This window comes from Manis pentadactyla, chromosome 17 (genome assembly GCF_030020395.1).
Source record: "Manis pentadactyla isolate mManPen7 chromosome 17, mManPen7.hap1, whole genome shotgun sequence".
Taxonomy (NCBI): Eukaryota; Metazoa; Chordata; class Mammalia; order Pholidota; family Manidae; genus Manis; species Manis pentadactyla.
In genome coordinates, this window is record NC_080035.1 from 61602503 (window position 1) to 62672295 (window position 1069793).

General features: G+C 40.8%; 1 protein-coding gene and 4 long non-coding RNA genes across 6 annotated transcripts; 2 read left to right on the top strand and 3 right to left on the bottom strand.

Moving 5' to 3' along the window:
- Positions 1–47437: 47437 nt before the first annotated feature.
- Positions 47438–59114, bottom strand: LOC130681422 (uncharacterized). Its single transcript, XR_008994566.1, has 3 exons — positions 57967–59114; positions 56626–56737; positions 47438–47842 (listed from the first exon to the last, which is right to left on the bottom strand). It is a non-coding gene; the product is annotated as an uncharacterized LOC130681422 (long non-coding RNA).
- A 17664-nt stretch (positions 59115–76778) lies between these two features.
- LOC130681425 (uncharacterized) lies at positions 76779–83943 on the bottom strand. Its single transcript, XR_008994569.1, has 2 exons — positions 83805–83943; positions 76779–77615 (listed from the first exon to the last, which is right to left on the bottom strand). It is a non-coding gene; the product is annotated as an uncharacterized LOC130681425 (long non-coding RNA).
- Positions 83944–109627: 25684 nt separating this feature from the next.
- LOC118916707 (uncharacterized) lies at positions 109628–120919 on the top strand. Its single transcript, XR_008994510.1, has 3 exons — positions 109628–109941; positions 115534–115654; positions 120073–120919. It is a non-coding gene; the product is annotated as an uncharacterized LOC118916707 (long non-coding RNA).
- Positions 120920–283559: 162640 nt separating this feature from the next.
- On the top strand, positions 283560–294419 carry LOC130681417 (uncharacterized). Its single transcript, XR_008994557.1, has 3 exons — positions 283560–283645; positions 292655–293637; positions 294287–294419. It is a non-coding gene; the product is annotated as an uncharacterized LOC130681417 (long non-coding RNA).
- Positions 294420–396889: 102470 nt separating this feature from the next.
- On the bottom strand, positions 396890–959075 carry NALF1 (NALCN channel auxiliary factor 1). 2 transcript variants are annotated; one of them, XM_036893797.2, is made up of 4 exons: positions 957685–959075; positions 429449–429620; positions 400768–400813; positions 398967–399062 (listed from the first exon to the last, which is right to left on the bottom strand). In XM_036893797.2, the coding sequence occupies exons 1-3, from the start codon at positions 958546–958548 to the stop codon at positions 400791–400793; spliced, it is 1059 nt and encodes a 352-aa protein (XP_036749692.1). In that variant the 5' UTR covers positions 958549–959075; the 3' UTR covers positions 398967–399062; positions 400768–400790. The 2 variants fall into 2 exon arrangements, with proteins under 2 accessions (XP_036749689.2, XP_036749692.1); XM_036893794.2 differs by lacking the exon at positions 400768–400813 and having other exon boundaries at positions 396890–399062; positions 957685–959073.
- Positions 959076–1069793: the final 110718 nt, after the last annotated feature.

The window sequence follows — 1069793 nt, forward strand, 5'->3', positions numbered from 1 at the left end:
CCTGCGCACGGCGCCCCCTTTCGCCCCGGAGGTTCTTGATCTCCTGCACCGTTAGCCTGTACCACCCTGGCCCTTGTCATATGTTACCTTGGATTGTTGGTTTACTGTAAGTAAACATATTTTCTGCCCAACTAGAATTTGTTTCCTACTTTTTAATTTTTGGCTTATTTTACCTCATTTCTGCATAAGAAGATGAGGCATATTTGTTTTACCTGATTTTATAACGACTTGGTTTTAAGAAGAGGGTGGGAAGCAGCTACCTCTGTTTATTTGTAGATGAACTGATCCCAGATCGTGTATTTCAGTTTTACACTCATCCTACCTTTTATGGACTCCAAGTTTATCCCTGCATATTTATGTGCTGATCTAAGACTTACCATTATGGAGTTCACACACTTCTTTGGCAAAGAAGTCCTCAACAGATCAGTTTTCTTCTTTGGCAGTTTTATTTTGAAATATTGGTAGATTAAATCAGAGTTGCACAGATAGTATCTGGAGTATCTTTTCCAGTTTAGGTAATGCATAAATATATTTGTTAACTTAAATGGAAACTACATTATTATTTTGCAACCTTTCTTTATATCTAAAATATATGTGGGCATCATTTGTGTCAATAAGTACATACCTATGTAATTATTCTTAATGTCTACAAAGAAATTACACGTGTACCATAATCTGATTAACAACTTATTTATGCTGTTTATATATTTATGCTATTTATAATTTTTTACTCTAACAAAATTCAGTGAAGCTAAATATAGTTAAGTACTTACATATTCCCAGTTCTTTCCTTGCTATATATATCTCTAAAAGAGAAGTTCCTGAGTTGAAAGGAATGTAATTTTAAAGACTTTGAATGCACTTACCAGATTACCCTTGCTAGGTTTTGTCTGCCCACCACATGCATGTGAGAGCCCTCATTGCATTTGACTCCTAAGCACATTGGGTGTTATCTTTTTCATGTTTTCAAACTAGTTGACAGAAACTGTGATTTTCCTTTTCCATTGATTTGTATGTTTTTGATTGCTAGTGAGCATGAACACCTTCTTTTTTTCCCCAGTGTTCAATAACTTAATATGAGATGTGAAATAAGTGACTTCCTTGAGCCTTAATGAGTGAGAGGGATGGTGAGTGTGGAAAGCCCCATAGAATGACCTTCAGGGACTTGAGGAGACTGGAGCTCTGGCAGATGGGATCTCAAGGAACAATTGCAGAAAAATGCATGAAGAGGCTTTGGGAGATGTGAAAATGCAGAGCCTCCCCTGGGTCAGAGTGGTTTTGAGGTGCTCAGAGGACACACAGATGGAGATTTTCAATGGGAAGTTACACACAGGAGATGGGAACTCATGAATTTTGGGCTGGAGAAAGGATTTAGGAATCATAAGCGCACAGGGATTAGAAAAGGTCATAGTTTTGGAGGAGACCTGGGGCAGGCAAGGAGAGGAACACAGGGTGACAGAGATGAACAGGGAGAGCAGAGCAGAAGCAGGAGAAAGGCAAGGGAGTCACTTACCAAAACCCTCAAACTTCATGCCTCAGAAGGTAAATGGGATTCAGTATTCAGCCTCAAAGTATAGATGACACTTAAATTGGCTTCTTGTTTGACTTAATTAATTCATTTTGGCTGATGTAGATCAGTTTCAGTGGCAAAAATGAAGAAGTGTTTCACTGCTTTACAGCTTTATTAAATTTTAGATACCAACTTCCTGCACTTTCTTTTTAATTTGAAAAAGAAGAAGACAAATCAGAACTATTTTCTTCTTTGCATCTATGTCTTCTCACTGACCTTCACAAAACAGCTCAGGTACACCCTCCCCTCATGCTCATGTTTGAACAGATGTCCATTTTTCCATTCTAGATGAACTGTTGTTTGTCTTTTCCAAACCTACTTTCCATGCTGTATCTTGGTGTCTTGAGATCCCAGTAGAGGTTGCCTGGGATGAGCACTCATGCTGATGCTGTGCCCTGAACCTAGGCTGACACTTGAAGTCAGAGACATCTTCCTTCTGAGCCTCCTTCGTTCTTTGTCCCTTCGCTCCAGCCCTTTTGGCTTCACCTCCTGTTCTGTTCCCCAGGCCCGATTTTCTTACTGCTGGGTCCTCAGCAGGACTCTGTGTTGGCTCTTGACTCTGCTTCGCAAAGCTCCAGGCAACTCCCTTATCCACCCATCTGCAGCTCCTGAATGAAGCCACCACTTAACAGTCCTCCTGGGAGACAATTTGGCCTCCCACAGGCTGTTGGGACCATTATCCCTAAGGATGCTCCCTCGAGGTGGTAGTAGGGTCTTCTTGACCCTCTAACCAGTGATGCACAAACTAGGTAGCAGTTCCCAGTGAACTGATTCACTCAGTCACCACATGTGCCTCCTCTCCTTTGAGCTCACTTACTGTGCTACGTGTCTACCGCAATGGGCAAACCACCACCAAACCCACTTTGACTTTATCTCTCCCTTGTCACTCTGTGATGATGGAATGTCACTCCAATCAGTCCCTCCCTTCCTTGCTAACATTTCAATAACATTCCAATTCTCTGATCCCTTTCCCTCTGTTGTGATTTAAGACTACACTCTGATTACAGCCACTCTCCAGCCCTGGTTACCCCACGGGGCCAACCCATCAACGCTTCCACACCTTCACCTGATAGAAGCTACAGGTTACCCGGGAAAATGATGCACCAGGTAGAAGGGTTTCCACGAAAGTTCATGACCACAAGCCCCATGTGAGCCCTCCATACACCCTCAAGGTGCTACTACATTCTCCAAAATATTTCCTACGTTTCAACACCTCTTGATATTCTTACATCCCCTCCTCTCCAATACCCTCTCTTGTAGATGCAACAAGGTGGAAGTTCCCTCATCTTTCCTGCAACAAAGCTACACACCTACCTGCCCCTACATCCTGTTTTGGAGTCAGACACCACTGGTGTTTTTCAAAGGCGGCCTGCGTCCCTCTACTGTGCACTCTCTTGCTCCAGGTGTGTATTTCTGAAGTTACTCTGTCTCCGCTGTGTATCGTCTCTTTCTCCTTCTCTACTGGCTTATTCCCCTGAGCACTCAAACAGGCTATTCTGTTGCCCACCTTTAAAAGGAACTTTTATCGACCTGTCCTATTCCTCTGGCTCTAACACTGTTTCTCTGCTCTTCTTCACAGCAGAACTTCTTGAAAAAGTTTTCTACATGTAGCGCTGTAGCTTTTTCAATGGATAGTTACTTGTTATTTTTAAAAATGTGATATATATTGTGAAATGTAGCATGAATTCAGGAGTAAAACATAAATGTATTCATTTACACATACAAATTTGTTATTTAAATATAAGAAATATTTAGAAACCCATGTCTAAAACCGAAGGTCTCCAGAACTTTAGAAATCTCCTGTGTGACGTTCCTAAGGCACATACCTTTGCCTGCCCCCACAGAAATAACCACTTTCCTGAACTTTGGGATAATCATCCCTTTCTTTGTATGTCCCCCTAAACTATACAGTTTTGAGTTTGTCTTTTACATGTTGAGATGAGACTGTAGCCCCTGTTGTGATCTTGATTGCAGCCTTATCGGAGACCTGAGCCACAGGATCCGGCTGAGCCGTACCAGACCCAGAGAAGCTGGGAGAATGTAAAGAGTGTTCTAAGCCCCTAAATTCTGGGGTAATGAGTTATCAGCAGTGGAATGAACAGTCCACGATATAGTGAGCTGCTTGCATCTGTTTCTAGGGAATCATTTGGATTTAAGAGAAGCAAGGCCAGAAATCATTTTGAACAGAAAGTTCAGGAACAGGAAAGCACAGAGATCTGAGTGGCCACTAATAAAACCAGTGTTAGATTAGAAACTACTCTTAGGAAAATGAGTTACTCCAATGTTGATTTTAAAAAATGGACCCCTCTGCATCCAAGAGATCTTCATACCAAGTACTCTAAGTTGGAAACTAACAGTGAGACTCTTAATGTTTTACTTCCCTGTGCAAGCACTGTGACTTGTTAATAGAATCTGAACATTTTCCTGGACAGATGCTATCATCTTTTAAAACAGCCTATTATCAATACTCTTTTAAATAGCTTTCTCCCTTTAGGTGTGTGTTTTAATTTTTGACAAGAGCTGCACTTTTTCCTTCTTGCTGAGCATCAGAATGTCCCATCTTCCCTACTTGATTGTGTGAGTCCCTGCTTCTCTGTGACCATGGGGAAAGTCGTGCAAGGACTTCAGAATCTGTGGTCTTTATCCCACAATAATATAAAACAAGAGGAGGAGGGAAATACCTTTAACTGAAGTAGATACATTGATATCATGTCAAGACAAGTTACAGACTGAGACTGTTAGAGTGAAACAACAAGGAAGTATGGTGACCTTATAAATGAGCTCCTGTTTGTTTATTATTTGTAAGTGTATGGACAAAATAATTTCTTTGTTCCATATGGGTCAGGGGTGGTGATAGTATCATAGAAAAAAATCTCTTTGCAACCCATCTGGTTGGGAGCATGCATTCAGGCTTCATTTTGGATGACATAGACAGAACTTGTGCCCAGGACTCAGGGCCCTCTTCTCTTTGCACACTGCCCTGACTAGGCAGGAAATCTGGCACCCCTGGCTCCTGCCTAAATGTCAGTGGTCCCTCTTCAATAATTGTGACAATCAGAAATACACCCACAAATTTTTTGAAATGCACTTCTGAGTGGTGGCATCCTCACTGAAAATTGCTGCTCTACGGTATCTTAAAAATTCATCACCAAGTCCTGCTGACTCTATTGTCAAAACAAATCCTGCCATTCATAGAGTGTGATTAGTCCTTGAGCAAGACTCCCCCTTCAGCTCAGGAAAGGAGCATAAAACTTAGCCTAAGTCAGCAGGTACCTTATATTCATCTGGCAACAATGGTTGGCTAGAGGTACATGACCCAACCAGAGCCAATGCTACATAGTGGGTGTTTTTGTCACGTAATGGGTTTTTTGCCTACTATCTTAGGAAAGAGACTCTGGCCTTCCTGGCCAATGGGAATGACAGAGGATCTAAGGTGTGGGCTGCTATAGGAATTTTGCATCTTTGGGAGCCTGCAATCAAAATCAACCCAGTGGAATGCATGGTGGCCCTGGTTCTCTCTGGAACCTGCTCTCCATGCCCTAAGTCTGGCTAGATTTGAGGAGGAGCAAGCAAACTGCATTTCTACTTTATGGTTGGTCTAAGGGGTGCCTAACAGCATGGTCCAGGGAGAACTATGCAGTCTGTGATGCTTGTACTTCCATAGAATGTTTTCACTGCACCGCCTTGATCCCTGAACCAGTTGTGTTGCCAAGGCTACATCCTCTGCCTTAAGGGAGGGAAGAAAAAGCAGGGTCCCCATGCAGGCACACGAAAACCTCCCCTGACTACCGCGTGTACCGCCTGCCTCCCCTCAATGCCGTCTTTCTAAGGGGCGAGAGTTTGCTCCTGTTTTGTCCGTATCTGTATTCCTCCTGCCTAGGACCATGCCACTGAGAGGGGAGGAAAAGTAAGTCTCGGTTTCCTGGTTTTCTATATTTGCCACCTAAATGGTGTTCATTGATGTCCATTCCCCTTTCTTTTTTTTAACTTTTTATTATGGAAAATTTCACATAGATATAAAGTAGAGAAAATACAAACGAACCTCCTTGTACCCATGACCCAGATTCACGGTGATCATGGCCAGCCCAGTTCACAAGTACCTAGTCCATTCCCCTTCTGTGCCCCAACCACATTGTATCAAGGCAAATCCCGGAAGACTTCCACACACTTCTTTTACCAACTCTTCCCTCATGTCTGGGACCCTCTTTCCTGCTTATGGTCTCTTTTCCTTCTGGCCACTCCTCATCAGCCTCTGGTCTATGGGGAGTTCTGGCGTGTCCCCGTTGGAGGTCAAGAGGATGGGTCTTTGTCACCCGCCTCCGCTCACAGGCTGCCATTGAGTCAGAGCTGCTCCCCGGGGGGCATGACCTTGGGAGGAGCCCTCTTCAGTGGGCGTGGAGGGGCGCCGAGCGGCTCACCGCGGCGTCTGCTGCTCATGCCGCCACATTCGTTGCCTTCTTAGAACGGTTCTGGCTTTAAAGACTTTGCTTGGTCATTTCTCCTTAGAAGTTACAAGAGGAAGATTGATAAGATGTGCCGTAACACCTTTAGGCTGCTACAGCAGAATCCCAGAGACTGGGGGCTTAGAAACAACAGAAACCAATTCCTCGCAGTTCTGGGGGCTGAAAGTCTATGATCAAGGCCCCAGCAGACCTGGTGTTTGGTGAGCACTCGCTTTCTGGTTCATAGGCCGCTGGGTTCTCATGCTGTCCTCACATGGAGAAGGGGCAAGAGAGCTCTCTGGGGTTCCTTTCATAAGGGCCTTAATCCCATTCATGAGGTCTGCACCTTCTTAACCTAATCACTTCCCGAAGTCCTCACCTCCTAAGACTGTTGCTCAGGGGGTTAGGTTTCTCGCATGCATTTGGTGGAGACGTAGACCTTCAGTCCAGGGCAGGATGAAGTACAGACTGCCGCTGATCTTGCGTCTGTACTCAGGACCATGCCGCTGAGAGTCACCTGACTGTCACTGTCTTCTCCTCTACTGCACTTCCAGAGTGCCCTCCCCTTGGTTGGCAGGTCGGTCGGTGAAAGTACCTTGCCGGGTGAAGGGGCCTTGTTTCCTGGCGGGGTGAGCCCCTGGTCACAATGCCCTTCGTAGGCTATGGCTGCTGCATTTGTCCACTTACCTCGGTATTGGTCATGAGACACCAAGAGACAACCCAGTGGATTACCTGGGGACCACACATATTCTTTGCCCTGTCGTGTCAAAGCAGGGCATTCCTCCTGATGGCCAGGGGCAATCCCTCTGCCTTATGATCACTCTTCTCCTAGCCTAATGGCCTTACAGCATGAGATGAACATGCCAGGCACTCTGTGCTTGAGTATTCCACTTTTCTGGGACCCTAGATCTGTTGGGCAAAGGATCCACTTGCTGTCATGGCACCTGAGGACTTGACCACTCTTTAATAAGTGGTTCTGTACCAGAAGACCCATCAGGTTGAGATTTGTTTTATCACCTCTTCCACCATCTGTGACAATAGTTCTAGCATTTCAGCTTCTCTAAGTACGCACTTAATTTTCTCCAAAGTTCCAGGAGTCCTCCTAGCAGTGTGATGCTACCATTCCAGGGTCCTTGTCTGGCTGGCAAATCACATATCACATTAGACAGAGCCCGTGTCAACAAACGCACCCCCATCCAGCTTTCTCTTTCACCCTCTGGGATCCATCACCCTCAGGGTCCAGTCGCATGGCCAGTCTCTGGCTCGGCCAGTGCAGGCAGGATGGGTCCTGCAGTCCCTTGGGGCTTAGCTTCTTTTCTTCCCTTAGCAGGCCGGCGCTTCTCCGCGGCATGCTGTTTGCACAAACTCGAGTTGCTGGTCTGGTGGGAGTGGGGGTGGGGAAGGGGGAGATGTTCAGGGGCCTGTGCCACCTTGGACCGCAGAGACTCTGCCTCCTGTTCAGCCGAGGGATGGGCCCAGCCCCAGCGGGGAGAGAAGGCCGCCTCTGCAGGCCACACAGGCTCCAGGGGGCTTACCGGGTTTCGGTCCTCAGCATCAACTCTGATGCCCCATCCAAGTCAGGGGTCCCAGTCATCCCAGCCAGGCCCTTGGCATTAAGAACAGATTTGCCAGGGCTGAGGATCCAACCTCTCTGGATCACTGCTATTCCCGTCAGTCAGTCTTGGTCACTGTCCTCAGCTCTTCCTGTCCTCCAGCTGGGGGAGACAGGCATGTCTACCAGCGAAGCTTTCTGTCTTTCCCACTTTGCTTTCCAGGGATGAGTCACAGCCCTGAGCCCCACACTGTCTTTCCCTAATGCATTGTTGTGCCCCGTTTCCTTGAGTCCCCCGTGCGGAGCCGCAGTCACCAGCCTCAGTTGTGAGATGTAAGAGCAAAACAGGCCTTTATTGCTAGTTTGAACTAGGGTCCCAGCAGCCCGTCAAAACACAAGACTCGGTCTGAGACGCTGAACAAAGTTCCCTTCTTGCTTTTATACAGTTAGCAGATGCAGCTGAAACAGGTAGGGGCTTTCCAAGGGGGGTGGTTTATTGTGACCTTAGCTGATCGGCTGAGGAGGGTTGCTGGGCAAGGTTTCCGCTGGAATGGGCGTGGCTTGGGCGGGAAACTTCTTACCCAAGATGGAGGACACAGAACAAAATGGAGGCACATAGTTATTCAAGATGGGGGACACAAAATAGAGGCAGAGGTCAAGCTAACCTTGCAGGGGTCCCACAGCATCAATGACTCAGCAAGAGCTGCCAGTTCCATTGTTCTCATAAGTGGTACCTTTCCTGAATCTCTCAGCAGCCTGGATGTCACAGCTCCCAGGGCACTCTCTCCTATGGCATCCATCCCATTTCATCGCCAAGGGGACATTAGCGGTTGCACTGCTCAAGCAGGCCAGGGATGGCCAGAGCCTCGCCAACCACTGGGGCTGGGTCTTCGTTTCCAGATGGCCAGTTGCCGAGCCAGCACTGGAATTCCACTGGAGAGTCTATTCCTCTGATTGGCCCTGGTACCACCTGTCTTAGGTCGGGCGCTCTGGTAACAGATGTGGAGATAAAGATTGGTATGAAACATGGTTGTTAGGGAGCAGCCTTTGTGTCTATGCCGTGGAGAAGTTGGGGTGGGGGAGATAGCCCTGGGCAGGAGGAGAAGCTGCTGCATTTTGCTGGTGAGGTTGGAAGCAGGGCCTTGGCAATCCTGCTGGTAATGGGAGCAGGGAGGGCCTTTCAGTGTCCTACCGGGGGAGGGGCCAGGCCTCTACCTCCGCCTGCCTGGTGTGGCTGCCCTGGGGAGGCTGTGGACTTGGACAGGGTGGCTCTCTCCCTGAAGGCAGTTCCCAGAGAGCAGCTCAGTGGTCAGCTGGTGTCACCCATTCCCAGCAGCTGGGGGATGAGGAGGAGGACCTGGGCACCACTGTCCCTTTTTGAACTTCTCCTGACCCATCTGTCCCTTACTGAGCAGTGATTGTTGCCAGGCTCCAGTCTCAGGCTTTTTCTCTTTTGTCACTTCCCTGGGGCTGGGAGCACATTGCATCTACTCCCACGGCTTTAAGTGCACCCTGTGCCTGCATTTCCATGCCTTCCTGCCCATTGGTTTATACTTCAGTGTGCACCTACCCACCTTTTGCATTGCCTTCCCAACCTAACTGGCCCCTAAACACAACGTCCAGACTGGTACCTTCACTGCCTCCCCTGCCCCACACTGCACACTCCTGCCTGAGTCTCCCATCTGCCAGCATTGACTTCACTGCCGTCTGGGAGTAGAAATGGATATTCTTGTCTCTGTCTCCCTGCAAAACCACAGATCACTCAAATATAAATCTTTATTCATACAGAAATACCTGCTGAGTGCTTGCAATGTCCTTCCTGGGCTGTTTTCTGGCCATACCGCGGTGAAACCCCTGCTCTCATGAACGTGACATTTCAGTGGGGAGAGACAGGCAGTTACAATGAAGAAATGAGTGAATAACCAGGTAGATAAATACTGGATAGTGAGAAATGCTAGGCCAACAATTAGAGTACTGTGACAGAGTGATAACATGGCTAGTTTATAACAGCTGCTGGGGTAAACCCTGTCAAAGGCGTCCCATTGCCTCTCAGGTGCGGCTCAGACTCTTGCTTTTGGAGACAAGCCCTGGGCCCCTGGGGAGGACTGGAGAGGGACTCTTCTAGCCCCTTGGATTTGGTGATTCGGGCGGTAGGCCTTTCCTGGAGGGCCCAAGACACCTGCTTCCTGGCTCTGCTTCCTCCCCTTATCCTCCGGGGTCACCAGTGCTGGCACAATACTGTCAGCCAAAGTGACCAAAGCTCAGTGGCCTCAGCAGTTGCATTCTTATCAGTGATGGAACCTGGACAATTAACAACCCATTTCAGGGGCGAAACTTGCCATTAGTTTTGGCAAATGCTGAATGGGGTATGACTTTGGGAGGAGGGCTTTTTATTGCACCTGGAGGTGCGTTGCTCATTTCAGCTGAGCCTGTCCCTGTGGCTTGACAGCCCCGACACTTAGCGCTGCTCCTCCTGGCCCCGCACCCCGCTCTCCAAGCTGCCCCGCTGAGGCGAGGGACGGACCCGTGTTCAGTCAAAACACTCAAGAGAAACAAAATGAAACCAAGCACGTTTTCAGTGGGTCCCATGCCATGAATGGCAATTCCTCAAAAATCCCCGTTCTCATCAGGAACTGGAGACTTCATTTCCCTGGGCTCCTCACAGGTGAACGCAGGTGAATAGGGAGCTCAAGCCTCTAGGAAAGGGAAGTCCTGGGGATCTCGCTTTGGCAGGCCCCTACCTATGCTTATTTATTAGGGCACCTACTCATTACTCTAAAGAAATCGAAGACTGATTCCCTAAACGTCCCTGATGTCCAGCGCGGGCTTCTCTTCTTCCTGCACCTCCTCTTGCTGCCCTTAACACGGGCATCATTTTCATTACCTTGTCTGCACTTCGCCCCTTCTGCAGACCTGGGTCACTGTCTCAGCTTCACCTCCCCCTAGCGGCAAGCGGGGTAAATCAGCCGATGGAGCGTGGCTTAATAACAGCCCCAGCTTTCAGCCGGCTCTCATGCACGTTGGAAAGACATTAAAATGGGAGAAGACAAACACTTATCACTCACAGGAGGCTTACCTTTTATTTTAACCATGATAGATCCCATCAGAAATCGTGAGATGTTTATCCTTTATCACTTGATTACAATATACACAAGAAAAATTACCTATAGAAATCAGACCTTTTAACTTTCCCAGTCAAGCCTTTTAGGAATTTTTCTATTATTATACATAAAATATAATTGATGAAAAATAAAACACTTTTATTAGAATGTTTCTATCTGAACTGCAATGTAAATGAAGCTGATTCTGTAAGATTGATAAATTGGCCTCATTGATTACACTTTTGAGGGGACTCAACATGCTTTACTGAGAAAACTGTGTACATAAGAGTTATGCCCATTTGTCTGAGGCTGACAGAAGGGTGGGGTGAGCCGAACGATATGAAAAAGGCCAGGAAGACTGCACTTAAAAACTTGACCTCTGTGTCATACAGCCTGAAATGATACAGTTACCTTGGGCTAAGGTCAAATGTTCAATATGCAGATGTCATTGACATGGCTAAATCTCTAAAAGCCGAACTCTCAGCCATTGGAAAGAGGTGGAAAAATGGTACTAAAAGGATCTGGGTTAGTGTTCATGCCATGGGGAAGCTAGAGAACAGGATGAGAAGTGGGGACAGAGGATGGAGAACCTTCTAGGAGGTAGAAAAGGGGTGAACAAGGAGCTCATAGCTTTACCTCCAGCTCTCCTGAGACACAGCTTTTAAAAATGGTGTTTCATGAATCCTTATAAAAATGTCTCTCCCCAGCCTGTCAGTGGTACTGGTCAGGGGCTGAAAGGAAGACCTTCCTTCTTTATCTGTTAAGTGTTAACTCATTAAATCCTTGTAACAACCTTACAAGATAGGCAGTATTATAATATGCACTATGCAGATAAACTGGGGCACAGAGAAGTTAGGCAGCATACCTGCAGTTTCCTAGCCAGAAAGTGAGAGAGCAGACTCCAGACCTGCAATCTGGCCAGCACACCTGTGCTTCCAGCTGGGGAGTGGGAGGCTGGGGTCAGAAGCATGAGCTTTTCTGATTGTAGGACACTAAGCCAAACAACTCAAGCATGTGGCAGTGACCTACAAAGATCTCTTAGGCAAAACTAAACGATTATCAGTGCTATGAGGGCTGTAAGGGTGTCTTGTCCTGAAGCTCAATTTAGTGTGGAGAATTCTGTCTTCTTCAGGATTCTAAGCTGAATTCTATACTGATGATTTGGGATCTGGGTGGCCTGATTTCCATGGGTTTGCATGGCAGAGATGGGAATATTCTATACCCCCATCCCCCAATGGACACCAATTTCATTAATTGCTTTCTGTAAGACAAAAACAATATGGTATCTTTAAGAAAGTCTTCTCCTGGTGGTTTAAGTGTTTTAAAAATGATCAGTTTAAAGTTTTCTCAGCAGCAGAAGCCAGGAGAACCCTAATTTGTAGCCTTGAACCTATTTGTCATTATATAGCACACTGTCCTGATGGAGCTTATGAAAGATAGAGAGAAAAACCAACTCCAGGACTGAAACCAAAGTTAACCGGCACATGCAGGCAATCCACTGAATTAGAACAACCAGAGAGCTCACTCACTCTTGTTACAGTGATTTTTAAATGCTTTTTTCTTTCTGTGATCTTATCTAGTATTGTTAACATAAACATGTGGTTAGGATTGTTACCAAAGGTAGGAGATCTAATTCCAGATCAACCAGGTGAAAATCAGGTAGTTTTAAGCCCAGCATTTGCAACAGCTGAACAAAACCTGGGTCCCTTCCATTCTGCAGTGTTTACTACCGCATTTCAAAATGTGCTCAATTGCCACCTAACAGTAGAGTGAATATGGAGTTGATTCCCAAGGATGGTAGTGCACTTAACAAAGTGATCCCAGTTCCTGGGTTCTCGGATAACGACTTAGGTATACATATGGAATAAGGTTCCAGTCCTTGCACTTCTGATCACTGGCCCATCTAAAATTCCATCCATTTGGAATGGACAGGGAGATGCGCAATCCTTGGGAGAACAATAAGTCTAGAACAGGGGCAGGTCAGCTTCACATTTTCACATAGAAAAACCTTTTTGCTCACAGAACCAGAATGGCTGCACTTGATTCTGAAGGCTCTTCATGAAAGGGCCTGCCCCCTATGCACTGAAGGGACTGGGAAGAATGTCCCCCAAAACAAACTCGACTTGTGAATGAGTGGAGTTTGTCTGTCCCCTGAGTGCCTGATCTTCAAGAACAGCTTAAAGAAAGGTGTGAATTGAAAATTAATCTGAAATCAAGAGATAAGGGACATCTTCCAGTATTCTTACATGTTTAGGCATATGCTTAATTTCTGGTCATTTGGCAGGACTGTTATAACAAATCTCAATCTGAAATAAACTTCCCTGTACTCAGTTTGTGTGCAAAAATGCATTGGCTTGGCACCTAAGGATTAAATTTTTGCCAGAGATTTTAACAAGGAATTACTAGGACTTGTGTTAGAAACAGAAAACTAAGAGAGCTGGCATATCATCTTTGTGAACATTCCAGAATAATATTGTACTTAAAACCCGACCAATGTAGGAGTAGCATTTTTACATTATGTGTTCACATACAGAAGTTCATGTACATAGCATTTCTCTTTCCAGAAGTAATTAGGGGATTCAGGTAAAACCAATTACTTGTGAGCACTTTGTTATATAAAAGAGTCTTCTGTGCTGAACCACACACTGGGAGATGGTAAATCAATGGTTCCTTCCAGGGTATGTTATGGTTGATTACACTTATATTCCATAATATTTTACTCTGTTCATTCTGTGCTCATATTTTCAGTGGTTTATGAAGTAACGGCCTCTAGATTTCATTCCAAATGGAAAGTTGGCATGAAAACTCTCAATCCAATTATTCCTGTGCACATTTTGAAACAAATCATTTTGGCTTTTTTGAAAAATTTACAGGAGGTGATAAAAATAGGAAATTTCAGGTTTCAGATGTTTTATTGCATTCTTGTAGCATAATAACAGCTTCATTAAAAATAATTTTGTAATACAATGTGAACTTTGTGAGATGTCTAGAACACATTTGCTGGCTTTCTTTTTAAAGCTTTGTATGCAAGAAACTTGTGTTATTTTATATTTTGTCTTGCATTTTATTTTGCTAAGGTTTTGTGACATATGGCATAACTACTCCCAAATGCATGATTGTAAGGATTAAGCTTCCTGGAACACGTACCTTTGAGGGTAAGGACTCAGGACTCTCCCAAGCAAAGATCACATACGTACAAAGATGCTAGGATCAGTTTCAGTCCTGAACTAACTGCCCTTCAATCTATGGGATGGGCTGGAGGTGGACATTGGGGAAACTTTTCTTTAGAGTGCTTGAATAATATTACAGAGCATTTAGTTCAGTCATTAGAGGGAATGTGAGGGGGGAAGCCAAACTTTCCCTTTCTCCTCTGAATTTGGGAAATGCTCATTTCACAGACTGAACAAATTTTAGGAGAGTAGAAAAGAATCTTAAACATTTTCTATTGCAGATGTACTTTTGCCACTCAAGTCTCCTCTCCAAATCCCCCCTTCCCAACAAGGCTCAAGCATCTCCAGCGATGGGAAACTTACTCTCCAAAGACAGCGCCTTCCGTCTGTGAACAGCCCCCAGGGTTACAGAGTTCTTCCTGCTATCGCGCTGAAATCTGTCTTCCTGTAATTTCCACCCATTGTTCCTAGTTATATGCCTCAGACCCAGAAAGAAACAGGCCCATTTTCCATTCTCTGACAGCAATTCGGCTCCCAGAAGGGAAGCAGAGGGTGAGTGAAAAGGAGTGATGGGCAGAAAGCATGCTGTTCTCTCTGCACCTCAGTCTCCTCTTATGTGAAATGGTGGTTATAAAATCTGACTTACTGGGTGGTTGTGAATATTCAAGAAAATGTGTATAAGGCACCTAGCCCAGTTCCTGTAATATAGTAGCTATCATTAACAGACTGTCATTATTATTACTATTGAAGGTGCCTAATAATTTCCCCCAGAGTCTTCTTTCCTTTAGGCTAATTACCCTCCATTTTTCATTTGTTTTTCCTATTTTGTAGTTGAGGAGCTCTCTTCTTCTCAGTCACTCTGGTCTTGCCCTTTCCATGCTTTTTCAGACATGGTACTTGCTGGAGCACAGAGTGGAAGCCTCCCCAGGACCCTGTCACTGGTCACTGAAACTGTCCACATTGGGTGCTCTGTTCCCATCTTCTCATTCAGAGACCAAATATCAGCAAATGCCTATTGAGGAAATGGTAGGCATTTCATTTCATGAAATAAGAAAACTAAAGAATTTTGAAACTGAAACTCACACTGACATTGTACCAATAAATTATAGCTGGCTCCTTATGTGTTGGTCTTTGTGGCAGAGACCCGCATATTTCTTGCCTTGTTTATTTTTCCCAGCATCCCAGTGACATGATGTTGTCTCTCTTTTCCTATTGAGGACACAGGTGGCTTAGCCTTACCATTTTCCCACACTGTCCCCAAACTCCTGCTCTGTATCCATCTCACAGTTTACATGTGATTCTTTGGACTCTTAGCTCCCCGATCCCAAAAGAGTAGTTCACAAAACAAATGGAATTAGCATTTCTTGGTTAAGAGTGCCATAATTATAGGATCTGTGGGCCCTTTTAACATGGCTCTAAGTGGACATTTTCAAACCATTTGAGAAATATTAAAAATTTTAAATGCAAAGAACCCTGGTCTAGGGTTAAGCTTAAGAACATATAAAAAGCAAGTGGTTATAAAGGAAAAAATGCCAATTGCCAATGTTCCCTATAAAATAGACTCTAAGCAAGTCACAATGTTAGCCCAGAAAAGCTGAAAGGGAGGCGTCCAGCTCATAATCAAATTCCTCTTCTTCTCTTGTTTCTTTTCCAGGTCATACAAAAACAAGTATAATAATATCTATTTTGCCCATAGGTGCCCAAACGGGTACTGCTCACTTGCAGACGCCTTGCATACCTGTGTCCAGGACAAAAGCGCAGCTTCAGTGTGGGGAAGAGGGGGAGAGAGGGTCAGGGGAAGACAAGGAGGGAAAGAGCAGGACCGGAGCACCACCATGCGAGGACTGAAAATACTCCCTAGGTTCACAAAATACCAGAACACCCCTCCTCGCCTCAAATGTGGCCTGTGCTGTCCAGGTCTCTTGGTCACACACTCTGCTCTGGAAGAAGCCTGTGTTAGCCGGTGTCCCGCCTGACGCCGCTGGCATTTCACACTAGGATGATTCAGGGAGGGTGAATAAGGGCGCTGCTTGCAAGGTGCAGCAGGCTGTTGGGAAGCCCCTGAGAACACCGTAGTGACCAGGGTGCATAAAACAGAGCTGTTCCTGCCTCGGACACAGAGGGAGACCACCTTTGGTCTAGAGGGGACCACTTTTGGGGGCTGGAGGCACACAGCCAGCTCCAGGGGACCTCACAGGGAGGGACCTGGAGGAGCAGGTTCTAACTCTTCCCACTCTCCCATCAGGACTCCTCGCTGGCAAAGCCTAAGTGAATTCAGAGGGCAGCGGAGCCTGTTGTACTACAAACAGCTTCCACGAGCAGAGAGCAAGGTGAGTGGGGCGGGGTGTGGGTTCGGAGGGGCCCACGGGCGATGTCTGTCCCAGCCGGGGAGACTGCTGCCGGTGTGAGGGCAGATGTGCCACGCTGGGCTGGGCAGGGTTCTGCTGCGTATTGTTACCTTCAGGCTTCGTTCACCAACATGGTGTGCTTACAGAATCATGTGCAATGTCCCTTCTCCCCCTTGATTCATGATTTAAAGTGCTCTAGTGTGAAGATTATTGTTTGATCTTAGAGAATGTGTGTGTGTGTGTGTGTGTGTGTGTGTGTGTGTGCGTGTGAGTTCTTGCCTAAGCCCTTAGGTGGCAAGTTGGAAAACTGGACCATGGCATGAGGAACATGAAGGCCTGATGTTTTCTCTCCTTGTGGGGATGGAAGACAATGAACGGTCTCAGCACAGAGCTTCTGGAAGTGGGCTGTTGGATTCCCACACATGGTGTTATTTAGAACTGATTAAGCCAGATTTGGGGTATTGCTCTGGGAATTATTGTCATTGTTTGATTCAGGCCTGCTGGGTTAGTTGCTAGAGGGTGGGACGTGGGACCCACCCTGAAGAAAACAGCTGTGGCATCTCTCATCGAGGTGAAGCTAGGACAGCAGAGGAGACTCTCCCTGGGACCAGGATTCCCAGGGAGATTTGGAGGCTAGGAGCCTCCAATAGGAATGCATTTCCAAGATGCCCACTGATGGAGACAGGCGTGGCTTCCGCAAGGTGGGTGCCCTGGGCTGGGGATGCTGAGGCCTGGTGGGGACCGTGGATCTGAGAGCACCCTTCTAGGAGCCACTGGGACACTGGGACAGGGTGCTGTCTTCCTGCTAAACGCAACCTCCATACATTCTTGCCGAAGGTCACAGTTGCTGTCATTTGTGCTGGGAGATTAGGAAAGCATGATTCCTTGAAGATGGGGTAGGACAGCAGGGGGCTTTCTTCTTGGGAGATGCTGTGTCCAGAAGAGCAGAGGCAACAGCATGGCTGCAAGAAGAAGTCAGAATGGAGGAGCCACACCCAGGGGGGCTTGTAAGTCCGGGGCTTTGCCATAATTAGCTATTAACAAGATGTGTGATCGCATTTCATAGCCACAAGCTAGTGAAGCCAGCAGGCAAAACAGGCATTAGCAGAGCACACCTTCTCCTCGTTCCGTCTGAAGGACTTGTTGCTCCTCCCAGTTACTTGCTCTACTTACGAGAGACTCTTCACAGATGGGTAACTCAGCTTAGTGTGGAAAACAAATCAGCAGACAAACTTTCTCTGAACCGGGTTGATAGCAGGAAGTGCCAGGCTCATGCACACTCCAAGCCTAGAAATCTAGGAGATAAAGAGGCCTGATGGGCAATATGGCATGGGAATGGAGACTTGAAGCCACGGTTTGTCATACATGGTGTGGGCGTGCAGGGGCACGAGAGAAGCTGGGGAACCCTGCTTTGGACGAGTGTTGGCTGCATGGTGTGGCCAGAGTGGGGGTTAAGCTTACCCTGGGAAGTGACTCTCAGGCTTGGTGGCATCACACGAGTTACTCGATCTCTCTCTAGTTTCTTCATCTGAAAACAGGCGTAGCAATAATCACCACCTTATAATGTGGCTGTCGGGATGCAACGGGCTGTGCATATAAAGTACTGGAAAATCATCTGGAACTTACTAGATTTTCAATTCATTCACTCATTTGTCATTTAAGAAATAGTTACTGAGTTATGTGCCAGGAACTGGGTTAGGCCAGGGCCAACGCAGGTGAAAACATTTGCCTGCATAGAGCTTATTCTTCGGGGCATTGTGCCCTAAAGATCTTGACAGTTTAATCGTTTTCCTCACATCACATGCTTCTCACATGTTGAAAAGATGTGCAGTTACGGGCTGCCTGGGCCTCACCAGCTCTGCTGATGCTGGCCTTCCTGCTTCCCAGCAGCGACCTGGGGAAGAAGCACATTCCTATTAAAATTGCGCATTCTTTCTGCATTGCTAATGCTTCCAGGAGCATTTTTGGGTTCAACCCTGCAGGACCAGGGATTGGAAGCTGACCTCAAAGCTGACCTACTTTAGCCCCCACACTGGAAAGAGAAGCCCAGCTTATGGTGGTGTTGGGAGGTGTTGAGGAGTCAGGTCCTGGGAGTTCAGGAGGAGGAGCTTCTAACTTTTGAATTTTGCAATAGGAAGGGGTGAAAGTGGAGAGCTGATTCAAATAAGAAAGGTTTGCAGAGGGTTGTCCAACAAGGACCTACAACCCCCAATTCAATTAAAACCTGCAAAGAAACTCCCACAGCTCCCTGCCACATGGCCACGGTTCCTACAACCCATGCTCTTTGGCACAGTGTCCTGGGTTAAATGTTTACAAATACTGCCCTTTGTTTAGGACTGGATCTGAGAGTTCAGCTCTCATATGCTTTAGTTGTTTAACGGATTCCAGGAAGAGAACCTGGGAACAGAACTTGCAAAAAACAAAGGAAGAAAACCAGCAACTTTTCCTCATCTTTAATCCTGGAACTTGGCACGATGGAACCTCAGCTTTTTCGTGTTTATTGTACACGTTTTCTTCATTCATGTATTCAACAAATGCTCTTGGAGAGTTTGCTTCATGGCAGGTGGTGCACCTCACTGTGAAGATAACATAGCAAGTGAGCAAAATACTAAGACGTCCCGGTTCTGACCTTTGCGGAGCTTAGGATGTAGAGACAGGGCTAATATAATCTACTGTGATGATAAACGTACAAGTAACAACAGGGTGTTTCTCAGAAGAGGTACATGGTTCTAGAAGAATGAGTAATAGGAGACACTTTATCAGCAAGTCAGGGTAAGCTTTCTGGGGAGGAACAATTGGAGCTGAGCTCTGAAGGGGGAGCAGAAGTTACCTCCTGGAGAAGAGGGAGGGAGGGAAGTGCGGGAGCCAGGAGCAGATGTCTGCACCACTAGGTGCCTCTGCCACCCAGAGACGGAGGCGGGGAGAGTGGGAGGTGGGGGCCAAGCCCTGGGTGCTCGCGCACACGTTAAGGATTTTGATCATCATTTTAACGGAAAGTCGCTGACGTATTTTCGGGTGGTGTGAGAAGTATGACTGGGTTTACTGGGGATATGGTGTGTGGGTTGGACAGGGAATCCCCCAGCTTGCATGCAAATCTGTAAGGAAAGGGGAGAAAACAGGATGGGGCAGGAAGAGCCTCAGACCACAGAGAAGAGGTGACAACTTTCAGGTGACCAGTGGGTGCTGTCAGGCAGATCGGCTGCAGTTATGGAATACCACTGATGGGGTTACTGGCAACAGAAATGAAGTGCTCACCATTCTTTTGAGGCTAGAGGTCCCAGACTGACTGCTGGCTCAGCTGGCTGCCAGTGAGAGCCCTCTTCCCAGGACATCCGTCCTCACCTGGTCTTCCCTTGGTGCAAGCGTGGGCATGTGCCCACACACAGATCTCCTGCCTCTCTCTCTTTTTTTATAAGGACGCTAATCCCATCCTGGGGACTCCACCTTCATGACTGCATCTAAATCTCCAAATGCCATTATATTGGAGGTTAGGGCTTCAACATAGGAATTTGGGGGCAACACACTGAGTCCATAGCACCCGCTATGGGCCAAGGTCTGTGTCCCTGCTGTGAAAACAGGTGAATAAAATTGACATGGTCCCTGTGTTCATGGAGCTTACCCGTGAGAAGAGGGAATGCAGCTGGAACACATAAACGCATCCTCACCCTAGAGCAGAGAGGCTCAGGAGAGCAGCCCAAGTTGAGCAGAAACAACGAGGCCTGGGTGCCCTGTGCTTGCCCATTAGCTGGGTGCAGTGGGCTGGGGTCTGAGCTACAGGGGGCTGTTCAGGAGCTGCAGCCGCAGACTGCTGGCCACACTCCTGGCAACTCAGCCAGGGCTCTTTCCCAAAGGAGCAGAGAGCGGCACACCCCAGGCCACCCCCTCCGGAGAAAGGGGCAGCCGTTGGGAGCCGCTGAATGGAGCCCATCAGCTGACGATGGAAAAGCCCTGTTGCTAAGACATCACAACGTGGATCTCTAGAGCAGGCCATGGCTGTTCTTATCAAGGAAGTGTAGCACGCACAAACCTTTTCCTCAAAAGTTTACTAAATTATGATCTGATGCAACAGAAAATTTCAATAATAGATGCAATGTAGTAATCTGAGAAATAGATGTCACTTTGGAATTGATACTTGCCAAACTTAGCGTGATAATAATTAGATGTTCTTCCCTTATTTGTATTTTATATTTTAATTGTTTTCTAATAAATAAAATCATTTATATATTTTTAGTCATAGTAAAGAGAAATTAAGTTTAAAATATCAATAGAAAACAGTGAAAAATCATGCTTGTTATAATTTCTATTTACTGTATTATTTAATAAAATTTAATTCATGGAGAATAAAATCATTAATGAAACTGTAATACAAATTATGCATTTCCCACTGTGATGCTTCAAGTAGATGACCCCCGGTTTGTTCCTGAAGATAAAGCCTGGATGCATCCAAAGACTACACTGTAGGGATTTCAAATTCCGTGGTAAATAGTATTTTAAGAAGTGATTAGAAAATGAATGCAAAATTTAGAGTATCTTATTTTGTACTTTTCTGGTCCATTCGTGAATAGCTGGTGTTTAAAACACTTGCTAAAAGGTATTGATCATTTATCCTATTATTCTAAAGTGGTAACGCAGATTCAAGTTTTATAACTCCCTGGCCGATGAAACGAAGGCTACAGAAATAGTCCCTGAGGTGCTGCCCTCCAGGCTGGCTCCTTCTTCAGCTCCAGATCACAGACATTCGCCCCAGGCTGTGAAGGACGCCTCCAGTGCAAGCTCGTGGGGGCCTGTCGTGGTCTGTCCTGTTTGGCCTCTCAGGACCTTCCTCTGCATCACCCAGCAGCCGCGGGCCCCATTACTCAATCAAACAAGCCAGAAATCTGGGGGGCACCTCAGGTCCTGCCCCCTCTCATCATATTGCCTCCGCACCCGCTGCCACTGCCTTAGCCCCGAGCCCTGCCTCTCAGCTTCCCATCATGGGAGCCTCTCACCTGGCCTCCCTCTCTGCAGAATCACCACCATCTCCTGCGGTGGCTTCAGAGCAAGATTGTTGGACCAGCAGCAGATGGAAGCTAGTTGGAAATGCAGATTCTCAGGCCCACCGCAGACCTACTGAATTAGAAGCTCTGAAAGTGGGTCCCACCATCTGTGTTTGAATAACCGTCTAGGTGATTCTACTAACAGTGAAGACCTTGCCCCTCCTCCACGGTGGGTAGTTCTTCAAGTCCAAAGCTGATTTTGTCTCTATTCTGGTCTCCTGTCATTCACAAGGTGATGTTCACATTGGGCTTGAAATAGTTCCAAGCCCTTCGTCATCTGGCCCCGGCCTCCAGTACAGCTCAGGTGCCCCTGCCTCCGTCCCTGTGCCTTCATGTGCTCCCCAGTTAGTAGGAAGGGATCATTTTTCAAGCTTCTGTGGCTCTTTGCTCTGCCTATAAAGGCTGACCACACTATTGTCTCCATTTCCCTCTTCCATTTTCTGCCTGGAAATTCCTTAATTCATCATATTTCTACCACCTTGCCAATGGTCTGTGCAGTTTCCCCTGGACCCCTTGATTGAGTCGATCGTTCCCTCAAGGACTTCCACTGAACCACGTGCACACACACCCCTGCAATGCTGCCCTCTCTAACTGTGAGTGCTCAGAGAGCAGGGAAGACACATCTCTGTGTCTACTTCTGGGCCCTTGCTTTTTGGCATGGGATCTAATGATTACTTGATTCTCAGTCAATGCTTGTTGAATCAGCTGGGCTGAGCTGGGTGATGCCCTCTGGCTTCCTAGTCTCCTCGCCTCTGTGCTCTCACTAACTTTGCCATTGCATTTGGACTGGCACTGGATGAGGCACTCACACTCCCTTTCAGTTGAAAATCACAGTATTTGGGCTGCCAATTTCACAGAGTATTAAAGGAGGAATCCAGAAAGTTCAGCTGAATGATATCCCTTTGGATAGATACGGGTTGAGTCAGTCAGTTTTCTGTACCTTTCTGGGTTCTGTAATCTGGACAACTTGTACGTGGATGGCCAGCACTTCGTTGCTCAGCTCTGACCTGCCCAGACCTGCTAAAGACCCTGCTCCACTAAGACCAATTAGTTCCTGGGAAAGTCCTAATTCCTAGAGATGGTAAAAAGGGAGGGAGGCTGATGGGGAGATGCTATGGGAACTCAAGGCTGGGATACCGGGGAGTGCCCTGTCCAGTGGCATGTTCTAGAGCTCCTCAGGGAAGAGGTCAGCAGGGGACATGAGCAGAGCATACCGTGGAAGGAAAAGGCAGGCAGCAGTGCCGGAGAGGGCACCCTGCCTTATTGGGCTCCCACATTCATTCCCCCCTGCCCCCCGGCCCTCTGAGGTGGGGACTATGTTTACTTCTCATCAGAAGAGGAAACAGAGGCTCAACTCAGAAGTTGAAAGCTTTCCCAAGTCCCACAATGAAGAAGTGTCAGAGCCAGGATTTGATTCCCACGCCCTGTACTCACATCCCCTGAATGCTGTTGCCCAGTCTGACGGCTCTGCTTGGACTGCAGACGGGAAGGATAGTCATTCACCTTCTCACCACTCAGTTGTTCATTGTTGTGGATTGGAGTGTGTTCCCCCCACATTCATCTGCTGCAGTCTTAACCCCTAATACATCAGAGTGTGGCCTCATCTGGAGACAGGGTCTTTACATAGGTAATCAAGGGCACTGGGGCAGACCCTAATCCAAGATGACTGGTGTCCTTGATCTAAGGGGAAGAAATTTGGACACAGACATGCACAGAAGAAAGAGATAGAGAAGATAACCCTCAGAAGGAACCAGAACCAGCTCTGCTGACACCTCTGTTCCTCCAGAACTGTGAGACGACAAATCTCTGTAGAGAAGCCATGTAGTGTGTTACTGCAGCTGCAGGAAACTAATACAGTGGTTGAAAGCATGAATTCCAGAATCAGAGTGGCTAGCCACAAATCCACCAGCTTTGGCATTTACTAGCCTTCCAACTGCGAGCAAGTTATTCCGTTTCTCCATGCATCTGTTCTCTCCTCTCTGAGAGGGGCTGCATGTGCCCCATAAACTTGTTATAAAGATTAATTGTGTTGGTGCATGGAGAGTATGTAGACAGTGCTCGGCACAGGGAAAATGTTGGCTATTTCTACTGTGATCTGCTGCGTGCATCAGAGCCTGCCTCTCCTTCCCCCTACCGCACAGGTCACTGCAGGAGATACACATGGAGGCCCAGTATGGCTCCTGCTCACCTGTGGTGATGCCCCAGCACAGTGGGGAACCCTGCTGATTTCTCCTCTTTCATGCAAGTGGGGGTATGGCAGTTTGTCTTCTAGGGAACTATGTCCTAGTTCCGTGGGCTGGGATCCCACTCCAGCTGGGAAAGAGGATGAAGGGAAGGAGAGAGTAAACCTGTTTAGAGAATTTACCACATACATTAGTTTTCTAGGGCTGCCACACAAACTAATATTAACAGGGTGACTTAAAACAACTCAAGTTTATTCTCTTCTGGAGGCTGTAAGTCTGAAATCGAGGTCTTGGCGGGGATGCATGTCCTATGAAGTTTCCAGGGACAATCGTTCCTTGCCTGGTCCAGCGTCTGGTGGCCCCAGGCACTCGGCTCGCGGCTGCGTCCTCTGCCCTCTGCCTCTGTCTTCACACAGTCTCTTCCTCCCTGTCCCCGTCCTCTCCTCTTCTGCCTCTTATAAGGATACTTGCCATTGGATTTAGGGCTTGCCTGGATAATCTAGGATGATCTCATCTCAAAAGAATTAGCTTAATTACATCTGTAAAGACCCTTTTCTCAAATAAAGCCTCAAAGGTTGGTGGAGAAGAAATAGACATAGCTTTTTTTGAGGGGGCATCATTCAATTGAGGACAGCAAGTATTTTACACAAAGCATCTAATTAAGTCTTCACAACAGAGCTGCTGCAATATCTACATTTTGTGGAAAGGGTACTTAAAAGTAGAGGTTGGCTACCTCCAGAGAGCTACGATTCAGATATTGGTATTTATGACCTGCCAGCCCATGTCCTGCCCTCTCTCCATGCTTTGAGTTAAACACACTGTTTAAAAGCTTCCAAAGAGTATCATCTTGCTTTAGGCCATGGGCACCCCAACACAAGGGTCACACGTGAGAATGAAGCAGAGAATGGGGTTCGTGCTTCTTTTGTAAGATACCAGCTGCACAAGAAATATAATCTTCTTTGAAAGTGACAGTTTTATGTTCTTGCATTTATGTTTGTGTTCACAATGAGGACATTCACTTCTAATATTTAGCTTACAGCTGGTAGGAAATATCTTTGAACTATTCTGAAGCATTTTGCCAAGTATTTTAAGATTCAAAGGCAGAAAAAAAATTGTCATTTTCTTTAGCAGCTTTTTCCCTCTTGCATTATCACTTAGTTTATTCACACTTGCCTTAGAACAAAGATATTTGAACAAAACTACACTTTCTGTTTTCTACTGGGACACTTTCATTCCTCATAATTCATATTAAAAAAAAAAAAGAAAACCAAACCAATGTATACAGTCTTCAGTTTAATTCCTTTGACTTTTCATCTCATGTACTACTACGTTTTAGTCAGGTTGCCAAAATTCCACTCTTCTTGCTGGGGAATACAGAAAAAAACAAAAACCTGAAAACAAAACACAAAACCAAAACACTGGGTTTTCAGTCAAGAGTTTAAAATCCAGCTCTTCCACTTATTAGCTCTGTGACTCAGACAAATAAATCCAGCTCTTTGTGTCTCTGTCTGCTCATCTGTACAATGAAGTTTATAATATCGACCTCACGGGCTTCTGAGAGTGAATGAAATGAGAAACCACACTTAGATCTGCGTGGACGTTGCTGGGCATAGTGCGCCCCTCACCCACACGCCTCCTCCCTCCCGTTCTTCCTTCTTTTATCCGTTGGTTAGCGTTCTCCTCCGTTGTCTCTTTACTGAGGCTTCCATTGTTGGCAGTGAAGCTTTCTCCCAAGCTGTTTTGAATTCTAGAACAATCATTATTTGGTCTCAGTTTCTGTATTTTTCAGAAAAGTCAGCCTTTTTCTTTTGACTTTCTGCCTTCTAAGTTTTCTGTCCTGGCATCCTTCTAGTTTTACTAACTCCAAAATGTGTTTCTGGGATAAAGCGTGTGTGTACACCAGGCATTTAAGTCTGAGTCTGTTCCTCTTCAGAGAGGCCGAGGGGCAGAGGAGGGTGAGCACCTCTTAGTCTCCCTGCAAGTGTGTGAGTCAAGCGTTTCTCTTCCTGGTTTCAAAGGCTCTTACAAATTATATGAGCCTGGGATTGGCCCAATTTTACCCTTTTGGAGAATGCGTACTTTTATCCCACTCTGGATGGGAGCAGTGGGGAAGGAGAGCAAATCCATCACCACAGGGCAGTGAGGGGAAGCAATACCTTTTGGCCCTTTTGGAAGGCAAGGTAACTCCAGATTTGAATGGCCTGGAGGGAGGGGAGCTTGCCCATCCTCACAGAGGCCCTATAAATTCCCTCCTTCAACCAACCCAGACACTCAGAGAGCTGTAGGTTTGCTCCAGGACTGATGGGGACCTGGGATTCCCTTCCTAGGGTGGCTGTAACCAACTACCACACACTGAATGGCTTAAAATGGCAGAAGTGTGGCTTTTCACAGTTCCGGAGGTGAGCCATCAGAATGAAGGTGTGAGCAGAGCCACATGCTGGCTTCTGGGGTTGTGGCGGTCCCCAGTGGCCCTTGGCTGGCCACTGCATCATCCCATCTTGGCCTCCTTCACCACATGGCACTCTCTCAGTGTCTGTCCTCTAGTGGCACTATCCCCTCTGTGTTGGGCTCTGTGTCTCTTTTCTTCTCATAAAGACCCAGTCACAGAGGATAAGCTGTCCCTCTGCTCCCCTCTACATGGACTGGCCATGTGTGTGGCCTTCTGTGCCGTTTACTGTCAGGCTGGTAAACCTAATTCTGTGCGTGTCTGTTGTGGGTGAATTGGATCCCCCCAAACACATGTTGAAGTCCTAGCCCCTGGTCCCTGTGAATGTGACCTTGTTTGGAAATAGGGTCTTTGCAGATGTGATTAAGGTCATACTGGAAGAGGATGGGAGGTCGATCCTATACGACTGGTGTCCTTAAAGAAGAGAGGAAACACAAAGACACACAGATGCCTGCCATCAGCCCAGACTGATTGCTGGGTCCCTGTCCCTCCAGCCTCACACACTGACCTTTACCTTGAGGCTCTACCAGGTGGTCAGAACCTAAGAGCCCAAGAACAGGATTTCTTTCATTCAATCAAGGATGAGAAAACACCTTTATTCTCTCCTCAGCAGAATACAAAGATCTGTGTTGATTTACTTATTGGATCCCAGGACAGAATTTGTCTTTATGTATAAATAAAATATAACTGCCATGAATTCCCAGTGATGGAGGGATATTTCGAGGCCATCTTCCATTCTTTTCTTTTTTAATCCTGTTATTTTATTTCCCATGTCTGCCTCCTGAACAGCAAAACAGAGTTGCCTTGCTGTCCAGTTTCCCTCTCTTCCTCCCTTCCCCAGTCTCCCTAGCAAAAGACTTGTTATTACAACATTTTTAGTGTGTATATCTCATCTAGGTTGTGTGAAAATTAGAGTTTTGTATGAAAGTATTTAGAATCATTTTCTTTAAAATTGGTTGTATGCTTTATTCTAGCCCAAAATACTCTATTTCTTCAAGAAATATCTGCAAAGAAAAATGAATACACTTTCTGATTCTAATGTTTTGCTTACTCAGAAATCATCAATATAAAAATGCTATTGCTATTGATGGAGGCATAAATTTCCCCCCTCGCATCTTGATTCCTTTAACACATGGTGCATGGCCTTTGCTATATTACAGCCAAAGTAATTAAGTTTTAGGTTTTTAGCCTAAATCACACTGCCTGCTCATTAGGTGTTACTAAAATCATTTTTGTCATACTTGTCTCATACCCCTATAGCAATATAAACTGCATTAAAAAAACCCACCACATTTAGTATCACCATAAATAATAATCAGATTTTAAAATTCCATTTTGACTTAAATAAATTGAAAGCTGTATGTAAATTTCATATTTTCTATAGTATGGTAGTCTCTCTCTAATGCAATTATTGTGGATATTTACCAAGGCAAAAGAAAGTATATCTGATAATAGTAGAGAAAATAAGACTGAGTTAATTGCTTCATTTAGAGTATGGCAAGAGATTGCAAATCCAGTCCTGTAGAGATCAGCGTGAGAGCTCGGGGCCGCGGGGTAGGGATGGCAGGAGAATTCAACCCGTTCTCCTGCCGCGTTAGCTGGTGTTGCTTTGCAACCAGCATCGTGTATTTTTCTTGTTTCTTTCCCTGCCACCCCCTCCACCACCTCACAGGCTGGAGCAGATACTCTGTATTGTCTCACTGGGCCCCTGCACCACCCAGCCATGAAAACTAAAGTCCCTGTTGCCTTAACCCCGTTACTGCCAGGGCTCTGCACATTCCCTGAGTCCTACAGATTGGCTGCCCTTCCCTGAGACCTGGTGATGGGTGATGCCGGGAAGGCCAGGCTGCTGGATCCCCTGGGGGCCATGAGTACCCTCAGTTATTGGGACTGGCCTAGTCTCATCACGTGAGCCCTTAAAATCAGACAGACTTCCCCGTAGGGTTGGAGAGATGAGACACAAGGAGGAGGAGGAGAGATCTGAAACCTGAGGGGGACTCCACCCTCCATAACTGGTTTGGAGATGGAGGAAGAGGCCACAAACTAAGAAGTGCAGGTAGCCTCGATGAGCTGGAAAAGGCAAGGCGGACCCCACCTGACACCCCCAGCAAGGAGCCCAGCCCCGGCCACACCTAGGTTTTAACCCCTGAGATCCCTGTGGGACGTCTGGTCTCCAGAGGTAAGATGACCCATCGGGTCGTTGAAGCCTCCATGTGTGCGGTCATTTGTGAGCTCCCAGAGAGCCCAGCACACCAGGGCTGCAGCTCCCACTTCCATGTTTGGAGTCACTGCTGGCGGGTGTCTGGCTGTGGACAGTTTGTGGTCCTACTAGGCAGGCCACCTAATTGTGGAGCCCAGTGCAAAATGGAAATGTGGCTCCCTTGTTCAAAATGTCAGAAAATAGCGCTATTTAAGGTTATTAAAATGTAATCTTTTTTCTCTCTGCTAGCTCTCAACTAGCCATGACATTTTGTAATTTATCTAATGTCCTTCTAAGTCAAGAAAAATTAAAACGCTAATTATTAGCATGAATTTTGTCATTATCTTCATGTTGTACAATACCGGCTTTAAAAGTAAATATAAGAGCATTTAACAGTGTATGTCAAGTCACCAAAATGACAGTGTGTGTGTCATAGCTTGTGTATACACGTTTATTTTGTTCTTACAAGACAGTGGCTGCCCAAGCCAACTCAACTGTTTTTACTTCTTGGTGTCTGTACTTTCCCCCAGCACGCTCTACCTCCAGCTACTAATGGGTATTGGAGAACTGGATGCATAAGGGCTGCCTTATCTTTCCCTGTCCTTCTAGGTCATCGGTTTTCAGTGTAGGTTGTTGGTTTTGGCAGGCAAGTACCACGTGTAAGGAAGAATAGTCGCTGCTGCCTTCATTGGAAGCAAATTCTAGTTGGGATGGAAAGTGTAGTCTGGGCTGTCAGCACTTGCTCATCACAGACTGGACACTTAGCTTGTACTCATTATGAGCCTCCCTGAACCAGTGGGTGTCATGGGTCTAAGGTAATTCTGGGCTCATAGTGTACCAGGAATGCTACATGCAAATGAGACAACTAAGAATAGAGTACAGAATATCTTATGCATCTCTGCACATGCACATTCTATCTGGATTGTGCTTACAAAACACAAATTCAGACACCAAATCACTAAAATTTCCAGATAATAAGAATGGAGAATTAATCCTAGTACTGGGGCACTACGTGGCTGCACAAGTCACATGACCCTGCTACTAGACATTTTTCTACTAGATTATTTTTGGTTGTGTAGCATCTAAGCCCAGTTCATTGCTCACTCAGAGGTTTTGAGAATTACCTGATATCTTTAAAAAAATTTATTTTTGTTTAAAATAGCCAGAGGAGATTCTGTTGTTTGCCCTAAGGACCATGGCCAATTCAGTCATGCCTGGGTTAACCTGTTGTCCTGGGCTGAGTTGTGATGTTGACGTCCTAACCCCCAGGACCTCAGAATGTGACCCTGTTTGGAAAGATGACTTTAGTTTAGATCCTAATCCAATATGACAGGTGCCCTAATAAAAAGGGGAATTTGGACAGAGAGACTGACATGCACGGAGGAAGAACGTCGTGTGAGGATGAAGGCAGGGATGGGGTGATGCATCTTTAAGTCAAGGATTGGCCACAAACCACCAGGGGCAAAGATAGAGGATGAGAAAGATCCTCCCTCACTTCCAGGTTAGCCCCCAAAGGAGCTGACCCTGCTGACACCCTGGTTTTGGATTCTCCATCCAGATCTGTGAGACAAGAAATTCCTGTTGCTTGTATCACCCGGTTTGTGGTACCTTTAGGGCAGCCCCAGACAACTCACACACACACTCAGTGTTCTGTCTGGGACATGGACTGTGGCAAAACGTGGATGGGAGTTCAGATGCCTACTGCTTAAAAGAACCATATATCTGCATGGGACGAGGTAGACGCTGAGGAAATATTCTGAGCTGTGAATAAATGCGTGCATATGGTAGACAGTCTTGGCACTTTCGGCGGGCAGAGCCGTGCCAGTGATGCGGTCAGCACAGCTGTCGTTTGAATACCTCATAAACAAGCTGGCTGAAAAAATTTGCAATAAATCTTTCAAATGAATGATTAATGGATTTTTAACACAACAAAAAGCAAATCAGTAACAAAGACATCAAGAGCCTAATAGGTGGATAACAGAGGGCATGAACAATTTTTAAAAGAGGGACTAGAAGAACTAATACACATGAAAATGTGCAGCAGCCTCAGATATAAAAAATGAAAATTTTACCATTTATAGTTAAGGGTTCTATTTATTGGCCTTTTATTCTGTTAAGTGAAAATTTTGCACATCTCATTTAATTAAGATGATTCTATTTTTAAAATATATGACATTAGTATTTTTTATCCAGTGATGTTTTCTCATGTACAATTTTAATTGTCAACAGTTTTAGTTGACATTTTCTAATAATTTTCATTATGAACTGAACGATAGACCCTTTTGTTTATTTCTTCAAAAATTATCCTTTATCTAAATATGAAAAATCATAAAGAAAAAACAAAAAGAAACATATTTACACCATGAAGATAATTTTTCTTGATATTTAAGAAATGTAATACATGAACTCAGTTAGAATATTCAAATACTGAAAGATGTTAAGTAAAAAATCTCACATTTCTGCCCTCCTCCATTCGTCTCTTCAGAGATGACTAAGTTTCTTTCCACATCATCCAAAAATGTTTTAACAAAAATTATGTTTTTTCTTTATTTGTATTTTTAGAAAATTCTGGACAATTAAGTAAACAGGATGACAAATGGAAATGAAGAGATGCATGTAGATGAGAGAAATGTACTCACAGAGACCGAAGACTCCTTAGATAGAACTTCACAATGTTTTACAATGGCATCTAAATGTTCTCACATTCCAACTGGCAGGTCTATGTATTCTCCCTCACATATCTTATCAAACCTCAGAAGTCACTCAGATTTTAAATACCTTAAAAATCCAAGATCCTTTCATCCTGAAGCTATGCTTCTGGTGAAATATGCTTTCTTAGTGGAATATTTAGAAACACACATAGAGATTTATGCATAGTGGTATTTATGGCAGTGTTAATATAAACAGGAAATGACCCAGGTGTCCACTTTGGATAATTAACGTAAGATATACTCATATGAGGAAATATTATGTAACCATTAAAATGTTTGTGAAGGGTATTTAATAATCTACCTAATATGATTTTTATACAAAATGGGATATAAAATTATATATAAAGAACAATCTCAAACATGTAGAAAACACAGATAAATAAGACTAGAATAAATTATGCCCATATGTTTGGTGTAGTTATTTCTGAGGGGTGGGATGATATATTTTCCAATTTTTCTGTTGTACAAAATGAGTTAATATTCAATGTATATGTTTAATTAATCAATATGTAACTTTAAAAACATTGTTTCCACAACATTCCTCTGTGAAACCAGATAGACTACCCAATATCATGCGGAAAGATGTTCAAAGATGGTTTGCGTAAATCTCTCTGCCACTTGTTGCCAATGCTTGGCTGGGCCTGAAAGGGTGAACAGAGCTGCCAAGTATAAAACAGTTAAATGACACCATAAAAATTCAGGTCAGAGGCTAATACATCAAGCTGTTTTTCTAAAATATGGAATCTTTAGTTCAAAATTTAAACCGTAATAAAAATGGGCATGAGTTGCCGACATCATGCACATCTCTTCAGAATTCAATCATGATCAGCAGTCCCTGGAGATGGAGAATGAAATAAAAAAGCACATTTCCTTGAGTTTTAAGAGATTCAACAGACACTGAAGAGAACACCACTCACTTGCATATGCACAGACTATGAACAAGCAGGAGATTAGGCAGATCAGAAGCTTTGCTGAGGAGGAAAGCTTGCTGCTTAGCCAGGGACTCCCTTTACAGGCGGCTTTGAAATGAAGAGCAAGCACACATCAAAGTTTGCCATGGACAGAAACACTATCATGAACACACTAACACAACCCCCTACCCCCTTACACTTTCTCTGGGAATAAATGATAGAAATCACCCTCTTGAGTGTTCTTAATTTTCCCTGGTAAAGGTAAATGAACACTAAGCTACTGTGTTTCCTTACAGACAACTCATTTCCTCAAATGAGCAGAAAGGGAGAAAGTCTACCAAACAGCCTTGTTTTTCTTATTTATGTTCTGATTTCTGGGAGGCATTCGTGTTTATGTTCAGGTCTATTTTCAGAAATGGGCCCATTTGTAAATGGGCTCGTTATGCTGAAAAATGATATATAGGATCTCCCACATGTGAGAAGTTGATCCAGAGTATGAGAAGGGAGTTAATTTAAAAAACAAAACAAAAACAAACTTTTATGATTTTGAAATGGTAGGTTCAAACTTTTAAATTTACTTACTCACTCAAAGGCTAAGTACTGGCTTAATTGTTTAAAAAGAATTATGGTGCATCCTTATTTTAAAATTCTTTCTGTTGAACTGGTGTTAGGTTAAAATAACTTCATTTAAAAATAAAACATCTCAAAACTCACAGGCACGTTCTTGACTGGAGGAGTGTGGGACCTTAATAGCGTCAGGGATGCCCAAATTAGCTGAGCCCTTCTGTGTTGGGTCTTTATGTAATGGATGAAAGGGCAGGATGATTTAGTCATGGTTTTAGGGCTCCTTCAGTATAATCAAGTTGAGAATAATTACTTAGAAGTGCTCTGTATGTTTCACAATAAAAACAAATGCCAATTTTATTATTATTATTTTTAACAAACATATGACCATCCTAGAGTGTGCATCTGCTTTCACATGCCATCTGATTATTATAACATCCCTGTGCAGTTATTCTCAGCCCATTTTTTACATGGGAAAACTGAGGCCTGACAAGTTGAAATAACTTGCTCTAAATCATCTGGACAGAGTGTGAACAGATCTGGATACAGATCTTGGCCCACCCAACTCCACAAAAGCGTGTTGTTTTCACCATGACCGTTATAAGCTGGCTTGAAGGGCTCAAAATAAAGTGTTGGCAAAGAATAGAGTCTTCCCGATTGCTACAGAAAATGAGATTTTTGTGCTTCAGCAGCAGAGGGAACATCAGTTCTAAAGGTTGCATTGCATTTGATCAGATTCAGCAGGAGGGGAATATGGGGGCAGGAACGGGCTGTGCTGAGAAGCCCCAGTTGCGATCGCATCCACTAGGGAAGCACTGGCCCCCAAACAGCGTGCGTGCACTTATCAGGCACAGGCCCATTCTGATGAGTGTGAAGATGCAAGGAGAACGGACATCCCACATTCTGGACAAGGCAGGCGAGGATGTGGAGACTTTGAACCTCCTTTGTCGTGTCTGCTTTCCCTCCTCTTCCCACTCGCCGGGTTTCACAACCATCCTGGGCTGTGCTGTCTGCTGCTGATCCTTTAATGCTTTTTCCGTTCTCTTACCACCCAAGCTCTGGCCTTCGTCACCTTACTCCTCATCACTCTAATAGTCCCTAACTGCCTTTTCTTTTTTGGATTCTTTTCCACCCACATTCAGCCCCAATGCATAACACCATCTAATTAATTTTCCTGAAGCACTTTGATCACGTAACCACGCTGACCTCAAAACATGAATAACTCCTCTGGCCTGTTGGACAAAACAAAACTTTTTTTCAGCATTGCATCCAGGGTGGTATTGACCTTTGCTTTCAGCTAACTTGTTGAGGTTTTGGACAAACTATTTGCAAAGAAATGCCTTGATGTTTTCTCATATGAATTTTTGTTCCTTTCCTTTCATGTGGCCAAAAAAACCCCCCTCTCTTTTCCTCTCTGTCATAGTAATCAGACCAAATTCTCAAAGCCAGACTAAAGTTTACCTCCATCATCGAGCTGCCCCTTAAGGCTTGGATGCTTAACCTAAGTGACACCTCCACCTGGTCTCTAACCACAGCCAAAGCCAAAGGTCGTCTTGTGTCAGCACCAGCAGGAACCCGAGAGAGGGCCTGAGGCTGCCTCATGGTCGGAAAGTAGTGGTAGAGAAATGGACAGAAAGGACACAGGGTCTGTGAACAACACGTGAGGATGGGGTCTGTGAGACTGTGATAAAAAGGGTGGAGCAGAATTGGGAATGTGTTTGAGGTCAGGATGAAGGTAGTCATAGAAGGGGGTCGGGGGCTGAGCCACCATTTCAATGCTTTGTCTCAGATAACACAGAAGCAGTCGTTACCTGATAACCGTACCAGTTGTCAGCCATGGGAAGTATCCAAGTCTTTGAGGAGGTGGAGAGAAGTATCCAAGGAAAGTATTATTCTGGAGCCTAAAGGAGTCCAAAATTACTATAAAAACTGGAGGCTACAAGCAGGGAAAACACTACTCCTCTTGTAACTGTATAATAACCATTCCTACTTAGGGTGCTATTGCACCCATCTGGGGGGACCTAACCACTTTTCTCCATGCCACCTCTCACAAACCTGCCAGTGGAGACTGATCAAATCCCACACAGTTCGACCTTATCATTAGTAGCATCTTACAACATATACAATGTCACATGCCATGTGCTGGTCATAGGCTGTCTCTGGGATTACAAATCCTGGAGTCTTGGTCTATAATTTTGAACTTTCAGGAGTCCATGTAATATCAAGGATAAAGCTTTATGACTAAACACTATATTGGAAGAAATTCATGGTAATGGCATTTGGCTAGAGTTGAAAGCTTAGCTTTTAATATTCTTGAAGATCTAAAAGAACTTAGGTTTTTGTTTTCTCCAAAGGTCCTTCTCAGTTAACTGCATAATATCCAATTATACATCTTAGAAGAATGTAGCATTGAGAAATTCCAGCGACTATTGGAATCTTTGATTCTACAGAAGATGCATTCCCCAAACCAGTGCTTACACAACTGAACTCTTCCCTCTAGGATTTAGCTGATTGTCATAACTTTTTGAGCTTGCCTTGCAAAACCACGGACTCATTACAATAAAATGTTGCAGTTTAAAACATTTTAAAAGTCTAGGGTTATAGCTGATCTTGCTCATTATTTGATCAGGAAAGAAAAAAATCCCATAAATCTTTTTTTTTTTCTTGATGTCTTAAATGAACTGGGGTTTTAATATTTACTTTTAAAGATTGTAGCATTTTAAGCACAACATTTTTATAGGTGTAGGAATCATAAGTCACTGCAATATTTTGTCCTTAAAGATGGAAAACACTACAGCCATCATTTACTCCAAGTAACCAGGGGGCACAAAGAGGGCTTTGTTGAGTCTGGTGCTTTGTAGCGGTGAGGGGAATGGCAGGCTACCCTCCCAGCCACATCTAAACAAATTTGCTGTGTCCACAGGTGTTGTGTTCCTATGAAAAGGGGTAACTCGTATGTCTAGTGTTGCTGAAACACCAGACCTGTAGGAGTTTATAAGTACAGTTCCCTTTAATTTGATGACAACATCATATAGATAGCATTTTTCCTGGGTCAAAAGCAAAAAATGGGTTCATTTTCCTCTTATTGAGAGAATTACTTCTCTCTTCAGTGAGTTGTAAGTTAAGAGCTTATTAAGTGTTGAATCAGACAGTCAGAGACCTGAATTTTCATCCTCCAGATCAGTGTTTCTTAGCCTCAGTCCAATTCCCATTTGAGTAAACTCTCTGGTGATTTTGATGCTTGAGAAACCTTGAAAAGCCTGATCTAAAGTGTGTTTGTTTAATTTTGATTTGCAAACACTCCCTCCCAACCCAGCCTGTTAAAAAACACAGTGGGTGTGGGGTTGGGTCTGAGTGTCTGCATTTGCTCTTGGTTCACTGACTTCAAGCAAGTATCCCAGGTTGACCAAAAGAATTGCAATTTCTCTGACAGAAAGCTCTGTATCCTAGGAGCACCTGGTCCTGTGGACGCAGATGCGTTATTAGAAGAGGGGAGTGGATGCTGCCCCAGCGGTGAATGGGGGCCATCGAGAGGTGGGCAGAGCAAGGTTGTGCAGGGAGGTGAAGCCAGCAGGTGAGCAGTAGAGAGCTTCGTGGGCCTTTGAACTAGAATGTCACCTGGTATGTCTTCCCCAAGTGACAGGGGCACTTGCCTGTTCCCAGCTTACAGCTACTGCACTTCTGACCTGCCTGCCTACTGCTGCCAAGACAGGTGTGGCTCAGGGGATCTTAATTGCCAGGAGCCTGTTGGGATTTTGCACTTGGCTGATTCCTTGATTGTGAAGTGCTTTCACCCGCGAGGAAATTTCTATGAAATTGTTCTGGACCAAAAAACCTGCTACCCAACTTTCTCAGTGGTCTGAGTTCAGCATGACTTTTAGTTATTTCCAGAGATCAAAATCACTCTCAAAGAGGGAATTTGGCTGTTACAAGGGCTGTTGGAACAAACAAGGCATAATCTTTGAAGGCGGTTCCAAAGTCCAAAGCAGTCATGTATGTATTAGGAATAAAAGTCAGAGGGCTCCGGAGGCGGGCTCAGCGATCATCTGAGTGAGGATGGGCTGGTGTATGAGAAGTGTTTTGCTTGGCAGTTGACAGCCATGTGTTGCATGCCTTGGTGCAAATAAATGGCCTTTAGGGCAGCTCTGCTGGGAGCAGAGGGGGATGTGGGGCCGGGCATCTCACAAGGAGAGAAGGAGGCAGCGGGACCCAGTGTGCAGCTCTGCTGAAGCCACCTCAGCAGCCTTGCACCAAACCTCTCTCTCTGGGAGGGAGAGAAGGGGAGAGGTGACAGCACTGTGGTTCAGAGAGTCAGCTGCTCCCCACAGAGGCAGGAGCCAGACTCTGTGAAATGGTAATTATCCGTTAGAAAAAACATTGTATTTTACACAATTTCAAAAACAAAAACCCAATGCCTGGGCAGACTCTCAACTCACGTGTGTCTATGCTCAGTAAAGGTACACGAAAAAATCATAAAGTGGTCTTTTCAAAGGTGACAACATATGTTCTTTAAACCAAACACCTACACACATGGTGACTGAGTTTGAGTCAGAAGTATGCTACAGAATCCCATTCCTCCCCCTAATTTTACATCGCCTTTTGCAACTCTAGGAAAGAGTATTAATCTGCAACACAAAACGGTCTGCTCCATTCCTGCAATATCACATCATTCAAACTAGTTCTCGAGCCATTTTATCAGCTTGGCTTCCATTGTTTCTCCCGTGATAAACTGCACTTTGATTTGTTTCTTTATTTTATGGAGTGCGGAGTCACAGTGATTTCCTTGTCCCGGTTCCATTAGCTTCCTGGTAGTATTGTTTGAAGTCTCCAGACCTGATGTGTAATCCAACTGTTTCCCTAATATGTGGGAGGCAGAAAACTGCTTGTTTACGTCAAACACAATTCTTTCTACGGTTTTCCTTTCTCTTCTAGTCTTTTCCCATGAATATTCTGGCAGGGCCTACCCCATGTTCCAGGGCACAGCATAAACCCAGCAGACAGCGAGCATTCCAGAAGTGTTTGTTGACTGAATGGGGTCGTTAGGATTGACCTGGAATATAATACTGACCCCACCCAGTTAAGGTTCAAATTCACCAGCAATCACACCAGCTTGTTCTCGTGTTTGCTTCTTGTCAGGGTCCTCAAGGTGTCTAGACCAACTTTCTTATTTTTTCCCACTTTTCTCAAGTTCTCTCTGTTCTACCCACACCTTCCAGCATTTCACAAGATAAGTGGTTCCTCCTTCACTATAAAGATCAAGGTCACCTGACGGCACTCCTTCATCAGCCTGCTTCCTTCCGTCCCCCTGTACACCTCCTGCCTCCTCTCGGACCCCCAGCACTGCTCTTGCCTGTGGTAACCCACTCACCTGGGCTGCTATCTCCTCCCTTCACTACCTTCCTTAACTCACCACTTCTTTGCAGCTTTCTTTCTCTTTCTAGCTTCCTCTCTTTATCTGCTAATAATGAAATCATCTATAAATAAAAGACCAATTCAAATCTATGGTTTTTTTTTAAATAAAACACCCTATCTGTGACCCTGGAAACACAGCTCTGTCATTTGCTGTCACTGTGAGATGTTTCCTTTTTGGAAAATCACCCGTTCATTCTGTTTTATTTCCCTGCATCCTCCCCACCCAATGCCTTTTCAAGCACACTGCAGGGCTCATTTGGCCCCCAAACTCCTCCATAAATGTTCAGAGCTTAAGATTCTGGCTTATTATTAAGCAGGCAGCAATGTGGAGGTGGAAAGAAGCAGAGAGAAACTGGAGGTGGGAAACCTGTTCCTGGCAGCCATGAGCCTGAGGAAGCAAGGAGTTGTGAAGGTCCGCACAGGGAGGTACCTCTGTCAGCACAGGGGGGTGGGTGCAGAACAGAGCTAGCTGATGCTGGGAGGACGTACTTCAAGCCTGGGTGCTTGAGAAAACATTTACAAATACAGGGACCACAGTAGGAGAATGTGAGCACCGGTGGGCTGCAGTTGATGAGATTAACTTTCAATATGTTGAATTTGTGGGGACGGTCAGGTAATGGGGGACAAAAGTTAGAAATCAGGACGTGGGGCTTGAGGAAGAGATGAAAGTTGGGGGTGCAGACTTTCAGTCTACCTGCCCAGGTAGAAGGAAGTCTGTAAACTGTAGGGCTGAGTTTCTCAAAGAAGAATGTACATATGGACCGAGAAGAGCGTTTACCACAGAGCTTTAGAGGAATTCTACATTTCAGGGACGAGGGAGAAGGCCCCAAAGAGGCAGGAAGAAGAAAAACCCAGAATCCTGGAAACCAGGACAAGTTTCCAAAGGGGAGGTGCTGTCAGCAGAGTCCAGTGACGAGAAGAGGAGGCCGAGCAGGGATGGGAGGGGCCCCTGGCCCGCAGCTGCAGAGGGTGGAGCCCTGTTTTAGGAGCTGGACCAGGGGCTCAGTGGAGAGACCAGCACTGTCCCTGCCTTTGGGGGGCGCACGCTCTCTGGATGGGCAGCAAGTTAACAGACACTTCAGTCTGCTGGGTGCTGCGGCGAGGGCTGTGCCCTGTCCTCGTCTCCAGGACCATGGGAGGGTTTGGGGACCTGTCAGCCCTCCCGTGACAGGTGTGGGCTCTGGAGTCTGGCTGCCTGAATCTCAGTTATGGCTTAGCCGCGCATCAGCTCAAGTGACTTCATGTGATATACCCATTCTGCTTTCATTTCCTCACCAGTGGTAAAAAATAATGGTAATGGTAACCCTTTCTGCTTCATTGGTTTATTGTGAGGATTAAATAAACTGAAGGATGTAACACATGAGACAGCGGCTGACATGTACGAAGCCCCTGATTATCAACCACCAAACTTCTGTGGTGCCTCCTCTGTGCCAGACAGGGCACCTTATGAGACTGGTGGTGGTGTCACCTGCACCTTCCAGGCGGGGAGCCATCGTAGCCCAACCCGCTGACGGAGCCTCACAGGGTCACGCAGCTGCAGGCGGTTGTTCTGCTTGTGTCCTCTGCACTCAGTGGGTGAGGATTCTTATCCTTGGGCCATGGGGATGACCAAGCACGTGACACCTGACACTGGAAAGATTGGACAGCGGGAGTTTATTTGTCACATATCCTCACAGCCTGGGAGGCGGAGGGTGCTGAGTGCCTGGCAGGGCCACATGGGAGTTTCAGAACAGAATGAAGCAGCAGGGAGGTGAGAAGGTAGGCTTCGTGGTACCGAGAGGGTAGGTGCCCCTGCTTCCCGTGGCAAGACGTGGCTGGCTTGTTCGAATAATTCTGTGGTCTGGCAGGGAGCTGAAACCCCTACCTAGGGTTAAGGTTAAGCAAGCACTCTGCCTGTTCCCCATGCTAACAAGAGTTTGGCGGGGGACTTATCTGCAGAAGTGGCAAGGGGAAGAGAACGTGTGGGGATGCCATCTGAAGCCCTCTGATTTGATCCGATGCCAACATGGCAGCACTTGACACTGAAGCCAGTTTCAGACTTGTGCCACAGTGATCTAGTGCTGGCAGGCGGCATGCACATGCATGCTTGTGAACACGGTTCTGCGTTCCCAGAACTTGTGACAAAATGGTTGTGTCCTGATCATGACTTAGGCACTCCACCTGCACTACCTGCCTCTTTGCCTGGAATTCCCTCTTGATCCTAAACTCTGCTTAGTGAAATCCTACCAGCGCACCAGGCCTCATCTCATGCCAGTTTCTGTATGAAGCTTTTTCTTTCAGTCAGGTGTGGCCCCTTGTGGATAAAATGAGAGTTCCTGTGGCCAGGATTCTCACCTGGCCCTGGTTGACTAGCTCACTGCACACCTGTGGGCAATACATGGCTGTTGAGTCTATATAAAGAGCTCTGCCCAGTGCACTGGGCGACATGGTGGTAGGGCTGCAAGGCTGCAGGAGAGCAGAACAGAGGCCCAGAGGACGGGGTGGACCTCTGTGCAGACAGAGGGGCCCAGAGGATGGCTGTGCTGGCAGAGAGGCCCAGAGGCAGAGACTGCCTTGCTTCAGGCTGACTCGCTCTGAGTGGACGGGATTCTAGTGACTGACCGGCCACCTGGAAATACAGTTGGGTATAACCCTTTCACCCCAAGAACTTTTTGCTGTTGATTTCTCTGGTCACATTGAATCCATAGCGAACTTGCCTGGGGCTGAAACCCATTGGCAAGACAGCTGTCCTTCATCTCCAGGGAGCACTGTAGAGTGGGAAGGACATGATCTTGAAACCAGAAAATTATGGTTCAATTTCTTGCTTTGTTATTTATTAGCTCCACAGTCTTGGGGAAATAAAGTAAACTTGATTATCCTTCATTTGTCCATTTCTTAAGTGGGGATAATAATGTCGCTTTGACATGGTATTCTGAGATTTCTCATGAAAATACATACATAGTGCTCAGTAATTAGAAGGTACACAATAAATATGAATTTCCTTCTCTTAAATTACTTGGTAATTCTACTGACCCCTACATTATTATGCCTATACTGTAATTACTTGATTATTTGTTTTATCTACTCCTGCTAGATCATAAACTTGAGAAGAGATATTTTCTGCTTACCTCTTTTTTGTTCTTGTCCTGGTTGTTTACTGCTCATCATCAATTTCACATGGTGGATATTTTTGTCAACATAGAAGGACTCTCAGCATATGCTGCTTTACAAATTAGTCCTCGTGCTAACTAGGATAGCACTTTGGTGTGACTTAATGCACATATTTGCTTAAACTGCTGATAAATCCTTTTATTCTGAAAGTAAATATTACCTTGGAGAGATAGCACAATGATATTAATTTATATTATATGAATCCATAATTGATGAAATTACTCTTCCAATCCCAACATTAAGTTAAATGGGGATACAGTTTTCAAAACCTAAAGAGGGACAGAAATGGCAAGGAAGAAGAAAAACAGGTGTCAGAAGATGAGTCTTGGAGCTTCTAAGGCAAATTTTGCCGCTTTGTAATTTTTAACACTTAGAATCAGGAACTGGGAGAAAACAAACTGCAAACACATTATTTGTGTTGTTTGCCAATAAAATGTGTGATAAAAGAAAAACATGAAATTGCCATGTTCAAGTTTTTCTCAGGATTTAAAAGATTTATGCTACCTTGTCTATTCTGCATTAATATACTTGGAGAACTGAATGTGTTGTCTGGTAGAGAATGGAAGACAGAGAGTCAGCGGGTTATTTTTTTTCCTTACTCATCCCGGATAAATTGTATGACTTGGTGTAAATGAGCCATCTCACTTTTGTTTCTTTTAGTTTTTATGAATAAAAATGAGGGGAACAGCATTGACCTGTCTCCCAGAGGGCCCGAGGAGCTCGATGGAAGTGGGCACCTGGTGCTGAGGCCGCCAAATGCTTGTTTCTGAGTAAGTACAAAAGGAGAAGGACCATTTCCCTGTGGTTCCAGGGCTTCAGACAGGAGGGGAGAACCACCGGGCAGCTGTGTTCCTTGGCCAGCGACTACATCGGCTCGCTGTTGTGTAACGCTAACTGTTTTGGAGCCTTACTTAAGAAATTCCAAATGTCAGGAAAACTACACAATTGAAAGTAACTACTGAAGTCTTAAGGAATCCGAACCATTTCTAGAGTCCACTGACTCCTGTCCCACCAGGCTGGGCAATGGTGCAGGATTCCTGTGCATAAAAAAAAATTTGGACAACAGTCCTCATCTCAGGACCGAGGAGGGTATAGCAAAACCCTGCAGATCATATGCCTGGAAATTCTCTCAGCTGGAAAAAGCTTCAAGGTAATAGAACTTTTTCCTGAGATGTTGTGCAATTTGCTCTAAGTGCCTTTGATGTAATTTTTCCAACTTCCTACCTAACAGTTACGCAAGTTATCAGTTGAAAGTTTCCTTTCAACAAACTGAATATACTTTAGAAATTACTGAAGCCACCTGAAATCATTTTGAAACAGATTAAATAAATGTCCTACTAAAAAAATGTATAAATGATAACTGTCTCCAGACATAATTTGCTACCTGTTGAGGATTATCATTTCAATGATTAGAGATCTGTTTTTTTCTCTTGTTCTATTCTATTTTGCTAATGACAAAGGAGCTAAGAACATTTGAATTAATTGTGCAGATGCATTAGTATTAATCTTTATAGAAGCTGGTGTTCCTTAGTATCGGGAGAGCTATTTCCATGGCTATTTGTGAAGATGTAATAGTTGACAATAGGAAAATAGAATCAGATAATAGACTAAGAAAAATATATCTGAATGATAGCAAATAATATTTAAGCCAGGCTTAACACAGGGTATTTCCCTCTGGTACCTAAGACCTGCAGCTTGTAAATCTTACTTAAAGTCTAGCCAGATTGTAAATAGGAACAGGAAAGAGGAATCAGGGTAGGGATGGAGAGTTTTAATAAATTTTCAACCTCATTTTTCTGCAGAAGGGACTATTTAATGTTTAGAGTTGTAAATGGCATTTTGAGGAGGCATCAAGTGTCTTCAAAATCATTTTTCTAGAATCATCTTTGAGATGAGGCTTGGCAGCCATCTCGTTTGACTGATGTAATCACGAGAAGAGGGCTGCAGGCATGATGGAAGTAAATGATCTGCATTTATATGCTTAGCTGGGCAGTGGTGCAGGATTCCTGTGGGAAAAAGATAATTTGGACAACTGTCCTCATCTCAGGACTGAGGAAGGTATAGCAAAACCCTGCAGATTATTTGCTTGGAAATTCTCTCAGCTGAAAAGTTTCTATGTAATATAACTTTTCTGATAAGACTGTCCTCCAAGTTTACTATTTTCCTGTTATTAAAACTGCTTGGGAAGATGTGGCTAATTTAATGTTCTGTGTAACACCAATCATGAGTCACCAATTTACACATAGAAAACAGCATTAATAATTGAGTATTAGTGATAGAGAATGAATATTGTGCACTAGGCATTTTAATGAATGTTCATCATAAACGTAATTATATTTTTGGAAGGGAAATGCTGAAAAGTGATGTGGTCAGAATTGCAAAGCCTATGTTTTCCTGCCACACAAAAGAGGCAAATATTTACATGGTCCATCTCAATGTGCTAAGTCAAATTTGACTGGCGTTTGACGCCCAACCATGAGGTAGGGGCTCCATCTCTGTCCATCTTGTGACCTCAGGGTCTAGTGTTACATTGGCACATAGAAAGGGCTTCATCAATGATTGCTAAATAGCATAAGTAATTTTAAATCGTTGAAAACCCAAGTCTGATTCTAGTCAATAATTCTAATCACATTTTCTACTAAATCTTTTATTCATGTACTCAATACCTGTTTCAATTGACTAGGTCGTATTTTATCTCTTTTTGACACTGTATTTATGAAGGCTTTGGGTCAATTATTTTGTTCTTAAAATTCTTTTTGGTACCAATATACATGACAGTGAAAATGAGGGAGAGAATCAGTATCAAATAAATGGTCGGTTTTATTTATGTCTACCTGCTGAACCCAATGGATGCAACATTCCACCCCCCCACCCCCACCCCCCTAGCTGACACCACCGCAGGCTTGGAAGCACACCTGTCCTCTTGAGCCATTCACAGACTCAGGTGACTCCTAGGAGGTCCTTACTAATGAGGACATCCAGGAAGACCCCCTCCCCCGGCAGCCTGTTTTGGCTGTGTGTCTGTGAGAGTCCAAGAATCTTATGAGTAAAGTGTTTCAAATTCTTTATTTCAAGAAAGGAATGGTAGCTTGATGGATTGAAGTGTATGTTGGTGACTTTATCAAATACCAAATAAACGACTCCACTATAAAAAAAAAGAACAAACAAAACCCTCCTCGATTTCTTAGTTTGAAATAAAAGCATCATTTTTATTTGCTGCCCCTATTCATTCTATGGCTTTGACTTGAGAGGTGAGAAGGCATAAATTCTATTTAGCTCACTGCTGTATTCTCAGTGTGACAAAGTACCAGGCACAAGCAGATACGGAAGCAATATTGGTTGAATTGGTTAAATTCTTTTATGGGATAAGAGAAATGTGAAGGTAAGGCTGGACATATGGCTGTGTAGTCAACACTTTGATATTTTTGCTTCTGTCTTTTCTAGTACATGTTTTCTCTCATCTTTTAAAAATATTTTTAATGGACCTTTAGGCCCTGTGCTGGGCACTATGGGGCACACAATGATGAGTAAGATTTGAAGGTCTTGGAATATTCCCTCATTACTCTTTGTTAATTTACTTATTTGTTCACTTCACAAACATTTGTTCCCTTTATAAAGTATGGCTTACTATTGAATTTGTCTTTAAAAATAACCCTGTTTCAAAGTTATCCTCTAATGTGCTTTGTAATTTAGAAGCAAAGACCTAGCAGTTAAAAACAGTAAGACAAATCTAAACTGATCAGAAAGGTGTAATAACGTGGACTATTAATCCCTTAGAGTAGAGTATTCTGCCGAAGAGTATTAAATTGGAGAAGGAACAAGTCTAATAAATATCACCTTTCATGCTGTCGAAGACAAATAGCTGAAACCAAATTGGCTAAGAGAAGATTTACTTGTAAGATCTTTTGAGAATAAAATGTTTGAAGAAATAATATAAAAATAGAACTATTAACTGATTTCATTGCCACAGGTAATAGAAATGGTTATTACACTATATGACCTGGAGCCCAGGAAAACAAAATCTTGAACTTTCAGATTTCCTTTATGTCAGATACACTTAAAAGCTTGAAGTATTTGATTTAACCAACATCAAATACTCCTTTAATGAAAATAAACCATTCAGGAAGAAAACATGAATCCTAATATGTTCCAATTTGAAATCAGAAGGAACATTAAAGTAATTTTGTCTAAATTTCCTACAAGGAGATTGAGGTTATGAGAGGTCAGGTGATGGATTCAGTGCCACATAATTAGGGTATATAACTTCTACTATAGGATTCTCCACACTATAGTCATATTCCCATGAACATTAATAAATTATCTTCCTGGTACAAAGCAATCTTGCTGGATTTTTGAACATTCTAGGTTAACTCAGTGAATTCAGCATATTCCCTTACAGACCCCAAGGCTAAAGCTTCTCCTGATAAGGAATCACCTGGGATCTATCTGAACCCTTCCGACAGATAGTAACTGTCCGAATACAGCAAAATATGACTATTTTATACTTATCTGAATTTAAATTCAGGTGGCTCAAAGAATGACTCGTGTCCCTTCATTATGTTATTGGTGGCAAATCAGTAATAGAAAATCCAACTTTATTAACCGAATGCTCCTCATCCGCAAGAAAGTCATAAGGCATATTTATTCTCATTTCATGTTTAGGGAAGCATGTTATTGGAGGACACTGAGGCCCAAGAAAGGTCTTGGAGTCATATGAAAGGCACAGCTATCCAAATTCTAGTCTCCATCTCCTCCTGGGATGGTTAATTGTATGTGTTAACTTGGCTGGTCTGTATGTCCAGTTATTTGGTCAAACACCAGTCTATGCTATGAAGGTATTTTTCAATGTGATTAACATTTGAGGAAAGCAGATAACCCCCCAACCCCCACGGCATGAGTACACCTCAGCAGTTGACTTTGGAAGCCTTCAGAGAGAAGACAGGTTTCCTAAAGAAGGAAGAAATCTCGAGACTGCAGCACAGACAGCTGCCTGCATTTGTGGACTGCTGCCCTGCAGAATTTGGGCTCAACTCTCCAACATTAACTCTTCCGTGGATTTCTAGCCCGATGGCCTAACTTATGGATTGTGGACTAGCCAGCCCCATAGTCATGAGGGTCATTTCCTTAAAATGTCTCCCTCTCCCTCTCTCTCTCTTCAACTGGAGATACATATATAGCTCCAGTTCTATTTCTCTGGAAAAACCCAACTAATACACCCCCTTCTGTATTCTTTCTGCCTACCTTCTGTTGTCCTAACACTGGACTTTTGAGTGAGCAAAGACATGCCCTCTGTGGACCGTGAGCCTGCAGAGGATGGCTGTGGAGTGGCCCACCTCACCTGAGAGGAGGGCGTTCAGAGGGGCCGTACATACACAGGGGTCAGGGTGGCGTGGCCTGCGAGGCCTGTAGGTCTATGCCACATGCAGCTGTGGGTGCCCCAAGGAGCCGCAGCATCTGGAGAGAGTCACTGGCAGCCTCCATGAAGGCAACAAAGGAGTAAATAGGACTTGAGGGCAAGAACATCGGTCCCAACAAAGGGCGTTTTCAGGAGAAGCAGCTCTGCATGTTTGCATAATTAAAGAAAATGTACAGGACGCTATTTGGCAGGATGTCTTTTTTAAAAGAAGAAAAAATATGTATTCCTCTTATCCTTAGTAAAACATCAACACGTTCTTGAATAGGAAAGAATTTCAATTCTGAACTAAATGCTTTAATGAGGGACAGATAATAAGTGTGAATGGAAACTAATTGGTGTTTCAGATCACTGAGCTGGTTGAAAAACCGTTTGTGATGAGGTCTGTATAAGTTAACAGTCGCTTTTAAATGCCTAATTAAACATCGTCCTGTCCCTAGAGAGAATAAAAAAAAAAGGATTGTCCCTCACTGCACTATACTGACCCAAGTGATTCAAGTGGGCGGTCTGAACAGATTATTTTTTGTGTGTGGCAAAACCCCTGGAGTAGGCTGACGTAGGTAGCCCTCGGACAATGACACATTGTGTCTCGTACAGATGGGAATACGGCCATGCAGTGAACAGGCATAATGGGCTAATGTGAGAAAAAGCCATGAGATTCTTGTTGAACAAAAAGGAAAAATAAAGAGACAAGGTGAAAGGTGGTTCGATTGTGGTTGATTTTTTTTCTATCTTGGGAATAATAATTAAAAGTGTTATCAATAAGAGGTTTTTTTAAAAATTACGCTATTTGGGTTCTAAGGGTTAAGGGCAAAGTGTTGGCAGTGAATTATATTTCAGAGAGAGCAAGGTTTCCTACTTGCAAACGCATGTTACTGTTGGCTGAAGCCCCCTGGAATTCAGTGAAAAGGACGTTAAGAGCACAGCCTGACAGATGGAGTCCTGGAGAGGGGTCACAGGGGCTTGTTCTCCGACCATTGTCTGTGTCATCATTTTCTGGGTTTAGGGACTGAGGCGCTATTTGAAATTGAGTAATTTCTTAAGGAAAGAGTTCAGGAGGTACTGTTTGCAAGAAGAGGGTCTGACGAGACATCTGCTGCCCCTTTCATCGCCCTCCCTCGCTCCCCGGCTCCCTCGCTCCTTTCCTTCCTGTCCTCCGTTTCTCCCACTGTAGTTTATACAGTTGAAATCATGCAGCAAGCACTTAACTGCATGGTCTGTACCAACCTCTGGGTAATGGCTAAAGGAGAAAAGAGCATCTCTATAACTAATTCCCCTAAATGTTTGCAGGGTAGTTGGAAAAGGATTGTTTTTTTTTTTTTTACAATTCCAGAAAACAAACAACAAATGAAAATCAACCCCACAGACATTAAGGGAAAAAAAGAGAATCATTTACATTATTTATATAGCTGGAAAAAAGCCTCTCAGGTTACTTGGGCAACTCTTTATTTTGGTGGAAGCATCATTTGATGATGCATGAGAGGGGGACAGAGAGAAAGAGAGGGGACCCCGGCAGGAGGTCGGGAGCTGGGGGGACCAGGGTGGAGGGGGAGGGGCAGCAGGAAGACTTCCTCAGGTGGGTTTAGCCGTGCATTTCAGTCATGTCCCACCTTCCTCTTCCTTCCCCTGCCAACTGAAATCGAGGTAGCAAGTCGGAGCTCTCAGGAGGATTAAAATATAATTTTTATGTTCATGCATGGCTATATAAAACTGGATTTAGGTCTGTATGTTTGTGTCTTACATGACCTGGCTGTTTTGGCTTATCATACTCTCGTACTTTTGATCATTCTCTAGAAATGCTGAATTTTGTATTGTACATTTGCTGCTATTGCTGTTTTAATCTGTGTTGGATTGGAAAAATCTTAGTTTCATTTCCTTCCCTTATTCCTCTTAGCAGTCATTTGCCTCAAGTACGGCTCCTGGTTTCTTAGACACTCTTTGCCCTGCTATCTCCTGAGTATTATCAATTTGTCAATAACAACCCCAGGTTCTAAAACCACATTTTCTTACAGCCTATCTCAGACTGAGCAGTTTGTTTCCTTTCAGAGCTGGAGTGTGACATGGGTGCTCTGGACATTTCCACCCAGCCCTCTCATCTGCATTTCATGTAGTGCAAGGATTCACATCCTTCTCATTTAAGACTTCAATCCTTGACTTAAACCCCCAAAACACTGTTGAAACAGACTCTCACAACCAACATCTCCACTAAATTCATTCGGAAACTTTATTTCCATCTTCCCTCCAATACCATAGGGAGCTGGTGAAGGCAGGCCCTTCCACTTCCCCATGCCAGGAGAACTGGCCCTGGCTTGCTGGGAGGGTCGCCTGGGCATGGGCAGGAAGGGAGGAGCACCATGCTGTGTGAGGGGATGCAGGCCCCCTGTCCCAGCAAGCACGGCTCCCCTGGGATGATCTCTGCTTTCAAGGCCGCATCTCTTTACCTAGACCTTCCGCTTCTTTCTTGTCCCGTCTTGCTCCCGAGGCTCAGCTGCTAACGTCCATTCTCTCATCTCTAACTTCTTACTCTTCCAGTGATATCTGTGCTTGGATGATTTTCCCCTCCTGCATCATCTCTACCCTGTGGGGTCTTGCTCCAGACTATTATTTATTTTAATAAATCATCAAAATAACAAAAATTTTTGAAGCAAGTACGCCAGTGTGACGATCTGATGACTACACGGCTGGAGGGATAATTAAAGTGTGAAAGGAGCTGTTAACTAAATGCCTTTGTCACTCCTGTAACTTCTTAATTTTTATTTACCCAGAACAGGTAAGTGATGAAGCAGAAATGGAAGAATTCCAAATGACAAAGAAATAATAAACATTACTTCTTGCTTATTTTATTTATAATTTTTGAATACTTTTTTAGTCAGATGCTATCACTCCTAAACTTAATGACCTTCCTTATAAATTTCTGAACATGCTAAATTTCTAAATATGAAGTCGTGAATCTCTAAACATGAAGTATTTACTATTTTAACTTGTCTATGATCATTTTACACAAATTTATCTAAGAAAGAGAAACCTAAGATATACAATAAAAATACTTAGAATTTCAGTTATGGAAAATTTCTCATATTTTTAAGGATTTCTGAGATAAAGAGCTAAGATGATATTTTAAGCCATAATGTAAAATAAACTCTAACTACTCTATGATTGTCGATGTCTTACCCTGCTGGTTTTAATAATGTGAGACTGATTTCATGATAATAAAGTCCATATGAAGAGCATTTTAAAAAATGAAAAAATCAAGACAAATCAGTTCCATCTACTGACCCTTTTATATATACTCCAGTACTTGGGCTGGTATAAAATGGAACCGTAGGTTAGTGGTTCTTTTAAATGGAAAATAATTCCTGTCCATTACTAGTTGTGCCTTAGGAAGTAATTTAGAATATTGGGATTTCAATAGAAGTAAATCAAAATGATAAGAAGTGAAGTTGGCGTCATGAGGTTATATAGCCGTCATTCCCATGTTCTGAGGGTTCAGTTCATATGGGGAGAGCCGAGATTCACACCTGAAAACCTCACGTACAAAAGCAATGGAGCAGGCTTCGTTCAAGGGAACGAGTAAGCAGGCTTGGGACAAAGTAGCAGACACGCATGCAGTGGAGACTAATGTCACTGAAAACTTTAAACTGGCCTTGCCATTGACCAGCCCAGTACTAAACTCCTTTTGTCCCTCTAATAGTGTCCTCTGCCTGTTCTGTAGGCTGCTTCCTCAAGGCTCAAAACTAGAACATTTCTATCCAAGGACAGCACATACCTCTCCCTGTAATGAAGACTGCTTCTGTGTCCCGTGGTAGAGCTTTAGAATTTTTATAATTTTCTTTATACCTTATCAGTTATTTCATGACTCCAGTTACTCTTGTGAGTACATTTTTTCTTCTTCCGTTATATTTTCTAATTGGCTTACTGGATTTTTAAATATTTGTGCCATCCCTGCGTTATCTGGGTTTGCTTGTCCTTTTTGGCTGAGTTGATCATTTTGATGAGAAAGTGGGTTAACCCTGATTTGTAAGTTTGTCTTTTCGTTTTGTGGAATAAGTGCATATTTTTCATTTCATGGTCATCCCTGACATATAGCTGCAATGTGCAGGCCTGATGTCTCCAATGCAGGATGATTGTTTAGAAGGCAAATCACAGGTGTTGTGACTTCAAAGCCTGTTTACTTCTTCCCTTGAATGCAACCAGATGAAGCAGCCTGTTCCATTGCTTTTGTACGTGAGGTTTTCAGGTGTGAATCTCGGCTCTCCCCACATGAACTGAAACCTCATCAGCACCTCAACCCACCCCATGCCCACATGTCCACACCCTAAACCCTGGAGCCTGGGAATGTTACCATATGGCAAAAGAGACTTTGCAGCTGTGGTGAAAGGTACAGACCTTCAATGGGGAGATGATTCTGGATTATCAGGGTGGGCCCATCTGTATGAATCCTTAAAAGGGAAGACAGTTTCCTAGCTATGGTCAGAGGCAGAGATGTGAGGATGGAAACAGGGTCAGTGGGATTCTCAGTTGCTGCCTGTCAGAGGAAGGGGTCCATGAGGCAAGGAGCGCAGGGTGGAGCGGCCCCGGGAGAAAAGCTTCCCCGCTGACACATTGGGTTTAGCTCTGTGAGATGCGTGTCAGACTTCTGACCTCAGGAGTGTGAGGTAATACACTTGCACCGCTTTAAGCCCCTAAGCTGAGGCGGTGTGTAATGGCAGCAATAGAAAATACGTCCATATGTGAGACTGCTCAGGCTGCCATAGCAAAATGCCACAGACTGGTGGCTGAAACAGCAGAAATTCATTTTCCCATAGTTCTGGAGGCCAGAAGCCCAGGGCCAGGGTCTGGCTGGTCGGTTCTCGTGGGACGACTCTTCCGCGCTGAGACACCCCTCCGTGTGTTCACAAGGCAGAGACAGAGAGAAGGAGAGAGAGCTCTGTGGTGTTTCTTCTTTTGAGGGTGATAACCCTACCTATGAGGGCCCACCCTTAGGGCCCCATTTAAGCTAATTGCCTCCTAAAGGCCCCCATCTCCACATACAGTCACTCCGGGCTTTTAGGCTTCCTAAAACTCAGGAGTTTCGGGGGAACACGTTTCAGTCCGCAGCAATTTCTAGAAGCCGCTTTTCCTTTATGTCAGTGCAGTGTGTATTTATGCTTCATGGCAGGGTGGTTAAGAGTAACTGGTACTTGTGACAGGATTTCTCTCTGAAATATCCCTCCTATAAAAATGATTACATTTTAAATTTTTATCCTTTTTATTTTGAAATCATTTTAGACTCACAGAGAATTTGCCTGAATAGTGCAGAGAGTTCCCTTACCTTCCACCCAGCTTCTCCAGTGTCCCCTCTGCCAACATTTTCCTAACCACAGAGCAACGTCCAGACTTGGGAAATTAACAGGGGTACGATAGCTCGCTAAATGACAGACTGTACTAGGATTTCACCAGTTTCTCAAGCAATGCCTGTTTTCTGCTCCAGGATCCAACCCAGGATTTCGTCTTGCAGTTAGTGGTCCTGTCTGGTTCGTCTCCTGCAAATTATGACAATTTCTTGGTTTCTCTGTCTTTCACATCCCTGACGCTTTTGAGGAGTACTGGTCAGTTCTTTGTTGAATGTCATCCACTTGGGTTGTTGTTCCCTTTCTATTTTTACGGAAAAACCTCTTGGTGTCTGTCACTTACTGCTCTGACTTCTAATTATAAGCATGTCCACAGACAGGGGCCATCCACAGCCCCTGCTGATCCCTTTGCTTCAAGTGGGCCTTTTGTATCTCTGAAGACTTCTAGTCTGAGTGACACATGCTTTGTACAGGTATGATTCTCATCTGAGGATTACTACTCTATCTGAAAGTCTCTAAGCAGATTCAAAACAGCTGGAAATAACTGCATGCCTCAGAGTGAGAGAAATTGTTTCAGTGAGTGGACCAAATCTGGGTCTGATTAGTGCATACATGCCTCATGGAGACAACCATCTGGGACCAGGGGTACAATAATAATGGTTAATAATAGCAAACATTATTTCATAATTACTATGTGCCAGGAGTTGTGCTAAATGCTCTCCATAAATGGTCTAATTTATTTCTCACAACCACCCCTTGAGGTACATGGGAAATTGCAGACCTGAGCAGTTAAATAATTTGCTCGTGACCATGTAGTCTGGACAGCATTGCAATCTGGACCAGAGACAACGCAGTGGTTAGTGAACAGGAGCAAAGGTGCTGCATCAGCTGGGTTATCAGGAAGGGTGGACTGGAAGGTGGCACATAAGTAGCGGGAGGACTGGAAGACGACCAGGGAGTCAAATTCTCTTGGAAGTGAATGACTCCTTCGCTATTAGCCAGGTTTATATCCTCCCAACTGAGATATTCCTGCATTATTTTTCTACCAAATAAAAAACCTGACTTTGCTTAATTCTTTATCAGAGAGCTCATTCTATTTTTGGACACATGTGACTGTCGAAGTCTTTTTCCCTTCTTCTGGGCTGAAACCCGCCTGGTCCTAGTTATGTCTGAAGTTAACAAGATAAATATAATGTCTTTTACTTGACAATCAATCCTTCAGATATTTGATGATGATAATGTTCTGCTTCAGTCTTTCTGTTTCTATTTGCATTTTCTTCAGCTATTCTTCATATAATGTAGCTACAAGTCCTCTGACCATGTAGGTCTCCTTTATTTGCTTAGAGGTGGGCAAGTACTAGGGAGATTCCTCAGATTTGAATTTGTCATGAAAAGCAAATGAAAGCCTTGTATAATTAAGGCAACTTAGATCTCAGGAAAAGAAAACTGTTGGGCCTGCTTTAAGCAGCCATTTGAGGGCGGGGACATAACCCATAGGAGAATCTTGTGTGTACAGTAACAGTCTGGAAAATCTCAGGGTAATATTTCAATAATTATTCCTTTTAAGATTTCCCTTAGAAGAACTTGTAACTTAGATTTCCTGAGGACATAATCTGGAGCACATCTGAACCTTGATAAACTAGATTCTGCCTGGCACTTAAAATGATTCCCTATTTAGGAGATGTGATTGGCAAATGAGACTTTTATCTTTTGATGCTATCAACTGATACCCTGCAAAACGTTGGATGATGGATTTCTTTTGGAACACACGATCATTCTGTAATTTTACCTCTCTCCCTTTCTCTTCTCTTTCTTTCCTCGTAACTGAACCCTGAAATAGAACGTAATCTGTCAGACATACTCTCCATTTGTTCTTTTTATATGGCAAACCCTATTATTGCAGATATCTGAACTATGAAGTCTTTTGGAATTCAAAAATATTTCAAATAAGAAAATAGCTCTTGCAAATATGTTTGAAAATCTTTGGTGCTGAGCATGCTATCTTAAATAGTGCCTTTTAGAAGGAAAAACAAAAACATAGCAAACTAAGGTCTTTTCTTGTCTAACGCTAATTAAATAACCAGTAAATTTAAATGCTAAATATCACTGAGATTTTGAATCAACTAAACATCAAACTTGGTCAGGTGTAACTCTTTCCTAACCTTGAATTCCCATTGCAGTATTCTGCAGTGCCCTGAACTGCTGGTAGTTGTGATAATTTGTGGCTATGCTCTTTCTCAAGGGCATTATATAGCAGTTCAAAAAATTACTACTGTTTGGAAGACGATGAGTTCTACGTAGCTTTAGAGAGGTGAGGTAGATGCTTTGAAATGTGTTTGAGATTTCAGGAGCCATTGTAAAAAGAATCAGAGCAGTTTCTATGTCTCCTTAAAATGTGTTCATTATTTAACAAGAATAGGAATTGATTAAACAATTTCAAGTCTAAAAACCAACAGTTGACTCTATTTGTATTTGAAAATGGGGAAGTATTTGTATTTATTAATAGAAATTCCTCCTTACCTCCTGGCAGAAACTCTTCAATTTGTCTCCTGTAAAATGTGTGGATGTCAAAATCTTATCAGAATAAGTTAAAATGAAGAGTTCATCTCAGTGATAATATGCAGAAAGAATAAGCATTGGCTGTTACATCAGTCCTTTGAAATGCTTATGGAAAAGAAGGCATGCCCAAGATTTTATTTTACAGATATTTTTAGCAAGATCAAGTGTCATAGCATTTAAATGAAGAATATTACTCTATGTAATTAGTCATTGATCAAAGAAATGACTTCGGTTTTGGGGTGAAAATAACAAATTCATTTGAAATGTTATGCTAAAATACACCTAAACATATGTTTTGAAGGTATTTGTTAAGGCACAGGACTGCGACTCTTGAATGCTAGGACTTCTCAGTGTATCATCTGAGTAACTCAGTTCTATGAGTTTGAAAAAAGGCAGTAAACCTTCCAGCATTGAATGTTCTCCCTTGCTCTTCTGCTGTGTCTCCAGTGTGTTGTTTTAAAAAGTAGAAGCATAACTGTCTTCCACAGCAATCACAGAGCTTTAGTCTGACCCTACTGAATTCATGCATCCATGTCAGTGTCCACCCATCCTTCAAACACACAGACTGTGAAAGCTGATAAAGCACATGAAAACCTTTGTATACTGTTGGGCTCTATAAAAATGTTACCTGTTATTACTGATAGGAAGGTCTGATTCCCTGAGATGTCTTACAGGTAGTTAGGATGATCTTTCCAGGGGTGCTTAGGCAAATTTCTGGAGTTGGTGGCACATGTGAGGCTGTGGAGATATCAGAGTTTGTCTGAAATCATTTTGCCTCACTTAGGGCAGATCATCTCTCTATCGAGGTAGAATTCAGGGGCTCATCAGTATACCTGCCTTCTTGTGAGGTTGGTAAGAACTGATCAATGCAAGGTTTTCTTACTTGGGGATGGTTTCTAGTTTGCAAGAAAACCAAGAGAGGACTGTTAATGAGGAACTTCTTGGAAGTCAGGGAGACTGTTGGAGTAAGAAGAAACTAGGGCTTCCTATGCACTTACTGAAGTTTGCTCTTCGCCAGGACGGTTAATACCACAGCACCCTCCGAAGGTGGGTACTATCACTTTAACGGACCAATTAAAAAATACTAAGTGGTTATATCAAGATACCAGCAAGTTACAGAGGCAAGGTCCTTAGCCAAGGCTGTCCAAGCTTAGTTTCTTTGTTGCTATTTGAAACAAAGACCCCCTAGTTCCTCTGCAGCAGATCAGCAAAGACACCAGGTAGATCACTGAGTATTCCAGCATTGGTTCCAGTTTTTCCAGTCAGATGGGGAAATTCATTTTCATGTCAGAAGTCCCCATAAATCCACAGAAATGTTTAAAGGGGTGAAAAGCTTCTAAAACTGTAATCGCCGTCTCTTAAAAAGGCCATCTTGACTCAACATACATGATTTCATATGTACATGTATACAAACTTACCCACTCACATGGACACATGATAAATCTAAGTTTCATAATTAGGACTACATGATACATAACTCAATGATTAGGATATAAAGTTCCTTGAAAAATAAAAATGGTAGAAAACATGGAAAACATTGCTTTCAAGAGACATAATGAATCCCACTTGGGAGAGAGAAAAACAGACAATAAATCTGAATAAATGCAGACTAAAATCTGGAGAGAATTATCTCAAATGAGTTAATAGGCTAATTCAAAATAATATTTTAGGCTTCCAGCCACAGGCTCACAGATTCACTGTCTCTCCTCAGTGTCGGTTTTCTGAATCTGTTCTGTATTTGTTTTAGTGGAAATGAGTGAAGAATTAAGACATAACTAAATTACTTTTCCATGATGCATATGTTGCACTGGTGCCATAAAAACATAGTTTCCTCAAAGTTTAATTTATCAGCTGGAGTGTAAGATTAAAATAAAGATACTCCCTAGACATATACAAATATACACATACATTCACAAATATGTATTTACCTCTCATGAAGTCCTAACTGATACTACGGGTGGAGAACAAATTACATCACCAAAAACAGAGTTTGTCTTATAAAATCATTTCTGAGATAAGTAGTTGCTGGAGACTTTGGCATTCAATTCTTCAGACTCAGAGTTACCAGACTTCGGATCTGCTTTCTATTGTTTAAATCAATTTTAGCAATATTCATAAACAGTACAAAGATACCAAGATATGAACAGTAAAGACTATTGCATCTTTTGAAATATTCGGATAGGTAAACAATATAACATTTCAGATAAACATCGACAGCCTTATGCTCAGCCCTGGAAAGAAGGAAAAAAACTATCCAAAGAAGAAATATTTCTAGGCATTTTTATCATTTCTCTGATATTGATATCACAACCCTATCCTGAGCACTGGGTTTTCTTACTCTTCGTTGGGTAAGCAGACTGGAGAAGACATGGGCAACCGACATAGCAAAGATTCACCCAGACTGCATGAAGGACTCTTACAAAAATCAGTGAGAAAAAGTTTCAATACCTATTAGGAAAACAATGGCAAAGGAGATGAAGGAAGATAACGATACTCCCTAAGCAGAGGACTGCCCCACCGCACTGACCTGTAGGGAGATGCGGCATAAAACAAGTTTCTTATTTATCCTCTCGGCTGATGAGAATGTGGGGAAACAGGAAGACATCCACTTCCCTGGTGGAACTGTGAATTATTACCACCTTTTGAAGAGACACTGAACAACATGGAGTCAAGTTGAAGGTGCCAGCAGCCTCCCTTCTCGGCAGCTATTCTAGAGAAATTTTCACAAAAGTTTCAAGAAGATGTGTAAAATGATGATCACTGCAGCATTGTATACACCAGAAAAAGGTAGGAACAACACACACATCCTCTTTTAGGGTGTTGAATAAAGAAATTATGATATAATCATAGAATAGGATAGTATATGATGTATGTAAAAGTAGATCTACATATAACTATATGGATCAAATGGAAAAACATAGCTGAGTAAAAAGCCCAGCTACAGAAGGAGCTAAATGACAACACAGCATTGTATATGTTTTAAAACACAGTAGCAATGGTATTTATATTTCATACATGCATTTTTATAGGGGAAAGGTACCAAAACAAGTACAGCACTGACACCTGCTGATTTCCAGTTAGAAGTTACCTTTGGAGAGACAGGGTGGGTAAGGGAGAAGAAGGTTGGGGTTGAATGTGTAATAATGTAATCTCTTCAAACTGAAAGATTGGAAGCAAATGTTTCAAAATGATAGCCTTTGTTTCAAGTCTATGATAGGTCAATAGGCATGTGTTAATCCTTTTTGGTACTGTCTACAGGTGTGACATATTTTATAATTAAACAATTAAGAATGTAACTTGATGAATATGACTTCGAGTTGAGTGTCCTAAAATATATTGCTGCACCTTTTCTCCAGCTTCCTTATCTGACTTTACCCTCCCGAAGTAAACCCTGAACAAGTCTCCTTTGGGTATGAGCACACAGGTGAAGTGAGTGCGTGTTCATCTCTGGGGCTCCCTTAGAGAGTTCCTGGCAGTCCTCACGGCACATGCAAAGGGGGTTCCCAAGGGACAAGCCAAGTGACGTGTCTGCAGATCCTGGGCGGGAGACGTCTGTCTGAGGGAGGCACTTCAGGGGGTGGCAGAGGGGGCCAGGTGTGAGGACACGGGTGTGAGATGAAGGCCCTTGATCTCAGGGTTCTGATGCTTACTGGGGCCAGGGGGCATCGCCTCTGTCAATATGCCTGGATTGGAGTGACTCAGACAGGGCCATGAGGAGTGTGTCTCAGGCTGCAGGACAGAGGTCCGTATGTAGATCATAGAGCTGAAGTTGGTATGAGGTCTAGCAGCTTTGCCTACGGCTCCCAGTCTGCCCCCCCCATTTCCCAGTCCCCCTCATCTGCCAGGAAGTCCCAAACGGCCAGCTTACCCTGTTTCTGGCAGTTGGGCAGGGGAGGCTCACACAGGAATTCTTCACTCTGTTGAAGCCGGGGAGGGCAGTTGACATTTCTCTGGTTGATAGCTTGAAGCGAAACCAGTTATTCCTGTATTGGGGAAACACCTCTAAATCAGCATGCATGATGCCATAAATGTATGAGATTTCCAGAAAAATTAATTCTCTCACTGTTCTGATGTCAGAAGGCCAGAAGTTGGTACCTCACAACCAAAAGGGAGATGGGTATAGGTATGGAAAGACTGTCTCACAACATCCTCAGAAGTTTATCTCCTCAAAATACATTTGATATATAAAGTAAAAAAAACCACAAAAAACAAAACAACCCTGAATGTGATGACCTCATGTGTTTATGAAACAATAAAAGGAACTAAATTTGGGGAATTATTAAAGATATGTCATCCTTTCCACCCCACAAATATCTAGTATTTTTTGCAGCTTTTTTTTACGTAAAGTTTTTCATTTGCAGTACACCGGTAGGCATTTAGTTCTCTGCAGAACTGGGTAAACTATTCTCGATATCTCTCCTTTTAAGCTGAGGCATAGTGTTCTTTTTCAGCCGCATATCAAAAGGTAAACAAGTATAGAAACTTCTCCTTTGAAGATTCTCCATGAGTCTGTTGCTGGTTAAATTTCCCTTGCAGAAATCAAGCAGGTTTCCTGTTGCATGTTTACCAAACCCTTTTTCTCAGTAAAGTACAAAATTCAGTGCTGCAATTTTCCTATTTGTTAATTTTTCCCATTGAACTCATTCCTCCTCTTTAAATATCTTCTTTCTTGTAGTCTACCTCGTTTAGTGGTAAATACAGAGGATTACAAACATTCTTGTTAGATATAAAGCATTCCAGGAAATTTAATTTCTTTAGTCATGGATTTTAGCTGTAATGATACTTTCCATTTGTATAACATCTCTGCAATGAGAAATCCAAACCCCTTATTCATTATCTGGAGACAAGCATTATTATCATAATTTTGCATCCTGTGTAACTGAGTCACAGGAAATGAACCAGAAATAAATCATACCTGGAGTGTAACTTGCAAAAGAATGAAGCAAAAAGGAGGGTTGATGGCATTGTGCCTTGGAGACTTTCACATTGGAGGACAACATGGCTAGTTTACCATTCAGAGGGGAGGGGGACTCAATTGATTGGGTCTGGGGTGGGAGTAGACCCCAGGAAGAGGGGTAGGGGAGACAGGGCTGTTGGTGCTGGGTAGCGCTCCTAAAGGCCTTTCGCTGATCCTTCTGTGATGCACCTCTGCCCTCAGCCTGTCCAGCCCATATTTCCTTAGGGCTGGGAGCCTTGCTGGCCACTGGGCCCAGCAAAGTTGCTCTTCTGGGCCCGGCTCCCAAGTCCATGAGAACCACTGTGAGCCTAACCCTAGATGAATTGCTTACCACCCTCTGGACCTAACAGGATTCTGGATCTATCAACAAGCCCAGACCCCTTAGTGGTGTAAGCCCTCATCCGCAGGGATTTTCTCTGATCAAACCAGTTTCCCCAAACAGAGCTGATATTTTTGAGAGAAAGGAGCTTAGAGGAAGCCACAATGTAAAGGTGGCTGTGAGCTTCTCAGCCCCCTTAAAGATCGCTTTCCCACTGAGAGTTGAGAGCAGGGTTCTCTGCCACAGTTTATTCTGCCTAACAGGTCCAGAAATATCTGGATCCTCTTCAAAGTGCAGGAATTGGTGAGGGGAAGGGGTGCCAAATGATTCTCCTCCCCCGGACTGGGAAAGCACCGTGCTCATCCCCCTACCCCCACCCGTTGTGGGGCTTTGTAGTCAGGTAGCTTCCTGTTGCTTTCATTTGTATTATTTCAGTGTAGAAATCAGTGAATTAATTCAGTTCTAGCAAAATGGACACAAACCAACTCTGGAAACTGAAGTAATCCTCACAAGCAAAGACAATGCTGTGACCAATAAATCATACAGCTGCAGAGCTGCCTGAGAAAAACAAGTTCTCTGGAACTCCTAGAAGCCTGGGTCCTCCAGGAAGCCCCCTCGCCAGAAGTGGGATGCGACATCCTTGGTGCACTCACGACAGGATCCTGCCTCAGGTCACCAGTGAACTTAGTGCCAGTGACTGGGCTTTTGAGGGGCTTTCTTTTTTGTCATTCCACCATGTGACACAATTAGCAACAGCATTGGCTGGGAGACTTGGACAAAAAAGGCAAGCACAGAAGGACCAGAAAAGGGAGAACCAGCAAGCATGTTGCGTTTCCTTTGGTGTGCATTGAACACAGGACAAGAAACTCTCATGAGAACTTCGCAAGAAAGCAAACATACCATGTCTGTCGCTAAAAGGGAAAGAATGTCCCTGGGCCAGTAAGCGCAGATTAGAACAATCACAACTTCCTGGTGCCAAGAGTCCAAACAAATGTGTGAAAGGGGAGGAAGGGACATTACCATACTGAGCCTTTCACAGGAAAATGCCACGTAAACGGAGGGATTCATGTCAATATTTGTGTAAGGAAACATGTCTCCGTCTGATCCTAAGGCACGCTACAAAAAAATTGTTGAGAAACTTTGTACAGTATTCACAATAACAACAAAAAATAATACACTTGGAGTCGGTGGGGGGGTGGCCATTCTCATGGTAATGAAATGTGTTTGCCCGCTGGTTCCTCATTGTGAGCTTTGGGGCAGCGGGTCTCACGGCCTTAGTCAAAGGGAGGCAGCCGCCGCCCCGCTTCGCATCGTGGGCCCCATGTCTTTGTGTACGTCAGCTGGGAGCTTCTCAGGTCCTCAGCGGACGGGCGGGGCACATGAAATCAGGAAAGTTTGCAGCTTCATTTATCGACGACACACTTTATAAACAGCAAGTTATTTGCTCTGCATTGTATTTGTTAGGGTCACTTTCAGCAAAAGCTGGGCACATGGACCCACGTAGAGGGCAGCTGTACCTCGAGTCAACCCAGCAGGAAGAAAATTGCAAACATTATTGAAATGAAATTGGACGGATGGCTGCTTCCAAGGAGCACAGCCTCCCCCGTGCTTTCTGGGCTCCTCCTGGCCCCAGGGAGTTGGCTGCCCGTCCTTCTCAGTCTCAAGGCTGCTTTCCTCTTCCAGGCTTCCACCGCCCGTACATATGCGCATTTTGGTCTGGAAGGAACACGCAGTAATCCACATCTTTGGTCTGAGGTTTTGAGAAGTTTCTGGTATACTGGGAATCTAAAAAGGAAAGTAGAGAAATCCAATGGAAAGACACAAAAACAGCTTTCTCCTTTAGCAATAACAAAGAGAGAGAGAGAGAGAGAGGAAAAAAAAGAAAGATGGAGGGAGAAGAGGGAATAAGATTCTTTTCTATTTTAACACTTTGGTGTATAATAGCACAGGAATAGTATCATCATTTTTCTGCCATGTATTCAGATGTGAAGGAACTCAGTGAATAATAATAGCTGCTGTCAAAGGTATTTAGATTTAAAAGGTCTTTATGTAAAAAAAATGTTTTTTGTCAGGACTGATTTTTCTCTAAGAGAATCCCACCATCTCCTAGCAACCAACCTGGCCATCTTTCTGAATAGATGCTGCCTTTACAGTGGGTGCATAACCTTTATGGGGAGGCATTTGCAAATTTAGCAGTCAGGACTCATATGCATTCAAAGCAAGTTGTTAAGCTGCTCCCAGAGCCAGGCTGGTGATAGAAGTCTCAGGGGGTCTCTTCTCTTGGCAAAACCGCACACATGTGAAGTGCACAATTTCCCCTTCCTCTGTTGCCCAAGTCTTGCATGTTCTGCAAATGAAAAACGGCCCTTTAAATAACCTGTTCACAGAACTTATATCTATTTAAAAAGAAGAAAAACAAGCTAACCCAAGGAAATACAAAGGTTTTGCTTTGCAAATTACTCTACTAATGAAAGATTATCTCTTGGCAAAGAAAATGTCTACCAGGAGTTCATTTATTAAAGAAGAAATTTTTTTGAGAAAGAGTAATAGAAACATTTGGAATTCAATCATCTCTTTTGCTACTGAGTTTTGATTATTTGTAATATATTAATGTCATTTTCATTCCTTCTTAATCTTTCAGTAGAGACTTTCTGAATATTCCGAAAACATTGGCTAAGGCTTCTAATTTTTCTCTGAGATAAATATTGTAATAACCAGATTACGAATGACTCATCTGAGACACAAAATTCACAGAAGGACAGGAGCTAGAGACGGGAACAGAAATGGTTTCCTATGATTTCTAGTTTTATGAAAGTTGTGTTTACCAGCAGGATGGATATTATCATTAAATATATGAAAAACAATATTCGTCTCAGGTAAATAATGCACCATCTTAGAATGAGGAGGTGGTTTTAAAAGAAGATCACTTAAATAACTAAAAAAATCTTTCAAATTGTACCAGCTGGAACCCAGCTTCTGTACACGAAGGAGTCCTGGTGTAGAACAGAACCCACAAAGGCTCCATCCTCGTGGGGAGGCAGGAGCCATGTGCTCCACTGTCTTCCTTCTGCCTAGGGTTAGCGACGTCAGGCTAGGTTGTGAGGTCCCCCAGTTTTCATCAGACCCTCCTCCCTCCCCTTTCTCTGCTGCCTCCTACCTTTTCAGCCTCCAGTCTCTTTCCCTTTCAGACAGGAAGCCCTCAGATAATCAAATACCAGACTTGTTTATTTATTGAATCATTTTACTTGAGTTTTAATTTGCTTGCTTCTATATAACCATGCATTTTAAGTCTTTGCTCCCCAAGAATCTTGTTTCCCTTCCTAAAACATTTTCAGAAATCTCTAATAACAGTCCCTGAATTTTCTGGAGTGCTTTGCACCTTTAAAGGGGCTTTTGCTTTTTCTCACTGATCTTCGCCATGACCCGGTGGAGGGACATGTTATTTTTTAGTAACACCACTATTTTTATACCTAAGGAAACTGAGCTTTGGAGAGATGATCTGACACCCTCAAGCTTGTAGAACTAGTAACTGACAGGGCCGGAGTTCAAGAGCATGGTGGCTCTGTAGACATCATTTGCTCATCCCCCTTGATCACGATACTTCACAAAAAGAGGTTGGGAATGTACTTCGGGAAGCGAATGTTAGCTGAAAACTAGCATTAAGTGTATAGAAAGACTGGATGGCCAAAAAACCCAGATTTAGTCCTTTGAGGGTCACAAGGGTCATAGAGAAGGGTTACATCAAATATCCCCTTCCCAGGTAGGTGAGAAGGCTGACTGAGGACCACAAGGGGCGGAGAAGTCTGGGTGTCTTAGCCTAGCTTTGCAGAGGTCCTGGAGGTGGTCTCGGGACCAGCTTCACCAATAGCATCTACAGGCTCAGAAGGGCACCATGTCAGCTTTGACCGACAAAGCCAGAATCTCCAATCTCCAGGGGGCATTTCCCTGAAATCTGTGCTTCCACAAGCCCACCAGGCAAGTCTTAGGCACTTTAAGTTTGAGCACCCCTACGCTAGACTCCTGCTCTGTATTATGTCTGACTAGGGGGCATTCATTCCTAATGTCTGAAATCTTAATCCAAAAAGACTCTTCCTGTCTTCTGATCCAAGGCTGCACATCTGTATGTAGCTTCTTTTCTAGAAGAATTCGCTTTTATTCATACTTAAAATTGATGATCTCCCCTTAACAGATTTTCCAAAATGCATCCATTTAACTCCCAGTCTTTTTATCTCCAATATGAAGTTTCTAACAATGTGTTGAAATTTAACTAGTTTCCAGGTTTCTGGAAGGTATTTTTACCTTTCCAAAATAGGAATGTAAAGAGAGAGAATGGTTCTAGAATAAAAAAGAAAAGAATTACATAAAACAAATTAGAAAAGGAACATGCTTTGAGATGTATGTTAGCCACTGACATTGATGTGTTCTGGGAGTGTCCCCACAGCTCCTACGATGCAGGACGCAAACGGACAGCCTCTGCGAGGCCACCACGACCCCAAAGCTGCTGCCTTTGGCTGCCTTCCTGTAAATATGAGACGGGATCAAGGCAGTTAAGAATCTAGTTAATTCCGAGAAAAAATAGAATTGGTTATTTGTGGTTGTTAGGTTAACCTTCCACTTGCCCACCTAATTGCATGAGACATTCTCTTTTAATGAGCTATTTTGATATTCCAGAGAAGATTTTTAAGTTACAGCATTGTAAACTAGTTATTCACAGCTATAGCATGAAATGGTGGGCTCACCGCCATTTACCAGCCAACCTTTATGTACGCTAAAGAATGACACCAGTCATTCCAACATTTAGAAGACATTGTATTTTATTCCTCTAAGCCTCTATTTAATCCTGAACCACATGTACACACACACTCAGATAAACTGCCCTTTTAGCAAATGTGTCACAAAGCTTTGTTTCCAACTACAGAGGAAAATAAGACCTCTATCACATTGTTTTCCTCCCACTTAAAAGCTTTTCCATTATACATTTGCACAGGGCAAAACCAGATGGGAGGGTCGTGTTACAGGAGGGCAGCCCCACCAAGCTCCGGGTGCCCAGCAAGGGCTTCTAGAGTACGTGAAATAAAGTTTCTGATTCTGTCCAGAAATCCTCAATTCAGATAATAAAAAAATGGGTCAAGGGGCAATTGGAATACAGTTTTCAATATAATCAAAAAGCATATAAATGAAGATTGAGCTTGAGCTCTCGCTTAAGGAATTGTCTCTGCGTTGTTCTCTTTTAATAGCTCCATATGGAGACAATAAGGCTGTAAGACAGACAGTCTGCTAAGTTCCAGAGCTCCTCTCTGATCCCCATTCATTCTCTCTTGTCAGGTTACCATTTTTGCTCTCAATTTTTACTATTTGAATAAATACATTTTTCATTTACACCTAGCTGGCAGTCTCTGAAAATAACAAAGCTACCAGCAAGAACTTCTTCTTAAATAGTTTTTCTCTTGACAAGAAGAGGAAATGTTGACTCAACTTTACCTTTGTAAGGTACTTTTTATTTATTCCTTCTTCCTAGGATTCATTTCAGTTTTATTTTTAGTTTGCAGACAAGTATCTTCCTTCATCTTTATGTTGACCTGGCTGCTCTCTTTGGTTTTTTAAAATGCAGGCAGTTTTCCAGGTATTTTATGAAGGAAAGTTTCATGGTGGTTTTCAGGCCTTCTGAGACTTCTTTTAAAAAAATGTTCAAAATACTTAAGTGAAACACATTCATTGTAGTATTTGACCTGATGATTTGTCATCATCTAGGCTGTTTATAATTTTTACTTTTCTTCATTAATGGGCTACCTGGCGATGCGAAATTGCTACATTCATAGTTTCAGTACCTAAGGAGAGGACGTTGGATATGAAGAAAGCTATTCTGGAGTGAGTTAGAATTAAAATACAGCAAAACACTTCAAATGAGCTGAAGAGGACATTAAGGGTCTCTCCCATCCAATGTAATTGTGAAGTTGTTGAGTCAAACAATTCAGAAAGAAAGAAAAAAAAACACAGGGATGTTCTAATGCTAGATGGAACTCTGCCCCGCCATCCAACAGATGCGATGTACCAAGTCCAACACTCGAGAATTCCCAAGGCACAGTCTCACAGCTTCTTTGGGACTCTTTGTTCTCCTAATCGTCCTCCTTGGTATCGTCACAGAAGTATGGTAAGATGCCACTGTCCCTGTCAGGATTTGTGAATTTTCCAGTGTAAAAGAGGCTGATTCCTTTATTATTTCTTTATGGGTCCTATATAATCAAAGGGTAGAATTTTTGGTACTGCTGGAAGGATTACAGGCAACTTGTCCCACACGTAAGGATGTGTCCACACCAGAGTAAAGCATCGCTGAAGCATCGGAAAGCAGAGCCCTGCCTCAGAACTAAAGCTAGAATATTCCTGGCCTGCCGCTAACACCTCAGGTACCTCAGTGCATGCTTGTGCTTTAGAAAGGTAGTTCTAGTAAATGAAATGGAAGTGTGCCAGAAGAGAGGTTGGAAATGCACAAGAGGTTGGAAAAGCAGTTAGCACACTTCGAATTCTGGAGAGAGAAGGTGGCGAGCATTAGCAGACAGAGGGATGGAGTTGAGAGTCTTTAAGGAAACAGAGTAGACATGGCTGGTTGATTGGTTAAGGGAAAGGGAAAGAAATAGCAAAGAATCAAGGTGCTGCCCTGGTTCCTGGCAAGAGCAACTGAGTTAATATTTATATCACTCACTGATCTATGACAGGTTTCATGCTGAGATTTGTTGCACTGTATCTGCCAGTAGGCCATCCAAGTAGAGCTGTCTGTTGGGCAGTTGGCTATATACGTTTGAAGGTTGGGAGCTCTTTGGCTGGAGAGTTACACTAGTTAATCATTAGCACCTGCTAACTGTATTACACAAAGGTTCCTGGAGAGGAGGCACACTGGGAATAAGATTCAGCCTGGGTGTAGCACCAAGAAGTGTAGCCCAGAGGAAGTGATACCTTTTCACAGTCATCTTTTCACAAAGATGCACAAAGTGCAGTAAGGACGAACAGTTCTATGGTGAAGGGGAATGACATTTAGTAACTGATTGAATGGGGCCTTGAGGATGTGGGAAGGAATGAAGTCTGGAGGACAAGGGATCTAGAAGTGGGACCCATCCCACAAAGAGACTGGACAAGCAAGGAAAGGGGGAGAGCAGTCGTGTGTACCTTGTCTGGCTGAGTGCTGAGAAGGTGGGAAAGCTTCTCTCCCCACCCATCTATTTTCTCTGTGAAGAAGGGATAAGGTTATCTATTGAGAGGATGGGCCAGAGGAGGTTTGTGGGAAGTTGAAAAATGTGAAACAGCCTCTGTGGTGAGTTGGAGAGGGAACCCATCATAAGAACTGCCAAGTTCATACCGTGCCGTTCAATGTTAGTACTAAGTAACCGACACAGATTTCCAGTTCTGTGCACATTCTTACATGGTTTTCTCATGAAAGTGTGGCATTGGCAGGAAGAATGTTGTTTCTTAAATTAAACATATTTGAAATGTTTGCTGACCTTTTCACTGAGCTGGTTGTATATGGTCAAATCGTCATATATTCATTACCATTTTTATTCGCCTTCTTATCTTTGCTTCACAAGCCTAAACACAGCCGGGCATCAGCCCCTGCTTCTGGGGAGGCGGCTCTCTTCCTGTTTACCACTGCAGTGTACTATTGCTGTTTTCCGAGTCATTCTAATGAGATACAGTGAGTCTTGGGAAAATACTAGGAAACTGGGAATTTAAAAACACGAAAGTCAGATGACATGAGAACGCTACGTGATGGATTCTGAGAAAGTGAGAAAGCCAACGAGGAGTTCAAGAAAGGTCTGAGGAGCCTGAAGGGAAATCCTCCACAGGACTCCTTGAAGTGGCCCAGCCAGTGCATGGTGCCTACAACTTTACTGCTTATAACTTGCTTCAGGCTATGAGTGGTCTTTGTTATGATGATGGCAAAAGTGTGGGTAGACAATCTCCAATCAAGCTTCCGACTCTTCATTAATTTGTAATAGAGTCGATTGCTGTCACTAAACATAGCATGATTTACCTGCACTTAGAAAGGAATTGGCTCAGTACACAGGGCGACCACAGAGCATTTGTCTATTCCACTTCCCCCGGCTGTCTTTCCTTTTGAAACCTTCACACTGACATTCACAAAGAACATGTTCAACAAGCAAAGCTCCCACCTTCCCCGAGTAAGCCCTGGGAGGTTGTGTTCTCGGATGGGCCACCCCCTTCCTTCAGGGCCCCCCTTACCCTCCCTCCACCTTTTCACCATTTAAGACAAACCAAGGGCTCAAACCTGCTCATGGCTTTCAAGCTATTCCTGTATCAGGAACAATATATTTTTAAGCACTACATGCATCCGAGATTTGTCTCAATGTGGCCCATTTATTTTAATTTGGGATTGTCAATGGGAAAAAAAAGAAGTCATTAAACTTGTGACTAGCATGGAAAAACATTTTAAGTCCTAACTCTGCAGTCTGATCCCCACTAGTTTCACTCTTTCTTCTACTTGTCAGATCAAAGTCTTAACTCCTAAAACTTAGCCATGCTTTGATTAATTCCCTCATGCAATGAATTTGCAAATCACATAGTTCTATGTGATTTATGTCATTTTTAGCTTCAGTCAGATTTTTTTTGGTGGGGGAAGCTATTCTCTTCACTGAGCCAGTGAGCTTTCACCTTGGAATAAGCATGTTTTTAAAATCACATTATGGTGTTTGGTGCTGAAAAGAGCTGTACATAAGGGTTTTTTCAATGATATATTGCATGGTAACTAGAACATACAAGAAACCTGCTATTCTATTTGCAGATCAGACTTGAAAAAAGGAGATTTCCTTTCTCCTATCTCCAAATTCTTTTGAGCTGTGACTCACTCCTTTTCTCTCATATGCTTCAATTTCTCTCCTTGGCCTAAGTAATTCCTATATATGTCCTTTGAATATAACAATTCATATATGAAATATAAAGTCCTGCTCTTAGACTTCTCCCCTACTCCTCCCCTCCAACTTCCTGTTGAGATAAATAAGGGTGAATTTATTTGACATCATGAAGGATTTTTTTCTCCAAAATTAAAATTGGGGATTGATTTAGACAAGTTGCAGTTATTGTTTAAATGTATTATAGGGGTTTTTTTTCCCTATCTTCTGTCATGCTTTTATATTTATATTCATTAATTTTTTTTTTTTTTTACAAAGATTGGATAGGATATCTCTCAGAAAAAGTTCACCACAATCTGTGGTGTGTCCTTTTAAATACAAGACAGGACAAGGACCCTCCCTGCTTCCCCAGCCCAGAGGCTCATGAAAACTGGAAAAAGCATCCCCTGTCACGTGAATTCTTGATCTGGGAATATGGGTTCAGGTAGGAGCTGACAGCCTCTTGGCCCCTGTGCTCTGAACATATTTACTTAGTAAGGACTAGGCTCATATCCCAAGGAGTCTGGGGTCTTGGTTTTTAGAGAGGTGGGGGATTTCATGGAGTAGACAACTGAATCAAAGACTGGTGACTAGGCAAAATAAGAGATCTTTCAAGAAAGTAAAGATCTTTCAAGAGGTTGTCAATTGCTAGCCAAGCAGACCCAGCACACATTCACATAACTCACCAAGGTACATATTTATAAATGGAGCTTGGGTCTCAAAATAAATAGGTAGTCTGGCATTCATTTAAAAGAAAAATGCCTACAATGGTGATATAAAGATCATAAATATTAGTATTTCCCTTTTTATTTGAAATGATATTAATGACAGAATTGTCATCCATGTGGCCAAAAGAGAATAATACTGCTAAAATTGTTTAACAAAATCTTCTTTATTATGGTGATACAAACCACATACAGCTGATATAGAAAATGCAACAATCATTGAGATTCCACTTTCTTATAAGACTATGCTTAATGTTTTGGGTGCCTTCCTTTCCATGCACTTTTTCTTAAGTACAGATTAGCTTTTATACTGTAACCAGAGTTTAAATACATTTTTGTTTATTAATTGCTTTCTATTATATACTTAAGACTGCCTATATTAGCTCTAGCCTGCCTACTATTTCTTTAAGTGAATATACTATAATTTACCTAACCATTTCACTGTTTGGGGATATATAATTTTTTTTCTCAGTTTCTTTTAGTACTATAAACAATGCTGGAATGCACAGCCTGGGGCATGTAAGCATTTTAGGTTAATTTTTCAGGCTGGATTCCTGTAAGTAAGTGCAGCGCCTGGGTCAAAGTTCTTGATATATTTACTGCCAAATTATTTTCCTCTTAAAGGGTTGCATCAATCTATAACATCAAGAGCAATATATAAAATACCAGTCTTACTACACTTTGGCAGATGCTTTGTTATTATAACTTTGAAAACATTTACTAACTTATTGGTGAAAAGGCTTTTCTTTAATGTTTATGTCATTGGCTATTTGCGAGGGTCTGTACATTTCCTGTGTAACTGACTAGTTGTAGCTCTGCCTCCCCACATTATCTACTCAGTCTTTCCCATTTAGCTGCACAGTTCCAGATGTCTTTTATTCATCACTTCTCTTCCTGTTGGAATGATTACCTCTCAGCCCTCATTTCACTGGCATCCCTGATGATCCCTTTTTCTGGGAGCATGCTCTTCCCTGGGCTGCTTCCACATCACCCACTCCTGCTTTCCCTCTCACTGGGACCTTTCTCACCCTTCTCTTTTTCAGGCATCACTTCTATTGTTCCTTGAACATTTGGAGGTTTTTCTCACTTGGCATCCTCTTGCTAGATGCTTGTGTCCATCCTCGTGGCTGGAAATGCAATTCACATATACATGACTTACATATTCAGCCAGATCTCTCCTCTGACCCACATTTCTAATCATCTCCAGTATGTCTCTAACTAACATCTCGAAGTTAACATATCTGAGTCTAAACTCCTTATATTCCCCCAAATCTGTTCTTCTCCATCTCAGTGATGGCACCCCCACTCACGTGGTCTCTCCAGTGAGGAAATTTGCATCCTCATTCCCTCCTTCATGTTCAGCAAGCCCTATAACCCTGCCTCTGAGTCTATTTCCCTCCATCTTCCCTGCCATTCTCATAGTTTAGGCCATTGTCTTTTGCCTAGATGATTACAATAATTTTGGCAATCTTCCTCTCTCCTCCACATTTCATTTGTCACCGTAGCCAGAAGGCTGTTTCAAAAGCAAAGCTCAATTGTGTGTGTCCCCTGCTTATTATCCTTCAAAAACTTTCTACTGCACTTGTAATAAAATGCAAATTCTTTGATCTGGCCCTCAAGGCTAGGCATGGTTTGCAGCTGCTCACCTCAGCAACATTCTTTCTTGCTTCTTTCCTTCTCACTGTCCAGCTACATCGACCTTCCTGCCCTTCCTTGGGTATGCCAAGCTCTGTCCTGAATCAGCGATGTAGGTGATCTTGGGTCCCGTGTTTCCTGAGTATTCTCCTGGACCTTAATTTCATCTTGATTTAATGCCACCTTCTCAGAGAGAAGTTTCCACACCTCCCTATCTTTTAAATTCTATATTTGCATTTGTCTCTTGGTAACCCTCATCACAGTTTGAAACTATACCATTCTTCACTGTACTTGCTCTTTAATTGTCTCCACCTCTGGACTCTAAGCACCATGGGGCAAGGGCCGTGTCTGTTGATCCTACTGAGCCCCATCATTGATTCAATGCCTGGGACAATTCAGCACTCGGTGCACAACGACTGAATGGATTTGCACCAACATTTTATGTAGGTGGTCACTGAAAGATCCTGGTGATTGGACTGAGGTTTGGGAAGATCCCTTCGAAGAAGCCTGGAGACTGGATTACAGGAGTATAAAACTGGAAGCCAAGCAACCCAGTTAGAGAGCTGTTGTAGCCTTGAGACTAGAGATGAGGAGGGTCTCCACTTAGGAGCCAAGACATCTAATATACTTCGTACGATGCTGGACGCAGACACAAAAGCCTCTGTTCAGGTGACAATGAGCAAACTGCCTCACAAAAGCAAGGGTAGTGGATTAGCAGGGACGGGGTCACACCTCTGAAGGCGGCAGACAGAACGACAGTCGAGGGAGGCAGGTGCTGAATTTTCTTTTGGGTGCTTCTGTGAAGAAAAGGAGGGGCTGGGTGGTTAGAAGAGGGAGTGTAGGTTCACTTTAAAGGAAGCAGCTCAGCTCGGCTCTTGCCCCATGGGGACACCCATGGCAGGAGCGGGAGAGGTTGCGTAGAGAGGATGGAGATGCCCTGCGGGAGCAGACCCACACAGCTGTGTGACGTGTGGAGCAGAGGCAGGCAGCTGGCTTGGTCTTGAACACTTCTCTTCTCTTTCTTTGAGATGGCAGTAAACCAGGAGATGACAGGTGCAGAAACAGCTGGGGTGGCAGGACTGTCACCGGTGTTGTCCTTACCCTTCCAGTTTTGCTGAGAGCCCCTAGGGGGTGGAGCCTCATTTGCCTTGTGTTGGCCTCTTCCCAAAGGCCGGCTTGATTTCTGAGCACAGAGAAGCCCATGCATGCATCATAGGCTGGGGATTTAATGGGAGGTGGGGATCTAATACTGTCAGGCACATTCACACCAACTTGTCAGATCTCTAAAAACCATGCACCAGCCACAAGTTCGCCGTCTGTGACCAAGGAGCCAGTTTCCCATTGGCGATTGCAAGCTCACTCCTGGCGCTCTGCCGCTGGGTGCCGGGCGTGTCGCCCTGCATCAGCCCGATTCCCCAGCTGCCACCCACACTGCTCAGGAGGGATGGCTGCCCTCTCTGCTCAGTTACCAAGGGAGGAGGAGCCACACCTCCAATGGGGACCAGTGGCTTTGTTTCTCTTAGATCAGTGACAGCGATGCCTGACCAGGCCCTTGGGCCTGCGGTCCACCCAGACATTTCTACCTCAGTTTGTAGGTCTGTTCAGCTTTGTGGGCACAAATGACTGTGCAGGGGTGCAGGGCAGAGCCACTATGCACCAGACAGTGAGTGCCCCTGAGTCCCCACAGCAAGCTGTGTCAATGCGTCCTGGTGCTGAACAGGTCTCCAGCCACAGGGGCGTTACTAGAGAGCAGGACTGCCCGTGGTGCATGCCACCCTCCCTGCCCCTAGCCCCAGTGGCTGTAGCTTCCTCTCATGCTGGCCCTTGCACACAGCACTGGAGGGGCTCGGTCTATGTTACCCCTGCTCTAGCGTCCTGTTGAAGAGAAGAGGGTTTTCCCTCTGTGAAAGTCACTCTGTCCGGCTCCATCTTCCGCATTGTGTAGTGGCCTCCAGGTAAGCCTGATGGGATGTTGTACCAGCTGAATAGCACAGGCAGGAAATGGCAACTTCAGGAGCAAAGAGTCTTTAAACGATGAAATTCAGCAAATTTCCTTACATTTTCTAAACTCAGAAAAACTGTTTCCTTCTCTTTGCTTGCTGGAGGCTGATCTTTTCTGGAAGAGACAGACTTGTGACTCCTGGAGGCTGGAGGGGGCCTGAAATGCATGGTGTCCGGAGGTGGTGGGCATCAGCACAGGCTCTTTGGAGGGGGCAGCATGCTTCCAAGGGTTTGAAGCTTCACCAGATCTCAGAATTTTGACGTACAATGGAATTAATAAGCAGCTGGAGAATGCAGGGATAACCCGTATGTGCTTATATTTGTAACTTGTATCAGTAAGTTACAGGCTGTTTGGAAATGTGATCCAATAATATAGATTCTGCTTCTAGGCCTTTGGCAATGTCTGTGTATGTTTACTTATGCTTTAGCACTAACATGACCCCAAGAGCAGGTATGAGGAGTGGAAAGCGGCCCCATAAGCCTAAAGCGCACAGGCAAACATTTTAGCAATGGTCTTAGCGTGGTGAACACACCTCTGCCTGTTTGTATCGTGTGTCAGGTCCTTAGATCTGGAGCTATGACAGCATTTCATGCGCCTCATGATTAGACAGGTTTGCTTGGCAGAATGATCCGATTGGCATCTGAATCATTTCCGTGTCTTTCCAAAATAGTGGTCACCCAGCTGGTTGGGACACTCCCTTTAAGTCTGTTGTAATTTACCAGGATTCTGAGAAACGAGTTAACCTAGGAAGAGCTATTGTTAATGTCTTGTTATTTCCTCCCAGTATTTTAATTACATATATGCAACATAGGAAACACATAGTGTGTAGTTTCATTATCTTTTTTTCACACAATATTACCCCACAGGCTTATGTCCTAGTCATGCCTGCAGGGCTGCCGTCCACTGTACCCACGTGCCAGTAATGCACCAGTGATGGACACTGTCCACTCTCCTGATACATGCCAGGAACAGTGTTTCCATCTGTGCTCCTATAAATAATACTGTGACAGATTTGCTCATGACTGAATGTGTGCCCATCTCTAGTTCCTGAAGATAGATTCTAGAAAGTGGGATCAACTTTACTGTGTTAATGCATATTCATTAAATGCTTCTAGGAAGGATGTATTAAATTATAGACCTATTATGCTTCTTTTGTTAAAAAAGGGTATCATCATTATCAAACATTTTTTAAACCTTTCGTTAACTCAGTAAGAATTAAATAATGTGCCATTGCTTGAAACCATATGTCTCTGCTTACCAGTAAGAGTGGTCATTTGTCATCATCCATGTGACATTTTTCTGTGATTCATTTATTGATGCTCATTGCTCTTTTTCTCAGTTAAAATGGTGATCTGTGTTCCCCTTGGCCCCTCTCAGTCATTCTCAGCCGTGGCTGCGCTTTAGAGTCACCGTTGGTCCTTCCGTCGCACGTACTAAAGCCAGGCTTCTCCCCAGCGATTCTGATTTAATTGGCCTGGCTTGGGGTACTAGCAGTGGCATTTTTTAAGCTCCCCAAGTGACGCTGTTGCCAGAGTTAATCTAGACTGATCTAGACTTTTCAGATATTAACCAGCTTTCCTGTTAATTTTCAGTTTATATTTAAAAATTTTTATAGAATTTTCATGCTTTTCATAAAGAACCAGCATGGGTTCCTGAGAGCTTAAGGTATGTACTCAGAGGCCAGACTGCCTGGGTTTAACTCCTCTCTTTGTCCTTTGTAAGCAATGTCATCTTGAGCAAGTCCTGTTATCTCTCATGGCTTCTGTTTTCTCTGCTATCAAGTGGGGCTAATTTGAAAGATATCTTGTACTTTTGTTAGAACGATTAAAGTGGTTGGTGTTTGTAAAGTGCATACAACAGCTTCTAGCACATTGCGAGCATTAGATAAGTATAAACTATTTTTTTCTTTTATTATTTCTTCCATGTTTTTATTTTAAGGAAGTCTTTTTCTACCCTGAGATGAGGAGAATATTGATATATATTCCCTCCTCAGTCATTTTGGTTTTATTTTTCTATTTCTCCCTGCCTCTTTAATCTCTACGCCTCTGAGTCCTGGAATGAGATTCTTACAGAAAGAAGAAACAAATCCATCAAGGCCCTGAGAGGCTGATGTCCCATCTCCTGAAATCCACATTCCTTCTGAAACACTCATTTCATATTTTAGGATTCCAGTATTTTCTGGTATTATCTCTTAACTGTCAACACTAGTGTAAAGTGACTTTAATGTGTATTTTGCTGTATTTTGGAAGCATATCCTCTGCTTGCCTTGGGCCCCTTGACCCGTGTTCATCTGCACACCCTCTGGGTCTCAAAGACAGACCAACTGTCAAGAGGCTGCAGATTTCTTTCCAAATAACTAAGATGACAGGTTCAACAAATCTCTGCAAAAATCAAAAGGAAATGATATTATAGGCATGTGAGTGGATGCAAAATGACCAAGGACCATTCTTGCAAAGTATTTCTCTTCCGTGGTATCTGGAAAAGATGATTAATGATACAAAGATTAAACATTTGATCATGGGATTTTGAAATGAGCTGTAACATAACATTATGAAAAAGCACATCATGATAGCTTCGTCCTCTCACCCACCACCACCTTCTACACAAACATTCATCCCTTCCTGCAATTTCTCCACACGTTGGATGTCAACCTCATTGTCTGAGCTCATAAATTACATTGCACAACGAGTTAAATGAAAGGAGTTGAATAACTGCAAAACAACAGTAAAATTTTTACAAATTCCACTTTGAGGAAGCATCTAAACATCTTTGTCTTTAACTTACCCATTTTCCATCGGCTTCTTGGGGGCAGCTTGCCATGCACAGCTTGCTTTCAGAAGTGATAGCATCAGCAAGCACAGGAGAAGTGGTCTGGGGTGTGCTCAGCTGTAACGACACCAGGATATTGGGAGTCTCGGCTAATGTGTCTGACTTACCCTCAGTTCTGCCTTTATTTCCCAAGATGCTGCAAAAGTGATAGAGGCTATTGACAGGTCTGGCCACCTTAAAAGCACCAAGAGACTTGATCTAGTTTAGCAAGGCTGTGGATATTTGCATTCTTTCTGTCTTGTGAAATATAATCACCAAAAGCTTATATAGATATGGGATTCTTAAACTCATAAGCGCTCATGTTTGCAAAGGTGCTAAGACATCTAACATTAGAATTTAAGCTCACTGCTGAGTTAAAAACCTGGCATAGAGAAATGATTGCTGAATGAATGAAAAGTTATTTGCTATATTAAACTACAATAAATGTATCATCCTGGGTCATTGACTGTGTGCCATTGATTTAGTCAGTCTAATGTCCCTCAGAAGGGAGAAACACTGGACTGCACTATCCTCTGTTATATGTCGAGTCAGATGTCTCCCAGTCCTAACAGAACTACTGTAAGTTGAATTGATACTGGAGGCCACTGCGGTACCCTTCTGGGCAAGGAGCTTGTGTTGATTAAATTTCCACTCTTAGCTTTGAAAGTCTGTAACCCACTCTGTTAAGGTGTAGCCTGAGACTTAGGAAAGCCTAGTTCTTCGGAGACTCTTTCTCATAGGGATAGGCTTGTGATGGGGGTGGCGTGGGAGAACAATGATTTTTCTCCGACTCCAGCCGCTGCAGGAAGACGCCTGTTACAGCAGGTCACGTTTCTCTTGTTTACTGGCGGTGGCTGTTTCTGTTGCGTAGTTCTTTTGTTTTCTGCAGTGTAATCTCTGTTGCACATGGGGTTCGGACAATGCAGATGACCCTGTCTTCAATGCTCAGAGTTCTCTGTCAAGATATTGTTGTCCCTCCCTGGGCCCAAGTCCCATTTTAGTAGGAGAGAGAAAAAAAGAAACAATGGAGATAAATTTAGACACTGATGGGAAAAGAAATGCAGTTCACTGTCCAGCACAGGCCTCTGAAGCTACGCCCACCAGGCCATTTCCTGTAACCTTCTCAGGGATTCCCAGCCACGAAGAAGAGCCCCTGAACCCCAACGCAGAAGACAGATGATTAACTTGTTGCTCACCCTGTCCAAGTGAAGTTCACGTTCCAGGCATCCCTTCCTTAAAAAACACACACCATCACCAATGCCAAGAAAAAAAAACAAAGAACAAGAACACTTCACGTATTCCAAACAGAAATAAGATTGATCTCTTTGCTAAGATCCAGCTAGGCTTGATCGTTATCAACTTTTATTTTCCCAACCATTCATGTCCAGCATTAAACCTTGCAGCAGATGCATGTTAGGCCCTCCCACATTCACTAGCCTGTATCCTCTGATGGCAGAAAGGCTGCTCACCAGGCCCATCCTTCATTCCTTTTTCCCATTCTGAACAGACAGCTTTAGCTCATATATTTGTGTGCTTTCTGATCCCTCTAACTCCAGACAATGCACATTTACCCAGTGATGTGAAGAGACATTTATCATCATGTGAGATGGGTGACTGGTTTCGAAGGTCCCCAGACCGTACGCTGTTGATGCTGAAGGATACACATCTGCAGCAGTGGCCTAGGTAATATGGGCAATGAGCACTAAGAGTGTGACCCCCTCCTGGACTGTCTTGTTAATGAGCTGTGAAACTAGACAGATGCAGTCACCAGGGCATAATTCTATTTCCCATGGGATAATGTCTGGTTTGAAGGCATCTGTCATATACCAGGAGGTCTTGTTTTGATTTGGTCACTGAGTATCTTCCCCTTTTTAATGTCTTTACTAATTCTATACACAGATTGGTAGGAAATACAACTGGTAGGTGCATATCACTGGCATTAGCTCAATTATCAAAGATATCCCATTTTCAGGCAGATTTAGACTCTCATTGATCTCACACATTTATACTAGATGTAGTTCTCTGAGCATCTTTATGTACCAATATTCCATATTTTCCTTCACATGGTACATAAAACCTACTGAGCACAGCTTTTGCGTTGCCAGCAGTCCTCCTTGTTTCGGCTTCTGGCGGGTCACCTCCCTCCCACTGCTCTGTCCGTGTGTCTCCACTTCCTAAATGGAGAAGAAAGAGGATGGGTGGGAGGCAGAAACGAGAAAAGTAAAAGCAATCGGTAGTCCAGGACTGAAGGGGGAAACTGTAAGACCAGGGCTGAGAAACATAGATCTAATGTTTTCCTGCTTCTCATTAAACCTGAAGAATACAGCTGGCTGACTGTGCATGAATGTGCACTTAGGATGTTAAAGGGGTTTACCGTAGGGCAGGTGGATGGAGGCCCAGGGAAAGGCAGAGGCACACTTATTTTGCATGGGTCTTTAATAATTTTCCTTAAAATACAACTTTCTAGTTTCCCCCAAAACACTATCCCCCCAAAAGCCTTGACATCTTTTCTAGCAGAAATGAGTACACTTCACTTGAAAAGTCCTGGAAACACAGTAAAATGAAAACTAGAAATTTTAACTTTTGACTTTCTCTACTTTCCTTTCCTTCCACTGCGAGGTGGCGTCTCCTGGTTCTCATTCAAGACCATCTTGCCAGGAGAGCTCGGAGCTGTCTTTGCTCAGCAATGCCTGCCCCCTGCCCCAGCCCAGCCAGCTGACGTCTCTTCTTCTTTCCCGTCTCCAGGGGCTGCATCTCTCCTCTTTTCCCCTCACCCTGGTATTCTTCCTCTTCCTGGGTTGTAAGCAACCCTTTTAGCACCAACTGCACCATTTACTGCCAAATTTTTGAGGCTGGAAATTGGAAACGAAGAGGTGTTACCTTGTCCGAAACAGCTACGCCCCAGAGCTAAGCATGAAAGGTCAGGTAGAGAGGCTCCAGGTGGGTAAGGAATTAATGCCGCATTCTGTTTATATTCCCCAGTATTGCAGCTAAAGGTTTTGTAATGGTAATAATGACTTTATATGAACTTTTTATTGTGTGCGCCTTTGCTATGGTGCACCTTTCTGTTCACTTAGTGCAGTGAGTATAGGGCCAGTTCAACGATCCTTCGTCCTCAGGAGAATGGTCGTACAGTCTGGGACAAAAGCTTCTTTGCTGTCCTGTCTACATCCTCTCCTTACTCACAGGAAAAGGCAGCAGTCCATGGAAGACTGGAGAGGACAATTTAAAACAGGGCTTCTCAACTGCAGACACTCTCGACGCCGTGGGTTGGACAGTTGTTTGTGGGGGCTGTCCTGTCATTGAAGGGTGTTTAGCACCATCTCCCACCTCCACCAACGTGCCAGTAGAACTCACCCCCCAGCACCACCTTGGATGTGACAATCAGAAGGGTCTGCAGGCAGTGCTCAGGAAGCCCTTTGAGGCCCACCCACGGGGTTAGGGTCACGGAGCAGTAGGTGCCTTCAGGATGCTCGCGGCCACGTGACCCAGTTCTGCCTCAGAGAGTTGAACAGCAGCTCCCTCATCCTGGACCGCTCTTCCTGAGCACTTCACACAGCTCATTTCCTCAGACAATTCCTCTCAAGTCACTTCTGCGCAGAGAGCTTTCCTGACCACCTGTCTTAAACAATGCCCCCACCCCTTGCCACATTCTGCCATCTCTTTCTTCTTTACCCGCTTCGTTTCATTTCCTAATGTCATCCCTGCCTGAATTTATGCTAAAACTTTATGTTTGTTTGTTGTTGGTCTCACCCACTAGAACATAAACTCCTTAAAGGCTGACACTGTAGCTTGTTCACAAATGTATTCTCTGCAACACCTGACATCTAGATGTGTTATACGTGGATGTGCTGACTGAATGAATGAGCCACTGATCGCCTGACCACCATCCTGCTCCAGGCAGGTCCAGCATTGGCAAGAGCTTGTTGGAAAGAAGTCCATGAGGGTATGTCCTTGCTCATGTCCAAGGCTGGAGTCCTCAAAATGTTTCAGATTCTATCCACTAATAACTGGTTAACATTGTGAATTCTTCTGCCTGCAGGATATTTATCAGCAGTTCTCACATTCAAATACTGGGTTCTCACATTCAAGTTGAGTGGGTCTTTGGTATTTAATCTTTCTTTCCCGTGGAAAAGAACATTGTGAGGCTGTTGTTGTGCCCTGTTCCTTTTCTAAGTCATGATCAAGATGCTGAAGGAAGTGGTGGAAGTCATTCTACCAACAATTCTCCCCTTAAGACAAATTTTGGTTCTTTAATTAAAAGAAAAAAATGTGCGCGCGCACACACACACACACACACACACACACACACACACACACACACAGACACACACACACACACAGACACACACACACAGGTATGTTTTTTTCCTTTGTCTTTTTCTACCCTAGAAGGGAATGAACTATGGATGCAAGCTGGGCAAAACCTACTGGAGTTCTTAGTGTTTACTTGCACCAAAAGCTTCCTTCTAGGAAGAAGAATGATGGCTTTGCAAACAGCCTCGTCTTCCATACAGATCCCAAGGCATCCATGCCTACACTTGCGCTAGGGAGGACTGTGCGGTGGCTTGTGAGCACATCTATTTCCTAGATCGCGAAAGCCTTCGCCATCTCTAGGCCACCCCTATGCTCTCCTTAAGGAAGGCTGGCTTCATGGTCAGGGCGGGGTCTATGGGCGCACCGCCTCCGTTCGAATCCAGCCTCTACCGCTTTGGTAAAGACACCTGACACCTGGGCCACCGTGAAATGGAAATGCAGTGTTGTAGTCACCTCGCAGAACTGTTAAGTTAATGAAGAGATCATATGGCCGAAGCTTTGAAACGGTGCCTAACTTACAGAAACTGGTGACCGTGCTATTATTTAATGCACGTCAATCCTACTTCTGGGTTAAAGAAAGCTTGTAAATGCTGGCTAGAAATATCTTCTGGTTCAGCTGTGCTCAATTCTGGTTTATCCTTGGTAGGAAATTGGAGAAAGCAATGGGTAGTTCTAATTTTTTTTAATTTAAAAATAACACTTATCACATTCCTAATGTATATAAATACTAATTGTTCATTATAGAGAATCTGATAAATTTTTTAAATATAGAGAGGAAAAATAAATTGAAATCCTCAACATTTCCTGTTTTTTTCCTGTGTATATTGTGTATGTGTGTGTGTAGATACAAGTTAACTAACCTATATTTCCTTTTTAATACAGGAATACCAATAAACTCATCATTTTTTCCCATTAATTAGTTAGCAGCTGTTTTGTAAACATGCACATATGCACACACACACACATGCACGCACGTGCACAAGGGTAAAATATAAGCCATTGTTGTCCCGCCATCCAGGGGTCACCACACAAAGTTACTGTGCTATATTTCTTTTCAGGATTCTTCCTACACATAATTTTTAAATTTGTTTTGAAATCTAGTTTTTATATTGTGTTTTATGAGAACATGAAATGGTAAAGCTCAGAGAACTGCCCTAAAATGACTCTGTAAGGACTCAGATATGGGGTCAACATTTTGCCCCTGGGAAGCACTTGGGCTCAGGGCGGGCCTGCCCTGGGACCTGATGCTCCCACCCTGCTTGTGAGCTATGCGGTTCTTGGAATTCAGCTCCACCAAGCCTTAGTTTTCCCATCAGTCCAAGGGCCAAGATAACAAATCAGTTGTATGGATTCCAGGGAAAGCTAGGACATAAGAAAGCCTTGGCCGTATGAAGATCGGCCTTGTACTTATTCCGCAGAGAGATTTCTACCACCACTCTCCTGCTCTGTTATTTCTGTTTGTTTGTTTTTTTAAGTTGGGAGGGAATCAGAGAAGAATATTTCCAAATGGTATGGTTGAAATTCTCAACTGGGAGGTTTCCCAGAAATGCATATTGCCTATATGAAAGCTGAGGGCACTGACTTGAGGTGGGAAGAAATAGGCAGACTGGGTAATTTCCAATCTCCTGGATGGTTATAGGGGCAGACTGAGCTCACTGTTAGAGCTACTGGTCTGAAACCACAGCTGAGATTTTTCTTGACCAACATAGCTGGCCAGCTGCCCTTTATCAAATTTTCTATGTTAGGATCCCTCATGTGAAAAGTAAGATTCTTTTGCTAAAAAGTTCAGAAGCAACAGCTATAAACAATATTATTGTTGCAAATAATTGAAAAAACTTGAAAGACTTTCTTATGGATTCTGTTTAATAATGTTCAGAGATACTGTTTTCTTCTGAGTCCTTAGATGATGTTCCAATATGCTGTCTGCCTGTTTTTTTCTAATAGACTCCATTAGAGTTCACCACCCCCACCTTTCTATTTTAATACTGTGTGTGTTTTTGCATGTGTTTCTTTTTTGAATAAGCATGGCTTTACCATGCCTGGTGTTTTCCAACATTATATGTGATTTGTGTGTGTTTTTCTCCATTATCTGTTTAGGTTAGGCTAACAGTTTAGATTAAAATATGAGACATATGCTTCTAAAAATGTTATATGGTATGGGGAAAAGTTCATAAGTTAACATCAAGTGAAGAAAGCATGATAGCCTTCTATATAATATCATTTCAGTTATGTAAAACTTAATGTTCTCACACACACATGTAAGTACTCAGTAAATTTGCTGTTTGAACAGAATGAATTAATCACATCATTTGAGGGTGGGATTTTGACAGTTTCACATGTTGTTTAGTAAACCACTCAGTATTTTCCAAGTTTTCTATGACAGACCTGCAGAATTGTTAGAAAAGAATACTTTTACAGAGACCTTTTCTAATTTCCTGAGTAATTAAATCATTCCTATATTTTTCAGAAATTCATTAGAACATATTCTTCATGACACAGGTCATTTTTCATATGTATGCCTAGTTTTTTTGCCAGATTAAAAACACCTTGAGGTTAGGAATTAAATCTTCCATTATTGTTGAATCACTGCTACCTAAGAAATGATCAGAAGTGCTGTTAGGTGATCCACTCGACTGTACAAAATCAGGACAAAGATGTCCAAGTATTAATAAATAGCTCTTCTTTCTCCCCATCGAATTTATAGCATCTTTTGAAATAGATCTTTCACTGTTATATATTAAAATAAAATAAAAGACTTATAAAATCCACGTAGGCCAAGCTCCTATTGTATTGTTAGTGGTGGAACTGACACAATATTCTAGAAATTCTTAGTATAAGAAGTGAAGGCCTGATTTCCCATTAGGATTCCCAAATGTGGACAATTCTGGTGTTTCCACTGATTGGCTCAGAGAATTTTATTTCTCTGCTGTAGTTAGTTAACAAATGATTATGCTAATTTTGAGATCTGCCTATATGATATAATTAATTAAATGCCAAAGTCTCATTTAGCTCATAATGTTTCTTTCCTCTGGAGGATATCTTGGTGCCTGGAACTCTTACCAAATTAAGCCATCGCTTGTGAGATTCAACTCATTGTCTTAGGATACTTCTTTTAAAAGGCAAATACGGTACATAAGAAGAGAATCATTAAAATATGAAGATTTACTAATACCTTAGACCTGACACACATATCAGGTTAGCTCATCAGCCAGCAAAAAGGAGCATCTGTGAGAATAGGACAGAAGACGTTTTTTATGATAGGACTGAAGGGCTAGAAGGGATGGGGAGATCCTCTAATATAGGCTGGGTTGGAGATCTCCAGGTAGCCAGGGGATAGCGCAGGGCTCTAGGTAGGTCAGAGATGTCAAAAGCGTTTTGTTCCAGAGCCTGCAGTAGCTCTCCAGGTGAGAGGCACTGTGGATCCCGCGTGGGTGTACAGAGGGGTTCCCACTCTGTCTTGCTAATAGAGCAGGCTCATCTGTGTGGCTCCACACGCTCTCTCCTGTGGAACAACGCAGGCCCACCGGGGAAGGTTTTGGGGACAAGGATATGGTTTCACTGTTCTCACGCGTGGGCAGTGCGCAGTGTGAGCAGCAACACCCAGTCTTTGAGTACTGATGCTTCTCTGTGCCCAGTAAGAGAGCAGAAACGTCCCTCCTCCTCACACACACAAGGAAAATCCTTCCTAGTGGAATGGGGGTGAGCCAGTTTACTAATGCGAAGCTAGCAAGAATCCTAACAACACCCCCAGGTAATCACGTATGGTTACATGACCAAGCCCAAGCCTCAGCTGAACCCCCAGGGAAAGCTGGTCATGAGGCGGGAGAGGCAGAAAGCCCTTGGGAGGGTGTGAGCTCGGGCCTGCAGGTTAGGCGGTGCTCCGGGAGTCTAGAGCCAGTTAGGCCCAACCTCAGGCGACTCTGAGACAGAGCCCGGGAAAGGAAAAGTACCTTGAGTGGAATGTCATATTTTGAAACACACTAAGTTAAATGTCTCGCTCAGACATAATTTTCACTCCCAAATGCCACCTCATAGCAAGGACGCACCTGAGGAGACAGTGGCACCTGGTCGTTCACCAGCCAGCCGACCCCCCGAAGCACGCACCCCCGGGGGCCGCACGGTTCCGTCACCCTCTCGCTTCACGTTGCTCTTCCATCACCTTCAGTGTTTCGGCTCTTGCTGGGAGGTTGGATATGTTGTCCGGCAAATGACCAGGGCCTTTGCCAAGTAACTAGATCTTACTCTTGCTAAAGGAAGAACATTGTTCACTAAAATAGTTTGTCTTTTGATGCCAAAGGAAATCAAATTGTAATCAAGGGCTGAGAACGGACTGAAGTCATCAAGGCTGTCTTGTTCTAGATTTGGCAGCCTCACATGTTCCCAGGCTTATTAAATATAATTTACTTTGACAAAAGGGAGAGGCTTTACTGAACTGGAAGTTTGTTTTAATAATGCCTAAGTGAGCCTCTGATGGGATGGCCAGCATCGCAAACCGTGTCCCCAGGCATCTCCAGGACATGGAGAGAGGCACCGATGAGGAGGAATTTGGATTTTGTTGAAGCAACCTGAAAGAACAAGAGTGTATCTAAGTGAACTGTGAAAACTAGTAACCGTATTGCAATATCTCAGATGCACTAATGTGATTTGTTTATGTTTTTGTATTTGTTTTGGTGGTGGAGGTAAAAGAGGAAGGGGTGAGAACCTAGGCTTTCTCTGCAGATCCATGGTTTCCTCATACTGCCCCAAGGATCAGAGCGGCATAAGAACCAGTGATGACACGACGCACACCCTACAGAACAGTTTGTTAAACATGCTCTGTCACTTAACCCTTACACTATGGACTGGAAGTTACATCTGCCCACTTTAAGAACCCAGAATCAAGGCTCCCACAAACTAAGTAATTCTCCCAGTCTCACGGCTGGGTAAGAGACTAGATGCATGCTCAGGTCCCAAACTTTTTCTGCTATGTGCCCTGCGCTATGCTTGACGTAAAAATCACAGAAGGGAGAAAACAGACTGAAGAATGTTTACAGCCACTGCCCAGCTTTCTCTGAGAGCCACGGTGCCCAGAAAGGCCACTTCTGTGCTTGTAGAATGAAGTGAAGAACGGCGGCAATTTATGCAATGCTCCCTGGGGTCTCTCGAGGAGCCCAGGGCGTTGTGCTGGCCTCAGTCATCTGTATAATTGTGGTCCCATCTTCCTCTGCCTTTATAGACATGGTCACAGGCAATAGCGGTGAAATCAATGCTCTGAACCAAACATCACAGTGTGATTTAAGGAGATTTATCTTGCATAAGTGCCGCTGTGGCATATGCAAAGATAGAGACCTCCCTCTGGCTTTGCAGCTTATATTGGTGGGACCAGAGAAGGGAAAAGACAGAGGGGGAAAAGCAGTTTCTTCTCACCTCCAATATACAGAGGGGAAAACATTTTCCAGATTTTAGGGAATAATCCAGTGATATCTATTTAAGGTATTTATTTTTGTGATTATTTCACAATGTATACAAATACAAATTGTTATGTTGTATCCCTGAAACTAACTCGACGTTATGTCAATTACACATCCGTTAAAAAAATAAAAAGCAAAAATAATAAATTATTTTTGTATGAATAAAAGCATTCATTTTTATCAAAATGGAAAACAATAGAGAAAAGAGTTTTCCTTTATATTTTAGGATGATTTCCAGTTGGCCTTTAAATTAGTTAAGCTATTGTTATATCTTCCTCAGAGTTTATTCATCCTTCACAAATGAAACGAAGAAGAAAAGTTAGCCAGTGTGACTGACTGTATAGAAGCCACAGGGTAATCGGGGAGGCTTGCTCTTATCAGCTCCCTTTTTTATTCGTTTCTTTTCATTTAATTTGATTTCGTTTAGCAGGGCTCCACATTTAGGCACACAACCCACTAAGCTAAAAACGACAACCACGGAAAGCTATGCTTTGAGGACTAATGGGCCAGGATGTTTCACCACAACATCTTAACGAGGTTTATGTATAGAGCCCGTTTTATTCACTGGCACCAAGTCATGAATGTTGGAAGCGGCCACTATAAAACAAAATCCTTTACATCAGCATCTGATTGCCAAGCCGTCCTCTGCTCTTCACTCAGCAGCTTTAGAGTATTTTGCTTAACAGAGCCAATGGACTTTCTTCCACATAAAGGAAATTATGATTCCACTGGAGAGTCAGAGGGGAAAATTAAAGTCATCAAAAATCTGACTTGAGTAGGCATTTTCTTTGAAAATGTGAGACGTGTTTGATTCATCCCCATCCTTTGCCAAAGGTGCTATGAGAGGGCAAGTTGGGCTCTGGATTCCAAAGGAATAATTTATATTGTTTAATCCCACCCTCTGGAAAAGAAGGGGCACACTTCTCTGGGCAGGAGGTAAGAAGGACATGTGAAGTTGGGTAATGGGTCTAAACAGGAATTCTCTGCAGCTGTTCTAAAATGGAACAAAAACCAGGGTGGAAAACAAAGCAACTGAGGAAGCAAAGGTCGACCGTGCAGGAGCAGAGGGGTGTTGGTCCAAGTACATTTGTGGAATGAAAGAAACTCAATTTCCGTCCAAGGGATACCTCTGACCCTTCGTGCAGGAGGAGCTGGACACAGCATCTGGCCTTTGATCCACCGACAGCATCCTCTGGGCGTGTGCGCCTGTGCCAAACTGACAGCCACTCGGGAGATGAAGATGAGTAATTTTCCCCCAGTGACAGGAACACTCTCTCCACATCTTCTCTGAATGTTTATGGGCAATGATTGTATTTTATGATAATGAGAACAAAGCGCATCATGGCTAATGTCAGAAGAAGGATTTTCCCCTCCAGCGAAAGAATTGTTTTACATCTTTCCATGTGTTGCATCCTCAGGAAAGACACTTTGGCATACATTTCCCCAAAGAAAATCTTTCTTCAGATAAACATTAATAATAGAGTATACCTGCAAAAGCCCAGTGTTTATAAAAGTCCTTTAATAGCTTTAACGTGCAACAAAGAACAAGCCAGGAAACTGTACCATGCAAGCAGACATTTGCTAGGACTTTTTCCTTGTGATAATTAAGGAATAGCCCTGTGGTCCTGTGATATGTCCCCAAAGTTAAGGCTGTTGTTGCTTCCTCATTATTTGGGTGGTGGTATGTCAGTGCTTGTATGGGGTAAGGCCACGAGAACGTGTTAAAAATAGACAATCATTTTTGTTGGTGTTCACATTGGCATCTTGAGGCACAGTCTGCATCTTGCAATGATCAGGACCCAGACGGTTGCAAGAGCACTTCCGTGAAATCATGATCTAATGCAAGAAACAATACAGTGCAAATAAATGCTTTTCCTCCTCTTCAGCTGCTGGAGTTTTCCCTATTGTGTCTGTCTTCACTTGGTATTGAAAACTGGGAAATGTCTTGACAAAGGGTTTCTCTCACTTCCAGGTTAGAAGTCGCTTTCTCACCATTCTTTGTTTCCCAGATAGGTTCTTATACTTTTTCTCCCCATTCAGCTAAGACCATGACTCAGTTCAGGGACGCTCATCACCCAGAACTGCCCTGATTGTTGGGGTGGTGAGTGAAGGTCAGGCAGGACTGTCAGGGGCCCCTTGGAAATGTCAGCATTTGTATTCAGAGAATGAGCCTGTTCATTTTTGCCTCTGTGGTTGATCAGAAAGATGAAAGTTAAGCAGAATGTGGACTTTGCATATTGTTCTCAGGCCATTAAGAAATGAAAGCATACAATGAGGCCTGTGCTGTTTTGCATGCACAGGAAACTTGACGCTCTCCTTCCAAGAAGGAGAGATGTTTCCAGAATATTTTGCCTAGGGTGCTCCCTGGAGTCTGGTGCATGTGGCAGTAGCGAAGAGTATCCAGGTTCCCCCAGAGGGCCACCTCTGCCCATCCTGCTGATCCATCCCAGATGCCACCACAGGGACTGCCTTTGAAAAACTCATTGTTCAAGGAGAACATTGATTCATTCATTGAATCAAAAATTATTTATTGTGTGCAGAGCAGTGTGAAAGATGCAGAAGTGCTGGAGACATGCTCCCATACATTGGGGGTTACATCACTGCCTAACTGAAACTCATGCCAGGTCTAAGTGATGGCATCACAGAAACGATATTGTCTTGGCTTCCACCATACTGCACCATTGTTTTCCTGAACATTCCTGAATATGCTCTGCACATCCTCTCTGCCTTTGTCACATCCCCCAAAGCCTGGATGTATTTTGCCAAGAATGAATTGCATGTTCTTGTGATGGTACCTTAACATTTGTCTTTCAGTGTCTTCATCCCTAAAATGAGGAGTGTACATCTTATCAGATCATGATCTATGCTGCTTTCCTCAGTGGGTGTCCAGAGGGTGGCTGACATGACAGGGTCCAGGTGTTTGGCTCCCAGAGCCACTTCCCTTTATCTGTTCTATTTATTACTAACATTGCTTTTAAGTCACAGAACCAGACAGTACCATAGGTCCCCATGGCTATAAAGTTCTGTAATTCTAGCATTGCTTAGAGGTCCTGGGAGCAAGGGTCCAAAGGGACCTGGATGCCCTTGTTAAGGTTCTCATCCTTCAAAGCCTTCAGGGATGCCATCACTGATCCCTGATGTTGGAAACTTCCATCTGGGCATTCAGGGGCTCCTGATAGCCTGCTTCATCGTAGCTCTCCAGAGTTATCTTTCCAAACTGCTCTACAATTTGGCCAGACTAGACTATCTCTAATTTTCAAATTAACTGATGCTTTCTGCCTCAAAAGATCTTTATTGATGCTATGTTCATTTTTGTCAAAATCATACCCATCCTACAAGATTCATGTCAAAAACTCTAGATTTACTTTCACTCCACTTGCTATTTTTGCATTGTTATATTATTTTGTTTGTTTAGTTTTTATTAGTGTACAGTTCAGTTTTTAGTATATTCAGTGTGATACAACCATGATCATTATCTGATTCTAGAACATTTCATCACCCCCAAAAAAGAAATCCCAGATCCCATTAGCAATTAATTCCCATTCTCCCCTCCACCCAGGCCCTGACAGTGCTAATCGAATTTCTGTCTCTGTGAATTTTCCTATTCTGGACATTTCACATAAATGGAATCACACAATGTGTGATTATTTGTGATTATATTCTTTTACTTATTATGATGTGAACTCTGAAAAACTTTCATCCATGTTGTAGCATGAATCAGTACTTTATTCCTTTTAATTGAGGAATAATAGTCCATTGTATCAATATACCACATTTTTGTTTATTTGTTCATCAGATATTTGGGTTGTTTCCACTCATTGGCTATTATGAATAATGCTGCTATGAATATTCATGTAGACTTCTTTCTGTGTGGAAATATATTTTCAACTTTCAATATTTCAGAGTGGAATTGTTGGGTTTATACGGTATCGTGTTTAAGTTCTTGAGGAGTTTCCAAAGTCTTTTCTATAGTTGCTCAACCCTTTTACATTCCCACCAGCAATATATGAAAGTTCTGAGTTCCCTACATCTTCACCAACACTTTTTACAGCCCATCTTTTCAATTATAGCCATCATAGTGGGTGTGAAGTGATATCTCATTGTGGTTTTGATTGGCATTTCCCTAATAATTGGTGATGTTGAGCATCTTTTTCATGAGGTTATAAGCCAGTTGCATATATTCTTTGGGGCAATGTCTATTCACATCTTTTGACCATTTTAAAATTGGATTATTTATATTTTTATTATTGAGTTATGAGTTCCTTATATATTCTTGATTCAAGAACCTTATCAGATATATAATTTGCAAATATGTTCTATCATTCTATGGTTTATATTTTCACTTTCTTGTTAGAGTCCTTTGAGATACCAAAGTGTTTAATTTTGAAGAAAGCCTATTTATCTTTTTTCTTTTGTTGCTTATGCTTTGATGTCATACTTAAAGAAACCATTGCATAAACCAAGGTCATGAAGATTTAAGCCTACGTTTTCTTGCAAGACTTTCATAGTTATCTTACATTTAGGTATTTGATTTATTTTGAGTGTACATGGTATAAGGTAGAGCTCTAACTTCATTATTATGGAATGTGGATAGCCAGTTGCCAGCATCATTTATTGGAAAGACTTTTTTTAATATGTATTTTCTTGGCACCCTTGTTGTATATCAGCTAACTGCAAATGTAAGGGTTTATTTCTGGATTCTCAATTCTTTTCCATTGATCTGTATCTCTATCCTCATGTCCATATCTCACTGTCTTGATTACTGCACCTTTGTAAGAAATTATGAATTCTGGAAGTAGAAGTCCTTCAATTTTGTTCTTCCTTTTCAAGATTCTTTTGGCTATTATGGCTCCCTTGCATTTTCATGTTAATTTTAGGAGAAACTTGTCAATTTCCAAAAAAAAGCTAGAAATTTGAAAGGCACTGTGTTAAATCTGTAGGTCAAATTGGAGATATTTGCCGTCTTAACAATGTCAAGTCTTCTGGCTGATGAACACAGGATGTTTTCCGCTCATGCAACTCTCCTTTAATGTTTTTCAGTAATGTTTTGTATTTTTCAGTGTTTGTTTTACACTTACTTTGTTAAATTTACTCCTAAGTATTTTATCCCTTTTGACACTGTTGTAAATGGAATTGTTTCCTTAATTTTATTTTCAGATTATTCATTATTAATGTATAGAAATACCACTTATATTTGTATATTGATCTCATGGCTTCCCGTCTTGCTGATCTTGTTTATTAGTTCTTAACAGTATTTCTCTTTCCCTGTGTGTGTTTGTGTACGTGTGTGTGTATTCTTCAGGATTTTTATACCCAGGGGCATGTCATCTGAGAATAAAAGGCTTTACTTCTTTATTTCTTATCTGAATGCCTTTTATTATTTTTCTTGCCTAATCTTCCTGGCTAGAACTTCTAGTACAATGTTGAATGAATATATATGATAGAAGTGGACATATTCATCCTAGGTGTTTCTCATTTAAGGGCTAAGCTTTCATTTGTTCACCATTAAATACGGTGTTATTTGTGGGTTTTTTTGTAGATTCCTTTTTTAGGTTGTAGAGCTTCCCTTCTGTTCCTGTTTGTTAAGTGTTATTATCATAAAAGGATTTCGGATTTTGTCAAATATGTTTTCCACAACAGAACTGCTCATGTGCTTTTTTCATCCTTTATTGTGTTTATGTGAAATATGACATTGATTTCTATGTGTTGGACAAACCTTGCCTTCCTGAAGTAAATCTCACCTGGTCCTGGTATATAATCCCTTCAGAAAATTACTGGATTGCTTTCGCAAGTATGATCCTGAGGATTTCTATGTCTATGTTCATAATAAATATTGAACTATAGTTTTCTTTTCTTGTGATTATCTTTGTCTGGTTTTGTTCTCAGAGTAAGATTGGCCTCAGAGAATGAGTTAGGATGTCTTCCCTCTTGTTTTATTTTTTGGAAGACTTTGTGAAGGATTGATGTTAATTCTTCTTCCAATGTTTACCAGTAAGATATCTGGGATTTTCTTTGTGGGAATTTTTTTTTTACTCATTATAGGTTCATTCATCTTTTTATATTTTTCTTTAGTCCATTTTGATAGTTTGTGTCTTTCTAGGAATTTGTCCATTTCAACTAAGTTGTCGAATTTCTTTGGCATACAATAATTCATAGTATTTCCTTATAATCCCTTTTAAAGTTGGGAATATCTTTTATTCTTGTTTTTTAATTATTTGAGTCTTGTCTCTTATTTTCTTTGTCAGATTAGTTGAACTGCCAATTTGTGGATTGTTTCAAAGAAGAAACTTTTGATTTCATTGATTCTCTGTATTATTTTCTCTATGCTCTATTTCATTTATTTTGGTTCCAATTGTTACTATTTCCTTCCTTTGGCTTGCTATTCTTTTTCTGGTTTCTTAAGATGGAAGGTTAAGGATAATTACTTGAAATCTTCATTCTTTTTCAATGAGGGCACTTACAGCTATGAATTTCCTTCTGAGCTTTGGTTGCAACACCTACATTTTGGTATGCTCTACTTTCATTTTCATTCACCTAAAAGTACTTTTTAATTTCATTTCAGATTTCTTCTTTGATCCATTGATTATTTAGAAATGGGTAGCTTAATTTTAACATATTTGTTAATTCTTCAACTTTCCTTCTGTTAATGAATTTCTGATTTCATTCCGTTGTGTTTGGAGAATGTACAGTGCATGATATCAGCTCTTTTAAATTTATTGAGATGTGTTTTATGACATAACATGTCTATCCTGGAGACTATTCCATGTGCACTTGAGAAAATGCATATTCTGAATTATTCTTAGAAATGTCTTAGGCCTAGTTGGTTTACAGTGTTGTTCAAGTCTTGGGATTCCTTGTTACCTTTTTCTGTCAAGTTCTTCTCTCCATTATTGAAAGTGGGGTCGAAGCTTGAAAGTCTCCGAGCATTATTGTTGAGATATTCTCTTGTCCCTTGAATTCTGTTAGTTTTTGCCTCCTGTATTCTGGGAGTCTTGTTAGATGCAAGCATATTTAGAATTTTTTTTGATGGATTGACCCTTTCATCATTATCAGATATTCTTTTTTGTCTCTAATATCAATTTTTAAAGGTTTTTTGTGTGATATAACCACTCCATTACTCTTTTGATTACTGTTTATGTGGTATACATTTTTCCACCTTTTTTCTTTCAATGTATTTGTGTTTTTAAATCTAATGTCTGTCACATAGTTAGATCATGTTCTTTTTTCCAGTTCATTCTCCCCATCTCTGCCTTTTGATTGGAGTTTTTAATTCATTTGCACTTAGTGTAATTATTAATAAGATTGAATTAATGTCTGCCTGTATTAGTTCTATAGGACAGCACCACAGACTAGGTGGTTTAAACAATAGAAATTACTTTTCTCAGTTATGGAAACTAGAAGTCCAAGATTAAGTTGTCAGCAGGTTTGATGTCTTTTGAAGCATCTGTCTTAGGCATGCAGATGCTGTGTTTTCATATGATCTTTTTCTGTGTGCACATCCGGGATCTCTTTTGTGTGTCCAACTTTTCTAATTAATAAAGATACAAGTCATATTGGATTAAGATCTATCCTACTGACCTCATTTAACTTAATCAGCTCTTTATAGGACCTATCTACCAACAGGGTTGCTTTCTGAGGTGCTGGAGGTTAAGAGTTCAACACATGAATTTTGAAGAGGACAGAATTCAGCCCATAACACTGCTATTTTGCTATTTGTTTTGTTTGCATATTTGTTATTTGATACCTATTTCATCTATTCCTCCATTACTGCCTTCTTTTATGTTAAATAGATGTTTTCTTAAGTACCATTTCAATTCCCTTGCTGTATCTTTTACTAGCTTTTGAATTATTTTCCCAGTCATTTCCTGGGAATTACAATTTTGCATCTTAGCTTAGATCAATCAAGTTCAGGTTAACAACAATTTAATTTCAATAGTACACAAAAACTTTGATCCTTTCTAGCTCTGTTCTATCTTCCATCCTTGGTACTTATTTTTGTCATACAAATGACACCTTTACGTATTATGAACCCATGGACACAGCTTTTTAATTATTGCTAAGAAAGAAGAGTTACAAATAAAATAAATACCTTTATATTGTCTTTCATATTTGGCTGTGTATTACCTTTACTGATGCTCTGAATTTTTCATGTTGTTTTGAGTTGCTGTATAATGTCCTTTAATTTCAGCCCAAAAGGCTCCCTTGAGTATTTCCTGTAGAGCAGATACGCTAGGGAGGAACTTTGTTTATTGTGAAATGTTTTAGTTTTACCTGCATTTTTGGAGGAAAGCTTTTGCTAGATTCAGACATCTTGGTTGACAAGCTTTTTCTTTCAGCACATTAAGTGTGTCAACCTGTTGGCTCTGTTTTCCTTGGTTTCTGGTGAGAACCAACTGTTAATCTTAGTGAGGAGCCTTTCTACGTGATGAGTCACTTCTCTCTTGCTGTGCTCAAATTTCCTTTTTTTTTTTTTTTTTGTCTTTCAACAGTTGGGTTGTTTAAATAAGGTTAGATATAGATGTCTTTGAACTTACTCTATTTGGAGTTTGTTGAGCTTCTTGGAGCTATATATTAATGTTTTTCATCAAATATTGGAAGTTTTCAGCCATTATTTACCCAACTATTCTTTCTTCCTCTTTCTCCTGTTCTTCCAGCACTCCCATTAAGCATCTGTTGATTTTAATTATCTTGACAGTGTTGTCATTGCTTTTATGGAGGAGCAGATTTTCAGAGGCTCTTAGCATCCAAAAGTGACTCCTTTTTGTTGTACTCTAATATGTGTATATTATCTTGTTTCTAAAAGTTAAATCTGCACGTTAGTCCCGTGCTTCTTTTTATCTTTTTTTTTTTAATGTCAAGGTAACTATAAAATCCAATGGCTCATTTCTGTTTTGAGTTCTGGAGTATTCGGATTTTGAATAAAGAGCTCCTTGGTAGTTCCTCTGGCAAAGAGTTAGAGAGAGAAAGCAGAAGCCCATTGAAATGCAAGCAGATTTTGGCTTTGGCTTCCAACTCTGGAACTCAGACTTTTGGTGTCTGATCAACTGATCACTTTTTGAGCAGAAGCATCAGTGAATGACATGGTCGAGAGACCATGTTTTTCTTAACACACCCGTGAACTCTATTATTTTTCAAGTACTCCTCCATCAGAAATTCGGAGGGTTCTTAGAAAGAGTATATGAGCATTCACAGGGGAAGAGTGGAGTTCATTCTTTCTGAAATGATAGTATTGCTGTTATAATAAATTAAAAGACAAATGAAAGCAAAAACTAGTAACAGGAGTTAAGAATGCAAAATAAATTTTCAAAGATATTACTCTTATTATTTCTACATTTTAGCAATAATATGTGAACACATATAACATGAGTGGGAATTCAATCTAATTAAAACACAAATATCCATCCTCATGATATGAATTATGTCAGTCAGAAGTGACTCAGAGATGCAAGGAAGACATTCTTTGTTCCTTTTGCACAAGTTAAAGCATATAATGAGTAAAAACAAAGGGTTGAACTAGTGTGTTGTGTCTATATCTGAATTGTTTAACTAGTGTATGATTTTATTAGGAGATGAATATTAGCTCTTTGTAGCTTAAAGAGTAGTTGCAATGGTGGAAATTAGTCTACTTACAGTTTTGTGTATATGGGCAGAGAAAATGGTCTGTATCCTTCTAAAACAGGCCAATTTTATATTCAAATTATTGGAGAAAAATATTAAGACCCAAGTTATATTAACTGTCATTTATGATGTTAATGAAATATTCCCACCCTGTGGCTCTTTAAAAAACTGGAAGGTTTTTATAAAGTAATTATGGTGTCTTTCTACTTAAAGGTGAATTGTCATATCAAAAACAAAAAAAACAATAATTTGTCATTTCCTTCAAGTGCTAACTGTAGACACTTCCCAGGAGCACTTACATGTATGCACACCTATGTGAGCGTCCACTGTTTGTGTGGCATTGTGTGATGCAGACATGGAGGATGCAAAGGAAACCAAGCCGTTTCTTACCTTATGGAATATTCACATTTTGGAGCAAACAGCAGAGCAAGCAGGTATATTACAAGATACTTTTTGGGAAGACCCAGAAGTAAGCAGGGTACAGGGACTGAGAATAAAATACAGTTGGGTTTTCTACAGGAAAAAAACCCAGCCAGACTGTGAGGGGCACAGGAAGTTAGATGGAGGGGAGGCAGGCCTGCTACATGTGATCATTTATTTTGGAGTTCAAGAGCTGCATTGTCCAGTAAAAATATAATGTAAGCCACATCTGAGGCACAGCAGCCATGTTAAAAAAAATGTAAAAGAAACCAGTGAAATAACTTCAAAAACATGTTTTATTTAACTCAACATATCCACAGTGTTACCATTTCAACCTATAATCAATATAAAAATTATTAATGTGTAGTTCAGACTCTTATTTTTATTAGCTTTCAAAATGCATACTCGTAGCTAAATTTTCATTGTGAATAACTGATCTGAATTAAGATTTCATAAAATTAACAGTTGAAAATTAGATTCACCTGCTTGTGTTGCTCCAAATATATTCAAAGCTTTCCAATAACTGAGAATTTGCATTTAAATTAATGAAAATTAAAATTTGAAGTTCAGTCTGTCAGTCTCGTTGGACACATTTTGCATTTAAAAGCCACACTCCTGAGTACTTCAAAGGGACGGTTCAGGGTGTCCAGTGTCTGTGCCTTCCTTGGATGGCAAGGTGCTTGTTTGCTTGCTGGCACTGGTTGGTGTTTGTTGAATTAGGTTAAATGAAGCAGGTGAGACCCAGGGCAGTTAAGTGACATGTTCAGCATTCCTCAGAAAATTTAATTGGTGAAGATAAACTAGAACCCAGGCCTCTAACCAGTAAAATCCTAGAATCATATCCAATGTCTGAGTTTCAGAAAAATGAATCAAAGAAATTTTCCAAGTCTACTTCTTGGGTTTAGAGAGAGAGCTCTGAGAGGAAGAAGAGTTCGGATAGCAAGTATCTGCATTTATACTCTTAAAAGCCAGGAAATGTAGTAATAATGGAATAAAGAAACAATACACTTCACTTGGCCTCTTTTACCTACAAAGCATTACTATGCCTCTGGAGAAAATCTGATTGGAGAGTCTGAATTGCATCTTCTTCTTTAACAAAGTCCAAAGAAGTGTGCAAAGTTGTGTGAAAGGGATTTGCTTCAAGACTGGAGAAGTGAATGACCTCAGGTGTGGTGGGGTGTTGGCCTGTGCAGCTGCCTTCAGGGGGTACTGCTGGATTCAGCTTGCTGGCTTTCTGCAGGTACAGTCTTTCTAGCATCCTTAGCCATAGAACTCGAAGAGCTGGAGAAAGCCACTGTCAGTGTGTTCTGGAAGCTATAGTGGAAATACTATAGATTGGGTAATTTACAAAAAACAGAAAGTTTTTTCTCAGTTCTGGAGGCTGGGAGTGCAAGATGAAGGCACCAGCATTGGACGCCTAGTGAAGACCTGTTTCCTACCTGGCTGTCTTTTTGTCTTGTCCTCATATGATGGAAGGGGCTAAGGAGCTCCCTGGGTTCTCTTTCATAAGGGCCCCAATTCATTCGTGACAGCTCCACCCCCATGACCTAATCACCTCTCAAAGGCCCTGCCTCCTAAGAACATCCCCTTGGGGAGTAGGAGTTCTAGGTCTGAATTTGGAGTGGACACAAACTTTCAGTCCATTCAGACATAAATACACAGGCACATTTGGGTGGGGAGTCTTTCCTGGAGGAGGACCAGATGAGATGAATGAAGGAATTAGAAGGCTTACATTATTAGTCTTTCCTGTTGAAAAGTTGATTCTATTCAACTTTTCGAGTACCCCTCCCTTTAGTTTTTTTTAGAGGGAAGAGAACAATTGTGTAAGTACAATATCATTGGCTAGAAATAATTTCTTTTATTTGGTTTAGAAAACTTGGTCTGGTTAGAATGTTAGTTTTCATTAGAATTGGAATGAAAACAGTCGATGGCAAGACATTGCATCTTAAGCAGATATGGCCTGTTTGAAATGAATTACCTTAAAGAAAACCTGTTACATTTAAAAAAAAAAAAAGAAATGTAAGGTTTTTGCACCGCATATATTTGTTTATTTTGGTTTTGGAATCTTGTAATTAGAGAGAAAACATTAGTGTTTCATAGATTGATACATCAACAGGCCAAGACCAATGAAAACTACCATTTGGGGTCATGTAGTCACTTGCTTTCCTCTGGGCATCCATGATTCCATATGAACCACTATAGTTGTCTCTGTTGATCCCGTTGAGTCACATTCTTTACAAACTTTACCTACTTCATTACAATGTCACATTTTAGTTCAGCATCCTAATATATTCTTTTGGCAAGGCAGATGGCAATGAGTTTTTAAGAGCTTCTCTTAGAGGCTAAGCCATGGTGGTATTATTTTCAGCAGTATGATGGCCATGAGTGGTTGAAGTTAAGTGTTCTATTTGAGAGCAGAATGAAGGGTACACTCTCAAAATGTCTAAATCATCCTGACCTCTAATGAGATAAAATCTAATGTAATGGTCACTAAATGACTGTCTATGAGAACAGGAGGCACACTGAGTGGAAATATGAGGCATTTTTGGATGCTGGCATGAATAATTTTTGCTGGTAGCCATAATCTAAAAAGCTTCCTGAACATACTCATCTATCCTCCCCCAATTAACCAAGCACAAGTTTCTTCAACTTTTTAAATGAGTATTTTGATATCTACCATGAACTAAGAATAACTCTGAATGGCATGCACTTAAAATAAATGGTTGCCTCTTTAGTATAGTTGAAGAGATCAGTGTCATCCAAAATCCTCATTTGTTCCAGGAAAACCTAGACAAAATCATCTACTTAAGTAGGGTATAGTATATAAATTAGATTAATTTGCTAATATGCATTTAGAGTGATACAATTTCTGAGATTTAAAATTGACATGGAAAATCAGTCTTGATAATACTTACTGAAGTAAAACTATTTTACAGAGAAACTTTTTAAATTACGAATGCTTGGATTTTGAGTAGAAATTTGCTCTAATTGCAATAATGGTATGTGTATGAGATAAGTCTGCATTTTGCTGTGTAGAATCTTTCTCTTCTACCTTAATCATGTGTGGACTGGGTTTGACAATTTTCCCATCCTGACCTATCATGACTCTCCCCAGTGATGCCAGGAGCCACAGTAAAACAAATGCTGGGTTTGCATTTAGCTCAGGTGGGCATGTTCGAGAGAGCCAGCCCATGGGGCTGGTCAGAAAAGCACTGGGCTTCGTGAGTCAGAATGCAACCTGAAAACATACAGAGACCAAGTGATACTATCACTGTTACTACCATGGAAGTTCTTAACTAATTGTTTCAAATCTTTGTATTTGTGAGGGACAGAGAGCACATAAGAAGGATTGCAAAGAAAACCAAATCTAAAATTAGATGCTACATTTCTTATCATTTTGAACATGTAATTTCTGGTTATATCCTTTCTATTTAGAACCATGCAGATTCACTTGATTACAGATAAACATAATCTCTCCATAGCTTAGAAAGTCTAGATACTGTCAACTCTATCTTGAAGCAAATACAATCTTATGTTTTATGAAACAATGGATAAAATTATACCTTATATGCAAAACAAACATTACTACCACAACATATCCTTTAGCTAACATCTTTAAGGAATGTACTGTTTCACATAAATGCATTTTCCTGATAGCAAAAACTTTTCACATTCAAATCAACTAAACTTAGAAATAAAGTCTTTATTTTATTTTTGTCACACATAAATATACCAGGGTATATGCACTTCTCAGCTACCTAAGCAGAATTACTCAACATTGTTTAGCTTTTTCTTGATGACTTAGAATATTTATAGAGAATTATAATGCACTAACTCTGTTAGTGCACTGCGTCTCAAAGTTGAATGCACGTAAGACTAACCTTGGGGTTTGTCAAAAATATAAATTCTTGGGGCTTGTTACAGAAATTCTTATTCAGTAGAGTTGAATCTGTATCTGTGGCAAGCTTTCCTCCTGATTCTGGTCCAAGCAGTCCGTGGACTCACACTAGGAGAGGCCCCATCTTCAAGAGCATCATTTAGAAAATGACGATGATCGTAACAACCACACCGCTCAAGGTCAGGCACTGCATCGTTGCCTAAATTAGCTCACCAAATACTCACAATGACCCTATGGGCAGGTGCGATTTCCATTCCCATTCCTGATTTGGAACTGAGCACCAGAGTGATTTAAATGTCTTACCAGGTCACCTAGTCACCAAGTGGTAAAACTGGAGTTCAAAACTAGCTCACCTGACTCTGAGACTTGACCCTCATCTATAGGTCCAACTTAGATACGCAGAAGTAAAACTTTCTAAACATTTTATAGGCGTATGACTGGCATTCCCCATGCCTTGCTCTCCGAGGGTCTGTGAAGGATGGATCACTCACCCTAGTGGGAGGACCTGCTAACAGTCGGGCACGAGCAGAATTTAAAAACAATTTTATTGAATAAGTCATCTTTCCAAGTATAATGTATAATGCTGATTATAAAATAATGATATGAACTCACTATGGAAAACTTGGGAAAATAGCAAAGAACCATGGAAAATGTAATATGCAAACTAGTCAGAGGTGATGCTGTTTCCTTTGGTGTCTCTTTAAAATAGTTTCTGTATATTTAAACATAAACATGCAAATACAGATTTGTGTGTATGCAAATATGCAGGCGTTATTTTCACATATAATATTATAATCGATATTATACCATTTTACATGATTGGAATAATACTGTCCATAATGCTTCATATTATTCATTCTTCACTTAGCATTATTCTGTGAGCATTTTCCCAGGATATTAATAATTTTTGCGAGCTTTTTTCAGTAAAATTACAGGCATAATTTTCAATCATAGCTGTATTTTAATTTGCATAAATCAGAATCTATTTTTTTATCTTGTTTCCATTTTTAGCTAGTATAAATAGTACTGGGAGAAACAACTTTGTATACAAACTTAGTCTGCAGTTTGAATTGTTTCTTTAAAATAGAGATCCAGAAGAGGAGTTACTCTGTTAAGGAGGATAACTTTTCTTAAGGAACTTAAGAAATATTTCCTACATTGTTTTCAGAATCACTGTACAGCTTTATACGTCCATCACCAATATACGAGTCGACTTTAGATTGCCCTCTGAGACTTGTACACAATGAATATTATCATCACAAATGAATATTCACTCATTTAACAATTAAAATGTCTTTTACTTCAATTTGTGGTTCTTTGATACTACTGAAATGAAATATTTTCCTATATACTTTGTAGCCAGTTCTTTTTCTTGTCTGACTAACCTATAGTTATTCCCTCTCTTCTTTTTTATGTATCTGAGGTAGGTTTTTATATGTAAACTGTGGCCATTTTTCTATAAACATTGTCAGAGACTCCTTTAGGATTGAGAGAGTGAGTTTAAGGTCCCCAGCTTTATGACAGCACTTTTGGGTGTTCAGAAGTGCTCTGATTTATTTTTTGGCTTTTGGCCCTGTTAGAAACAGTTAATGCTAGTATACTAGTAAGAAGGCAGCTTACATAAATGCATGGTATGTTTGACTCTGAATAACAATTGAAGCCAGATTGATGTTTCCTAAAACCATTGATTTTTCAGAAACTTTTGCAAGGATATAAAATAAATTAAGTTTTTAAGTTTTTTCTTTTATTTCAGCTGCGTAGTTTCAGGTTCTATCTCTTATATGACAAAAATACCATCTTTATTTATGATATTGAATATCAAGCTCAGAGAAGATCAGTGACTTGGCCAAGATATCAAGAAAACTATCTTCAAAGTTGTATTTTTTTACTTTTTCTATTATATCCATTTCCCTATTTTTACAAATAATACCACTTATTATATGCTTTGGCATTTTCTGACAATTTAAATATATGTTTTAATAGTATGACTCAACTTTTTATAGAAACATTTCACAGAATTACTTTTAAATAACTGTAGAAGAAATAAATATTCCCAGGCTTAAAGTTGCCATGGAATAAGAAAGAATAGTGGTTGGTTCAGACCGACTTTCAGAGAATTAAAATTATACACTATGAAACGCCACATTTAACTCTGTAATTAAAAATGCATTTCTTTATTCAGAACATGATTATTTTATTTCAATAGGAAAAGAAGCAGCAACATGGAAGTAACTAAATTCCAAAGAACCTAGTGAAATCCTCACTGGCTCCAGTTCACAAATCTGTCTCAAAATCATATATAACTGTTTCTTCTATTTAAAAAGAGAAAGAAAACACAAACTAAAGGAAACTTATTTTTAAAATGTAGCTGCTGGGGGTTGGGTGTGAAGGTCTTAATGACCTTAATGGCTCAAATAAATACCTAAATTAGAGATAGAGAAAAAGGGGGGGGAATAAAACATCTTTTTTTTAATTTTTAATTTTTTATTTATTTTTTATTGAAGGGTAGTTGACACACAGTATTACATTACATTAGTTTCAGGTGTACAACACAGTGATTCAACATTTATATACATGATAATTCTAGGTACCAGCTATCACCCTACCAAGCTGTTACAATATCTTGACTATATTCCTTATGCTATACATTACATCCCGGTTACTTATTTATTTTACAATTGGAAGTGTGTATATATATATATATATATATATTTTTTTTTGTGTGTGTGTGTGTGTGAGGGCATCTCTCATATTTATTGATCAAATAGTTGTTAACAACAATAAATTTCTGTATAGGGGAGTCAATGCTCAATGCACAATCATTAATCCACCCCAAGCCTAATTTTCGTCAGTCTCCAATCTTCTGAAGCATAACGAACAAGTTCTTACATGGAGAACAAATTCTTACATAGTGAATAAGTTACATGGTGAACAGTGCAAGGGCAGTCATCACAGAAGCTTTTGGTTTTGTTCATGCATTATGAACTATACACAGTCAGTTCAAATATGAATACTCATTTGATTTTTAAACTTGATTTATATGTGGGTACCACATTTCTCTATTATTATTATTATTTTTAATAAAATGCTGAAGTGGTAGGTAGATACAAGATAAAGGTAGAAAACATAGTTTAGTGTTGTAAGAGAGCAAATGTAGATGATCAGGTGTGTGCCTGTAGACTATGTGTTAATCCGAGCTAGACGAGGGCAATAAACATCCATAAAACATCTTTTTTAAGAGTATAAATTCTTAATTAAAAAATACACATACAACAGAATGGGTGGTATGCAGAGATTTTAATAAATCTGATTGAGGCAAATCTGTCCTATGCTGTTACACCTTGTGGCCGAAGTTAAATAGCTTGAGTTGTAGGGCCTGGTGAGCCGACTGCCGGGTGGGGCGGGGGTCTCAGGGTAGCTCAAGGCCCCCATCTTCTGGAATCACACCCCCAACAGAGCCCTTGACGCGAGCCTCTCCTAGCCACCTCTGTTTTGCAAATCTTGGCCTTCCCTCATGATTTTGTGCCCCTGGACAGGATTCTGTGGGTGGCAGGGGGCATCTGGGCTGCAGGCCTTCTGTCTCCCCAGCAATGGTACCCAGTAGAGCAGCCCTGAGCAACCGAACTCGGCGCCTGCCCGGGGTGAGCGTGCCGCCTCCAGGTGTGTCCATTCCTCGTGCTCAGTCAGGGCCCCAGCTAGGTGGAAAAGCAGAGCCTTATCTGTCAGTCTTGGAAAAAAGTCCTATGACTGTCACCAAGTTTCAGTCAGTGGACTCAGCCCAGGTCAGGCCCTTCCCCACCATGCACCCAGCCCATTCCTGGGCACCTAGCCTATCCCCCTGTGGATAAAATGAGAGTTCCTGTGACCAGGATTCTCACCTGGACCTGGTTGACTAGCTCACTGCACACCTGTAGGCAATACATGGCTGTTGACTCTATGTAAAGAGCTCTGCCCAGTGCTCTGCATGTGACATGGTGGCAGGGCTGCAAGCCTGCAGGAGAGCAGAGCAGAGGCCGGAGTGGTGGCAGCGCCGAGGACAGAGGCCCAGAGGACAGCTGCGTGGGATGGCTGTGCAGAGAGACCCAGAGGACGGCTGTGCAGACAGAGGGGCCCAGAGGCAGAGACCGGCTTGCTGCCTGCAGACTCGCTCTGAGTGAACGGGATTTTAGTGACTGACCTGCCACCTGGAAATAAAGTTGGGTAATAAACCCTTTCACCCCAAAGAACGTTTAGCTGCCAATTTCTTTGGTCACATTGAATCCATAGCAAACTCGCCCGGGGCTGAAACCCATTGGCAAGAGACCCCGCAAGCCACTTCTTTTCCAAAGAAGAGATTTGTTTTTTTGAAGGGGAGAGGGTGTGGGAAGAGTTAAGTTAACAATTTCTGTTAACTTGCAGGTCAGAGATTTTCTTTCCCCTTTAAGAGCTGGACCAGGTTCTCCAGTCTGCTGGTAAGCAGCTGGGGGTGCTTCAGATTCAGGGCCCTCATCCCATCTTCCTTTCACGGTCTTTCCTGGACTCCTGGTGGCCTGACACAGTGACAGGAGGCCTGTCTCTCTGCCCACAACCGCAGCTCCCACCCAGAGGTCCCCTCCCAGACAGCAGACACCCTCTGTCTCTTATCTGGTGGCACTCTCCTCACCCGGCACCCCCATGCTGGGGCAAGTTTATTTCCCTGATCTGCTGAAAAGACAAGGAAGTGCTCTTGAGAAGGTACCAGCGGGCTTGCACTTCAGTCTCCCACTTCACAGTACTCGGGTCGGAAGGATTCTGTTTGAAAGGCCGCTTCTTATCTTGTTTCACTTTGAAACCCCTTCAAAGGAGAGTTCTGACCCAGACAGCAGCAGCGACGTCGGGTAAGTTCTGCCGCACAGAGCGGAGCTCTCAGCAATGTGAGGAGCCGCTGGAGGCAGTGGGCCCCGAGCTGGTTTCCCTGCGGACGACTTCCCGCCACAGCCTGTCCTTTATAAACAACAGCCAGGTCAGTGTCACCATTTTGAGGCTCTTGTAGATTTTTGAGGTAGAGTTTCTGGCCAGAAGCTTTTGACGAGTTTTGTTTTCCTCCTTCAAATAAGTCTCTTTAACTAAGATTTGTGTTTTTTTCTTAACTTTTTTTAAGCTTTGATTTATCTAAAAGGCTCTATCATTGGTGTCCATGCATAAAGTTTTGCCAGTTAAGCTATTTTATAATTATGCGCCAGTGTAAGTAAATAAGGTATTGCTCTGGGAATGAAACACCCATGTGTTCTCTTAAAGATCAAAGTGTATGTATATGGGAAATAAACTCGGAAGTGAATGTATTTTGGTGATAAAATCCTAACATACTGTCAGCATTGACATTCTTAGATATACCACAGCACAGCTAAGGACAGTGAGAAAAAGTAGCCTGACCGTCTGTAATATGTAATGTATTCAGATTATATTACAAGTTATCATTGCTCAGCTTTATCTCAGAAATATAGTTTGTCTAGTAAATAGTTACAGAATGCTACTTTGAGGTCAAGTCGATTAACTTTTCTTTTCAGCTCTGACCGTAGAAAAGTTTCCTGGACGAACAGTACTTCTAGAAACTGACCAACTTCATTCCTATTAGTGGCTCAAGTTAAAAAAGAAATACAAGTGTGACTCTATTTTGTTACTTAGTGACTGGAAATAGACATATTTGAGCAGAAAAGAAATATTTGCCAAAGGGACTTGTTTTGGTGTTCTGCCTCACCCTGACTGACCCACTGACCTTTTGGTTTCAGTCTTCGTTTTAGTTTCAGCATCTGCCCTGAGGTGAGTTGGTGTTTCCCAGTTGCAAAAAGCTTATTTTGCAGAGAACTGGGGTGGCACTGCTGACAGTGCTGGGGAGCCTGGAGGCCTCTGGGAGTTGACGGAGGAAGTTGCCCGTGCAGTGCGGCAGCTCCAATTAGCCCAGCCTTCTCTGGTGGCATAACTCAGAGTCCGGCCAGGACACAGGTGTGATTACTTATATTTCCTTCTCATGAAAGAAAAAAAAATCAAGAACGCCAGGCTCTTCGAGATACCACAGTGCATTCAGCAGCAAAGTCTAATTCTCACTGTGATTTTTAATCATTTTTGCACAGCTTAGAAATTTTGGCAACTTGTCCATAAATGGGACTGAATGGAAGAGAGGCAATACTCAATTGGTTGGCTCAGAACATCCCAGAAAACTTACCCCAGAAAGTCCCTTACTTAAGCGGAATTCAGAAGCCCTGTCTCTGCTTCTTTTGCAATATTAAAATGATTCAAGACAAACAGGCTGGGGAAATTTTATAATCCTGGATCAGGTGTGCCACAGTTGTGCATAAAGCTTAAAATCCATTTTTAGTGAAAGTGTGGATTGAACAGGACTTAATTTAGAAAGGAATTAGAAAGCCTGACATATTTTTATAAGGTGTTTCAAATTGGTTGGTTAATCCTCATGTCATCTAGAGAGAGGATCACAGAGTAGCCCGTGGAGGCTTCAACCAAACTGGAGCTAGAACTCAGCCAGAGTACTTAGTCCTTTATGTCTAAGAAAGCAGTGAGGGAATTTCTTACATTGTACTTGGTTGATAGATGGCAAGTGATGCTTGATTTTAGGGGAAAAATGAAATTTAACTGTGTTTAAACATAATTAAGGTGTATCTTTGAGCCCTTGCATTCAGAACCCTTGCAAGGTAAGTTCAGAGACTTTGTTTCATGGTACTTTTCAAATAGGAACATTCTCCATTGTTTTTATTGACCCAACTTCTATCAACCTTTAAAGATGATCTCAAATTTTCTCTCTTCCATCAAACTTTTTCAGCTTATAAAAAAGAGCTATGTTTTGCTGCTGAACATTTTATTTCTCATCTTCACAACAACTCTGTGAACATTTTAAAGATAAAAAAGATCTAGATGTTAAGCACTTTTTAACTAACGAAAGTCAGAGTCAGAAATCAAACTCATGAATGCCCTGATCTAATGCACACATCTTTGGAAAGAACTAAGTCCTTTTCCCCATATTGTGTAATTAATCTGACATTTCATTTCATCTTTCTTCATTGTTATTTAAGTATTTTAACATTATTCTTACAACTTATCATAATTCTTACAACTTATCTGCTTTGAAAGCAGAAAGTACGGTTATATTTCTAATGAAAACTTCCTAGCTGCTGGCAGAGGTTGCAAAAAGTAGATATTGAAATACTGGTGAAATCATTTCTATTGTTAAGCAATGTAGGAAAGGGGCCTGTGTGCTCGGCCAGGGCAGTGCTGTCCTGACCGCTGCTATGGCTCATGTGTGGTTTGACAGAGAACCTGACTATTCTAGAGAATAGAGAAACTGACTCTGTGCTTGTCCTGTTCTGAGTATTCCCAGTATTTATGGAATCTTCACTCCAGGTCTGTGATTAATCTGCACTTAAGGGCTGCATAACCTTATGTGGAGCCTTATATGAAAAAAAGATGTTTATTGAGTAAATAAATGATTGAATGCAAAGATACTCCTTACACAGGGAGACTACACTCATTCAAAATAGAGAAAAATGTTCTCTTTCTGTACCTGATCAACTTGCACTATGAGTGTGAAAGTTCATCTCCTTATAGAGAAATTTCTATATAAATAAGCTTTAACAGTGGCTGTTGTATGGCATTGCGCATCCAAGATTTCTGTGTTGATGGTCATCCTCCTTATCTTTTAACAGAATTTACAATGCTTACCGCTAAGGGAATTTCCTTTCCCTGTAGAGATGCTATTTTGGTAACTGTTGTCCTGTAAAAGTGTCACAACCTGCTTAATAGGAAAACATCAATGAAGTGCTTCATCTTGAAACTGTAGATGATCTTAGAGAATGTAGTGAATAACATGACCAAAGTCGACACAGAACTGATTCTCCCAGAGCCTAAGGTAAAGCTGTCATAGAGCCTTTGGCATTCAGCATGGGGAGGTAGGGTGGGAGACATATGCAGAGAAGAATTGCTGCATTATGATGCTTGCTGTTCCAGGTGGAGAGGAAAGGACTTGGTGTCTGACTGTGCAACTGAGTTGTGTGCACAGAGAACCCACTGGCTTCACTCACTTCCAGGATACATTTGAAAAAGATGGTGAAGGGAGACATAGCCTTAAATGATGACACAATTCCATTTCCTTTCCCAAATCCTACATCACACCTGAGCCGAGGGCCACAGGAGATGATGCGCCACTAGTTGCTAAAAACCATAAAATCACAGAATGTTAGAGCTCGAAAAGGTTTTAGGAAATGGCTTCGGTTGGCTCATTTTTGTTTGGGATTGTTCTTGCCTCCAGCATGGGAATCCCATAAGAGCTTATGATTTTGATATAATTCTGACACAGTGTGTACTAAATGGCACTGATTCAGAGTAATGCGTTCATTCATCTATCCATCCACTCATCCTACAAATGCGTGTGTGTGGAAAGACCATTCTATGTCAGTTTCTGCACCACTACTTTCCAGGACAGAAGAATGAGTAAGCCAAGGACTTTGCTTGCGGGGACTTAGTCTAGCCTTGAAATCATCCCACATGTAAACATTTAAATCTATACCACATAATACTTGTTAAAAGATGAGTGTTTATAAAATGCTATGGAAATGGAGAGGAAGGAATAATTTCTTCAGCGTGACCTACCTGGGGAAAATCTTTTAGAGGAAGTGGCATTATAATTAGGGTTTAAAATATGAATGGATGTTCTTCAGCTGGAGAAGGAGAGACAAAAGGAATGGTATTTCAGACCAGAGGAAGAGGTAAAAATACACAGTGAGTTCACAGAGCAATGAATAGTTTGATACTGTTTAAAGATAAGTGGGAAGGTACAAATAATATTTCTGATTAACCCAAGTCCTTATTAATTATACCTATTGCAATTATTTTGGTGCTTAAGAATACCATATATTTCATTTCTTCTTTTTCAGTCTTGAGCAGGAAACAGTACTCATTTCCGGAATCATGAGGTACATTACATAAACAGCCATGGGTAACCTTCACAATCACCTTATTTTCCTTGACTTAGGTAAACAGGAACCTAACCTTGACACATCATCAAATACAAAGACAGCTGGCAATAATCACACTCTAAAAATACATAGCATTTTTTAAATTTTATTTTTTAGAAAAAAATAAAGAAGAAGAAGCGACACATTTCCTAAGTAGACACTCTTGACACAGAAAGGATTACATTGCCATCTTTTTTTATAACCCATTAGAAACCACATCTTTAGTTCATGTTTGCACTCAGTTTTCACAGATCCTACTGAGATAGCGCAACCATTCCATTTGACCTTGAACTTCAATGTGTAAGTTGAGTAAAGTCAGTTACACTTACAACAAAATTAAAAAAAAAAAGTCCTTTGCCAAATGTAGACAGCCAGCTCAACCCTAAGAGAGGTGTGAAAACATGATGGCTTCTAAGGGCGAGTAGCGAATGTAACAAGAATAAAATCCCATGTCATTATTTTAAGACATACTACACACTTTAGAGCCATTTAAAACTTATTTTTCTGTTTCATTTTCTCTTTGAAAACATTCTTTGCCAAGTTTCTGCAGAATAGTACCTAAGAAGAATAATTAAAACCATTTTCATTCAGCCTTTTCTTAATTTAACTGGCCCATCCCTTTCTATTAGACTCAAATCTCTTGCTGAAGGACTTTAGCAAAGGTCAAGGGCTCTCTGCCTGACAGTACTTTTTATTTACATAAAGCCACAAGTTTATTTCTACATCATTCCTTCCAACTTCCAAAATCCCCAGGGATTCCCAGCTTCTTTTAAGGTCTTTCTCATTCCTCCACCAGCATAAAATTTTCACATTTTTAAAGACAATAACAGGTCTTCACCAGAAATTCCATATGCCAATTTGTTATTTCTTCTTTTAAATGCCATTCCCAAGAAGCACTGTAAAGTTGACATAAGAAATGGGAGAGCTGGTAGATTTCCAACAGAAATAGAAAATTAAGAGGTATGTGGGCACTGTATTACCCACAAAGGCCCCTGACTGGAATATTTCCCATCAAAACGTAGTTTTTAAGGTTTGAAGAATCTGTAGAATTACCTCCATTTCCAGTTCATTTTCTGCAAACAGGGCTTTTACATTAGAGGATGCTTTCTTTTTATTCCACATCTGGTAGGTTGTCTTTTTTAAAAAACCTTTTTTGTTTCTGGTGAAAACCACAGTATGTCACTTCACAGCTGTCCCTCAGATGCACCCATCATCCTTCTGCAGACCCGTGGTTTGTCCAGTCTTGTGACACATGGTGAACTGGATTCATACCTACTTCGGCACTGTGCTCATAAACACTTACTAACTTACTGAAATATAAAAGGGAGCCTCTCGTATTGGCCATTTCACTCTTCCAGTGTTCTAACCAAAACAGAAGCTTTCCCTCTGCACATTTGTGTGCATCCTATGGACTTCCTGGACCAATATCTTTTTGGTTAACTTTATATAGCAAAAAACAAATACTAGATACTGCCAGGATATATGCCATTTTATTTTAATGTTACTGGTGAACAAGATTCATGGTGCTTAATCTTAGCCTAACATTTTTCTTAGGTCTCTGTATGTGAACTTCAAGACAGGTGTTTATTAGCCACTTGCAATAAACTAGAAAACATCCTTGGGTAAAAACCACCTTTCCCCAATTTACACGTATCTTCATTTGCTCTTCAGATTTTCACAGAAATGCAACAGTTTTCAATTCCAGGGATGGTGCTTTTTGATCCGAGCCGTACTTGATTTGAGAACAGTGAATTTCAAAGGAGGATTTGCCAAACCAGAATGGTCAACATCACCTTGAAAATCTCATTTAGGAAAGGTTTGATATTTAAAAAAATATTTGTACTGTCACAATGGAGAAGATTTAGCACCAAAGCATGCATTTAAACAATAGAGGCTAGAAACTTTTGAAAGTGAGGAAGTCTGAGAAATAGGTATTTAAAGTATCATACTGGGAAGAATATTCCAAAACAGATCACCCATCTGCTTCCTTGACGTTTCTTTGATATTCAGTCACCATCCCTGAGAACAGGAACTGTCACCTGTTGATGGTGTGTGATCATGGTTGAGATGGTCACCATCCAGTCCTTTCCTTACGACCATTTCATCACTATGCTTCCTTCTACGCTGTTTGTTATTCACTAGCACCTTTACTTTTTTCTCACCACAGCTGAGTTTATTTTCCTGTTGACTGTTAGTATTATTCTTTTCCAAATGTATTGATTTTCATTTCTCAGGGATGGATTTCACATTCTTAGATTGGCTTGATGGGACTCCTCACACTGGAGACAAACATGAGCACCTTTGGGTGCCCCGAGGCTCCTGCATTCTCTCCTGGGTGCCCTTTCTCCATCCTTTCCCAGCATTGTTCGTGTCTTATCATCCCCTGGTGTCCTTCTTTTCCTCTAGTTGATCCGTGAGTGAGCAACTCCACTGTGCTTCTAGTACAAGCTTTGCCTGGAGCTCTTATTTCATTTCTTGCCTGTCACTTATCAGTGACATTCTGATGCTAGGCAGTGTGATGCTGGAATCATATTAATGAAGGTTGGGTAGTTGAGAAAGAAACTAGTTCATCAAATTAGCTTGACTTTCCTGAAACATGAGAAACCCAGATCCTCCAGAGAGCAACTCAGGAGCAGAAAAATCTCAGGCATCACACACCTTCATTACAGAGAAATTAAACACCGAAGAGATGTTTTCCTGGGGGCACTTTCACTGAAATTTTATCTCAGCACTGGAAGTGAGCCTTGATTGGTGGACCTTAGAAACCTTTAACTTGGTTTCAAGTCATCATGGATTCAGCCTGGGAGACTGATGTGGCTGGAAACTGGTGTTCCAGTGTGTTGGGGGGAAGGGCGAAACCTCTTAAATCACAGTGACCATATCTCTTGTATCCTTAAAACTATGTAAACATAACTAAGGTAGCTACTTTTGGAAACAAAGGTGACATTTGAAGGGGATAAAAGCGCATGGCCTAAAAGAAAAGAGGTAAATTTAGGCAATGTACAAGGGACTATGCCTACTTTCTCCAGAAAGTTCCCTGGCTTGGCGACTTCCATGCCTCTGTGGTCCCCTAATGTCTGGGAGATGGACGGCTGCAGAGTACTCAGACGAGAACTAGAGTGGGTTGGTTTCTTTGTTTGTTTGAAAAGTTGAACTAAGGTTGAACCAATGAAGACATTGCTTCTTCCCAATTACTCCCAATCTGAACATAATTTGTCTTCACTTCATCTTTCTAATGTTTAGTAAACAAATGGACCGAGGTATTTTACTCTGCACTTGTGACCTTCCACAACAAAGATATAGGTATGTACAATAGAGGATGATAACACAAAAAAAGACTACTTGAGGAAGTCATCAATGTCACTAGGTATATTATTGTGACCAGTTCAGTTCTCCAAATGACCCCCACATATATCCAACACAAAAAAAGGAATTTAAGGGCAGCCATCTGCTTTGTGCTATAAGAAAGATTGGTTAGAATAGAAGCAGCTTGTTTAATTAAAATGTTTCCATTACAATTCTGTGTAAACATTCAAATCATAGCTGAGTCTGAATCACTCACTGGCACAGTATTGTTCATGCTCCCCTAGATTAACTGAAACATATTCTCAGTGCTTTAATTCAATGACCAAAATGTAATTTTAAGAAGGTAGAAGGGAAATTAGACAGGCTGCAGCTATCCAAACTCTTTTGACCTTATTCTAAGACTTTGAACTTTTTTGGACATACCTTGAATTTTTTAGTTAAAAAAATGCACTTATAGTTTTGTGGATTTGGATATTTAGTTTTTGAAAGAGAGTATCTCCCAAATATAGTAAATGTTCTTAAGTATTTTTATTATGTAAAGAAAAGGATTTTTTCTTTAATCAGCATATCTCACAAAGTCAGCAAAAAGTCACTCTGGAAGAACATCAGAACTTTTAAGGCTGAGGTATAAAAAAATAAACCAATGGGAAGCAAATGAAAGGGTTTTGAGTGTGTTAAATAAAAATTCACTTTGTACAAAGGTAGCCAGGTGGTGAGACAGACAGGCTCCAAATCTCCTGTTTGGCCCAGTGCGACTCATGTGACTCTCAAACAACATGTGTAATGCTGGGGTACTAAGACCCCAACTAAGAGAATACTTATGTAGGGCTGAGCCACATAAAGGGTGTGTGTGTATGTGTGTGTGTGTGTTTGTACATACACACGTGTGCACACACGCACGCCCCTGAGCTGGCTCTCAATGAGGGAGGATGTGATATTGCCCTGGCCTGACACCAAGAGCAGAGCCTCCCCAGACTCACAGGTTATCTGTTGGCTTGGTCCCCGTCACTTCTCACGGCCTAAGTCTGGGTGGGCAGGGTGTACCTGAGCAACCGGTTTGCTGTGATCAGAGCTCACTCTTCTAGGGTGAGGTGGACTGTGGTTACTTGGATAGGCATTTTTATCCCACATTCTGTGCCTTGTATAGAAGGAATAAAAGTTGAAGAGTGAAAGGTAAACAGTTGAATTTTTACTTTTACTTCAGAGGCTATTTAAGACCTTTGGTCTTGATAATTCCAAAATATTTACCGTCCTGGGGTTTGTTACAGATCCAGCCATTAATGCTCCTTTGAAATCTTCTAAAAAATCCAAAGGAATTTTCAGAAGCTAGTTGTGGTTCAACCAGGGTTGCAGTGAAAAAAAGTTTAAATCAGCTACAAATCAGGTGACAATTAAAAATGAGCTACTTACTAATGATGTATTTTTACTTATACTTACCAATTTACCAAAAAAAATGTTTGAGGCGTATTCAGTGTTAAAGTATATCTAAAACAGAGCAATTAGACCACAAAGAGAACAAAATTAAAGTAACAAAGAAAGAAATGAATCATATCTTTATGCTGCACAGTAAATTTAACTTTGAATTTCTAGAAAAGAAGTTTTAAGAAAGGATCAGATTGTACTAAATAAGATCAGATTTGGTCTTTGTCAGATGAAAGGCCAATAAAACAGAACAAAACATAAAAAAACACAAACAAGTAGTGATACATATTTTAATCGACTTAATTCTATGAATAATGCCTCACATATGAAATCTAGCAAAAAAAGATGGTTTATATTCTGCAGGATAATTTTTGACCATGGTTTTTCAAGGGATTTCATACCCAGGTCAAAACTCATTATGACCCACCCATAGAGCATCAGTTCTCTCTCCTTCCAAGTATTTAGCAGAATTGTAAATCATATGTGATTATAATCTGCATCTTCCACTAAATGAGTGTGAGTTCAATGAGAATGGAGGCCAGATCTACTTTTGCTCAACATTGCATTTCAGACACAGGGCTGACATAAGGAAGCAGTCAGTCAAAATGTGTTGAATGAGTGAATTCTTCTAATGAAAGCCATCCTTTCAAGCCCCAGGACATTACATTAAATTTCAACCTATGTAATGAATTTCTTTTAAGAGAGTGAAGATAAGATAATCTAATTGTTTGGGTTTGATGGGATCATTATTCAAGAATATGGCTTAGAAAATCTAGAGGAAAGGGTAAATCACATGCCCCTTAGACTGCCCCTTCAAACATTGGGTGTCTCTGGTAAGTTTTGGCAGATGCTGGCCCATCAGAATTCTGAAAACAAAGTGCTTAAACTGTAACTCATTAGAGAAAAATCAGTACTAACATTACAATGGAGCAGTGTGCCTTCTTCAAGAATTCGGAGGTCTGGATGGTGTTCCTGCCTCAGGGGAGAGCTGGGTGTCTTTTCCTCGAAGACGGTGTGGTGCAGCGGAAGGAGAAGGCGACCGAGTTCCAGTCCCGGCTCTGCCTCTGTATCCATGAGGCACAGGGTGGGGTCTCCTGCTTTAAGACTCAAGCTTCTTAACTGTAAAGTAGGGCGGTGATACCTGCAACTTTTCAGAATTCTTGTATGATTAAATGACGATGAATGAAAAGTTTCCAGCATATAGTGGGATGACACATAGAATTTGGATTTTTTAAATGAATAGTTTTTTGGGGGCTATCTAGTTAATCAAGCTGAATAATGCCAGTTAGCTTTACCAAAAGTCCACTGGATGCTCTGGGGGTAATTCTGGAAGTTAAATGACTTCTGGGGTCAATAATGTATTAATGACGATTTTCCAGAAGTTTCAACCTTGTCACATATGAGAGCTCAATGTAATAGTTGCTGGATTAAGAGTGAATGAATAACAGTAAATATGGACCTGAGGTCTCCTGATTTTGTTTGACTGTAACTGGAATGAAACTCTAAACTGAGTTCATTTTAGCTTTTACATTATTTTTCTCCATCTGTGGGATTACCTTTTAAAATCTGGACCCATCTTCTTGCCATCATGAAGAGCATCTTAAGACAACCTCTCCATATATCTGGGATATATATCTGGTATGTGACAACATGCCATAAGGTTTATTTGCCCACAAACTATTTAATGGAAATAAAAATATTATTTACTTTTACAACATATTTTCTGGTAAATCTTTCCATTCCTGGAAGCTAGCAGGAGTTCAGTGATCTTGGTGAAGAAATGACTGTGTGCCTTCTATTTAACTTTATTTAGAACCATCCTTGGTTTTAGTATAGTCTCAGTATCTCTAACTGCATAACTGTGTCAGCTACTAAAACTGGAATATCCAAAATTTTCTTTATGAGAAATCTATGTTTCATTGAGAGGTAAACAATTCCCTTTCTGTTTGGGAAACAGATTTAGACTGTGCACTCTCCCATCTGCTCCAACCATGAATTGTACATGCAATTTATCATCATGACAGGATGATGGCAGGTTAAAGTCACTGGGCAGGAACAGAGGCTGGAGTCCACTCTCTTTTGAAAAAGTCACTGGGCCCTTTGTCACTCAGGGCAGGTCATTTTGTTAGTTTGGAGAGCCACAAACGTGACACAGAAAGAAAGGCAGTTACTCCCTAGCCATCTCAGAAGCACTGTGACTATTTTAGAAAGAGATACAGCTAGATGTATAAAATAATGCATCTTAACTCTTCAAGCAATTATCCCAATTGTGTGCAAGCAGCTCAAACAAATGAAATAATCCAAGCTTAGGAAAGCAAAGGTTTTATACAAAAATATTTTGGGGAAAAAAATGAATGTCTGTGCCACTATTTCCAAATCTTTGAAAAGAAACACGGATTGATGAAAATAAGAAGATATTGATTCTACAGTCCATGAAAAAACCTGGTAGGCCACAAGTAGGCCTTTCTTCAAATCAATGACCTTGTTCCTTTAAGAAAAGCTGGCTGGAGCGAGCCTGGGAAACATCAGGTGTTTTGAGATTTTCCTCTGGGCTTTGGCATGGAGAAACCTACCCTGCTGTGCTCACCTCTGCGACTGTTACTGTCTGTTTACTAATTCTCATAAAGTATGAGTCTCATCGTTACTATTTTAAAAAAATATCCTTTGTTTAAATCTTTAGAAGATTGTGACTCCCCCTGCAGAAGCAAAGAAACTGAATGGCCCCTTCATAGGTGACCACAGTGCTTCTCCGGTGTATGGAACCATTTCCCTGTCAGTCTTGCAAGAGTGAATCAGCTATTGTAAGTATAATCACTCTGGGCGTTCTATACACTTTCATTTTTAAATCCAGTTTCTGAAACTTGGAGGTGCAGCATAAGACGGTGAATCTGGTCCCTCAGCCTTCGCGCTGCCCCTGAAGGCCTCCATCTGCACCCCCGGCCTCCGGATGACACGGGGAGCCCAAACCCAGATGCGGACCGCAGGGAGGGGAGCCGAGGGCGAGAGCGGCGGCAGCGTGAGCCCCTCTGATCTGAACAGCCTCGTGGCCCTTTCTTTCCAAAGAGGCCTTTTCTTCTCTTTCAAAGGGGAGCAAGAGCCCCAGAACGCGAGGCAGTTGCAGGGGTTGGGAGCTAGACCCCCAGAACGCCTGGGTTTCTATCAGAGCTGTGCCTCTCTGGGCCTGTTTTTCTTCCAACAGAACTTGCCTTGTGGGGCTTAGGGGAGGACTGGCCGAGTGTGTGGGTGGAGAGTGGGTAGAGAGTGCCGGGTGTGCGACTTGGGGCTGCCCTGGGGTCTGGCGTGGCCTGGTACAGCCTACAGGAGATTCCCAGGGGGAGGTGTTTGCGCCCGACCTGTCCCAGGCAGGACGGGGACCCAGGGCTCTGGACGGTCTGTCTATTCTCACTACTTTTTTTTTTTTAAGTTTTAAACTTCCTTTATTATTATTAATACCGAACACAGAAACCAATCTTCAAGGGGGATTATTTTTTTTATTCCATGACATTTTCACATTAGCAAGATTTTATTTATTTTAAAGATAAAGGTTAGCAGATAAACCTCTTTATATCTTCTATTTTCCAATGACAGGTTTCTATTATCATTTAAGTCATTGTCAAAAATTTTATGATCAGATCTCTAATCTGTGCATTATTGAATGTTATAGGATACCATAGCACTCTACTTGAGCTGTCTTAGTAGAGATGTTGAAGAAAGCTTACTATGCCCATAGATCTAAAGGATGACATCTCCTCATAAGTGTTTAAGAAATATTAATCATACCATATGATCTGAAAAAAATGGGATGATGGCTATATTAAAGGGATAGCAATTTTAAAAGAAGATAGTTACATTTCTTAGATTTCAGCATCATATGTTTTAACTTTTTGTCACAAATATAACAAAAGGATTTTAACAGAATAGGAGTAACATATACTACTTATGATAAGTAAAATGTTCAACAAAGGAATTTTGAGTCCAAGCAGTCTAAAATAAAGGATTCATGCCGAATCATCTTTCGGCAATGACAGATTCTGTAAGGGCTATTTTCAGTTACAGTTTGTCCTGTATTCACTCTAGTATTTGTATCGTGTCTTTATTAATATCTATGAAGTCTTACTGTGAATTTCCCTGTTGTATCAAAATGAGTAAAATATTCTCAGGTTATCTCTTATGAATGATTATTTTATATTATCATACCTCCTTTTAGATGCTTTTACTATATTTTGCTGTGGTTTGGTAGAAATGTAGGCTTAATCCAGGCAACTGCATATTAGCATGGAAGAATATTCATATGCGTTTGCTGTAGATAAGTAGATGTCCCCTCCTACACCCAGCCAGGATAAAAAAGAAATCAAAATAAATCTACCCATTTCTAATAACTTTGTTCTACAATTGCTCTCCTGAATTACATTATTCTTTCCACCAAGGAGAAAAACCAGCTAAGTCAAGGTTGGTCTATGAACAAGAGAAAGCATTTCCCACGGGGGAGTCTGCATTAGAGTCTGTGTATAGAACCCAGACTGGTGGGAAATTGGAAATTAGATTTATGAGAAACTGATGCTGATTCTTAACTTCTCTCAATTTACAGCCCATTTTGTTTTCAGAGGAGTATCTGTTTCTCACCGGCCAAGGAGCGAGTCCAGAGTGAGATCCTACAGGGAGGTGGGGAGTCATAGGTTGGCACAGTTTCAAAATACAGCTAAAGTACAGGATCTGCAAGCAGGTGGCCGCGGCTGAGCTGTTTTAGTTGTGGCCGGAGGGATGGTGTAAGAGCACAAAAACGCCTAGGGGGTAGCAAGTAGGCAAATGTTCCAGGACCCTGCAGCTATGAGAAAAACTAACATCTGGGTCTGAGCAAAGCAGCTCTCCACCCTTTTGGTGGGTCTGACATAGCAGGGGAAGGCCCACAACAGACTTGTGGTATTTCTAGAACCCAGGGAAGGAAATCCAACACTCCCCACCTTCACCCTCTGAGCCAGCTTCATTTTATTCCTGGGGAAACAAACTGAAATTTCAGCACAGGCAAGATGACTGTCCCTGATGCAGACATGCTGGGAGTAGCCCTCACAGAGGGTGACTCTGCATCAGGGCTGTTTACCCCCACGGGGAGCCACTGCGGGTCACGCGGCCTGCTTGGTGCCATTTGGTCTGCTCTGACGCCTTTCTGGACAGGAAGTCCTTAAGATTAAAGATTGTATTTTTATGGGCCTATGCCTGCCTAAGCCAAGCTATTAACTGAAGAGAAATGTAACTAGAAGTCAACTCCTAGAAAGGATATTAACAATCATTTGTGTGTGTGTCAGGATGAAAAATAGGAGGAAGTCGAGGTGGAGTAATAGCGGGATAAGTAGAAACCAGCAAAGTTAAGTAGAATATGAGAAATAAAAGTACTTCTGTGCTGAAGTAGAATTTTCTCGTTTGAGATCATATTGCATGTATAATTAAAACAAAATTGGTAAAAGCCTTAGGATATTAGGATATTCACAGATAGGCCAAATAAAAGAACACAGACAGGCCAAACAAAAGATTTCATCTTTTTCTCTGTAGCTGCCTTTCATAAAGTACTTTTTTTCCCCCAAAAAACAATATCTTGGCAAATGGAAACAAGTAAATATTTGAAGAAAGTATAACTGAATGTGAATACCAGAGAGAGGGACCTTTTGTTTGTGTTTAGCTGTGTTGGTGTTGTGGTATATACTACGACTGTTGAATGAAACTCATTTGGAAAATCTAGTTTCTTCATACAACCTGGTGAGTGACTTACGGTGCTGTACTTCAGATACATGCCACTTGGGTTTATATTTTTATGCATAATATTTATCCAGGTAATGTAACAAGGTGCCAGGTGTGATTAAATTACACTTGAAAAAATGCTTTAGCTTTTCAGGGTGAATAATTGTTAATGCAATAATAAACTCATTTATTGCCAATGCATGTTGCTTTTATGATAGTTTCAAAACCTGTAACTTTGAATATAACCTTTCAGAAAGGGTTGAAACCTTCAGAATTTTGGCTGTGTGTGTATATATGTGCATGTTGAGATATTTGTTCACTTCAACATAAATATGAAACTATAGATAATTTAACATTGTAACTCTATAATATTAACATTGTAGTTTAATAATATTTTATTCTAATTCTCTGTTAAACTTCAATGAAAGCAATACCTACTTAATACATATTTTTCAGATTGAGTCATAAAGATATTAAAAGAATCCTTAATGTGGAAAATAATTTAATTAGATAATTTATTATCAATTGCTTATTAATACATAACAGTAATTATGTACACTAATGTTCATTTAAACACTAGAAGGTAAAAATTTTGGCATTAGTAAGGAAAGCCTTTCTAAAAGTAATAGCAATAGCAGCTTCATGTTTTGATAGAACAAAAAAATAGAAATTTGAGAAATAATATTTGGTATATATTCAGTTTAGAAAATTTGGAAAAAAAAAACAGAAAAATGCAAAGAAGAAAATAACAGTCATCCCTAATCCCCTCATCCACTGATAATTTCTGTGAACGTTTTGGTTTGTCTATTTCAGCTCCTCTTCTGTGCACATATATATCTTTACATTGCTGTATATTAATCTATCAATGCCAGTATTTTGGAAATAGGATTTCGTTATATAATTTGTTTTTATGTACTATGACAAGAATATTTTGATTTCAACATTCTTTCACAGCTTACATTATAACTTATTTACTCAATCCCCCATTGCTTGCCATATAGTGAGTGTGGTTCTAATTGGTTGGCAGCAGGTCCCGTAAATGGGAAGCTGCCTTCACGCTGGGCGCTCTGGGCTCCTCCTGACGTCGCTCAGGTCTTGACCTTTCCTTGGGGTAAACTCTGTCCTGCTCCCCTCCCAGCACTGCTTCCTGGAGAGATTTCCCCCCTGAAAGCCTTCTCAACATACTCTTCTGTTAGCCAGCATCAAGCTGCTAAATTTGTTTTGGACTTGATGCTGTAGTTTAAAAAAACAAATTCTGAACGGTTGTCTTGGACGTTCCCATTGGGATCATGTGGGTTTCTCAGACCGTGGATATTATTTTCACCTATTGTGATGCCGAGTTTCAGTTCTTAATACTAAAATAGATCATCCTTGTGCAGGTTTCCTCAGACACCCTGCCTGCAGCTTCCTTCCAGTTTGTCAGAGCCAATTTTGCGCTTCTCTGAAAGCTTTCCTGTTATTTTCCTCCTTTTTTGTCTTTATATAGATAATGTTGGGTAAACAAAAGGTGGACACTCTACACCAGGCACCGAGGGTCCGGCCGGTTGGGAACGGGAAGTGGCGGCGCGGGGACCCGCCGGAAATGCAGGCGCACTTTCTCTCCGGTGCTCAGGCGGACCCACCCATCGCATTGCTGGACGAAGCTCAGTCCTAATACTTTCAAGGTAAGGAAAGGTTTGCACCATTCATGCAGGGAACCAGTGTGATGTGAAGTAGAGTCCACAGTGACCTACAAACCCTGGAGGTTTTCGGAGCCTCATCCACAAATGTCTTCCCAGTGTCCAAACTGGGGGAGACAGACACAGAAGCAATCCTGAAAAACTGTTCTCCTTACTTACACGTTCTGTTCTTCACATCACTTTTGGTTTTTTGAGAAGGCGAAAATGAGTGATCACTGACCACTCCGGTTGCTTCGCTGCAGTTCTTTCTCTTCAAAGCCACTCTCATTAGTGAACTGGCTCCCCGTGCAGGAAGGAAGCAGAGTGCCTGGCCTGGTCCGTACGTGAAAGCTGTGGGCACACGGAGTCGGTTCCCACAGGTATCAATCTCCGCATGTTCCAGAAAACTGCCAATCTACACCCAAGATCTGAGACGGTTGCCAGGGCCACTATAAAATAGAAAAAAAGAATGCCCAGTGGTAAAAGGCATGTGGATTTTTGTTCATGCCTTTTACCTGAATGTAGTCAATTAAACAAAATAAACTAGAATGATCACAGAGTGAAAAACAAAAACATGCAAACTAATTAGAATTTTAACACTCCCACAGCCGTTCAGCCAGTCCATTTGTTTTTAAGGCCAAAGTTCCCACCACATGAAAGGCACACAGCAGGCCCTGCTGGGCAGCTTGCAGACCAGCAAGGAGGAAGGCCATCCTGGGGAGGCCCCTGGAAAAGCAGCTGTCAGGCCCTCACTTCTGACCCGCGGGGCGCTGGGCTGGCTCGGCTCCCAGACCTTCCCTTCACCCTGTCAAGGGGCCTGTGGTCCCAGAGTAGGGCTGGCCCTGCGCTGGTTTCAGTGGCTTCAAGAAACAGATGCTGCAATTACCTTCAGAGGCAGGAGCGAGATGGACTGAGGGGTGTCCGGCTTGGAGGATGGTGGTCCATCCAGGGGCGGCCTTTACTGCTGCTAATCCTTTTAGGTCGTCAGCACCACTTGCTCGTCTTTACGTCCAGCTGTTGTCCACACAGATGGCCCTGGGCTTGGAATGCTGAGGCAGACAAATCCTGCTCATGTGTCTACACAGTTTAGACTATTGTGCTAAGACATTTTACTATGAATGCTACTAGAAAAGAAAGACCATTTTCACCATATTTCATCTGCCCATTGCGAAAACTAATCAGTACCCCTAGACAGACACAGGGACAGGCTAATATTAAAGGATTTTATCATGTACAGTACACGTATGTATGTGCATTGTGTCCATGCATGCCTGTGTGTGTAATAGCATATCCATGATAAAGAAGATTTAAAAATTAGACTTGCTTTGTAATAAATTTACTCACCTCTCGATATAGTAATTACCAATAAGAAGAGTTTGAATTCATTTCCTTATTTAAAAAAATGAAAAGTGGGATGGTTGTATTTTTCTAACAGAATATTAGAGCAGGTATCAGCTTTGTGCACAAGAGACTCCCAGCACAGGCCGGTGGGGACACAGACGCCCCCCGGCACGACAAGCTGGGACAGGTCCCAGGGCGCTCACCTGGGCGAGCCCACTTGCGGGGGCTGGGACGTGACCACACCTGGAGAAGCCCAGCCCCGGGGGCCCGGGGGTTCTGCCGCTTCCCTCCTCACTCGAGGCTGTGAGGTTCCCGCCCAGCCCTGCTGCCTGCACCCATTGTCTGCTTTCCCAGGCTTTTTGCTCTTTGCCCAGCCAGCTCTCTTTTGGGACACAGTCAAAGGTCGCCCTTTCCTTTCACTGACCCCAGGCTGTGAGGTGCTCCTTGTGTCTGTCCCCACCAAAGCACTAGAGCCTTTTCAGCAGTTAGCTGTCTGTCCTCCAAGCTGCCTGGAGGCTCCAGTCCTCGCAGCCATGCCCAGAGCCTAGCATCGCCCTGGCAATAAACAGCAGGTTTTCCCTAAAAGTGGAATGAAAGGTAGATGCTGATGGAGATTTAACAAAGGTCAGAACCTGCATTGTAAAGGACAAGCCCTCCTCAAGGATGCCTGCAGCTGTCCTGTGGCGGCTTCTGGGGTGCCCTGCTCAGGGGCTGCCTTTCACAACCAGGTGCCAGCTCCCCAGCTGCGGGCAGAACGCCTGCTGGGAGCTCCACTCAGCGCTTCCCAGAGCACTCCTTCCTGAGGGTGGCCTTCATTTGTCACATCAACATGTACAGCAGAAAAATAAGCAACACAAGTATATTCTGTCCTGGTTCTACAGGGAATACTGGTTCCCAGTAATGTTCCTAGATGAGGTGTATTAAATACATTTTCAACTTGCAATATTTTCAATTTGTGACGGTGTCTTGCCAATGGGTTTCAGTCCTGGGCAAGTTCACTATGGATTCAGTGTGACCAAAGCAATGACAGTAAAACGTTCTTGAGGTGAAAGGGTTATACCCAACTTTATCCCCATGGTGACAGGTCAGTCACTAAAATCTTGTCCATTCAGAGTGAGTCTGCATGCAGCAAGCCGGTCTGTGTCTCTGGGACTCTCTGCCCACACAGCCGTCCTCTGGGCCTCTGTCCTCGGTGCTGCCACCACTCCAGCCTCTGCTCTACTCTCCTGTAGCCTTGCAGCCGTGCCACCGTGTTGCCCAGACCACTGGGCAGAGCTCTTTACAAAGAGTCAATAGCAACATCTTGCCCACACCTGTGTAGTGAGCCAGCCAACCAGGGCCAGGTGAGAATCCTGACCACAGGAACCTTCATTTTATCCACAGATGGATTTATTAGGATGTACCCCACCATTAAGTCAATGAAGATCTGTACTAATGTCACATAAAAGCAAAATAGCATAACACAAACTTTCAAAAAGCAGGGATGTATCTCTGATACTGAGCTTCAGGGCACCATACATGATCTATGATGAACCAGTCTTCCAAGTCTTATCCCTTTCTTATATAGTTTGGCTGTTGATACTAACTTAAAATGATTGCCAATACGCCTCTTTACTCTGGGTTATTTTGACATAGTTTAAGCTCCTAATCTAAGACTAGTCCATATTCAGTAGAATGAGAACTGTGAAAATATTTATCCATTATAAAATACTGTAAGCCCTGTATGATTTTTTCAGATATTTCATTTGTTTACTTTTTGGGCTCTTTTATTGAAACATAACATTCATAAAGTAAAGAACACACATTTTAAGTGATTCAACAAATTTTTATAAAATGTAAGTGAATCTTTACTACATGCACTCACGTAACTGACACACAGATGAAGGTACAGCAAGAAAAAAACACCAGGCTTAGAAGCCCCTGCCTTCCTCCTGTGTCCATCAGGGAACCCACGATTCCAACCTCCAGACCGTCCCCAGCTTTTACTTTTACCTTTGAGGGCTAATTAAATGTTATCATTGAGCTCTTTAATGTTCATTATCACAATTAGTTACAATTTAAAAAAAAGCTCTATGAGGTGGTCAAGAGAAGGAGACAGGAAGGCTAAGGAAAGTTCAGTCACACAGTAAGTGGCAGATGTGGAGTTTGAAGGTGGGCCATCTGATCACATGTGTGCACCCAGCGATTCAGATATTGAATAAAAAAGCTTGTAAAAGTGAAAACTATTCAGCAGAGTTATTAAAGGTGGTCAGAAGAATTATTTTCTAAACATGATCTTCCTTGTATATATAAGACCTTCAATGCCAGGGTAGGTTAGAAGGTAGTAGCAGATCTATAATAAGAATATGATGATGGCACCCAACCAGCGCCGTCCTGGGTGTTATCTCATGTGTGTTACTTTCCTTACTCAGCATGACACAGCTTTCAGAGGTGAGTACTAATATCCTCCCTCTTGCACAGGTGAAGAAACATAGCACAAATCATTAAGTAATTTGTCCAAGATCACACGAGCTGGTATCTGGTACATCCTAGATTTTAACCCAGGGTTTATATTCCTGAGCATTGCACTGTCTATTTTTTCTTTTCCATGTCATTTCAAAATATGAAAATCATATGATTAAGGAAAAAATTAAAGAATATTCAATGAAAGTTGAAATACAAATTGTTTAGCCTACATTGATTTTTATTTCATCCCATCATTGACATCTAGATTTGAAGAAACTATTTATTGCCAAATTATAAGTGTATCTTTCAGGCCTCTTGACAATGTCAAGTAGATAAAAGTCCTAGAAATATAAGACTCACAATAGTATCTCAGGGTCAAGGTTATGTTTACCATCAAGCAGACCTGCAGAACTTAGAGAACCTTGGTCAGAAATATTCCCAAGAGACCGTCCAGAAATCTGGAAAGCAGTCGGTGTACAGAAGATCTGACGAGGGTCACACATGGAAGCTCATGAAGGGCAGTGCTTCCTGGTCCGTGTGTTAGGTGATGCCAACATATTGTCCTAAGTGAACTCCATCTCCTTTTGATATATAGCCTGACCCTTGCCACCCAAGTCCATTTGATTTATGGCCTTGTCTTGGTTTCCCATGGAACTGGACAGCCCCCTGGACTGGATATCTTACCATCTAAACCAGACACCATGGCTACTGAATAGCCATAAATGTGTCTTCTCAAGTTTCATGACCAGATAGGAGAGTTTCCTATCTGGAAACAAGTGCATGCCTTCCCCTTCAAATGAAACATCTCTCAACACAAAATGATTTATGTCTGTTGAGGGTGAAGATGGGGCCCCCAATCCTTCCCCAAGTATGTCAGAGCAAATCGGAAATCATAGGAAGCTCAGTCCGCACAAATTAACCATTTATGCACAACACCCATTTCAACTAAGGCTTCTCAGGCTCTGTTTGCCACCTACTGGGGAGTAATTTCCCAACTTGATGAGTGTTAATTACTCCTGTGGCTCTGATTTTCCCAGGGAAGATCCAGGTTTAAGAGAGTATGGTAGAGGCCAGAGCAATAAACACAACTACAGTTGCTGCTTTTATTTATTTTTCTAATCAGTGGAATATTTATTACTCTTTCCACTCACGCACACCCTTACTCACACTATATTCACTGAGTCCTAAGATGAACCCCGGAATTGTCATGGACCCCCCCCCAGAATTCATTTGCTGAAGTTTTCACCCCCAAAGGTGTTGGGATTAGTAGTGGGAATTTTAGGAGGTGCTGAAGTCATGAGGTGGAGCCCCCCGAAGGGGACTGGTACCTCCACAGAGACCCTCAGCCCTTCCCTTTCACCACAGGAGGCCACAGCGAGGAGGCTGCGGCTGGAAGGGGGCCCTCACTCATCTGTGCTGCCCCTGAGCCTGGACTTCCAGCCTCCAGAACTGTGAGAAATAAGTTTGCCTTGTTTTCCAGCTACTCGGTCTGTGTGCTATTTTGCAACAGCGGCCTGAAAGGACTGAGACATGAGCCATACTTAGGAAGAGATGAAATGCGGTATGTGTGTGAAAGTGTGTGATAGGAGAATTCTTATGAGGTCACCATCGATGCCACATGGAGTATTTAGACAGTCTTTATGGGAAATGTAGAATTAGAGTTCATCCTTGAAGAATGAGTAGGATTTGTATGAACAATAAAAGAAGCAGTAGGCTATTTTGGTGTGAAGCACGTGATCACAGGCATGGGAAGAATGAGACTAACACAAACAAATGCTTTAGTATAAGGAGTTACATTAGACAGGGTTGGACTGATAAATTTGTGGGTGAATTATAAAAGACATGAGATATTTTTAGTGCCAGATATATATGGAAAGTTTAAGTTCAGAATTAAGGAGTGCCTTTATGAAAGAGACATTTCAATCTATTTTGTCCGGCTCAATCACATAGTAGAGATGCCAGGCAAAGAGATCACTTTGAAAACAATTGAACTAAAGAAGCAAATAGGGGTGGCACTGGAACTAGATAAAAACAGAATGTATGAAATGTTATGGAAAAATAAATGTTAAGGAAGGGATCTTCAGAAGGATGAATATGATGGATCCCAAATAGTAAGTCTCCCAGTTGGGAATGCTACTGACAAAAGAAAATGATGGGAAAGGAGGCTGGATTGGTTGAAAGGTGGTAGATTCAGTTTTGTGCATCTTAGTCTTGATATCCATGTTGTAAGGTCCTATATGCGCATCCTCTAGGATGTAAATGTAGGCAACACTTACAGTTACCATGACATTCTGAAGAGGACAGTACCAGTTAGCTGGGAGTATGTGGATTAATCACCAAATCCAGCAAGAAAGCAAAGATCTTCCTTAATCCAACAGAGTTTATTAGGTTCCAGACATGGGGAATCACGGTGCTGGGAGCTGGGAACACAGATTCTTTCTCTTAAATTGATCATTATGGGAAATAACACTACTTGTAAGAGTTGCAACAATGTGGCGAGCACTTTATAGCAAGTTCTAGCAGGAGAAAAGGCCTGGTCATGCCTGTATGTTGGTAATGAAGGCAGTTGAAGGGAAAGCTCCCAGCTGTTTCAGCCCACTAGTGATTCCATCACTTTTTAGTTCTAAACCGATCAGTGCAGTGTTGGTATGAAGGACGAATTGGATGTGTATCACCACAACTGTTAGGAAACTAATGTACATGACTCCTAATATATAGGACAGAAGGGGTCATATTTCAAAGATGTTTATGAAGCCAAATGGAGAGCTGATGCGTGCTGGATGTGAGGATACAGGGAGAAGGCGGAATCTGGGCTGACTCAGCTCTCCGTGGTCAGGCTGTACTATGTGGTGAGACAGAAAGGAGCAATGTAAGGAATCGGGTCCACGCAGAGTTCTGAGTTCAGTGAGGGGCATGTTGAGTTTGGGGTGTGCTACAGGCAATGTTTGTGTCCCCCATAAAGTCAAATGTTGAACTCTAACCCCCAATGCGGTGGTATTTGGAGGTAGGGCCTTTGGGAAGTGATTAGGGCGTAAGGATGGGGCCTTCATGAATGGAAGTGGTGTCCTGATAAAAGACATTCTAGAGCTCCCGCCGCACCTCTGCCATGTGACAAGAAGCGGGTTCTCACCAGTTACCAAATGCAGGCACCTTGATCTTGGAGTTCCCAGGCTCCAGAACTGTGACAAATAGATGTTTGCTGTCCATAAGGCACTCCGTCTGTGGTGTTCTGTGGCAGCGGAAGAGGCTAAGCAAACTGTCAAGTTGGAGACGGCAAAGGTAACTGTATACGTCGGTCTTGAGTGTAGAAGCGGTATCTGACCGGCGATAAAGTTTTAAGTCCTCAGCGCATTGGTGATCGGAACTGAACCCGGGTGAATTCCCTCAGGCAGTATGTAGCCTAACAGGAGAGCGCTGAAGGCAGAGCCCTGGGAGCACCAGCCTTCAAGGCGCTGGGAGAGCAGCAGTGCTGCTTCTGACTAAGATCATGTTGCTTTGACCCATATTCCTTGACTGTATCTCCTAGCCCAGAGTGCCCTCAGGTACCAAGTTTATTTAGAATGTATATATTATTTTTTCTTTGCTTTTTTGGTCTCAAATACAGCCACTAGTTTATAATAAATGAAACTGGAATGCCAGGTGGAAGAATTTATTCTTGTACTGCTGATCTCAGCTTTTTAAATTGCGTCCTCTTTGGAATTGATCCAGTTCCGGGGTCTGGTGAAAGTTGGCCTCACCCCATCTGGTGATCTGATGGTGTCAGTAGGTGGGGAGTTTTGCTAAGCAGTGAAGAGAAAGAATCGGGGAGCGAGAAAGAAAGGAGCCCTAATTTAAAGGTACTCCTCATGCCAGACATTTTACACCCATTGACTAACATGGTGCCAGTAACTGCAGGAGAAGTGGGTATCGCTCTCCCACATTTTAGATGGAAAATAATAATAATAATAAGGCTAAGCTGTGTTGTTCAGGATCACACAGCTCCTAAGGGCTATAACTGATTTCATTCCAGAATTGCCTCTTGCCCTTTGGGACTAGGTTTCCTATTTTCTGCCCTTTGTTCTATGAATTCTGATTAAGATGTTTTCCATAACCCTCTTCAAGTCAGGGCACAACTGTGAGTTTGTACATACCCAGGGTGGGATTTAGCGAGAGCTCAGGCTGTGGTTTCCACGCCACACGCTACGGCCTAGGACGGAGCTGGGGGCCGCCACGCCCGGAGGGCCCCGTGTCTCCTCGCAGAGACTGGCTCCGTTTGGAAGGGCAGAGGGAGAATGAAATGCCTTAGGAACACAGTCTTGTTACTGCAGTCTTTTCTTCCTGATGTGTGGCTTCATTTTTGAGACAGAATCATAACCTTTTAAATCTGGAAGAAATCACTTGCTTTTAAAACGTGTATTTACTGTATTAAATAAAATAATACATGCAAATGGAACAACATCTAAATGGCACAAAAAGAAATATGGTGAAAAGTAATTGTTGCCTTCATCCCTGCTAATTTATATTTTAGCTTTTTTCAAGCTGATAAATCGTTTTGGACTTTTTCTTTCTTTTCTACTCTGTGACTTAAATCCTTATCTCATTTATTTTTATTCTTTATTTGTAGTTAGTAGAAATATTCAATGCAGTACCTCTTCTCTGATTTTAGGTAGTAAAATATTTTAACTATATAATATTAAATTATATATTTGTATTTTAAATAATGTAAAATATTAAATACTTAAATTTAATACTTTATTTTCTATTTATATTATAATGTAGACTATTAAGTATTATGATATTGTAGCTATATATCTTTTGACATTATTTTCAAGAGCCTATGCTTTTTTATATTTCCTGTTATCAGTAGTTAAGATAGAAAACTTAAAAATTTTCAAGCAGATAGATTTTATTGTTTTTTTTTAATACTTCTTATAACCTTATGATTAGAAAATATTGTTTTATTTCAGTAAAGCTGCTGAGGAGGCAGTTTGGGATTCCAGATGTTTGGACTTGGCCTGATTAGTGATTGGCAATTGGCTGCAGCCGTCTACCCAGCTTCAGGTTTCAAATGCGGTGGGCTTGTGCTTTTCTAAGCAGCAAGTGGTTAAGAAGTAACTACTTAATGACACTTGAGACTCTTAGTTTGCTCAGGATTTGGCAAATTTTGTAAAATCAGAAGTTTACTGTTTTTTTAACAGTGCAAAAGATAAGTACTGTTTTTCAATGACCCTACAATAGAAACTTGTCACCCACGTTCTGTGTTCTTAAAATTGGTATTCAGGCATTCAATCTCCTTCATTGATTTTTGAACTCCTGTAACATTACCGGGGTGTCTTGCCCATGGGTTTCAGCCCCAGACAAGTTCACTATGGATTCATTGTGACCTAAGAAATGACAGTTCTTGGGGTGAAAGGGTTATACCCAACTTTATTTCCATGGTGGCAGGCCAATCACTCAGAGCGAGTCTGCGTACAGCAAGCCAGAGTCTCTGCCTCTGGGCCTCTCTGCCTGCGCAGCCGTCTCAGTCTCTGTCCTCTGTGCTGCCACCACTCCAGTCTTGTCCTGCAGCCTTGCAGCAGTGCCACCATGTCACCCAGAGCACTGGGCGGAGCTCTTTATATAAAGTCAATAGCAATGTATTGCCCACACGTGTGTAGTGAGCTAGCCACCCAGGGCCAGGTGAGAATCCTGGCCATGGGAACCTTCACTTTATCTTCATGTAGTATGTCCTTACTGTATATATTTTTGTTTCTGTTATTTCACTTCTTTCTAAAATATGGTATGCCATTTCAGTAAGTCTTCTTGAATTATGAAAATTTCATGGAGCCTGATTTTTGGAGGTTGGAGCGCTCATTACTCATATGTTGGATTTCCTTTGTCTTCCATTATCCCCGATCATCTACCATTTTCTCTCTAATCCTTTTTGATACACTGTGTATTTCCATTTCATTTTTCTTATTTTTGAAGTTATGCTTTCTATGGCCATTATTAGGTTTCTATAAAATGTCTATTTTCAATTTTCCTGCCTTCAATGTGGCTTTGCTCTCTAAGATAGTCTTCTGTAATTTTCCACTTGTTTTCTGATCTCTGCTCACTCAAGTTTCAATATTTCCTGTCTTCCTGACACATCTTGCCTAAGTTTTTATGTTGCTACATGGAGCTTTTGTTTTACAGAAGCATTTCATGATCTAGGGTTTGGCTTTGTTTTTCAGCAGGTGTGAGGCTGTGTCTTGGGTCACACGTACTCTGTGTCTTGTTTTCCTGATGAGTGTTCATGTGCTGTTGATGTGGCTCTGTACTGTCTCCTCTCCTTCCCCACCAGCCCTCTTCTCCCTCTTCACCTTTCGATGAAGTGAGTTCCAAAATAGCAGGAATTCTCCTTGTGAAAGAGGATTGAATGCGTGGTCCAGTTACCTTAGCATTACATCTCTTCATTCCCCAGAGTCAGGATCTGAAAGGCTGCTCACCTTGCACACCTTCCTCCCTCCTGCCACCCCCACACACTGCTTCCTGGGAACACAGCACGCACACGTGATTCCGTGCTCAGCCCCCTGCCCCGCTCCTCCCTAGAGCCACAGAGATCCGGGTAGCTCCTCCCACAAGCCCCTGCCCATTGCTCCAAGTTAGGCTGTGACAGTTACAGGGGTGGCCTGAGGTCAAAGTCTGTGGCTACTGGCATCCTCTCTTTACACCTTCCAGCCACCATTTGACCTTTCCTGTATTTGGCAAACTTTCATCACATATACTGATTTTCCAGGTATTATGAATTTCTATAAAAATGGGATGCATGGTTTTTTTTTCTTCTAGTGGTTTCTACTTCTTCTGTGTGATTGTGACAGGAGAAGAGGGGAAGACAGTCGTATTGTTTGTCTTACAAACTGGAAATCACAACTGGCCTTCAATCAATTAATTACTAGGGCATAATGTTAGAAATTAAGAGAAAGATAAGGGTGAATTCGACGTCCTTTCTCTTCTTAATAATCTCACAAGTCAAAAATGTGGCCAAGAAATACAGACATGAATAGAAAACTAACCCAATAACAGGCAACACATGATTGCTCCCTGAAGAGACAGTGAATATAGGAAATTTGCACAAGGTGAATCCCGGGAGCTGTCATGCCCGTACCTGGAAGTTACCTCCGATTCCTGCTGCTCTCCTGTGGAGGGGGCTACCCGCAGCAGGGCAGGCCAAGCTCTGACCACCTCTGCTGCTTTCTCTTCTATCTGCACTGTCCCCTGCAGATGCTGATAGAGAACCCCCCACCTTTGAGGGAAAAGGGTACAGCAACGTGTTGTCATGAAGTGTTTCTAACAATGACTGCTCCTGAGCATCACAGGGCAGGTTATTACAGCTAATTTGGAATCTCCGAAGAAGACATGGGATCTGTTCTCCACAGGGACCCACAGTTACAGGCACAGTAGGGCAGCTTTGGAAACCCCCAGTGTGGTGGGCACAGCACTAGACTGCATGGTGGGACCTGGGCTTCATTTCTGGCTTTACCACTAGCTGGGTGTACGATCTGGAGACATTTCAATGAATCCGAGCTCAATTTTCTTTTCAATAAAGGGAAGGGATGGGATGATGGCTAAAATCTCTTCCAACTTTAATATCCTATGATTCTCTAAAATACAGAGACTTTGTAAAACTCTGTAACTCCCTTACAAAGAAGAAAGTGAAAGAAAGGAGGGTTGGGAGGCAGAGAGTTAGGAAGGAAATATGAGCGTGTTTCCTGTGCACAAAAAAGAATTGGAAGGAAACCTCTTCTCCTGTGACTTTTGAAATAAGAACTTTCAGGAGCAGAGCTGAAGCTGCACTGGGCTCAGTAGATTCCAGCTCTAAGTGACAAAAAATTGGCTCAGATTTACAAGATGCATCTATCATCTGTATATTGTGTATCAATTATTCCTTCTTAGAATGTTAACTTTCTCACAAGAAGTCCTAAGGCAGCAATAAGGCATTTCTCCATTTCCTGGAGCACATAAACACATTGGTTTGCACCGAAGTGAGTCCTAACTTTCCCCTCTGTTGTTTTTTAGTAAGAATGGTCGTTTTCTTACTTCAGGAGTTTGATTGACAGGTCCCTACTAAGTGGGGGAAATGAATTTCAAAGACAGACCTAAGAAAAACGGGGTTTTCTGGTCTCTCTGGACTTCTGTTGCTGCAGGTGTTACAGGAAAAACAGACTTCTCTACCAGTCTCATCCTTAAATACAGTCTTATTAAGATCTCTGAGCACATCCAATATTGCTCTTCTCGAGTCTAGGGAGTGCCATACATTTATTGATGCTGCAGCCACAAAGAGATCACAGTTTGCTTTGTTTGAAGGACCTGAGTGCCCTTAATATTTCTGTTTGTGGAGACACCAGGTACACTTAAAAGCAGGGAAGTGCAGGGAGACGTGGAGAAGGAAAGCACAGACCGCTGCCTTTTTTATTCACTTGAAAAGCCCCTGGATTGATTGATTCATGATGTAGAATCTGCCTCTCTCTCTTCTCCACTCAGGACTCTGAAGTCTGGGCCAGCTGTGCACTGCTGACCGCTTGCTCGGAAGGTGGGGACGAGGACGTGGCTACTGTTCGGTTCATTCCACCACGTTTTCCTTGGAAGCTCAGCAGGCTACAATTCCAGTGGCCACGGGGGCCGGAACAGCATGTAGAAAATGCCCTGCTTGACTGAATTGTTTCCAAAGTTCTCCCGGATCCTAAGTGGGCTATTCCTGAAAGCAGGACCCGGCAGAAGGCGGGTGAGACTTGCGACAGATGGAGGCGAGGGACACGAAGGCTGGTGAAGGCTGCTGTGATGGTAGCTTGTTGTAAGGAAGTGGGGGGCCAGAGAGGGCCTGGCTGCCCAGCCTCAGTGGTGCAATTATAGATGCTGAAGTAGCTCAGGTCAGGATAGACTTGGAAAGGCCCTATCTTTGAGGAAATTAACTTCGCCAACACTCAACCGTCTACGAGGGCTGTGAGCCTTCCCTAAAGGAGCCCAGAGAGTGCTAACATCACTATCACCAAATCGATTGATGGCACTTATCACGAAGGGGAAGGCGGCATGCAATCCGACATCATTCTTTCAGAGCAGTGGATGGCAAGCTGAGGGCAAACTGGGCAGGGAGAAACGCCGGGGGCAGGAGGGGACTATTGTGAGACGGCTGTGGGGTGCAGCAGGACAGAGGCAGGGCTGTGTTACCAGCACAGCGAGATCCCTGGGGTCCCGGAGGATAAGGAAACCACACCCAGCACCGATGGCCCCCTTTGACTCACCTCTTCTCAACCACTCTTTCACCCACTGCTGGGAACCGCACCTGCCGCGAAGGCCTGGTTCTGGGGGGAGGGCCTTTGCATTCTTGATGCTGTGCCTCTGGTGTGCCCGACACCCACAGCTACTGGCTTGGCTGACCTGGCCCCCCACCTTAGCCGCCAGGGGGGTTCCCTTTTTCTGCCAGTGTCTCTGACTGCTTCCCTGGCATTCTCTGCTTAGGCCTTTTCCATGGATCCTAACTCTTCCCTCTGGATACCGTCTCTGTGCTTCCTGCGTTCCTGGCCCTGTCACCATGGGCAGCCTGACCATGGCACCTCTGGACGAGCACGCTGTCAGGTAGGCAGTGAAAGGTGGGAGGACAGACATGAATGACTCTGCTTTCGAGAAAAGGTGCAGACCCAGAGCCTCTGTCCCTCGGGCGGCACCTCGCCTACTGTTCCCCTGGCCCTGCCCTTGCATGGCGCCCTCACAAGACCCTGCAGGACTGTGAGAGGAAGCCCAGCCGTGCAGTGCAGGAGATGGGCCAGGGGCCTGGGTGTGCGTACAGCTCGGCCCTTACTAGCCATCTTTTCTGGCAAATCCTCTCTCCTTTCTGGGCCTGGCTGATGGTGAGGGTGGGGCAGCATGGTGGCCAGTGAGAACCCCATTTGGGGAGTTTGCCATGACGGGTGGGTTTGGTGCATTGTAGGCTCTCAAAAATGTAATTTTTTGTTAATTCATTCCTCGACTAAATGAGCACCTGCTGTGTGCCAGAAATTCTTCTCATCATCGAGGATGCAAGAATGAACAAAACCATTCCCTCTCCAGCACGTTCCTGCTGTCCCAGGCACTGGCCCCATTCTGCTTCACTCATGTGGGCGCAGTCACTGTAGCACTGTGCCATTGATAAGAATCCTTCTGTCCCCCAACTTTGGCTGCACCTGCTGTAGTCAGCTGTGCCCCCAGGAAGCCCCCAGGGTGACAGCCACAGCTCCTGCTGCAGCACTGCAGATCTCAGCTGAGAATCTCCCTCAGTCCCTGTCTCTCTGTGTAGCTTTCTCTTTCCCTGTCTAACTCCCCATCTCTCTTACACATACTCTGTCACACACACACACACACACACACACACACACACACACACACACACACACCCCACACCCTTCCCTATGACTGGGCCAAACCCATGCTCCCCAGTGGAGTTTCAGCTCTCCTGTGGCCTCCCGAGAAGTCCCCACATGCATTCCCTGCAACGGCTGTTAAACATATTGTCCACAGCCAAGCCCTAGTGTTGATTCCTTGCGCTTGGCAGATGACCTGCCTCTGGGTTTCTGATAAAAATTTCTCATCCAATCCTCCAGGGTCCCAGTTTAATCAGGATGCCATATAGACCCCAAGCTTCTAAAATTTATAATCAGACACATTCCACTTGTTAAAATGTTTCACAACTTCTTTTCTGCTCCTGTCTCTGCTTCCAGGTTTCTTGGTCTCTGTCCATTGCTTCTTCTTGGCGCCCTGGAGGGGAACAAGGCTCGGCCTGCTTGTTAAGCCTGTGCCCTCCTCGGGTTCTCCCTGCTGGGGACAGTCATGATCATGACTTGCCTCTCGTATCCCCTCCTGGCCCTCAGACTCTCTAGCACCCCTTTTTGTCTACATTTTCAAATCTTTCTTGACTTAATCAAACACTATCATAAGCCCACCTTATTTTTACCTTGATAACACTATTATACTCCCATTTTACTTTTTCCTTTAATTGCATACACAAACTTTGAGAAAAATATTTTTAAGCGAATATGTTGCAAAGCAACTATGTAATTAGTCAATATACATATTTGTATATATATAAAAATATAGGCTAATACATTTTATCAAGCAAATAGCAAAATATTTTAGTAATATACATTTTCTTATCACTTTCGTCTGAATACTGTTTTCAAATCACCATTTTAATAAACAATTTTAACCCTTAACTATTGAGGTCCAACTGTAAATTCCAGTGGCATCTTGTAGCTTTTTCTCACATGGACCTTCTTATCCACACATGACTACTGATCTGTTGTAAATGAAAAACTTTATCATCTCTCTAAGATGATTCTGTCACACTCATGGTCTAACTTAGGGATTGGCAAACTGTTTCATAAAGGGCCAGATAGTAAATATTTTCAGCTTTGAGGGCCCTATAGTGACCGTCACACTTCTCCACTCTGGCCTTATAGCAGGAAAGCAGCCGGCAAGGATGAGCAACCCAGTTGGCACGGCTCTGCTCCCATAAAACGGTGTGTGCACAGGCGGCCACTGGCCTGCAGCCAGGCACAGCCCTGGCCTAAGCAGACTCCAGCTCTTTCCCAGGCATCCTGCTGTGACATCTTCACCATTTATGGTAGACTAAACAAAGGCACCCCAAAAGGTAGCATTGTCCTAATATCTGGGTCCTATGAATGCTACCTTATATGGTGTGTGTGTGTGTGTGTGTGTGAGAGAGAGAGAGAGAGGCAGAGGAACATTTGATGACATGTGCAGAGAGAAGACGAGGCGGCAATGTACCCTTGGAGGCAGGCTGGCATGATGAGGCTACAAGGATGTCAGTGGCAGAAACTGGAGACCCCCAAGTGAGGTCCGCCAGAGAGCAGCAGGGGCAGGGGGTGGGCGGGGCAGGAGCGCAGCACCACCTGCCCTGTGATGGGACCTGGCAGCTCCTTCCATACTTCTGCCTCCAGAACTGTAACAGAATACATTTCTGTTGTCTGAAGCCACCATGTTTGTGGTAATTTGTTACAGTGACAGTAAGAAATTAATAGACCTTTGCCACTGACTGTCCATGACCACTTCTAAGTCACCTTCCTCCTCTGAGCCTGCTGGCCTCAGATTTCACCCTCACACACATTTTATTTTCATTTTTGATGACCAGGCTGTTGAACGTTGCCTCAAATTATTGTGGACTTAGGCACTTGGCATAATTTTTGACCCTGAACCATCATTTCCTGCTACTTCAATACCTCTGAGGACACCCAGTTCAATACCCGATGTTGGCAGTGTGGACCCAGCAGTTTCTTTCACTTTGCTTCAGCAATACCACAGCACTGAACGTCTGTGCCCCCCACATTCACATACTGAAATACTAGCCCTCCAAGTATTGTCAGAATCCCAATGACAATGGTGTGAGGAGCTCATGAGGTCATGAGGGTGGGGCCCACGTGAAGGGATCAGTGCCCTTTTAAAGGGACCCACAGAGCTCACGCCTTCCACCGAGAGAGGACACCCGATCAGACAGCCGTCTATGAGCAAGGACGCAGCTTGCACCAGCCACCAGATCTGCTGCCACCTGACCGTAGATGTCCAGCCTCATGCGGGAAAGAGAAATGCCTGCAGTTTATGAGCCTCCTGTCTGCGGTGTTTCTGTCACAGTAGCTGGAACAGACTAAGACCAAAGGGATTTTACCCACGTCGAAGCTCAGCTCGGACTTAGAGACTCCAGCTTACCCCGTTGCTCCTGTCCCCATGCTCCCTCCCCTGACCCTGCGTCTTCAGCCTCACGCAGGGACCCATGGCCCAGCCCCTGCCGCGTGAACCCCAGAAGCACTTGGACATTTTCCATGAGGCCCTATATCCTCTTGCCCCTTGTTCCAGCACAGCCTGTGGAGTGAAAATTCCAACCTGCGATGAGTCAGACACCTTCATGCCCCATCTCAGGACTGCCAGCTCCAGTCCGCTGCTTGGCCACCCTTTGTCTCTCTTAGGACATCAGTGCCCAGCCTCCTGGCATTGTGGTTCTCCGGAACTTTCCAGCTTACTAGCGTCCAGTGAGAGTTGATGCCTCCCCCGCTCCGTCCTGTGCCCACATGTGCCCAGGTGTACCCAGGTGTGCCTCTTCTTCAATGTAGGCATTACCCGTGCTCATTTCTGCTGCCTTTTTCTTCTTTTCTTGTAGCTACAACATGCTGCAGACCATGGTCTCAGTTCACAACTGCAAAATTTTCCTCTTCTTTTGTTTGTGTTTAGCTGTAAAGCCTTATTTCTTTTCTTGTTTGTACACTATTTACTTCGGACCCAACTAGGGCTTCATACTGAGCTCTAGGAAGAGCACATGAATGCTTCACTGGTTTTCAGTCAGCTGTCATTTGCATCCCTCCCTTCCCTCCCATCTTCTACCACAGGGGTGGTTTCCACCTCGCAGGCGGGTCACCTGAAGTACCCATGGCTCCGGCCTCGGTGATCGTATGGGCTGCCATTCAAGTCAGGCCAGTCAATGCTTTTCTAGAGGATTTTTTGCTGGAACTGTCAAGAGAAGCACTCTTCCTTCGCTGGAACTGTGGAAAGCCGAGGTAATGCCGCGCAGGGCGGTCGGTGGCCTGCCTGAGCCGTCAGGGAACAAGCAAAGCTGAAAGACGGGGAGAGGCGCCGATCCCAGTAACATACTTCAAACCCCGTGAGCCAGGCTTTCCACTGTGGACCTTCCAATTTACATAAGCCAGTTAAGTCCCCTTAAATTTTCTTTGGTGTTTCTGTAACTTACAATAGAAAGAAACTTAACTAAACTTCTTTTTATTTGCTTTTTGAAACACTGCACCATTCAGAGTTGACCAGGTAAAGGGGAGGGGAGGGGTGCTAGGAAAAGGACTACGAGTCTCAGGTAGCAAGAGCACCCACTGTGTGGCTGACGCCCCAGAGAGCGCGCCGGTCAGCGCAGGAGCAGAGCCAGGCGGGCGGGCGTGGGAGGGGCTTCATTGTCCAGCTGGGAGTTTGTATTCATCTCTGCGTGGGAGGCACTGGCACGCCAGTAAATATGAATTTTGAGAAAGTGGTTTAAAGTAACCAGTGTTACTTTAAAAAGCTCAGCAAACATTTTCAACAGAAAGAAGCAGCTCAAAATAGGGATTTCTATAAATGTTAACGTGCAAGAACATCAAAATACTAATGCAGGAGGCAGGATATAATGGGAAAATGATTTAAGTCATACGTGAGGCCTCACAAATGGTACAGTAAAAGGGAATCTTTTTTTCATAAAAAAAAAAAACTGGGCACAGTTTATAGTTTTCACATCATCCAGTATAATTGTAAGGAGATCCTATCTTCTTTTCATTAAAAAAAAAAGATGAGCAAGACACAAAAATGCTTATCAGATAAGGACAGAAAACAGTCTTCTGCTGTAAACACCACTTACATCAAGAGCCCTAGATTGTTTTGTCTAATTTAAGAACCGTCACTCCACTGGCTGCACTGTTCTCTCCTTGTTGCTCAGAACAATAGCATATTCGCTCTTTTCAAAATTTTTGCTTAGAAGTACTTAACTAGTGTTTGCATTCTGTTATGTGCTCTTCTAGAGAGAGTAAAAAGAAATGAACCAATAAACAAATTATTTTTCTAAGTGCTTATGCACAGTTATGTTAATAATTTGAGATTTGATATTTAACTTACTGTCTATAGTTAATGGAGTTCACTTGCCTTTCCTTCAGAGTTCATAGTTTCTCAAAAATTACAGCAATAATTTAGGGATTTCATTTTGAGTTAATTTAGTCAGAATTATCTAAATTTTAAATATATTCATTGGCAGTGCCTGGATGCTACCTTACAATGCCCTCATCTACTTGAGGTGTCAATTTCCTCTCATGAATATTTGTTCTGCCTTTTACATTGTGAAAAACAAATACCCTTGAGAGAGCCAAGCAGGGTTTGAGAAAGTCATTTTTCTCAGTCCATATCGCTGATCTGTGCCCGAGGCTAGCTCTTTACTTTTTACTTTTCCAAGCATAGTCAATGAAGTTTTACCCATAGATAGTCTTCAATATGCTGTTTGTGACATTCCTCACTTATTCACATTTAAGTAGTTAATATTTTCATGTATTTCTGTTTCCCACAGTGTAAGGCACTAGTTTCCTCTAGTAGTTACTATGGTACCTTGTGACAAGATGTTTCTTGTGCTAAGAGTCTTTTTCGCAACCGTATTATGCTTTTGACTCACATTGAATTGGGGTGAAATATTTTCAAAAACCTAGCTTACTATGGGGATTTAATTCATAGTTTATGTACCAATTTCCTTTACATTATATACATTATATTATCTCTCACCATAACATAGAGAACACCATTTTACATGCTTAAATACGTATGTGGATGGTTCATATTTCAAATGTCTTTTACATCTTTATGTATACAATTTTCTAGCAAGTGTAAAAATTTGAAATGAGACAGCAAAATATAAGCGTTAGCTAACTGCAGGATTAACATGGTTTATCTTTTTTGCAATTGTACACTTAAAACTGTTTGTGAGCCCAAGGACATTTGGCAAAAATTCCTAAATGAAATTGCTGGGCAGCTCTGTAGATTCCAGAGGAAGAGGAATTTGGCAAATATTAAGGGTCAGAAGCATCAGGGACTGAAATTTACCTTTGATGTAGCCCCCCAGTGCGGGGTGTCGGGCAGGAGACAGCACATCCTGTTCATTAGTGGGCACTGAGGCGGGTTTGTTTTTTTTTCCAATTAGGTTTGCTTCTATAGAAAAATGAGAAAAATCTCTCCAGTAAATGAAATACTTTTATAAATTAAAACTTCTTGTACAAATAGTTTAAGAAACTTAATTTTATTTCTGTAACTGAGTATTTAGGGCAATTTAACTTTCATCAATTCTAGATGAAGGGAAAAGTTACACCATTGTTTCTGCTACTGATCTGAACCTCCTTGCTGTCCTAACAGATGGTGAAGGCAGGACATTAAAAATGTCCAGTAAAGCCAACAGTGTCTTGATTTTGAATGATCTGCATGTTGGTTAGCTCAGCCTCTTTTGTCTAGATACTCAGATTTTTCCTTTTAATTAAAAAAGTTGTTATTGTTGTTATATTAGTGTATTACATGGTGTTCTTCCCCAAGACAGCATTTGGGTAGAGAGAACTTTGTGTGTCCTTACGGTAATGACATGAGCCTTGGGTCCAGACACGAGTTTTACATTCTTCTCTGCATCCCTGGATCTTCCCTGCTCAGACCATCCCGACATCCCCTGTGGCACCTGGGCATTCGTACACCTGCTGCATCGGCTGGTGGAGTCCACTTCTGGCCAGCTCCTTCCTCTCGGCACTGACCGTGGCCGGTTCTTGGTCCTCCCTGACTTCCCTCACCCCTGGCTCTTGCTGGCCGTGGACTGCTGTGGGTCTCGGCGGAGCCCTCCAACTGGCCTCTGAGGTACAGCTTTTTACAAACCTGTCATTTCTATAGACTACAAGCTGCTGATCTCAGAATCTGTTCCTTATCCTTTGAATCACCAAAACACCTAACAGAGAGACTTGTATATCATGAGTGCTGGGTTTTCATTGAATAAAAGAATGATCCAATTTGTGTAAAAGGAAGATAAATCATGTTTTGGAACAAGGCCTGCTGAGGAGACCGCACTCCAGGTGCCGGAGTTCTGCAAGGGGGCTTCTGGGAAGCAAAGACTCATGGTACCAGAAATGAGAGGATGACATGAATTTGAGGGGCTTTCTAAGAGAAATTAATAGAGTTAGGTGATCTCATCCCATCGCATGGTTTAAATTCTTAAGGATGTGGATGAGTCCCTTATTTACACATGTAGCCTTGCATCTCCTTTGAGCTGTGAAGTCATATATTCAGCTGCCCACTTGGCATTTGTGCGAGTCTCTCATTCAATTCATAATATTCTGCAGTCTCGTCTCCTCTCACCTGGCCCCATATCGAGCCCACAGGTAATTCTGGGTCCACATTAAATTATGTTTGAAATTAAACATTCCCCATCATCTCTCACTCCAGCTGTCTTCATCTTGTCATCTTGCATCTGGAATTATTCAGGGCCTTTCTCCTGTCCTTCTGCGGTCTGGTGTCCAAGCGGCAGCCCGTGATCTTCTACAAGTGGTGCAGCACGCCACTGCTTAAAGCCCTCCAGTGCTTGCCTCTGTGCGGAGAACAGAACCTCAGATGGTTACTTGGCCCTGTCTTACCTCGCTGACTTCGTCTAAGTCTCTTTCTGACACCCACCCTCTCCCCAGCCCTTCTCATGTGGGTTCTGAGAGAAACTTAGCCGTAGACTTAGTCAGAGTGCCCTGAGCAGGCATTATCTACAATGCCTTCTCCCTTGTACACCTAGAATGGCACCAAACTTGAGAGAACTAAGCACACACCACTCAAACCATTTCCTATACGGCACAGTTCTGTTGGAAGTCCTGGCTCAGAAAGCCCTGGACTCATGGAGGTAGAGACAGTCTTCCTGTCACTTGAACACTAATACCTGCCTCTGGGCCTTTGCACTTGCTCTTTCCTTTGCCAGGGTTTCACTTTCTCCAGAACCTCGAAGAGCTGGCTGCCTCCCATTCTCAGAGCTCAAAAATTTAAAAAGCCAGTGTCCTTTCCCCAAAAGGCCTCCCAGACCCTCCCTGTATAAGGCAGCTCCATCTCCCGGCCTCCTCCAACCTCATTGTCCGGTTGCTTTCTCTGTGATGTCTCTTATACTATGAATTTATTATTGTTTTTGTTTCCCTAATTATAAGATTTTAAAAATTATAATGTAAATCAGATGTGCAAAGTGTAGCTCTCTCTCCTCAACAGGGTGATGATCCTTTTCATCTACAGCAGGCAAGCACCAAGTCTAATCTGAGGTCATATATATAATCAATCACAGTGCATATCCATGGATTTTGGTTTTGGTGGGAATGCTGCGTCTTTCCCGTTTTCCCTGTTCCTCCTTCTCCATTCCTCCTTCTGATGGCACCTGGGGCTCACACCCTTTTGGGGAACATGGAAGGCCCCTCGCCAACACCTTGACGAGGCTCCTGTGGTGCGGCTGCTCTTTGAGCTTCACAGGTGCGCATTTCCAGTAGTTACTGTTGCCACAACCCATGGTCATCACAAGCACAATTTAAAAACTCTTCTTTGAATGTGCAGTTGGCCCCTTCCAGGTTCCTTGTCTTCTCCATCTCACCTGTCCTTCCCGCTCTGATGTAGTGTGGTGATGACACTCATGGCACGTGGCATCAACCGTGCTGGGAGGACAATGTGGAGCATGGGCCCTCGGACCTCCACATCAGTCAGGACGAGCTAGGTTATGAGGTTATGATGCAGTAACAGGCAGCTCCCCAAAATCAGTGGCTTAAAGTTGAAATGGTTTATTTTTGCTCATGTTAACATACCCTTCAAGGGTTGGCCGGGGCTTTGTGCCGTGTCACGCAGGACCCAGCAGATCGTGCATCTGGCATCTTGAACTAAACCTGGTTATTTCTACTCACATGCTTGCTGCCTTCACCCCAGAGTTTCTGAACCAGTAGGCTGAGGTGGAGCCCCAACTCTGCATTTCAAGTTGAAGGTGATGCTCCGTGTGGGGGCCCACCTAGGAGTCAGGTGCCGTGCAGGTGCTCAGGAACTGTGGCTGTGAGGCTTCCCTAAGGAGCTGCAGCCTCCCGGGACTAGGCTCGGGGACGTAACGCACAGCACCCTTCATTCCCCTATGGAAATCTGGGGTGTCCACTGGTGCTTCTGTTACCTCAGCATTTCCTACAGGCTGAGGCTCCTGGGATGAAGTGCTGGTCCCTTCTCTAAGTCCAGCTAATGGACCTGAGTCATGTCCAATATTTAAAGTAAATATTGACAATCATTTCTACCATTCAAAGTACACGTGCAGAGGTCTGACTCCCCTTGCTGGGATCTCTAAGGAGGTCTGGCAGCAACTGACATCTCCTTCTGCCCTTTATATGGCCCTGCTCTGATTCTAATGTGAAGGTTTTATGTAAATTAATGACTCTTAAGAAACTATGTTATATTTGAATGGAAAAACATAATCTATTACTGCAAAGTTCATATAACTTAAGTTAGCTCAAGAAGGAAGTCCATAAGGCATTTGCTTTAATAAATAAAAAAGCGATGTTGTTAGAAAAGGTTTTTTGCGAATTGTAAACACTAGCCCTGTAATTCATTTGTGATGAGGAGAAAGATTTTGCTAAGGAGAAAATTTGGCTCATTCCTTGTCTAAACTTGCCCGCGCACTGCATTATTGGAGAACATTTCAGTAAAGTTCGTCACAAGTCACGCTGGGTACACTTGAATGTGGGTGCAGCGTCCACGAGGATAGCTCTGTTTTGTCAGAGTAAGTTCCCGATGATTCATCATACCCTGAAATGCCAGGCGATTGCTGCAGCATTCAGGCAAGCCAGCTGATATTTTAAATAAATGCTATCACTTTTCCCCTCAGTCTGTGAACATCCGTACCTCTGCCCAGGCTGGAAGGGTGGGTTAGGGGATGAAAGGGTGCAGATCACCCTCATCCTGGGGGCATTTCCTGACCCATGATCACATTGTCTTCACCACGAAGACTCATTGTTCTTTATTTTTTATTTTTTATTTTTTTAAATAATTATTTTTTATTGAAGGGTAGTTGACGCACAGTATTACATTACATTAGTTTCAAGTGTACAACACAGTGGTAGAACATTTATATACATAATTCTAGGTTCCAGCTATCACCCTACCAGGCTGTTACAATATCTTGACTATATTCCTTACGCTATACATTACATCCCGGTTACTTATTTATTTTACCATTGGAAGTCTGTCCTTTTTTTTTTTTTTTTTTTTTTTGTGAGGGCATCTCTCATATTTATTGATCAAATGGTTGTTAACGACAATAAAATTCTGTATAGGGGAGTCAATGCTCAATGCACAATCATTAATCCACCCCAAGCCTAATTTTCGTCAGTCTCCAATCTTCTGAGGCATAACAAACAAGTTCTTACATGTAGAACAAATTCTTACATAATGAATAAGTTACATGGTGAACAGTACAAGGGCAGTCATCACAGAAACTTTCGGTTTTGTTCATGCATTATGAACTATACACAGTCAGTTCAAATATGAATACTCATTTGGTTTTTATACTTGATTTATATGTGGATACCACATTTCTCTCTTTATTATTATTATTTTTAATAAAATGCTGAAGTGGTAGGTAGATACAAGATAAAGGTAGAAAACATAGTTTAGTGTTGGAAGAGAGCAAATGTAGATGATCAGGTGTGTGCCTGTAGACTATGTGTTAATCCAAGCTAGAGAAGGGCAATAAAACATCCACGGATGCAGAAGATTTCTCTCAGAACGGGGGGGTGAGGTTCTAAGCCTCACCTCTGTTGATCCCCAATTTCTCACCTGATGGCCCCCCTGCGACTGTGCCTGTCTTAGGTTGTTCCTCCCTTGAGGAATCTTACCCGTCTCTGGCTAACCAGTCATCTTCCGGGACCATACAGGGAAATGTGAAGTTGGTAAGTGAGAGGGAAGCCTTATTGTTTGAAAAGGTTAGCTTTTTACTTCTTTGCATATTTATGCCCTGTGGCTTCTATGCCCAGCATTTGTCTTGAGGTATCTTTACCACTTGGAGGAGTTATGATACTCGGTAAATTTGATATGAGGCACGAATTCTATTTAAGGGTTGTAATTAGGAAGGAAGAAGAAAAGCTATAGAAGTAGCAGACGGAAGAAAACATGGGAAGATTGATTATTTCTTTGACATATCTTCTTGTAGAGTAACTTCAGCATATATAGGCTTTAAGCTACTACTTAAATTGCGCACACACATTAACATAATAGGAGTATAGTTACATAACCAAAGCATATCTGTAATTACCAGCCATCTCCAGTGAAACCAAGAAAACCATTAAGGCACCTTAGGCATTTGTGAAAACTTATCTATGATATGGTGGATATTGTCCAACTGAACTTGAACAGTCTGAGAGAAATCAGACAAATTAAAACAACCCATTCCTGGGGACTGTTCACATGCCATATGTTCTTTTAACAGTAAATAGTCTGTAGTTGTAAGACTTTGGAGCGCTACAATTTGCACTTCTCCAAATTCTTGGTTGAGTTCCAACAGTATAGATCCAGTCAAATTTGTTGTTTTACTGTATGCACAGGCCAGCTTAGATATCTCCTTCCTCATTCCCATGGCAAGTCCAGGAACTGGTGGGATGAGTGCATCTACAGCTGTAGCAGTGCGTGGATCTTTGTTGGGGTTTTTTGATGATCATCTTCTGGCATGAGTCTTCCAGAGAGTGCTGATGTTGGAAGTTCTTTTTCATATCGTATCTTAGTTCATTTTCGGGGTAGCCCAATTAGGCTTTGATCCTCTGTATAAACACAAACAGACCCTTTGCCTACACTTTTATATGCCCTTTATACCCTTGTGTAGAACTCGTTGGAGGTTACCACACAGGAACTGCCCTTTTTTTTTTTCTTTTTTTTTTTGCTTTGTTTTTGGTATCACTAATCTACACTTACATGACGAATATTATGTTTACTAGGCTCTCCCCTATACCAGGTCTCCCCTATAAACCCCTTTACAGTCACTGTCCATCAGCATAGCAAAATGTTGTAGAATCACTACTTGCCTTCTCTGTGTTGTACAGCCCTCCCTTTTCTCCTACCCCCCCATGTATGTTAATCTTAATACCCCCCTACTTCTCCCCCCCTTATCCCTCCCTACCCACCCATCCTCCCCAGTCCCTTTCCCTTTGGTACCTGTTAGTCCATTCTTGAGTTCTGTGATTCTGCTGCTGTTTTGTTCCTTCAGTTTTTCCTTTGTTCTTATATTCCACAGATAAGTGAAATCATTTGGTATTTCTCTTTCTCCGCTTGGCTTGTTTCACTGAGCATAATACCCTCCAGCTCCATCCATGTTGCTGCAAATGATTGGATTTGCCCTTTTCTTATGGCTGAGTAGTATTCCATTGTGTATATCTACCACATCTTCTTTATCCATTCATCTATTGATGGACATTTAGGTTGCTTCCAATTCTTGGCTATTGTAAATAGTGCTGCAATAAACATAGGGGTGCATCTGTCTTTCTCAAACTTGATTGCTGCGTTCTTAGGGTAAATTCCTAGGAGTAGAATTCCTGGGTCAAATGGTAAGTCTGTTTTGAGCATTTTGATATACCTCCATACTGCTTTCCACAATGGTTGAACTAGTTTACATTCCCACCAGCAGTGTAGGAGGGTTCCCCTTTCTCCACAGCCTCGCCAACATTTGTTGTTGTTTGTCTTTTGGTTGGCAGCCATCCTTACTGGTGTGAGGTGATACCTCATTGTAGTTTTAATTTGCATTTCTCTGATAATTAGCGATGTGGAGCATCTTTTCATGTGTCTGTTGGCCATCTGTATTTCTTTTTTGGAGAACTGTCTGTTCAGTTCCTCTGCCCATTTTTTAATTGGGTTATTTGTTTTTTGTTTGTTGAGGCGTGTGAGCTCCTTATATATTCTGGACGTCAAGCCTTTATCGGATGTGTCATTTTCAAATATATTCTCCCATACTGTAGGGATCCTTCTTGTTCTATTGATGGTGTCTTTTGCTGTACAGAAGCTTTTCAGCTTAATATAGTCCCACTTACTCATTTTTGCTGTTGTTTTCCTTGCCCGGGGAGATATGTTCAAGAAGAGGTCACTCATGTTTATGTCTAAGAGGTTTTCGCCTATGTTTTCTTCCAAGAGTTTAATGGTTTCATGGCTTACATTCAGGACTTTGATCCATTTTGAGTTTACTTTTGTATATGGGGTTAGACAATGGTCCAGTTTCATTCTCCTACATGTAGCTGTCCAGTTTTGCCAGCACCACCTGTTGAAGAGACTGTCATTTCGCCATTGTATGTCCATGGCTCCTTTATCAAATATTAATTGACCATATATGTCTGGGTTAATGTCTGGATTCTCTAGTCTGTTCCATTGGTCTGTGGCTCTGCTCTTGTGCCAGTACCAAATTGTCTTGATTACTATGGCTTTATAGTAGAGCTTGAAGTTGGGGAGTGAGATCCCCCCTACTTTATTCTTCTTTCTCAGGATTGCTTTGGCTATTCGGGGTCTTTGGTGTTTCCATATGAATTTTTGAATTATTTGTTCCAGTTCATTGAAGAATGTTGCTGGTAGTTTCATAGGGATTGCATCAAATCTGTATATTGCTTTGGGCAGGATGGCCATTTTAACGATATTAATTCTTCCTAGCCACGAGCATGGGATGAGTTTCCATCTGTTAGTGTCCCCTTTAATTTCTCTTAAGAGTGACTTGTAGTTTTCAGAGTATAAGTCTTTCACTTCCTTGGTTAGGTTTACTCCTAGGTATTTTATTTTTTTTGATGCAATTGTGAATGGAGTTGTTTTCCTGATTTCTCTCTCTGTTGGTTCATTGTTAGTATATAGGAAAGCCACAGATTTCTGTGTGTTGATTTTGTATCCTGCAACTTTGCTGTATTCCGATATCAGTTCTAGTAGTTTTGGGGTGGAGTCTTTAGGGTTTTTTATGTACAGTATCATGTCATCTGCAAATAGTGACAGTTTAACTTCTTCTTTACCAATCTGGATTCCTTGTATTTCTTTATTCTGTCTGATTGCCGTGGCTAGGACCTCCAGCACTATGTTAAACAACAGTGGAGAGAGTGGGCATCCCTGTCTAGTTCCCGATCTCAGAGGAAATGCTTTCAGCTTCTCGCTGTTCAATATAATGTTGGCTGTGGGTTTATCATAGATGGCCTTTATTATGTTGAGGTACTTGCCCTCTATTCCCATTTTGCTGAGAGTTTTTAACATGAATGGATGTTGAACTTTGTCAAATGCTTTTTCAGCATCTATGGAGATGATCATGTGGTTTTTGTCTTTCTTTTTGTTGATGTGGTGGATGATGTTGATGGACTTTCGAATGTTGTACCATCCTTGCATCCCTGGAATGAATCCCACTTGGTCATGGTGTATGATCCTTTTGATGTATTTTTGAATTCGGTTTGCTAATATTTTGTTGAGTATTTTTGCATCTACGTTCATCAGGGATATTGGTCTGTAGTTTTCTTTTTTGGTGGGGTCTTTGCCTGGTTTTGGTATTAGGGTGATGTTAGCTTCATAGAATGAGTTTGGGAGTATCCCCTCCTCCTCTATTTTTTGGAAAACTTTAAGGAGAATGGGTATTATGTCTTCCCTGTATGTCTGATAAAATTCCGAGGTAAATCCATCTGTCCCGGGGTTTTGTTCTTTGGTAGTTTTTTGATTACCGCTTCAATTTCGTTGCTGGTAATTGGTCTGTTTAGATTTTCTGTTTCTTCGTGGGTCAATCTTGGAAGGTTGTATTTTTCTAGGAAGTTGTCCATTTCTCCTAGGTTTCCCAGCTTGTTAGCATATAGGTTTTCATAGTATTCTCCAATAATTCTTTGCATTTCCGTGGGGTCCGTCGTGATTTTTCCTTTCTCGTTTCTGATACTGTTGATTTGTGTTGACTCTCTTTTCTTCTTAATAAGTCTGGCTAGAGGCTTATCTATTTTGTTTATTTTCTCGAAGAACCAGCTCTTGGTTTCATTGATTTTTGCTATTGTTTTATTCTTCTCAATTTTATTTATTTCTTCTCTGATCTTTATTATGTCCCTCCTTCTGCTGACCTTAGGCCTCATCTGTTCTTCTTTTTCCAATTTCGATAATTGTGACATTAGACCATTCATTTGGGATTGCTCTTCCTTTTTTAAATATGCTTGGATTGCTATATACTTTCCTCTTAAGACTGCTTTTGCTGTGTCCCACAGAAGTTGGGGCTTAGTGTTGTTGTTGTCATTTGTTTCCATATATTGCTGGATCTCCATTTTGATTTGGTCATTGATCCATTGATTATTTAGGAGCGTGTTGTTAAGCCTCCATGTGTTTGTGAGCTTCTTTGCTTTCTTTGTACAGTTTATTTCTAGTTTTATGCCTTTGTGGTCTGAAAAGTTGGTTGGTAGGATTTCAATCTTTTGGAATTTTCTGAGGCTCTTTTTGTGGCCTAGTATGTGGTCTATTCTGGAGAATGTTCCATGTGCACTTGAGAAGAATGTATATCCCGCTGCTTTTGGATGTAGAGTTCTATAGGTGTCTATTAGGTCCATCTGCTCTACTGTGTTGTTCAGTGCTTCCGTGTCCTTACTTATTTTCTGCCCAGTGGATCTATCCTTTGGGGTGAGTGGTGTGTTGAAGTCTCCTAGAATGAATGCATTGCAGTCTATATCCCCCTTTAGTTCTGTTAGTATTTGTTTCACATATGCTGGTGCTCCTGTGTTGGGTGCATATATATTTAGAATGGTTATATCCTCTTGTTGGACTGAGCCCTTTATCATTATGTAGTGTCCTTCTTTATCTCTTGTTACTTTCTTTGTTTTGAAGTCTATTTTGTCTGATATTAGTACTGCAACCCCTGCTTTCTTCTCACTGTTGTTTGCTTGAAATATGTTTTTCCATCCCTTGACTTTTAGTCTGTACATGTCTTTGGGTTTGAGGTGAGTTTCTTGTAAGCAGCATATAGATGGGTCTTGCTTTTTTATCCATTCTGTTACTCTGTGTCTTTTGATTGGTGCATTCAACCCATTAACATTTAGGGTGACTATTGAAAGATATGTACTTATTGCCATTGCAGGCTTTAAATTCGTGGTTACCAAAGGTTCAAGGTTAGCCTCTTCAGTATCTTACTGCCTAACTTAGCTCGCTTATTGAGCTGTTATATACACTATCTGGAGATTCTTTTCTTCTCTCCCTTCTTGTTCCTCCTCCTCGATTCTTCATATGTTGGGTGTTTTGTGCTGTGCTCCTTCTAGGAGTGCTCCCATCTAGAGCAGTCCCTGTAAGATGTTCTGTAGAGGTGGTTTGTGGAAAGCAAATTCCCTCAGCTTTTGTTTGTCTGGGAATTGTTTAATCCCACCGTCATATTTGAATGATAGTCGTGCTGGATACAGTATCCTTGGTTCAAGGCCCTTCTGTTTCATTGTATTAAATATATCATGCCATTCTCTTCTGGCTTGTAGGGTTTCTGTTGAGAAATCTGACGTTAGCCTGATGGGTTTCCCTTTATAGGTGACCTTTTTCTCTCTAGCTGCCTTTAACACTCTTTCCTTGTCCTTGATCTTTGCCATTTTAATTATTATGTGTCTTGGTGTTGCCCTTCTTGGATCCTTTCTGTTGGGGGTTCTGTGTATTTCCGTGGTCTGTTCGATTACTTCCTCCCCCAGTGTGGGGAAGTTTTCAGCAATTATTTCTTCCAAGATACTTTCCATCTCTTTGCCTCTCTCTTCTTCTTCTGGGACCCCTATAATACGGATATTGTTCCTTTTGGATTGGTCACACAGTTCTCTTAATATTGTTTCATTCCTGGAGATCCTTTTGTCTCTCTCTATGTCAGCTTCTATGCGTTCCTGTTCTCTGATTTCAATTCCATCAATGGCCTCTTGCATTCTATCCATTCTGCTTATAAACCCTTCCAGAGTTTGTTTCATTTCTGCGATCTCCTTTCTGGCATCTGTGATCTCCCTCCGGACTTCATCCCATTTCTCTTGCGTATTTCTCTGCGTCTCTGTCAGCATGTTTATGATTCTTATTTTGAATTCTTTGTCAGGAAGACTGGTTAGGTCTGTCTCCTTCTCTGGTGTTGTCTCTGTGATCTTTGTCTGCCTGTAGCTTTGCCTTTTCATGGTGATAGGAATAGTCTGCAGAGCTGGGACGAGTGACGGCTGGAAGGACTTCCTTTCTTGTTGGTTTGTGGTCCCTCCTCTCCTGGGAGAACAGCGGCCTCTAGTGGCTTGTGCTGCGCAGCTGCGCGCAGACAGGGCTTCTGCTTCCTGCCCGGCTGCTATGGAGTTAATCTCCGCTGTTGCTGTGGGCGTGGCCTGGCTCGGGCAGCTGCTCCAAAGTGGTGGAGTCGCGTTGGAGCAGGAGCGGCCTGGAGGCTGTTTATCTCCGTAAGGGGCCTCCCTGCTCCCTGCAGCCCAGGGGTTAGGGTGCCCAGAGATCCCGGATTCCCTACCTCTGGATTAAGTGACCCGCCCTGCCCCTTTAAGACTTCCAAAAAGCACCAGCCAAAACAAAACAACGCCCACCAAAAAAAAAAGAAAAAAAAATTTTTTTAATTAAAAAAAAAAAAAAAAGTTTTTAATTAAAAAAAAAAAAAAAGGTGGTCGTTCGTTTTTCTTTATTCTGCGGTGCCAGCCTCAGGCCTCTGCTCACCGGTCTTTCTGCCCTGTTTCCCTAGTATTGGGGTCCCTATCCCTTTAAGACTTCCAAAAAGCGCTCGCCAGAAGAAAACAGCAAAAAAGCAAAAAAAAAAATGGTCGCGCGCTTTTATGTCCTCCAGCGCCCAGCCTCCAGTGCCTGCTCACTGTTCTTGCTGCCCTGTTTTCCCAGTATCGAGCGCCCTGCACTCTGTCCCGGATGGCGGGGGCTGGGTGCTCGGCAGCCCTGGGCTCCGTCTCCCTCCCGCTCTGCCTGCTCTTCTCCCGCCGGGAGCTGGGGGGAGGGGCGCTCGGCTCCCGCGGGGCCGGGGCTTGTATCTCACCCCCTTCGCGAGGCGCTGGGTTCTCTCAGGTGCGGGTGTGGTCTGGATATTGTCCTGTGTCCTCTGGTCTTTATTCTAGGAAGGGTTGTCTTTGTTATATTTTCATAGATATATGTGGTTTTGGGAGGAGATTTCCGCTGCTCTACTCACGCCGCCATCTTCTGCCCCTCCTCCATCTTCTGCCCCTCCTCCTCTTTATTTTTATAATAGCTTTTGCTTCTCATTATAAAATAACACATATTCATTGTAGAAAGTTTAGAAAACACAAGAAAGAAAATGCCACATTTAATTCTATCAGTGAGCTGTACTGCTAATACGTTCACTTATATTTTATCATTTTTCTTGTGCTTATAGACATACATGTCTTTTTAAAAAAATATAAAAGCAAAATGATAACTTACCTACTGGGGATAAAGTGAAGGTCCCTGTGGCCAGGATTCTCACCTGGCCCTGGTTGGCTAGCTCACTACACACGTGTGGGCGATATGTCACTATTGACTCTATATAAAGAGCTCCACCCAGTGCTCTGGGTGACATGGTGGCACGGCTGCAAGGCTGCAGGAGAGCCAAGAAGAGACTGGAGTGGTGGTAGCAACAAGGACAGAGACAGAACGCTGTGGGGATGGAGAGGCCCAGAGACTCACTCTGACTGGATGGGATTCTATGACTGACCTGCCACCATGGGAAAAAAGTTGGGTATAACCCTTTCACCGCAAGAACATTCCACTGTCATTTCTTTGGTCACATTGAATCCATAGTGAACTTGTCTGGGGCTGAAACCCATGGGCAAGACAGAGGTAATCTACTTTTTTAAAGACCAAATTTATCACAAATTTTTCCCAATCAATTAAATAGTTTTCTACACAATCTTAGTCACTGTGATAATTCTACTTTAATAAACATTTTCTCTTAACAAAAGAATGAATTAGAGCTTTCTTGTTTAAAAGTTGCCCACTGGGAAAGCACTTTCTGGGTAATTCATGATTTAGATCACAGGACATATGATACATTCATGGTCAATTAGAATTTTTAAATACTTTTTCTATTGCTAGTCTCTGTGATGTTCGCCAAATTATTTTATAGTGTTGATGTAAAGCAGTTGTAAAAAGTGGCTGCAGTAGTTGAATAGGGAGTCAAGTTCCTAAGATTTGCAGAAAGTTTGAGATAAGTGTAAGAGCCATATGACTTTCTCAATATTTGTATTCACAAAATTGTTGCAGGACTGTGGGATAGAAGAAATCTCAGAGTACCTAGCTCACACAATTCCCTATAATATGTTCACTTTAATCCATATATCTTAACTTAAAGTATCAGTGTGCATGAATCTTCACAGCTGCTATCTGATTTTTCAGTATATTTTAAGAGGAGCCTAATATTGCCTTTGCTAGTACCTTCCTGTGTTTGATTAACTCCTACTGTCCTTGAGTTCATTGTCTGTCCATGTAACTTCAACCCCTCCCCTCTCATTTTAATGTAGAGGAAGAACAGCTGGTCTCTAATCCTCTCTTCCAAAACACCTCTCACCTTGTTGACGAGTATTACTTGCAGTTGGGTTGCCACGCATTCCAGCAGAGATGACTGTCAACACGTCAGACACATGCTACCCCGGGTATCAGTATCACTTCCATTTAATACTCATTCTCCCCCACTGGGTGTATGGCACTGCAAACAGAGTATTTACTGTGAAAGTGATCTTTGGATTCAGTGAGACCAGTGTCACTTCATGTGCTACTTAAGTCTTAATTGCATATTTGACGCCCCTCAAAGTGATGACATGGAAAACCACTTAGAAGTGACTACTTCCTTACTTGTGCTTCTGCAGCAAGTGAGGACGAACTGTTGTGTTGACAGCCCACAGCTTTTACTTCATTGGCCGACTTTGTGACCATTGGAAACATTGATGATAGTTTCCATGATGCCAGTGTTTCTCCTCCAGTATTTTCAGGTGAAATGGATACCTTAACTTTATCTGTTTTGAATGGCTTAATCTTACTGAAAAGGATTGTTTTTTAGCTTATTTGCTTGCAGGTTTTTCACGTCTGAGAGGGGACTATGCAAGGGTTTCCCCCAAACTCACAGTACCATTGGCTATTAATTAAGCCAAAAGAGCATAATTAAAATTTGCATTTCTGGCTTCTCGCTAGAGTTCTTCATTTCTACCTTCCTGTTATTGGATTTAGGATGACTTTTATAAGTTTAGGAAATAATGATTTGTTCTTAATTTACAAATTGAGATTTTCTTCTTCTTGTTATTTTGTCTCTCCCTCCCCATTTAAGCTGTTAATTAATTAATTAATTAAAACTGACAGAGATCTCTCCTATGTGTCAGGCATAGTTACAAATGTTCCTAGAGATGAACTCACATAATTTCGCTTCCCCTCCCTAAAAAGCCCAGTGAGGTGCAAGCTGTTCTTAACCTCTCTTTATAGATGAGCACAGTCTTTAATTAGAATAAATAACTGGTTCAAAGTTATATAACCAGGTGGTCCACATTGGGTTGATTGTCTTCAAGTAGGGATATCCCTGAAATACAAAATCTTCAAGGGAATTTTTGAAAAGTCAGGAGGCTTAGACAAGATGATTGGGAGAATGATCAAGACGGAGAGCACCCCCCCCCACAAAAATTAAAAGGTTTCCTGGGCTGGTAGAGTGGCCGAGGGGGAAATGCTAAGAGCTGGGTGCTCTGCTCCCTGCAGCCCATGGCATTCAGGGGAGCTCCAAGCCTGAGGCAGACGCAAGCAGAGAAACGCTTCGGAGGCCCCGGGTCCCCCCAGCCTAGCAGGGCAGGAAGGATGAATCACAGGGAGCTCAGCTGCAAGCCTGCACTGATTCAGCTGGGGTGCCTTGACACCTGCCATCAGAGGCCCGTGGAGAGACAGGAGAGAGGTGCACACCATCTGTTACATGGCTCCCCACACCCAGACCCGTGCCCCCGAACATAAAGCCACCAGGGCCCAGGTTCTACTGTCCATGTGGAGAGCTGGCATAAACTAAGATCGAGGGATTTTGGAGAGGTGTTGAGGGAGCATCTTGGCAATGGGTTTCCGCCCTGGACAAGTTCACTATGGATTCAGTGTGACCGAAGAAATGACAGTAAAATATTCTTGGGGTGAAAGGGTTATACCCAACTTTATTTCCACAGGTGGCAGGTCAGTCACTAAAATTCCATCCACTCAGAGCAAGTCTGCATGCAGCAAGCCGGTCCCTGCCTCTGGGCCCCTCTGCCTGCACAGCCATCCTCTGGGCCTCTGTTCTTGGTGCTGCCATCACTCCAGCCTTTGCTCTGCTCTCCTGCAGCCTTGCAGCCCTGCCACTGTGTTGCCCAGACTGCTGGGCAGGGCTCTTTATATAGAGTCAATAACAACATTTGCCCACACATGTGTAGTGAGCTAGCCGACCAGGGCCAGGTGGGAATCCTGGCCACAGGAGCCTTCATGTCATCCATGGGGGGTGCCCATGTATGGTTCCTGCACACCTGGTACTACAGATGAGGAGCTGCAGCAGTGCACTAGCTTCAAGTGTTATCACGGCTGCAGGATCATTGCAAAGACTGGGAGACGGGGAGTGGGTGCCTAGACGTTGTTGTGGGTTGAATTATGTCCCCCCAAAATGATTTACTGAAGAATCCTGACCCCCAGTAGCTGTGCATGTCACCTAGTTCAGAAGCAGGCTCTTTGCAGATGCTGTCGGGTTAAGGCCCACCATTAGAGGCGCCTGAATACAAGGTGAGTGGCGTCCTTAGAAGAAGAAGAGAGGACACACGGGGCGGAGGCCATGTGCACGTGTCACTAAGACTGGACTGATGCAACTACAAGCAAAGGGCCCCCACAGATTGCCAGACGCCACCAGAGGCTTGGGACAGGCAGAGGGCAGACCTCCCTGCAGCAAGCAGGCACCAAGCTGCCCACACCTTGATCTGGGCTGCTGGACTCCAGAACCAAGAAAGAATGCGTTTCTGTTGTTTGGGCTGCTGAGTGCGTGGCCCTGGGCTCAGAGCCCTGGGAGATGGATGCACAGCCCGCGTTCTGCTCTGACCGAGTGCAGGTCACCGGGAGTTTTCTGTTCGTGAAAATCCAGTGCACATTTCCCCTGTACGTGATACTGCAACCGAAAGGTGAAAGTGTGTCTCACCAAACATGCGGGATGAAGTCAAGGAAAAACCCCTTCTTGCGCTCAGCTGACAAAGAGTTTCCCTCCAGCAGCTCCTTTTCGATGAGCTTTGGAAGCAGCCATGTGGGAAAATGAGATGAGAAAACGTCCAGACGGAAGCGTACAGAGAAAGTGAGAGTAACTGAGGGGTTCACCACACAGCCGAGAACAGCCCTTGTTTGGATGGTAAATAAAAGAAAACAATCATTTACAAAGTTAAAGGAAATTTGATTTCTCTTCTAAGAGCTTATCTGTTCACGGGACCCTCACTTCTAAGTCAGCTGTCATTACAGCCGTCCTCTGTCAGACCCTCTATTAATGAGGTTCGGCCCACTTCTATCAGCAGCAGGTTTTCTGTCCCCTTCGGTGCCCCTGGTTTGTGCTGGAAGCTTCCGCAGATAAGAGATAAGGCAGGAGAAGGAAGGTCGGAGCAGTCAGAGCCGCAGGGAGCCTCTCCGGGCTGGACACCCAGGGTACCTTTTCTTAGAACTGTCACTGGTATTAACTTCTAACCCATTAAACTCGCTCACAGGATAGCTGCAGCCAGTGAAGCAGGATATGGCCTTTTCTTGGCCTCTCCATTTCCAATTCCAGCGAAATGAATGAAACACAAAAAGTTCACCGGGGAGCCGGCTGGGGGGGCAGCGCTGGGAACTGGCGTCGGAAAGAGCTTTTAACTTGTCTTAACATTACTGTCCTTTCCCATTTCAACTTTTATTTGCTCATTAACTCCTTAAAGTTTGCTCATCCATCCATCAAAAAGAAAGAAAAACAAATGATGTGTGAAAAGATCTTGTAGGTGCTGCTAGGTCTAGAATGGCATCTCCTAAGTTTATCTGAACAGCATTGGCTTCTCAGGATATGTGGGCTCCATTTTGTCAACAGTTAGTAGTCATTTGTGATTTTTAAAAACACTTATCTCTGAAATTCCTTGAGAAGTATTTGAAATGATTTCTGTTTCTGAACAAAATGAGATAACTATCCCAAAATGTTGCAGGGTCAGCTTTGTAAGTGATGAAGTGGTTTTAAGATCAGTTTTTAGTGGTGGTACAGAGTAAAGATGGTAAAAGTCAGAAAATAGCCCCCACCCAATTTCACAAACCTTTTCTTTGAAATAAGTCATGAGTATTACTCTGTTTATGGTCTAAGAACAAAATATTTACTAAAGGATCTGGAGCATTAATTATAAAAAATGCAAGTTTACTTGTCATAGAAATATGTACCTATTTACTAAACTTATATATCAGGATGTTGCTCAGATTTACAAACTCAATTCTGTTAGATTCCCAGAAAGAAACCTAATTCTTTAGAGGGAAATGGCTATACTGATTAGACAGATTTTCTTCAATGTGACTAATGGGATCTCAGTGAAGAAAAGCATTAGCGTTCAACCATTTGCAAAGAGCCAGCACTCATGCCCGATCAAACATGTTATTTACTCATTCATTCAGGTAACAGCCAATGCAGATATTAATATGAGATATATAAAAGGTTAGGTCCCCACACCAAAATCTTTACAGTTTTATAAGAGATATGAACATAAGAGTAAAGCAATGGAAATACTTAAATGTACCTCAGGACAGGACATGAGACTCTCATAATGTGTAAAGAGTAATTGCTGAAATGGTGGGGGTCTGAAGCAAACCTCTAAAAGCCTGAGACAGATGCATGTACTCGGTCATTATAGAAACTAGCACATCCTCCACTATTAGCCTTGCTAGGCCATGGTCCAGTGTTACCAGCCATAAATACCAGGGCATGTCCTTACATCTTTCATCTACTATGATGACTACTACCGAGATTATTCTTCGGAGGCTGAGAATATATTCCAGTATTGAAATGAAGAAGCTCTGCGTGCTCACGTATCTTCAAAGCACTGTGACGTTTTTTAGGACATAGACCATCTATTTTCAATGTTAGCAAATGGACAGGGCAGGAGAAGGGTCCCCTAGTACCTGACTAACAGGAAGTTGACAGGAGTCCCCATCTAATTTCGATTTTAGACCCAATCACTAGTTTATTTAGTTCAGCTTGGCAAAGATAGTTCTTCATATGTGCCAAGCACTGTGCTGTGTTTGAATTATAAGGACAAAAAGCCCAGTAGCTCCATCTCTCAGTGAAATCTAGAATCCTGTGCACATATTTCTACAGCCTCATGACTTATAATTGCTCAGCTCCTACACTGCAGCCTCCCTGAGAGCAGAGAGAGTGACATTGCTTGAATGAACGAGGGGATGTAGGAATGAGGCTGACCCTGCTTTGGGGCAGTCACAGGCTCATAGGGGAGGCAAGTGTGTGTATAACTGGCACAGAGCCCAGTGAAATACATCAACGGACATACAAGCATCATGTCACTAGGTTCCTCAGATGGGCTAATTGATTCTGAATCCCGAAGCCGTCTGGATGTGGAGATCCTCTTAAGGTACCTTTATGTAGAATATTATGGTAACCAGATGCCTCCCTGCCCAAGTAATTACTTCAGAAACTCATGACTGTGTATGATTCCCATCTCCCCACTGCCCTACCACCCAGCCAGCTCCCCAGGTGCCCACACCTGCCCTTTGTAAGCAGAGAAACTGCACTCGTGGCCAGGCAATGGCAGGAGCTCGCTGAGCACTGGGTCCTGAGCTTGCAGGTGCAATCTGTCTGCTGGCCCCAGACGGTCTCCTCCATTGGTTTGCTAGACCAGCTTCCCCTCCTGGGGAGAAGCGGGACCATCCCTCCGTGAAATTTAGATCCCTGGGTTGTACACTCAGAGCTTTGGCTCCAAGGGCTTCCGGAAGGATGTTCTGCTCACTACAGTGTGCACGTGCTTATCTGTTTGGCTCACCCTGTGCTCATGTGAAGCTTGTGTTTGAAAGGACAAGTGGAGGGAGGTGCCTGTGCCAAATCCAGAGTCTTGGGGTGCTGGGACAGGAAGGCAGGTCCCGGGGAGCCAGGACATTCCTGGAAGGTAAAAGCAGATCAAACCTCTCTCTCTCTCTCTCTCTCTCCACCCATCTATCTGTGTATATATGTATGCATGCATTTAAATTGTTTAAAGACTCCTTTACCCCTAATCTACTGATTCCTGGAAAACTGAGATTACCAGAGAAGCCATGATAACACTATCTACACTGGGCAAAAATGCTTTTGTGAAAAAAAAATAAAGAAGTTGAAATATGATTTTGTTTCCTCTTGCTCTGCACTTTTCCCTCCGCAGGTTCCGGCAGGCAGCTGTCGCTTGGGAGGGCCTGAGGAATTTCTGCAGGGCTAGAAAGTAGAAGCAGCCTCCCCTCAAGCCTGGGGCTTTTGCAGAAAGCAAGCTCCTGCAGGAGATTGTAGCTGATGGGCTGGGGGGCAGGCCAGAGGCCAGGGCTCAGGGAGAAAAGGGGCGCCCGGTCTCTGGGCTCCCCCCTGAGCCCTGAAGGACCTGCCAGTGTGGAGGCAGCGAAGCTCTGACCTGCGAGGACCATGTGGGCAGTGGGGGGGCTGCTTCTGGAGGGATCTCCACAGGCCTCGGGGACAAGGGATGACGCCGTCATGTCTGAGATGGCATTTCCCATAACACTAGGATGACGGGGGGGGGGGGGGGGGGGGGGGGGCACTGCAGCTGAATTAGAGTAAATAAAGTCACATTTCCTACACTCTTCATTCTGTTGGCCAAAAGGCCTTCCTACAATAATTATATTTACTGTTTCATATAAAACACAGTGACTAAAACTGATAGAGTTCCAATTTACCAATTTATACCAATATTAAATACTCCAGTATTCCAATATTGATAACATTGTTGTTATTGAAAGTCCATAGAGTTCCTCAATTTTCACCTAATGTCCCTTTTCTGTTGTAGAATCCCAGCCAGGTCCCCAGGTGACAGATAGCTGTCACATCCCCTTGGGCTCCTGGATGTGACAGCTTCTCAGACCAGAGTCGTTTTGATGTCCTTGCGGGTTTTCAGGGGGACTGCTCAGACAGTTGGTAGGCTGCACCTCTGTGGAATTTGCTTGATGTTTTTCTCAGGATTAGACTGGGATTTCAATGAGACCTACAAAAAAAATATTTCTTCCAGCTTGCCCTGCAAAAAAAGAATCCACGCCCTCAAACGTCACAAAATCCCCAACTCGAACCCCTGAGTGATGTTTTGCATCTTCCAGTTCATTGGCAATATGCAAAATGACACCAAGTTCCCAGACCGCAGGCCTCTCTGTTGGTCACTGAGCCCTCGGTGCAAGCAAACATCAGAGTTCAGGGCAGCCACACCACGGAGGGGCCGATCTCCGGCCCCTGGGCTGCAGGACACTCCTGTTAGCTCACTGTGCACTCCTGCACCATGTGGGCATTGATGAGGCTGTGAGACGTGTGGGTAAAAGTGTGCTGTTGTTTCCTGCTCCTGGTTTCCGGTTCAGTCAAGCTCCCATCTTTCTGGTTTGACAGGAGTTTCAAGCCTGAATGTACATGCGAACAACTGGAGACAAACACTTAAGGACATTTTTCTTCCTTAATACTGTAACTTGTACAGGAAGGTAGCACTTTTAAAATAGGAAATAAGTCACGTTATGAGAAAGAAAACTTTTCGTAAAACTTGTTGAAACCTGCTAAGAGAACCACATCATGTGATGCTGGCCTTTTGGTAAAAGCTCAGCCAGCTCACCCCGGTCAGGACAGCTTGCTCACCGTTTACCAGATGAGAGCAAACTCCTTTTTACTGTTCCACACACATCTCATGTTATCTGGAAAATTCCAGATCTCTTAAAGAAGACCCAGGACAACCCTTTGGTTAGGAGACAAAAATGGATCTTTGTCATTTAAAATAAATATTGTGTTTTCTGTCTAGCTTCTTTATCACCATCCAGTAGGCTAAGCTCTGAAGCACGTTTGAATCTTAGCAGCAGATCGGTGGGGAGCAATCCTGGGATGGGTAGAAAATTAATGAGCTCACTTCTCAAGGAGGGTCTCCGTGGTAGAATTTATATTATGAGGGAAATGGGACCAGGCTTGTCCCAACTCAAAAGATGGACACCAGGCTGCACCAAGCTTATACTCTGGGGATATATGAGAGGGTTCAGGGTGGGAAAGGGACACGGTAAGAATTCCACTGGGTATTAGGACCAAGGCTAGGCAGTCCGGCATTTGGGAGAACTTGGGAACCCATCAGAACACAAATGCAATTTTCCAGACCTTGGAATAAAGCAGTTAATACAGGATTGGTTATAAATTGACAGTGAAGTGGGCTTGTAGGAGGGCCTAGTGTCCTACAGGGCTGCAAGGTAAATCCCAGATTGCTGACTTCTTACATTTATTTCAAATATTCTTCTTGGTTTTTTATTTTCATGGTATTTTGACTCATAAATGTATTAATTTTGAATTAATATCATCTTACCATCTTCTTCAATTTTTTTTCCTGAGTTTATGCATTTGAAATGTTCTATTTTACCAACAAATCAGATAATTATTCACTTAGTTTGTATCTGTTATTATTATTATTATTTTTACTTATTATTTTTAAATTAAACAAATTATTATTATTTTTAAATTATTATTTAATTATTTAAGACATCTAAGATTTAACTATATGGTTCCAGGTGAAACTCTAGATATATTCTCCATCCTTAAGCGGTTACCTGATTTCTGCAGAAAGACTGTAATTTGGGGGGGTGGAGGTCGCCTTCTCTAACTCTGTGTCACAATGCCTGTGCCTGGTTAGTGTCCAGTCCATAGTAGTTGCTCAGTTAAACCTCTGTCGCATAAATAAATGCTTCCTGTACCCTCCCCTGTCCTTAACACCCACGGATAGCCGCCCTAGGCTCTTCCGTCACACCTTACAGGTAACATACTCATTTTAATGAACAGTTCTTTTGGAGAAGGACCTCCAGGTCAATGGTGTGTAGATTCTGACTAATTAGGGAAGAAGAGCTGACCTTCTGAACAGTGGTCAGATGCTGGGAATTCACGCCTCCCGTCGAGGTCTCACCCAAGCCACCTCCCAGGGGGGCCCGGCTCTCACACAGGGACCCTGGAGTCTGTGGTCCCTGGCATCTGGCCTCCACGGCACAGCTTTCCCTTGGGTGACCAGGCTGAGGGGCGTGGGGTCCCTGCTGTCATTCCCTCTAACAGCCCTTGTCGATCGCCTATGGTTGGTCTCTGTTCTGGAATAAAACATTTTCTATTTTAGGGCCCCTTTGCATAGTATTTAGAAGTAAGATGCCTTCCCCATTTCCCCTGCATGGCTTCAGTTCCCCAAACCTGTTTTCTTATCTGCAAAATGAGGATAATGCTGGCTAACATTTACTGACCATCTACCTTGTGCCTGGCACCATTCGAAGTAATTATTTAGTGCTCACATGACTTAAGCACCATTTTTATCCTTTTCACAGAAGAGGACTGGAAGCATCCAAGGTAACTGACATGCCTGAGGATAAACAGCTAATAATAGCAGAGCCAGGATTAAAATCCCAGGCACTTCTGGCTCCAACGTGGGGAATCTCAACTGCCGGGCTGCACTGTCTCAGGCTCCACCGACGGCACCCGTCTCGCCGAGGTGACACTGAGAGTGAGAGAGACGCCATAAGCAAAATACAGTGGCCATGGGTACATCAGCTCTGCAGCAGGAGGGCCTTGTCCCCGGGGCTCACTGACGTCCCTTCCTACACGGTGGGGACGTGAGTGAACCGGGAGGCAGAAGTCCAGCAGGCCCCGCACCAGGGGCCCCATTCGGATAATGAAAGGCTTCCCAGGACGCAAGGGGCCTCATTTGTATTTATTTGAGGAACTAAAAAACCAAAATAAAAATCTGTTTCTCTTTTCTCTGCCCCAATCTCAGGGGTGATTTGCCTTTAAAAGCCTCTGTCTGGTTTGCGTCCTCTTTCTCCAGCCCCTTCTACCATTGCTCTGAAGACACTTTTATCAGAGTTATTGGGGGTGGGGGGCTTCTCCATCCCCCAACGTCAGTGGGTGAGGACACACCAGAAGAGCTTGGCTGAGGTGCACGCACGGGTTAGGAGAGGGAGAGATGATTGGAGGGGAAGACGACGAAATAAATGTTTTTCAGAATGTCCAGACTTTTCACATTTTAAAAGTAACATATAGTTAGTTACCTCTGGTGTTAGCCTGGGTGCATCTCTTCATGATTTTCCAAAAGCAGCCCCAAATGGGCATTGTTCCTGAAGTTATATGACTCTTGGGTAAGCATATGTACGCACGCGTGCCATGACATCCCTGGACTCATGGTGCTTGTAGAATGTAAGCGTGTTGAGGCAGACCACACAGGCTCTTTAGTTCAATTGCCAGTTCGGAAAGACTTTCCTTTCACTGCTAAGGTGTTTTTCTGTTTTCTTTTAAATAGTTGCAGGTATATGAAGCCTACCACATGTCAAAGCAGCCTTTTTGATTGCTGTCCAGTTCCAGTTCTAAATGTCTTGACTCACATTGACCTAAAGTCTACCTGTAACTGCAGTTTCCAATCCTGGGCCTGGTTATGTCCTTCAAAACAAACCACATTTTTTTTCTGTAAATTCAGACAATTGCATGGTTTCTCTTTGTCTTTAGATGAAACAATAATGCCGGTTGTTGAGGGTCTCTTTTATATTCCAGGAGGCAACTATGCTAAGTATGGTAACTAATGATTCATTTTCATATTTCAGTCTATTTTGTTTAACATTGTTACTACCTAGTAACTTTTGGGTAATCTTGAGAAAGGTAAGTATATGACATTACAAATGATTTTTAAATGAATAGTTCCAGAATAACAGCTAAGAATTAAACAAAACATATACATAAGAAATACATTTTCTATTGTTGCTTTATAAATTGTGTTCAACTCAATCAATATAAAGATGATACCCTAGAAAACGAAAATGTTTAAATAATAGTGTCAAATATGACCTCACTAATGGGATTCAAAAAGAATCTCTTATAAACACATTTACTTTTCTAATGTACTTATAAATTTGTAAAAAATGCTATATCCTTTGGAGATAAGGATTACTTATTTGCTTTCAAACTCACTTTGCTAAATAGAAATAACAATGGCACGTTCATTTTCAAATAGCACTTACATTTTCAAATAGCACTTACACTTTATCATAACTTTTATGTTACCTCTTTAGGTTAAGATATACTTTTTCAACTTGCATGTAAATTTAATAATCTTTTATAAGAAGATTGTTTTCATATTCCATGAAACATGTTTCCATAATAACATTTCAAATTAGGAAAGGGGAAAGAAAATTGCCATTAAGATCAAATCTTTCTCTTGGAAGTGTGAAACTTAAAAACATGAAAACACTTGGCTGGATTTGGTATGATTCTGATTTAATGTTCTGACAGCAACACTCTCCCCGTTGTTACCCACACATCACCCACCCATTCTCCGCAAGGCTGTGATGTTACTTTTATTTGGTCCCCAGGACTTTGTTTCCAGATTTCCCCACTTACTCAGATGGGAAGCATGTGTAATTGTGGCAGTTTATGTGATGGAATCTCAGATCTAATCCCTAGGGATTTTCATCTAAGTGCTTAATGATACATTGAAGATATGTTATTGAATTCAAAGAACGTGGCTAGTTCTAGGAAACATTAATTTGATTTTAACAGCCCCCCATGTTATGGTTGGTTTCTTACCTTAGGAAAATCCTAAGTGAATTCAGTCATATTTTGAAAGTTTTCACGTTCAGCTTTGTGAGGCAGATTTTACAAATACATGCAAAGCAAGACCATACTGTTAAATTTAACCCTTTTGGACATAACTTCATTTATCTGACTCTATATGTCAGACCTAAAAATCCAGGATGTAAAATTTTAAAACAAATGATTGTTTAAAAAGTACTTTATTTAAATGATCATTAATCAAATGTGTAGATTTTATCTTTGAGCCTTTGGAACATCAAATAAAATGCCCTTTCTCTGTTGTACAAACTAATGTTATTGTAGCATCTGCTGACTATTTGGTCTGACTCTCAGACTCTTTGGTCTTGGGTCCAATTCTGTCTTCTTAAGTATCTGTATTGTTATGCTCCTTTTGTTTTGTTGAAAAGAAAATAAAGATCTTTGACATCATTTATTATGGAAACAAGTACCCAAGTGTGTTTAACAAGAAAAATCAAGGATGTAACTTCTGCCTGGCTGGTTTGAAAATCCAAAATCTTCTGTGCAAATAGAGTCATTCATTGGGTACAACCGGATCAAAAAGTAACAAGTTTTGTCTAAGTCTTTAGCCTAAAACCTCGCTGGCCTCTCCCAGATTAACTCTGTTGTGCCTGGATTAACCTCTTGGAATCCTGGTATTGTTTCTCTTCATTACATTTATCCCCATGTCTCCTATTGTCTTTGCTTTTCATTAGGGGGAATAAACAGCAGAAGGTTGAAGCCTGGTAAGCTCCTCCAGCTTGGGGTATCTATTTGGGGTTCATATTTGGCACTTGTTTCCCCTTTCAAGGCAAATATTCACTTGGAATCCAATAACCTCATCAATAGAAATAATTAATGTGAAGGGCTGAGCAGACTGTGGAAGCAAATACCAGTGAAGTCTCTTCAGTTGTACAAAACCTAGAGCTAGAGATGACAATTTTCAAACTGAATGAATGGTCCATTGACCCATTTTGTTGTAAACAAATTGGAAAGAGTATTAGCTTATGAGAATCCTATCTGTTTTAATATGATGAATTTAAACCAAGTGCAGTATGTCCCTGGAGCCTGTCAATAGACAGGTATTCATAATACACTCTATTCTTTCATTTTACAGAAAATCTTCTAAACAGATTGGAATAGTACATGCATTTAACATAAATTGGTCAGCAGGGCACTTGATTGAAAGAGACAAAGTAAACTTAGATTTATGCTGGCTGTGGATAGAAATAATTTCATTCTGATCTACAGTTATGGTTTCAGTTAAGACAGCTGTTCCCGACCTTGTCCCAAAGGAAACTTGACATTGATTAGAAAGGCCATGAACCTAGGCCTCTGGATGAAATCCTGGAGAAGGAGAAGAGTGATGTTATTTTTCTTGGAAATGGTATGACAGAGAATCAATACTGGGGACATCCTATGATGTCATAATTTGATTTACTAGCTGGCCTGCCTGCCCACCAATGACTGGTTAAGATCCTCCCTGGGCTCAGCAAACAAGACTGGCTGTTCTCCTTCCATGTGAATTTAATCTTGACATAAATGAGAACCCTCTCTTCCCCCCAAAGATTAGTCACCCTGCATAATTAAGTGGAAATTGTTACAGGGCGGGTGTCTTAGATCATCTATGGCTCCCAGTGTTCAGTAACCATTTCTATTCTGTCCTTCTGGTGACAGTGCAGAGAACCCAGGTCTTTTACTTCATCTCTGAAAATGATTCTCAGCACAAATCTAGGTTTAGCTGCACAAGGTGAGGCCTCAGGGGGCTGTCTCCAGGAAGAAGACCATTCTTACTATAAATATAGTTTGTTTTAATAAGCAACCTGAAAGGAAAGAGGAACTTGGACTTTCTTTTCCCCTCTGTGCAATGGGAGTCTATCTACATGTGGATTTACGCTTTGAACGACAAGAACATTCAGTGTTTGGAGCTGAGGCTAGAGCGCACTACGTGACGTGTGAGGCCCAGCGCCTGTTGTTCAGAAAGTGGTAAAGATTTCAGGGCAGCAGCACAGCAGTGAGCCAGGCCCAGGGCCCTTTCAGGAGTGGGCCCCGCAGGACAGCCCAGATCAGGGGCTCGAGCCACCAGTCCTGGTTGAGGCAAAATCCTGAACTTATTCAATGGTATTTCCATATCTTAACTAGACAATATGCGCAAAATATAAATCCTCTTTCAACTTTAAAAATGAACTTTATTATCACAATGCCTACTTTTCAAAGACAAATTTAATGCACTCAGTTTCTCAAATAACTTAACGAAATGATTTTAAGAAGGTCAGTCATATCAACCTAAAAAATTTTTTTTAGAATACCATAGGCTTTTGATCACTGAACATTTTTTAGAGACTATAAAAGACAGAACGCAAGTGTGGTAGTAGGCTGAATTCAAATCGGGGGGTTAACTTTGGCATGAAAGTCTAGAAACTAAGCCAAGCAATATCAGTGTCAAGTACATATATATTCAACAGATATTCAAATAAAATAGGTTAGGTGATACATAAATTGATCAAATGATCTGATTATCTACAAACATTCAGTTAAACCTAAATTAAAGGTAATGAATTAGTGTGAATACATAGTTTACAAATTAATATATTAACACATATTTATCTGTAATGTTATTATTTAAATTCAAGAAATGAGCAATTCAATAGCCATGTAGTGGAACTTTCCCATGACTCTTCTTGATAGTCTCATCCCGCCGTGACCCTGAAAAAGGAATTCTCCTTCCTCCTCAAGTAATATTGCCATTACTAAATGTTATGTGTTTCGATTGCTCTTCCAGTTTTTAGAATCTTTTGAATGACTGACACTTGGGAAAAATTGATGCCTATTCCAAGTCGAGAACCTTCCCTTTTAGTACGTGAAATGCCACTAGGAGGTGAAATCTGACAGCAGTGGGCTAATGATTGTGCCTCTGCATCTCGCTCAGGGGTGTCACTGAGATACCATTTCCAGCACACGCAAACTTTTGAACAAGATCCATTAATACTTTCCTTTGTCTCTGAGCCTGAGCTTCTACAGTCTGGTTGATGTGAAGGGTTCATGATTTTCTGCTCTCATTGTTGTGATCTGATGCTTACATCTACAGAGACACTGACAGGTGAACCGTGAGTCCAAAACAGAAATAACCGAGGTGCGGAGGCTGCCCTTGAGTGAGCCGGGTGGATGACTATCCGGGTAATGGAAGGGTCTACCTCCAGAGCTCAGGTCAGTTACCACCATTATTTACACATATTATGGAACGTGCGCACCATTCAGTGGATACCGCTTTCAACACCGTAGGCCTGCAAAGGGAGTTGGCTGAGTAGGATCCAAACAGGAGGGATTTCTGTTTTTGTACTGAAATAGGATAAAAAGCATTTTAAGCAAGTATGTTTTGGAAATGCACCGTGGAGCAGGCTTCTCTGTATGTGCGTGTGTGTGGCCATGATGATATTCTGCATATTAAATTGCATTGGTAGAAATAGAGTATGTTGAGTGAGTGAAATTGTGAGGGCGTGCTTCTCTCGGCAGGACACATGGACAGGCAGGGAAATACAGGAGTGAAGAGAAGAGGCTGCACGGTTTTGCTTCCCTGGGACCCTAGAAGGGTCTACAGTGGCACCGGGGACGTTTGCCCATAGAGCAAAGACTGAAGTTGCGTTGCTGCGAGTTTGCGATGTGTAGAGGGAACAGTTCGTACCGCCACTGCTGAGGACGCCTTGGCCAAGGCTAGCCTGTCATTTCTTTCTTCAGTGTGGTGTTCAGACTAAATTTGAAAATGTTTGTGCATATATATTGCTTTCCTTTCCTTCAGCTCACCATTGCTTCTCAGAAGAAAATCTTAAAGGAACCGAGGGAGGAGAGAAAACATAATCAATGTCTAATTTTAGGCTAATTACCCTTCATCTTTCAAACCTTTGGAACATTTTCCATTTCTCTTTGGAAATATTAATATCTCTGCCTGGTCTGTCAATGAGAAGTGGAAAAAACGGTTTGACCTAACTGGTCTCATTTTGCACAAGAGAGAAATCTCAAAGGAGAAGGTTTAATTTATTACTTTTGTAAAAAACAAAGCTCTGTATTATAAATTATAATTATTTTTACGTGATTCCTTTCTGCAAGTTCTGAAGATCTATTTGCCTTGTGCCTCTTTCTCCAGAAAAGTATTAAAGATAAAATTAAGGTATTAATTAAGACAAACTTGAGGTAAATTACTAATATAGAATGGCTTAGATGGTTATACAAAGAATGTTACAGTACAGAGTTTTAAAAATTATATACATGTATATATATATTTTTTGTATATAGGTGTATGTGAAGACAGTATATATGCTTTGAGTTGGGGTTATGCCCGGTTTTCATAATGCAAGGATGCCACTCAGAAGGCCCCCTGAGCAGGGGGTCTAAAGGTCATCAAGGGCTGAAGTTTGGCTTTCCTCTCACTTGGAGAAGCCTCTTAATGATAAGCAGAACACAGAGGCTGCCCAAAGTAGATCGCACAGCTGGTGACCATCAGAGGTACATATTCAGTCCCCCAAGTTCGGACCCAACTACCTGAGCCAAACAACCAATAAACACAATTCTACACTACTACTAATGGCTAAGATCAAGTCAAGTAATTTGGCAGAAAAAATGGTTCATTACAGGAAGTGGGCATAGAACTTCTCCTACCAGCCTGACATATCTCTGTACATCTGTCATCTATTTATCATTTATCTGTCAGCTATCATCTAACACATGTATATGTTTATAGATAGGTACATAGACATATGTCTAGATGTCACTTCTATGCATGTATAAATAATATGTCTATATGCACAGGAATATATCTATATTTTATATATATCAATATATAGTAAGAAATATCTAGGAGATCTTCACTGTGTTGTCAAGGGTGAAATGACCATTGTCTAGCTCAAAAATCTGTCACTTTTGGGTGTCTACAAGCAAGAGCAACTTCTCTAAAATAAGTCCTCCATACAAGAAAAAAGAAAAGCTATGAATGAGTGTATATAGATATAAATATAGATATAGATATACAGAAATATACTTTCCACCATTTCATCTGGAAACCTGAAGAAGGGAGACAAATCATCACATCAGAAATACAGACCTGGGGCAGAAACTCCCCCAGAAGATTTAAGAATAAGAAATGAAGTTGGAGCTGGCCAGTAGGCATTTCATGTAGTATTTAAAGAAAATTCTGCCCACACACAGAGGACTTGGCAAAGTCAAGAAGTGCACACTGCACATTTTGGGGGTGAGGCAGCGTGTTTGAGATGACATGAGCATGACCTCAGAAATAGATAGTATCCGGGTATGAACCCAGCCCCACCTACTGAATGACCTTGGGCAATTCCCTAATCAGTCTGTTACTCGGTTTCCTCATCTATAAAATGTGGAGTGGTAAGTGACACATATGATGGGTTTAAGCAGCATCTGGTGCACAGGGAGCACTCAACAAAAGTTAGCTGTTATTTAAATGGAGGAGGGATATAAACAATGTTTTGTGATGTCACTGCTCCTTTTCTGAATTCTCAATTAAATTAGGGAAGTTTGATTAAGAACATTTACTTAATCTTAAAAAAATTCTCCATAATATTTTTGTTTTCCCCAGTTTTTTCTTATGACATCATGAGCTCTAAAACTGTTTGATCATAGTCTAGATCACTATTGTTAGACACACTTTAGAGTACATAAAATACCTAGAAAAATATTGCGTAAGTTTTTAATTTAGCCCAATCTGACCTTGCAGCTTATTTCTTGAAGACATACAGACGGCCCACAAGCACATGATGCCCCACATCACTAATCATCAGGGAAGTGCAACTCAGGGCCACAGTGAGACATCACCTCACACCAGTCAGAATGGCATGATCCCAAAGACAAGAAATAACAAGTGTTGACAACGATGTAGAGAAAAGGGAACCTTCCAACACCATTGATAGGAATGTGAATTTGTACAGCCACTGTGGAAAGCAGTATGGAAGGTCCTCAAAAAATTAAAAATAGAGATACCATGTGACCCAGTAATCCCACTTTTAGGAATTTACCTGAAGAAAAAAATCCCTGATTTGAAAAGATACATGCAACCCTATGTTTATTGTCTCATCATTTATAATAGCTAAGATATGGAAGCAACCAAAATGTCCATCAATAGATATAAATATAGATATAGATAGATGAATGGATAAAAATAAGGTGGTACAAATATATAATAGAATATTATTTAGCCATAAAAAAGAAAGAAATCTTGCCATTTGCTACAGCATGGATGGACCTAGAGGGTATTATGCTCCGTAAAATAAGCCAGGCAGAGAAAAATATCATGTGATTTCACTTATATGTGGAATCTAAAAACAAAAATAAAACAAAATGAAGCAAACAGCAATGCTTTCATAGATACTGAGAAGTGGTTTCATAGATAGTGAGAAGTGGTTACATGGGGGAGGGTTGAGGTGGGTGGGTGACGTAGGTGAAGGGGATAAAGGGACCCAAAATCTGAATCATAAATTAGTTATTGGGTTGAATTTCCGCAAAAAGAATATAGTCCATAATTCTGTAACATCATTCTATGTTGACAGGTAGTAAGGACACTAGCTGAGGTGAGCATTTACAAAGAAAGAAAGAAAAAGACTAGTTTGTGCAGCAGGTGCCACTGGGCCCACTGTGAGGACCGCGTGGGCGGCTGCAGGAGCGGCTGGGCGCCATGCACCGTGGACACCCACGCCGGCTCCCATCTCTCCCTCACTGGTCATACAGGCGTGGGCAGGCAACTTAACCTCTACACCTCCGGTTTCTTATCAGCACAATATGGGGAAAATAGTACCTACCTCATAAAGCTATTGCAAGCATTTTTCTACAGTTCCTAGAAAAGCATGTAACAAAGTGCCAAAAAAAGTGTTCAATAAATGTTAGTGATTATTGAGCATGGGATTACAAGTTATTTATTCCTTTTCCTGTCTCTGAATTCAATATTAAGTTATTACAGTAAAATCATTAACCTATGAAATATTCATTAACCACCTAGACTTATATTTGTAACTTAAAGTTGGCACCCTAAGGGAGGGGTGCTTCGGCTCTCTCTGCATGTGTTGTATTCTGGTCCTTCTGCTCGTGTGTCACGGCATTGTCCCTCGGCAGGGCAGAAGGCTCCTTCGGAGCAGGACTTCCTCTGGGCTTCCACACTGCACCTCCAGCTGCTGTGCCTTCTGTGACATCCCAGACAGTAGTCTATCTGGTGCCCTGTAGGCTGCAGGCGATTGCTTTATTTTATTTACTGACTGATTTAGATAATTAGGCTGTATATTTGAATGGCCCCGCACCAAATGGTTTACTATCCCAGCTGTGCAAAGGTAATGTTAAATTCAAGAGAAACATTTATTTTCACTGTTTAGTTAACTGGAGTCACAGTGATGTATATTGCCCCTTGCCAGGATATCTCTGATTACTTAGACAACTCTTAGGTGATATATAACATTTTATAGATTGATTATTCCAGTGTTATATATTTCTGTTGCATCTACCTACAGATCATTAGGCAGAAATAGCTCTTGTTTCAGACCGATGTAAATCTTTCAATGGGAAGCTAAGGCAGTCTGGTTTAAAATGTTACACTACTATATTTAATGGAATTACCTTCTAGTGTGTGAAGTGAGAAATAAATTGTTTGGGGAAATCTAATAATTGATGCTATAAAAATTAATTGCAAAAGACTGGGATCATTTAACTTTTGCTCTATAAAAATGGTCAATGAAGAAAAATATGGTTCTAATTTTTTAGTGTTAATGTAGGGTAAATCTGTCAATAATTGTTGGGCAATATATAATACCAAGTTTCAAAGAACTAAAGGAATCTTGCTTGGGTTTACTTTTATGGAAAACGTACAAGTGTGAAATCATTTTGCGTGCTGATCTAAATTAATTTTTTGTTAGATATCTTCTGTGTTTTCCACCAACATTTCTTTTTTTTTTTTTTGCTTCTGAGGGTTTTATTTTTATTTATTTATTTATTTATTTTTTTGTAGATAATTATTTTTTATTGAAGGGTAGTTGACACACAGTATTACATTACATTAGTTTCAGGTGTACAACATAGTGATTCAACATTTATATACATGACAATTCTAGGTACCAGCTATCACCATACCAAGCTGTTAAAATATCTTGACTATATTCATTACATCCCGGTTACTTATTATTTTACCATTGTAAGTGTGTACTTTTTTTTTTTTTGTGAGGGCATCTCTCATATTTATTGATCAAATGGTTGTTAACAACAATAAAATTCTGTATAGGGGAGTCAATGCTCAATGCACAATCATTAATCCACCCCAAGCCTAATTTTCATCAGTCTCCAATCTTCTGAGGCATAACAAACAAGTTCTTACATGGAGAACAAAATCTTACATAGTGAATAAGTTCTTACATGTCCACCAACATTTCTTATGAAAATATTCAGATACAGCAAAATTGAAAGCATTTTTAGAACACCTATACACTCATCACCTAGATACTGGCTGGGTAGCATTTAACTAAAGTTCTTTTATCACATCCATCCGTTTTTCCATTCCTTCATGTATCAGATAAACCATTGTATATTCTTGGTATTCTTTATGCATTTAAAGTACATTGCAGAAAGCATAGTTGCTCCTAAATAGGTAAGCATGTATGTTATGAATTAAAATGTAGTATTTATTTCTATTCGTTTGATGTAAGATTTATGGAAAATGAAATGCACAAATTATAAGGGCACATTCTCTGAATTTTGACCAATGCTTACACCTGTGTAACCCAATGCCCTACCAAGATACAGAACATCACCATCACTCTAGAACATTCTCTCACACTTTTTCCCACTTTCCCAGAGGCAGGCACTCTGATTTTCTTCCACCACTGATGGTTCTTTTCTCTTCTAGAATTTTATATCTGTACGGTCCGCTTTCTTTGGTGTAGTACGGCTTCCAGCATAGTGTCTTTGAAATTCATCCCTGTGTCGCCTGTCTCAGTGGTCCCTTCCTTCTTATTGCTCTTAGTGTTCCATTGTGTGGACAGACCACAGACTGTTTACATGCACTCCTACTGATGGGTAGCTGGGTCCTTCCGGTTTGGGACATCATAAATAAAGCTGTTATGAGTATTTGATTCTAGTCTTGTTGTGAACTTAGTTTTCATTTCATTTGGTAACTCCCTAGGGGTGAATTTGCTAGATCACACTGTAGGTTAGTAACTAGTTGTTTTTCTTTTGTTTCCCTAATTTTCTCAAAATGAAATCTACAAGGGGGGGTACTATTATTAATGTCATTGATAAATGAAGCAGTCACAGAAACATCATGAACACACAGGTAATCAGTAATACAGGCAAATTTGAACCCAGGAACTTCGTTCCAAGGTTTATGCTTCTAGCACGTGATGGGTAAAGTAGTGAAAAGTGAATCGGGAGATACACACAGGAGGAGAGCATTAGAAGCCTTGTAAATCACTGTGAGGGGCCTAGGCTTTATTTTACATGGGGAACATCCTAAGTTAGTTACTTCTCTGCTTGCTGTTAGAGGCTTTAAAACCAGGGAGTGACATGCTCGCCTCTGCGCTCCAGGAAGGTGACCACAGTCCCAGCTGTGTGGAGAGGGATGGGAAATGTGAAACATAGTGGAACTTTAATTATAGTATCTTCATTCCATTGTTCAACAAATATTTATTGAGCACCTACTATGTGCAAGAAGATATTCCAGGATCTGGGAATCCAGCACTGAGCAAAAAGACTTCCCACATGGAGTTTTCATATTAGTGGATAGAGAAAAATGATAAATAAATGAAAATAGGTGGTCTGCTAGGTGGTTGCAAATATTCAGAGAGCAATAAAGCAGGTAAGAGGGAAAAGGGGTTTTGGGGGGAGCAGGGGCACTTATGCTTTTTGTGGGGGAGAGAAACACAGTTGTGGTTGTATTGATGGACCCGGAACAGCCTCTGATGGGAGAGATGACTGTGGGTCTGCTGAGCTGAGGGAGTAAGTTGGGCAGATGTCTGGAGAGAGAGAGTACACTCTGTTTAGAAAAAATAGCACATCCACAGGTCCTGAGTGGGGAGTGTGCAGGCATGTTGGAGGAACCGACAGAGGAAGAGAGAGTCGGGGAAGAAGTCACTCTCAAACCGTGACCATTACAGCACAAACATGTCAATTCTAGAGTAGTTGCGGCTAACTTCAGGGGCTGTTGACAGCTTTATGCTGTGCTGGGGAGGCTTGGGAAAGATGAAGGCGCTGGATAGTTGTGATTGTGTGATTTGGGCTTTTCTTCCTGCTCGCGGCACTGTTAAGATAAAATGGTGAGTGACATGACTAAGAGTATATCACTTGTAAAATATCTATGTACTTATGGCTTTCTTAGCAATTTTTAGCAATATTTCAAGTTATTCATTATATTCCAAAGATATCCTCAGTTTTTGCTCTTTTTGAGAACATCATGCGCATCTAGGCCCTATTGATTGAAAAAGATCCACTTTATATCCAGTGCCCCTGTCTTCCTAGCGTCGCACTGTAATTGCAAATATACCTTGGTGAGCTCATGGTTTCCTTGAAGGCTTCACCTTCTTCATTTCTGGTTACAGACACAACCAGGTCCTCACGAGGAACCGGTCTTTTCAGGTACTGTGCTTTCTCTCTACTGTTGTCTTTACCACAGAGCTCCTTAGTGTCTGCATGGACTTTGTCTTGTGTTGATAACTCTGGAACGAACTTTCTGGGAGAAATAAGCTGGTTGATATTTATGGAGATTTAAGTTGCAGAAATCAACTACAAAATTAACTTTAAGATACTGCAGTCCATCCTGTCATCTCACTTCAGGACCACTTTCCAGGGGAAGGCAGCACCAAATAGGACGGTCATGTCAAATGACACGTATCTGGGATGTCCCTGGAATGCACATAAAGGAGCTTTTTGTAAGTACTTGGGTAGATGTTCTCATACACCAGGATAGCATGAAACATTTCCTTGTATATTTCAAAGCAAATATTTGCTTATATCATGTTATACTGCAGTTTTTGCAGGTAATGTATTCAAATCACTTCATTTCCCCTCTTTTCTCCACATTCCGCTGTTTCTACTGAAGTAAATATTAAGTGCTATTTCAGTTCTCTAAATTGCTTTTAAAATCCAATGAAATATAAAATACTCTCTAGCCAGTCTCCATGGCTAAAGCGTGGGGGATATGATACCTCTCAAGATCTGATTTACCAGTGTAATTATCAAATATATTTTTAATAAGTTTATATACCTTGTACTGTGCTGGCAGGTGGTGGGAAGACCTTTCTGGGAAAAAATCATGGAGTCCAGACTTGAGAGCTGAATCCCCCTGGTCTTTGGTGAAGATGCCCTGGATATCTAGCAGCTTTAGAAGGAGCACATTTCAGAAGAGAGGAAGCAGCACCATTGCTCTTTTGGACCAAAATATTTGCCATACATCTTCGATAATCATTGCTTCTTCCTATTAGCTGATCTATAGAAAATTTCCACTATAAACCTGTTTTCCCTCCTATTTCCCCTTGAGCTCTGTGGTTCCTTCGCAGCCCGCAGTTTCCCCTGGGCTGTCTTCCTCATTTGCCTTCCCATCTACCTGTCCACTGGAAGCGATGGCTCGAAACACCACCATCTGTGCTTTCAGGGAGACGCTCACATCTCAGGCGAGCAGAGGCAGAGAGGCGGAAGCTCAGGTACAAGCCGGCTCTTCAGCCAGGAGTCTGGACCCACTGCAGGATGCAGGACTCTGGGGTGGCAGAGACGGGGACGTCACTCTAGGGACAGTTCACAGGAGGGGCAGGGACGGAGCTGGGTGGCTGTTAAATGTTTCTCTTCCGCTGTCTTCTGGAAGGTTGTGGATTACCCCCAAAGGGATTAGCCAAGTGCCCTTCTGGCCTCCCGGGAGCTCTTGTCTGGGCTCTGAGAGGCATGACTTAGCACAGTGACGCAGGCCTTTATGGGCCCCCTGCAGTGTAGACACAGGCAGCTCCATCAGAGGTAAGGAGAGCGTCCCGGGGAGGACAGCTGGCCAGACGCCCCCACGCACAGAGACCTCCGTCTCCCTTGGCCTTCTTACGGAACCCTCTGTGCGAGGAAAAAGGAAGCCCCGCGTTCAAAGGCCCCTTTGAAGGTTCCAAGTCATCAGCCCAGAGTGGGGACCAGGGGCAGCTGTGTGCTTTAAGGCTCCCAGTGCTCTCGGCCTATTTCCCCCCGTGTTCAAGCTCATCTTTTACAGGCATCCCTCAGGCAGCAGGCGAGCTCCGTCTGCCCTCTCAGAAGTCATCTTTCCTCCTGTGGAACGTTAACTCACATGTATGGGTAAAAGCACAAAAAGGCAGATTTATGAAGTGGTAAAGGACCTGACTTGAATATCTAAATTTTCATTTTTTTCGTAGAGCTTTTGAAGTTTGAATTTAACCCACAGTAATATTTATTCTAAAAAAAATTTTTTTTTTCTGATACTAACATTATGGACAAAAATTGGATGTCCTGAATGCAGAGTAGCTAATTTTTCATTATATTTAAACACCACAGAAATGATTTGTGTATAATTTCAATTAAAAAACAGACGACAAATGTTTAGAAATAAGGGAAATTTATTATTATGGCTTCCCCTGTTTTATTTCTAGAATTTGCATTTTACTTCCCAATCTACATTTTGACCAGAGTATATTAAAAGAGTAATTCAAAAAATAAATGGGTTGCCCTCCCATTTCACATCTTGCTTGCAATCAGTGTAAGCTGTGTCATATCCTGTATGGCTACATTCCTTAAACCAATAGCTTTTTGTTTTCTTTTTAAATTTTCTCTCATTTTGTGGAATGGTCACCTGCCTTCCACGCTGATCTGATTCTACCTTCGCCCTTCACCTGCTCGCTTTAGCTACATTCACTGCCCTCCTTTCAGTGTATTTCTGTAGGAACCCCACCCCCCTCAGCCATCAATCACCCGATAACACGTAGCTGGGGAACATGGCTGAAAAATGACCTAGATTCTGGTGTTTTTGCTTCATGTTTTAATTGAGTTTCAATAAAACTAGTTAGAGACCACGTTTTGATAATTCTGCTTTTTAAACAAGTTTAAGCCGTATCCTAAACATCAGTCTGAAAGGACAGCATTCAAAGAAGGAGGTTCTTTGCTCAGCTCTTGTGAGCTGCAGCATTGCAGAAGCCGAGAGGCACTGCTCCCATCGGGGCGATTGGGGTCTCCGCTCCATCCCCGCTGGGCCTGAGCGTGTGCCCCGGGCTGGGGCTGGAGGCCGGAAGGACCTGCTCCTCGTGGGTCCTGGTCTAGGGGCCCAGTGACAATCCGAGGAGAAAACGAGGGAAATCCATGTCTGTTTCTCTGCCCTGTTTGTGTTCAATAAGGCGTGTTACCACTTCCGTGAATCTCTGAGGAAGGGCAACGAACCCGTAAGAGAGTCATGCAGGATCCTTCCAAAGACGTCTGTCCCGCCACTGTTGCGGAATGTGCAGCCATGATTATTCTCCTCCGTACACACTATATACGGGCTGGAGAGGCAACCACGGTTCTTTGTAGTTTTTATTGTCATTGTAACTAAGTGGAAGGGTTTAAAGAGTCCCCACACTTGCAAGCGTTTCCAAATACTTTTCTTCATTATATTTGACCAAAGTTATTCCAGGCCTCTGCTGTCTTTAATGCTCACATATTAATATACCAAGTTCTCGCAGCAAGTCCAGATGTTCATTCAATTGTAAGATCAAAAAAGGTGCACATATAATAATTAAGTGGAGAAAAAAGATGACTGACATTAAAATAGGGGGAAAAAAAGATGAAACACAGATCTGACTGGGTTGCTTCCCTCTCTGAAACCTGCCTTGGCTCCCCTTTGCCGTCAACAGGGCCCAGGCTGGTGAGTCGGGATTCAGAGCCCCCCCCCTATGCCCCGCCCCCATCCCCGTATCTAACCTCAGCCTCACTGGGACCTCATCGCTCCCCAGCCTCTCTCCTGCCCCTGCGGCTCACGTCCCAGTCCTGTGGGTCCCTGCATTTGTCAAACGGCTCTTGACCTTAACTGCCACCTCCAAATCTTTTGCTCAGCTGGTTTCCTTTGCCTATATGGTCTTTCCCTCTCTTGTCCTCTGGAAAGAAAATTCTATTCATCATCTCAAATTGAGGTTTCTGAGACTTACCGCCCGCATGTCAGGCTTGCAGAGTCCCATATGAGTTTCTGTGCCAGAATATGATGGTAATCAGCCTTGTATACAGACAGCCGGGCATAGTGCTGCCTTCTTGGTGAGACTGAAGATTCTTTGAACACCACATTTGATGTGTAAAGAATTGAAATTACTATTATTTATCAAATGTGCATGCACATTGCCCTATTTGTGCACATTTCCCAATGTTCATATTTATTGTGATTATGTCATAAAATATTGATGAACTCCAATGTCTTTCCTTCTGACCCATATATAAACAAGTCCTTACCTCAATATCAAATTACCCAGAAATCTACCATGACTATAACATAAAGGCTATATGAGAAAGAGCTTTGGGAATTATAAAGCACAGTAGTTAATACTTAAAATACTTCATTGTTATTACACAGAGGACTTAAATATTGACCCCCAAAAATCCATATCTACTTCTCCCTCTTCACCAACCATAGAAATAATTTTATTTCATGAATGTTTACAAGCTATTTTCCTTTCCTTCATGGTCAGCACTCATCCTTAGAGCCTGTGAGACCAGCACTGGCCCACAGACAAGCACTCGTGACAGTTCCTGGACAAGTCACCTGCTCTGGCCTGGCAGCTGCATGGCTGAGAGGCAAAGCCAACCCCCATGTCCAGATTTGTGAGCTGCTTCTGCAAGGCCTGACTCTACTGATGCCCTTTCGATTTTCCTGGGACTGAAGTAGGCTTAACGCCTTAGTTTTTTTTCTAAGGAGGCTGGTTTCGCATCCTGAAGATTTGGAGGAATTCTGGGAAGATCCCAAAGTACCCCAGGAATCCTGATTTCCTGGGAGTTTCAGAGGCCTTCTGTGGCATGCTTTTAAAATACATCCACCAAATCTTTCATGCTCCTCCTTCAAGAGCTGGAGACTCATTCTTCTCTCCTGGAATATGGGCCTGATTTAGTGACTTGATTCTAACAAACAAAATGTGACAGAAGTGATGGTGAGGAACTTCTGAAGCCAGGTCATAAAGACAGGATCACTTCTGCCTCAGCCTTTCTCCTGGATCCCTAGCTAGAGCTCTAGGGTATCCTCTCTGCTTTTGGAGATACTGTTAGAAGATACACCTGAGATCCCTTGCCAGCAGCCAGCATCAACATGCTGGCCTGTGAGGGTGCCACCGTGGAAGTGGACACTCAGCTGTCAAGCCCTCTGAGGATGTAGCCCTGGCTGGCATCTTGACCAGGACCACCTGGGAGACCCTGGGTGGGCTCAGCCAGGATCTACCCATCTGTGAGGCTCTCAGACTCTTGATCCACAGAAAATACAAGACAAGAGGTGATCATTGTTATTTTAAGCCAGTAAGTTTTTGGGTGATTTGTTATCCATTATAGTTCTCTAATAGGGAATTTGGTATCTGTAAGTAGGGTGCTGCCAGAACAAAGAACTAAATATGTGGGTGTAGATTTGGAACTGTTCAGACAAAGTAAGCTGGAAGGACTTTGAGCAGAGGTGAATAAAAGCTGAAAGTGCTTTGAAGAGCTTGTTAATAGAAGCTTGGTGCCTTTTGACCAGACTGCATGTGAAGGCTTGAAGGAAAGTAAGGAAAATTTTGTTAGAAACTGGAAGTAGTGGATTCTTGTTCTAGTAGTGGCACAACATTTAGCAACAATGGTGAAAGTAAGATGCAAAGTAGAAAATGGAACTAATGAACTGGAGGATCTGGCTTAAAATGAGTTCTAGGCAGACTGTTAAAAGGGACCACCTGGCTTCTATTTTCTATTTGCTTCTTTTGGTAGAATGCAAAAAAGAAGAGATTAAACTAAAGGAAGATCTGTGAAGCATAAAATAATTGCTAGTTTTGAAAATCTCTCTAGCAGATGATTCTAAAATGAAAAATAGCTCCAGGGAAAGGATCAAATCCAGAGCACTGTCGGGAAAACGTGATGTGAAAAAGAAGCAGATTGTGTGGCTATAAACTCATTTATGACTGCAGAAATATCTAATACATACCTCAAACAAGGTTCTGAAAAGCTTAAAAGTACTGTCCCATACCAGTCTAAGAAGAATTCCAGGGTAAAGAAAGGCTTATGTCAAAGATATCTGTCGTTGTAACTTTTGTCTAAAGGAGTAAATGCCACTAGGAATCATAGGAGACCCATAACATTTTTAAAATAATTTTATTGGCAAAAACATTGTTGGCTTGAACTACAAGGGAAAGAAACTGTAGAATTGAAAAGAGACTTTCAGAACCCAAAAATTTCTACAAGCAAACAGCAGGCTGAGAAAACTACCTGGGTGGAAACACAGGCTACCTTTCATGGAAAGGAAAGAATGAATCAGAGGGAAAAACCAGGAGCTTAGAGGTCAGAGCCATGAGCTACTGAGAATTATTCCCAGGCTCTCACTCTTTCTCAAGGAACTGCCATGGACCAATGACTCGTGTGTGTCCTCTGTTTCACTGTTTTACAAAAGAGAGTGGTTACACTGGGTACGGCACCCTAAGCTCTTCTCACCATTATAAATAGGTGTGTGACACAGATCACGTGTCCTTGCAGTCGACAGGTCTTCAGACAGGGAGGAGTTGTACTCCAGGAACCACATCTGAAGAGCTTCATTTACAGCAGCATTTGATTTTGATGCCCAAATCCTCCAACTTGAATGATATCTGGGGGGAGCTTGGGAGGGTGAATATATTTTGCATGTGGGAGGAAGGTTAATAATTAGTAAGAAGAAGGTGGACTCTCGTGGTTTTGTAGTACATCCAAAAACTCTTTGATATTCCTTCTTTCCAAAGGTAGGACCCCAATCCTTTTTCCCTAGAATATGGCTCAAAGTTAGCATCTCAGTTTGAAGAAGCAGAATGTTGCAGAAATGACAACATGTATCTTCTGATACTGAGTCATAAAAGGTATTATTACTTCCTTCCTGGTTTTTTTCAGACCACTTGCTCTGGAGAAAGCCAGACATTATGCTGTGGGGACATTCAGGCCGACTGGAGAGGTCCACAGGAAGAGAAACTGAGGCTTCTCATCAGCAACCAGCACCAGCTCCCCAGCCATCTATGTGAGCCGTTGCAGAAGCAGATCCTTCAGACCTACTCAGGCCTTCAGACAGTTGCACCACTGACTGACACTTTTATCATACCTTGCGAGAACCCCCAAGCCGGAACCACTCAGATAAGCCACTTTTAAATGTGGAGACCACAGTAGTAGCTCTATATTGATGCATAATAAATTACCCCCAAACTTAGTGGCTTTGACTTAAACATTTATTTTACTTCTGTGAGGTGGGGCTCCACGAGTGGAGGCGCAGGGTGTTGGTGGCTCGCAGTCTCTCATGAGGTTGCAGTCAAGGCTTGGCTGGGGCGGCAGCAACCGATGTCTTGGCTGGAGGACCCACGGCAGAGGGCTCCCTCCCAGACGTCTCCATGAGCTGCTTGAGTGTCCTCACAACGTGGCAGCTGGCTTCCCTGAGAGCAAGTGATCCAAAGAAGGGCGATGTGGAGGCACAGTGTCCCCCGTGACCTGGCCTTGGAAGTCCCACGTTGCTTTTCCCACAAGTCCTATCATTTGTTCTGCAGGGGCTTATACAATGTAGGGGCGGATTATACAAGGACACGGGAGTCAGGAGGCGGGAACCTCTGAGGGCCATGTCAGAAGCTGGCTACCACAGTGAGGTGACAAGTGGTTGCTATTCATTGTAAGTTTGGGGACAATTTATTACGTAGCAATATGTAACTGACATGCAAACAGACCAAGGTGGAACCCTTCCGTTATTCCTGACGATTCTGCCTGAAGGGCGTGGGTGCTCCTGCGTCCCCGTCCACAAAGCCCCTGGTGCTGTCATGTCCCAATGGCCTCACACTGGCTCCTGCCTCAGTGAAGTTCTCTGGCAGGATGGGTGTCTTCGGGATTCCGGAATCTCTGGAACGGGCTTAACATCCTAACAGCCGAGGATACATTTTGGCAATTCATTAGCCAGGTTTATTGATCTGTTCTCTAATTCTGTTTAAGTTGGGTTTTTCAGTTCTACCTAAGTTCCACTTTTGGGTTCTAAAGGTTTTGTTTTCCCAGTGGCAAACACATGTCATATGCCTTTAGACCAAGTTTTTTATACCTGGCCTTCTCAAACATAAAAGATACTGGGTTTGTTTCCTATCCAGGCTTTTTTCCAGAACACTATAATGCAAATCAGTCTCCCCAGACAGGAGCACAGACAAAGAGAAGATCAGAGAAGAAGAGCGTGTTGTTTCTAACAAGGTGGAAAATTCATCTAAAATGACAGATACCCTGGGTAACGGCCAATCTCTGAGGATTCGTGTGTCACAGCAAACTAGCGGATCAGTATATGCAACTGAGCTATAGAGTAATATCAATACTATCAAAACAGTCCCGTTTGAATGGAAAAGAAGGCAATTAAAAGGTACTAAATCCCTTGTTTTGAACTGCTTTGGGTCCCTTCGGGTCTGTCACAGCCCAGTTTTCTGCCTCTTGTTGGAGAAGCAGTGTCTTGCAAATTTGAAAGTTCAGACTCTATTTTGAAATGGGCTTCGTTCCAGAAATAGGTTTTACTTTATTATTTTCCACTCCCTCTGGGGATGTCACAACAAAAATGGCAAAATCCAAAGGCTTCCTGAAGGCTAATCTTTTTTCTGGGTCATACGATTCTTTTTAGTTTTCATCTGGAGAGGTTTTCTGATAACAGCAGATTTGGCCATTGTGAACTGGAGAAAGCCCTGCAGCTGTAGCATTAACAATGAGTAGAATTCCAGGGCTGTATGGTTATTTGATCAGCACAATAGCAGTTGGTGCCAACTGGCCTTGCCAAGTGTCCAGCAGACTGGGGGAAATCTGTGTTCCTGCGACTCAGTCAACACACTCTTCTGGATGTAGAAATGCTGACACGACTGTACCAAACAAGTTGATCCACTTCAGTTCATATCCAAAGATTAAACTGGATTAAAAAAAACCCGTATGAAGACATGGTTAAATATTGAAATCAGCAGGGATTTGCAAACTAAGAGGTGGGGAAAAAAAGAAGAGTCAGTGAAATGAAACGTTAGAAACACAAAACAATATGCAATTAATAATACCTGTCTCAGAGGCAGATTTGCACAAGGTGGAAACACAGCAGAACAAATGATCAAAGAAGACACTGAAGTCCTCAAGCTCATTACTCACACGTATCGTGAAGTGTACAGCCAACAGTGGTTGGATTACAGAGAGATGCTCTCTCTTCTGATATTTTTAAGCTCTTGGCTTTGCTGGGTAAACAGTTTCCAAGTGAATGTGAATTTAGTTGAACCTGGTGTGTCTCAGTTTATTGGTGAGACAGATATTCAGATAGCTTGACTATTTCACTGCCTTACCTGATGCAGTTTTTCCAGCCCAGGAAACCTTACAAAGTTACAGGGTCAAGAGCAAGACTGGCCTAGGAGTCAGGAAGCAGAGGTTCTGGGATGGGTCAATTTACTACTAGCAGTCCCAGTTTCCTTATTGACAAAATGCAAATCTCTGCTCTTTACCTGTCTGCTTTACTTTTTGCGAGAGTATCAAATGTAATTCCACACCCACCCACACTATACGCACACACATGCATGTACTCTCTCACATGTGTATTTCACACAGGCACACACACACCTATGCACACATGTACACACACATGAAAGCACTTTAGAATCCATTTTTTCCTTCCTATTCTAGTCAACGAAGGGAAGCTTTATTGGAGGCCCCAGGGCCACGGGGCTTGAGCAGGAGGCCACTATTCAGGAGGAACTGGAGGCAGTGGAGAGGACCACACACTGATTTGGTTAAAATAAAAATAAACACAATGAATTCTAAAACTTAAGATAAATACTGTTATTGTCCTTATTATTGAAATGACATTATGATGTCCAGTGATGTCTCTTGCCTTCACTCAAGCAGGTAGAAAGGGATTTGCAAACTAGAAGGTGATGAAAAAAAGAAAGTCAGTGAAATGAAACATTAGAAACACAAAACAATATGCAATTAGTAATACCTGTCTCAGAGGCAGATTTGCACAAGGTGGAAACACAGCAGAACAAATGATTAAAGACGATGCTGAAGTCCTCAAGCTCATTACTCACACGTATCGTGAAGTGTACAGCCAACAGTGGTTGGATTACAGAAAGATGCTAATTTAGGTTTGGGGACCCTGGACCACATTCCAAAATGTGGGGAAAGAGCAGAGGTGGACCCCCTAATGTGACGTGTGATGATCTCTTTAGCTCCTGAGCATGTGTACAATATGATTTTCCTTACAACAGAATTCCTGGGAGACTTGGTAATGAGCAACACAAAGATTGGTCAACCGTACAAAGGGTTCTGATCATTTAAAAAACATGATCAGTACGCATCCTGTGTGCTTGAGTTCTTATCTAGAAGAAAAGCCAGTTAAAGTCATGGTGGAAAAGAAGCTCACGTTTTCTATACAGTCACTTGTGGGTGATCCATACTCTGTTTCATGACCAGACATCCCATTGGCAGGCATCCCTGGTCCCAGAAGGAATGAACAGAAGATCGGAACAGTACAAATCCTTACAATTCCTTCAGTCCAGCTACAGATGTGAGTCTCTCAGTCTTGGAACTACTGAAATCTTGGCCCGGATAGGACCTTGATGAGGGCTGTCCTGTGCACCTACCCACTAGATGCCAGTAGCAACTAGCCTCCTTTCCCACAGTTGTGACAACCAAGAAATATCTTCAGGTGTTGCTGAATGTCCCCTGATGTACAAAATTGCTCCCATTTGAGAGCCATTATTCTAAAAACATCTCACAATACTAACCATAGATTGCTAGTATCTCAGGGTCCATTTGTATGGCAGTCGGCTCAGCCTGTATCTTGAATGCACATTCTGTATTAGGTCAATCTAGGGCATTCAGGTACAAAAGGTCAATTGCACATTAAACTATTTTTAAAGCAATTTTTAAATTTGTACATGTTTCAAATAGAAATGTGTTTTTGAAATTGATAAGATTGTTGCCTTCTTATTAATAGACTATTTTATGTTTTAATCAATAACACTCTGTTACTTTCCTTTTATTTTTACTTTCTTTATTCTAAATAAGATTGTGAAAATAGTATATCAAGAAATAACATAATACTACATAAAATAAGACACATTAAAATGTAATAACTGAAGTTTTTCCTTAAACTTAATGTATTTGAGATACTTTTAAAATTACCATACTAGCAATTTTCCTTAAAAGAGAAATAAATTAAAAAATTAGATTTCCAGCCTCCATGCCCCTTCAACAGTAGAAATACATCTAATGCGTGTATGTATGTGTGATGGTTAATTTCATGTGTCAACTTGACCAGGCCAAGGGAGCCCCAGTCAGCTGGGTGAGCATTATTCCTGGGTGCATCGTGAGGGTGCTCCCAGAAAAGAGTAGCATTTGAATTGGTGGACTGAGTAAAGCACACCTCCCTCCCCAGCGTGGGTGGGCATGATCCAGGCCATCGAGGGTCTGAAGAGAACAAAAGGTGGGCGAAGGTTGGGTTCCCTCCGCCTGACTTCTGAGCTGAGGTCTCAGCTTCAGGCCTTCAGACCCCGACTGGAATCCACACCAACTCAATACTTGGAACCCCAGTATTGGTCATGTGGGATCCCCAGCTTGCAGACGGCAGATGGTGGGACTTCTCTGCTCCCATAATCACATGATTAACAAATCTCTTCACGTATGATATGCATTATTATATGTAATCTCTCTCTTCCAATATGTCTACATCTATAGCTATATTTCTTACTGGTTCTGTTTCTGGGATAACCTGATACACTATGAGTATGTGTGTATGTATACTGGGTTGGATATTGTCCCCTAAAAATTCATGTCCTCTTTGAACTTTAGATGTGACCTTACTTGAAAATACATTCTTTGCAGATGTTAAGACTCTGAAGATGAGATCATCCCGGTTTTAAGGTGGGCCCTAAATCCAGTGACTGATGTCCTTATAAGAGGAGAGGACGTAGACCCAGGGAGGCTGTGGGAAGGCGGCAGAGGCCCCCACTGGAGCCAAGGATGCGAGGAGCCACCTGCAAACCCTGGAAGACGGGGAGAGACAGGGAACAAAGTATGCTTCAGAGCCTGCAGGAGGAGCCACCCCCGTGGACACCCTGATTTCACACTTCTGGCTTCTTCCACTATGAGGAAATACATTTTTGTTCTTTTAAGCCACTTTGTGCTAATTTGTAACAGCAGCTCTAAGAAGCAAATATAGTATGTGTATTGGCACAGGCCATTGTCTTAGTCAGGGACGCTATACCCCAGACTGTGTCACCTCTAAACACTGGGCAGTCCAAGGTCACGGTGTCAGCAGATTGAGTGTCTGGGGAGTCTCCTCATTTGCATATGAGTGTTTTCTCACTGTGTCCTCACGTGGCATAGAGAGAGACTGTCTCTCTATGTCTCTTCTTATAAAGGCACTACTCCCATGCATGAGAACCTCACCTTCATGGACTAATTGTCTCCCAAAGGTCCCTCTTCCTTAAGCCATTACATTGAGAATTTCAGGCTCAAACTGTACAGTTTGAGGGGACATAAAAATTCAGTCCATTGCAGTCATATTCTCAAAAATTCCTGAAAAATTCATTGACTCCCTACATCCTTCCTCAGGCTTATGTGAGTATTTGTTTTGGTTAATCCATCTGTGATCAGAGTGTAATGAAATATTCCTCACACAGAAGGGAGTATTTTTTTAAGCATTAGGAAACATGGAAATGTCTTCTAAACACATAGATGGCCTGGTTATTTTTGAAGACTGTGTTAAATTCTGTCTTCTGCCCCTGGCATGTAACACGCTTGCGTTGAAGACACTACAGGAAAATCATGTTGGGGAAGATCATTCTCTCTGACCTCAAGGGGTTCCATAGATTCAGCCAACACAGGTGATGAGCAGATAGTCACCAGTCCCTGTGTCATGTGTTCTGCTCCAGAAAGTGATGAAAGTTGAGGGAAATCCAGTTCACTGAAAACACCTAGGGAAGCTTTGTCCTAATGGGAAGAAAAACGAGCATTTGAAGCCCTCTAATTGTGGACTAGATGGAAAACTAGGCAAAAAAGCAGCCAGTGTATAATGGAGAAGACCTGAAACCAAAGAAGGAAGGGCTGCAGCATGGCGGAGCAGTGGACACAGAATCCATGAAGAGGCAGCAGAGCCTGGCATGAGACTCAGCGCCTGTGGGTCCGAGAAAGCTGCATTCAGAGCCCCTGTCTGCACCTCCTTGGCTCTGGACAAGCGCAGTGGAGCAATTAGCCTCAGGTTTCACTGCTATTGGCAGGCATACTCCGTGGGCTTTGCTTAGGCTTGGCACACGATGGGCACTCACACTGGAAGAGGTAAGGACGTTTAGGACAACTCATGCTGGATGCCCCGCCTCCCCTCTGACACACACACATTTTGCAAGTGAGGACAATTAATCAGGAAAAACAGTTGTCATGAAATTTGGTGACAATCAGTCCAACCATGGACTCTAAACTGATTGCTGAACAGGCCCAGATGTGTGACATGTGATAAACTTTCCCCTCCTAACGCCAAGCTGGCTCTGCATCAGAGAGAAAGTTGGCCAAAGTCCACAGGTAGTCTCAGCGCTCTAACTGAGGACTTGATTTTGGTTAAGGGAATTGGTGGGAAAATGTCAGAAATTCTCAGTTTATAAAGTAATACTCTCCCTTTGAAAATATTTGTGGTCTTTAGGAAATGAAATTTAATGTCTATGTATTTATCTTTTTGACAACTGGCAGTAAATGCTAGTTAACATAATGGAATTTGAAATTATAATTTATTGCCACATTCTAATGACCAGAAATTGAAAGAAAATTCCAAAAAGGTAAAAAACAATTAAAAAATAAAATAAATGAAAGATCTTTTATTGCCCTATTCCCTGTTGCTATTGAAGAGAGCTTAGCTACAAAACAGAATCACCTACACTTTTTTGAGGCCTGTATGTACTTATTTTTAAAACTTAAACTTCAGTGGATATACAGAAAACCCAGCCTATATTTTAAAATATGACAGCTAGAGTGCAAACATCAAAATGCCTGGGGTCAAGTTAGATTAAATTGCATTATCTGACTCTTTTGTCAATAAAAACAGAGTCTAAAAATCTGTGCTACCTATAAAAACATAAGATCAAGCAATTTCAATGCTGTAGTGAGGAAAAATTTTTGAATAAGAGGCTCTGAGTATCTTTGGAAAGAGATTTTTAAAAAGCAAATTGAGTATTTTTAGTGCAAAGTTTATTTTTGATGAATAAACTTGTCTTGAATACCAAAGGGATCTCCGCCAAGGAAGCAGAAATGCCATTGAAACTCACCAGGGGAAACTCCAAGCTCATTTCTTTCTTCTTTGCCCCATTAAAAAAAATAACATTTTTTTAACTAGGCTGATTTTTTGGCACACAAAGAACACCCTCAGTTTCTTTTCTTTTCATTCTGTTGGTTGACAGGACCTCCAGGTAAAAGAAATGTTTTTAATAAAATATATTCCCTCACCCAGTGTGAAGTGGAGGTAGATGAGCAGGAATAAAGATGTTAGTGCGGCTCCTCCGAGACATAGAAGATGCTCGCTTTAATCTATTTGATTGTCCCTGAGTTGCTGATTGCTGCTCTTTCCTCTCCAAGGCACAAAAGGGAAGCTTAATATATTTATATATGTCCATATGCAGAATGTACAGCCTGTATTAGGCTCGCTCATTTGCTTCCATTTTTACCTCTCTCTGTTTCTGCCTTTCTTCTCACTGTGAGCTGAAAAATGGCAGCAATTTGCTGGCGCCATTCCTAAAGTTCTCCCCGCCTGCATCCTGAGCTCCGTAATTGCTGTGCTATTTCACCCACGCCACCTGCAATGAGTGAGAACTGCTAGTGAGAGGGGGCGGGGGCAGGCGCTGATAGGCGGCCAGGTCGTGGGCAGCAACCCATACGTTCCTGGGTCCCAGTTCGGCTTGTGCAGGGGCTCGTGGGTTTGGTGGCCTGAGCCCCAGTGTCCCCTGAGACCTGAGACATCCCGGGCCGCTGTCAGAATCGCTCTTGAGACAAAGCAGACACCTCGGCGACACCTTCGCCCCCCCCGCTGCCCTGAACAGAAAGCCAGGCTGTGTGAGAAGATACTGGCCCCTTTTATAACAATTAGGCATCCAAATAAACCATCCATTTTAGGATAAGAAGTCGATCTGTGGCTTTATAAAGTGTTCTAATTAAATCCCTGCCTTTCTCGAGAGCGTCGTCCGCGTGGGAGTTTGCCTGCAATCTGCCCTGCCCTCGGCCACCCCGACGCGTGGGCGCTCGACGGCTCGCGTGACGTGCCTTTTCCCAAGGCAGGTTTGTTTCCTTCTCACCTTCAGATGGGTGATTCCCTTCCCTGTTTAATTAATACATTGAAAGTTCCCCCAATTGCATTTGGCCTCGTAGGTAAACCGCTGCGCTTTGTCACTCTGCTGTATGTAAATCCATTTCCTAACAAAGACTGACTCCCCTCGCCATCGCTGGCAGCCTCCAGCACCTGCAAGCTGGCATCCCGGCCTCGCCCCCAGCTGACCGCACTCCCCAGCCCACCCTTCCTGGCTCCTAGCGTCTTGCCGTACTTGGTGTCTGCAGGACTCAGCCCTGGGCGCGTTCACCAGCCATTGTACATCGCTGCTTCTTCGGGCAGAGAATGAGGAGCCGACGGTGATGATAAAAACAGGAAGCCCTGGGTTCACCTGCTCTTCCCAGTCATTCGCACTTGCTCACTGTCAGGTGGTTGCATTCGTTCATCGGGCCCATGACAGGTGCCCCGTTGGGACAGACGGACACAGCTGAGAGGAGTAAGACAAGGCCCCTGCTCTGAGGAGCTCAGGGTGAGAGGATGAGTAGACGGGGCCCGGTGCAGCGGGCCGGCTGGACCGAGCGCCCGGGCCCTGCCGGGAGCACTCCGGGGCCCCCATGCTGCGGGCGTTCTCAAGCTTCCCTTCCTGGTCTCTGGCCTGCAGACCGGATGGATGCCCAGGGCGCTGGCGTTAGTGGAAGCCCTGACAGGCAGACCTGAACTAAACAAGGCCGTGTATTCCTGCTTCCATATGCGGGAGTCTCACCCGAGCCATTTAGCTGCGGCTATCTGGGCAACCAGCACAGGCCAGCGGACAGCTGGCTCCTGAAGGGCCCTGCAGGAACCGCCGCCGCGCTTCAGGCTGCGCTCAGACTGCAGTGCATGCTCGGTAATACTAACCGGAGATCTAAGAGACGTTATGTGTGCATATACACAGATACATACATATATATGATCTTTATGACATTAACATGTCAGTTCTTTGGCATTTCATAATCTAATTGGGATAAAAAAGATTTCAGTTGAAAAGAATACTGTATGTGTTTCTGTTACATGATGCAGACAGCATGAGACTGATATATGCAAATGAAGATATTTATCATGGGTACCATATGTTATTTCATTTACTAAGGTTCACTCTTTAAATTTATTTAAACTAGGTTTTATTCACAGTAGATTTTTACAATTGTAGTTTCTATTTATTTGTTTTTAATTTTGTTTTATTAAAGTTTACCTTTAGAATGAACTGGTACACTACTCTTGCATCTCCCAGTACCTATTTAATAAAACAAGAGACCATTTCCAAACCAAAGCTGAATGGTTTCACGGCCTCTGTAAGTAGTGGGACACTTTTATGAATGGAGATGTGGTTGGTAAGTTTCAGTCTGTAGTAGAATGAGCACAAGACTGGCAGCAAAATGAATGTGATTCCAAGCTAACACTGCCCATTTCCTGGCTTGTGGGGTCTGAGGTGGGTTTATCAAGCCCTCTGAATTTCCTTTTTTCACCTCTGAAGAAGTATAGTAATGCTTGCTTCATAGATTCATTGGGAGGATCAAATTAGATACTAGATGCAAAATGCATGCAGTAGGAACATAGTAACAAAGTTACCTGGTTAATTGCTAGAAATGGGATTGATAACTTGAAGTGTGACATTGTCAAAGCTCCCCGCACACTGACCCCTTTCAGTCCTTCTGTCTTAGTCTGCCTCAAACCTCCAAGCACGAGGTTCCCTGTACTTGGAACGCCTTCCTCCCTGGCGTGAGCTTCCGGGGAGCATCCTTTCATGTCTCAGCATCTCTGGGAGGCTCTCCCGGAAAGCAGCACCTGCTGCCAGCTACACTGGACACCTCGTTACTCACCATCATGTGTTCCCTCTTTTCCTCCATAGGATTTATCTGAGACAGGAAGACCTATCGACTTGAACACCAGAATATGAGCTCCATGGGAGCAGAAAGCATTCAATATTCTATTTTCAGTTTCTCAAAAATAATGCCTAGCAGGTCATGGAAATACCTTAAATAGTTTTTGAGTGGTTGAGACCTGTCTGTAAGACCCTTGCGAGCATATTGCTCTCAAAGTGGAGGGGGTGAGCCTGGTAATAGTCCAGCATGTCTTTTGCCCACCTGATTGACCATCTGCTGGCTCAGGGCCATCAAGAATCTCCGGAAACACTTACCCTGCAATGTTCCAGGTAGCCCAACACATTATAATACAATCAACAATATGAAGTCTGTTTTTTTTTCCCCAATGTCTATGCTATTGTTTTCTCTATGGATACCTCTTCACTTCATTTCAGTATTTAAAACTTTTTTTTTCTTAACTTGTAACTTCTTGAGAAAACCTTTAAACCTACAGATGTCACTCTGGGAGATTCTTCCTGTCTGTGCCCTAGGATATTGCGAGATGACCATACTTTTATGTAAATGTGAACAGTTCACACAGTAGAGCAAGAAAAAAATCAAATTTCAATACTGTTAGAAGTGACTTAGTCCCCAGTAAAGAACTGACAGGCAAAGTGGATCAGCCCCACAGAAAGGAGCTGTCCTGTGTGCTGTCTACATTTGTACAAACATTATGTGCGTCAATGTAAGGCGTATTTTGAAATCGTCCACCTAGTTTTCATCTTCTCCTTTTTTATAAAAAAGACTCCCTGGTCATTGCCAAGCTACGCAGTGGCTTGCTGGCATCTGTGCGGTCTGCCCGAGAACTGTGACATGTTCAGGTATGTGAGAGCTTGTTGAAATTGTTTAGTAGCTTGACATGAGCCACAACAGGGATCTCACCATGGAAAGAGGCAAATGCCGCAAACCCCAGCTCTGCTGAACCCCTTCTGAAGAGCTGTATCAGGCTCTACCGGCACCCAGTTTCCCCAGATTCACGCTCTTCTAGGAGAGTTTGCACCTCAGCTGTGTCTTTCAATTGCTGGCAGTCTTGGAACATAAATTTTCTGTTGAGCACTCATCTTTAACACCCCGAAGGATCATCATTAATCTGATTCTTATTGAAAGTAAGTAAAGAATCATGGGTAGACTCCAGAAGACCCTTGGAGCTACATGGCTGATGCCTAGTTCTGGGCCTGCCTTTCCAGGTGTCTGGCCTGAGGCAGGTTACTGACCTCTTTAAGCCTCTGTTCCCTCATCTCTAAAATGAGGATAACATTCCTCATCTTTTCAAACTCTGCCAGGATGAAAGGAAATTATATACATATATACATATGGAATTAGAATAGTGTCTAGTATGTCATGATCAATAAAAATTGTGATTTTGATTTTTCTGTAGAAATAACTCCACACCTCCAGAGAAGTTGCAGACACAGAGGGTCCCTGTGCATCTTTCAATCAGCTTCTGCTAACAGTACCACTCACATAACCACGCTCATTGAAACTGGGGAGCAAACATTGTTAACATTGCTACTAACTGATTGACAACCCTTTTCAGATTGCAGCGGTCCCCCTCTCAGGTTCCTTTGGTGCTCTAGGAGTCCCAGTTGCATGCATTGTCTCATCTCCCTCATGTCCTCTGACCTGTTACACACAAAGGCTTGCAGAAGAGCTGGCTAACTGGCTCACTTTGCCAAGAGGAAGGGAGGTTGGAGGGCCCCTCCTGGGAGTGGAAAGTGGATTTCATCCAGCCTGGGGACGTATGTTCAAAAAAGGTCCAGAGATCAGTGAGCCGAGCAGTAGGCCAGAGATGGGATCAGAAGCTGCCTGGAAATCTGCATTGAGCCACAGCAACCTTGCCAAGGGAAGAGTGCGCTGTGGGCCACAGCTGCTGGCAAGAGGCTCTCGTAGGGGTTAGATGTCAGCATCTAGGCCTGAAGGACAGTGATTTCCTTTCTTCCTTGGGGAGGCAGGTTGGTGCACCGCCTCCACGTGAGCAGACAGGGTAGCCTTCTTTGGCAGTGCTCTGTAGCTGTGCCAACCTGCCGGCTAAGTAACAAACATAAAGTCACCTTCATGAATATTTCATAAAGTCTCCGTGTGACTGTTGGCATAGCACACTGATGGGAGTGGGGCAATACAGTGTGCAACAGATTATTGAGGAGAAAAGAAACTATGAACCTATTTTTTTGTTTGTAATTTTTTTTTCACCATAACCTAAATCCGTCAGGTTCCACTTCAACTTTCTAGTTCACCAGCTGATAAACACTGGAAGATGACATCCACTCGGCTGGTTGTCCTGCAATTCCCGCTTCCAACGGCTTGGTGCTTTCCACTGCCTCTTCCCTCTGCAATTAGGCAAGTAGGAAACACTCCCATTTAAATGCTGGTGGACATCTTCACGCCGATTAGCTTCCGGACACCATAATAATTAACATACCATCTGGGTGTCTGTGCGATTTGTACACAGAAAACCCTGGAATTATCCATTCTTCTTCTTAACAAAAAGAGTGGGTTAGACACATTCATGCTGAAACTAAACATCAGTGTCCAAAATGACCAAAATATTTTGGTAAAATATGAGCCATCCCATGTGCAGGGCATTTGGAATTCATACCCATTCTGCTTTTACAAGGTGGCAGGAAGGGGTCTGCTTAGCTGGGCTGTCCTTAACTTGAAGGTCCTGGCACAAGTGCTCGGAGCAATGTGGTGAACAGATCAGAAGGACCAGGCAAATGCTGGCGCCTCTCATCATTCTTCCAGCCTTGGGTCCCAAGCCAAGAGTGAAATGGGAGGTTTGGTGTCTTCTACAGCAGGCCAGGAGGAACTGAGGAATATTTTTCATTCTCTTTACTACAGGCACACACACACACACACACACACACACATGGATTTTCACAGAAGAGCAGAGTAAGACAGGAATGTCTTAGCTTTAGTACATTTTTCATTTTCAAGCTTTCCAGCCACATGTTCCGCAGCTCTGAAAGGGGCAGCCTGTCCAGAGCAGACTCTATGAAACATGTAAACTTGTGATGTTTATTGTTTCTCTCCCTCCACACCACCAGCCCTTACAGGTGCCCTCCGCCACTAAGCAGAACAAGGATCCTACTTTTGTCCCACAATCTTCCCATTAAAAGCTCACCAATTAAAAGTGAAAAATCGTGCTTCGACTATGAAAAGGTTCCGGCTTCTAAAGAAGATGGACTGGAACGAAAGGCCCCTATGTTCATTTTTCTTTTCTCCCAGAATGCTACCTTTAAGGGTTGAGAGAATATAGCATGCAATTATTCTAAAAGGATATGCTTTGAGATTTTTAATTCATTTTAATCTTCCTTGTATTATGAAAGCTATACTTCTTTTTAGGGCTTTCAGACAACCAGCTTAATTTTCATATTGATTCATTCGGGGACAAAACAAAACTTTGTATAAACTGAATGGAAAATGACTCTTTTGTGGTGAGGAATCTGGGCTTGCATTTAATTATAATGCATGGAAGTGTTCCTTCCTAATTAAACATTTAAATGAAGAGGGAGTATAAATAGAAATTTTGAAGTGTGAGCGCGCACTTCATGGTTCATCCATCCCAAGATGAAGGTTCCCATCAGTTCTTATTTTTTACCATCCCCAAAGCTGATGTGATTGTCCCTGGTTTTAAAAGTGCGTCTGTACATTTTAGGGGAAAATGTTGCAGTGCATGTGATGATTACTAAATTAGCAATATTCTTCACTTACCACAGACTTATCAAGGAGGGGCCTCAAAGTGCTTTATTATCTAATTAAACCTCACAACATGCTGCAATTTTATTAATACATAAAGTGAGATACGGTACAGTTGCATGTCTGACTTTATTGCAGAAGATGTAAAAGGGATGCGAATATAAATCAGAGTTTGGAAACAGAGCACACTTCAGCCACTGGGCCACCAGACTGCCACCATCTCAGGGAACAAATATTTCTGTTTATTAGAAAATTGGGGCAAAACATAAAAGTCTGTTTCCATGGTGATATTCAGCTTTCACGTTCATAAAATACAAAATACTAGCCTTGTCTTACTGAGTCATTTTGTAGAATGTGTACTCGGAAACCTTATCTAGCCCTGTCTTTTTCTTCTCCTGCTTTTATTCCCAACCACAGGTTCTTGAGCCAGAGAGGGTGATACTCTGCCTCTGGTTATCCGAGCGATCTTTGCTTTGCTCTGAGAGACCACAGAACTGTTCTTTTCATTTTTTTTCATACAGTTATTCAGTGTGCAAGTGTGTGTGCTACTCTAGCACGCTATTCCATGTTCATCCTTCGACCCGCTGTGGAACGTAGAATGGGACCATGCATATAATATGTGGGATAGATATTTACTAAGGAAACAGACAGCTCTCCCCAGAAGCATGTAGAGGATGTGGCAGAATGTATGGCATGCCCAGCAGAGGGTTGTTACTCATTACACCTCACGCTCTACGTGGCTAAGAGTTTGGCAGAGAATCTGCAGAAGAATGGTACCATGGAGATACAAATGGCAGGGACATGCCAAGATCTGGTAGAACACCAGAGAAATCGTCCGGAAAAATTGTCTGCACGTATGAGAACTGAGTGCATGTATCAGTTAGCCACTCTTGTTTATTAAAATCTAAGTAGTTTAAAATAATCAGCCTTTGTGGTTGTTCATGAGTCTGCAGGCCAAATGGGCAGCCAGGGCTGGGCGGGGCTCCCCCCGCTGGTTTGAGGGTTGGCTGGTTTCAGTGAGTTAAAAATAGCCTGGGCTGAGGAAAGTGGGCCCCCCCTCTGAGGGGTCCCTCCCAGGCCACTCCGGGCGTGTTGAGAAAGAGCAGAAGCACGCGTGGACTCTGAGACTGGCTCGCCACCACTTCGGGGACACTGCTCCAGCCACCACCCAGGCCAGGCTGGCCAGGGGAAAGGTGGTAAGAGAGCTCAGCTCTTGACGCGAGGTAAGGGGCCTGCATCAGGGAGTCGATTAATTAGGGGCATCGATGTAATCCCTCTGCTACAGCAAGCGACCATCCAATGGGCATTTCAAGTCAGTGCAGAAAGAACTGTGTACCCAGCTTTCTGGGAAATGACTAAACATCCAGATCTAAATAAATAAACCTCCAAGCAGGCCTTCTTCAGAAAGATACAAATCTTAGAATTTATACTGAAGAAAACAGAGTGCCTGCACAGGAAGTGGGAGCTTCTGTAGAGAATATATGACAGCATTAAAGAAGCTAAAGATAAACTTCAAAACTGGCAAAATATATGCAAATTACATCCACAAAATTAATATCATCCGTATTTAAAGAACTCCTACAAATCAATTTAAAAAAAAAAGACTGCAACACCACAGAAAAGTTTTTAAGAGATATGCAGAGGATACATGTTGAAGAAGAAACATTAATTGCCAATTGAAGAGAAACAATTAAAACAATAATGAGACTCCAAGTCTTTAATGATTGCATTGCTAAAATTTCAATAATATTGCCAAAGGTCTCAGGATGCGTCATCCTCACCCCTGCTGGTGGCAGCGTAAATTGAGATGGACCCTTCATCTATAAGTCATATAGATGCAGGAAGGTTATTTTATTAATTCCTAGGGATCTTATAGTTAATTAAATCTTACTCTTGCACTAACCTTTTGTTTGTTTGCTTAAGCAGTACATTATTCCCGTATGCTGCTTCACAGATGGTGAGGTAAAAGTAAATCATCACTTTTCCCAAAATGGTGATTCTAAGTTACGAGCCTGCTCTTAGAGCCCCTTACAGCCTTGTAAAAGGGCACTCGGACATAGTAGTCTCGCTACTTTCAACTGTAAAATAAAAAAAAAAAAACCTTGTTATCTTTCTCCTCTGAAAGCTAAAGGTGAGCTGATTTGCCAAAATTAATGAAATTTGATCATCTTCTAAACGAGGCTGCTGTTTATTCAAGGCAGATGGCCATGCATTGATCCTAAAGTACACAGCTAAACAGTAACACATCCTTCTAATAATGTCTTTCTCTTTCTTTCTCCTTCTTTCTTTCTCTTTCTTTCTCTTTCTTTCTTTCTTCTTTCTTTCCTTCTTTCTTTCTTTCTTTCTCTCTCTCTCTCTCTCTCTCTCTCTCTCTCTCTCTCTCTCTCTCTCTCTCTCTCTCTCTCTCTCTCTCTCTCTCTCTCTCTCTCTCTCTCTCTCTCTCTCTCTCTCTCTCTCTCTCTCTCTCTCTCTCTCTCTGTTCCTTTCTTCCTTTCTTTTCTTTCGAGCCATATTTCAGATGTGGTATCTGGTAATTCACAATTACTCAATAACTTCTAATTGACTGTTTTATTATTGATTGAATGTAATTCTCACCTCATTTGATGCTCCCCAGTTAGGTTTCATAAACCCAGACTTTCTGAGCAGTGAGCCGAGACTCAGGAGCTAAACAACTTGCCTTGTGGTCCATACCGTCCACACCTAGAAAACGGCCAGACTCACACCAAGACCCTTGTCCCCCCGGTTTGCACTCCCAGCCACACTCAGACTGAATTCCACCCCAAGTCCTGGCCTGGCTTCCTGTGTACCTTGTGAGATACGTGAGAACTCAGATCTTTTCAAGCCAAACTGTCATCAGACTTCTGATGAAATTAAGTGTAATAAAATTTTTTCACCATCCTTTAAAAATTCAGTGATTAAGTTGAAGTGTTTTATAAAGCCATCCTGAATTAGGTAACTACCGAAGTCCTGGGGGGCATTTTCAGATTGTTAAATGAGAGAAATTCTAGTATGAAAGTCAAAGAGACCTTCCCCCAGGCTCACCTGGAGCAGCCTATTCAAATGAAAAAGCAGAAATCATTTTCCTATCATTTATATATGTTTAAGTGATCATTTGAAATGGTGTGAAACAACTTGATCCTTAAATAATAATACATCTGTTTCTGACACTTTATCAAACTGGAAAACATTTCTTGCGTGGTTGAAAGCAAGGCAGAGTCATAGCTTTTCTCGCTTCACTGGTTTTCCAGCACACCTGCGGGTGTTTCCCTATAGGCCTGCTTTCTGCATGTCGGACTTCCACCTGATTCTCTGCAGAGACGGCTCTCCATCCATCTGCTTTCCGGTGAGGATGGCTTCCCTGTCCTGCGCAATGAGAGGGATCTCAGGGCGCTGCAACTTCTTCTGAGCAAACGTCATTCCAGGGCTTTCTCCGGTTAACACTGCAGGTAAATGAATGGCAGATGGCGATGTGAGTCTTTTTTCTTTCTCTTTCTCTTCTTTGGGTTTGAGGTGTCCCACCTTACTCTGAAGAAGCATTTGTAAGAAAGATTGGGGACTTTTAATTTTTGAAAACACTGAGTAGTATTAGGCTCATAGAATGATTTTTAAAATACCAGATTTCTTTTTGCTTCTTTTTTCTAAGTGGAAATATGATTGCTCTGAGGCTCAGTTCTGCTACAGTCACAATTAACATAGTTATTCATTTTTCCAAAACTCAGTGTCGTAGGATATCAAAGTAGTCTATAATCATCCAAACAAATATCCTTTTGGAGACTTCCCAGCTTGGGGGTCTGAAAAGTTTTCTTTAGGAGGAAGGGATTCATTCATCCCCAAATCTGTTTCTAGGTAGTGAAAACTCTTGAGTGTTTGCATAAATCACCACTAAAGAAATGTAAATGATAAAGGAAAGCGTCATTTTCCTAAAGCCCACAGATACAGGAAAGGCTTGGAATGCAGGCGGATCTGGTTTCCTGGACCGTACCACCTTTACAAGACAATCATCTTAGGCAGTTTTGAAGAGAATCCTACCACGTTTCTTGGCAACGGTCCTCACCTATTAACTAGCTGAATCTTCAAAGTAAAACACGATTGAATGGCCCCTGTTGACTATTTGCATATTAAATATCTATCCATGAAATCCTCCCATGTTTCATCATGTGTGGGGGAATAGGTCATGCTGAGAACATTTCCTGAATTCCTCCTGGAAAGCCAATGATTATAACAGATCTAGGTTAATCAGAAAGCTCTCTCTGTGGCATGGTGCATTTTGTAAATCACTAGCACACAGACTTCAATTTGCTTACATCGTGAAAAAAGAAACTCACATGGATTAAAGGGGGAGACGGTCAGGCCCAGGCCCGCCTGGCTGGCTGACTGGGAGCATGAGCCCCAGAAGGCTGAAACCGAGAAGGCATTCCCGTACCGCGCGCCCCGGCACGAGGTGTTTAGCAAACACAGAATTTGCAAAGGGGAAGATTGTGCAGCTGATTAGCGAGCTAGGATTTCACCTAGCTCGAAGGTGTTTGTTGCCTTCTCTTCCCATCTGCTGTCCCCGCTCTGTCATTTCCATCTGAGCAACAGCACCATGACATCTAGGCAAATACATATGGCATTTCATTATGGCCAAAACAGAGAAAGTTTATGTCCACAATGTTCCCCATTTGAAAAGAAGCTAAAAAACAAATTGAAATGCTCAAAAGTCCTGAGAAAATGTGATGGTTAAAATCCTGTATTTAACTTTCTGCTCCCTAAATCTCAAAAATACATGTTGGTTAATTCAAATATTGAGAATAATGACATTTTGATAGTATTCATTATTTGTTTGACTCCATATAACAACACTAATAGATGACATTTGCAGGTCTAAATGGCAGACATTGTCCTATGCTTTTTCCATATATCATTTCATTAAATTCCTCAGTCAACCCTATGATGTAGATTTGATTATTGTACATATTTTACAAACACATATGAGACCTAAAGCATTTCAACAATTACTGGTAGAGCTGGTGAGCATCTCTTTGATGTCTGGCCACCGTTTGATGCCACCATACTGCCTCATATAGGATTGTGGGCATAGCAAGTTGTCCACCCATCTGTGACTCTTAAACTCAGTGTGAGGTGACTTGAGGGGAGAAAGTTTGATATGAGAGAGCAGAGGTATAGACATGGTGGAAGGTGGCCATGTTATTAGTGAACGTGACGGAAGAGCTGTGCATAGGCAGGATGACACAAGTCAGGGCGTTTCTTCTGTCCCTCTCCCCTGGAATAATCTACAGCCTGACTGGGGAGAGAGACGCTTACTGGTGAGAACACTGCAGTGCTGTCAGCGCTATGATACACTTGGCCAGGGTGCCCTGGCTTTGGCTCAGCGCGTCATCCACAGACACAAGAGAAGGCTGGACATGTGCGGATTTCTTCCTTCAGCAGCCAGGCCACCAGGCATTCCTCCCCTGAGACCCTGTGGCCGAAGTCAATCTGGGTAGGCCAGCTTTCCGTGGCATCTCTTTTATTAATCACACTTCTTATCTTCTTCCCATGTTTGCCTTCATCTGCTGCCCTTACTTCTCCTTCAAGACACACGGGCTGGGCAGTCAGTGTAGGGAAATACGCAAGACTTCAGAGTTTCAGTGTGTGAGATTACAACCTGTCTCAATGCCTTTATAGTTGTAAGGCCTCAAGCAACTTATTCTAATCTGTTAGAGTCTCTGGGTCATCAACCAAGAAGTGTGGTTACATTACTACGAGACCTCAGTAGATAATGTACATCAGTCATGAGAATTCAAATAATCTCATCCTTTTGAGTCTCAGTTTCCTCAGCTAACCCATGGGGTTAAGCTCTTATAATGACCGAGTTAGATAATGTACACGAATGATCTTATACAATGCCTGGCAGGTAGTTGGCACCCAGTAAATACTAGTCATTACTCCCTCATCTATCTTGCTCTGTATCATTATTACTGTAGCTTATTTTGCTCTATCAAGAAAAATTGTCAAATACTTGGAAATACACAAAAGGGATTACCGGATACCCCTTCAGTTGCGTACCGGCCACTGGGTGAGCCCAGCGCTTCTCAGCAGGACTGCCTATGCCACGGAAATGCTCTGCAGCTGCCCCGTGATAGCCACCAGCCTCGTGGTGTCCAACGGTGCAGATCTCGCCAACTTTCTAGGCATAGATTTTATATGAGTTTGGATGTTCAATGACCTCTCTGTTGACCTGGCTGTTTTATGACTCTTCAGAAATTTAAGTTAAATTGCAGAAAGCTGCTACTAATGATTCTGGTCTCTACAAAGCAAATGAATTTTGTCCAGTACCTATAACTGATTTCTGCCTTACCTAAAAGACGGCCTCAAAACATTGCATTTTATTTCCCTATTGGATGTTAAGCAGTGTTGCCCCATTTGTAAATTCATTTCAGCACTTCTGTTGCCTACATCGACATCTATTCTTTAAATTCTTTTTTGAACTGATTTTAAGATCTTATTGGCTCCCTCTTTTATTAATGAGTTAAATAAAATATTTGCCTGCATTCATTTTATTTTTACATGTAAGTGATGATTTTACCTTGAAAAGTCAACTATCCTCACCCTTTCATTTCCCACTAATGCTTTCATTTCAGAGCAGGTGAATGGATAACTGGGAACCTGTGTTTCTGGTTGCTTCTATTACCATATCTATTTTTCACTTGAAGATAGGGGTTGTAGAAAATTACTTAATGCAGTTATCACAGGGTGGAGGGACAGTATTGGGGAACAACACAAAACAAAAAAATTAATTCTAAGCTTGGTAAAGGAGTCAGCCATTTATCCCTGCCTTCAAAACCTGCCTTTGTGGATTACAGACTGCTGGACTTGAACTACGGTGTCCCTGCTCATTTTGTTGGTTTCTGTTTCATTGCCATAGGCGTGAACAACTTGTGTCTTGAGTTTACTTACTGTGTTTGCTAACACTTGAGAGCACTATTAGATAGTGGGCATGGGACAGACGCACAGGAAATATCGGTCCGTGATGAGAGGAGATGATAACATGCTTATGACAAAGCTCAGTTTATGCTCCTTTGGCCTCCTGTTTCTAGGCAAGTGGTACAAATCAGTATAAGTAGAGTTCCACGTAACTAAGAAAATTACTCAAGAATTAGGGACAGAAGCATTTTGCAGATCAAGGAAAAATGAGCTGAATTATGCCACGAAGAGTCCTGGAGCAGAGTGAAAGTTTGAAAATGGCAAAGGCTTTTAAAATACTGACGTAACATGTACACAGCCTGAATTTTATATCTGACAAGGTATAATGAACCATAACCCTTATCAGCAGCATCTGCCTGGAGTAATTTTGTGGACAAGAACCAGTAACCAGTGTCAACTACCCTTCAATAAAAAATAATTATCCAGGAAAAAAAAAGAACCAGTAACCATCTGTGCTTACTATTTTAGTGTTTCGGGTAGAGATTGTGCTGTCTTTATGCTTACTGCAGGCCACTGATATACCCCCAAAAGCTTGTGAATAAAAATAGGTGAATTCAAGGTTTGTTAAAACCGGCTATAAAACACAGCTACATGAAAGTTACACTAGAATTTTCCACCACCTGTTACTCCGACAAATGCAAAGCCCAGCTGTGGCAGAGATCATTAAAGCAGAGATTCTTGTGTATGCAAAAAGAGGCAAAAAAAATAAAAGGCATACAGAGGTAAAAGAGTATCACCTAATTATTAAAACAACCACTAGAAGAATATTATGGGGAAGGGAAAAGTGTTCACCAATGACTGTGGACTGAAAAATAGAATATGATTTGATTGACACCGATGACGCAAGATGTAAAACTGATACATTTCTATGGATTAAAAATCAGAAGGAGACATTAAAGGCTTATTTCTTTTAACTTAAACACTTTTAACTTCTTTGTGTGGTAAACTTGATTTAACAATGCATTATTTGTGCTTGAAAAGAAAGCAAAAAATGAGAAAACAGAGAGTTAAGAAAGGATGTAAAGGAGACACTGAAAACATCAGGAGACCCGGGGAAAAGAAGAGCTTAGATTAGAAAGAAAAACAGGGACCCCGCAGGAAGGACGACTGGTCAGGGCTGCCCTCCTTTGTAGGGTGAGGCCGCCAGGGCGCTGAGTGGGCGCTGCAGGCCCAGCCCCACTGCCCTGCACTCACTTCCAACGCCTGCCTGCCACCCGCGGCGCCTGGCAGACCCTCTGGTTTTTGTTTTCCCCTGCCTGGCTGCCCTGACTAGGATCCTCTTGCTTAAGGCATGGAAAGGGCGTTAGCATTCCTTAGGGAACCCTTGTCTTAGGAAATTAAATTGTCTGAGCAGACGCAGGCGGTGATGTGCCCTGCTGGCACGCCACTCAGAGGCCGGGTCATAAGGCCCTGGAGAGGCAGGGAGGGGCTGAAGGCAAGAGCTTAGATTCTTTTCTGTTGAAGTTGCAGTAAAACGGGAAGTCTATCTGCAGTCACGCAGCAAAGATCTCCCTTGTGCAGTGTCTAAACACAATCAGAGAAAAAGTTTTAAACAAATATAAACCAGGAGGGAGGCGCTTTCTGCATTTTTTAATTTCAACTGGGCAGCCAGAGGAGCACACCCTGGTGATTTCTAGATCACAGTAGAATGCGAGAGACGGACCCCCAGCAGATAGATCCACCTACGTGCAGGCAACAGTAATGTGGCCCTCTCCAGAACCCTTGGGAAGACCTGCAGATTATTTCTATGACAGTGTATAATGTAATATTTACCATTGTTAAATACAACCCTCATATGACTCAGATTCTGTCTTAGCAGAGCTAATTCATAAGTTTTTTACTGTGTCTTTAGAGCAGTCGTTAAGACTCTAATCCAGGTAATGCTTGCAGTTTATGTGAAACTGTGTCGTAAAGTGTAGATGTCCGACTGGGAGACCGTGTGATGGTAGCTTGTCTTTGAAGCTCTAAGCACAGCCCTCAGTTTATGACTGTGACAGAGTTGCTCACTTTCTCAAACCTTCAGTGTCTTCACCTGTGAACAGAGGATTTAGTGAAGGTTCAGGGAGATGACATAGCAGGCGGGATGTCCAAGGCACAGGAAAGGAACCGGCATCCCAGTGAGGGCATAGTGACTGGGGTGTGGAAGGGCTCTTTCCTCACATTTTGTAGCCTGATTTTAATGGTCATGTATCAGGGACATGTATCTATAATACGGTATCAGTGGAATAGAATGGAGTGGAATACAACTAGGCACAGTTAGAAGAAATATGAATTCCTTTTCTACACATATCAAGGAAAGAAAATAATATTTAACAGGGACATTGAGCCCAAGTATAAAGGACCTTGAGCCAAGAAATAATCACGAGTTGTTTCATTTAATCCTCATCTGAACTCAAGGAGAAAAAGTGCTACTATCTTCTCATTTTGCCAATGAGGAAACAGTTATTGAGATAAATCTCCCAAAGAGACACATCTACAAGAATGGGGAGGAATTCTGGGATTAGGACGCCAACTGTCAGAGTGCAGATGCCAAGATTTCACAAATAATAGACTTTGTGGAGTTGTTCAAGGAGGAAATATGTATCATTAATCATGCACAGCCCCAAACTTGGAAATGGAGCACTATGTTGTCCTGGGAGAATCCTTTACGCAGTACACTGACAGGGGATTCAGTATGAAGAAATGGTTGGCAAGAGGCAGGAAAGAAAATTAGCCGATCCTCCAAACAGAAAAAGGAGTGCCCTGGAGGCCAGCTTGGGCAGCGAGTCCTCAGCAATGCCCTCGGCAGTTTGCTGAAGCGACTACATGCACAGACGCAGGAAGAGGCCCAGGAAAGCACAGCAGGGCAGACACGGGAAGGAGGGCAGTGCTACGGCCTCTAGGCATGGAGAGCTGCTGCGTTCTGGAGACAGAGGGCTCTGTGCAGAGGGCACTGACAGAGGTGGGTCCCCCACTGAGGAGGGTGAGGTGGGAATGCACCTAGGTGGGGGCGGCTCTGACATTACGTTCTCTCCTTCCTCCAGATGGCCTGGCCTCTAGATTTTCCCTATTAGCAGAACCCAACCAGAACAAGGAATAATTATTTCTCCTGAAATAATGCATGTGGATCAGCCAGTTGGGACAAGGGCAGATATCCACAGACAGGTCATGGAAAGTTTCATATGAGGAGTCAAAGAGCTGGGACCGGGTCCTGAATGTGCTTGAAGGACAGTAAGGTTTAGAGAGATGCATCCTGTGGGCTCCGGGAGCTCTATGCTTTGGGACCACCCAACCTTCCATCGCTCTGATTCAGTGGACTGTGATTTTGAGGGGGATGAAATTAGGGTGGGCAAAGCTGGAGGCAGAGGTGCAGTAAGTATGCTCAGGCAGCCATTACCAGGCTGAGAGCTGCAACAAGACAGTGTAGGAGTGGGGTAGGGAGACGATGAGTGTGATCAATATTTTGGAGGGAAGATACAGAGACTGATGGGGGTAAGACAAGGAAGAGTCTAGGTTTATTGCTTGAGATTATGAGTAGATGGTTGTACCACAAAATGAGAGAGAATACAGGCTTACGAGGAAGTTTAGTGATGATACATTCAATCTAATAACACTTAAATTTGATAATATGATTAGAAAAGTACTATACAAATTTAAAGCCATCTTGGTCCTAATTAACATCAAGTCTCATAATTGTTGGTTTCCATTTGAAGACCATTCATGATCCAGTCTTTCTCTTTTCTATTATCATGGCATCAAAAATTATAGAATATTATAGGTATCATACATTTTGGGTCTCATTTTATTTTCTAATCAACCACATTCCATATCTTTATGGCTGGCGACTACTTCAAATTTGGCTGTAAAGGTTTGACTATAGGTAGTCTTATTTAAATTACACAATAATATTTGTCTGACTTTATTATAAATATCATCTAAATAAACTTAGGAAAAATTAGTGTAGGATTCCTGGGTTTTCTTCTTTTGAGAACTGTTACTGTAAGAAGCCGGAGGCGAGTTACTTCTTACTTAGTTTCAGCAATATTGAGCTACTTGCAGTTTTGTAAACAAATTTTCACAAAGCACTCCCCTATAGGCAAAATATAAATAATAATGCTTTGTAAAATTGAGATCATAGCTATTAATGATTTCATGTTCTAAGCCGGATGCAGCAGATATTTTGTTTCTAGGACAAACTGGTACTTGGCTGCAATTCTTCGTTCTTCTGTGTAATTAGAGATCACTTAAAAAGTATATTTACAACATGACTTTATGTTTAAATCTTCTAAATAACATGTTCAGTGGATAACAGTTTAATTATGGAAACATCATTTTCTTTATTATCCTATTCTCATCGAAATACTGGATTGCAAGTGCCTTAAACTCGCACGTGAATGTAACTACTCAACAATTGCTTTGCCTACTACTTATTTGTGACTTTGTCACTTAACACAATTCTATTTGCAAGTCACACTCCCTAGAAGGACCTTCTTCCCTACTTGGTATGAGGGGCCACATTGACTGAATCTGTTAAAATAACCCAGGACTTGCAGGTAAGCTAACTTTCCAGTCATGAATAGTTTAGGACATTTATGGGCTGATTCATCGCATGTTATTTGAAAAAAATTTTTAATCTTTACTAATACTTGTGCAGAATGAATTTCTTAACAGAGTGAAGTTTGACTACACAAAGGTAAATGCTTAAGACAAAAAAGCCCTAGATAAATGTAAAGACCTTCCAGCTCTGAACCCAGCCATTATCGTCGTGACTTTGGGACCTGGTGTTTGTTTAGCCTTTGTGGGCTCACAGTGAACCCTCTCCTGGGATGGCCTTGTTGATGCTGGCACCACTTTGGTGGCACACTGGGACTCAGAAAAGTGCTCTGAAATGTGTTGACTGCCTTACTTCTGGCAAGAAATCCTTTAATGGGATGTTTACCCCAATTACCCCAAATAGAACTTAACATATTCTTGTTAGTTTTAGGGGCCTTAAGCTCTTCCTACAGCCTGACAAAATCCTTCTAAAAGCTCTTGCTTCCTGGCCTGTCTTAGCTTGTCACTCAGTAACCGGGTGTGGGAAACATCACAGATCACAAAATACAGTGATTCTCTGAAATGGACTTTTCCCTTCATCAGCAAGGTTGCTTCGTTGCTCGGCTAATATTCCACCCTTCAATTTGTCAGCAGGTAGTAGAATCAAAACAGAAGAGGCTATATAATACGTTGAATTATTCACATAGAACCCAGATATTTTTTCTGGCAAAAAACATAGTGCATGATAAAGTATAGAAGATAATAATTTCCTTATCACCGTGTTTTAAAGAGTACAGCCTCGGCATTAGGGATATGTTCCCGGCCAGGTTATTTGCCTGAACAAACATAACTATTTTCCTCTTGTGAGGTTGCAGTTTGTGATTACAAATGAAATGGAACAAAAGGAATTCTAGCTTTTAGACAATCCTGTCTTTTATATGGGTGAATGATCTACAAAGGTATAATTACATTTACATTTAAGTCCACTTTTAAAGAATTCTATAGAAAAATAAAAAAACTATTGGAAAAGCTGTAAGCTTTAAACATACTGTCTTTAGGGTTTACCAGGAAATAGAGCTGAGAGGTTCATTTACTAAAATAGCCCACATGAAATCTTGTCTTAATGGAAATGGATCAGCTTAACTGTGTTTTTATTAATAGCTAATTTAATAAGGATTTCCATAAACTGATTATGATTTCTGTTATAAACTGAATGTTTATCCTCCCCAAATTCATATGTTAAAGCCCCAAGGCTAACCCCTAATGGGATGATACTTGGAGGTGGGGACTCTGGGAAGTAATTAGGTTTTGATGAGGTCCTGACGGTAGAACCCCCGTGATGGGATTAGTGCCCTGTCAGAAGAGGAAGACACCCCAGAACTTGCTCTCTCCCTACCATGTAAGTACATAGCAAGAAGACTGCCATCTGCAAATCAGAAGTGCACCCTCACCGAGGACCGAACCTGGTGGCACCTTGATCTTGGACTTCTCGACACTAGAACTAGGAGAAATAACTGGCTAGTAAGCCACCCAGCCTATGGTATTTTGTTACAGCAGCCTTAGCTAACTAAGACTATCTACTTGAAAAGTTCTGTCTACTTGGAAAGAGACTCAGGAAATGTAAATTTTCATGTTTATTAAGCTAGACCTGTTGGACTCAGGTGAGGTGGGGCGTGCCTTCCATGTGCTTCTTCAGCTGTGACACAGCTGAACCCTACCCTGGCTAAGCATCCAGCAACTACAATCACTGAAAACCGAGCATCTTTTTCATGAAAAGTTTAGAAAGTGATGAGACTATTACCATGGCAGCTCAGCTGATGACTTTGCCAATGACTTCATCACTTGGGTTTGCAGGAAACAAGAAAATGAAGAAAAGGAGGTGAAATTTGATGTGCACATCTTCCGAATGACTAAGGTCAATTGATGCTTGCAAAAACACTCCACATTTCTTGGCAGTTTGATTTTATTGTCAAATAGTTAATCTAAGAAGGGAATGGAAGATTGAAAGACACAAAGGCAAGACTCCTTGAAGTAAGGGAACCATGGTGGGCCATCTGGATACGAAGTCTATCTACTCCCCTCACTCAAAGGAAGGAACCCCTGGGCTGCCTCTGGGATCCTTCCTGCCTCTGCCCTCAGTCCAGGAGCCCCAGAGAGACATAACCCACTGGCTGAAGTTCCTGCATTTGCTCTGAACTTGCCTTCTGCTTCCTTTGTTCTCCCATCCTCACCCCACCAGCTCAACAGGAAAACAAGCCAGTCTTAGGCTTTCCATTCAAGGGAGGCCAAAGTTCCTTATCAAAGCTGAGTCTGCATTTTTAAACAAGCCCTGCAATTCTAAGCGGGACTTGGTCTGTGACTCTTTAAAAGACCAGAGAACAGAGGAAGAAACCCTGGACTTGGGAGGACAGTTTGAGACCACAGGCTGATGGCATTCGTGGGACCAAGGAGCTCCTCCGGGTCTAGGCAAGGCGCAGAAGGTGGTTTGCTCTTCTCTATTCACAGGATTGGCTCTTTGCTGTCTTTGAAAGTCAATTAAAACAACTAGAGGAGGCTTTCCAGGCATGCTGCTTTAATTTCAGGCTGTTTTTAATTTTAGGAGAATGAACATTCTCTATTTGGTCATTTCCTTTCTTGTTCAAGGTTTGTACTTTTACAAGGTTTCCCTTCTTATCAGCTTGGCCACTGTTGCTGTTATTGTAATTCAAATGTTGACAAAGGGTAAAAAAAAATAATATTAATAAGGGCCTCTCCAAAACAAAACCACAAGAACAAGTAAAAAAAGATCTTTTTTCTTTGGCATGTTGCCTTCAAAAGGGTGCAGCTCTGGGTAACAAAGAGTGCACCAGGTCTCGGGGGTGTAAACAGAGGCTGAGATGGGAGGAGCCACTTTAATCTTTTGGAAAATGAATCATAGGAAGAAAGCCCAAAATGTTTCCAAAGGACCCACTGTCCCCGTATGTCCTCATATCCTTAAAGAGTCAGTTATTTACTCAAAACTGTTTGGAACTTTTACTTCAAGCATTTAAAAACATATTTCGTAGCCATCTACCAATATGCCACCAAGTGACCTTAGTGTGAGTGGACTTAGCACATGACACTCTCTCTGAATATGTCTTTATTCTCTGTTCGAGGTCAGGCTGCATCCCACAGAATCTGAAACAATCAAGAAAAAGGTCGCTCAGATATCCTCACGTGCTTCCCGGCACATTTGTTTGGGAGACTCATTTGCCTGTGTTAACTTGGTAGTTTACCACCTGCCGGAACTTTCCCGGGATCTGGCCCTGCAGAAGCGAGCAGGCCCCCGCTGCTGTGTGAGGGACCTAGAGGAGCGGCAGGGAGACCCCCCAGGGGGGCAGGGGCCCCACGCTGCCAGGGCACCAGGCGGGAGGCGGCAGGCCGGTGCTGTCCGCAGGTCGCTCCGAGGAGAGGATCTGAATCCTGGGGAGGGTGACTGCTCCTGAAAGAACCAACCCTGGCAGTGAGGAATGAAGCAAAATCCTGGAGCTTCCGGATCACCACCCTCAGAGATGCTTACAATCACCAGAGGAATAGGTGAATTCTCATATTTCGACCTGAAAATAATGGAAGATTTCTATTTTCTTCCGTGTGTTAGATTGGACCATACACAACTGCTGGCTAGGCTGGAAAAACCTCTGAGTAACGGTCATTTCATGGAGCGCAGACACCTGAAAGGAATGCCTGGCCCGGCTCACCCACAGGGTCCTGCCTGTCCTGCACCGGTGCAGGGCTGGGGCTTCCCCTGTGGGCGCCTGCCGGACAGGTGAGCAGGCAGAGCGCCAGGTGCATGTCCCTCCAGAGCTGTTCCAACAGTAAATGTGCGAGGAGGCACTGGGGGCCGGGAGCAGGGGGACCTAAGGCTGCCTGAGCAGCTCGCTCCAGGGGATGCTGAAGAGGGATGGAAAGCCGAGGCTGGGGTGCAAAGGAGCGGTTAGGAGGCACACAGTGACAAAGGTGAGCAGAGTAAGATGACATCAGATACGTCAGAGACTTTAAGGGTTAGAAGCACCAAAACTTGCTAAGTAATTCAAAATGGGAACTATGGAGAGGAGGAGTCCAAGACAATCGTAGCAGTTGCTGATCTTTCCTTGGTACCCGCTGCATGCCAGACCCTGCCTCAAGGTTCTCCCAGGAGCGTTTCACAAAATCATGTTAGAAACTGCACCAATGTCCATTTCCCAAATGAGGAAATTAAAGGTCTCAAAGAGGTGATGTCACCGGCCCAAGGTCACCGAACCTGTCAGTGGTTGGTCCAAGAGATGAATCCAAGTTTATGCATAAATCACTGGGCAAATCCTGGTGCCAATCATTGAAGCACAGAAAAAGAATCACAAGAGAATTTGACACTAAGTGTTTGCTCTGTATCAGGCAGGCTTCTAGACCCTTTGCAGAAATGAACTGCCTAAACCCTGCAATACCTTTACACTATGTGCTGCTGTTTTGCCCATTTTACAGATAAACTACTAACGGAGAGGCCAGGTAATTTGACTAAGGTAACACAGCTTGCATCTTAGAAGAGCCAGGCTTGGAACACAGGCAGCCTGGCTCCAGGTCCCATGCTTCGGTTGTACTAGAAGTCTGTGTACTGGAATGCCGTGGAAGGTGGCTGCACATATGCAAGGAGCGTTTCCTTCAGAGAGCTAGAGTACTGGCTGGAACTCGGAACAGAGACCTGCCTAGGTATGTAGATTTGGGAGTCACTGCCTTACAGAGGAAATTTGGAATCTTGGAAGTGCATGAGACCACCCACAGACCACCAGAAACTGCTCCTATTATGGTGACGGAATGATCATACCCAGGGTTCCAGGGCCCCTTAAACCTCCCCTAGCTGGTGGAGCACCATTTAAATGCCTGTTTCCCAGCATGAAGCGCTCCCAGCCACTCCAGACCTTCAGGGTAGAAGTCATTACTACCGCTGATGTGTTAATCTCATATACAGGAATACTTGTTTACATGCAAAAATGTATTTTAACTGAGTCTGGGAAAGGCATTTATTTTGTCACAGGTTTTTAAATTTTGTCTCCCTCCCAGTTTTTGGGTGGATGGAAAATCATTGTATTTTGCTCTCTGAGGCTGTGATGTTTCACAGTGTTTCAATCAGAGTGAAATGAAGAACTGAGGCAATTAATTACATAATAAAGAGAAAAATATCATTTGTGATAGTGGAATTGTGGCAGGAAGAGCAATTATTTTTAATATTGAATTACCTCTCAAGTTGTCCTGTAGCAGCCATGGAATCATTACGGGCAAGATTGAACCACTTGCAAAAATGTGCATGCCACGATGGACATGGAATCCATGTAAATTCTTTCCAAAAGTCAGTCTTTTTCTCAACAGGGAGGATTCCAAAATATGCTAGAAATAACAAAATACCAACAGAGGATGTTTCTGGAGTTTAAAGGTAAACATTTGCTATTCGTTGGGTCCTCCGTGAATGTGTCTAAACATTGCCAAACTCATTAGTTAGGAAGTTATGCATCCAGCGGAATAGTTATTTAGTTTGTGGGAAATTGAATCTGGTTAATCACCTGAATCCCATTCTGTTTTCTCTCTCTTATGGAATTATATAAGTTGTTTTTAGTGTGTAGAAACATTCTAAATGGAAGTGAGAACCTCAAATCTGATGTAGGTTCCTGGAGAATCTTAAAACCGCCTCCACGGCCCTTGATTGTACTTCTATTAGCTCACGAAACGCTTCTAGCCCCTGGGTGAGACAGACGCTATTATCCTACTACAGAGAAGAGACACCAAGTTTATAAATGTTGAGGAGACTTTCTCAAGGTCGTGCAGCCCTCAGGGACACAGATACAATTTTGAGCAAAGTCTTCGATGAGAAATCCAGCTTTCTTTACTCTATCAGATGCTTTGAGGTAAACACTTTCTACACCATTGCCCACGTTTAATAGTAGGTTTTCCACTTGCAGTTCTCGGTGATTTGGTAGTGCAAGAGGGAACTGCTAACATGATGGCAGTTTGCTGACTCCTGAGACAGATGCCTTGTGTTCACACTCAGGGAACATAGAATACTTCTACAAATAAGCACCACCTAACTGCCAGGACTTACCCTGTGCTCTGGCTGTGGTGGGACAACTGTAACAGAAAAGCAAAGACCTTTTTTTCCTTTTGTCTGTCATTTCAATCAGGGAACTCACCAACCTCCTTCTGAAGCAGGCTACTGCTAATGAAAGAAAAGATGGAGTTTTCCAGGATGGTGACACGTCACATCTGTGACAGAGTGAGCTCCCGCCTTTAGGCCTGACAAGCTCCTTGGCACGTGTGCCCTTAGACAACAAGGACCCGTCTTTTAAGTAGGCTTAGCTGTCATCTGCATTAGGTGTCCACATGGTCGAAACCTGAGTTAGTACTTCCTCTTGATTTTTCTTTTCTTTCTCTCACTGATAGAGTACTAAAAAAAAATCAAAAACAAGAAAAGGTATATCTCAGCTAAGCATACTAAGCCTTAAGCCTTACCTCCATTTAAGTTTATAAGTCATGAGGTAACACCAATGAGAGATGAGCTATCAATACTACACACAGAAACCTTTCTGTCAATGAATTTATTGTAAAATAAGTAGCAATCAACTCACATACCATAATGATGACTGTATCATTTCCTCTGCAGTCTACTACTTGCTGAGAAATCATAGAAGGAAAATATCAGCGCGCCTGGTGATAATATCCAGGTTATGGTTGAAGACTTTGTTCTGATTCAAAGAAATAGTGTCTTCCAAATTCCATTAGCTGATTGAAAATCATTGTATTTTCTGCCTAACAAAGTCCTCATCACATGAACTGTAGCCCTTTTTTATTCTTTGGTTGGATTTCCTTTCACCCTGGTTCTGTCTGTGTGACAGCTCAGCCAGCTCTCTGTCACAGATTGGTGCACATCCTCACAACTGCACAGGGACAAATGTTTGTTAATGTCTCTCTGTTGGTGAGAAAATGTAAAAGGAGTCAGCATTCAGGAACTTTTTTTAAAAGCCTGATTTTCCTGATTCTGGGGTGATGATGCTCATTCATGGCAGATTTGGGATAGAGGAGGCAGATTTTATTGCAGGACAATGAAGGAAAGCAGAAGCTGAGTCTCCCCAAGACTCTCATGTCCTCATTTGTCTGAAGGGAAACAGAATGGGGGTGGGAACACACCCAAAGTTTCATTGTCACTTTTATTTTTTTTTTAATTTTGGTAGAAATAGAAATAGAAATCAACAAAGAAAAGTGTGGATGGATGAGAACTGAAATAGTTGTGTTTGCTGAGTACTTCCCAGTACTTATTGTTAGAAGCCTTGGGATTATTTATAGGATCTTAAAATTTTCTCAGCAGTCTGGAGATAGGGCAAAGCCTAAATAGTTTTGATTTGAGAAGCAACATAACAATCAGGGTTTTTTTGGCATCAGATTCTGGGATATATACGTATATATACATATGCATGTGTCAGTAAACCTGAATCCTCATTGGCTTGAATGTGCGCAGACAGGTCATTTCATTGTTGTTTTTTCTGTTTAAACTGCATTATCCAACTTGCCAGAAAAAAAATAAAAAATCCTGCCAGAAACCCCAATCTGATTGTGATATTTAGCTATCAAATCAAAGCTGTTTGGGCTTTGCCATATCTTGACACTGCTGAGAATATTTAAAGATCATATAAATAATTCCACAGTTTCCAAGAATAAGTAGTGGGAAGTACTCAGCAAACTCAGCTATTTTAGTTCTCATCCATCCACACTTCTCTTTGTCAGTTTCTATTTCCAAAACCATGTTTTTTTTCTCTCACTTATTAGAGATGGCTAGGATTAGTCTTCAGTAGGTTCATGTAGATGAAATGCTATGCCTTTTATTTTACAGTTTCACTTTGTAAATGAAGAAAATAGTGTGATTGCTGTGAACATATAGTCACTTTGCTATATTGAAGTTTAAGCTGAAACCTTGCTCATATTCTGCAGACCCTTAGCAAACACAAGCAGTAGTGGCCTGCGTGTATTTGTGTTCAATCCCATGCTTGCTGTCTGTTTACAAAATACATTTGGTTCCTTAGAATGGCTTCCTGGAGCCTTCACTTCAGTGTTGGGTTTCTTAGCTGGCACAAACAATGCCCTGGAATTTAAAAAGTCCTGGATTATCCAGTCAGCCAAGCAAAAGGGTGTGAGAGAAAACAAAGTAGAAAGAGAAGGGATTTCAACAAGGATCCTTGTCCTCACCTGGGCCTAAACTTCCCTGAAGGACTGCTAGATGGCCTTCATTTTTCAGAGTGGCCAAAGGTCACATTCTTAGTTTTTAAGGCAATACAAACAACAGTTGGTTACTGAAGACACGTTCTTCCCTCTAGTTTCAGAACAAGACTTTTATTTTCCACTGGTCTGCAGTGGCTGGAGTTGCCTGGGATTTGACTTGAAGTCTTCCATGGGCTCCTTGACCTTTCGTCACCACCCACGGGTGAAAATAAATTGATGACACTTACATCCGATGACCCAAGGCAGAGTATGGTCATATTATTTAGCGATATGAAGATTGCCAGAGAAAAATTAAAGACACAAAATGTGTAAAAGTGGTTGTCCCTGGGAAGCACGGAGGCTGGGGAGGGGGCTAGCCAAGTAGCCATTGCTTGCTTTGTAGGCCCTGAAGTGTCTGCTCTTGTTTTTGTTGTTACTATTGAAGACATTAGATGTGTTACTTTCATTAAAAATAAACCCATTTTAAGCTAAACATTTTGGTATACTTTCTAAAAAGTTTTCTATAGGTCTCATTCTGTTTTTTATGTGTACTATAATTTTTACCTATAATTTAAATGTTCAGATTAAAGTATTTTCTCCATTAATAAATGTTTAGTATCTGGGCCCTGGTGAGGGGTGAGCATTGCGGGGGGCGGTGAAGAGGTGAAAAGCACTTCATTATACATTTTGTAGCAAAGTAGTAGTTGACTGAGGGAGAAAAGTGAGTCTGTGATAAAAAACAGTGAAAAACACTGAGATTTTAAACTTTGTTTTTACTACTATAGAAAGAATCCAGAATATGCATCATAGACTTATTGAAATATATTTCCTCCCACTTTCATTGTCTCTTTAATGCCCCTATAACATTCTTTAGCTGCACCTACATTCTAGCATAAACCTGGTTAAGAGTTTGAAGACAAATAAATGTGGATTTAAACACTAACTCTTCCATGTAGCTGTATAAATTGACCCACCTCCTGCCTGCAGAGAAAGTATCTCACAGTACCACCGACCTCACAAGGTTGCATAGATTTAAATGCATCATCTATTTAAAGGGCTTGGCATGTAATAAGCATTCAATACATTTTTCATTATTGATAAGAAAAAATAATTCAATAATGAGGTTGTGCAGGCATAGAACAAGTATATAATATACATGTGGCTGTACTGTACTGTGATACACATTTCCTTCTATTTCCCACCGGCAGGAGGATAGCATCTTGCCACTGTTGGTTGGAGATGGTACCCAGACCCCATGCCCAGTAGTTCAGACCTACTAAAACACTGTAAGGGATGTTAATTTCTATACAAGTAACATCATAAAAGAGTTTTCTCTGCTCTCTATTTGTACAAGGATGACTTTCTCACAAAATTGGCATATGTGTTGGCTATTCGAATAAATGTCCAGCAAAGCATTTAGAAATTATGGCCCTAAGGACAAGAAATTCCAAAAATTAGAGCCCAAGGGAAGATCATTCTCCCCTTGACTTCCTTTTTTTCATTTTGATTTCAAAGGGAACAGCCCCTTGTTCCCTGTAGCCAGAGACACAGCAGAGGAAAGCACACGGTTCCCCCTTGGGTCCTCCATGGCTTCTGTTTGAATGGGCTCATCTCTTGGCATCCTCTTTCCCATGTCAGTTGAAGCCAGGGAATGCATTTCAATGTGCTCCCAGCAGCCTCAGAGACCTGGGCTCATGGTGAGGTCTCCCGCTGCAGTGTCTGTCCCCATGTCACACACACACACACACACACACACACACGTACACGTATGCACAGAACCATAAAGTACACACATGTTGGCACTCAGCACTGAAGTCTAATTCTGGCATTCTGATTTTGCCTTTAGGTTTTCCAGTAATAGAAGTTTTATATATTTGTTTATTAGATGACAGCAGCAGCAAATAGGAAGACCAGGGGAAAGGACAGTTTAGTGTTGGACGGAATGGAGACCATCACACGTTTCTTAGGTCTCCTTTAAGTACTTAAACATCAATTCCCAGTAAGTCTGTTGAAAACTCAATGCGTCTCCACCTGTTTACTTACCAATCTTGGTGCTTGAAGAATTGGAGCACCTAATGAAGAGTAGAGACAGGAAATCTCACAGGGAAAACAGAAAATATTCTTATTTCCCAGCGCTTACTGGAGTCAGGATGGCCCTCAGGGTTTGGGCTGCAGACCAGCCTCCCTCCCCACATGTCTACCCACATCCTCCCTGCACTGCCCTGCAGGTTCCCAGGCTCTCGTAATACACCCCTGGTTTTTGTGGAAGTAGAGAGAAAATACAATAAGCTTCAATTCTGCTCTGAGCAGGGGTAGCGCCACAGGCCAGGCTCGGCGTGCGTGGAGGAGCCCATCTCCCTCCCCCCGGGGGTCGGTCACCCAGGCCAGGCAGTGACGGCACTGCAGGGGGCCTTCATCCAAACCGCTCCTCCAGGATTCTCCACAACTGCCCCCCTGTCATCTCCACCTGCTTCTCCACGCTCTGCAGGCTTCTCAGGGGCTGCCTCGGGCAGCACACTTAGCTGGTGCTCTCGGGACAATAGCAGAGAATGAAAACATAGAACAGCCGTCTCTTCATAAGCCCCGCATCACTCTACTGGGCGTCTGTGGTCACGTCCGTGTGCGGGGCTCATATGGGCCAAACACTATCCTGATCATAGATTATTAATCTATTTCTGAAGCCATCAGGACTGGGTCCTGGTTTCCTGTGCCAAGATGCCAGCTCCGAGAGAGGGACGTGGGTCAGATGCATAAGGAAGAGCCCAGAAGAAAAGGGGCTGCAGCTGTCTCCCTGATGGGGGTCTCAGGAGGGCTTGTGCATCTTTTTGCACCACCATGGAGCGCATCCATGCCAGAGTCAACCGACATGGGGGAAGGGTTTGCATGAGGTTCCCAGGGCCATTGGAGCAAAACGAGGTGCCGCAAACTAGGCAGCTTAAAATAATAACGGGCATTTATGGCCTCACTGTTCTGGCATCTGGGAGCCTGAAATTAAGGTGCGCAGCCACATGCCCCCTCGGCAGGGGCTGCTCCCTCCTGGCCTCGTCAGCCTGGGGCGCGCCGACAATCTTCGGGGCTCCTGGGCTTGTAGATGCATCGTCTCCCCAGTCTCTGCCTCCCTTGTCACACCGCCTGTCTGAGTCTCTCTCTTCTTTTTATAAGAACACCAGTCATTTGATTAAGGCCCACCCTGCTCAGCTTAGCTTAACTGATTGTATCCGCACCAACCCTGCTACAAGGACTTGAACACACCTCCGGGGGTGGGGGTGGGGGTGGGGGTGGGGGTGGAGTGCAGTTCAGTCCGAGACCGGATCTCCAGACCCGGAGCTGCGGATCAGTTTTAGTTTCCGTGCGGCACGATGGGGTGAAGGCCCGGGTCCCCCCAGGGAAGACGCAGACGTAGCTGAACCTGCCGGTGGCCATCGGTGTTAGGGATGAAGTCACCCCTTGCAGAAGACAGCGGGGGGGGGGGGCTTGACAAGACCCCGCAGAGCAAAGCCCCTGCCACGCCCGTGGGAGCTGCGGGACGACCAAGTTCTTCTGAATGTGCAGACTTGGGGGCAGAGGAAGGAGAGAGGCGGGCGGGAAAGGAGAGGCCAGGGGCCGGAGCAGGCCGCTCTGTGTGGAGCTGGGGTACCAAGGCTGAGATGCTGACCAGGCCCCAGGCATGGCGGTCAGGGCAGCTGAGAGACGGCTCAGCAAGCTAAGCCTTCAAACGTGTTTTCCTGTAGCTCGAAGCTCCTGTTACACAGACCATCTGCTTGGGGAGGGTTGGTTCCTTGGAGAAAGCAGACTGGACCGCACTCCATGATGATCCACATTCCCTACACCAAGAACCAGGACATGAAATGTCCCAAGAGAGTTCGATGCACTACTGACAGCAGTCGGCCATCAGCGCGGAACCCAGTCCCACTGAGGGACTCACAACTCATTAATATTCTTTAAATTTATCATGTTTATTTCTTTTTTTTTTTCAAATTTATCATAAAGGTACTAAGACTTACTAAGAGGCTGAATTTAAGTTTTAAGTCTGACATTTCAACTCTTTTGTCCTTTTAGTTTGTGCATATTCTGTACTCTACACACATCCCCCATTATCTGTTAAGAAACAGATAAAGAACCATTTCCTGATGCTGTATCCCCCCTGCCATTCTTAGGCATAAACTCGGAAATTTTATCCTTGAAGAAAAATTGTGAAAACCTACAAGTGTCTTAAAATTGAGGCTTGAAACAGAAAGTGTTTTGTATCCCTAAATACAGCATTTTCTTGCCGTGCATGCCTCCTGGGCATGGTTAGTCTCTACACACATTGTTATGGAAATGTTTCTTTTCCCTCACCTTTTATTCTTGGTTATGTTCTTTTTGTTCAAACATTTAAATTTGAGCAGATTGGGGAAAAAGAGAATTATTATTTCTGACAAATATTGTTTGGAAAGAATGATTTCTTTTTTCCCCAAGTGTATGTAGGAAGGAAGTTTATTTTTAAAAATAGGCACAAAGGCCCCCTAGGCTTAGCAAATAGGACTATTTAAATATTTTTAACATCTATATATAGTTTATTATTTATATCTTCTTATCCCCCTTAATATCCTGGAGAGATAAGGAATATTTATTTGCAGAGGAGGAAATAGCCATGGGTGATACATATACTCATATCTGGATTTTAAGATGTTACTCTCAGAGTGACCCCAAGATCTTTTGCTAATATCATCCAGGATGCTTATTAAAAATGCAGATTCCTGCTCTCCTACATAGATTTATACAATCAGAACCTCTGGAATAGAACCAGGGAACATGCATTAAAAAAAAAAACAACCCTCCCCTTTCCCTGTCCCTACACACAAACACATTCTAATGCAGGGATTAGCAAAAGTTGGCAAATGTGTTTCTGTAAAGGATTAGACAGCAACTATTTTAGGCTTTGTGGGCCCCCCTTTCTCTGTTGCAATGACTCAACTCTACCATGGCAGCACAAGAACATGTAGACATGATATAAATTATTGTGCAGGGCTGCATCCCTATAAAACTTTATTCACATATATCTAAATTGGAATTCCATAAATGTCCACAGGTCATGAGATATTATTCTTCTTTTGACTTTTTAAAAAAATAATTAAAAAGCACAAAAAACATTCTTAGCTCCGGTGGTGGGCCAGATTTGTCTGTCAGGCTGCAGTTTGCTGATCCTTCAAATTTGAAGGCAGTTTATCCGGAATGATGGTAAATGATGTAAATGGTAGGCGTTATGTTTATAAATATTTGTCACAAGAGCATTGGATAGCTATGGTTCCTTATTCCTTCAAAGAGAAAATCACATGGGGTCTTTTCAGTTAGTCACACTACGCTTTTAGCAAAAGTTTAATAACTCCAACTAATAATTTGTACATGTTCAATTTTTATAGCTAATAGCTATTATGAATGAATACCAATATTTTCTCAACCTGTAGATCAATCAAATTAAAATAAGTGGCTACCATCTCACATCTGAAACCTTTTCCTAGCAGAGCATAAACAGAAGTGATGATAAATGGCCCTGTGGATGACCTGACGGATCCGACTCTGTGTGGAGGGCGGTGCTGGAGGGAGGGGCGCCAATTCACACCCACCAACTTTTGTCCTCATTTCCAAATCCTTTCTACTACTATCATTTTCAAAGACTATAGCGAACCATCCTTTGTTGAGGATGTGAGTGCGTCAGGACGACATAATGAAGTGTTAGTTTGCACCACTGCCCTGTGTTTGGCCCCCTCCAACGAGAGAGGCTCACTGTGGTTCTCCTGTGGAGCCTGAAGCAGGAGTCACCTGCGACACCCAACTCTGGTCTTGTTGAGAGGATGGTGTTGGTTTGCTCCAGACAAGAGGGCAAAGGAAATCCTGCCCTTGCAAGGAAGGAGAGGAAATTAAAGCAAAAGGGAGGTGAGAGATTTGCAGGACAGGGAGGGTGAGGTTGCTTGGACCACCATCCATCTCTTCTCCCTTGTAGGATGCAGGGAGAGGGGAAGACTGGGAAGACGTTGGATGGATTGGGCATCTCAAGAGGACAACCCTACTACTGAGCCTCGACCCAGATCCCAGAACTCATGCTTGGCCCCAGGGCAGCAGCTGAGGAATCCTGCCCCACTGGACACAGACTGATCAGTGGGGACCACATGGACAGACGACCAGAAGACCCTCTCGGAATGAGCGGATTGTACCAGCCCACAAATCTGGGAGCAGAGAGGTAATGATGGAGCATCACCACGGGTGAACGGGATCAGGGTTGGATGTAATAAGACTGGAACAAAATTCATGCCTATGCAACAAGTGTTTGGTTATCAATTGGATAAAATTTAGAGTTTGTTTACCTACTTCCCTGTAACAATTATTTTGATAAAAATTATATCCATATCATTAATTCCACATCAGCAATCACAGAAATTTCAGCAATTGATAATGATTTATGAATATACAATTACTTCAATTATTGAAGAAAAATGTAACATTTATGCAACAAGGCTTAATTATATGAAAAATGCAGAATAATAGAATAGATTCCTATCTAAATTCTTATGTTTCAATGATACTGAGTGCTACTATGAGGTACAACTGAAGAAAGAAAGAGTAATTCGTGCAGAGGTGGTCTCCCTGCAATGATACACTACAGAGGATTCCTGCACTATTTAAATACATGAAACTGAATGAATGGTAAATTATTTAAAAAATAATTGAAACACAGGAATGTTCTTGCATTTTGTTTTATTGAATTAACAATAGCCCTACCACATTTACTAATGTTTGACTTTGGAGAAATTAAATTGGACTCATGGGGATTGGTCAGGGCAAGGCTGTTTGCTGGTGTAAAAGAAAAAAAGTGCAGATTGAATTATTCCTCTGTCTTCTCTGCAGAGCATCCTTTTGAAATCTCTTTTACCACGTTCTAAATTATAATTAATAAAGAATTCAGCAGTGCTGTTGCATGAATTTCTATTTTGTTAATTGTGACAACATGTGAATAGGTTTATAGATACATGGGTGAGGCAGGTTATTGTTCAATCAGCAGACAGTGCACACGAGATGTGGGTGACTGGGCGCCTTGACAGCTGGGTAACTCGGGTCCTTGACATCTCAGTCAAGCCCCCTAAATTCTAGACTTCTCTCCCTTCTTACTATCTTTGGGATCATTGCCACATAAACCAATCATTTAATTTCTTGTATCTTCAGATTTTTCATCTGTGAATAGAGGTTTTAACTACCTCCATGGTTTCCAAATCTGTCTTATCAGGATCACGAGAAAGCTTTTAAAAAATGTTGATTATCTACTTCATTTCCCCATATTTTTATTCAGTGTGTAGTGAAGAATTAACCTTACCTCTAGAGAGATCTGGCTCTGCCCTCAGGGCCTGGGAGATGATATCCAGGCTTCTGGAATGTTCTGCCTGATAGGAGAGTGTTTGTTTGCCTGGGGATTTGGCCACGGGACAGCCTGACAATGGGACTTGCAGTGGGGCTTTGGAGGGTGCACTGCATTAAGTCAACTTTTGGAGAAACCAGAGAAAACAGATATCAGCCCAAAACTTGAGGAGAGGCTGGAAGACAAAGGTCAGCCATGCAGGCAGTATGTGGCTGAGCTCTCTCAGTGGCCCTGGACCCGAGTTTTGGCAGGGCTTCCCTGGTTTGGCTGAAAGATGACAGACAGTAATGCCGCCTGACTCCACCCTGTGAGTCTCTGCCTCTGGCGAGGTCTTCTTGGCATTTGTTCTCTGGAATCAACATGACCCTGAGCCTAGGAGCCGGCCCTGAGCTCTGTGAGTCTTTCCTGCGTATTACTGAATAAAGGAGACCGTTGAGTTTGCAGTCAGCTGGTCTGAAATGATGAAGGTCCCTGACTGTGGCTGAGGTGTGACCAGAGGGCCATCCTGAGGGACCGCTTCCTCAGACTTCAGGCTGCAGAATGCAGGGCACTCAATATATTTGAAAGGAACTGAGAAGTGGAAGGAGTTAAAGCCACAGATGTGAAGGGCACTGTGGGGCTACCATGTACCTAAGGACCTTTCCGGGTCTACACTTCATTTTTCAATTATTTTGTCTATTTTGTTTACACATTCGTTTTTCATGTGGACCTCAAGGGCAGGGAGTTGACTGACTCGTGGTCCTCCATTCATAGGTCATTACCCGACTCAGTTTTGTTGTGCTCCTCTATTTCACTGATTTGCCCTTGGATCTATATTATCCCTTTTCCTCCTGTTCCTTGGAGCTTCTTCTCTTGCTCTTTTTTCAACTTCCTCAGTTGAATGCTTCTTTCATTCCCAACTTTCTTGTTCACCAAATAATTCATCATAAGCTACATGCTATCTTGGCTGCATTGCACTCATTTCGACATGTAGTATTTTTCCTGTCCAGTTTAAATATCCCATCATTTCCCTGGTGATTTACTCTTTAACCCAGAAGTCATCTAGTAATAATCTGTTTAGTTCCTAGCTATCAGGAATTTTGTTCAGCTCTTCTTTTGATATTAAATTCTAATTTTACTAAACTTAGAATCCAAGATTTCGGGTCATTGCTACCTAAATTTATTATTTCATTCGAAAGGGCAAAATGTTGATTTTGTAATTCTTATTCCTTCTGCATTTATTTGCTGGAATTCTTCCATAAAGAACTATCCCTCAGCAACTGTTTTCTTATGCCGAAATAGAGTTGGCAAAAGATATTGAGGATGAATATTTGATTTTCTCACCTTTATCAGTTTTCAGAATCATGGGGTGGTGTCTTAGCAACTTCTAGTGGGGACCAATATGTATATTTTAATATCAAGAACTCATGAGGTTTTATATGCTTGTTGTGTCTACATTTATTATCCGCATTATTCTTTTTCATGCTCAAATTCTCCCCCTTAGGCCAGTGGAGGAAAATTTAGTGAGTTCCTGTGTCCTTTAATAGGATTCTGTTAGTCTTTGATAACTTTTTTCTTTTCTGAAATGACAGGAAGTTTATTCCAGAAATAATTTAATTAATGAACTTTCTACCCCAGACCTGCTATCAGCTGATCTCTATGTGCCCAGGTTTCTTTAACGGGAATCGTTTTTAAAGACCACAAGTTAGGTGTTACACTGACTCTAAGCTCATTATTTCTGGAAAATACATATGCTTTTCAAAGCAAAACACATAATAAAATTGTGATGATTTTTTCCAATTCAAATGTAATATTCCAAGGTTTTTAAGTTATTTATTTTATTTTCCTTGCTCAGGAGACTTACTTTACTTCTTCTCTCAAAAGTAACCCAATTATTATTGATTTTTATATTGTTTCTTTTGAAAAATTATATTGTCCTCCCCACTACGTACTCAAGAGTGACCATTGTCTCTGCTTTGCTTCTTCTGTTTAACAATACAGCTGACAGACCCGTACTGCATACAGAGCTCCTCTTTGGTGCCTTTAGAGTGAGTTGCGTGTATTTCATCTTGTGGATGTATCAAGTTTTTCAATCATTCTCTTGTGGATGGTCATCTGATTGAATGTCTCCAATCTTTTGCCATTAGGAATAAATGGTGAAAAGGTATCCTGTGACAATTTCATTTTGCATTCTTGCAAATGCATCTTTGAGATAGATTTTAAGTAGAATTGCTAAGTCAAAGAGTTAAGTCATATGGAACTTTTCTATATACAGCCAAATTCCTTTCCACAAGTGTTGAATGATTTTGCATTCACACCAGCAGTGTATGAACACACATTTCCCCATGGTCTCACTAATAGAATATGTTGTCAAATATTTGGATTTTTACTGGGTTTATAAATAATGCACAGTATCTCAGTGAAGTTTAATATACTTTCTTTTCCCTACAAGCAAGACTAATGGACTTTTTTGGATTATTTCTTTCTTGCAATTTTGTTAGTTGTTTCCTGATATATGGTGAGGCAATATTGTTAGGTTAATAAATGTTTATCATAATGAAATCCAAAGATCTAATGTTATTTTATTACATAATAAAAATTTATAATAAATACAAATATAATTAAAAAGCAGCTATGAAATTTTTGCCTTGAATTTCTATTTTGTTTGTTATTCCGATCACTATTTTGGCTTATACTTGTTTGGTACCTTTCTCAAACCCTTGATTTACAAACTTCCCGGATCCTTTGGTTTGCACTGTGTCTCTTGCAGGCAACATATTGCTCACCTGGTTTCATGGGAAAGTTATAAGTCTGAGAATGTCTTGATCACTGAGTATAACCATTTACATATTTCCATGAGTCTTATTCTCAGATTTATTGTGCCATTATTATATGTGTTTTTGAACCATATATTTTAATTTTTTCCTTTTCTCTTTAAAAAAATACATCAATATTTTCTCCTTTTAGTTTAAAAATCAAACATTTTATTTTTTTCCCTTATGGCAAGTACCCCTAATTTTCTTAAAGGCCCATAATTATTACATTTTCTTCATTGATTTTTAAGCTTACCTATATCTTCATTCCTAAACAAAAACAGAACCAAACACAACTGAGAATCACAACAAAAAACAAATGCTGCCTGATCTTTTCTTCAATTTCACCTGCAAAGAAGCTCAGCCTTCCCCATGATTGGGTTTTACTTTCCCCCAGACAGCAAACAATAAAAAGTTATTTATTCATCTGTTATTACATGAAATATATTTCATAGAACCTAAACTTATTTTTCTTATTTCTGAGCTGTTTCTTTTAAGAGATTTTTATCTACTAAAATTCCTATGGATGTTTAGGACTGAGAAGATAATTAAGTGGGAAAATTCTAGTTTCCATGCTATTATCAACACTGAACATAATTGCTACACTGTCTTTCACCATCCTGTGCTGCTGATGAGAAGCCCAGGGTCTGCGTGATTCTCATTCCACAGTAGGTGATCTGCTTTTTCTTTCTAGAAGCTTTTAGCTTGATGGGCAGCAAGTCTTCCTGGGCTGGGATTGAGGAAGAAAATGTCAGAAGGGAATGCAGCTCCTCACCTTTTCGCATCTGTGCTCCCAGCTGTACTCGATCTGGGCCATCATTTTCCCAGATTCCCAGAAAACAACCACCTTCTCTCCTCTCCAGCCTGTCAAAGGGCTTTAGTGTCCATTTCCATTTCTCATGTCCGGTGACCTCTCACTCCTTGGGGCTAGAGAGTCGAGTACTGGGGAGAGCGGGCCACCCCTCGTTAGTCTGACATCCTAATGGGAACAGAAGGGGCCCCATTTCCCTGAAACCAAAGCAAATAATCCAGTTTGTCCACATGGCTTTAAACCCAAGTCATATAACTTCCCAGTTATCCATTGCTGTTTTTGACACTGTTATTTGATTCTTCCAATATTCCAAAAACCTACAACTGTTTCCCTTGATACATGATAATTATATTTTTATAACATAGATGATCAAGTCTTTGTTATTATTAAAAACATTTTTCATCAGCTTGGCTGATTTCTTTATCATTATGCTAGATAACAAGCTGCATTCAATAAGCTGAATCTGACTTTGAAAAGAAATTACATCTTTGGTCAGATGATCTGGAAATACATTCTTAATTTGTTATCAATTAGCAGAGGAAACCCTTTCATAGAATTCATTTCCTCTTCATCCCCATCAGACTGAATCTCCCCAGCACTCTGCATGCTCTCCACAATATTTTCTCCAGGCAAGCCTATGGGCTAAAATGTTATGCTCTATGATTTGTTTTCTGAGATGACAGAGCCAGATGTTTCACATGCTGAAGGCTTCAAGAGACCATCTCTCTGAAATCCAGCATGGAGTAGAAAATGTTTGAAGCCCCTGGAAAAGTTTGACCCTCCTCTCCACGTGCAGGGACCACGGAGGTGGAAGAAAAGCAGAGCCACTATTCTTACACATAGATTATTGGGGGGGGGGCTGCTGCTAGCTTTTGAAATTATGATTTCAATATCCCTTATAATGAACTCTCTTCTTTATACCTCTGTCCATCGGGCCATCTCGAATTAGATAGTTTCAGCAAAAGAGAGCGTCAGGTGAGACAGAGAAGCTCCCTGACAGAGGGAACCAAGGTTATTGAGGGAGAAAAGAAGTAAATGCAGGAAGAACCCTCAGGCCAAAGTACCCGTTTGAGACTATAGGGACGATCCAGTCAGAAGAACAGGGGTGTATATGAAGCAGTAAGACTCAAATGATGAAGTTAAACTCAGTCTCTACAAAAACAGAGCAATATTCTTCGAACTATTGAATCTTCCTACCTGTGTGTGTGTATATGCACATCAAGACTTTAATATAGACTTGGCTTTTCTTATTAAATCAGGCTGTGTTGATAAACCTAACCACAGAGCACTGAGGGCAGAGGAAGTCAATCTAGAAACATCCTGCATGGTCAGCACACCCGATCCAGGGTGAAACACCCACCAGAACTGCTCCCCACAGGAACAATTTGTACATGGAACCCGGAGAGAACATTACAGAATGCGTACACTTCCCATCCTAAATGCAATGTAACCCCCAGGGGTAGTGTCTCACTACTTTAATACCAAAATATTGCCAGTATTTAACAGATGGGAAATAATTAAAACAATTGACATTGTTTTGTAAATGATTTTAAGTGTACAAATAATACATAATAACAGTAGAAATTTAAAGAAAACTTCCCCTGTAACTCCACAACCCAGAGTTAATATTGTTTGGGATTTGTGGATATTTTTCCTATGTATCTTAAAAATCAGGTTATGCATATGGAATTCTCTATACTGCCTTTTATTATTTAGGGAGTTTTAACTAGGAGTGGAGTAAGAAGGCATGATTAATTTAAATTCTTTTTGATAGAGCATTTAAAATATTTTGGTTTTTCACTTCTAAAAAGGAGGTCAATAATATATGTAAGACACTGAGATACCAAAAGCTGCTTAGGATAAATGGAGAAGATAATTACTATAGCCAGGTGAAATTATTTCAATTATTTCATTAAACTTTGAACTAAATTATATTTTAATGTATTTCTATAAATTTCAGCATCCCTAAGACTCGTTGAGAGATGGCCCTAAGCTTGTATTTCACGTTGCTCTGCTAGGGTCTGTATTTGTGTGCGTGCGTTCTATGTGATTTTCATTTGACAGAATAAATAAACCATTAAGAATAGAAGGTGACAGGAGCCCTTTTTTATTCACACCCACACCAAATGTTCTATGCTGTTTCCAAAACTTTCCTGAAGCCAAAGTATTGACGCCTTTATTTTGAGGATCCAATGATTCATTGTATTTAAAATTTCATTTGAAATCCAATTAAAAAATATTTGAAAAGCTCATCCATCTTGAGTAGTGGTATCTTTCAAAATCAACAACAGATTATGTCACCTATAATGGTAGCAAAATTAAACAATTGTTTTCCTTAACGTGTTATGAATGCAAAATAAAACTCTGTATTTTAGAACATATTGTTTTACCAATGAAAATCCAACAACCCACACGCATGATTCCTGAAAAACAGAGTGTATCTGTTAGTGTTCAACCAGAGAAGCAGAACCAATAGGAGAGGAAGAGAGAGAGGGAGCGGGAGGGAGAAACAGATAAAATGGATGGATATATAAACAGAATAGACACAATGGCTGAACTAGCTTACATTCCCCCCAGCAGTGTAGGAGGCTCCCCTTTCTCGCAGCCTCACCAGCATTTGTTGTTCCTACTCCTTTCAATGTTGGCCATCCTAACTGGTGTGAGGTGATATCTCATTGTGGTTTTAATTTGCATTTTCCTGATAATTAGCGATGTGGAGCATCTTTTCATGTGCCTGCTGCATCTGAATTTCTTCTTTGGAGAAGTGTCTGTTCAGATCCTCTGCCCATTTTTTAATAGGGTTTATTTGCCTTTTGGGTGTGGAGGCATGTGAGTTCTTTATACATTTTGGATGCTAACTCCTTGTCAGATATGTCATTTACAAATATATTCTCCCATACTTTAGGATGCCTTTTTGTTCTGCTGTCTTTTTTCTTTAACTTTCTGAGCTGAAAGGAGTTCACAATGATGGGCAGACAGCATGACATCCAGCAATTCATCATTAATGCTCAGTTTGTTGGGCTTACAGGGTATGCAGCCAGAAATATACAAATTTTGTATACTTTTTCTCTACTTACTATTGACTTCTACAGTTCATCTTTAAGCTCTTAGCCACCATTTGCATTAACTTTAATATTTAATACAATTATGGCTAATATTATCCTCTGAATGCTTTTCTGTACTAATAGCTTTGCATTTACACAATGCTGCTCTTCCCAAGAGCCGCTAGAGCTTTGTCAAGTGAGGCAGATTTCTTCCCCTGCATAAGCCCTTCTCCTCTACTCCATCCACCCCTAGAGAAATATTAGTGCTTTAGAACAGGACCATGATTTGTACTTGTAGCAGAAATAAAATAATCAGTGTTCTTATAAGCATAAGATACTTCTCTAGTAGGTCCTAGAAGGGTTATTCAGTGTTTTAAGCTCTTCACAAAATATCATATGGAGTAAGTTATTTGTTACAGTTGTGAAATTGAACACAGAACACTGGACATTGAAAAAGTTAGTGTTTTTGAATGATCAATAAGCTGACACTAGAATAGTACACTGATAAAGTCAGGGGAATTTTCCAATGGTTTTAGAAAAGAAATGGGTAGAATTTGGTTAGGGTAGCAGCCTTCCTATTTTGTACAGAGGAGAGAATTTTCAGAACCAGAAAGAGAAATATTCTTTGGCTGTAAAGATGGGATAACTCCAAAAGCTTTCTCATTGATTGGAAAAATAAGAACTATCTGTTACTCAGACTCAGATACTCTCAGTGAAATGTCCAAGGGGCCAATACCCCGTCCGGCTGTACGTCAAGCTGATGAAACTCTAGAGAAACACTCACCTGGGTGGTCATGAAATCTCTTGCTGGTTTTGTGCCTCAATAGCCCTGAGGTTTCAGCAAATAACTTTTCCTTCTCCGCATCTTCATTTATATGGTTAGAGAATTGTTCTACATGACATTTCTCAGTCCTTTTCTAAAACTGTAGGAGAGGTCAAATATGTGAGTGTGGCAAAAATTATCTAGAGAAAGGGTATGGACATTCCCATTTGATTTAGAAATGCTTCAGCTTTTTTTTTTTTTGCCCTTAAATGCCAAATAACTTCTATGCCTTATGGGGGCAAAGACACACAGTATAATGTAACACAAACTTACAAAATTAATATTAATTCTAGAAAATATAGTGATTCTGGCTGGTTTTATATATTCAAGTATAATTTTAAAACTTGGTAAAATTACCATTTAACTTTCTATGTAAATTCCAAGTTTAAATCAATTACTCAATCATATTTAAAAAATTATAATCCTAAGACTAATTTTTTGGATTCTCTAGGATGCTAAATCCTCTTAAACATGATAAGTACTCTAAATATCACATATTCAGATTGTTCTTCTTAAACTTAACACAAATGCCTTCATATTATGTATTTGATTTATGTTATCAATATACTTAATTCTAAACTTTCCTAGGTTATTTAGTTACCTATTTATGGAAATAATTTCCTATCCCAAGTAAATTGGGTTATATCATTAATAGGCTGAGTTTTTGTGTTCAGAGATTTGGGCTGGAGTATGAGATCTGGAGTGGTAGATATCTAGGGCAGCTTTGCTTAAGACTATGAGAGAGAGCTTTCTCTTTTAGGGTTTGGACTACCCTAAAAGGTCCTACAAGGGTTTGGACTTCATTTTGATTTGAATCTGCAACTTCCTTGATTCTCACCTCTGATCTGAGTATGCAACCCCTGTCTAGGCTGCTTCACCAGTAGTCTGGAATCAACTAATGATTAATAATAAACAACATCTACTGTTAAATATTACTCTGAATTTTCCTCATACGCATAGATATTTACAAATAATTGGATTTGATTCTGTCCAACTCCTGTGCTTTATCAGGCTCTGGCATAGCCACAACTTCTTAACTCATTTTGATGACAGTACAGATTTTTTGCTCTCAAATATATTATCTCATCTGAACCTTACCCTTTCAGGTGGGGAGGACGATGCATTAATATCATTACTATTTCTATCATTATTATCCCTTACCTATATTGTTGCACTGAAAAGATACTCCTAGAAACTAATATAGTAGCTATGAGGTATTTGGTAGGTCTTGTTAAACATTTGTTAAATGAAAATCTTTTAGCTCTGAATTTTTAGTATATAATTTCAGAGTTATATATTAAATAGTTAAATTTCTTTATTTCTGTGCTTCAAGAAACCTGCTCCAGGATTCCTCCAATTTAACAGAAATGGGAATTCTAACAACGGTGCAGGGGATGGTAAGCCTTGGAGTGGTGAGTTCTACTGCTCCAGTGACCAGCTGGCCAAGGACGCCAGGCTGTCACTCTCAGGGACCACTTCCACCAGCCTCTGCCCTGTAGGGCGGGTGTCCTCCACGCAGGGCTGAGGCACGGGGCGCTGAATGCTGCCCCTAGAGGGCCTGAGACAGACTTGGGAGGAACTGCTTCACTGTCTTTCTCTCCGTCCAAACCCACCTCCCTTGTTTCTCAATCTGGCTCGGCTCCGAGGCCTGCCTGCCATGTGTAAGCAGCGTGCGGCGGAGCGCCCTTACTGCCTGGCCTGCAGCTGCCCCAGGGCTTAGGTGTTTTCCAACAGCCTGGGTTGGAGACTCAACTGGGTTCCTGGAAACTCCTGCCGTGTCCCTAAAACACACACACACACACACACAAAGACAAGGAGATACAAAGTCCTTATTAACTTTTTGAGATGGGGAGGAAAATAGCAATAGGATAAAGACTGAACAGGAGCTGGTAAGTCAACAAACTGCTTTGCAACGTGTATTTTGTATTATTAATATTATAAAGGTAATTTAGATTTAAATAGTGATATATATTTTACAAAGGGCTTTCATATACATACCATATTTAGGCTTCCAAATCCTTGCTAACTAAAAGCTGCAATCCCTATTTTGCAAATAAAAAATCTGAGACTCAAAGAAGTGCATGTCTTAAAGTCTCACAGATGTGCGTGTGAGTGATTTAAATGAATTAAGTCAAAGTCTCTGGAGCTGCCCTGGCATTATTTTCTTTTAGGTTTCTAGATGATTCTAATATGCAAGCAGGTTTGAGTACCAGAACTGAACTTAAAATATAGGTTTCCTAATTTCCAATGTCCTGTTTTTAGTGTTATCTCACAGTACTCATTTAGATAAGGCTACCTAGGATGTTCTTTCTTGCTTGCTCTCTGAGGTGCAGGAGAAAGGCTCCCTCAGGCCTTTGTCAGCTCTTGGCCACACAGACAGAGGGTCCGCAGGAAGTGGCCTGGCAGTGGGAAGCATGTGGGGGCCGGACTGAATGCCAGGAGCCGCTGGCATTCCTGCAGATCTGCTATCTTCTGATTGGTACCTAAAGAAGTGTTCCTAAATGGTATGAAATCCAAATCTGGGGAATTTCGAGTCTATAGGCATAAACAGTGCTCACTAAATTCCACAGTGTTTGGCATGCCTCCTGGGGTCAGAGGTAGAAGACCTACGAAGATAAGATTTTACTAGAAGTAATCGCATGTTTGTGGAGGGACTGGCAAGAATGCTCAACAATGGTGATAAATAATGTTCTTTTGACAACAGGGGGGTTTCAGGTTCTCCCTGCTATTAGCCGTCTTTGTCATCATCGGTCTGTGTTTACATCACCTTTGTTCACCGGCATCTCTCTGTAATGGGGAGAGACAAAGAAGGGAAGAAAAGAAAAGCTATAGTTCCTGCTGTGCTCTTGCTGCAGGATTCCCAACGCAGATTCTTACAGAGGACTGTGAGCCACCGCAGCCCTGGCGGGCAGGTAGCATTCTGGTAGGGACAGCCTTCCTATTTTCGGACTGCAACCTTTTCGTCTGGGCAATACTGACTTCCCTCTACCAGTCAGTTGGGAAAATATATTTAGCAAAGTAGTGGAACTCACTCGAAATGTACCTGCTTTATTGGGTGAAAAGCAGGAGTTTTGTTTACCCAAGAGGTAGGTCAGATGATGAGGGGAAACACCCGTGTCGAATATATAGTTAAATCCTGTTTAGGTTTGACTTTAAAAACTTATGTCTGTGTAAAATGATACAGCTGTTTCACTGAGAATGTAAAAATAGGAAGGTTATAAGGGCGTTCGTAGGAAAAGCCATTGTAAAATAAAGATTTATCAAGAAAGAGAGTGAAACATGGAAACCGTTGTCTCAAAAAGACAAAGAAAGAACAATCACAAAAAAGACAGCAAGTGAAGAGACTCCCCGGAGGCAGTCAGGTGTGGAAGGGTCTTCCAGACGCAGAGATAAAAAGCCACTGGTTTCCCATTTCCTTAATTGCTTCCTGTCTGTTTGGGTCTCTAGGAGAGGGTAGAGCCACCAGATCAGAAGCAGGAGAAACACATTCTAGAACGATAAGGGTGAGCACACTGAGACGGGCCGCCTAATTCGCACAAGTGGCCCCATGGCTGAGCGGTCAAGGGTGGGCGATGGGGAGAAAATCCCACGGCGGATGCGACAGGAGCTGGAGTGACCGGAGACGACAAGCGGGTCTCACGTTCCCAGGCTGAGTCCGCTGAGATGCGTGTGAGCCCCGGAAGCTCTATGACTCGAAAATCCAGCCTCACACCTGGTGAGGCTGCACTTCCAAAAAAAAGATGGGAAAAATGGCGAGGGGACACGGAGCTGTAGGCTTGTAGAACAAGCCAAGACTGACAAATTAACATTTAATTTAGGCACGAAGAACCTCTTAGCCTTCAAATGAATTTTGCATAGTATTCATTGATTTAAACCCATTTAATGATTACATTATGTATAAAAGATGAATGAATGAGCAGCGATCTAGGCTCGTTTATTTCGTTACCTCTCACCAGTTAAAAGCTGGTAGTCATTCTGCCCCAATGCGGGACTCGGCCACCCTGATCCCCCAGGGGAAGCCTGCCCTTTGATGAGGGAAGATTAACTCTTGAGAGTTAAAACCAGGACTTTAGCTGCCCTGCAGTCATTAGGAATATTCTTCCACAGGGCCAGAAAGCAAAGTAGAGAAATTTCCTTTAGTCATTCAACCAATAATTGAATCCACTATGTGCCAGGCACTGACTGAGAACAGGGTCAAGGATACAGGGCACCCTGCCCTTCAGAAGCTCCGTCTAGAGGACAAACCTGTGCCATAAGCAGTTGCCATACGCTGAAGAAAGGGATCAACAAGATACTATTTCGGAAAGAAGTGGTTTGTGGTCTGGCCGGAGACACAAATGGAAGTTACGGGAAGAGGCATGGGCTGCTTTCCTCACCAAAGTAAACTTATTTATTTATAGACTTCCAGATTTATTTACAGTTTTACAGATCTTTAGGAAAAATTCTCTTGAGCACATGTGGCGTAAATAAGTTGAGATTTAAAGCCACACAGGACTGTGACCAATGTGGGCCTGGCAGGCTGTTTGCAGCATCTGAACTTGAGGGAGAACCCCGCGTCTGTGACTCGGAGACAGCTGATCGTTATAAGGAGTAAAGGACATAACACAGAGCGGTTCCAGGCAGGAAGCAATTAATAGTTTGTAGCTATTATCATGCTCTCAGAGGAGGAGCTGCAGAAGCGCCCGGTCTTCACCAGTCCCGCCGGGCTAACGGCAGACTTGCTCCCTCCAGTTTGCAGCCACATCGCCACCAGAAGGCTCCACCCGGGCCCAGAGCTCCCATGACACGCCCTGATTTAGACCCTTCACTGGCTCCATTGTCTGGAGACAACGTCCCACTTTCCTGCTGGATGCACAGGGTCGCCCATGACTGACTGAGACCTGCTTTTCCCATCGTATCTCCTATTTCTCATCTGATCTTCCTGTCTCTCTTTGAACTTTCTCCTCCACCAAGAAACAAAGTACAAGGCATGACACAGTGCGTCATGCATGACCCTCCTCCTCTGCAACTCACCTCCCTTTGTTCTGTGAGAACAGGAATACCCCTTCGGCTCATCTTGCTGTACACATTTTTAAGGACATCAGCATTCATGGAAAAACTCACCGGACATAACTCTATGATAATGTGTCTATGGCCGGTACCCAATGCACACAGTTACTCTTATGTTATGACACAGTGAGATGTTTCCATGGCCCCTCCCTCTCCCTGCCTATGCTGCAAACTCCTCAGAGTCTAGTATTTGCCTTTGTATCCCCAATTCCCAGACCAGTGCTGGCATGTAGTTGACCTTCAGGAATGTCTATCAAAGGGGACTTAACTGTAGGTTCTTGTTCCCTCTGCGTGTGTGTGTGTGTGTGTGTGTGTGTGTAAAGAGAGGGACAGAAAGATTTGGTTTGGGTTAATACGTATTTACAAATTCTTGTTTCCCTTAAGATAAAGTCTTGCCAATTGCTATAGTTTGTGTTAGCACTGCTGATAATTATAAATCTTGTGTCAGGCAGTTTATCTCCATTATTGCGTAACTCCGAATTGATTTGCCATGCGCCCCAATTTGAGTCTCCCTGTGCTCTGTGTCCTTGCCCGTCCGAAGGACCGGTGCGCATCTCTAAGGCACCTCTGTCATCATTCTCCTTCCCCGGGCCTGTTGAACTCTCCCTGCCCTGACACCTTGGACCATTAGCCTTAATTATGTGCCGTCTTTCTTATGATTTGCTCTGTATTGAGCTGAGGTCCCCTGTTTCCAATATCATCTGGTGTCCCTTTATGATATATTCTGGAACCAATTCAGCATGTCTGGACTCTGTGTCAATTTGTCAGAATAACCTGGGCTCATCACCTACACTGTCACACTGATAAGCACGTGCGGATATTTATGCGTCTCTGCAAATACAGTGGCTCCTCTGCATCTGCTGATTGTTTTCCTGATACTAACATTTGGACATTGGCTGATTTTCTTAAGCATAACTCTGATAAGGTAGTGCCATTACAGAAGCCCACTCCACAGTTATATATGGGCTCCTTCATTCTGCATCATTTCTTGAGTCTTTGTTTCAGGTTTTCTAATCTTTGAATCATCTTTGAATTTCCTTGTAAGACATATTTGAAACAAATCATTGTTTTCATGATCACCTTTATGTCTCTATTTTAAACTTAAATCACTGATAGCACTTGGTGAGAATTCAAATGAGCAAAAACACCATTGGCGAATGTTACTAGTCTCACACCCCCAAAGCTCAGGTGGTCTGATGTGTTGATTGTTACCATTGTCTTTCCTGTTAGTTCTCCGTCTTCACTAAGGTGATTACACACTTGCTGTTCTCAGGTGAGTAGGCAGCTCCGTGCTTCTTTTGAATACTAGTATTTTGATGTCATTCCTTTATTTTTACTTAGACAATTTAAGTCACTGATTTCTTCAACTGACTTTCTAGTTTTCCATCTGAGCCTTTTCTTCTGTTCTTTTTCTCCATAATTATTTTACTTTTTCTTGGATTATGGTAAAATCTCATAAATTAACCCTCTACAAATTTGCAACTCGTGCTAATTCAGAGCACTCTAGTTGGAAGTACGTCCTTTCTTCTGTGGCTTGAAGACCTACCAAGCCCAGAATTCACCCAAATCAGTCTGTTGATTGATTTGTCTTCCTCGTCTAGTCTTTCTCTCGTGTCTTCATCAAGGAAGCCTGGCCATCTTCGTCCCCCTCGGGATCTCCACTTCCTCGGGGACCGGTTTCCGCCTTCCAACCACCTCCCAAACACCATGGGCCTGCCAGCACGTCCCCCCGTGTCCCCTGCAGCTTCTCGCCCTGGCTCTTGCCTCCCCTGCAGCCCGTCCGCAGCTGCGGTGTATTTTCTCACACCTGTCCTTCAGGGGCAGAACACGGCCCTGGCTTCCCCCAGGCCCCAGCACGGCTGTGAGATCGCTTCACTTCTCCACCTGCGAAAAGAAAATGAAGCAGAACCAACAACCCCGTTGGTTTCTCTGAGGCTCAAGGCATTTCACACGAATGGCCACCTCCTCCTCCCTATCACTGTTATCTACTTCCAAATCTCAAAAAATCTCATGGATTTTGCACGCCGGGGTTCCCCACGGCCTGTCACCAGTGTGGGTGGCTTCTGCCCCCGGGGTCACCTGTCCATCCTTGACTTCTCACCCCTGTCCTGCCTCTGCTCGTCACTCCCACAGTCCCACCGAGAAGCTGGCCGTGAAACGTAACTGTAAACACCCCCGAAGCCATTATTAAAGCAGCGATTTTGGACCAGAGATGTTCTCTATCTCCTGTTAACTTGTTAAACGATTTCCACAACGTTTCTTGCGCCTTGCCGAGCCCTTCTACCTGTTCTTTATAACCTCTTCTTCATTAACTTATTTTCTGTTTGTACCTCGTGTCATTGTATTATTAGACCTCCCAGGGCTGTCCTCCTGCCTATGTTCTTCTACATTTTCTGTTTCTGTGATGTTGTCACGCATTCCGAGAGGTTTGCTACATTTTCTTTTCTGTCCCTTTTATTGATGTATTTTTTTTTCAATTTCATCAAGCATATATGATTTCTTGCTTGCCTTAGTCATTTTTTCATAGAATCTGTTCCTATTTTAGAAATATAACATTTTCTCAATTCTAATTGTATGAAGAAGAGGTTTCCTCATCCTTTTCAGTTCTCTTCTCTGAATTGTGTGATTCATTCTGGGTTCAGTTTTCCTGTTAGTTTTTTTCTGTGTTGCTCTTTCATACTGAGAGTTTCCTCCTTGAATGTTTCTTTTTAAGATTCAAGGATTTATTTTCTGCTTGGGGTTTTCTTTGCTGCAATGTAAGAATGTCCACCTCCATATACACACTTTCATGCTTCTTTCTGTGGGGCAGGCTAACTGGGAACCCTTTAAATGTGGGGTAACCTATGGTCCAGCTGGTGTCTCTTTGGCATGAATGGGCAGAGAGCCTGAGGTCAAGACCTCACATCCGAAAGAAAATGTCAGAACCCTGGAGCTCTGCTCTGGACGGCAGGCGCCCTCACTGCTGTTCCTTTTGTTGGGTTACTGATACTAAACCGCTGGTTACCTGTGCATGGAAGATCTTCCATGAAGTGTCTGTTCCCGTACCTCCCTGTGAGCCACACTGCTTTTTCCCCACTCTCCCCTGTAACTGCCAATTTCTATTGCATCACTTCCTGCCAGTGCAGATATTCAGAACTGTCTACTCTGCCTGCCTGGAGCCCCTTTGCTGAGGAGTGTCTTCTGGGCTGGGTTCTCTGATTTCTGTGTCATATGCCCACAGGCTTGGAGTGGTTTTCTGTCTTCCAGTAGCTCATTGATAATGTGTATCTAATGATGACTTACCCTCCTTTTTCCTTATAGCTAAGGATATGGATTAATTTATTTTTATACTTCTGATGGACTTGAAGAGAGATGGGAAGTGATCCATGTGCTTATTTCTGCCAATTTGAATTTGAAGCTCTCACACCTAGTTAAAAAATTCATGAATGAAGAATCATTTTTTGAAGAATTATTAATTATTAAGCACAAGGTTTGCGATGTTCTTCTGTTATCATACTAACCCTAAGTATCCCCATTATATAAGTAAGAAAATCGAGGTTCAGAGAAGTCTATTAGTTGCCTGAGATTTCACAGCTCTTAAATAGTAGGGCCAGTATTTGGACTCAGGCCTTCTGATTTTAAATTGTATGTGCGTTGATTTATACTATAGCTGAAAACAGGCTAGCCCATCATGGCCTTGGGGGATGGCTGGCACTAATGAAGAAAGATGGACATTTGCACATAATCACTTGTGTGATACACGGTGCCTGGATTTTTTTTTTTACAACTGGTGAGCAAACACCACCCCTGAGCCTGTCTCTGGGAATTTATATAAACAAGGACAGTAACGTGACAGCCAGAAACAGGAGCAGCATTTGAGAGAGCCAGTATCATTTGAGGACAGAGTTAGGATCCAAAATAGTCACAACTAGGAAAATCAAATCCAACCACAGTTAAGTTTCAGAGGGATAGGGTTCTTAGATTTAGTTATAAAAATATAGGCCACCCAGTGAAATTTGAATTTTGGATGGACAGTGAACAATTTTTTAGTGTAAGTATGTCCCACTAAGAAATGCTTTCTTGTTTATTTGAAATTCAAATTTAACTGGGCTTCCTGTGTTTTTTCTGGCAACACTATATAGGGATGAATGTATTTTCATGAATTTCAGCCTTAAAACATATACAATTGTAGGATGAGGGACTCTGGTAGAGGTTCCTGTAAGAAGACTTATTGTTTAGGTTGATTGTAATATCAATGTGAGTCTATAGTACAGTTAAAAAAAAAAAGAATTAACTCTGAGGCCAGATTAAAAAAAAAAAAGACTCCCTTGCCCCCCTAAGGAAATGTTGCTTGAAATATGGGCTGAGGAATAAAATATGGTCGTTCATAAAACCTGTACTGTTACGTTAAAAATGCAGCTTTCTAGGCCCCTAGAATCCTGACTGTCTAGGAAGAGAGCTTAGACACGTCCATATCTAACAAGTCCACCAGGTGATTCTTACCCCAGGTGATTCTTAGAAATATAAAATTTGAGAATTACTGATAAAGAAAAACAAGGCTCCTTCTTCATCAGGGCTGGTCCGGCCACCTTCACCAGGCTGTGTCAGTTCCAGGGTCCATGTCAGGAACCTGCGTCCCGACAAAGGAGGTTGGGTGCTCTGTGCCCAACTGGGGCATCGCTGGTGAGCCCGGAGAATGTTCAAGAAGACATGAGCACTGGGCTCAGAGATGACTGCAGAATAATGTCCCGATTTCTCCCAGTCTGTGTAAGTTAGGATTAGGATCAGTAAAAAGAAATTACAAGTGAGTTGGGTCCTATAAAAGGGTGAATTGTCTCACCATCAGGCTGTCTAATAACAGAATGAACTGCCTTTCGAGACAGTGACTTCGCCATCACGGTGGCATTTTGAAAATGATGGATGGAGGCTGCCAGGGATTCTGCTGGTGGGACTTGCTCAGAGGCCGGTTTTAGGGCCAGTTCTCTGGGTGAGTGTCAGACTCCCTGGGGCCTCTGCCTGAGAATCTCAGACTCAATATGGAGAACTCATCCCTGAGATGGATGGAAATATTTCAGGGGTTGAAATTTCCGAAACAACTAAAATAACCAAGCCTCTGAATTTTGACCAGAGTAGAAAATGTTGGTAGTGACATAATGATTTTCACAATCACATTGGATGTAGCCGAGTGTGTGACTTGAGGCTCTTCATTTTGGAGATAAAGAGAAGAAAGGCCTTGGTTAACAGAGGATTTTCTTTCAAATGTCAGGTTTGTTCCTGGGGCAAACAGTGGAATCTCCTTGTCCAGAGTGGAATCGCTCTGGAAAGACACTCAGGGTCACCTGTGGCCGGCAGCGAGCAGCGGGCTGCAGGGCAACGTTAAGATTGTTACCGTGGAAGTCATGTGCCCTCTGTTTGGTTGTTAAAAATATTCTTTCCTTTAAAATTGAACATGAATAACCTGGAGGGCAACATGTACTTCTTTGAAAAACATGAACTCGCATATTTCTTCTTTTCCAAGTTGAGATATTTGAGGGTGCTGGGCTGTTGACACTTTCCACTGCAAACCTCCAGGCCACCCAGCAAACTCCGGTGGGTCCTGGGGGCAAACGTGCGAAGCTCCTTGGCAACCAGCGCCGCTGCTTCACGCTGATTTCAGTGGGAGATACAGCTGCTGAGGAGCTACATGTTTTTGTTTTTTTTCTTCTCCTAATACAATGAATTTTAAAAATCGAGCCCACTCATTAACTCAAATTACCAAGGTCTTCCTCGCCCAAGTGATGCTGACTGACCGGAGGTCTGGGAGTTTATGTAACACCACCGGCTGACTCTGGTTCAGACCCTGAGCAACATGTCCATCCTTATTGTTATTATTGTCATAGCAGCCTTTGCCTTTGACCTTTACTTGGCTTTCCTGCGGAAAAGATTAAAAACAAAAAGAAAGGTGAGCGGTAAGAAATAGGAAAGGTGCACAGGGGGGTGAGCAGCTGACGCAGGGCGGGGGTGGGCCGCAGAAGGAAGGGTGAGGGGTCTGCCCAGGAGGCTCCCACGTTATTAATTCCATCCTGCGCCCCCAAGGCCAGAGGGGGAGAGGGCGGCGGGCCGGTGCAGGCTGTGCCCGCGCCGCGAGGTCCCAGGAAGGGCGGCTGGCGGAGAAGGGGACCCGCTGCAGGAGAAGGCGGGAGGGCCAACGCCTGAGCACTAAATGAAAGCATTCTATTTTTAATTTCAATGACTCTATTAAAAGATGCAGGAGACCCAAAGGACCGAACTGGAGACGCAGCTTTCTGTGGGCCTCGGGGCCTGCCTAGCCCCTGTCACTCAGGGTGTTGCAGGGGCGTGAAACGGACGCCTGGAGGGGAGGGGAGCGCAGGTGGGGAGCGGGCGCAGGGGCTGCCCGGCGGGACCGCAGGTGTGCGCCAGGCCCGCGCGCTCGGCGCCTCTTCGCGGCTCAGGAGGCCTGCATCTAAATTGGACAAAAAGCTGAGATGCAGGAGCCCGTTGCTGTGCTCGGCCTGCTTAGGGACAAAATGGAGTCCTGAGCGTGAGGGCAGCTTCTTCAGGAGCACCACCAGACGCAGCGGATTTTCCAGGAAGCCTTGAAGTCCTCCTACTGCATTTCAGTGTATATTTTGATGCCAGAAGTTTTGTTTCTTTGGCCAGAAATTGCTTCATATAAGACTATAATTTTTTTTTTTTTGGTCTAGTAGAACTGATAGGATTTATCTTGCAAATAAACAGACTGTATCTACTGTTATATACTGCCCTCTGCTGGCTGCTTCCATTGGGTTCACCAGGCGCTGAGCACAATGAGGTTGGGCTAATTTAAACAAATACGACTTTTTTTCTCCTTACGGGAAAACCTAAAAACAAAACAAAAGCAGAAAAACTAGGTTGTTACTACATTTAAAATAATAAGCAGATTGAAGGTTGCTATTTCTTAAGCTTTCTGTAGCTTCTTAAACATGTAGTGGAACTCGAATAGAGTAAATGCAGAGTTGGCTCTTTGGTATTAACTTTCTGCTTTTGTACTTAAGACTGTTCTTAAGAGACTAGAAATTCTTGTGTTAATTTCATTTCTATTTATTAAAGACTAGATCATATCATTTTGCAAAATATTAGACGCTATCAGCAATCCTTGTCATGTAAAGAAACCATTTTAGTGCACAAAAGAATAAACAAATAACAGAGAGAGCTGTCTTTGAAGCCCACACCAAACTTTACAAAGCACACTTGAGATGTAGCTTCTAAATACCAGGTTATGTGGAACCGCCCGCTAGCGACAGTCGCCAGATCATTTCGTGCTTCGTAATAACTTAAAACGAATATTCGTAAACTATGGAATAGATGCATGCTTACTTGTCAAAGGAACTGTGATCGAATGGAAGTTAGCAGCAAAGCCTGGATTAGAATTAATTGCCTAAAATCCTCAGCCTATTGCTTCCTCGACTGAACATTCTTTAGTAGTAATTAGGAGAAAGAATTTGGTGTGTCAAACACTGTATCGCGAAACCAAGGTTCAGTGGTGAATTCTAATGAAAGTCATTCTATTATTTAAAAACAACCAAACAAACTTTAAAACATCTTTAAAAAGGGAAGCTACATGGCACGGAAATGGATTGATCATTGTTTATTTAACTGAAGTCTGTGTTAGAGTTAGCTAGGTTCTGTTGTTTATAATTATTTGGGGGTTTGGAGAAGTCTCCTGTGGCTTTTCCTCGGGTTCTTTAAATTAAATAGCTGAGTTGCACACATCTCCATTTGGTTCTGGTTGAGTAGCGTCCTCAGTGTATTGGGGTGTCACATCACTTCCTGGATGAACAGTTGGTTGCTGAGAGCAGGTTTATTTAAAGCAAGAAACTCGTTTAAATAAGTCTTTGGTCACGCTGTCGAGGGGGCTGTTAATGCACCGTGAGCAGCGACTATGCATGCATGGGACGTTGATAAAAGAATCTTTGGTTTTCTGACGATGTAGGTCTCAGCAAAGCCTTTTTTGTACATCTAAGACTTTATGTTCATTTTATTATACAGAGTCTTAATTTGAGTCTGAAAAGAGGGGCTCCAGGGCAGACATAAAATTAACTTCTCTTTCAATGTCCTAACCTTTTGGTTTTAATTTATTCACTTGTCAATCTTATGAATGCCTCATGAACTCCAGCCATTGATTTCCGTGGCCAATGCTATTTTTCCTGTTTATTATAATATATTGTCTCATTGTTGCCGGCCGTTTGCACTCAGTTAAATTTCCCACACAGAGGACAGGAAGCTGCTCCATGGCATCAGACTTCCTTGGATTGATTTTCACAGAGGCAGGGAGGGCCCTGCCCACTTCTGGGCTCTTTGTGCGGAGCCCCAGCGGGCCCCAGCCCACCGCCCGCGCGGACACTTCCTTCCAGGCACCCAGAGCAGGCGGCAGCCGCAGGCCCCCGGCCGCAGTCCCACGCAGCCACTGGGAAAGGCTCCCCTTATCAGGGCCGAATATTATGTCATTTCTTTTTCCATGCGGTGTTTATTGTCTTCAGAGCCCGCTCTGTGGGAATGTGCTTTTCCAGGGCGACAATGGGGAGCCAGGGAACAAACCTGGTGAAATCACTCAGCCCTGGAGTCAGGCCTTCCAGTCGCTTTATAATTAGAAAACAAGACGCTCCGCCACAATACAAGCCATGTTTTTACACTTTCTGGCTACTGAATTATTTATTAATAAAAAACTTTATCACCAGGACATTATCCACCACCCTAACTGTAGTTATAAAAACACTGAGAATCCATCTGGGATGAGCCTGAAGACCCCAAGGGCTGCCCCCACGTTTTTTTTTTTTTTAAGTCAGTGTTTATTTTACTATTTTGAGTTTCACTAAGCACTCTCTTAGGCTTTTCTAGGCAAACTCAGCATATAGACCCACGAGTTGGGATTTTAGGGACACCGGCCCTGCCTATATTCAACTTCCAGTTTGACATACTTTTAAACTCAACAAGTTGTCTTAGACAACACATATGGGTGTTTCATATTTTTAAAATGCAATCAACCCAATTGCTGATTTGTTTCTGTGCGTACCGCCAACCTCAAAAAATTTTCTTTTTGTAAATCTGCCTTTTTAGCAACTAGTTTGCTTTTTTAGGACTAAGTTACTGCCAAATAAAAGGCACAATGTAGGAGATAACTTATTAAAAAATCAGATGCCATCCTTTGAAAATGATTATTAATTTACACTGAAATCATGCTTCCCCTGAGGAGCTCATTACCAATTAGAAAACCTCCTGCCGTAAACAGCTGACAGATGAAGGGGGGTCACAACTACCGCCACATCCCACCGAGGCAGCTGCATGCAAAAGACACCTTGGAGTTCTCGGATTCTTTTATTTTCTTTTCAAGTGTAGATTTCAGAGGTTAGAGAGACAAAGATGTAAACTCTATGAAGACTTTCTCAAGGGACCTTAGTCAGAATTGTGAAAACAGATGAATCGATGGGGAAGAAACTCAATTTCTAGTTCAGAATTTTAACGGTACAGTGTGAATCATTTCCTTCTGTGAAAATCGACGGCCAATTTAAAGAGCTGGTGTGTGGATTAATCATTTTGGTCGGCTGAAAACTGACTCCTGTTCATTTGCCTCAGCAATGGCCAATATTCATAGGGTTTGACCACGTTTCATTAAATCACTTCCACAGTATAGCCTTAGTTGAATCAGCCAAACGAAAAAAAAAACAAGTTTGCAGACAAAACCGATTGCAGACGCATTTCTATTTTGCTGAATTGGAAACTGAAAGTCACATGTATTATGTATGCAGTTGAGCCCTATTTATTTCTCTGAAACAAGTCACCTGGATGCCAGGCAAACTCTGCCTTTTACCATCTTAAGTGCCTGTTGAGTTGTGTTGTTCTCTTTTTTCGGGGGTGTGGGAGGTTTTTGTAGAGTGAGCACATAGACATGAATTGATATACAGAAATGCCCCAGGGAGTTTCTGCTTCAGAAAGGATATTGGTATATGGAATACCTGCTGGGAGAATTTTTTCCCCCTTAGTAAAGTGGTTGATACTGTTTACAGATGTGATCAGATTAATCGTAGTGGCAGGCAGGACCCGCAGAAGCAAGCTGCCAGGTTAATTATGGATCTCAATGCTTATTCTCTAATGGATATTTCTGGTGTCACATTTCTCAATTGCTTTCTTTTTAGTTCACAGTTTTGATCTTTTGTAAGCCTTGGCCAATATCAACAGATTATGTGTATTGGATCCAAGAACTTTTGCTCAATTTCCTTACATAGTGATTGAAATATACCAGATACAGGGTCCAAAAATGTTGCATTGAACTATTTTTAAGAGAAATGCTTACTGTTCTTCTGGGAGAGTGCATAGGATTGTGGCTTTCCTGGTCCTTTGGTTTTAGAGTCAAAGGTTGATCTGGGGCAGAGTGGGGAATTTACATCTCTGAGGAAGGAAGCCCACTGGGAAGCTTGGGGCAGGGATACAAGCATAGCTAACTTGAGTGTTCATTTCAGGGACGTAATCTAGGCATCTCTAACATTTGTGGCTTGAGTGATTGGTTTCTTGGTAGTACTAATAATTAAAGTTGGGAAAATATCGAGGGACTAATTTTGGATGGGAAGTTGAGTAGCTTACAAGCTCAGTTTAGGATGTGTTGAACTTGGGGTGAGCAGCCCATGGCACATGCAGGTATCTATCCTCAGAAGGCGATGGCTCTGAGCACAGGTGGAAGGGGATCAAGTGGGGCTGTGTTTCTCCTGTCTGCTGATGTCATTAAGACCCTGAGAATACCAAGATCACTAGGGAGATGAGACAGTGGGGACCAGTAAGCCAAGGACAAGTCCCCAGGGAGCACCAATTTAAGAGTATGGAGAAGAGGACCTCAAAAATGAGATGGAAAAAAATGACACAGAAGAATTTAAGAGCATAGTGTGACAAAAATCCTTGTACAAGCTTTTCTCAGGGAACCATTTGTCATGAAAAAAGGTCTGTTTATCTGGCAACTTCATCGGGAGTTGACAAGCTCTGGAGAGGGGTCACCGGGTAATGGGACGTGAGCCAGTATAGTCTCTACAGATGATTTAATAAATTGCACAGTAAGTAGGAGCTACAAACATGGGCGTGTTCTTCCCTCTGTATCTATTGTTCTGGCGAGGAGAATCTGTTGCACGCCTGCTCGTTTCTTCATAGTATTTTTGTTAAAGTATGGAGGAAACCCTCGTCTTGGGGCCCCAGAGGGTGCAAAAAAGGCTGCCTCGCCATCACACCTTTGTGCATCATCTCCGCACCAACAGAGGGAGGTGGGTCAGCTCACGAGGAGGGAATATGTATTAGGCTCTGTCCATGGAGACTGACTGTGGATGAACTTCTTTCCTTAGGTAGCATTTTTTCCGTCTCAAGTGTGGAACTGTTGAAGGAAATGGGCATCCCCAGCAAAAAGCAGAGAAAACTGCAAGTGTGTAAGTATTTCTAGGAAATAAATGGAATTTATTCAAAAGTCAAACAAGCAAACAAAAACTCTTCTGACTGAGGTGTTTCTTTGGAAGTTTAAAATCCACCCATTGCTGCCTTATTTTAAAAAAAATGTATTAATACATTGGTTCGGAAAGGAGAAGGGCCCTGACTCCCTTGAAATCTGGCCAGGGAAGCTCTGAAGTACCAAATGACTGCCGAGACCCGGGAAGGTAAGGCTGAGAAGTGTCCAGGGGCTCTGAGAATAAAGACATCTTTGCCACCCTTTGCCGGAGTCCTGGAGGCAGAGAGCAGATGGCACTTGGAAGAAAAACGCATGGGAGGTGAGGACGGGAAGGAAGGGAATGAATATGTCACTTTTATCACTTTCAAGCAACTTGGCTGAGAAAAGAAAGAAAGCTAAGAGGGTGGCAGCTAGAAAGTGGCATAGAATCAGAGTGATTTGTGTTTATTTAATTTTATTTTGGGAAATAAAGGGGGTTGCTTGAAAGTTGAGAAGGTTGGAGGGAGGAAAGGAGGGGAGAGTGTAAAACTCCATGAGCAGGGCCGTGGGAGCAAAGAGGAGCCTTTCTGGGCCGAGTCCCCAGCCCTCCCTCACTGTCCGGTCTCCAGCCCACCCCCGAGCTGAGTATCCAGACGGCACAACACCAAGACGTTCCCTCCCAAAGCTATGGCTGCCTGGTCCTCAGGAACTATACAAAAAGATGATCTGACTTGATGAAGTTTAGGGAATTTTCTTGGACCCGTGTCCTCCAACTCTTTCATTGCAACTGTCCTTGAATCCCTCACCCTCCTCTGATCTAATCTACATGTGTTGCCAGAAAAATATTTCTGAATCATAGTTAGTTCTTTTGGTTTAAAATTGTTTAATGGTTCTCCATCAGCTACCGTTGGATAAGCTCCAAACTCCTTAGCTTAGAAGACAAGACAAGGCATATCCTACAGGTCTCTTTAGGACCCTGCTCACACCCTTTCTCCATATGTATTGAATTTTCTGGTCAAGGCAACTTGTAGCTCATGAAACACATTCCGTGGGCCCTGGAGAGTGTCGGCTTAAGTCAAATTTCTCATTCAATACCTGTACGTTTTGTGAACACGGCCAGTTACTTTATATTTCTCCAAGGTTTCATATCAGTAAAGTGGGGTGAGCTGTGCTTTCCCTCTTGGATTGGTGGAAGGATTAAATAAGGCAGTATTTAGAGCTGTGCTATAGTTATTTCCATGACCTGTCACCTTTTTAACAAGCTGATCTGATTCTGTCATTTTCATCTAAGTATTCAGACCCTGGTTCTCATGTCCCTCACCCCCAAATATTAAGATTTCATCTTCACTATTTGATGTTCAAAAGAGATGCTATGAGCTGGGGGGTGCACGGCCGACACGGGAGCCCTCGGGCACATTTGTTAGACACAATCTGGATATGTGTGGGTTTAGGAGCTTTTTTTGTACTAAACTATATAAGGTGACAAATAATCAGCATTGTGCTTCAAACTAATACATAGAAACCTACTCTCACTTGAGAAAAATAAGATACTAAAGTAGACCAAATTAAAACTTTGAATAAATTTAAGAAAAACTTTCAACACTTAACATTTGTTTGAGGTTAGCTTGTGAGCTATCTCAGGCTGTGATAAGATCCATTCTCAGGGGTGATGTGACCTCCCAACTCGTTGCTAAGTTTTCCTGCAGTTTCATCAGGACCCAGAGTCTTCCTGTCGCCTTCCCACCAGGAGACACGGCTAACCTCTCCTGCGGCCACCTGCCCACTGTCCTCACCTCCTGGCGAGGCAGCCCCCTGGGGTAGGCTCAGCATAGATTTCCATGCATATTTCTTTCTGTGTCCAACTCCGGTCCCCATGAAAATTATGCAACATTTAAAATCATGAGGCTTTATGGGTTTTAGTTGGTTGTTACCACTATCAGTGCTATTAGTGATCTTTATTAATATTATTACTATTATTATTTTATGTAAGGAATGTATTTTGAAAAAAGACAGATAGGTGTAATGGGGAACCCCAAACTTGAGATCTCTAACCCAATGTTTTTGTGGTTGACTAGGCTGTCATACTGTTACTAGCCATGTATTAGTAATGTTCCCCCTCTTGACTGTAACATATCCTCTCCCAAATAGGATTCTTTCAAATATAGTTTCATCTACTATAAAAACTTGGATTCGGTCACAAACAGTATAGTAGCTTTAAAAACATGTCAGTAGTGCTTGGCTTTGGGACCCAGTTCTACCTAAAGTTCCGGAAAAATAGTCACAGTGTCATTAAGCACTGACAGGATAAAAATGAGAAAGTTGTCATGAACACTGAATTTATCAGATAACAGCTGTAGTACACCAGCATGTCACCTTACCTGTGTGATATCTGTGGAAGCCACTACCCACAGTAACAGTCTTGATCTATGTAGGTAAACCTGTGAAGAGAATAATGTGTTTTATTTCCTTTCTCTCCCTTTTACCTTAGTTAAATCCAGATTGTCTGTCTTCAAAACTCTTCCTCTACTATGTTTTCTGGTTGTGCATGAAGGGAAGACAACTTTCTTTTGACCAGCTGTGTAAATCTATTTTGAGTTTCCAGTTACCATCAACTAGTTCTTTCATTCACAGTGTATGCTCTACAAATTTGAATTAGAAATAGAACTAATCAAAACATAATTGCTTATTTATTAGCTTTTATGTACATGTAAGTAAATTAAAACATTTATGATTCTGTAAGTATATATTTCACTTAGTAAGGTTATATATCCAGTTAGAGTGACATCACTAAGATGTCTGCATAGGTCTTGTCTTTTTTTATTTTCCTCCCCCTCACAAAATGAGTGACTAACAGCTACTGAAGAACACGATGCTATTGAGAGAATCCTAGAACGGGGTGAGGCTGGAGGAGCCCCTGCCTTAGAAGGGTAAGGGGAGCAGCTCAGTTGACCACATGGCTCCTCTCCAGACCAGTGCCACACCGCCTGGAGATGTCTCTCCTGAGCCTCTGGGTCCTCCAGTGAAAAAAGGGAGTCCAGTGGGGGATAACTAGTCCCTCCCAGGACTGTGGGTCACTTTGCAGGAGTCCCTTCTCTGAGGTTGCACCGTGGCAGTTGTAGGGAAATTGACAGTAGCCTGAAATGGCTCCTCCTCCCCCTGCTATCCAGGCAAGGGGGCTGAGACAGCCCCACCCACTGTGGAGAATGTCTATCCAGACTCTCCATGTGGACAGACACCACAACACATGTGGTGCTATCTGTCCAGAAGGGGTCAATACATCATGAAGCTATGAGAATTAAAAATATTTATGCACCCAACATTGAAGCACCAAAATATGTAAAACAAAAACTAACAGAGCTAAAAGGGGGAAGTAAACAGTAATACAATAATCGCTGGGGAATTTAATACCCTAATTCCAACAATTCATAGATCATCCAGACATAAATCAATAAGAAACGGCAGATTTGAACAACACTATGAATCAAATAGACCTAACAGACATACAGAACATCCTATCCAACTACAGAAGAAAACATGTTCTTCTTAAGTGCATATGGAACATTTTCTAGGACTAGATGTTAGGCCACAAAACAAGTCTTAGCAAATTCAAGAAGACTGAGATCATGCCAAGTGTCTTCTCTGACCACAATGGCATGAAACTAGAAATCAATAATAAGAAAACTGGGAAATCCACAAACACATGGAAATTAAACAGCACTGTCCTGAACAACCAGTAGATCAAAGAAGTTAAAGTGGAAATAAATTTAAAAAAAAGTTTCTTGAGACAAACAAAAATGGAAATGCAACATATCAGAGCTTATGGGATTCATTAAAAGTTCTGAAACAGAAGTTCATAGCAATAAACGCTCACACAAAGAAGCAAGAAAGAGCCCAAATACACGACTTAATTCTATGCCTTAAGGAACTAGAAAGAAGAATGAACTGAGCAAAAGTTAGAAGAAGTAAGGAAATAATAAAGATTAGAGCAAAAATAAATTAAATAGAGAACAGAAAAGTAATGGAAAAAATTAACCAAACTCAGAGTCGGTTCTTTGAAAAGGTACAAAAAATTAACAAACCCTTAATGTCAGACTAACCAAGGAAAAGAAAGGATCCAAATCAACAAAATTATAAATAAAAAAAGAGCCATTACAAATGATAGCACACAAATTCAAAGGATCATAGGAGGCTACTAACTATGTGCCAATAAATGTAACAACCTAGAAGAAATGGAAAAATTATTAGAAATATACAACTTGCCAAGACTGAATCAGGAAGAAATAGAAAATCTGAATAGACCAATTTACTAGTAAGGATATTGAATCAGGAATAAAACAAATCTCTCAACAAAGAAAAGTACTGGGCCAAGTAGCTTCACTGGAAAATTTTACTAGACATTAAAAAAAAAATTAAGAGCAATTCTTTTCAAACTCTTCCAAAACATTGAAGAGGGTGGAACACCCCCAAACTCATTACAAGGCCAGCATTATCTTGACAACAAAATCAGAAAAGGACATTAATATAAAGCTATAGGCCTCTATCCCTGATGAATACATCTGCAAAAATTCCCAATAGAATACTAGCAAACTGAATTCAGTAGCACATTACATGATCAAGTGGGATTTATCCCTGGGATGCAAGGATGGTTCAGCATTTTCAAATCAACCAATGTGATACATCACATTAATTGAATGAAAGAAAATAATCACAATATCATCTCAATAGATACATAAAAAGCATTAGATAAAATTCAACATTCATTCATGATAAAGACTCTTAACAAATTAGGCATAAAGGGAACATATTCAATGTAATAAAGGCCATATACAACAAGTCCACAGCTAACATACACTCAATAGTGAAAAACTGAAAACTTTTCCTCTAAGATCAGGAACAAGATAAGGATGCCCACTCTCACCACTCCTACTCAGCATAGTACTGGAAATCTTAGCCAGAGAAATCAGGCAAGAAAAAGAAATAAAAGATACCAGAACTGAACAGGAAGAAGTAAAATTGTCTCTATTTGCAAATGACATGATTTTGTATATAGAAAATCCTAAAGACTCAGACAGTTAGACCTAATTAATAAATTCAGTAAAGCTGCATGCCACAAAATTAACATACAAATGTCAACAGCATTTCTATATACTAACAATGAAGGTTCTGAGAAAGAAATAAAGAAATGAAATCATTTACAATTGCATCAAAAACAATAAAATACTCAGGAATAAGTTTAACCAGGGAGGTGAAAGATCTCTATGTTGCAAACTACAAGACATTGGTGAAAGAAACCAAGTCACAAATAAATGGAAAGGTATCCTGTGTTCATGGATTGGAAGAATCAGTATTGCTAAAATGTCAGTGCTACTTAAAGTCACCTATAGAGTCAATGCAATCCCTTTAAAAATTCCAATGACATATTTTGCAGAAGTAAAAAAGAAAAAAAGCTCTTAAAATTTATATGGAACAACAAAGGACCCAAATAGCCAATGAAATCCTGAGAAAGAAGGACAAAACTGGCAATATTACATTTCCTGATTTCAAGCTATACTGTAAAGCTGTAATCATCTAAACAGTATGGCATTGGCATTGAAACAGACCAATGCAACAGAATCAAGAACCCAGAAATAAACCCAAGCATATATAACTAACTAACTTGACAAGGGAGCCAAGAATACTCAATGGAGAAAAGACAGTCTCTTCAATAAATGATAATTTATTGGCATAATTGGATATACATTCTAAAAGAACAAAACTGGACCCATATCTTACACAACTCAGAGAAAGTAACTCAAAACAGATTACAAACTTAATGTAAGAACTGAAACCATGAAGTTCTCAGAAGAAAACATAGGAACGATGTTCTTTGACATGGGTCTTGGTAGTGAGTTTTTGGATTTGACATGTAAAGTACAAGTAACAAAATAAAAAATAAGTGAGACTATGTCAAATTAAAAAGCCCATGAATAGCAAAAGAAACCATTGAAGAAGTGAAAAAACAGCTTTTATATATATATAAATTAGCCATAAAAATGAGGAAATCCTACCATTTAGGACAACATGGATGAATCTCGAAGGCATTATGCTAAGTCAAATAATTCAGAGAGAGAAAAACAAGTACTTGTGTGAACTCACTTATATCTGGAATCTAAAATAATAACAAAACCCCAAGCCCACAGAAAACGAGATCACACTTGCGGCTTCCAGAGGTGGGACACAGGGGGATAACTGGAGAAGAGAATTCAAAGGGTGCAAATGTCCAGATAATATAATAAATACTAGGGCTGTGATGTTCAACCTGATGATTATTGAAACACTGCTGCATGACGTATAGGAAAGTTGTTAAGAGAGTGTATCCTGGGTTTTCATCATAAAGACATTTTTTCCTTTTTCTTTCTTTTCTTTTAATCATATCTATATGAGAAGATAGATGGTAGCTGAACATATTGTGGTAATCTTTTCAAAATATACGTAAATCGAGCCATCGTGCTGTACACCACAAAACCGCACAGTGATGTGCATCCATTATTTCTCGATAACCCTGGAAAAAAATGATTACATATCCATTCATCTCTTCCTCCCTCTCGCTCCATTTGTTAGCGTTGAATGCTCAGGCCATGGTCAAAGCACTAAGATGTGAGACTGACTACCGTAAGCTCTGGAGGCCCACTCAGAGAATATTTGGTCCCTTTTTCTTTCTCAGGGTTTTGCTTTCATGCTTTTCTCACAAGTGACATTACTGTGGAGATAATTTTTCACTCTGCCGCCTGAGGTCTCATAACTTGTTCCACTCTCAAATGTTTCAGACCCAGAAAGGAATATCCCCTCTGTATTTCCCCCATCTTCTCTTCTCTCTCTTCCTCCTCCTGCATCATTGGTGAGAGAAGAAAGGTTTTCTTGAAACGTTTAAAAAATGGAATTATTTAGTATCTGATCACCACATGGTTAAGAAGGTCTTTCCAATGACTGTTACAATCCCCCTTCTCTTGCAATCCTCAGGTTTCCTGGAGAATTTAGGAAAAGATCCCATAGGATTGAACAAAAAGATTTAGAGAACAATCAACTTATGTTTTTGGAATATACAGAATCACAACCAAGGAGAGGTCTAGCCATCTCAAATATCTCCTATGTCCTTGTGCACTGGGGGCTGTCCGTATGTGTGATGTTCACCCTTCTCCTGTCTCCCATACTTGTCCATGGTCTTTATCCCACTCTTGGTTCATGAGTCTAGGGTTCTAAACTTGCACAGTACTGGCATAGGTCACTTTTAAGGCATCTTCCCTTTCCCGTTGGAAGCCAATTGCATCAGCATGCCAATGGGACTCTGGCAAGTTTTTCACAAGGAATTTGGGGGTAATCCACACCAGAAGGTGTGTCTGTACACCGTGGAGGACTGTAGGATAAACTCCTATAATTACCTCTTTCCAGATTCTGTTCAGGGTTAAAGTACTTCTTTGCGATAATAGATTGAATACATTCCCCTCATAGTTGCTTTTAATCTTTTTTGGGTCATTTGAGAATCTGATGAAAAATTTTTGTAGAAAATGTACTTGTATAGCAGATTTTGCCTTCCATTTTAGGCATTTCAGAAAGCCCAGAGTCATCCACAGGTCCAGGTGTCTTCTGCTTTAGAGATCCTATTATGTAAACACATTGTCTTCTATTTATAGAAAATGGAAAGATATTTTTTTCTGTCTCACTTCTGGATTCACTTAGCATTCTTCACAACTTTGTGTCCAAGAAAATTGGTTAAGTTCTTGTAGTTCATGCCATCTGAGATAAGAGAAGAATATTTACCTGAAAGGGACAAATGATAAATACTTTCTCTTTTTTGCCTTTTTTTGGGAATGTTGGTAGAGTAAAATAAATAACTGCCTTCAGAAAAAAAACAAAAAATGTAAGCAGTAGTATATCATAATTATAAAATGGTAGAAAGAAACTTCCAAATCACATACAATAACTATGTTGCATCTTATAAAGGAATAGTTTAACAGAGTTCTAAAAAAGTGAAAAAACACCTTTGAGGTGGGTAACAAGTTTTAAAAACTGAATAGCTTAAGGTAACATGTTTTCTCCCGTAGCCCTTCCCTGGAGATGGCCCCTCCCAAATTCTGACCTGTGTGTGTATCGTCATCTGTTCAAAATTGGCCATTGTACTGGGAAAGGAATTGTATAGAAAACTGACAGCAATAAACTCTAAGAAGGCATGCAGTGTATGGCTACAAGTGTAATTACAACTACAAAAATATCAGTGAAGAAAAATTGAGATAGGAGTCACTAAATTCCAGCAACATAAGTAAATTCAGTAAATTGTACATTTATGATGGGGCTGATTTATCTCATAAGACAGTACTTTGTTCTTTTTAAATTTGAAAGAGTACTAACTAGCTTTGGTCTAGAAGCTTCATTTTCCCCCCAAAGAGATTAAGTTTCCCATTTATAAAAGTGAATTTTTTATGCCCAGTCCCTGAAAAGCATCTCCTGTTTGCCTGAAGTGGAGGAGCTGGCTCTGGAATATCATACCGGCCCTGTTTCATAAGGCACCCCCAGGAAGGGACGGGAAGGGGAGCCCTATAAAGATGCTGCTCTTCAGTCCTTCACAAGATCATTTATTTTCCATCACACACAGTAAGACACAGCCCTGCACTCAAGTGTCTAACCAGCCAAGGCTAAAGTAATTAGGCTCATCTTTTTTTGATGTCCTGGAAGGGATGGTTGGATGCAGCTCAACTGCCCTGTGGTGATGGAAATGTAGTTCCAGCTGACTGCAAATGTTTGTACAGTTGTCCTTTCTGTGTTTGAACTCTCAAACAAATAGATTGGCCTGGCAGTTTTTTTTTTTTTTTACATTTATCCTTGGACTAGAAATCATGCTCATTGGTTCTGTTTAATGCACTCTACTGATTAATTCATTTCCTTAACTCAATTTAAGCACTTTAAAACAACATTATAATGCAATACCTATTTCTAAAGATTTCTTCTTCTTTCATTACTTTCTGTCTTTAAATTTGCTTTTAAATCTCTTCACTATCTAACTCATTAGTTTCCTTAAGGGATACTCTCCTTTTTACCATAATTTCCTTTTCTTCCTGGAAGTGGTTGAGGGAGTGAAGAGTCCTTGAAATAGTGCGAGGATATTAGCCCCATAAAATGAGAAATTAGGAGCTGAGCTATGAATCCAGAAAAGAATTTGTGATCCATGGATATATGCCAAAAGAGACCATCAGAGGAAGTCAGGTAATTGCAACGCTAAGTTACATTTTCCCCTTTGCTATTGGTTCAAGAGAACTTTCCTCTCATGAAGGGAAATTGCCACCGATTACTATACATTAGCTGAGCAGTGATTCTGTTTCTTGTCTAAGGTCAAAGGCTGAGCCAACCACTCACTCAGAAACAGGATAAGGGAGGGATGGAGAGAGAGGAGGAGAGAGGGAAAGAGAAGGAGGGGCAGAGAAGAAGGGGTAGGAAGGGAGAGGGGCAGAGGGAGCGAGAAGGAGAGGAAAGATTAGACCGCTTTGATCTGACCATCGCCAGGGAAGGAGCTACTGAAGTTTGCAAAGTTATTTCTTCATCACTTTATGTCACTTTTTGCCTGTAGGACTAGATGCTACTTTTGATTCAGTGGAGAGAATCTCTTTTTCCTTTAGTTAAACAATTCAGAAATAAATGAAGAAAAACGATGATGCAGCTATTAATCCCAGTGCATCCATGAAAGAAGCCACAGAATAAATGCAAAGGGGACTGAGCAGCCTTGCTGGACAGCTGAGGCGGTGGGGCGGTACCCACGGGAACCTTCCAAACCCCTCCCGGGTCTGCGTGCTGCTCACCGTACAGCACTGGGGGACACCTAGCAGAGGCAGATCATCCTTCATGGTCATTCAGTTCCTTAATTTTTTTATCTGAGGATCATTTGACAATGGTTCCATAATTTTCCTGGGATCAGATATCATGAGTTTTGATGATTTTATTTGAAGCCAAAATGTTCTGAATCTCAATAATTTACATATAATTTCATTTAAAGGAGTCAAGCTAAAACATGAGATGTTAAAGATAGGAAAACCAAGCCACTTTTAATTCCTTAATTCTTTTTAACATTAAAACTCCAGGATTTTGATGGCGATTTCTTGGCATTTTTTTCCCAATAAAGAGATATATTCATTTACATTCTGTTAAGATTGATTTCCAGAAAAATGAATGAGGAGAGACTAAGAACTATTTGGTGAGCAAGTCACCCTTTATAGATAGATAGATAGATAGATAGATAGATAGATAGATGTATTTTTAAAAGGTATGCATGTTTTTGAATCTTCCAGAAACTTTTCCTCATAGTCAAAGAATCTTGAAAATGATTATATTGAATAAGGAAGATCATTTTTCCCTAAAGTCTCAAGTAGAAATTGGCAGAGTGCCCTTTCTCATCAGTGAGGAAAGATGTTATTTAAATAATTGAATCCGTCTCATTCTTCATCTGCCTGTGTTATCTGTATTATCACAGGGGATTTTTCTTAGCCCATTGTGAAAACCTCTTTTTATAGTTCTAATTTCACTCCCATCTTTCCTGCTAATTGACTCTCACACAGACTTGAATCAAGGAAAGGTAAAATCTGCTTCTGAGTTTAAAAAATAAAACAAGTTAAGGACATTGGATTGTTGATCTTTTTGAAGGCTATCACCCTAATCAAGTTGATAAACATATCATGAAGGGGCTACAGGAAGTGCTTTCATTTAACTTATCTTAAGTAACATCCTGTTTCCAAGGGGCTTTTTACATCCCACATATGCTCCTTTAAGATATCCCATCCTAATAAAGCGTCAATCTGGGTATAGGAAACCATCTTCATAAGTGATTACCTTCTCAGTTTTCTTTTGAAAAATATCCAAATTATTCCCTTGGTTCTGTGAAAATGTGGGCATTTGAATCACCTTTCTGTCATCAACTTAATTCTAGGAAGTCCCTGGAGTACAGAAATCACAGAACGAAGGGCTGAATTTTCCTGCGCTTTGTAAGAACTTGAGTCTTATGGGTCAGTCAGCTTGATGAGTAGAAAAAATGGCTTAAAGTGAATTTTAGAGGGGAGATTCCTCACTGCCTTGACGAGTTGGTGAGGAAAGCTTTAGATATGGCTGACTTCTGACAGGAGGTCATACTTGAAGCGGAAAGTAAGTGAGAGGGGATGAAGTGGAAAATCGAGCACAAAAATAAAGGAATGTATTATTAAATTTTTATATTCTTAGAACTTCTAAATATAGCTTTAAAAAAATGTTTTAAAGCCACATGGGCCATGCCAGCATATGACAGGCCCCTGGAGCCAGGCCTGGCTGGGTGTCAGATCCTTCCCATGGTGATTTTTATGACCTGCAAAAATACTTTATTTTGCATAGATATAATAGAAGGTATGTGTGTTCTTCAAAGCTGCAACAGAAGTATTTCTGTAGATAATGTGGAAAGTTAGTCTAGGGCAAGTACATTTCTACAGCTTCTACAGAGAATGGTAGGGAGAAAGTTTACCTACATTTCGATCTTCAAGCTAACTGCAAACCTTGAATAATATTATAGTTTCCTGATGCACACCCTGTTTTAGGATATTGATTATGCTTCCTGTGTGTCCCCAGCGCTGCCCAGACCTGGCCCACGCTTCGCAAGAGGACACGTCTACACACAGACACCTTCCACCCTCTTCTTATCCTTCATTTTTACCTTTTCTTTTTGGGATGGCTAATTTTATGTGTCAGCTTGGCTAGCCACAGTGCTCAGCTTTTAGTTCAAATATTGTTCTGGATGTTTCTGTGAGGGTGTTTTGAATGAGATTAGCATTTAAACTGGTGGGTTTTGAGTAAAGCAGATTGCCTTCCAAAATGTGGGTGAGCCTCATCCAATCAGATGGAGGCCGGCTGAAACAACAGCCTGCCCTCCTTCCAACAAGAAGACATTCTCCATCCCCGTGGCTGTGGACTCAACCGCAGCCCTGACCTTCCCTTGGGGCTCCAGCCCACTGTGCACCCTGCAGATTTTGGACATTCTAGCCTTTATAGTCACATGAGCCAAGGCCTTAAAATAAATTTTTTTCTCTCTCTCTCTCTCTCTCTATATATCCTATTAGTTCTGTTTCTCTGCAGAAATCTGACTAACATACTCCTCTTTCCCCTTCCCTATTTTTCCCAACTCATGTTGCACCCATGACATGCTTTGCATTGACCACAGGTTATAGTGAAATGAGAATCTGTCAGGTCAAACATGATCAAATCCTGTAAGGAAGAATGAAAGCCTACAGCCATACACAAATGTGAGGTGTGTCCCCAGTTGACACTAGAGTCAATTGAATCTTGTCAAGATATTTTTAAGATGCTTATATACCAATTGTTATCAGTTAATTTCTAAAGGATATTTAAATAGAACAGGGTGTGTGCTCCACTGTATTTTTGTCTTGTTTTAATAAAAGGTAGTTCTTTGAAAAGTATGTCATGAGGGGATAACAGAATATAAAAAATCAAAGGCAACTTTCAGAGTTGTATGGCCAGGGAAAGGGTAGTAAAGCCGTGCTGGACCTCTGGTATGTGGGGGACAACAATGCCACCCCACAGCCCCGTCTCTGACTGCCAGTGTCCCATCCAGTGTGACCTTCGTAATACTTGCTTGTTTAAAAATTCATCATAAGCTTCCTGTTTGTCGAGGGAGAAACTCCAGGGTGCTTAGTTGAGCCTACAAATCTTTTCACCACCTGTGGAAGAGGCCAGTCGCTGTCTACCTATTCCTTCCCAACCCCACCCTCTTTCAGTCACCACCAGGTCACTGAATTTCTCCCAAAGGTCATGTTCATTCACACCTCTGCCTTTGCATTTGCTTCTCCATCTGTCTGGATGTTCCTTCCCCCCCCCAGAGACTCCCACTTAGCTGAAAAATCTCATCATGGATATTTCATCTGTCTATAGACTTTCTCTGAATTTCATGTTGCATATTTTTATTAAAATATTTTTGACAAGGGTGCATTTATTTACACACATGTGTATCTCTCTGTCCCTAGTATTTGAAACCCCTCCAGGAAGTGAGCATCCCGTGTACGTGTGCACGCAGTGATGCCTGGCCCTGAGCGAGCGCTCTCTGAGTGGCTGAGTAGGAACGCGTGCACGGCTCCGACAGGATGAGCTTGACAACAGTATTAACAAGTGCTCCCATTATACCTCCACAAAGCTTCCAGTCACAAGAGGATAATGCTGATCTTCCCAGCAGAAAAGATAGGAGAGGAAAAGAAAAAACCCACAAACAACAGAGTTCCTTATTGTGTCAAAAATTTGAAAACTTTTATACTCATCACCTTTTCAGAAGAAATTAGAAGTAGCATTTGAAGAGACAGAAATTAGAGCTGCAAATATCTCTAAGAATGGGGAAGCATGGAGGTCTGATCTCATATCATCTTAAAAAGAAGGAAGGGACCCCAAATGGGAAGGAACAAGAGAATGGGAGGCCCCACAAAGGAACCACCCAGTCAGACCAACAGTGAGATGAGAATATATTTTCATATTCCTTTTTTTAAGAGGTGTACATTGAGGTAGGAGAAACTTTAGCCTAGAATGATAGAAGAATAAAAAATTTCCTTTCGTTTTAGCATGTGTGACATGAAAGAGAATTAAAGGGATGTTCTGGACATTCCTGACAAAGAACAGCATGTCATGAGGCAAATGAAATTCTGCAGACTGGAATGTTCCATCCCAGGCCAGCTCTGAATTTCTCTTCGGAACGGATGTTTGGGAAGGTGAGGCTGTGAACACCAACGGTTAGACACCCTTCTTCCTCAGACTCAGAGGTGGGCATACCTTGTTGATGGTGACGGTGCAGGAACACTTAGGGAAGTCGGGGTTCACTCTTTAAAGGGCAACGAACCCCAGAAAAGAGAGGAACCAAAATCCCCAAGCAAGCAAAACAAACAGAAATGTCATTTCATACGGGGAATTTTAAAGTAAGGAATATAGTTTGATTTACTTTCCATACAGGCAATGCTAAAGACGTTTGTACTCTCTGAAACAGTCAATATTTTTAAAAACGTGTATTTAGTAATATGGAAGAGGAGGGGACCTGGGGAAAGAAGAAAACAAATGCATAGAGAAGGATGGATATTAAATAAAGAAGTCCCGAGCAGAGCCCCCCACCACTACTGGCCACCTCTGCTGTGTTTGTGAACTGACATCTCCAGCTTCTTATGGGAGGGGGCATATTTATGACCTACTAGCTACCTAAATTCTGAATCATTATAGTGACATTCGGCCACATTAGAAAAGCATTTTGTGCTTTCAAATCCATCACAAGAAATCCGGCAGGTCAAAAACAGGACTCACCATCTTCTCCTGTAAAAGTGGTATTTCCTCTATCTTAGCATCACCCACTTTGAGACATAAGATCCCAGGGTGATACTTTACACTTTGCTCTACATTGATTGCATTGCCAAATCTTGTTGAATCTGCCATTAAAATACATTAAAAAAATTTTTGTTCCCAGCCTCTGGCTCTCCATCCTGGATTCTGCTAACCGTTCTACCACAAGCTCTCAACCTTTTACGTGCTGTGACTTTCACATAAATGACACACTCACATGGACCTAGTCAGAGAGTCACCCTCCCTCCCTCCAATTGTAGGCAGACATAAAGCAAAGCTTGCTATGCTTTTTTTCGGTATGATAGTTGTTTAAATATTTCAAAAGCATGACAATAATGAAATCAGCCATTTGAAGATATAAAGATGTCATTTAACTGGAAAAATAAATTGGTAATTTTCATTTTAAACGTTTTTATTTTTGTATGAAATAATTCAAACACACTGAAAAGCAATGAAAATAATATAACAGACACCATGTATCGACCACCCAGACTTAACAGATGTTAACATTTTACATTAGCTTCAGAGTTCGCTGCTTTGTTTTAAAGGAAAAAAAAGTTAAAGATCCAGCTAACACTGGGCTCCCACTCATACCTGCTCTCTTCCTCTCCAGAGGCTGAAGTTTTGTTCATTACTACACATATGTTTGTACTCCTATGTATGTTAATATTCAGAGGAAATTTATATTACTGTTTTGCTATAGTTTTTACTTAAATTGCTTCACACTGTATTTGCTCTTTTGCACCCCACTTTTGGCCATCATCATATGTTGATGTAATTCATTTAATCCATCGTTTTATGGGATTCCAATATCTGAAGAAGCCCATTTATTTGTATTTTGCCTACTGAGGGATAGTAATTTTGTTCCAACTCTCTCATTATTTCTCTGTTCCAAATGCTGCTATAACAAAAATCCTTGTGAAAATCCTTTTGCATCCATATGGCAGACTTTCTAGCGTAGGGTAGAGAAAGTTTGCTCTCTAGAAGTGGAACCCCTACATTTAGGGAACACACACCTTCAGCTTGAGTGGGGATTGATGGATCGCTACCCCAGTCGCCTGTATGACAGTCGCCTCGCTCCACATTGCCACACACAGATTGATTTTGATAGTTTTTCCAAGTGGACGAATTGAAATGGAATTCCATCAGTTGTTTAATTTGCATTTCCCTGGTCCTAATGATGTAGGAATATAGTCACATGTGTATTGGCTGTTTGCATTTTCACCTCTGTGGATGGCAGAATATTCGCAGTTTAATCACACTCTTTCATTGGCTGGTCGTCTTTCCCCATGAACTTGTAACATAGTCTACATTCTAATCCCTTGTAGGTGTATGTGTTGTATAGCACAGATATTTTCTTCCAGTCTATAGTTGTTTTCTCTGTATTTGTGTTGTTTGCTGACAGTAGTTTGTTTGAATTTTTTATTTTAATTAAGCCAACTTTCTCAATCGTTAGTAGTTCATTTTTTTGTGAGGTTCACTTAATAAAAGCTGCTCATATATTTTTTTCTAAATCTTTTTGGTTTATTTTGTATTAAAAATCTTAATTCAAATGAAAGTGTGAGTGAGTGTATGTTGTGTGTGTGTGTGTGTGTGCAGTGGCTGAGGTAATATTTAATTTCACTCTTAGTATTTGAATGTCTATGATCTTAGTAAATTTTGGGTAGTCCACTGTATTCACAATGCCATATCCATCATGTGCTAGGTTTCTTTGTGTGTGTGGGCCTGTCTTTTGGACAAATATGTATTTTAACAAAAAATTATATTTAAAATATTTAAAATATCCATTTACATTTTATGTGCTTTCCTGTGTTTATGTTTTATAATAAAAAAGATTTAAACATAATTCTGAGAATTTTCCAGATCTCAGTAATGTGCACCAAATAAATTTTTAAAAAGCAAGTATATACACTTTTAAACAATAACTGCACAAATCCTTATTTTATTTAACAAAGATGTGTAGTTGAATTTACATACTTTTGACATATTATTTGTGATGTAAATGCAATCTTGCCACTTTTACCTAAGTAATGACTTGGTTTACCTTTGATATTTTAGAGTGAATGACATAAAATTAATCTAACCTAAGTACAAGCCAGAAGTGAATGCCCTTTGAACGGGCATTTTAAACCTCTTTTTGTCTTCCTAATATATGTATACTTTAAAGTTGGAAGATAATATAAATATAATAAATTAATATCAGCATTAGTGGCATTAGCATAATAGTGAGCATTTTCTGCTCCAGCTGTGTCATTAATAAACTGACTATAAGCAGCCAATCCTGTGGAAACTCCCTGTAATTTCTGCCCATCCTCTCCTAGAAAACAAGGCAATATCTACAGGTTCCAGGGAATAGGATGAGGGTCTCTTTGGAAGAGGGGGTGCACTTTTCAGCCTACCATATTAACTTTGTAATATAAGGGTTAGTCAACAGCAGAGATTCATTACAAGTTTGTTTTTTCTGTTTTGAGCTCCTATTCTAGTCAAGCTTGAGAAACTCTGTTATTATGGGAATAATATTAATTGCACTTTCATTTATATGGCAAATAAGTCATTTACAAAATTTGGTGTTTGTGACACTGTGCCATTAAAATAACATTACACATCAGCACATAGTGTTATCTTGGGTATGTGCAGTAGTTGTAACAAAGATCTAATCATATTTTTCCTTCTCAACTGGTGTTTGGATGGGGGGAATGATGTGGGGTGATGCTGTTCATCAACATGGAAATGATTGGCACCTTCTTCTCTGTAGGACAAGGTGGAAACCCCACCAGTTATTAAGAGTGATTGACATACAACTGACAGCTGACCTCTTGATGGTTCCAGAGGAAGAGTAGGTCCTGGCATGAACATCCCAAAAGGATCTCAGGGGTCAGTTTATGCCTTGGTAGATGCTGACTTTTATTTACTTTTGGATTTATTGATATGTTTATCTCTTCTATCTGTATAATTGGTGGATTATTAATGGATGAATTTTGATAAACTAAGGGATCATGTTCATTTTTTTCTTTCTATCTAGAACCATGAAGAAAATGTGCACAGTAGGAGCTCATTAAATACACTGATTGTGAATACATTCGTTTGGGGTCAGAGGCTATATCACACACTGAAGGTTTTTCCCCAGAGACTGAAATTTTCCTAGAAAGAGAAGCTTCCAAAGTAACAGAAAAGGTTAAATCTGAAAACTAATTATAGGATCCAGAGGCCAAGCTGAGATTTTTTTTTTTTTTTTTTTGGACAGGAAATTATGGGTTTTTTTTTTTGGCTAAGTTCAGAGACAGCTATTGTAACAACCTGAGAGATATTTCCAGGTCAGTTGTGTGGGTGTCTGTATTGCACATGGAGTTATCCTTGAAATTCAACTCCATATATGAAGTGTTATTTTATTCTTGGTGACAAATTGAACTATAATATAGTCCAATACCAGAAATTTATTATAGTGGAAAACAGTGCTGCCTAAGAATTATATGGACAACATTTCAAAATTTAAATAAATGTAATGCACTTTGGGAAGATTAATATGAGATTCCTGTTATATGTTTAACTTTGGAGGTTCTTTCCAAATTGATGGTTACTATAAATAGTCAGTTCCATTTCTTTACTGACAGTCGGGGGGAAATCCAACCAATAACCCACTATAGATTCAGTTGGATCTCAAATAAAGTAATGTTATGAATAGAATTCCATTTGTCACAACATTATAATATTCTAGCTGTTGTGTTATCACACATCACATGGCTCAATACCAGACACAGAATGATTTGATCCCTGAGTTTAACTCCTCTACCTGCACTCGAATCCAGGGGCCACTGAATACAAAATACCACTTACTATGTCTTCTTTGTAGGGTCTGTGACAACTGTTCAGCATCCGGCAGGTGGGCAGCCAGATGGGAGGCAGTGAAGATGTGGAGATGTGCCTTACGGACCGGCGGGCTCGTGTCCTAGTTGTCTAGGGCTGCCACCACACACTGGGTGGATTAAAACAACAGGAACTCATTTTCTTACAATTCTGGAGGCTAGAAGACTGAATCAGGTGTCAACAAAGTTGGTTCCTTTTGAAAGTCTAAGTAGCCTCTTTCCTCGCCTCTTCCCAGCCGCTGGTGGTGACGGTCAATCCTCGGCATTCCTTGGCTTGTAGACACAGTGCTTCCATCTCTGCTCATCCTCGCAGGGGTTCTCCCTGATTCTTTGTGTCTCCCTGTGGACACTTCTCTGTGTCTCTCTCCTTTCTAATAAGGACAATGGTCATATTGTATTAGGGACCCACCCTACTGCAGCAGGACTTCTCCTTGATCAATTACATCATCCATTTCCAGATCAGGTCACTTTCTGAGCTACTGAGGAATAGGAATTTAACACGTCTTTTCACAGGGACACAGTTCAACCAATAGCAGTTTCTGATGGAGAATCCCTGTCTCAGAACAGCTCTGTCAATTTTTAGAGCAGCCATTTTCACATATCAAGGTAATTTTTTATATGTGCAACTACTGTAAGAGAAGGGATTGGCTCGTAGGCTACAGGAAACAAAATCATAGAACCTTAGAACTGAAAGGTACCTCAGAAAACCTTAAGTCTGGTGATTTCAGTTTTGTTTATTTAAAATGATAAAAAATAATACATGTTTTTGGTGAAAAATACATATCAACTGTCTGGAGGAATGGAATTTCTTCATCATATACTATTCCTGGACATTGAAGGAAATCAATGATAATTTTCATTTTTGTTTATTTTGTTCTTCCTGAAATGTTATATCTTATTCATGTATAAATGTACAAGTAGATTTATACTAAATATACTGCCTTTTTAAATTTTATAATAAAGCTTGTAGCCCAAAGGTATAGCACACCAGCTTTCAAAATGAGTTCTGTATAGCCTTGGGCTGTGTCTGGGGCTATGAAAATTAAACATTTACTCTTTCTAAACAATTTAAATGGGTATTACCTGAAAGTCTCTTTTATCACTTTTTATCTATTTTCCCAGTAATATTTGGGTATTCCCTCACAAGATTTCATTGAAAAATAAGAGTTTCATTGCAAAAAGGGGGCTGGGTAGACAAACATAGGAAGAATAGATGGAAAGGATTCTCCTATTTCAACCCCCTCGTTTTCCTGCCGAGTAGCCGTGCGTGGCCTTGGGGGGCCGTCCACCCTGCCCTGTGCTTCTCAGCGCGGCCCACGCGGGCTCAGCTCCTTGCTTCGGGATTCTGGAGATGAGCTGCAGCTGCGATTTTGCTGGAGGGGTGGCTAGTAGAAGTGGGGTGCAGGTAAACTAGGGTTCAGGTGATCACACACAGAGACCAAAGCAGGTCCAGCGGGTGAGGCAGACGACGGGGAGGTGGGGTGAAAACCCGTGGACCTGGAGGCTGCTGGGCAGAGCCTGGAACCCCGAGGAAAGCGGCCAGGACACCGCAGGCCCTCCCGTGGGCGACGGGAGCCAATCCCAAGGAGGTGGCGTGGAGAGAAGGGAGGCGACCTCAGGGGAGTGCGCCCCGCACGCCGGGCGCCTGGGTGCCCAGCCTGTGCAGCGCAGCCTCCAAGGGCGATGCCAGCAGCCGGGGCACGAGGACCCTGGGACCTGTGGCCTGCGGGGAGAGGGCCTTTGGGGGCACCGGGAGCGGAGGCAGGGAAGGACGACAGGACACAGGCCTGGGGTGATCGGCTGGCCTCTAGGGTCCTGGTGGGATTCCTGAAGGGAGGCTCACCGCTGGCGGCTGGTCCCTCTGCGGTGGCCAGAAGGGAGGGAGGCTGTGCCGGGAGGGAGCCCCCCCGCGCACCCCTGGCGCCCCACACCCAGACGGGGATGCCCAGATCTGGATACCCAGACGGGGTGCCCAGATCGGGGCACTGCTCTCGGCTGCCAAGGGGCTGCCTCTGCGTGAGGTCATGGGGGAAAACACCACAGAACTCTTTGGAGGCCACCAGTGTGGAACATGTAGGAGGGACTCTGACTTAACCTGGTCCTAACCGAGGACCAGAGGCTGCGACCTTGACCTTGCCAGGTGGATTCACTGCAGCTGGAGGAAGGCTGTAAGGGTAAGAGGGCAGAGGGCTTTCCAGGAGGGTGGCAGGCCCAGCAGTACCACCCCGTCTGCAGGGACTGGAGGAGAGGCCTGGGTGCTCTGGCTGAGCCGTGGCAGGGTGCCTGAGCATTGAGCTGTGGGGTGTGGGTAGGACTTCTGGCCTTGAGCCTTTGAGGAACGACTGAACAGAATCCTCTGAAACAGTCACGCAGGAGTCAAGTACCAGTGAGGTCCTGGCTTCCGGCTGAGGACAGTTCTTGGGAGGGTTGGCCCACATGGCCGCTCCCTGGGCGGTCGCTGATAAACTCATCAAGACTGGTTCAAACAGAGGAGCAGGAACCGGCCTCCACCTAATCTGAAAAGCAACGTTATGCACAGGGCCCTACTGACAAATGCCCAGCCATTCAGGTGGTTCATTTACACTGGTATGTGTGCATTCCAACTGGCAACACCATTGGAACTTTTACGTTAGCTGACCACTGTTAGTAGGTCCTCTTGTCTTTCCCTGAAAATGTGGCAGGGCAGAGTGTTATGAAAACAGCAGACGGAAAAGACGAGTTGAACTTTTGCCCATTAGGCTATTAACTTTGGGGTTTTTAAGAAATATAGTTCTTTTCTTTATCTCTACCTTTGGAAAAACTTCCATTATGTATTCTTATAAACTGTAGAAGATGTAGTTTTTGATGAAAAGTGCCCCTTTGATAGATAAAAGAGGATGCCAGTCAGGCCTAAACCTAGAGAAATAAGGTGCGAAGACTCCCTTTAGCTCCCCTGTCAGAGCACTTAACTGTTCTGTGTTGGATGGATAGGAATATAGATAAGGGGAAATAAATAGACGATCTGTGTGGACCTGAGGCTTTGATCACAGATAACACTTAGCAACTGATTGTCACTGACCTTAGAAGTAAACCATGCCAGGACCAAAATTGTTCAATAGTTTAATAAATAACCTATTCAAATGAAGAATTTGAAAAGCACTATTAGCATGTCCACTGAAGCCAACATAGATAGGCTTGCTTTAAGTGCTCTGGAAGAGAAACACTGTGAAATGATCCTGAAGAATGAGAAAGATTATATCACAAAACGGAAAGATACTTGAAGAGAATTTTATGGCTATATATTTAGAATGCACTGACTGGTCTTATTTCTGACTCTGGAGCCATTTTCATAACTCAGAGTCTTTGATATTCTTCCAGATTTTGCAGTCATTTTATGGAAATGGTCTTACATAAACCAAACTGGTGTTAATAGAAATAAAGACTTTAATTTTTCCCACTTTTCTACATGCTCTAGATCAATTTTCCTCGTACTGTGGTGAGAAGCCAGGTTTTAAATTTTTTAACTCTTTGCAAAGCCATATATTTGTAAAATACAGAAGTGAAGTGGTAGGAAAATGAAAAGGTACACAAAAATATAAGCCTCTTTTTTTTTCATTACCGGATTCAACAGACATCAAATCACTGTGTCCAATGTTCTAGATGTTTCTAAATGGTTACTCTGAATTTCAGGACCTGTCTAGTGGAGGGCAGGGAGCAGTTTGGGACTAGCAGCATAGCCCTGAGAAGCTTCTATTTACAGACTCTCTGAGCAAGGAGCCTTCAGCCCAGCTCCGTCACATTCATGGAGGGCCTGCAGGGGAAAATGACCCACTGTCCCCTGGCGAGGCCCTCAAGGTGCATGAGACCCACATCTCAGCGATAAAGGGCTCAAAGTCCGCCGCTGCATTTCTAGTGCATCACCTCTACGTGATTTTGTTGGAAGCCTCTCTAATTAAATAGTTCTAAATATAAAACAAGAAATTTGATTATTTTAAAATGCTTTTTTATTCCAAATTTCTGTTTCTATGATGATTTTATTATTGTTGTTGAATAATTAACTGCCTGTTTTCCAATTCAAATCCTAGGTCTTTTCTTTTCAATTTATACTTGAAAATTCCCCCATAATCTTTTCTTTATAAATTCTTTTTCTTGTTGTTCAATAAGTAAAATATCCTTGTATCTTTCCCTGCACTGCTAGAACCCACTCTGTTTATTATTGCAGTGTTATTTTGAATTCTAGCAGTGTTGCTGAATGTGATAATTACACCTCTTAGATTATTGCTGGTTCATTTGATGAGTATACAGCCTATTTTCTGATGGTAAGGTTGAAAATATTAATTGTACTATACCCCAAATGGACCTCTTACAAAATCCTACTGTATTAAGCTATGAAATTGAAATGTAGTTATTAATTGATTAATATTTCAGTGAAACACCACAATTATGTCTGTGCCTGTGTAACTTTATTATGACCTCCAGTTCTAGTTCATATTTACTCAGATTATATGGGAATGTTACAAGAGACAATAAACTTTATTAGGGAAGAAATACGATGCCATTTTTGCCCTCTAATTTACCAGGCTATCACAATCGTAGGAGGAAATTATAAAGCTTTGACAGCCTTTTGCTTGCACCGGCCTATGAATTATTATCGAGCACTCTGTGCTCTCCTTGGAGCTTACAAATTGATTTTTGGAAGATTTGTTCTGGTTTTCCAGGTAAGGGAAATTAGCTGATGCCTGTCATTCCAGGGTCATTGTTCATCCCGTTTTTAAATATAGGCCCAGTGCCTGCCCTTTCTGAGTCCTCTAGTGCCTCACCAGTGTCCTCTATGAGTTCTTAAAAATAATAGCTGGTCACCTGATGAGTATTTCAGCCAAATCCTCTGATATACTAAACTGTTAGTCCCATGCATTTGAAAAAAATATCTTCTTTTTAAAAATGTTGTATAAGTGGAAGGAAGCCAGAAGAATGCATAACTAACAGGATAAGAAGAGAAAACTGTTTACTTACAGGAGCTTTATTTGTTTTGGTAAAAGAACACTAATCAGATTTTGATAGGAAAGATATGCTAAATGCGATTTCCAATTTTTCTTATAAAAACACACCCTTTATTCAAATAGTGGCCTGCTCATTTTATGCCCCCTCCCAGAATGGACGCAAAAGATGAGTAGTACTTTTACCAAGATTTTAACTGGAATTGCAAATCCATGCGGCCCATAGAGAGAAGTCCAGGTCTTTGGCCAGAATTGGCTCAGCTTCTCAGAACTAGAACCATTACTTAGGTGCCAGGGACTGTGAACTCTGTGAGGGCAGAGATCATGTTTCTGCTAGAGCTGAGACCGTTCAGTGAGTGCTGAGGGAGTGACCGTGTGGCACTGGGGTCAGCTCTGCTGGGGGTCCCAGCCCAGGCGACCTGCAGGCTGATCTCACCCTCTGGGAAGATAGGTTATTTCCGGCGTCTATTAGGACCTTCTCAGATGCTCCTCCCCGAAGTCAGCTCTGTGCCCTCAATCACTATGAGATGGGAGTTAGTACAGAACGCTTCTTAGATTCCCATTAACCTCTCGGGATCAGCCCAATGAGGGGCTTGCACCTCCAGGGAGGCCTGTGTATTTACATGTAATTTCAAGGTGGTTTGCAAACCCTGAAGCAACCAGAGCCTGAAGTACTGGGGCCTCAGATTCCGTTTTATTTATCTGCATCCTCTGGTACCTCTTCCTGAAAAATAGATGTTGAACTAGGCATCTGGCAAGCTCAGTTTATGGGTTAATTTGCTTATAAAATATTTAAGAAAGGAATATCTGTTTCCTGAAGCATACAGACATTTACATACATAAATCTGGCTACTTGGAGCAGATGATTTTGCAAGATTCCTCCTAACTCCATGTTTCTGGGAGAAATAGAATGCACGTTTTCTAGGCTTCCCAAACCATCTGGAGTTGTGGGGGTGGGGAAACAGCATTTGTGGAGTGAAACTCTAAATCTCTCTGCGCAGGCCAACCTGTTTTCCCTCCTTCTCACAGCAAAATGGGCTCCGTAGAGTAAAGATGTGATGTAGGTCTTTAAATACCAAACATACTTCTACAATGCCTTAACTACCCAAGTAAACACAATGCTGCTAATCTTTTTCTTTTCAAATCCTCAAGAGGGGCCTTTTACACGGGGATGCATCAATTACCCCCGAGTTGCTAGTGATCCCTGAACAGTCACACATTTAACAGACTGGGACCACAGCTCTATCTCCGGAGTCTGAGAAACTTCAGATAACGATGGTTAATATGCTTTTGTCTCCATGTGTTCACAGGCATACAACTTCCTTCCTTCAGAAGGGACAAGGGAGTACATTTTAAGTTTCATTTGGCCCCACGTGAAAAACAAATGTATTCTTTCGGTCAGTACTGGTGGCCACTCCTGTGCTTAACTTGGGGCATTACTGGTTAAAATGCTAACATACATTTTTGGTAAAACCTGTATGTATGGTAAGCATGTCATTACACCAAGGTCGCATTTTTATTAAGAGTTTAGTTGTGGCTGTTGGGAAACCTACAGACACTAGTTTTGTGTCACCAAGGGAATTTAAATCTTCAACTAAAGAATAAAAAAGAAATGGAAGGTTAGAGTTACAATGAAGAAGAGCATGAGAGAGGGAGAGAGATTGAGAGAGAGGGACTTGGTTCATTCTTTACCTAATTGCCAGAAAAGAAATGGGCATTTTGGCGCGCCTTGAACTGAGTGTGACCTGGCGGGCCAATAGCAAGCAGCGTTTCGCTATATAATTTAATGACCCTCACATACTTCTATCAAGGTGTCGGGGGCAGTTTTCCTCTTTCATACAAATCTCATGGTAACCTTTGCTCCCCAGTGGTTTAAATCACATTCTTAAGGGATTAAACTGTTTTGACAAAAGAGGACTGTTTAGATACTCTGCTTTGCAGCTCAAAATTTGTCAGATTAGAAACTGTGTATTTTATAATCTTTAGATCAAAGAGGCTCTCCATCAAAGCTTTATGTCTACTACAATATTTTCCCAACCTTTGTTGAACCTGAATTGTTTTGGATTATCTCACATTGGGTTCACTGAGCCCGCCTAGACTAATGTGGAGGGAAAACCTTCTTCCAAATATTTTAAACATTTCGCATGTGCAGGGTTTGGCACTAAGCTCCAGGTGTTCTTTTACAGAGTGGTGCAGCCTGCCTTGACAGTCTTTTTAACTCCAGTTTTATAGGAGATGCTTTTTGAGATTAGTATGACAGATAAAACCCTATAGGGCAAACGTTTATCTTCCATTAAGAACACTGCTCACTTTCTTTAACCGGCTGACCAAGTGCTCTGTAAAGAGCCCTTTTTATAGAGTTTTTACATCTCGATGGATCAGGTATCATTACCGTGTTGGAAAAAGAACAGTTCAATTTTCTCAGAAGAATGGTTTGTCAGAGCCGAGTAGTTTGTCTTTATCCATTTCTAAATCCAGCAATCATGTTTTCCAAACAGACACAAAGCCATGATCATTCAAAGTTCAAATTGCCAATTAATTTCGAATCTGCCCCCTGAGTTCCTTTATTATTGTACCGCCATGAATCTAGTAAGGCACACAAAAGGTCGACTTGATGGGATCTATTATAGACATCTTTGTATGTTAAAGGAAGAAAAAAATCAATGCAATCTTCCTTTCCATGGAAGATATTCTCAAAATTATATCTATTGATGGCTAAAGCATACTTAAAGAAAAATAAAAATGAAGTCCTTTAAAAATCACTTTTTTGATATCATGAGAAGGAGAATGCAAAGATGTACCATGTGGAAAATATAATCCAGTGGCATTTACTCTATATTTAAGGTGTCTTTTGTTCACATATCATAAAATGTAATGTACATTGTCAAAGAGATGATGACTTATCAATATATTCCAGAAAAACTGAAGACTAGCAATATGAATGCTGTTCTTACCTTAGACTATCACCTTTACTGTAACATGCTGGTCTATTTCTCAAATAGATCATCTCAACTATATTCCCAACTGAGAGATGAAACTTACATATGAAGCCCACAGGTGGAATTTCTTCTGTTTTTAATATTAGGAAATAGTTCTTTTTAGCAACTGCTTTGCTTATAACTTAGTGGCCCAGTAACTCCTGCATCTGATCATTTCCTCCCATCTTTCTGCTAGAATACTTCGATCTGGCTGGTGAGCCAGCCCCAGCAAGGTGCAGAGGAATTTCTGGTACGGATTTTGCCATCTAACTTCACTCCAGAATCCATTTTACTTTCCAACCTTTCATGTTATCTTTAGATTATTTTCATTGCCTATGTTAATTAATTTTACTTTGTTATACTGACCGCACTGCTGCTCCCCTGGCTCTGTGGCTAGGTTTGATTTCTGTAGCTCTTTTTACTTCTAGATGTGCCTGGCGCATTGTAAGCATTCAGTATATTTGTGGAATGAGTTAATAGACTTTTATATCCAATATCCAAAATTAGCTATTCTTACTTACATCAAAATACTTACTAAATTTATTTTTATTAATTTCATCATGTATCAACATCATATTTTAAGCATTCCCTAAATTATATATATTGATCTTATAGGCTTTTAATGTTTCCCTTTATACATACCCTGGTTCCCACTCTTCCCTGCTAGTTCATGATGGAGTCTACGAAGACCCTCAGCTAGGTAAGTCTCAAGGGTCTCCCCCTTCCTGTGATCAGTTGTACCCTTCAGCTTTGATCCTGGGGACTTCCCAGGACCGTGAAGCAATAACAATGAACTTGAGCCTCACAAGGAAGTGAAGGATGAATAAAAGCTCTGTAAACAGTCAAAACTCTTAACAACCATTGAAATTTGCATTTGTGGCTGCGGAAGGAGCTTGAAACCCTGGCCCTTCTCCATGCTTCCCCACTCCCAGGTGGACTTGGTTTTTTAAAGGAAAGAATTAAATTTGTGTTGAATTTTCCTGTTGGTTGGTGTACTCTTCACTACGTTATTTCTTGATCCACCTTACAGGAGATAGAGCTTGTATACAAATAGAAGCAAAACTCCTGATTCTCTTCATTGATACTTTGTTACCTGAATGTGGCCTTTAGAAGAATTTGTATGAAAATAACTGATGTTACTTAAGACCGAAATGACACTGACATTGACATTCCTGTTAAGATATCTCACTCCTTATATATGAAGGGCAGTAAGCTATTAGCCAGATACCCAAATTGTCATTTTGTGAGTTCTTTCTAGCAAAGAGTGAAAATTGAAGAAGGCTGGGACTTGTTATGTGCAGATGCGTCAAGCATCCACAACATTTTCCCTAACACACATTCCCTGAGCTACACCCCAAATCCTGCTCTGCCTCCAGCTTCTCCCCCTGGGGACAGGCCAGCTCTCGCCTTTCCCACCACACCACCGCAGCGCGGACATAGCTCCCCTTCCTCTGCAGTGGCCATCACATGAAGTGGATACAAAGTTCTGTGAATAGCTTTTATCATGACCCATGTAAGACCCTCATGACTTTCCCTGGTCTATTCCCCCCTCTGCCTGCACGCAGCCTGTGACATAGGCCAGTGCTCACACTTTTCAACTGTCTGTACCCTAATTTAGGTTCTCATTCCCCAACTCTTCCTGTAGGCCTATCACCCTTCTCCTGAGCTGGGTGCCATGTCCTCCCACTGAGCACCCTGGGCCCTGAGAAACTCTTTGGTGCTTATGGCCCGTGTGCTGGGTGTGCATTCAGCACCCATAAGAGGCTGACGCCCCAAGTGCACATTCCCCTTTCTCTGAGATCCTTGCCATGCCTGGGACATTTTCCTACCAGCTGGACTGCTTGGGAGCAGGTGTAGTGAACTGAATGGAACCGGGTTTAAAAAATGCAGATTAGCTTCAGTCAGGCGAGCTGGGGTTTCCAGAATGCCCAGCCCCACTGTCTTCCAAGCTCAGATCCCCTCCTCCTCCCTAGCATTGCTGTCCTTCCGACATGCAGCCCTCTCTCCACACACTGCATATCGTCTTTGAGGGAGCTCCGTACAGCACAACATTCTTCCTTCCCATTTCTTTCAAAATCTGTGATGCCAGGATTTTACATCTTAATTTCATAACATTTCATGCCACATTTTACAACTCCACATTCAATTTTCTGCTCAGTCTTCAGAGTCAAACTATTCTCTTCTGAACAAAAGTAAAATGTTTCACTGTCCAGACTGTACTTAGCCATGTAAAGAAGAATTTTGGTGTGTGAGCATTTTTAATCAAACTATTTTGGTCTGGGAACACCGGTTACAAAAATAGGGCTATAAGCAAACCTATAGAAACCCTGTTCATTAAATAAATGACTGTGTGCTTTTCAGTTCAATGCAGCAAGAAATAGTGATTTACACCATCTGAACATTTCAACCGAAGAATTTTAAACCACAAATCAAACATTAAGACTCATACTGGAATCATTCCATTTTGTTCTTATTTTTCTCTAGTTTTATGGTAGTTTTATTTGTTCAATGGAAGCATTTTTAGGTCTAAAATTTTTCTGCAAATATTGGAGCATTTATTTAATCAAATAAAGCAATTTCCTTTGCTATGCTATCACCTACAAATGCATGCCTTGACTTGTTGGACCATAAAAAATATTAATGACTTTGTGATTTGTCATAGAGATGAATTCCTTTGGACCCAAAGCAATGAATTGTGAGAAACAAATATGACCTGAACCTTGTAGAATACTTCCTCCTTCTCTGCTTTTGAAGAGAGTGTAAGACATTCACAGCCAAGGGAATTTGGAGACCTCTCCTTGAGGCCAGCTGGTGTAAGCTTTCAAAACACTGTTGGGTACCTCATGCTTGAGTAGCACGAAGATAATTATTTGTTGTGGCTGTTTCTGCCTTGGGGGATGATAACATTAGGAAATTGTATTTCCAAATGGATGCAGTTTATTAAGTTCCACATTATTTTAAGCTAAAGTCAGTGTACCAAGGGAAGTGTTTTCCTTCTCTCTCTCTCTCTCTCTCTTTTTTTTTTGGCGGGGAGCAAAGTTAACAGGTCTATGCACAGTAGCAGCTTTCTAGTTTTTAAATTTTTCAAATTTCACAATAAGATAAAACCACACCTTGCAGCACTGATGCGCCGGCACGTGTCTAGTGTATTGTAGGCCTTCTTGGTCAGCTCTCCCCGAACAAAGTTTCCCTGTGGACCACATTCTTGAGGACACCAAGCCAGATAAGACTTGAAGAATTTTGGTTAGGACTGGGTTCGTCCTGGAGAAGTCAGCAGTTCCTTCTCTTATCAAGGATGAATGCCATGCCTCTTGTTCAAGAGTTTGTATTGGAAATTGGTTATTGACTCAAATTCTGGTGGGTAATGTTTTGTCATCCTATGTTTTAGGATAAGTTTTCATGGTGTGTGAGTTACTCAACCTTCAGTTATAATCCCTGGGAATGTTTATCTTCAGAATCATGTAGGGCACCTTCTGTAACGCCAGAGGACTCATCCATTTTCTTGAGACTTTCGAACAGTTCTATTACGGCCATTGTATGTGCTTAGCATGGGGGTCTGCCATGTCATTGAGATGACCATCTTGCTAAATGCAGGCAGATGTGTTGTCTACATACTGTATATATTTATACATATATGTTATAAATATAACTATGAACATTTGTATTTATTTGCCTTTATACATTTTAGGCCTCTTTTAAAATTATAAATATTTAATGGAACATTTGATCAGACCTCTTTGAATGAAGATATAATGTTATATGGGAAAGGTTGATAATTTCATTGTATATAAACACTATTTTTTACATTTAGAATCTAAGTGAAAAAACTCAAAATGGAATGAGGGATGAAGTTAATAACATCCAAGCTGATTTGTATTTATTCCTTTATTTAACAAACAAACAAATTATATGCTTTTTTGATCATAAACCTTAGACCATGCCAAAATACAGAATAAATTAGAAGATGTAAAAATCACTGTTCCCAGCTAGGCGACAGCTTATTGTCAAAAGCTGATATAATTCTAATTTAATACCATTAGGATACACGAAATATATATGTTGAGCCCATGGATAACTACTTCTCTATTAGTGTAATTAAGATAACATGAACTCTAACCAAACTCTCCCAAAGTGAAAATGCTCTTAAGTGTAGGACTGTAGATCACAGATCATTTGTGGCTTTAGAAGTTCTTTGTTATATCTCTGTTTACATCTTGGGTCCAGACTCTGTGTGAAAAGCCAGAGCATTGTAGCTAGTATTTCACCTAGCAGCTTCAAAATGTTATTACCTGATATTGCTTAGGAATCATTATAAAGCATTGTTTAGATAAGAGGGTCCGGCTATCTGCAAATTGACCTTACAAAGGAGCTGATTTGATTAAATGGCTTTAGGTTGTAGTCAATAAATAATCTTGGTGCTAAGGAAACTATCTTTGGCCAGCTCTGGGATGAAGGGCTGTACAAAATAAAATGTCAAAACTTTACTCTCTCTTTGCTCCTCCATCCTCCCCATACCAGTATCCTCTTTGTTTGAGAGAGGACTCAAGTTCTTCACATCTATAATTAAAAACAAAACTAATGCAATCAAAACCTAGGTTACTGAATTGATAAGCATTCTCTAGTTGCTTTTAGATGTTAATGCAAGGAAAACAGTTCCCTAGTCAAAGACCTCAAACCTGAATGTGTATCAGAATTGGAGGGGTGGGACGATGATGAAGCCCAGATTGCCAGGCCCCACCCCAGGATTTCTGAAATCAGCCAATCTGGGTTAGACCTGAGAGTCGGCAGGTCTGACCACGTCCAGGTGACAGTGACGCTGCTGATCCTTGGACCAAATCTGAGACCCACCAGTTAACTCTCGAATCAACTGCCACTTTGTGGGTTCAGCTTGGAAACAGTTTTGTATCATATTTTAAAGACTTAAAGTAGTGCTAGTTTAAAGAAAGATCTTTCTTTTCATGATTACTGAAAGGAATGACATCATTGCTGTTTGAGCATTTTGTTTGTTTTTGTGATGCTGTTTTGGGTCACCAGATAAAATACAGGTCAGCCAACTACGTTTGTCTGTAAGATAAACAGAGAATAGCTTTTCAGTATAAGTATAACACATGGATAAATTTTGCTAAATTTGGAAAACCTACATCAAGTCATGAAAAGTTCGTTTATAGCCAATTTGTTTTGTCCTGAAGTGTAATCTTTTCAATTAAGCAAATTACCATTTTAATGGAAAAAATAAGTATAGTTCATGACTATATCAAAGCTTCCATGAGTCCTAAAAGTATAAAATTTGAGGTAATTTTATATTTTAAGTAGTAATGCTGCAAATGTTAATGATCACTTTTAGTTAGTTAGTTATGAGGTCAGGTTTTACTCCTTCAATGCCTTTTAAAAATGTTCCACCCCAAATTAAGGCCAGTGCTACAGTGTGAAATCAGAGAACTGATTTAATTTTGTTTACAGAGGCATAAAATAAAATACAGTTTTGTAGAATGAGAAAACCAGTGGTGACTATTTAGATGTGGAGATGTGTATCAGCTCTAATCACATGTCACTGCAGGACTTTGAGGAAGCCAATGGTCTTCATTTTCTAATGTGTAAAGAGGATTGCAGGGGATTAAGGCTGCACATTTGGTAAATATTAGACTTCAGAAACTCAGTGTTGAATTGGGGCTCCTTGATTATAGGCAAGCTGATGGATGACAATCTAAGTTCCAAAGGTGTTGCCCATGTGGATTTCAAACGATGATGGAATAGAGGACCCTGTTTTAATATTGATGCATAACTTCTAATAACAGTGGTTGTGTTTTAGGAGTTAACCAGAATCAGATCTATGATTTCTTACATGTATCAAAATTCTACTGCAAAGCTCATGTTTTCATCTTCCCTCCTATACAAAGGAAGCTTCGTAGGAGTCAGAAATTGACCGCAGGGCCCTGTGGCACGCACCCATGTGCTTCTTATCATTGAGAAGAGAAGGAGTTTTTGTTAGAGAGCCGGGCGGGGGCTGTCGCTTCTTAGGACAATATTATTCCTTTAATTACCTAACATGCCAAAGAGGAGACGCCTCTTGTACTTCCACCTTTCCAGAAATAGAGTCCAAAGTATGTGATGTCTTTTTGGCATAAAAGATAACGATGGAGCCCAGTATCTACTACTTTAAAATACCTTCTGACATTTTAGTGCTTGGGGTTGATGTAGGTTTTATTTTTCTAGGATACAAGTTTGAGTTGCTCCCAGGTTGAGAAATATTTTCCATGAAGGGCTATGGAAACTAAGAGAAAAATGATGCTGACTGTGGTATTTTGGTACTTACACATAAGTAGAAGCATTTAGGAGATTATTCCTTAGGGGAAAAAAAAAAGTAAAGAAAATACCAGCTTCCCAGGATTTCTTGGTAATCATATCCTAGCTTACAGCTTTTGAGAGAACAATGCCTCCAGCTTTTTGGATTGGAAGCTAGCTCAAGTGTTGGTTTGGAGCACCCCTATGGAAGGAAATCTGCCACTACTATCACTGTAAATGTGACACTGCTTGGATAACACCCCAGCTAAACGAGTGTCCCCATGTCTTTCAAATGGTTTCTCAATAACCCATTTATTTCTTTGGTTAAAAAAAAGTTCTTTTGCCAATCCACTCAATAAATAAGAGTTCGGAGGAAAATGCCTGGTATTTAAGAAGCTAATTTTTTTCTTTCCTTTCTCCCTGAGTCCAAGGCCATGTGGTTTCCTACCTCAAAGTCATCGTTAGCCTCCAAGATGCACATCCAGTGGCCATTTCTGAGTTCTTATATCATATGCTCTTCTCCTTGTTCATGCCTTGGGTGACTTTACCCAGACCCATGACTTTAACTACTATCTAGAGGGCATTTCCAAGATTTATATCTATAAGCCAGACTTCTCTCTCTAGACCCAAGTGTTCAACTAGCTTCTTGACATTCCCACTGGACTCTCATCCTGAAAATAAGTAATGGGTCCAAAACCTGATACTTGACCCAACTCCTTGTAGGTAATGGACACTTCAGTTGCTCAGGCCAAATGCCAGGCTGTCATCCTCGTCTCCTCTCTGTGTTCTCATTCCTGGGGCTGTCCTATCCAAAATGTCATCTCAGCCCCCATCCTGGTACTTCACATTCATGTTTACTCCTTAGCTTTAAGGAGTTTCTAACATACTGCATATTCACTTCTCATTTTACTTCCTGCTTCCTTCCAGTCAAACAAAGTTCTATCAGAGCAGAGATTTTTGTCTGTTTTGTCCATGACTATACCCCTAGACCAGGAAGAGTGGCTGTTGCAGACTACTTGCCAAAGAATGTTTGCTGAAAACAACAAATTATATTGAAGTTATCTTTACCAAAGTTGAGATTAACACAGTTAAACAGACAAATCCCAGTTAAGTAGCAAAATGATCTCATTTACCCCCAGAAACAGCAGTGGAGAAATGGATTTCCAAAGTCCGGGGGATGCAGAGAACAATCATAACACATACTGAAGACCTTCCGTCAGGGAATCCCTCCAGTCAATATGCCGCCCAGGAGTTATTCTTTCTCTGCCCCAAAGAATTCTACAATTTCTCTCACATATTTTATCACCTTTTTACAACAGGTATTTTTTCAGAGGGATTAATATTAGAGGAGATTCACTTTTCTGGCAATTCAAGGATATATGGAATAGCAATTAGGAGGAACAAGTGCTGAGGTAACAAAAATTCAGTAGGTGAAGTCAATATAATTTGAAGACAACTTTGAGATGGAAGACAGGCCCCAGTGCGATGAACCCATTTGCACTTTTAAGGACTTTGGCCGAGTCACAAGGCTGCTGAGAGCTAATAGCAGAACCAAAAAGAGAGGAAGGGCATTCTTCAGGATGCAGTCTCATTCCTGGCTGGCCATTTCTTATGGCTTGTTTCACATATGTTTATTCTTTAGTGAATTGCTTAGTACACTTCATCACTGTGTTTTCTGTCATAGTCCCAACTTTCTTGTCGTATTGGTACTCAGCTCAAAAGAGCACTTAAGGTATTATTAGAGAGGCTCTTGAACGGGGCATGTCATTACTATCGTGTACACATTCTGGAAAGACATAAAAAAGCACTTTTTACAGAATAGCAGCCAAATAAGACCCATTGCTTGGAAGGACTGCCCCCTTTTCCTGGGAGTAGACCACAGTGGTTTAGAATGTTCAGAAAAGGTAGCATTGGAAAAGTTGCATTGTGAATCAGACCACAATTTATTGTTAAATGCTAATCTGAATGGATAACTAGCTAAGAGCAGGACTTGCGGCAAGAGCCACGTTTGTACAATCTCATTTACTGCTCACAATGACCTTAGGACAGTGCAGGAAATGGGCATGAGTGAGCGTAGGAAGGAAGAGATGTTCGCAGTGACTTTGGTGACTAGTCATTAGCTTAAATGCTCACTAAGAATTCATTTTTCAAAGTAAGGGAGACTGAGTTTGGAAAGGAGGGTGGGTTGGTTTACCACTGTAACAGGCACTGCCTTCAACCCACATTTCCCTGCTGCCCTGGAGATTATTTGGGTCTCTCTCCTAATTACATTCCTAGGGTCTCGTACATAATAAGGTTTACTTCCAGGACCACGGCTCTCGAGTAAGAGCATGGCAAATGGTTCCTGGGCTTTGGCAGCAGAGAAAGAGAAGCCACCAGAACAGATCTGAAGGGAGGGAGTATGGTGCCCGTGACGGCAAGAGGTTAACCGATGATCTTTGATTCTCAGTCACAATCCTCAAATCCACCAATGTAGTCGAAATAATACAGTCTGGTCCAGTGACCTATACGCGTTGGACCATGTATGAGAAACAGTATCTTACAACAGCATAACTCTTTAATTCTTCAGAAGATCCACGACTTCTTTCATATCACTGAAACAGTAAGATAGGCTTCCTTCCTTCCCATGTTTTCATTAGTTTGTGAGCCATGAGGCATGACAGGCATAACTTATTTCTGTTCCTCTTTTTACCTTCTTTGCTCCTCTCCATCTAAGCCTGTTCACTGTGGAAGACGTAATGGCACATACTCACCTTTCTCCTCCCTGCCAGAATCTTCTCTTCAATCAACAGGGTTTTGAGCATTGAGAGAGTTTAGCTCACAAAGATTATCAGTGACAGAAGGTCTACTCATTAAAACAGACTTTTCCTTCCTTCTCTGCTCCCCACTGCCACTGTCCACCACCCTACCCTATCACCTCATACAGGACTCTGCACACAGAGGTACTTAACATATGCAATTGTGGAGTATTTAGTAGCATGTGTGAACTTTGTTATTGCTATTGCTGCTGCTGACAGTGGAAGAAATATCACGGAGTTTTACAGTAACATGGTAGCATCACAAAGTTCACAGATTAATTTTTCTGTTGAAATATTCTTAAATTACTATGTGACTCTTCACTGGGTATCATTCTGACCATAACTCTAACTTCTGAAGAAAATAAATCACTGAATCAGACAAAGTTTATTAGCCGGTGTGCTGTTCTTTCCTAGAGAACTGCTTCTACTTGTGATAAAACTGGCAGCCGGGAAGATAAAAAGAGTATTTGAAAGCATTTCACCAAAGGTCCTAGCTGCACTACAGAAATGCAGAGTGTGTACATAAGAAAGTCTGTTCTTTTATTTTACCTTCACCCTTTAAAAAGATACTATTTTAAAAATATTAATTTTCTTTCTTCCAACTCTGCTTAATTAAAACATTTCATGATGACAGTATTAGAGGGAAAAGATCATCCCTTCATTTATTCTCCTCATCCTCTCAGCAACTAGCTCCTGATGTTTGCAAATTATAAATGTGTTTCTTATCTGTTTTCCATTCCATGTTCTGTAATGATCACGCCACTGGTGACACAGCCTTCTCCCCAGTCAAGGGCACCATTCCTGAGTTCTATGATGGATCTTTGTTGCTCTTGCAGAAAGGTAAAGGATCAACAAGGCATGAAGAACAAATGCTCTGTGAGGAAATATTTGGGTTCGGGGTGAGAGAGGCATCTGATGAGTCTCTGCTTAGAGCGGGCAGGGGCATCTGCAGCCCACTTTCGTTTCCAATGTACAAAGTCAATAACAAACCCCCCTTAATAAGAAAAGTGCCACTTCAAAGCATGAAACATTTACTAACAAAACACCTTCAACTTCATAGAGAAAAGAGAAAATGTTGCTGCAACCTTCCCCTATTTCTAAAAGGTGATGTGACCCCTGTACTTTCTGTGATAATGGGCTGAGGACTTCCCTGGAAACCTCGTCACATAAGCACCTCTTTTCGCCTGTGTCTCTAGCCTTCCAGATAATGCTTTGCTCTTCATTCTTTGGAAATGTGAAGGCTGCTTTCCAAATTTCATTTCATTTTTTGAACTATCACTGCAAATATTGTTTGATACCTCATTTCCAGAAACAAGCTCCTGGTAAGGTGAGCCTTTCCTGGCCACCCGTGTGCTGGTGGCGCGGGCAGGCTGGCCAATACCCCCCACGCGTCCCTGCACAGGACAGGGTCACACCTTTCGTGCATTACTCACAGCTTGGCCAGTGAGCACTTCTGCCGTCTCTTAACCTTATCCAAATGCAACCTCACATTCAAGAGAACAGACGAGGTGGATGGAGGGGGCTCTGCTGCAAGCAGGTGCCACCTGGCGAAGTGGGCACTGTTGAGATCGAGCATTAGCTAAAATGGCTTAGAAGGAAAATTGGTGAAGGACAACATTTCTCTACTTTCTTTTGCATAACAGCTGGGAGGAATCAGCCCATTCTGCAAGCCCGGGCTGCTGCTGGCTAGCTGGCAGGGAGCACCGTAGAACGAGTGCCAGATACGCACCAGCTGTGCCCCTGCGTAGCCATCTGTAGCACACGCTATGTGCCAAACATGAGATAGGCGGGGAGGAGATCGCTTTAAAAGAAGATTTTCAGAGCCACAGGGAAAAGGCCGTTTCTCCTTGGTGCGCGTGCTTTGATCTCACGGTCTCCCTCCCCTTTTCCCTTCCTCACCCAGGCTGGACACTTCACATCCTTCACAACTGCTGCCAAGTAGTGACGAAGCTGCTCACTTGATCAGCTTCAGGAGATCATTTTTCAGGTAACTTGTAAAGAAACCTAACACCTGTACCCGTTTTTTTTTTTGAAGAATTGTGTAATCATTTAATTTGAAAAAAACTCTCATAATGTTTGAAAATCATTATTTATGTCTTACATTTCATCATGATGACACATTTTGAGCCAGCTTTGAAAAGCATAGAAAAAATACCTTTAGGAAATAATCTACGATTTTCTTCATCTTTGTAATTTTAGAAGTTCATAATCAACAGTTAAAGATGACCCTATCCGAACAAGACCCCCCCCACTGTCCTTTCTTTTCCAAGGTCATGGAAGGTCATGAGAATTGAACTCTTGGGACAGCCTGACCAGATCTACCATCTTACAAAAGGAGATGCTTGCTGATGAAAATGTGAATTCTAGAATGACGACTATTTAGAGCAGTCAATCACACACAAAAATTATTTCCTGCTGAAAATGAGGAGAAAATATTTTTCCACTCTTGCAGACATCTCAAAACGCAGATGGCAAGGGGCCAGTGACCCGGGAACGTGGCAGGTCTCCCAGTGGAGCCTCGGAGATGTCAGGGCCGCCTGCTGGCCCTGCGTCTTCCTGGAGGTTTGCCGCCTGCACTTTCCTGTGGCCTCTCGCTGGTCCCGGTGGAGGTGGTGGGAAGAGCTCAGTCTTCATCCAGCTTTTATCCCCTTATCAACTTTGTACTTTGATTTCAGAGTTTTCCCTATTTCTACTCAGAGCAGTATTCCATATTTACATACTACTTTACCATTTAAAAAGTGCCTACTCAAAAAAAATGTTTTGTTTAGAGAAACGTTCCATGCAGAAAACTGTAATGTTCTAGGAAAGTGACACCTGCTGGAATAGAAACGGCCTGGTCAGCACTATTTGACTATTTGACAAACTTTTATATTGACCTAAATAGAAGCCACAGGACCAGGGGACGGCCTTTGTGTGGAGCAGCATCTAGGGAGGAGTCCGCTGCCCAGCAGTAGATGAAAATGAATTCTAACATTTGCTTTCATTTCTCAGAGAACATTGAAGGGAATCTCTCCTAATTTTCAGCAACACATCTGAAGAACTCCCCTTTCTCCACTTTCTGATTGTCTAACTCATTCTTCAGAATCACAGAGAATCTAGGCTGACACAATCCTTTGCTGCCATCATAGGTGTGATGTGTGTGTATCCATATATAATATGCATACAGGTTCAGGGTGTACACACAGAAACACATACCCACTAGATACCTGCGTATATAACATACATAAATACATACAAATAATACATGTACTTATATGTACACTTGCAACATATGCACATATATACCTCAGTTTAAGCATAGATGTTCACTTAAAAAAGACTAGAGTTAATCTTAACAACACATACTTGTTATTTATCTTAAAACAGTGGAATTATAGATAATTTAAGTTTTATTTTCATTTATTCTCCCAAAAATCTCTGATGGATATGCCAAACATTTGCCCTAATAGCACGCTTGCATGCAGCAGAGGCAGTCTCCACTGTAGGCGTGGGCTGCCAGGGTTCAGGGTATCCAGAGGATCATGTCCATATGGTCAATAGAGCCACCACAGCCCCAAAGGCAGGAGGTGTCTCCAAATGCGCCTTTAGAAGAGGTTTATGGGATGGGATACACAGGGGGTAACAGTGACCATCTATAAGGCAATCTGTGTTGTCTGGGGCTGCCATGACCAAATACTACATACTGGGGGAGCTTAAACAACCAAGACTGATTTTCTCACAGGCCTGGAGCCTAGAAGCAGCAGCTCAAGGGACCAGCCCTTTCAGTCCTGGAGTGAGCTCCCCTCCTGCCTTACAGACAGCTGCCTTCCTGCAGTGCCTTCGTAGTGGGGGAGACAGGGGTTGGGGGCTGTGGGAGAGCTCTGATGTCGCCTCTTACAGGGGCACTAACCTGGCCTGAGGGCCCCACCCTTTGACCTCATCTGACCTCACTTACCTGCCTGAGACCCCATCTCCAAATACCACCACACTGGGTGGTGGGCCTTATCATATGCATTTGGGGGGGGGTCCCACACGCTCAGTCCCTAACAGAGGCCATCCCTAGTTCTATTTCAGTAAGTATTCCAGGCTTATGACACAGCCAGGTGGGAGGTTTTCAGGGACACGGGGCTGGTTTCAGGCAAGTACTTGTGTGCAAGTAGCACAAAGGCCCTTTCGGAGTCCCTGGAGGTGAAACGTAACATTATTCCAGAAATGACAAAAAAATGCCCATTGACCCAACATGCTATTTTCAATTCAGTTCAGATGATGGGAAAAGGAGGCATACACAGAAATTAAAAGAAAAACAAATTTGAAAAAGATGCCAGGAAATACTTTGTTCCCCAGAGGAGGAAAAAAATAGATGAGAAGACTATTTAGGCAAGGCAGTTGACTGAGTAAGAAAGTGGGATCATCATTTAAAAATAGAGGCCGGCTGCTGGGCTGTGGGTGAGTAGGTAGATGCTGGATTGGGAGTGAGAAACGTGACCTTCCACACGTGAGAATGAGCCTGGTGTGAGCCAGCCCTGTGACCACACCACTCTGCCACTGCGTGCTCTCCTTAGGTGCTGGAGAAGGCCGGCTCGAGTTGGTTTATGAGACAGGGAGTACCAGCCTCAGCAGGAAAGAAGTCTGTCCCCAAGACATAGACGGCTGTGCATTCCATCAAGTCAGGGGCCACATGTGTCCCTTTGTTTCCACTTTTGGTTCTGTCATCACAGCATTTTTCCAGATGAAGGTCTCCTGGCTGATTTTCCAAATGACTCGGGGTCAGGTCTGCAGACTAAAATTTCCTGAGTGACTCTCAGTGGGTGAAGTTCTCTTTCATCCGAGTGTTAAACACCCACTCTCGGTGCAAGGGTGAGAGTGGTCTGGGCTGAGAAGCTGGGGGGACGTCTGGGAGGAAGAAAACCTGTTTGAGAAATGTAATTTCTCAATATTTAAGCTCCTGAGATGCAACCTTTTGGGTCCTTCATCTCTGTTCCATTAAGTCACTCAAAATGGCTCAGGAAATTAGGCTCAAAATCACCTAATAATGATGTATAAATGGAGCAAAACTTCAGAAATGGAAGATTTTGATAGATTCTGCATGAAATGGGAACACACAAGAAAGTATAGTCCCTGATGTAAGAATGTGCGCAGAGAAGTGGGAAGTCAGTGACGTGTTCGTGCTGTAGAACGTCAGGCCATGACAAAATTTCACACAAACGCTTTCTTGCTGACATGTCCCCAGTGCCTAGCAGGAATCTGGGCACGTGGCAGGTGCTCTGTCACTTGAGTTCAAGGAGCGAATAGCTCACACTTTTCATCCTTGTTCCGAACGGTCACTGTCCTTTGTTTTTCATGCAGCACACTTACCTGACCATCCAGCATGTTTGCACACCCCGTCCGGGGCATTGCAGCACAGACTCCCTACTCCCGCTGCCCCCACTCCGCGAAGGACTTGGTCCCTCCTCTGAGCTCCCACAGTCCTTTTGGATGTGCTGTTATTACAGCAATCATAATTTTCTATTGTGACGATGTGTCTGCTTGTCTCACTCCCTCAAAAACAGCTACGACTCCTTCAGATCAGGACAACGCTATTGCTGACCTTTCAACTCTAATACATTTCCCAGCATAGAGTTAATAGCCAATACAGGTGCACCGAACTGAAGTGATCTGGGAAATTGAGTTCATCCAAAAAGAGCCTGAGATGAGGTCCTGGGAGCAGGTGGTCTATTTGGAAGATGATCCCTGGAGTCATGCATGGGGAAGTGAGAAAGGGAGGGATGAAAACCAATAAAGGGCGCTCACTGAACTGGTTATCTGGGAGCTATGGGCTCGAAGCCCTGGGAGACCCTCTGAGAAATTGCATGTGGCCAGGAGCTCTTGTTTGAAGGAAAAGAGGTTGGGGCGTTTATCCACTCACCCTCCACACACTGGTGATGGTCGTCCTGGATGCCCAGATGGAGCGAGTCCAGGGCTACAGAGAAAGTCCAGCAATGAAAACGGTGAGAGCAACACAGAGCCTCTTGTGCAGGCGGCTGTCAGCACGCAGGGACCTGCCCACCCAGCTGCAGCCAGAGCTGCAGGCGGGCAGAGGGGCGGTGCATGTATGGGCCTCAGCTGGGTCCCAAGTCCGGGCTTGTAGGATGAGGGGCCTGGAGGGTGTGGTGAGGGGTGGAACCCTGTCCCACTGACACGCTGTGGCGACCGTGGAAAGGTGGGTTTCCTGGGCGTACCTAGTGGGAGTGGGGGTCACTGGGGTCTGAGGGTAGAGGTCACGGATGTTGCTAACACCCCGTGGTGCTCAGGACACCCTTGCAGCCTGTCACTGTCCAGCCCCAAATGCCCCAAGTGCTCCTCCTGAGGAAGAACCGTGAGGAGGGAGGGACCGTGCCAGGGGGCGATGACCTGGCCTGTGGCAGGTGTGCAGAGGTCAGCGTGGCCGCCCCACACAGTGCGAGGGGGAGTGCTGGGCCTGGGGAGGGAGGGGTGGTGGGGGCCTGCTCGCTGACCTCTCTGCACATTGTTTGCATTTTACTCTGAGAGCAAAGCGGAGCCATTGTGAGGCAGTGGCTTTGGCTTTGTTTCTCCCATTGTGAGGTTTATGCAGGAGAAGGACACGGTCAGCTTTGCCCTGGCAAGGGACCACATCGCTAGGACCAGAGAGCGGGGTCGAGCAGTTGTGAGAGCGCCGCGAGGGGCCACGGTGAGCATCAGGGGGCGGCCGTGGGCAGAGGACAGACGAGGAGCTCAGGAGACACTCGGGGGCGTGGCTGGTGGATTCGATTCGATGTGGGAAGCAAGGGAGATAAGGGAAGGAAAGGATTGTGCTCGAGCGTCTTGGCAGATGGTGGTGCCTGTCTCCAAACTTGGAATCAAGAGAAAGTAGGGTTCGTGGGAAGATAATGAGCTTATCTGGGGCCCTAGAGGTGGCCCTCCTGGGGGGGATCCAAGAGGCGATCTCCACCCGTTGAAGAGATATATTCGTCTAAGTCTCAGGATAAAGACCTTGGCAAAGGATACCAATTTCTGAATCAGAATCCACCACAGTAATTAAAACTGGGGATGATGAAGCAGAAAGGTGCGTAGGTTTAAAAGAGCAGAGTTGCTGAGGCAGGGGGAAAAAGGGGAGCCGACCAGGACGCGGCGCTGAGGATGCAGAGGCGCAGGTGCGTCAGGGAGTGGGGCCCCCGGGGCTGCGCGGCGGCGCAGTGCGGACGGGACGCTGAGGTGTTCTGGGCCTGATCCGAGCAGCCGCATCGGTGCACGAGCCATTCACAAGCTCCCGACGAGAGTGGCTGTGTTGGTCCGGACACACCCAGCTGGAGGAACTGTGATTTGTAAGTAAAATATTCCAATTAAACGGTTTGGGTCTCGAGCTCAGAAGAGAGATCTGAGTGAGAAGTAGGTCAGGGAGTTTGTCTGAGAAGTCCTGGAGTTAAGTCAGAACTTCTCTTTCAAATTCGCAAACTGAGGAGGTGAAGCCAGCAGAGGAGACAGGGAGAGGGCAGGGGGCATTCCGGAGCAGGTGGGGAGTCGGAATCAGAGAACAGGCTGGCTCAGGGGCACACATAGCCACCGAGTTGCATGGGACAGAGGGGTCAACAGGACTGTGAACCGCCACGTGTCCATGGGACAAGCTGGCCTGATGTATGCGGTCACAGTTAGGAGCAGGAAAGTGGCTCAGCAGCTGTGTCTGAGCTGTGGACAGACTGACATCGAGGGGGGACACCGAGGACTCTGCAGGGAGCACGTGGCATTGCAGTCGTGAGTACCCACCCCTCTGTCAGTGGGGTGTTCACCTGGACAAGGGGGTCAGAAGGCCACCGACCAGGCCAGCTAGATTGCCTTGACTGTGGCCCGTCACACAGGTGTGAGTCATGTGTCACTAACCATCATGCTTTGAGTTTTCTGCCCTGGAGACCCCTTCTAAGACCCTGGAAGGGCCCCAGCAATGTGATATTAATCATTTTGTTTTCTTTTTGTTAAAGAAAGTATAAAAACATTCTTATGCTTCCGACTCTGCAAAACCAGCCTCAGCCCCTGATCTTTACCAGTCCTCATGTGAAGAGAGATAGATGGATGCATTTGTTTATATTTAAGGAAAATGTTAGGCATACCTTTGTTATGTATAATAGAGTATACATAATATATAGCATACTATAGTGTAGATATAGTTTTATTTAGTTCTATTTAATGAGTTGTTTTCTAATCTTTTAAAAAATATCCAATTAAAATTCAGCCTATGTTTTAGATATTAAGGAGTACCTGATAAATCCCACTGTCATATAATGTCACTCTCCTGATGGCAAGATTGTACAGGTAAGGTGACAACATTCATTCAGTTCATCCCAAGAGGAATGCGTTTGTTTCCCATTGTCGCTCCTGTTTAACCTAACACAACAATATGTTTAGATTGTGACTAATTCAAAATGTAAACTACTAAAACTAAAGCTGTCCAGGTTGGCAGAAAAATATTGGAGGATAAAGATATGAGCTACTTTTTTAAAGAATGCACTTGGAAACTGAATCTTAGAGTTACACGCTGGCAGATTAGAAAGCCTGGTGACGATAGAGATTGATTGGCAAGTTTTGTTTGATAGAAACAAACTAACACATATTCCAAGTAGCAATGCAGGACATGTAGAATGTCCATTTTATGGTTTATTCCAGAAGGCCACTCTAAAAATTGGTCCATTAACAACCTATTGTTTGACATTTACAGGAAGGATGTTGGCTGAAAAAGCTTTCTCTGGGCTTCTTGCCTTGTATATGAGGCCTTATTTGGGCATACTTCTCTGCACTATATGAGCAGATACACCAGCAAGAGTGAATAAAACTCGCTCCTCCCAGTGTGTGGGTCTGGACACTCTGAGGTCAGGGTGCAGCACCCTTAAGGTCCACACATAGCGCAGCAAGCGTCCGGCACCGTGGAGCAAGGCTCCAGATACAGTGTGCCAGAATGGACCACAGACGACCACCTGGAGTTGACCTGGGTCAAGAGACGTGTCTGAGTTCGAGTGCCCTTGCGGAACACCCGAGCCTGGGGGCTTGCACACACACATTTGTATCTCACAGTGCTGGCCGCTGGCAGCCTGAGACCAGGACTGCAGCAGCGGTGGGTCCTGGTGGGGGCCCTCCCCCAGGCTTGTGGATAGACGGCTGCCTTCTCCCGTGTGCTCTGCTGGTGGAGGCGGCGAGCTGTGCTGTCTCCTCCTCTTCTTACGAGGGCACCGCTTCCAGCATGGGGGGCCCGCTCGCCTGACCTCATCAGAACCAGATCCCCTCCCAAAGGCCAGCCCCTCCACCCGCCGATCAGCGTGGGCAGGGCACAAAGGCTCCGGCCGGGGCAGGAAGCAAGACCAAAAGCGAGAAACACAGCTCTAGCGACCCCGGGGCTGCCTTTGTCCTCAGCATCAGCCATTCTGATTTGAAGACAATTCTACTGTTTTGATTTCCATGTTTTTCCTCTCATTTTCTTTACTCTCTCTCCCTCCCTCCCTTCCTTCTTTAACAATTTTGTAAAGCTAAGCTGCTGCTGGCATCAACAATTTGCAACTGATGCACTAAAAGTGGTTTTGTCTTCATTTTTCCTGAGGTCAAACCCATTAATGGCAAATGGGCTTTAGGCAGCCTTTCATCCAACCACACTTCAATTTTTAATTTTTCTATTTTTTATTTGGAAAAAACCCTTACATGCAGAAAACTGAATATGAATTATACAACTATTTCCTATTAAAAGGATGAAAGTTTAAGGAATAAAAGAAAAAGAAAACAGCATATCAAGTTAGAAATGAGGGTATGGAATATTTTAAGTAAGTGTTGTTTCAGATGTTTAATGGACAGACCTGAGGATACGTGAGACCCGGGCAATAATAGTCACTGTAGTGCTAGTAATCAAGCTCTCCAAAATGAAAGCTTTTGCAACATCCTTACAAATTTTGACCTTGAAATATTATTAAAAATTTCTTGTAGAAAACACACATGCACATTTCTTTATGTAGGTCTGGAATTGGCCAAGTAATAGGCCAATTATGAAAGGCTTGGCCATTTACAAAGCTGGAAAAAAAAAAGGAAATTCAAAATCATTTAGTGTCCATTAGCACTGAAAGTTAGATATGACATCTCACTCTTCAGCTTCCTGTATCTTTGGCAGATTACTCACTTACTCTCCGTTACTGATATGGATGGGACAGCTTTTGATTGTAATCTGGCAGGTTTTACATCTCAGGGACGCCCATCGTACTTTATGTTGCCATAGTTTGAATCAGAATCAGCACCTAAGATATTTTTGGAAATGGGGCAGATGGAGAAGAATGCACAGTTCATTTCTTTTCCTCACTTGAAGGCCTCCCTCTTTCTCTTTCTTTGGATGAGGAGATTTGGATGGAGAGGAGCCGATGGGACATTTTGCCTATTTCAGTATCTGCCTAGACCCTTCAAAACTCCTCTTACTGGCTTGGCATTGTGGAGTTCCCTTAGCCTGCTCTGTAGGAATCGTTTGTCTTGATGCATACAACCATCTCCAGCACCCAACTGTTCGGCTATGCTAAAAAGAAAACAACCAAAGTAAAATACAATAATTAACACTGGCAATACTGTTTTTTTTTTTTGAAGAAGTTAAGTTCTTAGCTATCACTTAATAAAGCAGCCATATTTCATAGGTTTGTGTGACTTCATCCAAGCATAAAAAGCATAATTAATAAGCATAACTAGCAAATAATAGATACATTATCAATGGCTAAATCGAACCAACTGGACAGCAAAATAGCCATATTCCCGATGACCCCTCCTAGACCTGCCCCTGCCAGGGTCTTCCCATTCCATTAGCATGGGCCCCTTCCTCTGGGCTAGTGCCCCCACCCCTCACCCCGGAGGAAGGCACGGCCAGGAAGGCAGGCTGTGTGGGTTTGCCCAGAGCAGTGCCTGGGCACATATAGAACCCTCCAAAATATGGGCAAAATGAATGACTGATCACAAATATTTCTAAAATCTGTTCTCACAAACTTTGGCTGCTGTTTTCTGTCCCCCACAGTGCACTGCCTTTCTGGGCCCGAAGCTCTCCAGCAACTAGAAAGACTGTCTTTGTCCGCTCAGCCCCACTGCTCCTTCTCGCCGCACTCCTGGGTAACATCTGCTGGTGTGCTTCCCATCTTCTTCACAAATACCCCCAAAACACACTGACGCACCAGGCTGCTGATGCTTGTTAATCAAACCCATCCTGGGTGCTTTTTCATCTGACTGAATTTTTTTTGGAAGAAGTTATTTACTGAAAACTTACATTAATTTGAAAATGAAACGTTCTCTTTCCTCCTGCCCTGATAATGATTCTTCTTTGTCCTATTGGAAGTTACTTTTTTTTCACTTTTTATTTTAGTATCTTTAATCATCTTTAGTTTAAGTAAATTAAACTTGAAGAATTTTTCCAAACAACGCTGAAACTACTGTCACATACTCCTGAAAGGAGACTTCTTTTCTATACTAACCCAGGTGCTTCTTACAAATTTTACTTTATAGAATTTAATGAAAGGAACTTCTATAACCCATAATTAGATTACTCCAAGAAATGAAATAATATTTAAGCTATCACAACAGTTAAATGTTGTTAGGAAGAAAGATTATTATGCAAACCCCAATGGCCAAACTCTCATAGATTTTCCTAAAAAGGTTTGTATATGTGAGTATCTTTGTGTGTTTACACATAAAATTTCTGTTTGAATGATAGGCTATATGGAATCAGCCCATGTTAAAAATATCAGACTGTACTGGATGAACTGGAATGAGTTCTCACCTAGAAATCAAAATACATTAGCTCTTAAATAATAGCATTTATGTAACTACAATTACTTATTGAATGTCTATTTTGTACTAAGTCCTATGCATATATACCTCATTAATCCTTCCCACACATGTGTGAAACAAATATTATTTTCCCATTTTGCAGATTAGGAAACTGAGGCACAAAGAAAATAAATGATTATAATGATTATAAATACCAGAACCAAGGCCAGTCATCTGGTAAGCGTCCATGTGACTCAATTGCCCATGTCCTGAAGTTTTGCCAGTAAGATACAGCTCTGTTACTAACCAACTCTGGTATTGCAAGAAATTCACTCGATAGCTACAATGTGAATGGTGCCCTCTGGAACCATATAACACAAATTATATAATACATACAAGTAACTATATAATTATACAGCCCAATACAAATTACACAATACAATCATACATGCTTCTAAGGTCCTCAGTGAACTGGGGAACAGCAATAACTATGCTGTTATCTCATAGCTGATTTGTGGTAGAGTCAAACAATGCAATCAATGACACCAGTGGAAATGACAGCACTATGGCTGTATTTTAAAGATGTAACTGTAGTAATGCTGGTATTCCAATCTGAATTATCTAATAGAGTTATTCTTTATTAGTAGGGCAGGTGCTGTTACCCTCAGCTCAAACACTTTCCTGACTACACATTCCTCCCTACCCATTATATCCCTCATGTACATTAATTTTTCCCAAGATCATTTACTTCTTTGAGGGACAGAACTGCATATTTTTCACCATCTCAAGTTTTCCTGCAATGTTCACCTCTAACATGCATGTATGTCACCTATTTCCAGACCTGGCATGAATCAATCTTAAACTTTTCCTTGATTTATGTTTTCAGAATTTACTTAATTCCTTTGATTTCCAAGTTGATCAGCAAGAAAGAAATGTGATCCAGTGACCTCATTTCTACTCCACCTTGTCGCTCCTGTACTTTGGATTCTCTCAGATTTCTTGGCTAAGTGCCTACAGGTTGATAAATTAATCTTTTAATCATATACTCTTACTGTTCCTGCCTGCAAAACATGATTAAAGACTGTTATTTAAAATATAAGAGACAATTTACATTTCAACTGACAAGTATTATGAGTAAGATTTCACTTTCATAAGTCAGTAATTTTTAATTATGTTAAATGCATTCACAATATTGTGGAATTTGAAAAAAAATTTTTGGAAGTAACATTACATATTTGTGCTTGGAAGAATTCCTGTTGAAAACTGGATACTTTAGATCTACATAGGATGGTATTTGTTATGAAGCCACCTGGTTTGGAGGGAAGAGTTCAGCTTCAGAAATTTGTTGCCAGCCTTCCTGTCCACCTCTCTCACTAGGAGGGGAAGGAGGCTGTGGGCACCGTCCAGGCTCAGCTCCAGGTGCTGGGGAGCCAGGGGCAGCCGCAGCTGTCATGCAACTGTGTGCTTTCCTCCTACGCTAAAGGGGAGCATGAGGCATCTTGAAGGCATCATAGTTTTGTCTCTTTGGAGGAACCTCCACAGCTGAATTTTCACTTGACCTTGGACCAAGTCCTTCTAAACAGCTCTCATGCAATCCCCGAGATGGGGTGTGCGAGCACAAAACTGTGGTGATGATGCTGATGATTTTCCACTGCATGCGACGTGAAAGGATGCACGTTGCTGGACTCCATGTGAAACCAGGAGTGGAAAGCAAAGGCCACATCTGACTTTTTTCTCTATTTCTCTGTATTTACCTTAGTGTTGACAATTGATGCTTAGCCATTTCAATTCATAAGTTAAGGGTGTATCAGCCATTTTCAGATGATTTTTTTTCTCTGAGAAATCATGACATCTTCGTTTTGGGTAGCGTTCACCCCTGAGCACCAATCATCCAGCACCTACCCATGCTGACAATTTTGGATCTTGAGCAGGAAGACAGTGATCTCACACCTATTTTTACTTCACAGCTTCTGTGGTCTGTATGAGCTGAATTGAGGAGTGGTTAGTAAGTTCTCAGAACAAACTTTACCCATGTGTGGTTGTAATAGTCTTTTATCATACCCCACAAACTGTAAAGCAATAAAACACAATAAAGTCCTTCTAATCTTTTAAAAACAGTTCTAGAATCACTAGAATTCACTGGTCAACTGTGTCTGAAAACTTTTGGTAAAAGACAGCGTGTGATTTATTTATCTTAATTTCTTTCAAGTCATTTTCCTGAGGCTTACATCTTTTACAAATGTATATTGAAATGTAACTTGCCTAAGGAATTCCTTTGTAGTTAGAACACCGACTTGAGTAAATGTTCATATAAATAAGCCACAGTGAAAACATACTTTGCGTTCTAAATCATGGAATACTATACATAGAAGTAACTCTATTGGAACACTAATTCCTGTGGCCAATGTAAACTTAAGCCCTTCTAGGAAGAGCTAAAAAGTAGATATTACTAGGTCAACAAACATAGCCATCCCAGTTAGTTAGTGTAAAGGCCAAACTTAAAGTCTGCCTATGGTACATTGGCTTTGGAGAAATGGGTACTTTGTTGTAGCAAGAAGCTAGGGAAATAGATTTCTCAATACAAATTATAGTACCAAGTAAAATTCTATAATTAGCAACACGTGAAATCAGATATAGGAAGAGTTAGATCAGACACAAAAATTCTCAAGATGCATGTCTGCTTCAGACTTGAAAAAAGGCACCAAACCAAATTATACATATTTTCAAAAGTATATGCTTTCAGCAAACACAGAACACACACCTACATATGCACACATGTGTGCACACACATGCATACACACATGAACATACCTCTACACATGGCATATGTTTACATATCAATGCATATTAGTATTAAGTTAACTCTTGGTCAATAATAAAAATTGCAAACTGTTTTTTCCTTTCTCCTGAACTGCCGGTGTTTTTTGTCCCACAGGACCAAACATTTGCTCAGCACATATTCAGGCCCCTCAATAAATATTTGTTGACTTTGATGTAACTGAACTGAAAGAGTGCAGGATTCCATATAGACTCCCTGATTTATGGAAAGCCATTTAAATCAGCAGTAGTGAACTGAACTAAGTAAGCAATTATTTCAGCATCAATGTCTCTTACCATCTTCCATAACATGTTACATAGATGCAGGTACAGTGGACAGAATATTCCCAAGTTATAAATGTGTGTCAGTCGGTGACTCCCAAAGTTACACCTTTAACAAACAAAAAAGCATATGACTACTTGAATTCTTTTGTCTGTTCCTATTTTCAGCTTCTCTGACACAGGACCAGTTTTTTCCAGTAAGTCTACCATGCAGAAAGGAAACAATGCCTGGCTTTCTGTGAATGGGAGGAATTGTTAACTCCTCTTATATCTAAAGGGCAATGCATCATTTTGCTGAAACTGGGGAAAAGTTCACATGAAAAGAGGACAAGCTAAAACAATCCTTAGAATTTCATTGTGTGAATTCCCAAACTGAGCTGCCATTTCCCCATAAGGACCTTGTAGAACCTATATTTCTCTTTCAAAGACTTTCTCCTTTTGTAGCCATAGAGGAATTGAACTCCAAAGAGGTCTTCTAGCCTTGCTTTTTTGGGTAAAACTGGCAGAAAGACAGGTCTCTAATTTTCCTGAAGTGCAACACCCTTTGTGTGGAAACCAGTCATGTGCGACCTGAGGCGTCTGAAGGGATCACTTCTGGGCAGGATGTGGAAGCGAGATGCATCTCCTCAAGCAAGGCCTGCCTGATGGCCTAATCTAAGGTAGATAATGTTTCACTGTCTTCGGGGAGAGAACCCACATTCCTGAAAGCTTTCTTGGGCAAGGAAAAGGTCAGCAAAAATAACCAAAATAAAACAGCAAACCAGATAAGACTGTCACATAACAGACCTGAGGCTGCTGGATGGTGGAGGTCAGTCTCTGTGAAAATGTTCGGTCAACAATCGAGCCATAAAAGAAACCAGGGGTGCACGTAGCTTCTTGGTCTCACAGCAACAAAATATTGATTAGACAGGTAATTCCCCTTGATAACCTTCAAACACTGGTCAAATAACTGGGGACTGATTTGAAGAACACAACAGTTAATTTTTAAATAATTGCTTCAGTGTGAATAAAATCACCATTTCAGTAGATAGAACCCTGAAAAATGTAAAGGGTTGTGAATCACTAATTCAAAGTGATTTTATGGTAGAGGTATAATTGTCTTTTAAGACAGAAATGGGAGATGTTCACTGGGAGGTCTTTCTTTGCCTTAGGGAACTAAAAAATGGATGGAAGAAAGAGCAAATGTAAAGCAAGTTCCGCAAATGCCCACTTACAGATACGTTCATGTAGGTCCTTAGGCTCTTTCCCCAATTTTGCATTTACCATAAAAGGGTGTGGAATCCTGACTTTTAACCCGAGAATAGATTTGACTCCACCTGGATTCCAGGTACAAATACTAACTTCCTGGCAGATATAACGCTCCTGAAAGGGGAGTCCTTTTGAAGAGTAGGGAAAAAGAAAAGGCCTCAGTGAATGCCTTCCTCTGGGAACCCATCTCACATGCTGGCTCAGCGGGGAACATGGATGAGGAAAAGCATTTTCATAAAATCTGGGGTCATTATGATTTTCAGTTTCCTCCATAAAGCAAATCAACAATGCTGTTTTCTGATATAAAAGACTGTCACTTTTCCCATTAACTTCCTTGCCTGATTTGAGAATCCGTTCTGTATTTACCAGACACCAAAATGCCTTCCTTCACAAAGGCCTCTCCGCCCTGTGTGTTGCTAAGCCACTTGCAGTTTATTTTGTGTTGAGAATTTGTGCAGAGCTGCCAGTTCAATGATAAAAAAAGAAAAAGTCAAAAGAGTTTGTTCTTGCTTCTTTGGTTTAAATTAACATCTGCCATCTTCCTGACCTGAATTCTGACAGCACAATTGCTATGAAATATTGGTTTGAACTTAAAACCAGAAATCCTGACTGTAGCTTTGTGCCAAATAGGTGCTAGTTAGAAGCAGCTGCTTGAAGCGGAACTGCTCTGTGCCCCGAGGCTGCCTATGATCTGAAATGGTCCCGGCAGCACCTTTTCAAAGGAGAAACTGCCAGTTCAGATATTTCTCCATCGTGGATTAAGATTTATCTATAGCCCAATCAATATGTCATTTCTCTTCTTGTTTTTCTTGTTTAATTTACCACTGTGTAGATCCCAAATCTAAGTAAAAATAATAAGCTATAGCTATATTTAGTATTCTTTGTATTATAGGATTATTTGAATATTTTTGGATTATTATCTTAGCAATTAGGGGGTGGTGTTAGGAAGGGATGTGTGTGTGTGTGTGTGTGTGTGTGTGAGTGAAGGGTGTCAAAGGAGAGAGATGGAATATCAACAAATTCAAAGTATCATCATGGAACGCACATTTTGGAAAGAGGCTTTAATTGTGGAAGTATAATGGAAGTCACAAGTCAAAACAGGCTCAATCACACCTCCTCAAACTTTTTTGTGCAACAGGTGGCCCTGGATCATTAAAACCAATCAAAAGTTTAAGTAATAGAAAAAAATCTCTTTGTGGGTAGAACTGGCATGGTCATCTCGTTAGGCACACAAGTCTGTTTTCAACATAATTAGTTAGCTAATTACTCATCTGAAATTAGTCCATCGGATGCCTAATTAATTATAATTTCATTCAAAGTATTCTATTGGTAATGCTTTTGTTCTCTTTTTCAACAAATCAAATTACTGAGGGACAGATTTGATTTGGAAATTGGTTTGGGTTGAGTCTTATCATAAACATATTAAAATATTAATGAATAAAACAGTGAGAATATTAATTTCCATAATAAAGATAGCCCTCTCAATGTTAACTACTTCCAAGCAACATTGGTTTCAAACATTAAAGCCATACATACATCTCAGATGGAGTGCTGAGGTTGAAAGAGTGAGATCTAAGTGCAAACGCAGTGACCAAGTCCTGTGCCCGTAGGGCTGAAAACTCCTGGGCAGCTCAGCGACCTGTGGGTGGGAAGCTGTCTGGTGTCTGTGATCAGTCCCGATCGCTCACTCTTACTTGTCCATTGTCTGTGGCTAACCAGTAAGATCATTCTGAAAGATGATCTAAAAGTTGCATGACAGATACTCTACAACTTTAGCATTTTTTCCAGGGAAGAAGGGCAAACAGATGTTATTTGGAACCAATCGCGTACCAGTCACTAGTTCGAGGGCTTTGAATTTCAACTCATTTAATTCTCACAAGCAGTCTTTGAGGTCCCTACTATTGTTGGCTTCATTTTACAGAAGAGGAAACTGAGGCACAGAGAGGTGAGATCTCTTGTCTGAAGCCACCAGGGGGAAGAAATAAAGAACTGCTTTCCTGGGAAATCAACCTCAGTGCAGTGTATCATGCATTTGTCTGGGAAGCATCAGAAATAACACACCTCTGAATATGAAGATGATGATGAAGAACATTAATAAGGATTTGTTCTTTCTCTTTTCTGGCCTCATTGTGATGTGCTTCCACATTCAGGCATGGCAAGGGGAAGGGCTGAGACAGGTGCCCCCTGCCTGCCTCAAAGCCCGTGTGTACTAATGGGACAGTGTATGAGAATGTCATCTTCTCTTCTCAGAAAATCTAATGGGTAATTATTGAAGCACCTGTCTTGACAGAAATCTGAATTCTGACGGAATGAGAAGCTGCAATGACGAGAGTGCCAGATGCATCCAGCAATTGCTGTGAGAAAGACCGGAGTGAAGGGACCTCCTGTGAGATTCTTATCAAGGATCTGTCACTAACTTTTTCCCTGACCAATGTCCACATTTCCTGGAATATTGGGGGTGCTTTAGTAAGGCCTATGGTGGCCTCAAATTGCTGTCTCTACCTTACCCTTACAATCGTACGATGTCTGATGCCAGCCAGCACCATCCAAAATTGTTCCTCGGCAAGAGTTCTGTGCATCGTGAACTAGTTAGAGGAGTGCAAGCATGTGTAAAATACCCCTATTTCCACGCAGGTGGGTCACTGTTATGCTGACTTAAAGGAAGACTGATCTGGTGGCCAGAGCACTCTAGGACACCTGAGTTCTACTTCCAAGTTTGCACCTACTTAGCAATGTAACCTGGGCAAGGCATTGAATTTCTCTGCATCTCCAGTCCCTCATTTGAAGGATGAAGGGACCGATCTTCCCAGGTCTAAAAATGTATGCCCTGAATGACCCCACAAAAATTATGTCACCTCAGTTGCCTTATACACATTGTAGAAGTAAAAACAAAAGCCACAATGAATGCACCACAATAATAATAGTGAACACAAGGGGATTACTCTGGAGCGTAAATAAAATGATTGCTTTGATAATATAAATTGACTTGATGCATATTGTTTTGATGTGTAATATAATATTGTAGCATGTAGTTACCTTTTTCTTCTCCCTATTCACCATTAAAAGCTAAATGTATTCCCTGGATGCCTTATGTACAGAAGGCCTGGCATGATTTGGGGCTATTTCATTTCTAACTATACTGTAAATTACATTTAAAAAAATCAAGCTTTTCAAAAACTGGGCCACTGACTCATCTCTGTATTATAGTTATAAGAGGAAAAATTTTAACTCCTCAAGGGAAAGAGCAAAGCAGGAGAACCCAATTATCCAGCAGAAACTCTACAAATATCAGTTCGCACCCCCAGCCTCGGAACAATGGGTATGGTGATGAATTACCTGGCTCCGTGAAAGGCCTCCGTTTCTCTCCCCGGCTTTGCTGTTTCCTCCTAACTTTGCTATCCCGTCTGAGCTATTAAGAAATGAGGCATTGGTTTTCTTTCCTCATCTCCACCTCTTGAATCTGATACAAAAATTAAACCATTCATTTTCATTTTTCTCAAGAGTTTTCTTGCCTTAATGAATGTTTTCATGAGAAGAAAGGAAAGAAAGAGTGAAGATGAAATATACAAAGACACTAGAGAACATCTTAAAGGGCACAAAATGTGAACGAATGAAGTTGAGAAGGAGAGAGTAAAGGCAGAGAGAACTGGAAAGCGGCGAGGAGGGGCCCACGGGCATCTGCGTGTGTGCGCTTTCCGCATCCCCCCTCCATCTCCGCCCTCCTCTGCTTCTGACCCGCCCTTCAGATCTCACCCGGACTAGAAAGGCGCCTTGTCTTTTCTCCCAGATCCTCTTTGAATGATGAAATGATATAAGGTCCGGGCATAATTGCTCTGTGCTGTTCAAAAAGTATTTTCCTGAAGGGCGGTTTACACTTTACCGTTTCAGCTACTAATGTGTGTATGACACGCCTCCAGTCCTAATCATTCTGTCACCATTTTGTGAGGTGTCCAGGATCCACATTAGAACTAAGACATTTTAATTATCAAATTAACACAATTTCATGGTTGATATGTTCAATTTCTCACCACTGGACTTTCTAATTTTTTTTTTTTTAACTGGCTCCTTTCTGGTCCTTTCCCCTCATCATACAAAGAAGCGAATAATGCCCTTGTTTCAGATTCATGAATACTTTCCATAAATATCTAGAAATTAAGGGTTGCCTAATAGTGCCTGTTCTTGCAACAAAGACTTCCCTTGTAGTTTGGTCTATTGATTCCTAGCCCATCAGTGACATTTATTTATTCACAGGTTAGGAGCTTCAGTTCAGCTAGAAATATAAAATTTTCATAGAAGAGAAAGGGGGCATCTAACCCTCTCACTGACATTATCCTATGAGAAGAAAGACAAGGGTTTTTTTTAAAGTTGTCAAACAGAAATGATAGAAGTGAAGGGGTAATGGTTGAATAAAAAGAAAGTAATTACAAGATTCAGAATAATGACTTTCTTAGTTCTCTGTAGAGCTTATTCATTGTAAAGCACTTTGCACAGTTTCTATCATGTATTAAGGGCCCCAAACACATTTCTTCCTACACACTAGGATTGCAGTTTACCTCCCGTGAAATTCAGGGCTGTCTCTGAGCAGATTCAGAGGCAAAGTAACTATAATAATTGTCACATTTAGAAATTCATCTCAGTGATGCCAAACTGGCTGAGCTGATCTGCCTGAACCACCATCTTAATAAGCACCATTTTAAAAACAGTTTTATTGAGGTGTAATTTGTATACTATAAGAATTACTGTAAGTGTATGATTCAATTAATTTTAGCGATTTACAATTTTATGCAAATATTACCATAATCCAGACTGGGAGTATCTGAATCACCCCCAAAAGGTCCTCTGTACTCATTTTCAGTGGCTCCCCATTTCCACATCCTGGCCCTGGAAATCACTAACAATCTTTCTTTATATATATGCCTTTAAAAACAATTCATGTAAGTCAGACCATATAATATGTGGGGTTTGTATCTGACATCCCTCCCTTAGCAGTATTTTGATGTTCATCCATGTTGCAGCAAGCATAGCCTTATTATCCTCAGTTTTACTGTTCCAACCTATTTGGGGCCAAACTGCAGTTCCTCCTGGTCAGTTTTCCTGAGGTCCGCTCTATGGTGTGCTACATTTTACTGCTTATAAAGATGAGCAAATACCATATCATGTTGAGGTGAAAAGATCATTTTTTATATGATCAAAAGTATTATTTCCAAGAGTGAGATGTGAGAACCAGTACTTCTACAGAGCGGTTTGGATATACAGGTAAAATACTTAGAAGGAAGACATGGCACCATTCAGTGACGATAAAGAAAGCCTCTCTGAATGGAGGCAATGCCTATGCAAGACGCCAAGGCTGAAATATTTGTGTATTTTTATATGAAAATTAGAAATGGGAACACCCTCATTTGGAGAGTGAAGAGTTAAGATGCATCAGATAAGGTTAATTAATAGGAAACAAAATGAATGCAAAATATTTATAAGGTATCAGTCATATCACATGTTAGGGAAATGTACAAAGAAATTTCTTCCTGAAGTGTTCACAAAATATAAGAATTTCTATATGAGAAATATATAGAAAATGAGTGCTTTCTTACTGAATATGATTTTTTAAAATCAAGAGTAAACTCAGTGTAAGCATTTTGCAGGAGAGAAAAAAAAAAACTGTGAAGACCTCCAACACTGGTGGTTTTCTATAGACAACTCTTTTCAATAGTATATCATTATTTTCAATTGTTAAAGTAAAATTGCCAGCATTTTTGCAAAGTATTGTTTGATGGTTATGAAATCTGTAGATGATGATTTTTTAAATTTTTATAAAATATTCATTTATTGAAGGCATAGGTTGTTCAAAATCATAGCATACTATACTATTTTTACAGATTCAGGATTGTTTCTGGGGAGAAATCCTCACTCAAATTCAGAGGAAATACATCTACAGTCTTGAAACAAATATACAAAATATCGGGACCTTTCCACCCAATGGGTTGGGAGTATAGTGCTAACCAAGCCATTTCGGAGCCTGACATGAAAGAAAATGTGTGCCCTGGGATACATGCTTAAAATAGATTTTATTTTTTAAAACAGTTTTAGAATTACAGAAAACTTAGAAACGTAGTGCAGAAAGTTCTCAAATACCTTCTTGCCTATTCGCCATTATTATTAATATATTACATTGGTTTGGTTAATTTGTTACAATTAATGAATCAATATGGGCACATAGTTATTAGCTAAATGCCATAGCTTGCTCAGATTGTTTTGGGTATAACAGGACCTTCTTTTTCTCTCCAGGAGGCCACAGAATACCTCACGGTCATGTCTCCATGGCTCCTCTTGGCTGTGATAGTTCCTTAGACTTGTCTTTTATGTATTTTGACAAGGAGTTTTGAGGAGGACTGGTAGGATATTTTGCAGAATGTCCTGCTATAAGACTTTGTCTAGTGTGTTTGTCAAGACTGGACTGGTGTCATGTGTTTTGGGATGCAAGACTTCAGAGGTAAAGCCCCATGCTTGCAAAGTGTAAAGGGTACATAGTATCAATGGATTTTTGTTGATGCCAACCTTGATCACATGACTGAAGTAGTATTTGTTGGATTTCTCCACTGGAAAGTTATCTCCCCCATCCCACTTTCCATACCACCCTTTTGGGGAGGAAGCCATGAGTTATAGCCTCTATTTAAGCAGAAGGGGTTTATGCTCCACCTCCTCAACAATAGAATACCCACATAAATTATTTGGACTTCTTCTGCATTGGACATTTGTTCTCCCCTATTTATTTCTTTAGTCATCTCTTTATATTAGCATGAGCTCATGAGTGTTTGGATCTTTATTCTGCACTTTGGGTTGTATGCCAATACAGCCTCATATTGCTGCTCAGATTTTTCCATTGTGGTCATTGGGGGCTCCTTCGGTTGGCTGTGTCCCTGACATACCCCTGCACTCAATGTACAGTTTTTTAGGTTGTTGTTTTGTTTTTAGCACTTCCTATGGTTTTCTGGAACCACGAGGTTCTACAGGCGCATCATGTGTGTTTCCTGCCCCAGCTATAAATTTAGCCCCTTCTCCCAGGAGTGCGGATTCCTTTCCTAGAGAATATGGTATTTGAAACCAAGATCTGGGCATTAGGCATGTTTAATGCTACTGTGGTGTCATTTCTTCTAGTCCTTCTCAGCTGATGGAACAAAGAAATAGATGTGTGACATTGATATTTTTACATGAGAAAATACACTATTTGTAGGAGCTGAGATAGTTGCTAATCTGAAAACAAATTATTTCTGATTGGGTAATAGTCTCATTTCTGATTTTTTTTCATATTAAAATATACAAATATTTCAGACTAAATATTTTCCCAGGTACTTCCATTTAGGACACCTTTATTCAACAGATATTTTCAAAAAATTCTTTTGCATGTTTTTGAGGGGAATTACATTTAGACGCTGCAAATTTGTAGCCCTTCTCATTTCACTTTAACTTGCTACAAAATATTAATCAATTAAAAAATAAGCACTCTGTCAAATGATATTTATGCTAAATCAATTTATTTCAAAATACAATCATAAATTATCACATTTATTCTTGAATGCTTTTCAACTTCTTACCATTTAATTCGTTTGGTTCATCCCTTACTTTTATAGGAAAAGATTATAATACCTCCAATTCAGAAACTTTGTTCTGAATATCAAAATTTGCTAAAAGCTTCATAAGCTGACCTTTTTCCGATACTCAGTTTATTAAATAATATGATTAAAAATTTTCAAGTGATTTTTAACCAAAGTTTTTTCAAAAGTGATCTTGTCAGTTACAGACAGACATTTCATAATAAGAAAGGCACAACCATACTTCTTAAACTTGAGGTGAGGAGGGCCGGGAAGAGAGAGAAAAGCACGTTATTAAGTGAAACTATAAAGGATCCTGTTGCCAAAGTTCAATACCATTTTAAGTACTAAACTGGGATCCTTCAAAGGCTCAGCCATTTCAAAACCTGAATGGTGATGAGAAGCAAGGAGAATGCACTGCTGGGCTGACGTGTTTTTTATATGCCCATCAGAGTCTTCAAAAATTTTGGAGTTGAGGTTTTCTACGTATGAACATTTCAAAATATTTATAATCATTCTATATTCGACAAAATACTGAAACCTGTTTGGGTCCAATTATGAATTATGTGTCCATGGCAACCAAGTTCATCAGTCTCTTAATTTAGTAAAAACATTGTTTTAACACAAGGCTGTGCTTGACTAAAATTTATGTTGTTGTGACTGAAAGCAAGCACACAAAATAAAACACATTATCTTATCTTTATTTTGATGATTGATGTTGAACTTTTTATTTGATTTTATAATAACATTGACAATCATGTTTCACCTTGGACAGAATTAATTTTCAAATGCCTGACTTTGATTCTGTGAACTGGATGACCAATTGGAACCCTTACTGGGATTAACTCTTTTTCCCTCTGCAGCATCTGAAGGCACGGCCACAAAACTGGCACCATTCAACCCGTTGATAGCTTCTGCCAAGGGGGCCAACGCATATCAGTCTTTATTTTCCATAGGTCAAGTAAGAAAACCCTGGAATTAAAAAGAAATGAGTGAAATTAATTGAAACAAGAGTTGTTGATCTAACTGAAACTTCACACTTCACTGGGTGACCGGTAAATGGACTTTTCTAAAGCCATTAAGTAATATTTGGGTCAAGTCTCAAAAATAAACAATCACTTTTGGAGTAAAAGCTGCTTCTTGGTCAGAAGCTGCCAACGTCCTGTCCCCACATGGATGGTAAACACCCATCACAGTCCATGTAACGTTGTCATCTGCTTTCTTGGAAGATGGAAACCCAGTGCCTTATTTTCATTGAAAATGCACTTTTTCAAAAAATTTTAGAGTTGTCAAAAGCGTTTGTTGGAAAATAAGAAAAAGCATCATAAAACCAATAGTTGCATTGTTTCCCTGCGCAAAAGAGAAGACAGACTCCTATCTGCTTTATGCCATGACTACTCAGCCCCTATTTCCCACTCATGTTTTCATATACATCTAACCGAGAATTTCTCACATTGTCCACTGAGCCGGCTGACGTGCAGCTCCGGGGCTGCACGCCTTCCACAGCGCGAGACAGCGGCCACTCACAGCCGGCTGCTGTTTGCAGTTGGCAGGCTGCAATACCAAATACTTCTCTACGGCTCTGGAGACCAGGCGAGTTACCTGACCCAGTCCACTTGAATTTGAATCCACTTTGTCATGTGTATCCTGCATACTCTCTTTGAGGGAAAAACCAATATAAATGGTCACCCTGGCTGTGACCAAATGTCTCCTGTTCTGCACCCGTGCTGAATTCCGCCTTAGAGAATAAGGAGCTCCAACTTTTGGAGCCGTGGACCACAGGGGACCTACGGTGGGTTTCAAGGAGATCACAGACCTAAAATAGCATGCCTAATTTTGTGAGTAAGTGGTCCACAACTTTCCTCTTAAGTCTCAAAGAGAAGAACTGCCATTAAGAACAATTATTTAAGACTTGGGAACGAGGCAAGAAGTAAGTGGTGTGCCCTTCTGCATCACACTCGGCTGCTGTGCGGTGAGCCTGCTGGGGTTTATTTCACATGTTTGACTTGGTTGTTTACTCTTTGGCCACAGTATAGGCACTGGGAAGTTGTAAATTCCTGTTCAGTTGAGGAAACACAGAAAACCTCAAAAGATTCTTGTTTTGTTGTTCTCTAGAATATTAATTAGCTCTGTATTACGTACCCATAGATCATTCCAAAATTCTGCTTTTTTAATGCATTTTCTGAGGATGTATCCAAATCTCTCTTCCTCAAATGTTCTTGAATCCAGCTTTGCCATCTTCCTGACTGTCTCACTAGTTAAGAAGTTGGGTGGAATCCTTGAGCACCTTCATTCTATATGGGCTCACAGGACAGAGTTTTAACGTTTGGGATTCACACACTGACACTCCAGCACGTTAAGAGCGCCTGGACAGAGGGCCGTCGGACGCACCAAGGAATATGCTTCCCCATCAGTTCCTTACCTCCCCACACGCCCCCCACGGGTTCTATCAAACACAGATAAGGATGTGCTCTAAACACAATTACTGTTTAGGAAGGAAGAAAAGGAAACTGGCTTTTCTTCAGAAATCAGTGAACAACACATGTCTCTTCTTTGGCCGGATGGCTCTGTGGAGCATTAAGTCCTGGGGCCCTCTGACATCTCAGTCTGCAAGTTCCAGTGTTGTTAGACCAAACACGGACGCAAAAGCTTGTCCTCAAGAGGGAAGCTTTTAAGGATGAGGCCCAATAAACAACCCTTGTTTCCGTATCCAAAGGATGTCTACACACAGAAGCATATGGCAGGGCTAGAAGACCAGGCTCGGTGAGGGGGATGGGTAGGCCCAGAGAGGCGTTCATTTATAACCTGGTCCTCTCAGTGTGCTAACTTGGGATTTCATCCTAGGAGGGCTTTGGGGGTGTTTTTTAATGTCAGGGCTAGTCTAGTTTCTGGGATTTAATGGCAGATGCAGGTGGAGGCGTAAGAGGTTAGACAATGAAAACACAGGATACATTCAGGGATGTAACGGGGGCTGGGAAAGGGGAGCCCTTACCTACATTCTGGAGGAGGTGGTAAGCCTGGTGACCCCTAAGGATGAGTAAAAAAGATGAAAACATAACTGGAGAGAAGACAAAAGCACAGATGGAGAGAGAGCCTGGTGCATAATGGCCCTGGAAGGAGAACTAGGCACATTTCAAAGACTCAGGGCTTGGAACGGAAGCTTAAGAAAAATGAGCAGAGGCCAGATTGTATGGGTCCTGAAAAATATCTTAAAAGGCTTTGTTTTGATATTTTCAAACTAGTGCTTTTAACTAGACTTCAGCTATTGTCACATGGCTGGGCGGTGATGTTGGGAAGAACCTTTGGGGGTTTTGATCTGAAAGAAAGAGAAACTCCCTTCCCTTATCTCCATCTCTTTCATGAACTTCAAACTTCAGTGGGAAACTTAGGCATGAGCTCAACCATCAGGGCTGGACAACACGATCCACACACCTGGAAGAATTGTGTATGAGAGAAACAGATACTGACCAAATTCTCATTACTCTGCATGGGGAATAAGCCAGCAAGTGAGATATGAGTGCGTCAAGTTAGGGAGGATTTGGGACGGGCGGAAACAAAGGTCTGCATGGTTAGTGGTTGAAGAGAAGGGGGAGTGTATTCAGAGAAGGATTTTTAGAACTCACATTTTCAGACGTTTTAAAAAGGAGTTTTACACATTTTAACATTTTAAAAAGCCAATGTTTTTCCTCTGTTTCTAAGCAGCAAGAAACACATGACCACGAACTTACGTACCACATATATTAAGGTCTGTGAATAGCAAAAAAAAAGCGCTGTACTTTGGAATATCCTCCATCCCGAACATCCTTCTAGTAGCGCCTTAGTGCATTTAAAATTTCTAAATTTCAATGCATAAATATTTGTGATGCAAACTTTTGCAGAAGCACCAGAGGGTAATTTAGGTCATGTGAAATTATAAATGTGTAACTCCAAATGTGTTAGTTTTACTTCATCATTTTTTTATAGACTATATTTTAATGTAGTTCCCTACTTTTTTTAACTTTAGGTTTTTTTAAATTTGACATAATATTTGTTTACCAGTTGGAAGGAGTAACTGAAGTTGACTTCTTTGAATACTCTTCAGTTGTTAGGTCGTAACTGAGTCTCTCCTCAATGTAAACCTGTGAGGGCTGTGAATCGCAGCATTTGTTATATTCTGCACACCCTGAGGAGAAATAACCTGCTTCGCGTGCTCCCTCCATTTGCCCAGCAGGCACTGTAAGTGAAGTGAAGGGAGGGGAAGACATTTTGAGTTTCCCTTAATTAATTCGCTAATCTACTGCTGTTTGTGTTGAGAAAAATCAATCACGAGCTAACTACAGGAAAGAAAAATAGCTCAGTGTGAAATTCCAGTGAATTTAAGAACTGAGCTAACTACTTCAAGGACCTGAGACAATGTCCATTCAAGATTTCTTTAGGGCCTGTCGGTTATCCTCATATCTCAGCTACTTTGGTTGTATCGTTGAAGGCTATAGGAGCAAATCTTTTTCACCTAGATTTTGCAAGTAATTCTTTACCTGCAAACTTAATACATGATACGAAATTTCCAGATTATATTGTGCTTTTTATGTAAGAAGGATGATGTTGTGAATTCTATCAACATACCTAAGATAGCTATATAAATGCACACATATATATAAAAATAGATCAATTTATATACATATGAAGAGAGAATGAGAGATGAACAGTCTATTCAAATTTTGCATAGAAGCTAAGGAAAATAAACACACTTTCAACTTTAAAACATGCTAATTGATAAGTTAAAAAGTTCTTAAATATTCTACCCGTAAAATAAGGCATAGGTCAGAATAAGTGAGTATATCATCCCCTGGCAAAGAATGCTCTCCGAAGGCTTTAGGGAAGAAAAGGCTACAGGGCTTGTCTTACGGATGGGCCAGGTTTTCAGGAGTGGAAGAAAACAGTCTTTGTCCACGTTTCAGCAGTTGAGGGAGGAAATTTGAGGTGACGCAAAGGCATCAAGAAACCTGAGTTGTGTGCCAGGACTGCAGAGTTAAAAAGATCTGTGTTGGAGGTAACACTGGGAAGGCGATTCTGGCCCTTGCAGAGGATGAGAGATGCAGGGCGGCATGCACCTGGGGGTCTCATCCGGCAGGAGTGCAGGGAAGGGCTTGTTTCCACCCGGGCGGGGCTTCAGGGCTGGGATATGGTGGTGGCGGTGGGAGGAAGGAGAGGCGCGCTGACAGAGGCCTGCGGGGAGAGGGAGAGGGAGACGTGGGCCCAGCGGTCTGCATGGCTGGGCTGCGCCTGGCCAGTGTCTCGTCGGTGCTAAGCCAGGGCCGGACAGCGCAGCGGGCAAGCAGGTGCGGGGCAAATGACGGAAGGAGGAACGTGAAGGTGACACCAGCACTGTTACCGTAGGCAACTGGAAAGGACAGTTCTGTCATTCAGAGGAACAGAAGCTGTGGGACAAAGTCTTGGGATGATAACAATCAAGGAAAGGGGAAGAACGAACTCAGATCCAGATGTAACACCACACCGTGCAAGCTCCTTCCGCACCCCAGGGCCCGCGACCTCACAGTCCGCCGTCTAATCTTGTGAGGTAGGCATTGAAGCCTCCCCAACCACGGAGGAGGAAGGTAAGGTTGCGAAAGCGCGGCGGGCCTGCTGAGCATCACAGGGGCTGTGCCCGCGGGCCCAGGGCACTCTGCCCACAGCCAGGCAGCAGCTGGACACCGAGCAGAGCCCACCACCGCCGTCCAGAACTCAGATGTAGTTGGGTTTCCTGACTTGGACTTCAAACAAGTGTAAAAACCAGACCATGCTTCATACCTCTTCTGGCTGCCGGCCCCCTTCCCTGCTAAACGTCCCAGTTCTCATAGGGACTTGCTGCTTATTTTTAGTCACTGGTTAGATATTGTATGCTTCAGCTCAAACATGAGCCATCAGAATGACTTATAAGGTAAAATGTAAACCTTTTCCCAGCAAGAAGTCTATTTATACATGTTTTTTCTTGAAAACAGTTAAAGGCTTATTCATGCTTTTGACTTTCTTTCTTCTGGACATGCATTTTTATGTCACTATTAGCAAATGGTATCAGAATAAGATAATCTCCTCTAGCTAGCCACAGAAGGAAAGCAAATATGTACTGATCACACTTAAAGTAATCTAAACCTTGGCTTTCTTAAGATTTTGATGCATGACAGTTATTTAACAATGGGGAAGTGAGATAAATACTAGTCCCAGAACATAGCAGTATATGCAGGCAGCTTCACAGCATGGATTTATTAAGGTTTTGAGCCCTCTCATGCCCAGAGTGTCACTAGGAAGCATCTCTAATGGTCCTCCAAAGAGGTGAGGGCCTGCAGCCAGAGACAGAGAGGTCTGGTGGGAGCCTTGACCAGTTCCAGGGCAGGGAGAAAGGCTTAACGAGAAGTCATTGGCCATTGCTGCCCAAAATGTCCTTCCATTACCCTTTGTTTTCTTAGAAGACCCACTTTCACATACACTGCTGCTAAATATGCTGTGTCCATGTCTTGTCTATGCTTTTGTTTATATTCACAGTATTTAGTTAGCCTCTGAGGACATCTACTTGTCCATCACTCATTCACATGCATTCAGTTTCGACCATGTTCCCAGTGATGGGCTAGGTGCTGGGGAGTAAGGAGACATGGTCTCCACCTTCAGGAATTTTGTGGCTTAGCTGGGGAGAAAGAGAAGTCAGAGAAGACAGTGTGTGTGTCTGGTAAGGTGCTCTGGAAATACGGAGGAGGGATAATAGGATCAGAGCAGGTGTCAGGGAAAGCTAGCCTGAAAAGGTCATACTTGAGTTGAGACTTTCAGGATGAAGATGGGATAAAGGATGAAGGTGATAACTGATGGGGTCCAAGGTAAAGGGTCAACCCAAGGGGTCAGACCATTTGGAACATACCCCACCCAATAAGTGGCCTTCATGTCACATTATGGCAATCACCTGTCAACTGGTTTTCTTGGCTCAGGTTTCTCCCCTTAACAGTGTGTCCTGTAGTCTATGAGTAATTCAAGAGCCAAAGCGTTTGTTCTCATCATTTCCCCCAGTGATGGAAGATAAAGGTCACTCTGACCACGAGATCTTCCTGGACCAGCTTCACGTCTCTCCCTAGCCCAGTCTTCTATTTTCACCCTTGAATTACACACATCACTGAAGCTGGTCGTGGAACACCCCTGCATCTATTCTTTTCCTGTTTCCAAATCATCATTTCAAGACCTGCATCAGAGAAAGTAGAGATCACTGAGTATGCCATTCTTTACCCTTTCTCGAGCTAAAATTTTGGCTGTATCTGTACCAATTCCTATTTCCAGCCCTCTAGTTTCAGGGGGAAAGACAGATTTTCTCTTTGCTCTTCCTGACCTTTACTACATTTGTTCCCTGTGGATTTGCTATCAGCTCACTTTTCTTCTCTCCCTCTTTCTGTCTATTTTAGAGTGACTTCATCTATACATGTGGCTTCATTTACTACACAATGACTGATGACTGGAAGCCACTTAGCTATGAGTTATCACCCCAGGTCCCAACCTACATGTCCAGCTGTCCACTCAATACACCAGCTTATTCTGAGAAACACGTTGAGACTGGAATCAGTCCTGCTTTTCAGCTTGAAGGAAACAGTATTATTAGATGAAAATAGATTTGTCAGCTAGGTTCACGCAGTAATAAATGGTCATCAATGCTGAAGGAGTCCTGAGACATACTACATGTGCTAAACGCTCTCTCCTATCCCACATAATCGTCATGGCAACTGGATGTGGGAGGTATGATTGTTACCTTAATTTTATAGATAAGTAATTAGCTTTAGAGAGGCTGAGCTATGATTTCCTCAAAGCCACATGCTTCACATTTAACAGAATCTAGTCACAAACACAGGTCTAATTATAGTCTAAAATCCTTGCTTTTAAACACCTCTCTATACTGCTCTCAAACATGAATGCCTTTTTTTGAAGCATCCTGCGGTGATCTGTGTTCATCTCATTAAAACTCTGATGGGTAAATATGTTGTTTATCCTCCTGTTTTGCCAACTAGAAACTAGAACACAAGGAGCATGTGGAGGGCCTTTCAAATTGTGTGTTCAAGACCCAGGAATTAAACGCAGACTTAGCAATGCACATTATAGAGCCCAGTGAGGGCGCAGGCTTCCAACGTGAAATTTATAAATTTGACTCTAACTTCTTACATATTTTGAAGGTCAATAAAGTTTGAAGACTACTGCAGTATTGATATAATTTTATTTATTTGGTAGACTATCATTTGTCTAAAGTCATATAAAAGCAAGAGCTAATAATTCTCAAAAGTCACTAATTAAGAGAGCTAGCCTTTCTCTTTTCAGTGTTATTTTTAAATAAGCATCCTCAGGAACTCCACTCTTTTAGTACATTATGAAACCACAACTCTACCGTGATCTGTTATCTGTGATGACAAAATGAAATATTACTGTACAATTTCTTCCTTTTTCCCTAAAATGAGAGCTAAGTGCTGAGACAGCTCCCACGAATAGGCAGATAACACAGGCTGCAAATGACAGAAAGAGCAAGACCAACATATCAAATGCCTTACAAACTGAAGCAAAGAAAGATAATTTTGTTCCTGAATAATCAAAAGGTCATGGAAAGAAACAATATTAAACTGATTGCTTAAGGACACTCTAGGGGACTAGGGTTTTTTTCTTCGTGGGTACATATCTACATCCTGATCCTATGAACTCTCTCACAGGGTCACAGAGAAAAGAGGCTTATCCCATGTTGTTGAAATCAAAAAAAGAAACCCACAAAAGAAAGAAAAGAAAGTCCCTAAAGAAGTAACACTAAGTGACAAAATAAACAGGAAGAGATAAAATGATAAATGTTAAAGCTGAACAAACTCATTAGGCAATGGATGTTGAAGTCATTGGAGGAAAAACTTCTAGTTGTTTCCGAAGACCAACACAAAATGCCAGAATTTTTTTCCCCAGAAATAATAGACTTAACAAACATAACTAGCAGCTAAATGTGATTTTATCAGTATTTGTTTTACTATTTTTTCCCCAAAGAAAACACTTTTAAAATTCCCTAATTTATACTCTCCCCTATCCGTTGTTTCTGGAACACTCCAGACAAGTCCTGGTTGATTCTCTTAGGCTTGTTCCTTGGATTTTAGCAAACATCCTAAGCTGGTGGTTGCTGCCCTCAACATTCTAAGTTTAGACTTAGAGTCTCTGGGTGACTTCCGCCTTGTCCCACCAATGGCTAGTGATCACCAGTTTCTGTTGCTTAAGGATGACATTGACCCAGAGCTCGAGGTCTAATAGGTACTCACTGACAGCTTCTAACACAGCTTGGTAGGTAACTCCCTGGGTACATCTGCGCTGTGTAACCACATTACCCTTAGAAAGGAGGTTTTGGACTTCGTGACACTCCCACTCATTTTAAAGTCCTGTCTGCCCATCTCAATTTGTAAACACACGGTCTCACTTGTGCTCTGTGCAACACCGTGTTATCAATTTGAAAAATGTTTTAAATAAAGGTGAAAAAAATCTCCCTTGAAAGTTGTTTCGAGTTGTTTTGGAAATAATGAATTTACATACTGATTAATTAATAAGAAAGTCCCAATGTCCTGTCTGAGGTTGTTTGGGACATAGAACAGAATGAAAATTTGTAAAAATTGTTACCATGTGAACTTAGTGAGGTGACATGGGATTGAAATGTATCTTTCTAAAATCATCATAACATCGAATTAAATAGGAAATGTAAGCATTCAATTTCATAAAAGCTTAAGTCTTCCCTTTTAAAAATTAATTTATTTCATTCCCAAAATGTCAATAATGATGCTGATATGCCCTTGAAATCCCTAATATTTACATTTAGAAAACAATCACTTACTCAATAGTCATGATCTTTAGAAAAAATGTGAGCCCTTACATATAAAAAATTATTCCGTACCATATATACACATTAGGTTAGTGATTATTATGTTTTTGAAAATATGATTCATTTGGGAATCTAATTAATGGTGATGAGTCTATCCTTACATCATCCCTTGAATGATTCTTATCTATTTGTTTCTAAGTCACATCCCATGGGATAATCAGCAGTTCAAACCCTTATCTCCCAATCCCGTGGTTAATCTGTGTAGTTCTGCTGATAGTTATTGCTCTTACTAGCCACTGAGAACTTACCAGCCTTGAAGAAGCCTCCCTTTCCTGCCTCAGAGAATGAAGCTGACTCAATTCTACCCACGCAACAAAATGCAGGTGGTAGGGGTGATTACAGCGGGGCCAGGAGACATGCCCTCATGGCGTTCACCGTCAGATGAAAGAATCACCATGGACACCATTAAAGATGAAGTTCATGAAGTGGCTTCCGTGGTTTCTTATAAATACCCTATGGACACTGGCCAATCTTTTTTAGGCCCTGACCTCTTTCGTAAACCATAGTGGCTGGTCAGTTTTTCAGGCTGAGGAAGCAGAGATCAGGAAGGCCAGCGCCGTAAGTCAACATGACAGAGGCTGAGCAGTGATGTATTATCTCGCTCCCGGGGCTTTTCCTGTGCTCTCGGTTTCTGCCTCTGCTTTATCAGTCAGTTGAGTTTACTGATTCTGGGTGTGAAATCAAAATGTGCATGTAACTCTGCCTTGGATTTCTAGTGGAGCTACTTAAATATCTTGACCAAATAGCCGCCCTCTCGTCTCAGACCATGTGCCTTCATCCCATGCTGAGTTTCAGAGGCGGAGCTTGGCCGGTAGTGAATGAGGAAGGAAGACCTTGCTAAGAGGAGGTCAGGTGTACCAACCCTGGGGTGAGAGATGCTGCAGGCAGGGGACCTTTGTGTCCGTGATCTAATCTTGACCCGTGATGCTCCCTTGAAGAGGGTTGTGCTTGATGTCTGGGCTGCCTTGGTGAAACCTAAACCTGTAGGTAATACTGCACAGATTTCAAGTGTAAAGTTAGTTTACAGCAAATATGATTAAATATGCCGCCCTACCCCTGCCAGCTCCAAAATTATTCCTCCAAGAAATCCCAGTAATGGCTGGAAAATAAACGACCCTTTTTTATTTCTAACCAAATTTATTGTGCCACCTGGTTTACAGTCTCTCCACCTTGCTTAGGGTTCCAAATCATGACCTGAAGAACAGTAACAAAATTTTATTAAGTAAGGCTTTTTATAAACATTCTGAATTTACTTTTTAAATGAATAAGCCATTAAAAATCAAGCATGACTTCTGAAAAATAAATCCGTCCCCAGCACCTTAGAGTTTCTAATGTAAAGATAAGATTTTAAAAACCAAGTTACTTAAAAATCTGAACAGAAACTTCACACCTGCAGATCATCTTAGAAATGTGCAAAATGCAGACACATTTTTAACAAATATAGAAATAACATCCACACATTGGAAATAGAAACTGAGAAACATGAAATCTTACAAACTTGCAATAAACTTTTGAGATGAAAAAATTAAATGGCCCCCAAAAGAACAGATCGGTGACTTTTAATCATTCTAATGCTAAGATAGGAAGACATTTACTATCTTTTCTCACACATTAATTTTTATATGAAGACATTTCAAAAATCACTTTACTGGAAATACAAATTTAAAACATTAAAGATTTTTCTTAGGAAAGGGGCTTTGCTTCTGCAAAATGTGGGTGATGTTAATTGCATCAATTTCATGCTATGCCCCACCTTACATTAACCTGAGAAGAGGAGCTCGACCTCGTGGCGTTTATGAGAGAAGTACCAGGCATCTTATAATAGCCAGCAAGAAATCATTAGAAAGCAGTATATGACCAAGCATTAAGCAGTATGTTGAAGTGCTTGACTCTAACAGATGTCTAGGTGAAGAGAGGATGGTCTGAATAGTGAGAAGGACATCATAGGAAATTCAAAGTCTTCATGAAGGAAAGGAAATGTGCCCTGGATTCAACCGACATATGTAGATTTAGGAACAAAATCTGTGTTTATTAGACTTTCCATAAATAGCAAGTGAAAAAATTCTTTCAAAATTGCTATCTGTATTCTGTAGTTTTTTTGAACTATTACACAGTTATTGTTTCTGCATTCTCCTTGTCCTCTGGCCACAGGTCACCCATGGGCTGGTGCACCGCACAGGGGCAGCGTCCGCGTGTGTCTGGGGGACATTCCCTCAGGGCCCCTGCGTGGAGCCCCGGGCAGTGCTGGGCACTGTCGTTCCTCCCTGGGGCTTTTGCCACTTTTTTATGTGGTCACCTCCATTCCGTTTTGCCCCCCATTCAATTCTGCTTTCTAAACGGACACAATAATTATCTTCCAAAAATGCAAATCTAACTGCTCTACTTCCATATGTAACTCATTCCTTCTTTCATGTATTTATTCTTAAAAATCCAACAAGATTCCCATAAACTCATAGTTTTTATAAAAACCTCTATACTTATCAAAAAAAATTAAACTACATGTAATAGCTTTTGTACTTCCTTTCAAAATATGTTTGATTATTGCATATAGGAACTGTGAGTGACCCAGGAACCCTCCGGAGCCCTCCTGATGGGACTGTCCCGTCTCCCCAGACTCACAGCGCCTCCCCACCTTGTGCATTACACGCGAGCATCTTTGAGGAATCTGTGGCTATTTCCCACGACTTACCAGGCTGTTCTCTGACATTCAGCCTTGTCATATGCTATTAATTCTGCCTTGAGTTTCTTTCCACTGTCTTTTCATCCCTCAAGACCCACGACCAGGCAGACACTGTCAGGCTGCAGGTGGGCAGGAATGTTGATTGTTTGTGCCCTGAGGTTGTCCAAGCACCTGGAACAGTGCCAAGCACATAGTAGGCACTTAACAAATATTTGTGGAATGAATGAATGACAGCCCAGCTCCTATCCCTTCCTCTGAAAAGCATGAGGAGTTTCTTAAAACCAACCCTCCAACAGCTAAAAAGGGTGATGTCAGCAGGGTGTTTCAAGTGACACTGGGGGTGCCAGTACCAGAAGGAATGTAGCCGCTGCCAGGACCTTTCCCAGGGAGGCTTCCCTGAGGAATGAGCCCTCCAGGGGGACGTGGTAAGTGCTGGACAATGGAGCTCTGGGAGGCTGTGTGTGCTGGTCTTCCGGTGGGCCAGCCCCCTAGGAATTGTGTCTTCTTGTTGCGTTCACTTGATTTTACTCATCTCTGACTAAACTTCCAACGAATCCCACCAATCATGTTTATCCCCTGTAAGTAGGCTGTACACATGCAAACCTAAACTGAGACATGAGGAAAGCGTAAAACAAAGCTGCAAGAACAATGTCAGGAAAAGGCTCAAACCCATGACAAATGAAGCTCATGAAAAATGCTAGGAACAAAAAAGAGCTTTTCTGGTTTGAAGCCACAAGAACAAAGAAGCCATAAGCCTTCGGGAAATGTGATGTAATGTTGGCCAAAGGTAAAACCATGCAATTTCCATTTGGTCTGGTAACTTCAACTCAGAGAACCATCCCAAACTGTAAAGAGAAGGGGAAATCTGACAGGGAAAAGCAAAACCCAAGTTAGGTACAAAGGATATTTAAACAAAACCTCCTAGTTTAAATTCAGATCCCTAAGTACATGAGAAGGATATCTGTATATGGCAAATCAAATTTCTGTAATTTCAGAAAAACTGAAATTAAAAAATATATGATTTTAAAAAATATATGGATTATATGATTTTCTGTTTTGGACTATTTCTGAATGACAACTATTGAAAATCTTCTGGAATTTCCAGAAACTACAGACTATTGTGAATTTTGGCCAAAATACACAATTGACTCTTTCAGTGACTGTATTTAGAAAAGAATCTGGTGGCTGTGGGTTTACCAAAATTATGCCATGTCAGATAGGAGCAATTTGAAACGTTTTATTAAGATTATTAGGCCCGTGCTTCCTTTGTGTCAACTGCCCTCTTGTCACGGTGACTGTGATATTGGCAGGATTCCACCTGCTGTTCAGTCACCTGAGGCCACTGTGGAGTTCAGAAGTCCAACATGCTCCTGTCTCTATATTCGTCTTTCTCAAGATGTTTATTTAGAACTAAAGTGAAAGCATAAAAGACAAGCAAATCTATTTTGTATTGAGGAATGTATGTGAGGAATACTTACTATTCTGTACTGCTTATAATTTATTTTGAAATATCTGTAACATGGAATACAGCTGTGTTTTGGGGATTACACCCAATTAACCATGCTCGGTGACATATGATAGTTCTATGTTATAATAGTCACACAGTTTGTGAAAGTTTGAAATCCTTCCATTATTAAATAGCTATTTAGATATGAGTGTGATTTTTCCTTATGTTAGGACACATCACAGCCTAGATAAAGATCTACAGGTGGGAGGCCATCTCCCGGCCATGGCAGTTGTGACCAGCACCCTCCGCTCTGAGCCCCCCTCTCCAGGTGAAGCTCTGCTTGGCTCTTGGGGTCCTCAGCACATATCATGGCAAAGCTTTAGTAGGAATGTCATGCAGAGGAAGCTGACAACTATGGAAACAATATTCAAACATAAGAATTAGCAAAAACTTTTCCTTAGAGTTTCCTTTCTATCAGCTGGTGACGTGCTGAAGTACTCAGTAAGGGCGCACAACGAGCCAGGTAACGTTCATCAAAAATAAGGAAAAATAATCGACTCCATTTCTTGGAAACATAAGAATGTAATTTTGAAATACACTTTCAGCAGAATGCAAAGCATGTGCAGTGGAACTGAGACCCAATTCTGGAATCACCTCCTGGGTGATCGCTAACCAGTCGGTTTGCAGCCCCAGGTCCTGGCTTTCTTGCGAGCCCGCTGGAGCGTGTGCGATGTTGTGTTGAAAGTAATAGTGTAATCACTGTAGCATTTAGGTCGGCTTGGAAAGTGCCTGTATATGTGCAGGCGATTTGAAACTCACCATAAGCCTATCAAGGGTTATTATAAATCCCTGTTTAATAGGTGAAGAGAGGGATGCCCTCGGGCCTTGCCATGGACTGTGCCCAAGCTGCTCCCCCATGGTAGCATCAGGTGTGAGGCCCAGGAGCATCGGGCGCCCAGGCCACACTTCCCAATCCTTTCTTGTCTGCCAGCAAGCCGGGTTCTGGGCAAACATTACCTCCCAACCACAAGCTCCTTCTTTCTGAAAAGAGGCGGTGAGAAGCCTACCATTTCTGCAGCGAAATATCTAATAATTTTGTATCAAAATTATGCTTATTTAAACAGTTTCACTTATTCATCTTGGTACTAAATGTTAGTAATTTTGAAATACAATAATATCAAGAAAACCTGAAATATCAGTACTCATGGGTCGTCATTTTTCCCCACTGAACCAAATCTAAGGATGGTTTTCCAAAGCTTTAAGAAGAACCCCTGGCAGCTGGTCACTTTCCTACCCATTTCTACATGACTTTGCTCTTCAGAGTTCTGACCACACCTTAATTCCCAACTCAGAGAAGGTGGATGCTTCAGTAGATCCAAAAATGGATCCCTCAGTGTTTTTTTCTTTTAAAAAATCTTTTAGTATAATTGTAAACAAATCCAGTGCAGCCTGTTCAGTGTTATTCAAAGCCACAAATCCCATTCCAACGAAGTTCAAATAGATGCTAGCATCTATAGGTACAATACAAAAATAAACTTAGAAATAGAACTGTTTAGACTTTCCATTCTTGGCCCGTAATACTTTCATTGTAGCAAAGAGAAGGACTATGAACGTGCTGAAGGAGGTCAGAAGTTGTGATCCATCCTCTAACTGATTCGCCCCAATGGGAGAGCGTTTCCAACACAATGTAAACAGTTTTCAGCAAACACGTTCTTAAAGATCTTTTCAACCCCGTGGTTTTAATGCACAGTGAGTGGACACATATGTTAATGAAGTGTGTTTACTACCAAAGCTGAGGCTGAAATAAAACTCCTGGTTCGCCTCCGCTCCTCAGTCCTACTTATGCTGTTGATACGGTCAGACTGAACATTTATATGTTCTTTCTCTCTCTCCCTGGGACAGAATTCACACTAACGTTGCACTCCTTGCCCAGCCCTGCTCACCCCCTGGAATGGACCCCGTGCTCCACGTCGCAGCAAATGCCGTAGAAAATCCTGTTCCTTCAGTTCTAACTTCCCTGTTTCACATTTTGTTAGCGGATATTCTAAGATGAACTGCGTGCAGTGATTCACCCGGGGCCCTGAGAGAGATGGCTGGCCCACCTCAAGGCTGACCCGGGGCAGAGGCGGGGGCAGCGCGAAGAGCACGCGGTAGGCGCCGCTCTCCCGTCCGTGCCTGAAGAGGCTTAGGTGTGGAACTGTGATTCTGGATCCCAGGGGAAACGGTAACAAATAATTGAGCCACTGTGAGAACTGAAATCACGGAGAAGCTTCCAGTCGGTGGAACCCACAAGAAGCCAGAGGGGGAGGGACTGCGGTGACCCAGGGGCCACTCTCCCCAGGCACAGAGCAGGGCCGAGGGTGGGGAAGAACGGTGGGGCAGTGGAGAAAAAAAAGAGATCGAATATTTTGGCCCAAAAGAAAATATCCCCCTGAAAATGGAGTTCCATGAGTGAAACGGACTGCTGTCTTTACCACGACACCAGCAGGAGCACCGACCCGATCCCCATGTCTGCACAGTGCATGCAGCTAAGGGCAAATCTAATGGCATAGTCACCTTTGATTGGTTCAATTTCTATAAGAACCCGAATTCCCACCGGAAATCCTGGGAGGACAAAGTGATTCACAGCTGGGGCTGGGGTTTGACCATCCTGGATTGTAAGGAGCAGCAATTCATCCCTGACAATAGGCAAGGGAGGTCACAAAACATATAGAGCAACACAATCTTACTTTATGTGCAAGTACAAGCTTTGTAGTGCCTGGTATCCTCTCCCCCAAATCAAATTCTCCTGGTGGCTGGGTTTTAAGCAGAATTTGAAGAGACACTGTACATTCGAGTTTTTCTTCTATGTTTTTTTCTTTAATAATTTTTTGAATTTTTAAAGAATCTTTCTTATAGAAAAGCTGCCAAGACCAGCACATAGTAACACTTTCTCCCAGAACTCTGTGAGAATATGTTATCAAGAGGATGTCCTATTACTCCTCAACATGTTGGAATCTATTTCCTATAAACAAATATAGCACTGTCTTTGATATAACCATAATGCTCACCTCAAAATGGTGAAAAAAACATTCATGCTACACTATATGCAACCCTCAGACCCCATTCAAGTCCTTTCCAATTGTTGCAAACGTGTTCCTATATAGCAAAATGTTTTGGTGCAGTATCACACATGCATGTAGTTGTTATGATCTATCAGCTCATTGAACCTGGGAGAGTCCCCACCCCTTCCTTGACTTTCATGATCTTGGGAGTTTTGAAGATTACAGACCACTTAGTTTGTAAGATACCCTCAACTTGGGTTTGTCCCAGGTTTCCTCCTGACTGATTTCAGATTATATGTATTTGGCAGGAATATCTCAGAAATGATGCTGTGAAGCTCACGTAACATCCATCCTGGTGGAACTTAACTTCAATTCACCGCATTCTTAAGTTAATTTTGATCATTTGACTAAGGTGGTGTCTGCCAAGCTTCTCCACTCTAAAAAGTTATTTTTTCCTCCATAATTGGTAGTTATTTTTTGGGGGGAGGAGTTAAGATTATATAAAAATCTCTTTCCCCATCAAACTGTCAATTTACTCATGTCTACACAATATCAGTAAGAACTCATTGGCACCTTTTATGCAGTGGGTTACAATCCATTATTATCACTTATTTTAACCCAAACTGTCCCAAATTTGGCAAAGGGAAGCCTTTTAAAGATGACTTCTGTGTGCTTTTGACATGTTCCCACAGATTTTTAAGAGTATTTTTTTGTTTTTCTGGCACAAGATGTTCAAGGGTCACTGTGCACTCTCTCTGCCCTGGTCTTGGAATCAGTGTTTCTTCCAGAAGCCCTGGCTCCTCAGAGAGAGAACAGTACTGAAGCCAAGAGCTGAATACAGTTATTCTGATTGTTCTGGGGTTACTAAGCCCTGGCCCTCTTTAGGCGACACAGGTAAGGACTGTAGGGAGAAGGGAATTATAAATGTGCACACACATTGACATCTAAGTGATTTCTGTATCTCTTTGTGTATATTGAAAACAATGAGTTTACTCTGCCACCTGATTTCTTAAGCAACTGCACAGGATTCTTCTTAGTTTTCTTTCTCATATTTGTAATTCTTCTCTTCCAACAGTGAGAAACCTGCCTCATACAGCCTTCAAGTTACTTACATGATCAATTCCCCTTTTTGTAGCCAGTTTTCTATTGCTCCTTCATTCCCTTCTTCACTCAGGCTGGTCCAGCCCGCAAAGGCACGTCATCCTCACACTGCTTGAGCCTCAGCACTCCCCCTGGGCTGGACCATTTCCTCACAGCAACGCCACCTGCCTCTGCTCGAGCCCACGCAGCGTGCAGTGGGCTGCCCTAAAACCAAACTCCACCTTGGCCTATTGGGGGCCCAACTTCCCGTGCTGGGCTGGCTGCCCCGTTGTGTCGGGGCCCTCCTCACACTGATGGTCTTCGTGGCTTACATGAGCTTTTTCTCCCACTCTTTGGGAACTTATGAGAACATTGAAAGGTGAAGGTTACAGGTAAATACAATCAAATGTCAGAGCAGTACAGGGTTGATACACTGGACTATTGCATGCAAATTTTTCTAGCGTTTTTTTTTTATGCCAAGTGATAACCATACTAAACGTAATTCCATATCACCATGAAGCAGAAAGACTCATCACAAAAATCTCCAGTTTAATAACGGTAGTAGAAGCTGTTTTCGTTTCTACATTTGCATAGAAACATTGTCAAAAACAGTGGGACCATTCCAAGGGCGTGGGGCAATGCCTACTGTCTTACATACAAAAATCAACTTTTTGTGAAGTACAAATATTTAAAAGTACACTTTGCATTCAAAGGGTATTCTTTAAAGTGTAATTTCAATTTCTGTGGAATTCTTTTCCTCTTTTTTTAAAATTTCTGCCCATAATCAAATTGTAGGCATTCACTTTTCACCCACGTCTGTAGCTTGGTGGTGATGCCACACCTAATAACCCAGGCCTGCGTCTCTCGACTTTGGAAATGCTTCCAGCCCTTATCCCCACCTGCTGCCGTGGCACCCCTTGCCCGTGGTCTCCTGCAAATGCCATGTAGGTAATATTGTCAGGAATTTTTAAGAGAAGCATCTTTTATTTTGTTCCTTTACTCATTATTCTAAACTTCCCTGCTTCTAAGAATAAAACTTTCAGGGAAAACCTTTCAGCCCTAATCAGAGGACAGGTTTTGTAAGTTTTCCTGATTTTGGAGGACCTGAAGATGCTGCCCCCCTGCCCCCACCCTGATCTCCAGCCGCAGGGCAGACGTCCGCTCAGGAGGCGGAGAAGATGGTGTTGGGTTGGCTGAACGACGCTTCGCAGACACACTCCCTTGGGATCACAGTCCTTGGAGGAAAATGGCCTGTTTTTAAAACAGAAAATTAAACTAGGCTGATTGCAAATGTGGTTACAGTGTTCTTAAAATATGGAACAGATTTTATTGCCCTTACTTACATTTTACAGCCAATATATCTGACCCCAAATCCACGCGCAGCTATTATTTTCTCCATCAGATGGCAATGGAGAAAAGGCAGCAGCTGAGGCTGGTGAGCGGACACCTTGGCATCTGTCTGTCAGAAGCACACCTGGATGTTCGGCTTATTGTTCAGGCAGGAAGGCCCCCAGTTTCCCTGCATTTTATATTTTCTTTCTTTTAAAGTATATCATTAACGTGCACTTTTATAAACGGGTATCACACAATCTCACTTTCACAGGTGACAAATGCCTTGGGGGAAGTTAATGTTTTGCTATTATTAACTTATCAAGCAACCACAGTCCCAAAGCATATTCTTTCAGGCAATAAACAATATTCCTTTTGTTTCTGGCTCAGCCTTTATTGTCGGGGCCCATTCACCAGGGCTGAATTCAAATCTCTTTTGTATAAGTGATGTAATGCCCATATAAGCAGTTCTGCAAACTAGTTAGTCATCTGAAAATCCAGGACATTGCAACACTGGAATAAGGTTGTGACTCAAAGACAAGCATAAACTTCAAGTGATTAATGGTCAAAATATTCTTATATTTTAAAATGATGGCCAAAAGTGGGAGAGAAAGTGTTAAAAAGTGCCCAACCAGATAAATTGGACACAAACTTTAAGAAACATTTCACCTACATAGCAGAGCAGGAATTTGTGGGTGAATGGAACCCTTGCTCTGTGTTAGCAAAAGGGAGGTTATGATTTCTTGCTTCTGGTTTCTTCATGTAACTTCATGTTGGCAGTGGATGAGGTGAAGGTTTCTAGAGAATTTTTCCACTTCTCAATATGAAAACCATCAAAATGTACTAAAGTTTTCTTTTTAAATCCACTCACCATCCTGAAATAAATGAAGACTTTAAAAGGGAAAATTTCTGTGACTCTAATAAGAGGTTTGGAGTTCACTGAATCGCTAATTGTAATGATTTGATTCAAATTTTCTTTCCCAAATAATAAGCAGTTCTTATTTTTGAGAGAATTTAAGTAACTGAGTTCCTAAATAAAGGCACTGAGCCTTTTGGCTCTTGTGTGAATTTCCACAGAGATCCGCTCTGGCCTGGCCCAGCTGTGGCCACGTGACTGCTGGGAGAGGTGTAAAATGTCACTTGAGGTTCATGGGGTCACCTAACAAAGTCATCACGAAGCGCTGGGCTCTCTCAGGGGGAGACTATACCTGTGTGACGCATTCTGCTCCTGAATATTTCTCTCATGGTACAATAACTATGTCATTTCGTTGTGGACTTCTGCAAGAAATTTTACCAAGCAGACATCTATTTGGACTGAGATGCTCCTCCTTGAAAAGAAAAGGTTACATGACAGAAAGATGGGGCCCTTGAGTCAAATGAACTTTGCTCCACTCCTGACTTCACATGTGTGTACAGGCTCACTCACTCATCTGAAAAATGGAGAGGATGGTACCTACCCTTGGATTCATGGTTGGCATTAAACGAGATAATACTTGGAATGCAGTTTGATGCTGGCACGTCATAGAAGCCCAAGGTAGAGTCACTATTAATAGAGTAAAAGCAAATATGAACAACCTTGGGTATTTGAATCTTCAGTTAGATTAATTCAATCTTTTGCTCTTTGCAGAGCTTCCAGTGCAGTTAATCCAGCTGGGGACATACAAATGTCAGGAACAGTGGCTTCCGGTTCTCAGAACCAGTGGCCCTCCATTTTAAAATTATCAATAGTTTTGCAATGCTTCATTTATTACCTTGAAGTGAAATGCATAGGTCATATAACCTAAAATTACACACACTTCATATTTTAAAAAATGCTTTCATCATAGTATAAACAGAAACAGCAGCAAGTTAATTTAAACTAAAATAATATGTATTTTAGAAAGTAAGTGCTTGGGTCAGGCACGCTACTGTAAAATAATGAAATAGTCAGACCCGCATGCCTGTGTGTAGACTCTCCGTGCATATGGAAGACACAAAGGCAAACCGATTCAGGTGTTCCATGATGGTGATGTCAATACCATGGGCAGCATCATAGGGTTTTCTAAAATGATGAATAATTCTTGGGAAAGTTCCAGGGGAAAAAATATCTTCCCTCAATTTACATTCCTGGAAAAGGCTATTTATATTAAAATTGTGCACAAAGTAGTTGGCACTCAGAATTAAACAGTTCGTTTTCAGGATCAAACAAAGGTCACAAGGTTTTCTCCGCCATGTGACTGTCCTGCAGGACCCGGGAAGGCGTGAGGGGCTGCTCTGCATGGTGCAGGGCCATCCGTGGTTCACGTGTGGTAGCCTGCCAGCTGCCTATTTGCTGAATTCCCGTAGAGGAACTCATCACTTGCAAACAAAAACTCAGGTTCTCTGATGTTCATGTTCTCCCCACAGGTCAGTTCTTCCCTTGAGAAGATGTTACTGGAGAATAATAGACCCCGAAGGGAAGAGTGGATGGAAGGAAACTATCAGGGGAGGCCAGCAGGTTAGTCACCAGACACCTGGGGGTCGGGGGAAGCGTGGAGGGGAAGTGCGGACAAGAAAGGAAGACATTGGCCGAGGAAGCCACCTGAGCACCAAGAACCGGCCCAGGAGCAGAGGTTGTTCCAGAAGGAGAAGTCATGGGCTGGGGATAGCCAACCGAGCACCATGGGCTGGCACCAAGGGACCCTGGGACCAAGGCTCAGAAACCCACACTGGGCTGGATCTGCCCACAGGAGGGGTGGTCCCCGGGGGCTCACAGACCGATGTCACAGCAGGAGGCAGCTGCAGAGCCAAGGACAGCCTGTGCCCCCCTCTGTTTGGGAAAGCAAGGACAAAGGCCCCCAGAGCCCTCTACACCCACGGGTCTCCCTGACTCAACAGCAGTCTCTAGGGGCAGCAAGAAATGTCTCAACAGCAGCCGTGAGAACCACGCTGCGTCCACACCGCCTGGAACCAGAGCCGGGGGACCTTCCCAGATGACCTGCTTCCTAGGGAGTCTACTTGGAAGATCAGAAAAACAGCAAGGTTGTCTTTGCCTTTATCTGAATATCTTGATTTTTGTTTCTCTTTTAGTATTACTGTTAAGTCATTCTGCTAATGTCTCAATTGTGAACCTGATAGGTCATACCTGACAATGCAATGTTTTAGAATTTTATTTATATATTATTATATATTATTGTAATTATAATATTTTTATTGTTAAAAAAACATAAAGCAGAAAACTAGACCGTAGAATATTGGGTCTTGCTGTTTAACATCTCCCCCATCACAATAGTGTGTTGAATTTTACATGAGAAGGTCTATAAGCGGAAACATTTGAAACTCAAGGTTAATTCTCAGTATGCTCTCATATTATAATAGGGCTCAATATGCTTTCCTTACAAATTCAATAGTATTCACCGTTACAAAATCTGGTTAATAGAAAAACCACAAAGTTTATCTAGATCATGTGTTCTGTTTTGCCAAAAGCCAGAACATTGGTTTGTTTATCAATAACGTGCTTCTTAATCATCTTCACTCACCAGAAATACAATTAGTGGAAATTCTGCCCTGGCTGACCTATGCTTTGTCTCCCACAATTTATCATACTGTGGCCAATGTATTGTATTTCTAGGTGCCTGGAAGCCATAACAGGGACCTGAGGGACACATATCAGGCATGTGAAATTGATTGCCTTACAGAGCTTGTTTTGTCCTGTTCAAAGGCACTTTAAACACGAGGAACTTGGCTGTCTTGTTCATTCCTATATCCACAGCATCTAAAGTTGTTCCAGACATAGATGAAGCACCTATAAACAGTTGTTAAATAAATGAATGAATGACAGGAATCAATTTTCCAAATGTCTATTTTTTCCTCACCCTTCCAAACCCATCTATTTACATTTTTTAATGTAACAGCTTTAATGAGATGTAAATCACATACCACACAATTCATTCATTCAAAGAATACAATTTCATGACTTGTCGCATATTCAGAGTTATGTAACCATTGCAAGAATCCATTTGAAGCTTTCATTACCCCTGAAAGAAGCTCTGTATCCAGTAACAACCACGCCCATTGCCCCACAGCCCCTAACTCTACACAACTGCTAAGGAGCATTCCATCTTTATGAATGAGCCTCTTCAGGACAGTTCACAGGGATGGCTTCTCTCACTTAGTTTCTTATTTCCAAGGTTCATTCATGTTCTAGCAGATTAATACTTCACTCCTTCTTATGGCTGAAAAATATTCCATTATATGAAATAGTCCACATTTTGTATATTCATTCATCATTTCATGACAATTTGGGCTGTCTGTACTTTTTGAATATTTTGAATAATGCTACTATAAACATTCATATACACATCTTTGTGTGGACATGTTTTTAACTCCTTGAATATATGCACACAGGAGTAGAATTCTTGGGTCATATAATAATCCTCTGTTTAGCATTTTGTGGAACTGGAAAAATGTTTTCTAAGTGGCTGTACCATTTTAAACACACACAGGGTATGTATGAAGAGTCGAGCTCCTGCATATCCTCACTAATTCTTGGTACTGAACCACTTCTGGATTATAACTAGCCCAGTGGTTTGAAGTGATATCGCATTATGGCTTTGACTTATGTTTCCATTAAGACTAATGATTTTGAGTCTTTACATGTGCTTATTGGCCATTTGTATACCTTCTTTGAAGATATGTTTATTCAAATCCTTTGCTTATATTTTAATTATAGTGTTCTGTTGAGTTTGTATGTTTTTAACTTTGTATTGTTGAGTTGTAAGAATTCTCTGTTTGTTCTGGATATTAGACTTTTATCAAATGCATGCAAACATTTTCTCCCAATCTGTGGGTAACTCTCACTTTCTTGAAAGTGACCTTTGAAATGCAAATATCTTAATTTTGATACAGCCCAATTTATCCATTTTGTCTGTGACTATGCTTTGGTGTCATTTTAAAGAAACTATTGTATGATACCAGCACACAAAGATTTATATCTGTGTTTTAGTATTTCACTAGTTTTATCATTTTATCTCCTACATTTATGTCCATTATCCATTTTGAGCTAAGTTTTGAATATGGAGAGAGGTAGGGTCCAACTTCATTCTTTTGCATGTGGATATGTAGTGGCTCCAGCATCATTTGTTGAAAAGACTTTTCTTTCCCTATTGAATTCTCTTGACACTTTCATCAGAAATCAATTAACCACAATATTCAGGTTTATTTCTGGTTTTGCAGTTATATCCCATTGCCCCGTATACCTATCCTTATTCTAGCCCTGGATTCTGGCTGGTCAAGTGAAGCCATAGTAAGTCTCATTTAAACATTCTTCCTCTAGAACATGCACATATAAACACACACATACATCGATATGACCCAATGACCTGTAAATCCTCATTAAAAAATCAGTGTGAATCAACGACTCTACAATACATGTCTTCTTTCTTCCAGGGAAGGACGATGATCACTGTAGAGACCAGTGAAGAAGGGGCCTATTTCCACTGAGTCTATTTGAAGACCAAGAAAAGTAATTTGGGGCAGGTCAAGAATTCTGAGGAAATTGTAACTCCCCACTTCAATCATCTTTGTAAATGTTTAACCATCACCTAATCTTCTCAGTTACTTTAAGTTCACTCTATAGTTTTTTTTTTTTTTACCCAAGGTGGAAGGGTAAGTCCACCCATAACAGCAGTCCCTTAAATATTTAAGTTGCGTTCCCTGGTCTCTAGGCTTATACCCTGAGACTTCAATTGCTTCAAAAACATTATATAGTTTATTGTCACTGGCATGCTCAAATATGGCCGGGCAAACACTCGTGCACTTGGTGGGGAGTTCATGGAGGACACACGTACATCACACCAAGTTGGTGTTTGAGCTGCTTGGCTTTCTATAGCCCTCCAGCACCTGAGGACTTAGGATATGTGAGAAAAGCATCATAAATTTTTAAGTTATAAAATTAATAGTGCTGTTGGCTCAGGAGCAAATTTTGTTGAAGATAAGAAGTTTTAGGGTAGCTCTTGGCTAAATAAAGGAGAGAAATATTTGTGGGGGGATTGAGGGATGTTCAGGGCTAGAAGAATATTCTTAGGAAACTTGCAGAGGAGGGAAAAAATCATCAAATACGTTCAGATATTAATTTGACAAAAGGGAAGGTTCATGTAGAATTGTACCAAAACGGGACTCTGTGAAGTACAGTGCATTGCAATTTATGGGAAGATATTTCATCAGCTCGGAAATACTATATATGTAGAATTATTGTACTTGCACCAAGAGACTTGAACTGGCAGCTGGAATGTCAGGAAGCCCAGCAGAGGCTATGCCCCCACCCAAGGCTGGCTGGAAGCGTGTATCCCAGCAGAGCAGAGAGCCGGGGATATTTAGGTTTCTGGGACACAGGTGGCAGTGCACACGGTTGGCATCAGGGAAAGGACTCTGGTCATGTAAAAAGACTCTTAAGAAGAAGGGAGCACCTAAATCCCAAAGAAATGATGTGTCCTTAGCAAGTAGCCAAGACGTAAACTCAGATCTGACACCATGTACAAAGGATCCCAGGAAATATACGTCAAAACCCAGGGAACAGAACTAAAATATAAGGTCAGTATCTATGGCACCAGTAAGAGGATGAAATGTCTCTGAACCTCTGAAATTCTAACCGAGGTTCCTTATACTTTTATTCTTACAGGGAGTGCTGGCATTGGAGGCTGGGTTGGAGTTTGCCTAGAGATGGAGGTGAGGGGTCCGTCTTAGCCACAGACTGGAAAACAAAGGACAAAGGAGACACCCAGAACAAGGGATGTGTTTAAACACATGCCTGCTCTGATCAGTTGCCAGTCCCTGCCTGGAGCATGATACTGAAAAGATGTGAGATATATTGCTTCTCAGTGTGAAAACAGGCCACAATAATGTGACGGTGACTATCCCGGGCATGGGACAGAGGCCAGTATGTTTATCACATGTTCATCATCCTTGCACCAGAACATCCAATTTATGTATGAGGCTCTGGAATGAAGTAGAGCGAGAGTGTGGCAGACCAGGATTACCAGATGAAGCGACCACAGCTTGTCGGAGGCCTACAGGTCGTCACTGAGAGACAAGGCCACTAGGGCTGTGCATCCCTGGTGCTGAATTAGTGTGACTGTCTGCAGAGAAGACAGAGGACCAGGAAAACTGTGATTCTTCAACCTCTGTATTTGTGGCTCTGTTTTCACTCCAGTGTGAGAAATGGGACTCCGTGCCCTTGCGCTATATATTCTGTGCAGTGAATTGTAAAAGCAAGTGTCAATAAGAATTATTTCAAGTATGCATAATCTCCTCTGCAGCCTGCTTCAAATTTATTCATGATCTTCTCCAGCTAATATGAGGAAACCTGACTGCAGTGCCCAAATGACAGGAGGACTTATATATAAAATTGAAATCCACATTAAAATTCTTCTACTTGATCTCCTGCTCTGGAATTTGAGGGGAAGTTCAGAGGATGTTTAAAAAAAATAACCCTTCCTAAGGTTAGAAGTACAGGTAGGAGATTTGCATCATTGCCTGTATAAGGTAGAATTTATATGTTGCTATAAGTTTCGGAAGAAATTAAAACTACCAAAACTACCATGTAAACTAAGTAAAAAATACAGAATTTTATTCTGAATATTATAACGATTCATCAAAGCTTCCATAACAGTTAGTGGCAGAGACACGACTAGATTCAGATCTGGCCATGCATGGTCTTTGTGCTTTCCTCCTCATCGAGACATATTGTGAGTTTTCTATTTTTTTTACCCTCCCATTTATAAGATTACAAGTCTCAGTTTTTGTTAATTGCCCTCATTCACATACGTCCCCCTCCTGAGCCTCCGCCACTGGACCCTCGGGTGCCAATATCTGCCTTCTGCTGATATTGTGCATTTGCCCCTTGCTTTCTTCTTTTCGACTTTTGAATTTCACACATGGACTTCTGTAAGAGCATCCTCATTAGCTCAGTAGTTTTTGTATATTCCCTTCTTTGTTATATCCCTTAAACCATCATAAGATTTAGGGTTGTAATACGCATTATCTATCACCTGTCCCAGGATCAAAGCCTTCAATGGCATCCAGTTTCCTACTGATTAGGTCCAATGTTTATAGCCTCACATTCAAGAATGACAGTCATAACCTACCCCGACCCCTGAGTCACTTGCAGAAAAAATCTCTCTTGCTATGTCCCATACTGTATTTTATGCATATGCAACTTTAACACTATACATTACATAAAGTTAGTACATTTGCATATATATGTGTCTCTGTGTGTATATATATATACACACACACACAAATATGTGTCCCCTTATAAATTTGTACATATTTGTTAAATTTCATCACTCCACTGAATTCCCCAGAGGCTTCATGCTCAGAGAACGAGTCTAACCTGACTCCCCATGCTCGGCTTGTTGCCTGCTTCATCACAGATGCTCAGGCATCAGTGAGTAAGCAAAACTCCCTGCCCAATTCACAGGTCCCACCAACTCCTCACCCAGGTGGTCCCTTCCTACTGAGCAATCTGGACTCTGAGCCAACACTGTGCCCCGCAGTGACCCTCCTCTACTCTCTCTCGTAGCCAGTCACTCCCCTCCCTTCATGGCCATCCAGACTGGATTCTTTGCTACCATCAATTCCTATACTGTCTACTCAGTGCTGTTTTTCTCTATGCAGCCCTTCTTGATTACTACAATTGGGAGAGATTTTTCCCACCTCACATATCCTATCACTTAAGAATTGCAATACAAGGTCCTTAACCCTAAGTGCCCTAAACCCCTTGTGTTGCCATTATTCACTTGCATTTTTTTGACAAACTTGTGATAAGAGCTGTCTTACCAATGTTTGTGTTTCCTAGAGTGCTTTGTGCCAAATGAAAGAACAGCTATGAATTGCTAGTTCAAGATGGAGTGCTGACCCCATTACTTAATATTAATAACAACAGAAATGGCACTGATAGCAAAGGAAGGGGATTTTTGGCAAACCAAAACCACAATTTTGAGGAATTTCTGAAAAGTAGAAACACAACTGATATGGACACACAGACCAGGGGTCATTTCAGAACTCCATACAGAGAGAAAACTTCTAAGTTTTCTTTAAAGGAGAGCAAGTACTCCACAAATGCTAGATTTCTCATTAGCAAAGTCTAATGTTTGGCAATAACAGAGCCACAGTTGCCGTGAGGGAAACCACGTCAGCATTCAAACACGAGGGCAAAGTTCAGTGCTTTCTACCAAAAAGGGCTCTGAAAGCATATTGGGTCATGCAGATTTCTTAACAAAATCAAAAAAATAAAAATAAATCCAAGAAGAAATCCAAAAATAAATCTGGGGAAAAAGAGGATGTAAGTTCCAAGAAAGGTGGAACTCACTTACAACATAGAAACAAAGTTGCATCTCAGAACAACTCCTTTACTGCTGGCAAATAAATAATCCTTCCAAATTAGGACACGAAATCTGAGTGTGACATGAAAATGTCTTCAGGTAAATAGATGGTGTCATACACAATGAGTGATCATCTCTATTGTCAAGAAAAAAGAAAGGCGATTACAAAGTGAGGTTTAAAAACAAAAAGGTGAAATTAAATCATGGTCCCCAAAATGAGAGTTTGACATTTTTTTTTAACAGTTAATGAAGTCTAAAGAGCAGTGCCTTTTGAAATAATAAAGTGAAACAAACACTATTCGGGTAATTCCTAGGGAAAGAGAAGACTGGCTGGTATTCTCAATTCAAGTATAATCAGTGTGGATTTATGATTGCCATGAGTTGTAATTACTTTCTCACAATTTTCTTTTCTAAGAGAGTGATTTATCACTTCTTATAATAGAATGACTAACTGCCTAACATTTTTTAAAAATTTAAATTTTATAGGAATCTTTAAGAATTTATACACATGTTGAGAGGAAATTTTTATTATAAGTTTGACAAGTTCTTTGGCTTTGTTTTCCCAGTAAATTTGAGTAAAATCAAATGAATACTTTAATTAAGAAATTAACAGTTGTTTTCTCTTGATTATTCTTTTCCATTCTTTTCCAAATGTTATAGCACAAGTATGTTTCATTTTTTTCAACAAAAACATAATATAATCATTTTAAGTAAATAAATATATTAAAAGTACCAAATATCTTAAAAGCTTTCCTTTGCAGTATTATAACCCAATTCCAGAAAGAGCTCAGAACTAATGAGATGAAGTAGTTTTTCAACCTACTGTGCTGTTTATATCTTTCATGTTTTAAAAATCAAAACTTGAATTACCCTATTTAATTTGAATGTGCAGTTTTGTTGCTTCTGAGTAAATTTGACTATTATTATTAATGTTTAATCCAAAACTATTTTTCCTTTTATTTTAAGGAAAATAAATGTCACTATTTTAAAGGAGATTCATCAAAATTCAATATGAAAAAATCTTGCTCCAAAGGTAAGGGAAAAGTCAATTCATCTCTTAGCCTTTTTTATTTTATTGATCAAACATAAAGCATTTAAACATAAATGGATCTACAGGGAAATATTCCTATAATCATGAGAAGGAAAATCTAAGATGTAGAAAGGTCAGAGGAGCCTGCATAGGTCAATGGTAATGAGAAGGTGGCGTGTGGATTTGGTGACCTCACTAATAACATAATAAGATCGGTGATGGGATGGGTCCAGGGATGCCTCCAGCGGGAGGGAGGGGGCCGTGGAACTGGCTGGAGCTGGGAACAATTGGGTGAACTGGTCTTAGAGAAACTGGATCCAGATTTGGGGGAAGGGAGCTGTAGACCCATGTGAGGGCCTAAAATAAGCAAATGTAGGCTTTGGCGTCAGCCGGACCAGGGGTGAAATCTAACATTGCAATCACACAACCAGATCATCTGACCTCAAGCTTTAATTTTTTTCTTATCTTCATAATGGTGATAATAATTCTTACCTTATTTTTTACTTCATACTTGCTATGAGGCTAGTCCGGGCTAGACAGGTGACTTGATCAGGACACCAGAGGATCTATTTTGTACAGCACAGGAATCTGAAGATGCGAACTTCGGGCCCCACAGGGACAACTGGACTGCCAGCCAGCAGCGCACAGGGAGTGGCAGAAAGCCTGGACCCTGCTGAGCCCCAGGTTCCCTGGTTCACCCCAGGGACACTGGCCACCAGATGCAGGACAAAGCAAAGGTGTCAGCCCCCAGCTGCTCCGGGCCGGGCTGGGTCTCAGGATTCATTGAGTTTGACTCAAAATTCAATTGAACTGAATTTACAGTAATGCTCTCCACTGAGTGTTTGTGTGACAGATAATATTTAAACATTGTGTTTGTGTGTGGCTCCCACTCTCTATAATTTTTATTTAAGTAAATAATGTGTAGCTGGAATTGAGAACCACTGAATGAAATTCCCTGGTGTCCACAACTAAATGGAATTGAAAATTTGGGATTGCAAATCGATTCCTCAGTTATTAAAAGATCCTACCACCCACTTCTCTTCACTCTGGCTCTGGAAATGACTCTTGTCCTGGGTTCAGTATCCAGTTCAAGTTTAATTTAGATATGAATGCATTCCTCAGTTTAAAGGCTATGAGGCAACTCTTTTACCAGTTAGGTAACTAGCTGTCATAAACTCTCTTGAATAAATCTTATGGTAACAGAGACTCTACTAGGCTGCCTGGAAATTCTAATGTCCTGTGAACATGATATCAAGGTAGCAGCCTTATTAAAATGCCAAATTTTCAAGTGCACTTTTTATATACTTGAACCAAAATGTTCTACCTCCATGATTTGATTGTGTTAAAAAAGAAACAGTAAGACCCAAATGGTGTCGTTTGTCCCCCACATAGCAAACGGAGACTTAATCACAGTTTCAATTTATCCCCGGAATGTGACTTTTCCACCGTCACTCTGAGATGTCCTGCTTAGCTCTGGTGAGGTAATGTGCACGATAAAGACCCTGATGCTCCCTGCCCACCAAAAAGAAGTCCTGGGCGGAAACAATCTTTTTTTTTTTCCCCTATGCTAGTAACTTTGTGTGCCCCACCCTCCTGCCTATAAAACCCTCCTAGAAGCATCTTCCTTTGTGCTGGACAGGATGCTAGTGATTCGTGAATCACTCAGTAAAGCCAATTAGATCTTCATATACACGCAGTTCAATTTTGCTTTTTAACACTTGTCTATGTGAGACCCCTCAGGACAGAGTGAAATGGGATTCAAGCCTTGTCCTGGATGTTTTTGCCTTAGTTTTCAAACCAACCAGTAAAGACAGACCTTCTCCTATTGCCTGTACTCCTGGGGTCGAAGTCTGTGGCTTGGCAGTTCGCTGGGTGCATTTATGACAGTCCCCCCCTAACAGGTGCACCTTTATTGACCGGTTGTCTGACTTACTCGGTGGCTTATTTGCTTATTTATCCCATGCAGCTTTCCAGTAAGGAATCAAGACAAGATGGCTTCGCATGCACACCCATGAGCCCTCCTCCCTCACCAGGCCGCGGGCCAGGCTGGAGCGGCTCGTGAGTGGCGTTGGTCGCCTGTTTAAACACCCCGCGTCTGTGTGATGTGGCTGCAGTCTGCTCGCTAACTCATCTTCCCATATGGCCCATTGACAGCCAGCAGCAACTCTGCTCGTCACTACAGCTGGGGGTTGACAGATGACAGATGTCAGTCGGAGATGGCTCTCTCACGCAGGGCTCACCAATCACCAGGCGCTCCCCAAAGGTGGGGACGAGATCCCAGCCAACAGATGGTGTGGCCTCTGTTGATCAGGCGGTAATTAAACATTTTAGCCAGAAACCTCCTTTCTTAGGTTTCCTGTGAGCCGTTGTCACTCAATTCCAGATGCGCAGCCTTCATCCGTCCCCAAACATTCTTTCACACTGTCATTCAGGCACTTGACAGAAGTTCACGCGAGTACATTTCCAGAGATTGTGACCCAGCTCCAGGAAACGGGAAGATGAAACCAGTACTCGGTAATACCTCACCAGAAACAGTCGCGTTATGGATGGCAGCTTCATAAGACTTGTCGCTTTCTGTTAAAAAAGGAGGTCCTAAAAGGCATTTACATCTTCCTTCATATTCTTACTATTGTTTATGTTTCAAGAAGATTGTTCTTTTTTCCCAATTGGGATTCCCCAGCTGATTATTTGTGTAAAAAATCCCATCATTCTGGCCCAAGGCATGCTATTTCAGAACGGGTCTCACCAGCTTGCTGTCAAAATGGCCCTGCGGCTGAAGGGCCAGCTTCATTCGCGGGCACACGAAGGAGCTGGTCTGGCGCCCCTCCCTGAGCGCCCCGCCTGGACTGGCTTCTGGGCAGTCTCTGCCTTATAGGTCTTTTTTTCCATCTCACAGAATTCTTCCTGGGACAGATTCCTCTGTTTCACAAGTGCAAAAAGCATTTTTTAAATCCCATATATGTCCCTAATGAATACATAATTTAAAAAACATAATTAAAAAGGCCATAAAATATTTTGACATAAAAATGTGAAACGTGCTTATAAAGGGTAAAGCCCTGTTTATTTTGTTCTTCTCTGCTGGAAAGGGAGCTAATTTTCCCTGTGACAAATGGTACTGTTTTTAAAAAATCATGTTGAGTAGAGGTTTTCCCAAGGGAAAGAGAAATAGTTCTCAAAAAATCTTAATATCTTTGCTCAATAGCACTCAAGAGGGAAAAACGTATATTTAAGATAAACTCATATACATGATTTATTGTAGGAAAAACCTGCTACATATTAAATAATGATGGTTAACATGCTTGTTTCCGTTCTGTGTCTTACAGATCTTTAATTCAATTTAAGTTTTTTTCCCATAAAGAAAAATTAAATGTAGAGGACCGTGATCCATAGAAATGCACCTTTCAAATTGCCTCATATACCTACTGTTGTTCCGCATATTAGCACCTGTGGTCACACCCCTCACATGTGCAGGGACCCACAGTTCATGGAGCACTGACACGGTGGGATGTCACTGTGCATGGAGAAGGTGCAGAGCACGAAGCTCTCCATCCATGGACTGGGGCAGGGAGGAGAGATACACCTTCAAAAATCTACATCAAAACAAGGCAAAGAATACCACTGGCGCCTGTTAATTGTGCATTATTGATACCGTTTTTTTTTAAATCATGTTTCCTTTAGAGTAGCCCTTATTCACAATAATTGGAGTTTACTCAAGAGTTCTCATCTTCAGGCTGGCATTAGAAGCCTTTGGGAGTTCATGAAGTCTGTTTTCCTATGATCTATATAATCTGCTTATTTGTAATTCCCACACTTGAAAATCAAGTCATTAGAAATCAGGTTAAAAATAATGCATAATAACAAAGCTCTGTTAATTTTACCTTCAAATGTTTCTAGGTAACAAAATCCCCACTTGCAAGAGCTCATAGAATTAGTTTGTGAAGATGAAGCTGTACATAAATAATACATTTCCAGATGCCGAATCTTTACAATTTTTTGTAATTCTGTCGCTGTTGACTTTTGTGATGTAGTGAAGCCAGCAGATTAAATCCACGCTTGGGTGCTGCAGTCTTACTGGTTTGACCATCTAGGTCTCGTTCTCCCAGGAGCAGTGCCTGAGCAAAGGATCAGGCTACAGGCAGTTTTTAGGAAGAGCTCCAAGAAGCTGGGAGGCAGGACAGACGGGGCGACGCCCGGTGAGGGTGGGATTTCAGAGCCTGACTCGGCAGAGCTCCCGGAGACTGCGTCCGCACGACAGGCCAAGTGCTGGTGATTTCTGCTTCCAGGCCAGTCATTGGATTTGACCTGGTGCTCATGGTGGTGGGTCAGGGGATTTCTGTCTCTCTTTACCAGCTGGACAGTGACCCAGGTAGCCAACAGGAGCCATCGTCAGGCAGTTCCCAGAAGCTGGGAGAAGGATGCACAAGCCTGTGAACGATTCCATGTTACCTGGGGAGGAGGAGGGGGCACAGACTGCCTGCTACACTCACCTTGGGAAAATCACACTTTCAGGGGACCAGATTCCTTACCTGTAAGAAAAAAGGCAGGGGGAGGTGGGGCTATAGAAAAAGACACTTAGTGTGAAGATTAAATGATACAATAGTGTCACAACAGCACAGGGCCCAGATGCACTGATCAGTTAGCAAACAGCACTTTCTCTCCAGGCTCCCCAAACTCAACTGCTTTTCTCCATCCTTCCCAGTTTAGGGATGCCCCCTGTTTGCCACAGAAAGCCCCTTATTTCAGCATTTGAGTTTATTTCCCAATGAGAGTCTAACAATTTTACCAACAACCCATAGACCAAAACTGTATAACCCAAAGTCGTGGAAACCCGTGAAGCCCGTGAGCCCCTGAAAACGGGTAGGGAATGCAGAACGCACCTTCTTCTAGAAAAAGGGCTCATCGCTTGGAAAGGCAGGGCAGTGCTGAGCCCCAGTTCCGGGTCACCAGTTTCTTGCTGAGTGACCTTCAGATTTGCTGTCTGTTGTAAAGGGATACCTTGACCGAGGGCCCTCACGGGATGTGAGGATCACAGTAGTTGGTGGAAAGAGTTGGTATGCAAAGCAGCATGGACACACTGCAGTTCTGCATGTTACTGTTTAGATACCTACTGGTATCGTTATTGTCACTGTCATCATGTCATTACAGGCTTAAAGGGGCCTGTGGCCAGAAATGGTTGGGAACCGCCCCCCCAAGGCCTTTGCTGCTGTAAGAATGTGTTTCCCTAACAGCCCTGTGCATATTAGAGCCTCTGTGCCTCTGCTCTAACTTCCCCTGAGGTCTCCTCCCCTCCTAACACAGTTGTTCATGTTCAAAGGACACTTTCCTATCAACCTGCTCTGTCTCTGGCACCCCAGTCTGGCTCTCCTTCCTCTGAATCCCATCCCACTGGCCGTGCACACAGCCAGCACTGTGACCCATCAAAGTTCCCAACGGTGTCTGTCTCTTCACTCATAAAAAAATTAAGCGCTGTAGGAGGCGAGGCCTTGCTTATATGACCCCATGTTCCACTTGTCAACAGCCTTGTAGAACCAGTAAATCCTAAGCACGCAGCGTAGACACTCAGATACTGTGAGTTCAATGCATCATTTTAATGTAGCTCAACCTTATTGCCGAAGTAAATGTCAAAGAGTTAGTCCCTTAGGAAGGGACAGCAACATTACGGTGCCCCACAGAACACCAGGCACATGGTAGGTGCTCAGTAAATACTAACGAGTGGATAAAATAATCAGTAGTAAGGTTTCACTTGAATTACTGTGTTTGCAATGGGTACCAGGATTGATGAATTTCAGGGCAGCTTTGTTATTAAAATTCATTATGGAAAGGAGGGAAAATATTATTTCTATCACATTCACGGAGAAGTTAAAGTATTAAAACAGAACTAGAGGTAAGAAAGTAGGCTTTTCCACATGCTGCCATTCTTGAATTAGCCAAGCGTTACTACCCACAGCAAACTATTGCATGACACTAAAATTGCTGTGCTGTGGGGCTGGTTAATATACCTCATTAGTGATAGAAGATAACGAGATGATAAGGGCAGGATTCATTGACCTTTCAAAGGCTTTTGATTTACTAAATGACACTGTTGGATAAGCTAATTAAATTTGGCTTTTCTTCTGCATTGATGGCTGGGTTCTGATCTCATTTGATTAGTAAGAAAAACCAGGGGCTGCTTGAAGGCTATCAGCCTGATTTATGACTGTTCCTATCTGATGGTGCCTTAGGGCTCAATAACTGATTAGTTTTATTTTATTTATTTTAAAATTATCTTTCTGATGCTAGAGATAAACCAAGAATTCACTTAGAGAGCAATGATAATACCACTTCAAATAATGTTTCCCCTAGTGTCCCAGAACTTAATATGTTGCTCCTTCTGAGTCACTACGTTCACCAACAAAGAAGATCCTGAAAGATAAGCTTACTGATGGGGAAAATATGGTTTGGTGACAAACCCCCCTGATACAGATGAAAGCAGACAAATCTGAAGCTATGAAAAGCAGAAAGGCAAACAGTTTGGTATAATTTCGTCAGCAAGTCTGCTTTAATTGTCAGTTGCCAGGTAATTCACTGCATGTCCATGCAGCTCTATTTCAATAGTAAAAGTGTGGCACTTTTCTCAGCAAATACTAGTTTGGCCTGTTAAACCAGATCCTACATTGAAGTACAGGCGACTTGTAATGGGAAAAATTAAATACATTTTTTTTAGACTAAGGCATATATTTAAAATGCTTGACACCTACAAGAAGCCTGTAATTCTATTCTTCATTCACTTTGAATTCTTTTCTTCATTGAATGTCGTTAAATGGAAAGAATGTAAAGCAATACTCTTTTATCTAAAGTATGCTTATTTTTTAGAACTTAAGATGTTAGATTTATTTCCCTTAGACCTTCAAAGACACACCTGTAAACAGTCATTCAAAAAGTTGAGCTAAACTCTAAGAATGAAATAAATCATAATTCATAGCTAGAATTTATAGAAGATAAATCGGGTTTCTGATTTCTCTATTATATAATAAAGAACAGTACAGTTATAAGCCTGTCAGCAACATACTCCTATCATATGGTCCCACAGCCATTCTTCTCCTAGGCATTTAACCAAGTGTTTTTCCATACACAAATATTCATAGGAGATTTATTTGTAATAACCCAAAACTGGAAACTACTCCAATGTCTAGTAACAGAAGAAAGGATAAAAAAAAATTGTGGCATATACAAGCTATGCTACATGACTCAGCAATAAAAAGATAAATTATTGATATATGCGACAGTGTTAAAGGATCTCAAACTAATTGCAATGAATGAAAGAACCCAGACAATAAAAGTACACTGTATTATTTCATTTGTAGAAAGGTCTTAAATACCCAAACTAATCTATTGTGCCAGCAAGCAGATCAGTGTTTGCCTGGGGTCTGGGGTGGGTTTCAGGGAGCAGTGGGGAATGCATCAATTCTCCAGAGAAACAGGAACAACAGTATGTGTAGAGATAGAGAGAGAGAGAGATTTATTTTAAGGAATTGATTCACATGATTGTGGTGATATAAGTCCAAAATCTGGAGGGAAGAACTTAGTTGAGGTTGCAGCTCGAGTCTGAAATCTGTCTCCTGGCAGAATTCTTTCTTGCTGGAAGGACCTCAGTCTTTTTCTCTTAAGGCCTTCAACTGATTGGATGATGCCCACCCATTATAGTGGGCAATCTGACTTACCCAACAACTAACAATTTAAATGCTATTCCTCCAAAAATCACCTTCATATTCAGAATAATGTTTGACCAAATACCTGGGAACCAGAGCCTAGACAAATTGACACATAAAATTAACCATCACAAGAAGAGACTAGGGTAAGGATTACCAAAGGGCATGAGGAAATTTGAGTAGTTACGTGTTCTATGTGGAATTATGTGTAGTGATAGTTTCATGAGTATATGTGTAAGTTAAAGTTAATCAGTCTGTATACTTTGTATAAGCACAGTTTATTGTATATCAGTCATACTCAATAAAATTGTCTTAAAAAGTCTGTCTTAATCAAAAGATAGCAGCTGAGCTGGCTGGTTGGAGCTCTGGAGGGAGAGAACTCCCAAGACCTCATCTATATGCTTAAGTAACCTTTTAAAAAATCTCCACCATCAGAGAAATGAAATTTTTATATATGAAAATAACCTATGGACAAGACCAATTGTTCATAGGTTCTACTTTTTAAAAATTATATGCCGAAAAAAACAATAGGTACTTTGGACACTCCTTTGGGTATAATTAAAGACCTCTCATTTCTAGTATTAACTGTTTTCTTTAAATAAAGTGGGTTTTAAAAAGAGCCTATTCTTTGGTGTGTAGTTTTCTGGTTCTATGAAATAGATAAGGTCATGTCACCTCGGAATGCAAATTCATGGTGACAGGGGTGTTTCATACCAATGGATGGTGACTTCTGGGAAGATAATGAACGCCTAAATCGGACACACTGCCTATCTTTTCCTTTCTCTGCCCCCCACTCCTGCCTCTCCCCCACTCATAATTGGTAGGTAATCATTTTAGTAGCAAAACAAACCTTCAGATTATACCCTCTTTCTTGTGAAAAAAAAAAGAATTACATTCATTTCATGCTTGTAAGTACTAATGAGAATCTGAGAGACGAGTTAAATGAAAGTCCAAATGGTAAGTTAGTATTATTTCAGCCCAGTAGGCACAAGCCCTTCAAAAAGAATGATGAATCATTCTTGAGAGTAAAGGGATGCTTTGAAATAATAACTAAGCTGAGTTTTTCAAGGCTTTGTTTGTGGGAGTTGTCTCGTCTTATACGTCAGCATGTAAAGTTGCTATGACTCCGTAGCTGCAGGATCGATGAAATGCTTCTTACAGCTGCTTCTGTCATTGTTCTTCATGCTTCTAATGGGCTCACTGAGTCAACCCAGGTGAACATGCCCCTCGGAATTTGCCTCCCCCAACAGCGTGAAAATGGGGATCCTTCCAGAGGTCATGCAGACGCAGAATCCTCCTCACAGCGTTGCCAGAAGCACTGATAATGAATTGTATAGTTGCAAGGGAACTGAAACAAATTCAGCATCGTCAGTGCAAATGGCACAAGAAAGGTGGAAAGAACAAGTCTAAAGGCACGTAGCGGAATCACAGCTATAATAGGGAATAAAAGATAAAAATCATACAAACGCTTCGGCATCCTACATCTGCCAATCACACCCATCTTAGCCTATATATATATATATGGAAAGGCCATACTGCACCCATGCCCGGAATGCTGAGTTGGAGAAGGAAGGACAGATTATGGGGGAATCTTCTCCTTTTGCTTAGGGGGAAGCAAGATTATTACTTCTGCTCAAGGCCTCTGACTCCAGGGGACCCTTCATGGGGCTGTGCTTTTGCACCCTCCACGGGCTGTCGGAGTCACTCTCATCAATAGCCCGACTAGGGTAGTCACTTGGGAATCTTAAATATGTTTGTAGTTGTTGAGTAATTTGTATTTTTTCCTAATAGTCCTGTAAAAGTGGACGGAATGGCTAACATCATTACTCCCACTTTAAGTGCGAGGGGGCAGAGCCAGAGGAGGTCGGAGGCACGGTGGGTGCGGACGGGCTTCGGCAGAGGGAGGCGATGCCTTGCCTTTCACTGTTGCAAATTAATTTATTTCTCCTGGGAAGTCTAATTCCCTTGTACTCTCCCACCCGCCACTTTCTGTTTCTTATTACCTAGAAAAAACAGTGCTTTCCCCATAAATACTTGGCTTTCCTCCTATAACATGGTAACTAGGACTTAGAGAAATGGAACCAGGCACTCACTTTTTTTCTTGGGGTGACCCACTTACCAACTGCTATTTCTCCAGCAGCACTAATAAGCAGAGTAGTCTGTCCTCTGAGCACAGCGTACATACTCTGCATCCTGAGGGCGGCGGCAACAATTGGGGAGGGGAGCCATTTGCTCTATGTTCATTAATTCTGCATCACTACAGGGCTAAGGAATACCTTCTGAAATGCCTGATTTCCCCAAATTAAAACCTGTGTTTCTGAGCAAGCTTTTCCACCTTCACCCTGTATGTGTCTCCCGTGATCACTTCTTATCCAGACAGGAGACTACAACTTCAGCAATTGCCGGCTTAATTGGCAAGCACAGATCTCCAGGCTGCACTTACGTGTCTTGTCATGTCAGGTTGCTCCACATTCTCGGCTGTTCCAGAATCACATTATTCCCAAGATGGGCACTATGCATGCCTTTCATTTTCCAATCGCTGTGTTAAATCCCATACCCACTCCTGCTGGTTTCAACTCCCCAGACGGGGCGGGGCTCACCGGCAGCCACTTTCTCTGCCACAAGGAGGCTTCTTTGTGTGTGTCCGTGTTTGCTGGCAAACACGACTCATGAAATGCACCCACTGGTAGCCCGCAGCCAGCAAATAGTGAGGCTTCCCTCGGGGTCTTCCCAGCCCACAGGTCCCATGGAGTCGCGGCAGGGGGACGTGGGTGGAGTGTTTCTCAGCAGGCTGAGGATGAAATTGCTTATTGAAACTGGAAATAAAAATAATGAAACCACAGGATCACAGAAATCCAAGCGTTTTAGAGTTGAAAGGGGTTGTAGAGAACATCTAACTTAATTCCCTTTTCTAGGATAAAACATGGTTTTGAGTCCCAGTGAGATAAAAAGATTTTAAAGAGGATGATTTTGTGTTTCTCTCTGCTTTCTTTCTCAAAGACTTTTAAAGGTTTTTGTTTGTTTGTGTCTGTAGGATGACTTCTTTCAGAATCAAGTCTTAATTACATTTGACATTGGGGTGGGCAAGGAGGATACAGGCAAGGTCATTTACATCTTTATTTTTGGCTTTTACACGTGAGTGCATGATGTCCAAGAATGAAGATTCTTCTAATGTCAGAATGTAAACTTACTGGAAGGGGTCCAAATATCTTATTTTCACCAGTGTGTATATTTAAGTCCAATCTTGTTTCTTCCTCCTGTCCTCACTTTAGACTATCTCAACTTCAGCCACGAAGGATCAGACTCAACTCATTCCCTAAACCCTCTGAAATAGCTATATATTTCTACCTATTTAAAAATAAGATATTTATATGTTATCAACAATGCAGGCCACATCTGCGAGCACAGGAGGTGAAAATATCAATAGAAATTTCAAGATCTTGGTGCCTTCCTTGTTTCTGCCTCACTCAGAACCTACTTCTAGAATATTCGATGTTCTTCTGGAGTCATAGAACTTTGAGGGGAATCTAACAAATATATGGTTCCGCAACCAAAAAAGAAATAATATTTTTAGAAGTACAGAATTCTGCTTATAGGCTCTAGGGAATATAAAGATCTCAGGTCAATAATTCTTATTACAGCTTATCTATAAGAGACAGCCCATTTTTTAGAGTGATTTAATAACGGAACTTGTGTTTAGAGTCAAGCTGAACTAATGGTAGGTCAATTTATAGTAACAATAAGATTTTTAGCTAGAACTGATGACTTAGTCTACTGAAAAAACCATTAGCCAGACCAAAGATATTTAAAATAACTGAGACTTCTTGCAAATCAACATAGTGGAGATTCATTAATGAAGAATTTGGGACACCGTGCTGATAATTACTTTAATGGTAAATACACACAAAAATACAAATAAGATAAAAAGTGGCTAAATGTTTTAATACATTTCATCATTTCCATAGAACCAAAAATATGGGGTACAGATGTGGGTACAACAAAACCATCCTCCCATTGAAGGTGGGCTGAGGGTCAAAATAACATAGTCCATGCAGAATGTATATATTTCAAGAAAAGCAGAATTACGTGATGAAGTTACAATGTACACAGAGTTAAAGAAAATAAATGTGATGCACTGGACCTTGAAAATTCCTAAGTTTAGTTTTTGATGAAATTCCAGAACAGTTTAGAGGTAGGATCTTGAAGAAGAGAATCCATTGATTAGATGGACTTCAGGAATTATAGAAATTCCATTTCATAATTTAGAAAACAAAGAAGGTGCATTTCATTGACAGCCACACATACTTTGTAATCATGCAACATGAGGACTCAAGTCATGAATTTAAAGAGCCATATTTTTGTGCAATTATATTTTGAATAATTACTTTTTTTTTCTTGGCATGGGGCTAGACAAGATGGGTAGGGAGGACAGTGAATGCAGTTAAATATAAATCAACAATTCAATAATCGAGATCATTCAGAAGAAATAATATACATAAAACTGTTAAAGAACAACACAAGGTGGCATATGAATATTGGCACAAAAAGCGATTTTAATAATAGAACAAGAAAAGCAAAGGAAAAAAGCAAGCAGCAAAGACATATTTGGGGGAAATTACTCCAGAGGAACTGGGAACCAGGGTGGGTTGGGTATGGAGAGGATTTGGAGGCGTGTTCGGAGAAGAGCCTGTCGTTTTTAGTTTACCTCGTGCAGCATTAAATAGTTTCCTGCCCTTTAAACAGCAGGCCACAGGAGGTCCTCCAGACAGTTCCCGGCTACTGAGCAGCAGTAAGGAATTGAGGGCTTCACAGCCCACCTTCCACGGTGGTCGCTTTAAGTGGAGACCAGCCTCACCTGCCCTGACCTCCCCAGGCCCACTTGCCGAAGTGATCACAAAATCAGGGTGCTCCCGACATTCTGTCCAGTTAATTCAGTTAATAAAGTGTGACCAGTTAATTCAGCAAAAAAAATTAGCCACCAGGACTGTCCGGTGTCACGAAGACAGAACAACGGAATGACATGGCCCAATCTATCGTTTTTATCAGGCTATTATTCTGAAGACGTGTGATTACAGATATCATTCTTACCGTAGGCTTTGAGGATGCGTCTCTTAGTGAGGGAATCGGAGGACGAAGTTCTCCAGGAGGTAATATTTTCCTCCAAGGAAAGGATTGCCTTCTCCACCAGGAATTCTCATGGCGATTTCCAAAGAAGGAGAAGTGGAGAAAGGGAAGGCTTGTGATTGTTTTCTGGGAGGGGGAGCTTGCGAAGGGAGTGGTTTGTAGCCTCTACACTCCCAGAGTACACACTGGATTTGCCTGAACAATGCCAAACAAATAAATGCCATTGGTTAGTGAAATGATTTGTCTGTGTTTAGTGAGATGATTTATCCAAATCGAATTCTTTCAGGTGTCATAATGCTTTTTTAAAATATGATTTGGATTTGCAAAACCTGTAACATTGATTTGTCTTCCCCAGGGGCATAGGTCATGCCTCTGTGGATGCCAGGGTAATTCTATGATTGCTTGTTTTTGTTTTTCCTTTTTAAAAATCTACCTTCTGGTAAACATAGAAAAATCCCTCTTAATGTCATTTGAAATGCATATATTTGTAAATGCAATCAAGCAAACCAATTATAATGTTGAGAATGCCCTTCCAGCCACTCAATTCTTAGAGATTCACAAAAGCCCTACCGGACTGTCCATGCCCCCATTGCCAGGACCTGAAGAAAACTGGAGGGGTTTTAGTGGTTACAGTCTCTTGTGAATCCATTTTTATTTTCTATCTTTTTGTGCCCCTTGCAACACATTTTCAAATGGGTCTTCTTAAGTTCAAAAATACCACTTTGATATGGAGATGAGCAAATAAGAAGAAAGGCACTCAAAGAATAGTCTACTGAAATCATTTCCATTTTTGGTTTTCTTTTTTCCTCCAGAATTGGTTATAGGGGTCTTTGCATAGGAGGCCAAGCTCTGTCTATAACATGGGTGTAGACACATCACTTAAGTATGAAGGACCAGAATCTGTGCAGAGCCTACTTGTGTTACCAGAAGCCAGTCCCCGAAGTGGAGAGAGACTGATGGGGCTCCAGGGCCCAAGGGCGATGGGTGTGGTTAGAATATTAGAAAGAAGTAGAGAGATTTTGAGAAACTAGGTCATCCACTTGACTTCCCACCTACGACTTATGAAGCCACACGTGGGCCCAGGGTGAGACAGGCTTTTCAGAGAGTGAGGAAAGAGGAAAGATGTGTACGTGCAAAATCCCTGAAAGATGCCACAGCACAGAGAAGCATGGCCTTGTGTCCATGGGCAGAATGATGCAGAAGCGACAGACATGTCCACTCCAGCGCCCCCACTTGGGAGTGGGACTCGGGGGAGGCATGAAGGGCCAGCTGCACCCAGGAATGCAGAGCAGAGCACAGGGCGGGGCAGAAGGTTGAACCCCCAGCTTTTACTGAGGGCAGCTTCTGGAAAGGAAGCATCTGCCCAAGACCCAGGTGACCTTCATGGGGAGGAGAAGCCCCACCCTGGGGACCAGGGGCCACTTCACATGACACTGCAGTAAACCCAAATCTCTGCCCAATTTGTGTGGGTCCTGAGGGATTTGAGATAGTCTCTCAATTCTTCAGCTGGGGACTAAGCCGAGGTCCTGTTAGTGTTACCCCAGGGGAACGTGGGGCAGGCACATTCTCAGGCCAGGCCCTCGGGGTTCTTCAGGAAAAAATGTTTCTCATGTCTCTAATTTCCACTGAATAATAAACCATTTCAGCCTCGTTGAGTTCTGCCAGGAGTAAGACCCCCCCAGAGTGTGAATTCTTTAGCCATCTGGCTCTGATGTGGTTATTTCAGCCTTCTGAACCTCGGTGTTTCCCACCTTAGACTGTGGCTAAGGTGCCTCATCCAAGTGTGGCTTAAACGAGGTGGGTGTGAGGTGCTTCTGTAATGCACTGGTGACTCCTTTACTATGTGGTCCACTGGCTCTTCAGTTGGACCGGGCTTCACCAGCATCTCCTGCCGTACGTCTCCTGGCCCAGCTCAGCCCCGAGTTCCAGGCTCACGTACCAGCTGCCTGCATGGCCGTCCCCGAGGCTGCAGAGAGAGAGAAGGGCCAGGACGGCTTCGGCCGCCCCACCCCTGCTGTGCGCCGCTGCACCAGGCGCTGGCTGTGCCTCGCCGCCCTCACTTGCTGATTGGGATGATAATAATCCCTAACTTTGATGTGATAATAAGATTAAATAAGATAATATAGGTAAAATGCTTAAAATATGCTTGGTCCCTATTAAGTATTCATTGCATTTTAGATCTGTTACCTCCATTCAGTGTCTCAGAGGCACTTCATTTCCTGCCTTGTCCATCCTGGTTCAGTCATTCAAGAAATATTTGCAGAGCACCTGCTCCTGTGACTAGGGGCATGGAGGTCACGAAGACAGCTCTGCTCTCCTGCTGCTGCTGGCATCCCAGGGCAGAGGCACACAGTCAGCAAGTGGATACAGGATGAAATCTCAACCTCCCCATGGCTGCCGTTGCCCCGGAGCCAGCCTCCGCCACATGACTAGTGTCCCACCCCATTTCACTCACAGCCTCTTCCCCTCCCACCGCTGTGGCCACGCTGCTCTTCTCTCTGTCCCTCAGTGTCCTGGGCTTGTTCCAGACTCTGTGCTGGGAGCTTCTCTCTCTGCCGGGAGCACGCGTCCCCTGACCTCCCCATGGCTGGTTCCATCTCAGCATCCAGAACTCACGCCCGATACCCTCTCCTCAAGGAGCCCTCTGCGGCCTGTCCAACACTGCCCAGCACCCACCCTCAGTGACCCACTGGGTCCTCAGCCTGTTCATTCTCTTTCTCGAGCTTGCCACTCTGAAATCATTTATGTTTTGGATCTTTATTGTCTTTGTGCCACCAAAATAAAAGCTCCGTGGGGGTAAGGATCTTTGCATTGCTCACCATCTAACCCTGCACAGTGCCTGGTGTTGGTAAATGCTCAGCAATAGTAATACATACGTGAATAAATGACTGTCTCATGTGCAATCAGTCCCCCAAGGGAGGTCTAATCAAGGCATCCATTTGGTCTGGGTCTCGTCTTAAAAGAAGGCCTCAAGTTTAGACTATAAATAAGATAATACGTACACTAGTTGTGTATGCTAAAATATTATTAATGAGACAAAAGGAAGCTTTGAGATCTTACAAATTGTATAATCTTTTTGAGCATATCTTCATTTTTAATTGTAAGTGGTCCCAGTCTTGCTTAATATCTGAGGAGCCCTGCTATTCAGTGACAGCCGTCTTCTCAAGTACCTGGGAACACTCTGGCTTCTCTAACCACTGCAAACCCCGGTTGTGCTGCCTATTTTTGAGTGGTACCCCTTGTTAGGGGCTATTCTTGAAACATATGCCCATATAATCATACAATCCAGATATCATACATTTAGGTGCAAATAGTGATGTTTGGTTCAATGTAAGTATTGAAATTTTTTTATCATTATATGTGTGCATATATATGTAAATTATCTGTACATGTTATGCATAATGTGCATTTTATATTTTTTATGTTTTTAGTTATCCAATTATTTATCAAATGTTTCTGAGGTTTCTGCTCTGTGAGAAGTATCAAGTTAATGGTTAGAGATGAAAAGGAAAATGAGAAATGATCTTCAGGAGTTTAAAATTCAATAGAAAAAATATGTCTGAGAAACACATTATAATTTAGCATGAGCATCACAAGTAGATAAATGCATGCAATTTTATAGATGCACAGAGGGTAACCAAACGTCTGCCTACAGTCAGGGCAGGCTCCACTGGGGAGGTGTAATTTTAACTGTAGTACGGCCTTTCCCCGCGGAGAAGGGCACGGAAGGGGAATGAATGGCCATCCTGAAGCCCATGTGGCTGGGATGAGTTGTAGAAGAAATCCACAAGTCGGGGAATGTGGCAGAGACATAACATGTGAAGAACAAGAACGGGTGCCAGAAAAAGGGCAGATGGAAGCTGACCAAAGGCCCTTGCTGAACAGAATTTACATTTTATATTCTGGAAAGCCAGCAGAATATTATAAGCATGGGAGTTATGTGATCAATTATTTTTTGAAAGATTATTTTGACAGTGATACAATAAAGGGATTGAATTATGCATGTCTGGAAGTCAGGACTAAACTATGGTCAGTAAATCTTGATGGAAACTTTTAATACTTCAGAGGGAAAAATTCCAGGTCATACAGTGTTCGGGTCAGTTGAACAGAGTGCCAAACATTAAGAGCCCACAGGAGAACAGATCCAGTTTGATTGGTACTTAGAAGCTGGAGGTGGCAAGTTTTCTAGTGCGGAAGGTGGATGACTATGAGGTTATTAACCAAATCCAGAGTGCAGAGGGGAGACTGTGATTTAAGGGGCAGGGAATGAATCCCGCCCCACACCTGTGATGGGTCCGAGCACCCCTACCTACTGCAGGCAGTCAGACGGTGAGAGCCACCCACAAAGCAGACGAGAGTAGGGCAAGTGATCTGTTATTCACATAGATGGTACTTGGAGCCTGTGAATGGACAGCATCCTTCAGAAAGCGGAGGAAAAGGCCCCCATAGACAGAATGGAGCTGTGCCAGGTGGTGGGAGAGGGGCAAGGTCCAAAATGTGTCCTGATGTGCCCAGGTTGTGAGGAGGCGAAAACTACGAGGGGAGATGGAGATGGAAACTAGGAGGGAAGGCCCCTGAGGGCATGTCTGCAGGTGGGCTCTGCACCCTGCGGGTGGAAGGGAAGGTCTCAGCCGGGCTGAGGGCCCTGCCAAGGTGGAGAGCAATACGGATGGACTTGGAAGTGCAGGACATCACTGTGGGCCTGCGTCTGGGGTACCAGTGACTTCCCGGCGTGCGAAGGGTCCTGCTGACCTGTGGGAGTCCATAGGAAGGCTGGTCTGTGTGAAGAGCAGGGAGGAATTTTGGTTTTGCTATGCTGAGACGCATCTGCATACTCGCACGCTCCAGGGAAGTGTGCTGTGACTACACAGTGCGTCCTGAGAGAGAAAGAAATCCTTGAACAAAGTGTGTTTCCTGGAAAGTGTCTCAGGGCTGATCTCAGTGGAGTAACTCCCTCCTGTCCCTCATTCTCACCTCTCCTGACTCACTTGGCAAACAGCCCCTTTAGCACGGTTACCGTCTCCCTCTGCTAATTGGCATTCATCTTCACATGTGCTCAGTTACTCGGTGTTTGGAGCCCCTGGGCATGTGCACCTCCGTTTTCTGACCATGATCACATTAATTGTGACTATTGGTTTGCGTGTAAACGTGGCTCTATTGGTTTCTGGGGCGGTTGTAATAAAGTGCCAGGAACTGGGTGGCTTAGACAACAGAAATGTATTGCCCCCCCGGGTTCTGGAAGTTCAAAGGTGTTGGCGGGGTCATGGTCCCCTGAGACTCGGGCGGAGCTCCTTCTGACCCCTCCCTGGCTTCTGGGGCCATGCTGGCGATCTGCGGTGCTCCTTGGCCTGTACAAACATCGGCCCAGTCTCTGGCCTCATCTTCCCTGGGGTCTGCTTGCATGCCTGTCTGTCTCTGTGTCCACGTGGCTTTCTTTCATAAGGTCAGCCGTCTTGCTGGGGTAGGACCCACCCTCATGACCTCATTCTAACTCGATTGCCTCTGTTAAGATGTTCCCTCCAAATAAAGTCACATTCAGAGGTACTTGGGGGTCAGGATTCTAACATTTTTCGGGGGAGGATATCATTCAATATGTAACACTGGCATTCAAGACCCATGGAGAGACTCAAGTATGTTGCGGTTTCTCTGGTCTTGCATGGAAGGGTTCTAAGAGTTAAGAAGAACCCCCACCTTCTAACCTTAGGGGTGACATCCCAGGCAGTCAACCCTGAATCATCCCGCTTGTCACTAGCCAGAAGGTCCACAGCCACCTGACTCCAGGTGATCACGTGAAGCCTGCCACACCAGCATGGCTGCATTTGTGCAAGGGAATCTTGAGAGGGAGATTGTTCAGATCACCAAAAGGTAAGAGCCGGGAACTCACAGCCCGTGTTAAGAGGCTGTTGTCTGTTCTAACAGTTAGCATGTCTGCAACCACTGCTGAATTCTGCTGATCAATTACCTTCATAACAAAGGCAACCATAGACCTGCTTTGGGTGCAAAGTCTCGGTTGCTGCACGTGGTCCAGGTGTACTTACTAACAGCTCCCCACTTGCAGCCCCTAAAGGAACCTGGTTTGGGAGCAAGGTTTCAGGGCATCTCTAACCCCAGCACCTCTAAACCAGTGGCACAACATGGCGCTCATGCATTTTCCAGTCATCTTAGGTGAGGCTGTAACAGGGTACCGCAGGATTCTGGTAGGCGTAACCCCACAGGCAGGCATATTGGAGCTGTGGCAGACCAATCCTGCACCATTAGCTAAGGGGAGAAAGGAGTTGTCAATCATGAGGGAAGACTGGCGCCTGAACATTGAGGAGCCAGGTTTATAAGGCTGCCTTGAAGGCTAGAGGTCCTGTCTCCACGTGTCAGCACTTACCACTTCCGGTCTCCACTTGCAGCGCCCCAGTGATGATATTGGGCAGATATCATGGCTCAAGGTTTCAAGCCAAATTCAGTGTAATGTAGAAGAATTCTGACGGTTCTGTTTTCCATATTTGGTGGTGTCATTTATGTTCATTCCAATATTCTTGAAAGAAAATAATTTGGATCTTCCTAAATAGATGGTGCACAATGATACTGAATCAAAATGGAAAGACATAGTTATCTTGGCCCTTCAGGTTGACCAACACCAGTATCAGTTTAACCAACAACAGGTTCATTGATGAGAAAAGGAAGATGGAGAAACTCTCACTCACCTTACCCATCCAGGTATAATTTAACTAAGTTTGTACTAACTTAGTTGCAATTGTTAAATAGTCTTTAACACTCCATGGTGTAAACAACTACTCTATTTTTATTTATTTTTGCTACTAAAACTTCAACATCATTTAGTTTACTGATTGACATATAGTAAGACATCAAATTTTTGCCAGTTGAATTTAGGTCTGAGCTTCTGTTAACTAACGTATAGATTAAAGGCTGATATCCATTAGCTTATTAACTAACCAACTTAGTATGCATTGAGCATTGGGTTAATTGTAGGTAATCCACTGTTAGGCAGGTTAAAGATGGCCTCAGATATTGCCTATGAAATGAAGTGTCTCCTGGCATTTATATATAACCTTCATGTGGATAACCTCCAGAAGGTCCGAGTCCTGGGACAATAACTACCTGCTACTGGATAAAAAATTATCACAAACTTAACACTTTAAACAACACACATTTATCTTCTCACAGTGTCCTGGGTCCTCCGTGTGGACAAGGTTACTTGGGCCCCATCTCCAGTTCTCCTCAGGGTGAGACTCAAGATGTCAGCGAGCCTCTGAACTCCTCTGAGGTTCGCTGTCCTCACCCAAGCTCGCCGGTTGTTGGCAAAGTTCTGTACCCTGTGGTGTGGGCCTGCTGTTTTCTGCCATGCAACCCCCGCCATGCCACGGAAGTCTCCTCCTTATGGCCAGTAGGGAAGTGTTTGCTCTCTGACTGGTTGGGGCCTTAACCGCATCTGCAGAACTCTCCCCCTTTATCACATCATGTAACCCAATAGTTGCAGTGACATTTCATCAGGCCCACAGGTCTTACCAACTTCCATAGGGATCAGATTATATGGAGCATATACACGAGGGGGCAGAAATCTTAGGGGCTGTATTAGAAAGGATGACATTGTGTGTTTCATTTAAGAAAGGCAAAGTTATGGTACTCCTCTATAAAATGCACATTATAACACCTTAACTCGTGTGAGTATCATGAGGATTAAGTGACATAAAGCATGCACTTATCAAAGGAACTAAGTAACATGGTCATGCTCAGTAGCACTTATTAAAAAGAAAAACACTGAGCCTACTGGGGACCTTAGAATTGCTTCATATTCCTGATGCACCGTAACTTAATATAGTTCAAGGCCACGATGGCGCCCCACCTCCCACTCTTCTTCTCAGGTCAGCCCAGGTAGGTGGAGGCCTGTTTGGGGACGAGTGGTGCCAGGGCATTCCTGCAGCCCCAAAGAGCATTACACTCCGTACTGCTGTGGGTAAACTGTAAGAAATTAGGGATTCGGGGATGTAGGGAGGCACCAAGGAGTCATATTCCAAATATTTAAGAACCAGTAAGGCACAAAGAATATCCAATTAAAAGGCAGGCCAGACTGATATCTAGAACTGGACCTAAGGATTCCTTGAGGGGCAAGACGTTAACTCTGCAGTCGCTGGCTGGTGAGGAGGGTCCGTGATCTAAGAGTGGAGCCTCAGACTTATGTGCAGTGCTATTTACCAAAAGCTAAGGATACGTGTGGGTGTTTCACCAATGAGTATGCAACGTGTGCACACCAGCTGTAGACTGACCCTGTTTAAGAGTAGTGAGCTCCCCAGAGAATCCCCAGCAGCAGTCATCTGCTAAGCCATTATCAGTGAATGCTCGAGGTTAGCCTGTCAGATGGTGGGGAAGGCTGTCCTATGCAAATGCATTGATAGAGTCTTTAGGTGGAGGAGGGAGAAAGGACGCTCAGAGAGTAAAGGGGTAGTTCAGGAGTCCAGCCAGCTCTCCTCCCCGGGCCCTTGTTCCTTCTCCAGGAATGCCCCTAACATCTGTTACATGCAGAGCCCCGCGCTGCTCTTGCATACACAAAACCACGGGCAACCGGCTTTATTAATTAGAGCGTTTGCCCACTGGAACTATTTGCTTCCATTCATAATTCACAGACATCCCTGCTACATAAATACTGGGGTAGTCAGGCATCCCAAACAATTATCTAAAAGAAGCTACGTCCATCACAAGGTTTTATAAACTGAGAGATGAGAGTGTAAAAAATTCTAATTAAAGGAAGCCTACTTTTAATAGCAAATGCCCCCATTCTCACTCACATGCATCAAGTACTCACTAGTACTGGAAAGGACGCACCGGCAGAGGTGATGCATTAGAACACAGCAGCAGGCCCCCTGGCTTGGAGTGCGGGTGTGAGAGGGGAACATTTAGAAAGCTCTCGTCACTGTTTGACAATGTTCTGGGGATCCACACCGCAGCACCTTTATTCTCCTGTTTGCACCAGGACTGGGGCAGCGTAAGCCCCGGCCCTGGGAGAAGCGCCCACAGGACGCAGCCCCATTGTCTATGTTAGGTGGGTTCAAGGATCCTGTGACCTGATCACAGCACTTGGACAACCAGGCAGCCATGCCATCAGTCAGTGAAATTCAACATTCAGCCAAAGTCAGGCAAGGTAGAAAATCTGGACCAATTAGTGTTTCAGTATATGAGAGATTAACGCATCTCCACAGGGGATTTCTGCCTCATCCCAGCAGTCAGGCTTGAAGGAAATCTCAGCTCCAGGACAGCCTCCTTCCGTCTTCTCAGTCTGAAGGGCAAACCATCAGAGCTTCCTCTGGGGCACGTGTCAGCCCCTAAGTTAAATAAATCACGTCCGGCAACAAGCAGTTTCTTAGGGCCCTCACCTCTCGCAGGTGTACAGCCCCTCCCTCCAGGAGCCAGGTGCCTTTTCCTCGTGACTAAGCCCTCTTGCTGGCTTCATGAAGGATCTTGGACAGATGTGCAAGAGTCCTTCCTGTCCCATCTCTTCCCTGGCTTTTATGCCTATGGAAAATGGCCACCTTTCCCTCATCGTCAACAATATTATTGATACTGGTACTGGGTTATGCACAAATATTTATGCCACAGTCAGTCCTGGAAGTTGTTTAAGAAAACTTAGCCTCCCCGTTCACTGTTGTTACCTCTGGTTCCATTGTTTATTCATTTCATTGATTGATTGATGCAACATACGTAATTAAGTCCTGCCGCTCCAGAGGACACCTCCTATCTACTCACTGCTTTACAGTTGACCAAACATTAGTGGTGACAGGGAAAATGATAAATTAAACTTTCCATTTTCTTACAAATAGAATATAATATCAGTGGAGCCTTTCACTTTTAAGATTTTATAAAATCATATAAAACTAAAAGCAAGTTAGCGTCTGTCCCCCAGTCTGAGTCCAAAGTCTTCTTGAGCCTTTGGAGCTGAACCTTGGAGAGTTTTCAGAAGTTAGTGAAAATAAAACATTGATATTGATGATTTTAAAAGGCAGGGCCATTCTAATGGAACTGTGTAAGGGATTTTTAAGATAGAAGTTGACGTGTAAGCCCCAGGTGACTATCATTACGAGTCTCTGCCTGGTTCCATATTTAAAGGTCTTTCTTTTTGTTTCCCCATCTTGAACAGTAAAATAATGTCTGCCTGCCACCTGCTCATAACAATTAATGAAAGAACACTTCCTTGGCATTTGAAATATTTTACATAAGTTTCATTCTAAGTATGGAGAAGTTTTATGGGTTTTATTTGTTTAAAAGAATGTAGAATTGGAAACACAGCTTCTTGGAATTTTTTCAAGAATCACAACTACCATCTACTGTCAGTCGCAATTAGTATTAATTAAAAAACAATTACTGGCTCTTTTCTGATGCATTGTATTGTGCAGAACAGCAGCCGATGCACGGCTAAATGACAAAACAGAATTCTCGGTGGTGTACATGAAGCGTTACATAATCACGCTTCATTCTGCAAGCAGCCGTCATATGCTCGAGGCTTTTTCTCCAGGAAACTGCAAATCAAGCCCGTGTGAGGTCTCTGTCAATTTTCAGAATTTCAAATGGCATTTTCCATAGAAAGAAATGGAAGATGTATATTACGAATGGGTTTTTTTTTTTGAGAAATGTATGTGTTTCAGAAAACATGTCTTTCAGATTCCAAAGATGGCTTACTGCTTTGTAATGAGTTTCTGCAAGGTGTCAGTTGCTGACAGAGTAGCATGTAAAGTCATGTAAGCAAAATAAAGTTATTCTAATGGTAACATCTTGAACTTGCATAATATTTACTCTGAAAAATACACATAGAGTCATATGATCCCAGTTAGCTGTGAAACCTCTGGAAGGTAGTGTGATGTTCTGAAAGACTGAGGCACAACGATGTGCCACGTAATTCAAAAGTTGGCTGTAGGTGGAATGTAGATTGATGCTTCCCATTGCCAATAAAGTAACTTTTCATCAATAATTGTTTATGAAATATTGGTGTGGGAGAAAAGGGAGCGGTTTCCTTAAGGCTGACATGTTTCTTTCTCTCCTCTCCTCCCTTCGTTCTTTCTCTGCCTTCCATGAACAGTCACGGGAGTCATGTGTTCATTCAAGTATTCACTGAACACTGCCTGTCACACCTGCAGTTAAAGGTGCCGGGGATATACCAGTAAACCAGAGAGGAGAAGTTCCCGAGTCACTGAGCTGATGTCCCAGTAGGTGTAGATAGAGAATCAACCCTGTCCTACCTCATGTATATGTGTGTGTATTTTGAATATATTAGGTGCTAACAACTGCCATTGAAGAAATAATAAGCAGAAAAAGGAGTAGGGAAGGCAAAGAGTAGGGAGAGAGGAGCATGGGAATTATTAGCGATGCTTTAACTGTAAAGTAGTGTGTTCATGGAGGGACTCATGAGACGGTGTGGCCAGGCACTGGACAGACACAGGGATGAAGACGGACAGGCACGTGGCTCTTCGGCGTGGGGAGGTATAGTGCAAAGTGGGAGATGAGTAAGAGAATGATCCGTATGCCAATAGGTGCACATGGTAGTTGCTGTGGATTCCCTCTGAAAGGCATTGTAACCCCTTTCCCTTTTACCTTCCTAGTGAGATGCCTGAGAAAGCAAACTCCTTCATGTCCTAGCCTTCCTTGCAGCTGGGGGTAGTCACGTGGCCAGTTCTGGCCAGTGAGAGGCAAGAAGTCCTCTCAGGAGGCATCCCTTTCCAGAGAAGACATATCTTGTAGAACATCCCTGACCTTTTCCCCCGCTGTCCCTGGAATACTGGGGTGATGCCTGGAAGTTCCACAGGAGGAGCCTCTGAGTGACCACAGGCGTGATCCTGAAGATGGGAAACTGAGGCCCTGGGAGAAGAAGGGGGAAGAGGCTGTGTCCAGAACCAAAGATCTCTTACCTCTTTTATGGGAAAAATAGCCTTTCTTAGTAAAGAATGATGTTAATTTCAAAGCTAGAAAGTTCCATTAACAATGGCCTAAACAAACAGGGGTCTGTTCTACTGCAGTAGAGCCTTAGGAAGGATCTGAGCAACACCCTTAGAAGAGTCAGGAGAAGGCGGTCTTCCCTGAAATACCTGGGCCTTGGGTTCTGAAAATAACAAGACTTTTCTAGGTGGAGAACCAGGGAGTGTGGTGGGAAATGTCTCCATCTTGTGATCAATGCTGGCGCTCTGACGGGGACCACGTCTCAGATGGAGGTGAAACTTACTAGGTCCCCTTTTGTTTATGTGAGTTATAACTGTGGATATTTATATTAGACTTTAAAATGTACCAATTGTTAATATAGATTCATTTACTAATTCTTTAAAAAGTTAATACTATAATCATTATATGTTAAGATATACAACATGTATGTATGAAAAGAACCATATTTTCCAATCCATACCAAAGTGAGAGGCATGGCATTGTTTTGCATTTCACAAACCTCTTTCATGTCTGGTTTAATAGAAGCAGTTGTATTCTCACATCGGCCTCTGCATTCAATCTATTGTGATCTATCCTTCTGGCTTAAGTGTAGGGGAAAAAAATCGGGCCTCACACCCCGGGGAGGTTAAGAAGAGAGAAGTATCACAACAGCCTTTTCAGATAATTCTGGATGTTCTTAGATATTTCGGCAAAACCCAACAAACGGTTTTTTCAGAAAGACTGAGAGATACATGGAACCTGAAATGCTATCATCGAACTTTCCATGTGCTGTTACTTTAAAGGCCTTTGGTGTAGCTTGTACTTCGGCTGGATATTTTGCCAGTGCAAAATTTGGTAAATTATGCAGTTAACACTTATTCACACATGATGTCTAAAAAAAAACACCCCACATTTGGTATTATTGCTGATATAATCTGGAAATTCTTTAAGTTTCGGAAAATTGTTAAGCTCACAGTGGCAAACACCAGGTGTCCAAAGTTCCAATGTTTGCTTTAAACTCAACATTGGGCAACAAATGCCAGGAACTGTTTTTCTTGGGATTGTAGCTGCACTTTATTCATTTGGGGGAAAATGTGTGCCAAATAGCCGCATCTGACTAATCACAGTTTGTCTGTTAGCTGTTCTTCTAAGCAAAAATATTTTTCCATGAATAAAAGCTACTAGCTCAGCTCTCAACTCCATGTCATCAATACGTTTCCTACAGATAATGGACCTACTTTGATTTGCAATGAAAGTGCTTCATGCCGTACTTCCGTTTCATCACATGGATTAATAAAACGTAGCTACTCAAGGGCCAAGTTTTAAGTAATTTTTTTGCTGTGTAATCAAGAACATATTTAAATGAAATAAGTACTTTAAAAAAAATTGCATGCTTGTGTTGGTAAAAATACATTGACTGTAACTACAGTTAGGTACCACTGCCTTGATTGGTGCTAAGGGACTGGTAGTGTCATTCATCCTTTGGCTTTTATGCCAAAAGGGCAAATGTTAACACAAAGAAAAGCAGATGATATCTTTGTTTTATTATAAAAGTTTTCCTTCGAGCCAAAAAAGGTCTCAGGGATCCCCTGACCCCACAGCCACACTTTGAGAACTGTTGTTGTGGTTTCAAGCTTCGTGTGCATCAAAATCTCCTGCAGGCTTGTGAAAATGCAGGAGGCTAGGGACCAATGTGAGTTTCTGACTCAGTAGGTCTGGGGCGAGCTCAAGAATTTGCATTTCTAACAAAGTTCCCAGGTGATGCTGATGGTGGTCTGGGGACCAACAATTTGAGAACCACTTCTGTAGGTGACGGTAAATCCAGTTCTTTTATTATACAAGCCATTGCTTATTTGAAAGTTGAGATCTGTTCTGTGAAATCATAAGCACGACCTACATCTTTGCACCACCTAACACTGCATTTTGCACAAAACTGACATGAAGTCAACAACTTGATGATCAAATAATCTGAGTAGTGTTACTGCTATTGAACTCTTTCCAGACTGGCAACTTAAAAGAAGATGGAATATTACAAATATACCGTGGACATATTAGGAAGGGACCTAATGTACTGCTAAGCAAGGTTATCATGAGGCAGGATCATGTACATTATTTCAAGAGCAATGTAGCTTTTGCCCTCCATTTCCTGAGATGTTTCTGGAAGCAGCAAGGTGGTGACTGCTTGGCAATGCCCACTGGCTCCATAGAAACACGGCCCTTGAGGACAGGCTCTTCTTTCAGGGCAGAGTTCAGGTCTCTCTCCATGTTCTCAGTTTCTGGTGAAACTGAAGGAGTCTATGATCTTTTTTTTAACCTGTCAAGGAAATCTCACAGAAATAAAGGATGGCTGCTTATAAAACTTTTAGAACTGATCTTCAAGGTTACTGTGTCTAAATAACTTTAAGGTCACTTCAAGCTGAAAAGGGAAGTTTGATGGATGAGAGGAATGGTAAGGTAGACAAGCTCTCATTTCAAATATCAAAATAACTCAAAACGTCCACACTTTAATTACTTTTGTCAACCCACATATTTTAGATTCATTGAGTTCAGGAAAGGATGGTTAAACGTCATGAAAAATTGAAAATGTAGTTTTATTTCTGCAATGATGAAGTGACATTGCATTTCTCAGTACTCTGCTGTTAGCTGGTTTTTCAAAATTTATTGGCATGATATCTCAGTCAGCCCCAATGTCATTCAAATTTATTAAATATTTATTTCCTGCTCTGGAGTCACAACATGAAAGTGAGATATACTAATAATCAAGTGCATGAATGAATATTGAAAGGAGCAATTTTAAGTGTCTAGTATGGAATGTGTCACTTTTCATTTCACTATAAACAATATTCCTAGATCTTCAACACATTTTCTTTCTCATAGATACAACTCATAGTAGAATCAGACAGATAGATTTTTATTTATTGTGGTTAAGTTTTAAGACTGTCATTGCATGATTTTGAATTACAGAAGGATTTAAGTATAAAACTCAATAATATGTTGTCGAAGAAGAAGGAGGAGAAAATCCTGGTAAAAGAAGATGCTAAATCATGCCTTTTGGCTGTAGTGGGTGAATAATTCTTAGGAAAGAATAATGCTCAAGTTCTTAGGACAAATGAAGGTTTTATTTATCTAGACTTATCACCAGCGGCATTGACCATCAGAAAGTCACAGAACTGAAATAGGTCATTCTCTTTTTTACCTGTTTCCAAACCAAAGGGCTAATACACTTTAAATAATAACTTATAACACCATCATGTCCAGTGCACAACACACTAATTGGTGACGAATCCAATTTATTCACCATTGCTGGATTTTTAATTTGTGTTGCCTCTCAAGTAAAGCTTTGTGCTAAACTTTCAGCACATCCTCAGTTTTCCTCAGTAGCACAGCTGAGATTTGCAAGCAGGTGCAATTCTGGTCGTCCCTGGAATGGGTCTTTGACAGAGAGAGGGCGAGCAGAGGGTGCTGGATTCTCGGTGCCTTAGATGCAGTAGACCTGGCGTCTGGATGCCGGCCGGAGCAGTATGTGTTCATCTGAAAGGCAGCTCATTTAGGGGCATGTGGCAGAAAGGGCCCCAAATAGTTGCTGGACGGCGGTAGCTGTGTTCCAGAATGCAGAGACCTAGGCGAGCCTCTTCATCGGCCTTCTCCTCCTTTACCTGCTCCTTTCCTTCTGCCACAGGACACTGGCAGGAGGCTGAATGCAGAGGCACCTAGTAATTGTGTGGTGGTGATGTTTTCTCTGGATTAGCTTTGTACTTTTCTGTCTTTGGAAGGTTGTTTTCAAAGCCTGTGGTTGTGGAGAGAAAAAAACAAAGACTGTTAAAAGAGGGAAATGTTTGAGAACTACTGGATTCAAAGAGTGCTCTACGAAGAGGTGCTCCGGGCTGTCAAGGGCTGATCCCCAACTTCTCAGCAATGTACACTCCGTATTTATCACTGACAGGGGAAAACATACTCAATAAATTGAAGAAATCTGACTTCATTAAAAAACTTTTAGATACTTATTTAACTTGTAAGCAACAGGGAAGAATTTTTGAGAAAGTATGTCTATGTGATTCAGAAAATGAAGTAAAGCTAGTCAATTCTATGAGAAAAAATTTAGTAAGACTTAACATTTAGCATTGGGTAGACCAAAAATAGGGTATTGTCTGCAGTCTTTACTTTTATTCGAATGTGTTAACAATCATCTTTCAAGTTGCTTACAGCTTAGTACTTAGCATGAATCAGCTGAAGTCATGGTCTCATCTGATTTGAGTTCAATGAATATCAGTCTATAAAAATATGACTCTAGAAATTACAAATAAGGTAAATCTTCCCAAAATAATCTAGTGAAAGTTAAGTTAATCTGAGCGATAGCTAACTGCTACCATCAAAAATCAGAAAAGCAGAAGATGGAAGGCTAAAGCTGGAACAATTCATCATAAGTTCTCTGTGACGGAATTAGAGCACTGAGTCTATGAAAAAAGGTCAGTATCAACTAAAGGGGGATTATCTGTTGAGAGCTCAGAAAAATGGAAGTCAGAAAACTCAAAATTATAGTATTCACTCAAGTTTTAAATGAGAGAAATCATACATCTCCCGTATGTGTATATTCAATCGCTGGAGCTGTGTGCTCAATTTCAAGACCTGGAAAGCTCACTAGGTTTGTATATTATCTGGGGAAATTATTAACATTACAAAAGTTTTGCTCTGATTCATACCTATCTTTGGTTTCCCTGAAAACTGCATAGTAGTAATACTGTAAATTCTGCAGAGTATGTTCAGGTGTTTTGATCTCTGCAAAACATGCTTCTCTCCTTTAATATTACAACTCGGAATGTTGGCTTATGTATTGATCTCCTGTAAACTTTGTCAGCATAAGTTGATCCTCCAAACCTAACCACTTCCTAGCATTCTGACAAAAATCAAGCTTCTAGGCATGGACTCTGAGAGCCTAGCCAAACCTCTCCCATCGGGACTGCACCGAACCCTCTACAACAGTGAAGTCCTAGCTTAAACAGCCAGTCACTGTCCTCTTTGTCCTGATTCCATCAGAACTTAGATGTTACTCAGAAGCCATTTTTATCAAAACTTAATTATGTATCTGTACCATGTCACTTCAGGAATCCAGGATTTAAAATGAAGTTGAATGAATACATATCTGGGATTTGAACATCACGTGTGCCCGTGCTTCTCAGGGTAGGATTTGAGGTTTTGTCGCTTTTATTGAAACCTATGTCTGTGCAGAGGCAGGTAGGTCTTCCCCGTAGTTCTCTTCCACCTGTTCTCTGGTGGGCTGGGACCGTGGTCAGCCAGCATCTGGACAGGTCTCCGGCAGGAGCCCTCTGCCACCACGTTCACACTGGTCCCTGCTGGTATCTGTGCTGGCAGACTGTGGGGAGAGGTGACCCTGAGCAGTGTAGCCCCTACAGACCTACAGAATTAACATGACCACCCAGTATGCATCAGACACTGGGAATAGTGGGATGAAGAGAAGCATGGTCACTGCACACACAGAGCTTACAGGCAGGCAGCTGAGGGAGCAGTTGCAATGAGTGGTGGTCCCTAAGAGTTAGCAGGATGCAATCACCTAAGAGCTTGTTACACATATATATAGTTGCTGGGTCCCCCTCCCAAAGGTGCTGGTTCTATAGGTCTGGGGCGGGGCCAGAGGATTTGCATTCTGACATGTCCCCGTGACCTTGTTGCCCAGGGAGCCGTAACTTGAGAATGATGGTAAGGAAGTGTGCCGTGGGGAGGCATGACAGTGTGCAATGGACGCTTGCCTGTGAGTCACCCTAATGCATGTGTGGGAATCAGCCAGGTGAATGGAGAGTGAGGGGCCTTGTGGGGAGGATGTTTCCAGACACAGGCTGAGAAGTGAGAGCCAATGTGCACATAAAAAGGTAACTACCGCATATTTTAACAGAAAACTGTTACTAAAGCTCGTGATGTTCTGTCAGTGTTAGCCATAGCATGGACTTTCAGCTCTGCAAACACAAAACTGGTGTTCTGTGGGACATGAAAATGCATAGTGAAATAGCAGGAAAAGCCCTTTGTCATCATACTGGTCACCTTGTACCTTCATTGTCTGTTTATTTGCATAACTTTCCAACTGGACTGAGTAGGGAGGAATGAGGGGGGCTCAGATTCTATCCCCAGCCCCCAGTCCGATGCCCAACACAGGGATGGTGTCCTCTCACCGGAGCAGCATTAGAGACACATGATCACATTTCTTCTTAACAGTTTTATCTTCTATTTACCATACCCAGTGTTTTCATATTCAGGTTGCATTTTTGAACAGACTAACAGACTCATGATTTCCCAAGATATATTAATCCATACCTCTTCCCATCATTCCTACTTCCCCACTGTCATGGGAATTTTGTCCACAGAGTTTTACAAATTGAAAGGATGCCAAAAAATCTTAGCTATATTGAACTAAATCTTAAGCATATTGACGTGTAAATGTGGAGTCTTTGCGGCAGTTTTGGTGATCGATCACCTTGTCCATTATCCTCCGTAGGACAGTTAACAAGCAGCTTCCTAAGGTTCACGATTGGACTCAGAGCACACAGTCAGGTGTGGAAATAGCTGGGATATAAATCCAGGTCTTCTGGAGAACAATGAAGTGTTCTTACCTCTTTGTCAGCTTTATCAACTGTATAAATATAAGATATGTTCATTACCACTGACATCTAATTCCTAGAAGAATTCTGCAATTTCTAAGCAGGTTGCGTCTGCTCTGCAAGGAGGCACCCTCCATGCCCAGGCACCTTGCATTTTCACTGAGATGGACACCTAGGTTAGAAGGGAGACGCTCCGGATCCCTGGACAGGATGACTGAGGACCCTATTCTCTGAGATGCCAGCTTCTGGGGAGTTTTCAGGATGGCAGGATTTAGCCTTCTGTTCCTACGTTAGACACATAATGTTCATCAACCTCATTCTGGTTAGAATGTGGTTTCTGATGGCTCCCTTAAATGCTTCTCTATTCCAAATACTTTATGACTGCCTTGCAATTCTCTAAAAGGTTAATTTTTGTAATATTTTGTTTGTGAAAGCATTCTTTTAAAAGACTGCAGTCACGGGTATCTCATAAGGTCAAGCTGATATAACGTTTCATACTTATCAGAGCTTTTTCTCCCCAGAGATGGTACTTGCCAGTGTGTGCTCTGGGACCCTCAGAACCACTGGCTCAACTTAGAATTGCTGCTTATGTGTGGAAAGGGAAGCCATCACCCATAATCAGATCACATTTTGCACTTCACTTTTTAAATTTGAAAGTGAAGCATTTTCCATTAAATCCATCATGGCGTTTTTTTCATGAGAATACTAAAATCCAGTCCTTTTGGAAATTGGGAAGGTTGTTTTGTAACATCCAATCATATGCTTTGCTTGTGAAATGCAATAATTGAACCATTTCCCCTTGCATCTTTGATTATCTTGTTCTCCTGAGCATTATGTGAGTTTCTTAAAATGCACTTACTTTAGATGACTCTTACAAAAACGCTCTCTCTGTGTGTTGTAAAACAATATGGTTTCAAATGGTGAAAAAAGCATGAGAGAACAAAGTCCTTTCCAGATCTTCGCTTCATTAAACAGTCTGAAGGGCCTATCTAAAGGGCAAAGCCTTGAATGGTTAGGTTATCACAACGCAAACCTCAGCCCCGAGGAGCCTGCTTCAGCCAAGAGACCCCTTGGTGTCTGTGTGTAGATGATAATAAAGAACAAAAGGTCCAGCCCATTCAAAGAGGAAGCATTCATCCAGCCAGGCCTCATTGTGAGAGCAGTTTAGAATGTGCTTAAAGCACAACAGGACTGAGGAAATAATGTACTCCAGTGTTATTCCAAACTTAGAAAAAAAAATCACTTTCAATTGAGGGAGATTGGTTTTGAGAATAGATGCATAAAGGTGATTAGTAAGTGCATAGGTCATGGTCACGAAGGTGACCTGACTGCAGACACAGGCACAGGTATGGGTGACAGGATGGTTTTTTTGAATAAAGCAGCATGTGTTTTACTCTTGGCTATATCCTTGTTATCAATAAAATAAATTGTAAGGTGACCAAGTGACAGAACATAGTCATTAGGAATAAATCCTGTTCAGAAAACACATTTTGGCAAGTATTATGAACTTTAAGAACTCTACTGTTCCCGTATGCAATGGAAGTGGTGAGAAGGAACCTTTATTGCTCGCCCTTGCAGAGAGACAGCTAACCAGTTCTTTGACAAGGCGACTTAAATCATAAAACCTTTTGATGTTTTCTCAGTAAGACAGAAAGAAAAGGAATTACAAATATTCATATTGAGACGAATGTCCCAGGCTGAATGGTAAAATAGGAAGACCTACATAGTAAGTAGCAAAATACTGGGACTGTTTTAAAATAGGAAGGCTTGGCACCCAGCTCAGCGTGGTCCAGTTTCTACAGTAAACACAACTGATGCTGGAAAAGTAGTGTAAATAGGTAAATAATGGATTTCTTATTCATGGAGAAGTTACCCTATTCTTGATGCATATCATTAATTTAATAATTACAATGTTTTCATCACTGTTTTTAGAACTCTTCCTTTTGTTTACATAATGACCCAAGTAAGACTGTGTGAGTTTCATCATGAAGGGATGCCCCTAATGATTGCGTGCTAACCGCCTGCAGACAGGAGGCAGCCCGTTGCTAGGCACTAAGTTGTCTGTCAGTGTATTTGCTGTCTGGTCACAGAATACTGCGTTAGAGGGAAAAAGAGAAAGTTGCTTCTGAGTCTTGTTCCCACATATAAATCTTCAAAAAATATATCTTCCTTTAATGTATTTTGTGGTGGGGGAAAGTGTTATGAAAATAGGTAATCCACAGATTGAAATTCAAGAAATTAAGCAAGTGTTACTTGTTTGCTTGATGTGAAAAAGAAAAAGCCATTTACCCGCAAAACCATTCTCCTCGGTGCTGAGAGCCGGAGCGCACCCACCCGAGTGCACCCAGTTCTCCTCTTTTATTCTTAAAGCTCTCCTGATCCCTCTATATTGTTCCCACTGCAGCTGCTCTATAGAGCTGAGAGTAAATTGAACCGAAATGGAATTCTTAGTAGGTAGCATTTTCTCCACCTTTGTCAAGAATTCTAGGCCAGAATCTGATGAGCTGCTCATTTGCTTTGGCAAGTTAGATCGGCTTCGAACTGATTCACCCAGGGCTGGAACAGACAGAGCCAGGAAAATCAAGCCTCTGCTGTTCGAACTCACTTACCCCCTGCTTACATGTATTTCTGTTTTCTTTTAAGTCAAACCCTGATTTCTATAAAACACTGTTTTCAGTGTCATATATTGTACTAATCACTAGAAAGTTCTGGCCTGTTCACAGTCCTGTTATTGGCCCAAATGTCTATCACGGGTGTTTTGCTCATGTTCTTAGACCTGTACTGGCTCTGAGGAACTGTGTGATGACACTCATGGGAACAGGGAGGCAGCCCTGGGCATCGCCTCACTTGGGTACTTTGTCCACACAGAGATGGCTTGGCCTGACATCCTGGGCCTCTGCTGCGCATACATCCAATCCCCCGTAAGCTCAGGAATCCAGCTGGGCTGGGGTCTTTCAGTCATACCCGTTTCTCCCAGGGTCTTCCATATGGGCCGCCTTCCTTCTATCAGTCATTCTGTATTGAATGAGTCCAGAAAACGTAGGAACGATGTTGAGTGCCTGAGCATAAGTGTAATGAGGTCTTGATGAAGCAATTTACCAGCACAGTGCCTGGCACAGAGCTGGAGACAAATAAATGCTTGCTGAATGGAGCTGGCTGGCCACATTGCCATTTCAAAGTCTTGTCTACTTGCAAATGCCTGCATCTCATAGGGCAGGGCTCTATTATTTGACGCCTCTTGATTTTCTTCTTCTGTGTGTTGTCATGATATCAATCAAACAAAGTGTTAGCTTCGGTTTCCTATAACCAAAACATTAAAAAAAAATTAACTAATTAATCCTGACTCGTAGTGATCTATGACTTACGTCTCCAAAGATTCCCAAGAAAACTAAATTTGAAGTGAAGACAGGTAGAGAGTATCCATTAGATTATTAATAAATTTTATATAATATTAATAATAAATAATAGCTTTTACTCTTACTTTTTTTCCCACTGGGCTCAGTGCCTGATTATCATTAATTCTACCCTGTTTTCTTTAAGGCCAGATGCATGAGAATACTACTTATTTCACAGTTTCATTGCAATACATTTAATTTTAATATTTCATTAACAAAATGGCAATAAAACGGACACCAAATCCACATAGTCAGGCAGAGACAGCATCTGAGATGTTTGATAGTTGTGTGTCAGCCCAGGGAAATATGATGCTTGATAAAACCCTCCTGATCATATATGACACATAGATTTGCTACCACACATTTCATCATCACTAACACATGATTCATGTTGTATTCTTCATCACTGAAATAAAACCCTGGACAAATCCCCCCTCACTATGCATCTAGGTCTTCCACCTTATTCATGGGCTTTTATGGCTGAGGAGAGCAACTGTGAAGAGCCACTCTGCAGATTAGAAGATACTAATACATGATTATCTTCTAAGGTTATGTACATGTGATTTCCTCGCCACTTGAAATTGTGAGGATAAAGGTAGAATACACAGAGGCAGGATTTCTAGAACTTAGTGTAGACAATTGGATGATCCTGTCAAAATGAGCATGCTATTTAAATACCATGGGATCTGGCAAGCCCGCACTGCCCACTCCAGGCTCCCTTTGCGTGTCGTACAGCCCATCCTCCCTCCCCGCCTCCATGGGACCATCTTCACGCTGTTCCCAAAATTCCTTTGCACAGACGCACTACTTGCTGTTTCCAAAATGTGTTTGCCTTTCTCCTGGCTGCCACCGTGACTGGGAGGGCTTCCTTGAGTTCTTTTGCATAATGAACTTCTGCTCAACTCCAGTGAAATGTTTCTTCTCTTGGAAGCCTTCCCTACATCCTATAGACAAAACTGAGCCCTCCTTGTGAACTCTTGCAGCGACATATATGTATGTATCTTAGCACTTTCAGCAGTGTTTACATGCCTCATTCTTCAAAGGCAGACATTTCTCAATTTTATCTTTTTTCCCCCTGCTCCTTGTCAAGTTAATCTTTGTTGTCAGGATCTAGCAGTAGGCACTCAACAGGTAGTTTGATGAATGAATGAATGGACGAACAAATGAATGAATGAAATGGAATATAATTATTGTAAAATTATTTTAAATCAAAGAGCTAGTAGTATTGGCATTCACTCTAAAATTGTTGCTGGGTTTTATCTCCTTATAATGTATCTGCTGCTTAGCAGCTGCCGGCATCATTGTGAATCAGGGAGGGATTTCTTCTTGTGACTCCTCCTGAGATCCTTGAGGTTAGAGCCTTTGACTTAGGCATCCCTGTATCTTCCACCTACATGGAACGTGGCACGGGGTAGGTTCTCAACAAACACTTGCTGAATGAGTGAACATCCAGTCTTGATGCACTGCTGATTCAGTGTGTACTTCAAAAAACCCCTCTTTTCATGTAAATATTCCAAATATTTCAATAAGGATGGCAGAACAGACATTTTCCTGACCAGGGATGCCCTCCAGACCAGCCTTGCAGGGTAGCCTGTGGCCATTTTCCAGGAGGGCACAACACAGGCCTGACATATACCCACTAGGTAAAAACATTGAGTCAGCTTATATTTACAGAAAATACAAATCAAATAATGTTTTAGCAACTGCTAACATTTCCCACATACTTTCAATTACTTGAAACTACAAGAGAACAAAAACCAAAATCTTGGCCAGCAACCCCTGAAGGAAATGCCTTTTAAGTATTCTCTTTAAAATACTGTGGATTCCCTTAAAAAAGAAAAGTGGATTGTTTTAATAATTTATAGTATTAAAAAAATCATGAAAATTAGAAAAATCTGGGGAGTACTTGGAAAACGGTATAATTCTGATGCTTAAGCTAAAAATTTCTATTTATGAACTATTTTACCAAATATCAGGAATTAGTTTCAAAGATTTCACTTTAAATCTCCCACTAAACCATATATTTGAGTATCATCTAGACATGGCTATGTCCTAATTTTAGGTTTGCCAACATCAGACAGATTTTAATGCCACTTGTACATCTGAGGGGATAATACTGCAGAGATTCATTTTAAGTGTCACAAATACACTGAAAAGAAACAGTACCATTGTTCCTGCTTTGATGGAAGGTACAATCAACATGGACTTCTTTCGTAACATTCATGGTGATTTAAATTTTGGACAGAGGGAAAATGTCGGTTTCAGAAATAAAGCTAATTTTTGAAAATACACACCAAAAATGGCCCTTTGGGAGACACAGTGACTACTGTCATTTAGAGGCTTGGTCTTGAGTGGGCTTGGCCGAGGCACAGCCGGCTACAGACGCCGGTCAGGGCCAGTCTTCAGCGGACGAGTCCGCGGTGAGTTTCTGCTCCTGGCTGCCCGTCCTGGAGCCCGCCTGGAGCGCCGGCACAATCTCCACTCATCAGGTGGCAAGCGTGCCCACCGCTCCTCTGTGTTTGTTCAGCCTGGGCCCGGTGTCCGTCTTGGCTTCCTGTCCCGCACCAGTATTCCCTTCTGAGCATGGAACTGTGCCCTGGACCCCGGCTGACCTGGGGGTAGCTGGCCAAGTCCTGATCCTCAGGGACTGGATTGCTGCCCATCTCTCGGGCCACTCCCTGCTCCCAGCCGCGTGGTCGTGTCTGGAGGAAAAGCCCTGGAGCGGAGCGATTGCGTCGTGTCCATCCCTGTCTCCCCCATGCCCAGCATTTCCTCTGCTGCAGAACAGATGGCAGTTATCTGGTCAGTGGTGGAAGGATGCAGTGAGTCTCTCTTTCCTCCCCAAACAAGGACCCACCTCTCTTGTATACACCTTCCCTTTACTGTCTGAAACGACATGCTTCCAAGTTGCAAAGGCACTAAGCTTTCTAGAAGTCTTATGCTTCAGATTCTTCCTATGGCGCCCATCTCCCACATCAGATAGGGGGAAATACAGATTGAGATCTATTTTGTACCATAACTTAAGAAATTGTGATTTGGACTTCGGGTTACCTACCTTGCACCTCTGTCCTTCAGCCTTGGCCCCCAAACCCTGCTTGGCTTATCCCCTTCCCAGCCATCACGGCCTCCCACTCGGGGATGATGGGCAATTGTCCGTAGATCTGGATCTGATTCAAATGAGGGCAGGGATTCAAACCAGAGTTTCCAGAGCGATTTTCAGGTTTTATAGGGTTTTCTGGAGAAGGGTACTTCTCCATGCAAGGAGAAACATTAGAGATGAGAGTGGGTAGAAAAAAGTTGAGACCTTTGTGATAATTAATTAACTTTTGTAGGTTCAATCTTCTGATCTGAAATACAGGTATTATAAAGTTCACCTTTATAGTTTTGGGATTGATCTTTAGTAAAGTATTAAATAAAATCACTGTGAAGTACTATTTGAATTAGGCTAATAATATCAAAAGTCTACCAAGGCCTTCATATGAAAGAGTTTACAAAGTTAGTTTCATTACAGATTATCTTAAATATGGTATCAAAAAAATTCTTACAAAAAAATCTCTAAAAGTTTAGTCTGTAGCATGAAATAACCTTTGAGCAGTTGAATAGTGTTAACCATTCATTTTCTGAGACTTTAATATTTTAATTTAAGTGCTTGGCAATTAGGAAAAAAGAGTTCATGTCTGTTTTATGTTTCCTAGTGACTAAATCATAGGTTAGAATCCTTTTCCCTTATTTGTTATTTATTTTGAAATAAAAGTGCTTTTCTTCATACAATAGTAAATTATTTAGCTCAGAAAAAATGTGCCTGCTGTCTTCCTCTTTAACATAAAAGCACCTGAAGTGAAAAAAAAATCAATATTGCATCAAATGACAGCTGCTTGAGCAAACGTGTAAGGGCGCTCTGGTCCCTGCGGTGGGGAAGGGACCATCTCGTGGCTCCTGCGTGACCCAATAGCTTGTCACCTGGACAAGAACTAATGTCTGATTTAGTGCAGGATAAAACAGAGTGCTGACCACGGTTCTCATTAAAACTGAAATCTGCATTCCGAGAGGACTGGGAGGTAAGGGGAGAGGAAGATGAATGTGCGCCAAAAACGAGTGACAAAACTGAATCTCAAAAAGATTGAATGACTATAATAAGGTTACCTAGGGAGCTGGGAGGTGTCAGTGGAGAGTTGCCCCAGGCCTGCTGTTTCCACATGCAATGCTCTGTTCCCCATCCCTCCATTTCTTAGCCCTGCAGTATCATCCTAAAATTTCTGCTCACACCTCTTCACTGAAACAGGCTTTGTTGCGACCTGAATGCCCCTCACACTCCAGACCAATCGGTTTCCCCTCGGCTTTTGTTCTGTGTGACTGCTGAGCAGCACGGCCTCTTGCTGACCTGCAGCTCTGTCTGCAGGCTCCTCTGACTTTAGCATCCTCCCCACTGCTACCCTTTTGTTTCTTGGGTCACACCTGTGTCGACTGACTTCTACATTCTTCTATTTCCTAAAGTAGGTATGTTCCAGGACTTAACAATGGATTCCTTCTTTTTCCTTCTAATTTCTCCCTTGACAATTCAATCTCACAACATCGGTCACCAGATGAGTATGGATAACTCCATAAGGTCAATGTGTGTAATTCATTCACTTTAGGATAGCTCCACCCAGTTACCTTCTTCTCCTATCTGCTGTCTACTTTGATTAGTGGGTACAACCTTTTTTTTTTTGACATTCTGAATTTAAATCTCATTATGTGTGACAGACACTGCTCATTTTACCCCACACCTGACCACACTTGCCACTTACATTGAACAGATTCACACGTTTGTGTTACCTGGTAGACACATTAGGCATTTAAGTTTATGATTTGGCAAAACTCAGTTTCCCCAATGTCAACTCATCCAGCTTAGCGATCAGAAATTACTGTCCATGGGCCAAATCTGGCCTATTCTCTGCTTTCATAAATAAAGTTTTATTGGAACTCAGCCATGACCACTTGTTTGCATATTGTCTATAGCTACTTCTGCTGTCAAAACAGCAGAATGACACAGTCCGACAGACAATTTGGCCACAGAAAATATTTACTCTCTGACCTTTTAAAGAAAAGGTTTGCCAGCCCCAGATCTTGCTCCTATTCCAAATTTCTTCATTTTGAATGCTGGCACTCTTGTTCTTTCTGTAACTCAGTTAAAAACTATGCTCCACTGTGACTCTTCCTTAGCTTATCTCTTCCATTTCTAAGCACAGACACATTCTGTAAATTTCTTTCTTTTCAACGTCTTTCACATTCTATTCTTCTGTTTCCTCACACTCACTACACTGGCCCACATCATTGTTATAAAGATCCTTCAACTAATTTTGCTACTTTTACACTTTTGTCCTCTTATGTATTGTGCAATGCACCCTTTATTCATTTTCCTAATGCCACAAAATCACCTTTCCTTTGGAACTCTTAAAGCAGTCTCTCATTGGAATATGTCGCAGATTCACTTTATTACATAATGTTTCATCACAAAAACCGTGACTGCTCACCAGTCTACACACGCTATAACACCTAACACATGCATTACAAGAGGTCAGTAGAGGAGAAAGAACTTGTCTAAAATCATACATCTTGGCCATGGAAGGAATGGAATTATAACCCAAGTCTTCCGGTTGTCAATATAAATGTTTTTTACTATTTAGCTCCTCTTACACGCTTGTCTCACCTTTGTGAAGTCTCTAAAGACTTGCTGTTACCATCTTAAATAAACCCTATAATTCTGCAAAGCATTTCCACTTCCCACTTTTGCACTTCAATTATAATTTAATTTTTTCAGGCTCCCTCTCTCTACTTTGTATTCTTCCTCAAGTAAGTTTCTTATTTTGTGAGTTTCTTATTTTCTCATGCTCTTTGTTTCACCTTTTATGAGATTTATTGTTTGTAGCAAAACTATAAACAAACTGGCTCTTCTTGTTATTTGTATTTTGCCAAATGCATTCCGTGTCTTTCTAACCATATGATAAACCTGCTTCCTTTCTGGGCTAGGACCCATTCGTCAGGACTGGGGGCGTTGAGTTGCGGGGCATGCCAGCACCTAGAAACCCAAGGCACTGGTGGTTAGGGAGAAAGAAGCCAGGCCTAAAAGGACTGACAGTGCAAAGCAGCGAGGCTGACCAGTAGAGCATGCCCTTGAGGAGGGTGACCAGATGTCCACTCCGGTTTCCTTCTGGCAAGTGTTTCTCTGCACACAGTTTGCATCTTGGTTGAGAGGCACCCCTGCGCAGGACAGCCTGGTCAGATGGGACACAGGAGGGCGTACAACCCTGTGTTTCAGGATGCGGCATGAGGTCAAGCATGGAAGGCGGAGTGGCAGACTTGGGCATGATGATAGGACCCTAGTTCTGGGGACTTGGAGTCAAGTGAGGACCTTACCCCCAGCAAGGTGAACAAGAGCCGAGCTGAGCAGCTGGGCATCCGGTTATAAAGCCTGGCCTTGCAGGAGGGGAGCTCTGTGATTTGGGAGCAGGTGAGTGTCTGATCCTCCAGGAACAGCTAAACTCACGGGCTGAGGGGCTGAGGAGACCACACCATTGCCTTGGTCACACTGGCCTGTGAACGAGTGGGGCTAAGGCTCTTCCCTGAAGCTGAGACTGCCCACTGATAAAAGGGTGCAGGGAAGCCTCTGCCCTTCTATGGTGCCTCTTGATCCTGAGCGCTTACTGCTGTGCTGGACTCACCCCGGCCTCCCAGCCCGTGAACCGCTGTTCCTGAAGAGGACTGGGCACCATCAGGTGTTCGTTCACCTAGAGCACTTCCAGGAGCCAGGCAATGGCCGGGAGGGCAGGGAGCAGGCTGGGAGAGTCAGCGGCAGGTCCCGACGGGAGGCGGAAGGCCGGGGCTGTGGAGCTGCTCACATTAGGGTCAGCAGGGCAGGGCAGAGATGCAGCTCTTCATTATTGTGCATTAAAAGCGGGACATTACTGACAGTGAAAATGAGAGGAAGTGAGAGAAGAAAGGCCTTGGAGGAAGAAAGTGAGAGATGCCCCCAGCCCGGAGCTGTCACTCCGACATCTGCAGAGCAGGCCAGGCCAACCTGCCACTGGCACCCAGAATATGATGACTGCCAGACAGAAAGAAGACAGCATTTTTGAGAGAGAAAAGACGTATTCTATTCAGAAGGAACTGGTGGTATAGAAACTGGCCATTTGAGGAAGTATGCTAAAGAAATGTGTTCACCACATCAAATTTGCATCCAGTTAAAGGCAGAGCAAGGATCTCACGGCAGAGAGTGGTGACCTCTTCAATCTGATGACAACTATTTTAACAGGCAAATAGCCTCATGGAGCGGCTAACTGACCTCACTAGGGCCACCCACCAAGCCCTAGGGGACTCCAAGAACACGTTTCATCCTAGTTTAGCTCCTTGTCCCCTCTTACTTAGCCCTCTGCCCTGTGAGAGAAGAAAATGGAGCCGATGGTCCGACAGGAAAGCATTATCCTTCAGTTAACGGAATGGGCAGCTATCATGATGGCTTCTGCTTAACTAAGTAATGAATTAACATTGAAAGTGAAGAAAGAAAAATCCTATTAGGCTTAGAATGCTATTTTTAAGGTGATTTTAGGGTCTGTTGATACTGAAACTCCACTGAGCAACATGCAGCCCAAATCCAGCCCCCATGGAATATGCTAGCCCTCCCACTCTGAAACCCTACTCCAAATGAAACCCACAAAAGCGTGTTTATTTAAATGATATTCTTTTGTAGCAAACTGAGATTTATTCTTAGAGCAGCTGATTGAACGCTTTAATTTACAAAGGGGTTTCCCAAAGCTTTGTAAAGCCACCAAATGCGAAGAAGAGAGGCCACATCACGGTGCTCGGCCTGTTTAATGCAGGCAATATTGTAAACAGCCCTCTGGGGGAAGGTTTCAGAAGTGCATTTAATTGCATTTTCCACTTCTCCTAACAGCAAGGGATTAAGCCGAGATGGAGCGTAATGGACCTGCTCCATCCTGTCACCTGAAAGCGGGGAGAGGATAGGAACGCACAATGGCGAGCTTGTCGGGCAGAAATCTCCTTTATCTGAATAAGTTCGGGGAAGAGCAAGAGCGGACACATTAATTTATGTTTTACGTTTGCTGGTGGTCAGTTCGCAGTGACAAGCATCCAAAGGTAATTCACATCTACTAAAAATAACTTTCTTCTCTCAGAATCTTGATTTCAGAAATAAATTCTAATAAGTACTTTATATGCAGCACCGTTTGCATTATTTATGTCAAGTTGATCCACTCGGTATAAAATCCGAACCACATGCCCTGGGGGAGCAGATGGGTCCTGCGTGCTGAGGTCTCCGTCTCCTTGGCCTCTGGGACGCTGCACGGTGCAGGGAGCGACCCCGCCGTGAACCGGGCTGCGGTGGGCATGGGTCCCAGCCTTCCCGCTGAGGTCGCATCCCTGTACAGATGACCTTTCCTGTCATTGTCTTTATAGTGCATGTGGAATGGTGTTACTTTATATTCTCATCATTTGTCTCAAAAGGCTGGGCCAACCTCAGTACACGAGAGCTGAGCTAAGACGGGGTTTGTTCTGAACTCTCTGTGCCAGAATCATTCGGGTGTTGTCAGACGTGGAAAATAGCCGGCCTCAAACCTCATGAATTAGAATCTGAATTTTTCCCCCGGTGATCATTCCAAACTCCAGGCTGGTGTTCTACAAGACACTAAGGGTCCTGTCGGTCCGCTCACCGCTCTCACCGCCGGTTAGAAAGGGCTTCAGCGAGAACCTGCAGACAATCCCAAGGGGCATGACACATTGGGACTTTCATGCCTTCCTCCGCGATTTGTCACAGGCATCAGGTCCTGTCACACAGCAGAGGCCTCAGCACCATCTTCAAGACACAGACCATCTCCCTCCCCAAACGTAACCGGACATGCAGCACATTTGGGCAGGCTGGCTGTGGCCACCATCTCCCACTCTTGGTGGCTTAGGGCAAAGCAGGATAATTTGTCCCTCCTGCCGTTGCTCAGAGCTGGGCTTCCACCACACCCGCCACACTGCAGCTCTGCCAGGCCCCACGGCTCAGTCTGCACAGGACGCTGGCTGCCAACCTGCAGGTGAGGGGAAGGAGAGGAGCAGGTGGAGCCTGTCAGGGCCCTTCAGCACGCGTCCCCCTGACCAGCAATCAGGCACAGAAGGCCACTTCACTAAGGGAAGGCTGCAAGAACCGTCTGGCTGAGAGCCCGCCTGGAGGGGGCCCCGGACCTGGGTGAACCTACAGTAGACTTTGCCACACGGAGAACACGCTTAGTGTGGCTTCCACTGAGTGAGGGGCCTCTCCGATCTGCTCCCTGGCCAGCCCCCACTTCTGCTCCTGAGGCTCAGGGCTCCCCTGCACTTCTGGAGGGAAGATAATAGCATCCTTAGAAATGTAATTCGATCATTACACGAGTGAACATAAGCCAAGCACCCAGCACGGTGGAGGGCGTACACGAGCTCCTTAATGGCAGTGAAGCCTTCCCTCTTCTCATGACACTTAGTAAGTGGTAGGATTTAGAAATTAATCATATTATAACTCTTTTTCTTTGTTTATATATCCTTTTCCAACTTTTTCTACTTTACAGGAAGTTTGACTGTTACATTTTTAGTGCCTGAGTGAAATGCTAAATAAAAGTTCAAACGTGGAGGCTCCAGGGAAGATTCAACAGCCACTTGCCAGTTTTCTCAATCTTCAAATGTTTTTACTGGACACAGTAATAGTTCTTATTCCATGGGGCTTTAAGGGGCTCAACAAACACAAATCTTAGCAGAGTGTCTGGCAAAAAATGACAATAAGTTAGTTATCATAAGTCTTAATTCCACTGCATGGTGGGTGAGTTTGATGAGGGAATGTGAGGCAGAAACAGCTGATAAAAACTAGTACAATTCAGGGCAGCCGTTCTGTTCAGAAAAAGCCTCCATGAAATAAATTTGTGGATTTTACTAGTACATTAAACAATTAACTGGAAAATTTAGAAGTGTACAGGGGGATACACACAAAGGACATTTTATTTTTATTGACAAGACTATAAATGCTCCCAGGAAGGTGATACATTTTTCCAATTTTTTTTAATAAAAAGATTTTACATTCATTTGCTCCTCTTGCAAAATTTAACTCCCATTTAGGACCTAACAAATCTGAACTCTTATATGTTGAGGTGGGAGTGGCAATGGTGGGGAAATTTCCAAAATATAGTGAATCATTTGTAGACAAGAAAACATCCAATAATTTCTCTGGGAAACCATACTTCTGATTCATCATGTGAAGTTAAAGTCTAAATGCTCATTAGTATTGCATTTAAAAGATCAGAAAAAATATCTAGCATCTTGTTAACAAGTTAATGCACTTTAATATCAGTAATTATTAATACTTCAAAGTATATTTTAATTTGCTTAAGACTGGTTAATAAGAAAACCCTCTCTTTTTGCTCTTTACATAATTAAGCATTAACCCAGCATTCTTTGTAATGATCTGTTGTGTGAGCCATGCCGTGGACTTTCATCCCAACCCAGACAACACTTCCCTACATGTACATGCACAACCCCGGACAGATGGGGAGACCTCACTGACTATGCGAGTCAGAGAAATGCCCTGGGAGTTAGGCTCCGGGCGCATTCCCCTGCCGGCCTCACCTCTTCCCCACCCCACCCCAGCATGCTCCTCAACACCAAAGGGGAAAAACTCACATTCGTAGTGAAGATCGATGGTCTTTTAAATGTCAGGTTGACCATCCTTCCCCAGGATGCTCTGGTGTCCTGGCTCTGTGACGAGGTGTGAAGTCCCTGAGGAGAAACAGTGCCACGAAAACACGGAAAGACATACTGAGGGCCTCTTGTTATCCTGCCTGAGAATATGAAAACTGGTCAAATCTGAAACTGCCAGTCAGGTCAGAAGACTGGGCTTCCAGCTTACCGAATACCCAAGTTCATGGGCGTGGATTAGGCAGAGAAAGTGGGAAAATATAACTGGGTTAAGTCCTGCAGTAAAGAGAAGGTCTGGCCTTAAACACAGGACTAGATAAACAGTCACACCCTCAGGGACAAAATCACCATGTGACCTTCGCCAGGCCAGAGCGGCCCTCAGAAGCTGGGAACTTCCACACTGCTTCTTTGGCTGGAGCCCCAGAGCTCTCTAGGTTCTCTTTCTGTCTTTCATCCTGAATTTCAAACTTGCCCTTTCTCCTGAAACTATTCCTCATGTTCAGCACTGACATGATGGGGCCTTTGATGGGTTTTGCCTCCTTCCTGTGGTGCCTACCCTCACATGTACACCCTGGGTGTAGGTGTGCCTCGGACCAGCAGCCTGCTTGCTCCATCTGAGCGTTGGCGAGGGGCTGGATGGCTGCTTTCACGTTAAAATAAGATGCATCTAAATATATGCACATCACATATTTTCATAATAATTCATACCTACTTAAAGCATAAGCCAGTTGTGTGGATGAACTGTATTTATTTGAAAAAAGCCTATGTAGGAAAAGTAGAATCGACACAGCCTGCTCTGAAACCTGGTGCTGTAACTAGCAGAACTTTATAAGTCTGCTTCGGAAAACTCACGTAACTCTCTGAGACTTCATTATCTTATTTGTACCAGCTCAGACTGTGAGTGATTATAAGGTAGAGTATAAGAATGTATCTGAAGGACTAGATATTGCATCCCTCAATTTTTATTTTTTTGCACTATGGAGATGATATAATAATTGTTGATAATAAATAGCTGCCACTTACTATATATTCCAAGTGTTTTTCTAAGCATTTTCTCAGTTAGTCTATAATGCTATGAGAGTTATGACAGTAACTATGAGATGAGAATCATTGTTACCTGGAGGTAAGGGAGGTTGGGTACTTACCTCGGGCTGTGTAGCTGGGTGGGCAGGGTGCCACGTGAACAGTTCCGAGTCGCGGCCCTGCACTGTACGTTACTCCAGATACTATCCAACAGCTGCTTCTCGAGTGTATATGCTGTTCCAGGCACTGTTTTAGGCCCCAAAGACATAGGCTAACTTACTAGCTGCTAAGCATCTTGGCCAGTAAACGCATAAGTATGTTTTCCATTTACAGTTCAACCAAACGGGTGAGGGATGTGGCAGGCTCATTCCCTGGCCAGTCTCCTGGGTTCCCCGTGTGTATCACTCCCTAATCCTCAGACTGACCTTCCGGGAGTTGGGAATATTAAGTAAAGCATGTTCTACGTGGTTCCCAGTTCGGAGCAGGTGCTGTGTATGGAGTGGCTCCTAAGTACCTGCAGGAAGACTTCTGAAAGGCCGTTTGTAGGGCACCGCGGGTGTCTGGCTTGTGCCCTGAAGGGACGAACACAGGGTCTGACAGACAATTACTGAAGTCCCCCAAGGCAGTGGGGTCTCAGGGGGAGAGCCGAAGGGCTCTGGTGCGGGAGGAGCAGTGCCTCGGACGGCGAGCCTGAGCTGGCGATGCGGTGGACGGAGAGGGGCCATGCCAGCAGGCTCCGCCCCAGGCCCGCAAGAGGCGAACCCGGCCTTTCCCGCTGACAGTGAGGAGCCTGCAAACCGTGGGAACGCGGGCGTGCGCGCTGCGGGCAAGGAGAGGACAGCGCAGGGCTGGAGCTGGGGAGACATACGCATGCGTGCAGCTTGGGGGGCTTTACCTGGCTTTTACCCAGGCTCTGCTAACACTCCCTCGCCTGCAGTCCGTCACCCGAGGAAGAGAAACCAAGATCAGCCTGTCCCGTACGACCCTTTGTTAGAGCTTGAGCCTGTTTGTGGAATTCAGAAACCGCAGAATGTTCAGAACCCTGAGCCAGTCCGCGCTTGGAAGGAAAGGGAAAGCTGCTGACTCTCTCCTCAAACTCCGACTCCAGGCAGGCAGCGGAGCGGGATTCAGGGGTGGGGACGGCGCGCCGGTCCTTGACGCAGCGACACGCGCGGGATGTTCAACAACTCGTGTTGACTTGATAGAAGTTTGTAGACCGACGTAAAGACCTCCTGGCTGAACTTCCTTAGCTACTTCAGTCTTTAATCTCTAATTGTCATGCCCTGTTTGAAGCACACATGAAATTCATTTCTCGTGGAAGCTGTATTCCATTCCGTGGTTTCCTGTGTTCTCAAGCTCTGGTTGGGGTTGACCTGAAATCTGCCTCCTATAGTTTCCATCTGCTGTTGCTGCTGAATTTGACTTGAATTAAGGGGTGTTGGTGCCCAAATGGATCCGAGAGCCCCACATGTGTTGCTTCCTTGAGAACTTTGCCTTGGGCTCCCCTGTTCCACGATGTCAGTAAGGATGTCACTCTTTCTACAAAGTGCTCCTCCTGATGCATTTCATGTTGATGGACAGCACGCCATTTCCAAGGCTCTGGGCGACACGTGATTCAAATGCACATGCAATCACATTCACCCAATCCGCCAAGTAAGAAACTACACTGAATTCACTTTGTTTAGTTTTCTTCAATACATGAAACTTCTAGAAAAAATTTGGTTTGCAAAAAACTAAATGTTTTGCTTTGTGTTATTTTATTTTATTTAAGTAAATTTAAGTGTCCTTGGTGAGAAATTACTAAAACACAGTAATTTAATTTGAAACAATTTCAAAAATAGAGATATTAAATCAGATATTTGAATTAAGCCACAATGCATAGAATGCAATCCATGAAGGATATTGGTAGCTACTCTTTGTCAGTACTGTGATAGCTCATTCCATTTAAAGATGAGTAAAACCAAGCAGTTCCAGTGCACACAATACTAATTTTACATGTAATTAGAGCTAACAATTTCTTTTCATTTATAGAACATACCCTGATGACCTTTGAGGCTGGTTGCAGGATAGGACATTAGCTTATAATTATGCTTTGATTTGCAATGAAAAATTGAAATGACTACTTCTGTCCGAGCTAAGAAATAGCCGGTTAAGGTATGAAGTATTACTGCCCTCTCCTGGTATAATGTGGTATAGCATTTCCAAAAAGGATTTCAGCAAGAAACCAAATTTTAAAAATTATTTTACACGCTAGGAAGACACCCAAAAAAATCATTTTACACACATGAACATTTTACTTTATGAATTTACACATAATATATTTAAAAATCATTATTTAAAATATTTTTTAAATGAAAAGTGGTGTATGAATCTTATGAAATCCAGATATAAATTAATGAGCCAGGAAATACAGGAAAAATAACGATGGCTGTTCATATCATGCATTTATACATTTTCAAAGTGCACTTAATACATATTTTCTCGTTTAATTTCACATTATCCCCAGGAGGAAGCAAATCATTATTTTCTATTTGTTCAACTTTTTAGGTCTGCTCCTGTAGCTCGTAATTGATTTTTCAAATGCAAGATGTAGACATTTAATTTGCATGCTCTTGTGATTCAGTTATTTTTTTTTTTCATCCTACAAGACCAGCAAAATACAGTGCCTAAATATATGTAAACAAACGACGAAGTCTCTTGGAATAATGCTGTTGCCCCTCCAGCACTGAAGGGACAGCTACATATTTTCCAATGAAACATAATTCGTTTAGGGATTTCTTCCATTCCTCTTTGTCTTTAAAATGAAAAACTTAGATCAAAAGGTGAGATAAGGCACCATTTATATTTAATTATGATTTATGATCCACTTAAGCATTGACACCTGCTCCAAATCAGAGTTTATTTTTTATTTTTGCACCCAGAAGAGAAAATTGCATTTATCCTTTGCTTAAGGACTTGAGGGATTACAGAATGATTGCTGTCCTCTGGTTTATATCCATGGTTGCACAAAGGGAAATCCAGATGGGGAATATTTGCTTTGGATTTGTGCAAGAAATTTCCAGGCTTTTGTTTGCTTGCTTTTTCTCCTGTCTTCTGGAAATGTCACATTTTTAGGGTCTGTGACCATGTTCACAGGATAGTCCTGACTGTACATTTTGGGGCATCTCACTAATAAGATTCACCTGGGTAGTGCGATGACTAACTCTTAAAGCTTTATCCCAATTGTACTGCTAAATAAAAACCAATTGCCTTTTACATGTCTTCTTTTATGAAGCCCTGGAGTATTCTCATGTTAAAATGTTTTATAGCAAGTTTGTTTTAGTACTTAATAACCGAAGTCAAGGGTGAAAATCAAAGTCAACTGCCTTTTACCTCATCATAGCCTATAGCAACTAAGGTTTGTTACTAACATGCAGTGAACTTCCCCAAGGTTTTCATCCCCTGACTCAGTGAACCCACAAATATGTAGCAAAGCCTGTCATGAGCCAGTCACTGCCGGCAGACTGTGTACTGAGGGAGCCTAATAGGTGTGGCTTTGCCTTCAAAGACTCCCATTGTGACAACAGTTATACACAGATTAAGAGACAAACATGGTTGGGATAAGCTCATGGAGAAGAGAAGAGAATTCCTGCTGAGAGGAAAGCAGAGAGGTGTGGGATGATCAGTGGATGCCTCTGAGGATCTGGGGAAGCACATCTCGTCACATCTCAGATGCACTGATTATGAGATGCGTTAGTATTGTATGCTCCACTGGGAAAAAATGTGGCTGATTAAACTGTAACCCAAAGCTTTCCTTTAATTAGAATCGCTGTTTATACTTAACAGAAGATATTGTTCTGGACATATTTAGACATAGATTCTTTCTTAAATCCTATGTCACCTTGGGGTGACCATAAAAAGGGCAATGTGAGCAAAATAAACTGAGGTCCTTCTAGAGCTTTCCCATGCTCGGTGTTCACCTGGGTGTGATGGACCTGGAAATAGGCCTGGGACAGGAACCTGGCTGGGAGGAGAGCAGAGACGTGGGGTCGGAGCTCTAGGGGCCCATGCAGACGAGGGGTTCACTGGGAAGATGTCATGAAGGTCGGTGAAGAGAATCCGGCAAGTGCCAGGCGGAAAGAAGTGGGAGAGGCAGGCGAGTAAAGGAGCCTCAGCTTGGAGAAGGGACCCAGGGACGTGGCCCTGGACCGGCGTGCGCACTGCTTTGATATCAGAAGGGAATTCCTTTCTTTGAGAGGGTGGGAAGATGGAGCTGCCTCCTGGAGGGTTTTAGATTTGAAATGAGAGGGTCACAAGGTTTCAGTCTGAAGTTTTCTCATCACTCAGTTGAACATGAGAAAAAGTCACCAGCTGACAATGAGAATTTGTGGGGAGGCGGTTACTGGAGCTTTGGAACTGAGACAGTTACCAACCCCTTGCATTGCTGACTAGAAAACACGCAGTTCAGTTGGCCTGCGTTGCCTCCCGCTGGAGCCTGGGGCCCCTATAGTTGGTCGGCTTGAGTGCTGGGGGCCCAGCGCCTGTTGTCTGTGTGAGGTGGCCGTAGATGGCACTTTGTTTTGCACTGTTCCTGTGATAGAGTTTGCCCAGCAAAGGTCTTCAAAGGAACATGAGGAGAGTCAGAATAATTTCAAGGAAATGCCTGCAATAAAATATTGGGCTACGCTATCAGAGCACTTACGATATGCCAAGCTCCGTTTTACACACTTTACATGAGTGTACCCACCTTGCCCTTAAAGTAGGACTGTGTGCTAGGAATTATGATTCCTGGCATCCCCATATCGTACGTGAGGTAGGTTTAAGAGTTTACCCAAGGTCACAACTGGTTAAGAGGGAGAGACTGGGATGGAAACGCGGCAGTCAGGCCCCGAGGCTGTGTTCGGAAGCCCCTGTATGCCTGTTCTTCTCATTGTAATGCTTGATCCTGTGATGTCAATGAAATATAGGTCAGAAATAAGAAAAAGAGGAGACTGATGGATGGAAAGAAAATTGTAGGGTGGAAGAATTATAGAATTGGTAAGATCCTTATCAGCCACGTTAAGGGTTTAGATTTTCACCTATGTGTGACAAAAAACATATAAAAATAAAATGCACGAAGAGAGGATAATCAGATTTGTGTCTGTAAAAAACGTCATGCTGCAGCTGTGGATAAGGGACTGAGGATAAACAAGAATGGGGGCACGGAGGTCCTCTGGAAGGCTCTCGGACAGTTCACCAGGGAAGTTAGTATCATCCTAGGAGACTGATTGTTAGCATCAGAAACAGTGAACCCACGGGAGAGACTTTCAAGAGGCGGAATCAACAGGTTTGATTGAGGAGAGGACAAATCAGTGAAGGGTCTCGGCTTGCAGGACAGTGTCCCTGGATGTGGGAACCTTCCATCACAACAGAAACAGAAGGTGGGGGACTCTAAGGGAGAATGTGTTTTCAGTTTTGCATATTTTGAGTTTGAGATGCCGAAAGGAAATCTAAATGGAGAACTTTAGCTGGAATTTGGTTACATGAATATGCAACACAACGGAGGAATCCGGGATGGATTTCAGTCAGACTGCAAGTTACCGGCTTGTTAGTCGTGCAGTCCCAAGGGCATGAGCTCCCAGGGGCGCTGTGATGCAGGAGGGGTCAAGGCAGGAACCTGAGGGGGGCTGAGCGGGTGGAGGAAGCAAGATAGGAGGTGGGGGAGGACCGGCTGCCAGAGGAAGGGGAGCAGTCAGAAGGGTCTGAGGTCACGGAAGTGTGAGAGGAAGTATTTCAAGAAGTAGGGAGTGACCAAGGGCTGCAGAAAGGTCAAGAAAGATGGAGCTGCAAGTGTCCCCTGGGTTTATCGACCAGGAAGTCATTGGTGACCCCAATGAGAGGCACTGCATTAAAGCCAAAGGGCAGACGGTGGCTTTCAGGGGCGGGAGCAGGACAGGAAGGTGAGGAGGTAGAGATAGCTAGCATAAACAAGCCTTTGGGAAGTTAGTGCAGGGGAGGAAGGAGAGCTCCAGCTAGTGGGGTCAAGTGTTTATTTTAAGATGGAGCTTGAAGAACACTTCTGTGCTTAGAAGAATCCAGTCGAGAGGGAACAGCTAAGGACATGAGGGACAGAATCATCAGAAGGGCCAAGTCCCTGAAGCTGTCAGGGGGGACAGTGTCCTGAGAGCAGGGGGGTGTCTCTAGGCAGGGGCTGGTACATCTTTCACAGGAAGCAAGGCAAGACTCGACGTGTGTGGCATAAGTGTTTAGGTACACGTGGATGGCCATCACGAGGGACAGAAAGTGAAAACCTCTCCAGTGATGGCTTGCTTTTCCCTGAGAAGTGGAAGGTGAAGTCATTTGCTGAAATCAAGGGGGTAATCGGAAAGCCCGCAGTCTGAGAAGGGAAAGCCTGTTGGAAATACCCTCAGGCATGCGTGGTCATGGTCAGACGTCCTGTATCTGCAATGGCACCAAACGGCGTCACTGCATATTTGTTTCTTCTGGTGCTGCCAGCATCCCGAGTACAAATGTGAAGAAAGGTCAGTCAGGGATGGGATGCTGACAGGCAAGTTGAAGGGCAGGTGTGGGATTGGCCAGAACAGTGAGACAAGGAAGAGAGGCCACGTGAGGCTCCCTGAAGAGTGCTCCCACCACACTGGCCTTTGGGGAATTGTCTTTTGTTTCTATCTGATCACAGCCAACTCAACACATGAGCTTTTCTGATCCTTCTGTTTTGCTCTGCCCCAGTATTTACCCTCTCCTGTCAAGAAAGATCCTGCTTCAGCTCTCGAAGCAGAAAGGTTTTAGGGAGGCATAAGAAGCAGTACGTGGGGTCAAGACCTGGGACGTGGAGATGTCACGGGGAACTTCAGGTCACATGAAATATTTTGGCACTAGGCCAAAGAAACCCACCAAGCAAACCCAGAACTTTCCTTTGGGGCCAAGCTGGTGTTCGGCTCACGTGGCAGATATTGCCAGCCACAGATATTCTACTTTAAAAAAATTTTTCCAAAAATTATCCTCTTTGATGTAATATGACAGCACATTTTAAATTCAAGGACAGCTTCTCTCAAGCTGTTTCTAAATGACTCCTCCCTGCCATCATTTGTTGGTGCCCAGGAAATATAATTTTTAATATTAAGCAAATGTCACTGTTAAGTCGGGCCAGGTACCAGAAATACAGAGTGCCTACCAAAGTCACACAAAAAGGACCCGGGGCTATTCATGCTTTTAGAATATCTCTATTTATTTTCTCCCCCATTATCATGGATAATTAACAGCTGATTGAAATTTCAAAGCAACATTTGTGTTTAGAAAAGTGCCCAACTCATAAAATTCAATAGTGATTGCAGTGTTCCCTACCTTGAAAATATCCTCTTAACTAATTTGCTTTATAATCTTGCCAAGATATGTCCCTTCCGATTTGACTAACCTGGAACAAAATCCTACAGCTGACGGTGCATTCAGAGTAGAAAAATCGCTCTGCCAACATTTGCTCATAATCCTCTCTTTACCACTGGGCAGCTAATTATTCTCTAGGTACCAACAGAAGCATAAAGAGATATTCATTATTTTTCATACACTTGTTTTTTTTTTACCTAGAACTATTTTTTAAATAAAGAGAATTGCTTATGAGAACAGCTGTTTGGCTGGCATATTTAATGCATTTTCTTAGAGATGTGATGGTACAAATTGGGGTTGGAGTTCCAGTATAGTAATAATTACAGCCACTATGGACACCTTACCACTTCGTAAACACCTCCTGTGAGTTGTCTCCCCACCAGGCCTCCAGCTGATCAGGGCTCCACTCTTCTCCTCAGTCTCTGTGTTTTATCTATTCCAGAGGTTGGCGAACTTTCTCCACAGAGATGTAGCTAGTGTGTATCTCAGCCCCGGAATGTCTGTCGTAACCACTCAAAGCCACCATAATAATATTGAAGCAGTTGTGGACGATGCGTGAGGGGATGGAGTTGCGTGCCAATAAAACTGTATTTATGGAAACTGAAATTTGAATTTCACATATTTTTTTTTCATATGTCACAAAATCTTTTCTTAACCATTTATGATTTTTCTTTTTACTGTGGTAAGAACATGACAGGAGGTCTAACAGTTTTCAACTTTTTCAACCATTTAAAAATGTAAAAACCATTCTTTACTACAAAGAAAGGAAGGAAGCAGGACTTGGCCCGAGGCCACCCTTTGCTGACCCTGTGCTCCTCTCTAGAAGGTTATGGCAGTTGTAATAAGCAGTTGGCAATACATTCACTCACGTAACATCTGTCTGTACCTTTATAGTCTATGCTCCTACCCTCCTGGAGAAAGCGATTAGATTGGAGTTGTTCACCATTATATGCCCTGAGCTTAGCACAAGGACTTCCATTGAGAGGAGACTCAGTACATGTACGTTAAATTAACCAATCACTTAATACTAAATACAGTTCTGCAATTTAATATTCCCACTTTATAGATGAATAAATTGGGGCTTCAACAAGGTAACCCCATTTCAGAGGCCAGAGGCCAAAAAGGCCATGTCTGTCCAACTCTTGCTGATCCCACCATGCTAGTACTGTATTAAAAGTTTATATTAATCTGTATTAAAATAGCATGCATTTTCATTGTGATGATAAATCCATTGATTGCATGTAGAATAGTGGAGAACATTAGGCAAAACATAAAAATAACTATATAAGAACACTCATTCTTCTCTCTCTGCATTCATTAATAAGGATTTTTGTTTATCCTTGGAGCTTAGAGATTTAGAGCCAAGCCTGTGCTAAATGTTTGTCTTTTCTTATTATTTGTGTCTGGAACTCAGTGATCCCTTTCAATTCTCTGACTCAATTCTTCCTTCCTCAGAGGGAAATTTTCTATTACTTGATTAATTGTCACTCTTCTTCTTAAGTCTTATGACTCTCTCCTTAAACTCCCCTAGCTTTGCCATCACGATTTCTATCTTTTCCTTTATTTTCCACAGCATGGCATCATTCTCCTGACTGATCTTCTAAGCCACATACTCAGGCCTCCGTAACACTTTAGCACTTGACGTTTTAGTTCAAAAATCAGATTTTAAAAATTTCCAAAAACGTGTTTGCTGCTATGCCTTAATATCCCTGAGTGCACTTATTTATTTAAAGTTTTTAAAGTTGCCATTGACTGTCTCCACCTGCTCAGACTCCTCGGGGAACTGCGTGGTTTGTTATTCCTCTGCCTGCCGGGTCCTCTTACGGCCGTAGTTCTCCGGAGCTCCCAGTGGCAGAGACAAGCTGCCACCGCATCACTTCATAACACAAACCTTTGGCTTCGCTACTTTTCTCTATTTTTATTTGCAAAATTTGGTGACGTCTGTCTTAGTCAGTTTTTGGGCTACTGTAACAAATTACCATAGAATGAGTGTCTTAAACAACAAACATTGATTTTCTGCAGTCCTGGAGGCTGGGAAGTCCAAGATTAAAGTGCTGGCAGATCCAGTGTCTAGGAAGGGCCCCCTTCTAGTTTGCAGATGGCCCCCAGTTACTGCCATGGACTGAATGTGCCCCCCCAAAATGCATGTGTTGAAACCGTCATCCCCAGTGTGACAGGCAGTATTTGGAGACGGAGACTTTGAAAAGTAATTAGGTCATGGAAGCGGAGGCTTTGTGGAGGAATTAGTGCCCAGGTGAAGGTACAGCCCAAAGCTATCTGTCCTTTATGGGATGAATTCATATTTGGTTATTAAGATGTCACTTTACCTGTGAAACATTTTCTGCCAAACAGAGTTAAATGCTTCCAGAGTGCTTTCAGTGGGTCACACTTCCCTCACGTCTGCATGACGATGGTCTGTTCCTCTCCCACACTGGACTAGGAACTCCTGGAAGACTGAAAATTCTCCTTGTGCGCTGTTTCTGCAAAGCCTAGCTTAGTCTCAATGACATGGAAGCTACTCAATAAGTTTTTCCCAGTAAGTGGATGAACATCATGAATATAAGCAGTTTATACATCTGTTTTAAATAATGAATACAGAAATGTAAGATATACATACTCTTCCTAAAATGAACAGCATTCGGTATTGATATTAATCTTTGGTTTTTTCCCCTTTCTGGAAATTTCAATGAAATTGAAGCTTCAGGACAGACTGTCCGTCCTCGGCAGTGGGAGGGCTCAGTCATCCGGAAACAAACTTGGTCGCTCTGAGATTTCATTTACCACTCACTTTTATGTGCCCCTTAGATTGAGGAGAAGCAAACAATAGAAATATTTCTCTGGTGTCCTTAAAGAGTGTGATCCTTGGCAAGTGGCTCAGCAATAGCCATGTTTGCAATGCCGATTCGACACGTGGTTTGCCTGGAACATCAGGAAGGGAGGTGGTGAGCTCGTGAGCCGAGAGGGCTGCTGGACCAATCCCAGGCATCTGAACCGCCTCCAGGCCACGGGCCTGGTCTCCTGGCCTTCTTGACGGACTGACAAAGTCAGGAGGAATTATTACCTCAACTGTGCCACTCTGGTTTCTCGTACAGATAGAGCCAAGAATAAAAAAATGAAGATAAGACACAAAAGAGAGAAAGAAGCAAAGCCCTGAGACTTGTATATTTAGCTCAGTAATTTTTTTTGAAGCTCATCAAAAAATGATCAAACCTAACACACATATTTGCATAAAGGAGTTTGGCCACGTCCATTCTGAGAGGAGTCAGTTAGGTCAATAGTAATAGTGATAGAAAAAGCAAATTTACCTAACATGAGTGATCTAGCTAACCAGAGAAACGAGGCATGCACAAACCTTTCCAGTGGCTTTTGTGTCTTTTCAATGTTTAGAGTTTTAATCATTTCAGAATTTGCAGCTTAAGAACTAAAGCAGTTCTCCAGCTGCTAGCATACGACCCCATGGTGTAGTGAAATCTGTCTTCACTTCATTCTTAGTCTTTTAGAGTTGGCTGGTATTAGTGCTTTTGTTCCATGTTTCTATTTACTTAAAAATTGTATCTGAGTGAATTCAGAAAAACAGTTTAAGATAATTTATATACATATAGTTCTCCTTATTTTTAATATATCACACACCATCAGCAAATTTATGACAAATGGGAATATGGCATATGAAGTGTCAGTGCAGACGTTAAGATGTGTATCATGATATCATAATAAAAATCATAGTGAGGAAGGGAAGAAAAGTAAAGACAGTATATAATCTTCAGACTTTCTCTAACGTGAACATGGAATTTAACTTTTGTTTTAATGTTCATTTACTATTATGCTATGTTGCAATGAATTAGTCAATGAGAAATGGACATATGTTGCAATTTGCTTTTCAGAACAAGCAGCCTTATAGTTAGCTAGTTCCCAGACAACTGGAATCTTGAAGCAACCAGTTTTGCAAGGAGCTGGGGTTTTTAGGAGAAACAGTCACTGTTTCTATATCCATAGACCAAGAGTCTGCACCACAGATCAATATCCATAGTCCGGCTTTTCAATTACAGTTGTAAATGCAAAAGCTTTTGAGGATATTTGTTATGGTCATATCTAAGGATATGGAGTTGGTAAAATATATGTAGATGCATTAAAATATCTAGTAGCTGGGTAGAAGGGAAAGAGAGAGAAACATGAATGAAATGAGAAAGGTTAATCAAGAACCCAGCTTAATTCATTTACTTAGACTTGACCAAAAACTTCTCTCGTTTCCTACTTTTTTTCACTGTGATTTCACTCCATGGCAATGATAGAATCAATTTAAGACAAAATAAATACCACTTCAATTTATTCATTCTGAAAAACTTTTTTACCATTGTGTTGTTTTTGCTTACAGAAGCCAAGGCACCTGAGATTTACACTTATTTCTAAGTGCACAAGTAATCTAAAGACAACTTTGAGGTCATGTCATTGTTCCTACTACCATTTTAAATCAATCCACACTTGTGTATGTGACCATCTCTTGATTCCTATAAACTTCAGCTTTGGCTTTCCGTCAGTGTTTTTTGGGATGGAGACTTCTAAAGAAACAAAAGCTATTTACCTTACAGTCCAAGTGTTTTATTCTAATTTTATAATATTTGTAGATTTTTTCAAACTGTCTTGAAAATTCATCAGTGGTCAATTAGCTCATTTAAAGATGTGAAGTGTTTCTAAGTGCATTGTGAAGAGATAGACCAATGCAGTTGGCAGCCCTGGAGACCTTCTGCAGCAGTCCATCCGCAGGCAGACTGCCTCCCTCACGGATGAGCACTCATCATCATCACTGCCTGTTGGTGAGGATCCCGCCGGGTCCAGGCACATTCTCATCGTTTATCTCGTTTACGTGTCAAGTGGTCCCACGAGGTGTTTTCACGTCATGAGATATCATGCTCAAATATATCACTGGCCTCCGTGGGACACAGGGTAAGGGGTGTCAAACTGATACTCCAAACCGTGACTTGACCCCTAAGAGTCTGTGCCTCTAATCGTCTTTCAGTAAAAAAGGGAAAGTAAAAAACCCATAATACTGACACTTCCTCTTTAGGTATTTCATCAAGATGTTCCCATTGACCTCTTCTTGACATCAAAAATACTGACCGCGGGAGCAGCAAAGAAGTGAAGCAAAATGAAATGTGGGGAAATGTGCCTTCAGGCATTGGATAGTGCTTTTTATAGTTTTTAAGTTTTTTGAATTTGAAACTTAGTGATTTTGTAAGTATCTTAGAATTTGCAGAAAAACACTAATACTCCCCAAGCGTGTTTGAGAACTAATATTCTTACTGCGCTGTAGACCCTCCATAGTACCCGCCTGTGTAGCCTTGGGTAACACAGCCAGGTGGTTTATTCTTTTCAACTCTAATTTGAATGCTGTGTGTCAGGCAATCACAGCCTTGAAGTATGTCAAGAGCAAAGGACATAGTTCATATTTGGTTTCATGCCTGAAGTTTTATTCCAAGACCGAGAGGATTAGCTATACATTTTGTCATTATTTGGAGCATTTCTAGGATCTGAAGCAGCTTGAATAGTCCTTACAAATGAGTGGAGATAGTGCTTTATGCTCAGATTTTTTCCTTCCTCTCCCTTAGAGACTTGGTATTCATCACTGCCCAGTACCTACATGCCATGTTCAATTTTTTTCTAAACATTAATGCTTGGAAGATGGAGAAGATTCTGGTTATTTAAAAATCATTATTCCTTCTTTAATTGAGATAATTTAAGAGTCTGTTTTCCACATGAAAGTAGGTATAGTTTCTCAATGAGCATGCTGTTCCAACCTTAGCAAAAAAACAGACATTGCTCATCATAATACTGTGGGTGCTGTTAATGTAGTCAATAACATAAGCTATACTTACACATATATTCTCCTTATATATACATGTGCATGCATATATAATCAAATACTCGTCTACCATTTCAGTAAAATCAAGATGCATCTTTAATGTGCTGAATGAATGCTTCCAATTGCAAGAACATAGTCAATTTGGTTGTTACCAAGAAAGAAGAAAAATTGTACCTCAGACAGTCAAGGTTTTAATGTTGTCCAGACACCAAATGCCATCTGCTAATTCAGGTGTTTGGCATGTGGTTTGGACACCCAACTACATCTTTCATTTATTTTTTTTTCCTGGCAAAAATGATGTTCTTACTTACTTGTATAAAAATCCATTTTTATTTCCTGCCTTCTTTCCTGTCTTTTTTTTCTTGCTGCCTGCCAGTCTTCTTATTTTAATGACTGCAGGTTTTAGTACTTAATGGTACTAACTCATTGGTCAGGAACTGAATTCCATTTTCTGTAATGATGCCATTTAAAAGAACAACTTTCACTTACTGTGTTATGGGAGAAGGGAACCGTGCTATCTCTTCAATGAAAGAGAAGTCACTATAATGTATCACTGAATGCAAATGCGTTGAGATAACACCTAACTCCACTTAAATGACATTTGGTTTTGCAGTATCAAAATATTCCACAGGCTGGAATTTCTCTATCACAGAAAAAAAGTATTAAACATGAGGGAATCTGTCCTACATGTTTGTGGATTTTATTTCCTCGGTTTTCACCTTGCTTTCAGAAATCGTTGTTTTAGTGTTGTAATTCATTATCCAGTCTGCAATGGATATCCTCCAGGAGAAAAAACAGAACAAGATGGTGATTACAAAGACTCCGGGTCTGGATTTCTTGTGTCAGAATTAAGATGTGCGTATCGTGAAGTTGGTAAACTATTACAAGTAATCAGTGGGTGTGCAGAGAGATTGGCATCTGGAATGGCTGGTTCTTGACGTTATGAGGCAATCATTTCCTGAGGGATTCTTCGGCTGACCCCAGAAAGGCTGCTTTAGTTCAGTGTCAGTGGAAATACCATAGGGAAGCTGTTATACATTTATAATAATAGGTACTAGATACTGAGGTCATGCTCACAGGATAAGAATAAATGTATATGGTATGAAAAAGAAATCTTATCAGAATGACATATTATCCCAACACTGGGTGACTCATTGGAGAGAAAGACTCGTTCCCCTTTCCTCCCTACCCTTCCTTTCTTACCTATATTATAGTTTCATATTTATAACTCAGTTCTGCATGGTTTCTCCCAACTCGTGACATTGTCTTCTGGAGGGCTGACCTCTCAAGTAAAGTAGTGGTGGTTTTTGTCTTCTCTCTTTCAGCTGCCATTTTCCCAAAACTAAAGCTAAAACGTGGTCACGTGGAACCTCCCAGCCCCCTATATTTTGAGGACACTTTAACCAGTTGCCAAAGATATTAAGAAACAATGGAACCCAATGTTGTTAAGGGATACTGGTTTTTATCATTTTACCCAGTGTCTAGAAATAGTATCTTCTTATCATGAGAGTGGGTGGAACTTGCATCCGTATTGGTGTATCATTTTCCTGAAAAAATGGAAATACCTCTGGCGCGAAGCATGAGGAACACTGAAGAAACAGACTTTGGAGTGGTTTTTGCACCTCAAAGGTAGATAAAAGGTCAGAACACATTTTCTCCCTGGCCATATATCTTGAAGCCATTAACAGGTTCATTGAAAAAGAGCTTACCTACTAAATTCTTCTCATGAACCTCTGCTGTCCCACTCGCCATCACTGCTCTCCTCCTTTTCTCATTTCCCAACTCCACTGAAATTTATATTTCACCACAGTCAGGCTTTCGAAATGCTCATTTCTGCCAGTGTTTCACACGTGCAACAATTCAGTGCCCCTGAAGAGCCTCCCCACCCATCCGTGTCCACAGAAAAAGCACCATTGTTGCATTAATTAGAAACACCATGCCTGTGTGTATACTTGTGTGCTTCTGCACGTGTGAATGTGTTTCCATTTGCATGAAAAAATAAAAAAACAATTTTTAAAAAAGGAACAAAAACTGGAGAATTTTGCATTTTTGGTGTTTTTTGTATTTGCGCAGACCATTTTAGGATTTTCCAGTCTCAACAAAACACTATTAAAACAAAGAATCAAGTAAAATATTTGTGCATGTACTGCTAAACAATTCTAGCAATTTTATTAAGCAATACCTTTATTATTTTTTGAATATTCTTAACAGACTGGAACAAAACATTTTTTTATTCAAAACAAAATATGCATACTGTAACGCATGTCGCAGGGTTAAGTATGATGCAGAGATTAAAGATTGTTTGAACAAAAACTGATGCCTTGGGGAATTTCATAGCTATAAAGTTAGTAACTAAATTTTGTTCGCTAAGAGGACCTTTTCTATGGTTTTCCTTCATCTCCCAGTTACACAGCAAACATATCTAAAGTGCACTTCCCAAGTGTAAAGAATAGGAAGGAATGCAAAGTGGTTTTTTTAAATTATTTGTTTTGTTTTTTTTTTAAAAACAGCCCTTATTAACTCTTCCTTCCACTGATTCTACTGTAAACTCATAAAAGCCTTTTTGAGAAAGCAAATTCATATGCGCTCAGCGGGTGAAATGTTCCCACAGAAAGAAAAAAATGCAAACAGATACCAGATTTCTCCTCTGTTCTTTAACTATCTGGAGCACGGCAGAGTGGTAACGTTTTTGCACTTGAATGAAAATGGCCACCCTCCTTCTTTTTAAACAAGTTCTTCTTTTGCGATAATGCAGAATTGCATAACTTTATCTGGATTAATTTAAAACCATCTGTTGGGGGAAACAGTGGGATAAAATGGAATATATTCTGGCTACTGAAGGTGTTGGCATCTCTACCATTGCTCCACGACAATAAAGGTGGAAAAGAAACCCAGATCTGCGTCCCCAGGGTCTGTGCTCCCATTGCAATGGCCGGAAGGTGCTCCCGTGTGTTACTGCGGCAGAACTGAAATTGTAATGACAGCCCACCTGTCTCCAAGGAAGGACTTCCTAAGCGCCCGCATCTTGACTCCAGCCACCTGGCCAGCAAAGAAGGACTGGGCCTCGGGGCATGAGAGCTGGAGCAACGAAGCTCATGGTAGTTTTCTTTACTTTTATTTAGTTTTCAACATGAAAATGTGTTAACTGCCTGATCCACCTATTATGGAGAGCACTGTTTGTTCAGCTAAAAAGGGGGCCCCCTCGCTCTGCTCCGTTGCGGGTTTGTGACGGCGGCTCGGAGGCCCCCCGGAGCGTGCACGCCCAGCCAGGGAGGCTGCACGGACAGAAGCAAGCGGTGGTGTCTGCTCGGGCGGGGGGCGCCGGGGAGGGCGGGCGGGGGCTGTGGGGTCCGCAGGGAGGAGGGAGGGCTAGGGAATTTTTTTATTCTTTTTGTTGTTGTTTTCTTTTTTTTTTGGCTTTTTTGTTTTTTATGATTTTTTTTTTTTGTCTTCATATTTTTGCCATAGCGTGAGGCCATAGCAATCATTCCTCTAATAGAAACTGACAGGACAGAGACAGAACTACCTGATGAACACACACAATGACTAGAAATATATACAGAGAGAGAGACAGTGAAAAGACTTAGTTTACCTCTGAGAAACCATCCCCCGAAATAAATCCTGTATCAACAAGTGCAAAAAATAAACAAACAAACAAACCCAAGTCAAAACGAAAGCAAATAAAACCTCCAAACATTAAAACACAGTGTATAAAATGGTGTGAGAAATTTAAGTCACTTTACAGCCTTTTTAGTCCACGAAAGGCTGCATTTGTGTCCTTGTTTGGATTCAGGCCCATCTTCTTCGATTTTACCCCAAAGGCCTTGCAGGAAGGGACTGGAGGGCAGAGGCACCCAGTCTGCTGGGCCTGGCGCGGCTGGGTGCTGGCGGGGCGGGTGGAGGGGGGCAGCGGCTGCCCAGGGCGCCGCGCCTACTCCTCACGGGCCGAGCCCTCGTCCAGCGTGTTGATGCCCCCGAGGCTCAGCGCCGTGGTGTTGTGCGCCGCCGAGGCCGTGAGGACCGTATGCAGGAGAATCAGTACGAGGACACAGAGCCTGAGTCTGCTGCCCAGTCTTGTTGCTGATGAAACTGTGGGCGACGTCCTGCGGCAGGAGCCCCCCCTTCCCACCGCCCCTTCGGATGGGCTGTCAGCGCGCTCTTCTCCCCTGACATCACAGCATTCTGGTTCCTTGGTGGTGAGGAAGGTTTCGTAGAGCCCTGTGGGACCAAGACAGTGGACAGTCAGCCGGAGGGACGCTGCGGCTTTACGGGGCTCACCCTCAAACTCTCACAGGCGGTTAAACAGTGTGTGAGAGAGAGTCGGGGCGATGCCACCTGGGTAAATAGTCAGCCATGCCCCCGAAACCAGGACTTTCTTAGGTCCCACACTGTGTTCTTTTTATATTCCTGGTGGTCATAGCATGAAAGTTGTGGGTTGTGAATACAGAATGAAAGATTGCGTAAGGTCAAAATCAGAACCTGAGGTTCTGAATCATTTGGCCATCTTTTTCTTTAACAGGAATGTCAGTCACTGATGCAAATGCATTAAGTAACACCGACTAGCTATGCTAAGTGAAACAGCGGATATTGTAGCTCTGGGGCCCTGTTTCCCAAGCACTGCCTCTCATAACCCTCGCCATGTCTTCCTCTCTCCCTTTCTTGGGGAGTGGGCATAGCCATCTACACATTCAGTGGGTAACCCTTCCTCTTGATTTATATCATAAATCTCTTATTCTCCCTTTCTCTGTACACCACTGAAGACTCCCTACGTTGAAGCCTTTCGTGTCTTTGGCCCGGACCATGGCGGGGGGCTCTCTGCTCCTGGGCTCCTCCCTTCCAGCTCTTTCTCCAGCCTTCGCCTTGCACAGAGTATTTCTCTTGTTCTCTTGCTCAGTCTCTCTTACTCTTCTTTTTTCTTCCCTACTCATAGAATTTCTTTCCTTTCTGTTTTCCCTTTTCACTTCCTTCTCTTAAAATATACATTGTTCCTATTTTACAATTGGTAAGTGGACATTTTTGAAACTGCCAGCATGGTGAAAAGAGCAAAACAACTGGTTATCTATGATCTTTCCAACCTTGTTTTTTGCTGTATTATACGTAATGTTTGCACTTAGCTCCATAAGCCATTTTGTATCTTTTTTTTTTTTTCTGCCTGACTGAAACATTTTCTCACCAGTGTTAGAATGAAGGTTTTACACAAATTTTATTATGTTACTCTCAAACTGGAAAAATGTAACAATGAGGATAGGGTAATTTTGAGTCTTAAATAAGACTGTGTATGTAAGTTTGGCTGAATGCCTAGCACAGAGAAATAACAAAACATTTGGCTACTATAGCTACACATGGCTATTGATAGCATCCCATTGCCTCCACCTAAATAATAAAATCTCAAATCTCTCTCTCTCTCTCTCTCTCTCTCTGGACTCCAGACATCCCAAACTACTGGCTCCTCCCAGAACATGTGCTACTTCACTCTACTTCTGTACCAATGGCCAGGCTGCTTTTTCTTTCTGGAATTTTCTCCATCAATTCACAGATGTCACTGCAACTTATACTTCAGGTTCGGCTCCCACGAAATTCCCTGTGTGAAGCTTGTATTCACATTCCTGGGCTGCTATGCTAGTGCATTTTGTGAAATCTCCAATAGAGCAATTCTTATTTTCTTAAGTCATAATTGCTCTTTTTCATGTGAATTTCTTTACTCATCTGTTACCTTAAAAGCAAGAATGATGCATTTTCAGTTTTGCATTCCTGATATGTATTCGAATGCCTGAACAAAATAGATACTTAACAAGCAGTTACTACATGAATAAACTCAACATATATTTGTTTAATAAAAAAGAATCTATTACAAAACATATTGTACACTGCAATCTTCAGTTTCTTTTAAAGAAATGACCAAGATCCTTATAATGATGCTTACAATATTCATTTCTTCTTAGGCATTCAAAGGTAAACTTCACCTTCTCCTAGATAGAATATGGAAAAAAAACTGAATTAATGAGGTCTGCAGCTATGATATTCGTATTGTATGATATTTTCTGTTTTCATACAAGATACCTCACTGGTTGACCAATCATTTACTGAAGTCTGTGTTCTCCAAAATCATATTCTACAAAGAAGAGATATATAGATAAGGTTGTAAGACTAGAGATCTAAAGGTCATTTAGACCAGCATTTTATGTTAACAGCCTGAATGTGTTTCTGTCATCCAAATAAGAAACTTCCAAAGGCACTCTGAAGATAGCTTGTTCATTTACAACTAAAGTCATTTCAGAAAGAATAAGGCACTTCATTCAGGCCAATAAATACTCTCTTCTTTTTGACTGATAAAATTAATATTGTCTTTTCCCCCTGTCCACCTTTTAGTGAGTTTTTATTCAGTTATACATGCATGCATATTAATGACAAAATAATTATGCAAGATATTTTACAAAAGAAAAAAATATCCCTCACCTTCCCCATCCCAATGCTTTCCTTCTCAGAGGTCAATGCCTGCACCTCTGTTAGCTGTTTCTATATTTTGCTCCATGTCTGTAAATAACCCATTTCATGCTTTTTCTTGATCTTTCATTTTTTTTTATCATTAATCCATAAATGACCACTCCCCTTCAGGTGAGGATAAAACGTTAATTCTCCTCCTTCTCCAGTTCATATGCCCTGCCTTCCTCCATGGTAATTCAACATTCAGTGTTCTCTTTATTAGGATGTTTAAAAACAATTCTCAACTCAAACATGCAGCAAACTTTAGTTGTGTGTTCCCGTAGCACTGTTGTTCCTAGAGCTAACGGTTATCTTAGAGTTTTCTATGCAGTGATTAATTCAACCCCAAATACCTGGCCAGCTGTCTTAGCTCACTCAGTGTTCTATCAATTTTATCTTCCTGAAGAAATACTTCTTGGAGTCTTTTACCAACTGGACTGGTTGCTTTTGGCCTGGTGCATAGCTACCAGTCTAAAAACCATCCTCTTGGGGGTGCCCGCCACCCCCTCCTGTGGATTTCCCATCTGTGGTATCCTAGCCTGCTTTCAATGTTGGTGGACCGTGACATCCAGCATCTTCATGAGGAAAAGCTCACAGGAGCAAATTTCTGAGATGCTATATGCCTAAAACTGGGTTTATCTTACCTCATATTTGTTTGGCTAGACATGGAATCTAGTTTTAGAATTCTTATCCTTCAGATCTGTGTGAGCATTACTGCCATATTTAGTTGGACCTTTGGGACCTGTCCTTTAATTCTCTTACCTCATCTCTCCTATTTTATATCACTTTATCCCTTTGCTCTGCTTTCTGGAGGATTTGGTGAGCTTTATCTTGCAATAATTTTATTGAGTTCTTTTTCTCTATCACATTTTAATTTCCAAAAGCTCTTTTATGTACTCTGAATATTGGCTTTTTTTTTGAAGTGACTGTTCTCATTTCTTAATTGTAATATATATATTTTTATCGCTTTGAGATATTTGCAGCACTTTGATCTGTCATGTTTTATTTCCTCCCTGCAAAGACTCTGTTTTCCCCCAGGCACTTTTTCCTTCTTCATTTGCCTGTCTCTTGTTCTGTAGGGGGAAATCTGCACATTCTTAATGGCCTGCCCATGTTATCAGGTATTGGAATCCGGGCACCTAAGAAGGGCTGTGGCCTGACAGTTGTACTATAGGACCTGCTGGAGCTGTTAAGGTGGAGAAACTTTTTAAAATTCTTTGCTTTCGGTTGGTCAGATTTCTCAGAAAACATGCAATATATCTGTCCAGCTGGGCAAAGGCCAGGCAGCTAGTTCTCTGAGAGCAAGACGTGAGCAGGCAGCTGGGGATCTGGGTGTCTCGAACTTCAGTGTGAAGACACTCATTTAACACCCATTTTGGTCTCCCTACCTTAACTTCTCCTGGTGCTCACCCTGTCCAACAACTTTCTCCAAAAAATAAGTCCCCTTCCGCAAAGAAGTACACCAACACTTCTCTGGGGTGTGGGAGAGGAACTGCTAGCCTGGAGAGGGCTGGAGTTCATGTGCTGTCAATTCCTGCAACTGGAGAGTTGCTATAAATCAGGCTAACGCGGTTTCCTCTTCTGCTGCTCTCGCACTCACTTTTCTAAGGTTCGGCAAGTCCTTCAGCATACGTCAATTTCCTTTCTAGTACCCAAGAGGTTTTCGTTGTTGTCTCCTATCCATTCTCCCATCCTTTTGGATTGATGCCTAAAAACCATTTCTTCCCTCAGTCTGCCTAGAACACGTCAGTGCGCTTTCTCTGTCATTCTGCTCTGTTCTGATCTCTGGCTTCCTCCGCCAGCCAGGAATGCTGCCTGCAGGGGGGTCCCGCCTGGTTGCCCAGAAACTGCCCTTGGCTGAAATAGCAGTCTTGCTTGAGGCCTCTCAGCCCCTGGGCGGCCGCCTCCAATAATCAGAGCCCCTTTGAAGCCCACCCCAGCTCCAGGTACTTTCTCTCAGCAGGATCCTTCTCCCCTGACCCCGTCACAGGTGCGGTGCCCAGAAGCTCCCCCAGAACCGCTTGCACACAGACACGCCCCCCGTGGGAGCCTACCTGTGTTGACTAACTTTCTCAACGATGGAAGGAGCTGTAACTTATTTCCAAATGAAAACAAATAATTCCTTGAACAGTAATCTGATTGCACAAATATGTAAGTGATTGACGTCAGGAAAGGAAAAAAACAAATCGGGCGAATGAAATGTCGTCCTAATACATTTTGTCTAAAAGATGTTCCATTTGCAATCTCTAATGTATCATTACCTGCTATTTGATATTGAATAATAATAATAGTAATGGCAATTGTTATTCTTACAGTACCAGCCTCATGGAGTTTTTGGAGGGCTAAATAATACACAGAAACTATTTAGAACAGTGCCTGGCAAATAGTAAAATCTTACATAGCATGAATTTTACATCCTATATAAGTTGGATAAACAGTAGATTCAGAATTTATTATTAGGAAAGGCTTTAAAGAACATGTAATTCAAATTTTCTTTCTGTTTTCAATTAGAAAAAGCCACGCATAAAAATACCTTACTTTGCAAAGCTCAAAACAATTATTCTAGTGTGGTCATTACAAATATTATCTAATTACTGGAAAGCCAAATATCCTAAGGAAATCCTTAAAATAAACACAAGATATGATTTAAATTATAATCTTTCATTATGTCAGTAATTAACCCTTTACCATATTTAAGTCCAGGAATACATGAGCTTCATCTTTCAAGTATTTGAGCTAGTAATATACTTTATAGTATTTTTCTGAATGCAAAAGTTTAGAAAACAGTAAGGTAAAAACAAGGAATCACATACACTGTGTGCATGTAATTTATAGATTTCATATATAAAATCATATTTAGCATGTGAAATTATATTTTACATTGTTATTCATTATTTGATTTAGTAGTTATTTTACATTTTACATATACATTGCCAATGAGATTATGTGTGTGTATTTGTACATTTGCTTTTTTTGGATTTAATATACACATACTGTACATGCTTTATATAGATATATAATTATTGAGTTTTAGAAACTCTAGAATAATTTATATGCCTTGAATTTATAAAACTTTCTTGATATAATTTCTTTAAGATAATTTGTGTAATTTTGCAGTGTCTCTCACAGCTATTAATCTGTCAAGGTTGTCTTGTGTCAAAAATTTTGATCTATATTTCTCTAAAAATAGCTTGCACTGAGAGTTTTACATTAATGTAGAGTTATATATATATGTGTGTGTATATATATATTATATATAATCACATTTTAAGACAATTTTTCTATTCCTCTTCTTCACTGTTAATCATTTATTTCTATTTCATCTTGTTTGTTCCTGATAAGACTTGCAAGGTATTTTTGCCCACGTTTATTTACATTATCAAAGATACTGTGTTAACATACTAATACTCTGTTAATGCATTGATATCTGCATGTATGTTAATTCCTTCTTCACCTTTTGCTTAGTTTTCTTTTATTCTCTTAGCTATATTGAATTGAATGCCACTTTACTCATTTAAATTCATTTTTTCCTTAATAAGTAAGACATTTATGCCAAAAATTTCCATCAGAGAATAGCTTTAGCTGATTTTATTTTCATATACAGGGATCTTATATATTCTATAATTGCAATTTATATTTCCTTTTATATCTAAATGACCTTAAAGTATTTTAATACTTTATTTTCTTTTAATTTCAATTGTTTGATATGTTTTAAAAATATTTTTGAAAATATTTTTTCATTAATTTCAAGTCTAATTTACATTAACTTTAAGAATGTGGACTTTAAAAAGTTGATCTTTCCATGTTTTCTTTGCGTTACATAAAATTATTACATTATTATTTTTTTGCAAATACTAACATTGGGCTAACAGTGCTTAGCGTCTTTATGTATGTTTGCCTATTCAGAATGTCATCAATTGAGAAATGTGTCTTCTACAACTGTTTCTAATGATCTTGCTTTATATAATTGGATATTTGTCATAGGTAGAGAAAATACATAAATCTTCACATTTTTGTGACATTTATTGTTAATTAAGAAAACATGTATGACACTCTTGTTCTTAGTCTGATTGTTTTATTGTTGTTTTGGTGAGGTTTTGTTTTTGTTCCTATTGTGGTTTTGGATATATATATTTTGATATTGTTATCTCTGTGCACATTAGGACATTTGATATAATCCTTGTGTGTTATAATTTTTCTTGGTCTTTTTCTACTTTTCTCTGTACCGTGTTCTGCATCTAAGTGTCTCACAATGATTGAAAATGATAGTTTAATCCATTTACATTTATTGTTGAATCTGCAGTGCTTGTTCTTGCTTTTGTCATCATGTAGTAATATTTCCAAACATTTATTAATGTTTACCATTCTCTTTTCTTTCTATCATTTGCTGTATGGTCATATTTTTTCATATTTGTTAAATGCATGTTGCTATGAATTTTATTAGAACTTAGACCTTCTAAAAAATGTCCATACACTTGAGCCTGTATTTGTCTGATTATCAGGATCATTGTTAAGGAAATGAAGAAAAGTTTACTTCCTTCAACTCCTTATCCTGCATCATTTTTTGGCTACAATCAAATGCTTTACACTCATTTATTATCAAATTTCTAATATTTCGTATCTTTCCCCCTAGTAATTATTAATAATATTTGCTTATTATTTTATATCTAATTCAGGGATTATTTTATTGCAATTAACAGGAACTCATGGGAGCTAATTTAGGCAAAAAAAAATACAAAAACAGGTATTGGGGAGAAATATTAGAAAAAGTCAAGCCTATTTCATGAAACATGAAGCTGGGATCACACTGGGCAATGTGAAGAACAAAAGTCTGGGACTGTATGGCCATCAAGTCGTGTGGGCTCCCTGCCTCTGCAGGGCTGTCTCCTGCCCTCGTTTCTCTCCCAGTTCCATCAGGGAGTGGCTGGGATTGTTCAATTCCAATGACATGCTCCTGGGGAGGCAAATGTTACTCACTCCACGCTTGCACCCTGGTCCAACCAGCCACACCAGAGAGGGACTCCCACAGAATGAACACACAGCTGCATGTGTTGACCTACTCTTCCTAAAAGAGAAATGTGATGTCGGTGTTTTCCTTCCTGGTCAAATATATTTCCCCCTTTGGACGTACATTGTAGGGCAGTTCCTTCATCCTCAGAGTTCAGGCATGTATGGGATTTAATTTCTTTAATTTTGCCATAATGAGGAAAATTACTTCAATCTTCCAAAGAACGTGTCCTTAGGCAAAGGAAATTTCTTTGATTATTTCTTTCTTCGGTTTTATATGTCTTGTACACTGTTAATTATCACATCCCCTCTCATCATTTCACATTCTTGGTCTCCACTTCAGACTGTGCCTCTGTATTCTTGCGGCTTGCCCTCCTCTTCGCTTATTCCAATCTCTACATGGTTGATACTATATGTATATAATGTATTTGCAGTTTTTTCCTTGCTCTGCAATATTTTCCTTTTTTAATCTAAATCCATTGTTATGTTTGCCTGCTTCTTAGTCAAATTTCTTTTCCTTCTTTCCCCCCTTGTTTTAAAGGGTCTTTATGTTTTTTTGAGACCCTTAAATTTTATTGAGAGCAGATGCATGTGTAAAATTACCCTTATAATAACTTTTCTTTAATATATGCTATTATTCAGCTTCTCAAACTCTGCATGCTTTCATGTAAAGCATATATTATTAGGTTCCCTATTTCATTTTCTGTGTGCTAAGTACTGAATTTAATGCCCCCAAAAGATATGTGAAAGACCTAGTTCCTAGCACTACAGAATGTGACCTGATTTGGAAATGGCACCTTAAGAGACGTTATCAAGTTAAGACGAGACCATTGGGGAATGGGGGGGAGAGTCCCTAATCCAGTAGGACCCATATCCTTATTTTTTAAAAAGGGAAATTTGGACACAGAGACAGACATAGACAGAGGGAACACCGTGTGAATAGGCCTTGGGGGGAGGAGGCCACCTGCAGGGCAAGGGTTGGAGTGGTGCACCCACCAGGCTGGGGAAATCGAGGGGTGCTGGCTGATCCCCAGGAGCCGGAAGGACAGCCCGGGACAGGTGCTCCCTCACGCCCTCCAGGAGGAACTGGTTCACCTTGATCTCGGACTTTCAGCTTCCAGAATTATGAAACAACTTTGTCACAGTGCCCCAGGAGATCATCTTCTGTATGATGACCATCTTTGAGCAGATATGTTTATCCATTTGCCTCCAAAACAGCTTAAGTGCCTTTATTTTTGACGCATATCTGCTGATCTGAAGAATGTGGTAAGAGGTCCCGTGCCCTGGTCCCCCGACCCAGGTAGTTCTGTTCACCCGATTCTTCTCTGTTGTGTTGATAGCAGATTCCCACGTGGCCACCCCTCCTCCCGGCACTGCTCTGTGCGTCTGAGAGGAAACCTGTGCCTCGCAGGACGGACGCTTCTGATGGGAACTGACGGAAGGAGGATGTCCGGGAGAATGTTCGCCAGCCCTTTCTCTCTCAGCTCACCTGTCTCCAGCTGTTATTCTCCACATAAGGCCTTGTGAGGTCACACGTCTCCGTGCTTCCTCCAAGGTGCCTGCCCTTTTTTCTGATGGAGAAGAAACACAGCAAGTTCTCAGTGTGCTCTAGTTGGATCTGATTTCTGTTCCTGTTGAAGAAATTCATCAGTTTCTGGACTGTGGACCGGCCCCTTCTGGTGTGTTCCTATTCCTCCCGTCTTCTGCTTGGCACTTACTGTCAACTCCTTTTTTTTTTTTTCTTAGCAGGAGTTGTTAAAGGTCCTAAGGACAAGAGTGCCGGGGAATCTTTTACTTACATCCACTTAGGAAAGTTTAATTTTGGATTTGTTTTCTTGAAGAGAAAAGTAAATATTTTGACAATAAATTGGCAACAATGGTAATGAGAAAAATATTACATATGCATGTTAATAAATAGTCAAAACATTATTTATATGGAACCTCAAAATGATCTTTCTTCTTCTTCAGTCCTCGCCGCTCTGTGCAGGGATGGACCCTGCTGATGCGCTTTCCTTCGCTGTGTTGAGTTTATGTCCGTGGTGACGTCCACAGCCCCGTGTGGCATGGTCACACATCTGCCTCTTAACCCAGGGCTTTTAGATCATATCTAATTCTTCTCAGCAAAGAAAGCTGAATGCATTTGTGTCACTACAGCTCTCTCCAACTCCACTCCGTCTCCAAATTTGGTCGTTGCTTTTGTTCTAAACTTTTTACATTTTCCTATGTGCTTTTGTTATGTATGTTAATTTTGAAAATGTAAAAAACAAAAGGACATCCTTAGAGTTCATTTATTCCCATTTCACTACAATAATCTTATTAAAGCTATTTTAAATATGAGGCAAAATAGATTCTCACTTCGTATACTTTATCAAATCATAAAGAAAACATGAAAATGTTAGATTGTTTTATATTTGCCTCAGGTTCTCTTGCACATGTTCCCTGAGGCTCTAATCATCTTTCATTTATCATATAATCAGAAAAAATATTGTACGTTCCTCCCTATACCATGACGCCCTGTCTCAGAGTCACACCATCTCTAGCGTCCTGATGTGAACCGGTCACCATGATTCACTTTTTACTGTCCACCAACACTGAGATCCTGCATTACCTTTTCCCAGGTTATTCTCATGTTCTACAAAGTAAAACTTCATATAATTTTTTCAGATGGAATATGTGGAAGGTAAACTTTCCAGAATACATTATTTGATTTAAACAAATCAACGCCATCTTCCTATTGGAAGATTTTTTGCCTGGGTATATGATCCTGGATTCACAATCTTTTGCTAAGTTTGGAGGCATTACTCCCCTATATCCTAGTGTCCAGTGTTGTGGGTGAAAATTCTGATTGTATTTGTTTCCTATTGACGTTGTAACAAATTACCACAAATTTGGCAACTTAAAACGGTGATCATTTACTTACTCACAGTTCTGTAGCTCAGAAGTCTAGAGGCTGTTCTGTGTTCTCCACCCTGGAATCTCGGGAGAGGGTGCAGCCCTGCCAACATCTGATTTTGGCCTTGTGAACAGGAATGGTTATGGTTTATGGACAGAGATGAGATTATCCTGGGCCCACCCAGATAGCCCAGGATAATCTCATCTCTGTCCATAAACCATAACCATTCCTGCACAGTCTTTTCTGCTATGTGCTGCATTCACAGGTGCGGGAGATTAGGTCACAGGCCTTTTTGGGGGCAGAGGGGGAATTAGTCTACCACACTCCACTCTCTGGTCCCCAAAGAGTCACCCCTTCTCAAAGTTCCCAAAGTCTCAACTCAAAGTGCAGAAATCTCCACTAAATCTCATCAGCTCAAAAATCTCCAACTCTCACAACCAACACCTCGATTAGGAGAGGATGTGACTTTGGGTGTAACCAATCCTGGGGCAGCATTCCTCTCCAACTGTGACAGGAGAAAAGTTATTTGTTTCCAGGGTGCAGTGGCAGGTGGGCACAGGCTAATAGTCACAGACATTCTGCTTCAAAAGGGAGAAAATGCAGGGGGAAAGAGGTAGAGTCCAAATCAACTGTCCAGTCCAGCTGTACAAACTCCATTCACTCTCCAAGGGTGGGAATGAGACCTTCTGTGGCTCTCAGCTCCTCTGGCTCAGGGCGCAGCCCTCGGAATTATCCCACCTTTTCATGAGAAGTAGCACGTGTTTGTAGCTGAGTGGTTTCATTAGCATGTTCCCTGCTGATAGAATTTGGGGCTCCAACAATATTGCTTCATTTCACACTGCTTTCTCCCTTCTAGTTAAGGCTAGTGTCTTTGCTGAAATAAAATTCTCGATGACTTTGTGGGTTTCTTGTCTGTCACAGGATGCAGGCCACTAGCCAAGCAGCTCCCTGGCAGATCTCCCCCAGGTCACCCTCTCCGGCTCTGGCTGCTGCTCAGACAGCTGAGGGGGTCTGGGAGCCACACCTCTGATCTCCTTAAAGAGCCTTGGGGTAACTCCCTGCTTAGACCTCTCAAGCTTTCTGAGGTCTTAGCAGAAGTTGGACAGCCACATGCTCAGTTACCTTCTACTTCGTTTTCTCCACAGCCTGCTTTCCTGACAGCGAATTTGTTATCTTTTGCTATCCTGGAAGATGGAGATTTTTCCCAAATCACCAGCTCCTGGATCCAACTGGTCTCACTCATTTTGCATTTTACTGTAAGCAGCAAGAAAAAAATGGGTCACACCTTAACATGATGCTGGGAAGTTTCCTCAGCGGCAGAGCCGACTTTGGGGCTAGAACCTCTGCCTCCCACGTAACTGCAGGTCACCATTCCGCTAAACCTCCCGATTCCATGTTTCCGTTAACACCCTCCTCATTCCTTCCTGGACCCTCAGGAAGTCTTTATGTCCATAATTCTACTATCATCTTGTTCAAGGCGATCTGGGCTTTTTCTGTCATGCTCCTCAAAGTTCTCCAAGCAGCTCCCGTCGCCTGGCTCCCAAGCCACGGCCACACTTGCAGGAAGTGGCCCTCTCCTCGTGCCAGGGTCTGTATTTCTTTTCTATTGCTGCTATAAAACATGACCACACAATGGCTCGCTGTGACCGCTATGTGTCACCTCACAGCTCTGTCGCTTGAAGCCTGGCTTGCTCTGACTGGTTTCTCGACTCCAGGTTTCATGAGGCTGAAATCGGTGTGTTGGCCTTGACAGCCCAGGCTGATGTGGGAGGCGAACGAAGGTCGGCTTCATGAGTGTCATCCTGAGATCCCTGTTTTCCTGCTGGAGGTTCACTGGAGACCCAGCGTCCAGAGCCCTTCCCTGGCTCACGGCCCTTTTCTCTGTCTCCAAATCCAGCTGCTGTGGGTGGGGTCCTTCCCAGGCCTTTCATTCCCCTGGTCTCTCCCCCTGCCTCATCCTTCCAGCCGACCCTTGTCTGTTCTGTGATTACACTGGATCCCCCTGGATATTGCAGAACCATCTTCCTACTTTAAGGTCAGCTGATTAGCAATCTTAATTTGATGTGCAAAGTCCTTTCTGCTGTGCAGTGTAGTGTATTCACAGGCATAATGACAGGATGGATCACAGAAGCTGAGGTCCTGCCAACCACACTGACGTTAACCTCATTTCACTGAGGGCTTGGGTCTGTGATGCTCTATGAAACCTTTTTGGAGACTCCATGTATCTGTTTATCCTACAATTTCAACAAGGTGTATTTACATGTTTTCTTACAGCTTCTTCGGCTGAACCCATTTGATCTGAAATCAGTGTTTCTTCCACTCTGAAGAAATTCCTTTCAGCATTGTTTTGACTCTCAATCTCTCCCCTCACTTCCACATTTATATTCCTTTTTGTTTTATTTTTTCCAAAAAGCATATTGCGTACATCCTGGACCTTCCATAAAACACCTTTACCTCTTGCTAGCTTCAAAAGTCCAGTGTCTCCTGCAGGAGGCAGAGTTCTCCTTAGGGTGAGTATACAGGGATGAAGGAGACAGAATGAGGCTCCCCCCCTCCACTCCCAGAGGTCACGAATAAGAAGGTGCCTCAAATCCATCTCAGTGGCTCATTCCACGTCTTCAGAAAGTAGATCCGTGGACTTCGTGGGCAAGCACCGCCACTGAATATGCACAATGGGGGTGCCGGGCTGGCTCAGACGGGAGCGGAAAGTCTCTAATGCATCAGGGCCTTTCTGATCTTTGCTCTCCCGCTCTCTAGACGTCCCCAATCTGTGATCACCGCAGGGTCCTGTTGCAAGAACAGTTCCCAGCTCTGCTGTGGTCTTTTTGGGACCTGCTCTGAAGGCTCACACAAATCTGGTTCTTTCTGATGACCTGTATCTGTCTTTTTTCCTCTATCGTTTTTTTTTTGTCTCAGTTTTAATAACATTCTACTTTCTAGGTTTTGTTGCTGCTATGAACATATCCCATTTGTAGTTTTTACTGCAATTTTGATAAGATTGAGAGGCAGATGAGAAGCACGCGTGGCTTCAGGTGCTAGCTTGAACCAGAAGTCGCCCCCAAACGTCAATGCGATAGTTTACTCGTTGCCAAAGCAATCATTTGTCGTCATATACTTAAGGTTGCAGAAAACAATTTTTGAAATCAGTGCTTCAACTTTAATATCTCTTCATTTTATAATTCACTACAAGATTGATTTTGCATGAATATAACCTAGGATTTATTTAGAAATAACCTACAAAAATACAAAACCAGCACTGGCAGCCATATTGTGTCCACTTTTTTTTTTAAAAAAGGTAAAAATAAAGTAAAATTAATGATCTCTAGATTGATAATTTTCTAATTGGGCTGGTAAAACAATATAAAATGATATATTTTGAGAGGAAGGGTCACTCCCCCACCCAATATTGGTGTTCTAAATACCCAGCAGGCTGCTCATCTCCAAAAGACCAGTAAGTATTTGTGGCAAGAGTTAGGAAAAAGTGACACCAGTCTCTTTAGAAGGGCCATGTAAGCACTTGATGCTGTAAAGGCCATTCAGAGCTGAAAGCTAACGGCTCATGAGATAGAATATAGAATGCTCTAAAACCTCAAAGTAATACTAAATGAAATACAAACCAAGAGCTCACATTAAATTCAAAGGGGTTCTACAGAGAGTCATCCCTTCATTAAGGCCATAAGCCAAGTTGAGGAATGAACGGGGCCTTTGAAATGTCTTGAAACCAAGCAAAGATTCCCTCAACAATGGGTCCTAATGTTTGCCAGGATTTTACTAGAAGAACAAAGACTGTCTGCAGCCAGAGAGAATATAGTCTAAGCAGAAACCTAACACATGCTGCTAAATATCACATTTCACATTGTTATTTCCCCATTATGTTTACAGGGATATTTTAGTTGTGAAAAATTTATTGTAAGGAAATAGGAGAGAAAGAATAATGGGCAAAGAAAATACTTTCTCACCAAATACATCATGCACTTCTCCCCCCCATCCCTTATGAATCCATTGGAGGGTGCCTTGATGAAAACCTAACAAGATGACTTGGGGGGAAGAAGCCATGTGGGTGTCTGGAGAAGTCAGCACACTGGAGTGCAGCTGTTTGCATCTGCACAAAGCATCAAGACCACGAGGGGTCCGAGGAAGCAGGCCCTGTTGGGGCAGAACAAATTCCTGCTCTCCTGTTCTGTTAAGTTACCAAGTACCTGGGATGCCACATGAAGCGCATTAAGAGTCACCCAAGAAAGGAATAAAAATCTCATTTCCTTCTCTTCAATCATGTGAACCAATCACTGTTGCAAGATGCTCTCATTTTTCCGGTTGGATGGCCCTCACAGATGGGAAGTGTGTTTAAAGAATCTCATAAAGTGCATTTCAAGAATTCAGAGACATCTGCTTAAGTGTATGTATGAATCTACATTACAAGAGGGCGTGAGGAAGTTGGCTCTCTCTCATGGCTGTTTCTGTGATCCCATGTTCAGTGCTAGCTAGACCAACGCCATGGTCCAGAAGCCTCATGAAGAAAACGGTATGGTCCTTGTTAATAATGTTACCTATTATGTTCTATCTCGATTTGTTTTTGTTATTTTTCTCTATGAAATGGCACAGTGGGGCGCACATACTGTAAATCAGTGTCGCCATTTAGTGTATATCCCACAGTCTTTCTTTAATTTGGAAACACTTGGTAACTATGACGCTGCAAAGGAAATATCCTTGGAAACAGGAAACTATATAAATAATCCAGTGGCTGCGGTAGCTCAGTCCATGAGTTGTAATTGAAGAGACAGTTTTGCTAATGCTTTGATCTATCAATGTAGTTAGAATACAACCGACATTTCCTGCTTTTCTTTCTAAAAAGAAAACCAGACTTTCTGTGTAATCACAGAATATGTATAAAATTATCTCAGTGTCTGTGCACACGCATGCATATATAGACACATGCTAATGGTTTCAGGGCATGTAAACACCTTATAAATAGACCCTGACTTCAAAAGTAAGCTTTCTTTTCAATGAGTTGAAGGAAAATTATTTTCCTAATTCGATGTACCAATTTTTGAAACATTAAATGTGAACAAAAACAGTTGTGATTTTAATCAATTGGCTTTAACTCAAAACAAATGCCAAAACATAAGCCTCTGACTCTAAAAAAAAGCAAATATACCAGAGCAGTCTGTGACCCAGATAAGAAAATCAGTCTCAATATTTCAGAGTCAATATTAATTTAACAAAACAGTATTCACTAGAATGATTAGACACCTTTTCTTGTCAGGTTTGAATTGAATTGACTTCTAATAGTTTCCACACTTGAAGAAGGACATTGCAATGAAAATAAAGGAACATAAGGTAATTTTCAGAAAGGAATTATAAAAACATTGGAAGTGACGACGTTGATGGCAGCAAATAGGGGCCTGGCAGGATGCACCACAGGTCCATTTGAAGATTATCACTCAGTAGAACTCATATTTCCATTAAAAATGCAGTTGTATCTCATAGTCACACATATTTTTGACTGAATGAGATTCTGGCAAGCCAGTTGCCACAGGAAATGCCTCAGGGAGCAGTGTATTCATTGTTTATTCTCCTAGTTACAATGCCGGCCAGAGTGGCATCATTATGGGTCATTTCGTCCAATAGGATCTTGAATTATTTCTGTCTTGCACCCCGATTGTTGCCCTCTGGGGTCACTGGTTAACACCTGCCATTGAAGAAACAAGACTCAAGTTTTAACACAATGCAACGGAGTCCAACAATGGTGACAAGTTTGTCAAAGAATGAGTTTGAAGTGATAGAGACACAATTCCAGGAAATTATTACTATTACTTTTTTTAAATAACAGGATTTAACTCTCATTTACAACTTTTATTTGAGACCTAGGATATCTGTTCTTTATAATGACATAGCAGTCTTCTCTCAATAGCTTAGACATCTATCATCTTCCTGCTGATTATATATATTTTTTAAATGTATATGTAGAGGCAACACGATATAAACTGCTCTGCTGAGAGGTGGGGTTCCTTGGTATCTCTCCATTTCACATGTACAGTGTTTGATACGCAATCATTGTACTCCTTATGAGTAAAAGAGTTATTATTAAAAATTCTGTATTTCCCTCAAGATACAGATATGCAATAAAAGGGAAAAAAGACATGGTGACAGAAAGAGAGAGAGAGGTAGGAAGAAAAGATTATATATTAAATTGAGAATTAGACATTAAGAAGCAATATAAAAGAGAAATAAAAAGGATGAATACAAAAAATCCAAATACTAGTATTTAAAGAATTGCAAAGCTAATGATGTATAATTGTTTACTTACACCGTTGAGACACACCCATTCCAATACCCTATCTCTACAAAAGAAGGATAAACAAGTGTAGGACACACTGTTGGGTAGAATCTACGTTTTACAAACTTGCTGAGTTTCAGGCATGCTTTTGCAGATGACCTTTAACCTACTAAGCCCAGTCAGTGAGTTTAAGGAAATAAATCAGGAGTGTTTGGAAAAGTGTGCATGTATGTTCATAATAGCATTTTTTTATCTAACAAAAAATAAAAATGAAAAAAGTCCTGTAATTAGTAAAATAAGTGATTTACAGTATGCTCATATACTGTATTATTATTATTCAAACATTAAATTATGTTATAGATGCATATTTAATGAATCAAAGCACTATTCACAGTATATATAAAATGTTATTTTCCTCTTGGTGATAGATGATTTTGCTTATTTTCTTTTTGCTTATGTGCACTTATTAAATGCTTAAAAATGATTAAGCATACATCTTCTAGTATAAACACAACAATAAATACAATAAATGATACTTCACAGAAGAGATGCAATAGTTTTTTAAGATATTTGGCCAAAGTGGTTAGATTTCCAATGAGATGCCTCTTTAACGCAGCCGACAGCACGGGGCCAGCGTGTACGACGAGGCTGCCTTGAGCTCTCACTCGGCCCTCACCAGCAGAGCCCAGCTGGGAAAGACGTGTGGCTTCTTTGGTCTCCTCGGTGGCAGAGGCATGTAGTGTAGTGGGCAGCTGTTGTCTACCTCAGGGACCATCCCTTACCCCTCTGGGAACAGCACGCAGATTTTGTGGGGGGAATAGCTCTCCTCTGCTCGATTGTGTGGTGCAGGCGAGGCTGACTTCGCCCTTGGACAGGAGGCCGTGGCTGACCTGCGTGGTGCTCGCTGCAGTGATTGCTCAAGTGTGGTCCTGGGGCTAAGTCCAGACTTGTTGGCTGCGGTGCAGGACTTCTGCAAAAACTACTGGGAATGAGGTGATCTTGTCCTGCTGCCATTTATGAACTGAAAGGTTATCGATCTGGAGTTGCTGATGATATCAACTAACAGAGAAAAGCAGGGTTCAGAGATGGGGAGAAAGAGTAAGGCTAGAGGTGGACCCAGAACTGGAGAGAGATCTGTATCCATATCTAAACTCTCCACTAAGTCTATATATTCACGTATCCGTGTATGTCAGCATAGCCATCGTTACCTAATAATCATGCATGCATCCATCTACCTGATGAAAAATCTGCAACACACTCTGACGTTTATCCTGCACTTTTCAATGGCATGAACCAGCAGATCCCCTTTCTGCTTGCACTAGGTTTAGTTGGGTTTTTGCAGGAGCCCTCCCCCTGCACGCTCCTCACAGAGACACGGCGGGGTTTTCTGAGGTGGTGCATGTCACGTGCTTGCCTGAATGCCTCAAGCACTCAAATTAGTAGCCAGAATAATGCTGGGAGCAGTTATTGTAGGAGTGGGAGTGACACAGTAAGGTTGCCTAGACACTATGAATTAAATCTTCATTAGGGATTTTACCTTTGGAAAATAAATTATTTAAATAGGGGAAACATAGTGTCTCTCTTCCCTACACATGTCTGTAAATTTGTAATAACACTCTCCATACTTAATTCCAAGAAAAGTTATGGAGAGAGACTGAATTGTTCCCTTCTCCTCTGCACTGTTAATACCACTGTTAATGCTCTCCACGTAAGGCATCTAGTCTAGCTTTAATTATCTGTTTACTTCTACAGATGAACAAGTATTTCTTAGGTTATAAGCCCCATCTATTAATCCTCTATCACCTGCATCTAGCCCAGTGCCTGAAAGAGATGTATGTAAACGATGCCCAACCCTCTCCCCCAAAGTTGCCCACACCCAAATCCCTAGGACGTACGAAAGTCTGGTTACATGGCAAACAGAAACTAAGGATGTAGATGGAATTAAGGCTGCTTGTTAGATGACCTTAAAATAGGGAGTTTATCCTGGATTATCCGAGTGAGACTAACTTACTCACAAGGGCTCTGAAAATGAAAGGAGGCCAAATTATGGTGAGAGACATGTTGGGTGAAGGACTTGCTCCATGCCTGCTGATTTTGAACATGGAGGAGTGAACCCCAGGCAAGGAATGGGGTGGCTTCTGGAAGGTGGGACCTATCTTCAGCAGACAGCCAGTGAGAAAACAAGAAAGTTTGGCCCTACAACAACAAGGAACTGAATTCTTCCATCGACCTGAATGACCAGGAGCCCGGAGATCCTTCCTCTCGGGCCTCCAGAAGGAACACAGCTTTTGGACACCCGGATTTTAGCCAGGTGAGCTCTATGTCCAACCCCGGACACGGACTGTACAATGACAAGTCTGTGTTGCTTTAAGCCACTAAGTTTGTAGTAATTCATTAAGGCAAAAATAGAAAACTAACGCAAGGGGTGTTCAACAAATTTTCGTTGAATGAATGAAAATGCAGAAGAAAATACTTCAGAGAAAAGGACATAGAATATACTTCTTAAGAGATAAAATATGGGGGAGAAAGAATGCAATTTTATACACATTCACCGCATTTATTCTTAGGCATTTCTCCCCAGGATAGCAGGCATTTCATAAGAGCAGGGAGAGTTTATGACCCCCTGGAGTCAGGCTTGCAATGAGAAAGTCACGACAGAGAGAAGGTTGGCTACTCCAGTTACAAAATAAAGTTCTGGCAAAAAGAAAGGAAGAGAATGGCATGAACTCAGCCAAACAGCAAGCCAGGAGTGCTGGCTCCTACTGCTGGCTGTCCTGGGGACTTGGAAAGCTACTGAACTTCCCTATTCTTTCCTCGTGGGCTAGATTTCGTCACTGGGTTCTCATGTTGGACCAATATGACCGAAGAAAGCCCTGCCTGCCTCTTCACTTGTGCAGACATTTCCAAGCAATCAGTTTATTCACTCTGAGTGTGCCATTCCGTATGCCCAGGTCTCCCTACTAGTCCCAGTTCTCCCTGCCAGTCCCTGGAGCCCATGTGCAGCCCACCTGTGTGAACTGGGTCACCATGAGGGTCCCTTCAGCGGCAAGAGCTCCCGATTTTACATAGGAAGTTCCCCTAGCTATGTGTTCGTGTTGGCTTCTCTTTGAGCTGACTGATGGAGCTCATGATTTTTTAATACAGTTTACGATGTTCCTGATGAAAGCTTCTCCAGGCTTTTAAAAAAGTTATCTCTCTGTGGAAAGAATAATAGAAATGAACATAGACATAAACTGTTCTTTTGGTAAGGATTTAGACTTTGAAAGCTGTCCACAAGTTTAGTAAATGTGTTATATGTTACATTTCCTTCCAACACAATAATTTATTGAGAGTTGGAAAGTTTATTTATTTATTTGACCTCCTCCTCTCCCCACTTTTGCAAAAGACTTTAGTTTTCAGAGCAGTTTTAGGTTCACAAAAGAAAATCAAATTACTGGCCTGTGACCCCTTGGGCAGAGCATGGCAGATGGACGGCGGCTCCACATTCCTTCAAAGGTGATTCATGAAACTTGCAAAAATAATTTCATTGTACAATTTTAAATGATCTGCAATGGCTAATTTGCCTTTTTCTTCCTTTTTGCTCTTTCTATACAATTATTATCCTCTAAATCCTCTTGGCTGAGGTCCTTCATCGCCTTTATAATTTCTTTTTGTTTCCTCTCCTCTAAGCCTCTAGATCTTCTTAAGTAAGAAAAATCTGTCTTCATGTGAGTTAGACATTGCTCTACTCTTGAAAAAATAGAACTGCATGTATCTGTTTTCTTCCAAACCTTGGTAGGCATTGTTCAGAGCTGCCGTAACAAAGTACCAGAGGCCGGGCGGCTTAAGCAGCCCAAGCTCAGGGCCTCACGTTTCTGGAGGCTGAAGTCCAAGGTCAGGGTGCTGGCAGGGTGGGTTTGTACACAGCCGTCTCCTCCCTGGGCCTCTGCGTAATATCTTCTGTCTGTGTGTCCAGATCTCCCCCTTTCACAGGTACACCATTTGGGGATGAATTGTGTTCCCTCAAACTGAGATGTTGAAGCCCTAATTCCTAGGTTTTCAGCACGTGACTGTATTTGGAGAGAGAGTCTTTAAAGAGGTGATTAATTTAAAACAAGGTCCGTAGAGTGGACCCTAAGCCAATGTGAGTGATTTTTGGACATTTGGATGCACAGGGAGACATTCGGGGGCCACAAGCCAAGGAATACCAGGTGAGGGACAACAAGGATGTGGCCCAAGCAGGGAGGGCCCTGGAGAAACCAAGTCTGCCCGCACCTTGACCTTGGACTTCCAGCCTCCAGAGCTGTGAGGACTCCATGTCTGCTGTTTAAACCCCCAGGGCCACAGTATTTTGCTGTGACTGCCCAAGAAAATTGATACACGGACTAATCATTATTGGGTCAGAGCACAACCTGATGAACTCATTTAACCTGACTACCTCCATAAAAGACCCTATTTTCAAATAAGGTCACATTCAGAAGACCTGGGGGTCAGGACTTAAGCGTCTGAATTTGGGAGGGCGGGAGCCACAATTCAACCTATGACACCCAGTCTGGAGCCCATTTAAAATGTAACTTCCGTCAGGGAGATGTCATGCCAGGCATCAGGCTTTGGTGATGTCCAGCGTTCCAGGCTGTGCTGGACAAGCCGGACGCAAGAAGACGGTCTGAGCTCCACCGACACACGCATGATGGGAGGAGGCAATGTGAGAGAAGAAGGCTCTGAAATGAAATGCTGACACTCCTCTTGACTCCAAAGGGGGAACGTTTTGTTGACGTGCCTCTGTCCGCCCTTTTGCGTGAATCCTCATGATGCCACTGCCCCGAGCTCTGCAGGGCATCACTTAACCTCCCAGGTTTCTCCTCGCCTTGCAGGGCATCTCCTGCCTTACGACAGGGACACTGCAGGCTCCTCTGGGTTGCTACCCTTTAATTAATCCATTCCATCTTTGTCTATTGAGCACTAACCCTGGGTCAGAACTGCTGAGCCAGACGCCAGCTCCCAGCAAGACTGGTGGTGATGGGAAAGGCCTCCTAATGCAATGATGGTGCCAAGGGACTAGCCAGGGAAAGACTGGAAGGAAGAGTGTGCCAGGCAGAGGGTCTCGCCAGCAGGTGGCCTCTGGAGTGTCGTTCCAGAGGAGAAGTGCTGGTAAGTGAGGACAGTGGGGTGGGGGGAGCGGGGTGCAAATCCAGGCCCCTGACAGACCTTTGGGACCTCCTTAAGGACAGCAGGACTCAGACGGGGCACCATCCGTGTCCAGAATGGACTGCACGGCAAATGTGTTCCGAACGCTAGATGCACGGATCTGATCCAGCAAGCCCACGTCCACCTGTTGGTGCAGTATTTATCCTACAGATAATGTGCCAGTGTAGGAAATGACACAGCAACAAAAATATTCCTTGCCAAACTGGGTTTAGTAACAGGAGATTCGAAATCACCTCATCAGCTGTCAATTAGAAAGATTATATTATGATAAATCCCTAACTGATAACTGTGGTTGCCCCATGGAGGGGGAAGGGGTTTGCCTAATGTTCACTCAAGAATCTTTTGAACTGTGTGCCATGTGCATGTATTACCGACTCAAAAAGAAGTAAATGCAACTTATTACCATAAGTGTACATAATGTCAGCCTCTGCTGTCCCAGTGACATTGGCGGGGTCATTTGATTTAGGTCCTATTCATGCATGCACTTGGTGGCACCTCCATTTCCACACTAAGAGATGAAGAGCGGGGTATTGGGTGGGGACGGTTAAAATGGGCACCCAGCAGGGGAGATGCCAGTGTGACGTGTGGCAGAGGTCACACTACAAGAGGGAAGACAGTTACTGAGACCTACTGTCTTCATATCCAGTTCCAAAAACCTGGCCTTCAACATACAATACTTTTAGTAAAAATGTTTATTTTATTTACTCACAAGCAATATACCAGACCTTGGCAGCGATCTGACACAATGATTTTTGGCTCTACACGGTTCACAGCGGACTCTACATTTTTAAACGGTCTTTGTAAGGAGATTTCATGATGCAATAAGCAATAGATCTTATCTCAGGGCAATTACTTCTCTTGTGATAGGAATTATTTTAATTTCCCTCGAGATGTTTGTTCCCAAAGCTGGCGGAGGAAGCTGGGCTTCCCGGGGCTTCCCAAAGGCACACACACGACGCGCACACACGACGCACACACACGACGCACGCCTGAATCACAGCGAGGGTCCGGAGTCCACCTGGCGAAGCTTCTCTTCCCCCTCGGGTAATGGAAGTCCGGTGACGGGGGCGCATCGGTGAGGGCGACCAGCAGCCCCACACGCACAGCAGGGAAGACTGGCTGGTGAAATCACTGTGCTTTCCAAACTCTCTGTGCTTGATCTGACCACCCTTTTGACAATATAAACTGGTCAAAAAAGAGACAATTAAATCACACTTGGAACTGGCAGGCAATGCAACTAGCAAGGGAATTAAAGGCATTAAAACTGTTGTCTTAAAAAAGCATTTTATAAGTTCTTTTCTTTTTTTCTCAGCTGGGCTTTGTATTTCAAGCTTTCATTTTGGGAGGTTACACGTTGATCCCATCTGTGCTGCCTTTCTGAAACTGGACTCACTCCTTTTTTTTTTTTTGGAATTGCCTTTAAAGCTAACTTTAGAGCCATGTTTAAAAAATGATTTTCAATTTTTAAATATAAAATATTTTTTATTATTATCTACATTACTTGTGAAATGTAGCTCTTTTAATTATATGTATACATAAATTACATATGTGAATTATATGTATAAATTCATTATTTATATGGCTATATATCTGCATGTGTACACTCATACCCATTTGGAAAAATCTCTCAAAGCACAAAGAGAATGCTGCAGAATATGAACATTATTTCCAAAGACAATTTTAAAAATTATTTTGAACAATGACTGCATCATGGATATAAATTTGAGCTTCTAAATTGCACTACTTTGAAGAACACTGTACATTCAAAACACGTCCTAATATTCTTCTTATAAGGCGTAGACATGATTATCTGATAAATTAGAAATTAATGATTAACAACAACCATCTCATCTGGTAATTTCAAGGCAAACCACCAAAAAATAAAACCGCCAAAAACCCAAGATTTTTAAATTGAGGAAAATTGGTTCATTTTCCCATTGTGGTATTTATCTAATGCATCATTTCCTCATGGGACACGAACATACATTTATGACCAAATACAAAAGAGAAGGCCATTTAGATTCATGATTACTAATTATGCAAGCATTTTAGAAATTTTGGTTCTTTGTTCTTTACCCTTCATGCCGATGCAGGTGCATGTCTGTATGTGTGCCATCTAAAAACACTGCCGACTAACCTGACTGGAAAAGTTAGCCATCTAAACACAACATTTCCACAAAAATTCCAGTGATCCTGACAGTTTCAACAAGAAAACAATGTTGTAGGCAGAATACTTGCAGCATTCATCTCTGCGATGTGAGATTTGATGTGAAAGAAGGACGTGCTTGTTGAACTGTGGAAGACAGCCTGGCATGGACCGCAGGCCACAGGTGGCTTCTCTTCCACCTTCCGGTGGACCCTCCCCAGGTGCACTGCAGTGGGAAGCCCTTGCTTCCAGGCTAATCTCAGGATGGACTGGTTGTTCCCTGTTACACAAGAGGTACAAACACTGGACTAATAGCCAGGAGGGGTGGATCTATTCTGTTTCCATAATATTAGGCTGGGAGGCCAGGATCTGTTTAGTCTTACATAAAAGCAACATCAGACAGGATGACTTCTGCATTTTAGGCCTGTTCTCAAGTGGACTGAATCTGGAATCATGTGACATAACAGCGATGTCCAAGCAGATCAGTGTCCAGAACCACTACAAGTGGGATAAATGCCTCACACAGATGTTCTTGCGGACAAAGCAGGTAAATACCTTCACTGAGTAAGATTCCAGCCGCTGTGGGAAATCCCTGTCTGCCCAGAGCTCTCCTCCCTGAGCGGGCTTTCCAGAATCAGCGCGTGTCCTCAGCTTTACTGCGTCACCTGCTGCACGGCGGCTCTGGGCACTTCTGAGTCCTGTTGGTCACGTGGCGCTCTGGGGACCTTAGGGTGATGGGTGTCTTGTCTCACCCCTCCTCGCTCCAGGAATGAGCTCTAAACATTTCATTTAACTTCCACTGGAGCACAGACTGACCAACTCACGGCCAGGCACCTGGCACCATCCCTCTGTTAGGGTAGCACTCAAGCTGTGGCTTGAGCAAAGGGTGTCCGTCCCTCCTTGTTCAGAGAGGACTGGACATGTCTGCCAGACACAGTGAGGGTTACATCTGCTACAGGTTAGCAGGCAGTTGTGCGCCACTGTCACTGGGACCTCCAGGGAGCTCACAGAGGCCAGCTTTCTGCTTCTTAGGCGAAGCCGGAGGTAGATGAGTTCATCCACAAGTTCCTCCTGCTTTCTAGTGAGGATCGTCCAAGCAGCAGACATCTGTGCTCCCCCAACACAGACAGGCGTGATGGCACTTGGCCCTTCATGCTGGGCCAGAGATGGTCCCCACCTACCTGAGGACTCAGCTCTCAACAACCCGGTGCACTGAGGATCCAGATGTCCCATTTTAAGCCCCTTGGAGAAATGAGGAAAGCGAAACCCAGTGGTGTGACTTTGCAAAATTCAAAGCAGCTGGCAGAATCCAGACACCCCCAACCTCTGCCCCAGTGTGTTTGCCCTGTATTAGTCGCACTGTCCAAGGTGAACTTGAGCTCTTGGGAATCAATGGTGGGATCAGGGAAGACAATCTTACGTGTGAAGACCTGAACTAAATGTAGGAAGATGAATAAGCATCAAAAAGTATAATGTTTTAAGGGAAGAAGAGCCCCAAGCACACGAAGTTAAGACATTCAACTTAGAGCATTTTGTATAACCCAGACTTACATTTCGTGATTCTGTCCCGGTCATATCATCTCTGTTCACATTTCTCTTTTGGCGAAAATTTTTATCTGTTAATTAAATGACTTTGTATGGCATCACGTTGTGTCCTCTACTAACGTGGCATTTCATTATTCTTACAGATCTATGTCCCACCCCATTCCCTGCATTTTAGAAAATAATGAAATGTATTCACACACGGGGAAAAATAGGAAACAATTCAAACAGCATAGATGTACAAATGAAAATCTATGGGTTGCGCAGAGATTTTTCTATAAAATAGTCCGTTAAGGAGAAAATCTTTGTTGTTATCTTAAAAATCCTTACTGAACTCCCTTGTCTTGCCATAACTTGATTTTGGAAATGATCTTCCGCCGTTGTGCACTCTCTCATGCGAATTATGAGACACACAACATTAAAACAGTCCTTTCTAATTCAAACAATATGCATCTCAAAGTACTTTTCCCCCTTTTCCTCTGAAAAGAAGGGATCATTTAACTTCTCTTGCCAGGCGGCAATCAGTAGCACCGGCGCGCCACCAGGGGGCGCCCGCCCCCCATCACTCAATGTCACCGCAGCGACAGGCGCAGCCCCAGCCTTTCCCCGGGGACGAAAACATAATTTTATTGTTGAAACATGAAATGCAGGATTTACATAGAATTCTCAAGATATGTTTTCTCTCCATTGTCAGTAACCCCCAGCAGACTCTCACTTTTTTTTTTCTTTCCGTAATTTATGAACAAGGGAGCCGCAGATCCTGCAGCTTGTTTTATCCATCCATCAAAGGGAAATTCTCCCAATGCTTGTTGCCATGGCACCCGCAGCCGGGGTACCTGCCACTTCGTTTCCTCGCTGCTGGCTCACTCCTACAGGTAACAATCCAGGCGTTCTCTAGGGGATTCTAGAACAAGGTGAGGCGGCGTGAGGAGGGGAAACCCGCATAATTACAGGTGGTGGGCTGACATCCTGGGATCCATGAACGACTCCACCCCCTCACGTTAACGATGAAGAAACAGTTTCTAAAACAGCAGTGCATCAGGGGAGCCGAGCTGGGGAACAGAACCCACCTTGGCAAATGTTAGCTCAATAATGACTAAGATCAGATGACAGGTTTCCCCTGACAGCACCTCAGAATTTCTCCCTAATTAATTTTTCAAATACTCCTTCAGTAAAGTGTCAGTTTTATTCTTTAAGAGAAAAACACACATACAAGAAAGATCTCAGAGAAGGTGTCTTTTCTTCATCTCCTAAAACAGAAATGGAATTAAACATATAAGGAGGTGCCCTTCCTGTCCCCTGGGTTTGTGCTGAGAACTTTAGGTCATGACCCTCTGTGACGTCCTCCATCAAAGACATCAGATGACAAGAGACATGCATTCTCAGATGTTTCATTTTTTTCCCCATCAGTTACAAGCTTAGTAAGATAGACACACGAAGTAGCAGATGATCAAAACATGAAAATGTAAAAACCCTTACAGGACATGGGTAAGGAAGTATTGTGAGGAAATGCACTAAAGATTCAATCTGTTGACTGTTACTGACATTCCACCTAACTCCTGATTATTTAAAGGCAGTCCATGTGTTCTGAACCGCTGGAATGGCTCACTGAACCCAAAGCCTGCGATGCATTTTTTTGTGAATGATAGGAATTCTAAGCATTGGTAAATACCTAATAAAAGCTGGTATGGGAGGAAGAGCAGGGCATCTTACAGCTCCTCATTTCTGAAAGGCTGGATGTAGAGGACTGCAAAGAGGTCGTCGCCACATCCCTGTTTTGTCACCATGGAGAAGAGCCTTGAGCAAAATCAATCCTCACCCAGACAGCACCCAGCAAAGAGCTGTATGTGTTTACAATATTTTTTTTTGAGTTTGATTCTTATAAGGAATCTCTGTCTTTCTGGAATCTGTGAATTGGATGTATTTCCAAGAGTAGGGAGACCACTATAATCAAATGTGTTGAATTTGAAGGAAACTCCAGCTTTTCATTCAACTTCTGATGATAAGGGATTACTCTTTTCGGTATATGAAATGGAAGTGAAACCACGTATTACATTTTTAAAAATTTAAAAATTACTGGAGGCAAGACTAAGACTAACCTACTTGGTGAATTCCTCTTGAAAGAATGGTGTTTAGTGATGGTCATTGTATCTATTTCAACGAGGATGCAGTCCAACAGATCTGCTCTGACCTGAGAACAGAAGTTGGGAAGTTGCCATGAGCCACCATCCCAGGCAGATGTAGCTTATCTGCAGCCAACTGGGAAACTAGGAAAAATGACCCTATGTCTTTACTACCTTTAGTCTAATTCTGCCTGAGCACAATTCATTCAGAATGCAGAAAGGCACCCAAAATGACTCCCACACACACTATTTCAAAGGTGAGTTATCAAAGATGGAAGTGGATCTGCATTTCCATCTATAGGAGACGGGCCTCCAAAAATTGTGTGACATGTTTGGGAACAAATGCTGTACATATGGAAGTCCTACTGATTTCCCGGGAAGTGTGACAAGCCACTTGACACCATAGGTTGGACCAGTGGTTGCTGAGAGCTGTCCTCTGGGCTAATTTCTTCCCAGAAGAGCAGTATCTGGGGGACGTGTTTGAGACGCTCGCCAGCAGTGACAAGTCAGCAAGAGATTAGCGTGAGTAGCATCACTAGAAAGAGCTCTTGTTCAGGTTCTACAGCAGAGCTCAAGGGACGCCTGAGAGAGAACGTGGGAAATGACGGCTGCTGGTTATCCAGGGAGGTGAGACTTCTTCAAGGAGGCCTGGGTCACGCCCTAGAGAAGAGGATCAATCTGAAAAGTAGTCCCAAAATTCTTGATTGCCCAAAATTCTTACAGAACCTTAGAGTAAAATACCCTCAGAATGTGTTCTGCACAGTTTTGAGTTTAGAAATGATAGAAACATGAAATCAGCTCAGTATTGACAGAAGAGTTAGGTCCCCAAATACTCGGTGATGAGATTCTCCCAGAAAGCTTCTGGCGGCCGTGGCATTTCCCTCTGCACCCAACGACAAGTCGCCTGGTTTCCTGTCTCTTCTCCTTAATGATGCAGTTATGGCTGTGAAAAAGCTGATTTTACAAAACTCAAAGACAATTAGTAATCCCATGCCGTGCAGGAAGATTAATCCCATCTTAGCTTTCCGACGGCCTCAAAGGATACAAGGAAGGGGACAAATATTCAAACCTACGCACATACAGATGAAAGGCCAGGAAACATGAGAAGGCAGAGAAAGACAGAGACCTCACCGTTCGTGGGGGAAGCTGTCTGCTCTGAGAACCTGGGGAAAGCGACCAACCGGCTCCCGGAGAAAAGCTATTTGCATGTGAACGAACAAACATTCATTCAGCCTGTACATAAAATGCTGCGAATTTCTCTAAAGTCCTAAAATCATGGATGCCTCACTGACTCCCGAGTCAAGAGGTGAAGGACTTATCTTGATGACCATTTACTGAGGTTTTTGTGAAAGCCAGATAGAGTACTAGCCTGTGTTTGCTGAATTTTGACTCAGATTCAAGGGAAGAAGATTAATGTATTTCTCCTTCCCTCCCTCCCTTCCCCTTGCCTGCATTCTCTCTCTCTCTCTCTCTCCCTCTCACTTACTCTTGCTGTCTTCCCACTGGAGAGGAACTACGTGAAAAATGACCTTAGCATCAAATCAGCAGAATAATAAAAATCACTGGCAAATCATTTTATAGCCTACAAATTACTTCTTTATGTGCAATGGCTCTTGCTTTTTGATGACGTATCTAAGTGCTTCTCCTTTATCTGTAATCCTCATAGCAAACATGCATGGCGGACATTGCTATTCCTAATTTATTAATAGGGAGATGGTGGCTCAGAAAGACTGCACGATAGAAATAGGACAAAGGCCCATGTCTCCTAACCTCCAGCCAGGTGCTCTTCCTGCAAGACTGGGCAGCACAAGAATTGCTCATTCGGTTGTTCAGGCAGATTCTTACAGGAGGAAGTTGGTGAACTCTCTTGATGGCTTATCACTTAGCACAGTAGGGCTAAATGGATAAACATGTGAAAAGGGGATCTAGAAATAATTTGATAAAACTTTCATGTTGACCGTCTCAATATGTCACCCCATCTTAGAGGGGTTTCATAATGTCTAATATAAGAAAGGTTTCATGTTTCTTGAGACTTACGATAGTTTTTATTCTGAAAACTTGGAAACTGAACTATAACTCAAGAATCTAGTTTCAAAACCGCTGCATAGCCCTTTGTTTACTGAGTGGGAACACAGAACATCTCTGACGATCACTTCTCCAGGGCAGTGTCCAGACCTCATGTGCCCACTCGTCATTTATGTTAAAAAAAATCTACTCTCATCCTTTCCATCATATTCGGTGTCTAACTTATGTAATGCTTCTAAATACCCAGAAACTGAAGGCTGATATTCTAAATACCCAGAAACTGAAGGCTGATATTCTAAATACCCAGAAACTGAAGGTTTTTCCCAGTCGAAATCATTTGCTGAAAGAAGTAAACATTTGTAATGAGCAATATGATAAAAATTACATCTGGTCTTTACTGTGCAGTTAATACACTCACATGCGTGCCCATGGATAACTTAGGTGGACATTTCTTTATGCTCTTGACACTTATTTAAAATAAAGTAACCTAACAGTTCTTAGAAAATGGACATAGGGATATAAGCTTGTGACCAGTTTGAAAAAGAATCCTAATTTCACTGGCCTGATCCTATCCTCTGTTCTTATGCTATGCGAAGAGAATGCGGGCAGAACCCAATTGCTCTAAGTCACATTAAGTGCACCCAAGGAGTGCTACCATTTTCCCCTCAGATCGATCCTTTTACAAAGTTAGTGATATGGTCACAGGTAAGTCTAGCTTAGCCACAGGTTAGGTGGCATTTCCTGAGCAAGTTCTTTCGGGGCACCTATGAAGGAAAGCGTAGAGGATACCGTCTGTCTCTCCAAGGTTACCTCAGGGGAAGCGAAGGAACATCACACAAGGAAGACAGGCCTCCACCTTTTGATGCCTTTTACTGACGTAGCATCAGAAGACTGGGTGGCAAGCCCGGCCCTGCTCTGTACCTGTGCAGATGAAACTGGAGAGTCCCCCGTAGATGACGTCGTCGTTGTCGGGCAATATAAACGGACACCTCGTCTGAACCTCCAAACAGTACTGCTTGCAAGGAATTGTCTTTCTGCAGTTAAACTGTGCCACTTCAAAGTACTGGGAACACAGCCAGGCTTTGTAGACAATCTGAAAAAAGACAAGAATCAAAAATGGGGAGGGTGACAACAGTTCTGACTCTGCACAGGACGTGCTGTACTGGGAGAAGCATGCTGTGGTTTCAAGGGGACGGCAGGAAAACCCATTTATGCAAGGCCCGCTGCAAGCGATAAAAATGTAGCCACAAAAGTCTGTTCAAGGGAGCAAAACATTACTTGACTGAGCTCTTAAGGGAATGCAAAGGCAATATGGGATTTGATTTGATGTAGCTCATTTGAAAAGCAGTCCAGCACAGCAGGTCCTGAAGTTTCAAAATCCAGAGATAAGTGAAGTAAAGGAAATCGCCGACTGGTCCCTATGCTGTAGCTGCATTCACTGCGGAGTGCGTGGTGGGTCGGTTCTGAGCATCGGGTCCCTCCAGCCCTGCCTGCAATGGCCTCTAGATGGCGCCCAGCCTCTGCTATGCTGGCTCCCCGCCGCCGGGCAGAGCCTGAACCCCAGCAGCACAGAAGGACTGGCGGGGGGCATTTACATTGATGACTCATGTCAAATGTCCAAAAGTCTGGGAACACCCAGCCTAGGTCAGAAATAACACGCACGGTGCCGTGGAAGGAAACCCCCTCAGAACCACGGCTTAGCCCTTTGAGATGCTGTGTGATCCACACGAACATGGGTGAAGTGTTTATTTAATTTAATAAAATGGCAAAGGACTATGACTTTATTTCTCTCTTTGTTTTTGGTAACTATTTAAGAAAATTAATATTGAAAAAATACCCTTTTCTAATATAAGGAAATAAGCTGCATCTAAATCAAATAAAACACTAACAAAAGCCCCCATCTACAGTATCTATCACAGCAGTTCAGGGGTTTCCCAATGAGGTTAATAGTCATGTAAGATTCCTTCAGCTATGTCTTACCTAGAGAAACAAACGGCTTACCTACACTAGTACTGTAAACACGTGACAATAACAGCGAGGAGAGTCAGTGCTTATCAGCTTCATACTCTGTTCTGAGTACATTACATGCTTTCCCCCTTTAATTCTCAGCACACACTTAGAAGGTAACTAGTAGTCATGCTTTGCATAGGAATAATAATAAAGAATAGAAGTAAATGGAAAATCCAGAATTCAAACCCACGTTCTGTAAGATTCCAAATCCTGCATGCATTCTTCATAACTGTGCTGTTTAATCTCAAAACACTTTTTAAGAACTTATGAAATTCCACGGGAATTGGCCGGTAAGTCTGAAGTCAGCACGGAATTGCATGTCCATTTGGTGTAAGGAAGATTGTATTGAATTCTGATTCATAACTTTTTATTATCAAATGAAGCTTTATTCTTTGGTCAATGGTACCTCAGTGGAGGTAAAATGGGATACAGTGAATTTGAATATAATTATAGATATCTCAGAGTAATTTATTTTCTGTCATTAATGGCTCCTAATCAACATATAACTTGATGAGAAAATATACAAGTAATTAGTACTCCTCTTGGTGTTTGAATAGGTCTTACTGTAAGAGTGCACACCGGAAGTGGGCTGGGTGGCTGGGTGTGGGCCCTGGAGGCAGGAGTGGGGGCTGGGGGGGCAGTGCTGTTATGCAGTCAGAGGGAGGCTCAAAGCCACCACGTAAGAAAGAAGAGCAAAGTGGTTTCCTAACCATACTTTGGAAGAGCTGAAGATAATTTGCAAAGTACCATTGGAATTTGTGTAGTATATAGTATGTTTATGTAATGTATACACTATGCATAATAGATAGTATGATGCATGACGTCTGTGGGAAATAAGCACATCTTTTTTGCAATCGGTCCCCTTAGCATTGGGGCAACTGCAATGGGTCCGTTTTTATTCTGGGTCCTTAAATGCTATTTCAGCTATATTTCCTCTGCAAATTTTGGCTTAAAAACTCGGTAAGTCCTCAAGGCAGCTTTTATAAATGTCAGGTAGTAGCTATAAGGAACAGTGGTGGCGATGTGCAGAGCCGCCAGCAGAATTCTGATGGTCCACAGGGCTCGAAACCCATCCCAGCCAAGTGTCACTGCATCCTCAGCCCTTAGGATCCCACTCCTGGACTTCTGAAATGCAATGGAGGAATCTGCATGTGAGTCTTTAACACTGTCTAAAATTTTAGTTCTAGGAATGGAACATGTCAGAAAGCAATCAGAACAGTTTCATGGGCAGATAAAGAAAGCTGAGGTCCTCACCGTCTTTGGCACTGGAGGGAACTGCTGCCATGTGCTGATGGCCAATAGCTTTTTTAAGTGAAGTAAGGGAATAAAGACGAGAGGGAAAACAGGTAATCACTGGCATGGTGTGGAGAGGGGCTTTCTTGCCAGAAGAGACATAAAATGGGCTGTCTTGTGAGGTACTGAGTTCTCTGTAACTGGAAAATTCAAATAGAGTTAAGATAACTCTTGCCAATATGTTGCCGGGAGGATTCTTGTTAGGGAAGAGAGAAAGAAATGGCTCAGAGATACTTTCCAAGACCCTTTCGGAATTCTTGAGGGAGGGAGTTGAGAAAGTTAGATGATTTGCAGTGGCACAAAGCTAAAGAAACAAGATGATTGGTTTTTTAAAGTACTGATGGATTTCAAACAAAAGCATGTGATTAAAAAAGCACACTAGTCCTCCTTCACAATAACTCTGCGGTATGAGGAAGGCGGGCCGTGTAGTTTAGACTGGCTTCGCCTTCTCCTACAGAGAGAAATATTAGGAATTGCTTTTCTACATGTCACTAAATAGTATGCATGACTATATGATGCTGCACAATAATTTTGGAAAGAAGTGAAAACACATGTAAGGTCTCTGGTGACAAATTAATTATTCAACAACATCCACTCACATTCCTCACTGAGGGCTTGGACATTGTTCTGTCTCTGGAAGTAATACCTGCTAGGTAACTGTGCTCCTGAAGGACATCTCACCTGATCCTCTCACCCACATGCTCACCTCCATCTGCGTCCTGTGGAAATGATGACTAAACATACGGAACTTGGCTTGACAGCCGCCCTCTGTACACTAAATGGGAAATATTCTCCAGTTAGAGTCTAGAAAAGGAACAGACTAAATTATTAAAGTGGGTAAAGGAGAATGCTGTTTTTCTTAATTTTGGGGTAAGGATTTTCTCTTTTTCTCCCAAAGCATTTTCTCCCCTGTTATTTTTTCCCATGAAATCCTGAGATGCGTTGCGGAACTATTTTACAAAGAAAGAAACTGAGCTACAGAGGGACTGTAGTAGCAAAGGAATGGAATTCAGGTCTTGCCAACTAGCCCAGCCCTTTTCCACTGGGAACACTGGCAGCTGTGACTCAGCTGAGAGGAGCAGGAGGTGAGGAGGGGGTGAAACCCTGTGGGTCTCTGGAGTCGTGGGCATGGCCTCCTGGAGCAGAAAGGCCCTGGACACTGGCCGGCTGAGCCTCTCATTTTAAGGTGACAACCAGGGCCTGGAAAGGTGGCGGCTGACGCCAGCCCCTAATCCCTGACTTCCAGGCCACTGTCTTAGGAACACCCCACATTATTTGGAAGCTATCCACCAAGTACAGTTCATTTCTTATTTGTTTCTCACATACATTTTTTTTTTTTTTTTTGCAAGTGACTTCATTTCAAAGCTGCACCTTTGGGGCATTCCCTTGGGATTCTGCGCCGCGGCTGTAACGAGCCCCCTCCCGCCCCCCCGGCTGACTTCTGGGTCTCCTGTGCCTACCGCCTGGGGTTCGTGGGCTTGTTTGGAGGTGTGAGTGGGATGGCACAGGGTCAGGGGAGGAGGAGCAATCCACGGGAGCTGTGGTCTACTGAGCTCATGTCCAGACTCGCGATCAGAACTGATTTAAAAAGAATTTCTGCCTTCAGCCAAGTTTGTGTTGCAATGATACAAACACAGTTGCATTGAAAATCTCGAGAGTTAGAGGGAGGGTCCTATGTCTGCTCCCTGATTATGGGAAGCCATGTTAAGCTATGGAACTTGGGGAGGGAATTCTTTATGTGGATGTAAGGATGGGCCTGACATAATCACCGTTTGGCAAACGAGTCCCTCAAGGTCACGGTTAATGGGACTGCCGTCATAAAACGCTGCCAGCTGGTACCAGTTCAGGCCCTCACCCCCTCTCTTGCTTCTGGACATTCCACTCGGCTATGGCTAATCTTGTGCTGTAGCCAAAATGCCTAATATTAATATTTTTCCAATGGAAGTTGAGATCCTCATTTCTCTTAAATATGCTTACCTCCTTACCCCCAAATCCACATCTGTGATTTAGAGCTTGGTAGCAGATTTATATTGCAAATATATGTTAGCCTGCTGAACCAAAATAGCCTGTTGGTCACACTTTTTTATTCTTAAGAAAAATGTCAGGTATTGAAAATGGTTATCATCTTTGTATTAGAAATGTCAAAAAGTTGCTTTCCCTTTTTCCCCAAGCACTGGTAAGGATCAGCTCCCTTTACATTTTAACATGTGTTTATACATTTTATTACATCCTTTTCTGTCGGCTCTCGTGCATTAGTGGCCTAAGTTTTGAGCATGTGGGGGTGAAATAATTGGTTATGTAAGCAATAGTCTGCCATAGTAACTGCCTCAGGCTAATGCGCTTTGATGCATAACGCATGCTGGCACAACTATAAATGGAGGTGGAAGTCAAAACAAATTTTCACATTCATATATCTGAATGTCTTCTTTCTTCAATATCTGTGTCTGTGGTTAAAACACATTGCACCCACAAATTGGAAATACTAATGTATTTTCAGAGGAAGCAAAAAAAAATTGTTATCTAAGGATGAGCTAAATCGTCTGGGGAGATTAAGAGGTGGACAGTGTCCTGAGCCAGGTGCCCTGACCCACCAAAGACCCACACAGCAGCACACCTTGTGCTCCAGGGCAGTGTCTCTCGGCTCCATTTTCTGAATAAAATGCAAATGTATGCCTAGTTTCTGTTGTTGCCCCACTTTGGAATCCTGTTGTAACACTCGGTCTGTTCCCCTGAGCTTACAAATGCTCCCGGCTTCCTGGCGCTGCCCTGCACGTTCACGTCCACCCAAACCTTCCTGCCATTGCACCAGGGCCCTCGGCCAGTCCCGCAGCAGAGGCAATCGGTCTGCTGGTCAGCATGGCGTTGTGACAATCTACAGACCCATACGTGCTGGAAAAGATGAGGAAAAGCAAGATCACCACCGAGCTTTCTCAAGTAGGGGATGTTTCATCCAAAGATGGCTTGGGGTGAGGCCCAGAAGCAATGGAAGCCAGGGAAGCATCTGTCAGTGTGTGTCCAGCGCTGTCCGGGAACACGAAGCCAGGTCATTCTCTTCTCCCACTCGCTCCTCAGTGAAGCCCGTCCCACGTTGTCCCAAACTCTCCACAGAAACTCTCCTTTCTAAACACCTTGGCCCCTCTGCTGATAAACCCAGCTGCTAAAATCTGTAATTTTCTTATTTGACCTCTTGGCAGCAAAGATCACTGCTGATTAAGCAACCTCCTGAGAGGCCAGGGCCCCATGGCAGGACACCGTCCATCCCACTGGGCTTCCCATTGCCCCTTGGCCGCGCCTTCCCCCCTCGCTGCTTGTTCTGTCGGGTTGTTACGGGCTGTGCCTTCTGCCCCTCCCCTAAATGTTGCCGTCCCTTAGGCTTCTGTTTTAATTGATTTCTCCACATCGTTCGGGGGCAATCACCCACTCTCATGATTCATCGTCCTCTTTGAAAGGGTGGAGCCTGAATCTTTATTTTCGATGCACCTGTCTCCCTCTGGGTATCTCATCTGTCTATAAAGTATCTCCTATGTGCCTCCATTTCAGGCTTTAGCATCTCAGTCCCTACATAAGTCCAGAGTGAAAGCTGGCATCTTCTCTTCTGGGAGAAGCCAGATGGGAGCAATCCGGAGGTGCCCCAGTGTCGCTCTGTCCCCCCCACAGTGTGCTCACTGAGCCCCAGGGGCCCACCTGCTGAGTGGCGACCGGCCACTACAGTCTCGTGGTTTCCACCAGCAGCACCACCACCGTGGCCCACCCGGATGATGGCACAGACGATCCACGGACCTATCTGGGGGGACTTAGGCATGACCTCCGCCTCCATGCTGTTCTGTACACTGAAGTTAGAGGAATCTTTCTCAGATGTGTTTGATTACATCCCTACTCCACTTTAACTCATGGAGGGCCTCTCCACAGCACTCAGGAAAACGTTCAAACCTCGTTAACGGACTCAGAGCTCTGCGCCCTTGTCCTGCTTAGCTCACCAGCTCACCTCTGTCCACTCCCACCCTTGTCCTGCCCTCTGGCTGGAGAGAGCGACGTGTAGGGCCCCTGAACGAACCATGCCCTCCACGGCCCCGCGCCCCTGCCCCTCCTTCCACCCCCTCCCAGAGCCCTCAGCCTGGCTGATTCCTGCCCATCCCGAGTGCCCTCATCTGTACATCATCCCTGACACGCACCCCTCTGCAGACTCTGGGGTGGGCTCTTCCCAAGGGCTCCCCCTGAATGCGAGGCCTGCTCCTCTCTGTATCACCTTCCAAACTCCCATGAAGGGGCCTTGCACACTCTTGTATTCCCAGCATCCTGGGCACACCTGGGAGAAATTGTCCTTCAGTGGAATTCTTGTTGGACATTCAAAATGTGGCCTTTGGGTCTGCACAGCCCCACTTGGTGACTCGGTCAGTGTGAGCCAGTCCGCCTGAACAGAGCAAGGACTCAAGCGTGAGCCTTGATGAGCTTCCAAGACATTAATTACATCCTGTGCATCCCTTCTGAAGTGATCAGCCAGCTCTTTTATTGAAGGCCAAATAAATGCTAAAGAAATACTACCTTAAAAGTCCACCTCTCTTTCCAAACAGAGACCATGGTTTAGGTCTTGGGGCACAAAGGGGTGGGTTGCCAGCAGGTGGGTTGGCAGCTGTGGTTTCATGCAGGGGGCTCACGGGGAACCTGCAGAGCTCCCGAGAGCAGAATCTGTCCTCAACTTGTGTTTTCTTTTTTTTTCCTTTTTGTGGCTTGATAGCTCATTTAATTTTTTTCTTTCTTTCAGCAAATGTGTATTGCACATTTATCATGTCATACATATTATGGTAAAACATACATAAAATTACCATTTTAATAATTTTTAAGTATGCAATTCAGTGGCATTAAGCACATTTACATTGTTGTGCAGCCATCACCACTATCTACTTTTAGAACTTTTTCACCATCCCCAGCCGACACTCTGGATCTATTACCTATCACTCCCATTCTCCATCCCTCAGCCCCTAGGAACCTCTCTTCTGCTTTCTGGCTCTATGAATTTGCCAGAAATCATAACTCGTAATTGAAATCATACAATATTTGTCCTTTTATACCTATCTTTTTTTTCTTTGTTTTTTTTTTTTTTTCCTCAACTTGTTTTTTAAAAATGGACAAGCTGCTCTGGCTGGGATTATGGCAGAAATGTTCAGTAGACAGATGACACTAACTCAAACCTTTCCAGAACAGTTCTATCTTTAACTAGAAATGAATATTAACAATGGTAGTAATAGGTAAATTAAACTCGCTGTTAGTAAACAGCCATTTCTTTGGGTGTCAAGAAAGATGCCTTTTAATAAGCTGCCTTCACCGGATTATCACGTTAGTGGCAGGGCAGGAAGTCAGCTAGTGGGCTTTGGACAGGAAGGCCGATCTTTCATAGTGATTACATCCGAGTCTCAGCCATGAGTGGACATAACTGCTGTTCCTCAAGATCCTTTGCTGGAGTCAGAAAAGGACAGCAGTAAATGAAATCTTCTTGTGTAGACCATCAGTGAACCAGTACTTTGGGAATGCAGCAGTATTACATGCTACAAGGTCCTCTAGACGCCCTCTGCATTTAAACCAGATCTACGTTAACCATCATTAAAAACCGGTGTTCTCATTAGAATGTACGGCTTTAAAAAAGTACTGAGTGAACACTTTAATACAAATTCAGTTTGGGACTCCATACCTTAAGTGAGCTTAGAATTTTGAAAAGGGCTTAAAAATTAGGGAAATCAGCCTTTTGAAGAAGGAGAAATGGAAGTGAGTCTGTAGATGAGAAACATGAAACTATTCTTAAGCTTACGAAGGGATAATATATTCACCCAGGAAAGGAGAAGAGTGGTATGTTAAACTTTTCTTACTTCGTTGGATGCATGGAGGAATTGATGGAGCACTTAATGATTAATAAATGAATAGAGTCATAATCCAGAGTCTAGAATATATTTAGAGAACACCACCACACACAGAGGAACTATAATAAGTAATCAGCACATTCACTAAAAAATCCAGATGCATCCTTTTGTTTCGTAAAACTAAATAGAATGGGACTTGCTATCACCATCTCACTTAACAGAAACACACACAAGAGGTCTAAAGAAAGTTAATGCCTAACTTTGACATAGAAGCCAATGTAAAATACAGAAAATTTGAAATAATAAAGTAAACTGAGTTACATAAAATGCTTTGGGGATATATCTAGATTCTCTGCTTCTTTGCTACTTTGCCAAGACCTTCCTGTACCAAGAACACATGACTGCCACCCCACTTTACCAATATCAGATTCCTAATAGCTACCAATGCAAAACAGTAATGATCTATCTCTGCTCAAAGAAGGTGCTCCTGCTCCTTGCTGAGGTGGCTCTTTACATACTTTATTTTCCCCACACATGTGGGCACCTTCTGATCTAGTCATCACAGGGTCCATGTACAGCTGGTGGTGAATCCCAGGCAATCATTATGACTTGGTACTTTACCCTGTCATGTCCTGCTAGCCAGGAGCAGGAACAGGAAGAGCTGCCGGCTCCCTGTGAGCAAACCAGCGCCTTGGGAATGCGGCAGCCTTTCGTGTTCCGGCCCTTGAAACATGCTCTTCATTTAAACCTGGTCTGCACTGACTGCCAGGAAATTGCCACTGATGCTAGTAGAATTCATAGCTTTAAAAAGGCACAGAGTGAACACTTCACAATTCTAATGAGGATACAGAGTTGCGGCCTGTAATGAAGTAATGAAGTAATGAAACGGAAGAAGCTAACTGATCTGTACAAGCCTTCGCTCCACAGGCGTCATCCGGTCTATCTGTTCATCCGAAATTATTGGGAGCTGGCTGCGGGCCTGATGGTAGATATGTTCTCTGGGAAGCGGGGTGGAGGGCAGGTTAAAATGCTCGAGCTGGACATTTTCCCTGGCATCAAACATCATGTGGTCCAATGGAAGGAGACAAGGTGGGGTGTGCCAGCCGGTGGGTTACCTTTGGGACCTGTTGGTTTGGAGAAGCAGAAATCAGTGATGATCGGAGAGGGTGTGCAGGGCATGGCAGAGGAGGTCAGTGTGCACGTGGTACAGAACCGGGAAGGAGGGGCAAAGGGCAGGAGGGAGGCAGCGAGACGGGCCCCAGACACTCACACAGGGGACTGGGAGGTATCCCGCCAGGCGTCTTGGGTGTTATCTACATGAGGTGAGCGTGATCATTCTGGTTTTAGGTATGTGAAAACTGAGGCTGCAGGAGTGTGTCCATGATCGGGCCGACGCCCCACAGCAGAACACAGCAGAGCCGGGCAGAGGTTCCGCGTCAGGGCGCCCCATGCCCGGAGGGATCTTCCTGTGAGCCAGGGGCAGGTGGCAGCAAGGCCGATCCACGTGCACCCAGGCTGCTCCTGGGTTAGAGAAACACCTCCTCTAGAGCCAGCTTCGGAGATGCAGGCACCTCCCACTGCATCCTGCAGCCTTGTCTCCGGAAGACGCTTCAGCAACGGCTGCACATTTTACTCAATAGTGAACGATTTTAAGGAGAGGACTCAGTGTTTGTGACCTTATTAACACACGCTTAAAACTCTAGCATTGATGACATGAATAATACTATTGTTAACGGGGAAAGAACCAGGATTGTATCTATTTAAAAACTGCCCATCACTAGAGCTGACCGCCATAGCCGATCAGGAGCTTATTTTCCTAGTCCTCATCCTAAATCATCCTCTCTCATATTTTTCTTATGAACATTTATTTAACTATTCAGTTATACAAAAGGACACTCAATTGTGTGTTTTTTAAACAGTACTTGCCAAGCATTTTTAATACTCCATCGATTTAAAAATCTCAGCATATTTCCTTTACATATATACTTATTTATAAAGTGTACCCATGAGCTACTGTATAATAGGCACATTATAAAATATACACAAAACATAAGTGATTGCAAAGAATAGGATAAGTGGTAACAGAAATAGGATTTTAACATTTTCTTGTCATCTTTCAAGGGATCATCTTATGTATGTGCTAGGTGTGTACACCCTACTTGTGAAGAGCTGGAACTCAACTAGTAATTGTAAACTTTCAAGTACTGGAAAAAAATCATGTAAATTGTGTAACTGTGTTGCACAGATGTTTAAAACTGAGTTAGACAAAACCCAAAAGCCATACGAGGGCAAGGACCGGGATGTCTTTACTCAGCAGTGTATATTCCACCAGTGGGAGGTGTGGCCTCTGGTAGCACTTGGTTGTTACTTCCTGAATGAATGAATGAGTTTGTGTACACACAGCTAAGGGTGAGTCCAAATGGCCATGGGCAGTGAAGCAGGCATATGCAAATCTCTCCTGTTCTGTTAAGTTGCATTTATTTTCTCAACCAACATTTTAGTGTTACTATTATTTTGTATTTTTAATCTAGGAATGAATGGGATCCATTTCCTCCAAGGTAATCTCTCAAAGGCAAGTGATAGAGGCTGGGTGAATAAGTACAATTTTGGGTAAGGCATAATGGAGCTGATTTTTAGTAGCAATGTTAGTAGTAAAAGCTACGATTTTATGTTTAATTTGGTCTGACTTAGCCGACTGAGCAAGGAAGACTTAAATCTCTAACTGCTAATGCTATTTATAGATACATGTGAAAATTAAATCATTTGTTGAATTCAATCAAAATGCATCATAAATACATTCTCAAATGTTTCACCAAGTATTGGGGGACAACAGAAAAGGTAAATATTTTTCTCCCTGAAATTGTCCATGGTTTTCTAGCTCCTTAGTAAACATTGATATTAAGCAAAATATTCTTTTAACATCTTAGATCATGTAGTTGTCTAGGAAATCAGAAAATACATGTCTTCAAATGGTAAAATTAAGATGTTTCAAGTAACATAGAAATAAATTCACTCATGTGCTATGACTTGGTAATTCAAAGTAAGACAAGCTGTTAATTTGAAAGGCAGGACTTCTGAATTCCTCCACAAAAAAGTTCCTAAGACAATTTTTAAGTGGGTGTTCTTGTGTTCCATTTACTTTCCAGTCTTATTCTGGGAGGCTAGTAAAATATAATGCATTTCCTGTTCTCCAAGTATATTGTGCATATCTTAGAGAAAAATAAGAGTAACACTGTTCATAGAGCCCAAATATGAATGCAGACTACTTGACCTTTCTGACCTACCCCTGCAAATACTGAGTTTAAAAGCACAAAACTCTAGGGCAAGATGACATTTCATTCCTACTTGTGCAGAAACAAGTACAGTATAGGAGTTTGTGGGCAGGCACGTCACTCTTAGCCCATATGTCTTCTTTTACCTTGAGCTTAGCATGACAATCAGAGACATGTTTTTAATATAAAATAATGTTCAGCTTAAAGTAATATAATAGTCATTATTATTGAAAACTATAATTAATGGAATTCATGGTTAGGAATAATAAAATTGCTGGCACCAGGGGAGTACAGCTTCGGGGCACAGAGAGGAGTGTTGCGTATTGTTTGGAGGAAGAGGGCCGCGACTAGTTTCACACAGAATAAGACCCAACAGAAAGTCCCTAAATGTACTGAAAATAAAGAAAGCACTTCTCATATCATTATGTAAACTTAGAATATCCAGTAATCATGATATTTAATTTTAAGAATTTTCAATGTTAAGAACGCATATTCATATGCATGAATTAAGTAGATCACTGCATATACAAATGATATTCCCATGTTTGAACGTTAGATATGTATTAGCAGCCTAAAGCAGTGGTTAACTGGTCAGAAGCTCATGAAGTTTGTGTCCACGGCAATGCCTTACAATTTAAAACCAAAGACTGGCTTCCATGTAGGCAGGTGTTTTGCTGTGCTGACTACCATCTTCTCTGAAATAAGTATTAGTCCCTTAAAATACCTGTTCTGAAGGCTAAATAAAAAGGAACTTATCATTCAACGTCATTACATAGAGACACTGAGAACACAAATCAAAGAACCATCATTTCACCCATCCTCTTACCACACACACACACACACACACACACACACACACACCTTCTTCACATTTGGCCAAGTGCCATTATGGTATCAAGGGGAAAATCATCGCCTTCACTATTCCCCTTGCTCACAAACAACACAATCAGCCTTACCCACCCCACCTCCACACACAGTCCTTACATGTTTCTTGCTGGGTAGAGCTATGACTCCAACACAGTCTTTACACAGTTTAGCCTCGTCTTCAAGGCTGTTTTTGTGAGGGTCAGTGAGCTGGAAGGGAAGTGATTTCCTACAGCCGTGCCTGGGGTTTAAACACACAAGGTTGTGGGAATCGCGGAGCACCCAGAGAGCGGATGGGAGGTTTGAGAGATCAGAGAGGGGCGCTGCTGTATGTGAGCAAGTAAAGGAGTCAGAAAATCCTGACAAGCTCGAGTTTGGTTTTATTCTTTAGAATTTAAGATGCTCTCCATTATGTAAAATCAGTTTCAGCCAGAAAATGCCTCTTACATTTTCTGTTACAAGAGCAAAATCATGTTAATTGCGTGTTTATCGGAATGTGTAAACATTTAGAGGGACATTCTTCTTCACAGTGAAAAATTACCCCAGGGCCTTTGTTTCACTTGGTACACATTTAAGAGGTGAGGTCATTCCTGAAGGGCTCTCATTCACTGCAGGATAAAGTGAAAGAGTAACAGAACATGAGATCCCAAAGATTGCATTTCATAGACCTATCGTCTAAAAAATGTTAAAGTCCATTTTCCTGACTTTTCATAATTACTATCAGCCTGAAGCAAAATAGTGATGATCACAGTGGACAAATGACTGCAGATCTTATCAGTTCATGTTGAGCAAAAGCAGAGGATGACTACTAATGCTCCCATAGCCCTGGCCGTGGGCCAGACCCTGCTGGTGAAAGTCTCACAGCGTGGTAGCTCATTGCATCCTCACAACAACCTCTGAGGTATTTTTAAGCTTTCTTAGGGATGTGAAAAATGGAGCCCAGAAAGGTTGAATCCCTGACTGAAGTGCCCAAGCTGAGCCAAGGAGCCGGAATTTAAAACCCAGACTATTTTCAGATCCTAGGCCCCAGCCATTGGCTACACATCTATGTTGAGATCTGGGTACTCTACGCTCACAAAAATACGTGGTTCACCCGTCGTTCTTGTATGTTATATCACTGGTGTGTATGTAGACATTCTTGTGTTATATCATTTCAGGGGACTTCTTTTTGGTAAAATAAATGACAAGGATAGACTGAGCAACTCAACGTACCATCAGAAAATCCATGGAGTCTGTACACAATTCATCTCCACCTAGTCAGCACTCCCGTCCCTCGAGACATTCTTCCATTTTACAAAACACAGATGTTATGAACTTCCACACAGACTCTCAATTCTGTGTTAATTTTTTTCCAATATTTTTTGTAGAAAAATAGTGTTCAGTTACCCTCAGGTAAACAGTACAGATGCCTCTAAATCCTGCCATTCCCACTGATTGTGAATCCCCCAATACCTGCTTTTTTGGTTGTCTTAATTTTTCCTTTGAAAATGATAGTGTTAGGGCCATTTTTCACCTTCTAGCCTCTTTGTTAGGACATTTCATCTTGTAGAGAGCTTCTGTCTCTGGCACTGCACCTTGCTGTAAGAGGACTTATGGAATGGATTTTATTATTCAAGCCACTAAATTGTTCAAGACACAAGGTGTGTAAAACCCTTCTAAGGAAAATGTCTGGAACACACCATGTCTGCAGAGGGCTTTTAAACATCAAAACATTGTGATCATGAATGAATTCAGACCATTTGATCAACTATTCTTGATTAACTACTTGGAGGTAAAATTCTAGCCAACTGCTTTTCTGAAGCATTTTCTCGATCACCTCATTCAAGACTGTGGACTACTGGTGATGTTCATGCCTTGATAAACCAGAAAGTAGGTCTGGTAAAATCCATCAACCATCCTTGGAAATGTTACATGGTGAAACGGACAGTGAAATGGAAAAGAGTACATAATGGAGAGATAAGAGTGCTTCAAGTGAACAAGGTCCCCGGAAAGCCACGAGCAGTGGCATTTATTACTTGTGAGGTGTGGTTAGAGAGCATTTACTTGCACTTAGCTTATGTGAGCTCTGGTTAGTAATACCAAACCCACAGGATTTTAGGATGGATAAATAACCATACATATATATATGTATGAAAAATAAAACATAATCTAATTAAAGACTTTGCTAATGGTATGTGTTGGCCAAGACCCATATTTTAAAAGGTGAGCTCTTCATGTGTTAGACCTACTGGTAGAACTAATGAATTGCTTTTTTAATTAACTTTCTCATTCTACCAACATTTACTAAGTATCTGTTATGAGAAGAGCCCATGCCAGATACATTGGTCAAAGAACTGGTACCATTATTGATCAGTCTGTATTATTTGCTTACTTAGTATAAGCAGTGACATCAATGAAGGCTCATCTCAAAGACGTTACACTCTATTACAGCCTGTTGGAAAATTACATAATAAAAGGTCACGAGGTGGCACAGATTTCTACTGAAATGGTGTCCTTAGCCAAGATGACAGTCTACCCTAGTGAAATCAGACTGTCAGACATCTGTCATGCTGGTAGAGGCTCCTGCCTCTCACAGAGGTAGCATGGTGGGAAGAACCCAGTGACAGAGGAGTAAGGACATCAAATCAAGCAAGGGAAGGCAGCCCCATCATCGTGGAGAAGAGGCCTGGAGGCTGTGTTTCTTGGAAGGCAAAAGCTATGACATAAACCATTCAATATGCTCTGCTGTCACATTTATCTCAGACATATGCCAAAGAGAATTCAGTCTTATGGGTTGTTTATATTGTTATTTGGAACAACTTCAAGCACAGAGGGTAATACACGAGTCGAATGGCTTTGGAGTCCCTTGGTTTGACAAGGCTTCTGCTTGTCTGCCTGAAAAACCTTCCATTTCAATTATCTTCTATGGTTCAGGCCAACCAGCTTCAAAGAAATTATGTCATGTGGATATTTTATAGTATTTTCTAATATTGTTTTTGCCTTTAGCTCTCAGCATAAAACTATTGAACCAGAGATGCTCCAGGCGAAGTATAAAACATATTTTAGATGCACATACTCAAATATTTTGAAGTAATAGTAAATCAGGTGAGCATAGTCAATTTGGATTCCATTTAAAATTTTTTAATAAGGAGCTATATCATAGAAATACATGCTGGTCTAGAATCAATATTAATCATGAAGATGGGGGCCACTCACTGCTGGAGAGAGGCTCTTTCTCTTTTTGAAGACAAGGAACTTTGATTATGTCGGCCCTGTGATAAAGAGAGAGACAGGATCATCTCTCATGCTGGGGGAGTGCAACACCTGCAGCCTAATGAGGTACTTAAAATCTGTTTGTATTTTAAAAGTGCTTTATATAACTGTTATTATGCATCAAGGGATGCCTTTGGCTCAGCTGCTAACCTTTTCACAGCATAGTTCAAGAGAGCAGGGCACAGACGCCATCGGAGATGCAGAGGGCGTGAGAAAGCTGGAGGAATGCATGTTTACCAAGAGAAAGCAAAGCTTCCTCAGAAAAAGCAACACAACAGGCCTGAGAACATTTATATTCTTACTCCTGGTGTTAAATCAATTCCCCTCACTACAGCCTGACTTGGGGAGAAGAGATCATCAAGAACACATTTAAGTGCTTAATTGGGTTTTGAAGGAGGTTTCTCCATTAGCATTAATTAAAGTCTCCCTGGGCTCAACAAAGCTCATTGGCCACGTAGGGCTTTTCCAGGGTCACGTTTCTTCCCATTGCTGCCTCAGCAAAATGGTTTTACTTGCATCGGATTCCAAACTAGGCATCAAGTGTATGTGAAAAAGCAAAAGAATACCATTCCATTCCTGATGGAAGACTGGGCGCATCACAGAGAAGTCCTTCCTCTCCTGATTTTGCCACTGAGAAGGGAGATAACTGGAATTATGATGAAATGATGTGTTAGTTGCTGCTACCTGCCTGCAGTTAACCTGTCCTGGAGACACAGCCTTCCATCCCTATGGACAGACACGCTTTCCAATTGAAATGATTATTTCATGAGCATGTTAATTTCATTATGTTGAGCCATAAGAAATTCCTGATATTCTATCATTTTGATCTACAAACATGGTAATTTCATGTGGTTCAATCTAATAAGCTGAAAATTCTAGATTTTATAAAGAAAAAATATACTCACCAAATTTGGGCAGTTTTTATTTTTCTCTCCTGCATCTCTACATGCCCTTCAGTTTCAAAAGGGTTTCTATTAACTACGCACATGGACTAGAAGCACGGAGCGAGCCAGCACCTTGATCTGTGGTTGCCTCTTGGTTGAAAAAGCCTTCGAGTTTTTTCTGTATGAATATGTGGATGTTATTATTTACTTCCATGTATCTACATGTCTTCTCTTTGGTTTTTTTATTTTTTTGCCCTTCAATATGTAAGAAACAGTAGAACTAAGTAGGAAAACTACAAACTTCAAGATAATATTTATTGCTTGCCTGGTAGGTATTGTGAGGAATACAAAGAAGATGACAAACGAAAGGGAGCCAGAGAAAGAGCTAGATTAGAGGAGGTGACAGAGCAGCCAGGAAAGGCGGCAGAGAACGTGGGCCACCAAGCCGAGGGCACTTCAGGTACCGGAAAACCGGGGACGGGCTGTGGGCGGTTCCGGATTCAAGGGGGTGCGATTTACCAAATGAAGGGGAAGCAGTGTGTAATTTGAAATGAAAAGTTGGAAAATACAGTTCTCATAAAAATATTTGCCCAGGGCAGGGTAAAGAGGGGATTCAAAAAATGAATAGGAGTTCAGACTGAACGCATGACATACAAATCTTTACAGAGAAAGCTTCACGTTGCCTCAGCGATTTGCGTTATTTCTGTCTGTGTTATCACGAATGTCTTCTACAATATTAATGATTGTAAACATTACACACGTGTGATTTATTAGAGGATAAAGCCTCCCAAGATGATGGTTGTCTTAACGGTTCCTGGGATCAGGGTTTCCCCCCCACCCTTCCCACCCCCGTGCTGTGCACACTTGTGCACAGTAGAGGCTGCATTCATTTCAGACTAGGAAAAAATTGACTTTACATGGCAAACCTACGCCCCCTATTTCCCCCCTCGTTTTTTCTCAGCATTGCTGTCAACCAGTTACATTTTGGTCTTCCTTGTAACCCTTCTTTAACGCCTTCTGGCTGTAAAACACAAAAAAGTTGGTTTTGCATATTAGCTCTTTTTGTATATTATCTGATTAATCTTTTTTTTCCTTCAAGAGATAGTTGTTAACTTTTTTTGTGATTTTGAGTTCAGAACCTATTTGTGCATTTACAAGAGTAACCCAGAACCATATGATAATGGTTTCTATATCAATGTATCTCTATCAAGGGCATCAAGGTGAAGGAGGTGAAGAACTGAAAATATAAAATGGCCTTCAAAAGTCTTCTACAATTTCCGCTTAGCTCATGACAGCAGGCAAACATCCTTAGGAGGAGCAAAGTCTTGATGGTTCGTCTCATGTGAAAGTAGTCTAATATTTTTAAGCAATTTTTAATCTGTTTCTTTGATTTTCTAATAACAGACTTCAGGATGGCTCAGTGTAAAGACATACGTTGGGATAACAAAGAAAGTTGAAGCATTTACAATAAGCCAGCTTGATCAAGCACTTTGATGTAAACTTAAACATGTGCAAATAAGGTCTGGGAAGAACGGAGAGAGATGTACGTCAGTCCTGTGAATCACAGCCATTTCCTCCTTGCAAACACCATTTACGTTAGCACTTGGAAATAAAGCCGAGGTAATTAGGTGGCTAAGGGCAGGCCCTGTTATTCCTCCCATGGTGCCTGGCATCCACACTGGAGGATGAACAAATGGAGAGTTCAAACAAGGGGAACAGTGGAGCTAATCAGTAAGGCTGTCCGGTAATGGAAAGACTGTCCCAGGGTGTAGTCATCATGATATCTAGACAGCCTTCCATATTCCAGAGAGACGAGAGCTCTCAAACAGGCAAGAGCTGGGAGACAACGACGCAGTCTTACAGATTCCTCTAAGACAGATGCTATTTCCACTAGCACAACCAACAGACCTAGAAATCAGCTGAATGCATCATCCTAAACACAAATGGTCTTGATCCTTCAAAAAGGACCGCAGAGGGGCTCTTCTTTGCAACACTTCCCATTTGATATGCTCAAATTGCTGGATGGGTGCTTAAAATTCAGGAAATTTCATTACGTTAATAATGTTTCTCACTCCATCAATGATCTAGGCTGTTATGATAAAGGCATTTGCTGAGCCTGGATGCAGAGTATTCAGAGAGACTGAGAGCTAAAGCCCCAGGCACAACGATTTTGTGCATCGTTCCTGGAAAACTAATAAAATGGAAGACAAAAGAGCCTACATTTTTTGAGCACTTAACTCTTTTTCATTTTTTTGTTCTGAATAGTTTATATGCTGTGACTTACATCATCCTCCAGATAATTCCAGCAACAGATATTATTGTATCCCCAGAGACTCAGAGAAGTTAGGTAACTTGCCTAAGATCCCACAGGTAGCCAGTGTTAGAGGAACCCAAACAGAAGAGTGTCAGAATCCATGTGCTCGGCTCTGATGTACTGCATCGCTGCTGGAACGCGTTCTAAGTTCAAAGGGAAGCCTTTTGGTTCTATGCCATTAAGATTTGACATAAAACAACTAAAAGGGGTAGGCTGAAAAGGGATTTGCTTCAATTCTGAACTTTGAACAAGTGCAAGTGTGAAAGCAGAGATTCCTCTCTGTGTCATATTTTGCCTCTTGTCAGGAAGACTGCACAGACCAGGAGGAAACATAGTAATACAGCGACAGGGAAAGGTCTCCTGCCCGCTAAGGACCAAGACCAGAGGGTCCCATTACCACCTATAGCCAGTGATATCATCTTTTTCTAATGAGAAAAGGTGACAAGTTAAAACAGGAAGTGTTTGTAGTCAGCTATGTCTGAAAACAGCTAATCATTCAGGAAAAGGTATAAAGGTACACGATTCACATTCCATGGTGTGGTCCTATTAATTCAAATTCAAAACCCATTTTAATCTTCATGAAATCCTGAATTAGAGGACCTTTTGGGGCACTGAAACACATTCGAGTGGAAAACATCCCCAACAGAGAATTGTGACCAAAATGTGGGGGCATAAAACAGGACAAAAATGTTCATGAGTGGTTTGCTTGCAGAGATATGAAGACGAATTCCTGTCTGGCTCTGCTGCATGTTACATAAGCAGATCTCAGGCAAGGAGACTGGAACAGCGATCAATACCAGCTAAATTGAATTCAGTGCCTCGACAACTACATTTACCAGCCAAGGCCAGAGAGAGAGGCAGAGGAAGAATGGCAGAGCTTGAAATAGCACATACAAAGTGCTTAATATTCCCAATAAAAATTACCAAATAATGAAGCAAGCAATAATTTTATCCCTGTATATTTAAAAAATATTTTATAATTGAAATGCAATTATAGAAACATAGTCCTCACCTTAGAAACTACTTTTGGGTCCCATCATCTACCCAATTTTTTTCTTCTGCATCCTTTTTCTTGAAAGTCTTTGTCTCAAAATTGTCATTTAAAAATGCATACTTTTTACAGTCCAAGGAAAATTGATTGTGCAGGTATTTCAAAGTGCAAGAGTGAGCCAAATAATCATAATAGGAAACAGTATAATACGTAAAATAACTAACAAATCGCATTTAAAAGTTATTTATTCTCAAACTAAATGAACAGCGATATCATGATGAAGAATGTCCACAGGGTATTTGTAAAATGACAAAGAATAAGAGTTACAGGCAATATAATACTGTCATGTTATTGTACCACATGAACTTATTCTATTCTTGCACTGTTATTTCCTTTTATTACACTGTTATTTGAATTATAACATTACTATACAAATTATATGAGAAATAGAATAGCAATAGAAATAAAGAAGCATACTGCTTGCATTTTCCAGGAGCATGGGCTAGCTATGGTTCCCAGTATTCAGGGTCAAATGAGAAATTAGTCATTAGGGCCAGTGTTGTATTTTAAATGGGGCCAACATTTTTGTATGTTGCATTTTCAAAGAGTGATGAATCGACATCCTCTTCCCAACACTCTCTCTCCTCTTTATATTTTAAGTAAAGCAAACGTGTCTCTAGATGAAATCCAACGGAACAGGAGACAGCCCCCGGAGCTTCGGTGCGCTCCCTCTTTCACCAGGAAGACCTGGTGACTTTGCTGATCTTCAAACACAAGACGGACACCACCACCTGCTCGGTAGAGTTGGTGCCAACAATGGCCAGATTGTCCTTCACAAGGAGTAGCATGTCCTTGACGTGGCAGGATTTTGTGTTCTCTGCTGTAATGAAGATGACACTTTTATAAACATCCAAGACAGGCCGGACAGGCAGCCCCGCAGGGTGAGAGGTTCATCAGCCATCTTGTGCTCGGCAGTATATTGGGTCACGAGCAACAGCACAGGATCTTCCAAGATCATCGTCTCCCCTGCCCAGAGGGCTCTGGGGCCTGCTGAGAGCAATCACGAGGGACACTCCCCGTGGACCTACTACGGTATCCAGGTATAAGCTCAGTAAAACAAACAAACAAAAAAGAAGATACTAAATTCTACGCCTCTGCTTTAAAATTTTTAAATGCCTTCCAATGTGGTTATTCTTGAGAACTCGTCTATGACATCTCTACTTTGGGTAATTGCAGTTCAGCTGATTGACACCCAGAATCCCTTTCTTAGGCTTCAGACAGGCTGGACGACATGACAATCCTCATGCTCTGCTTCCTTGAATGCTAACCAGCCACAAAGCAGCTCCACACCCTTCCTCCCGGCTGCCTTCATCCTAAGGATGCTGGTATCAGCTGATCCCTAGTCCGCCTCCCTATGAAATGGGAGCCTCAAAATATCTTCGTAACATCCACCTTTTATTTTTCACATTCTTTTTCTGTATAATTCTGTCTTTATGTGTTTGCTAAGGCATTGTGACTTCATGAGCAATTTCATAACTCATTAGAAATCTTACTAGAAATCAATAAAACAAGCAATATTCCTTATCAAAGTGCACCACCTTCCTATTATTCAAGTGATCCCTGAAACTAGTTTATTATATATTTACTAACAATCCACCCTATGAAAATGTTTAGCTGCCTAGAAAAATAATCCAAGTTTGTGAACATAAATATTTTTTGTGATTCAAATAAACGTTATTTTCAAGAACACTTTCAATCAAATGTTTTTTTCCTAGGCTTATGACAAAATTGTGTAAAATCACGAAAAGTAGAGATCGATATTATTCTCTTCAGCTCAATTAGTACCTAGTGGGGGTTGACTGCATGAAAGGCATTGGTTAGTATTATCATCCATGTTCTGAAGACATGAAGTAGTTTTCTTCACTTGTAAATACTGTCATGGAGAAAGACGTCATTTTACAAGGAGAGAACATTCCAGAAGAAATGCTCGTGTCTCACAGATGAATTCCATCACTCCCCATCTCCTGATAGTGCCTTGCTGGAGTTTGCACCAGGTCATGGCGTCCTGCCTTGCCACAGACAAGCTGTGTGCAAAAGGACACAGGGAAGAGGTGCAGGGTGGGGATAAAGGTCCGGTGAGCCTCAGAGGTTCCCAGGCTTACAAAAGCAGAGAGCCTCCATTTTACTCTATAAAGCCGTGCATTTCAGAAGTTTCAGGGCAGCTGCGTTTGGCCTGAGGTCAGTGTGTGCTGATAATGTGCAAAGCCCTTTTCAGGGTCAGGGAGGATGGCTCCTTTTCCTGGCACAGCCCGAAGAGAACAGAACCGGAGGCTCCCCGGGTAAGAGAGCTCCCAAACATGGTGTCCTTCCTTATTCGGGAAACTGGACCACAGACATAAACAGGTGTGCTTCTCAACGCTACACATCAAGTCAGAACATAAATTGTAAATCTCACCTCTCTGTTCAGTGTTTGATTACATTTGACCAATATAGTTGACCAATTATATTCCTGGGACATATCATATATTTTGTATATAATATATATATGTCAATAACATATAATATTTTTCCTCTGTGTTATTGTTCTTTCCTTCATTATTTTATGGGACAGTGTTTATTATAAACACATACAAAATATAGAATTTACACATTATAAATAATTTAGACTAGTAAATAAATTAATTTGTATATATGGAGAACTAGAAATAATTATTTACTAATAAAAGCTGGATATAGGTATGGAGAAAGTTAAACTGTGGATAGTGAGTTCTAGAATACATTTAGAATAAATGTATGTAGACCATTAAGTTTCTAAGTATGAGGAAAAATATAAGAATAACTAGAAATATTTGTTTTCCTAACTTTGTTGAATAGTCTAAATTAAATCCTTAAAAGACATAGATATGCTTGATAAATAATGATATACATAATTCATATATACATAGTAGGCATATATACTATTTATTTATTACATATTGTTCAAGTATAATTACTATACATTTATTTTTATTCATATATATTTATATAAATAAATGTTAATATAATTATTATACTATATAAGTATATACCAATTATATTAATGTTAAACATTAATTATTAAACAATAATAATTATAAATTAACTCATAAATTTATTTGTTATATAATTTATGTTAAATTACAGTTTGTAAATTAAATTGTTAATGATGATTAAATATTTCTATATGAATGAATATATTATTTATATATTATAAGTATATATAATTATTTATATATTTATATATATACTACTGTGTCATACTGCATGAAAATAGCTAATGAACAGCTGAATACATTGGTCTAGAGCTCAGGAAAGAAACTGGAGTTAAGCCATAAACCCAGAGCCATGTGTGTACGCAATATCTCCCACAGGAGGCACAGACACATGACATACTTACTATCTCTAATCCAGAGGTTTACAAAAAATATATGCTAACAGTGGAAAATAGGCTCCTTCTCCAGGATGGAGCTGATCTATGTACAGGAGGGACCTTTCCTGGTAAGTAAACATAATTTGCTGTAAGGGTGGCAATCCCCGAGCGTAGAGCCAGCGAGGGGTGGGGCGACAACGGGCGTGAAGTGCCTGCGTATCGGCCCTGTGGCCTTCGTCCTTTAACGTCATCTTTCTCTTGGAATTAGGTGAAGGGCACACTGGCCAGTGCCCACCCAGTGGATGCTCTCTGAAGGAGGAGAAGGACGTGAGCGCCATGCTTTCTCTAAGGTCAGCAGTGGGCCCGGGGCAGGTGGGGGCGGGTCAGGTAAGCACGCTGCATCGGGCGCCCGGCTCCGCAGGCACTCTGCTGCTGCCGTCAGGGAGCTCTCGGCCCACCCGGGACAGCCAGGCAGGGGGCGGTCCTGATCTGACTCTGAGATGAGGAGGTGTTAGCCCAGGGAGTCCAGAAGGAAGGGCCTCTCCAGACATGGTCCAAGAGCAACAGAAAGGGTCAGGGAACAATTTGCTTTTGTGTAGGAAGGAATATATCAAGCAAGTTGCTCTTCTTGTAAAGTGCAGGTCTGGCGGTGGATTCGAGACCCAACAGTCGGACATGGAAACGGGCCTTGGAGAACATTGCAAGAAGCTGGGCTTAATCATGTATTGAAAACAAATCAGAATAATACAGGATTTTAAGAAAAGGGAGCCTTATGCCCAGATGTTTTTGTTAGATTATTATAACAGCTGAATGGAAGATGGATTTAAATGGGACAAGGTTACAGAAGGAAAGAAGTGACGTGCCGTACTTCAGAAATGACAAAGATCTGGACTGGGGCATCAGCGCTGCGATGGAAGGAGGAGGTGCGTGTGAGGGTGTGCGGGGCAGACACAGGACCAAGTGACTGAGTGTGAAAGACAAAAGGGGAAAAAGGGATTTTAGACTAAATACTGTATCACGTTCCTGGGCTGCTGCAATAAAGTACAACAAACTGGGTGGCTTAAAACAACAAGAACGTGTTCTCTCCCTCTTCTGGAGGCTGAAGTCCAAGATGAAGGTGCAGGCAGTGATGCCGTCCGGAGGGCTCCAGCCGAGAGATCCTGCCCCACGCCTCTCCCGGCCCCTGGCACTGCCCACGCTCTGCCGTAACGTGAGCCATCTCCTCGTACGTGTGTCCTAACCTGGCACTTTCCTCTTCGCATAAGGCGGCCGGTCGTACTGGAATCGGGCCCGCCCTAACGACTTCATCTTAGGTTGGTTTTATCTAAAAGACCCTATTTCCAAATAAGGTCACATTTACAAGTACTCAGGACTTCAGCATATCTTTTGGGGGGAAGCAATTCAACCTATAATAAGTATCAACTTCCAGTTCAGATTAAGTTAGTGCCATTTAGTGTAAATAGTATTCAGATAAGGTTTTGGGAGGAGGCTGATGGGTTTATTAGGTCGTGTTGGGTGAGCAGCTGGACACTCGGGCCTAGAGCTCAGGAGAGAACCTGGAGTTTAAGATATAAATCCAGGAGCCACCGACACAGACGAATATATGCATTTTCCCAGAAGCCTGACGGGAAAGGGCCTTTGGGGGCCAAGGGCTCAAGAAGCAGGAAGAAGCCCCTGCAGGAGACTGGCCATGAGGGGGCGCCAGAGAGGCCGCCGCAGCAGGAGATTCCGGAGGTTCTGAGTCTGAGGGCTCTGTTAAAGCAAATCTGGTAAAACAGCTGATGTGTTACTAGAAAATATAATTTGGGAGCCACTCTAAGTCAAAATGAATTGTTCATGTAACAGTGGTTTTATGGGCTGAATTGTGTTGCCCCAAAATTCATATTTTGAAGTCCCAGCCCCCAATACCTCAGTATAAGACTTCTTGGAGACAGGCCTTTAAAGTGGTCCTTAAGTTAAAATGAGGCCCGCAGAGTAGGCTCTAATCCTTACAAGACTCGGAAACTAGGACACGGCCAAGGACCGTGTGCAGACACAGGCTGCAGACGACCGACTATGCTATGAGTCAGGAAGAGAGACCCCACAAGGAACTACCCTTGATGGCCTTGATCTTGGACTTCGAGCTTCCAGAACTGTGAGAAATAAATTTTTGTTATTTTGAAATAAGTTTGTTATTCAAGCCACCATGCCTGTGGTACTTTGTTACATAGCCCTAGCAAACCAATACAAATGGTTTCTACAAAAAATTTCATAAAAATAATGCCTGAAATAGATGGAAATTAAATGATACATTAAAGAACAGTTTTAAGATAACAAAAGCTCCACTCACTCATACAGGAATTATTTCTTGAGCTCCTACTATGTGCTACATAGAGCATATAGCTCTACCTTCATGAAGTTACCAGTATGATAGGAAAATAAGCATTAAATAAGTTATTTACAAGTGTCATAATTGCTTAAAATATTGGGATAAGCATTATGAAACCCAGGCACATTGCTGGGTGTTTTTCATGCACTGTTTTATTTTTCCCTCCCCAAACTAAGAGGCTGTGTGCTGTCTCATGATTCCCAGTGCCTGACCTCCTGGGTTCATAAGGCAGCTGTGCCACTTACCATGTATATGACCTTGGTCAGTTTACTTGGTGTCTATCTCAGTTTCCTAACTTATAAAATGGAAATAATAATAATTGTGCAATTGTTATTAGATTTAAAGGAGTTCATGCTTTTACAGAGTGTATTTAGTGCACACGTACCTATTCCTGTCTGTATTACAAAGGAGGAAACAGATACAGAAAGATAAGGGTGCTTTATTTAGACCCCAGGGCTCTTAACAATCATATGTGCTTTGCAAAACACGAAGGAGGACCAGCCTCATCTGAAGGGGGAAACTGTAGCACCTGTCTGTGTCAGAGCACATTTTTACGAATTCTGTGAGAATATAAATTACATTTTTTGGTTGGTATGCTGGAATGTGGCTTCAAAGTTTAAAGTGCTTATACTCCATTCAAAGAGGAAATTGTTGTTTAAAGATAGCCTTTGCTTCACCTATGCTTTTTTAGACTGAAGTTGAATGGAAAGGGAAAGTGTCAGAAATAACAGCATGATAACGTGAGAAGCACGTCTCGGGATGGTCAGTAAGAGCCCTCCCAGATACCCCCTGCTGGTGAAGCCACCACCAGGGCGCCCACATGCAGATCACTCTGCTGGGCTCTGGGGCGGCCTCATGGGGAGCCCACCCACCCCATCTTGCTTTAATTCATCATCTCCTTACCTACCCAGGAGTTTTATTCAACACAAAATTTTCACAGATGGCCCTTTATTTTATCAGCTACAACACTCTCAATTTACATTTATTCAATTAGTATGAACACATAATCTATTACTAATTAAGAGTGGAACTATAGGTTTTCATCCTCCTAAGGGATAAAATCCACTTACATCTTGAATATCTATTCATGAATAGCTTTGTTATGAATCCTTGTAGAAAAGGCACAAACCACAAAAATTTGTATTTATGATGAAAAAAAAAAGGATATGCCTTTTACCTTGAAGCTTAAAAATAAACATAAATTACAGCTAAATAATGGGGCCAACCTGATTTCCTCAGAATTTGATTAGAGTATAAAGGCACTTCAGTACCTCCTCTGTACGATCACGGGCCCTTACCAAACAATCCGATTTCACTTGGGGTTTTCCCCTGCGTAGAGCACAGGGTAGCAGGGGAGGTGTTATAGAAAGCAGGCTTAGGGGTCAGAACAGCTGGGGGTCCACCTTGAGGATGTATTCAGCAGCATTTACTGTCCATTTCAGATTAAACACATTGTTCAGCACATTTGGATTTAAACTGCCTGCACCAAAAACAAAGTTATCATTTCTCTTGCTGCCTTGGGATTCTTCCAGTTCTGATATTCTGTGGGTGACTGAGGCTCGCTGCGGGCAGAGTCAAAAGCACAGTATTATAAACGGTGGTGATGCTCAATGCATTTGATACCAGATGTGAAGACCAGCTGAACTGAAAAGTGACCTTGGTTTCCTGGCTGATCACCGTCCAGGTACAGCATCTGTCGCAGATCAGGGTGACATAACAGAGGAATCTGGAATACTCGCTGATGGTTCACAACAATTACTTGCAATTTTAATAAACATAGCGAAGCCCACTTGATAAGAACGTGACCTCTCAGCTCCTGACGCAGCACTCACCAACCCTGCAGCCACAGCACATCCCTGAGCCCCTCCATGCCTCAGCGGCTTCCCGTGCAAAAAACGGGCTACGAGTGATTCTCTGCTCATTGGCTAACGTGAGGACTCAATGAAACAATACAGGCAAAGTCCTCCAAACGGTCTGGCATACAATAGCCATCTGTTTTATTGCTGTTGGAAAGCTGACACAAATCCATGCTCGGTTACTGCATGCATGACCCTAAAAAAGTCATTTAATTATTCTAACACTCAGGTTTTTGCCTGTAAAATGGGAACATCTATGCACATGTTTTACTGAAATTGACGATGTGAAAACCATAAGTTTGACATGCTATCAAATAGTGACTGGCCGACAGCTGGCGGAGAACGGCTCCCTTCCTCCTCTTCCCATAAGGCTCGCCACGCATGCCTCTTCCGAGGCTCTGGGAAGCAGTAAAGCATACCCAGAAAAGCACCTGCTGCCACATGTGGGGGGGTCTGCTGATTCTGGAAGGTCTTAGGAAATCTTATTTTCCAATTAACACAGTTCTTGCTATTGAAAAACCTCCAAATGCTTAAACCCTTGGATGAACAGAACATTTAGTCACTCACCCCTACTTTTTAAGCTGGTTCGAACTGGCCTTTAGAGTCCATTTCCTAGTTTATATTCCCAGCTCAGAAAACTAGATACACAGATCTTCAAAGAAGGTCTCATATGACCAGTGAATGATCCTTGATTAAAGACTTTCTGGCTCAAAGCAAGGGTTGGCCTGTCTCCTCTCCCTTCTCCACACATTCCTGCAAGCAGCCTGGGGTCCTCACTGTGGTGGCCGTGGAAGCCGTGTCGAGCCGGGAGGACCCCGCGGGGAAGGTCCTTCCGTCTGCCTGTCCGTGCCCTGCTGCAGGTGGGCTCCAGGTGGGCACCTGGCAGGAGCTGTCAAGTCTGACCACAAGGAGGAATGGAAGGTGACTGTGGAAGGACAGTTAGACACATTTGCTACAAGGAGTTTTCTTTTCCTCATTTTACAGAATAAAGTAATATGTTGTTTTGTGCCAGTAGTAAATGAATTTTATTTCATAATGTTTGAACCTCTTATAAATGATATGTTTTGGATAAAGTTACATTTATTTTCATTAATTGCTCAACATTAATTAACACATAATTTATAAATAACTCAAAGTTATAGCCATGTGCACATTATTTGTATCTTCCTGTTTATCTAAAGATCCCTTTCACAGTATGGCATTGTGGAAACAAGACCACAGTAGGAGGACTTGGTTTGTAGATTCTGTCACTGTTTAGAAGAGACTTGAGCAGGTTATATAAACACCCTGGGTTGACTCCTACACCAATGGAATATGTTGGACAGATGATCTCTCAACTAGATTGCAGCTTTTCTCTATGAACAAACAGACTAATATTCCTACCTGTCCCCAGTCATACATCCGAAGATTATTTAGACTCTCTCCAAGTTGTCCCTTCCTTCCATCACCACTACCAGCTTTAGGCCACGCCACCTTCCCTCTCAGCCACCCACCTACGTTCTGGTGTTGACATCACCCACCTTCATGCAGCAAGAAGAGTGGGAGCCCCGTCCATCAGACCCTGCTCTCAGGCCCTGGCACTGCACTAGCAGCGAAGCCTGATGTCTCCCCTTAAGACGTGGGCATGATCAGCCCACTGCCTGGCTCTGCACCCTGTCTGTGGCTCTCTCCCTACAGTCTGCCACTTTGTTTGTTTTTTCAACAGCTCAGGTCTTCTTGCATCTTATACATTTTAGGAGCTGGACACCACCTGCCTCAGCTCCCACCCCTTCCTTCTCCTGCCTCGGACCTCAATTAAACGCCATCTCCTCAGGGAGCACCCTGGAACGCTGGACTGACTCTGCCGGCCCTGCCCTCACTGCCCGGCCCTGTCCTGGCCCCAGCTGGCTTCCCCATGGACTCAGGTCACCATGTGCCACTTATGTCCCCATGCACTTGACTACTGTGTGTCCCCATCCAAATTCTGAGCCTACCAGACTTAGATATCAGTCTAGGACAGTCTCTTTCTTCTTTATTGCCTAGCACCCAACATAATTCCTGGAACATGGTAGACAGTCAAAAATTTTTTAAAGAAGTGAATGGACAAACGAACAAACTGTGCATCTGCCTGTGCAGAAGGAGCTAGAGAAGGGCCTTCAGGTATTCAGTGCTACTTCCCCTTCCAGCCTCCTTATTTATTTTAAAGCTTTATTTTTTTTCTTTTATCTATGGCATTAGATGAACCTCTGGTGTGTATGCAAGCAGGCCTGGCAGGGAGGGATCAGAAAACTGCAGGAGGATCTCTGTTGTGGCTCCGGGCGGCTGCTGGAAGGGAGACAGAGAGACGGGATGCCTCCGTTTGAGTCCCATGCTGTGGGCTCTGTGAGCCACTCCATTTTACCACAGAAATGCTGTGTACTTGAGGGTGTTTCCCACTGGCCACCTTCCCCCTCCCTTCTCTAATCCCATCACTGAGGAAAAGTACTGGATAAAGCAGTGCGGAAAGCTTCTGAAGTAAAAAAATCATGTCAGCCCTGCAGACTGTAAGGAAGTTGCCGCTCGTATTGAACTCATCAATTACAAGGCATGTCAAGGACTTCACAACAATCTGTGCCATCATTTTGTGTCAAAATCTGCTATATAATTTCCCTGAACAGGAAGTCATTTCAAATCCTGCAATAAATTATTCCACTGTTCACACTGAGTCTGTGCAATGACACTGCAAAAGCCTGAGCCCGACCAGCATTACGATGAGGATGAAATAAATACTGTTATGGTGAGTTTGCTGGGAAAAGATGCTCCTTGTATTTGCTGATGGTCTTACATGCAAAGAAGCACCCCACCAGGATAGTCCTGTCATTTCCAGGAGTTGTGCTTCTGCCAGACCCACTAGTTAGCTAGTATTGGAACGCGATGTGAGCTTTACCATAGAGACCTAGCACCTCACCTGTGCACATTCTTCCTCTGAAAGACAGAAAAAGGTGAATATGAATTTTAGTCTGCTGATGACTGATTTGTTTTCTTCATGGGCCGGTGTGTTTATTGCTCTGATATGAATTCTTCATGTCAATGGCCAAACATAGCCAGTGTTCCGGGGACTTCCATGATGTGGTTCTTACACACCTTGAGGTGAATCTCTCATTTCCCCTTTCTGGAGAGTCTTATTTCCACAGGTGACCCAAACAAAATTGTGAAAGAGGAAAATAACATCTTTCTGACTACCTCACAGTGTGTAATGGAAAGACTGAAAGGTAGTATCTCGGTAATGGATGGGAAACCAATTAACAAATTATAAGACTATTTCCAAACGTAAGTTTTTGCTATTAAAAAGCCAAAGGAAAGACATATTAAATCTTTGCCTACCAAATTTGTCTAGCTTCAGTACCTCCTAAGAATTACCATCTCATAATTGATCATCAGCAGATAGCAAACAGGTTAAGTATGTCTTTCCTCTAACTTACTTAAGAAGAGTCAATGGCCTCACCAGGGCTATTTTACTTTATGATGTGTTAGGTGAGCAAAAAATACGGTCACTTTGCAATTTAACACTGACTTTAATTTATAAAGCAGGTACTACTGAGGTACCAAAATCAAAACAATATGCCAAAGTCGTCAGGATGGAATAATTCTTCTCTTCATTATGGCTTTGTGACATTAAAAGTCTATTTCTAAAATTGAAAACCTAGTAACAGGTGTCTGTTAAATGGAAAATAGTTACTGTTTTTTTACCTGAGTTGGTTATTGTAAAGAAAAACATAGTTTTCATGTTGACCATAACAAGTCATGATTTGTTCAAATTTTTAAATTTACTTTTCATGATGTTTTTAATATAGAGTAAAATCCAGATAAAAGTTTTATTTCATTAACTCTTAAAAAAGTTACACACACGGGAATAACTCTGATCTCCAAGTCTATGCATTTTAATATTAGTATATTAATATTTAATATTTTGTCCAATAATATAGACTTACTGAATAATAAATCCTAAGATCAGTTTCACCACCTTACACACGGATAGACTCATTCTGCTGACATTCTCCTTTGTATCTCCTCTACTAGGCATGTTTGCCATAAGAGACTGAAATCATATCAAATAGAGAAAAAAAATACTGTTTGCCTATAACCATGCAGGAAAAAGTCATATTTTCAACTTTTTTCCCAAAATAATTCCCTCTTAAAAATTCTAAAGTAAGGGAATTCTTTCTTGGACATTCAGCCCCAGCTAAATCCCTTACTCTTTGAGAGGTTTGTCACCTGGTGACCCCAAAATCCTCACGGCTGTGCCTAATCCTTCCTTCTCCTGAGCACCCTTCCCGCAGCCCTGCTGATGTGGCTGGAACCCCGAGCGTCCGCCTCCTCTCACTTCAGCCCTGTGCCTCTACTGCATTCCTCACAAACAGCAATATTCCACTTCGCTAAAACCCGGCGCATTTTGTACCCTCTTCATTTGTGCATTGTAAAAAATTCAGGCGAAGAAATGCTCCAAGCGGAGCGATTTGCATGCTTAAGTCTTCCTTACAACAAAGACAAAAATCATTTTCTTCACTCTGAAAGGCCCAGATCTTTCCAGTTATCTTCAGTCCATATCATAGAACAATGTTTTCACAATGTACATTAAGTTGTGACTTATTATATTGAACAATCTTTTTTTATTTAGGAACTCGGTGTGAAGAGTTAGAATCTTGCTTGAATATCAAGCACTAAAGCTCGAATTCCTGTTAGATGGGGCAGGCTACTTTTTATTCTTTCATCTCCTTTGCTCTCTGTTTCAAAGGTAAAGTTGTATTTTTAAAAAAATACTTGTTTTGTTTTCAGAGCAGGGTGTGAAGTCACACAGAATTCTCATGGGGTGGAAGGTATGACTTTCAAGAAGAGTGTTCAACTGTATTTATATATTTTGATTCCTCATGAGAATCTGCTGAAGATTGTGATATCTGATCAGAAGGAACTTCTCAATTCAGAATGGTATTACCAGAATCTTTCTGCACCCTGACAATATGAAAACCAAACAAGACTATTTAAACATATGAAAATCATGGTCTATATCTGCTCTGGAAGAAATGCTACTTTGGAGATTATTCTTTATAATAAGTTGCCAAACGTCATATACTTGTTTGGATGTAGAAAAGAGGAAAGGAGAAAGTTTCATCTTTCAGTGATATTTCCCAAAGTTAAAATAAACTACTAATTAAATGGTAACTTTCTAGATTAAAAAGCACATTTCTATGACCATCATCCCACACATTTATGGCAGTTTCCACTGAGGTAGTTTCATTTAAGAATGCTAGTGTTTCCATTATGAGGCCTATTTGTAAGGATTTATTTCTCATCTGTAAAAATTTACTCAGAGTTGCAACTGAACATTTCTTAGCCAAGGACTAAGTTCTTGTCATCCAATTTAATTTTTAATTAGCTTGGCCTTTTTATCTCCTTGGATTAACATGAAGGAAAAAGAGGAAAAAGATGGAAATGCTGCAATAGGTCTAGATTAACCCTGCCAACAATCTATTGTTTGAGGCATATAAAGGAAAAATATTAAAAGTCACTCCCAAACGTGTGATTCCTTTTCCTCTTTTAATACTGATGGGAAAATTTTAAGAATAAAGAATGAATAGTCACTTATGCCCAAATTTTATATAGTGTCATCCACTGAAATACAATTCTCAGAAAGATGGTGACAGACAAAATCTGTTTATTTGCACTATCTTGACAGATAAGAACAATCAGTGTTCTTCATGATTATAACTCCAAATGGATTTGGTTTGCATGAGCAAGCAAAACAATTGAGGAAAAGACAATACAATTTGCTTATTTTTTTATTAAGTTCTGGTATAAAAACAACTTTTAAAAGTCCTTGGTGGAAAATGCTTAACAAGAAAAACAATGAAAGAGTTGCCTCAAATATTAGAAAAGAAAAGAGTATTAGACAGTAAGATCATAAGCTAAATATGTGGTTGAATCGCATGTACTTGAAAGGGCTCTTTGCTTCCCGAGGGAGGCCTGGGGTTATCTGTTATTTTGACTGAAAGGGAATTTACTAAACTTGATGTAGGGAACAAAAAGTAATGATGATGGAATGAGATTAGAACAGAAGAGACAGCGTGGATCTTAGGCAATGACTGTGGGATTTTGAATTCCTAGGGGCAGAGACAACTACAGCAAGACCCGTCCACTGGCTCACTGTCTGACTTCGGTGAGAGGAAGGTGCTGCATACAAATCAGTGTGTCATTACGCAGCATCTGAAGAAGTCACACCTGGGCGTTTGGCTCAGGTCTAACACAAGACAGTAGCTGGGTGAAGAGGTGGAAAGAATAGAAGTGATCACTACCAATGATCAGGCATCACGGGGACATTCACATTGACAGGAGAACTTTACACATCTCCGATAAAAAGACACCCTACCGAATATGTTAACATTATTATGAATATCGCCACCACTTTGCTGCAGCAACAGTGAATGGGTGAGGAAGGTTATTTAGAAAAGTAATGATACAAAGAGGGCATGAAGACGGCAGAATGTGGGCTTTTAGCAAGGGGATGGGAAAGGCTGCTGTTACAAAAAAAAGGGTATGGATTAGAGGGAAAAGACCAAGTATTCAGCGAAATCTGCAAATAAATTTCATGCAGAAGTTTTCAGTGTACGCCAGCCAGGTGCTCTCTGTCGCAGGCACACCACCCTTAGCATTCAGGGTGCAACCTATCATTTCCTGCTGAGCCCTTGCTAGTTCAGTGTGCTAGCTGATTATTATGGCTTACTCTTAGGTATTGGAGACAACCATTGAAAGGAATCTATTCACAAGCTTAAATTTTTGCAAAAGTTTAGCATATCAAAACTTTAAAAACTCCCTGTAGTCTAAGGAAGTATTAACACAGGAAAACTCAATTTCATCTATCTCACTTCTCTGATTTGTTTCTGGGGCTGCACTGTCCAGTATGGTAGCCACTGACAACATGCTTTTGAATTTAAATGTATTAATATTAAATAAAGTTTAAAAACCAGTTTTTCAGTTGCACTAGCCACATTGCAAGTTCTTAATAGCTGCATGTGTCCATATTGGACAGCATAGATTCAGAACTTTTCCATTCATGCAGAAGCTTCTAAAGTTCTAGAGTTTAACAGAACACTTTGATAATATAGGAACTTTGAGTGTACAGACTGATGTATGTACAGTCTTTCATCCTCACAGTATGAAGTTCAGAAATAGACAATTTCTAAGTGAATGATGTTTTACATTGATGAATATGGATGAAGACATTGCAACAAATACAATTTTTAAAAACAGCTCTGGAAGACTGATTTAAGAGACATATACCAAACAGAAATATGCCTTGTTTATGAACATGTAAACATATTTTTAAGGCAAAACATGTATTTTTAAAGCACAATGCCATGTAGCTAGCTGAACATGTCAGAAAGAATCTCAGAACATTTCCCAGTTCCAGAATTTGCACCCTTCTCTTAGTCTTCATCCTATTCCGAATAAGAATTCTACTAAATTTACTGTCACCTGTACAAAATGTCAGAAAACTATTCAGATTACTCTCAGGGCAAAATTTATCTTTTGGGATTTGAATGACAAAGATATGCTGGGGAGATCATTGCATTTTCCATCACAGGCTTACAATTAGATACTGTGATGATTTATAGCAAGGAAATCCAGGTCAAATAAAATTCATTAAGAATCTTATTTTCCCATTGAGGAATGGATTGAGAGGAATGCAAAAAACATGTAATTATTAAAAAAGTTCCAAATGGTGTCTAAAATTCAGAGACATAAAACCACACAGGAGAATGCTAGGGAACTGAGCCAATTACAATGAATGCTCTTATTCTACTGAAAATAGTGACGTTGGGCAGCCAAAAGGTACTTTGTCAGTGACTGTAAATTGAATAGCTTCATTTTTTTAAATTTTGGTATCATTAATGTACAATTACATTAAGGACATTATGTTTACTAGACTCCCCCCTTCACCAAGTCCCCCCCACATCCCCGTTCACAGTCACTGTCCATCAACATAGTAAGATGCTGTAAAATCACTACTTGTCACCAAGTTCACAGTCACTGTCCTTCAACATAGTAAGAGGCTGTAGAATCACTACAGAATCACTACTTGTCTTCTCTGTGTTGTACAGCCCTCTCTGTGCCACCCCTCAACCCCCCGAACATTATACAAACTCATCATTTTTGATTACAGACAGAGGGGCCTGGCCAAAGCTACAGTTTTCATATGCTCACATATACATGATACTTTTATTTAGTATCTAATCGTCTTCCTTCTTTCCATCCTGCCTTCCTTCCCTGTTTCTCTTCCCTTCCTCCTTTTAGCATCTACCTGAAAAAAAATGTTACTAATAAATTGTGTCATCCTTTAATTTTTGTTTCATGGAAGTTTTGCATTTAGAATGACATTTGTTAACTGAATTAGTCATAACACTTCTGATTTTCACAGGGACCAACCAAATGTATCAATTAATCAATTTATAAAAATGCACCTGGTTTTAAGGGGCTTTCTGTCGGTTATTAATCACTGGTTCTCAGCCCTGGATACTCACTAGCATCACTTGGGGGAGTTTTAAAATAGAACAGGGCTGTGTCTCCTACTCAGAACAGTTGTGGTTGGCTGGGCCACTGGTATTATTTATTTATTTATTTATTTACTTATGTTTATGTTTACTAGGCTCTCCCCTACCCCAAGTGCCCCCCACAAACCCCATTACAGTCACTGTCCATCAGCATAGTAAGATGTTGTAGAATCACTACTTGTCTTCTCTGTGTTGCACAGCCCTCCCCGTCCCCACCCCCACATTATACATGCTGATCATAATACCCCCTTTCTTCTTCCCCTCCCTTATCCCTCCCTACCCTCTCATTCTCCCCAGTCTCTTTCCCTTTGGTAACTGTTAGTCCATTCTTGGGTTCTGTGATTCTGCTGCTGTTTTGTTCCTTCAGTTTTCTTTTGTTCTTATACTCCACAGATGGGTGAAATCATTTGGTATTTGTTTTTCTATGCTTGGCTTATTTCAGTGAGCATAATACCCTCTACCTCCATCCATGCTGTTGCAAATGGTAGGATTTGTTTTTTTCTTATGGCTGAATAATATTCCATTGTGTATGTGTACCACATCTTCTTTAACCATTCATTTACTGATGGACACTTAGGTTGCTTCCATTTCTTGGCTATTGTAAATAGTGCTGCGATAAACATAGGGGTGCATCTGTCTTTTTCAAACTGGAGTGCTGCGTTCTTAGGGTAAATTCCTAGAAGTGGAATTCCTGGGTCAAACAGTAAGCCTATTTTGAGCATTTTGAGGAACCTCCATATTGCTTTCCACAATGGTTGAACTAATTTACATTTCCACCAGCGGTGTAGGAGGGTTCCCCTTTCTCTGCAACCTCGCCAACATTTGTTGTTGTTTGTCTTTTCGATGGCGGCCATCCTTACTGGTGTGAGGTGATATCTCATTGTGGTTTTAATTTGCATTTCTCTGGTAACTAGCGATGTGGACCATCTTTTCATGTGTCTGTTGGCCATCTGAATTTCTTCTTTGGAGAACTGTCTGTTCAGCTCCTCTGCCCATTTTTTAATTGGATTATTTGCTTTTTGTTTGTTGTGGAGTGTGAGCTCTTTATATATTTTGGATGTCAAGCCTTTATCGGATCTGTCATTTATGAAAATATTCTCCCATACTGTAGGATACCTTTTTGTTCTATTGATGGTGTCCTTTGCTATACAGAAGCTTTTCAGCTTGATATAGTCCCACTTGTTCATTTTTGCTGTTGTTTTCCTTGCCCGGGGAGAAATATTCATGAAGAAGTTGCTAATGTTCACATCCAAGAGATTTTTGCCTATGTTTTTTCTAAGAGTTTTATGGTTTCATAACTTACATTCAGGTCTTTGATCCATTTCTAATTTACTTTTGTGTATGGGGTTAGACAGTGATCCAGTTTCATTCTCCTACATGTAGCTGTCCAGTTCTGCCAGCACCATCTGTTGAATAGACTGTCATTTCCCCATTGTATGTCCATGGCTCCTTTATCAAATATTAATTGACCATATATGTTTGGGTTAATGTCTGGAGTCTCTAATCTGTTCCACTGGTCTGTGGCTCTGTTTATTCTCCGTTCTCAGGATTGCTTTGGCTATTCAGGGTCTTTGGTGTTTCCATATGAATTTTTGAACTATTTGTTCCAGTTCGTTGAAGAATGTTATTGGTAATTTGATAGGGATTGCATCAAATCTGTATATTGCTTTGGGCAGGATGGCCATTTTGAGGATATTAATTCTTCTAGCCAAGAGCATGGGATGAGTTTCCATTTGTTAGTGCCCTCTTTAATTTCTCTTAAGAGTGTCTTATAGTTTTCAGGGTATAGGTCTTTCACTTCTCTGGTTAGGTTTATTCCTAGGTATTTTAATTTTTTTGTGCAATTGTGAATGGAGTTGTTTTCCTGATTTCTCTTTCTGTTGGTTCATTGTTAGTGTATAGGAAAGCCACAAATTTCTGTGTGTTAATTTTGTATCCTGCAACTTTGCTGAATTCCGATATCAGTTCTAGTAGTTTTGGAGTGGAGTCTTTAGGGTTTTTTATGTACAATATCATGTCATCTGCAAATAGTGACAGTTTAACTTCTTCTTTACCAGTCTGGATTCCTTGTATTTCTTTGTTTTGTCTGACTGCCGTGGCTAAGACCTCCAGTACTATGTTAAATAACAGTGGGGAGAGTGGGCATCCCTGTCTTGTTCCCGCTCTCAGAGGAAAAGCTTTCAGCTTCTTGCTGTTAAGTATGATGTTGGCTGTGGGTTTATCATAAATGGCCTTTATTATGCTGAGGTACCTGCCCTCTATTCCCATTTTGCTGAGAGTTTTTATCATGAATAGATGTTGAATTTTGTCAAATGCTTTTCAGGCATCTATGGAGATGATCATGTGGTTTTTGTCTTTCTGTTTGTTGATGTGGTGGATGATGTTGATGGACTTTCGAATGTTGTACCATCCTTGCATCCCTGGGATGAATCCCACTTGGTCATGTTGTATGATCCTTTTGATGTGTTTTTGAATTCAGTTTGCTAATATTTTGTTGAGTATTTTTGCATCTACTTTCATCAGGGATATTGGTCTGTAGTTTTCTTTTTTGGTGGGGTCTTTGCCTGGTTTTGGTATTAGGGTGATGTTGGCTTCATAGAATGAGTTTGGGAGTATCCCCTCCTCTTCTATTTTTTGGAAAACTTTAAGGAGAAGGGGTATTAGGTCTTCACTAAATGTTTGATAAAATTCTGCTGTGAAACCATCTGGTCCAGGAGTTTTGTTCTTAGGCAGTATTTTGATTACTGATTCAATTTCCTTGCTAGTAAGTGGTCTATTCAGATTTTCTGTTTCTTTCTGGGTCAGCCTTGGTAGGTTGCATTTTTCTAGAAAGTTGTCCATTTCTTCTAGGTTATCTGGTTTGTTACCATATAATTTTTCATAGTATTCTCTCATAATTCTTTGTGTTTCTGGGGTTTCCATAGTGATTTTTCCTTTCTCATTTCTGATGCTGTTTATGTGTGTAGACTCTTTTTTTTTTGATAAGTCTGGCTAAGGGCTTATCTATTTTGTTTATTTTCTCAAAGAACCAGCTCCTGCTTTCATTGATTGTTTCTATTGTTTTATTCTTCTTGATTTTATTTATTTCTGCTCTGATCTTTATTATGTCCCTCCTTCTAATGACTTTGGGCCTCATTTGTTTTTCCTTTTCTAATTTTATTAATTGTGAGTTTACACTGTTCATTTGGGATTGTTCTTCTTTCCTGAGGTAGGCCTATATTGCAATATACTTCTCTCTTAGCACAGCCTTCACTGCGTCCCATAGATTTTGTGGTGTTGAATTATAGTTGTCATTTGTCTCCATATATTGCTTGATCTCTGTTTTTATTTGGTCATTGATCCATTGATTATTTAGGAGCATGTTATTAAGCCTCCATGTGTTTGTGGGCTTTTTCATTTTTTTCTATGTGTAATTTATTTCTAGTTTCATACCTTTGTGATCTGAGAAGCTGGTTGGTACAATTTCAATCTTTTTGAAATTACTGAGGCTTTTTTTGTGGCCTTGTATACTATCTATTATTGAAAATGTTCTATGTGCAGTTGAGAAGAATGTGTATCCTGTTGCTTTTGGATGAAGTGTTCTGTAGATGTCTGTTAGGTCCATCTGTTCTAACACGTTGTTCAGTGCCTCTGTTTCTTCATTTATTTCCTATGGGGTTGATCTGTCCTTTGGAGTGAGAGATGTGTTGAAGTCTCCTGAAATGAATGCATTGCATTCTATTTCCCCCTTTAAATCTGTTAGTATTTGTTTCACATATGTAGGTGATTCTGTGTTGGGTGCGCAGATATTTATAATGGTTATATCTTCTTGTTGGAATGGCCCCTTTATCATTATGTAACGTCCATCTTTGTTACTTGTGACTTTCTTTGTTTTGAAGTCAATTTTGTCTGCTACAAGTATAGCAACTCCTGCTTTTTTCTCCCTATTAGTTGCATAAAATATCTTTTCCCATCCCTTTACTTTCAGTCTGTTTATGTCTTTGGGTTTGAAGTGAGTCTCTTGTAGGCAGCATATAGATGGGTCTTGTTATTTTTTTTTATACATTCAATGACTCTATCTCTTTTTTTTTTTTTGAGAGGGAATCTCTCATATTTACTGATCAAATGACTGTTAACAACAATAAAATTCTGTATAGGGGATTCAATGCTCAATGCACGATCATTAATCCACCCCAAGCCTAATTTTCATCAGTCTCCAATCTTCTGAAGCATAACGAACAAGTTCTTATATGGACAACAAATTCTTACATAGTGAGTAAGTTACATGGTGAACAGTACAAGGGCAGTCACCACAGAAACATTCGGTTTTGCTCATGCATTATGAACTATAAACAGTCAGTTCAAATATGAATACTCATTTGGTTTTTATACTTGATTTATATGTGGATACCACATTTCTCTCTTTATTATTATTATTTTTAATAAAATGCTGAAGTGGTAGATAGATGTAAGATAAAGGTAGAAAACATAGTTTAGTGTTGTAAGAGAGCAAATGTAGATGATCAGGTGTGTGCCTGTACACTATGTGTTAATCCAAGCTACACAAGGGCAATAAAACATCCACGTATGCAGAAGATTTCTCTCAGAACAGGGGGGGTGAGGTTCTAAGCCTCACCTCTGTTGATCCCTAATTTCTCACCTGATGGCCCCCCTGTGACTGTGCCTGTCCTAGGTTGTAACTTGAGGAATCTTATCCATCTCTGGCTAACCAGTCATCTTCCGGGGCCATACAGGGAAATGTAAAGTTGGTAAGTGAGAGAGAAGCCTTATTGTTTGAAAAGGTTAGCTTTTTACTTCTTTGCATATTTATGCCCTGTGGCTTCTATGCCCAGCATTTGTCTTGAGGTATCTTTACCACTTGGAAGAATTATGATACTCGGTAAATTCGATATGAGGAACAAATTCTATTTAAGGGTTGTAATTAGGAAGGAAGAAGAAAAGCTATAGAAGTAGCAGATGAAAGAAAACATGGGAAGACTGAGTATTTCTTTGACGTATCTTCTTGTAGAGTAACTTCAGCATGTATAGGTTTTAAACTACTAATTAAATTGCACACACACTTTAACATAATAGGAGTGCAGTTACATAACCAAAGCAGACCTATAATTACCAGCCATCTCCAGTGAAACCAAGAAAACCAGTTAGGCACCCTAGGCATTTGTGAAAACTTCTCTATGATATGGTAGATATTGTCCAACTGAACTTGAACAGTCTGAGAGAAATCAGACAAATTAAAACAACCCATTCCTGGGGACTGTTCACATCCCATATGTTCTTTTAATAGTAGATAGTCTGTAGTTGTAAGATTTTGGAGTGCTACAATTTGCACTTCTCCTAATTCTTGGTTGAGTTCCAACAGTATAGATCCAGTCAAATTTGTTGTTTTACTGCATGCACAGGCCAGCTTAGATATCTCCTTCTTCATTCCCATGGCAAGTCCAGGAACCGGTGGGATGAGTGCATCTACAGCTGTAGCAGTGCGTGGATCTTTGTTGGGGTTTTTTGATGATCATCTTCTGGTATGAGTCTTCCAGAGAGTGCTGATGTTGGAAGTTCTTTTTCACATTGTATCTTAGTTCTTTTTTGGGGTAGCCAAATTAGGCTTTGATCCTCTGTATAAACACAAACAGACCCTTTGCCTACACTTTTATATGCCCTTTATACCATTGTGTAGAACTCATTGGAGGTCACCACACAGGAACTGCTTTTTTTTTCTTTTTTTTTGTTATCATTAATCTACACTTACATGACGAATATTATGTTTACTAGGCTCTCCCCTATACCAGTTCCCCCCTATAAACCCCTTTACAGTCACTTTCCATCAGCATAGCAAAATGTTGTAGAATCTCTGTGTTGTACAGCCCTCCCCTTTCTCCCACCACCCCATGCTTGATAATCTTATTACCCTCTTTATCCCTCCCTACCCACCCATCCTCCCCAGTCCCTTTCCCTTTGGTACCTGTTAGTCCATTCTTGACTTCTGTGATTGTGCTGCTGTTTTGTTCCTTTAGTTTTTCCTTTGTTCTTATACTCCACAGATAAGTGAAATCATTTGATATTTCTCTTTCACCACTTGGCTTGTTTCACTGAGCATAATACCCTCCAGCTCCATCCATGTTGCTGCAAATGGTAGGATTTGCCCTTTTCTTATGGCTGAGTAGTATTCCATTGTGTATATGTACCACTTCTTCTTTATCCATTCATCTATCGATGGACATTTAGGTTGCTTCCAATTCTTGGCTATTGTAAATAGTGCTGCGATAAACATAGGGGTGCACTGATCTTTCTCACACTTGATTGCTGCATTCTTAGGGTAAATTCCTAGGAGTGGAATTCCTGGGTCAAATGGTAAGTCTGTTTTGAGCATTTTGATGTACCTCCATACTGCTTTCCACAATGGTTGAACTAACTTACATTCCCACCAGCAGTGTAGGAGGGTTCCCCTTTCTCCACAGCCTCGCCAACATTTGTTGTTGTTTGTCTTTTGGATGGCAGCCATCCTTACTGGTGTGAGGTGATACCTCATTGTAGTTTTAATTTGCATTTCTCTGATAATTAGCGATGTGGAGCATCTTTTCATGTGTCTGTTGGCCATCTGTATTTCTTTTTTGGAGAACTGTCTGTTCAGTTCCTCTGCCCATTTTTTAATTGGGTTATTTGTTTTTTCTTTGCTGAGGCGTGTGAGCTCTTTATATATTCTGGACGTCAAGCCTTTATCGGATGTGTCATTTTCAAATATATTCTCCCATACTGTAGGGTTCCTTTTTGTTCTATTGATGGTGTCCTTTGCTGTACAGAAGCTTTTCAGCTTGATATAGTCCCACTTGTTCATTTTTGCTGTTGTTTTCCTTGCCCGGGGAGATATGTTCAAGAAGAGGTCACTCATGTTTATGTCTAAGAGGTTTTTGCCTGTGTTTTTTTCTAAGAGTTTTATGGTTTCATGACTTACATTCAGGTCTTTGATCCATTTTGAGTTTACTTTTGTATATGGGGTTAGATAATGGTCCAGTTTCATTCTCCTACATGTAGCTGTCCACTTTTGCCAGCACAATCTGTTGAAGAGACTGTCATTTCGCCATTGTATGTCCATGGCTCCTTGATCAAATATTAATGGACCATATATGTCTGGGTTAATGTCTGGATTCTCTAGTCTGTTCCATTGGTCTGTGGCTCTGTTCTTGTGCCAGTACCAAATATTCTTGATTACTATGGCTTTATAGTAGAGCTTGAAGTTGGGGAGTGAGATCCCCCCTACTTTATTCTTCTTTCTCAGGATTGCTTTGGCTATTCGGGGTCTTTGGTGTTTCCATATGAATGTTTGAACTATTTGTTCCAGTTCATTGAAGAATGTTGCTGGTAGTTTCATAGGGATTGCATCAAATCTGTATATTGCTTTGGGTAGGATGGCCATTTTGATGATATTAATTCTTCCTAGCCATGAGCATGGGATGAGTTTCCATCTGTTAGTGTCCCCTTTAATTTCTCTTAAGAGTGACTTGTAGTTTTCAGAGTATAAGTCTTTCACTTCTTTGGTTAGGTTTATTCCTAGGTATTTTATTTTTTTTGATGCAATTGTGAATGGAGTTATTTTCCTGATTTCTCTTTCTGTTGGTTCATTGTTAGCATATAGGAAAGCCACAGATTTCTGTGTTTTGATTTTGTATCCTGCAACTTTGCTGTATTCCAATATCAGTTCTAGTAGTTCTGGGGTGGAGTCTTTAGGGTTTTTTATGTACAGTATCATGTTATCTGCAAATAGTGACAGTTTAAATTCTTCTTTACCAATCTGGATTCCTTGTATTTTTTTGTTTTGTCTGATTGCCGTGGCTAGGACCTCCAGTACTATGTTAAATAACAGTGGGGAGAGTGGGCATCCCTGTCTAGTTCCCAGTCTCAGAGGAAAAGTTTTCAGCTTCTCGCTGTTCAATATGATGTTGGCTGTGGGTTTATCATAAATGGCCTTTATTATGCTGAGGTACTTGCCCTCTATTCCCATTTTGCTGAGAGTTTTTATCATGAATGGATGTTGAACTTTTTCAAATGCTTTTTCAGCATCTATGGAGATGATCATGTGGTTTTTGTCTTTCTTTTTGTTGATGTGGTGGATGATGTTGATGGACTTTCAAATGCTGTACTATCCTTGCATCCCTGGGATGAATCCCACTTGGTCACGGTGTATGATCCTTTTGATGTATTTTTGAATTCAGTTTGCTAATATTTTGTGGAGTATTTTTGCATCTACGTTCATCAGGGATATTGGTCTTTAGTTTTCTTTTTTGGATGGGTCTTTGCCTGGTTTTGGTATTAGGGTGATGTTAGCTTCATAGAATTAGTTTGGGAGCATCCCCTCCTCTTCTACTTTTTGGAAAACTCTAAGGAGAATGGTTATTATGTCTTCCCTGTATGGCTGATAAAATTCCGAGGTGAATCCATCTGGCCCGGGGGTTGTGTTCTTTTGTAGTTTTTTTATTACCGCTTCAATTTTGTTGCTGGTAATTGGTCTGTTTAAATTTTCTGTTTCTTTCTGGGTCAGTCTTGGAAGGTTTTATTTTTCTAGGAAGTTGTCCATTTCTCCTAGGTTTCCCAGCTTGTTAGCACATAGGTTTTCATAGTATTCTCTCATAATTCTTTGTATTTCTGTGGGGTCCATCGTGATTTTTCCTTTCTCGTTTCTGATACTGTTGATTTGTGTTGAATCTCTTTTCCTCTTAATAAGTCTGGCTAGAGGCTTATCTATTTTGTTTATTGTCTCAAAGAACCAGCTCTTGGAGGGGGCGGAAGATGGCGGCGTGAGTAGAGCAGCGGAAATCTCCTCCCAAAACAACATATATCTATGAAAATATAACAAAGACAACCCTTCCTAGAATAAAGACCAGAGGACACAGGACAATATCCAGACCACATCCACACCTGAGAGAACCCAGCGCCTCGCGAAGGGGGTAAGATACAAGCCCCGGCCCCGCGGGAGCCGAGCGCCCCTCCCCCCAGCTCCCGGCGGGAGAAGAGCAGGCAGAGCGGGAGGGAGACGGAGCCCAGGGCTGCCGAACACCCAGCCCCCGCCATCCGGGCCAGAGCGCAGGGCCCTCGATACTGGGAAAACAGGGCAGCAAGAACAGTGAGCAGGCACTGGAGGCTGGGCGACAGAGGGCATAAGAAAAGCGCGCGACCATTTTTTTTTTTTGCTTTTTTGCTGCTTTGTTTTGTGGAGCACTTTTAGGAAGTCTTAAAGGGACAGGGACCCCAATATTAGGGAAACAGGGCAGAAAGACCGGTGAGCAGAGGCCTGAGGCTGGCACCGGAGAATAAAGAAAAACGAACGACCACCTTTTTTTTTTTTTTTAATTAAAAATTTTTTTTTTTTTTTAGTTAAAAAAATTTTTTTTCTTGTTTTTTTTTGTGGTCGTTGTTTTGTTTTGGCGGGTGCTTTTTGGAAGTCTTAAAGGGGCAGGGCGGGCCACTTAATCCAGAGGTAGGGAATCCGGGATCTCTGGACACCCTAACCCCTGGGCTGCAGGGAGCAGGGAGGCCCCTTACGGAGATAAATAGCCTCCCAGCCGCTCCTGCTCCAACGCGACTCCACCACTTTGGAGCAGCTGCCCGAGCCAGGCCACGCCCACAGCAACAGCGGAGATTAACTCCATAGCAACCGGGCAGGAAGCAGAAGCCCTGTCTGCGCGCAGCTGCGCAGCACAAGCCACTAGAGGCCGCTGTTCTCCCAGGAGAGGAGGGCCACAAACCAACAAGAAAGGAAGTCCTTCCAGCCGTCACTCGTCCCAGTTCTGCAGACTATTCCTATCACCATGAAAAGGCAAAGCTACAGGCAGACAAAGATCACAGAGGCAACACCAGAGAAGGAGACAGACCTAACCAGTCTTCCTGACAAAGAATTCAAAATAAGAATCATAAACATGCTGACAGAGATGCAGAGAAATACGCAAGAAAAAAGGGATGAAGTCCGGAAAGAGATCACAGATGCCAGAAAGGAGATCGCAGAAATGAAACAAACTCTGGAAGGGTTTATAAGCAGAATGGATAGAATGCAAGAGGCCATTGATGGAATTGAAATCAGAGAACAGGAACGCATAGAAGCTGACATAGAGAGAGACAAAAGGATCTCCAGGAATGAAACAATATTAAGAGAACTGTGTGACCAATCTAAAAGGAGCAATATCCGTATTATAGGGGTCCCAGAAGAAGAAGAGAGAGGCAAAGAGATGGAAAGTATCTTAGAAGAAATAATTGCTGAAAACTTCCCCACACTGGGGGAGGAAGTAATCAAACAGACCACGGAAATACACAGAACCCCCAACAGAAAGGATCCAAGAAAGGCAACACCAAGACACATAATAATTAAAATGGCAAAGATCAAGGACAAGGAAAGAGTGTTAAAGGCAGCTAGAGAGAAAAAGGTCACCTATAAAGGGAAACCCATCAGGCTAACGTCAGATTTCTCAACAGAAACCCTACAGGCCAGAAGAGAATGGCATGATATATTTAATACAATGAAACAGAAGGGCCTTGAACCAAGGATACTGTATCCAGCACGACTATCATTCAAATATGACGGTGGGATTAAACAATTCCCAGACAAACAAAAGCTGAGGGAATTTGCTTTCCACAAACCACCTCTACAGAACATCTTACAGGGACTGCTCTAGATGGGAGCACTCCTAGAAAGAGCACAGCACAAAACACCCAACATATGAAGAATCGAGGAGGAGGAACAAGAAGGGAGAGAAGAAAAGAATCTCCAGACAGTGTATATAACAGCTCAATAAGCGAGCTAAGTTAGGCAGTAAGATACTAAAGAGGCTAACCTTGAACCTTTGGTAACCACGAATTTAAAGCCTGCAATGGCAATAAGTACATATCTTTCAATAGTCACCCTAAATGTTAATGGGTTGAATGCACCAATCAAAAGACACAGAGTAACAGAATGGATAAAAAAGCAAGACCCATCTATATGCTGCTTACAAGAAACTCACCTCAAACCCAAAGACATGTACAGACTAAAAGTCAAGGGATGGAAAAACATATTTCAAGCAAACAACAGTGAGAAGAAAGCAGGGGTTGCAGTACTAATATCAGACAAAATAGACTTCAAAACAAAGAAAGTAACAAGAGATAAAGAAGGACACTACATAATGATAAAGGGCTCAGTCAAACAAGAGGATATAACCATTCTAAATATATATGCACCCAACACAGGAGCACCAGCATATGTGAAACAAATACTAACAGAACTAAAGGGGGATATAGACTGCAATGCATTCATTCTAGGAGACTTCAACACACCACTCACCCCAAAGGATAGATCCACTGGGCAGAAAATAAGTAAGGACACGGAAGCACTGAACAACACAGTAGAGCAGATGGACCTAATAGACATCTATAGAACTCTACATCCAAAAGCAGCGGGATATACATTCTTCTCAAGTGCTCATGGAACATTCTCCAGAATAGACCACATACTAGGCCACAAAAAGAGCCTCAGAAAATTCCAAAAGATTGAAATCCTACCAACCAACTTTTCAGACCACAAAGGCATAAAACTAGAAATAAACTGTACAAAGAAAGCAAAGAGGCTCACAAACACATGGAGGCTTAACAACACGCTCCTAAATAATCAATGGATCAATGACCAAATCAAAATGGAGATCCAGCAATATATGGAAACAAATGACAACAACAACACTAAGCCCCAACTTCTGTGGGACACAGCAAAAGCAGTCTTAAGAGGAAAGTATATAGCAATCCAAGCATATTTAAAAAAGGAAGAGCAATCCCAAATGAATGGTCTAATGTCACAATTATCGAAATTGGAAAAAGAAGAACAGATGAGGCCTAAGGTCAGCAGAAGGAGGGACATAATAAAGATCAGAGAAGAAAGAAATAAAATTGAGAAGAATAAAACAATAGCAAAAATCAATGAAACCAAGAGCTGGTTCTTCGAGAAAATAAACAAAATAGATAAGCCTCTAGCCAGACTTATTAAGAAGAAAAGAGAGTCAACACAAATCAACAGTATCAGAAACGAGAAAGGAAAAATCACGACGGACCCCACGGAAATGCAAAGAATTATTGGAGAATACTATGAAAACCTATATGCTAACAAGCTGGGAAACCTAGGAGAAATGGACAACTTCCTAGAAAAATATAACCTTCCAAGATTGACCCAGGAAGAAACAGAAAATCTAAACAGACCAATTACCAGCAACGAAATTGAAGAGGTAATCAAAAAACTACCAAAGAACAAAACCCCCGGGCCAGATGGATTTACCTCGGAATTTTATCAGACATACAGGGAAGACATAATACCCATTCTCCTTAAAGTTTTCCAAAAAATAGAGGAGGAGGGGATACTCCCAAACTCATTCTATGAAGCTAACATCACCCTAATACCAAAACCAGGCAAAGACCCCACCAAAAAAGAAAACTACAGACCAATATCCCTGATGAACGTAGATGCAAAAATACTCAACAAAATATTAGCAAACCGAATTCAAAAATACATCAAAAGGATCATACACCATGACCAAGTGGGATTCATTCCAGGGATGCAAGGATGGTACAACATTCGAAAGTCCATCAACATCATCCACCACATCAACAAAAAGAAAGACAAAAACCACATGATCATCTCCATAGATGCTGAAAAAGCATTTGACAAAGTTCAACATCCATTCATGTTAAAAACTCTCAGCAAAATGGGAATAGAGGGCAAGTACCTCAACATAATAAAGGCCATATATGATAAACCCACAGCCAACATTATATTGAACAGCGAGAAGCTGAAAGCATTTCCTCTGAGATCGGGAACTAGACAGGGATGCCCACTCTCCCCACTGCTATTTAACATAGTACTGGAGGTCCTAGCCACGGCAATCAGACAAAATAAAGAAATACAAGGAATCCAGACTGGTAAAGAAGAAGTTAAACTGTCACTATTTGCAGATGACATGATACTGTACATAAAAAATCCTAAAGACTCCACCCCAAAACTACTAGAACTGATATCGGAATACAGCAAAGTTGCAGGATACAAAATCAACACACAGAAATCTGTGGCTTTCCTATATACTAACAATGAACCAACAGAGAGAGAAATCAGGAAAACAACTCCATTCACAATTGCATAAAAAAAAAAAAATACCTAGGAATAAACCTAACCAAAGAAGTGAAAGACTTATACTCTGAAAACTACAAGTCACTCTTAAGAGAAATTAAAGGGGACACTAACAGATGGAAACTCATCCCATGCTCGTGGCTAGGAAGAATTAATATCGTTAAAATGGCCATCCTGCCCAAAGCAATATACAGATTTGATGCAATCCCTATGAAACTACCAGCAACATTCTTCAATGAACTGGAACAAATAATTCAAAAATTCATATGGAAACACCAAAGACCCCGAATAGCCAAAGCAATCCTGAGAAAGAAGAATAAAGTAGGAGGGATCTCACTCCCCAACTTCAAGCTCTACTATAAAGCCATAGTAATCAAGACAATTTGGTACTGGCACAAGAGCAGAGCCACAGACCAATGGAACAGACTAGAGAATCCAGACATTAACCCAGACATATATGGTCAATTAATATTTGATAAAGGAGCCATGGACATACAATGGCGAAATGACAGTCTCTTCAACAGGTGGTGCTGGCAAAACTGGACAGCTACATGTAGGAGAATGAAACTGGACCATTGTCTAACCCCATATACAAAAGTAAACTCAAAATGGATCAAAGACCTGAATGTAAGCCATGAAACCATTAAACTCTTGGAAGAAAACATAGGCGAAAACCTCTTAGACATAAACATGAGTGACCTCTTCTTGAACATATCTCCCCGGGCAAGGAAAACAACAGCAAAAATGAGTAAGTGGGACTATATTAAGCTGAAAAGCTTCTGTACAGCAAAAGACACCATCAATAGAACAAGAAGGATCCCTACAGTATGGGAGAATATATTTGAAAATGACACATCCGATAAAGGCTTGACGTCCAGAATATATAAGGAGCTCTCACGCCTCAACAAACAAAAAACAAATAACCCAATTAAAAAATGGGCAGAGGAACTGAACAGACAGTTCTCCAAAAAAGAAATACAGATGGCCAACAGACACATGAAAAGATGCTCCACATCGCTAATTATCAGAGAAATGCAAATTAAAACTACAATGAGGTATCACCTCACACCAGTAAGGATGGCTGCCATCCAAAAGACAAACAACAACAAATGTTGGCGAGGCTGTGGAGAAAGGGGAACCCTCCTACACTGCTGGTGGGAATGTAAGTTAGTTCAACCATTGTGGAAAGCAGTATGGAGGTACATCAAAATGCTCAAAACAGACTTACCATTTGACCCAGGAATTCCACTCCTAGGAATTTACCCTAAGAATGCAGCAATCAAGTTTGAGAAAGACAGATGCACCCCTATGTTTATTGCAGCACTATTTACAATAGCCAAGAATTGGAAGCAACCTAAATGTCCATCAATAGATGAATGGATAAGGAAGATGTGGTACATATACACAATGGAATACTACTCAGCCATAAGAAAAGGGCAAATCCAATCATTTGCAGCAACATGGATGGAGCTGGAGGGTATTATGCTCAGTGAAACAAGCCAAGCGGAGAAAGAGAAATACCAAATGATTTCACTTATCTGTGGAATATAAGAACAAAGGAAAAACTGAAGGAACAAAACAGCAGCAGAATCACAGAACTCAAGAATGGACTAACAGGTACCAAAGGGAAAGGGACTGGGGAGGATGGGTGGGTAGGGAGGGATAAGGGGGGGAGAAGTAGGGGGGTATTAAGATTAACATACATGGGGGGTAGGAGAAAAGGGAGGGCTGTACAACACAGAGAAGGCAAGTAGTGATTCTACAACATTTTGCTATGCTGATTGACAGTGACTGTAAAGGGGTTTATAGGGGAGACCTGGTATAGGGGAGAGCCTAGTAAACATAATATTCATCATGTAAGTGTAGATTAGTGATAGCAAAAAAAAAAAAAAAAAAAAAAAAGGGCAGTTCCTGTGTGGTAACCTCCAACGAGTTCTACACAAGGGTATAAAGGGCATATAAAAGTGTAGGCAAAGGGTCTGTTTGTGTTTATACAGAGGATCAAAGCCTAATTGGGCTACCCCGAAAATGAACTAAGATACGATATGAAAAAGAACTTCCAACATCTGCACTCTCTGGAAGACTCATGCCAGAAGATGATCATCAAAAAACCCCAACAAAGATCCACACACTGCTACAGCTGTAGATGCACTCATCCCACCAGTTCCTGGACTTGCCATGGGAAGGAGGAAGGAGATATCTAAGCTGGCCTGTGCATACAGTAAAACAACAAATTTGACTGGATCTATACTGTTGGAACTCAACCAAGAATTTGGAGAAGTGCAAATTGTAGCGCTCCAAAGTCTTACAACTACAGACTATTTACTGTTAAAAGAACATATGGCATGTGAACAGTCCCCAGGAATGGGTCGTTTTAATTTGTCTGATTTCTCTCAGACTGTTCAAGTTCAGTCGGACAATATCCACCATATCATAGATAAGTTTTCACAAATGCCTAAGGTGCCTAACTGGTTCTCTTGGTTTCACTGGAGATGGCTGGTAATTACAGATATGCTTTGCTTATGTAACTATACTCCTATTATGTTAATGTGTGTGCGCAATTTAAGTAGTAGCTTAAAACCTATTCATGCTGAAGTACTCTACAAGAAGATATGTCAAAGAAATAATCAATCTTCCCATGTTTTCTTCCGCCTGCTACTTCTATAGCTTTTCTTCTTCCTTCCTAATTCCAACCCTTAAATAGAATTCGTGCCTCATATCAAATTTACCGAGTATCATAATTCTTCCAAGTGGTAAAGATACCTCAAGACAAATGCTGGGCATAGAAGCCACAGGGCATAAATATGCAAAGAAGTAAAAAGCTAACTTTTTCAAACAATAAGGCTTCTCTCTCACTTACCAACTTCACATTTCCCTGTATGGCCCCGGAAGATGACTGGTTAGCCAGAGACGGGTAAGATTCCTCAAGGGAGGAACAACCTAAGACAGGCACAGTCGCAGGGGGGCCATCAGGTGAGAAATTGGGGATCAACAGAGGTGAGGCTTAGAACCTCACCCCCCCTGTTCTGAGAGAAATCTTCTGCATACGTGGATGTTTTATTGCCCTGGTCTAGCTTGGATTCACACATAGTCTACAGGCACACACCTGATCATCTACATGTGCTCTCTTACAACACTAAACTATGTTTTCTACCTTTATCTTGTATCTACCTACCACTTCAGCATTTTATTAAAAATAATAATAATAAAGAGAGAAATGTGGTATCCACATATAAATCAAGTATAAAAACCAAATGAGTATTCATATTTGAACTGACTGTTTATAGTTCATAATGCATGAGCAAAACCGAAAGTTTCTGTGATGACTGCCCTTGTACTGTTCACTATGTAACTTATTCATTATGTAAGAATTTGTTCTACATGTAAGAACTTGTTTGTTATGCCTCAGAAGATTGGAGACTGACAAAAATTAGGCTTGGGGTGGATTAATGATTGTGCATTGAGCATTGACTCCCCTATACAGAATTTTATTGTCGTTAACAACCATTTGATCAATAAATATGAAAGATGCCCTCACAAAAAAAAAAAAAAAGAAAAAAGGACCGACTTCCAATGGTAAAATAAATTAGTAACCGGGATGTAATGTATAGCGTAAGGAATATAGTCAAGATATTGTAACAGCTTGGTAGGGCGATAGCTGGAACCTAGAATTATGTATATAAATGTTCTACCACTGTGTTGTACACTTGAAACTCATGTAATGTAATACTGTGTGTCAACTACCCTTCAATAAAAAATAATTATTAAAAAAAAAAAAAAAAAAAAAAAGAACAAGCTCTTGGTTTCATTGATTTTTGCTATTGTTTTATTCTTCTCAATTTTATTTATTTCTTCTCTGATCTTTATTATGTCACCCCTTCTGCTGACCTTAGGCCTCATCTGTTCTTCTTTTTCCAATTTCGATAATTGTGACATTAGACCATTCATTTGGGATTGTTCTTCCTTTTTTAAATATGCCTGGATTGCTATATACTTTCCTCTTAAGACTGCTTTTGCTGTGTCCCACAATAATTGGGGCTTTGTGTTGTTGTTGTTGTTTGTTTCCATATATTGCTGGATCTCCATTTTGATTTGGTCTTTGATCCATTGATTATTTAGGAGCATGTTGTTAAGCCTCCATGTGTTTGTGAGCCTTTTTGCTTTCTTTGTACAGTTTATTTCTAGTTTTATGCCTTTGTGTTCTGAAAAGTTGGTTGGTAGGATTTCAATCTTTTGGAATTTACTGAGCCTCTTTTTGTGGCCTAGTATGTGGTCTATTCTGGAGAATGCTCCATGTGCACTTGAGAAGAATGTGTATCCTGTTGCTTTTGGATGTAGAGTTCTGTAGATGTCTATTAGGTCCATCTGTTCTAGTGTGTTGTTCAGTGCCTCTGTGTCCTTACTTATTTTCTGTCTGGTGGATCTGTCCTTTGGGGTGAGTGGTGTGCTGAAGTCTCCTAGAATGAATGCATTGCATTCTATTTCCTCCTTTAATTATGTTAGTATTTGTTTCAGGTATGTTGGTGCTCCTGTATTGGGTACATATATATTTATAATGGTTACATCCTCTTGTTGGACTGAGCCCTTTGTCATTATGTAATGTCCTTCTTTGTCTTTTGTTACTTTCTTTATTTTGAAGTCTGTTTTGTCTGATACCAGAATTGCAACACCTGCTTTCTTCTCTCTGTTGTTTGCATGAAATATCTTTTTCCATCCCTTGACTTTAAGTCTGTGCATGTCTTTGGGTTTGAGGTGAGTCTCTTGTAAGCAGCATATGGATGGATCTTGCTTTTTTATCCATTCTATTACTCTGTGTCTTTTGATTGGTGCATTCAGTCCATTTACATTTAGGGTGATTATTGAAAGGTATGTACTTATTGCCATTGCAGGCTTTAAGTTTGTGGTTACCAAAGGTTCAAGGTTAGCTTCTTTACTATCTTACTGTCTAACTTAACTCGCTTGTTGAGCTATTATAAACGTGGTCTGATGATTCTTTATTTCTCTCCCTTCTTATTCCTCCTCCTCCCTTCTTCATATGTTGGGTGTTTTGTTCTGTGCTCTTTTTAGGAATGTTCCCATCTAGAGCAGTCCCTGTAGGATGCCCTGTAGAGGTGGTTTGTGGGAGGCAAATTCCCTCAACTTTTGCTTGTCTGGGAATTGTTTAATCCCTCCTTCATATTTAAATGATATTCGTGCTGGATACAGTAGTCTTGGTTCGAGGCCCTTCTGTTTCATTGCATTAAGTATATCATGCCATTCTCTTCTGGCCTGTAGGGTTTCTGTTGAGAAGTCTGATGATAGCCTGATGGGTTTTCCTTTGTAGGTAACCTTTTTTTTCTCTCTGCCTGCCTTTAATACTTTGTCCTTGTCTTTGATCTTTGCCATTTTAATTATTATGTGTCTTGGTGTTGCCCTCCTTGGATCCCTTGTCATGGGAGTTCTGTGTACCTCTGTGGTCTGAGAGGCCATTTCTTCCCCTAGTTTGGGGAAGTTTTTGGCAATTATTTCTTCAAAGACACTTTCTATCCCTTTTTCTCTCTCTTCTTCTTCTGGTACCCCTATAAGGCGGATATTGTTCTGTTTCGATTGGTCACTCAGCTCTCTTAGAATTCTTTCATTCCTGGAGATCCTTTTATCTCTCTCTGCATCAGCTTCTCTGCATTCCTGTTCTCTGTTTTCTAGTCCATTAATGGTCTCTTGCATCTCGTCCATTCTTTTTTGAAGTCCTTCCTGAGCTTGTTTTATTTCTGTATTCTCCTTCCTTCGTTCTTGCATATTTCTCTGCAAGTCCATCAGGATGGTTATGACTTTTGTTTTGAATTCTTTTTCAGGAAGACTGGTTAAATCTATCTCCCCAGGTTCCTTCTCAGGGGAAGATGTAGCAGATGCCGAAGCTGTCTGGGTTAGTCTTCTCTGGATCATATTCTTTTGCCTTTTCATGTTGATAGGTGCTATTGACTGTCAGCTGGGAGGGCCATACTTTTCACTTGCTACTGGCCTTTCTTTACTGGGACAACTGCGACCCTTAGTGGCTTGTGTTGGGTAATTGCGTGTAGAGTGGGTCTTTGTGTCTTGCCCCGCCGTAGTGGAGGAATCTCCCTTTCTGAGGGCTTGGTCTGCCTTATTCTGCTTCTGTGCTTTTGCAGCGCCCGGAGGGGTAATGGATGGGGGGGCTGTTTGGCTGTTTACCTCCGTTAGGGGTCTCAGAACTGTTGCCCAGTGGATTAGTGCGCCTGGTTTTCCCTGTAATTTCCAGCCACTGGGCTGTGACCTGTGGTGTTTCCATCCAGCTGTTAAGTCCCTGTCCCTTTAAGACTTTCAAAAAGCCTCCGCTTTTCTTTGTCGCAGGGGCCTCAGCTTCGGAAGCCACTCAGAGGTCTTGCTGCCCTGTTTCCCTAGTTTCCAGCCCTCCACGCATGCACTGTGTCTGCGCTCTGGCCCGGATGGCTGGGGCTGGGTGCTCGGCAGTCCTGGGCTCCGTCTCCCTCCCGCTCTGCCTGCTCTTCTCCCGCCGGGAGCTGGGGGGAGGGGCGCTCGGCTCCCGCGGGGCCGGGGCTTGTATCTTACCCCCTTCGCGAGGCGCTGGGTTCTCACAGGTGTGGATGTGGTCTGGCTGTTGTCCTGTGTCTTCTGGTCTCTCTTTTAGGATTAGTTGTATTTGTTGTATTTTCAAAAATTTATATGTTTTTGGGAGGAGATTCCCACTGTCCTACTCATGCCGCCATGTTGGCTCCGCTTCTCAACTCTATGTCTTTTGATTTGTGCATTCAGTCCATTTACATTTAGGGTGATTATTGATAGGTATATACTTATTGCCATTGCTGGCTTTAGGTTCATGGTTACCAAAGGTTCAAGGGTAATTCCCTATCTAACAGTCTAACTTAACTCACTTCGAATGCTATTACAAACACAATGTAAAGTTTCTTTTTTTTCCCTCCTTTTTCTTCCTTCTCCATTCTTTATATATTAGGTGTCATATTCTGTACTCTTTGTCTATCCCTTGATTGACTTTGGGGGTAGTTGATTTGATTTTGCATCAGCTTAGTAATTAATTGTTCTATTTTGCTGTGGTTTTATTTCCCCTGTTGACATCTATTTAGCCTTAGGAACATTTCCATCTATAGCAGTCCGTCCAAAATGCACTGTAGAGGTGGTTTGTGGGAGGTAAATTCTTTCAGCTTTTGCTTGTCTGAAAATTGTTTAATCCCTCCTTCAAATTTAAATGATAACCTTACTGGGTAGAGTAGTCTTGGTTCTATAACCTTCTTCTTCATTGCATTAAATATATCATGCCACTCCATTCTGACCTGTAAGGTTTCTGTTATGAAATCTGATGATAACCTAATGGGTTTTTCCTTTGTATGTGATATTTTTTTCTCTCTCTAGCTGCTTTTAAAAGTCTGTCTTTATCCTTGATGCATTTTAATTATTATATGTCTTGATGTTGTCATCCTTGGGTCCCTTGTGTTGGGAGATCTGTGTACCTATATGGCTTGAGAGACTATCTCCTTCCTCAAATTGAGGAAGTTTTCAGCAATTACCTCCTCAATGACACCTCCTATCCCTTTTTCTCTCTTCTTTTTCTGGTACCCCTATAATTCAAATATTGTTCTGTTTGGATTGGTCACACAGTTATCTCAATATTCTTTCATTCTTAGAGATCCTTTTTTCTCTCTGTACCTCAGATTCTTTGTATTCCTCTTCTCTAATTTATATTCCATTTACTGTCTCTTCTACTACAGCTCATCTTCTTTTAAATCCCTCCATTGTATGTTTAATTTCAGATATGGAATTTCTTAATGATTGAATCTCCATCTTAAATTCATTCTTGAGTTCTTGAATATTTCTCTGTACTGCCATAAGCATGTTTATGATATTTATTTTGAACTCTCTTTGGAGGATTGGTGAGTTCAGTTTCATTTGGCCCTTTTTCTGGGGTTTGTGAGATTTTGGTCTGAACCAGGTTCCTTTGATGTTTCATATTTTTATGTGGTAACTTCTAGTGCCAAGAAGCTCTAGTCTCTGGAGCTACTCAGCCCCTGGAGTGAGGTTGGGGGTCACAGGGGAGTGGCACTGGTGCCTGGTGGGAGGAAAGAACCATTTCCTGCTTTTTGGCTGCAATGCCTGTGTCCAGTGTCAGAGCCAGTGGGCTGAGCACACAGGTGTAAGCCTCTGTGCTTTCCATCTCTAGCTGTTGTAGGTGGGATATCCCTCTGGCTGTCCTGAAACCAGCACAGTGGTGCTGGTTTGCGAGCAGGTGCTGGCAGGCCAGGAGGAAGGCTCAGCAGGCTGCTTATCATAGTAGGGGGCCTCGGAGCTGAGTAGCCAGCCAGGGGGATGGAGCGGCTGAAGCTCCTCAGAGTTCCCAACCTGCTGGGCAGAGCGCACCCAGACAACCTTGTTCACCTATCCCTTCTCCCGCACAGCAAGATCTGTGCAAACCCCATCCCTTCAGCAGCCTTCTCACTGCTAGGAAGCCTCTCAGACTGCCTGCCTTTCCTCTGACACAGAGCAGCCAGGTGTGGATCACTGTCCTCCACAAATGGCCAGAATCTCAGTCTCTCAAGCACTCCACCTGTCCCAGCAAACTCCAGAGCACCACACAATGTAAGTTTGTGCTCCAAAGCAGAACTCCAGGGCTGGGTGTTCAGCAGTTCTAGGTTTCCACCCCCTCTCCACTCCGTTTCTCTTCCTTCCACCAGTGAGCTGGGGTGGGACGAGGGCTTGGGCCCTGCAGGATCAAGGCACCGGTATGTTACCCTGTATTGTGAGGTCTGCTCTGTTCATGAGGTCTGTATGCAGTCTGGTGCAGCCCTCTTTCCTGCTGCTGTTTTAGGGTTAGTTGTATTGACTTTATTTTTATACTATATGTAGTTTTGGGAGGAGTTCTCTGCCTCACATCTCATGGTGCCATCTTGAATCCCCTGTATATTGCTAAGGCTTTTGAAGTAATGAATCTTTTGTTCTCTCTTTGTAGAGAACAATCCATTCTCCCCTTGTTTGATTTTTCTCTCTCATATACTTTCACAATTATTTACTTCCATTTATCAAGTGATAAGTTTGTTTTCAGAGCACTGAAGCACATCTATTCAGCAACAAGTTAGACACCCAGCAGATTATTTCTAAATTCATTTGCCCATAAATCAAAAGAGACACCGAGTGACTGATGGCCAGTGCCTCTCCAGACAGCAGGCGCAGCTGAGGCTGTTTGCAGATGCTCACAGCTTCACATCAGGATATCCCCACACCAGCAGAAAGCCACCACCCTTCCTTTGCTAAGTTCCTGACTTCCACACTGAAGTAGGGAGTCCCTCAACCTACCCCTTCTCAACTCAGGGTTTAGGTCTTGGCACCTCTAATGCTTGTTTACATGATGCAATCACATCATTCTAAAATACTGATTCCATAGCCTAGTTTATAAACTGACATGAAACTCTAACTCCTTAGCGTGACTCCTGCCTGTTTCTACAACCTAATCTCCTGTCACAATCTTGAATATTCCTCTCCAGACACACAGATCTTTTTATGTCTCTGAGCACAGCAAGTGCATTCCTGACTCAATACCTCTGTGCACCCAACTCCTTCCACTTTGAGATGTTCGTACGTCATTCGATTTCCAGCTCACATGACTGCACTTCAGAGGAGCCATATCCTATGCCCTTCAGGACTTGTATCACTTGTATCACCTGCCATCCTATGACATATGCATATGTTTACTTGTTTGCTGAGTGTCTCTCCCACTATAATAGATGCTTATGAGGGCACAGACATTGTGGTGTTCACCACTGCACCCACCAGTACCCCAGATAGTATCTGTACATGTTTAATGTTTAATTGATAATTATTCATTGTTAACTTGACAGGTGTTTAATCAACAGTTATTAAATGTGTTCATCCAAACTGTCGGCGCACAGGAGCTTGGCAAGAATAAGGCACTTTGACCATCAGTGAGTGCCCAGTGTGTACAGGCAGTCAGGGACACCGCGGTTCGACCACGCGGACCCACAGTGGTCCCAAGGGAGGGGCCGTTCTCACCCTTCCTTGACAGGCTTTTCACATATACCCTTGACAGAGATGGAAAGCGTTAGCCTGTCACGAGGACAGAGCTGGAGATTAACAGCAGAATTTGAACGTAAGTTGTTGCACTGAAAGCTGACACTTTTAGTTTTACACCATACGGAAAAGTATCACGTGAAGGAGGAGGTTTACATTGGGTGTCGAACGGTAAGTACAGATGGGCAGACAATGACATGGAGAAGAGCTGTCCTTGACACAAGATAGAGATGGGGGCGCCACAAGCTCCACGGAGGGCAGGGAAATGGTAGGAGATGCTGAGGGGAAGTTCCTAGCAGCAGAGCTGGCTCTGCCCCTGGAATGGGGTGTGTGACTTCTAAAGGACTGTCCTACGGCAAGTGAGCCTCCTGCAAAACGAGCTATGACAGAAACTGCATCATGAGATTCTTCCTCTGAGATTCCACTCATCACTGAGAGAACTTACAAATTATTATTAGTGACTTCACCTCTCCCATGTGTCTAGAGTTTTGGGAAAATTATATTTCAATCTCATATAATTCAATCATATCATTCCAGTTATTAACCTGTTAGCTTATGAGCATAAAAATATCTATCTTAATTATACAAAATCAAGGAAAACATGCAGTGTAGTTAATAAAAATCACTGGACCTACGGCACTCTGTATTTACTTACTCTTCTTTCTCAAAATTAGTGTATTAGTTTATCTCTTAAGCAAATACATGATTGCTCATCTCAGGACATACTCAGTTTATCTTCGTTTTCTCGCTCACAGGCTTTTCACAGATTCCCTTTACAGTCCTCTACCCCCACAGGAAAGAGGATTACAGGTAGTATGTGGGAATATGTTTCATTGACAGATGTGGAAATTGTATTTTAAAGCAGGAAAAGTAGAATCTTCCAAAGACTGCGTATTCGCTTTCTAAATGGTGGCATATTAGCTCTTTCCTCCTCTCCTGTCTTGTCTTCATTCTCACCAAGAAAGATTTTTCATTTTTTTCCCCTTTGCTTTAATATCTCCTAATGCTGAAATCCTGAAATACTCCTTGTGAGTCGGAGGATGGGGCAGCATCCATGTCTCTGCAGCTGTAGCAGGTGCTGAGCCAAACAAGACTCAGAGCCCTGGCCGGGGCCCTCACTCTGAGTGACACAGTGACCTGCACAGGTGTACCGAGTCCTGGGCTGACAGCCTTACTAGGTTTGAGAAAGGCAGAAATGCCCAATCCTATTTCATAGATACAGAATCTCAACTGCCATATAAACATATCAGGACAACAAATCTGAAACGTACAGTAACTAACATTTTCCATGTTCTCAATATATGCCAAACACATATATGCATATATCCTATTTAATTTAATGCTTACAACACCTATAATGTTTTCTGCTATTATCCCCATTTTATAATTTGGAGCAACCTGGTTCATTTATTTAGTTCTGCACACCTAGTAAGTGACAGACCCAAGATTTGATCTCAGGTTTCTGCCTCTGAGGCCATCCCTTTTAATGACTTTTCTTTACTGCTCTCAAATAAAGAACAGAATTGCATCAATTGTCCAGCACATTTACTAGTAACTTAACATAGGAAGCTAGTATCAAGATGTTAAGAAATTGGCACAGACAATAATAACAGCATTTGATAATATATGTTCAGTGCCAAAACAAGCTTATCAGACAACAGGGGAATTCAGTGGTGTGTGCAGACAGTTTGTACTGGCTCAGGAAATTCATTGTTAAAATTTTAAGAATTTTGCAAACTAGTTGTCAAAAACAGACATTATTTAACATTAAATTATATAAATTTACAATTAAATTATATTAGAATCAAAGATACTGAATAATCCAAACATATCACTTCTTAATCTTTTTTCTACATTTTACTATTATCTGTGCTATTGAGATTATGGACACCATGTGTATTTGGCTGGTTGGAAATACTGCCTAATGGTGAGGTTCGGTGCATCTCTGCTCAGCTCTGCCATCAGTGCTATCACTTTGATAGCTTGAGACCAACCATGCTGAAAGTGCTTATACCAAAGAAATATGTCAACAACATAAACTGCAGCCTGATGTATTGTTGTGTTGATTGTCTAGTCTTAAGAAAGTGATGGGGAAATGTTAATATATCAAATGAAACTTCGTGTATGTAACTGTCACACTGTGATTAGCACAAAAACTAAAATGTTCTCCAGTGTTCTAAAACTATCATGCAGTGCAGAGAGGAAGATGCTGGTTACATGGACAAATCGTGAAGTTTTAATATGTCTTCAATGTATCACTTTCTTCTTAGTTGCCAGTACAGCTAGAAATACCAACCATCATCTGTGGTGGGATCCCATTTGTTTGTCATTTGCAGCCATAGTTTGGCTGCACAAACAAGAGTTTCCAAGTAGAAGCAAAACATTCTGTGAGAAGCAATTAGCTAAACAGAAGTTATGACACAAGAGTATTGGATGTTGCTCTTTTTTAAAACTGCGTGCTGCACATCCTCTGTGCCAGCAAAACGTAGGATAAATGTAGGTATGGATGCCGGTGCAGACCCCTGGAGTCTGGTGTGACCCTTCACCGGTACACTCCAGGGCATAAGAGTGAAGCAGATAGTCATGATCTTGCCTCTCATGCAGCACAGAAATATTCAGCTACTGATAGGAAATTTGAAATAGTTGATCCATCTAACATATGCTTATGTTTAGTAAAAATATCAGTGTATAAGAGAGCTATCACAAGCACTCATGGGATTTCAAATTCCACATTTTTTTTCTTGATCCAGATCTAGATTTAATCTCATATAGGCTCTACTAGGAACCACTGGGATAGTTATAAGGAGCCTCAGAGCATCACTGAAAATGGGTTTTTCTCTTTGATCTTGAGAAATTGCACCAGGGGACTCTCCATCTGTGAAGAGGCCAGTGACCTATTTCCCACCACTTGATGCCCTGAGGCGGCCAGAGACATGAGCAGCTGAGTCTTTGGATGGAACTGCCGCAGCTGAATCACATGACTGTGCAGAAAGGCTGGCTCGGGGGGGATTACAGGGATGGCGAGGGGTGGGGAGGGGTAATGCAGCATTCGAAGAGCTTCAGAGCCCTCCTGGTAGCTCTGGAAATTGTTCTCCTACCATGACTGGAATAGGAGGGAGAACTCTGCTGCAACTAACTCCCTCTTTGCTGGAAGCATTTAGCAAGCAAGTCCCAGAGCTCCTTGTCAAAGGGAAATACACTTCTGTAGCAATCAATAAATAGTGAAGGGATGCAGCTTATGTATGTATGTTTGTGTGTGTAAATATCTATCTATATATTCATACATATATAATTATATAGCTTACTTGATTCTGTAAGCTATTCATCAATACACATATATAGTAAATATTTAAGTGAGTCTAGTTCATATTGAACTGGAATACTTTTTGACTTAAATGAGTTACTTTCCATAAGAATATACTATTATGAAATAACCTGGCATATCATTTGGTAATAGCAAAATTCAGAAAAATTTGGTTCTGACCTTAGGTAAAATCTATAGAAATTAAATGATAATAGCTTTTATTGAATTAAATGTGAGCATTACTTATTACTTTTTAATTTTATTTCTTAATCTGTTTATTTTAGGTTGCTAAATCAGTTTTTCAAGCAAGATGAACATTGCTTCTGTTTGTGTTAGTTTTACAATACACCCCACTCCCATTGCCTTTCCAAAGTGGGAGATGCAAAGTAAAGCGAAATGTTTCACATTGCCGTGTCTCATTCCTCTAGTTAAAGAGAGAGCTAATAGTCTCTGAGTCAAGAGATCGTAATTAGCTTGAAAGACTGGTCAGATCTACTATGGTGAAATTTAATTAGGATAAATGCAAAGTCCTGTCCCAAGTCTAAAATCTAACTGTGCAAGTACTTGAGATGCAATTTATCCATAGCTAATTACATAAGCTTGAAATGACCCATCAGGATGATACAGACATAGACCAGTAAGCCAGTCTGATCTTGGAGTTCTTGGGGGAGGGGACAATACCAGGATAACATAATGTAAGCACTTATTCTGCACTGGTGATACCACACAGAGGACTGTGTTCAATTATTATTTGCTACGGCCAAAGGGAAGGCTTCCAAAAGCGAGGGGACCAGAACGATGACTGGCTTATGAAAGGAAATGCGTTTAGGAAGAGCTTATAGAATCAAGGATGTCTACATGGCACAGCCACAGAAGGGACTCTGAGCTGCTTCCTGATATTTGAGGGATATTCATGGGGAAACAGGCTGAGTGGTTCCATAATACTAAATTATAATGATAGGATGGTATTTCCATAGTTAACTTTCAGTTTAAAGAGGAAAGAAGAACTCATGGGAAAGCTCTCTAACTAGAAAGGGCTGTGACACTGTGGCTCTGGGCTCTCCATCTTTCAAAGGATTTAGGCAGAAACTAGATGATCATTTGTAAAACCTAATGCCTCAAGACTTGGAACAGAAAGTATCCATTCCCTTTCCAAATATCAAGATTGTAATTCTATAAAATCCTGCTCACATTTCAAGACCCAGACATCATCACAGCAAGAAAATTGGGTTCTCACCCAGGTTATGCACAAAGTTGAGATCAGGAAGCCACAAAAGGGAGTTTACTAAACAAACAAACAACAGGAAAAACAGACAATAAGAGAAGAGGTCAAAGCCGTGATGAAACATGTAGAACGATATTAAAAGCACATGTTGAGAACCAGAGCTAGAAGGTCCAAGGGATCAAGAGGGAATCCAGAATAAACAGAAAAGAAAAAGGTGTCCCTGCACCACCTCACACGGAGGTCACAGATCCGGAAATGACAGGGACTGCCAACGCAGGGGCAGGAGCGCTGGAGTAAGGTGACGTCAGAAACTGGACTACCCTTAGACTTGCAGTTACTGGAGTAAATAATTCTCTTATTATTTAAGAGCAAGCTAATACATACATCAGAGGGCAAATATCTCAGTGACTGCAGTTTCAAAATGGGAATTCCAAGGCACAGTGTTATAGGCATGGGGATTTCCTTTTTTTCTCTCCATTTCAATGAAGTATCTAGGCATGGAACTCTGTCTAGGTCACATGTCTCTCCAAAGCATTTCTGGGATCATTCGTTGACAGCTAGATCATGAACTTCTGAAATCCGGGTTAATGGTCCTTAGAGTTCAACGTTATGTCGCACTTAACTCATTTTATAGTCACTGTGTCAGATCTGACTTTGCATTTTATAAGTGAAATTTAAAATGAAACAAAAGGAAGGTTTGTTTATTTCAATGCACTACTCACGTGACCTAACAAGTTTCATTTATGAATTGTTATTTCCTTGCTTGCTCACATACTTAGGACTCACATTAAAAATGAAAAAGAAAATTGAGCAAGCTTCTACTTTTATTGTAATAAATAAAGCAGGTTCTCACAGGAACATAAGCAAGCCACAGGGTTTCTTTCAGACAATGCTTACACTACGCATCAAACCAAGACAGCATCCCTTTGACTGAATTATTTCCTGAACAAGAATGCAGTCACTCCCAGGCGGTATTTGATACAGGCAGAGAAAAGGATGGTTTCCTCAGCAAACCAGATTTTCCCACATGCTGAAATGATTCATTATGGTAGGAGGAAGTACTGTTTATAAAACTATCATTTAGGCTACCTGACTGGGTATATTTCCTGTATTACCAAGGCAATGGTATTTCTATATACCATGAAAATCAAAGTGACACGTCACTTTACAGTATCTGCCATAAATGGTACTGTCTGCACATGGTGCCCAATTTAAGAGTATTTGGGCAAAAGGAGAATTACAGACTTAATGCTCACACGGGGATAACACAAGGCTCTTCATCACATGACTAATGGTAGGAACAATGATCTTAAATGGGTAGCAAGGGTGAAGAAAGGCCAGGCAGACTGGGAGCACCAACCGTCCCAGTTTTCCAGGAACTCTAGGGACGTCCCCCATCCCAGGAAACCATGCCTGGCCGTCTAGAGCCTGGTCACCTGCAGAGGGCTCTTCTTCATCTAGCAGCTAAGCTCTGTGCTCCAAGTGTAAACACAGAGGGTCCTGATATCACACAAAATGACAATAACAGCATGCACACCTGCACACATATATAATTGTATATAAGTACACATATAACTATACATATATGCAACTATATATGTGCATGTGTATAAGCATATAAAGACACACACACATCAAGGGACTCAAACCAAATAGGCCTGTGAATCTCTGCTTAACTGTTACAAAAACCATCTGATTCACTGAAGTCCTAAGCATATAGACTACCACATATTTTTATGGCTTGCTATATACTTCATTTATTTGTTAATGCTCCATAAACTCCATCCTATTATCTCTCTCTACTATGAAAATCATTCCATGGACCGGAACCATGTTGGCAGGGCTTGGAGCTTCCCTCCGAGCCCAGCTGGGACACCAGCAGCCTCCCAGTAGACGGTGCAAATCCTTTGTTGAGTTAGGGATGTGGTTGACCATTCCTTATGAAATCATGGCCAGATTTAATCTGATTAATGCAAAGGGTACACTTGGCAGATTTGAATACAAGAAAAGTTTACGAGAAAATGCGTGTTTAAATCTTTTCTCCACTCATGATATTCAGACCTTGGAGGTGAGAAACATGTCATTATTTGTAAAGTTATAATCTTCATTTTTTGTAATTACTTTTTCCGCTGTGGTGTATTAATAATTTTTTCATCAACTATGTTGTCCATTTCTTAATTCTTGAGGCTGTTCGAGACAAATTATTTTGAAAATTGGTTTATAATCATTACTTTTATGTCCAAATGACTTGTTTCTTATCACATTTTAAAAATTGAATTCATTTAACTGGTTTCTAGTAGAAACATATCGGGAAAAGTATGTGGTTCTTTGACTAAATTGAACTAATTATCCCAATTTCACTTATGAACTAGTTAGCTAATTCAGGTACAGCTAGGAGCTGATCTCACTCAGGGAGACAACTTACCAGGTCAAGAGATGGGGAAATATTTGGTTGTTTTATTTTTTTCTTGATCATCACTGATCTATTGCAAACTTTACATACTCTATCACCGATTGGACCAATGAAACTTGTTAACTATACAATTCATATCTGATGCCACCCTCATTTTAAAATGCTTTTTATAAACAGGGAGGTATACGTGATTTTTAAGGGAAAAAAATGCCTTTTGCTACAACCTCTAACCTGACGCAGTGTCAGTTCCCACCTCCTGCTTTGAAAGGAGCCACCACAATTAGTGTGATGTTTATTATTCCAGTTGTTTTTTGATGCTTTTATATTTATTTGCATCTGTGTGGCTGCTCTAATGTTTTTGTGATTCTCATTTTTAAGATATAAATAGAATCACATTGCGTGTTATTATTCTATTGTCCAGTTTGATTTTTTTGACTAATGCTGTCTTAGAGATTAATGTGATCATTTAATGCTTACCTTAATGTCTCTCTGTATGCTTTATAATTGACCATTTCCTGATTGCTGGGCACTGGGATAGTTTCTAAACTTTCACTCTTTTCAATGCTCTTGTACTAAGTATGCTTCCATGTAAATTTTTGTGAGCTTCAAGAAGTTTTCTACAGAAGAGATTCCTTAAAGATTACCCACCAGGTAGGAAGGCATTTTACCTTTTGAGAAATGCTGTCAAACACACCTTTATGAAAGTTAAATATTATCCACCTGTTTTTATTTTGACACCTGCTTCACTTAAATTGATTTTATTCTGGTTATATTATTTCTCTAATTATAATGAGATTAAATATCTTATATTTTTGACCAATTATTTTTTCATGAACTGCCTGCACTTTTCCCAACTTTCTTTCAAGGTGCTTGTCCATCCCTCATAGATTTGTTAAATTTCCGTTTATATTATTGTCCATCTAGTCACATTATTTAATTTGGTTATTATTTATATTAACATATCACTGGATTCTCTTTAGTTCACCCTATTTCTTAGAACATTCATTTCACTGCTCAATGTCAAAATTCACTTTAAACATTAATGTTTAAGGCATGCCATAAATCTTACCTTTTCTAAAATGAAACATATTTAGAGAAGTTATCACAATTACTTTGGTCTATGAATATGGAGTTGTTTTTTTCCAGGTAATTAATATCTTGGAAATCTTCTCTTTTTTACCAAGAAGGAAATTATATAAGCGGAGACTAAATAAATACTTTTTAAGTAAGTCTTAAGCAAGAAATCAGCTGTGTAGTTTCAGTGCAGGGAATTATAAACCTATAGGATAGATAATAAATGGGTTTCCTCTCAGGTGCTGAGAGGTCATTATTTCAGATTCTCTCTCATTAAAAGTTATCATCCACCTCTTAATCCATCATTATTCTCTCTTACTTATGGTCTCAAGCTTCCTGGAAGAAATATCAAATGGAATAATTTCTAGTCTTAGAAGCAGCCAATGAGACCAAGAAATGTTAAGTGCTTTGGCAAAGCAATTCAGCAAAAGGGAGACTCGGTGACCTAGGAAAGCTAACATACATATCCTATAAGAAAGCTGAAAATATATCATAAATCTACCTTCTTCCCATTCAAAGTACTCCTTCACACAGATAGCTTCTAGCCACCTGGTTAGGCCTGGGTGACTTTGGCATAGGTACAAAATACTCATGCAGGCTTTGTGCTTTTTACTTTAAACACAGAAAAACTGTCCCTATTTCTTTGTCCATCTAAAATAAAGAAATTAGACTTTTACGGTATGAAAGGATACAAGGCTGTTCATTGTACGTTAACATTGACATCATGGCAAATCGATGGCTGCCTATACTGTTGATTAATGAGATTTTACACTGTTGTACAAACTCCTGCTTTCTTTCTGTCTTTAATTTCTTCTTACTCAGGTTCTCCCATTGCTCTAAGTCTCCCATCCTCTTGTGTTTCGTCTTCATCTGTGGAAGAGTTCCATACCTGGGACTTTATATATTTATTTTAAAACTACAAACACCGAAGTATAGGGTTATAGAAAAAGCACATCACCGAAGCTGACCCAAGTCAGAGCACATCATACTTCAATTGCTTACTGTCTCCCAAAAAGAAAGTGAAACATGATTCACACAATCAGTTATAATAATTATTAACAAAATGCCCTCCTATTGTTCAATGATAGAACGTTATTTTCTTTAGGTTAGCTTCTAGCACCACAGTTAAGCTCTGAACGTAGTCTCCCGAGATGCACGTGACGGCAGCACCAGGCTGTTCTGTTTCGGACATGGTGTATGCAGGGCAGCCTAGCTGGTGGTGACCTTAGACCACAAGCAGTTCCACGGGCTGCACCACCACGTTCACTGAACAGCTGCTGCTCCGAGCCCTGTTCTGCCTTCCTTCACCCAAGAGCCAACCGAGGTCTGCCACTCAGGGTGCTTCCCTGCAGGGTCAGTCCTCGAGTCCAGGCTTCCTCAGAATCACTTGTCTCTGGCCAGCCTCCCTCCACCATCTCTGTTTATTTCTTTTTTCCCTTAGAATCTATCAGTGGGTCAATAAACACTACTGATCACCTATTTTGTGCCAAGCAATGTGCTAGAAGCAGGAAGTACAGAGGTCAGCACACAGCTCACAGTCCCGCTGGGAACACAGACACCAAATAAAAATTGACAAGATACAGCCATGGAAAAGGAGGCCAGAATCACAAATTGATAAAGGAGGGAATACAGCAATGGCGAAGAATGTAAAGGAAGGACATGAGGGACGAGCACAATGTTGGCAGCATGGATGGAGAAGTGAGTGGACTTGGGAGGTATTTGTGGAGTGAAAGAAATGGATGTGGTAATAGAGTGGGGAAATACATGTCTTGCTGAGTGGACAGTAATGCTGTTTACTCAAGCCAGAAAAAGCAGAAAAAAGGGTGGCAGTAAGAGGTCAGACGGTAAGATTAATTTTGGGAAGGCTTTGGAGGTGTGGCTGCTGATAATAGTTTTAAATGGGGCTCTGTATAAAAGTTCAAAATGTTTTTTATTTTTGTAGGTGAATTTCTGTGTAGCAGTTCCATAGCTCTTAGAGTCATGTTTAGATACATAATAACTAAGAGTGTCCTCTTCTCTTTTCCCCATACAGTGCCCTGGGGAGGTAAAATCACATCACTCACGGATGTAAGAGCAGACGGAATGTCGATCTATGTCAGGCAACAGGTGCAGGGGAGGAGACAGCTGCAGAATGAGGAAACGTTGGGGTCTTGTGATGGTCCTAGCAATTCTATTTTCTTATTGTATGAAGAAGAAATATGTTTCCTAACGTATCATTTTTAATTGTGACTGATGTATGATTATTTGAAACAGACAGGCTATATGATGACATCAAAATTTAAACGTTCCTAGTCTGGGAATAATCAAACTTTTTTCAGAATATCCAAAATTTAGTTTCTGTATCAAACTTTGGGTTATTTCTTCAATTGGACTATTAATGCTTTGCAAGAACAATTTCCCTAAGTTCAATTTTACCACAATTTCATTTCTTGAGGCATTACATGCACTATATACCATGTTGATTTCTTAAATGAAGTTCAAAATAGAAAAAAAATTATATTTTTAATACTTAGAAGAAAATTTTGCATATATTTTCTAAAAAGCTCATCCAGAGTTATCACTTCCATTATTATGAGTTTTTAATAGAAGATTTACTCACCACCATATATGCAATTACACATACTCTATGATTTATAAACGAGCCACAAAGAAATAGCCATGACTTCCCATCGTGACCCGAGAGCCCCCTGCCACGGCCCCTGTCTGTTTCCTTCCACTCTCGCCCTCACCGGACCCTCTTCAGGCTCTCAGACCACTCAGCTCCTTAGCTGCTAAAGTGCTTCCTACACGTTATCCTGGCTTCTTCCAGAAGCAGAGCCAGTTTCTGTTAGTCCTTTAGGCCTGAAATTATATAGCATCCCTGATCTAAAATCGGATCTCCAGTTTAATAAGTCAGCACACCCAGATGATTTTCTTCATTGCAATTACCAGAAGCCTTATCTATCTATCTATCCATCTATCTATCTATCTATCTATCTATCTATCTATCTATCTATCTATCTATCTATCTATCTGTCTGTCTGTCTGCCTACCTATCTGTCTATCTATCTATCTATCTATCTATCTATCTATCTATCTATCTATCTATCTATCTATCCATCTATCTATCTATCATCTATCGCTCTACCCACTTACCTACCTACTATTCATATCCATCCATCCATCCACCTGCCCACCAGTATCTATCATCTAATTTTCTACCTGTCTATCTACCTACAATCTGTCATCTATCTAGCCCATCAATATATCTATCTGCAATCTATCATCTTTCCTATCATCTATCTATCTACCTATTGGTTTATTTTTCTACCCATGGGGGCAGAGTAACTGTCTTATACATCATCACTGTACCCTCTGGATTTAGTATAGTATTGATATACTGAAGTTGATTAATAAATTATTTATTGAACAGATAGATGAATGAGAGAATGGTTAGGTCTTAATTTAAAAAATTGTTTCTGGCATGTTTTTAAGGTTAAATAAAGTTTATATTTGTGTATAAACTTAAATATAAAATTATTTTGATACAATGAATTTTTATGTGTAGTAAGGCGGGACATATGGAAAGCTGGAGATCTTGTTTTCAGAAACATGTCTGCACAGCAAAGAACATGAGGAACCTCTAGAAACTGAGGCAGCCCTTAGCAGCTGACAGCCTGCAAGGAAGCAGCCACAAGGGACCGAGGCTGCTCAGCGGCCTGTGCGCGTTTGGAAGAGGACTTGAACTGTAGATGAGAACACAGGCTGCCTGACACCTGAGACCTTGTGAGACTCCAGTGGTTAAGCAGCCTGCTGAGCTGGGGCCTAACCTAGGGGGCTGCAAGATAATGCTGGGTACTGTTTTCAGGAGCTAAGTTTGAGTAACTTGTCAGCCAGTGACTGAAAATGAAGACCTAGTCTTGAAGATGATCTGAGATGACAAATGTAGTGGCTGCCCAAGGGAGTCCTGTAATAAAGGTAGCTTCTTTCCCTGTTCTGCTGCTGGACCACGAATTTGCTATTTCATAGGCCATCTGTACATCACACTCTGAGCTTCGAGGCAAGTTATGCTTTGTCAGGGAACTTCTGGAAATATGAACTACCCTGAGCGTCCAGGAGGGCCGATACAATTTTCTATACTTTATACATAAGAATAGCTGTGAGACTTCCAGGCCTCACAATGAGGCGGCTCTCCTACCCCCTAATTCAGGGCTTGGGTTTTAGAGAGCAACCCCTACATTTGCAAATGCTTTGTAATGAAAAAATTATGAAAGTACATGGAACAACCCAAATATCTCAGTATAATAGTACAATATTCACACATATCTATGCACACAGATGTACACACACAAACATGTGTGTGAATACGATCTATATACACTTACATATACTTAACATGTTTGCTGATAAAAATAAGCAGACCCCAGGAATGTCCAAGAAGAAGAAGACTGTCAGTATTGTGGGGGATATTCAGTCATATCTGAAGGTTCCCTATACAATTCTGTACATTTTTTTTTACAACTGTAATGAAGTTAGCTTGATTAAGCAACTATGTAAATACAGTTCATGCAGTGATGTTGAAGATTCATCAGAAAGTGATAAATTAGTATTAAAGTATATTTTCCATACTTCAAGAGTTATATACATTTCATAGACTCTCAAACCCACCCTTGAGAAAGCTTTCAAGAAAACAAACACTATAAATCATGGGTTGCTTTGAAATGTCAACACATCTGTAGCACTGTGAGAACTAAGGGAGGCTGAATTTGCATGGCTGCTTGAACTAAGGAAATCCTATTACAGCTAATACAAAAAGATTGTCATCAATTCAGAAACAGAAAAGAGTACTGCTGCGTAAGATAACTAAGTAGTACACACTTTACACAGTAGTAGCTACACCGTAGAAACAAGCCACCTGAGGGCGTGCCCACACGTTCATCCACAAGGAAGTGGGTGGCCCGAGCAGTGCCTTCAGAACCATGAGAAGGTATGAGTTCACGGCATCATGTGACATTTACTCCGCATGCCACTGTCTATGTCGTAGCCATTTTATTACTATGATTCCCAAATGTACCTTGCTTTCGAATAATGGCCAAAGATCACCGGAAACCGCGCCAAGAATCCGACCGCCACAGAGCCTGCCCCAGAGAGGTTCTCAGAATGTGCTCTTACACTGTTCCTGATGACTGATGACACATTTTTCAAAGAATCATCTGTAGCATATGCAACAGAAAGGTAGACAGATGAGAGAAACATGAGGTGCGGACACTAACCAGAACACGGAAGGAGCTGTCTTTACATTGTGAGACAAAATGCTGCGTCTGCAGAAAAAGCAGTGGAAGACATGAAACAACGAGATACAGAGTGAAAAAGCATTTCTGCACACTACTGAGCACCATCGCCCAGTAAAGAACAAATTGTCATGCAGTAATCAGAAATGGGACACTTGTTGAGAAGGGCATTGGGATTCCTCAAGACAAACGTGGTGAAATGCAAGTAGCAGCTCTCTCTGCCAACAGTTCTTAAATCCATACGCCAGGAGACAGTAGCAGGTTTTTACAACACAACACAGCTATTCTGAGTGATAACAATCCCTTTAGATGGCAGTGTGCCTTGGAAAGCTCACTTTGCAAACAGCAGTGCCATTTACAACAGCCACATGGTGTCGGACACCCGGGAATAATCAAAACCACAAAGAGAGCAGAGTCTTGATTTAGTAAGGAGGTGACTTTCAGGGAGGTTCTCCTTTTCTTCTTTTCACTAATTGACTGGGTAGACAACAAAATAGAACTTTCTACCTTATCAGGCTTTTTAAGTTATAGTCATCTTTTAATTCTTCCAAGCAAATTATATCCGAAGTTTTGACCAAATTTTCAGTGTAAGGTTACCAAGGATCAGATGGAGGATTAGAAAGTGCAGGCTTATTTGGCTGGAGATTGTTTTTCTCATAAATGGGAAATATATCCTGCTTGTACATTCATTTAGAATTAAATTTAATTATGATAAATTCAGATTGAGTTCAAATACTGTTTGCCTGGTCATTTGTAGCCAGAGCTAATTTATTCTGGGGTTAGCTTCTGGGTGTATTGTGTTTCTTTGATTTTGCCAAACCGTTTATTGTCTCAGTTGTGTTTCTAACCTCTTTCTTCTGCAAAATATTTATGAAATTGTCAAACATATACATACGTAATCTCTTTTGGTAGGTCACTGCTTCAGCTGCACTTCTTTTCCTCGGTCATAAAATATTTTGTAAAAATTTCGACATTGAGATTGACCTTAAGATAACGATGTTTATAAACAATTATTACACCACACACATTTTAGACAGAAGTATGATGCCATCAAATTTTAACTGATACATTGTCTTCCATCTACCAGATCATATTCCCTTGCAGTGACGAATTCCTCGAACCTCTGTAAACATATTCCCCAGTTTGTTGGGGAGAGGATCAGCAGGCTTCTCAGCTTCTCAAGGGAGTCCATGATGCTAGAAACGTTAACCACCACCTCAGTGAGGTCTCAGAAGGAAAGGTTCTGTATCTCCAGACAGCTAGAAGCCTGTTCTATTTTTTTCCTAAATATCGACCAGTATTTTACTTTCATGCAAGATTTTTACTGGTGAATTTATATTGGTTAAATATATGCCCACAAAGCCTACACCCACCCTTGCCACTGCATGTCACGAACACTCTGTGTGGACAGGAGATGAAATGCTACATTTCACATACTTAGGTATATTGATAGAGGCTTATCTCGTGGGAAGGAAAAAAGTGAAAAGAGAAGAGAGTGGTGTGAGAAATGTTCCAAAGCACGGCATGCAGTACGTAGTGACTGCTTAGATATGCAGGCAGGATTCAGAGGTGTGCCCTGAGGAACTCGGGGAACTGATGGATCAGTGTACAGTGCCTTACAGAGAGCACAAAATCTTTGATTTCAGCAAAGCATTGCATGTATAAAATATGCATATAGTTTCAAAAGTTGCACAAAAGCACTTTGATTTGCTTTGAGAAAACTATAGTACCAACACACCCTCTCTACACATCATTATATTAATGACCATGGTTTTTTAAAGAGGTGAAATATTTTAAAAATTGAAAATGTAAAGTATCTATTTTTTTTCAAATATCTTTCTAATGAGGCTATGAAAGTGATATCTCAGAAGTCTGATTTCTTTCGGTCACCACTGTTTAAATGCAAATTATGTACCTCTCTTGACTCCAAAGTAATAGACTATGTTCTAATATCCCATGGTAAGCAAGGCAAAAGCATAATCACTGGTTCTGCACTTGTGAGACCAAAAACAAAACCCACCTGGCACTGGATTTGGTCACTCCGGCGGGCCTGTATGGACCCCCATCCAATTATTAGGTAATGTGTTACTTATCTATTGCTGCATAACAAACTATGCTTCAGCTTCACGGGTTGCAACGACAAACATTTTTTATCTCACAGTGTCAGTGGGCCAGGAATTTCAGTGCGGCTTAGCCATGCCTCCACCGCAAGGTATCTCTTGTCTTATGCTGCCAGATAAAATACAGATTAAATTTGAATGTCAAATGAATGATAAATATTTTCTTCGTATAAATGTGTCTTAAACATTGCATGGAACGTTCTTCTATTTTTCAAAAATGGTCTTTGTTTATCTAAAATTCCATTCATCGAGTTGTCCTGTATCTTCATTTGCTAAATCTGAACACATCACTCATGAGGGTGCAATTAAGGTGTTGGCTGGGCCTGCAGTGTCTTAACACCCACCTGAGGCCTAAAGATCCACTCCCGGTTCACTCATGTGTTGTTGGGAGGCTTCTGTTTCTAATGGGCTGTAAACTATTGCTCTCAGTTCCTTGGGAGCTGTTGGGCTGAGGGCCTCAGTTCTCTGCCAAGCCACAGGGAGGCCTGCCGGGGCTGTTCACACCATGGCATCTTGACTCCCCCAGCATGAGTGAACCCAGAGAGAACCCCTAAAACAGAAAGCTACTGTCCTTTTCTATCCCAATCTCATAAGTGACATCCCATCCTTTATTCTATGTTCCATTAGAAGGAAGTAATGAGTCCAGCTCACACTCAAGGGAAGGGATCACACAAGGTGTGAAGACGAGGCATATCTTGAGGGTGGCTTACCATGGGTATAATCCTAATGGCTAAATTTTCTAAAAACATGCTCAGAACAGCTTTTCAACACATACCTTATTTATTCTTTGGTTGTTCCTCTCTCCCTTCAAAACATGTCCAAAACAAGAAATAAAAAGCTATATGACCCTAATGGATTTTGCATATAATCAGCTAAATATATTCTGTGGGATCAGTGATGAAGAATCGCAAAAATAATTGACACTGAAACTCGTACACATAAATTCTGAATCTAATAAAGATTATGTTAAGGCAAACTTTCTGAAGGCCTAGCTGAATAGAGAGAGACAGTTATATGCTTCTTCTTTGGACAAGAAAACCAACATATTCAATTTAATCTTCATATGCATTATAACGGAAAATTAAATTTTTACCCCCAAACTATATCATGAGATAAACACATCATTTATCAATTTAAAAAGTCTAAAATTATGTATTTATATTTAAATTGTTAAACATTCTATTATTTCAAAGCCACCTTTTAACTTAGCTGTCAAATATGTATGTATGATTTTAAATTCTTAGTTCCTTTTACTAAAAATATGGATGTCTGTTTTGTTGGCCCTGTCAAGTATATTTTATATTTTAATCAGAAAACAATAAAGTAAGAGAAAAATATAAAAGAACATTCCTCAAGAAACATTTCCAAATTAACTTATCTTTCTTCTAAATAGGTTATCCAAGATACAGAACGCTGTATTCACATTCTAGTTTTTCATTGAGTTCTAGGAAATTACTTGAGCTTTCTGGTAATTTAAGATAATTGTTTTCTTCGACTGTGATTTTGAAATAAGGTGTAGTGAATTGCAGCCAGGAAATGTCCAATTGATTACTTTAAAATTACAAAGTCATTTTTTTTCCTTCATGTCTGAGAAGCATTTTGAGTACCATAGTTAAAAAAATCTCTGAATTATTTGTGTCTTTTTCTTTACATAAATAATTATCCTAGTTATTAATAAAAGTGTAAGTTAGCCAACACCATGCAACTTTAAGACATATAGGTATTATTAAGACATATAGCTTAGACAATAGGTATTATTCTTAGCTTTGCCTCAATTTCCTTCTCTCAGGAAAGGAAGAATGACATATTCATTTCTACTTTAGGCAATTTCCTCTAAAAACTCAACTACCCAGAAGGGGAGCTTTTTCTTTCTTTCCTAGGTCAAGATTTAGCTGTTTTAAGTTATCAACAGCCCAAGAACAGCCATTATCAGTATCTAAATTTGGATCTTGGCTGTCAGGTTCTCATTAGCATTGCACTGGAAAATGGCGACTTGAAGTCACTCTTCCTACTGATGAAAGTGGCTTTTAAAGTCAGCGCCTAAAAGATGCAACTCTGTTTCCTGTTTCAGGCTCTCTCCTCTGTGCCCCTGACTTCTGCTTCAGTTCCCACCTATGTACTATCAACCACTTCCTAGCATTTCTTCTACCTACCAGCTTTTTCACAAAGCACCAGTAAGAGGGTTTATGGAAATGATCTTAAACTATAAGCATCAAATCGAAATGACTTGAAGAGAATAAGCAAGCTGGTAAAAGCTTAACAAACGGAATGGGTGTGATGTGTTTCACATGTTCTGTCCTACACCATCATCACATAATCCTCCCATGAATCTTTTCAAGTAAATGTTTTTTGTCCCTTTTACAATGTGTAAAATGTTTACTATGTATTATTATCCCTATGCTTTTGACTTTGCTGATTTAATAATGGAAGGGAAAAATCAGGCAAAAGCAGCCATGTGCTCACATTTTACAGCATGATTGATAAGATGAGAGCAAGCATTTTTTACAAGATGTTTAAAGACGTGTCACAAAATATCAGTCACCCAGTTAATCACAAGTCACTTAATGGTCCGCCATTCAGGCGTAATTGTGGTTGTGAGGGTATTTAGTAGAGGGAAGGGCCGGTCACTAGCTAGGCTGTTTTATATGCTGTGCTGCCCTGTGCACACACAAAATAGATGTGGACTTAGTGTTGATGTTTGCTTTCTAAATTCTTGGTCTATTGTTTTTCTGTTTATCATCTGCCAAGCAGATTTTAAAAATGGAATTAGAATCACTCTTAATAAATCCATGTTATTTGATATGTTCATTCAGCATATGTATTTATACATACATAGGCGATAATAAGAGATTATATTATAAATTCCCTGCAGTGAGGGATTGTGTAAGGTTATTTTCTCCCTTTCGTCCTGAGACTCCTATCATGTTCCCTGAAACTCAATAGCTCCACCAAGGTGATGAGTAAATGAATGAATGAGGGAGTGTGTGTATCATCGTCTCATATCTAAGAGTCTAGGACAAAAAAAGAACACCAGGTATTCTGAGCATACTAGCTAATTTTGGACACCCAATTAAGTAGTTTGCTTACATAAAATGAAACCACTTAACAGTTCATTACAAGACATGAGTTGTTAGTTTTTGTTTGGTTTTAAATCTGACAAGGAGCAGTACTTTTACCTGATCCTATCAAGCTACAAATGCCTGACTAGTAGGCAGAAGAGCTAAGACATCATTAGCTTTGGAACATTTTGACTAATGTTTGCCAGAGTACATTGGAATTTGTTATCTGCTTAAAATACTCTGCTAAACTTCCCTTGTTATACAAAATTCCTCTTTGCACCCTGCAGCAAGGTTACTAGAGAAAGTCAGGAAATACCGCTAATTGAATTCAAGGTAAATGAATGTCATCTGTTCTCAGCTGTCCATCTGCCTATTTGATTTTTTTCAGGACTTTTTTTTTATGTATCATCTGCCCTCTGTTAACCTTCCAGTTTCAGCATCAGCCTCTAAGTGAACTGTGATCGAGGCCATCTTGGTCTGAATTCCTGCAATTTTTTTTCTTCTTTTTCTCACAACATTCATCTACTCTTCACTTCCCCAGATAAAGAAGCAGGAAAGATCGCCCTTTTCCTCAACCCTAACGTAAAATTCTCCAGAGATGCTCTTGAAACCTCCTCTAACTAGACCTGCCACTATCCACTATCCGATTATCGCTTTGTCTTCTAATCTCTCCATCTCCATCCACTCAGCTCAGGTTACAAATACTTCCTTGTTCTAAGAACCTCTCAATCCTGCTTCTCTGCAGCTGCCAGGCAGCCTTATCGTTCCTCTTTCTTATCATCAGTCCCCATAACCTCCACTTGCTACCTTCATCTGCTCTCCACCTGCCAAATAACGATTTGCGATCTACTCTCACCATTGAATAGAAATTACTGCTTCCCCAGGTCAGCAGCTACCTTCCTTTTTAAAAACTTGAAGTATAGTTTATTGACAATGTTATATTGGTTTCAAGTATACGACACAGCGGTTCAACAGTTACCTACATTACTAAATCCTCACCTCGACGAGTGCAGTTACTCTCTGTCAACATAGTTACCACCTGTCAAGACAGTTACTGCCTGTCAACATGCCACAGAACTACCGGCTAACTTCTCTAGGCTGCGCTGCCATCCCTGTGACTAACTCATAACTGAAACTTGTGTGTCCCTTTATCGCCCTCCCCCTCTCCACCCGCCCACACCGACCCCTCCCCCATTACTACTAGTCACTTCTCAGTGTCTTTGAGACTACTGCTATTTTATTCATTCTGTTTTGTTTTTAGATTACATATAAGTGAAATCATGGTATTTGTCTTTCTCTGCCCAGCAGTTACCTTCTAAGTGCCACTTAAGATGGCATTTTCTCAATTCTTACTTTACTGTCTTCTGTAGCTCCTAAATTAGTTTATTCCTACATCAATTTTCCATTCTCCAGGTGGACTGAGCTATTACATGATCAATACTGCACTTTATTCCTCAGAAGTTTGGAATCCTCCCATGAACAATCTCCAACTGTTAAAAAACATTCCCTCTTCACTACATAAGGCCCCACTCAAATGCTTTTTTTTTATAATGACCTTATTACTCTGAAATTTCAAAGCCCTTAGTTTTACCTCTCTTAAAAAAACTTTAGTTATGTTACCAGTTAGCACATCCCACTTAATTACAGCGTGAACTGTAAGGAGCACTGGTTAGCTCTGCACGTCTTTTTTATTTTTGCATAATAGGTGATAAATGGGGCACCATCATGTTTAACTATGAAGAAGTTGCTTACTGACTGGGTGACAAATGCAAACATTTGCTGGTTGATTAACTTCCAAAATACAATCATGGAAAGTACAACCAGAATGTAGTCTGCAGTTTAAAAGCCCTTGTGCTTATTCCTGGTATAAGGTTTAGGTGCATTAAGGTGAAACAATGACAAGCCATCAGGGGAGACATATAGTTAGCTCAGAAAAATTCAAAAGTATTAAAAAGACTACGTAAAGTTCAGATGTGCCCTCATTCCCTTTAACAGGGTCTCATTGACTGTTGATAAGTAAATTATTTATCTTTATACCATCCGCAGAGTCTCAAGTCATTGCACATTTTATTCTCTCAGCTTCAGATACTCTTCCACACGCCCTCTCCTTACTGACGCCTTGGTTCAAGCATTCCCGACCGCGCTGGCTGAAGAAATTCCCCTTCAGTGCCTGTCACTCTCTGAACAGCATGCCAAGCTTTTTCCTCAAAATGTTTTTCACTCTATTATATATACATGTGTTCATTGTTTATCTACCCACTAAACTACATGCTCCACGAAGCATCAAAGTTTGTCCTGTTCACTGATGAATTCTCGTGGCTTAGAACTGTACCCAGCATAAAAGAGTGCTCAGTAAATGCTTGCTGAAAGAGTTGATAAATTACTTCTTTTAAATATTCTATTTCTGTTCTTTTTGTTTTATAAGCATACATCATAGAGGTATATTACCATGGTACATTTTTATAACATATACCTGCTATGATGTGATATACTATATACGTATAAACACATACACACATGTGCACATATATCCCTACTGCAGAGGTGTGTTCAAAACTGTTTACTGCTGGTGTAGAGCCCAGTGAACCAGAGGATGATCCGATTCAGACCTGCCGATCATATTAGGGAGTGCAGGCATCTGAGTGTACGCGTGCAAACCCATAAGTCTTCACCTTCTGTCATCCGGCTGACAACCACTTGGGGATAAAATGAGCCATTTCCTGGATGCATTCATCACCAACACTCTACCGGAATAGCCTGGAATATAGATGTTTCAATGACTAAAAGAACATAAAAGAAATATGGCCATTTCAATGAGTCACAAGTGTAAGTGAATAGGGCTAAAGATCAAGTGCATGTAAAAGACAAGCCATTTCTCGGCCCGTAGTCACAGCAGCAAACCCATTTGAAGGTGGGGAAGTGTTAACGGTGACCTTGGCCAAGACAGCCCAAGAGAATGAGGGCGGCAGGGAACGAGATAGTGGCGGTAGAACAACAGCAGAGTTACCTCATACTCACAGGACGCTCACACTCAGTGGACTTCACCTGTGGCAACTCTGCTAAGCTTTTGAGCTGTTAAGCATCCTCTGCCTCAGAAGTGTTCTCAGGCCTCCACTCCCGCCCAGCAGCAGGAAACCGAAATACATTTTGCTAAAAACTATGGTGGATGATTTCATACCATGAAATTTGGAATAGTGATTCCAGTAACCAGTGTCATTCCCTCCTCCCTTAAAAAATAGGAATAAAAGAGGAAGAATGTATTTCTTCTATCAACATTTTATTTTAAAATGAACTTACTGCAATTTAAGTAAACAAATTGATATTAAGGCATGTCTTCATGTGCCACTTACATATATTTATGTACACATTGCCTATACTTTTTTATAGGCTGGCATAGATTTCTGATTCTATCTTCAAATTGGCGTGTCATTGAGTAAAAGGAAAGATAGTGCCACTCTTAATGATATCTGGGAACAGCTAGAGACTGAAGGTGTACAATGTCTTAGAGTCTTCAGGTGAAACCATGGGACTAATTTCAAGAAACAAAGGTGTTAGCTTTCTCCTCTTGACCCAGGGTTACCCTGAACGAACTACACTCTACTCCGTCCTTGTCTCTCCGTACATCACACGTCATCTAGGGTGCCATAGTTAATAGTCTGAATATGCTTAATTCACATATACAATCAAATATGTGAAGTCCTTTTCCCAAATGTATATCTTTATTCTGGAAGCCAACTCTTGATGTGTTAGTTATACTGATGGGAACAACAAATGACAAATTGCACTGTGACGTACTGTTGTCTAGTTCGTGCTTTTGATACTGTTGTCCATCTAGCACTAAGTGATAATGAGAAAACATCTTCTTGATGTGGTTTCTATTGAGACAGGATAACCTGAATCACCTTTAAATCCAAAGATTAAAAATTACTCATCTCTTGAGGTATCTAGAAAAGTAAGGAAGCTAAGAAAAGTAAGGAAATAATTTTCAAAGATATGTCCTATCAATGGAATATTTCCAGTATTTTACTTTAACTATTAGTGCATACTCTACATTGATTTAATTTCCAAATAGAAGACAGTCATGAAATATTTCAACTTCTTACATGATTCAGTAAGAATGCTGAAATGAATAAATGAAACTAAGGATCTCATTACAGCTATTCTGCTCCTATTGGAGGATGATTCTTTGACAGGCACACATTCATTTTGCTATTTTATGTTATTGCTCCACAAAGTAAAAGGCTTTGAAGACTGTCCTCCAGGCTTCGTTTCCCTGCTCCTCGCTCCCTGGGATTTAACTGATCTCTGACAGAGGAGGCAGCAAAACGCCTTGAGAAGAAAACATCTCAACCTTACGCATCTAGAGATAATTAATACTGAGTCATTCTCACTTAGGGCTCATTGAGCATTCCTTTCTATTCTTGGGAAAAATGTGAATTCCCGAGCCCAGCCCACAGAATTTCTGGAGTAGAAGCCATGAATATGCATGGATGAGAAGCACCCAAGGTTGCTTAGAAAAACCAGGCTTCAGGGAAAACAAGCCCACATAAAACCAGAAAATATAAAGCATCTTGCCGGAAAGGCAATTTTATTTAAAAACTTAAAGGAAAAGACCTTATTTTTAAATATAAAGATAAGCACAGGTATTTTGTGGCAAAAAGGCAAGTTTTGCATACATTTTAAGGAGAGAAAATGAGACGGTTTAAGCTCATCTCAGACCCCTTCAGTTACGCCCCTAGATGCTGACCGCACTGGTCCGGCTTCTCCTCCACTGTGAGGGCGGCTTCGCAGGTGCATTTGGAAAGCTTTCTCACGTGTCTGCTGGGGCTACTCTGCCGTATGTCCTTGCTAGCCTGAGAAACTTCTAGGCTATCCTCACCCCGCTGGGGACCACCTGGTCATGGGACATAGGGGAGGGAGAGCAAAGGAGAAAATTCATGCTGCCCACTCTGCAGATAGGAGAACTAGGGGCCTCCCAGCATGGTCTCTTCCTTTCCCCATTTATTATTTTATTTCATCCTTATAATCTTTGAAAGGTGTGTTGTTTTTCCCATTGCTTATAGCCAAACAGAGCCTTATGTTAGATAACGTGTCCGTGGTCACACGTTACTAAATATCATACCCAAAATTCAAACTCAGAACTTCATCACAAACGATCTGTGGAACTTTGGAGAAGCCACTTAATAACTAATAGCAACAAAAAGAGAAGCAATAGCTAAATTTTATTGAAAAATTCACTCATTTCACAAATAGTTATTTAATGTCTAACATGTGTCAGGCACTCCTCTGAGCACTTGGCATGTTCTAAATCATACAGTCCTCAACAATGCTTTCAGGATGGCACTCTTATCATCCCCATCTTACAGATGTGGAAACAGAGGCAATGGGCACTCACCCGTGACATGAGCTTAAGGTCAGAAAGTTGGGAAGTGACAGAGCTGAGGAGTCAGACCTCTATCATCTATCCATCTATCTATCTATCTATCTATCCATCTATCATCTATCTATCTATTTATGTATGTATCTATTATCTATGTATCTATATCCATCCATCTATCTATCCTCTATCAATCTATCATCTATCTATCCATCTATCTATCAAACTATCTATCATCTATCTATATCTATCTATCTATCATCTATCTATCTATCTATCATCTATCTATCTATTATCTATGTATCTATTATCTATCTATCTATATCCATCTATCTATCAATCTATCATCTATCTATATCTATCTATCTATCTATCTATGTATCTATATCTATCTATCATCTATCTATCCATCTATCTATTATCTATCTACGTATCTATTTACCTATGCATCTATTATCTATGTATCTATATCTATCTTTCTATCTACCCATCTATCTATCTACCCATCTATCAACTATCTAACCTATCATCTATCTATCACTCTCTCTCTCTGACATGTCCAACTTACTAAGCACTTCTTTAAACTGCTGCTCCAGTACCTCACTTCCTTCAAGTTAGCAGATCTAAGTAAAATACCTAATTCACACAGTAATTGTGAGGACTAAAATGAGACAGTGAGCACCCTCTTCGGGAAAGAAGAGTACTCAGAAGGGGCCTCTGCTCAGCTTCAGGGGGTCAGGCCCTAGGCTGCTGCACGTTTCTCCCGGCCCCTCCTCAGACTCTCGCTCCTCCCTGCGGTGAGGGTCTCAGGTGCCTGCTCTGCTCAGTGTCCCTCCTGGCAGCAGCCCCTCCCCCTGCACCCCCCCCATGAGAAGGCTGGGGTCCCTCCTGGGGGCTGTCTTGGCTCTCTGGCTCTCCAGGGCTTAAAGCCTCTCCCAAATCACGGCAGAAGAGGAAAGAGGGCGACAAACCGCAGGCCCCAAAAGAGAAGTATTGAAATTACTTTGATTTTTAACTGAACTACTGATTTTTTCAAATCAAATTTGGTGGTTTTATTTTGGCAGCAAGCCCTGTGGGCATGAAATTCACTCATCTATCCAAATCCGATTATTGAAAGAAATGCCGCCTTCAAAGTTTCTCTAAAGAACTCACAGAAACTACTATTTATCTCAATTCTTTGGCAACTTGGTATTTTGAACTGTCCATGTAAATTCTGAAGCAAACTTTGACTGAATTCCTTTTAAATGCAAAAGCTTACAGAACTGAAGAAAAAAGCTTGCCAAAATATATTCTGAAAATTGTTAAGTGAAATACAGGGAACATTCAAAACATTTCTTTAAAAAAAAAAAACCATTGCCAATTTGCCTCTATTTCCCATTCTATGTACATTTTCTTATCTAATTTAATAAGACACAAATAAATGAAAAACAAAAAAAAATTGCACAATACCATCAAATTAATAGCGATTCCCCCCAAATTGTATTTTCTCTGCCAAGATGTGCTGCCAAACAAGCACTTGTCATACATCCAACTGAATTTTCAGTTGTAATCCATTCTGGTTTTTATTTTTAAATTTTCTTTGAGTGTATCAGAAGAATAACTGGAAGACACACATTAAAATAGTTACAGTTAAATTTGTCCATAGCTTTGTGAGGCTGGCTACCTTTTAAAAGAATATCTAGTGAATATTCATCAGTGAAACGAATCTCTGAGAGCATAATATGCTGCCTTGAGGATGCCTGCAGGGGACAAAGATGAAACTGCCCCAAGGAAAAGTCATTCCATTAAAGCTCTACCTTCAAGTCATTGGTTTCAGCTACACAGAGGAACTTTTTAAGAGAAGGCATTTTACTTTAAATTGACAAGCAATAGGCTTCATCTGATATCTAGATTTCACCCTTTTAACAAATATTTATTAAGGAATGACTTGCCAGGCAATCTTCTAGTTCATAGCAGTGCACACATGTCAAGGTCCTTACACGGTGAGATAGAAAATTTCCAGGTAAAAGATGAATAAAGATATAATCTTAAAGAGTGGCAAGAACTAATCAAAACAAGGTCATATTGTTGAAAGTGTTTGCAGATAAGGCTCTATCTAAGGCAGGGTGGGGGTCCTTACAGCCAGTGTCATGGAGCGACCGTAGGTCTACTCACTCCAATGACGTGGACCATTGCCGCCTGAAGCTCACATTTAGGCAAAAGGTGTTCGGAAAAAGGTTAGAAAAAGAATGTAGCATTGTTTAGTCATCACTCAGACCCACATGGGCCAGAGTGTTATTTTTTTCACTGATTAATAGTGCTGTAATAGAAAATACAAGTGAAATTCATGTTGAGTAACCTTGACTTTCTCCGTCTACATAACAGGCCTCTCCTCTGTGGTTTTATTGTGAATCTCCTTCTGGGCTTTATTAAAACTATTGATTTTCCTCTCTCTCACCAATTGGGAGGCTCTGCAGGAAAAAGGATCATAGCTTTTCTTTGTTTTTACCTTCAGTGCCGCAGACTTAGTAATACAAAATGATGCTTGGCTGAAGGCTTTAATGACTACATTGATAAGGAAAAGAAACAGTACTTCTCTCAATTTACTAGGAAAACCACTGAGATCTTGTACAATTCATCTGCCTGAGTCTCACGCTCTCCCTGAACTGACGTGTATCTCTGAAATTCCTTCTATGTCTAAAACTTAGAAAGGAAGATATCTGACCTCAGGATAGTAATAGGAGGGGCAACATTATCTTTACATTTTACCCAAAGGCAGCCAGTAATTCCCAAAAGGCTAGATTTCAGAAAATGTAAATCACAAGAAGAAAGGAAGAAAAATAAAAGGACCTCAGAACTTCTCACTTCTGGCAATGGCTGTCAGAATAACTGATGAAAAATTTGAAAGCAGTCCAGCCTAGCAGATATAATTCAAACAAGTTAAATCCATTTACTGCATAATTTCCTACTTTCATAATCAGGCTTATTTTTATATTTTAATAATGGCTTCTGATGTTATTTAACAGATGGTAACATGGAACAGACTTAATGAATTATTGTTGAACAGATTATAGCCACATGGATGTCAACCGTGCATACATTAGGAGCAAAATGAGAAACAGGACACATTTATAAATATTTCCATGAATCCACACAGGTCAAATAGGGTTACATCATTCTATGAGGAATTCCTGAACACTTAATGGAAGCACTAATTATATTAAAAGCCACCTGTTATCCACCTAAACATGTCCTAAATGATAGTACAATTTTTTTCTAATTAAGCACTGAAGCCTGGGCAAGTTTAATAGATTAGGTTTTGATTATATTGAGTTAAGAAGCATTATATATATATATATATATATATATATATATATATATATATATATATATATATACATATAAACATATACACATACATATGCATATACACATATGGATAGACATAGGCTTCTTCTTTTGAAAGAACTTTAGACAAAGAAAATTTACAAAAGTAGTACAGAGATTTGCCATATACTATTCACCCAGCTTTCCCTAATGATGTCAATGCTGGGGAGGAAGAAATTTCCTCTGTCCCTTGAGGTTCTTCTAGCTGGCTTAAGAATCAAACTGACATGAGGAAATTGACAGGAGGAAAAAACAAAGTATGTACGGGTAAGCCATACACATGGGTTCAAGAGACAGCCAGGGACAATGAGGCATGGGTGTCATCCCAAACCAAGGAGGAGGGCGTTGGGGTCTGAGACTTCCCAGGAAAAATGGAATTCACAGGAATGTGAAAAGAGTGTATGTCTGGTAAACAAAAGGCTTGACGGGTCACACAGAAACAGTGGGGCCCAGAGACAAATTTTAGCACACTTAACCTCGTTCCTCCCAGTCTATCACACCTAGTTTAAGTTATAGCTATCTATGATGATAGCTCTCCTCCTGCAGTTGTGTGTGGGAGGGTATGGAAGGTCAAAGTTTCTTTCTAAGTCTTTTGTGCCTTGATTGTTCTCAGCTGAAATGACCTGCGTCACAACTGCCCATCTCCTAGCAGAATGCTCTTGGTCCTTACGACCTCCATACCTACACAGTACAGTTCTCAAGCCAGGCCGTTAACTTTGGTATAGTACTCTTCAGTACATATTAGGGTTTATTCCAATTTTGCCAGTTTTTTCCCCACGGTCTTTCTTCTGCTCTGGGATCCAGCTCAGGACCCCATGTGGCATTAAGTTATTAATGTCTCTCCTTATTTATTCTCCCTCAGTCTGCGGCAGTTTGCAGCTTTCCTCATCTTGACACTTCTGAAGAGTACAGGTCAGTTATTTTGTAGAATGTCTCCCGTTTGGGGTCACCTGATATCTTCCCATGTGTAGAGGGCTGTTTGGAAAGACTACCGCAGATAGGATGTTACGCTCAACGTTTTGGGTTCATCTTGTACTTTCTGTCCCAGACCAGAAGGATTGCTTAACGAGGAAAAAGGTTTGTTTCTTCACCCACATAAGATGCCCTGAGAAATCCCAATAAAGGGTGTGCAGGAGCTGAAGGCCCTCTGAGGACAGTGTGGGTTTGAGAGTTCCTGAAATTTGGACGTAAATACCGATTGAGCCCATAATTACCCACTGGCTGACAAGGTCTGGGCACTTGAGGGTCACACTGCTAAAGGCTATCCCACTGAGTAATTAGAAAAACCAATGAAATAAGGTTCCCGCTCTCATCATCTATTATTCATGCTCTAGCCCTGCTCTGCACCTCCGCCCAGTTAGACAGCCAACTCTAACATTGATCTAGAAAATTCCAATCCAGGATAACAACATGATATGAATATATTCCCTGCATTTCCGCCTTGGGCTCCAATTTTAATTAGATGTGCTTGTAGTTTCATTAAACAAGGTGAGTTATTCTTCACACTGTTGCTTTAATTAAGCCCATTTGGACAATTAGAATGATTCATATTAATATTTGTATTATTTCTAACTGACAGGAAATGAGCAAACGTTACAAGTATATTTCCTTTACTTTTTAACTATAACTCTCAGTATCCACACTTGGTTATGATAAAAAATAGAAAAAATACTGTTTTCATCTTAAATTTTAACTGCAAACTAACATTTCATGCTATTTGAATATTTTAACAGTTGTCATTACCTTACTGACAGATCATGGAATGAAATATAAAAACATTGTCTCTAAATGACAATAGAAAAACAATACACTGGATTTAATAAATAGCTTGTTAAATTGTTTAACATTCATGAAGTTTTACCATCCATTGGCAGTTTTAAAATATCCTAGCTAAAATACAGTCTTAACGAAGGCAAGAAAAACTGTTCAAGTGTTATTTCAACAAATCCCCCAAAACTAGAAGGGGAAATACCTAGATCACCCCAAAAGGCAGATGCATGTTAAGTACCTCAATTCACGGTAGGTAACCTTTCTTACATATTCCTAAAGCTATCAGGTTAAAATACTATTAAATGGGATGCCAGCATTCAGAGTTTGGGATTTCTTCTCCTCCTTTCGTACAGAATGTGATGAAATTCTTTTTTCCTTATATGCAGACTACCCTTGAAATTTACCCAAGGCTGATATGATAATGCTTCTCGTCCTCAATCCTGCCTCACTTCTGAGGTTATCCACACTGCTCTCTGCGGCAGCCCTCAGCCCGCTCAGCACCATCCAGGCATGTGATCACTTGTTCATTTACTGATTCATCGAGCACTGGGATATGAAGAATAAACACTGAAATATCCTGTTTTTATTTATTAACCTATATATACATTTTTAGTTGAAGTGTAATATGTCTACAGAAGAGCACATAACACATACCTGCACAGTTCACTGAGTTTTCTCTCTTGGTTTTTGGCCATTTGATCTTGTCAAGCTATTTCAGTTTGAACTTTATGATAGAGGTTTAATACCTAGAATATATAAAGAACTCCCACAACTCAACAACAAGAAGACAAATGAAAATGGGCAAAGGATTTGAATAGACAGTTCTCCAAAGACATACAAATGGCAGTGAGCCTATGGTAAAATGTTGACCATCATTGAGAAAAGGGAAGCTAAAAAATGTAGCAGGCACTATCTTTCAGTAGACCAAGATTTTTTTTTTCTAGGAGCTATTCAGACAGCTAAACAGTCTAAATACTATTGTATTTTTAGTAACTGTAACATACTTTCTTATTTTATTTTTCAGTGTCAGGATCCTTTTGAAAAGTAAATCAAACCCAACCTATTCCTCTGGGCTCAGATTCCCATTCAAGATTTACAAATAATCAGACATACATTCACAATGTCTTATGACCATACAATTTTTTCCTATATCATTTTACCTGATATGATTCAGGAGAAATAGGAATGGGTGATTGTAAATTTAAAAACACAATGTGATTGCACTGCATCTTTAATATTTACAGATCTATACACAGGGGAACATCCCTATTCTCAAGTTAGATGTGTCATGTTCCTGTCTGGCCACCTGTGCTGCGACTGTTACAACTGGTTCCTCAACATTGACTTTGAGGTACTAATGAACATTAAGACATGAACTTCACAAATAAAACCTGAAAGTTAGGCCAAAAAAAAGGAAATATAGTTTTGAGTTTGGGAATCATCAATAAATAGATGAAAACAGATGGATTTGCTGAGACTATATGGAGCATAGTAACGGCAGTGTTTACAATTTGCACTGTACTTTAAAATTTAAAGTGTTCAGAGTGTTGGAAAGAGGACATCTCAAATGATGGTGGTGACAATCCTCAGAATAAAAGAAAATATGAAAATTCCTGTTTTATAGCTGAAGAAGCTGCAGCTTGAGAGGATTAATGGCATCCGCTATAAACTTTAAAAATGCGGATCAAACACTTGAACTCTTATTTTCTTTCTCCTGGTCTACTGCTCCTTAAGAACCTGAATAATAATTACATTTAAGAGCAGGAGGAAAATGCAATTAAAGAAGACAGATGGGAATGAGGAAGGAGAGCCGCACTGCGCTAGTAAGCCAAGGGAGCCCACTGCCAACGAGATGGTGGTGATGGGAACGCCAACTGCCAGAGAGGCCCAGGCTCTGCTGACTTTGTAGCCCCATGATGTGATATATCATATTTGTCTCTGTTCTTATTATTCCACGAACACACTAAGGACCATTAGGTAATTAAGAGCACAGGCTAACTCCTGGAAAATTAATGCAGAAGTCTTCCAAGGTCTTATTGGAGCCCTTCCTGAATACAAAATGATAAGAATTCAAAGCCCTTCAGCATGCGTGGTGATAATCTATTAAAAGGAATGTGGTCAGAAGTTTTCAAACTAGTGGTGGATTGAACAAAATCAACCTCCCCATTCAACTTCCTCCAAGTTACAGCCTATACTTAGCAACTAGCTGGTCACACATCAGCAAATCAGACTCTCTCTTATTGCCAAGTTAAAAAGATTTATTGTGTCTCTACAACATGTCCAGCACTTCACGTGAGAGACCAAAAAGAAACATGAAGAATTTATTTCCTGTACTGTCTTCATGTTAATTAAATTCATAAAAGCCACATAAAATCTCTTATTTATCCATTCCTTATCTAGCAACAACTTCAGAGGGCCAACTGTATGGGTATAAAAATGGAACTAAAAAGTTGATTGCTGAGTTGTTGGGATTTCTAAAACAAAAGACATCACCATATCCACATCCTTCATTTATTTATCCAAGTTCTAATTTTATTTATTTGGGTTAAATTAAAAAATTCCTAAATCTTTAACAGTTATCCCCTTCTCATGTTTTAGATGTTGTCATGAAAGGGCGGAGCTTGACATGGAAAATTATAACTTCTACCCAGGAAGGCTGGTAGGAAGAAAGAAGCCTGGATCTGGACACCATCCCTGAGTCGCCAAACCATCCCTTGTATTCTCACTGGATACTATGCAGCAATGGAAAGGAAGGAAACACTGATACATGGGGCAACATGGATGAATCTGACAGGCATCACAGTAGGAAAGAGGCCGGACACGAAAGAAGACATATGGCATATTCCCTTACATCTGAAATTCTAGAAAAAAGGAAAATAATCAAAGGTGAAAAATAAGAATACCAATTGCCTCTGCAGTTTGGGGACTGACTGGCAAATAATAAGAAGGAAACATTTTGGAGGAGAAAATCTTCTATGACGTGAAAAGGTGTAAAAAACAGGTACATCCATTTGTCAAAATTGTAGTGCTAAGGTGTATGCATTTTGATGGCTGCAATTTTTACCTTAAAAATGGTAAAAATAGTAACAAAGCAGGGGTGTGAGAAGTGGGTGGAGGTGCAGATGAAATAAGAATGACAAAACACTGAAAACTGTTGAAGTTGGGTCTTGTGTGAATGGGATTCATTCATTCTATTCTTATTCCTTTGTATATGTGTAAAGTTTTCCACAATTACAAATTTTTTAAAAAGCATTAAATAGTAAATAGTCAAAAATTAAATAAAATTTTAAAGTTAGAAACTACAAATTAAAAATTTATCTCAAAGTAAATATTCATTGTACCCAAAACAATATCTTCTTTAGATTAGCTTCCTTGAAAATAAAGAAAACCACTAAACAGATCAAAAGTAAACAAAAAACAAACAAAAATACCCGTGGTGTGACCTCTCACTTTGACCCCAGACTGATATCAGACGGTGGTTACAGACCAAACCATGAAGGGGTCCGCTTCCCATCTGCAGCAGACATGCCACACTTGGGTCACAGGGCACCAGAGGATCGGGTCAAAGCTCACGGCCACAGCCTACCATCGTGTTTGTGTGCGAATCCCGGCAATGACTTTGTTATCATTCAGCAGCAATGACGATTCGGTATCGATGAGGAAATGTGGCATTTCCATGATTTGCCAATGGATTATCATCACGAGGGCTGAGGGAAGAGGCTCTGGTCCTGATTGGTCAGTGAGCGCCACCGCCACCACCAGCACTGCCACAACAAAGCTGAGCGGCCCTTTATTTTCTATCTGTAACTGATCGGAAAACCCATCCTATCCAATATAGTTTCTGTGAGAATTAAGTGAAACTTCAATTTAAAAATACCACGCCTTCGCAATGTTAAGTCTCATCTGAAAGCCCTGATTTGACGGTTTTTCCTTAATAAAAGGAGATTTTTTTTTTTCATATTTGTGCTATCTCCCCCTAAAGCACCTATGCCCATTACATTCAGGGCTCATCAAAGCCACACGGCCTGCAGGCTCTCCAGCCCTTTAACTGACACGGTGGCAGGAGCTGTGCCTACGACCGGTTGCTCTCCATCTCTACTGCCAGCGAGTCCACCTGGGCAGCCCAGACACCCGGTGCCCAGGGTGCCCCTGCCCCTCACCCCCGAGGAGGAGCCCCACAAGGAGTTGAAAAGCTCCCAGATCACCTCACATGCAGCAGGTGGCGAGCCCGGGGCTTGGAACTTCCTTGCATCCTGCTTTGGGCCCACTTTCCCCCTACGAACAAGGAAGAATGCTTTTGTCTCTGTGGTTTGCTGTGACAGTGAATGATGTCCTACATTAAGAAGATGCAAATTTCTTGGGACACAGAGGGGAGGGAGAGAGGCCCGGGCAGCCGTGGATTCACTGACTCAGCTTGGGCGCTCGGCTGGGGGAGCAGCCCTGAGCTGGGAGGGACATCTCGCTTCCCGGGAGGGTCATTTTTCCTGGTTAGTTCGATTGATTCATTTGGGTTATGTTTACGTGATTCTTTTCTTATTGAAAGTTGTCAGAGCTCTAAGGGCACACATTTAGTTTGATGACATAAAATTAAGCAAGGGAACGGCACCCGCCTCTGAGACCCCACGGATCCCCATTCTGAGCAGCACCACGGACGGTCGGGTTCAGCCCTGAACAACTCAGGGAGTCAGATGCTCTTTCACACAAACAGAACGGCTGTGGGTCTAGCGGCCAAAGAGTGCTCGGAAGACACGTACAGAAGAGAAAAAGTGGACATACAAACTTGATCATGTGTAATTAATTACTAAGAAGTGATATATTAGATTGGAGACTATCATACAATTCATAACTCTCATTAATGATGTCATGAGTATCTTCTCAGGAACAATTAATATTATGAAATACATCACACTACACCCTTAGTATAACACTGCTATGGGTGTGGGGTGGCTGGGTGAGGAGGGGAGTAATACAGTAGTTGTGCTGCTAATGTCCTATTTCTCTGTTGTTTTTTACCCAGGAAATCACTGGGAATCTCATTAGACTTCTGCATCACTTTTCCTCTACTTTGTATTCATGCTTTCCTGCACTTTTTTCCTTTAATGTCTGTAGCAATCATAACTAAAATGCTAAAAAAGGAACTGAGAAATATTGGTGATAATCTGGAATATTACCAATAATTTCCTATTAATTATAAATGAGGAGACTAAGTTTCCAAAGGTTAATGGGTACAGGACATGAAATAATAATTCTGAACAAGGGAAATACCCAATCACCTAATGATTGAAAAAAACATTCCACCTCAGTTGCTTTTAAGTTGAATCTATGTGTTCTTTCTTTCCTTACAAAAAGTTACACGCAAAAAAATAATAAATGCTAGCACAGTATTGGTGACACTAGTACTGTCAGACAATGTGGGTGTGAGTGTAAGTTGTCATACTCTTCTAGAAAGCAATTTGCCATATTTATTAGGGAACTTTTAATGTTCATACCTTTGACCCACTAATTCTACTTTTGGAAGTCTCTGCTAAAAAAAAAAGAAAACTATCCTAAATATATAAAATATATTAAAATGTATGAAAACATTTCTTAATAGATTTATCACCAACTTAACTTATATTAGCAAAAGAGTGATATGCTTAGGGTATGCAGGGATGGCACCGGCTGTTCCTCTCAAGCCAATGCCCAGTGGAGGATTGCTGTGCATTCCTTCTTCTCACCTCCTTGGCCACCGGCCACTTCAGACTTGCATTCTGTCTGACCTGCCTATTTGGTAATTCCTATGCATTTTTGTAGTGCTGAATTTATTTGACTTCTAGTTCAATTTAAGGCAGTTAGGCTATAGAACAAATACTTCTTGTCCGCCTGTATATCTGTCTTTCACAAGAGCATCCTTTCAATAAAAAGTGTGTATATTTATTTAATTCTCCTCTTTACTAGCCAGGGAATTCAGTAATGATAAAGATAGCATCTCGAACACTTTCCTATCTGCCTGCAACCTTGCAGTTTCATCAGAATGTTGAAGAGTGAAAAAACCAATACAACGATGAGCAACAGAAGCTGTATGTTTGGTGAAGTATTTTCTTGGTGTACAGAAAAGGATAGAAGCAACAGGCTTGAGCAAAGTGGTCTCCAGAATAACATCATCCCATCCAACCCTTCCGGATTTCAACTCACATTCACTGGCCTCCAGCGTTCTTGACCACTTGAATTACACCTGGAAATATTCCTGCTTCTAAATGCCAAAGAGCATGATCGCTATCATTTTACGTTTCTCAAAATTCTAAGAGAAATCGTGAGGGAAATGAAACTCAGACATTGAGAGAAGGAAGACTTTGTTTGACTCAGGGAAGTTTCATGAACTGGTAAGAGGTCAACACAGTAGTCCATCCTAAGAACAGGTGCAGGGAAAGTAAGTGTGGGGAGCCTGGTCACCTCGGAAGCGGTGCAGCTCATCCTGACGTGGAGGTCGGTGCTCGGTGCAGAGGGTCAGCGCTGGTCTGAGTGGCCAGTCTCAAATCCGAGTCTCCGTTACCACCACTCACCCGGGCGCTGATCGTCATACAGCCGGAACACAGGGCCTGCTCCTCTTCGAAGCACACTGCTTGTCTACTGAGTTTTCCCATCTCATGGCTCAAATTTCAGCCTCATATTCAGTGTGGCAGTGGTTTTATTTTACAATTATATTCATTTTCTGAGTTTTACAGTAGAGAGGGTTCCTCTTAAGTAAACACTTACATAGCTATTTCAATTCTTCATTTTAAGACGGTTACCTCGAACATCCCAGATGTCAATTCCATATGGCACTTTGAGTCATGAGCTACCAGCAGTTAGGATGCAAATGCAGAGCTGTGTGTGTGTGTGTGTGTGTGTGTGTGTGTGTACTTTTAATGTCTTGGTACTTCAGGTATCACATATGATTTCTCCTAAAACATTAGCAAGGAAACAGATTTTCTTTTCCTCCCACTAGTGACATTCTGTATATCAAAGTATCGCCAGGACTTTCATTTCATCAAATATAAAGAAGAATGGTTGCTTTCCTGAGGTGGAAATAATGCTGGAATAATGACAGCAAAAGCAACCCCCGATCTTTTTATACTGAATATGTAAATATATCAACTACCTTATCAGAAAACACAATGAATTCATTGGAGATTATTAAAGACCATATGTGGGTTCAGAGACTAGTGAGGAATTCTAAAATGTGGTCTAAGGGGGGAAAAAAATAAGGTTCCAATCTGATAAGAAAACAACTCGGTGTCAGCTAAATACATAGAAGTGATTTGACACCACTTGTTTCCTAGGAAAAGAGACAGTTCTTTAGCTGTTCCACCTCCACTATTGTACTGCTTGTGTGATTTCTGCTTGAAGGTACTTCATCTACAGTCTAAGGGAAAAAAGGGGCAGAAGACGAGGCCTAGCACAGGAAGGCAATTCCTGCAACCTCCCAGCATGCTTCTTGTGAAGACACACATGTTTACCGTCCAGGTTTAAACTGTAATTGGAACCGTATGTCAGTTTTCAAAGAACCCTCTGAAAAGGAAAATGCTTGATGTTGCTTCTTTAATTGGAAAACTCATATCTCAAAACATATATCTCAGAGAGTATAAACTTCCTAAATAATAAAACATTTGTTTCCTTGGTATTCTATCAGGTTTACTGGCTTAGAAGTGAGCACTGTAGCACACTATGTAGAAAAGGTTTTTTTTAAGACTGGACTCTACTTGTTTATTAAATTATCTAATAATCTCTGAGCAAATCCACTGCAATTCAGTTTTCCAAAAAGTGCTCAAAAAATTAATTAAATGGCAGTCTTCTGGTTTAGGGGGGCAAAATTCACACATTTCTAAAACTGCTTTCTGTGCTCAGAAATCATAAAAATAAAATCAAGGCAAATCAGAGGAGAAACACAAATTACTTCTCTTATGAAACTCAGAGATACCTAAAATCCAGAATCATAATCCATTAAAAAAAAAAGAAAAGAGGAAATAGAGAAGTGGTAACTGACCAGGTGGCCACATTGGAAAATTTGCATAGAGAACTCTGGAATGACTCCCAAATTCTCATCCACAACTAAGAGCTTATTCAGCCAGCTTCTTAAGCATCTTACATCTATTCCTCAAATAAATGAGTAAGTATCATGAGATATTGGAGAAAAGCTCCTTACTTAAAGAGACTGAAACCAAATCAAACCAAAAGGGAGAACTTGGAAAATTTGTCATAATACAGAGAGCAGGAGAAAATGCCATTACTAAACAAATGTATTTCTTCATAGAAACAAAAGAAAAACTGCATTCATGATATGTGATTTAAGTTCAATGTAAAGAAACTGGAGAAGAAGAAATACTTCTCAGAAATTTAAAATATAATATCTAGGATAAAAAAAGAAAACACCACGATGTTTGGAAGGTAAAATGAGGAAATCTTCAGGAAGTAACAAAGAAAAAGTAAAAGGGATATAGAGGAATGGCCATGAGCAGGATCAGGACAGGCATTAAACAGGCAATGAATGAAAGTCCCCTGATTACAGAACGTAGACAGTAAGGGACAGGAATTTTTTAAAAAGTAATGTAAGTGTGTTTTCCAGCACTAAAGGCATGTTCCCAGCTTGAAAAGTCAAAAACCTTAACCACAACCTAAATGAGCTCCTTAACAACAGTGCCGCAGTGAAGGAAAGCCCGGTAAGTCCCTGAGCGCCACCATCACCACGTCTGACCATCTTCTCAGTAGCTCTCCCCTCTCAGAGCCCCGCTGCCACTGCCCCACTAAGGGCCGTCGGCATTCCTGTCCCAGAACACACGCTAAGGGAGCTTTCTCATTAGGCTGTGGGCCTCCAGCTGGCCTCCTGGAATCCACTTTCCACCTGACGGTCTGAATAATCTACAAATGCAAAGCCTTTCATGTCCTCATCACCTCGGGATAATGTACTGATTCCTTAATGAGACTCGGCAGGATGTCCCCCTGCTTAGCATTTTTTAGCTTTATTTTTCACCACTCTCTAAACCCTTTCTCTGCTGGCTGCACCCTCCTCTTAGTTCTCCAGAAAGACTGAAAGTTGATTAGGTCCTGCGTTAAATAATCTCCTTTCCCCTCATCCCTTCGCACAGGACCTTCCCTTTGATGAGCACGTACCCTTTCGTCGGCCCCTGCACCCAGTCTTACCCTATCTCAGCATTAATGCCATTTTCTCTTGAAGACCTCCTCCCCGCCTGGTCTTGGTTAGGCACACACCTTATTTGACCTTGAACTCACCTTACCTGGTCTTCTTGTCTCGTACTTACTTGTACTTTCAACAGACTCCCCATCCCAGAAGGAGCCTTGTTTTCCTGTTACCATCCCCATACAGCGAGCTCTGTTCAAAATACTTAGTCGCATCAACAACATCTGTTGAATTAAAAATCCAAACACATGAGAAGTCAAATAATGGGATCAATACCGGCACCAACCGGTGGAGCAGGTCACTCCCTGTAAATACTTGCCCTGCGCCTCTTCCTGTGCCCAGTATCAACCCGGTGCTCCCCACGTGGTTATCCTGCGGGTGGCCACACACCCTCCCGCTTCCATGCAAATTCCCTGCCCTCACCTTAGACTCCGCTTGAACAAAACTAAAAATACGACCCTTTTCTTCATACTCATTTTGTGTAAAAAAAAAGGGAAAGAATCTAGAATTCTGTTTCTCGTTACTACAGACACTCAGCAATAAGGTTTTCGTGTTTTCTTATCAATACTCCCAGATTTGCACAGCTGCGTGGCCACCCCCTTCGCGGGACTCGGCCCTGCCGGTGGCCGCACTCCGGCCCATGCCCCCAGGGACCCGGCTCGCACATTCAACTTGGTTAGAACACGGTTTTCCACTGAGTGTTTTTTATACTTAGGGGTTTCTTGTGGTTTGTTTGTGCAGCTTCCTCTGTCTGATTTGAAAAGCCTTTCATAATTTTACCTTGGCTGCCATCTCTTGGTTACTTACTTTGCCACATTATGGTGAAATAAAAAATTATGGGTAATTTCATAGTGGCACTGAGCAAATGCAATTTCCAGTGTACTATTTTTCTTCAGATTTACTTTTGAATAAGTGTTTTTTCTATTGTAGGACTTGAAATTCAGTTTTTCCAGGTCTTTCAAACTTATCAAAAGTTAACTATGACAAACTATACAGTTCTTTCCTAGGTTCAGCTTGAGTCCCTATTTTTGTTTACTGGGTTTCAAAAAACTCTACAGCATCTCTCTTTGCTGAAAATTACTTTTGCTTTCGGCTGCTTTCCGAAATAGTAGAGATGAACATATTCTCTTCCTAATAAAAATGTTAAGTGAAATTGAAGTAAAAAAAGTCTAAAAATTGTACAACTTAAGCTTTAGTTCTCTGCTTTTCAAAAATTTGTGTTTTGCTGATTTATTTGCAACCTGTGGCCTCACTGCATCCACTGTTGTCAAACAATAGCACCTGAATCTTTAATTTCATTATTGTTACAACTAAACAAGAGAGAAGTAGAAAGTACTGCAACATTTACAAAAGTAAACACCCTGGTTTTTACTTCATTTTTAGAAATGTAAATGAAATATACTTTCTAGGAATAGAGAAAACAGATTATTTTGAAGATAGTGACTTACCTAACATTAGAGTTGATGGATTAGTACCTAAGGCTGTAATTCTGGGTCTGCAGTCAGAATGCTGCTTAGTTCTACATTTAATTTTTTTATCATCTATGACAAAACTGACTTGGCAAATAAAAGACTATTTGGAAGTAAAGTGAGATTATTTGGAAAATAAGCTAATAATCAAAATCATAATATAACTATTGTCTAGAGTTAGTCCATGCATGAAATCCATCACTGAGATGGGAAAACTTGCCTACTGTCTATTTTAATGCATCTCTAATGCGTCTAATATAATATATGTCCTTGAAGGTCAATCATGTTTTTTTTTTTAACGGAACCATTCTAAGATCCCTGTAAGAGAGACTGAGTTTTTATCCATTCTGTCTATAATACCGATAACTACTTTACACATGTAAGTTTTAAACAAATTAGAGATTTGAAAAAAATTGAAAAATTCCTGGAAATCATCTTTAGGTTCAAAATCATTCCATCCAGCTTCTAAACTCTGGGACCAAAAACACTAAATTTAATCTTAATTTGAACAAAGTAAGAAACATCATGTCCAGAGCAGATTGGATTTCTACTTTGATTCAAATTTTGTCAATATTGAGAGTGTATTCTAAACTATTATATGTCATAGCAGCATGTAACAGGTATCTATTGATAATATGTATAAAATAGCCTCTTAAAAAATGAAAGAATGGATGTGTCTTTGGACACTTAACCAGGAATTACATTAAACACAATCTCCATACCATAAAGCTGACCTACGATAAGTAATAAAACACAGAGATAAAATAAAGCATTAAATACTAATTTTAGAATTAAAAATAAATAGTCACTGAAATTATTCAAGGTAGTAGCAGAAAAGAAGCAAAGACTATCAAAAAAGTTGATGAGAACAAAAAAGAGTTGAACTTTTTGGGATGAAAAGTGTTTTAGAAAGCATGCAAAACCCAATAGCATAAGTCAATAGAACCCACAGAAGGGAAAAGCAGTGAGGATTCTAGAACTTTTCTGTTACTGCTTTTTACAAGAGGCGTGCAGTATGGTGAAGAGATAGACTCTGTAGAATCATTCTGGGAAAAAGTACAGGAAGTAAATAACTTTTTTCTTTTCAATTCCACCTCATTTCATTGGAGAAACATTTACAAACTAAAGATTTCTTTACAAATGAAAACTTGTGTAGATTAAATCAATGTCAGCACATAATAAATCTTTCTGGAGTTTTTCTTCCTCTTATTATCAACTGCAAAATTCCTGATTTAAGGAAATAAAAACTAGAATTTATGCATATATATATACCATGCATATATATATTGCACAGAAGTTGTCACTGTAAGAAGTTTAAGTTATGAGTTGTTGAAATAGCACAAATTGCAAAACCGTAGTTCATTCTACATTCAGCCATGGTAATGAATACCACTATTCAAACTTGAAAAACTCTCTGAAGATAGAGGCAGTATTTATAAAGTAGAACTTTCCAATGGGAATTTCGATTGATACCAATTATAAGTCTATATGCTTTGTTGAAGAGATAGGTGATAGGATCTCTCATGTAATGTAGTGGGAGTGTAAAGTGAGGCTCCCTCTTGAAGTGCAACTTGGAAATACTTATAAACATTTTAACTATTCATACTCTTTGACTTAACAGTTCTACTTCCAGTAATTTTCCCAACAAAATGCACACATAAGCAAAGTCTATGCACAAGGATGTTCATGGTCACATTGCTTATAGAGCAAAAATATGGAAGCAAAACAAAAGCTCATTATTGGGGAACAGCTTAAATAAAATTCATAAAACAACAATCAGAAAGGATTAGACCGATATGTACTACATACAGAACAATGTCCACTAGGTTCTGTTAACTTACAAAAGCAAGGTGAAGCATGGTGTCCAGTTGCTCCCATTTGTAGGTGAATTTTTAAAGTAAATGAATGCATGTATCCAAGACACGTCCCTCCATCCATCCAGATCCCTACATAGACTTACATTTGTCCAGGAGAAAGGAATGAAGCAGCATAGTTCAGCATAAACCAACCCAGTCCTAACAGCTTGATAGATGGTAGAGGATAGAGGCAAGGCCCCGGCCAGCTTTGATTGAAAAATGTGAGGGAGAGAGTGCTAGGATACAAGGCTGGACCACTGAGCAGACAGGCCGCTCATGAACTGCCGCACCAGAAAACACGAAGGAGCTTAGGTGTTAAAGCAGTGAGCCACAGAAAATATCAAACTGATGATCAATTAACAGAATGCTATGATGATTAAATTTATATATCTGAAGATCACTCTGCCCAGGAGCATAAAGGATAATGCAAGGTGAGACTAAAGGTGAGAAGAGTAATAAATTGACAGCTGCAGTATTTCATAGGGAGGTAACAGGGGTCTGAACTCAAGCAATGGCATACAGCATAGACAGGATGGAATCTATTGCATCTATTTATTTTATTATAAATTTATTGACTTTTCATAATAAAATTTATTTTAAGGGGTATATTTGGTGAAAATTGATTAGATTGATATGAAAAGAAAGTGCATATATCATGCATTGCTCTTAGAAGTTTATAAATACAAAATAAATATAGGATATTAAATATTAATTCATGAAACCCTCAAAACATCTATATAAGGTAAGTTCTAATATCACCATCCTCACTATACTGACGATTAAATAGCAGTATTGTGGGATTTAAAAAACTTGTCCAAGGTCACGCAGTCAGCATGTGATGGGCCCAGAATCACCAACCAAGACAGTCCAGTGCCATCGCGTGTGCATTTAACCACCACGCTCTTCACCTTAGGCCTCCCTGGTGGCTCTGAGCCGCCAGGACAATGCCAGGATTCCAATCTGACTGAATCCGTGAGAAGAGCTACCACTAATCTGATACTGACGGGAGAAGCTGGATTGAATGGTCAGACCAGGAGGTCAATTTAAAGAGTTCAAATTTGAATGATCTGAGACACAGCCAGGTCAAAACGTTTAGCAGGAGCTCAGAGAAGTGAACAGGGCTCCACATGCAATTATCAAACCTCCCTGGCAACCACATGGCATCACATGGAGATAAGCGCATAGAAGTGGTTTCCTAGGAAAGAAAATGCCGAGACCTTTGGTTTGTTGTGTGCAATGTTATGCATATACTTCTCTAGGATAAATCTTTTAAATATGTTCATATATAATAAACAGACATTGACTGGCAGTAGAAGGAATTGGCATGTTTGTCCTTTAAGATAAATCTAACAACTATAGCACTGGGGAGAAACCACCCCATGGCTTGCCTCTCCTTTGGAACATTCTCCATAGTTCTTCCCACCCACCAAAAACAAAACTGTGAAGAAAACCAACCAGCCAAACCAAACCACCTTTTCCTGGCCCACCCAACTGCTAGTCAGAGAAACCAAACTTCAAATGGGCATCTTCCATATCTTTGAGGCATTTTCCTGCTTCCCCACCTTGACTCCTAACAACAGAAAATGAAGTCAAGAGACTGAAACAGAGTTAAGCTATTATTCATGCAGGATCTGGACTGGATAATGACCAGTACTGCAAAATAAATCTTGGGACAATTAGGAATTATTTCTACAAGCCTTCCATTATTAATAAATAATTGTTTAATATTGCAAGAATCCTAGTTCCTTTGAGTGAGGAACCATGGCTTAATGACCACTTACTGAAGTCCATATCCTGGGCACATGATAGCTGATATGACGAACTTACTCACGTCACCTTTATCGATTGCAACTTTTCATTTTATAACAAAATGTTAGATTATATGGTCTCTAATGTTCCTTCTGACTGTGAATCTGTATGAATTTTTATTGATAACATTGTTTCAACAGGAACTGTTTCATCTTTAAGAATATTATTTCCTGTCAATAGTTAGAAAAAAGATTTTATGTGACTCTACAAGCTAAGGATGTTTAACTTGGAGAACCTTACAATGTTACTGCACACTGGATTTTAGGAGAAATAATGAAAGTTACAGTGGATGGAGCATACCTAGAGAACATTTATTCAAAAGGATGGCAAATGTTTTTATTTTTGTTGGTAATGTATTCCTTTTACTTTTTGCATCAATATTAAACATTCTAATTATGGGCCTTTAGATTTGAAATGGAGTTTCTGAGAGAAATTAATGAGTTGAAGGGAACAGCCTGGCTACAAGAACAGAACAAGCAATTTCATTTTTCTGAATATTGAGACAAAAATATGGGAACATTGCAAGTGATTGATAATGAGTATTAATCATTTTCCCTGTAGTTTGTGCAATTTTCACCACTAGAAGAACATCTTGAACTCCACTGGAAACATTGCATTTGCTTTGTGAGTTGAAGAAAAAGCTACACTTAGCAAGTTTGTTCCAAGTGTTTAAATGCTGATTTCAGGAATAATTAGTGAGATGACTTTCTGAGGATCAGGACATCCGCCAACTCTTTCTCTCTGGAAAAGCAGCCTATTCTGTCTCCAGACAACCCTAAGTGCTAAAAAAGGTTGTCCACATTTGGACTGAGCCCTGGTTTCCAGTAATTTCTGTGGATTGTTCCTGGTCCTGTCTAGAACTTCACAGACTGTCCACAATTTCTTTAAAACACCCTTTCAGGTGTTTTTTTTACCTGTTAACTGTTTTCTTGTTAACACTTTTCTGATTATACTTCTACCAATATCCCTGTATAAAATGTGACTTCTAAAACATAAAATATATATATATATATTTCTGACATATTCAATTAATTAAGGTAGAGTGAAATTTTTGCCTCCTTTTCTCCACTAAAAGAGCCTAATGGTTTATTATTGTTATTATTTTTAGTAGCCATACCCCCACCACTACTGGTTTACTCTAAATTTAGTTTTTGTTAAACCGGGTCTCCCAGTCCTCAGTTTATGAAGATTTTATCTGAACATTGGCACAGCCTCCCCATTGGCCTCTAGAGAGAGAACTGCTATTTCACTGGGTTGCTCCTGCTGATCCAACCTTCCTTTGTTTAAAACCCTGCAGTACCTTATTACCTTCAGACGGGGATTCTCCCCTGAAACAAGTTTCTCCAGAAAAAACTTCAAAGAGCTCTAACTCACCTCATATTATGACTAAACCTACATATCTCAATCTTATCTACAAGGCTGTCTGTCCTAAGACATTTTGTTAAATGCCCCATGGAAAAAAATGACTCCCTAGAAAATAGATCATCTTTGGCATCAAGTGGATAAAACGTTTTTGGATTTTTATGATAACTCCTTGTTTCTTAAGGAACCACAGACCAACAAAAGGGCCAACAAAGGGCCATTACCAGGCTCCCTGTCCCTTAATCCCTTTTTTCCTTTCCTTTGTTGTTTTAGAAAAATACTGCCTCTGTAATTTTCTGGCATCTCCAGCCTAATCCCCGGTTTCTGAACAAATACTGTGCCAAGACTGATTAACCACCACTGAGTTAGTGGTTACTAAACACTAAAAGGAGCCATTTCTCCGTTTTCAGGGCCCGTGCCTGATTTCATGAAGGAAGTTTCCATCCCTCCCTCAAGTGGCCGGAAGAGGACTGAGAAGCAAAGCCCTTGCTGTGGGGCGAGTGCTGGACTGCAGACCCTCACTTTCCAAACTCCAGCCGAGGATTCACGCCTGTCTCCCAACAAACTTGAAAATGCCTCTGGCTACACAACTTCTGATCAGCTCTCTAAGAGGCCACTAGAGAATATTCTACCTGTAAGTCCGCAGTGTCTACTGAAGAGCTTTAAAAGCTCCACTCTGAACTTATACCACTTATATAATCTTGCTTCATTTGAGTCCTTTAATCTTCATATCATCAGTTTATGACCTTCGAGAGTGCATCTGTACTGCTTCTACATTTTCACTACAGCTCTGCTACTGATTTTTAGGGGGTTAGGGAAGAGGTATTTTATCAGCCTTTGAGTGACTTTCCAATTTGTCCTCTTCCATTTATTTTCCTACTTTGTTCTTGGACAGATCTTTAAAAAAAAAAAGGGAGACTTTTTAACCAACTTCTTCTGCTTAAAATCTACCTCTGGTACAAGAAAAATATGGCAGCATGAGAAATGAGGCAGAAACCTCCTCCCAAAACCACATATAACACAAAAATAAAGCAAATACAATGAATCCTGAAAGAGCAACCTAAAGACTGCTACAGACTGCCTACATCTGGGGAAAACCTCACAGAAAAGGGTAAAGTAGGAAAACTGCCCTGGAGGGACCCAAGCCCTCCTCCAACCCCAGCTCACAGGCAGGAGGAAGACAAATGGAGCAGGGAGGGAGTAGAAACCCAAGACTGCTAAACACCCACCCCTGGAGATCTGCTCTGGGAGCACAAACCCACATTGCATGGTGCTCTGGAGATCAGAGGGGTTGGAAAGCAAAGACAGACAGAATATTCAGAGAGACTGAGATTCAAGCCACTTGTGGAGAACAGGTGCCCATGGCTGGCTGCTCCAGGACAAGGGAAGGGTGGGCACTTTGAGAGACTCCCCAGCAGTGAGAGGAGTGATGAAGGGGCAAGGATTACACAGAGCTTGCTGCTCAGGAAAAAGGACAGGTGGACGAAATCATGCCAGCACACTCAGCCCAGCAGGCTGGTAACTTTCAGGGGCTTCAGGTGCTCCTTCCTCCCAGCTGGCGCAGGTTCACAAGCCTGCTGCCCCTGCCACTCTATGTAGCCAGCAGGAGAGCGGCTTCTCCTAGGGCAGCTATAGGGAAGCAGCGCAGTGTCCTCCCTGTGCACTTGGCTCACTGGCTTTGGCAGTGGAAACAGGCACTGCAGCTGGGAAACATGAAAGACCTCTCTTCTCCTTCAGGTACCAGCGCTGCGTGCCTGCTACCCCCACCATCGCTCCAGGGGCTCGGTAGCTCCAGAGAGTACAGCTTCTGGGCACTAGAGGGCGCCGCCTACACAAAGTTATTATTCCATAGTAATCATTAGTAATATGAAATGACAAAAGAATCTTGTAAAAACCACAATCCCTCAAACACCAGAAAGAGGACTAAGTGAAACTGAAATCAGCAATCTTCTCAATAAAGATTTCAAAATAAAAATCATAACCATACTCACAGAGCAACAGAAAAATATTCAAGATCTCAGGGAGGACTTGAAGAAAGAGATAGAAGCTTTGAAAAATATAGTATCTGAAATGAAACATACACTGGAGGGATTTAAAAGCAGATTAGATGAGGTAGATGAGATGGTAAATGAAATAGAAATTAGAAAAGAGGAATACAAAGAACCTGAGGAATAGAGAGAAAAAAGGATCTCTAGAAATGAAATACTACTAAGAGAACTGTGTGATCAATCCAAAGGGAACAATATTTGCTTTATAGAGGTACCAGAAGAAGAGGAGAGAGAAAAATGGATAGAAGGTGTCTTTGAGAAAATAATTGCTAAACAATTCCCCAATCTGGGGAAGGAAATAGTCTCTCAGGCCATGGAGGTGCACAGATCTTCCAACACAAGGGACCCAAGGAAGACAACACCAAAATGTATAATAATTAAAATGGCAAAAATGAAGGACAAGGACATAGTATTAAAAGCAGCCAGAGAGAAAAAAAAATTACATACAAAGGAAAACCCATCAGGCTATCATCAGGTTTCTCAGCAGGAACTTTACAGGCTAGAAGGGAGTGGCATGATATATTTAATGCAATGAAACAGAAGGGCCTCCAACCCTTGGCAAGACTATCATTTAAATTTGAAGCAGGGATTAAACAATTTCCAGATAAGCAAAAGTTGAGGGAATTTACCTCCCACAAACCATCTCTACAGTGTATTTTGGAGGGACTGCTATAGACTGAAGTGTTCCTAAGACTAAATAGCTGTCACCAGAGAAAATAAAACCACAGTAAAGAAAGTAGACCAATTAATTACTAAGCAAATGAAAAATTAAATCAACTACCCACAAAGTTAGTCAAGGGATACAGAAAGAGTACAGGCTATGACACCTAATATACAAAGAGTGGAGGAAGAAAAAGGAGAAAAAGGAGGGAGAAAAAAAAACCCTTTAGATTGTGTTTGAAATAGCATAATAAGCAAGTTAAGTTAGACTGCTAGATAGTAAAGAAGCTGCCCTTGAACCTTGGAAACCATGAATCTAAAGTCTGAAATGGCAATAACTACATATCTACCCATAATCACCCTAAATGTAAATGGACTGAATGCACCAATCAAAAGATACAGAGTTGCAGAATAGATTAAAAAACAAGATCCAACTATATGTTGCTTACAAGAGACTCACTTCAAACCCAAGGACATACACTGACTAAAAGTGAAGGGATGAAAGAAGGTTCTTCATGCAAATAATAGGGAGAAAAAAGCAGAAGTTGCAGTACTTGCATCAGACAAAAGAGAGCTCAAAACAAAGAAAGTAAAAAAGAGACAAAGAAGGATATTACATAATGATAAAGGAGTCAGTCCAGCAAGAGGATATAACCATTGTAAATATCTGTGCACCCAACATAGGTGCACCTAAATATGTGAAACAAATACTAACAGAATTAAAGGGGGAAATAGAATACAATGCATTCATTTTAGGAGACCTCAACACACCACACACTCCAAAGGACAGATCAACCAGACAGAAAATAAGTAAGGAGACAGACGCACTGAGCAATACATTAGAACAGATGGACCTAACAGACATCTGCAGAACATTCCACCTGAAAGCAGCAGGACACACATTCTTCTCAAGTGCACATGGAACATTTTCTAGATTAGATCACATACTAGGCCACATAAAGAGTCTCAGTAAATTCAGAAGGATTGAAATTGTACTAACCAGCTTCTAGGACCACAAAGGGATGAAACTAGAAATAAATTATGCAATGAAAATAAAAAAGCCCACGAACACATAGAGGCTTAACAACATGATCCTAAATAATTGATGGATCAATGATCAAATAAAAACAGAGATCAAACAATATATGGGGAGAAATGAAAACAGCTCAACACCCAAAATCTGTGGGACTCAGCGAAGGCAGTTCTAAGAGGAATATATATTGCAATACAGGCTTACCTCAAGAAATAAGAACAATCCCAAATGAACAGTATAAACTCACAATTAATGAAACCAGGAAAAGAAGAACAAATGAGGCCCAAAGTCAGTAGAAGAGACATAATAAAGGTCAGAGCAGAAATAAATAAAATTGAGAAGAACAAAACAAATAGAAAGAATCAATGAAACCAGGAGCTGGTTTGAGAAAATAAACAAAATAGATAAGCCCCTAGCCAGACTCATCAAGAAAAACAGAGAGTGTACACACATAAACAGAATCAGAAATGAGAAAGGAAAAATCACTATGGACACCACAGAAATACAAAGATTTATTATAGAACATTATGAAAAATTATATGCTAACAAGTTGGATAACCTAGAAGAAATGGACAACTTTCAGGCAAAATACAACCTTCCAAGACTGCCCCAGGAAGAAACAGAAAATATGGACAGACCAATTACCAGCATTGAAATAGAATTGGTAATCAAAAAACTATCTAAGAACAAAACTGCTGGACCAGATGGATTCACTGCTGAATTTTATCAAACATTCAGAGAAGACCTAATACCCATCCTTCATGAAGTTTTCCAAAAAGTAGAAGGTGAGGGAATCTTCCAAACTCATTCTATGAGGCCAGCATCACTCTAATACCAAAACCAGGCAAAGACACCACAAAAAAAAGAAAATTACAGATCAATATCTCTGATGAACATAGATGCAAAAATACTCAACAAAATATTAGCAAACTAAATTCAAAAATACATTAAAAAGATCATCCATCACAATCAAGTAGGATTTATTCCAGAGATGAAAGAATGGTACAATATTCGAAAATCCATCAACATCATACAATGAAAAGAAGGACAAAAATCACATGATTATCTTGATGCTGAAAAATCATTCAAAAATCAACATCCATTCATGATAAAAACTCTCAACAAAATGGATATAGAGGGCAAGTACCTCAACATAATAAAGGCCATATATGACAAACCCACAGCCAATATCATACTTAACAGTGAAAAGCTGAAAGCTTTACCCCTAAGATTGGGAACAAGACAAGGATGCCCACTCTCCCCACTTTTGTGCTTTTATTCAACATAGTACCAGAAGTCCTAGCCACAGCAATCAGATAACACAAAGAAATAAAAGGCATCCAGATTGGTAAGGAAGAAGTCAAACTGTCACTGTTTGCAGATGACATGATATTGTACATAAAAAATCTTAAAGCATCCAAGCCAAAACTACTAGAACTGAATTCAGCAAAGTTGCAGGATACTAAATTAACACACAAAAATATGTTGCACTCCTATATACTAATGATGAACTAACAGAAAGATAAATCAGGAAAATAATTCCATTTATAATTGCATCAAAAAGAATAAAATTCCTAGGAATAAACCTAACCAAGGAGATGAAAGACCTATACCCTGAAAACTACAAGACACTCATGAGAGAAATTAAAGAAGATACCAATAAATGGGAACACATCCTGTGCTCATAGATAGGAAAAATTAATATTGTCAAAATGGCCATCTTGCCTAAAGCAATCTACAGATTCAATGCAATACCTATCAAAATACCAAGACCATTCTTCAACGAACTAGAACAAATTCATATGGAACCACAAAAGACCCAGAATAGCCAAATCAATCCTTTCGTTGAAAGCTGGGGGGATTATGCTCTCCAACTTCAAGCTCTACTACAAAAGCCACAGTGATCAAAACAATTTGGTACAGGCACAAGAACAGGCCCATAGATCAATGGAACAGAAAAGAGAGCCCAGATGTAAAGCCACACATACATAGCCAATTAATATGATAAAGGAGCCATGGACGTACAATGGGGACATGACAGCCTCTTCAACAACTGGTGTTGGCAAAACTGGACAGCTACATGTATGAGAATGAAACTGGATTATTGTCTAACTCCATACACAAAAGTAAACTCAAAATGGGTGAAAGAACTGAATATAAGTCATGAAACCATAAAACTCCTAGAAGAAAACAGGAAAAAATCTCTTGAATATAAATAAGAGCAACTTTTTCCTGAACACATCTCAGGCAAAGGAAACAAAAGCAAAAATGAACAAATGGGACATCAAACTAAACAGCTTCTGTACAACAAAGGACACCATCAGTAGAACAGAAAGGCGTCCTACAGCATGGGATAATGTATTCATAAATGACATATCTGATAAGGGGTTAACATCCAAAATATATAAAGAACTCATATGCCTCAACATCTAGAAAGCAAATAAAACAATTAAAAAATGGGCAGAGGATCTGAACAGACACTTCTCCAAAAAATAAATTCAGATGGCCAACAAGCACATGAAAAGATGCTCCACATTGCTAATTACCAGGGAAATGCAAATTAAAACCACAATGAGATATCATCTCACATCAGTTAGGATGGCCAACATCAAAAAGACAAGAAACAACAAATGCTGGCAAGGATGCGGAGAAAGGAGAACCCTCCTGCACTGTTGGTGGGAATATAAATTAGTTCGACCACTGTGGAAAGCAATATGGAGGTTCTTCAAAAACCTATGATATGGAAGCCAAGATATGGAAGCAACTTAAGTGTCCATCAGTAAATGAGTGGCTAAAGATGAAGTGGTATATATACATAATAGAGTATTATTCAGTCATAAGAAAACAAATCCTACCATTTGCAACAACATGGATGGAGCTGGAGGGTATTGATTTCAATGAAGTAAGCCAGGTGGAGAAAGACAAGTACCAAATGATTTCATTCACTTGTGAAGTATAACAACAAAGCAAAACAGAAGGAACAAAACAGCAGTAGACTCACAGTCTCCAAGAAGGGACTAGCAGTTGCTAAAGGGAAGTGGCTGGGGAAGGGTGGATGGGGAGGGAGGGAGAAGGGGATTAAGGGGCATTATGATTAGCACACATAATGTAGGGAGGGCACAGGGAAGGCAGTACAGCACAGAGAAGACAAGTAGTGACTCTACAGCATCTTACCATGCTGATGGACAGTGACTGCAATGGGGTGTGGGGGAGACTTGATAATATGTGTAAATGTAGTAACCACAATGTTGCTCATGTGAAACCTTCATAAGATTGTATATCAATGATACCTTTATTTTTAAAAAAGTAGGAAAAAAAGCTACCTCTGGCTCCTAATTTCTAATTTTTTCCCACACATCAGATGATAAGAGATGCCTATTGGCTCTTCACAGTCCCAGTGCCTACTACAGTACTTGTACTCTGGTGGGCCTGCAAAAACAATTTGTGGAATAAAATAACTGCACATTAACAGAATTATGAAAACTTATGATTATACTTTTCCTTAGTCTTTTGTTTATCCTTACTTTTTCTCTTTAATTTTTTGTTACAGTTTTGAATTTATCAGAGAGACTGTTAGGATGTATCTGTCCTTTATATCCTGTGGATTTTTTTCACCAGCAGGAGAGAGAAAAATGGCTTGAAAGAAGGTTCATTTTTATTACTGTCCCAACACATTGACAAATATTTTCCAGTACTTCCTCTTATTTTTCTAATGCACAGTATCTTGTATTTTTAATCAAAGATTTATTTCAAAATGTCTATCATTTTAAAAGATTGTGCTTTTTATCCCTGAAAAGCTTTTACAATCTATTATAACTTCACCTCCCTCTAGTTATAATACGTCTACCTAAACTCACCAGAGGTGATTTCAGATACACATTGCTGAGTTCTCTTTCAAGTGTTTGACCTTGCAATTAACTTTCTTGATGGCAGATTAAAGTACCACATTTCTTTAAAAAAACAAAAAAACCCCAAACCTCTGCCTTAAACAGTATTATTATTCAGGATATCTGTGCACATTCAGAATTCAGAGATAAATTTCTAAGAAGATTCCTGAATTCCATGAAAGTATATGCTAGGTAATAACATTGCATAGAGATGTAACAGTTCATCAAAGCCTTCTACTTCCTCAGCATACATACATATTAGCTCATGGCTTATTGTGTCTGAGTTTGGCCAGGTGTATCGGTGTTATAGGTGTACACAGGATCTCATGAAACAGCAGCCAAATATTTTCCACTTTTCAATAGCTCATATTACTTCCAGAGAAATTGTTTTTCATTGCCAAAGAGTGAAAGGTCTAAATGCACTGATATAGGACAATTACGGCAAAGGATCCACTGTCAATAACTCAAGGTGCATTCTTCAATGCCACATAAACCATTTCTACTTTAGGATATTAGCAAAACCTGGATAAGTCAATTTGCTCATGGCAACCATCTTAAATGATTTATGCTATTGCCTCAAAATGGATTTGCTGAACGATTGAATCAGTTGTAAAGATGATTACTGCAAGCACTCCATCCTGCCAAAGATAGTCTGTTCACTCAAATGCTATCTTAAAATTGTCAGCGTTGTCTTTAAAAACATGAAATACTCTGTTAACACGTGATTTATTTTTCATGTTCTAAAATTTTTCTTAACACTTAACCAGTATTATATAATTTGAAAAGCATAATGTGCATATTATAATACAAAATGGAATAATTAATTCAAATATAAATATAAGATGAAATAATAATACAGATAACATGATGTAATATAATGGCCTAATTACAGAATGCATGATAATGAGTTAACATTTCAAAGGATTTGTGTTTTCTAAGTTCTTTCACATCTATTTTTTAATCTTTCTGACAGTCATATGAGACATATTTTATAGTCCTGATTTGAAGCAAAGGAATTCATGGAAAATAAGGACTTGTGAAACCTACTAGTTTCAGAGCTGGGAGCAAAATACATGCCATTTCTCTCCTTTGACTCCTAACATTTTATTCTACAGTCACTGCTAGTTTTCAAGAAAATAATCTTATTTCTCATCAACTCATTTCATTAGCATCAAGTTATCGAAGAAAGAGAATATGCACATTCTCAAACAATTTCTTAAAAATCTCTGGTAGTAGAAAGAATTTTGAAGGCTGAAAATCTAGGAAACCCGAACCAGAGATTGGAATTTGAGTAATGTGACATCTGGGAAAATATGCATAAATCGTTTCTTAACAGCACACCTGAAGCAAAGTTTAATACAGGTTAGCCTGCTTACCCAATAAAAACACTTTCTTCCATTCTCCTTCAGATGAATGGGCTAGTCCAAGAATGGCTGACCTGGACAGGCGTTCCTGGCCTATGAAAATATTGCAAATCAAAGGCACAAGAAACTTTATTAATTAGTAACATTGTGCTAAGTGATACTCATGCATTATTGCAAATAATTCTTAGAGCAATTCTCTCTAAGTAACTAGCTTGTTCTTAGTAAGTGAAGAAATATGGATTTGGACCAGGTTCTCTGTCTCAGCTCACACCCAAAGGGTTGAGTGACAGGTATTGCAATGATTTTCCTGTTAAAGGGGTTTTGAAGCTTCATAAATTGGCTAAGGAACATTGCACAGGGGCTTCAGACCCCAGTGATACAGGCGTGAGAAATTAATAAGCATAGGATCTGTGCTCCCTCATGGCACCCAAGGCCAGGAGCCCCCATGAGGTGTGGGTGTGGCCTTAATCAGAGGATTCGCTCACATGACCAGCCAGGTCGGCCGAATCCTGCTATGAGAACAGCTGCTCTGTGAGGAGCCCACATAGCTGGTTTTTACCACCACCAAGGGCCAGACCAGGGAGCTTGTAGACCTGACTGAGCTTGCAGAACAGATGGCATGCCTCTTTATGCCAAGTTGCAAATAAATACTCATTTTCAGAGAGAAATTTGAGTCTGCTGTAAAAATCTACAGCTCTTGCCCATCTCTAAATACCGGAAGTTATAAAATCTGTCAAATGGGGATTCCCACAACTGTCTTACGTTCGTTGGTTATGGCTATCCTGGCTACTTACTTGCCCTCCCTCTGTGACATGGGCCAGTCTGCTGACTTGGAAGTGGGGAGGTACTGGGTATTGACTTCTGTTCAGCCCAAAGCTCTGGTGAACTGTTCATTTCAAGAGAAATTGTTTTATAAAACAAATGCAATGTGAATGAGATTGCCATGTCCAGACTAGTCTAAATTGGGTAATAGTCTGACAGGTTGTCATTCACATATTTTAATACATTCTTTCCTATTATCAGGTTTTTGGCATACCACTTAATCAAATGTCACTGAGTGTCCTAGATATGGTAATATATCAGGCTGGCAAATAATCTCAGGTTGATGAAACGTGAGGATAGCAATCCTTTTAAATCTTTCACTGGCTTGAACCACCAGATCTCAAATACAACTCATTTTAGGTGACCATTTCACTTCCCCTTCTCCTTACAAATTTGGGTTGCAAGACCATCATTCAGTTGGCTAATAATTCCTTCTTAACTACTTGGTAATTAGCCTCAACAGCCATCAGATATTAAGGGTGTAATGGTTCATTTTATGAGACTGGTGACTGTCCATTACTGGGTGCACACCTCTGCCATTCCCTCCTGATAATGTGGCTCCTCCTCTCGCAACTCCAGGTCTTAGCTTTATGGGGTTTTCTGTTCCCTACAACTCTTCGCCTTCCAACTCCCCATCCCCTCCCCTCTGACACACACATACACACACATACATACACATTTTGGATCACTCTCACTGTTACATTCCCTCCCAGCAACTTGTAATTTTCCTCCCTAGACTTGTCACACTCTATTCCCTGTGACTCGAATGATTTAGGTGCTTAGACTTTTCTTGAATCTTGTCCAAATTAGTTTTTTATAATTATCTAATTTAGCTCAACCTACACTTGAGAGTTCAGCCTGATATCAGAAGCTCTCACTCACATGAAGCATTTTCCTTCTGCCAAACAGTTATTATGGGCACTTTAATGGAATGGCTTTGCCTCCACTTTTAGTCTCTCTGCTTTCCCCTCTTGCTTCTATGGATATACAAGCATTTGGAGGAACAAAAGATATTTCTAAATAAACAGCATAATTCCTCATAAATCTTTTTACCCATGTTCCAGGAAAACAATTTCCTAATCTCATTTTTTTTTAAGTATGAAATAGAGGGATAAACTTGCAATCCACAGCCTAAGCCTCTACCTTCAGAGCAGGAAATCAATGAGACAGCATTCCCACTTTCTGGGCTCATCCACATAGTGGTTGTCCAAACCATCAAAAATTTACCTCTTTTGCGGAATCTCAAACAAACATAATTCCACTGCAAATCAAAAAAGAAAATTCCAGGACAAAGACTCTCAGCCAGTATGTCTACAAAAAATAGTGTTAACTAGATTGTAAATTAGAGATGTAACAGTAGAAAGATTTCACCAGTATGACATTATAATGTTAGCTTTTATAAATGGGGCAGGGCTTCTCAATAGAGCTAGACTATCAGGGTCACGAAACATGTAATATTCAAGAACATAACTATAAAGTGACTGCATATTTCTTTAAAATACTGTTTTGAACATAAATTCTGTTAGAAACTGAAAATATGCCTTGCAGAATTTAGAAAAGCACAATATAAGAAAGAAATCTCAGTAGACATGAAAAGTTTGCTTTGACATAAAAGGTTGACTTTTCAGTGCAAGAAAGTCTGAAACATTTTTCCAGAAGTCCATGCAGGATTTAACATTCAATGAATATGGAAAGGAGCATTTCACCTAAGTGAAAGCAATCTGATGTCAAGGATGCAGAAAGCATCATGTCCTGACCTCGGTTAAGTGTTTACCAGGAAACCTAATTTACAGCTACCTAGTAGCTACTCTCCTAGGAACCTCTGGTTTGACTTTTCAATTTACTTTTTAAGAGAAAGAAATTGTCCCCACCCAGTTTGTTGCCTAACCTTACCTTTTGAAATTTCAAATTTTTTCTTTGTCCTTTCATTTCAGGTCTGTTATGGACTGAATGTTTGTGTCTTCTCCCCAAACTCATATGTTGATGCTCTAACCCCTCATGTGATGGTTTTAGGAAGTGGAGCCTTTGGGAGGTGATGAGGCTTCAATGGGGTCTAGAGGGTGGGGCCTCCATGGTGGGATTAGTGCCCCTAAAGGAAGACAGCAGAGGGCTGTTTTTTCTCTTTCTCTTTGCCTTTGCCATGTGAGGACACACCAAGAAGCCAGCCATCTGTAAACCAGGAAGAGCTGCCTCACCAGAACCCGGCCATGCCAGCAAGCTGATCTTGGACTTACAGGCTCCAGAACCATGAGAAATACATGTCTACTTAAGCCGCTCCATTTGTGGTGTGCTGTCACCACCCAAGCTATGACAAGGTCCTAGGACTTTGAGGATTGAAGCTTGGGGAACAAGACATTTGCCTGAGAGGCCTCTTTGGGCCTGAAATCTCAAGCAGGAGAGGCCATGCCAGAAGCCCCTGGGTCCTCCTGCACTTCCTCCTGCCCAGCACAGCCTGCAGGCTTAGGTTTGCCCAGGGAGGAGGAGAGGAGCATGAAGTGGGCTGCACTGCTTAGCCATGTAGACCAGGACCACAGGCAGGCATTTCAAGGCAGTATCCCCTGTCCTAACTACATTCTATCCAGCTGGAACACGCATCACAGTACAAACCCAGGAGACAGTCAGCCCCAGAAGGAAGAGGAGCTGATCGAGCTACAAGGAGGAGGATTTTGAGATTTTTTTCTACTTAATGCAAAAGGGAAAAGATGTTGACAAATATATGGACATACCATCTCTATGATGCCTAAAATTTAGTATCTATAAATATCCATATAACATTTCTAGCTTTATCTATATCTTCAGTATTACGATGGTATAGATGAAATTGTAGGGAATAACATCCTGAATCAAAGTAATTCTCACTTGATTCTCATTGGAGTGAAAAATACATTAAGGTAACTTTGAGAGGAGTAGATTATATTTATAACCCCAAATGAGAGGGCACAAAATAAAAGGCACTTCATATTCTGGGTTTTAAGTATACTGGGCTTCCAGAATCACAGAGTGAGGTTTTCTCATAGATGCAAGTTCTGCACTGTTTTTCGAGCCATGGGGCTGTGTCACTATGGTTACTTATTACACAGGAAGAGTGGAATGAATGTGCTTCCAGCGATAATTGTTTCATATTTGTGTACAAACAGTGGAACTGCATCTTTCCATTTCAAAGGGGATAAGTCTGAATTCAAACCCCATCACAAAGAACATCATAGAATGCTCTGAACAAGAATATAAATGAAATTTATGTTAACAAAATTCTCTTAAATGCATGAAAACACTTCTATCAACTTATTCCCTGTGCCACAGCCTTTCTCTACTTCTGTCGTGATCTTTGTAACGGCTGACTATCGCCTGTATGATGGAATACAGAAATGGAAGGCAGCCCAGAATCTGCATAAAACATGCAATAATTGAAATGATACAGAACAGGATGGGAAGAGAACTATAGAAGCAAAGATGATACTAATGGTTTTAAATATTCACTTTTTCTACAGTGAGTCAAATCACATTCACGTAACAATAGTTGTGCTGATCTGGAAATGTCTCTTTTACAATAATGGAGCAAAAATGTCTGCATATTGATTTCATTTTTGTTAGCAGTTAGAGGAATTTCAAACCTAACTTCTTTTCTTGATACCTTTCTCCATGATACTTTACAGACTGTAAAACGATTGCTCATTTGTGAAGACAGAGAAACAATACACTCATAAATGATGAAAATGATAGGATATAAAGGCAAAATTCCAGAGGTGTGAGTAATATTTACCATGTGCATATTTCCCCCCAAATAACATGAATCAGAGAATAAATCCTGTCTCAACACCTCATTCCACAATTGGGGAACCAAGGCCCCCAAATCAAGTCACGCGGAGAGGTTTTCACAGTGAACGAGAAGCCGCGTCGGCGCTACAGGCGTGTTCTCCTGGTGGTGAGTCACTGCAGGCTCTTCCCCGAAACTGAGATAACTGTTCATTAGAACATGAAGCAATTCTTACACAACAGATGCAATTTGCATTCAACTAATAATTAGAGGAAATGCTGTGCGTATTTTAAAGATTCAGAAAGGGTCAGACATTTAGAAAAAAATCAAAATGTTTATAAATGTTTTCATAATATATTTCAATTTCATGTATTTGAACATTAGCTCTTTGGGATGAAAAGCCACATGTTTCAAAGGACATCAAACTAATCAGTGAAATAAAGAAGAGGAAAACTCATTAAGCATTCTGTTTCTATTGCCTCTTTCAAAAGAGAAATGCTTGTGAAATATTTCTTTTCCAAAGAAAACTGAGTAAATGTAAATTAAATTCAATAAAACAACAATTCCTAGACATGGATTTCAATACTTAGTTCCTGGAATTGCCCCTTTGTCAATAACTACATTCTGTACATAAAACAATCTGCTTTTGAATAGACAGATTTTGTTAAAGTAGGAAAAAACAGCCTACGTTCAGAAACATCCATATATCAGTTCTCTAACAACTCTGGATGGCCCTTCTCCCTTCATTCAAATTGTCCAGGTTGCAAAAGGGACAAAAAATATTTACATTTAACTACAGTGCCACCTGACATACAGATAGGGAATTTAAACATGGAAGGGAGTTAAAGCAAAGCTATTTAAATAGTGAAAAAATTCTGCAGAACAGCAGAAGTAGAAAAACAACCAGAGGGCATCCTTTTCACCTACTGCGACAGATGGCCTTCCTCTGACCCAAGAGGAACAGAGCCGCTTCATCCCCAGAGGTGTGGGGCCAGCACGCCCAGGCCCAGACACTGAGTCCTCCCCTCAGCCACACTGAGGGAGGCTAAGATATGAGCGTATTTCTACAGAAACCCACCGCTGAAATTGAATTCCTATCAGCATTCAAAAACGATTTTAGAAAAATAAAAGATTAGTACTGCTATATACCTGATAAACATTTAAAAGGAATGATAAAATAAATCACAGTGATACTCTTTTCTCATGGCAATTAAAGTCTACTAAAATGCCACAAACACTGAATTAGTGAATACTGAACTGTGGCTTCTAGGGAACACACAGGGCTGGGTTCCTAAGAGCTTCTGGTCACATTTTCATCAACCAACTAATAGGTAACTTTGTTTCATGTGTGTTTCTGTTTAAAGACACCTTGTTTAATACATAGTGTTTATCCATTAACACTGGGCTCCTGCCGACAGCTCGTAACCTGTGTCTGAATGAGGCTCACCTAGCAGATGTGTTTTCTGTAAGGCACATCACAGCCTTCTTGCACTGAAGAGCACTAGGCAGCACTTCTGCCCTCCCTTTGGGGGCCATTGTAAATAATGAAATCACCAACACAAAGCATGAAAAAGTAGCAAAAAACATGCTACTAAGTAGACCGTGAAAAGCATACTTGTTTACAGCATGGCAGCTGAAGTGAGAAGGCAGCACGTGGCCTCCGGTGACCTCACCTGGGACTATGCCCATTGGGAACACACTTTCACTGCTCTGTGCATGTCTCCCAATGTCCACAAAAGCACCCCAAGTATTGATCTTGGGGTTACAAATACTTTTAGCAAGGAGGTGAATTTGCAAATACAGAATCAGTGAACAATTAAGATTGGCAAAACTTGAAAAAGTACATCAAATATTCAAATACTTGAGATAATTCTAAAAAGGTGCTTACTAATATGCAGCATACTAAAAGGCAGAGCAAGAGAAAGTCAAAATGGAAGTGAAGGGCTGTCCTCCCTTCTTTTCCCAAGAGGACAGTGAAGGTTTCCAACCTGCAAGAAGGGATTGCTTCTGTTGGTTGACTAGGGTTGCATTTTCTTTGTTATTTAAGAATGCATTGTGATTTGCAAGTTTCAGAATTCCTCACTGAAGAATAATTCAAAGAAAAGGATATGTCTTTATTTTTGTACATTTATTCTTTCAAGTTTCCTTTAAATGAAAGGAATCTATTCTGTTCATTCCTTCTGTTCATGCCAATGTTTCATTCATAATGTTAGGTTAAGAAGATAAGAAATGCCCCAGCAAACTTTAACATCCCCATTGTAAAGGAAACTGAATGGTAAATATTCTTGTTATTTTAAATTAAAGCTATGGCAGATTGAATTTCAGAAATCAATTTTCAACAAACCTTTGTTTAACATGGCATTAATATTCTAAGATTTGCATAGAAGGATATCATTATTACCTGGAAAGATCTTCACCAAATAGAAACAACAGAATATGTGTATTTTGAAAAAATGCCTCCCTGGTGAATCTGAGCACCTGATTCGATCTTTCAGTCAAGAGCACGGAGGCCATGGAATGAGCGGCCAAGGCTCAGCTCCACTGCTGTGCCCTCACTTGCCTACTTGGAGCCTTTTCCAGTGCCTGTTCTGCTCGCACCTACCAATGAGCTCTGATTCTCTAGAATTTTCCTCTACATCTCGCTTGAGCTCCACATCTTCCCAGAAGGCTCGGTCACCCACTTAGTGAGAGGATTCACGGGTTCACCAGAGGTAAAATTATGTTTTTAACCTTCAAAAGTGGAAATGGAGATGGGGGGAGAGACCTGTATTTAAAATTTGCAATGCTTACTAAAAATGGAGCTTTTATTTACCTTTAGGATTATGTGTACTTCTCTTTTAACTTCTTGAATGGCTCTTTACACAGATTCAAAGCAATTACCCTCCTTCTATTTTGGGGGAAAAATAATGAAGCTACCGAACACACGACTGAGGAAGAAAATTGCTGGGTGTGTTTGCTCAGCAGTTGTGGAACCCTGTGGATTTTGTGGTGTTTTGTTTTGCCGGCTGAAGGCAGAGTACTGTCCCTAAGGTCAGCAGAACACGCGAGGGAGGCCCACGTCGCCCCTGATCGCCGGGGGTGGTGTTTTCGTGGTTTTGGTTTTGAGATCTTGAGAGTTGCAGACAAAGATGAGGAGAAGATGGGGAACTCTAATGGTCTCACTTTCCTGGGACTAAATCTCGTCGGTGGCAGAGTCAGAGGAGGTCTGGGGTACAGGTTTGGAGGGAACGCTGTCTTCCCTGTATCTGCCCCAAAGCCAGCCTCAGGGCGCTCACACACACAAGCGGCTAGAGATGCTGCTCTCACTAAGCAGAGACACAGTTCGATGGGACTAAGTAATTCCCATGATCTCATCTTAAATCTCTTGGAAATTAAAATTAGTGGCCTTGGCTATATGAGAACATTAAATTCCTCAAGACTTTATATTGAGAGATGTCTGATGACTTCTCTCAGTCACTGTCACGGACACAGCAGCTCTTGAATCGCCCGTGTTATACGCGCCACAAATAAACCTGATGAAGTGTTTTGAAGCTATAACCAATCTTCACCCGTCTTCAGAAAGTCTAGAGGAAGCTCGCCGGAGACCTCCTATTACACCTCCCGGAGCGATGACCTTTCCTTTCTTTCATCGATGCCCGAACATCTCCCTTTAATTTTCCTCCACTTTAAAAGTGATTTTAAAATTCCAACTGGGAGGCATGTTTGTGGCTTCCTCATAGCAGCTCAAGATCTGTAGCCATTTAAAAATACAATTGGGGCATTTCTTTTAGCTTCAAGCAAGTTCTAATTATTTTTCATCCTTCCAAGCAACTATAATACATTTGATTTTACCTAATTAATAAAGATAGAGCTTCCAAATTTTAACTTGCTCTTTTTTCACTTTTTGCATCTTTCAGAACTTGCCATCTTTCTACATTTTATTGCCTTTCTGTATTTTAACTAATTTATTTCTTCAGTTTTAGGAAATGCATCTTTCAATCAAACTAGGAAGTGGTGCGGAGTGGTGATGAAACCGCTCAGGAGGGGTGACGGATTTTTCTTGGTCTTCCCCTTTCTTGCAAAATAAGTATCTTATCAGTGTTTAAATTCTACTGATAAATTCATGAGTGGGAAAAATTCAGAAACGTCACAGCTCAAATATTAAAATGTTTGAATTCTTATATATATTTAGTTGGCTCTTACTAGTGCAGAAGAGACTGAGGTTGTAAAGTTATTTGCTGAAATCATGCAGAGAAGAGCACCATCTCTGTTTTCTAATTTATTGTCAGGAAGACAACCTACTGGGCCTCATGTTCCTCTCTGATATTAATGTACTTGCACATTAATTTCATGTAGCCCAAAACTATGAGGACAGTCCATTATTAGTAGTAGCAAGTATTTTTTTTCTTGTTGTGAAACTACCCTGAAAATAATCTATTGCTGAATTGTTATAATTTTTTTTCTAACAGTCTAACTCAAGTAAGACTCATTTGAATAGATAAAATAAATTTAGCTTTATAATTGAACTTGGCTTGAAGTGTCTCCAAGTCATTCTGTCTCCCTTTACTCCAGGGTAACAACAGGACCAAGACAGGTAAGTAGGAACACCTCTCAGAGTGACTGTTTCTGACCAGTATTAATGCATTTGCACATACTCAAAGGAAAAGAAACCAATATTGTTCTTCTTTTATCCTAAATATTAGGTTGTCCTGAAAATAAAGGATTTTCTTTTGTTAACTATGAAAACATGTTAGAAAAGGGACTATTCTGGGTATGACACCTACCAGGTGTGGCCCACAACAATCTGAGTGGTCAGATGTTAGTCTGCTTAGATCAGAAAGCCTGGGACTGGTCGTTAAAATGCCAGGTGTTGATATACCCCTACCTCAGACCACAGTGCAGTATGGACATTCGTAATAATTATGTAATTTCTTTAAACTTAATGCTAGGGCAATTATTTTGCAGCAGAACAAAATTTGCTGTGTAAGTATTTTGAAGACTGAAATCCAGTGCTGTATCTGAATTGTTTTCAGGTATAAACCTGTTTCTTTATCATTGATTGCATGTCTTTGAATCATTGAGGATGCTGAGATGTACTTTGGGACTCCTCACTGAACTGCTGAAGTTTGTTATGCATGATGTATTTCCTGACTGCAATCACTACTGATAAGGAGGGGGAGAGAGAAAGCTGGGCTTCGCGTCATGCCCGGTACCCCAAGCCTGGACGTCCCTGTCCTTCATCTCCCTCGATCCCGTGAAAGCTCTTGAAGCCATTGTTACAGCTACGTCCTCCTAGACGAAGTCAAGATCCCTGAGCAGGAAGACTTGTACAGAGACAGGAGTTAAGCAAGGCACGCAGGGAGTAGAGGCCGCTGAGGCACCGCAGTGCGGAACGAAGACCTTGGCATCACAGGGACCAAATGTCCGACTGGACTCTGCTTCACTTGTTTGATTTTGAATGAGTTGTTTAATTTCTTTAAGTCTCAACCATCTCCTCCGTGCCATGAAATAACAATAATGCCTTAGTGCTGAGAAAATGAAAAACAAATATATACACCTACGACCCCGTCGAGCTCAGAGTAACAACTTCAGATATTTGTTGCAGATAAGGGTTATCCTGGGGCAACCCAGCATTCAGCACCGACCGAAAGCCTGATGTGTATAGAGCGCCACACTTCATCCCTTAGATGGTGCATTTATACAGCTGGTCTGTTTTATACATACGTCTTCGGGAAAGACACAGGCAGACAGGCCCAACACCCCATGCCAGCAGATAATTCTACACGAACCTTCCTCCAATCCTCACAACTGTACTGGATAAGAGGAATAGGAGCTACTCGTGACCTTGCTAGGTCACAGGCACCTTCCTAGGAGCTTTGCAAATATTAGCTTATAATTCTCACAGGTACCTGGGATGTGCTGTTCGGTTATTAGCTCCGTTTCACAAATGGGAAAAGTAAGACTCCAAGGGCTTAGGTCAGTGGCCAAGGTCACACCTGTAGTAAGTAACAAGGCCAGTAATCAAAGGCAGACAGCCAGTTCCAGGCAGCACATGCTGACCACTTGGTACATGATTTCATTGTAAATATATTTGTGTTCTTTCACTGGTGAGAAAGGTGAAAGGTTAAATGCTTTCTGAAGATCACACAGTTACTGACTGGCAACTTTATCACTTATTTCTTAAAATGAGATAGTCCATGCTTTACTTCCCACTGCTGGTGAACATTCTGCAGCAAAGGTAAACAGCAATTTCAAAGAATAAGCCATTTTCTTTCTCCTCATCTCCAATGAGATTTGCACTCCAGTCAGAATGCATCGTGATTTTGCCCTTTACAAGTAATGTAATCGACAGAAATGCTGTTCTATAGATCTGGTTCACTGCGCATGTATACACACACACGTGTGTGAGTCTGCACACATTTCCTAATTGTGTTCTGTCATAATTCTTCTCTTAAGAGAAACATGTTTCTTTTCAATTCTTTCATTATATTTCCCCTTCGTGGGTAATTCTACTTGCCTCTGGAGGCTACCCAACACTAAAACATCGTTCTCGATTTACCCTGTAAAAACTGCTGGGAGCCGGTCAGCCCTGACTTACCTGGTTCAAGGATGCTGGGAGCCAAGACTTCCTCAGGGCCCTGTGTTTTCCGGGATCCCATGACCACAACCTGTCTGTTGTTACTGCCCCTTACATCTGTGTCCTGCCATATGCATTCCTTTAAGTGCTTCCTGCATATTCTTCTCTTTCCCTTTCATTTTAGTAAGCTAGAAACGACAGCGTGAAAGGGAAGGAGCATTTGTGGGAAGAGAGGAATTACTGTGTCTGTCACTGACAACAGAATATAAATAGACTTTCATAATGTTTGAAGGGTGTTGGGGCCATGCGGCTGCATACAGCTCAGGGTCTCCATTTCCACGGTGGCCACTGGAAGTCTACATTTTGTCCATTTTCAGTTTCGGTGTTTTAATATGTTCTTTATATTCTTGATTTATTTCCTCATATATTCAACTTTAGTGAAGGGTGTTATTTTAAGCAAGCAGGCTTTGCCTCCTCACAGATGGCAGGGGCAGATCCTGATCCGTCACGTCTGTGTGGCCGGACAAGTCACTCAATCATGGTGCTGCCCCCGGAGAGTCCTGGAGGGGGCTTGCGTGACGGTTCGGCTCTGCAGAACTCTAGCTGATTTATGGACGGAAAGTTAGTTGGAAAGATTCAGAAAAAGTTCTGTTACTGCTCAATTTTTCTTTCTCCTCGTATCTCCTTTCCCAGAACACCCACACACAGCCTTCTTTCTGCCCATGTGCTGGAGAATGACAGTGATTCCTGACAGACACCTGGTGCTAAGGACCAGGAGGCCTAGACTATATCAAAGGCAAAAGTGGGAAATGGTTTTGGCCTGACACAGACACTCTCCAGGAGCCTGTCTCTGCATAAACTCTGAAATATTTGGAGCAGGGCTCCTGTATAGAGGAGTGCTTTTCACCTCAGCTGAACTTGAAAACATACGGCACAAGGGAGTGGCAGGGTGAATACAACTAGCATATGCAAACTGGCCTAAGCACACAGAGTGTGCATTTGTGTGTCTGTGCATGTGCGTGTGTGTGTGTGTGTGTGTGCATAAAAGAAAGAGAGAGAGAGAGAGAGAGAGAAAGGAACAAGCCAACCACTTAAAAGTGGTTAAAGCCCATATAATAAATATTGGCTCTATAAACCTCACTGCAAGCCAGGTACCACTGTTTCCTCATTTTGCAAATAAACATTTACAACACAGAAACAAAGACACACAGAGGGAAGACACTCATATGATGATGGAGGCAGAGCCACCTGCTTCAGGGATGCCGGCAGGTAGGACAGAGGAGGGAACAATCTCTCTCTGAGCCTGGTAAGAAGGGACCAGCCCTGATTTCAGGCTTCTGGCTTCCTGCGCTGTGAGAGGACCCATTTGCTTTGGTATAAGCCTCTGTTGTGCTACTGAGTCACGGCAGCCCTGGGGCACCACCATGCCAGCTATGCGGGGTGCACTGTCATTATCTCCCTTCTGCAGAGAGGGCACCAAGGCACAGAGAGGCGGTGGGCCTGCCAGGGTCCCCAGCCGGCGTGGAGCAGAGCTGGAGTTCAGCTGATTCTGAGTCTGTGCTTCCAACCACTCTGTTTTGCTGCCTACATGAATGCCAGATGGTGAAGGGAAGTTCATCATGTTTCAAGTAAAGTTTTTTTGTTAACATCTGGTTGAAGGTTATCTTGTAAGACCTTATCTTCACAGTTCAATTTTTTTTTTTTCCCAAGAATGTACCATCCAGTAATACCATCGCCCTCAGAGCAGGCTGGGTAGGAAGGCATAATTCTCCGCCAGCAGAGCATTTACCGGAGGTAACTGCTCATTTGGAAATAAGGCCTCCTCCTGGCCACCACCCGCGCTGTTCCTGTTTCACAGGTGCTAAGACAGCCTGATTGTTACGAAGCCTTTCAGTGGGATCGGACATTGGGTACTGTTCAAATTCTGTTGTTTAACTATAAAGTAATGACCTAGATTTTTCTCATACAACACTGGGTAATAGATCCAGACAACCTATGAAGGTTATGCTTTATTGTAGTAAGAAATACATAACATACGTCGTTTTATAAGGACATCAGCCATATTGGACTTAAAACCCACACTCCTCCACTATGATTTCATCTTAACTCAATTACCTCTGCAAAGACATTATTTCTGACCTAAGATCACGTTCACAGATTCTGGGCCAAGCCTTCAAGCTACCTTTGTGGGAGACACGATTCAACCCAAAATGAAGGGATTTGAAGATCAAATGAGGATTGATGTTTGTAAACGTCTCGGAGATGTCACCACGTAAGCACAGTATTATCAGTTTGCTAAATCAAACAAAGTGTGAATGGTAGGCAGTGGACAGGTACTCAGCTTTTACAAGTGGAATAGAAGCTGAAGGCACTATTCCTATGTCTGCAATGATCTTTAAATGCCTGGGAAAAAACAAACCACACAGAAGGGAAGTTGTATGAAATTTGGCATATTAAGGCATAGTTAAAATGTCCAATGTTGATGGTTTTTCTCTGAAATTGTTAATATTGAAGAATGGTCTCTGATTTTTGCCCTGTTGCAGATTTAGGGTTCTGACCAAATTTGAGAAACAATGCAGCCAGGTCTGTATTGTAAATTATGTCATTTGGGACAACTGCCTATTTTTCTCCCTTCTGGGACTTTGGGTAGAGGGATCATGATTTTACTAATGGGGTCTTTCCAACTATACTTATGCTCAGAAATTCAGGATTAGGTTAATTGTAGTCTTAAATCCTTTTCAATTAGGGGCCCACAATTCTTTTTGTATTAGGGAAAAAAAAAGGGTGAATGCAATCCAACATGGATTCCACCCATCTTCACACTAATGCAGATTTAAAGCATAATTTTCCAATTTTTTATGGAGGAAGGGCCCACAAAAGTTATAATGAAGCCCTGGGCCTGGGCACATTTCTTTCATTTTGGCGGACCCCTCCCCTGGGAGCTTGTCCTGGTGGGAGGGCTGCAGTCCTGTTCTGACTCCAGGGCTGCTCAATGCCTTGACCTGTGGGCTCCGCGGGCTCTACCTGCCGGTGAGTCCCTTCAGTCTCTGCTGGACATCAGGTGCTGCCCGCAGGACCACCAGCCATCTGATGCACTTTCCTCAGTATACCTACACCTCATTCTACCTGCTAAATCAAGCACCCTGGAGTGCCTGGAATTTCAAGTGGACACATCTAAACTCTGCATCTTCCTAGCAGAGCAAACGCACATTTTGAGTTAGGAAACAAGGTGCACAAAATAGTCTATGTAATTACTACAAGCCTATGACAAGCTCTACACAATCTACTTTAAAATTCCATCATCTTCCCTTGCAGGGCAGACTCTCTCGCTGAGTCAAACAGTAATGTGCATGAACATCCGCCCCTACATCACTGGGCCTGTCTTTATTTCTGTGCTGTTGTTTAATAACTCAGAGTACAAATAGAAAAGTCTGTGTTTGAGTCAAATGAGAAGAAAAAGACTTTCTAATTACTAACCATACCTCTAGAAGTGGCTGCAAATATTGCACTTACCCTAATAACAACGTGTAAGCTTAAACTTCAACAGTGACCACTTAGCATGTGTTACAATGATGAGTTAATTGTTGGTTGTTCATGAAATGTTCCAGGCTTGTAAGATGCAAAGTCGTTATGACGCAAATGGTGCAGTGAGTACGCTCTGCAAACCAGCAGTTATACTGCAATGGGCTGGGTCTGGCCTTGTCTGTTATACCTCCCAGCAGAAGCAGGAAAACCCTAACGAGTCCTTCCCTTCTGATTTTAAGAAGCATTGAACACCACTGACATTCTTCCCGAGGCACCCATTTCAGAATATTCTGGTTTTTATTGGTTGCACTTAATTATCTAGGAACACTTCTCAATTGTTTTTACACTGTCTGGGATTTGTCTAGCTTTGAATGTTGTTTATTTTGTTTCACTTCCATAAAAAACATAAAAGAGCTTCTCAATACTTGATTGGCTGATTGATATGCCAGGGGCATTTTCAGAAGAAAATTAATACTAATAACCTTGTGTGCTATACGGATTAAACAGTTTAATTTAATTCATATGAGTTATGAATTATCAGACTTTTTAAAGAAGCATGTCATTGCCATTAAAAGGGTAAGTTTACTCAGAAGCAACTTTAACACTTCAACAGATAATGATAAATGTGCCAAATCATTTGGGGAATTCTAAAATTCATATAATAAACATTTGTTTCTTCATCATTAGTGAAGAGTGTTCACTTATTTCACTTGGTGACAAGTCACATATTTTCAGAGGAAGCTGGCATTTAATATTTTAATGATGGCTTCCTGGGTATGTGTGAGGTGATATTTTTAGACCACTTAAAAATATAAGGACAAAAACCAATGAAACCGGCTAAAATAAACCCTTCATATCTTGCACGTTTCCATGTCCAACACAATGGTTCCTCTGCTGGAGAAAGGAGAATCCAGTGAGGAGAAGATATCAGGACTCCACCACCCTCCCCAGTGAAGGGCTCCAAACTCAGTATTTCACAGAGGCCTGGAGAGAGCTAAGGGCTGCGGCAGGCCATGGAACCGAGAACTTCAGGCCAAACTTTGTGGCCAAGAGGCTCTGGCAGGCATCTGGGCAATGCCAGCCTTTGTTCTTGGTGTCCTGTGCTTGTGGATAGCTAGGTCTTGCCCAGCTTAGGTACCATTCTCCCTCTGGGGACAGTAGTTTACAGTGAGGTGGCAGGTCTCACAGAAAACAGTTCCTGCATGACTAGGTTTGTAAATTCACACCTGTCACTATGTCATCTTAGGGGACAAAGTGTAACTGAGCCCAGAAAATGAGTTTTTGATGCAGAAGGAAAAAAGAACAGGGAGAGTGGAAAGAATTAAGTTACAAGGTGCTCCAAACAGGGCAATGTTTGGGAATCAGTTTCTAACTTCAGCATGAGAAATATTGATCTTGGCAACCATCAATTTTGGCAAAATTATGACAGTTTCTAGTATGTATTTATTCCAGATTTTTCTAGAGAGGATACCCAGGAAACAAACTGACCATATATTGTGACAAATGAAAGATAAAAGATTTTAATATTTGTAGCACTTCTGTTTCTTAAGCACAATATATTAGTGCATTTAATCATTAGGGTTCCTGGCACCTGAAAATGCAATGAAAATCTAGGATTGATGGCTACATACCTTCTATCTCACTAAAGGCCCTCTTTACTCGACAAATCATTGTCTTCCTGAAAACCTGGGACATGGAGTTCCAGGTGCCCACTGCTTTAACTCACACACAAGCAGGTGTGTCCGAGTGCAGGTGAGGTTAGGAACTTCACTCATTTCCTGTGAAGCCCTATAGAAGTGGCCACGGCTGTGAAAGTGACTATATTTCAGTATGGATTCATGTTTTCAGTTTTAGTTCTCAAAGATCACCTGCATTAGATATTTGAGGCAGAGGTAGATTTAATGAAAATATAAACTCTACTAGAGCACAGGGATGCTCAGTTCATTAAGTTTGAAAATGTCAGGGGTCTCCAACAAAACAGGACTTGAGGTCTCTAGTGAGCTCAGTGCCAAAGTGATTTCTTGAAACTTAGATTCTTTCAGATTAGCATACATTTATTAAGGAAACTGAAATTGCTTGGAAAGCAAGATTGCAATTTGGGTAGTCCTTGTCACTCCCACATTAGCACAATCGGTTACCCTATTCTGCTAGATGATTTGTTCTGCTCTATCTATCCCCTAGCTTTGCTCACTGCTTAACACTCATGGTCAGAAAAGTGATATTAACATGGATTGTGCAGTTCACTCCACCAGGGCAAAGCTTTAGAAATCAAATGACTTCTAATAGTAACTGGCATCTGTGTTCTTAAAAGTTCATGACGAAACAACAAACTCCAAAAGTAAATAAAGTTCCTGTTAAAATAAAATTATCTTGTTAAGAGAGAATTTAACTGTTGTTAAATTTAACTCTTGTAAAGGGTCTTGTGTTATAAATGCTGAATAAGGACATGTTCTCACTGTGGCTCAAATCAACAAAGGCCAACAGGTTTCAACCAAACTACCAAACCCACCATGAGGAATTTTAGTTATCTTTTTGAACAACCATTTGAAAAAACAAATGCAACTCTGCAAAATTCATGATTCTGCTCTCGGGCCTTTTCTGTGGTGCAGTCCCACTATTTAAACAGCAGTGAATTCGGTGAATACCACAGTTTACCCATATACTCACAGTGACAGACAGGAAGGTGAACCAAACCTACAGTGGCATGAAATCCAATAAAGAAAGAGATGTACGGGAATAAATATCATATAATTTAGAAAGCATAGAGATGTAAAAAAACAAAACAAGGTTATGGCAGGTCTTGCAAGAGAGAGTTTACTTCCGGTTGTGACCCCAGAAAGAGCTTTGAAGAGTTTGAACCACTGAATGGAGAGGGTGGCACCTCAGGTGAAGAGCCCTTTTTTTCACACACTTCTTCACTCAGTCCTACCATAATGAAAGGCTCCCACCAAAGCACTAAGACATAATCTGGAGATGCTAATGGCAAATAAATCCACATTTTCTTGCAGAAAGAAGAACAATGCAGTAACCTAAGGGCATAAATTAGAGAACTTCGTTTAATGGATCATTTCTAGAGGAGTTTTCAAGTAAAGTAATGGCTTGGCACAGCTCACGGATACTTTAGGGGTTACCATGAGGCTTGATGTAGTAGCCCTGTTATTTGCAAGGACAGTACTAAGATAACAATTTCAACAAGCCATTTGGGCTGTGGACTTACTGCATTTGTGGTAAGTAAACAAACATATATGAATTATATGATAATGACATATGTGCACACATGAATACACTTATGTATATCTATATACATGTACATATATGCATGTGTACACATAAATAGGTTTTTGTGTATATATATACATATTATTAACTTGATAATGATGTTCATATAATTTGCTTCCTAGATTTATCATTTGCTTGCTCTTGTTACCTTCAGAAAACTACCTAACTTTTCTGAGCCTTAGTGTCCTCAGCAGCCCAAAGAAGTAAACCGTGTAACTGCCCCACAAAGCATTTAAGCTCCAGTGAGATAAAGACTAGGACTGCTCTGCAGTGGATGAACTTAGTAAATGCCAGGAAACATATTTTAACCCAGTTATTGCCTATGGAGTCATGTCAAGCACACTCTAAAAGACATGGAAAGCTAATTAAACTGTTCGGAATATTAGGCCTCTTTGTTTAAGGAAAGCTGAAGAGGAAACTCTCAGAAGCATGTCTTTTTAAAATATCCAAAGAAACACAGTGTTGGAAATTAAAAATACAATGTGTTCTACCACCGCCAGGAGACTAAGCCATATGCACGGCCCCTGCATCTTGAGCACAATGTATTATGCAAGCGAATTTAGTCAACATCCCCGAAGTGGGCTCTATGCTAATGTACAAGCTTGAAAACCATGACCATATGCATAACTGAAATGTTGATTCTGACGAGTAACACATAGTTTTTCTATTTACATACAGGTTTCTTTGGGAGGGACCCCATGTAAAGACAGAGCACATAGAGAGAATGTTCACCATGGCAGCTACTTTCTGTCAGCATTTCAACCACAAGAGCCTGTTCTTAAAGTGTCCCTTTGTATTAATTCCTTTTTTTAAAGGCTACTTAAAGTCCTGGATGTTAGTGACGATTCTGAGCAGTTTTGCTGAATCTCCCTTTAATCTCAGGTTCTGTACTCTGACTGGGTTGGGCCAGTTAGAGTAAAGAAGCTCTACTTTCCCCAGCCATGCTGTGAATGCTGCCTCCCCTGAAACTGTGTTCACTGACCCCCACTCTTCTCTCTTCTCCCAGGTAAAATGATTCCCTTTCCTCCCTCAGTCTCTTTCTCTGACAGGGACTTCTCCCCCACACTCAAACCCACAGCCAGCATCTCCCACCTTGACATTATTGTGCTGCTCGGCTGATTTGCCCATTCATGTATTTCGTCACTGTCTGCTACTCGACTCCAAAAGTATGAATGAGTGTGGACTTTGCCTTCCCGTCCTGCAATGTTTCAAATGCAGTGACGTGTGATCTAGTTAGACCCACAACTGAAGAGCTGTAACAGCCATGATGTCACTTTATAAAAGACACAAACAGAATATGCCTTTACGAGTGGCCCACCTAACAAACATTAAAGAATTATTGAGTGTCATGTTGATTACAAATCATGAAATTCTACTCCTTCAAAGGCTTTTTCCCCCTTTCCTTTGTCGTTCCTCCCTTCCTCCCTTCCTCCCTTCCTTTTTTTCAATGCCAATCTTTCCACTTTAAGAACAAAATAAAAAATGCTGCTGTCTCTGGAGTGCGGCATTTTAATCACTTTTCAAGTGGGGTCGAAATCAAAGTGCCCTTAAGGGTGCCAAAGATTCTGTCTTCATCAGCTTCCCATCTGAATGGAGCATGTGTTTCCAGACAGCAGTGGCAGAAGGAAAGTATGCAACTATCTTCCATTATAATTTGTTCATTTGCACTTTAATGAATAAATTAGTATGCCACATCAGTTCTGTTCTACTGTCATGATAAAACTTGCATTCATATAACCTGTAATCATTTTCACTATGGGCACAAGGGAGAAACTGATTTTTAAAGTTGACGACCACAGATGTGGTTATGCTATTGCATAGATGTGAGAATCTGCACATGACTTGTAGCAGCATGAAAGAGACAAGTTAAAATTAAATGTATGGCAGTAGCAATAATGACTTTGATGATGGCTGCTATGGAACTAGTAAAGAGACGATAAAAGTAGGCACTTGTATGCATTCACAAGTCAATGAATTAACACTGGAAATAAAATGAATACGAGCCAAAGGAAGTTTGTGTAAAATCCCTGGTCATTTCTGACTCAATAGTATATCAGAGCCTAAACTTGATTTGACCTGTAAGACAAACTCCACTAAATTCTGGTGCTCAGATCCCCCAAGAATTCAGGCCCCAAATTGTCTCTCCTCTACACTTACAGACTAAATCCCAGGGGGGTCATCAAATCCATCTGGAGCTGAACTGCTAATGAGATATGTCACTCTTCCACATCATGAAAATTGGGGAAGGTTTAGTTGTTATTTGTCATGTTCAGCCCATCTTTTTTTTAATTATGAAATTTTTTGAACATACTTGAAAAATATAAGAACAATAAATGAACCCTCATATACCATCACCTTGTTTCAATTAATACCAAATTATAATTGATCGATATCTGTATTCACTTTTTCACAGTTTGGGTTATTTTGAAATAAATGCCAGACATTTATTAGTATAATTGATTTTTAAAAACATATTGTAAACATACTTTTATAAACATGTCAGCATCATTAATCATCATACCTAAATATTAAAATAACACCTTAATGTAATCAAATTTCTCTCATTATTTCATAATTTTAATAGTTTGTTCAAATCAGAACAATTGCAATAGTTGATTTTTAAAAGTCTTTACTAACCTGTAGCTATCTTCTCCCCTCTCTCTCTCTTTCTTTTAACTCCCTCTCCCTTTTTTATTTCTTACAATATTTTAGGTCAATAAACTATGTCTTCTCCTGTAACATTTCTTACAGTGTCAACTTACTGATTCCTACCAAGTATTAATCTTAGCACTTTACAAATGGTCAAAAAGAATTGCATGCATTCTTTCTTCAGAATGTTGTTTATACTAAGATGAGGTTGATAAATATGGTTTATGTGATTTGTTCAGAATAATATGATTTTATTTTTGGTTTGCTTATGTTTAAGATCCACAATAAATGATGGAAGTTTTGATCTGTTCCAAAAGTGGCTTCACTATTATAAATAAATTGGGCCTAAATACTTCTTGGATCAAAATTTAAAAACACCTCAATGGTGTTTATAAATAAAATCCTAAGACATTCTATTTTCTTTCAAAGAGAGGATGCAGTAAAATTTAGTTCTTGTTGTTCCTTGGCCTTCTCTGGGTATGACAGCAGGTAACCTGGGAATCTGATTGACAGGTGGCTTCCTTCACTGAGAATGTGTACTTGAGTAAGAATAGAAATAGAAACAGAAGCTACTTAGTAGTATTTACAGTATCTTGGCTCATGAACAATTGATACAGCTTACAGTGCTTAAAGAGGTGGTGCATCCCTTTGGGCATTGAAGTAATTTTGGCATAGAGGGGTCAAATTGCCTATGACACACGCATATGTTACTAATCTTGGATGGGAAGTGTCAACTACTTCAGTTTTCAGAATCTTCAAAAAGCGGAGGGTAGAGAGCCATAAGTGTGTGGAAGTGAAATGCAACGTGTGGTGATATACATCGAATTGAAACCTGTCTACCTGTGTAGCACATACAGAAATGTGAAAATGTTAGTAGTTATTAGCATGATTAAGATTGCTGAAACACCTGGTGGCAGATACGTGGACCCTCACCTGTCCATCCTCACTTTGGTGTCTGCACCATGCAGACCAGAGGAGTGGGTTCTGTGCTTCCTGTCCTGGAGGGCAGCGATGCTAGGCTCAGCATCCTGCCCGGGACTTGCATATAGATCTCTGGTGCCTTACATTGCTGAACAAAGGAACAAGTGATCAGACAGTAAAATGGAGTTTAAGCAAAGGAGTCAACATTTTCCTTCCACTTCATGTTAAAGCTTAATGAATATATCAGTGAAAGGTCTCAGGCCAATTTATTTTTGAGGCAAGAAAGTCTTCGGTTAGCCATGATTTCCCCTTTATTTTATTCCTTCTGTGACGCATTATCGAATGACTAAGTTGCACCACACCTTCAATTCTGCCAAATGACTTGCTTTGGAAGAGACATTAAAGCTATGGAATAGAAAGCCCAAAATAACAGTGGCTTCAGCAACGTAGAAGGTTACATCACTGTCAATTAATTGTAAGCAATGCAAATCCCCAAGGACCTTCTCCATTATTGATCAATCATTGCCCTCAGTAGGGTTTCCATATCTAGGTATCATGGAAATATTGGAGCCTGCAGAAAGGAAGAAATGCCAGAAATACAGGCTCCCTTCAAGATACTCCTGATTACTCTGTAAGTCACTGGCCCCATCTTTGTTTCATGGGAAATGAAGTCCTTATTTGGAGTGTCCCTGGGCATGTCTCATCTCCAAGGGAAGAGAAGAAGGAATGTTGGAAATGATGAGTCTCTTACTCAAGGATGGAAGTGAGAAGCCAGGATTGGGTGCCAGAGCTAAGGCAAAGGGAGAAACACCACAATTCAGTTTTTGTGTTTAAATTTGGGAATTAATTATAATTTAAACTCTGGGGGATAACTACATGCTCCATCCCCATTGTAAGCACACAGTTCAGGAGTGAATCACAGCAGTAGCAGACTGAGTTGTAAGCCATGACTCTCTCCACTATAACCCAGGTCTGTGTCTCATTGGTTGGTGCTTATTAAGTGTGCACAGGTGGCCCAGGCCTGAATTAGACTCGGCTGGGTTTGTTCCAGAATTCGCACTGTCCTGACTTCTTATTTCAGGCCAAGCTGGAGGACAGAGTCTTCCCTTCATTTCCTGTTTGGATTCATTGATCATGTTTCTTATTTGACTGGCATCTCTCCTGACTGACAGAAGAAAAGCAAACTTGAGGGAGAACTAATGACTAAGGTGGCCCGAATTTTGCCCCACCCACAGGCGGACACACATAGAGCCTATGGTTTCACAGCCTCACGGGCTGCAGGACGAGCCAACCAGCCCACTTCACTAACCCACAGCATTATCATGGGCACCCGTGTGTGCACAGCAACACACATTCTCACACCCAGGGTCATGCCCCGGTGAAAAATAATGTAGTATTTCATTTTGATATTCATAACTATCCTGAGAGGCAAAGAGGGAAAATATCATTATACTTTAACAAACTACTAGATAAATGTTCAGATGGGCTAAGAAAATTGCTCAAATCAGGACTGAGCTTAAGGAACTCAGGTAGACAACTTCCCTGTGCCCAACAACAACAAAAAATCATATATCTAAATAATATTTATTTTAAAAGGGATGTCTTATTGAAGACAGTGTCTTTGATTTCAGTGCAACCAGTATACTGAACACTGTGGTTTCCTATGAAAAGTACTAAGTGATTGAGATTTTAATTTTATGCATAAAAAATAAGTAGTTTTGGGTATTTATGCTGAGGTGCACTCATAAAACAGACATAAAATTGGCTCTTTACACCTTGTAATTCTTAGGAAAACCTGTGATTTCTTGCATCTTGGCCACAAAGGGTAACTTTTCCCTCCTCAGAGTTGTGACACAAATTGGTGGCTTCACTCCCAACTAAAGTCCATAGAAAGTCTTTATCATATGGCTGTCATGTCTTCTGTACTAGTTTCTTGCGGCTGCCATAACAAGCTACCAGACTTGCTAGAATGTCTTCTCTCAAGTTCTAGAGGCAAGAAGTCCAAGACTGAGATATAGGCCAGGGCTGTGCTCCCTCCAGAGGCTAGGAGACTCTTTCCTCTGCCTCTTGAAGCTTCTGGTGGCTGGAGGCCATCTTTGGCATGCACTCCGGTCTGCCTGTGTCTTCACATGGCCTCCTCCTCTGCGTCTTCTCTTCTGTTCTTGGACAGACACTTGAGATTGGAGTTAGGGCTCCTCCAGATAATCTAGAACGATCTCTTCATCTCAAGATCCTTAACTTAGGTTTATTAAAGTCCTTCCTACAAGTAAGGTAATATTAACAGGTTCCAGGGATTAGGGCATGGATATATCTTTATCTTTCAGGGGCCACTGTTCGGCCCCTTCGGCCTTTGCGGTGAGCCTCCCTGGGCACACGTTCACTACCTCCCCTGCGATGCCTCTCCCAGTGCATTGCGTCCTGACCTAATCACTCACCGTTATCAAATATGTCAGCTCTCACACAGCCCTGAGCATTTGCACATTCTATTCCCTCTGCATGTAAGGTAGTTCCCTTCTTGCCCGACTTGGGACCTCCCGCGCCTCATCTGCCCCAAGTTCCCAGTACCTCGTCCATGCTCCCCTCCTCCCAAAGAAGTTCAGTGTCCTCCTCTGAATGTCCGTAGCGCCTGACACATCACTGTGTTAGAGCTCTCACCATGGCTCATTCTAGGACGTTTTACAAATGTCCTCAACTGAGGTGACTCCTCTGCCTCAGAATGTCAAGATTCATCTTTGTGTTTGTGTTTCAATATCTGGAATATAATTGCTTTTCCAATTTTTATGTATTTTTCATTGGGTGTATATATTTGTAAGTATATAAAAAGTCACTAAAATCAATTGTTCTCTACATGTTTTGTTTTTCTGAAACATACTACTGTATAATTAATAAATATGTTTTGAATGAATTAGTGAATTTAGGAATTAAAGAATTAAAAGCTAATAAGGTCATGGAATAAAAGGTTTGGCAAAGTCATTACTTCCTAGGCTTGGGTTCTAATGACGGATTTTTAAAATTCTTTCAAAAAGGGTTTGATCACCATCCACAGTATAAACAGCTTTTAGGAATAGAAATAGAAGGCATTCTTCTGGACAGTTCATATTATGAAAATAGCTTACTCTTAAAATTATCCCTTCTTTAAGATGTTCCAAAATATAATAAAAAGTAGAAGGTATCTTTTCTCCACACTCTTAACTTCCACGCCTTTCCAAAGATGGTCTCCGGGCAAAGTGTAAAGATGGTAATTAGGGCCTTATTATAACTGTCGAGTCCATTCGTTAACCAAACCAAAGGAGGAACAGAAAGTAAACAAGCTATCATGCATTTATATTTTTTCTGAATTCAAATGAACACAAATTACCCTGCCGGAAGAAAAACTGGTCATGGAAAGTTTGTAGATAGAATGCCTGTCTTATGAAACTTACACGTTTTACTTTCAAAAGTTAAATGTCTGTCAGCCTGAGGCACAGAAAATGCAAGGCCGTGAGCTTGACCAAGAACAGAAACCCCAGTCTCAGCATCTGCCTTCCAGATGGTCGGGCAGGGCAAGGTTAGCACTCCTGCTAATACTATTCTGGAAGTGACCCCTGAGCGATCCGCGCCTGGCTTACCCCACAGATGGGGAGACGCATTCGCTCAGGCTGGGGGTGTCACAGTCTTCCTTCACCAGTCTGCCCTGACTCCACTCTGAAAGGAAGGTGAGTTTCCTGAGTTCCTATTGGAGCATCCTTTTGCAAATGCCTGTCTATTATCCTGTGTTCTCAAAAATGAAGAGTCTTGAAAACTCAACAAAGGCCAAATCAGTAGGAACCAAAATTTATTCTTAGTGATTATAATGAATGCAGATCAGCATAGACTTCCATCAATCAAATTTAGGCTGTTCTGCACTTTGATCAAAAAGAGACTTCATATGAAATTTAAAAATGAAAGCTTCATAGTTTTTAATTTCTTATTCATTAAATAACTTACGTCCTCTTCACCAACCATTCCATGCTAGGGTTTGGCTCTAAACAAAAACATAGCAGAATGTATTGGAAAGCAAAACAGCAAACTTGGAGTTAAGATACAGATTTTAATGCTATTTAATGGGCCCAGGTTTCTCCCATTACAAACCGCGGGGAAAGTTCTGGAACAAGAGTTTTCAGACACCATCACAGGAAAAACCCAAAATATAAAACAGCAAAGGTGATACTTCATTAGAATCAGCATATTTCATCGGTTGCCCTTTAAACTTTTATTACGAGAAAGTCCAGCAGCCAGGACAAAGAAACTGTTATGACTAAGGATTACGATTTTATATAGGTCATAATACCCAATTTGTTTCAAGAGACTGTACTGACCCTGAGAAATCGTGATCAAAACAATTGGTAATTAATCTTCCGGTGCAGAATATTCCTTCATCAGGTATGTGACAGAAGTTAAAAATTCGCAGCTCTAGTCAAAGGAAAAGTGGTATCTGACGTGTTAACATTTTTAAGTGTTAGAGATATTTAAGCATATCTTGTGAAATAAAAATGTAATCAAACCTTCTGAGACCTCCCCATCCCAACATCCTACACAGTTTGAAAATAACCTGGCAAGATGACCTCTAAGAGCTCCTGCAGCCTGAAATTCTATGACTGTATTTGCTCTCTGAGCTGAGTAGGTGCTGTTGAGTGAACTCCTGTTTGGAGCTTTGCTAGGCTCAAGGAAGACGCAGCCGCAGAGTGGGCGAGATGTAGGAAGAATAAATCATCACAGATGAAATAAGTCTCTATTTCTTTAATCTTTCAGACTCATATAATCCCTTCTAATGCTAAGGTTCTAACAATGGGCATGTGATTTAAAGGGCCTTGAAATCTCCTTTCAATCAAATCCTCTCTGACAGGGTCTGGATGCCTGCAATTTTCATTTTAGACACCCTTCTGGGTAAGATAGGCAGTGCCTCTGGGAACAGTAATAACCTGTCAGAGATACATGACATGCCAGCCATGAACATCCCAGGGAACTTAAATATAAATTGTAATTTGCATAACCACATCATTTTATTCTCATATTCCACTATTTACTGAGTACTTATTCCTTGAATGGTACTGTACCGATCTCTAAATGAATGTCTGCCTCTAGGAATTGGAAATTTTACAAGTAGTTAATGAAATTTCAGCACTAAAATAAATCATATGATAAATATCATTAAAGACAGTTATAGAAAGAAACACAAATCAAGACAATAGCTCTTAGGGATGCAGGAAATAATCAGGGAAGATCTTTGGTTAGATGAGATATTGGAAAATCTGTGGGCATATATCAATGCTTTCAAAATGTGCCCTATAGAGCACTGATCTGTGATCAAGGATGTTTGGAAAGGTGTACATCACTGTGGGCACTTAGGTATCAAAGGCCATGAGAACTGGAAGGAAAGTTACCCATCTTTGCTCAGCTTGGTATTTCCCAAACATGCACACTGAGTAATCTAACTTGGTCAATTTTAGTAATACTCATTCCCATCGAATCCAGTATGTCTGGATTGGACCCTAATTATTCCACTGCTTGCCTCTGTTAACCTAATGAAGTCAGTTAAGCTCACTGAGCCTTAACTTCTTTATCTGTAAACTGGGGATAACAATGCACACTGTGATTCCTTCGGGATCAGATCCTATAATGACCTGCGTCATTATATGCCTAACAATGCATTCATACAAGGCAGAGAGAGCACAAGGAGGGCTGAGGTTCTGAAAAGATGCTCAGAAAGTGTGGGTTCACCTCTCTCGTCCTTTTATTCTTTATTGAAGAGGAGTAAGACCTACCAGGAAAGGAACTTTCTAAGGATCACAAGTGGGAAGCCAGCCTGAGATCAGCAGCCAACATTCTTGGTGTCTCGGGATCCCTGGGAAAGACCATCTGAGCGGTTTCACTTTGAGTAAGAGACGATGGTGACCTCGGACAGGGAAGCAGAGCACAGGACAGACTGAAGATCCAAAACGGAAGGGATTTGAGGAAATGAATGGGGATCCCAATTTTTAAGAGTCTCAACTAGAGAGACTGATTCGTGACTTAGTAAAGATTTCAGTGAGAGCTGAGATCCTACCCCATGCCTCCACTTGCATTGCGTCACACTCCTTGCAGCTGCCCCAAGGGGGACCTCGATGGCCTTACCTCACTGGTCCCGTGGCATTCCTGAACCAGACCAAATAAAAGAGGCTGTTCAAACCACCAGGGCTAATTCCTCTGCCTATAAAGGATATTCCTCATACCAGGCCTTTTTAAGCACCGACCTGGGCTTTGAAACAGCCACAGGAGGGCAACACTACCTCTTCTTTTTAACTTGAGACTTAGTCTGATTCACCACACAGAAGACATAGTTTCAATTTATAAAAGCCAAGGAACTCTGAGTGTGGTAGAAGGTTAAGACTATCAGTTAAAACAATCTACTTTATTTATAGTACTAGTACTTTCCATTTGTTTTAAAAATATTTATGAAAAATAGATTGGATGTGATGGTCAATGTTTTTAACATCATACGTCCTATTTCTTAAAGTGAACCATTGTTTTTCCTCTTACCATCTAAAAAAGTACATTTGGGATGTTTTCTCCTCAATGAAAATCAAGTTACATTAAAATGTTGGCTTTTCTGACTTTTCCAATGTTTCTTTAGCTAGCATGTTTTCCATGTTATTTTATAAAGGATGAGTATTATAAAAATCCACCAATGCCCTCTGTTTTCTCCTGCTTTCCTATGTAATTCCTTTCTGCTTTATACAGTCAACCTGGACCAGTTATCTTCCCACGAATACGTCATGCTTCCCCAACATCCCTCTGTTTGAATTGCCCCCCCATGGCATGGCACAGTCTGTGTGGAACAACTCACTATCAAGAACATGGAGTGATTTTCAGAAAAGGGTTCGTCTACTCCAATTCAGCCCATGACTACACAAGATCATCCTTATTGGGCTAGTTTTCAATCCAATAGGAGATCAAAAAGTAGACTGCCTAGCAAATTCTGGAATATAATTTATTCCTTAATGTTGCAGGTTTTATATCACAGGCTAAACAGTATTGAAAAATGACAAGTTAAATATCGTTAAGCAGCTTGCAATTGAAAAGGTACTCTGTAATCATCCTGGAATCTCGTGAAGAAATACTGAGTGAGACACTAAAACTTACCCTGACCGTTTGCACACAGAAGCTGGGGCTGCTCCCTAATCTCTGGAGGGCAAAAGCAAACAGAGAAAGAGGATTTGTTGTTGAAAGTTTTTGCTAATTTATTCTTTGACATAATTTGACGGACAACTTATTTTGATGAGAAATGTCATCCGATTATTTTTATGTAGACTTGGCAAAGAGGTAAACTTTCGTAACTTAAAATGCTACCCTCTGCCGAAGGATGGTGTTTTAAGAAATTCACCTTCATAGAGCTTCTAACTATAAAAATAACACAATTATGTTTTCTCTAAGCTTACAGGAAAGAAAGCATGTGCATAAATCCACCTGCATTACTTTTGATTGGATAAATGCAGTACATTTGTTATTTTAACAATTATGATTCAAGAAATAAAAATGAGTATAATACTGGATAAAAACTGTATAAATGGGATGGGCTGCAATATCCCACATGTCTCTACATGTGTTTGTTTAGCTTTCAAGTATGTGGTCTCAAAAATTCAACCTTGCTTGCTAATCACATCCGCCGGACCTGTGGGAACTGCACTGGACATCTGCTTTTCACCAAGCCGATGAGGACAAATGGTAAATTCTTCTAGTATTCCTCATGTTCTCAAAACAGAACTCTGGGAAATGCTTGGTCACATTCCACAAAAATAGCATTACTTATGAAAATGTATATTGAAGAAGAAAAAGCATTCCAGAAAATACCTATTGTATAGAAAATTAGGAAATATCTCACCTTTATACTTTGTCCAATTTCAGTGGTTAACTGCCTCACATTGTATATTTCCTATCAGTTGAGAAAAAAACTACAGAACAATAGGAATTTATGTAAGCTGATTTAAGGTTTGATTTTGAATTTCTTAATAGTTTAATATTTTAGTAATTGTTTAATAATCTAAGAACTCTATTAAAAAGAAGAATAGAACAAAAAGTTGCTCTGAGTTTGAGGAAAGGATCAACACAGTCCATTACTCTTATTCTGTTAAACATTCACAGCAAAAAAAAAAAAAAAAAAAAGAGAAGAAAAGAATGTTCTAGGGAAGTTTCAGAAAGGATTTACCATACCAAACTGGGTCCAGGAGTGGAATAGGCAAAGTGGGAAATGGGTGTGACAGCCAGCTCCCAGCCCAATGCCGATGGCCCTCCCTCCTGGGACTCAGCCCCTTAGAGCACCCCCAACACACACACACACACACGGAACCTGCACTTTTCTTTCTAGTATGTTTGACTATTTTTAGCCAATTAGCATGCATTCAGGTAAGCATCATGGAAGTGCAACTGTGCCTACCTTGTTTACCTTTGTACCCCATGCCTGGAAAGGTACCTGGCACATAATAGGCTCTTAATAAATGTTTGTTGAATAGACTGAGTAATTGTTTCAATAAAAAGTGTGTCACTGGTCCCATCTGCAAATGACCAGAAGACCTTGCAAATGTAATCTTCTCCCATCTCTCTTCAAGGAGTCACTGAAGACTGTAATGTAAGGGTCCACACATCATGCCCAGTATTTCAGAAACACCTTAGCTCCCATCTACAATAAGGTAGGCTATAAACACACCAAATGTTTCCAAACCCTAAAGAGAAGTGTTTGTTTACCAAGGTCAGGGCTGTAACCCACACCCGCCACAGAGGGAGGGAGGATGAATATTTACCTGCTTTATCACATATGGTTTATCCCAAACTGGACAGAACCGCACAACCAGGAAGACTGGCTGCACTGTAAACTCGTGGTCACTGACCTCAGCCAGCAGCTCCAAACACCCAGCACCTCTGTTTCTCTTGTCGATCCCTCTGTTCAGCACAGGGTTGCTCATAAGTCTTTATTCCCCAGCCCGTCAATGCCAGCCAGTCTCTGTCCCCCTCCCAGCCAGTTAGGTCACGGTGCCTCCTATTCGGCAACATGACAAAGCCCTAGAAGGCCACCTCCACTTTCTGCGGTCAGCCCACCGCCGTCCCTGCGGTTCCGGGGGGGAAAGCAGCACTGGTGCCCAGCCTCCTCCCACCTTTTGGACCTAAGGTCATCAGAACCAGGGCTGGGACTCTAACTGGTCCCCAGGTGTGTCCTTGGTGAGCCGTGGAGCCAGGGTGGGACTGAGCGGTGAGGGCTGCCAGGAGACAGCTCGGCGTCTGCTCCTGGGCCTGGGAGGCTCGGTAACCACGCTCCCTTCCAAGTCAGTGTCCCTCAGCCCCCTGCCTGCACCCAAGGGGGTCGAGGTCCGGGTGCAGACCCTGGAGGAATGAGTTTCAGCTCTTCACCAGACAGGGGTTTCATCGGCAGGTCGGAGAGGTGAAAGGAATTTCAGGGGTTTGCAAAGACGCAGAAGGAGGGGACAGAGTGGGAGGAAGCCAGGGTGTCTCTGCCACTGTTTCCTGCGTTTATGCGACAAAGTGTAAAATGACTGAGAGATAGGCATCTATTTATTTTCAAAAATTAGCATATTGGGCTAACTTTTTAATAATAATAATAAGTAACTAACTTCAAACTCCAAATCTAAGTGGGCACTGAATGCAGCTCAGAGACACGGCGTACGCGTGTTAATGCTCCCTCCCCAACGGCCTGTTCTTTCTCCTCACTCCTCTCGGTTCTAGCTTTTATCAGGTATGATTTTTTTGCTGAAAATCCATCTCCTTACTCTTCCTGCTTTTCTTTTGTGGCCACCTCAGGGTTTAAACGGCGTTAGAATTCCAAATGTAACAGACAATAAATTCTGGGCTGCCATGTGCAGAAGTTGTCCGAAAGTTCAAAAGTTACAAGTTTTTGTTTTACATTCTCTATGCTGGTGAGAACAATAAAAACACTTTTCTCCCAAGAGTAAGTGAAGAGGTTCTTACAAAGGTGAATAATGTTAACAAGTACTGGATTTTTGTACTTAAGATACAGACGAGCAGTGAATGGAGGTTATTACCATGTAACTGCTCCTTAGCGGGTTCATAATTTGGAGATATATATACATATCTCCAAAGTATACACACATACACACATATTTGTAATATGGCCAATTTTGATGGGTAACTACATGCTCAGATTAAATACAGATGGACATACTTTATCCAGGGCTTTTGAACATTCTGAAATAAAAATCCATTTCTAAACTTATTCTGAGAATAAACTGTCTCTGAGGATTGTGAATCAGCACAAATTCTGGTTCAAGGTGATAAAACATTGGGCTATTTAGAAACCTAGAAATTCATTTGAATTGTTGTCAGTGCTCATGTTGTAAAACACAGGTAAGAAAGGAATAGAAGATATATAATTAACCCTGTAAGGAATCTTAGGGAATAGAGCAGATTTTTTCCAAAATCTTTACTACCATTGTTGAAAAATAAGATAGAAAGGCATTTACTTTTTTTCTTTTTAATGCAGTTTCTTTGACAGAAAAACAAATGGTGTATTGATTATCTTGAAACAGGAAAACCAGCATTTAGTATTTTAAATGAGAAAAAATTAAAATCACACTCATTTAGAATGATTTTATTCTTTACAGCATTCTGACCAAAGTAGTGGTCACCCCGGCGGGTTGATACGTCATTGCTAATACAATTCCTTATTGTATCATGAAGGAATAATTGCTCTGCTAGGTAACTTAGAGGGCCCTCTTCCAGAAACTTATTTTATCTTTATAGCCTGCCTTGCATGTTAGAATTATTTCAAGGAGAGCTGGAAGGTATGTAGCTCCAAAAAATCACTTTATGGTCCATTCAGTGATAACCCAGATATAACCATAGTAGTAGGCTGTTAATTAACCATAGCTTCTCTCATCACTGAGGCAACAGCTAAAACCAAATCGAATGACTTGAACTGTCCTGGTCCCCACCGAGACCTGATTTGGTCATTGCTATAGTAACTTCCCATTTGTTTCTCAGAACAGTCTAGAATTCCCACGTTTCCACAAAGCCAAAACGATGAGTTACTGAAATGTTTCCCACCCTGGACGTGCTCAGGGTTCACAGAAGGCTCGAAGAATTGCAGGTCTGAAAAGCGCGGTGGGGAAAAGCAAAGGCAATTGAATGGGGAGAGCGATGTTTGGCACACAACCTGCAATTGCCAGGGAAAGGCGGCGCCTTCTGGGGGCCAGCGCCCCACCATGCAGCCTCGCCATCTGTGGGCCATTGCGCTCCGGCCTCCTGGGGCCGCCTGGAGACTTCCCTCCTCTTCACCCCCCACCTAAGAAGGCTGACGATGAACCCAGCGGACTGAGCCCTCTGTTCAGCACCTGCTCCGAATCCCCTGAGCTGCAGACGAATGACCGGCCGAAAGACCACCTATCACGGAATATGCTTCTATCTGGAGAGAAATGATCCTTCCAGGGCTCATATGGGGTCTACATTCAAGGCTGAGATGAAAAGTTCTCTTTTAAATCACTAGGCCAGGGAGATGCACCAAATGCCAGACAAAGGTGAATCAGTGCTCTGAGGACCCACACTTACCTGTGAATTTATTATTAACTCTTTTTAAGTTTCAAGAAAACAAAGTTACATATGCCAATATATTTTTTTAATGGCAACAATGGGCTTTATTTTGGGTCCATGATACTTCAGGAAGTAATACATTATTTTACAGTTATTCTGTCAGTACATTCAGTACTAATCTGTTATGTTATTGTTTGTTGTATTTCTGAGTCACTAATTGAATATACCTATGAAAATAATAATTTTTAAAAAGCATTATATCTTTAATGTTCCTAGTTCTGCAATTTAAAGCAACATAGCCTGAAAACTTCCAAGTTTCCCAATCACTACCAGATTTTTTGCATACTTGAAAACTGTTTCTTTTATAATTGTATTAAAAAAGAACTCTGGTTATTTATGTGATAGTATTTACAAAAACAAAAAATTTTAATGGTACATAAACAAATTAGGTTAAGAGTAAAGTTTTAAATGAGGATGAAGAAGAAGTTTGACTTGATTGCCTTAACTAATGAATTATGAAACTTGGGTGCATATTTGAGTGGCAGGGAGACATACAAGCATTAATTTAAAGCAGTTCTGAGACATAAAAGAGGACGCGCCATTCTGATTCCTCCCCTGCAATTCCCCCCACGCCTTCTCAGGGCATGAGACAGGGGTTATTTTCTTGAGGGAGTATTTTCCAGAAACAAAGGAAACAGTGAATATCCCATTTCTTCAGAAGGGAGAAGGGATTTTGTCAAAAGACAGATTAAAAAGTGGTTATGTTCACTAGTACTGGTTTGCTTTCATTTTGTTTATACCTATGTTCACATAAATACACATGTATTAAACATATGCATATTTTTGAAAGGTTTTCCTACAAAAGGGACTGCGATGACAAAGAAAATAGGTAAAGAAAGAAGAAAGGGAATCTCAGCCCTTTCTGTCTCTCCAAAACCAAGTTCTGAGTGGAAGACCTGGGATTAGCATAGACAGTAGATACTGGCGACCCCAGTGCGGCTTACCTGAGAGGAATCGCTTCTGTGGGGCCACGCTCCTGCTGGTGACACTGATGCAGCAGGTGCCAGAGAACAGCCATTCGTCCCTTCCTAGGGCTTAGTTCCTTTGGTGCCCGAGCTCAGTGCTGCCTCTGTGACTGCTCCTTAGACCCCCTCTTTGTACTGTTCCCCAATCCCCATCACTATGACTATCCAGACTCACTCCCACCCCTGCCTCCACTCCCACCCCTGACTGCTGCTCCGCCCCAGCACTTTCCCTCTCAGAAGTTGGCACCACCATTCACCCTTCTGTGCAGGTGAAAAAATGCAGGAGTCATCCACAGGCTCTGTCTTTCTACCTGTCACCTAATCCAGTAACACATTATTCTGGGTTCTCACAACAGGACTAACAGGACTGCTATCTACCAACCTCAAGCCACTCTCACCGCTTGCTGAGCTTCAGTAATTGCCTCCTCACTCAAGTCCCCATATGTACTCTTTTCTACAGTACTTCGTTTCAAAGCTGCCCAAGTGACCTGTCCAAAATCTGCATCAATCAGATCATGTTACACCTCGTCCCAATACCCTCCAGTGGCTTCCACTGCACTCGAATTAAATGCAACCTCTTTGTCAGATGTTCCAGTGCGCTAAATTCTAGACCTTCCTGATTCTTCATCATCCCCAATTTATCTCCGCCTTGCTCTTTCCCCTGTAGCCACACTGGTCTTCTTGTTGGCCCCCAGATTCCAACCCAGTCCTTCCCTTCTCAAGGCCACTGTCCTTGCCATTCCCAATACGTAAAATTACATTTACATCCTTAGGCAGATGCTATTTCTTCACAGGAGCTTTCTTTGACCACTATACTTAAAACGGTCGCCCTTCTGCACGTCTAACACCTTCTTCCCCTACTTGACTTCATGGTTCTTATCACTTCTTGAAGTGATATTAGACGTTTATTTATTTACTCATTGACTACTACCCATCTCCTCTATCACAATATAAGATCTACAAGGGCAGGAACCTCTTTTTCCAAGTGCACACCAAGCATTTAGAATTTGCCTGGAGTAAAGTAAGAGTGCCACAAATCGCTGTTGGGCAAAGGAATAAAAAAATAATAATGGTATGGCACCTCTAGGCATGTGCAGGGGCCTACAGTCCTCCTCCCAACAAGAGAACCCTTTTCATGTGGCTAATCCCTGTCTGTGATGGAAATATAAATCAGACGACTACTCAGATGGTTTGTCTCAATTCAGTCTATTTGAATCTTTAGAGTCTGAAAAAAATGGAACTTTATCAAGTGAATTAACAACAATTGGAATTTTCAATAGTTTGAGAAAAATAATTCAATGAATAATACTATAACTTAACAGTTGTATTCATAATTACATTTTTTTGGCTAAAAGATTAGTAAATTCATGAGAGTTAATGAAATAATAATGCCCAATGCTACTTCATGCCACTAAAATTTATTTTACTACTTTAATATTATCACTTTCTATAATTTTTAACTGATGGTTTATAATCTTGGGTTCTTGAAAACATTAACTGATGACACAAAAAAATGAGGTATTCTTAGTTATGTTACATACCCTCAGAATTGTTCTACTAGTTTGATCACTGCTCATAAAGTCCTTTAGGCTACATGTTCCCAGAAAAAAGATGGGGATCATGGATTTAAAATATGGTATTTACTAAAAAAGGTTTTCCAATTTATAACATTTAATGTGCACAAGTGTTAAGCCATCATAAAATGACTGAGTTGTTATATACACTATGTATATACATAACATGTACATGGTATGTACACAGCATATACATGGGACATGTATGGAGGCATGTAAATAGTGGCTTAAAAGTAAAAATCATGTTTGCACAGTTGCATTAACAACCCAATACAAAAGGTGGGTGTGGCCAAATAGTCTATTGTCTTAGTCCATCGGAGCAGCCAGCTATCCACAATACCACTGACTGGTGGCTTATAAACAAGACATTTATTTCTCACAGTTCTGGAGGCCAGAAGTTCAAGTTCAAGGCACTGTGAGATCCAGTGTCTGTTCTCCTTGCTGGCTCAGAGTCTTTCCCTGAGTCCTCCCGGCAGAAGGGCGAGGAAGCTCTCTGCGGGCTCCTTTATAGGAGCACCAGTCCCACTCCTGAGGGCTCACCCCTCCCAACCTAAGCACCTCCCAAAGGCCCACTTCCTAATACCATCAGCCTGGGGGCTAGATTTCAACATACCAGTCTGGGGGTGGGGGGGACACAAAAATTGAGCCCATAGCACTTATTAGTATTCTGAAATCATACAACACTACCCTCTTTAATGTGCTTTAACTTCTTAATGTTTTATACTTTCTAGGTTGAAATAACTTTAGACTTGCAGTAAAGTTGCAAAAATAGTACAAAGCACCCCCATAGAGGCTTCACCTGGCTTCTAGTGCTGACATCCTGTTAGTCATGGTGCAGTCATCAGAACTAGGAGGTTAACACGGGCCCTAACTATTCACTAAGCCACAACCCTTCCTTCCCCGCAATGTCTGTTTTGTCAGCACGAATTCAAGATCCCACAGTGGTCTTGTGGTCCCGTCTCCTTAGTGTCCTCCAGCCGTGCCGTTCCTCGGTCTTCCTTGTCTTCAGGACCTTGATGCTTGTGAATAGTAGTAGCCAGTCACTCTGGAAAATGCCCCTTAGACTGCCAGTGGGCACGAGGACAGCAGCATCTGATGTTGAATTCAGTCTTGTTTTCCCCTGAACTGTTCTGCCCCTACACGATTCATCAGCTTTTGGCTAAGTGGCTATTGTTAACTCTGCTTCAGGGAATAAACATGGGTGTGAAACAGACAGCAGAGAGCAGGGACAACAGGAACGAGGGATGATAGGACACCCAGAGGCAGCAGCCCCCGAGCCCCTGGACCACAGTCACCGGAGCCACAGCACCAGGACTGATGTAGGGGGCACTGCAGATTTCGTGCATGTTTAAATACTGAAACCTCGTTGCTTGGGTACACCCGAAACATTCCGCGACCTCATTTCACCGTAAGGATTCCTTTCAGCACGCATCTGCAAGATGTCTGCAGCTTCAAGAAATAAATCTACCCCAATAATGAGCAACAACTGCTGGGGGTATTATGGGAACTCTGCCATTTAACACATGACTTCAGGAATAAAGTGGCAACATAATTTTGTGACCCTTTTCCCCATTTGGTGGTGTTCTACTAACCTGGTTAGAATTTGACATGCTTATTCAATTTACATAAACATCAGTGCCTGTATACACAGTCTATGTATTTAAATTTAAGATTAATTTGCTTTTGATCTTTTTCCTTTAATTATCCTAAAGCCATCAAACTTTGAAATTCAACATGCTCCACAGCTCTACTTTTCCAAATAAAAGTTTTACATTTCTTTGTGGGAAATAATCAATGTTTACCTCCTTGTTAAACTTAGAAGTACTTTGTGGGGCATAACAATCAGATTTAGGGGTAAAATCCCCATTCCTTTGCCCTAGAACAATTCACCCAACAACATTTGGTTTTTTTGTTTTTCCCTGAGACAACAGTGGCATCCATGGTATCCAAATGTAGTCAAGTTTAAGAAATAGGGCCAAACAGCCTTTGGAAAAGAGTAACTTGGAGAATAAGAGGGAATTCTAACAATTGCAAATAAGTTACTTACCTATAAGAAAGATAAACTGATTGGTTCATTTTAATGTACTGTCCGTATGGGTAGGTATTAGTGCATTATAAATTCAAGGTAAATGCAATTTAAAAATTAAAAGCACAGCTTTAAACCAAAGGCATCTGCCTCTGCAAAAGAATAGATTTTGCCTCTCATCTGACTTGTCAGTAAATCTGGGAATTTAGTACCAGAGCTATTAAATGATTATGTTATTGAAGAAGCAACTTAACTCTTCTGAAATTTTATTTGGAGTGGGAACAATTGTTGTTTCTTTTTTTCCCCTATAACTTATATCCTACCTTTATAGCAACTAACATGAAATTATATTGCTCTCCAAATTAGAAGAGAATCAATTATACCTTAAATAAGTGAAACCAAGCAAGGCATATTTTTTAAAAAATCAGATGTAGCTAATATATGAACCTTCATTCGTGAGTATCCACCATTGATTTTTGTCAGTTAACTTCCCTTCCTCTGAGTATAACTGCATTAAAAACAAAACAAGCTGAATCCGAATGGAGAAAATGAAAGGATAACAAAGATCTGTCTTCTTCTATATGATTTAATAACAAAAATAAACCACATATATTAATAAAGCATTTCATATGGAAAATGTTAATTTCCTTTCAAAGGCGTGATGTGGCAGGGAGTGAATGTCCCAGGGACTGTCCCTGAAGGACTGGGAGTGGGCTGCCTGCGTTGGCACCTCAGTCCTACCCTCTGCGGTGGGGCTGCAGGCAAGCAAACCCTTCCCTTGAAGCTGCTTCTCCATCCGTAGAAAGCAGATGATAAAATCCATACCAACCTTATATGGTTGTAAAAATTAAATTATATAATCAGAGTAAAGTGGTTAGCCTAGTTCTGGCACATATTAAGGGGTAATTAAATGTTAGCTATTATTCCATTATTTCAAAAATTCTCTAAAGTTAACAGAAAGAATATCTTATTTTTTCATGTTCAGTTGAAAAAAAATAAGTATTTCCCCCTCTCTTGTTTTCCTTCTTTTTCTTTTTTTTTTTCTTTTCTAAATAAGGAATTCCTTTATTTAACTCGAAATCATGTCTATGAGAAGGAGAGGTAAAGCCTATGTTTTTAAGTTCTTGGAAATTCATTGCACTGAGAGTATCTTAAAATAACAGGTTTTCATGCTATTTGGAGGACAAGATTCTGTGTTGTTCAATAGTTTGCAATCTGTATATGCCAATTCTTAGAAAATAGTGTTAAAGGAGCAAATTCCATATTTCCACATTCTAGTTACATTTATAGAAAGTGTTATTTCATCGTGTATTTAAAAATTTTGTTCTCACTCATTAATGATATTTAAGTTGAACTGAAAGAATTTTTCTTAGTTCAATCAGGTACACAATTGAAAAGAAATAACACTGCTTGAAAGAGGGACAGCCCTTTAGCTCATGACTGCAAAATTAAAGCATGGAGCCCTTAGATGGGTTAGGAGGCCTTAACTTCTATTAAAACCAGACACTTTCCAAATTTTAGTTTTGCAACAAGGGAGAGCTTTCACATTTAAATGACATAAGTCAGATTCTTTATAACACTGCTGAACATGAAATTGTTATCCCTCTGCCTGTTTTGTCTCCTTAGTGGGAACTTGCTTAGTGAACTTGGCATTGCAGCTGACTGATAAATAACAATTCATAGATAGTCTCCCTCAAAATACATCTTCAAAATCATGATAATGTAATTTCTAGATTTTTTCTTACAAAATAAAGTGTCAAAAAGGTAATATTTATAGACAAGAGCCTCCTTGATCAACTCTCTGTAAGCCAAACTGACACTTTGATAAATGTTCAGCCACCTCTAACATTCTGAGAGATGATTCTGTGTGTGACCTGTGAGAAACACACTCACTGGTCCAAACTCAATTAAGTGGAGATGGAGACAAAGAGAACAGCAGAGGGAGGCTTTAATGACAGTCCTGCAAGATCGGGTGTCTGGGGAGCAGGAACACCTGGGGAGATTGGCTCCAGTAATTTATCTCCTAGTGCGCGAGTCCCTCCCCTGGTTCCTCATTGGCTGAGCACCACAGGGTTCACACTGTTTCCTGGACGTGGCCTAAGCCAATTATATCCACATTGGGCCATCTCTTACATTTGTCTTAATTTCATTGGTTGGTTTAAAAAAACCCAAACAGGTATAGCCAGGCCCTTACCAACTTCCCCCTCCTCAACCCCCACCCTCGGCTTGAGCAGCTTCCTGGAATATTTTCCAGCATGCGGCCCTTTGTTAATACCTTACTGTTAAAATGTTTAAACCTCCTGGTGAGAATAAATCACATTGAGGTTTTATGCTTTTCCTAACATGACCTTTCTTCTTAAATTTGTGAGCAATTTGCTCTTTCTCCCTCTGGGGCTTTTGCAGGACTGTTCCCCTATGTGGAAAGTACTCCATGGTTCCTCTCTGTTGTAGTCCTCTTAGGCTTGCGAAACCAAGTACAACAGACGGAGGAACTGATAAGCAACAGAAAACTGAATCCTCAGAGTTCAGGAGGACTCAGGTCCAAGATCAGGGTGCCAGCATGGTCCGGTTCTGACGAGGGCACTAATTTCATTAAGGAGGGCTCCACGCTCACGACCCGGTCACCCCTCCAAGGCCCCAGCACCCTGGGGGCGGGGATCTCAGCCTACAGGGGAGACAGAAATGCTCACTCCAAAGGCCCCGCTACCTGCTCATCCTCTAGTGCCACTGAATTATCACCTGTTCTGGAAGATTTTCCTGAACCTCGAAGACTGATTTTCTCTTGATTTTCAGGTAAGTGCTCAGTCTTTGCCCCTATTTCATAGTAGCTATGTGTGTGATCCTTGATTATCATCTGAGTTTCCTGAAATGAGAGAAATGGCTTGACGACCTCAAAGCTTTAATATGCTAATTGAGGCCTGATGACTCCATTGCAAAGAGGGCCAGAAATTCCCCACTGGCCACTCCCATGCCAGCAGTGCCAGCCCTGTGCCTCAATCCAGGCCCAGAGTTTAGAGTCAAAGTAAGTAATACAAGATGGTAGGTATTCCAGGGAAGGGATAAGAACAATGTTGACTTTTAAGTAAAAGTGACACCTTAAAAAGAGAGCTGTAAACAGGCTCTTCAGCTAGGAGCTCGCACAGATGACACAATGACACGCTTTGTCTGTCGGGAAACTGCAGTGTCTGTATTAGATGCAACACTCCCCACTCTGCCCCAAACACCTTTAACAACAGCACGGATAGGCGCTCCCAGTAAGGACAATGATAGACACATCCCTGGGTAGAAAGAGGAAGAGCACTTGATAAAGGGCATTTCGGCCATTTAAAATGTCTTAGTGATTTGAACAAATCTGACAGAAATTAAGTTATTTTCTGGAAGTGATCCAAATGTGAACTTTAAAAACTCAGAGACATTTCAGAAATCTGTATGAATTGATTTGTATAGTTCCATGACCACAGGTGGGATGATATTTGACAGTTTCTGTCCCAGGTTCAACCTCCAACAGGCAGCTCCGAGCAGCAGGTCCCTTTCTCACTTCACAAGCTGAAGTATCCGAACAAGACATGACTTATCTTCGCACCTTTAATGGGCTCCTGTCAACCTCGACTGATTGGGGCTCGCCGCTTGCCTGTCTACTGCTGTCTTGTTCAATTGAAAGCCCACTGCGAGATTAGAAAGAAGTTTTCTGGGATTGTACATGGGATCTGCTCAGTGTCAGGAAAATGAACCCCCCTGAAATGTGATACAATTTCAAAGATTAATTCTGATCAGAGATGGGATTTATATAACTGCAGCGTCATGGGAGGCCAGGCCTTTCCAAAAACTGACAGCAGAATTAGAGACTCAAAATGTGTGCAGGGGAAAAGGTGCCAAATTCACAAGTCTGTGATGTTAATGATTGGTGAGGCAGCAGCCCAAATTTTGCATAAAATTGGCTGGAATTCATAGGTGTTTGCATTTGTTTTTAAAAGCTAAGTCATCCTTCAGCATTATTAAAATAGAAGTCTTGGTGTCCCTAACTCATGGTGGGGGTACTTTCATTTATCATCCTACCATAGCTTGCCTCTCCTCGCTTCTCTAGCTCCCTCTCTCCCTCTCCCCCCTCCCCATTCTCTCTCTCCAAGGAAACTCATTTAAAAAGCATTTGGTGCACACCTAATGTGCACCCCTCACTGCATACTTTCTCTTGCTGTCCTCTTCCTTCTGTTAATGCCTGTGGCATGTCAGCCATGCCTGACTCTGTCCCCAAACACCTACTCTTAGAAATAAACAGGTTGATAATCTTTGGTCTAGTTATTAAAGGATCAGAGGTATAATGTAATACTCCTGAAATTTTTCTAATAGTGCTTAATCATTCATACCATAGCTCATTTGAAATCCACGCAAAATACATTTTTTTCAACTCTGATCTTATGCCAGAGAAAAACCATCATGTATATTTTATTACCAAGAATTTGTTACTGACCAGGGTGCTGTGCTAAAATACAAATGCATAGATATCTCTGTTTCTCCAAAGTTCTGTGCCAAAGTAAAGGCTCTATTGTCAAATGCTTTGAAAACTGTACAAGTACAGAGACTAAGGAGCCATGGTTATGCATAAATCTGCTATATTCTTGCCCACATGTTTTTCCCAACTACCTCTTTTTGAATAATTAAGAAATTGAGAAAAATGACCCAATAATCTGAGGGAGTAAACACTTCATGACAAACAAGACTGCACTGCCATGCAAAGCAAATCAGGTCTAGTTTGACACAAGATTTTACAACCTGAGGGTGAAACACTTGTCCTGGATAAAGACACCGCAGGTCTTAAGACGAACTCCTTTTAAATAAAATGCCCTCCATCAAGTAAAACGTATGAAAAGGGAATGGTGCCTGCTTCTCCACCCGTTTGCCACAGTGCAGGTAGAATGTGGAGGGAAGACAGAGGCACCGTGCCAGGGCCTGGCCACCGCTGCAATCTGGGCAAGCTCTGTGCAGGGGCAGCAAGTTGGTTCTGATCTACAGAAGACACCCCCTGGATAGTGGTGCACCAGGAAGTGGAATGCCCTACACGGTACATTGAACATTCTTGTAAACTCTTCTTACACTCATTACAGCTGCAAGTATCTTTAAAACACTGCAGGTTCCATGATGCCAAGAAGCATCAGCATCACACAGTTGTCCAGCTTCCAGGAATGAAGCCGCCCCATAGTGGCGTCTCTGCCACATGGAGAAGGCCCCCCACCCTTCTGCGGCAGCTCCTGGTTTCCCTGGCCCTCAGCACTCAGGGCCAGGCTGCAGGCTATAATCTAGCGCATCACAGGGTTGCCTCCTCTGCACACAGCCACGTGGCTCCCTTCCACACTCTAGGTTTCTGTCTAAAGTGCTCACCACCTCTGACGTTATGTCCTAGGCTGAACTGTGTTCCCCCCAAACCTCAGAAAGAAACGGTGGAATCCTAAACTGCACCCCTACCTCAGAATGTGACCTTAGGTGGAAATGAGAATCTTTATATGGAGGTGATCAAATTAAAATGAAGGCATTTGGCTGGGCTCTGTGGTGAAAATGGGAGTTTCTGACCAGGATTCCCACCTGGCCTTGATAGGGCCCATTGTGCATATAATAAGAGCTTGTTTGCACATTTATGGGATGTTTACCGGGGACAGAGCAGCTGGTCAGTCACAGGAGTGCTGGCCCCGCGGAGGGGTGGAAAAAAGACACCCATTCTGTCTTCTCCTTAGTTCCTCATCCATAATTGGTCAGGCATCTGCCAGTCACCACAGAGACCCTCCCACAGAGCTCCTCTCAGGGCTGGCCAGGGAGAGAGGGCAAGGAGGAGAGGGAGACCTCCTGCCGTGACAATAAATGCCCTTTTAGCCCCAACTTCTTGCCTGTGCCTTTATTTGGTTTCACAGAATTGAAAGGGAACTTGCCCCAGGCAGAGAACCCCTCTTCCTGGAGCCACAGGTCTTAATCCAACATGGTTGGTGTCCTTATGCAAAAGAGGAAATTTGGACACATGCACAGAAGGAGGACAACATGGAGTGTAAAGGAATGCAGGAAACACCCTAGAGCGAGAGCCACCCAGTTTCCATACCCTAAGGGGGACGAAACTGGTGACAAGACGTTAAGGAATGCTTGTGCAAAAGTCAGGCAAGCGGCGGGTCCCCGTTTCAACTTTATTGGTTAAAGTATGGGATGTGTTTTAAATTCATTGGTTGTGGTAATGTGTGGGCTTTGGTGCAACGGCTGTGAAAATCCTATATAATCTATACCTAAAGTTGCTTGGGGGTCGACAGCTCGGACTCGACCTGCATGTCAGGGGAGGTGCCGTCGGCCCCAGATAGCTGGCTGAATAAAGACTTTGCTTGGATTTACATCTCCTTGCCTGTGTGGTTTGTTCTCTGGAGAAGCCCTGGAGTCCCGAACCCTAACAGGAGATACAGGGAGAAGACAGGCATCTACAAGCCACGGAGAGCAGCTGGGACAGATTGTCCCCCACGGAATGGATCCTGCCTGGGCCTTAATTTCAGGCGTTAGCCTCCGACTGAGATAGTACATTCCTGTGGCTTAAGCCTCCACACCCCAGGTCCAGCACTTTGTAGGGCAGCCCTGGCAAACTAACCTAACTAACATATGTACTGTCTAGTTTATTTAGCTGCTTACTACGTCATGCTTTACTGAATGGCCACCCACACATACATGCCAGCATGGAAGTTCATGAAGGCAATCTTTTGTCTGCTCTATTCATTGATCACCTAACATAGCTGCTTAGAACAAGGCCTGGCACTCAGCACTGTTTAATTAACATGTAATGAATGAATAAATTATTCCAAGGGACAAAATTTACTATTATATATAATTTGTGTGACAGGTTGTGCAAAAATTAAAGACTTGCATTTAATAGCCTAATTATTACTTAACATTGCCTCTAAAGGTGTCTTGTCAGATGTTCAAACATGAAAATAAGATTTCTAGGTTTGAGTTTTTTCTAATCATATCTCTACCTATTTCACAAATTTTAGGTGAAGTTAGTGGTTGACTTACTGTGCTAGTCAATATATCCCTTGAAGAAGATTTGGAATAATTTCTGACCAGGCACATAATTTGACATGAGATATCTTACACTATTTTAAATTTCTAACTCAGCTAAGCATCTTGAATCATAAATAAGATACAAAACAAAAAACAAAGAAACAAACAAAAAGTCATTAAAACAGTAACAAATGAGCAATACTATTGAAAATCCGGTGCTGTTAGAATTTACCTGAGGAAAGGGTGATTCATGGACATCATTAACTGCACAAGACCAACCTTAGATGACACTGTTATTTTATAAATTAGAGAGGGAAGGCGTAAAGAAATTCAACAGACTTCCAGAGCTCACAAGAAGTGGCAGCCAATGCTCTGGGGGATTGCACGAAGCCAAAAGAGCAACGGGACACAAGTAAAACCGTTCTCTTTATACACCTGCAAGACCAGAAGCCAAATTATACCTGTAGCCACGTAGGGTAGAGCAGAAGACTCTAATAATAATAACAATAATAATATAACAACAAAAGCTCTATTTTAAAGAATGGAAGGAAAAACAGATTACTCACTGCATTCAACACAGGTTTTTCAAAAAATATTGAGCACCTACTATGTGCCAGGCACAATAATTAGCCCTGGGGACAAAATGTGGAGGAAGGAACATCAAATGAGAAAGGAACATGGATGGAAGCTGATACAACCACTACCCTAACCAGTAGGGTCCCTGGTCTGGCTGGTTGGCTGTGGGTGCTTCCAGCCCCAGCCATGGGGGGCACCTCCAGCTTCTCTGGCCTGTGACCTTTCCCCCTCCAGCTGCTCTGTCTGAAAGGCTCTAAAGCAATCCCTTGCTTGCTGTCACCTGTGTGAGCCGCAAGTTAGCCACTCATGCATCCTTTTTCCTGTCAAATTCTGACATCTGACAGGACAAACAGAGACAGCTCCCTCATGCAGCAATTTTTCTCGGCTCTGTTTTCAGAAATGGCCAGGCAGGCTCTCACTGTTCAGCTCTTCCAGGGATGAAGGGGACACATGTTGTCACCTCTATGTCTGTATGTGTGTGTCGTCTACAGTCTCAGCTGGGAAGGTGGCCTCTACTGCCTTGGGCTCTGGCAGGATCCAGAGTGAAACGTTCCACCTCAACATCCTGTTATACCAGGACTGCAAGAAGCATCTACCAAGAGTGGCGGATGCGGAGCCCACGGAGGAGCCGCAGCCCCAGGACCGGGGGCGGAAGCCAGGACTGAGGGGACAAGCCTCGCCTCCTCCTAGGAATGGAAAGAATGTCAGTGTGTGGCGGAGTGTAGCAAAGCCCAGAGGAAGAAGGGGAGAGAGAGAGGGTGAAAGAGAGAGGAGAGCGCAAGGCAAAACACCGGCATCCACGTGTCACTTCATCGCTCGTGAAGGAGATCTGAGGAGTGTTCTTCTGTTTCCATTACCATAAAGAGATGTAGGGGAAAGAAGGCCCCTTAACTTTGATTTATATCTTACTCACTTTCCCAAATTCTAGAATTATTTTTCAATGGAATTTTGTCAAAAAGGAAGATAGAAGAAGGAGGAAAAACAGGAGGAGATGGAGAAGCTTACCTTCCCACCACTGCAAGTAACTGACACAGTCATTGGCTCCATGCGATCCACCCAAATTGTATACAAGTTTTCAAACTTATCAGTACTTGATGTAAGCAGTGGGGCTCTAAAGGTCTTTGCCATGAGGCTGGGTCAGTGCACTTTCTGGGTGACCTGAAGCCAATGTCTGCCCCCCTCTAGGAGTCCCTTTGCTCCTGGGGAAGGAGATGTAATTGAATTTTCAATAACTCCATGGCTTCCTACCCCAATGCGAGAGAAAGAACAGAGATGGTTAAAATGAAATAGCTCGGTAATAACAATAAGGATGGGATTATGCTTATGTTTATGTCAGCCAGCCGGTTGTTGATTAAATTAATCAAATGGAAGGGAACGATCCTCTGAGAGTCATGTCAGAGAAGTCAGCCTTGGGAGTCAGCCAGCTGACGCAGGAGGCTTTCGGTTTCTGTGTTTTTCAATGTAATAGCTTATCTGTACACAATTATGTGCAGTTTAAATCAAAGTTGATAGGAATGAAGAAAAGACTTCGCAAATACATCTAGAATTTGGGTATCATGGATGACAAAGAAATGAAGAAGCAACATTTTCCAAAAAGATATTTTGCTAAAACAATAAAAGTAAAATGCTACATAATAAATGTAAAGACTAATAGCTGAGAAACTAGCATTCAAATGGCTAGGAACTGAGTAATTGCAGCCCGGCCTGGAGGTAACCTTAGCTAAGGTAACAAAAATAATATCCCACCAAAGATACTTCGCAGACTGGTTCTAAGCACTTTAGGACCTTGTGTCACCCTTTTTCTTATGAGCAGTCAATTTAATAAGGTACTATTTTAAGGATACTCCCATTAAGGTAGTAATTAAAAACAGTAACCCCCATTTTACTAGAAGCCTCTAGTTCAGTAATGTGTTAAAATTATACTGGGAAATAGTTCTACAGCACTAACTCTGGTAGTGAATAGCTACTGTACTTGAGAAAAATCTCAGCACCTTAAATGTGATCTTAAAATAATGGTTTATTTTTGGTGTCAAAACAGCCCTTAGGAAAATGTAGACAGTATATGGTATGACCATATCATACATCATTCAAAATGGGACACTTTCAAGAGTGAATGAGTTGCTTCTAACAGCTAAGCTCAGACCAAGGTGTAAATTGGGGCCGTCAAAGGCCCAGAGTACACAACCCACCTAATTATTGGTGAGACTTCAGAGGAAATTTCACTATGAAACTGTTTCTTCAAGTGTCTGGTTTTGAAATAAAAGTGTATCTGCAGAGATATATGTTGTTAACATTAATGAAGCTTCAGGTCAAATCCCATTATTAGACTTTCTGCTTTGAAAATACCTAAGCTCATGTGAGATTTTCCTAGGAGAATTACAGTGGGTTAATTATGGACCTGAGGGCACTGTCCAGAAATGTATGGGCTAAATGGGGTGATCCTCACGCTGGAAGGAGGCCTGGAAGGGGCAGTGGGGGAAGGAACTGAGGGAGGAAGCAAGGAAGGAGGGAGAGCAAAGCCAACACCGCCGTTCCCAGCAAGCGTTCCCAGCGTCAGGGAGGGGGTGGGCAGCGCATTCCGAGGGGGCCACCAGCGGTGTTCTGCTGCGTTAGGCCAAGCAACATGTCTTTGAGTTCCCATTATATGCTAGAGATACAAAAATATGGGGCATAGACCCCCGCCTCGCACACACCCATGAGATAAATTAATAGGCTTTTGAAGAGTTACATGAGAAATGAGAATGTTAATGTTTTCAAAGAAGATCAGCTTTTATATGACAAGAAAAACTAATCTAATTAGTCAAGTTGATTGACTGTGTTGATGGCAGCAATCAGCTGAAAAGTCATTTTTTAAAACCGAGATAACCTCACTGGCCACACTAAATGACTTGATCCTGCTGGTTACATCCTTACCTTCAGTGTGGTTGCTGAGTTGACTTAAGACCATTCTCACTTGTCAGCCCTGGGGCGACACTAAGAAAGTCAAGACCTTCCCAGCCTTGAAGTCTGCAAGGACCTCACGGAAGGGCTGAGACTGAAAACCGTGGTCAACCTCCCCGCCATTGCTCAGAGCTGCCTGGGGACGTGCAGGTAAGCCCGCTCCTCTCCCTTGTTCCTTGGCGCCTCCAGGGACTGCAGGGCGGAGCTTTGAGATGTGTCACCGTGAACTCATGGCGTGTCTTTCTCAAGTGTACCTCTTCATGTTATTGCTGTTTCTGTCGGACAGCAAGTTTGTGATCTTCTCTGCAGCCATATCAGTTTGCTAGAGCTGTCAAAGCACAGTACTCAGATGGGTGGCTTAAGTCACAGAAATGTATTGTAGCACAGTTCTGGAGTCTAGAAATTAGACATCAAGGTGTTGACAAGGTGGTTTCTTCTGAGGCCTCTCTCCAAGGCTTGTGGACAGCTCTCTTCTCCCTGTGTCTTCCCACAGTCTTTCTTTTGTGTTTGTTTCCAAATTTCCCCTTCTTATAAGGACACTAGTCATACTGGATTAGGGCCCACCCGAGTGACCTCATTTTAACTTAATTACCTCTTTAAAGGGCCTATCTCCAAATCCACTCACCTTCGGAGGTACAGACAGGTAAGGCTGTCTAAGTGAACTCTAGTGCCACAGCAAAACACCGCAGTCTGGCAGCTTAAACAAGTGAAATTGCTTCTCTCACAGCTCTGGAGGATGCAAATCCAAGACTGTGGTGCCAGGAGGTTTGGTGTCTGGTGAGAATTGTCTACTTCGGTTGCAAAAGGATGTCTTGCTGCTTCCTCCGGGGGTGCAGAGAGAGAACTCTGGTGCCTCCTCCTCTTCCGAAGGCACCAGCCTTACCAGATCGGTGTTCATCCTGACGGCTTCATTTAACCTTTGCCATCTCAGAAGCCCTCTCTCCAGAAACAGTCATATTGAGGGGTACAGCTTTAACATATGGATTTGGGGGGACACAATTCAGTCCTTATCAGATTTAACATATACATGTGAGAGGGAACACAATTCAACCCAGAATGGGAATATTCTGTTCCCAAAGAGCTCTGCCACGGCCACCTCCACGCTGAGGTCGGGAGGCGGGCCCCATACAATGCCGAGGGAAGTACTGGTGCTCCGATGGTGCAGCTGTGCTACCAAGAACACACGCAAGGCTGCTCTCATCACGAGCGCAGCTCAGTATCCCACTTGAGGCACTTCCGGGAACTGAGCTGCTCTGACCGTCAGCAGGGCGATGACGGCGGTGATGAGTCTGGCAGGGAGCAGACCACCAGGCTTCCCGGAGATACGCCTTTCAGGCAAGGCCAGGTAGTAACAACACAAGGTGCCCATGGAAAATGTTCTGAAAATCCATCATTAGCACTGATGAAAGAACTGGAACAGATGCTCTCGCGCCGGCGATGATAATTGATGGATATTAATCAGACTGCGGAAGTGTGTGTGTGTGTGTGTGTGTGTGTGTGTGTGTGTATGTGTGTGTGTGCTCATGTAAACATACATAAAACCACTTACGATGATGGCAGAGGCCAAGGCAGCAAAGTGGCCCTGGGGGCGTATTTGGGGATGGGAATATTACCCTTTGCATAAGGCCAAGCACTGGGACTACAGGTCAGGGTCCTGCTTTGCCTTGTCCTCCGACCCACAAACATCAGTTGACTGGCCTGAAGCATTGGGCCAGCCATCCCAGTAGGGAAACCACTTCGAGGACCACGATGGGGACAGTCCCCGAAGTCTGCTGCCCCCAAGTCCCCAGGACGTCTACTTCTCCTGCTAACCCCTGAAGTGCCCACAGCTGGCTGCTGCCTGCTTGTCCTTTATAGTTCTCTATTCTATAGGCCTGAGAGATGACAAGAGGAGGAAAAATGACTGAGGCCCTCCAGGACTCCACCTGTGACCTGTGTGTTCCTGACATTAAGGTAAAATTGTCTGCTGCAGAACGCCAGACAACTGTGATGTGGACGTGGAATTGGTTTGCAAACTCTCTGTACCCACTGGTATTAACTTAGAAAGGTGTGCCCACCAACTGCATGTACACGTCAGCCCACAGAAATGATGCTCAGGCCCTTCTGTGCCAACGGGGGCAATCACACAGGGTTCTAGCCTCATCGTGCACAAGCTATTCCCCAGTTTGCCTGAGCTTCTGTTATTCACATTTGGCTTCCTACACTTTGAATTTTAGAGCTCCCCAAAGACACATCCTTGGGGTCATTCCTTTGCTCCATACTTGTTCAAGCAGATAACCTATTAGAGTTTCCAATTTTAGGTTGTTGAGGCCTAGTCCCTGCCTCTAGTCTACTTAATTAGTAGTCACAGAAAGGAGAGGAATCAAAAAGTTACTTTGATGTTTCATGTTAATATGCCTTCCTATATATAGAAAATTCCAACATCCTAAAAATAACTCAAGAATTGGCACAAAGGCCTATGATATAAATGACAGCCATCCTGGAAGGTGGTTAAAATCAGAGTGGCTAATACGCTGTTGCATAATTGATCCTGTTATTGATGATCTTCACTGATACTTACTCATGTCCCTCAACCAGCATGACAATGTTCCGGAAGCAGAGAAATAATGGGCAGTTCATATTTCATCCTTTTCAATAAAAGGATTTGGTAATTTTTCTCTAAATCCATGGCAAAAGTTGTAATTCCCACCTTTGAAAGTACATTTTGAAGGAGGAAGTGTGGAATGCATCTCCTTGCAAAATGATGACCTTTTTACATATTTTCTTATCATTTTGGTAATTATCCAAAGCAATAACCACAAAAGCTTAACATTGTTAAGATTCAGGTATCTCCTGGTTATCCAATGGATTCAGAAGAGATATTTATCCTTGGCTAAAAAAGAGGGACATTGAATCATAAATGTTGACAGTTGTAGCTAATTCACACATTAGATCATGTATGACCTGTCATGGATACTTCCTGAAACTGAGTGGAAGCATTTCAAACTGGCAGTCCTTAATGTGGTTCTTCTTGTGCAGGATAAATTAATACTGTAGCAGGTTTTGCTAGATTGGTTGGAGATTCAGTTATTTTTCTTTACTTGTTGTTCCCAACAGAGATCATGTTCACATGTTACTAATAAGCAAACTTGACCTGTTAGTAGAGGAAATAATTTGATACACATAAGTGTGTTGCTCACTGGCACATCCCTCAACATCTAGTACAATGTCCCATATGCAGTGGGTATTTAACAGATGTTTGTTACATGAATAAAAGAATGGACTGATGGTTAGGAAAACTTAAGTATTGAGAGAAACAAAATCATTCCCTCTTAATTGTGTTATCAATTAGAAAATCAGTTTCCTCACTGTTGGTCCTGAGCATTTCTGTATGTCAGGAAGGCTGAATCCCAGGGCTGGCAGAAAGGTTCAATTTTAGAGCAGAATGTCACTATGGTGCTGAGAATTGACCACCTCAATGAGTGGCATGGATGTAGATCACAGGAAATACAGTTCTTTCAACCAAAATCCTCATATAACCAATACAGTTACAGACTGCATGCACATATTTATTATAGAAGCTGCATACTCAGTGATGCAGCTACATATGAAGGATCCACAATAAAAATTTCAGAAGCAACTCTTAGTATTTGCTTAATGGGAAAAAAATGTCGGTGGGGATTATATATGAAATATATACACCTAAGATAAATATGTATCATCTCATACTTTAGGAAGGAAAGAATTGTGGAGCCTTTTACAAAAACATTTATGTAAATATAACTGTATATAATGTCTATTATCTAATTTAACAGATACCATGATTATATATACTTACACATGGTATATGTAAGTGCTCATTTGTATGAAAATACACACATATAAAAATAAATAAATGTATGTGTGTATATGCATGCTAGTGTATCTCGAACATGCATGAGTGTGTGTATGTATGTGTGTTCATATATATGCACTCAGATGTGTACATGGGTGTGCATGTTTGTCTCCATAGAAATGATCCCTTACTTTAGCATGCACAACAGATCATCCATAAAATAGTGAGATGTTCACCATTCATAATTCATCTGACCTGCAATGTAATTCCCTGGAATAAATAACTCAAAATTAAAATAAAACCAAACACCCACACACACACACACACACACACACAATACCTAAGAGAGAAGAAATCAGTCCAGCTGATGAGAGAGAAGAGTCCTTCTCTCCTCTCTGCTCAGCCCACTACTTCCTAAACTCCACGGCCTTGCCAGGCACCATCACAGCACATCCACTCTGTGCCTTTTGCCTGTGGAGAGAATTAAGGAAATCCTGAGCTGCATGACCAAGAGGAAAAAGAAATAGCAGAATGCCCTAAATCCCAGCTTCAATTTCTAGTAAAATGTCTATGTAACTGTGTAACTGCTTTGCTTCTTCCTTTATAAACATTTTGTAAAAAAGACCAAACAAAAACAAACATTGTAAGCAAAAAAAAAAAATGACCAGGTATAGAATAATTATATCATTCTGTGAACCCTATTGTTGCAAAGGTGAATTACTTCTTTAAAATGATTTAACTAAAGTCATTGCATAATGATGCTCCTTTTGAAAGAACATAATATTTAATTTTCAACAATTTTACAAGACCATACTGTATAATAAAAAGGATGCTAGAATTAAAATTTTGCTAATTGTCTGGCATGACATTTACTTAATACCGTATTTACTTTATGCCTCTACTTCAGAACTGCATACCATGCCTCCTGCATATAATTATTAATAAATGATTCACAAATCATCTAATTTTCTAACTTTTCAAACATAATTAGGCATATTAACATATATGAATTTAGTCTACTATCAGTTATGCAAATAGAGGAATGGATTATTCAATAGAGTAGCTAAGATTGTTTTAATAGTAAACAATTTACTCAGTGGTTTCTAAAAGTATACAACTATGCTTATTTTAGGTCAACCTGAAGAAAATTTTTCTTTATAGAATAAATATCAACAGGGAGAAGATGGCCTTCAACTATACTCTTTGGCAGTGTCTTTCAAAATTCATCACACACCAAAAGCATCTGATTTTATAACAACACTGGTTGCTAGACTCCTGACTTAGGAGGTCTGGGTTGGAGCCTAAGAAACTGTTTTTTAACAAGTTTCTGATTGGCTTCTGGGAAAAAAGATGGCAGAGTAGGAAGAGAAGGCAAAACCTACTCCCCAAAACACATAAAACATGAAAATACAGCAAATATAACAATCTGAACACAGCCTGAAGACTAAACTGACTACCTACATCTGGGGAAGAAGGAAAGACATCACTGAAAAGGGTAAAGTGGTAAAGCCAAGATCCAGTGGGACCCAAGCCCTGCCCCCACTTCAGCCCACAGGTGGAAGAAAGAGGAACAGAATGGGGGGTGCGTAGAAGCCCAGGATCACTGAACACCCGGCCCTCGAGATCTGCTCCAGGAGCACAAGCCTACATTCCATGGTACTCTGGTGATTAGAGGGGCTGGACAACAAAGACAGGTGGAATGTTCTGGGAGACTGATTCCAGCTGCGTGTGGAGAACAGGTAAGCTCACTGGTGCACGCATGAGACAAAAGCAACGTGGGCAGTTTGAAAGACTTCCAACGGTGGGAGGGGCTCCAGAGGGGTGAGGGTTAGACGGAGCTCTCTACTCAGGAGAAAGAACAGGTGGAGGATACCCCCCCAGCCCGCCCTTGGCCCAACAGCTTGGGGTCTCTCAGGAACCCCAGATGCTCCATCCCCCTCGCTGGCAACACAGCTCCAAGGCTTCTCCCTGTGACATGTGGCCTGAAGACGGCCTACTTGGCCCAGCAGTGGCGTCAAACTTTGCGGCTGGGTAGACCTCCCCCAGTTTTCCTGGCTCATTGCGGTCAGCCAGGGAACTTCCTGTGGGAGCAAGCCTGGGAGCTACTTTCTCCCCAGGAGTGCCAGGTCCTGTGCAACAGGCCTGGGCAGACACACACACACCAGCCTGCCCCACTCCATTAACCCTGCAGCCCCTGCCACTGCTGCTGGCCAGGAAGAGGGCAGCCCCCACCCACAGCAACTCCAGCAGAGACTTCTGTGCTGATCACAAAGACACAGGCAAAGCAAACTGCATGCCTGGAATCAGACCACTACAAGTCAGACAGACAGGTGGCCCTGCCCGCTGCATGCCGACAGCTGGGGCTCCCACACTGGAAAGTAAGGTGTGTGGAGATTTCAAGCACTAGAGGGTGCCTCCTTCTAAAGCTATTACTCCATAGGAAGAAACACAGAATCTAAAAACATGGAGGCAGAGGAATATGTTCCAAACAAAACTACAAGATAAAATACCAGAAAGAGGGCTGAATGAAACCAAAATCACCAATCTTCTTGATAAAGACTTCAAAGTAAAAGTCATAAACATGCTCACAGATCTACAGAAAAATATGCAAAATCTCATGGCCACTTACAGTTGAAGAATACAGTACCTGAAATGAAACATACAATGGAGGGGTTTAATAGCAGACTTTCACAGCTTGCAGAAGTTGTAAATGATATGGAAATTAGGAACAAGAAAACAATGAAGCCAGAAAACAGAGAGAAAGAAGGATCTCTAGAAATGAAAGAATAATAAGAGAGCTCTGTGATCAATCCAAGCAGAACAACATTCACATAATGGACTACCAGAAGGGGAAGAGGGAAACAAAGGGATAGAAAGTCTCTTCGAGGTAGAATTGTTGAAAACTTCCCCATGTTGGGTAAGGAAATAGACACTCAGGTCATAGAAACACAGAGAGCGCCTAACAAAAGGAACCCAGGAAGACAACACCAAGACATGTAATAATGAAAATGATCTTGTCCAAAGATCAAGGACAAGGAGAGAGTACTGAAGGCAGCCAGAGGGACAAAAAAGACTACTTATAAAGAAAACCCCATCAGGCTATCAGCAGACTTCTCAGCAGAACTTATAGGCCAGAGGGAGTGGCATGATATATTTAATGCAATGAAACAGAAGGACCTCCAGTCAGGAATACGCTAACCAGCAAGATTATCATTTAAATTTGGAGCAAGAATTAGACAATTTTCAGATAAACAAAAGTTGAAGGAATTCACCATCACTAAGCCAACCTTACAGGATATGTTAAAGAGACTGCTATAGATGGAAATGTCCCTAAGGCTAAATAGCTTTCACCAGTGAAAATAAACCCGTAGTAAAGGTAGTGGACCAATTAATTATCAGGCAAGTACAAAATTAAGTTAACTACCCACAGAATCAGTTAAGGGATACACAAAAAGTGCAGAATATGACACCCAATACATGAAGTGTGGAGGAAGAAGAAGAAGAAGATGAAGAAGAAGAAGAAGAAGAGGAAGTCCCTCTAGATTGTGTTTGAAATAGAGCAAACAGCAATGTAAAATAGACTAGTAATGAAGCTGTCCTAGGACCTTTGGTAACCACAAAACTAAAGGCTACAATAGAACACACACACAATTTTGATTGATACTGAAGCTGCTGGTCTGGGACCCACGTGCTTTAAGACAAGGTTAAGCTTAGGGAAACTGCTAACACTGAGGTTTCAAAGTAAGATCACCAGCAGTTAACATGTATAAATGTAGATAACATTAATACCATCAGATGTTTCAAATTACAAATCAGTTAATTCCAGTAAAGGTTTGATATTTTTTTTAGCCAATTCACGAAATGAAAGTATAGCTTTGGAAATCAATGCTGTTAATAGTGAAACATCTGTTATTCTTTTTCTTTTAAATTAAATATACCCATTTTCAATTCCAATTTTTATGTACTTTTAGAAAGTTATCTATAGATCAGATTTTAAAAGTGTTTAAATTTTTGATGAACTACTTTGTAAATTACTCCAAGTATCCAACTAAATGTTATTGGCCTGTTTTAAAGACAAAGACTGTAAAATTTTGGATATATTTGTTCAAAATAAAGTGCAACATTTTTAGTTGAAATATTGAACAAATAAAGCACGAAACGCTTCAGCTTTTGATTTTTGGTGTTTTTAGTGATTTTAGCAATTGAAAACAAAGTCTATAAAAAGGAAAAATAGAACTCTATCTTTATAAAAGCAAGAAGAGAAAAGAACAAATTTACATGAGCAAACTAATCTGGTTAAGAGTTAGAACAGTGATCAATTTTAATTTTGATATTCTAGTATATGGCCTCGGGCTACCTCACCTCGTGGGAAGAATCTTTTGAAGGAAGTCCTATTTTTACTTGGATAAATTTAAACTCTATATGAGAATTGCAAGAAATTTGGAAAGCCTACAGTTTTGTAGCATCTAAAATTGGCAGAATATTTAAAATAATAATAAAGACAAATTGTCAAGTTGTGTAAAAATAAATATTTTTCCAAGATTGACTTGAACGCATGTGATGTTTGCACTCAAATATTTATCCATTCAATCATAAGCATAGTTATACTGAGAATAAGCCCCAATTAGTAAAATTTGCTCTGAATTTTCCAAATACCTCAGTTCCTATACAGCCATTGTTTTATTCAATTAAAAATAGTATAACATGGTCAGAGTTAGGTGAACATGTCGATATTTTCAAATTTTGTGAACATAAGAAAATGTAAAATTCATCTTTGATGAAGATTACATGCATTGAAAAAAATTAAGGCCACGTTTTATAAGGCATTCTGCAGAAGAGTACAAGGGGCATAGTATTTGGGAGAGATATGACCAACACATCCAATTAAAAGTATCTGAAGATGTATTATGAATAATTATTCTGTTTGTGATAGTATTAATGTTCAAATTTATCATACAAGTCTTTTTTTGGGGTTGTTTTATTTTAATATGTATGGACTTTTTTGGGGGGGAAATTTTCATTTTAAAAGCTATTTTTGTATATAACTCTAAATCCACCAATATAATAAAACAATTTATTGGTCAATATAAATGATTTTAAAAATTAAATATTTTTAATATCCTCTTTCATTCTCAAAGTGTTCTCCACCTGAGCAACAAATTATATGGTTGACCAAATTTCACTGTATCTTTTAATTTTTCTAAAATGTGTTTTATTTCCTCTCTGAATTGTCCTTAGAGCTATAGTAAAAAAATATTATAGTTAAAATTACATTTATTAACTAGCCTTAACACAACCATTTTTACTTTTTCTCTTTTAAATATCTTAGTCTTTTGTAATTGCTAAAGTTTCTAAAGCAAACCTTGATATATCACTATGCTCAAAAGTAACTGATGGTCCAATTTAGAAAAGACCCTAAATAGACATTCCTTCCCTGATGAAATTATTTAAATACTGATTAACTCAATCTAACTTAGATGGGTTCCGTGAACTCTGAAGATTAAATGAAATCTCAATTCTGTGTATATTTTGACTTGGCCAACATATTGAACATGTAGAACCTTAGGTCAAACCGGGAATGTCAGAAGAATTTTGTTTTCTTGTCCAGTAGACCACTAATGACTATGTTGTCTCTTTTAAAATAAAATCTGAAATATCTTTGTCCCAATAAATACTGTAAATAAATTAAAGCAAATTATTGTTTTGTCAACTCTTTTGTGTGTGACAGGCTTTTCCCTAGAGTTACTCATTTCTGTGTCACAGGGAAAAAAATATTGTGTGTCTTTAAAATAAACAGACTACTTAAAAATTATCCTCACCCAGCTGAAAGAACTGTCACTTTAAAAAGCAATGTTGAGCTTTTCCTGCTGTAATAATTGCCAATCTGCTCTAATGGCTTGTGACTGGAGATATATGATTGCAGAATATTTTTAGGATAGGATAAAGTCATAATCAAACCCACACTGGACAGCTTGGAGTTATTTAGGACTTTTTACATAAATTGACTTTTTAATTATTTTTGAATTAATTTAATTATATGTTTATTTTAGTATTAAGCTGAGTAGTGAGATTATAGCCTTATCATTTTTTATAAAAAGGCATTTTAATCTCTCTACCTGTTGAGGGCAGACCCTCAGATGGCCCCTAATGATCCTCCTTTCCTGGTATTCATGCCCACGTGTAACCCCCTCCTCCTGAGGGTGGGCCAGCCTGGCAAAGTGGATGGGCTTCCCCTTCATCCCCAAAGCTTCACAGGCAGTGACTTCACCCTTACTGACACCATCCCCTTTGCTGGCTTTGATGAAGCAAGCTGCCCTGTTGCAGGGCCCCCATGCTCAGGACTGGAGCAGGGCTTCCAGCCAAAGAGAGCGGGGAACTGCAGTCCTAGTCCAACAACTCTCAGAACCCGAATGTGGCCAACAAGACACAAGCTTGCAAACTGGTCCCTCCACAGTCAGGGCTTCAGATGAGGCCTCCGCCCTGCCCAACCCCTTACGTGAACTGGTTTCAAGAGAAGCCAACCAAGCTGTGCCTGGACTCCTGATCCACAGACACCATTACAAGAGTTGGCAGTAATTTGTTATATATCAATAGATAGTTAATACAATACTGGACACTCTGCCCTGGTTTTATTTGTGTTATGTAAGTTATTAATGGTTTTTGCTCATAAATACATCAACTAGAGGGATCATGCTTCAAACACATTTTCACTGAGGGACACAGAAGGGTATAGGCTTTGAAGTCAAATGGAGCTGAGTGTGAATTTGTGTGCTGATGCACAGAATTTAAACTCCCCTGGCCTCCCTTGGTTCTCCTCCAAAAGGGGTCTCATTATTCTTACTTCGGAGGGTTGTAGGAAGTACATGAAGTGACTGTCGGTTCATTTAACAGATTATCTGGAATTACTACTATTAAAGTTCTAAGGAGAACATTGTGACCCATGACATTCAGGATTGACCCCTTGTTTCTGGCACCCTGCCACTCTCCACTCCCACCTTTTCAGCACAGTCTATTGCCCCAGCTGTCAACCCTCAGCAAAACTGTGCAGGAAGTGTCCTAGTGCAGGTCAGAGTTCTCGCACCACCACGATGCCCAGGTGTGGGTGCCTGTGGGCCTGACTTCATCTCTGAATTGATTGACTGCAGCTCCCTGGCACACACACAGCTGGTGCAACATATCTGACACCAAATTTTGCTTCCCTCTTTCAGTTTTTCATTGGCTTTTTACCCTGTTTCCATAATCCCATGTGGTTTGGGTGCAAAGAAGAGTGATTGTGGAACTAATGCCAAGTGAGGTTTCCAATTCTTTTACTTAACAATTATTTTAAATGTTTTTATTACCTGCTATCTAGCGTCCCTGGGTACTAACGCACTTGCTCTAGTAAATCACAGAGGCCCTTGGTGGGATTCCCACAGACTATAGAGCTGGTTGTTAGACAAAGCTGGTCTGTGATGAAAGCAGCATGTTTGAGGTGACTAGAGTTCAGGCTATTCCATAACTCTGTTTATTTGGTCCTTAAAATGCATAATGGAACATTTTAAATGTGCTCTAAAGATGAAAAAAGAATGCATTTTGTAATAGCTTACATGACATGCCCAATATCATACTTCAGCAAGTTGCTACATCAGTCCTGCAAGGCAGGGGATAAAGTGGTCAATAGTTTTAATAAAGACTAAGCACTGAAGGCAAGTCCTTCTGTAAAGAAATCCGATACCTTTTCCCACCCCAGCAATCAAAGAAAGCAATGATTCACCTCTTCCAGGAACATTGTTTATGATTGAAATGACATGACTTTGTAAACTATATTTCCCTTTTTTAAATCTGAACAGAATCTTACTTTTACATCATATAATCATCAACTTATATTATTTGAAAAGTGATTATGAGATTGGTTTGGTTCATGAAAAGGAACAGAAGAGAATGGAGTTGCTCTTCTATCTAAGCCTTTTGGGCTGGATCACAAAGGTAAGTAAGGCTGAAGATGCATCACAGTTCACAGTTTTTCTCATGATCAGGGTGTAATCAGAAAAAGTTTTAAAAAGCCAGAGGCTTATTTACAGATCTTTCTATAAGACACAGACATGGAAGTATGTCATTGTCACATCAAAGGTGGCCCTCAATTCTACCTTAAATTCCATCTTTTAAAAGAAGTGTGGAATCAACATAGTCCTCCAATTCCTTAGCTCAAGGTGGAACCCTGTTCTCCTAACTATAATTTAATTCTTAAAAATTATTTGACTAAGAGTCTGTCCATGTGCAACTTGCAATTTGGAGGTGAAAACACTCCTGGAACTATTCCACAGTAGGGGCGATTTTAATTTTAAGGTCTCTCCAGTGTTCCCGGCAGATACTTGATAACTTCTCTGATTTAATGATGGCTGCAAACAATTTGCCCACTGAGAGAATATGGCTTATTTTTGAAAAAGAAAAAAAAACACCATTTTTCCAATTATTGTGATGGTCAAGTAGACCACTGAAAATTTCAAGGTTAAATTGACCTACTGAATACAAATTCTTAAGACTAAGCAGTTCAGTTCCTAAAAGGCTGTTATTGTAAAAGCGTGTGATTGGTGCTCATGAAAAGTCTAGGGGAGGGATTTCAGTACTAAATAACAAACAGGGAGGTCAGAGATGATGTTAGAAAGTCAACAAATATTGCATTATGTCCACTGTGTGTGCTTTAGGATGAATTATCGGTTCACTACAGAGTGAGTCCTGTGGATCCTATACAGAACAGCAAAATAACTTTGAGCAGGACCATAATAAGGAGTTTAGAAAGATGGATCAATGAACAAAACCCGACACAGATAGGCTGTCGGCTTTATGTTCAAAGGATTTCTCAGGGATGGAAACTGGCTCCTGGCTGGTCCCCAAGTGGTAAATGTCAGACTTCAGCTCAATTGGATAGGTTCTTACAAAAGGACCTACCACCCCCACCACCAGGGCAGTAAAATAATGTAACATTCATTCAGCAAATACTGATGGAACGTCAGGCGCTGGGCAGGTGTTCAAAACACCTAATGCACGAAATAGAAATGACCCCTCACTGAGCTTATGGTCTTTGGGAAGAAATTAATCAAATCACCGCATAAATAATGTAACAGTGCAAACTGTGAGAATGAGAGGAAAGGCAGAGGCCAGCACAGGGAGAGCAAGCTGGGGATATCTGACCCGTCTGGGGCAATCAGGGAAGGTTTTCCCGGGGAACTACTGCCTGGCCTCCACTGGGAGGGGATGGGTGTTGATTAGTGAGGAGCAGTTAATGATTAAATGTGAGAAGTTTAATTAGCAGTTAAGAGAAGAAAGAGATGCAAGAAGTGGGAATCATCAGTGTTGTTTTCATAGAGAGAAAGGAAGTGAAGTAAACCCAAAGTGGTGGGCAGGCCAGGCAAGCAGGTCACAACATTCAGGGAGGGGCAATGACAGCAAGTTCACGATCACCATTTTTAACTCAGCAGCCAATACGGAAGTGATGGTCTCATTTTTAATGACATTCTTTCAGTGTTAGCGTCCTGAAGAGGCAGGTTTTCCTGTTGGCATTTCTTGATTTCCAGCACTGTTGGCCCTCTCCTTCCCCAAAATATGAGAATGAAAATGGAAACGCTAATCAGAACAAAATTCACAGAAAGAACCAACTGGCAGATATGACCCAAATTGAGATGGAAACATGGATGAAGTCTGTCAAGCCAAGACTACATACACGCCTTGGGAAGATACTGGCCATCTCCAACAGCCCTGGGGGATCATTAATGAGGGACTGGCACTTAGAATAGTCATGTTTGTAGAGGACTGAGGAATCAAATCTCACACACACACACACACACACACACACACACAAATAACAATTCAAGCTGTTAAAACACTTGAGATTTTTCCTGGGTACGGACTAGGGAAAAACACTCTAGATGTCTCAGAAGGAACAGTAAGCCAGACTCTCCTTGGCACTCTGGTGCAGATAACCTGGACTGTGTGTCAGTTTCAGAATATTTACTGCTGGGCCCCGTATTTCTTACTCAAAGCTGTAAAGGTGGAGAGTAAAAGATATATGCTGAAAAATATCTATGCAGAGCTACAACTTCCACTTGTGCTAAGGACATTTGTTCTGGAAGAGACTTTAAAATGCCCAGTGCAAAAAGTCCGCAGCCATCAGATTTTCACCGAGTAAGATTTGGAAGTGGGAGGTGGGTCAGCAAACTGAGTGTCAAAAAACCACCAACAGACATGCTTGGAACCAGGCATCTGATTTGCTTAGGCTGTGTTTTTAGAATCAAGAGGAAATACATTCCCTTAATAGCAAAGTTACACCTCAGCGTTTAAGACCCTGGAGATGGCTTTAGGAGGTCTCATGAGGAGGGGCTGTTGGAAAGGAATGTAAAGCTCAAGGAAATGTGAGAACCTCTAAGGAAGCCTGTGGGTTTTCCCTCACTACAGGACTCAAGAGACACTTCTGCGAATGCTCCCCTGCATTCCTGCCCACAGGCTGAAGGTAAGACCTGAAATGTGGAGTTGGCTTGAAACCGCGGATTTAATTCCTCTTGCAGACATTCAGGCGTTCCTGGCGTCCTGCAGGCTGAGGGCTGTGCGAGAGGCTGTGGATGGGTCGGTGGGAAGCAGGCAGGGGCAGGGCCAACCCTGCAGCAAGGGAGGCAGAAGTGGGCAAGCCCTCGGAGGATGCTGAGGGTCAGCTCGGAGGGCAGGGCTGCAGGGGTCGCAGGAGAGGAAGAGCGGTCCCCTGGCTGCACCGACACTGAGCCAAGAGCACCCGCCCTCCGTTCCTGCTGCACACAACTGTGTAAGCCTCCGAAATGGGGAGGGCCTTAGGGAACTTCCCAGAAGTCACTCTTCAAGGATGAGAACAGCTCTCCAGGGAAATGGGACAGGAAAGGAGGGGCATCGCAGGCTGAGAGACAGCCTGGGAGCAGGTCCAGCAAGCAAAAACAATGAATGCTGGCAAGAAGCTCCTTGGGGGCACCTCTGCAGACTGGGGGTGTGGGGGTGTTGAGGGTGGGGGGGGAGTGGAGTGGAGCTGCAGGCGGCGGACTGAGGCCAGCAAGGTTAGCAAAGGTCTGCTGCTCTTCCCTATTTTATCCCGAGAACAGGGGAAGCTACAGACCCGATGTGATTTGCACTTTTAAAAATCTGACAATCCACAAATTATTCGAACCTGTCCAAATGACAATTTCACAGCTAAATGAGCTATGACTCCCAGTGACAGAGACAGAAACACCATAAGGTCCCGATTTCCACACACTTAAGTGATCGTCTCAAATGAGCCTCAGTTTTCTCTGCAATGATAGCAACAAGAATAATGGCTTACTGAAGACTCATTTATACCAAGCACCGTGCTCAGCATGTCCCAGGAATCGCCCCATTTAATCTTTGGATTAGTGCTATGGATCAAGTCCTACTATATTAGTGATTTTTAAAAAAACAATTTGCCCAAATTGAAAAAAGAAGTTCATGAATGATCATCCAGTGTTGGTATGCCTCACATCTGCTGCCTGTCAGGCAGCCATTTCTTTGGTCATCCTGTATTATGACACTGACTTATTATTTACTGCCACTGCAGTATTATTAATGAATTACAGATTGCTAGATAAGCTTTCTGCACAGGCACCAGGTCTTTTCATAGAGGATAGTACTGGGATATTGCAGGCTTTGTGTCCCCTGCAGCAAGTCACAGTTGCTGCATTCATACCGCATTTAATGTGTTTTGTATGTCCCTGTCACATCGTGTTATGGCTACAACATAGCATAAGACAATTGTTCAGTCATATGTTGTCTAGAGAATATTTATAAAACTGTAATATCAAGAGAAGGCCGGGATTCACGCATTAGCACATTAACTAACACACAGACTGTTAGGCCTCCAATATAGCTTTTCCACCGGGGAGCACCTGGTGGAACAAAGTCGCCTTAAAAAGGAAGTAATGGATTTTGTGCTTTTTGAACTTGCAGAATTTTAATTTTTAATAGTAAAAGAAACATACTTTTGTAGGGGCAGAGTATCACTTTGTTTTCTAGCAAAAACACCCATTTTCTCATTAGGGAAATGAAATATAATGAGAAGAATTTCTATTGTATGTGATCTATGAAAGCCACGTGAGACTCTTTTAAAACTTGACCTGGATTTGCTGAATATATTAATAGTAGTCTTCTGCCAAAAAGAGGAACATCTTTTCCAGAACCAGTCAGAAGAGAACACAAAGAAAGAAAAGAGTAATTCCATTCCTATCTGCCAAATGCAAGAGAAGCCTTTAACTTTTATGACAAATATTTGATTATTGTACAATTTATGTTTATGTATTGATATCATATTTTAGTAATTACTCTGAATAAATAAACTTGAAAAGAATAATTACTATAGGATTCTATGTGCATATGACTTGCAATAATAAAAAACTTAAGTGCTAATAGTCTTATACTCTGAGGGCAAGAAACAAAATTTCAAAATTTCAATCCTGTCCATTAACAAGGCCTGTTTGCATATTAAAGCCAAATTTGAGGAAAATAGCAAAAGCAAACTCATCAAGCTTCTTCAGTCATCTCTACACAATTTTTAAATGACATATGTTTAAAAACAGCAGTACTGATTCCATTAAAAATACCTAAACAGGAGCTGGGGGCGGAAGATGGCGGCGTGAGTAGAGCAGCGGAAATCTCCTCCCAAAACCACATATATCTATGAAAATATAACAAAGACAACCCTTCCTAGAATAAAGACCAGAGGACACAGGACAATATCCAGACCACATCCACACCTGAGAGAACCCAGCGCCTCGCGAAGGGGGTGAGATACAAGCCCCGGCCCCGCGGGAGCCGAGCGCCCCTCCCCCCAGCTCCCGGCGGGAGAAGAGCAGGCAGAGCGGGAGGGAGACGGAGCCCAGGACTGCCGAGCACCCCGCCCCCGCCATCCGAGCCAGAGTGCAGGGCGCTCGATACTGGGAAAACAGGGCAGCAAGAACAGTGAGCGGACACCGGAGGCCGGGCGACAGAGGACATAAGAAAAGCGCGCGACCATTTTTTTTTTTTTTTTTTTTTTGCTTCTCTGCTGTTTTGTTTTGGCGAGCGCTTTTTGGAAGTCTTAAAGGGACAGGGACCCCAATACTAGGGAAACAGGGCAGAAAGACCGGTGAGCAGAGGCCTGAGGCTGGCACCGGAGAATAAAGAAAAACGAACGACCACCTTTTTTTTTTTTTTATTAAAAACTTTTTTTTTTAATTTAAAAAATTTTTTTTTCTTTTTTTTTTTTTTGGTGGGCGTTGTTTTGTTTTGGCGGGTGCTTTTTGGAAGTCTTAAAGGGGCAGGGCGGGTCACTTAATCCAGAGGTAGGGAATCCGGGATCTCTGGGCACCCTAACCCCTGGGCTGCAGGGAGCAGGGAGGCCCCTTACGGAGATAAATAGCCTCCCAGCAGCTCCTGCCCCAACGGGACTCCACCATTTTGGAGCAGCTGCCCGAGCCAGGCCACGCCCACAGCAACAGCGGAGATTAACTCCATAGCAGCCGGGCAGGAAGCAGAAGCCCTGTCTGCGCGCAGCTGCGCAGCACAAGCCACTAGAGGTCGCTGTTCTCCCAGGAGAGGAGGGCCACAAACCAACAAGAAGGGAAGTCCTTCCAGCCGTCACTCGTCCCAGTTCTGCAGACTATTCCTATCACCATGAAAAGGCAAAGCTACAGGCAGACAAAGATCACAGAGACAACACCAGAGAAGGAGACAGACCTAACCAGTCTTCCTGACAAAGAATTCAAAATAAGAATCATAAACATGCTGACAGAGATGCAGAGAAATACGCAAGAGAAATGGGATGAAGTCTGGAAGGAGATCACAGATGCCAGAAAGGAGATCGCAGAAATGAAACAAACTCTGGAAGGGTTTATAAGCAGAATGGATAGAATGCAAGAGGCCATTGATGGAATTGAAATCAGAGAAAAGGAACGCATAGAAGCTGACATAGAGAGAGACAAAAGGATCTCCAGGAATGAAACAATATTAAGAGAACTGTGTGACCAATCTAAAAGGAACAATATCCGTATTATAGGGGTCCCAGAAGAAGAAGAGAGAGGAAAAGAGATGGAAAGTATCTTAGAAGAAATAATTGCTGAAAACTTCCCCACACTGGGGGAGGAAGTAATCGAACAGACCACGGAAATACACAGAACCCCCAACAGAAAGGATCCAAGAAGGGCAACACCAAGACACATAATAATTAAAATGGCAAAGATCAAGGACAAGGAAAGAGTGTTAAAGGCAGCTAGAGAGAAAAAGGTCACCTATAAAGGGAAACCCATCAGGCTAACGTCAGATTTCTCAACAGAAACCCTACAGGCCAGAAGAGAATGGCATGATATATTTAATACAATGAAACAGAAGGGCCTTGAACCAAGGATACTGTATCCAGCACGACTATCATTCAAATATGACGGTGGGATTAAACAATTCCCAGACAAACAAAAGCTGAGGGAATTTGCTTTCCACAAACCACCTCTACAGAACATCTTACAGGGACTGCTCTAGATGGGAGCACTCCTAGAAGGAGCACAGCACAAAACACCCAACATATGAAGAATCGAGGAGGAGGAACAAGAAGGGAGAGAAGAAAAGAATCTCCAGACAGTGTATATAACAGCTCAATAAGCGAGCTAAGTTAGGCAGTAAGATACTAAAGAGGCTAACCTTGAACCTTTGGTAACCACGAATTTAAAGCCTGCAATGGCAATAAGTACATATCTTTCAATAGTCACCCTAAATGTTAATGGGTTGAATGCACCAATCAAAAGACACAGAGTAACAGAATGGATAAAAAAGCAAGACCCATCTATATGCTGCTTACAAGAAACTCACCTCAAACCCAAAGACATGTACAGACTAAAAGTCAAGGGATGGAAAAACATATTTCAAGCAAACAACAGTGAGAAGAAAGCAGGGGTTGCAGTACTAATATCAGACAAAATAGACTTCAAAACAAAGAAAGTAACAAGAGATAAAGAAGGACACTATATAATGATAAAGGGCTCAGTCAAACAAGAGGATATAACCATTCTAAATATATATGCACCCAACACAGGAGCACCAGCATATGTGAAACAAATACTAACAGAACTAAAGGGGGATATAGACTGCAATGCATTCATTCTAGGAGACTTCAACACACCACTCACCCCAAAGGATAGATCCACTGGGCAGAAAATAAGTAAGGACACGGAAGCACTGAACAACACAGTAGAGCAGATGGACCTAATAGACATCTATAGAACTCTACATCCAAAAGCAGCGGGATATACATTCTTCTCAAGTGCACATGGAACATTCTCCAGAATAGACCACATACTAGGCCACAAAAAGAGCCTCAGAAAATTCCAAAAGATTGAAATCCTACCAACCAACTTTTCAGACCACAAAGGCATAAAACTAGAAATAAACTGTACAAAGAAAGCAAAGAGACTCACAAACACATGGAGGCTTAACAACACGCTCTTAAATAATCAATGGATCAATGACCAAATCAAAATGGAGATCCAGCAATATATGGAAACAAATGACAACAACAACACTAAGCCCCAACTTCTGTGGGACGCAGCAAAAGCAGTCTTAAGAGGAAAGTATATAGCAATCCAAGCATATTTAAAAAAGGAAGAGCAATCCCAAATGAATGGTCTAATGTCACAATTATCGAAATTGGAAAAAGAAGAACAGATGAGGCCTAAGGTCAGCAGAAGGAGGGACATAATAAAGATCAGAGAAGAAATAAATAAAATTGAGAAAAATGAAACAATAGCAAAAATCAATGAAACCAAGAGCTGGTTCTTCGAGAAAATAAACAAAATAGATAAGCCTCTAGCCAGACTTATTAAGAAGAAAAGAGAGTCAACACAAATCAACAGTATCAGAAACGAGAAAGGAAAAATCACGACGGACCCCACGGAAATGCAAAGAATTATTGGAGAATACTATGAAAACCTATATGCTAACAAGCTGGGAAACCTAGGAGAAATGGACAACTTCCTAGAAAAATATAACCTTCCAAGATTGACCCAGGAAGAAACAGAAAATCTAAACAGACCAATTACCAGCAACGAAATTGAAGCAGTAATCAAAAAACTACCAAAGAACAAAACCCCCGGGCCAGATGGATTTACCTCAGAATTTTATCAGACATACAGGGAAGACATAATACCCATTCTCCTTAAAGTTTTCCAAAAAATAGAGGAGGAGGGGATACTCCCAAACTCATTCTATGAAGCTAACATTACCCTAATACCAAAACCAGGCAAAGACCCATCCAAAAAAGAAAACTACAGACCAATATCCCTGATGAAAGTAGATGCAAAAATACTCAACAAAATATTAGCAAACCGAATTCAACAATACATCAAAAGGATCATACACCATGACCAAGTGGGATTCATCCCAGGGATGCAAGGATGGTACAACATTCAAAAGTCCATCAACATTATCCACCACATCAACAAAAAGAAAGACAAAAACCACATGATCATCTCCATAGATGCTGAAAAAGCATTTGACAAAGTTCAACATCCATTCATGTTAAAAACTCTCAGCAAAATGGGAATAGAAGGCAAGTACCTCAACATAATAAAGGCCATCTATGATAAACCCACAGCCAACATTATATTGAACAGCGAGAAGCTGAAAGCATTTCCTCTGAGATCGGGAACTAGACAGGGATGCCCACTCTCTCCACTGTTATTTAACATAGTACTGGAGGTCCTAGCCACGGCAATCAGACAAAACAAAAAAATACAAGGAATCCAGATTGGTAAAGAAGAAGTTAAACTGTCACTATTTGCAGATGACATGATACTGTACATAAAAAACCCTAAAGACTACTAGAACTGATATTGGAATACAGCAAAGTTGCAGGATACAAAATCAACACACAGAAATCTGTGGCTTTCCTATATGCTAACAATGAACCAACAGAAAGAGAAATCAGGAAAACAACTCCATTCACAATTGCATCAAAAAAAATAAAATACCTAGGAATAAACCTAACCAAAGAAGTGAAAGACTTATACTCTGAAAACTACAAGTCACTCTTAAGAGAAATTAAAGGGGACACTAACAGATGGAAACTCATCCCATGCTCGTGGCTAGGAAGAATTAATATCGTCAAAATGGCCATCCTGCCCAAAGCAATATACAGATTTGATGCAATCCCTATGAAACTACCAGCAACATTCTTCAATGAACTGGAACAAATAGTTCAAACATTCATATGGAAACACCAAAGACCCCGAATAGCCAAAGCAATCCTGAGAAAGAAGAATAAAGTAGGGGGGATCTCACTCCCCAACTTCAAGCTCTATTATAAAGCCATAGTAATCAAGAATATTTGGTACTGGCACAAGAACAGAGCCACAGACCAATGGAACAGACTAGACAATCCAGACATTAACCCAGACATATATGGTCAATTAATATTTGATAAAGGAGCCATGGACATACAATGGCATAATGACAGTCTCTTCAACAGATTGTGCTGGCAATAGTGGACAGCTACATGTAGGAGAATGAAACTGGACCATTGTCTAACCCCATATACAAAAGTAAACTCAAAATGGATCAAAGACCTGAATGTAAGTCATGAAACCATAAAACTCTTAGAAAAAAACACAGGCAAAAACCTCTTAGACATAAACATGAGTGACCTCTTCTTGAACATATCTCCCCGGGCAAGGAAAACAACAGCAAAAATGAACAAGTGGGACTATACCAAGCTGAAAAGCTTCTGTACAGCAAAAGACACCATCAATAGAACAAAAAGGAACCCTACAGTATGGGAGAATATATTTGAAAATGACACATCCGATAAAGGCTTGATATCCAGAATATATAAAGAGCTCACACGCCTCAACAAAGAAAAAACAAATAACCCAATTAAAAAATGGGCAGAGGAACTGAACAGACAGTTCTCCAAAAAAGAAATACAGATGGCCAACAGACACATGAAAAGATGCTCCACATCGCTAATTATCAGAGAAATGCAAATTAAAACTACAATGAGGTATCACCTCACACCAGTAAGGATGGCTGCCATCCAAAAGACAAACAACAACAAATGTTGGCGAGGCTGTGGAGAAAGGGGAACCCTCCTACACTGCTGGTGGGAATGTAAGTTAGTTCAACCATTGTGGAAAGCAGTATGGAGGTACATCAAAATGCTCAAAACAGACTTACCATTTGACCCAGGAATTCCACTCCTAGGAATTTACCCTAAGAAGGCAGCAATCAAGTTTGAGAAAGACAGATGCACCCCTATGTTTATTGCAGCACTATTTACAATAGCCAAGAATTGGAAGCAACCTAAATGTCCATCAATAGATGAATGGATAAAGAAGATGTGGTACATATACACAATGGAATACTACTCAGCCATAAGAAAAGGGCAAATCCAATCATTTGCAGCAACATGGATGGAGCTGGAGGGTATTATGCTCAGTGAAACAAGCCAAGCGGAGAAAGAGAAATACCAAATGATTTCACTTATCTGTGGAATATAAGAACAAAGGAAAAACTGAAGGAACAAAACAGCAGCAGAATCACAGAACTCAAGAATGGACTAACAGGTACCAAAGGGAAAGGGACTGGGGAGGATGGGTGGGTAGGGAGGGATAAGGGGGGGAGAAGTAGGGGGGTATTAAGATTAACATGCATGGGGGGGTAGGAGAAAAGGGAGGGCTGTACAACACAGAGAAGGCAAGTAGTGACTCTACAACATTTTGCTATGCTGATGGACAGTGACTGTAAAGGGGTTTATAGGGGAGACCTGGTATAGGGGAGAGCCTAGTAAACATAATATTCGTCATGTAAGTGTAGATTAGTGATACAAAAAACAAAGCAAAAAAAAAAAAGGGCAGTTCCTTTGTGGTAACCTCCAACGAGTTCTACACAAGGGTATAAAGGGCATATAAAAGTGTAGGCAAAGGGTCTGTTTGTGTTTATACAGAGGATCAAAGCCTAATTGGGCTACCCCGAAAATGAACTAAGATACGATATGAAAAAGAACTTCCAACATCTGCACTCTCTGGAAGACTCATGCCAGAAGATGATCATCAAAAAACCCCAACAAAGATCCACGCACTGCTACAGCTGTAGATGCACTCATCCCACCAGTTCCTGGACTTGCCATGGGAAGGAGGAAGGAGATATCTAAGCTGGCCTGTGCATACAGTAAAACAACAAATTTGACTGGATCTATACTGTTGGAACTCAACCAAGAATTTGGAGAAGTGCAAATTGTAGCGCTCCAAAGTCTTACAACTACAGACTATTTACTGTTAAAAGAACATATGGCATGTGAACAGTCCCCAGGAATGGGTCGTTTTAATTTGTCTGATTTCTCTCAGACTGTTCAAGTTCAGTTGGACAATATCCACCATATCATAGATAAGTTTTCACAAATGCCTAAGGTGCCTAACTGGTTCTCTTGGTTTCACTGGAGATGGCTGGTAATTACAGATATGCTTTGCTTATGTAACTATACTCCTATTATGTTAATGTGTGTGCGCAATTTAAGTAGTAGCTTAAAACCTATTCATGCTGAAGTTACTCTACAAGAAGATATGTCAAAGAAATAATCAATCTTCCCATGTTTTCTGCCGCCTGCTACTTCTATAGCTTTTCTTCTTCATTCCTAATTACAACCCTTAAATAGAATTCGTGCCTCGTATCAAATTTACCGAGTATCATAATTCTTCCAAGTGGTAAAGATACCTCAAGACAAATGCTGGGCATAGAAGCCACAGGGCATAAATATGCAAAGAAGTAAAAAGCTAACCTTTTCAAACAATAAGGCTTCCCTCTCACTTACCAACTTCACATTTCCCTGTATGGCCCTGGAAGATGACTGGTTAGCCAGAGACGGGTAAGATTCCTCAAGGGAGGAACAACCTAAGTCAGGCACAGTCGCAGGGGGGCCAGCAGGTGAGAAATTGGGGATCAACACAGGTGAGGCTTAGAACCTCACCCCCCCTGTTCTGAGAGAAATCTTCTGCATACATGGATGTTTTATTTATTGCCCTTGTCTAGCTTGGATTAACACATAGTCTACAGGCACACACCTGATCATCTACATTTGCTCTCTTACAACACTAAACTATGTTTTCTTCCTTTATCTTGTATCTACCTACCACTTCAGCATTTTATTAAAAATAATAATAATAAAGAGAGAAATGTGGTATCCACATATAAATCAAGTATAAAAACCAAATGAGTATTCATATTTGAACTGACTGTTTATAGTTCATAATGCATGAGCAAAACCGAAAGTTTCTGTGATGACTGCCCTTGTACTGTTCACCATGTAACTTATTCATTATGTAAGAATTTGTTCTACATGTAAGAATTTGTTTGTTATGCCTCAGAAGATTGGAGACTGACGAAAATTAGGCTTGGGGTGGATTAATGATTGTGCATTGAGCATTGACTCCCCTATACAGAATTTTATTGTCGTTAACAACCATTTGATCAATAAATATGAGAGATGCCCTCACAAAAAAAAAAAAAAAAAAAAAAAAAGGACAGACTTCCAATGGTAAAATAAATAAGTAACCGGGATGTAATGTATAGCATAAGGAATATAGTCAAGATATTGTAACAGCTTGGTAGGGTGATAGCTGGAACCTAGAATTATGTATATAAATGTTCTACCACTGTGTTGTACACTTGAAACTCATGTAATGTAATACTGTGCGTCAACTACCCTTCAATAAAAAATAATTATTAAAAAAAAAAAAAAACAGCAGTACTGTTATTGAATGGTGGATACTAGGTAATCTAAGTAAAATTACTCAATAACTGAAATGGTGAATACCTCATCTGTTTATTGACCATTGACTTTTCTCCTTTTCTGAAACAACTACACATTTTACTAACTTCTTCTACCATAAGGTTTGTTTTTTTTCTTCTTCACATTGATCATATATTAATATAAATATGTTTATATATGTTTAAAAAATACAGAGAGTTCTCATCGGCTTCCTTTCCTCCGGCTCCTCCCCTCTCTGGGGCTCTGCCTCCCCATTTTCTGGCTCAGTGCTTATTCAATAATAAAAGCCTTTTCTTTCTCTACTTTTCCTGTGGACAGGTTTTCTGGGTTGGGAGACATTTTTGCCTTTAATTGTATTTCCACAATATATGTCAGTAGGCCAATCCCCTTCCCAAACCTTACTCTTCTGAGCATTTTCTCATGTTTATTTCCCCATATGCAGCTCAGAATTATATCTGGAGTTGAAAACAGAAAGGGCTTGTAGGATTTAGACAGAGGTTAAATTTAATATATGTATTAGATTTCAGATTAATTAATGTTTCTGTAACATTGAACTTCACATCAGGAAGGTAATGTTTTTGCATTTCTGCTTTTTCTTTTGTTTGGCCCAACAGTTGTACAGTTTTCCTCTTAATAGATTCTGGAATTTCTATTTATGACTACGCATTTTATGAGTAATTGTTAATGGTTTAAAATTAAATGCTTACGCCATTTTCTTCCATTATATTTGGCAACTTACATAACGCATTAATTCACTAATTCACTAATTCATTAAAATACCTTCAGTTTTCCAAAATAAAAGTAACATTATCCCTAAATAGTGGTATTTTTTCTTCTTTCCAGTTAAAAAGATTGGTGCAAAATCTTACCAAATGCATTGCTCCCAATGAACTATGTTTTTATTTATTTTTTAACATGCAGATATTTAACTTAAAACTTACTTCTCAATCTTCACTATTAATGTTTTTGTAAAATAGTGGTTGTGCGTATGTGTGATTTTCTTTTGTTTGGAGGGTCATTTAGAAGTGTAAATCATAAATAATCAGGTTGTTAAAATATTTTAAAACAAGTCTTATTCTAAACTTTTATTTTGATTAAGAGTTGCAGGTGTTTTTATACTCGCCTAATATTCTGGAAGTGTTTCATAACTTCAACATATTAAAGTAAAATAAAAATTGTCATTGCCAGGTAAAAGACAAAGTAATGAACTATAATGTTTAACTGAAAGTTAAATCTATGTGAGAAAAATAATAGCCTAGCAATATTATGATTTTCAAAATAAACTTTGTAGGACATTTTCACAAAGCATAATTTGACACAATTCTTTAAATTTACTTTTCTCACATTATTTTAAAAATACATTGTAGATTGGCAAACTAAGACTCACCGTTAGCTGATTTTATTACAAAACTAAACTATATACAGGAAATGTATCTATGAAATTCTCTCTGCCTAGCACATATCCAATCTTCATAAACAACTGTTTTATTTATTTTTTTATTACGAGAATGAGAGATCAGAAAGCTAAAAATATATATATTAATCAAACATTATTAACGAGCTTTGAGTAACATTTTACTGGATTTCATGCCCATTTCCAATGCCCCACATCCTAAGGGAAAAAAACAAGGCCCAAAACGAGAGATTTTTTTTCTGTGCAAAACAACATCTCCTCTGCCTGGAAACAACAGTACATACTGTGCTACCTAGGTTCAAACAGATTTAGGATGAGCGGTGGGCGAAACTGGCAAGTTTTCTTCCACATGAATCTTGCTGACAACATAGCAGATTTCATTATCCTGGAAAAAAAAGCCTCAAGCTTTCCAAAGCAATAGAAAAATAATTTATCTATGGTATTTCACCCAAATTAATGATCATTGCTATAGCAAGCACTTCACTCTGAATGTGGAAAATTAAATTGTGTAAGTACATCAGGAGTGTCATACTTTACATTTCCTCTAACTGCAAATGTAGAAGAGATTAGGTCATCTGATATTGCATTTTCCTTTCCATTTAAAACCATGTATCTCATTTTTTGAAAGAGATACACAAATTATGTGTTCCAACGTGCTGCACACCTTCAGAGGTTTCCTAGTTCCTAACTACAGAATTGAGATCCCTCCTCAGGCACATGACCTCCAGCATGTGGGTGGCATTAGAACCTGGCATCTAAGACCCACTTGAAGTTAAAGCCCAGCTTCCTGGTGTTTTCTGCAACTTCTTTGTGCAGAACTCTTCTCTTTAGCCTCTCCATACGTGTGCCGGTGGTTACATGTTCACTTACACTGTCTCTCAGGCTTGCATTGTCCTGCCTCAACCTGATCTTTATTCAACACACCCTCGAAAGAATAAATCAGTCCTCACGCCCCACCCATGAGGCCCCATTGTTGAAATGACGCCACCTCGTCAGGATCCTTGGGTTCCCACCACACCGGGGCTCAGGCTGCAGCTTTCCCAACATCCACCCAGCCAGTGTGGGGACACTTCCCTCCCATCCCTGACGCCTTCCACTACAACCACCTTATTCTCTCAGTTTCTTACAATGGTTCTGTGACCCTGAGCTGTATTAACTCGTTTTTAAAGCACCTTCCTTCTGTCCTCCTCCCTGATCATGTGGAATGTATTTCCTAGGATTGGCTGGAAGCGATTCTGAGTAACCTGTCCATGTTCTATTCAGAATCATCCTTGTGTTGGATGCCTAAGCATTGCCTGTGCTTTTGAACACTGACTCTAATTTCTCCGAGTGAGCTATTTTCCTGTCTACCAGGTATTGATCTTAGTTGGGCCTCGGATATCAATCACATCAGACTTCCCAAGAGGCATTTCAGGCCTCATAAAAGTATCTATCAGCTTCATCTAACAATCCCCAATTTTTCTAGACAGGATCAGATGCAGCTTATTATTTCATGATATCTGAATTTCTATAATATTTGTTGTTTGTGCAATGCATTTTTAGTGTTTAATTAGTTACTTCCACACGCACTTCCTCAATGCCATGTGTCTTCCTGAGCCCACCGCAGGCCTGTGCGGGGCACGCACACACGTTTGCATGGAATGCAGCGGTATATGTGTGTCTGCACGACCCCACCCAGTCCCCTGTCCTTCCTGCCTCCTCTCTAGTCATGTCAACAGGATGTTAAAAGGGCAACAGAATTTTAAAGAATTCCAATATGACCTTATGGCTCCACCTCTTTTCCATCATTTTCAAGAATACATGGGCTAAAATAAATGAAAACAAAATCCCATTCATAATGGTACTACATGCTCTCTCTAGCATGGCCCAGTAAGATCAGCTATGGTCTCAGATCATCTGACGCTTGCGTGTCCTCTAGAGAAGACCCCTGAGGTGGGCACCTGGAAGGCTGTCCCTCCTCCTGCCCTTATGCCCTTGTGTGGTCACCACCCCAGGTTATGGGCACGGCTCGCTGACTTATTTCTCAATAGGAAAATATGGCAGCAGTGATGGCATGGCACTTCCAAGATTAGGTTATAACAAGACGGAGGCTTGTGGCTTGAGTTCCCTCTCTCTCTGTCAGATCACGTACTTCCGGGAAAGCCAGGAGGGGGCCATAGGGAACGGCCGTGAGCCTGGACGTGTACCTGCTCCTGGCAGAGCAGCTGAGACAACTGCAAACCGAGTGGTTCCACAAACCCACACTTGCAGCGACTAGGAGATCCTGGGCCAGAGTCACTCAGCAAAGCTGCTCCTGAATTCTTGACCCGCAGAAACTGGGTGATAACAAACATTTGTTTTTCTCAGTTGTTCAATTTTGGAATAATTTCTATGCAGCAAAAGATAACTAGTACAATCCAGTTCTCATACACATACCTGCAATACCACTGAAGAAGAGATCACATGAATACTCTAAAAATGCGAAATAAGTATCAGAATTCTTAACTTTTTTCTAAAGAACTGTCTGACAGAACTAAATTTTACCTTCTATTGCCCAATACAGAGAAGAAAAGGACATAGCAAGAATGGTACTTTGGACCAAGCTGACTATATAAAATTGGAATTCTAGTCAAATCCAATAAACAAATAATTATGATGGCACCAGAGGAATTTCTTGCCTTTTGGAGGTAAGGTTAACAGGCCCATAAGCAAAGTGAAGATTCATTAAACTGCCTATATCCTGAGTAGATAATTTTTTCTTCATAGGACCTTATGGTTCTAATTTTGGTTTGTAGATTTGTATATAACTCATTTAATAGTAATTCCCCAATTAATAATTAATCAAATAGGAACAGTTATATTATTTCTAAAAAGTTCTAGAATTTTAAAGTTACATTTGAAAATGAAAATTTTCTAACCTAGTATCAGTTATTGGGTATACCATTTGTGCCTGTATCTAAAATCAGAAAGTTTTATGCATACAGGCCATGACTTGCGTAATATCGCTATAAAGTTAACCCTGAAGATACAGAAAAAGAGCTATAAGTTTTATATAAAAAAGAACAGTATTGAACGCAAGCAGAGTTGGCACTTGTAGGGGCAGCAGACTTCATATCCTAGAAGAGCTTCAAGCACAGATTGGACCGCAGACAGCTCACTAAGGGTGTCAAGGCTGAGGTGAGAACCCTGATTGGGTGGCTGGCCTCTGAGATCCCTTCCAACTTTAAGAACTACAGTTCCAATGAGACAATTAAATGGTGCAATCATTTTAATTTCTTTGTTGAGCCCTTCTAAAGCCGTTTCTTTAAAACTATTGAATAGACACAATATATGAAATATTTCCTTAAGAAAAAGGACACAAAATCATAGTGTGGAGATAGCGATCATACTGGCAAATGGAATGAACAAGTTCATCATTAACATATTTCTCTGACTTTTAGTGTTAGCAAAATTTTACAGCTTTTGTTGCTGTCTGCAAGCACAATTACTCTTTATTCTAAAGATACTTGAAAAAACCAGAAGTCAGTTTGCTATAGAGTAGGATAACAATTTACTTAAATGTTACATGTCAGGTCATTAGGACCAGCCTCAATTATACTTGCATATCTGCAAATACTGAAAAGTAGAGAAATGGAAGTGAGTCTGAGTTTATACACTAAAAAGGCATCTGGTCTCTTTCTATCCATTTTCAATTGCTTTTAGGACACTATACTCAGAGCATTCAATTTCAGTGTTCCCCAGAGAGCATTAGAAGAGGAGCACCATTCCAAATTGATACTGCTTTGAACTGTTTACACATTTTTATAATCATCAGCAAAGTAATAAAGACTTTTTTCAATTTTGAAAAAAGAAAACAAATGCATGCAAACTGTTTTATAGTCATGGTTTATTTAGATGGCTTCTCTAATATGTTTCTCATACATTGCTACCTTGACACTACAAAAAATGTATTTATTTTTTTCTTGAGGAATATTAATAAAATAATAATAATGCATAAGAGCAAACAAAAGACTACATGTTTTAGTTTTTTTATTATGATGTCAGATGTTATCCATCTTTAGCTGAAAAAGTTAATTCTGTTGAAGCTCATATGTCTTTGACACAATTCCTAGAGAAGTGACAGCAGACGAATGACAGCATAGTAGCAATCATTGAAAAGAGATGTAACTACACATATGACTTTAATTTCAGAAATGATATTATTGTCTCCTTAGGGTTTCTAACAGAATCCATTCAAGGCATTAATTTAGGGAGAGTCAGCCAGCAGATAGGCATACATAAATACATTTTCACATAAATAAGTTTATGTGCTTTATTTATCATTAACTAAAAATCATGGTATAACTTCTATTTTTTTGTGTTTTTGTGTATTTCTCTGGGCATGCCATCCAATATTGTCCCATTGTTGTGTCACTATTTGTATTTTAGGGGCTGCCTTAATGGCTTTTACTAAAGAGTGCATATAAAAGGTCATAAACGGGCTGGATTGGTTTTTATCTCACCAACATGAAATGCCAAAGTATAAAGAGGAAAGGAAATACCACTCATCTCCAAATACTCACCTTTGAGCAATGTATACTCTCTACTCCGAAGTGGAAAGAAAACACGCAACAATTTCATATAACTTCATTACTGGTGTTAAGATCTTAAACAGTGGTCTTCTCTGAGCCCTGATGATCTATAATCTTCCTAAGCACAGATTTGTTATGCATTTTCTTTGGTGCTTTCTCATCATTTATATCCCAGCTCTCATTGAAGAGGAAAATTGGAAAAATTTTAACTGCTCCAGTATGTGTTACTTGCCAGATAGTCATAGTTTTATATTTGTTTACTGGGAATATGTGTGCAGCTTAGGCATGTAAAATATCTCCTTTGTAAAATAGGGCATTGTAACTCTAATTCAGAAAACAGTAAATTACAAATGAGAGAGAAAACAAATTGTGCCAAGTACATCTTATTTCATTCCATAAACATAAAATGCCAGAAAGACAGGCACGAGGGTAGTCATACCTGCTTCATAGCGATGCTCCCTTGAGCTATAGTACCCTGACAGATACCACAGATGCGGTGGGCGAGCTCAGCAACACTGCCTCGCAGACCTGGGGAGAGAGCTGCGCGGTGGTGTCGGTCGGCATCACCTTAAGCTTGGCCTGTGGATTCAGGAGCTTTTTGTCTTTTCAACAAACACTGAAAGAACAGCTCTGGGTGGTATAAAAGGTCAGTGCATTGCTGGTCTTTAGTCCAATGTTCACCAAAGCCCTGAGTCATACACAGTTTGACAAGGCAAATAGACAATACTCAGGATTTAGAAGCAGAGTGACACAGATCGTGTTTTCTGAAGGTGACGAGCAGTAAGGCATTAAATTCTCCTTTGTCCTCCGCTTCCTGAGGAGGGAATGTTTTACTCCATGTTGAGACTAGATTCTCACACATGCAATGCATTCCATGTCCTTTACAGATCACCTCTTAGAGGAGGCACCACTGTGCCCAGGCATAATCAGGTTTGTAGTCACTCTCAGAAACACATTTATCAATTCCCCTCTATACACGACAGTGTCAGGCATCAGATCAAAAAATTAAACTCATTTTCCTGTCCATTAAGAGTTTACTATTCCATACTGATAAGATTGATGTGAAAATATATTCTGTATTGTTTCTAAGCCTTATGATCTCATCTGTTGCCATGTGTTTTTACCTAAGTGCACATATGTAATAAAGAAGAGCTTACATCCACAAACCATCCACTAACCATACTTCATATTAAACATGCCAGAGAGATATTTCATGACACTCTAGTGTCTCATGAAGTAAAGCTTAAAACCACTGCATGGATATTAATACTAACATTCAGTGCGCCCATGGGCCTTAGTCAGGGAGATGGCATTCCACATCTTCCAAATCCTGCTTTTTGTTACCTTACAGCATTATGATGGCTGGCTGAGTGTAATAGGCAGAGCAGGGGCCCTCACAATGCCCACTCCCTGACCCCCAAAACCTGTGAATATGTTATCTTACATGGAAAAAGGGACTTGAAAGATATGTATAAGTTAGGGGTCTTGAGATTATTCTGGACTGTATGCACAGACCCAGTGTAATCAAGAGAGCTCTTGTAAGGGACAGGGCAGGAGTGTTCGGGAAAGACATGGCTGTGCTAGCAGAGGTCAGAGTGATGCGACTGCTGCCTGGGGACGAGGAGCGCAGGAATAAGGCCATCTCTGGGAGCTGGAAAAGGAAGGAGGTGACGACTTCCCAAGAACCTCAGGAGGACTGCAGTCTCGATTCTAGCCTAGTGGATCCTATTTTTGTTGTCTGACCTACAGACTCTAAGATAATAAGGTTGTACTGTTTTAAGCCACTAAGTTAGTGATGGTTTGTTACAGCCTCACTAGGAAGCTAATAGAGTGATGGGTACTGACTCTTGAAGTATATCGTTTTGTTCCATCCAGGATATGAACACATCGACTCTGACCTTAGGAGGCAGCAACGCACTGAGGCATTTCTTTTCACTATTGACTTAATAAGGGAAACCCAGTTTGGAACTAGTAACATAGTTATTCGAGAGTTCACTCCAACTAGCAGAGTTCAGGAAAGTTAGGAAAGATAAGGAGGAGCAGATAATTTGGAGTAAAAATCCTAAGTTTAGAAAGTCCACTATGCAGTTAGTGGACCAGTGAACCAGAATCAGGAAAGGGAGCTCTGTGTGGAGGTGTTTGCCTGCTCATCTTCTGCAACCTGCCTGTTGCCACTAGTAGTTCTTTCTAGAATATTCCATCTTCACTGGTGGAGAAAACCAATGCTTCAAAGGGAGAAGCCTCTGGCACAAACAACAAACATTAGTTCATAAAGAGAAAAACAATTAGAATAAAATACATTTTCCTTTATCCTCTTTTCTAATGAAAGAAGGGGAAAAACATAAGAGAGAGAAAATGTGCAAATGAACCCTGCATTAAGCCTTCCTGGTACACCCCAGTACAGTTGCTTTTGACCAAAACTTCTGTCATATTGTCCTATTAAATATTTTCAGCTCATGTGAAAAATATGATAATCTTGGAGCCCGGGAACATTTCTAGCTTTGAAATTGCGCTGGAAAGGCAATAATTTTTATGAATTTACTTAAGACATATGGATAATCCTGTACATCTGCCAAAAGCTTTAGAATAGCTCCATATGCTGAATATAAATCTTCAAGTTACTTATTTGCAAGATGTTTTTACTGCAAAGCAAGATTGTATTATATGCTTGGGATGCTTTGCTTCAATAGCCCCAGAACAATCAGTCTGGCTGTTGGAATGTCCCTTGGCTTGGGTTTGTCTGGTGTTTCATGGTGATTAGATCTAGGACACGCCTTTCTCAGACAAGAATACCACACTAATGGTTCTCTGCCCTGCTCTCTACATCATGTCAGGAGGTGTGATGTTGACACCTCTGATTGCTAGTGACTTTCATTTTGATTCCTCGGTTAATGTGATGTCTGCCAGGTTTACCTCTGTGAAGCTGTTTTCTCCTTTGCCATTAATCAATACCATTGGAATATTTGTAAGTATCTCCTTTCTCATTATACTGTAGGCTGCTAGATTTAGCATCCAAGATGCCAATTGTCTGAGCTAATTATTACTGGGTGTTTGCTAAATGGTGATTCTCTATTTCAATCACCCTTTCTGTATGTATTAACTGTAATTCTACTGTAATGAAGAGGACCCAGCAATTAATACCCCTTAAAATCCCCATATGATGTCACGGGCAGGGCTGGGATGCTGGCATTTTTACCCGTGCACTCAGTAAGCAGCTGTACACCTCCTGCTGTTACAGATCAGGGGAACCGTGTGCCTAAGGACAAAGGGTGACGAAGATGCAGGCGGAGGAGGAGGGGAAAGGGGAGGAGAAGAGCGGAGGCATGAGAAGTAGAGCAATAGTGCCACTTGGAAACGGACACGCTCCAGCTTACTAGCTGGAGTGAACGTGGCGAGCCACAAACGAGTCTGGGGAGAGAGCGGGTCATGGTCTGCTACTCAGGTGCACGTGGCATCACTGGTCCTGTACCTGCTTCTCCTAGGCTATCCATCTCCTTTTTCTCCACATCCTACGATCCCCTCTGAGAGCTTCAGATAGAAATAGTAGCACAGATTTAATTCTCTTCATCTTCCACTACAGATAAGCCAAAGAAAAACCCTCCCTTAAAGGGGTAAACAAATCTGAAACCACCTGACTTTCCACTGGGCTGAGGCCCCCCACCCACCGGCTGGTGTTGCTGGGCTCAAGGCATTCCCTCCACAGGCAGTCCTCCTTTCTCTCTTGCCTGACAACGGCTTTTCCTTGCAGAGAGTAACAGCGAACAGGTACCGTGGATACTCTCATGGCTCTATGCACAGGTTTTCATTTAAATCCTCCAAGCACAGTATGAGGGAGGTGCATACCGTCCCCACTATAAAGACAAGGAGGATGAGGCATTATGGGTTTTGTGGCCCCATAAGGTCTCATAGATTGTAAGAGTCACAGCAACCTGGTTGCTGAACTCACCTCCCCAATGAGAAGTGTGCTCCAGGGGGAGAGGATCCTGGCAGCCTTTCAAAATTGTCATCTATTATTCGAGAACGATTTCCCACCTATATGAAATACTAAAAGGATCTTTAAAGGACTACAAAGAGCTTTCTCCCATCTTTCTTTTTGTTCATAAGAACAACACTTAGAAGTTTATTGAGTAGTTTGCCAATAATAATCTGTGTGTACATGAACACTCACACCCACCCGTTGAGGAGGTTACTAAGATGATCTCCAATTTGCAAACAGGTTGCGGCTTAAAGCTCTAAGCTAATTTTCCAAAATATGTTATTTGACATATTTAAGGGGTTAAGCCAGGACCTGATGATGCCGGATTTATTTATTCCAAAATCAGTGTATAATCATTTTGCTATACTAATAAGCATTTTCTTTGAAAGTTTATCAGGTATAAAGGATTAATTAGCTAGAGAGAGAAACATTCAATCTTCACTGGTTCTAGAACCAGAACTGATCTACCTCAGCAACCATGAAGCAAACACACAAATGCACTGATGTCTCCAGAAGCTCAGGGCAAACATCTTTCATTTGATAATTTCCTGGTGTTGTCAATGATAGTATATGTCATGTAACTTAGCAAACTATTTTTAAAGAACAAGCTATCTGTGGAACAGAATCCTGTTTCTCTGTGAGCATTCATCTAAATCTTAAGAAAGATTTTTCTAAATCTGATTAGATTCTCTCGCTAATTTCTAATTCTTTCACTGCTTCAAATTCCAGTTTTTTCCAACCCATCTTTCATTATTAGATCTCATTCAATACTGGTCACACATTGAGTGAACTGTCACAGCTGTCTCTTGTATAGCTTTACAAAGTGACCTGAGATTCTCAAGTCCATCTGGAAATAAGTTGCCTCCGCATACACATAGAGGCAGTTGTAACATACTTCATGCTCATAGATTGCTTTTGCCTATGATTAACAGAAGAGTACCTTAATTTAAGGGATTATGGAGGACCATAGAAAGGCCAATTTATCTATCTCATCCCACTTGAAAAAATAGTTAGACTGTTTAAAGTCAAGTAATATCACTGTTGGGGAGAAATGTATGGTCTTCCAGATGTTCCTTAGGCATCACTGGTGATGTACCATCTCTGGCCAAGCACTATCAATCTCAATGTTTGTGACTTCTGTGAAAGGCCACTTGATTTTCAGAACTTCTTTAAGGTCCCCCAAGTACTGAGTCACTAGCAGGTTACTAAAATGTTCATTTACGAGAGCTTCAGGTAATCACGTTAAGAAATGAGACTGCTCGGCATGCATGGCTCGGTCCTTAGGATTTCCCTATAAATGTGGAACAGGAGATACGCATACCTTCCTGGGCCAGTTACAGAGTTCCTCCTCCCAGTGACTGAGAAAGGAGGATTTTCTCTCAGGGCCTTGCTGTTAAGCAAACTGAACCTTCTCTAGCCCATGAAAGTTGTATTTTGCTCCTAATTTTCCCCTACTGGCAGCACCATGGAAGAAAGTTAATAGGAAACAGAGCCCAAAGTGGCAGTCAAGAGTAAACTTTGGGAAAAGAATGCTTTTTCCCAAAGGCAGAGAACTCTGCTGCTATACCGGGTGCAGCAATATGCACAGACACAGATCAAATGTAGGTGAAAACGTAGATACATCCTCCTGTTGCGTGGTGACTCGCCATCAACTTGGTGCATTTCTGAAGAGAAAAATCTCATCAGTGAATCTACCCTGAAATGTCGTAAAAGGAGTTCCAAAATAGCATAGAGAGCATATATTTAACATAAAAAGTATAAAAGGAGAAGAAAAGAGAACGGCCAAGTTAGGAATAAATCATTAGAAAAGTCTGCCTTCCTACTCACTCAAATTTTTTATTGATTGATTATTTTTTAAAAGAACATGTTGAATATTGGTGTCAGAAACTGTCAGACATTTTCCCACTCAATCTCTTGCTCAATCCTGTCAAGCACACAGCCTCCTCTTCTTCCCGACTCCAGGCACTGGGTACTCTCTGTTCCTTCTGTATGAACTGCTTCCCAGAGGGTCGTTACCATCCTATACCCCACACGTTCCTCCTACTGTCCTCACATTTCCAGAGTGCTGCCTCAGGGAAGCCTTCCTGGACTTTTCCTGCCAGGTCAGGGCCTTTATTTCATGCTGTTGAAGAATGACCTCTTTCCTTGTACCTCCAAGGAGTCAGGGCTAGATTAGTATTGGCCACCTGTATTTGACAGTAGGCTCCAAGACCACAGGAATTGTTGACTAAATAAATAAACACACTGCAACACTTGAGAAAACTTTAAGAAGTCTACAGACAGAACAGCTACTTGAAACTTCACCTGAACAACATTTGCCCCCATAAGATCTCACATCCCAACACTCCCGGCTCCTCGGCCATCTTGGAAATGCAGAAGGATGTCTGAGATGACTTTTTTTGTCTCTCCTATTTTCACAATGAATCATGGAATATACAGAAAGTTTTAAAACATGAGAAACTTGTAAAAGATGCAATCAGATGTGCTTTTGTGAGACGTTAGACTGCTGCCTGCTTAACTGCCCCGTTAAAGAGGTTCTGTCCTCAAAGTGGCGATGCAGCTTCAGACTGTCTAGATTTTTCTGACCCAATAAGCAACATCCTCAAACACAGACCAAAAGATTTCCATCACTTGTTTCCAGAAACCTGTTCCCCTTTCTTTGCCCGACAGCTGTTTGCTTCTTGAAAAAAATGTGTTCAGTGATATCATGCTACCTTGAGTCATTAAAATATATATAATTCAGATTTTAGGCTCTAGATATAACAGAATGAAATATAATACAGCTATTAAAAACTGATCATTGTGAAGAGTACCAGCCGGAAGCAGAAGGAAGTAATGGGCACAACAGCATCACCGGGGAGGAAACGGGGGAGACCAGCTGGAAGGACTCCCGAGAAGAGGAGGCGCACGAGCTGGCCCTTGAAGGAGGGGCAGAGTAATATGAAGAAACAGAGTGGATTCTAGGGAGAATATGGGGAACCTTCTTCTAAGCTTTGCACGTCCATCAACTCAGACTAATCCTTGCACCTGCCGGATGAGGTCAGGGATGTTATTATCCTATTTTTGAGGTGAGGAGACTGAGTTTCACAAGTTGTATGCAATTGGCCAAGATCACACAGATTCTGTAAATGACCAAACCAGGATAGGAATTCTGGCAATCTGCACTCAGAATCTGAGATCTTCACCACTCTTCGACGCTCTCTGTACTGGAAATCAGGAAATGTGGAGTGCTGGCAGCTCCATGTCAATAGTCATTTTCTGGATCTCATGTTTATCACCTGCAGTTTGAGAGGTATATGAGACTGCATTAATTTAGGGTCTTTCTGGGCTCTAAAATTCTGAGGACAGAACCTCCCACAATCAGGAAACAGCCTGAGAAAAAGTGCCAAGCAGCAAAATAATGGGAAATGTTAGAGCAGAGAGTGGCATAGAGGTATTTGTTAAATTCTGGATTCTCAAAAGTCCAAATATTCTGAAAAAAATCTTTATGTTGAGCTACTCCAATTTCAGTGATTTTGAGGAAGTTTTAAGCTAAACAGTTCATTGGAGTTAATCATTTATGGTTTCCTCTTGTCCTCTTATTTTAAAAAACTATGTATATTTTGCTAGAACTTAACATCAATTTGGCTAATAACAAACCTCCATCCTTTTCCCTATTTAAAGGTCCTAAGCAAATCATCAAACATTTAAAGAGAAACCTGTAAGCATGGTTCTTGCACTTAGTATGGACCAAGTGCTATATGGTCCTAATCATACAACATGGCTTTGAAAAGCTTATAGTATGGATTGTTCATGTCCGTTACAGAAAAGGATTGTAAAGTATCCAAAATATTTTCCACATATTTATTATACTTACCTGCTACATATAAATCACATCACCAATTGCTAAAATAATTGAAGGAGAATGCAGAGGGTACCTAATGCCTCCTTGAGATTCTGTTTAGACAGAGCAATAAATCAGTGTGGGGTGATAGCACTGTTGGGTTGACATGTAAGTAAAATAGACTGTAGAGATGGTTTGTGGGAGGTAAATTCTCTCAGCTTTTGCTTATCTGGAAATTGTTTAATCCCTCCTTCAAATTGAAATGATAATCTTGCCGGCTAAAGTAATCTTGGTTCCAGGCCCTTCTGCTTCATGGCATTAAGTACATCATGCCACTCCCTTCTGGCCTGTAAGGTTTCTGCTGAGAAGTCTGATGTTAGCCTGATGGGCTTTCCTGTGTATGTGATCTTATTTCTGCCTCTGGCTGCTTTTAACAGTCTGTCCTTATTCTTGATCTTTCCCATTTTAATTACTATATGTCTTGGTGTTGTCTTCCTTGGGTCCCTTGTGTTGGGAGATCTGTGGATCTGCATGGCCTGAGAGACTATCTCCTTCCCCAGATTGGGGAAGTTTTCAGCAACTACCTCCTCAAAGACACTTTCTATCTCTTTCTCTCTCTTCCTCTTCTGGTACCCCTATAATGTGAATATTATTCTGCTTGGATTGGTCACACAGTTCTCTCAATATTCTTTCATTCTTAGAGATCCTTTTTTCTCTCTGTGCCTCAGCTTCTTTGTATTCCTCTTCTCTAGTTTCTATTTCATTTATCATCTCCTCCACCCTTATCTAACCTGTTTTTAATACCCTCCATTGTGCTCTTCCACAATTGGATCTCCGACCTGAATTCATTCCTGAGTTCTTGGATGTCTTTCCCTACCTCCATTAGGATGTTGATGATTTTTATTTTGAACTCCCTTTCAGGAAGAGTCACTAGGTCCGTATCATTTAAATCTTTCTTGGGAGTTGTATTAATAATTTTACTCTGGACAAGGTTCCTTTGGCGTTTCATGTTTGTATATGGTGCCCTCTAGTGTCCAGAAGCTCTGTTCCTGGAGCTGCTGAGCCCCTGAAGCAATGTCGGGGGTCAGAGGGGGGTGGTACTGGTGCCTGGGGGTAGGAAAGAGCTGTTCCCCACCTCCCGGCTCCTGTCCCTGTCTCCACTGCCTGAGCCAGTGGGCCAGTCACACAGGTATAAGTTTTTGTCCCAGAGCAGCCGGATATGGATCCCTGCTTTCCACAAGCAGCTGGAATCCCAGTCTCCCCAGGAACTGTGCCTGTATTAACTTTCCAACCCGGTAGTCACGCGAGTCTCATGAAAGCACCATGACATGTAGGTTTGTGCTCCCAGCGCAGATCTCCGGAGCTAGGTATTCAGCGGTCCCAGGCTTCCACTCCCTCCCTGCTCCGTTTTTCTTCCTCCCGCCAGGGAGCTGAGGTGGGTGGGGGCTCGGGTCCCGCGGAGCCACAGCTCTGGTACGTTACCCTGTTCGCTGAGGTCTGCTCTTTTCTCCAGGTGTGTGCAGTCTGACGCCGTCCTCTTTCCTGTTGCTCTCTCAGGATTAGTTGCACCAACTGTATTTTCTAACTGTATCCAGTTTTAGGAGGAAGCCTCTGTCTCTCCTCTCACGCTGCCATCTTTAATCCAAAATCCTCAATTCTTGAAGTGTAACTGAATGGACAACCCCACTTACTGATGTTCATAAACTAAATAATGTCACTGGAGAGCAGAGTTCATGGAGCACACTGCCTGCTCCCTTCCCGCCTTCTAGCAGTATTGTCGTTCATGACATGAGACTACCTATGAATGAGCAGTACCTCCAAGGAGGTAGGAAACAAGACGATAAAGACAGAGGAAAATTGAAAGCAATCATATGTAGGGGAAACAGTACTAAAGCACCTGAGGACAGGGACAAATGTAAAACTCCTAAATTCAATCTGCCAAATATGCATGTACAGCTTTGGAGACATTATTAAAGCAATTTGATGTAGAAAGACCTGGGGGTTTAATATGACCCAGCTTCATAAGAACAACATTTTATAAAGCTGTTAAACAAACACAAAATATTAGGCTGCTTAACTTTCCTATGTACTAGCTGAGAAGTCATGTTTGGATTGAGATGTTCAGTCCTGAGCTCTAATATTATGAGAGACATCAATTTCTATGGAATATGTTCACAGCAGAGCAAATCAAATAGAGAGAGAGTCTAGAATATATTTATTCATTCATTTTTCTCTATATTCAAAGATACTTATTGAAAAGCTATTTATAGCAGGCAACTGGAATATGACAGTGATCAAGACAGTTAATTCAAATACCTAGCCTTGAACATGACAAGGCCACAGAACTAACAGATGCTGAGGTTCCTAATTGAACTGACTTGTGATTGGCCAAGTGAGTCCTCCTCCTGGTAACACACCCATTGTCCTGCACTTGGATGGGTTGGCCTCCCCCTGGGCTTGAGCCCACATCTTCTCAATTGGTCCCAAACTTGGTTTTCATGGGAATCTGTCCAACCTATCCCACGTTAGTCTACTACTCAAGGTACAGATTACGGAAAGGTGACTAAAACAATAACTCACTCTCTTTTTTTTATGGAAGAACACTTTCCCATTTCTTCAGTTAAAAATGGTTTATTTTGTGTTGCAATAGAAGACACTGCTCACTGATTATGTGCTATCAAACATTCTTGGAGGAAGGAGCAGGAAAGATTTCCCTTGAGCTCATTTTCCATTTAGTGCCTAAGGTGAAATCGACTCCCTCCCAGATGTCCTGCAGAAACAGACACATCTCACAGAACACGCCAGCATCCCGTTTGCTGGCTCATGTGGTGATGAGTGCCTGGGCGCTGGCAGACCTCATGCAGAGAGGACATAGCGCCTCACGGCCTACAAGCCCTGCCTACTGAAGACTAGTTGCCACCAGGAAATGGGAGCAAATTCACTGTCCATTGAACAAGGAGGATGTGCTAGAGTATCAAGGAAATGTCAAGTGAAAACCGAAGGCCCAATATCCCCGGTCCCACTAAAATATGAAGTCAGTTGCCCAACTGCATATCCAAGTTTAGAATTCTCAAACTCCCTTACTTCCTGAATAAAAGGCCCAGTTCCAGTATCGTATAATCCCATTCTCTGTTGAGTTGAAGATTATTCTGCTAACAGGCAAAGGCATTTTGGAGCAGTCAGTAAACTCTATTGGTTCAATTTTTGTCTTTATGAAATTAGGAGCTTTATTCTAATTTATTGTAGGATGACTTTCATTGGTGTTTTAAAGCTGATGCTGTTACTCCTCAGATGAAGATACAGAGATATTCCCTCTGCCTGTGCAGAAAGATTCATTGCCACAAAGCTGATGAAATCCACACTGACCAGAGTTGTACAGGAGTCCATACAACTCCTACGAGGCTGTCTGGTTGCGTTCTTTCCCCTGGTCATTCTGCCATCCCAGCTCATTTGTATACTTCTGGAAGCTGGTTCTGGAATCCCAAAATGATTTGTGCTTTTCCAAAAATAAATAATAAGACCTCACAGATACAGTAAAACTTGCGTTCATGAGACCTAACTGATGAGAAGGGAACTAATGCTCAGGAAGGCAGCATTCAGCGACTGAGAACACGGAGCTGGGGGTCAGATGGGTTTTTCTCTACCTTCTAGTTCTGCTGCTGGTAGCAGTGACCTCAAGGGACTAAACACATCCTCTCTAAGACACATTTTCAAATGCAGAGAACATTATACTTCAAATAATTTTGTAGCATTTCCATAGGACATTGAATATAAAGAGCTTAGTAGAGGCCCCAGATGTAGAACGTGCCCAGCAAGCCTAGTTACCATCATCAGTCTTTATAGGAGAGTGGGACACAGGGACACAGGGACACAGAGAGAGGCAGGACCACGCTGCCTGGCTGTACCCTTTCTTCGGTGACACCAAACTGCTCGTCTCCAGGTCAGCCACCACATGGTGACATAACCGAATAACCTGAGATTTCTGGAGGCATTGGATGTGCTGAAAGGATGTGGTGGTAACTTTGGCAACTTATTACCACTCATAATCTGGCCTCTCTAAGAAGTATGTGGACAAAAAGCCGAAGGTGTCAAGAATTCCAGTTACTCTCAAGAATAACAAAATAGGCCAGTTCCCCTGGCTCTGGCCCTGAAACTGTGGGGCTGCACCATGGGCTTCTGGAAACCTTTCCCAGCTGTGCAGCTGAGATGGTATTAAAAATAATAGCACTTTAGAGATTGATTAGAAAAAAGAAAATCAAAGTTAGCTCGATTGAGTTAGCTCCAAATGATGTTAGCAGCCCCACTTCAGGGGTTTTCCTCATTGAATCAATACACGCATGCAGCAGAGACACTAACCTGCTCTTCTGGGTGATGAATCTAATTGCTTCTTAAATGTCTTCTGCATGACCATCTAGGGATACAGAATGATTGCACTTTTGTGCTAACTTGCTGACAAATCTAGCAGTTTCAACGTGGCCATTAACCCGGCACTTGCCACCTAAGAAAATGTCACAGTACTTGAGCTTCTGCTGTGTCCAGAGGCGATTGACAGCACAGGGGTCTCAAGATGGGCAGAAGGACCGAAATGGGTAACACACTGAGGCTGAGATATGGGGGCCTTTGACAGGTACTCACATCTTCACAGTGTCACTGAAGAATGAGAGTGGGAAAGAATGAGGGTGTCAGGGGACGGAGGATAGAGAGGGAGAGGAACAGAGGGGGAGAGAGGGAGGGAGAGAGAGGGATCACCTAAACAGACAACACCTGGTGAAGAGTGTCCACTTCTCTTCTGAGCACTGCTGCCTGTGGCCCCTGAAGCCCCGCGGCCTCTCCCTGCCGCCCAGGGCAGCTCCCCCCTGCCCCCACCAGCGGGTTGTGAGTCCCAAAGGCTCACTGCAGGGCTGCTGCGATTTTTGACACATACAAACAAAACTGGGTGTGGGGTTCACCTCATGAAGAGGGCCATCTTTCTAAAATCAAGATATCAAAACTTTATCTTAGAGGGCAAGAAATACTAGCGTTAACAGTAAAAAAGGCAAGTTTGGCCAATGAACTTTGTGCATTGATTGATCTATTTCTCTGGCAGTTTACAGAGCCTTCTTCATACTTGTTTAAATAACTGCTTAAACATGTTCTCATAAATAATACTTGTGGGTACAATGAACAGTTCAGAACATCATCTAGACAGAAAATACACTTTGTTGAAAAAAGGTAAGCAAATAACTTAAAAACACAGCTCAAATCAAGAAATTAACAAAAAAAAAGAGGTAGAATTCTGCAATATATAAGCAGGACAACACATAATGACCAAGTGAGGATATCTTAGCATGACTGGTTTAATACTTGAAAATAAATTGATAGCACTTACCCTGTTAGCACAATAACTGGGGGAATAAAAATTAAAAAAAACCCAAACTTGTGATCACTTGAATCAATGCAGAAAAAGTATTTGACAAAATTCAACACTTATTCATGATAAAAAATTGTCAGCAAAGAATAAAAGGGAACTTCCTCTATCTGATGAGAGTCTCATATTAAAAAGTTACCATCACAGTTAATGGTGAAATACTGAATGTTTTCCCCCTCAGATGGAGAACAAGGCAAGGTTGCACACTGTCACCGCTTTTCATTAAACATTACGCCTCTGTTTGTTTTTTAAGGAAAACTCTAAACACAAACCAGCAGCATCATCTTATACATGCCGTGGTCACTCATACTAGAGCCTAGTGCTGTGTTTTTGGTATTCGTATTTAAATTCAGAGATGCCATCTATTATGAATGAGTTGATAGAAAGTTCACAGAACCCATAAACTAAAATGCAAACTTCTTTTAAAAAAATTCAAAATATTGGAGCTTATATTTAGTATATTTAATGCTTAGCCACCACCATGCTGGGTGATTATTGTCCTTGTCCCAACATAACCTTATGTGTTAATTTAGTGTCTAGAACCTGAAGACAGAGACTATGTGTTGTCATAATCTGTGATTCTCAACCAGAGCACGTAGCAGAGTAATCATACCAGTGAGGCTGACAGGGGAGTTACAGCATCGGAAGGAAATAGGTACCCTCTTCTCAGAAGGACAACAGTGAGAACGTCGGGTGGGAGCAGCCCAAGCACGAGCCAACCTACTGCAGCCTTCCACGTGCAGCTGCTTTTCCCCAGGACCCAGTTCGGGGCCTTCCTCTCCTTCCATTGCTGGTATTGATTTGCTGGCCTGGGTCTTCCCAGTAGAGAATGACACCATTTCCCAGATACCTGAAGGAAAGGTCACCTGCCCTTGGACTGTGATTTCAGAAGAAAAGACAGCCGACACGCCCGGATGAGTCTGCCCTCCTGACTGCAGGGCCCCCCACACCTTTGCCCGTTCAGTCCCTCCTCTATTCTCCTCTACTGTCTCCCTTTAACATCCCTTCTCTGCGTGCAGCCATCTCGGCAGCTCTCCAACTTGTTAGGGACTCTGCTTTCAAAGGGAGAAGTTAAACCAGTTACTCCACTTCCGGGCATATTTCAGGGTGTCGGTATTTTTTGTCCCCTGAATCTGTGTTCAAAGCCATCTGAAGAGCAAGACCAGAGTTTTGCTGCCAAAGTAAATGACTTTCCCTGGAAATAGTCTCAGAAGATTCTGGCCAGGGGAGAGGAAGGCGGGGAAGAGAGAAAGGAGAACATCTTACCCTTGACTATATTTTCCTTCAACTGTGATTGAAATTGCAAAGCAAATTTACAGATCACTGACAATTTAAGAGGAAAAATTACACATGTTTTAATTATATGGATGTTTTAATATCTGAACTCTTAAAAACAAATGCTTCCACTTAATACTTCAGAATATCTGACTTTATGCATTAGCACAGTTGTTTATGCAAAATCAAAGAAACATGGAAAAGAAGAGACAGAACAGGTTTTTTAGTTCAACACCCTTTGGTTACAGATGAGGCTTTAGAAATACACATTGAAACTCCAAGAGATGTTGACTAATGCCCATCTCTCTGTGTTTTGCATTAAAACTCCACCTTCTGTCAACAATAGTAGATTATCCTAGCTCCCTGGGTTGAGGAAAGGGTTTTGTTGGAATAAGTAAATGTGAGGGTGGTGGGGGATGAGAGGAATATAATAGGTGATACATCAAAATATTAATTCAATACAGTTTAATGGGAGAGTGTTAAAGTTTACTACAGGTGACATGACAGAGAAGTCAGAGAGAAGTCAAAGAAAGTGTCACATGATTAAATCAGCAAGTGTTTACCTGCCACCTACTGTGCGCACTGTGCTAAGTGCTGGAGAAGCAGCAGGAGAATGTGTTTGTCAGTGACGGTGTTTGGACTGGGTGGTGAGAGCGAGAGGGGGATGTTCTGCAAGCCGCCAGCAGGGCTGAAGCATCGTGTATGAAGGAGGGCTAAACACTCAGAGATCAAGCATTTGTGAGTCTGCATATTTACTGTGATTTATTCTTATTTGTGAGGAAGATAACACAGAATCTTGCCTGAAGTTGTATCTTAGTGAATAAACCAAATTCTATAAATTTTAAATCTAAGTGTTGAAGTCAATCTGTCATCAGAGTGTACCTGTTTCATAATGATTGGGCTGTGTTCAAGGAACTCCTTCAGATCCAACCTTATCTAAATCTCAGACTAAAGACTTTTCTATAAAATAGACCAATTTATGCTTTTGTATAAAATAGACAAATGACTGCCCCTTTCTTCAGCCCACACAATCAGCTCACCAAATTGTTGCATGTCATCTGAGATTGTGTAGATGCTACCTAAAATTTTAGTCCCTCTCTGGCCCCCAAAATCAATGCTTGTAAAAATTGTGCTGGGGAGTTGGTTAGGACTCCATTCAAGAATCTAGTCCTGTGCAATTTGCCATTTTGACTACATCCTAGGAAATGCAGTCTTAAAAAAATATATGAGATTCATGGCACCTCTTGTTGGGCTTTGGTATAAGACATATCTGAAGGAAGAAATTCACCACTAAATGATTTTTAAAACCACTGATCAAAAATGTGTTCCTATGATGTACATGTACGCATATTGAAACGGTGCCTGGATCACCATGGATAAGCACTCTCTGTTATCTAGGTTTGCTCTGTATTTCTCTGGCTAGAGGAAGCTACACATGCACTGGGCAATCCTGGAAGATGAAGGTCATACAATACTGGTCACCCAATACAGTTTTAACATGCCCTTGTCTCCTATGGAATTGTTCAACGCAACAATGTCGGAGAATGAGAAAGACACACTTTGACTGAACAATGGGGACCCAGCGTAGGGTTGGGGCTCAATCCTAGGACAAACACAGACCTTCCTCTGAGCCATTTTTTACCACTCTAAGAGCCCTGGCTGCATCCTCGTCTAAGAACCACAGGCCAGCACATTAGCACCCAGTGCATTTGGTTTGAAAGGCAGGAAGGAGAAATGAAGAAAGCAGAAAAGTACATGTTAAGTCATGTTTCCATTTCTGCCAGCACCAAAGAGCCCTTATCCATGATATCCAATTCTACTCTCTATTCTTTGAAGGACTGGAAGTCAGCTGTCCATCCTGTTGGTACCCCCACTGTGGAAACCTTGTCCCCGCCCCTCATCTCATCTCCTGCGACCCCAACCATGTATTTCTTAACTGGTCCTCATCATCTGTCAACCAAAAGCTCCCTAAGGCCTCCTAATAAGTGTCTCTCCAATTTTCATTTTGAAAGTAAAGCATCAAGACATGCTCCCCTAAGTAGTAATCTTACCCAAACCCACCATAGCTCCTGACACTCAGCTGTGGATCAATGTGGAGTTTACTGGTAGACACACTCCGGCATGGGGCCGTATCAGTGCCCATCATGACTAGCTGTGTGCTGCCTCTGAAGCAGTTTTCTCCATGTAAAGGAGGGGTCACACCCAATTCTCAGGTTGTTATGGGGACTAGATGATATAAGAAATGTGTTTACCATACAGATATTTTAATAATGTCCCAATAAACTTCACCTATCATTACTATCTACATTCTAGGAAAACAGCAAGAAAAAATCCCAACCATTTTGGTCAATAGGATGCCAAACAACATATTTTGTTTCACATTATGTGAAAATGTTTTAATGGCTATCAATTGAAAGGTTGTTTTATGGAAAAAGGGAATTTCATATTCTGTCATCCTTCTGACTAGGGACTAAAGGAAGTATCAAGAATGTCTTCTAACAGGTAAATAAAATGTACAGTAACTTAAAGTTTTCCAAGAGGTATCAATGAAAATAGTACAGCCTCAGGCCCAATAGAACATTCCCAAACAAAAATGTTCAGAAACTCTGAAATCGCTTGAATTAGTCCTGATCTAGGGGAGGTCATGGTCTCTGGTATAAAGTTAGAGAGAAAAGGGCTGGTCCATGAGTACATAACCAACCCAAATTATTTCCATTAAGGAAAGTCTCCTCAGTTATAAAAGCAAATAATTCTGAATTGAAGAATCCATAATTTGTGTTTGGTTGTATTTTATATGCATAAAGACAGAACTGATAAAATTAGTTTTCGGAATTAAATATTACATTCAGATGAGCAATATCTTAAGTTTTTATTGGTTTCTCCTGGAAAGACGCTACTTCAATGTTTTTTAGAGATCTTTTAAATGTCAAGAGTATTACTCCCAATTCATAGCAGGCTTTTAAAAGCTTCACTTGCCCTATGAGTTGAACTGGCTCTCTTTAGATGTTTCCTGCCCCCTTCTAACGTTTCTGCACAGTCTCATTCTCTTAACTCATCGTTCTTTCGGGCAGTCTCAGGGCTGGATAAACATCAGTAAGATGGGGATTCAAGAAGGCAGACAGCAAAGGTGTTACAGAGAGCTTACTGTCTAATTATGGAAAAGTATGATCATGAAACAATGTGACAATCTTGGTTGTGAGTTTATTCTCTAGTTAAGATGATTCTTAAGTTTCCCCTCAATACTTAAAATGGTGGAACAAGGCTGTGAAGTCGGGCCATGCAGTCTCTGCTCTTCCAAGGAGCGACACTGAACTCCACAGGGTTATGCATAGCGACCGTAAAGATTCATTAGGAGGAAAAGAGAATATACATCCTCAAAGGCTCTCTTTTTGGGAAATGGACACTGATTTTCTCAGTTAATGTTTATTGAATGCATGGTGCACGTAAGACAAAACCACAAAGGAAGCACAGTCCGGTTCCAGTGCAGAGCGCAGGAGTGGGGGCCCTGGAGCGTAGGGTGGAAACTGATCCCTGGAATACGGAATGGGATAAATACTGAGCGATCCAGTGGATTTCCCTCATGGTGCTGGGCAGGATGGCCCGAGGAAGCAAAGAAACACATGGGCAGGTGGCTATGTGGCACAGGCTTTTGGACAAGGTGTCAGAGAAGAGTCAGGGCAAGTGACAGTGAAGAAGTGCAAACTATGGGCCAGGGAGGAAAATGGAGCAATGGGACCGAGTCTGAGATGTGGTGTTTATTACAGGAGCGGAAAGACATTTGGGGGAAGGACAGAGAAGGAAGATCAATGAATTCACTGTGTATTCAGGGCATGTGAGATTCCAAACAGGGCACCTGGGACTGAACGGGCAGCAGGCTGTTAGATGTGGGAGCTGCAGAAACTCAGAGGGCTGCGGGCGCCGGGGGCAGGCGTGTGCCCCCAGCCCAGGATCAGCGGGGAGCTCCCACTACCCCAGGTGTCAATCCCAGGCCACCCCTTTGGGTTGGACATCAGGTCAGGAGGTTTGCTACTATAAATCCCTGAGTGAGAAGAAATATTATGAGGAAGGAAAGCATGCAGAAAGGTGAGGAAATGGAAAAAAATACAAAGAAAACGAGAAAAATAGCAACTGAATTAATGAGCTCAAAGTTAAACTAGGAAAGACCAGAGATCATGTAGGAAAGCCGAGATGGGATGAAGCCCCCAAAGTGCTATTTGGGAATATTTCTGGAAGGTGAGATTTGAAATGGAGCCTTTAAGTAGGTGGTTAATGATTGCAGAGAGAAACTGAGGCAGGACTAGAGGGGAGTCTGACAAACAAGTTGAGAGCCAGTTAGAGAGAGAGGGTGAGACAGCAAGAAAAGAGGGAGAAAATGACCTCGGTGTCTTGGGGTCAAGGGCACCCGGCAAAGTTTCGGTCTAAGCGAAAACTACATAGGATGAAGACAGGAATTCCGCCATTCATTTCACTGCTATATAACTAAGCACCTAAATACATAGTTATTCTGTCCACATCATTTGCATAAATAAGCTAGGAAAAGTAAAGCAAGAGAAAGACCAGCTTTGCTAACACTCTAGGCTCTCTATGTGTACCACCAGGTGGGACTCATCTCCCCACCTGTGAATATCTACACAATTTTCTCATGATCAAATGGGCTCTTCTTGCCGCACAAGCCTCTGCGTTTGAAGGAGAAAATGGCTCAAGAGCAACGGAAGAGCCTGAGAGGACAGAGGTAACCTGGTGTGGGATGTGACCAGGGCCAAAATCATGGCGTCTCCTGGTATTTATTCATGAACATCCTGTTCCCATACAATGTCTTTGAATGATATCAAAACGGTTTTCAGTTTTTAGAGAGAAATGTTAAGCAAACTAGTATTTTAATCATTTAAATTAAAGCTTTGGGTCGTATTAAAATGTCTTAATGCCACAATTTTTAAAAGGTTGATTTAAAAAGTAAGTCAAATGTGAAAAACCAAAATAAACCAGCTAATCTGTTGAGATAATGGCTAAAGTTTGAACCAAAACAGCAAGCTAACAATATAGACTCATATGATGCAAAAGAGTATACTTTCAAATCTTGCAATTAGAAGTGTAATTTATCAGAGTAGCACATAAACAGCACAAGCAAGATAGTGAAATAATCAAGTTTAAAATTAATTTTACAGATGAATATAATAATTCACATTAAAAAATCAGCCTTTCCAATGGTTGAGTGTGAAAAAACATACAGTACATTTGTTTCAGAAAAGAAAATATCACTAGGACACTGGAAATACCACCTATATCAATTTAAATACTAATGCCTATTTGTAGAAAAATTCTCATTTATAAAAAGGTCCAAATATAGAGAAAACCTCCTTAAGCTAATCTTATTTAATTACAATTATGTTTAGCTATTGGTAAAGGTTTTGGTGTCCTGTTTGTAAATGGCGTGTCTATAAAATGCAATCTCAGCATATTTGTGATTATACAATGGCAGTACATAGTAGGTGCTTACAGACAATGCTTTAAATAAACACTTGGTAGGAGGTTTGTGTTATGAAATTCACTTAAAAAGGTCCTAGAGAAATATTTAGATACTGACATTTAATTTGTTTGCAAATGTGCTTATTTAAATGTGCTTTGCATAATCCAGGCAGTCCTTCTGGTAATATATTTAAATTTGCAACTTTCAATTTTATTAGCAACATGAGGCATTTCATTTTTTTAGCATTCATATTAATCAAACTAAATAATGTCCTTTTTAGTTTTGGTTTCGCTGGAATTATCTTTTTCCATTTTTTTCTTGCATGTAGTCAAATACTTTGGTATCTCTAAGACAAAAATTGATAATAAAAATAGGATTCATCTTATTCATGGACTACCTACCAAAATCCCTTGCTAAGAATATTAATGAAAATTTTCTGCTTATTATGCTAAGATTTTTTAAAAAGGCATTTACTTGGCATCTTCCTTTAGTGGGGCATTTAAACCTAACAATATTATTGTATGCAATGCTAACATGGATTGTCATAAAGATTCGGGTTATTTAGAAAGAAAAAAAATCTAGGTAAGGCAGTTTATGACATGGTCTCATTATCCTTTAATAGATGTAAGTTGATTGATGGATTTGAGGTAGTCATTCAATATGTCCAATTTCTACTGCCCACAAATACCTGGAGACTGTATCAACTTTTCTGAGGGGAGGAAGAGTGCGGCCGTCAACCCACACCAGGATAAAGTGCGATGTCCTTAGTATACTTACGTTCTCCAAATGAAAGAAGGAAGTTGGAATAAGGCAGAAGAAGATTCTGTCCATGAAGAAGAAGAGAAAAAAGTAGGGCCCAGAATAAACCTTGAATAAATTCACATGATCACTAAATCTCTTACTAGTTTTGATGGGCTGTTTTTTTTTATTACATTCATACGTTGTTATATTCATACGGAGTGCCCCACTTTGCACCAACAACTTGTTCTTTTTCTTAATTTTTAAGGCAGGGCTTTTGCAAAATAAAAGATTCACTTTTTAAAGTCTTTTCTTCACTGTTTTATTACAGAATTTTTCAAATTCTGCAGGTAGCCATTGGGCAATGTTAACAATTATTCAATATTTGGCCAATCTTATTCCATCAATTCCTTCACACATACTTTTTCAACTCTCTATTTTGAAATAATTATAGATTCACAGGAAGTTGTAGGAAAAAAAAAAAAACCCACAGCATGCACGGAGCTCCTACACACCATTCACCAAGCCTCTGCAATAGTATATTGCAATGTAACGCCCAGTTACAGTAGACCATCAAAACCAGGAAACTGACCAACTGACATGGGTATAATCCACAGAGCTTTTTCAGATTTCATCCATTCCACAAGCACATGTGTGCTGTGTGGTGCGGGAGGGAAGGCACACAAAACTATTTCATACTCCCTTACATTAGCTCCTCATAGCCACACCTATACCCTCTCTCCACAAACACTAATTCCTAGAAACGACTAACCTCTTCTTCCTCTTTATAACTTTATCATTTCAGGAATGTTATACAAGTTGTCTTACAGTGTTCAGTGGTCCCACAGTGTGCAGCCTTTTGAGACTGGCTCTTTTCTCTCCTTGTAATTCCAGGTAGATCTGGTCGAGTAGTTGGGTATTTCACTTTGTTTAATGTTTTTGTTCTTTTCTATCCCACTGCACGAATTTACGGATGCTTGTTTATCCACTCACTCCTTGAGGGGCCTTTGGGTTGTTTCCAGTTTTTGGGTACTGCAATTTCAGAACTGTTGTAACTGTTCATGTACCCTGCTTGTCTGAACACTGATTTCTATCTCTCTGGGATAATTGCTGAGGCATATGGTAAGTATGTGTTTAGTTTTAAAAGAAACTGCCAAATGTTTCTCCAGAATGGTGGACATTCTATATTCCCACTAGCAAAGTATGAGTGATGCAATTTCTTTGCATCTTCAGCATCATTTGGTGTGATCATTATTGTCTCACTTAAGTCACTCTGATAGGAGTGTTGTGGTATATAGTGTGGTGCTTTAAATTTACTTTCCCCAGTGGCTAATGGTATTCATCAGAAAAATCACTTTTAATTTGAATGACTCCATCAAATTCATCTGTGATTTATTTCTTAATTGGACTCTGTATCATCATATTTTTAAAAATATGTCCTATTTCTATTCGGGACACATTGCTTCATAGTTATAAGGATTCCAGTATGCTCTTTTCTCTAATTCTGTTTAGTAGTAGTTTATGTTCTCATTTCCCTCACATTTTTGTGTATTTACACATTTCTGATTATAATGTAATTTATGTTCAAATAGAGAAGATATTATTTTAAAATTGAAGGAGGAAAAGAAATAAGAAAAACATAAACCTGAAATCTCATTTCCCAGTAATAATCACACACACACATTTTCATAAAATTGGAATTGTACTCTATCTGATATTTTGCTCTCTGCCTTTTAAATATCTAATATTTCATAATTATTTTCCTCTATCATTATTATTCTACATTATTTTCTGGCAACAGAGCATTTCATTTTGTGGATGTAATGTAATTGTTGAAAAAATTTCCATTTTCCCCCTATTATAACTAGTGCAGTGATAGACACCTTTGTTAGCCTATCTTTGCAATATTGTATATTTATTTTTAAGGTTAATTTCCTAGAAAAGATTTTGTTTCCCAAAAGACTATATATATAATTTATAATAGTTACTCCCCTCCAACACTTTTGTTTCTTGGTTTATTTGCATATCGTAATGAAGAAATGGGAGGATAAATCAACTCTATGACAAAATCCTCATCTTCTACTTTGGTTTGTAAACTTATTATTTATGTTTTCCAGATGAATAAAAAAAGCAACAGAACACTACTAAGTATCGAGGCATTTATGTATCAAGAAGTGTGGCAAGCTCTGAGAAATCACATGACATACTGAGCCAATAAACATCTCCTTGGCTTGTGAGAGCAGGAACAGCAATTTTTTTCTTCACTATTGTATGCTTAGCACCTAGCAGAGTGCTTGACAAATAGGAGATGTAAAATAAATATTTGTCTGGTGAACAAAGGAGGTTCTGCATACATGTTTGCATTTTATAAAGCATGTGCGCAGCACGTTCAGGAGCCCTTCAGGAGCAGGAATGTGTCCTGCACTCGCCTTTCCTGCATTCTGAGCTCTTTGCTAAGCTGGCTCCGTCAGGAGGGCCAGAGGCTAAGTCCTGAAGCAGCAACATTTTGCTTTCCCAATTGCATTATTATTATTGTTTCTTTCACAAGATCTCCATGGACTCAGGTCGCCCTCTTTCTGCCTCTGTCCTTCCTCTGCAGAATTCACTCAACTAGACATCAAGGGAGGCTCCAGACTTCGTTCCATCTCTCCTCTCCACCCCAAAACCTGCCACTCTGAGTCCAGTCACTCTGGGAAGCTGATTTCTATTAGGTGACAGTATCTACTAGACACATTCAAATTTCTGCCCAGCAGTAATAATGAAAGCTAGCTTTTATGGAGCTTCAACAATATCTAGTCATCATTCTGAGCACTTTACAGGCATCATTTTATCTATTTGCTTTTATTGTTCCCTCAGGGAACAGTTTTTATTTTTCACATTTTACACAGGAATAAACTGAGGCGCAATGAATAGAAGGAAATGGCTATGGCCACTCCCCTGACCAGGAACAGACCTGCATGTGTCTGCCGTATGCTCACCTCAGGGGCGGCACCCAGTCAGCCCTGCCTGGCTTTGACGCCAGCCTTCCAGGGGCAGGGCTCACAGCTACTAAGCTCTAGGAGGCCACAGAGCCTGCAGGGCCAGGACGTGACGGCAGTGGCTGCTGCTCCCAGCAGGCTCTCTGCACTTGGCCTTTGCTGGCTGCACTTGGGAGGTGTCTGTAGGCTCCGGCTGCAGCCAGGAGCATTTGAAAGGCTTCTTTTCTAGCTCTTGTTTCTGAGGAACTGATGACTCTCCTTTCAAATACAGAGCAATTTTGACCCTCTGCCTTCTGCTGACCTCCTTCCTGACAGTCCCTTCCGTTCTCACAAAGTGCCAGCAGCCCAGCCATGATCCTCAGTCAGCCTTCCTGCTCCTCCATGAGTTCTAGGCACCATGTGTCTTGGCCCCACGTGGCACATAACTGGCTCCATTTCGACATCAGGCCATGTCTCTGTCAACCAATAATTGGAGATAATGTGCCCAAAAAAGCAAAAACAAATCAAGCATATATGTTAAGTAGATAATATGAATTTTTAGCAGTGGCCTTCTCTTTCCATACTTTAACCTTAAAAGTCCAGGGGCAGGAAGTTTAGTCTTCTGGCATGGAAGCAGAGGGGGTAAGTTTTGACAGGCTGCACCCTGGATCATTTCAGTCTTCCTTACCACAGAGCTGGCCTCGGCCATGGAAGTGGATAAATAGAATGTTTACATAATATTTACATGGAAGAATAGGAAGGATAGTTCCAAGACGGACCAAGTCCCTCACTGGTGATCGTATGCATGTGAACACATCTGCATTTTCTTTATGTACTTTTTGAATGCATTATTGATTCATTCAGTCATTTGGAAAACATATAATAAGTGCCAACCACTTGCCAGGAGCTGTTTTGGTGACAAGGCATTCAGGACTCTATAAAGGACCTATGAACCTATGTGTACTAGCAGCCCTGGAATTGCTTTCACAAGTTAAATGTCTGAAAGTGGCACAATAAACTTACATATTAGACTCCGAGGAAATAATGGTGCTCATGCCCTAAATATGGTTCACGTGGACACTGCTTCCTTCCAGCTGCCGTGAGAGGAGCGGAAGGGCTTTTCCTGGCCGTCCTCGGAACGCCACACAGCCACCTAGAGCAGAGCCGCACTGTCCGCACCTTACCCAGGCTCCGGTGGGCAGGGCCCAGGGTGGGCTGGGAGCGTGTGTGAAGCTGGCACAGAAACTGGTTGGCAGATTTCCTCTTGTCCAAGTAGGAAAGACAGCCTGACCTACATTATTGACAATGGATGCTAAAGAAGGAAATGAATGAGAAAGGGAAGAGGCAACACGGCAAAGGGTGTAACGGGGGTGCAAAAGAGATAAAGGAATTAAATGAGACAGGAGTTTCAAGCAGGAAAACTGGTAGGATAGAAGGATGACGTTATTTAGATCTAGGAAGATAATGCTCCAGCAGGTTTACAGAAGGAGGTAAAGAGAAATTTGCTTTCGAACCTGTTGTCAGCAGCTCAGGGAGCACAGAGGTCGAGGCATCAGTCTGGCCTTGTAGCTTGGAAGAGAGAGAACAGTGCGAGAAAAGGCGGGACCGAGCAAAGCTGGGCTGACCTCACGGCTCTCAGTGTGTGCCCAGCGCTATTCTCAGTCCTCCCAATAGGTGGTCTGATGGAAGGTGGCGTGAGTAAGGCAGGGAGAGCTTCAAAGATGACATAACTAGTGACAGGTTTCCACCTTTGGTCCCCCCGGGTGCTGCATTCCCGTTAGCGCCCAGATAGGAGGTGGACCTCAGTGGGCAGGCTCAGCTCCAGGGTGCTCGGCGACGTCATGGAGAGGAGAGGGGAGCCGGGAGATGAGTCTCACAGAACCCCTCCAGGTACAGGACTGGGGAAGCAGGTGGGGCGAATGGGACTGATACGGGAGGGAGATGAGGAGGATGTGGGGAAACGACAAAGTGCCCACGCAAAGACATCACGCAGCTGGTCCAAGAGGAGAAGGCCGCTTCCAGTGGTGCTGGAGAGAGAAGATCGGGGACAGGGTGGTGAGTACTGAGGAGGGAACGGAATACAGGTGCTTGAAGGATCTGATGCGCCTGGAGACAGAGTTTCATGGAGCATTTTCTGCAGAGTGATTCTGGAAGCCCGAGTGCATGGGGATGAAGTACAGGAGCAAGAAAATGGAGGCAGTGAGTTCAGACTCCCTCCCGTGGTCATCAGGGCATGGGAATGCCCAGGAGACGGAAGTAGATGAACTCCACGGAGAGGGCCAAGAGGGCAGAGAGGGCCGCGTGTACGGTGTCTTAGGGATGCCAAGGCGAATTCCCCCTGGCTCTGTGGCCTGGACAGGTTCAATGTGGAGACGCGCAGTCGGGCTGTGCCACTCCCATTAAGCATCACTAATAGTCATAAACAGATCATTTGCTAGAAGAGGAAAGAATCCAATTCATGCTGCCAATACTAAGTATTTCACCAATGGAAAATACAGGCTTTGAATGGGCTGTGAAAACCTCAGATGATGAGCTAAATCTTAGCTACTTTGTGCCTGGAGAGGCTGGGTGGGTCCCTGGCTGTGCCAGATGGGGTGTGAGTCACAGCACAGGAAATAACACTGGATTTCATATTATTTGCTTACACAAAGGATGTGGGCCTTCTGAAACCAGTTACCCTGTAGATGAAGTAAAAACCCAAAGGGAAGCAATTAGGACGACTGTACTCCGCAAGCAGACCGCGGGCAGGGAAGGCAGGCGGGTCAGAGCGCCAGGGATCCAGCATCCTGCCAGCGTGTGGGCACGCAGGCGGAAACGTCTGCTCCTCCCATGGCAGTATGCACCCACCAGAGGGAAGGACCCACCGGGGGAGTGACAGAGCTGTGCGGACTCATCGGCCGCGGAGGGGGTCTGGTAGGCTGGGAGTTACGCTCTCCTGGTCGCCCCTCCTATTTATTATATTGTGGGCATCCAAGGACATCTGCCTTTGAAGCACATATATAAGATCAGATGAATTTGAAGCTTTATAATAACACAGTGTGCCCTGATCACTTGCGGGCTGCAATCCTCAGAACAAACAGCACTTACTCAGCCATGAGTGTGTGCAACACTAAGCGCTGGCCAAACGGCAGGGCGCGGCGTCATTCTCAAAGGACGTGCAGTGAGGAGCGCATCTCATGAATGCTCCAGGCGCGGCGGCCCGTTCCTCTTCTCCTCCAGCATTTTTATTCACTGCCCTGATTTTCTCACTTCTGCTTTACACTTGAACCGACCTCCATTCCCCAGAACAATTATTTTTCTCCTGACTGTCTCTCTTGGATTCTGATCACTTTCTCTCCTCTATCAGATTTCTTAAATATATAAACAGTGCAGAATGCTCCTAATTTCTCACTCTCTTTGTCTTTTCCATCCCTAAATGGCATTGGTGCCCTGAATGCTCAGTTAAAATCACAGTGTCAAAGGTCAAATATATTCTTACTGGCCCAACATAGTGGGTGACCATCAGCCATATCTTTGGGGATGTGAATTTCAAAAACAGGGTGTGGATTTGCCCATGTCCCACTTGCTTGCCTGCCCTCTGCTTTACTGCTTCCCGGCATTTCTCCTCATTATTCCTTGCTTCCTCTCTCTCCTGCGTGTCCGGGTCTGTCTCTCTGCCTGTCATGCACCCACACACTGTTTCATTGGCCTCCTCGCTGTCTCCTCATCCTCTTTGTCCTCTGCCTCCTCCTGGCTCAGGCCATTGCTCTGGGCCCAGGTCTCTTCAAGAATCTCTCATGCCCACGTCTCCTGCTCTAGAAGGGGAGACACTGGTAAGCCACACTGGGGTTTGCAAAGGTGATTATTCGGGTCGGCCAAGGCTTACTTACCAGCGGGGCTTGATTTCTAAATGACGAGGTTTGCACTCTCTGACATCTTTAGAAAATTTGAACAATCTGGAAATACTTCTGCCTGACAACCAGCTGAACACCACCCTCTGGATGGCACACAATCTCTACAGCACCTCCCACCTTGCTCTGCCCCAAAAGTCCCTCCTGGAGTTCCCACCACTCACATGATTTTCCTGAGCCCCACAAACCATTTTTCATGACTTCTGTTGTTTTTTACTGCTGTTTGCTAGGAGCTAAGTCTTCTTTGTTGACAGAGAAGACAGAGGAAAGAGATCTATGTATTATTAGTGATATACTAGGTCTGCCTAGTGAAAATTTTTATTAAATTACAGTGAAATGAGAGTGTTTTTAATAATCTGTTTTTTCCTTTTCCTCAGCAATATAATGCATTGTCCTTAGTTAAATTAAATACTCAAGTGCTAACATCTATTAAGAATCCTAAGTAACATCAAACACCTCAAAAAGTCTACAATTGAACATAACTATTGCCTTACTTTTTTGTGGTATCACTAATATACAATTACATGAGCAACATGGTGGTTACAAGATTCCCCCCATTATCAAGTCCCCACCATACACCCCATTACAGTCACTGTCCATCAGCATAGTAAGAGGCTGTAGAATCACTTCTTGTCTTCTCTGTGCTATACTGCCTTCCCCATGTCCCCCCACTACATTATGTGTCTTGCTTTTTTAAATAGACTTATTTTTATATCAGTTTTAGGTTCACAACCTGAGTTGAAAGTACAGAAATTTCTCTGCCCCCACCCATGCACAGCCATCCCCAGTATCAGCATCTCTTAGTAGAATGATGTTTGTTAAAATTGATAAACCTACACTGTTACATCACGACCACCCAAAGTCCGTAGTTCATGAACGGTTCATTCACTCTTGGAGGACATTCTGTTGGGTGTTGACAAATGTATGATGACACGTATCCACCATTATGGTGTCACACAGAGTATGTTCACTGCCCTCAAAGCCCCCTGGGCTCTGCTTACTCATCCGTTCCTCCCTCCTAACCCCTGGCAACCACCGATCCTTTTACTGGCTCCATAGTTTTGTCTTTTCCAGAATGCCACAGCTCTGGAATCACACAGTATGTAGCCTTTTCGGCCTGACTTCTGTCATCTAAAAATTTACATTGAAGATTCCTCTGTGTCTTTCATGCCTTCGTCGCTTATTTTATTTTTAGCTCTGAATAAGGTTCGACTGATGGATGTTTATTTCTCCCCTCACCTACGGAAGGACATCTTGGTTGCTTCCAAGTATTGGCAATTATGAATAAAACTGCTATACACATCCATGCGCAGGTTTTTGCATGGACCTGTTTTCAGCTCATTTGGGTAAATGCCCAGGAGCAGAAAGGCAGGATCATGTCACCTTAGTTCCTAAGTGTTCTTTTTTTGACTGCAGGGTTGGCAAAAGGGTAGCCGGGTAGGGAAGCTGTGTGACCTTCTTCAGTGCTGCAGACAGTAAAAAATCCATGTCCGAGGGTGGAAGGGCCTGGATCAGAATTCGAGTTTGTCAAGAGTAGGGTTTTCTCTCATCTGACCCCAGTCCCTGTTTGATGCAGAGCTAGAACACAAGACATTTTTCTGCTAATGTGCAATGCATGAAAGTGAAAGAAATGGCCAACATTCAGAAAACAGCGCTTCCCAGATTTATGTCACCTATAATATTTATCATTAATTTTTAGAGTTTATTTCTTATTTGAATAATCTTCTCACAATTTAAGAAGTCTTTGCTTGGGACCAGTAGGGATTGCCCCATAAGTCATACCTCATCTGAATGAAACTCTCTTCTTGGCCCACTCAGTGTATTAAAATACTTAGGGATTCTATGTACTACTTCCAGGCTCAGCATCAGGCTTTGCTTAGTGTACAAATGGGGAATGTCTTCCTACCACCCGTGGTTTCCCGGCAGAGGCTTGGTGTTAGCAATGCTCTATGATGTCTTGTGGGCCCTTTGATCCCCTTTTGCATTCCCAGATTTCTTACTGGTTTTATTTCAGGAAAATGAAGCAGAATTTTCCACACTAAGGAGTTGTTGACCTCTAGAAAGATTCCATATGCATGGCACATGAGAAGTCTACTCTCACGTTGGTATTTTCAAACAATGATATTTAAAATCATGATAAGCTCTAGAAAAGGCTATCATTTCAATAAAGAGATGAGATTTGACTGATGCAAACTTTTCAAACAGTTGCCATAATGTGTTTGCTGTTATCACTAAGAAGTTGTAAAAATTACTGTTGTTATTTAGTTGAGGAATTTAAAAGGATACTGGTTTATATGGTATCTGTTTGTTAAAAGGATACTGTTTATATGGTATCTGTTTGTTTGAGAGCATAAGGCCACTGTCAGAAGGAAGGTGGCATGTAGAAAAATTCAGTGATCAAACCACTGGGAAGAGTTTCCTGACTTAATTTTTCCATAAAAGATGAATAAATCCTACTTTAATGCTAAGGAAGTTTGTATTCCCATAGTTTACGGTATGATTTAGAGCAAAACCTCTCCATGCAGAATACCACATTAAACATATCAGTGAAAGATTAGTATTGGAAGGGACATTCATGGCATTTAATCTAAATCCCTCATTTTACTGGAAGAATCTCTAACCTGAAATGGTGAGGGAATTTACCCATGGTCACCCCATTATCCAGCCATGGCCCAAACCAGAACTCTGGTCTCAGTGGACCTGTGAGAAGGACTGAAGGTGAAATCAGGGCTGAGAAAGAGCAGTAAGATTTTCAGACATGCAGAACTCATCACCGTCGATGCAGTCGGCATCTACAAACACTGTGCTGAGGCCCAAAAATCTGTGGTAAGCAGGACAGAAGCAGCAAGGGATTCTACCCCAACTTGGAACACTTACTAGAACAAAACCTATTAGGAGGATGCTTAATATTTCATATGCCAAACTGATAAATGCATGTTTAGAGGCTAAGATAAAATAAAAGCATATACGTAGTTTTGAATACACTATGATCTACTTATTGCTCAAGGCTGAATGGCCAATGAAGATAATAAGAACAGATATGAACAAGAATCTGAGATAGTCTTTTAAGCAAATGTTCCAGCATTTATTTTGGTTAAGAAAGCCCAGCAAATAAACACTTTCCAAGAATGCTTCTCTGGTTTTATTTATTTGCTTTTGGTGACATCAGTCCACATCAATTGTTCTATTGGTGTAACTGTAAACGATGGTGCCCTTAAAGACAGTTCCAAGTGCAAACATGGATGTTGTTTCCACCTCACCTATTTATTTCTGTGTCGTGAATTCTTTTTCACCTTGTTCCAACCACACTGTTGAGCTAACACACACTCTGCAGCTCTACTGGAGGCGAGTCTCTCATGCTTTCCTCCGGCACTGTCATTGCTCACAACACCAACACTGCAGGAAGGAAACAGCACAGAAAGAACAGCCTGCACCTCAGCGTTAGTTCACCTCTTCAATGCTGAGTTCATGCTAACCATGATAACAGAAAGTGAAGGAAAGACGCATCCTACGTCAGAAGATTGGTTCCGTTTGGGGGACAGCAGATAAACCAGCCCTCATATCTTGCATAGTGAGCATTTTAGCCACTGTAGCAGGCGAGATTAAGGGTACTTTACTGGAGGGAAGCAGAAATAATACTGGGGATGGGTCTTCACCTAACAAGAGCAATCAAAAAGAAGCAATATCTCATTGTGTTTTGATTTGATTTCCCTGATGACGAGAGATGTTGAGCACCTTTTCATATATCTGCTGGCCACTTTGACTGCTACGATGGCCTTTATTTAAAAAGAAAGATAATAAATGTTGGTAATGATGTGGAAAAAAGAGGAAAACACAGGAAGCATGTGGCTTGAACTGTTGGGAATGTAAATTGGTGCAGCCACTATGGAAAACAGCATGGAAGTTCTTTAAAAACTGAAACTAGAACTACCGTATGACCTGGAAATCCTGCTTCTGGGTAAGATACGCAAATGAATCGAAATCACATCTCAGTAAGATACCTGCATTCCCATGAGCACTGCAGCATGATTCACCATAGCCAAGACTGAAGCAAACCTCCATGCCCACTGACAGACGAAGGGCTACAGGAAATGCGGGGCATGCATGCGATGGACCACTGTTCCGCCGTAAAGAAAAAACAAATCCTGCCATTTGTGACAACACAGAGGAAACTGAAGGTCAAGATGCTAAGTAAAATAAACCGGTCACATACAGACAAATCCGGCATGAATCCACCTACAGACTGAACCCAGAATCGTCTTGGAAATGAAGAGTAGACGGGCAGCTGCAGGGGGCAGAAAATGGGCAGGTGGTCAAAGGGCCCCAGGTCTGGGTTGTACAGAATGACTAGATCCTAGGGGTCTGCTGTACAACATCGTGCCTACAGCCAACCACACCACTCTGATCTTCAAATTTCGCTAAGAAGGTAGATCTTACGCTAAGTGTTCTTATGACAAAAATAAATGCATACATACTAAAGGGATGACAGGAAGTTTTGGGAGGGTGGGCAGGTTTATGGCACAGACTATGCCGATAGTTTCCCGAGTGAACACTGATCTCCAAACCCATCACGCTGTGTGCATTAATTGGGTACAGCTCTGTGTAGGTGTGTATCTAGCTGTATATATCCTGCATTTATATAGATATATATAACAAGAGATGATGACAAAAAAAGAAAGAAAAGAAAAATGAACACTAGGAAGGGCATTCCGAGAGAAGGAACAGTGTGTGCAAACGCCAAGAGACATGGGCTGCCCCAGAGTCTGGAGAGCTGGGGGAGCAGGGAGTACACCCCAGAAAAGTGGGTGGACCCCAGAGAGGTGGTGGCCGCTGCCCCCGAGCACACAGGGATGGATGGGCCTGGGAGCACACGGGTCCCATTTTGCACCACAGGGTTGGAGCAAAAGGCGAGGTAGGGGAGGAAGCAAGCATAAAGCACAGTAAGCGGGAAGCAGGTAAGGCTGGAAACTCCTCCCTGAACCTTAACATGGTGGGAGGGCAAATGAAGGGAAACAGCTTTGAGTTATCCCCTCTTAAAAGATGTAAATTTAAAATGTCTAAAGAGTATACCAGTGGGGCAGAATAGATGCAGGGAGATAAATAACAGAATGCCCAGGACTAGGTTTTCATTTTTGGCCTGGGACAAAAGTGGTATTTTGATGTAAAGAGAGGGATTATTTAACATTTTTTTGCAAGCCTAAATCATTTTTTTTTTAATTCAAAGACTATTTTTAAAGGCATTTTAGATATAACACCAAAAGTATAATCCAGGAAAGAAAAAAAAATTGTAAGTTGGACTTGATTATATTAAAAACTTCTGCTCGGTGAAGACACTACTAAGAGTATGCCAGGACAAACCAGGGACTGGGGGGGAAAAATACTTCTAAATGACAGTTCTGAGAAAGGACTGGTACTGGAAATCTACAAAGAAAACGCAACAGTAAACAAAAAATAGAGAATCTAATTAAAAAATGGGCAAAAGACCTGAACCGACACTTTTCCAAAGAAGATAAATAGATGGAAAGAAACAATAATTATTTTAAAAATAGGTCTTTTCACTCTACCTTGCAGCTAATAAATTATGAACTGATAAAAGCTTTTGAAGTACAAGATGAAAGTAAATAAAAAGATCTCTTTCTGTGAACATGCAATGAGAAAAGCCTTTCTCAGCCAAAACATAAAACACACAGTGAAGCAAATGATCGACAAATTTTACTGCATAAAATGTAAAAACTAGAAAACATTTTTGATCAGAGGCTGCAGTACCATGGTGGTGTTACATTCCTGTAATAATGTTGCACTGACAGAATTCAAGAAATAGTCTCAGTCCAAGGCTGCACTACAGGAAAGCTGTCTGGGCCCTGCAAGCAGTTTTTTCTGTTGAAGCAAAAGAAAAAGTCCCGTGTGTGAGGAAGATCCTTTCTAGGCTTAACTTTTGTTTTTTTCACCATTTTTCTGACATCTTTTCTGTGCATGTGAACTGAAGTCTTGCATTTTGGAACCAAACCAAATGTTTAATTAAAAAGTGATATGAATATTCTTTTATATCTCACTCCTTTCATCTCAACCCCAAAGAGACAAGAGTGGGAGGTGACAAGCTGATAAATTAAAAAGCCAAAAGCCTGGACATCTCCAGGGATTCACAACCTCCACATTTATCCCCAGGCAGCACAGACTCTGCACCCGGAGGGGCTGGAAATGGGGTCCCAGCAGCCAGGGTTACTGATTCTTTACATAACATCAATTGCTCTTCTAATTTAACAAACAACTCAAAAATTCTGAACATTGGCACCTACCTCTAATATTATGAACTAAGAACTGGCATTTGGGGTATTATTCTGTGCTGGGAGTCGGTGTTTTCTGTCCCACTATGCTTATTCTTTTTCTAGGCCTTTTGTTCTATAAAAAAATGTTCCTGGGCATCAAATCCAATTTCTGCAAAAGGTACACAGAATACTGTGATAAAGCAGGGCATTGATCTCTTTCATACCTGGCCAATCTCACAATAGATTTTGACATGATACCATCTTGTAGGTCTAAAACTTTAAAGATATTACAGTTGTAGTTGGTATTATATATATCAGACTGTGGATAATGATAATAAAAATCACCATACGTTTTGAAGTGTTATTTTACTTTCCTCTCGATTCATGTTTCTCAAGGCAAAGTTATTCTAATGGCTATTTTTCTTGTAAAGATGTCTTACAGACTGTATCAAATTTGGCCTTTAAATGACTAACAGCAGTATAATCTAATCCTGGATAGCTGAAGAAAATATATTACACTGAGATTGTCTTCAACATAATTCTGTTCTTTAAAAAAAAAGTCACCTGGTACATGAGGACATATCTTTTTATATTTAATGTGGGATTTAAAGGAAGCTTATACAACATAAAATAGAAAATCAGAGTATACTGCCTTGATTCTAATTGAATGCCTAAAAGACCAAAATTCAGAGGATTATTTGTTAAAAAGGACCCTTAATAAAACCTGAAGGCTCAGTGAAACCCAAAGCTATGTATTAGGACCCAAGGTCTCAGATTCATCATTAACATAAAGAGGTTTTCCTTGACTTTGCAAACAATAGCTTTGGCCCTTATCTTCCTAGTATTCCTGTTGAATTGCTCTTCTAATTTAACACACATCTCAACAATTCTGAACATTGGCACCTACCTCTAATATTATGAACTTCCAAGGGAGTTTTCTCTGTTTATCAGTAAAGGTATTCATTTTTCTATTTTGTGTACTCCATTAAAGGTCAATGTTAAGTTTCTTTGCTTTCTACAGTAACTGCAAATCTTTGAAAGTAACAATCTTTGAAAAGCTCTCTGATAATCCAAAAAAATACAAACACAAAATTTCAAGTCTGAACAAATACAAAGTTCATATTGTGGATGACTCCCTAAAACAAAAAGAAAAACAAGCTTGTCTCTGAATTGCTATTATCAGTTACGAACTGATAAACACATAATGACTGTTGATAGTGTAAAGAAATGTTCCGTCATATTAGAAGTTTCAGGAATGCTTTCATGTATTTTTTCAACCACTCAACAAAGATGGATTAAGTATAAAATGCGACATAATGGAAACAGAAGGAACACTCATGTGATATTATAATGAAACACAGTGCGCAGGGAAGGACAGATTCTGCAGACTCACGTGGTCCAAACCCTGCACGAACCAGGAACGGGTGTGTTTCAGGAGGGCCAGCCTTTGACCAGCTTCTGGGGCATGACTTTGCAGCCCTGGAGGATCCTTCCTGATAGCAGTGGGTGGGTGTCCCCGAGGCCCGGGCCTCACTGCATCGTGGTTTGACCTCTAGGGGGCTGGAGATGGAGCAGCTACGGTCAGCTGCCTCTGTGCTAACTGCTACCTGCCCACCTGAGGAGCCCTCAGTAAAGCCCTGACCCCCAGGCCCCAGGGCGAGCCCCGTTCCCAGGTCCTGTGTCACCATCGTCTTGTTTCTCCCAGTCTTCAGCATATGCACTTCTTCCCTTCGTTGAGTTTGACCTGTATCCTTGGGCTGTAAGAAGCCATGACCACAGGCAAAACAGCTTTTCTGAGACCTGTGAGTGAGTCCAGCCAGTGACTCCCCAAACGTGAGGGGGTCTTGGGGCCCCCGACATGGATGCACATAGGATGGACAGAAGCATACAGGAGGGACGGCTGTCCATAGAGACTCAGGGAAGACTTCAGGTAGAGGTTGATGTGTGGCCTAGATCTTAAAGAGGAAAGGAAGGGGCTCTCATTTCTGGGTATCTGCTCATGCCAGAAACGAAGCTTCATGATTTAACATTAATTATTTCATTCAGTTTTCATAGTGTCCCTTCATGTGGGAATATCGTCTTCATTTTACTAATGAGGAGAGCACAGAGTCAGGAGGAATGGACGTGAGATTCCCAGACAGGTCTGTTACACTGCAAAGCCCACGTGTTTTGACCATTCCAGGGGCGTGAAGGCATCAGCCTCCTGCTCAGAAGGCTAAGTATCTGGGAGAGGGTGAGCAGGGGGCGCGGGGGAGGGGGCCCGTGTGCTGGGCAAGGAGGCCGAGTGTCGTGTTCCGAACCATCCTCTGTAGGTGATGCAGAGATGCCGAGTGAGGTGCAACTCCTTTCAAAAGTTCCTAAGCTGAGAAGCATAAATGAAGACCGGAAGATAAAACAGGTGTCATAATACCGTGTGACTGAAAAGGAGGTTCACTTTTCCTGCGTGACAAAAGCTGTGTCCCTGAGATCCCGCGGCGGCGGCAGCTTGTGGAGAGCAGCTCACGGGCTCAGGAGCGCTCAGCTGAGGGGAGGGGGGGCGGCACGGGCCATGTTTGCACAGGCAAGGGGACGAGAGAAGGAAATGGAATTCCAAGGAAGCAGGACAAATAGTTAACGAGCCCTTACTCCAGACCAGGCGCGGGGTGCTGCTGCTGTGATGAGAAGAAAGGCTCCACTGCGTGCCCTTGAGACGTTCGTAATCTAGTCGTGGAAAACTGCTGTGTAAATAGATTATAGGAAAAATATCATAGGTTGTAGGAGAGAGCTACGCGCAGAGGGCTCTCATCTTGGGAAGCAGAAGCGCCCATCAGGCTCAGAGTAAGTCGGACGCGGCAGGCGCCGCCCACTGCGGACCCCGCCCCCCAGGTGCACACGCGGGCGGCCTGCTCCCTTCCCCACCCCACAGCTTCCTGGGCCATGTCACCTTCGACAAGTCATCAGAGGCCCCCACGTCCGCTTTGCCCCCCCTGTAACACGCACATACGTTCATTCACCAACTCACGTAAAAACTGACATAGAAAAGTGACTGATGCCCCGCAGTGAGTCGGTGGCCATTGGCTATTACTGTTACTACACATGAAAATGAATGAAATCTGAATGAGAGCTGCAGGACAGTGGAACAGAGGGTGCGTGCTGTCAGAAGGGCAAGAGTCGAAGGGACACTGAAGTGACAAAACCAGGGGCTACAATGTATCGTACTATGAGTTCTAACTTCCTATGAGAATCTGAATTTTCATGGTTTGAGAAATCAGGCCAAGGTTTAAATAAATACAGTATGGAATTCTAACTTTTAAGTTAGTAAATTAAATTGGTAACTGAAGTAATAAATTAGTAATAATAAATTAGTAACTAAATTAGTAAAATTTTACATTAGTGAAATAATTTAAGAATCATCTAATTTTCTCTCTTCTAAAGTGGCTTTTAGCTTTATTTTCCACCAAGGATTGACCCTACAGGACACACCTTGCCCTTTTTATTAAATTTACATTTTGGTATAGTACTTTTATTTTTAACTTTTGAATATATAGCATAACAATCAGCAAGTTTGATTGATGTTTTGTGTTTATAGCTTTCTCATTAAAAGTATCTGGAACTTTGGTAAGATCACAGAAGTTCTTAATTTAGATGCTTTTTAATATAAAAGGAAATTATGTGCGGCATCCTGATTTATTAAATATTCTTGGTTTATTAAAAGCTTCTATGTTGTTAATATATATCATTAATCAACTGGTATAATTATTTAGATGTCTTTCTGTTTACTTTTTTTTTGCTTAGCATCCTTTGTAAACCTTAAGAGTTCCCAAGTTTTCCTTTGACTCTTTACCCACTAGTTCCTGGTCTTACGGCTCATGCCTTAGCCCCTGCGGGGTCCTCCGTGCCCCGCCCTCCTCTCCCCACTCCCCAAACCCTAGTCCACAGCAGGAGGAAAAAGCACTAAGAATGTGTTACTGTGAACCTTTATGGCCACAACTGTCATCCTTCATGGCAGTTAATCCACCTAAATGTTGTGCCTAATTTTCCTCATTTTAATGTTAATCATTAAAAGAAAAATATGAGAATAAAATGAAATAGGATGGGAATAGATGTCTATTTTCAGCAATAGGCCTGGCCACATATATTTTTTTAAATCCATATATGGAACACGTAGAACTTCTGGACAAAATAAGCTTATAATAAACGACTTATAGGGAGTAACTGAGCTTATGGAACAGTAAGGGAGGAACCGAATGTGTACATGTTACTATGACAATGGTAAGCTTTAGAATAGAGGTATGAGCAAAGCACTTTGGAAATGAAGAAGAGGGAAAATGCTAACAATGAGTGGAAAAAATTGTTTTGTAGGTATATTTGAGTGGTAGTGAGTCAAATACAACTACTGCTATGCACAGTTAGCTATTAAAATGAATCTACCTAATGATTCTTTAATAAATACACAGAAGTGTGATTATAGTTAATAGTATATAGAAGATGGGGTATTTTGCTGAATTTTGAGCACAGTTCCTCCATAGAATATTTACCATAAAATATGCACTTTGATTTCTCCCAAAGTCTCTGTGGTCTTACTTTCACAGATGTATAGCTTTTTAAAATGTGATTTAAAAATATGCTCAATATTTAAAAATTGCAGGAATAGAGAAGTGTTAATAAGTTTCCCTCTTATACAAGATATTCTACATTGGAGTACATTTATTATTTTCCAACTAGAGCTACATATAAAGTCTTTGAATAAATCCTTTGAGAAATAAAAGCGTGTGTTTATAGATAATGCTTCCCACATGATGCTTTAAGTCTTATTTTTTAAGCTTATAAAATAAGTCACATGATTTTTGTAAGTCCAACCACAGTGACAAAAATTGTTGAAAGTGTCTATGATTTGACTGTAAAGTATATCTTTTTAATCAAGATAAATTTATGGATGGTATTTGGAGGTGAGTCCTTTGGGAGGTTCAGAGGAGGCCAGGAGGGTGGAGCCCTCATATGAGATTAGTGTCTTCATAAGAAGAGACACAAGAGTTTTCTCCCCCTCTCTCCCATCTCATAAAGACACAAGGAGGCGGCTGTTACCAGCCCGGAGGGTGTCCTCACTAAGAACGGGATCTCCCCACATCCTGATCTCCCAGTCTTCAGAGAAGGAAACTGACTATGGTTTAAGTCACCCAATCTACGGTGATTCGCTACAGTAGCCTGAGATGAATACAACAATGTACAAAACATTTATTGAAACATCAGTTGTAAAACTGAGGAAGCTGGAAAAGCCAAAATGCCTTTTAATGGCCAATGGCTACATTTACATACATACCATGGGATATAATGTAGACATGAAAAAGAGTAAGATGATTATCTATGAACCGATATAGAGGATGCCCAAGAAATACTTTTGATTCAAAAAAAGATTTTATACAGTTATTTAGAAGGCATGTGTGTGTGTGTGTGTGTTTCCATATTCATACACACCCAAGAGTATAATATCAAATCATTAATAACAGTTATCCTGGATAAATTTTATGATTTTATACCAATAAAATGTTTGCAGAGTATATATTGCATTTCCAATTTGAAAATGAAGATGACAATAAACAGTTTATGACCAAGCAGAAAAAATAGTTCACACAGCTCGAAAACTCTTCCTCGAGAACTACATGAAGTGTGTTGGGTTATGACGTTTTGACACTAAGCCACTCTTATCCAAACCCTGCTGATAAAGCCATCTGTCCTAGACGGAGATACTGAGAGACAAACCCATGGATCTCTAGGCACAATATTTGAAATTGGTACCATCTGGAGAAATGGAGGAAGATGTTCTCAGTAGAGGACTAGGAGGGCACTGGATTTTGACAGGAGATGAGAGGAGTTGAAACGTGGGAGGCAAGTAAGATAATGGGTTGCAATTTGGAGCCTTGCATTCAAATTCAGCCCCTGCATACCCAGTACACGTGAGAGAAGACGCTACTCTCTTTGGCTCCACGTAAACCACTTTGTTCTCATATGCAAGGTGTTACTTACTATAAGGTGGCCAAATGCTTGATTTTTTGACAGTGGGTTTATTGGAGATTCCCAGGATATTAAGAATTTACTCTTCAACTCCATGTTTTAAAGATGCCCTTGAAGAGGCAATTAATAAGCTAATGAACATAAGTATAATTATAACCTAATTATATTTTAGAAACTGCTAAAGAAATTTTCAGGGTAACTGTTTTCTCATTCAGTTCAATGAAATGGATGCAGTTAAACCAGAAAGTAATGGAGCTTGAGGGAGAAATTATTTCCTCTCAGAAGCTCTTTATTGAGAGTTGTTCATAAATACATTTAAAGTGCAAAAACACAAATTTTCCCTGTATTCTTTGTAATAGACAAAGGAGAAGTAGAAATGCTAGGAGGGATGAGAAAGAAGTGGTCCCATACCCTACACATTTCTGGCACAGGATGCCTCTGGGGACAGAATCGTTGAGAAGAGATTCTAGGTCTGTAGACAACCACATTCTTTGAAGGATAAATCAGTGCTCAGTGTACACGCTGAGTGAAAGAAACAGAACTTTCAAAAAGTGAAAGCTAATTTTAGGATCAATACAATTACTTCTGGAAATGGGATCCTCCAGTTACAAAGACACTTCTCTGCAGGCAGCAGGCTTCTTTATGACTGATTTGCCATTTTTGGACAAAAATTACCTTTCTTGAGCTCTTTAAATCCATGTTTTAAATCCTAAATTTTGAAATATGTACCACTCATCAAAGAGAACAATTATCAAATGAGAAATTCTGAATTAGCAAGTTATGTGGTGTAAAGAGCTATATATAATACACAGGTTTAGAATTTCTGATTTCCCCCACCAACTACTAACTATATCCTTAACCATTTTAGCATATTTTTCTCACACATAAAATAAAAGAGAAAAATTAAGTTAAATTAATTTAAATTTTGGCTGCAGAAGTATATAATTCTGCCTTTTAAAAAAATGATACTATTAAATAATCTAATCACTTTTAGTGTATTATAAGCAAATGGATGATTATTCTAAATTAAGAACTCTAAAGTATCTCTTTGGTATTTGAACAGTATCAAACTACCCAAAATATTTAATCTTTCATATAGCAGTGATTATATAGATAACTTTTGGTCATTTCATTGTTTCTGCTTATGAGTACATCTCCCTTTAAGCACGTGGAGTTGGGATTTTTGCATTCAGTCTCATTGGGCTGTGATCAAAGATTTATATAGGAATCCCTCAATGGACTCACCTGGTAAGAGTTTTCTGGCAGCAGAGACGCCCACAGAGACACTCTGCTGGGTCAATTAATACAAGTGTCCCTGTAATGAGCCAAGAGGTATTTAGAAACTCAGGGATCAATTAATTTGTAAGTCAACAAACATTTTAACTAGGGCATTTAAACGGACATTAATTCTTTTAAAAAATGCAAATTATATTAATGTGACCTTAAAAAAATGTTTTCATGTGATGCTAGAAGCTCTCACTAATGGCATTTACAGTCAGGGAAACTGAGTCAAGAAACAATCCAAGTGAAATGAAATGATCTTTGTCTTCACTTCAATTTCTAAAAAGAATATACAGTTGAATGTTCAATTAACTACTGAAAACTGAGACTTCAAAGCATCCCATAGTTTAATGACCAGGACCAAAATTAGGCCTTCCACATCAATATGACTTTACTATTTCGTCCAGTAAATTCTTGTTCAGAAAGATGAGGCTGTAAGCCAGTAAATAACTTCATAGTTTGCTTTCAGACCTTTTCCCAAACCCACCACCCATTTAAATAGCCCCCTTCTCTAATCAAACAGATTATAAATTCTTGCTTGAAGACACTTGCCTGTCTGGGTCCACCAATCCTAAATTATAGTATCATGAACTTGGGAAGATAGTGCCCGCATTTCCCAGTCTCTGTGGGAGGGGAGGCACCTAACCCCAGCAGGAGCAGAGCTACTAGCGGTAACAATAGCTCCTCACATGGACAGGGTAGTTTTCCTTTGGGCAAAGATCATCAGCAAACTCCTATAACCTACAATCCTGACCTCTGTACCATAGCTCATAAAAGTTTTCAGTCCCTGTCCTTCGTTGAGCTCATGCTGGGTTCTGGCCTCTCTCCTTCATGCCTTGAATAAAGTCAGCCTGGCCTGTTTAATTCCATTAGGTGCTATTTTTGCTTTGGCTTTGTCTTTCAGCTATTTGGTGGTCAACATTCATTTCCTCACACAAAAATGTACATTCTTAATGCAAAAGTCAAACATACTTGTTAAAATCAATGTTAAGACTCCTAAATGAGATGTTTATTTCTAGTGAGACCTTATTTCTCCCCCCTCAGGGAATTCAACAAAATATAATTAATATGCAGCTTGGTAGATAAACATTTGAAAATTATTCAAAACACATGTAACTCAAATAAAATTATTTACAAATGTAATATAATGTACCCAGCAAATTTAAGCACACCTATGTGAGCTTATAGGTAAGCCATTGTTTATGGAATATTTAATAAGGGACAGGTGTCACAAAAACTCACTGTTCTATGATTATCTTATACAGTTGTATTAAGTATTAAAAATATGTATTTGATTAATAGACAGGATCTTTAGAAACAAATATGTTTGTACCAGATCCTGAAACGAAATAATTTCTGGCTTTTCAAAGTTACAGTTCAAAAGTTTCTCTGGTTTTTCATAATGCAGAGTACCTCACAAACCAGGAGAATTGAAAATTCTTCATACCAAAGTCACTCTTTTATTCAAATGGCTTCTGAGTGTCACAGGATCACTTATGCTGTCAGTTCCAGCCTTCTGTAGAAAATGGCATTCAAATCAGTCCATTAAACCAGATGAGGACCAGCCACCCCACTTCCTGGTCTAATTCCTCCCTCCCTGCCAGGTTCCTCCAGCGCTTCAGAGCATCCCAGATATTTGATTATCTGAACTGGCAATGTCAGATCCTCCAGGTAGCTAACGTACAACAAGGATCCACCTTTGGTAATTTCAAAATTCCTGGCATAACTATTAGCTTCTTATGAATAATTTTGCTTCATACTATCTCTACTTTGTTTTACTTTTGTAGTCACATCAAAGACATACCAGTAGTAGATACATCTCCAATATTACAGAATATTTTCATTCCTTTAACCTAACTGTCAGAGGAGACCCATTCTAATTCTGTCCTCCTCCACACTAACTTTTTTATAGTTACATTCACTTAGATTTGTCACTGGCATATATTTCATCTGTATCCTCTTACATAATTGTGACTTTTTGCTCTTTGGTGATTAGAATGGTTAAACAGTTAACTCTTAAACTGAATGAGAGTGCTAGAAGAGGTTTTAAGTGATATCTGCTCCAAAAAAAAAAAGGAAAGAGGAATATCTAATGCTTGCTAATAAATAATATGGAGGAGGATATTACAGTCTACAGTTGTAGCCAATGATAAAATGGTATTTTAGACAACTGAAATATGATCATCAGGTATTTGGGACATATATTTGAAGCTTACCAATAACTTCTTAAAAGCCAGAGTGGATTATTTTTCAAGAACTCGTAAGGAAATTTATATTGTGGAAAGAATAAATCATTTTTGAAAGTCATGCACAATTTTTTCCATTCCATTTCTCTGTGTCTCCCTTTCTCTCTAAGTTTTACCTTCATGTAAAGTATGAGGTTTACCTTCACCAAGTATGAGGTTGAAGCTCGGGAAAATGAGCCATTTAAAAACTTTCTGGCTTTATGTACAGGAAAAATATGTAAGCATGTTTCAAAGAGTCCGATTTTCAGAAAGAACCAGACATACTAATCAGTGGAGGGGAATTGTCATATATTTGTAGCATGGAGATAAAACTTGAAAGCCAAATTGGGTTACTGAGAGCTGACTCCTTTTAGTGGTGTTTCTGCTGGTATTGTCTCATGTTAACATCCGTCTGTCCCACTCTGAACACCTATAAGTTAACGAATGGATTAATGACCATTGTATAAGAAGATTAATAAATGCTTTAGCTAACTTAAATATGATGCATATAAATTTCATTCTACCTCTCAAATTTCTTTAATTCTAAGACAACTTTGTCCATAGCATCTTAACATTTCTGAAATCTGGTCATGTAATAAATCTATAGCTTACCACATTTTAAATATCTGTTTTTTTCCCTTAGTCTTACAATTTACAGTATATCTGATTTGATGTAATTCAATGTATGTTTGTTTTTCACCTAATCGGATTTCCACCTGTGACATACAGAGATCCCATTTATTAAAGCAACTAGAGCAGCATTAAGCAACAGGTAAGTCTCATACACAAACACAGGCCTTCAAGGAGGAAACCATATGACAAAATAGACTTTAGATTATTTTAGACTGGAAGAGTTTTATAAACATGCAGTTTTTGTTCAAAGAGCTTAAACCAATGATTATTGTTACATTAGAATGAGATTTACATAGAAAGGAATTTGAGCTTCAACTTGGAGTCTGATTTTTAAACTTACTTGCATGACATTACAATATAGAAGCATTAACAAAGACAGCAATTTTATAAACATGTTATATAAATATGACAGCCAGAAGTATTTGTAGTTAAGAAAAAAGGTTTTTAAAATATGTGTGTGTATGTGCATTTATATGTATATATATCTTATAAGAGTCTCAAAAATTTCTAAGAATATGTATTACTGGTATTACTATTCCATCTGTTCCCAGTTTTGGAGGTTAAATGCTTTACCCACAGTCCCACAGCAAGAAAATGGAAAAGCCAATATTAAATGCAAATTTCCTAACTCATTCTCTTTCCCTCAAACCACTATAGCACAATATACAATGGCAAAAAGGAAGGAGAAATTCATCTTTCATTACATCTCACTGACAGTAGAAAGGTAATTGAAATAAAGAAATATGTGTTCAATATCCCCATATATTACAGTACTTCTAGAAAAAAAGGGATCACCTATTTTTTCCTTCACATGCTATATTCAACGTCAAATTAGTTTTGCGTCCATTTGTGACTCTCCAGCTTTATAAATACTTGGCAGAAAATTACTTAGGGAATGGTCATATTTTCAATCACAAGAACCCACTAGATGTCTGCAACTTAAATTATTCTTCAGTATTTTGAAATCCTCACGAGGCCCTGGCAAGGAGAACCAGCTTGGCAGGCGAGGGGCACGTCCTCTGGACTGAGGAGCCTCCTTCCTTCTCCTCCTTTCTCTCCCTCACAGAGGTTAAATGAAGAACAAGCCAGGTTCCAGCAGGGCCCTCCCTACCCGCCTTTGAACTCCCTGGGCCAGACACTAAATACGCGTTGGACGAAGCCCATCTGCAAAAAGGTCCCTCATCCATCGGCAGCCTGCGACATGGCCCACTTAGTGGGGGGCAGGCAGAGATGGGCAAAGCAAAATGCCCGACATGTCCTGATGTTTGCACAGAGCTCTGAACAGTGGCAGGAGGTGCCCAGCAGGAGAGAACAGCTCCCTTATGGGCAACAGAAGGCGCAGTGATTTTGCGAATCAGAACTCCACAGACGTAAGCAGAGAAAGGCTGCAGGGAAACTGGATGTCACAGCAAGAGTAATCTGTGCTTTAGTTTAAAGCCTGTCCCAGGGTCACCACCACAGAGTTCCTAGGGCATTTCCAGTGATCAGACTAGGTGACCAGTGGAACACAGCAGGATAGCAGATTTTGCCTCTGTGTTAACCCTCCCAGGAAGCGCTGGCCTCAGAGAGGTGAGTTAACTCACATGGGGCTTGGAAAAGATGTCATGATCAGCAGATCCCTAAATGTGCGGCTAGGGCACTTGTTACAAAGTCAGGTTTCATGGGAAACAGTGAGCTGTTCGGAGGGCTTTGCCCACGGTGTCTGTTCCTTCTGGAGATGGTGGCAGTGCCTTTCTCCACTGCCTTGCGGTGACTGCCAATGAGTCAAATGTAATTAGACACTACGGGCACATCTACTAGAGCCGCAGCAAGGGCAGTACTTGGGTGCCGCTAGTCCCTGTCATGTGTTCTGGCACTTGCTAGCCCCAGACGTCTGCGATGACATCAGAGCTCCTGCTCTGTGAGGTTGGTCCTCTGTGCAAAACAGGCCTTTCCAGGGCGAACATCTGGCTCCTTCCTGGACATCAGCAGCATTTCAACAAGAGCTCTACCTTGCTCCACTCTAGTGTAGTACATTCCCCACATCTCATTTAGCATCAGATATTCAACAATGGAAGTGGAAAGACCTCAGGGGCTGAACTGCTTGGGAACAGGCAGGGACCCAGTGCCTGTCACTTCTGGTTCCTTGTCCTCAGGAGAGAGACAAGCCTGCAGAGAATCTTCAGTAACTATTCGTCTGCACACCACTGCCGGAAGCCATTTCATATCATGTTCACTTAATATTTAAAGTCAATAACCTTTTACATGCATTCAGGGCCTTTGGCCGTGGGTCTTCACTCAGTAACCCCAACACCATGCTCCTTCTAGCAGGGAGCCAGTGGCAGAGGGTCAGGGGGTGCCCTGTGCACATGCAGACGATCTCACCCTGCATCCCCATCACCCCTGATAGTCAGCCCCAAAATACTTACATCCTTGAGGCCACATGCCCAATTGCCTACTAGGCCACGACAGGTTTCCCCGTTTTATGTCACAAAGCACTTAAGACAATTGTAATTTTCCATGAATCTGTGAAATCACTTGTCTGTCCCATGTACATCTCTTCCTCCAGCCCCACCGCTGCCTAGCCCTGCAGCTGCCATGTTCCTACTCCCCGGCTCATCTCTAGAATCTAGCTCAGCGTCCGGTATAAAGTTGAGTGCCAAAAATATTAATCAACTGTTAGAAGGCTCAGTTCCCTCTTTGCCAAAACTGCCCGCGTATGCAGGACGATCCTCTGCCCCCCTGAACTGTAAGGGAGCTCACGGAGTAGACAAACAGGTCTTTTCTTTAGGCCTTGATCTAACATGTACCGTTCAGCAAGACTCATCTCACAATTGGAAACTGATAAAGAGAAAAGATGTTTGGCTTTTAGTTGTGAGCTAAAGATTAACAGTGCTAAGAGTAGGGAGGAATTATTCCTGGTGAGATGACAGGAAGAGCGTCAGTAGAACCACAAGGCGAGAATCCAAGCATCTAGGCGGAAACGGCTGTACAATTAAGCCGTGATCAAAACTTCCCCTGCCCCTGCCCTCGGCGTCTCTGAGACGGGAGAGCGCGCTGGCCGAGGGAGGGATGCCAGACTCCTCCCTGAGTTTGAGGTGTCTCCCAGCCTGGTGCTGAGAAACCTGGCTGCCCTTGCTGGTGACCTGGGGAGGTAGGCAGGGAGGCCAGGCCCAGAAGGTGTGCACAGGGGGCTTTCTACTCTACTTTCTCATGTCCTCTTTCCAATCTGAATTTTTCTGAGGGGGAAGCAAGAAAACACCAGTATTTCCTCCTTATGATACAATGTTTCAACCCAGTGTCTTTGGATGCCCAAGGGAGTCAACTTTTTATCATGTTTTCCCAGAGGCAGCTAAACTTTTTGAGAACTATCACGACTGTTTCCCTAACATGTTCTGTGAGAAAAGTAAACTTGACACTAAGGGCCTAAAAATATTATCTATCTGTAAAGATACTATATCCTAATTTTAAAAAGGCCTGTACCAACTTATAAGGAGAGAGATGATTACATATACAGTAGAAAATAATGTAGATACAGAACATAAATTCCTCATGTGCAGGGCGCCCTGCCGGTGCGGAGTGGTGTGCTGTGCATCCCCCAGGCCCACGCGAAGGCTATTCTCAGTATCATTTGATTGGTTTAAGATCATCTGTGGGTGAAGAGTATTATCTACTGCTTACTCTCACATCTGTACCCAACATGACTGTGGCGACTCAAAAAATGGCTATTTTTAAAGGCATAGACTTTCCTTCCTGGGTGGATAATACTAACAATGGAAAATCACCCGGGGGATGAAGAGTGGATGAACCACTGGTCCCTTTTACATATAATACTGTACAGAGGGGGTCAGGATAAGGTTCCAGGTATCTGGATATGTCCTTCTTCCTTTGAACAGTAAATATTATCTGACAGGGTATTTACAAACAAACAGGAGGCCTTTGTGAAAAACTAGATTTATGACTTATAGTATGAACCTGCACACTTAAAATGAATTTCATTCATTCAACACTATTAGGGCAGATCCATGGTGTCAGAAATGTACATCCATTCACTGATAAAGTCTGTGTAACATTTTATTATCCCTGCAGGAGCATTCCATTTTTAAAAAGGTGCCATCATTTGTATGACTATCACCCACTTGGGGTTTATTTTTCAAGCTTATTATGTAGAAACACAAAACCTAACAAATTGGCAAGTGATAATATAATTTACTAAAGAGACTAAGAAAAACATAAATCAAGTCTACTCCTATACATTCTGCAAAGAAACCTTACAGTGCTGACTAGACACTGAAGCTTCCAGAACAAGGACACCCACAGCCCTTCTCTCGCTGTTTTACTTCAACAAAATTAAGCCATGTGTCTTTCATACTCAAAGAGGCAACTCAGTTCTCCACCCCAGAGGCAGATATGATGAATGCCTTATGAGTCTAACAAGCCAGTGGATTACAGCTGGAGATGTTTGTTTTAAGAAGAAAGAAAAATCAAAATTGTTGCAGAGGGAGTGTCCTGACTCAATTCAGAGCATAACGGAACAGTTAGTGGAGATGGGACGGTCCAAAGGATGCTTGGCAGAAGGAGGTGGCAGACTGGGAGTTGGGATTTGAGATGTTTATAGAGTCTGGACAGCCTTCTCTGGTTCCCCACTAGGGTCACAAAAAAATGGCTGTCACTTTTAAGGAGTGACAGACATTGCAAGAAATCCCTCTAGGTGATGGCCTCCGGGTCTGAGAATGCAAAGGAACAAGTGAATGGCACCTTCAAGTAGCCCCGATTCCCAGGAGAGTACAGAACGCAGCATTTATAGCTGAGCTGGTATTTTGGAGGGCCCAGGGTGCCCAGCCAAGAGAGCGAAGAGGAGCTACAGGCCAGCCACCAGGCTACCCACTAGAAGGGGGTCCTTGGTCCAAGACCTAAAAGGTGCCATGTGCATAGGGTGGCTCTTTCCTTCTACCCCTGCAGAGATTGAAGATGTAACACAAGAAGGCGAAAATAATACCTGGCATTTGGAAGTAATCGAAAGAACCACCTCAGAAAAGCTGCTAACCCACCGTCCCTATTTCTAGCTTGCCCCATACGGAATTCCCTGTTTAACTGCCCCACACTGCCGCTTACCTCTGCCCCCAGATGCACCCACTCTGTCTTTCGAACAGTCCTCAGTTTTGAGGAAACATGAAACAGTATGAGAGCCATAGTGCATGTGTAATTCCTTCTTACAAAGATGACTATAGGAAGGGAAAAAGAAAAACAAAATGAGCCAAAGTGAAGGAATGTTAGGATCAATTATTCTAAATGAGAAAAATAATCATAGTATATGAATTATATATATATATTATATCTTTGCATACAAATATGTACCAGCATATCATATATTAATATATAATTATTTTATAACTGTGGTTCTATTCTTGCCGTTATTATTACACGGATAAAGGATGATTAAGGCACTCTGGGAGGCTCCAAAGGTACTTTGGCCTCGTTTGTCCAGGCCAGTCTGAAACTCACCCTGACACAGAGGACTGATGGCACCAGAAATAGTACCAGACTGATGGTCTAAAAACGGAATCACGTACCCCTGCCTTCGCAGGTACACTTGTGCTCTCCTCTGCACCGCAGCCTCCTTCGATTCCTCATTCTATGAAACCTCATTTCGTGGGTCACCTCCTCAAAGAAGCCTTCCCTGCTGCCCCCACAGCTTACTCTCCTACTTTACTCATACCTCTAGGACAACCATCCTCATACGTGGCTGGTTAGCCGTCTCTCTCCTGCCTTTGTATCAGTCTCTTGCTGCCTGCTAGTAGGAGGTATTCTTAGATACCAAAAGAATAGTATCTGACAACAAAGGTTAACTGATATGATTCTGTTAATGGATGTATTTCATGCATAGGCAACAATAGATATTTCTGTAGTTATGTAGATTCAAAACTAGTTCAGTCAAAACTGCAGGGGGAAAAAAAGTACACAATTTCATTTTCTTTGAGGGTAAACCTTGTGCAACCAAAAGCGACAGCTGCTGGAATGTTTCCACAGTGATATTAATATGCAGAATAATGATGAAAAACAGCATCTGTTACTAAGAACAAGGGGGGCTAAAGTAGAATTTATTACTGGAATTGTATGTATAACAGAGCATCACCCACAGTCTTATACTCTTTAGAACCGTCCCCAGTGTTTTCATAACCATTCTTTTACGTGTATGGTTTTAGCCTCTCGTGATGGCCCTGATAGGCAGGAGAAGATATTATCATTTCCATTCCATGTATGAGGAAAATAAATAGGCTCAGTCCCATCACCCAAACTAAAAATGGTGATGAGTGGGCTGGACAAGGAGTTCCCCATGAAAATGTGCACCCAGAAAATAACCCCAGAAATGAATAACGTAAAGCAAAATTTATTTGAGCCTTTTAATTCCATCATGAAGAGTTTTAAAAATAGCTAAGTCAGGTTCTCTTAGATCGGCAGCTGTGTTGTAGTGTTTAATTTGGGGTATTCATGGGTGGGCGTGCATCTCCTGGTTTTCACAGGACATACCAACACTAACCACAGCAGTAATGCACAGTGATGTTTACAAGTGAAGAATTAAGTTTTCTGAGAGGTTGGGACAAAGGCAGATAAAAATAAAACAAAAATATTAGAGGAAACGATGGATTATCTAGAAGATTTACTGGCTGGTTTTGGCAGTATATACCTATTTTGCTTGTTTATAAATAGGTCTAATGACTGGTTTTGAAAACTGATATGATTTGAGATTTAATATTTAGAAATACTGATAGAAAGGGGTAAATGCGATGCATCACCAAAAGCACATTCAACACAGGACCAGCATTCCCGCTCGCCATGCATGAGCTGACAGAGAAAGTGACCGCAGGAATGTGGACAGACAGAGCAATCTGGCATGGGCAGTTACAAGCCGGCAGATTGATTCCAGGGCCAGGGTAGTGAGCGTCAGCAGGCAGATAGAAGAGTTAGTGGTGTTATTAGTCACTGCAGAAGCTCCAAATAGAAATGGCTTGATGTAAGGAAGAGCCTGTTAACTTTCTTGATAAAGGGAAAGAAGAAACAGAATAAAAGGATGTACCAAAAATTTCAACTAGGCAGGGGACCTCACCTCTGCCTAGCTGCCAACCTCTTCTGCCATCATGCCCACTTTTCCATCACTATTGCCACATTGGCCTTTTTAAGTCCCTTTACAACAGTATACTGCTTTCCACCTCAGGGCCCTTGCACAAGACATTGTTTTTGCCTAAACCACATTCTCTGCCTAAGTAACCCTTAATCCTTCTTCAGCATATCAGCTCTGTATTCTTCTCCCCAGATAAGGCTTCCTTGACCTCTCTGACCAGGTCAATCACCCTTTATCCCACACTCACCAAACCACGTCCTTCTCCACTATAACTCTTACTACAGCTGAATTTTTAAATGTTCTATGTGTATATAATTCTTTGAATTATATTTGCTTCCTTGTAGTGAATTGTAAGTTTAGGAGGACAAAAGCCAGATTTTAGTTTTGGATTTTATCTGTCAGTCAGTCACCCCTGACTAGTACAATAGCTGGAAATCCTCTAGTTGAGTTGACCTTAAACGACCTCATCCCCATTCCTAAGGCCAGCTGCTCTCTTGCTGGAGACTCCATATTCCCTTCCTAGGCTAAAATTTCCTTCCAGATCAAAACAAAACAAAACTACAACAAAACCCAGAAAGCATTAAGGTCCCTCAGAAAGGAAGGAACTGTAGGCACAATTCCAAGGTGGACAGGTTTGTCTATTGTACTCCACCCCCCTTCTGGAGTTTGGATCGTTTGCTTGATTCATCCCATACACCAGTCCACTCAGAGACCTGCTTCATTCTCTGGCAAACTCATTCATAACTGGTGATCCCCATATTTCATATCTCTTTGTAATGTTTGCATTTTAGCAGAGAGCAAAGATGTAAGCTGCAAGAACAGATGTTTGTTAGTGTACCTTCTTATCCCAGCAACAGAGAGGCACAAACTGTCAGGATGACCAGCATCCAGCCATAACTGAGAAGTCGCATGTCCCAGGAAATACATGACTCCGATGTCAGCCCACAAAATAGGGGCTGAGAGCAACACTGCCCTCAGGTTCAAGCGGCTCTGGCATACATGATCGGCCTTCCCTGGTCACCCAAGCTTTTTCCCTGACTGCTGACGTTGACAACCATCATTTTGTTTACTGTGCTGGACTGCCCATTGGTACATCAGTTCAAGTAATGCAATGTAACTGCCTTGCTCCTGAGCCTCAGCAGTCTGTCTGTTTGCCTATGGCTTAACTGTTGTGCTCTGTATCAAGATGGCACTAGTTTAATTTGTAACATGATGAATATTGTGGCCATGTTTCCTAAGAGTTCACATACTGAAAACAAGAATGATTACATCAAGCCAGCATGACCTAGACAACACTGAAAAAGGTGGTCAAGTGATGGTGTTATTTTAATGACAGATGGAAGGACACATACAACTGAATCAGGGTGGTGGATAACCAGAAGAGAGTATGCTTCACGATGCACCAAAACGAACTTGGGATGTGGGGTAGAAGGGAATGTGAAAGCACATGTGGGGACTGACCCCCAAGTCAGCATAAGACAGACAAGTGTTTCTAAACCTGTCTGAAGATTCTGTCTCTCCACAAGTTACCAATAGCTACTGAGTTAGTCTGAGCATAAGCGAACACATGTTTATCACACTGTGCAAATGAACACATATCACTGCATTGTGCAAACATACACTATCATATCATTCTCTGTATGGCTCAATGAAACTGAGTATAGCCACATTTCCTGAATCAGAGACTGCAACTAAAACGTTTCTCAGGTGAACAAAAGGGAGAGATCTGACAACAAACACACTGGTCTTCACCACAGAGAGCTGACTTGGTCAGGTCTCACTAGAACTCCGAATGTGTCCCATCACAGCAACAAACATGTCAAGAACAGGCTTCCTGGCACTTAGATACTTCGATCTGAAAAATGGAGTTTTACGTGGCCGTTTTGATTTCTCTGGGGATTTTAATGAAAATGAACATGAAACAAAAATCACTGATTATTGATGGCTTGTTCCAAATGCAAACTAAACTTTGCTCATCTATCTGCTTACGTGACAGGAAGCACTAATATGAATTTTGTCAAATTCCATTCAGACTATAAACTCTATACTACCACTCCAAATTACCTCCCAAATTTCCTGTGTACCTTGTGTACAACATGGCTAAGTGGGGAGTGTTCTGCTTCCCTGAGATGCTGAGGCTTTCATATTGAGTTTTGGTTACTGGTTCACTTGCCTCAAAACTTGTAGAAGCACTTAGTGGACTTTTGAATTCACAGCTATGGAAGGAGACAGCCTCCACAGACAAGATGGCCAGCATCATTATCCACCATAGAAAAGATATTAAAATGTTAAACTGCTGTACAATCAGTGTGTGAGAGAAGAAGGATGTCCTTCAGGAATTCGGAAGAGCACCATGGATGAGAATGGAGAACAGGGTGACAGTAAAAGAGAACAGTGCACACTGATCCTCTGGAACTGTCTGATGGCTTCTGCAGGATTCCAGAAATGGGTGAGCAACGAACACATGACTCATGGGATGTTATGTGTCAGTGGTGAAGAAAACTCAACTGCAAAAAATGACTTATTATTTGAAACATGACTGCTTAAGAATTGTTTTTTTAATGTTACCAGAAAAAGGAAGACAAATTAAACAGTCCCTTCACAATTTCTTTACTGAAACTGTAGTTTATTTGGAAACCAACTTTGATTTCACAGGTTGAAACTACTACCTGAGGAAGAGCTGTTTACCTGAAAATGACATCCATTGTGGCTTCGTGTCAAACACAGTGTGATGAAGTCACAGATGCAAAGGACCTAACTGACGAGCAGCTGGAACACCAACCCAAGCCAGTAGGTTCCGAGTGGATGGGCATTCGGGAAGTGGGAAATTAATTACAACAAGTCTGAAGCCTGCTGTTGCTAGGAAGTAAAACCTTGTCTCCCAGGCCCCAGTGCCTTTGTTGAGAGGGTATTTAAGTAGATGTCATCACATAGGGCTGACATCAGGAATCAGTGTGACGTGACGCTGATATGAGCAGAGCTCTGCAGCTCAAAGTGAAATTTATGTTTGACTGTATTCAATGAAAAGCAGGATGTCCTAAAGCTGCAGGCAGGCCAGAAAATAGTACTGCAGAAAGAAGAGTCAAAATAATCCTGCCGTACCCTGGAATGGAAAGAAACATGCCAGTATTATTTTTTTATTACATATAGGTAATATCTGATTAATTAGTCTTATTTTTTATGTAATTCCAGGTATAGCTGTATTCTGGGCTGTCTCTGTATAGAAAGAGTCACTCTGAATGCCAAGGTTATATCAGGACAAGTCCCTCCCTCCCCTGATGTACACTTACTTTCCTTCAGTTATATCTTTCTAGATGATTTCAGACCCACATCCAATGCTACTCCATCAATAAAGGCTTTTGTGATCAAAGCAATCAGAATTAATAATCTTAAGTATCCCCAAAGTACTTTGGATATAACTTTCATATGATTTGATTGGTATTAATAAATATGTGTGTACATGCAAATCTTTCTCATCAAATATAGACAGTCCAGGGTCAGGAGCCAGACCTCAAGTATCTTCACATGCTCACAGAGCCTCTAGTAGGTGGAAGCCTCTAATTAATGATGATTAAATGTGTCCTTGTTGCATCTGACAATTAAATAGAACAAAACAACTAAATCACTAATCAGTAGGTCTATTACATGCATGCAGTTAAGGTCAGCAGCTGTCAGCTTTATCAGTTTCCTAATCTTCAGAATCTTTGCTGTTGCAAGAATAGAATCCTATTTTATGAAATACAGCCATCTTGTTTGACTGGCTCCCAAGTTCTGATTGCTATCCAAAAGAAATAAGATGAAGCCAATCAGATTTTATCTTATTAATTGATGTTAGAATAAATGGGATATTGATTATCTGATTAAAGAGATAACACATAAAACAAATCCTGTACACAGAACCTATGTGTAAACAACAAAGAATAAAAATGTTGTATGTGGTGATGGACTTGCTCCTACATCAAAAGAAAGAAGCTAGTAAATATTAATCACAAGGCAAAGGAGTCATGCGGATAAAATGTGTCAGGCAGAAAGCTCAAGGGAAGATTCCTCTGTTGGACCCATGACAGAATAACTACAAATTTTGAGGGCTTGGGAGAGAATTGTCGGGGAATAGAAATAATTATGTTGGGGAAAATCAGAAAGCCCAAGAGATGTCTGCTTCCTGATCATTATTAAAAATGATTTCAGGTTTCTAAAAGCCAATTGAATTTGGGCAGTGATTTCAGAGGGTAAGCAAGTTTTGTGCAGAAAGAGATGGGGAAGATGATGATGAATGATCAAAGGGCAAGATTTATTGCTGCAATTGTAAAAAGAGAAAATGGTGGTAAAAAGACTGTAGGAGAAAAATGGGGAATTGAGAAGTAATTGCAGACCTTGGAGATGCCTTACAAGCACCAAAACACTGAAATCATTCAAACACTGAAATCATTTTTTTCTCAAACATCATGAGAATTATAGATCCACGAAGTTCACAGACTATTAGAATTAAATCATTGTCTTATACCTAAAGGCTCTATACAATAACATCTTCAAAGTTGCTTTGTCTCAGGAGCGAATTCTATGGAATTTCTACTCTTCAGTTGGAAATCCTAGGTTATATGCTATGTGCATGACCTGATTCTGCCACTATTTCCCACTATTTTGAAAATCTAAGAATTTTATAGTATCATTCTGACAACTGAGGATACTACAGAAGACTGAGATACAGCAAAGAAGAGTAAGCAATTATTTCCATATACCTTGGTTTGTCATTCCTGCTCTGAAATATTCTTCTCTAATTTTCCTGTTTCCTTTTATGTGTATATTTTCTCTTTTCCTTGAGAGATAACTGACTTTGGGACTTTTCTTTACCTTGTATCTACATCATCTACTACAAGTTTTATGTGTTATTTTCAAATAATACGCTGATAGACAACTCTACTGTTTCTCCGAGGCAACTCATTATCTTTAAAACTCAACCCAACATTCCATTTAAAAGGTCAGGTATAAAAGTAGCATCAAAATTATCCATACCATCAAAACAGATCACACACAGTTTGTAGGTCAACTGTTTCAGTTATTATGGTAAGGTTAGACCTTCACAATCGAGCTTGTCAGCCAGAGTGTTGGGAAGGTTTGACGGTCTCACATAGATTAATTCTGAAGGGCACAGGGAGACCAAAAAAACCCCACTCTTCTGTGTTTGTGGTTGTACAAAATTATGCCTTAAAATGTCATTTTATGTCTAACATCACTTAGCTGCAACTCTAATTTTTTCCATTGTGTTAAATATTTTTTTTGTAATTACGATTGTGTCATCTCCTATCTCGGCATGAAGATGTTTGCAAGGAACTTATCTGCTGAAACAGGAAATATTTTGCACAGCAACTCAATAAGCTGAAGCATTTAAAGAGAAAATCCCTTTTCAGAATGTCACCCATATCAGGTAGACGTGATTTCATGCATTTCCCAGTTTCCTCACACAATTTTAAGCTGGCCACTGATGGGAACAGAGACCTACTTTTGCTGAATGTGGTAGTTTCAGGATGATAAACGAAGTAGTGATTTGCTAGAAAATAAAAGAGAAGGGCATTTTTGGTTTTGTTTTTGTTTTGCATCCTTCCATCCCTATAAAATATATGCTTTCAGGCATTCCTTTTAATGGGAATAAGTCTTTCTGATGTATAATAGGAACAACTAACAATTTATCTGTCCAACTGAAAAGATGGAACTTCGGAAAGGCATTTCACTGCTTTCCACATGAACAAATGCGAAAGGATTACTGTTTGGGGCTCTCTGTTGGAGGACACAGTACAAATCCTAAAAGTTACAAAGACTGAATAAATCTTTTGTCATTTTCAATCTATATTCGACCTTGAACAAGACAGATTATTTCTCGGCCCAAATTATTAGCAAAGCAACCTATGTCTACTCATGAATACCTGCTTCCTAAGGTCAAGAGAGCAAAGGATGCACAACCTCAAATAATACATATATTAAGGCTTCCCTCTTTCATAATATTTTGGATATTCTGATGTAGATATAAATATGAGAAAAACACTCTGATAATGCTTAATATGGATAGTGTGAAAACTAGAAAAATACAGTTAATGCTGATTTTTCTTTTTCAGAAAAGACCTTTAAGAGCAGTATGAGCTTTGCCGGCTTCCCTGCACCCCTGCAGTGCTCCATCCTTCGGGAGACAGAGCCTAAATCTCCCTCATACCTCTGTGAGTTCAATCCTTTGGGAGATTTTTATTTAAAGACATACATAATGGCACAGCTGAGTTGTTATTAATTTAGAAGTGTGAGCTGCATGAAGAGTGAGCTACATGAAAGGTAGTCATCTAAGATCATAAGACAAATGAGAAGTACAGTGGCTCTGATGAGAACCCATCTTTGTGGGAACCCACCTGTTCCCACCCGCTTCTCATTACTGCAGGTCCCAGAGTGCCTTAACCCACCCCTTGCGACTCGGATGCATCCCCCCTACTTTTAAAATTCTCTGTAGGGCATTATGCTTCTTACAACCAAATAACGAATTCTAGAATGTGAGAATTCTTTTCAGACAATGAGATCAAAGTGAAAGTAGACACATGATTAAATCTAGATTCCCTCCATATTTGTGCTCTCCGTGAAATCTGACTTCCTAAAGGCTTTCAGAAAATATAGCCGAATTAATATTGACATTGTGATTTACTTCTTTCTTTCATTTCAAAAAAAGATCCATGAAAATGGACATGCTACTTGCTCATTTCTGTATTTGTGAAAATGCCACTTAACAATCCACAGGGAACAGTTCCACTGGACACAGCTCTGCTCAGAGGCGCATGCAGCCCCCGGGGTGGCCTGTGGGTCAGTTGCTCGGAGCCTGGAGAATGCAGCTGCAGGCTCAGCCCTCCAAGGCTGAATCAGTCCTGCCAGCACACGCGTGGTGTTTGACTTCAAGTTCAAAGGACTAAAAGGGAATACGAATGCCTTGGGTGGGCAGGCCCTCTCCCAGCCTGTTCCACAGGAAGCTCTCCTCCAGACCAGCACTTCCATTCAGTTCTCCTGCCCCCTCCATCCTCGGAGGCATTGGAAATTGTCACCTTGAGCAGTGGCCTTTCACAGAAGACAGCCTGTGACAAGACAGGACAGACCAACTTCCTACTAGACCTCCAGTGGCTATTACTGTTCATGGTAAATTTTTTAAAACACAACTACTTTATTATCAAAAGGCCTAATTCATCATTATTCAGTTTCACATTCCATGATAAATTTAAATATTATTTATAACATGTAAACAATTATGTATTATACTTAGAAAAACAATATGCAATTGCTTACATAATATAAATAAGTTCTTGATACTATATCAAGGCCTCTCCAAAATTTGGCTTTAACTTATCTTCCAATTTGACACTGGGCACTAACTTCACCCTAACACACATATTTTGTTGGGCACAGATGTCTTCTCCCTCAGCCGTTGCTCCCCATGCCGTCTTCAGCTCTGGACATGGCATCTGGGACATCCTAACTGGCCCCCTCCTGTCCTTCCTCATGTCTGGGGAAAGGTCACTCTGGGTAAAGCTGCTTTGAGCCCCCAGATCTAGATACTCCCTTCCTTCACATCTGGTTCTTTGGCAAATACTCAGAAATTGCATACCTGTGCCAGGCCCTGCTTTAGGGCCCAAGATCCAAACAAAACCAGACACAGGCCCTGCCTGCAGAGTGGCTCTACTCTCAGAGGTAAACCAAGGTAAGCAGGAGGCTGCAAGTGTGGTGGAGGAGAACTGTAGGGGCAGGAGGTTGGAAAGCGAGGGGAACTCAGGAAGTGCACTGGACAGGGACCCTGGGGAACAGGAGAAAGCCTGCAGAGAGACTGGCACCATGGCAGTACATGGAAGAATGTTCCAGGCCCAACAGTGCAGCAAGTCCAAAGGCAATGAGGAGGGATTGGGTATGAGGCATGTCCAGGGCACTGCAAAGGCTGAGGTGCAATGGAAGGGGAGGTGGCCCTCAGGGCATGGTGTAGAAGACTGGGCACCTCTGTACATGCAAAAAGCTGCAGAGGCTTGAAGGATATGAACCAAAGCACGGGGCTCCTGACCAGCAGTGGTCTAGCTGAGAGGTAGGAGCAGCCAGGAGGGGACAGGGGTCAGAGTCTGAGTTCTGGGAAGGTATGAGGGCTCACTTGCTGATGGGCTGGACTGGGCAGGGGAGGGAAAGAAAGAGAAGGTCCTGAATGATTTCCATGTGTGAGACCCCACCCTGGGACCGGGAAGAAAGGGAGAACCTGAGAAAAGATTGGTTTTGGTGGCAGCAGGGACGAAGCATCCTGTTGGGTACGTGGGAAGCCTGAGGCATCTCTTACGGATCTAAATGGGGATTGCCAAGGGAGATTTCTAGCATGTCACTGGGTGAATGAGTCTTGAATTTCAGAGCTGGGTACAAAATTTGGGAATTATCATTTTGATACACCCATGCTATGGTTGAGTGTTTTTAAGTCTTAATACCTCAATTATATATGGACAAATTTGTTGTCCCACCATATCGAAAACCCACTGAAGGGAGAACATCATCTCCTGAGTGGTTCACATGTAAATGTGACTGGATATATAGTAAAGGCACAATAAATATTTGGTTGAACTTATGATAATAAAATTTTTTTTAAGAACATAAAAATTTAGTTCTTAAGCAGACTCACAGAACCCAAGAATGGACTAACAGTTACCAAAGGGAAAGGGACTGGGGAGGATGGGTGGGAAGGGAGGAATAAGGGGAAAAAGGGGCATTACGATTAGCACACATAATATAGGGGGGTCACGGGGAAGGAATATAGCACAGAGAAGACAAGTAGTGACTCTATAGCATCTTACTACGCTGATGGACAGTGACTGTAATGGGGTATGTGGTGGGGACTTGATAATGGGGGGAGTCTAGTAACTGCAGTGTTGCTCATGTGAAACCTGAGCATAAGATTGTATATCAATGATACCTTAATAAAAAAAAAATTTGTTCTTAAAATAAATTCTAAAGTCTTTCAAGAATGTTCAATGTTGTTTTACTGACATTATTTATTAACAGTTATGATATAAAACATTTTACTATACCAATTCTCACACTTGGAGAAATTTTTGTTATTATTATTGTTAATTTATGACATCAGAATAAGTGAGAAATTAAAGATTCAATTTAGTTCAATTTAGGTCACAAAGGCCTTGAAGTAGCTTTAAGAAAATATCATTATGTTTAATTATTTTTCCTTAAAGTCAAGCCACTCTGTATCTATACCTATTCTTTTTTTTTTGCAACATGTTTTTAAAATACACTAGATTTTACCTCAATATAATGAAGCCATAGGTGACAACCCACAGCCAACACATGCTCAATAGCAAAAAACTGTGAGCTTTTCCTGGTAGATCAGGAACAAGGCAAGGATAGTTTCTCGAGGTACTTCACAGCTTTGTGCCTATGGCGAACAATACCATATTGTACATTTAAAATTTGCTTAGACAGTAGATTACATGTTAAATATTCCTAACACACATAATAATAATAATAATAATAATAATAATAATAATAATAATAGCACCAGGGGGGACTTTGGGAGGTGATGGCTATGTCTATGGTGGTGATGGGTTCATGTGTACATATTTATCCCCAGACTAATTGAGTTACATACATTAAACATGCACAGCTTTTTATAAACTGTGCTTCAATAAGGTGTTTACAAATATACTGAACTTAAAAATAAAATTTTATTCAAAATTTAAAAATAAAATGTATTTTAAAATAAATTTACAAATAAAATTTATCATGAGAATCATCTTCTATTGGTTAAAATATAGAAGAGAAAAGTTCTGGATTTCTGGGATTTTGTTCATTTCTAACTGGATTCGGAGTTCCTTCAATGGATCATGTACAAAACGCATATACTCTTCACTCAATGTTGGATGGACACATAGGAAAATTCCAAGCTATGTTCCAGGGAAGAAATCATTACTCAGATTGTAACAGAACTTCCCAAATATGATTTTATGGTAAGATGAACTAAGTTAAGCTTTTCATTAGGGATTTCCTCCCCAGCAGGTTATGGGGTAATTGAAGATTTTTTAACTATGAAAATGGAAGCAAAGGGTAGGAGGAAGATAGGTTTGTTTTCTTCAAATTTACTTGCCTTCACTAACTTAAAATGCAGGGTATTTGTTTATAACTGGCCTCAGAGGAGATTCATTTATTTTATGTGCTAGACTTTCTTTTTTTTAATGGCTAAGGAATGAAAGTTACATGACCAACAAGCAATGAGGCAACCCAGGACTAATAAACCTGTTCGTGCATGTTTAAATATCCTAGTCACCTCCTTTTTCTAAAAAAAAATAAATTTATACTTGTCTCAGTATGTTCTAGTTCTCCATCTTCCACAAAAAAAGTCGGGGTAGAGACACTCAAGACAGTGGCATTTGCAGTGGCTGCCAAGCAGCCTCGATTTCTGCAGTGGTGGAGTTGCTTGGAAAAAAGGACTTCGGGGTCTAAGTCTCTTAGAGTGTCTTACCCTCTTGATATTGCAATTCCTTCAAACCATACCAGCTGTAATTTATGGAACAGTAGGGAATAATTAGCACTCACTGTTCCATAGGTAATTGAAGAGCCAAATGAAAGTCTAAGTTATAAGAAAAAAAATGGCGCGCTGTAGTAACCAGGAGACCCAAAGCTGCTCAGTTACCTGGACGCTCCCAGACTGGAGCGGCTGGACCCCCAGCTCTGAGCCCTCTCCCACGCCACATGGCCTTGCTGGCCCTGTCGCCTTGAAACTCCCCCTTCTGCATAAAAACAGAGGAGACTCATTAACCAGAAAAATAGTAATAAATGATACTGCTCCATTTTATTTAAAACTGTAGCTATCATGACTTCTGACAATTGGAAATACACATAGGAATACAGGCTGCTCATATAAACATGAAAGGAATTATTATTGTTGCTTTATAATGCTTGAGGGTGAAATTCTGGTTGATTTATGAAATCCTGAAACCACTGATTCAGCTCTTTATTTTACCTTGTATAATAAGACATTTGTACTTCTGAGGTCAGTCATAAATTCTTTAGTCAAATAAGCAACCTAAGGAATTTACTAATATTTATATTAGTATATAGATATATAAAATATAGAAATATCACATATTACTATATTGTATACTATCTAACTAACACATATATATATGTGTAATAAATACATTAGATTTATAAATGGTCATTGCAGCCATTGATGAAAAATCCTAACAGGACAAGGAATTTCAATGATATAACGAGAGCTGAACTGCTTGCCCGGTAGAAGCTATAGTGTGAATCTGGAGCAAATAATCTCTTCTTAAATTTAGCATTTTCATCTGTAATATAGAAGGGAATAAATTAACTTTCAAACATTGAGAATAAAAGGCAGTTCTAGCTATTCTGACTTCAACATCATCTTTCCAACTCACTCTCGGTTTTCCTTGAGCAGCTGCTGAAATGCAGCACTAAAAATAAACATCTGAAGGAGAAGCCCAGCTGTGCATTATCACAGGTCTGGACTGCACCTTGGCAGCCCCAGCTCACAACCGACGCAGAGCAGAAGGAAGCCCAACAAATCAGCCTCCTAAATGGACAGCAGACCTCAGGAAACTTCTTACTTGCTAAAACGCAATCAGTCAAACCGGTAAGAAACTAAGACACTGCCTCTGCTTAGTAAGTTTAAAATTGGGATTTGGGAAACTTTTATTTGTCTTCTTAGGGTACATTATAATTATCTGTCATAAAAATAAGCCTAACATCAAAATTAATTACTTGCAAATTATATTTGTAAGAAGCTCCAGTATTTAATAAAAGCAATTAAAAATTTGAGATATGCATATATATATATATATAATTTTTTATTTTTCAATCACAGTCTCTGTTTCAAACAGAAATTGGTTGAGAGTATAAAACATATACAGATTCAGCCAACAGTTTATGCAGAACTGACTTATGGACTTTACCATTAGTGGATACATTTGTGTGTGCAGTATTATATGTACATATTACGTACTACTTTCTAGTATAGTACACATACGCACACATATGCACACAAACACACCAGACACTCTTGGGGATCTTATTCCCATTTAACAGACTGAATTGACTGTCTATGTTTCACTATTTTAGTGCTTTAGCTCCAGAAAAATCTAAGTAGCAATTAAAAAACAAATTAATAATTGGGAAACTGTTGGCTAGGTTTACTGTGATCAAACTCTCATAACAAAGATGTCAGTAGGAAAGGACTTAGGAGAAACAGATTTAGAACTGATCTAAAGGGATTAGAACAAGAGGTCATCACTTCATTTTTTGAATACTCGCACTTCGAAGACATAACACTTGCGAGGCTGGCCTTGAGCCCCGTGCACCTGCCACGACGACGCTTTTACAATGTTACTTCCAATTTCGCTTTTTTTAAATTTCAGCATCTCTTATTAGATGCAAATTCATCTCATCATTTCAGCCACTGTTAAAAATGATGGGACAGTAATACATGAAGAAGTAAATTGGCAACAGGTTACCAATAACCGCTTCAAAAGTTTTCCTTATAACCAGCAGGAGAAAATGACTTTAAATTGACTCTCCTTTGAAATTCTTAAAAGAACAGTTGGTTTAACTAAAACTTAAGCTTGCTATTGTTTTCCTTCGCCAAAATCCATATCCCAGCCTAACGCTTCATCCAAACTCAAATACGTTAGTGATGATGGTGCTACTTAAGTGACATGTCCCGGTTCCCTGCGGTTGTCACACCAGATTCCCGTGTCTTCCTCTCACTAACTCTTGGGGAGAATTCGCAGTGAAGCCAGGATCCTGCCGTGCCTCAAGGGCTGCTGCCCAGGAGAGGCTGTGAGCAGAAGAGGAGAGGAATGTCCTCTCCTTAGGACCCACCACAGAAGGTTTTATTTCATGGCTTTCCACTGGAAAATCAAGGTCACAATTACATCAGAGGTAGGTCCTGCTTTGTGCCCTGGAAATTACTAAGTTAACACTGAAATACAACTAAATTTTATTAACTGTTTAATCTTTTTCAGACACTGTGCTCAATACTTAAAAACTTGCTTTAGTCCTTACTATAATTGTGTAACATCAATATGATTACACCCAATTTACAGATGACGACATGTCTGAGAAGGAAAACAACCACCTATGGGAGCCTAGAGGTGGCCCGTCATGCAGTTTGCCACGGCAGCCTTGGGGGTGCAAACAGTCACACAGCATCACAGCAGCCAACGCCGCCGTCACCATGACAGGTCAGGAGCGCTCTGTAATCACGTCTCAGCTCACACAAAACAGGAACACTGTGCAGCCCACAGGCAGTAAACCCCCTCTCCTCCGGCCACTCGGAGTGACTGCTAACCCTGCTGCGCCCAGCGTAGTCTGCCTCACTCTCGTCTTCTCTCCTTCTAGATAAGATTCACCAAGACTGCCTGTGATAGGATCCCCCACCCATCCCGCTTCTTGAGCACCCAGAGCAAAGCCCCACTTCTCAGCCCCTTTCCAGATCGCCTCACACGAGCCTAAGCGCTACAACGTCCTTGGTGATACCCTCCTGCTGAGGCACCCCACACCGTGGCCACCCTCGTTACTGCAACAAGCACTAGTTCAGCTTCAGGTGTATTCCTGATTGTACTCGACGCCTTCAGTGCTGGAGGACATTGATGTAGGAACACCAGGGAGTTTTAAGTGACTTCCCTAGGTGACAAATATTTTTATTAGTAGATGCAGGTCTCAAACCCTTGTTTCCTATTGTCTTCACCTTGTGACTAGGTCACATTGTGGCCCAAGATTGATTATATATAACCTTAGAATACAAAGCATGGGATTGGAGTCATAAGAAATTCAAATATAGATTTATAGATAATGAGAGAAGGAAGAAAATCACATAGAGCTGGTGGGAGTCGGCAAACAATATTCATGGAGGTGGGAACGCATCTCCCAGTGTGCAGAGGCGGGAAGGGATGTGCAATGGCGCCACAAGTGCCTGAGTGCCGACCAGCGCAGCAAGAAGACCTACCGAGCTGCCACAGCGAGCGGTCTTGAGTGCCTTACGTGGGTAACACAGCTTTCTCACAACAACACCTCAGTAATTCAGCGGAGTATTCACCTTTTACAAATGGAGAAATTAGGGCACCAAGAAGTTAAATATCTTGGCAAATGTCTGAAACAGCCAGTCAATGACCATGCCAGAATTCAAATTTTAGAACACCAGACAAAATAATTGCATATCTACTTATAAGGTTTTGCTTATTAATTTTGTTTCATATGTTGTAAACTGGATAAAATAATAGTCATTGCTGTTTCCATGTGTTAAAAAGAAAGACACAGGCCATTATGGGGTCACTTCTGCTGGGCCAAGTCACCAAACCAGGGCTTAAAACCTAACCTAATAACAGTTTCAACCTAGCCCAGGAATGGGGTTGGCCAGGAGTTTGCTGGGAATAACACACGCCCTCTCCGTTCCCCAAGGAAGAGGAGGTGATCCACCTCATGGCGCCCTCATCCTTTCCTCCTCATGCCACATAGAGTCCGAACGGGCACAGCAGGATCCTCTGGGAAAATAACTAGATGTGCCCATGCCACACTGCTTGACGCACTGGTAAATGTGACCTCTCTGCACGTATCCCCTGCCGTACAGGAAGTACTTAAGATGTCGCCAAAGGAACGGGCTTTAGAGCAGTTTATTGGAGCGCGCTGTTCCCGGTCACGGTCCTCAGTAAGACTATGAAGGGACTCATCTTTCTTAAATAAGACAGTTGTGTCGATGTCAGTTGACCCATCCACATTTCACAAAAACAGTCATTCATCTCTTGACCTGCATCTAGTACCTGCTGAATGCGTATCTAGAAGTAGTCACCCAGAGCACATCACCTAAAGTCAAAGGCAAAACCACAAAACATCTGTAAAAAGCTAGGACTTGTTTTCATTTCGCTCTCGAGTTTTATGTCTGAACCAGATATGGCCTTGCTTTCTGCAGTGATCTTTAGAGAAAGCTTGTTTACTTTCACACCTAAAACTTACTGCTTTAGGATTGCATCCCCAAGGAGTAAATATTAGAACTGTATTACATTGCTTTGATTTTTAAATATCATTAGGTGACTTATTACAATAGGCATCAAAATGGTATTGCTTGAATTTACTTGAAGCCAATGTGTCTTCACACAACAATACTTTCAAAATAGCATTTAAAAGAACACATCATAGTATGAAGGACTTTGTAAGGACCCAAATATGATATAATACCAATCTCTTTTGAGGAAAAATTTCTGGAGAAAACAAAGCTCTCCTTGATATTTGGGCATATACAATAGTGATTTCTACTGCACACTTACCAGATATCACTCTTCTGGGTGCTTCGTGGCAAAATAAGTTATGAAACCATTAATTTGGGTAAGAAACAGAAAAGTCATTCTTTCAACTGTTTTTTTGAAAAACATTCAAACCATAGACAGGTTGCCTGAATGATATTTTTTTGTGCTGCCCTCATTCAGGCATCTTTGTCATGCTTTCTTCCCAGGAAGCCCTTCATGGGATTTCTGTATTTCCCTGCCTCAGGGGAGGTTTGTAATCATGAGAAAAGGAAAAGCAGTTGTTTAAGACCAGAGCCCCTTTCTGGCTGGTTTTTCTGAGGCATGAGTCGATGTAGTGCGTATCGCTGCGCTAATGGAGCAGACACTGCCTTCGGCGGCTGCTGGTAGAGGCACAATGGAAAAGGGACCTCCAGCCCCGAGCTCGGGTAGACGGGGGAGTACAGGAGTGCAGGAGACTCCAGTTCCCTTCTTCACCCCAGCCCCCTGCTCCCTGGAGGTGGCAGGTCACCTGGGGGAGGGCTGAAGGTCCACCAGGGGTCCACACAGTACGGAACGCCCTTCGGTAGACAAGGGGAGTTTGGGTGGCCAGTGGGCATATCATTTAAGAAGCCTCTTCTGTTTTTTTCATTCAGCACAAGAACCTTGAGGCCTCTGAGTGACCCCAGGTTTGGGGGACTGCTGGGCCAGGTGAAAATCAGACGTACAGCTCTGATTTGATTTAAATAAATGGAAGGAACTTTTCTGGCACAAATGAATTTTTTGAAAATGATTTATACCTTTCACCTGGCAGTGTGAAATAAGGGAACACACTGCTTTTATTACTGAATCCTGCCTCTCTTTGCTTAGAGAGTTTAAGGATTTTGCTCAAGGTCACACAGTAAGTAAATGCTTGAACCTGTATTTAAACTCTGTCTGTTTGATATAAAGCTCAGAATCTCCCCACTTTGCTGCTCCTTACAGTTTGGTTGAATCATCGGAGAGATACAGGGTATAGAGGTTAGAAAGTGGGAAGGCGATGGCAGTTTCCTGGCACGTAGTGCATCATGCGGTCAGCTCTGACCTTTGTTTATGTAACAGGCATTCGTCATCTGCTTCCTATGATAATTAGGAATAGACCCTGTCCTTAAAGGGCTCCAGGAAGATTAAGTAAGTTATGTAACCTGTCAGCTGTGTGGCCATAAACAGGTTACTTAACTCCTCTGAGCAATAGGTTCCTCACTCACCGAATATGGGAAATAATGTTCCATCTGAGTAGAGGCTTTGAGGATCAAATGACTGCTTTTGTGAAAATGCACTGTAATCATTATAAAAACTACTCCAAAATGAGAAAGTATAACTTGTACAATTAGTAGCACCTGGTGCCACAGGCTTTGCACTGACAGTAGGAATGACATGCCTCGGGGTGGGAGATGGTTTGGGAGAAAGAGAGGAATGTTAAAGATTAACAGAAATATTTTCTTTGAAAATTCAGGCATATAGAATATTGACTATTAAACATCAGCACAGTGGGTGCCTACTGTGGGTCAGAGGCCATGCAAAGTCTTTTACACCAATTAACCCAGTTCAACCCTTACGACCTGCCACGGTGGGTGTTGCCTTGATTCCCATGAAACAGGAAAGGGAACAGACGTAGTGAGTCAGAGTCTTGTTCCCAGAGTCAGACAGCTCCCTGACAAGAGACACTGGGTGTGACATACCTGTCCAGCCCGGCCACAGAGCCCTAGATCTTACCCGTTAACTCCCATTCCCACAGTAAGCAGCCACGGCCACACGGGTGTGCTGTGACACAGCTGCTGGACCTGGGGGCTGGGCACGTTCGTCCCACCTCCTCCTCATCAGCCCTTCGCAGCCCTGACCTGCCTGCCTCCGGCCCAGCCCTGGGAAGGCTCTGCTGAGCTCTCCCCGAGCTGGGCTGGAGTGGAAATGGCCCTGTTTCACTCACGGAATGAAAACAGACTCAGTAAGAAGGAATCATTGCCGGTCTCGAAAGATGGGAGAATAGGAAGCTCCGCTGATTTAGAAGGAAAATGTATCCAGGCATGGACTGTGGCCTGAAGGGAACTGGGAAGCTGTCACCAAGAGGAGGAGGCCTGACTCTCCCGGGCTGAGTACCAGGTGCTGAGAGACGCGTTTTCAGGATGGCTCTGAAAACAAAATGAACACCTTTGTCTTGCTTGAAGCAGTTGGCCATGACCTGCAGGGCTTTGAGGAGGAAACAGCTGACGTTGATCCACAGGCAAGAGAGAGTTCCCACCCAGCTTTCCAAATGACAGCTGACGACGATGGCGATAAGCAGCCTGGGTCTGAGAACTCACAAGCCGGGAAGGAAAGGGCAGATTCCAGAGTAAGACAATACGAACTAATGCACTGACATGGCACAGAACAGTGTGTGGAAGGAAAGAATGTATGCTGACAACTTGCTGTCCCATCTGCGTTAAACTTTGGACATTAGAAAGTCCCTGCCCTTGTGGTACGGACAGAGACGCTGTCTTCAAACACCAGGACATGCCATGATATGAGCACAGGATTTTATTTAATGGCACAACTAGGTTTCAATTTTCTTGGTTTTATTCATGTATACTGCCTGGCAACTTGCTGTCAGCCTCCCAATCCTGTGTATAAGAATAAACGAAGTAAAATAAACAATATGGTAAGGGTTAGCCATCAGATTTAGAAAACAAAATTGACTTCTCCAGATGGCGGCTGGTGTCTCACGGTCTCTGTGCTGAAAGGCAAGCTGGGGGCGCCTGTAGGAAGGCTGAGCGCTCCCGCTCCCACTGCCCAAGGCCGTGTGGAGGCGCTGGCCACTCTGTTTCCCACCAGCTCAGGGGAGTTCTGCTAAATACTAAGACATTCACTGATGTTTTCCGAAATAAACATTTAAATTTGTGTTCTGTCAATTTGCAAAAGTGGGCATGGGTTTCTTAATAAACATCAGATTCTATCAATATTTTGGATAATCTTAGATTCGATAAACCAAGGTGTTACCACGCTGACATTCACGGAGGAAAATGAATGATGGTGCCCACCTAGAGTTTGAAAACATTCCTTTCATTGTGTGAAATAGGAAGATACTGCTCACTATTTCTCTGTCCCTTCCTTATATTTTATTATTTCAATTTTAAGTAATGCTGTATATGTGTGTCTGTGTGTATACATATGTGTGTGGTGTGCATGTGCCTGAATGTGCATCTGTGCATGTGCTTTGTGGGGGGTGCATGTAAATGTGTTTTTGTGTATATGTGTGTGGTATGTGTGTGTTAAGCTGCAGGAGTAACATGTGTGTTCATGTACATACCTGTGTGTGCATGTGGGTGTATGTGAGTGTGTCTTGGCTCCTACTCCCACTGGTCTTTGATGATGTTCAGAAAAAGATTCAGTCCTATTTAGCATATACTCTCAACATGTTGAAGATAAAATTGAAAAGATCAACATTTTTTACAAAACAGATAAACATATAACTGAAAAAAATAAAGACAAGGAAAAAACAAGAAACAAAGTATTGGCAATATTAGCAAAAACCACCCTGGGTTAATTTCTTCCTCCAAATTAGTGAGAAATTTACTTTTTTAAGCAGAAAAAAGAGAATTACAGTTATAGTAAGTTCAGAAAAGTAGTTTGGAGTGAAGCAGAACATAGTGCAGAAGAAATAACTCATGAACCCTGCACAGAACGCAGATGAAAGAGACAAATAGAAGCTGAGAAGACCCGGTGCTTCGGGACAAGACAGTCTTCACAGCAGGGTGACCTGGGAAGTAAGATGTCTGCCATATATGACAAAAGTGGTTTCCTTTTCTCTCTTCTGTAGAAATTTTATGTTGTATTGTTTATTTTCAGTCAAAGAATTAAATGTTGGCATAGAAAGAAGAGGACAGAAGAGGAACAGAATAGATAGAATCAAATATTTCTTCCAAATGATTAAATATAAAATAGGTAGTTCTCATGGGGGCTACACATGGCTTAAGTCTCATTCATTGTTTACATGTTCTCTACAAAGCAAATTCACACGTTGGTGGGAGCAGTTTCCGTGAAATTAGTGAAATGCGAACTTGAGATGCTTGTGTGTGTATTTGGGCGGAAGGAACTCTAAAATTCCCAGGGAATGGCATAGAACCGTGGCTCTAAGTGTCCGACTGTAATGGGAGCAGGACAGCAGCCCCAGGAGGGCCTCAGCAAAGTGAACGTGAATTAAAAGTATGTGTCACACATCTCAGCAATTCATAGATATTACCTGGGAGAGACATATCTGTAAAAATTGAATAGTAATTGTGTTTCCCAATTAGAGAAAACACTAGGCCATTTTCTTAACTTTAAGTTTATTTGTCCAGATGTGGGTTTTTTGACTCATGCAATCATTCATTCCACAGATATTTACTGGCTACATTGGGTGTCAGCCACTTCATTGGGTGTCAGCCACTTCTCTAACTACTTGGAGCCACTGAGGTCATAAAGCCAATCTACCCTTTTCCCTCTAGTTCACACTCTAGTGCGTGAGACAGAGCTGGATATGAACTGATAAGTGAATAAGGGTTTGGTATTTTAGAAGTAATCACTGCTGTTGGAGGAGAAATACAGAGTAGAGCTGGGCAAAGAGCTGGTAAGCGCTGGGGCGGGGCGGCCGGCGCGGCTTCCAGTGGGTGGCTCACAGGCGTGATTGGCTCCTGTTACCACTTTCTGCTACAAGTGAACCCCAGACGATAGCTGAGTCCGCCTAAAATTGTCATTGACTTCCAGGCGCTCTCCAACAGGCCTGATGATTTTCAGATGGAACGTCCTAAATGTACTTGAGGACATTCCAATACCATGGTGGCTTGTTCGGGAAAGTGAATTTGAAGTGGAACCGTACAAGATAGCAAGGCCAGAGCGATCCACGGGCGGGGTGAAAGCAACATGGGGATCCACGTGAAAAACACGGCCGCAGTGACCCTGCAGCAAAGCAACAGGGAGGAGGGTGAGGGGGAAACAAGGAGGCAAACACACAAGCGCTGGGTGCTGGATGATGCGCCATCAAAGCACGGCTCCGGTGGCAATTTCAACATGCAGAATTTACAGGGTGTCTTCCAGAGCCCCTTGGATAATATCGGAAAAAAATCATTAGGAAATGGCTTTTGAGTGGTGTTTATAACCAATCACAGGGACAGATAAAACATAATTACTATTCACATTGTTCTCCAATCAGAATTACACAGTATTTCTGATTCTCAAAAAGATATGAAAACTTCTTTGGGCACCCAATCCCAATTTCTTGAGGGTTGTTTAACAATAAAGTTGTATTATAAGTGTGATAAAGAGAAACAGGATTCTTGTGTGATACCATATCAGAAAATGTAGGGAAAGAAAAGAGAACTTTTCAAAGAAAGCTCACTAAAGTGCGTAACTCCTGAAGCCAGTATAACTGTCAATTATAACTTACAAAGGACCCAGGTTTTAAGAACCATGTCTCCTGAAGTGATGGTTTGGGGGACCTTTTCAGGAGGACTTGACCATCACTGTGTGGCTAACCAGTGGTAGCCTCATGTGCATTTTTAGGAAGGAAACCTAAGTTGTTAAATACTTGCTGCTTTTTACAGGGACAGAAAAAGTCACCAAAGGACTCTATTTTAACTCCTTCCTAATCACAGAAACTGAAGTCTCAAAACACAAACATTTACCATCCAAATGTCAAATGAAACTAAATCCACAGGAACTAATAAAATGACCAATCATTTCCAACCAAAGCAATGTTTTTCTTTTTCACTGCAGTGTCTCATGACATTATCAAGAGACAAAGACAGAAAACAAGTAGCTTAAGTATCAACCCCCAGGTATTCTTCAGTTAAAATTAACTGAATAATTAATTATCTGTTAATTCTAGAGATAGTAACCATCTCTAAATATAACTAGAGAATGAACATTTTAATAAATGGCCTATTCTGGTTAAAGTTGCCAATAATATCATGCATTAATTCTTATGGAACATGGTTTAAAACTAGAATTCATTGGCGAACAAACACATAAAAGGATGTTCAACATCACCAATCATCATGGAAATGCAAATCAAAACCACAATGAGATATCACCTCACACCTGTCAGAATGTCTAGCTTCAAAATGACAAGAGGTAACAAGTGTTGGAAAGGATGTGGAGAAAAAGGAAGTCTTGTGCATTGTATGAGGAAAAGGTGAATGGCACCACCACTGTGGAAAACAGTATGGAGATTACTCAAAAAATAAAATATAGGAATACCATGCCATCTAGCAATTCCATTCTGGGTATTTATCCAAAGCAAATCAAAACACTAATTTGAAAAAAAAATGTATGTACCTCTGTGTTCACTGCAGCATTATTTCTAATAGACTACATAGAAGCAACTTAAGTGTCCATCTATTGAAGAATAGATAAAGAAGATGTGGTATATATACAATGGAATATTAGCCATAAAAAGAATGAAATCCTGACATTGATGACAATATGGATGCACCTAGAGGTGTTATACTAAGTAAAATAAGTCAGAGAAAGACAAATACCTTATGGTTTTACTTATATGTGGAATCTAAAAAGCAAAACAAAACAAACAAAATTACAGACGACAAACTGATGGTTGCCAGAGGGGAAATGGGTGGTGGTGTGGGCAAAATAGGTGAACAGGATAAAGAGGTTCAGACTTCCAGTTAGAAAATAAGTAAGTAGCAGGGATGTAGAGCACAGCATAGGGAACATGGCCAATAATACCATAAAAATTATAGGATGAGAGATGGTAACTCAACATATCATGGAAATCATTTCATAATGTATATGGACGTCAAATCACTATGTTATACACCTGAAACTAGTACACTATATGTCAATTATACTTCAATAAAATAATTAGAATTCAAAAGTAAGATGAACATAATGATTAGACTTTACTTTTTAATATGTCAGGAAGTTCTTCAATAGACATTACGGTCAATATTATAAATATCAACTGTAGGTTGTTCAGGAGGAAATTTTGGGAAATTGAAGTTCCCTTGTGCTGGCCAACATCATACTCTTGAAATTGCTTTTTGGGAGTCAAATGAATGTAACTGTTTTCGTACATGGATAAGAGAAAATGTACATGAAAACAAAAATAATCTATTGTTAAAGCTGTCAGTCTCATTGGTTTTCACTTAGATGGGGATCTTCTATTCTAATATGATTAGAAGAGTGTAAATGAATATCTTCAGGAATTCCCATGTAATTTACATTTCTTCATTCGAAGTATTTTCACATTGGCTGTCCAGAAATAAAATGTTAAAGGACAAAGGCTATTATAATAGTAAAGAGGAGAGATCTGAGATGCATCTGGGAAAAATGAGCTCCAAGGCTGTGAAATGTGTTTTGACCTAAATATGAAAGTCGGGAAACATTTCATAATATAGTCCTAGTAACCACAGGCTGACACTTTTAGAGTTACGTGGGGCTTGGCATGCAAAGTAGCATTTTATATTCAATTCCTCATGAATGGCTTTATTAACTCAATCATTAATTAATTTCCCAAACTTTTACTTTGTGTGAAACTCTGTGCACAGTGATTCTCAACTGGACTACTTCTGTCATTTGGTGGAACAACTGTCCACTTCTGTGAGTGCCCTGTGCACTGTAGAGTGATTGGCGTGTCTACACAGGTACGGCCAGGGTTCCCTGGTCCTGCTAGACAACGATGTAGGCCTCCCTGCACATTTCTAGGCATGGGGGAGGCGAGGCAGTACCAGCCCCAGCTCTAAACCCCTGCCTCCCTTTCTCAAGGGATACAACCTTCCAGGGTACAAATGAGACACTTGAGAAATACTGGTGCAGATGCAAAGGCAGCAAACCTCCCCTGATTGCATCAGAATCTTTGCTAAATTCAAGGAAAAAATCACAGCTATATCAGTTGACAACATGGAAACCTAACTCCAAGAACACGGCCTTGTTTTCCTTCTTAATGCCACTGGATCTCTCCCTGGAATTCCATACCCTCTCCCTACACACTGAACAAAATCATTTCCCTTCTCCCTCTTACTGCTTGGTCTTTTCATCTCTCTCAGAGACTCCTTGTCCAAGCCTTCTCTTCATTCCAGTGTACTTCCCCATCTTTCTCTACTTCCACACTTAAGGGATCCAGTCATTCCTCAGGCTTCAGTGTTAAGATTGGTCTTTGATCTTCCACAGTGTTAATTTATTTAGAACATTCTATTTGGGGTTCTTCTCTACAGAGCACCTCCTAGGTTTAGTTTTAGATAAGCTTTCACTTGCAAGTCACATCGGCCTGGCGAGAGGACACCAAATGATGGTCATTTAACTAAGAGAGTTTCAGAATCCAAATTATTTCGAAAGGAGTTCTGGAAAGATGACAAGTTGGAGGAAAGTAGGCATATGATGTCATGAGCCCAGAATGACAAACACGGAACATGTCCTCTGTGTCTCCACCTCAAGCTATGCTGGTGACATAGATCCCCCAGGAGTGGATGAGCTGGATGGAGGCTGGCAGAAGAGGTGGACGTCAGAAAGAAAAGATGGGAAACCCGTGAGGTCCACCTGAACACTGTCCAGGAAAAGAATCTGAGTAAGAATGATGAGGGCACAGAACTCAGGCTTCAGCATGTGTTACTGCCCAGGATCGTTCACAGAGGGCAAGACACTGCTGTTGGTTACAGCTCTTGACACACAGAATGATTCTCAACGTGGGACAGGTGAGCAGTTCACGAATATTTCAGAATTTCAGGTGCAAAAGTGCCCCTAGACACCATTCGGTATACAGACCAGCCCCCGGCCTCTCCTGAGCATCGCTGCGGTAGAGCTCCAGGCGCCGACCTGTCTGCAGGACTTGACCTGGAGCAGGAGAGACGCATTCTTAGAGTCACTGCTCTTAATTCTCAAGTCTGGTATCAGGAGGACTGGCAATTCCTTGCAATGGAAATAAGGCCAATCTGAATGATGAATACATTTAAGATGAAAGCAAAATTATTTTTGTTTAAATTTTATCCTCAAAATGAGGAAAGACTTTTTTCTGATTATAAAAATACTACCCGATGAAACCAAGGAAAATCAATATTAAAGGGAAGCAATCATATGCTACGCTGTAACCTCAAAGATTCATTTAATAATATAATGTGGGTGTGTAGTGTATCAATAAGTGTAAACCTGCAATGGCCACACAGAAGTGCATTAAATGCAATTTCCAACCGATGGACACTGAAGGTTTTACAAGGTCTTTGCTATAAAATGATGATGAGCATTGATTATCTGTCTCTGTACACATGCATTTTTCTTATTCCAAGAAGGGACGGTGCTGGGTCAAAGGGCCATAAATCGCTGGGTACCTGCTGACTACTTGCATTGCAAAATTTCTGCTAGCCTTAACTTCCACCAATAATGCGAGAAAATTTCTTTTTCCAACCCTCATCAGTAATGGGATTTTTCAAATACAGAGAGTTTAAGGTGTGGCCAGAAAAGTCAAATAAAGAAGGTCCAGTGGATTGAACATGAATGTCTGGAAATTCAGTAAAAAAGCCAGAGCAGCAAGTGCAGGCCCGGCAGCTACTTCCATGATGATTTGTTAAAAGTTGTGACAATCAATTTTCAAAGTAAAAGTGTATATGGGAAAATAAAAGATCTGAGTTTCTATCTTAGCAAAATGTCAACATTTGGAGGGTGGGAGAAAGGAGAAGATCTATAAAAAAGTTAAAATGAGATGGTCAGTGAAGGAGCAAGAAAGGTAGGATTCTTTTTTTAGAATATCACAGAATAATAATTAGCCCTTGTATCGTTTTGTATCCCAAAGCCTCAAAGCACTGTGCAGTCTAATTATCTGAATTTGAGGGTACTCTCAGTGCAGGGAGAGTAACTCAGTACCCTCGGTGCAGGGAGAGTATGAAAAGGTGATGGCTCAAAAGTTTACTCAACCTTGGCAATTTTGGGAACTTGGAACCTTGGGTTAAGAAAGGAAATGTTGACTCTCTTCTAGGTTACCACATATATAATATTTACACATTCTCAGTTTCAGATGATTTCCAGAGCCATAGTTCAGCAGCTGCAGTTTAAAAGCTGTGAATTTAAACATTTCAGGATAACAGCAGAGGCACTTGTTCTCAGAAAACAAAAATCCCAGAAGACACAGAAAGCTTGCAAGCTCACATGTTCTCCCCGACATCTCTGACTTTGTTTTCCACATGAGGCTTTCGAGAGATTAGCCTACGGATGAGTCAGAAACTTGAACATTTCAAGAGACTATGTGGACCTCCTTTTTAAGGGAACTTATATTCAAATGAACGTAGTCACATTGATTTTTGTATGTACAGTGCTGTGAATTTTGACATGTGCAGAGTCACGTAACAGCCACTAGAACCAAGACACAGAAAGGGTCTCATCACTCAAAACCTCCCTCATCGTATTCCTTTAAAGTCACACAACCCCCTCATCCCTAGCCTCTAGCAAACACTAGCATGGTCTCCATCTCTACACAGCTTTATCTTTTCTAGAATACAATAAAATGGAACCCTACAGTATGATCCTTTCAAGACTGACTCCTTTATCCTGATGCCTCAAAGATGCACCCATGCAGTTGCATGCATCAATGTTGCACTGCTTGTACTTGCTGAGTAGCACTGCACGGTGTGAAAGTACCACAGTGTGTTTATCCTGTTGCCCAGTGAAAGACAGTTGAGTTGATTCCAGTTTTTGGCCACTATGCATAGTCTCTGTACACATTTATGTACCAACTTGTGTGAATTTTTGCCTGGGTAAATACCAGGAGTTTTTCAAAAGAAAGGAGTGGGGTTTCCAGCTCATATGGTGAATATGTATTTATTTTATAAGAAACGGATAAACTTTTTGAGAGTATCACTACTATTTTGTACTTTCTTGCACTATATTGTTTTGGCAATGTACAAGAGATCTGGTTGCTCTGCATTCAGACCAGCACTTGATATTGTCACAATATATGCGTGCATATATATGCACACATACACATGTATTTTTAATGCTGGTTATTCTAATAGGTTGTGGAATTTTATGGGGATTTTACTTTGCATGTCTTTAATGGCTAAGTATGTGACATCTTGTCATGTGCTTCTTTACTATCCATATGTCCTCATGTCCATGCATGTTTTCTTCCTAGTTTTTAATTGGTTTGTTTGCTTTTTTTACTACTGTTTTGTACACTCTCAGTGCAAGTTCTGCTTTGCAAAATACTGTCTCTCCACCCAGTTCATAGTTGGTCTCTTTATTGTGTCACTCACAAAAGTTTAAAATTTCTTTTCTTTTTTATCATGTCATTTTTTCACATAGTTTTCTTTCTAGAGTTACTTAGTCTCTGTGTCTCCCTTTTTTTTTTTCTTGAGCATCTGTGTGTGCAGATAAACTGGAGTGTTATTAAGGCAGTTTGACCTGTCAGCTATACCTGAAACAGTGACTTAGACCTCACCTCTTCCCTGAGTATTCATCTACTGAAAGCTTTCCTAGCAACAACTGATGTAGCACTTTCTAATGCCTTTATCACTAACTCTGTTTCACTTGACTGTTTTATGTTATCTGCACATTCTCTAGCAGAGGGAATCCGTGTACAGGGTGGTTATTTGTGTGAATAATTTAATATTTACTATTCGTCCCATGCATGACTTTCTAAGGCAGTATGGTAAGCCTGGCAATTTCTGAGGATTGAGCTGCACTGTAACTACAAATAAGACTATGGCAGTAGGATAGACAGAGGAAAATCATTGTTTAGCGCGGGCATCCCTAATGAGCGGCAGAAGTTGCTGTGTTATCAGTATGACCGATATGACTTAAAGGTTGAAACAGAAGGTGATCTGGAATCACGGGCCTGGGATTAACACTAAGAAGAGGTGCCGCTCGTGCCTGTGTTTAGGGAACATTAAACTCAAGACACTCAAAATCAATGGAAATCCATTCGACTAAAGGTCCTTTACGATTAAGAAGCAGCATCTGCTGCTCAGATAAAAATTAGTCAAGAAAACACTTTCAAACATGAGACATCTTGGGAAGTGCCTGCCTCCTAAATGACAAGAGGAAATTAAATTGAGAACAAGTAGGGTCTAACCCAGTTATGACCCAACTCATCTTCTGCGGAAGATCCGTAGAGACTCTTGAATCACAACATTAAAAAATGAGGACAGGCATGATCCGGCTAAGCCATAGTACTTGCGGTGTGTCTTGCAGAGTTTTCTAATTAACCCCAGTGAAACTTCAAACACGGTTTTTCTATTGCCTTAGTGATTAGGGATAAAACAAAGCCGTGTCAGGGAGGACGGTGATGCGCTGGTCTTTACTTGGGGAGCTGCAGCTGCTGACCCCCCGTCTCGGGCGATCACTGCGCTGCACGGAAGGACGGACATGCTTGTGCTGACAGACCTCCATGCTTAACTCGGCTCCTCTGTGATAAATTGCTAACATTTTCAAAAGGTCAAAGGACATCTGTGGGAACACAAACAGAGGAATTCTGATGGCACAGGAAGAAAAAGTGTTCTGAGAGCTTGCACAGATATGTTCCACTTTGGAAGCATAAATATCTAATTTTCATAATGACACGTGTGCACAGACATGCATGTCCCATGCATGGACATACATACACATGCCCCTATTTTTCACAGCTGATGATTAACTACCTAATTTTTGGGCCTCAATTTGAAAAACTCTGGGCATCTGAAGCCTGCCTACATCTTTTTTCTTTAAAAAATAAGATTTCTTATATTTCAAATAGTTTACTACAGAGGACCATAAACATACCTGATACTTGTAAATGAATGAAGTCATTATGAATGTAATTGAAAAAAAATCCACTAATTAAAAACTAAGTGTACATAAACATAAATATTCTTAAATTACCAGCAAATTATGTGATAAAGATAGCTCAAAATTATTCTCTGCAATTAATCTAGACAATAATACAATAATTTGCATGTTGATAATAGCAATTAAAAAACATCAACATGTTTTACTGATTAGAGAAGAATAATGTTCACAATGGGGTCTTTTTCCTCATCTACATCATAAAGTAAATAGAAACCTTACATTTATGTCATATAAAAGTAAGTTAAAACAATATATTCTGATTAAGAAAAGTATATACATATATTCTAACACTGTGGCATATCAGTTACCTACAACCTTTAATGGAATCATACACTTTTTTAATTTAAAAATGTCTGATTATTCAGGGATTCGCTACCTGAGTGCATGGAGCCTTTGTTTCTTTTTTATTCTACAAAACTACGGAATTACCTGAGACTCCGCAATCTGTTCTTGATAAGCCGCCAGGAGAAGGGCTGGTTCAGAGGTGTCGGACTCGGGAGGCATCTGGGCCAGGATCCTGGTCTCCAGGTGTGAGCAGGAGGTGAGCAGGAGTTCAGATCAAAATGGAGAGAACACCAGGCCCTGCGGAGTCACCCCATCTGATCAGGGCAACAGATGCTATGCCTTCTAACACATCTGATGTCAGCAGTCACTGACTTATCTGGGAAAGTCACTGACAGGCTTGCTTATAAGACAGACGTGACTCTTGTGAATGGACAGAAAAGGACCAAGCTCTGATCGCTTGTAATCACACTTCTAAATTTGAGGGTATGTTTTAATTGAAGAAACCAAAGCACAGCTGAATATTTTTTTAAATTTTTTTTATTGAGATATACACTGTTATAAAGGTTTCACATGATAAAACAATGTGGTTACTATATTCACCCATATTATCATGTCCCCCCAATACCCCCTTGCAGTCACTGCCCATCAGTGTAGTAAGATGCCACAGAGTCACTACTTGTTTTCTCTGCGCTACACTGTCTTCCCAACGATCTCCCCCACACCATGTGTGCCAATCATAATACCCCTCAGTCCCCTTCTCCCTTCCTCCCCACCCACCCTGCCATACCCCTTCCCGTTGGTAACCGCTAGTCCCTTCTTGGAGTCTGTGGGTCTGCTGCTGTTTTGGTCCTTCAATTTTGCTTCGCTGTTATACTCCACAAATGAGGGAAATCATTTGGCACTTGTCTTTCTCCACCTGGCTTGTTTCACTGAGGATGATATCCTCCAGTTCCATCCATGTTGTTGCAAATGGTAGGATTTGTTTCTTTCTTATGGCTTAACAGTATTCCATTGTGTATATGTACCACCTCTTCTCTATCCAATTATCTACTGATGGACACTTAGGTTGCTTCCATATCTCCGCTATTGTAAATAGTGTTGCAATAAACATAGGGGTGTATATGTCTTTTTGAATCTGAGAAGTTGTATTCTTTGGGTAAATTCCTAAGAGTTGAATTCCCAGGTCAAATGGTATTTCTATTTTTAGTTTTTTGAGAAACCTCCATATTGCTTTCCACAATGGTTGAACTACCTTACATTCCCACAAGCAGTGTAGGAGGGTTCCCCTTTCTCCGCATCCTCACCAGCATTTGTTAGTCTTTTTAATACTGGCCATCCTAACTGGTATGAGGTGATATCTCATTGTGGTTTTAATTTGCATTTCCCTGATAATTAGTGATGTGGAGCATCTTTTCATCTGCCTGTTGGTCAACCTGAATTTCTTCTTTGGAGAAGTGTCTGTTCATATCCTCCACCCATTTTTTAATTGGGTTATTTGCTTTTTGGTTGTTGAGGCGTGTGAGTTCTTTATATATTTTGGATGTTAACCCCTTGTCGGACATGTCATTTACAAATATATTCTCCCATACTGTAGGGTGCCTTTTTGTTCTGTTGATGGTGTCCTTTGCTATACAGAAGGTTTTTAGTTTGATGTAATCCATGTGCTCATTTTTGCTTTTGTTTCCCTTGCTCAAGGAAATGCATTCAGAAAAAAGTTGCTCATGTTTATATTCAGGAGATTTTTGCCTGTGCTGTCTTCTAACAATTCTATGGCTTCATGACTTACATTCAGGTCTTTGATTCATTTTGAGTTTTCTTTTCTGTATGGGGTTAGATTATAATCCAGTTTCATTCTCATACATGTAGCTGTCCAGTTTTGCCAACACCAGTTGCTGAAGAGGCTGTCATTTCCCCATTGCATGTCCATGGCTCCTTTATCATATATTAATTGACCATATATGTTTGGGTTAATGTCTGGAGACTCTATTCTGTTCCACTGGTCTGTGACTCTGTTCTTGTGCCAGTACCAAATTGTCTTGATTCCTGTGGCTTTGTAGTAGAGCTTGAAGTTGGGGAGCATAATCTCCCCTGCTTTATTCTTCCTTCTCAGGATGGCTTTGGTTGTTCGGGGTCTTTTGTGGTTCCATATGAGTTTTAGAACAATTTGCTCTAGTTCGTTGAAGAATGCTATTGGTATTTTGATAGGGATTGCACTGAATCTGTAGATTGCTTTAGGCAGGATGGCCATTTTGACAATATTAATTCTTCCTATCCATGAGCACGGGATGTGTTTCCATTTATTGGTATCTTCTTTGATTTCTCTCATGAGTGTCCTGTAGTTTTCAGAGTATAGGTCTTTCACTTCCTTGGTTAGGTTTATTCCTAGATATTTTATTCTTTTTGATGCAGCTGTGAATGGAATTGTTTTCCTGATTGCTCTTTCTGCTAGTTCATCATTAGTGCATACACAGCTGAATATTTTAATGAATAAAAGCCCACAATACCTTGAATCAAGAGCTTCACTAGGTGGGGTATGTGTGACCCTTGCCCTGCAAACCTTTTCCTCTTCCTAGCTAACCCCTAATTATGTCTCAGGGACCCTATGACCCCTTCCTGCAGGGCTGCTCACCCTAGCTTTGTCCTCCTGCAGAATCCCACCCATTTTGTTACATTCCTTTGCACTTTCCAAGCAAGGTCTGCCCACAGGACAGTGAGCAGCCTCCTGTCAGGAACTCTGCCTTCATTCTGTTCAGTTTCTCAGAGCCCTGCATGTGGCTAGCAGAGCCTAGTGTTGGAAAGAAGAAATGAACAAGTATTAAACAGCAGAAGGATGAGACACTGGTGCTGGCATTAACACGTTCTGTGGCTTTGAGAAGTCATTTTACCCCTCTTGGTCTTAAAGTAAAATAGGTGACTAGGAATTGACTAGGCAGTCAGGAAAAGAGAACATGCCAGGTAGGGAAAGGGGAATTTGGAAACAGAGACACATGGGGAGCAAGGTATATCCTTGGACTGGCTAAGGAGTCGGTGAGCTTGGAGGACCCTCAGACTTCAGGCTTTTGACTTTTCTTACAACCCCACATTTTCATACTACATACACAGAAACCCCTCAAGTATAGTTTCTGGGTTTACTTTGGCCTTCCAGATAAAAGGTGAGGAACACGGACTTTCAGCCCTTCCAGACAGTCTCAGGTGAGCCACCAAACATTCACCAGCTTTGCCTGTGTGGCAATGATTACAAGATTCACTTTATTCAGATCTGGAATCATGTGCTGAAGGGCATGTGAAAGATGAGCAGGCAGGAAGGAGGTGAGAAAAAGGACAGGAGGATGTCTCAGTAGATTCTGACAGTGACAAAATTTGAGAATTATCCATGGTAGGGGTGCGACTGGCTGGTCTGGTAGCTGACACCCCTTCCCCTAGTGGCCCTGGGGTTCCAAGCAGCTTTTTCATAAAGAACGAAAGCCATGCTCATCGTTTGCCTGACCCAGTGGCCTCTCTATCAAGAAGAGAATGGTCAACAGCTGGAGGTAAAAAGCCAGGATTCTGCTGCCCCCATGCCACTTCCCCCAACTCCCTCGCATCCGGCTGCCCAGGCTCCCTGAGAACCCCTGCACCTGCCCGACTCCCAGGCCGAGGCCTCCACCTGCCTTCTCGTCCTGTCCCGCTCTACTCAGCCCTGACCTGTTCCCTTGTCTACGTCACCTGCTCAGAGCCCGACAGCTGTCTCCCCAGCAAATGCTCCACCCCAGCATGGCACTCTCCCTTTACCTCCTTCATAGCATACATCCCAGCCAACAGCTGTTTCTGTATTTGTTTTCCTACTTCCTTCCTGTACTTCCCACTACATGTAAACCACAGAGAACCTGGTACATAGTAAGTGCTCAGTGAAGAATTTTTATACGAATGAAAGATACGCACATAGGAGGAAGCAGAGCTCAACACATTCCTCTTCTGTAAGACTTCTAAAGTGGAAGGAGATGGCTTAAGAGTATTTGACATGATTATTTAATATTCCCAGGGCAAGTGCATGCATAAAACACCACTCCACCCAGAAATGCTAGAGCACAAATACCCCTGTGGGGGCAATTGAACAGCTGTGACATGACAATCAGGAGGCAAAACAATACTGCAAATCATCAAAGCTCTGGGGAAAACATGGTATCAGTGACTTTATAATCTGTGAGCTGGAACCCATCCAGAACAGTGAAGCTACTCATGTTTGAAAAGCAGCTGACACTAGCCAAAGAAAAAAAAGCATTTCTAAGTAACTAGGAGCTGTTCTCCCATTTCATCAGTAAATTTCAGAAATAATATGGTAAAGAGAATAAATGACAGAAATGTATCTGGCCGTCTACAAAGAATATTCCTTATTTTTATTGCAATGTTTAGTGAAGAAATTTTAGTTGGGTAAAAACTCTTACAGATAGAACTCTGTCCTCTGTACTTTTATAAACAACACCCTTTGCTGAACATGCTCGTTAGCAAATAGTTGTCCTGCATCAGAGACATCATCTTAAGATTACATTCTTATAAGAGGAATTGCTGCATACAAGCATGAACTTTATTTAATATGGCCCTCTAGAAAGAATGTTCTTGATCACTTACCCTCACATCAATTTTCCCCATTTATTCCAATTCAATATTTTTAAAAATGATACTTTGGGTTATTTAGGTCAAACACTTGTTTTCTTTTCTTTTATAATTTGCTCTTATGTATATTTTCTTTCCCATTTGCCTAGCATGCTCATCTTGGTGCCAATTTGACAGACAATATATGTTGCAGAAAATTTTTCTAGGATCTCCCTTGCATATTAATTCTATGGTGCTTGTGGAAATAACAAAAGTTTTGAATTTTAAGAAGACTTATCTGTTGATACTCTTTTGAATTTTTTTCATTCCTTTTATGCTTATGAAGGTCTCTGTCATTGCACAGATATTAATGTTTTCTAGGTGATTGAGGCTACATTTTTCAAGACTGTCTTCAATACAGCTAATTTTAGTGTATTGATTTAACTTAAAATTTCTTCTCTCAAATAGTTAGCTAATAACCTAACCATTTGTTGAAAAGTGTTTTATTTACTAACTGATTTATAAACTACTTTATCCTACACTAAATCCTTTATAGCTATTGTTTTTATGTAGTTTTCCTCACAGTTCTGCTTCTAATGTTAGGGTAACTTTTGAAACCTTTCTAGGCAGGCTGAATAAAGTTTCTTGCAGTCAACCAAGAGCAAAATGAGAGAGAAACAGGAGGAACTAGATAAAAGTAGAATGTGAAAACCTACAGGTTTTCAAGGACAAATTTTTAAAGTAAAACTGCATCAGATCCTCTGATATATTGTGAATTCCCCCAACATGAGATATGTTCCTATTCAATAAAGAATCCATTAAGAATTTCCAGTGACTTTAATTTCCTTTGGATAAACTGCCATCACAGACTATTTTGCTGTTTACTTACTTGATGAGTAAAAACACTGCTTGTATTTTCTCTCTTTTACAATGTTTTTTCCAAGGAGTATTCCTTCTAATGGCCTGTATGTCATTACCAATAAACACAAAAGTTATCTTATTAAATATTGAGAATTCAGGTTATGTGAAACATCAGGCTTTATGTGTGATCTAGTCCAAACTCACACTTCAGAAACTACTGGAAAATTAATCAAAATATACTGTATGGAGTTTTACATACCTATATATCTTTTGACATGACTTTGCTACAATGTTTGATTATTTCTCATAGATATCACTCCAACTTTGATTTTCCTTTCTCATGTGCCTAGTTAATTTATATGACTAGCCTTCGGTGTTAATGAAATTCTCAAGAACTTCAATTAGAGAAATGGTGAATCCCTGAAAAGAAAGCAATTTAGAAATTAATTTAGGAATATAATCACATTTTTGCTGGTTTCTGAGATAAAGTTGTAATTATGATGACCCAGGACAAGATGTTGGTGCCTAGAAAGGTTTCAAAAGTTACCCTAACATTAGAAGCAGAACTGTGAGGAAAACTACATAAAAACAATAGCTATAAAATATTTTAAATGATATGAAAACAAATTAAGTATAAATAATAAGCTGAAACTTAACTTGTAGAAGTTGGTTTGCTTTGATTAGATCCAACTGTTGCCCCTCCTTTGAATTAAAACTTTGAACCATTTCACACAAACACAAATATTCCCACTAAAATGTGCAGTTAATAACCATAACTTTTAAAGAGTCTCTGTTTACCCAATCTATTTTTTTCCTCTGTCTATATATTTTGATTATTTGTAAAGTGACTGTTAGAAATACTTAGGGAAGTTTACACATTTGAATTGCATGATGGTAAATTTATGATTATAGCCCAGTTTCTTCAACATGTTTTCAGATGTCTTTCGAATTCGAATTTGAGGGAGTATTAGAAAAGTCTTCCTTTGGAAAACAAAACTAAAGAAACTCACCAAATAAAACAAATGCCCCCAATCCCTTCTGTGTTGCATGTGGCTTGATGGTGCCTGGAAGGCCCCACTGGGAGATGACGCCTTCAGTTAAAGACTTATTAATGGCTTAATACATGTCAGGGAGGGTTTTCTTATGTCATTGGCTGACATGAGGCAAATCAGCTCTTGAGGCTGTTTGATGGCAGAGTGAGTTGGTTTTCCTGGACGGTGAAGAGACGAATGCGGAAGGAACAGAAATGGAATGTGAGCAGGAAACAGAGAGTGCTGAGTCCTGGGACATGAGGGGCAACAGGAGTTCTTGGGTCCCACCCAATCCCACCAGGTCAGAGACACCAGCCTCTGTGTGTTAACAAGTGTCCCAGTCCCAAGTGACTGATGCACAGTCACGCGGGGGCACCACAAACGCGCTTACTTCAGATGTCTGCCCACCTTCTGATCATTCACTGCAGGGCCTTACGGCATCCAGCGAGCCCTTTACAGAAGAGCTCGGTGTGCCATTCGCAGCCCGGTTTGGGAGCTGACCTGAGCATGCATTCCCCTTCCAGGCGCCGTCTGTTTTGTAACTGAGATGTCGCACTGGATTATTCTCTGGCTAAGTGATTGCTTACTTAGAGACAGGGACACCCTTTCCATCGCCCCACTTGAGGACTGGAAGGGGACTGGCATTCACTCAACCTCTGATTTCTACAATACCAAAGGCTTATGTTTCACTTTGCCACCTCAGCAATATTTCACAGACTCGTGGTATAGATGATTTATTGGCATTCTGCATCAGGATGGCCGGCTCACAAGCCCCCAGGGCCCAGCCAGGCAATGTGAAGCAAGCCAGGGTTACACGAACGGGTCTGAGGACCCCACTGCCTCACAGTCTATCCATTTTCTTCATCTGACTGACCGATGTTCCAGTTAAGCCATTTAATAAATGCATCCCTTACCTTCTCTTTGTATAAAGTCTATTTCCTTTATCTCATTCTTTGAAATATTCTAAATCACATGACATATATGCTTATAACTGCGGCTATTATGATTTTGTGTCTGCATCATAACTGGTGAAGTTGAGCCTCAAACCCAGTTCTTTCTGACTCGAAGGCAGATATTCTTAACAAGCATGGTTCTTTGGTCTTGTTCTACATTACTGATACTGTATACACTAAAAAAGTCTCTTTTTTTCAGCTCCTAATGAGAGCAAAATTTTAAGGATGGTTCTAGTAAATGAATAGTTTCTTAAATAGCACTAAAAATCAACAAAACACAAAGAATTCCAAACCAAATAGACACCCAGCTTTAGTTAGACCAATGAGAATTTGAAGTGTTCCTAAGTTACATAATAACAATCACAGGCAATTTCTAAAAGCCCTGTGATTCTGTAGGCGATCCCCAGCAGAGCGGGCCTGCTAGGTCATTCTTTGTCATGGGCCAGGAACGCTCCTTAGACCTCAGGGAGGCGTGAATGGCATTCTCCTTCAGTCTGGCAGGGACTGGATTTGACCCGGGCTCCCGTTCCCCACAGTGAGGCTCTAGTCCGCTGAAAAGGACGATGACTCCATCTTCTTCGGCGTCTGCTGACACTGGAAATGCCCAACACATGAAAAGTGATGTCAAATTTGACCAGCCTGAAGAGACAGCCTCTGAGCTTTTCTTTAACCATTCTTCAGCTTCTTCTACATAATTAACATTTGAAATTCCGACTTCTCCATCATGATCAAAAGATGAATCATGTATCCTGAAGTTGCTTTCTTGAGTTCCTAAAATGACGATTTTATACGGTGTATAAATATGCTGCTCGGGAGGCAGAAAATACAGGTTTCCAGAGAAGTAACTGATTTGCCTTTGTAATGCAGTTGATCAAAGGCTCTGGTATCACTTTCCTCAGTGAGTGCCGTTCACTGAATCTTAAGTTGCTGAATTCATTAAGGGCAAAAATAGTTTAATCTTACTCCATAGTCAGAAATGTTACATAACTAAAGTCACCCAATTTCCAAACTCCTCACAACATAGTAACTGTTAATTCCTGGGAGAGATACCTACTCAGTGACATACACAACATATGCCAAAACTGTTCACAGATACGCTCAAACAACAAAAATCTAAAAATACACCACCTTGAGTACATGATCTAGTTTAGACGACAGGGGATTCTGATTGAGAATCCATGAAAGCCTGTGGCACTCTTTTTATAAAGACAATTCCAATAACACTCCATTAGGATTTCCCCCTGTTAAATTAACTTTACAGACTTCTAATGGATTTCTTAATTAGACTTGTTATTAACAAGGATATTAAATGAATTAAAAACAGCCCTGACAGCCACTTGCAATAAACAAAAAATGAAAAGCAAGACTTATGCTCGTTACTTTTCTCTACCCAATCCAGAGCTTTTAATATTACAATTTTTTTTGCAATTAATTATTCAGTTGTCAAGGAATGAAAAGCTAGGATCATTATAGGCATGTTTGAAGAAGGCCTTCTTGTTATTTCCAAGATGACGCTGGTTTCTGGAGCTGCTGTTCTGAAAGCCTTCTCTTAAAAGAGGCTGGTGCAGCTTGATGGCCTATTGTCCTGTAACTCTGTTAGGGTGTCTGCTCTGCTAAAGTACCCTCTCTCCTTCTTCATTTCCTAGATCAAAAGGAACACTTAAGTAGAATAAAGAAATAGTTTTAATTCCAAACTCAAGACATCTGAATGACCAATGTCTTGGCATTTAGAGAGAGACACAGAGGACAGACAGAGAGAAAACATGATGTATGTCCCCCATGGAGCACACCCAAGCCCCGCACTTTCATTTCATTATACATAGCTTTAAACATGCACTTCACTTTTATTTCAAATATATATATATATATATATGATTTGAATCAGTAGATATGAAAATGACTAGATAGAAGAAGGGTGGTCTGATTAAAATGAATATCAAAGAAGAGTTCTTTAGATGGAAAGTGTCTCCAAATTCCAGCCAACAGCCTTTAACAGTAGTCACATGAAAGCCTCCCAATATAACACAGACCAGAAGATTAAGAAAGGAAAGGATACTAGATGTTCCTCAGGAGAGAGCAAAGCGCCCGACTCTCTGTACTTGTCTGCCCTAGCCTCCACCCCTGGATGACTGCTTGCCTCCACGAGATTTTAAGGCAGTGTGGCTCAAAGAAATAAGTGTGTGGCTACCTCTGCAGGGCTCCTCATACCTCAGCAAGAAGTCAGAAGGATCTCCTGATAACTAAGAATAGGGACATTCCAGAAAAGTGGCTATAAAATAAGTTTCTAGTATCAAATGCTTTTTATCATTAGCGTACATGTATGCAACAAGAAAAATTCAAATTAATGTAAAGGCAGAGTTTGGGCCTTGTATTACCAAGCCTATCTTATTTACCAAACTTTTGGGGCCAGGTCACATAAATTGGCATGAACTCAGTATCTCCTCCCACAAGAATGATCAGGACATCTTACCTGTCACTTTTATGGCTGCAATGTACAGAATTTTGCCACCGTGGAGATGAGTTAGGAACCCTGCTCCCTTAGCAGCTAACATATTATTCAAAACCCAGGAGCCTGATTTTTTTAGGAACTATTTCACATTGGTTCATTAATGCTGATTAGCTAAATTGCAAATATTTACTTGAATGCAATTATAAATATTAGTGGGTACACAGCTACACCGTGACTGAGATCTACAGAGTCCAGACAAGGTTATTCACTCAGCACATACCATGAGCTACGTTATAGGCACAAAGAGTTTATTCCTCCCAGTCCTGTCTGCTCCCAGTGAAGTCCCAGTCAGGCAAGGCCAGAATGAGAACAGAGTGTGATAAATGCTAGAGTTCAGGGAGGTATGGGTGCGCTTCTCCACACTCGCAGGGCATACGGTCTGGTTTCAGAGGGTCAGCCTCTAGGACAGATCATGTCTGATCTGTGTTTTGAAAGCACAACAAAAGTGAGCTAAGCAGCGAAGGCAGAGGGTGCAGAGGATTCTGCAGTCTGGGGAGAAGGCAATAATGAGCACCTGCTCCCTACGAGGCTTAGGGATAAGTGGGGAGCAGAGATCTGGTGTCTGCTGCATGGATCTCCAGTATCAAGGATTACATTAAGCTGATTACTTAGAATAATTGCACATGTTAAAAGTGAGCAAAATGAACTAGTACAGACTAAGAGGTTGAGCTCTGGATCCAGAGAGCAGGACTTGAATTCTGGATCATCCAACTGATAGATGTGAGTTCTCTGCAAGTTACTTAGCTTCACAGACACATAAGGGCTGGTAAGAAAGTGTACGTAGAGCAGGTGGAGACACAGCTGACATTACTGTATAAGATAAATGTCATCTACTCAAAGGCTATGCAAAAGGAGCATGTGTCAGGGCTCCCCATTCCAGTTTGGGGGAGCCAGGGAGAGTTTCTCTGTGCAGGTGACACAGAAACTGAGACCTGGGGGATGTGAACAAGGGTGTTCCAGTGGAGGCTATGCCGGAAGGGGGTGTGAGGTGACAGAGGGTCTACTTTGCTTTCTGTGACAGAGTGAGTCTTGCTATTGAGATTTGAAGTTATGGACAAGAGTTAAAATCAGTGAGGTTAAAAATAAGGAATTAACCCAATTAATAAGTGGGTTTTACTATTTCTCCAAGGAATATATACAAATGGCCAATAAGCACATAAAACAATGCTTAGCATAATTATTCATCAGGGAAATGCAAACTGAATCCATAGAGACACCACCTCAAACTCCCCAGACCACCAGAATTAAAAAAACAGATAATAACTATTGGTGAGGATGCAGAAAATCAGAACTACATGCACTGCTGGTGGGCATATAAAAAGGCACAGCCACTGTGGAAAGCATTTTGGCAGTTTCTCAATTGTTAAAACATAGGGTGAGCATACGAGCGCACACTTCTCCTAGGTATACATGCCAAGGAATTTAAAACAAGTGTTCAAACAAAAACTTGTAGACAAACATTCGCAGCAGCTATTCACAATAGCCAACAGGTGAAAATAACCCAAATATTCATCCAAAGACAAAAAGCCAAATTGCCCTTTAACCATATTGCCATATTGTGGCATATTACTCAGCAATTAAAAGGAACAAAGTATTGAAGAGAGAGTTCTCCAGAGAAGAAATTCAGATGGCCAACAGACACATGAAAAGATGCTCCATATCACTAATTATCAGGGAAATGCAAATTAAAACCACAATGAGATATCACCTCACACAGGTTAGGATGGCCAGCATCGAAAAGACTAAGAACAACAAATGCTGGTGGGGATGCGAAGAAAGGGGAACCCTCCTACACTGCTGGTGGGAATGGAAGCTAGTTCAACCATTGTGGAAAGCAATATGGAGGTTCCTCAAAAAACTAAAAATAGAAATACCATTTGACCTGGGAGTTCTACTTTTAGGAATTTACCCAAAGAATACAACTTCTCAGATTCAAAAAGACATATGCACCCCTATGTTTATTACAGCACTTTGTACAATAGCAGAGATATGGAAGCAACCTAAGTGTCCATCAGAAGATAATTGGATAGAGAAGAGGTGGTACATATACACAATGGAATACTATTAAGCCATAAGGAAGAAACAAATCCTACCATTTGCAACAACATGGATGGAGCTGGAGGACATGATGCTCAGTGAAATAAGCCAGGTGGAGAAAGACAAATGCCAAATGATTTCCCTCATTTATGAAGTATAACAATGAGGCAAAACTGAAGGAACAAAATGTCAGCAGACTCAGAGACTCCAAGAATGAACTAGTGGTTACCAAAGGGGATGGGTGTGGGAGAGCGGGTGGGGAGGGAGGGACAAGGGGACTGAGGGGTATTATGTTTAGTACACATGGTGTGGGGGATCATGGGGAGAACAGTGTAGCACAGAGAAGGCACATCATGGATCTGTGGCATCTTGCAGCACTGATGGACAGTGACTGCATTGGGGTCTGGGTGGGGACTTGACAATATGGGTAAATGTAGTAACCACATTTTTTCATGTGAAACCTTCATAAGAGTGTATATCAATCATACCTTAATAAAAAAGTTTAAAAGATAAAAATATTAAGAAAATAAAAATAAAAAATAAATGATCCTTGTCCCAACAAAAAAAAAAGAACAAAGTATTGACACATGCTATAATTCTAGTGTCAACATTGTGTTAACCACATGTTTTATGACACTATTTATATAAAATGTCTGGAACAGACACAGCTATAGACACAGAAAGTAATTTAGAAGTCACTCAGGGCTGGGGTAGAAAGTGTGGGATAAAGGGGTGATAGCTAAAGGGTACAGGTTTCTCTTTATGATGAGGAAAATGTTCTAGAATTAATCTGTGACTATGCTAAAACCCACTGGATTGTACATGATCCTCTGAATGGGAGAATTGTATGCTACTGAATTATATTTCTATAAAGATTTTTTTTTAAGTCAGTTGAATTAGATTTGGTCCAAATGTGTTTTCATCACTTTAAAAACAAACTTCTTTTGAAAGAACGAAACTACAGGATATGCATTTAGCAGACACACTTCATTATCAATATTTCTACTCACCCAAATCAATCTATCTATGTATTTATTTACCTTAGAGGTGGTTTAGTATGAACTCCAAGGTTTTATCAATGTACCATAATAATTGAAAATAAACAGAAAGCAAAACATAAGTTATTCTATACATATTGTTGTTTGAGTATATCCTGATAATTCTATATGGCTTTTCAAAAACTTAAAAATAAATGTTGTATTATTAACTTCAAACTTTTCTTAGAAAATGTACCAGAATATTATAAATTTACACTATTCAAGGGACACTATCATTTATCATTTTAATTCCTGTTTTGAAATATTAGAAGCCGTGGCATTCAGAGAGCCCATATTTCATGGTTGTTTATATAAATCCCTTCCTCTTTTATAACATCTTTTCTTCTCAGCTTGTAGTATTCACTGATCTTCCCATCCCCCAGCAAACGTTCTTGTTAGCATCTCATCTCTGTTTTCTGTAGAACCCTAACTCGCCCACTTATAGTTATCAGTTGAAACCACCCCACATGCTCTATGATCAAAAACTATTCAACAGAATTCCTGGATACTCATTAAAGTCAAAGAACTGTCTTTTGAAAAAGCGAATAGCACTCTAGCAATACTTTTAATTTTTGCAAAGCTACAGGATTCCTATTTACTAGGGCAATCACTAAGCTCCTCTACAGATGACCCTTAAACAGCACAGGGATTAGGAAAACCAGCCCCCACTGGCAAAGTCAAAAATTTTCATGTACCTTTGTCTCTCCAAAAAGTTACCTATTAAAAGCCTACCATAAGCCTACCATAAGTCATATTAAAAGTTGACCATAAGTCTTACTGGTAACACAGACAGTTTATTTGTACATACTCTGTATGTTACACACGTGTTGCTTACTGTATTCTTACAATAAAGTAAGCCACAGCAAAGGAAGTGTTTTTGAGAACAGTCACAAATCTCCCCCAATTTTCCAATATATTTACTTTAAAAAATCCATGTGTTGGATGTTTTATTGCCCTCGTCTAGCTTGGATTAACACATAGTCTACAGGCACACACCTGATCATCTACATTTGCTCTCTTACAACACTAAACTATGTTTTCTACCTTTATCTTGTATCTACCTACCACTTCAGCATTTTATTAAAAATAATAATAATAAAGAGAGAAATGTGGTATCCACATATAAATCAAGTATAAAAATCAAATGAATATTCATATTTGAACTGACTGTTTATAGTTCATAATGCATGAGCAAAACCGAAAGTTTCTGTGATGGCTGCCCTTGTACTGTTCACCATGTAACTTATTCACTATGTACGAATTTGTTCTCCATGTAAGAACTTGTTTGTTATGCCTCAGAAGATTGGAGACTGATGAAAATTAGGCTTGGGGTAGATTAATGATTGTGCATTGAGCATTGACTACCTTATACAGAATTTTATTATTGTTAACAACCATTTGATCAATAAATATGAGAGATGCCCTCACAAAAAAAAAAAAAGTACACACTTCCAATTGTAAAATAAATAAGTAATAAGTAACTGGGATGTAATGTATAGCATAAGGAATATAGTCAAAATATTGTAACAACTTGGTATGGTGATAGCTGGTACCTAGAATTATCATGTATATAAATGTTGAATCACTGTGTTGTACACCTGAAACTAATGTAATACTGTGTGTCAACTACCCTTCAATAAAAAATAGTTATCTACAAAAAAAAATAATAAAAAAATAAAAAAATAAAAAAATCCATGTGTGAGTGAACTTGCACAGTTCAAGGTTCAACTGCACTTTGAAACACATATCAAACACTGCTATTTCTTATATTCTTAAATTAAGAATAAATAGCTCCTGTACAGGATATCAAACTTGAATAAATGTTATTCCAGGTATTTAATTAGCATTAGAACCTGAAACCAATGCTACCTCAAATGCTGTGATTTGGTTTCGGCCCACTTTATTTAAAATAGTGACGACCACGCAACAGAAACCACACATCATGAATTCAAGTATAATAACTTGACGATGCTACTCAGGAATATTCATGTGAAAAACCGATCCACATATGCCCTGTCCCTTTTATATGAAAAGGCAGATATAATGCATTCAACCATCAGAGATCTTTCCTTACTAGATACCTTCTAAAAGTAAAAAAAAAAAATCTGTTTTATATGTATTACAGGTTTTAGAGTTCTCAACCTGAACAGCATTTGAGAGTTGCAGAAAAAACTAGATGTGGAATCATGGAAACATAGTGGTAATTTAAAGTGTTAAAGTATCCATGGGTGGTAAAATATATTTATTGTCAGTATATATGGCCAAATATTCTTTATTCCCATTTTTTAAATCTAACAGTGGGTGGTGTTTCCAGTCAGGAAAGAAAATTCTGGAAGTCAAAATAAAACAAAGTATACCTTGCTTCTTAAATGTATGGGAACGCACCCTTCTGCTAGAATTAGATAATCAAAGTGCACAAATGTGATACTAAGCTACATGTAGAACAAGTCAAATTATGAAAAATCCCTCTAAGGAAACTCTCCAATAATAATTTGCTAACATAAAGGAAGTGTGCTGACATATGCTTTTAAATCAGTGGCCTCCAATCTTAGAAGGGCATCCAAAGAGAATAACATTTTGGCTTTACCAAATTCTTAGTTAGAAAGGCTCAGCATTTGTCATAATATTTTTAAATGTTCTACATGCCCAGTTCAGAGACGTCTTTACTTCAAATGAGTCTAGCTATAAATGAGAATAGCTGTCTTAACTATCCAAAATGAAGAAAAACAGCAATTTTCCCACTACAGTAAACAAAAATGCCTCAAAGGCAAAACAGAAACATGAGCAATTTCCAGAGTCAGAATTCCAGTTTCTTCTAAGCCGTTCTGCTGCTAAAGTCAGGCAAGTCTCGTGTCTAACAACATGCATTTTGGTCGAACTGGCCAGAATGGCAGCCTGAGCATTCCCTAGCAATGAGCACCTCGTTGCCCTCTGCTTCTGTACCGCTCCATGCAGAGGCTTTCTCTCCCTTGGACCCAGGGAGAAGCCTGTCGTCCACACTTGCCTTCTGGAGAAAGTGATGGGGAACAATTTGTACATGAGGTGAGGAGTAGAAAAGAGATTCATTCATAAAAATTTTTGAGCATCAACTGTGTGCCAGGCACTGTGTGAGCAGCTGGACAGAGCTGGTTGAGCACAGGGAGATCGTGGTCCCCTGCTGCAGACAGATTTGAAACAGGGAGCAGCAGCACAACCTCAATGTACCGTGGCAGATGCAGTGATGCTCACAAGGAAGACAGAGGGCTGTAGGGGATGGACTGAATCATATCCCCAAAACACGGTGAAGTCCTGTTCCCCAGCGCCTGTCAGCATGGCCTTATTTGGAAATAGGATCTTTGCTGATGTAGTCAAGTTAACAATGAGGTCATTAGGGTGGACCTTAAGCCACTGTGACTGGTCTCTCTGTAAGACCAGAGGGGATGCAGAAGCAGATTCACACGGAGAGATGGCAGGAGCCCCTGGGAGGACAGTGCTGACAGATGCAGAGACCTGATGCTTCTACGAGCCAGGAACGCCAAGGACTGTCAGCCGCCCCAGAAGCTAGCAGAGAGCAGGGAACAGATCTCTCGGGGGCCTGCAGACAGAGCAGCCGAGCCGACACGGATTTCAGGCTTCCAGGGCCAGAGGATGAACTTGCGCTGTTTGCAGCGGCGCAGTGTGCGGGCCTTTCTCCGGCCGCCCCGGGAGGCTCACGCGTGCGCTGTGGGAGAGCCAGCGGTGGGAGGAGCGGGGGTCCGGAAGGGCTTCCCCAGGAGCGCTCTGGAGCTGGACGCGCAGGAGCAGCAGGGCCGGGGGCAGGTGCGCACAGGCAGGGCCAGCGGGTGGGACGGCCGAGGACAGCCTGCGGTGTCCCTGCTGAGCGAAGGAGGGTGTGGGTGAGGCTGAGCCCCGGGGGTCGGTGTGAGCAATGAGGGAGGCCGGCAGGGCAGGGCCATACGGGCCTTGGGAGCCGAGAGAGGGGCCCGCCGCTCCCCTCGCGTCTACGCAGAGAGCAGATGCCACGCGCAGGCCTCTCCGCCGGCCCGCTGGCACCCGCCGGGCAGGTCCAGCGCTGGGACATTCAGCTCCCAGTCTTCCCCACTATCCAGGGCACACCTATGAAGCCTTTTCTAGGTTGAAATGGTAAAGGGAAGAAGCCATTACCATTAATTCATATGGAACACTTTTTACTTTCCCAGACCCCAGAAATCACCTCTTAGGCTTTTCCAGTTCCTCAGGATACATCTTGCTAAGGGATGAACAAAGTAAGTGGATATAAAGCACAGATGCTGACAGACAAAGAGTCCGTGGCCCTGGCGGCTTGGTGCTGAGAGGCGGCATGTGGTTCTGGGAAGGAGCTTGGGGGACACCCCTCGGGGGGTGCTGCCCCTTTCACGGCTCACCTCAAAACCAACACTGAACGCTATTATACTTTCCACCTTTTTTCCTAAAAGCAAAAATCCTCTTCATATTCTTTCAGTTCTCGAAATCAGGTACTCACATAGGTCTTTAAGAAATGTGAAGTGGCCCATGTAACTTGACCGTTGGGAAGGCAGGGGACGCCCCCATCTCTAATACCTCGTTCACCTGCACGGCATGCATCCCGGGAGCGCACATCTTCTAGAATGATGTTGCATTTTGCAGGTTTAGATTCAGCAAACAGAAACAGTTTCCTTGACTTTGAAGTGCTCATGGTCCCCAGGTCAAGCATCTGAGAACACTTTAGTTTCCTGAGCCCAAAGATGCCCGAGGCTGCTGGGCCTCCCTGCTTCCCAAGGAGGTAAAGCCAAGAACCCAGTAAGGCTTGTAAACTTCTACTTGGCCTCTGTCTGTCTGGGTCCCTGTGCTGAGAAGGCCAAGGTGATTTACCCTGTCTGCTGCTCTGCAGGCAGGCCTCTGTAAAGAGGGAAGGTTGCCCCTTGAACTTAGTGCTCTTAACAGATACCTACTGTTTGCCTCCCAGGCAAGAGGAATCCATAGGAAACACAAACACACCTTGCTATGATTTTCCAGGCTTTCCTATCCTAGGTTTGCCTGGAAACTCTCTTACATATTTCTTCTTAATTAACCTCATGGGAGCTAAGTGTCCAGAATATAATGATCTGAATTATTTTATTTTAAACTAAGATCAGCACTCCTAAAGACAGCATTTATTTATAAATTCATGTTCTATAGTGCCCTTTCTATTTGCACTTCCAGGGGGCAAAAGAGCTCCAGCTGTAACCTCAAGCTGGGCAAATACAAATCAGCAAGCTTCACCAGGCCAGTTTCCTAATGGTCCAGCTTTCTTCAGCCTGGCCACCCAGTCTTGCTACACCTAAATAATCTCTGAGGACCAATAATGAAGTTAAGAAAAAAAAAAATTAACAAAATCCTGATAGAACTGATAAAATTATACCTTTTAGTAAAGAATAGAAATGTTGTCAAATGTGTTTAACACTCTAAAAAAAGAATGTGGTGAGAGACAGCCAAGATATATGAATGAATAAATATATATACAAAATAGTACATATATAAAAATAAAAATGACATGTGTGTATATATACAGCTCTCTCCCTGTGTGTGGAAAGATAGATAGATGCTCTACATATTCAAGCAGCACTTGCTGAAGCCCTCATCATAATCAGGCACCTAATACCATATTTGCCATTTTATTGTTTGTGGAGGAAATACGGTAGAATCGGCAGCCTGATTTTCTCAGTCCCATTCAAATACATGCTGAATGGCAGTCTGCCCTCCATTTGCAAGTGGAGATAATGACACTTGCCTCATAGTTTTAAGAAAATTACATGATAAAATATTTTTATAGCTCTTTGCTCAGTGCCAGACACTTGGAGATAGTCCACTAAATGGTGGCCGTGAATAATAATCAGAATTTATAACTGGAATGTCCACGGTGCCATGTTCTCTCTGTGGCATCATAGCATAGCTTATATGAGCCATACTACAGTTTACATGTTTACATGGCTCAGAGGGGAGAGGTGGTGAAGGGGTTTTCCATGGTTCTCCCTAAAGGGAAATGCCTACTTAAACTGAAATGCAGAAAAGCTGAATTCCATTATGGAATCCCAGACCCTTCCATTTTATAATACTTAATAGAATAACATAAATTTCAATTATTCTGGAATTTAAGAGAGTCTGTAGTCGATACCATCTGTGGGTTACCAAATTGATTATTTAACAGATGTTGAATAATATAGATAATAATTATTGTCTGTTGACCACTGGCCAGGTACAATGCAAGGTACTTTATACACAGATGTGCTTAATTCATCCTCACCACAGCTCTACGAGGTGGCCACTGTCATTATCCCCAACCGACACATGAGGGAACTGAGTGTGATTTGCCAAGTGGCATGGGCAGCGAATGCTGGAGCCATGTTTGAAGGGCAGGCCGGCGGTCCCAGAGCCCACATTCCTGACCTACATGTGCTGGGTCATCCGAAGCATTCAACTCTGGGGCCACTTTAAAGTGACTTCATCCAGGGCGAACACCCATGTTAACAGAGTGGAAAATACACGCTTGTATTAAGTTGAAATGTACTGGCCCAGCCTAAAATCCATGAGGCCAGTTGTGAAACAAAAGAATATTTTAAAAATTCAGATAGAAGAATTGTGCCTGCAGGACCACCTGCAGTAGGGCCAGTGACTACAGAACAGGAACAGCCCTGTTAAGAAAGAAGAAAGAGCAGATGGCCAGCCTCGCCTCTGCTAGCACTATCTGGAAGTCCCTCCCCATCTTGGCGCCACCCTAAGGTTTCTTCCTTCTCTGCTGTACATTAATTTCACACTCAGTCTGAGGTGCCTGTAGGGACTGCATCCTCCCCGCTCCTCTTGGTTCCTAACACACTGCGTGGAGCACAAAGGGTGCTGAGCTGAAACTACTGATGCCCTTCTTGACGATTTGCAGCCTGGGAACTCATAGATGGTGATCTAGGTTATCTCCTTATTATATATCTTACTGTGTGTGTGTGATACATGTGAAGTATGATATGCATATGTGCGTAGTAAATAGTAAATAGATGCTTGTTATCAAGACTCACAATATGCCTATATAATTATTTAATTAAATAAATGCAATGGGAAAATTATGCATTAGCAAATTAAATTATACCTGAAGGCAGATCACTTAGTCAAGATAAAAATCATTTAATAGAATCTCCTCTTTTACAGGGGAGAATTAAGTGACTTTAACTGCTTCCAAAAAATAAGGGAACCACAAGGCTGCAGACAGATGCACTCAGCTCGTTGGTGCGATGGCTTCCCTCAAACAGTGGATGTCGGGAACACCTCTTACGGGGTCACAAAAACATCCTGACTTCTGTCTTTCTAAATTCCAGCCCTGCTCCACTGCAGAACACTCATGGAACTACAGCATGTGTATTCATAATGATTCTGGTTGTCCTACAAAAGGAAAAAAACCATAAAAATGATGGATAATTATGTTATAGTTTTGCGTTAAGCTGTTCAAGTTCTCAAATTGTACTTTAATCTTAGGGTATTTAGAATATGTTTTCAGAGCTATATTAAATTTTTAGGAACTAAAAGATTCATGCTTTATCAGTGATTTACTTTTAATCATATAATATCAAAATATGGTACACACTAATATTAAACAGACCTCAGAGGGTATAACTTATTGAATCAATTTCCACTTAAGTACTCTGAATTGTTCTCCAGTAAACCAATGAATTAAAGCTAAATATTCAGTGGCCCTCATTTAATTGTATAAGGTTTAGAAATTCTGCTCCCATAAATAAAAATAGATGAATCTTCAACAACATCGATATTTAATAAATGAAAAGTGATGTAGATAAGGTAAAAAGACAGAAATGAAATGGTTCTGAGAAAAAATAGTCTACCTCCTGGTTAAAGATATGATGTGTTCCCTGGCACCTATGCAAGCTAGGAACTCATTACTAAATTTTTTCACAAAGCTGTTCTACAGAATGTAAGAAATCCCATTATACTAATGCCTTTTGCTTTTCAAAATAAATTAGCATTTTTGTTATCATGCCTTGGGCAATAACCAATAATCAGAGCCCATGACACGCCCACAGCCCATTGACTCCCTATCACCACTTTTTTTCTTATTGAAGTATAGTTGATAAATAATATTGTGTTAGTTTCAGGGTACAACATACTTATTTGACAGTTATTGGGGTGAGCATTTAGTAATGTAGATACTGCCACCTACCACTCTTGACAGGCGACATATATAGTGGGGGCACCACTATGCTAAGAATATAACTATTCTTTTAAGCTAATAATTTTATGTTCCAAGAATTATAAGAGACCAATTTACATGTATAGTGTAATCTTTGAAAAAAACTTGTAATGGCTTCTGAAGTCAACATTATGGTTCACCATAGATTACTCTTACTTTAAATTTATGCACAAAGTGATAATTTTCCATTCTTAAGGTCCTAGCTGAATATCAATCAATAAAGCCTCACTGATCAAACTGTTCATTGATTTATTTGGCATTTAATTACTATGAATAAGAGTTAATTAAGCTTCATTCACCTATACACGCCTTATTGATATACTCAGAGCAAATAATGAGTACATCACTAAGTTATGCCCAATAGAGGCTCTGCTTTAACTATAGAATGGGGGGCCTCACAGCCTCGAAGATGCCACATGCTTCCTCCATCCCTGCTCTTACCTACGTCCCATTAGTCCTAATTCTAGACCTTTTACGGACTCAGTTAAGCAACTACCCGCTTAGAGCGCACGTTCAGGGCTGCCCGAGCAGGAAGGCACCAGTGAGGCTCAGCACCCCACTCACACGGTGACGGCGACAGTGACCGTGACCGGTCGTCCTCGTGTGCTGCAGCTGGTCTGCCTCTGCAGAGCTCTCGTTTCCTCATCTGCATGCAGTTGGTGGTACTGCCGTGAGTGACCCCATGCGGCTGTGCAGATAGGTGGGGTCGTTGTGCGAAGCACGCGGCGGTGTGCAAGGACTCCCGACACATGGCAGCGGGTCTGAGCCCAGCCAGAGTGGAATTCAGAGCAAGAGCCTGGCTGGGTCATTAGGTGCGTCTGGAGAATGCTGTTCTCTGCTTCCAGTAGATGAATCCAGAGCACAGAACCGTGGCTGTTCTTCCGTCCAGTTCCATGATCTAGGCCACAGATCCTGGGCAGACACCTACAAGGAAAAGCTGAAAATACCCTTTGGGGGATGGTTTTTGCGAGTCCTGAGTCAGAGGGTTGCTGCTTGGGCGAGGGCGTGACAAAGGCGGCGGCAGAGCTGATCGGTCCCGCTCCGAGCACGGAGGCCGCCACCCGCGGGAGCGCTGCGCGAGGGCAGTGCGAGGAGTGGCCGCGGGCCTCCGCAGCCTGGGGCCCGGGGAGGCCTCCCATCCCTGCACGGAGGGCTGACAGGTCCCATAAGGGCCCGGACGCGGAGAGGGAGCAGCAGCCGGGCCGCGGGGGCCGCGGGGGAGCTGTCCAAGCAGGCCCGGCCCCGTCAGGTGGGATGCATTCTTTGCACAGGTTTTGACTAGAGTCTGAAATGCTCTCTCTTTCTTCCTAATAGGCTCTGAGAGTGGCTCGCCCTGCACGTGCGCTGCCCAGTTTTGAACTGTGTGTGAGTGATACCCCGTCCCTCCGGCTGCCCCAGGCATAATGACAAACGGGGCCATCGCTGCCGCGGAGCGAAGGCCTCCCGCCTGCAGGACGGCTGGCACGGACGCAGGGCGGGTGAGGCTGGTTTACATTCCCAGCAACATTTGCAGGAACCGAGGCCCGCGGGCAGGGCAATGCCAGGCAGCCTGGGTCTGCAGCCCGGTGGGACAGCAGGACGCAGAGGCTGCCGGGAGGACGCCCTCTCCCTCCTGAATGTCACAGGTAGACAGGACAGGGCTGAGCTGCGGAACAGGCTCTTGAATCCCAGCGCGCACTGCAACTCTTGATTCTGCTGGGCGGCAACCAAAAGAATATAATAGATCATTTAGCCAGCTGTTTAATTACTTTGCGATTCACAGCCCCTAACCAGGAGAAGAGGGCTCTGGAACAGGGTAATGCAAATTTCTTCATGCAAATTACCGCTATTCTGTGAGAGGAGACAATGTTTGATTGTAGGAAAGCAGATTTGGGAAGCTCTCTAGAAACCCAAATTCACTTTGGATCACATTAACTTTTCCAAATCGCCTTACTGTTCATTAGCGCCTCATTCATCCAGGTACACCCCCCAAGAATAATGAAAAAATAACAGTGAGTACCTGGGAGGAGACTATGTAAATAAGGAAAAAAAGGACGCTCTCTAGAATAATTAGAAAAAATTTAGTTTTACTGTTTGCAAGTTTAAATATAAATTATATATAATAATATATGTAATAATATACAATAATTCACATAACCTGCAAAGTTATATAAAAATCATTAGTTAACAAAATATATTATCAAATACAATCTATGCACGTCTCTTTTTGATTGCTTTATTGTGGAAAAAAAAATACACAAGAGATCTACCCTTTTAAGAAAATGTGAAGTATAGTACTGTTAACTACAGTCTCAGTGTCACAGAGCAAATCTCTAGAACTTTTTCATCTTGCATGAAAAATCCTTCCTCCTCCCTCCGCACAGACACTGGCCATCACCATTCTACTTTCTGCTTCACTGAATTTATAGAATCATGTAAGTGACAGACTCATGCAATTATTTGTCTTTCTGTGTCTGGCTTATTTCCTTTAGCTAATGTCCTCAAGTCCATCCATGCTGTATCATATAGCAGCATTTCCCTCTTTGTAAGGCTGAATAATACCCCAGTGTATGTATAGACCGATTCTCCTTACACATTCATCTGTCAATGGACACTTGGGTCATTTCTACGCCTTGGCCGTTATGAATAATGCTGCAGTGAACGTGGGGTGCAGACAGCTCTTTGGGATCCTGATTCCAACTCCTTTGAAAATATACCCAGCAGCCAGATTGCTGGGCCATATGGCAGTTCCAGTTTTAACTTTGTGAGACGTTTCTATATTGTTTGCCATAGTGTATGTACTGGTTTACATTCCCAGCAACATTTGCACAATCTCCTTTAATGACTACGTAAGAATGATATGAGTGTAGAGTATTGTTTAAATCAAAACAAATGCCCTAATGTTACTTTAAAAAAATTTAGTTCAGGAATATTTTTAAATGACTTCTTTACTCAAATTACTGTTGAATATTCTCAAACTCTAAATCAATAGAATTTTTTCAGTTTAGTTTAAAAATGTCTTATATCTTCAAAAGTAGGATCCAGTCTTCTCTTGAAGGTTATTCTGGTTTTATATCTAAGTTAAACTTGTTTTAGCTGAAGAGAATTCAATTAAATTTTTATACATATAAGGTCTGTTGGAGACATACTGATTGATTAATAAAAGATTGGAGAGGGAGAGACAGGGAGGAAAATGGATTACATGGGCCACAGATGTGGGACTGGTGATAGATCTTTTTGCTTACTTCAAAAATATGCCTAAATATATGTATGTATATATATACACACACATATATATTTGTATGTACATATTTCATATATGCAGAGAAGCCTTGGGAAATATTTGGATTAGAGCTTTTTTCTTTTCTTTTTTTCATTAACATTAAAACTCAAGAGGCTTCATATAACCATACTGAATTCTTATCTGTTTTAGTTCAACAGTTCCTTCAGGTTAGGCTCTGCTTATCTGCCAGTATTTGACAGAAGAAGGAAGAGATGATGGGAAAGAAGGGAAGGAGAAGGAGAAAGGTGGGGGGGAGGGAAAAGGGGAGGTGGCAGGAATGCCCTGCTAACACTCAGAAGAGAAGTAAGTACTTTCAACACTACACTATTGACATAATGCAGATTCCCAGCCTCTGACACGCCTCAAGTGTTGGGCTTGGTTTTGCACATAGCAAGTTTACCTTCCCAAAATAGTGAAATGCTTTATTTAATTAGCTTTTGAAATATTGAAAACAAAAAAAAAAGCTTCTTAATTTTTTAATGGCTAGAGGTTTGCTTCTTAACAAGAATATTGTTCTGTTAGTATTTTTTAAAAACATGCATGAACTCATTCCCCTTTTCAGCCAGCAGGAGGGCTGACCATACCTGGGGGCTCTTCTAAGCACAGGCTGTCCCCGCAGCAGACGCATGGCCAAACCCAGTCTGCACAGAGCCCCGGTGGGGTTCTTCCAGAGGCACCCTGGAGGGCACAGGGATACTTCCAGATAGCTCAAATCAGGAAAAGATAGAAACTTGGGGAAGGGTATGTGCAGAGAGGGATATTAAAGGCTTCTGTGCAGCTGGTGGAAAAGGGAGAGCCTGCTCTCTCCCAGTTGTATCTCATCCGAACTACCCCTGTGGGATGTGCATTGAATCAACCCCAGACTCACATGTCTCCACTTCAGGCTCAACTTAGAATATATTTTACTTTTATTTGGCCCTGAGACCTTTTAATATTCTATAATTTAGGCAAAGGACCGAGATGGGTTGTTAGTGTTTATTTTACCAAAATTTTTATTTGACACTTTTCTTTGATTACTTTTAATTATAGATTATTTATTCATTTTACCAATTGGCTAAAAGTAAGCTGGGTTTTGTTTTTCTCAGTATCAAAGAGAATGTATCAAAATCAGGCTAGTTGGTCAGCTACTCTTTGTACCAAAAGTGACCGTGACACCTTCCCTCCCAGTGGGAAAGGCACAGAGACCATGCTGGCATGCTGTGACCAAGCTACTGTCCCTGTTCTAAAACAGCCTCCTTTGACCTGAACGTCAGGCCACAGTTGGAGATGAACAGCTTCACAACTAAATTCATTAGGACTGAAAAATTGAAGGAACTTCCAAGGGGCATCCTCACCACTAAATTAAGGCTAAGTCCAGGAGACTGGAAGATTACAGCACAATCAATAGTTATTGAAATCCTGTCTTTGCTTAAGAACGTGAAGGAGATCTGCCTGGAGTCGGGGTTATTGCCGATAGAGGACAGGAATTGAGATGCTTCACACAAACTCAGTGACATACGGGCTTCGTCCAGAACTGTGGCAGTCCCCACTCCGCACGTCACTGGGCTCACCATTCCATCATCACCACCATCCTCTTAACTGCAGGCCATGTCTTTCCACAGGGCTCATTTTCACTAGATTTGAATTTCTTTATCTTCTATGAATTATAATAAGTAATATATATAAAGGCTTAATACAGCTCCCAACTTACATACATTAAGTTCTCAATAAGCCTATTTTTATTAGCAGTAATAATATTAGTATTATTATCTATAGACCCTAAGATTTGCTGCAGCTTAAACATTAAATGTGCAATCACCCTTGGTCTAATCTTCTTCTAAATCTTTGCTATAGATTGTTGACCATATGAATCGACTGCATCAGGCAGAGTTCTAACTTTCACAGCAGCAGAAATGGGTTTTGGCTGGTTATAGCAAGAAATAAATGTTTTGAAATTGCCCAAGAACCTGGAGAGGCAGACTTGGGAAATGGGCTGCAATATGGCCCAAATCGTCCTGCAGAACTAACTGAAGACACCGCTGCCACCGCGAGGGACTCCCGACGCTTTGCTGAGCTGCTGACACCAGATGACGGGACGGCTCCTGGCCCCACTGCCTCTGCTGCCCAGGAAAATGGATGACGGTTATTCCTCGATAAATTACTTTGGTTTCTCAGAAGCACGGCCTCTTCAAGATGGAAGAAAAGCCGTTTTGTGGAACAAAACACTCATGCACAGAAAACATAAGTGCTTCTCCTGAGGCACAAAATCGGTGGCTCCCAAATCCCTTTTCAGTATGCTTTCCATCATGCTGCATGGCCAGAAAATACACACAACTAAAGTGCTATGTTGGATGAACAGAAAAGACACTCCACAGTGACTCTAATTTTCACTATTAAAAAAAAATAATTTTACCGAATGTGCCTGCTGTCAATGCCATACCTGTGCGTTACAGCTGTGGGCTTGGATTGCCGTGGGTGGGCCACCGTCACAGCGGGCATTCATACTGGAAAGGCACTGGCTGTGCAGAACACTGAACAGATGAAACAGAGCCCAAACCCAAACCTCATGCCTGTGGATACATGCAGGCCACTGGCCCTATAACTGACAGCTTCCCCTGAGAATCTTTCAAGAAAAATAAGTTATTCAAATGTTGATGAAGATGATTTCAAGAGGGGAACATTAATTGCTCCCAAATACTACAGAAAATGAGTAGTGAATCTGTGAATGGAACAGGTCTTTTCTTTCCTAGTGCATGCCAATAGTCTAAATTTATCTCTAAACATAGTAGTCTACCTTTAAAGAAATATTAACATGACTGAATAAATAAAATGCTAAGAACAACTGTGGTCACTTATGATTATGTCACATCACATGTTCATAGTAATAGTATGACTAAATCAGTCCCTATTTTGCCAATGGTTTGCACATTGAAGTGTGGCTTGAAGTGGAATTTGGTTTAGGGAGATGGAGGTGGTGGAAGCGACCCCACATGAAGCAGACTTCTGCTCGGGAGGACACTGCAGAAGCCAACGGAGAGAAGCAGAGCCAACGGACTGTGTCCAAGGGACAGCCTGCGCTGCTGGAGAAGAGCTTTCGTGTGTGACCCCCAAGGCTTGCATAGTACCAATAGCACTAGACAGACAGAACATTCTTGGTAAGGCATACTTCTTAAATTGCTTAAGGATTTTGCCCCATAAAAATAATTTAAATCAGTTGACAAAGATATAAACAGTATAGTAAAATGTAAGGATAACTGAAGAAACATTGGGAGCGGGAAAATATGTTCAAGAGAATGAAGATGAAATCAAAATAAAAGTAAATATCCGATAATATTTTATTTGTGTTTAATCTGAGCTTCCCAGACACAAAGGAAGGAAGGAAACATCATCAGACTTGGGGGTCGTAGTGTCTGCAGAGGGAGAGGCAACAGTTACTCATCAAAATGGAGATTCTCTCCACAGGAGATAAAAGATCATGCAGTGAACTGTATGCTCGTCTTTAGATCTCTGAACAAAAAGAGTAACAAGAGGTATGGGGCTGCTATTTGTATCATTCTTTCATGTGTACTACTGGTAACATTTTAAATTAAAAACTAAAATTAACATAAATCTTTTACACAAGGGGAAAGGATAATGATTTGAAATAGATCAATATTGGCGGGAGAAAGGGGGGGGAAAGGAGAGAAAACGCCAAAGTGGCATCAGCGGTGATCACTGCGGACTCAGCCGAGGAGGGCACGGAGCCAGACCTCTGGTGGTTCCCTCTGCAGCGAGAGCGCCGAGGAGCCGTGGAGCAGGGGGCGGGCAGCCAGGGAGCTGGCACATTACTTGGGACGGAGACAAGGAGGGAACAGAGAAAACAAGTTGGCTTGGACCTGTTAAGTTGGAAAAACCAGTAGAATATTTGAGAAGAACTGATAAAATCTGCAGATTTCTAGGAACATGCATTTGGAATTGGCAAAAGAACAGGCTGGATACGATGGGTCAAAAGTGGCCTCCGTTACTCAGCCATAAAAAAAAAAAAGAAAATCCTGTCATTTTTGACAACATAGATGGACCTTGAGGGCATTATGCTAACCCAGACAGAGGAAGGGAGGTACTGTATGATCTCTTTTATATGTGGAAGCTAAAAACAAACAAACAAGGAACCAAAGACCAAGCTCACAGTTACAGAGAGCAGAATATTGATGGGGTGGTGGTGGGCAAAGTGGGTGCAGGAGGTCAAAACATAAAAAGGAAAAAATAGTGGACTTGACACAGAAAAGGGGAGAAGAAGGGGGTCTCTTGGGGGTGGGTTTGGGGATCAGGAGAGAGAAAAGAGAAACCTCTGGAGAAAACGAGCTCTCAGGATCTGTGTGGTGACTTTCTCTCCAGGACGCTGCAAATCTAACAGCCAACAGGTACGGGCTTCACACTCTGTACTACTTAGAAAAGGCTCCCTCGCTCCAAGATTAAGTATATTTTGAGTTTTAGTACATTATTTACGCTTTAAATTTAGTCTTTTAAAGGGTTTGTAATGTATATTTTAATATGGCATTAAGTAGGGTTAGATTTTATGTTATTTTAAATAAAGAGTAATTTCCCAAACTATGTGTTTGTAAGTATATTCTTTCTGCTCATGTCTTCATAATATAGTAAACACACACACACACACACACACACACACACACACACACACACACACACACACAGGGGTGTATGCACCCTGGCCCCCCAGTAGCTCCTGGCACTCTGCTAAGACCAATCACTTGTAAATATTCATATCTTTATATTTGTTGAACCACAGAAACAACTTTACTAAAAAAAGTTTGGAAGTTTTCACTGCAAACATTAGATGTACAGGCTAAACACCCTATCATGGTTGAGCAGAAAGTGATTACTTGTTCTCATCATACCTTTTTGTAGTCTTATTTCCTAACAATACCCACCACTGACCCCACATCTTTACAATTGCATTTACATTTTAAGAAAAATACTTCGTCAGTTCATTATTTTGTGCCATTACAGGTGTGCTCTCAGTTGAATGACCTTAATAGTGCTTGAGTGTTTTCCTAAACCATTTGAGAAAAGGGTTTATATATGTATATGTAAAAAACACCCCTTTACCCCTTAATTCTCACTGAAGTTCTTGTTTCCTAAGAACAAGGATATTCTCATCTAAGAACAGCGCAGCTAACAAACTTAGTAAATTCAACATTGATACCATAGTTTCATCTAACCACACCTTCCATATTGCAATTTTGACAAACCCAGGGAACCCTGTGGACTATTTCTCCTGTCCGTGCTGATGTAGAATTCAGTCCAAGATGACGTGGCGTCCCTGGTCGCTGTGTCCCCTCGGTCTCCCTTTAGTCTGGAACTGGCCCTCGGCCTTGCACAGTGCTTCACGACACTGACACTTTGTAGGCCCAAGGCGAGTTGCTTTACGGGAAGTTCCTCACTTTGCCTCTGTCCCCACCAGAATAATACACAGCTGTCATTCTCAGGGCATTGCCTCTGAAGGCACCCAGGGTCTCTCTACTCCCACTGGCGATGTTAATTTTGAATTCTTGATCAAGGGAGTGTCAATATTTCCACTGCAGTTACCACTTTCCCCTTTAACTAACAAATAATCTGCAGGGAGAAACTTGGAGGACAGACAAATCCTCTGCTCCTTGGCAGATTTGGAGTTTGTGAATTCCTACCTATTGCTTTCTAAGATTACCATCTTTTTTGTATGAAACTTTCACCAGCCCCAGAGAACAGCTAATTATTTTATCTTCTGTGCTTGCAGCAAAGCCTGTCCATGCCCCCACCATGGGACTCACTGTGAGAACCACCTTATGTAATTACCTCCCCAATCTACTGACTTTTCAAAGGCAAGGGCAACATATTACCAGCACTTGTTTCTCAAATCCTCCAAAGCTTGCCAGAGAAGATGCAAAATGGAGTCCATCTTGTAATCCCTTGAATTTAAGCAAATTTAATACAATCACATTCATGGAATGTAACAATGACTGCCTAACAGTCAGAAAATTTTTTTTAAAAAAAAGATTTTGCTGTTTTGACCTTGCCTTAAGATCTTGGAAATAAAAAATGTGGTCTTTCACTGCACCGCATGGCTTGGAGATGTTTGGCAAGGGTTTAACCTTCATTGTCATTCTGCAACACATGCTATTTTGAACGAGGCCTTATGTTAGCAGCTGCGCAGTTTTATTTCTAAGAGAAATGACAGTCAGTGGCATGTCTCTAATTTGTGTATTCTATCCTTATCTGCCACTCAATTTCTGGCCGCATGACTGTTCTAAAAGATAGGAGACTGCAAACGTCACAGTCCCTGTACTGGCACAGAGCCACCCTGCTGTGCCTCTTCTGCTGTGTGTATGCCCACAGCAGCCCCGGCTTTGCAAAGAGGTCTGATATAAATACAAAAGTTTTCGCTTCACTGTGCTCTGAAAAAGTCGTTGATAAGTGTCATGCATCTCGTGAGTCTTTAGAAACATAATCTCCATAGTAGAGTCGCCGGGTATCAGCCTAGATATGAACCTCAGAGCCTTAATGTTCTTTGTTTCCAAGACCACACGAACTCATCTTTGGATGGTGTTTGACCGTCCGCCACATCCAGACTGAAGAAGACTGAGAGAAGTTACACTGGCCCCTGTCCTGAAGGATGGCACAATGGTCTGATGAACAGGAGGGGATGCTCTACATCCTCTTTCTCATTCTAGACAGATTGCTCCATGCAGCCAACCAGAGCCCTTGCCGTTTCTATGGCTAGATTCCCCTCTGCCCTACCTCATAGCTGCCAACACCAACTTCTGCACTCGGGGAGCTGGCTCTACTGAGAACGCAGATGGGCAGCCTTTATGAATGCACTGTTTGGAAGGCTTCTTCAAACACACAGGTTAATGTGAGTGAAAACGTGCTTAATGAGTCTTAAGAATTATTTATCCAAATCTGATTTATAAAAAACATTAAAAACCAATTACTGAGCACAGAGTTAGTTTAAGGCACATTCCTTGAATCTGAGGAATGAAAACACCTCATGTGACTCAGTCCTTGTCTCGAGGTGACTCCCATGGACTAAGGACACGACAGCTCATGTGAAGTTCAGCTGCTGATTAAAATCACAAGCCCCCCACCACTCAAAACTCAGTCCTCACAGACCTACAGACTGAGAGTCAGGCCAGACCAGTGAGCAGTTCTGACAGCCACTGTTGTAAACTGCTCCTGAAAGAACAGCTCAAAGGCCTCCAGTTTGAGAGCTCCTTAGAGAAGCCGATTCTCAGGCCCAGAGCAGAACTTGGGAATCAGAATCTGCCTGTTAACATGTTTCTCAGGTGACTTGGCTACACATTAATATTTGAGAAGCAAATAACTGGTGTGGGGCTGCTATTCTTTTATTTACATTTTAAATAGTGACCTAAGTTTGCAAAGCGAATTGCATGTGAGCAGAAGAGGTTGCACTTTATACTGCAGCATGTTACTGATCCATTCGTAGACAGCCCTTCTGTGCCTTAGCTCTGCGCCTCTCTGCCCAAAGGCTTTGAAGACAGCGCAGCAAACAGCCCTGTGCAGGGCAGGGGAATCAAAGGGAACTTCGCCCTTCTGGTCGCTGGCGGCAGGGCCAGCTGTTATGTAATTTTGTTACAAAGCTATTTCCTGCTACTGGAGGGTTTCAAATAACATTTACTCGTATAATTCTAATTCTATTTAGTTTATCCACCCAGGGCCAAATAAAAAGCATAAATTAATCCACTATGAATATGTCAGGCAGATAACCATTTTAGAATACTAGAGAATTAAATGTTTTTTACAAATGTTTGATAACTTTATCAATATACCTTTCCAAAGATCTCAAAAATAACTATTGTATGTGTCACATCTGAGCCATTGCTGTTCAGCAGAGTATTTTCCAAGTTGTCACAGCTGTCAGCATGCTTTGGCATATGTGGGATATACTAGGAAAGACGCCCTGATGGTGGGCAGTGTTGAAAGAAGGGCAACAACGTCCATCCTCATGCATGGGCATTTGGGGGCAGAGACTGCCTCTGTGTCTGCGATCCAATTGCTCACCTCTCGGGTTTAAATGTGGAACGGATCAGTTATAACGTCTTGTTGGCTCTGAAATTCACCAATTTTCTCAACTTATTTTTGGTTTGGTTTCAAAGGTTTTAGAAATGCATATTGTAACACAAAACAGCTGTGGCTGTATGAGTGCATGTGTTGTGCATGTGTGTGACACACAGGCTGAGTCCTCAACACCATTCTAATTGCTCAAACTGCAGATCTTTGTGGGAGAGGAGCAGGTTCTGCTCAGGAGCCCTCTCTGACTTCTGGCCAGGCCCCGGAGTAAACATTATGTCCTTTCAACAGTGAGGCGGTTCTATGCAGCTGGGCTTCCCTGGGCTCAGCCTGGCTGCTGCTTTTCCTCCCTGGTGGAGTCCACTGTAATCCTAGGGTCCTGGCATTTGGATCTTGGAACTTTATTCCTACGTACTGGACCATGCTTCTCTTCAGAGTAGCTCAGATAATCACCCCACATCTGAAGCCAGCTCAGGACTGCAAATTGCTACTGTCTGTGCCTCTGCACATTTTTCCTCCCTCCACCTTAGAGGGGAAACACTACCTCTGATTCTGCCTACAGATTATGCTGCTCTAGGGTTGGAGGGGTGCTGGGGACAAGGACAGGGCTGCTCTTCTGGTGGGTTTTCCTAATCCACAGCCCAGCTAGAGGCCGCTCATTCTTGTATCCTTTGCATCTAAGGCAGAGCCACTAGAATCCTGAGCCCAAACCGCTCACACAGGTAAAGCTGTTTCAAGGCTTGGAAGGCTGAGTGGATGTTGCTTCTACTGGGACCATGCATGACAACTCACAACAAGAATTCCTGCTTGTTCCCAAATCTAAAGGAACACTACAGATGTATTTTGGGAGCAGGATTAGATATAAAAGCATAAACATGATTTTAACGACTACAATAGCCAATGCATTTAGGCGTGAATATAAATACCTACAAAAAAGACATTTATTTTCCTTGGTTTTCTCTTTACACAGAATCACACTTAATCAGGGAAGAACAGGAAAGTGAACCTGGTTATACTGAGAAAAAAATATTACAGGGAAATGTGTTGCTTGATGAAGTAGGAGAGCTAATGGAAGAGGAAGAGACAGAAACAGAATGAATGAAATAGAATAAAGGAAAAGATACAGACAAAACATAGTAATTCAAAAGACAGGCAGGAGGCAGTGGAAGCTGGAACAAAGGATAATGTACAAATACAGAAACAGGAAAACAAGGGGTAGATGTGGAAAAAGCTAGCAAACCTCAGTGGGAAAGGGAAAAGCACAAAACTGAAGACAAGCCGCCTATGTAAAATGAAAACAGTGTCGCACAGGAAGAAACAGGAACCCGAAGGTTACAAGAGGAAACAGAAAAATAGCCAAAAATAAGGAATTATCAAAATGAAGAGGATTTTACAATAGGTGCTCTGGGAATGTGATAAACAAAACATGTCAAGAAGGAAGCAATCAATGTTCAAATCAAAAAACAAAATGAACAGAATCCCTAGTTAAATGAACAGAGAAGGAGCACAGGCATGTTTGGGAAAGAAAGCTCGCCTGGAGTTGGAAGACCTCCTTTCTAGGCATCCATTCTCAAGCAGGTGAGTATTCTCAGTAGGTTCGGATTTCCTAATCTGTAAAACTGGACAGTTGTCATGATGCCAAGTGATATGCATGTATGTGCATGCGGGTGTGTGTACCAGTGTCAAGATAGGACCTGGTTTTTTCTGTCACTTATAACCTCTCCAGGCTTCTATTTCTTCCACTATGAGAATAGTTGAACTTTTCTTCTTAATCTGATTGTTCTTGAAATTGATAAGCCTATAATACTTCTCCCAGGCCAAATTCTGAATTTCCCTATGAAACCTTGCAACAATTTCACTAGCGACCTCTAACAGCCTCTTACAAGAAATGATCTGGAACATTTAAATTTCCCTTTAAAAACGGAAACAAATTTTTCTCAATCTCAAAAGTAGCCTAACATACGACTAGAGCCTATATTTTCAGGCAGAGGATAATTCTATTTATCCAGATAGAGTAAAAGAATGTACTTAGATCCTAACATGTATGCAAATTTATTTGATGTAGGCTAAAATATTATTTCCTATGGAGAGGCAGTTGCTAAAAGGGAAACCAGTGGTAGGGAAATTTTTCTCAGCAAAATTAAGTAGAGAAGATTCTTCTCTCACCCAAAGTCCAAGACTAGCTGTAAAACCATGCACCCTGCTCATGGTGACGGAGGATCTTCTGAGAGGCATTTCACAGAAGATATTCACAATTTTACAGGAGGGATTTACAGAGAGCCTGAGCAGAGCACATGCTATTGGAAGTGCGGTGCGCCAGCAGCGTGGCCCACACTGCCGCTGTGTGCAGTAACAAATGTGCACATAAACAGCCTCCATCCCAGAAATAGAGGTGAGGAAGTCTCTGTAGTCACAGCCAAATCTTGGAACTTTAATGACTGTACTGGGAGCAACTGCAGTGGGGCACTGGGCTCCAGCTTTGAGCCGGGACAGCCAGAGCCACCAGGGCTGTCTGGGTCTCCGGGCAGGACACCACTCCGACCTGTGCAGCCCACGTGCCGGACGGAGGAAGGCGCAGCGGGGAACCACCGTGCAGCCCCCTCCCGGGGTCAAGGCCTCACCCAGACGGGGTGCGCACCCACGCCAGCCATAGGGTCGCTGTGCGACGGAAGTCATCAGAAACACCTGGTGTTTCACATTAGTTGTTTCTTTCACGCATATACATCTGCACACATTACATGAATGTGCACATTTAACGTATATATTTCAGGTCATTTGTTCTCATTCCATGACAGCAGCCAGTCCTTTCTGTAACAAATTATTCTGTCATATTTTTTACGATTTCCAATTTAAGAAGTCACTATTAGGTAATCTAAAAAAGAGCTGTGTGAACAGAGGGAACTCAACATTTGCCAGATTTGTCAGCCAGATCCATTTTCCAAGGCTGGGAACCTCGGAGGCAGCGGCCCTGGGCGGCTGAGGGCTGGGCTGGCTGCCCTCTGCATGGGTGTATTAGTACATTTTGAATCTCTTTATTTAGAGAAATGTTGCACTGTTTTGGTGTATAGCTACATGCCAGACTTCAATTTCTTTTCTCCTATTTGGTTTTATTTTTTCTGGTTAAAAGAATATTATTAAAGTATGCAAAAGCCAAATATTAGAGAAATCCATACTGCAAAAAGTAAAAAAGAAAAATAAGTCCTTACTCTATACCCCTGAAATAACTTTCAACATTTTAATATTCATTCTTCCAATTTAAGATTATTTTTAAAAGCTAAGTTACTCATATATATGTATGCATACAAATATTTGTTTTAAAAATCAACATGGGGTATACGTATAGTAAATGTGTATACATACATCATGTATATATTTTTCCCCCTACTTATCAAAATACATTAGACATTTGATAGCAAACTTTAAATCCTGTCAGACTTATCATGACAATCCCAACTAACATTAATGTTAAATTTAGCCTTTTTTTAAAAAAAATGAAAGAGTTATTAGACCTCAAAGTCAGAAAACAATTGGAATTAAGTCCAGAGCACATTAACTGGCTTGATACCTACTTGAAATGACACATACTTATACGTTTTTTTTTTTTTTTACTTTCTTAGTTTGAAATAATTATAGATATACAGAAGGTCACAGAGAACTATACAAAGAAATCCACCATCCCCTTTCCCCAGATACCCCCAATGTTGGCACCTTTTACAAGTAGGGTAAAAATATCAAAACCCAAGAAATTGGCATTGCTGCTGTCCACAGCACTGACTCAGAATTCACCTGAGTATTACACATGCGCCCATCAGTGTGTATGTTTGTGTAGCTCCATGCAGTGTTATTATGTGCAGCTTTGTGTAACCACCGCAATTAACATATTCAACTGAAGCATCACCATAAAATCCCCTTAAGTTACCATTTTCTATCTACACCCACCCTATGCTCCGCCCTAATTTCTGACAACCACTAATCTGCTCTCAATCTCTTTGAAGATGTTAGTTCAGGAATGCTACATCCATGGAATCCTGCAGTATGATTTGACTCTAGCTTCTATCACTCACATAACTTCCTTGAGGTTCATCCAAGTGGTGTCTATCAATACATTATTCCTTTTTATTGCTGATTAGTATCTCAAGCCACATTTGTACAACAGGATGTTTAACCATTCACCCACTGAAGGACATTTAGGTAGTTTCCAGCTCCAGGTTATTACAAATAAAGTAGCTACGAACATTCATGTACAATTCTTGCATGAAAATCAGAATTTTCATTATCTGGGCTAAATGCCCAAGAATGCAATTGCTGGGTCTTTTGGAAAGTCCTCTTTAGTTTTGAAAGTATCAAAACTTCTTACAGAGTGGCTGTGCCATTTTATATCCCAGGAATATAGGAGTGATCATTTCCTCACCAGCATCTGATGCTGGTCCTTCTGATGGATATGTAGTGTAGTGATTCTCATTGTAGGTTTAATGCGCATTTCTCTAATGGATAATGATGTTGAACATCCTTTCATGTGCTTATTTACCATGGACAGATTCTCTTCAGAGAAATGTCTGTACATGTGCATTTTGCACATTTGCTAACTGGGTTTTTTAATGTTCAATTTTGAGATTTCTTTATATATTTGTGATACAAGATCATTATTAGATATGCAATTTGCAAACATGTCCTCCTTGTCTCTAATTTTCTTTTTATTATAACGAAGTCTTTTGCAGAGCAGTTTTTTTTCTTTTCTTTTGATAAAGGCCTGTTTATGAAACTTTCCTCTCATGCTTGTAATGTCCAGTCTAAGAAATCTTTGCCTAGTCCTGGGTCCCAAAGATTTTCTCCTATGTTCTTTTCTAAAAGCTTTATAGTTTTGTGTTTTAAATTTAAGTTTGTAATCTGTTTTGAATTAAGGTGCAAGGTTTGGATAAGGTGTGAGGTTTAGGTCAAGGTTCATCTTTTTGTATTGGGATATCCATTTGCTCTAACACCATTTATTATAAAATGCTATCCCTCCTCCATAATTGTTTTGTATTCTGTAAAAAAAAAAAAAATGGAAAGAAATCAATTTGATCAATTTGAACATATTTGTGTGGATCAATACCTGGATTCTCTATTCTACTCCACTAACATATGTATCTAGAATTCTGCCAGTACCACACTGTCTTGATTAATGCAGCTATAAAAGAAGCTTTAAAATCAGGAAGAATGATCTCTCCAGTTTTATTCTTTTTAAAAATTATCTTGACTATTTAGGACCTTTACCTTTCTATGTAAATTAGAGACTAACTTTTATAATAAGCTGTTTACAAAGAACCTTGCTTAGATTTTGTTCAGAATTGCATTGGTCTTCTATTCCATGAACATGGTATGTCCCTCCAATTGTTTAGGTTTTCTTTGATATCATCATATAGCTCCTATATGTATTTTCTTTTCCTGGGAATAATGTAAAAGGTATTGTGCTCTTGATTTCTGTTCCCATTTTTCTTTGTCACTATTGGAAATGCAATTGATTTTTTTTATTTTTATGGCAACCTTTTATATTGTGACTTTACTGAAATCACTTATTAATCCTAGAAAACAGGGTTTTTGTGTTTTAGTTTTGTTTTGTTTTGCAGATTTATTGGTGCTTTCTATGGAGATAATCAAGTCATCTACAGGCAGAGATAGTTTTAGTTATCTCGTTCAAGTCTGTATGCCTTTATTTTCTTTCTTTTTCTTGCCTTATTGCAGTGACTGCAACTGTCAGAACTATATTAAATAATAGTGGTTAAAGTAGACATCCTTGCCTTGTTCCTGATCCAAAGCAAAATTATTAAGTCTTTCATCATTTAATATGGTATTAGTGTATTTTTTTTATAGATGCTCTTTATGAGGCCTAGGGAATTCCCCTCTATTCTTAGCATACCAAGCATTTTTATATGAACGTTTTATCATACAGATGTTTTATCAAATAAATGTTGAATTTTATCAAACAACTTTTTTGTGTAAATTAATTAATGTGATTTTTCTCTTTAACCTGTTGATACAGATCAGATAGTCTGATTTTCAACTATTGAAACTGCCTAGCATATCTGGAATAAATACTACATAATTCATGTTTAGTTTAAAAACAAGGAAAATATGTCACCAGGTGCATGGGATATTTTTTTAATTATTACCTGATATATTTCCCAGAGGAAATACCAAGTAATGGAGACTTTCAATGAAATCAGAATTTACTTTATATTTTTATATATATACTACTTAAAGTGAATATAAACAACTATGTTTTTGGACTAGGTTTTTGCGGGAATTTAGAAAAATAATTAGAGGTATCTCAATTGTATGTGAAAAAGAAAACAAAATAGAAAATCTTTGGATTCTAAAGTGAGATTTGTATACTCTGTTTCTATGAATTTGTATGGCAACAAAACCTTAAAATTATAGCTGTAATAGATGGGAAAACATTATTTGACATAAAAATACTTTTCTGAACATCAAAGTATAAGATAAGAAACATTGTCTTTCTTAAATCCAAAGCTTTCCAAATCACTGATTTGTAGGAATAGTCCTGTGAAAGTTGTTTGTCATATTACAAAGAACTTTCAATGCTTCTAAGTTTCTTAACATTTTGACTGCCAATATAAATAACATTTCAGATTTATCCTAAAATTGTATACAAAAGACTATAACTCTCTAAAGTGATCATTTATTAATAATGGAATTGGTATACCATGCATAAATACTTACAAATGATACTACTAAAGTTGTATTTTGGGGAGCAATTTTCCATGAGTTTCCTGCACTTCTGCATTTTTAGGGAGGAGATACTGGCTCCCTTTTGTTTCCTGTATTTTTCTAAGACTTCTGCATAATGAACAGGGTAGTGATAGCATATTTCCATGGATCAAAGGGCAGGCATACCTGCTGCCCATTATAAAAGATTTGGTTGTCCTAAGCTCATAGTTCTCCTTCTGCAATACAACCCACTGTCAAGGTATATGTGACCTGGCCTCAGTGTTGTCTTGTGGGACTAGGATTTAACAACTGGTACAAAAACGATGATGGTCTGGCTATTAATATTCTTTAATAAATTTCCCATTGTTCTGCCCCAGGATTCCCATGACTTCTATCAGTATCCATGAAACTGTGTCAGGCTAACATCTGAGTTTTAAATAGACTAAATCTTAGGCCTTTCATAGCTCTTAAGTGATATATGATTTCATTAGCTCCACACTGAGTAAGCTAATTAGCAAATAAACTCTTCATTTATGAGAGACAAAAATCATTTTTAAGACTCTAGAAGAAGGTGATTTACAAAATGGCACATTTATGTTGGAGAACCAAATTCATCATTCATTTTTATTTCAACTTACCTCTTATAAAAAGTAATTTATACCAGAATATTTCTCTTTTAAAACATATGTCAAATCATGTCAGTCTCCTTCACAAAGCATGCCAGTGATTTCCCTATCCCACTCAGAGAAAAATCTAAAGTCCTACAATAGCCTATAAGACCTTCAGCATGGTCTCTTTATATGTCCCTGAAATCATCATGAGCCAGGCGCCCCTTTGCTAACAGTGCAACCACACTGGCTGCCTTGTAGTTTTTCAAACACACAATACCCACTTCCTCTAGAATGCCCTCCTCACTTCTCTGCCCATGCCTCTAGTGTTGTTCTCAATCTGACAACCACAGCAAGAAATAGCCCATGGAACAACCACCAAGACAATCGCTTCATCTGATAAATCAGTGGACCAAATGGTTTACCATCTTCCCAACATGGTGCTCACTTATCCAATTTTTCTTGTGTATTTTTGTATAGATCTCTCTTATACTGTGACACAAATTTGGCTTTCATGGTAGCTCTTATCTTGCAGGGTATAGGTGTTGCTCTGGGAATGGGAGGGGATTGCCCACTCTGGGCAAGTTCATTATGAATTGGATAATACTGAGTAGCGAAAATGGAGTGTTAGGGGTTAAAAGGGGCTCACAGCAAGTTTTATTCCCACGGTGGTCACTGGGCTGTGTACGAGTGGCAAAGACAGCCTCCATCTCAGTCCCTCCCGGCTCCGGCACGGCTCCCTCCTGCTCCCCAGCATGGAGCTTTCTTCCTTCCTGGCACCAGGGCTCCCTGGCTGCTCTCTCCTGCTTCCTCTCTCTGCTCCCTAATCTCTCCTTCCCTGCACTCCTACTGCTCTCTGGGCTCTCTCCTTCCCAGGCCCTCGCACCAGGAGGAACTGTGTGGGTGGATTTCTATGGTGACTGTCCAATCCCCAACCAATTATGTGCAGGTGCTTGTGTGTTTCCTCTCTACCCTTCCCCTAGGCTGGTATTTCCATGACTGACAGTTCATGATAGGCAGCTCTTCAACCAGCAAACAGCTTTCTGCCAAGGGGTATGTAAGCAGGCTAAATAGGTATACAACAGGTGATATTAGAATCAAGCAAGATGAAAATCCTGGATATAAAATTTTCATTTCTCTACAGTAGGATAGTAGAAATAATTGAACTGGGTCATCAAAACACCCTGAACAGTTAGCACATAATTGGTGTCTGAGGCAGGAACTTGCATGACTACAGTATAACTCTATTCTTTTTGTCAATCTCCTCAGTTAAAAGACTACAGCTCCCAGGCACTCTTGCACCCAGGTGTGAAAACTAAGTTCTGGTCCATGAGATGTAAATAGAATGTATAGTTGAGGTCCAGGAATGCCGCTGAGAAGGTATTTAGCCAGTCTTTCATCCTTCCTGTTGCTTGGAATGTGGACATGATGACTTGAGCCTTTGCATTAATAAGATGATTTTGAAAACAGAAGTTAATTGCTAGGATGGCAGACCATAAATATACAAGTCCCTCAGGTCCCTGATATAACAGCTCTGGCCTGCCTGTCTCTAGACTTCCATCACATGAGAGGAAAACAAATTCAGTGCTGTTTAAGCCAGTATTATTTTGGAGTTTCCATTTTATACAGTAAAACATGACCCTAAATGATACAGTGCTCAGAGATGTGATCAAATAGACCAGTGTAATTGGCAAACCAATTCCCTTCCATAGACCTATCAGTCTCTGTCCCCTCATCCTACACCATTTTTCTTCTGTCACTTATCATTGCCTGACATTATGTCTTTTATCATTTATTGTCCATTTGTTATCTGTTTCTTCCCTCCTTGTCCCAACTAGAATATAAGCTCTTTGAGAACAGAGGCTCTTTCCTGATGACAGGTCATTTCCTGGCACCAAGAAACACGAGCATTCAATAAATATTTGTTGAATATGTGAGATAATACATTAGTCACTGAATTTTGACAATTGATCTTGTGCTATGAACATACAAATAAAAGACTTACTTGACTCTAAGAGCTTACCTCTGTATTAGAATTACTTACTGAAGCTCAGCTTAAGTGAAGCTCAAAACTTAGTGACTCTTTGGTTGCAGATCAAAGTCTCACAATGTGAAAAGCCCTCTGGCCTTATTATTCTGCAGGACTGTCGTTGATTCCACAGCTTGGAACTCCTAAAGGACACACTGACTCTCAATCTGCATATCAATGAAAAGCTCTTCTTTAGCAAAGATGTTATCTTTGAATTACAAATGGAGACTTGCACTTCAAGCAGAAGAGGGCTGAGAAAGAAAGTCAGTTCCATTTGGGTAGACAGATGTTCCTGACAACGGGGGACAGTAAAGTAATGGATACTTGCACTTGACGTATCCTGCCCTTATGCTTTATGAATACTGTCCTCAGCTAATACAACTTCTGGACGCATGTTTTCTTGAGACTCAGAAAGGGGGTCTAACCCGTTTTTCTGTATTAGGGGCAAAGAAAATTTGATACCTACGTGGACAAGGCCCACTGTGAAAGGTTATTTTCCACTAGCAATAGAAAATCATTTGGATATAGATGATAAAATTATCTGTAGTTCAAAGGAGTTTTAGGACTTTGGTAAATGTCTTAGATTAACAAAGTTAGTAGCTTCAGAAAAAAAGAACAAAATCTTAGACTCAAGAAGACTCCAAGGCATGTGCGGAATGCATTCACTCTGCACTTGAGAAGGAGGAACACAGAGAAACAAGGCCACTCAGTTCCCCGAAGAACCAAACCAGTCCCCAAGCTCCAGGCTCCTGCCTCCCCAAGGCACCTGCCTCCCTCTGGCTCCCTCCTACAACATAGATTAGTGCAGCATAGCATCCCTGGTTCAGTAGATCCTGGGAGCAAATTCACCACAAAACACCGAAGTCCACAGCCCAGCAAGAGTCTGCGAGCACGCCTGATGCTGGGAAACTGCAAGCAGCAGTCTATATTGCTCCATAGAAGCAATTTGCTTTGCTATCCCCATTATGCCACTTCCTCTCATGGGTATGACCTAGTTCCTCCACCACCCTGGGCACGTGCCAGGATCCCTTTTCTCTTTTTCTTTCCGTGGGCTAAAGATGGACACCAGACCATCACTTTCTGCTATCTGCCTGCAGTTGGGGAAGATTTGTGAAAATACCAGATCTTGCAGTGTTACCAAAATCATAACATTTAAGGTGATTATTTTTATTTCCATTTGTAACACAAGCCTTGGACTCTGAATTCCAGTTTGAGATTGACATAGAACAAGGCTGGGTAAAAAACAAAGTGTATGAAAGTGCATTTGCAAAGGGGTGTGTGTGTACACATGTGTATGTGAGATCATGTGTGACAGGTTTACTACATTTAGGGTGATTCCTGAAGAGCAAGGACATACAACAGTGACAGGATCAGACCTGATTAAGTTCTCTGTCCTGCTTAAATCAGGAAATGAGGCTGCAGTCTACCATATTCCTTCACTTTTTATTTAATGATGAAAGGGAATCTCTCTGACAGGCCTTATCATTGCAGATAATGATTCAGCTCTTGTTAGAGCAGATTTAACGATTTAAATGCACTACAAAGTTCCATTTGAGAATAACCCTTTAATTAGTAATTTATACATATTCACTAACATCCTTCCTTTCTGTGTCTAAAATTCTTAATAGTGGAACAACACCCCAAACACCCCTCCAGGCTTGAGTTTGGCTTTTGGACAGCCCATCGTCCTAGAAGACATTGGTCTTTTCATCAAGTATCATTTCTGTCTCTAGAGGCATAACCCCAGCCTAAAACTCATGAATCTCCATTCATTTAAAAATACTTTCTGCAGATCTCACCAAAACCTATAATTCCCCGGGCCCAAAACTGCCCTGATACAGTCTCCTTGCCCAGTTCTCGTCTCTTCCCTTTACTTACTGGGTGTCCGTTCTGCCGTCACTAGAACTTAAAATCCCTCCCTTTCTTTGGTCTCATCATCCAGTGTGTTCCACCGTCTTTGCTTTTTGCATAAATCCTAGTTCAGTCGACTACCTCCCCTGGTCGTTTCCACCCTAGACAGAGCCCGCCCCTCATGAGGCAGCCCCTACCTGGTCTCTGACATCGTCATGCCTCACTCGCTGCTCATCCTTCGCACTAGGCTCTTTGATTCCCATCACTCTTCAATCCACGCAGAGCTCGAATAGAGGAGTTTGTCATCCTCCCTTGTGGTGCTTTTTTCTACTTAGCCTGCTTCCCTCTCTCAAGTTTCTCTGAAGGGAACACATGCTTTGAAGTTACCTCAAAACTTCTATTGCCTCTTCCACACCAGTCTCATTCAGGTAGACTTTCTAACATTTAATTCATACTTGTTATATATTGCCTTGATATTTTTAATAAGTGAAATTGTTAGCCATCAACTAGCTTATTGTCTCAGAGTGAAATGAACATATTTATTTTAATCCTTGTGTGTCCCACAGCACGCGGTAAAATGAGTTATCCTTAGTATGCAGTGATAACTCATCGCTAATCACCTAAGTATCATCTGAACTTTGAGGTACAGAACCATGGGTACAGATATTCAGAGCTATACTGTCTATTAACAGCCGCTGATTCTTAGCTAAGTTTTATTTCATTTCTTAAATAGGCTGCAATGTCTTTACACTTCAGAGCCTCCAGCCAAAAACCGGCTCTACCTTGGACTGTTTCCTTTCTGCATTGTACACAGCTACTCTGTCAGCAAGCCCCATTATTTCTAGGGTTCTGCTTCTCACGGCTAACCCTTGCATCCAAGCCATCTTTGTATCTTGCCTGAATAACTAAAGCACCTTAGTATCTGGTCACCAAGCTTTCATGCTGAGACCCCTATAAACCAGATCCTGCACCTTTCTACTGCAACATTCATTCCATCACCAACATTCACTCAGTATTTTTATTTTCAAATACTGTGCTCCAATATGTCTTCCCTTTGCTCCCTAAAATTTTTTCCTGGTCCCTGCCCAAGATCTTTGGCACCTATTTTCTTTAGTATCTAGAATGTTCCACCTCCACTCTGTGGAGCCTGGGTCTTTTTTAATCATTCACGTCTTAGCACCCCAGCTCTTCTCCAAGAGGCCTGCCCCTGCCGATTGTTCAAAAGTGGCACTTCCTCGTGCCAGGTCCTCTGCATTACATAAACTTCATTTTCATCATAGTTCTTTCCCCCTCTCGCATCGTATGATTGTTTATTTATTCAGTGTTTATGTGTCTTCCCTTAAAAATATGTGTACTTTTCCTGCTTGTTGCTCTATTTCCTGGGCCTGGGACTGTGTTCAGCACATGAAAGTCAATCAATAAATATTTGCCTAATAAATTTAACTATAAGCATATATTACTTCTGAGTTTGGAGGAAAAACTAAAAACTCTGTGGGATCATATTTAACACACAGAACTTCTCCTCTTTCTGAATTATAATTAAACATTTTAACAACAGGAGGAAAGGGTGCCAGATTTCGACCAGCAAAGACTAGCAGATTAGTGGCAACTTGGGAGTCAAAGAAAAAGCAACGGAGGAACAAAGGAAAGAGACCGTCACTGTAACGATGGGAGAAACACGGCCTGCACCGCACCCGCCCGAGCAGGAGACGCGGGGAGCATCAAGGGAGCTGCAGACCAGAGAAAAACGGTCACAGCGCCGTAAACCCAGATAAGAGCTGAGTAAAAGGCTCTGGCAGTGAAAACCAAGACTCGGAAATGATTCTTTGAAGAAAAATAGAGTTATTTCTCTGTTTTGTTTGCACTGTTTGTCCCTTGGAGGCCTTTCGATTAGGCTACAGCAAGCTAACCACTGACTCAGGACAGCATTTGTCAAAGGCTGGGTAACTGTGGTGTCATTGTTTGTTCTTGGCATTACTTGAATGCGAGCATTCCTATAACAAACAAGGAACCCCATTAAGGGCCAAAAAAGGGGGAGCAGAATCAACAGAACACAGCTCCATAACTTGGTGTACTGTAACTTGTTCTGAGTCAAACCTTTTGAGTTTCCTGCTTAACACTTATCTTAATTATTATATATGCCTCGGAGGTATACGAACGATACTGTCTATTCATTCTGTCTAGAGTGAAGCAATCACAGCATATCAGTGAGCTTTCAGAATCAATGGTGTTGCTAATTCAACTAAAAATAAACACATAAAACTTTGTGTAGTATCAGGAAATTGGGTAATGAGAGAGGTACAGAACCATGAACTACGCACACAGGTCATGCTAGTTCTGGTTGTAGCAAAGTTCTAATAAGACAAAATGGAAGTATTTTCCAAAAGATGTTGAGATAACAGACATAGCCTTGCAAGTAGGGGCTTGAGTCCTGTTGACTTCCCCTTCATTAGAGATTTTGCATCTTTCTACTCCCACACCAGCTCAGACCCTTATCAGTTCATGTTAAATGGTCTCCTACTTGCTCTCACCCCTCCTCTTATGTATAAGTTCAAAATAATGGTAATCGTTCCTGTTCCCAACAGTTCCACTGTATGAGATCCCCTCGGACACTCACTTCCCTGATGACTCATTTGCTACACAATTATAGGCTTCCTTATAACAATTTCCCTCGTTCAGCCTGCACCGTCACTGATGTCTCCTATGCCACAGGCTGCTTAGTTCAGAGCCCTGGACATGGCATAAATCATCTGTATGACATACAGAATCTTTGAAAACGAATGGGAAAGGTAATTTTGTTGACTGCATGGTGTCTAAAAATTAATATAAGGACAGGAACACCCAAGACATAGATTCTTGTTAGCAATATATTCTGAATAAGCACTAGGAAAGGAACTGAGGATACTAGCCTGGAGAAGACATGGATTCTGCTCCATCGATAGGATAAGACTAATGTGGAAACACAAATTCTGTGGAGAATAACAAACTTGACATTGTGATGGAGATCCAAGTGTTACAGAAGCACTGGTAAAGGAGTTCCTCTGTATTAATTTCAGAGAAGCAAGATAGGTTTTGCAGGCAGGTAACAACTGAACCTGGTCACAAAGACTGAAAGCATTCCCACCAGATACACCTTGCCAAGCCCTTTAGGACCAAGGGGAAATAAGAGAATGTCAAATACCCAGCATGGAGAAGTGTTTAGCTGAATTTGGAGCAGGAAACATAGTTGTTTTTGGGGTCAGAATTTATAGAAGAAGGTTTCAACCTTAACCTATAGTTATAAATTGTTTCTTTTAAAATGTTCATTTAGGGAAAGTCTTAAAGTAAACTTGAAGTTGCATATATGAAATATATCTTAAAAGTGTAACCTAAAGATATGTCAAAGAAATAATCAATCTTCCCAGGTTTTCTTCTGCCTGCTACTTCTATAGCTTTTCTTCTTCCTACCTAATCACAACCTTTAAATAGAACTCGTGCCACATGTCGAATTTACCGAGTATCATAATTCTTCCAAGTGGTAAAGACACCTCAAGACAAATGCTGGGCATAGAAGCCACAGGGCATAAATATGCAAAGAAGTAAAAAGCTAACCTTTTCAAACGATAAGGCTTCTCTCTCACTTACCAACTTAACATTTCCCTGTATGGCCCCGGAAGATGACTGGTTAGCCAGAGACGGGTAAGATTCCTCAAGGGAGGAACAACCTAAGACAGGCACAGTCGCAGGGGGGCCATCTGGTGAGAAAATGGGGAGCAGCAGAGGTGAGGCTTAGAACCTCCCCCCTCATGTTCTGAGAGAAATCTTCTGCATACATGGATGTTTATTGCCCTTGTCTAGCTTGGATTAACACATAGTCTACAGGCACACACCTGATCATCTACATTTGCTCTCTTACAACACTAAACTCTGTTTTCCACCTTTATCTTGTATCTACCTACCACTTCAGCATTTTATTAAAAATAATAATAATAGAGAAATGTGGTATCCACATATAAATCAAGTTTAAAAATCAAATGAATATTCATATTTGAACTGACTGTGTATAGTTCATAATGCATGAACAAAACCGAAAGCTTCTGTGATGGCTGCCCTTGTACTGTTCACCATGTAACTTATTCACTATGTAAGAATTTGTTCTCCATGTAAGAACTTGTTTGTTATGCCTCAGAAGATTGGAGACTGACGAAAATTAGGCTTGGGGTGGATTAATGATTGTGCATTGACCCCCCTATACAGAAATTTATTGTGGTTAACAACTATTTGATCAATAAATATGAGAGATGCCCTCACAAAAAATATATATATATATATATATATATATATATATATATATATATAAACACTTCCAATTGTAAAATAAATAAGTAACCGGGATGTAATGTATAGCATAAGGAATATAGTCAAAATATTGTAACAACTTGGTATGGTGATAGCTGGTACCTAGAATTATCATGTATATAAATGTTGAATCACTGTGTTGTACACCTGAAACTAATGTAATGTAATACTGTTGTCAATTACCCTTCAATAAAAAAAAATAAAAAAAAAAGTGTAACCTAAACACAGTAAAGTTCATACTTAAGAATAAAGCATTCTAAGAACAATACTTGAACTCTGATCCTCCTCCTTAGATGAAAACAAAAAAGCTTATATACAATCACTCGGTTTCAAATCGGTCATCTGTAAACTACATGTAGCCTGAAATGTGAATTTGTACATTTGTGCATTGTTTTCTCATTTCAGCTATGCTCTTCAAAAATTTCAAAGCCATTCTGAGTCCTGACTCTTTGCATGTCACCTCACTCCCTTTTCTAGAAGATTTTTGAATCTTCCTTTCCACATTAATGGTTTGAAGTTTCCCAGTAATACATCCAAGGGTGGAGTTATTTTCATCATTTCCAGTAACACTTCTTCAATTACTTCATTATTGTTTTCTTGCTCTTTTTTTGTCTCTTTACCTGAATCTCAAGTCTTCTGATATAGAAAAAAGTAAAGGTTCTGAATTTGATAGATAAAAGACACAGTAAAATATTTATACATATTTTATATAATATTTATAAGATACTATATGTAAGTATAAAATTTGTAATTTGTGAAATGTAATAGTTATATATGTATTTTTGCAGGAATCATTTTAGTGATATACTTTTTAATCCTCAGGATCTATGCATATATTTTACTAGATGAATCAGTTTTCAAACAACTTTGCTAGTATTTTATATTGTCAAATAAGTAAAATTTTTTTCCCTAAGATATTTTATTTCAGATCAACTATAAATCACAAAATATAATTTGATAATATTTACATCATGCCAATTTCCACATGATAAATACTTACTGTCTATTGGTTGTATCACCAGTAATGATGAAATACAGCAAGACTGATCCATTAAAATGATCATTTCAGCATGACTTTATGTCTAGTTTCAAACTATGCACCTTTGGGAATAATTAGCTTGAGTCCTCAGCTTAATTGTCATGAAAAATACACTAAGCTAGTGTAAATGGCTATTGACATTCTCTTACCTAAAGAGATTTAAGGTTTTTATTCTGACATCAGTGATGAACATTTTAGGAAGTACTCAAACTTCCAGAAGTTGTGTGTCTATCCCCACTTTGCGGGGATGCAAACGCCTGGCTTTCAACACAGTCTGAGAGCAGTGTGCGCCTACGAGTTCCTTACCTGCTGAAGTGTACTACAGTCTTCCCCTCCTCCTGTTCAATAATGCAGCCTTTTCCCTGTCTCTGGGTGTTTTTCTCCTCCTCTCCTTATCTTCTCCTGACTACTGGTGAACGTGAGAGGTTTACTCTACCCCAATCTTAAGAAAAGGAGTGTCCCTTAATTTTCCATGATCTGTCATTAGGAAGTACTCAGTGGTGAGGCCCAAGGACCATACAGGATACGGGTTACGTTCTGAAAGCTCCCTGGTACCTGAACGTATAGAACCCATGGTTTTAATTTACAGACAATTGTTTAGAGATAGGCAAAAACCTATAAGGCCCTCTATTAAATAACTCTCCCTTTCCTGTTTGTAACAGGAGTACATGTATCTCCTTGAATGAATGACACATAGGATCAGACAGTCACATGAGCAAAAGATTAATATGGATCACATACTTAAGAAAATCAAACATATACCAGAGTTATTTAAAATACTTAATAGAAACTGTGATTTGTTATGTCAGATAGTCTAAAGCCATATCACCACTTACAAGCAAGGCCCTTACAAAGCAGAATCACTGGAAGTAGTTTAATGCATGGCTGTTTGAGGAAATGAGCTATTTTCTTCTAAATCGTGGATCTGAAGAACTCATTTATTCTGCATTCATTTGTCAGTTCATACCTTCAGTTTAACATCATAAATTAGACCCCAAAGAACCAGTGATCAATGTGTCAAATACAGACAACAGTCAGAAGAGGCTTTTAAATTACTGCTTCTTGTGAGAATGTCAAGCATCAACATGGTTCTCATCCTTTATCACGACGGTAAATAATATCACACCAAGCAGAAATATTAACTGAACTGCCAGCTGTGCTCGGCTTCTGTAGACTTTTCATTGGTGATAAATGGAAAGGTTTGTTTCTGAGAGCAGGTTCGTCTCTCTCACTACCATTTTCGTAGCTGCGCAGATGGAAGGTCTCTGTGCCACGCATCGCTCCGCCTGAAGCCCACGGACTGGTGCTCCTCACCTGCCTCCTGCGTTGGTGCCTGTTTCCTCTGCTATGCTGTTGTCGGTATTACTGTCACTACTCCTGCTACATGGCTTACACTACCACATAATATCAGGCTACCGTTTCCTAAATGCCTATTAGCTACTAGATAGTCCCAGCTTCTTTAAATAATTAAAAATAACTCATCTTCACTTGGGAGAGAGATTTTTTTTCATCTTGCCGATTATTAACAGAGGCTCAGAGGATCAAGTTATTGGCAACGGACATACAGAAAGAATGCCATGAGATGGCAGTTCAGGCTTACTCTGATATCAGAGGCTTCACTTCTCTATTATATTAGTATCATATTATGCAATTACTTCTATTATGTTGACATAATTAATACTTATTATATTAATCTCCATTAAAAATAGAGTGGCTATTTTTTAGTATAATTAATACTATATTATATTAATCTCCATTAAAATTCTTAACATCAGTTGCTTAAACAAATCAAATAAAAGATCTCTTCTGTTCCTTCACCTGAAAGTAGATACAAATAAGTCTGGGAAATGACTAGACCAAAACTCTCACGGAAGGCCCCGAGCAGTCAAGGCCCCCATGGCAGAGGTGAGCAGCAAGTATCCGTGAAGCCAAGGGCCCACAAGGGGAAGGAGATACCCGAGGAATCTTGCAACAAACGTTAAGGTCTTACCTCTTAGATGAGACTAACGATTTTATTTAAGGTGCAAACGAATTATTGTTTCCTGAAGATTTCATGAAGGACACGCTTCTGCGTTCTCTTTTCTTTAAGGAAAAGATGACGTACTGGACAAGACTCCACAGGTGATAATTTAGCCCAGAGGCTCTCACTCCGGCCGAGCCTTCGTACAGTTTCTCGACTGTGGGAAAGTACCAATCATTCATCATCACCCACTTCCTGCCCGCTGGGGCCCCCAGCCCAGCACGCTGACGGCCTCTGCCATCTGTTTTGGATCACAGGGACCACACATACCTCGGGCCAACAGAGCAGGGTTCCTTCTGCCTATTTTTCTGCCATTACCACATCCCAACCTCATAAACACACTGTACAGTATTGTATTAATCTGAGCCCTCGTCTCCTAAAATCCATTCTGTTGAGGACAAATTATCAATTCTCAGAAATCTCAGTCAATGTATGTATTTAATTGCTTTGGACCATATGTTTAGCACTGGGGCATTTGCATATGATAGAGACAGGATTCAAAGCTAGGACTCTAAACATCTGATGTGAAAACTTAAGCACCGTCACCTCAGCAGGTGATGAAACATACTCAGCCAATGACAACCGTTTTCACGTACTGAGTGTAGAAGGCTGCGTGCAAAGGAACGGAAGGAAGGACTGGGCAGTGGGGGAAACTGTGGTGCCCTGAGGGAAGCGCCTTAAGAGACCACTGGTTTGAATGTGCAGCTCATGGAATCTTAACCCTACTTCCCTCGTTTATAAAGTGGGGTCAACAGCCACCCTACCAACTACACAGAGTGGTTGAAAAAAACACTCTTTCAGTGTGTAAAGCACTGAAAGATACGGGCTCACTGTCCTCCACTAATGAGAAGCCCAGAGGCTGGTATGGCTTGAGGACACATCCATCTAAAGGTTGAATGTCATGGGTTCCTCCAACTCCCTGTGGCTGCAAATACTGAATGCAGTGGTTGCAACATGCTCCTAGAATGCCAGTATGGTATGGAGCCATTTACACAATGGATTGTATTTGTCTAGTTATGGAAAGTCGGTTATTTAACTTGTATTTTAGGAAAATACTTCCAGAAAGCAATCAGTCAGAGGTTATGCTGTTCTAAGTAGATTCAGAGCTCTCCTAAGCAGATTTTTGCTAGAAATGAGCTTATAACATGCGTTAGAGCAAAAGGCATAGACAAATGTAAGGAATACTGTCCAAGGGAGTACCAGGTCACCAAAATGCTACCATTTTTACATCCTCCTATTCTCACCATTCGGCACTGGTTATCTTTGGGTTTTAAGATTTACATAGAAAGAAGAGAAATGGATGAGAACTAAGCAGGAAGAAATAAGGTGTCATGGTAGGAGAACCAGGGCACTCCTCACACTTGCCATGATTTATCTATGAGCCTAAGACACTTCCACAGGGCCGCAGATGAGGGGTGTCATGCAGCATCTGGAGGAATTCCCCTATGGCTCTGAGGTTCAAGAGGGCAGGAGTGTGGGCGAGGCACTGACGCTCATGAGACTGGTAGCTGTTTGTTTTATCTGTGAACTACAGGCATTCAGTTGCTTTTCTCAGCCACGCATGGATCCTTCAGAAGCAAAGGTATCAGAAACTGCAACTACAGTCAGTAATCTGTCTCCTAGAAGTTCAGTTACCAATTTACAAAATATATATGCTTCTGAGCTACATTTTTCAGGGTCAGCCCTCCCTATCACAATTGTGTTTTGTTTCCCAGTCCTTGTTTCTCTGTATAGAAAATAAGTTTTCAAATATAAATGTCACTTCTGAGGTGGTCATTGTTGCCAATAGCTCCTTTCAGTCCGTTGCACCTGGGCAGAAGGGACTGAGCATATGAATGGATAGAAAGGTTAGAGGTTTTATAAGACAGCTAAAGAGTGATGCATGTGCATCTGACATGGGCGGCAAGGGACAACGACATGACAGAAAGAGGTGGAATGGCATTCTGAGCTTCAGAATTCTTCATGACGCAGTCCAGGGGTGAATGAGAGGTATGTGTCTATCACAGAGCACAGCCCCCAGGACTGTGAGCCACCCAAGCCAGTTAGTCCTCTCTTCTGTATCTTCAGAGCCCAGCACAATAAATGTGTTGAAGAAATGAATGAATGATTGAATGGCTTGTAGAGATTTTCTTGCTGGCTTTCACAAGATATTTTATTTCCAGACTTATTTTCTTAAGCAACCACAGTCCACACATCAAATGCCATCATCAGCACGAAGCAGACACGCCATCAATAGCCTCCTTTATTCCCCACCAGTGATACCATCCAAGAACTCCCTAAAGGACAGTGCCAGTGGGAGGCCACTCTAGGCACTCACTCAATTTAGCTGAGAATTAGAATCCAAAGAGCCTGAACAGAAATTAGTTCATCAACTAAATTAGTGGCCTATATCGCAATAGGCAACTTTGAGCCTCTGACTGAGAATACTGTATATGGATACTTTGCCAAGTCTGGAAAGAATGAGTGGAGAAGCATGGCCATGATAGCCTAAGGTATGTAAACTGTCAGGGGGGAATTTAAAGTGCCCATAAGGAAAGCCCTAGATAACAGAACCAATTAACCACACCCTCAAAGAAAGACACCCCCCAAATAATGGGGTATGAAAAAGGGACCAATATACGATAGTTTGGGCACAAATGGATAAGAGAATGGAGTCATCAAAGAATCACTTTGCCCATTATACTGTTTTCATGAAGAATGTTTTGGGTATACAGAAATCTGTTAAGTCTGGATGGAAAGGGAAAAACAACTTAAGTAAATTTTCTTTGAACAATGTCTGGTGTACAGTCTTAAAATTCTTAATTTCTACATCAGCATGATTTTGGCTGCTGCAGAAAAAGTAATGTCCTTTTAATTTTTGTTTCTTCCTGAATGGGGTACACTTAGCACCACACTGATGGCATTCTGCAGGTGTAAAAAGCAGAATCAATCATATTTTCTAGGAGTAATGAAAAAAGAGAAAGAGCCAAGTCCTTAAATGCATTGAGAGCATGTGAAACTCCATAAATGGCAATGTCACAACATGATGTCATTTTAAGAAATAGAGTAAGCATTTAAAATTGCTGAAATGATTACCTTAATCAAAAGCTAAGGCATATTTCTGCCCCAAATAATTTAATCACAATCCATTTTAATTGAAAATTTGCCTAAAATATTCAGGACAGAAAATAGTAAACAGGTTTCTGCCAAGATATTTTGGACTGTGGATTTTGCTCATGGCGTGTCTCTCTCTTTTCCTTCTTTGTGGTACATGTAATAAATTCTCCAGAAGTCAAGAATCAAATGTCAATTTGTGAAGTACCCAAGTTTTTGTTTGCATTGTTTCTTTCTTTTTTTATGTCTTTTAACATTTTTATGAATATTGGTTCACAAGGAGTGGTTAGGAAAATCAAGATGAAGATAAATTAACATGCATTATTTTCACCACCATTAAAATTCTGGTTACTTTTCCAGGTTATAAGAAGCTGAAAGCAAATTCCAGTTCTCTGAATTTTGGTAGCATTTTGCTAAATAGCAACTAAAATACTGTTTACTACAATAACTCATTTAGGGAAATAATTCCTGAAACACTGTATGATTTTACAAGTGCACTGAATCATGAAATATTTAGTTATGCTTTTGGAATTTTTTAATTTTATTTTATAATTTGATTTAATGTTCAAACAATTATTAATGGCTTGAGGGTAAATGATCTCTCCAAGACTTTTTTTCCCCCTTTACAGTAGAAAATAACTGGCATTTGCCCCTAAACATCAAATTCATGTTATTACAGTGCATCTGCTATTGCTTAGTTTTCATATAAATTTCTGACTTCTGTGTAATTAGGCTGCAATTGTGAAATGAAACATTAAAGTATAATATTTCCAAAACACAACAATTCATGTATAATTAGATACTGATTAAGGAGGTAAGATTATCTAGTAAACTAATTTCTTCTTTGCCTGATTTTTGGAACTGCTCCTGAGGCAGGGATTATATGCCGTGGTTGGGCATGCAGTATTTACTAAAACTTCTAACTATTTCCAAAATATTTTTGGGGTTGTTTAGGGAAAAACAGTGTCACTATGATATTCAGGGTGATTATTGTATTTCATGGCATTTTATTACCTAAAATATCAAGTACTGAATGAATCTTTTCATTGGTTGAAAGAAAAGTTGCCTAAATGATAGACTATAAATTATACAATGAACAAACCATCTTCATTTCTATTAATCAAAGGAATAAAAAATGTCTTTCTGGTTTACAACATCATACAATAAAATGGAATATTTTGTGTATTTGGTGACATCAAGAAATATTTTGAACACAGGAAATGCAGGATGACCAAATAGATGACATATTTAAATTAGCCAAGTCCTTGACATCTCAACTGAAGAAGGAAGGGGAGGCTCATGGGCACATTGGCTACTTCTGTGAGTGAACAGGCTAATATTCTTTATTTTTCTTGAATAGAATCCAATTTTCTTTGTATCCTTATTCTCTACTGGCAAAAAAGATACTAAAGACACATCAAGATTGTAATTATAATAGTCCCAGGTACTGTTTTGACAAATTTTCCTATCATGAAAAATGCCACCATCGTACAATTAGAAAATGTTTTGTCTTTATTTGTCATGTAAAGATAAAGGAAATGATTTAAAATTTTTAAATGAATAGTAACAATTGCACAAAAATTACAACATTCAACATCTGGCTTGTAAGGTAAGAATTTTATTTGTACTGCTTCTTATAGGAAACAGAAATGACTTCATTAACCTCTTAATTTCCAAAATATTTTTGGGGTTGTTTAGGGAAAAACAGTGTCACTATGATATTCAGAGTGATTATTATATCACGTGGCATTTTATTACCTAACATATCAAGTACTGAATGAATCTGTTCATTGGTTGAAAGAAAAGTTGCCTGAATGATAGACTATCAATGATATAATGAACAAACCATCTTTATTTCTATTAATCATAGGAATAAAAAAATGTATTTCTGGTTTACAACAGTATACAATAAAATGGATATTTTGTGTATTTGGTGACATCAAGAAATATTTTGAACACAGGAAAAAAAATTGTTATTTAAAGTAGGCACAGTCCTTCTCAGAGTTTAGGAACAAGACTCAACCAGTCCTAACCCCTTTATCTGTTTATACCTCTTTCATTTGTGAATTTTTCTCAACTGCCTTTTGGAAGCAATAAATGGGGTTTGTCATAAGTTGTCTTGTGAATTAGTAGTTGAGGCTGCGTGTCTTGGGACAGTGAGAACTTAAATGGACCCAGCGACCTTCTCCGTGTGCAGTCTGCCTAACTCCCTGCTCACCACAGTCACCCCCTTGCACTGCCTCCTGCTGTAACATGCCTTTTTCTTAAGATACCTGGCAACCCCTACACATGAACTATAGTTGACTGATAAACTATGAAGTTCAAAGGTTTATGTGACTATTTTCTAAGCATGCAGCTATAAAACTATAATAAACTGTTTTACAGTTCTTTAGTTAATGCTGCTGAGGCCTTCAGCCAGAGTCATCTTTTAATATAAATGATCCTAAATATCCAAGAGGGTAATGTTAAGAACTCAGGTAGTTCTGTACTTCCTTTATAGAGTATATATGTTGCTAATTTTTCCTTTTAATTGAAGCACATTGAATCTAGGACATAATGAGAGCATAACATGGTCCTAAGAAAGACTATTCGCATACAGAATATTCTAAATGATAAGAGCAAATTCAGGGTACATCCTCTCTTGTCCACAAACTTTAGTTTAGTACATCAAAATTGTTAGAAGGAGGGTTCTCATATTTTCTATTGTTTGCACTAAAAATGGCTGCGGTTTAGGTCACTGAGGGAAGTTCTTCTATTATTGCCATGAATCCATGCTTTCCTTGGCCCACCATCTTACTGACTCCATTTCTGTGACAGTCAAAAGTAGCCAGTATTGAGTAAGTGCTAGACCATGGCCAATTACACTTTTATATAAAAAAATAGAATTATTTCTAATGCATGTTTTTTAATTGCCATTATTTCCCAGATAATCACTTTTTTAAAATTTTGGTATCATTAATATACAATTACATGAGCAACATTGTGGTTACTAGACTCCCCCCATTATCAAATCCCCACCATATACCCCATTACAGTCACTGTCCATCAGTGTAGTAAGGTGCTATAGAGTCACTACTTGTCTTCTCTGTGCTATACTGCCTTCCCCATGCCCCCCCCCACTACATTATGTGTGCTAATTGTAATGTCCCTTATTCCCCTTATCCCTCCCTTCCTACCCACCCTCCCCAGTCCCTTTCCCTTTGGTAACTGTTAGTCCATTCTTGGGTTCTGTGATTCTGCTGCTGTTTTGTTCTTGCAGTTTTTTCTTTGTTCTTATACTCCACAGATGAGTGAAATCATTTGGTACTTGTCTTTCTCTGCCTGGCTTATTTCACTGAGCATAATACCTCTAGCTCCATCCGTGTTGTTGCAAATGGTAGGATTTGTTTTCTTCTTTTGGCTGAATAATATTCCATTGTGTATATGTACCACATCTTCTTTATCCATTCATCTACTGACGGACACTTGGGTTGCTTCCATTTCTTGGCTATTGTAAATAGTGCTGTGATAAACATAGGGGTGCGTATGCCTTTTTGAAACTGGGCTCCTGCATTCTTAGGGTAAATTCCTAGGAGTGGAATTCCTGGGTCAAACAGTATTTGTATTTTTAGTTTTTTGAGGAACCTTCATACTGCTTTCCACAATGGTTGAACTAATCTACATTCCCACCAGCAGTGTAGGAGGGTTCCCCTTTCTCCACATCCTCGCCAGCATTGGTTGTTATTTGTCTTTTGGATGGTGGCCATCCTGACTGATGTGAGGTGATATCTCATTGTAGATAATCACTTCTTAAAAAGATAAATGCAAAGCTCTGCTTAACATGTCCAGTCAGAGATGCCCATTGTGTGCATCATCTGTGACCATGAGTTTTGTGTGAGAGAAAAGACAGGATAGTTCCAAATAACTGGAAAGGCTCAAAGAACTAGACATATTTTAATACAAGAGTATTAACACAAAGAACAGGAAGGTCCTGCTCTACATATGGTCATATGATCTGTCTGCCACCATTTTCTGAAATTCTCCCCCTACTGGCACACTGCACCATCTGGCTTTTCTACTTACTCCTTTGGAAATTTCTGGAGTTTCGGTTTAGACAGTTAACAGTTAGCTATTAAACTGATAAAAAAAAAAAAATAAGAGAGAGAGAAAGGGAAAAGAAAAGTATGAAAGACTATTAGGTGGAAACTGCTGAAACAGGCTGAGTGTGTGTGGATGTGGGTGGGGCGGGAGAGTGGGCATATGCACTTGTGTGTGTTAGGGTTGGGGTCTGAGGGCCGTAAGAGAGGACATCTTCAGGGAAGAGTGGAGAGCGCATCCAGGCAAATACAGGGGAGCAGACGTCATGCGACATCAAGGTCCCTGTCAATTTCATCAGGAGGATAACCTTGCTCTGTCAAATCCACTAAAGAAGTTTAAGTGCCTCCTCATAGGAAAAGGCGATTTTCTTTTCTGTGTATTGTCATTTTTTTGTCATTTTTTTAATTGGCAGTATACTCAATGTCACACTTATATTAGGGAAGCAGGTCGTGCCTGTTTTTCTAAGAAGCTGAACTTTTAGAAGTTCCTTCAGGTCACTCTAAGTAACGATGATTTGCACTTAAAGGTTATGTGACTTTTTTGCCCTGATTTAATCTGGCATTTGCTTGAGATATTTTGATCTCTGTTTAAATTGAGATAAACCTTGAAGGATGTTTTGCGTATACTGAGGGGTGTGCTCTTCCCAGTCACCCTCTGAGAATATCAGAAGTGCTCTTGTAGATAAAGTGAACAGATTGTTCAGGTCAATCTTTGAAAGAGTCCGCTTGTTATTAAAGATACCAGCATAAGGCAGTATGTTAGTGCCCGAAATGCCTTGTGTAAGCAATGCACAGACGCACACTCGCCCACCACACACAGGGCACTCCTGCACGTGGAGACAAGGTGAATTAAGGCAAAGGTGGTTTAAATGATCCTTTTGGCACAAGCTCTAGGAAACTGCTCCAGTAGACTCTCCCACTTGGCATGCCATCTCCCACACCATTCATCCCACACCTTTCCTTCCTAAAGACAGTGAAAATGCATTGATCTTAGTGTGCACATTAAGGTCCAGCTGAGACTATCAATCGCATACTCGGGAAAATTCTTTTTTTCTAGGGCGTTTGTTCTTGTAAATAACAAAGGTAACATAAAGCTCACTGAACTGTGCAAATGGCTTGTTCCTAAGGAAAAAATACAAAAGCTTACAAAAGAAAAAAGTCACATTAGGTAGTTTAATATGATACATGAGAGTAGAAACTTATCCTGAGATGGAGACTATGAAAAGCCTGCCTAATTTTTTTTTAATGAAAAGAGCTGTTGCTGCTAATTGTAAAATAATATATAATTATATTTTAAAAAATCAATCAATACAGTCATGAATAAAAGATAAGGTAAAATATCACAGACTGAGATGCTCACTCTGCCACCAATTTATGGCATAATAGCCAGTTTCAGTAAATAGGGCCAATTGTGTTCCATGCAGGCACCCAGCCCGGTTCTGGGAACAGTGATGATAACATTCACATGGGCCCTGACTTCAGGAACACGCAGACGAAGGAAAGATGAAAGCAAATAAAATGGTGCAAGACTCACTAGGACAACACCAGTGCTTGGATTGGAAATATTCCTGACTCCTAATTTGAACTCAATGGACAAAATTGTTTTTCTGTAGGGACTTGAGGGGTAAGTAGACATTGTCCAAGCCACGTGCAGGGCCAGGGAGTGTTTGCACCGTCAGGAGATGCACCAGGCAGAGTCCTTACAAAACAGAATGCTAATAAATGACAACAGAATGAGGAAGAGCTGCTGGTCACTAGGCTGTCCTGACCATGTGAAAGACCTTGGCCTTTATCCGAAGGAGAAGAGAGAGCTGTTGAGAGTCATCAGCTGAGCAGTGACAAGGTACAGCGGCCCATTTAGCAAGACGCTCTCATCTCCCGAGGAGATGGACTGGACTGCACAGAGCATCCCTCCCACAGCCTCAGGGCCGAAAAGACCCAACAGGAGGCCAGGGAACATTCCAGGCTGGAGATAATGGTGAGCCGGGCAGGGATGCTACGACCCAGGATAAAGGGCAGGAAGAGGGATTCCAGCATGCGAATTCCCTCTAAAACACAGAAATGGGAAATCAAGGACTTGAGATAATCTTGTAGATCATTCTACCCACTCTTTTCATTGTTCAGTTGAGGAAGGGAGGCCTAGAGAGCTGGAGTGACTTTGCGGAAGACACACATCAGCTTCCGCCCCGCACGGCGCCCCTGAGCCCTCTGAAGCCAACGACCCCAGCCCCCCTCCCCGGGAGCTCTTCCCCGATTAACTCCAACGCGGCAGCATTCGCATTTTTTAAGGAGAGACTTTGTTTGCTTTGCTTAATTATTAGATTACCTCCTGATACAATTTCTCAAGGTGTACAAATATCGCAAAAAGGCCAATGTCTTCCTTCCACTTCCTGAAGAACTTTATAAAGCATGACTTCATTTACAACTAGTTAGTGACATTTTCTTCTTAAGCACCGTTTTGGAGCCTCCAAGATAAAACAAAATGAGACCCTTCACACACACATACACACAAAACAATAAACACAAAGACGAAAGAGATCACCTCTGCCTAGGAAGGCAGAACCAGAGCTGTTTCTTCACACAGACAAATCCTTGGCCATGGGTCCATCACACTGCGATGGAAAACCAACGTTCCCTTTATCCAGTCAGAGGAAATTATCCAAGCTTCCTTTCCTCCCTTCCTTCCTTTTTTTACCTTTCCTCCTTTTTTTTTTAATGGGACAAGCTTCCCGTTGTTTCCTTCAACATTTTTTTTCTTAGAGATCAACATGATTTGGACAATTCTGTAAAAGTAAGGTCCACATTGTTTTCCTAATAGAAAGGCTTCGGAACTGCATGCAATATACCGGGTGTGAATCCCAACTCCACAGCTACAAAGTTCTGTGTTCGTGAGCGAGTCATTCAAACCCCGGGCCTTACTGGGCTTATATATTAACTGACAAGGTCAGACCAGAAGATCTACAGATCATTCAACTCTAATCATCTATACACCCAATAGAATTGAGCCTGGAATCTATATGCTCAAGTCATAAGAGGGAAGGCTTTGTAAGCATTAGGACTGGAAAAAGGTTGCGAGCAGATTTTTTAGAGAGAAGGCATGGCCTGTTTAAGGGGAAGGCACTACGTGCGAGTTAACTCTGATACCTTTCTAGATGTGCCTCTGCAGCAATTAGCTTGGGGTCTTTGTCCTGGTTAGTCAATCTCCATGAACAGACATGGTGTTTTCTCATCTCGTAAAGAGATAATGATAAACCTGTTTTCTTTATCTCAAATGTTTTTAGGCAGATCAGATGAGAAACCAAAATAATCTGTAATTGCAGGCATTTGCATCATGGTGATACGGCTTATTCATACTTTCCTATTTTCCTTAAATGTTATATAACATGTTTCCAATTGCACTGTAGTTTACCCTTAAACACTGGATGGATATTTAAAGGTGAAACTTAATGTTTAGTTTGATTCATCAGATTATTCCCTGGTATCTAGCCTTGCAAATCACATGCTCATATCTGTAAGTTTTCACATGACTCCATCCATGTCACCAACAAAGCTCATCGCCTGGAAGGCTCAAAAAGGATAAACACACAAAAATGCATGATTTTCTATGTTCATATTTTATTACAGATTGAGCAATATATATTTCATAACTTGTCTTCTTTAGTAATTGTATAGCACATCCCATTCTGCACAAATGCCTGGGCAAAGAGGTCTATTTAGAGGCAGAAGGGACAGGGTAGAGTTAACAGCCCCCCTGATCTAGATGACCTGGTCACAGTTCTTTCTGTGAAAAATCTTGGTAAATTCAACATTATTTCTCACTGAGATTTCTTTTAAAAAAATACTCCTTCATTGTTTTATAAAGCCGTGTTAAAATTAATCCAAATGATTATTTTCCTTTTCTCTCATAACTAAATGCAACTTAATAATTAGTCGCAATATTTTAATGCTGCTGAAATGGTATTGCCAAACATTTCTAATTAAAATGCACTTTTTATTCACATTGTCCTTATGGCCTCATGACTCCATTTCCTGTTAGTCAAAAACCTATTTCTCAAGAAGATAAGATTGCTGTGTTCTACCCAAATTGCTCAAGATAAAACTTACTCTTAGGTTAATCAGATAGGTTAGCCAAATATGAGGGGTTCTTTTTATTGTCTTGAATCAGTAATGAGCAACTGTTGCTGTTTTTAAAGTCATCAATCATGCAAATGAGACAGGGACCATGGGCTTACACAGAGCAGGGTGAGGGCCTCTGGAAAAGACAGCAAGATAATCCATTGTGGGATTTACTTTGGCCTGCCGGGGGCTCCAGCTTGTTTTTCTGACCTTACCCAGGTGCTGCTTTTCTTCCCCCAGCCCTAAACAAATGATTTGCAACCTGGGCAATGAAGCCAGCAAGTCCAAAACAACATAGTAAAAAAGGAAGGATGCCATCTTGTAAATAAGATTGCATTTTAAAACCCAATTAGTTAAAAAGTAAGTTTCTTAACAAACAGACAATAACTCAGCCCACCTTGGGAGCAAAGCAGGCAGCCTTGAGTGATAGGCTCCCAGCCCAGGAAGCTGCTCTCCTGGGAGGAAATCAGAGCAGTAAAAGTATTATAAATAACCAGAAAGACTAATAAGAAACTTAGTGTTTCTTCAAAGGTAAACATTTTGGGACCACTTAGCAGGTGTACATCCCTAGCCCTTTGTCTCTCAACTGCCTATAAAACCCCTGACAACCCACTACCCCGGGCTCACTTGTCCCCTCCTGACCTGGGCCAGGAGCTCTGTCCTCTCGCTTTCTCTCTACATAAAAGCCTCTGCCTTGCTCTCCTACCTTGAGTGTTTGCAAAGTTCATTCTTCGACTCTGCAAACAAGAACCCCGGCATCATAAATAACACAGTCTGGAACTAATGATATGGGGTTCTTTTCTAAATATGCCAATGTGTATCAAACATAAAAGAAAACTGTTTAAACAATATCACATAAAAGGTACACTCCTTTCCTTTTAATAGCAGATCAGTAAGAACCACATCAACCAACTGCCACTTTAAAATCTGACCATAAAAACTAAATCAAAGAAGAAAGCAACAATTAGGATGAAAATCCTCTGAATGTTGTAGGGCTGACCAGTGATCCAGGCTTATCTGTGTATGTTGCTCCATTTTCTTTGTATCTGTTCCTCCAAACACCAACAAGATTCTGGTGAATACAGTGAACTGTTTTGAAAATGCCATACTTTTTGCAGGTCAGGATGAGTTATGTTCATACACTGAGCACCGGGAGATGCTTCCGTCATGCTGTCCTGAAGCCGGAGGGCAGCACAGGGTGTACACACAAGAGCCCCCGTCACAGGAGGCTGTGCTTGAACACACAGGTTTTATCTCTGTTTGTAATTGAGGAAAATAGGTCATTTTCAATTCCAGATCTTCTAGGAAAAGGTCCTCTAATTATTTTTGAAGACAGAAATTGAATCCTGCAGTTAAAGGTCTAAGCCTAAAGACACCCAAGCATCCAGAGGTTAAAATACTCATGCCACTCCTCCCCAGGCACTTCCTAAATCAGTGACCTCTAGATCAGAGAGGACCTCACTCCTGGTAATTGCATCCTTACCAGTGACCGTCAGTCACCATTATCATCATCATCCCCGAAATCCAAACTACTAAAATTTCTTCTTCTCTGTTTTGGGGAATTGAGAGGCTGCATTTAAAATTGTTGGTCCTTACTCCAAATAGTTATGTGCTCATATTTTCTATCCACATTTGGATTTCAGTAGTTCTTTTTTTTCCCCCTTTTGAAGGAATTGAGAAACAATTTTTCTCATTTGTATAATTAGACAATTTTAGAAGAGTCAGAATCAAAATGAAAATACTCAAAGCAATGTTAATTCCAACCTGAATTAGTGAATTTTTCATGTCTTAGGAAATGTATTTGCACAAAACATTGCTGATTTCAGGAAAGTCTATCTGGTTCCCATGATTGATACTCTTTTGGAAGACTTGGTTGAAAAGATAAGTAGGAAAATGATTCTCTCCAATTAAGGCCAGGGAGTAAAACACGGAATGAGAAAAGAGGCAGAATATGCCAAGTTGCTTCACTAATACTCTGTAGTATTTTGATTTTAGACATTTAAGTCCTCAGCATGAAATTTCCAAAAAAAAAGTCTCTGCTACCTCCAAGACACCTGGTGACAGAGAACAATGGTGTGGCGCCTTGAAGCTCTGCTGCGTCCTTAACAGCACAGCTGAACTCTGGCATGGAGCCAGAGACTGTTAGTTCTCTCCTCAATCATCTTGTTATCATGAAATAATCATAGTGCTGCACATAATAATGCTGAGAGCTTTCACTTTCTCCGTGTTTCCTATGTGCCAGACCCTATGCTAAGCAAATACGTCTGTTCATTTTCTTTAAAAAGTACACACCAAAGTACATACAATATCACTCCTCTTTATAGATGACAAAAAACTAAGAATTCAAAATTGTTTAACTTGCCCAAGGTCACAGGATGATTGGGTTGCAGAATCTAGTCCCAGATTGGCTCTAGAGATGGGCTGTAAACTGCTTTCCCTTGCTACCCCCAAAAAGTATGGCTGAAAGAAAGTGTTCGTCAAAGCATAACCTCCATTTGTGCAAGGACATCATTTTATATAATCACATCTAATAACATCTGTGTTCTCCTTTGATCAAAATTCTAGGAACTTGACGTGCTTTTTTTCCAGAGAAATAGTTTAAGCTATTACTGTTCATGGCCTTAAATATGTAACATATGCCCCCTTACCAGCTTAACCATAGCCAAGTGTTCCTACTAGGAGCAAAGACATTCTCTGGCCTCCATTAACTGACTCAGGACTTGGCCATGCAGATTTATAACAGATTTGACAATAACTTCATTATTAGGCCTATTACCGTAATTATGTATTATCACACTTTTGTTTTTAATATTTCTATCTGTTTGCTTTTACTATATACATTATTTTTGGGGTTCATTAAAAAAAATGATCTGTTAAAGAAAATAGATTTCATTCCTATGAAGGGAAAAATCCTAACTTGGTCCTACTTGGAAGTTTCCAATATATGAAACTACAATGTTCTATGGGCTGAAAATAAAGCTTACTTTCCTATATGGCGTGTTTCTAGAGAGCTAGACAAGGGTGTTTCCCATTAAGCAGAGCAGAATGAAGTCCTTGCTTCTGGGAAACATCCCCTGCACACAGTGAAATGTATTAGTTGAAGGAAACATTTCTTGAAACATTTTCTACCTGACAACCGGCTCCCATGCTGAGCAGCTAATGCCTTACTTCTTAGGCACCAGTTACTTTCTTCCAAGAACACATGTAGACCCAGCCAGACAGTATCACCCAAATCATGATCCATCATGGGGCACAAACCTGAGGCTGATTGAATTTTAGCATTCAGTAGTTAAATCTCCGACAGATTTCCTGACATAGCTGGAAGAACCTCATTCTTCATTCGTATCTGCACTGCAGGTCAAATGAACAACTTGAGACAAATGCATTTGCTACTGCTTAAAAGCACGTGTTCATTGAAAAGCCCCAGTTGCGCATGGTTTTAGTCCTTGCTGCAAGTGTAACTATGAGAATGGCACTAGTGTCCACAGTGACCAAAGGAAGCAGATGGAGATTTCTTACTCCCTAGGGAGCATCCTCTACCCTCCTGTCGATTTTGTATTTCTTAACATCTTTTAAGAAGAAGCATTTAAAATATATTTAATCATAAACAAAAACAAGCCCATGTTAAAACTGTTACTTTCTCAACACAAATCTTGTTTCCAAACTGAATATATAGTTAGTTGGTTGGGTCCATACTTTCTCTGCTCTGGATTTTCTCTGAGACACTAGTAATTTGCACTTCTTTAAAATAGGTTTTATCTGCCCTGAAAAGTGAAATATTTATTAGGCCTGATCTGTTTATATTCCATAGCAATCTAGTTTTGCTCAATTAACAAAAGCACTATTTGAACTCTGCTCTGCCCCAGCCCATTTGTAACTGGAGGTAATCCCCTCTGTTACTCTGAAGGCTAATTCTTACTACATTTAGTCTCCAGTTCCTGGGGAGTTTTTAGAAAATCTTCTGAGGGTTTTTATAATGTGCAGGGCCTCCTTCCAGTGAGGCTGGAGGTTTTTGAGGTGTGTCAACAAAAAAGAGAGCCAAGAGAAAAACATGAAATATTTAGATGTGACCACGAGTGGAGCGTATTGGAGCATTAGGCATCCAACCATGCAGGGCTTAGACATGTGTAAACGTGAATGGATTGGTGGAATATAAGAAAACTTATAAATAAATAAGCTAAGCATTCAATTTCAAAGGCTAGCAAATAAGCCTATGGAAAACCCAAAGAGAGAAGACAGAAATGAATAATGAAAAGAATGTAGATTTAATGAATTAGAAAGCAAAAGGACAAGAGATTTCTAACAAAACCAGAGGCTGGTTCTTTAAAACTAGCAGCAAAATGTAAAAACCTCAGGCAAGGATAATTTGTATTGTTCTTTCAAAGACAAAAGTCTAAAATGAAAGCTCAACCGAGGAGGTCCGTTCGATCCCACCAGCTCCCTGAAGGACCATCACTCAGCTGCCTGAAGGACCACCACTCAGCCCCCCTTCCTCTCCCAGCTCCTCCGGGTCCCTGTCTGTCTCCGTTGCAGAGGCAAAGCCAGAGTTAAAACCTAGGTTCTGCAGTCAGATCATACGGGCTGAGGCCTGGTTCTCTCATTACCAGCTGTGCAACTTTAGACAACTTTGTCAGCCACCCCTGTGTCACTTTCCACATCTTTAAAATGGGAATAATTGCAGAACCTAACTCATCGGGCTTTATGAGGATTTGGTGAACAAAATGTGTAAAACATACCCATATACACAGTAAATATATTTTGTCAATAAATAAAATCCCCTAAGTTTTCTGTGGGAGTTTTTCCATGGACCTCACTGTCTGCACTGAAACAATGGACTACTGTTCTCTGAGAAAATTTCAACTCTTATTTTGCCTTATCCTTTCCTTAATGTCCATTTCATATTATTCTAAAACACGTATGCAGATCCTTGGACGTTTCTCCTATTCAAAGGTTAAGCATAATGTGTGGCCCAACCTCACTGTCTGCCTTGAGGAATGGAATGTGTTGGAAGTGAGGCCGCAGGCCCTCCGAGACCAGGACATGAAAGGTGCCATAGCTTCCACGGGCCCTGGTGGAATTCTTGCCCTCGGGACCCAGCCACCACACTGTGTGGAAGCCCGGGCACACGGAGAGGCCACGTGTCAGCGTTCCAGCCAGCAGCTCCCGCTCGGGGCGCCGCAGCCAGAGTCGACCACCGGCTAGGAGAGGATATCCAAGCGACTCCAGGCCCCCTTCAGGCCACCTGAGCACCTCAGCTAATGCCAAATGGAGCAAAAAAGAGCTCAAACTACAGACCTGATTTGCAGATTCAGAGTCAAATAATTATTATTGTTACAAATTAAACTCTGATTGGCTTAGTACACTACCAAGACAGATTTTGTAACTAAAACTGGAGTGTTGGCATATCGGAAAACCTGAAATGTGTATGAATAGCTGTGTGACTGGCTGGTGGGTGGAAGCTATCCTTGGTGATCTAGAGCTAATTCTGGACATCCAAGCAAAGATTATACTGTACTCAATATATGTCACTGCCGTTAACCACACTTAAAAATTAAAGGAGAAAAATCATATAATCATGTCAATTGATTCAGGAGAAAAGCATTCAGTAAAATTTCCACTCTTCAAAAAAAAAAAATCCTCAGCAAACTGTCATCAAAGAAAATTCTAAATTTAAAAGACAAGCAACATACCTAGAGAAAAGATTCAGATATACTTAACAATTATCTTGAATATTCCATGTTAATCTATATTATGTGTGTGTGTGTGTGTATTTCTAAAAATCAATTTTTGAGAAATGGAAACAATCCTTTTCTTAAAATTAGTACAGAAAAACCACAAAGCAAAAAGAAGATGAAGATGGTGATAGATAATCAACCTCATCACTATTGAAGGAGATGCAAATTAAGGCTATAATGAAATTCAATGAAATGCTCTTTCTGCTCTCAGATTTGAACAAATGTAAATGGTCTGAGAAATTAAATGTTGATGAAGCTATGTGGAAAAAGGAGCTCACAGGCAGTGTTAATGGAAAACAAATCAGTAGAGCGACTTTGACATGCAACTTGGCAGGATCTGGTATAACAAGCCGTGTGTACCATATATGGCCCATCATTTCATATATATGTCTATGTGCACACACATACACATATACATATGTGTACTACATATACATATATTTACACACATGTATGTACATATCCACACACATGTACACACACACTATAGAAACATTCATATTGCACAATAAGGTCAGAGATTTATATTAGAATGTCCAATGCATTATTATTTGTAAAAGGAAAGAAACTCAAAAACCATCTGAATATCCACTCTTCTAAATGGATGAATGAAATGATGAGAACACTTAGAATCATACATATATGTGTGTATATATGAATAAAAGAACCTCAACAATTTTAAGTGAAAAAATACAGTATAATACATATACTATTTTGTCAGTTATAAACCTTAAAGAGACATGAAACCATGATATATGTTGTTTCTGAATATAATATATATACAAATGTTTTAGTTATACTGGAATGACATGTCAAATCACAATGTAGTTGTCAGTTATGATTTAGAGCATTTGAAGTTTATTTGCATTATTAAAGTTAAAGTACATTAAAATACTTGGAAACAAATGTTATTTCTTTAAAGTGGAAATGAAACAAAATGGTCTCTGGGCGGCAGGAAAGGGGTAGGAGAGCCTGGTGTGGGTGATATCAACCAAACGCTCAGCCATCAGTGCCCCCTAATTCTGCAAACGACAGTTGAGGAAGGAAGGGGTCACCACAGAGGGCAGCTTTTCATCAGCTGGGGAGCAGGAACAGAGCAAGCTGATAGTCTTGACAAGTACGGTCTGCAGAGGAGGGAGGTTGGGAAAGAGCACCCTGTGTCTTAGGCAGGTGTAGACACACAAGAAGGTGAGAGAAGCCAAGCAGAGGGCAGGAGAAACTGAGTTCACTCTTTGGTACTAGAATTGAGATAATTTAAGCCTAGAAACTGCCCTTTTAGGTTTAACTATTTTTATGTAGCATTTGTATGATTATTTTCATTTTTTCTTCTCCAGTGGTACATTGAATTCTCTTTTGAAATGTTAGCCTGCCTCGGTGGTGCTAAGGGAGAACAAGGAAAGATGTTTTAGCCTGAGCTTTACGAAGAGCACAGCCTCTCCTGGGTTGTGTGTGGTACAGCTGCTACGGAAAAGTAAGGAGGCTCCTCAAAAAAATTTAAAAATTGCACTGCCCTATGATCTGGCAATCCCACTTCTGGGTATATATTCAAAAGAACTGGAAAGAAGATGTTGAAGTGCTGTCTGCACACCCATGTTAACCACAGCACTACTCACCGTAGCCAAATGTGGAAGCAATCTAAGCGTCCATCAGTGGATGAATAAAGGAAGGAGATACTCATACAATAGAATATTACTCAGCTGTAAAAAGAAGGAAATCCTGCCAAACATGACAACGTGGATGGAGCTTGAAGACACTGGACAAGTGAAATAAGCAGGACACAGAAAGACAAATAACTCCTGCTTCCGCATACAGGAGATACTTAGTCAAACTCATAGAAAGAGAAAACAGAGCAGTAGCTACCAGAGGCTGGGGGAGGGGAAACGGGGAGAGAGACTCTCAGACACGCGAGATGAGAAGCCCTAGAGGTCTGTTGTACGACGTGTGTATGGCTGACAGCACAGCAGTGTACACTTAATGACTGCTAGGAGGGTGTGACAGTTAATGTTATGTGTCAACTTGACTGGGCCGCCAGATGCCCAGAGCCCGGGTCGCACGGCATTCTGGGTGTGTGCGTGAAGGTGCCCAGACAAGATGAACACCAAGTCAGCAGGCTGAGGGAGGCACATGGCTCCCCCGGAACGGTGGTTGGCCTCATCCAAACTACTGAAGGCCTGCGTGCGACAAAAGGCTGAGGCAGGAGCTCCTGCCATGGGTCTTCCCCAGCCTTCGGACTCAGGCTGAGAGCCCGGCTCCTGGGCCTCCAGCCAGCTTCTGGACCGGGGTTCATCCCACGAGCTCTCTGGCCTTCAGACTCAGCCCACAGCCACGCCAGCCACGGACTCCCCGGGGCTGCCTCCTCGCCACCTGCAGATCTGGAGACTTGTCAGTCTCCATATTTGCATAAGCCAATTCCTTGTAGCAAATCTCTCTCACTCTCTCTCTCTCTCTCTCAGCCCCACATATGTGTGTGTATATTTAAATACATACATATAAATAAATAAATATATATATATATATATACATGCACATATACACACACATAAAATCACCTAATGATCCTGCTTCTTTAGGGAACCTCACAAATAAAGAAGGTACATTTATGTTGTGTTTTTTACTACAATTTTTAAAAAATGCAGCCTCCCCTAGATGAGGTTATAAGGAGTTGATGGATTGATATTGATAAAGCACTTAAAATCATTCTGGGAAAATTGAAAAACTGTTATGTAAATGTTTATGAAATAAACAAATGTATTCTCTATTCTCTGGAGAAAGATGGGAGTTTGTCCACTAACTGCAGATACTCACTTTTTCTACCCTTAAATATTAGGTGCAACCTCCTCTTTTTGAAACTTTCTTAGTTTCAATCATACATCTCTTTTTCTTTCTAACCACCAACACCTAAATATGAAGCCACAATCTCAAAAACCAGCCTGCATACATTTGACCTCATCTTCCTCCCTCAATGCATCTAACACTCCACATTTATTTTTTCCTAGCAAGGCCTAAACATGGTGTCCCTTAGTGCGTCTATGCCCTCTGTCACAGCCCAGAGCTGTCGACAGGGAGTGCCTCACAAAGCCTGCCCTCCCCTTCCTATTCTTTGTACCCTGGGTACATGGTTTACAACTTTACCTACTTATGCTCCCTCTTACTGTTCCTCCTCCCTAACTTTCTCCTCCTGGGACACACACAGAATCCACAGGCTGAAGGATGTGACTTGTCACGGGTGGAGGAGATCAATGTATTAGTCCCCTTATGACCTATATCCTGATGAATGCCCAACATCTTCATATCAGAGGCCATCAGTGCCATAAGAATTGAAGGAGTGAGGGCTGTAAGAACAGAAGTCTTCTTGTGATGCAGGTGGCATTTATGAAACAATGGTGGGATTTGGACAAGAGGAAAGCTCTTACAGAACAATGGTTAGTTTTCCTATGTATAGCAGGAAACAATCACTCCTAAGAATTATCTTTTAATATTTTTTAATGCAGGGTATATAAAAAGTGAGATTTCTCCAGTACCTACAAATAAGCATACATTTAGCTATCTCTGACACATACATTCAATTTGCCATGAAATTTATGATCCAAATAAAAGAAATTCAGCATTTTACATTTTAAATCTTGCTTCCTTAAATTTGAGCCTATTTACATCCCTCTAAATTTAACCATGAAAATTGTTTAAAAACCTTGCTTCCACTTGAGGCAGCTGTCCAGGCATACTCTACCACATACAGCTTTCTACTTAATGTCCGATAAAGGCATCACTTAATTTACAGGCACCGATTGCATCCAACGGTCTTGCAAGAATCTTCAGTCACTACCCTTCTGTGGAAGGAATCTATTGTTCCTTTCTGCATCGATGAAGAAGAACTCAGTGCTTCCTTCCTTTAACAAGGTGTTTGAATGGCAACTTCTCAGAAGCTGAGGGAACATTTCGCTTTTACTACTTGTAGGCGGGATTAGAAAACACAGTTCTCAAGAATGAACAACAGTCTGAGCATCACGGCGCTGGGGGGCAGATGGCGAGTGGAAAACAGCTCCAGGCACGGTGAGCCCCCAAGGAGGAGGCAGGTCATCACTGGGTCACAGGGGCAAAAGAGAAGGAGGGCTGCGGACCGAAGAGAAAGCAAGCAGAGGCGGGGGAGTCTGGCAGACAAAGTAGCACAGGAATGACGCACGGAAACAAGGTCACTGAAGGGCATAACCACGGAGGACCGCCGGTGCTAGGGGTCTGGCAATGTTTCTGTTTCCCCTTGAGGTTTTCAGTTCAGTGGTCCCACAGCGCCCTGGCCCCCGGTGCTTTCATGCTGCCCCCGGTCGCCTGAACTTGGCCGCTCTGAATGAATTTCACGCACCAGAACTTTTGTGATCACCTTTTCTCGCTGAAATTCTGCTGCATCTCATTCTTAGAAGTGCTTCAGGCAGGTGACTCTGAGTGGATCACTGCATTGTGTTCATTTATTTATTCACTCAGTTGATGAGTATCTATTGGAACATTTCACGTGCTGCTCTCATTGAGCAAATAACGGAAAAGGAACTTGATCACATTAAAAGTTAAAAGATCGTGGGAAGTTCTGCAGAGCATCGAAACAGGGTGCTGAGATAGAAAATAGAGGTGGGCCTAAAGTAACATGGACAGGAAAAGCCTCTTCCAAGAAAGGAGATTTCAGCTGAGACTGGATGAAGCCAGAAGAAATCAGCCCTTTCACCGTGTGAGCAAAATATTTCCTAGGGAAGGAGTTGAAGGCAGGGGCTGGAGGTCAGGGGCTACTGGGTCAAAGGGCCATAGGGTCATGTTTTGTCATAAGTGCAAAGGTAAGACCCTTGAGTCATAAATGCAAGTGTGATATATGCTAACTTATACTCCATAAAAGAAATTACTTGGCCATTGTGTGGAAGACAAGGTAGAGTCAGGACAAGAGGAGAAGAGGTTGCCTTCAATACTTCTGCAGCTGCCCAGGTAAGAGGCACGAGGCTGGCAGGCCCGGGTGTCACCTGTGGAGGGTGAAAGGTGGTTGGATTTGAGAGGCATTTTGCAGCACTGGCCGGTGGGCTTCCCGTGTGTCACGGTTGTGGAGGAGAAGTGTGAGGATCAGAGCGCATGGGGTGGGAGGGAGGACGAACAGCGTGCACATGGGCTGAGGTGTGGCGACGACGGACAGGCCTGCTGATGTGTTTCTACATATTTCTTACATCTCTCCTTTCCTCTTTATTCCTAGGATTGCGTCTCCGGAGGACCCTCCTCCTCGGATTCCCAGAATGACAGCAGGTGCAGTCCCCCATCATCAAGTGTCTCAGCACCTCACCCGTCCTGTGAACACCGCCCATCACCGGAGACTTGGGGAAGGATGGAGCTCGATGACAGAAGATCCAGAGCGGGTTGGGTTGTCTCCGAAAGGAGAACGAATCTTTGGCACAGTGCACTTTTCTCTATTAGATCATGGTCAAATATGCAATCCTTTACTAAGGGCAAATTTGTAAAGATAAGAAAAAATATGAATGACTAATGAATTCCCATTTTAGAGGAAACCACAGACTCTTTGAACTAGAAGGCACTCCGGCATCAGCGAGTCTGCCACCGACTACAGCAGGAGTGCCCGACTCACTGACTCTTGCCTCAAGGCCCACAACCAGCTAACGGGGGAGCCAGGACGAGAGTGCAGGTCCCCTTACTCTTAGTGAGTATCACCTAGAGGCTAATTAACCATGCTATGTGGTAAGGTTTTAAAAAGGTTTTTTTTTTTCTCAGAGAAAACCAATATAGAAATTTCAGAGACACTAATGCCTGGACATTTTGTTTTCTTGTCAAATTTCCCATATCATAAATAGATTAGGGGGTTGGAAAGAAACAGGTGTCCCTTCTGTGTGTTCATTATTAAGTAATCTCGCACACATCAATTGAACATTTTTTTCCTGGCATTTTCCAATTGGCTTTTATAGGGCCTTTAAAGCTGAATAATCTCTAATTGGGATGATTGAAAACTGTTCCAAAAAAAACCTCCTCTAGGACAGAAAAAAAAAAAAAAAAAGCCTGCCAGTCTTTGGCCAGGAAGCTTATCATTGCAGCCCAAAGTACACATTGCAACCACAATTTGATGGGGAGCAGGGAAGCATTTGCAAAGGAATGGTGATTTGGGAGTGGGAAATACCCGTGGAATTGAAAGCTGTCAGTACCTTTGCCACAAAGAGTCACCACACTCTAATAGAGATAATCGATGTGGGGAATAACAGGCTATTGTTTGAATGACACAGGATAATCTCTAATTGTTTGGATAGTCTGGAAATAAGAAGAAAAACAGAGAAGTTTCCAGCCTTGCACTTCTGTAACCAAATGTTCACAAGTCTTTAACAAGATTCTTAACCAGCTAGAACCTTAATCTGTCATATTTCTCACCTTCATCAACCAGCCCACCTGTGGGCTCCCTGGTGAGTGGGCAATGGTTTCTGATACTGTCACACTAAATGACTGTGTCACAGCGGTAAGGCCCTGGGACACATGCTCTCTTGTCCACCATCCATTTGTGGGAACATGAAGGTATAAAATGGTAGTCAATGTATGTATTAGTACATGACACCCAGCCAACAAATATGCCAGACATCACCTCCTAGATATTAAGTGTATTTCCAACTCAACCATACTTTCTTTGACATTCCATTCCCACAGGACCATGTGGCACAGAAATCTAGAACTGTCTGGGCAGGAGGGCAGGAGGGAGAGCTGCCCATCGCATGAACCCACAGCATCCCCTCGTTCCAGTGAAGCACCATTCCTGTGCGTTTCTAATTTTCCACAACACTGTTGGTTTATTTAAAGAGAAGCTTCAGCCACCAGCAGCAAAAGTAATCCGTTCTTCTGCTCTTTCCTCTCCCCCCACACCCCTCCCTCTCTTTCTCTCCAAGTTCAGTCAGAAGGACTCAGCTTACTGGAAGCTCGAAGACAGTGTACACTTGACTGAGAGTCGCAGGGAGCATTACTCTGCCAAGGAGAACATGTTATTAAGATCAGACAAACTCCTGACCTCGGAAGTTTTGCCGCTGACCCGTCAAGGAAGGTACGCAGAGTTCTGGATGATATTCCAGCTTAATTACATGTGGCTGCCTTCACGGTCCCTGCAATCTCATCGGGTTCTTCCTGTCCCTAATTGCAGGGCTAACACAGCAGTCCACTGTCAGGAGGTTTGTGGTAGAATCCGGACCTAAGTACCGCCTTTTGAATAAGCTCACCTGTCATCCAAGAGAGACCTGGGTGTCATCTTCCCTGGGGCACAAGCATCCTCCACAGGACACGTCAGCAAGGCCACCAGCCCACCTTTCCTCTGACCCCTCCCCTCAAAGAGCCCGCCAAAGCCCTGGCCATAAAAAGCCTCTTGACCTGTTAGGGGCCCCTTTTCCTTTGTTCTGCTGCCCAGGCCAGAGGGGTCCCTCTCGGGGTCAGCAATAAACCTGCTTGGACTGTGGAGTTCACATCCCCTCTTTTCTTTCAGTTTGCATATTTCAAGGTCAGTAAGAATGCTTGCCTATTATATTTTGAATTGACATAGTTTCTGGTATCGTTAAGGTTATCGCTAAGGTTAAAAGAATTGTAGAACCAGGAGGGTACATGTCATTTTTAGTGACAACATTAAACACTCTAATCTCTACCAAGGGGCCGTGCACTGTGAGAAACAAGACAGTAAAAGAATCCTGTGTGATGAACTTTTAAGCCAAATTAGACAGACACAGAATTACAGAGAGCGAATGCTTGCGTCATCAGAAGCAGCACAGTCCCAGCAAAGGGTCATGTCAGTGCTCTGCAGCTCTGCTGCTCCTGTTCCTGCGGCTGCTGGTAACAGCTCTCCCCCCCCAAGGGTTGTGTTCCTCTGCTGGAGCTGTTAGGATATTACTGTCTGCTTCAAGGTATTCTTTCTTCCTCTAGGACAACATACATTTAACCCACAGTGTCCTCTCGTCCCAACGAAGCACCATTCCTGTGTGTTTCTAAGTTTGGAATGAAATTGTCCTTCTCACGGGACATGTTGCTATGATTCACAAAATGATATCTGAAATACTTCCATGAGAGAGTTTTTCCAAGAATGATTATTCTACTCCCCTGATCCTCTCTCATGAGTTTCTCTTGCATACCTCAGAGGTAAACTACTGAAAAGAGAAAAATATACTATACAAAATCCTTGGATTGCTTTCACCTCAGAGATTTATGAATCAATCACCTGGGTAGACTGTCAATGATTAGTCAGTAAACAAATCACTATTCACAAGCAAAAATATTCCATTTAAGATCTTGCTCAGGTTAACTAAGTCACTGATTTTTAATTTAAAAAAATTTTGTTTTTGCTTCCTTTAGACACTGTATCTTATATGGAATGGTTTTTAGAAACTGCTACAGAAAATAGTCTAACAGTAGAATTGGGAGTGACAGATACCACCATGTCAGTGGATTTCTATATTAGTGAGAAAAGTACATTGATAAGAGACCATGTATATCTGGGAAACAAATTCACTGCATCATGCAAAATTATGGAGATCATCTAATGAACCTGATGTGACCAGTATGTCAGTATATCAAAGGCAAATAGTGCAGGATATCACTTACATGTGGAATCTTAAAAAGTTGAACTTACAGAAACAGTGAGCAGAATGGTGCTTGCCAGGGTGGGGGAATGGGGAGAAGTTGGTTAAAGGGCACAAACTCCCAATGATAAGATGAATAAGTTCTGGGGATCTAATGTACAGCATGATGACTGCAATTATTAATATTGCATTGCATGCTTGAAAGTTTCTGGGAGGGTAGATCTTAAATACTGTCACTACAAAAAAGAAACGGTGACCATGTGATGTGATGAGATGTTGGCTAACAGGACTGGTGGTCATCATTTTGAAAGATGTAAGTGTACCAAATCAACACATTGTAAACCTTAAACTTACATGATGCTATATGTCAATTATATTTCAATAAAGCTGGAAACATTTTTTAAACAAATTATTATTTTTAAATTAAAAAAGAAACTCCAGTAGTAGGTTGCCACTGTCACCAAGGACATGCTCTTAAGCATGCAGGGGTTGACCTCCAAGCTTGATCACAAGGCCTTGAGTCACCAGGGCTTACAGCTCCCTCATAAGAATGTGTGGTTAGGATAAACTATTAAACACACATGCACGTCAACTCTGTATTATTTCAGAATAGTCTTTCCTTCAAGTTCCTATTAATATAATTCATTTAGAAGGTTATACATCTTCCACTGTTTTGCTCTTTTATTTAATCTGTATTCAAAGAAACAAACATAAAGCAATTTTTCTTTATATGGACTTTTTTTTAGGAAAATATTGTTTTTCATGCAAGATCACATTGTTTAGATTGAAGGTCTACATCACTCAAAAAGGAAAGATTTCCTTTGGAGCTGGGTAGTTAGAAGTAATTCCACTCCCCTCTGGTCATATTTCCAAAGTTACTTTTGGAAATGTGAATGCTTAAGAATTTTAAATGCAAAAATATTCTGAAGTTTTAAGTGAAATATAAGTGGAACATAAGTGAACGTGCTGTCTGCACCACTCTTTCTTCCTGTTGTATGCATAATTCCAGTCACCTGCTCAAAACCTCTGTAGAAATGCGGAGACAGGCCATCCTTGTGTGGAAGTAAGGTAAGCAAAATGGGATTGATTCTCTGTGGTCCCAAGCTTGTCTTGAGAAACCCAAAATACAGTGAATGATCATAAATATCTACTCAAGAAATAAGCAATGAAATATGGAAGGACACATGTAGAAGACAATACTAATTAGAAAAGAGTTTTTGGACTAGACAATATTTAATCAGGGAATAGAAGGAAGGAAATTGGTTTGGCCCAAAGATGAGGAAGTATTTTCTAGATGGAGAGAAAATGACATGCAAAGCATTTTAAAACAAGACAATGGATGAAAACATATATAGGGATATGTATGATAAGTCTGCATATAGACTTGATTGACTGGAACATAATTACTATCTCCAGCTGCTTAACAGAATAACCATAATATCATCAATTTCCATTTGTGTAGTACTTTAACATTTGTAATAGGTTTGGGGATATTACAGCATTAAATGCTTGATAGAGGAACAATCATCCTCATTTTACAAACACAGTAAATGAAAGCTCAGAAATGTTGGTCAATTATCTGCAGGTACTCAGAAGAAAGTGATAGAGACTGTATGCAAATTTCTTCTGATTTACTATCTAACAGCTCTTCTACTAACCATTGTATGGTTTATACAAAAGTAAATAAAATTATATGTGGCCAGTGGGGAGAAAGGATGAGGAAAAAAAATAGGAGACAATTATTGGAGCTTTTATAATTCAAATGGCCTATTATACGTCTTGCCTTCCACAGTGTATTGGAGCTCCTTGGTAAGAATTCTTAAGAAATCAGAGATTCCTCCATCTGTAGTTCTGGGAAAAGCCACAGGATGTCACCTTGTGTAACACTTTTTTACACTTTTTCAGGCAAGTGTTTGTGTTTTCAGGTGGATAATACAATTTTTTTAAATGGCATAAAGCTTCTCTTTTCTAAAGTGAATTTTATTATTTTGAGTAGTAATTTATCCACATGGCTTAGAATCAAAGTGATTTATTACATTATAGATTAAAACATCTTGGCTCTTACTCTGTCTCATTTTTCCTCAATCTCAGTACGCACCAAGCCATACTCACCTCATAACATGGAGCCCTCCAGACACAAACACACGCACGCACATTTCCCTCCCTGTTACAGAAGAGGCGGCAGAGCAGACACGTTACTCTGCACGCCTCTCTTTGTTGTTTTAAAATTTAACCTATCCTGAGATATTTTATAACCAATACAATATAATCAATTGCTTTTTTTTTTTAACAGCTGCAGAGTATTTCAGTGTGTGGATGTTTCTGGATGGATGCTTGTGTCCTAATTTTTCCTATAAAACTTTTGAATGGTGAATGTAAAACAGATGTAGTTAAATTGTAAAGTTGGATTTTCTTTGGCCTTTGACCTTCCAGCCCTCCCTGAATCCTGCTTTTGATCATCGCACTCTTTGCTTGCAGGCCATAACCTCTATTCCCCTCCTTTTCTCAATAAAGGAGTGGTAGGTAGGGACAGGGGGATGAGGAAAAGGTGCTTGAGCTCCAAATTTTCCAGGTAAACGCCAGGTTACATTTCAGACCAAAGCTAAAAGTGACACATTCAAATGTGCTAAACCGCAGACATTTACAAGCTGCTGTTTTTAACACAGATTCCTTCCGCACACCCCTGAGCATTTCCCAGCATGCGTTCATCTTGGCTGTATGCAGACGATCCTTCTGCTTATCAAGACCAGGAGTCCTGTGTGCTGAGCAATTGACAACCACCAGGGCACAGACACAGAACTCCCACCCAGGGGAACACTTCTCTTGTCTTTAAAGATTAAATTACCACTAACACCTGGTAATTTGATCCTAACCTAGCTCTGCCTGCAGCTCTATGTAGATACAGCATTAGATTCATCACCACCCAGGGGCAATGTAACTTGAAGAGAAAAAAAATATGGCTCAATGTTTTGGAGAAAGCATACTAATGATTCGCAAAAGATGTTCACTTTCTTGCATTTAGCAGAAAACAGCACACAGATACGAACCACCCACTCCAGATAATTAGCTACATCTTAAGTGATTAGACAATTCAATTAATGTAAAAGTTGTTACTTAAGGTGTTATACATGAGAACATGTTTAGAAGTACTGTAAGGATGCACCATAATCCCCCCATCTCTCATTTCTACATACATTAGTGCTATATTTTATGGAAGGCCCTGGGTTTCTATACAAAATGTTTCTGGAAAATCAAGAGTTTAGAAGTGGCATGCTGGAAAAAAGTAACCAGGCCTCTCTGGTGCTCCATTCAGTACCAATGCCCATTTCCTCTTCCTCATTCCTTTTCATCTGTCTTCCAATCAGGGGAATGTTCTAGTTTCCCGGGAAGGATAATGTTTTGGGGATAATTGTGCTTTCTAGTCTGAGCAACAAAACACCAGAAAAATCTGTTGAAAAGAGAAAAATTCATTCCTACCTGACACTAAATAACTGTTTTGACTGATTATTTTCTCTGAACTGACAGGTTGTTTTGGCAATGTAGACACCAGCTTACTAAATTCAGTCATGAATGATACATGAGGGGTTCCAAATTCAAAGCAGAAAATTGTACAGTTGTTCACTCACACTCAGATTTTTTTGGTTCAATAACAATTTGGTTCAATAACACCTATGTAACAAGTGTTGACTATGTAGACCATAAAAGGCTTTTTACAAAAAATCTGTTAATCTTATGCACTACACAAAATTGGAAAATAATGGCAATGGATGTCTAATAGATTTCATTAATAACTTATGAGGTCACAGATATGTCAAAATCTTCCAAATATATACTGAGCTCCCACTTTTATAAATCTATCACAATCATAGACCCTGTAAAGGAGTTCTAAGCAACGTTGCTTCTTGAACTATTATTTGTAACTAGAAAGTGAAAAAAAATCAAGATCTATAATTAGAAAGTGGCTAAATAAAGGTACATTCTATTATCTCATAGGATAAACTCCAAAACTTGAGTGAATTTCCAAGCAGCATACTGTTCCTCATTCTTCCCCCCAAGATCCTTCAAGGAGCGATTCTAAACAGTGAGTCTGTTTTGAGATGGCATAACACGAAAAATGGAATCCACACCTCCAGAAGGTGATTTTTGTCCCCAATTGAAATATTTCTAATCCAACTGGTTTAGTCGTTGTTCCATGTACCAGTGATTTCAGGAAGACTTTAATTATGTAGAAAATATATATTATTTCCCTGGGGATATGGGAATTAGAGAGTGGTTTTCAAAAAACTTACAAAAGGAAATGAGTACCTTGTGAGGTTAAGCAGTGCACACCGGCTTGATTCCATCAAACTTATTTAGCAGGCCTTGTATTATTAAAATGAACAGATTTCTTGAGGTTTTTTCCTCCTTGGAATTATTATTAGAAAAGCCTATAATGGCCTTCACAATATAACAGAAAGTCATATTCCTTTCAGGGTTATTTACGAAGGGCGAGGGGGAGGCTCTTTTACTATGTACCAGCAAAGCTCAAGTGAGGGCGTCCCTTTTGTACCTATATTTTCTCTATACGAAAGCGGCCTGAATGTCAGCAACAGGAACACACTCCTCCCTAGAAGCAATTTCCTATAAAACTTACATTTTAAAGCCTACGCATAAAGGCTTACAGAAAAATGCCACTCAGAAAGCAACTTGCAACAAAGAATCAAGTGAAAAACCCACTATGGAGAAAGAACTCTAAGGGCTCCATGTTTTCTCTGCCCTTCTACTCTTATTGATTCTCAGTTTAGTTTAAAAACATTCCCCCTTCCAGAGAGAAAGTACAAATTTGCATGCATTCAATATGAAGACCTTCCTTATAGGTTTGCTTCACTGGCCTTAAGCTTGAGAACAGCTAGTACCTTGGCGCTGCTGAGGAACCCAGCTCATTAGACAGTAGGGACGCCATTCTACAGGCCTTTTTCTGCCTTGAAGCCTTGAAAGTAGAAACATTTGATCTCTCAGTAACATCTATACAAAATCTACAAAAGCTGTGAAGATGAACTTATTCACTCATAAATCTGAAAATGCACTAGCTATCACACCAATCAGACGTATTTCTTCAGTGGCACGGACGCTTTGCTCACCCACATGAGTGACTTTTATGTTTGCTTACTGGTTTGTTTTAAATAAACCATCATGAAGGCCTGCTACCCTCGCAACAGACACTTGACATCCTCCCGAGGCAAGGCGTTTCATTAAAAAAGACAGCCAGCCCCACGCTCTGGTCTTCTAGTGCTCTGAATCGACACACAGTCCTGCCTGCCACACTTCGCACTTTAACAGTCCGTTTTCAAGACAAAATCCAGATCCCATTCCATGTACTGAACATCACAGGATCCCAACCCCACTTTCTTTTCCCAGGATATCCTTTAGGTCATTCTTTTTTTCAGGCAGAATGTCAAGTGTTTGTATGGATCTCTGTTCACCAGCCTCAGTAGGAAACAGAGACCTCTGCAGGGTCGCTGGAGTTACACACACATCCATTCCAGGCAGCTCGCCACAATTCATCTCCCGTGTGACACAGAAAGGTCTGAGAAATGCTTTTCCATTTTTACTTTTCATAAAATGTTTCACACTATTAAAATGTGTATTGATTCAATGTGCTGACAACTATACAGAGAACAGAAAAGATAATTAGCCGAAATAAACTTGTTCAAGTATTTTGCATATCAAAAGGTAACAGGGTTTTTCAGTTGCTTGAGGTTAATTCTCAATGCTCTTTTAAAAGAGAAACTGTAAGAGTTTTAAATAATAGCTTGAACATTCTTTTAGACACATTTTTTTTTCCTTTTCCAGGGAAGAAGCCATTGTCTAAAACAATACTGCCAATCTCAAGTGTTAGTTTAAAGTATCTAACCAAACAAAATCCTGATTAGCTTTCATATGGAATGCCAAATGGGATATATATATATATTTTTTTAATTATTATTGATGCTTTTATTTCAAAATAATTTATTAAAAAAGGGGCAATTTTTAATAATCAGGGCACTGGGACTTCAAGTACTTCTTTAACAAACATTTAATGCTGGGTTAAGAAGTTATGTTCTGTGCCCTTTATCTGTGAATTCTTTTCCCTATATATACACCTGCTCCCCAATTAAATGTCATATCCTTAGGACATTTCTTTTTCTTTTCTCTGTTACTGTAAGTAGCAGTGTACTTGAAGTCTACCCTTCACTTCATTAAAAAATTGTACTTCCTACTTTCTTACCTATTTCTCATACATTGAGGATGGAGATGAATTCAATCCCTTAGGACCTTGCATTAAAGAAGGAAATTGTCTGGACATATAATTGAAGGCCTGGTCAACTTTATGAAAAGCTCATGTTTCTATCAATGGTCACAACTGACTTTTTAATTTGACTGTTGACTCTAGAATGCTGTTTTTGGAAACAATACTGATCGAGTTATAATCATTTATGTATCATTCTGCTCTCACCATTACAGATATATCTATTCAGGTCAACATAAACAATCAAAACCTTTGAAGTCTACTTTTACAATCATCTGTAAGGAATTTACAATATTGCTCTGCATGTCATGAAATCATACCACTGAAAACTGTGATTGAGATTTTGGGCAATTACATGATTCCAACTAAAATACTCTTTTGATTCATAGATCCACATCAAGTCTGATCTTTCTCTTGAGCTTTAGAGCCATTATTTTTTAAATGTCTAGTGGAAACTGACTCTTGGTTAATGGACTCATTTTGTCAAAATCAGTCCAAAACTCAGTGTTTGCCGTCATTTTCCCAGATGTGGCCTCCTCATCTTGAGCAACAATGACACCATTCATACTGTCACTCAGCTACAAACTGGGGGCCTTCTCAGCACTTTCACTGCATTCATTTTCAATTGATCACCAAATCCTGTGAATTCTACTTCAGATGTAGATTGATAGATGGATAGATAGATAATAGATAGGTGACAGGTAGACCCATCGATAAATAGACTTACTTCTGTGTGTGTGTGTGTGTATGTGTATTCATCCTCATTTTATTTTTTCTGTTTCAATGAAAATCACATCATCACTTTCTGGATTAGTCTAACAGCTTCCTAACTAGTATCTTGGCTTCAAAGATCTTCTCACTACATCCAGTAAGATATCTTTTCTAAAATACCTGTCATCTCTGTTATGTGTCTGTCTCTCATCTATCCATCCCTGTGATGAGTTTCCTTTGTCTAACAGGACAAATGCAGGCCCTTACATAAGAAGCACTTCACAGTTTGCTAAGCCTCCTGTCCTCTCTCACCTCTACCCGCTACCTCTGAATTTTCTGCTCACCTTGGCAGTTATTCTGGCTCACTTGTCACTTCTCTGCATTCCATGAATTCTCTGGCTTTAGGGCCCCTTCTTGACTTCATTATTATTCCTAAAATGCTTCAACATCCATGTATGTCCCCAAAATAGCATTAAAATACAGGCATTTCTTTGAGTACTCAAAAGTCATCATTGCACAAAACTCATGTACCACTGCCATTCACTAGAGCACCCACCCCACCCTGTTTTTATCATCCTTCAACCCTCTGTCCCTGCCATAGAGTAAGCGCTCACTATGCGTACGTTGAATGAATAGCTGGGACAGAAATGTACTTTTGGTTATAACTAGTAATAGCTGGTTTAGATTTTATTTTTCATATACAGGTATGACTGGCATAAAAAAGGTGAATGTTTTAAGACAGAAAGGAATTCTGAGATATGGTTTATAAAACATATATGGTTTGTTATGTTACGATGTATGTTTAATATTCTCATCTCTGGAGTAATTGACAGATCAATTGTTGAACAGAAAAGATGAGGATTCGTGCCATCCTGCAGGCGGCTGAGACCATTACCTAAGTAATTCAACATGAACTGCCCAGCTTTTTGAATCTATAGATCTGAATGCTTACATATAACACTGTTCTGGAAATACTATCTTATGTTGGCAACGAGCTTGTGTCTTTTCTTATGCTCTACTTTCAAATATTCTTTAATGAGCATGTAATTATAAAACCTGACAAAATACGGTGCCTGCTCTGTGCTGCCCTGTGTTAGGGGCTTATGTATGCTCCCCCTACTCCTCCTATATAGACATTGCTCCCATTATTTTACAAATGAGGACCAGATATCCAAGCATATTGTATTTGAATAATGGCAGAAACATTTTAAGGGGAAAAAAATACTGTCTTTTAACACAGAAGCAGAATAGTCATCTTAATTTTTATTTTTAGTTTGTTAAAATATGAGAAAATTACTTTTGAAAATTTGGCAAACAGAGGCAGCAGTGCCACTGAGGTCACGGACACGGTGAGCTCCTGCTGCAGGCGGTCGGCAGTGGTTCCTGTTCCGGCAGGCAGGCCGCGCGCAGGCAGCCGGCGGCAGGTGCCCACCTGAGAGCCACTGGGCGCACAGAGCCGCCTGACTTCAGTGCACAGAGACGCGCCAGGACCGTAAGAAGCAAACGATTTGTTTTCTTCATGAGAAGCCCCACACGTATCCTTGCTGACATCAAATTGAGGGATAGCTCATCTTGTCTGATACAGATTATAGTCAGAAATATTAGAAATATTTCATGAGTTCCTTTTTATTTTTCAAAGGCAACCCAGGAAAGCATCATTTCAGCCATGTAACATTCTTGCCTGTATCTTTCTCTCTCTCCTTCTTGTTTTTTTTTCCCCTCTTCAATTTCCTCTTCAAAGTTTGAGAGAAGATATTCCTACAGGCCTCAAAAATGACAAAAGCCCATGTGTTACTCCTCCACATTTCAAATTCTGGGTATACAGTTTAAAATTTACATGTTAATATATTAATAGCAATAAAAGGGCTGTCATTTGCATAGCATGCGTGGTTGGCAAAACATCTTTGCATGTGTTATTTAATTGAAACTATCTAGAGTACCACATTGTGCTGTTATAAGTGTCTGTGATAGGACATACATATTTTCAGTGCTCCACTGACAAACGCTGCATCTATCTTTGTATCTATGCATCTTTCTCTCTTTATCTGTATATTTAACACTCTCCATCTATCCATTCACACACACACACACATTTGATTGTTTATCTCCATGGGCCAGTCACGCCTGGTCGCTGGGGAAGGAAGTATAAATTTGGGTTGAGCAGAAAAGCCCGGCCTTGACTGGCATCTGAGGGTGACCCTCTTCTGTGTCTCCTTCACCCTCCCCCATCCTTTCCTCTCTCCCTTTCCTAGAAACCACCGTCCTAATAACACTTCCACCTTCTGCTCTTCCCCTGCACGGGCGTGCTCCAAGATCACTGATGCTCTCTCACTGTCTGTCTCTTTCTCATCCATCTTTGAATGATTTCTTCACCAGGTTTTCAACTGCCTGGCCAGGCTGATGTCACTTAGCCACTAACTCCCTCACCAAACTCAATAATAGAGGGTGAAAAAAATATCACACTTTTAGCTGCCCCACCCAGAAGTCTTATTGCAGCTGCTATTTAAGTAGGCTATAATGCAAATATATATGTCAATGACTTTAAGACAAAATGAGCATGAACAGTATATTCAAAATGAATGAGGGAATAAATGGAATGTGAGTTTTGCATGATGTGCTCTCTAGAGAAGGAAAGCCCAGAAAAATGGAAATAAAAGCAGAAACTTTTATACCAAGCCTCATGAAAACACATGACAGTGCAGGTGTATGGATTTCATTGACAGATTTTAATTAATGCAGCTCTTTTTAAAATTAGCACCTGCCTTCAGTGAGGACTGGCATGCAAAATACAGAATGTGTGTATTTTTAGAAAGGGGGGATAACTGATCTGGTAATTCTAAAATAACACCCCATTTTAAAATTATTTTTGGGGAAATAAGCTTTGTGTACAAGCAAAAGAATGGTTAAATAGCATATTCAGATGCACAGACATGTATTTGATATAAAGGTGGAGAACTTCAAAAGTTTATGACATCTCAAAAATAAGTTTTTAAGGCTTTCCATGTATATAAAATATATATAACATACAGATAAAAGACATTCTCCAAACAATAATGTAAAATGTAAAAGTTTGGGGTCAGGACACTTAAGAACTCACAAAAACTATGTGCACACTGAGCAAATCCTGCATCCCTTTACTCTTCAGTTATCATGCCTAGAATACGAGTAGCTGGGATATATCATTTCCGAGGTCATGTCAGGCTCTGTCCTGCCACCATAATGCACTATTTTATAGATCTTCCTTCTGAACTGATAATTCTATACAGCTGATGATGACACATTAGTCAATCAAAGATTTTACACCCATCCAATCCGTCTTCTCCCTCCCCTGATCTTTGTGATGCTTTACAGCCTCAACCTCATAAATGTCACATTACCACCTTATTAAACCTCTTTTCTCTTTTCTCTTTTCTTTTCTCCTTTGTAAGACAATGAATAGCAACATGAAAACAAATCCAGACAATTTTCTTTTAAGTTTACTACACAATTCCCAACATTTTATTTTTCATTTATATGTGTATGTGTGAGAGATAATGATATGTAGCTCACCGAATTGGTCAGTTGCTCTCAAATTGTTGTTCTAGACACTATAATGCTCAGGGAGTTATATAGGTTTCAACAATATTTTTAAAAAATCAAGATATATTAAGTAGCAGCCCTTTCATCCTTTATGAAATCATATAGAATTTTTGGACTGACCCTGAGCAGGGGACATGAATTAGCCCTTCCTGTCCATACAGGTATATTTCTGAATAACCTCTGGGAAGGAGGCAGGGCTGGTGGAGAGGCATGAAGGAACACAATGCTAATTTAATTCCCCTTCTCATATATATATTTATATGCACCTGGAAAAATGAAATTAATATATGTCAACAAATCAGAGAACAAATTTGTTTCTAAAACATATGGTGCTGCAACAGAAGTCCAGAAAGGAGAAAACTTGGAGGGCTTGGAGCAATGCAAAAGACTTATTTCTGGAGACGGGACACCAGCTGAATCATGGAAGACTGAGATAAGGAGAGGAGGGACAAGAACACAGGGGTGGGAAAACGCTATGACAAGGGAGCCAGAGGCAATTATTGTCTGTCTGTCTTATTTTCAGGGAGAGAAGAATGGTGGAGGGCAGGGGCAGAGGCAAAGTGAAGAGTGTCAATAGAACCAGAAAAGTCAACGATTCTCCTCAAGGCAGAAGAGGGAGACCACAGGGAGGCTGTGCAGCGTCCCAGAGACGCTGCGGTAGCTCCGTGGAGGCACAGGCCAGCAGTGGGCATGAGATAGGGTGAGAGGGGCACAGTTAATTCTAAAGAGGGCTGGCACCAGCCCTGCGAGGGGTATCAGATTATGGATTATACCAACAAGGAAAAGAGTAATGGGTGTATTTGTAAATTATCTTTTGTTTCCTAAAAACATAATTGTTACTGCACATGGGCACTAATGAAAATGTTGTGACCTAACATGAATAGCTGGATGTCCTAACAACTAGAGTTTCTTCTACAGACTGTGGGGTTGTTGACCTTCACGCACCTGCAAACTCCAGTTGCTTCCACATCTTGATGGTTAGCGCTCAGGGCTAATGAAAGTTTGTATCGTGTTCTCCGTCTCCAGTCCCCTGCCTACCAGCTGCTTGTTCTTGGGAAACCAGCCTTCCTAAATTTCAATCCCCCATCCATAAGAAGGGAATGGTAATAACAGTAATGTACTCTTAGGTTTGTGTGAAGAATATGTCCATTCACGGAAAACACCCGACCCCGTGAGCAGCACGTGACTGTTATTCGATGTTAGCGTAATTAATAGTAGCAGCCCAAAATCAGAACATTTTACTTACACAGTTAAATGATTGCCTTGAATTGGAAACAAAAGCCTTTCTCAAATGTACAAATATGATTTGGTTTCCCCCTTCCGGGGTACTATTATTAAACCTATAAACCCTAATCAGACTGAGAGATGTTTAAGAAGAAAAACCACTTAAATGGAATGTAAGCAAGAGCATTTTCTGGAGGTGTGGAAGGGAAAATAAGCAGGGAACGCCACCGATGCATTATTTGATGGTACAGTTTGAGTCTGTACCAAAGGCAGGACAAAACAGGTCCATCGGGTTCCGCCCACAAGGCTGAGGGGCAGCAACTCTCCCTGCACCGAACAGTTGAATCACTGAATCCATTAACCAGCATGACTCGATCCAAAAATCAAAGCTGCCAAACAAGAAATAAACTGGAATGAAATATGGATGAGTTTGCCCATGCATCCATCCACTGAAAGCCTTCAAACAAACACATAATTGTTTGGAATTGTCTGATGCCAATTCCACAGAACTTGCAAGATGAACCAAAACATTTCTTCGTTGCATGTTATTTAAAAGACTGATTTGTGGGTGCTCAAGAGCTCTACCTTGAAGACTATGCATGTAACTATTTATTTTCAGGAAACAATTCTAAAAGGATGAGCCCTTTTCCTTATTTCTAACTCTAAAACTCAGTGATTTTTTTTCCACCATGCATCATTTTATTTTGCTTTTTGATTGCCCTTTGAAGTAATGGTGATTTCCCCTTTTTAGAATTCTTCTTACCCAATTCTGTATGGTAGGGGGGAATGTTTTAAGGGATGAGATTATAGCAATCTTTAAGTTTGTCTTAATTTTATAATGAATTTAATTAGTAGCCTCTCTATGCCTTCTGTTCAGGATGCCAAGTGAGTCTCGATTTTTCTTAATCCTTCTCAGGAACCTGACCACTGACTTGATTTTGCTGTATTCACATGAGATTTCTCTCATTCTCACTCATTCAACAAATATTTATGGAGAGCTTGCTGTGTGCCCATCTCTGTTCAAAGCACTGGGGGGCAGCCCTGAGGGGGCCGGGGAGGCCCTTCCCTGGGATGCGAAAGGGCATGAAGAGAATGCCTGGGAATAACAATATGGAGTCATCACCCAGTGAGACATTTTCTGGGAGCAACACATGGTTTAAGGAGAAAAAAATGAAAACTGAAGGAGTAAAGGGAGCTGAGGGAGCTTCTATGGCACAGTCAGGGAAGCCCTCCCTCAAGGGGGCAGCCACCTGAAGATTCTGGAAAGGAGCTCTCCAGGCAGGGGGAATGGGCAAGGACGTCAGCGGAAGGGGACTAATGTGACAGAAGCCCTGCACAGGGCTGATGAGATGGCCGAAGAGTGGGCCACAGGGAAGAGGGCCACTGATGAGCCCACAGCCGCAAGGGCCAAGACCCCGGGCTGGGAGGATCGGGGCCAGTCCCGTGCCTGCCGTCTGGATTCTGCATACGCACATCCCATGCGAGGCCCTTTTCATTAACAGGAGCCCAGTCAACAGTTGCTGACTGATTATTGCTGGAACAGCTGATTGATTACGGGGCATTCCCAGCAGAAGCAAATTGTTCTCCTGGGAGAAATAATGAAAAAGATAGCTGTCCCCATGGAAGAGATAATTTACCTAATACAGCTATTTATTTTGCTAGAGGCCAAATGATTAGTTCTAAACCATCCTCCATGGCAGACAGACGGACTTGTAAGGCAGACTCCCACGCCGCCCCCCCTTGTCTGCTCTTCCACGGAACACAGCCTGACCACCTTACGCTGGAACGAGACCTTGAGAGATCTGACCCTCGCCTACTTTCTCAAGCAAACCTCTCAGCCTCGGCACCTTTTTTCCCAATGGTCCAGCCAAGTAAATCTTATACTTCTGCACAAGCACCAAGTCGTCTTTGCATTTGCTTTTAGTATTTACTCTCCCTGGGGTGTCCTTTCCCTATGCCTCCAACTCATGCTTGAAAAAATCTGCTGAGGTGACATTTCATGTGAGAAAGTTCCCTGACCATCAGCCTGGCCTGTCTCCGCACCCCATGTCCTCAGGCGGCCTGTGCATATTTCCCACCATTGTTTGTTCAGGAATACACTTTATCCTCACTAGACCACGGGCTTCCTCAGGACACAAGTGTTGAGCATATAAGTCTTTGTACCCCAAGTACCTAGGAACAAATCCTGATGTAGAATGGGTATTCAAAACATAAATAGTTAAAAGTAAATGGACTTCCTTGAATCACATCAAAGGTACCTACTCTTGGGGCCACGCCTCATACCCCAAGTGGGAATGTGCTCGCCCCTTTCCTCGGTGTACTCAGGTAGCCCTTTATTTTTACATCTGTAGCAGCCTGTAAGATTTTTTATGAGTGGGATTATATTCTACCTATGTTGGTATTCCCAATACCCGAGAAAGGCAGTTGATATTCATAAATGTTTGTTGAATATATAAAAACTTGAGAGGTATCATTCAACTTATTTTATATTATGGTTCCTTTGAACCAATCTTTATAATAAAAAATCTTCCAAGCAAGTACATGATAAGATAATGGAAAATCTTATATTCAGAAGGACTAGAATCATCTAATACTTTAAATATTTATGGTTTACTTTGCCTTCTTATTATGGCATTACTTTGGTAAGTGCAAAGGAAATCATTTAAAATTATAATTAGAAGATTTCTTCTGCCAAAGAAGAAGAAAACAAGTTTACAAGGTTGAAGGTTATAAACAGATTCTGTGTCTCAACCACTAAGTACCACACAGCATTAGTCAGAAGAACAAAATAAAAATTGTAACCTGCCCTAGATGACACAGCCTTCAGTAAGTTGACTAGACCATGTGTGTTCACACAGCAGTGCAAGTATTTTCAGGATTGAAAAAGCCAGGGTAGGGGATTTTAGAATGTAATTGAAAGGATTCTGATGTTTGGATTCTTTTTGGAAACATCCAATATTCCTGGATGTATCAGGTTATCTGGTTTGTTTCATTTTAATACAATAGTTTCATGATAAAATAGGAATGCACTCAAATTGTAGCCCACTTTCCTGGCAACATTCTCATAATATTTAATTAATTTCACATCAGTTTTACTTCATAAGCTACTAAAGCTCAAGATCCTACTTATGTCATTCAGTTTTGCAGTTTATTCTCTGCCCAGTGCCCCCAGCCAAAGGGGCAGGAGGGGCTGCATTCACCAGGCCCACCTGGGACCCAGGCACGGGTGTGGTCTGATGGGAAAAAGGGCTTACGTGTTCCAATTCCCATGAAGACGCCTTCCTCAAAAATATAGTCCCATTAAATATAAGTTACAAAACATGAAAACATGATTTATGTCATAAATAAACAAATGACTCATAATTATTTCCATGTGTGGGACAGCTAGAGACAATGTTAGAGATGAAAGTATTATAGACTTAAAATACTAGCATAACTAAAAAAGAAAGTGCCAGAAAGGAGGGTCAGGAAACCATCAGGGTGTGTTTTAACAAACTATTCCCATTCAAGAAGGGAATGTGATATAGGTATTCATGCTTAGGATTTCAAAGAACAGGAAGTTATAGAAAAGAATGCCAATAGAGGAGATAAGAAAAACACAGGATATTGAAACTCCCATGCCTGACACCACGAAACATTTGAATTTTAGAACTAAACCCCTCTGCCGCCTTCCTTGTTAGTCGTCAACCTTGCACCTTGTGGTAATTCCCTTCCTGTGCCACCTGCAGAGGGTTCCCGGGCATCAGAGCCGCAGGGACGCCTGGCCTGCCTGGCAGTTGGATTTCACATCAAGAAAGATGGAGAAGTTCATAGTCAGCAGACTGAAACTCCTCCTGCCACTGAATTTCAGATGAATTTTTAATGACAGGTTTTCACAGCTGCATAATACCTTCTGCTAATACACAAAACACCACTACATCCTCAGAGCTGCACGTCTGTTATTTCCAGTTTTCACAAAAGCTCATCAGGTTTGGTATTATTTCCCCATTTATATACACAGAAACTGAGGTTAAAACATTTTTCCAACACTAAATGGCCAATAAACACCAGAGACTGGATTTAAATCCACTGTATTAACTTCCAAGCCTGTGTCTCGTCCACTCAACCACCCCTCCCCGAGCTTACTGAAAGAATTCCTCTAGCTTACTTCAGCACCACAGACCAGGAAAAGTCGTATGGGAAGGTATTTAGAGCATCTTTATGCTTCTACTTAAGTTACAAATGATGGAATGTCCCAGTAGACTGGTTCATAGGTCTAAAATACTGTTTTGAACAGTATATTCATTGCTAGGCATTCATTTTTAGTCAACCCTTTTTTGAACTGAAATTTAACATAAAGGAAAGTAAACATATGTCTGGAACACATACTCTTTTTAACTCTTTTTCTGGTTTCTGAAAGAGTTTAACAGAATCAGTGTTATTTTATTTTTATATGATCAGAAAAATTCACTAGTGAAGGCATATCAGCTGGATATTTTCTGGGGAAGTTGGGCTGTTATTATAGGATAATTTTTTAACACATACAGGATTATGTTCTTTTCTTTTTGTTTTTTAATATGTATGTGTATGTGTCACTCTTAATAGGTTGCATTTTTCTAGAAATTTTCCATTTTACTGGACTTTTCCAATTTACTGCCATATTATTTTTGATAACTTCCAAGGAACTTTTAAATCTCTGTAGGATTTGTTATGATGCTCTTTTTTTTCTTCTTCCTATTAATAAGTTATGTTTTTTTCTTTTATTCTATATCTTGACCAGATTTGCCAAGCATCTGTTAATTTTACTAAGTTATTCAAAGATCCTTTTTTAGAGTTTTTCTCTATTTATAGTAACTCTTTATTTATATGCAATTTATTTATATGCAATTAAATTATATCCGCTCTTACATTCATTATCTTCCATAATGTGATGGGCTTTCTTTGACTGTGATAGCCTAATTTTCCTCTGACTTCTGAGACAGTTACTTAATTCAATTATTTTTTTTACCTTTCTTTGTTTAGTAATGTATCTATGGATATAAATGACCATCTAAGTACAGATTTGGCTGCCTTTGGCAAGTTTTGGTATCATCTTTTCATTATCATTCAGTTAAAAATGTTTGTAGCCTGAAAGAAATCCTCTGCAAGTAGTTGAGAATTGCTTTATTATATTTTTGTTGGGACAGGCTACGGTTAATATTCTTACATATTTCACATGAACTTGAAAAGAACAGGTTACACTTTACTTATCCGTGGTAATGTAAACTAAATCAAATTTGATGACATTCCTATATTTAGCTTTATTTAACCATGACACAGGTATATATAAATCTTTTAATAATCACAGCTCTTTTTAAGCCTTTGTCTGAAAAGTTCCTGATGTTCACTCATGAATTCATTAGTTTGAATCTGAATGGCCTCAGTGTTTAAAAAAAATTATATAGTGACTTTTTTTATGCTCCTAAGGACAATGATATGTATTTATAAAAATCCCTTTAAAGATTTGGCAACACCTATCAAAACTGTATTTAGGTGTTGACCAAGAAATTCCACTTGTAGGAATTTACTCTGGATATATATTCACTCTGTGGACAAAGACATATATATCTATATCTATCTATCTATCTATCTATCTATATATATATATATATACTGAAATGTTTACTAACTTTACTTAAAAGTTTGGAAATATCCTAGAGACCCATTAGTAGGGACCAGTTAAATAAATTACATTAAATATATTCAGTAAATCACCATAAAGATTGTTCATATTATCTCATATCAGATTACTAAGTCATATTGGTAAATAAAAACAGATAAAAGGCAAATAAATGAAGATTAGGATGTTCCCTGAAAAATACACAAGAAACATAAAAAGAAATTCCTGTCCTACCCACCCAAGAGGGAGAGTACATTTTTATTATGTACTACTTGAATTTTTAAAACTTTTTATCATATGAACATGTTAGCTTTTCACCAAAAACATTCTATTTCATTTAAAAGAATACATACAGTTCTAGTTCATTTCTTTCAGATTTCTGCATAGTGCTCAACAATATTAAAAAGACAACTTTATTAAACATTCCCTTACTGATGGACATACAGATTGCTTCTATAAAAGACACAATGGAAACCTAACACACACACACACACCCATGAAAGTCTCACTAGCATAAGTGAGATATTGTTTACAATAAACCACCTTTTATTAGAGCAGAAACATGGCCTTCAGGGTCAGAAGTCCCCACCAATGATAACTTATTTGTCCTGAGCAACTTACTGATAACTCTAAGTTCAATTTGTCAGAAATCAGGTTAGAAAAAATTTTTAAAAGGAACTACTTTAAATATAGCCTAGGGATATTTATATTATGGGTGTGTATAGTATATTATATAATGCAAACAATAGTGTTAATTCTCCAGATAAAGTCATTGAGTTTCATAACATCTTAAAAAATAGAGAAACATATTTTATTTTAAAACTGATGCACATAGGAATTAATTTTAAAAACTGAGCTTAGAAAACTTAAAAAATGATGGTAAATCATACTTGATGCTTATGGAATATAATAATTTGTTTTCTAAATTATGTATATTATACCAAGCTATTAATGATAAAAGTAACTAGAATTTTTTTTAATCACTACATTAATTTTTAGATTACTTTTAAGTTTACTGAAAAATTGAGTAGTGTATCCAAGGAGTCCCATATGCCTCCCCTTGCTCCAGTGTCAATATATTAACATATTGCATTCATATATTTGTTATAATTGATGAAATAATATGATACATAATGATTAAAGTCCATAGTTTGCATTAGGCTTCACTCCTGGTGTTGTACATTCTATGGATTTTTATAAAGGCATAATGTCATGTGCCCATCATCACAGTATCATACGGAATGATTTCACTACTCTAAACATCCCTTGAGCTCCACTTATTCATCCCTCCCCTACCAGCTCAAACCCTTGGCACCCACTATCTTTTTACTGTCTCCATAGTTTTGCCTTTTCCAGAATGTCACATAAGTGGCATCATACCGTATATAGCCTTTCAGACTGGCTTCTTTCACTTAGTAATATGCATTTAATGTTCTTCCTTGTCTTTTTGTGGCTTGATAGCTCATTTCTTTTGAATACCAAATAATATTCCATTATATGGATGTACCAAAATTTGTTTATCCCTTGACATAATGTAGGACATTCCAACTGCTTCCAAGTTTCAACAGTTATGAATAAGCCTGCTGTAAACAGTCATGTACAGGATTTTGTGTGGATATATTTTCAATGGGTACATTTGCTGGATCATATGGTAAGACAACGTTTACTTGTAAGAAACTGACAAACCATATTCCAAAGTCACTGTACCATTCTGCATTCCCACCAACAATGAATGAGAGTTTCTGTTTTCCCACATCCTTGTCAGCATTTGGTATTGTCAGTGTTTGGGATTTAGCCACAGGTGTATATCAGTGTCTCATGGTTAAATTTGCAATTCCCTAATGACATGTGATGTGGGCATTTTTTCAGATGCTTATTTGCCATCTGAATATCTTCTTTGCTTATGAATCTGTTTAGGTCTTTCTCCCATTTTTAATTGGGCTGTTTAATTAGAATTGCATTTTTTGTATATTTAAGATACAATTCCTTTATCAGATAATGTTTTTGAAAATATTTCTCCTATTCTAGGCTTTTTTTTTCTCTTAATATCACTATTTAAAAATGTTTAAAAAATTATATTACCAGCTATACTATGAATAAACTTTGTTCCTTTCCTTTTTATCCCACGATTTGGGAACTTTAAATTTGCATTGTTTCCATAGATATGCAGGTTCTCAAATAAGGACTTTGATATCTTGAATCTGAGGATTAAAACATCAAGATACATATGAATATAGAGAGCTGTACTTTGTTTACACCTAAGATATTCTTAAAGGTTACTCTGGTTTTTTAAACATTGTATAATCAAACTTACATAAATAGGTTTTTTAAATGTACTGACTGTAAAGTTATTTTTTTCCACAAGTTAGATTTTTGTTCAAAATTGTTAAATCAGATATTTCCTTTGTCAAGCATTTACATTTGAGACCTGGGTTATAGAATTAAGTATTTCATATAAATTACTTTTCCAACAGGCATATTTATTGAATACTGTATATGTTTACCTTTATCCAATCCATTTTTAGTGCAAAAAACTTCATGTAAGTAAGAAATTGATCAGCCACAGGGGGGAAAAACATTTTCTGGAGAATTATTTTTAAAAGAGTCATGCTACGTTAAAAAGCAGTTAAAAGGGAAGCTATAATATAACTGAGATAGTACAGGGGATTCAACTTTTTATAAAACAGACTCTTTTAGGAAACTGTATTTTGTGGTGTGATGGGTCCTAGAATCCGTGCTAAGCACAGTGGTACAGGCACAGGTCAGCTTCTAGCTCCAAAAAGACAGCCTGTCGTTTAAAAATATAATTCTATGTAGATTGTTGCTGATACTTGTGAGTTACTTTGCACAAATTATGGGACTTACAAAGTGAACTACAGATTAAAAATCATACGGTAACATACTCTCAATTTTAAAGAGATTAAATTTGCTCTGCTGATCTGAACATTCTTAATACAAGTATTTTACAGTTGCCTGGCAAGTCCAGAATTAGAGGATTTGTGCCACTCTGAGCATATCCTATGTAGTTATTAATAAAATACTCTTGATTTTCCTGATAAGATGATGCCGACACAGATGCCTCCCAAGTTAACAATAGCGTATGCAAAGGAAGGTCACCCTGATTTCGGGGAAGTCAGCAAAGCATCCCCATCTGCCAGGACCCCGGGTCGGGCTGCCCAGAGCAGCCGTTGGGAGGGAGGTAGGAGGCTGCTCCACCTAGTGGTGGCCATCCAGCCCCTCTAACAAAACCAGCCCATTCTGGGCAGATACTGCATTTGAATTACCACCTGCTTATGGGAATAATCATAAATCCATTATCTAATTTGATCCTAAAAACCGGCGAGAGAAGAGGAAAACGAGTTGCCGACTCTCTTTTGTATATGGAGAGAGAGTGAGGGACTGGGCCAGGGCCACAAGGCACAGCCTCTTGGGCCTCAGACCTTTGGTCCTGGGCTTCCTCCATTTTCCTTCATTTGTGCAAAGCAGTGGCATTAGGTCATGTCAGGGATCCTTTCATACATGTCACTATTCTCACTGTAAGATGCCAAAATGTCCAGTCCCCCAGCTCAGTTTAGCATTATCTCATTTGAATGACTATCCAAGATTTTCATCAGTATTCTGATGTCTCAGACTGCATTTGCTTCTGTGTATGGGGGTGATGGAAACCCTGAAACAAAGAAAGGCTGCATATGGAAGCAGTGAGAATGTCCTGTCCTGACAATAACAAAAGACTTAATGGACACGAGCACTAAACAGAGAGGTGAAAGCCAGCTCAGTGGAGCAGCGCGTTAACCACCCGTGAACTGGAGTAGATGCTTCAGCTTGCTTCTCATTCCCTGTGCAGGAACAGAAGCCCCCACCCTCACCTCCCAGCACTTCCCACTGTCTCTGAACACAGCTGAAGCTTCAGCTTATCACGAGGCTCCTCAAGAACTGTTCCACAGGCTGTTTTCAGTGATGCACACTTGAAGGTGACTCCATCTCAAGCACTAAGATGCAGTCTAAGTAAAGTAAGATTCAGGGTCGAGATGAAGGGTAGAAAGAAGGAATGGTGCATCTTTCCATCCTGACATTCAGGTGTTCAACCAGAGCTATGAAGAGTGCCCGGTGTTTATATATTGAAGATAATTTTAAACTTGGAAGCTTTTCATTTCAATGAATGAGAGATCTCAAATGAGGAGATATGTGATTTTTAAAAATCTTTATAGATATAGGTATGTTCACCTGTATAGTTTTATTATGCTTTTCTGAAAAAAATAAACTTTGGGCTATGATGCAGAATATTGTATTACTTTTTATTTATTTCATCTTTAGTCTGGGGAATCTACTAGTCAAAATAAGCTCTTGCTTGGGTTCAAAGTATCTTTCAATCTAATGCCACAAAGCAGATGAGAGCAAAAAATATAAAAATAAATACAAAATAAGATACCAAATAGGAAAATAATGGCCATATTTGTTCATATTATTAAATTGATTAATGCATTTGGGATTTTTTAAGTCACTATTAGAAAGCATAAAGGTGGCCAGGAAACATAACGTTTACCAATAACTTATTTTCATTTTTATCGTTTTTTTTTTAAGGGTTGGAACTTTGAGGCCATATCCCTTGGAACATCCCAGGAGTATTGTTCCATTTCCATTTTTCTGCCTGCCTGTATCCTGATAAATTTATCATCCTTGCATTGTCAAACAAAGACTTCATCTTTGGAATCGCTGTATGGATTGTTCCCTTCTCACAGTATGGAGGGACCAGTGGCGAGAAGCGCAGTACCATTGGAAGGCTCAGGCGGCTGCTTTCGAAATCTGTCCACAGCTTGTTCTGTGTCTACTGGGCCCCCTTTCTCCCTTCATGACATCTGCCAACCACGTTTCAACAGAGACAAATGAGGGTTCGAGGAACCTTTCCTATTGAAGGGTTTCAGACTGGTAATAACTATGATATCCTCCCTACTTGTCAGGAAATGTAATTCCAGTACAGAAGCATTTTTTGCTGAAAAAATGGTAACACATTCTTGGTTTGCTTCTAGCAGCATTCCTAGCTCTGAGAGCTAAGCTCGCCTCTACTATGGGGCTGCCACAAGGTTATTCAATAGAATCACTGTCCTGTATTTCTTATTGTTGCTATAAAAACTAAAAACATAAGCAATTGGAGTGGATAAAGAATTCTTAAGTCACTCTTTGGCTCTATGTTCCCATCTGAGTTAGGTATCCTTGCTATTAAATAAAGAGAAAAAAAATTCAACAAGACTATCTCATAGTGGGAAAAGGAGCATTAAAATATAGCAGTCAGGCTTGGTAAACCTCTACATATTCTAGAAAACCCAATGAAAATTATACATTAAGAAACACCTTAAGTCTTGACAGGAAATCTCCAAAACTCAGTTTCTTCTGCTGGTGGAAACCCTGCTACCTAACTTTTTTCTTCACACTTAGATTCTTGTCCTGTGATGTTTCTATATCGTTAATGATGATTTAGTATAATTTCCAGAAGCAAATACACTAGATGAAATTCAATTTTCTTTAGAAACAAAGGTCTTTCCTTAAAAAAGAATGGCATCAGGAAATTTCATTTATCCTTAATAATAATAAAAGGTATTCTGTTATTTGGGAGAAAATTGATATAAAACAATTTAGAGCTACTTGAGTGGTAAACATAGCCTCCACTAGCCTCAACTTCATTATCAACATCTAATCATCTCATAGCTTCAGCAAATCTGATAATTTTCACTAACCAACCAATCACATGAATTGCAAGTTAGAAAAATCAGAATAATTTACCATTTTTTAAAATGTTCCGTTTTGTCATTTATTTTCCCCTGGAGCTAATGTAAGGCATTACAAAATGTGTCTATGCTTCTGACTTTGCTGGATAAGAAAAATAAAGCAAAAAATCAGTACTTCTTTGAATTCAACACTGGCACCATATAATATTCACAACCTTTGTTTCTCTAATTTTCCGTTTCTGTTTCTCTGAAAATCAGACTGCTGGGTGAAATAAGCATTTTTTTAATGTGCCAAAAATCTTTGCATGTATTTCAAAGCGCTCCTGCCGTAGGCTAGGTATTCATTTCTTCTGCGGTTACTGTGCATACGTGCCTGTTACGTGGTAGGGATCAGAGTAGCAGGAGAAAGGTACAAACGCAATATTCATCTCTGTCAATACCTCAACACAAAGATGTAATGGTCAAATTACTGAAAGGCAATCTCTGTCCTCAAACACTATCAAAAGATATACTGTGAAAAGAACAAGACAGATGGAATAAAATGGAAATAAGGACAAAGAAGATGGCGAAAACCAAGTCAACTTTTAGTATGATTAAAATGTCATTGCTTGGGGCTAATTCTGTTAATGTTAAAAAAAAAATACAGTGTTGACTGTGATCCAAACATAATTAGCAGAAATTATAGCATGAAATTAAATATGTATACATACTCAATAAAGACAAGGAAAAGGGGCCCTAAAGCCTTAAATGCAATACATTCTGATTTCACTTATTTGATCAAATTCTTCCAGCAGAATGCCTTCATGCCAATCATTAATTATTTTGAAACATACTAATTTGAAAAATCTAGGTAATTCTGCACAGATAACTTAAATAAATGAGGTTTGCTGAGATATACTGTGCAATTTGAACATCTACTCTGTGGACCGGTGTTGTTCCAAAATAGCATTTCATTTGCACAGTATCTCTTAGATTACACAAGTTAAATTTATTTAAATTGCAAAATTGTTGCATATATATATATATATATATATATATATATATATATATATATATATATAGCAACCCTATAGCTTTCTATTTTCATTTCTACTTTTACCACAAACATGAGAAGGATGTTAATGGTAATGTAACATTTGGAGACACGAAGATGTTGGAGTCAGTAAATACATTTTAACAGGAATAAGTATAGCCACATATAAATAATAATATTGATGATTATTTTATGATGACAGTTTGTTCTATATAATATATACATAGATTATATATATTGAGTGGTAAACATAGCCTCCTGTGCTAAAAGAAAATATTAAAATGTAAATAGTTACTGGCAAATATACTTCAGCTAACTGAAATCAGCTAACTGAAATCAAGCCCCCCCAGTCGCTTCCTTTTTCAGGTTTTCTAGTGCACCTATTGCTTGCATTATGCAACTTAAAATTTTCTATTTGCTATCAAATTAAGGATAGGGATGCACACACATAAACCCTCAGCCTAGAGAAGAAGGAGACACTCAACAATGTTATGGTTTCTTCTACCTTAACACATATTTGTTATGTAACTGCTGATTTAATGGCTTACTTTGCCTGTAGAGTAACCATTTGTGAGGAGAAGATTGTATCTATTCACTGTTGCACCACTGACTCCTAGAACATCCCTGCACCCAGTCAAGCCTCAATCAATATTTGTTGAATGATGGCATAAAATAAATCACATATATGGTGAAAAGGACAAATTAGGGATTTTGCATTACAGATAATGAGTTTTTGATTGGCTAAAAAATTCATCCTGGGTTTAAGGTGTAAATGGCCTTGGTGAGATTAAAAGAGATACTATCACTGAAAATGGCCATTTCTAAGCATTTGTAAGCACATGGCATTTCAAGAAAAATAATCTCATTGTATTTTACCACATTTGAATTAAATGTGTAAATTTTGTATATTGAGTTGGGCATTTTAGTGTTAGCCCAATAACTAATATACCCTCTTTGTCCATATATTTTTTAGCAGGGAGAGAAGCTAATTGGGAATTACCAGTTGGGAAGCCAATTCACTGACAGCTACTGATGGTTGAAAGAGAAAATAAACTGAATTAGGTGATGGGAGGAATCATCTACTAATTACCTATTTTTACATTGATCCATTGATTTATTTTAGTCCCTAGTCATCTAACACTGATAAATATAGTCAAGCCACTGTTGTTCTTAGCATAAGCCAATTTTCTCTTTTATTTATCATAAATTAAGCCATAGAAATGTTGGAATCTGTCAACTAAGTCATAAGCTCCATGTTTGGCTTCCTGTGCCGTTTGAGCTTCTCATCAGGAAGGCCGGCCCCCACGCAGAGTATGTTCTCCCTACTTCCACCCGTGGTCTGCACGGCGACTGGTGGGGGGACCTCCACTGTCCTGTCCTGGACTTCACCCTGGGCACTGCAGCGACCCCCGAGGCTTCCAAGGGCAAACTGACTGGCCTCGTATCACCCACCCCTCACACACATGCACACTGAAGGAGGGAAATTGTAAATAAAAATTTTAAATCCAAACAAGTGAAAATACGAGTGTCTGTTTTAATGTAAAAACTTCTCCTTGCTGCTGTATTTGAAGGTGAGAAAGACCTAGAAGTGGGAGCACCTCTCCCGTCTGGTTTGGGGTGCTGTGGGGGGTCTGTAGATGGCAGCTGCCTACTTTAGTCACCTGCCTGTTGCAGGTGGGGACGGCAGTCTCAGGACAGGATGGCAAGGAAAGTAAGGGGCTTCCGCCTACTGGGGGTTCCATAGGCCCCTCTTGATGGGCACCCTGTGCCTTGACCCAGGCCCTGAGCATATGCATTTTAAAGTGTGCAAAGGAACGAAAATCATGGGCTGACAGCTACCAGGGATTACCCAGCAAGCAATTAGTAAGTCCTTCGGACAAGGAGGAGATACTTTGGGGTCTCAAATAAAGAAAAATCTCTGTGCAACAAGGTGAGGAAGGAAGAACACAGCCACAAGGTCATGCAGCGCTCATGTGCAGCTCGGAGAACAGCACTGTTATCCTTCCTGAGCACAGAAGAAAAATGAAACTAAACATAAGACATTACTCTGAAAACTCAATAACAGCTCCGTCTGTCTCTCTGTCTCTGTCTCTCCTGGTTTGGTCGAAGCACGCAGAGCAAGCATGGTACTTAGAGGGTACGCAGCGCTTTTCTTAGCACGCACTCAATTCCAGCCACAGGGCATGTGTATTTCTCTGTGTTTGGCAGACCCGTATGAGGCAGGCGATGCTAGCTGGCCGAGTGTTATTAAATGGCTGTGTCTACATACACAAGTGAAAAAGTGAACAGCCTCTTGGAGTTTGCATGTACATGACATATCAGATTTAGTGAAATATTCTTAAGCTGTACATGTTACAAACACAACTAATATTTATCATATCATTTCATGAATTTTTCTCTCCCCAAAACAGCAGCTATTCAGGTGGTTCCTGTGTGGACCGTTCTCTGTGTCTCATGTTGACAAAGCAGAGAGAAACCCAACAATTTCAATCACCTGTTAGAATATGTTTTTCCCCACCAACTTCTCAGTTTCCTTTTAGAAATGGGATGGTTGACTTACAGCAATAGATAAAATGAGGCTTCTATTTAGGTGAATTGTGAGCTCTTCGAAAGGCACGTTTTGCTCCTGACGGTGTCTAGAGCAGCCTCTAGCACAGTGCCTAGCGCACGGCCCTAATCAGACAGCTACTTAGCAACTGAAAGATTGTGTACGAATTAAATAGGTGAAAAATTTAACTTAGAAAGGGGTGCCAAAGCAATTTTAAAGACAGAAGGAGCAAAAATAATTATTGGTGGAGTAATAGCAGGTAATTGAAAATCAAGTGACATTTTGTTTTGACTTCTACACCAATTTCCAAAGATTAAAAAGAAGAAAAGAAAACTAAGAGAGAGTAAGAGAAGAAGAAAGCAAATGGAAGAGGGGCCATGCTGCATGGGACTATCACAACGATTCAGTGTCTTTGAAAATGTCACAACATGCTCATTTTTATCTTTAACCTCCATCCTATCCTTTTATTGTCTAATACTGCAATTGAACTTAGACTAACACAAAATAAACAATTGCCAGCAAACTCAGGCCATTACTTTCTCTTAATCAAAAATAAGCACTTTGAAAAAAAATAAATAAATAAGTACTTTGATTCTTAGTTGATTAATTATATACATGAATTGATGCCCTGTATTAATTTTTTTGTGTGTTTAACAATTATTAGGAAAAATGTCTTCTCTAAATGTACATCTTCAGTTTCAAAGTTTGCCCTGGGCTCCAGACAAATTCATCCAATTCTTTTATTCAAATATACACTGTGAAATTCTAGAAGAACTACAAATATTCGCCAAAATGAAACCAATCACTCCTTTAGCCTACCTGGTATTACCACCACCACCACATAGCAGCTCATTAGAAGGTACTTTTGAATTTTTTTTTCTCCGACTTTGTGTGACTGTGTCGTGTGTGTGTGTGTGTGTGTGTGTGTGTGTGTGTGTGTGTGTGTGTGTGTGTGTAAACGGCTGTGTGTATCTGGGAGGCAAAGGGATTGATCAATGATCCCAGTGAGAAGAGGACGTACCCTGGGTGTCGTGGAAAGGAGGCTACACGATATTGGCTGTGGTTTAACTGCTGATGGCCTGCGGTTTTCATGAGTCTTTGGGGCTGTGTCTTCCCTCCAAAGCTGTCCAGTGACAATGACAGAATACCCTGAGGTGTGTGTTAAATAGGAACCTATGCCCACCCCGATTCTGCCCAGGGTGGCTCTCCATTTGCTTTTCTAAAGGATATGCTTAAACTTCACCCTATGCCAATACCTGAAACATTGCCACCCCACAATACTTCGTGTAGATTTCCTACCTATTGTGCCACTTCTTGGCTAGCCATGCCACCTGGCACTTCAGTCCTAGACAAATGTCACATGTTAGAATTCTGTTCCTTCACTTAAAGGTTGGTGATGGGAAACTGTTTTTGTTGGACCAGAAGGGGCTGTATAGAGCCCTCCTTTGGGACACAGCCTTTGAACGGGTAGATGCCGTTGCTTTTCCTGAGCACTGTCTCCCAGAGTCCACTGCTGCCACACGATGCCAGTCGGCCCTCTGACAGCGGCTCCATTACAGGTTACTTTGAAAACCTCTCTCTTTGTTTTGCAGTTTCATTACGTTGTCACCCTGTGTGAGTATCTTTTTATTTATCTTTGTTGGGATGTGGGGAATCCCCCAAAATAAGGATGGGTGGGTTTTACTGAATCTGCAAACTTCTCATCCATCTTTGAATTTTGCCTCCTGCCATGTGCCTCTGCTCTCCCTGGCAACAGCATTAGCTTATGCAAGGGCCCTACCTCTCTACCATCCATAGCTCTTGGTCTCTTCTTCACATTCCTCATCTCTGTGCCTGCTTTTTAATCTGCATGGCCCTCTACCACCTTCCCTAATAGTATCTAGAGTTTTCAGGTCATTTCATATCATTTATCAAAGCTCTGTCCCTCAAACTGTATTTCATGCTAAACACTGAATTTATATCTTAATCTGTAAACAAAATGAATTGCGCCTTTTCCTCAATCACTATGACTTTTGAGAAACCTAGTGCCATTATCAGACCTTGCTTCTGGTCATCACTTGAAATTGTTCTATTTCTGAAACATCAAACTCCAGATTCTTACCTGCCTGCAGCCTTGTATTGTCCCAGCTCAGATTCCCTTATCTTGACTATGCTGGTCCTTCAGCCACATGGAGCTTCCCCATCCCTGCCCCTGTTCATCTCTTCTTACCAATATTATTAAAACAATCCCCCTGCCATGAATCATTCCTCAGTTCTGGTCCCTCCCACTCACTACCACTAGAATGACATTTCTGTAACAAAAATGTGACTGTCATTCTCTATTCAAATTGCTTTTTCAATAGGTCCCCAGTTAGTTCACAAAAGGCAAAAAGCGGCCCTTAGGAATCTAAACCTGGGCTCCATCTCCAGCTCATCTTGTCCGCATGCTGCATAATGCTGCAAGTCTGTGCAAACCAAACTATTTGTAGTTACACACATACGCCATCATGTTTCCATTTCTCTGTGCCAGAGCTGACCACACACATGCACACGGATGTGTGCCCACATGTGTGCACATATTACACATGCTTCCTCCTAACAAACTCTTGTCATGTAAGAATGCACCAAAGTGTCTCTTCCCCCTGGGAAGCCAACGACACTGATGGTGTGGTCAAGAGCTATTTCGTTGTGCTACAGGCCATCCCACTTAGATTACTGGCCTATAATTTGCACATAGTCATTGTATTTATCTTTTTCCCCACCAGAGGGCTGTTGCCTACTCAGTAGATTGTGTCTTTGGCATCCAGTGGAGTATCTTACATGTTGCCGGCATTAAAAAAAAAAAAAAGCCATAGGGATGGCCACTTAAAAAGAACATCCCTCTTCCCCATCAAACTGTCAACATTTTACTTATCCCTAGAGACCTCTCTCCCTCCTCTCCGCTGCAGCACTTGGCTGGCGTTTTCACTGGAGATTTACAGACCTAGCTCTATTCTGTCAGGAGTGGAATGGAGCATCCCTCAAACAAAACTAGTTTAGTACCTGAGCTTCAAAATTCTAGGAACTTTCCCAAAAAAAGGTTACATTCATCATCAGAAGACATTTCTTAAGCATCTCTGTGTGGATTTGATTTCCCAGATTTCTCATCTGCCTCCAGTCCCACGGAAACCCTCCTCCCTCCAAATCCTACTAGCAAGTAGTAAAATCCTCTTCACTATCAACGATGGGCACCAGAAAGAATATTCAATCATGCCATCAGATATTGTCAATGTAATCTGTAAAGTATATACTTTTTATTAACTTAGGAAAGCAGATTTATAGCTTCCTTTCACTTCTGCACCTGCTGCTCATGACATGTTCAAGAAAGAAGGCTGACCCTTAGGCTGCCCGACCACCAAGCTACAGTCACGTCTTTTGCAAGTGGCCACCTGAGCCAGGACCACAGATAACCAAATATGAAATGCATGATGGAGAGGCTTCCTAACAAGTAAAAGCACTAGGCCTATAATACCTTAAGCAAGAAATGCCACATAACCCAAGGATTAATTCAATTAGCATTACATAAATGTTCTATGAAAACTGAATTACCTCCCATCTCACAGTTTGAGATAACATCCTGTCATCCATCATCACCGGGAAAACCATGGGTTCCCCACCCAAGTCACGCTGAGGCCATTATGCCTGCTAATAAGAAATGTCAAGGAATAAATATATTCTACAACACTAATTTTGTACATATTTTAAGCCTGTTACTTAAACCCATTACAGCCTTATCCAGAAGAAAACAAAAAATATGATGAAAAAAAGGCAAACAAGAAACTGACATAGATTTCTTACATTTTCTCAATTCTTCAACCCTATCTATAATTTCATGATTCTGTGGATTATTTCTATGGCTTTAATATTTTGGGGAAAAAAAGTATTTCATTTAAAAAAATGTGTCTCATTTTCTACAAATGTGTTTCATGCAGTTCTCAAGCATGTCCATTAAAAATAATTTGAAAATAGAATTAATGTCCCATAATTCACCTTTTCATTATGTTCTATGATTTTAAAGATTCTAAAAATCTAAATTAGCAAATTAATAAGACATTATGTAAGATTTGATTTTTAAGAAATAAAAGGGAATCTACATTCAAAAACATATTCTAGTTAAATGATAATGAATACTATTATTGGTTGTAAAAAGATACTCTTATTTTTCAGAGACTCAGTGAGCATGTATAAAATTGAAAGCAAATTTAGCCCAGCTAAAATAAGACTATGGTTTTACAGGATAAATAGCTTTTAAAGATTTTGGAAATGTAAATGAACTTAAATTAGTCATTTCAAATTAATTTAGAATTCTAATTTAATTTTAAAAGTTTTTGATAGTTGTACATTATTCACTTTAATATGTGTAGTATGTAAGCTTAGATGAATTAATCTAAATAAACAAAATATATATCCCCCTCCCAAATATTGTGATGCTAAATGTTCCATGTGAATGATTCCTGTTCACTGCCAAACAAATTATGTTGGTGTTATACAGGTAGCTCTTACACTAAAATGTACTATGATATTTCAAGCTGGAAGTAGAATGTTTGACTGTTTGAAGGTAATACATTCTAGTGATTCTTTTCGTAACTTAGCACATAAAAGTGTTCATCAGTTCCTTAGGGAACAAATTACCCCCAAGTCCAAAGTGAAGAGACATGCATAGAAGACTGATGAAATTAAATTGTTTTATCCTACAGCCAAAAAGGAACCTTCAGAAAGGTACCTAGCGGATATTATTACAGCAAGAAAGACACACAATTAAGTCATCTTCAGCAATTGGAAACTAACAATCTAAAAACATTATTAACCTCTGCCACTGGCAACCACCAACCTATTCTCTATACCAACTTGTTTTTTGTTGTTATATTTTTAGGTGTTTTTTTGAAGATACCATATATAAAAGAGATCATATACTATTTGTCTTTCTGCCTGACTTATTTCACTTACTATAATGCCCTCAAGGGTCAACCATTCTTTTTTAGAGCTAAATAATGTTCCACTGTATATATGCCATATTTTCCTTTTCTATTCCTCTGACAATAGACACTTAGGTTGCTTCCCTATCTTGGACATTGTATGCAATGCTTCAGTGAACGTAGGGGTGCACATATCTTTTCAAGTTAGGTTTTTCCTCTTCTTCCAATAAATATTCACAATTAGAAGTGCTGTATCATATGGTAATTCTATTTTTAACTTTTTGGGGAACGTCCAAACTGTTTTCCATAGTGGTTGCATCAATTTACATATCCACCAACAGTGTACAAGGGTTCCCTTTTCTCAAATTCGTTATAACACTTACTATTTCTTGCCTCTTTAATAACAGTCATCCTAACAGGTGTGAGGTGACATCTCATGTGGCTTTGGTTTGCATGTCCCTGATGACTGATCACAGCCGGTTCCACATTCCTTCACTACAAATACAAACACAAGGAAACAGTCCCCCTGCATGCATTAGATGGAACAGTGGTACCCTACACCTCTTCATTTTCTGCACTGTTCTTTTCAACTGGTGGGATACTCTGTATTCCCCCTTATTTAACTGGGCCCTGGCCTACTGCTTTGTAAGCACTGTTGCTGTTTCTCAAGAGCACCCTTAAGGGTCTAATTGTGGTCTACCTGCCCAGGGTCGATTTTGTCCCCTTTACACCCAACGTGGGCACTGTGGTTTCACCAGCTGACCACACAGGACACTCAGGACAAAGCAGAAGCCTGGGTGACTGAGGCAGAAAGTGAAAAGAAAACTTCCAGTGGACAACGTGGTGCTTAGCACCTGACATGCTGTGATTGCTTAGTGAGACCATCAATTGAGTTCTGAAGTCCCTGATTTTTGTAAATTGGACTCACTTCTAATTATATGATTATAGAAGATGCATCTGTACCTCAGGTTTATCCCCCCAGACTTAGAAATACAGTTTCATACATAATATAAAAAGAGAATTATCATAGCAAGATTTATCTTTGTACTCACTCCAAGACTATGGGAGATATTTCTCTGGAAGACATATCTGTTAGCAGCATGAGAGTTCTTTTTTATTGAGCATGAGTTTTGTTTTTTACAATTCATATTCTGTAAATATTGTAACTGACACATTTTCATATCAGCTTTAAATGCAATAAAGCTTAAAGACAAATCTGTGAGTCCTTTCTAAGGAATATAAAGTAATTCATGGCATGCTAATTCTTCAGAAAACATATTCCCACCCCCACTGCCCCGTGGCTCAAAGTTCAAAGGGCACCCTAGAGTCGGATACCTTACTGAACGGTGGAAATGCTTTGCTCTCCTCTATTATTTTTCATATTTATTTATAGTTACCTCGTGTTGTCATGTTGCATGTGTCTTGTGAATTGCTTTAAATACTTTTTAAAATATTGAGAATAAAGAAAAATATGTAAAGAGCCATAGAAAAAGAGAAATGCTTAAACCATTTTAAGGAAACAGTTGTACTTGTGAATTTTTTCCAGATTTCTATAATATCAACTTGATCTCAATTCTCCCTCCATCAATATTAATTTCACCATAAATGCAATTTCAGCCAATAAAAAGATACCTAACAATTTAATTGCATTTAACTTTACATAGAGCTACCATTTAAATTTGGGATTCAAAATAAAGCTTATAAGAACCCCCCAACACACACACACACACACAAAAAAAAAAAAAAAAAAAAAAAATTAACAATCCCTGAAAATATCAGTGTCCTTAAATTCACAAAATCATGCTTTAGGAGTAGATCCTATTAAAACCCCCAACCCTTAGAAATTTTACTTCATATTATTGAAAGATTTTTTTCCCTTCAATTTTAAATGTGAGTCAAACGCAAAAGAGGCTCCAATATTAATGCTGGTTATTGGCTATTTAAAGTGAAAGAAAGAGATTTGTTTGTCATTTCATTACTTCATCACTGAACAATCTGGGCCTCAGTTTCTCAATATTTATGCAAGGATTTGAACTAGATGATTTCTAAAATTCTTAAAGCCTATCTGAAGGTAGAGAAGCAGTTTAAAGGAATGTGAAATATTAATATTCTTGGTTCAACATGTAAGTTTTCAAGAAAAATTGAGTTCTCAAAGTAAATTTTTAAAAATTCAGCTCTTATAATTTTTCCTTTAGATGAAAACCAAGAGTCTATCCACCAGAAACAAAATTAATTTGTGTAACTTTGAGGGGTGCCAGAAATAAGATCTTTACAGAAAATGTCAAATAATATAATTATTTGATGGCAAAAGAGTCACTTCATTAAACTGCTATAAAATCATACAGGAAAATTTGAATTTTTAAAAAATCTCCTCTCTATATAATAGAAAATATTTTCCTTTTTGTGACAACAGGATGGACTACTTTTTTATTGCCTTTACCTTTATATCACATATCCATATGTCCAATTAAACTAACATCTTTAAAATTATAAAAAATACATATATGTATCCACATGGAAATTTGTGCCAGTGATTATTTTTTAAGTAGAAATGGTGAATCACATATTCAACTGAAAACTTGTACTGGTAGTTCAAGAAGTTTCCAATTAACTTTGAAATCACTCTTTCTAAAGGTACCAGAGGACAGGACAGCACATGCTGCTGAACCGGCCGCCAAACAAAAGCAGATGTTTCACTTCATTCTCCCAAAGAATAAACATGCAGAGTTTAAAGAAAAAAGATGGTCCACAGTACTGTTCAGTTTACCCTCCACCTCCACTCCTAAGGCATCTCTAAGGCTGGGAAGGGCCTGAACCCTTCCCTCCCTCACACCTCAGTGAGGCCAACACCCAGGCCACTCTGCTGCTGCTGTGGAGCTGGGGGTGGGAACGGGTAGGGGGCTTGGCCTGGTGTAGGCTGGGACCCCCAACATCCCTAGATTCCCCAGGAGGCTAGTCGGTTTCTGTGTATCTGAGACCGAGATACCTAAATCTACCTTTGCTGTTTTTTTCCATTTGAAAAACGGAGTTGCAGCATTCCTGAGGTGCGATGGCATTTGGTAGGGGTTCCCAAGTTAATGACACAACAAGTCCACAACCCTCACACTCGGACTTATGAGGGGACATCAGAATCAGAGGCAACTCTGTGATGTCTGATCTTTGCTCATGCAAAGTCCAGTCTCTCTGCCCTTTGAGAATCCATGCATGAAATATTCTCTTCTACGTCTAACAGCGTTTCATTTATAATTTAGCCACAGCTCATCACTTACCTCAGAGCATGAAGTGTAATGAGACTGGGTCTAGAGGATCCTGTGAGCTTCTTGGAAGATAGACAGCCCATAAATCGGTCATGAAATATCAGAATGAGCTCAGTTTTCACTTTCAGGTAACAATTTTTTTTAAAGGCTCTAACAGTTTCACAATCAGAAATCACAAAACCATACTCTCAAACCCTTGCTTTTATACTTTCCTTTTCACATTTTATACTAACATACTTTTTAGAAAATGTAATTAGGTGGCATTTATGTTAAGTTTGTGTCTTTCTTATGTTTGCAATTGGATATTCATTTATACAGCTGAATACTTTGTGAGACCCTCTCATGTGTTAGCGTTATCCTAGGCCTGAGATTGAAAAGAAAGGAGCTAAAAGATCTGACTCTGCTTTTCAGAAGATGCTCGCTATAGATGGGAAATGCTAGTGATACATATTCTTCTGCATAATGTCTGCACTTTGATTTGCATTGCCTTATTACTTTTTTGAGTAATAACCATTAATCATAGTCACTGTGTAGAAAATGGTACAGAAAAGTTATATCACAGAAATGCCAAAATTTGAATGTTACTTTAAAGCTGCTTTATACATATTTACCCAAGTCCCAAGTTTAAACCATGTAAACACAAACAGGGACATGTGACACAAGCACACGTGGGCATTAACAGAGCAAGCCAATTCAATACCACATAAATGAGTGGCTGGGGCCCACTTCAAGTATCAGATTCCCTGAAGGAACACAGAGCCGCTGCATGAACAATAGAACATCTGTTATTTATAACAGGTTTACAAGCGGAGCTTGTGTGAGACCATCACAAAGGTTTACCAAACACAACCACATTTTTCATGGATGAGCCGCAGAATGGTGGATTCACGTCTCTTATTTCAACAGCATCTTTTGTTAACGCTTGTGCACTCAATGTAGGAACCAAAAACTAAGAGAGCCATTTTTGGTTCTTTTTTAGAGAAAATGAGTGAAGAAAAGAGAAAGTGCTTTGGGATATAATGCAAGTCGGAACAAATACAAGTATAATCAGGAGTCCCTTTTCAGCACCCGCCCTTCCACTTACTGTCACTCCACAGTTTTATTATTCTCTCTAGGTCATAAAATTGTATGGATAATGATGCTGCAAATTCTTGGTGATGAAAGGTTGACTAAACTTAAATGATGTTAGGAATTATTTGATCTCACCCTATGATTTTTAATGATTCACAGAAAATGCAAAATAGTTGCTTCTAAATCCTCTTTTAGGAAGTAGATCCTTTGAACTTTACTAAGTGTTGGTGCACAGTGATAATTTATGCTTCCAGGTTAGAGTCGCTATTGAAATTGCTCACCAAGGTTATTACCTCTTTGCAGAAAAGGAAACATGGCCAGGGAGGGCAGCCAAGGATGCCCTGCTGCGACACTTGTGTTTGATAAAACTCCAAAGTACTCTGGAAAAGACTGCCTCTTTAAAATCTGTGGTTCTTTCACATTATTCCTTGTCTCATTACTTCAAGCATCTCTATTTCCTTATGTCCATGACAGTAACGTCGGCATTGAGGTCCGATCTGTGCGTCCACTGCCTCTCCACAAACACACTGACCCAGTGAGGAGCTAAGGCTGTTTTATTCTCCACAGAAAACCTTACCCCAAGGTCACCACTGACTTGCTAACTGCAGACCACTGTCCTCTGATGCCCACTCACTGTCTGACACCTCCCCCCACCGTCCTTCTGTGGTCCTTCTCACATACCTTCACATGGAGGCATATTCCTTCCACAAAACTAGGTGACCACTCCCACCGCGACCTGTGATGGCAGCGGGGTGTCCACAGCTGACCTCAGAGGCACCTGTGGCCCAGCCCCGCAAGTGACGTCCGCTGCCTCCTCTTGCTACCAGTTCTGCCAGCTGAGGGGCTCTGCTCTCATCTCCTGGAGGCTTCCACAGCTCATTATCAGGCTTCCTTTGCCCTCGCCTCCTCCCTTGCTGATGTTAGTTTAATGGATTTTAGTTCTTAGGTCAAATGCTTTAAGAGAATTAGTAGGAAAATGTGTCAAAAAAGCCCATTCCACCTCACCCCCTAGTGGCCCCAGTGGAGCTGGTCCTGGACACCTGTCCTGTTCCTGATCCACCTCTGGCAGGTGGAGGGCCAGAGGTCAGGCCAGGAGTGCGCCAAGCCGAACCACACCAGACTGCTCCTGCTGTCTCAGGATGGACAGGACACAGAGGCCTCTGACCCGCGGGGGAAGGCGTCTGCAAGCATGAGGCCCCATGTCTGTCAACTAGGAGGAAGGAATACACACACCCTGAACGAGGCCATGGGGCTGTGGCGGAGGCACCAGGGCACCCGTTGGGGCCGAGCAACACGGGGAGGCGGGGGCAGGGTGAAGACGCAGGCTCTGCCCACCGGCCCGCCAGCACCTCATGTGCCGGGCAGCAGCCACTAAATACCACTGAAGTGGACCCATGCCATCTATTATTCATGCAGTACAGTCACAACCAGAAGCTTTTGTTCTGGCTGTTTCCGCTGAACTTTGTGCACTTCTTTCCAATTTATTTCTATTGGGATAATCAGCATTTATTCAAGTGTTCTTTTTTTTCTTCAAATACCATGCATTTGGTCCATTCTACACATCAGGCAATGTGGGCTCTGTGCCCATCCTCAGGGGCGAGGAGGCTCCCCAAGGCTGGACAGGTTGCCTGATGAACACTGCAGTTCTCCAACAGGTGCTGCGATGTGTGCATAAGCAAACATGGCCTGACCCCAGGCAGATGGAGGCCATGGAATGAGATGTTCAAACGCAGAGGACAATGAGGGGCTTTCCTGATCCGGGGAGCAAGGGAAGGTTCCGGGCAGCAGGACTGAGATCGGGTGCTGGGAGAGAGAGTTGTCTAAGTAGTGGTTTACCTGGCTGCTCAAAAACAATATCCTGGTGGAAGCTTGGAGCTCAATTCTGGGCACGATTTTTACCAGACTGAGAAAGAGATAGGCAAGAGGGATTCAGGAGGCATGACGGGGCTGGTGACAAAGGTGGAGGCCAGCTGGAGGGAGGATGGTGGACAGAGGACAGAGGCACAGCAGGAGTGTCCAGGGGCTGCACACTTCGGGACCAGAGAGACGTTTCTACACCTTAAGAGTTCAATTCAAATGTCACCTTTCCTGTGAAACTCCCTTCCAGACGAAAACTGGCATCTGCGCACTGTTGCCACAGCCATGTCAGTGCTCTGGTCTGCGTGTGTATTTTTAAGTCCACAAATCTACTTTTCAAAAGGGTTTCAGTTGGCTATTTGTCCAGTATCCCAGCTTCTCCTGCTCTGACGTGGGTCCCTTCACATTCTCAGTAGCAGGCCTTAACACTCCCCACTGGGGTACTGGCTTCTGGTCAGCTCAGCCCCCAAAGCACCTGCTCATAGACAGCTCATCACCCAATGGATGTGGTTGAATAAATATGATTAGAGTCCTTCTAATGGCTTTCTGGTGGGGGAAATATCTTTATGCATCTGTTAAAAATGCTAAAAGCATATTTATCACATTGCATTACAACTTCTTCATCCCTTGGTTCTTTCTCAGGAATTTTTAGAAATGTGAAAGTGTATCCTTAATCATATTGAAGTCCTAAAATAAGTGTTGACCACAGCATTCTGCCCAAGCCAAGGAGGGTTTTCAAAGTTAAAATAATGCTGAGAAAAGTTCTCAAACTGATGAAAAGTTTCCAACGATTTCAGACATCACATTACAAATGCATACGCAGAATCCTTATCTTCCTTCCTCCTCAAATGCTGACCTTCTATCACTAGTGATCTGACCCAAGTAATCTGTCCAGTGTGTAGAATCTATTAAAGGATAAAGGTATCCATCCTGAAGAGGCTGTTCGTGTACAGGCTGATGACAACTGCTTGGCCACTGACCTACCCATGCATACGTGCCATAGTGGCCAGTAAGAAACTTCCATGTCATTACCAGTCATGTGACCAAGAGACTACTGAAAAGACAAACTCCTGACAGCAAGTCCTGGGACCCAGAAAATGACACTAACCATTGCCGGTAGGCCCAGATGCCCCCAGGGACCCTTTCTGGAGGCATAGGGAGGCAGAGCAAACCTCTCTGAGTCAGCCCTCTCGACTGCGGGTGTAGTTTTAAATCCACAGATCTACTCTTCAGAAGGTATCAGTTGGCTATTTCTCCAGTATCAGAATTCTTACTAGAGAAAATATAATCAGGCACTCACTGTGTCGTACAGAAGTGGTGAACCTACGGACTCTGGTGTGAATCCTCCAGGCAAAAGCTCCCCATAGGTTTGGAAGTTAAAATAACGGCATGTTCAGGTTCCCATCAGGAAATGTTCACAAAATAAATTGCATGTATATAGGGAATGTTCTTGATGACTCTAGAACAATTGGTTGCTTTGAAAAAATAAAACACATGGATTGTTATTATTTCAGCATTAAATGTTTAATTGAACTCTCTTCTGGTATTGTCTGAACAATACACACATTTAATTAGCATTTTTGTCCCATTACCTGGTTTATTTGGTATCATGTGAGCATGAGATATGCTGAGTCAAAAAAGAAATACATTTTTAGAGCCCCCTGGTTTTTCTATCTCCTGGCTGCTACCACTTGGTTTCCATTACCAGCCTTTTAAATATGGGTACGTTCACAGGACCCCAGTTTCTATTTCCATTTTGCATCATCCTCTCCACACTCCTGGATCATCACACCTACTTCCATGCTCCACGTGTCCCCCGGACATCGGTTTCTCCCGATTACCTACCTCCAGGCCTTGCCTCTCCGAGTCCCTCCCAGCCTCCCTTTGTCTCCATCACCACCCTCACTCTGCTGGTGCTCTGCACCCCAGGAGGTGGAGATTTGCTAGTTGCCTGGTTCTTCCACCTTGGGGGTGCACCTTACTCCCCAGACTGAACAGCTCCTAGTGCTTAAATAAAATCAACACCACACAGCTTTGGAACCCTCTCTTCCATGGCAAATGTGGTCATGTTCTCATTTCATCCCCATGGATCGAAAGAAGCGAGTTCCTTTCCTTCTTACAAAGAAAATGACAGGTGCCGATGTAAGGGCTTCCCAAGGTCACAGAATGGAGAACAGTGAGTAAGAACAGCAACTCTGGCTTGTTAATCATGTTACTCACCCGCTGCTCTTAATCACAATATTCAGTCAACAACCCAAGCCTGTGACTATATGGTAAAAAATTAAAATGTGAAATTTGAAATAATGGAAGGAGAAACAAGTAAAACCAAACAAAACAGTAGAGACCTTTGATTCAGATGCCTTATGGGAATCTGAATTGCATTTTCTCAGACACTTCACCTATGTGCATTTAAAGTGACTACTTCTCTTCTTATTTTGTAACCTTTTATGTGTGTTTGTGCCACTGTGAACTATGAGAAATGCCTCCCAGCAACGGCCTGACTATGCCTTCAGTGGAACCATGAACTTTCGGATTTCTTACTAACCAGGGCATAAACAATTACAGAAGCCACAAAGTCCATTTTTTGTGTATGTGTCAAAATGAAAAATAATCCTGGCTAGACTGTTTTGGAAGCCAGTGACCTTCTTTGAAGCATTTACAGAGCCACAGGGTCTACGCATGCAGCTTGCACTTTAAACAGCTTTCTCTTTCCTGACAAGGAACTTGATACACTAGAAGACATTCTTGATGCAGGAGATTAATTGTGCACCCAGCATTCAGCTGTGGGGAAGGTGCAAAGGTGTGGTGAGTGAAGGGGAGAAAGGGAGGTGAGCAGGAAATCTCCAGCTTTCAACTGCACAGAACATTCTAGAATGACCCACTCATTTTATGTAAATGTTTCCAGGGTTCCTGAGAGGTGGGCAGGGAGATTCCCTATGATAGTGTCCTGCCCAGCACTGTTCTGGGGGCAGAGTGTGGCCTCAGCAAGTCACCAACCTCTCTGAACATCATTTTCTTTAGTTGTACCTCATGGGGCAATTCATAAAATACTTGGGAAATAATTGGTGTTTGGGATATATTGGTTGCCCTTTCTGGGAAGATTTTTAAGGTGATTTAAATGATTGTGAACTCTATAGCTTTTATTCACACTCCATTTATCAGACTTTCATCTCTGGGCCCATACATTTGATATATTATGGGATAGTCTCAGTTTCCTATATCCTACAGTTAAAAAAATAATAATAATTTATTAGATCATGAATTTGCTATTTGATTTTTCACAAGCTTGTCAGTCTTTTCACATAAATGAATTTATAGCAGAACATAATGCCTTTTGGACTTTTTTCCTTCATTTTATTTGGAAACTCGCCATCTTTAACTACAAGGGTTTCTAGATAGGACCCAGCTCATTTTTTCATTATTAGCTCCCCCTTGGATATACCTAGTGCTTAGTATACAATAATTAGTCAATGAATACCTGCTGAAGGAAAGAATGGTTGTGCCCTCTGCTGAGGGACAGCAGAACCTGGGACTGGGTGGGAGGGGGTCGGGCACAGCCCTGAGCCCTCTGTGCACAAAGCGTTTCCCCGGACCCTAACCTGTGCAGGAGGGTGCTGGTTAGAATTTGGGCAAACATGAAATGCTTGTCCTGAGAGCCAACCACCCTCTGGGTGGAGGGTCAGAGCATCGCAGGGGCCCTGTGCCTGGTAGAACAGCGCCCCCACCCAGGACCTCTTCAGAGCCTCTCACCGGGCCCTCTCTGCCCAGGCAGAGCCCCACAGCTCCGTGGACGGTGCCCCTGTGTGGGCTCTGTGAGTTCGATAACACCAAGGAACCTCCAAGTGGAAAGACAGATCCCCACCATGCTCCTGGTGAGTGGGATTCCTGGGGCAGTTTTAGAGTTAGATTTCTGAAGCAAAGACACAGTGACCTGCCTAGGGGATGTGTTTGAATCAGCGACTATATGCAGTTCATTTCTGAGAACAAGGGCACGTGGGTCACTACTGCTTCTGCACCCTCTCTTTGAGAAGAAGCGATTCTCTTGCTTGAGTAGATAGAGCACATCTGAACGGCACATCAGGGGACAGTGGGAGGTCCTTCCAGGGACGGCGCTCCAGGTACCAGCCTGCCCCTCCATCTGGGGCCCAGCAGTGAAGCCAGGAGGAGCCGCTGCTGCCAGGCTAGGCTCGTCCTACAGCTGCTGTTGTATTTCTGCAGAGACGAGGAGTCTGTCTACACACGGGCCCGGGCGGCTGGTAGGACAAGCAGCCAAGGATGCTGGCCAACGCCGTGTGGGTGCTGTGGGGCTGTGCTGGACCGTTCCCTGGGCTCCAGGAGGATGCACGTGTTCTTTCTCTGACGCCAACTCATGTGCATGTGTGTATACGTGTGTATGCATGCATGCGCAGACACAGCATGCTAGTCAGTTTTTCAGTTTATTGCATGTTCCCTGGAAGTACACATTTAAAATTTACTTACAGGTTAGTAAGTGTTTGAAATATTGAGCTGTTCAGCAGCCATTGCTGATAACATCATTACCTTTAAATGATCTTTTCTTTAGGATAGTGCTTGGCCCTATGTTAGCAGAGTAACTGGATGTACGCACAGCATTCAAGAGATCAGTCTCTCTGACTGGAAAGGTGTTTTCAAGCCAAATTTCTTCACCAGTAAAATAAAGAATTTGCTAGGTCAGGAGTCCAAAACCTTCATTCATTCATTCATTCTGTTTACTCATGTATGTATGTACTTACATACATGCCCTGGTATATTCAGGATCCCAGTGGTTCCAGGGAGAAAAGTGTAAGGGAAAAAAACATTATCTTACAGAATCTCAATGCCCTGTTAACCTCTAAAGCTGATTATCAAATACCATCCTGAAGACACAAGGGTGAGCAGGGCCGGCTGAGCCCGAGGAAATGCAGGATGAACTGTCCACAACCCCACGGGCTGGTCCAATCTTGGAACATTTAACGCTGCCACGGGGATCCTGCTCCACCTTGACCTCTGTAGGGCCTCTGGGGGACCAACGGCTCTCGGGAGCCCAGACATCCTGTTGCTACAAACCCCACCTCTGGTTCCCTTGTTGTTGGCTCTGATGCTGTGTGTCCCAGAAGCCCCAAGTCCTTACAGATCCAAAAGCCCAGAAAGCATTAAAAGAGAGGAGTAGAAATGACACGGCAGCCTGGGCTCACCTCCCCAAGGGCTCCCCAGTCGTCTCCCACCACCCTCCTGAGCACGTGCAGCCCACACTCCTCTTGAAACCCTCCAGCCACGGAGCGTGCCGGTGACTTCTGGCCATTTCACCGACAGACGTGGGTAAATAACATATCTAAAACACAGTGAACGAGACAATTTGGGGTATGTGATAGGGCTTCCATCTGTTCTTCCCAAACGTGCAAAAACTTCATATTGATTCAGATTCAGCTAACATCTCATGACCTCTGTTATGTCCTAACCTCACACAAACCCCTCCACACGTGTGCATTTATTTCTCTAAACCCCTAACAATTCTGTAATGGAGACAATGTATGATTGTCTCTGTTTTGAAGATAAAAGTAAAGACAAATAGGAAAACGTGTTTTATGAAGCCAAATAACAGCTGGCAAGTGTGAACTCACCGTCATGAAGGTCAGGTCCTCCCACCTCCTGCCCTGGCCCACTGGGGACCCAGGACCCTGCCCTCCCTGCGCTCACCTGCTGCCCTTCCAGCTCCCGGGTGGCCAGGCTATTCCCCTCCTGCCTCAGCGCCCCACATGTGCTGTTCCTTCGGCAGAGACTGAGCTGCCTCCATCCCACTACCTGTTGCCTCTGCCCCTTCACTGCTCAGTGCAAATGCTGCAGCCCCAGGACCTTGAACAAAAGCTGGGCTGAATCTTGTGCTTTCTAAGGGCTCCTGTGTTGTCTTTCTCCACCCTTATTTTTAGATGTGCAGTCATTTGAGTAAAGGTGCATTTACTGATTTACTGTCTGCCACCCACACCGGCCTCTGTCTGTGGCAGCGGGCCCTGTCTGCCTTGTCCGTTCTGCCCAGTTCTGCAGCAGGAACAGGGGTCCTGAAGACTGCACGCTGCCTCGGGGCATGGACGGAAACGCCCGAGACTCTGCAGGAAGATCCTCTTCATCTAAATCCGGCTTGCTTCCCAACACTACACGACACCGTGGATGGCCCCAGGCCATCTTGAAAGCATATTTTTTTCAAATTACAAGTTTAAAATTAAATTATATTTAGGGTTAATTTTAGTAACAAAAATTCTTTTTCCTATTCAAATTTTTTAAATTGGTACCATGTATAAACAGTAAGGTAAATAAACTTAACCAGTGATGTAAGAAAGCACAGTTTCATTTTGTCTTTCCGCCATCCCTTTAAAATATACTTGGTGGAGCAATCTTTCCTTACTGGCAAATCCTGAGCAGCGTCCATGCCGTTCTGCTTGCGCACAGTCAGGAGTCAGGCTTAGGGTCATTTCATGTTGCAAAATGATCTCAAGCCTGTGCTTAGAATCTGTAGTTAGAGGTACTAATCCAGACTCCAAAACTAACTGGGCACTGGCTTCCGTCCTTCCGCACCCGGGCGGGCCAGGCAATGCCGTCTTCCAGCTCCGAGCTTGCCGTGCTGCCCTCTGGCGGCCCGTGGAGGGTGAGGGCTGGGTCCCCCGGGGAGGTCTGAGCCCGCCTGCAGCGCCTCTCCCCGGCTCCAGGGCCCGCGCAGCTGAGCTTCTCCCCTGGGCACCCACTTCCACTTCTTCCTCAGCCACGCGGCTTTCAGCTGAAGGCGCCCTATGGGGGCGCCCTGAACCCCGGGGTGATGCAAGCCGTGTCAGCCCAGGGCCGGCCCGTATCAACTTTGCAGGAAAAGCGCTTGCATATCGTTGCCCCAAAGACTTTGGCAACAGGCCAATCCTTTGCCACCCCCAAAGCCCCTGCCTGGGCCGCCCAGGGCACTCCTGCCCTAGGCCACAGCCTGCTCAGCTTTCTTGGGCAGGGTGAGCCACCAGTTCTCCAGGCTTCCCGCTGCAAGGAACAGGCCTCACAGCTTTCTGCAGGGTTTACAAACCCTCCCCTGACCCAGCTTAGGGTGCTTAAGGTAGGAAGCAGTCTTTATGGTGGGAAATAATGCTTGTGGTAGGAAGTGGTAATTCCACACCCACCCTTGAATTCACTTCTTATGGTGGGAGGCACCTTGCACTTTTGAACCTTTTTCCTATCCTTGACCACTCCGAGGGTCCCAGAGTCAGAACCACCTCTGAGGCCGTTTCCTGTGCGGCAGGAACCTACTTTGGTGTCTGGTGCCTGCGTATCCATGCCTCTGGGATCAGAAGGGGGGAGACTCTCATTTTAACATTTTGTTACAGTCCTTCGAAGACAGGATGGAACACTAACAGCCTCGTCTGCAACAATTCTAGGTACATGGCGTTTGTCAGGGAGGGGATGAGTCCCAAGTGGTATCAGAGAGGATTCAGGGAAGAAAAGGTTCAGGAGGTCTTTTGGGGACATATGGGGTCAGGAAAGGGGGCATCCCTCCACCTGATATTGCTTCCAACCCAACTGTAACTTTAAGATGCAGGATACTGTCCACAGCACCTCAGACTGGTGCGATGTCTAACTGGCAAGGTCTGAAGACACATGTAATTTCAGTTAGGTTTCTCTACTGATTTATTTAGCTACCAGTGGGGAGAGATTTCACAAGTACAAACACAGGCAGACATCTTCAAGTTGGTGCAATTTCTAAATAAAATAGCATCTCTACCCCGTGCCCAGCTGGCGTTAGTAGACGTTAATCCTGAAGGTCCCCGGAGGCTCCTAGAGTCCTTTGCTGCCTGGCTGTGCCAATCAAGGTTTTATTCTGCAGGCTCCCTGGGGTCTAGGGAAGGGGCACCCCACTGTAGTTACTTATTTGTACATCGTGTCTTCCCCAGGGTCAAAAGCACTCCTTAAGGACACAAACTCACTTTAATGTTTTTATTACTAAAGGTAGGGTAGGGAAGGAGCACGATGACGCTTATTGGATATTAGACTATTTTTTAAAATTGATCAAGATGGGTTTTTAATAAAGAACACCTTTGTATATTAACTTGAATTACTGATGGATGTGTTCAGATGTGGAGCTGAGGGAGAAAAGCGGTAAAGACATGACACCACATTATTTCACAAAAGCATGTTCATCTTTTAAGCAGAGATTAAGTAAACACTTGCATAAAACTTACTTTCACCACATTTCTATTATTTGATGGCATGAAATACATCATTTTTAAAGGAAAAAATTAAATCTTCCTGAAGCTAAATTTTGTTTCAACAACATCCCTCTAGATTTTTAACAGGTCGGTGGATTTCTCTATACATATCAGATTCAAACCAAATAAAGGACGCGGCACTGGGAGGAAAGGGCGATGCGTGGAAGGGAGGCTCAGAAATGCAGATGATCAAGCCTCCACCCCGGCTCACTGAGCCCGTGTGTCTGGAGCCCCCCAGTCTTCACCAGCTCTGTTCTGAGCGACTGGTGCTCACTGGTGAGTAAGTTAGCCAGGGCTCCTCTCTCAGGCTTGCATTCGAGTTGCGGGGAGCAGATAACAAACAGATAAACCACAAACACCATGCTGAAGCACGTACAACCAGGAGATGTGTGACATGGGGACAGGGCCGGGTGAGGAAGCTGGGCATGGGGAGGGTCGGGGGAAGTCCCGTTGAGGTGCTGATGTTTGATTTGAGAAATTTAAGAAGGCTGTGGGAATGTCTGCTGCAGAACATCACAGAACAATCTGTCCTAAGGTGCACGGGAAAAGCAAGCATGTATGCAGGAGAGACGTCCAGAGGGCAGTGGGCCTGGGTACGGGGTGGGGAAGGGGAAAGCAGTAGTAGATGGGGGAGGAGAGGACCCTGTGGGAGACAGGTGAGGACGTATTTTAACCACACTGGGGTCATGAGCAGTTCAACAAGTTTGTTTGGTGTATGTAAGACAGACTCTAAGGTCATAATGATGAATGCAGGGCACACATAGCAGCCTTTCAGCAACCCAGACGGAGCACAGAAAAGGCTCAGACAGGCATGGAGGGAGCAAGTGGACCAGAAGCTTTGAAAGGACGGCTGCTTGACTCACAGTGAGGGACCAAGAAACATGAGGCATGAATGACGCACACTAGGGTCTCAAGTTGATTCTGTTAATATCATCATAAACGCATCTTATGTCTGCATATGGTGTGAACACCTATCAAATGCCTTTAGTTTTCATGGCCATCCCGTGCTGTGCATTTATCGTTCCCATCTCTCTGCAAAGTATCCTGTCCCCATGATCACATCCCTTGCCTAAACTATTTATGAAAAAGAATTTAACCAATTTTGTTGTCTCAGAAAAAAAGTATTAGACTTCAAAAAATTATGAATTTGATAATGATCATTATAATCACTTAATGATTTTTCTTTAAAGACCGAGAAATTAGAAAAGATACTCTACAGTGAAGAGTGATCAGTAGCAACCTCCTCCCCCCTTTACTTCTATTTCAAATCACTAGCGCTGTCTCTGTGGCGAGCAAATGCCTCCTGGTATTTCAAATTCCTTACGTTTGGACTTCCATATGTGGATAACTAAGGGACTAACATCCCTTTATGCACATATGTAACCCTTGCTCACTCAGCCTCTAACTGGCGGCCCAGTTCCTCCCATTATTCAGTGTTCCACATAACCTATATGCTATTTAAGACCCATCTGTTATTCTACTTGATTCAAAGAAAGCAGGTAATTTCCTGAAGTTTACCACTATTGCACGTACTTGGTTTCTCTTTTATAAGAAATTATGAAGCGATAAGGTTCAATTCAATGTTACTTAAAGTCTCTGAATCATCCCTTAATATCACCAAGAAACTGTGTATTTTGATTTTATATAATAGGTCATAATGTGTAGTGGGGGACTTAATTGTAGTGATATGTCTTATATGCTTTTGTTGAAACAAGTATGGTAATTTTATCTACTTTAAAAAAATGAGTTGCCTGCAGCCCCGCTGCCCAGTACTGTAAGCACTAGGGACAGGTAGCCTATGTGTATCTGCAGGTAGATACTTAGTGTAACTGCGTCCCATGCAGTGTTGGGGACATGCTTGTGCCAGATACATATTTGTTGTCTGTCTATAGTTAAAAGTGAACCAGATTTCCTGTGTTTTTATTTGCTAATTCAGGCCACTCTGGGATATTAAAACTACTTAAAATTAAATATAATTAGACGTTCTGATTGTCAGCGGCACTAGCCATACGTTGTGTGGGCCATGTGCCCTCCGCTGCCGAGAGACTGTCTCACAGCTCCTGGAAGAGCCCCTGGAGGCATCGAACCAAAGATGAAGCATGGAAGAAATGTGCTTTTAAAAACAATCTTCTAAGGACTACCGGTATAGCATTATAACACTGAAATAAAATACAACACCTGAATACAGCAATTCTAGACACTAACATGACAGCAAAGGCTGACAATTTGGGGCTGCTCTCTAAACGTCTTGACCACGCTGTCGTGTCATTGCCACTGAGATCTGATGCCCCAGGGCCTGACATACTAACAGTGCATCTTCTGAGCGTGAACCCGAGGCCCGAGGCAGTCCGTTCCCCCACCTGGGCCGCTGGGATGTGACGCGGTGGCACCGAGCCTCACCAGCCAGGCACCTCCTCTGCAACCACTCCTCCCACCTGACATGGCTGCAAGTCTGAAAACCTCCACTCAAGCATAAGGTGGGATTTCACCCCAGGTACTGAGAAGCTTAGCATTAGTAAATTTAAATTACATGCCATTTCTGTAAACTTAGGTAAGTGGTAAATAATCACAGATATACTAGAGACAGAAAAATGTATACCTATGTCTTGAACAGTATAAAAGGCCTGAGACATACAAGCCAATTGTTTTTAGAGCTTTATTAAAGGGGGAAAGGTGATGATAACAATTCTATTCAGATAAAGTGAAACCAGACTTCTTTTTTCCATATAAGAAAGATTTCCCAGGGAAAAACCCAGGGGTGGCGTCAAAGGCAGCATTTCTTTGTGTCATTCTGTGCCTTCTGTCTGCGCAACTGTGGTGCCAGAGGCCTTGGACCTGCTGCCCGAGGCCCCAGGAGGGATCTGCTCAGGGAATTCAGAGGCAGAGGCTGGCAGAACGCCACTCTTGGGTTGGGTGACCTGATGAAAATGTCAGCGAAGTGAGGCAGACAGGAGCTTGCAGTGGAGGTCGCCGGCGAGGACAATGGTGATGAGAAGCAGGAAGGCACATTTTAAACAGAGCAAAAGGACACAATGACACAGAACAGAAAGACCCAGCCTGAAAAGCCGAGGATTTTGTTCTGTCATTGGACTGGGCAGGAAGGCTGATCAGACAGCTTGCTTCCCTGGGGATACGCTCTCTGTAGTCCCCTTGAAAACATCCAGAGAGATGTCGCCCTGCCATGACTCAGGGCAGGGAGGAACCTCTGCGTGCGCTCTCCGGGGGTCAGGTGTGCGGTCGCATCCCGCCCGGGCATCCCCCAGCCGCGCGGCCTGCCCTTCTCTCCGGCCTCCTGCCCTTGGCCTGCCCTGCCCCTTCCGGCTCCCTAGCCTGCTTGTCCCCTTTTCTCTTTCCTCCTCTGTCCTCGGGGAGCCTACTGCTTACTTTGTATGAGGATAATATTCTATAACTGATATAATATCATCCCTAAGCTTTGATTATCCTTTGTTTTAGGGTCCCAGTGAAGAATCACATCGGAGCTGTATTTTTGCAGCAGCTTTCTGATAAATGAAGCTAAAATTCTCTTCAAGATAGGTTGGCGATTAAAAGGAATATATCTTGGACCTTTACCAAAGTGCAATTTCAAAGGATGATCATATTAACTTAAACTGGAACTCCAAAAATAATATTGAAATATTTAACTTTAAAAAATCAGACATCAAAGAGTCATGACAGATATTTTAAAAAATAGATTTATTTGGGGGATTTTTAAAATTCCCCATGCAAACCTGGGAATGCAAAGAAGTGTGAAGAAACATATCTTTTCTTCTAGAAACATCTTCAGATTCTTGATATGTATAAGTGAATAGGTTACAGAAACCCTGAAAACATTCCAGACCTGCCTCTTAACTTGGTTTTATTTATTTGCTTCCATTCCCTTTTGCAAATTGAAGACATTAAAGGTCACATCTCAAATGTTATATATTTTATCATTTAACTAATCAAACAATATTTATCCCTATAGATATAACTGAATCTTAAGTTGCATCCTTTTTGAAAGGATTATTATTTAAAATTAGCATTTGAGTAGGTAAAAGTAAGTGACAAAATTATGCAAAGTAAGGTTGAAGGAACACATATTGATTGCATTTTGCAGTGATATGTTAGCAGATTTAGTTTTCAGAGCAAATTGTAAAAGTAGGTCTTACTCTCTGGATTTTGCAGATAAAGAATGTGAGTACAGGCGAGTTTAAGGACTTGTTTCATATGTAAGAACCAAGAAACTGAACTGAGATCAAATTCAGTTCTGCAGTGGTACGAAGTCTATGCATGGCCCATTGTACTATGGTTAAATGCAATCAAAATTTCAAATGAGAATGCTCACAACGCAAGAAAAAGAGTTATAGTGCTTCACCAAGAAGGAAAGGGTCTAAATTGCAGAATGTCACATTCTTATTATGCAGTTCACAGGCTCAATAGCATCTCAAAGTTTCCAGAACTTGACTTGCCCTGTGAGAATTCAATGTAGGACATTTAGAATAACAGCTTTTAGGTGTATTTGTTCTGAGAAGCTCAAGTGGTTTCTGCATTGCCTCCTGGGGAATTAGTGAGTGATTTGAACCAAATAAAGTATTCAAAATTAAAGATATTTTGATTAAGTGGAACAGATAAACTACTTACAACGACAGTGCTCATCTTAAACTTGAAGGAAATAAAAACTAAATAATGAGTAATGGACTACCTGCGCCCACAGAAGAGTAGCAGTGGGGGAAACAATATTTTGGTCTAGTCTACCAAGTATGGGGAGAACAAACACTTTGAAGGAGCACAGGAGGGTGGGTGATTGGTGCCACTCACAGTGGCATCTTATCCAAAGGCTCACCTGCTACAGTTGAGAAGATAAAGATACAATGAGAGGAAGAAATTTGCTTATTCATGCTATGAAACTCTCGTGGAGAATGTGGAACAATCATGAAGAAGGCACACCCCCAGGATGACACTAAGAATATAGGTCACTCACGCATTCTTACAGAGACTTGGAAAATCCATTTAGTTTTATGTAAATCTGAGCCAAGAAGTCATTATCTGAATTGTGTTTACCCCAGATTCATACACTGAAGTCTTAACTCCAAGTATCTCAGAATGCGCCCTTACATGGAGATAGGATTATTGCCTATGAAATTAGTCAAACTAAGATGAGGTCATGAGCGTGGGCCCCTACTCCAATATATACCCACGTCCTTATAAAAAGGGGAAATTTGGACACAGATGCACACCCAGGGAGAAGGTCATGGGACAATGAAGGCAGGGACTGGAGTGATGCTGGAGAAATGTCCTGCTCCAGAAACATTATTTTGGAATTGGTTATGATTATAGATCCCAGCTCCCAACTAACTGGAGCTCGAGGAATCTCCTTACTCTCCAAGCTTCAAGCCTCCGTGTTCTTCCCATCTGACAAAGGACCAGTAATAGCCACTTGGAAGATGAAGGGAAATAAAAAATACAAAAGCACCTACCTCATGTTTTAAAGTCAGAGAAAAACAAGTATGTTCTAGAAAGCTGGCAAGAAAGGGTCATGAATCTGGAGTTGTAAGTAGGCTTAGGATGCTTTTTATACCCTAACTTTAGGCAGCCAGTTCGAGCAAATAGATAAGAAAACCACAACTGTCTATGAACTATAATAAAGGGACACACTGACCCACTCAACCTGTCATATGTATCTGTTTGAAAGCAATCACACTGCATTATTTACTAGAGCAAACAGGACTGTTTCCTTGTATGTATGGGATTGCTGACGGCACTGTGTCAATGCTGAGAACACGGAAGTTTGGAGTCAGATTTGATTTAAGTAACAAGTCTTTCATTTACTATCTAAACCAACTTAGCAAACGTACCAAATTTTCTTGACTTTTCATTTCATTCTGTAAAAGCAGTGATGGGAGTAGTCACCACTATAATTAATACAGGCAACAGGAAACAACAGAAAGTTGAAAATATCAATTTGTATTACAAACTTTACCATGACAAGTGTCCCCTCACCACCCCTTGACTCCTAGTCTTGCTGCTCAGAAACAACCACTAACATCCATTTTAGTTGTTTCTTCTCAGTACTTAAAGCTATATTTCTAGGGAAGATAAAGAGCTCTTAAAGTTAATTCTTAAATTACACATTTTACAAATTTTCTACTCATTTTCTATTATGGTGTATGGATATTCTGCCTTCTCAAGCAATATCTTAGTTAAAGTAATAATTAGCTTACACAGTATATGACTCTTCCTATATTGTTCTCTGCTGGACCAAATCATTCTAACATATATTTATTCTTTGTACAAATTTTGTTTTTTTTAAGGTTAACAAATGCTTGTGCCTCTTCATTTGCTTAATTATTTTTTTACACATCCATTGTGAAAATTCCCCAAGTACACCTGTAAGAGTCCTATCAATCATTTAGCTTCAAATGCACCAGACAACATATAAATTCTATTTTCTTTCTTATCTTTTTTTCTGGAGCTCTTCACCCTGAACTGTTTTAGTCCTGTTCCATAGAACCTTTCCTCACCCTCTTCTCTATGAAATCCCCTTTCCCAAGTCTCGTGCTTTTTCTTTCCTGATTTACTCCATTGCTTTGGTGGAACAGAGAGCCTCTGTAGCTTTGTGATAAATGTTGAAAGAGAGGTAAAAAAAAAAGGGGGGGTTTTGAGAATTTTACATGTCCAAAAGTGTCTTAATTTTTCTCTCATTCTTACTAATAGTTTGACTGGCTAAATAGTTTCAGGAAAAAAAAATTTCTCCTTCAAAAATTGAAAGGCATTGTTCTCTGTCTTCTAGCTCTAATGTTGCTCTGCTTTTAAGATATTTAATTAAATCTGACGCATTTGCATGAAACGTTTTTTCTTTTTTTAGATGTTGGTTCTGCATATTATGTTTGGCAGTCTGAAAGTGTATGGTTCTGTGCCTTGGCAAGGGTTTTCCCCCATCCATTATTCTGCTGGTATGGTGGTCTTTTTAATCTAAAGATTTGTGTTCTCCAATTCTGGAATTTATTATTGAAGTATTTCTTTCTTTGATAATGTTCCATTTATTTTCCTCTGTTTTCCTTTTCTGAAATTCCAAATCATTAGGTCTAAAACTTCCTGGATTATTTTACTTACTAATCTTTTCTATGCTATTGCTTCTTTCTGTCCTTTTCATTGTACCTTTTTGGGAAATACTCCCGACTTTAGACTAGAATTCTTATTAATTTTTTCGGCAATTACATCCTTAATTTCCAAAAGTTCTTTTTCAGGTCTCTGACAACTACCTTACATACCACCCTATCCTTATCTCCTAATGCAGCAGGGTTTATCTTGAGCCAATTGTATTTGCTGTAGGCCCGAGGTTTTGGTGTCATGAGGTCTTTTGTTTGAGATTATTGGGTTCGTCCAAAGAAAAATTTTACTATCTCCAGCTTTAGGGGATATTTGCAGGGCCACAGGAATTTTCAGGCAAAGTGATAAAAGGACAGGTAATCCGAACTTTTAATGTGTAGAATGTAATAACCTCATTGTGTTTTTATTTCTAAATTTTCTCCTAGAATTGAGATGCACCAAATCTTAATTTCTCCGGTCACTTATTCCAGAAAATAAACTGGTGGAAGGGAGGGTGAAGAGCAAGAATGCTCCCTGGATGTCATGTGAGTCAAACTAATGTGCTAACTTTCTCCCAGTCTTCCTATGCTCAGGCTCATACTAGCTTATATAACTCACGGAAACGGGTTCTTCCAGGTACTGACATCCTGTCTACTTTACGTGCCCAGCTTTAAAGACATTCTCTCTTTTAAACTTTTTATCAGACATATGAAAGAGGTACACACAGCTTCCTCTCATAGACAAGGAAAGAGAGGTATTCCCAGGTCACAACGCAGTAGGATGGCTGTGGCCAAACCCAGATCCAGCCAGAGAGTGTACAAGTAGGAGGCTCATGCCGCTAACGTCTATGCGGTGCCAACTCCCTCTCAAGGATGGAGAACAGATACATCTGGCCTTAAAGGACTTCCAGTGCACGTTGCGGTCATGGCTGCTGTTTTTGTTTGTTTTTAAAAAATCCAATTCAACCCATTTATTGCAGTATGGTCCAGGGAGGTACTTGGGTGTGCAACACTGGAGAATGCCCTCACTTCTGCAATACTGGCAAATTTTGTAGCCTAAGGCAGGGAGCTGCAGAAAGTTCATATCCAAGTCTACAAGATGACAAAGGGTGTGTATATGTGTGTGTGTATACGTATGTACACATAAAAATATATATATTTACAACTGTAATAAACACATCTTTTATACACACACACACACATTTACAGTTATAATCCAAATTGGACCACGTTTAAAGAGTGGTGCATAAATATAAAACAACACAGAATTTGGCATTGATCACAATGAGCACATTAATCGAACATAAGCAAAACACCGGCTGAGAGAGAAAGTGAGAAAGCCACAGAACTGTCCTTACAAGGTATTCCAAAGCCAAGGCTTTAAAAATTTTTTTAAAGGGGAAAAAAGTTTGAATTATCTACCAACCTCTGCTGAGGATAATCAGAAACAATGTTGCCTTTCAGCATAAGAAAACATAAACAGATGCTTTAGTGAAAATGCTAGCACAGAATTTGCAAGGCTTTGCTTTTATTATTTTTTTTCCATTGAGAGCTTATATTTGGTAATAGATTTGTAGCATCCAGTTACTGATCCAGCTGATGCACACTGCAGATTCTGGGGAGGGAGGTTGGGTGGGTGGGGGCTGGGTAGCTCTGCAGTGGCTAAAACACTGGGGAGTTTCAAAGGCTTAACTCAACAGGGAGGCTGAGTTTAACTCCAACCACACCAACTATAACATCTGGACAAATGACAAGGTATTCTGTTTAAGGACACATTCTGAACTGCAGAGAAACAGAATACTGGATGTCTGCAGTATTCTGGACAATAGCATTCAATCTTTAATGGCAATAAAATGCCTGAAAAAAACTGCTTTCTCCTGGTTCTTACGTGGGAGGGGAAGTCAAATTATTAGCAATAACTTAGAAATGTAGCCAGAACTCTGCTGTTTGTGTAATACCTTCCAAACATTATACATTTCCTCTTTTATTCTGTATTTCTTTTGCTAAGAATCCATGGCGGGTAGTGTACAGGACAAGCAGCTCTCTGCAAGACAGATTATACTGGCAGTTCCTTCATTAAGCCTAGAAAGGGTTCACATTATCCTTAGATTTCTCACATGCATTCCTGTGAAGTAGATGAGCTTCATCATGAAAAGATCTCACTGTCATATTTATTTTGTTACTTATTTTGCCACCCCAAACCCCCAAAATCACTTCTCAATGTAAATTTAAGTATAGCATTTAATGCAGAATATTACATTTGGTAACTTGAAAGCAGAATTAGTCCCAAGCAAAACAGCATCATCCAAAAAAATAAACAACGGATTTTTTTTAATGGAAAGAATATAACCCCAGCCCCCACTACACAGAGCAGGCAGAACCAGAATGAGTGTATGTCCTCAGGCTGGTGCAATGACCGGATATACTAACTGATGGCCTTCAGTTCTTTGGCCTTAAACCTCCCATCTTCTAGTCTAAAAGATCATCAAGAAAATGTTTTTCTCTTAATGATTTCAATCTCACTAGTGGATTAATGCAATTGCTTAAATGTTGAACATACATGGGGAGAGAACTTTGTCCTCCAGTTTTTAGGTTAAATGCATTCATAACAATACTGTTTCACTTTGCCATTCAGGTAGGTTGAAGTAAATCTAATAATCAGGCAAAATTTAATTCCCTTGCCTTCTTGAGTCATAAAAATGATGCATCTGATGTCAGTGATAAAGAGGTTTAACCAGATCTTATGTATAATGAGGCTTTTTCATTATTTGTGGTTGCTTCATTTTGGAATCCCCTTTCAACATTTAAGAAATTCCCTATCTCATTTGGCGGAATCCGACTCTCAGAACCAAGTTGTAGATTCCAGATCCCCCTACCTGCTCCTGCCCCACAGCCCAGGCACAGGCACAGGCACAGGCCTTGGGCCTGCCAGCCACAGGCACTCCCTGCCTCCCTGAGCTGAAGCTAATGAGACGGGTGGAGAGAAAGCACAAAACCTGCCCAGGTGATGGTGTGCAATGGGAGCAGTGGCCTCTGTCGCCAGGATGGTCGTGGGGGCATCCTTATCTGGCTACATATTTAGCGGGGTTGTTGCGCATTGTCCATACCTCTCCGGCCTTCAAGCTGGCTTTCCTCGAGTTTCTTTCAGCTACCTGACTGCCTTACTGCAATTTGCTCTTATGCATAAATTTGCCACATAATTGGCCAATGTCTGTTACTTGCAAATAAGAACTCTGACTGATACTCTGCTTTCTGTTTGTTCTCATTTTTCAGCTTTAGGACTTCTAGTCCAAGAACACACATGACGATCTCTAATGTTGGAAAGGCATACTATTCTAACACAAATAATTATCATCTCCATCAAATTGTCTGCATGGATAGGTGTGTTTTCTGGATGGCAGCCAAGAAAGGACGCATAGAGTTAATTTGCTGCCATCTAGAAAATGCTTGTATACATTTTTTTTATTAGGATAATGACAAAGACCTTTAAAAGTCATGACAAAATTTACTTCTAGGGAATAGTGCACCCTTAGGTAAAACTATATTGCTTTCATTTTTCTCCATTTCATCTGGAATCAGGGGGGAAAAGAGCAATTCTTATTTGAGACTACAACAGCCTCTTAATGTCAGTGTCTTTCTTTTTGGCTGCAAGTCTAATTGACAGATTCTCCCTCAGTTACTTCTACTTGTTCTCTTGCAATAGTTTCATCCCTAACATGTGCACACTGGGTACAGTAGAAACTATATAAGCTGTTGAAGGAAACAAAAGACAAACAAGTGTCACTTCAAGGATTAGTATTAAATAATATTAATGAAAAACAGTCTTTACTTAAGAGACATTTATGCCAAGTGTCACTGTGACTGAATGACAGTAGTTCTCACTATTTTTTTTGGAGTCTTTGAAGGAAGCATGACAGATGTGACTCTAGACAGAGTCAGTTTAGAAATGTGTTACTGTTGAAACAATTTCAACCACCAATGGAACTCAATTATTTCACCACCAACCATTTTATGCCCCTTTCTCTCATTCCTCTTTAGAAGTTTTCATTTTAAAAACAAAATATGTTCATCAATAACTAACATGTTTTTCCATTTATATTTACTAGAAATACATAACAAAGCAGAGCTTTGGAGGCAACATAAAAATAAGCTGTGTACAAAAACCAAACAACAATGATATTTTTAAAAAATATCAATGATACTTTAAACCAAAGAATAAACACCCAAATTCAAGAAGCTCTGTAATTCTCTAGGTAATAGATTTCAGCTCTACTGAAAGAGAAGTCTCCCATGTGTTTTATGGAATATTAAAAGCAAAGTAGTGTAGAGTCTATAAATACCACGTCCGGGAACTTAGTTTCACTTATATTTGCATAAGGGTGCCAACTAAATTCCAGCAAGACGTACACTTGGGGATTACAACACAGAATGGAGGCATTTACATGGCCGGAGAGATGAGGCATGCGAATCCATCATGTGTGTCCAGCCCTGTCCCAGAAGCTGGGCGGGCTTCCTGGCTACTAGGTGAGGTTCACCCTGCAGTTGGCATGGGATAACTCAGGCCACTCTGTCAGGCTTCTAGACCAAATGAACCCAAAAGCCCTCAACTCTGCTTGCATGCTAACCAAACAGCTGTCTAACCACAGATGCGCTTCATGGGGTAACTTATTCTGGAAAGGAGACTAGATCACAAAATATCACTGTAGTAACTGAAAAGATGTCTCCTCTTTTGAAAATTCTGGTTTTCCAGAATCAGGCTCGTGTGAATTTGATTTCCACTAATCAGCAGCTAGAATTGGGTCAAAAGGTTTAACATGATATAGATTTTAGAAACCCTTCTAAGCCATGTCACCTTTTAAGAGCTCAGACTAAACACTCAGCAGCCCTTTACCTACCCCATTGAGTATAACCACAGCAGAGGACAATCCCACCCAGGCACTGGCCGTACGCCTTGACGCATCACAACACGTTCAGGCTCCATCCCATGGTGCTCAGGCCCACATACAGATCATTTCTAACGCACGTATTCACCAGACCTCAAATATGGCTGAAAAGGACTCGGTGTGAGTAAAAGTGCCTGTACCACATCACAGATGTAACAGACCTCCAGGTACCTATTCCCTGTTCAAAAAGTGGGCAACAATCACCCGTTAGATACCAAATAACAATTCAGAACCCCAGACTGGCTCACTCTTGATAAATATCACCATCACCGAAAGCCCCGTCATCATCTTCTGATCCTAATCCCCACCAGTACCACCACCACCCAGAGTCATACAGCTTAGCGTTTATATTACACCAAATACAGGGATTTTCAAAGCCTGAAAGGAAACCCAAGGAAGTCAAAGGTCCTAGACTAGGGCCCTCGGACAATCCGCTAGACAAAGACTATCCGTTTAATCCCTGAACAGTGAAAAATACCCTCCAAGGAACTTAAGTGAAATGCTGTCCGGTATGGGAGCCACCACCCATGTGTGGCTTTTGAGCACTTGAAATGTGGTAAGGGCAAAGAAGAAAGTGAATTTTTAATTTTATTTAATTCTAATTAACTTACATTTCAATTTAAATAGTCAAATATCGCTTATGGCTTCTGTATTGGCCATTGCAGGTTTAGTGCTTTGCTGCTAAGGAAGTAATTTTAGAGAGGGTGGCAAAATATTTCTCATTTTACTATTTTCCACTCTTCCAACATTCACTGATTAGGATATAAACCATATGGGTTTTTTAATAAATTTCTTTTTTCTGATGAAAAAATCGAAATGTTACTATCAGAAAACAAACATATGGATAGTGAGTTTTTCCCCATTAACTAATTCTATTTGATTTTATATTTAAAAATATAGAAGGGACATTTATAAATGTATATGAAGCTTTCATTATTAATTTGATACTGCTCCTGTGATGACAGCTTCGTTCAGAATCAGTCATTTGGTCAAATGTGGCAGGCGGGCCTCCTCTGGAAAGGAGATGGGTGGGATTTCAGTTTTCCCAGGATGATTTGTAGACATCCACGTTTGATTTTTTTGAAATAAAGTTCAACTTTATGGCATTTATGTAGTTCTATAAAAACCAGCATGGAAGCTCCCCTCTGGCATCTATCTTATGCAGAACAGTAGTCTATAAAAGGGCTGTTCTTACTTAGTATATCTCTGTGAATCTTAGCACTTGGCAATGATTTAAGAATTATTTTATGAAAGACCACCTCAAATAACAAGTATTTCTTTTATACTTTATCCTTCCAAATAATGTGATTTCTCCTTCTGGAAATGCTCAGGAGACAATTTTGGTCTGCTTTCAGAGCAAGAGAAACAGGCTTTTCGATGGACTACCTAAAACCACACAAAACATCCCCTGCCAGACACAAATAAGACTCTAATTATATTAATCCCTTCCATACCAAAAAAATTAAAAAGTTTGAATTTTTACCTTAGTTGAATTACCTTAATCCATACATGCCTTCAACAGGTTATCTTTTAACCCTACAACAAATACACACACTCTAAATATGGTGCCTTCATTTGATAATAAGGAACTTAGAAAACAAAACCACGTTAATGCCATGTACTGGTGACTCCATTCGACGCAGACTTTCACATCAGGATTTGGAGAATGGTTGATTCCTTTTTCTGCTCTTCCCTAGAAGAGATATTAATAAGCAGTGACATTCCCAGAAAGTACTAAAAAACTTAAGGAATGAACCCTAAGCAAACAAACAGATGGTAATCACACAATAAAACAGAGGCCAGGGCAATACACAGCCAAAAACACAGGATAGGTGTGAGCTACAGACACAAACTGCGCTTTGAGATGCGGAATGACGCACCAGGGCCTGAAGAGCCATAGAAATAAATTTCGAAGGTTCTTTCTCAAGATTTGATTAGCAAGGAGGAGAGACAACACAGAGTGATACGTAGGAAAGTAGGGACATACAGTGCAGAGCCTCCCGCAGCCCGGGCTGCGCTCCGGGGAGGCCGGGTCCTGCCGGATGGCGGACCGCTGTCCCCGTGACTTCATCGTGCGTGTGCGGGGAGGACATGAAGGTGCCGCCAGTGTCACGCGGTGTGAAAGGTTTACACGAAAAGGTGCAGAGCTGCCGTTCGGCAGACAGCAAAAGCTTTTCAAATTGTTGCCTCCCAACAGAAGCAGTGGTTTGATTTTTTTGATTCAAAAGACATTCTCTTGTGTGCTATCCAACACAGAAGCTGACTCGCTAACCCACAAACCCAGCCAACCCTGAGCCTCGAGGTCCACCGGGCTTCATGTCCACCTGCAGATGGCCGGCGGCCAGCGCGGGATCCTGGCGCGGCAGCGGAGGCCCCTGCCCCCTGCACCCCCGCGGGCCGGGCGTCTGCAGCGCCCCGGGAGCTGCAGGAAGCCTCCCTGACCCAAATCCGCGGGGCGCACCGTGGCCACTGCGGGGCAGCAGCTCCTGTTCCCTAGAAATAAAGCTCCTCTGTGTATTTTTTAATTTAATTATATTCATCTAATTTCCTTGTTCCTTCAGAAAGCAGAGCATTTCAAATATTGACTATCCTGTGCGGGAAATGAATGCAAACAAAATGGATTTTACTCTCCAACCACATGGATATCATTGGTCATTTTTCCTTTTTTAATTCATTACAGGATGTTTTCCCTCTATTCTCTGGTAAGGACTCTGGGCTTTTTTCCCTTTTACTAGACGATGTAAACGCACAATGACTTCTACGGCCCGGGGACTGTGCGCTGCGCCACGCGCCCTAAGGACCAGCCCCGCAACATCTTCAGAGGGGGACTGTCGGTGGGCGCGGTCGCCACCCACGTCCCACGGACAGGGCCGCTGCAGGGCAGGGAGACCGAGCACGTGGTCCGCGGCCACACGGCGCGGCGGAGGAGCGGGCTCAGGGGGCCGCTGCTCCGCCCCTTGGGCTACCGTTACCTCGCTTAGGTGGGTCGGCTCACTCCGACGGCTCAGGGAACAGCCTAGCCCGGAGGCCAGAACGGGACACATTGGGGAGTTTAAAGGAACCAGCATATACAGTATACATGCCCCATGTGTATCAGTATGTCTTCCTGTATCTGCATTTCTTACAGAAAAGGGTGAGTGGCAACAGGGCCCCTGCCCTGATCCTTCCTGCGGGCGCAGAAACAAGGGAGCTGAAATTGAAAAAGGGTCATTGCATAATGGGCAGGATGCTGTGCAGACTAAAGGAGAGGTGTTTTTAAGTAACTCAGGGACAGAATAAAAGTCAACAGGAGACAGAACGGACACTGGAAAATATCCCATATTAGGAGTCAGAAGCCCTGTATGAGGGCCGCACCGCAGCCTCCACAGCCCTGGGGCCTGGCGCAGGGGACTTCGCCCTGTGGACTTACACGGACTTCACTGCACGATGACTGGATGGTCACGACGCCTCGGGAAGCTCTGAATTCCGGGATTACAACTTTTAAAGTAAAGAATCCATTTCATGGCCCACATTCCACTTATCATTGATTATAAGCTGTGATGATCAGTACATTTTTGAAGAGCTTAGAATCAACGGGTCCAAAGCTGTCTTTTAGGAGCTGCCGGCTGGCTCCTCATAGCTTTCACCCTGACATGAGAGGGGGCACCCCAAACAGCCCTAAATTATTCCTTCCTCACAAATTGGGGCAGCTCCTTAAAACAGAACATTGATCTCTTCTAGGTATTCATGCCTGTTTTAATATTCCGAGTTTACCGCTGAAGAGTTTGACATAGATGTGTCTGTATCAATATCATTACCGACTTTAAATTCTAAGGATCCAGGGGTGGTGTGTGGTTTTTGTGTCCGAAAGCATCTCATATTATAAAATGCCTCAAAATTTAACCAGGCTCTTCAATTAGAGCCGAGCCGTGCCGGGCTTGCCTGCTGACAGTTCCAGTGCACCAGAAATGAGAGGGTTTGGAGACTTTTATAACAAGGTGATAACGCATGGCACCCTGTGCATGATCAGGGGACCCTTACTGAACAGGGTGTCACCTACTTGGGGAAGCTCACCTGTCATCTGCTGCAACTGGTAGGGGCGGTTGTGTATTTTCCTCGGTCCTTGTCCCCGCCGCACCAAAGCACTGAAGGGCAGAGACACAGTAGTGAAGCAGAGTAAAAGTTTAATTTAAAGTTATGCAAATAGAAAAAGTGCAGGTGTGCTCGGAGAGAAGGCGCCCTGGAAGGTTGGGGTTTTGCTCTTTTAGGGAGTTTTCAGGGATGTGACAAAGGGCTAGGAGGTGTAATCTTGGCAAGTGGTCTCCAGATGCTTATCTCTGGAGAGAGACGCTATGTCTCCTCTCCTCTATTATCAGGTCTTCAGGTAATTCTGCAGAATAAATTTAACACAAGAAATTTACTGATCGGGTTCCTCCCCAGGATAACAGCTTCCCTCTGGGAACCTATCAGTCAAGGCCACCTGCCCTGCCTCCAACGTGGGCTGAGTTATTGTCTGTTTATGTTAAAGAATATTAGAAATGTACCTCCTAACTTCCTGGCTTTTAAAATGGAATCAGCTTTAAGATAGACTCTTTCCTGTTCTTACTAAATTGCTTCTATCTGGGCTTTTCATCAGAGGCAGGAAAAGTTAACCAGGATGCTTGTCTCCGGCCCTGGTTACAAAATTACTTGATGAGGGGCTGGAGAAGCAAAACAGCACACAGGTTAAGTTAAAGGATGAGCCGGGCCTTTTGGCAGGCTTAGGTAAATCTTACAATGCCATGATCTAATTGACACTGAAGACATGGGCTGCGCTCAGATACTTTTCTTTATTTGGGGAATATCTGGATATTCCAAGTTACTTCTGGCCTTTGGAGCTTCAACTGATTAATTCATTAACTCTGTGAGTCTTTTCTGACTCTCTAGTTTTATCTGGTTAACCCCGAGTGCCTTCTAGTGGGCTTCACTGGCCTTATTCTCTCTCTACCCGACTCTTACCTATTTTTCTGCCTAGCACAACTGTAGCTCCACCACGCAGGGAAGCCGGCTCTTTGAGCTCAGTTCTTTACATGCCAGTAAGATTTTCCTGCACCTTCTACTCATTTATTCTAGTCATAGCCACTGGGACCAAACATCAACAAAAGCCCTCTTCTAATCAACAAATAGAGATGCAAAGTAGTCTGACATCCTCCCCCGAGTCCAGTATGTTTTTAATCTACAAAATTCCCCAAGTGCAACACACTGACCAGCAGTACAAGGATCACCTTGGAACTTAGTAGAAATGCCAAAGCTCGGGTTTTCCCCCAACCTACTGAGGGAGAAGCCCTGGAGCTGGAGTCTGGCAAGCGCCGTTAGCAAATTCCCCAGGTGATTCTGACGCAAACTGAGATTTGAGAACAACTAAGCTGGAAAATTCTTAAAAGGAAGAAGAGGAGAAAGGGGGAACGCTGAACATGCAGACTCGGGGGGGACCTGCCCGGTGCGTGCATTGAGGTGGCTGGGGTGTTTGTCCAGCCTCAGGCACAGCCAGGAAGGAACAGGATGCGCAGGCCAGAATCCAGGCCGAGAAGGACTGATTCTCAGAGGGAAAACCAGGTTCTGTCTTCCGCCTTGATCGTCTTCCAGATCCCTGAAAGCAGGGAGGGGAAGGGGCTTCCCTTCAGGCCTTCTGCTCCCCTCGCTACCCCGAGCCCCGGCTCTTGCTGTCTGTATTTGAGTACTTGAGCTAGGCTACATGAAGGGCCTGAGTAGTTACTTAGGAGGTTTTAAATAATTGCTTTCCAGTTACCAATTTTCCTTTTTTTTCATCAAAAACATTTTGAAAGGGCTATCTCTTTCTATTTCCTCATATCTACTCTCTGTAGCTACTTGAAATCTGGCAGACAGTTAACAGTGGCCCCTCAGTTTTCACATTAGCCTAATTCCTGGCAGTCTCTGAGTCCTGCTGAGGCTCCCAGCGTGCCCTGTGCCCTGAGTGGCTTTCTAGGCCTGTCCCGTCTGCCCCCCACCCCCACAGCCACCTCTGCCCAACATGGCTACAGCCCTGTGTTCATCTCCCATGAGGGCGCCCACTTCTCTATGCTGCCCTCCACAATTACCTTCTTTTTGCAAATGAACTGCTTGCTGGGGACCCAAGCTTGAAAGGCCATTGTCATACTATGCTAGTTTTCCTCATTTTCCCAATATTTACTCATGTGCGTCTGCCACGCAGCCTTCCATGGCTTCTAACTCAGACTCTAATAAAGTGGCTCTCTATGGGCGTGATCCTGGACTCCTCACCCAATCCCTTGCAAATCCGGCTGCATGGCTGAGCTGCCTGAACACAGTGCCGTGATGTTGCTCTTCTGCGTCCCCCATTATGTGACTGCTATCTGCCCCCCTCCCTTTGCTTCTGTCTATGTTTGCAATGCCCTCCGCATCCAAATGCACCACACCTTTGTGGCTTCTCACATCTGTCACCACCTCCATAGAGCCTGTCCTGTTCACCAAATAGACATAATTTTTCTCCCATAGCCCCTGGTCCCTCCACCCCATGAACTTGCCACTCAGGAGGCCTGCACACAGCTTATCTGCATTATTAAATCTCCTCGAAGGCAGTCACGTGCTCTGCTCAATTTTATAACAGTCACAGCTCCAAACATCATACCTACAAACGCTGAGTCCAGTGATGCCTACTGAATTGAATTTTTATGTCCTGCATTTGACCACCTAAAAGACTGCAGCAGCAAATTAGCCAAATCAGATGATGGGAGGAGCATGGCTGGGAAACCAGAAACAGTGTTACTTGCCCAAATGTTGCCCATCTGCCTGCTCTGCAGCTCGAATCCATGTCCTTTTAATGACTGATCACTTGAGAGCACAGTCATGCTGGGCCCCGCGTAGTGATTCCTCCCACCTTCTGGGTAAACATGGGTTGAAACACATCTGCTTACACTAAAGGTTGCATATCTGCTAGAGTTTTTTTCCTCAAACTGGGAGATGAACCCAGCACAATTCTGTTTGTGTACAGTCAGATCTGAACTGAACACTGAGATAACAGGAAGCCTCATTTTCTAAATCCATCTGGATCCATATGAATGTTAGTGCTCCTTGTGGGCATTTCATCACGTGGACAAGAACGTTACCTTGGAATCGGAAAACTGCATTATTTACTCTGAGGCAGCATTAGTTAAAGACTGGTTTGAAATGGATCTCAACACATACAAAAGAACATATAATAAATTAATCATAACTTTAATTTCTGGGACAGGTTTCAATTCCGAGACAGGATTGTGAATGCTCAGGATATCACGCAACAAATAGTATGAACCAAAGTCAGCACGCGTGAGATGATGTAGCTTCCTAGGGGATACCGCACACCACCACGGTTCGCTGACACTCCTGTGCCTGCCTGCACCCTCCAGCCTGCCTGGTCCCTCATCACGTCCCACCGGCACCCAGGACTAAACACCGAGAACACGCAGGCCTTCGGGCCAGTGCAGGGGCCCCGGGCAGCACAATGAAATCACAGGCTGTTGCACATCTGGAGCACAAGGCAGTGCAGACAGGCTGAGTTCCTCTCTGCAGGCTTCCTAATTTCCAGGGCTAGACTGTACTTCAAATAGGACAGGTTTAAATATGTCAGGTTCTGTGTGTTTCTGAAAAAAAGCACGCAGACTGCAGCTCATTCCAGTGTGGTGAAATTCGGCTTTCTCTCCTGAGTATAGGAGCCCGGGGCTGGGTGCCGGCAGCGCGGGCCGCAGGAAGCCGCTGGCTGGTCCTCAGTCCCCCGTGAAGGGGTTGCCTGCTTCCAGGCTCTGCTCACAATGTCCGCCAACTGTTTCTCTGGCAGAATCCAAACTCCTAACTCCGGGGGTGCCATGGTCGCCGGGGATAGCTTTAATCTGCCCTTGTGCTCCTCATTATAGTGATCTTACTGCCTAGTGGTGGTGAGCAGAATACACAAAACCTTCCTGCTCCCTCCTGTGAGAGACTGTAGATCTCTCAGAAACATGCTTTCCATCATTTCAAGAATAGTTTTTAATTTTCTTGAACTGTCTATGCATTCACAAGGCTTTGGCATGCTCTGTTTACCCACACACTCTGGCTAATGATAAACTAAGTAAGTCACTGAGGGGTTTTTTCCAACCTTAAGATTTAAGGCCATTATAAACTCAAAATGAAGCATTCAGCAGATTAAGAAACAAAGATATTCTGAAAAAATTACATGTAGACCATGACCTATACACAGAGAGAGGGAGGTAGGGAGGACATTGCAGAATTCATGGCACTGTCATAGAGCAAAGTGTGACGCCCATATCCTTTCTGCAGCCACAGAATCCAGACTTAAGGCAACAGGGAGAAAGCGTCCCTGAAACTGGATGATTTGATGGCTCATATACCGGAGATTAGGAGGAAGCTCAGCCATGTCCTTTCTTGCTCTGGCTGTCCTGACTTCAGTATTCCAGAACCGAGGGGTAGAAGGAGTGCCTTCCGACTCAGGAGGGAGCTGGGAGTCTGCTCCTCCATGGGGCATTTCCTGGGGTACCTTTCTGCAGCCCCTACAATACCAATAGCTCCCTCCTTAAAAATGCCTGTCCATAGCTCTCCTAACAGAGTATGGCAGCGTATGTATCCCAGCAGATCCGAGATCAACCCTGGGTACACCTAGCCACATCCACTGTGCTGGTCACTAAACCTCCCTGAGCCTTATTTCCATCTGTGAAATGGGAGTTAACACCATGCACCTCCAGAGCTGCTGCAGCAATCTCAAGTACTCATCGAAGCACCCAACCCAGGTGAGTCAGGTCATCCGTGTGGATACCAGCACTCCCGCCTTGGAAAACAGCATCACAAAGCATCATTGCTCTGAGCAGTCTGAGGATAGCAATTAAAATGATTATACAACTTTCCATGTATGCTGTTGTCATAGGTGTTCAACATTCAAGAAATCCTTGCAAGCCATGTAGGTAAAATAAACACCCAAACTGGAATTCCTTGTGCAATAACCCTGATTAATTGTTGCATTCATTCATAATATTGTTAGGTATCTAACCAGATGATAAGTGTGAACACAGGCATGTGACTCTTGGGTTACTCCTTTAGGGACAACCTTGAAACACAGAAGGCCTGGTTGCTTTTCTGGCCCCTGACTCTTCAATATATCTTTTGTCCTGCAATTCCCACTGCTATACATGTAGGTGTACTTCAGGTCCCGAAAACTCACAGTCCAGTGCACTAGCTCAAAAAAATCCATGTTCTGTAAGCCTTTAAAATACACTAAGTAGTAAATTCCTTAGACATGACCTCAAAGCTGGGAAGAACTTAACTAAGAAATTCTGCAAGATGGAAACACAGAAGTTAAGAGAGCCTGTGTATCTCCCCTGTGCAAGGCACTTCACTGGCAGCTCCTGGGGAAGGCAGGCGACAAGAACATCCACCCCCTTCTACGTAACTGACACCCAGTGACATGCCTAAAAACCTTTCTGGATGTGGAACATGTACAAATCAAAAAAATAATACATGACCTGACAGCTGGCAGAAGTGAAGGCAAACTATTCTAGCATCAAAGCCCTGATTGTCCGTAGCCACGTGCCGCTCCTGTTCACCGTGCACTGTGCCTTGACCTAGGGGCTCTCATTGGGCTTCCTTCTCACTTTCTTTTCCTTCCTCTTTAGCCTCCAAGTTCAGTATGGTAACCTCTACACTCAGTTTAGAACACTCTTCAAAAAGCATGTGCTTTCATTCACTCAGCAAATGATTATGGAATGCCTACATGTAACAGGTAGAAAAGACACAATTCTTGCCCTCATTGAATTATGTATATATGTAGACATACATGCAAACACACACATGAACATACTCATAAATTCTGTGATAAGAAGAAAGGGTTACATGAGAAAATTATAATAGCACAAGTCAAAGGTCAACCTTTGAGCTTGACAGATCTGAATTGCATGATAAAAGGCCAAACATGTAACACAGGAAATGCATCCCCTTGAGTTATTAAATGAATGATCAAAGCAAGAAGCATATGTTCAATGTTTTCCAAATAGAAAACTCTGGAGTTTTCTCTAGGGCGTATGTATAGCAGCCGGCATTATAGATGGTCCATTCAATACAGAAGGAGACAGGCGATGATGATACCCTTACGGTGTGTCTCTCTTCCCACCATACTTAACTCACCCCAAAAATTCATTTTAAATTGTGTTAATGTCAATATATTTCTGATACAGTATGTTTCCTGGTCATTAGGGAAAGGAGCAATTAATTAAAGATTTTTGACATATACATACATTAAAATTGGATGTTAGGCATTCATAGAAGGGCAAAATCTCTCTTCAATTGCTGGTTGCACCCTTATGTGCACAGTCAAGTTGCAGTTAACTTACACTTAATATGCTGAGTCAATTCCCATAGTTATATGCTATAAGCATCCTATGAGATCCACTTGGTTTTTTTGTTTGGGGACTTTTTTTTTTTTGACTGGGTCTTGTTTTATATTTACTAAATAAGTCTTGATTTGGTATGGTTAAATTATAAAAAACAGAACAACATACATAAGGTTTTATATATTTTTTAAATTAAAAAATGACCGAAAAGTATATCAGTTTTGATTTGTATCAAATTAAACTCTACTCCACAAAAGTGACTTATATTAAAAGGTTTCTTTGTTGTTTGGGAAGTATGATGTTCATTGACTTGATCAATTAATCGGTGTCTTCCTTTTTCTACAGATAAGACTGAAGTACATTGTCTTTGATGTCCTCTATCTCTGCTGTGAGGACATATGTATGAGATACAGTCAACATCCACACCCACCTGTGACCTTGTACATAATTGGACAGGTCCATCTGCCTAGAACTGCCAGTCTTACCACCGTCTGTTTAAGGTGTGTGGATGTCAAGAAATCTCCAATGGAATAAAAACACCACAGTGTTAAACCTTCTCAGCCACTTCTTAGAAAATAACACCCAACTGATGGTCAAGAAGAGATTTAGATAAGCCAGTGGTCAAGCAAGAATGGCATGGCACCAAAGGTGTGTGATGTTTACCTTATAGGATTTTCTTCAGCAAATAAAGGGAAACTGCAAATTAAGTTTTGCACTTATCAACAGTGAAGGCTGCAGAGACATACTGGACCACTGGAATTGAGGGCATCATTTTTGAAATATAAATTAAATAATTAGTACCTAAGAATTCCTAATTTAATTATTTATATGTATTACCTATAGTGTGTGTGCATGTGTGTATATATATATATGTATATATATATGTAAAATGCCTAAATATATGATATATGGCTGTAGTTAATATTTATTAAATATTATACTATATGAATACATATTAGGTAAAGACATACTATATAATATCCTATATTAACACTTATCACATAAAATGCATATAGTAATGTTTCTTGCTGATTGCTTATAGATTGTACAAAAGTTGAGACTTTTCACCATCTATCCAAAAATGTATGTTTTTATAACACATCACTCACAAATGCAAGGAGAGAAAATACCTTTGAACTTCAAATCGATGGGCCCAGTGAATTTTTTTAATGGCCCCTTGAAACTCACACGCAAAAGGAATGCACCATGGAGAAGAAGAAAAACATTAGTCCAACATGTAAGTATAAGAAGGTTGGTTGGAAAAGCAGAGTCAAACTGCAAAGAAGGTCAGTTGTGTAATTTCAAGATAAAAATTCCATCTGAAGCAATTAGGCATTGAGTGGAATAGGTATAGTGGCTTGATTTATTGAATTACCCATAAAACAAATCCAGATATCCAGTTGGACTTCACAGAAGGTTCTGTAAAGTAAAGCGGAGCCACCTCTGGGGAGGGATGCTCCTGCCTGCCTCAGCGCGCTCCCATTCTACTGGGTGTCAGAAAGGCCTTGGTATTTATCATCTGGCTCAGGAAGTTCTATGTCCTTTTTTATATTTTATCTTTGGTACATGCTCCCTAGTCGCAACTTCCACTGATTTATCTGAGTTTCATATGGAAAACTTTGGAAAGAGTCAAAATGCTCTTAAGTGTTGTTGTATTTATTAATATTCCTTATCGGTCCACAAGAATTTTATATTGATAAAGATATATTCAAAGTTCAATTTTAAGCTGAATAATTTAGGTTGAGAAATAAGGAGTTCTTTTTCCATAGGAGAACAGATGGTTGCAGGTTAATCTGCAGAGACACACTGTGGCTTACGAAGAAACACAGAAAATGAAAGGTGACAGTGTGAGGATTGCTTCGTGGTTTTTTCCTAAGGAGAAACTCAAGACTGTTTGTACCCCCAATTTCCAACAAGTTCTAACTCAGTTGAATTTATTTTCTAAGAACGGTTTTTATCAAGGTTTGGCACCTTATAATTTTATCAATTCTTCATTTTTATTTCTCCAAGCTTAGGATTCATGCCTGCTTTATGGTATAAACTGTATGTTCCTAAGATTTCAGCATGGCAGAGCAGAATATTGACAAAAAGAATAAAAGATCCATAATTGACACCAGAGGCTGCCTGTGATGGCAAAGCAAATGGCATGCATGTCTTAAAGCACAGGCTTGACACCAGCGTGTGGTTTGCTAAAAGGAAGGAAGGACGCATGCAGTTCTCAACAGTAAGAACAAAAACATGATAACATACAAAAAGAAACAACTAAAATAATCTCGTAAAATTTTCATCTGAAGAGATTAAAATGGGTAGATGTGTTATTTCTCTATCTCTATTAGACTTTCATGGGTTGTTCCAAAAACTCTCCATAAAGAACAGTCTGGGACTTTGGGCACTGCCCTTGCTGGTTCCATAGGCTGAGAGCTTACAGAGCTTGTGAGCTGCCGTCTGGCCCTTTAGGACCTGGGGAACACCAGGCTCCAAGACTCTGTGGTCTTAGGGACCTCCCTGAGGACAAAAAGGAAAGACAAAAAGCTTGCACACACTTTACAGCCCTTATGGCATCAGTACCTATGATTTCTTCCTCAAAACCTGGAGAGGAAGAAGAACCCAGCTGTGAGGAAACGGTAGGAGACAGTTTCCTCTTTGAACTGCACAATCTGCTTTGAAAGTGGGAAACCCATCACCCCTTCAGAGTAGGCAGAGCAGAGGTGTCAGGTCCGGGGGGCAAGGGGAGGGCTTACAGCTAATGAACCAAAAGACATCCACTGAACGAGCTCCAGTAAGAGGAAAAACATAAGGACATGCAATAGTTGGAAGATATTCTGAGAAATTACTCAGAATATCTGATCTCTTTGTTCATCATGGCAGAGAATGCCAATTTAAGTGACACCCCTTAGGGAATGCACCCAGTCACCTTTGAAAAGGAGGCATTTACACGTTGGACCACCAACCACACAGTGAATCTGAGTGAGCTGGCAAATGATGGTCCCGTATCCAAATGCATCTGGTTTATGCTGCAATGATCTAAGAGTATTTTTACATTTATAAATGGCTGTTAAAAATATAACACCAAGAAAAATATGTGACAGAGATTATACATTGACTACAAAGCCTAAAGCTTAAAGTATTTACTCTCTTGCCCTTTACAGAAAAATTTGCCAATCCCTGACTTAAGCCCTTATTTGGTCAATTAGAATTCCTCTTACACCTCATCCTTACATGATGCCATTTGTGGAACATTACATAGCTACTGAGAAAAAAAATTTTGGAAAAGTAATGTATAATGATGCTTATAAGATGGTAGGTATTATGGTGCAGTTTACAAATAAGTTTTAAATGAATCAAACTAACTGGAACTGTTCAACTCCCTTTGGCCACATTTAGGGATAGGCCACACTGGATAGACTTTGGGGACATAGGCAGAAGAACTGACCCAATGTTCCACTAGTATTTACTTAGTGTCTACACTGTGCAGTGTAATCAGAATACATTAAATTTCCGATCTATAAAACTCTTGGCCAATATAACAATTCCTGCCATTCCTGTTGAACATAATCTCTACAGCATCTATTTTCTAAGTCTGCTATTCAAGTTTACTACAGGAAAGATCAAAGACTGGTCTATTTCAGGAAAAATGAGATAGCACATGCATAAAGTAAGTTTCTACACACAGACCTCCTGTCAAGAATCTTCTTCTCATTGTTACTATTTCACTTTAAGTAAAGTGATTTCTTTACCCAGAAGTCAGCACAAATGAGTTATTGAAGACGTTGCTGGTACACAAATGCCTTTCACACTTTTGCATATCACAGTGGGATTCAGGCTCAATCAACACTCTCCTATCTAATGACTGAGCCATATCCTCTATAATACGAAAACTAAACTGGGACTCTGGTTCCTGAGTTTGTTTTTGTTTTTGTTGTGATGGACATTAACTGCTGAGTGTTTGTTTTTTAACCTTTAACTAAAATGTGAATTCATCTCGGAGCTTTAATTTGATTCAGTGTTTACCCAGTATTTCTGTGTTCGTTGATTTAATTCATTGGCTGGAGTTGAAAATGAGTCTCTAATAATTCCTAGTGTTCTAATCCAATACTTTACTTAAAAGACATTCAGTATTCCCTTGTATAAATCTTGTGATATCTCAGACACAATTTTTAAAACATCATCCAGAAATCATTTTCAATTAAAAATGTCACATTTCTTTAATGTTTTGGGGTACAGGAACCATCAGGAACTGTCTCTGAATGACTTGCCACCATTTAGTTACCATTTGTTAAGTCAGTAAATCAGTAACATAACCTAAAACAGGTGTTATGAATACTGAAGAACCAAGCGCCATTCCTCTCTGCAGGCTAACGTACACCGAGAGGCTTAGTTTCAGGGTCTGTGCACAATTAGGGACATCATAGCATATAAACACTGTAAATTACCTCTGGATTTTCAGCCTCAAACCAGTGATGAAGTGCTTAGCATCACACACCACCTGTATGCTAATGGCACACAGAGGGCGGGGGCTGCATGCCAAAAACGTGAGGAGAAGAGGAGAACTATTCCAACAGCACCATTACAGGAGTGAGTATTATTAGCACACTGCGGCATGTTACTTTTGCTGTGGTCTTTCACAGGAAGTTCATGTGCTGACAACCTTCCCAGAAAACAAACCGGGGAAGGGATCTTTGCACAAAGGTATAGAAGACATCCTCTTCCTTTGCAAGGAAATGATCTTGAATTATAGCCCTGTGTACTATAAGGAAACCTTATCCCTAAATTAGTACAACAATATCATGATTCACTCTCAATAATACTGTTTATATTATATGTGAATTCTCAATAACATATTACACCTTGGGGATAACATTTGAGAAAAGTGTACTTGAGGATCCACATATTAATTTATGTTATAGTACATTTTATAATTCCTAAAAGCCTTTTGCTTCAGCTTCCTTCACCCTGCAGAATTCTCCAGAGGGCTACCTAGATTTGGAACTATAGGATGCATGATAAGGGAAAACAAACAGGGAAAATAGGAATTAGCAATTTACTGCTGTCGTAAACTGACTTATTCTTCATAGGTTAACTCCCCATGTATTATCTCCCCCATTTCTAGCAATTCTTGACTCTTTCTTAGCAACCACAGGAAAATTTCATTCTTCTTCATGAAGCTTTTCTGCATTCTTTTCAACTGATTTTGCACACTGTACTGTACATTTTGTATTATATGTACTATAAATATGAATACATATGTATAACAGAATACACATAGTATATATATATGTGTGTGTGTATATATATATATGATATAATATTATGTCCTATCTATATATGTACATGCATAGCTGGTTTGCACTGATTCCAATTCCACTTGATTTTATGTCTGTACTGTGCACAGTGCACACAGTGAATGTTTCCTTTCCTGGCAGTGCTTTGAACACAGTGTGCACTTGAAGAGATGTATTAGCTGCCTAGAACTCAAGCAGCCTGCAGCAGAGGCAGGCTCACAGGAAGTCACACCGCCTGCTTTCAGAGCTGGTGTCCCTGACCCTCTTCTGTGCAAGAGCAACAACGGTGGTGTGCCACTGCTGCCGAACAAGTCCACCCGCCCTGCATTTCCTCAGAAGATGGCCGCATGCGTGTTCACAGACATCTAGGACACATCCTCAAGGAAAGCGCAAGCAGCTTCTCTTAAGTGTTATAAGGACCAGAAGAAAGGAGAATCTGACCCTCCTGGTATCTATTTATTCTAACCTGCTTTTCCCAACAGTGAGATGTGAGCCCTCCCCTCAACGTTTGCTTCCTTCCGTTGTCATGATAACTAGGTGTGCAAAGAAATGTGGCTCTATTACAGACAACATGCGGACACAGAGTAACCCGTGCAACAGGTCCTAACCTCTGGACCTCTGCATCGGCTCTCCTCCCTCCTCAGCCCCCGCACCCAGAAGGGACCGCTGCACCGCAGATATGCTCGGATGACCATATTCAAGAGAACAAACCCACACCATAATCCTTTCCAAACCTTCTGTTCATCCAGAATGGCGTATATCTTATTTTGCCGTCTTGTTGAATTTCTACAGACGATAGAATTTTGGTCACATGGAAGATTTCAACAGCCTACAGTTACACACTTTGGTTTGTCTAGATGTGGTTTTAAAAAACAAAATTATGTAAGGACTCAGACAGTAATACATTTTAGATCTATTACTTTTTAAAAAAGCAAACCCATATTAGGCTAATATCAATATTAGCCTAAAACAGAGATATATTTGGGTTACCTTAGAACTAAAGAAATAAATTTTACTTGTTACTTAATCTATGTAATGAAAATAAGTCAAAGACAGAAACAAAAAAACTAGGGTCATTAGTAAAGCCAAAGTTATATATTTCTTTTTAGATATCATGTGACATCAAAGCTGTAGGAGGAAACTATTTGTATCTACTTCTCAGACTAGGAGGCATAAGGCCAGATGCTGTATGTAGAGGAACCTGGTCCTGCTCCCACATCACTCAATCACCTTAGTACACACAGTTAGCATCACCCACTGATGCTCCTACAACTGAACTTTGGGGAAGGTCATCGCTAGGGAGCAGCCACGAGGTTGCACAGTGAGGCAAGAGATAACGCATGGACCTTTCCTGAGCCTTAAAAAGCATCACGGTGGAAGTAAGGAAAGAGCCGAGGTGCAGGATAGTGAAAATAAATTGTCTTTCCTGCTGCAATACCAGGGGACTTCAAAACTTCTTTCCAGTTTTTGTTCTAAAGCCGTGGTACACAGTAAAAACTCTGTGGCCTTGTGGAAACAAGCTTTGGATGCAGAAAGAGGTGAGTTTAGCACCTCCTGCCAATAGATAGGTGACTTGAATAAGACGCTGATCTCTTGCACCTCAGTTTTCTCATTCTCAACATGAATAAAAATGCTTATCTCCTAAGATTGTGATAGAATGAAATAAAATATGTAATATGCTCATGTTACCAATACTGATGATGAGAATTACCAATGACAGGACTCTCACTGTATGCCGGCGAGTCATTGACATAATATTACATTAGATCGTCACAAAGCTCCTTTACTTCTGCTCCCCACCCCACCGCCCCTCCAGGCACATCTCAGGCCAAAGTGTAGACATTGCTATGAATCCCGTCTATACAGGGAAGTAAGACAGTGGCTCACTGGTGACTTGAATACCATCTGAGTGTCTATGGGAATAAAGGCTAAGTCCTGGGAGCAGAAACTACAGGTGCAGATGGGAGAGGCCGCCTGCCCATCGTGGAAACAATTCTCCACCAAGAGGCCTGGTGGCCTGAGGGCTCAGCAACACTGACAAAGACTTGATCCATTTGCATGGACCCCTCGTGAAAAACAGTGACGCAGACCAGTTAATCACATCAGAATCCCACAGAAAGAGAATTTTAATTGTGCAGTTAGGTTTTATCAAGTTTCTTAGTTTCACATATGACAACTAGATCTATGCAGTAAGGGCAGGCTGGAGCCGCCTTTGAGGCCGACTCAGTAACAGGCATTTCTAGATTCCAAGGAAGCTGGACTGTAACAAGGTTGGATGAATAAAATAATTAATTTGCAGAGAATGGCCAAATGTTTTCAGCCAATATTTGGGTTTTGGCAGCTTGCCTTTTTCTCCTGGCTTTAGAAGGCTGGCTAGACCACTTTATCCAGGAAGACACAATGAAATCAGAAAAGCTCACCTCTCCAAATTCCCCATCTGAATGCACATATGTTTAGTTTTTCTTTACTCTTAGATAAAGCTGGGAAAGGGTAAGTGGTTAAGGAGGAAAGAAAAAATTGGATCACCTGCCCTGCCTCAAACAGACCCCTTTAGGAGAAGTAATCATGAAATCATTCTTTTTTGACTGAAATGATCTAATCTCATTAGGAAGAACAGTAGATACTGTACAAATAAACTTCTAGACTTGAATGAACATTATTAACAGATTATTGTAGAAAGAAAACAGGACTCTCTCCCAGTATCCCCTTACACACAAACTTCAAGGTATGAGGATAATGTAGAAACACAAGCCCTGAAATCAGAAAACTGCACCACCGCATGCTAATAGATAAGTCATTTAACATGGCCTCTGCCCAAGAATGACAGGTGTGCATCCGTGAACCCCAAACCTTCTTGGTGAATTTTCTCCCCTGGGACTTGTATGCCCCTTTCATGGCATTTACCTAATTTTATCTTGCATCTATTATTTTTATGTCAATCTTCTGTTCCCAGCTAGACTCTAAAGACCCTGAGGGCAGGAACAATCCCAGAATAGGGCACTAAGTGTGTGCTGACTGGTCAGGTGATGTGACTTACAGCTCCACGGAGTGTAAAAGAACAAGGATAACATTTTATGGCATCCCTAGGGATTGCACCAAGACGCATGCACCCACATCTAATGAGCCGTATCTGAGCAGTCGCAGTTCGTGGGAAATCCGGACGCCTTCATCAGTGTGGGGCAGCCTCCCTTGGGCTGTGTGATGCCCCCTCTGTTGGGGTCTGCTCGCCAGGCCTTTCACGCAGGCTGACCACACCCCTGTCACTGCCGCTGTCAGGACATTTCCCCAAAAATAAGATGCCGCAGTCCACAGGGGGGAAGACATCCCCACAAATAAACAAGCAGCAAGCCTCCTCGTTCTTTTGTGCTTAGTTATGGATCTGTTTGAAGTGTTCCTACTGTTAGTTCTCTAAAAAGCTCCTAAGTACAGGGCACAGCCCCATGTTAACATTTTCCATTCCCACTGTTCAATTTAGGTATTGACCACTGTTCAAATGTTAGGGGTTTTTAGATGGTCTCTTTTTTTCAGATCAATCCCGCTGCCTATAAATTCTAGTCATTTACGTTCTGCTTTCAGTTAACAAGTTACAAAAAAAGCCAGAGTGAATCAGAGACTCATGGCCAATTCCGAATAAGAAGAGGCCCTGAGATGAGCAAAATAAAGGCTAAGAAACAAGTAAGTGCCAAGAGTAGAGGCCAGCCACATCCTTCTCCAAAATTAAAAACAAAACAGAATGAAAGCCACTCTCCAGGTGACCATCATTTTGCCTAGATTCACCTGGCAGGGGATTCCTAGGAAGTGAAGAAATCCTCATGGCCTGCCAACCACTGGAGCAGGTCTGCATCTCTAATTACACGTATTTCCACAGGTTGTAATTCCACACTTTCTCTGGTCAACCAGTTCAGAAGCCAGCTGAGAACCACATCAACATGTCCATGATCTTCATTTCTTCTGAGCATTAAAATATTATTAGTAAGTCTTTGTAAACAACATTGTTAATAGCTGCATAAAAGTACATCATACAGAAGCACCAGTAACCTCTTTATTAGCCATTATGTAATTTCCAGTTTTCATGATTAAGACGAATGATTTCACAAAACCATTTCTCAGCAGTTTCTTGTTGTTCCTTCTATTGTAATCTAACAAAAAATGAAATTTCTAGGTCAAAAATGATGAATATTTACCAGTTTACTGATCCAAATTATTTTTGAGTAGGTTTTATCAACATTCCAGTGTGATGAAGAATTTCCATATACTGAATCCTAAATAGCATCAGATATTCTCATTTTAAAATACATTGACTTTTTTCAAACTATGGATGGGGAAGATTGGAAGATCACTATTATTAAAATCTATGCAACTGATAATAATAGATGATTATTATTCATGTTTATTAACCGTTTACACTTTCTATATTATAATCATTTTTTTAATCCTAAAAATTTTGCTGGTTTCTGGAAAAAGGAGTCAAAATAGAACATTACATTTTATTTAGTTCCACCATATAACTATTGAATATAAACTTCCAGAGTTGCTGAAAGAATCTGAGTTGGAACAAACTTCCTAATTATAGATTTTTCTTTGCATTTTGTAGGAGGCTATCAAGTATCTGTAAAAGTATTACATATGATCCACTGTAGTGTAGCATGTCCTGCTCTCTGGGAGTCTACATAACAGAAACAATTTCTTTCTTTTAATGTAGAAGTCAGGATGTTCTTTCTGAAGAGTACAAAATGCATCCATGTATAATTTGGGAGGAGGGATATTAAAACACATGAAGTCATTTGCAAAAAATAAAATTTCTGCACAGTCATAAATACTAGCCTACAAGAAGCAGTAAAAATGGTTCTAGTTCAGTCAGTTCAATACTAATGCACAACATTAAAATATTTAAAAACACAGGTCTCTGCATTCAGCACAATTGTACTGTGGAAGGGTAACAAAGTGAAAATGAAAGTCAGCACCACCTACTGAACATCCAACTCATTCAAGTGTTGGTTTCTAGGAGTAACTTCGTGATATTTTTGACAATTCTCATTAAAATTATTAATAGTACATGCATTTTACTTACGTCTAACCACAAAAAAGGATACGGTAACACTTTCTAGAATGTTCCCCAATTGATATTTATTTCTACATATGAAAAGTTTACTCTGGATAAGAGGTCACCGTTTTCTGTTCCAATTTGCTTTTCTACATCCGGCAAACTCATGGCTTTGATGGAAGGCTGCCATGTCCAGCTGCACAGTAATCGTATGAGTCTTACATGATTCTAATCTTAGGCCTGCTTCTTGCCCACACTCTGCTTCTCTCCATTCCCTTGTCCTCAGACTTGTTCTCATCCTCCTGTTGGTCAATTTGGGTCAATTACTTAGCAGCTTGAGAATGCGCAAGGAAACATCAATACCACTTTGCGCAATAACAGATTAAGAGCTTTTCCCCAACAACTTTCGAATGGGTAAAACAAGGAGCAGTTAGAAATTAAGTCAATACATTTTTGAAAGAGCTGTGTATAATGTGTAAAGCGAAAACTGAAGTTAAATTTTATCATAAAAGAGCAAGTTTGCTCAAAAAGCTGACTGCAGGGGTTTTCTAGTCATACACTGGACAAACTTTCACCTGCTGCTACTGACCTCATCGAATCATCAGGAACATATGGTGACAAATACATATGGACTACTGCCATACTGACTGCACAAGCTAAACTGTTTTATTAGGACCCAGAGGAACTGAAACGTATAGTGCAGTCAAATCAATATGACTGACATATGCTTTGTACAATGTGTATTCCAGAAAGAAGATTCTTATAAACCTCAGATAAAAATAATATTTATGAATATAGAAAACTATGCATTTCCCATGGGAAATGAGAGTTGCAGAATGAGAATATCCCATTAGGAATAGAAAAAAACCATTGAATAGAATCAGGATAGATAGAATCCATGAAGTATCTGTTGATAATATAACCATTCTATCTTTGGAGATTAAAGAATATAGATTTCAAATTATTATTTTAGTTGAGGAAGCTTAGTGCAGAAATACTTAAAAATCAGTTACATGTCATTTACACAGAATTTCTTGAAATCATATAACATCTACCATTTGATTATTAACCACTATTTATCTTTCAGATTCATGTGCAAAGTATAGTAAAATTAACACATGTAATTATAAAGCTAAAAATGTTTGCATATTAGTTTCACCTGTTTTTCCACAAATCAAACTTTTAGTAACCTAGGTGACTCCCAGATATTAGTGAATATGCCCATTTTGTTCACATGATCATTTTACAAATACTCAACATTTGTGTGCATCACTGATCCGAGGATATTTTGTCAAATGGGTGGAATACTGCCAATTCATGTCTGTTTTCTTGGGGATCAGAAAAACAACATTACACTGGATCATTCAAAATACATGCTTTGGAATGGAAACAAGAGAAGGTATAAACTATTTCTGTGGGTCAAAGGGTGGGAGGAAGGGTGGCCATGAAGGTAATGGAGAACATCTTCATATATCATTAAAACCAGTAGGTAGAGACGCAGAGACCATGATGTTCATTCACTCTTGCATTCAATACACATGAATATATTGCTACTATATGCCAGGCAAAACTTTGATTCTCCTGAGTAGCATTTTGTTATAATACAACAAAATCAAAGCAATATTAAGATGATTCATTCATGACAATATGTATGGAGTCAAGAATAGCATATATTTGATGTACAATTCCAAGACCTACTATTTATTACATTAGATTATAGTGCTAACTGGATATTGGAATTCCACTGACTACTGTGACTTTCCCTGAGTACTGCTTTTCCAAATAGCAAATTTGGAAAAGAATATTCCCTACCCATTTCACAGTAATTTTCACATTAAACAGTTACATAAATTGGAAAATAATTTAACCTCTCCTAGGAGAGATGCTTGCAAAAGTATAAATTGATCAATGGTCAATTTATTATTAATTTACATATTGCTTAAATATTTGTGAAAATATGAAAAAAAGACAAAAAGACAAATGCTGTCACTATTAATAAGAAACAGCTAAGAGGCACCTACCTTATCTGCTTTTATAGTCCTTTTGAGAGGCAATATTATTGAATTAGTATACCTAAAACATCATATAATAATTGAAAAATGCCTTAAGTAAATAACCTAATATATTTTTTAAACATAAGATAGCCATGTTAAATGGGAGAATATATTTGTAAATGATATATCTGAGATAAGGGGTTAACATCCAAAATATATAAAGAACTCATATGCCTCAACACCCAAAAAGCAAATACCCTATTAAAAAATGGGCAGAGGATATGAACAGACAATTTTCCAAAGAAGAAATTCAGATGGCCAACAGGCACATGAAAAGATGCTCCACATCACTAATTATCAGGGAAATGCAAATTAAAACCACAATGAGATATCACCTCACACCAGTTAGGATGGCCACCATAGAAAAGAATAGGAACAACAAATGCTGGTGAGGATGTGGAGACAGGGGAACCCTCCTACACTGCTGGTGGGAATGTAAGCTAGTTCAACCATTGTGGAAAGCAGTATGGAGGTTCCTCAAAAAACTAAAAATAGAAAGGCCATTTGACCCAGGATTTCCACTCCTAGGAATTTACCCTAAGAATGAAGTTTCCCAGTCTCAAAAAGGCATACGCACCCCTATGTTTATCATGGCACTATTTATAATAGCCAAGAAATGGAAGCAACCTAAGTGTCCATCAGTAGATGAATGGATAAAGATATACACAATGGAATATTATTCAGCCATAAAAAGAAAACGAATCCTACCATTTGCAACAACATGGATGGAGCTGGAGGGTATTATGCTCAGTGAAAAAAGCCAGGCGGAGAAAGAAAAATACCAAATGATTTCACTCATCTGTGGAGTATAAGAACAAAGAAAAAACTGAAGGAGCAAAACAGCAGCAGACTCACAGAACCCAAGAATGGACTAACAGTTGCCAAGGGGAAAGGGACTGGGGAGGATGGGTGGAAAGGGAGGGATAAGGGGAAAAAGGGGCATTACGATCAGCACACATAATGTAGTGGGTGGGGGGCACGGGGAAGGCAGTACAGCACAGAGAAGACAAGTAGTGACTCTACAGCATCTTACTACGCTGATGGGCAGTGACTGTAACAGGGATGTGGTGGGGACTTGATAATGGGGGGAATCTAGTAACCGCGGTGTTGCTCATGTAATTGTATATTAATGATACCAAAATTTAAAAAAAAAAGATAGCCATATTAAATCATGTCCACTGCATATTTCTCAATCCTGAAGCCTAATAACCTGGATTTGAAAAACATGCCCTTGATGCAGTGTTTGCTTTCCTAACTTAGCTGCAGGCCAACAGAAGTCCGCTTACAGGTGTCCCTTAGGCGGCGTGCACAGTGTTTCTTTCCTCCCGTGTTTGCGGACCCTTTCTCACGGAATGGACTCTATGTGAGCAGCACTGATAGATGTCTTGCTCATGGGCCTGGCCTCTAACAGACACTAGACAGATTGTGTTAAATGAATGAGCAAGTGAATGAACGGCATCACACTAGGAACCGTGGGCGCAGCGGAGAATGCAGAGAACTCCACAGCCTTAGCCCCCTGAGGCGCGCGGCAGACACCGTCCTGTCCTGCCCACACCCACTCCCGCTCCGCGCGGTCCCTAAGCACCCTGCGAGCTCGTCTCCCGGAGTGTTCCGCTGGCTGCCTGACTGGCTCAGCGGGCACTGCCCCGGCTGGGAGAGCTGGGGAATGGACTTTACCTTCACGTGGCCCTCAGCCACTGCCAGAGGGAGCTTAGCATATAAAAGCCTCCGCTTCTTCCTCCCTGGCAGGAAAAAACTGCAAGATCTTAGATTCCCAGGGAAAAGACTCTCGGCTTCTGGAGCATTAAATGCTCTCACACATCCTTGCCTTCCCCGTGTCTCCCCTCTCGTTGCCCTGTAAAGACTCCCTCCCGTCAACTCCACAGTCAATTACTTGCACTCGGATCCGTAATTCAGTCTTGACTTCTGAGGCAAGGCACAGGGAGATCACTCTAGTATAATACTGAAAGTAACAGAGGCCATGAGAGGGGTGCACAGCACTGCGTATTTGCAGCTCGCAGGAGGGGCCCCCGGAAGGGTCAGTTGAGAATGCATTTAAAGAAGAAAAGAACCACAGTATATACCAAGTCCATTGCTACAGGTTAAACCTCATTTGGGATAAGTCGAGAGTATCGGTTAGGATACAGACATGAAGAAATTGAGGCTATTACTAGCAGAGTAGAAGCAATGAGCAACACCTGGGGGCCATCCAGCAGATGTATGTGGAGGGCACGGTGAGTGAGGGGGTCAGGCTGCATGAGGGGGTCATCAGGAGGATGAGTCAGAACCAGACGTGGAGTGCAGTGTATGGTCACCCAAGGATTGCGAGTATTTTGTATGATGGTAGACAGCCTTAATGTTTTTTTTTTGTAAGGTAAGTGACATGCTCAGAATTTGCCATAGTAGAACTGATCTTTTAACTGTGCAAAATGGATGAGAATTGGGAGAGGGAGTTGTGGAACAGGCCAGCCCAGTGGTCTAGGCAGCAAATACCGATGCCCAGGATTAAGGATACAACAGAGGGCATGGGAAAGAAGAGAGGGGTAGAGTAGGTGCAGCCAGGTTGGCCGTAGCAAGTTAGCACAGAAAGTACCACAGGCAGAGGAGGCTCTGCAGTCACACAGGCAGGTTTAATCCAGTGTGAGATCTTGCAGGCTCTCAGCCCTCTGAGATGTGAGCATTTGCATTTGCAAGAAAGGGAAGAGGACATACCCTGTAGGCTTATGAGGCTTGAAACAGATAATTCATTTAGAGTCCAGTAAAGTGCCTGGTGAACACTAAACATGTGATTAATGGATGGCAGTTACTGCCATTGTGCTAAATCATAAATAAGTAGCAAAGTCTAAAAGATGATATCCCTAAGGCTAAAACTTAAAAATGAAATCCCTAAAACAAAGGTATTAACATATCAAAATATAGAATTTACTACTCACAAGACGGGTGCAGTTTATCAGCCTAGAATTAATTATTAAAGGGAAAAAGACAGGTGCCTACCTATAACAGAGCTCAGCAAATAGTCTATGTGAATCATGCAATTTATGATTCTTCCTCTGTTTCTATGATCTCAAAACAATGCTGAGATTATAATTTGATTTCACCAGTAGATCTAACTACAATAACCCAAAATGCTGGCCATGCCAACTTGAGAAATCTGTTTTCTGTGAAACTGATATTTTCATTGATGCTTAATAAATTATCATTTGAAATTTAAATATAGTCTCTTGTGACATGGTTTGACATGACTATACTTCTAATAGCAAGACAAATTCAAGTTTCTAAGAGTATAAACCTTAAGATTAGACTCTAGGTCGAGAAGAATTCAGCGGAAGTCTGTTCATATATTTCTTTCGCGGTGTCGGGCACACGGTGGCCCTCGGCGCTCCTGAATGAGTAATTCAACTGTACAGCTTCTTTCATTCTACATCCTCTATACTCACAATCAGCTGCATGAGTAAATTGGAACCCTCATCAACTCCGTTAAATCTGTCTTAAGAAACAGGACACTTGGTATCCCCAACCCCGATGGGTAAGGTCTATAGCACAAAGTGCCTAGAGTCACAGGGGTTCCAACACTGGCTTTTCACTGCGACAAAAATTCAAATAAAGAAATAAAATATAACCCATTGATTTATCTTTTTTTTATAACTTCTGAAGCAAGGTTTCTTCCCACCTACAGAAAGTTACACAGAACAAGACTAAAAGTAGAGAGAGTCCTGGTAAGTGGGAAGGGCACTTTGACTAGCGCCAAGAAGCCCGGAGCGAAGCCAGTTGTCCCTTCTGTCATATACTAGCCGGGTGTGTCGCTCCAGCTGCGGACTCTCGGTAGCGCTGTTTCAATAACTGTTTGTGAGATTGTTGGATTAGATGATTACGCATGTCTGAGAGTTCTAACATCCTGAAACTGCTATTGCTCCTTAGCCAATGCAGATATGGTCCTATTTCTCACTTTCTTTTTATTTCATAAGGGGGTTCACGTAGATAAATCATTAAAAAATTGTATTTACTGTGACCTATGTCTATTCTTCTGATGAAGAAAAACCCCTCAATCAGGGAATTCCTGTTCTTGAACATAGCACCAATATTTATTATTTATTACAGCCAGCACAGCAGAGCAATAACTCAGATCCTGGGCTCACCCCAAGGTGCTTAATAAATATTGATGACTCAATCTGTGTCTAAAGGAAAGAGATATTCTGTGGGAGGAAAAAAATCAGGTCTCTTTTCAAGACATTAAGGGAAACATTCTGTAACAGCACTTGATTTGCACTGTTTAGCACTGTTTCAGCAAAGACCTGTTGAGATTGATTGTTCTTTAATTCATCCGTGATTGCATATTATGAATTATTCTCTATTTACCTAGAAATTTTACTATTAAAAAGCCTGTATTGTTAAGTAGCTATTTTCCCCATCTTTGCTGCAGATGCACTAGAGTTGTGAAGCTTCTTCTCAATGTTGACTGGGAAGGAACACTTGGTGTAACGACTATTTAAACAGGACCTTTCAAGCAAGCATTTGTACAACTTGCAGAAGTCAGAATGAATGAAGATGAAATGATCTGTTCTTCATGCAGGTGTTTGGCTATCACTCTGAGATAGAACCTGTTTCAATTGCATTAAATGTAACTAAAAGACTACCGTGGCTTCTACTTTCTATCAAAATATTTCTGAACACATATATCAAGATTCAAACACAAAGGTACAATATACAGCCTCCACAGAAAATCGGCAGTGAAATTAAAATTGTCTAAGGATAACTGTGCGTTGTGTCCAGTAATGCAGAAAGCATAGAAGCTCCATTGCCGGCACTCTGTCCCAGTGTCCATAAGAACGTCTAGGACCACAGAGTAAAGCCAGGGCACAGGCCAGGACACGCCACAGATGGTAAGGAGGGGGCTATTGAGATGTGAATACCAGTATCCCCACAGCACCACCACCAAGATTTGTAAAGACATTTCCAGAGCTGCCAGGGACAGAAACAGGGCCAAGAACAAGGCCACCCATGTCCAAGGGTCTTTACTGTCACGCAGCCACTCAGCACACCACAGAGGGTCTTTGCCTTCTTCTCACACTCCTCTCCCCGTCCCTCTCTCCATCCCCATTCCTGCGCTCCCTCTTGCCCCATCCTTATACAGCCCCTTCCGCCCTCCCTCCCCCACCTCCTGCATCTCTACCCAGACAGCCTTGAGAAGTCTTGCCATGCTCAGAAAAGACTGTTCACTTCTCTGTTGTTCCTGTACTATACAAAATGACTCTTACTTCAATAACAAATTCTAAGATCATTTCACAAGGTTCCAGATACTTTTCCAAATACTTTCCATATATTGATTTATGGAATACTCCCAATAGCTCTATAAAATCAGTTGTATTATTATCTTTTTCATAGTTGAGGAAATAGGTCAAGAAAGAATGTACATCTTTGCAAAGTCTTTAGTAAGTGAAAATGCAGGATTTGAGGTCAGGCAGTGGAATTGAAAAGCCCACACTCTTCCCTAAACCCCACTGCTTCACCATGTCATTGTGTGATACAAATTCCTCAAAATTTATTACATTTGTTGAGACCTGCTTTATGTATAGCTTAGTAGATGGTTTTAAAAATAAATGGACAATATATAATTTAAAAGTATTTAATATATATATATATATGAACTCTAGTTTTATGCACAGGTTTTAGTAAGTCAGACTTGTTCATTGTGTTGTTCAATTCTTTATCTTTGCATATTTTTCATTTTTTTGACCTACTGGTAATTGAGAAAGATGTTGAAATCTTCCACTATGACAGTGGATTTCTATAGTTCTATCAATTTTACTTTGTTACTACTTTAGACATTTTTGATAACTGCACACAGTTCCAGAATTATTATATTTTTTCTGATGAATAACAGCCAACTTAGATAAGAAAAGAAAAATCGGTCTGATTCATACTCAAATGTGAAGGAATCCCCACTTAAATTGTCCAAGGCCATTTACATTTTGAATCAAATGATTAAATAAGTAATTTTTATTCAAATATTTAAATAAACCTTTTATTTGTGAATGTTTCAAAAAATTTGGATGGAAATATCTTTGAATAATATCCTGAACTGTTTTAAATCTCACCAGGTTTTTTATCATAACGAAAACTGGCTTCAGGCTCACAAAACCTGCTTCCATACAAACCAATACTTGGCCAAATTGGATCCACTCTAAACCATTCTACTGACAAACATTCCTACAGTTCATTCATTAATTTTATTTTTCAATTGTCCATTAAATAAAATAGGTGTCATGATATTCAAAGCTCTTACAACTTGACTTTAATTTCCATCTTTAGCCCTGTTTGCTTACACCTATCCTATGCTATAACCAAAGCATTGTTCGCTGTGCCCTGACCATGATTTAAATTTTCTCTCTTATGTCCACATTGTTCTTTCTCTTTGCAAAGCTTTTTTCCCCCTTCTCTACCTGCAATGATCTACCACCTTGGAAGCTAATTTCAAATGCTGTTTATTTGGTGAAACTTAAACCTTCCACCAGATGGGATCTTTGTTCTACTTCACCAAAAATAGAAGTATCTTCTCGCTGTTAGGAGATGAACATCCATCCTTTGGTTTTGCTCTTTTTTTTTGTTAGCTGTAGATTGCTCTACCTCCCTCTGACCCACTGCACTCTAGGCATTCTGAGTGCAAAACTATTGTACTCATTTTTCCATTGCCCCAAACACCCAGCTCAATAAATATGTTTTCAACAGGCTCATATTTTTGCAAGATGGCCAAAGTCTGATATAAATTAAATATCTGAAAGGCAGTCTTTGGAACTAGTGGAGAGTCTTCAATGCCCAATTTCTATAATCCACACTTTTATGTATTTCACTTGTGTTCGACATGACTAAAATTCTGTCATGTAATGGTCTCCTCTTCCACAAAATAACTCTTCAAGGAGAGAATAGTGTTTCTTCAAGAAGAATTCTGGACTCTTTTTTTTTTTTTAATCTAATGACTCCCTGTTAAAATGTATATATGACTCTATAATGAGACTGTAAAAAAATTTTTTGAATAAGATGAAATATTTAATTTTAAATTTAATTATATCTGATTTGTTTCTTGTATACAGTCAGCAATACATTTCATAGAATGATTTTATGTCTCTCCAAATACTTCCCCTATTCTGATTACTGACGAGGAATATCTTAAGTGAATCAGTTACAATTGAAAAGACCTCATGTTATTTCTATAAAGAATGTTTTCAATTCTAACAAAATGACAAGGTTGAAGATCATCTACAGTAATTTAATAGCTCTTCCCTGGCATGGTAAAACATACCCCATTTCCTTACTTCTTTTCTGGGAACAAATAGGATGGGATATCGTAAATCACTTTGAAAAGAGAAAAGGCACAAAAGCAGGGAAACTATCAAGTGATGGCCCATCTGCTTTATCGGTAGGTAATTTTATATTCTCTATTAATTTGAAATGCATAAAAATATTTCAACTGCAGTTTGTGGTTTATAAAACACAAAGCTCAGTTTTAATTTACGCTTATTATGTGTAAATGATTGCTTTGTAGTCCCACACAGGGTATCTTGTTTAACATAAGGAAGCACAAGGAAATTGCAAAATAAGAAACAAGTCTTTATACTATACCAGTATTGGCTATTTTTGCTAAATACATGGCATTTATTTACTGATACAATTATTCCCAGTGAGGTCAGATTATTAAATCCCATCTGTCTACAACTGCTGAATTGCCAGTGTGAGAGTACAGTTTCTGGAACAATGTAAATTCAATAAATATTTGCTAACTGACCTGAGAATTAATTAATACTCATTAGGAATAATTTTTTATTCAGTAGCAGTGAATGCCCTCTGGTATTTAACTTAATGTCCTGAATACTTAATTGAATCTAGTTAAAATAATTAGAAATGCTTAGCATATGAAAATATATGTGCTAAACACTGGGGTAGGGATTTCACACATATTATTTGATAAATTTATGTTATTTGTTCTTTTACCTACAAAGGATGAGTCTGAGAATGAGAGAAGAAATGTAAGGAATCTAAAGTCAACCAACTGGAAAAGACCATTTAGCCAAAGGGGAAAGTGTCCAATAACACAAAATGTGTATATAATATACACGTGGATGTGATGTGAGACACTGCTATTTGTGATATCAGAATAAAGAATGACCAACAGAATCAGTAGCATTGCTGTTATACTTCCCGACATCTGATCATCTGATCCATAGATGCTATTCTTGAGCGATACTCCTTGGAAATCAGTTTGGGAAATTCCTCAGGGTATAATGTTTATATATATGGCACAGGGCATACTAAAACCCTTAGAAACCTTTTTAATATTGTCAAGTACATATTTTGGGAAATCTGTATTATAAGATGATTTTCTCTTAATAAGTTAAAAAGGAAAGAATCCATAATGACGGAGAAAATCCTAAGTTGTGTGGAAATACACTGCCAAGCTCACCTCTGTGCAGAGAACCGTCAGTGTTTCGCTCCATCTGAACTACTAGACCTGCACCAGAGCTGCACTGTGTAGTGGAAACATAACACAAACCACAGGGTGAACTTAGCTATTCTGGTAACCACACTAAAGAAAAAGAATTAGGTGAAATTAATTTTAATTGCACATTTTATTTAACATACTCTATCTAAAGTCTTATCATTTCTGCATGCAATCAAAATAAAAATTATTCTTGAGATATTCTCTTCTCATGCCATATTTTTGAACTGTCAATATCTTACATTTGCAGCATATCTTAATCACATGCTAAATTTCCAAAGGTCAAATATAGTCCAGATAAAACAATAAAGATTTGCTTAATGTAAATTTACTTTATATTACTTAAGTCTTTCAATATAAATTGATTAAAATGAAAGAAAATTGTAAAAATGCATGCCCTCAGTCTGTCTACACCATTTCAAGTGCTCAACAGCCACATATGGCCAATGGCTACCATATCAGACAGTGGAAGCCTAGAGGATCAGCAAGTCATAGGCACACAAACAGAGCCAGCTCATGACAATGATTTCATCTACCAGCACTAGAAAAGGCAGTAAGACTTCCAAGTTGTCCAACAGGAGGGATCTATCTGGGTCTTGCATAATGCAACCGTGGGAATTGAATTTCTCAAGAAAGAGATATAAGAAATTATTTAGTCCATATTTAATTCACATTTAATTGAGCTAGAACACATTTTTTTAAAGTCTCATCATAAACTGTAATCCATGTAATTTTTTTATATCTGGATGTGTTTTAGAATGAAATTGGATAATATGAATTCCTACCTTTATGGAAAAAGAAAGAAAGAAAAAGAGGGGAAAATGGAAATAAAGATTATTCTTAGGGACAAAGCCACCACAATATTATTCTGGTATGTTTAACATGAAGACACAAAACGAAATATGGTGAAGAAAAGCAACAAGCAAAAAAGGCAAAAACTCACAAATAGTGACATTGTAGTAACAGGAAATAATACTTTTAAGTAGACAAAACTTAGACTAGTGTAATAATTGTATTGCACTCACTTATTGACAATTCTAGTTGAGAATCAAAGATCTGAAATGATATTTTCTTAAATGTTACCATGTAAGTCCTTAACACTAAAATGGCATAAGATAAAATACTAAAAATTAGAAAATAAGCTTCTTCAAGGAAATTTTATTTTATTTAGAATTGAAATAACTGATTTTTAAAAATCCATTCTATAGTGCAGGACAATTAAAAAAAAAAAGAAACACAGAAGAACTACTTTAAAGACTACACCCTAGAGTGCATAGGGGAAAGCCTGGCAGGTAGCAGTCTTAATTTGGAAGCCTCTTGACTGAGTAATAAACCAGAGCAGAAACTGATTAATCTCTGTGAGCTTCAAGGCCGAGTGGAATGTGCTATCAAGCATTCTAACGTGGCAACTTCATTTCCTCCGAGGCAAAGCCGTACTTAGGAAGGAGAGCTCCTTCGCCATAAAATAATCTATTCTGTAGGCTTAGGAGCTTTCAGCTGGATGACATGCCTTAACCTTTCCGGAGTGGATAAATTATTATAAGATTCAGAGCAAAACAGCAGAGCATGTTCCAATAATATTTCACATTGCTTTGCCCAAGGTAGAGGTGAAAGAGATGCTGCATTTGTACCCTATGGAAGTCTTCTTTCAGGTTAAAGATAATGGGAAACTGACCTTGATGACTATCTCTGTTTTACGGATCTGGAGAACAAATTTAGATTAAACAAAATAGCGAGATGGTGCCAAACAACTGCTTTTTGGGATTAAGCACAACAAACTAACTGGCTTGACCTTTTTACTTTAAAAACATCTATTTATTTGTCAATTACAAGGTTACATCAATTCACCTCACGTAAGTACAGTTTATTGAATGAAAACTAATAATTATTCTTTAAACCAGACCTAATTAATTTTAACAGAATTTTCTACAGCATATATTACCTGCTGAATGGTATAGAATATGCATAAATGCAAGTCTCATTAAGACTCCACCCTGGAAAATAATTATGTTTCAAGCGCTAAATCATGATGAGGAATATACTGCAGAAATTCAGACATTGACCTCTACAAGTAGCTATCTATCCTGCAACAGACTTCAGAGAAGCTCCAACTTACTCATACTTTACTATCAACTGTAAGCATATTACACATATATATCACATATATTTATATGTTATGTAAATATATTTTATATATTTGCATTTATAATGTAATTAATATTGAGTGAAATCCATGGAATCAAGGTATTTATAATTTTTGCACATGATAATAAAAGATAAATTTTAGATTTTGCAGAGTGTATTCAGTTTTATTATTTAATCAGTGTTGATTTTTTTAAAACACTAATATATATAGGAAAGATTTGATCACTGTTTTTTGGAAAATAATGAAACAAAAAGACTCAGTGACTTAAATTTAGTCATTAATGACACATTAGATGTTTGACCACCTATCCGATGCTATATCATTACACAAATTATACAACACTGTTTTTTTCCTTTATTCTACAATACATTGCCAACCTATTAGTTCTCTAATTACTTTTCACCATTATATTAGCTAATATTTAGATTTTAGCCATAACATAAGTATTTTGGTTTAAAAAGATAAAAACAGATTTTTATGAAATTCAAAGTTGCTTTTTAAAGTCAATTAGTTTATGCTCTAATCTTTCCAAACAGATTTCAGACTCTTAACAATTTGTTCATAGTTAACTAATCACCTTTTAAGTAAACAGGCAGCACAAAAACGTAACTGCTTTCTTCTACAATGCTGACCACCAGTCTCTGACCATCTGAATTTTGCTTTGGGTATCTGTCCTCTTATCCAAGTCCTTTCTTGGTATCTTGTCACATATCTAATTTCTTCATTAATTATCTAAGTGTTTATAGCCATTTTTCCCACTTTTAACTGACTTTTGCTATAGGGTCTTTCATCCACTTTGCAATAGGGCCTCACACCATTCAGATTTTCTGAGATTACCGAACTTGAACCCCTGGTTCTTCCGGATACCAAATTAGGTTAATGGCTTTGCAGCAAAACAATAAATCTTTTTTACTGTTTTAATTTAAACAATGTGTTTGGTCAGGATAAAAATAATGCAGCCATTCCTTGAAAATGTTGAATAGGTGATGAATAAATACAAAGCTGTGTGTGCCAAAACTTCAAAACCGAGTACTAGGTCACATATCCAGAATAGACGCAGTGCACAGAGATGGAAGACAGCACTCAAACTTGAAGGTGCATAAAAAATGTCAGCATAGGGGTGTTCATTAAAATTCTATTTTGACTTAGTAGTTGAGGGTAGCACCTGAATTCTGCACTGTAACCCAGCTCTTCAGAGTGATGCCAATCTTGCTGGTCCACTTTGAGGAGCAAAGATGTAGAGTGTAGACTCATATTTGCATCAACCATGACCAAATATTGAGTTAATGTCAATGCACATAAAGCATAAATATAGGAATGCATATAAAACATAAATATATAAATCAAGTTGGACACTTCACATTTTAAAATTTTAAATAAGGTAAAATAAAAGTTAGTCCAGGCAGGGCTGACACTGCTTTTGGAGCCTCACATCTGACATTTTAAAGTTTTTATCCTTGATTCAACATGCATGCTTAACTGTATTGAACACCTCGAGGGATTTATCGCCACTTAAATTATTCCTTGTGGCCCATAAACCGTGAATATCAATTTTCACAAGTACATCGTGGGTCAGAGTCAGCCTTGAGGGGGTGAAGAGAAGAGGGTGTGTGAGCAGTGAAGGTGACAATCAACAAGGAAGATCCACACTTTCTCTTTCATACAATAAACAGGGCCAGAAGCCGCAGAGCATTTACAAAGTTAATTGTTTGGTCACATATAAAGGTTTAAGGATCTCATTTTTTTGTAATGGCATTAGACATACCTGTCACAGAAATCTTCACAATCAGTCTCATGAATTCATGGACACATTATTGCCCTAAGTTTCAGTAGGAAGTTCATATAAGAGGCAACAAACAGACATGTGTATCTTAACTTCCAGTTGTCCTTCACTATAAAATAGGCACTCAAAGATACTTTGTAAAGGAAAAGTTATATGCAGATGTGACCCCAGACAAAAGACATATGTTAACCAAAAGCCTTGCCCATACAAGCTTTGAGAAGAGTCAGGACATAGTCCATGCCTTTAAACAAAGAGCAACACTGCGAGGCGCTGGCGTGGAGCAGTAAAGAGAGAAATGCAGGAAGACATGAGCCCTGCACGATCCAGCTGACATGAGATCGCCTCTGTATTAGCAGGAAGGAAGGAAGACATGCCATGAGTGCTACTGCAGGGGGTGGCAGGGAGGGAGATGGGTGGACAGGATGGACAAAACTAACAGAGGCTTTGCTTGGAAGACTAGCAATTGTCGGAGATGAAGGGGAACAATGGACAGCTTCATACGCTAGTTAACAGCACTGACCTTGGCTTTCGTTCATTCAACTACTGAATGACACTGCTGAGAGTCTATTTGAATAGTAAGGAGCTAGAGATCTGCAGACGTGCAGGCCCGAACTCTGACAAAGTTTGAATTTTGTCTAATCGATGGTTAAGAGTTATTGTAAGTATACAGAGCTGTACATATCATTACTCCCAATGTATCTCTTTCAATCATTTGAAAAACTGAGGTATGTGTTTACATGTGTACATATACACACATATATACATATGTTCCTCTTTGGTAATTGATTAAATTCTTGTTTTGGTCACTGAAGGGTAGACCTGTTCTAAAATGAACTTTTGGGTGTATTATTTGCTGATTAGTAAAATAAAGCATCTGTCAAATAAATCACTTGACTATTATGAACTTTTTTCAAAGTAGATGCTTACATGATTTGAACAGTTTGAAAAATTCTGTAAAACCATCTTCAGTTTTTGATATGTCATCCTTAATGATAACATCCCATGCGCAACCTCTTATTTTGAACATTAGGAATGGAATTAAATGTTTTTCCACTATCTTTGCTCAGGGGCTAATTGAGGACACAGATCAATGATCTCTTTACTTGGCTTGTTTATATATCAAAATGAAAGTGGCGTCTCCCCATCACCACCCTGCAAAAATGACAAGAAGGAACATCAAAAAGCAGCCACTCCTTTGTGTTATTTAGGCAAAGAAAGCCTCTTATTGATCAAAGGATAGAACAGCTCCAACTGGATTCTGTTTTCAAGAGGATTGGCTTCTCCATACTGTTCCTCCCCACACCACTGCTTATAAGTAAGCGTGGATTTTAGGCTGGCAAAACTGAAAACTTCCAGAAGTAATAATTTTCCACTGATATATGGACATCATCATATTCATAAAGGTCAAATCACAAAGGTTTTGAACAACTCAGTTTTAACTTTTGGGTAAAGGACATTCATTATTGCATCTCATTTGCTGAATCAAAAAGCCAGTATACTTGCCATACTCTGGCTTTTCCACAAAACACAATAATTTCTGATGCATAATGAAAGAGTTCAGGTATGGAATTGACTTACTCAGGATTTCAATACCTGTTTCAAAAGAACAAAACCCCAAATCCAACTAAGAGACTCTCCAAAGCCACACTAGACCATCTGGTCTAAGAAGGTGAGGATGACCTGTACAAACAACGTCAGATGCATCCTGGGGCACCATGGAGGTCTCACAGAGGTGGTGTAAGAGGTGCTTGTGGGTTTTATAATAGTCTCTGTCTTATGTTAGGAAATCAGTGAGTGAAGAAATGGCCAACTGCAAGGTCAGAATGATTATCTGCTATAGTCTTTTAAGGATACTCCTTCATCCTGGTAGAAATGCATAGAGGAAATAGGTCCATGGGTGCCTCTGATTTCTTGCACATGAAGCTGGTTCTCTTAAGTCCAGACCCATATCCCAACTCGTGTAGGGGACTGGCCATTTAGTTGGTGCCTGCCAGACTAGATGCCAATCCCAACTGATCCCGACTTTCAGAGAACCCATTCGCCAACACTCTACCTGTGTCTTCTCTCCCCTACCTGCCCAGTTTCTCAAAGCCTCACCAGCTACCTTCCAATGGCATGTACTGGCCCCCCTCTTTGGGACATTACTGCTGGGAACTGCTGATCTCTTCCCAGAGGACCTGTCACTCTTACAAGGATGTTTCTTTGTTCGATGTTATTGTCTCTTTCCTCCGGCTGTGTTCTGCTGAGCCTGAGGAGGCCATCCAGGTACCACTATGCTGCTTAGTTTATGTGAAGCCAGCGCAGGTTACAATGATGCTTCGTTGTCATATTCAACATTACAGAGGGTGAAGTATCGTCTAGTAATGATGTGTAATTCTACTAACATGCCAAATGATTTCCCACTCCAATTAACAACTATTCATGACTAAGATAGAAATACAAGATGAATATAATCAACACAAATGGATCAATAAAACACTAATATAATTTTGTTAACTCAAAAAGGGAAATAATTTTCATCTTTTAAACACCACAAGTAGAGAAAATAATTTAAGTAAAACTTTCATTTTGTAGTAACTCTCTTGATAATTCCTGTCTATAAAATTGAATCCCATCACCATCTTCCATTCAGACACAATTCTTATATTTTCTGGCTTTCCCACAACACAGATTGGCACAAAAGAGACTATGTAACATTGGCAAATCCTTCCACAGTATGATTGGGTTTCGTGGTTATTACTATTTGTTATGGGGTTGAATTGTGCCCCCCCACCGGACGCACACACACATACAAAAAAAACTATTGAATTTCTAAAACCCAGTACCTCATCATGTGATCTTATTTGGAATAAGGTCATTGCAAATATAATGTCAAGATGAGGCCATAGCAGAGTAGGTGGGGCCCTCATCCAATATCGTGGTGGAGGATGGCCATGTGGCTATTTTGAAGACACACACACAGGGAAAGACCAGGTGAGGACAGGGCACTGGGGTGATTCACCCACACAGCAAGGCCCATGAGAAGTTCGTAGAGACCCCGAGCAGCTTCTCCCACAGAGCTCTTGGAAAGAACCAGCCCTGCAAACAACCTGATTTGGGACCTCTACCTTTCAGAACTGTGAGACAATAAATTTCAGTTGTTCTGAGTCCTCTAGTTTGTGGTACTTTGTCACAGCTACATTAGAAAATGAATATATAATGAAATACAGCTAATAAATGTAGATTCAATAAAGCCAAAAGAAAGTCCAGTTGTAGAAAGTGTCAGGCTTTCAGCCGTTGGCTCAAAGAAACAAGGACACATGTATATACAGTCATTACATCGAGGTAAATTTCTCATTAAAGAAAAATAGATATGCTTGATTTTTATGTGTATACATCGGTATTCCAAACAGAGCAATGCAATCCCCAAGAAGAAAGACTTAAGTTATCCTCTGGAGTTCCAGGGAGAGGAATATGTTATGTTAGTGTGGTGGTTCTTGGGCAAAATTAAAAAGAGGAAGAATATGAGCAGAAGAAAGGGGCACCATACCTCCTGGTGGGCTCTGGACAGACCCAGTTTGTCTATCCTACTAACTTAATTCTGAAGGTTCCTCTTCCACTCTAAAAACATCCCAGTTTAATGACGTAACATTGTAACAGAACAGCAATCTGGAAATACAATTTCTAGTTCTTTTTACCCTGATGACTCTTATTTGCAGCAAGTAACTGAAGGTCCTTTGTAAAATGGGAATTGTGATACATCTTTTTTCCCAAGGTCAGCTATGAAGTAAAAATGACATGAGAAATGTAAACATGCTTTCAAAGTTCTAAGTATTATTTAAATGCCAGGCATTTTTATCACAACCCCAGCAAAGTATCAGCACTAAGTTAAAGATGCGGTTTTCTTCTTAAATGTGTGCTCTTCTACATCTTGTATAAATTATAAGTCTTTTACTTGGTGGCCACTGCAAAGTGCTCCTAACCTAGTTATTTTCCTCTAGCAGTTGCCTCTGACTTACTCTAATTAAGGGGGAAGAGAGAAGAAAGGAGCTAACTTCCTATTTTCATTACAAATTAGAACATTTGCATAGAGTAGAACATTGAATGCTCATCACCCATATTTGAAATGGTTATAATAACCATTATCCTAAATAAGGGAATGGGATCCCAACACAGCAGCAATAATATTTCTGACAATGACTTCAGATTCAAAGTACCTGGTTCCAGGAACAGGTCTGGTCTCTTGAGCTGTGTGACCTTGGAAAAATCACTGAACATTCCTGTTCTCCTCACTCACCAGACAATGGGCATAATGATAGCACCCAATGAACAGAGTTACTACGAGGATAAAATGAGTTAATAGAAGTAAGGGTTAAAAAATGCCTAATATGTAATAAGTTGTTTACAGAGATGGGTGCTTGATGGCTGGACTACTTAATTATTATTATAATTAATATTATTACTGTCATCATCATTACCTTTATGTACTCAAGAACACACAACCAGTAGGTGGCAAAATCAGATTCAAATTAGGTATTGTGAGCACTGACCCACTTACTCAATCCACAACTATTCATTTAGTGTCTATTTATTTAGTGTGCATGATGGGCAAGACTGATGATCGTATTTATGTGGCTATTGGTTTTAGTTTCAAAGGGCTCACATCTATCAGAAAGAAATTTAAAAGCTAATTATTGTGAGAGGTGGAAACAAAAGGTGTACATATAAGGGCACATAGCAAGCATACATCTCCCACTCTAGGACAGCCTAGTAAGCCTATAACTGAAAGTTGAGTTAGAAGTGAACCCTACAAGATGGTAGTGGGGGGGAGGGTTGTGTGGGGGTTTGGTGGAAAGATTGTCCCAACCAATGGGAAAAACTGGAGTAAAGGTCCTGAAATTTAAGCCTGAATGAGGAATGGAAAAGCTTTGTGTGTGTCTGTAGAGCAGATTTTGAGATGGATTAGAGAAAAATCAAACCGAAAGGCAGGAGCCAGATGAAGAAAGTCTTGTAAGTGGAGGTTTTCAGGGGCTGGGAGTGGGGGAAATGGGAAGCTGTGGTCCTAGGGTGCAGAGTTTCAGTTCTGCAAGGAACTTCTTTGAAAGCTCTGGAGATCTGTTGCCCAAGAACAGGAGTATACTTGACACTACTGAATGATACACTTAAAAGGGCTAAGAGGGTAAAATTGTATGTTATGTATTTTTTTACCACAATGTAAAATAAAATAATATTTTTTAAAATGAATCTTCTTAGGTAATTTTGCTTTTATCTGATGGATGATGAAAAACAATTATGAGGATTTTAGAGAAGGAATTGAGACAAGCAAAACAATTACGGAATTTCCAACCTATGGATATCAGCCTTCCTGGGTGTCACAAGGAATAACAGTTAAGCACATTTGTTTTGATACCTTTCTTATGAATAGGCCTCAAATTTTCACTTAAAGGAAGAAAAATGAATTTATCACTTTTTCAGGCATTCATCAAATCATTTGGAACATTTTCGTTTATTTTGTAACAGCTTCTAAACCTAATACAACAGAAATGATAAGAATGAGCTCAATATCTAAGCAAATAAGAGATATCTACACTGAGGGCTCTAATACCTCCTTCTCTACCCCCAAGAATTAGTCACCAACTAGATCTCACTGGGAAAAAATAGTGACTCCAGTAAATCAAGTATCACTAGATGCCATCCTCTATCTAATGTCCACTTACATCCTTAAAATAGTTATTTAGTTGTCCTGTTATTATTTTCTTCAGACTAAATCACTGGTTTTCAAATTATGTACTTTCAGAACATCTGGGGTCTATATTGAAGTTTTTCACAGTAAAATTACAAAAAAAATGGCAGGCCTTCCCAGTTCACTGGGGAGAAAAACAATAGATAGGATTGTTTCCATTTCTAGTGTCCTTCAAGAATATATCTTAAAGCTCCGGAGCCTGTTTCTGCTTGTCTGAAACAAACAATATTCATTGAAAAAGTGGCCAATAGATACCACTGGGAAACAGGAATAGCTAATGATTTCTGTCATTGACTTGTGTACTTGTGGTTCTAGTGACATAGCAGACATATAATATACATGTTCTACTAGTAAGCTACTGTTGTGTATCATCAAATTAATGCACCAATATTATAAAAAGTTCTCTAAAAATGGGACTAGCAGGGACCCAGCCATCTGGGTGAGTTTTCCCACCAAAGGCCAGGAGGTCTACCTTATTCCATCACAAGCTGGCATCCTGTCCCACCTGCGTTACTACCATTGTCTTCCTCCTGCTTTGCACCATACATTTAAATCCATGTGACAATCCTGGCCATTTGATTTTCTGAGTTTGGTCCCTGAACCTTTATGTTCCGTGACCTCTGGGAAAGCTTGCGAGGCAGCACACGTTAGGAATGCAGCAGCAAGGCAATTTCCCCATGTGGTAGCCCTTTTGTTCTCTGTTCCCACTTTTTTCAGCTGGGGTGGATGAACTATGAACACTTTAGGGAGGAGATAGATGGCTAGATACTGCAGCACCATGAGGTCAAGTTTTGTTTTGTGTATCTGTCTATGTCAATCTATATTTATATGTATACAGGTATAAAGAGCTAGAAAGAGAGAGAGAGGAAAAGACAGAGAGACAGAGTGAAAGAAACAGAGAACTTGACATCAGTATCTGGCAAAGTATTCTAATGAAGGGATCTTGTCTCATGTAGGTGACAGTAGTACAAGAAAAATCAAGAAAGGGAAAACCAAGTACATTTGACTTGTTACAACCAAGCACCTAAAAAGTGCATTGCCATTCGATGCTGTCAAACATGTAAGGCATAAGAGCTGATGCTAGGAAGTCTCTTCTGTCAGAAAAGTATTCATCAGATGATGGAGATGAGTAAAATCAGTGGAAACAGTACAAAACACTCAGAGATGCACACGCACCAACACTTCGGTGGTGTTCACAATTTCTTCAACAAAATATTCTCTGTGCTGAGGTCAACTATATGATTCCAAGTCAGGGCCTTTGGAAAGCTATGTTTGATTAGTCATTTTCTGGCCATTGAACTGAAAGAAGCAATACAGACTATGAAGTGATTTATTTCACAACTGGGAGTAGCTAATGCATGAAGGGCATCCAGTTCCTACTTTTCGAGTCACTGCAAATTACTACGTCCTTAGGAAGCTCTCTCTAGAGCACGAGCTATTCCCCCACTGAAAGAGGTGTCCAGTAGGTACATGTGCCCCTTCTGAATGAGAGACTGACTGAATGCAAAGGAACTACACTGCTAGGATTAGAATATCACAGAAAGCCCCACCGCCACACACACAAACAGCTCAGAAGGAGAGATACTGAAATGTCACAACCTTCTTCATTTTCAGCTTTGTTGTGTAACTGTAATTTACAGATTTTCATTGCACTACAAATGTTCAAGCCATAAATACCCATTTCCAAAGAGCTGGTGTCACCAGAATCTATTCCAAATGACTGCAGCTCAGGAGGGTTTCTGCATTTCCCCTTAAGATATTTATTTATCCAACAACAAAATTCCAAGGCTCTGTTTCAGGTTAAAGTGGACAGGACAGTATAGTTTAGTTTAATCTTCTAAACTGAAGATAAGTATATATTTATTTCATGTACTCAACTCAACGCAGTTCATGGAAAAGCAAAAAATGTGAACTTAAGCCCCATTTTTTGTTTTAATGGCATCTGATCCATAAAAAGAATCAACCCAAAGCTACAGAAATAAAAGCAAATTAATTTTTATTTTCATATTACAGAAAGAGAACAAAAGTGACTCATAGTTATTTTTATAATTTTATTTTATATTATGTCTAAAGGAAGCAGGCATTCTGACAACAAAATGAATTAGAAAGGGGGCAGGAGGCACAAGACTAGAAGAGGGAAAATGCACCAGAAAAGGAGGAAAACATAGATAAAGACAGAATCACATACAGAAAATGACACAGAACTACCTCATGGTATGTTTCTCTCACATAGAAATAAAATGAATATCATATGTGAGCAGAGACAGAGAAAAAGGTAAAGATTAAAATCCACACCACGTGACCTCCATCATTTTTCCAAAGTTAAAGACACATTGGGTTTTGTGACTGGATCCATAAATGGCTGGTGCTTTCTGTCACTTTTCTGAAGGGCCAGATGATTGAAGTCCAAGGCTGGTATTCCCTCTCCCTGCTGTATAGCCAAGTGTAACTGGGCAGCAGAGGTGAATTATAGCCCTGAATTAGTGTTCTGCAGCAATAACTGGTTACCAAATGCTCTTCTGGGACCCTAAAATGTTCTGTAATGGCTTACATGATTCAGTTTTGTGGCCCATATAAAAATATTCTAGCAGGTCACATATCTACATATCAATAAGGGGACAATTGCATTCCTTCTAATAAGTGTCCTAAGATCACATTAGCACCTTAAAGTTTGGGAGAATGTTATTAACTGTACCATGTGCTTTCATGTTAAGAGTTATATAGGTGCTGCTCAAGGTCATTAAATCCTATTACATATATGTGTGTGTGTATGTGTATCTCTTCATAGTACCATTTAAATAGAATTTTTCTCTGTTTGCATGTATCATACCCTGCTCTAGCATAGACTTCAAGGCACTGCTAAATCTTTGCAGTGTTCCTCTCACTTTCATGATTCTGTGTAAGAGGAGATATGGCTAAAGGGTGGGAATACATGTATGAAGGAGCGCTGGAGAAAGCAAGGACACTCGGGAATCATCATGGGCATCATTCCAGCAAGTACAGTGGGGACCTAACCTACAGAGCAAGTGAAGGTGGAAGGCAGTCCAGGAGCCTGAATGGAAATCTCTGTCACTTGAGTCCTGTGTTCTTGAACAAGTCATTTCACTTCTTGAGTCTCAGTTTCCCTAACTGAAAATGGGATCAATGATGCATACCTTATAGGATTTATCTAAGAACAAAATTAGGCCTTACATCTACAGTGCTGTGAACAGTATCTGGCCTACAGTAACACTAAATAAATGCCTAACAATTTATTTCTAAAAATATGTGTCTGACAGGCTAAATACTGTATACTTGTAGCAAATTATTTTCCTACTATGATTCTTGGCTTTTTTTCTAAAAAGTAAAAATAAATATACCTGCCTATAACAGGGATTCCTTTCCAGGATTAGGGGTTATCTATGGAAATATCCTAACATGAAGGAGCATAGTACATTAATGTCACACACGGTAGTTTCAAAAACATTAAGGAAATGAGCAAAATCACTTCAAACTTATTTTTTTCTACTAACTGAGCTCTCCATATCATTCAGAACAGGGATGGACAATTTGGACCATTCTCTGAATAAGCTTCCCTCCATCTTTAATACCTAATAAACAAGTAGAAGAAATTGAAATCAATCATTTTTGGAAATAAGAGCTTATATTGTTAAAATTCACACTACCAAAAAAATTAATAAACAATAGTAACTGATTGGCAGATATAGCAATGTCTTCAGAGTTTAGAAATAAATATAGCACCTAGCCTACCCTTAGGAACTGTTCCATTAACCTTATGGAAACCAACCAGTTCCCCATTAGACCAACGGCTGCACATGGACCAACTGAAATCCTGCTGCTGAGCTGAAACCGTCGTGCGCTGTAATCACTGCTCTGGAAGCCTCATCAGTGTAGACTCTCTAAAATCTCTCTAAGTTCAAAATCTACTTTAATTGTTCTATAATTATGATCACCTCCGACAATAACCGGAGTTACCTAAGATGTCCTTTTGATTATTTCTGTTAGTGGGAGCTACCTAAAACCCACGGGCAGTTGCTTTGATCTTATAACCCATTAGTCTTGCATTGAATATTGAAGAAGGTTAGAGGCCAACTTCATACATGATATAGATTTTGTATGCCTAAAGTTTTAAATGCAAAGGAGTTATTTAACATTATTTATGCATAGTAACTTACCCACAGATATACAAAATAGTAACTAATTCATTACTCAAGAAGAGCCCTATATCTTAAGGTGAAGATTTCAAAAATATCTATTTAAGTCTGGGCTTTAAATTCTGAAATTGGTTTCAAAGTCCCATGATTTTACAAGTAAATAATACAGACTCTTTTATCCACTGATCCTTCTAATCACTTTCAAGCCATTATCCAATTAGGTTTCTCAAAAGTGCAGGGTTTATCAACAGCCTGTTTGAAAGTTGCCTGGTGTAATTAGGAAGATATGTTAATGCCCAGAGTGAAATCTCAAAGGAACCACTGGAAAAGTTCATTTGATGGCTGTGTTCTCTCTGACTTTGACTAGTCAATTAAATCTTTAATGACCTATACTTTCATTTTTCTCTTCCCTTTTTAAAGAACTTGCTGACTTCCTTTTTCATTGTGTCCTCTTTGCTTCTGTCAATTCCGCTGTTGAATTCTCGGATTTGGCCTAAATTTTCTGACCTTTAGTAATCTTTGTTGTCATTTTTCTTCCTCTTTCTGAGGAGAAAGGAGTTTGCACCTTAAATAAAATCACTTGAAGTGTATGTTTTTTCCAAAGGGGTATACAACAATTTTATTTAAAAATGAACTTATAATACATGTAATGCTTTATCTTTCAGTTATATTTCTGCTATGTTACTGACTAAAGTTCAAAATATCTAACCAAAATATAAAATTAACACAACTTTTAATTGTATTTTATGGATGTTTCCAAATTTCTGGATGCTCTGAGATTATATTTTAATATAAAGTTTTTGTTAGCATATGATAAGATTTTTTAAATGTTCTATGATTGAATGTATAAATAGATTCTAGAAGGCCAAAAAGCATAATCATAATTAATAATATAATATCTAATGGCTATCAAGAAGATTGGAGGCCATTACATATACAAATAGAAATATATATACATATTTATAAAAGCTTTTTCTTTAAAGGTACACATACTATCAGTAAATGTAAATAATATTGAAGTAGGAGGACCATCTGGCTAAGCCAGTGATGCATTCTGGAGTTTCCATACTTGATGTGGGGAAAGAAATCCTGTGCAGGCACAAACAACATAGTCATATGTCTCCATTTTCTCAGGTAAATTGAACCTGAAACATAAGTTCAGTGAGGCCTTTGAGGAGTTACATGAAATGTTATGTGAAAAAAAATTATCTCTTGTTAACAGTGTAGGAAACAGATCGGCCAAGGATAAATGAACAGTACATTGGCCATGTGTCTGAATTTTGCAGCATTATTTACAGAAATCTTCCCTGAAATATGTTCAATGGAAAAGGAAATTCCGTGGTTTAATAATCATGGGAAACACAGTAATTATACCTCTTCTGAGGTCATGGTCTTAAATGTTAGCCTATTATAACAAAAACTCTGAAAGCCTCAGTTCCTATGTGGGACAGTTATCAATCTGTGAAGCCAGAATTCTATGGAACACACTTTTAAAAGTGCAGTATTTAAAAATTATATGCAAAATCTCTGCCATTCGTGATTGTTCCCACTGAAAAACTAATGTTTAAATTTTATGGAATGGAAAACTTCAAGATAGATCTTTATTGCCCATAACATTTAAAAAAGCTTTCTTACATTTTATATTTGCTTTATTTAATAAACATTACATGAGTATCTGGAATGTACTTTGCCAAGCACAAGTAGTTTAGAATGAATAATTCACAGTTCTTAATTTTAAAGACCTCAATGTCATCAAAAGATAAAATGAAAGTACTAGTTCTTAATTAAGGTAAACAGTCATTGGCCATGTGTCTGCAGAAGCTACCTGACTTATGATATATTTTATTCACATCTTTGACATCCCTGCTTGGTCATACTCCACTTTGATGGAATATTTTTAATTTTCATATCAGAAACATGAGCTAAAACAAAGACAGTAATAGAAAATGTGAAACTGTCTTGATAGACATGATAAAGCATAGTTCAGGATTATAAATAACACTCATAGATTAAGCTAGCTTAAAAATAATACCAAATACAGACTAATGTCCTTGTTTAAAGTTACTATGTGGTATACTTTGAAAGTTACTAATACAATAGTTAGTTAAAACTTTATATTGAGTTTAGGTTAAGTTTAGTTTAACTTTAAACTAGGTTTAGTTAATAGTTAATTACAATTTCTGAAGTTATTAATAGAATAATCTTCTGATTACTTTGCCATGGAGTAAACAAGATAAGAATTTTGTAAAATAACCTCCTCAGGGGATTGATTTTTTTTTGTTCTTGCTCTAATTATACTGTTCCATTTCTCAATAAATTTTCTAAAATTAAACAAAAATTACCCTACAAAAATTTCATCTTCTATTTAATAAAAACATGATTGCGTTTAAAGGTTTAATTTCCTTATAATTTAAAAATAATAAGTATCACTATTTTTGCATGAGTTTAAGATAAACTAATTTTTAAAGGTCACTTTATGTTTTCAATTCAACTGAAGACAGCATTTTCCCCCTAAATGATCAATTTCAAGTATTTTATAGACTCCATTATTGAATTACTTAAGTCAGCCTCTTATGCTTTTATTCATCAGCCATTAATTGAGTGTCTACTATGCTACAGATACTGTGTTAGAATATTTACCCCTTCATGATGCAAGAAGAGTAGTCAGTTTAATCATGTCTCTTGACATTTCCAATGTTTTTAAAAGGGCTTATTATGGTAGCAGTAATTCTGAGTCAATTTAAATGTGTATTTGTGTTTTGTGCATACATGTGTTACAGAACTCCAGTTTTACATATTTTGTCACACATTTAGCTGAGTGGTTTGCAAATACTAGTGGCAGCTTCTTTCTTGGAAGCTATCAAAAGAGTCAGTGAGTTTTTAAATCAGCTCGGAGAAGGAAGTCCGAGCACACGATCACCCTGGGTTCCAGAAACAGTCTCAACACTCGATTTTATTCTGGCATTTCTTTCCAGATTAGGAGGACAGACCCCTAAGAATACACAGTCATAGATTTTACAGTCAGAAATTCCATACTCTTTTCTCTTTCCCTGATTAGATGAACTATTTTGGACAAATTACTACCTCTCTGAACCCAAATTTTTCTTTCATCAGCGAAATGGAGTTAAAAATACTTTTGACCAAACATAACATATATCACTTTGGTTATTGTATCCTCTATTGTTTACTAGTTCACCCAACAGATATTTATGGGATTCCTATTGTACGTAAGATTTTGCTGCTAGGCAGTGAGGATGGGAGTCTTGGGAAAACAAGGACTGTCTTTGCCCTCATGGAATCCATGGGAACGGATCACTATCAAATCAACCATGCTCCGAAGAAGCTGCAAATTTTCTTCAAGGATGAGTCAGAAATCCCAGTTTTTATTGGATTTCCTCACTCCCTGCAGACTCATAACTATATTCCATATAGTGAGTACAGTTTATCTCACTATATATATAGACTGTATCACACTATAGTTACCCATGTGAATTCCTATATCTCCCATTGGATTGTCGACTTCATTTGGATGAGAAACACAAAAGTCCTACTCTAAACAAGACAATATTCTAGGTGCTGTCACATGCTTGTCCTTTTATCCTTTACAGCGGTATGGAAAAGTATCCCGTCCCCCATTTCAAATATTAGGGACCCGAGGCTTGGGGCGGCTGAATGACATCTCTGCGGTCAGTTAGGAAATGAGCGAGCTAGGCTGTCACAGCAGGTCGGCTTTTATGCACCTGGCCTGTAACGGCTCAGCGGTGATCTCTTAGTAACACTGGCACAGTAAAATTGTCCAAAAGTGACAGTTGACCTTGTTCTTCTCACGTGCTCAACCCGCTGGCCTTGGCAGCCAGAGGCAAGAAGGAAGTGCCCCGGCTGGTCCGCTGCAGCTTCTGAAAGCCATCGGGAGAGGACAAAAGGAACGCACGAATTGACCTAAATCTGGGACAGAGTCTTTTTTTTTAAATCATTATTAGCATTAGAAAGATTGAACTTGAGCAGCTCAGCAGGGTGGAGGCCACAGAGAGCAGTGCCGAGCTGTCTGGGCTCTGGAGCCAGGCAGGCTGGGTTCTGACCCGGCTGCAACCCTCTCCAGGTGAGCAGCTCTGGGTAAGAGCCCATCCTCTGCGGTCCTCAGCTTCCTCATCTGTAAGAAGAGGCTAGTGACTGGACCTATGTCATAGGGGTATAGTGAGGAGTAAATGAGAAATTGTACACAAGCAGTGTGGGCACACAGCAAGCGTTCCCTCAAGCAATATAGCCATTAGCACATGAAGAACGATCACAGGTTTATACCAGCATCACACCATGATAAACACTGTCACTACACAGTAGTCAAGTTTGATTCATGAGCTATTAGACTGCATCATAATTTCATTTATTTATCCACTTATTACATTAATTGAGCATTAACAAGCATTAATCACATACCTACTATGTGCCAGGAACCTCAACAGGTCTTATGGATACAAAGTTAAGTAGAAAACAGTTACCTTAAGTACATAACAGATTTTAGGACAAAAATGTAAATGCATACTTGAAATATGCTTAAAGTGTGCTTTGATATAAGTGTTGAAATTTTTAAAATTTCCAGGTTCAGGGCAGCCAACTAAAAAGAGCTAATATTTACTTATGCCTCTGTAAGTGGCAATTTGTCTGACACTTAATGAAAGGTATTTTGTGTGATTGCCACAGCAACTTTATAAGGAAGATATTATTATTGCCCTGTTTTAAAGGTAAGGAATCTAAAGTTAAGAGGAATTTAAAACTTGCCCTAGACACACAGCCAGTAGGCAATGCTGCCCCAAACTCGCCTCTGGAGCTCTATTACCCTGTGGGGGGTGCTGCAAAGAAAGGGAGATGCAGCCAGCAGCTTTCAAGAACAGAAGTATAATTTAATTCTGTGAAAGTTACAGGAAAGAAAGCAATAGATTGAGATTAAAGAAATTGGAGAAAACAAACTTTAAAAGGCTCTTAGCACATTATATAGATTTTATGTAATGTGTATTTTAAAAAATTGGTAAACGTCATGCTTTTTGTCTTGTCTAAATTCTCTGCTGATTTATTTGCTGATAAATTAAAAATATAGTTTAATAAGATAGATTTAAATTGCACAATTTTAGCCTTAAACAATTGATTCCAAATCCCAAGATAAAGGAGTCCTAGATAAATAAAAGAATGTATTAAAAACCCCAGGGTTTTAGTGTGGCCGCAAATTTAACAGGAGAGAACAGGACTCCTCTGCAAACAGGCGGCATGAACAGAAACACAGGATTCAGAACAAAGGAAACACCCATCTCCTTGTGTTCCTTGGTGTGTAGAATGTATTTGGGGCACGTTTAAATGTGGGCGCCACATTTGAAGAAGGGACTTTAATTAGAGTGTGCCCAGAGGAGGACAGCAGAGAGCTGAAGTGAGACCATGGGAGGAGTGGCTACAGGACATGGGGACCGAGGACCTGCTGGGCTGCATACTCAAGGGGGTACGACTGCTGATGCACATCTTAAAGACCTGAATGGAGAAGAGGACTTGGAACGGCGTGACTCCTGACTGTGGACAAGACCCAGTGGCTGGCTGTTTGATGAGGGCAGATTTGGCTGAAGCAGGAACAGGATATTTCAGTGGAGGACTGACTCTAAAATCCACCGCCCCAGCTCATGGGGAGACCTGGTCCTTCTTCTTTACAGCTCCTTCTCCAGGGTCAGCAAGGGCTCCTCCAAGAAGCTTGTTTTGGGGGTTCTTTGCAAACAGCCAATGGCTTCAACAGCTTCAGCCCTCACTATTCAACTATCACCTCCTAAATCTGTATTTTTAGCACAAACTTTCACATTTTTCTAGTACCATTTATTTTTACTAAAAAAAAAGAAACGACTAACAGTTCTTAATCTTACACTCTCTACAGTCAGTATGTCAGCGAGTTCTGCTTCTTTCTTCTTTGGGTCAGTAAGATTTAGACGCACCTCATTATTTCATATTTGGAATATCTGGGCTGAATTACTTCAGAGAAATGCTGTATTTTCACAGCTCTATGCTTTTTTATACATATACCTTCCATGATCTTTCATTTTACTGACGTATATTCCATCATCTCAACCTATTGATCTAAGTTAGAATGAATATCTTCATTGTTATAGTAGTAATTCAAATATCTGAGTTTGTGGTCCCCTCTTAGACTATTTCAACCTTGCCAGTGTTTGCTCTGAATCAGAAAACTCCATCTCTGATACCTACTACGTAACTACATGTAGGTAGTATAATATCTTCAAGTAACTTTCATTTTTGTATGTCATTAAGGGAATATATAGTTACAAAGCAGATACTTCATAACCTTGGATTCACACATATAATATCTACTGGCTTTCAAGCACTGATATGTGTCCACCTGCCTTTCTGCCTATAATGACTAGGGTGAAGGCGCCTTAGCATAGCTTCTCCCTTGAAATGTTCTTCCCTCCCCACACTCTCTGTTGCCAAACTATTCATAGCTGGTGATACTCAGCATGCTAAAGACTAGTTCTCTTCCATTCTGTTTTTTAGACTAGGTTTTATACTGACACTTTCATAATCTTGGATGAATTAATTAATACTTTCAAGCTCCCTTTAGAATTCCTTCTCTTACTCTCATTCCACCTTCTTCCAAAACCTTAAGTAACTTTCTTTTACTTCTAAAATAGATACTAACAGTTCAATACTTCTTTTCTACTTCATATGTATGTAGACCTTGAATTTGGACACCTTCTGCTATAAAATTTAAAGCATGATTCATGGTCTGAAGTTATTTGGAAAACAATGTACTTAATGCAGAATTATTTTTTTGTTTTCATACAAAATATGCTATTATTACTTTGCTCTCTACATCCAAAACTTATGGTTTTCCCTGATTTTACAGTTGTCGTCTTTCTTGTTGTTGTCATTGGAGCAACTTTTTATCCTTGGTGATCCTCTATACAAATCATTGTTCTTAAATGTGAAGCCTCGTGGCAGTTAGCCAATCTCAAGCTTTGCTCACTACTTACATTTATAATCTTCAAACAATTTCTATTTTGCTTGCTTTCTTCATGTTTTTCTTCTAAGTTTCCATTATCTTCTACTCCCCATTCATCTAAATAATTTAACTTTCATTCAGGTTTCTCCTCTCATTCGATGTTTTTGCTTACTCCAACACTTGCGTCTGGCATAATTTTTCCCTACATTAAAAGAAAGTTCTGACTCCATTAAATTTCAACCTTGCCATCTATAATATGATAGTAACAGGAATAATAGTTTTTTCTCAGAGGTGTTGAAAGTATCAAATGAGCTAATGTATTTGAAAAGAGTTTTAATTTCTGAAAAGTGTTATGCAATAATGGCTATTACTATGTAACCATTTCATCCCGGCCACAAATTGACATCAAAACCCCTTTGCAGAAAGACATCCTATGTTCATAGATTGGAAGAGTTAATAGTGTTAAAATAGCCATGCTATCCCAAGCCATCTGTAGAGTCAATCTCTATCAAAATTCCAATGGCATTTTTCACAAAAATAGAACAAACAATCCTAAATTTTTATAGAACCACAAAAGACTTTGAAAAGCCAAAGCTTGAGAAAGAACAAAGGGGTGACATCTCATGTCCTGATTTCAAACTATATTATAAAGCTACACTAATCAAAGCAGCATGCACGAGCATAAAAACAACACATAAATTCATGGAATATAATTGAGAGCTCAGATATAAACCCATGTATGTCTGGACAACTAATATTTGACAAGGGAGCCAAGAATAATCAATGGAGGAAGGACAGTCTCTTCAATAAACGGTGTTGGGAAAACCATGCAGTTACATGCAAAGAATGAAATCTTATACCAATCACAAAATTAAGTGAAAGTGGATTAAGGATTTAAAACAAGAAACTACAAAACTCCTAGAAGAAAACATAGGAAAAACATTGGCTTTGGGCTTGACAATGATTTTTTTGGATATGAAACCAAAAGCACAAGCAACAAATGAAAAAATCAACAAGAGGGATGACATCAAACTAAAAAGCTTTTGCACAGCAAAGGAAACAATCAACAGAATGAACAGGCAGTCTGATGGGATAGGAGAAATTATACACAAACAGTACATCTGATAAGGGGTTAATATCCAAAATATAAAAAGAACTCATACAACTCAATAGCAAAGCAAAAAATAAGAAAATCCAACTCAAAAATTGGCAAAGGAACTGAATAGATATTTTTCTGAAGTAAACATACAGATGGCCAATGCATATATTAAAAGGTGCTTAACATCACAATCATTAGAGAAATGCAAATCAAAACCACAATATCACCTCACATGTTAGGATGGTTATTATCAGAAAGACAGGAGATAACAAATGTTGGTGAAAATGTGGAGGAAAGAGATGTTGAACACTGTTTGGGGGAATAAAAACTGGTGCAGCCACTATAGAAAACAGTATGGAGGTTCTTCAGAAAATTAAAGAGAACCACCATGTGATTTTGTATATTTATCCAAAGGAAATAAAATCCTTCTGTGTGTTTATCCAAAGGAAAGAAAATCTCTATCTTGTAGAGAAACCTGCACTCCCATGATCACTGAAGCATTATTCACAAGAGCTAAGACATGGAAACAACCAAAGTGTCCATGGATGGATAAACGGACAAAGAAAACATGGTCTATATACATAATGGCTTATTATTTAGCCAAAAGAAAGCCATTTTCAACAATACTGATGAACCTTGAGGTCACTGTGCTAAGTGAAATACGTCAGACAAAGACAGACAGATACTATATGAGCTCACTAATATGCAGAGTCTAAAAATCCCAAACTCACAGAAACAAAGAGTACACTGGTGGTTGCACACAGCTGGGAGGTAGGGGAACGGAGATGTCAGCGTTCTGGAGCTGTACTGTGTGCATGATGACCAAAGTTAACAGTACTTTATCATGTACTTGAAAACTGCTCAGAGAAGATCTCAAATGTTCTCACCGTAACAACAAAACGGCAGTTATATGAGGTGAAGGTTGCTAACTAATCTTACTGTGGTAATCATTTTGCCACATATAAATGTATCAAACCATTACTTTGTACACCTTAAACTTACACAGTTACATGTCAATTTATATCTCAAAAATGCTAGAAAAAAATACTCTTTTGCAATGCCTTCAATAATAGGATGTAAGCTCTTAGAAGATGGAGAACAGGTTTTTATCCATCTTTATATTCCTAGCATTTAGTTTATTGCCCATCACAACCTAGACACTCATTTATTGAATTAGTTAATCAATAGGTGCTAAGTATTGTATCAGTTATGTAACTGAGAACATAGAAGAAATGTCAAGTATTTATCAAATTTATGGTGGATTTGCAGCTCACATTTTACTTGTAATAACACTGCAAATTTCTTCTTATACAAGAGGAAAAATAACCAATATTGTCTATGCTAATATTATTATGCAAAAGTTCTAAGTTCATTTGTATACTATTGCAGCTGGAGATGTCTCTACAAAAAAAAGAAAGTTTGTTTTTAGTTCAATGAATCTTTCCCACATTAATCATTCTAAGGCAAAACAAGGTGCTACCTGAGAATGTGTCTATCTGGAGCAGAGGCTGTATTACAAAAGCCTTAAGAGATATTTTAAAAATCAGCCGGGATAGTTTAGTGACTTTTTTCAACATGACCTACATTTTCGATCTGTACAAAACTTTCATTCCGCTCACCTCTGAAACCCCACATGTAAACGTTGTTCCTTTCCTAACTCCAAGTGCTACTTGAGTCTCTCCACATCTGTTTTTCCATCACTTAACAATATTATCTGTTTGAATGGTGTTTTAAGAGTGTGAAGTTTGATCTGATCACTTAAAATGTATCAGAAGCTGCTGTTAATTGTCAGAGGCAGGAATTTCTCAGTTGACTAGACTGTCAGAAGCCGTGTCTGTCCCTCGGCTCTTCCCGGTGCTTCGTCTCGGGGTCTAGTTTTTGAGTTAGATGCCTCTCATATATGCCTCTACAAGGTCTATTCTTTGATTTTAATTATTTATTCAGTTGAAAGTTGCCTGTATTTACTGTAATTATTATATGGACAATAAGAATATATGTTTTAATCATTATAATATCCTCACTGCCTAGCTCAGTAAAATTTGTTGAAAAAATAAATGAACCAAACAATTGACTAACCTAAGGTCGTATTTATGATTATTTTTATGCACAAAATTGACTTACTATGAACCAAACACTGGGTTTTGTTTGTTTGTTTTACTCCCTAGCAGATGATGAAAATTATAAAGAAGGCCAGTTCTTAACAAAATTGGCCATTTCTGTGGGCCAATTTTATATGAAAATCTTGTAAGTATCAGAAATGAACTGAGTCCCTATTGTATGCAGCCTGCTCAGAGACGTGAACTCCTGGAAGACCAACAGGTACTGCCTGGGCCCTTGAGAACCAATTCCATGCTCCGGCTGCTCTCATTTAGGGTGAGTGACCGAGGGCACGCTCTTCTCGAGTCATAAGCAGGTGTCAGGTGCAGACGGTGGATGAGATTGCATGTTACTGTACACATTAAGCTCTACATATATTTGTCTAAGAAAAGAGGATCCCATGAAGACATGGCCTATGTAATAACTGCTCTGCTGAATTTGAGTGATGTATTGTGTACCATCTATAGCAAACAAAAATTGTGATTTTTGAGCAACCGAAACAGGAGGCAGAGATACAGAAATTGCATGCTGCTAGAGACCAGCGAAACAGCAATTGCCCTCTGCGCTTACGCAAAAGCAACACAAGTACCAGAAGAGCTGTTCCTAGGTGTCAGGTCATGAAAACCTTGCCTAGAAAATCATTGATGGTATTGTTCACTCTATAGAACAGGAAACCTAAAATTGTATAAACAGGTCACAGAAGAACTAGTCTAAGGCCTGCTCTGATCAACATTTATAATGAAACTGACAAGTGACGATGCTTCACTGGGACGCAAGGACGTGGCTGCAGTGACTGTTCCCCTGAGCATATGCGCTAATGTTTATGCTCTGATGACAGTGGGTCCCAAAACCTATGAAATCAAAGAATAATTTTCCCAGATGTAATTTTAGACACTACTGTATTCATCAGGATTTGACAGGATACAGATGGTATTCAAAATTGGGATAACATAGGGATGCTTATTTATAAAGGGACAGTTGTTGGCAAGATGTAGGACTACCATCAGGGATAGGAGAAAACCAGCAGAAAAGCTAGTGGGATCTTAGCTTTTCCTGCAACCAACACCCAAAAAGTCAAGGGGAAGGAGAGGGAGAGGAGGAGAAAAAGTTCCAGAGGGGTCTCCTTTGGAAGATCAAGGGCCTTTTCTGAGGCCCCAGCCAGAACAAAGCAACCTTATAGGGAGGGAATCAAGGGGTGACTCAAACCACAGGCTCCTCCCTCCCTTCTTCTGAGGTGCCACCTGCCAAACCCAATGGTTGACAACCTCGTTGAAATACAGCTTAGAGTAGATGTTATGGCCCCACCTCCCACGGCAGAGTGGACAGTGGTGGAGAGTGAATCCCGGGGGGAAACAACTCCAGGGTCTGGTACACCTGCTATCTTCATTTCAGAGACAAAAACACCAGACTCCACAGAAGTTAACAAACCTACCTAGCAGAGAGATGCCCTAGAACCTTAATAATGATAATTGTCTTCCATTCTGTGCTTACTACTGACCTAGAGTGAAGATCTCCCAGTCCACAAACTGTTATGTACAGCTAGTATTATTCTTTTTTATTACATTCAGCTACTTATTGTTGGGGATTTTTTTTAACTCTTTTCAGCAATTCTGTCACATATTCGTAACAGAAAATATTCTTAGGCTGATGAGAAATCCATACATATGCATACACTTGAATTATTTGACCAATCAGAAACTCTAGCCTTAAATTTTACCAATAATAGCTACATATCGCAGAAAATATAGATGATATAGATGAGCATGTCTATGCAAACGGCCTTATTCAAAGATGCAAACTTCATTAGAAGCTAAGAAGCATTACAAATTCACTCGAGTTGATTCCTGGTTATGCTTTGTTCTCTTTGTGATTCACAGCTTATATGTGTTTAATTTTACAAAAAAATAATACTAGACCTATGTTAGGTGGCTCACAGTAAGGGACTTAGAAACTATTGCCAATGTTTTTATGACCTGTTATGAGTTTTAAGAAATGGGACTTAGAGCTATCTAACTCTGACTACATTCCTATAACTAGTGCATCATACATTCTAGTAAGTTAAGAAGTAAAATAAAGTGTTCCCAAAGCTGTTTCTCTGGAAAAAAATTACCACCAGTCTGAAACCTCTAGCAAATGAATATATATAGCCATGGATCAATAATAAAACCACTCTTTTTTGAACACTCCAATTTATGCACTTAAGTTATTGATGTGTATGTGCTAATCCAATCTTCTTAGGCGATATAATTCCTTTTTTTACACCCTGGTGGTTTCATTCATTACTGTGATTCATGAACCTCTAACTCCTGTTTACATCCTTCTCTGCAGATCAGGTGTGCATCTGCCCACCAGCTGTGGTCACTAGTTATCTCGGGAACTCCCCAAAGCTAGGACGCGCATGTGTCAACTTCACTTGCCCAGTGGAACCACCACTTAAATATTTGGGTGAATCTGAATTTTGGGTGCCATCCTCAGCATTTACCTCTCTCCACTGCATATTTAAATTCTGTCAATTCTACCTCCTTCTTTGCTCTTTTCCTCCACCCCAGCATCTATCTTAGCTGATACTCGTGGCTTCTCAACTGGATCACTGCAGTCTCCTAATTATCAACTCAGCTTCTAATTTTGCCCTTACTGATCTACTGTCCACATTTGTGCCTGAATGCTAGCTCTTCGGTGCCAACCTGATTGTGATGTTTTCCATTTTTAATCCTTCTACTTGGGCACTTATAGACAGATCTGGCCCCATCTCTCTGTCTTCCTCCTCCATTGGTGCCTGAAGGGTGAGTCTTATAGAAAGGACACCCTCCTCAGATGTGTTATAATCACTACGTTCCTTCCTGACCCATCCCCCTCCTCTTTCATTAGATAGCAATTCCTGCTTGAACTTCTACATTCACCTGGTCCTCACATTTTCCAGTGAGCCTTCCATGACTGCCAGGCTGTACCCATTGTCCCTCCCATGCGATCCCACAGCGCCCGGAGGACCGGACGCTGAGTACTCAGCTCTGGCCCACGCGGCAACATCATCCACAAGGCTAAGTCCAGAGAGCAGGGTTTATCGTGGGGACCCCAGCAGCTAGGTTAGCAACTGGGACGTATCTGCCAATCAATGAATCATGAATGCAGTTGGATTACATGCCTTTTTTTTCTTTTTTGTCCTCTAAGGGGAGCTTTTCATGAAGTTGCTAAAGCAAAGGGACAGTTGGAAACTTTTTGAAGAAAAATTCAGAAGTATATGCTAATTATTGAAAATACTGGCCTGGAGGTTGATGATAACAGAAAGTAAATACGTTTAGCCTGGTTAAATTAATAGAGCCTAGATTGAAGAGAAACCCGAGTGTCTGACACAAATGGTATTCTCCCTGGAGTAAGGAATCCGTCAGGAGCACCAGAGGGGCCCATGGTGTCATGGTGTGACCTACCTGCTCCCCAGGGTCCAGCACAGGGGATCGGCACCTGACCGAGCTGAGCCGAGAGTAGAAATAAGAGTTAGGAATTAGAGTGAAGTAAAAGGAGGAAATGGTGTATGTGTGTGTGTGTGTGTGCGTGCGTGCATGGGTGCACTCTCTACAATATCAGTGGAAAACGTGCCTGTCAATGCTAGGACCAATTACGGTAAGAATTACTGGGATGTTAGTTAGGGTGTGACTCTGGATTAGTCACTGCCGTCTCAATGTATTTACCAAATACAATGGCTCCACTGAAGATCATGCAAAATGAGCTCCCGAATGTTTCACTTTATCTATTTTTATAATTTTCCCAAACTACATTAACTGACACCAAGCATATAGCAAGTAACACATGATTCTGCTTCAATTAAGAAGCAGATTTATGTCAAAATTTTAGCATTAGTATTTTTTTAAATCTCATCTCCAAAGTGTCTGCCATTAGCAAATCATAAATCTGAATCAGACTTAGTAATTCTGAATCAATTTCGACTGCAGTTTCAGGTTATAAAGTCTCTCCCACCTACATAGCCTGTTATAAATTCTGGTATCCAGACACAAATAAACCCACTTCAGCTGAACTACTTCCTTTAGACTCTAAATTGACAATGAATCATTACAGTTTTTTTTTTAATTTTAGTCTTTAAAAGTAGCTTGAAATTGTCTGAAAAAAAAATATGAGCTTGAATATGAACTTCATTAACTCATACTACTCATTCTTACTTTTAAGCATGGTAACTAATACTTAAACCATTCTAAACAGATGAGAGCATCTTCACTGTTTTAAAATATATCCAAGAAAAAGAGTTACATATCTTCTTTAAGTCAATTATTCCCACAGCCAAATTATCTTTACCCCAAATCCATTGTTAAATCCACTGCAGTGGGCGCTTATTTCTTATTTTGTGCCCTTAGAAATCAAGAACAGCTGTCTGTCACCCTTTCACTCAAAAATGAAAAATCATAAAGCACTTGGTTATGTCACTGTTGGTTCCTTCCTTCCCCAGTCAAACGTGGCTGGTTTCCTGTGAGCTCTTGACCTCCTCCGCCTTGAGCTCTTGACCTCCTCCGCCTTGACTAATGTCCATGTCCTTCTTTTCCCAGCACTACTCTACCTGCTAGGCTGCTAAACTGGACAGACGCACGGCCTCTGAGAAAGCTGATTACAACAGGAAAAATCCTTTGTTGTCTATTCAGACTAGCATGTCATTTTTTTTGTTTTGTTTTAAATTGCTAATGTGAGGTGCTTAACACAAAGTATGTCAATATATTGTAAGAACATTTTTTCAAAACTTCCTCATCCACCAGAAAAAATAAAAAACTGATGTGGGTTGCCAGTGTCCACAAGTGCTTGGAACCTACATAATTGGGTTTAAAAAAAATTATCCCTATCCCTATTTTCTACCTGTGGAATAATGGCAACTCTGTTATGGGATCATTGTAAGAATTTCAGATATACGGCAAACTTCTGTCACAAAGGCAGCACTGAATAATTAGTATTATTTAGGCTGTTTGAGTTATATATTGAATGCGTACCCGGTATGTTCATGCCTGAAGCTATGTTAAAAGTGAGCCAAATAATTGGTGTAAGATGTTAAACAATAGGAAAAAAATCTGTCTAAACAATTTCTAACACTGAAGAAACAAGAAAATCTTTGGATTCATTTATTCCCAGTCACCTTATTGACTGGGAGTGTAACAATGAGAGCAAAAAGAAAAAATATAAAATAAAATAAATGTAAAATGGCAATGTGATATGTGCACGAACTTCACAAGGCATTTATTTGCATATACAAATAACGGCCCAAAAAAAGAGTGCACATTAAGCAAAACGGCCAAAAATTAGCTAAGGTAATGTTAGAACCATGCATTTACCATTTTTCTTCACAACATGAAGGTAATTGACAAACCGTGCCTGTGTTTCTGGATAAAATCAACTACAGTCAATTAATATTTAGGTCAATCTAATGTGCTCATCCTCAGGCTAAAAATAAAGAAATTTTAAAAACAGTACACATCTTGTGAAAGAGGGGGAAAGAAGCCACTGATTTGGGTTAGAAGAGAAAGGCTTTAACGAGGCCCCTCATACACACACAGTCGCGCAGTCAGGCCCTTTGTGGGAGCCTCACCCTCAGAGAGGGCAGTTGCAATAGCGGAAGAGCCCCCCACCCCATCTGGTTGAGGCCAGCCTCCAGGAGGCTGCACAGCTCTGGCCTTTTAACAAGTTAAGGTTTAGAATGCTGGAGAAAGGCGCCTGCCCATCTTTCTGTACAAAACTCTTCTCCTAAAATAAACCCATGTTCAGTATTCCGTTGATTGTAACATCCTTGAATAAAGACTTTTTTTCTTCAACTTTGCCTCAGTTGTCTTGTGCTACGTCATGGTAAGTGAGGAAGAATTCTCCAAACACAGTTTTCCTACATTGAAGAGCATCTTCTGTTGCTTCTTTCCTTCTTCTGTAATCTCAGAAGCCATCCTGTTTCTTACCTGTGATATTTCAAAACAGACTAATTTCTGCTGGACCTAAATGTATAGCAATGTTGATATTGGTGAGTGTCTTCAATATTCCTTTGCTACCATTTTAAAAACATAAAAAATTGGTAGTCAAATCATTTATTGACATCAAATATGTATTTCCCTCTAAAAATGTGAAGTCATGATACTGGTGTTCCTTTTATTTACCTCATGTACTTTGTTTCTTTTAGATTGTTGAGCACTATAACAAATTGAACGTAGTTTTTAGTCACATCAAATAGCATCCAATTTGCCAACATTCGTCTTTCCCTGACCTGGAATTTCTCAGCTGTATATTTCAAATTGAATTTTTTCTAGCCTGATACAATCTTTTTTTAGTGTTTTGTTTCTATGTAAGGGATTTTCTTTGACACTGCAAACTTTCCATCTCAATTTTCTGTGATTCCTCCAGTAATTCTTAATAATATCTGAATGTCTATATTCTTTATGAATCTGTTGTTCTTCCACCTTCTCTAACTGCCTGTGTCCCTTTACGTTTTTAGTGCAGTCCCGTCCCCATCAATCATAAAATATCCCTCCATCTCTCTCCGATGGTCTCAATCCCAATTTATTCTCCAAGATGCAACACATTATCTTTCTAAAATACCATTCTGATTTACATTTCGACTAACTTGGATAAAATTCTTTAAACACACTGTTCAAATTACTGAATGAAGAAAAATTTCTTAGCAGGAAATCCTAACCTCTGACACACTCATACTCTCCCAGCACTGCGGTCACAGTACTTCCCATGTTCTTTTCCTATTCTGCATAAAAGAGTAATTCCAACAGACCTAATGAAGTGTATTTTAAAAGAATTGGCCTAAGATGGCTGTTTTTTTCCTACAGATAAAAAGTCCAAGAGCAATTTGCCCAATTTAAATAGCATGCTCATTTTCCCTCAGTTTGGATTACAGAAGATTCTATGAAAGTCCTTCAAAAGCAAGGCATATTGCTATGCACTGGAAAACAATTTCTTGGCCATACAGACATGCTTGTGTGTAAGATACACGATTTCCCCCATGATGAGCACTCCCTGCTCTTATCCTCGGGAATACAGGAGGCTTTGGCATCTGTCTGTTCACTAACAGTTAGTGGAGATTGTCAAACACTGATGGCAGCCAATTTTAGCTTGGTGTATTTTCTTGTCCTTTATGTGCAAAATAATTTTTCAGAAGGCACAATTAATGAAATAAAATATACATGTAACATATGTTGCCAGTTGAGTATGCTAACTTCTTGTCTCTAGAGGCTGAGATACTTTTCACTTAGAATTGAGACACTACTATTGTTAAGATTAATAACTCAATTTTCCTAAGAGATGAACAGAAATTCCTGAACTGTGGCTGCAAAATTCTGTATTATAATAGTCTTCTGAGATGATCCCATTACGACCTGGCTCTTCCTTCTGTCTGTCCTATTCATCCCTTCGCTTTCATTTCTTTCATTCGTGTCCCTCCGGTCTTTTCTTTTGAATTTTGAAATATACCTTAGAGGTCGAGGAGCCAAGTGATAGTGCGATTTAATTATTAGAAACAGTATCCAGAATGGAAATTCTTTCAGTTTGGAATGGTTTTAAAGTTTTCATTTTAAGGATTTCTAAACAGAGTTTGCCAATCTAAGATAAAACAGTATTTCATTTCCAAACTGAGTCTTCTGGCTAGTCAGCAGCCCATAGTCCATAAAGGCCTGGCAATAAGGAAGAGTGATCTGCCCAAAAGTATTGTGGAACGAAGTGCAATGTTTGCCAAATTAGTAATAATAGTAAAAAATAGAAATTACGGCCTTTTGAGCATTTATATATGCCAGAAACTTTGTTTTCTCGCTTAAGCTCACAACTCTCCCATAATTAGCCTCATATTACAGAAAACCCCAGCCTCAGAGTCTAGGGTGTATAAAGCCCCCCACCAGGAAATGCCAGGCTCAGTCCCCCTGGGCTTGTTTATCCCTATGCCTGTGTTTTCAACCACGGCACTGACATTTCCCACTTGGTGGCCTCATCTGGCACAGCGCATCAGAGAAACCTTGCAAAAATGACTATGGCCATAGACATTCACTGTAGTGACTGAAACGCCTTCTGTTGGGACTATGAAAGCAGACACTGCAAAGTCATGAGCAAATTATTTTGGGGCATCCACCAGGCCCCTCCCATTATGCCCTCCTTACAACCTCCTTCACGGGACGGGTTCATTAGAGGACCTTGGTTGGTGCTGACGTGAATGGGGCCTGTCTGTGAACGAGGCCATGCGTCCACAGTGCCCTGCGCACTGCCAGAGAACACGCTCCATGAGTTCTAGTTGTCCTGAACCTCCTTTTCCTCTTCCTTTCCCTCACATAGGCCAACATGAGATGAGATTTATGTTCATTAGCTTTTGCACAACAAGCAATGAGAGGAGATTTATGTTCATTAGCTTTTGCACAAACCCCCCTCCCGCCCCCAACCACCACCACGGATAAAGGCTAGAAGTGTGGACCAATTATTTGCTGTTACAAGTAACTTTTATAGTTAACAGGGCTTGTTTCACTTTAATACATTTTAGGGTGGAGGGATCTACAGACTGACTCTTAGGTGCTTTTAAAAACAGAAAGAACAGTTTAAAATCCCTATGCAAAAGAGCACCAAAAGAATGGGGAACATGTGGAAACTATTAGGATTAGGGCGGGGGATGGAAGCCAGCGGGCAAGGCCGAGGGGCTGGGCGCTGCTCACATTTCCTCCACTTCACAGAGGGATGAAAAATAACAATGGGTAACGGGTCTCTGGAATTCTAGTTAGTTACATCTTTTTTGACTGATTATTAGAGACAGGGGAAAGCAATGTATATTGAAGATAAAAATATAGGGAGAGAGGGAATGAAACAGAAAAAGAATGGTTTAAAAAAATGGTAAAAGGGTAAGGAAGAAAGAAGAGCTGAAACATAGTTTTGAAGACCCTCACTATGCTGAACACTTCTTCTGCAACCCCACAGTTAAAGAGCGTAGTATTAATATTTGTTGGCTGACTGAAGTATAGCACTAAGAAAGAGAAGAAGAAAAAGACAGTGAAGTACAGTCTAAAATTTCTCTTAAGAGCCATTCATTCATTCAAGAAAACTAATGCCTGGGTGAAGCAGGAAGTTCAAGATACTTGACTTACAAATTTCATGTTTTTCAGAAAATCTTCTTGAATTAGTTTATTGTGTTGCTAGTATTATTAGTCATAGTATTTTTCCAGAAGCTCTGTCATGGCTTGCATTCACACAACTAAATAAATTGAGTTAAAATATAGTCAAAGTAATTGCTAAAGGACAAATTAAACAACATCCCACTCTTCCTCTTAGTATCACTTGAATTGAGTTAGAATATTACATTTCTTTTCTAAAACAATAAACTATAATCTTTGGGCAAAGCTTAATGGTTGCTCTAGAATTATCTTTTATCCAACAGAAGAATATCAGTGATATCAATGAACTATCCTATACTAACTAGATCTTCAATCACATTTCAAGGAAATTGGTTTGCATAATTAATTTTGCTACAGATGCTGTACAGTCCATCAGTAAACTATTTAAATGCCCTTAAATACTACTTACTCTCATTTACTCTGACTAGTCTTACAGTCCTCTACACATTAATACAAAAACTGAAGGTATTCTACTTAGCATAATATTAATATATTTGTTAGAGAAGCATTTAGAGATACAATAGTGTCATCTGCTGTCACAGAAATCTAGAGATTCTAGATGCCTGAATCTAATTGTTTCATTAAAATATTCTCCTCTGCCTCCATAGCTAATTTTCTTTCCTAGGTACCTATGCATACAAAGCATAGTAGGAAGACATCTCTCAGATAACTGGTTTACTGAGATGGTGTCAATTTGTTTCAAAATATTTGCAGACAGGTTTCGCAGAGATGAGCAATTACTACTGGGGTGGACAGAGGGTGGTGCGATGTCAGTGCAGCAGAGGGACTGCATGGAGGCCGCTCTCCCCTCCTGCCCCAGGAACTCCAGAGAAATGCAGCAAAAGGTAATAATAATAAGACAGATGGTTTGGGCAGGATATTGGCAGCTGTCATTAGAAAATATAGATTAGTACATTCTATTCCTTACACGGTTTTTCTAGAAACTGACTGCAGAAAATTAAAAGCCTGTCAGGGGCCAACTAACTATGTGACCTATATTGCTAACATAATATTCAGTTGGAGGTAAACATTTTAATTTCATATCCTAATTAACACTGATAGAGAGCAATTTCAGAAATGTTTCACAAGGATGAACCAAGTGTACTCAGTTCTCTAAACTGGCTGTGAATATATGCGCACACTTAGCCTTCTTCCTCCTCTACTTTCTTTCTCTTTCATCCTAACCCAGCCTTTACTGAGGTGGCTGAGTGCAGGGACTGTGAATTCCTCTCTGCGTTTTGCACATTTCATTGTATAAATTCTAAAATTATAGAAAATATATGTGTCAGTGGTTTGAGGAGCCATCTCCTTTGCTTATGTTTTTAGGTGGGAATCTGTTTTAGAAATTTCAAAATAATGGAAATTTGCATGAAATCTGTCTTATGTTAACACCTCAATATAAACACCCCTTCACTGTAAATATGTTTAGCTCTGTTATCAAGAAATTATCTGTTAGATGTCTCCTTTCACAGACAAGAAAAGGTATTTGTATTAAAAATCGATATACATCGTTAGTCTTTATGCCATAATTTTTATAACGGTTTTGTTTCAATTTGTAAGACTGTCCCTTCCTTTTCCACTTAAGTAAAACCTATCATTCACTGACCAAATTATAAAGTAGCATGCTGTGTAAATGGCCCTAGAAAAATAATTTTATTAACACAAGAGGAAATGACAGAATTGGTCTCCCTAAAACATGTCTTCGGGGTGTTTTCATTTTTTTTTCATAGCCTACATCTAATTTATCTGTATATGAGTACAGTTTATCTGTATACATACTGTCAATTGCAGTACCTAACCAATCCTTAGCAGAGAGGCTGTACATAATAAAGTTTAGGTTGTGGATGGATAAATGAATGAAAGGAAGGTTGTTGGATGTGCTAGATAGAATAAAAAGGCAAAAGGCATTTTTGAAACATCCCCATTGCTAGAAATTTTGTTAGTTGAAATACTTGGCTTTAAGATTTAGGGTGGTCATTTGCCAGATAGAGCAAAAGAAAATAAAACCTTAGTGCAAAGTTGAGTTCAAACAGTTATTCCACGGCCAATAAGCTCAAATGCACCAGATACTCAAGCCTTGCTCTGTACCCTTCAGGTAGAAAATGAAATATCCCTTACATAAAGAGGAAAGTCTGCCCAGAAAATCTCTAATTTGGAGCCATTCAATCACACACACAGTTATCCAAAGATAATACAGTGCCCTTTCTAAGTGCTAACATTGTGCTGGAGGAGAGGATCACACTCCCAGCAGTGGAAGAAATGTGCCTAGCCTTCTCAGTTTAGAAGTAGGCAGGTGGGCTGCGCCTGTTATTCGGAATAAGCAAATGAGCAACGCAGCAGAGGAGACTGGAGTCAGTGTATGAATTACGTTGGAATGAAAACAGGGGAAAATAACAATAATGACATCAACTTACTAAATTCAACTTTTCTAAAGATAATCAACAATTTGGTCAATATTTTTCTTAGAATCTTAGTTGGTTTCCAGTAAGTAAGAATGAAAACTACTGGCAAACTGTTCAAACACAGGAAACAACTTTATGAAGTCAGATTATCATTTTACCGCCCAGTCTGGGTTAGAACTTTAAAAAGGGCTTTGAATTATTCAGCACAAAAACACTTCAGAAATATTTGATGAAAAATTTTCATTATCTGAATATTCATTCTCAAAACACTACATTTGCACTTTACTGTCCTTTCTCTGAACTTACCTGTACAATGATCTGTGCTTCATGGCCATACCTCAGACTCAGACTGTGTCACAAGGTGTTATGTCATTGGTCCCAGGGGAAAGCCGGGGCCCTGGACAGAGCCACCTGGGGTGTGGTGATCTGTGGTAATCTAGACTAAGGAGCTGTAGGCATGGCTAATGTTGGCTTAGTTTTTTCCTCACCAACCCTAAATGTTTCTTTCCCTCTGTCATTCATTCAGTGTCCTGGAGGAAAACATCTTTTCTTTGCTTCTCTCCTGGTGCACGCTGTCACTACACAGCTCAGCAGTGCACTGCCACAGGGGTCAGCTAGACAGGTTGGGTTACTCTCTGTGTTCTGAGTGGCAATGGACACAGGTAAGTAATGGAGGCACTGGGGCAGGAAGTTAATTGGTTTCCCTTAGGGAGAGGTTCACCATCCATTTATCTCACTCTATTAGACCAGAGCTTACTAATAATGAGTAATGGTATCTCTTGACTTTGAGAGCTCACTTTAAAAGTGGGTTAGCTTTTCTAGACCCAGAATGGCACTAAGTTTTCCTAAATTGATCAGGTTTTGTACTCAGATCATAGTCTTAATCTCCTTTATCATTAAATATGGAGAAGTCTCTCTAGCTGTATGTCTAGGACTACAGACCCAAACAAAACTTCAAACCAGGACTTCAGGAGCCCTGACCCGAGCAAAGACAGATGGGCAAGTTGCCTGTACTAAGCAATAGAATCTGCGTTACATTTTGCACACTTGCCCCACCCCCCCACTATGGTGAGCATCTTCCTCCCGACACCACTGATTCTGATAGAAGGCAAAATCCAATATCCTCCTCTTCTTCCATTATTTTCAAGATTCATTCCCCCAGTTCTAGTCTCAGGGAAGTGCCTCAGTCAGAAACTGCCAGGCCACCGGTTTTTCCTTGATGGCGATGCCACATCACAATGAATCGCCAAGTCCTGCCCCTTCTCTATCTACACACCACAATTGCGTTCTCTCCTCTGCTTTCCCAGGGTTAACTTTCCTGAATAGAAATGCAATCATGCACATCCCCCTCTTGAGCCCCTGCTCTGATGTCAAGTACAGCAAAGACTAAAATACTGCCCTCCCTGCCTGTCCCATCTCAGGGCAAGTACCCCTCCGGAAATGCTCAGTGTCCTCTGCTTCAAGACTGGTACGGTCCACCGGCCATCTGCCGTGCTCCTCAGTCATTCACACACAAACGTCTTCAGCAGCCCAAGGACGGCTCCAGGGCTGGAAGTCAGGAGGAAAAAGACCCACAGGTTCTGTCTTCATTCCTTTCCACCTTCCCTTTCCTCAGTGGAGCTGGAAGCATTTCCTTTGTCTAAGAAGCGTGCTCTAGTCTCTGCCCCGGCGGAACCCTATTACAGACCCTGCCCACACGCAGTCTCCTGCCTCGCGTTGGACTGTCCCCCACTGGCGACAGCAACCCTTAGAAAAGGACTATCCACCACGCCCCTCACTGAACACACCGCGCAATTCCAACATGCTGAACTGAGCAGAGCCTTTCCCACCACAGAAGAATATGCTGTGCTCACTGCAAGGGCACTTCCGGTGTCTACACATTCTGGTCACGCTAAGAGATAATACGTGCATGTTAAATTTGAAGATTTTAATGAAAGTGAAGGCATGATGAACTGTGTCATAGTGTTTCGAATGCACCCATTTACTTGTCTATAAAGTATGTGTCCGCAGGTTTTATTGCTTTGAACAAGAAATAATAGAAAGTAAATGATTTATATGCCAGTTAAACAAATAACTGTGACACTGTGCCTTATACAGTAAGTCATAATTATTTTGCTTCAAATTATATTTTAGGGACTTCAGGAATTAAATATAACAATATAAAAGCAAAATTTTTATTGCAATTTATATGCAATAAATACACATAATTTAAATATTGAATATATCACTGACTTGGTGGATGACCCTAGAACACTGGCATCAAATAATCCCCTTGGCATCAGGCAGCTAAAAACAGCAACTGAAATATGTTTAGAGAAAAGTAACTGTCCTTGGTTTATGTCTTTATGGGTTCAACTGTGTAACAGCAGAGAGAGCATGAACTACATCAGACTATAAGTAAACTATATAGGTCACTGCACCCATTTTCTAAGAGCTAACTTTTGTAGTTACATGCAGTCTTCTTAAGTGTCCAAACATCACCAACCATTCTGACTTCAAGTAAGTCAAAACCTATCAGTGTCATTGGTACCAGCAATTTCACACACTTCTCTTTGTCTCATGTCACTGGGAGGCTCAATGGTGTAGGTACAGATAATATTTCAGAATGTCCAAGGTACTTTTACTCCTTCGTAATTACAAAATGAGCACGTTTACCCTCCACTCTTATAGAGCCTTATTCTTACAGAGGGGAAGGTGGTGGGAGAAGCTATAGCAGACAGCAAAGTCCATCTACCTTCTTCTGACCCTTTCTTTCCATGCAGGAAAAAAAATGCAGCGTCAAGATTTCTGAACTGCACTCCATGAGTAAATACACGTTTATTTGAGAAACGGTATCCATTATATAATCCTATGTGCAACTAATCCTCAAGATTAGGATCAGAGGAACAATTTATATAAAAGTAAAGCTTTTTTACAGTCTTTTAAGTCTTGGATAAATATTTTGCAAGTATCTTCTTAATGAACTGGTAACAATTCTAACTCCTGTCATATTGGACTTCGATACGACTGCCTGCGTTTTCTTCTGGCCCAGATCCTTAATGTGGAGGGGCTGCTGGTCATAAAATCATAAGGGAGGTTTAATGCACCAAATTAAAGGAACAATCAAAACAACCTGTAGACTTAAAATAATAAAGTGAGAACAGATCAGTGCCTTAAAATACATTTTTACTGTTATTCAATGTTCTAAATAGATTCTGTAGAATTATACAGCAAGAAATACAAGGAACATTTAGAAAACTCACCCCTTTTACAACAGTTTCAGATTGCCAGGTATTCTGAAATGAGCATATAAACCTCAAAGTGACCTAGAGAGGAAAGGAAGGCACATGCATTGTACAGGGATGACCTACTTTCTAACACTAAATATTCTGCTGTGCTTCAGGTTCTGTTACCAACAGCTTTAAATTCTCTATGCCTTTAGGTGTTTCCTTACTGTGGTCACTCATGATATCGCTTCATACTGACCTTTCTAATTTGGGAGAAGATGAAATAGAACATATCGTGCTTTGTTACTTCTACAAATGTTAAAAACATTGAAATGGTAAAACATTATAGATCAAATTAAAGAAACTGTCTCAGAAGAGAGCCATGAAAAAGGAATGAATCTTGAGGCACACCAATTTTTTAAAAGTCAGTTATGTACTGTGTCCATCTCTTAATAGATTTCATAAAATGCTTAAATGATAAAAAATAATGTTATGAGTTTTATAAAACAATGGATTGCTCCTCTATCATTAAATATGGTGTCAGAATGTGACATCTTGTCAGAAAAGCAAAAATGTCTCTATGTGGGGTTGAGTCAGTATACTGAGAACAGGAGAAAATTTTAAATTCACATTATGAATAATATTCAAAAGTTTTGGTTTTCTAATCTTTGATCTAACGATCATGATAGTTTCCAATGAAACAGAAATGTCTGCATTCTTTTTCTCTGTATGCCTCCATCCAGCTACATGGAACTGAAAACAAATACATTTTTTAATAGTCCCCTTTTTTCTAACCCAAAGAATTTAAATGCAAAAAATTAATAACACATGCTTAAAAACACATGAGTCATAGATACTAGGCTTTCTGTCTTTCAAAATCATTCTTATACATTATATTACTTTGCTAGTAGACATGCTATAATTATTTTCAAAGTTAAAACAATGTTTGGCAGGTTCCTCTTATTTTCTATTTTGGTGAATTCTAAAATGTGTTAAAAATCTAAATATCAAGCCAGTAGACACTTATTAAAATACCTAATACTAACATGTACTTGCAAAGGAAGGTAGTAACATATTGAGTTTCTTTTATTGTTAAACCCCTCATGATTTCTTCTTTGTAAATTCAGTTATAAAATATTCAATATGTATGATTCCATTAATATAAGAATTTGCTTTTTCAGCTTCATATAACACTTTGTGTAATGGCAAGATATTTTTCTCAATATCTCATGTATACTATGTGCATCCAGAATACAAACTATAGCCATGCATAAATATACATTAGGATAAGTTATTGAATAATATATCTGTACCTGGCTGATTCTGCAAAAATTCCTCATATCAAATAGGTAAAAACAAAAGGTTTAATGCTTCAAATAAATGATCCAAAACACTTCAAATGCCACACAAAGATATGAACATTTTCAAAACTAATGAACATTTTCACCAAAAAGAAAAACACTGCCAGCCATTAGCTGCTTCCTACCAAAGTGGCGCTTGTGGGTTTTATATTATTCTTTCCACACTGCATTACCTCCATACTGCCATCAAACAGCGAATGTGCCAATGACAAATGAACTCAGAGATTTCAGCGTGCTGCTTTCTACAAACAATAATGTATGCAAGAAGCAAATGTTATCTGGTGAATTATAGGCCTCCCTCCCTCACAGGCTGTCTGATTTAGGAAAATTACTTTTTTTTTCTCTTCAGGATTCATTTAGTTTATTTATCAAAGGGGACCATACGATCACATGATCTGCAAGGGTATTATGGGACCTGAGTGCTTTTGCAACCTAGATATACACCCCACAGAGAATACTTTATAAGGCCCACCATATGAATGACTGTACCAAATAGTGTTTACAATGAAATGTTTATGCCATTACATTTTTCATACTAAAGGAATCTCTCCTTATCCCCCACCAGGCCCCTGGAATATATACATTTCACTTCAATTTTTTAAACTTTCTTCCACAACTGTTCCTTCTTTTGGCTTGTTAAGTCTACCTTCCTCTTTCCCCTGACTTCCTGTTCAACGGCGCCACTTTAGCTCGGCCAGATCCCCTTGCTGTGGACGTCACCGGGGAGGGGGACCCACACAACTCGTGGAAAAGAATGCTTGGCCGATGGAGGGAGCTGTCTCTCCTATTTCCACTTCCGTGTCTACTTGTGACAGAATTCCCCAGAAGACTGGATACACTCAGAGAACCGTGTGGAAAACTAGTAAAAGAAAAGGCATTTCTAAAGTAACTTCCTGAAATCTCTCAAAGTGCATCTCCCTGCTTCTACTCACAATATCGGATGTAACCGGATATAAGGCAAGAAACCTCAGAAGGTGGGCCTGATTCAGAGTTCTTATGACAGAAGGTCCTGTTCAGGACCCACTCCCAGAGCAGGAATTAGGTGACCCACCAGCCTGTGAATGTGTAGGCCTGCTTTTGTTGACTGAGATCAAGAAGAGGTAAATGAAACCTGGTTGTCTGACATCATGGCCATGCAGTATCTTCAGGGAGAATCATACAGTGAGAAAGAAACATTCCACCCTGGGAACCTGAGCCCGGACAATGGGAAGCAACCTTGACCTCATCATAAAGGACAGAGATTCAGACTGGAGGCTTTTGGATTCAATATTGCACATTTCTGTTATATGGTTCGTAAAGAAACAGAACCCAGCTCCCAAATCCTCTTGTCTACACTGCCATTCATCATTCATCAGACCAAGAGTTTCCCATCAGAACATATAGAGATTTTTCTGACTAGACATGAGCCATGCCACATGAATGGTTTTTCTTGCCGAGCCTCCTTCTTGCACAATCACTGCTTTCTTTGCAAAGCCATCCCTTCGGTCCCCACCTCCTGCACCATTACTGAGAAAGCAGGTGACTCCGTCCCATGACCATGTGCCACATGAAGTCATTCTCTGATTCCAACATTCTTAGGCTTACATAGCAAAACTTCAAACCCTAAAAAAGCCCTTCTCGACAGCCTCTGCACATGGGAACTGCAGTATGCTCCCTTTCTGCAGCAAATGCAGAGCTAACTTGAGGGCTAAGCCTCGGTGGGCTTTGGCTGATGGGCTTTATCACTGTGGAGAGTCAAGGGATGTGCCTTCAGTGTTTGGAAGTCTTGCTTTACCTGCGGTCATCCACCTTGTACCAGATGCACAGAACATACTTACTGGTGTCCTCACAGTGAATTTCCCAGGTAGGACTTTCACGCTCCAAGTGTGAAAACTCCACATTTTGTACACTTGGCTTTCAGCCTATGACCACCCACACACTTCTCTAGGAAAGTGCAATTCATATCTATGTAAAGGTCCCCCATATTTTTCAGTTACACCTCGAATGTTTCTTTTATCCTCATTCATCATTCATTCTGTCTCAAGTGAGAAATCATTCTAATTTTCAAGGCCGGTCACCCGATGGGTGCCTCTGACAGTCTCCTGCCCGACGACGTTCCCTCTCAGACCTCACCACTCCCTGCTTAGATATGTTCGTGTTCCCCCACCCGCAAGGTCTACACCCACACTATTTGTCCACTACTTTGACTAACAGAGTTCTCTAGAAAGGAATTTACATTTACTATCCCCATCTCCTTCCCATTTCCTCTTTCCTAAATATGACCAAACTGGTTTCTTCTCCATTTCTGCAGATATTGTTTTCCCCAGTGACTTCCCAGTGGCAAATCAGTCTACATGCACCTTGGTACCCCCACAGCATCTGACACTTATGCCCAGGCATTAATTCCCTCCTTTTTTGCCCTTTTATGATGATTCCCTCCATGTCACTGACAATGCAGCTCAGAGGCTCTTCATTCCCCACTCCAGGCTCAGACCTGGATTATTCGAGATAATTTCTCCTTGATTTCTAATATTACTTCTCTTCATACTTTATATAGTCATTCCCATAGCTTAATTTAGTGACCCCTGTACAATAATCCCCAGATCTGTATCTTGGCCTCTCTACTGAATTCTACATGCATTTTTCCATTGCCTTCTTGAACCTTGATACACGGATGCCCTGATGACATCTCACACTGCAAAGGTTTTTCTGAACAACAACTGCTTCCATCATCCACTTGGTCACTGTCATGGTCATGCTTTTCATAATTTGAGCCAAACCCCTACAGTTGTTTAGATTGCTTTCTCTCCTACATTCATTGCATTCACTCACCAATTCCTGTCAATTATTGGTTCAGATCTCTCCCCTCATCTTATTTCTTTTTCAAACAAATGTTCTGTGATCTGTATCTTCAGTGTCTCTGCAAAGAACATCACATTGACATATGGACTAAATTTCCATCAATCTCCCACCTCCGCATTCTACCCACCCTACAACCAGAGTAACTTTTGTACAATTCTCCATATATAATACTTATCCATATATAATACTTATATCATCCATATAATATATATGCAATCTAACATATAAATTGATCAGAAAGTATATCCTCTGATATATGGTGGTACATGACACCTTTACTTAGAAATGCTTACCTATAGAGAAGAACACAAAATCCTCCTTAGAAAATTCAGGGTGTGTTAGATGAGTCTTTCAGACTGTACATTTTCTTAAATCAACGTGCTTTCCCCTAGAGAACATTATCTAAGCTCCAGGCCCACTGGAAAATTAATTGCTACTGAAACATGGTGTGCAATTTCATACTCACTTTTACTCTGCTGTTTCTTAAGAAGGAATGGTGTTTCCCTTTTATCCACTTAAGAAATTTTACCAGCCCATCAAACCCGACTTAAATGCCATAGTTCTGTAACTGCCCCTGACTCTCTGAATCAGAAACAAGAGTTCCTTTCACTCTGATTAGATACCTTTTAGTCTCTGTTATGCTTTTTATGTTTTATATTCACTGATATCATACAGAGGCATATATATCTCTTCTATTAAACTATGAGTTCACAGAAGACAGGAAATGCATCTCATTAATCTTTACAGTATGAGGTGTAAAATATGTTTTTGCTTACGTAAAACCTAACTCTCTGCAGTTTTGCATTTTTACACCTTACTTTATTTTCACTGGCATCTAGGACAATTCATCTTGGCAGCTGAAAGTTTTTATTTCTATTCAAATTTTTACGAGGCCTGAGAAATAGAAAATATTCTAACGTTGGATACTATGTAGGGTTTAATACAGAAGCATAATTATTAATTTTATATGTAATAATTAAGGGCTTTAAAACTGATGAGATCTTAAGTCCCATGGAACTTAATTCATTTCAGTTAGACATATGCTAAATTAATGAAAAGTCTGTACATAGAAAAGATGCTGTAACACCCAGTATAAACACAGTTTTATTTTTACTGAGAGTAAGTAAATATAACTACTGACCAAATTTTGCCAGCATAAATGCTACTGACCTACTTTAGGAATTAAATATTTCTATTATAATAGCATTTGTTGACTATTCAGGTGAACACCACTATAAAGAAACAGAACCCCAATGCCAAGGTTTGAAGGTAGACTGAAAGTATTTGAAAACATTTTGTTCACTTAGATTAGTGAAAAAGAACAGATGAAACAGGTTCATTTGACTAAGGTTCAGAGTATGCAATACAGACATCTCTCATCCTTAGGGCTACTGAACAATGTGACTTTTTTAGTCATCTTGAGGAAAAAGCATTTCTGATAATGGCCATGAAGTTTGTGTTGTATTAATATTCAAACTTCTCCTTATTGATATGTAATTACTACTCACGAATCCATTTAGAATGTTATATAATTATTTACTACCTGGCATGTAAAAAATTCTAATGATTATCAGTATTTAGTATTTACTTTTATTTTTTCCAAGGCAAAACTCCTTCTTTCAAGGAGCATATTATGGAAATTTCTAAATAATGCTATATTATTTCTACTCATGATATGAGATTTTAGAAAGCTTATTCTGCCTTGACCTTATTGGTAGAATATTAGCAACTTTCTTAATAAATAATCATTCTGGCACACAGTCTTGGTCAAATTTTTCATAAATTGTAAATGGTGAGCTTTGAAATAAATATGTTTATTTCTATGAATAATTTCCCAACAGCAAATTATCACAATGAACAAAGAAGCCAAAGCTATAATTAAGTTGATAAAAAATGACTATTTTATTCTGCAATGGCATTACAGGTCTTGAAGGTGGCTGATTTAGAAACACAAGCGTACTCCCTAAATACACATGAAAACTATAAACTTACCTTGAGAAAACCAAAGTAATTTAATTCCTCCTATAACAATTCCATTTTGGAAAGCTCATAAAATAAACTTTGGAAAACTCATACCTATTTTAATGTTTATTTGTGTGATTTTATATTTTCTCATAAGGCTAGCTATATATTAGGTGCTGTTTGTTACATATTGTTGCTGCATATAATACATTATATATAATTATTTATTTATTAATGTTTAAGTAAGCCAGACATCCATCAACTGATGAATGGACAAAAATTAGATGGCACAGCCATACCATGAAATATTACTTGGCAATAAAACTCAGTGTAGTAATGATACAAACTACAGCATGATGAACCTTGAGAACATGCTAAGTGAAAAACTCCAGGCACCAAAACCACAAATTGTATGACTGCATTTAAAGAAAAACTTCAAACTAGGAAAGTCTGTAGAGACAAAAGAGTAGATGAGCAGATGTCTAGGGCTGGAGGGGTTGAGGGGAAATAGGGAGTACCTGCTAACAGCTCTAGGGGTTCTTTTGGGAATGAAGAGTATGTTCTAAAGTTGACTGGGATGATGGTTACACAACTTTGTAGACATAGTATTCACTTTGGAATGCACACTTTAAAAGGGTGAATTGGATGATATGTGAAGTATATAGCAATAAAGTCATTATAAAAATATTTTTATTGACAAGGCAAGTATGATTGTCTATATAACAAAGCTTGTTGACCTACTTAATGTTAAATATTAAACAATTTAAATTCAATGTACAATAGAATTCAGTTTCATCTCAATGTTACATTGGGTGTGTTCCCCTAATTCATCTGTCTATCCATTACATAAGTAGCTAGGACCATTTAAAAGCAAAAAATGTGGACTGGCTAATCAAGTAAACACAATCATGAGTGGAATTTCCGATCTCATTTTATTATTTCAATTTTTATTCTGTTATACATATGGACTTCTATTGGGGAATTTAATAAAAATGTTTTTGTAATTTTTAAATTTCTTCAGAGCTTAACTAGTCTTGGTTTGAAGAAAAGAAGGAGATAAAGAAAGACAGATTTATATGAAATATGAATACCACTATCAATACAGGGAGAGGTAATTATGCGGCTAAAATGTAAGTAAATAGATAAAAAAGTAAATAAGAAGGTCCTCATGAAAGATCGCTTAAAATATATCTCACAACTAAAAATAGAAAACCTTATTAAAGAAAATTTTAATGAATTGTTGTAGAACATATTTGCACATTGTGATTTGTATAAAATAACACATTATAGGTATGGAAACAACAACATATAGCAGCTGTGGTATCTTTGTAAATGTTACTTAAATTGATGTTTCAAAACTATTTGTAGACCGAAATCTCTACGATATAAGAAGTACAAAAGGGCGATAGCAAACATAGCTACATAAAGGAACACAAAATGGTATCTTCAAAAATGTTATTGTCTTTAAAGCACTCACCACGGGTACTACAGGGATTTTTATCTCTATAAATCTCTTCTATCTTCCCCCACAATTCACTCCTCTTTCTCCCTTTTTAAGATATTCTTCCACCTGTGCCATTTCTCCTCGGTTTTTAAATTTCTTTTCCATCTCTCATTAATCACAGAGGATAGGCCATCCATCAGGGACATTCTCAAGTCTCCTGAGTTCTCATCACTCCTTTGATGGCACAGTGCTTGTAGAGTGCACCGCCTCCCTCCCCATCAGTGACGAACTTCCTGGAAGGGCACCATCTTTGTAGGTCCCACACTTCCTCAACACAGAACCCCCTGTAACCTTTCATTTGCTCATTTGATTATTTTGTACTGTGGTATCATACCCAAAACTTGCTTTTTTTCTGTATCCATCTATTATCCATCCATCTTACAAATATTTGTTGATTGTCAGGTGCTCTGTTGAGTGTTGTGACTATAAAGATGTATAAAGCAAACTCTTTGCTCTCAATAAGGTCTTCGGTGTTAAAAGCAGACATGCAATGAGATCAAGCCCTATCCTTCTAGAACTCTTCTTGTAAGCTGTATGGTGATTAGCACCATCTTTCTTGCAAGGCTATATTCTCTGGTAGATGATGGCCTCTGAGGAATGTTAACAAGCACTCCCTGGCCAGAGTCAGGGATGCATTCATTTCCCAGGGGGATTCTGGGAAGAGATTAGCTTGCTTCTGTTCAACAGGGTATTGAGGGGTGGTGATCCAGAAGAAGGACACAGCCCACCTGTTGCTGTCTTCTAAGAGGTGAAGGGCATGGAGTGGGAAGGGAGACCAAAGCACTCTGAGTCTGTATACCAGGAAATCCTAGCTTGAGGTCATGGGTTCACAGGGGTTGCTGGGAACAGCCAGTGCTCGGTATATTTTGGCTGTGAGACTGAGGGCCCTGGTGACACTGAAGGAGGTGGACCCAGGCATAGCTCCTCATGCCAGGAGCACAAGTCCCTCCCAGAGAGCTCCTCATCAGACAGCATGGGTTACTTTGTGCCAAATTGAGGTTATAGTGTTGGAGCTGCCTACGTCTTCCACTTGATATCAGGATTAGTCTGAAATCCATCTGAACAACTTTGAGGCTTCTAGCGTAAGGGTGAAAACATCCAGCTATGTTTTTGCAGGAAGAGAATGCTGAGGAATTATAAGGAACAATAGCTTGCCTCCTGAAAGCCACACTCAGTTATTTCCCTCCTGTTTCCCTTAGCCTAGGTACATGTCTTTGCTGCACACTCCTGTCGGTCCCTGTTACTATTGGAACACTGACCGTGACTGTATGGTTTATCACTCTATCTCCTGAGCCTTGCACGGTGTCTTACAGATAGTAGGTTCTCAATAAAAATCTGCTGAATAAATGAATGAATTACTTCAAATCACTTAATTCAGGAAGTCCCTTTCCCCACTAGAGGTTCAGTAATATGCAGTCAGGGACCGTATTTACCTTGTTCCCTCTGAATTTCTAGTGTTAACACAGTGACTGATTCATAAAGAACAGGCACACAATAAATACCTTTGAACATGAATGATTCTATCAACAGTTACCATTCATCAGATTCTGCCTCAATAGTTTCCTGCATTTGTGTCTTTTCTCTAAGCTTAGGACATCACCAACTTTTGTACATGCTGCCTAAATAGTATACCCAGTGCTCTAAAAATATATTTTATAAACTGTAGATCAAATCAGTCTTCCTAAAAAGTACAAGTCTGTTTAAATTCCTTCACTACTTACAAATATTAATCACTTTCCACTGACCATAAGGTAAGATCTCGACTTAAATTACTTTAGGAGTACATTACTTGTTCTCTGACATGACATTCCTAAAAAATGAAGTTCCATCTGGAAACTTCTTTCTCTCTCTGTCCCTCACTTTTCCACTTTTCCTATTTTCTTCCCTTCTTCTCTTCCTTCTCTCAAACATATTTCATAATCTACACTTTCTTGGGGCCCTTACCTCTTTCTATTTTGCAGGGTTTCTGATTTGCAGTGCTTTGCTTATGTAGTTGTCTAAACTGGTTCTAGCTTATTATCAGTTTCTTCTCCAACAATAGATTCATTCGTAAAGAATCTAGAAGCCAAATCCTTGAAATGTGGGTTATAGATTTCCTGTTCAGATATCTCTTCAGTTGCCATGTTTCCTGCAACCCAGCTTGACGGGACCCGATTCCTCCTTCTTGGTTCAGAAAGAAGTTCAGACCGCTCTGCTCTACTCATAGACTTCTTGGGACTAAATCCTTTCTTTCCTATATCATTTGCATCATATACAGTGGCACACACAGTGTTTTGCACAGGTAAGAGCTCAGCAAATACATGTTTCATGGATGACCTACCATGTGATGTTTTATAATGCAAGAATTGCCTATTCTTCCAAAGATATTTCATAGTCATGAGACTCTTTGCTAACTGTATATTTTCATGAGTATGACTGACTTGAATAGCCTGAATCACACTCACATTTTTAAAATTGAATGTGTAATGTGTATACAATCTGACATTTACTCTGAATGGGTTATTCCAGACTTTCATAATGCATCATACAAGCTGGCTGAAACTGCCCTCTGCCTCATGGCTTTCAGCTCCCTGTGTACCTTGTAAAGGTGCTGACACATAAACTTATTTTTTCAAAACCCATCAGACAGAAGCTCATGATATTTAGGGAGTCCAGAAGCCTAAATGACAATTGCCAAAAGCATATTGGGAGAGTTAACCTATTTCCCCTTATCTATTATATAAATCTCTCTCCATGTTCAAGGGCTTCACATTTTAATAGAAAATACATATTCCCCAGTACTCACTACATTGATATTTCTGTCACAATGTCTGCTGCTTACAGAGATTTTCCAATTCTAGTAGCTTAATAACCACAGAGATAGTGATTTGGCAAAACATGATATTATTTCATGATACAGTTCATAACCAATGCTGGAAGCTTGACAGTAAAATGCCCCTGCAATACAGTTACTCCACGTACTGGTAAAAATAATTCTGTGTCACATGCCCTGTCATGTATGCAGAGAAAGTATGTAGTGATTTATTTTGCATATTTCCTCCCTTCAACACTTCATCAAAAATAGGAATATAAGCACAACTGTAGTCATTAATTCACTATGTTCTTTAATTTAAAATATATCTCTAGAGACAAAAACAAGTGTTTTGTTAAGGACTAAAAATATTTCTGTGTTTAAGTATGATTTTTTCTTTTTTTACTTTTTTATTTGTAGTTTTGCTAACAGAGTTTATCAAATGTGAGTTTTTGTGACGACATTTATAAGATAGAACATTGTCTACCTGACCTGCGGATGACTTACACCCTAATACCACTGAGTAAATAAGAACGTCCTCTCAACCGTGCGCTGTTCGGCCTCTGTACCACCACCTAGCCGTATATCCCAGGCATGAATCCAAGCATAGTGGATGCTGTGGTATCACTGAATCACACGTCCTCTGATCTGATAGCACGAGGGCCTCTCTTGTCTGTGGTGGTCTTCCCAAAAACTTCATCTTGAGAAATGTAGACAAATACAGCATGGGGATGTTCTATAGGATGCCTGGCCAGTACTCTTTAGAGTGCTGTGGTCATGAAATGTGAAGAGATTGAGAAACTGTCACAGATCAGAGAAGACCGGGGAAACGTGAGAACTAAACGTGATGTGCTAGCCTGGACCAGGCAGGATTCTGGTGCAGAAACAGGACAGTCGGGTGACTGGTGAAACCCAAATAAAGTCATACCATTAGCTATGTTAATAAAGAAAGGAAGAGATTAAACTGATCATTAAATCAAATTTATTTGTGAAAACACTGTGGTATTCTCCTTATCCTTCCTTAAACCTTTGAACAACTTATCTTTATCATACCATAATTCATCTTTCCATTCGAGCATATTTTTGAGGACTAAAAGAATCAGCTGGCCATGCACAATATAATCTCCAAGATAACTCTGTCATCACAACAGAAGTGGACAATGGTGATGCATGAACACATTTTATTTTGTCATACCATTTGTGCTCTCTCATGTATGTAAAAAATTAATTGCAAATGTGTCTCTCTTTTAGAAAATGCATGTGTATCATTTTGAGAGAAGTGAATGCTCTAGAAGTCTGGCCAACATTTTTTACTCTTAGCAAAGCCTCTTGCTGCAGAAATGCCTGTTCACCCAGGAGGTGCAGCCATTGCTCTCACCTTCTACACAGCAACAAAGTTCAGTTTGCCTTCCACTTGTTTCATGGAAGTACATTTGTGTGGTGGAGCTCTGCTCTCCCAACCAGTCGCCCAGTGCCATGCAAAGGTTATAAGGTTTTAAGACCACCTTTCCTTCCCAGTAGTTTTCAAAGGGTGGTCTCCATCCTAGCAGCTTCTGCGTCACCTGGAAGCCCTCCGAAATACAAATTTATGACCTAATGAATTAAAAACTCTCCAGATTAAGCAGAGCAATCTGTGTTCTCACCAACCCTACAGGTGATTTTCCAACATGCCCAAATGTGAGAGCCACTGCTTTACCACTGAAGCAATTTTATGTGAAAATGCTTTCACGTCACCCACGTAAGTCAGTGATGCAGTCTTACCATTACAGCTGGCAAACTGTGAACATTGTTGGAGCTCTGAGCTCCTTCTACTTATAAACTTTTTCACTTTTTTTCTTCATATTTTAGCACTAAGGTGGATGACAGTGTTCTGAGTTTTGCCACTGGAATTATAGGGGCAAACAGCATTAGCATTCTGGTAAGATACAAAGAACTTGGGGAAATTGCTAAATATAAAAAGAACAATGAAAAATTTAGCTTAAAAAGATTAACCCAAAGATTGAAATGGTCAGTTAAACCAAAAATTTATGGAGTGTGATATTATTTCATCTTTCTGAGGAAGTCTGCTCTCTTTTCAAATTGGACTTTAATAAAGTGTTCGCCAGTGGCCCTAACAAATAATTGTGCACCATTGCAGTCTGCTGAGAATGAGGATCTGTGTAAATGCGCTGGACACAGCCGACCAAGAGAAATGCTGTCATAAGAGCATTTGTTTGGTTTTACTGTGACGGTTCAATTACCCAAATTTCCTCTATCAGTATCTATCAACCTCTACTTAGAATGGCCTCTCATCCTCATTGTCTGTCTAGCAAACCCCTACCTTTCAGGCCCTGCATGGCTGTTACCCTCTGTTAGGTCTTTAACAGAGACTCGAATTACATTAAAAACCCCTTCTCGGGTGGTTAGCGAACTGTTGTGTCCACTCTTGTCCACACTACGTCATCGCTCACCTCTCACCCGGAGGAAGTGCCACAGTCACGTAATGATGTTGCACAAGCCCCTCAGCCCTGGATCCAGTTGTTCTCTGTGCCCGATCAGGCCTGGCTGCTGGTTTCCCACATTCTGGGAGTGAAAATGAGTCTCCTTGCCAAGGCCTCACCTTCCGCTGTGCTGCAGTCCACCGGCTTTGGCTGGCTTGCCCTACGGTACGCCCTCTCCAGAGGGCCTTGGCTTGACTGCCTGGGATGGTTTACATATCTTTCGAAGATTAAGTCTTCTCAGAGGCCTTCTGAAAACTTCCAGAGACCATCTGTGATCTTATTTCAATGCAACTGTACTTTACTTCGTGTGGTAAGTGTATAACTTTGCATCTGGACAACCTGGGTTTGAATACTGGCTATTCTACTTACTAGCCGTGGGATGCTGGGCAGTGACTTACCCTCCCCATTCTCGGTTCTCTCATCTATAAAGTAGGAATAATAGTAACGCTTACTTCACAAGGCTCTTGTGAGGAACCAATGAGTTAATATGTGTGAAGTGTTTCTGGCACTGCTGGCACATGAAAAGTTTGATATGACTATTGTGATTATTGCTTACTATCCTGACCAGACTACACCCTTTAAAGACTGGATGTTTTCTGTTTTCTGGACTTGTGTTACAAGTAAATGGTACATGGCTGGCTTTCAGTAAGTGTTTGTTGAATCAACAAATGGCTATTCCTATTATATTTACCACATATGAAGATAAGTATTATAAGTACATAATTCTTTATTTCCACTAGACTGACTGTTAAATAGTAGGGACTATATCAAAGTCATCTGCTTTGACTCCAGTACATAACAGTGTCAGACATGCAGCAAATACTGATTGAATGAGTGACAAAATTAGGAAATAAATTAAAATAAATGTGAATAGATGAATCATCTTAAAGCCGTTTTCTTCCATAATGTCATTGACTACTTGCCTTTTGGGTGACACTTCACTGGGTTGAAAAGTCTGATGGAATCCATTCTCCATTAATACAAAGATTGGGGACACAGCCCTCAGATCTGAGAACACAAGTAAGATAAAGGGAAGAACAGAAGCCGCGCACCAGATAGTCTAGACAGGAAATTCTGGCCTAAAGCAACCCAGATTAAAGGATTAAAATAACGGTTTGAATGGAAAACTACTGCTCTCTCAACTCCATGTGTGATTCCTCCATTCTTCATACATGAATATGGGTAACCAGAGAGTTCTAGGAGAAGCAGCCATGGCCACAGTGATGAGAATTCTGAGGAACGTGTGGGCGCCTGTGTCTTCCAGCGTGTGTGTATGGGGACCTTGGTCGCTGTGCAGGGGTGGGCATGCTTGCTTGGCACCACTGCACTTGTGACTCCGTGGTTTGCCACTTCGTGGCCCATGTCAGCACTGCAAAAGTAGAAGATACAGCAATAAATTGCTTTCTACCTCTCCTAAATACTAGGACAAAATCCCAAACCACGAATCTAGAAGTTTCACTGTTGTTTGTTATTTATTTTCTCATTCATTTAGATTCCACTAGCGTTTGGGATGTTTACAAAGAAAAGGTAATACTGAGAAGAGTAAACCCATCATTCAAAAAGTAAAATGCAGCTGTCAGTTCCTAGGGCATAACAGGTATATTCCTGGGCTGGGGAGGAGTTAGGGTTTCTGGCCTATGTTACCAACTAGCTTTGCTGTTTTGTGGTAAGTAACTTAAAATCTCTCTTCCCGATACTCCCTCACCTGTAAAATGAGTCTATTGATCTACTTCGGAGGATCTCCAATAATTAAAATGCTTTGTAATTTTTTTGTCTCTCTGTATATAATTTATTGTCTCTAACCTAACCTAAAAGAAGCATGCTATTTAATTGGTGAAATGCCATTTTCAACATCACAATGCCTTAGGACATCACAAAAAAAATGTTGATGCTTTTTAATATGTTTTTTTAATTTTGATATATAATCTTTCATCAGAATCTTCTCTCCATCTGAACTCTTGCATCAATCCATACTTAGGCCTCAATCCTTATGTATCATGTTAAAAATACAGTTCACAGAATGTACTGAGTAACTTCTGACAATATTGAATAAACAAAGCTGGAGGGAGGACTAAAAATACATCAATTCACATACTTGCAGAAAATCATCAACTTCCTTTGTCACTCATTAAGTAGTTCTTCATACATGTGCAACTATGAAAAGAGAAACTTTATAAATATTTTAAAAGACCGGTTGCCATTCCAGCCAAGTTCAATTATGTGTCTGTATTTTCACTTTAACTAGTTTAACCCCTTAAAAAGCATCCACCTGGTTGTCCTTCAAATGTAGCCACTCTGCTGGAGACTGAAGTAGAACGTTCTAGACTGAGAAATGAAAGAGAGAGAAAAAGGACTCATTTGAAAAGCAGTCTTTCTGAACAGCCCCATTCCTGTATCTGTGCCAGATTTCTCCCGCATGCGCACGTGTGTGTGTGCGCTTAGCCCCGACCACAGTGCACAGTCAATCACCACCAGCACAACCTGAGATGCGCCTCAGGACACACCAGCAGATGAAGAGCCGTCGCACACAGCATGAGGGCTGCGCACAATGGAGCAGGGAGGCGACCTGCGTTCTGAAACAGAAGAGCATGCCCTAGAAAGAACAGAAAAGCAGCAGCATCTATAACCATCCAGTGTGAACAGAAAGATCCCAGGCAGGCTCCGGGCTGAAAGGGTGAAGCAGAAAAATACCTTCCACGGAGAGAAGCAGCTTGTGAACACTTTTCAGCAAAGGTAGGAAAGTCCTTCCAGCATCACATGGGGTAACGTCAGAGCATCCCCTGCATAACACATAACCGAGACCGGCGGAGAAGAGCACCGTCAGCTCAGAGAGAAGAGGACATGTCCTTCCGGGCAGGAGGGGCCTTTGGGTTTAGAAGCATTTCAGTAAAACTCTGGTCCACCTCAGTAGTGTGTGACCTTGCGGAAAACCCACTGAACTCCCCAGCCTCGGTTGTCTCATTAGAATCCTGCCATCAGAGGTCTCAGAGGGCTGTTAAAAAGAAGGTGGTGGGCTTTTCACCTTGCTGACACAAAAGGGGTGCTCAATATTCTTAAGTTTATGAGAAACACAAGACCTTACACACGGAAACAAAATTATAAGAGACAGATAGCAAGTTATCAACATACCAAATTACATCAGTGCCTCAGGCATTTACTTACAAGAGTCAGCACCTACTACATTCCAAAGCTAAACCTAAGGCTGGACACAATCTCTGACATTGCCTTAGGATTTATTAACACAGGCTCCTAAAACTATAATTATGTATTTTTTAACCAACCAAAGCTAATTATTTGACTCACCTTAGAAATACAAAGATAAATAGTTGTAGAGTGTCAATTCAAGAATCAAGGTATTTCCCTAATGAATAAAGGTAGTCTTCCTAGCTGCATTTGTACATTTACTTTGCATTCTTTTTTCCTGTTCTCCTCTTTGCTTTTCAGCTGGCTGAGTATGCCTGAGTGAAGGCGCATCACGATTCCTTGTTAAATAATTGTGTCTTTCCTTTAGAATGATTCAGCCCAGGCCCCCAGGAATGATGTTTATGAGAGTCAAAGAGTCCGCTGCAGCAAGGCTGAGGACAGACCTACCTAGGAACTAAACCCAATGACTTCCCACGAGGCCCTCTCATCACAGGCAGCATGAGATTTCAACCACAAACCCACGTTCCCAGGCCAGCAAACTTGATACCACCTCTAGGCCACTTCATTCCATTTGCTATTAAACATCTACTGTCCACAATTTTGTTCACTTTTATTTTTATTTGCCAATATAATCTTTGCCCCATGCCATAGCCCATTCAGGCTGCTATATCAAACTACCACATGCTGAGTGGCTTATGAACAACTGAAGTTCGCTTCTCTCAGTTCTGGAGGCTGGGAAATCCAAGGTAAGGTCCTGGTAGATGCGGCACCCAGGGGGCTGGGGGCTTCCCGGTTCCCAGAGCCTGTCTCTCCCTGGGTCCTCCCAGGGCATAGGAGCAAGAGCATTTCTGGGGCCTCTTTCCCAAGGACACTCATCCCATTCATGAGGCTCTGCCCCCAGGGCCCAATCTCCTCCCAAAGGCCCCACCAAACACCATCACCTTGGGGCGCAAGTTCGAATTTGGGGAAACACAGACATTTAGTCTATGACACCCTGCAAGTCATAGTCTAATTTTATTCAACCAACATGTATTAAAACATTCTTTTCATAAACACTCTGCTTTATTTTCCACAAACACATAAAAATGGGTAAATAAGATGTTTCTTTGTCAGTAGAGTAGTAAATTGAAAAAGAACAATATTATAGTTACTGGTTGCAGTTTTGAGAAAATTGAACTCGGGTAAATTTTGGAAAGCGTAGTTAAAAATGTATCTTTTAGCACAGAAAAGATCAGTTCTTCTGTGACTATGCAGCTCACACAGTTATTTGAGCAACGCTACAGCAGAGGGGCACGCAGAAGCACGGAAGGGCTGTGTCCGTCCGTCAGAATCTCCTGGCTGCCATCCAGCTCTCCATGCCAGTGTGTATTCGTGTCACTAGGCACTCAGCAGATGACAGAGATCTTGCAGTCCAAGCAAACTAAAGGGATCTGAAGATCATATTTCACATTATTTCTTATTTGGGCAATTTTCAGCTTTGTCCTAAAATGTTGGTAGCCCTTTGATTAAACTACACAGTCTTATCTTCCTGTTTGAAAAGGTTTTTATGGGTAATTAGAATTAAGGCTCCCCTTAATACCATTTGAATTCCAGGTTTTGTTGTTATTATATGGCCCATATCACTCACTGCGTGTGGTTCCAATCTTCAGTCACCGCAGCCAGCACCCAAGTGGAAGCCCTCGGGTCAGGCTCCTTCCGCACAGCCCTACCCTTGCAAACAGCAGTGTGCACTGAACATCTTCTAGAACCATCATATTTAATTTGATCCAATCAAATCACTTGGAAAGTGAAGTGTGTTCTCAGAGTTGAAACACAGAGATTTTTTTTTTAGCCCAAACAGAAGAATACTAGGAGGAAATTCAGAATATATAGTGATTCACCTTAAATTCAATCAGAACACACACACAATCCCCCCTAACAACAAACATGATTTTCATTTCTTGTGCACTCCAATCCAATTTCTCTTTTCAGAGAAGATTTATTTCTGCTTCGAGAAGCAGACAAAAGAATTATGGCTTGACAATTGGTCATCTACTCAAAAGTCATACAAGAGAGATGTGAATTCAAATTTTCACTTGAAAACTAGAATGTCAATCTGTATGAATGGGTGGTTTCTGATCAGCCTGGAGGATGACACCCATCTCACCACACAGGTCACAGGTGTGTTATTACCTGCACAAAGACATTTCTTTCAGCAGTTAGATTGTGGCATGTTTTTCTTCTGGCCCAGTGTTCAATAGAATCTGTACCCATTATCTCAATTTAGAAGAGTTTTCAAAGATGGCTGGAGCATGAAGATGCCCACTCGTTCTCTGCAGGTTAAGACCATAGTTGGCCAGTTGGAAGTGGAGAAGCAAATCTGAGCAAGTAAGGCATATGTACCAGAGATTTCCCAGTATTATTCATTCAAACCAAAGAGAAAAAAGGTCTTTGGCAAATGTCAGAATGACACGTACATGAAATAAAACACCTACCCCTACATCTTGCTTCCATAATTACTCCACACTGTAGCTAGGAAACACAATATTAAGCAGTGACTGATCTGCTTCTAATAGCATTGGTGAGTCAAGTCCTGTGGCTCTGTTAAAGTGCACTGCTTTTGCCATAAAAACCACATGCATACATCAGGAATTTACTAGACTGAAAGTGGTCCAGCAAATGATAAACCTGACATTTTAATGTTGACATAACATTATGTGCCCACAATTGAAAGGAAATAACTTTTAGAACCCAAGTCTTTGTTTTCTTAGCAGTGGTTGCATAAAACCAGGTCTCCAAATACTTTCAGACAAAAAAGTATTGACATTTAAGGGGTCATATGATCAATGGAGCCTCTTTTTTACATTTTGATATTATAATAATTACAGTAAAATTTAAGACAACTATATTAATTGTTAACCAAAGTATTAATGATGCACCAGAATAAACTATTGAAAAAAGATTATGAGCTTACTCATGTCTGAACAATTTCTGGTAAGATACACACCAACAGATTTACATTACTTTCTCCATCAATGAGTTTATGTGTATACACTTTTTGAAGCCAGTAATTCACTATATTCTATAATATGTGTGTTGTAACAGAGCATATACATCATTTCTCTTTATGCAATTGTCACATATAACAGAGATGCTGTGTAGTTTTCAGTTCATTCATAGTGTCACAATGTTGATGACACTGAAGTCAAATAAGGCCAAAGTAGGAGACAGTGACATGGTAGTTTGACAACCTATTCCAACTCTAACCCACAGAAGACTCCAATTACATGATCCACAAAATGCTATCATTACCCTTGGGAGCCCTCATCAAGTAAGAAGGAAAATTACACTGCCACCACTTTGATCTACCTGCGTAAGGCCCATTACCTCTTCTTGCAGTGTGTTAAAAGCAGTCTGACTCAGTGTGTGGTCTGCAAATTGATAAGATGGATATTTTATACAATGCAGACCAAATCTGTCTTCCCACACTGAAACCCCATACCCATTAGCCAAAATCAGTCCCCATTTTTTACAGTCCTGGTAACCACCATTCTACTTTCTGTCTCTATGAATTTGACATTTTTGGCCCTAAGAAGACAGGTATGATTTTTGCATATAAATATGAATGTTATTGGAATAATTTTATATCAGTTTCAAAATAAGCTTTCTGCTATACACCGTGGGTTAGTTAGATTGAGTCACTGCCTCTTCCTTTTTTTCCCCCACTTCAGGAATTTTTTTGTAAACTATCCTTGCTAATTCTCTTATTACAGTAGTTATTTCTGTAAAACTAGTCCTCCACATTCCAAACTCCCAATCATGATGAACTGCTGAATTTATTTAACTTTTTTGTGTGCATGTTTAACTTTATTTTTGCCTCATGTTCGATGGTCACTGCTCACCTCCACAATTCTCGACAATAGAAAGATGGTAAAAATAACATATACTTGATGTAGCAATGCCATGGAGGACCACAAGGTTAAATAACGTGGCAAAAATTTCTCAACCTGTTAGTGAAAGTGTCAAAATGAAAGCCAAGATTTCTGTAACCCAAATGTCCACTCATGGGTGAGTGGATGACGAAAATGTGGTCCAGGTACACAGTGGACTGTTACTCGGCCCTAGAGAAGGGAATCGCGCCACATGTAACAAGGATGGGCCTGGAGGGCATTCTGCTCAGTGAAATAAGCTGGAGACAGAAGCATAAATACCGCAAGACTCTACTTAATTTCTCATCAAGAATGAGATATGTCTCATACAGACTCATACAAACAAAGGAGAAAGGTCGGTTACCACAGGCTGGGGAGAGGAGAAAATGGAGTTTCTGTTTAGGGGGCATAAGTTTCAGTTACACAAGGTGAGTGAGTTCTGGAGGGCTGCACACAACATAGCGTCTACACTGAACAACCCATACTGGGCACTTAAAATTGTGTTCAGCGGGCAGATCTCAACTCAAGTGTTCTTACCACAAGAAGAAAAAATATAACAGAAACCAAGGTTTTTGACCTCCTCATTATCAAATGCTTCCTAGGGAAAGGTATTGTTCCAGAACACACTTTACTTTCTTTTCATAATAATGTTTAAATATGCAGTATTTTGCATAGTTAACATAAGCTGTCTATTAATAATGCCATTCTACATAATTACTTAAAGTAATGCCATTTAAAGAATGCACCTAGCATAGACAGTAACTTTGGAAACTGAGGAAAAATGTATAATATAATACTAAATTAGACCAGCTTTGATTTATATTTGAGCCAGAGAACATGAGACTGATTTTTTTTTACATTTTTTGAATAACAGTAAAACTCATACCATTGATATCAAGAGCCTGGGGTGGGGGTGGGGGGCAAAATGCAATGATTCATCCCCTAGTTCTCAGCCAAGCTATGAGATGGTAGTCATCAGGGTACTGGCCCAACAAGGGTAGCAATTAATGATGCAATAACTGGGTAAACAATTAATGAGATTAATTAAGAAGATGCTGAATCTTGTGTCTAAATGTTACCCCAGGCAGCTGGATCATTTGCCTGGAGAAAAGCTCTACTCTCCAATTTTTTTATAAGAACAGTGGAATCATTTTTCATCCTCATATCCCCTACTTGGATGATAAAGATAACTCTCTCAGGAAGATATACATTAAGATATTTCAATTCTGCAAAGGTATAGTATGCAATTTAACTTTGAAAATTCTGTCAAAACATTATTCATCTGTAACATTACTTTCCTAACTGTGGGATGATAATTTCCTGTGTAACGAATCACTCGGAAAGGTTCCTAAGGAAACGAGACAAGTACACCAAACAAATCCCAGGTTTCTGTGACAGTGCGCGGCACCAAGGAAGAAAGAGAAGATAACCTACAGGTGGCAGGTTAGAAACCTAGTGCTTAAGGACTGATCTTGGAGCACAGCAGCCACATACATGGCAGCTCCTTCCATTTCCTTCTTTATTTATGGCAATAGAGGAGCACATTTCATCCATGATGTTTGATAGCAGGTTACTAGTAGTTAGGTACTTATTTTTTTCTTTTGATGTAGCCTGGTATTTATTTACCAGACGGTTGTCAGGGCATAATGTCAGGTTAAACATGGTGGACCCCAAGTACATGAGAGACCAATTTCACATGTAAAAGCCTTACAGAAACATTTTTCTATTGTTAGATACACAGCAAATAAAAACCCTTAAAAATTTATTTACTGTTCGTTAGTATCTTCCCCCCAAACATTGGACAGATTTACCCACCTTTCTCCTCCTCACTTTCTGGGCTGTGAAAGATCTTACAAATGAGCATAACTTGTCTTCATTGCCAAAAAGGGCCATTTTATCTACCCCCTCACTCCCACAAAAACAGGAGGACTAAACCCCGACTTTGGGACTGTCCCTTCCCTCAGCTAATTCTGCCCTAAGAATAAGGGAACCAGGGACATTTGTCACTGAGTCTTTTGTGACATTGATTTTGAGGCCTTGGAAAGCATAAAATGGTACAGTCAGTCCATTCAAGCAAAGTTACGAGCAGGTACAAGATGAACAGACACACCAGGGACTCAGGACTTGGCTTGTTATCAACATTTTTGAAGTATAGAAACAATATGTGATGTAAAATATGTGCAACAACAACAGTAATGAAAAAAAGGCAGCATTTGGTGATTCTCACTCTCCCCCAGGCCATGTGCCTTACTTTCTTGTTTTAATGACCACGACTCTAACCCAGGAAGTGGCAGGGAGCCAGCCTGACGTTAAGCACATACAGAAGCAATTTTATGTAAACTGTAGGAAACACTTTGCTTGCAAAACTATCTTAAATTATTTGTGTTTGATACAAGAAACACTTAGAAGAGTATAATATACCTGGAAATAAAGGTAGTTGAATATGAACACTTCCATATCATTTTGTTAAATATGCCCATAAGGACAGAATCAAGAGGGAGAAATTTCTCTCTGAAAAATGGATTAGCCCTTTTACTCATGAAATGGAATTAAAAAACAATTAATTATGGTTTTAATTAGGAAAATAGTAGAAATATACTGTAACAAATAAAAGAAGAAAATCAGGATTACATAATATTCTGAGTTAAATACTACTTATATTTGAAGGGTTTTTAACAACAGTCTTCCAGCAGTGAAGACACTGACCTGGCTTCAGAACTTCTATGGGCTGCCCTACATTCTTGTTGGGACATTTCATATGAAAAGCTTTGTCAATGATAAAGCCTATGAATGTTACTAATACTAGTGGATGTTATTCACAACCCTTTTTATAAGCTCATCAGTCTCAAAGACAATCTATCGTAAAACACTGAGGAGACTGGGCCAGAAAGGATAAGGTAAAGAACAGCAGATACACTCTCAGAGCTTCAAGGTTCTGTTTAGTAAATTAAGAATATGTGGGTATGTTTCTGGCAATGAAGGGCTTTTTCCTCCCACCACCAAATGCACCTTCGCAAGTTTCCACAGTCATGTACCTCTCAGAGGGAACTGGAGTGAGTTCTGCAAGTACAGAGGATGATGTCTAGAATGGGTCCTACAAACCGTGGCGAGACCTGAGGACACAGGTCTGAAAGCTCAAGCATACACCTGAACGGACAGACCAGGGAGGGGCTGGGGCACCGAGCACCCCCCAGTGGCACAGACTCTCCAAGAATCAGCTGCAGTCCCACTGGGTTTTCAAAAAGACATCTGGTGAGGATGATGAGTGGAAACGATATTTTACCAATACTTGCAACAAAAAAAAAAAAGATAGTCTGAAGCTCTCAAAGATCATTTCACAGAGGCATCTCTGTAACACAGCAGTCATAACTGACTCAGAAGGGGGCACCCTCATTAGACTTGCCAGATGTTTCAGAAACAATAGGTCCAAATCCTCACGTTAAACCATGATGCTTTGGAAATGGGCTCCGGCTTGGTGTTTATATTAGGTACTCCAAACATGAACAGAAGCACCAGTGACTTCTGTTTAGGTTGAACTTCCAAATGCTGGAAGCTCAGTAAAGCAAGCACAAGACCCAACAGAAAAGGTGGTGAGTGTACTCAGAATGCATGCTCAGGCCCTACCCCACTTACAGAACCAGAATCTGCATTTTAAGGGATCCCCAGGTGATTTCACACGCACAATATAAGAAGCCCAGCTATGGACTGCTTTTTCAGTAAGCAATAAGAAAAATGACATTAAATGTTTTATGTTTCCTTGTCAGCTTTAGTATTTTTTCTCTGCAATTGCTTACACTGTACAGAGCATCCCACATTTGGAAATCATTTTGCTTCTCCTATCCAAAGGGGACCTGGGGACACATTTCTTAAAGGCATTTCAAATTGCCTTGCACATAACAGCTAATGGTGGGAAGCAGGCTTGCATGAATATGCAGCCAGGCTAGATCATTGATTAAAGAGGTCTTGGCAGAAACAATGAAGAAAGGAGGAGTGTAAAAAGTGCTTTAGAGATCTTTCTTATTCAAGCTATTGTTTAAATTCATGCCAAACACACCTCCACTGTAGTCTCCCCCCTTGTGATCTCACTTGGCTTTGAGAAAAAAAAAAACATGCTTTTCGAGGTTTCAGTTATTCCTGAGAAGGTGGGAGGGTGACGGAGCTCTTCAATCACTCACCTGCAAGGAGTTTGGGGATGTTTTGAGTATGAAAGTCATTATACAAAAACAAATCCTCTTCTATCACATTTCACTGGTGAGTAATTATTATGTTCTAGCAAGGAGAGAATGAACAGCATTGCCTTGCAGAAAGACAGTGTGCCAGATGCTTCCCCCACGCGAACCTGCAGGTGCCTTATCTGTGGCTGAGAATTCAGATTCAGCTTCTGCTGTTCGAATCTGGGTCTCAGCCTCTCAGAGTGAGGAGTCATGACAATCCCAAAGGAAGTTAGTAATTGCCGTCCTCGAGGGAGAAATATCTGAGCTGTAACAAGACTGTTGGTAAAAGGTGGATATCAGTTAGTTTAGTGCTTAGAACAATCCTTATGCCGTACATAGGGCTTACTGCTCTCATTCCAGTTACCTTGTGTAAGACCTTAGCTGCTATTTAAATGGTGCTCTAACATCGCTGCCTTATCCCTGTTTCATCCTAGCTTCCATACCCCAATCACTTCAACCTACCTAAAATCCCAGTTTCATTTAATATACTTCTGCTTCCAGTTTAAAGCATGTTACTTTATAGATGGATACAATCTAAACTCTATGGCTTATCACAAAAGGATCACTATTTTGTAATTGCTGATCATTTGATAGTGTTTATTAGTGACAAGCACCATATGAGCACTTTCTATATATTATAATTCAGTCTCTGAGGTAAATTCTATTATTCCCCATTTTACCCATGAGGAAACTAACGGCGAGAAAGTTTTAAGAAACTTGCCCAAGGTTGTGCAGCCAGAAAACTGCACTGTTGGCATCCCAGTTGTGGGTCCACAATGTAAAAATGTGCACAGGTTTAAGACAAAAATATCTTTTAAATATTGTTTATATTTTAGATAAGGGATGTTCATGACCCATAAAACATTTGGAAGGCAGGGAAGAAATTTTGAAAACGAAGAATAAGTGGAGAAAATAAAGATGGTGAAAAGGCTATTATTTTTAGTATCTTATGTGTATAAGGCTATTCTGTGCATAATTTAACATGGTGAAATGCTATAATAGTGTATCATATTCAGTTTGCATTTAAATTTGTATCCCCCTCCCTATATACAAAGACACAAAAACAAATATGCTACAAATACATAGATACTATGGTTACATAGATACACAGATTCCTATATTCTTGTGTAGATAAAATGAGTTCTACAAATTGATCCTACAAATATCCTAAGATGTAAGTATAAAGAAACTAAAAGAAATGAGATGATAAACCTCTTTAGCAATGTCACTGCCATATATATATTTTTTACTCACTTTTTCATGCAAGCGGCATGTAATGAATGGTAAGATCCCAAGTAATAATGGCTTCAAGCAGGTAGTTCATTTCTCATGTTAAAAGGAAGAAGTTAGGCACTGGGGGCTTGGGGTCCACATTGGTTTAACAGCTCCAAGTACTCATCAGGTCCCCTGGCTGACCAGTAACAACCTTGGGGTAAGAACCTTTCTTGTCAGGGTTCCAGATGCCTGCCGGACGTGGGGGACAACACACTTGCACTCCAGGCAGCAAGCTGGAGACAGGAAAGGAAAAGGATTGCCCTTTCCTTTTACGATGACCCCACTGAAGGACAACACTGAGTGTCTGAATACATTTAATGGCTAGCACATGGGCACAAGGCTCCACTGAACTCTAAGTGAATTCAGGATATCAGGGCTCGATTAGAAAACGGTAAAGAGAAGATGACTATTGTTCTGGAATTTATGTCCCTACTCATCTTTATGGTTCAATTTAAAACCACTTCCTAAATAAAACCTTTCCTAATCCATCCTTGTTGAACTTGACCTTTTCCTAGTGATTTACACCATCCTAGCTTGAAATACAAATAGTTTTAAACAACTCTGTTTCTCCCATTAAATTATATGCTCTTGGGGGACAGGGGCCATCTGTGTTTATTCATTCATACATTCAACAAACATGAATGGAGTGAATGTTAAGGGCACCTTCCCTACATGTGCTGCATATAGAAGCTGGTTAACAAATATTGGTTAAATTATGTAATCACAATTAAGCAGATTTCAAATAAAATTTTAACAGCACTTTAGGTTTTACAAGCCAGTGAGGGTCAAAGCAATCTGGGAATGTCTGAACCTCCATCTGTCACTGCCAAAACTACTGCCCAAGAGGCTTGCCATGGGGTGAGAGCTTTGGTTAGCATGCCCTCAGGGTACCGTCCCCAAGGGGAAAAAGCTGGTCAATGGCAAAGACCACCACTTAGCACGGTTGATGACATAAGGATGTGCTGGTCAGGGGCATTTTCACTTAAATAGAAAAGTAACAATAATATTAAACATTTTGAGGGGGGAAAAAAGGGAATTCCCTAGTGGAAATGGTGTATATAAAGATTACAGGTCATGATCGTCCTCTCTTTTACTAGTTCTTGATTCTTTTCTATGAAAATAATTCAGGGCTTGTATTGCCCATGCAAAACAGAAATGCAAAAGAAAGGCCGGAATATCTGCTAAAAATTTTTAAAAACCCAAACTAGAAAAAATTAAAACGTTTCCGGTTTTTTGTTTAACTTTGCTTTGTATTGTTTTTTTCACACCACATTTCACAAAGACTGTTTTTACACTGCCATGGGGAAAGCATATTGTTTGAGTAAGTGCTGGGAAAGAAGTCAATTGTATGTTTTACTTTTTATAATATCTCCTGCATGCTTGAAGGATCACTGAAATCTCAAATATTCTTGCAAAAGAATGCTTTTCACAAAAGTATGTAAAAAATATGCATCTGTATATAAATTTATCTCATTTTATAAGATGTACATAAATATATTAATGGTTATATTTTTTAAATGAAAATAATACTTCTTATATTTATGAAATCTGTCTTATTTATAACTTGATGAAATACAATATTCTTTTAATACATACATGATCATTTTTTAGAACTTTGATTTCATTTTGAAACTTTTTAGCCAATTTGGCTTCTTAGTAGGATAAGACAAGCCATAGATAATTGTTTCTCTTTAAAATACCCAATATATCATTAAAGTAAATGTGATCTAAAATTCATTCACTCATATATATCAGAATTGAAAGAAACAGTTATCTAGTTCATCATTTACTGACGTGCAAAGGAAGTAAGCCTAGTTTATAGGTAAAATCAAAACTGAGAGAGATCATATTACTTGTGCAAAGTCACAAAGAAATAATGTGTCTACTACAGACACCTGGCACATTGCCTTTTTAAAATACATTATGTGGTGGCAATCATTATGATGCAAACATTAGAACTGCTTTCAAAACAAAATATGTAGATTAAAAGTATATTATATTTAAAGATTAAACATAGAAATGTGTGTATTTATCAACAAATAAGAGCACTTGTTTAAGTTCTCTTTAGTGTTGTTTATTTTAGAGTGTTTCAAATTGTACTGGACATAAGTCCCTCACAATACGCCTTAAAAAAAGTTTTCATGATTAAGTTTGAAGATACACAAAGCACCATGATAACGAAAGATTCTGAGCAGATCTGCCATAAATAATTCAATTAACTTTTTAAACTTACTGATTCTCAGACATACTTGAGCACAAAATCCTTTGTCTTTCAACATCTCTTGGCCTCCTATGGAATTAGTCATTCCCCAGCACACTCTATGGGAAAACTTGACAGTGATTCAATCCCATCTTGGCAAGTCTCTGGGAAGAAGACATCTGCCAGTATGATATTCAAGCCCAGCCTTTTCTTTAGCTATCACTGGAGCGCTCCCCCGTGTCCCAACCAGCATCTGAGTGTCCTCCTCAATCAAAGCATCACCCTGAAATGCGTGGACAAGCCAAGGAAGTCTCAGGCTCCCTGGGCCTTGCACACTTCATCCAGCCACTGACACTTGCCTAGGTCATAGAAATATATTTAACAACATTTAGGGGACCATCCATGGTGACTGAGAGCCTGATGCTATGATTTACATACCAAGTATAAATTATCTAACAAATAGTTTGATGGCACTAACAATGTGCCAGACACTGCTCTAAGTGCTTTAGTAATCTGGATTTATTTAATTCTTTGTAACAACCCCAGAAAATTAAGTGCTATTATTTGTAGAAACTTGAGTCAGAGAAGTTAATTAAGTAAATGGCTCAAGGTCACACTACTTGTGAACTGCCAAGACAAACTCTGAATGTAGACAACCTGACTATGGAGCTCAGAGACCCTTAGAGAATCGTCCCTATGATTGTTGTGCTGCCACTGGAATTATTGCTATGTGACCGGAGCTCCTTAAAGCTCATCTGACCCGTGGTCAAGTCTCCTGTTTATGGTGCAATGAGCAAGAACATAATTGTGGGTCTTATAATATTGATCTTATGAGTATGGAGCAAATTCATTTGGCTTTATCAAAGAATTGGCAATCCCCTGAAATCTGCTTATTGAAGGTTAGACATTCTGACTTTCATGTGAATAAAATGGCTTTTTCTTAAGGGCTGGCACACAGTGTATTTTACTTACACCTCACATTATTCATCATTAACTGAGTAGAGGACTTATACAAATTACCCTGAATACTGCCCTAGAGATATAAAAAGCCATTCAGTCAACAGATATTTGTGAAATCATGATTATTCTCTAGAATTGTGCTGATCAACATGGTAGCCGCTAGCCACATGTGGATATTTAAATTAAATTTTGAACTAAATTTAAATAAAACTGAAGACAACCCCTCAATTTTACCAGTCACATTCCAAGTGCTCAGTGGCCACATGTGGCAAGTGGCTACTTCTTGGACAGTCACGATATCAAATGTTTCTATTGTTGTGAAAGGTCCTGTTGAGCAGTGCTGCTCTAAAACACCTTCAGGTAAAACATAGCTAAGCACCTGTAACTTCCCCTGCAAAATAAAGGATGGGGTGACCCATTGTAACTAAGGAATTCTCACTCTCACCTAACTTTTGAAGGACTATTTTACATTTAAGACAAAAATGTAATAATACTTTGAGATTCCAAAAGTGGCAATTTTGTGAAATTATGTAATTTCTGAAACTTAGTCTAAAAATGAAAGCTTTGATATTTTTCAACTTCTACTTAGTGTTTTTTTAAATGCCTGAATAATTGCCCATATGCATGTAATTTTCTAATTTTGTAACTTATTCTGAGCCTCATTTGACTGATTTAACTCTATTTTTCCCACATAATAGCTCTGAATTGTATTACTAATCTCCTTGATACATGAAATTAATATTATGCTAGCAGTAGGCTGTGGCCAGGCCTGCTCATGGAAAGCCCCAAGTGGGTGGAAATGGAAATCTCTGAGGCCAAAGCCTGAGGCAGGTGAGGAGAGGTGGTGCTAGTGCTGGAAACAAGTTGCACTTCAAGGCTCAGAATATCCTGCTTATAAAGGAGTTCACAGGGGTACAAATTATTTCTGCACTGATGTGGCTGGAAGTAGAAAAGGTAGAAAGCCTACAGGTGAATGGAGGTGTCTCTACACACCTCATTTGTATCTACAGGGGGGCATACAAAAAATCAACTGTCTTAACCATTCCCTTGTGCCTCTACTCTATTTATATCTTGTTTTCTGACACCAGATAGTAAAAGCTACCTTGATCCAAGTCCAAGCCCCAAGTCCTCACCAGACATTGTGGTCTGGCCCAGTCCCAGACCAGAACGTGATTCATCATCTATCAGATTCCTACACTGAAAATTAAGCACATATGTTCAGTGAGCCTAAAATACTCCAAACCATTGTAGGAAGCCAGCCCTAAGTTAAAATGGAAAAACGATTGTAGGAAGCCCTAAGTTAAAATGGAAAAATATACATGCTACATCTTTCACATTATTGTCATGATAAACTAATAATCTCTCAGTTTAAGTATGAATATTTTTTGGAGATTCTGCATCTAAAACGTGGACATTTATTCAAAGAACTCAACAGAGCTTGAATACTTCAATAAATTATGGATGATTCTTTAAACAAATGGGGCTTCTGACACTGAAATAAAATTATGGTAACAGTTAACATTTCAGATCATGGAGAGGAGAAGTCATATGTCTAAGTGGATTAGATATATTTCTCAAATAACATCAAGTAAAAGAAAAAAGAAAAAGAAAGAAGAAAAAATTTTTATCATCTCATAGGCTAAATTTAAAGAATGTTTTCTAAGTGAATGAACTGAAAACAAAATGCCCAGAAAGCTACAGTTGAAAAGTAAAAATTCAGTAACTTTTAAAATAAATTCTTAACTGTGGATATTGGATTTACTTTCTTCATTATTATGCGCAAGTTTCTATCCTCTTCAGTTTATTCACTTCTGATAGGTCATGCATTAAGTACAGAGTCTAATGGAAAGTAGTATCTTTAATGTATTAGGAATGATACAAAAGGTGCCAGATGGATTTATGAAATGTAAATAAACTAAATTTACAGAAGGTAACTTTGTACCAAAAGTAAACTGAACAGATTTTTGGTACAATATATATAATATCAAGCAAATAATTATCTTTGCAGTAGGCAACTAGTAAGTATGGCCAAATTCAGGAAGACTGACTGGTGCTTTTACATGCTGACTCTTGTATTCCTCAGATTGCAATCTATTTTGTTTGACAGCTGAAATTAAACAGGGAGCATCCATTAGGGTGGCCACAGCTTGACCTGCAGCACTGGACATGGATGCCTACACGGAAGTGCTGCACATCAAATCTGAGTGAAAGCCCTTAAGAAAAACACCTTTCTTAGAGTAGATGGGCACAAGCCATGTTCTTTATGGCTGGCAGAATAATTTAAGGTTTTTCAAGCCAAGACTGCTCCCAGAATGATCTAGGGCAGGGACTTTAGTATAGTACTCAAAACCAGAGGGGATCACCCCATAATTATAAGCCCCATCTCAGAAAACAGCTGAACTCCCACCAAACAATGATCTCTGTACCTAGAATTTCCACATGACTTTATCCCTTAATTAAAATAATACAAAGAATGCATGCTTTGGGATAAACTGACAAAACAACTCAAGAACAATCCCTTTCTGCTACTGGCCTACAAGGGACCAGCTCTTTGATGCCTGCTCAGCTGTGTCCCCCAGTGAACGCATTTCTTGGAGCCCACAGCCTATCCCTGCTCCCTCACCTGCCTCCAGTGTTCCCTCCATCAGTTCTGTGACTCTTGTCAACGTGCACATGAATCAGCTGGGGATCTTACTAAAATGCAGATTCTGATTCAGGGATGCGGGTGAAAGACTCTATTTCTAACAAGCTCTCCCGTCACGTCGATGCTGTTGATCTGGGCAGCAGGGAATCCAGAGTGCGTCCCCGCCCTCACCCACACATTCCCTCGCTGGCTTCAGGCTCTGAGGAGGCTTTCCAAAGATACATCAGATTGTATCTTTGTTTTCCATCAGATACATCCTAAAACTTGTAATGTCCATGTGGAAGACCTCTGTGCTGCCTTCTTGGGACAAAGCCAAACAGACCAAAACCCGCTAAGGAGAACAGGTAGGAACAAGAGCCACCTGTGAATGCAATCCAGCAAAAAAATAAATTGAGTATAAACTTAACAGCACTGGGAAGATGCCTGGAGAGAAGCTGCATGTTAACTGGTGATCAAAAAACCCTATTTTATAAAGCAGACATTGCCTTTAACATCACATGCTATTGCTTCTAAAGAGACATTGTATCCAGATGTATCTAAAACATACAGTGTAAATGAATGTTGCTTATTTTCCACTGGAGTACTGAAACACCAAAACATGCTTAGTATGTACTTTCTGCCTAATTAAACTGATATACATTGGTGAATAATGGATATTAATGCTCACTCTCCCCTTATCAAATTTCTAAAGGAACCTCCTTTTTGAAGAGTTCTAAAAGTAGTTATTTAGAATATCTTAAAATTCCCTCCTCTAATATTTATGACTGGAAGTAAGTACAGTATGCTATGTTGAGTAGCAAGTTGTAAGTAAACACAAAATAAAATAAACTATACAAGAAATTCTTATGAAAAGACCAGAATCTAAACTGAAAAGCCAAGTCATTATGCCAGGGTTTTTTTTTTTATAGGACGTTAATAAGAATTTGAAAATTCATTATTATGTAGGTCATTCTTAAAATATGCTTCAATGGGGTTTTAAGGAACAAAATGTCTTGCCTCTGAATTCAATATTATTAAAAGAATATTCAACAATAACTATCACTGAATTCAGTATTTAGCAGTTCTAACTGCAAGCTAGCTCTTCGTACTTCATCTTCTTTTCATTCATCACAAACCATTAAAATACCTTCAGTCCTTTAGTAAAGTTAATCATAATACAGTAATTATATGAATCATGCTTTGATTTGAAGAAAGCCAACAACTACTGATAGTTTGACAGTAGAATGAATATACTTTGAAATGAAGAGATGGGTTTGTTTCACTTCTTTTTTTCCCTAATTCAAACAAGATTTTGACATTGTGATCGAGCATGGCTTCATTTAAAAACCACGCATAAAAAGGCTGCAGCGGGTTTATGCCTGATTTCCACAGAGGGTGGTGTATGGCCAAGTGTTCCCGGGGGTCACAGCAGATATGGCTACCCGACTTGGTTCTATGTTTATAGAAGTAGAAGTAGATTTTCTCCAAAAGAATAATATTTGTTCAACAAATATTTAGTGAGTGATTATGTACCAAATGTAGTGCAAGGTTCAGTAATAGAGATCTGGGGCTAATTGTACATAAGACATTAATTCTAGTCAGTGATTATCATAGGAAAAAAAGAATATACACATAGCTGAAGAGTTAGTTCAGAATGTCCAGGAAGATGATTCCATTTATGGTAAATGGAAAGTCCAGATATATTTTTTAAATTCTTAATTTGGCACTCGTTTCTTTTATCACTTTTGCATGACCCCTCTCCAAATGAAGGATTGCTAGATCCATTTTCTCTGTTGAATACCCAGATGGTGCCACTGGGCGGCATATTCTTCGAGTCATTCCTCAAATAGTAATGATGTATTTCAGTGATCTATTTCAGCTTCCTTAAACAACCAGAAGGCCCAGTCTGCGCTGTGGACTAGAGCTCCTTGATGACAAAGAACGGCTGGAAGTTGAGGTGGGCAGGACAGTGGTGAACCTTAGCCTTACCCTGCCTGCCTAAGGCCCAGTCTGGTTTATTCCTTCTCCCTACAGAACCATACCAGTTCCTCAGTGAGCATGAATCCAGAAATTGGAATATTATTTACCTACTGTGCTTCCCATTTCTAATACTAAGCAATTGCTTTAATGAAGATCAAAGACTAAAGACTTAAAGATGCAGCTCCTAAAAGAAAATCTGGCACTCTGAATTGGTGAAAACAGAGCATTCTTCTAGTAGGGTCAGAAGAGTTTGAAGAGAGAGAGTTTTCAGACCTGTGTTCATTAAGGCAGTAGCCCTCAAGTGCTTTCATGCTTACACCAAGTCCCACTGCTGAAACCTTTAATCTGAACTTACTTAGCATTACAGGCAGCATCCCAGATAAATAAGATATATATGCATGACTAAAGAAGCATATGCAATTACTGTATAGGTCTAAATAAGTCAAGCTTATTATGAGAATTTTAAGTCACCACTTAGAAACTACAGGTTCTAAAGATTCATTAACTTACCCTAAAATACATCTTAGGAAACAGATTTTCTTTTAAAGCAATTATGTAACATTTATTATTTCATAATCAGAGCAAATTTCTTAAATTTTTAAAAATATTTCAAGGCAAACTTTAGAATTTAATTTTATACAGAAACAATTTTGGAAGAAATAAGAAGGCTTGAAAGTGACCATTTCCAATTTCTTTAATTAAAATTTCATTTTCCCTATGCAGAATCATGCCTAATAAATTTTTATTTACCTATGTTTCTGCAGTAAAACATACTTGTACTTAATAATGCTGATGGTCTCCAATATTTATAGTTAAATATTTATCAGATAACAGCATAAACCAAAAATAAACATGTATCTTGCCTAAAATGATTTAAAAATATATGAAACTGTCTCTGGTATCTAAAGAGTAATGTATCTGAGGGAGTTGTAAAAGTAATGGATGTGCAAATAATCTCTAAGGTGACCCCAGATTCATGCTCCTAGTCTTTATATTCCAGTGTAGGTTCTCTTGCATTGGACTTACTAATAGCAAATACAATAAAGTAAAGAGGGGTGTTATTTTTGTGATGACATCACATTCAGATTGTAACATCTGTCTTGCTGAGAAACATTCCCTCTTATGACTTTAAAGTAGCAAGCTGCCACATTGTGAAAGCGCCACATGGCAAAGAACCAAGGACAGCATCCAGACAGGCAGAACATCTGCAAGGCACAAATCCTGCCAACAACCACTTGGACTTAGAGACTGACCTTTTCCTAGTACAGTGTCGGGGGAGACCCTATACTGGCCCACACCTTGACTGTGGCCTTGCTGAGGACATATCTAAGCACTGGACTTCTGACCCACAGATACTGTGAGACAATAACCATGCATTGCTTTAAATCTCTGCATTTGCGGTAATTTGTTACACAGCAATAGATAACAAATACAATGGAATTCACTACTCCTTTTTTTTGTTGCAAAGCAAGAAAAATAAATTCAAAGTGCTTCACTTCTAACTACACTTCAAAATTAAACCATAAATGATCTCATTTTTTAAATTACCCATGAAAAATGGCAACCAATCTGCTGAAGAAAAAGCTGAGTAAATCTCTTAGAAAACTGGTTGGTGCTTTCCTTCGTGATGATTGTTCGTCTCTGCATATTCTATCCAACTATTAGATAATGCCACTTGCTCCTGATTGTACCCTACCCCGTTTTCTTTTGTGATTTCTATGAATATTAGCTTCTTATTCTTCCCAAAATAATTCAGGTAAATTGAATGTGCAAATTTGTGCAAACGATATTTACAATATTCCAAAGATATAGCTAAGAGGTACATGATCAAAGAGGTGATGAATTTAACATATGCACGAGAATGTACCTCCTAAAGAACAGTAAAAACTCAGTGATTAAGAGGGAATATCATAATTGCCCACTTGAAAATGCTTAATGTTACAAATGCACAGTAAATTATTCAATTTCAAGAGGACTAGTTCACGAAGGTTTCTTAATTTTAAAAATCTAAAAATATAAGGATTTCAACTGAATATCCCAAATAACACAGCTTTAAAATTACTTTTCCCTCAAAAATTTCAGCAGATAAATTTTGATGCTTTAACTATTTGGACAGTTATATTAATTTCCATGTTATTTGATAGCTATTAGTGAAATCTAATGAAAGAAGCCTCTCCTAAATTCCCAGAGGACTGTGCTATATCTCTCTATAGCACTGCTCAAATGCAGCCGCAAACTGTTACCTTTTCACTTGTATACAATCTGCTCATAGGCTTGAATCTTAACATCATCTATCTCATAATTCCTCAGATGATGAATTGTGCACAAGAGTAAATATATGAATATTTGATGTTAAATGAATTAAATGAACTGGCAGGAAAAAAATGTGTAATAACAGCCTCAAGAAACTACTTAAAAGCATTGCTAACCAGAGAGGCAAAGAATTCCAAACATACGAGGTTTCTTTTATTTCAACTTTTATTAGTTTTATGCAATGGAAACACTCATATAATGGAACATCATTCCACAAACTACTGTTGAACACTGTCCTAGTTATCTATTGTTGTACATAACAAACCACCCAAAAATGTAGTTTAAAACAATAGCCATTTTGTTACACTCCAGGATATTGTGGATCAGGAAAAGACATTTCCTAATAGGGAGGCTGTTCTCTCCTCTAATGTATCTGGTACTTTCAGAAGATTTGAGGAGCTCAGGGTGACTTAATGGTTGGGCTTGGGACTCATCTGAAAGCTTCACTCACATGTCTGGAACCTGATCTGGGACAACTCAGAGCCTGGGCTCAACTGAGACAGTCTGTAAGAAAGCCTACCCATGGCCTCTCTATGTGGCCTGGGCTTCCTTACATATGGTGGTCATGGGTATCTCACGTGTCTTACCTGGAAGCACAAAACTCCAAGAATACAAGTACCAGCGAACAGGGCCGAAACTGCGTGGCCTGTGATCACCTGCCTTGGGAGTCACAGAGCATCATTTCTGTCCCAGTCTTTTGAATTCCCAGGCCCAGAAGGAGGGCACTCTTCCACCCTCTCAACTGAAGGGGTATCAGTGAATCCACCACCATGTTTCACAACCATTAAAAGCTCATTGTTCCTTTTCTCTCTCTTCCTTCTTTACAAGTGATTAGGCAAAAAAATAAATAAGACATAACTCCTAGTTTTAAGAGTATTCACAAAATCTAATAGGAGAAACGTGTGTGTGTGTGTATGTGTGTATGTGTGCGTGGAATTAATTTTATAGGTTTATCATGAAAATCATCCACATGTTACTAGAAATTGACTTCAAGCTAGTATTTTGAGTGATCTCTAATTTTCTTCCTTTTCAATAATCTGTAATCTTTGAAAATCAGGACTGCTTCTATACCACAGCAATGTGATAGGAAACAAATATTAAATGGTGTTAATTAAGTTAAGAGCTTTAGTTAAGAGTCCTGTGCCTTAGGCTTTTTCTTTTTATCTGAAAAATGGGGATAATTATCATACCTACTTCACCGAATTAAGTAAATTGGTCTGGCACCAACAGTAAGTGCTAGTTATTAACAACTATGATCTTAACAGAGAGGAAAACTGCCCTCCAGCACTGGGCATAATTTTGCTGCCTATCCATTAACCAAATTAAAATTAAAAAGTAAAATTTGGTTAAATCCTTTATATTTACAAAGAAAGAAGATTCAGATCAATTATTCTCCCCTTATTTGGGTTATTGACTGACATCAAACTATTGTCAAATCAGATGACAAAAGCATTCTCGGGGCTGATTTACACTTGTTTCTGTAACACACAGAAAGTCCCAGAACAGCCCTTAGGGGTTCAGCTTCCTTTTTCTGTTGTTAACACTCTGGCTCAGTCCACAGTGAGAAATAATAGTGAATGATATTTGGAAAGTAATATTTTAAAACATTTACCTGTGGGTGATTTGAATTTTTGGAACTATCTGAACTTTCTGGGTGATTTTTCAGATATTATAATAAATTTTAATGCTCTGAACATCCTGTTAGTAATCTGAATAAGATCTTTAAGAAAAAAAAATTCATGGCTTTCATTTCAATGGTTGTATTTATCAAAAAGTTTCTACTCTGCTGTCAATTAGTCTCTCTTGCATTTTTCTGTTAAGTGGAGTCTTCTCTCTTTCAACCTGTTTGATTTTGGTCCACAATATGGTATAGTATCTTCTCACTTTCCTAAAATTCATAAGCCGATCAGCAAAACGAGTGATATATTTTTCTAAAGTCTTCTAAATTTGGAAAACAACATTGTATTTTTTAAAACTGCTTCTCTGGAAAGGGTTCAGAGATGAATGGTTGCTTCTTTCCTTAAGTGGCCAGATTAAGGAAACATATCCACACTACAAGCAATGGAGTAATTAAACTGCTGTTTTTTACTTTTCAGACCCATAATTACCCATAAAGAAGCACATATAAATAAAATACTGTGTTTATAATCCCATATAAAAAGCTCTGTTGTTCAGCAACAAAGAGATCAAACACCATATTTGATAAAATTGGTGTTTTGTAATTATCTGACTTAGAGCCTACTGCATTATAAGAGAAACAATGAATGTTCCATAAGCTACTTAGAAGAAACAACTCCAGGCTGAAATTGCAGCATGGTCCTGATTTCAAGCATCTAAGAAAAATCTAATATTTACTTACATACTGAAAGTTGGATAATTTGAAAAGGAAAAATTGTTACCAAGATTTTTTTTCCATAATGCATTACGAGCACAATAGCTTTTGGAGTAAGAGCTGTACATGCCTTTTAATCTTGTTCTCATTTATATGCAATTAGAAAAATAAAAACAAATACTCTCTTTAGTTGTCCCTCATATTCCTTCCTTCCCTTGCTCTTAATAATCACCCTGTTTATATATACATTTCTTATTGTTTTCATGTCCATGTATGAGTCACACATGATGAAGTATCTGATTATTATTCTGTTTTTAACTAGGTGCACTGTGGGATATCTTTTATCTCAGTGCCTAAATTACTATTGCCATATAATAATAGTGCTCAGATCATCCAAGAACAGTTTCTACTAAAGATCTATTTTTAAAAAGCAATATTCATTTGTCCCTATACTATGTTTTTTTTCCTATACAGTACACAAAAACTGTGTGACAAAATGCATTCCCAGGGGCAGTGATTACAAATTAAGTTATTAAAATGTTCATTATGCAGCATCCTTTAATGCATCTGGACGACAATGGTTATATCCTTTGCAGATAATCACTGTGATCACTCTGAGAAAATGCACACACTCTCCTCAGTGCTGACACTTCTTTGGTCCCTCTGATTCACCTGCTCATTGCACAGTGAACATCTGCAGCCTTAGAGGATGGCCCTTCATCAGTAATTGGAAAAGTCAGAGAAACATGGCTGAACAGCCCCTTGGGAAGTTCTCTGAAATAATTTACCACATTAAATGTATCACATATTGTCATGGTATTAAAAAAAAAAATAAGGTAAAATTACAATAGGCTCAGGGCCATATATAGTAGCCCAGAATGGAGCGAGCATCACACAGACAATAGTAAACTGTGATAATCATTCAAAGGTAGGAAAGGGGACTGCTCAAATACCATTGTGTGTTTTCCTTGCTTTATTTGCAGCATGAAGTCAGCTATTTCATCTGGTCCCACATTTTTCAAATGTCAGGTCACTAAGATAAATTAATATATTTGGGTGAATACGTGATTTTTTCTCCTAAACAATATCTATCATGATGAAATGGTTCTATGCTAGCCCTGACTTGGTTAAAAAAAGGAAATTGTTCTGTGCTGCATAGTGTCTTTAGCTATATATTTTTTTGGTATTTTAGATATAATCAAGTTGCTAAAGAAACAGAGTTGCCCTGCTTAGCTTTTACAGTTTAAAGTGGATACAGGAGAAAACAAAATCCACCCAACTAAGGAGTAATAAGGCAGAAGTGAGCACCATTTCCTCAACAGTGAGGTACCAAATTTATGACAAAGACTAATACCCAAAAAGGTTGATTTAAGAAACAGTGTTTCAAATCTTTGTGAATGTGTAAGTGTCTCAATTGCAGTTATTATTTGGTCTGTCTTTTCTTTTCTTAAATGAACACAGACAAAATGGGAGTTAGGGATAGCTGATGGAGGGAGGCAACACTGAAGAGAAGTGGAAGCGAATCCCAAGGAGCTCTGGCAACCACACTTGTGATGCTGCCCTTCTGGACCACGTGACAGGCAAAGCCTGACCCCATAAGAATCACTGCCACAGTTAAGGTCTTCCTCAAATCTCTACCTTCATGCAATATCTGATGAACATCCAAAATTCATCCTCAAAACTAAAAGAAAACACTTTTATACTTTTATTATGGAAAAATCTCAACTTCTTAATATCACATATGATGTAAAGTCAAAGAGTTGAGGATTGTAAATATCAGTGGATTTTGTTAACTTTCCCCAGACTTTGAAGTTACTTGGAAATGAGAGATTAATTTGTAAAAGACTACATAAATTTTTGAAAAAAGGGTTTTGGTACTCTTCTAGGATACTTGCTTTTGCCAGAAGAGCTGAAGAAGAGCCTCCTTGGCTGCCTGGAGTTGGAATAGCATATACATGATTGGTCTGTTACATCCGTTAGATCACAGGGAAAGAAATATCAAAATGCCTGAGAATTAATCAATTATTTTAATAATCTTAAAGAGCCAGTTAATTGACTGGGGAAATCAAGTCCATGGCTAAGCAGTTCACAAAAGCTGTGATAGTTTAAAATCGCCTAATAATCTATAGTCATCAGTGAGCCTAACCAAACTGGCAAGGATTTTCTTCACTTGAACTCTCCCCTCTCTACTGGACTTTTCAAACACACTGAGCAGAAAATGAACATTTAGTTTAAAAACATCTAAACAAAACTGAAATGAAATAATTCATTATTTCATAAGTGACTTAAAATGTCAATATGTATTTAGAAACTTCATGAGACAAATAGAACGCATCTGAAACTCATCATAATTTGCCAACCCTCCACAAAGCAAATCGGATAAAGACGCCCAGCTCCAGGGGCAGCACCATCATTTCCATTGGCATGTGTCTGTTTGTTTGTTTATCCACGCTTTCACTTGGATGCTGACGTCCAAGGCATGCAGCCATCGCCTCAGAGAAGCACAGACGCATCATAACTTCTCACCCACCAGCCTGAAGCAGCCAGGCTGTTTTCACTACAGGAAAGGAGAACCTTTTTCCTTTTTTAATGGGTAAAGATGGGTAAAGATCGAGACTGACCTTTACAAAAGCAGTCATTTCTCTTCAGACTCTCACAGCTTATCTAGGGTCCTTGTGATTCCCAAGGTTAAGTAAATCACCAGGGCCTTTTAAGCATGCCTCTATGGAAAGCGCTTTCAAGATTTGTGTGTGCTGATCTAGACTAGCAGGACAGCTCTGCTGAGGAACCAATGAATGGAGTAGAAGCACAAACTCCTCAGAGTTTCTACCAGCCCCGTGTACGCAGTGGGAGGGCAGATGTCGTCATAGAATGGCAAACGACAGTCTCTCCCCAGAGCAGCTTCAGCTGAGAGGACCGCGACTCCTCGGCAGCTACGCTCTATTATACACCTGTTCCTGCGCTCAGTGACCCCTCAGGACAGATTTAAGTATCCCAGTGCACAGGAATTGGTGGAAAAGCCATGTGAATCCACGCCTTTCTGACTTTAGACTGAAGCCCATTCCCAACATCAGGCTGCTGCAACACCAAAACAATTTTGGATGAAGTGAGCTATATTTCCTTTTATTTGCCAAAGAACTTTATATTCTACCCACTTTTGCTGCCATCCACCCACATCCCCCACCCAAAAAACATCAAACACAAAAACTAGACGTGAGCAACAGTTAGTGACATCGTGCAAAGCATAATGCTAAATCCTTACCTAATAATCTCCTAATGAGATTAAGTACCACATATGAGTCTGAATTCTTGCTAGGTCATACTTGTGACATTTCTTAACTTCTCTGACCCTTAGTCACCCCCTTTGTTGAAAAATGCTAGTTTTGCCCACGATATTGGATTTTTGTGGGGAATAAATAAAATAAAGATGCTGAAGTTATCAGTACAGGACGTGGTTAGTGTAAAAACTTAATAAATGGGTATAATTCCATAATAGTGGGGAATTTTACATACCATGATTTTGTTCCTAGTATCAAATATCAAAATATGCCCAAAGAACTGGATGTGGGGATGAATTAGTATGTGACTAGACGTGCTATGAAAGCATTGGAAAAGTTCACATCCACCCTTTTTTTCCTAGTCTGACCCTGCTGTTGAGTCCTGCTTATTTGAGAGTCTATAGTATTGACTGATTGATGTGTTTGTGATCAGAGGAGAAGAATGAAGGTGTATTCTTCAAATCAGCAACAACAAAGACAAATTTTACTTACAGATGAATGTAACTGTTCCTATAGATCCTCAAGATAAGCACAAATAGTTGATTCATTCTTTTTAAAAATTATCCAGACTGATAACAATATGAATAGGAACCCATGTAATAATTTAAAGTTGATGTCAATATTTTTCTTTTTTAAAGCAAAGCACTACTACATTGAGAAAGTGTTAGGCTAAGAAAATAATTATGTTTTCTGTATAATGGATTGTTTTCTTTGACAGGGATTGGCAATAACTACAATCTCATCGTGTAAAGTAATCTCTTCTAGGTGCCTCATTTGATGCCAAGGGATGCTGGATTTGTCTGGTCATCTTGCAACACAGAGAACAAGATGCCAGCGATGGGCAAGGCAGATAGTTCCCGTCCCATTTGTATGTCCTCTGCAGCAATGTGCTCTGATTTCCGCAGGCCACCTTTCCATTGTATCCTTTCACAGAACACTCTTCCTGACATAAAATAAAGATACTCCTGCATAAAATACCAACACACAGAGCCTCATGCTCACCCAGAGCCATCAGAGATACTGGATAACAAGATCCCCTTCCATACAATGATTTTTACAAAGTTAAAGAATCTTGCTGCATTCCCTGTGTCTTCCTTTCCTAAGTCATTCATGGAGTGCAGCTTACAGCCTTTCATTCTACCCCACTGAGTCTTCCAAACATTGGTACTTGCCACAGCTGCCTTGCCCTCTAGCGTTAGTTCAATGAGAAGGCCATTTTTACCCTACTTCCTCTGCACCTCCAATCAATAAAAATACTAAGTATGGCAGAGTGGGTAAACGTGGGGCAGAGCAGAAAACAACAGGGACATAAAAACAAAAACAGTGCCAAGTAGCTAGAGGGCAGGCAAAGGACCGCACCTTTTAAATTGGAATCTTGGAAGCACAGGACTTCGCAATGCATAACAAACTGCTTAAGACAGGACTTCCCCCACCCACCAAGGTTATTTTTATGCACAGGTTCCCAACAGATGGACTATCATGACAATGGTTTCCCCACCAGCCCCCCCAAAAAGGGCTTGTGCACAAAAGGGCTCCAGTCCCTTGGAATAATCCAAAAGGATCCATTCAATCTATAACCCAGCACATGTTAATTTTTAATCTGAAATAAAAGAGAATATATTCAAACTTTAGGAATGGAACATTTTCAGTCTAGCTGAACTTCTGTTTTCTGTATTATTTTGGTATTGTTTAATAATTTAGTCACCTCCTAGAGAAGCAGAATGAATGCAGATGTAATAAAGCAGATAATTTTACCATACAATATGCAAAGTTGCTTATAAAACTCATAAATGAATGCTGTTTACCAGTAAATTTATATGAGATCTCAAGTGAAGACTATATTCATTTTACTAATTTTCCCACGGCTTTTCCACCAGGAGTTTTAATAAACTGCTACCATTCTCGGCTGGGTACTTTTTTTGGCATGGGAGTCTTTTGATTTATTCTCCACAACCATCTTATGAAAGAAATAGTAGAATCCCTTTTTTAAGTAACATGGATGATATCATATAACTAATAAGCGGTGAAACTGGAGATGGAGCCCATCTATCCTCATTCTCTTAACCATTTTACCACTCTTCTCTCACTATTTCTATTCCCACTTCAATATTTTTTAAAGAAAACCTGTAAGGAGATAGGCTATTTAACTCGGTTGGTTCTCTAAATATGCAATAGAAACCCAAGATTACATTCCTAGGAAAGTTATTTACAGTAACACACACTATGTAATTCATGATTCCATCTTTATAATCAATAATTATTTCACATTATTTCAAAATGAGCTTTCTACTTCATATACTTAAGTATATTCAAGATGATAATTGTGTTTATTTTCTGAAATCCTGAAACTAAAGCTAAAGTTCCTGTTTAAAATATGAACAAAACATGGAATTTCAGTGTAGACCAGAATGTACAGATACCATCTCTCCTCCTCCTCCCCAATGCTAGCAGTAGGGGAGCCCATCCCTTGTCTTTGGGGTCTTATGCTATCGTTTTTTTTTTTTCTGAATCTGGTACTTTCAACCTCATATGTCCTTCTGAGTCCTAGATTAAAAGCTACAAATATTCCAAAATTCACCTCCTCCCACCTATTCCATTCTGTTGTCCATTTCATTTTCACTGCCAAACTTATGAAGAGCAGTTTGAGCTAGTCTTTATTTCCTCACTTCCAACTCATTCCTTGACCCATCACAGTTTGACATCTCTTCCTACCATTCTACTGAAACTACTCTTGTAAGGTCAACAAGACCTAACTGCCAAATCCAGTAACCTGTTTCTAGGCATCATCCTACATATCCTTTCTGAAAGATAAGACACCCCTCATTCTTCATCTTTCTTAAAAGTCTTCCCTATGCCATTTGGATTGTCGTATTCCCTTGATGCCCTCTCTCCTTTCTGCTTCTCCCTATGCTCCTCTTCCTCTCTCTTCCAGGGCCTCTTCCTCTCCCTCTCTCCCTGTCTCTCTCTCTCTTGCTCTCATTGTCACTCTCATTCCTTGTTTCTCCTCAGTCTCTCACCCTGGTCTCTTTTCTCCCCAAACCCTTAAATGTTCTTCTTCCCCAGGATTCATTTTTGGCATTATCTCCATATAATCTGTTTTATTAAATCATCACATCTCTGCATATAGCTTCCCCAAATCAAAACGACATGTAAAGAGTGAACCCATACCCAAACTCCCTACTGACATGGCATACTGTCTACTGGACATCTCCTGAGACTATTACCTCTAAAAATGGACTCTCTGTTTTTTCTTTCAACAATCTCAATCACAACTTGTTCTCCCTCCTGTGTGTCCTATCTTATTAAATGCTATCAATACCCAAAGTCCCATATTTTGTAAAGTTGTATCATACCCTTCCTCTGCAGAGCAATTGGTAAATTTGAAGTCAGAAAAGTCTCCTGAATCTTGCCTTTCTTCCCCACTTCTACAGCCACCACAGTCATTTAGAATTTTTCTGTTCAACATGGTTGTCTCTAGCCACTTGAGGCTATTTAAATTTAGACTAATTAAAATTGAGTAAAATTAAAAATTCAGTTCTTCATTGACCCAAGCCACATTTCAAATGCTCAATAGCCGCACAACACATGGCTAGTGCTTACCATATTGGACAGGGTAAAGAAGAAAACATGTCCATCATCTTCGGGAGCTCTGGTGAACTGGCTGTTAGAGCCATAATATTACTCCTAAGGAAGACAACAGATTCTGAATTGGTGTGTCTGACATCACTTCATCCTGTTCCGACCTATTATCACATTGCTGCCAGAGCTAATTTTCAACAAAGGCAAATCATCCCAAGTGAATCCCTTGATTAAAATTTCTCTCTGATATTTATCATACAGAGAATGAAATTCAAAGACCGTAGCATGGGTACATGGTAGTTCACAACTGAGCACTCACATTTCCCCAAAGGTATTTTCTACAGCTCTTGACACATGCTTTATTAAGTGTTATGGACAGAGCTATATCCCCCCAAATTTGTATGTTGAGGCCACAACCCCAAATGTGACTGCATTTATAGACAGGACCTATAGGGAGCTAATAAAGATTAGAGAAAAACTAATTTTTCTAAGTGTTATAGATGTCAAGCCATACATAGACAATTCTAAATTAATAAACTCAGACATCTTTTAAAACAGTAAGGTAAGTAAAAAGTGATATCTTAGCTAACTTAGGATTCAGTGTAAGAACAATCACAGATTTCCAAAGTTTACACACATCTTACACACATCCTTTCTATGCTCAAATCCAAAACTGAAATCAGAAACCTGTGTTCTGCTCATTTCTTCATTTTACTTTTTTCCCTGAGGATTCCTGGCCATACATCACAGCCATCCAGGACTCCCAGATTTCTGTTATTTTAACTTTCCATATCATCTGTAAAATGTTTTTAGTGAAAAATTCAAACTAAAAAAAAAATAACTATGGCAAGATTTTTACAGTTGTTAAATCTATGTGACAGGTGTATGTGGGCCTATTATACTAACTTGCCCATTCTTTGGTATGTTTTTAATGCTCATAATGAAAAGGAAAAAGAAAGTAAAGTAATGAAGTGAACTTGTTCTTTAACACTACCCCACTCTGACCTTGGAATAGTTAACTGTATGTCTTTGCTTTACTTACCTATAAAATGGATGATAACATTTACCTCATAAAGATGACATGAAGATTAAATGAATTGGACTAGTTTCTGACTTATAGTAAGCTCTAAATCTTGCTAGCTACTATTAAAGTTTGTTCTAGCAGTTAAACTTCTGAGTGATTCAAATCATTTTCTGTGAGAGCTAATACATTGTCATTATTATCCATTTACATGTTAGTTTAATTTTCCTTTCAAATAAACTAAGTCAGTGATATTTCAGGAAGAAAAAGACTGATCATTTTTGATGGCAATGAAGACACAGAGAAGACAGACTCCTGAACTTTGGGTTTCCCATGACACACAGGCCCTGGAAATGCATATGCCAGGAGAAGACTCAGCCAGGTGACAGCAGAAGGCACACAGAGAAGGGGAGGAAACCAACGGGTGAAGACTCAGTTTTGACTACAGCCCATGTTCCCTCTTGTGTAGAACAGAGCAGCTGATGTATCAAATCTGCATGGATCTCCATAGAAGTGATAATTGTATTCAACCATTACACATTTGAGTGGATATACTATTGCTACTGCTAAAAAAAAATGAGTATTTATTAATTTAAAATTTCTAATGTTTTGCAGGATTTTCTTTTTTTTTACTATCTGTGGTAGGCTCACAACATGTTGTTTATAAATGACCAAATATAGAAACAGCCCAGCAAGGTGGGAAAATCAACAATTACCTTTTAACACTTCAAACACCCAAGAACCAAATATTTTCATGCATGCTGGTATAATACATAGAATAAATCAGTAACTATTTAGTACCAAAGAAAGACAAATGTTAACCATCTCATGTCCAGTTTTAAAGAGTCAGAGTAAATTAAATTATTTCATTAAAGAAATTTCATTATTTGGATTGTAATAATATTTAATTTATTAGATTTAGTGTTTCACTGCATCTTGTAATCTAAAATATTAAAAAACAAAATATGACTGATAGTACAATCACTTCAAAAGAGATTAATAATAAGATTCTCCTAAAACTGATTCCTAAATTAAGCATTGATAGTTATCCATCACTACTTTGCAGTTCTTATCTTCCAAAAATATATGAATATTAGTTAGTCAGTCCAGTATGCATTATAGAAATAAGTAAAAAAGAAACATGCCTTATCATTACAATTAAAAAGTAAAAATAAAAAAGAATTAGTAATTTCCTAGGTTTAATAAAGTGAATAAATGAAGAAAAGATAGACCTAAATCATGCAAAATACTAAGAAAAGCCAACAGATTTTCTCTGAAAACTAACCATACACTTCTGAAAAAGTTTAAATTTTAGCCATTTAGACTAAAATTAGAGACAAAAATAATGAGGAAGGGGTTGCTCTAATCAAAGAGTTGATCAGTCTCACAAAAATAATCATTCAATTTCTGCACTCATGTGATTATAGCCCATCACTGAACACCAGTATAATGACTCAGTTCTAGGGAATAGACAGGATGCCCACAGCCAAGAGGCCCACCCATCAACACGCAGCACTACGGTCCTCTGGACGTCCGCCTCCTTCCCTCCATGTTCTCTCTGGGCACATCCCCTAACATGGCCACTCCGCACTATGTCCTCAGCCCAGTCACCACTATCTGCTCCCCTGCCCTCCAGCATGTCCTATCCTATCTACCACTTTTTAAAGTATCCTTTTAGAAAGTATCTGTCTGACTTCAAGTTGAGCAAATGAGACGGCTATGTAGTATGAAAGCATAGTAGCTAAAAGGGCTATCAGCTTTAGTTGTCACTGTCAACTAGAACGGCCGTTCTTAATCTTTGCAGCACTTTAAAATCACCAGGAAAACTGGAAGCTCCCAAGTACAAGACACACGTCAGACCAATGCAATCAGATGTCCCGGGGCTGGGGTTTCCTCAGAGGGGCCCAGGGTATTTCAGCGTGGCTCCAAGGACCACTGATTTAGAGAAAATATTTACTGATATTGAAGAAGCATATCTGCAGTATAAATCAATATAAAGTAAGCAACAAAAAGTTCCGTGCCTTGTCAGTGTGAGGTGGACAAAGAAGATGGGAATTTAAACGGGAAATTGGGAATTGAAAGTAAAGCAATAGGTCAGATAATTCAAACAAAAATACTGTGTTTGAAATACTTCTTTGTATATTTTTTCTTGTATGTTCAATCTAGCAAGACAAATAACAATGGATTATGATTTATTTGTAGAGGAACATGAGACTGAGTGTATTATTTGATTTCTTTTACTTCATATTTTAATTCAACTTGCATAAGCAGACAGCAGCCTCATCTAATTAGTTATTAAAGCTAATGTACAATAGCAATTATTAAAACTCTTTGGTTCTGCCCTATATAGCTATTAATTCGACCCAGTTACAAGTCCAAAGTAAAAATATTCATTCGTTACTCTGTAAACCAATAGGTATTTAATATTAAGATGGAATTGTGGATGTTTCCCTATAAAAATAAAACATCATAAATCAATATATGGAGCAAAAACATAAAAACAAAAATCTAGGTCATAAAAATGGTTATGATAGTGATTTTGACCTTATAACTAGTCTTACTAATAGTCAAAGTGATCATCTGCATTGTTAGACTGACTTTGCAGAGAAGGAAATCAACACTAAAAATTTGATTGGAAAATAGTAAAATGATAGAAATTAAAAGAGATCTCTTTGCTGACGTATTCCACCCTTGTGGACAATGTCATAATATGTACAAGAGCACTTAATCAATGGAAAAAATATTTTTGATTCAATATTTAACTGGAAAGATGTTAGATAATTGATTTTCTTTAAAAAAAATCTTCTTTAAGAATCAATAAGGCATGACATCAAAATAAGACTTGAGAAATGCCTTTTTTCAAATTGCACATTACGTAACCCAAATCTTATGTTCTCAGATTTGTTAATGTTTGTGAGTAGTTCCTACAGACAATACAGAAGTCTTCAAGTACACGATTGCTATATATGTCTAACATTGGCAAAGTATACTTTCGGTCAGTGTCTGTTAAATAAAAATAGTCAACTGTATCTTAATATGAGATTATAAGAATAAAAATATGATAATACATATATTTTTTTAGTATAAAGATAATTCATTGTAATAGAATTAAAGTACCAATGATACAATGATTTATGTTAGAATCTAATCTTAAAACCTTTTTCACTGACCATCTGTCATAAGGTATAAGTAAACAAAGGTATCAGTAATTATGTGCAACATACACATTTATATTCCCTAAGTATCCCAGTTTTATAATACACTTTTTTTCACAAATGCTTAAGAACTAAAAAATAGCATACTTAAGAGAAAATCTTTACTTAAGGAAAAAAACCAAGCATGTTAATATATACATATGTACTTACATAGCTTAGAATATTATACTTTTAATATTGCCAGCCCAACTTGAAAATTTTTGTGGATTTGTCAGATTTGTTATATACAAAAAACATTTTTGAATAACACTGCGAACTACAGAGAAGAATTACTGTCATCATTTTTGCTGCTTAATTTACATAAGATAGCATCTTTAAAGCTATAGTATAAATGACAAATTCCAGTTTTTGTTCTTTACTATTCCATGAATTACTTCTCAGGTAAATGTGTGTATTTACTTTTAAAATATTAAACCAGCTGTTTCTCAGAATATTAAAAAATATTTTTGGGAGCAAATGATTTCTATTATATGTTATAATGCAAAAAATAAATCCAAGCTGTACTTGATCTCCAATCTCTATGGACTAAAGACACTATACTTATATTAGATCAGTATTAAGGGTTTGTCTAGTTTTTTCCCACCATAATGGGTCAAAAAGCCCTTTAAAGACAAGTTAAATAAAAATTAAATTTAATTCATCTTAATTTTATACATATATGGTGTGGCATTTTTCTAATGGGAGAGAATATAAGACTATAAGGTAATAATATGTCCTAACTTTTTAAAGTTAGAAATCACTGCATTAATCATTTAATTATATATAGGCATATATAGATTAATATATAGGTATAATATGTATTATATAGGTATAATAAAGTTAGTATATTTCTCCCAAAATATGAATTCTAATAATTTGTATAACTAATATGATTAAATGTATTCCCTGCCTATGTTATAAATATATTTATAGGCTACTAAAACTGAATTTTTCATAAATATATTACCAATCCAGAAATATAATGCATTTACTTTTAATACAGTCTAGAACTTTGTGGCTACCTTAAAACATGAAAAATTTCACATAGAATGTATATCTTGCACAAGGCTCCTGATGACAGTCATCATTTCATAATTATAAGCATGTTTGGAATATGTAAATGTGTTTAGAAAGAAACTTAGACATATTCTTCTAAGACTACAAGTAGCATTTTATGCCATGTAGTACAATTTGTATGTGGATATGTTTGTGACTCTTGCAGAAACTTATAGAAATTGTATGTTAAGCTAAAGAACTAACCAATTAATTTGTGAACACTGGTACCTTAAATTTGAAACTGTAATTTTTGAAAACAGTTATTGTGGAATAAGTGTTTCATATAGATCAAAAAAAAAGGAAAGAAAAAAGATAAACTACACAACCAAAAATCAGCTACAAGACATCACAGGTAATAAATTCTCTGTTGTGTTGATGAGAAACCCAATGTCTGAATTTAATTTTTAATGTGAAGAAGAAATGTTTCCTAAAAGGGGTTAAGGTTTTTATAAAGTGCTTTTGTATATACAATTAACAACTACTACATTACACAAAAACACAATCCAGAAGTAGTCCATAACATTACAAATTAGTTTAACCTACACTATACTTTACAGCTATGATGATAAAAAGTTGAGATTATTTTAGATCAAGGGAAAAATAGACATTTATTTACATATATTTAAAATTTGGATATTTGAACAAAGGTATGTTGACACGTTCATTTGAAAATATGCTGCAGTCTATTGAAAATGCAGACTATCTTTTAAATACTGAACCTATGCGAACTGGAAGTACTAGAAATTTCTATGACAGTTTATATTCAGGGAAGCAGGTAAATCCAAATGACTACAAGGTATCACTTTTAAACATAAATATACTGAAACCTTTGCAAATTTTTCATTAGTAGTATAATTAGTAGACTTAGTTTACTCATCTTTATAATTCCAAAGTAACTTATCTTGTCAAAATAAATAACTATGTAATAAATGCACTAGTCATTCATTATTAACGTCTACCATTTAAGACTAAGTTTAATTCAGGCATGATAGTAGTATGGTTAAGAAAAAATATGTAGGGAAGTTTAAGATCCGCTTATCTAGTCAAGCAGCATTCTAAATTAACGCTGTAAACTCATTATTATTTGCAAAGAAGACTTGTGTCTGCCTTAAAGTGTTGACAAAGCAAGTTTAGTTTGAATTTAGCTTAACTGTCAAAAGCACAACTAATCAATCCAAAGTAAAATATTTCCCTTGAACTATGTTCATCTTAATGGGTACCCCTTAGGCCAGTTCTCTCCACAAAGCATCACAAAATCCTGTGATCCATAGTGCCCTTCATTATACTTCCTCGGTCCCAAGCAAGTGAGCAAAAAGAGGGACAGTTCTGTTCCTATGTGGGGTTGGGGGAGTAGTGAGAGAAAGGAAGAGAGAGAATGGGGTGTATTATTTCTTTTGAAAAGCAAACCTATTATCTTGGGTTGCTTAAGAAATTACCCCTAGAATGAAACACTAAGGCTTATTGAGATTCTGTCATCATTTCTTCCCTACTAAAAGGTCACTGCAGTATCTTTGTCTTCAACAGAGCTCCTGGGCAAATCTCGTTTCAGCACCACGGACAGCGACACGTCTATGGAACGTGCACCCTTGGTTGCACTGGACTTTTCTTAAGTAACTTGCATACACTTTTTCAATCGCAAGGGTTCTAACCATTACTATGTGCAACAGGAATAAGATTAACATAACACGTTATTAAAAAGTTCAGTATTTTCATTCACAGCCCCAATCATTTGCCATTTCGTACTTCAGGAGAGCATCCTGAAAACACAAGCTAATTACATAAGACTTCTGATAAATGACCTAACACTGATCATCGACCCACCAGAAACTTAATTAAAACTTTCCACTCATAGTGAGTCTCAGATCGGTCATTATACAAATGTCTAAGAGAAAAAAGGAAACTTATGGTTAATAAAATATGCTTAGGTAGGCCTCCAGACTTTCCAAACAACCAGAAATATTTCTGCAAAACAGGTAAAATGCTTTTTGTTCTTCCTGCATAAACAACTACAAACACTTTCTCTTGCCCCTATGGTCAGCCAACTTAATGATGTCACTCTCAGAGACTTCGTGTCCATAAGCCAAACCATACATGCCTGTCTCTGACTTCTCTGATTTTAGCTGGGATCATTAATATGCAATCCCAGTGCTGTCTTCCTAACAGGCTATAATTTGAATTCCATTTGTTAAAAAAAAGGTAACGATTTGAACCAACTGCACCGCTGTTAGACCTAGCTAAAGCACCAGCTTCATTATCTCCTAAGGCCAGGGTCTTCCCTGAATATCCAAGGATTCCCAGAAGGCACCAGTCCACCAGCAAGCCACGAGGTATCCCCAATTAAAGCAGCAAGTCAAGCTCTCACAGCACAAGAACAACGATTGAAGTAACAAAACCGGAGTCAAAAAACTACTTTAAAACTCTGGGAACAGACACCCCAACCAAACCAACGCAAGAGAAAAGCGCAAGAAGGGGGTGGGAAATGCACTGTTCCTACCTTACAGTCTTCAGGACAGGATTTCACCGAGTACTCCTCCGACTGTAAATATTTATGGAGCACGCTTTCAAACTCTTCGTATTTCTCCTGAGCGTGGTGGTCGTAGTCCTGGTAAGCCTCGACGCACTGCCTGCAAGTGGTCATCTCGCCGCCCTCCTTGAGCACCACATCCAGACTGCAGTTCAAAGTGTTGGGACTGGACAACCCGGAGAACAACTCCCAAAGTGTGTAGGAATTACAAAACGAAAGGTAAAAATCCGACAAGTTCCAGAGCGGGGTTGGACGCGTCCCCCTCGCCTGCTGCTCCTCCCCCCCGGCCGCCCCCCGACTCCAGTTCCTGGCGCACACGGCCTCCGCGCTCTGCACCGTGAAGCACTGGCCCGAGGAGGCGCCCTGGGGGTAACAAGTCTCCAGGCGCCACGCGGGTTTGGCAGAGTTTCCTAGAAACAGAGCCTCGCTCCGGTTGCTGGTGCCGCGGTCGCCCTGGCCGCCGCCGCCGCCGTCTCCCGGGGAGGGGGGCAGGGTGGGGGACGAGGGGGCGGAGAGGAGTCTGTGCGCCCGGGCGGCGGGCGAGGGCTCCCCCATGCTCGCCAGGAGCGCGGGCCAGGCGGGCTCTTGCTGCCGCTGCCGCTGCCGCTGCCGCTGCCGCTGCTCCTTGTCCCGGGCCCGGGTCAGCTTGGCCTCGGCGCAGAACCACAAGTGATCAGAGAGCAGGACTGTGAAAAACAAGAGAGATGCCAGAGACAGTCGCCATTTCTGAGCCCTCTCTGAATCGGTGAACGGTTTCTCGTTCTCCCGGGGTGCTGCCAACCAGATTTTTAAGCCGTCGTCATACTGCCGACACATCCAAGCACCCCTGGTCATATTTTGGGAACGCACAGCCCTGGCCGACTCCACCGTGAGGGCGCCTGTGCCGGTGTCACCACAACATGCATGGACTTAAAGGTTTAATTTCCTTATCCCCTCCTCCCGTCTCTTCTCTCGCGCCCTCTCGCCCTCGCCCTCTCTCCTCTCGCTCGCTTTTTGCCTACATAAATATTACCAGGCTTTGGAGGAAGACCTGACTTGCTTCCGACCTAATCGTCAGCCGACCCCATCCTCTGTCGAGTGGGAAACAATGATGCAGACCGAGAGGAGAGAGAGGGCGAGGGAGGCGGTCGGAGGAGGCTGGGGCCGCCGGCCGGCGGCGCGCTGGGTGCAGGAGGTGACGGTGGAGGCGGAGGGTGGCTGGCGCTGCTCCTCTCACCCAGGCACCGTCAGCGCGCGGGTCCCCATGGCCCTGCGGAGGACAGCCCGCTCTCCCCCGCCAGGGGCATGCCGCGTCTCCGCTGCCCACTGACGGCGACCGAGCGCCTCCCCGGCTCCCCCCCGCCCCTTCCTCTCCTCCGCCGGGCTCTCCTCCTCCTCCTCCTGCTCCTACTTGGCGCTCGCGCGCCCCGCGTCCGGAGCCTGGGCCGCCGCCGCCGGCAGGGCTCGCCCTCCCCCCCACCCCCCAGCCCGCGCTCGAGCTGCCGCCGCCGCCGCCGCCGCCGCCGCAGGTCTGCCCGCGGGCGCCGCCGCCGCCGGGCTCCGACTGCTGACGCCGCCTCCCCCGGACCTCGGGGCCGAATCGCCTGGGCTGGGCCTCCCGAGAGCCACAGTCATCTTCAGTCCCCGGCTAAGTTGCCGCCATCTTCGTCCTGGAGAAGCACTTTTTGGGGGGGGGGAGCGCTGGCTTTTGCGTCATCTCCTCCTGCGCCGAGGTCTCTCCATCCTGGCGCATTGGCACGGCTCTGCCCGGGCGCAGCGGGAGGGCGAGGACGCCCCGAGCCGGGGTGGGGGCCGGCAGTGTCCGCGGCCCCGCCTGGGCGCGGGGCTCCGGCGCCTGTTAGCTGCTTCCTTTGCACCCCCTCCCCACCTTTCGGGTTTTTCTTTCTGCCGTCACCGAAAAAAGTCAGAATGCGGACTGCCGGGCCGAGGATGCTGGCTAATTGCTTCAGCATCTCCCGCTCCCTGTCTGCTTCCGTAAAAAGTCCGAGTCGCAGGTGGGCGAGTAGAGGTTTCTATGGGGCGAGGGTCTGGGTATTGCCTTCTTAACTAAGGAATGATTGACTTCGAATGAATGCTTGGGGGACAGGAGCATAAACACGAATTGGCTAGAGGAAAGAAGAGGTGACATATGCTTGTGCCTCGGATCTCTAGACAACCAGAGACCAACAGCTACCCGTGTGTTCAATTATTTTGTCAAAGGTTTTAGAATATGGAAAGAATGGTGTGTGTGTGTGTGTGTGTGTGTGTGTGTGTGTGTGTGTACCCATATCTACACATGTATCTGTATAAATCACAACGACATATTTCATATTCTAAAGTAAAAGATTAGAAGTGGCCTCATAGTCTTAGGAAAAACCGTTAAGAAGACCTCGGTTACCAGGAGTCACCGCTCAGGCTCTACTCCGGGTCCAACGACTTGGCTCCAGAGGACTCCTCCTCCGATCTGGAGCACCCCACGCTCCCGCGACCCCCACTCCGACGGCCTGCGCCCCAACCCCCGGGGCGTTGCTGTCGCCCAGGACTTCTGCAGCACTGGGCCGGCGGGCTGCCCTCGAGGCAGCCACCGCAGTCCGAGCCTCTGGTGCCCCTTAGCGTTGGTTCTCGGAGTTCAGAGAAGAGCATGCGATAGACACGCTCGAAAAATCTGGGGGTCCTCTCGATCCCGCGTCGCCCCCGTGGATGCTGTGGGTAAACGTCAGTCCTCTTTTATCTGAGCACCATGCCCACTCCGCCCGTCACTCCCACCTGAGCGGCGGGCGCCGGGGGCTGCGCCGGTGCCAGCGCGTCCTTGTGCTCTCAAGGAGCGCGGCGTCCTGGCGAGCTCTCCCTGGCTGTCGTGTAGGGCAGCGGTTTGCTCCACCCCACACGCACTGGTCACCGTCTCTTCCCTGCTAGTGACCCCAGTACTCTGTCGGATGCACAGTCACACAGGCAACATTAGGCTGCCCTCCTTCTGAGCAAACATCTTGGGAAACCAAAAGAATGGATCATCGTATTCATTTTCCTTTTAAAGGTGCTATGGGTGCTGCGGTGCAAGAGAAGTAGGTATTTTTGGAAATACCTACTGTGGAAGGTAGCCAGTCCTTTCCACAGCTTAATAAGGTATATGCTAAATTTAACCTATGTAAGTTGTAAGTTCCTAAAAACTATATGCAGTGACCATCAAAGCTCAGTCCAGTTTGATGGCTGGTTGATCTGTTCTGTGTCATATAATGTTTTAAAAGACAGTGTAAGTAAGTATACCATTCCAGTACTTCAGATGTCAGTGTGTTGACTTTATTTTAATTACACAAAAGATCTAGAAAGTAACATGCACTTTCTATGGTAAGTTTATTCTTACCTTACGGCATCTAAAATAAGTAAAAGTTGAGGTTCTGTTGAAAATTAAACATGAAATAAATTTTTTTTTTCCAGAGCTTTGTATCTGAATCCACTTAAACTGAGGAGAGTGGTTCAGGTTGTCTTTTGGTAGCTTAAATAATTCTGACATCAAATAAATTATTCTTTGCTCAACCAACCAGTTATGTGGATAAAGATATCCTTTGGGGAAAAAAAATCCCCTAAAATTTTAGAAAGCATTTTGTTTTGCCTTCTACCCTCTTACTGTGATTACACTTCTCTTAAATTTAAAACTTCAATCCTCTTAAACAAAATCAGATTTCTATACAACATAAAGTTTGCTTGTAGTCATGAATGACTACAGGGTCTGACATTTTTCAATTGCATAAAAAAATAGATGTGGAAGACAGTCTGCATTTCTATTTCCTGATAAAACATTTTGGAATGGGAACGGGAACATTCCATATTTTATATCTTACAATGACTCTCTCTCCCTTTTGTTTTGAACCTGTGGCCCTTTGTGATAAAATACAGATGAAATGTAATAATCCAAGGCCTTTCTTTTTATAAACTCAGGGTGTTTTGTTTTGTTTTTATGTTAGAAGAATTCTAAAGGAATTTTCCTTGCTTATCTCTGTAATCTGTGTATCTATCTATATTTATCTCTTTCTCTGTCTAGATTTAGTTATACCTGGATTACAGGATTTAATTTTTTACCTTTTTCTCTTATGTTCCCCTTCATTTTTTACCCTGTTTCTTACTGATTGGAAGATGCTGCCTAGACAGGTTTTTATTTCTCTACTGTTCAAAATAGAAAGCTCAGTATTTCCTTTGGCTAGGGAAGCCCACAGGGTGTCATTGAGCTGGGAAGCTCACCCAGAAAGCTCACAGGCAGACTAGACCAGGTTTCATGAATCAAAGATGATCTGAGGGCAACTGGCTTTTTAACATGAAAAGGGACAATCAGCCAGAGCCCTCTGCCACCCCAAAGGGAGGAAGATGAGCAAAGTGATTGCTGTAAGGGTTCTAAGGCTGAAACGCCCAGACAGGCGACCATTCCCACTGTGCACCACCCATCCCCACCCTACCTGGCTTCCTTCCACCTCATGCAGTTTGGGCTTTCAGCTGTGGTCAGACCTGCTCTTATTCACAGTGATTAATAGCGCCTCTGTTGAATATAAAGGCCTTAAGTGTTCCTTTTTTCCAAGAAAACAAAAGTGGCAGAAGTCCCGCTGAAATGAACTATCGTATTTGTTCTTAAAATATGTATTCTGGCTTTTTTCTCCCAAGTAGAGTATACTGTAATTTTTTAGTAACTATCTTCTCCACCCTCACCGCTCCATGTTTATTTTTCACCTTCAAATTTCATGTCTACTAGCCTGGAGTTTTGCTCTCTGTTGAGTGCTCCTGCTATTAACAGACTCATTACAACTCCTAGGGGGTGGATTTGAAAGCCAAGGACCAACAGAGCTATGGAGATCAAACTATTTACAATTACTCTAGACAGTGTTTCTCAGCATCACCTTGACTGACATTCAGGGACTGATAATTCAGTGTTTGTATGAGATTCACAGCCTCCATAGCCTCAACTCACAAGACACCAGTAGAATAGCCACCTCTCCCAAATTCTGGCAACTAAAAATGTCTCCAAGCATTGCTAAATGGTGCTGGGAGCAAAATCACCCCTGGCTGAGAACCACTGCTCTAGGAACACCTCAAAGTAGGTGTTCATATTTGCATGGGAGGAAGTTCTGGTATGAAAGACGAAGCTATATATGATATTTTCTTTACATTTAGGAAACAATCTAAGAACTCTTCACCTAGAATTATCACTTTATCATACATCTCTTATTACAGAATATTTTAAAAGTCTAGAAAATATTGAAAATCCTTTAACCTCCTGCCCAATACAAAGTTAAGGGGACAATTGACAATGATCATGTAAATTAAATTAATGTCAGAATTTTTCTCTATAATTGAGATGAAAATATTATTCATTAACCAGATTGCTCATTAATCAAGCAACTATATGTACTTTACATGAGGGCAGACTTAAATGTCAACCACAATATATTATTCACTAAATATGTGTGCATTCATATGTATATATAAATATTTTTATTATATAAGTACTGTATGTACATTGTAGAAAGCTACAAAAACAACTAAACAACTTAAAAAATCCTAAGTAATCCAAACACCCATATACATAGTCACTATTTCCATTTTGTAGTATCTAACATTTATTTTATATTATGAATCCTATTTTGTGACATTTACTAAGCCAGATTTTTTTTTAAGAACTGAAGTAGGAAGTATGATAGCATACATATCCACATTATTAGATACAATGCAAATTTCCCTTCAGTACTGCATTGTTAATTTTAATCAGAGACACACAAATTCTAATGGTGTCTCAGAATGTTAGCATCTCTTTCTCTGTGTGTGTGATTAAATCAAAAAGAGGCCTAGGAATGGAGAAAATAAATGAAAAATCTACAAAAGTAAAGATCCATTTCTCTCAAACAAGGGGAAGAAACAAAGCAGGGTTTGGTTATTTTGATCTTATTATTATTCATATCTAGTCAAATTATGTCTCACAAAACATTTCAATGATGCTTAGTAAAAGTCTGATACACTGCATTAAGATAATAGTATTTTGTCTGAAGTTCTTTGTAATTGGGATAATAATATTTCCACAATAGACAACAATGAATTCTTTCTTTTTTAAGTAATCTGGACCTTGCCTTTCCCATGAATTAAGATTTTTTAAAACATAGCAGCTTTAAGGGTACATGTCCTCTGAAAGTAAACTCTCAACAACCAACCCCACTTCTTCCTGGTGTATGTTGATTCTAGACTTAACCCTGGGAGGCCCAGATGAAAGACTGTGCAGCTCCTTGAAGCTCAGTCAAGCAGGAGGGCAAAGTACTGGGTCAGTAGCCACAACATTGTGGGAATGCTTGAAGATTAGCAATCCAGGAGATTTCAGAGGAGGAGGGCCAACTCGAACCTGATTTTGAGAGAGATCAGGATAGGAAAGTATTGGGGTGCTAAGTGCCATTAGGAGGGTTTCTTGAAGAAGACCCCCAATGTCCAAGGATGCCAGTGCTTAAAGGAGCCCAGGGCACTAATCTGTGGGTAAGCAGGCTATACTGGAATATGGGGACATGTGGGGAAGTGGCAAGGAAGAGGCCCAAAGCAGGGCTGGGGTGACATCATGAATGATATCACATAATAAGGGAAGGAAACGGCTCTTCTTTTGAAGACGCTTGGGAGTAACTGAGGAAATTTGGGCAATAGTTTGAACGTTCATTTTCATTAACATCACTGTTCACTAAAATCAAAATGAGAAATACGTTCAGAGAAGGTATTAGCCAGATTAGTATAAGTTGATTTTTGTTAGCTTATCAGCTCAAATATTGCAAATGGAAAAGAGGAGCAAGTAGCTTGGCTGGAATGTAGGTTTCATTTATCAGAAAATGCAGGCTGTGGAGTCTAGAAACTCCTATGTAGGTTTTACCTAAGAGTGTGACTAATGGCATAGAGTGGTTTAATAGCACTGGCACATTTCAGAAGGTTGCTGAAAAGTACACAGCTGCAAATACAGTATACTGAGAGACCTGGCAATATGATGTGCTTTTCATAGGAGAATACTGCAGAAATGATCTACAGATATATCAGAGCTCCCTGTTTACATTTGAGGGTATCATTTATGCTGAATCTTCCAAAGAATTCCAAGCTCTTAAGTAACTTGATTATACTTATTTTCATAGGAATCTGTACTTTTACTCTAACTTAAATGGTTAAATTTGTCATGCATCAGGAGACAGTTTTCTTACACCACTCTTTTACTATAAAGATAATAAAATAATATGCGTATTGTCTTAAGGAAAGTTTACTGTTATTCCTTAGAGTTAACATCTCCCAAGTAATTTTGCCATAGGAAGACAAATCGACAAGAAATATATTTTTTTCTAGTGAAAACCATTACTTGAACATGTCCACTCTATAAATCAAATATATAACAATACCCAGATATTTTCCTTTTGTCACTTTGAGTGACTTCTGGATGCACAAAAATAGGCACATCCTTTTTATCATTATATACTGTTGATATACCACATGTAACTGAAAATATTATCACTTTCTTATACGCCTATTGATCTAGAAAGGAATGCTATGCTTTCAGAATTCACAGATAATGTGCCATCTGTATTTTTAAAACCAAATTAAGCCTTAAGGAGCTAATAAAGATTAGTCTAAGTTTATTTATAAAAAGAAGATTAAACCTTTAGCTTTTAGGTCCACTAGAGTTTGCTAATTTAACCTCTCTCTAGAGAAAAAGGAAGATTCTAGCAGTATCAGGTACCTGAGGCCTCTGGTTACTTACCAACAACGCTAAATGTGCCAGAGTCTGTCTAATGTCGACTGACCTTGAATTGATTGGGTAGAAAACTGGCTTTTTATCTACATACTTCCAATGTGCTCTATCTCAGTGGTCTTCAAATGTCAGTGGGCTGAGAATCAGGTGGGGGCTTAGTACACCTGGGCTCCTTCCCAAAGACCTGCTGCGGTAGGACTACGATGGGGTCCAGGGAAACTGCATTTTTAATAAGTCACCATTGGAAACTTTGTATAATCAATGAATCCTTCTAACCGAGGCGATAGCCTTGCTGGATGGAGTGGCCAGTATTAGTGAAATTAAGGTACTTGCTCTAAATTGTAAATTAATATCAAGATTCATCTGTTAAGAGAATGTAGTGCTAAATAATATTTGCAATTAAGAGTTAGCATACATACAGTCAGCTCATGAACACTTTCCACAGAATGTAAATATATATACCACACATAACATTAAAAATCATCATCATCGTAGAAATTACTTATTTGCCAACTACTGTTCTAAGTATGTGTGTAAACATACACACACAGTTTTGCAAGTAAAAAAGTGGCTAAGGGAAAACATTTCTTTCAAGATATACAGAGTAAGGTCCATACAGAGAAATGAACAGGAGTTACTGAGAAATATAAGAGAAGATTTGAACAGAAGGAAAAATCTGCCGGTGTCTAAATAAGATGATTATTACAAAAATGGAAATTCTCCTCCAATTAATTTACATATGCCTGAAATCAAGGTGAGATAACTCTTCCTGAAAGAAATTACCCCTCATAGAAGAGGGAGTCACCTTATGTTTGAATCCTTTAAAAAAATCTTTCCTATCTCTCTATTTTATTTCAAACTTCTTTTGGGGAAGACACATTCCTCTAAAATAATATCCAATGTTAGTTTTAGATGTTTATTGAGATTACCTTATGGAGCTGTTAACAAATTTTTTTAAAGGAGGTCAATTTAGTAATTATTTCTGGGGTAGTGATTCCACAATAGCAAATATTAGATGACATTTTTAAGGATTTTAAAGATCACAGTAGATAGAAAGCAACATAATAAATGTTTACATGGCAGAAGTTAAGAATATATTTTCAGGTTTTTGGTTTTTTGTTTCCTAAGAGAAAAGAACAGTTTCACTACTATACAAATGTTCTCTCTTGGTTGGTGCAAAATTTCCTAGTGACATTCTCACAGAAGCATCCCTGCTGAGCAGAAAGACGCAGTGAAGCTGAGAGAGACAGTGGCCACAGTGGTGACACAGGTTCTGGTACTGGACATGCACCTGGTGAGTCTGGGTAATATTATTTCATGACATGTGAGAGCATTAAGAAAGATGTTTCAAAATTAATATATTACTTTAGGCGCTACTTTAAGTGTGTATCAAAATCAATATGTAAAATGTTAACATTTGTTATGTAATTTCATTTGTATCCTTAAATTTGGTAAGTACAAACTAATAGAAGCCTCTTTGGAGTAAGCTTCTGAGTCAACAAAAGGGATGGGCTTTACACATATATTTGGGTTTGCCTCATATTCAGGTACAAATGTGGTTTGTTTAATACAATTTCAACAGAAACAGGAATTTTTATTTTTGTACAACTTAACAAGTTATAAAGATTATCTGGTATCATGAATAGATACTAGAATGGAGCCTCTACAAAGTGCCCCGTGGCACCTTGCACCTGCCTCCACCTCCAGCTGGCCCTCATGGCTCTCCAGCACAGCACTCAGTGGGCTCCTACGGAAAGCACACCAGGCGGGGGACATGAATGGTGACTTATGTGTTCCAAGAACATCTGATGCAGCAGGATACAGCCTCTCTTTCCTTCCATCTCTCCCCAGTGTTCAGGAAATCTCCAGTCAGAGTATGGAGAGACCAGAGGGGCAGATAAGTCAGAGGGCCACACCCTAGGCTGGTTATTCCCAGGTCTTACAATGCTACTGTTTGTTCTTACTGTACCATACAGAGAGTGAATCTGTGACACAAGCGACAGATTTAATCATAAACTGAGATCAGATACATCCACAAAAGAGTGGTCTGTGATACATTTCTCTCATTAGTTCTCAGATTTTAAAATCAACAGGGGTGGTAGTGGGTCAGGAGAAAATCAATTGTGAACAGAGAGGAGAAAGAACACACCTATGCAACCTCCACCCAGAATGCCCGCCCAGTTTGGGAGCATCACAATGCAAGCACTTTTTTAAGTGAATAAATAAATAAAAGTAGAAAGGGTAATCACCTCACCAGGGGCTAAAGTACATTTTAAAGAATAATTAAATTAATCTATAAGTGGCTCAAGAGTAGGCAAAGAGCGGGGAAAAATGGAAACCATAGAAATAAGATCTGTAAAGAATGCAGTATATAGTATAGGGTTAGGGAAAATAGTATACAATTCATATTTCTGGAACAATGGATTAGATATCTGAAGGTGAGTTTATTTAGACATTTACTTCTTTAGCATGACCTCTAGACATGTTAAATAATTAGGCATGATAATAATAAACTTAAAAAGTGAAGGGAAACAAAACGTATGAGGCAGACTTAAAACCAGTGGCAAAATCATATGATAAATCACAAGATATAACTTCATGAAATTGTAAATCTTTTATCAAAAATGTATAGCTAGAACTAAAAGGAAAATAAACTCTTAGTCCTGGGGTATATTATAGGCTAATTCAGTCCCTGATACTGATACCCATTGCCTCCACAAGCTCACAGACATGAATTCTTAAAACAGCAATGTGTATTCATTCACCCATTCAATTATGAAACATCATTTACTGTACTGCCACTAAATGTGAGGTAAAGGTCTTAGTCTCCATGACTCAAAGGCCAACATTGCAAACATACTTATTTGATTTCAGGGAGCTTACAGTCTAGAAATGTAGGTAGATATTTTTATGTGATACTTTTAAATACTTGAAAGAAAATTAGATTTATGTAAACTCATCACAAAAGAGCAAATGTGTTACCATACCAGTCTAGTTTTTGAATTCCCATTTATTCATTAAGGCCCAGCTTATACACAACTTCTGCCTTCCTTGACCATTTCAGACAAGGCTATTTCCAGTTAACCAATATATGTTGAGTATTTATCATTTACTTTTCTAAGAATATAAATGTGAACATGTCCTCAACATGTACGGAATGTAGTTACAAGTTTTACTCTTGACTACTGCCCTTTTTGGCATTTCCACAACAATCTCTTATCCATTTTGTGGGTGAATTATATGCTTGCTACTCCGATGAAAATGCTGCATAGTCTCCCTAAAAGACTTATTGCTCATACACTCAACATTCTGCCTATAATTTTGCAGGGTCCACAGACTTCTTGCAGCCCCTTCATGGGCCATTCTCATGAAGTCAACAATAGCTGGGGTAGACTTCCCATTCTGGCATGTGCCCATAAGTATTACCTGTGTTTATTTCCACATTTACCCTTTAAAATAAAAACAAAACAAAAACTTGTTGTGAGCTCCTCTTGGACAGAATGTCTTTTTGCATTTACTGCAGCTAACAGACTAACAGCACATATCAATATTTATTGAATGAAAATGGCTATATGTAAAGAATAACTTAATAGGATCTCACATATCTTTTCCTCTAACACATATTCCATGAAAGATGCTTATGCCTACATAATGCAACTATACCACAGACAACTGACCACATGCAGCATCAGTTAGGATGCCTTCTGTTGAACGTGACAGGAAAAAATTCCTAATCAGGCCTAAGTAGAGATTGTGTTATTAGCTCATGTAGCCAAAGAGCCCAGGGGTAAGCCCTCCTTCAGGCATAGTTGGTATCTTGGGGTTGAACCCTGACTTCTTGGTGAATTTTACTGTCCCACTGTCTTGTCTGACTTCTAATTTGTTGGCTCTGCACACCTGCAGGTGCTTCACTCACAGGGAGGGATTGCTGGCAGCCACCATCTCACTAGAAGGTTCAGGGCCTTCAGAACCACAGGTCCTCTTCCAGCAGCTCCCACAGAAGTCCTGACATTCACTGAGATGCAGAGGCTGAAGGCATGTGCTCTCTCCTGCCCCAGTCACTATGGCTCAGGGCTGACTCACAGGATCCTCATCTCAAACTGGGGTGGTCCCCATCCCAAGGCTGTTCCTGGTAGCAGGATGAATGGGTGCAGAACACTTCAGGGTGTCAGAGTCTGTAACCGCTATTACCAAACTCCCACATAACCCCCATCCCCTCCACACACCTTCAAAATAGACAGGTCTGCATAAATTGCTCTCTCCTCTCTCCAGAGAGAGACAGCTCCACCTGTGAAGTCTGTTTGATTTACAAGTCACAGAAAATCAACTTAAAACTAATTTTAAAAAATAAAAAGAAGTATTCTATTACTGAAATGTCCAGGGACAGAACTGGCTTCGTATGTATCTTAATTTCAAAAATTCTTGCTCCTGCTCAACCTATCTTGGGCCTGAAGCCCATCCTTGAACTAATCACTATGGCCAAGAGGATGGAATGTGCTGGAGGACTTAGTCTGGAACATGGGTCATATTCAGGGACCTGAGGGTGAAGTTGTTTTTGCCAAAGCCATACAGGCTGAGAGATTGTCACATAAAGTTAGGGTACTGTGGTCACAAGAAGAAGGTGGACATTGAGCACAAAGAACAATAATAATTCAAATAATATAACCTATTTTCCCATCTAGTTCCAACTGACTCCAAGTCCTGGATCTCCCCTGATATGCCATAAACTCAGGTACGGATGTGGCTCCGAAGGCCTAGCAACCGTGGATATAGAAATATACATGCCCCACACACCCCAAGCAGTGTCATGGGAAGTGAATGACTTAAAGAGGAGAGATTTCCACTTCTATGTTTGAAAGACAAGCTTGTTCCAGCTAAGAAAACTGAATAAAATATAATATACATCTGTATGAAGGCGATGATCAACTACAATATGTCCAACATTCTTAGTTGTGTTTCAGGAATTTGTTAACTCAAAAGCAACAGTGGACAGGCTTCACAGCTAAACCGAAAGGAGTAATGGGAAGGCTGAGAGACTCCACTGGCTTTCAGCTCTCCTCCAGCTGGGGTGAGGGCAGAGCAGCTGGTTGGGCATCGGCTAAAGGGGAGAGGGCCTGGTAGGTATCTCCAGCTTTCTACTGGGGGTGCCAAACATTTGCACCCTATAAGGAAGAAAGAGAACTGGGAAAAGGCAAGCCCTCGGGAGGTCTGGAGCCCAAATCTGATGCAGCTAAATACCTAATTAGACTGAGGCGCTCTGTGTTTACCTACCTGGCTCCCTGCTGCAAAAGCAAACCCATCTTCAGAAATCTAACATTAGCCAGAGTCTCAAATTATATCTACAATGGATCCAGCATATCAGAAAACATCATGGCAGAATTTCAGGAGAAAAAGCATAATAACAGAAATAGATCTGCAGAAGATCCAGAAACTGGGTTGTCAATTAAAATACTTTTTAATTGACTTGTTAAGAGATTAGATTAGATAAAATGAATTTCATAAGAACTAGAAGTTCTAAAATTGAATAAAACAGAACATCCATAACTAATATTATAAAGATCAAAAAGATGCATGTTACAATACCTTGACTAACTACTAAATAATCGTAAATGAATGTATTAAAAGCAAGCTGGTGTTTTCTGGTCATTGTGCAAATGATGGCATACTGACTATGGGATATTGACCAAAGCCAGAAATTTTGCTGTTATCATCTCTGAATTCAGCGTCTGGCCTGTGAATGTCCATTTCTTTACACATAAGCATCTATGCTCAGATCTTTGAATTCCAGGTGCCTAATTTGGCCTATGCCTCAAGGCAATGTGAATCAATGGCATGGGGTGAGAAGACACTGACTTCCTCAGCTCCTGAGCTCCATCCCAGCACCATCCTGATTATGAAGGTAAAGGGCTCCCTTTCTAGCAGAAATAAATATCGTGGTACCAAGGATAGGCCTCCACGAGAATCCCGATTCTCTTAGGTTCCAGGATACATCAAAATGTCTACCCTCCCTGCCTGTGTTTTCTCTAAATAAATTAGCTCAGGGCTGAAGGTTTGGTTCCTCTAACCATGCAAGGTCTCAACTATTACACAGTCTTTTCAATCTCAGGCTGAAAGCAGAGCTTCTCCTTGTTATCAGACAAGCTACCATCAACCCTGGCCTACACTCGTTCCTTCCTATAGGATGTAACATCCTGAATTTTTCCAAGTTTTTAACGCTTCTCTTCCCAGATGTATGTGCTAAGTCTCAATATTCACAAGGTGTGCTTAACTATTTCACCTATTTTAGCTATTTTTCTAGTCCACTGGAATGCTTGAGGGACTTTTTTCTTTGCCATGCTTTGCCATGGACTAGAATTAGCTGCTAAATTGTCATTAACATAATAGTTGTCAGAAACATAACAGCTGATCAATGGACACAAGTTGAAGCAAAGTTTAGAACAAATGACACTATATTGTGACACATTACTATTCTAGTTCCCATAACACCTTCAGGCTGCATCTAAATACAAAATTATTTGGCATTGTATATCTCTGATTAACTGAATTCAATACCAGAGGTAATGTATAAAGTGAAGTCATTCTTAATAAATTCATTGTTGGTGAGAATGTCAATTGATAAACTGTTTTGAAAATAATTTAACAGTACTGATTAAACTTAAAAATTCTTACATCCTGTAATCTCTAAAAATCTATATTTAAACATAATCGATTTTTTTGTAGAAAAGGTCATGTATGAGACTGAATAAAGAACATATTAGTCCGCTTGGGCTGCTGAAACAAAATACCACAGACTAGGGGCTTAAACAATAGGAATTTATTTCTCGCAGTTCTGGAGGCTAGACGTCCAAGGTCAAGGTGTCAATTTGGTTCTTGGGTGCACCGGGTGGGGAGAGGAAGCAAGCTCTCAGTGTCTTTTTGTAAGAGAACTAGCTTATCATGAGGACCCCACCCTCATGACTGCATCAAATCCTAATTACTACTCAAAGGCCCCACTGCTTAATACCATGACATGGGTGGTTAAGGCTTCAATATCTGAATTTTGTGGGGGACACAATTCAATCCATAGGAACTAGTATCTATCTGTTTATTTAAAAAAATGAAAAAGCTCAAGTAAAAGCTTAATAGTGGTTATCACTAAAGGGTGGGGCTGAAAGGCAGAGTGGGAGCTACTACTTTATATCATTTAAATAAAATTTATGGGTAATGGCAGTGATGTGATCATTTTGCCTGTATGATTTTTGAATATCCAAAACGTTCTTTATGAAAAAAATCAGAAAATCAAGTAGGATAGTGAAATGAAAAACAATCATGGCATAGTCCACAAAACTGATGATAAAGAATCTCTAAAGATCCTAGAAGATATTTTGATGAGGCCACACCATACAATTGAGGTGGGAATGGCAGAATGTGAAAGGGGCAAATCTACAACCTATCAACCCTGCAGAAACCAGCATTGGCCTACCTCTGCTTGCCCCCAGACAGAGGACTGAACCTTGGGCTTGGAAGACTGGAAGGGCTAAGAGCCACAAGTGCAACTGGACACCCTCATGGCCTCCATGTTGCTGGAGGCACAGGAAGTCAGGAGGCAGGGCTCCAAACACCGCCATGGCAGAAGGAGCCTGTGAGCCTCAGAAAGACCTGTAAGCACCCTCATCTGGAAGATGATATCCTGAGGGGAAACTAGAGGGACAGGATCCAAGCTGAGCAGAGAAGGAACAGTGAGGGTGAGAGTGAGAGAAGGTTTGGATGTCCCAAACAGCAGACACCCAGGAGAAGCAGGTTCAGGCACTGGGACACAAGAGAATGCCATGGTCAAGAGCCTAGCCTTGGGCTGCAGAGCCCTGGGGCTGGGGGATAAGGCAGAAGGGACAAAATCATCCTTAGAGAGACTGAGGAACAGCTGAGAAAGGTGAGGCCACATTTTGAATCCCTTAGGAAAACAGCAGATGGGGGGAAAAAGGAGCCACTGAGGAAATGGAAAAAGCCTCCCTACCCATCCCATTCCATTCCCTCATGCAACAGAAGGACAAAAAGGGAATATGCACCAATCTATAAAAAGGTTACAAGAATTACAAGAAGAAAGAGAAAAATAGTCCTATTAACATTTTGACAGACAGTGAAAACATAACAGAAACATGTAGCCACAAAGCAGATGGAACAGTAGTCTATTATTTCATACTGATCTAGAAAATTAAGACAATAATCACAGCTCTTAAATAACCAATCAAAACCTGGGAAGCTCAGAAATGGTGTGGCTAAATCAAACCTATACTGTATTACTGAATTATTTTGTAAACGAGTTCTCAAAACATTGGTCCCCTTGGTTCAAAATTGGTTGGAAACCTTTAATTCAAGTATTCAGTGAACACAGTGCTAAGAAACCTCAGCTTTTGAATAACTGGATGAAATGCAGTTATTGAAAATAGATCTTGCAAGTAAGAAGACACTGAAAATTATCCTGACAAGCAAAGGAGGAAGCAACCAAATCAAAGGCTGAGAGGCTCAGATGGCATACAGAATTTAATTTTGAACTTCTGTAAGTGTGATTTGGAATATCTTGGATTGTGAAAAGAATTTTTGATGAAGTTCCTATTTTAATTGGGTAAATTTATGTTCTGACTGGGAGAGAATGAAACAGTGAAGGTCCATGATTTTCCAGCATATAAATTTGGTAGAACATTCCAAAGAATTATAAATAAAATCAATTGGTTTAAAGAGCTTTTTTCTTGTAAATTTTTTTAAACAAAGATTTAAATACAGACTAAAAGTACCTAGAAAATATTTCATTAAAATAGTCACACATTTAATATTTTTCAAGAGACAAGAAAATCCTCCCTTTAGCAGAATTTGCTTTGATCCTACTGGGTAACTCAAAACCTGAAAGGAGTATTTTCTCAAAAATATTTTGGGTTTGTAGAGAAACGTCAAAGATCTCAACAAACATAAAATTATTAACCATCAATTAAAAATTGAAGAACATCTCAGTAAATCTGACAACAAATTATAAATGATAAGATTATAACTTTATTTATACCAGTGACAGGCTATTATAAACAGATGGACATAGGAAATAATTTTGTGAATATTGTCAAGATTCATTATTCTTTTTTAAATATCTTCTAGTGCTAAGGGTTTAAAAATATTTTTAAAAATTGTTATAATATTAATGTTGCCATAGACTAAGGGTTTCTATAGCCCCCAAATTCATCTGTTGTAACCTAATCCCTAATAAAATGGTATTAAGAAGTGTGGACTTTGAAAAGTGATTAGGTCACAAGAGTGGAGCCCACATGATAGGATTAGTGCCCTAAGAAAAAAGACCCCAGAGAGCTCCCTGTCCAGGTTCCAGAGGGAGCACTGCACTGCCTAAACACATAGATTTTTTAGCAGCTACACCAACTCCAAGTTTTTGCATATGCTCTTTTTTTTTAAATTGAAGTATTGTTGATATACAATCTTATACTGGTTTCAAGTATACAACACAGTGGTTCACCAGTTACCCACATTATTAAATCTTCACCCCCACTAGTACAGTTACTATCTGTCACCTTAGGAAGATGTTACAGAATCACTGGCTATATTCTCCATGCTGTACTACCATCCCCATGACCAATGTGATTGAGAATTTTTGTGCCCCTTTATCCCCCTCACCCTCTTCACTTACCTACCCCAGCCCCTCCCCCAATGTAACCACCAGTCACTTCTTAAATGTCTATGAGTCTACTGCTATTTTGTTCATTTTATTTTGTTTTGTCTTTGCAGTCCACATATAAGTGAAATCATATGTTATTTTTCTTCCTCCGACTGGCTTATTTCACTGGGCATAATACCCTCTAGGTCTATCAATATTGTTGCAAATGTTAGGATTTCTATTTTTTTATGGATGAATAATATTCCATTGTGCATATGTACCACATCTTCTTTAGCCATTCATTTATTGATGGACACTTTGGTAGACACTGCCTAAATATTGATTTCAGACTTCTGGCACCCTAATTGTGAGATTAAAAATTTCTGTTATGGAGGCCATCCAGTTTTCGGTAATATGTTAAGGCAGCCATTGGAAACTAACACTAAGCATTTATGAAAATCCTACAGCTGGCATCTTCCTTAATGGAGAACTATTAGACACCTTTGCCCTAAGACAAGGACCACTGAAAAGCTTTTGGGAATCACCACTGCTACTCAGCATTCCAATTGGAAGTTGTAGTCAGTGCAATAATGCAGGAAAATAAAAGGCAAAAATAGAAAGAATAAAAACTACTTTTACTTGCATGATTATGTAGAAAACTGTAATACACACAAACTTTTCAAGAACAAAAAGGAAATTTAGCAAGCTTACAGGTACAAGGTCATCAAAAAGTACTCAACTGTAATTCTGTATACTAGCAGCAACTTGAAAATAAAATTCAAGAATTCCATGTACAATAGCATAAAAATATAAACATTCAGGAATAAATTTAACAAAAGGCATGTAACTCTTGTACACTGAAAAAAAATCTATGAGTCATTGTTGAGAGAGATTAAAGATATAAATAAGTAGAGATATGTAAAATGTGCATAGGTTGGAAGACTCAAAATTATTAAGATGTCAAATGCCTTCAAATGTATCTACAATTTGATGTAATCCCAATGAACATCCCCATAGGCATTTTAAAGATATTTAAGAGATTTTAAAAGATATTTAATTTTAACAGAAAAAAGATCTAGAATAGCCAAAAATAGATTATAAATCTAATTAAAGGATTTACATATCAAAGCTATAGTAGTCCAAGAAAGTGTGGTACTAGGAGAAGGATAAAACAGTAGATCAGCAGAACAGAACAGAAATTTCAAAATGGGAAAGAAACTATTTTCGGAATGGTACTAAAACAAAATGGAGATTAGATAGATAGGAGAGAGAATAAACAAATGATGTCATATTCCTACAACAAAATGTTTCTTACCAGTAAGATGAAACTACTGAGACAAGAACAACATGGATGACCCTAAAAACATGTTATACTGACTCATATACAACAAAATACATATTAAATGATTCCATTTATTTGAAGTTCAAGAAGAAAACAAAAAACAACTAACCCATGTTGATAGAGATAATAACAGTGTCTATCTACAGAGGGTGAAGACTTACTAAAGGGAAGAAAAGGGAACTTCCTAGTAAAATGGAAATGATTTATATTTACACCTTGAATGGATAGAAAGGGTATATTAGATGTCAAAACTCAAAGTTCTATAATCTTTAAAAATCTATATGAAAGTAGTGAAATGGGAAAAATAGGAAATAAGCCTTAAATAAATATTCAAGTGGAACAGCAGAAAAGTATACCCACAAAATAACATGACCCAGAGGTTTGTTATATGATATGATATATATCAATAACAATAATATGATAGATTATTTTTGAAAAGTTCTCCTGTTGTATATATATATCTCAAAATAAATTAGTAAATATATAAAGGAACAGCAGACATGTGAGCTTGATATCTGATGTCATTTTTCCCATCAGAATATTGCTAATTTAAAATCTACGGCTGAGAGACTTATTTACATCCAAAATGACAGCTGAGAGGCTAAGAAGTTAAACAGAGCTTTAGGTCAATGCAGGATTTAAGAGACAAAAATTAGATGTAGTAGGATGGGTCTTCTTCATAAGACCCCCTAAGGAGCTCTTCTTTAGTCCTAGGATTTAACCACAGTTACAGAAGCCTTTCAAGAGTCAGAAGCTAAATTCAAATGGGCTCAAACCTGCCTTTTTGTGACCAGCTCTAAGTCAGAAACAAATCACTGGTCTCCAGCCAGAGTCCTAAGCCTTCTACTTCATCCAGGATTTCCGCTGGGGCAGAGCCGCACCTCTATCAACCCAGCGTCTGGATCCCAGGTGGGAGCAGACAATCCAACGTCTCTGTGGAATTCTGTTTTCTATCATTCAATGCTGCCACTCTTGTTTCTCCTGAATTAGCTTCAATAATTACAATAATTAGGTATTCTTTAATCTCTCATGGGATCTCTTTTGTATTAAAAAAAACAATATTTCTTTCAATATAGAGTTTGCTTCCACAGCAGTCTTACCTAACCACAGCTGATTTTCTAAACTCTGCATCACAGCAGAGGTGTTTTCTGTGGTTTTTGCTGTGGAAGAAAATTGACACCAAAATGCTGGGAACTCTCCATGTCACTTCATACTAGGTCATGTGCACTGCACCAGTTTAGCAACAGAGGAATCTGAGGATGTGCAGCCGGATATAATTCTTAATGCCAGGCCCTGCAAACTCCATTTCTATCTGTCACTTCTGTCTGAGGCCTGTCATTTCCCAAAAATTCAGTGACATGTGGTAATGCCAACTCAAAATTCTCCACTCTTGTTTCTGGCACTGTATTTCCTACAAATGTTTTTCTAGATTCACTCAGGTAACATCAGGAGTTCAGAACTGTGCTTGGGAGCCAGTTGCAGAGCAGCTAGCCCAAGGGTGTCCTGAGACAGGGAAAAGGGCTTTCATCATACTACATGTGGCTTCCACAGACATCCTTTGCCATGGTCAGACAACTCCAATTTCTTAATAAGGGTTTTCACCCTCAGAGCTTAGTTACACTCCAATTTCCACATTCCTATCACTGTGTGGTTTCTTAGCCTTTATCTAGTAAACTCACACCAACTCCAGGGCCTGGCCCTCCACCTGAACTGCTGAGTCTTAAAACGTACAACTCACATAGTTTCAATTAAGATCTCAGAGAAGGTTGCGTAAGGTCACCTGGAGGTGGCATATTAATGACCATCACAGGGCCTGCTCAGTCTGTCTCAACCAATGAGCACCTCACATCCAAGTATTTGACAGGCATGGTGAGAGTCCAATCTCAACTTAGTTCTAAGGGATGTATTTAATCTAAAACATGTCTAGGTTTTTCATCTTAGTATAAAAATCCCATGTAAAAAGTACATCACTAAAGACTCCTAGATAATTCACGGTTGGAAAAAGTCAGCTCTCAGTACATTTCCAAAGCTTCGAAAATCCAAGCTGTCTCTGGAGTTTCTAAACCCCTTAATCTTTTTTACTTCACTATATAAGAAAACTTAAATCTTATTTTCATATCTGCTTTGCCTCTATGTCTGTGCCCTCGTTGCATTTCTGCTCAGCCTACACAGGCTTCAGTTGATGTGCCCTTTCCAAGCCATACTTTGGATAGAATATGTTCCTGAAAAAGTAAAAGTTTACAGAAAGGGGTTTGATGAAGCAGGGCACAGCCTTCTACCATCTTCCTGGCTCTCTCCTCCTGCGGCACCTCCATCCCTAAAGCTTCCAACTACCCTCTGTCCTGGGTTAAAAACCCTGAAAAGTATCTGTGTCCCTTCTCCTTGTTCTCTTTCAGAAGCCTGCCCTACCTTGTTGGTCAACCTTTTAGAATTTTTTTGAAGAAAATGCTTATTGACACTTGTCGAGCACCAAATATGCAAGAAGTTTTGCTTGGTGGGCATTACGTGGGATTCACTTAGGAATTTTCACTCTAGCTGGGACAATGTGCCTGATTCTTTATCTTCTCCTAATGTTCCCAGTCCTTGTTACATTATTGACATCACTGTTGACTCTCTTAGAGGCTCTTATACATTATTTCAATGGCACATCCTCTGGTACCCTAGACACCTGAATGCCCCTACCCAGCACCTTCCATGAGCTCAGAGCACAGGGACCAACTCGAGATGCCACACCTTCACCTGCAATTCATTTTTCCTTTTGGTGTTTGAGGTTCACAGAAGAAAAGGCAGAATCATGTTGACCTTATTATGAATTTATGAATCTTAATTTTGACTTTGACTTTTGCCTTTTCTACTGTTTTGTAATCACTTTATTCATTCTGATTCACTTCTAGTCACATTTCTCAAAGCAGTTATTACATATATTTTAATTTTTTAATTTAATCTTCTAATTCTTCCAACTCTAATGTTTAGTAGAGGAATGTTCTACATAGAATCCCAAAAAGTAAACAGTAATAATCTCAGCCACATACCACCCTCTCTTCTGAGTTTTCTCCATTCTCATACCATCTTTGAGTATTAGCCTTTCTTGCCAGAACATTAACAGTGAGTACAACTGGTTTCTCTCAAGTACTGTGGGTAGTTTTATGAGTTTAAAGAAACTTCCCAGAGACCAGTTTGGCAATATATGTAAAATGTAAAATGAATTCAACATGTGATTCAAAAATGGTCTTTTCCATGAAATAGTCTGAAGGAAATATTCCTACAAGAAGAAAAATATGTATGTATATGGCTATATATACATATTTATATAGATATATAGATATATAGATATATAAGGATGTTCCTTAGAGTTTTAAAATAATAGTAACAAGGAAAGAAAAGGCATGATCCAATTATCCATCAAAAAAGAGACTGGCTACATGTACATGTGCAGCAGAATCAATTTTGATCAAATTATTGATGTGCTTTAAAGCTTGTGACCCTGTATAACTGACCATTGGGGAGCCAGCGTTCAGTCTCCTTTCTGTTAATATTCTAGACACTTTGGGGAGATAGTAGCTGTCCTCTAGAGAAACCAAAGAGGCTTGGTCCTCATTTTCCCAATGGCATGATCAAGATGCACACATAAGACGGTCTGGGCCAGCTGAGCCACTGTCGCACAGGCTTTTGGAATTTGAGCTAATTACACCGGATGGCTGGCCAACCCATTCATTATGGTTTAATGCAGAACATGACACTGTCCTGCACTTTCCTGCAGTTACTGCTGCCTGGTGTTCACAGAGTCTTTGCTTCCCATGCCTGGACATCTAGCTCCTATTTAAGGCATATTTTTCATGAATGCACAGAGTAGATGATCAAATGTATATATTTAATTAGAAAACAACCAAGTGTCTCTGTTCTGCTTCTGTCCATTTATTTCCTGAAAACGTTTCCAGTTCAGTCTATGTAAATGTACGCTTCCTAACTCTTTTTTTACTGCAAACTAGTATCTTAGCTATCATGCCCCATGACACTTTGCTTTATAAAATAGTTTCCACACATTTTCCCTGCTGCAGGCATGAATGAAGATATTCCCATGTGTGACTCACTTCCATGATATACCCATGCTTTCTATATTCTACCTTGCTAATTTTGTTGAAAAATCAAACTACACTTCTTTTTACACAAGTCCTAAAAGGACAGCAATATTTATCCAATGTAACTGACTATACATTTCAATTATTTTTGTAATGCACATATTTCTGTATATTATATGAGCAAATTATTTCTTTCCAATAAGGCAACTCCTAATGCAAACGAAAATGATACTATTTGATGAAAAACTTGTATCTGTTTAATATGTATTTATTAAAAATCAAATAATTCCCAGTGTTCAGTAGTGACTTCTTTTCACATACGTGGTGGTGAGAATGTTTTCATTTTTTTTGTCCCTGTTTTAACCTATTCCTTTGTGTCCATTCTTCCAATGAGTGATTCCTCACTGCCCACTAATACAGGGGTATGGCAGGACCAGAAAGGGGCATAAGCCTTTATGACGCGGTCCGGCCGCGCCGATCAGGGAGGAATCTGCAGTAGCATATGTGGACCAATGAATAAGAACAGAAGAAACAAACTCTACCTGATCTCCACACTCTCCCTGGCCCCGCTTATTTCAGTGTGTATAGCTATATAGCTGTGTCCCAGTGGGAGATGGGAAAATTTTAAGGGTACTGTGTCTGAGCAGAATAAAAGCTTTGAATTAAATATTAAGTTGAATACTAGAAAAAGGTTATGTCCTTTTCAAAGCTGAAATTATATACTGAAATTTTTACTTTCACACATCCAATAATGGATTAAAATACAGGTGGATCCTGACTCACCACTAGGAAAGCTGTTCTAGAAGGAAATGACAGCAATCAACACCCGATGATCTTTTAGTAAAACATCTGCTTCATTGATGTTCGACGTTCTTAATGGTCTTCTAATCAACATAGCTCATGGTTAGCTTTCAATGACAAACATATAAGTGAATCAGGGTCATGTCTACACACATACATATGCTCATTGAAGAGGGTTTTTTCTTTTTTAATTAGATTCAATAAGACTGAAACATATTTTTTCATCAACACTCTAAATATGTACCTTGATCAAACTCAGTATTGAAGGGCTCTTATGTCATGTCTATGTTATGAGTAAGATCAATTACTGTGTCAGAAAGAACAAGTGGTGCACTGGAAATAGATGAATCATTAGTACATGATAGATCATGCTTTGAGTGCAATCCTGATGAGTGTATAGCTGGGACTCAACCCAGAGGCATAATGGTGAAGTTCATTATAAGCACAGCTACTGAAATAGAAGGCAGAATAGACTGCAACCTATTTTAACAAGTTGATTGCTTATATAATAGGGCATGAGGAGTACATATTATTAATTAGAGAAATAATTATGGAATACATCAGTCTGTTTCAATTTTATTGTTAGTCAAATATTTGAATGTTTAGTTTATGCAAGCAACTGTAATTTTCCTGGATACAAAAAGGTAACTATGATTTTGTACTTAATGTCAAGAAGCTCCCAACATAGTAAGGAACACTAGGACAAAGAAATAACTAATAATAAGTAGGTTTATATAGCCATGATACTCAAAGAATTCTTCAAAATCAACAGGAATAGAAAAAGGATGCAATGGCAAAGTAAATGGGTGAATACAAATGGCCTTCAAAGATGAAATTTAACTATTAGTTACTAGTAAAGATAAAATTCACTGGCCAAAAAGAAAATTAAATATTAAAAGAATGAGTGGGGGAAGAGATCTGCCCCATTAATTGAACAAACAACTTAAAAGAATGAGCTGTACACTGATGACAAAAATAGCAATTTGAGCAAGCAGCATTCATAAGATTTTGAAACATTTATTTATAATACTTATTTGTAAATATAATCTGGTAATATTTGTGACCAGTTAAAATTAATGTTCCTCTTGAGTAAATTCCAATTCTAGGAATTTACCAAAATTAAGTAATCATGAAAAGTTATATCATATATGCATATCTCATATATCTAATATATTCAAGGTTGTCCATCCCATGGTTTTTTAAATAGTACTGGCCATCAATAGGAGATTATTTGTATCCATTTTGGTATTGTCATAATATGATGTATGACCTAGCCTTTGGAACAATGAAGCAGAGTTATACAGAGAGCTGTCCACTTCAAGAAGATAAGGAGAAAATATCTACAGTTAAAGATGAGATAAATAAACTGCAAAATAAAAATACTGAGTTCATGTGAATGTCTTTGCTGCCAGTGAAACAAGAAAACACTGGATGAAATAAAAGCATGCTTCTATTTAATGCCATCAAAAAGCAATGTATGCAAACAAGTCTAAATAAACTCTGAAGAGATAAGACCTTCATTGTTAAGCAGAGAAGGACAGCTGCTGGTACACACGGGCCAGTTGCCTACACTAGGTCCCGGTAAATAGGACATGACCACTGAAACAGGGAGACCTGTCTAGGAAAAGGGGGATGCAGCCACACTTTTAGTTACATTGTTGCTCGCAAAATCTGGTTGGTAACTAGAAGATCCTCAAACACCAAAGTAAGTATCTTGACTTGACAGTTCTCCTCCCCTGGAATTTTGCTAACTGAGGAAGAGCAGAGCTGGAAGGCAGAGCACCACTGGAACTGGGCCTAGAGCCAAGCCAAATGTAAGTAAAGCTACAAGGGGACTCAGTCTGGAGAACACAGGACAGACGAAAGAGGATGGCCCCTCTGTCAATCATACAAGAGGCTGAGGGGTGGGAAAAAGGCAAAGACACCAGTCTGAAACCAGAGGTGAAGTAAAACTAGTTAAGTTTGCAGCCGCCCAGTCCCAGTTCAGTCTGAAACATGGTGTCACCCACTTCACTTGGGCTGCTAACAAGGGAAGTGTGTTTCCAGTGGAGAAAAATAAAACAGAACAAAGTTATCCATTTTAGCCTCTGTTGAATCCTTATATAAAATATTTAGCATATTATAATCATTAGAAACATACAGGGAAATGTTACCATAATAAAAAAAAAAAGTCAATAGGGTAAGAACAAAGGATGTCCTAGATGTTGGAATTGATAAGCAAGAATGAAAGGCTAAGATAAAATCATTAACAATTAAATAACTAACTGAGAGGAGTAATGGTGATAAGGATTATTAATATATAAGAAAAGATGAATAGATAATGTGGATAGGTGGGGATTTCAGCAGAGGAACAAAGACCAAACTAAAACTAAATAACATTAAAGAACTAAAAGATCAATATCAAGTGAAACATTAATTGGATGACAGTAACAATACACTTGACAAAGCAGAAGAAATGGTCAGTGAACTTGAATAAGGGTAAATAAATATTCAAATCATAAAACATTAAAATAAGGAAAAACTTCATAAACCAAACAAAGTATCAGAGACCTGTAGGAAATCAAATCTGCCTAACACACATGAAATTATATTTCCAGAAGAACAGGAGAGAGAGAATGAGGTAGAAAAGGATCAGAAGAGATTTTAGGCAAAGTTTAAGCATAAAAGGTATCAACCCACAAACATAATAAGTTCTGCAAACCCCAAGAAAGATAAATACATTGAAAATACATCTATGGATATAACAATCAAATGTCAAACACTAAAAATGAAGGTGCCAATCTTAAAAGCAACAGAAAAAAAGGACTTTTTACATCCATGGGAAGAGCAATAAGAACTATAGCAGCCATCTCATCAGAAATAATGGAAACACAAAGTTAATGGATGACTTCTTTAAAATGATGAAACTAAAAATTACCAACATAAAATTCCTTTTTTCAGCAAAAGAGCTTTAAAAGATGAAGACTAAATATATAAAAGTATTCAGAGAAATCAGAGTTTTTGTCTCATAGGATTTCTTTTCAGCCTGAAGAACTTCCTTTAGTATTTCTTAGGGTGGGGGCAGCTGTCAATGAATTTTTTCAGTAAGTATTTATCTGAAAATCTCTTCATTTTACCTTTATTATTTAAAGTTAGCTTCATAAATCACACCTTACATAAAAAGGACAAATTCTAAATATATAATCAGTTGAACATATAATCAAATGTACACAACCACATGACTACCACACATTCAAGGTAGAGAGTATTTCTATCATTCCAGAAAGTTCTTTGCACCCCTCTGAATTCAACATCAGCCTACTTTTCATCGAAATAATTTATCTGATTTAGATCATTACATATGATTTCCCCTGTCTGAAACTTCATATAAACAGAATCATAAAGAATAATCTTTTACTTCTCATCTTTCATTTAGCATATTTTGCAATTTCACCAATGTAGTATAAATTGGCATTTTATTACTTTTTATTAATAAGTAGCCTTCCATTTTATAAATATACCATAAATTATGTATTCATTCACGTGTGGAAGGATGTTTGGATTATTTCCATTTGGGGCTCTTATGTGTAAAGTGGTATACATGCGTAGAAGACTTCTTGGACATATATTTTTATTTCCTTTGGAAAAATACCTAGGAATGGAATTTCTGGGTTCTATGATAAGTGTATGTTTAATTTTAGAGAAATGCAATAAAATTCACTGAAGTACTATTTTACTCTACAATAAACAAAATATCAGAGTTCTAGTTGTCTCGTATTCTGATCAATACTCTTTAATTGCTTTCACTCTAGTGGTTGTAAATATTATGTCACAATGGTTTTAATTTGCATTTCCAAAATCACTAGTACATTTGAGCACCTGTTCTTGTGCTTATTGACCAATCTTATGTCCTCTTTGCATAGTGTTCAAATAGGACAGGACTTATACCCAGAATACATGACCAGTTCCTACAAATCAGAAATAAGATAAAACCTCCACAAAAAAAATGAACCAAAGACTGATTTGGGTCTCCTGAATTCAGTCATAGCTATAGAAGTCCAAAACAAACCCATGCTATCTCACAGACTGTGTAAAGAAAGGCACAGAATGGCTTACCTGAAATGAGGGAATTTCACTGACCAGCTAGAACTCTGTATTCATTGTATCAGGTGTCATGATCATTAACACACTTTTCGTGTGTTTTATGGCCATGTGACAACACTAAAATTAAGTGTGTCTGGTACCTAACAGTTTGCAAATCTTTTAAGATACATGATTACATGATACTTTTACGATTAAAGTAATTTTGTAAGGACAAAGATTATCAGTTTACCTTTTTTAAATCTTTTTTTCCTGTTTTTGTAGGTAAAGAAACTGGGTTCCTGCAAATTTATGAATTTCCCTGGGTCAAACAGCAGGCAACAATTTCTGGAGGACTGACTGAAACCTACTTTCTCTGTCCCCATAAAAAAAGATCTCACTATGTCCAAATGTTAAGCCCATTCTTGAAATAAAGTACAACTTATAACATTAGATGTACTCAAAACTGAATTTGCAAAGAGGAAGAAATGGGTCACCCTCACTCTCAGTCTTCACGCACTATCACATGCTTCTCAGCTTGTCTGAGAGGACATGATGACTCTTACGGTTAAACTTCACTGCGTTAAAGGATGATGGCTGTTAGTTTGTTTCATATTAGCATTCATTTTCTAGATTTTCCTCTCTGACTAGAAATATCACTTCAACTCCACTCACCATGGCAACAAAACAGCTGAAGATTCTTACAGCTTGCCTAGTGAAGAAAAATACTTGAAAATATCTTCTGATACTAAAATAGGCTTTGTTTTCACAGTACCACATGAAGCAACTGAGGAGGAGGGATATCACCATACATTTCAGATGGATTCACCCAGCAGAAGTGTTGAGGGTATACAGGAAGGAAGCAAGGAAAGAAGGAAGGAAAGAGGGAAGGGAGGGAGGAGGGGGAAGGGTGATGGGAGGGAAGGAGGCCATACCATGTTTACATATAAATGTGAAGATACATTTATCCACACATGTGCTCCCACAAGCCATCCTTCATTTGTATCACTGCATTCATTCTGCTGATGGATATTTCCTGTTTATCCTGCCACTTCCTCCAATTAGATCATGATCTTGATGGCAGAGACCACTCCTATTCATCCTTAAACCTCCATTATACTTTTTAAGTGTGTGCTGGATAAATGAATAAAGATTTTTATTAAAAAATCAAAAAGTACAGAAACTAAAAACACTCCAAACAACTTTAGAAATCTTGGTATTAAAGGAACTGCAAGAATACTATTTTCCTTGAATATATTACTTATGGCAAACCAGGTTGATCAGGTTATTTTCCTTTTTCTGCCAGGAGAGGTTGCAGAGCTCTTCTGCCAAAGGGTATAATCAGTCAGGTACTGGATTACAAAGCCACACTGAAATGTTTATTGTTTTTTCTCATGGTTAGTTCTTGTTTCTGTATATAACTGAGCTTTGATTACATACCTTGAAGCATGGCTAAGTTGTAATTCTGTATTGTAACAGTTTTCTATGTTTCCTGTGCAGGAGTGTTTCCTGGAGGCCAAGTCATCAACAAACAACTGTCTCTGTCTCGGAGGAGGTGTATCACCTGTGTGTTGTCAAATGTTTAACAATCAGCTCTCCAGAAGAAAAAAATAAGCCTTTGTTTGGTTGTAGTGTTTGCCATTTTCCACCGTGTAAATACTGCTTCCATGACCAATTTCAAACTGACAACACACTGTCACTGAATGCAGACTTGGGAGGAAATGTGTGATAGTTCCGCCATTGAGATATAATATGCAAACAGTCTCAAGAGCATAGATAGTAGTAAAATACTTAATAAGGGATGAGCCTTGAGTATTTATTATTTTTTAATGTAATTCATTTAAGTTTATATAATTTAATTGCAATAAAGGCTGTGTTAATACTTTACCAATCCCGTCAAGAGCAGGCAGGAGCCAGCTCCAGTATCCCACTGGACACTGGCTCTGTAGTTTGGTCTTAGATTACAAGCCAGGGGTGTGTTGCCCAATTCCTTAAAAAGACACCTCTTGGCCTGAGTAAGGAGGTGTGCAGTCTTCTCTTCATTGCATAACCATGACACAGACACAGCAACACATGTGCTGTGTCCTTTATCTGTAAGACTAGGGCTGGGGGGAAAAGCAGAGGCAGAGAAGTGGCAGAGTGCAGTGTTCCCAGATTCTCTTGCCATTTTGCAGAGGCAGTTGTTTGGGACAGAGCTGATCACACCAAGGAAGTGCACCCAGAAGAGGATCTGATCCTCAAAAGAGGGCAGAGAACATGCAGTCTACAACATAACAATGAGAGCTTCCTGCTGAGGAAATAACCTTCTTTGAAAATAGTTTCTGGAGCTGTGAGTTCTGTATATATTTTGGATGTTAACCCCTTATTGCATAAATTGTTTATGAATATATCCTCCCATATTGTAGGATGCCTTTTTGTTCTGCTGATGGTGTCCTTTGCTGTACAGAAGCTTTTTAGTTTGATATAGTCCCACTTGTTCATTTTTTATTTTGTTTCCCTTGCCTGAAGAGATGTGTTCTGGAAAAAGTTGTTCATGTTTATTATATTCAAGAGATTTTTGCCTTTGTTTTCTTCTCTGAGTTTTATGGTTTTATGACTTACATTCAGGTCTTTGATCCATTTTGAGTTTACTTTTGTGTATGGAGTTAGACAATAATCCAGTTTCATTCTCTTACATGCAGCTGTCCAGTTTTGCCAACACAAGTTGTTGAAGAGGCTGTCTTTTCCCTAGTGTATATTCACGGCTCCTTTATTGTATATTTATTGACCATATATGTATGGGTTTATTTCTGGGCTCTCTGTTCTGTTCCACTGATCTATGGGTCTGTTCTTGTGCCAGTACCAAATTGTTTTGATTACCGTGGCTTTGTAGTAGAGCTTGAAGTTAGGGAGCCTAATACCCCAGCTTTGCTCTTCCTTCTTGGGATTGCTTTGACTATTTAGGGTCTTTTGTGGTTCCATATGAATTTTAGAATTATTTGTTGAAGAATGCTGTTGGTATTTTGATAGGGATTGCACCAAATCTGCAGATTTGTGCCTAGCATGCTTTAAACATCTGATTATTCTCTGTTTTTGAGTCACTTTTTAGTGACTTGCATACAATATACACTTGCATCTTATTCTGTAATTCCATTTGGGGGTGTTTTTATTCTAATAGATGAGTTGAAACAAAGTTTTTTGATATAATAAATGTGGTTATTCTTGGTTTTGTGTTTATATTTTATGTAATGCTTTCTGTTTTTATTGTTTCTTCATATTTTTTCACAAGTTGTGTTGTTGTTTGTGTTAGTGTATTTTTCTTATGATTGAAATTTTTGTAACTTTTTTTCTGTTAGTCAACTTTACGTCTAAAACTTAATCTTAATAATTTTTTTCTGTTGATCAACTTTATAACTAAAACTATTTTATGTATGTTCTCTAGTTTACTTTTCTCAGACTTATACCAATCAATTATGTAAGTCCAAAATGAATATCAGAAATATCTTGTAAATAAATATAGAGTTAATAAATGATGATAATTGTGTAGAAATACTATTATTTGGTTATAAAGGTTTCTTCCTACAAAATATTATTTCTATTTTACAAATTGTGCTGGTATCCTGTGTTTTTCTGGATGTTCCTTTAATCAGTACTTGAGCTGACCAAACTGAATTAGATTAAGGGTGAGGCTTCACTGAATTCTGACACCATGAAACACTGTAGGTCTGAATGAAAATAACTTACAATTGTGTTAAATATTAATTTGTTTTTGCTTGTTTTGCTTACCACAGACTTCTCCGTATGCCCCTTTTTCCTCCCATTCCTTGTTCCTCACTCACCTCTCCTTCACATCACTTATCTGAGATGAGTCTAGGGTCTGTCCACCTTTTTCCCATTCCATCCTGCCTCCTCTCCCCCACACTCTCCAGTGATTTATTGAGTCATGGTGTCTATCACACTTATCAACTCCTATTTATAAAGATAATGTAATGAAAAAATGTAGTAACTGAAGAGAAACTAGAGCATCATAAATAGTCTGTGCTCAGGATCAAACTCTGGTTCTCAAACAATCAGTTAATACTGCTGAGACTTTCAATTCTAATGGAGGATTGTCAGATTCTTTTAAAATTTTGTGTACACTAATGTAAGGAGAAAGAGCTGAGCACAAGCACAATCAATATTTTTTAAAAGATCTAAGCAAAGAACAAAAGATGACTACTCAGAATTTCAAATTATTACTTTTGACTACTCAGTATAGTTTTGCTTAATTAGGAAACAAAATAATATATTTATCTCTGAGAAATATTTTTCAGAGTAGTAAAATTTTATTCATTAATTCAGGTATCCACAAATTCATTAAATATAAATTGAATGCCAACAATATTCTAGGGAATGTGTCATAAATCTGAATATGACATAGCCTTCTGAATGATTTTATATATTTTAAAAAACCAAAGTAATTCATGTGCTTACAGAAAACGTAGAAAAACAATGACACAGAGAAAGCAAAAAACACAGTACATAGCTGGATACATAGATAGGTACAACACTGCATTCATTGTCCTAAGAGCCTTCCATTTAGGCTCACATGGATATATAAGTATGCATTAAACATTCATATTTATATATGCTCTCTTAAGCTTTTTTTCCCTTGCTATGAAATACAATTATTTTTCCATATAACTAAATGGTTTATTTAATGATTGTAGTAATTACCTAATTTCTTGAGACAACCCACTACCATGGGACTTTCAGACTGAATTCTACTCTTCAATGTTATGAATAATCAGTCTACACTTTCTTATACTATACAGTCACTCCAATAAAATTCTGAGGATGAACCCAATATATCAATATTTATTTATAACTCATATACCACTTCATATTTATGAAGGAAATTTCAATTATTTTTCTCCAAAATTATGTAAAGAACTGGATGGATTTTTTAAAAAACTTTTTACTGTGAAAAATTTGTGTGGAAAAAAAAATCTATGCTCCCTTTGCAGTCTACTTTCATGCTTTGCTAGTGTGGCTATCGAGTAGCCTTCACTCCAGGGCATGTTCTACTCTTCTACAGGCCATGATTGCTCTGGCATTTCTGTTAAATGCCCCAATGAACCATTGAGAGTTCTCCGATTGGTCTGGTCATAGCTGGACAAGTTCGTACTTTGTGTGAGCTCTGGGAAATGTTCAGCTTACCACCCCTTGTCATTCTTCACCTGGCCTTTTTAAAGTCCATCCTCTGCATGCATGGCCTTGCACCCAGCATGCCGCATGGTCTTCTCATAGCATCTTTAGTGCTCTCACTGTCAGATGCCTTCCTTCTAGGGTTCTGTCCCCGAGTTTCCACCCTGCTCAGCCTCTCTAACTTACTGTCACCTCTTCCTCCATTCAGTGAGAATGCTGGGCTTTGGTTGCATGATCCCTCCTTCTGCTCCTGGTCCTGGTCCAAAAATTGACTCCAGGCAAAACATTAGCTGCCCATCGCAAGACTCACCTCATTTATTTGCTTTCTCTCATAGATCACAGTCAGAGGCTACTTGTTATCCTGTGTCTGAAAACAGTTGTTTTATGTATTTTCCACATTCTTCTAATTAGTTATGATAGTCGGTTAAGTACAATCCTTGTCACTCCAACACAGCTAGGAGCAAATTTCCATCTATTTAAATTTAACTGAGAGCCGAACATTCACTAGACACAATTTTTTGTTGCACATCATCTGTTTTTATCTGCCAATCTTGTTTTGCTGCCATCTCCTTTGGGCCAGAGAATCACTGGGTCAGCGTCTTCAGAACACCTTGGAAGGCACACCTACGGGCACATTAGATTATGTCCTCCTTTTGCCCTCCCACATGACTGCCATCTTGGGTGTGTAATAATCTTGGAGGAAGTTCTGTAACTGAAAAATCTATAAATATCATTCCACTGCCTTCCAGCTTCCAAGATTGTAAATAAGAATTCTGAAGATGTGATCCAGGATCAATATGTGGAAGCACAGCCCATATTTATTAACTGACACTATTGCAGGATAGGTGCCTGGCATGAGTAGGTTTTCAGGCAAAATGGTCCAGATCCTGATACTTCTGCTAGTAGCTGAGTGACATAGTATCTGTGTAAGTTACATAATATTTTTGTCACTCATTTGCTTCACCTATAAAATGGGGACACATGGTAACACCTACTACCTTACTGTAAAGATTAAATAACTTTTTACATCTAAAGAGCTTAGAATATTGCCTGGCAGACAGCACTGACTCACTTAATGTTAAGTAATAATATTATAAGAAACATAACTGCAGTCTCTTTGTGACCACCCAGATGAATTCATTCTTCTTCATGAATAGATTTCCTTTACTCACTAACCACTCTGAAAATAAGTAGCAGCCACATACTCTGCTTCCCTTGGTAAAATGAGGCTCACAGGGGGGAGCCTGGTATTTCTTGTTTTCTTTTATTGAAAAGGGCCACTTTTGGTAACTTAGCACATCCATCTAAAAGCTTGATTGTTTGGGAACAAACATGACTACATGAAGTATTGTTTATAATAGTTGAAATCTGGAAGCGATCCGAATGTCTTAAGTACTGGGAAATAGTTCATTTAGTCTCTCAACAGAATACCATGAAGCCACCATAAAACATTTTTTGCAAAACAGATACTAACATATGGTTATCTAGTAAGATAATATTAAATCATAGGTAGAATTACATAAATACAAACATAATTTCTATTCTATTATTTTATGAATCTCTCTCTCTATATATATATATTTAAAGAAAATGGACACACATCACAATATTGCACAATGACTACCTTTGGATAATATATTATTAGTTTATTTTTTTGATTATTTTAATTAAAAAAATAAACATATTACTTTAAATTCACAAAAAACGTTATTTGGGCCAAGTAATTCCAGGAAGTTATTTGGTTTCCTTCTATGCCTTTGACATTACTAGTCCTGTGGGTCCTATAATCCTCTCAGTATGTTTTCTGTCCTAAGTATGGACCTGAACAACATTTTTGCAATATTCTCACATAGTCATGTACCTACACACACACACACACAGATATTAAGATAATAGCAAGTTATCCATATATACATTTACATTACTTGCCATTCTCTTATGTAATTGTGCCATGTGGCTTCTAAGTTACTTTGCTCTATTTCACTGCTTTCTTCTCTTCCTTTTTGTAAGCCTTTGGGAACATCTTAAGGAAGAAGTGGAGGAGATCATTTGTTTTTTATTGTGTGAAAACACTGACAAATGAAATAAGACAGCTTAAAAACAATCTTCTCTGCTGCAATAGTTTAAACTTGGTACATGTCATAACCAAGACCAATCTTGTTTGCAAAGAAAGGACAGAAATCTCCTGGTAATGACTCTGTGAATTCTGATTATTCATTTGATGCATGGCCAAAATGTCTTCGGAATGTTTCTTGTTGTCAGAATCATCAAATTTCCTCATGATAATCAAGATTCATTTGGAGCCTTAAGTTTGGCATCAATTCAGGCCATCAAACGACATGACCAGAATTTTTTTGGCCACATTTTTTCCATGATGAAGAAATGACAGGTAAAATGCATGGGATACTAAAGATGTTTACTTGGTCACTTATGAAATTATCCTTGTTTATCTATTCTGCTAATAATTTTTCAGTGAAAAGGTAGTTCCAGAATGATTTGCCGCAATTTGATGACTGCCATTCATTTTAATGAATCATTTACTGTTGGGGGAACAACTATGAATGCAGCTATTTAAGTGTTCTTTTCTTTTCCCCCTTTTTATCCTTACCACTAACACTCCCAAAATACCATAAATAGACGGACACCTTATGGTTGATAGACATGGACACATAAAACTAGTAATTATTGGGAAAATACACTCAGATATTTTATAAACCTTGTCTTATTTTTTTGCTTAGGTGAACTTTTGCGAAGTAGGCAGTCTGCTTCCCTTTATAGACATTAGAAAATTAATAAAGAGACTAGTTAATAAACTTGGCTGGGGTCACATAATTATAAGATGGGGAGCCATCATTTAGTTCCATGTTCATTCCAAGGCTCTGTCTTCCCCCCAGTTCAGTCAACCTTCTACCTCCAATAACTTAAATTCATCCCAAAGTGAGCCTGGTTTAACATTTCCAAAGCACAGTTCTAAATATACTAGCCCCTGACTCAAAGTCACCATGCATCCCCGATTGTCTTCAAAGCTTTCTAAAATATGGTCCCTAAACTAGTCTTGCAGAATTCCCTGTCCCCCTTTTAGAATACATAAACCTTACTTCCCAATCAAATCAAACTATTAACCACGGACATATTCTACTCTTTTTTGCCTTCAGTTTTTTTTTAAATTGAAGTATCATTGATATACAAACATATTAGTTTCAAGTATACAACACAATGGTTCAACGATTACCCATATTATTAAATCCTCACCCCCACTAGTGCAGTTACTATCTGTCAACATAGGAAGATGTTACAGAATCATTAGCTAGATTTTCTATGCTGTACTACCATCCTTGTGACCAATTTACATTACGATTGAGAATTTTTGTGCCCCTTTATCTCCCTCACCCTGCCCACCCACCCCATGGCCCCTCCCCCATGGTTGTATAGAGAATTCGCTGTAGAAGGTAGAGCTCCCCTCCTCTCCACAACTCTAAAGGTTATTTCACTCCTTCGCAACAAACATCATACTGAGGGCAGCTTACCGATCACCTCTCATGCTGGGGCCCTCTCATGCACTTTTGATCCCAAGTTATATTAAGAATATCTGTACACTCTTTGAGTTTTTAAATTTATACCCTGCCTTGCACCCCAAAAAAGGTCAAGGGTTTCTTCAAAGATGCCCATTAGTAGCAATAATAAAAAATAAAATAATTAAGAATGGACTCTGGATTCATGTAGGTTGGACCCCAGGAGGGTAGGTTTCCTATCGCCCTCATGTCCTCATCTTTTCCTATTCTTGAACAGTATTTTATAAGAGGTTTGGACTCAGGAAATGCCTGTTAACTTCATTGCAGATTTTTTTCTTAAAGCATCCTTTAAAAATTGAGAATTAGAATACAACTACTGTGTTTTTAATGTTTCATGTTTCTCTTTTCATTTTTTTCCTTCTAGTTATCAATCCCATCCTCAGAAGTTCTATTTCAAAATAGTCCTTTTGAAGAATTTGATACTTAAATTGATATTGTTTACTTAAACTCATTTTTACTTGTATGTGCAATTTCTACTTTAATGATTTTACTTTAATCTTTAATTGTATAAGGGAAGAAAGAAAATGTTCACTATATGGAAGGGAAAAGTCCTCGCATCACTGAGGTCATATTAGCAAGCATGTTTGCGAATCATTTTCTGATAGGTTCAGGATGGGCATTATGAGGCTTGGCCCTGCTTTTCCTGGACTCTGTACATGACCCAGAGGGTTTCATGGTTCCAAAGACATTCACTGGCGTTCTCTCACCACACCTTTGCGCCCATCTTGCTGTAGATCCAACTCTTTCCTTCTGCAGCAACGTCACAGACTAGAGTATCAACCCTAATCCCACTATCTTCCTGGAAGGAGGAAGAGGAAAGGGACATCAGCCACTGGTCAAGGATGCCTGAGTTGGTGGGCTGGATCCAAAAGGGAAAAGCCCCTTGGCTACAGCAGCTGTACACCTTGCCTGACACCATTTCCCTTCCAAAGATGGGCTGATGTGAGATTATGAAAGCCTAGCCATCTTGGTCCAACTCAGGACGGTTGTAAAGGTCCACTATTTCCAGAGCCTAATTTCCTGTGCAGTGTAGTCTAGGTTTCCAAAGAAACACAGACTATAAGAGTTTAACATGAAGGATGTGTAAAATGAAGTCTGATTATGTAAAAGTGATAGTATTTCCATTTCTACAACACTCTGGGATTGCTGAATGTCAGGCTTATCTCGTGGTCCTCCTAGTGCATTGAGAGGATAGAAATCACTTCCTAGAGCATCCTCTAGGATTAAAAACATTACGATTACGTAAATTGGTCACAAGGATGGTAGTACAGCATGGAAAATCTAATGACAAGGATGCCTGTTTGTACACTTGTTTGCTATCTGCCTCAGCCCCTCGTGTGTTAGCACTGTGAAGCCAGGGACAATCTGGCATCTAAAAGAGTTTGTATCACACAGTTATTCACAATTAATCATCAACAGTTAATGAATGAACTACCAAATTGTTTTTTTTATGATGGTATCACTAAGAGCTAAACATATATTCATACATATATACCCAATCTTTATTGTCTAGTGCTCATTTTTCAAGGCAATCTGCTCACAATTTAAACAAATTGGGCATTATATTGTCCTGAGATACTTCTGTTACATGATTATTGTCAGAATGGAAAACACTTAAAATTTAGGGCTATGTCTGCAGGAGAAACTGCTAAATTGAATGCCAAGAATGTCAAAAGCCAGTCTCTTGGCACTGGAGCACTGGCAGAAGAATAGATCAAAGATTGAGCTATGCTGACCATGTACCAAAAACAATTGGTGTCACTCACTACTCACCACAGGCCCCTTTCACTGTAGTACACCTCCCACCCTGTTCTTTCCATTATTATAAATTAACATCCACATTATCAATAAAATTCATTGCGAACATTAGCATTAGTAAGAGAAAGAATATTAAAATCAGCACAAATCATGGCAGGCATTTCCAACAGCTTGTAGGAAGGCAAAAAGAATGATTATAAGCTAGTTTATAATCTTGTTAAAAATAATATTTTTCCAATAACAAATGTGGTTAATTGCTCATTGTAGACAATGGGAAAAAGTTATGAAGAAAATAATTGCTTCCCTTACTCCCACTTTTAAGAAAGAAGCACTTTTTTGAACATTTTGGGATTTAAGCAGTTTTTTCCTTATGGACTTTTATAAGTGTGTGTCAAGTTTGAATTTCTCTAATAGCATTTAAAGGATAAAAAGTGCCACTTTTTAACTTATGTAGTCAACCAACTGTGCCTTAAAAGCCCTCTCCTCATTGTCGGAGAGAAGTGTGGTTGCCAGGGCTCCCCATCAAATCCTTTTGTCAGAGGCACCTCCCCATTTCTGCCAGTCCAGAAAGCCTGGGAGACCAGCCTCTGGTCATTGCTCTGGTCTCCTCAGCACTGGGCTTCTGATCAAGGGTATGAAGTCCATCGCAGGGCAGACAGCTTATCTAGAAATGCAACATCCTTTAGCTGGGAACTTACCCTCAGCTCTACGACCTCTTCAATTGGTTCTCATACTAAACTACATTCATATTTGCACCTAGTTTTCAAGCAAGTTTACAATTTCTGAAAGAATGAATTTTGAGCTATTTATCTGAACTTTCAAGACAATGTTACATCTTTCTCTATTTCAAAAATAAACTTTTATAAATCTCCTGTTGATGTTATCTATTGATTATCCTTAGAAACAAACATCTTCCTTTTTCCAAATACAAGCCTGTGTAGTGTTCCTAAATGATTTGCCTGTGTCTGAAGGGTGTTATCTGGGGCCACTTTGCAACCTGAGTTGGGAATCATCTCCTGCTTCAACTGTTTGAGTGTCTAACATGCTGAATGAGTGGCACACAGACATCTTATTATTACTGTTGTAAGATAAAAATAGTTACTGGAGAGAAGACAGCATCTGGGCATTACCAGCCTAACTTCCCCTCTTCATCCATCAGTCACGAGAAGGAAATGTCAAAGGCACAAAGTCACTATCTCAAGTTTATCAAGCAGTAGGCTTGGTGTTTCTGAAAATGATGAGCAGGAGACCCCACAGCCACGGCAAAGCTGGAAGGCGATGGCTGCATTTGCCAGCAGCAAAGGCCTGTGGGAAGTGGACAAAGCCACAGAACCGGCTGGGTTGATAGTGTGTGGAGGAAAACACAGAGCTGGGTGCAGGAAAGCCAGGACGAGGGAGGGCGCACGGGGCGCAGGAGGGCCGGTCGGTGGGCTCCTTTCCTAGCACCGCCGTGGGACGGCCACTGGCTGCACTGTGTCGGCGCGGAGCTCAGGGCGAGAGAAGCGATCGACAGCGACAGAGTAACTGGCAGACATTTCGGCATGAGCTGCATCCTAAATCTCTGTCCACGCCTCAAACGCACGATGGCAACACCTGAGCAAGACCATCGTCGAGACATCACAGCGTACGGTCGGAGAGGCGATAGTCCAACGCCGGAGCATTTGTATTGAGACACGCCCTCAGCCCCCCACACGGAGCACAGGGCGCCTAAGCTCGTGCCCTCACTGTGCGCATCGCCACCTGCGGGAACCCAGCCCCCGGGCAGGCGGAGGCGCCTCCTGCACAGCCCCCCGCGGCGGGCGCCCTCCTGCGTTCCGCCGCGGCGCGGCCCCCTTCAGCCCCCGACGTCTCACCTGAGGCAGCCCCGGCCTCGTCGCCCTGTGGGCTGGTCCTCGGCGCCTGAGGCGTCGCTGCTGCCCTGAACGCGCGCTGAGGGTAGAGGCCCCAGGACCGAAGAGCCCAGGTCTCCCGGCCAAGGAGAGGCCCCCTTGGGGACCCTGGGAAGCAGGCCAAACAGTTGCACCTGCAGGTCGGACCGAGGTTCCACCCGTTCCTGCCGCTTCCAGAGTGGGCGTGGCCTCCGGCAGAGGCGGGGCCATCCTATTCCTGCGCCTGCGCACTTCAGAAAAGGGGGACTCCGGGCCTTTGCTGCCGCTGTGCGAGGCCCTGTGGGAGGCCCGTGGAGCGCGGGCCGGCGCGATGGCGGCTGGTGAAGGTGGCCGTCTCCCTCCGGCCTCGCTGGGACTCAGCAGGGGGAGTCGTGGTCCAGGAAAGAGTTGGGGGGCCGGGCTCGGCGGCTGGGCCCCAGACCCCCCTGGCGGCGGCCGTGAGGTGAGGAGCCCGGCGCGGGGGGCTGGGGCGGAAGGTGCCGCACCCCTCGGAGGGCGGCTCTGGGCCGGGATGCGCCTGGCGACCTCCTGGCTGGGGCCAGGCAGGGCGTCTCTGTGGACACTTTGGTGCTTCTGGCGCAGCTGTGACACTGCTCTTGCTCCAGAGCTGCTGTTTCTGCGATCCGGGGTTATTGTGCCCACGGGGCCTGTGCCTCAGGGCGCAGCGCCGGGTTCTGCCCCGGCTCCTGGGGTGGCGGCGGAGGAATGTGGGACGGAGGCTGCACCCTCAACATGGTACCCCGCCGACAGGCCCAGAATAGGCTTGGGATGCCGAACTGAAGAGCCGGAAGTGTCCCCAGGACCTGCCCCAGGAAGGTGTGATGACGATGCCGAAGGACCGGACAAACCCAGGCAGATCCCACCTGGGGAGATCCGTGAGATCTTTATGCTTCAGACCGCAGCGTTCGCAAGATCTGACCCGAGGAACCTGGTGTCCCCGGAGCCGAAACTTCTGCATAAAAGGAGGATTCAAGGACGGGTTAAAAAAAAAAGGAATGTTACCTTAGAATTTCCAAGGATAAGAGAAGAAGCGTTGTTAGCTGATTTGAAAACGTCAGTGTACCCAAAACATCACACCTAGAAACATTTTTGTGAAACTTAAGCAAATGAAAGACAAGACAAAGAAACATATTTCATAACCTCCAGAGAAGAAAGAAATCTTCCCAGGACAAAACAAATTTCATTAGATCTACCTTAAATCTTCAACAGCAATTTTGATGGAAGAAGAAAATCAGTAGTATTTTCAAGTATTCAAGTGAATGACTTTGGCTTCAATTCAATTCTCTATTCAACTCAATTATCAGTGGATTAATACTTAAAGAATTCTTCAGCCTTTCAAGGCATTTACCATGCCAAATGGTTTACCATGCCAAAATCTATTTATAAACACTTGGGGAAGAACAAGAATAGGAGAGGATGGTGCAAGCCTATGGAAACAATGGTTTCACATGACTTAGTAAAATTTAATGTTTTCTCACAAAGCAAGGAGCAAAAATTTTTTAAAAAGCAAGAACAGATATATATCCTTAACAATTTAGACCAAAAATTCTACTTGTTTTTATCATAAATCTGCTGAGGAGGGGTGGGGAATGGAGAAAGCCATGACTATGAGAATGGCACACATGCTCATTTTGTTGGGATGATGAAATGGTAAACTGAAATTAGCAGGGAAAATAATTACACTATTAAGGAGAGAAGAAAAAGGACTCCTGAGAGCAAAAAGTTTAAAAATAGTGACTTTTGAGCAATGAAAATGATTGAAATGGGGCTACATGAATCATCCTGGGCAAATCTAAAAATCATGCTGAGAGATGAACAGCATGATCAGAGAAGAATAAATGCAATACCAGTTCATTTTTATAAAGCTGACAAGCAAAATCTTAAACTATATGTATTACTCAAGGATATCTATTGAGATAAATCTACAAAGAAATAGGAAATGGTTATCACCTACCTAAAAAGAATGAATGATACAATTGTGAAGGAACAATGGGAACAAGGTCAGGAAGTAGACCACAAGATACTCTAAAGTCCTAATATATTTATGTTAGCGATGCATTGGTTCTTGGGGTTTAGTTCATTTTCTCACTTTACGTATTTGTCATATGTACATTTTTATGTACAAAAGACTTCCCAACATTTTTAAAAGCAAATATTTATTACAATTACTCTGCTTAATGGACACTGGATTTTCATAAATAACAAACTACATGCTAGAGAACAATTTTCGTCATTGCCAATAACCAAAAAACTTACCAGTGGAGGTACATTGTTGTTTTATCGTAAGACATCGTGCAAGTCTTTAACCTATGATGGAATTGATAAGTTTACACCATGCTTTTTGTTGTTTCAGATACACTAATAAAAAATTACAGAAGTTGTCCAAATGGTGATAATGTGATACTTCTTGTAAGCCGAGGCACACAACTACTTTGTAAAGCAAAGTATACACAATAAAATACTGTGAGTGTTGGAAAATAACAAATATTATTTGTTTGGTTTCTCTTTGATTTTTAGATAGTCCCTATGTATTCTTAGCTAAGAACATTGTTTTGCTTACTAAGTTGTTCTTTTAGAATCATTTCATATCGAGTTAATGCTATCATTCATTCATTCAGCAAATATATATTGAATGCCCCACAACGTCCCATGCATTGTTCTAAGTATTTCACACGTTACTTTTAATATGATATTAAAAACAAAGATATGGGATGGGTGTAATAACATGAGATCCAACTAGGTAAATTTGTGGTTCACTGTATGCTATTTTAGATTCATTAGATAAATGATTTGTGGTTAAAAAGTGACTGAATAAATCAGAAAATGACCAAAATTTCTCCAATACTCATCAAGTGCCAGTATAAAAACTGGAACTTGTGCCCCCTGTTCTATATCTAAAGACTTTATATCTGTGTTGTCTTCATTTAGCACATACATGAATTACCTTAATCTCTATTCTCAGAATGTATCAGTGCTATTTGTTTATTTCTCCTGTTTGCATTCAGACTGCCCTATGCTTTAGAAAATTGGTTTAAATGAATCAGTATGTTATTGACTACTATAAGATTCCAAGTGATGTCATTCTTCATGGTTAGAAAGACATATCTGAGTCACGGAAAAGTTTGTATCAACAAACACATGAAATGTTTGGGGGTGTTAGATGGGTGTCTGAAAAAGGAGTATATGACTAAGTCTCCTCACAGCATTTTAAAATTACATTTGAGATGTAGATTTAACCAAGAGCCCAAATTTTTAACTGATAACGTGAAGATTGTCTCAGTAATACTCTGGTTGCTTCTACACACCACACTAGTGAATCACTGAGGAGATATTTTCATGACAAGAATGTATTAAGGGAATATGAGGGCAAACTGCCTACCTTCATTATGCCAAAGATACAGAATGTTAAAAATACAAATAGACACACTCCTTTCTCTGCGTGCCTAATGCTATGCAAATACAAACTTAAGAAAAAGCCCAGTATAATATGCAACAGAAGAGTAAATAAGCAAGCACACTCTCTTGACATATTTTGTGGTTCAGAAATATGTGTCTTTATGTTTATGAAGGACTTTCAAAGTGCTGGTCTTCCATGTTTATACCCTGTTGCAAGATGTCTTAGTTGGAAGCTTTTTTTTCCTGGTGTGTTTTTACACAAACTCACATGAGATTACTAATCTAAAATAAATATAAATATTGTAAGAGCCTGCATGAATATGGGTAATCTTTCATTATGTAAAGAGCAGCAGTCAGCACTGCAGGCTAATGTTTAATATACACTAAAGGAAGGAAAAATAATCAAGAAATTTAATAAGATGTAGGGTATTAGCACATGTTGAGTTTTAATGAATATTCACTGTTGTTCTGGTTGATTTTACTACTTTCTCAACCATCTTTCAGAAGGCTATGCTTTGTTCAAAATATCTTCGTTGGAATACACACTGCTTACATAAAAAGTGTGTATACCAAAATAGTACAGTTTTCATTATGCATAAACACATGGGTGTGTACAGGAAATAAAAATGTTATAGAGTGACATTCAGTTCAGAAGCAAAGCATTAGCATTTATCTAAAATGCAGTATTTTGAACGAAATCAGTATTATATAATAATATCATATATAATATGTATTTAATGTATTATTCATATTTCACAATTGAATCACATTTGAATAGCTGGCCTAAATATGGCCCAATATTTTTGTGACATATACCAAAGCCCTGAAGAATATGAAAAGTATTAGGAAAATGCATCCAGATAAGAAACTGTATTTGAGGCACATTATTTGGCAGGGGCCAATGTGCTCAAGTTGTACCCCTCTTCACTGTGTCTTCTACGTAGTATTCAGACTTATTTTTCTAACATGAAAATGCCATTATATCACTGTCCTTTACATTCTTTTTTTTCAATGCCTCTTTCTTTTCTACAGGATACATTTTCCATTTTATAATACCATGGTCTGGTTCTGCTCAGCTGTCATACACATTTCCTGTTTCCTCAGAAGTTGATATTTGTTTCTTTGGTTTTTATTTTCTTTTAATGTATTTCTATTTTTTCTTTTTCTGTTTATAAACCTATTTTGGAAGTTATTCCCCTCTGTGATTTTGCAATAATTCTGCTCATTTTAGATGCTTAGAAGGATGTTAGCACTATATTCTGCCTTGCCCAGAGATAGGCATATAAGATCCAGCTCACTAAGTCAGAGTACCCCATACTTTTGGTAAGTGTATTTGGTTCAGCAAAGAGAAAATGACCTAAAATGAGCCAGTCCCCCTCTTATCCAGAACTTTAAAGCATAAGGAAAACAGCAATGACAATAACAACCAAAATCTCAACCTCTGGGGTAGTTAAACTGATGAATAGGAATCACCAGCTTTGGCCACTATCTTTGTCAACTCATGGAGTATGACATCAAGTCAAGGAAAAGAGATGAAGGATGGAAAGAAAAAGGAAGTCAGATGATGTGATTTGAATCCCTGTATATTGTTATGCCAGAAACCACATTCTTTTTAGTTATATGAGTACAAATACTCCTCCATGTCCCCCATATTTCCATCTTTATAACAGATGGTCATTACCAGTACATCTTCCTATCTGCATTTGAAACATTAATATCCTGCAATATTGAACTCTTATACTTTGCAAAACAATTCATGTAATTTCACACTTCCATGGCTTGACAAAAGTCCCCTCATCTAAAATTCTTTCCCATTGCTTCTCAGCCTCAGTAATGACTCCTCACCATTTCACTCCTAAATGAAATGCTTTCTCTCACTCCATCAGAATTTAGTTCATCCTTATTGTCCTCCTGCACACATGACATAATTTGGGTCCAATGAAAATGTCCTTTTGCCTACTTGTTTTCATAGTAATTCCTATACAAGTTGAGGGCAAAACTGTGAATGTTAAGGTAAATCTTAACAGTATCTAGTACTTTGTGGGTTTTATATACATACTAAGTAAAGAAATGTATTGTCTCACAGTTTTGAAGCTAAAAATCTGAAATCAAGGTGTCAACAGGGCTTTGCTTCCTGTGAAACCTGGAGGGGAGAATCCTTTTTTGCCTCTTCCTAACTTCTGATGGTTTTCTGGCAATTTTGATGTTCCTTGGCTTGATCTGCAGCACTTCACACTGGCTCAGTTGTCATATGACATCCTCCCTGTGTGTCTGTGTCTTCATTTGACCATCTTCCTCTCTTGTAAGGACACCAGTTATACTGGATAAGGGCCCACCTTTAGGACCTCATCTTAACTTGATTACCTCTCTAAAAATCCTATCTCCAAATAAAGCACATTGAGGTATCTTCAGGAAGAGACACAATTCAACTGATAACCATGATTTTATTAAACGCATACAACAATAATTATAAATCTATGTTAACAGAAATGCAATGTATAAAGATGTAATATGGAATAATAACAAAAGCGAGGGATGTAACTGCATATGGGCAGAAGTTTTGTACATTAGTAGAACTAAGTTGGTATTCATTCAAACTAGTTTGTTATATATTTAAGATGCTAACTGTAATCCCCAGAGTAACTACTAAGAAAATAACTAAAATTTAAAAAAAGCACAGGAAAGGAAATGAGAAAGGAATCACAATGGTACACTAACAAATAGTAATTAACTTGGTGGTAATTACATTAAGTGTAAGTGGATTAAACCCTCCAATTAAAAGGCAGAGATTGGCAGAATGTATTTTAAAAAAAGATTCAACTACATGCTCTCTACAAGTGATACACTTTACATCCAGAAACACAAATCAGTTGAAAATAAAGGGAATATATTTCATGCCAATAGTAACCATTAGAGAGCTGAGGTGGCTATATTAATATATAAAAGGCAAGTCAAAAATTTTTACAAGAGTCAAAGAAAGACATACAATGATAAAAGTATCAGTTCATCAGAAAGATATAGCCATTGCTAACATAGGTGCACCAAACAACAGAGACCTAAAATATATGAAGCAAACACGGACAGAATTGAAGGGACAAATAGTTCAACAATAAAAGTTAGATACTTCAATAGACCATTTTCAGTAATGGATAGAACAACTAAACACAAGATTAACAAGGAACTGGAGGACTTGATCACACTGTAAATCAACTAGATCTAACATATATACAAACATTCCACCTAACAACAGCAGAATATACATTTTCCTCAAGTACACATGGAACATTCTCCAGAATTGTCATATCTTAAGCCACAAAACAAGTCTCAATAAATGTAAAAATACTGAAATTGCACAAATGATCTTTTCCAACCACAATGAAATGAAATTAGAAACCAATAACATAAGGAAATCTGGAAATTTCACAAATAGGTGAAAATTAAGGAACTTACTCTTAAACAACTGATGCATCAAAACAGAAATTACAGGGAAAATTAGAAAATACTGTGAGATCAATGAAAATAAAAATACATCATAACAAAACCTATAACAAAATTAGTGATCAGAGGGAAACTTAAAAACAGCTAATTACTGCTCAGAGAGAAACTGATATCTTTAGGTAGACTCAAAAAAGAAAGATTCCAACACTAAAATCAGGACTGAAAGTAGACTTTACTACCTACTTTACTACTGACTTACAAACAAAAGAAGTTCAAGTCAGTTAAAATGCCAAGACCATTCAGTGGGGAAAGAATATCTTTTTCAACAAATGGGCCTAGGTCAACTTTAGGAACCTTTAATAAGTAAAAGGTTCCTTTGTGAGATGATGGAAATGTTATGAAATTAGGTACTGGTGATAGTTGTACAACATTGTGAATGTATTAAAAGACATCCCATTCTACACTTTAAAATGGTTTAAATGGTGAGCTTATGTGAACTTTATCTTACTTAGAAAAAAAAACATCAAGGTACAAAGGAAGTTCATAATGGAGATCCTGACAAATTTATTAATGATTTCCCAATTAATTAAATACTGATTTGAGGTGATTTCCTATGACATTTAAATCTTTATATTCTTCCACTTTAGCACAATTATTTGTTTTTTGGACACTAATGTAAATGTAATGTAAATTAATATGTGTAATTGTCTTGTCTCCCTTTGTCTACTTGAAGTAAAGAATCACTCTAATATTGACAAATAACTTCAGTTTTCAGGTCTTTTTAATACATTTGTTAAACTTTAGTAATAATTTTTTGTGAGTTGGTGATTTTTTTTACTGAAATCTCTTAAGCAGACATATTTTTTTTAAAAGAACAAATATGTAACAAGAAATCTATACTCTGAAAACTATTTTTTTCTTCTGTACTGTCAACAATGGCAAAACATTTAGGTGAATGGATAATCTTGAATATTTAGGTGGCACTGAAGAAAGACACTGGAAAAAATCAGTAGGGGTCTCAGAAATGTATGGAAGAAAAAGAATATGAAAAGATAATATGAAAATACTAATTTTTTTCCCAAGGAGAATACCAATAGTATAACCAGGATGTGGCAAGACAAACAAAATATGGCAGACAGCCTAGGTTATGGGTTCTGGAAGGTTGTAGAGGTTGGAGTTTCCTAATCACCCAAGAGTTCTTTTCTTTTGTCTTTGATTTTTAATTTTATCTAGAGACAAATGTTTGATTTTTCTAGTTGGAAAGTAAAGGAGATTTTTTGGATGAAGAAAGTTCTAGAAACACTTGATGGTTTGTTGAGTTGATTCCTCATTTTCTAGCCAACCCTCACGTCTGGTAGCAGTTGCCATGGAAGAAAAAGAAGTAGGATAAAGCCCAGAACATAAAAGATTTTGACATTCTGTTTCCCATATGAAATTTGTTTGTAGAACTTTCAAAATACATTGTTTTTATTTTATTTTTTCAGAATCAGGGCAACATAACTAAAAAGCAATCATGATACAGTTGATAGTCATGGGCTGGCTCTATTTCCCTCTTCATGCTACTTTACAGATCAGTCATACACCAACATGGACAATGCCATAAATATTTTTCTGTTTGTACTTTCTTTTCTTTGAGTAACACTCAACAATTAACCAAAGCCCTAGGTGAAAGCTATATCATCTGGGAAAAGGAGTAGTTTGAAAATTTAGAAAGAAAAAGATCAATTTGATATAAGAAAAGATACCAGTAAGAAAAGATACAAAAAAAACACTATCCTAATAACTTCCATTTCCATTGCTTAGGTAAGTTTAAGAGTATTATCAGATCTCTTTTCATAGTTTATTAGATTACATATATGAGAGTAAATATGACCATTTATATTCTACTCTTCAACATAATTATCTATGAAAAAATATGCATAATGCACATTGAGATGAAGGATCTCTTCCCCCATAATGAAACTTTCATCTTTGAAAATGAGACAAAACAGATTTTCTAAAACAATGTCATACAATGAACACTCTTGTCTGTTTAGCTCATTTAAATCTGTTGTTTCTATTATATGACATTCAGCTAAAAATGGGGAGGATGATGTAGTGAAAACACAACTAATAGTGCAGCTTTGTAATATTTAGAGGACTAATACCAATACAGATCCTAAGTCTATTTTAGAATATGTGAAACCAGGTTTCGTACCTGTTCATCTGTTCCACACTACCTCACCACAGTAAGCATCACTACATAACATTGTCAGGTATGAATCAGAAATATTAATATTAGAAGCATTCTTCATTGTTTATAACCATAAATAAAATATGCATTACTAGCAAGTCCTAATTTCACCTAATGCTGTTTATTATAAGAGAAGCAAAAATGCCCATTTTGTAGCCAGAAAGCAGTTGACATCAGAATAAAGCTAAAAGTTAATTACATTAGGTATACACGGTTTGATTAGTGAATTAAGGTAAATCAATCCTTATGCACACAAGTGTGTGGCTAGGTTATATCTTATATTCCTCTCATAACAGATATTTCTCTCTTTCTCTAAAGGTTGGCTATTTACTGGCAAGTAAACTCAGAGGGCCAGATGGCCAAAGCCATGCAAGATCATTAGACAGTTCCTGTTAAGATTTTGGACAACAATTAACAGAAGCCCAGCAGGAGTTCCCCACTGTTGACCCCTAAAGGGTGGCTAATCAGCAGCATATGTGTTTATTTATACCAGCAGGCCCTTTTAATTAACAGCTCTGAGGTGTGTACTTTTTGGAATTTAGTACAGTATATTAGGAAACAGTTCTGACAAGATCCAGTTATAAACCATAATTCATATTAAAATTGAAGTCAGAAGATGACAAAATGTCAAGAGGTCTAGTCACAGTACAGATGGACCAAATATTTATAGAATCTCAACAAAAAAAAGACCTTTAGCTGGTTCCAAGGTTTGCCAAGAGTTGGTCCTGTTTTCACTCTCCTATCCCAGTATGGACAAGTTTATATCATCTAAGATCTGCCCTGATACTTGGAATGTTACTGCAGATAGTGAATCCACAATATTCTCCTTCCCACATTTTGTAGACTGTTTATCAACATTGATGTAGGTAGCATTGCATGACACAGAGTATAGCATGATAAATGCACAACATACTTTAGACATAAGTGCTACCTCTTTATCCAATAGATGGACATGGCATATCTTGCCTGAGGGTTTCAGCCCCAAGCAAGTTCACTGTGGATTCAGTGAGACCAAGAAATGACAATGGAACATTCTCGGGCTAAAATTGTTTATACCCGGCTTTATTCTTATGGTAGTTGGGTGAGCACTAGAATCACGTCTGCTCCAGTAGTCTACAGGTCTATAATCCTCCTCCATCTCTGCTTCTGCCCAGAGCACTGGGCAGAGCTCTTTGTATAGTGACTCAGTCAATAATAGCTCATTGCCTAGGGTGTGGAAGCATTAGTCTAGCAGTAGGCCAATTACATCATCAAGTAGTTTAGGGTTAGGTGAGGATCCTGGCCATAGGAACTTCTGTTTTCCCCACACATAATTAATGCCCTTTCCATTATTAGGAAAATTATACATAATAGTAAAAGATGATATAATTTTCTCCTCTTGGTCATAACCTAGTATTTACTCCTTAAGCACATGAAGTGTTATGATTGAAGACTGATAGATGAAGAAACAGAAATACTATATACTATATTCAATGTCAAATTTGCTCCAGAGTCATTGAATTATGATTATGTCATAAACAATGTGGCCCCTGGGGCAGGAACTCCATCAGTCTCAATCACATGAGTTTCTGAAGAGCATTACACTTAATTTTAAGGTCTACAAAGGTAAAAATAACCAGTAATATTAATGATACAAACATAGTCATAGAAGCCTTTGTGCTAATTACTCACTTTATTTGGAATGTTTACTTAATTTCATCCTGTAGAGAAAATGGAAGTTCTTATGGCCAGGATTCTCACCTGGTCCTGGTCGGCCTGCTCACTGTACACGTATGGGCAATACATTATTATTGACTCTATATAAAGAGCTCTGCCCAGTGCTCTGGGCTGCTGTAGGGCTGCAAGGCTGCAGGAAAGCAGAGGCTGGAGTGATGGCAGCTCAGAGAACAGAGACTGACATGGCTGCAGGGGCAGAGAGGCCTGAAGGCAGAGACCAGCTTGCTGCATACAGACTCGCTCTGAGGTGGACAGGATTCTAGCGCTTGACCTGCCCCTGTGGGAATGAAGTTAGGTATAAACCCTTTCACCCCAAGAATGTTCTACTGTCAATTTTTGGACTCACCAAATCAAGAGTGAACTTGTCTGGGGCTGAAAGCCACTGGCTAGACACATCCTCAATAAAGCAATTTTTATTCTGAAAGTACATATTCTGAAAGTACCTCTGAAAATCATGCTGATATCTTCCTCACCCTGTATATCTGTCTTTCATACTTGAATATGCATTCATTCCCATATTTTTCAAATTTATTTGATATGGAATATTTCACTTGATTTTAGCAGTAACTGTGGGGAATGATAAAAGCAGTGTTACCATCTTACAAATGAGAGGAATGAGTCCTACAAACCTCAAAGCATGTTAAAGGATTCGAACCTTGGATCCTGATTGTGTGGGAAATGTCTTCCTCACAGGAGAAGGTAGGGAAGGGAGTTTCTCCTGAGGGCCTTCTAATCCTCACACCACTTTAGAAAACCACAATGTCCCTAACTTCTAGGCTAAGTACAATTTTTCTTGACATACGAATTATTTCCTCATTCATAAATGTGAAGTGATGCATAATAGTTGATTTAAAATGTTTTAATAATAATACTGAGATTCAAAAGACATCCTATTGGCATATTGCTCTATTGGTTGGCTTTCTTGAGCTCAAATAGCAGCTAAAGAGTTCAGGAACTAGAGCAGTAGATGACTATATTTGATGTGATAAATGAGACCCCAGTATCTTTACCATAACAATAGCAAATTTCAGTATATTTGGGAGAAGGTCAAGTTTTAATTTACCATTAATATAAGACAAGACAGTATTGCTCAATTTGAATGTTAAAGGCTATATAATTTTTTGGTAACTTTATTTAAAAACATACTGAATTTCTTTAAAAATGAAAGTTTTAGGTCTCCTTTCTAGTGATCTCACCAAAACAAGCTGTAATTACATGAATCATTTATGAAATGCTTCAGTTGAGAAAGAGTGTAAACTAAGGGAAGAGAGTAGTTATACACCATAAAAGAGTGTGGTACATAAGAAGATCCTCTTATGTGCAGTTAATGTAACTGATCAGATTTTAAATTTCATTTAAACAAGTCAGTATTTTCACTTAAAATAGAATGAATACTAAGACAATGCCAAGATGTTTTGAACAGGCCCACCTTGTTAACACACCTGCTACAGGCACCTTATATTTTTTGGAGACTGAAAAATACACATATTGTATTTAAAGGGAGGGACTAAGCATGAAGAATGATACTGTAATGTAACTATGATAATCACATCACAGCAGATGACTCTAAAATCTTACCAATCTTATTAAAAACATACTTGAATCAAAGAATGATGATGAAGCCTCATCTTGCAGTTTGTGATTACATTTTAAAATCCATTGCCCTGCATCTTTATAGATTGATTAATAATGTTTTGCTTAGATAATGAAGCAGTAAATCTTAGTCAAATAATACAGTAATAAAAGTGAGAATACTCCTTCTGTATTACAGTTCACCAGTTTGTATCATAGAATCACAGGCTTTAAGTACTGTTAGGAATGTTAGCAAAAATCTAGTCAAAGTTGTTTAACATCTGTGGGACTTCAGGTTCTTCCTTTTAATTTAGTAACTTAACTAAAAACCCACAGCTAATCTTGGTAAAACAGAAAAAATGCTTTCAAGTACTAGTCTTAAATCACTAACACTGGAATCCACCAAATGTTAGCTGTCATCATCACCATGATTGGAATCCGATGGTGATGATTGCTACAGGCATTTTCAGTTCTAATCCTGGAGAACTCTAAGGCATAGCAATATCCTACTAATAAAAAACCTTTATGCTAACTTTATCCACTGGATTGAAGTACTGTGTTGGTGTGGATAAAATGAAAGTTCCTGTGGCCAGGATTCTCACCTTGCCCTGGTTGGCTAACTCACTACACACATGTGGGCAATGTGTTGCTATTGACTCTATAGGAGGAGCTCTGCCCAGTGCTCTGGGCGACACAGTGGCACGGCTGCAAGGCTGCAGGAGAGCAGAGCAGAGGCTGCGGTGGTGGAGGCACCAAGGACAGAGGGCCAGAGGACGGCTGTGCAGGCAGAGAGGCCCAGAGGCAGAGACCAGCTTGCTACATGCGGACTCGCTCTGAGTGAACAGGATTTTAGTGATTGACCTGCTACCGTGGGAATAAAGTTGGGTATAACCCTTTCACCCCAAGAACATTTTACTATCATTTCTTTGGTCACACTGAATCCATAGAGAACTTGCTGGGGGCTGAAACCCATTGGCAAGACAGTTGGATATGGACGGTAATTCCTCTTGATTCATGCTTAAATTTGGGGCTCACTTTATATTTTTCATTTGTTTCCTTCCTAATGAATGTACTAATACAAAGGATGTGCCCAGGTCTCAGGGTGTTTTCAGAGGCCACACTGCTTACACGGAGTTGGCTTCACCTCACACATTATTCCTACAAGAAGCTGGCAGAATTGCACAGGACAGTTTGACTATCACGTTTTTCATTTTTGTCTTGGTCACAGAATGAATGGTGCATTATAATCAGCTCTTCCTTTGCTTTTTATCTGAATAGGCTTCAGTGATTGCCAACATGGCTATTAATCACAGAATCTCTCAAGCTAATCCGGTATAGCTATTTGCTGATGACTGCTCTCTGAGTTTTAGCATTTCTTATGCTTAAAATTTTGTCTTACAGACTCCTTAGGAAGGCAGAGCCAAGATGGCGGCATGAGTAGGACAGTGGGAATCTCCTCACAAAAACACATATTTTTGAAAATACAACTATCCCTAAAAGAGAGACCAGAAGACACAGGACAACAGCCAGACCACATCCACACCTGCGAGAACCCAGCACCTGGTGAAAGGGGTGAGATACAAGCCGCAGCCCGGCAGGACCCAAAGCCCCTCACTCCAGCTCCCGGCGGGAGGAGAGGAGTCGGGGTGGGAGGGGGAGGGAGCCCAGGACTGCCGAACACCCAGCCCCAGCCATCCGGGCCAGAGTGCAGACACAGTGCGTGCGTGGGGTGCTGGATACTAGGGAAACAGGACAGTAAGACCTTTGAGCGAGTCCCGAAGCCGGCGCCCCTGTGACAAAGAAAAGTGAGTGCTTTTTGAAAGTCTTAAAGGGACAGGGACCCCACAGCTGGACGGAAGCATCCCAGGTCACAGTCCAGCTGCTAGAAATTACAGGGAACTCCGGGTACACTAACCCCATGGGCAACAGCTCTGAGACCCCTCGCGGAGGTAAACAGCCAAACAGCCCCCCGTCCATTACCCCTCCGGGCGCTGCAAAAGCAGAGCAGCAGCCTGAGGCTGGCCACGCCCACAGCCAGGGAGCTTCCTCCATACCGGCCAGGCAAGATACAGAGACCCAGTCTACACGCAATTGCCCAACACAAGCCACTAGGGGTCACAGTTGTCCCAGTAAAGAGGCCAGGAGCAAGTGGAAAGTCTTGGCTCAGCTAGCTGACAGACGAGTCAATACCTCATCATTGCACCTACCAACACGAAAAGGCAAAAAAATTTGATCCACACAAGACTAACCCAGACAGCTTTGACATCTTCTACATCTTCCCCTGAGAAGGAACCTGGGGAGATAGATTTACCCAGTCTTCCTGAAAAAGAATTCAAAACAAAAGTCATAACCATGCTGATGGACTTGCAGAGAAATATGCAAGAACTAAGGAGGGAGAATACAGAAATAAAACAAGCTCTGGAAGGACTTCAAAACAGAATGGACGAGATGCAAGAGAACATTAATGGACTAGAAAACAGAGAACAGGAATGCAGAGAAGCTGATGCAGAGAGAGATAAAAGGATCTCCAGGAATGAAAGAATTCTAAGAGAGCTGAGTGACCAATCGAAAAGGAACAATATAGGAATTATAGGTATACCAGAAGAAGTAGAGAGAGAAGAAGGGATAGAAAATGTCTTTCAAGAAATAATTGCTGAAAACTTCCCCAAACTACGGAAGGAAATGGCCTCTCAGACCACAGAGGTACACAGAACTCCCATGACAAGGGATCTAAGGAGGGCAACACCAAGACACATAATAATTAAAATGGCAAAGATCAAAGACAAGGACAAAGTATTAAAGGCAGCCAGAGAGAAAAAAAAGGTCACCTACAAAGGAAAACCCATCAGGCTATCATCAGACTACTCAACAGAAACCCTACAGGCCAGAAGAGAATGACATGATATACTTAATGCAATGAAACACAAGGGCCTCGAACCAAGAATACTGTATCCAGCACGATTATCATTTAAATATGAAGGAGGGATTAAACAATTCCCAGACAAGCAAAAGTTGAGGGAATTTGCCTCCCACAAACCACCTCTACAGGGCATCTTACAGGGACTGCTCTAGATGGGAGCACTCCTAAAAAGAGCACAGAACAAAACACCCAACATATGAAGAAGGGAGGAGGAGGAATAAGAAGGGAGAGAAATAAAGAATCATCAGACTGTGTTTATAATAGCTCAATAAGCAAGTTGAGTTAGACAGTAAGATAGTAAAGAAGCTAACCTTGAACCTTTGGTAACCACAAACTTAAAGCCTGCAATGGCAATAAGTATATACCTTTCAATAATCACCCTAAATGTAAATGGACTGAATGCACCAATCAAAAGACACAGAGTAATAGAATGGATAAAAAAGCAAGACCCATCCATATGCTGCTTACAAGAGACTCACCTCAAACCCAAAGACATGCACAGACTTAAAGTCAAGGGTTGGAAAAAGATATTTCATGCAAACAACAGAGAGAAAAAAGCAGGTGTGGCAATACTAGTATCAGACAAAATAGACTTCAAAATAAAGAAAGTAACAAAAGATAAAGAAGGACATTACATAATGATAAAGGGCTCAGTCCAACAAGAGGATATAACCATTCTAAATATATATGCACCCAACACAGGAGCACCAACATATGGGAAACAAATACTAACAGAATTAAAGGAGGAAACAGAATGCAATGCATTCATTTTGGGAGACTTCAACACACCACTCACTCCAAAGAACAGATTCACCAGACAGAAAATAAGTAAGGACACAGACGCACTGAACAACACACTAGAACAGATGGACCTAATAGACATCTACAGAACTCTACATCCAAAAGCAACAGGATACACATTCTTCTCAAGTGCACATGGAACATTCTCCAGAATAGACCACATACTAGGCCACAAAAAGAGCCTCAGTAAATTCAAAAAGATTGAAATCCTACCAACCAACTTTTCAGACCACAAAGGCATAAAACTAGAAATAAATTGTAGAAAGAAAGCAAAAAGGCTCACAAACACATGGAGGCTTAACAACACGCTCCTAAATAATCAATGGATCAATGACCACATCAAAATGGAGATCCAGCAATATATGGAAACAAACAGCAACAACAACACTAAGCCCCAACTACTGTGGGATACAGCAAAAGCAGTCTTAAGAGGAAAGTATATAGCAATCCAGGCATATTTAAAGAAGGAAGAACAATCCCAAATGAATGGTCTAATGTCACAATTATCGAAATTGGAAAAAGAAGAACAAATGAGGCCTAAGGTCAGCAGAAGGAGGGACATAATAAAGATCAGAGAAGAAATAAATAAAATTGAGAAGAATAAAACAATAGGAAAAATCAATGAAAGCAAGAGCTGGTTCTTCGAGAAAATAAACAAAATAGATAAGCCTCTAGCCAGACTTATTAAGAGGAAAAGAGAGTCAACACACATCAACAGTATCAGAAACGAGGAAGGAAAAATCACGACGGACCCCACAGAAATACAAAGAATTATGAGAAAGTACTATGAAAACCTATATGCTAACAAGCTGGGAAACCTAGGAGAAATGGACAACTTCCTAGAAAAATACAACCTTCCAAGACTGACCCAGAAAGAAACAGAAAATCTAAACAGACCAATTACCAGCAATGAAATTTAAGCAGTAATCAAAAAACTACCCAAGAAAAAAACCCCTGGGCCAGATGGATTTACCTCGGAATTTTATCAGACATACAGGGAAGTCATAATACCCATTCTCCTTAAAGTTTTTCAAAAAATAGAAGAGGAGGAGATACTCCAAAACTCATTCTATGAAGCCAACATCACCCTAATACCAAAACCAGGCAAAGACCACACCAAAAAAGAAAACTACAGACCAATATCCCTGACGAACATAAATGCAAAAATACTCACCAAAATATTAGCAAACCGAATTCAAAAATACATCAAAAGGATCATACACCATGACCAAGTGGAATTCATCCCAGGGATGCAAGGATGGTACAACATTCGAAAATCCATCAACATCATCCACCACATCAACAAAAAGAAAGACAAAAACCACATAATCATCTCCATCGATGCTGAAAAAGCATTTGATAGAATTCAACATCCATTCATGATAAAAACTCTCAACAAAATGGGTATAGAGGGCATGTACCTCAACATAATAAAGGCCATATATGATAAACCCACAGCCAATCTCATACTGAACAGCGAGAAGCTGAAAGCTTTTCCTCTGCGATCAGGAACAAGACAGGGATGCCCACTCTCCCCACTGTTATTCAACATAGTACTGGAGGTCCTAGCCAAGGCAATTAGACAAAACAAAGAAATACAAGGAATCCAGATTGGTAAAGAAGAAGTTAAACTGTCACTATTTGCAGATGACATGATACTGTACATAAAAAACCCTAAAGACTCCACTCCAAAACTACTAGAAGTAATATCAGAATTCAGCAAAGTTGCAGGATACAAAATTAACTCACAGAAATCTGTGGCTTTCCTATACACCAGCAATAAACTAATAGAAAGAGAAATCAGGAAGACAATTCCATTCACAATAGCATCAAAAAGAATAAAATACCTAAGAATAAACCTAACCAAGGAAGTGAAAGACCTATACCCTGAAAACTATAAGACACTCTTAAGAGAAATTAAAGAGGTCACTAACAAATGGAAAACTCATCCCATGCTCGTGGCTAGGAAGAATTAATCTCGTCAAAATGGCCATCCTGCCCCAAGCAATATACAGATTTGATACAATCCCTATCAAACTACCAACAGCATTCTTCAGTGACCTGGAACAAATAGTTCAAAAATTCATATGGAAACACCAAAGACCCTGAATAGCTAAAGCAATCCTGAGAAGGAAGAATAAAGTGGGAGGGTTCTCGCTCCCCAACTTCAAGCTCTACTACAAAGCCACAGTAATCAAGACAATTTGGTACTGGTACAAGAACAGAGCCACAGACCAGTGGAACAGACTAGAGAATCCAGACATTAACCCAAACATATATGGCCAATTAATATACGATAAAGGTGCCATGGACATAAAATGGGGAAATGACAGTCTCTTCAACAGATGGTGCTGGCAAAACTGGACAGCTACATGTAAGAGAATGAAACTGGATCACTGTCTAACCCCTTACACAAAAGTAAATTCGAAATGGATCAAAGACCTGAATGTAAGTCATGAAACCATAAAACTCTTGGAAAAAAACATAGGCAAAAATCTCATGGACATAAACATGAGTGACTTCTTCATGAACATATCTCCCTGGGCAAGGGAAGCAAAAGCAAAAATGAACAAGTGGGACTATATTAAGCTGAAAAGCTTCTGTACAGCAAAGGACACCATCAATAGAGCAAAAAGGTATCCTACAGTATGGGAGAATATATTCGTAAATGACAGATCCGATAAAGGGTTGACATCCAATATATATAAAGAGCTCACACACCTCAACAAACAAAAAGCAAATAATCAAATTAAAAAATGGGCAGAGGAGCTGAATAGACAGTTCTCTAGAAAAGAAATTCAGATTACCAACAGACACATGAATAGATGCTCCACATCGCTTGTCATCAGAGAAATGCAAATTAAAACCACAATGAGATGGCTACCATCCAAAAGACAAACAACAACAAACGTTGGCGAGGTTGTGGAGAAAGGGGAACCCTCCTACACTGCTGGTGGGAATGTAAATTAGTTCAACCATTGTGGAAAGCAGTATGGAGGTTCCTCAAAATGCTCAAAATAGAAATACCATTTGACCCAGGAATTCCACTTCTAGGAATTTACCCCAAGAAGCACTCCAGTTTGAAAAAGACAGATGCACCCCTATGTTTATTGCTGCACTATTTACAATAGCCAAGAAATGGAAGCAACCTAAATGTCCATTGATAGATGAATGGATAAAGAAGAGGTGGTACATATACACAATGGAATATTACTCAGCCATAAGAAAAAAACAAATCCTACCATTTGCAACAACATGGATGGAACTAGAGGGTATTATGCTCAGTGAAATAAGCCAGGCAGAGAAAGACAAGTACCAAATGATTTCACTCATATGTGTAGTATAAGAACAAAAGAAAACTGAAGGAACAAAACAGCAGCAGAAGCACAGAACCCAAGAATGGACTAACAGTTACCAAAGGGAAAGGGACTGGGGAAGACGGGTGGGAAGGGAGAGATAAGGGCAAGAGAAAAAGAAAGGGGGCATTACGATTAACATGTATAGTGTGGGGGAGCATTGGGAGGGCTGTGCAACACAGAGAAGACAAGTAGTAATTTTACAGCATCTTACTATGTTGATGGACAGTGACTGTGAACGGGGATGTTGAGGGGACTTGGTGAAGGCGGAGCCTAGTAAACATAATGTCCTTCATGTAATTGTAGATTAATGATACCAAAATAACATTTTTAAAAAATGTCTTACAAAAATGAAGCTAGTAATGCTTCTGCACACTATTTCCTATTAGAGTTTTGCTGGAGAAAAATGTACTCTAACTATATGCCAAGTATAAAGCAGAAAACTGAAGGAATTGTTAAGATAATAAAGGCAAAGCAGTGCTACATCCAAATGATTGAAATATTACTCATAATATTTTTAACTATTCAAAACATTCATTATTATTAGCATTCTGTGGTTTTCTTCATTATATGATGTTTGTGAACCAAACTAAGTCTGCTTGTGACATCAGCAAACCTGGATTTATTTTATAAGGGACTGTACTCAGAATCAAAAATAATATGTAATCATTGAAGATGGACACTTAATGATTCCAATTTGCAAACATGCATATTTGTTAAATCTTAGTGAAGTCCAGCCATGTTTTAACATAAGGAAAAAATAAGTTTCTATAATTAAATGATCAAGTTAGAGGTTTTAATATTTTTGACTTATTTGGAGTTTAAGGCATTCTCATTGCTGCAAGTAAAACATATTGTAGAAATATAAGTAGATGAATATAAGTAAAATCACTGAGTTATGGGTCAGTTAAGGGTTAAATTGTGTTCCCAAAGAGCATGTTAAAGTCTTAACCTCCACTATCTCAGAATGTGACCTTCTTTAGAAACAGGTCTTGCAGATAAAATGAATTACATTAAGATGAGATCATACAGGAGTATAGTGGGTCCTTAATCCAGTATGACTTGTGTCCTTGTAAGCCAGTCATGTGAAGGCAGAGGGTTGGAGTGATGCATTTACAAGCCACGGAATGTCAAAGATTGCCTGCAAACCACCAGAAGCTAGGAAGAGACAGGAAAGGTTTATCCCATACAAGCTGCAGAGGGAGCCTGACCCTGTTGACACCTTGATTCTAATTTCTTCTCCCGGGGGTTGTTAGACAATACATTTCTATTGTGCTAAGCTGTCCGGGTCATGGTACTTAGTTACAGCAGCCCTAGGAAGCTAAGACAAGGTCCTTCATAGATGATTAGTAAACACCTACCAGATTGAGGAGTCTGTGATACATTAAGAGGAGGTAAATCAAAAGAAATACCAATGTATCTAAGTATTTCTGTCAGTCTTAGCAACATATTACTGATGGTTTAACATTTCTTGTTAATGCCCAGTTATATTGATAATAAATATAAAAGGCCTTTGGGGGCCATGTTAGGAAGCCAAATTATAAGCCCTTCTCTAATAGGTGTTTTGAAAAGTAAATTTTCTTGAACCATGTTCACATCCTCTCGGGGAGGCTCACTGTTTAGAGCAGAAACCAGTCTTGAAAATAAGCTCATTGTTATTGACGGTGAAAAGCGCAAAAATAAAAACAAAGGTAAGAGTGCAGTGACCTGGGCTCGGAAAGGCAGGAAACTTACTGGAGAAGACGGCTTGGGAGCCAGGTTTTAAGAATGAATAGAGTTATTTCACAAACAAGGGCATTCCAGAGAAGAAGACCATGAAGAAAAATACAGGAGGCCTTGATACTCATTCTGTTAACTTTCTGCTTCAGTCACGCTGTGCACTATTCAAGGTTTCAGTCTAGGTTTCATTTTAATTCTGGCCTTCCTCCTTTGTGATGTCAAATGAGTTGTAAATGGATATAAGATAGCAAATATAGAACTCAATCAGTGTTTCTCAAGTGCAATCTAATGCAAGAAAAGAAAAGAAATTGCAAACCTTAGGGCACTTGGCCGGTTGGTAGTAGTAGAGCAGATCCTTCTATAAGATCAGACCCACAGCCACACCTTCCTGTGTCCACAGCCCCCACCTCCACGTCCCCCATGGTGAGACATCCCAAACCAGCCACAACCCACTTTCCTGCTGAGAAGGGTGCAGCTAGGAGCCCCCATCTACGCCCTGAGGCGGCCACTACCAGCTAATTGGGGTGATGCCCTGCATGTGTGTTAGTGCAAAGGGAATGTGGAGGTATCACCACTTAGATTCCTTCACAAGGGGTGAAAGAAATGGCGTGGTAAGGATTCCAAGGATGGTAAAAGTCAGAACAAGAGCGTTGTTTCATAAGAAGCTGAGAGAGAATAGATTTTTTATTTCCTAGAAAATATATGCTCTCTGGAATATGTTTTATTCATTTACAAAAAGCTTTTGATAGCCTTCACATACTTCTACAGCAGCTAGACCATCATTAGCAGATGACACCAGCTTGCTTTCACAAGTGTGTTTAATATAGCATAATTTATGGATTTTGGTTTCAAAATAAGTACCATTTATGCTGTCTGGCACCTCTTCCTCCTTGTCTTCTCTGTCAGAGTGTAAACCGGGAGTGGAGTAGCCCCCAGCAGGGAGACCTCTGGACAGCTGTTGTTCCTTCCTATCAGCAAAGAATCCCGTGGTCCATCACTCCCATGAGCTCGCTGGCAAAACAGGTACTGCTGACTGGGTCCCACTGTCCGACATTTTCTCAGTCTTTTGACAGCCTAGTTAATATCTGCAAAGAACTAAATAAATTGAGTAAAACAATGATTTTGAGTTAGAATGTTGCATGAATTATTTCAGCTGAGTACAACCACAGAAAGGCAAACATTTTGTTCTCAAACTCTAAGCATGCAGAGAGGAAACGCTTCAGCATATGAGGACGATTAAAGTAGAACTAATACAGTAAAGTGCTACCTCTCAGATTCCGTTTTCTTCATGCACTACTGGCTTCCTAATTTCCTGGTCCCAGTGCAAAATAGAATTTTCTGGGCCCAGCAAAGGTGAGGGCCCTTGCTAAACAATATCAAGATACAACAGCAGAACATTAAGCCAAGAGTGGGTCCTTTTGTGCGTGGACCCGTGTAATGGCATAAGTCCTGGATCCGCAAAGCCATCTCCTCTGTGTTCATGGTTTGGTTCACCTTATTCTGTTTATTCAATCACTGTTGGAGCTAGTATTTTCATTTACCAGTGATCCCTTCTCCTTTTTATTTATGATGAACCAACTCATCTTCCCTTTACTCATCAACTTACTTGAAAGTGAGAAAATAAATGTTAAATACAGTCTTTAATTACCTAGTAACAAATTATCAGATTCTTCTTAGGCAGAAAGGATATCTAAAATAATTCAGATCCAGAATTTCAGGAGGACATAAATGACTTCAAAATCAATTACCATTATTTTTAGGTATGTTTACTATATAGTAACATATTAAGCAGTAACTCAGAAATGATCTTGACACAATTTTTCATGCTAGTTTTCATTGACTTAATATTCTGATATCAGCATTTCTCTATTCAGAGACATAATCTCCCCAGTTATTAAAAATATTAAAAACAAAGGGTAGGAAATTTTACAAACCAGCTATGTTCCAATACATAGCTTTGTGCTGATTAATATTCAGCTGTGGGTTGCATTACTATTTGGTGTTAAAAAATCCATTCATAATTAGCTGTATGCAGAACCTATTGACTTTGATTTCTTTATTGAGAAAAAGCACAATTAATATCTAAATTAATTAATCTGCCATGCATATATTACTTGCCAACTTTTTTGAGGCATATTTTATATATCATAAAATTTGTCCATTTCAGATATGCAATTCAGTGATTTTTAGTGACTTTAACAAGTGGTGCAACCATCATCAAAAATCCATTTTAGAATGCTTTCATCTCTCATACCCATTTATGACAAATCCCCATTCCCACCCTGAGCCCCAGGCAACCACTAATCTATTTTCTGTCTCTCTAAATTTGCCTTTCCTGCACATTTCATGTAAATGCAATCATACAAAATATATTTTCTTGTATGTGGCTTCTTTTACTTAGCAAAATGTTTTTGGGTTCATCCACACTGTGGCCTATATCCGTAGCTAGCTTTTTTTTTATTACTGAATAATATTCCACTGTGTAAATATACCACATTTTTGTCTTTCCATTCCCAGCTGATGAACATTTAGTCTGTTTCCAGTTTGGTCTATTAAAAAGAATGCTGCTACGAACATTCTGATTTTTATTTGTCTTGGGTAAATATTTGGCAGTGGAATTGTAGGGTCATACAGTAATTTTGTATTTATCTTAAGAAATTGCTGAAGAAATTTTCTGAAGTGGCTGCATCATTTTACATTTCTTCAAGAAATGCACAAAGGTGTTTGTTTCTCCACATCCTTGTCAGCATTTGATCTTTGCTGTCTTATTTAATATGGCCATTCCTGTAGGTGTGAAATAGTATCTCATACTGTTAATTTGCTTTTCCTAATGATAAATGATTTGAACATCTTTTCATTTGCTTAGTAGCCATTTGTATACCTTCTTTTGTCTGTGTGTCTGTTCATATCTTGCCCATTTTGATTAGTTTATCTTACTGGAGTATCTTCTTATTGGGTTTTAAGTGTTCTTAGTAAATTCTGGCTATTTTGCAAATATTCTCTAGCAATCTGTTGCTTGTCTTCTCATTTTAGTGGTGACTTTCTTTAATGACTACTTTTAGAACAATTTTAAGTTCACAGCAAAATTTAAAGGAAGATACAAAGATACCCTAAATATCCCTGATCCCACATGGACACAGCCTCCCCCATTATTAACACCCCTCACCAGAGTAGGACATTGGTTATCATTGATAAACCTGTATTGACACACCATAACCACTCAAAGTCAGTTTATACTAGGGTTCACTTTTTTTTCATTGAAGTATCATTGATATATAATCCCATGCTAGTTTCAAATGTACAACATAGTGGTTCAACAGTTACCCATATTATTAAATCCTCACCCCCTCTAGTGAAGTTACTATCTATCAATGTAGAAAGATGTTACAGAATCGTTGACTACATTCTCCATGCTGCACTATCAGGGTTCACTCTTGACATTGTGCATTTTGTAGGTCTGAACAATGTATAATGACATGTTCCCACCACTATAGTGTCATAGACTGTTTTTACTGCCTTAAAAATCCTCTGTGTTCCACTTACTCATCCCTTGCTCCACCACAACCCCTGAAAACCACTGATCTTTTACTGTCCCAAGTTTTGCCTTTTCCTGAATGGCATGTAGTCAGAATTGTACAGTATGTGGACTTTTCAGATTGGCTTCTTTCATGTAGTAATGTGCATTTAAGTTTTCTCCATATCTTTTCATGGCTTGATAGCTCATTTAGTTTTAGTGCTGAGTTTATTCCACTGTCTGGATGTACCACAGTTTATCCATTTATCTGCTGAACGGCGTCTTGGTTGCTTCCAAATGTTGACAATTGTGAATAAATCTGCTATAATCATCCATATACAGCTTTATGTATGGACACAAGTTTCCAATTCCTTAGGGTAAATACCAAGGAGTCTGATTTCTGGATCATATTGTGAGAGTATGTTTAGTTTTGTAAGAAACCACCAAACTGTCTTTCCAAGTGGCTGCCCCACTCTGCAGTCCCCCAGCAGTGACTGAGCACTCCTTGGGCTCCGCATCCTCTCCAGCACTTGCTGCTGTCAGGGTTCTGGATTTTGGCCATTCCAACAGGTGTATATTAATAGTGAATATTGAAATGAAAATTCTGAATTTTGGTGACATCCAATTGATTACTGTTTTCTTTCATGGTCTGTGTTTTCAGTGTCTTATTTAATATATGTTTGCTTAACCTAAGGTCTCCATGATTTTCCCCTGCAAGTTTCATTGTTTTAGTTATTTCATTTAGGATGATTGATTTCGAGTTAGTCTTGTGAGTGGTGTGAGTATAGGTCTAGGTTCATCTTTTTGCATGTGGACATCCCATGTCCCAGCACCATTTGCTGAACAGATTGTCCTTTCCCACAATGAATATTCTTAGCATCTTGGTCAAAAATACATTGACTATAAGTAGAATTATTTCTTTCTGCATTCTCAGTTCTGTTCCATTTGTCCATATGTTTGTCTTTATTATCCTGATATTGAGCTTTACAGTAAGTTCTAAAATTGGTAAGTAAAATCCTCCAACTTCATCTTTTTCCAGATTGTTTTGACTATTTTATGTGTTTTGCATATCTATAAACATTTAGATTGCTTGTTAATTTCTGCAAAAAAAAAAGTGCTGGAATTTTGATAGTAGTTAAGTTGAAACTATAGATGAATATGGGGAGTACTGCTGTCATAACAGTATTGAGTGTTACAGCCCACGATGATGACATGGATCTTCACTTACTTATATTTGCTTCAGTTGCTCTCAGGAATGTTTTATAATTTTTAGTTTATAAGCCTTCATTTCTCTTTATTAAACTTATTCATAAGTATTCTTTTTTAGTGCTATTGTAAATGAAACGTTATTGTTAATATCATTTCTGGATTGTTCATTGCTTATAAGCACATATCCCTTTTGTAATAAACCTAAGACAAAGGGGAACAAAAGGTCCTGGCTCTGTATATGCAGGAGGAGGAGGAGAGGAAGAAACTCAGAAATAAAAACCACAACTTAATGTCCAAATTCATGTGCCATACAAGTATTTTTTTAAAACTATATTTTTCTTACTTTTATGAGCAATAAGTAGTCACTGTAGAAGATAAAAGTGTAATACAGGAGTCACTGGAAGCTGCAGTAACAGGGAGCCAAGTCCCATCTGCAACAGCTGTAGTTCCCTGGCCCCACCTCTCCCTCTACCTCCTCAGCCAGCACAGTGGCACTCACTGATTTGCAGATTCCTTTTTTGCCATCCTTTCTATGCAGTACTTTCCAACAAGCTAAGTAGCTTAGGGTGGAGTACATGGGTCCTGGCTTCAGTCCTAGTTGACCACACACCTGTAGTGAGACCAGCAGTACTCCTGTTCCTTTGCTTGTAATGGAGATGAGAAGGACCCTTATGCTCCTCCTAGAAGTCCTGATTTCCCCTCCTCTCTCCCTCCCTTCCTGTTGAACTCCATCTCTCTACGAAGTCCTTATCAGGCTCTCTGAAATAGCTGCTTTTCAGCAGTACATCTTCTCGGACTGGTGATGCCAACCTCAACAGCTATCACACCCTACCTCTGATTTGGGTATACCCTTCCAAGGACCAGTGTTGCCGCCTCAGAGTCACTCCCTACTTCCTCCAGCATGCCTCCCAGTTTTCCTCTTGGCCCCAAATTACAACCCAGGTGCATCCGGGGCAGCATACCCTGGGAGTGACAGATAAATGCTCAGTTTCCCAGCCTTTGTGATGTCAGCCTTCTCCCCTATGTTTCCTCTGAGTTCTTGGTCATCTCCACTTCTGAATCTGTGTGCAATGTCTTACTGCACTTTATGCTCATTTATATGCAGACCTGGGCTCCTTTCCTACTCAGCCATGTTAAAAGTCCAGTCACACTCACGTTTTCATAAATTTAGTAAGTTCCATGAAGACACAGTCCGGTACAGGGAAAGCTTGCATCGTGGATTGTGGACCATCTGCAGTTGGGCTGCCTCCTCACAAGTCATTGACCTGTGACAGCCCATGTTCCCGCAGGTCATCAATGCAAGAAGGACCCTTGTTCCCCCTTCCCCACTTCTCTCTTCTGGGGAGAAGCTCTGCCAAGTGAATTTGCCAGCCCCTATGAAATTCTGAAAAATGATAGAATACTTTAAAAAGACAGGAAAGAATTAAAAAGAAAAGCCCCTGAATTTCTGTTGCCTGGGACTAAACACCATTATTAACCTATTATAAGCACTTTCCTTTCAATTTGAATTCTCAGATACAACCTAGTATGAATTGAAAGGAAAGGAGTGACACACAGCAGCAATTCACCGGAGAATTCCACTTTATTAGGGAAAGCTGCTGGATTATATGGGAAGGGGCATGGGGTGATTGTGGTGTTACTTCTACGGGGCTGGTGGCTATTGGCTAGGTGCTGGGAGTGGGAGGGGGGCGAGGGGCGATTGGGGTTCAGGTGGCGCCGGCGGGAACTGAGGACCCGGAAGAGAAGCAGGAGGTTCACCATCTTATGGGTGGGGGCCCTTCATTCCCCCTTTCTCCTCTATGGGGTTGTGGACGTTGCTTTCTCTCTGACTGCTTCCTGCTGAATGGGGACGGAGAAGGGAGTGAGGGCTTGAGGACTGGGGGGAAAGGGTTGATAGGACTCCCCACAGTAAGGACGAGTAGATGTGGACTTCTTCAGGTTGGAAATCAATGAAGGTTCCTTGTAACCATAGGTCGAGGACTTGTTGATTCCAATGGTGCCAAGAGGATACGGGTGCCAGAAGCCAGGCATCTGCGGCCATTGTTTCCAGGAACAGTTTCCAGCAGAGAGAGGGGTCCATCTCAGCGTGTGGTGAGGAGGTCACGTGAGGGTGAGGGATCTTCTGTGGCTAAAAGCTGGTAGTTCCTGAGTAAAAGCTGGTTGAAAGTTTGATTAGAGATTTTACCGACTTCGGATTTGATAAACTTTATTATACAGGGTAAGAAGAGACAGGCGAGGAGAATGATTATTATGGGGCCTGCAATGGGCCACAGCCAGGTGAGGAAGGGGTTTGTTAGTGTTAAAGAGAATGGGTTGGAATTGGAAGCAGAGTGGAGGCTGGGGGCAAGGTCGGTGAGTTTGGTAATGTCAGTTTCTACAATGCCGGATTCGTTGATGTAATAGCAGCACTCTTCCCGAAGGAAGACGCAGGTGCTGCCTCTCTGTAAGCAGATCTAAGGCCCGCCGGTTTTGAAGGGTGACCTTAGCTAGCAAAGTGACCTGTCATTGGAGAGAGGCCAGGGAATCGGCAGTGGATGTCAGGGCTCCCTCAAGTTTGGCGTTGAGATCTTTAATTGCCCATAGAGAGTGACCCAAGGCTCCTCCCGAAAACCCTGCCCCAATGGCTGAGGTGGTCAAAGAGATACTGACCATGATGGGAAGGAAAGCAGCCCTTTTTGTGCGTGAGGGCAAGGGAGGTTGGAGCTCAAGAAATTCTGCCATGCTGTAAAGTGTAAGCTGTGGGATTAAGGTGACAAGAATGCAGGGTATACTGGAGTTGGGAGGCAGTGAGTTAAAAAGACTGCCATTGCACCAAAAGAAGTGACCTGTTTGCGTAAAAGTGTTAGAGCCGGAGGTAGGGGTGTAGATAGAGAGACAGTGAAGTGCGCTGGAGGGGGGAGGGGTTGGGCCTACACAGTGGTGGATGGTGAGATTATCTGCGTATTCTGGTTCCCATAGGGGTATGTCTGCCAGGGGACGGAAGGGTTGTCCTTCTGCATGGAAGGAGTAGTTAGAAATATTAAGGGGCACGGCGGCCAGCAGTGGGCGCTGTAGTGATGCGCACAAGAAACAATTGGCGGTGTTGAGGGTGTGGTTGAGAAAGATGGTGGTGTCTTGGATGAGCTGTAACCAAGAGTAGGAGCGGGGGTAAGAAGATGAAGAGGCGCCGTCAAGAGTTTGGACAATAACTTTTTCGGAATGTCTGATGTCGGATGCAACTTGAGGGATCTGGGAATGAGAGGGAACGTACTCTCGAGAGATATGAAGGGTACCGTGGGGGGTCAAGGACCCCCATAGTAAACTGAGGCTGTGACTCTGGTGGCCCATCGAGAGTTCCAGGGATCTGGGATTAATAAGGAAAATGAGCTGTTGGGATATTTTATGAAACGGTTGGAGGAGTAATAATGTGGGTACCGGGAGTTACCCATGTAGTGAATGGCACAAGACCTGTAGGGACATCCCCTGTAGGTGTCTGGCCATCGCCTGCAATAGGCTTGTTTTTGGTCATACAGGAAGCAGAGGTAGGGAGAATAAAGGTAGCTGCTAGTGAACACTTCGGTGGAGGGAGGAAAGTGGAGGTATAAAGGCTCGGAGCAGCCTTTCAGAGGGCAGTCTGATGTGGCAATGAGGGTAGTAAGTTTTGTTTGATGCTGTGTGTAAGTCTGTCTGACTTTGAATCGCCATACAAAGGAGGCTGGGGTGGCGGGGAAGATAATAGGAATGAGGGGAAAAAAGCGAGAGAGCAGTAAAGGAGGAAAAAGTCATGATTCAGGTATGGATGGCAAAGGGGGTGAACGGGAGATGCGGAGTTTCAAGGGATCAGAGGGATGAGGCGTGGTAGAGTAGACAGCGTCTTGGGCTGTATCCGAAGGACTCTGGATTGTGACTGATGGGTCTTGAGTGTCCAGAGAAGGTGGGTCCTGGGTGTTTGGTTTCAACCTGGAGATATGAATCCAAGGGGTGACAGAGTTATCAGGCAGTAAGAGCTTGGCGGCCGAGGGGGTGCAGAGAATAACTGGGTGTGGACCTTCCCATTTTGGGGTGAGAGAGGGCCAATCCTCTGGCGGCTTATAAAACACTAGTTGGCCGGGCTGTAAGACAGGAGGATTTTGGGAGGCGGATGGATCAGGAAGGAGCCAATCTTGATATTTCCACAATTCGGTACAGAGGAGAGAGAGTAGCGGAAGGGCCATATTGGGAGGAATTGGTCCTTTATGGGAAGGGAGCCCTGGGGGTAGAATTGGGCGGCTGTACATGATCTCAAAGGGTGACGAGAAGGAAGGTTTCTTTGGGAGGGCCCGAATGCAGAGTAGAGCTAAGGGAAGTAGGCGAACCCAGTCAAGGTGTAGTTCTAGAGATAGTTTGGTCAGGATGTCTTTTAGAGTCCTATTGGCTCTTTCTACTTTTCCCGAAGCCTGTGGTCAATAAGGACAATGTAGATGCCAGGGGAGTGAGAGCGACTTGGAGAGGTTCTGAATGATTTGGGCAGTGAATTCAGGGCCGTTATCTGATTGGAGGGAAGTGGGCATCCCGAACCTAGGAAAGATCTGGGTGAGGAGGATAGAGGCAACTGCGGATGCTCGTTTGTTAGTGGTGGGGAAAGCCTCGACCCATCCTGAAAATGTATCTACTAACACGAGTAGGTATCTGGTATGCTGTATGGGGGGCATGTTAGTGAAGTCTATTTGCCAATCTGCGGCGGGGACATTACCCCATGCTTGATGAGCCGGGAAGGGTCAGGCCTTGAGGGGGGTATTAGGGTTAGTGTGTTGGCAAATGGTGCACCTGCGGGTGATTTGGTCAAGTAGGGTTTTGTCTTCAGGAGAGAGAGAGAAAAAGGATTGTAAAAAATGGATTAAGGATTGGGGGCTAGGATGGAACAGATCATGTAAGAGGCGGAAGAGAGACTCTCTGTCCTGGGAACAGAGGGTGTCTTGTAATAAGGCTAAAACCGCAGGGGTAGACGGATCGCTGTCTGAGGCTTCTTCTGATAGGGCAATCGACCGGGCTACTCTGTCAGCTTTATTGTTACCTCTTGTAATGGGGGAGTCATCCTTTTGATGTGATTTGCAGTGGACTATGCCCAGTCGGTGTGGGAGTTGTGAAGCCTCTGGAAGTTTAGTAATCAAGGCTGAATTAGTGATGGAATTCCCTTTTGTGGTGAGGAGGCCTCGTTCTTTCCATACTGCCGTGTGAGACAAGAGAATGTGGAATACGTATTTGGAGTTAGTATACAGTGTGAGAGATGTGTCCCGGGCCAGAGTACAAGCTCTGGTGGCTGCAATGAGTTCGGCCTGTTGATTGGTTGTACTGGGGGGTAGGGCTCGTGCCTCAATGACGTCTTCGAGGGAGACTACTGCGTATCCTGTGTAATGGGTGCCCTCATGTTTAAGGAGGACCCATCAGTAAACCAGATGAGGTCGGAGTGTGAGAGGGCTCCTTCGGAGATTGTGGAGTGGCATGGAAGGAAGTTGTGAAGGGCTTCCAGGCAATCATGCGAGGGAGTATGAGGAGAGTAGAGTAGAGGAAGAAGAGTGGCCGGATTGGGGGGCGGGCAGGGGAGGAAAGAAATGTCTGGATTTTGGAGGAAAGAGGACAGTAAGGTCAGGAGTCTGGAGGGTGGGAGAGTCTGTAAACTTTTGTAGGTTAAGAGATCCTTTAGGTGATGTGGGGACAGAATGGTAAGGGGCGCCCCGAATGTCAGTTTATGAGCTTCCTTCTGCAAGAGCTGTCCAGCTGCTAATGCCTGTAGGCAGGGGGCCCATCCCCGAACTGTGGGGTCTAATTGCTTGGAAAGATAAGCTATTGGGGCAAAGGATGGGCCATAATATTGGCCTAGGACTCCTAGAGCTTGACTGGACCTTTCATGAATGTATAATGAGAAAGGCTTCGACAAATCAGGAAGATGGAGAGCTGGGGCTTCCACAAGGGCTCTATGGAGCTTAATGAAGGAGTGTCGGGGTGAGGAGGATAATGGTTCTTCAGGGGGGCCCTTGCTGAGGTCGTATAAGGGTCTTGCCAAAAGGGAGAAGTTAGGGATCCACGCTCTAAAATACCCAGCCAGGCCTAGAAAGGAGAGGATTTCTGTCTTGGTTTTGGGAATGGGCAGGTCAGAGAGGAGCCGTTTTCTGTCTAAGGTAATGGACTTTCTTTGTTGAGATAGAAGAAATCCGAGGTAAGTGACAGAAGGGGTAGATATTTGAGCTTTGACAGGGGATACTCGGTAACCTCTGGAAGCTAGAAGGTTAAGTAGGGAGGCAGTGTCAAGTTAAGACTGTTCCCACGAGGGAGTGCGGAGTAGAAGATCGTCCACGTATTGTAATAAGGTGGACTCAGAGTGATCATGATGAAACTGTTTGAGGTCTTGAGCTAGGACCTGTCCAAAAATATGGGGACTATCTCGGAAGCCTTGTGGCAAAACTGTCCAAGTGAGTTGTTCAGAATGTCTTGTGTATGGGTCCGTCCAGGTAAAGGCGAAAAAATCTTGGGAGGAGGGGTCCAGAGGGATAGAAAAAAATGCGTCCTTGAGATCTAGGACTGAGAAGTGGGAGGCCGAGGCAGGGATCTGCGATAAAAGGGTGTATGGATTTGGGACTAAGGGACGGATAGGGACGATGGCCATGTTAACGAGGCGAAGGTCTTGGACAAGGCGGAAAGATCCGTTGGTTTTTTTAACAGCTAATATGGGATATTAAATGGGGACTGAGTGGGTCTGAGGTAATTTTTGTTTAAAAGATCTTGAATGATGGGTTGGAGGCCTATGAGGGCCGAAGTGGTTAGGGGGTATTGGGCCTGACAGATATACTGAGAGGGGTCACGTAATTTGATAGAGGCAGGAGGACATAGAGCCACGGAGGGGCTTGTAATGTCCCAAACTTTGGGATTTACAGGGTGTATGAGGACGGAACTGGAGCTTTCATTGGGTAGAGGGGGGTCGTCGGCTATGAGGGCCATCAGAAGGGGAGTACTGGGGGCTGTGGGAGTGGATATAGTTATGGAAACATGGAGGAGAGAAAGGATGTATTGTCCTAGTAAGGGGATGGGACACTGGGGCATAACCAGGAAGGAGTGGGAGAAAGGTATGGGATTGTCTCGGATTGTGCATAAAAGGGGGGGGTTTTAATGGGAAAATCTGTTTACCTCCTACCCCGACTCTAGGAGTAATGGCAGGCGTGGCAGGGCCCTGGTATTCCCGCAAGACTGAGAAGGTGGCTCCTGTATCTAGGAGGAAGGAGATGGGGCGACCGTGTACTATTAAAGTAACCCTGGGCTCCTGTTTGGTGATGGAAATGGTCGGACGAGAAGCCCCCGGGCCCCATCAATCTTCCTCTGCCAGCCCCACTACGGCGGGCTTAGGATGGGGGTTGTTCGTCCAGCCTCCCCTTCAGGTGGCTGGGCAATCAGACCCCCAGTGGCCCTTTTTGTGGCATCCGGGGCATGGGGTGGTAGGAGATCTGGGGGAGGGGCACGACCTTGACCAATGTCCCTCTTTTCCGCACTTGAAACAAGCTCCTGGGGGGGGCTTGTTTGTAGAGGGGCGCCCAGGTTGTGGTTTTATCAGCTGGGCCAGCATTTGGAAATTGGCCTGATCAGCCTTTTGTTTATGGCGTTCTTTCTCCTCCTCCTGGTTATGGAAGACTTTAAAGGCCACTGTTAGGGTCTCAGTCTGTGGGGTAGCAGGGCCCTGTTCTAACTTTTTGAGTTTAGCTTTAATGTCGGGGTAGCTTTGAGCCAGGAAGTATGTCATAAGGACATGTCTCCCGTCAGGCGTTTCTGGGTGTAGGCTGGTAACTGTAACAGGGCTTGAGTGAGTCTGTCTAAGAACTCGGAGGGAGCTTTTGAAAATTGATTATTTATGAGCTGTTTTTTTTCAGACTTGCTATTAAGTGGTGTTATAATCTCAGTGTGGGTCTTGTTCGGGGACAGCGGTGGGGCCAGGGTGATAGGTGGGGTCAGTCTTGTGGGTTTAGGTGGCGTGCGTTTGGGCGAAGTCCCAAACTCGTCTACGCTCTTCAGGAAGGAGGGTATTGGCCAGGAGCATGAAAATGTCATGATGTGTGAGGCTGTATGACTGGAGGGTCTATTGAAACTCCTTGATATATGTCGTGGGATCAGTGGAAAAGGAACTTAGGCGTTTCTTAAGTTGGGCTAAATCTCTTAAGGAGAAAGGGATGTGAACGCGCATGATGCCTTCGGATCCTGCTACGTCTCGGAGGGGGGGCGATAATTTTGGGAGGCCCTTGGGACTGAGTCTGAGGGGGACTGAAGGGTTCTGGCTCAGTCTTTGGGGGAGAAACAGGTGATGGGGGCAAAGACAGAGGAGGCTGTTGGAACTTAGAGGGGAGCTGAAAGGCTCAGGCTTGAACTGCAGGGGGGGTGAGGTGGGGGAGGAGATGGTGGGGGAGGAAGGGGAGGGGCTGTTGGAGAGGAGGGGGAGGCGGGGGCAGCGGCGGAAGAGGGCGGAGGGGTTGTAGGAGGGGGAGGGGCTGAATGGGGAAGCCTGTATGGCGGAGGTTCGTCGGCTGGGTCAAAGGTAATCGAGGAGGGACTGGGAGTGTGTGGAGGGGAGGGAGGCGGCCTGCAGGCTAGGAGAACTTGGGGCGGAGAACAGGTGGTGCAGAGGCTGGGATTTTGAGCTAGGAGGCGAAAAGCTTCGATATAGGGAATCTCCTTCCATTTTTTCAGGCGCTGGCAGTAGTTAAAGAGATCGCGAGTGATGTTAGGATCAAGAGCTCCCCCTGCGGGCCATTGGTTGTGATTGTCTAGGGGGTATGTCGGCCAATCTTGGGAGCAGTATTTGTGGAGAAGTTTTGGTTTTATATCAGGCGTCAGGGAGAGGGTGGCTAGATGCTTGAGCAGGCATTCAAGAGGTGAGCTTCCAGGGAGGGATGAGGAGGCTCCCGTGGCTAAAGGACAGAGAAGGAGACACACAGGGGAAGACGAACGGAGACTCTCAGACTGGGAGCAGACGGCAAGGAGACAAGGGGCGTCCCCGATGATCCTTGGGGGTCTGCGGAAACTCGCATACGAGTCGGTTTCTTAGGAAGTGTGGGTCGTCACCCCGACTTCTCCAAGAAGGCAGAGTGCCGGAGTCCGAGGCACCCAGTACTAGGAGTTTTCGGCAGACAGAACGGAAGGAGGGGGGGGAAGGGAGCGTTCTCATCCACAAAGGAGTCACCCCGTTTATGGCTGTCGGAGGAGGGGGCTGAGGGTCTGCCGCAGCCGTGAAGGCCTAAGGCGGGGAGAGTTCCCTCCTCGTCCCCGAGCGTCAGGGCCTTGCCGGACGATCACGGTCAATGGCGCTGCAATAGCTCGGGGAAGAGCGGCCCGCTCCAGGGGAAAACTTACCCAAAGGCCAGAGAGGAGTGGTGAGTGTGAGGAGCCAGCGCCGGAAAAAGAGGACGAGGGCAAGCTGCTGCTGGTGTCGGGGGGGGAAGATGGGGCCCAGTTGGGGTGTCCCGTCTCCCGGGTTTCCGCACCAATGAAAGGAAAGGAGTGACACACAGCAGCAATTCACCGGAGAATTCCGCTTTATTAGGGAAAGGTGCTGGGTTATATAGGAAGGGGCATGGGGTGATTGTGGGGTCACTTCTACGGGGCTGGTGGCTATTGGCTGGGTGCTGGGATTAGGGGGGCGAGGGGTGATTGGGCTTCAGGTGGCTCCAGCGGGAACGGAGGACCCGGAAGAGAATCAGGAGGTTCACCATCTTATGGGTGGGGGCCCTTCATGAATGATGACTAACACATTACCTATATGATGGCTAAAGCAATCAGATGACTAAAACCACCTGAAAGTAACTCTGGCAATGCACAAAAAATGAGTCAGGTTGACTTATTTTTCTTTGCATTTTTTCAGGTGGCACTCCGTGGCAGACAGCACTAAATTAAAGTCAGAAATCCTATTGTTTTGCCAGGTACAAACTGCAATGCTTTTAAGGAAGTCATTTTACTCTGGGGGCATCAGTTCCCAAAACTAAAAAAAGGAGGCAGTTTTAGTCTCTTAAGGTTCCAGGCCACTAATCTACAGATAAATGTATATGCTTGTACTAATTGCAGACAAATCTAAGATGGAAGTGTCTCCATTTTGAAATGTATGTATATTCATTTCTATTATTTAGTCCAAGTTGAATTCCGTAACCATGGATATGGATAATTTTATCACAGTATTTTGTGATCCTTATATATTCAAAAAAGCATAGACAATGTAATTTTAAAAGTTAACTCAAAAACTAAACTGATGTAAAAATTTTAAGTATCATAGGTAATTTCTATTGCAGAATGAAAGAAGACCTATGTGGTACTTTAGAACACTGGTCCTTGATTTTGAATTTAGACAAGAGGATTTAGCAGGTTTATACCACAGTTTCTCCATATTTTTCAATAGAAGAGTAATTGCTAGTTCTTTCTCATAGACAATTTCATATGTTTAATTATTTTAAATGATTGTAGAACCCAAAGACAATAACTCATCAAGGACAAAATGTTCTAACACCACTTAAAGTACAAATGTGGGCTTGATTCATTCAGAGGGCTTAAAAATGTTAAATGAAGGGGTTTAAAGTAAGTGTTCCTCAGTGACATAATCCTGACTTTTCAGTCCCCAGAGACTGAACAGTGGACATTTATGCGACGGTTCTGCATATAAACAGAAAGCAGAACTTAGTTAACAAAAAAATTTGCCTACTGGTAATAAGCCACCATATTCCTTGTATAATGCCTGTCAGAACTAGCCGTTTTTATGGCACGCACAACCTGATTTTGCCACTTTTGGAGTGGCTTCCATTCTGTAGCTCAGATTAAGTACTGTTATTAAACTTGCCCTTAAAACCCTCACACCTGCCTTTTTACATTTATTGGCTTTAACTGTTAATGTGCCTGATGATAATTCAGAGGACTGAATTGGTGTTACATTACTTAATTTTTGAGAACATGTGTGTAGTCATTTTTAAGGAGATTGCTAGTACCGAAACTGAGGTCCAGACGGCATGAGAGCAACTTAGTGGCCAATAGTATATACAGCACAGTGGACAAGAGTATGAAGTTCTTCTAAGTCAAAGCCGTGTCACGAGCAATCCTCCCCGTGTACAAGTGGTTCAATCAGCCATCTGGTGCAAACTGAGAAGGAGGATATACCTGTTGAAACCAAAATTAGTTATGGCAGGGTAAAGCTCAGCAGCTTGGGTCCAGAAGACTTAGGACTGTGGTCAACCAACCCCCAGCCCTACCTCCCACCCCCACCTAATGTAACAAAGCAAGACTTTTTGAAAGTATAGCCTAAGATGACATCCTTATTTCAAGTTTCTATAAAGTCAAGATATTATTTCCAAGTCCCTTCTGGCTTTACATCCTGTGGTTTTATGACAGAGGTGATTTCAGGCCCCAGTGCTGGGTTCATGGAGGTGTGACCTGGGCCATTCAGAGGACTGAACTCGTGCTCCGTTACTTAATTTTTGCAGAAGACCCCCATGCTTAGTGTAATGCTCTGCCGTTGTCCTCTTAGTATTTCTAATCATTTTTGAAGAGGGGCCCACATTTTTTTTTTCCTCTGGGTCTTACAAATTGTGTAGCCAACCCGGGGGAATTCTGTTCTTATTGAAATTTTACATCAAATTCTATGACTGCTGTGATCTGAGGAAATAAACTTATCTTACTGAGTGTGAGTGTAAACCTAATGCAACAAAAGGATTTTAATGAAGCAGGTTTAAAAGAGATGGGCAACACTATTCCAGACAATGTAAGACAGTGAAAGCTGATAGTTTATTAGAGAAAAAAATAACAATAACAATGAAAAAGGTTGGCCCCAACAGACATTTTCAGACAAATTCCTTTATAAAAGGTAAACAAAAATCCTAAATGCTAGCACATAGAATCCAGCAACATTTTAAAAGAATAATAAAGACTAAATTAATCCAAGAATGCAAGATTTTTTTAGAATTAAGAAATATTTGTATAAATATAGTCATCATACTTGTAGATACAATGTGAAAGATTGCAGATCTCCATTAATACTGGAATAGCATTTTAAGATTCAAAATCTGTTCTTCATAAAAATGAGTAATATAATAGAAGTAGACTTTTGGTTTTGATTCAATAAAGTAAAAGTAACAATATCAAATTGGGACACAAAATACATCAGAAAAAGGCTAAATGTATACTGCTTAACATTGTATGTAGTACTATTTAACATGGTTTGATTACTGCCCTTAAAGCTGATGGTTTGTATGTAGGTAATACATTGAAATTTTCTCCTATTTATCAAATTAAAATTGGGCTGTTTCATTTCCTGTCACTCAAGGAATCATTTTAGAAAATTTTATTTTTCCAATAAAGTATTTATTTCACCTAGATTAAAACTTGTATTAGTAATAGGGTAAAAAAGTTGTTTTGATTCTTTTAAATTATTGGGATTTTTCTTGCCTTCCTTACTTTTTTACTTCCTTCATTCTTTTTCAAAATTTGAGGTTTTAAATTTTTTCTTCTCAAGTTTAAAAGAAAATTACATATTCTGTGTCTTAAACCCAGTTTTTGGATTTATTTCTATTCTTGATTTTTATTTCCTAACTCATATTTTGTCTTTATATATGCTTGTTTTCTGATCTCCTTTGCATTATTTTATTGTTCATTCTCTAATCAACATAGATCCTTTATCCCTACCTTTGATGTGGAAAATGCTCTTGTCTTACTACTTTGCTAGGACCCACTGAAGCAGCAATAATTTAGTCTGTAAAAATTTTCACTACAGAGCAAACATCTCACTGTTCTACATCATAGATGATGTCATGCTAACTGAACCCAAGGAGCAGGGAATAGCTAAAATTAAAAATGCCTTAGACTTAAAACTAAATGCAGAATGTGGGTTAAACACCGCAAAGATTCAGAAGCCCACCAGCTCATGAAATTTCTGAGTGTCCAGGGACTTATCTTCCCTTCCAAAGTGGAAGATAAGATACTGCACTCTGTACTTCCTATTGCTAAAATGCAACACATTATCTGTATAGGTCTTTTTAATCTTTGTAGTCAACATAGAGTATATTTAGGGTGCTGGTTGATCGGTTTTCTCTGTATCCTATAAAGATTCTATTTTTATAAGGCATAGAACAAAAGAAGGCTCTCCACCAGGCCCAGGCAGTGAAGCTTCTCTGATATTTGGGCCTTAAAACCCAGAATATCCAATGATAACTGGAGTGGTTATGGCAAATGAACTTACTTCTGACAAGCTTCAACAGGATCACTCCAGCACAGATCCCTAAATGTTTGAAGAGAAGTTCTCTCCCGTTGCACATATGCCTTACGCTCTTTAAGGGAACTGCTTCTGGCTTGCTCCTGAGACCTAGTAGAGATTGAAGGTGTGTCTCATCTGGCCTCACATAACCATTTTGCATCATGGACTGATGATGTCTGATGCCAACATCTGTGAGACTAGATGTGCTGAACAGCAGTCCACAACCATGTAGAAATGGTATGGAAGAGACCAGGCTTGAGCAGGTGTGGGGGGCCCAAATAAGTTTGCATGAACTGGTGACTTGAACGCAGACCAGTGGTCTCACGGGGAGTGCCATAAGAACTTTTGACTGATGAAAAAATCGTGGGCCTCTGCAGAATCATGAACACCTAGTGGGAAGTTGACTGCTGCATGGAATGTACCTGAATGATGGTGTTGAAGGCAAGCCTTCCCAGTAAGCAGTTTGTAGCTGCATATTCAGTTGCTCACATTATGTGGATTGAGAGATGCAAGAGTTATAGCCACATCCTGAAATACCTAATGTGAGGTACTGTAGAAAAGGTAAAGAAAAGAGTGAAAAATCACATAAATAAAATCCATTTTACTGTAAAAGAATAGTAATTTGATATCTAGTGAACCACACAAATTTAACTGTCCAGCTTAAAAGCTAATCTGAAAAAATATCTCTAACTTCTGTAAATGAGGAGAACTTAAGTTTTGAAGTTTCACTTTGACAAAGGCTATACATCTAGCCGTTTGATTTTATTTCAAGCATTTAAATAACAGATTGCTGTAGATGTATAGTGGACATACTCAGTCTACGCTTAAACAGGCTTCTTCTAAGGTCTTAATTTAGGGACCAGTGTAAGGCACATTACTCAAAAAACCGTATTCTATATTTCCATCTAAATGAATTCCCTTTTACAATAGCAATAATAACAAAGCTCAAGTCACTGCCAAGGGGATAGTAGTTGATTACAAAGTCTTCGGGAGAGCAGAGCCCACTCCTGCTCCCGCTGTTCAGAGCCCTTTACAAAACCCCCTCCCCCAGGGGGTAGTGAGCGTTGTTGGGCATCGGGTCCCTGTACTGCCAAGCCTGACCGTTTTCATGTCAAACAGAAATTTAGGGAAATGAGAATAATAGAAATTAAAAAAGCTTAGTCGACTATTTTCCTTGAAGTATCTTTCCCATTTTGGAAATTCGGAAAATGTGGCTCACAGTGGTTAACAAGTGCCCTACATCACACACCTGGAATGCAGCAGGTTGAAATCCAAACTGTGATAATGCAAAGCCTATCTCAGTGTTTTTTATTTTTTAATGCCATACTTACATTTATAAAATGTCATACATATATATGCCAACTGTATGTGACATGCATGTGACATATATATATACACATGCAGTTTTGAAATGTTAAATAATAGATACTTGTGTCTACCATTCATTTTAAGAAATTAAAAATTGGCAGCACTTTTAAAGCTTCCTGAGTTCTCTGAAATTGCATCATTCTTCCTTCACTCAGATGTAACCAGTCATCTCAGTTTCATTTTAGTCATTCATTTTCTTTTGTGTTTTACTGAATGTTTAATACCTGAAGTGTATGTTGTTCACTTTAAGCTGTTTTTAAGCGATGAAAGTGCTCTATGTATTTCCATTGCCATGCTGTGCTCCATTATCTGAAGATACCATTTATATATTCTCCATTTGAGTTCACTTTTTTTAAGCTCTAAACCTTGCTGCTGAGAACATCGTAGAATATGATTTGTCTTGCACGTATCTGTAATGGTTCTTGGGTGAATATGTATATGACTGGCCTTGCTGGGTCATGGAGCGTGCGTAATTCGATCACATGTAAATAGCCAATACTTACAAAGTGGAAGAACCAATATACAACTTCAGAAACAGAGCGTTACACTTATTCCATATCCCCACAAACACTAGGTTTTGAAAGACTTATAATTTACTTACTTGGTGTATACAAAATCACCTATCTCTTCATATTTTATGTTACTGAAATTAAATTTTTTTTCATGTGGTTTTACTTCTAAGGATGGCCAAATGGTTGCTTATATCTTTTCACATTTTTCTACTAGGTGGTTTATTTTTTCCTTAATGATTGTGGTAATTCTTTGTATCATAGGTACTAAACTTTGTACAGTTCTATGCACAGCAGATTTTTTTCCCAAGTGTGGATAGTATTTCGTTTTGGTTTCTCAATCAAGTTTTATCTGAATTCATTGTAGATTCATATTCACTTGTAAGGAATAACATAGAAAGATCTCATGAATCCTTTACTTACTTGGGGTCCCCAGTGGCAACACCTTGCAAAACTATGCTACAACATCACAACCGAAGTGTTGGTGCTGATGCAGTCAACACACAGAACACTTCCGTCAATGCCTGGTTTCTTCGTGCTGCTCTTTTACAGCCATGCCCAATTCCCACTTGCCTCACTTCCTTATGAAACGAAGACAGCCGCTAGTATTTTCTCAATTTCCATAATATTGCCATTTCAAAAATGTTATGTAAGCAATATATATGATGCAGCATGTGGGTTTTCTGGAATACAGTCCACTGTGATGCTGGAAGAAATGCTTTTGAAATCTTTTTCTTCAAATCATAAAAGCTAACTATTTCCTCTACTTATAGGGCTCCCCACCAAGGTTAAAAAAAAACCTTTATTGAGTGAAATAATACGAAGTCTGGGATTTGCTTTCAATTCATCTGGTTGTGGGAGAAATGGGGAGTAGGGCTGGGAGACAATGGCCATGAATTGGTCATTGTTGATTAGTACATGGGTGTCCTCATGCTAGTCTTTCTACTTTTTGAAATAAATTTGAAATTTCCCATAGTAATTGGTTACAAATAAAATAATATTATGAAATCATGCAAGTCCAAGCTTTGGGATATGTGAAGTTGAATTCCATTTGAATCTAAGATAGAATGAATCACCTTCATGCTACTCATCAACTAACATAGTACCTGGCAGAGTATAAATGTTTATTGATGAAGATACAGAACATTCTGAACAGCTGAAAACACTGAACAAAAATGAAGTTTTATGTACAAATTAGAAAAGCCCTTGAATATAAAATATATGTGAAAAGAAAATGAATTGTAATTATCAAAGATTACTTCTTGCCAAACAGAGCTAGACTGTGTTTCCTAACTTTTTAATCTTTCGGTTTCATACTCAAAAAAAATTACAAGATAATGATGCCATTACCAATTAGATAAATCTTTTTAATGGAAATGCCATTTATGCTTAGAAAAAACACTAAAAATTATCTTCTATCCTATAGGGTAACAAGTATCTTTAAACATAGCAAAAGAGAAGCGGATTACCAACAATATTCTGAATGTTGTTCAGAGGATGCCCTGCTCTAAGTAGGCCCGTTCTGGACATGGGCTGGGCTGCTAAGAGGCAGAGTGAAGTGTATCTTGATAAAGCCCCAAAGTCAGCAGCTCTTTATGGCAGTATTTCTTGGGTGTATTTTGATTCTCAACAGTATTACATAGAAACTATCACTTGATTTCCTATATATTTAATTTCATACCTCATTATTCACTCCTAAGTGGGTTTTTGTTGTTTACGCTTGTGGAATAGAACATTTTGCCCTAATAAAACATTCTTTTGCAGCTCCTGTGTTTCCTTCAGCGCAGTTCATATATCCCTGTGATGATGATTATTGCATTAAATCATTCAGTCCTTCATCTGTTGAAGACAAAAATTAACTCTCATTACAAAATGGGTAGGCTAATTTAGACTTTTATGACTAATAAAGACTAATTTAGATTTTTATCAAGTAAGCTGGCCTCTCTTCTGAGCAGGCAGAAAACTCTCTAAATGTCACATTTGGCCTCAAGCATGCTCTAATCTGACACGCAGGCAGTCGTCAGTCCCTGTTGGATGAACATCCTTAGTCCTGATTCTCTCCCCTAAGGCGATCTGGGTGTAAGGGAGATGGGTGGCTGCCCTGACTTTGTGGCCTTGGACTTTATGACAGCTTCCTCGCTGCTATGTGACATAGTGGTCTTTTGTTCTTTGGTCACTGGGCAAAGGCCTGACCACCCTTTTCCCCTGTCCCTGTGTGGCTGGCTGTGCAGTCACAGATGCCTGACGTCTCCCCTGGGTAGGACCCGCTCAGCTTTGGGACACGGCAGGTGCTGCTCTCGGCTGTCCTGACCTGCACGTCACCTCGCACAGGTGCTCTGCATTTTTCTGAGTTCTGGCTGAGATTCCCACTCTCTCCTTGACCAGGCAGCACAGTCTCCATCCATCCCTATGTCACTTGGCTTCCTTTCCGAGGAATCAGAGCTTTTCTTTCATCTTATCCCTGTCATATTCCCTCCTTCTGAATGGCCATGGGCAGAAGGGTTTCTGCATTCTACACTGTGGGAACGTGCTAAGGGCACATAACCCTGGGCTGGGTTGCTGGTACACAAATCTGATGAAAAGGGAAGGAAAAATGGCAATTGTTAGTCAGACAATCAATGGGCTTGCACAGCATATTGTTTTGCTGCAAAATTCTGTTTTTCACAGCAGAAACCTTTTATTTATATTCCTTCTCTTCCATTAATAGCTTCTCCGCAGGCACATGACCTGCCTGGGGCACTAGGCCTCGCGTTGAGTGTCAGTGGAGACATGTCACGTTAATCCTCCATTCTTTCTGTTGAATCCCTTGTATTGAAAATGTGCTGTGGGTCAGTACTGGGTTAAGAAAGTTTTTTCAAGGCAGAGGGAAAATAACAGTGCAATTTTTAAAAAAAAGTATTGGGATAAATTGCCAAGCAAGAGAAATACTTGTAGAGCTTAGGCACTGGCTCAAGGTAGAAGCAAGGCCTTTCTGACAGGGCTTATCAAAAACCACCCTTCAGATTATTATCTCAGAATCACGAGATGAGCATTATTTAAACATCAGACCATGGCACCTACCTCCTCACTGGGAATTCTAAATCCAGAGAGCACAGTTCTCCAGATGACTGTAAAGATGTGCTTAAAGGAGAAAGTTTTGGAAGCACACACACATATCACTACTCCACTGCACCTCTGCTTCTAAATGTACTGTTTCTCTGAGAACAAATACAGCTTGTGTGGACACTAAGGAGAACTGTGCTCATGTATCCTTATGCAGGAAAGAGTTGTGCAACGTGGTGACTGCAGCAAACACAGTGGTGTGGTGTATTTGACAATTAAGAGAGTGGGTCCCAAGAGTCCTCATCGTAAGGAAAAGCGTTTTTCTTTTTCCTTTTCGTTTTCGAATCTGTATGAGATGACAGATGTCAACTGAATTTATTGTGGTAATCATTTCATATTACACAAGTCAAATAATTATACCTTGAACTTATACAGTGCTGTATGCCAGTTACATCACAATAAAACTTGGGGCAAAAAGAAAAACCATTTGTGAAGCATTGGGCAGATTATTATTCTGGAGATGCTATATATCACTTACATGGGTATGCCAGAGGCAGAAAAAAAGTTTCACTACTTATAAATTATTCTATTTTAGGAGCAAAGTTTTTACTACTGCAACCTTTAAAAATCAATCCCCTCCTTTTTTTGGGTTGTCTGGTACTGTTCTGTCCATTACAGCAACTATTAGGAACTAGAATGTGGCCAGCCAAACTGGGAGGTGCTGACATTTCAATGGCTCCGCCTTGTATTTCCGTTGGTCAGCACTGCTCCAGCTTTTCAATCCTTCTAATTACCGTTACTTAAATAAAATTATGTTTTTCCTTTTGGGTAAATCTTTATGTAAACAAGAGAAAGCATAACTGACACCTAAGTGAAGCAATTAAGCAATAAGCTGCGAGAAAAATCTTTATTGAAGTGTTTTGAAAAAGAAATGTACTTTAAAATTCAATCTGTGTAATTTCAATTTTCCCTGGATTTAGAAAGCATGAATTTTCTTTTAAATTATCTTAATGTCTTTACACATATATAGGCATATATAATTGTACATGATTGCATGAATAAATTCTGTATCTTTTCAAGGGCCTTTGTTTAACTATCCCTTTTCTCACATCATATTCTCCATCTTAGCCTTCACACCATGTTAGCAAAGTGAACAATCTAATATGAAGTCTTCTTATTTTTCTATGACCAGCTAGTCATATATATGCATATATTAGTATATGGGTATATGTATATATTTGTGTACATATGTGCCTACATATATGTATCATTTTTGTTTTGCAAAAAAATGGGTCTACTCATGCAAATTTTTATAAACTTTTCATTTTTCACTCAGGTCTTTGTGGGCCTCACTCCAAATCAACTTGTAGTGTTTTATCTTAACTGTTTTCAATGGCTGCAGAGTATTCCAAGATGTGAGTACAGTGTAACACATCCACTTATTTCTCTGTTGTGGCCAACTTTGTCTTTAGGCTTTATTTTTATTTTCCTCTTCTTTCTTATTTTGTGGGGGTCATAACACCCTCATACATATCTAATTTGTACTTGAACTTTTATTTCTATGGGAGAGATTGCCAGGAATGATAACTGCTGTTAAGAGATTAATACATAACACATGCATACACATCAACAGTCTCCCCCTTATCCACAGGGGATCCGTTCCAAGACCTCCCATGGAAGCCTGAAACCCCAGATAATATCGAACCCTCTAGATACCTCGTTTTTTTTTCCTATACATACATGCCAATGATAAAGTACAATCTATAAATTAGGCACATATAAATTGGGCTTTTAAAAATGATATTTTAGTTGACAATCCTGTGGTAATGATGAGAATAAATCAGTCCCAGGCAGAGAGAATACCCTTGTTCTTTTCAAGTTCTGCCAGCGTGGTAAGCGTGCCCTGATATGCTGCTACTTTGATCACCATTGCCCACGCTAATAGCAAATGTGGGCATTTCTTCGCTATTGGCCATTTGTAGTCTCTCTGCTGTAAACTGACAGTTTAAAACAGCTCTCTTTAATAAAGTTCTCAGAGATAGTGGAAATATGTTAAAATGTAGCAATGAGACTGAGAAACTGAATTTTTAATTGTTTTATTTTAATTAATTTGTATTTTAATGGCTACACATATCCACCAGTTACATAGTAGACCCTGCAGACTATATTCCTTATCTAGTTTTCTTTCTGTTCTTAAACTTGCAGTTATCAAAGAGCACTTTCTGTATTATATAAATGAATACTTTGTGTATCATCTGCAATATATTTCCTTACATTTAGCTTTTGAATATTATATTTTATCTTTTGAAAGGGGTTGGAGTAATATTGCCCAATTTAAGCATGGATATATCTTTTAAGCATTTTCTCAATGAACTTTGATATGCATTCATGCTTTTATAATAAGCTTAACAAATAAGGGGAGAGAAGAAATGAGAATATCTTGAACTGATTTTTTTTTTAATTTATAATTTTTCCTTAACCATATAATGTATATTTTTAAATGTTTTTTTGTATTTTCATATTTAGTATTTACTAAATGCCATAGTTTCCAGATGTTTCTGTCTTTTCTCTTTTTATTAGTTAAAATAAATGGACCTTATTTGCTCACTTTACTAATTTGCACCGGTGTCTTTTTACTAACACTATTAACCTATTAAGATATCAGATGAAGCAATATAGCTATGACATAATTTCTCAATGTTTATTAACTCCCTCTAATGTCCTCTTGAAAATTATTTAGTAGAAATTTTTGGATATAAAAAACAACCTATGATTTTATTATTCTACAAATTAAAATAAACGACTGTAAGCTAGAAATGCATGTGAACAAGATTGCTAAGTACTAAAATGAGGTTATATATTGTAAAAAAGAAGATAATTTCAAGCTTACACAATTAATTAGAAATTTTTTTGTGGGAGCATGACAACTGGCTGAAGGTATGTAAGAGGAAAGCTGAATGAATTCTGACTTAATCTTGCTCTTCTAACATACAGTGAATTTATGCATGTCAGTCAGTTACAGAAATGTTATATTTTTATTGCATAGAAGAAGAGATAAAAATAAGGCAGTTGTAGATTTTTTCACACCAAGAGAATTGTGAATGCTTTCACATATGTTACCAAGATTTCACTTGTGCAGAAGGCATGATACAGCAAATTTTCTTTGAGGGTACAATGCACTGTTGATTCAACAGGCATTCTGCTTATAACATTTCATTATAATAATGATTCTTCATTTATTTTTTAAGATTGACATTTAGTTCACATTTTACTGTTGTTTCAATGTTTAAAATGTTTATCATTGCATTATTTACAAAAGACAAGATAAGGAAGCAACCTAAGTGTCCATCAATAGATAAATGGATTTAAGAAAAAGTGTGTATATACAGTGGACTATTATTCAGCCATTAAAAAGAAATCCTCTCATTTGTGACAACATGGATGGAGCTGGAGGGTATTATGCTCAGTCAAATAAGCCAGGCGGAGAAAGACAAGTACCATATGATTTCACTTTTTTGTGGAGTTTAAAAGCAAAGCAAGACAGAATGAGCAAAGTAGCAGTAGACTCACAGACACTGAGAAGTGGCTTGTGTTACCATGGGGTGGGTTGCTGAGGAGGGTGAAGGGAATAAAGGGGACAAAAATTCTCAATTATAATATAAGTTGGTCACAGGGATGGCAGTACAGCATGGAGAATAGAGCCAATGATTCTGTAACGTCTTCCTATGTTGGCAGATAGTAAGTGCACTAGTGGGGGTGAGGATTTAATAATGTGGGTAACTGGTGAACCACTGTGTTGTATATTCGAAACCAACATAGGATTGTATATCAATGATACTTTAATAAAAAAAAAGAAAAAGGAGATAGAAAAAAATATTATTTATAAAATAAATATTATACAATTACTTCATCCATAATGTGTCATTAATAAATAATACCTGATTACTAAAGAAACTCTAGAAAATCTGAAAAAAATAATACAATTAAGAACCAAGAACAAGAAATGCAGGAAAATCCTGAGGAATGAAATGAAACTCAATTTTATCTTTCAAATTACGGAGGTACATTTTTTCACTCAAATTTTACTCAAAACCATCTTGAAAATGATTCATATTGCTATGTAACACATTATTACCAACATAGCTTTGTTTAGCTACATGGTGTTTTATACATGATAGGCCAGAAATGTCATATCATTTATTTGGTGCCATCATCCACAGGTGACAAATTAGAGATTTACTCATGACAACAGGGCAGCACTCATTCCAGTTCATTACTCCTCAGTGTTAGGTACCCTAGAGCAATGCAGATGGCAGACAAACTGCCTTTTACCTAGAAAATAAAAGTGCCATTCACCTAGAGAATTTGGTTGCTTATAGAACCTTGACTACTAAATTCCCTATGAAAATTTTTTAAAACCCTTTTTGGAATAAAACCAGGAGTTTTTTAAATGTGTGTCTGAGTCAGAGGTCAATGCAGTTAAGCTTCAAGGCCCCACACTTAAACAGGTTCCTTCCAAATCCCTGTACCTGTGTTTTTATTTCTAACTCTGTTTGTGCTTTATTGTCCGTAAAGTTGACTGTCCAAATTATATGTTTCAGGCCCCATAAAACTTGGATCTGCCTCTTGTATCAGTTAAATAGGTTTCTGTCCAACTTTCCATCCTTAGAAAACAATGCTATCAATCAAAATTATATTGCAAACTATGAAGGTATTAATCTTTTGGATACAAGCTGTGTAAAGCCTGTCCAGCTGCTAACTTGCAGTGTTCTCTGGGCTATACCTCATTTGCTTCTCTCCTCAGCCCCACCCTATTCCCCTTTCCTACTCTATTGATAAATAGCAGAGCAGGTGTCTCAGGCATCTGACTTCATGATCCTTTGCATATTTTGGAATGTAATAGATTTCATGCTCCATAGTTTATAGATCAATACATGATAGATTCAGGTAGCAGACAAAGGTTTAGCGAAGAAAATGGGAAGTTCATATTGAAGGAAAATCCTACACTGGTTAAAATGAACTGTAGTTGATAGAATTATTTTCTAATTCTTCAGTTGCAGGCAAGAAGAGGAAATCGACACCCTCCTGCAACAGCAGTTCGGGGTGCTGAATCTGTTTCCTCACCCACGTACCTAAATACATAAACCCATGCACAGTGGTGGAAAGCTTCCTGAGGAATGAGTAGACTGGAATGCCATAGACAATTTTGTTCTTCCCTAAGTGCAATTTAAAGACTCTTGCAGGAGGTTTTGGTAAATTCTTATAGGATCCTCCAGTTCTTCTGGAAAGGTGGAACATTGATATTTCATTTGCTTCTTTGTGGAAGGTAAACATTTCCTAACTGCCTTTCTCCACTTACTGATTCTTAGCATTAGGGCCATCTCTGGTTCTCCACTGCAGCGTCGCTGGCTCCACTAATCCTGATTCTTTGCACTGTTGTTATTACATCTCTTCTGTCAGGTGTAATATAATTTATAAATTCTTACATAGTTACTTTCAGGAGACACAGGCAATAGGATGTCAGTTAGTGGCATTGATTTATTGTCACATAACCCTGAGGACTTGAAATAGATTGTATTAGTCAAATACTATGTGCAGAGTTAATTCTTAGAGGCAGTTTAGTATGATAGGAAATACCTACACTGTAAATAGAGTGAATCCTTGCTCTGCTATTTTCTTAACCCTGAGCAAGTTACTTAACTTCCACGGTTTAAACTTCTCATGTGTAAAACGGGAATGATAATTTCAGCCTCCACTGGCCATTTGTCTTCATTCCCTCCCTGGGAAGCCAACAGGACGTTTTGGTGTTGTCTCTAGCATTATATCCTGTTGCTCTACGTTTAAGGTGTTCTGAGTTTGAACTACAGGGGCCCGCTCTCCAAACCACTAGCTCTTGCAGACATTCCTTCTTCCCCATGGAATGCCTACCCTTTTCTGATGCACATACATTCCCTTCCCTGTTTGTTCAGAATAGTCAGGAAGACAGAGTCTTGATGTCCTTGCCAATAATGGTGACAGTAGTAATACTGTTAGGTGATCAATATTTGTTTTTCTTCCAGTCAATATTTTCACATATTCTGTCCAAATCTGAAAATCAAAGGTTAACAAGATTGTATTGAAATCACAAATTATCTTTTCTGTCCAGAAATTTTATAATTCTGACAAGACGTGGGAAGGATGGGAAAGTCCCTCCTCCCTCCCTCTTCCTCCTGCCCTGTTGTACCATCTCTGCAGAAACCAATCATACTGAAAAAGGCAAACACAACCACAACCTACCAGCAATGACCAGGTGTTAAGATAACTGTTCACCCTAAATGTCAATCATTCTAAAGTAGAGAAAAAATATTGATGCCAAGAAATTGTGCAATAGATATAAATATCTTAAATATTTAATTTTTAAATATCCTTTTCTCAAGGAAAATTTTAAGCAAAGAAGTAACAAAGTATGTGGCAAAGACAGATTACAGTTTAAATGAGTCATTCGTTTTAGAAAACAAAAGATCTATGAAAATTTAGTCACCCATTTTATGATAATCATATATGCCTAACTTATAGAAAATCCTATTTTTGTATTCATTTCCTTCATTTATTATAATCATCTATACTTTGTGGTGAACAACGTCAGTTTATTTATTAGATTATATATCCCACTTGAGCAATCAGAAAATAGAGTTTTTCTATCTATATTGCACCTATATAGATTTACCAACTTTGGACCTGATTTCTTCCTCTGTTTAATGACCCCCATCTGTCCTCACTCATTTTTTTTTCTTCCTAGTTCAGAGTTAATTCTCATGAATGCGTAAGAGATACTTAACTAGTTTGTAAGTTACAACCAGTTTTCTACATTATTATGAAACATGTTTGAAGAAGAATGTGAAGTAAAAGTGATCTGTGGCAATTGAGAATGGTTATTTTATGCATTTGATTCATTTTCCAACCAAGACATAAGCAAGATACTTAACTTTTAAGAGTTAGAACTTTAAAGACGGATGGAATCAAACTCCTGGCTTTCTTGGTAGCTTAAAATTTGACCCAGGACAAGTTAACTTCTCTAACCTAACTTGCTTCATCTGAAAAATAACAACAGGGTTTGGGTGACATTGTGAGAAAAGATAGTTACTTCTGCACAGTTGAGATTTCTGCAGAATTCTACTGGAACTTGGCCCTGAGCTGAAAGCAAGCTCAGATGTTAATTTGGTACTTGCGCTCTAGCCAGGGAGTTAGGGAGACACTTAGCTAACTCCTGAGTAGCACGTTGACATTCCAGGGGGCTTTATGTCCTAAAACTGGAGACTTCAGGCCCATCACTTCCCTAGGGAGACTGTTTACATTCTGAAGCATTAGAGTAAGACAGTTCAAAGCAGACTGTGTGTGAAGGGGAGAGGGAGGCAGGGGTCTGCTCCCTTCTGCAGATGAGATGCACCACCCCACCGCCTTCCTTGCCGCCAGCGCAGACCTTCCCTTGGCTGTCACTGCTTCCCCGGGTGAGAGTGAGGGGACGGCGGAGCCAGATGCTGTCTGCTGAGTGATGAGTGATTAGAAATCTCCCTCTGATCCAAACCCTTATAGGTGCCTTTAGGACAAAATTAATAAATATTAGAAACTTAATTTATTGTGAATATTAAATATTCTGATACATGAAAATGCTCACCACAGTGCCTGGTACAATAGCATTCAGTTATTGTTAGCTATTATTATAACCTCCTTATAAGCTCCTATGACTGAAAGGCAGTTTTCTAGACACCGTATCATGGTATATCCGTAGGAAATAGAGCAAACAACAGAGTTATTAAAAGTTGTCTGCACTCTCTGTATAATTCCAGAACAAAACATTCACAAAGACTCATAGAAAAAAGTCTACATTTAATTGATGTAGAAATTGTCTCTATACACTTGTTTTTACAAGTCTGGCCTCTTCTCTGTGAGACTGTAGTTTGGGTCATTTAATTGCATTTCCATACTTACTTATATGGGAACCTTGATACCAAATTAATTTCAAACCTCCATGTTACAGTCATTTCTATCAATAACATAATGCAGCAATAATAGTATAGCCATTTTCTTAGAATGTAGCTCAAACATTAAAATACAAAAGGAAAATATGGGGTGTTGATGCACAGCTGTTGTTTAAACAGCAAGAAATCACATTAGCAATCAGAACATTTTAACATCTAAAAATGGTTCCAAGATAAATTTAAACTCTTCTTTAAATACTCCATGCCTTTGAAAGTGATAAAAGATAACTTAAACAAAAGAAGAATTAAAAGAAGACAGGGTCTGAATATAGACAATCACAGGGACACACACACAACGCTTAATTTTCGTTTGTAAATAAAATATTCAGTGAATATTAAAACTTAAGTATATATAAAGTAAAATAAAACAGTCCACAGTTCTACAACTAAATTTCTAAATGAAATCTTAATGGAAATTAACATTTGTCCCCCAAAAGGACTGAATTGAGGCCTGGGGGGTGGGGGTACCCAGGGAGAGGGTAAGAGGCAGTAGAAGGGGGAACATTTTCTTGTCAGGGATGTCAGGTGGCCCAGATGGCATCTGTTGAGCTGTGCATTGGTCTCTTTTGGTTTTAAGTTGTTTATCATTCAGGGTTTGTCTGCAGGTCCCTAGAGGGCCTGTGGTCCTTTCTGCTTTTGAGATGAGAAGAGGTTTTTTTTTGTTTTATTGTTGTTTTTTACCATTTTAACCATTTTTAATATGGTTCACTGACATTAAGAGCATGCACATTGTTGACATTGTACAGCCATCACCAATATCCATCTCTAAACTTTTTCATCTTCCTAAACTGAAACTCTGAACCCATTAAAAATAACTCCATTGCCCCCTCTGCTAGCCCCTGGCAACTACCATTCTACTTTCTGTCTCCATGAATTGGACTCTTCTAAGTACCTCGTGTAAGTGTAATCATCCTTTTGTTCTGAATCTGGCTCATTTCACTTAGTGTAATGTCTTCAGGGTTGTTCCATACTATAGCACTTATCAAAATTTTTAAGGCTGAATAGAATAATGTTCCACTCTATGTACATACCACATTTTCTTTATCCATTCATCTTTTGATGGACACTTGGGTTGTTTCCACCTTCATGGTGTACAAATACCTCTTCTAGTCTCTGCTTTCAATTCTTTTAGGCATATACCAGAAGTGAAATTGCTGGATCATATGGTAATTCTATGTCTACTTTTTTGGGAACTAACATATGGTCTTCTACAATGATTGCACCATTTTACATTCCCACCAGCAATGCACTAGTTTTAGAATTTTACCATATCCTAACCAACAATTTTTGTTGTCCACCTATTTGATGTCTTTTCAGTAAATGATATTGGAATTATTCAGTATCCATATCCAAATAAACCTAAATTATTTCTAGCACCTCTCTTTTCCTAAGGTAAAAAAAGACTTTGTGATTTTCCAGGACTCTCTCTCAAAGATAGTCTTATGTGTGAAAGACACATGGAAATTTTTTCTAAGTTCATAATATGGTATAGGAAAGACAAGTTACTTGGTTAAGGTAGGATTATGCATGCCTAAGAAACAATACTTGGCACAACGTGACAAATTTAGAAGATGACATGATTGTAAGGTATCTTAGCTCATTCAAAAGTGAAAGTTACATAATCTTCTTGTTTTTAATAACCAATGATAAAGTCAGGTCAACACTAACAGATGTATTGTTCTAAGGAATCTTTGCTACTTAGGAAGATTACATAGAAGGTAATTACTAATCTTTATTACCCATTGCTAAGAACTCTAAGACCAGCTCATCATTTTAACAGAGAAAGCTAATGTCTGGTTTGACATTACTAAATATTTGTAGAGTTTCAAAAACATTTTATTTCTTATGAATAATTGCCAATTTTGATGACATTTTAACACATTTCATTTTCTCTTTTCAGAATTATTACTTGTACTTACTCTAAATGAGAGAAAAATTTTAATTGTCCTTTCTGTGCACTTTCTACAACTTTGTCCATCAGTTTTTGTCTGTCACTCTCCTCTTTTACTCTGGGAAGCCACATTTTAAGGTCTCTTTCTTGAACAACAAAAACCCATCTTACCAGCTTGCATGCACAGCTGTATATCTGTCACTGTCCCTCCCAGTACAGTTTCAACCATCCATTGTAATTACAGCTTTCAGCCCAAACAACTCACTTCTCACAAAATAAAGCCAGGATTTGTATCCTTGAGAACTGCCTGTAATATGCTATCATTTTACAAATTAGCAAAGTTTATTACACTTACTGCCCAACTGTTTACACCCATGGATATTACATTTATACCATGTTTAGTAACATGACCCAAAGATAGAGTACTTCCATAGCATATAAAAACTTACAAAGCCAAAGTATACAAATACCAAATAGTGCTTACTAACCAAAGGTTTAGCCCTCAAACTGACTTAGAAATTACTTAGGTATCCAAAGATTATTTATTAATCCACTCAGTACATTATAAAACCAAGTTTACAAGTTATTGAAGGATGTTTAAAATTATGTTCAAGCTGACATACTACAAAACATACTGTTAATATTTAAAATTGTAATGATTTAATGTAGTTGAATAAAAAATATATTTTTGCGATCTTAAATATCATGTAAGGGTAATGATAGCTTATTTGACCAGTAAACAAGTAAGAAAAGTTTAGGAAGTTCAGATTATTTGGTTTTTTCATGAGAAAACAAACCAACAACTTACTTTTAAAATCAAATATATATCTGCATTATACTTACCATAGATAAATCAAAGATGTTTCTCTTTCTTAAGAAAAAATGATTAAGTTGGTCTTATTTACTAAAAGACGCACCTTGATTATTTGCCTTGGATTCTTAAAATATGTCTTATCCCGCAGGATTTTGTTTTCCCCTTAAAAATCTAGCACATGTAAAGAGTCAAAAGTTTCTTATTTTCTCTGGACTTTAGAACTACCAGACTAATAAAAGCACTTAACAATTTATGTAAACCAATCAAAGTGAGCATCTTTAATTCAACAGATGTTGCCCCATATTTATTCATGTCCTCTGGAACTAGGAAAATACTTCACACTCATAAAAGCTATTTCTGAAATACAGGCATGCTAGGCACACAGACACAGAGAAGATAACTGCAGTTCAACAACTGCAGTCAGTGGTGAAAAGAAAGTTACAGAAAGACAATTTCAGCAGATGATGAGCTATTCCCCTTCCCAGTGGACACAAAACTCTTGACTGACTTAAGCAAGTTCACAATCAGACAAAACCCAAAAGACTGACAAACCGAAATCTCTGCCTTCTCTCACCCAACAGAGAACAGCATTCACAATGTATCCAATAGAGATCAGACCACTAGTTGGAATGTCTCACCAGTGCTATTGCCAGAGGGGGGAAGCACGTTGCCATGCACAGTGCCGAGACAAAGATCAGAAGAGAGGGAAGGGGAGAGCTGAGTTCTGTTGCTGCTTGGGATCCATCCACTCAGGGATGGGAGCGAAGGTGTGCTTGAGCTGAAGTAGGCTAAAGAGCAGGTAACAGCTTCCAAACCAGCACAGTGTACTGGGCCCCAGCAGGAGGGTCCAGGTGGGCTTCTTGGTTAAAACTTCAAAACTTCTAATATGTAATTTTCAAACGCTCTTTTATAATGAATTTATAAATATAAGATGAATATATGTGAAAGATTTATTTAACACATCAATTGAGGGACCTGGTAAGATATTATGACCCGTACAAAAAGCCCTTGAGAAGGTGGGCATCAATTAGCAATCATAGGATAGCATTGTTTAGTTAGACACAAAACTGACTAATTTCAAAAAAAGCCGTACACGTAATCTTCAAATTTATCTCGAGAACGGTCATTTGCATTTCTACCAGAGATCTACAAGTTAACATATAACTTGAGTCTAGGATTTTTAATCAGTAATAAACAGTGAATTGAACTATGCATGTTCCCTGGCTCTCAATCCATATGACATCAGGACATACCACTGACATTTTTGCTGTCTTTCCACATTTTGGTAACTTCTGCATGCCACTGCCCCAGCGGCTGTCCCAAATTCACTCTCTTTGGGACCCCAACAGAATTTCTAAATACTTAAATAGCACAATCAGTGGATGAGATACCTAAGCCTTGAGTTACCCCAGCTCCTTTCCAGCTCTCCCCATTCCATACTCACACCCCAGAGTCTACCCTTGGTATTAACCTCACATTTCTGCTTTTCCAGGAAAATGTGTCCTAGCACAGCAACACACACTGAATTAGGAGACAAAAAGCCTGAGATCAAGTCTTGTATTTTCCATCAGTGAATCATCTGATCCTTGGTAAATTATTTTACCCTCTTAAGTTCCAATTTCCTTCTTTACAAACAGAGACAGTAATCCCCATCACAGAGTGTGTGAGGACAAGTGACATGCACGGTGACTATCCTTGGGCACGAGGTGTGCTCCTGCCAGTCTCCCACGGCTAACCTCTCTCATTGTCTTCAGCTCAGCTCCTTTCTTGCATAGGCTAGGCAGAGGCTGGCCAGTGAACTGTAGGACATCACGGGAATGTGCTATATCCATATGCTCAGAACAATAACCCTACATTCATGTGGCCAGTGAGCACTTGAAATGCTGCTAGTGCAACAGAGTAACTGGCATTTTACATTGTATTTCATATTAATTGATGTAAACAGCCACCACGGGTGGTTAGTGGAAACCATGTTTCAGGGTGGGGCTAGATAACAGGGTCAACTAGGAGCAAGAGTGGGTAGAGTCCCAGACGTTAGGCTATATATAAATTGAATCATTAGTTCTCAAAGGTCAGAACCGAAGAACTGAGATAGGAAAAAAAACAGGAATTTGTTTACCTGAAATACATAGCTGACTGTATATAAAGGGGAAGATCAGTACGATCACTTTCACTTACTGAGTAAAATTAGAAAAAAAAAAAGTCTTAAGCCAAGCTCTGAAGTTGGAGAGAAGATATTTCTGGTTCCTGGGAATTTAATGAATTCAATCCCTCAAAAAACTTGTCCGTATTTATGATATTATCTTTCGTTTTTAGCTTCTTTGCCTGACGCCTTTTAAAAGATGTTTGGTTCCAAAATAACTTGAATAAACTCTTTGGACGTTTTTTGACATTCTTGTTTTGCAGCTGCTGACTACTGATTTGGCTCAGGCAGCTGAGGGGGTCCAAACTGAATGTTATATACAGTATTACTTCAGACTTTGTTAACGTTCTGCTGAAATATTTCATTTGTGTGAGGTAATAATCACAAATGCAAAAGAGAAACCATTTACAATTATGACTGGAAAAGATCTTGGTTTTCAGAAGTAGCCTTTAGCTCAAATACTTTGTTTTTCCACAAAGGACCTACAAATGTCAGGTCAGATATTTTAAGTCTTGATTCTTGCTTTGAAAAAAATATAGACCACTTATCCATAGATGTTGTGTGTTTGTATGTTAATTTGCCCTGTCAGTGAGGTGTAAGATTTATAACCTTTTATTCCAGTCATTTACATAATAAAAATGGACTCTGTTAGCTCAAGTTACCAAAATACAAAAATTACAGGAAAACATACGTAGGCAATCTTCTCATAAATCTAACAGCCATGATAAAAACAGTAAAAGTCAGTTTCCTGCCCATTTGAGAAACTGTGACTTCACGCATACACAGCCTAAACTATTTAAGAGTGCCCTGCCCATTTATTCACCACCTACCAATGGGGAACCCACTGCATCACAGACCCTGTGAAATGCTGGAGATTCTGCAAAAACACAACAGTTGATTCTTAGCCCCATAGAACTCTTTTTTTTATTATTTAAAAAAAAAACCTTGGAATTGAGTAGATGAACATGCCACTTAGACTGCCTAGAGAGCCTATTTGTGACTTTAGCTGATGAAACGTTTTGTTGTTTGCCTCAGTGTGACAGCACTCTAGAGAAAGTTACATTGCTATATACACCACCTTAGCTGACACTGCTGGCCATACTGCCAGTGATCACAAATATTTATTAAAATGCTCCCTGATGTTATCTTTGCAACTCCTGATAGTCCATTAAAATCACAACAGCCTGATTGTTTCATTTTCTCAGATAATTCAAACACAAAACATTTTCAGATTTTCAAGATTTCAGTTTGTACCCTTCTAAATAAAACCTGGTTTTATCTGCCAATAATTTTATTTTCTTATCTTCCGTTCAGATAATAAGCATGTCTGCCCATGGGAAAACAAAGTGTTTCTAGCTTTTGAGAGAGCAATCAGTGACAGAACTGAAATAGGGGAAGAGACTGTTATATATACATATATATATATAGCTTGAACAGTAAGGGTTCAAAAAATAGCAATCAAATATGACCTTTCCAAAGCCTAATGCTATAAACAATTCTGCAAATGTAAGACGTAGAAGAAACATAATGGACTACTGATAAAAACGTGAGCTGCCCTTTATTATTTACAAACGTCACCATCTGAACTGGGGCATTCATTATGCTGGCTGAATGCCAGGGAACATTAATGATTTTTTTGTTCTTGGGATTAAAAATTACTACCTAAAACTTTATACTGAGTAACTAAAATATGCACATCTTATGTTTTCAGCTAATTCTATGATGAACCAGAGATCTTCATATTCTCTCATATAATATGTTTTATTTACTCACACCTAAGTCATAACTATAAAATTGTTAGCAAAGTAGAAAGCTGGAATTTTCATCATTACATAAGAAGGCTGACATCCCTAAGGTGCTGCTAGGCACCAAGGAAACAGAAAAATATTTCTGTTTCCATTCCAAATTTCTGACAACTATATAAAATAGGGTTAAATGTTTTGCCTCTGCATTAGGAATATATATCAGTTGCCTGTGGGAGAAAAAACAAACATCTTTCTCACAGTAAATTTGGAAAAATAACAAAGAATAAAGAATTCTAATTTCACCCTGATTGCACAATCCAGATAGAACAACTTTGAACATTTTGGTGTCTCCCTGTACTCTGTGTGAGGGCTGGGATGTGCATGTGGGGATATGTACTTATCTTTCTTATCTTTGCAATTTGTTTTTGCAAAACTGGAAACAAAGTGTGTGTATATATATATGTGTGTATATATATATAATATATATACAACTACATATATATATGTATATAGTTGAGCATATTCCTTTTTAGTAACACAGTCTGAATTGTTTTCGAAGTCAAATATCTTTCAAAAATATGATAATGTGTTCATAAGATCCTATTACATAACTATATCACTGTTTAACTAATTAATCTCAATGTTGGATTTAGTTACCCATGAGGTTCCATTATTATAACCAATACTGTCCTAAACATCTGTTACTAAAAATTCCTACAAATGAGCTTACTAGGTAAATAATGTGAACTAAAAAAATACCATTTTTCCTGGTTAAAATTAGTATTAATGTATTTCCTTGTACAATATATATTGAATGCACAGAAAGCAAAATTTAAAATAATCAAAATCATGCATAATCCTACCTTCTTCTTAATTTTTAAATTTATATATACCATGTATTTTTTAAAAAATGGGCTCTGACTTTACCTAAGGTAAGAACAGTCTTATTTTTTGTACAGATTCTTACTGGAATCCAAGTCACTTTCTACAGAGATTGTAACTGTATACATTCTTCACAACTATTGTTATATTCTTAGCTAAAAAATCTTTTATTTTAAAATCAGAACATATTCCTTTTAGAAACATTTAAAAATGCGTACAAGAAAAATACAGAAAATTTAAAAATAGCCATCATCCCACAACAATGAAATGGTCTTTGCTAGTCTCTCCTGGTATGTCTGTTTTCCAGGCAGGGGAGAAATAATTACTGAGACGTTGGAGTCAGCCTGTTGTCCAAAGCTTGGCTCCATTTGTACCAGCTGTGGGACCTACTCATTTGTGTCTTCATTTCTTTGTTGGTGAAATGGGGATAATTACAACAGTGTCTAACTCACTGAGCTATCTTGAGGGTAGACTGGCTAATCATATGCAGCATGTCTAAAACTCTTCAAGGCCCCCGTTTTGGGGGAGAGGGCCAGGCACCTTCTTTGTGTAAAGGACACTCGCGCCCTGTTAGGCAGCAGGATATACGCACAGCCCTTGCCGTGTGGAGTCCCAGGTGTGCTGGACGGCTGTGTGTGGTCGCTGTGGGCGGATCGGGCTGGTGCTGGGCTGTCGCTCCCCCCACCCCCACCCCAAACGTCTCTGTTCTGCGCTCGGGGATGCTGGAGAGCTAACTGCTCCTCCTCATCAGCGGCGTTTGTTGCTTCTGGTTTGTGTGGATGGGCAGCTAGAGGGAGAGGGAAGGCCAGGGCCGGCCGCTTTGGCTCCCGACGTTTTGTAGTCCTGCCAGGTCTCGGCCAAAGTGGCCCTTCCTTGACAGGCTTTGTGGGTCCCCACAGAACCTTGGTTCTATCTCTGGCCACAGATCTCTCTGCCAGAACCAACCTCAGAAACAGCACCAGTCCAGAGGTACCTCCTCTCTTCAGACGTCTGGGGCCAGTTCTGTGGGCTCTTGTCTGAGATTCGGAGGTTCTCAAAGCCATCCGCCGGCACCCTTCGCTTAGTTGTGATCCCAGCTTAGCAGCGCCGTCCCCAAGTTCATGAAGTTCCAGCCCCGCCAGGCCGCCGCCCCCACCCCACCCTCCGGGCTCAAAGGTCCCCGGCTCAGTTCACAGGCCTCTACTGAGGTCCCCGGGCCCACCTCTGTGCCTCTGATCACCAAGGTGATCGCATCACTGTGGCACCTTACTGGTACCTGTTTGTCTGCTAGCGTTCCCGTAACCCTTTCACTAGCATCCCGTATTAAGTTCTCCCTCGTAAAAGCACTGTTGGGTTTCTGTTTTCCTGACTTGAGCAGGTCTGTTATAGATTTCAAGCACTCCAATTTAAAAGAATATTAATAAAAGGTATCTTTAAACAAAAACATATCATACTTATACCAAATTTTCCCTATTTACACTAAAAAGGCATCATAATTTTTTCCCAGTAGTCTCTGGGTTCTGTGAAACTCTACATCCTTGTCACCTGACACAGCTTTTACAGTGCTTAATGTCAGATAGGGTAAGCATTCTGGGAATCCCACCAGCTGATTTCCCTCAGGTATCTTGGGAGGCTTGATCGCTAAATCATGATTCGTGTAACAACTAGTAATTACAAAAGCAATGATTGAGAAATCCACTGGAGTTTCACAGGACTTGAAAAGTTTGGTAGCCACAGATAAGCACAAAGGAGTGACTGTCTAACTTCCGTGAGATCTGCACACATCTACAGGGCTGGGAGAGGAAGGAGAGCTGACAATTCTGCAAACCCATCCTGTACATTGAGGACGGATCTGTCTCAGAATTGGAGCAAGTTGTCTAAGGTAACATGAATCTCCTGGATGTGCAGGGCGAGATGGGGCAAGAAAGTCAGGGCAAAGTGGGCCCTGATTAGTACTGATCACAGCAGCTTTTGGGGCTGCCAGCATCCTAGGGAGGAGAGGAGACCACCAGAGACCCCCAGGGTAGTAAATTGGTGCTGAAGCAAATTGGTGCTGAAGCAATGAACAAAGACTGGCCCATGGGAACTGACATAACTGGTAAAAACATACTTTTGGCTAAAAAAGACTCCACTTAAAAGCATGAAATACCTGTTTTCACACTGATAGAGTTCCTTCCCTTTCCTGTTGATGCCTCTCCTGTCCCACTTCCAGACCTGCAGCCTCATTCCTTCAGGATAAACACGCGGAGGCTTACCTGGACTTTGCTTAAGTCCTGAACTCATTTTGTGGCACTTTATTCCTAAATCTTGTACCAGAGAGCTTCCTAGATCACCTGTTCTGCTATCAGTTGATTGATTCTCTCTTACCTTTTCTTTGCATTTTGACTGTGTCCTCTTCCCAGGACCTGCCCAGCTTCCTTCTCCACAGCCATGAATCTCCATTTCCTCATCTGGAAAATAGAAGGAGGGGGATAAAATGCTATGGATCTTCTGCTTTTGTCAGTAACAGAAAACATTCTATGGAATGTTTTATAATTACCTTTAAGATAATGGATTTAAATTTCACAGAAATAAACCCTAGGAAAATCTTTATATGTTTCACTCCACAAAACATGGCAAAGCAAGTTATTCTAACCGCGTCCATCACCTGCTAATTCAGTGTGCAGTTGAGGCCCCCAAGAATAGGCTGCTGACGTAGTTTCTCAAACTACGACTGTGGAGAGTTTTGAGTACCTCAGCGTGTGACGTGCCATTTAGGATGGGTTACATCAATAAGGTGGAAATTGAGGAGCCATTTATTTAGATTAGGAGAGGAGCTGAGCAAGGTGGAGGAGAATATAGTAACCAAATTTGATACTGCTCTCAGATCTCCAGACTAGCTTTATTTTCCTTTTCCCAGAGGCAGCTTTTCTGCATTCCACCTTTACCGTGACCATATTACCTGTGTCCCTGCAAAAGCACAGGGTTATGTTAAGTTGGTTTATTGCCACTGGAAACGGCTCAGTGGGCAGCTTATTTCCCATCTTCCCTGCACTCTACCTAGATCCCCTCTGCCACTGTCGGTTGCCTGATGTGTGTGTCCCTTTGTAAGCAGGTATTTCCGCACTGCCTGTGGATGAGCAGGTGGTAGGCAACTGGATGGCCCCTGAAGTCCTGTCTTTGCTTTTTGGCATAGATACTGTTTAAAATTGGTTTTTATCTGTTAACCCCTTTTCACCATCTGTAAACAAATGCCTCCATTCTACATCACCACTGCCAGGATCTGTCATGAAAACTTAAGAGAAGGTAGAATTTTAGGGCTGTGAAACCACAGCGCACTGCTGCCCCTTCCTGCTCTGGGCTGCTCCTCCAGAGTTTAGCAGGCCTGGTCCCGCACGGCATGAGCCTGTCAAGGGCAGGCTACTGCTCTCTGGAAAGCTGTGGGTTTTGTCCGAGACAGAGCTCAAACGTGTTGAACCAATTAAAAGACAAACACCTTCTTCCTTAGAACCCAATGTATTTATTACTGTACTGTCTATTTATAAGCACACACAAAAGTCACTTTACTACTGTGCATGCCATCTAAGCCCCAAAGTTTGAGATGTGGTGCATGTGCTACTAAAAGTCATCTGTCCATGTATTTGTGTTTGGGTGAAGGATGATGAAGCTCCATCTTAGATGACATACATTTCAAACTAATTTCAATAATGTGACCAAAATACAGATAGGGCTTCTTAATATCAACCGGTTCATAAACTAGTAGGCTAATTTTCAGTATGATCATTATTCTTTAACTACCTTGTGTTATGCTAAGGGAATTATCAGTGCTATTTTTATACATATTACTGAATCAATTACAACATACAGTGAGAGACAAAAGCCAAAATCTTAATATGCAAAATAAAATAAAATGAATATTTTAATATTCCTAAAAATATGAGGGCATGTGCCAAGCAATCTTTATGAATATTTTATGTTAATGTGCCTGCTTATATCTCACTAAATACATCATAATTGTAAATATTTAATGTTATATCAGATAAGTGAAATACTCCTTTATGTCATTTTATATAGAAAAAAGTATACAATAGAATACTAGCATCTGCTTTCCTGTCAGGAAAACTCACATAACCACTTCTTTGAAATGATCAAGCCAATTTTAAAGTCATTTTTATAGATTTCAATAATAATAATTATCCTGCCAAAAGAATGCATTATATTTTCTGTAAAGAAAGTACTCAAATGAAATTTTTCCTATTATGTCTTTATTTGAATGGACATCCAATAATAAAAAAATGCCCTGGCATTCATGTAAGGTTGTCCATATTTCAAGGACATATCTGAAGAATGCTGATGAAAATAGCATTTGTGTTCTTAATAAAAATCACTTGCTTAACGAGTATCGCTGTAGCTGGCTTTTCTCCCATCTCCTCCAACTCCAGATGTCAAATCACACACATCAGTCAAAAGGAAATTAGAAGCTTTCCAATCTTTCATTCAATTTATCTATAAGAGGCTACTGAGGAGGGAGGAGAATTTGCTTGCCACTGGGAAATATTTACATCTCATTTTTTTATAGCAAGCCAGCTCACTGTCTTCCCAGGCTGGCAGCTGCTCCTCCCTCTCTTACTTCCACATTTATGTCTCAAACCTCCAAAGCTCTTCTACTTTACAACATGATCACTACCTACCGTCACATTCACTGTTCTGCCTTCTTTTTTGGTGTGTTCTATCTCCACATCTGCATAGATCTCTCCCCATATCAGCGAGATGAGAGAGGGATGTGAGAATGTTTAGATCTTATGTGTATGTTTCCTATGGTATGCACAGAATAATTTTGACCACCTGTCATGCAGATATAAATTGCTACTTTGTAGTACTTCCTTTTCCCCCAGATAAATCACCCACTCCTCAGATAACTAGGTGCACACACATGCATAACAACCACTCCTTGGATTAGGAATTATTTCCAAACTAAACTGATTTTAATAGCTTTTACCATAGTAATTCTGAACCAGGAATTGTATTGTTCCCAAAGAGCATTTGGAAAACACTAAAACATAGATGGAACAAGATAATGTATTTAAGTTCTTTGTGTGTTCTGTTGTGTGTTTGTGTTTACTATCTTGCCTGTAATTCACTGGCCTTAAATCATCTTATTTTTGTCAAAAGTTTTGAAATGTTCTTTTGTCCTATTCTAACTTCACTAAATGTAGGGATGGACAGTCTCCTTGTAAAATAACAACCAAAAATTACAAAAGTAAAACAAATAAAATCATTTTCCAAGTATTTTAATATTTTAGCAGAGGAGGATGTAGTTGTGAGGAAGTATATCCAGCAATATAAGAAATAGCACATTTTAAAAATGATTACATTGACAAAAATAAGATGATTGTAATGAAGCACTTATTTTATTAGCATGAATGAAAAAAATTTAATAAACAGGAATTAAAAAGAGTTAATGCACTAGAGAATGTACCTGAAAAAACCTTCCAGCATATAGAACAGATGGACAAAGTTCAGGCAAAAACACTCTTCTAAAATGGAAGGCTGAATAAATATTGTGCTCTCTCAACAAAAAGTTAGGAACATGGAGGAAGGAGTGAGAATACACACACAAAAAAAACAGAATTCCAGAAGAAAAAAAAAATAGATGAGTGGAAATATTTGAAGAGAGAAAAATTGAGAATTTTCTAGAACTATGAAAAAAACAAACCCACAGATTTAAGGCCAGTGAATTACAGGCAAGATAGTAAACATAAACACACAACAGAACACACAAAGAACTTAAATACATTATCTTGTTCCATCTATGTTTTAGTGTTTTCTTGCTTTGTATCTAATTGATCTTCATGTTAGAAATACTGTGTTTTGTTTGCTGGTTGAAGGTCCCATCATATTTATGCCTCTATGAATATTATTTATACATTCGTGAGGATTCTGAAATCAAGATTCATATGCTATCAAGTTGAATATTTCTCCTTCATAGAAAATGAATGGCTTATCTCATTTTACTTCCGTTTCTTAAACCTGCCTCTGAAATAGCATTTGTTGGTTTAATCTAGGATTGTAAACTATGTCAGTTATATTATGTTGATAACAACATAAATTATTTTTTTAAAGATTGTTATTCCTTTTTTTTTTTTGAAGCACAGTAAAATTTTTCTTTGTTAAGGTATCATTGATATACATTCTCATAAAGGTTTCACATGAAAAACATTGTGGTTACTACATTCACCCATATTATCAAATTCCCCCCCATTGAAGTCACTGTCCATCAGTGTAGTAAGAGGCCACAGAGTCACTACTTATCTTCTCTGTGCTACACTGCCTTCCCCATGACCTCCACACACCATGTGTACCAATCATATTACCCTTCAATCCCCTTCTCTCTCCCTCCCCACCCGTCCTCCCCCACTCTTCCCCTTTGGTAACCGTTAGCCCCTTCTTGGAGTCTTCAGTTTTGCTTCGTTGTTATACTCCACAAATGAGGGAAAGCATTTGGTACTTGTCTTTCTCTGCCTGGCTTATTTCACTGAGCATAATACCCTCTAGCTCCATCCACGTTGTTGCAAATGGTAGGATTTGTTTTCTTCTTATACCACATCTTCTTTATCCATTCATCTACTGATGGACACTTAGGGTGCTTCCTTATCTTGGCTATTGTGAATAATACTGCAATAAACATAGGAGTGCATATGTCTTTTTGAATCTGCGATCTTATTTTCTTTGGATAAATTCCTAGAAGTGGAATTCCCGGGTCAAATGATATGATTGTTATTCTTTAGTATTCAATTTTTCTGTCATATTGACAAGTAAAACTTCAATTTTTATATGACATCCAGGTCATGGCTGGTCTGTTTCCTGCTATTAGTAATTTAGATTTATTTCTCAGTGACTTAAAATTATTTCAAATAAGATTTTCAGGAACTACACGTTGGAGCTAAGTTTAGAGAGTTAAATATCTGTGATGGCCATAAATGTGTTAGTTTAAAAATTTCTCCACTCAGCATTTGTAGATATTACATCATTACTTTTCTGGTTTGTTAAGTGATTATGCAGAAACATACTGTCACTTTATTTGCATTTTTTGTAAATAATTTTATTTTTAAAGGTATGAATGCCAATAAAGTCCACAGGTGATTATAACCAGTTATGAATCTTTTCTTTAGTTAGTCTTCAGGCTTGGTAAGTCTTCAACAACATCAGCTGATGATGTTTTTCTCATCAAACAATCCTTGGTTTGCTCTCTGTCTCTGATTGCATCTTCCCCTTCAGTTATTCTATTCTCCCTCGTATTGTGTAATGATAGATCATATCTTCAATACCTTATGTCAAATCTTACAACTTCCATCTCCTTCTTTCCTCTCTGTGCTTGGTCAGCAGGTGTGTTTTTTAAACTGCCTCTGATTTAATTTCTGCTTTATAAAACCTGTTCCTTAAAACATCTCATTTGTGCTCTTGCTTTTTAAAAAAACTTTGCTAACATTTTCCACTCCAGTTGTTCTCAATTTTGTTTTTACTGTCTCTATAATGACCTGTAGTTTTACCATCAATAAAATTTCTCATTGAAAACATGAAGAAATGGCATTGTGATTTGGTTTTGCAAAAAAAAAAAAAATCTATTTCAAAAGTAAGTGTTTCTCCTGTGTTCTTGGCATGCTCTCATTTCCTTTTGTGGAAATATTTTTCCATACATCCCAACTTATTTTTCTCTGCTTGTACAATAATACAAAAAAAAGTTCATTTTGATGGCTGACTCTCCTGCCCGACTCCCCAGAGCGTCTGTCCAGGCAAGAGCAGCATGCAGTCGAAGGGAAAAGAGCAGGGTGATGCAGAAATATGTAATTTTTTGCACTGATAAGTCTGCGAGGAAGAGGATTGGCCAGCAAATGATCTTGAGTTACCTTCATGTTCAATATATTCCTGTTTATTCACCACACAAAGCACTTCCCTGTTATTTCAGGGATTTCCTTCCACACAAATCTTCCCAAACTGCACCTCCATTCCCTCCTCTCTTGTGGTTTCAAAAGCATAAACACTGTACAGTTCATTTCTATATGTCATTACTGTGTCATCCCTGTGTCTAAAAGAATCTTGCTGAATAAATCTTTTCATACACATCTGCTGACATGGTGAATTCTATTTTTACAAACAAAGCATAATATGTATTTTTATTTCCAAACATGCAAATGTGTATTTGAAATAGGGAGGACAAGAAAATAAGAGGTCTGGATGTTGCCAGGATAATCTACATGGATACGGAAAACATCCAAGTCAATACAGGAGACAGTAATGATAAGTGAAGAATTGAAATCTTTATAAGCAGGAGTGAGCCAGAAGTCTGCAGTGCCAGTTATCAACCCCATTTTCCATGAGAGAAGCCTGAAGCACGGGGACTCCAGTAGCTGGCCCTACAGGAAGCGGAGGCTGGATTGCAACCCAGTAATCCACTCTTAATTAATCCTTCCCTCTCCAAGTCCAAGAGAGGCTGATACAACCCCGCCATCACTTTCTCTCAGAGACAGCTTTTATCAAACCACAAAATGCATCCTCATGACTAATAACAGTTCATATGTGATTCTGTTTTCATATCATGGGCCAGACTCTTCTTACATGTGTTTGCTTCATAGCACTGCATAGACAAACACACACAAAAAAACAAAGAAAGCAAAGGAAAGCAAGATCCAGGCAGAATTTATGTTTATGTATCTGTGTATAAAGTTCTAAGTACTTATAATTAAGTTTAACCCAAGTAGCCAAGGACCTAACCTTCTAATAAACTTTGAAAGTCTGGCTGCATCTATAATGAATATTTTGGAGGATGAGAAGGGTTTGTTCCATGGCTGCCATAAGAAGTAGGTCAAGACAGACTAAATGACAGAAACCAGCCTCAAAGAGTATTTATGGTTTTCTCTAGGAAAACTTTACGGAAATACCAAGTCTTTTTGCATGATGTTTTTCTAATAGTTGATACTAAGGATTGAAAGACTTTATGTTTGCGCCCAATTTTAGAGCATGTCAAGTCAAGACTTGACGTCAGACTCCAAAATTTTATGCTGGATTTTTGTATTTTTCTTCCTTTCTTCTAAAACAATTAGAAAGCCTCTTGCTTTCTTCACAGTAATCAGAACCTGGTGTTCCAAGGGTACTCCTGGGGTTCCGTAGCATGGCTCTACGTGGCTCTCAGGAATTCTGCACAAGTGTTGGAAAAAACACATGCTGACAAAGTCATTAAAAAAGAAGAAAACAGATGGTTCTTTGGCTTGAATTTATGCTGATGGTCTTATGTGTTCAGGACAAGTTCAATTAAATAAAATTTTCAGTAGGATTTTAACTGGCAAATAACTGTCCAGCCATTTTCTGTTTTAGAAAAACTAATTCTGTCTTTTATTCCACTTACATTGCCACCTTGCCATGGTGAGAATACTTGGCATTTTCCATCTTAATATACCAGTATTTGAAAAGAGTTTACTTTGCTTTGTCATAATGTGTTAAATTCAAATAATCTCTGATATGTTGATTTGGAGTTTGTGCTCTGCAATAGAAAGAGTTCAAGTCCTTGGACAATTAACCATTCTGTGCCTCAGTTTCCTCATTGTTCAGCATGGGGTATAATGATATTTACTTCATGAACCTTGCATGAAAAGGTAGTGTTTGGGAAATAATGCCTACTGTACCTAGGAAGCACTCAATCAAATTTCCATGTCTTCCTGAATTTCTGTGTTTGGACATAGATGCACAGAGCAATGCCATTTCCCCTTGGTTTATTGTTCTTTAATAATGTGGTTTAGAATAATAGAGGACTAGTTTAACCTCATCCATTAGAACAGTTCCCTCAAGTGGCCCTTCACTTTGAGCCCCAGCGTCTTGCCTAAAACTTAAAGCAAATGTGTCCAGTGGAAAATGTGGGATGATAAGGAGTTGAACTTTGCCCCATTGGGAACGAGGTACTTTGGATTCCTCAGTACTTTCTGAGCACACTGGGGCCCCAAACATCCTTTGCCTTACCAGAGTGCCATTGTTTGGAGGGAGAAAAAAGAATAGCATTAATAACTCAGCAGTTATAAAGAGGGTGATGTCCCCATGCTCTGGGGCTTTGTCCTGTCCTCACACTGTATTAGCACAACCTGTGTGTGTTAGAAATGAGAGTCACAGTGACTTGCTGTATCAAAAAGTGCAGCTAAAACAAGAATAACAACAAAAATAAACTACATTTCCATATTTTTCATACACCAACTATCATAAAAATATTCCTGAAAAACCAGGTCCAACAGGCCAGGGGACTGAGGCTGCCCGAGCAGAACCAGCTAGTTCGCAGGTGGAGGAACTTGGCGCTGTGCTCACAGGGTGGCCCCTGGTGGGTCTTTCCCACAACGGGGACACAGACGAGCTGCTTTTAGCAGCCCACTCGCCAAAACCAAACAAACAAATCCAAAAACAGAAAACAGGTCAAAAGAGCCTTTTCTCTTCTCTGTAGGTTACAGTGGACATTTGTACTTCCTGTCTCCATTTTCTAAAGAAGAAGGAGGATTTGGAGCAGATGGTAAGTGAAAAGCACACTGATTTTTATATAGTACATCAAGACCACTAAACATGATTCCTGTTTCCAGGACTTGATTTCATCTTTTGTACTTACTTCCTTGAAATGGAAACATGCAACCATGAATTCTAGTTTCAGCATTCCAAACTAAGAGTAACATTGGAAGATTTTGCTGAAATATTAAAAGTCGCAAATCCTTTGAACCATGATCATGGCTGCTGGAAATCTTAAGAACATCACCAAGAACTCTTTAAAGGGCATGGCTCATAGCTCCCTCACACTGTTCCCTGTACACAAGGACCAGAATAATACAAAGAATTATCGATACAGAAATAGGAGGAAAAAGAGTAATCTGTGTTTTCCACATGAGGTAATCCAAAGTTAAGCTGTGTTTATTTCTAAAACTCAAAGTTTATTTCTAAAACAAAAAGCAGCTTTAAGCTTCTGGTAATAAAACAAGCCATAATAACAAATTTTCACTTGCCTGTAAAATACCATGGAAAGCAGATAATAATTATTCTATCACACATCTCCTCCTATTTTCAATGCCTTCCTGTTTTCACAATGCTCTCAATCATAATGCAATAGAAAAGAACATTTCTTGGAATATCTTCATGTTATTAAGTATTATGTAAAAGTATTGTCTTCAGAGACATGGCTAGATATATATAACAAAAAGCAATATAACAGTGTAATTAGTGAAGTCAATCTTTTGATTTAACTGTAATATTAAAATCCAGGCTGGTTAATCACTTGTTTTCTTTTGAGTCACTAAAATGCATCATTTGATGGAGTTGAGGTACAAATCCCATCTCAGTTGGCTTACCCGGTGCTCTTCTCAAATAAATTGGGACATATCAACAGCATTCTGAAAACGATCTTTAAGGAGTTTTTGAAAACATCCTGTTTGAATTTTGTTTGTACTTTACAATTTTCTCTCTTTTCATTGGAAAACAACCTCTGTGTCTTTCCTTCAAAATGTATATACTGTTCAGTGGTTTACCAAGACACAGTTTTGCTTGGGTTTTCTGCCACAGGAGAAAAGTGATGTTAAGGCTCATTTATGTTTCCATAAAAATAACACCGACACATTCTACACTGACTGCTACTGTTTATTCCAAAATCAAGAGTTTCTGGCTCAGTATGTCATTCCTTAGAAGGTCCTTCAGTTGAAACAGTTTTGACAGCATCAGGAGTTTACAAATTTCCCCTGGTGTTTATATATTTGCCATGATATTAATCTCATATTGCTTCCTTTTTATAGCTAATGTATGTTCCTAATTAAATTATAATTTAAATTTATTGCATTTCAGAGATTAAAAATATTTCTAAAATTACACCCCCCCCCAAAAAAAATAGAACCCTTGATTTTGTTGTTGCGAACATTTAAGTAAACACGTGGAGATGGTTTGTGGGAAACAAAATCAGGGAATTCAAAGTAAAAGGAGAAGTCACATGAGATGTTCACATTTTGTAAAAAATAAAATAAATGAACCAAATTTGAAGGTTTCAAATGATTTACTGAGACAGCAAAAGTTTTCCTTGTTCTCACATTCTTGTATTATGCAAACACGTTAAACACTGTTATGTCTTCTTGAAGACTAGAGTCCTTTATCATCATGCAATGCCCCACTTTTTGTCCCTTACAGTTTTCTTCTAAAGTGTGTTTGTCTGCAGTTCCTACAGCTACCCCAGCATTCTTTGATCGGTGTTAGCACGGTGTCTTCTTCCATCCTTACTTTTAACTGACTTTTGTCTTTAAATTTTAAGTGGATTTTCTGTAAACAACACATTGTTGGGTCATTTTGTGGTTTTGTTTTTAATCTACTCTAATAATCTCTGCCTTTTAATTGATGCATTTAGACTGTTCACATTTAAAGTGAATGTCAGCATACTTGGATTGGTATCTATACTGTATATGACATACTACATCTATCTGGTGGGGTTTCTGAACACAAGTCCGTGAGTGTGCAGGTCCCCCAAGACTGTAGCCCTAGGGCAGTGTCTTTTGCTTGCAGGCGAGTCCACTCCTCACCTTCAGCAGTTGGTC

Coding starts and splice junctions, on each gene's coding strand:
- NALF1 (XM_036893794.2), bottom strand. CDS start 958,548: ATGACCAGGGGTGCTTGGATGTGTCGGCAGTATGACGACGGCTTAAAA. Junction 429,621..957,684: donor CCTGTCCTGAAGACTGTAAG/GTAGGAACAGTG, acceptor GTCTTTTTTCAG/ATTGTCTACAAAGCCTGGCT. Junction 399,063..429,448: donor CTCCAGTTTCATCTGCACAG/GTACAGAGCAGG, acceptor TTGGTCCCACAG/GGCTCTACGAAACCTTCCTC.